The sequence below is a fragment of the Paralichthys olivaceus genome, chromosome 2 (genome assembly GCF_024713975.1).
Source record: "Paralichthys olivaceus isolate ysfri-2021 chromosome 2, ASM2471397v2, whole genome shotgun sequence".
Classification (NCBI taxonomy): domain Eukaryota; kingdom Metazoa; phylum Chordata; class Actinopteri; order Pleuronectiformes; family Paralichthyidae; genus Paralichthys; species Paralichthys olivaceus.
The window spans coordinates 21,378,883-22,524,586 of record NC_091094.1 but is presented as its reverse complement, the minus strand read 5'-3'; the positions used below and the strand labels follow the sequence as shown (position 1 = coordinate 22,524,586).

Genomic DNA, 1,145,704 nt, shown 5'->3' with positions numbered 1-1,145,704 from the left:
AGCCACTAGTCAGTCTGGCTGTCGGTTGGTTAGCTGGTGTGCGTGGGCTGAGGCCTACCCGCGCCAGCTCAGAGTGAGGTAAGCTGTTCCACGGCACAGTTCCTTATTTCCTTCTGAGTCAGGAAAATGTGCTCACCGCTACTAGCCAGGACGACCATGTAGCATGTAGCAGTGACTCACCTCACACACTCTGCTTATATATCTGCTCTAAAACATCTGTGCGCCAATACTAACCAGGCCTAATGTGGAACTAATATCAGAGGCCTCGACTGTGGTTCCTCTCAGGCTTTATATTCTCATGTCTTTTACTGGGGACGCTCTTGGATGGATAAAGGGGCTATTAAAATCTCAGCTGGTGGAGGTTAGCTCAGGACTATTTTGATGATGTCAGCTGGTATGTCCTGAGGTGAGGGTGTTAGCGGACAATTGAATGAAGTCCCTCATTCAGAGTTTGTTCTAAAGTACTCTAAAGTTTGCTTGTTGTTTGTGTCTATGCACTCTCATAATTTCATTATTGATGAGGTGCTGCCTCTACTTAGCAGGGGAGGGTTTAAAAAAACATTTCTTCTCATGGAGCCTTTGTCTTTCTAGTCTTGTCGATGCTGCACCGCCTCATTTGGCCAAGTACAATCTGACAACATTTCAAGTCTTTGCTGTATCACACTGCTGTGCTTTTTTCTGCCTTTTTATAGAGAAATGAAAACACAACATGCTCCCTTTCTTGTTCCTTGGGGAGAGTGGAGGAGCCTGGATCTGAAATCTGAGAGCGTTTTCCTGCTGTGTGCTTTACAGTGCCAGAGCACTCACTGTAATTTACCAAAAGTGGCTGCTATTTATGCCATAAAGCATGTGTTTAACATTCCTGAACCCCACTGTGTTTGTGTATTCCTCGCTCTCTCACTCGCTTGCTCGCTCTCTCTCCCACTCACTCTCTGCCTGCCTCTACGGCTGTATTTCTATTTGTGTGTGTGTGAGAGAAATGGTCACTACAGAGCAGCAGCCCTTTCCCTCTTCACAGAGGGATCATCTCTCCCCCTCTGAGACAAGGCCAACAGGAAGTGGGAGTTTACATTGGCCTACTTTACCCAAAAAAGCAACGCTGGGTTCGAGGCACTGCACAGCTCAAGTGCTGTTTCTGCCGCTGCACTTTGCCGCTGCCATCGTCGTTTCCCCCCCCACCATCAGCTGTCCCACCCCATGGCTGCTGTTCAGTTTTAGCCGAGTTTTCGGGGTGGAGCTGGGTGGCCCGGAGCTGAAGATCAGCAGCAGCAGTTTGGACTCATGGCCTGGGAGACAGGAAGGAGCTGTCAGCATCTCATAAACAGGACTCATCCTGCACTCATGACACACAGGACCTGGAGAGAACTCTCAGAGGACGAAAAAAACTTCAGACACTTCAGCTCCAGACTGTGTGGTTCAGTCTGGTGCTTGTCAGTAACCTGCTCAAGATGAACCATAACACACAACACTTTCACATTTGTGACTTTCCCCCTGAAAGTCAGTCGCCATTGTACCGACAAGTTACAGTCACATGTTCAGAATTGATCCAAATAAAGCGTGACCCGCATCGCCATGAAACAGAGCCATCCTCATACTGTCAGAATAGAAAGACAGTTGTGCAGCTTTGATAGCACTGGAGCCACCATCTTCTCCTCAGCTGTACTCCCCAAGCACCTCTCACCTCATGTATTACTCCCTTGGCCTCCTGCACTGAGATTAGCGCCTCTCTATGTGTGTCACCCAGCTCGATGGCACTCAATTACTCTCCATTGTGTTGGTATTAATTACTTTCCCTGTCTAGTTTGGTGGGAGTAGTTTTTCACTGGAAAATCTTCTGCAGTGCTCTTCACACTCTCTCTCTCTGACACAGTTAAGCACAGAGCACTGATGTTAATGTTCGGTTCCAGAGCTAATTCTTCTCCCCCTAGCTGCAAAATAGGCCAGAGACACAGCCGCTGCATGTGGTGAATAAGGAGGCCAATAGCAGTAACACCACAAGTATGCCTAATGATGGATTTGATCAGGCTGTGGAGTTGCCCCAAGGCTGGATTGGAGAAGTGGTTGGGTGGGTTAAGGGATGGGGGTAGGGGTGCATATTAAAGAGTAATGAATCACACACTCAGTCACAGGGTCGCCGACTATGAATGTGCTCTCTGTTGGTTTTCCTGGAGCCTGGAGTTTACTAACTGATGACGCAGGCTGGACTTGATCAGAGACATGTGTTGCTCAGGACTCGATGCCAATGAGAAGCATAGCGAGAGAGAGAGAGAGGAGAAGGGGGAGAGGTAGAAGGATGGATGGCGCCTGAGTTCTCTGCTTTTCCTCTGTGTGTCCTAATGGGCACTGCCTCACACCAGGGAATCATGGGACGTGAAGGGAGAAAACAAACCCGACTTATACCCTGGGACAGGAAGCAAGAGATTCTCGGGGAGTATCCTGACCCAGCTCTTGTAACCATCAGTACTCCCAAATTCTTGTGTGGCATCTGGGCGAGTGGAGCAAGCGGAACAAACAAGCAGAGCAAATTTTCGTTAGATTAGAAAAAAAATACAAGATCATCAGAATTCTAGTGGGATTCTTCTTAGCTAAAAAAAGCCATGCTGAGCAACACGCTGAGCTAAATGCTAATGTCACAGTAACAATACTTTTAGAGGGTATATATAACATGTTATCTTCTTAGATTAGCATGCTACCTTCCAATACTACGCTTCACTGTCCGTATGTGAAACGCATATCTCGCAAACCATTAATCCAATTGGCTTCATCCTTGGCATGTGTATCATTAATGATCCAGGAAAGTGCAGTGTCGAATTTGGTGAGATTTGCCTTCAATTTTGATAAAAAGTCAATAAACTGGCGACCACCGTTCTGAAGCAGTCAGTGAAGCACTGTGTCTTCAGTCTGTGGATCGAGTTGAACACGTCTTCTATAACATCCTCAGATGAACTATAGCAGCGTTCCGCAACTGGCTCAAACAATTGTTGACAAACCAAAATTGCTGCCAGATTGTATGGATGGTTAAGATTTTTTTCACCATATCAGGCTGACAGATATTTTCAGGTGTGTCGGGTGCTACCCATCATCATGTTCAAAGCTCAATTACAGAGCTTTCGTTTTGAAAGGTTGTGAACTTGGGTCTGAAGATTGTGTTGATTGCTTGATAAACCTCTGAAATAGCCGACATATAATGTATGTAAAAATAACAGCAGTCCGGTAATTGTAGATAATACCAAAGCAAATTCTGTTTCATTTTATAAAAAACATTGACTATAAAATCTCTATTGCAAATAATCCAAGTAGGATGAACACAAAATTGTGTAACTTCACTCTGCATCATAGACTGTTTATAAAAAGCTCTGCACACAACGTCCAACACACAAACAATAAAAGGTGACAGTATATTTCTTTTGAGGAGCACTCACTAATGACAAGGAATAATTCTGAAGTAGCTCTGCAGTGTATCAAAGATGTTGTCATTCTTGAAATTACAATAGATGAGTATTATTCACAATTATAGTTCATTGAATACATTCAGGTTAAGACTGAGCACTACACTAGTCATTTTCTTATTATCAACAAAAACAAAGAACAGCTGAAGATGATGGGAAAGTTATTCAGAGACTATTTAAATGCCTGTACAAAATGTAGGTCGAATTCCCATCCCGATATTTTAGTATTCTTTATCCACACAGCCACACTGCTAACATGGATTTAAAAAACAGCTAAGAAACATTTTGAGCCCGCACTTCACAGTGAAAGAAATTTCACCTGTTTACTACACAGGAATGCACCTGAGCATATTTTCCCAGAAAGGCTGCAGAAGGACGTTGAGCTGTCGCTCGAGGCTTCGACAGAGTCTTATGGGAGAGTTAGTGTAGATTTGTGGCCACCTGTCAGGACATGTCGATGCAGTGTGTAAACAACATCATACAGAGTGCTGGGAAACTGATTCTCTCACACTGGCTCCTAAGTTTTCAAGGTTTTGGTTTGTTGAAAGCTGTGTGTGAAAAGGGAGAACCACCTCCTGGGGCAAGCCGAATCATGCCATGATTAAATCACACGCATAATAATCACCAAAAGGAAAAGGATTACTAATTGAGCCACAATAGAGTCTGTAACATGACTTTATCCACAAACAGCCTTTACAATGTCACAGTCTTGAAGTAGTATAAAATAGAGGCATGTTTGAAGCAGGAATAGGATTTTGGTTTGTTGCTGTTGAAGGCTGAGGTGTCGAGGACTTCCCATTTGTTCCAGTGGAGATCAAAGGAAGCTCAGACTTGTGGCAGGAACAAATGTGGGGCATCACAACACACATAGCAGCTATAAACACCAATGATCTGCTTCATGTATACACACACACAGCTACACACATTCATGCCTCCATGACATCAGACTTACATTGATTTTCTGAAGACTTAATCAAACCGTAACCATAGTTACTTCTTACCTAAACCTAACCCTCATCTTAATCTAAACTTTACCTTAAAATGTATTGAAATACATTATGTATTCATCATTCCCTTATACTAATCTTAACCATCATAATCAAATGCCCTATCTCTATGAATAGGTTCTGTGTGTTAATATGGAGATTCTGGTGAGGACATTTTAGGGCCCGGAGCCTTCTGGTTTCCATTTCTAGTTTGACCAATCGTGTTTGAGCAAGCTTTGATTGCCCGCAGGTAAACAGTCCTTGTGAAGAGCAAAGGAGGTGAAACACAGTGATCAAAATGCTATCAGCTTTTTTGATTTATCTGCATTCATACATAGTTGTTAACAGAGATGAGCAAAAGAATACACACAAAAAGTTTTACTGTTTGTGTTTCATGTGGAGAAACATTTGACTGAGGCTAACGGAAGACAAAGGCCCTATACACACCAGGTATAAACATTTGTTTTTTTGGGATCCAATCACAAGTGGACAGATCTGAATACATGTGTGAACGCACTCAGATCGGATAGCTATCTGATCACGCCAGACCACATTTGGAGGTGGTCTGGGCCACATGTGTCCACATTCTGTGAACGCAAATGAGTCCTGAGCCAGTTGTGAAGGATCTCCTACTCAGCTGACGTCCTCTGAACTGCTACAGTTTCACTATGAATCAAACATATTTTTTCTCTTCTCGTTGATTTGTTTGGAACCACCGCCACAATATCAACATTGATCCCCACATAATGATACTTTCATTGGGAAATTGGTAAAATCTTTCTTCACAGTGCCGCTGCATGAGATTCATTCAGCTCCTCTCTTGAGTCCTGGCCCAGATATCTGCTGTCTACACTGGAAGCCTCAAAATACTGAATCTGATTCGCTATCAGATCATTGTCAGATGATAGGCACTGGGCTCCGAGATTACAAGATGTCTAACCCTAACTCTTACCCTAACCTAAACTTAATTTTCATCCCAACCCTAAAATGAAATCTTAATCATTAAACAGCCCAGTGAATGTGTGTCAGAAAGTGACATCCAGCCAAAATGTCTTCACTTCATCAGGTCTGGTCTTCACAAAGATAAAGGCACAAGTACTCACTCACACACAGATTACATACAGCAGCTATCATACTGTCATTAATCAGCTCTGAAGCTATGACACTGTCTCCAACATCCTCAGATACAAACAAACAAATGTAGATGAACCCACAGTCACATTGAGGAGTGGTCCTCTGTGTGGGAGGCCCATGCAGCAGCTGGTTATGATGGAAAACACCCGGCACTCCCACCTACACCCCACAAGCCGTCCCTGTCATTGTGACGCACCGAGCGCTGCTGATTCCCCACATGGCTCAGAGACTTCAGACCTGCAGGAGAGCCATCCATTCATCTGCAGTCCAGCTTTCAAACAACTCCACCAAACACAGAACCAGTTGATTGTGCACAGTTGGTTCCCAAACAATAGACACTCACACACTCACAGTGTGTAAGCAAGCTCTCGCGCAATCCAAAGTCTATGCACGCACACAGACTCATGCACACAGTCCTGCACATGTTGAAGCCATTATCCTGTTGCTTGTTAAGTCATTACGCTGTAGCTTGTTATTTTCTCAAGCAAGAGAAAGCAATCTATCCACAAAGGAGTGCTGAGAGATTTGCCACCCGACTGAGCCTTGGGATATGGGAAGTTACCCTGAAATTTGAGGAATGTGGTAAGGTCTGAAACCTAAGGAACATAAAAAAAATCCATCTTCTGGAATAGTGAAGCTTGTTTTCCGGAGTCTCCGGGTTGTAGCTGCAGCCAAGAGTGTATGGGATGTCCACAGGGAGGGAGTATTATAGACATTACTGATGACAGTGCAGAAAAGTATCAGTCCACCAATGGGACACGGAGGAACTGACATAGTCCGAGAGCTTTGACATATTCATGGTGGATCTCAGACATCTGGTTTCTATTTCCCTCCTCTCCCAAGACAGTGAGTGCTGGCAGCGGGGCTTTTCAATGAAATAGTCTATTCAACTTCCTGTGCTATCAGTTTAGCATAAGTGTGAGCAGCACAAAGCGGAATGAAACCGATGCTCAACACACAGGCGGTTATTAAACTGAACTGAGCTGCTCTCCTCCTGGGTGTTTTTTTTAGGTTTGTTTTCCTTTAGCTCCCCCACCCCCCAGGCCCTGATGCCACCCTCGGGGTTTATTAGCAGGAACACCCCATGAGCGGCCATTTTCACAGCATCCTCTCCACTCTTGCTCCAAACCAGGAAAAGCTGCGAGCCAGCTCACTCTCACCACACTGCTAATGAGTGACACATGCCCCCTAGCTCCGCTGCTGACACCTAAGATCAAAGTCCTGGAAGAGGGTGTTCATTCCCGGACGCCTTCATCCCCCCCATCCGCCCTCTCTTTGACACCCACGCGATACGTCTAAGGGGTAGCCAAATGGTGACACACCTGTCTTTTCTACATTTAACACAAGCTACGGTGGTGTGGCTGCCTCGTGCTTCCATTCACAGGACCGATGTCAGGGGGAAGTAATGTGTATTCCAGCTGTGGATGATGGGCGATCAGATAACACCATCCAGATATGTTGCATGTCAATGTGAGAGACGCAGATTAGACACTGCAGAATCGAAAGTATCCAGCTTTAAAGTGTGTGGGTGAACAGATCAAGGCAGGAAGCAGAATTATGGGAACCTGATTGCAAAAGTCTGGAATAACCCTGCTCCACAATTCCCTGCAGTCCTTCTCATTAGAACAATTGCTTCACCCATCTCCCACTGAAATATTGTCCGAGCAGTTTCCATACTGTTGAAGGGCGTCAAGTACAGAGCTGGTGGAGGGGAGGAGAGGGAGGAGAGGGGGAGCTAGTCAGTGCAAAGGCAGGAAATCCCAATGCAGCATGAACTATTTTCCTCCATAGTTCCACCAGAACAGCTCTTTGTACCAGTCCCCCGCCCCCCTATCGGGCCTCTGTCTCTGACAACCATCCACTGCTGTTCTACAAGGCGACCGCACAACTACCACCACCACCACCACCGCTGTGGAAAAAACAATCCAAACCTCTGTCACACACACACACATGTACGCAGTTCACTTGTGGGCCGTTGCCCAGCAGTGCTGGGGGTTGTGGAGTGGGGATCAAAAGCTTGGGGTTCCCCTCCATCGCAGTCCAAAGTCCCACTGTGGTTAGGCTATAGACAGAGAGGCACCTTACTTTACACAGAGCCACCAAATGCCAAAAACACTCAAGTATACAGAAGACGATGCACACCACTGAGACCCCTTATTTTCCTTCTACACAAATTCATCACAGGAGGAAAATGATCTGTGTCAAATCAGGCCCTTTTTCTTTCTCGTTCTTCTCGTCAAACATTCTTTGGCTGCAACTCTCAATCCCCTCACAGTATCACTTGATCACTGAGGACACACATGCTCTTCATGTGACTCCAATGAAGCGATGGCGCTGCAGAGGCATATCGCAACAAAACTGAGTTTTGTCCAAGACTCTCATTTCACTGTGACACACATTCCAATTCATTTAGACTGGACACGTGGAGGAATGAGAGAAATTCAGGTCAGTGACACTTGTCGAGGACCAGAATAACAAATATCAGCGATTCACTCCCTACCAATGAAAAACACTCAATGACCGTGTGTTTCCATATTGCAACATCAACTCCAGATACAGTGCTGATTTGAACCAGGCCTGTTGATTGACTTTGATTTATTTTAGGCACCAGCAAGACCCCATGCAAAGACAGAGAGGTTTCCAAAAAGGCCCACTGTGGGACAAACTCAAGGCTGAAGAGTAGGCAAATGTGAGTGTACTGTATAGCCAGTGGGAGCAGCCAAGGCACCTTGCAACAGCTGGTCTGAATTATCCATGGGGTCGGGGGTAGTCGGTTTGGGGAGGTGGAGGGGAGGCGTGGAGACTCCTGGCGCCAGGATCGGGCCAGCAGGTCAGGGAGGATGACGATTACCAAAATACTAGCAGGCAGCCATAGCCCTGCAGAGAGGGGGTGTTCCTGGCTCACAGTGCTCACAGCTACAGGATGGGCAGACCAGTGGACGGCCGAGGGGGGAGAGAGAGAGTGTGTGTGTGTGTGTGTGTTTGTGTGTGTGTGTGTGTGTGTGTGTGTGTGTGTGTGTGTGTGTGACAGAGAGAGGGACGCTCCTACTTCCACTTCCTATGAGATAGCCCCTTCCTGTCATTGAGAAACACTGTGTTAATGACTGTTGTGTAATAAGGTGTACTAACCTTTATTCTGGGGAACATAACCAGACAAGTGTAACATGTTTACATCGGCCTGACACTGTCTTCATAAGATAAATGATTCCTTGTAGAAAGTTTTGTTTCATGAAATGTTGCCTTTGTTTTGCTCCTGTTGGATTTCCATTCAGTAAAACCAGCAGCTTGCAAGGTGCAGTTCACTCATAAGGTTTCTTTTGTGCTTCCTCTCACACTGAGTTGACCACATGTGCGCAAACCTAAAGCTGTTACTTAAGATGTTACTGCTGGCATATGGGTGCATGGCTCCCTCTGCAGGTCAAGGCATGAGCTGCATGAGATCAAACATCAAGGAGAGATCTCGATTCTCCACAGATTTAGATAAGTTAGTTCAAATTTAGTCTATTTCAAGAAAAATACATTTATGTATTTGTATTTTCATTAAACACTATTCTTGTTAACATAGTTTTTCTGTTATTAAGAATACTATTTGAGAGGAGAGTGACGGTTACTGTAAAGGTTTGTTTGTTGTTATAGTCATTTAGATTTCCTTTTAGATTTCCTTTATTGTCCCTCAGTGGGGAAATTCACAATTTAATCTGAACAAGAAGTCAATAAGTACAGAATGATATAGCTTATCATTTATTTTTCTTATTCTAATCTAGGTAGTGCTTGCGTCATTGTGATTTAGATTAAGAGTCCATTAGTTCGATGTATACAGAACTTGAACAACATACTCATGGTAAGACTTTTCTATACCTATGACCCATCAACTTCAACATGATCCATACTCTATCACAAACAGAATCTCAAAACAGTCTCTTTTTTACATGTCATATGTTTAACACTGTATTAAACTTTCAAAACTTCCCTTTGTAAGTGAAACCTTTCAGGTCACACCCAGTAACTGTGCACTTGATGACCTGAAGGGTTTGTTGTTTGTGAGGAGCATTTTGAAATTATATTTTCAAGAAATCACTTGAAATTTCAGTGGACGTCATTGGCAGTAGAGACAAAACCTTTGAACACTATATCTAAGTCCTAACCACACAGAAAAGAAAAAGATCAAATGTCGTACAGGGGAACTAAACTACAAACTACAGGGGATACAGCTATACAGTGTAACCCCCTAACCCAGACCACAGCCTAGAATTAAAGCTACTGAGAGTTAATGTCAGATCACCTCTTTTTTATCTTGGTCTTGCTGAAATCATAACTGGGGGGCTGGGGGTCAAAGATCACATCCCTTATGAGATCAAGTTAAAGCATCCAGTTTATGGTGAGATCGTTGATGATCATGAGATCGGTGGTCACATCAGGTCACAGAAGACACATTCAGTTAAAGCTGGAAATAAGATCATTAAACATTCAGTTGAATAAAATAACTCTAAGATCAGCTGAGGACAGAACAGGAGTTTTTCTACTCTCTGTAATTCTGCAGATGCATCTTCCTCATCTCAATTCCTCCTCTTGGTTAATCACACCCAGAGAAATGGATCATCAAAACAAAACTTACCATTTCCTTTTGGCATGAAAGATAAACATATACGTTTTATGGTATTTGATTACGATCCACAGTGGTGAATAAATGATATGATATGGACTAATATACTGATGTTAACTTTTACAGCAATTAGTTTAAAACGATAACAACTTCTCTTCGAAACAAACATTTTACATTTACCCTTTTTTAACAGTTAAACTTTTTAATTTCACTGAGATGCTTTAATTTCACTACAATGAATACAGACGTTCAATGAGAGATGTGATTAATGCTCTGTGACAGTAGAGGGCAGCATAGGTCGGACTCACATTAGCTTCAACCAAACGTAAACATTTGCTGCACATTTTTGTTCCTGATAAAGTCACATTCAATACTCTCTCAGTGGTTCATATATTAAATCTTCACAAGAATCGTACATTTTATTTCTGCTGCAGATTCTTTTACCTCTGCTTTTGTATCAGACGACCTCTGAGACTCTGACATCTGATGTTCACACTATTCTGGCACTGTCAATTAGGAGATGACAACAGACTGCTAACACACTGTTGTATTGTGTGCTAAATGCAGTGTGGGAGAAGAGGACTGTGACACACACACACACTGATAGAGAGAGAGGGTGCCAGCTGTCCAAGTGTCTGGCCTGCTGCCAGGAAGTTAGCGCTTCTATGAATGCCAAACTGATCTTTGTGTTACGTCTCAGAATGTGGAGCAGGAGCGCTTTCCCTCAGGACTCTCTTCACCTGCTCCGGCTCCAGCCTCCGACTGCTCCACGTCCTGGGGCCCCACATAGCTCTGACTAGCTGTTAAATGTTGGCAGGATCTCTCAAAGGCCTGGGTTGGGGCTGTAGGTACATTTGAGTCTGTTCCATTGCAGGCAGCCCACACACACACACACACACACACACACACACACATACACACACACACACACACACACACACACACACACACACACACACACACACACAAAAATCTAGCGCCAAGTAACAAATCTCTGACTTGACAGTTGGTGAAATGTGTGAAGTGTAAATGAACACTCCAAAAGATACTTGAATCGTGGATTGTTATTTATGTGCATCAGCGGAGGCCAGTACAGTAAATCAGAGCTCTCAATCAGATGAAAGAAACTCGTCATGAAGATTAAATTTCTGTAACTGTGATTGTGAAAATGTTTTCCTTCACTGTTGTGTCTTCTGAAGCTTTACTGATGTTTTGGATTGTTGCAGGCAAAAAGGGAAAGAGAGAAAGGGCTGACACGTGGCAACAGCTATTGTCTAGAACTGAACACAGAAAACTTTGATAAACCAGACTTAGACTTTGATTCCCAGGCACTTTTAGGCATTAAAGCTTTATATGATAGGACATTGTGAAACATGACAGAGGGGGAGAGAGCAGGGAAGCATCAAAGGCTCAGGTCACCACAAAACCTGCGGCCGCTGCAGAAAGTCTCAAGCCTCTGTACAGATTCATTTTCATTTTAACCCCAAGACTTACAAGTACTTCACAATTGTTACTTTAAGTTGTTTATGTTAATTGACATGGTCGACATCAGTAGATTACAGTAAACTAAATTACACATACTCATAATTATCAGTTTCCTAAACATGTCAGATTTTTTTCATCAAGATCCCTGAAATCTTGGATCTGCCCCCTGATCTGGATCCACACCCCTGGAGTCATGTCCCTCACTTTAATTTTCATGGGTATTAATTTAGTAGTTTTTGGAAATAAATAAATCTGCTAACAAATTAATAAAAATAGTTAAAAATACAAGCTCCTTGGCTGGGGTAGCAACACACAATGACAATGATGTAATGGATGACACCATAAGATCCAATATCAACAGTGTGGTCTTAATTATAAGGATTCGGGACTTGATGGCGTCATCAAACAATGTCTCTGCCATGTCTTTACTTACAGTTTGTTGTCTTTGTCCTTCTCTGTCTCTTCTTCTGTGTCCTCCTCTGACTCAAAACATCACATATGTGTTTATGTTCATATCTTCTCTCTTGTTGTCTGTCTCTCTCTCTAATATCTGTCAGTTCTCTGTTCAGTGGTACCAAAATAACACTCCCCTCTGCTGTTTGTAATAAGCAAAATATAAGACAGAACATGTTACTAATTAAATTTATATATACATACGGTATGATACAATACAATTCGGTACAGTATGGTACGGATCAATACGATACATGATACGACATAGAATACGATATACAATATGATATACGATACAATATATGGTAAGAAACTATATATTAACCGAATGTCCCCGTACACATAGGACAGACAACAGGCAGGAGAAAATCATACATGTCTAAAGGCAGTGCAAAAAAAATAAGTACAGTAACAATGTGACATCAACATTTTCCTAAATACAAACATCACCACCATCCTTAGCACGACCATCCTCCTAATCAACAACAGCATCAGATCATCATCAGTGGCAGTCAACACCAACCTTCATCAACAAACTTCCTGAATCTCTCTGAGGAGCACGTCTGTCACTAAAAGGATTCCTGAGCTCAGGAAAAAAAAAAAGAAATCCTACATTGGATTCTCTTCCTGTTGATGGACAATATTTGTTATAATGCATGTATAATATTTATGACCAACCTATTCCTGAATATATAAAACTTGCTTGACAAGTTATGGAAGCTGTTTTGCATGTGAAGATGTACAGAATGTTAATTAGTGAGTATTATTAAATAATTCAACAGAAAATCAGTGATCAGAGAGACACTGAATCATGACGGTACTAGTTTCAATTTTAATTCAGTATAAAGGCAACAACAAATTAATATTCTCTTCTGAGAAATGAACCACATGTTGAGAAAAGTGTTCTGCAGATTGAGATTTCCACTTGGTGATTGTAAAAATAATAAGAATGATTGGGAAACACCATCCAATGATTCATCTGCTACTCTCTGGCCATCTATTATTACTTATATATAATATATAAGCAAGCATCCACAATCTCAAAATTGGTGGTTAATTGGAAAGTGAGTGACTGATCAGTAAAGGACAAGACTTCCTCACTTCATTAATAAACCATGAGGCCTGTAGAAACAAGTGTTCTCCAGATGCTCTCCAGAAGATTGAGTCGCGTAACGGAATGAATTAGGGAGCAAAATGAAGTCATGTTGGAGGAGGACATATATCGAGTAATGACATTTTCCAACAACCTGGAAGTTAAACCCTGAATAAATTCTTTATCAAACATTTATTAGACCATAATTAGACTAATCTTGAACACATAATTCTTTGTGAGCTGAGCCACAGGTTTCCTTCCGTTTGTTCAGAGTCTGCTTCTCTGTTTCTGATGATTTTTCTGTCAGTGACCTGTGTCAGTTTGTTTGTTTTCTGCCTGGCAACCAAAGTGAACTAACTCAAGTCGATTTGATGGTGTGACACATGTCTGCGTCCCTCCCTCCCTGTTCGAGCAGTTGTCACGGACGACAGGTGAAGTCGTCTTGCGTGGGAGAGGTGCATTTGGTGCATGCACGAATGCCTGTGCATGTGTGTATAAAGGAAGTATAAGAGGGCCTGGAGCCTGTGTAAACTGTGAAAGAGCTGCCACGCGGCTCGCTGAAATGCCTCTCATTGTGACAGCGGTTCTGTCTAAACAGCAATTATGGTCAGAGGCAGAGCACCGCCACCTGCATCCCCGGACATCTTTAACAGACCCCCGCAGGACTGACAGTTAGGTGAAGCTATGTCTGCAATGACAGTGTGATGCTGTAGGTCACTAACTGAAGGTCTTTCCAGGCAGCTTGACAGGCTTCCCTTCCAAGTCTATTTAAAGTCAAGCAGAGCAACTGAAGTCATGACCCGCTGTTTAGAAACAGTGATTTCATTGGATCTGAAATACAACAGATGAAAAGTATGAGTGTGTGGAGTGTGCTGTATAGATGGGGCTTTAAAAATGAAGCCACAAGGCAAACATGAATCATGGATAATTTATCTCAGCAATGTGGTGGTATAACACAAGCTGGATAAACTGTAATCATTTTGTAGGTAAAATTCATCAGTAAAAATATGATACATTTCATTTCCAGAAATGTATTTTCCTTTCTTTGATAATAATTATAATAATAACTTCACTTTTTCTAGATATACAACAAAAGAGAAATGAGAAAGCTCCATGTTTGTAGAAATATCTGCATTTCAAATAATAAATGTAGTCTGGCTGTGTTTACACTCCGCTACATTCACGTCCATCATTCCAAATCACACAACAAATGAATCTCTCCTTGGTGTGGTTGGTAGAGTGTTTAAAAGAAGCTGTGCAGCTCCTGAGTGATGTGTCTAAGTGTGTGTGCAGCCTTGTTAACCCTTTGCTTCTGCTTTATTGGGCAGGAGGGGGCTGCAGCAGCGGGGCTCTCGCTGGGATCCTGGAGTGCGTCAGATTGTCTGCGAGCCTGTGTTTGGATAAGGCAGCATGCCCCATTGTCTGTGATGCCCCAGCTGGGCCGAGGTATGCCTCCACACTCCTGAAATAGAAAGACAGCTGAGGGCTGCCATGCATACTGAGGGCAGGGCTGGCTGGGCCGGCCGGGCCCACTGACCCAGACCACAACTTAGCACAATGAAAGACAGGGTATTGTCTGGAGCCAGAGGCTAATAGCCAAGGTATCAAACCTCCCACAGGGCTCGCTAAAAGACTGATTAAGTCTGCTGTGTGTTGTTATAGGGTGGAGTGGGTGTGGAAGAGTAATTGGGGCTTTAGAGTATGTTTGTGCCACGCGTCTGCCCGTCTCCACGCTGATGAACCGACGGCATTGACCTGAGCCCACACAGTTGCTGCAAGGTATTGCGGGCAGGCGAAAGGCGATTACAGAAATATCCACCAGCAATGAATGCTTTGATCCAAAATGAAACGCTGCTTCACTGCCCATTTTTAGGTTACAGCAATAGACGAAGATAGTTACTTTAAAATTTGTTCTGTCAAGAAGACCATCAAACATTATTCATGCAGGATCGTTCAAACCAGCAGTGACAAACTGAACCCAGACTGCACATATAAAACAGTTTATATTTTCAGAGATACTTATATGTATAGATCCAGGGCGTAGTTTACAGGAGGCCTGTACAACTCCCCCAATACTCATACCATAACCCTCGATGAAATACAGTATATTCACTGTAATAACGAAAGTGGTTGGTTTTCTTGATTCAGTTTATTTTGCTGCAATAAATACTCTTTAAGGTGTACAAAGTGATTATTCATTGGTAAGTAATTACGATTTAGAGTATTTGACTCAATGCCATTGGACCTCGACCCCCCCCCAACGTTCAACCCAAAGTTACAATCTTGGTATAGATAAATAGATAAATAAAAAAATGCACAGATTTGGCTTATGTGAGCGAAGAGTTATATAAAAAAGAGAAAGAGCGAGACAGAACATTTTGTATTCCTCTTTTGGTAGTATATCTGATGAACGGTCCCACCTGTGCAGAGGTCGAATATGGAGAGAGATGTGACTGTGTCGTGTGCGATTAAACGCAGCCGAGAATGACTGCAGTCATAATTCCCAATCTTTCTCCATCTCACTGCCTAAGCCTGCTGGCATTCGGTGCATGATGATCTAAAACAACTGTGACCGACCCCCAGATCTAGTCTTGATGCCCAAAATGTCGGCCCCTCGCTTGCATATCGCCAAACACTCGGTTGGCCGACCCCCAAGAATGGGCCGAGGTCTCCGGACCAACATTTCGGGGCTGGGGCCTTCAGCTAGAATTTGTTTGTTCATTATATATACGAAGGTAATTCAAAGCTGCACAAATGTCTAACAAACAAAACATGAGCATTAATGAGCCTGGCCACATTAGGGTCTAAATGATTTTGAGGAACACTGGGGACGTAAGGAGAGCTGTTGCTGTGAGAAGTCAGCTGTTGCAGTGGGCTGCAGTATAGCGGTGCAGAGAGATGTGCTGGGGGACAACACTAGCCCTGCATGCACTTCATATGTGTTTCTATGTGTGTGTGTGTGTGTGTGTGTGTGTTTATGTGCTGGAGTATGTGAACTTATTTAAAGCCAGCGGCTCTGGGGACTTTGGGATTCATCTCCTACTCATGTGTTATCAGCATGCCAGCTTTTCAAATGCTGCACCAAGTGACATAGTACATAAACCAGCCTCTGCCTCTGAAGAGCCCCTTGTCCCAGAATAGCTCAGGCCCCCTCTATCTAACTGATGCCCAAGAAAGTTTGAGCCATCACGGCAACACCTCTGTCTGTCGGCCACAGGAGCAGATAGTGGTGTGTCAACAAAGATGGCCGCCCATCTTTTCTTGTGTCTGTGCACGTGGATTTATGCACTGTTGGAGAGAAAAGACAGCAAATTCTGTTCATCATATGACAGGTAGACCTATCACGTCTTATGGTTTGTAAAAGTTACAGCGTCACCGTAGGCTGTATGTAGCCATCTTCCCCTTATCTTGTTGGCTTTTTACAGAATTCGTTTTCAGCCAACAGTTAACAGTCAATCTCCCTATCAGGAATGCTGGACTCTGGCTTTGTCTATTCTGAGAAACTGTGGTCCCCCCACCCACCACCACCCCACGCTGCACTGTCACCCTGCTCTCATACCAGGCACCAACCTCTCCCCTTGCTCTGAAGGTCAGATGTGGTGGAGCCAGAGTGTGAGAGGCGAAGCGCTTATCCCAGAATTACTGGATACACAAAGTTACAACAGCTACGTGTGACAGTACAACACACTGTGGCATCAGTGGACATTTTCATCTGAGGCCTGAAGTGTTAAAGCTCCAAATGTTCTTGTCTATGAAGTAACAATTTTAACAAACAAAAAGTATAACGTGAATCCTTCATCATATGATTTTGCTTAATCGTCTCTCATGTTTATCTATTTTAAATTCGCATGAGGCTCTTTATTTTTCTGCTGGAAGCCACGCGCCATGTTTCTCGCTATTAATATAATGTTGTGTATTTATAGAAGCATGTTTAATGCCACACAGCTCCTGAAATAATCTCCTCTAAGGTTGCATCCTCTGTGGCCTCACACAATAGCAAACATCCCTGTTGACACTTAACAACACAAAAGCAAACAGGGCTGTAAGAGGCCAACATGAGTTCATCAGCAGCAAAGTCACCTGAAGGGAAATCAGTTCAGTTGTGTTAATCAGGAGGTTTATTAAAACATTATCACTATTCTAAATACTAACTGTTTCTAGTAATGTGTTTTTCTTTTAATATCCCAGGCAAATAACTTTCCCTGTAAATATTGGGTTAACTCTCCATGTTGTGTCTCTGGATGTTGGACACAAATCACAGTCCTTTTAAATGCACCAATGATCTGCCCTTCAAATTTTATAGAGTGAAAAAATTCCCCCATAGGGATGCTCCTAATGCAGCCCCCTCTCTCCTACTCCCTCGCAGTGTGTACAGTGCATAAAATAACTGGGATACAAAAATAGCCGGCTTGGGTTTAGCGCAATGACAAAAACGTAGCTTTCCTTTTGTGTCAATTGAGACAGACGCGCAGCACCAATGGGCATCGGAGGAGGTGGCATATGCTAATGAGGGACAAATGTCCACTGACCGTGACCTTGAGGAACACAGTATAAAGGGGGGCACATCTCAGCAAGCTGTCATTTCGTTGTGGCCGTCCTGAGGTCAGTTGACAACTTTCCTCCTTCGTTTGGTAGGTTGATCATTACGCATTTTACGCGCGGGTTAACTGCTCTTTAAAATGTCTTTTTCAGTCTTGATTTCACTCTGAGCAGTGCATTCATACCTTTTACCTTCGCTGGCACGTGTCAGTTCACGCGCTGCTTGTTTATATATTTTCGTTCTCGATCGGTGATGGTGGATTTGCGCTCTTTACGCACGAGTCGTGTTCTCATGGCTGCGTTTTGTTTTCGTCAATAAAAGTAAAAAAAAAAACAGCTTGAGAACCACTGACTAACACAAAGTTTTTTGTTCTCACCGAAGGACCCGTCTTTCTCACCGTGCGTCCGGGTTCTGAAGCCGGCGAGGAGGTGCCACCATGTCGCGCTTTGACTTGCAGGAGTTCGGCGACGCTGCCCCGTTTTTACGCAAATCCGACCTGGAGCAGATGTCGGTGCAGACCATCCCTTTTGACGGTAGGCCTAATAAGGACACCTCAGAGAAACGGAACCTTATAGGGCACATCAGATTACAATTATTCATATCATTATTAAATATAGTATTAGACGCAATCTTACATTTGTATCAGTGGCTGAATAAGGTAAAAGAAGTGCAGCAGGTGGATTCAGAAAATGGTTTGATATTGCAGCTGCCTGTTATACTAGGGCTTTTAAAAAATAACAAAAACGAGACATAATATGTGCAAATAATTTCCTTTCATTCAAGATAATTGTTGTGGAACTGCTGCATGGATTTATTTTGTTCAAATGTCAAATGTCACAATTTTCTGTTCTGTTATTCTCAACTTAAGGTCAAAAAAAATAATAGATATATTGCTGTTATTACTACAATAACAAACAATAAAAAAGGCCAACTTTTTTATTTGTATTATACTTTTAATTTGCAATAATTTCAATGAAATTTCAGTGAAATTTCATCTTCTGTCAACGTTTTGATTTTGGTGAGTTTTTGCAATTAAAATCACACATCTCTGTAGGTAAGAAGCGAGCCTGGATCCCTGATGAAAAAGAAGCGTACATTGAGATTGAGATCAAGGAGTTCAGCGGTGACAAAGTCATTGTTGACACCAAAGATGGAAAAGTAAGTGCTCTTCATTTTATTTTATTTTATCAACATAGAGAATATGTACAGCAGTCATGAGCCCATCCTCATTTCTGCCTGTGTTCTTTCCTTCAGACCATCACAGTGAAGGAAGGTGACATCCAGCAGATGAACCCTCCCAGGTATGACATGATCGAAGACATGGCCATGCTGACGCACCTCAACGAGGCCTCTGTGCTGTGCAACCTGCGCAGACGTTACTCTTCCTGGATGATCTATGTGAGTGTCCCATTGTGGACCAATGGCTCGCCCCCCTCTCTCCCATGTTTCCATGTCCCCCAAAGAGCATAATTACCCAGATGAAATTACAGAGTTAAACTTGACGTCATGTCCTCTGGTTTGCTCAGACCTACTCCGGCCTCTTCTGTGTGACAGTGAATCCATACAAATGGCTGCCAGTCTACACACCCAAAGTGGTCGCTGCTTACAAAGGCAAGCGCCGCTCTGAGGCGCCACCGCACATCTACTCCATCGCAGACAATGCGTACAATGACATGCTGCGCAGTGAGTGTTTCCAGATTACAACAACCTATACAACACAAGCATATAAACTCTGAAACATGAAAGCCCACGTTTTTACTTTCTGCTCTTCAGATCGAGAAAACCAGTCCATGCTGATCACGTAAGTTTTAACTCACTGGAACAGATTTTATTTTGTCACAAATTAGAGAAGAAACCAAGTGTTTGTACCTGTATGTGCTGCCTTACAACATGTAGACTCTCCACATACAACCACTTTAAAGATTTTTTTCTGTCAAGAGCTTTCGGCCTCGACGATTCTCATTTTTTCTTTCTGTTTTATAACCTGCAGTGTAATGAATTCAATTTACACGATCTTTACCAGATTTGTGAGCATTTTTTTACTGTACCTGTTGTATGTACACTTTGTTATTTTTCACACTCCTATAGCGGAGAATCCGGTGCTGGCAAAACTGTCAACACGAAACGTGTCATTCAGTATTTTGCCATTGTGGCAGCTCTTGGGGAAACAGCTGCCAAAAAAGGAGTAAGGCTGATGTGGCAACCCATATTTTTTTGTTTTCCACTCCCTCCTTTTTCAAGCTTTTTTTGCTCTATTTTATTCTTTTTATTGTCGTCTTCGCTTTTTTTGGTCCCAGGAATCCTGCAGTGTATTCCCTTTAAACCGTGTCCATACATTTTCCTCACTGTCCCAGTGGTGAATGTGAGAACTGATTACATTCATGTCTGAGTCTTTACCTTCATGTGTTGTGCAGCCATTTCCAGCCACTCTCCTATGCTTCCTCCCTGATTTTTGAATCATTCTTTCCCACCATTCCTTATAATTTCTTTTTCATTTTTTTGCTTTTTGGCTCCACATTTTTCCATAATCTTTCCCTTTGCTTTGGATTTTGGTTTTTGACTTTTCTATGTTGTTTGATGCTCATTTTTCCTCCCTTTTTCTCCCGTGTGTTCACCACACTCCATCATGTAAAACAAGGTGTCCATCGGGTTTTAACAACAGTTCTAATTTTCCAGTTGTTCATGGTTTTCCCCTTTGGTTGTAAAAGTATTATTCTGTGACACTTGACATAATGTCATACTCACAGGCTTCTCATTTTCTTCTTCAGCAGCACAGTCCTGCCACTAAAACAGGGGTGAGTTTACGCTGCAGAAAAAAACACCGCAGCTACTTCAGAGGTTATTAAGAATAAACTGTAAAAGATAATGTGATTAAGCTTACTAACATTTTACTCACAATTGTATCTTCCAGGGGAATCTGGAGGATCAAATCATCGAGGCGAACCCTGCCATGGAGGCGTTTGCTAACGCCAAAACGCTGAGGAACGACAACTCATCCCGTTTTGTGAGTATCTGGAAAATTCCTTATATTGTGTATTGTTTATACATTTAATATCATTAGTATTAAGGTCATTTTTTTCTTACATCTCATATTTCTTGCATGATTAATTTCCTGCAGGGCAAGTTCATCAGGATCCACTTTGGACCTACAGGCAAACTGGCCTCGGCTGCTATTGACATATGTGAGTTAATGGTTACAGAGGTTTTTTTTTAACACCATGTATTTTTTATTTTGTTTCATATATAAGTGGATGACCTCACACCCCTCCCTGTGTTTCAGATCTTCTGGAAAAATCCAGAGTGATATTTCAGCAGCCTGGTGAGAGGAGCTACCACATCTATTACCAGATCATGTCCCAGAAGAAACCAGAGCTGTTGGGTGTGTTAATCTGGCTGCTTTTTTATATTTCATTCCTTCCTGCTGCAGGATTGTGACATGATCTGGTTGACTCATTGTTAACTCTTTGTTTTAGACATGCTGCTGGTGACCTCCAACCCGTATGACTTCCACTTCTGCTCGCAGGGCGTCACCACCGTAGAGAACCTGGATGACGGACAGGAGCTGATGGCCACTGATGTAAGAACGTTTATCTTTTCCACAAGGAGAATATCAGCTGCATCTGAGCACAGAGCATAACTTCTCTTTTGGCTCTCTGCAGAAAGCCATGGACATCCTCGGCTTCCTGCCCGATGAGAAGTACGGCTGCTATAAAATAGTCGGAGCCATCATGCACTTTGGCAACATGAAATTCAAGCTAAAGCAGCGCGAGGAGCAAGCAGAAACCGATGGCACTGAGAGTAAGAACCAGTGATGTCTGGCTCAAAAGCAACTCCAGATTTAAAAGGCAGGTTTATGACTCAACCTTTTAATTTTTTTCTCTTGATCAGGTGCGGACAAGGCCTCATACCTGATGGGAGTCAGTTCAGCTGACCTCATCAAGGGCCTCCTCCACCCGAGGGTGAAGGTGGGGAACGAGTACGTGGTGAAGGGTCAGAACGTCGAACAGGTAAGGAGATGTTATGTGTGCTCTCTGTGTTTTTTGTCAACACATGTGACACAGTAGCTAAAGATGAAAAATGTAAGAATAAAATATATAAATATGTCAAATAGATAAGAGCAGATCAGTCGTAAAAAAGGTTCAATCTGCAGGACGACTCGTATGATGATTAAAGGACAGCTCCTTAGTCCTCAGATGATCTGTTCACTTGCCACTCCACACTCATTAAAATCTGGTATCTAAGCAACTGGGGCTATCTGTGTGAATGACAGCTTTACTCTTGTGTGTGTGTGTGTGTGTGTGTGTGTGTGTGTGTGTGTGTGTGTGTGTGTGTGTGTGTGTGTGTGTGTGTGTGATCTAGGTTAACTATGCCGTCGGTGCTCTGGCCAAAGCGACGTATGACCGCATGTTCAAATGGCTCGTGGGACGCATCAACCGGACGCTGTACACCTCCCTGCCTCGCCAGTACTTCATAGGAGTCCTGGACATCGCTGGATTTGAGATCTTTGAAGTAAATTCATTTATATTACAAATGTTTTTTCTTATGTTAGTATGGATCTAAAGGTTATCCTTACTGTTATTATTATTATCTAAAATCAAAATGTTTTTCTCGATGCATGGTCAGATTTTGGTGGAAAATCAACAGGTTCTCTGTATCTCGCTCTCTATCTCACCGTGTTGGATCAGCATTGCTGCAGGAGGAATGTTGCGTCCTTCACGCCGTTCACGTCTAAATGCGTGTTCTGAACACCTGTTCCTTTTTTTGATTGCAGCTCAATAGCTTCGAGCAGCTGTGCATCAACTTCACAAATGAGAAGCTGCAACAGTTTTTCAACCACCACATGTTCATCCTGGAGCAGGAGGAGTACAAGCGTGAGGGAATTGAATGGACCTTCATCGACTTTGGGTTGGACCTTCAAGCGTGCATTGATCTCATTGAAAAGGTGAACTGTTGTGTGTATCACAGGTGAATCATGGATGAGTTTCATGGAGGTGTATTAGATTAACGCGCTGCTCTTCCTCGTCCAGCCGCTGGGCATCATGTCCATCCTTGAAGAGGAGTGCATGTTCCCTAAAGCCTCTGACAACAGCTTTAAAGCCAAGATGTATGACAATCATATCGGCAAGTCGCCTAATTTCCAAAAGCCGAGGCCAGACAAGAGGCGCAAGTACGAGACCCACTTTGAGCTGGTGCACTATGCTGGTGTGGTAAGTGATTTCCTCACTAACACACTGAGACAGTGCTGCAGAATTTATCCTTACACACAGAATCCAATCATTGGAACGTCCCTGCTGTTTTTCACAGGTACCCTATAACATCTTCGGGTGGCTGGACAAAAACAAAGACCCACTAAACGAGACGGTGGTGGCGTGTTTCCGAAAGTCTTCCAACAAGCTGCTGGCCTCGCTCTATGAGAACTACATTGCATCAGACGCAAGTACGATAAACAAGATCCTGATTATTACATGTAGTCTTTTAAATCACTTCTTAAAAAACATTTTATAGACTTTCCTTTGTTGGATGTCATCTTTTTATCTCTTGTATGTTTTATTGCTTTTATTCTATTCATTTGCATATAGTTGCTTTGTCTTCTTTATATTGTTCTTGTTCTGTTTTAATCACTGCTTTTTTGTGATGCTGTCTTCTAATTGCTTTTACTTATTGCTTTTATCAGTGTGAATGCATATTTGCAATTAGGCATAAAGCATTATTATTATTATTTACAACGTGGTCACATTAATTACTCTACTAATCGTTCAATAGTGTCTGAACCGAGGACTGGCAGCAAGGAGAAGAGGAAAAAGGCGGCCTCCTTCCAGACGGTGTCTCAGCTTCACAAGGTGAGAGTGTGACAGTCTGTTACTGATGCAGGTGAACGTAAAAAGTGTTTCAGACGATGTGAGCGCCTGTGGGCCTCTCTGAACAGCTGGGATGGAGGCAGTTAAGACTTGCAGTGATGTTTAGGGCAATGATCACATGAACATCACTTTAAGTCTGTGCTGGCTCCTCTCTCCTTCACATCGAGGATTTCGTTTAACATGAAGGTTCTGTTCTCTCTCATTTTAATAAATTATGCTTTAATAGTAGAATTGTGGAGGATTTTATACTGACTACATTTTTCTCTCCTTCATCCAGGAAAACCTGAACAAGTTGATGACCAACCTGCGCAGCACCCAGCCCCACTTTGTTCGCTGCATCATCCCTAATGAGAGCAAGACTCCAGGTAACACGCGGGACGATTGCATATCATCAGGAGCTAAGTGATGTAGGTGAGGCTGATGTTTGACACCTTCTCTGTGCAGGGATCATGGATCCATTCTTGGTGCTGCACCAGCTTCGCTGTAATGGCGTGCTGGAAGGCATCAGGATCTGCAGGAAGGGCTTTCCAAACCGAATCCTCTATGCTGAGTTCAAACAGCGGTAAGACGAATCAGAAAAGGCAAAACTCACTTTTCATTCGATGGACATTAAGTTTCACTGATCGCACTGTTTTCATATATTCAGCTATCGCATCCTGAATCCACATGCCATCCCAGATGATAAGTTTGTTGACAGCAGGAAAGCGGCAGAGAAGCTGCTGGCCTCGCTGGATATCGACCACAGCCAGTACAAGTTTGGACACACAAAGGTAGAGGGCAGCAGCTTATGTGTAAAACAGAGCTACTTACTCAAACCATTTACAAAAGTACTGTACTTAAGAATAAGTTAGTTAAGAATAAGTTAGTTAATAATAAGTTAGTTCAGAATAAGTTAGTTCAGAATAAGTACGTTAAGAATAAGTTAGAAGAACTAAGATAAAATAAGATTAGTCCTAATGCGGGGAAAACATAAGGAACTCTAAAAATAGAAATATTTATCATGTAAACAAAATATATATAAAGTAAATATACTTGACAGGTGAACACCAAGTATATAATGATGGGCACCTACAGACTAACAGTATATAAAGAAGTTGAAGTTAACAACTGCTACTGTTTAATTTATGACAGATTTATATCTTTAACATTAATTAATCTTGTCAGAATCTTATGTCATTGACACTTGCCCCGCCCTTTTTTTGGCACAACCATGTCCATGCTAAACTATAGTAAAGGTCCTGACTAGATTTTGTTAAAACAGGAAATAAACAGACTGAAGCTGATGTGTCCCACATTACCCAATGTCCCCACCCTATACTGTTTTTGTTCTGCAAAATAATCCGACATCATGGCTTGAAATTTGGTAAATCATTCAGAAATTAGAAGCGCTGCATGATGATATCTATGAAAACTAGTGTGATCACAGTCACGCTAAAATATCCCCTCAGTTTCTATGATTTTATTCCTTTATTTGAAGCTATATGTTTATGTGTTTGCTGTCAACTTAATATTTGCCTCCGTTCTTCATGTAGGTGTTCTTCAAGGTCGGTCTGCTGGGTCACCTGGAGGAGATGAGGGACGAGCGTTTGGCCAAAGTCCTGACACTGCTGCAGGCAACCGCTCGGGGCAAAATCATGAGGATGGAGCTGCAGAGAATGAATGCAAAGAAGTAAAAGAGCACAATCACATTAACATCCGTCATCAAAATCTCTTTTACGAAGCCAAATGAATATAAAATGTATGTGGAGGCGCAGCAGAGCTCTGAGCTTTGTTCCTCACAGGAAGGTGAAGACGTGAGTACAGAAAACATGAAAGAGCTGCAGCGCCAGTTGCTTCAGTGAACAGGTTCAATCGCAACACGATCGGCCGCGAGCCTTTCAGCTTGTGTTACACTATACCTCGGTGTTCACTCCCTTGCTGCAGTATGTGTGGCATGCAAGGGCAGTGTTATCGGTGTGTGTGAGGCGTGTGCTTGCCCTTGTATGGTTACCAGGCATGTGTGTGTGGCCCCTCTGTTATTAAGGGCCCCAACTCACACACACACACACACACATACCCCACTCTCTCAGGTCTACGACTATTCTCTCCATCCACTCTCTCTCTAAATTAAACAATGCTGACGGTGTCGTCAGAGCCAGGTGGCGACATGTGTCAAGTAGCAGCTGCTGAGGCCCTCCCTAAAAATACAACCCTCGGCCCCCTCCCTGGACACCCAATGGCCCCTGGCCCCTTTTGTCCCCGGCGCCTGTACTTCTAAGTGAGTGCATTGATGGAATATGTGGAGGGTGACAGAGGATTTAAGCCGGCCGTTGGACAGAGGGTTTTAGTTTCTAAATAAACACAAGACACTCACCTTTGAGAGGCACTCGACGTGGAGTCATGTCAGACATGCAATCAGTCACCTTCCACCTCCCCACCACCAGCCCTCCAGTCACCTTCCACCCCAGCGTGTGCACGCTCACTTAAACTCACCCCCTAAACACTGACAAGGAGTCCTTGACCACTCTGCTCCAGCTCCAAATTTAGGTGCTGCTAGACGCCATCCTACTGAGACTAAATCAATCTAGTGACCCGTTTGGTCACAGTCATGAAACATCAAAAGCATCAGTAGGTGTATGATTTCACGTCGCATCCCTTGGTGTATGATTAGATACATGGGTGGAGATGGGCGCAGGATCTGTGCCAATAAAATCAAGCACCAAGGAGAAGTCACTAAATAAATAAACGGGGAAGTCCAGGATAAATCTTTTTGACCTTCTTCTCTTTATGTTCTCGCTCTCAACTTCTCTTAAAGTGACACGAGGTCGACATCAGCGACAGCACAGTGTTCACTTGAACTGATTCTAAACTCAATGTTATTTTAACATCATTTGTGTATATTGTTACAATGGGTGTTCATACAACTAAACTTTTTAAGATGAGATTTTTAACCATATGTCTTACATATAAATATACTGTAAATGAAATGATATTATATATTATTTTACTTTTAGTTATTGGAATTTATTTTCCATAACTTTTTGTGAACTACATTCAACTGTTCAACAATCATTATTATTAGATAATTACTTCATTTAAATATATTTAAATATTTAATCTATTTTATATTTAAATACTTTTATTGAATCACATTTTTACTCCCTAATATATATATCAAATGAAAGTTTTGAATAGCAAAACAATACTTTAAAATAACTAAAACTTTACTTATTGTGAACGCATTTGTGTTGTATAGTTCAAAAACATTTCATTCACTTGTTTTCTTTTAAACGCCAATGGTGCAAATTATTCAATCTTAATTTAATTCAGTCATTAATTGAAATCCCAGGGTTCGATGTCATTAATATATTGTCCCTACTTACCTCAATATGACTGAAATCTATTATTTGCAGCTTTAAAAATCTTAGTTGGGCCATTTACTGTATACCTGAGTTTAAGCTTAAGTGTTTGAACTTTTCTGCTTTCTTTTGTATATATATATATATATATTCATTCTTTTCTGTTTTTTTTCTTTTTTCAAATAAATCAAGCTGTTCTAAACCTAAAACCTAGCACATGCAGAAATAATCTCTGGACTACAAGTACCCCTGTTGGGTAATCACTGATCTATTTGTATTTTTAGATTTAGTGGTTTAAAAAAAGTTCACTCTATCCTTTTCTGTTTTTTCATTCCCATCATTTATCAGGGAGGCCCTAATGATCATCCAGTGGAACATCCGGGCCTTCAATGCTGTCAAGCACTGGCCCTGGATGAAGCTCTTCTTTAAAATAAAGCCTCTGCTGAAGAGCGCCGCCACCGAAAAAGAGCTGGCTGCTCTGAAGGAGGAGCTGGCCAGGCTGAAAGAGGCTCTGGAGAAATCCGAGGTCAAGCGTAAAGAGCTGGAGGAGAGGCAGGTCAGCCTGATCCAAGAAAAGAATGACCTCTCTCTTCAGCTGCAGGCAGTAAGTGATGTACAGAATTCAAACATTCAGCTTATACGAACACAGATACTGTAGTAGTGCTGCACTTACCACTGCTGCACTTTTTGTCCCACAGGAGCAGGACAATCTGGCCGATGCTGAGGACCGCTGTGAAATGCTCATCAAAACTAAGATCCAGCTGGAGGCCAAAGTGAAAGAAATCATGGAGCGGCTGGAAGATGAAGAGGAGATGAGCGCTAATGTGCTCGCCAAGAAGCGCAAGCTGGAGGACGAGTGCGCCGAGCTTAAGAAAGACATTGACGATCTGGAGATCACTCTTGCTAAAGTGGAAAAGGAGAAACATGCCACTGAGAACAAGGTGAGGAGAGTGCAAAAGGAGAGTTGCCTACAGAGGGGGCTAAAGGCCTCTGAAAGATCTGCAGCACATCAAGTGGATTGTAGGACTTAACAAATAAACCAATAAATGTATCTTTAATTTCTAACTTATTCTGTGCAGGTGAAGAACCTGATTGAGGAAATGGCAGCTCTGGATGAAACCATCCTGAAGCTGACCAAGGAGAAAAAGGCTCTGCAGGAGGCCCATCAGCAGACTCTGGACGACCTGCAGGCAGAGGAAGACAAAGTCAACACTCTGACCAAAGCCAAGACAAAGCTGGAGCAACAAGTGGATGATGTGAGTTCATTTATTGCTTTAGAAAGCAGAGGTTTCATTTTGTCGACAGGTTTGATAACTAACATTTTTTACATTCCTGATGTGAATCAGCTGGAGGGCTCCCTGGAACAAGAGAAGAAACTGCGTATGGACCTGGAACGGGTCAGACGTAAGCTGGAGGGAGATCTGAAACTCTCCTTGGAGTCTTTTATGGATCTGGAGAACGACAAACAGCAACTCGAAGAGAGGCTGAAAAAGTGAGTCATCATATATTCACACAAAAAAAAATGTCACCTTGTTTTTGAGGTTGTTGAGGTAATAATGAAATCTTTCCCACCAGGAAGGAGTTTGAAATGAATGCAATAAGCACCAGGGTTGAGGATGAGCAGGCCTTAGTCAATCAGCTCCAGAAGAAGATAAAAGAGTTACAGGTGCAAACTAGTCTTATTACCTTCAACAGATATGAAAATTTAATTTTGACAAAACAACTGAACATAATTTTTCTCCAGGCTCGTTCAGAGGAGCTGGAGGAGGAGCTGGAGGCCGACCGGGCTTGCAGGGCCAAAGTGGAGAAGCAGCGTGGTGATGTGGCTCGCGAGCTTGAAGAGCTCAGCGAGCGACTCGAGGAGGCTGGTGGGACCACCTCAGCTCAGATCGAGATTAACAAGAAAAGAGAGACAGATTATCTGAAGCTGCGGCGAGACCTGGAGGAGGCCATGCTGCATCACGAGTCCACGACGGCAGCCCTGCGGAAGAAGCATGCTGACGGCGTCGCTGAGCTGAGTGAGCAGATCGACAGCCTGCAGCGAATCAAACAGAAGCTGGAGAAGGAGAGGAGCGAGGCCAAGATGGAGGCTGACGATCTGGCCTCCACTGTGGAGCATCTTTCCAAGGGCAAGGTAGACAAAAGAAAAAGAGACACACTGAGAGAATAAAAGCAAGATGGAACCAGAATAGATCAAAATGTCTCTCTTGTCTGCAGGCCAATTCAGAGAAGATGTGTCGCCTGTATGAAGACCAAATGAACGAGTCTAAAGCCAAGGTTGAAGAGCTCCAGAGGCAGCTCAACGATACGAGCACCCAAAGGGCCCGTGCTCAGGCCGAGAGTGGTAAACGCTGTTCAGTTTATTATAAATCTCGGATTCAGATTTCACAGACTGGTTATTAACACAGGGACCTTTTCCTTCTCATGGGGCAGCTGAGCTGGGAAGGAAGCTGGAGGAGCGAGAGTCCATGGTGTCTCAGCTCCAGAGGGCCAAGAACTCATATAGCCAGAACGTGGAGGAGCTCAAGAAGCAGCTGGAGGAGGAAAATAAGGTCAGGTACCAATAAATACATCATCAGTAGTTAATCACAAGGCTAAATCATAGAGATTCAGAGATCCTACAGTTTAGCTAACTGCTCTCCACCACCCTGATTGTTCTCTAAAGGCTAAGAACTCCCTGGCCCATGCACTGCAGTCAACCCGACATGACTGCGATCTCCTGCGGGAGCAGTATGACGAGGAGCAGGAGGCCAAGAGTGAGATGCAGAGAGCTCTGTCCAATGCCAACGTCGAGGTGGCTCAGTGGAGGACTAAGTATGAAACTGATGCCATCCAGAGAACTGAGGAGCTGGAGGAGGCCAAGTGAGTGAGATGTATTTTTTACAAAATTAGTTGGTGCAGAATGATCATTTGAAGGTATAACATTGGAATCTGTTTGCCTCTCTGTAGAAAGAAGCTGGTGATACGTCTGCAGGATGCTGAGGAGGCAGTGGAGGCATCTAACGCCAAGTGCTCCTCCCTGGAGAAAACCAAACATCGGCTCCAGACAGAGATTGAGGACCTGATCATCGACCTGGAGCGAGCTAATGCTGCAGCTGCTGCGCTCGACAAAAAGCAACGCAACTTCGACAAGGTACTGGCAAAGAGAAGGGAACCCATGTCTTTAAAAGTCACTAGTTTCCTGTTAACAACTACTATTCATTTGCTTCCCTGAAGGAAAATAATTTGTATCTTTTATATTTCCCTTGTTAATATTACATTTTTGACTTTTAACCTTTAATGAGTGTGTACTGTGTGGAAATTTACCACGTGACAGCAACAAAACAGAATAGTACATTTTGTTGCTGTCACATGGTAAATTTCCACACATTATCTTACATCATCTCAATCTAACATTGAATAACTGTCAAAATGGATGATGAGTTTAGGCCTCACCATCTCGGGAGACTTACAGTCTAAAACATTAAACAAGTACAGTACTTGGGCTCCACTGTAACTGTTCTTTGTCTGCTGAAGAAGAGATTTGATTTAAAAGCTGACAATGAGTGTCATTGTGCATCCAGGTGCTGGTTGAGTGGAAACAGAAGTATGAGGAGTGCCAGTCTGAGCTGGAGACCTCTCAGAAGGAGTCTCGTGGCCTGAGCACAGAGCTCTTCAAACTGAAGAATTCTTATGAGGAGAGTCTGGATCATCTGGAGACAATCAAGAGGGAGAACAAGAACCTGCAAGGTAGAGCTGAGCTCTAATTCCCAGCTGGATGGTTGGATTGGAGAAAACTTAAGACTTAATGTGAAACACAATTTTTGTCTTCTACAGAGGAGATTGTTGACCTGTCTGATCAAATGAGTCAGGGAGTGAAGACCATCAATGAGCTGGAGAAGATTAAGAAGAGTCTGGAAATGGAGAAAAGTGAGATTCAAGCTGCGCTGGAGGAAGCTGAAGTAAGTAGTTAACAACGTTCCCACACCTCTTCCTCTTATTGGTGGTCTGTGGTATATGCCTGACTGAGGTGAATATCATCGAGCATTAAGTGGACATGTCTGTCTCAGGGCACTCTGGAGCACGAAGAGAGCAAAACTCTCAGAATCCAGCTGGAGTTAAACCAGATTAAGGCCGATGTGGACAGGAAGCTGGCAGAGAAGGACGAGGAAATCGACAACCTCCGGTGAGTTTTACACATCGCTCTATTCATCCATACATCAGCACATCCAAGATTCTTTCCCTGTCAACCACTTTTTATATTTACCTCTTCATCACCTTCTAGTCGTAACCACCTGAGAACCCTGGACTCCATGCAGGCCACCTTGGATGCTGAGGCTAAGTCTCGCAACGAGGCAGTGCGCCTGAGGAAGAAGATGGAGGGCGACCTGAATGAGATGGAGGTGCAGCTGAACCACGCCAACAGGCAGGCCTCCGAGTCCCAGAAACTCCTGAGGAACCTGCAGGTGCAGATCAAGGTGAGTCCCCGCCGCAGACAGCCAGCATGCTCACCCTGAAGGTCATATCAAATACATCTCTATTGTTACACACTTAAAAACGAATATTTTTACCCTTTCTTGATTCCAGGACATTCAGATGGAGTTAGATGACACTATTCACAAGAATGAGGAGCTGAAGGAGCAGGTGGCGGTGACTGAACGGCGGAACAACCTGCTGGCTGTCGAGGTGGAGGAGCTCAGGGCTCTGCTGGAGCAAAACGACCGTGCACGCAAGCTGGCTGAGCATGAGCTGCTGGAGGCCACGGAGAGAGTCAACCTGTTGCACTCTCAGGTAAAAACTACATTACAGTGCATTTATCAATAAATCATGGCATTAAGAAGCAGCAGTGTAGTTGAGTATATGCTGTGTTTTCACTAAGAAAGAACCATGACTTCCCTAGAACCGCAAAATAACGTGCAACTACACACAACAGTCTTTTACTGAAACACTGCATGGAATATTACTGCACTTAAACAAGGTTTGCATCTCCATTCACGTCCATTCACAACATGGGGGTTTCCAGTAGGATGCTGGGGAAGATGCAGAAAAGTCCGGGGGAATAATCACAGTAGTCAGCATTGATCCCATTCTCTTTCACCATATCACACTTACTGTCAAATCAATAAATATCTTTAAAAAAAAAAAAAAGAATGTTTAGCTTGCTCCAGGACTGTGTTGTATATGTAACCGATAAACAACCTGAGCCCCCTCCAGTTATTCATTGATTGGTTTTTAGGTTCATTTTCAGCAGCTGAAAACAAAAGAAACTGTCACTTCAATTTTCAAAGTCTTGAAGTCTTTCATTTTGTTCTCTGGTTGCAGAACACTGGGCTGATCAACCAGAAGAAGAAGCTGGAGAGCGATCTGTCCATTCTGTCGAATGAGGTTGACGATGCTGTTCAGGAATGCCGCAACGCAGAAGAGAAGGCCAAAAAGGCCATCACTGACGTAAGACCTCTCGTCAACAAACATTTAACACATCAAGAGAAAAGAAATTTAACCAACAACATATATGGATAGTCTTGATTACCTCACATCTGAGCCAGAGGCTTGTTAATGTTGACTTTGCCACCGTAATTTCCAGTCCTATAAGAGTAGACCTAATGCCCCTCTCTGTATTTACAGGCGGCCATGATGGCAGAGGAGCTGAAGAAGGAGCAGGACACCAGTGCCCACCTGGAGAGGATGAAGAAGAACATGGAGCAAACTGTAAAGGACCTGCAGATGCGTCTTGATGAGGCCGAGCAGATTGCCCTCAAAGGAGGCAAGAAGCAGGTTCAGAAGCTGGAGGCCAGGGTAAGAGCTGGAATCAGTGTTTAAGGAGTCAGTGTGTCTCATTTGTCAATCCTTACACATTTGTAATGAGCTGATGGGTGACAGTACTTGCTGATCTCACTGGTAGGTCAAAGAACTGGAGAACGAACTAGACTCTGAGCAAAAGAAGAGCCAAGAGTTTCAGAAGGGAGTACGCAAGTACGAGAGGAGAATCAAAGAGCTGTCCTATCAGGTAAACCACCTCACCACCAGCAGTACAACATGAGAGCTTTTTTAGAGAAATTGAAGGCAGGGTAAAAGTTTCACTCTGGTGTTTGTGCAGTCTGAGGAAGACAAGAAGAACCTGCTGCGCTTGCAGGACCTCATCGACAAGCTGCAGATCAAATTGAAGAGCTACAAGAGGCAGGCTGAGGAAGCAGTGAGTCCACCATCACTTGTTTACTGCTGCCTGACAGTTTAATATGTGGTAAAGTGGAGAGAGTGACAAGCTTCCGTTCACTGTACACTTCGATCTCTGTGCAGGAGGAACAGGCAAACACCAACATGTCCAAGTACAGGAAGCTGCAGCATGAGCTCGACGACGCAGAGGAGAGGGCCGATACGGCCGAGTCGCAGGTCAACAAGCTGCGTGTCCGCACCCGTGACCAAGGCAGCAAGGTTGGCAAACCAAATGCATGCAATCCATTTCACAGTACGGTGCACAATTGTATGACCTTCGGGAGAATTTATTAAAATTAGTTTGACTGGCTACATGACAAGAGCTAATCTTAGAAGAGCCTGGACGTAATCCTCTATTGAATACGACCTCACATAGCCACCTCATGTGATCGCTGGTGTGGTCATGAGTAACTTTGTGACATTGTGTATGTGGTTGCCAGTAAACACTCCTGTCTTGTGTATTTCAGCACACTGAGTGATGCCATGAGGCTGCAAGTAAACAAGTCAGCTGCAACAGATGTGCTCGGCTGTGTGAACGCCCAAATAAAGACTTTTAAATCTTTCCCTATGACTGATGTGTGTGAATGTGAAGAAGGTAGAAACCCCACAAAGGTCTAAAGAAGAATTTATTATATTATTAATTTGACAAACAGTTGTTAAATAAGGAAAATGAAGTTCAACACCAGCATTAGAGGAGGAAGGTGAAGGGTTAGAGCCTGTTACAGAAGTGGTTATAGTTGGATGTGAAACTGAAACGTGAATCTTTTCTTCTTTGTTTGATTAGTCAGACGTGTGCAGACGTGATTATTTAACACAACCATGAGAGATTTTCTGCATTTATGGTTTAAATTTTACAGCACGAATTATCCACTGTTAATAGTTGTCCTCTACGACAAAAACATCCACAGATGCTGTTGATCGTTGTGTGTTGAGAGACAATATTTGATCAAAAATCACCACATGGTCTGAGTTTTAACTGCCAGTTTAGGAGTGGCTGCAAAATGTTTGTCTAATAATATCCACACCATGCCAAACGTGATATGGAACTAGTTCAAGTCAAAACATGTGAGGCCTCTAATTAAAGTGGTAAAATCAAACACTGCGCAGCATGTTCTTGACCAAGAGGATAAGATTTCACCATTTCCAAGCACAAAATAATGTATGAAATCTAAGGCCTACTCGGAGCTTCACACCACATATGGCAGAACTGTGGAGATGCAGTTCTCTCATGCTCATACAGAGGGCTCACTCTCTCACTTCACAGCACAAAGCTACAGCAGTCAGGAAGTGTCAATGCATTAGCTCACAACATTCTTGTTTTTCTTTGACTTCCACGGTGGATGACTGGAGCGATACCAGGGGTTTACATCCATGAAAAAACATGATCAGTTCTCAGGTCAAAAACACCACTGCAGTATCACGTTAAACAAAGCATTTATCTCAGGGATTCAGCAAGAAAATTGAGAATTTTCTCACTGCAAAAGATGAACTGTTAAAGTATGTGCATACTCAGAGATTTCTTTTAAGACATGCTGAATGAAAATTCGTGAGCAAGGAAACATTTCTGGTTATCAGCTTTAAAGCAAATAAAAGGCTTCAGATGTGTAAAAGGACATGTGTTTGCATCCCATTATACATTCACATGAATCATGACTGTACACTTGTCATTAGACGTGGTTAGATCTGTACGGTATCAGGAGAAAATATGAGGTAGCTCATTCATTTTGTACTTATCGTGAGTGTTCAATTTAAGACGCCAAATATCTGTTCAGCTCTGTAACTACACATTCATGCCATGGAAACATCATCACAGCCGAACTCAAGCTATAAGAGCAACCACACAGAAAGATTGTCATTCTCTGAGATTAAGATAAATCAGACGGTGGTAGACTTTGAGTCTAATGATGATGATGTTGGTCTAAAGGCTGAGTCACATAAAACAGTGTGTGGAGCAATGAAAGTGGTATCTTAACACTAGCACCTGCATAGTTTATTCTCTTTCCCAAAGCATATCCCACAGCATTGGATACAAATTCTGTACAAAATGATGGTGATTTATTCAACAAATGAGTTAAACTATAATAAACAATAAAAGCAATTTAATCTGTGCAATGTTTTATTCTACATTTTATCCAGAGCTAAAAGCCATTGTTTTCAACATGACAAAAATAGATCAGCAAAAAGAACCTGGTAAAGAGACGAGTTGCTGTGTGAAGCTTCTGAAGCCACAGCAGAGTGGATGGTTTTTAGGTGAAAGGAGCCCCGTGTGTGTGATTTTGTGATACATGTCAGCCGGCCCATGAGCTACTTAAATGTTTCGAGTAGAGCCAGAAAGCACCAATCAACAATAGCCACCTAATAAAATAGACCCACAGACGGGTTAAAAGGAAATGCTGTTCATCGACAAGACCCCTGCAAAAATGTCACTAATGCCCCCCCCCCCCCACAGGTCAGACGGTGGAGTGGCTCTGAGTCGACAGAGAGCGTGTAGGTAGTGGGCGACTGAGACAGCAGACTCCCTGTGATGTGTCACTGACCTCACTGACACATCTGGCTGACAGTTCATCTGTGGACATTGCCAAACCAAGTCCATGTAAAAGGAATCTTTTTTTCCTAACATATAATTTGTTGATTCATACACATTTTTTCATAGATTTTTTGTATAGGTTATATAAAAGGCTCTATTTGAATTTCACCTAAAGCAAACAACCAACGCAGGTGTCATATCCCAAGTTCCCCCAATAGTCTGTTATGTGATTCTGGGACGGGCGTACAGGTTTCCTCTGAAGAAGAGTGGTAACTCAGTGAGAATTCGCACCCCCCTCCCCTCTGCGATGACGGCCTCCATGCGTAGGTACAGAAAGCAAACAGGTGAGTCTTTACATCCAGAAGCGCTGTCACAAAGCGTCTGGATGGCTCAGTGGAGTCATCACCAGCTCTAGGTGTCCATGCTCCCTGTGACCCTCTGCCCTGTCCCACCCCCCAGCCCAGAGTGCACATGCTGGAGGTCAATCTTCCAGCAGGTCTCTGTCCAGATCCATGAAAGGCTCATCAATGTAGCTCGCTATGGCACACAGAGAAGTCCTGTCTGAGCCCAGCAGCACTGACACCGTCTCCTTCCAGTAGCTGAAGGGGATACAGGAGCTCTGAGGAGCAAGACCAGAGGGATTACAACGATAAAACTACTGCTTGTTGTATTATTGAGTCTGTTTGTGTTTTTGTTGGCACAATAACACATTAACTACTGGACAGATTACCACGAAACTAGAAGGAAGGATGGGTCAGGGAAGAACCCATTACATTTTGGTGCATATACAGATCAGCAACAGTTTAACATAGTGAGATAGGGCATTTAACATTTTCATTGATTTCTCAGAGAATAATTAATGACTCTAGATGTAAACAATTTCAAGAATGAGAGTGATATTTATGATTGGGTGCAATCTGGTGCAGATGCAAATCTAGTCAATTTAAATGTTTCAAATGTGCTCTATCCAGTTAAAATCAGCCAGGCTTAGCTGTGTTTCTGGATGTCTGTTGGATCAGTTCCACCCTGAGGAGACCATTTCACACCTTATAAATAACAGGGATTAAATAAATGAGATTCAATTAACGTAATCAATGTTGCGTTTTCACACGACATCATCATATCATCATATTTCATATATAAAACATCACCAAACTTCTAAATATTAAGGCAAACATGAGGTATATTTTTGGCCACTTGGGGACAGCAGAACAAATACAAACAACCTTTACATCACTTGATAAAGTTGTTGGTCACATGCCACTAGTGATGCAGCTCTGATTTTCCCAGCCCGCATGTATGTTAATACCCTGTCATCATGTTTTCAATGTATCACAGAAAAACACTTGAAGGTTAGAGTGAGCAATACTTACATTCTCCAGACAGGTGCTATCTTTGTCCTTGTTGAGGTAGTGGCGCTGCCAGAAGCGCAGTAGGTTGTGGAAGTTATTGAGCAAGCAACCCGGATACTTTTCCGCATACTCCTTCTCCCGCAAGGCATTGAGGTAGAAGGGCAGTTTAGCCTTTCTTCTGGCCAACATCAAGATCACAAGGCTCGTGTTTAAACAGCTCACATTCTCCTGCAGGGACAGAGGATGGGATGGATACAACAAAGTTTAGACAACAAATTTATCATTTGTGAGATGAATTAATGAATTAATCTTCAACTGCAACAATGTCAAAATGAAACACCTGTGTGAGAGTCTGCACGTTGATGATGTTGATCAGTCTGAAGAGGAAGGAAAGTCTGTTCTCCACTCTGGCCATGTAGGACAGCAGGCAGCACTCAGACAGAACCTCCACCACTGAGGGAGGAGGCAAAAAACACTGAAATCAATATAAACTCTTTTAAACATATAATAACAATAATTCCCAACAATGCTCATTGTTTAAATCCTGGATGGGACTGCTTCATCTGTCAACTTAGAACAACTCAGAACATTCTGGAACTAGTCTCCACATTACTTTCCATCCTGATTTACCTTTGACATCTTCAGTCTGGCTCTCAAAGCGGTCCAACGAAAGGACAATGCAACGCACTAGCATGTTGGAGTCTACCAGGGAGCTGTTAATCTGTGTCAGGAAGGTCTGAAACTACAGAGAAGAAATCAAACAACGCTATTAGCCACATGTTCATGCAACACAGCTGTTGAAAAATTGTTTTGAAGTTTTATTTTGTTAGGTCAGTTAATTCAATACCTCTTTACAATGCATATAAAGTGTAAAGTTATACCTTTTCAGGAGTGTTGACGTATTTGTTGAATCTTTTGAAGGCATCAATGTTGAACTTCATGAGCTCTCCCAGCAGATCAAAGTAGCTCTGTAGGACATCTCGAGATGTACAGCCGCTATCGATGATGCAGAACAGGATGTGCTGTCGAGGGAAGGAAGTGAGTAACTATTTAATTAAGAGGATTCAAAATCAATGAGAAATCTTTGAGATGTGAACTGTGCGTCGAGAAACACAACGTGGCTGCAGTATTACCTCGAGCAGTCCCCTTTTCAGGAGGAACATTTGGTCTGCATAGGAGGTGGCTCCTCTGAGAAAACTTTCCACTGCTCTTGCCTGCCAGAATCTACATGAAGAAACAGAAACATTCAGTATATAGTCAGCTATAAAAAGACAGACAAATCTTGAGCCACTTTCAGAAGTGGACTACAGAGAATGCCTGCACAATGGGGTGTGGTCAGATGTGTTCACAAAAACACATAAAATCTCCAGAGCAGCAAGTAGAGGTAGCACATAACGTATTTGTCCCACTGCAGAGATCTGGGACCTCATTTATAACCGTTGCATACGCAAAAGAGCCTGGAAGATGCATACGCCACTTCTCACGCAAACACTGGGGAGAATGTGCGCACTTCCAGGCAAACTCTGACCCATGTGTACGAAAATTATGTATGGAGACTGGAAAACGATGCAGACATGAGGAGGTGAACTGAAGTCAGATTATTGATCTACCTCATCATTAATACTAAAACCAACAGCGTTATTTTTGCTCTCATGACAGATCTGTTCCTTAAGAACCTTTAATTGAAAAATATATAAAACAATTTACAGCAAATTACGTTCAGATACCATTAAACAGAGACATTCATAGTTTTCACCTCCTGCATCTTGATCATTGGCCTATATAAATCTGACCTGAAGGACGAGTCTGGAGGCTCCCTCTTCATGACAGCTAGGAGGCGCGTGAGGAGACCCTTCTTCCCATCACACACTAGGCTTCTGTCTGTGTTGACCAGAGCTTCCACCTCAGGGATATTAGCCTTCATGGATATGGCACTCAGTTCATTCAGCTCCTGGCTATTCAGCAAGAGGTACTTATTCCTGTAAGACAAGCAACGCGTTTCAAAATATAAACTCAACTTAAGACGAGAAGTAAGATCTAAGGTTGCACAATAAAGGGTCACTTACTCATGGTGATCACTGAAACTTTGGAGTAACCGCAAAAACTGGATTTTAAAGGAGATTTCCTGTATAATGAGAAAAAAGCGTGTTCATAATTGTGTTCAACTCCTAAAAGTTTCATTTCATTGCTCAGAGCCTGGTTTCAAAATGTATGTTTTGTTTAATATTCATACTGGACTACAATCGCAGTTCTCATTCTGGCTGTGCACCACATGATTTGAAGCAGTGTATTTCCTCCATATCAGCTTGTCAAACAGGTTATTGAGACCTGGGATGAGACGGAACTCAGCCAGCATTTTGTGGACCTGAGCAGAGAAGCATGACATTGATGAGAGAACTGCACCCTGCTTAGCAAAGCAAATGCTTACACTTAAATCTTAGAGAGAGGACGGAGTAATGTTAAGTACCTGGTTCCTCTGTCGGCCCATGAGAAGGACACACAGTACATACATCACTTCCACTTTATACATGATCTCATGGACAGTCTTCATGGACTGGGGCAGTCGATGTCTCAGGGGACTTGTGGCCAGAGAACTCTCATCTGATGATTCTAAAAGTAAAAAGAGGATTTCAGGCAAAGTTCTTAGGATTTAGGTAAGTTGAGAAACTATCAGCACAAGTGACTTGGCTCACCTGTACTGCTTTGTTCCGCTTCCTCAGTGGCCATCTGCATAAGGGCATCCAGCACCAGAGCATTGTCTAGCCATGTGTACCAGTCCTCCAGCTCCTGCAGGAAGTTAGCGCCTGTGGCCTCAGACACCTTTCTAGTGGCAAGCTTACAGAGCCGCTCGATGAACCCAGGGATGTTCAGCAGGGTTACTGTCAGAAAAAAACAGTGTTGACCTATTTTTTTTGTTTTGTTTTTTTAACAATGGCAAACATGTTGCAGTTTGTATGAGCTCAGTGGACCAATACTTCTTTTAAACCAAAACCAGCAGATGTTTTCTTAATGTGGGGGAAACCAACAAAACTCCTTTCCTATTGCCAGTGGGAGTGTTTCTCTGTTTTTCCCCACCAATGTGTCATGTTCAACGTCACAAACGCACTGAAAACTGAGGCACTCTCGCACCTCACCGTATTGCCAAATTAGCACGTTCAACCGGGTGTCATGTTTGCATCACTGATAATCATAGCCGATTAAAGCAGTATCTTATGCAGAGTCATTTGACCCTGGAGTGAATGCTTATTTAATCCATTTACATTGCAGACAAAAGCAAGATGTAAGCATGTGTTAGTTGTTTTTTTTATACAGTGTGAAATGAGCTAAAGAAAACTTACCCTGATTGACCTCTGCCCGTGAGGGGCTGGCGTTGCGTTTCTGTTGAGCGTTTTTAGCCAGCAGAGTGTGCTTGTCATCATTTCCTACATCAGGTTCTGAGATGGTGACAGATAAGATGCGGCAGAAGTTGGCCAGCTGTTGCTGGTCAAAGCTTTGGACCAGGCCTGATAGGTTGGGGATCCCTTCCAAATGGATCATCTCCTTAAACATGCCAACACATGAACTGTTATCAGTCTGATAGTGGATCAGAATCAGAACCACATCTCAAGAGATTTTGCCTGAATTTGTAACCAACTAAAACTGCAGTAGATTATTCATATTACCTAATACATCAGTTTGCTGATAGACATCAAAGATATAATTTCACAATAAAACCAACAATGCAATGTAGTTTTTTGAGACTTGTAAAAGCAAAAAGATGGAATAAGAAGTGTGAGGTAAGCCAACCAATCTGCTAAATCATTGTCACCAAACAGCTATGAAAGACAGAGAAGCTATTTTAAAGTGGTTGCTTAATCGATCAAGAGTTATTCAAGTAAAATACTGCCTGATTCTTAAAATAACATTAAACTGCTTTGATATTAGGATGTCAGCAGTTATGCCAAGTGTTTAAGTTTTGGCATTAGGTCCGTCTGTGCATGGACCATAGAGCCAGCAGAAAATATGAATTTGTCTTTTAAAAAGAGCAAAGATGAAAACATTATTTTCACAATCAAAAAGATGAATATTTAATATTAATTTGACTGATTTTTAAGAAACAGGGTTACAGAGAATTATTGTTATTATTGGGTAACAAAATAAAACTGCATAAAAGGGACTTCATAGAACTTTTAACTCTTGAGTCAACAGGGCTTAATGCTCAGGCTGAGAAATATAACTGACCTTTTTGACCCCTAGAATATCTTCAATAAGGGTAGCAGTCTGTAGGAAGGTCTTCTTGTTTGTCATCAGGGTAAAAAGAAACAGAACAAAGTCGTCCCTTGCTGCCAGACTCTTCGTCACTCCCTCCGTCTATGAATTGAAAGAAGAAGAATGTGTATGTTAATCAAATCCATTTGAGAGCTTTTGAGACCTATATAACAGCAACAACTACCGACAGGAAAAAACACTTAAAACAATAAACATGTGCTTGTTTAAAGCAAGATGTGATACACCTCTGACAATTAAAAAAGGTAATAGGACACTTACACATATACAACAGTTGTAGAGAACACTAAGGCAGTCCTTAACCAGGTCATCATTCACTGTTATAACAAAAACAAAATACATTAGTCTTAATTTAAATATTTTTTTCTCCATACATGTTACCTTCTCAATAAAGCAGACAGATGTGATGTCAGCCATACTTACTTTTGGGGTTTTTCTTCTGCATAGTTAGTGTGGGTCTCATCAAGATCTCCACGAGCAGCTTCAGGGACACAGTCAAATGAGGATTCAATACCATTATAATCTCTACAGTGTTTTAGTATGAGTTACTTTGCACAGCAACTGATTCTCCTGAAGTAACACGCTTCAGGGTCTGAGTCCAACAACAACAGAGCATTAGGTATCAGGAATGTCAAACTTACATCGACTCCGCCAAAGAGGTCAAAGGTGTGCGTGTTGGGGAAGGTGGATTCCTGAGCGGTCTTCCTGTCCTCTGTGACAAAAGACATGGCCTCCACGGAGAGCTGAGATGATATTACCTGAAAAAAAAACATTGTTTGCATGTAATTTACATCATCCAGACAAAAAAGTGAAATGTTCAACAACAAGTGGCAAAAAGTGTTGAATGGAGTAGTGCATTGTGTGTACCTTAAGAAAGCTGTGCGCATGGGAGAGGTCACTGTTGGGATGGCTGCTCTCGTAGAGCTTCTGCAGCACAGTAGGGATGCCATTCCACTTAGCTCGTTTATCTCTCTCCTGGAGCAAACCTGCTGGGAGCTACGACAACATAACCAGAGGTAAACTTAAACAGTGCAACATATAGAGAAAAAAATTCATCATTAATTATATCAGTTATTCAGAAAGGTTTTAAAGGTACATTTTTGGTTGTACTAGTGGATGTCAGGCTGCAATCTTGACAGAGAAATAAAAAGAATATTCGGTCTGCTAAACACATACATATGGGGTCTGAAATTATAAAAATGTAAAACTCATGTAAAAAAAATTCATCGTCTTTCCTCATTTTCCTTACCAGAAAACATGAACACAACTTTTGAGACAAACAAAAGGCCCCAGAGGATATAAAGACTGTGACTACTCTTTTAAATGAGATTAGAGCTGAGCCACACACCTCGGGCTATAGAGCGGATTACTGCAATGAATACAACAACTTCAGCAGATTATTATTATGTCCCTGTAATAACTAAACACATAGGATAACAGAGTCCTGGCCTGGCTCATGGTCAGTGAGTGCTAATGTTAAGTGGAGCAAGGCCATGAAGTTCTGCAGAACGTTGAAGTTGACCCTGCAACATGGACACCAGCAGTGTGATCTGATTACAGGTGTGTTGTGTTGAGTTTGTCCTCATTTGGATTTAACTCTTGTGGTGCCTTTTGAATTGAAGCTGCTGGAGGTCACAAAAGAGGACGTTTTCGAAATTTACCAAATTGATTTATTGACTTTACAGGTGATGAAAATGCATGCACATATTTTCTGTCTGGTTGTGACAGCAATTCTCACTGTTGAAGCCCAAATAAAAGCCAGTGACAAAGGCATTACTTTAAAAAGATAGATATGTGGAAAATGGCTGAAATATTAAAAATGTCAAATTTCCTAATTGTGCATTTACTATTAAGACTTATCATTTTGTAATTTCTGGAAGGAAGAAACATGCTGTACATTCTCAGATTCTGACATGGCACCAAACCTTGCTTCCACACTGGTTTTCTTTAAAAGTAACAAACCATGTTTTGCACAAAACTGGACAGAACACAAGACAGAACAGAGCAGATTTGTATACTATAATACACAGTAAAGAAATGCCTTCTGCTCAGTTGGAACCAGCAAAGACCTGCAGCATTTAATCTATTACAACTCGTGAAAGTGAAACATTACAATCGAATCAGTGCACCAATACCCTGAAAAATCAAGATGGTGTCTTCTGAAACATCGAAACCCTTAATGAACTTAGGAACCTCTGACTGCATGCTTAGGCCACTACATGCTGCTCTACAGACGGAGTACCCGGACCGAAGACTGTCCGTGTTTTCTGTTGTAGCTCGTGAATGTTGATGACCTCTGCACCTGAATGACTGACCTGATCATAAACATCATGTGTCAGTGGCAGAACACTGGTGTATTTTGACAACTGTTCAGATTGTAGCAGCTGAGGCAACACTAAAAACAACACATTCGTTGTTATTGGGGGTATTATCCTAAAACAAGGTCTCTTTATGTTGGTGATAGGTGTCACTGTTTTAAATCACCACTACATTGCATTACCTCGAAAAGTGCAAGTCAGTGGTGAAGGTAGAAACGTGTTGCAGAGAAACTGGAATTCAATGTTTTGTCGTGGTTTCAGTCGCGGTGCAGTAAATAAACAGAAGCAGATGAAGACAGTGGCTAAAATGTCAGGACAGGGACGATGTCAACAAACAGAAGTAATGTGGATAAAAACACAATAACAGCTGACGTCAACTAACGTTACATCTATGTTCCCCAAAGCTTCAGATACCGTGTAAATATTCGCTTGTGTAGAATTAAAAATAAACTTGCTAACAGCTGCTGTACCCTTTTATGGAAAACATAGTTATTGTGGTTAGTGTGTCGTTACGTAATCACCTGAGCTGTTCAGCTGGCTTAGCTAGCTAGCTGACGTTACCCTGTTTGCTAACACCAGCTAATGTTGCTGTTGTTAGTTGACGTTGTGTGAAATTAGAGCTTCTAGAATTGATCCACAGTCACACTGACAACACAACGACCGATAGAAGCAACAACATCCCGTCCGTCTTTCTGTCCACGGAGGGTTTATGTCGCGTTGAACCTGGCCTTTAATGCTAAGCTAACGCAGAGCTAACAACAAAAGACAGAATCGGAGCGGAGCTTGCTTCACACGGCTGCTGATAATGCTAACATTGTTTGTGTGGCCAGCCAGCAAACCGTGTTATAATGGGGCCGATGGCGTCAAAGTTAAAGGTTCGTGTTGTTTAAAACGCCCGGAATTGTTGGAGCTAACTGAAAAGCCCAGGTTGTCAGGAGCGACTACATCTCTGATGTAATGCCCGGGACAGCGGCTCCGTTCTCAGGCTGCATTCCGAGCGCAAGTCCCTGGTCTCGGTGCAGCAACTTTCAGACGCGTTTTACCGTCACAACACGCGTCGTTTCTCTTACCTGTGTCCCCTGACTGAAACCCTGGCCGGTGATTTTACTGGCCGTGAACTTTGTGACGATATTGCTGCGGCAATTTCTTCGTTTTCCTCCAGTACAGGGGGACTCGGACCCCAGAAGCGTCGCCATTATTACTTCTTCCTGAACAGAAGTGTTGGGGCAGGAAGTGGAAGCTCCGATGAAGTGGTGCAGGTAATAAAGCGGCATCTGCTGGCAGAGGAGCTCACACTGCCCACAGCAAACATGTCCGACCACACACAGGTTAAACTTCATCATTACTCCACCGATCATTAGACTTTATCATCATTACTCCACCGCTGTCCCGAGAACATGTAGTTTATATTAAGAGTTTATATCATTATTCCTGTACACAGAACATACAGTTTATGTGGCTGTATTAGTCTGTGATGCTCATTTATTAGTTTGCTTAAGTTTTTTTTATTGGATTCCAATAACATACCCACGATTACAATCATATTGAAATACATTTAAAATATGTTACATTCAAACAGCATGCACAAGTTAGATTATACATTAATGTATAGATTCAACATTTGAAAACCAATTTCTTTTTGTCTTTTAATGACAAACATGTTGCAGATCCAAGCATTGTAGTGCCTTCTACCACGACAGGCTGGTGTGCAATGACCTCATGTGGGCGTGCAGACGACCCTGTCCACTGTCCTTCTCAAAGGGCACATGAGGCAGGTCAGTGCTTGACCGTTTGTCTCTGTCTGGCTTCATTCTCTCAGACCGATCCACCGTCTCTCCTCAAGTGTCCCAGCTGTGATTGCTGCCTTCTGTCATTTGGAGGTAAGAGCTGATGGCCTCCCTCAGCCCCTCGCTCACCAGAGAGTTGTCTGACTCTGTCCTCTTCCTCTTGAAGATCATGGACCTGGAGGACACACAGCAGGATTCGAGACTGTGATGAGTAAAGTGATTGTTTTGTTGACGATAATGTGCCTCAAATGCACTTTTTCCACACTATCCCAAGTACTGCTCATTTATAGAAGCATTTTGCTCTACACATATACAGTTACCTACACTCAAACATGGCAGATACTGTCTTATCTGCTAGCATTGGTATTGTATACACACTCTTCTTTCTGAGTTTACTCAACACTGAAGAACAAATTATGGTGGAGTTAAATCAACATACACAGAGTTAACCCAGTAGAGCATATACTTCCTCCAGATCCCAACAGTCTCCTTACATTCAGTCAAGAAATCAAAATGTCACACACTCAGATATTAAGGCCCCTTATTCAAGTTTCATCCTCTGAGAAAAATTGTAAGATAATGAAAAATTCTTGCAATGTTAAAGAGAGTGAAACAGATTCCTAGATCATCACCATGTTCCTCCTTGGTGGAGGTAGCTAAAACTGAGAATGATGAGCTTCCTTGAGATTTATCTATTGTTTAAACAAGGCACCAGCAGGGGGTCTCACAGTCCTCCACACCAAGAGTGACATCTTGTGGATGTCACCATGAGAAGAAAAAGATTTACATTTCATTTAGCTGACGCTTTAATCCAAAGCGACTTATAAGTGCATTAAACTATGAGGGGACAAACCCAGAACAGCAAGAATCATGTGAGTAAGTTGACTTCAAAAGCCAAACCACAAGTGCTACATGTAAGTAGTTTGTAAAAGAAAAAGATAGAGAGATTCTGCTGCACCTGCTGATGTCCTTCCAGTTGATGGTCGGCCTCCTGATAGTTGTGGGTACAGGCCTGGCCTCTCTACCGTCATCAAAACCCTGGATGGAGCAGGGCGATGTGAGTCGACAGCACAATCCATCTGCAAACTCTGAGAAAGGAGATCATTTTACAGTTTAGCTCTTTTAGGGTTTTAGTGTTGAGTTGAGAAAACAGTGTTTCACCCTCAGTACAAACCTGAGTAGTGTTCCACAAGGTGATGCAGGGAGGGGAAGGAGAGTCCTGGGGATATGTAGACCCAGCCGTTTTGGAGCTGACTGATGCGGTAGTGTTTCACACCATCGAGGTACGAGGAGTTGGCTCTCTTCAGCATGGACAGCGAGTGACAGTCTAAAGACAGAAATAGCACACAGATTCAGCAGTGAGACTTAATTGCTGTTACCTATTAACCCATAGGAGTAATCTTCTAAGGCAAATTAAGTAATTACATTAAATCAAGCTCATCACAAAGTACTGTCACTGAGTTCAAGTCTTAAAGGGATAGTTCACCCAAAAATAAAAATTCACTCATTATCTACTCATCACTATGCTGATGGGGGGTTGGGTGAAGTGTGGTGAACATTTTCGGAGTTTCAGGGGTAAACAGTGTTGCAGTCAAATTCAATACAGTTGAAGTAAATGGCTAACCCTGAGGGCAACAGCGGACATTTAAGCTTAAAACATAGTATAAATGAAGCCGTTTCAAATCATTTTGAATGTTGGGGCTTGTGAAGACTTGGATGACACCACAGGAGTAGCAAGGAGGAATATATGTTCTTTTTCTATTTGTTACGTTTGAAGAAGTGGTCACCAGTTACTTCAATTGTATTGGCTGCAATGCTGTTTACCTTTGAAACTATTACTTCCCAACCCCTCCACTGGCGTTATGATGAGTAGATAATGAGTGAATTTTCATTTTCAGGTGAACGATCCCTTTAAAACAGTGGAAACTGCTTTAGAAACTGTGAAGATTATATGGTCCACTAACATCAGTCAAATAATATTACCAGAAGGAAGGAAGGAAGGAAGGAAGATGCCTCTAACCTCTCTCTGTCTCTGACTCTCGGATCAGGAAGGCTCCACTCTGGTTACTGGGCTGCAGCAGCAGCTCCACAGCTTTGATCCTGCTGATACCTTTGTACAACCACCTGAACACAGAGAACATACGTGCAGCACACGTTCAGACTGTGGGCGTTTATAAAACATAGACTGTTCTGTTGTTTTCAGGTTTGATCCACTGGAACAATGATAGAGACATCCCCCACTGGAGGAGGAGTGAAAGTGCAGGAGGCAGAGGCTGACGTCACATCACTGGAGAGAACAGAGGGCTTGTTCCAAACACTGGGGTGAAGTTCACCTACACAGGGACCCCTCCCACATGTCAGGGAACTCCCTGCCTATCATTTTACTAATACATCTATCTGGTTTTTCTCTCTCACACACCCACACAGTACTGAGTTACACATCTTTGTGACTAACACGTACCTGTGTGTGACCGTGGCTGTGTAGTTGGTGGGAATGTAGCTTTCATGGCCTGTGGTTGTGGATCTCACCATGATGAAATCACCATCGCTGTCGGAGAAAATAATGTGACTACTTGTGTCTGTCTTAGTGAGAACAAGGGTGAAGGTCAAACATGAGGCGTTACATCACGTACTCTGATACGATGGTGAGCATTTCTCCAATGCACATGGTCAACTCTGCGGGACCAAAGGACGGGTAGTTATAGAGCGATACAATCAAAGTCTCCTGAAGGCCTACAGAGGGAAAGAAGGACATGAATATAATAAATGCATTTTGATCTGTTACATTTTTCTTGTTTCTATTTGCTGTTGCGATTGAATCTACCTTCTACCACAGGTTCGGGTGGATTTTCAAGGAGGGGCAGGTTGGATCGACACTTGATGGGGCAGGTGCCCATGTTCTTTGGCTTCTTATCGATTTGAACTTGTTGCTGAAATGGAGATTCAGAAAAAAGGTTGAAATATGAAGCATGTTTAGAAAATGGTCTTTCAAAATCCTCAATAACATATATTCATACTTGTATTATTCCATGAGCTATCACATTTTACCTGCCACCAGCTTAACAGCTCACAAACCCTGCACACTCTACAGTAAGAGAAAGTACCTTCATGTAACAGGATGGCGCTTCACCACAACAAGAGGCATTGATATCCTGTGTTAAATTTCCATCCAACATGAACGCTACATGAGAAAGATTCATTAAAAAATAGACATGAGGTTTTGCTCTCACTATGAAAACTTATTTTATGTATGGCTAGCATCAAGTTAATAAAATATCTTAAAAAACTAAATTATATAAAAAAACATAGCTGATAGCTCATTCCTAAGCAAATAACTGATATTTCATACAATATAACTGATGAGGCAGGATCCTTGTTATATCGAGGAGGAAAAGTCAGGTCATTGAGTGAAAAGAAAAAATGAATGAAACAAAAACAAGACTTTATTGAAACCATGAAGGAAATTTATATTGTGGAGAAACTGAGCTTTTCAGTAAAGCTGCAATTAAATAGATTCAACATTTATTACCATGATCAGTTGTTTATGGTAAAATATTCTGGTATACGAGGATATTAACCTGATTCTAACTTTGGTTATACCATTTAAATATTGTATTGTGTATTGTGATACATATGTTGAATAAATAGGTGTTTGCAAGTGAAATACTTGGTTTTAAATTATTCATTTTTATATGTATGACAGAATTTGAACTGTAAGATCCACAGCCAGCAACATGAAACTTTATATACTATTATATTATTATTTGTTCTGGATTGTTTCTATTCTTACTTCTTGCTACATTTTCCCTTTGCCCCTATTTCCTTGTGCTGCTGTGTAAATGTTGTGTCAATCAGTCATATTGGGGTAGTTGGAAACAATATATTAGTGACCTGGGTATTTTGAATAATGAATTAAATAATAATAACTATTTTTTACACCATTTTCATGGGAAGGGTCAAGTGATTGAAATGCTTTCGAACTCTACAGGTTGTTCTAACTCAAATGTACTCAAAATATACAAAGGTACAACTTCCTATAAATGTAATATTCATTTGATTGGTTTTTCTTATTATTACTTTTACCACTTTATCCTTCTTTCCAGGGACTATTATGCTATTCAAAGTTTTCAATTTTGTCTATATATCTGTAAAACATGAGAGTAATAATGAGGAAGATCATAGATGTAAAGAACAATCTTTGAATGACTCAATAAAAAAATATAAAAAAAGAAAGAAATAGGACCTTCATCAGAGCAAGTGATTTACTCACCTCCTGTAGATAATAATCAGTGAGTAGGATTTTCTCAGTCAGTAATTTCCAAATCCTCTTGATGAAAAATGTTTGTTGTCTGCTTGAAGAGCTTCCTGCTTGCTCTTTATATGCGGTATGTCGCTCTGCTGCAACTTCCTGTGATGCTCATACCTCAACAGAGAACAGCTTGTGCTGATCTAATGCAGGATGTTTTCAAATAGAGCTGACCGCGCATCACTTGTTTATGGAATTCACTGTATGTGTGCATAAGCAGAGTTTACGTAAACATGTACATGCATCATTGTGGAGGGGTGAAGTACAGTGACATGATATCACAGTGCCAGTTTGTGTTAGAAGGGTAAACACTGCACAGAGCTACGTTCAGATTGCCAGCCCGATGCTTTGATTACACTCAGACATGTTAGAGTCAGATAAGAGACAGAGCTCTGCAGAGGCACGATGAAGCTTCTGCTATCGGACTCCTCCTGCCCTGATTTATCTGCACTCAGCAGTTCATCCATCACACTGGCCATGGGGGCATGTCATTTGTAAATATTAATTATTTGGGAGTGAAAAAGTCCAAGAAAAAAAGATTGCATACCGAGGAAAGGTATACATAAGATGACTATGTTTCAGTCTCAGCTGCGAGGAACATCCACTCAAGGTGCTAATAACTTTGAAATATTCTAGTCTTGTCTTGTCTTTAATGAGATACAGTGGTTTAGAAGCAAAACAACAACTTCACTGTGGATGGAAACACCTAAATCATCTTTACCTCAGCAGACCAGACTTGTGCTGAATCACAATATATCAAGATTTCAATTGTTTTAAATGATTTACTCATACAGAGGATCAGTAAAGGTTCATCTTATTATCTTTTACTGCAATGAATGTACGCAAGATATTTTTAGAGTTAATTTATCTTTGACATCTGTCGAGGAAATGTGTTGTGACTGTGTTTTACAGTGAACTGTGATGACTTGAACATCAGATTAACGCTGTTCCCCATGTTCTCGACAACTTTTCAGTTGCGTCAATCACCTCATCGCACAGCAGCTAACCTTTTTTTTGTTTCAGTGCTAATTATAGACGCCTCATCTGTGACAACAGTTATCACAGGAAATAGTGAGGTTGGAAACAATCACACCACAGTAACCTAACTTTTCCACGAAGAGAAGAGGTAAAGTCTCTCACTGCACTGACACATATATTCTACTTTCTTTCTTTCATTTAAATATGTCCTAATGTCCTTACATTAATAAACAAGCAGAGCAGACATGTTCTCATGTTGTAGCTTTATTCAGTAGTAATATAAATGAGTGGTATCAGCAGACAGTGAGAAGCACCACTGGGCTCCTCAGTGAAGGAACTCAGACTTTTCACATCAGACCCCACTTGTTAAATGTTGTTAAAACATCAGTGAATCATTTAAACAACTGAACAAAAACATCAACACAAATCAGAAAGAGCGAAAAAGGAGATGATGAGTTCACTTACAAAAAGGAAAGAGAGTTACTGGACTTACTGGTACACAACACTGAATGTTCTTTTCATGTTCTCTGTTCAGCTCTGACTTAGTTCTAGTTAGTGTGCTATGCAGTTGTTCTTCCTTTACATCACTTGTTCTGGCATCATTGTAATTACAGACTGCAAACCTATTTCAGTATAACCCACATTTTGAGAGCCCACACCAGAAGAGATCAGTTCAAATAATAAAAGTCTTGTATCGTGCAATTAAATTAGAACACAAAATTACAAAGGAGGATTTCTATAATGTGTGTGAAGACATATAAACAAAGAATGTGAGAAAAAAAATAAATAGACGAGGGTGACGATGGACAGTTGAGTCGACATAACGGTTTGACCATTTCTATACACATCTGAATGTAGTTACGGTTTCTAGAATGTGACTGACAGTGTATTTAATATAATATTTAATAATATGCATCTGTTAATATATTTATTACACCTGCTTTTCTAATCACATAGTTTGTTACAGATCCTCCTAGTGCTGAACTGCTAAGGAGTGAGATGAGAGAGAAAGAGGGAGGGGAGGGCACATAAGTTACTATAGGAGGGTGCATGGGGTTGGGGTTTAGCAGGAGACTTCCATGGTCTGGGGTCTGGACTGGTTGTCCAGGCCCCCGGTGGCACTGCCCTCCAGCAGGCTGTTGAGGTTGTTGCGACTGCGACTGCTGTCCATGGAAGTGATGCTGGAAGAGGAGGTGGTGCGTGAGCGAGCCAGACGAGTCATTCCTGCTGACGGCACTGGAACAGAAACATCCATTAATATGCCACTCACACACACACAGACACACAGACACACAGACACACAGACACACACACACACACACACACACACACTCACTCACTCACTCACTCACTCACCCACTACAGTGCTGGATCACTTTCACAGCTCAATACAGCACCAACAAAATTGCTTACCATGCAAACAATTCTCAAATATGGAGATTCGTCAAATAAAAATAAATTAAGTAACAAAAAATACTGCACACGTCTATTTTAGAAACAAATTAAAACAGAACAAAAGCAAAATACAGGAGTAGCAATCCAACTCAACTAATGGGAAGCAAAACCAGCAGGTCATGCAAGAAACTAGGACACTGAAGACGGATTCCATGCTATCAGGAACAACTAAACTCCTGCAGGGAGATGAATGTGTGTCAAAGTATGCAAAACAATCTCACTGTGTGTGATACTCAGTGCATCCACCACACTGTTTGACATCTATGTAAAACTGCTGCTCTCTGGAGAGTTTGTGCATACATTGACATTCATCCAGTGTGGAGGCCATAGGGTTCAGAGCATTCTAGTCTGGCAGCTGCCTAAGAACCCGATACCTGATTCGTTGCTCAGGTGACTGAGAAGAACGTAGGGAACTGGAAGCAATGATTGAAGAAAGGAAGAAGGAGAAAGGGAGAAATGTTGAAAAGGTAGCCCTTATATTGCTTTACCCTACCTCAGTGTGTTTGTGATTCAGACTGCGGCTCTATTACAGCAACAGCACGTAAGAAATCATAGTATGTGTGCAAACTAGAAGCTTAGTTTATTGCTCTTTTTGCCTGTTTCCCTTTTGTATTTCGCACTGTGGCAATGTGTTAATGAAGGAAAAACAGCTTTTAGACACATGCTGAGGTGTTAAGATTTATTATCCACATGTTCTCTGTGCTAAAAAAAACACACTCTTTTTAATCTGTTTAATCCTGCAGTGGCATTTACTCAACAGTGGGACTCGGTGGCATTTGAAGCAATGGTGACATACTAGCTACACCCCAGAGTGCCTCCCATGGTGAAGGGTTTGGGAACAGCATTACGGAAACACACATACACAGACACACACACACACGTCATATCTGTGTGGCCAGAGCAAGAAGACCATTGTTAATGACTTCATCCATCCATGGATCAGAGTCTGTTTGGCGCTGTAAGTCAATATGGTCTGACATATTTGTGTTTGATTTCCTCTCTGCAGATGAATGACTGTAAAAATCTGAAGGCCTGTTTAAGTATGCACTTTAAGTCTCTGTAGAAAGAGACTGCATCATTAAACAGATCTGGATAGAAAAGAAAAGCACACCAGGCAAAACAAAACAGTTTTTTCTGAGGCCAACTCTATACTGAACAGGAAATTATTTGCTGTTCAGTACATCTCATGTACTTTTGTCATTTATGTCATGCTAAAAGGACATACACCTCAATACACCTCACCTACTGAGGGCTGTGGGTGCCAAACACTGCAAAGAGCATAGAGGAAATGGCGTCAGCATCCACCCAGTTGCACAGGCTGCCTCTCCGTGATTAGGTAGACAAAAAAACCATGTCTTTTCATGCATTGGTGGCCACACTACAAACTGGATCAGCAGGGGTATTTAGCAACAGCCCTGAAATGACTGCGGTGCAAACACGCCTCAGCGAGTAACATTTGGCATTGCAGTCACTCATGTCAACAGGAAATTCAGTGAGGAACACAGATAAACCTTGACCACAAACACGTAAGCCCAAAGAGGTGTTAGTCTGTAAACATTCGTTGGACAGTGACTATTTGATACAGCTAGTTTAAAGCAGTTTCATTACATATTCAGATGTTTTTACTCAGGTGAGGTCAGAGATGTGAACATGATTACTTACTGTAGCCCATGCCCTGAACAAAGTACTTGAAGGCCTCAGCAAGTTTCCCTGGCTGTGAAAAGAGAAAGGTTAAACGTAAGAAAATGATTTAGACACAACACTGTAAGATGACATGGATGTTCATCAAAAAAATAAATAAATCAAAAACCCACCTGCACAACCTGGGGTAAGCCTCCACAGTCAGCCATCTGAAAGAACATCATCGGCCTCATGAATAAATCCTTTGTGCAATGACAAAATGAATGCCATATTTTGTACATCATAAAACCTTCACCTTGAGCAGCGTGGTCTTGGTTGGATTTAGCCTGGAATTGCACTCCACCTTAAAACATCAACGACAGGTTAATACTGAGCTTGAAAACAAGAAACAAAAGCTTATCTTTTAGTTATATGAAAACTCTTCTCCAAGCCTCTTCAGTTATTGAGATGTGAGCCGATTAACTCACCACAGCCTCCACAGCAGGTGATGTGTCCCCAACCACCAGCAATGAAGGGCACCTGCATAGCAACAGATTAGGTGCAATTATTCTCAAATAGCACTGTGTATACTCAGAGACAAACGTGCCTTTGTGTTGAAAACCTACGTTAGTGTGTTGACTGTGTCCTCGTTCAGACCCACGATGGGCCTCTCGATCTCCAGGTCATGACGACTAGTACAGGGAAGCAAATTATGAGTTTGTGGAGCAGAAACTTTGTTCAAACTTAAGGTGACTGGTTAGAAATGCTGCTTTTCAGTGCACCTCATGATTAAACATAAAGATCTATATTCTCTATACATTGCTTTTTTCTATGTATTCAGGTCTGGCTGACAGCAGGGTTTGATTTTGCCTAATACTGCTAACATAAAAACAAACGCAGCTGAAAAATAACCTCCTTGGCAAAGGCAATATTATGTGCTGTATCTTACTATTGGTAAGAGCCACAGAAGAGGGCCAGGTTATCCTGGTTGATGTCCTGGGCGATATGGAGACGGTAGGTCTGGATCAGCTCCTGGTTCTCTGTCAGCTCGTCCTGGTGAACAGAGAAGAGTTAGTAAGATCCAAAGAGGAAATCTTTTTCACACTTTAAAAGTAATAAGGAGAAAATAAAGGTTGAAATGAAGAAGAGCTAGACTTGAAATAAAGTGAATGTAAGTACTATGTTTTGAACATACACCGAGCTGTTTGCATTAATCATCTAGACCAGCTGAGGGACTGTACAAACAGTCTGCTTAGTGTTAGTTAGTTGTCAGTTATCAAACTGAGTCAACATGCCACAATTTAGCACTCTCCAGATCCAGGAGGATGGAAATAGAATCATTATTAAATGTTTGTAATAATAGCAACATATCCAGGGAAATTAGAAAAAGCCTCCTGTGGTTTAGTTACTTTTTAATATCGTGAATGAAAAAGGTCAATGATATTAAGAAACAGCAGAGGGTGAGTAATACAGTACTGAAAGAAAAACTCACAGTGCTGAAGTGGTGAGCCATGACGATATCCACCAAATTACTAGTCCATCCGGTCAACTGCACAACAGGAAAAAGACAGATCCAGTTATCCCAAACCACGTTCAACTATTCTTAAACCTCAAGGTTATGGCAACATGGTCATAAACATATTTAATGCAGTGTAATATCGAAGTTGAAAAATACACAGAGATGCTGTGTTAAACATTTAGAAACTGTGAAGAATGACCTGTCTTGATGACTTAGTGGCACACACAATATTGTCTATAAGTCTCATATCTCTCTCTCTCCTTCTACTGTCATTATTCAATACAAGCACAGCAACGAAAACAACACAAATCTTAAAAAAGAACACATCATGAAGAATGTTCTTATAATTTCCTTCTGAAACCTTGTTAGTTTGAGTCAGACAGTTTGAGTAGAACAGATGTAGTGTGTAATGTATTAAATGTACATGGGACAAAGCCCCCCTCTTGCTCCATGACTGTGTGCAACACAGCAAAGAATGTTATCCCTGAACAATCTTGCACAGGACACACAACATTGTATACAGTGTTATAATAAAGGATTACACTGCAGCATTGTGAACTATCGTGCTCTGGACCTAAAGCCAATTAATCCTCGCGAAATGAAGCTAATCCAAATGAGGGAACACATAAAGACTCTACAGTGCATGCTGCTCTAACACGTTTACTTAGTTTTCATTAACTTTGGTGAGTTCCAAACTTAAAAACAGCAGGTATCATCAAATTAACACAGGATTAGAGCCTCTACCTTTGTCTTTAATGCTATTACTTCCAAAAGCACAGTAAAACGACCCTCGCTGGAAAAAATCTAGTGTTTATCGTTTTTAAGGCCCTTTAAAACAGTATAGCATTGTTTAGAAGCAAGTAATTTACTTCTGGCTTCAGATGGAATAAATTAAATGATGGGAATAAATAACAAAATATTGAGCTTACAATTGTACTGATAAGATGGAGAGCATATAAATGGGAGGGTGAACTCCAACATTCATTAATAACAACCTCACAAAAGGCTTGAAACTGAGCTGAATTATTTAAGTAAATGCTCTGTGCTGCAGAATGCACTGAAGACTTTCTAGGTTTATAGTGTTATGATGGTAATACAGACCTTTGACGCTGCCCAGTCAATCCATCCTTCTGCACATGGGTCAACATTAATGAGGACCAGTCCCTCCACCAGAGTGGGGTTGTTCAGCTGGGAAGGGGAGAACATGTGTCAACATCAACTAAACAGTACGATTTTGTCTTTCCTTTACAGTGTTTTTCTTTTTGTTTGCTTGTAGTTTTCATTTTTCTCTACATCTACAGTATCGTTTAGCCTGGTTTAGTTTGATTTTGTGTATTCTCTCAATAGTGCGAAAGAGGATAAAACACTGCAATGATCTCTAGACATGAAAACAAGATGAAAAGTGAAGCATGTCAGTTCAAACAAAAACAAGAAACAATGAATATGGAATACGGCGTCATTCTAAATTAAAGGGTACGGTTTTGTTACTGGCAGAAAGAGGATGTCAGTGGAAATCTAAGATCTATCACGTCCGATGCCGAGGGAATACTGCGGATGCTGCTTTCAACAAGATGCAAATGCAATGCAGCAACAGCTGCTATAAATCTATCAAGGGTAAATGCATTTAGTTCCAAGCGGCTTAAAGCAAATGCATTTCAGAATCAATTTTCCTTCATTAATTGTAAGCAAGAGCAGACTCTCCACAGAGAGCCTGGTGTTAGAAATCCCAATCCCTTTTTTTACCCCTCACTATCTATCTTCTTCATTATTCATCTTGCAGTGCTCGCTTGCTCCTCTCCTTCACTTCTGGCTCTCCCTGTTCTATTGTACACAGGTTGTGGTTATTTTAGCTTCGCTGTTTTGAGTGTGGAAAAAAGACAAAAGCAAATAAAAAAGGAGAGAATTGCAGAGGTGATTCATCATCAGGGGAATGGCAGTGTTTGCATTACACGTAGAGCAACCCGATGGCCTGTGTGGGCATGATTGAAGGCTTTAATGTTCAGTGTAATGAGCTGTTCGGCCTGAAAACCTTCACTCATTACAACCAGGTGTCAAAAAAAGAATGGGACGCAGACAAAGAAAAGATAAATAAAGAAGGTTGACTGTAGATGCTCTGATCCTGTTGTGGACTCACTGCAAAGCGGCTGAGGACATATGCTCCTGCACCCACGCCAATCCCAATCACACTGTTGACCCTGCACAGAAACGGTCAGTTACCACAAGACTGAAGATGAATAATCAATGTATGCACATTATCATCAGCTACCAAAAAGGAGAAGCATTTACTTGAGCTGAGTCATCACAGAGGGCAGCATTTCAGCCAACTCATCCATGGTCGGGTAGCGATAACTGCAGACAGATGAAAAACATGCAAGTCAGTGTGAGTTCATACAGGCTCAATTCCTAATTTGAATCAATATGAGAAATTAAACTGTTCATTAATTGTAATACTCACACACGTTGAGATTTTGACAGACTGGTTTAATAATTAATGTGCTTCAATTAACAAATGAACGACCATCTCACTTTACATTCTGACCAAACAATTGACTGCAGCTCCTCCGACAGCAGTGAAGTAAATGAATTCCCATTTATCAGAGGAGATAAAACCAGACTGACACCCACCCACTGGGAAAGGGAGGTGCTCCTTCCTGCTGGCCGGGTGCGTCCACATGAACCACTGCAAAGTGCTGCGTGATCTCCTGCATATCCTCATAGTTGAACAGGGTATTGAAGCACGACTTGTCTGGAAAGGTGCAGATAAAAGGAAGACACACTGAGTGTGGCTCTGAGATGCAGAGGCTAAAACAAAACAGTGTCACCACACCCAGGACATTGTGCAGTGACAAGTCTGTTACTGGCTGACTTACGGTTGAGGCCGATGTCGTGATAGGTGAGGATGACGGGTCTGTTGCCCTTGGGAACGCCTCTCATTGTCACATGGAGAACGCCATGGGGAGTCTCGATGTCATGCTCCTGCAACCACAAAAAAAGAAAAGAGTTGAACTATTTTGTTCAACATTCAAAGGATAATTCTGCTGTTATTTTACTAAATTAAAAAACATTGAAGCTAAAACCTAATTTAAGCCAGAACTTTATCATCCAAGGAACCGTAGTGTTTCAAGTGGGTGACATACTTCTTCATTACAATAAACAAGCCCATGTTGTTCATTTTTCCTCTCCTGTCAAACTAGCACATTGACGTAAACGGGGATCCTTGAGCCAGAAATCCCAAAATGACTCACATTTGATAACTGAGCATAAAAATATAGTTGCAGAATAATAACAAATAAGTAGTGCTCAATGTACGACCTATATCAAGACTACCACCAAGCTTGAACAAAGAAAGAATTATTTTATACACAACAATCAAACACAGAGGAAATGTATTCCCTCAAGTAAACACCCACAGACCAACACAACATTTGGGTAAACATCAGATTAAGGATGCAAAGCATGCCCCTCTCATCTCCACCACACATCCCCTGTGCCCTTGGACAAACAATGCACTGAACAGGCTGTCTGAGAAACTGCCTTTTTTTCAGTTGGGAAAAAGAGTTTATATCCAATGGTCTGAAACCCACAGCGCTTTCACAACTATGACTCATTTGACTTGTTGAATGTCTTTGCAGAAAGACCCATTCGAATTCAAGGAGCCAACACCAGATCCAATCGCTCACTGCTTTCTTTAGAATTAATTTCCCTATAAAGCACAAGGAAGCCCTACATTAGTACTTTATGGTGCTTCAGTAAAAGAAATTAATCAAATGACATTTTCTTGAGCTAAATGGTGGAGAGTGGTTAAGAGATGACACAGCAAAAACAGGCTTGTGGTGCTTATGGGAGTCAGAAAGAGTGCGGTACGTGACATGATTGGGAGAGATAGAACGTACGGGAGGTGACAAAGCTAGACTTTCCGCAGAAACACAGCATCATTTTATACAACACAAACAAACACATTTCCCAAGGTTAGCATGACGTGCTGCATACAACACTGTCCATGACGTAGCTATCTGCATGTGTGTGTGTGTGTGTGTGTGTGTGTGTGTGTGTGTGTGTGTGTACTGCATAGAGAGGGTGCAGCGGGCGGAGCCCAGAGCTCGTCTGGTCTCAAGGCCCACTAGTCATCAATAATACAGAGAGCGAGCCTGGGCGGATGAGAGATGCAGGTTATGACTGTGAGACACAGAGGAAGCGTGACTCTGACTGTACACTTCTCGCCCTGTGTTCCCACTGCAGGCGTTTGGCTGACGGACATATGTCACACTCCTAAGGGGATGAAGGTTGATTGTCAAGGACAGGGCTGCAGTAATTTGCCTATCTGTTATTTGAAATGGTCACATCGAGAGAGAAACGAGGGAATTGTTTGTCCTGTCAGTGACAGAATGAGACATCTTCATTTGAGTGGGTGTTGGTGCAGAGATTAGCCGGTCGCACCGAACGTGAAAAAACTATGCAAAATAACACAAAGTAATTCACACTGCCTGCTACTGATAGTGTGGAACAGTCCACAGCTACTGAATGTCCCTCTTCCTGAGATGGAATAAAACCTGATGAAACCCTTCTGCTGACAGAAAGGTTAACGTTCATGTCAGGGCAGATATGAAACAATTCTACAACCTACGCCTATTAAGAGGCAGATCAACCAGTTAAAGACGCAGTGGAAACTCTCAACGGCTGTGGTGGTGCAGAGTTTTTCCTTTTTAGTCAAGGACAGAGTCAAGGACACCCTGTGTCGAAAAAGACACTTTGGTCTGATATACAAGGCAAACATACTTGTTTGTCGGCCTTCTGTCATGTGTGTGTGCTGTACATGCGCCAGAAAAAGCAGACATGTGTGCCCCACCACTGAAATGTAATTGTGATGTTAACAGAGGGGGGAAGTAAGAGCATGACAGATATCGTCCTATAACAGATATACCATTATTGTCGTATGCATTGAACAGATGCACTATGTACAAATATGTACATGTACTAATACAAATCTATAAATGCAATAAAGAAAAACTAAGATCTGAACAATAAAAGTATAACAACCTATATAGTGGGTTATATCTGTATCCAGAAAACTAGTATCGGTAAAGGTGAAACAAATAGAAAAAGGGATGGAGAGAGTCTTGAAGTGGATGGGAGAAAATAGAGCGTGAAAGCAAGGACCGAGTGACAGAGACAGGAGGAATGAAGACAGGGGGAGTCATATGACTAACAGAAGGGTGTGCCTTAAAACAGAGGGGGTGCATGGGTTTAATTTATCACGTCGTTCCAGCCCCGTCCTGCAAGAACAAGGGTGAAGAACTATGGAAAAGAGGGCAATGGAAAGAGAGTGAAGTGCCTCTTATTTTTCTATTTAGCTTTTGGCATAGTTTATAAGCTGTATTGATCTGAGAGCTCTGACTCTCATCATTTCCTGTCAGACGAACACACACACAATCATATGGGTATACGTCTACACACTAAAGCATCAGAAGAAAACAGACATAGGGCGAGGCTGTTAACCTAGACAGCTAGAGGGGGAAAAGAAGGAGAGCACTGCATTGACAGCAACCTTCTCCCCTGTTCATACATTCATGGTGGGGGTTGCAGTTGGACAATAAGTGTATCTGTATTTGGGAGGTTGTATGTGAGACAGGAATACTGAGTAGGGGGTTTATGCTTTGAGAATTGGAGCTTCAGGGAGCCTTCCCAAGGCCAGCGGGGGAGGTATGGTCTTGGGGTTTTGGTCCTAGAATGTAGAAGAGTGAGGGAGGTGGGGTGAGATGAGAAAAGGACAGCAATATATCATTCTGTCCTGCAATCATTCACTCATCAATCCCTCCCACCCTCCCTGAAGAGCAGAATTACAGGGCAGAAACATCCAACAGCCTACCAATGGCTTTAGTCTACACATACACAAACAGATGCATACAAATCCACACCGTCACACAATATGTTCGTATGTGGGATCATCCCAGGTACATGCCACCCTGCTCCCTTTTTGACACAGAGCGCTCCCCACCTGCAGCATTCACACAGTAAGCGTTTGTCATCGAAGCAGTGGGATGATGAAGCTACAAACTCAAGGTCTCTACAAGGGAGGGAGGGAGCCACTACAGTGGTTCTGGTGTGTTACTGCTGTGTGTGTTACTGCTGTGTGCGTGTGTGTGTGTGTGCGTGTGTGTGTGCATGTGAGTGTGTGTGTGTACTTCAATCCCTCCAGTTATGGATACAAAGACAAAAGAAACATTTGATGCAGACAGAAACAAAGACACAAATACCAGTGACCCTATTGATGGACAACACACTCACACACTGAGAACTCTCATACACATCCTTTGACTGTGGCATTTGCAGATTTAGAGACACTTGAGCACAAAACACATGCATCTTTCATATCATCACATTAAACTGCACCACTGCACCCCGGGCATGTTTCGCCTGTGCTGAGTCTGTACAAACATGGACACTGTGTGACCTGTAGACACACAAGCACACAACAAATGTTGAGTCCACACTAGCAGCTGCCCAAAGAGAAAAAGCCCAAAGTCTCAGCCATCTGCTGAAGGTGGTGACAAGCAAGCAAGCAAAGACCACCAGCAGCTTTCCATTTCCTGGATCCAGCTGCTGTCACCCTGTCTTAGGTGAAAAAAACACACAGCAACCCCCTCCTATTCTGAACCAGAACCCTCTACTGCAAGGACCCAGCCAGGTGTGTCATGGCAGGCAAGACGCATTTGTCACTCACCACTCCATTCCCAGAGCATGCAATCTGGTCCAGGTCCAGAATAGCTGACATGTTTTTCCCACGCAGGAGAGGAGTGTGTTATGCTATGTGCAAGTGTGTGCTGGGCAGCTCTGAAGATCTCCAAAAGGAGGAGGAGAAGGAGGCGGAGGGAGGGAGCTTTAGTAGGAAGGGAGGAATGTAGGGTGAGGAGGCTAGAGCAGCAAGCAACAAGGCAGAGATGAAGAGAGGGAGGAAAAAGACACAGCAGAGGGAGTGAGGCGGAGATGGGTGAATAATCTGAATGAAAGCTGACGCAAAGGGGTGGGCAAGATGCAGAGACAACAAGAGAGAGACAGAGACAAGAGGTGGGAAAGAGAGGAGGAAAAGAGACTGAAGTGGGAGGAGAGAGTGAGATTGCAGTTTGTGCTTGGCAGTCACAACGCGTCTCTACATCCAGCCATCGGTGCGTTTAATTGGATTGCGGAGGGTCAGGTGGGTAGAGGGAGAGGGTGGGGCTTAGACGAGAAAGGAGAGAAGGAGGAGGGGGAGAGTGGGAGGGAAAAGAGGGGTGACGGGGTGCAAGGGATGCAGAGGCAGTCCAGGAAAAATGGGCAGGCTGCTAACGTCACACAGTGATACTTGCAAGAGGAGAGGAAAGAGTTCACCCTGGGATGTATTCAGCATCAGCAAAATGGCTGCTCATCACTGAGATTTGACTTCTGCCTCCAGCTTCACCTTGTTAAGGGAGAAGAATCCAATTGACCCCAGCTCCTACATGAGATGTATGATTATGTGAATGACTATAATCAGAAATAATATTAATGATATAATAACTTACAATTGCAAAGGTGAATGACTCAGAGGCACAACCCTAAAGCAGTCTGAACGGTGTCTGACATACATCAGCAAATGTTGGCTCATGCTGCACACTGCTTTATCGTGTTAAATGGATAGTTCCATGATAAATGGAAATTCACTTATTATATACTCATCACCCGATGGAGGAGTGGGTGTTTGAGGCCAGCCGTTTTTGCACAGGCAGCCTCTTCTTCAGACCTAATAAAGCAACAGAAAAACACAACATCCTGCTCGTGCGGTGTAATTCAAGTGTCTGCAAGCCCCAACATTCATATTTGACTTTCCAGTGTTTTAAGCCTAAATGTCAACTACCGGAAGTAGCGAAGCTAGCGGACATAGCCACACCATGATGGCAACTGTTTTGTGTGGAATATGAATGTCGGGGGCTTGCAGACACTTGAATGACACCGCACATGCAGTAAAGAGTCATGTTGTGTTTTTCGATTTCATTTTCGGGTGAACTATCCCTTTAAAATTGCAGTAGAACACAGCATCTATATCAGCGTTAACATATAAAGATAAATTATCCATTCTTCCTTATGTTTGAGGCTTACCATAAAATACAACCCCCTCTCTCACTGTCGAACATTTAAAACCCTACATAAGAGGATCTGGTTCCTCTAAACCTCCCACTGAGTCATTTGATACATATAGTTTATTGATCTGTTCTTTTTTTACTCTCCTCTGTCACATGCACAACTGCTAGCAGTGCAGGACAGGGAGTTATTACACAGACAGGGAAATGCTTCATTGGTTAGTCATTAACAAACACAATAACACGTTTGGGTGTTAACTGTAGTTTATCCTTTGAATTGTTCCCGTCCTAACCCACAGAGGGTGCCACTGACACAAATGTACTGTGTGTATTGAAGGAACTATACACTCCACACTATACAAACCAGAGTTAACAAATGGTATGAAAATATGCATTTACTTTCTCCCCCTTTCTCTTTTACTTTTTCTACTTATTTAATTAATTGGGTTTCATTTGTATTTTAATTGATATTTATTTGTGGAGTGCTGTAAATTATGATATGCATTTACTGAGAAATAAATATTGAAATAAAAATGCATTTGGTGATTTTTGTACAATATGATACCACAACAGAGTTGCATGTGCACTGTTTGTTTTCCACAGACTGTTTTCCAGGGTAAGGTTTAAAAAAAAAAGATAAGACTCATCAGACTGTGATGAAGTGAATGTTACTAAGTACGTGTAAATTGTGATGATCACCATTTATACCTACATGCAATCACAATCAACTCATGTGTAACGAACGAACACAACCACGCCCTTTCCTCGATAGAGCAGGTGCCGCTTTGTGAGTCATCAAGTGTTTTAGCAGGACTCTGCCATCATAGGACTCCTGCTGTTCTGCAGAGCTCAGTTCAAAAGCAGCATCTGAGGTAAATATTCTTCCGCGAATAAAAAAATGTCTATAACATGATATGAAATCAACCATGCAGTATGATCACATTTATCCTCCTCTGAGATGGTGAATGATCTACGACTTAGAAATCCATTGTGAAGCCTAGGCTTAACTTTAGGATTTTCAGAATAGACATACAACAGCATGAAAAAGCACTGCAGACAGAAAAGACTAAAAATACTTCACACATCAGAGCCCTCCAGACGCACAATGACCATGCTTATGGCGCCCTCTGCTGAGTTTACTGGGACAGTGAGGATTGAATGAAACATTGAATGACTTGGCAGCTTATGTAAGAAAGTAGACAATTTTATTTTCTAGTCTTTGTGCCATTGCATAGGCACAAGGTCAAGAAGATAAATGGTGTCTCAGGCAAATAATAAGTAAAAATTATTATCCTATATGGAAAAACATATTAAAAGTAATAAACGGACACATTTAAAACCTCACAGAACATTTTAGACAATATTAAAAACACATCAAGCAAAGATTCCACAGAGGCAAATATCTCAACATTTCGCTCTCCACAGCAAACCCCATAAACCTGACTATGTTCTATTTTTAAAGTGTACAGTCAGCCCTTTCCATCTCCCTGAAGTACAGCAACCCTGTGTTCTTAAGTATGCACTTAAAACAGCAGATCCCATGGGTAAAGGAGGCTGACTCACTACTACCTCCCTCCCTCCCTCACCTCACAGTGGCCTGAGTAGAACATCATGAGAGACTACAGGACTGCAGCACTACACCCTTGGCCTTTAGGTTCTTCTCTATGACCCCGCCTCACTTCCACCACCATCCTCATGCTGACTGCACACTGCTCAGGGTTGTGACATGACTGTTGCAGTACCTGTAGACCACCTGTGGTGGGAGATGTAGCAGCAGAGACGTTTTGACGATTTGTCCCCCAGCTGCTGGAATGTCACGCTGGCTGCACAGAGATGGTGCAGCGGGGATGACCCCTCCCACACAATATATTCTTGTACTGCATATGGGCTCCTACTTTATCACAGCATGTGACAGCACTAGTCAGGTTCAATTAAAATAAACATCTTATTATAAGAATGAATATGTTTAAGTTTGCATCACATTTGAGTTCAGTCCAGCTCTGTTCACGAGACATGCATAAGAAAAATATTTACTATTGTCATTTATCAAAATCTAGGGGAATACAAATTCTCATTTCATCTAGTTATCTTTGACCAGCTGAGTTATGTAATTTGATAGAAACTGTAGCTAACTGCTAAAAAGCAAGTAAGCTACCAACACACCTTTTCCCATAATTTCTGCCCTCACAGTTTAAAATGTTTTAAAAAATACTTGCATTTCACTTTCTTATATAATCCAAACTATGAATTCAGAAAGAAAATTTGTATTCATGTACACATTCTAATTGTTCCAAGCCAAGATCAGTAACACATTTTATAAGAAGCATTTTTACGAGTAGATATTTTAAAAAGCTAAATCAGATGTTGCTTAACTAATCTTTTTGACACACAAATGCAAAAACTTCCAAATAGAATTCAATAAATTATCAGGATTTATGTTAATAACTTTTCTGAATGTGACTGTGTGAGGTCAAAATGGCTGCCATGGAAATAAGGTCAAATACACTGAAGTCTCTCACTCAATGTTCCTGAGACAAATTCTGATACTCTCTTTAAATTACAACTAGGGATCTGGACTGAATCACAAGACCATCTGTGCAAAGAATAGCATTTTATAAATTAGTGTCAATGTAGACAGGACTGAATGCTGGGGAACATGTAGCATGCCTGCTCCTGCTAACATGCGCATTCTCCTATCCTGACTGCAGCAGCTATATTTAGTTCTGGTGGGATGCTGGAAGCAGCCGTGACTGCAGAAAAGTGAGAAAGGGATGAAAGGTTTAACCCTTTGCAGTCACGATGCTCATGAACTACAGAAGAGAGGCTGCTTCCACTCCTCATGCAAGAGACTCATTGAATGCAGAACAGCACAGAAGCAGAGTGCAGTCTCATTCCCCATGCAAATAAAGGGATCTGGAGCAGTGCCCACTCAAGGCCAGTATCACTTTTTCTTGAATGATTATTATTATTATTATATTATCCCAATAAAAGACTGAGACTGAGAGGCAAAGTAGAATACAGTGAAAAGGCAAACAGTCTCTACAACACTCCTCATACTGTGGAGGACATTACCTTGAACAACAACGATATCTGTAAAGATCACCTATATCCATCACACAAGCAGAAACAAGAGAACCACCCCTACAAATATCACAAATATTTGTTGCTTTGTGGTTTGAAATGTACAACTCTGCACAAGGCATTACGCAAACAACAGACGTTTAATCAGGAAGGGGCCTGTTATGATGTTGATCTACTATTTTCCTGTTTTGGCAAAACATTCTGCAAGCACGTGTTGTGTGGTAAAACTGGATACTGCTGGCGATGAACAATGTTCAGATGTAGGGCAAGCAAACGAATATGCTCAGCAGTAGGGGGGTAAGAATGGGGCCACGTCCCAGTACTCAATCCCCTTTCACTAGCATGATCGCTACCCCCCCAACAAATTGAACAACAGCACTTTAGGGAGGATCAAAGAGCATCACTCACCTGACAGTCAAAGTCTTGAAAGTTACGAGCATTCTGCAAGAAAAGTAAAGAAGAAAGTTATTACATATAACACAGTCTCAAAGATGAGATATTTACATCAACCAAGGAGCATGTGTTTTACCTTTGTCCATTTGTTAAAATCTTTGGTTCGTAACTTATTTTGTCAGAAAGAGATAAAAACATAAATCATTATACTACAGTAAAAATTTACGTGTGGCATCTTTTAGATCCAGGCAGAGAACTGTGCCCAGTTTGCAGCAAACTGCATGAAATTAAAAGCGAGCTCTGTGTAATGTACCTGCAGCATATTTTAGGATATGGATGGGTTTAGCTAACTGTGACTAATACTTCATGTTGTTGTTTATGGATCTATTGGTCCAGCCGATTGTGACACAAAGTAGAAGCAAATCTTTTATGCATCTTAAATCAACATCATTATAGACAACATCAGGAGAAATGACTTCCGTTGGTTTAAAAGAAAAATACTTTGCTGTGTAGAACATTATTAATGGTGAAGTATTTTTACATATTATCTCAGTTGGTGTTTTGGCTTTATTCAGTCAGCAGGAGGCTACACAGTACATGGGCAGAGAAGTGAGAGTGGGACGCAGACAAGAGAGAAACTTCTTGTGGGATTCAGTTGTAGGCCAGACCAGTTGATACCATCTGCCTCTAGACCCTTGGGTACAAACTTGTCTCCCCACTGAAATAGCTGCTCAGCAGGAATCATCGTAAAAACATATTTCTAGCCAAAATCTACTCTTTTCTGTTTCTTAAATGCTGTTCTGTGCCAAGTATGGTAGAATCCCTATTAAGGTGGATACGGGAAGAAACGTCCTTGCATTGAATTCATGATAATTGAACTGCATTAGCTCCTAGATATACTGTATACTGAGTTTTTAGGACTGTTAACAAAGCTCCTTGATCATAGTTGGCCACTTCAGCATACTGAGGAGAGCGAGGGCATTGCAAGATGGCTCAATGCATCAATATTATTATATCAATATTGTCACGCCAACTGTTATATTAGCCTAACAGTAAATTAGCCCATTAACTCCCTCATTACTATGTATGTGTTTCTCTGAAGTAAACTATAATAGTACATTCTGAGCATTGACCATAACCTCATCTTTACCATTGATATGTTTATGTGGCTGCTGCAGAGAGTACTCAGTTTCCCATCTACTTTGCTGCATCATATAATCTGAACAGTAATCACAACTTGTTTTGATCACTTCAGCAGAGGATCAGAGAGAAAATGAGAAGTCTCTTTCATCAGTTATCATGTCATCATCTCTCTAACTTCATTCAAAGCTCCTGCTTGTCTATTTATTGAGCTGGCCACTAGGTGGAGTAAGAGGTCAGTGCCAGTTTTCTAACCTTGTGTTTTTTTATGATGTATATCCTTACTATGTCATCTAAACAAGATATCTACCTTAACCACCACAGTCACACCTTAACCACCACAACCACACAGTCTGACAAACAGAAATATAGGAGAAGGGCAGAAGGAGAGAGGAAGAGCTTTCATCTAATTTTGTTTTTTTCTCCTCCATGCATCTGTCTCTCACTCGCTAGTCTTTGAAGTTCTGTAGAGCGGTATCTTCCTGCTTCTTTTGATCAGTCTTTTGCTTGCCTGTCCTCCTGCCTGTTTTTCATTATGCGCTCCCTATTTCTTCATCTGTCTTGCCTCATTCCGTCTATTACCTCTCTTTTTCTATTAACTTGCTCTGTCGTGCTCTCTCTTCTTTTCGTTTTCCACTCGACAGTCGAGAAGATATGAATAATTCACTATGATGAACGGAACTGCAGAGTGTGCATGTCTAGTGTATTAGCGTATGTATTTGCCTGGGAAAACCATATGGTGTGCTCATTTACTTTTAGAACACACCATATATCGGTTCACTTTATCTGTGTGATGATACAGATGTGTTCATGTGCACAGCTCTATGTCTGTTGCCTCAGCAGCTTGTTACTCCTCTGTTTTCACCTTAACTCACCTTATTGGTCAGCAGTGGCTTGATCTCAGTCAGCTGTACATCCTGTAACTCATCCATCTTCCTCTCTGGTCACTGTAAAACCCTCTGTTCAAGAAGAAGAGAGAAAAACATTACTATCACTTATGAACATTTAATAAGCAGTTAGGCAAGAAAATCTGAAGCATTGGCAACATTCCTATTCCTCTGTCAAAATGAATGAAGGAACAGAATATTCCGACCTGACTGGTTGATGAAAAGCTATGGTTGGTAAATTGTTTCTGAAACCCTTTTTGTTATTTATTGAAATCCTCATCACTTTACGAAAGCCATCAATAAAAAGTCCTCTGAAAAAAGCCAGTGTCTGTGGCCCTCATAGGATTGCAATGGACATGACCAATCATTTTAATTCTGTCCCCTGCCTGCCAGCACCCTTGTCCCTGCTCTCGCTGCACGTGAGGCTATCACCGCTGAAGCAGAGACGATAGCCACACATTAGCGAGCAAGTCACAGAAAAGTCATCCTCTAGCATACAGTGTGTGTTCATGTGTTTTAGGGGCAGAGCTTTGACAAGACGGCTGATGGGAGTTGATGAGATGTATCAGTTGTATATTTCCTAAGTGTAACCATAGCTTTTCCAGGATCAGCAACCACAGCTGTAATGTTTGGTCTATGTTTAATAGTGGCTGTTGGCTGTTTGTCAAATATTAATTGGTAAACCTGTAAAATGTCAGGAGATTGTGAAAGATACACATCACATCACAAACTTAACCCAAAACTCATCAGGTATTCAGCTCCCAATTACAACATATCAAACATAGTTAAATAAAATTAAATAAAATTGACTAATTAAATTATTAATTGTGTAGAAGCAGATGTAGTTCATGGCGACAGGTAGCTGTATCACAAGTTCAGTCCTGACAGCATCTCTTTCTTTCTGAATGGGGTACTTAGCTTTCCTGATTCCACACTAGCACAATGTGATTTGTACTGTGTGTTATAATAATACTGTACAAGAGCCAGCCTTATAGACATAGAGGGCATTTTTTCCGTTCAGTTCTCAGGAGAAGGTCACACTTTGAGTCCACACAGGTGATGTTCAAACATGCACACACACAAAGACAGATCAGGCCAGGTTTACCATGAGGCTCTAAAGCCAGCCTCATTTTTTTTCCCTCCGAAAGGAAGCCATTGTCCGTGCACGTAAATACCAAGCAGACGGTTGACACAAAAATGCCCCCCTCCCCCCACTGTCCCTGAAATGGTACCTCATCAGCTTTGCCTGTTTGCACAAGGTGAGGACAGGAAGTGGTATTGAATTACCTGACTGTGCCCAGGCGAGTGGCTCATGTTGCACAAAATAGCAGATAGAGTCTCTGCCTCCTCGAGGTCAATGCTTACAACGGGAAGACACACATGAGCCTGCACTACCATGAGCCTTGCATTTATCTGAACATATGCACATGATGCTATCGCAAAATGCAATAATTGAGGGCAAATGCAATTGGGTTGAGAAGTAGCCAAGAGAAGCAGCTATAATCGCTTCCTAAGACAGAGCCAACCCCCTTAGAATGACCTTGAGCTGCTGGTATCAGGAAACCTTCAGGATCGGTTAGTGATGAGTTTTGCAGCCAGTTAACAGGAAGTACCCGCAATGTTGATGCCACATCATGTCTGTGCTACCAGCAGTTTCATTCTCCGATTGCATGACAAAGGTCTGAACAGGCAGCTGCCCGATGACGCATGAATCGGGTCATAGGTCATCCTGCTCTAGAAACAGACTGTACCTTGCTAGTAAACAACCAGGGAAACAGATGGGTGCAACTGAGCACAATCCTCAAATTACATAAAAACAGAGTTGGAAAAACATGTAGAAACACCAGGCATTGAAGGTACTCAGCCATCAGTATGGGGAGTGAAAACATGCCCAGCAAAATCCCTGCTGACAAATCCGGCTCAAGTGTGGAACTAAATAATATTTAGACAAGTGAACAAGGAAAAAAGAAAAACAAATACTCTGCGTGCTTGAGCAGATTGGGTGTATTGGCCAGACCAATCCAATACTTCCTCAGGCTGTCACAGAAAGTGGGATGAAGGTACAAGGCCGCCTTAATTGTAGCTGGCTAGCCGGGTAATCGAGGTGTTAAGGAAGAGACGGGGTCAGGGTGGGCTTAAAACAACTGACAGATTGACTGGGTGGCTTTCATAGCCCAACCCCACTGACCCCCTTATACTAGGCTACCCAAGCAACAAAGGACCATCACTCACCCACTGAAATCCTGCGCTTCATCCTTTGGTGTCCACCTGATAGAAATAGAACAACTGTAGGCTCTAGCAGATCTCACAGTCCTTAACCTTGCAACAAATCACCTTAAAGAACACCAGCTCACATTTAGCATCATCTTCCGCCATCCAAACCCCATCTTACCTACTCCATGCCTGCTCTACTGTTCATCCTGCGCAGCTGTTGCCATAGAGACAAAGCTGGTTGCTGATGTTTATTCTAAGCCAGGCTAACCCCAAGGGAGAGATGGGAGGCAAGGGGAATATACATAGTGGAAAAAGTGACAGGAATTGATTAGGAGAAGCTCTAAACATGTGCTTACTGCTTTCAGCATCGTTTACTCTCTGACAATCTCCCAAACCTAGATCAGCCATGCAGACTTTCAAGATATGACAGAAAGGATTAGTGTAACTGCAATAGAATATCAGGAGAAGTCGTCCCAGAAGAAAGGAGGGAAATTCCACTAAGTAACCGGGCAGCTTGTGTGTCTCAAATAACTAATGAGGAGCAGGATGGGGGATGGATTGAGGGTCCTTCCAGCCTCAACAGCAGGACTATCTGTTGTAACAGACTCACAAACAGTCACCAGAATCTGTTTTGCTCAGCTCTTATGCTTGAGGAGTTACACAAATTGCATGCTGACCCTCACATATCATTTCCCTCATTTATTCTTCAGCTCCATTTCCCCACACAGAATGTAGCTGCAGATACAAATTGTATCAGAGGTAAATCCCATGGTCCACCCCACGTAGTGAAGGTCAGCCTTTACTACAGCCTAGTTTCAGTGCTAAAACCAAGGGGACCAGGAAGTTTTGAATTCTGGCCCAATGACCTCATCTAAAGAATTGCTAGGACATTTTGAAATCTGTCAATTTAATAAATGGATAACTTATCTGGCATCACTCCGAGAGTCCCTCTCATGTTGGCAAGCACTGCTGCCTACCTCACACATATTATCCTATCATTTCTGCTGCTGGAAGAAGAGAGGGGACGGGCCTTTACCTTAATGCTGAGGTGCAGGCGCCAGACTGCATGCATATGAGGATACAGAGGCATGTGCCAAAACACCCACTGTAGATATATGGTATCCATGCCAACAAAAAAGGGTCCTAGCTGCCATGTCAGCACATGGGGCTGATCGATGAACACATTCCCTAATCCTCCTCCTGCCTCCCTCCCACATCTTCCTCAACCCCTCTGTACACTTGTTCCCTGTCTTTGTCTGTTCATCTCCATCTCACCTTGGGCTGTCAGGAAGTCTGGGCAGGCCACATGATGGACAACTCAGAGCCCAGCTGTGATGTTAACGCTGCCTTGAGCCTGTTCAATTAGTCCTCTTTCCTCTTAATTGTTATAGCAATAATTTTATTACCATAGCCATCGTGACTTACATATATATATATATATATATATATATATATACACCTGGTATCATCCTTCATGTCATGAGCATTGACCCATCTGGCCTCAGACTGACCGAGTGAATGTCACCTTGATGACCTCATGTTAACCTCTGTCTGTGTCTCTGTAGAGACATTGACAGCCAACAGACATATTGCTATGGTGATACAAAGCTGAAATATTTAACTATTTACACACTGGTTAAAAAAGACTATAAAATATGGACGACATGTCTACACTTCCACCCACAAAAATAAAGCCAAACCATGCTGCATTCAGGTGCTGCCATCTTGTACTGGTGACATCATTTTGAGCCAGAATCTACACAGGAGGGATCAGGGAGTGGAGCTGTGGTCCCAGAGATACACCTGCATTACCACAGGTCAACCTTAGCTGTCAATAATGACATCTCAACCTGTTTTTATGTCATCAAAATTTAATTACAACTTACATTATCAGTAAAAATGAACACCTAAATAACAGCATACATCAGTGTGATACGAACGAAATCTAAAATTACAGAAACCAACTTTGGGGAATTTTTATTTGGCATGTACTAATATTTACTAATATTTTTTAGTTTAGCTCATATCCGTGATGCTAACATGGAGGAGACAGGGTTTATGAAGTATGCTACTGGCAACGAGGGGGCAATGAAAATGTTTCAGCTTCACTCTGACATATCTGACATGTTAATTTTTTTCTGTCATTGGCAATGTAAAATTATTCAGATAGTTTCAGTCTCCTCTAGTGCAGGGTCTCTGTTTTCAACAGACTTTATAGGAACGCCAATAAGGATAGGTGTCGTCTGATGATAACCATATCAATCAAATCATATGACAGAATTTTGTGGCATGTTTTACCCCACGACACAGAATATCAATGCATTCATTTAAAAAAAATGGTGTATTTATTTTATCTACTTAACCTGATACGATTCCTTCCCTTTAGAGATAAGCCAAAAGGTTTCTGGCTTGAAAGCAATCCCAAAAAAATTGCATACATTTAGTTTTATGTTTTAGTTCTGCAAAGGTTCTAACTGTTTCCACCACATTTGAAGATGAAGGTTATTTCACTATGTAATAAAACAAAATGTCCCTGTCCATCCACTTTAGCTGGTGTTGACAGCTCTAAAGGCAAAACACTATTGGTGTGTCCCAATTTAGGAGCTGAATCCTCCCAAGTCTGCATTTCTATACCAAACACGACCCTCAGAGCAAAGGATCAGGTTTAGTCAGGCCTTGAAAGTAATCGAAAGGACACTACATATTGGGCTGCATCCAATAAACCATCCAGCCCTTTATTTGGGCCATGGCCTCTGACAATTAGCAACTCTTTTCCAGAAAGAGGAAGCAGTGTCTTCTGCCTGCCTGCTTGTTTTTTTATTGGGAGACGAATTATTCTAAGGACAGTTGCTAACACACAGAAGCGCAAACATGTTTGTCCTCAACAAGAGCCTCAGTCTTTGGTCAGCACTTCACCAGGATACACATCACAACAGAAAATAGGCCAGCACAAATTCCACAGTATCTCCCCTCGTACCAACTATTCACACTGCCTAACTTCTGTCTTCTGCTCTTTATGTGAAGGACTGTTTTGCTGTCAGGGCTACAAAACAAGTGGAAACAACTTATCCCTGCACAGTCACCAGGGTGGTCACGCCTTACCCCGGGACAGGGAGACTTTTCCATGTAGTGGGTGCGTCATTAGAAAACTCTTCCCCTCAAACTTTTCATAACCAGGCCAGGCCATATTTACAGCAAATTTGCACAAGAGTAAAGCTAATGGACTGTGACAAGGCTCAGTTCCAGATTACTGCTCTAACCCGAGCCATTTGGTAAGAGAATTAGAAAAGGAAAATCCATTTGTTTAGCATTTGAGCCCCCGTCTCCCTTCTCCTGTACGGTCAATAACAACACGGGTGATAGAAAGGCTCGTTGAATGTTATCCGATCTGTTGAATTCTGTTCAACAGGGGAGGGTTAAGACCCAGGAGAAAATCTGATCTGGAGTTTGCTCTTTTGTTCTGCATCACAGAATTGCTGACCTATAGCACAGAACATCCCCTTCTGATGCTGTGTGCAAACACACACACACGAACAAGCACAGACACCAGTTCACACTCGCTTACACACATCTCTCCATGCTTCACCTCTACTTAATTCAATGACAGCTTGCTCTCGCGAGGCTCCATCATGCTCCTTACAGCTTATGTTTCTCCTGATACAAGCTGACGGATCTTCTTTTCCTTCTTTTGACATTATAACAAAAAACGTTGACATATCTATCATGTCTTTTTCTCTCAAAATTCTCTCAAAACGTCTGTTTATTATCTCATCAGAGAGCTGAACAACACCCAGCTCTGCCTTTGAAATCAAACTGAAAACTCTGGATTAGGTTGTTTTAGGTCTGATTTTGCTTGTGTCATACGTTCTCATGGATACACACAGATATATGCCTAAGACCACTGGATAGAAGACAAAAATAAAGTCTCCTTGTTTGCAAATTCAAAAGGAAATGTACAACAAGCAACTCACTCTGCCAGAAAATCTATTTTAAGAGGGTTAATAAAAGAAACAAATGTTCCTCCTCAAATACCTGCCTCCTTGTTTGATCCGCCATGGATTTAAAAAAGGTCTAATAAACGCTAAATGCTGCATTACTATAATTGACTCATCCCCCTCTTCAGAAAACTTAATCTAAAAGCAGACTCACTCTGTCACTACCACATTTAATATCCCGAGCCTCAGGCCAGTCATAACTCAAAATGCAAGTGATAAAAATGTAGTAGAGGTCGTACTTGGGATGGGGCATGGGATATTACACGTAGGGACAATATTATATTAGGCGAGTGCTGCTGTGAAGGTTTAAGACACAAACACACATCCAATAGCATTCCTATGGAAGGAAATTCAGAAACCGTCTTTTAGTTTGTAATATTTAGTCTTTAGCCCCTTTTCCACTGGTCCAATAACCCACCAACACCCACTAACATCTGGCTTTTGTCTGCCATGGGAATGGATCCAATCAGCATTCACACCCAGGTCAAATTACCCTGCAGTACACATTTTTTTTATCAGTTCCGGCTCCAATCAGCACTAATGAAAACAAGAGACCTGGGTGAAGGCGCTAATTTCCTTTTCTTCTTTATTTTGGCAGGCTAGCTGCTGCAGTTTTTCTGGCACAATGTTATAATGTATATGATGTTTGGGTAGTTATTGTCTTTTAAACATCTTGTGAACAATGTGCAACAGTGATTTTTTCTTTGTATCATGCAAAATGCAACACTGGCAAGACAGTGATGTGAGAGAGCTTCTAAGATTCTGGCACGTTCCTAACATCAAACATGTCTCACTAGGGAAAAATAACAGGAAGAAACACTCAATCGCCTTTTTAGCGAATTTACCAACAGTCAAAAACGAGCGTATACCCACTCATTTCTGTGTAAAAGAGGTATTCAATGTGCTTGTATCCATGTCTCTTCAAAATTAGGAAAACCTGAACTTATTGGCCATCACTCTTCGGTGTGTATGTGAGGAAAAGCCTGGTCCATCTGCAAAGAAACTCACTGGCACGTAGCAGCCACTGCACTGATCCGCCTGCCAAAAAGAGGAAACCCCCTGCCCCTCCCCCTCCACACACACAACCCCTTACATACACTCATGCAGGATTGGGGACATCCTCTCCTCAGTTGCACTCAAAAATAGACTCAAATAGAAATCTTTGTAAAGCAAATAACGTTGATGCACAGTATGCACATTCACAGTAACACCTACTGTATACACACTCATACACATCTCTAATCCTGTCAGGCCACTGAGTCCAAGACCCCTCTCATTACTCTCTAAAGGCTTTTAAAGAATTGCATTATTCCCTGAGAGGCCACTTTATCTGCTAATGGTCTTATGAGATTAAAGAGCAGCATCTGGCTGTACTGATTTATAACCGCTTATCTATTGGCATCATCAGCATGCGTCACCTCGTACATGAAGACCCACGCAGGACATGGGTCTCCGAGCACAGCTAAGTGGCCTACCCTAAATAGGTTTGTAAAATTATTTGTCACAATTTCAAGTTAAATCTACGACACAAAAGTAGACCAACAGCCATATTTTCCACTGGTGATGCAATTTTTCAAACCAGCAAAGTGGAAGCTCAATTTATCCAGTAAGCCTGTGTCATACAAGGAAGTGTATGTAGTATTGAATTTTGTATATGACGTGTATGTTGGATGTATATGAGAGGAGCTGAGAGGATGGGAGTCAGCCCTCTGACAGATCTCCTCATAAAATGCACTGGCCTTTTATGAAAAGCCTCACAGTCACCCAAGCATCTATTTTAGTGTAAAGAAGTGGTCCCCACAGCAAGCCACAGATCAATTTAAAGCCTTATGGGTTAGTGTGTTACCATTCTTAGAGGTGCTTGATTTCTCTTGTCCCCTGTCCCCTTCTAGCCCCAATTACAGTGGATGATGTTTTTAGTAACCAGAATGGAAGGAGGGACATGCAATGCATGCCATGGGTGAACAGTGAAGAGAGTGAATAATGAATATCACTTTTATTGCTGTTGAGGTTAAAAGTCACATTATTACTATTGTGACACAGGTAGTAGTAGTACACACACACACACACACACACATTGGATAGCTGTAGATACAAGCCATATATCATCAATAAATCAATACACAGCAACATAGGCAGGTATCACACAAAGGAAGGCCTGGGGAAGAAGTTAGTAAAAGAGAAAGAACAGCCAAAAAAAAAAACCACATCATCACTACTAAGTGGGACACCAAAAGACAGATGAGTCTATAAATCTGCTGTGATGGGTCAGAAAAAGGTGTGAGCCGGTTTGAATGAGTCTCTCCTGGCTAAGCTCCTCCCACTATCTGGCTATAAATAAGACTGAATGGTCAAGCTTGTCTGCCCCTGCATTCAGGCCTGCTAATAGAGTACCTGCCCCTTTTCTTCTGGACCAGACTAGCTGCCACTCAGTCTGTGGGGATTTCCTCTACGATGCTCGGCTGTGCAGGCATTGCAGAGAATGAAAAAGTGCGGAGAGGGAATGCTCGTGTGTGTTTGTGTGTGTCCTCAGCTGGTGGCGGAGAACATTGGACTCCTGCTGGGGGCTCAGAGCGATCTGTTGACAGTGGTCAGACTGGCCGAAGGGCAGCTGGGGAGGCAGCAGCGGGACCATCTGTATAGCCTGGCCAGGAGCTCTCTCTCTCTCACGCAGACATGCACAAAGACACAAACACAGCAGCAGTTCAACAAGCTAGGTGGAAACATTAGAAACCGCTTCCATAAAACATTAACAGAGCACAGAGACATGAGAACCCTTGTGCCCAGAGATAGTAAAGTCTGATCCTGTGTATACAGCAAAGTTTTAAATCAGAGTCTCAAGTCTCCACGTGCTCCAGTGTATGAATCAGTGCTGATGCCTCACAGGAACACGCCACTGCTAATAGAGTTATCCATGTGGTCACAATGACTGATTACTGACAACTCAATCTCCCAGAGAGAGACAGAAGTGGCTGCTCTGGCGTCTTCCCTTGCGAGTGCATGCTGCGGAGGTCGGCGGTGTCCTTGGCAACCACAAGAGGGGGGGGTGTTGAGCCATCCTTGCCTCAGCTGGTGGCGCCGCTGAAATCGAATGACCTTTTTTCCCTCTATCATTTACATAAGTCATTCTCTTCATATCTCTCCAACCAACATAACGTGGGATGCTTTACCTGTTAGCTTTCAGCTTAGCTTTCAATCATAGCTTATACGATGCTCAAGCAATTTTCAAGTTTCAAAGCAGCAACAAGGCGTCCAATAAGTCATACAACTGCACAGACAAATATTTATCCTCCTCACATGTTCAACAGTTTAACATGTGCAACACGTACGACGAGTCACTACTCACACTGAGCTGCATGCTCTCTCACCAGAGACACGATCTCTCACAATGAAAATCCAGCATTTTATGATCGGATCTGTCTAAATTTAACATCTTCTCCCCTAGAAGGTGTCTTCAAACCACCAGGGCACTGTATCTGCTATTTCCTCCATCACAATAACAACCACCAAACCATGTAACCTGCATGGGTGTTTCCTAATCCATTAGATCAAGTAGAGGATGAAATAATTCATGCCCTGCACAGACTAATGTGAGACACAGTAAATAAAGCTGAACACTGCTTACACGTTCAAGTACAGAGAGTCCTGTGTGCAGTGTGTGTGTGGGGGGCAGCTGATCAATGACAGGGACTGGTCTCCTTGTCTGGATGTAGTTAGATTTCGCTTAAAGGAATAAGGCTGAGATGTAGTTTTGACGAAGGACATTAGAATTATCAGAGATGCCATAAAGGAGGAAGCTGAAAGTTGATGCTGTACATTGTGTACAGTTAGCTAAAATGCATGTGCAGGTGTGTGGTGTGGTTCTGAAAATATACTGTATGATCCTAAATCAACAGCAGCACTTAGGGGCAGTGGACCAACCTGGCTAGAATCCAACACTTTGGATCAACAAGCAAACCACCTGTGCTCTGCCTCTCCTCATCACCAGCGGCTGATACTGATGCTGATAAAGAAAATGGAGACAGAAAGAGCCGTCCTCCTTCTCCCAGCATGGGTGTGATAAGTGAGATAAGAAAGTCAGAGAAATGTGTGGACACCTTCTCTCATGCCTGCTAGTGACTGTTTCAGGTGTTTTGTCTTTTTTTTTTTTTACTGCAGTACAGTCTGATGGAACAGGGATAGACAGGATAGCTGTCTGTATATGATGCTGAGAGGAAATTGAAGACATTAAGCTGGAACAGAGGTGTGTGAAGCATCAGCTGCTTTTGCTTTGAAAGCTCCAAGCTGCTGTGCAGACAAAGCTTGTGCTGTAACTCTACGCCTGGTGCAACTTAAGTTACAAATGCAGTTCAGTTACAGAAGCACAGCAGCCCCACCTGAGTTCCAGGAGGGCGACTCAGAGAAAGGCACATACACCATTTTCTCGTGGCTTCAAATGTGTCAAATAGAACCTGTCAATTGTCTCTGTATGACTGAAAAGCAACAGCAAAGCGACACAAAGATGAGTTGTTGAAAATTGATGTTTTTGCAAATATGAGAAACAGTGACAATAAATGTCCCTGTCTGGCACAGGTTATGTTTTGCAGTGCAGGAATGGAAAACCAATAGACACAGTAATGCTGAGGTGAGAGTGAACATGAGGCAGACTCACTGTCAGCACAGTGGCTTAATTACTGTCTCCAAGTCTCCAGTGAGCTTTATTCCCTGACATTCATCCCTGTGAGAAATCCTCTTCAACACAAGAGCATTTCTCACTTTTAGGTACTCTGTAATCCTTAAAATACGCCATGTGTATGTTGTAATCCAGCCTGAAAGGCAATTTAAGTGTTGTTTCTCAATGCTGAAATAAATGTACATCACTCGCTTAAAGTATAAGTACAGAACTGTTGCATTATGCTGTCCGTGTTTGCTCTCTGAAAGCCTGAAGTTATTTTGTATTATTTTCTCTGAGCACCTGCGGAAGGAGGATTCCCTCCGGTTTAAAGAAATATGAGAAAATCTGATGGCTTTAGAAATGACCAGTGTGTAAGATTTAAGAGGACCTATTCATAATTATGTTTTTATAAGTGCATAATTACCTGCAAATAAAAGTCAGGGTGTTTTTGTTAACTTAGAAACAGCTTTTTTGTGTCTACCTAGGGAGTGTGTCCTCTTCCACAGAGTCTGCCATGTTCCACCGCCATGTTTCTACAGTAGCCCACAACAGAAACAGCAAACACTTGCTCCAGAGAGGGCCTTTCGTGTAGGTTCTTGTACACGTTTAAAAGGGACCGGGAGATGATGTTGGTTGCAATATGCAACGTAACCACTAAATGCCACTATATCCTACACACTGAACCTTTAAAAAAAGTGCTGTTATTAAGCTCATACACAAGTTTAAGTGTGTATGAGCTAGTGCTAATCTTCAGGGCCAAGTGAGATAAGATGAACGCATTTCTTGCAGCTTTCAAAATGTAAAAGCTTAATAAACAACCTCTGACACTCCCATTAGTTAGGCAGTAGGTTTTCACTGTAATAATCAACCAGGAGCGGACCGCTTCCAACGATATGGCAATAAACCTCAAACTGAACCCCCCTCATCTACTCTGTCTTTTTACTGGTCATCTTAGAAGCAGCTATTTGTCCATAGGTTGTTATCTGTTGAATCTTCTACACTGAACACAGGTCTTTGTCGACAATGTTGTGAGTGACAACAAATGCCTGGTTGTTGCTTATTGTGTAAGCTCCAGTCAAGACGAACTGATAACGTAACGTTGCTGAGGGCATTGTGGGAGGACACCTGGATTTATGACCAACACCAACATTAAAGTATAAGACACCACAATGTTAACGATTAGAATTAAAGCTTTAATAAAAACAAAGTGTGTTTGTGGTTCTTATTACAAAGGTTATAATGACCTTCCAGTAATTTATGCCGTCATTCAATCGCTAACTTAGATTTACTTTAACATCAACATTAATTCCGACTGATTTACTGTGAAACTGTAAAGCACAGCGTCCTTTTAAAACACATCACAGGATGGCGGTGGTTATTTTTAGCCAGGGGAAACACCTGATGGCCACTCTCTTACACCTCCCACCTGTATGACCTTCGCATGGTCACTAGTGACATTGTCATCATTCATGTGGTGTGTGAGTGGCCTGCAGCTACACCACTGACACCGATCAGATTGATAGTGATGGGTCTAGACTGGGACAGTGTTAGTGACAAGACAAATTGAGCAGAATAAAGAAAATAATATCTACAGTCACACTGGGATAAGATTGATAAGATGGACTGACATACATCTAACACATGGACTTGGGCCTATCTTGGATGACGGTGTCCTGCCAGAGACATCCAGAGAAAATACGACCCTAACATGTGATCATATTAGTATTACTCTCACAAAACTAAAGGTACAACTACTATATTATTCAATTTAACAATTAGTTTATAACCATAGCTCCTCGTTTTTAGACTGTAGCACGCCGGTGTAGTGTTCAAGCATATAACCTCTGTTCTTAAAGGGATTTCATGCTAAATGTTGTATTGTGTGAACGTATTAAATGTCGCCACGAGCTATCCGGCTAACACACTCCACTTGTTTTAGCACGGAAATGCACCATGTAGCGCATCGCATGGTTCGATGATGAATGTCAGTGGAACTTATGTGATTATAAAGTCGGCAGCGGACATAAGAGATGAGACGTGAACACAGACACAGACCCACCGGGGGTACCGGGAGGAAACGGAGGTTATGTCGCATCACTGAGCTCCATTCATCCAACTGCAGTTTTCCAACTGGACCCTGCTCGCGCTCACTGAGCTACAGGCTCTCGCGCTGCTTTCAAATCGGGTTTTTGAATTACCGCGAATCAACAAATAAAAGCTCCATTTTAGTTCTGACGGTTTGACGGTCCTGGAACAAGCAGCGGTGTGGAGAGAGCAGCGCGGACAGCTCCGAGGGAACCCAGCGAGCCGAGATAATCTCCCGTGGCATCGGGCACATCTGTAAGTGAGGAGCGGGGAAATGTTACGTGGAGACGCGGAGCGAAGACTCACCTCGTCGGTTAAAAAAAAACCAAATGCGTGTCCGGTGGCTCCCGCTCAGTCGCTTCGGTAACGGTTGAGTGTTACGGTGGAACGCTGTAGTCTCGGCGCACGGTTCACACGGTCGCTGTCTGTCCGTCGCTTCCTCTCGTCTCTGTCCGACCGGGCTTCGCTGTGACGCGGGGCGGAACTACACGTTGCGCCGCAGACACCGCGGAGGAGCCAATAGGAGGAGGCGCTCCACGGCACAGAGAAGGGGAGGAGTGGACAGAGGTCTCACTCCGATCCGAAATAATCAACACCAAAAGCACAGGGGGGGGAACTAAAGCTAAACGATTAAAGGTCTAGTGTGTAAGATTGAGGTGAAAGGGATCTGTTGGCAGACATTTAATATACAGTGATCAGTGAGGTTTTGTGTGTGATCATCTGAATTGTTCAAATTGTTTTCTTTACCCTAGAATGGGCCCTTTATATTTAAATAGTTTATATACATCAGGAGAGGGTCCTCTCTATGGACGCCGCCATGTTTTTTTACAGTAGCCCAGACTGGACAAACTAAACACCTTTGAGTTTTTATAACAACTGAAGGCGACCACAGGTATTCAGCTCTACTATGCAACTTCAACACTACATGGCACTAATACACACTGAACCTAACTAAACTACCAGAAGTGTTCTGAACAAGAAACAATTCAACTTTATTTCATTTGTGAAGCAAATGTGCATCCCACTTAGAGTTCAAAAGTTCAAACCCACTTTTCCTCAGAGGAAATTGAGATCCTTGTATTTAAAAGGATCGTTCACTCATTATCTACTCACCACTATGCCGATGGAGGGGTGGGTGAAGTGTTTAAGTCTGTGAAACACTTCAGGAGGTTCAGGGTTAAACAGTGTTGCAGCCAAATCCAATACAACTGAAGTAACTGTTGACCACTTCTTCAAACGTAAAAAAAAAACAACAGACAAAAATCATAAAATTCCTCTATACTGCTCCTTTGGTTATAATTAAGTTTCTGTAAGCCCCAACATTCGAATTAGACTCATAAAAAGGTTGTTTGCACCATGTTTTTAAATTAAATGTCCTCTGGTATCCTTCTCCTGAGACACTTGGATGATGCCGCAGGAGCAGTATGGAGGCAATTTTATGTTTTTTTACATTTGAAAAATCGGTTACCATTTTCTTTAATTATATTGGATTTGGTTACCCCTGAAACTGTTTTGTGGATTCAAACACTTCACCCACCCCTCCATCGGCATAGTGGTGAGTAGATGAGTGAGGTTTAATTTTTGTGTGAACTAACCCTTTAATTATATTTCGATATCAAGGGTGCTTATGTCTTTCATTTTGAACTAATACCATCTTTGATAACAGCATATTCAAGCTCCTCCAGCTCAGGGGACGAACATGCTGGCTTCACTCTGTGCAAGTTATTCTTGGCCAATAAGATGTCCCTCTCCCTGCCCTGTCATCACATGATGCTGGCTCAAATTTTGGAGATTAAGCGATTAGAATTCCCATCAAGTTTCTGTTTTCAATCTGATTATGTAACTGCACAAATCGGCTATGTGATAAAAACATATTACATTAGAGTATTTCATGCACACTCTCCCCCACAAAATGTCTCTCTCACTCATGCACATGTCAAGTGCAGACTGTGATTTGTTTTTGGCTGGTGAGCAGCTCCACTGTAAAGTTGGACGTTAAACGTCTTGCTCAGTGGCACCTCAGTAGGAAAACATTCAGCCCTTGGTTTCCTCTCGTTCTGCAATCACTCAGTCACAACCTCATACCTAACCTCTAAACTACTGCCGCCCCTAGTTTCAATCTGATTGTGTAAGAGCTCAAATCAGATGCTAAGAAAACATGTTACATCAAACTCTGAATGATGCGACCTCTGACTTCACTGGCAACGTCACGACCAGCTGGATAAACAGGATGAGAAGGAGCGCTCTTCTCCAGCCTTCATGTCAGACAATGAGAAAATACACAAGAACGTGTCCATAGTGATTAATAACAATGATAAGTTTATTTATGTACCAGCAAATCTGTTTGCATTGTTTTGGACATTTTCCCTGCTTCTACGCCAGACACTTACAGTACAGTAGCATACAATATCTGTATTTGGAGAATGTTTTCAATAAAGAAGAGCACAGTTTTGAATAACATATTTACAAACAGCCGAAATACCGGAAATAAAACAGATGAAACAGAACAGAAAAATAATTTTACATGTCCTTTAAGTAGTATTTGTCATTTGACAAAGCACAAAATGCGAGGATAAGAAGAGACAAGCCTACATTACAGTTTTCAGTGAATCATCAGTCAAGTGCCACAGCAACAACAATGCAAAGAGTGAACTGAAGTCAGGTTACGCGCCATTAACGAAAACAAAGATTTAACTGATAAAACCGGTGACACACTGATGATGACGATTGTTAGGAAAGAAGAATTACAGTTTAAGACAAAACAGAAATCACACTTGTTAGCGTCTCTAAAGCAGAAAAAAAGATGCTTTTTGATTCCAGACAAAAATAACTTCACAGTGCAGTGTAAAACAAAGTCACAAAGAGGTCAAAAACAGAACAAATCATTTGTAGAAACTGCTTATGCAGCATCATTACATACAGGATGTCTTCAAGTTACTATCTGTCCACACATAGAGCAAAAGGTTTAATGCATCATGACATGGTAGGTGACCAAAACTGAACTTTGGGATAAGGTAAATGCAAAAACAGTGACCATTGGAAAATACTATTGCAAAGAGGCCGTGTAGGTTTGTTCAGGAACTCAATTGCAATCTTGAATATAAAGCTTCTGCATGTTAAGCACTGAGAAAGACAGGGCAACTTTAAGCAGTAGCTCAGACGAAAGGCATTCAGAAGGTTTAAAGTTGCATGGGAACCATAGAAGTGTAATGTGGTCCGAAGGATTCTCTCCTGCATTTACGAGGTTACTTTTTGTGTTAGATCCTGATTAATGATGCCAACTTTCCACGCATGTTCATATGAATATTCATATGAGACACTGGCACGCTGTAGCATCGGATTCCACCACAGACTTACAAACAGGGAGGAACAGCAGCAGAAATCAGGTCTGAGCGACTGTGGCGAACATATGTTAGCCTTGTACTTGCATTGATAACTTTATCTCTCTTTGCAGTCAGAGAGAATGAGAGAGAGAGAGAGAGTGAGTGAGAGAGAGAGAGAGAGGACCCCACAAGTCTGCTCTGCTGCATTGTTCCTGCATGCTGAGTGGTGACCCAGACTGCTGCTGCTCTCTGGCGCCCTCATGTGGAGCTGACCAGGGCGATCTGCTGCACCTTGTCCAGCTGTGTCAGCAGCCGTTTCATGCGGTGTTTGAGCTGAGGCAGACGGGCCAGAGGTTCTGGAGGCTCCAGCTCTCCGGTGTAGTCCAGCCAGCTCTCCAGCACTGAGGAGCAGAAAAAGAACCAGGGATGATCACACGGGTCACAAATGATGTGGTTCTCTGAGTGCACAAAGTCCGTACACACAATTCTCAGGCGTACATACACCTGTGCATTTTGAAATGTTGAAGTAAGCTAACACAGGTATGATGCAATCCTCACAGCTTGTTATACATGGCAATGACCCTGTGCTGTTGCATAATGTCAAGGCTCATCAAAAGTAAACGTGTATACATTTTAATCCATCACTGAGTGATACGAATGTGCACAGACGCACTGAGCCTCACCCAGCTTAATGACAAACCTCGGTAAAGCTTTTTATTCTTCACAATTCAAAGGTCTAGTGTTGGAAAAATTACTTATTTACTTTGCATCAATGTTATATTAACTCTAATATTAAAGCAGGAAACATCAAACTGAGACTCGGCAAAGAAACAGGTGGAATTCGTTAACAGTTGAACTTGATTGCTAATAAGCTGACAATATTAATATCATTAATGGAATGGCAAAATAGTTGGGTCAAAAAAATTCATGTCATCTTGTTGGATAGAAACTTTATATAATGTTACTAACATGAAGCATTTGGCTGTTGACATTAACTTTATGGACTTAATGGCCACTGACACACATGATTCGGTTTGAACCCTCATGGTTGAATGCACTTATTGGAAGTTGCTTTGGATAAAAGTGTCAGCTATATGATATGTAATGATATAAGCAGGCATCATCTTTACCTATTTAAGTTTAATTGAATGAGATTCCCCATCCTACTGAAGACACAAAAACTACAACAGTCCGTCGCAGGTCTTACCATCCAGCTCCCGTTCAATGAAGTCCATCCTATGTGAGACCTCATCCTGGACTGCATCTATGTGATCCAGCAGATTGATCTGCCACTGTTGATGCTGTCTGCTGTTGTCTGCAGCCTCTTCAGTATCTCTCCCACCCTCCTCGTTCATCTCAGCCTGGGACCATGAGCCACCCAACAACGCCTGAAAACATTCATGTGAGATCATCAGACAAGATTTTTATTAAAACCAGGATCAGACCTGATTATATGAAAGCTCTGCACACTGCACATCATTCATACACTCAAGACACTGACCTGTCCCAAGGAACATTGGGACAACAGTGCTCAGGTCAACCTTTCTAAAACGTGTGATCTATATTCAGAAGCTTTTATTACATCAAATATACATCAAGAATGTTAATTTATTCAAAAACAATTCTGCAGTCAGTGCAGTATTTTGATAGTGACTGCAACAACAAGACATCCTGCAAATCCTTGATTCCTGCCTCTGGCTGACATCTTCTCCAAAGCAACCGTTCTTTAGGTCATGGACACTGTATTTTTTGGACACCTGTCTGACCAATTGATTTTATGAGAAGTCCTTTTTTCACTTTTTATAATTTGCAGTGATCTGCTGATTAATATCATGCAACATTTTGTGTGTTTTTACTTTTTGATACTTCAGGGAGGCGTGGGTGTTAATGGTTAGTTCACTGCTCTATAGTGACAATTCTAGCTGCACTGTAAACATCCTTGTCTGCAGTGGAACAAACCCCAACCTTGTTATTGTTTGCTGTTGATTTGGGCTTGTCTGTCTCCAGCAGGCTCCCGTAGCGCTGCTCCCGCTCCAGGAGCTCCTCAGTGCTTCTCATGCTGTCCTCCAGCTCTGAGCCCTGTCGGGTCTCCACCACCAGCCTCTGCTCCACTGCAGGGTAGTACGCCCGCGGTTTCTGATAGCAGTGTTCACTGGTAATGTATGAGTCTTGGAAGGATGGGAAGGGGGAGGAGCAGGATGACGAGGAGGTGGCAGCTGTAGCAGCACGGCTCAGCTTCTCTAAAGCGTTTGACATTAAAATTTCTCCTCTGCTCATGTCCTCATCTGGAGTCACGGGAGATGGAGCTGTGTCACTGCCCCGACATGAGTCAAAGCCAGTCAGTGACCTCTCCAAATGTTTCCATGGCTGCCGCCATAGCTGCAGGTCAGGATGTGTGTTGCTCCTGAGGTGGAAAAAATTAAAGATTAGACCAAAGTGTAACCCTCAAATAAATATTACAACAAAGCTGAAATGGTTCCAGGACAAAACTAATTTCTGCCACAATCTGCTTTCATTTAATGTCTGTAGTTAACAGAAAAATACCCTTAGGTCTGTTCATGCAGCTCCTCTGTACTCACTGTAAGACGTTCATCTTGAGCTGCAGTCCGTTGAGAATCTCGACCACGTGGTGTACGTCTCCCAGCAGCTGGTGGGTGCTGGTGATCTTCTTGGCGTTTTGGTGAGAGTAGTTCTCTTCCAGGAAGGAGAGGCCATACATGTGACCATTGCTCAGCCACTCACGATCATACCAGTAGCGCAGACTCTGTCTTTGACCTGAGAAGGATAAAGAAAATTGCATTAAATGAAAATTAAAAACAGTCCTTCTAATAGTTTGACTGATAGTTTGATAAGTAAAGCCACGGTTGGGTGATCAACAGTCTGTTTAAGAACCAGGCTGTCTTCTTGCTGTCACAGCTGCTAAGTTAGTGTGCAACACTTATTGGCTTAGTGGAATTACAGATTGCAGACACGGAGACTCCATATGTAAATACAGCACGTGCTCACAAGTACACCACACTGCACGGCAGTATGTGAGCCAGACGTCAAAAACAGTAGAGACCAGAAGCTGTCCTTGTTCACAGCTTCAGCCAATTCAATTTAAAATAAAAAATGATCAATGCATCATTTAATATCTGTCTCAGCTTTAAGTAGGTTTACATCAACATAGAGAGAAACGTAAGCCTTCAAACACAGTGCCAGCATTTTAGGGGGTTCAAAATACTTGGCTACTCCAATTGGAGCTGAGACTTGAAACTTTAATGTGGGATCCATTACTATATTTCAAATTTGATCTGCTGAAGCTCAGAACCTAAACAACAAAAAGTGTGTAACTGTCCAAATGTTTCAGGCCTTGGCAGTGCAGCTCTTCAGTTCTCAGTTATAAAGGTTTGAAAGTGTTTCACTTGATCTAAAAATACATACCAGTGTATTCCTCCACCTTGAAAGTGTTGCTAGTAATACAGCTAGTGTTCAATTATGCAGCTCTTGATTAACGTGTTTACTGTGGACACACCTGAATGGCCCCTGAAAGCCTTTAACATTTAGATATTGAGGCCATGGAGATAAACTCCACCTACATATTTTTAGCTTCCATATTTAAAAAAGCAATTAATGTTAATCTGAAGCACAAACATTCTGTTTTTTTCCCTCTCATCCTAAAACTCATATTCTGGATTAGTTTACTGTAACCTGAGGTAAACACTGTTCTCTCAGCAGGAAACTAGACAACCTTTTGATGCATGGCAACAGAAAGGCAAGACAAAAATCAATACAAATAATGTATTAGTCTATGAATTAAACAAATATAATAAGTTAAATATAATGAATTTTGAATAATAATAATCACTGCTGTCCGGGAAACAGTCGTCACATGATAAACCAAACATGAGACCAAAAGATGTTGGATCAGAATGGTTGTTTGTTGTTCACCTGGTGGGTCTCTGCAGATGTAGCAGGTGTATCTGTCTGGAACATTTTCCTCCAGCAGCCCCATGCAGGTGCCATGCTGCCAACACAAACAATCTTCACACTGAGGAAAGGATAAGATATACAAAATTCACATTCATAAAAAACTTTAAAAACCTCAAAGCTTGTAATACCTTATATTTAGAAAAATTCCAACACTGACCAGAAGCAAACAGGAAGCTCACCTGGATCATGAAGTCATTCTCTTCTTCCACCTCACAGATACACCGCACTATCTCCTGGTCACTGGTGTCCGCGGCACCAGAGTCCACACTCAGGGGAGGAGTGGTGACATCCAAATCCAGCCCAAAGTCATCGTCACTCCACCCACAGCTGTCAGTGGACCAGTCACTGATACTATCCTCATCTATGGGACAAACAGACCTATTGGTTTTTCATGGCAGTTACACAACTAGGCGCGTTTTTGCTTTCAAGTCAACTTTTAATTAAATTGTAGCTCAATTAACATTCTTTAACTCTGGAAAAGCTGTTGCACTATGGGTTTAAATGAATATTGGTGGTTTCCATGATGAAGCAAGCCATAGCAGCAAAGAACAGCTCAGGATTCAATCAACCAAGCGAAACAAAAATGTGGTTTTATCTGTGACAGCTGCTGGTTTCATTACCTCCACCAAGGAGGATATGTTCTCATTGCTAATCGTTTGGTTGTCCGACTGTCAGCAGGTTTACTCAAAAACTAAAGAGTTAAATTCCATTAAATTGTGTGGAGGGGTGGGGCATCATTCCACAAAGACTCAATTTTGGAGCTGATCCAGACATATGGGCAGATCCAGGAAGTATCTTTCTTATTTTCTTTAACATGGTGAGATAGAATGTTAGCCTTGGCGGAGGTGTGTTCTTTCAGCACATTTCTAGTTCTGCATGTATTAAGCAACAATATTTGGACACAGGTGTGATGCAGTTCGTACTGTAACACCCGCCTGATGGATTGAATCCAAAGGAAATAGAATGGAGGGGAGAGGAGGCCATGTACAGTCACACACACACACAAACTAATACACACACACACTGAGTCGTCAAGATACCCACCATCCACATGTATCTGCTTTGTGTAGCTGTATCCAGGCCTGCTGGGGTAGGCCTCTGGCTTGTGATTGTGTGAGGGGGGGGTTTTGAGTGGCAAATGCAATTTGGACTGAAGACCCAATACTGAGATGTCAATGTTCTCCTCACTACCTGTGTAGTCTGTTAATACAGGGAAGGGGGGGGAAGCAGATGTAGAACAAAAATGTCAATTTTGAAAATGCTACACAAACGCCCATCAGGAGGTGACAAAATGTGGCACAACAAAACATTACGGACATACGAGAAGACTAAATAACAATCAGGGATACTCAATTTGATCAAATCCATGTGGCCTGCGTTTCAGGCATGTGAACTATGTGAAATGACCGATCAGTGTTAAGATAGCCTACACGTGTGACCATGCGGAATACACTAGTGCAAATGTCATCTAGAAATAAAAGAAAACACTGTGTGTCTGGATTAGTCACGATCAGTCCCACGATATTTTCTGACTTCACATCTGCCACGTAAAGGAGTAAAACGTTTGACCAACAGAGGTAAAAGAAACGAGTCGGAGCTTTTTATTTGGCACAATAGAGTGTCAGAGGCCAGCGACAGATGTAACACTTCTCCCACACACAGAGGCTCAGCCACCACACCAAGAGGAGTGAATAGAGCAATTCATGCGATGCAGGCTAGCCATTTCCACAATGTAACAGTGAGTGCACATGCAGAGCAGCAGAGATGTGAGGACGCCTGATGCCAGGGACCCCTTCTTACCAGACTTGGCCTTCTTTTTCTTCTTTTTCTTCTTTAATTTAATGCGGAGGAAGTCCTTCTGTTTCGGCTTCTCTTTCAGTTTGTCTTTTACGGACCCTAGGGATCATTAAGTGGCACAAGTTAAGCCCCGTGTGAAAACAGCTACAGGCTACAGGTTACCATTCTACATGCAAAGTTGTACTAGCAGACACGTTACGTCGTTTTCATACTGACCAATGTCAAAGCCACTCTTGTCCAAATCCTTGTCCTGCTGCTGGCATCCATTCCTGTCCAGCTGGTTCTCCTTGCTTTTCTCCCTCAGCAGTGCCCGGAGCTGATGGCCCTGGGTGTTGACTGCTGGAGGGGCTGATGTGCGTCTGCCTGCGGTCTTCACCTCGCCACGAGGAAGCACAGCCCCTCCAACAGAGTCTGAGGAAGAAAAAAAAAAACAAATCCAAAATATTTACACAAGAATAAAGGTACAACATATTAACAATTTAATTATAATTAGAAATTGCATCAGGTCACAATTCAGCCTGATTTTCTTGTTGCATGAAAGTAGCCTGGGAACTAATTAGCAAGTTCATGTTTATGTCCTCTTGCAGATTAGTCTGGCCACCTTCCATTCAGAGACTTCCACCTTTCCTGAGACAGGTCGGAACAATCACAACTATTTACATGTGTCTATAATGGGACTGGTCTGATACAATGACGCAGCTAAAACGCTTCTTTTATTAAAGAGATACTGAACAATTAAATGTCTTTTTTGAGCTGGACACTACATTTTATGAATTTTATTCAAAATGGCTCATAACTCTGCCTAGTGTTTCAATCAAGATGGCTGCCATGCATCTGGAGAGATCTGCAGAATACACAATCACAACAGTAAAAAAAAAAACTGGATGGTATATTCTTTGTAATGGAAGGACAGTCAACCTCAGCCTTTGTTGATATGTTAAGTCACATGTTTCATGACTCTGACTGTAGGTTTACCCAACAGCAGTGTAACTGCAGAGGAACTCACGCATAGAGGCAGAGATGGTGCGCCTTCTCTTCGGAGTGTCCAAACCGCCAGCTGGAGTCTGTTTCTCTGAGGCCCTGGTCTGGACGCTCCTGGTGGGGCTGCGGTCCTCCTCCAGAGGCTGCTCCTCGCCGTGGTAATATTTCATATGGTAGTGCAGCAGCTTGGCTTTACGGAATGATTTTGTACAGCCAGGAGCACTGCACTTAAATGGGTTGTGGTCGAGGTTGATGGACAGGACGGGAGGAGGCTGGTTTTTGATAACTCTGTACACTAAAACACAACAACGAAAGTAAAGCAGGGTTAGGGTTAACGATGCTCGTCACAGAATGGGTGACCACTGAATTTGTTTTGTAAATGCTGGGATGTACTCACGTGGTTCTCTGCTGAATCTGTTGGGGTTGTGGAAACCTTGCTTCCTCACCGCTATCGAAGATCAAGAAAACACTATTTATGAACTTGAAAATATACCCAGACACTATGGGATGCACATTGCTCTCAATTACTCATTCTCACAGTGAATTTACATTAACACATACGTTTCACAGGCTGGGGAGGGGGCACATCCACTTTAGGCTGAGAGCTTTCTGATTGGATGTTTGGTTTCTTCTCCTCGTCTCCATTCGATTCTGTGGTTGTCATAGTGACAGACCCATCCTCTGTCTTTGCTGATGTCTGAGTGGGTAACTCAGTGTATGGCTTGGGTGACTCTGTGTATGGCTTTGTTCCTCTCCATTCTGTCTCCAGCGGTTCCTCCTTCAAATCTCCATTAACGTGGCACCGGTCAACATTTGGTTTGTCGTCTTCCTCCACCTTCACCTTCACTCCATTTGTGAGTCCTGTTGCCTTCTCTGCATCCATGGACTGATCTCCTTGCTCTGATAAGTCCTCTTCCTGTTTGATGGTGGGGGCAGCCTCGATCTCTCCGTTTGTTTTCTTGCTCTTCTCATTTACCATCCCCTCTTCGTGCTCCTCATCCTCGCTGTTGCTGTCCTCCTCCTGGTCGGACGTGCTTCTTCTGGCTCTTTTGTTTTTGGGACCTCCGTTCTCCTGAGGTCTCCTGTCTCTGCGGTTCGGGGCCCTCCTGACCATGTTCCTCTCGGAGGAGCGAGACTTCCCGCCACCAGCACTGCCTCTCTATTTGGCAGCGGGATAAAGAGGAAGTTCAGGAAACATGAATTTTAAAAATAAAAGCTCATGATGTGATTGAAAGATATCGGATATTTATGATAACATATTGCATTTACCTCTTTAATAAACGGTTTCACATGTATTCCTTTCACTGTCTGGATGACACCATCATAGAATTTCACAGTGTAGGATGCTGAGAGGGATAAAGGAGAACAAATAAATGTAAACCATAGACACCAGATAGACACTTACAGACTACTGTCTGTGATTCAAATGCTCTTTTTTTTTAGATTTTTTAAAATTGTGTATTAGAGAGATCTATCTTTGGTTTCTCTTGCCAATGCCAGAGAAAACCATTTTGCTAACATTGAAGGCTGCTCATTAACAGGGTTTTTCTTTTGGAAAGTGACGGTTTTAAATTTAAGACCAAGCTTCCTGAATCTTGTTCTGAAACACAAATCTTAAATAATCAGGAGAACATTTTTCTCATCTTCCACATCAACTCGACTTAAGCAATCTTATAATCATTAACTGGAAATATCATGGAATCATAAATTAAACAATTTAAAGGTACTTTTTAATTAAATTAATTAGTATAAACATTTAACACATGAAGTTATTAATACCCACCATCTTTATTGACTGAAATGACCTTAGCAGGGTAGAAACGGCAGTCGGACCAGCTGGCTAGGACCTTGTCATTCACATGAAAGCCCTGAGGGAAGGACACCGACATTCAATCTCTGGTACACTGCAGGCATGTTATTAAAATAACAGCAGAGGTGGAGCTGTTCAATGCTAACAAACCCTGTTGTTATTTTATCTATATCGAAATATTTTTCAACAACAGCACTCAAATTTAACTCCTTAGTAAAAGGAGGAATTCCTATTTAAAAATTCAGATTAAGAATTCCTCTGCTTTGTAACACAGTATATAAACTCAGTGATAAAAAAAAGGGTAGAGGTATAAAATGTAACCCATAGGTGGGGCAGTTTCCTTATTTAACACAGGTCAAAAAAGTATGAGCAGTGTTTTTTATCTTACAGGTACAGCAACGTCGTCCTGCAGGCCCTGCCGCCTCAGCTGAATCCTCTCCACGGGTCTCAAGTAGGGACTGGTCCAATCAAACCATTCGTCGTAACGGTGGCTCCACTGGCGGTAATGTATCAGTACTTTTTCATCGTCGTAGTCAATCTTCTCTATGTTGGCAGCATACCTGCAGGAAAAGAGACATTCAATAGTGTTCAATTGGGATTTTGACTGACTGACAGAGGAGGATACTTCCACAGGCTGAAGTGTCTAATCCATCATGTCAAACAAATAATGAAGGCAGCAAGATTATTAAGTATTGTGCTTTTTTTTTTAACAATTCTTAAGCTAGCAGCCAATAGTGTGCAGCAGGGGATAGCCAGTTAGCATGGTAAGTAAATGGGAGCTGTGTGCTTGTTCAAACAACAGCTGAAGGTTGCCGACTTGTCACAGTTGAAGCTAATAGTTCTTCATGTAATGCACAGCTGACCGGTGAGTTTCAGTAAACAGTGACACATGCACCGAATTTTGGAAATATGACTCATGATATATATATATAGTCTCTACTGTGTGTGATTTAGTTTCTAAGCATGGTCTGTTGTTAAAAAACGAAACGAAACCGTAATAAATCATTATGTTGTTTTGCAGTAATTAAATAATAATAATGACCGTTTTGTCCTTCTACAAGGAGCTGTTTCAACTGTATTTCTACAGCCTTTTCTAGATTGCAAATTCTGCAAAAATGAGGTTCGGATGTTGTCCAGAGAAACCCTTCGACGTTTGTAGCACCCAACAGGGAATTGTCAAACGTACTCTTACCAAGTAGAAATACTCAGATTGGTTTATGTGAGGGGCGACACCTGGGTAGAGAGCATGAGATGGAATGTAAACATCATTGATAGCTCTCTCACTCGGTGTAAATTCTCCAGACAAAGACCGGCTCTATTCATACGTGTGCCCAATTGGACATTACAGGCACTTTGTACAAGACCGCTGGAAGAGTTAAGTCCGTTCAATGACCAGTCCAACTGATTTGGACATTTGCATTCTAACATAGAGCTCCTCCAGGTAATATGTGTGTCGATATAAAGTAAGGAAGTAATGATTAATGGAAGTTAATAAGTGTTACTGTAGAGAGATTCATAAACCAAGGTGTGGAGCAGTTAATATATGCACAAGAAGGCTGCTCACATTGTTGTGCTCGAGGCTGATGTCACATGTTGTTTGATCTAAAAAAGAACACCTTCGCTTGTGTAACAATCATCAGACCGTCTCATTTGAATTTTTACCAATTATAACCGTGAAGACCCAGTCCTTCCTTCGTTATTAATCCAGGTCAAAGGCTGGTTTCCTGTCGACTCAAGACCACACACCTATTACCAGCTGTTGTTTACTGTCAGAAGAGCAATGATGTAATAATGGGCTTCCTACACTCCTCTTGATCATCTCATGTTTGTTAACACACAGGAGAGTTAAACCCAGGGCCCAGAGAGGAATGCATAGGAGTTTACAGTGAGAGAGTGACGGGAGTGAACAGTTACATGGATGGAGAGAAATGAGCAAGGCCATGACTCACCAGTTTTTGAGGCTGTCTCTGGCCTCAAGCTGAGCTCCCACCTCAAATGTTATCCCTCTTCTGTTAGGGGGCGTCTTACTCATACTGCCCACATCAAGGCTCCCTTCCTGCACACACACACACACACACGGACACACATATTAACCAATCAAGACTACATCTATAGGACCTTGGACACACTACTAAGAAACACATTGTGTCTAGCCATGGATAAAACACACATGACTATCAAGGACTTTGCAGGCGAGCTCTTCTTCACTAACAATTATTCTACCAGTATGGTGGTGAATCACAGCTTGGCACCTGAGTAGCAATTTAGGTGTTGAGCAAAAAGGAACGTGAGCCCCTCCCACTGTGAGGCAGCAGGACAATGCAGTCCAGGCTGTCGACAGCAATCATACACATGCTACAGATTACACAAGGTGCAACAGTGTACAGGTGAGCCATGCCCCTCAAATGGTAGTGAAATGTGCAACTAACATCAGATGTTCAGTGATCTGGGAACAACCTCATGCATGTTCCTATGAGGGTCCTGAGCAGTAAATACAAATGAGGACTATTCAATAATATGGCAATATGTGATTTCTGTATTATTAGATTCCCCATCGAGATGACACTATGAGAAAAGGTACAAGAATGACTAAGGTGACCTAGCATAGCTTCCACATCCCACTGTCAGCATCCATCTGTACGGCAGGGAACTAATAATAAATAGCAATGCACCAGTATATCTTGACTGATTAGCAGCGTGTTCTTCTTATATAGTCTGTGTAGTCGCATCAAATGCAGATTAAGAGTCTGCAGCTGATGTTCAGCCCTTCAGCTGTGATAAAGGGCTTTGTGCAGGAGGAGGATCTTCTGGTCTTACACAGAAAATCTCCTCCTGATAGCGACGCTTCTTTAGCCAGACATGCAAATAGAGATCCGGGCTCCATCTATGAGAAGCGGAATGGTTTCCATGATTCATCTGAAAGGGCTTACTTTCCTCTCGGTTCATCACTATAGCGGAGTTACTGGCTCTCGGCGCAGCCCTCAAACCGGATGTCTTCACACTACTCGGCCCACGTGTTTTGTGCTCAGTCGATTTCACGTTTAGACACAATGGGAGACAATGGTAAAGACGCCCCTATGACTATCCATCTGTTGCAGGTTGATACCGATCGTGTCGGATGATGCTGGAGATAAACACATTCAGTGAAATAAGAGGATTCAAAGGAAAGTGTGCGTTTTAATGGCCTGCACAGAGAGAGAGAGAGAGAGAGAGAGAGAGAGAGAGAGAGAGTCAGACTGACGACAGCGACACAGGCAGGGCTCACACCGGGAGTTGTAACGGTGCTGGCACCAGTCAGGAGCCGGATCATGGTTATCTGTTCCGCCGTGACGTTCAAGGCGCATGATGTAATGATTAATGCAACATCAGGTTGATGTTTTACTACAATAAACAGGAAAAGCAGCCCCCACACCCTTTTCATTTATTAGAGACGCACAGCCACGAGTCCGCTGATCATCAGTGTGAGCTGTATTTCAAACACAGTGCTGAGACGCCTCCTCTGGCTGCAGCTCGGGATCTATTGTTGAACACTTGTACCGCTGCGGACACTTTATTGTCCAGTGTTTTATAACCAGTGGGCGTCGCGCGAAAAAAACGGCGACTACGTAGTCGGCCCGGGCGAACGTGACTGGTCAGATCACCCCGGTATGGGCGGGACACTCGCCGTGCTCGCATCTGATTGGCCGCGCGGCTGTCATTCACGCGGCTCGCCGCGGCCTCGCGCTGGGCCTACTCAGACTTCAGAACGAGCAGCGTGGAACAATCACGAAGCTTCAAACTTCCCCCAAGTGACAAAAGCACGGAGCCGCAGATCGTGAGCCCTGCCCGGTGACGGTACACGCGGCGACCACACGCCCACGGCAGCCCCGACACAAACACGACGGGGACTCGAACGCACGGAGCGTTTGATCGGCGACTTCGTCATGTTTGTTTTGAACTCGAGAAGCCGACACGCGGCTCCGCACCATCCCCGCCGCTGAAGCATCCACCGCGGCGGGCCTCGCTCGCGGTGTTCCCGGGGCTCGTTTCGCTGCGAAACGCGGAGAGGAGATGAGCCTCGTGCCTCCTACCTGTTCTCCGGTCACTCTCTGTCCGGCTGGCTGCAAAATGTCGTCATTTAATCCAGTTAAAGTGCAGGTCCCGCCGCCTCCGCCTGTCTCCTCCGGATCACGCAGTTGAATTTCTCCCCCTCGCATTCACCACCGGCGCGGGCTGCGAGGCGCCGCACTGCGCATGCGCGGCCAGCGGCCCTCATGTATTCCGATAACACGGTGGCGGTGTTACGAGACACCAGAGTGTTGTCTCAGTGTCTCCATGTTGATTATTACACTCATATAACTTCATTATGTGATTATTATAAATGCTCCTGAATCCCAGGTCCAGTGTGAAGGATTTAAGTGAAGGGATTTTGGCAGAAATTGAATATAAAATAAGCCTTGTGATGTTTTCACCAGCGTGTTCCATCTAAATTGTGCAACTTGTTTTGTCTTTACCCCAGAATTGGAGCTTTATATTTAAATAGTTTATATTTACATCAGGAGCAGGTCCTCTCTATGGAGGCAGACATGTTTTTTGCAGTAGTCCTGACTGGACAAACTAAACACCTTAGAGTTTTTATGACTGAAGGTAACACAGGTTCTCTGTCAGGTTTGGAAGAGCAGGGTGATGTGAGGGGGTGTTCAGCTGCAACTTCACCACTAGATGTCACTAAATTCTACACATTTTGTAGGTGGAGGAATCACCAACTTATTATCAGCAGCAGCATCATACCTTCCCTCTCATATGTCTGAATACATTTGGATCCAGTAGATCAGTGTCATTTCTTATGCTGTTATTCAGGTCACTGAGCAGAGCACCAGCCACTGTCCTCCAGCAACTAGACATGAAATATTAGAGGCTCACCATGACAACCTCAGTTTCATACTGCAGTTGTTAATAGTTAAACTGGTTACCAGTGGCTGCCCACATCCACTTGGAGACACTAGTACTTGCATACCGTGCTGCAAACGGACCAGGACATGTTTAAACCTTACACGCCAGCCCGTCCACTCCTCAACTAGATCAGGAAATTAACTTATATATTGCTCTTACATGTAGCACTTTGTAGTTTGGCTTTTTTGTAAATAATTGTACTTACATGATTCTTGCTGTTCTGTATTTTTCCCCCTAATGGTTGAATGCACTTATTGTAAATGTCGCTTTGGATAAGAGCCTCAGCTAAATGAAATGTAATGTAATAGTTTAATAACAATAACAATAATAATACAATTATTATCATCAAACCATCATTATCCATCATATTATACTCTTCCCTTCATCTATCTATCTATTTATTTATCCATTCATCATCTAAATTTCTTCTGTTATAAAAGTTAGGTGCAGGGCAATGGCCAGGGGGTCGCTGGCCCTGCTGAAATCTGATTGGCCCCTGAAGTGCCCCTGTGCATGAACATGGAACCATTTTTAAAATAGCTAACAGTGAACAAGGAATGACAGTAGTTGTGCATGGATGTTGGACAAATAATTGGCCCCTCTGTGTGAACTCTGGCCCCTGATTTAGAAAAATCCTAGATGTGTAGTAGAAGATGAGCTGGTGTCTAAAAGATTTAAAGTTCAAATCTAAAAAGTGATCCTTTTCATCCTTTACAGCCACTGTTTCGTTTTGTAACATTTTAGAGAGGAAAGAGGTAAAGGAACACCATTCAAACATTCAGGAACCCAAAGAGATTTGAGCTCTCAGAAAACCTTTATCACCATCTGAGACCTTGTCCATCATGTTGGATTACAGCTTGGTCACATTCATCATTATGACAGGCTAAGTGATGCACATTTCGAAGTTTTAAAGCTACAAGGATTCTTCATGTCCCAACAGTCAGTAACCTACAGCTCATCTTCAACACTTACTGTTGCATTACAACACTGTGTGAAAAATGTCAAGGTTACAAATCCCAGTTTCTCTTTTAATAAACGCCTGATGTTTTAATAATTTGGATGATTTGAAAATGAACATGACTATTCCAGTGTCCTGTGTCCCTGTATTTACTTTTTGAATGTAGTTGTGACCTTTTTCCCTGAGTGTGTTTACTTTAACTTGCTCCAGCCCCACAGGCTGAGGTCAGACGTACTCTCACCCTGCAGCTTTTCAGTGGGGGTGGACAGGTACACGATCACTACAGTGATGGATGAAGCACGAGGAAGACTTGTGCAGTGATGTGCATAAAAAGAACAAATGGCTGAATATGCAAAGATCCGATTGAGTGAGGGTGATGCTGTGTGACAGGAAGGGGAGCAGCTTGTGTCTGTTTGCTTTTCATCTGTGCACAGGCAGATACAGGAGTGAGACTTTCAAGTTTTTTGTGCAAATGGACTTAAAACCCATCTGGATGTTAAAACAGACGAGAAATATAAATCTGATTGTGTAACACATAGCAAATCCTTTCTAAGAAATATGTCTGACTTGCATCGGAAGATGGGGCCATCATCCTGGATACACAGCCATCTTTGTTACAGCCACAGCTGGGCTAATGGTAGAGCGAACAACTTTACAATTAACCATGTGTCCTGGAGATCTTTGTTGAATTTCATCCCTCCTCATCTCATGTACAATCAATACAAAGACAAGAATACCCAGAAAAAAAAAAGCACAAACCATCTCACTTACAATTGAACAAACCTTTATTCATGGACAGTCATTCCACATTTTAACAAGAAGGTATGCAAACACACATATACATACATGGAAAGTGGTCTGAATCAGTCCTATGCACAAAAGGCAGGCGGTTACAGCAGAGAAATTAACAGTTAATTACAAAAAGAGTTTTAGTTTATTGCTGTTTACTGCAACATTAACTTCACCCACAACCTGGATCATTAGAATAATACACTTCAGGAGATATACTATTTACATGCTGAATTTATTTACATGGGCAAAGTCTGAGAGGGGACACAAAGAGCTTAATCTACCTTCTCATAGTGCTTGACAGTTGAACAAAACTCCATTCTCAGTACAGGGGTTTGTGGCAGTCTGTGAAGGAGGAGTACAGTTATTACATCCAACACCCGTTTTATTATGAGACCTGAGCCAAAAAAATAAAACATACAGACCACAAACTAAAGAGAACACAATTCCAACTGAGGCTTTTGAGAGATAATAGAGAAAGAGTATTATCAGTTGAGCAACCAGCCTCCCACATCACTGTGACATCAAGTCCAATGACCACACTCCTGGCTGGCTTCAGCTGAGTGTTTAGAGTCATACAAATCAAAGCACTTCCAAATTTGTTGGTTTACAAAATCCCCACCATCCTTTAAAAAGAGCTTCCCACACATCCTTCCTGCGTGTGCTTTGAAACAAAGACTCTGTGCTCCTGTCAAAATAGTTGTGGTAACGCAGTCCCATAAAATGAATAACGAGGAAACAAGCTATCAGAACCAAACTCAAAAACAGCACAGGCAAGCTTATTAATAAGACACTGTTACACAAGTTCTTTTAATTTTCATATTTTCTGTACATGATAAAACTGGGCAGTGTCTTTTCGTTCACACTCTGACGATCTCACACACATACACACGCACACACACACTGAGTGAACACATCTGAAGTAAATACTGTAAGACTCTCACTTTACATAGCCCAGTTGTCAGATGTGAGGGTAATACTCCCCATTGTGTAAGAAACAAAAGTAAAGTAAATCTGTTTTCACATGCAGCGGTTAGAAAATATTACAGTGAACCACTGTAAAGTCGTCACTATGGATCTTAGCATCAAAGAAAAACCAGTGAAACTTAAGGTGGTGACGTGTATTGTCTCTCAGTATCAAAGCAGGAGAGCACAGTGGTCCGAAGCCCAACTGTTTTCACACTCTTTGTGTTGCAAGAGGTGTAATGTCTCACCCACAGAGTTTCCAGTGTGATCTGAACAGAGACAGTGTTTAATGTATGACTGTAAATGTAACTGCAGATTCTGATCCAGCACTCCGGGCTGTTTTGGGGCGACTACACCACCCCTTCGATGAAACTGGTGTCCAGGTGAACGATGAGCATCCGCAGGAAGGACATCTCCTTGCGCGTGTTCTCGAAGATGATCCGCGGGTCGTCGGATTGGCACCGGAGACAGTTGGGCGCCATCACCATGGCCAGGTTGTTCACGTCCATCTTGGTGATAGCCACGTTGGATGGCTGAGCGAATACCTGGAGATAATCAGGATGTAAGGAGAGAGGGGAGCCAATGAGCAGGGCTGAGAGCACAGACTGAACTTTGACCTGCAGTCAGTCATGAGTCACATAAACATACATAAAACATTAAACATTCATATTTTCTAATCAGTGTTTATATTTGTTTCAGTGGTTTTATTTGTTTGTGTTTAGTTTTATTTTTTAACACTTGGCATCAAATCCATGGATTTAACGTGAGGCTCTCCTGTGACAACCATTTCATGGCAATAGCCTTTTTCCAGCATCAGCAAAAGTATTATGAAGTATTAATCTCTTGTCAGCCATGCTTGAGGCAAATGTGTGTACACATATTTATAATAAAAGTTAAAAAAAATGGCTGTCATTCATTTCTTATTAGCAGTTGGTAAAAACTTAATCCACATGGAATTAAACTGAGGTAGAAAAAACTAAATCAAACAAGTTGACACTGAGTTGCATTTCTGACTTGCAGTATTATATATATATATATATATATATATATATATAAGTATTATAGAAACTATTTTGCTCTTTTTAAGTTTTTGTCTGCGTCGCTAATGTTTAGAGGACTGTTATTTATTAGTGTGGACATTTGGTCTCAGATCAAAAACAAAAACAGGATCCAGTGATTTTTAAATGTAGCCTCATGAGGGGGCTGTTGTGCCCTTTTTTACTCTTTCTTCTCTTTAATTTTTAAAATGGATCTGGATTTTTCACAGAAGAAACTGAAAAATGTCTTGCATTCATTCTCATCAGCAGTAAGTAAAAAGATAAACCACAGAGAATTCCACAAAAATCTAAATTAATTAAGCTAAATTAATTAGCAAGAAATTTGAGTTGTGTTTCTGACATGAAGGAACTGTAGAAACTATTGTGATATTAGATTGAATTTAATGTGTGAATGCATGTTTTTTTATTTATAAATTGTAATAACTGCCTTATTTTCACTGCAACATTCGATTTGATTGAAATGGGTTTGTCTCTGTGACAATGGTTACATGATGCCTATCTTCAAAAAACACAAAGGTTAAGATTAATCAAGTGGAAACAACCTGTACAATTTTAAACATAAATGTGTTTAAATCTAAATGTGAACAGGGACTCTGTTTAGGGTAGAATCAGGTAAGAGTTGTGTCTGTGTGGACTATACATCTAAAGCAGCATGGTGGTTACCTGCAGGAAGTGGATGAAGTAGCACAGCACCAGCCTGTTGAGCTCAGGAAGAGACTGCACCACGGCGATGGCCGCCACTGGGTCGTCACAGTTACTGACGCACTGCATGTAGAAGTTCATGGGGATGAGCGGTTCCTCCAGCTCCCGATACCACAGCTTCATTAGAGAGGCTGAACAAAGAGCACAGTATTTAATATGCATGTTCAAACTGCAAACACACAAAAACCTATACGTCATAAAAAACATATCCCTGCCTCACCAGGTACATTGGGGTCAGAGAGATTCTCTGGGATCCTCCACTGGTCCACTTGGAGCTTCAGCGCGTTCACTTCATCGATGTCTCCAGGCACTCTGAGGATAAGACACACTGTCAGTTACACTCAGTGGCCACAAGAGGGACCTATAATCCTACTATTACACCATCTCCATGCCCTGTGGCAAATCCATTACAGTGCACACCCAATTGGCATCAAATGTGGCTTGGTGGCTGAGAGAACTCTGTTCTTTGTTTGCAGGGCCTCTTTAGAGCAAAACAAAACCAGAGGAGACATAAAGTGACCCAACAACACACTGTTCAGGAAAGCCCCAGTGTAGAACCAGTGTTGGAGATCACATGGAGATCTCTATGGAGCAAGTTTGATGACAAGGAACAGTTTTCTAAAAGTCGAGCTGTTAGAGAATTCAATTTGCTGCAGGGAACCTTACACAAACACACAGTTTGCGCCAACATGCTTGTAAGCTTAAGCAGTAAAGTAAACACATATTATGAAGTATCAAATTAAACAGCGTTGGTCTCAGGAGCAAAGCAGGGCTGTGTTTGTTCTGCTGTCTCTGCTGTGTATTATACACAGCCTACTTTGAAATTAGGGGGTGCAGGAGACCACACACACTTGTTTATGTACATTATACATACAATGCAGCACACACACACATTCAGTACATAAGATCCCTCTGTAATTTCATAGACTCCCCCTTGCCTCACACTGCTCACTGATTCTGGCTGGGTTGGGTCTGTCTTACCTGAAGATGCCCTCTGTCTGAGCCCCGCCCAGAGCCAGGACATACTGGGAAAGCTGAACCTGCACCCAGGGTAGCTTCCTGTCTGGGAAGAGCTCGCTCTGCCTCTCCATCACCTCCTCCAGAGAACTGCCGAACAGGGAGGGGGTGATGATGGCACGCCTGCTGTGGTCGATTTCCTCCAGTGTGGGCTTACGAAGACCCTGGAGGGGTGAGAGGTACGGAAAGGGGCAGATTTACTACCTGGGTACGTCAAGGACTATGATACTAATCATTGCTGCGTCTGCATCGGGTCTGTGTTTATGCTTTTGCCTGTGACTGTGTTTGTGAACCTGTTATTATGACTGTCTATGACAGTATCTACGATGACTCAGACGTGAATTAACTTTCTCAGCGATACGTCCTATTTTAATGGTGTGGATGTGAAATCTTTATTGATAACATAAGAATGCAACATCTAAACCTCAAACATTTTTTCTTTTTTCCAGTTTACCTTTTTACCCCCAGTGATAGCCACTTTCTGCAGTTTCCGATGGCAGAACTTGGCGTAGGTGCTGACAGGCAGGCCTGCAGGGCAACAGAAGAGAAGTGGAACAATGAGACTCAAGTTCACAAGAAACAAGATACACACAGTTGAGAGCGTCTTTAGGAGAACCCTTAAGCATCAGGCATTACTGAACACGCAAAATAATAAATGATTAAAATTCTTTCCCACAAACAAGGCAGGCAATGTGTTTTTTTCCCACAGATGTCAGATAAGAGTATGGAAGACAGGCAGACATGTTGACGGTGTGATTCTGGCATATGGGGATTAGAGCAGGCACGACTAAACTGTCAGGCCGCGGGAAGATTTACTGCTGTTGAACAAAAGCCTTAGAGACAGGATCCGGCCTACACATCCAACGCTCAGGTGATTCATCAGTGTACACAGACATAAAGGTCTCCAGAGAAAATGAGAAATACAGAGGCTCCCTGTCTGCTCCCTGCCCTAGGTAGCTACTGTGGAGCCAAGATCTATTTCAGAAGTGAACTGCACTAAAGGAGGCCGGATGTACTACAGACTTGAGTAGTAGAAGAACCTGATCTGTCCAAGAAAGAACTTCTCTGCACTTCTTGGTCTCAAACTAAAAGCAGACAGAAAACCTTAGGTCATCGTGTGTTCTCATAAAAAATGACACATCCCCATCTTTTACTTCTCGTTCATACTAAAACATGAAGCTCCCCTGAGGTCTTTCCCCTCTCCTAGCAGCTCCACTGTATGAGGCATCCGAACAAGGACCAGGTGGATAAACTTTGACGGGATTTCAAGATGTGACAAACACTTTAAAGCGCGCTCCCTACACTCAAAGCCTCGAGATTTATAGCAAACAGGTGACTCCATGCATGCACGCTCTCAAACTCTACTATACTGACCGAGTCTGACTATAATTACATCTAATTAGAGAGATCATGCCAATAATTCACCCTTGATCTTGGCAAAGACAGGAAAATTCTTTCCCAGGGCTCCGAACACAACTTAGCTTGAGTACGCAGAGAGTGTGAGAAGGGGTTTGATCACTACTGGTGGTCTATATTTACATCAAGTTTGATGTCATGAAAACAGCAAGACAACCAAAGCCCAAGAGAAATACAAGCTCATTAAGAGCTTCAATGTACTGTACCAGGCATGACACCTGTCTGCTCATCGGCTGCAGCTCAACTGAACAACAAAAACACAACACCATTAGAGGATGGTGACGAGGTAACTTCAGTCACATCTTGGTCATTTTTCACCCCTGTACATTTGTCTGTAAGATTATGCAAACACTAGATTGCCGCGGGTAAAGGATTACCACAGGATTACCACAACACTTGGTGGAACGATGCAGTCTGGGTCAGGGGAGATCCAGATCAGGGTGCAGATCCAGGATTTGTTTTTCATTTGCTTTACCACTTCAACATTCTCCTTTATTTCTCAGAGAATAATTCATGGATCTTTTAGGGGACTGGTATCTATATAGCGGAGGATTTTGCTCTACTGAGTTCCATTCTAGTTGTTTCTGAGATGTCCTTCCTACTGCTGGTTAAAACGACCAACACCCAGCCCCTGAGAGGCCGTTTTCTGAACCCAGGCCTTGTTTGACCTGACAAGAGGCCTCTAGTTCATGTCCAACATGCGACTCCCATTCCTGCCCTGCCTGCAGCTGCATGTTGCTCTGCTCAGACACAATGAACTTGTCAGAGCTCCTACATTCATCAAGAAAACAGAAGCTTTCATTCTGCTGTTTTTGTACATGACTCTTTTTTTTCTTGTAGTTGACTTTGACTGATTACTCCCTCTAAAGACCCTTACAGTTAGTCAGAGATGATCAGTAGCATTTCTCTCTGACCTCTTAGTCAGTTGGCAGTTAGTCTGAGTCACTTGTGTATAATGTGCGAGGTCGCTGCTTTGGTGTGTGGGACGATGGGGTTCCTCTCTTATGACATCATCACCAGAGCTGGCAGTGTGGTCTGCTCCGATAAAAGCACGTGCCGATGAGTAGGTAACCTCTTAGATGGCCGTTTGACATGCGAGTCACCAGAGAGACCGCTAAGATGACTCACAGTGTGGTCCATTGTATGCGTCCTGAACTGAATCTGAAATTCTCATCCCACATATTGTTTTTCCCAGCTCAACTTTCTGTGAAATTAATTCATTGTGTCTGCAAACGTCAGCATGTGCTGGGCTGACAAACTGCACAGTGCCGAATTTTCCATCCCACTCGAAGTGGTCACTCTACAGGGAACAATATGTTTGATTTGTAATGGCTCTAGACAGCTTCCTGAAGAGAGTAGAAAACGTCTTTGAGGCTCCCCCTGTACCTTCTTCATGCTCTGTCAAACAGATAAGCTTGTACAAATGGGGAATAAAGAGGATCCCGTGTTCTTAAAGCGATGATTTGGACAGAGGAGCAAGTAAATGAACAAAAGATTTACCCTCTTCCTCGTCTGTGTTCTGTTTTCTCTTCTTTCTGGACTTGGAGTTCTTCTTCAACTTTAGCTCCTGCTGTTCCAATATGAACTGAGTCACTATGAAACAGAGAAAGAGGCAAATGTCAAATCTCTGATGCTCAGTCAGACAAGCACACAAACAGCACTGTGCTCTCTAACATGCTCATATTGACTAAATACAATTCAAATTCCAATGAAAGGGGAGAAAAGGATTTTTTGATTTAAAAAAACAATCATGCCTCCGGTCTACACAAATAATGCTGATGATCAGACAACACATAAGAAAGAAAAGGTGACCCACCCTCTTGCTCAGTCTGAGACTCACATTTCTTGTCGCTGGTGGGCTCCGTGTGTCTCTGGATGTAGCCCTCCAAGTAGCAGCGGAACTTGGGCGAGGGGGCAAAGAAAGCCAAACTGACTGCCATCAGCTCCCAGCCCGCTGCCAAGCTCCTGGGGCTGCCATTGCCTGTGGTCTGCCTCACCAGCTGCACGTAGAGTTCGTCCCGCAGCCCCGGCATATCCCAGCACTTGGTGATGATGAGCAGAGCGCAATGGCGGCGGTCCAGGCGTGACGGCCTGTCTCCCATATAGGCCTGCACCAGTTTGAACATCTCACAGGCCTCCTTCCTGACTGCTCGGTTGCTGGTGACTAGCATTGGCTTTTTGATGGAGCCTCGGTTCCACGAAAGCATGTTGGCGATGGAGACGCGCCGACGGAACAGGCCTTGCTTGTGCATGTTGAGGTGCTTGCTGGCCCAGTCCTCCATGCCCATGTCGGTAGGTGGGGGCTGCCGCAGGGTGGCATAGGAGAGCGGGTAGGAGGATCCTCCTGCTCTTCCTCCTGCCCCATCAACTCCTTCTCTTTTGTCATGGTTGGCAGGGCGGTGGGGGCCCAGGGAAGCGGTCCGACCATCCACCATGCCTTTCTTTCGGCTCTCCAACTGGGCCTGCAGCTCTAGGGTGCTCGCCTGCAGGGGAACAAGAGGCAGAAGAGATATCAAAGAAGAGTTGTACAGAGGAAGGGAAGGAGGGAGTTTAGAGGAAGAGGAGACAGAGGTGGTGAGGCAAGAGTGCAGCAGAGGTTCAAACTGTGTGTGTCTATGTGACTGTGCAGCTGTATAGTCTTTGCTAAGCAGAGCTGCCTTCCTCCTACTGTGGAGGAACGCTCTGCAGTGCCGGGGCTCGAGGGGAAATATTTGCAGGATCATTAATTTCCTAATGCCCGAAAAAAATCCAAAATCCTTGTGAGCCCTGGTCTCAGCAGCAGGTGAGCAGATAGTGGCATTACAATCCTTACCCCTGTCCCTCCCTACCTCATACTCACCTAACCTTACGCTCTACACAAGACACCCCTGTAATCCCTGCGGCTGATTTTATGACCATTTGGAGCACCACAGCTCCCTTAATAGAGAAAACCAGTAACCCAGATATACTCAGCAAGCGGCCAGGAACAACACGAAACCTAAGCCAGAATCAAAGCTCAAATTTATTAATGGAACATTAAATGCAATGAGACCCTGATGTAATACGTAGCTGACGATTGCCAGAAAAGCTGGACTTTAGATTTTGGTTTCTCGATCAAATGGAGCAGATCTGAGGTCAGGTTTTGGCAACAGTCTCAACAGTTGCACTGAGCTGATGTTTGGGTGGGTGACACAGAGGTCAGTGCCAGAAGTCCAAAAGCAACAAAGAATATTATACTATGGGGATACACCAGGACAGGGTGGTAATTTTGTCATGCTATTGGATTGGGACACAACAATGAAACAGTAGAAAATGCTCAAGTTTGTAAAAACATGACTTATTCATGGCCTTTGAGGAAATGGTCAAAGTTGCAGTGCATCCTTTGAAGTTAGGTTCAAAAGGTCTTTCAGCAAGAACAGCATGTTCAAATATGGAAAATGTAGAGCTGCTCATACACAGCGAACCATAATCTGTGAGTGTGTGAGTGATATAACAGCAGGTCTGAATAACATTCCAGGACAGACTTAGGGGGCCCGCTCACTGCTCCTTGGCTGTTGTCTAATAAGCTAGAGCTATGCTAGTGGTACCAATAAAGCCTCGCTACCAGTCAGCCTCCTCTACCTCCTCATCTTCACTGCCAAGCCTGGGCCATATGGGCCACAGTGACCCTCCTTCCTGACCAAGGGGAGCCATGTCCTGAATCTCTCTGGCCTGGCATGAGCCCAAGATGCCCAAGCACAGAGCTGGCATGTGAGTATACAGCACCTGCAGTGCAGGGCAGATGGACGGTGGTAAGAGGATGACAGGTAATGCTGGGACTGTGGCCATTGCAGTCAGCGGTGCCCAGCCTGCCTATATCCTGGGGATATTTATGTGTTCAAGATTGGAATTAAAGGGACATTACTCATAAAATGTTTTGTCTTCTTTTCAAAGAGACAGATTAGACTAACTCTTTTTATCCCAGAGCTCCCTGGTGAATCAGATATTCATTATTATAGCTGCTGAGGTGCAGTAGGACTGGTTTAGAAAACAGCGCTATAATGTATAGAGGCATGTGTGAATCTGTTGCAAGAAGGGATTTGGAGATTAGAAGTAGTAGAACTTGGAATTGGCTCCACATGCTGCTACTTATATAACTGTATTTAGAAGACAAATAGCTCTTTCATCATCGATCATGGTACTTTTTGTAAGGACTCTTCGAGTTCATGGTCCATCCACATGTGTCTCTCTGTATTTTAGTGCTCTGTTTAAAATATAAACAAATCCATTGTGCCATGTTGGGCTTTTAAAAATGTTATCTGCCCAAATAGTCAAGAGGAATATTTCTGCTTAGCCAAACAATATTTGTGTCCTCTGAAGTGAACATGTCCATTCATCCACTCACAGCTCTTAGGACTGGACACACTTGATAACACAAACACAGCACCTAAAATTTCCCATGACACACAGATGCTTTTTTCAGGCTTGACTTGGCCTCGTTTAACAAAATGCGACAGAATTCTTCTCTAATCTGATCGAGAATCTGGTAATCAGTAATCAGAGCTCTCCTAGACCAAACAGAACTGAATCCAAGCAAACTTGCTGAGGTTTAACAGAACACACAACAGCACAGACACAGATGAGCTGTTCATTAGACAGCTAAGTGTCAAAGCATTGGATTTGCCTACAATATAACAATGCTGCTTTTTATTATTAATACCAACTTAACTTTCTGCTGTAATGTCTCTCCCACAAACACACATGCGCACGTGCACGCACACTCACACACTCATGTGCACACACACGTGCACACGTAAATGCACACACACACACACACACACACACACACACACACACACACACACACACACACACACACACACACACACACACACACACACACACACACACATGGGGTGTAGTTACCTGAGAGGGTGGTCCTGGGGTCTCTGGCGAGGAAAGACTAGCTTGGCTAGTCACACTCAGCTCCAGGGTGTCCACCTTTTCAAATGTCCGTTTTTGCCTCCCCGGTATCTCCACAGGTGTCAGGGCAGGGTTGCCATGGTTACCTGCCCTATTCAGTGACCGGGGGGCCCCAGTCAGGTCCTCTCGAGATGCGCACGTGCCTGTTGACCCTCCCGTGTACCACCTGAGTGAGTCTGCTGGGGAACGCGTTCGAGGTACGACAACCCTCTCCCCAATGTCTGGGTCCATCCCCGCTCTCACTTCCCTCATGGTGTTAGAGCGACTCACCACTTCCCTCATCTCTGCCATCAGCCTCTCATTGAGGGCGCACAGCTCCCCGCTGCTGCCGACTGACCCCGGCCTGCCTCCTACGCCACCACCAGCTCCTACCCTCCTCCTGCTCTTTCTCCTCAGACTTGGGGAGGGTCCAGTTGAGTAACCAGAGTCTTGATAGTTTGCTGTAGCCTGTGGGGTCGAGGAGGGGAAGTCCTGTGAGGCCTGGCTGCTCTGCCTGCTGTGTCGTGCCTCCATGGCACGCTGCACAGTGGCTTCCAGGACCCGCCAGTTTTGTTTCTTGTCCAGTGTACTTGGACCCGGGGTCCCTGGCTCTCTGTCCTTTAACTGCCCTCGAGGTTGGGGCAAAGAGTGGGCCTGTGGCTGAGGCTGGGTCAAGACAGGATCCTGCCTGGATGAAGGAGAAGGGGAGCGTGTGGGTACAGGAGAGCCAGATAGGAGCCCCTGTTTGGGGTCCACATTCACCATGTGCTTGATGCACTCCAGACCAGCTGGACTGTAGTCAGAGGAGGAAGGATTCCTCCTGTGCCTGGACCCTGGATGAGGGTGCTGGAGTTGTCTCGGCTTCTGAAGGCTATGGGTAGGTGTTAGGCGAGACAGAGGTTGTCCATTGTACAGGTGCGCCCCCTCTACCTCCATGTCTATTGGGGGTTCATCATATATTGGACACTCTGAAACTGGCTCATCATAGATTGGAACAGTGCAACCATACTGGGGAGAGATGGGGCGTGGTGTGCTAGTTTGTGACCTGTGAAGGAGCGGACTGGGGTGACTACTTTCTGATGTCACTAAACAGAAGCTGCCATTGCTGGCTTTTCTCAGGTGATGGGCCTGACGTGTGTCAGCTGCCATTTTGCCAGAGGGAGCAGTTTTATATCCCTGGGTGGTGCTTATATGCCCTCCTTGGGGCTTGTTGGTGGAGGGATGCAGGGTGAAGGTGTTGGCTTTACTGTGCACACTGTGCTGGAGGTTCTGCTGCTGCAGGGCTGGGCTGGGCTGGTTACGGCTCATGCTGTTTACCTTCACCAACATGGATGCCTTCGAACCAGGAACAGGCTGCCATCTTTGAGAGGCATCCCTGAAAAGGACAAAACAGAGTAATTTAGACACTACTCGAAGCAAGAAAGTCTAAATAAACAAGGGAAAAAAATCAACATACAATACAATAATAATATAATAATAATACAATAATAGCACCATCATCTTATTCAATCAGACACAGGCATGAAACATGTCATTACATTTAACCTCTTTTTAGAAAATCCAAGGCTGATGGGGCTGGAAAATCAGAAGCAATCCACAAATATTTCTGCAAAATATTTCACTGTCCTCCAAAGACTTTATTCCATTTTTAGTCAGGCAGTCATAACAGCCTTGTCAAACCCATGAGACTCCAATGTGTGTTGTATAAACTAAGAGCCTAAAAACACTGTGTGATTTAACACAACACGTCACTAAATCCCAGCCACACTTCCTCCTAACAGTGTGACTAGAGCGCTAGCTGATTTATATGAATTGTTATATATACATTTGATTTGTTGTGATGTAGCTACTATTGGGACATGTGACATAAATGCATTCTATATGAATCAGTGATTGAACACATGCACCCAGGCCACATGAAAAGAGGTTGATGTGAGAGAAGTCAAGATTGCAGTAGTTCAGCGCTGAGAAGATCTCCACTCGGGTCCAAAGGTTAATTCTTCTCCTTTTGGCTGAGCAGCTGGGCTAACTTCAAACCCAATGGCCCACTGCTAATCCCAGCAACATACAACTATCAGCCATCAATCGGGTGATGCTGCTATGGTATGCTGCCGTCCACTTGTCTCATAATCTTCTTCTGCAATCAGGAGTTCTCAGTCCTTAACTAATCAAAAACTTGCCCTTTTAAACCAATGGGTGTTGTCTAAAGCAGGAGTTATTGCACATTAGCACATGGACGCAGTTGGCAGCTCACCAGAGAAATACACGTGACGCAGCAAAGAATATTCAAGTTGAAAACGAGTTCTCGCTTAATCAACGGTCAAACTGGTAAATAAATTTGAAGGAAGGCAGAGGAGACTTACCTTCCTTCAATCCAACCTCTACTTAACATTCAGTGGGATAATTAGATCAAAGCTGATCACCGTCTGTCCTTGTAAATCCAGACAAATACACAGATCAGTGTAGAGCCAGAGCTGCTGATCAAAGTCTTCGCTTTTCCAAGAGCACTACAGCTCAGTTGAGGGTTGAACTGTAACGGCAGGAAGAGGAGGCAGAGGGAGGAGAGAAGGAGGTGGAGGCGGAGTGACCCCTTTCTCCTCCCCACATCTCTTTGGAACAATGCTGAAACAATTCCCCTGAGGTCCTCAAGCCAACGGCAAACTTCCTTTAGTCCCTCTAGCTCCCTCTCTCTCAGGACCCTGTGCCACCCGAGTATATAGAGTGAGTCACACCACCTCTGCGGTTTGAATGTAAACAGGCTCTCTTCTTCAAACGTTCCCAGAGATTCACAATCCGAGCGGGGCCTATTAACAGCTGGATCTCAGCCACCTGGCATGGTACCAGGACAGTGCTGCCACAACCACTGTTGTTGGGAAAAGCTCCAAGTCCCCCACCTCACTGACTTTATTTCCTAAATAACACATAACACACAGACAGACATGTGTGAAGACAAGAAGCTCTGGTGGATGGGATTCACCCCAAACCACCACTGTTTAGTTGTTAAAAGAAGGTGCGAGTGTGTAAAGTTACAGGATGAAGGAGAGGGGGTTGATAGGTGACAGCTGTAAACGTGAGAAGCCACTGTTTGTTCTCTTTGAAACAGTGTATGTTTTCTCACTGCTGCCTTGTCGAGCAGGAGGAGGTGACACAAATTCTACAAAATCATTCCCACCTCAGCAGCTGACACACAGCTGACTGTTTAGCACTGGTTTGCTACAGCAGGAGCGGCTCACACATGATTGGACAGCCCAAGAACACAGCAGACCTCACACACCAAACCACAATAAACAAATTCCTCTTTCATTATCTGCAAACAAAACAACCATGTCGCTCATACAAAAAACACTCACTATATCATAGTAATACTCTCAAGTAATAAGGGAATGTAAAAAACACAAATATGCTGTTAGTGGATGGGTGATGTACTTTATGAGGACTGGCCCTGAACTTGTAGTGACCACCACTTCCTGTCCGAGGAGGTCTCACACATGGTTTGAGAGTGGGCTTCCCCATATGTAGTACAAACAGGAAACTGTCTACTGTAATGTTCACACACTGAGCCAGGCCGGAAGTATGGGTTCAATCTTAATTATAAGGGGATTATATGTAGTTTAACAAACATTTTGACTTAATACATAAGACAAACCTGAGATGCATCGTCATGTAAAAAAATCACAGTTTTACATGATTCCTCCCTGTCCATACAAAACCTAAATTATATCATATCATTTCAGTAGCAGCTTCACACAGAATATTCTTCAGGGACATAAACTGAATCCATTCATAGACCTGCAAGGAGCACCCTGCTAAGTTCAGCTCACATTACTGGGACAGAGGGATTTTGGTAGTCTTTGTCTCTGTTGTTTGCCTGCCATTGTCCCAGTCAGGCGCAGCAAAGGTCTAGCATGTTCACCCCCTCCAGCACTGGCACATTATGTTAGATATCAGCAGGGAGCTTGGTGCGATGATCATCACCAACGCATGGGGGCCACCAGCCAACTCAAACAGTAAGGCTGTGTAAAGTGTCTTCGATCTCCGTCCAAAGCTTCTAATCGCATTATACCACAAGAACAACTTGCATATCAATAAAAACCCAGATCAACCAAATGATATATGATTAAATACTCTGGACAAAAAGAGCAACAAAGACAGCACAATGGTGAGACTGAAACTGGCGTAGAGTGGGGACACATTTGGTTGGTGGGGGGTGGTGTTGGTGAAGGAGAACAGAGCTAGAGAGAAGGGTGTGAGCATGTGTAAATGAGACTGGGTGGGGATTAGTCGTGGGAGAGTGCAGCAAGGGATTGAGCGGGAAGGCTGGCATTCCTCAGGGCCCATTCAAAAGGCCTCTGCGGCAGTGTGGGGAGCTTCATACAATGCGTGGCTAGGCCATCGTCACGGAGACGCCTCCCACAATGGAGTGCAAGGAGGGGTGCAGGGGTGAACCTGAAAGAGCCATCTTCAACTTTCAGATACAGCCAGGAAAACTTACAGGCTCTTACATAACACTGAACAGGCCATGACTTTGTTTCTCAATATATTAAAAGTTATTTAGAAAGGGTGTGTTGCCTGCTGCAAGTGGGCTGTCTGTCAGGTGTTTGCTCAATGTTAGCTGAAGGGGGGAGGGGTTATGCACAGCAGTTTATCAGAGTGGTTAAAAAAGACATGATAATTATCACTGGGTGAGTAAGAACTTTCTCTTGAATTTTCTAAATCCTTTGCTGCTTGAGACATTATCTCTATTTCAACTTTTCTCAAGCACACATGATTAGACACACACAGCGCATGTGCACACGCATGTGATACGCCCACAAATGCAAACACAAACACCTCTTTTAGAACAGAGCTTGCGTGCAAGAAGTTTAGGAAGATGGAAAAAAATTGAGATCAAATGAAGTTAGAGGCCCTCTGGACACCAATGGGATAAACCGATCGGCCTCTGGGGCAGCAAATCAACTTAACGATCAGCAAATTCATTTAGCCTTGGCTGTGCTGGTGTCTCACTCTCACAAACACAGTCCAACAAACACACTCCCTGATAGCTCTATCACTGCTCTAAATATTCCTGTGGTCTCAATAACCAACTAAATGCACCATGGGGACTGTGCTGTCAGCAGATGTTCTGTGTCTTCTTTCTTTCCTGCCTGGAATAGCTGTTGTTGGAAAAGCCATCAGCTGAGTCACTTTGGCGGATATGGATTTGGAAGTTCTTAAATTTACCCACTGGGAATAGTGGGGTTTGAAAAACAGCGGTTATTATTAACAGTGGCTGGACAGGAAGAGGATATGAGGTCGCACAGGCCAAGCAAACACCTCAGAGCACAGACCAATGGGATCACTGCGATTTGCGTACAGGAAGGAAACTTAAAAGACAAAGAGGATTCACTAAGGACAATGTTCATAGCTGGTTTTTCCTCTCACTTTTAAACAATCAGCCATACAAATATCAAGCAGCATTATAAACTAACATCTTTGGACATGGGGTAAAGCTGGGAGCCCCCTAGTTCCTATAAAGACACCTCCAGAGACCCAGCTGTCCCACAACAGCTGAACTGACGCACCTCCCTCCATGAGCCAAGATGTCTACCAGCTGTGCATGTCTGTGGCTCCTGCAGCCCGACCCTCTGAGGAGGGCTGTGGTGGGTCAGAGCACAGCCACTAAAATTATTTTCAAGGGACAGGATGAAGCCAAACCCAACTAGATTCTAGAGAGACCAGCCTCTGGAATTTGAAAGTGCATCTGAAACTCAACCCACTACAGTACACTGTTTGGATGACATAATTAAAAATCCTCTTCACTCTCCCTGTCTCCCATACACACACAGAGACAGAAACAGACACAGACACCAAAAAAATATGTTCCAATCAGTCTCGAGTTTTAGAGATATGATCAGGAACACAGAGGAGCTGTCCCATGAGACTTGGATGGGAGCAGAAGCCCTGAAATGTAAACTGAAAAACACCATATTTTCATGCTACGAGTCAGCTGAAGCAGTCACGCCTCAGGCAAATTCACATGTGGTGCCATTGGTGCTTCATGAAAAACACAGGAGATATTCCTCTACACCACAACACCAGAGAGACATTAACTGTAAAAGCAGTGTTTCAGCAACATCTAAAATAAAGACAAAAGAGTTTTTTTTTTGAGTTTTGGATCCACTCCTTCAGAGAGACACATAAAACTGAAGCTCTGTAATCTTGTTCTGAGAATGCCATAAACTTTACATTTACGAGACAAGACAATAGTGAAACATGGCGCATGCAGAGAAACAGCTAAGCAGACCAATGTACTCAGGCACATGTCAGCATGAAGAGGTCAAAGTGCAACTTTTTTAGCAAAAAAACCTTCAGAGAACACTATAAAGAAAGAGCTGATAAAATTGGCTTACCACACCAGGAGAGTAGGGAAAACCAGTTTTCCAGTGTGTGTAAAAAGACTTTGTTGTCAAAGTGGCAGGAGATGAAAAACATGAGAGGCTGGTGCTCTTGCAGTAAACATGCCTACAATGTGTGACTCATTACAAAGTTAAAACTTTATCTACCCATAAGACGCCCCCTCCTTTTCTAAATAAACCCAGTGGTGATTTCTCCTACATGAGTCACAGCAAGTTACTATGAGGGGAAGTTTGCTTTGTTTTTTTTAATATACTTTTGCTTTCATGTGGATGGATTATCCCCCAATTTCCTGACAAAGTTACAAAACTGTAACTGAAATAGAAATTAAAATACCATGTTTTCAGTTCTGTTTTTCTTGACACTTTTGCAGAGTTTTCCTCATTTCGCCCTAACCTCCAGTTAAACGCATCACGATGAAATGAGGCCCAACATCACTTTAACTTAAATTAATTGCACACCCATACAAAGCCAAGATTTTTTAAAGAATCCAAAGTCAGCCGAAAATCGACAAGGGCGAGTTGAAAGTGTCTAATGTCAGCGTGACTGCCTTCAACTGAATACTGTGCCGCTATGTCATTAGAGGCCTAAATGAGAGGGCACATCCAAGTCATTTGGTGTTCTTCTCTGTTCAGCACACCCAGACTTCCTGCTTAGAGAAAGCCATCAATTGACCATGGGGGGGCAACTAGCTTTGAGTGAGGACCTTTGTTACTTTTAGTGGTCCATTATACACCCTAGGGCAGAGGCCAGACCATAAGACAAAAGAGTAATGTGACCCAGAAGTGAACTACCTTGGGTCATTTCTGGGTTGTCTTACTCCATGCTGTCAGACGTCCTCAGTAGACTTTCAACATCCACTCAACCTCAGCAGGTTTCCTGTAACTTAAAAGCTCTGTGGAAAGGAGCCCACACACGCTGAAGACATAAATCAAACACCATCCTCCGCAGACTTTACCTGGTTAATGACAGCAACACAGAGACACTGACAGACATTGAAAGGTGGATGAAATTCGATGCAGATGTTATAAGCTAGGTGATCTGAAACACCTTCAGTTCCAACATCATGAATAGAGCTCAGTAACCACATGTGACTGGTATGTTTACCTCTGGGGAGCACGGTACTTCCTTGATGAGCTCCACAGGCACAAAGTACCCAGGAATTCCCAGGACATGTGATAAGACTTGGCCAATGAGTAACAGATTTGGCAATCAAGTCGACATACGAGTGTGCTCATCTACCCAGACCTCCTAGAATTAATGTACGTATACAAATAAAAGCTTTCAAAAAAAAAAGGAGGGAGAACCACATAGAGAAAGGAGGCTGCATCATCCAATCAGTGCTTAGAATAACAAAAAGGGTGTGTAATGTGAAAACCTTGGAAAATGTTCTATCTATTACAAACAGATATATTAATAGCACAAAACAAAAGGAAACTGGTGTTGGAAGAACCGGGACTGTCCCATCTACACAAAGAACAGCATTGTTTTTCAAAGGTCATAAGTCAACAATATCTCTGCTGAAATTTCATACGAGAGAAAAAAGAACATGTAAAGACATGTCTAAAATAGCTGAAACGTTCAAACCAAGAAACCAGAAACAATGGAGAACACCATTACTCTGAGGAACTCGAGTTCTGAAAGAACTAACAAAAAAAAGGGAAGACCACCATTTTCTCATGTAAGCCGCTAACACTTTTGTGCTCTGCATGGGACAGAACAAACTAACCTTAGACCAACTAATCATCTAAACGTTCTCCCTTGCTCTTACCCATTGATCTTTGTCACTATCAGTAAAATGTGCCACTAAGATAAGGAAAGCATATCTCTGAGTTTGTTTTCAACCATTTTGTGCATTTTGTGGTGGTTTCCAATTACCTGCTTGTGAGCATGTGGAGGGCCTTATGGCTAAGAACGGTATCAAGCCTCAGTGGGTTTAAGACTCCTCAACGTTTCTTTGGGAAACACAGCTGGCCATTGTTTTGAAGAAAGACAGACTAGATGTGGGAAATGTTGACTCACTGGGGCAGAGTGGAACCCTGTGTGTGGTGAGTTATACTACCCCTCACACACCAAAGGGAATGCAACAGGGCTTCAGTCAACAACCATGGCAGACAAATTAGTTCTCCCCCCACCACTGCGTAATCCCAAAGGAACAGGGAGGTCAGAGAGGAGACCTCCTAATGGTCAAGGTGAGTTACAAGAAGAGCTAGAAGGAACCTGGAGTCTCCAGGACAGAGCCTCGATAACCCAGCAGGGTTCACCTTTTTTACAGGCAGCTGGAATGCAAAGGTTCTGCTTGTTATTAACCACAGACAACACGCTCTCACATGTGTCTCATGCATGCATTTAATCTCTCACCAATAAGAGAAGTTGCAGTCTTTGGTGGCCTGGGGCTTAGATTTGTTTTAGGAAAATGAAATGAGCTTTGGAGCAGAGCGGAGTACGGTGATGGTGAGCACATAGAAGGACACTTAGACGGCCTCAGTGGCCCAGCGCCAGGGGAAACAGAAGTGGCATGTCTGGAATCTGGCTTGGAGGGAAGAGTCGGTGGTTTGGACGAGGCCACAATGCCAAGCACATGATAGGGTCTTTGAATGAGTTACTGTTAGGGGCCGTTCTGCATCAATAACCCTAGCGTGAGGGAGGGGAAATGTCGTGCTCTGTAATATAACTGACCACTTTACCCATTTGGTAGCAATTTGCTGAAATGGCTGAGCACGGTTCACAGGCAGCAGTATGGAAACATGGGACATATGGAATGTTCAGATAAGTGAGAATTAAAATAGAAAAAAACTGTTTGAGTTTGGCTCGAGTGGTCAAAAGTTAAAATAATCCTGAGCGTTCTCATAGCACAAGCATTTGAAAGTCATTACAACTCACTATACCACATGGTGTGATGACTATCATGTTTCCCCACTGTTCTTAGTGATTCTCTTTCCAGACCTACTGTAGAAGTTACTGAAGGTTTGGTCACGCTTACCTCTGTGGGTCTTTGCTGCCATCTGTGCTGAGCTCACTGCTGCTTCCGTCTCCCTGTGATCTGCTATCCACTGCTGGGTCCATCTGAGGGTTGGTTGTCTCCACGCTGGTCTCAGAGGCTCTGGGGATAGGGTTGTCTCCGTCCTGCTCGGGCAGAGGGGTGGATCGCCCCTGGCTACTCACACTGCTGATACTCCCTGTGGTTCCATGGTTGTGCCTATCCATGCTCCCTCCAGCCCGCTTGGACTCACTACAGCGCTTCATGGCCTGAAGTTGGGAGAGGGGCACTATATCAGCTCCCTGGGGTCGATGCCAGACTGTGCGGCGGCCAGTTGAGTTGTAGTAGTAGAAGCGGCCACTGTGAGGGTCAAACAGCTCCCACCACTGGTTACCGTCTGCCTGACGGACAGGGACGCCTTGAGGGGGATCCCAGCCGCACTCACCGGTTGTCAAGTTCACATACATGCGCTCGCGGGAGCGTGGCTCCAGGATTTCCACCCAATCAGAGCTGAATGAGAAAAAACAAAACAAAGGGTTAAGTGCTGTTTACGGTTAAAATTGGCAACAGATCATTCACTAAGAGGAGACAATGATGCACTAGAGGCCACAGTCACGTCTGACTAACAATCAACTTGACAAGCAGAAACTGACTCACGCTCACAAAATATCCACATGATCATATGGAGAGTGTGTCTATGTTGGTGTCCCATGAATGTATCTGTCTCTAAGTGTGTGTGTGTTAGAAGTGATGTCATCTCTTGGATGGCATGTATGTGTGTTTCGTTAATAAGAAGACAGGTGGACACACTCAGTGAGACACCAGGCACGGTCTCAGCAGAGCCCAAAGAGAACCATACGGTCAGAGTGCCTCTAACGAACGGAAAAAACCCACAGAGCTTAACTACAATCACAGGGTGACAGCAGCCAGCTCAGCACAACACACAAAGACAATAAAAAAGAGACCGAGGCAGAGAGTGTGAGGGAGAACCAGTTGACAATCCAACCGAAAAGAAGGGCAAAAGGGCATGGATAAGAGGGACGACCGCTTGAACACAACTGAACCTTGAACTGAATTGAAGGGAAATTATGGGTCGGTAGACTGACCCATAATTTCAGAAAAAGTGCAAGGCATATCGCAACTGAATGATATAACCCTAAAATGAGTCCTGTGGCTGCATACATAAAATCGGGACCTGACAAATAAGCTGCTGTTATATCTAGGTCATGTTACCCTATAGTGGGCTTCATTATGTCTCTTCTGATCTAGAGCTCTAATTTAGGCCTTAAATGTGACAGTAAATCCATGTGGGAACACTACAAAGAGCCAGAGTCTAGTTCTGAACCAGAGGAAAGACTCAAAATATTCAATAGATCCCAATACTCCTCCACTTATCTTCTCTTGAACCCACCACTGAATGCTCCCGACAATGTTTAAACCATTCTCTTCCCTAGTATTCCACTGAACTCAAGCTTAACACCTACAGCGATCCAGTTGTATTGCCAGAGAACCCCTTGTTTTTCCAACATTTCTTGTTTATATTGAACCAAACAAAGCTGGCCAATTGTGTCATCATAGAAACAGAGGCTAGACTTGAAAGCCTCCACTTAAACTCCACTGCTGATGCAGACAGCTGATGACACTATAGATGAGTATTTGTTTGTTGTAATACACTGTACTTGGAGGATGGATCTTATACATATGCAGTAGATTGGTAACTATATCTTCCAAGTATGAGCCACTTTGTTTACTGTTGTTTTTGTATTTTACAGCTTCCATTTTTTTCTCCAGCTCACAGACAGATGGTACCAGCATCTGTGATATTACAACAAATAGTGTACACAGAGAAATATATAAATACACAATCTGATGATGAAATTACATCATGCAGACTTTAGCAGACCCTTTCAGCTACAGGGACTTAACATAACATCATTGGCAGCCTCTTCTGCCATACTGGCTGTCTCTTATCATGATAAATGTCAAAGCACTATAGTTTTTACAAAAGTTTGTTTCTCCTGAGTGAAAGTTAAACAAAGCAGAGCGTCAACCGTGATTTTAATGATTTCTTTATGGGCAGAAAGTAACAAACTTTCTAAACAACAAATCTGAGGCAGAACATTCAAAACCTTTGTGTTATACTCTACTTCTCAGTGAGCGTGCACATTGCATATGTATCATATCTACACATTTTGAATTTTGGTTATATTGCTCTTGAAGAAATCTTGTTCTTATTACCCAAACCTACAGCTTTCATTTATACAAATCACTGATCTGATTCTGTGACTCCCTCAGCTGCTGTGATTATGGTAGAACAAATATGCGCCAGAATCTACGTTCTTATTCTTTCTGCGTAACAGTGAGGTGGAATAAAAGTGCAACTCTTCTGCCTTGAACAGGCTGTGTAAAAGAAGCTGTTGTGAAAAAAGTGCAGTGGGGAGGAATTAGTGTCACAAGAATCTGCTCTGGCTTTGGATCTTTTCCCAGCTTTCTCAGGACAGAAACGCTTTTCTTCTCTGTGTCATGGTTGTTTGTTTTGTGAGCCTGCAGTCCAGACTACCTGTGATGATCAGAGGGACATGAAGCCTAGCACGTGTAACAGTGCCTACAGTGTCCCAACAAATATCCACATTCGTTTTGCATGTGACTTCCAAATCAACCCCTTGTGCACCCCCAGCCTCAGAAATAGACACAGAGAAGCCTGGTGCCAGTCAGGTCTGGCAGGGTTACAATGTCACTCTGTTGGCTTCAACTCACAAGGAACATCAGCTGTTCTTCATTTTAACTGCAAAGCCTTTTGGTGTACCTGCTCATCAAGCAAGCCGAGAGTATCGATCTCTCTTTCATGTGTTGCCAGCAACAGCCACAGGCTCCCCATAGGTAGAATTAACAGCCAGGCAAACATAGAAAAAGCATGGGGCTAGGACATAGGAACTTTTCACATGCTGTCTACCAATGTGTTCCACTGCTCTATGCTGGGAGGCCATCTGGTCCAGTCCCTCACACAAGGCATACAGCCCTGACCTCAGAGGACTCAACATGTAGAGTGTTTATACTGTGTTTTCAACCCATCTGGGATGACAAGAAGATAAAGAAGATATTTGGAGAAAATTAAATCAAATAATGTTAATTGTGAATGTTTGACTGCAGGGGTTATGGTAAGTAAAGGAGGGTAATATTTATAGAGTGAAAGACAGAGGTCCTACAATGTGGCTCAACTATTGGAAGATGTCTTCCAGACTGATAAGATCCGCAACAGTTAATGGGCGGGAAGCCATGCAGATAATGGGGCATTCAGAGCAGAGGCCAAACAGTCAATACCACCCCACACATACCAGAGACTTCATCCTTTTACTGCCCCTGGCCTCCAAAAGAGGCCTTCCCACACTGAGAAACTGATCTCTTCATCCTTCTGTCCTTGTTCTCCACTTGCATTTGTCATCACTCTATAAATGCAGTGTTTGAATCCAAATAAACCAATCCCTTACAAACATGAAAGAGTGAAAGAAAGTTCAGGCTGTGTCTCCTTCTCCAACCAGCACAGACGTCAACATGCTGCATGGTGTCTTGTACGCCTAACAGGAAAACAGGGTTTGAGGGTCAACTGCGGAGGCCAAGGCTGACGAGTTTAGCAGCACGGGGTGTAGTGGTTGCATAAGGAGTGTTCCCTCTGGGTAAATATACAGCAGTTAGAGCTGAGAGCCAGCCTGCTGGGATCTGTTGACATGACCAAGATAATCAGGAAGGACAGACCGGGATTCAGGTTCTGAAATTCTTTTGGAAGAACTCAAACAACATGTGAGGGATGACCATTACATTAGTTTGTCTAATACAAAGGAACTTCCCTACAGCAGGATTTACCAGGACTGAGGTCAATACACCTTATTACTGGTTCTATTACAATAAAAAACTTTATTATTTATTTCTTCTATAATTACATTGATTTGACTATCAAAATTAGATAAGACTGTCTGAAGTAGATCAACTAAACATTTAATGATCAGTGTCCCAGTTGCTATACATTTCTGGTGAAAGTCTACTGTCTGTAACAACTTGTAAATGAGCTTCAGCCAACTCTTCAGCTTTTGGTGATTCACCTACATGACCTATGGGTAACATCCAGATAATTGGCTCAGTAGTTTACCCATAGTTTGCCTTTCACACATGCACTACACAGTGGGAGGTTTTCTGCACAGACACATTCACACTAGCATCAAATCCCTCTGTAATTTTCCTACATGCCACTGTTCTGTTTCATAATATAGTCTTTTCTTTTGATTTAAAACTTGACGGTTACATAGCCACGTTTTTTTTTGTATGTTCAAGTGTGTTTTGAAGTAAATGGGATTTATTTGGTTTTGTCTGTTTTGGTATTAAAATGGGTATTGAGAATCGTGGAAATTTGATGGTATTGTCTACCAAATGTTTGGTATTTTGACATCCCTAGTCCAGTGCATGCCTGAAAGCAGCTTTAGTGTAGCAATCCAAACAGCTAAGGCAGTCTGCCCCATGCTGCAAATGTTCATAAATGGTTTGGAATGCAGTCTGCACCAGCTCAGCAATGTTTCCTTCCAACAGAAACATTTTATTTTGATCTAAAATTAACACACATGTTCCTATGACTGTAGGATAGCACAGGATTTACCTTTACTCAAAATTAATTGTACTAACTTGTGTGCTAAAAACCCTTGTTCATAGTCTGTGTGATCCCTCACTCACTTCTATAAACACATGAAAATAGTTTTATATATATATATATATATATATATATATATATATATACATACATACATACACACACACTCTTGAGTATACATGGGACTTTTCCAGCAGACCCTCTCGCTGAGAATGTCCTTTAATTTTTCAACTTCATATTAATTCAACTAACCTTCATTGCTGAATTGAATTCTTGTGAGCACAACAGGAATTTGTTATTCACCTGGTGATATCAGAAAGTTCTGTGTCACAATTTAAGCATTCAAATATTTGAAAACTTAACTAAAAAACAATGTTTCCTGCTCGTGTGTAATGACACTCTTTGCTCTCCCATGGTACTCGGGGTCTTCCATTTGTAGCAACCTATGGTTACTTCACAACGACTAAAAATAAAACCTGCCAAATTGTTAAAAACCACAGAGATGTAGTGGCCAAAACTGACACATGTACACATATAAACACAACGTGCAGCCACGCACACAAGCACACCTTCTAACCAACTTGTTACGCCCAGTCCCATCAGCCTGTGGTCTCCTTCTGAAGAAGAAATACTTCATCTATCATCCACAATTTGCAGTCCGCTCCAAAAATAACTGGAACCCAGAGCGGTTTCCCAGAGTGAGGGAAACAACAGAATATAGCTCATGGAATCTGCCCTATTGTTCGAAGCCAACGCCAGAGCGTAAATGGCACTTTTCCCAGCAACAGTAAACATAGAGAACTGGACAATACAGCTACTAGAAATAGGCCACATGAAGTCTTGTGTCATTGTCCAACTCTGGATTTTCACAGAAACTCAAATACCAAACGTGGTTGTTTATTTGGTCCAAAAAGATAAACCATACAGAGAGAGAAAAGATTGTTTTCTCTGTATAGTGTAGAGTTTTGACTCTATGGCAGCAGTGTTTCATCAGATTATCTAGTAATGGCTAGACTACAGCTTTATGCTTCAGTGCCATTGTGACATTTCTGAAAGAGAGATAGGACGCCATCAAAAACTGAGACAATTGGCAGCATTACTGCATTAATTTGTCCATAAATGTGTTAGGTTGAGATAAATGGACAGAACCAGTTAAAGCCCCCTTTCCCATACAGTGCTCCTGTAATATCACCTCTAACCTTTTCCAACAACAGACTATTCTGAGCTGTTGCTTGTGCCTGTCCCTTGTGGACAGAGGCAGGCTAAGTTCTCACACAGGGCCTGCCATTCATCTCAGAAACCTTAGCTCTCTGTTCACCAGGCACAGCAACAAGTGCCAAGGTCCACCCCGGCCTGTATATTTACAGAACTGCTGTAATTTAGAGACATAAATCAACCTTTCTCCTCAGATACTAGCCTCAAAATAAGTCATCATTTAAAGGAGGTGATTTTTATGCACCTTGCTGCACAGGTAGAAAACCATTATAACAATCAGAAAACAGAGACAAGTATAAGCCTGACTCCACTGTAAAGAGAAGGAGTGATCTGCCAAAAGAAGACTCCTGTTTGATTATGTAGAAACCATGTACAAAGTCTATTCAGCATTGCTGCTAGGCAACGTGCTTATCTAAATATTGTAAAACAAGAGCTGGGACACGGAGTGACTGTTGAGTGCTTGGCAGCATATCCAGTAGCTGTGACTAACGCAGAGCGTAGCTGTAAACCTGGCATGTTGACTGCTGTGGCCACGATCGCCTTAACTGAAGTGAGAAAGGAGTTTAACGTGTGTAACACCATCAGTAGTATGAGACTAGTGAAATAAACTTAGAGAAACACATACAAAATGTATGAATTGAATTTCCACTTTCAAAGTTTAAACTGCAATGTTTTTTTAAATGCAATCAATGTTCTCCTTACACTCAGTGTTTCAGTGAGGATATTTGATTGATGCTATTATGAACCATGGTTAACTTTACTGTGGGAGTTCAGGTGGTTCACAGCTACAATAAGGTCTTGACACTGCTGACATTTAGCCCCACAAAGTCTAAATAACACACTGGGGTGATGGGACATAAAAATAATTAATGGGTCTGCTAAGGCTGCATTTTTCCAAGGCCAATACCTGTTGATAGGAAAGACATGCACAATGTCTAAAGGAGGTGCTTGTCCTTATCAGAACCATGATTCATCATTTACAAGAGGCACTAGTTTGTTTCCCGGAAGCCTCCACTTTTGTGTTTCAACTAGAAGCAGAGCGGGGACGAGGTGTACGTGGGTCGTTTGGTGCAGGTTCCTGCGCTCCACCCAGGCTTCTAGAGCAATCAGAGGGAGAGGGGAGAGTGCACATGTTTCAGATGACAGAAAGAAACCCTGCACCTGCCGTACACACATTCTTTGGTCCTTTTGTTCAACACCTCCCGTTCCTGCCGTGTCACCAGGGTTAGAGGTCGGTCAAATTCTCAGCACAATTGGTGTGTGTGTTGCATTTGATTTAACAGTAAACAAAGCAGCATAAATACTGTTGAGTCTGTTATACAGCCATGGACTTCACTTCTAAGAGGCGACTTGGCATTCGTCCCCACAGAAACCCTCATAAAGTTAATGGCAGGGGTTTGAATGGTGTACACTTATCTTGTTCTCTGACTTTAACAGTGATGTGCTGTGTAAACCAACCCACAGAGCTGCAGTGTCTCTTTTGTCTCTTTTGCCTCTGGTTATAATTTCTATTTATCTATTTAATTGAAGCTGACTGATAAAAAATCTGCATTTTCATTTGCTGATATGTGCAGATAAACTTTTATTTTACATTTAAACAATTCAGACAGATTTTGCATTTATTTTTTTGGTAAACAAATGTTTCTTAATTCAAAATCTGATTACTTGTATATGTGTTTTTTATTTATAACAATTTTGTGATTAAACTGTAAAATATCAAACCTTGATTACAATTGTATATGTACCAGAAAATAATATCATCATGGAAAAATTGGAGTTGAGAGAATCTTTCTTTTTGCATTTTGTTGCGGATATAAGTCTCATTAATCAGTTTTCAAACTGAACCACATCAATGGGGACATGGCCTCAAAGAGGTGCATACCTTTCCTCTTTGCTGTGCCATTCCTCCCCCTTTCCCTCTCTACCCCCCACCCTCAGCAGCAGCAGTTGTCAGTGTCCATTCCTCACTCACTGCATGCTGACATGGACGAACGGGTCTGGGGTTCATCTTACGCTGTGAGACATGACAGAGCCGGACTCATGTGAGCCGACCCAGGCAACGGGGCGGCAGACTGCCAAGGAGCGGAAGAGAAGTAAAGCACTTTAAGACCAAACAGCCGGGCAGCCACATGCCTGGCAGAGAGAGCAAGACTAGGATGGGAGAATAAAGATCAGTAGACTCATGGGAGCTCATCTCCAAAACACCAGCGTGAAGAAGACTGATGTACTCATATGTCAGGTTTTCAATTAAAATCTCTAAAAGGTTTGCATCTCTCTTTCTGCAGTGGTATGGGAAACAGCAACAGATTTACCACCTATGAGGTCAGAACTGCTTTTCTGACAGTTTATGTGAACTCACACCCAATAATTCTGCACCAGTGTAAATCGTATCATCGCTCAGTGAGGATGAGTAAATATACCTCCAGAGAACTCCTCCAGCTTGTCTAGTATCTCCTGAGAACTGCATTTCTGAGTCACTGGAGTGACTGCACACACCTTTAAACCACGAGAACCAGCTGGTCTGGTTTGCTCTGTGTTCTATATGCTGGGCCTATAGCATTATTGTACCACTGCATGACATGGGGTCTATTTTAAAACTGTGGTCTGGCCAAATAAATGCAATGTGGACAAAACAACACAAAGGACTGCGTTGAACTGTCTTGCACATGAACACACATGCAGTGATTGAGAAGTTAGGAAAATATTCTGTTCTGCTGCAGTTGCCAACACTAGCTTCTTACACATAAGTCTGAGCGCTTTGTGGGAACAGGGAAAAAAATGGTTACCTAGTTGACAAGAATGTCCCGTGATGACTCACAGTTATATGCATTACAAAGGCTGTGAAAGGCACCCTATTCTAAAGCCTGTGATGGCACAGAACAATGCAGACTATTGATCAACAGGCAGACTTCACTCAACGAGAACTCTCTGTGTTGCCTCGACACAGGCAGGCTCGGCCAATCAGAGACGGGCCAGGGAGGAGCCTTGGACATGTATACGAGGTCTGCGGTGACCTCCTTCAACAGCTGCCCTAATCCAGAACTGGAGACAGTTTCTCCTCTCCATGGGCGCTGGATTAGACAGGATCCCACAAGGTCGCTCCGCCACCTTCAGCACGGCCAGTCTTTCCCATGCTGCTTTCCAACTAGCGATTTTACATGGCCCAAGTGAATACATTCCCCATAGCTGCCAAAATGTTCACCCCCACTGCAACAAACTGATTCTTCATGAGATGTTAAGATAATAGCTCCTACCTCGGAGCCGGTTCCAGGAGAACATTTTTGTGTTGGCCGTCTTGAATGTTACTTCAGATCCGAGTCGCTGTAATCCGCCTACAAACCAACCTCAGAGAAGCAGCGCCCAGTGATTTCTGTATGGAGAGTATTGTCTTGTCCCACCATCCTGCCTTATCCCACGAATTCTGAGGCTTTCTGCTGGGAACTTCCAGCCCTCTTGTTGCTCTGCTGAACAGCCACTGTCTGCCTCAGTACTCAGCGACAGGGTCAATAAATTGCCTTTTATAGGAGTGAGCCTGACCAAACAGAAGCTCCCGTCCTTCACAAAAATCCACCCCTTGCTCTTAGTTGAGGAGCATGTGGGGACTTTTCAGGTCAAAAGAGACTCGCGACGAGAGCGAACATATGCAGGACAGGCTGATGACGGAATCAGGCTGTTTACTACATACAGGCCGGTCTTTCTGTCCAGGACACCAGCTGTCAGAGCAAGAACAATGGGGTCACTTGTCCAAACAAGGGAAATGAATGAAACTATTAGGGCGTAATTGTGCTTAATAACCCACAACGTTCATTGTCTAAACTTTATTTTATTGTATTGCTTAATCTCATCCTTGTTATAAATGTAGACCTGTTCGACAAAGCCTTTAAAAAATTAACTCAAGCATTCAATCTCTGCCTTCTGTTTGCTGCCAAAACAACATTTTCCATCAGGATCAGACCTGCTTGCCTACCGCCAGTAGCAGTACTACCTCGTTTTGAGTTGGACCACAAAGCCCCCCTCCCAAATCCTCCACTGCTGACGTGACAAACGAGGCCACGGTCTAATCCCAGGGCAGAGTTACAGGGTGAGGTGGGGGGGTCAAAGGCTGGTCGAGGAGCCACACAGGAAAGACATGTCCGGATTGTTCTCTAGAGGATGTGAAGGTGCAGACGGCAGGCTGTCCAGGATTAGAAATAGAGAGCAGCCTGGTGAAGACGTTAACGCTGGGTCTGTGCCTGCCCGAGGGTAGAGTGAGGTGGAATGTGGATCAACATGCAGAAATGGATATTTTCTGAATAACAATAGAGTTTGAGACTGTGCTTTTTCATTTTTGTAGAATTGTAAAGAGCGCATGTAAGTTTTGCACTTTAAACATGCAGCTCACTACAATTATATTGACATGTTGAACTCTTTTTTTAAGCAGATGACTCATTCATCCTTACAGCCTACAAGTTATTATCCTCTGTAATGCTAGTGAGTGATGATCAGCACTCTGAGCATCATGTTCTAACTAGTGTGGTTTAACTGTCCATTAATGCCCACAGGCAGAAGGTTCAAAATGTCAGGGTTATACAGGTACAGTTAATTAACCTCATTACGTCATTGTGGCAGTCAGATGAAACAAGCATGTTGCACGTTAACGGCTCTGATCGACAGGAAGGTGAGCAGGACTGTGGGACAGAAAACAGGATTCAAAAAGAAACTGAAAGAGTCCGACTCTTTCAAGAGTAAGACCAGAAAGAGTAAGACCACAGTAAATATAATATTAACACATCACAACCCAAAAATAAGACATTGTAAAGGAATCACACACTTCAAAGTTGCTTCCTCTCAACGGGCAAACAAACAAGTCTATTGTCAAATCCTCAGTAGGATGGACATCCTGCCATGTCTTTGTCAAAAGATCCAATTCTGATTCACCTTGTTACAGGGATGCATTGTTTGTCCTCTTTTGTCTGAATGTTGTTGTGAGGGAGCACGACAAACAGCGAATCAGCTCAACTCAGAGACAAACCCAAATGAGTAAATTAATAAAAGTAGTTTGAGGAGGCAGGAACACCAAATGAACCAACTTGTCTTCTCTGTCTGTGATGTAGTGGACACTGGACAGATAAGGAGGCTGTGAAAGATAAAGATGTGAGAGGGACAGATTGAACACATCTGAGGCAGCTGATAAAGCAACACCAGGTGAATGCTGCCAGCGTTCGTCGGATGAGCACCAGCTGGGTCGGCAGACAGTGAGCGCGCCACACCCAGTTAGACAGGTTGGCATTGTGGGGCAAACTAACAGCTCCAGGCGATATAAATGAAATCCAACCAGCAGCTTGTTCTTCAGATAACACATTGAACAGAAGTGACCAGGAGGGGGGAACTGAAGCCTCCAAGTCTCATCAGTTTGAAAGTCTACAGCCTCCATCTGAAAAGTGTGCAGGAAAACAGTTTGAGGGGAACTGAGGGAGCTTGTTCTATATATCACAGTAGCTTTAAATAGACTGTGTGGACTAAAGCAAACCATCTGTCTCGAGCAACAGATTACAGCTAAACAAAGTTTTAATGCACATCTGCAGTCAGAGCAGCTGCTGTAGAAATCCAGCATGTGCAGATCAAACCAGTAGCTACATCTTTACCAGCACTGATGGCTTCACCCAGTAAAAAAAACAAGAGGGGAACAAATGGGCTGTGGGACATTTGCCTTCCGTTTGGGTTATTGGTGTTTAAAACCGCAGCAAACACTTTAACCGATGTGTGGATCGGTTGAAGAAGACATTTAAAAGATGAGAGGAACAGGAGGAAAGTAGAAAGTAGGTTTAAGATCCGACAGAAGCTTCAGCTGATGTAACTCTGCTGCAGACAGTGAATGAAGGCTCAACTTATCTCAGTGTCAAACTGCTCCTCAGCTACATGCTAGCGAAACACCAACCAGCCCATCTTTATTTAAACTGCACAGCGGTCACAGAGTTAACAAAGTGGAAACACTAACAGAAACATTAGACCGTGGATGTCATATAACTCAGTCTATTGCTGCTTTTAGTTCGACCAGCTCCTGCACCTGAACAACTTAACATTTCACTGCGTGTGTAACATCCCTCGGGGCTGGAGCTGGAGCTCGCTCTCTTGCTAGCTGCCCTCACGGAGCTTTTCGGCGGCGTTTCGCTCCTCAACTTTCCCCCTGTTCAACTTTTTCTGTTATCGGTTTGAAATCGACGTGAGAGGCGTCTTACCTTGTCCCGGCCATTTTCTTCACATGGTAAACGAGCCGCACGCGAAGAAGGAGCAGAAGGAGAACTAGTAGTTTTTGTGAAGTTTCTGGTTGTTAGCGCGCGACTGTTCTGCTCCGTGTGTGAAGTGAGCTGCACGAGACGCACCTCTCTCTCTCTCTCTCTCTCTCTCTCTTTCTGTGTGTGTGTGTCTCTCCCCCTCTATCTCCCTCCCTCTCTCTCTCTTTTTCTATCTCTGCGTCTCTCTCTGTCTCCCTGTGTGTCTGTCTCTCCCTCCCTCTCTCTCTCTCTCCCTCTCTCTCTCTCTCTCTCTCTCTCTCTGTGTGTCTGTCTCCCTCTCTTTCTCTCCCCCCTCTCTCTCTCCTGGTGAATCCCATATGGGTCTCCGCCTCTGCACGTGAGTCACAGGTCGGTGTGTGGGGGGTCACCCAGTCTGCGCCCCTCTCCCCCTCACCCCTCTCCCCCTCACCCCCTCTCCCAGAGCTGGCTGCAGAGTGGGAGCCAAGGTTCACTCAGATCAGAAGTGGACTGATCAGAGCACGTGACGGGATATCAAGTGTTTCAAACTGTCTCCTGTCAGATCAGACCTTTATTTCTGAGGGGACAGCCTCATCTGTCCCCCTGCAGCAGCAGCTGGAGCAACAATAAGTGACTTCCAGCGGTTTCCTTTTACTGTTTGTTTATTCATCTATTGTGGATGTTTCAAAAAAGGCAGATAAAAAAAGAATTCATATGTTTGGAGTAATCTCCACTTCATTTGCACTTACATGAACCAAACTTTCCAGTATTTTTTCACTTTATATTCAAAATGTTATTTTACCAGAGGAACTATTATATATATATCATTCACAGCCTTATTTATTTTATTTATATATTATATCTATATTATTTAATATTTTTTATATTATTGTAATCTTGGAGCAAGCTGGCACAATAATTTCCTTCAGGATTAATAAAGTCTTATCTCCTACCTAACTTTGAATATTTCAGTACACACCCATGTCAAATTATTCTATGACACTCTTTTCTCATGTTAATTTCTCTACAAATAAAATATTTGTTTGCAGTAATAGGTGTATATTATTTTATTGTATTACATTTTCTGTTTAATTGTATTATTCTATATTCTTGTATACCTCATTCCAGCTATTTGTTGCTGTAACAAGCAAATTTTCCCACAGTGGGATCAGTAAAGTTTATCTTATATTCATATTTAATGTATTACTTATGGCCATAGAAAGTATTTTCTGACTTATGGAGTGAAATTAACTTCTGTCTATAATAAGCTCTGGCTCTGATATGTCAACACAATTAGATGTGAAATATGCAGATCAGTGCACATTTGATTTGATAAGGCCTTGTTTACTTATTAAAATATACAGTTTCATCAAACTATATAAAAATATATTATGAAAGTAATCAACTGGGTTCATTTTACTCTGACATCTCCTGTAGTTGTTAAACTTTTGACCTTGTAGTGTTTCTTCTGAAGCCACATTTTTGGAAAGAAGTTGCTGGGCGACACACCTGGACTAATATTTGAATACCAGAGATAAGATATGCAGATTTTTCAACATATTCTCACTTGACTCAGTCCGTTAAAACCTCAAAGACCTAAACTATCTCTCTCAGGATGATAAGTACTTGTCTCTCCAGTGTAGTAATACTAGTGACATGTAGAAACCATGTAACCCTGTGGACAAGCAGACAGAGACACCTGCTGGACATTATGTCAGAGTAATAGTCGGGTCATATTTATGGTCAAACAACACTTTATTCACAATTACTATCAGCACTCAGGTCTATGGAAATAGTTGCTAAAAAAAGTCACAGAAGCTAACAAAGGCAGCTAGCTAAAATTCACATCAATAAGTATTACACTGTTGTGTTTTTCCTCCGGCACAGAGTAAACTTAACATCCATTGAAATGTACATGGCGCTTCTCTTCACAGTGAACCCCTTAAGTGCTTTTCCCATGTAAATAAGGAAAGAACTAACATACAAATTGAGGGCAATGACATTCTCAAGCTACATTTCTCACTATAAGTTCATTTTGTCAGCTCATATCATACAATGAGGTCTGCCTCTTCAGTATTATAAAAAATATTGTAAACATTTATATTAATTGCACAACATACATTCAAATACATACTGTACTGTACAGCAAGGTTTTGTATCTGTGTTGTTATTCTGTAGCACCATGTATAGCAAGCTGAACAAACTTTTTGGATACTTCTACAGTGTGGTACTGAAAACGCAAAGGAGTAAAATGGCATTCACTAGTAATGACGCATCCTGCCTGTGGACCAATATTCTGGAGGTTTGGGTTGTATTACTGTGAGAGAGTGGTTAGTGTAGGGCTGTACACGCTGTGGCGGTCTCCCCATCTCACAGCTTTGAGGAACATGACGCTTTTAAAGGACATTCATCAGCGTTAAGATCAACTATAATACAAAAAGATTAGAAGAGTCTGTTACTGTCGGCTGTTTGAAAAGTCTGTGCCACCTCCATGTGCAGACACGTTGGTGCAGAGAAAAGAGAAAGAAATATGTCCAAGCACTAATGATTTAGCATGAGCCACAGAGACATCACGAGGCCATGGCATCATTGTGTAGCAGCAGTGTTGACATGTATCATCACGTTGCCACCTTACATCTCATGACAGGAAAGAAAACTGATTAAAGCTGATATATATTATCTACAAGCAGTACCGTTAGACTGAATGGCTTGTGGATACCAAACTACCCCCACCTGATTCACAGCATCTTGTTGATGTTAACAGTCCTGACAGCTGGGGGTTAACAGAGGATGCAAATGTGTATGAAATGTGCGCGGCAGGTAGAACTGACGGTGGAAGAGTCTTTAAACCTCCTCTCAGTCTCAGCGTCTCCTCTGTCTGGGTGAGGGCTGCAAACAGCAGCTCGCTCAAGAATGAAAACCCAGAGTAGAGAAAAGTGGTATCTCAGGTTATGGTCCATCGAAGTGTGGTCAAGGTCCTTGGGTTTTTGCCTGCACTCCCTCCCTTCTCCTTCCTTCGCCGGAGGAGGCTGATGTGCTTGGTTGTGGGATGCAGGTGGTTAACCAACCCACCCTTCCCAAATCTGCCCTCTGTGCAGGGGAAAAACAGAGCTGTGAGTTACATGTGCTGCTCGGGGGTTCACTGGAAACCATGGCTCCAGTTGTGGTCTGTTCCTATCAACACTGCGAGGAAAAGTAACGAATGACAATAACAGGACTGAGAACACAACATAATGAGACACATCTGCATTGCTTGAATGGGTGAATGAAAAAAAAGATGAAGGTGCAGCTTTGCAATGCAGGTAGATGAGTTACTGTAATTAGAGATGTAAAGAGCTACAGTGAAAAGGAGTGAGGGCAGCATGCTGCTGGGTCATCTGACCAAGCTAAAAGAAAATCTGGACAGAGAGAGGAGTAGAGCTTGGCTGACTACAGAGGAACAGATGGGTTATGACAAACTCACAGCGATTTGGACGAAGGCTTCTTCACTTTTGGCCTCTTTCGACGATGAACTGGCCTGAAGCATGCACAGCACGTAAACACGCGCAGGGCAAATGCATGTGCATGTAGACAAACACACAGGTATAAACACACAAAAAACACACACACACACACACACGCACACACACAGGTGCACACACATACATACATGCATGCGCACAGACACACATACACCCCCACACGCACAGCAGAGACAAGCAATTAGGCTTCATTACATTAAAAGGGAAGAGCAAAAGCTGAAATGCAGGCTTATATTTTGGCCCTTTATTGCTTCTGCATGCTGAATTACTTTGATCACAACAGCAAGGAACCATGGAAGTTTATAGAGGATCAATTTAAGCACAAAAATCACTGTATTTCATTTCCTTGACTCCCCAGATTACTCACTGAGCAAAAATATAACCAAAGACGCACTGGGGAGGCTGTAACCTTTCTGATTTTATATTGTTACATGAATTCCATCTGCAGTGTTTGTCAAGGTAATCAACTGTGCTGTAAGAGGAAGAAAAAAAATACCTGTATTCGCTGAAGTAGTTTCGCTCCTTCCCTCCTAAAAGGAAGAAAAAGTTTAAATTAGTCTCAGTCAGAATCAAAGCAGACGTAATAATAATTCATGTTTGCCTCAGAGGAGATTTTCTCACCCTTCTCTGGGTTGCATTGCTTATGTCCCTTACAGCCTCGTAATTCCATGAGCTGTTGATGCAATGCATTCAGAGCGTTGCGGTCGAGGGTGCTGACAGCATTTATCAGCTACAGGAATAATAAGGACACAATGTCAGCAAGGGTTTTGGGAACTATGGAAAATGTGTGCCCCCTGTGCTCACAGGAATGCACCATCAATCATGTTGTAGGTTCATTTTGTAGTTATTATTCACAGGTTATTGCCATCATGCTTGTGTCTGCACAAATGACATACCTGGTATGGGTCGGTGTTGATGTCAAAATACTCCAGGAAACCAGTAGCAAATTCGCAGAACAGGAAGTTGTGTGTGTCATTGATGGTCCTGAGGCACCAGTAGGTGTTGTTGTTGGCACTGGTGCATGCACAAAATGGACCCACTGAGGGAGAGAGGAAGGGGGAGTGGGTAGGGAAGGGAGGGGTGAGCATGAAAAACAATGGATATTACACCAGGATTCCCAAAATATTTTTTTATTATATCTGCTCTGGAAAATAAGTTCCAACATAATATTCTTCTAAAACAACATGTTGTTCCTCACTTGTCCAGAAGGGGGCAGTCTGCCAGTGGTGGTTGTCATGGGTGAAGCACGTCAGACCAGGCATGCTGCAGGTGTCGTTGTTCTGGAGCCTTTTGAGGAATTTACGTATTTTCTTTCTGCGCTTCTGCTCCTTCTGCAGCCACTGACTCTTTTGCTTGGATGGCATCCTGACGAGAACAAACAATCGTTATAATAAAGCTGCAGGGAGAAATAAAAATCCCTCAGTTATTTAGTGTCATAAAATGTATGTTTTTTACCTCAGTGAGTGCATGCGTCCTGTATTTAGCCTGAAAGTGTCTTTATTCTTCAGGAGATAACTGAAAAGACAAAAGAGGACAGTTTAAATATATGATTATATCACCATGCTGCTGGTGACAGTGTTGTGTCCCGATTAACTCTCACCTGGGAGGGTCACACTGACATTCCTCTGGCCGCACCTTTTTCAGGTGACCTTTGATCTCACGCAGGTTCTTGATTTTGGTCTGCAGTGTTTCGATCTAAACTCAACAGGAACACACACACAGCCATAAAACAAAGACACCACAAGATACTAATGCATGAAAAAGATTTTACACGCAGGATTAAACAAGGAAGGAAAAGTGTCAGTACCTCATGCTCAATGTGTAGTTTATGGTCTTTCCATGCTTGAAGGGACTTGTAGAGTCCTCCATCACATTTTACTGTGTCATTCATAAGAATAGAGCATCTGCAGGAACCAAAAAAAACATTCACTTAAATAAAAGCCATCCATCCACCCTAAGAATTTGATCTTAATACATAGGATTACTATCAAAATGTGGACAACCTCATCAAAACCTTATCCCTGACTTTAACCGTGACCAATTCATGCCTCACACGAACCCTAACCTAACAACCATACTCATGTTACCTCTAACCTTAACCAGGACGTCAGAAATGACATTATTAGGACCAGGCATTGGTCCCCATGAGGTCTACTAGTCCTGACAAGGTCAGTGTTTGTGCTGAAAAAGGTACTAAGGAGATAACAAAAACAAGCACACACACACACACGCACACACACCTGTAGGTGACTTTAAGAGCAGCGGGTGGTGTGAGTCTGTTGCTGCTGGTGGGTTTGGCTGTGACTCCCATTCCACTGAACTCCTCATTGTCCTCATCATTCTCCACTCCGGTCCTCCTGTCTCTGGTCCAGCTGCCATTACTGGATCCCAGCGGCCGGTAGCCGTCCTCCAAGTCCACAGCGTACAGGTCTCCATCCAGCTCAAATGATACAGAGCGAGCCCAGCGCTTCCTAGAGACAGTCTTACTGGATTTCATCTCTGAATAAGACGAGACAGAAGAATCTGAATGAGACGGAAAAAGAGGGTTGTGTTTTTGATACTGCAGATCAGGATCTGTGATGATGGAGACAGGTGAAGACCAGCATGGGATCAAAGATATTGATGTAATTGACTTCTCTCAAGGCCCTATTAGTGAAGCCCACCACTTGATGGCAGCACAGACACACTCCTCATCTCATGAATACTTCAAAAGCAGGCTATTTTAGTTTGAGATTAATGTCCCTGTTTGGCAAGGCTTTGTAGACTGCTGCAAGGACATTTCAAAGGAAATCTTTCTGCACAAAATCACATCTATTAATAACCAGCAGAACAATGGTGCATGTGAGTGACAAGAGGAACTTACTCTTCTTGGTGAGCAGCCTCTTCCTCTTCAGGATTGATGTTTTGACGCTCACGTCACCACAGTTGCAGCTGTCTGCGTTGGGTGTGAGAGACAGTTGGGAGGCATCGCTGGCCATCAGAGCCTGCATACGTGGGGCAAAGAGACTCGCCATGCCCTTGCACTTATACAGCCTCAGTTTGCCAGTCGGTTCCTCCACACACTGCCATTTCTGAAACAACACAGACGGAAATATTATGGTAATCCACAAACAGCTTTTGATTAAAGTCGGCCTTTATGGTATTATCCTCAAAGAAATGTAGATCTGTGGAATTTTAATGAACTAAATATTCCAGATCAATATTCTCATAGGATCAATCTTGCTATTCATATTTCTTTACAAATCAGGGTTCTTTATACACATATTTAAACACTTATTTTGAAGGATTAAAAAAGAAACTTTGATGTTAATAGAACTCTGAAAGCACAATGACAGCAAATTATCACTCTGCTTGAGCTGCACTCCATGTTGTTCCTCTCAAACTTAATTAAATCAGTCTTTTTTGGCTCCTGCAGGTCAGATACCTGTCCTGGCTGCTGGCAGGACGTCTGGTACTCTGCTTTCTGGCACAGGTCCATCACACGCTGGTATTTCGGCAGGAAGTTCTCCTCCTGGGCCATTTCCTTCCCATCAGCCCTCTTGTGTGGAGGCTTCCTGCAAGGACAGGAAAACGTGAAGTTTCCTTGACCCAAGCAAAGGCAAAGAGTTTGTTGTCACTACAAGACAATGCCTGGAATGAGAACATGTCCCACAAAAGGTCAATCCATAAAACATACCCCCTCTCCACCAGGAAAGAGTCTCTCCAGGTTTTACCCTTCCTGCTCAACTGGAATCTGGAAAATGAGAGAGAAAGGAAAAATCCTGTCCAACCACTCTGTGATATTTGCACTGAATAAACAAGCAGTCCTTTTCTAAATGCCACCCTTGTACAGCACTGAAAAGGTGTTATACATTTATATTTGGATTGCTGATTTCATTATGTGCAAGAAAACACCAAGAACAGAGATTTAGCAAAACTTTGTGAAGTTCAGGTAAATTACTTCCTGGCACAAATCTGCAGCATTTTAAATATCATTCTTCAGTCATTTGCTAAAGGCCAAGATAGTGAGTAAAATAGCTGATGTGTGTGTTCACCTATTGACTGGTTTGTCTGTGTCCAGCAGCTTGAGGATGGATTTGCCATCCATTTCTGCCGGAATATCAACACCAGCCATGTCCAGCATAGACGGTGCCAAGTCAACATTCAACACTATATGAGGATTACTGCGGGGAAACAGAAGGACAGTGATCAGTGATCAAATGTTCATTCATTTCACATATATAAAGCCATTTTCAGACATGAACTCTGGACAATGGGTCCAGATTTTCTACAGAGGTTGCCTTTCAGGATATAATGTATAAATTCAGCTGTGGAGATCAAGTTTTTTTTTTTTTTTCCAATACATTGACAACTGCGCCTGAAAAGATCTTGAATCTTCGTCTACATCTTCTATGTGCATGGCACTTCTTTATCCTCCTAACATATTTGTTTTTAATTTAGCATCTGTCACGTGTAGAATCATTGTCAAAGATGCCCAATTGTTCGTGGTGAATCCTCTGGAAAATGTTGCTATGTTCTCCCACTGGGACGCTTAGACATTATCGAGAATTTTAATTGGGGGACTGGCAGGAGAACCTCCACAGAAAGTCCGGAGCCTGTGACTCTGTGATTTGCTCACATACAGCCCCTCTGGAGAATGTAAGGAAATTATCTGAAGTTTGTCTGAAAGCAGCGTAATACAGCATTTAGATATCAGGGGAGTCACTCACATGGCACCATGCTCCACATTAGGTCCTCGTACATAGAAGGGAACACGGATATCAAACTCATAAGGCATCGACTTGCCCTTGACCAGACCAAACTGGCCGATATGGTAGCCGTGATCTGAGGTGTAAATGATGTAGGTGTTCTCCAACTCCCCCGTCTCCACCAGCATGTTATACACCTACAGAAGATACGACTCATCAAACACTCACAGAGTGGAAAAAGTTTTACTACATGTTTGATAGCGTCTCCTGTGCCAGTTTCAAGGAAAATGGGATTGAACAATTTACCAAGTGTGTCAGTGAATACATTATACAGTCCCAGTCAGAACAAGCACAGATCTCTCAGGACTTGAGGGTGTCAGACAGAGTGTGAGTGTGTCTGGTGTGTTTAAGTGTGTGCGTGCATGTGTGCTTCTGTGTTTAAGCATATGTCTATCTGGCTGCTAGTCCGTCCTACCTTTTCCACACTGTCGTCCACAGAGAGCAGGGTCTGCATCCTCCTGCGCTGCAGCATGTTCGTGAACTGCATGTGCACGGGCTTCATGGGCCCTGTGTAGCGCAGGATCCAGTGCTTGTCTAGGTTAGGAGCATAGTTGTAGCTGGGGGTTCTGAAGATGGAAACATTACATTTTTGTTGCTTCTTACAGATACTAAAAATGAGGATAATAGCAACGCACAGTATATCATTGTATCTCCCCATACACTTTTTTATTTTTTCCATCTCTGTATATGTAGTTTCTATAGTCTAATGCTGTAAATTGGATTATAGAAAATGTACCATTGTGTGCTGAGTTAGAGCAGTATTATCTGCCAGCTCTTATCTTTCTTTCCAAAGTAGCCAGAAAACTGTTTACACAGTGCTAAACTGGAAGTTACATAAATCATGTAAAATGCAAAGTACTGCAATCGATAGGTGAGCACAGTTCAATCAATATTTAACTCAGAGTCATGTGGAACTTTAATTATTTGAGAATAAACACTGCTAAATAGCTAATGAGATCTTTGAAGGAAACATATTTAACACTTAAAGTGGATCGATTTGACTTTTAAGAAATGCTAATGCCTCGTGCAGCCTGGTTCACAGTGGCAGCTCTAATGTAGTGTGAAGAAGCGTCTGCAAGGTGCCAAGGTGGGAAGAAGCTTAATCACCCGAGGAGTGCCGGACTTTTACTGCCTCTCTCTCTCTCTCTCTTCATGTGGATGATAACGGCAGAGGGAGATGGAGTGAGAAAAATAGCTAGTGCAGGCGTGCTCGGAAAACATCACCCAAGGGATAGCAAATTTATGGAGAAAGAGCAATTAAAAGTTTGTACAAAGACACTGGGGCGGAATTTTCAGAAAATTCTTTGTGTAAAGCCTGTGTGGTACAGGTTAATGATGCTGGAGGGATTAGATGAGGCAGGGTGAGGGTGTGAGGGGGCTGGAGAGAGGGGGCAGAAACTGTAGTCTCATTACTGGCCTTGGATCTGTCTCTCGAGGCCAATAGCAGGTCTGCCATTAGCCAGCAGCACTATACAGCCAGTCACAAGCATGGATGGGCAGAAAGACAAAGTCTTAAATGTTTTATGTGTATGTGTGTAAATGTGTAGTTTGTGTGTGACTGTAATTCATTACCTATGCATTATCAATCATGCATTTCCGGTCATGGCTGACAAAATGGTACAAATTAGCAGAGCTCATTACAGCAGTAAAAACTAATGTGAGCAACACATGAGCCAAATAAACCGGAGTGAAACACTGGCAGAGGAGAGGGAGAGAGCGGAGAGGGCTCAGATGCCAACAGCGTACTGCAGGCAGGGGAAGATAAGATCGAGCTGAGATTATAGAATTTGTGTCATTCTGGGTCAAATGAAATGAAAGGGAGCGTGAATGTGAGGATGACTCATCTGCGGCAAATAGCTGTGAAAGCGAAAATGTAAAAATTCCACCTTTTGCTTGTCAGCTTTGTCCCAAATTAACCAAATCGGTTTACATCAAGTAAGTCGACGCAATCCTATTCAAACTGCTCCCCCTTGTTTGTGTAGGTTAGATTATTATCATAAATACAAATATCTGAGGGCTCCCAGCTTGGTAATAATATCAGTGATATGTTGGTTTTGGCCCCTCAAGGCAAATTTTCTCACATGTGCTGTGATGCGTTGGGGAAGGCAGAGCTGTACTGCGGGGCGGAGTCCTCTGGGCCGTGGGGAGCAACATGGCTCAGTACCATCATGACAGGACGATGAGGGTACATCTTCTTGGACATACGGAAGTAGTTGATGCTGTCATTGGTAATGATGTCTGTCAGGTAGTCCTGTGGAGCAGGAAGACATTGTCCATCAGACACTCAGTGAGTGACAGGGGAGAGTAAAAGAGCAGATGTTAAGCTGTGCCGGCTCAGTGCCCATTACTGACATTAGGATCTATTAAAGCCAGTATTGGTAATCCTGTTTTAATCTAAATTTACATGAAGTGCAGTTTAGTTATAAAAAAAGTAATTCTTTTCACAGTATGTCAGGTTGGTTATACAGAGGGAAAATTCAGCCTTCCATTAAATCAAATTAAAATGTTTTAAATATCTTGGTCATCACATCGTACCCATTTAACTAAAAACATGTGTTTGGAAATTATAAAGCAATAACAACATATGGTAACTGTTAAGCAATGCTTAAAAAGTAACCTAGAAATATTTCCTTTGAATTTAACTGCAGGGAATGATTCTGTCAATTTAGGGAGGGGAATTAATACCACTAATACCTTTGAGTAGTTGCTGCTGTGTTTCTCTCGTACTCCGTTCCTGCAGAGGGTGTAGTTGTAGAAGCGTGAATTCTTCACCAGTGCTACCCATTCCTTCCAGCCAGGGGGCACATAGGAGCCATTGTACTCATTCAGATACTTTCCAAAAAAGGCTGAGTGAGGAACAGGATTATGTTAATGTTGTTATCAAGCCCCAAAGAATCTGTGAAACTCTCAACTGAATTTACGTGTGTGATGCTATGTGGGTCAGACTGTCAGTCTTCACCTGTCCTGTAGCCAGTGTTGTTGAGGTGCACGGCAAAGGTGTGTGGCTCGTGGTGGGCCTGCCACGACGGCGAGGAGCAGTTCTCGTTGTTGGTATAGGTGTGGTGGTTGTGCACGTACTTCCCCGTCAGGATGGAGGAGCGGGACGGGCAGCACATGGGCGTGGTGGAGAAAGCGTTGGAGAAATGCGTGCCGCCCTTCTCCATGATGTTTCGAGTTTTGTTCATGGCCTGCATTGAGCCTGGGAGAGTTGGAGAGAGAAGTGGGTGGGGGAGGTTGTGCGAAGGGACCGGAGGGTGAGAGGCAATTCAGAGGCCATGGATTGAAAGGCAAGGGAGGCAGAGGGAAATAAAGCAGTTGGAGAGGGGAAAAAAGAGTGAGAGATCAAGGAAAACAGAGAGGGTAAACAGTGAAAAATATAAACATGGGGCATGAGGGGGGAAAACCAAAACCCATTATGGACATGGTGAGAGAAAAATAAGGGGAAAAGTAAATGAGGGGATAAATCTTTTTGGTAAAGTGTAACCCACACAGTGCCTGTGTACCAAAAGCTTTTCAGGCTGATGGTGATTGTTTGGGGAAACAGATGCTTGACCATAAATTCCTGCTTTTCAATGGGAGTCTTCTCACTAGCGATCACAGGAGGACAAAGGATGTCACCGAGGCCATTATGCAGCCACTCCAGTCCAATACGCCGCTAAAGGACTTAAGCGGGTAGGGAGATGGCCAGGGTTTGGCACCCGGACAATGGAAGGCATAGGCCGCCCTCATTTCATGCCAGCAATGGAGGAGTTGGCAAATGGAGCACATGACTTTGAGTGGGCCAGTTGTTATGGTGCCAAGAGCCAGCATTAGGCTGACTTTCCCTTGCTGATGCTGTTGGATACACATGGAGAGAATATCCATACCCATGGGACATCAACACAAGCAAACAGAGAGACAGATGCACAAACACCCAGTCAACACACACAGAGGAAGGATTAACTGAGGAAAATGTCTAACCCAGTTCGATGTCCTGATCATCAGTGAGGATCAGGATGATGTTGGGTCGGACGTTGCGAAAGTGGCGGTCCCTCTGCAGGCGAGACCTGAGGCGGTATCCAGAAAGGTGGCCAGAGCCATGGACCACAGGAAGCACTTCCACCATCACAAAAAGGAGAAGAAGAAGAGGGAGCGGGGCTGAGAGCACCCGTCCTGCCATCTCGTTACCCTGCAGTCACCTCCTCACTCCTCAGTTCTCTCAACCTGAGATACGAAACAGAGACAGAGAGACTGATAAAAATAAAATACACACACACACACACACAAACATGGTAAAAAATAGCAGATGGAAGCCTTGCACAGCCATTACTGGGTGCTCTTCCTTACAAATGCACCCGTTTAGGCTGAGCTCAGCTCGTTAATCAATCATTAATGATGCATTAGAGTGGTGTCATTGGCTGGGTGTAATGATCTCTGGTGATGAGCACATGGCTGCCAGGCTGGGGCTAATGGGCCTGGGCCTGGGGCCAGCTCAGGCCTCACCTCCCCATGAGAGGGTTAGGATGGATATGAGGGATGAGGGGAGTTGGTGTGGGATAGGGAGGAGGGGTATGAAGCAGAGGTGAAGGGGAAAGACAGAAGAAGAGATGAGAGGAGGAAAATGAAGACAGGGGTCAATGAGCAGGGTGACAATGTAAAGAGAGAAAAGGAGAGGAAGAACATCGACTTCACATGATACAGAGTCGACACAGTGTGGAACAGAAAAATACTAAAGTGCCAGTGAAAAATGAGAGCAGGAAAAATAACTGCAGCAATATCACCAAGGTCAATAAAAGAAAAGTGCCTCAAGATGTGCAGAAAATTACAAATTCTGCTCGCTGTGAAAGTTTAACATGACAATTAGAGTCAAATAAGTGTTAAATAGAGCTTTTTCTTAATTAATCTCTACATGTGGTTCGCCAAAATTATACTGCAATCCTATTAGCTCTCTCAAAACTCTTCCTCATTAACAGTATATCCCCTCAGAGTTTAACATGGAAACTGTTTTTCTTTGCTCCCCTGAAAATATGCAGCATTATTTACCTGTCTAAAACAATATCTATAATTAGTACAAAACTGCAGCAACAACTACCGCAGTCATGGAACAAAGCAGAGGAAAACAACCGTTTCCAATTTAGATAGCTGCTGTTCAACCATGTTCGAGAAAAAACGGTCTCATAAATAGAAGATTTAATTTCTAGAACAATGACAAATATCAGGAAGAATTTATTTTGAACATATGAACTTTTAAAACAAAGGTAGTCCTGATTAAATAAACCTATTTTATACCATGTTCTTTTCACTGAGCTATAAGATGTCACACATTTATTTGAGCAAAATACTGAACACATGTGCCTATTTTATGATGACACATAATCACAGCAGCCGCATGCCCTAGTGACCATAATCCATAAACATGGTTTACAGGAGGCAGTGAATACCCCGCCACCACTGTCACACAAAGGTGGGGGTTTGGGTAGGTGTGTGTGTGTTTGTGAGTCCACAAGGAGTACGTGGTCGGAGCAATCCTTGTGTGAAGATGAAGACAATAACAACAACTGCAAGCTTTCTCTGCTGGGACTGCTCCTCCTTAACGACAACCTGACTGGAAAATTATTAACAAGTCATCACAAATGCAACAATGCCCGGCTACACACATGCACACAACTGAGCATAAAAAAATCTAAACGGCACAACACATTTAAAGTAAAACCTATACTCACAGAGTCACAGCAGAGAAGTGTGAGCTGAATGCAGGAGATTTCCTCTCTATCATAAAACTCTCTCTAGTCTACACTGGTGTCCAGACTGTGCTCATTAATGAGATGTTTCCTATCGCACCAGCACCCACACATGTCCTCCATCCTACTCCATGGTCTTGCTTTGCTCAAAAGGCACAAATGTGCACTCTCAAATGCACACCACAAACGTGTGAATACACACACACACACACACACACACACACACACACACACACACACACACACACACACACACACACACACACACATAATGTACAGCAGCAGCTGGGTTTGCTCTGGTTTCCTACTCCAGGGCATGTGGTTCTTCCCCGCAGGAGCACATGAGCTCTGACCCAGGGCACTATGTGTTTTGAAATTGTTCTTGCTCCTATCTCCTTCTCTCTCTCTGCCTGAATCCCTTCTTTCAGATCTAGCATTGGATGAAAACAAGACAGAGACTATAAAGAAATCCATGAACAACACACATGTAACCAACATTGTCTGTTTTCATCAGTTATTACTCAGCCAGCTAAACGGATTCCAGGACATCTACAGTGAATAGAGAATAAATTCAGTGTGATCAGAGCTACACATCTGCTACTAGCCCCTTCAAAGGGATAGTTCACCCAAAAACGAAAATTCACTCATTATCTACTCACCACTATACACCACTACCTCTGAGTTCTTGCTGATGTCATAACGTGCATTTAGGCTAAAATCATGGTGTAAATTACCTCGTTTGCAGTCGATTTTGAATGTATGGAGGCTTTTCATTTTTGATTCTGTTGTTTTTTAATGTTTGAATAAGTGGTCCCCAGCTACTTCAACTGTTCAATTGGATTTGGCTGCAATCCTGTTAACACCTGAACCTACGACATTTCACCCACCCATCCACTGACATAGTGGTGAGTAGATAATGAGAGAATTTTAATTTTTTGGGTGAACTATCCCTTTAAAGAGTGGTTTTATGGTGTGGAACATGATGCGATTCCCTTTGATGTTGTGTATCTGTTCAAAAAGCTGATGTGGAGAAAACCTGTCATGGATACCAAACAGATTTACACACTCAGTTATATACAGTGAACTATCAACAGCCGAGTATGTAAATGCTGTGTTATTGACATGCTATGATGGTGATTATTTCCTGACATTACTCCCATGAGGCCCTTGTCCTTCCCCCAGTAAACTGAGGACTAATTGGATTTCCAGGCTTTTATCAGTTCTAACTGACACATACAGTCCTTTCTTTTCAGTTCTCTGTATCCCCCTCTCTTTCATCCACCGGTATTGTTTATCTCTGTGGGTGGCAGATGCTACATGAAACCACAAAGACGACGCAGAGGAAACCATAACGTCCAAAACAGACAGAGGCTGTTTTGGGAACCTTCAAGAAAACAGAGATGGACAACTGTATAGGGAAACTTAAAACAAGCTGTTATCAGTCTCCAATAACATGACCAGTGTGATGGTTAGTACACATCCATAATGCAAGAGTTGTTTCTGTAAACTACTCTGATGATTTAGAGATTGTTTTCCTGAATGAGCTCTGGCCAAATCAGCTTTTTACACTTTGAGTGAACTACAAAACGACAATGCTGATTCAGCCGGAGGAGATGGAATGAAAGAGAATTTCTGTTTTTGCCATTTAGACAGAAATACTAGACAACATGAGTAAATATGACTCTCAGCAAAACTCATTAAAGATTGGGGGCTTTGAGAGGAAGGGCTGAGGGAGTAAGCTTGCAGAATATGAGATCATAGGAAATGGACTTCCAAAAAATGTTTGAGGGGCCAAGGATCATCTGAGGTTATACTAATGCCAAGTGATGCCTGGAAGTCAGAACAGAGGGGGAAAGTTTTGCACTTCAGCCATTTGCTTGTAAAGACGCTCTAAGAGACAGCAGCACAGCATTGCCAAATAAAAACTTAATGACGGCCATCATTTATTGATAAGACTGAATTATAAATGCTGTGACAACCGAGCTAGCCATGTCACAGCACGGGCATGATGGTAAGAAGGTGGCACAAGTGGAGAGATGAAAACATACACCAGATCTACAGACAGGTATATGACAGTGCAAACACACATCTGTGCTATAATAGTTCAAGTGAGGCAGAGAGGAAGCGAAGAGAGTGCTTTATAAATCTTCCAAAGACTTCTCCGAAGTGTTAATGTACTTTTCCCCCATAAATAAAACACCTTGGGCTTTGAAACAGGCATAAAGTCTGATTCATACAATCTACAGCCCACTGAGAAGGCTTGAACCACAGACAGAATATGAGAAAACCTCCGAAAAAAAATAGACATTTATTACATATTGAAAGAGGAAGAGTCATGGAGTACACTTGCAATTTAATCAGCTGCATCTCGTAATGCGTATGAAATATGGAGGCAAAAGCCCACAAACTTGAAGCCAAACTCCTGGATTCTCTATCACAAATTTTCAAACAGAGAGAGAGAGAGAGAGAGAGAGACGGAGAGAGTGTGAGAAAGGGAAAGAACCTTTAGGCATACAGTCAGGAGAGAACAAAGCTCGAGCACTTCCATTGCAGATGGATTTTTTCCCAAACAAGAAGACGAGATTCACAGACCAAGGCTTTCTGTATAAAATAAAACCAAATATGGAAGCCAGGAACATTCAAAGCTCCACTTTTTGTGCTGGAAAACATAAAGGAAGTGGCTAGAAAGTTTAAATAGACACATCCAGTTCTGAATGTGGTCTGATGCAACAGTATCAAGCCGATCCCTTTGGTCATAATCGAGGCTGGCAGAGCTTTGCTAATGTGTGACTTTGTTCCCACTGGCCTGCCTCGCTTTGAACAGAATGTGCAAAATCTCCAAGGACCCTTGAATTTACCAACAAAAGTTGGTATTCAGATGCAAATTCTGCAACGACACGCATCTATGTGAGAGTAACTTTCTCTCAGAGCAGTATATGTGTGTGTGTGTCAGTGCAAGGAGGAGTTCTCAATACAGTATGGAATGCTTTTTTCATGATAATAAGAAGCTATGGTTTGCTGCCATCTTTCATCTATCTTTCTCAGCTTGTAAATCTGTGCCACCAGCACCTGGAAAACAGCAATCATTACTCTCATTCGGGCTTGTCAATCTAACACCTACATGATAAAATACTGTACGTTCCCTGACAGGGTTTTATTCAATGACCTAAAACACTATAACACTTGGTTAGAGAAAGACTTTCACAATAACTACTCATTGAACTGTTGATAAGTGTCTCATAATACACTTTATGATTGTAGCAAGATTGTGGAAGCTATTATTATCCAAAAACCCATTTCTTTCTCAGTTCATGGTTCTTAGCACAAACTGATAAATAACGGATAGAGATTTTGCATCAAATAACATACTCAATTTTATTAGCAATATTTGACAGTAAAGCTATTGATTTAGAGCGCGCACATTTATTTCTCTGTCAATGTTGTTATATTAGTTTTAGTAAATTGTAATTTTCATGAAGTTTATTCACTTTTCATAGAGTAACCAGTTCAGGGTTTTTCTGTTGGAGTTGCCTGGCTTTCGGTTTTCCTTAATTAATATTGCTCAATGCTATGCTAATATGTTTCATAGTTATGTAGTGGGTCTGATCAGTCACTTGTGTTCGCCCCTCAGGCTGCATCATCACAACGTTTTAGTTTGAAAATGCATTACTGCTGCTATGTTGACCCCTGCCGACCACAGTACTCTGGAGTTTTCAAGCACAATGGAGAAGTTGGAAATGCTGCTGTTCTGATATTAGTTTGAAAACAGGCAAAAACTGAGGCGCCTGGAAACAAAGACAAAAAAAATTGTATTCGTTTTCTGGTCAGTTTTCTATCATTGTTAAATTGTAAACACCCACAGTTCTATCTCATCATCTGTCCAAGAAAAACTGTTGTTGTTGTCGTTTGTTGTTTGTTGTTTAGTTCTCCTGGATCCATAGTACACACACATATCTAGTGTACATTAATGGTCACATTAAGGTTTGTTAGTATGGATTCAGATTTTTACCGATATGGAGGTAAAAGACTTGTGTGAGACATTTTCGATATAAAACTGTGTTTTAAAAGAAACAATTTCTTCCACAGTATGGATGTAGCCTCAGTTTGTCAGGTCAGTTAGTGCGGTTCAGTTGTCCAAGTTCTGTTTTGTCGACCTCTTTAATGCGCCTAGAGTTTGTTTTTTACAATAAACGAAAATGCATTTCAAGTAACTTCCTGTCTCTCCCTGGTCTATTAGCTCGGTCCCAGACACTTTTTGGTGGAAACGTGAGTAGAATGAAGTCATTTCTGCTAGTGAGCAGTTCCATCATTTCTCTGGAGAGTGTTAAGCATCCTGGTTGTCCAGCAGTCATCCAATATGATCTGTTTTACCACTGACCTCTAAACTAACAGCTTATCAGTCATTCATGTTGCCTTGATGAAATCTAAAACAATGGTAGCACAGTCCGCCAAAACTCTCTGTGCCCCACTGATAACCCTGAAGTCACATTCAATGATTCTCCAACTACTCTTTGTTTTAAAATTCTGGTCACACATGTTACTTCCTAATCACCAACTTTAATAGTTGTGAATGACGAGAGATAAAGCGTGGGCTGATCCCATTTACCGGGAAGATTTAATTTAGATTTCCCTCAGGTTCTGATATGCTTGGCACTCGGCAGACATTCTGAGACGACAGTCAGAACCTGTACAGCAATTTTCTGTTTGAATACGCAGGCACAAAAGAGCATTGGTTGGACTTTAAAGAGACAAAATGAGATTTCTGCTGCGATGAAGAACTCATGTGTGAAATATTTCATTCTGCAGTTAAACTATTTGCCTCGACATTTCTTCTCTTGTTTATACACTATATTCTTCTCTAACCTTTAATACCGTGTGGAATGTGCTGCCCAGACGGTGAAATATGAATGAGTGTAATTTTAGCACTTAACACATCATTAATCCTGCAGTGAATCTGTTGCCCTGAGAAAAGGAGTGAGGCTGTGATGTGTTCTGGCTGGAAAGCTGGAAGGAACACACACACACACACACACACACACACACACACACACACACTTGCACACACTTGCACCCATGCACGCACTCCCACACACATGCACCACAACTTACATATACATTACATTTGTCTGCATATTTTTCCCCAACAACGAAAGAATTGATTTTTCTGGTCATACCCTTTTTCATGATTTGGCCAAGACACCTAAGTTCCCAGCAGTGCTACAGAATATGACATTTTAACCAGGTCCATACCGAAATGTTTTTCTCATTACGCCCTGCGTATCCCTGACCTCATCTTATACTATCTAAATCCTTTGGGATGAACTGGAGCAGCGACTGTGAACCAGGCTTTATCACCCACCATCAGTGTCCGACCTCACTTATGCAGTTGTGACTGAATGAGGTCAAATCTTTGAAGCAAAGGATCCAAAAGATTGTAAGCAACCTCCCCAGAATGGTGGAAGCTGTTTTAACAGCTATATCACGATAACGGTTTTAGAAGAAAAAAAACATTCAACAATCACATGTGTCATGTTTAGGTGTCTGCATATTTTTGATGATGTAGTTTTCCCTGTCTGATTTATGGTGCAAATAATATTCATGCAGTAGTAAGTAAGTTAAGTGGGGTAATAAACAAACAAACTGATGAATTATATATGCAGACACAGACTCTGAGAAACTGTCCTCAGAAGTCATCTTCTGGTAAACACGCCATCGTCTGGAAGACGTCAGCACTGAGTTAGAGCTTTGTCCACATCCAGAAACAAAATCATCTCCATCTCTGCAACTCCAAAATCCACAGGGCCCATTATCTCTTAAATGGTTTCCACCCAAGAAGAGAGAGAGTGATAGGATGTCGGGAAAATAGTTTGTTGAAGGAAATAATAAGAGGGCGAGGAAGAGGGAGAGAGTGAGAGGCAGAGAGAGGTAGGAAAATAAAGAGACTGTATGATGGTGTCAGTTCAGACAAAAGGCCCAGTCATGATGTGTTCTCGCTGGAGAACAAAGAGCTCTGACAGACTCCCTCGTTTCTCTCTGTTGACTAAAAATGTAAACCATACGCACACATGCACACGCACACACACACACACACACACACACACACACAGACAGAGCAGCAGACAGAAACAAACTCACCCACACATGACGTATCAGACCTCAAATTTCAGTCTCCAGCGAAGGGACGAAAAGCAGAGAACAACAGTTGGACTAATTATCTCTGTATCTGAAGCAGATGAGCAGAATTGTATTGTTGTGTTGTTCGCAAATTATTTGGCCCTGGCAGCATTAGAAGGGCATCCCACAGCTACTGTCTGCCTTTTTGTCTCCTGTAGGTTTAACAAACCATCTCAGTGAAGACATTTCTCATAATGAGCTTGGATTGCAGCCACGACACAAATAACAACATCAAAACCTGCAGCAGCGAGAGGATGATTTGGTGAATTCAGTCGTCATTCACACACGTCCACCTCGCTCTCCGTTTCCAGCAGCAACCGGGTGGCATGTGGGGCGAGCGTGGTGGTCTGCAGGTTTTTACTGAGGGGGCTTCAGTCAGGGTCGACGGCAGGGTCATGGCATTTACCCCTCCTCCACTGCACCCCTGCAGTACGCTCCATGAGACCCCAAAGAGAGAAAATACAAACAGAGCTCTGATTGTCCCTGCCCCCCCCCCCCCCCCCACAGCCCAACCTCCAGGGGTTTAAGACTGAGAGAATGAGCAACTGTCAATGGTGTTTTGTAAATACGTGGCTGTTTTCACTTTAGATGGGTTTATTCAGACGTCTAAGGGAAATGCGCCTGCTTTGCAGTCTGCAAGTGTCCTTGCCTTTTCCTGTCCTATTGAGATTTGTATGGGAAAGCCATTTGTTGGTTCATCTGAAAGAGCGACGCAATCGCCAGCTCCTTTGAGACAGGGGTTGACAGCAGAAACAAGTGAGCATGCTGGTGGACATGGCAGCCCGCTGAGTGATGGCTGTTTCTTATTGGCACTTATTGACCAGAGGAAAAAGCCCCCCTACAGTGTGTCACATCTCAGCTAAATGGATTACAGACAAATCAGCCGGGGACCATTGTTCCACAGACCTTACTACCTCACGGAGACCTCAGTGCAGCCAAGTGACTTCTGTATGACATTGCATAACTGCTGCACCGATGAGAGACCAGGCATCAGTCAAAATATGATCTGCAAGGACTCTATAATGCTAAAAAAGCTTGATGAGAGGAACATTACTGGGAAGCACAACCAAAATGTTGTCTGCCTCTGGTTTATAAATTGCACATGTTGATAAAATAAGACCACGTTCCTCATATTGAATATTTGAAGCCATCATTTGTTGAATTTTTAATTACATGCCATTTCTCTCCCATCATCAAATTAGCACCTGCAGTGGGGACTGCTCCTAATCGCCCTGACGTAATGATGATTGCAGACAAAAACAGTTGCAACTTTAGGTAAACAACTGCCATCTGTGTGCTGAATAAATTACAGAGAAATCAATATTCTGTCTGAAAGTTTCAGTTCAGCTGCTGCAGATGTGATCACTTCGCCTGATGAACAATGACGACTCAAAGAGGCCCCACACAGCAGCGGAATGTTTCACCATGTGGCGCGGGGGCCATCTTATCTGGTGTTAAGCACACCCTTGGGGGTTGGAGAGGTGACGACCACTTCTTCACTCCACCCTTTCTCTGTCCTAACCCCCCGTCATCACTCGCTGGCTTTCTCCGGGCCCTTTTGTCGGTGGATTACTGGGGGTTTAGAGACGCACACACCGATACTTCCCTCCCCTCTCACAACCACACAGGGGTTTAAGATTAGGCCACAGAAGGGAGACCCCCACACAATGATCTGAATTACAGAGGCTTTCTATGTATGGGCACTTAAATTACCCCCATTTGCTCTTCTCCAAAAACACCACAGAGATCCATTCAGAGTTTGTGGTTTTCCCAGCAGGAAGTTTGAGCTATTCATCAAAACCCAGGACATATTTTTTTTAAACCTGAAACAACACATGCTGATCAGCTAGAGTTCACTGTTTACTTTTCTCCTTCTAATCATCCTTAGTAAATGACCGATTCAGAAATTAGCAACGACAAACAACAGCCCTCAGGTGAAACCGCAGTGGTGTGTAACTGCACACAGTCGACACACACAGCCCACATCCTCCTCCCTTCATTTTGTGAGAGCTTGCAAGCTGTCTCCTCATCTACAGGTCGGTATCCACCTCTCTCTGCCGTGTCCCTGGGACAGCTGCCCAGACAGCCCATCTGTCTGTCCTGACCTGTGTTTGAGACCATGGGGGGAACCTAAGTGGCCGACAAAGGGGTTCTATGGCATGTTGCCTGCCCGGTAATGACAGCATAGCTGCAAGTGGCTTGCCTGACGACTTTTGAGGTCTCTCTGTGGTGATGGAGTATTGATATTGTATCTGGTTGCAAAGGGCTTGGCAGCCTTTTAATGAGAGCTCAGATTGATCAGGCAGCAGTGGCGCTCCCTTTACTGAGGGTGATGCTTATTGGCTGTCCCTGCAGGCCTGACCTCCGGCTGCTCTGTATCACTGACACTGAAAAAGGAGACAAATATACTCACAGACAGACAGACAGACAGACAGACAGACAGACAGACAGACCCACACACACACAAACACATGCATTCTGGCAAATGTAGGGATGCTAGATATGTCAAAATGACCAATAATATTAAATATTCACATTTCAGTTGAAAGTCCCACAACTGAAAGCTGTTTTCAGACATGCACTGAATTCTGGATAATCTCCTGAGATGATCCTGAGGGGCTGTATGTGAGAACTCAAATGTCAGAGTCCGTTGGTGAATACATTCCCCATAGTTTCTCCTGCCAGCCCCCTAGTAAATACTCTGGATAATGTCAAAGTGAGCTCATGTGAGAACACAACAGGAGATTATCTGGACATTTCTAACATGCATTGGACCCCACACTGAAAGAAAAATACATATATACAGAAATCTCATGAGGAAAAAGATGTGTCACACATCCACAGCCATAAAATTAGAGCTTTTGGCAATAAGGGACGACGCTGGTGTCGATGAGCTATGTTATGCAATGCCTCCTGCATGCTGCCCACCCCTTGCCAGGATGTCCAGAGATTTTTCCTGTTGTTGTGAACGTGCCTGAGCTGAGAATCTCCTGCTGCATTTATCAAAATTTTAAAGGCAAACTCCAGGGAAGTACTTTCCCTGGAGTTTGCCTTTAAAATTTTTTGATGAACCCACAATGAACCCACAATCATGTCTGAAAACAGCTAGAGTTTTTTGGGGGGTGTTTCACAATCCATTGAACTTAACACATTCATATAAAATTCATACGTCAATATATAATGGGAGAGATCAAACTGATTGGACTTTGGTTAACTTTATTATTCTTATTCTAAACTTGTTTTGCAAAATATAGTTTTCCTCCTCAAATTTAGTTTGTGTCTCCATTTTGTAATAAAAAGTGAATTTGTTGTTATTCCCACAATTTTCCCCCCAAACTGAATAATTTATCAGCACTTATACAAAGTGAAACAACTAACAGTAATAATTTCTCTAGAAACCCCAAAGAGAGAAAATACAATGGAAATACGTGGCTGTCAGTAATAATTTCTCTAGAATCTCTAAAATCTAGAACATTTATACTGAAGCATGTCAACATCCACCCACACACACTTCACTGACTGATTCACCCACAAGCACACAGAGAGAGAAAGAGAGAGAGGGAGAGAAATCACTTTCGTTTATGTTGATGTTCTTGCAGGGTCACTAACTTGACAACAGAAGTAAACAGAGTTCAAATAAAGAGATGGAGAGTCAGAGAAATAAATATTAACACCACCTGTCTGTCATCCTCCTATAGAGGCACTTCACCCTCCAACCCTCCTCCTCCACCTGCCTGCCTCCACAGGCTCATGTCAAGGTCACAGCAGTGGTCTCTGGGATGCCATTCTCTCCTATTAGCCCTCCATTAGGTGCCTGTCAGCGAGGCAGCCATCTGTCAGCCCCCCTGTAGTTGTGATCATGACCCCCACTCAGACGTGGATCCCCTTGGGGATCGACAGCATGTAAGTAAGAGGATGGAGGTAGAAATGAAATCCCTGCTCACTGCTCAGGGGAGAGGACCTTGTGATTACTTTTCTGTGGCCTTTGCTACTGAAGCAGTCAGGAGACCATGACACCGCTGGCAACCGGTCACACTAAAATGCGATGAGAAAAAATTCTAATACCAAATACACTGAATTGACACAGGTGGAAAAAGGTACATGTTCTGTATTCGCGACTGATGGCAACCTGCACGCCCCCTCTGTCGCCTTGTTCTTCAATTTTCAATCTCTCTTCTCTCTTCTATTAAACAAGAATTAGCAGGGTCCTGATCAGGTTCATCACCCTTGTGTTGTAATTAGTGTGGTGTCAGAGCCGGAGTGGCCCCATTTCACTAATAGAGTCATTACAGCACCATCAGCCAGCTCTCTGACCTCAGCCCCCACATACACCTTCAAACCTTCCTACCACACCGCCCTGTTGGCTCAGATGGAACATAAAGCATCAGACAGGACAGGAGATATGCCCTGCTTTTCAAGCACAGGGGGATTAATAGGCACCCATAACCTTTTACTGTGGATCACAGTGAGCGAGAAAGGTCAATCAGATTCATGAGAAAAGCGTCGTGGATGAATGTCCGCACTTAATGAATGTTGTATAGCAGCAAGATCGCTGTTGCGCTCTCCTATATGTGAAGTAAAACGCATTAAAAATAAATGGGGAGCAAAGACAATTCAACACTCACATAAAATGCCCTGTAAATTCATAGGGTAAGCAGACAAGAGAGGGACAGTGCCCTGGTGTAAGGAGGATAGAGCGGCAATTTTTACTGCTGTAAAGATTCAATTAATTATCCCTACATTGTAGTTAAGGGAGGGTTGAACAAAATAAGAAAAAGATGTGAGACTTCCTGCATTTTTCACAGAGTGGGCTGTGATGATATACTTGGTGTCATCCTGTGTTTGGTAATCTCCTTGTTAAACATGGCTGCGATTAAAAGCTATTAAAGCAATTATGGTAACGGCAGGAGAGCTGAAGATCAGATGAGAAAGAAAAGGGTTTTTTGTGGTAAGATGAAACCTCCTTTCAGCACCATCGCCCCAGATAGCTTAAGTTAACTGAGTGGTTATGCAAGTGTGCAGAAGACATATTTTTCTAAGAACAGAAACACATAGAAACCCACTCACACACCACACACACACACACTCTTTTTCACATCCTTCCAAATACAGAACCAATTCCCAGCCTTCTGACGGGAGCTGACACGCAGCAAAAGAATGAGCTGCTCCTGTGTTGTTACTATGAAGCTTGGCCTGAGTGCTGAGCGGCCTCTCTGCGTGTGGTGCTGCAGGTTGGCACACTCACAGGGGGCCTTATTGGGGGTGCCATCCTGAGCATCAGGCAGCGTGCCCAATGTTGACAAAGCATGGTATCGCCTGCTGTCAGCCCATTCTGTGTGCACCCGGCGGAAAGAATCAATTAGGCCTAGCTCACAACAGAGCACTTTAATATTTGACTTTTAATCAGTGGGCAGAAGGCATGCTGGAGCACGAAAGCAAGCTGGCAGTTTCTGTTTTGCTGATGTGGAAAATAAGGGTCAGGACAATGCTCCCAGAGCCCAAACATGTGCATCACACACCCCCAGGAGGAATCAGTCTGAGGTTGCTGCCAACAACAGGCTAATCCCCCCAAAGAGTTAAAGGGAAGATATTCCTTCATCACTCACAAGATATCAAAGGCACCTTATGCAACCAATTGCAAGGAGTGGATGAGAAATATCACATTTCGTAAACAACCAGAGCTCTGTTGAAGGGACAGTGGTTTAAGAGGAGAAAACTGAATTGACGAAGTGTTCACCCAGCAGATGAGCTGAGCCTTTGAAGAGTTTCTCTTGGAGACTTTTGGTTTTTATCCCGCACTGCCGAAGGCCCCGACTGCCAGCAAGATGGGGAGGAAGAAAAGGAGAGGTGAATGCTGTCCTCATGCTGTGGTTTTGAAGTGGAGATCAGTCCTCAAACAGAATACCTTACTAAAGGTGCATCATTCACCTGTGGGCTCTTGCTAGTGTCACAGAGACGATAAGGAAAATCAAGGTTCAACTCCCTCAGAGGTTCTGTCACGAAAAGTTACAGAGCCAGGGCAAATTTTCCAAAAACAAAAAAGAAGAAAACAATCACAGCTATATTAGGAGCCGTGTGTAGCAAGTCATTTGTTATTCAAGAAGGAGAACTAATTACAGTCACACTGATACTGATGCTTTCGCAAGTGATAATGAGTCAGCTGTGCACAGCTGTGCATGTATTATGGCCACATGTGCTGAGAGCTGCGTCTTCTGCTGCTCCCCAACTGTTCACACAGGAGGACTCTGATCACAGCAGCAGCACAAGCATGTCACTGGTAAACAGCCAACAGGACAGTGTAGCCCTGCAGTCCTGATGAGTCGTGATATGGCAGTTTCATTGCCTCTTTGCAACACATTTGCTCCTAAATATTTCTGTTTTTTTGAAAACTCAGTGCCTCTTAAAACTGATTTAAGACATAAAATTGGGCTCAGTTATCACTGCTTGTTTAGTAAAGACATGAAGCTTGTTTACAGCCTGAAACCACAGGGGGTGAAAGCCAGTTTTTCAGCTATTGATTTAATAATTTTGAGCTTGCTCATTAATTCTCACGACAATTTTCCCTCAGCCTCACCTCATCCCCCACTCTCTGCATATTTCAAAGTTACCATTTGAGCTGACGGCCACTGAGGGGGTGTCTGCTGTGACCACAACACAACCCACAGCTCGCTTTGATCACAGATTCTATCTCAGTGGGGCCAACAATAACCGTCCTCTTATTTGTGCAGAATGAAATGCTAATCACTGGCAAGCAGATCAAATGAGGTGATGTGAGACCGACTGAAGCTGCGTGATTCGAGTCGCCTCTGGAGGTAATGTATCTACCCCCCACAGTAAATTGTGTGTTGTGTGTAAAAGTGTTGATGTTAACCGTGGGCATACTGTGTTGTTTGTTTGCTCAGAAATCTGTGGAAGCCATGGTAACAGGAACAATAATCAGAACCTGACTTATTTCTTGTCAGATAGAGGAGTGATGGGAAAGATGAATATTTATAAAATAGTTGGAATAAACATAACTTTGCATGCACTGTCACATCTGAGAGTAAACACGCAAGAAAGTATATACAGAAAAGTACAGTAGCAACAAGAATAACCTTCATACACACATGCAAGTTTAAATATAGGGGGAAGGGGAGGAGAGGCCAGAAGGAGATTTCCCCCTCACAGTGAGTATGTGGGTGAACAGCCTTACCTTCCTTCTTGAACAAGCTGTCTCTAATGTTCTCTTCTCCCACTGAATTCAGTCTGACTGCCAAGTTCTGTAAGCAAACACAAGTCCACAGTGGATGATCAGTTAGGAGCTCAAACAGAGCTAGCCTCATCTCATGTCTAAGGAATGCAGGGTTGCTTTAAAAAATACATATATTAAAAAGAAATATTATAAATAATGCACACATTCTGATTTATCCGTGCCTGTGTTGTCTCTCTCCTCCCTAACATGCACTAAGTCATTCTGAGTCCAGATGCCACTCCCAGTCCCACCACTCCTCCCTCACACATACCCTGAGGATGGAGACACATCTGCTCCAGACCAAAACACTGACAAACAGTAGGATATGGAGATGAACAGCCACACATGGCATTGCAGTCTACATGGTTTGTATTTGCATGTCTCTGGAAGCATTAACACAAGATAAAATCCATATTGACTGATGTTGTGACGCCTGAGGGAGCAGGCAGTAGTTCAGGGGGGGTGTTAATTAGCCCTCTGCCAGAAATAGAGCAGAAATGGTCTCATTTTTAACATAATTACCTCTCACCCTGCAGGACATTTTTTGTGATTGTGATAATAGTCAGCTTGTTTGTAATGCCATGTAAACATTGCTCACTTTCAGTCAGGCAGACGAGTAAATCCGCATGCTTTAAAGTAAGTGTCAAAACCAGCTGAGGTACGGAAAAATAGCTGTTTTTCACACAGCTTGTTCCATCAGGCTGCCATCTAACACTGTCTCTTCATCTCCAACAGCATCTAGTTGAGATCTTGCAAGCTACAAGGCTTTGTGTTGTGTCTGCCCGCAAAGACATGTTGACAGGAACGGGAGCGGTCTGATCTGTGCTGTGATTGGACAGGTGCAAGCGTCCAGCATGTTAACATCTGAGGAGGGTCAGACCAGCTGAGCTCTCCGTAACCACACAGCGAGATCTTAGGCCTTAATCTCTCTATACTGATGGAGCATCTAATGTTTCATATGTAATCTTGGGTGAAATGCTTTGCACACAACAATGCACACACACGCTTCTATCTTAGACACTCATTGGCATAATGCATTCCCTAGCCCACCTACCCTGACCATAACCATCCAAACTAAATGCCAAACCCTAAACCTTACCCTGACATAAGCAAAACCTACCTGAACCTTATTCTAATTCTAACCATAAAACCAAGTGTTAAACCTCAAACAGCTCATTGAAAAAGTGAAGGCTGGTCAATAAGTCCTCACAAAAATGTCATCATTCTGTAGAGTCTATGCTTAAAATGGTCCTCACAAAGGTACAAGTTCAGGAACACACACACACACACACACACACACACACACACACACACACACACACACACACACACACACAAACACACACACACACGCCCCTTTGGGTATGCACTAAAGCTAAGAATACACCACAGCACCTTATAAGCCCACACATATCTCAGTGCCAAGGCGCGGCTCTGACCCCAGCTGCTCTCTGCCTGAGTCTGCACTGCCAGCCACTCATGGGCATCAAAGAGAGGTGAGACTGGACACCCGTGTCCGTCCATCTGGAGCAATAAAAAAAGCCGAAGAACTCTGTCAAGGCTTTACTTCTCACAGTGATGCATATTCCTATATAGCCGACCACATAACTGACAGACATTTGAAGCCCAGGAGAAAACAAACAAAGAGGAGGAATTGTGAGACAAGAATACAATACAGCAGAGACATCATTTATTTTGACAGGATTGCATTTGGCCAAAGATGACATCCAAATAAACTTGCAGCATTCAGCAGACACTGCGGGTTGCAAATGGCAGAAGTGATTTACTTTCTTTTTTCTCTCTCGCTAAAATAAAGGAGTGACAGATTTAATATAAGTAAGCAGAGAGGGGGAGGATGGGAGGGGGTGGGGGGATTGGAACAGGCTGCGGGTGACAAGGCAGTGTGACAAGCGTGGCAACTGAGAGAAAATTCAGCACCTGGCCTTGTCCTTGATGTGAATAAGAGGATGATACATCAAAAAGTGACAGGGCAGAAAGATGGCTATTACCCAGGCAAAGAGGAAGAGGAAGAAGAGGAGAAAGACACTATTTTTAGCGGCGGACTAAAAAAGTATGCCAGGGTTTCATTTAATATACCTTCCGATGCAGCGTTCCTAATGAATCATGCTTTAATACTTACTAGAGGTGGGAATTGCATGGGCAACTCACGATACCCGATACATGGGCCACGATAATGATAATATCATGGTACAGCGATTATGTGATAATCAATATATTTCAGAAAACAATCATAAAGATGAATCGTCATATCTGTCGAACTGAAGAATACAAAATGACCCTAAAGTGCTGGACTTGTGATCAATTTGGTGTCAGTTTCACAGTTTGACAAAAATGTACAAATACACATATATACAACATAAGTGCATGAAGTCTTATTTTAGTGTGCCTTTAGTCTGTAACAAACACACTGTAACTTGTCAATATTTAAATGTGCCATTATTCCGATGTAAAATAACCATAAACTGTCAGAAAGTGGAACAGTTCTGCAGCAGAACAGGTTTCTCAATCTTTGAATTACATTTACAGAATTATGGAACTATAAAAACAAATTTACTGTAAAAAAACAAAACCCCACACAATTTAAAAAATCAATATTTTGATAATATTTAACAAATCAGGACAACTGTAGCATTCAACGAGATCAAATGCCCAATTTGAGAAATAAAAGCACCTGAGCTGGAATGAGCTGTCTGTCTGTTCAGGCTGATCTTGATGAAGTTTGACCGCAGGAGTAAATGAGCGGGAGACCGTGCCCGTGTTTTCTTTGATTGGCCGCATTCTCCCAGTTGAGCGGGAGGCTGATTGATTTCAGTGGGCTGGAACCCCTGTTCTGCCCCTATTGATCCCTCATCCCCATCTCTGTCTCTTCTCCAATTAAGAGTTCACGAGGCCGCCCCGACGGACCTCTCCTAATGAATACCACCTTCCTGCCAACATCTCAATGATGCATTCACTCTTCTGCTGCCACATCTTTCTCACTTCATTTCCCACTTTTGTCTGCTACCCATCCTCTTGAGCTCAGTCACATCTGAAAAATAAGCGTGGAATTGATCTTGATTTGTGATGAGGTAGCTAATATGGGGTGGTGGGATCAAGGTGAGTAAAGGAGTCCCACAGTTCATTATACATAAGAATTTGGTGAAGACAGTTCAAATCTCTGTACATCACTGGAAATCAATTGCCTTACCAGCAGCCAGATTTTAAGGATTAGAGCGAATTGAGCTAGTTTGGATGTAGAAATCTGGGAGGTGTCTGGGTGTCAGGCGAGGAAGATCAAAAGATTCATTAGATTAGAAGTAGATCAAACACAGTGAAAAGTTGTGAGGGCAGACTGAGGTGGATGAGGAGGAGTGTGTGAGAGGGAGAGTGGTCGAAATGAGGGATAGGAAAATCCAGACAGAGGAGCCAAGAGCCTGCCTGACACAGAATCCATTTAATTGTCAGATACATACAGATACAAGGAATCTGCCTGCCTTTCTGTCTTTCTCCAGAGCTGCTGGAACAACGGTCTGTTGATCTGCCCACCTCGCGGGTGCAGTCAGAAAAAGCAGTTCAGTCACAGGTCAGTTGTGCCCCGATGCTCCCAGCCCTAAACCCGTAATCCCACTGCTTTGGTGGAGGGAGAAAATCCAATTTCAGAGATCTGTAATTCCATAAACCTTATTAGGCACAACAATGGCTGTGACACTAAGGGAGAGGCATGAGGGAGGGGTGAGGGTGTTGAAGGCGGGTGTGTAGCTGGAGTTGTGACCAGGCTAAACACAGGGACAAGAGAGGGTGATGAACACAGAAATGGAGATTAAGGTAGAGAGTCGGAGTGTAACAAATCAGGGAAATGGAAAAGACAGAGGCACTGTGACACGGTGCCACATCTAGTAAGTTACCATGACTCTGGACCAAATGATGAAATGGGCGACACAGGATTCACGGGGTAAAACGTTCAACTTGTCGATTTGTCTGTGTTGAAGTTGCTGTCCTGGTATTACCCCAGCCTCATGTTAGTTTGTTTTCTCCTAAATTTGTCATAGGTCTTCTCTTTTTGTTTCATTTATTTTTTGCTTTATAATCCTGCCTTTGCTTCAAAGAGAGCAGGTTGTAGAGGATTGTTTGACACACCAATACATGGATAGAATGGAATTTCACAACAGAAAGTTATGGTGTGTTGTGGCTTAGCGTGTCCAACAATCACAACTGCATCCTGTATTAATTTAATTGTAACATCAATGGGCCACTTAGACTGCTGTTATGAGTGCTATCATTGATTGTTTACCTGAATCCACGAGAGTGAGGGATGCCTGTTAGTTTTTGCCTTACTAATGGATGCCATCTCACACATACCTCAGTCAACAATCACACTAATACGTTTTAAAACACATCATCTTTTCTATGTTATTTTTTAACACGTGACCTTGCCAGCCTTGAATACCAGTTGTGAATGCAACATGGATAATGAATTACAAGCATTGCTTACTGTCATTTACAGTTCCACCTTGTCGTCAGTCAAAGAAAAAAAAATCCCTGGTCTTATTTTTGGTCCTAGTTCATAGAATTTTCTGCAACTAATCAACCAACTGCATGTCTAGTGTACATGAATAGAATGTAATTCACATTTTCAGTGATTATTCCTCATACAGAGTTAAAATGCTCATTATAGACAGATATTTTTTTTCTGCTTTAAGGCATTAGAAATGTATTAATGTGGATATAGATTCAGTGAGAAATGAAACTATTGGCAGCGGTGGAGGAGTCAAGTGGAATATTCAGCATGTTGTTCAATAAAAATTCTTCAAATCCACGAAGGAGGGTCCCCAGGTGGTGGAATTATAGATGAAAGTGTCTTCGATAATAATCACAACCAGGCTGGTGAGATTTTGCTTATCAGACAGAAAAACTGTTAAGAAAAATGGCTTTGAACTTGAGCCAGATTTTGGCTGTGTTCCAAAACCTCCCAATCACTGCTCTTAGCAACCGCAGTTAATTCGGCCATAAATTATTCACAACTGTAACAAAACTGTAGCAAAAGGCCACCGATAACCCCGGGATCTAAGCGCTGATTAGAGGAGGAGATTGGGGCAAGGGTTTAATATGAAATTCAGAGGTGCAGCAGGCCTCTAGTGACATCTCTGCTGTTTGATATTGAAGTGAGAAGGGGCCTCTAGCCGCTGTCTCCTGAGACAGATAGGGTGGTGAAGCCTGTACTCTGTGGCCAGCAGGGTGTAATTACATTTCCCCATGGTACACCTCCGCCACGGCAGCTCAGCCATATAGAGGGAAGAGATTGAAATCTGATTGCGTTGGCACACACTGGTCATATTGCTGTCCTCATGTGTGGATATCACACGTACACACGGAGACACGCTCGGCTGATATGGCACCGGCACAAAAAACATAAAAAACAAAACACACTAAGAATCATATGCACATACAAACACACACCAACGTGCTTCTCCTGATTTGCTCCTATCAGCTGTAGACTACTCTTCACTCTCTACTCAGAGTTGAGTGGAGTGTTTGAGAGGCGTTGTCAAAGAGGCTCTCTGCCTCTCTATCATTAGAGCTGAGAGGAGCGGCAGCACCAAGATTTACACACTGATCTCCTGATGCCGCCTCATCGCAGGACCTGTTAACAGCAGCTCATACATAAGAGATGAACAGGGAGCTAGAACGGGAACACATGAGTGCTACTTACTGTCAGGATACTTTTAATGTATTCTAAAGGAGCTGGGTTAATGAAACACTAGTTATGTTTCCTGAGTCGAAGTATGTGAAAATATTTCAATATAGCCGATATAGATAACCATCTACTCAAGCAGCAAGATTACATAATTAATTAATGGTAATGGTAATTATATACTGTGTAATTTTATTGCCGCTATGTATAGCCGTGAAACTCAGCTCTTTGTTGTTTTTGATTTCTTTTAGAGTCTTTCTGGTGGAGTGAAGCCATTGTGTTAGTGCACAAATTGTGCATTCATGTTGTCAGAATAATCAGAAAAAGTTGTTACCAACTGGGAAAATTCAACTTGGAAAGTTGGCAAACATTTTGGTACACGAAATGCCAAGTTGCTAATGTCATCATTGCTGATGTCATCACTTATAATCTACTTTACATATATTGACAACCAGTTCTAAATAGTAGCTTCTAGCACCTAATATCACTTTTTATATCATACAGATGTTGTTATGATTAATGTGCATGTTTTAAATCATTTATGTGGCTGTCATACTGGATCCTTTTTCTTGCTCTTCCTTAATATGCAAATGTTGGAAAGAGGTGTCAAGGTGTAGTTTAAATGCTCTAAACATAAATATAACATCTTTTGTTTTAAGTGTCTATGTTTTTTCCAAATTATGACATCAAACCACATGAACGCACTGAAGTCTAGTTCACAACTCGTGAATTGGGACCTTCCGAGAATGTAAATGCATAGTAACATCATCCTGTACTGAAAAAACCTGTTGGGACCATCTCCTCTACAGGATATCTACTTTTCCATCTCAGCTTAAAACCTTTTTTGCAATACCTGACGTAGCCATAGACATGTTCCTGTAAACCTAGAGAGACAGAAAGTGGAGCAAAGGTACTGAAGCTCTGAGAACAATGACTGAAGCTAATAAGACACATTGGCTTTCGGACCCTCTAATCTAACCTCCCTGTGTCTAACCACACATAAGGTTCACAGTGGCGGAAAAATGAGCTGATAGCGGCACTGCCCCAGGTCTGCAGAGACCATAGAGTGGTGTCACCTTGGCTGCAGTCACTGATATCTGCCACCTGTCACCACGCTGCCCCTGTGGCCAGGGATGCGGCTGCGTCGACAATGGGTTTGTCGATAGCGCTTCCTCCCAAGAGTGGCCATGGGGGAACATGTCCTCTGCTTTCATCAACAGCTTGAGTCAACAGCTTTGTGTTCGGCATTAACATACTATACATATTCATACTGGCGTCTCCCCTCGACTGCATCGCCAGCCCTGCTGCACATTTTTCAGACATTTTTTAAAAACGGCATGTCGAGCTCATCATTCTTGCCGGGAGTCCCATGCGGCTTTTCAAGTATTGACCGCACTGCCACAGAAGACAACATTAGCAGGTCTCAAGGTCATCACTCCCACTGATTCTGTGTTTGTGTGTGTGGTGTTTGTGTCAACTAAAGAAGAAGAACATAATCTAAAGAAAGAAGTGAGCAAAATATAATGATGAGTGTCTGTAAGTCTGTGTGTGTGTTCTTATGAGCATGAGTACAAACTATATTCAATGTGAGTGGGTGGCTGTGGCTTGGCCAGGTTGCACCTGTGCAGATGGTGGGTTTATGGTTTAAGCCCCAGTTCATCCGGTCTGCATGATGAAGTGTTCTTGGGCAACGCACTGCCCCCTCAACTGCCCCTGACAACTGTGTAGCTTGATCAAGGGGATGTGAATGATGTGTAATAGAAAAATGAACCCTGTACAAATGTTTGTGTGAATGGGTGAATGTCATTTGTAGTCATTTGACTTCGAGTGGTCAATAAGATGAGAAAACTGCCATATAGATTAATTTCATTTACCCGTTGCACTGGCTAAATAAGTGACTGTGGTTTTGTGTGCAGTGAGTGCAATTACTGCTAAGTGTGTGTGAAAATAAATCAGAGCAAAATGTAACATACATGTGGATATATGTGTACGTGTGTGCGGCACGTGGATGCCTGGAGACGAGCTGACAGGTATTTCTGAGCAGGAGCATCCTCCTTCAGTCCACTGGCGTCTCAGTGAGAAAAGAGGCCAGTTGATGTGGGGGTTAGAGCTTCCATGGCAGAGTGCGTTGCGATAAATAATGAATGCTTAAAGAACAGATCTCTGAAGCTTCTTTACCCTCCATCCATCCCTCCATCATTGCGTTCGTTCAAACTTCCATCCACAACATTACAAACAGCATGAGGCGTTCAGCTGTCGCTATCATAAATATTTCAGCCTCTAGGTCAGTGCACCCCCCCACCCCCACCCACCCACTCACACACACACACACACACACACACACACACACACCGCTCTGCTGCTCTTAACCGACACCACTTGGTGATGACACAGTCTTTTGACCCATAAAGATTATTGACAAAACAGTGATAGTGAGTATATTCACTGGGACCCAGAGTAAAGCGGCACAGGCGTCTATAGGAGTGGCAGCAGCTGCAAATCTAGAGATGGCGACTCTTGAATAATGGTGAGGGGCGGATAACAGCTTATTTTTTATCTTTTTTTAAAAAATAAGGTCCCCACAAGGTAAGCAATCCAAAAATGGTCACACTTTTGGAAAAAGTAATATTTTCACTGTTGTTTTCTGTATTTCTAAACACCGCACACGACTCGGCAACAGTCAGTATTTTATATGGTTGAGTAAATACAAAGCGGTGCTGGAACAATGACTGCTCCATATTTCAAAATACCACACACTGTGAAACAGGAGGACAAAGACAACTAATCACAAATTGGATTCAGCACCAAGACACCAAAAAGCAGTGAAGGTTGTGGAGACTTGTTTCACTGAATAAAAACAGATTCTTAAAACAGCTTCAGTGAAATACTTTTCCTACAACAGTATATTATAAAGATATAAGATAAACACTTCCACCACAGTCACTTCAAAACCTAATGGAATCACACACATGTCACAGAAGTCCATCCAGCCTGAAAGCAGCAAACTAGTTCCACCAGATAAAACAGCAGCTCCTCTCCACAGTGCCCTGATTCAAAGCCAGACACTCTGTGAGTCCGGTGCAGGTCTCGTCTCTCTTACCCTGATGATGAGTGCTGTTAGCGACTCCATGCATAAATCTCAGAGGTAAATAGAATGGCTGAGAGCATTCAAGTGTAAACTAGGGCAAAGCTCCAGCACTGTGCCTTCTAGATATGCTTCTCTGGCACCAAGTCCTGTGGAGGAACAAGCGATCACACACCAAAAGAAAACACATGCTTCCCTCTGTCACCCAACACAAACACACATGCACACAAACACAAATGCACACACCTGTTCTGGTCAGTCCACTACCATCCAGTCCTGTCCGGTCCGTTCAGATCCGGTCCGCTGTGCCGGCAGAGTGAGGAGCTCGTCTCACCCCCCACACAGCCCGGTGCAGACAGCTCACTGTTATAGATGCACTGACAAGTGAAAGGAGGGAGGCGTGGTTTCACATGAGATAAATAAAAGAGGGAGGAAAAGAGGGAGGAGAGAGGCTCCCTCAATCTACAATTCAATTTTGCCCTCACTCCCTTTTTCAGGACTGTTTCTCTTTTCCTCTTCTTTTATTTCTCTGCTTTTAAACATATTCTTGCTGTTATTCTATCCGTCCCTCTCGTTTCCATCCTCCTCCCTATAGGTTGCTTCTTGCTGGCTCTCTCTGTTTCCATTACTTTTAGCTGCTCTTCTTCCTGTTTCTTCTATTTCTACTTGTCACATTTTCCTCTGCCTCTTCCTTTCGCTTTCTATAGGCTCTTATTCATGGAGCAGTATATTGTGCGTGCGTGTGTGTGTGTGAGACAGTGAAACAGGGCAGCTCCGGCCATCTGTTGGAGCCTGTGAGCTTCACCTATTCACAGTCTCATAAAGGCAGAGGCACACAGAGGAGTGAGGGAGAAAGGAATGGGAGGGAATGAGGGATCAATCTTAATGCTGCAGGGGTGGGGAGAGAAGGCACAGCCTGGCACACACACCATATCTATCAGGCTGGCACCTCTGAGGCGAGCTGGCGTGGGCATGTCTGCTCACTGGGTTCAAGCAGCACAGGGGATTTGGCTCATAGTGCATGGGCATGCAGATAGAAAAGAAATGAACACCTAAATCGATGTATACACATGCTCACAAAAACATATACAGGGGACTTCACAGCACACTCTCTCACAGAAACCAATTTCCTTGTTGGCAAAATAAACAGGATCCATCAAGACAGATAATCCTACAAACTCAAAGAGACAAGGTGATAGGGGACAGGGGACAATTCAACAAACTCACACAGATGCACACACAAAGCCTGCCCTGAATCCCTCTATCACAGCAGAGCTAAAGCAGACATTTTCCCGCCTGGTTTAAGCCAGGTATTTCTCCTGAGTGCTGGTGTCACCTCCTATCCCTGACCAGGAGGGAGAGGTGCGGCAGAGGGTAGAGGAGGGTGGAGGCATCCATCACTGTCTGCCCCAGCAGTCCCATGATGGATGTGCCTGTTTATCCCTCTCTGCAGGTTATTTAGATGCAGTCACAGCCAGAGAGATTAGTGATGGAGAACCTCTGCACCTACTCGCCTCTCCTTACACCCCACCTAATCAATAACACTCTTATCTATTATCTGCATTTCAAGGTATTTCTTCATGGAAATTTGAAGCGGAGAGAAAGCAGATTAATTGTCCACCCCCCTCTCAGTGTTTTCAATTACAACGCCTGCAATAGATCATTTATCTGTCAGCTTGGCACACTACGGTATTTGTGTCACTGCAAAGAGCTGAAACCTTGCTGCTTCGAGAAAATCAAATATTATTTTTCTGTCCGTGACTGTATCCTTGCAGATGCAAAACAAACTATTCAGAGCGGGGGCTTTGCATGGCATTTGAGGATAAAAGAATATAAATATTTCCTGCTTTAACTTCAGCTGCATTCAACACTAATCCTGGAAAGCATTGTCAATCATGCCAATTGGTACCATGAGCCGTTTGTCAGAGTGGATTAGGCCGATAGAATACTATTCATATTCATCTCAAAACAAAAATTGGAAAAATTATTTATTTCTCCACTGTATGCATATCAGATGATGTCTGAGACTGGGCCTGCTTACATAAAGGAACCATCTCGCTGCTCTAACATGCTGGATTACAGACAATGCCCCAGAGACGGACATGTTTTTCCTGAGCAGTGCCGACATGCCAACACAGCAGCCCAGTGACACCACTTTAGCACATGGTTTATTAATGTTCCCACTCTCTCTCTCTCCCTCGCTCCCTCTCACGCACACTTCAGCTGTGTCATCCCACCGACTTCTAATTGGCTGTACATCAACAGATGTAACTTCCAACAATCCAGTGTATTAACAGGGTCAATTCTTCCTATGTAAACTACAGGTTGACATCTTCCAACCAAACAGGGCAGCGAGAGTCCCACAGAAGGTCAGGAATAAAAGTCACAGACAGATACGAAAAAACACAACCCATGATGGAAAAAAAACAATACAAATGTGTGTGTGTGTCAGCAGAGAGGAATAACAGCACTTTAAAACCACGGTAATGGTCCAGACCTTGGGGAGCACATTTTGCTTTTTTTGTTTTCTGCTTCACTGGACAGAAAATGGGCATGGCCTTGTGCACCACCTTGTGCGTGATAGTGCCGAGGCAGGTGGATAAATAAGAATGAATGATTTCTATTCTGATAGCGCAGGAAGACAGTTATGTTCTATCCTGCTGAGATCTTGTCCTTGGCTGGGAGTGTGCTGTTACAAATGAATTTGTTCCTTTTCTGCACTGTGTGCCAGGCTGATAAAAATATCCCTTGTCAGCTGGCTGCGTGAAGAGGGGACGACTCAGTGCAAATGAGGCAGACCCCCTCACTGTCTTCTCCTCCTCGCGGCGAGCTCTCTCTATCGCTGAGAGCACTCCTATTATTCTTGGTTTTGGCAAGTTGGTTCAAGGCTGACATCCCTTCGCTGCGACCACACATGCACGCGCATACACTCACTACCCATTGAATCTGTGAAATATATATGTATCTCCGGGTGCACATGCATCGAAACAGCTCTACATCACCATGGCTACATTATGAAGGAAAGTGAGATAGAGAGAACTGAGGGAGAAAGAGAGGACAAGAACCCAGGAGCTGAAAGTGGGGGACTCAAGGACACAGGACTAACAGAGCAGAAGATGAGAGAAGTCCCGGTGTGGCGAAACAATTCTCCATCTAACCTCTGAGCACACGTCTCCGTAGGCAGACGGCACATTACAACCACCATAAAACATGCTACAAACATGCCTCCAGGGTGTGATGAAATATAATGCCTGCACACAAACAACATACAAACATCAGAGGACTAAACGTGTCCAGAGAAGCACTTTGCTGCCAGATTATAAATGCAAATGGTTAAATCAGTTTCTGTTTGCAGCTGTGCTCATTGCAGCTTACATGTTCCCCACACTCGAGATCCCATACCACAGAGGTCGTGAATTAGCTGAATTCCCTTACATCACTACATCCTGGCAAACGATGCATGTCACATATTGTCCTGTCAAGTCTAATGTATTCTGCTTTTATTTATTTCATCCTTCCTGTCACTGTCATTTCACACACTCCCATTGAAAATATAAATAGTTAATAAGTCAGTTACGAGCAACCATCGTTTTTCAGCAGTTGGTTCCATATCCTGAGGTGATGTTATAATTTATTCATTAGTGTCCCACAACTCTGAATGGTACAATTAAAAAGAATAGAGGCCTCAGCAAGCTTTTCCCCTGTCGCAGATTTCAAATTTAATTGTTAAGCTTTTGGTCTGAGACATTTGTCAAACTGAAGAAAGTCGGAATAACTCTCTGGTGAAAACTTTGCAATAAAATATAAAAGAAAGAGGGAGACTTTATCTTCTTTAATTGTACTACAGCCTTTTTCGTCCAGCACCTTCATGAGCTATAAGTTCTGTGGTGTCTGGGTGTTTTCCTTGCTCTTATACAGGAACTCTGGACATGACAAGGAGAAATAAAAACAAAGACCAATATGCAGACGGGCTCAAAGCTGAGGAAAATAAGAAAAGCCAATATGGTGCCCCAGTTGCTATATCCGCTTATTCCACATCTTATACAGAACTTTGACTAAGTAGAGCATTCGCACTAGAAAAGACCAAACTTAAGTAAACCTAAAAATACCTCCATGCATACTAAACTTTAAGTGTGATGATGTTGGGCACTGGTTTCCCACAATACAGTGCACAACAGAAATGAAAGAGCTGCTGACAGCTGGAGTCATCTTTCTCACAGAGTTTATTTATTTTAATTGTCACAGATGGATAAGCTCAGGTGGGCTCATCGTTCTGTTTCATTGAGGTACAACACAATATTATTAGTCACACTGTATTTGACTAGAAACCTGTGATCCTTAAGGCAATGTAAAGGCCAAATATATCAGCATTTTAAATGTTATATTCCATCTCTTTGATTAAATAATTGTTCTCTTCTAGTTTCAACTTAAAAGTTATTTTCCTCTTATTAGAATATTAGCCTCATTTTGTATCTTTCTATTTAAGTTTGCTTCAGAAATTAAAAGGATATAGTCCCAAAGCAATGAATTATCCAACTATCACTTTTCTTTTCTTTTTGTGGTCTAGGAAGTGAGACAGTTTAGTCAATACTATGTCTGGATTTCATAACAGGGACAGAAAGAAATAATAAGGCCTGACGCCTCCGTAGCCATGTCTTTGTTTAGGAAGTGGCATGTGAAAAAAACAAGCAGATTTTGATTTATAGTGTGTGTGGGGGGGGGGGATCATTGCCCTAGGCCTTCCTGAATGCTCAAGACCAGAGTTATTCCAGTCTAAGAGTTAGGATACCCATCAGTGTCTTCAGTCAGACAAAGGTCCTGTTTAGACCTGGTGTTAACATCTGTCTGGAGTGATCTCATCACAAGTGGACAGCTGTAAGTACGTCAGTTCATGCTTGACATCAGAATGCATCTCCATAGGTGTCTCCTGTGACTGCTTGTGATTTGATCGCACATCCCTATACTGAGCAATCAATCACTTCTAAATGCAAATACACAATCATATTTGTTTCAGTTCGCGAAGACAAATTATGTTGGTTTTAGCCAGTCTGACTAGATACAGATGGGTCTGTTGTCACTAGGTGTGTGTGTGTGTGTGTGTGTCTGTAGTTTTGAGAGGGAGAGAGGAGAGAGAGACACAGGAGAGAGAGAAACGAGAGAGAGAGAAAGTGGAGCCAGGAGCAGCTGAATGAATCAATGCACTGAGAACAGCTCTACCATGGAATAAGATTTTACTCATTTGAAAAAGTAGAAAGTCAATATGTGGTGGTCAATGGTGATATTGTGTTGGTGGCCACAAGTAAATCAATGTATGCATCCCAGAACACCTCTGGATGTGGTCTAAGTGCTTGGATCGCAAAAGCATCCTCAATGTGTCTTGGATACCTGTACTTAGAGCTCTCTACTTGTGATCAGATCAATTGTGAAAGGATGTTAAAACAAGGTCTGAGCAGATACACAGTGATGAGGGAGATGTGTGTGTGTATGTGTGTGTGTGAGGCTCAGCTGTGATTCTCACAGTTTGCCACTGATGGAAAAAACATTTTCTTTAAAAGTACACATTTTCAATTGTATTATTGTTTTCTTCTGAAGCTGCAGCTTGACTGACATGCACCACGGCTTGTAACATTCATTAGTTAGTACAAAACATGGACTTGTTGTGTTCTCTATTTAACAAAGCAGTGTGCTGTCAACATTAGTACATGGTGTATTAGCACATTGTGATGAGAATTGGGACACCCTGCCAGTCTCACTTAGGGAGCTCATGTTGTTTGATCATCAGCCAGCAGGAAAAGCTGCGCTCAGGTCTGATAGAAATAAATCTCCCACTGTGCATCAGGATTGTGAAATAATAACCATACGTCACTTTGAGGTTGAAGACACAACTGCATTCATTTGAAAAGTTGATTAATATCTGATTCCGACTGAAACAATGAGGCCCACTGTGCATGTTCCAGTTCCCTCATGTAGACGCATGCACTGAGCTGTCGTGTTTTGAAGCCAGAGCTTGGCCTTGGAAATAAATGTCAGCTTTTGAAATCGTGTTTTGTTGTGGTGATTACATGTTATCGTTGAAAGAGTCTGTTCATTTAACAATTTACATTATTAGAGCTGAAATTGAAATTGTATTGAATCCCATCATGAGCAGCATGGGACATTTTAAACTGATCATTTGCTGAACCAAATGAAACCAAGTTGAAATGCTGATGGATTCCTTCTCATAGATAGCGCATGCATATATACCTCCATGCAGGCAACAGCCAGTGGCCGGAGGCATTATGTTTTTGGATTGTCCGTCCGTTCGTCCCTCCCATTCTTGAGAACACGATATGTCAAGACTTCCTTGGGGGGATTTCTTCAGATTTGGTACAAAAGTTCTGTTTGACTCAAAGATGAATTCATTCGTTTTTAGTGGTTGAAGGGTAAAGGTCAAACTCACTGTGACCTCACAAAACACAATGTCATCTTGTGAGCACAACATCTCAAAAACACCTCCATCCTTTCAAATTTGGATCAAACGTTCCCTTGGGCTCAAGGACGAACTCATTAGAATTTGGTGGTCCAAACTCAAAGGTGACATTGATCTATCTCACAAATGACATTTTTGGTTTTATGAACATGACATCTCAAGAGCGCCCTGAAGGAATCACTGCTCAGTTGGACTCAAAGATGAAGTGACTAGACTTTGATGGTCATAGGTCAAGGTGACAGTGACCTCATGTACTTGTGAATGTGATAAATCAGTAACAACCAAAGTGAATTTCATTACATCCGCCACAAACATTCACATGGACTCAAGGATGACCTGATTCGAATTTAGACGTCAAATGTCAAAGTCACTGTGTCCTCAAAAATCTATTATTTGGCACGTAAACATGTTACCTTTACAACAGCTGGAGATAATGCTTTTCAATTTACCACAGATGTTCACTTAGATTCGTGGTTTAACTGATAAGATTTGGGTTGTCAACGGTAGAAGGTCAAGGTCACAGTGGCCTCAAATGAGTCTGCAGAATTAAACATTTAGACTGAAGCAGCACTGGTTGGAAGATGCATACAACTGTGGGGCAGTAATTCTAGTTCCCTATGTTGTGAAAGAGAAAAACATCTAAACATGAGCTATCACTGGTCAAACTTGAAAGTTCACTCAATTCAATATGACTCAAAGCAGAGCAAGTTATAGAAAAAAAAAAAGACCAGAATAGATTGCATCAGTCGTGGCACTAACTTGCACACCCACATCTCCTTCCCATCTGTCCATGTGCAGCAACGTTTCAGATGTTGGGGAACAGCTAGCAGACCGTGGGATCCACAGATCAAAGAGTTGCCCCCCGTTGAGGGCTGCAGTCCCAAGGAACACAAGCCGCTATGGGCCAGAGCCAGCACCACATCTCCAGCTAATTAACTAAAACCCCTTTAACGCCATGTTGTTTGCATTCCTAATGTGCAACTCTGTAATATCTGCCACACATATTAAATAAGAAGTGCTTGTGGGTTTGTCTAACAAGGCACCCCAGTGTTTTTAGCACAAATACATTTGTAAGCACTTTAAAACATTGTGAGGGCAGCAACACAGTAGTTATTTAAAAAGAAGCAGGGGGGTAACAGTATGATTAAAAGAACATTTGTGTGAACTTGCTTAGTGCACGTGCTCAACTTTTTATTCTAATACTGATCCGCACATGCTTTCCTGTGTTCACACACTTATTGCAGCACTCAGCTTGCATGCACAGTCACACAGGAGCCTCTCTGAAAAGACATGCCTTGCCCAAGTGAAGTTTAAATTGCCCTCCAATGCAGCCTTTCAATCTCAGAACTCACTGGGGTGAGAATGGCGCCTGAATTATAAATCAAGGGGCTTTAAACAGCTTTGTAGATTAGCGTGCTGTCGTGTTTGGTGTCCTCAATAATTAATTACTTGTTTGTACCAGAGTGGACCTTGCCTGGTTTTTGTAAGGCTCTCTGTGTCTGCAAACAAACACTCCATAGCCCTGTTCGTACCTGGGATTAACATGCGTGCCCACATGCATCTCAAGTGACCATTTGTAATTGGATTTCCATTTTAACATGTAGCTACATCGATGCTGTTTATAATGTTTTTGGTGAACTATGTGAGACGGTTCTGTTGTCAATTTGAGTGCATCGACAAGGACATTTTATTCACTGGAAATAGTAAAAAACAAGACAAAATCAATATGTTGCAATCAGTGTTGATATTGTGGTGGGCCGCCACAAACAAATCAATAAATGAGAAACAAAGAAGTGCAAAAATGCTTTTGGTTGATGATGAAACTACAGCAGGACAGAGGACATCAGCTGAGTCTGTGGTCCTCTCATCCTGAGATATCTGTTTTCTTTAAATATTATTATTAATGTTTGCATCTATCACATTATTCCCCCCCACTGACTCGTGGTGAATTCATCAGAAGTTCTCCCGCTGGGTTCTCACATCGGCTCCTCCAGACTTCCTGTGGACTTTATATTAGGGAGCAAGGTGAAGAAAGTCTGCAGAAACTCTGGAGGATCTCTGGAGTTCAGTGCATTTGTGAATGCTGATTTTTATAATAATGACAAAGGCCCTGTTCAGATCTGTCCTGAGAGATCAGCATTAAGTTCTTGCGTTTACATTGCACATTAAAATGTATCCCTGATGTGTCTCCTGTTACCATCTCACAGCAAATCAACATGTACATCATTTGTGTTGGCGAAGACCAAATTATGTTGTTCCTAGCCAGTCTGAGTTTAGAGATGTGTCCTATGACAGTGTTTGAGTGTGTGTGTGTGTGTGTGTGTGTGTGTGTGTGTGTGTGTGTGTGTGTGTGTCAGAACAATAGAGAGATAGAGAGGAAGTGGGCAAGTGGAGTCAGGAGGGGCTGACTTAATGAATGAATGCGTGCAGCTATGAAGAAAGATTTGTCACATTTAAGAAAAAGTATCAATCAATATGTAGTGTACAAACATGCACAAAAAAAATCAATGTATGGGATCTGAGATGCAAACAAATATAGAGGACGTCAGCTGAGTAGGCAGTCCTTCATATGTGGCCCAGGGCACATTTCTGCTTACACAGCAGAAAGGATGTGACCACATGCCGGAATACCTCTGACTGTCGTTTGAGTGCGTTCAGACCTGAACTCATCGCTAATACCAGGTCTGCATGTGGTCAGAAACTAAAAAAAGTGATGATGTCCAGTTGTCTGCCCTTCTTCAGGAGCCTATACGTTTAGTTGTGACCTCAGGTTTGTGGGTTAAAATAATTAGATTTAGGTTAGTTATGGAGTCATAGTCAGAGTAATATCTGTGTGTGTGTGTGTGTGTGTGTGTGTGTGTGTGTGTGTGTGTGTGTGTGTGTTTAAGCATGTACTCTCTGGCATTTATTAAGTTTTTCTCAGCTAATGGACCACTTCCTGCCACCAGCATCAGCCGCCAGCTTCAGCACCTATACAGCAGACTGTCACACAGCAGCAGGATTCATTGTCTTTCCATGGTGTCATAAAAAAGAAATAAGCCAGAGCCACTGCTCTTCATCTCAGCCTTCTGGCCATCTCTCAATGGCTGCCCTGAAACAGCTCCGTAAGCAAACTGAAGACAAGTGGGAGGATGAGATAGCATCTCCCTCTCCCCTATGAGCAGCAAAATGATGAATTGTGTAAAATCTTATTTGGCACCTCATATTAAAAAGGTCTGAGATTACGCCAGCGACGCAAAAGGCAGGAAAGAGCTGATGCAGACAGAGCAGAGGAGGGCCCCATTAGGGAAAAGCTCCTCTGTCTGTCTTTCTGTCCATCTGGGTGACACCTCGCCCCTTAATGAGTTGTCTGAAGTCAAACAGGAGAAATACCAACACAATAAATTACCAGGCTCATCGCTTCCTCCACTCAGATACGGCTGAGTAATCTTTCTATCTCGGCTTGCACCATCTAAAATGAGATTCTGTCAAATCACGTCCTACAATCCTTGGGTCTATTTGCATAACTACGTTCCATGTTTCCAGCCAAATGGTGACATGTTTTTCTGTGGTTAATTAGATTTTGGAATTAGTTTTCTAAAAAGAAAAAAGGAAAACAATATTTTTCCCTGCTTGGTCTTCTATTCCTATTTGGAAGTGACAAGATAATATTGTGTATAAGGGTAATTGCATGGCGGTGTTGGAATTAGAGCTGGAGAGAGAAGGTATTTTCACAGTTAAGGAGCTAATACTCTATTCCAATTTCAGTCTGTTTAGCATGCAGGGTCTGAACTCTTCCCTCTGACATGGCAAACCTCATTAAGATAGAGCAAACTAATTCACTTGAGGACGAAAGCTAATTCTTCATATCCTTTTTTTCTTCTTAGAGATATAGAGACAAACCGTATACGCACTTGAAGGTAGAGTTCTTTCCCAGCTCTTATCAGAAAGCTTTCACTGTAGATTAAAGAGAAGGGAGAGGACGTAACCTCAAGCTACCTTTGAACTGGTGCTGTCAGAAATCAAGATTGTACGGGAAGCCCACTCTGGACAAAACTGTCAGGAGATGGACTTGTGTGTATTCCTGCTGATATAGCATAGCTGACCTTTTATGAAGCAGAGCAGGAGGAGGAGGCTTGGACAGAGGAGCAGAGGGTGGAGGGGAAAGGAGAGGAAAGATTGGAAGGAGAAAGGACCTATGCTGGGGCTGCAATGGGCAGACATCCATTAACCAAGCGCTCGGCATGCGATATGGCATTTACAGAGAACAGCCAAATGCCATGGCAATTAATCAGGGCTTTGAATGCCAGCTGTATCAATACCCCTTGCACACGGTCATGGGTGCACACAGCAAGAAACATTCACGTCCACACACCTTAAATAGACTTCTGTTTTCATGGGAACAACACTGTGCTGACAGAGAGCTGTGGCTTGTGTCTAACTTTAATATTATTTCTGTCTCAAACTAGGACGCACACAGAGAAATGGAATGAATACATCACTTACACAATCACTGAGTAGGGCCTTGGAGATGGCACACATTTTACTCTGCAGGGAGTTGCAAATTGCTTTTGAATAACCAAGGTCTAATTGACAGGAAAAGAATGGGCTGTCACTTTGCTAGTGCGTCTGTCATTAACACATTTTTTATTTTCTGCATGCTCCCAGGCATTATTGTTTTGTTGGCCTCGATCCCTCCCCTGTGCAGTGAATATGTTTTAAAATGGTTGTGAGCAGAATGTTGTTAGCTACACAACGCTCCCCGAGGGGAACAAAACACAAGAACAATTGGCTCATTAGAAGCAGAAACACTTCAATCTACAATATGGCTGGAACACACTCAGAGGAGAGACAAAGTCAGCGAGTGAGGAGCACAGATGGATGGATAGGAGGGACTGTGTGTGGGGGGGCAAAGCCACACCAACACAGGAGAAGCAGCAACCTTGTGCTCAACACACAGCGAGCTCAGGGAGCACAAGAGAAACACACCGCTGAGATGTGGTGAATTTAAAACAATCCTGGCCAGGAGCGATTTGTTACACACAATTAGATTAGAGAAATCTCATTATAATTTGTAATACCTGCAATAATATACTGTATGCTTTTAACCAGTTTACTATACATGAATAATCATATTATATTTTTTTATGTTATTTTTTTATAATTTAATTTGATTATATCGAAAAAAAACAATTTAGGCGTGTACACATATTCTAGGTGATGACAATACTGCCAAAGTCTACACTTTCTACAACAACAAGGATAATGAATGATAATGGGGCATTTGTATAGCAAACATTGTCCTGTCATAGCAGGAGAAGCTCAGGTGTTATTAAGAACCTGGCTCTGTTCTCTTCAAGTGCACCAATATGACTGTGCCCTTATAAAAATGTTTTAAATGTTTCAATTTAAATTTCCTGTTTTTCTAAAATGGAAAAATATGGTAACAGATGCGATGTATGCAGTGCACAGAACTTTTAGATACATCTGGGGTTCTGTCAACTTGAGTGTGAAGCCAACGTAGCAGTATGTAAGAAAAGAGTGTCCGAATGAGTTACACTGCAGATTCTGATTTTACACAAGTATCAGAAAAACTGGACATTAACTGTCCACAGTCACTGAAGTTAATTATCCAATAGGAGGCTCTTACCTATTTGCTTAGTTAAATCCAGGCAGTGTACATATGGATAAAAAGACAAATGCAAAGCACTGCTAAAGATTAACAGTATACAAAGCAAGGGACAGCACTGAAACATTTGAAAAATGTATTGTGGAGTTGCTCCAGCTAAGGTAGAGTGGGTCATTTATTAACCAGATGGCAGTTCGTCAGATCCCAGTCTCCTTCATTCCTTGTGCTGAAGTGTCCTTGGTCAATACTGAACCCCATATTGTGGTGAGTGAGCTGGCAGTGTGAGTGATGTGTCATAGCTGCACATATGATGAATGTGCGTGTGAATGTGTAAATGGCCAAACTGTACTGTAAAGCACTTGAGTGGTCATCAAGACTAGAAAAGTGCTGTCTACATACAGATCTGAAAACTTGTCAGTGATCCTACCTCGTGCTGCAGGACGTCACCAGCTGAGCTCAGGAACTGTTTGGCTGACACATGCACCAGCCAGAGCTTCTTCACCACTGTTTATCTCTAGAAAACAAGACATTTGTATGACGCAGAGAGCGGATAACCTTACAGGAACTCAGACGTCCTAATCACACCAAACAACTGAGCCCCACACACACACGGGGAGTATTTCATGACAGACACCAGAGTCTGGATGTCTTGAGGCAGAGTGGAAGATTGAGGCAAAAGCAACTTTTTGAGGTCTCTAATGTTTTGTTCAGAGATCAGAGTAATATTTTCCAGGACATATCATCTATAATTCATTCAGTCTATTGAATCGCCAAACATCACTCACGGTCTATTAATATCAAATTCACAGACTCCCAGGCTGATGGAGAGTCTCTCTCTGTGTACATGGCACATCTGCAAACACATGAGTTCACATGAGTTCACACTTCCTGCCTGGGGGGTTTCAGACCTGGGAACTAGTAGAGCACCATGGACACAGAACTAGATATTTTCTTTATCTGTTTTCAGACTTTTAAACACAACATGACATTTCAATAGGCCTGCTGCTCTACAAACCTTTAATAACAGAAAACACACCTGTTTGTTTCCGTGTGTGTCAGCGAACCTCTTCCGTCCTGTTTCACAGCGACCTCTACCGTCAGTTCCCGGCGTTGTCCTCGACTCTCATGCGTTAATGAAACAACATTAACATGTTAGCGATGATTATTCTTGAATTAAATCAAATAAAAGTTACGTGAAAGTCAATAATTAGCTGATTTCCGAGGAGCGGGCTCGCGATCAGAGTGCAGCAGACTAATATCTGAGGTGTTCTTCGGTTACAGGTGCACGACTTTGAGTAGTGGTTTTCCAAAACAGTCAATTAGTGCCGCGTGCTCCTCCAGCCATCTTGAGTTTCTGTCGCAGATCACAACATGTGTGATGACTCCAGATGTTCCAGATGTTCCAGTGTGAGACATTAACTCCTCAATGAACACGTGTCTCTCTCCCGATGTGATTTCCTGATTTGTAATTGGTGTTTTAACTTGTGTTTTCAATAATATTTGTCATTTGTTGTAATTTGGTAGAAATCCTATGAAAAAGATATAGTCTTGTAATCTTTTTCACTGACCAGTTGAAAACAGTAGAGGGCGCCACCGGCTTGGATGATGATTTTCACAAGTAGTGTAAGTGCATGCAGGCAGACAGGACTGGTCATGGATTCCAGCTGACAGCTCAGATAACGTGTGAGTAAATGCATTTTCAAGTTTTGTGAAGTTATGCATTTAAGGCATGTGGGCTAATCTACCAGGGTAACTTCATCCTTTAACATTAACTTTTAATGGTCAAATCCCAAATTTGAATTGTCCCATCGGTAGTAATGTAGGATATCAATGTTTTTATTCTGGAAAAGTCTGTCCATGAAATTATCTATGGATTTCAGCTCGGGACAAATATCCTCCACAAACATTATTAAAATGATTTTATAATTCCCCACTCTGCAGACACTGCTTATACAAACTCTGGTAAATCAGTGGCACTAATGTCTCATGCTACCTTTTGTATTGTAGGGGACATGACGTGAAAATATCCACTGAAGTAAGTGGTTTAACACCTCGAGTATAACAGCAGACTGAGGAGCATTACTTGGTGCCAAAACTTCAGGGGCTTTTCAGGTAATAGCATTAACAGATTTTCTCTAAATCCCTTTATGCACCGTGTCTGTGCGAATGACTGAAACACAACATTTAGACAAACCTGGGGGAGGACTGTAACCGTTCATTATAGCTGTAGGTCCAAATAGTCACTCTATGACCACAATGAAGGGATGTTGCATCATTGGAGGATCAATTCAAATCTGTTTATGATTTGTATTGATCAGATTACGAGTCCAACCGTGGGTGAGAAACCTCAGCTCAAGAAGATTAGTATAATAAACACCCTCCACACATCCATCACAGCTGCAGAGAAATGTGCATAAATGAGACACGACAGTAGCGCCTGACATCCTTCTCCCTGGAGGCCACTTACATGTGGAGGAGGGGGATGGGTTTTCTGCATAGATACATTCTTTAACTGTCGTTTTTCTGTTTAGATTCTCTCATAAACATAGTTCACATAGATACAACCTTGAAAAGAAACATTTACACAGTTTAGATTAGGTAAAGTCATTCAGGAGCCATGGGAGAGCAGGAGAGGGAGAAAGAGAGGGGAGTGCAGTAATAACGTGTGGATCACTTATCTTTGAGTCAACATTAAGGCTCTGTGTTTGTTTTTCATTATTTCCCAAAGGCACTGAGCTCCTGGGAGAGGGGCCTCATACATCTCACAGTCCACATGCTCTACCTTCGCAGCAGTTTTTTATTTATTTGTTTTTTAGTCCTGAAAAACTACTGTAACCATGAAAAACCAAATGACAGCTTCACCCTCACGTGTACACGTGAAACAACAGACCACACCCAGGGAGGCGAACACGTAATCTTTCTTAAATATGTCTCTGACAGTTGTTGTTGTGGTTGTGATGACCAATAGAGCTGTTATTACAGGCATTACCAGGAGTTTGACAAGTGTCTCCAGACAAACATTTGGTTCACTGTCACAGGCTGAGTGAGATCACACATGGCAACAATAAAGATGTGTTGTTTCAGTTCATGTGTTGAATTTGAGTGAATCAAAAGTAAGATGAGACCGACCATTATTTAACAAGGAGAGAGAGGGAGGAGGAGTTGAAGGAAAGTTTAAGTGCCACCTGCAGGACGTCATAACACAGCCGTAAAAAAACAACGCTCTGAAGCCGGTTTGTTACAAACCAGGTTAACACAGTGGAGTGGTTTACAAGTGGAGGTAGTGCACAGTAAAGCATTTAAACAGTCACTGTGATGGACTTGTTTAGTCAGTCACGTGAAGACAGAGAGTTTGTAACGATGCTCTTTATTTTGACATGATCCAGCTGAGTCTGTGCTATGATAAGCCAAGGCAAAGCAGGTTTATTTATATAGCACCATTCAAAGTGCATTACAGAGGAATAAATAATTAAAAACATTTCAAATCAAACCCAGAGAACACGTTAAAACTGTAATTAAAAGACAAACTGTAAAACTACAAACGAAGCAAAACAAGATAAATACATAGTTCAAATGAAAAAGAGGTAACACGTGTAGTTTGTTGGTAAGCTGCAGCAAACAATACATTTTTAGGCCATGACGAACCAAGAGTTTTTGTAGACCTCAGGTTCTCAGGAAGTCCGTGCCACAGGTGGGCATGGTCCACAGACTGTATTTAATGATGGAGACATGTCAGCCTAAAAGTGAAGCCAAAGCGACTTGATGCTGGCTGGCTGCTGTATAGGTCATAACTCCTGCCTCCTCTACGTTAGTGGATGGAACATGGATCAACTAACAAGTCAAAGTACATGTGTAATATGACACATTATCAACACTGACCACCACATAACAACATCTTGTTTTTTATTGCTATGGGTATCTTTCTTTATCTGTGCACAGACTTAACCCGCACGCTCTCTTTCTCTCTCTCACTCATGCCGACACATACACACTCACCATAATTTGGTTTTAGTAAACACAAATGAGGTACGTGTTTGTCTGCATATGGTGTTGCAACATGAGTTCTGATCAAAAATGGTCATACATACAGGACTCCAAATCACCAACTTCTGCTCATGGTCCCTGCCTGAGGTAATCTTCATGCCAATATCACTTCATAGCACCACCTACTGACAACAGGAAGTACTCCTTATGTCTCATTCATTCCATTTACATGAAATTGTCATGGTCAGCTCTACATGTTATACATAGCAACAAAATGCATGTTTGGTGCTGCCCATCGCTGTCTCATCGTGGTGCCCGGGGCTGCACAACAGTGCTCGCAGCTTAAACCTCTTGTTGTGTCTGTCATTTTTTGTAGCTCTTCTCACACTCGTGTAGGTTCAAGCATGCATTTTTCCATTAGGTGTGTGTTAATTAGTTAGTTGAATGTATAAAAACTGAGACTGAGACAGCTGAGACTGACACGCAGTTGGTTGAGCATATGTATTGGCGAGACCTGGCTGCACCACGCCTCCATTCTCCAAATGCTGCTGCACAGACTCTGGCTCCAAATGTGCAGGACGGTGGTGTTTAACCTTAATTTCTGGATAGTGGGAGGAAGTGTAAATGTGTCGTCCATCTTTATATACAATCTGTGGCATAGACTGTAAAAGCTGCTTCACTTGGTTTTGATTCTGTGAACACTGAGTAAAACTGTCTCCTATGATCTGAGGGGTCAGGATGCTTCATTGCATGAAAGTAAATCAGAGATTTATTCTGGCCCGAGACCATTTAGGGCTTTATAGACAAGTAATAGGATTTTACAGTCTGTCCTTTGACACACAGGAAGCCAGTGCTGTGATTTAAGGACCTGTGTGATGTGCTCCACTTTCTTGGTGTTTGTGAGGAGTCTGGCATTCTGGTTGATCTGCAGCTGTCTGATTGATTTCTTTACTGAGACCTTTAACAGAGTTACAGTATAGTCCAAAACAGGGACACCTTTTTATGTATCTCGTTTGGATAGAATCTCTTAATTCTTGCTGTGTTTTCAAGGTTGTAGTTGGCTGATTTAGTTTGGCTGGTGAAATGTAGGTCAGAGTCATTTACTACACCAACTGCATCAGTTTCTGGCTTGATTTGAAGTTGTTAATGTGATGAATTCAAGATGAACAGTAACTTTTAATCTGCCTTATTTTGGGGCCACAAACAATTATTTCACTTTTTTCTTAGCTGTAAAAAAGTTCTGGCACATTCACTCACTGATTTAGTCAAAGCAGATGTATTGGACTTTCGTCATCGAGTGACTCGTTGTGTCAATAACAAGTTCTCTGTCAGCTGTTATAGATACTGTTCTGGTCAGGTTCAACCTGTCATGGCATGAACACTGAAACGACTCTTTCATTTTCATTTCACTCCCACGTTCAAACTCAAATCATCAAGTGTATCTTTTTAACCCCATACAGACTTTTTGGTAGATCAGTTATTATAGGTTATTATTCTTTTTAGTAGTAATAGCAGGATGTGTATTATTAGTAGTATTATTAGTATTACTGCACTGTGCAAATGACTAGATTTTAAATTCTACTCCATTCTCACTCATTTCAAGGCACAACACTTTTTTTCTCCATTTGATGTACGGCTGCAGTCATGATAAAATGTATTTGCGATTTAATATTTCCCATCTGTAAAGTGTCACATAACATCAGGGGGTGCTGGAACATGAATATACAGGATGATATCTACTTTGATGTTGTCAAACAGTGTGAAAAATATCACATTAAAATGATCCTGCGTAACTTTTAGTCAACATCGGCCACTTCAGCCACAAGTGCCAGTTTTTGCTTTATATGAACATAAACAACCGTTTATATACAAAGACAAAAGATTGGACGCTACAGTGACTCACCAGTGCAAACTGGTGTTACAAGACAGGATGGGCTGGGGCTAATATCCAGCCATACTAACAGACCTGAAAATGCATATCACATGACCATTCTCCACACACTGTTCATGCATGGACTGTTGTAAACAGGGAGCAGATTCTCTACTTGGCAGTCAGTGGTTTAGCTGTAGAATACAGTGCAAAGAAGGAACAGCAATGGTGAAAATAAGACAAGGATTCATTTTCTTAGACAGACAATAAGGTATCACTGTTACTCATAGTAAGGGATCACAATGCTTTGCATTCGCCACTGGCTGGTGAGTCATGACTGACGTGATTGTATGGTAGTGTCCAAATTTCTCTGTTCCTGCCCATTGTTGTGTGGAGGCCAGACATAAATGTAGCAGAATAGATGTTCCCTATGAAGTAATGGTTGAAAACTTACGTCTTGCACATTTAAAGATATGAAGACACAAAGTGGAATAGGACCAGAAAGCAGGATGTGTTGTATCTGGGCAATTTTGCTTTTGTTTGTGGCCAAGCTTCGTACTGCATCCCCCCAAAAAATAAAATAAAAAATGTGAGCCTTGGGTGATGGAAACATAAGGAGTGTTAAGAGACCAGGCAGGTTACACACAGCAATTCACACCCACTATTTCTGTGTAATTGCCTCTCTTCATACTTCTCATGTATGAGTTTATCACACCATTATCAGCTGTCAGGTCATATGCACAGCACTTCTCACCTACTGCAGCCCTTTGATTGCTTTTCTTCTTCATGCCTTATTTTATCAGCAGGCGGATTGTCTTCTAAGCTTCATGATAACACGTTAAACCTGTGTTTACCTTAGACTCTGAGTAAAAACACAGCTAATGCCAGTGTGGGTGCACCACCACTGCTGTTCAGCCTCTCCCAGTGGGCTGTTGGGCAGGCCTGGTTGACAGTGGTGTTGCCCCAGTAAAGCCTGATGATTCACAAACAGTTTTGTGCCAATGGGCGTATTGGCGAGTCCCAACACACACCCATAGTGCACACACCTTATTGTGCAACAGAGCACCAAAACCTTTGTGTAGCTGTGCAGACATGAGTGCAACACACTCTCTCCGTCTCTATCTTGGATGCACAAACCTTTATTGTGCAATAAATGGGTCTCACAAGGACATCATGATTCAGCACTCAGTCTTGAAATAACAAAATCCATTCCGCTGCCGCTCCATGTGGTTTACAGTAAATCACTTGGCATTATGGTCTATCTGTGGTTGTCAATGTGGCAAAAATGGGAACATCAGCAGCATATTTATTTATCATTTCTGTATTTTCTGGTAAGATTTAAAAAATGTGACTGAATTAAGCTTTTTTTCCAGCGTCAGTCAGTGACCAATAGGAATTGTTGGATGTCATTGGAGAGCATCTTTTGTGTCTCACGTGAGTCAGGGTCAACTCGGCACTTGAAGCAGTTACAGAGAACGTGTGAGCTGTGTGGCTCTCGCAGCGCAGCTAACCTGTCTCCTCAACCTTTGTGGTGTGTGATACTCTAGCCTCGTATCACACAGGTGAGATCAGCGGACGGTTTGCACCTGTAATCCGAAGATCTGAGGTCACCTCTTGCTCTTGGGACTACTTATTGTCTTTGTCTTTCATGCTAACTCCCTCCCATTGTATATCTGATGTCTGCCTCCCTTTTCTCACCGTCCATATCTGTCCTGTGACAAAACACCAGGGTGGGAACCAGAGCTGACACAGGTGGTGAGAGGATGTGCAAGGTTCAACCCGAGTGAAACGTGAGAGTGAGAAGACCACTTAGAGTAAGAACACTGTTTGTTCTAATGGCTTCCAGAGAAGGCAAACACCAACCACTGCTATCCAGATGTTTTCTTGCTTACTTTACTTGTTTCGAAAATGAATATTCCCTTATTTTACCCAAGTAGCTGGATAATTTGTTCCATTTGAGGGTGAGGGGGGAGACAGGCAGGCGACAGTCAGGCGAGCAGCCGCACAGGTTCAGGCCTTGTTGGAGAGTATCACGTAGCCGTTTTTATGACCTGTTTAACACCACAGAGTTGAACGCACCCATTTCTCCCGCAGTGTATGACACAGTGTGAATGCGATTGAGTGAGCATGGCAGTAAAAAAGAAAAACGTTCATGACTGGGAGAGGAAATCAGGCGACATGGAAAGATAGGGAGGTCGCTATTTGTCTGCAGTAAATTACTGGATCCACCGACACAAGATGTTTCTTCTGCAACTTTCCACCATTTGAATTGGAGACACTGTAGTGATTGTGCTCACATGCTGTTGGGAAGCTCGTGCATGAAGCAGTTATAAAATATAAAACCACACGTCGTCAGGCACAAGAGAAAATTTGCATTATGACTCAGCCAGAAAACAGAAGTACCTAACTGCCTCCCAGGACCATCTACCAAAACATATGAAGCTGAGTGCTTCAGCCATCATATCAGAGAGAACACACACGTACTGTATATCTCTTTGTAGACATTATGGGCTCCAATAAAAAGTTAATGAGTGCTCCCTAATGTGATGTGTATGTGATAAAACTAAAACAAATCACACACAATCAGTGTGTGAGCCGTGAAGAGAGAAAGATGGTCAAATGAATGGTACAACGTGTGTTTGTGTTTCTTTGTGTTGGAAATAGGGAGGTAAAGGATGGGAGGATGAAGTGGAGGAGTGTCAGATCAGACAATAAGTCTTCATCTTTTAAAGGTCTTCAGCAGAGCACAGAACATTTGTCCTGACAGGAACCACCAGGAGCCTCTGTTAAAACAAGGCTGAGTGTGAGTATCATGTTTATCACACTGCTGTTTATTATGTATGTCAAAGCCAATCTGTTTATATGACCGCTCTCTGGCTTAAGAGCTTGAGCCTCGATTACTTGAAAGATCACTGAAGGGTCCCCCTGTGAACACTTAGGCGCCGGCTTTCAGTGGGACAGGAATAACAATCCCCTCTATGATGTCTTCCACATGCGCTCCATGACGTGCTCTCATTTTTTTCTGACAATTTTGCCCTTCATCAGATGTGCTGGGTAAGAAAGAGAGAGAAGAGAAAGAGAGAGAGACAAGGGTGAAGGAAAGTGAGTGGGAGAGAGGAAAAAGTGAGAGCCGATCTTAAATTTCAACTGAGCTCCGGCAGCTACACAAACAGTGGATGAAGATGGGAGGGAGGGGGGGGGCACAGCAGCTGAGGCAAGAGGGATGGATGGATGGATGTGGATGTGGAGAGGGAAGAAGGGAGGGAGCGAGGCGCTCGGCAGAGCCACTCAGTCTAGACTCCAGATGTGCAGGCAGCAGCAGTGTGGCTGTTTTGGCCCCCACCAGGCTGCTCTGGGAGTATCCTCGGCACATGTCCCCACGCCGCCTGTAAATCAGCCCAGCCAGGCCTCAGGCAGCACCGCAGCCGCAAAACCCCTCCGCCCGGACCCCCAAAACGGGCTGGCCGGCGACAGACGGACGCCGACGAGCCCGCTGTGCCACATTACGCCTGTAATAGTCTCCCTCGCTGCCTATATGAGATAGAAAGGTCCAAGTTTTATAAGTTACCACCATTTTCCATGTATACGCTTCTGCCTCTTGTTATTTACATGTGTGTTTGCATGCATGTGTGCGTGTCCCTCTAAATGCACATGATGTCCCCCAGTGTAGTGTAGTGTGCAGCTCAGTGACATAAACTCTGCCACCTCTCCTGCATGTGTTTGCCTCACCACAACTCGTCTCTGCTCTCCAGTCTCAGTGGCACCAGGGCATTCCTTCAATAGCATGCTGCTTCCCATACTTCACATCCACTCCAACATCCACAGAGTCCATTTACACAATTACAGATTCCTGCTGGATGTGTGTGTGTGTGTGTGATCCTTTCCCATCAACGCTCAACACATAATTAGATGTTGGACTGGGAGGCAGGGCCCATATATAGTAAGCAATGCAGACCACAAACATGCACTTGCACTTAAAACCAGATTCTTATTGTACTCCATCAAACTAGAGCGAGCTGTATTGAAGGGGGGGGGGGGTCTTTCAGTGCATCAACGGGCAGTGTTTAACACATTCACGCAAGTCCACGCGAGCAGAAGGATCACATGAGGAGGAGGCCTGTGTGTGTGTGTGTTTGTGTGTGTCTCCGAACCAATACTGTGCTATTGTGCAAAGTGCTAAAGTCAACGCTTCACTCAGCTGTTCAAACAGGTAGCGTGGAAACATAGGAGCAGTGTTTAAGTTGATCTGGCAGGAGACGTCCTCTGAACAAACAGGTGAGTGCAGGGGAAAAAATGCGGAGGTTAGTGTGTGTGTTTGTGTGCACACTCAGCCGTGACTGTGGCCCTGTGAAAATAAGACTGCTTCCCCCTCTGTCCACTGTGTGTGTGAGTGTGTGAACAGGTGAGCAAGCCCCCATTTTTTAGTCCAACCAGCAGACACAAACACGGCGACTGATACACACCAGTGCACCTATTCACACACTCTCACACACAAATCCCAGCTGATCCTCCTAAATATACCTATGCTTACTCATGGTGAGATTCTAGGAGCAGCAGCGCTCACATGGCCGCCTCCCCCATGTGTGTGTGCGTGTGTATGCATAAATGTGTGTTTGCACTTGTGGTTGTTCAAACACCTTGATTGTGTTGTTCCTTGCCCCTGACATACAAAGGGAGGTTTCCCAGCGTCAAGGCGCAGATGGGACGCTTCAGGAAAAAAACAGCTGACAGTGTCTGGAATGCACCTGGACATATGAGGTTAACTGGGCTTTAACCTCTGCACCGTGGGAGGGGAACAGAGCTGAAGCACAGCACAAACCTCCAGCTGGACTGTAATCGGATGCTTACATTAGACAATGAAGTGCACAAGACTCACCAACATGAATACAGCGAGATTTACACTCAACTTTACTGCAGTACACCTTAATGGAGACGAATAAGATTGCAGCTTCCCGATATATAAGAATGTGCAGTTTTTCTCTAATTTTAGGTTTTGATCTCAGTTAAGCAAAAGAAGCGATTTGAAAATGTCACTTTACGCTCTGGGAGAAGATGATGGATTGAATCAGCAGTTCTCTACCTCTTTAATCTGATGTGTCCCTGTAGCCCTGTCTCATCCCCTAAAAATGTGCTCATCTCAGGTTTGCTGGTTGACACTACAGATTATATAGGATTGGTCACAATAGTACCTTTTACATACAGGTCTTTGAGTTTTTTTACATTTTATTTTGTATTTAGACTTGAAATATTTAAACTACCCTTATTCCATCACATTTATCCAAAACACTCACTTAAATACAGCTTTTTCAACTATTACTTGATGAAAGATTGAAATAACGTGTTAATTCAAGAAGAAAACTATTGTTCGTGTATAGTACATTACTATTTATAAATTATTATCTGTTAATTTTTCCTATTTGGAGTGTTGATGCTTCATGTTTACCTACTTAAACCATTAATTAATTATTTTAACTTCTTATTATGACTTTAAGAATTTGGCTATTTAACACTTATTTAGTCTTAATTATTTTAGCCATATATTTGAAAGAAGTTTATCTCACTGACTTCTCTGCTAACATTGTTTTAGACATGCTCAATTGCAACACATTGTCAGTGGTGTTACATTGACTCAACATACAGATGCATAAATTCAATCATAATTTATCAAGTAACCTGAGATATTTTTAGATTCTTTCCACAGACCTGGAAACTGCAGAAGTGACCTCTCGGGGACATGTACCCTGTGGTGTAATAACTTAATCCTATCAATAACAATAATTGATAATTTCGCAATAAGATGGCACATTCAGCATGTAGCATTACCTGTGTTTGAGCCACCATTTGGTATTGTAATGTATATTTGCAATGACAAAAGTTTATGATTTAATGAGAAAGTGAGAGAATGACTCAACATTTTGAGGAACTCATAAGAATCTCTCCATATCCTTCACAGCCTCCATTTTGTACCACAAGAGGGCCACCTACACCATCCAAGATCCTCCTGGGGTCCACATCAGATAGGAATCTGTGTGTGTGTGTGTGTGTGTGTGTGTGTGTGTATTTGCGTGAGTGTCTGTTAGTATGCATGCATGAGCAATCCTGAGTGGGGGGGATTGCAAGAGACAAGGCAGTCAGTCAGAGGGCCCTGGGCTCTCCCAGTTAATTAGTAGAGGGGCTAGGCCACAAACAGGCCAGCAACAGCAGCCGCCTGGCCAGCAGTCATCATGTGAAACGGCTGGAGGGGAGAACGTCTCCCTAACGCTGCAGATAGAGCTGTTCAAAGAGCTTATCTGAGGCTGTCTGGCCTCGCCTTATCTGATCTGACCCCAGCTCATATGCCTCCTGTTACACTATGTTTCATCTGGTGCAGTGTGTGGAAGTTGTTCCTGTGTATTAGCATTTGAAGGGCAACATGTGTGTGCATGTTGGAATCTGGTTATAATGTTAAATGCTCAGATTGGATCTCAACCAGGCCAGTGTGAGGTCACCATGAGCTGTAAGGGGGTAACAGAGGGGGGGTTGCATATCAAATCAACCACAGGTAGCGTCACTGTTCCGAAGAAATCTGAAATTGTTTAAGAGTACATTTGTGCCGGGATTTATGAAGTGATTTATGGGAAAGTTACTCAGGCGAGCTCCTTGGCCTGAGTTGGATATGTTCACAAGTGTGTTTTTGTTTAAGCGTGTTAAGAGCCGAGTTCGAGGAGCACGGCAGAAATGTAGAAAATGGGCAGATATGGTGAAATGTGGAACGTAATCAGTAAATCTGTGCAGTTTTATGTTCTTCCAAACAGCCTTTGAGCCACGCATGAGTGTGTTCTCATCTTGCAGGTGATCATTTATTTTCTATTATATGCTAACAAGCAGTGTTGCATCTTTCAAATGGACCAGTGCACAGTAATTACGTACCCACTCCAAGCGTCTCTCTGCTGGCACACGCTGACTGTGGGCAGGGACAAACAATTCAGACACAATTTAGCTACAATGCTGCAGTAATTGTTGTTGCCCACTGTCTCTCCCAGGGGTGACCCCTCACTTCCCGAAACACAAACACACGCAGATACAGATACACACAGTACTCACACACATTAACACACAATGTTGACACAGCTTCAGCAGGGACAACCTCCCTCCTACACCCCCATCTTCCCCCCATTTTGCCTTCTTGATCCCTCATCCCATCGTCCCTCCCTGCACACACACACACACACACACACACACACACACTCACACACACACAGTGCTGTTTGGTGGAGATCAGAAGCCCAGCTCGGAGGCCCCACACCTGGGCATGTTTGCGGAGGAAGCGGGCCCTGGGCGGGCTGCGCTCCATGCGCCTGTCGACTGGCTCCACCAAGTCTGGCCAGCTGTGCTCCTGGCCTGGCCTCGCGCTGTGGGGGCTGTGCAGCTGGGAAAGGCATGTTTCCCAAAAGAGGAGAAAAAAAGACAGAGAGGGGAGGAGGGAGGGAGGACACAGAGAAGAGTAAAAGAGAGAAAAAAGGGCTTTAGGTTATTTCGAGCTCATTACACATTCATCCCCGAGCTCTCCTAAAGCATCTCCTTTTATATGAAAAAAACATTCTGGGCTAAGCCGGTTAATACTTTGGAAGTGCTTGAATTCATTATTAGATTTTTTTATGGACTTGTCAAACAAGCTTGTATGATTTGAAGCAAAACATAAAAGTTTTGAATTACTAATAATCTTATTAGAGCTCTTGTTGTAATAAGTGTATTGGAGCACATCTGTTGACAGATTGGTTTTCCCTTCTGAAAATGTGACTTATAGGTTGTATTTGTTGTTTTTCACCTTAGTTAATTAGGCCAGCTGTTTATACTGTATGTTAATTGTGAATAAAGTAAAAAGTTTTATACGACACTTTAATAGAATTAAATTCACATATTCATGTTAAAGTTTAACCCTGTTATTTGGCAGATGCTCTGGTGTGATGACGTGGACACACTCTTTCACCAACTTTCACCAGTTCGCAGAGATGACAAACAAACTATTGCAACATTTGCTGTTTCAGATGTCACCTCTTCCTGTGTGTGTACTTAGCCTGCTGCCATGTGGAGCTCCCAGAGGCTGCTGAGCCCAGTCTGTGGAGAGACAGCCGTGTACTACTGTCACTCAACACTCCAGGGAACAGCCGAGTCGGGCCGAGTCGGGCCGAGCCAGGCTGACTAGGGCCAGAGCACGGCAGTGATAGGGGAATCTGTCGGAACATGCCCAGAGCGCAGGCCCCATCCTCCCTCCAGAGCTCCATCCCTGAGACTGAGAACTAAAAACTGCTGTGACTTAATTATGATGGATTGAGACTGAGATTGCACTCCTGCTGTTGTGTAAGAAAACTTCCTGAGGTTGCTTCTATCACCTTGTTTGTTTTTATCTGTTTGCATAGTTCAGATTCTAGAGACCTTGATACTATCAGTGTAGATGTTAACTGAGGTAATATAAACCCTACAAACCAGTAACCAGTTGGTAACCCTTTGGGACTATAGACTAGAGTGTTAAAGAGAAACAACACTAGTTATCCAGTGCAGCTATTTATTGGCCCCACCAGGTCATTCCCCTCAGAGAACCTCAAACATATGAGTGTAGCCGAGCAAACAGAGGAGCAACACACTAAACCCATTTGTCCACTGCACAAAGCACAGAGCCTGCTGACACACAACATGTTCTGTCTGTAAAGAGCCCATGAGTGAGCCACATCCCTTCGGTTCAAAGGAGCCTCTCACAGTTTGGCCTCTGTGTCGGGGGAACATTAAGGTGGCGTACGGGGTCTCAGTGGCCCGTAGCCTCACCTAAGGCTATGTTGGCCCCCAGGATCCTGGACCTCCATCCCCAGGCTCCATCCTACTCCTCTGCCCTGACCCTGGACCTACTGCCCTGCTGTCACCAGGGGCCCAGGTGGCCATATGGACATAAAGAGAGCAAGTGGCATAAGGTGAACATATGGAAACGACCAGGATGCTTTTTGTCAGGACCCTTACTTTCACAGTATGAGAGATAAAAACATGTTACAGTGAACACAGTGCTAAAATAACATTTATGGACAGCGGGTGATGTGGGATACAACAAGAGCTCAGACACAGAGGCGTCTAAAATCAAACTTTTCTCCCTAAATTCACTCCTCTCTTTCTATCGCTCTCTGTTTCTCTCTGTAGGTCTGTGTTTGCTCACCCACTGAGGCCTCCTTCTTACAAGCTGTCTGTGCTCTGTCCTGCCTGCTCTCGGGCTTGGCGTACCGACTAGAGCCAGTCTCTGCTCGCTACCAGGGCCCACACACCCACACCCACTACATTCCTCCACTCACAGCCAGAGGGGAGGGCGAGGTGCTGGATGAGGTGAACATCAGCACTGATGGATTGGATGGCCTGTTGCGATATCAAGCAACATGTTCTCTCCAGACCAGCAGGTAGGAACGGTCTGATATCATTAAAGCCCAAGTCATGCTTCGCTGTAGGTACGCATGTAGCCTACGCATGGGCCGGGCATTCATAGTTGTGCGTAGGTGATTGTGAGCCGTGCTGCAACGTCACGGCGGTAGAGTTTCTATGCTGGTGTTAAGTGTCTTCCTGTTTCTCTTAGAGAACTGCAGCGAAGAAAAGAAAGACGACATCCGTGTTCATTCCTTCAACTGAAGTCAAACATGGCGGCGAGTCTGCTGGGGAAGCGATGCTTCCACACGGACCAATCCCAGCTCTTGCGGTCTGCATCGCCTTGAGGTGTAGCTACATTTTTGGTGAGGTGCACATCAGGGTGCAGCGTAGCGCTCTGCATAGGGTACACGTCTTTGCGTAGGCTACGCCGTAGCTTCGACGTAAAAGCATGAATTGGCCTTAAGCCGTGTGATATCTGCTAGGCTCATGTTGTGTTTCATTGGTCTGCTCTCTCAGAAGATGATCTATCTCTGGGGGATCGGATTCGCTTTGCATCGTAACAAAATAAACCTGCAGCTTAGCAGAGTAAATGGAAAAACAGTACAGGGGGAAAAGTAGACCTCTGGAGAAAGAGACAGAGAGATAGAAAAAAAAAGTCCTGACAAAGGCAGAAAGAGAGAATTATCTCCCCAGCTGTCCGCACATCAGGAAGTCTCTCCCAGAGAGTCAGCTCTGACCGGCCTGATCACAGAGGCAGCACAGGAAGTCCCACAAAAAGAATAGGAAGTGAACACCAGCTCCAGGAAGTGAGTTTTTGCAGCTTCGGCTCCACGAAGTCTGGATCCTGAAGGGAGGGAGGCGGGAGGAGGAAAGGGAGGCAGCCCAGCTGAACACCAGAGTGTGAGAGAGGAGGAAAACAGAGGGAAAGACACATAGAGGGAGGGAGAGACAGATTAGGGCGTAGTGACGGCAGTGACAGCTGTCTCCATGCCGCCAGCTGTGTGTCATTTAGTGACTGCTTATAAATATGAGCCTGGCACCAGGGAGTGATGTTGCTGATGCTGTGGCGCCAGGCGCTCCGCTTCAAATGACATTGGGTGCCACCGCTGACTTCCTCTCAACCTACACACACATATACACACACAAATGAAAGAGCACAAAAAGCTCAATTCAGCACAAGTAAATGTAGGCTTGTGTTTGTGAGAGAGGAACATTTTCAGCTGCTTTTCTCCTCCTGCCATCTCTCACAATAGAGAATCGAAACGTGTTTCCACATAACATCTAATTACACAAGACCGCAATCCGACAGTATCAGAGCAAATAGGGAGTACGTCAGGACAAACAGATTAGTGGCTCTGGTGACAACATCCCCACTCACACACACCTGTGTTCACACATATTCTGACTAAGCCCTGGCATTTTGCATGCAAATAGAGTGTTGTTGCTGTGGTGAGGAGGTGCTAACTTCCTCTGTGTTGCACCTGGACCGACTACTCATCTGCATAAAGGGAGAGAGGGGTGAGGGGTGAGGAAGGAGAGGGAGAACATCAGAGGTGTTAATGGGTTAAAACCTGGTAATTGGGGGGGTACTTAGTTGCCTATTGTCATCGTGAGGCCAAAGGGACAACAGATGAAGGCTCATTTTAGATTTTAGAGTTCACATGTCACTTATAGCAGTGACACTCATATCAAGATGTTTCTTCCAGGTTGTTCCTCTTCACTGCAACTCCTACTTTTGTTGCTACAGTATTAGATATAATTACCTTTTTTCTATGTGCTGCTTAATATTGATGTTGTGATGCTGTTAAAAAAGAGATTGCCTTTAAAACTGTAAGCCTGTTTAACATATATTTTCTGGATATGCTATTTTTATGTGCGTCCGTGTCGTAAAGTGAAAGCCAGCCTTGAAACCACATCTCAGAAACGTTGCCCTTTGAAAACGCTCTAGATTTATAAAAAAATGCTTTTGCAGAAAAGACAGCGAATGGAATGACGTATAGCGAGAAGAAGGAACAGTTCGACTCAGCACAAACATGGATAAGTTGGAAGTCGTCATATCTCACCAGCGTGACATGTACAGTGTCTCTGTGTCCTCCTGCATGTCCATTACCTTCGATCCTGATTATTCCTCCCTGATAAATGATAAAGCAGAAAACCATATGCTCTTCATTTGCTATCAGAGGCTATCAGGGCCTCACGACCGTATCTACGAGAGTCCCGTCAAGGTCAGACCGCAGTTCATCCAAAAACCCTTCAGGCTCACAACTGCTTTTCAGATGGGACTTTTGGCGTCTTGGAGTCAGCACGGGACGCACAGTCATAACATTTGGGTTGGAGACTTCCAACACACATAATTCAGCACAGCTTTAAAAGCAAAAGCTGATAATATTCATAATGATTGCTGTCATCATACTCCAGAGAGTGAGTGCTCTGGCTTCAGGCCAAGCAGCTCACTACTCTATATTTGGTCATTTCTCCTGGCTTACAGTGACTTCACCGATGCAATTTCAGCTTGGGCCCATGTGTTGTTTCAGTCTCATTTTCAGTAAACTCTGTGATCACCTTGCCTTTGCGTTCTGCGGGCCTTTCACTGGGAGCACAAAGAGAGAGAGGGGCATTAGTCCACAAGAAAAGCCCAGCTTTGGCTTCTTAAAGAAAGCAGAGGTTTAGCTCTTTCACTTCCACTGCATTGTTATGCTAAGGCCCAGCTTGGGAAAAGAGTGAACCATTAGCATCTGAAGAAGAGCCAACATCTGAGGGAAACATGTCTTTAAGGCCCCAAAGAAAAGAATCCATGCTGTCTCTCCTCTCATTTTCTCATTCTCTAACTCACTCACTTGTTCCTCAACTCAACTCTCATTCCTGGCCATTCGGAGGCCCATTCTCCTTTCTTTCAGTTTCTCCTGCTGGCTCTTTCGGCGCGAAGAGGGATAAGAGATGTGTGTGTGTGTGTGGAGGGGGGGTATTAAGAATTGAAATGCTTCATGAAACAATGAGTATAGCTCTTAACAGATACTCTATATCTATACAAACATGTTTTATTCATTGGTTGCCACCACCCACCTGACTGATGTAATCCAAGAGAAAGTGACTTCACCTGCAGATGTTACAGATGTCACTTTACAGCAACAAATTATATTTTACATATTTATGTCAAAAGTTATTTCAGGACTATAGATGAATAGCTTTTTTAATTTTTCATTGCTTGAACCAATTTGATGATGGATTTGAGATCTGACACAAACAAAGGAGTACAGATGTTTATGGATTTTGATAAATACAAGACTTTTCCAATTGCTTCTCCATTCTATTATATAAGATGTGACAACCTATTCACCTGCAACATTGGTAAAACTTTTTACTGATGTTCAGTTTATTTTCAGTCTTTCTGTCATTTTTATTTTGTCTTTCTCTAACTCTGGTCACAAATAATGTGTAAAACTAACAAGGTATGGTTAACTATCACCACTATTATCTTATCAAGCACAGTATGTTTACAGTCACACAGTTCAGTGATAATCCACCATGATTATTAATGTTCCTTATTTTTTAGAAATTGTCCATGTGAATGTAAGTTAGAAATTCAAAATGGTATAATCACTTTGACAAATACACTGGAGTTCATTTGACACCATCACTACCAGATCATCTGAATGAGGTCAGTGTCGCCACGGATACTGATGTGGTGGATTGGAACAATGAATCCCTGTTTCATTCACAGTATGTACGCAAGAACAAATGTCATGGGGAAAATAATGTTAATTTATTAGCCGCTTGGTGCTATGAGCTCTTTAACATACAATGGGACTGGGTCATTGTATATAATGAGAAGGATTTCGAAGTCTCTATTTGATTTTACAGCCAATGTAGTGAAGTTGAGATTTAAGATCTCTCTAATTGCACAGCAGTGTTTTGGATCATCTGGAGGCCGATTGTAAAGGTCATATTCATTTCTAATAAAATGTTCAGACTCTTCATTGGATTGGTACTTGACCCCTCCCGTCCCACCCCCTGATGCACACATTCTAATCTGGCTCTTCATGTTTCTTGATAATTGAACATGGCATTATTACGAAGTGACTTTTACTGACTTTTGTTTTCTCGCTGCTATGAGCTTGTGTTTGTTGTAAACAGAGCAGTCTGAACATCGGCTGCTTCGCTTCTGCTGAACTGGATTCGGAGAGGGGAGCAGCTGTGGGATGATTCACAGCACCAACACGCGTCATCTTGAGTGGGATCCCACAGACGCTCCCCTGGATCACAACATGGCGTGGAGCGAATCCCACAGAGACAGTGATACTGCAAAGATAAACAAACACACCTTGGGGCAAGAAACAGGAACCGAGAGCTAGAAATGCTGAGTCACTGGAGTTTCTGCAGCTGAGACATCACTGCTCTGCACCCAGCTGGCTGCTGACACCTACGGGAGCAGTGATGAGCTGAGTGATAACAACAGCACCGTCACCAGCAGCACTGTGAGGCCTACTGTACGATAAACACAGGACTCTGACAGGGCTTTCTGGTCAGGCCTCAGTGAAGCACGGAGCCGTTTGAGGGAAGAGAAGAATGACTAAGTCGTGCACCTGCCTCTCCGTCAGAATAACACCGCCTGCACGCTGACAGGAGGGAAGGGGGTGAGAGGGCCGAATGAAAAAAAAAAAAAAAAGGAATTTCCAAGGACAGGGAAGATGTTGTGAAATCATATTGCGCATGTGGCCTGCACAGCTGCAGAGGGAGTGATCTGCTCCATGTGTAAAAGAATGAATCACCAGCAGAGTTTCTCAGAAGTCAGATCACACTTTCAGCTCGCTGTTTCTCATTCTTCCTCTACCTCTCTCCCTCTCACACACTCCTCCCTCCGTCCTTGTTTTGCTCTCTTCTGTTTTCCATAAGGCGACTTCTTTATTGCAGGTGCGAGCAGTGAAGTAAGCTGACTAGATTATCCACATACTGTCAGATCAGATCACTTCCCAGTCTCACACACACATGGAGAGATATGAATGCATGCACACACAAAAGCAGGTTTATCATTAATCACAATGAACAATGCCGAAGCCATCCAGAGTCTCTTCATCAGCATGACATCATGTGGCACATATAACCACACTTCCTCCTCCGTCTGCCCACGCTGCACTGTAGCACAGGTGGCTGACTGCAGCAGCCGCAGCAGCATTCCTGCACTGCTGTTAAGTGACATCTCCTCTGTAGAAGTGTCCTCATCCAGGAAAATCAGATGACTCACGAGGTTATTTGCCTCACATGGATCCCATTCTGTGTCACTGTTAATGCAACTGGAATGCTTACGGGGGGCTGCTCATGCCAGTAACCCCACAGTGTCTTACTGCGTATCATCCCACTAATAATTAACAGCCGCTCATCCATTTGACTTCAAACTTGGCAGGTGTGTTCATGAGGACCTGAGGAAGTGCAGGGCCAACTGTGAGGTATTGTGGACCATTGGTTCTAGAAACCCTGATCCTCCATTTATTATATTATTATATTTAAACTGCACTTGCTTTACACAACTGTGATGAGAACCCAGCTCCCATCAGACAATTTTTTGTATAAATATCGCAAACTAACAATGTTGTTGAGAAACATTAACAGACACGTTCAGGAGCAGTTGGTTAGGACCTGGGCAAATTGAATGCTGTAGTCAATATTTTTGAATTGCTTAATTTATATAGCACGTTTATAAAACCCTTTTGATTTTTTTGATCAGCCATCTGAACAATAGGGTCTATAATTATAAATTACACGACAGCTATGAATGAATGGAATGATGATGTGGATTGAGGACAATTAATTAGATAACAAGCACGTTTTGAACAGGCACGGCACATGTAGATAGTGATGAAAGGACAAATATATAATGTGAGACTGTTTATTAGCAGGATCACATGGACTCTCATACACTCCTCCCTCCGTCCTTGTTTTGCTCTCTGCTGTTTTCCATAAGGCGACTTCTTTATTGCAGGTGCACACTTAGATCACACAGAAAAAACTTCTGCTGCTACTACGGACTGTGTTTGCACTATCACAACTCATTGTATATCACCATATTATATTATATTATAAAACTTTGCTGCTACCTCATACATTTGCACTAAAAACTGTCATTTTTATTTATTGTTTACTTTAGTTAGGATATGTCTGTCTTCATTTGTTGTGCCTGTGCACTTTACTGTTACTTTTGTTAGAAAATGTCTTGTCTTGTCTTCACCGTGGGATAGTTAGGAACGCAATTTCAATTCCGTTGTATGTCTGGTATATGTGAAGAAATTGACAATAAAGCTGACTTTGACGGAGGACAAAATGCCATGAGTGAAATATCAGCACAGTCCAAATTACCTGTGAGGTGTAACTACAGCACCCAACTTCTACAAGCACACATTTCATAAAGATCACAGATGAATTTATCTGCTCATCAGTGGTCATCAATCAGAGGGAATTCATCCTCTAAATTCCTCAGTGAATAATGGGATGATGGGAGGAGGGCGGCTGATTAGAGGAGCGCCCTCATGGAGTGGAGAGGCTGCCGACATCTTTATCTGTCACAGCTCTGGCTCTGATGCTAAATTGACAGCTTCAGAATGTGTCTTAAATGCTAATTCAATGGGTAAATCCATAGAGAGCCGAGCTCGCTGTAGTGCCCTCTAGGGCAGCAGTGTTATCCGGGGTCCCTAAGGAGTGTCCAGTGCTGCTCTGTGTGGTCCGGCCCCCCCAGGAGAAGGGCTGCGGCTGGCTGGGGGTTTCTGGGCCTCTGCCTCCCTCTCCTCCCTGTCCCCCTTTGATATCAGGAGTGCTGGAATGGAGGAGTAGCACTGGAAGGGAGGTGTGTGGGGGGTGAGGAGTGAGGAGGGGGGGTGCGGGTCTCCCTAGTTGCCAAGCGAACGCCATATGGGCAGCTCACTGGTGTTACTGGGGGCCCGGGGCAGTTCCCAGAATTCACATGATAATGAAGCCCGAGGCCATTCAGAGTGCTGGCCTAAAGCTGGGCCTAAGAGCTTTTGATAGCCCCCAGCAGCCTGTAGGCCTGCCCACCCTGGGCCCAGCCAGCTTTCCTGCCAGGCCCAAACCACCTGTTTGATTTTCCCAGGGCCCTGCCACAGCGGAGCGAGAGCAGAGAAAGAGGGAGAAGGGAGGAGGGGAGGGGCAGCAAAGGAATGTCTCCCTCTTATTTTGTCACTGAGTGTGTACTTCCCATTCACTTCCTCTTTATAATCCTCCAACCCTCCCCTCACGTGCACACACACATACACACTGTTGCATAAACACGGACGTGCACGTGAACACACGCACCCCAGTATAACCTAGATGCACATACACACACACACCCCTGCTGACCCACACACAGTCCCTTTCCCCTTTTGTTAAACCCCCTGCAACAATCCCAGGGAGAAGAATGAAGTTTAAAAGTAGGGCACCTTCTGCTGCATCGAAGTTTCACACAAGCGTATTCCTGGAAGAGGGCCCTGAGTGAAAAGCAGGGCGTTTGTCTTAGCTGCGTGTCTCTCAGTTCTACGTGGGAACCAGGAGGATGCTCACCGGGCAGCTGAGGGGACTGGGCGACTGACAGTGGCCGTTGGGTGGGGGTGACTAAGAGGGTGATGGAGACTGGGGTGGTTTAAGGGACACCACGAGAGGAGAGGAGGGATGGGAGGGAGCAGGGAGAGGGGATGATTTTTGTAGCACTTGCGGGGGGTCGATGTATGTTTACCAAAAGGGCACATTCCTCTATCGTGAGAATGGCTGTTTTCAATGTGCAGCAAAGGCACCAGGACAGACGGGGCAGATGGTCCCAGGCCCTCGCTCACTGCAGCCACATGAAAACACAGGTTCAGGCCTCACTTGTTGCTGTGTTGAATAGTCAAAGTGAACTTCAGGTCAGTTTGATTTGGCTATGGGTCTTGAAGTTACATTTGCATATGCTGACTCAATGTGTGCTTTCTTCTCTGACAAGACTGTGGCGGAATATTTCCTGTTGGGAAATCATGTGACGTGATCACTGAAAACACACTCACACACTGGGAGCCCAGGTGTGCAGGTGTGACGCTGTGTACTCTGCGGCCACTTCTAGTTCCCGGTGTGAAGGTGGGGCAGCGTTCCTACAGTTTAACCAGAAATGTTGCCTTGCTGGGGGCTAAACACCTGCGTTGCAATCCTAGAGAAAAGAGCAGGGAGTGGGGGTGTAAACCTGAGCTGCTCGTGTTTACCCCCCACCCTTACCTAACAGAGTCTCTGGTTACTGTAGTCCCCTGGCTGAGCTGTTTCTTATAGCACGTTATTAAGGTCAGGTGAACAAGGGACATCTGCATAGAAAACATTACAATAACACTGCACTGTAGCTCTATTGAATGTGACAAGAATACACACACCTACACCTGTTGCACCTGCGCTGCCTCCTGTAGACTGCATGAATAGATAGCCAGATTCCCACACCCATGTAAATTAACTTCCTCTTGCTCTTACACCCTCTATACAGCGCCGATAAATAGAAACAACAAACAAGAGGGGAAACTGGAGCGGGCTCAGATCACAGCTGAGCCAGCCGAGACTGTTAAGGTGGGACTTTGGTGTCAAGAGCGTCAGGAGAGAGAAACAAAAACTCCACAAGGCCCAAATAACTTGATTATACCCGCTCCACAATCAAAACAAAAGTGGCAGACCCAATCTGTTCACTGTCAATGGTGGCTCTCATTTGTCAAGCCCATCCAAGAGGTTGGTTCTCAGGCGACTCGCACAATGCCCAGTGACAAACAGGAGGGCTCTCCTTTTAGCCTTGCCTGCCACTGGGAAGCCCATCTGAAGTATTAATCTTTGGGTGGAAGAGTGGAGGAGAGGGCTCAGCCTGGCCCAGCCATTGTCCCCAGGCCTGGGCCCTCTGAATGGGGCTTTGTCAGCTCCCCAGCTGCCACTGTCCATGCTCCATCTTTGGGCTTTGGCTCCCATGTCCCGTGGCCGTGCTGACTGGACGCCTCCGTGCAGCTGTGGGGATGTGCGGCGTTTGTGTGTGTGTGTGCGGGATGGGCAGAGAGAGAGAGGTCAGGTGACAGACCATTCGTCTCACACACACAGAAACACACTCACACAAATATGTGGCTTTACATAGGATCTCACTCTGCATTTCAAAGTGGTGCATGCAGTTGCCATGGAATCATGAAAACAACAGAATTAGTTTAATATTGGTTCATATTTTTATAGCACTTTATCAATGGAAAACATTATTGTACTGTATTATAAAAATATTTAAAGATAAACTATTAATGTAACCTCTTACAAAGTTATCAATTCTACTTGTTGATTTAGCATAATCCTAGGAATAATGCAAATTGAGTCTGATCCTGCTTTTGTATTATCAACTAGCTTTGAACTTTTTAATTTATTTATTGAAGCACCTTTGGTTTTCAAAGGCACTATAGACATAAAGTTTTAATATTCTAATTTTTGCAATTGGGCATTGACAATGACCTGTGATCCAGTTACTTTCTCTAGATGAATCTGCTTATTATTTATGATATATTTAATGCCTCATACCGACAGTATATACATTTATTCATTGCCCCCTCAACCAGCCTCTTGTTCCACATTACTGTCTGAGATGTAAATTAGCAAACAGTGGACACAGAAAGAGGGACAATACTGGAGCTGATGTGAAGGTTTCCCGAAAGCATTTGTTTGTTCTCCATCTCCCTCCTGCAGCAGGAGGCAGCTGGCCAGCAGCAATCAGGCCTGTCCCCCATAGGCATCTTCTGGCTACCAGCTGAGAACAGCTGGTCTCTCCTTCTGCTACCAGTGGACCTGGGCCCTGCTGGAGGTCCTGGAAGAGGAGGAGGCCTCATACAGGATCAGACAAACAGGCAGCTTTCACACACAGACAGGTTCTGCTAATGAAGAGACCTCATTAGGAAACATTTACAGTCCCTGCGGAGGTGCATCTATTGTTCAGCCAGTGGTTCCAGGGGGAGATCTACAGACACAGGACCCCACCGTCTCACCGTGGCCTCGGCGCAAAGTCAGTGTTAGCTCACCCGAGCGTCCGCTGTGTGATGTCAGCGGCAAACTGTTGCTGAAGTCAAAGAAGCATTGGGAGGGGAGAAGTAGTTGCTGGTGGTGCTTGGGGGGGGGTTTGATGAGCGGACGGAAAAGGGACTCGGGCGTTATTAGATTTGCAACAAGCCGTAACACTGTCTCCCATTGTGTATCCCTCCACCCCTGCCCTCCCCCAAGCCCCTGACCGCAGAGAACTCTTACCCAGCATCCCCTCCTTCTCCAACTCCTTCTCACCCCCTCCTCAACCAGCACCCCACCCCACACCCCCCAACTAAAGCTCTCTCACCAGGCAATTGCCACTGGAGTGGAAAGTATTCCAGAGCACAATGCCTATGCTCTCAATGGGTGCTTTAGCATGCCACCAGTGCGCTGTCACCAGCAGATGGGGAGCTAATTAGAAGCCATTAAAGGGCTTTGATAGTGTGTGTGGGAACCAGGCGGAGGGAGATGGCCACAGGGGTGTAAAGGAGGGGTGAGATTCAGGTCTGGTGCATGCACACACATACATATGTACACAAGTGAGGGAAAAAAATAGAGAACGAGCTGTCCCTGTGAGTCCTTCGGGGGCCAAGGACACAGAGCAGTGGACACCTGTGGAGCTTCAAGGATCTCTGTGAGGCTGCAGCGCACCAACTATCAGATGGAGATAGAGTTCCTGTAACCTGCCCCTGGCTCTCAGGGGATGGCACCCATCCACCCACCCAGTCTGTCTGCCCGTCTGCACACAGGAAAAACACCAACAAGCGGCGAGGCTCCAGTCTGTCTGCACTGCGGAATGACACATCTCTGAACCAGGACTCCCACAGGAAGTGACTCCCAACCACGGGTCCTCAGTCATTACAGAGGCTGCGCTGCCCAGGGAGGTGCCAGGGCCATGCTGGGGCACACCAGGAATCCAGGCGGAAACATGCATAACACACCCACAGACACAGTGACACACACATGCACACACACACACACACACACACACAGCGTTACAAGTTCTCACACACATCACACACTTCCTCCACTTGTGCCTGTGACTGATGAGTCTCAAGTCAATCGTCACTCGGCCGCAGAGAGCTGTGACAGTGTGGTGTGGTAAAAGTTTTTGTATCTGACACCACACACACCCCTCCCTGTCTCACATGAGCCTCTCCACACACCTGCACACAGGTGTGATCATTATCAAGCAAACAGGAAGAGCCTGACTGGGAACTGGAAACTAATCCCACAGCTGCAGGGAGAAGACCTATGTGCTCATGTGTGTGTGTTCGTGTGTGTGTTAGTAAAAATTGTTGAAAACTTGCATGTGGTGCTCGCCTCTCATTATCAAATTCCTCCCCGTTTCTTTTCAACAGTGTATCTCAATAATCGTACTGAAGTCAAATCCTCTGTCTAAGAAAGCGTTTATTCTCCTCCGCCATCATTGTGCTTTGGTCTCTTTCATGTTTCAGGAAGTAGTATGAGAATTACTTATTGTCCCCTACAGTAATAATAACAGCAGCAAAAGTGTGAAAGCATTGCTGGAATGTCCTATTTCCTCTGAATGGATTCCTGCACAGACGTTTCCCCTTCTTGGCTTCCTGTAGGGTGCTCTTATAGATCTACAGTATTTGCTGTATCGTGATAAAGAGGGCATACTAGCTGTTATGTTTTCCCCTACACCAAATGGAACAATTTATCCTGGAAAAAAAAAAAAACGCTACTGGGAAACGGCTTGTGTGCTGGCACAAATATAGCCAAGATACACAATGTCCTGAAAAGAAGACAAGTTGTTGCCTTTCTGTTGTTTGATGGATGGGGGATGCTGCAGCAGAAACAGTAGCCTGTCGTAGGAAATAAAATACTAAGTGATAATCGACTCACATATAACGAGTCCCCTGGGAAATGAATTCTGTGTCAGCGATGAAGGGGGAGCTGCGAGAGGGCACTGGCGTTGTCAGTTAAAATCAGGAGCTAATATGTTTCACTTTTCTCTCCCCTCCTCTGCCTCATCGCTCTGTCTTCTCTCTCCCCTCGCCTTGATGTGCTGTAAACAGGCTAAAAAGGGCCCAGCTGTGTGGAGTTATTGTTGGTGTCAGTAGGAAGTGCTGATAGCTTTTGCAGCTGAACAAAAGCTGGATGAGGGGAGTGGAGGGGCGCTCCAGACACTGTGGCTCCAGCCTAGATTCTCTCCCACAATCCCTGCACCGCACTCCCATTGTTCTACCCACCCGGCCCTCCCTCCGCCCTGTCAGCTGCGACCTAGGACAGAGGGCAAAAAAAAGGGGAAAAAAGAAAGTTTTTTTTCAAAGTTTTTATGGGCTACTGCAACAGCTAGAAGAAACAGTCCCAGTGGTAGTTAACTTTGTTACAGGACAACGACACTGACGTTGGCTTTGGTGTAACATCTGTGCAGATTTTAGCAGAGGCTCTTTAAACAGCATTTAAATTAAAATCTGAGAGGAAGAAGCTTTATTTCTTCAGGAGGATACAAATAGATTTAAAACTTGTGAAAAACTTGTGTCAGTCTGCACAAATACCAGAATACTCATTTAAACTAAATTCTGGATTTGTAAAAAAATAAAATGCATCTATAAACAATCATATGCAGCAGATTCTGGTCAGTAAAAGCAATTATAACATTTGGTGAAAAGTAACAGTGATCACAACTACTAAAGTTGTGTACTTATTCTTAATTATTTCTATTACATGCATATGCAACTTTTGCTCCATTAAATTTATTCCACAGTGGGAGGTACTTTATATTCAACATAAAATAAATTAAAATACATGATGTGTAACATTTGATGCATTGTTGTAGAATAGACTACCCAACAGTAAACAGACATAGATTCACATTGGCCAGCAACAATAGCTTACGTGTAAATAAGTCAGTAGTGACTGTCTGGTAATATATTATACATAATGATATATAAAACATACCATTGTCACACATAACAATTTTTTTGACTTTTCATACAAGTACATTTGTGTAATAACCAGTAGTTTTACTTAGGTCATGTCTTCCACTATACTGTATTATAATAGGTGTTATTGTAGCTTGATAAGTGGGTTATTATGTCACTGCAGTGGAATATATGTGGAGGGTAACACTGGATATATATGCAAACAGATTAGCTTCCTCATTCTCAAGTTAAATCCATAAAAGTAGGCTACAATCTAAATTATGTAGTTTGACAGCACTAATGCATAGTATTATATATATAATATTATCATCTTAATATTATTTATTATACATAGGCTATTTTTGTCCTGTCGTAACCACAGGGGCAAATAGTGAAGTGGGCTGTGTGTAGGAATGCAACAGTTATTTAGTGTCACAAGGCAATGCATTCATTTGCATTTAGCGAATGAGCTGACAGATTGCAAGAGAAGTTAGGATGGTTTATATTAGTGTTTAGATTGAAAATGAAAAAAAAATGTTTTTCCTACTCCATAAAACATCAATTAAAAATGGTGTCTCAACATATATAGTTTAAATCAGTCTAATCCTACAGTGACAACAGGGTCGTACAGATGTGGCAGCAGCTGTGTGCAGGAACAGTTATTAAGTGTTCAAATGCAACAGGTTTATTATAATTCAGCACATTCACTGAGGAATATAAAGAGAAATCAAATGTTTTATTTTGGTCGATCGCTGAAAAATAAATAAATAAGATAACAGCTTTTTTCAACTACATAAAACTTCAAATGCATTGTGTTGCTTCTACGTGTGATTGTGTAAATCAGTATTACTGTGCAGCGAGCACAGGGTCATACAGTTGTGACAGCGGCTGTGTGCAGGAATGCAACAGTTATTTAGTGTCACAAGGCAATGCATTCATTTGCATTTAGCGAATGAGCTGACAGATTGCAAGATAATTTATGATGGTGTATTTTTGTGTTTAGATTGAAAATGAAATAAATAAGAACAAATGTTTTTCCTACTCCTAAAACATCAATTCAAAATGGTGGTGTCTCATATATATAGTTTAAATCAGTCTTGTCCTACAGTGAGCACAGGGTCATACAGTTGTGACAGCGGCTGTGTGCAGGAATGCAACAGTTTGTGTTAAAATGAAGTGACAACATAATGCGGAGCCTTCCTCCCCCTCCTCCCCCTCCTCCCCCTGTTGACCCGCTCACAGTGTCGGTGCAGGTGCGGGGCTGTAATCCCATCCCGCCGCTTTAAGGTGATAAATGAACGAGAGAGAGGAGAAAAGCTCCGGTCTGTTCTCAGGACTCGGGCCCGCGCAGCTCGCAGGTGAAGGAGAAGCGCGCCCTCCTTGTTTGACGTCTCCATGGAGACCGCCCGAGCGGCGCCAGGCTGACAGGCGTCAAGGCTCCGATGAATGGGTGACGTCACCGCGCTGGCGCCTGCCAGTCTGCTCGGGCTTGTTTGGACAATCTGGGGGGAAGATTCAGAGAGAGAGAGAGAGACGCCATCACACACACACACACACACACACACACACACACACACACACACTCTGCAGAAACATGTGAAGGAATCCGTGTAGCTGGAGCTGCAGAGGAGCAGGAGAAAGAAACTCTGTGCCTCCAGAAATAAAGCAAATATAGTTTCAGACAGCTCAGAGTCAGAGTGGCGAGGAAATGAAGCACACCCTCTTATTGTAGTGCCATTAAACTCCTGATTTATTAAACCCAATAAACTCTTTGTAGCTGCATTCCTGCACACGTCGCTCTCCACTAACTTTTATCATCTTGAACCGATCTGAGCAGATAAAGTTGGGATCTCTTCCCAGCATGCTCTCCCCTCTGCGTCTTCACTTTGTCTCTACTGTACTGGCGTCCTGCACATCTGCAGCGCCACCGACCATTGTGAGGGGCTAAATCTAGGGCACCGTGGTCGCCTCATTATCATTAACCATTCATCCCATTCAGCCCCGTCCCGTCCCACACACATTCTCACAGCACACACCCAGGCAGGCATTCACCACCCCGTGACTGTCCCCAGGCAATCTACACCTGCAGAGTCCCCAAGCCACGGACAGCTGGATTCCCACATATTACCCATAAAAGACACACATTTGTTTCCATTTGTAACGCCATCCCTCAAACAGATTGTAAATCCCGATAACCAGGCGAGAGCAGCCATTGGTGGAGAGCGCGGCTGTGGACCCACCCGCCAAAACAAAAGGAGCCATCTCATTGGCTCACTGCCTTCAAACAGGAGGACTCGTGCACGCCCCCCAGGCTCCTGCTCTGGTATATACAGGAGGAGGTTTGCCCATGTGGAGGTTGCGAACTGTCAACATTCCCTAGCTCACACTACCAAGAGGAGGAGAAGCCTGGTCACTCGACTATCTCCCAACATCTTTCTTTCTGCATCACAATCCTTGGAAACTTACACGCATCAAGATGAAGGTTGTCGGATCTACCTGCGCCCTGAAGAGCAAGGTCGGCGGCGAGGACGTTGTGCGCTGCCTGTCCGAGCAGAGTCTGACCATCTCCAAGTGCAAGATCCCTCTGCTGGACGAGCAGATGAGCGTGCTCCTGCAGGACATGAACAACTGCTACAGCAAGCTCAAGGAGCTGGTGCCCACGCTGCCCACCAACAAGAAGGCGAGCAAAGTGGAGATCCTGCAGCACGTCATCGACTATATCTGGGACCTGCAGGTCGAGCTGGACGAGCCGGAGAAGAGCCGCAGCGTCCCCCGCACACCGCTGACCACGCTAAACGCAGAGCTCGCCAGCATCGCAGTGGAGGTAAATATGTCTTCTGATACACTGCTATGAGCACATGTTATATCTACAGAGGTGCACGCACCCCTGTAACATATTTGGAACGTCACAACGCGTGCGTAAAAGTGGCCAGCTCCATGCGTAAAAGCTCCTTTTACGCACTGGTTTACCTTGTGACTGTCGTGTATCCCCCCTCAGAGCACATGAACTAATCCTCCTCTTCTCTCCCCGCAGAATGGATGCTCAGATGACAGGATCATGTGCCGTTAAGAGCTCGTGGAACATCGCACCGTGACTCCACCGCGATCACCGCCAAGAACGAACAAGGCTATACCTGATGTGACTTCTCCACGTCACATCGACAGAAAACCTTGAACTGTGTAGGGACGTTTCTAACTCCCAAGATGCTAGAACAAAAAAATACAATGTGCGGACATCCTCCGACTGGCGAGGATCTCTGCCACTCACGGCTCTCGATTCATCCGAGGGTCCTGAGAGAAGAGAGGGGACCTGGTAGTGCCCAGAAATAGACTGGGTTAGCCCGGGGGGACCAAGATAAGCCGAGTGCAGCCACTGCCTCGCTTGTTGCTTGTAGAGTTTTATTGTTTCTAAAGAAAGCTAATGTTTCTGTTACGCTCTTTCTATCTTGTATAAAATCATGTAGAGAATTCAGCATTTTGTAAAAGATTAAAAAATATAAATTTCTCAGATTACTGAGCGACAAACTGTATTGTATATTACAATGCCTCATTATGTGAAGAGATTGTTTTCTTACAATGTACCTTATTGCTGTTTTTTTATTAAAACAAGACAATTATTTTTCAACAAGAAATCCTGGTTGTGTCATGGTGTTTGTATGTGAGAGGGAAATCACATTATATACCTGGGGGGGGGGGCGGGGGTTGTATTATGTGAGTGAGGGTACTTGGGTGGTTATTATGGGCTGTTATGACCTTATTGTGATAAATGTAGTCTCACATTCATCTGAAAAGCTTATCTTGTAGCCGGGCGAGTGTGAGGTTGTTCTGACTATAAAATAAATGTCACACCTAGAAGAAGCAGTGAGTCATTCAGGCAACAGCAAACCAAAGCTGGTGGTCAAACAGGATGGCTCAGAGCCAGTTCAAGTGGTCATTTGCTTCTCTATGGATCATTAACGTATCACATTACAAGAGGAAGTCTCCCTTTAAATAGTCAGGTTACAAGATCATGACAAATGCAGTTTAAATGTACAAGAGGGTTTAATATTCGACTTGTATCAGGCAGATTCTCTGACAAGTAATGAAGTGATGAAAGGTGGTTTATTGGGAAACGAAAGAAAAAATGAAATCAATCAGATAAAAGCTCGTTTCCCCCTCCATAAAACATCCATTTAAACGCGCTGTTCCAATATGTTAGCGCGTAAATCTGCGCGTTATTCCGGCTCCGCGCCGGCGCTGCGGGGGTTAAATTGCTTTGGCGGAGGCGATCCGCTCAAAGATTTATTCTGTCTCCCTGGTGCAATGTTTTTCCCATTTCCCTGCGGTGCGATGCGCACAGCTGCAGCCCCGGCGTGGCCAGTGTGTGATTGTGTTTGTGTGATAGCTTTGTGCCAAGGGCAGGGGAGGGCGGCGGGGCCCAGACTGAGCGGCGCCTCGGCACACCTGGGGAAGTTCAGGTTAAATAGCTCCACATTCCTCAACACACAGCTGATTGAAACATTAACAAACAGTAATCCACGGGCCAGGCCGCAGATGGGCCGGGAGCCACGCCAAGAAACAGAGAGAGAGACAGAGGGAGGGAGGGAGGAGGAGAGAGGGAGCTGCTCTCTGCTGCTGCAGATTCCCACACTGCACTCCTATGTTATAAGTTTGCCATTAATATATATATATATATATATATATATATATATATATATATATATATATATAAAAAGATGAAGTGTGTATATATATATATACACACACTTCATCTTTTTTATTTTTTAAAGAAAGCTTCACAGCTTCGAATTCAATAAGTGATGGAATCAGACTGTGGAATAACACACACACACACACTCATTGTTTTCCTTCACACTGTTAAATCATAATAGTTCTCTGAATTCTTAATCACATGTAATTATCTATATTGGCAGATACACACATCTCTTACGTAATCTGGTGGAGCTGTGGATAAAATGAAGGCCAGGCTGCTGCGGTCACCATAATGTGTGTGTATGTGTGTGTGTGTGTGTGTGTGTGTGCTCCATTACTACACTTTGTTTTTATCACTATATCACAATTAAACCCACTCAGTGTTTTTTTATATTCACCTCACTCCAAACAATTGTTACTATTTTAATCCCTCGGTGTGTAAACATAAAGCAAACCTACTTCCCTTGTGATGAGCGCCCCCCTGTGACCGTGGGCGGAATTGCAGCCTTAGTGTAAGTGACTGGGTAAATCAGTGGATATGTTGGAGAAGATAGTGGACAACAGCGCCCCCTCCTGGCAACAGTGATACTAGATTAGAGTTCATACCCTAGCCTGTATGGTAGAGATGAGGACTGCATCATTACACCTTTCACATTTATTGTTAATATTTGTATATTCATACATAAACTGTATAGAATCAAATTGTAGATATCAATGTACATACTTGTTCTAGTGTTTATAATGTTCATAAACTGTTCTCTATTTTATCATTTTACATTTCTGTTTGTTTAAATATATGCATATCCTATTTCTTATATTTTGTATATTTATTCTTATGTTTCCTTATTTCTATATTCATGATTTATTCACCAACACCACACACCAAAGTCCATGTATGTGTAAACCTACTTGACCATAAAGACAGATTCTGATTCTGGTAATCTAGTTCTAAGTTTTATAATAAGTACTTTTCTTTTTACTTGTACTTAAGCTATTTCTGTATCTTCCTATTACACTTGTACTGCACTGTAAAGCAGAGACAATATTGTACATGAGAACTATATTACTTTGATTTACACAAATCAGGAATAACTACCTTAAATTTAATCAAGCTGCACCAAATTTCACATAGATATCAGTACACTCATTTTTCATCTAGATCAAAAAATGATTTTCTCACCAAAGTGTGAAAAAGTTCAAGAACACTCAAAATGTTCTGGATCTGCCCCCTGAACCCAGATCAGCTCCAAAACTCAGAGGGTTTTTTTCCTGACTCATCCTTCCACCAAGCTTGATGGAAATCCTGTTAACTGGTAACCACTAGATGAAGCTACCAAACCAGCTACAGCCACAGCATAACAGTGAAATGCTGCAGGCGATGATCAGTGTTGATAATGTAACATATCAAATATGATGGAAAGTTATGAACATATATATATATAATATATTTATTATGATTATTTCAGTACATTCTGCTTATCACACAACTGTACTTCTATTTGCATTAGACTGTGAATAAAGGACAACTGTATATTTACTGTGGTTCCTAAGTTAAATATCTGTGTTCTCTTATCTAAAGTATAAGGTATTTTTCTACTGTTGTATCACATCTGTCACCTACTTCTTGATACTACTAGGTTAGCACATCATAATCTTTGGCTGTGGCAATAACCTGAAATAGCAAATACATTTAAAAAATAAAGTTAAAACAAAAAGTCGAGGGCAATATTAAAAAAAGTTTTCTTCTGATGGAAGATAATTAGATTATTCCTTCATCTCATCCAATAAAATTGATAAACTGCAGCACTCATCCTCATTTGTTGGCTCAAACTGATGATGTCAGTGCAATACACATTCACTATGAACAGTTACCAGACTGAGGATGGACTACATTGTGTGCCTCACTGTTCATAATCATTGTCAGTGCGAAATAAGAGAACCAGAGTCAGGAGTGTTTAAATAGAAATTTGTATTTACATCAATATCAACATCAAAAGAAAAAAAAATCTGTAATATACATCCTGTAAAATGACAGCTTATCTTACCTCCACACAGAGAAAAACAGAAACAAACCAAAGGATCTCTCACCTCTTTTGTGTACTTCATTAAAACTCTACAAAGTTCATTTTTCCTGAAGTAACAAAATATGCACATACAATGAAGTTGTTTCCCGAAAAATAGAGGAGATATTGATATGTCTTTAAGTTGATTTCATTCCATTACTATTTCTCTTTCACAGCAAAACATGCTTTCTTTTTTTCTCTCTCTGGATGTAAAAACTTTCTGCTGTGGGGTTGGGACCGTCTCGTCCTCTTTGCACTGCACCGATAGCCGATACGCTTGCAATACATAACCATCATAAGTGATTACAGATCCATGATATGTACCCATTTACCATCAGAATTACATGACACGTGTGATAAAAAATGTACACCAGAAACCTCAGAAACTATACAGAGATGTGGAAAAATATCTTTGGATTGCGCATGTTGAAAAGGTAGATTCAGCGAGCTGAGAATAACAGTCAAAAGAAGATGCTGCTAATAAAATACACTGGACACAGACAAAGCTGGTGGGAGGGAGAGAGAACTCTGCAAGGACCAGAGGTCTGTTGGTGAGCTGTGTTCCTGTCTTCACTGCAACGCACGCTACACACACAGCACGCACACGTCTCCCTGACTTTAAGGACAATAGTTTGACTTATATTCAATTCGTGGAGACTTACACTAACTAACTACTTATCGCCCAACCCTAACCTCCTCTAGCCAACCTCATTATGTGGGGATTTCTTTTTGTCCCCATAAGGAAGACAAGCCCCCATAATGTGACTGTGTCGACAGTTTCAGGTCCTCACAACATGTGTAATACCCCGATTGTATACACACAGACACACACACACACACACACACACCAACAACAAATAATTTGACGGACAGTCCTGACAGAATTCATTTCCTCCCCCTTCCAATAAAAACCTCTGACAGCTGAAAGCTCAAACCTTCAACTCGTCAGATCCTCATCACAATTGAAAAGTGCCTCGCTAAAACATGAAAAGACTTTTCTGAAAATTTAAAAATACAGCATCAAGATAATGACAAACAAGGGAAGGAAAACCCAAACACACCTGCCATATTTGCCCCGGCAAAAAAAAAAGCTAATGAACCAAATCAGTATTGGTAGATGGGACACAAAAATACAACCAGGTCTCATACTCTGTGCAATAACGGGTTTTAAAAAACATGTTTGATATATTTTGTAGATTATTTACATTTCATGTTCACAGAGGACATTTGAGACATCTAATACTGCAGTACCATTTGTTTGCTCATGGGGGGGTGATGGTGCTCAGATACAGTCTCAAGCATAGAGGTGAGAGTTATTGCTCCAATATGCATAACATAGTAAAACTGTGCTTAGAGCTTCCAATGTCTTAAAGAATGAGGCGCATCCAAAGGCTAAAAAAGAAACCCATTGTTGTGAAGGCATTGAATCTCTAGTAAGGCTTTAATGATGAAGAAATATTGCATCAATCGTTGTTCCACACAGAAGCCTCCTGGTAAAGTGCGGCCACAATCAGTTGTACCGTTGTCCCTTCTTGCAGCCTGACTGTGAAGCTAAATACTGTCCGACAGCTGCAGGTCATTCATGCATATACACACACATAGATTTTGTCTGTGTGTGTGTGTGTGTGTGTGTGTGTGTGTGTGTGTGTGTGTGTGTGTGTGTGTGTGTGTGTGTGTGTGTGTGTGTGTGTGTGCATAACCTAAATACAGTTGTGAGGCTTCAGTTGGAGATGAAACCTGATGCAGGCTTGTCCTCTTAGCCCACTTCCTTCAGGATGAACACTGCGATGTGCTGAAACTCCTGCGTTGCATTTTATGGAGGGGAACTCCTATTGTGTGTGTGTGTGTGTGTGTGTGTGTGTGTGTGTGTGTGTGTGTGTGTGTGTGTGTGTGTGTGTGTGTGTGTGTGTGTGTGTGTGTGTGTGTAGGCCCAGCTCTTCTCCTGGCCCAGGCCACTTTGCTACAGGTGAAAGGCTCCAGTTTCTGCTGCCAGCCACAGGTCCTCAACAGTACTTCTACAGAGACAGTGAAAAAACAGCGAGATGTGAAAACGATTGTAAACAATGTTTTTAACTCTACATGTTCTTTCATCACGCTTCCATTCCAAGTATTACTAACCTGATCAGGTCCCATTGGCATTCTACCCATTCCCATGGGGTTCATGCCCATGTGGCCCGGCATCTGGCCCTGCAACTGGCCCGGCATCTGGCCCTGCAACTGGCCCGGCATCTGGCCCGGCATCTGGCCCTGCATCTGGACCGGCATCTGGCCCTGCATCTGGACCGGCATCTGGCCCTGCATCTGGCCCTGCATCTGGCCCTGCATCTGGCCCTGCATCTGGCCCTGCATTTGGCCCTGCATCTGGCCCGGCATCTGGCCCGGCATTTGGCCCGGCATTTGGCCCGGCATCTGTCCTATCTGTCCTGCAACAGCCCCGCTGACCTGCCCAGGTCCAGCCATTGAGTTGTTCATCATCATGGGTCCAAACTGGCCCTGGTTGCTTTGCTGGGGGAATTGTTGCTGCGAGTAGGAGCTGGAGAGCAGAAAAAACGTGGGTTGGTAATCCTTGAAAAGTTTGACAAAAAAACCCACTTCTGGTTTTCATCTCTGTTTCTGTTGTGTATGTTTCTGTAGCTGAAGACTCTGGTCATGTGCAATGGGAGCATGGGCAAGGTGCATACGCCCAGGCAGGTAGGTCGGTTAGTGACGGACAGGTACGCCAGCCAATCATTTACTTTGGTTTATTCATTGCTACCAGGACATAAAGAGGATTTCAACAGATACGATTTGAACTGTTTCAGAAACAGTATACTCAGCCATCTTTTGAGTATTATGCAGAAATGCATTGCTGGGAGAGGTTTGCTGTTACATACTTGTTGCGAGGCATGCCGCCCTGTGGCCAGCCCTTCATGTCGCCAGATGGGTACATGGGTCCTCCCTGTGGGTTTCCCTGCATCCCTGGCGTCATGGTGTTCTGAGGAGGGCCCCCCATTCGTCCTTGCATCAAGTTTCCTGGTGGGCTGCTGCCTGGAGGCATAAAAGATGGATCCCCCTGCTGGTTCATCCCTGCAAGCACAACAAGAGAACAGTCACGTTACTGTGAAACGTGAATGTCCAGGTGGAAATAGACAACTAGCACCGTCAACTCACCATAGTTGCTTCCATAGTTGAAGCCATGCTGTCCAGGTTGGTTTAAGGGGGGTCCTCCCATGGGGTTGTCCATGCCTCCTGGTGCGGTGACATTCGGAGGAGGGCTGAAGCCTGCTGCTGCTCCCTGCTGCTGCTGCTGTTGCTGTTGTTGTTTTTGCTGTTGCTGCATCAGCATCATCATCCTCTGCCTCCTCATCTGCATGGTCATCATCTCTCTGCTGCGCTGAGCCATCATCTGAGCGTTTAGGAAACCAGGCTGCAGGAAGAAAACATCAATACTCTGACCTCAATTCTGCAGTTGGGCTTTATTAAAGTGGCAAGTGAATTCACACAATTGGATGTGAGGAAGGGCTCACTACATACCTGACCACCCATGCCTGCAGCCTGCATGCCAGGCTGCATGCCAGGTTGCATGGCAGGTTGCATGCCGGGCTGCATGCCGGGTTGCATGGCAGGCTGCATAACGGGTTGCATGCCAGGCTGCATGCCTGGTTGCATGGCAGGCTGCATGGCAGGTTGCATGCCAGGACGCATGGCAGGTTGCATGCCAGGACGCATGGCAGGATTTCCTCCGGGTGCATTTTCCATCTTCATGCCTTGTCGGGTCTGGTTCATAAACTGCCACAAGAGACGGGAGAAAAACTGTTCATTATGCCAGTGTCTCATTTGGAATAGGCTTCAATGTATCTGTTGTAGATGCGCTGCCATCCTGATCGACTAAGTCAATTAAATTGATGAGTCCTTGCTGCCACTGCTCCTTTAAAGTTTATAATACTGATTGTAAAGCATGTCCAAATCGCACCAAATTTGAACAGTTCAATATCTGTATTGTGGGTAACTGTTAGGCTGAATATTATCTTTGTGATCACCTGCTGCCCTTGCAGCCTCTGCTGTAGCTGGAGTCGGAGAGGCTTGGTGGCCATCATGCGAGGTCTCATCATGTTTGCACGGGGGTTGCCCATACCCCCCATGCCTGGGAAGCTCCCTGTTTGGCCCATCTGATTCATCATAGGGTTGAAGCCTGCAGGAGACTGGCCTTGCATTGTGTTGCCGCTGTAACCAGCTTGCATGCCCACGGAGGGGGTGCCTGGGGTGCCAGGGTAGCCCTGCCCATACATGGGTTTTTTGTCCATGCCTATGGAAGACTCCGGCACTGGGAAAGGCTCTGATGGTGGGCACTGACCCCGAACCCGAACTGGACCCCGACCTGGATCCTGCGGGTGACCTTCAGGTCCCTGGTTCTGGGGAACAGAGGAGTTGAATGTGATGGTAATGTAAACAAAATAAACCTGAATGGAAAATGACCAAATAGCTCGCTACTGGTTGAGCAAATACGTAAACACGCATGTACACTACATTAAACAACTACATGAGAATCACATGTACTAGATCTGCTAAAAAAAACTAGGGGGTTTATTACAACATAAAGAGCCCACATTCAAATCACATGTAATTAGCAGAAAAGCTAATAAATGTTTATAATTTCTGGAGCCTTGAAGTTCATTTGAGCCTTGTAATTTCTCATCATCCTGTTAACAACATGTGGACAACATAAAATTTACTCTGTAGAGTGTCATGTACCTGGCCAACTATTTCAGGGATGCCAAGGGCTCGGTCTATTTCCTGCAGAGCACTGACATCGGCCGTGTTGAGTAGAGAGTCTAGCTGGTCCAGAAGTGTTCGCTCATCACTTGGGCCTTCGCTGTTGGTCAGGGGCCCCAGCAACTCCTCCAGGGGGTGCGCAAACTGGTCCCTAAACATGCAGATATTAAGTATGTTAAATCCTGTCAGGAACAGGAAACTGTGATCACAGATGCTAATAATGTGAATCCAGCTTGGAGTCTACAATGTGGTAAACATGAGGAGGGAGAGGACTGGATGGTTTACCTGTTTGTTTTACTCTGTGGTCGGTCCATTACCATAGCAGAGTCTGGCCAGGAGGGGGACCGAGGCGGAGGACCATGTCCACGAAATGGGCTCATGCTCATATTGGCTTCATTGGTACCTGCAAATCCAATTCAGATATTTACTTTACTTCAGGATATAATGCAAAAATGTCCAACAAAAAAGCATTCACTAGTTACAGCTTAAAGGTACAGTGTGTAGAATTTTGTGATATCTAGTGTTGAAGTTGCATGTTGCAGCTGAATATCCCTCACCTCACCCTCCCCTTCCAAACATGAAAAAGAACCTGTGGTAGCTTTTAATTGTCATAAAATCTCAATAGTCGTTTAGTTTGTCCAGTCTGGACTAATGCAAAAAAATGACGGCCTCCGTAGAGAGGGTCCCCTCAATGTAAATATAAGGTATTTGAATATAAAGGTCCTTTTCTGGGGTAAAGAAAACTTCAATTCATACAATTTATATTAGATGAACTAGTGAAAACATCATGAGAATTATTCTACATTAAATTTCTGTCAATAGATCCCTTTCACCTAAATCTTACACACTGGACCTTTAAGGTATTACAAGGGAGATATGTGACATACCCATATCCATGAGCTGCTGCTGCAGCATGGACCTGGTGTTACCAGGTACACTGTTGGAGCGGTTGATCATGGGTCCTCCCATTGGTCCAGAGCGACCCATGCCCGGATGTCCTGGTCCGATTGCAGGGCTGACGCTAGACCTTTGCATCCCCCACTCCCCTGGCCCTGCCATGGGAGGGCGTTGGGGCATTCCCATACCTCTGCCCATTCCTCCTGATCAACAAATAGACCATTTACATTGTTTCCTCATTAATCTTAGCAATATAGTGAAAACTTCAAGCTTCTGTACTTTCAAAGATAGTGGGTTTAAAATTCAAAAGCAAGTAGTGCTGGGTAAACAAACATCTCCATGCCGTCTATTCGGTGGCCAGGTCACGCTTGTTTTTTGCATGCTAAGAAATAAATGTTTAACTTACTTAGATTTCCCCGTGGTGGACACACACCCATGCCTCCAGGAAAGCCATTGGGAACACCCCCAGGTCGGATTGGAGCATCCACATTCTCCTGTTTGACCAATGTGGGACAGGGGACGTTCCTTCTCATAGCTAGCCCGCCTCCTACTGCTCCCTCTGCACCCATGGGCTTGGCATCCATCGACAAAGCTCTTTGATAGACACCACGCTGACCTGGAGGTATGGGGGCTTTCTCCCCATCTGAAACACAAAGCACCAAGGTGATGTTACAAAACTTCAACCATTTAGGTTAGAAGATTCAAAGTGTCCACGGTGTGATAACTCATGCAAGACCTAAAAACACATCTACCTAAATAAGCAAAGTGTGTTGACGATATATTCTCTTTTTTTTTAAACATACAGTATGAACATCTTTACAGTGCAGTGTTCCATCTGATCATATATCTTAGATCTTACCCGCTGACTTACCATGTAAACTGTCAGGAATATTTCCTTGTTTGTTTCCCACTTCCTTCCCTACTCTGGAGTCTGGTTCAGGATAGAAGCCAGAGTTGTTCCTTGGGACACCGAGGATGGTCTCCAGAGTTTCCGCCTGAACAAGGGACGTGGGAATGATTGGAGAACAATGTTCAACTGGCTATATTAAACTAAATCTTACAAGTTTTTATTGTGGGAGAAAAAATTACCTCATCAGTTGGCTCCAATTTGACCTTTCCCTCCATGCAGTGGGGATCAGAGCTGGTGACCCCTGCCCCCTGAGGTCCTCTCGCCTCCAGCTCCTCCAGCTTTGGCTTGATATCTCCACTTTCTTTTGAGTCGTCTTTATTGAGGAGGTAGTGAAGGAGCGCGTGAGGCTTCTCCTTTTTAGGGCTGTGCTGCTCCTGTTTTGGTTCTGACCCCCTAACTCCTCCAGGGGCAGCAGGCCCAGGCTCTGAATCCAAGCTGCTCTTCCCGGTGGCCTCGGCTGTGATGCGAGCCACATCATCAGGAGTGTTCCCATTCTGGAGGAGCTTGTGGAGGATCTTGTGCTTTTCCTGCAGCGACTGACTTGATAAATGTCCTGTGCCACCAGAGGAGGACACGGCGCCATGATTTCCGCCTGTAGAGGAGGACACTCCTGATGAGGAGGGGCTGGTGACGCCTGCTGTTCCATCTTTGGTCTCAGGCGAGGAGGTGGGTCCAGAGCCTGATGAGTGATTAGGTGGCACCAACTCATCTGTTGGGGAAGTGAGGAGCTGCAGAAGTTTCTTGTGACATCGGCTGTCAGGGACCCGTCGACTGGTCTCTCCCCCGGCCGGACCCATCTCTCGGCTGACCTGGCTGTCTGGCTTGTCAGGAGGGCCCTCGCTGGTGGGGGTGTGTGGATGCTGCTGCGACTGCTGCTCTACTCCAGCCCCCAATGAGCTGCCTGGGCTCTTAGAGTCAGAGTAGGCTGGGAGGCCAGGTTTACATGGTCCACCTGCTGACTGGTTGGTGGAGTTGATGCTTGGGGAGCTGTCAGGTTTTTGAGGGGGAGGAGAGGTGAGTGGGGAGGGCATCGGATTGCCCACTCCCTCACTAATGGCTTGGAGGGCATTCAAGGAGCTGCTGGAGAAGGTGGTGCCTACCCCTCCCCCTCCAGAGTTACCAGGGTGACTGGAGCTCATGGGAGAGTTCATACCTGCAACAGTCATGTAAGTAACTAATGAATAAAACAAATATTAGCAAACACTTTATTTAAGAAGCGGGTTTTCTACATTTAATTAAAATATTTGGTTCTTACCACCAGGAGAGAAGGGGCTAGCGGCCATCTTGGGGCTTCCTCGGACTCTGGGCGAGCCCATGACATTGTGCGGGGGGCCGTTAATCCCTGGACTGGCCTGAGGGGGGCTGGTCATTCCCATGCCGTACCCTCCGCCTCCAGGTCCACCTCCTCCTCCATGGAACTGACTCATCTGTTGATGTTGGTGCTGATGTTGGTGCTGCTGCTGCTGCTGGTGCTGCTGCTGCTGGTGCTGCTGCTGCTGGTGCTGCTGCTGCTGGTGCATGCCATGGTGGCCCATTTGATTCATGGGCCCCATTTGGTTCATCGAGTTCATTGGATGCATGGAATTCATTTGACCCACGTTGTTCACCTGATGCATGGGATTTATCTGATTCATAGGATTTATGCGGTTGCCCCCAGCATATGGAGGCATTCCTCTGTGTGGCATGTTGCCCTGGTCGGCCATGCCATAGCCCCTGTTCATGCCCATACCTCCTCCTGGGCCCATGTTCATCTGTTGGTTGGCGTTGTTCACACCCATGCTTTGAGGCCTCATGCCTCCGCCTTGATTTCCACGATAACCATTTTGCTCTCTTCAAGAAAATATGAGATATAACAATAGTTACAAACAGAACAAAGTTGCGTCAGTACAATGCAGTCAGATATTCACCCAAGTTTGTCAAAATCTTTCTAGTTTTAATTGTTGGAGCATTTGAACCTTTGTAGCAGGTGTGTGGACAAGAAAGAGTGGGGCTCATTGGTGTTGGGATTCCTGCAGAGGTCACTCCTAGTCTGGGCTGTGACTGGGGTGCCATCAGAGAGTGAGAAGCGGTAGAGTGGGGTCTCTGCGTGGCCATTATGGAAAGCTGGAGAAGAAAAAACAGATACTTCAAGCTCACAATCAATAGCTGACAACTGGAAAAAGTATAAACACTAACAACATAAATAGATAATGGCAAAGAAGACCTCCCAGAGTTATGAGCACACACATGCTAAACATGTGTCAATCTGTGATGGAGAATGTTTCACACATTTAGTTTCACAACTTGACATGTAAGAGGCTGTAACTGCAATAAACAAATGTCACATACACCTCTTTCGCTTCATCTTTTGAATTTTCTCATAAGATTCCCAAATGTTGATTTTAATTAAAACAAAGACTTTAATATAAAGGACCTAACTCTTAGTAGGGATATTCACTTGTTTTCTAACATGCGTTCACATACATGCAGATAACAGGCAGCCTTGTGAACAGAATTGTTCACATACTTTCTGAGGACATGCACATTTGTTTTGATGAGGAGGTTTATGTTCTGGCGCATTCCTTGAGTTCTAACAATGATCAAATTTTACTTCCTAGTTCCCATAATGGATCAAATCTGTGTCTATGTCTGGGTCAGTGGTTTGAGGACATCAAGCTGCTGCATAAACATTGTAATACAGCACCAAATGCCTTTTTTTTTAAAGTAATGATGAAGTGAACTATCTCCTATGAAGGTCACATGGGAGATATATCACGACATACCTTCTTGATAGTGACGTTTGTAGGACCACGGTTGGCCCTCGCTGTGTTGGAGGAACATCTGCATGCAACGTCTCACCAGGTCCTCCCAACCTGGGCGCATAGTGGTGTGAAGAGAGCTCTGGTGTTCGATTTCAATCAGCTTACCTGCAAAAGAAGATGTACAACTTGGATTAGAAAAATACTAATGGCTAGTGGTGGCCAAGGAAAAAAGCAACAATTTTAGATGCAATGTATTTTCCTAAATCAGTGTATTGAGAATCTATAGTGTACATGATGTAACACCAGAGTTCTTTGTTTAACTCAACCACAGAAAGTATCAGGGTTTTTTAGAAGCAGGCCTTTAATTTTCTGTTCGCTAAGTATAATATATTATATCTTAGTGGGAAGGTTCCATTTTAATCAGGTCCCATTTGCCCTGTTCAAGTTACTATATTACACTGTTAATAAAAACCCAACCAAAGCCAGTAGTTTCAAATTCCAAGCCCTATCCTGTGAAACATTTGCAGGTTTACCACATGCAACAAAAGCTGGACAGAATTAGAGGAAGACAAACCATAGTGACTGAAATAGGTCAAAATACTTAAATAATAATGCCAAAAAAAATAAAATTTTGTGGAATTTATAATATTTAAGCGGTATTTATGAACATCACACCCCCAGCTAATATTGGAGACCTAGTTTTTAATGAACCACCGGTTTTAATTTGAGCAAATAAGGTTGCTACAATAACGTGGTTTGAAGGTCATACTCTCATATCAGGACAAAGTTTAAGTTGGAAATTTGAATTCTAATACCTATTTTAAAATGGACAAAGATCAGACTTAAGGCCTATTTATGGTCGTATCATGTTTTAAAAATGAACACATTTCAAGACAGTACTTGATTTGGATTTATTAGATGTTGCATAGTGGAAACTTACCAGACAGTTCATGACGAGTGCTAAACCTTTCTGTTCTCTCTACTGCTGTGATGCGTCGCGCCACACAAATCATACAAGACTGCAAATCTGAGGAAAAACACAGCACAATTTTAATGTCCTCATTTAACCACAGTGGAGGAGAAATTGGACATTCAGCATCTTGCTTGTGGACATAGTATTGTAAGAATGATTTTAAGACAAAGTGATCAGTAAATAATAGAAGACATAACTACACATTATGTTTCACCCTAGTAAAACACTGGTCATGTAAACAAATCATTTGTGGCATAAATGCTGATTAAGAGACGAAAAAAACTGACTGCACATCACAAGGTGCAAGGCGGTCTGAAGCGATCAATCAAAAACAAAGAAGAGCCTGCACATTTATGCCACTCTGTGCCAAAGAAAGCTCCTTTTGTGAAAAGACACAAAGGTCCCACTCTGGAACGTTGTTTAAATTTTCTGTTGCACGGAGCATAAATGCTGGATAACCATATCCTCTTCATCAGTCATTGTAAAGGACTGTTGTCATGTAATGAACTGTTATATTTACCAAAACATTTTCAATTAAACTGAAAAAACAAATTAAAACATTCAAAGGAGTTAATAATGACTTTTACCTTCTCCTTCCTCCATCATAGCCCGGGGCTGAGTGAGGGCAAAACACTGCATGGTCTCATAGCGTTGGCCTCCAGGTCTCTCATCTGACAACCCATGACTCTGACCATGAACAAAGTTCACCAGCATACGACAGTTAAAGGTGTGACTCTTCTGCCGGGCTACCTCTCCACCCCATGATGCTCCGTTTGGTGCTATGAAAAAAAGGATGATGATAATAAGATGAGATGTGTTTGTGAATAGGTGGTTGTATCCGCATGTACATTTAGTTATGAATGGTCTTGTTTGTGTTTGCACCATAGGTTTGCACCAGCACATGAAATAACCCATGTCTCACCGTTGGACTTGGGAAGATTCTTGTGAAACTCCTCCCGGTCCTCATCGTGGATGATGTTATAAACACTGGTGTTGATCAGCTCCTCCTGCTTGTACTGCAGATACTGGGTCACATTGTCTGACACAAATATTATGTTGCCCTCTCGGTTCACCACAAATAGAAAGCCATCCAAAGCCTAAAGACAGCGGGACAAAAGAAGGGGGAGAGTTGAATGGAGGGAGTCATAAACATATTATTTACACAAACATATTTGATGCATATCACACTGAACCACTGATTCAGCATATTAATTGGTGATGGTCTCTTGCCCCACAAGGATAGTGCCAAAACTGACCTGTAGGAGTAGTGGCCCCAGATGGTCCTTGTCAATGACCCCTTGACCAGTGGATGACACATCTGCCTTCTGGACATCGTCATCACTGCAAGAACTTTTTCCTAATGACAGATAAAGCATATTGCACCACTGATTAAAACATTCAAATTAAAAAGTTATTATTCTCAAAACACTTAGGAGCCAGAATTTTAAAAAATGCATATAACAAGTGTTTTTATTTTCAGCCACAATACATTTTATTTCTTTCCTTATTTGTCATTTTTTCATGGCAACAAATCTCAGATTTATAGTTGCTTCATTTATACAGTGTAATACAGAACTTCTTCTGGCCACCAGGTGGCAGCACGAGACATGAATGCATGGTTAGCATGCCTTTCTATTTTTAAATCAGCATGTGTTTGATGCTTAGTTAGATACCACTCACTCTATAGCAGGGCCATCTGTGGCAGAAGGCACGAAGCAAGACGACAAATAATATGCCATTAAATGGGTTTCATTTCATTTCAAACTGAACTAGTTAGACAGAGGAGAGAAAGAAATGACTGAGATTAAAAGACAGACACAAAATAAAATGATGCAAAAGCAAATATGATTAAACAGGGGGCGGGAAAAGGTCTGTTAAATGGACAATATGGATGACATAAAAGAGAAGAAAAAAGAGGCCCTCCATAATTCCTATCCTGTAACTATGGCAACCTGGCTGCAGAACGCGGTGGCCAGCAGTAGCCAGCTGTGACCCTCTGGGTAGATTCCAGTATGATTGCTCTCTCTCTCTCTCTTCCTTAGCCACTTAACCTCACAGATTTAATCTAAACCGATCAACAAGAAATATCTTCCTTTACTCATTTAATCATCTCAGATCTGCAAAATAATTACAAAATCGCCAAGGTCTGATTTCTGAGTCACCGGTGTCCTTAGTCTCCCAGAGAGACGCGGAATTTGCCAACAACAGACAAACACCGTCACTCACAGCCTTGAGTCATGACCACCAAAGATTGGTCTCAATTACTGGTGTTAATTTACCCCCAGTGACACAAAAAGGCAAACAGACTGTTGGTCTGAACCAAACACACCACTTCATCAGTAGCATCATCTGCCCTGCAGCAGGGTCACTGCCTCGTTTCACTCGGACTTTACTCATCGTTAACTCCACAAACATAAAAAGGAAAATCTATTTTGGTAGTTAAAATATAGTCAAATTGTGGTCAAATTCTGACTTTTCATATGATGCTTTGTTCATAACCAGGAGTGTGGGTGTGATTTTTATGGTTGTGGTACCTTGCTCTTTGATTTGTCTGATCTGCCTCACGGTCTCCTTCAGGATGGCACATTTGTCAGGCTTGACGTTGAAGCTGTCGATGTTGGAGAGGTTGGCAGAGATGAGCTCAGCCAGCTCCTCGATGTACTTGCTCTCCTGTTCCCTTCGACGCTTGTCACACCTGCCGGGTCACCAAGGGGATTAGACGTGTTGCCACGGCAACCTCACCTCTCTATGCCCCGGCCGTATGCAAGGCTATACAGTCCGGGTCTCAGATGCTTCAGTTAGTTTACCAGCAGCAGACACACGTTTGAACCAGGACGTGAGGCCAGGAGGAAGGAAGTGACCTAATGCTCTTGCTGACATTTAAACAAAAAGCAGGAGGAGCCACAGTGGAAATGATAAATGTACAATACTTGACAGAATGTTCAGCACTTACCCTAAACCTGGTGTGTCACAGGTGGACAGTTTACGTTTGCGGTCAGAGCACAGCGGCTCCAACGAGTTGTCTCCTACACTACTCATCTTCATCACATATCAGCACCTGAAAGCACACATATATAAATATAGGCAGAACAATGTGATCAGAGGGCATGAACTCAGAGTGTGTTTACATGTTTGTGTGCTTGTATTGTGTGCTACAATCTAATGAAAGGATAAGTGTTGAATGTTAAGTGCACTTAGCAAGTTCCCTCTGAAATGACTCAAAATACAGACAGACTGTGAAAGCTTAAAGTCAAGTTAAGGGGCTAAATTGAGGTTAAAAATGAAGTGAGAGAGGAGATTTAAGATTCCTACAGATTTATGAGTGCAGACTATCCTGTAAGTAAAGCAGCCTTGGTTCCGTCTTAGTGCTTGATGGAAGTGAAATCTCATCTGTTCGACTGCGAGGAGGGACTGATGATGATGCAGTGATTTGGAACCTCGGGGGAAATGGGTCATCCTGCGTTCAGCCAGCCTGCCCGCTAGAATGATACCACTCTGCCAGCAGCCACTACACACACACTGCGTATTCAAACACTTTCCTGAACACTTACATGCTCAGACATGCCGCAGCAGTCTGTGAGAGAGATCAGTGCGAGGAGCTACTGTCTCAGGAAGGCACATATTCACCAGCCTGGCTCTTTGTCTATGTGCCTGGGACTGCATGTGCAAAAACTACACACTGCTCAGGCTTGTGTAGCCTGAAACAATCCAGGTGAGGCTGCACAACATATTCCAGGAACTAGTAAGAATTAACCCTCTTCTGCAATCTCTCTACAAGCCTACATCTGGTCTTTCTTCCAATAGGTTTTAACTGCCGCCCCATATCATCCTTAGACAACCCCTCCCTTCTCTCCCTCCCTCGCTGGGTGCAGAAGTACTAGGCTGGGGACCCTGCCCTTGTTTTCTTGCTCTGGCATTGCCCTGTGTCTGACCCCCACAGAGTTCACGATAGAGGAAACCTCTGCAGCCAAGCCTCTGAGGTCAAAGCTCTTTCCTATTCCCACCCAGATACACACACAAAGCTGCTGTATGTGGTTGTTCAACTGTTACTACTACTACAATGCACACTCCCTAACCCTCTCCTGAAGAAACCCACCTTCAACCCATCTAAAGTAATCAACTAAAGACTCTCTCTTCTTCACTTTCTTTCCAAAGCTCTCGAGTGAGCTATCTTTAATCAACTCTCCTCCTATCTTCACCATAACAACCTTCTTGATCCTCACCAGTATGGTTTCAAGGCAGGCCACTCAACCGAGACTGCCCCCCTTGCTGTCTCTGAGGAACTTCACACTGTTAGAGCAATCTCTCTCTCATTTCTCCTCATCCTTCTAGACCTTTCTGCTGCATTTAACACAGTGAACCATCCTTAGATCCTTATATCCTCCCTTCAGGATCTGGATGTCTCAGGCTCTGCTATCTCCCTGCTCTCATCCTACCTCAATCACTGCACTTACTGGGTAACTTGGAGAGGATCCGTGTCAGAAACTTGTCTTCTCACTACTGGGGTCCCTCAAGGTTCTGTCCTGGGTCCTCTCCTCTTCTCTCTGTACACCAACTCTCTGGGCTCTGTCATTCACTCACATGGCTTTTTTCTACCACCGCTACGCAGATGACACCCAACTAATCCTCTCTTTTCCCCAATCTGAAGAACAGGTAGAAGCACGAATCTCTGACTGTCTGACTGACATATCTCAGTGGATGTCTGCACAACACCTTAAAATCAACCTTGACAAGACACTTCTCTTTTCAGGGACAGGCTCTACCAACCATGACATATGACTATTACCTTTGACAATTCCGTGGTAACCCAGGCTGCTAGGAACCTGGGTGTGACACCACTCTCCCTTACTGGAAACATTACTTCAACAACCTGCTTGTGTAGATACATGCTGCACAACATCAGGAGAATACGTCCTCTTCTCACTCAGAAGGCGGCACAGAAACAGTCCAACCTCTGGTCATCTCAGGCCTTGACTACTGCAACTCCCTCCTGGCTGGTCTGCCTGCTAGTGCTATCCAACCTCTGTAACTCATCCAGAATGCAGCTGCTCGAAACCTAGGTTTATTCACACTACTCTGCTCCCTTCACTGGTTAGCAGTGGCTGCCTGCATCCGTTTCAAAACACTAGTACCGTGCTGTGAACAGATCGGGTCCAGTCTATATCCAGGACAAACCTTACACCCCAGCCTGTCCACTCCGCTCTGCATCTACCAATCGGCTTGCTGCTCCCTCACTGCGAGCTAGCCACTCAACAAAATCCTGACTGTTTGCTGTATTGGCTCCTAAATGGTGGAATGAGCTCCCAGTTGACATCAGGAGAGCAGAAAGTCTACACAACTTCCGCCTCAGACTAGAGACACATCTCTTTCGACTAAAATTGTTGCACTTATATGGGACTTGCATGTAGCACTTGTAGTTTGGCTTTTTTTAAGCAAATTGTACTACTTGATTCTTGTTGTTCTGGGTTTGTACCCTCAGTGTCAGCTAAATGTAATGTAATGTAAAGTCTGTCCTGGACTTTGTGTGTGCACATGTGAGCGCACTTAAACACAAAGTGAGCTCATACCAGAGTGGAAAGCTGTAGAACGGATGAGGACCATTATGCAACTCCTGCTCCACAACAGCAGGATAGGACATGCAGTCCAGTCGCTCACCATCATCACTACTACTTGATGAGCACCAAGTCCCAGACACTCACTCTGTGCCATAAATCTGCATCGCATGCTTCTTGTCCGTCTACCTTTCAGCAGCCCGCTCTAAATGTACCTGTCCCGCTCTGGCTGTGACTCTTCTTGCCAGTGACCCCACCCCCATCTCTAGTTCTTCCTTCCTTCCTGGTTTCTGTCCTACGGCTCACCTCTACAGCAGTGGAGAAAGATGACATCAGCCCTCAGTCAGCTTCACATCCTGAAAAGGACAAACAGCAGTACTGGGAGCTGTGTGGAGTCTTTCAGAGAGCAGGGAATGCACAGCAGAGTTAGTACGCTTTCTACTCTGGGAATGGAGAGGCAATGCTAAAAACTAGAGTAAATGTAAACAAGATTCAGCAATGTAATACAGTTTCCTCCATAAATAGCCTCTGAGTCCCATCTTTACAAACAACTGTAAAAAATAACAACTGTATGATCTCATGGCACTAATTGCTGTGTGTTTTATGGCCTTAATAGCTTCAGTAGTTCAGTCACTACCCAGTCAGCCAATATGGGTAGACAACACCTCTCGAGCAGCAGCCTACGAAAAAACCACAGATGAGTCTCAACAGGCCTGGCAGTATGCCACCAAACTGAATCAGCTTCATTTCACAAAGTGAAACTTGCTGAGAGACCAAATCAGGCTCACAAACAGCAGCTGCCAATGTGAGAAATTTTACATCTCATAATTAAAAATGTCTGGTTAGTTGGTCTATATGTATTCTTGGCCTATAGTGTGTGTGTGTGTGTGTGTGTGTGTGTGTGTGTGTGTGTGTGTGTGTGTGCATACAACACATGCTCACCTCGGCCAGTACAAGCCCCAGTCAAGCTCCATTCAGGGTCTAGTGTCTCTTCAATGTCTTAACATCTCCTGAAAAAACAAAAAGGTAAGAAGAAAAGTTCATGAACTCTTTTTTATGACAATTTACATTTCATTAGGAAGTATTCATATTTTGCTTTCAGAGTAATTCATGGGAAAAAATCATTTCTAAAACTGCACAGGAAGCACATAGCATCCTGTTTGCGTCCTCCTCTCAGTCCGTTCCACTGCGTCATCACTTCCCTTTCCTGGAAATGTGGCTACTCATCCGACCCATTTACATATTATATGTCCAGCTGGGTGAAAATAGTAAGGGACGGGGGGGCTGCTGCTGTTCCTCAAGAAAGTGAGTTAAAGTTGTCAGTCATTACACACTTTTGAGGCAGTACTTTTACTTATTTCGACTATTTTATTTAAAGCTGGGAAGGAACTGTAATCCCTGTAGTTTTAATAACAAAATGTATAAACTTGTAACATTTAATGTTGCTGTTAAGAGTTGTTGTCTCTAATTTTAAACAACTCAGGACTTATGGAAAACTCTGCCATTCACACAACATATGATTGAATATGAACCACAAATAATTCAGTGTATGGGAAACTATGAGATGTATAAAAATACTTTTGGTTTATTATAAAACTGTAGCGGGTCAGAGGACATCAGGGGAGTGAAGGTCCTTCATACATGGCACAGGACATATTTACATTCACGCAACCAAAAGGATGTGGTCTTGTGCATCCAAAAGCACCTTCATATGTGTACGTATCTCAGGACACTTTGAGGACAGATTTGCATGTGTTCACACATGTATTTCACGCTTTCCACTTCCAACTGCAGAGTAAAAATGTTGCTTCCTGTTTACACACCAGTGTATGTGAATAGACGTGATATGCTTTTTCAGGAGTAAGCATGGAGAAGATTTCTGATATGGACCTACATTACTGTCAAAGAGGTCAGAAAATACTTGGAAAAATGAATCACAACTGACTGGTCAAATCAGTGGAACACTGAACTAAGAAGCGCTTTGTTTGTTGCTCTGTCACTAAAGCTGTTTTCAGAGAGCACTGAAGTCCAGAGATCCTCCACAGTTTCTACGGAGGTGAATAAATACAAATTTCCAGACTTTCTCTGTCTGGTCCCCTAGTATTGAGTCTGCAGAAAGTCCAGAGAGAGACACAAAAATTAAAAAAAGGAAATGTCACTAAAGATGTCAAGAGAGTTTGTGGTGATAAGAGCCGACAACGGTGTCAATGTGCTGTAAACGTAAACATGTGATCTCCGCAGGATTTTCCACGCCTCATTTTAATATTAAGGGACCAGTCGTTACACACACACTGTGATGACCTTCAGTGTTCAGGTACAAACTGCTCCAAAACCACTGACCTTTCACACCAGTTGTCAGATGTTCTTCCCACATGAAATCTAATAATAATCACACAGCTCCAAACACAAATTCCTCATATGTCGACTAATAATGTGTGACCTTTAGATTCACTTTTGAACTGCTGCTGTTCTCTAAGGCCGAGCTGAATAAAAATAACAGATTTCATAAAAAAAACAAAAAAACACAAGGGTTTTTAAAAAATGTTTCAACTCCTGAAAAAAATTGAATAATAATAATCATAATGACTACATTCAGGTTTAGTCTCAATATGCCTAAATATAATCATCACAGCCACATGCCGACAGCAGCTTCAAGCCCGCTACTAGTGTGCCAACAGAGAGAGAGAGAGAGAGAGAGAGAGAGAGAGAGAGAGAGAGAGAGAGAGAGAGAGAGAGAGAGAGAGAGAGAGAGATCCTCCAACACAGACCACTGATCACATCAGTCCTAAACACAGGCTGCTACTGAGCTAATGCTGCAGCTGAATAATTTAACACAGAGAAAGAGAGAAAAGCCTTCCCTCTCTGCAACTGACCCAATGCAGTTTGATAATCTCAAGTCAACTTTTTACACCAAAACAACCTATCAAGAATTCATAGAAAACACAATGTGAACGTTTTGGAGCCTTTTTTCCCTCAGGATATCATTTTTTTCCTCATTTACTGAGACAGACCTGTACACACATGCACTGGTAACTTCTGGTAGTGAAATGTAATTCAGACGTTCAAATGTAAACGTGTCTGAATACATAAATACAGACCGCAGGAGGTGGAGGTGGAGGAGGAGTCAAGACAGATTGAGCAGAATGAAGAGGACGAGGAGGAGGAAGGAGAACAGGGGAGGGGAGGAGTGAGGCGGGCAACAGTCCACTGAGCTAAACAGTCACGTGGACCATTCATGAAAAACAGATACTGGTATATTTTTGACAATGATACAATTAATTAACTACAGCTTTTTTGTTTTACTACAAAAAGTCTAGGTGGTCTAAGTTGTATGTCACATACTGATTTAAAGTAAAATAGAAGAAACAGCGTTTTTTAGACCATGTTATTACATTTTATTATTTATTTGGACCAAAAGAAATCCAGTTCCATGTTTCAGTGCATTGCCAATAATAAAACAAAATTTAAGATATTTAAGCTAAAACTGTATAAAACAATACATTTCTGAAATAAAGCTGATGCTGTTCAGTGTTAGGGTTACCACCCAGCGTAAGCATGGTCCTTGCTGTATTTGTATTACTAATATACACTCCTCAAATAAATGAAAGGAACACTTACAGTATAACAACAAGTCAGTTAAACTGCAGGGATATCAATCTGTACATTTAGGAAGCACAAGTGATTGTGAATCAATTTCACCTGCTTTGGTGCAAATGAAAGTGACAACAGGTGCAATGAAGAGGTGAAAGCAAGACAACACCCAAAAAGCTGTGTGTGTGGCCAGAGCGTTGCTCTCTCCCTATCCTTCCTAACTGATTCTTATCTAGTCTGGTGTTCTGCTGGTGTCCTTGTCACTACTGGTAGCATGAGGCTGTATCTGCAGCCCGATCAGGTTGCACAGGTAGTCTAGCTCCTCCAGGGAGGCACATCCATATGTGCGGTCGCAAGGTTTGCTGTGTCACCCACTACAATCTCAAGTGCATTAAGAGATACCAGGAGACCGGCCATCACACAAGGAGAGCTGGACAGGGCTGTAGGGGGCTGTCAACCCAGCAGCTGGACCAGCATTTGCTCCTTTGTACGAGGAGGTACAGGAGGAGCTGTGCCCGAGCACTGCTGTTAGGTACCGGGATGAAATCCTCAGGGCGATTGTCAGACCTTATTCTAGTACAATGGGCCCTGGGTTCCTCCTGGTGCAGGCCTCATGTGGCCAGAGTGTGTAGGCAGGTCCTGGATGATGAAGGCATTGATGACAATTGCTGGCCCTCACGTTCCCCTGACCTAAAATGCAATAGAGCAACTATAGGACGTTATGTATTGGTGCAAGAAACGCCACCAAGTCCCACCACAGACTGTTCAGGAGCTCACTGATGCCCTGACCCAGATCAGAGAGGAGATCCCCCAGGACAACAATCCGCCCACTCCTCTATTGACCGACTGATTCTGTTCTTTTTGCACGTCAGTACGCTCTGTGTCAAGTCAACAACCCTATAATATTCAGAATATTATAAACAGCAACTTTAGACTTTAAATCAAATCACCAGGCAGCTACAGTCAGAGTTACTGTTTAACCTTCGACTATGAGGGTTTACTTCCTCATATCTTCTAAATTAGATACCAACATTGCAGCCACTGCCACACCCATATCAACCATGTGCTACAACACATCAGTGGTAGGATCATTTAGAAGGAAACACACACATATTCTTTTATTCTCTATAAAAACAACTGGGATAAGCCTTGGCTACCAGTGTAGAAGGCAACATGGATAATTAGTGTTGCTGATCCTGTTGTCTTCAACAGCTGTTGAGCAGTTAAATTTGATATTTAACTATACAACTGTTTACATGCGTAGGAGACAAGATATTGTTCGAGCAATCTACACCACTTCCTGTGTCCAGCAGGACTAGAGCAGGACGCGCTTGCCTTCCTGTTTACGCCAGTACGCACTTGTCCAGTGTATGTGGGTGGTCATGTCATATGCATTTGCAGGCACGTTCGTATGGATGAGGATGAAAACTGATCTAGAGCCAAAATGCTTGTGTGGAAAGATATATTTTTTCATTTGAGAACGCCTATTTACGTAGTAGTATGAATGTAGCCTCAGTCAGTCTGTCAGTCACTACCAGAATAGTGGAGGACATTCCTGCTCTGCCTGAAATAAAGCCTGCAATCTGAGCTCCCTGAGACAAAGAGTGGCAGTCAATAAACACAGACCCACCCAAAACAAAGAACAGACAAACTGGGTCCACACACATTTACACATCCCCAAAACAACATACACAAACACTATCAAATACCAAAATACTAAAAATACAATGTGTTTTTTTTCTTTTTCTAAATCATGCACACACAAGCACACGAGCACACACACAGAGAGAGACAGAGAGAGACAGAGACAGAGAGACAGAGAGACAGAGAGACAGAGAGAGAGAGAGAGAGAGTAATAATGTCACACAAAAAGTGCCCACTAGAGTTTGAGACATCAAGTGCAAAAAGAAAACAAAAAGACAGAATGACTTCCTGTTTCTCTTCAAAGAACCTCTCCTACCTCCTGCTGAACACACAACCAGCTTTGCACTGGGTGCAATTCAAACTCACATTAACACAACCAGTCTCTTCACTGAACAACTAATCCTGTGTAACTTTGATGCCACGTTTTGCCTAAATTAAAATGGATCCTTCAGACCTGCAAAGGGGCCCTCTAGGAGTTCAGCTATAATAAACAGCTAAATATCAGTTAAACATTAGGAAAAATACATTTAATAAATGTTTTATTATTCACTTGATAGTTTTTTGTGCGCTCTCTTTTCTTTTTCTCACACTTTGTGCGTGTAATATAAGAAGAAGACGCAGGTTTTTGAATATAAGGTATATGTTGTATCCCAAAAATTGATCAGTTGGGTCAAATGCATTAGTATGACACAGAAATAAAAAAATAAAAAATTATGTGAATATGCATACTGTATATTTGGATCACATGTAATTTTCACTCACTCACTACCTTAGATGCAATTTGGAGTTGATCTACTTAAGGTTTGCATGTGTAAAAACGTGTGCAAACTTGTTTCATCCGCAAAAAAAACCATGCACGCTGATCTATTAACAGTGCGCACTGAGGATTGCGTGCAGAATAATGCACGCCGTCCATTTGCCTTAATGAATATGCAATATTTGGCGTTACTACATGAGTGTGCAAAATGCTGGGAGGAGTAGATGCAAATACTTTAATATAGAACACGCAATGTGATTTACAAAGCCTGAAAAAAATTGCGGTGGTTGTGCGTCTATATTTAGTACGTTTGAAAGGTTGGTGCTAATTGGCTGCAGTTATTTTGGTGAGGAGGAGACAGCAGGACAAAGACAGAGAGAACAGGTTTTTTCTTCTTGTAGATTTTTGGTCAAGCTTAATTACAGAAAACCATTTACACAGACACACATCCCTAACTGGTAACCTGCAAAGATAAAAAAAAAGCCGTCTGGAGAGCTCGACTCTGTGAACTACAGTTAAGCTCTCCAAAATATTGGATGGGCTGCTTTAATAACTGGTTTGACATAACAGACATGTGTTGTCTATTACATACCACTTGTTTATATCTTGCACTGAATAATATACTGTAAAATAATAATAGTCAATGAGGAGCCTCTTGTTGAGCTTTTAAAAGACACAAGCTTTAGTAATTAAATGCACAATTTGGTGCAAATAAATGAATCTAAATAAAGATCTTCACAAGGATTTTAATCTTTCGCTGCTGCTGAGAGAAACACTTTAATGTTTGGCAACTGTATGGTCTTGGATCTAAGTTAAAACAGTAGGTCAGTAAATCGTCATTTCTAAGGTCGTGACATAGAAGAGGAAATAACACAGTCATACTGAAAAATATGATAAAGTGGGTGACAGAGAGGTATTCAAATCCATATAAAGCGTCCAGCTTCCTTCCTTTGGACATCAAGATTGAGAGCTCACAATGACATTTAGGGATGGGAATGAGGAGGACATATGTCAAGCATGTGTGTTTTAGTGTGGATTTTTTTAAGTACAGCTGTAAATTGGTCAAAGAAAAGCCACCATTTAGGTGCAGATGCAGCTGTGAAATTCCAGCAAAGTTTTAAGACCAGACTGAAAACACACATCCCTTCTTTTGGCTGTCATGACTCGCGTGAAAAGCAAAATGTTTCTATCACTTTACTCCTCCAATCACTTTCAATTTAAAGGTGCATTTAATCCATGTCTAAAATGTGAATTGACACAACTTTAACAAATACAAAGCCAAATGTGCTTCATACCTGTTCTGCCAAATTCAGTCACTGACATTAATTCTTTCAAATGAGAAGCCTCAACAAGAGTGAGTGATTTAGAGTTCATATTAATGTTGGACAAGGAGCAGTTAACAGAGGAATGACGAACACCGTTCAAAACCAAAGTGGTGACGCAAATGTGAGAGAAGAGGGCAGGAGATGGCATTTTCAGACAGAAACACACCCTCAGTGGCTTCTTAAAGTATTATAGAAAAGAATCAGTAAGTCGATGAAGCCTCAGGCTTAAAAATAATGTACCCTGAAGGTAGTGCTGGGGTGGGATGTGACTTATAAATAATATTGCTATATTTTTTTGCTGTTTTGTGATACACAATATCTATCTCAATGCTTTGAATTTAAATAGGCGTGCATGAAATGCATGTTTGCATTAAAACATATTCATTAGTGATATCCATAATCTTTTTAAAAATCTACATCCCAATCAAGCTCATTTTAACCGAACAGTATTTATTCAAAAAAAGGAAACTGCAAAAATGGTAGATATGTTCCATTACCACTTTCCCTTTCCCTTTCCTTACCAATTGTGATACCCGGCATTTGGTAAACGGACAATATGGAGTATCTATCTGAGACCAATGCATTTAAAAATAACTTATATAACATGTTTTAACAGCTGCATGCTACTAACCCTGTATGGAAGTGATGATTGCTGTCATTGTTTTGCAGCCTGGCTCAGGTTAAACCCTTTAAAAAACAAATACATTCAGAGAATGAATGTCATTTAATGTATTTAATTACCTAGCTTGACATTAAAACCTGAAAAACAACACAAAAAAATTAATCTAGATATACACTGCTGTTTTACTTACCAGCATGAAATATTGCTGTTGTAACAGTTGTGGCAGTACAGTACAACTACTGTTTGGAGCAGTGTGCAGTTTTATCTGACAGAAAGTTTAATACTTTAAAAGACGTGGTATCGGATCTGTGCATAGATTTGTGTACTCGCCTTTGCCCAACTGAGCATTTTCGGCATTACCGGAGGCATTTCCGATGCTCTAAATAATAGCCTGATGTCTTGTTCCATCGAGTTCAATCTCAACAAAGACACTTAACAAAAAACAGAGATCAAAGCAAAGTGACGGATTTAGAAAGCTATGAAACCACAGTGATTTGTTTCGGGACTGGTTGATTTGATTTGTTTTATTTCATGAGTGTGTGTGGAGATGGTGGACATCCCTAGTTTCAAGCATTCTTTGTTTTATAGTGGGTCGTATTTCAAATGATCAACCTAGCTTGGTACTGCTACCTTTTGTGGTGATGGTTTTGCTGCATACTTTGCAGATGAATGTTGCATGTTCAAACACCTTCCTTGCAATACACAACCCGCTGCCAGACTAGTTTTGTTTCTTTTCAGAACAAATTTATATCCTGCATCGACTGTTCCTGTTTCTGAACTTCACTAAACTCTCTTTGGCACATTACTTCTCTTGCTCTCTCCAGGCTCCTTCTCTATTTCCTCCGGATACAAAAACACACGTGTTACCTGCAACTCACCTTTTAAACCCTAGTGTAACTCACACAAACAAACACTAAAAAAGGTCAGCATAAATATAAATGCAGTTTGGAAACATGATAATCAAAGACAGGCACACTTTAGATTTAAAAAATGTGGGAAGAATTATCAATAAATTACCCACTGCTTAACCCATCTGCACCTCATTTCCAGGGACTGCAAAACATACTGTTGACATAAATTATATTTGAAATTTCCTCACAAATTCACAAGGGCACATAAAAACAGGCAGTGTGTCAAAAACACACAACAGCTATTTGTTCAAGAAGGTTTTTCCTCAAGATTGCAGTGTGCACAATATCTATAGATGAATGTGGTGAGGGAAAGAGGGTAGTTCAAAGCAGAAGGAAAACTGCCTTCATAGGATTGCTCTTTTTCTCCCTTAAGAAAAAAACACCCCCACCCTCACCCAATGCGCACAACACACAGCTTAGACAGAGTGTGTGTGCATCTCCCCATTTTTCTCACACAAACTGCAACGTGTAGAAAAACCAGGGAAAATAAATGAAGGAGGAAACAAAGAAAAGGCAGATTCCAATGTGTGTGTGTGTGTGTGTGTGTGTGTCACATGTGCATCAACTACTATCCATCATTAATAGGGACAAAAGAACAGAAAGGAATGGGAAAAGAACCACGCGGTCACAGATTAAACCTGTTAAGTTACTGCAGCACTGCTCGAATGCTGCATCTCTATCAATCCCTTCTTTTTCCATAAACTTGTTATGTCATGTGTATATGCGGAGAGGTAATGAGTGAGGACACAGCATCGTCCAGCGGAGACCACTGTGACAAAACAAAATGTGAGCAGCTGTGATCACTAGGGGCTAATATTATGGAAATTAGTTAATTAATCAATTGCTTAAGAGCCTTTTATCTGGGGAGCAGGGCGCCCGGGCCTGATCAGCCTCCGTGCTGACCCGTCTGATAACAAACACATTTTCACCAGCGACGGATAGAGATGCAGCGGGAACACAAATCTTGTGAATCCACAGATAATTGAGTGTGAAGATATGTCAACCATTGTAGTTACTTTTGACAATATTTTGCATTTACCTCAAGCTGATGCAAGGCCTATGCTTGCTTTTAAGTGTGCTTTTTAGAAGCAAATCCACAGTCGAGTTTGTGTACACGTTTCAACTGTGCCTCTCAGTAAAAAGGCAGATATTCATTTTCAGACCGCAGAGCAGCTATGACGATTTTCTCTCCTCTCATCCCTCCCTCCCTCCCTCCTGCTAGCTCTTGTGTCTTTCTCTCCTCCCTCTCTGTGTTCATTCCCCCTCCTCCCCCTCTCCCGCCGTCCCTGTTGGATTGGCGGAGTAAACACAGGAAGAGAGCGGGCTCTGTTCCACCACACCAGAGCTGGGGCTGGGCGTTCCTGCAGAGCTCCTGCGCCGGGGTCAAAAGTTTACTGTGGTTTTCATTTCACCTTTCCTCAGCCAATCACAGCACCACGCTGCAGCGCCTGAACTCTGACCCCCGCAAAGAATTCCACTCAAAAGATGGTCTGACGCCAGTTTCACAACTGCGCCGCCTCCCATCTCCCGTTTTTTCCCCCTTACTACTCCTTTTCCTTTCTTTCAACTGGCCAGTTTCATGTGTTGACAGAGCCTGTAGGTAAAAAAAAAAAAGATTCCAGAGATGATGTGAGAGGAGTAACTGAGAACAGGAACACAACTGGGGGGTTTTAATGCTACTATACACATTTTAGAAAACTATCAATACCTACTGTCTTTTCAGTCCCTGCGTGATGAGCTTTCAAACATAACAAATAAAACAAATATATAAAATGAAATAAATAACTAAATCAAAAATCTGAGAATCAGTCTAATAGAAACCATTTTAGTTTGTGTTATCTAATTCCATCATAAATAAAAACCACACACAGTCTGATGGATTATGAAATATACAACATAAAGCTAATTTTGTAAAAGTCTTCTACTGTAATCTTAACTTTTACTTCTTTATGTTTCTTAATCGACAGTGCGTTACAGAGGCTGTCCTATTCAGCCCACAACATCCTGCACAGTTCCAGGTTAACACTATTAAAAGTGTGTTTAAATGACTTATGAGGACAGGCTGGATACAGGGGTCACAAGGACCAAGTGTTGAAAGACAGACGGAGAAAGCAAATGGGGCAAAAAGAAAAGAGGAGCTCTGCTGGGCTTGTTCCCGAGAATCTGTTTATGAGTCAAATTAGAGTTGCTCGGTCTGAAACACACACACACACACACACACACACACACACACACACACACACACACACACACACACACACACACACACACACACACACACACACACACACACACACACACACACACACACACACACACACACACACACACACACACCATAATCCAACTGTGGGTTTGTTTTTGTCTTGGTGACATTGCACTCTGTTCCCATCTGCTGAGTGATTAAGTCTGCACTGCTAATCATAGCCCTCACACTGTAAGGGAGTGGAGGAAGGACAACACACAGATCGAGCTGACACACATCGCACTATGAATAGGACTTTCTTCATAGTTTTGACAAATCAAAAACATTCAGGGTTGGTGGTCCTGCAGACTGCTCCACATGGAATTACATTTTATGTGTTCAGTAAGACTTTCAAGGCATCAAACCAAAAGTGCAACAAAAAGAAAATTCACTGCAGTCTGTTAATGTTGTGATGCCTTCATGCAAGAGCCTGTAGGGTGCCCTGGACTGGACTCAACTTTCTTCAAATCAAATATTCTCCTGTGTAAGTCCCCATGTCAACGAGTTTTGCCAAACTGGTGTTGAGATCACCACATAACTGCAAAATAAATCTAAATGCCTCCACCTGAGGCTGATGTAAAGCATCAAGAAAACATGTAGAACTGTATTTAATGTTTCAGTCACAAGAAGAAAACAATCTGCTACTTCGTTTACCTAATTTATCATGGAGCGTTAATTGCAATCAATAATGAAACATATTGATCAGCTAAAAACACTGATTGATAAAAATGTGTTAAATTGAACTTGAACATGGACTAAACACAAAGCATGTGTTCACCATTTCACCAATAAACCTGATAAAATTTAATAGGGGAGGCCAGAATTTTGACTGTAAATTACTTACAACTTTACATTAGATGATTTTAGTTGTGATTTTACGCTTTCAGACAGTACTTGGAGGAAAGCCCCAGGTCTAGGTCTGCGTTCAACTGGCAAGCACCAACTTGCCTGTAAAAATGTATAGTCGAGTGGTCTGTGTGTATTGAATGAAACATTTTTTTCAACTGAAGAAACTCAGCTAAACTTAAAGAACTCTTTGCAGATGCCATGCTTAAGGAACAATACACAAGCACTGTTCTGTCAGGCTGTTTTCCGAGGTTTAAAGGTCCAGTGTGTAAGATTTAGGTGAAAGGGATCTATTGGCAGAAATTTCATGTAGAATAATCCTCATGATGTTTTCACTAGTTCATTTCATCTAAATTGTATGACTTGTAGTTTTCTTTACCCTAAACAGGGCCCTTTATATTTAAATACTTTATATTTACATCGAGGGGACCCTCTCTACGGAGGCTGCTATTTTTTTCTACAGTAGGCCAGACTGGACAAACTTAGCACCTTCTGAGTTTTTATGACAACTGAAGGCTGCCAGAGGTTCTTTTTCATATTTGGAAGGGAAGAATGAGGTGAGGGGTGTTCAGCTTCAACATGCAACTTCACCACTATATATAACTAAATTCTAAACACTGAACCTTTAACATATTGAGTATTGAACTGTCAAATGATTATCGTGTTTTGACACATTATTTGTGATTACCACCCTTGTCAGTCTGTCCGAGAAAAGTTATTAAATCTTACAACTATAACAATTCTGGTCTGACCCCAACAACTGTCAAACTTTAAAATAATGTTTAGCTGTCATACAATTTCATCAGATACTCTGGGAATATAGATTGTCGCTGTAGTGCTGTTTATACCCGGACTTCACCTTTACTTCACCTATTTTAGTCATATTGCTGTAATATAGAATCACTTGTTCCAGTATGACAAGAGCTATTAAATGAGCATATATGCACACCAGGAAAAAAACAGCCCAAAGGAAAAATAGTGATCACTTGCCAAAAGTAATTAGGAAATACTGAATCTGACTTATGGCAAACTTTTGTTAAGTGTCGTTTGGTTTATAAACTCTGACATTGTTGCCAAGCTTGATGTGATGTGGCGATGTCAGGAGGCAAGTGTTTGCTCTGCTATTCTGGGGACAACGGTAAGCTCCAGAGCAGCAACCTTTAGATTGAAGTGTTTCCTTAACGACAGAGCCACATAAACAGGGGTGACATCACCAGGCAGAGTGAAGAAAAGTTATGGTGAAAGGAACATTTTCCACTTCATCCAGAAATCAAGGGGGGGGACCAAATCAGCCCAATTAAGAAATAAGTGTAGTAGAAAAAATGGATAACAATAAATTATCTGACACATGCCTTGCCTGTGTTGACATGCTGTAGCAAGACCGGGGCCTTTAATGATGGTGTGGACGTTCGTCATTCACGACTTGACTTTTCTTTGAACTCAAGGCTGCACTTGTGGAAAATCCAAACTCGGTCTTGCACAGTGCTGCAAGCAAATGTGTACACACTCACTTCAACTTGTTCTAATTTTCTTAAATGAAAGGAACTTTTAAGTTGCCAGTGAAATGTAATATAGGAGACACTGGTTGCCCTGTTTGCATGGTCTCATATCCTCTTACAATTTGCTGCAGTGCCATGCCAGCCACAGAGGCCCCTCAATCCAGTGAGACCCAGAAACCACACCCTACTGCCACATGAGTGCAACATCAAACAGTTTCATCTTGGAGATGTACAGACGGAAAGAGGAAAATGAACATAAACAAAGAAAAGAAAGGCAACCAACCATTTGACTTGACTGAATTACAGAGGGCGGAGACTAGGCAAACATAATTAGTTTGATTCTTGTGTATTCGATAGAGGAAGAATATAGATGGGACAAGACAAATGAAAGCAGGGGGAAGATGGGGTTTCCATGTAGTAGATGAGAAGTTCACAGAGAAACAACGGTGTTGCTTCTCTTTTTCCCACTTTGTCTCTCTTTCTGCTTCTCTTTACGCTGAATAACAGACAGAGAGAGCATCTGGTAGCAGTTATCTCACAAACCAAACTTTTTTTTCACCCTTGCTGTCTCTCCTCCAAAGCACTTTTTTTATAAAAGGGGGCCCTAAACAAAACACAAACAAGGTCTTGCTAACATTTTACAATGGTAACAAAACTAGGCCAGGGAGCTACCCTCCCACTGGCTTGTTCAGGTGAACCCGTTTTACAAGCATTCTTCAGCTGGGGGAGCGAAAGTTAAAGGGGGAGTTGAAGTTAAAGAGGAAGGGCAAGGGGGGAGGGGGGACAAAGCTCTTGGCACCCCCTTCCCTAATAAAACCTTGCCTCTGTCCAATCAACGAGGACTATAGACAGTGAGCTGTTCCAAATCTTTGCTGGTTATAAACTAGAATTGGGTGCAATGATTGCTTCAGGCTGCCCGTTTGGCTTTAAGAAGTGTGCATGGCTCACATATGGCTCAGCTAGCCTAACACTTGGATATTACCTCAGAGTTGAAGAAGAGGGGACAGAGGGGATGAATGAGATGCCAGCAGACTGACTGTGGCTGAATAAAAATCTGGTATCAGCAGCTCTTGTCTCATTCTCTCACTCTGACTTGCTTTGGGTAAAGTAGCTGTTAATATCTCAGGAGTGGAAAGATGGCTGTCATATTGTACAGAGTTTTCTATAATTAACTGTGGAAAAATAGGCACAAAAAACTACCTGTTGAGTACTAGCACACCAAAACACCGGAGTGAGACATACAGACTTTAACAGGCACGCACGCGCGCACACACGATCACTGTCTATCTATGGGTGACCTTGAGATGTGGGGTGAACAGGACGCTTTACACAGCTTGAGATGACCACAGGAACCTTTTGTGTTCTTAAATCTGGTTGTAAAACAGCCTCCAATGACAAGTCAGAGTCAAGTCTAATAACTGGCACAGAGTGAAGCTTCAGAGAATCTTGTAAAACTGATGAATACTTTAACCTGGCCTGGAACCCATCTAAGGTAAAGCACATTAACTCTGTTGAACAAAAAAAATTACAAGTTCAAATCTAATGATGTACATGATGTAAGTTGTAAGACACAAGTTAGATGCACCAACTGTTGTTTTCCTTGAGATAGCCTGCAGCACTGCCGCCTAACAAAAAGGTATTAAGACCAAGAAGTCATATTTCAATTCAAACAATCAGCCCATCCTTTCAGCTCTGTGTCATCAAGCGTTCCTCTGAGAGCTACTGATCATCCACTCAGCTACTACTCTTAAACAAAACACATACCATCTGACTGACTGGCAGCTACTTGAAACTAAACTTTCATTATCTCTGTTGCTTAGTCTCGCACACAGACTGACGAAACTCTAAAAGAATGCCGTCTATTCAGACATTAGTGACGCAAAAATGCAGCTCGACAAAGACTGAAGACAGTTTTTAAAAGTGGCTCTGCCACACGAAAGTGGGCAGAGTTACTTATTTCTCCCTCTCCCTTCTGTCTGATGCCACTCAATATTGAGTATGTAGAAGTAAATGCAGAAATATTCAACACATACCCTAAAAAAATCTGAAAATCCACTGCTTTTTAAATCACCTTCCAGATACATCTATAGGGTATAAGTATGTAGTTTCTAAAACAGTGTGGCGATGGTCCTCAAACACTTTGTATGCTCAACTATATTAGTCGTCTGCAGATGATAAATGTATTTATTATAAATGTATGAAGTCTGTTTTGGAACAGTCTCATAAATTATTTCTGCATTTAACTGCATTGTTCACAAGATGCTAACATGACATATATTATGTCAATTATGTCACTAAGTTTACGCTCCTTTGAATATCAATCAGGCGATCTGATGTAACCACAGAGACTTTCCCCCTGCCCCATGAGAAAAAGTGATAAGTTAATGAATTATTGAGAGAAGAGGGGCCGGCAGACAAAGAGCGAAAGCCGTGCGTCCCATGCTTCTTCACCCCATCTGCAGTCAAAGAATCCCCCTGAAGATTGATTCATTGTTAACACCGCCTGACACCCTGTGTGAGGGAGAAAGAAAGTGGTAGATAAAGGGACAGAGAATGGGGGACAGGGGGCTCCATTTGCCAAGAATATGAGCAGAAGCAACTCATTGGACAGGTTCCCACAGTGGTCATTCTGCCACTTACAAAAATACCACATACGTAGGCTTGAGTAATGGCATTCCATCAGACTCCAAATAAAGACAAGTCAGCTCATCTGATGTTTGAAGTGCCATTCTGACTGGTTCATACTCAGCTACACACCATTTAAATGTCCATATTATTGAGACATCACAACCCATTAAATGAGCACCCTGCATGAAATTATAAAAGAACTAGTATTTGTCATTATAGGACCTCTCGCGGTAACTCCACCATGCAGGAATAAGACAAAAATACCTGAATGATTTCTGACTCTTACATGGAAATAAGCACTGGGCTGCACATGCCTGCAAGTATTGGCAGGGATGGCCCCAGGCGTAGAGAGCGACAGCACACCTAGCCATCAACCGTTTCAGTGGAGTGACTAACTTACTTCTTCATTGTCTGCCTGCACACTCAACAAGAATGTGCTTTTACCACCCAGAGATCTGAGCGCTCAGATTCAGCGCACACCTCGTGGAGCACAGAGAAAGCAAACCTGGACTCTACCTGAACCCTGCCAGGGTTCAACCTCACTGGCCCTTGAACACATCCATCTCCCACTGCCAGTCTGACACACACATACACACTCCTCTAAATATGATTTATCAGCAGTGAAAACCCACATTCATCATAGTGCGATGGGCCATTATACCAACCATTACAGTCGTGGATACGTAATCTCACTTCAGCTATGCAAATAAATAACAGATGCTTTAGATTTGGCAGAGCAGCTCGTCACTCAGAGTCTGATTGTCAGCAGTCATAGGGAGAGTGATGTGCAGTAGGCAGTTTAACATGGCATGCAACACATACATTCACCAACCACAGAGAAAACAAGATGTGCATTTCAAATCCCTTATAGCTCAACTTGTTGGAGCTGTTTGTTACATGCTGGTGAATTTAGTATCAGATTACAGGAAAGACAAAAACTCAACATTGTAAGAGCAATGTAATACGTTTGTTTACCTTCTACTACTTTGAATAATGGAAGATTAGAAATGAGCAGCAACCATTTGATTTCCCTACACGTGATAACTACAGCACTGTGGTGTAACCAGGGTTAATAGCTGTGGCTGTGACCGACTCTTGCAGCTCCAGCTGGACCGAAACTGAGGCAGGTCAGACCGCCTGCTTCAGCCTGTAGTTCACGGACATGTTCGGCTGTGTTGTGGCTCACACACACACAGAAGTGGGTTTAAAAAGTTAACACTGAGGGTTTCAAACTGAGCGAGTTCAGTCCCAAGCAGTAATAGCAGACTATTGCGACTCACACAGCCCGTGTCTCGTAAACTTTGGAGCTAGCGGATAATGGACGCGCCGACACACACTGAAACCGACGAGAGGGGCTCGTTGTGACAGACAGTTTGACGTTATGTTTGAGATAATTGTGGTTTGGAGGTGGTTTATACCATAAGAAACATTCCCTGGCAAACGGGCTGTAGTAAGGTGGCTCGTTGTATCACGGTAGCTCAGAAAACCACAGGCTGCTCGGAAGCGGAGCAACACCAAACTGCCTCAGAGACCATCCATCGCCTCTAAACACACAATGACGCCAGAGTTCAAAACTTGGTTGAAACCGATTCGTGAAGCGTTAGAGGCAAAACTCACCGGCGTCGACGCTTTCATAGAGCAGAGCAGTTTCTTTTTAACGCCTCTACAAACTCTCCGCCATCTTCGGCAGGACGGTGTTTGTTTAAATGGGAAACACTCCCAGAACGGGGGGAGCCAGCTTGTAGCAGAGCCGCGGGGGCTCCTGGGTAATGTAGTTGGTGTTCCCTGGCAAGCCCGCATCAAACCGTGCGAGACGTCCCGCGCATGAACTACACGTACACCAATACCCATAGGTGATATGAGCAGCAGTCACTGATATTATTAGAGGAGAGATTTAAAAATGTATTTATAGGCTGGTAGAAAAGCAGCTTTATGCAAATGACTTTCCACACATAGTGAATCACATTATCAAGTGCTTCAGTGTGACGTGAAGCATCGCTGTATTCTCACTTTATAATTATATAATGAAAAGTAAAACCATTGCATGCATATAAGGGTGTTCTTATCATCAATGTACAAACGCCATTGTTTTTATCACTAAAAACTAAAAACATGGAGATTGCCAATTTTTATTATAAGATATATTTATTTACTAAAAAATATGGATTAAAGGATTACTTGTTTTATTTATGATTATTAGGTGTACAAAAAGGAGAGAAGACACACACACACACACACAAAAGATACAGAAAATCTAAAGAAATGGTTTGCTTACTGAACTATTACATATATATAAACTGTGGCAATGAAGAGTTAAATATGATTTTGTGAACTCTATTTCGGTGAACAAAACACTTATTCACTGTATCACACAAGGCCTTTTAGAATTTTTAATTATTGCATTTATAAAGTCTCTGCATTTACTTACATGCCAACATATGCAGCGTGTTACCTCACAGAATCACTGTTCACTGTGCCAGAGCAGCCACAGAGCATGGAAGAAAGGGTCTCCATGGTGACCTCACAGATACACTGAACTTTTACTACGGTGAGGTTCAAAGATGGAGGGAGAGCAGCATGATGAGGTTGAAGGAATGGGAAAGACGCAATGTTAAATACCAGGTTAGAAGTCCATTATTTGCTCTTTCCTGTTCCTAATTATCTTTTTCCTTTTCAATTAGCATAGAAAATATTGACATGGAGAAAATGAAACAGTGTTGAAGCAGAACAGAAATATCCTCACATGACATGGTGTTTCCTTGGAGTGTTATACAATTACTAATACATATTTTTATTTATTATTACTATTTTGAAGCACTCTATGGTTGCAAATGGATTAATATTTATTCATATTGTTTGCTAATGTTGTAGAGTGCTTGATGAGACCTTTTATGATACAATAAATGTAAAAGGCCTTGCACAGTTTTGTTGTTGTGTGTTTTTGTATATGTCTGTCTTAGTGAGAAAGCCCCAGCTGCATTCTGTGGGGACCCAAAAGAGGGGCCCAGTGGCCCTCTGTTTATGCCCCTTCCCCCACAAAACACGGCAAACTGACCTCCCCCTCTGTAAGTGTGAGACACTTTATCCCATCCCCACTCACCCCACTCTACTTTGAAAGGACAGGAGATAACAGTTTGAAAGGACAGGGGATTGCCCCATAATCATTGATGTATTCAGATGGGTTTACCTGCAAACAGCTAACAGCATGCCTCTCTTTGTTTCAACAGACTCCCATCCCCCAACTTCTCAACACTATGCAAATGAAATTTAAAAAAAAGTGTGATCTTGCATCTTGCATCACGTCCATTATCAGCTCTTACACAAGTACTACACAAGGCCACATTGAAGAGCTGTGGAGAAATGAATTTTGATGTTATTTTCAAACAATACATATTAGATTATAGTGAGATTTAGAAAACATGTAGTTTTCATTCCATGATAATGTGTGTCCAAAATTTTCAGGAAAGTTCAAGAAATTTTTTTCATTCTTTGTAATTAATTAATTCTTTCCAAATTCAGTGGGTGATTGATGACATTTTTGTATTGAATTTTTCCGAGTACCATTTGAATGTGTTTCCTCTATTTACAAAGGGAATGAAACCATAATATGATTTAGGGAAATGACTGATACAGTATTCCTGGCCTGTGTGTTGTCTTATTAAAGATAGTACTAATCACAAAAACACAGGATATTAAACCTATATGTGTGTAACTACATGCTTATTTATTAGTTTTCGTTTTTTTATTGTTTGAAATGAACTTTTCAAGATTATTACATCATGAGCCAAGCAAAGCAAATGATATGTATGATATGATATTTGTAATCACACCAGAGCTGAATGAGATTGACCAAAAACACTCTATGTAAAGAGCCTTCTTACTAATAGCCTCCAAACATTCTGCAGGTTGGATTCTGTAATCCCTTTTCAATGAGAGTTCAGATGAATGTCAACCGTTGTGGTGTAAAAACAATCACACTGCATCAGACAGATTCATTTCAACACAAGAATTCACAGAGAAAAGAAACTGAAGAAAACAAAAACACACAGGAAGCCTTGTATCTGGGCTGGAAGACTCTGAAGGAGCGAAACTGAACAGTGAAAGTCTGACTCGGGCGCCATCTTGGGGACAGCAGGCTCGTTACCAGCGTTTCACCTGACGAGCTCACGGTTCTGGATATACACGGTACCACGAAGATGAACTAATGTAAGAGAATATAAACTGTGTCAAGCCACGTTTTAATGTCAGGCACTAACAAGGCAATGACGTTTTATCTTTATTGTGTGTTTCTACGACGAGTTTTTCCTCGCTTACACTCATGAATAATCTTTAATTAACTCAACCTAGCTAATTGAGGCTAGCAGTAAGTCAGTAATGCTAACTCCACTGGCAAGACACGTGACTGTGCACTTTCATAAAATACATTTGGTTAAAATTAGGAGATGCAACGTCATCCACACGGTATTTTATCTCAACCATTTAAACATGTGTAACTGTTCATCTCTGCTTCTTTGCTAATGCTATCAGAGTCAGACTAGCTGAACCGAGTGCACCATGCTAGCCCCTGTAGCATTGCTAACCTACACAACCTACAGTCAAGCCCATTTTCTACAAATTTAAAATGTTACTGCTGCTAGCATAGAGATCTGAGCATGTATACCCCGCCATGTCAGTACTCTCTCTCTCTCTCTCTCTCTACATATATATATATATATGTTGTTGATATTTTTCTGTTTGCCATCACCTCCTCCTGGCTCTGCACTGTGGGATTTACATTTGTTAAACCCTATAGCAGTGATGCCCAAAAGCCAAGTTGGATGATCAAAGACATGTCCACATTTGATATTTGATCTTGGCCTCCATATTTCAAAATACCGTCTCAAGATCTTTATTATGTGTTGCTGACATTGTGCTTACATAGGGTGCGTTGGTGCTTACAGTAGGCTTTCCAGCACAAGATAACATAATTGACAAAACACTGTGCAGTGCATGATGTGCAGTCTGTGACAAGTTCGGGAGGATTGGAGGACGCAACAGCTCCTTGCAGGTTAAATTTAATACACCCAAAGCTAAATTAGTGTTTGGTTCAATAATATTTCACTCTTAATTCACACACAAGCATTGAGTTCATGTATAATTGCTGCTACATGTGGACCTTACACCATTATTATCCACTTTACTTTACATTTAGTAAATCTAACTTTATCACAGAAACTGATCTGTTTATTTGGTATCACTTTGGTATCTGACAGTCACCTGGAATTGGCTTCAGCTCCAGCCCCCTCGCCTGCGATCCTTACAGCATAAGCAGTATAGATAACAGATGGATGGATGGAAGTTGGAGAGTGTGATGTTGTACGGTTTTCCCACTAGAGGCTGCTGCTGCATTTCTTCCCACTGAAGGCGAGGTCGACTGAGCAGCATAGGCAGCTGGCTCGACTGTCTACAACGTCAGCAGATACATTTTTGTATTGACACTGAATTCTGAAGCTATCATTGCATAGACAATCATTATAAGTACTGAGGGGGCGATAGATATCAATCAATACCAGTTCACTTTTACTGATTTTGATAAATGTGATAAATGCAGGAGAACTGTACACTTATGAGGTAATGTGAGGGATAATACATTTTCATTTAAATCATTAATCATGGGAAAATACTGCTCAATCTAACTTCATGGTGGATTGATACCACAGACTTTTCAAGTGTCTAGAACTGTGTGTAATCTTGGCCTTTCTGGAACCACATTGTTAACATGTGATCACACCAGTTCAAAGATTAGAGCCAAGTGAATCACATGACTGTAATTTAGTTTGATCTTTTTTTTTTTTTTTTGCATCGCCATAAAACCTTTATAGGTCAAAGAAACAGCGCATTTCATTTAGTGCCTACTCATTCCTTTTATTTATATAACACGACAATGGTTAGTGTAACTTGAGGGTGGGAGCTAGTAAGACAAATTCCTCCCTTAGTATACAGCCCCAGGTCTGTTATTTATGGGACTGCTCATTACCTTTCACATCGACACCAAAGGCCTCCTCGATATCCACTGTTTATGAATTAGAGCAGGTATGCAGACGTCTCGGGAGCTGATAGGTATGCAGGGGCTGATTCTTTTGATTTGGGCCTAGCTTCTCTCGCTCTGAGTACTGCGCTCAGAGTACTGAGCTTGCCTGTGCTAAACAAAAGACAAGAAGCCAGGAAATGCAACAGCCAATCATCAGCTTCCTTACATTTTTTCAGCGCGCACAGCCAGTCCCAGTATGCCTTATATCAGTGCAGTTAGTCGGCCAGCTTGTGGAGCCGTGGCTGTGCTCTGAGCAGGGTGAGGACTGACAGGGCTGTCCTCCATGTTTTAATAAGCATTGACATATCACACAGAGTTTTTTAGCCATGCATCCACAGAGGTAAGCCTTATTTTCATTCTTTCACATATTCTGCTCTGTTGATAAGACACCAGCCACTGTGTGTGATCTGTGCCTGAGTAATAATACATGTTTGTCTGACAGACTGGGGGAGGGGGAAGAGTATTTGTCACCCCACACAGCATAGGAGTGGAGCTTGGAAAGAGAACATAGCGTGCAGACTGCAACTGCCTCTGACTGGACACGTGCTGTAGGGGGCCACAGGTCAAGTGTAAGGTCACTGTACTGTATATCCATAGAATACTGACTAAGAAATCATGCTGTCTTTTGTCAGGATTTAAAGAGGACTGAATTTTTGTAGCTTGCCCTGGCCTGTTTTGCCAAGATGGCAGGCCTAGTGAATGGATCCAGGCGGGATGGGGGAGACAGGGAGCAGTACAGAGGGGGGTCCCAAGAGGAATTAACAGATGGTAAACTGACAGCACATTAAGTTAGGCCTCAAACTGGCCTGAGAGCAAGGCAGCAGGGTACTGTGGTTAACAAACTAACACGGCAATGAAAAACAGCCTGTTAACTGTCTAGTTGCCAAATTCGTCTACTAATCACCTAAAATCTAGTTCACCTCATCCAAATGTACATTTTTCTTGTCGAATAAAAACGTGTTTTTACACCCCTTATCCTGTAAGCTGTTCCTGCTCACCAGTTTTCGAAAACACCAATTATCTACAGACTAAATATGCCGGAGCAGCTTATTTATCACAGTGTTGGAGGAATTGCCCGAGCCTAATGGTGTGCACTGCCTCCCTGTGTTGTTCTCTGCTGCCGGAGTGTCAGCCATTTTAGAGAGCTTCCCCTTTCTGTCCCTCTGCTCCAAGCACACTGGTTATTTGTATGTAAGAGAGAAGGAAAGAAGAAGGGAAGGACTTCCTCTGAAAAGGCTCTGCACACAAACCTCATCTCATCAGAGAGGCTTGAAAACCTGTTTGAAGTCGACAAGGTTAGATTGAATTCTCTTTATGCGTGATGATGTTGGTGATGGTTTTCTGTATGCATGAGTCAGATAAAAATCCTTCAACTGGGTTAATGATTGCATCTATTTCTGACAGTTTATCAATAGTGTTATGTTAATCTCATAGATTTGATAGTTTTCAACGTGATTAATCATTATTAGTGTATGACGTCTAACAAAGGCTTTGTTTTTAATACAACCAAAGAAAACTGGCCTGGATATAATGGCGCTCAAAATGTAGCTTGACCAGGGTTCAGGAGCTGTCTGCAGTGGCTGAAACAGCAAATCCCCCTCAGTGTTTTGTGAATGGTGCTTGGTAATGCGTTTAATCCCCTCATTCCTCTATGGTGTGAGGAACGGTGCAGGCACACTTAAATCTGCATTACACAGACGCACGGCCTATTTAGTTTGGTGTCTGATTTAAAAAAATCCATCAGTTGACCTTCTTGGACATGTTCAGATTATGTAGTTGGCCTTGACATGTTCATTTCTGTTTCAGGGGAGGATTTATACTTGGTCATACTATATCTGTATCTTTTATTGTTTGTATTCATGCCGTAAACTTTTATTTGGATAAAATAAAATATATATTGTGGTACAGCAGAATTTACTACAGAGCGATGGAAATGCATAGCTTTTCTTTCAACTGTTTATTCATACTTGCTATTGCTCTTACTCAAATCTCCAGGCATATATCCATGAAGAGGCAGAGTATGCTAAAGAAGAGTTGGAGAGAGAGGGTTATGACTTCCTCACTGTCTGGGAGGCCGGTGACATTTTCAGTCCTGTCTTTGTGTTCACTATTAAGGCCCATGCTGCACAGCAGCATGCTGGGCCACATAATAAGCTGCATGTGGTCCCTCACAGTAGATTTGACTGGTGCTGCTGTGTGTATGTGCTGTGTGTGCGGTGCACATATTGGTCAGTGAGAGAGAAGGAGAGAGACAGAGAGAGGGAGAGAGAGAGAAAGAGAGAGAGTCTTCAAAATGGACGCCTTACACATACACTGGTTGAGAGCACAGCGAGGGAGGGAATCTGATCCTCTCCCAGTAAAGCCTGAAGAGCTACGCCTTACATGTCTGATAAAAGGCACACAGACAGTACACGTCTGAATGGGGTTTTAAGGGAGTGAGGGACTCTGTTTTCAGGAGGTTTTTCAACAACCGTGAGGAGAAGTCCTCTCTGCATTGCAGCATTGTGGCAGAGGAGAGCGGGGAGAAAAGAGCCTGTGTGCCACACAGAGGCTGAGCACCCAATCAGGCACCTCCGTGTGGTGCTGGAGCCAATCGGCAGTCTGCAGCCGAGGTTAAAGATTGACAATTGCAGGAGAGAGCAGCAGGGAGAGAAGGCCTTCTGGGAAACCTGGACCCATCTTTTCCCTCATCCCCCAACGCCCTCAATAATTGAAAAAAGATTAAAGAATAGGCTGGAGAATCTGTATGTGAGTAAGGAAAAAGGTATGCTGTTAATTTCCTACATTGGAGCATGGATGTTATGACAGTGGTGGGTGTGGAAAGGGATGTTTGAGTAGGTTACATTAGGCTGTGTTTGTGTGGTCTGTGGTTTTTGATCCTAAAATGTTTGTGTCAGGTTGGGCAGCATTCATTTTATCCTCCTTGTTCCTGTTCATGTCTTTCTCATTGCCTCTTGTTGCTGTATTTCCTGGCCAGGGCAGCACAGGATGTTGCTGGGGTATATTGTCTGAGGCTGCCCAGACAGCTTACATGAGGAGGCCAGTAAAGCCATTTCACTGCACTCTGCGCTGCACTTGTGTCTGCGGATATGCTGTGTTATTTCATCCTCATTATATGAAAGAGGGAGAGTGTGGGTGAGAAAATAATTTCAATAAGCAGTGTTTTTGTTTTCAGTAAATTATTTTTGTATTTCACATACAACATTCAAATGCTGCTTTTCTCAGGAGTAAGTTAAATAAAATATGTAAGAAAATTTAAGCCATCTGAACAGTGAGGCCGGTGCCTCTGCTGTGGCGGCAGAGAAAATGGCAACAGTAGTAGGATCGACAACAGGGTGCCTGTAAACCAAGGTGAATCACGTTGAACTGATATTGAGAAAAACCCTGCTGGCAGATCTTTTAAAAAAAGGTAGTTCACAGTACATTGTGGCTTGTATTTCAAAGAACACAACAGAACTGGGGCTGTTATTGTGCAATCCATGATGTGCTGTTATTAGGTCACTTCATCAATGAATTACTTGGATGTTTTAAAACAGCAGGGTAATCATTTTACATGCTTTTCACTTGCTGGATGTCAGAAGGTTCAGGCACTGAAGATTATTCTGTTCTGTTTCCATGTTTACTATTTATAGACCTGTGGCTGGTGGAGAAAGGCGAGTGCTATTTATAATGGAAAATGGCACTACACATTGAGCTACCATTTCTCTAATATTGGTTAACTTTTGCTTTGATTATGCGTAAGAATATTAAGCAGATGTTCATGTGTTGTCTTTCAGCTGTTGAGGTTTGGTTTTTGTGATATAATTGCTGTATCTTTAATATTTTCAGTTTTAATGTGTCTTTAAAGTTTCAAAACACTACATCTATTTCAAGTGTCCAATTTGTTTTCATGCAGCATAGTGCTGCTATATTCATTTATTAGTAATTATTGCTTAGATCAAATCATATAAATATCAATTGTAAAATCAGACATTTTTAGTGCACAGAGTGCAATAAAAAGGAGATATTTCTTGAAATGAAAGGTTGGTAAAAAAGAACCATTTATAGAAACATCTACAGGCACAATATAGCAACCTTGGACTGGTGATAACATTTTCTGACTTAATCATGCATATCCTTTGAAGCCTATATGATTCCTCTTGTAAGCATGGTGCTTTGGTAGAAATAGTGATTTGAAGATGTGAAATGTTTTTTTTACTGAAGATACGTCTGTTTCCAGCTGAGCACTTAAAATCTAACTAGTTATTTTGGAGTCAAAAAGAGCCTCTGACCAATCTGACCTTTCTTGTTTAGAGCAACTCCTTTGTAGTCGGATTAGGGAAATGTATGAAGAGGTGAGACTGTTTAATCAAACCTCTGCAGGAATGTATATTAGACAGAAAAACAGACAACCTGACCATCTGTATAGTGCAATTTTTTTGTGAGCTGCTGTTTTCTGCTTTTATTACACAGTTGCATCCAAAATTGAGTGGAAATGAAATATTTGATACCCTTTGCTGCAATAGCATTAACTTGGGCAAACATTTAACAGGGATCTTTTCTGTGTCAGTGTGACAGAGGAAGAGGGAAAAGAAACCGCAGCAGAAGGAATGGAGATCTCAACACGGTCCAAAGGTAACATGCAGACAAGTTTGTTAACTCTGTCAAGGACGTTACGTTTTCTTTGGTGTTTGTTTGACTGTTATTTAGCAGCTTGAAGCAAAAACTGCTGTATGGATTACCACAAAAGTTGGTGGAAGAATGAGGTTTGGGTCAGGGAAGAACCTGTTCAATTTTGATGGTGATCTGGATCTAGTTTTTAGATAGGTTGGCAATATTTAAGGAGGCTATGGTTTGTGTAATCTTTGACTTTTATTTACAGTTTCAGACACAGGGTCAACAGAACGGATGTCCCAAAAACGAAAGATGCCAAGTCCATCTCAATCGTCCAATGGCCACTCCTCCGCAGAAACCTCTCCCTGCCCAATTAAAAAGAAGAAGAAACCAGGTGCTGTCAGCAGTAGCAAAGACCAGGTAACAATCAAACACAACCCATGATCCAAATGTAAAACATTTTTGGAGCCTGCAGCCCCCAGATTGAAATCTAATATCACTTCTGAACTCATTGATATTCAGAAAACACCATACCACAGCTAAGTTCATAATATTAAAACTTCAAGCTCTTCAGTAAATCCAAATATCATCATCTGCCACATTCAGACCTTCAGATAATTGTAAGTGCACTGATATGATTTGCAGAACGGTTGTAGGAGTCAATACAGTAACAGCATTCCCAAAAGTCTCTTTTAGATTCCTTGACCAATATGGTATTTCTTATCTCGTTGAAAGTATTTTCAGTCTGAACTGTTCTATCTTTGGTTTAGACCTTCGCATTATGGCTGTTAGACATTTTAATAATTTCAAATTTTTTAATTTTTATGAACCTATGATTTCGACTTCTAGTCTGCTCTATTTGGATTTAATTATTGATGTCTCTGAGGCACAGTATGTAGAGAATTGTACACTGATAATTGTTTTATCCAGAATTCTCTACAATTTACCACTGAATCCCTCATTGTGCACTATGGCCTGTTAATATGTTATACCTGCATCTTGGTAATCACATGGTGGGACCAAATATGGAAGCTCCAATTACACCCTGTCTGATAGAGAGGAGGAACTGTGCACACTATCTCATATGTCAGTCAAGTAGCATCTCTCAAATCATTCTTGTTTTCTTCCAGAGAAGAAACCGTACAACCTCCCTCATGCTGCTCATCTAAGTTAGCATGGTTAGCTACTCAATGGTTTATTTACCCATTAAAGATTATGTCAACAAATGCAGTGCCTGCCTTTAATCTGGATTTATGGAGTTTGTTCTTCATATAATGTATACCTAATTGTTAGACAAGATAAACTGGAACAGTGAATGTGTCGAGGCAGGCTGTACACCAGCTGTACTGGTGACTGTGTAACATTGTACCCTTCGGCTAATGTGGTACAGAAAGCCTACTGGGTTTCAATTTGGAATTATTTGTTAGGTGAGCCTGGATGGCCTGGAGCTCTGTTAATGTGTCATCAGGAACAAGCTCTTACAGTACACATTTAGCCTGTGCGTGTGTGATGGACCGAAAGTTTAACACATTGCAGCATGCTTAGTGCAGTAAGATATTTTGAATTTTCTTCCTTTTCCGGTTTCCATGTCATAGGCTGATACTCTTTACAAAACTAAACATTAAAGAGGCTGCATTCCACCCGTGCCCAACATCATGCGTGTTATTGAAGACTGAGGACTTCATCCAATGTGGATAGCTTGCAATTGTGCTAAACATGCTCAGGTGTTTCTGGGTGAGCCCTGGTCATGTTCCTACTATTCGTCTATGCCAGATAAGATCCTGGAGAGGAAGTTGAGAGTGGCAGTGGCAGGACACATGCATGTCAGAAGCTGCATGGAACACCATGGAACGTGGAATCGATGGAGGACAAAGAGGATGACTCAATGTTCCTAGTTCAATGAGTGCATTAATCACTGACCAGCCAGTAGACAGCAGCTCATAAGAAGTCTGCAAATGGGCCTCAGCTTCCAACATTTCTCTGCCTAGCTAAATGAAACACCTCAATTTTCTAGAGATGCAATTATACTGCAATCTGCACGTCATTCAGGTGATGGACCAACAGCTGGACACTGGGTCCCCTAACCTGCTCTGCGCCCCCCAAGTTTATTGTCAGGGCAGAGCCTATGAATATCAAACTATTCTTTTCAGGCTTTGATTTACTCTTTAGGTTGTACAGCAAGTTTGTGGTAGCAACACTGTCACCATAAGGAAAAGGTGTTCTCAGAATTTCCTCATAGATATAGGACTATCTGTTACGCTCACATGTAGTTAAGTATTCATGTGTGGTGATAAATCATTTCGGGGATCTTGGGTTCAAGATATCCTGGGCAAATAGCCAGAGAGAACCTGCACGATGTACAAAATCCTTAGGTCTTAACATAGACAGTCTTCTTCTGTCATGCTATTGGAGGGGAGATTAGCATCTCGCAAACAGGTCATTCCTCTTCCGTCTGGAAAAAGTCAAAAGTCAAACTCTGCTTACTGCTGTTGGCCTCATGGCTCTAGAAATGTCCCTTGTACAGTTTGGGCTTCTGATGTATAGATTTTCAGAGTTTGGTAGCAGCATTATGACTATGCTTATGCTGTCACATCAGCCGTAGGCTGAAAATAACACTGGCATGTCTGGCAAGACTTGACGGCTCTCGTGTCAGGTGTCCCCCTGGGGGGAGGGACATTCAACTATGACAATGAATGCGTCCCTATCAGGGTGGGTGCGATCATGTTGGGTCAAGCAATGCGTAGCAATGTGTGGGACAGTGTTATTTTCTCTAAAGCATTTTCTGCATTTTTTTCCAAGGTCATCGTGTCCATGATTGTGGTTAATGTTAAGGTCTTTTTTTACAATGTATACAATTTGAGATTACTTTGAGATTACAGCATTCTTAAGTTGGTCGTGTCATGAAGGGTTGTTATGTTCGACTCTCTCTCATCCAGTTGAGCCGCTGAAAGACAGTGGGGATGTTTATTTTAAGGAAAATGGTATAGCTTTTGCATTTGACCACAGCAAAACATGTAAGTGCTTTGCAGGTAATTTCCATCTGTCCTTCCTGCTTTTAGTTTGCCCCACGGCTCACAAGTTTCGCCTGCAAATGTCCCACTGTGGAGCCTTTGGCTTTATGCCCATCTCCATTCTTGTCAGGGAAGGAGCAAAGATTCAACACATTATGCCCAGTGTGGGCTCTGTATCAGTATTTGACAAGGACAGCAGGGTTCAGACAAAAGGATCAGCTTTTTGGGTCCAGAGCTACTCCCCATAGAGGCAAGCCATTGTCCCACCAGTCCTGCTGTCCCACTAGATTGTGGAAATGTTTTGTCTGGCCAATAGATGTAAGGGTTTTCAGTTACCGTTAGGGTTTGAGGGTTCCACAAGGGGCATGGGCAGTTCATGGGCCCTGTTCAAGGGAGCTTCAGTGAGCTTACATTTTTAAGGTTTTCTAGGCTGTGTCTCAGGGAAATTCTTGGAACATGCAGTGCTCAAGGTGAACATGCCAGGGTTAAATGTGATAATGACAGCTTGGCTCAACACTGTTTAAGGATTTCGGGAACTTTTGCAATCCAGTAGTGATCCGTATTTTCAACAATGAAACACCTAATAGAGTTTTGAAAAAGGCTTCTGGAATATTGAATCCTCAGTTCTTTGATAACAGGGAAGCATTCATCATCACTGCTCGAGGTGTGCCCCAGGACAGTTTTTGGAGGGGAAACAGGAAATTCTAAATCTTTGCCATGACTGATGGTATACATTGTATTTACTCTGCCCTGCCAGTGTTGTTTAACAAAGATGTTACTCAGATAAAAGAGTCAAATGCTCGGTTTATTTTAGTGAGTAAATATGACAATGTTGGCTGATTTTCATAAAATGTTTTGGTAATGTAATTTCACTTTAAAGCATGATTTATTATCACTACTACAACCAATCTAATTTCTCTAGTAATTAAGAATAAGCCATGTTAATTTTATATTTATCTTTCACTCTTTATCTTTATTTCTGATATGGAACTGAATAATATATATTTTTTCTTTCTTTTAAAACATATTGTATATTATATATACAAGACTTACATATAAAATGCATTTGCAAAAGAATGTTTGTTCTTTTTTTCTATCACAACATTTCCTGTGCCAGTTCTCACGTGTTTTTGGGAATACATGTAATCTAGAAGATTTACAAGATAACAAGCTGTGTAGTGTGAACAGTACAGTAATCTGATGACTTTGAAAAGTCATGTAGAATGTACATGCCATTAGCTTAACCTTTGTAATTGGTTAGTAGCTACTGTAACTATTGAAACTTTTGTCAGTTAAAACAAGGTTGTCTACACTCTTTATCCTCCCGCACATTGTTGAAGGTTGTTTCTTAAAACACAGAACTGAACAAGTCACATCTTGTTTTCAGTTCAGTTTCAGTTCCATCACAATTCTGAACAATATGATGTTGACTATTAAAACTCAGTGGTTCTGGCACACTAATGAACCAGCTTTTTGTGTACAACACTTATCAGGGGACACGGCAGTCTGTGTTGTGGACTTAAAGTGTACCTTTTGTTGGTGTGGTCCATGTCTGTTTGGCTTTTCTAATCTCTGGACTGATTTTGACCTTCCCCAACTTTGTGTTTCTTTTGCCTGCATTCCAGTCAGAACTAAGACACGGTCCCTTTTACTATGTGAAGCAGCCAGCACTCACCACAGACCCTGTTGATGTTGTACCGCAGGACGGCAGGAATGACTTCTACTGCTGGCTGTGCCACCGCGAGGGCCAGGTGCTCTGCTGTGAGCTCTGCCCCAGGGTGTACCACGCCAAGTGCCTCAAACTACCAGCTGAGCCCGATGGCGACTGGTTCTGTCCGGAGTGTGAGGTACTCTCCCAGGGATGTGCTGGGTGTTAGAAACATATTTCAAAGCCTGTGGTCAAAACCTGTTGTAATATTTGTTTAATTATGGAGGAGCTCTCAGTATGCGAACATTTTAAAGGAGACATATTGTGCTTTTTTAGTTTATCAGTACTCAGGTATGTTATAATGTATTTTTGTTTATGTAAACGTCTGCTTTTAAAAAGTTAATAAGCTCAAAGTTTAAGGTAAAGGGAGATCCTCTACACTGCTCCAGATGCCCTTGAAACACCTCATCAATAGTCCAACATAATGGCCCACATTTGCATAATGCACAACTAGTGGCTACTCTGACAGCCAGGTAAGGCTAAAACCAATAACTCACCATGTATGGAGGCTTGAGCCCTCCTGCAGTGGCTGCAGGTTCAGTTTAGACTCAGCCCCTGCCTGCATGTCTTTCCATCTAAAGAGAGAGCAAATATGAGCATAATATGTCTCCTTTAAGACTACATACACTCTGTGCCATAAGGGGATACCAACAAATTGTTCAACTCTTTTCCTCTTGATGTCTTTTTTAGAAAATAACAGTTGCAGAGTGCATAGAGACTCAGAGCAAAGCCATGATGATGCTAACTATAGACCAGCTGTCTTACCTACTAAAGTTTGCGCTTCAGAAGATGAAACAACCAGGTGTAAGTATTCTGGGCCCTCTGTCTGTCTAGGAAATCTATGCTACCCATCTGATTATATATTGTTGGGGCATGTAGCTTTGTCACTGAAGGGTTACTCTGTTTATTCTTATATAAAATACTGCCTTTTCTATTTGTCCATTGTAATTTATCACTTAGTGGCATGTGTTCTTTCATGGCCGATTTTATTTCAAGATTGCTTATGCAACCAAAAGACATGCTTTTTTTCTGGTCATCTTATTCCCATCAGTTGAGCTAGCTAATAAGATCTGCACCCTGAAGTATGTCCTGCTCAGATATCTGTCCAGCTCATATGTTACTGATTTTGCATGTGCAAAAGATGTCGAATAACAGAACTAACAATCACAATCATTGTGCTATTATGAGCCTGTCATGGCTGGAAACCATGAAGGTAAACATGCAAGCTGGTGCTGAGGATACAGCTGCCCCTCTCACTCTCTTTCAGGATCATCCCCGCTTGTCATCTCGCTCCCCCCATGCAGCTTCCACGCAGAGAAAGACTTTTAATTGGGTAATCAATTACACCACTAACAAGACCCCGTCATGATTTTCTCCTCTTCCCCTCTGTCCACCACTAGTTTTCCTCATTTTATTTGAAGCGGCTCTTAGAGTTTGAAGTAGTGGCATAGTAGTAGCATGTGGATGCTAGAGGGGAAGGTTGTGTTAGTTAGTTAGTCAGTTATTGTGGCTGAAAGTTTGTTTACCTTCACTCTTTTTTTCTGTCCAACTCAATTTTACAGACTGAACCCTTCCAGAAACCTGTCTCTCTTGAACAACATCCAGATTATGCGGAATACATTTTTCATCCTATGGATCTTTGCACACTTGAGAAGGTAAAAGACAAGCTTCACTCATTTATATGAAATGATGAAAAGTTGAACAATATGACAAATGAGCCCTGTCTTTTCTTTTTGCTCCCCAGAATATCAAAAAGAAAATGTATGGCTGTACAGAAGCCTTCTTGGCAGATGCAAAATGGATTTTGCATAACTGTATCATATATAATGGAGGTATTTTGCATATTCTGGACATCAGACATTTATAATCTTGTAACACCTTGCCAAATGAATGAATATTATATTATTGATAAGTATACAGTTAACAAATAGTTTGATACAAATGTATCTCCTTATTTCAGGCAATCACAAACTCACAGCTACAGCTAAAGTTATAGTAAAAATCTGTGAACATGAGGTGAGTATTTAGTTTGTGTCAGAAAAGAGTTTCATATTTGAGATGAATGTTTATTTGTTGATTAATTTCAGACATTGGAAATGAAAGCAGAAACATAGCTCATAAGTTTTTGTTTATTTTTTTTTCAGATGAACGAGATTGAAGTTTGTCCAGAGTGTTATTTGTCAGCTTGCCAAAAGAGAGACAACTGGTTTTGTGAGCCTTGTGTAAGCTTCTAAAGTTAAGTTAAGTTTCTGCTAAAGATTCCACCAGTGGAATACATCCACTCAGGTCCAGTGTTTTATTGTATATCTGCAGAGTAACCCACATCCTCTAGTATGGGCCAAACTGAAAGGATTTCCATTCTGGCCTGCTAAAGCTCTGCGGGACAAAGACGGACAGGTGGACGCTCGTTTCTTTGGTCAACATGACAGGTACCAGCTTATTATACTCCAGGTACTTGAGCACAGAGGAAAATTTCAAGATTTATCATTAACACTCAATTATGATTTGAATATTCATCCTTCAGGGCATGGGTTCCTTTAAACAACTGCTACCTCATGTCAAAAGAAATTCCATTTTCTGTGAAGAAGACCAAAAGCATCTTCAACAGTGCCATGCAAGAGATGGAGGTCTATGTGGAGAACATGAGGAAGAAGTTTGGAGTGTTTAACTACGCACCCTTCAGGACACCATACACTCCTGACAACAACTTCCAGATGCTGCTGGACCCCTCCAACCCCTCGTCCACTCCAGTCAAACCTGAGAAACAGGAGAAGATCAAGCTGAGCTTCGACATGACCGCTTCACCCAAGATCCCTCTGGCAAGGACCATGTTGTCTGGGGCTGGGCTGGGCGGGGGCACAGTTGGGCGTCGGCTTCCTCTAAGTGACATGCCTCGCTCCCCCATGAGCACCAACTCCTCTGCCCATACTGGTTCAGATGGGGAACAGGAGACAGCAGACAAGTCACAGGCAAAAGCCCAGAACAGCCAGTACAGTGCCGGAGAGGAGTCCATGGACTGTACAGGTATTCCACTGCACGCAATAAAGTTTGGCAAACAAATGTTGTATCTGATGGGACGCAACTTATTTTAATCCTGAATATCTCTGAACAGCATCGCCTACCCATCCTCGACTTTGTCCCGCAGGCAGTTCATTGGACAGCCCTAAACCATTCCACTCTCAAGCTCCTGGCATCCCCAAGCAGGAGAAGACACCACAGACGGGAAGCATTCTCAACCTCAATCTAGGTGATTCTTTATGTATAATGTGCCGGAACGTGTATACATTCTCTGTGAGCAAATACAGCTATTAGACGAAAGAAAGAAATCTTTCTCTTTTGTTCCAGATCGGAGCAAAGCAGAAATGGACCTAAAAGAGCTTAGTGAAACAGTTCAGCAGAAGCAAGGAACCACACCAGTCCTCACGTCTCCAAAAAGACAGATTAAGAGCCGTTTTCAACTGAATCTGGACAAAACCATTGAGAGCTGCAAAGCACAGTTAGGTCAGTACAGAAGAAAAAGGAAAACATTTATATTTCTAATGTGTTTCTCTCCAAATTGTTGATATTCAACAGTATCTGTGCCCTCTATAACAGATGTCAAACATGCACTGAACTCCTTATAATCTCCCGAAATTACCTGGAGGGGCTGTATGTGAAAATGGATATGTCGGATATGTAAACAATCATGATCATCACAGTAGAAATGTCTACACGTATTCCCCCTTACCTTAAAGCTCTGGAGATTTCTGTGTTGTTGATAACCCACCTGACCTTTCACAGTTTGTGAAAGGCACACTCCTGAGAAGGCCTGAACTCAATTGTGCGGACATTCTCTGGAGTTCATATCTGAAAACAGCTGTTGAAAATAAGCCTAATGAACCATAGTTTGGCAATTAATCTGTTTCTAGGACGTGCTTTCATGATATATCTCTAAAAACGTATCTCTAATTTTAAAACACCTCCTCACTCTTCTTTTGCATCATCAGGTATTGATGAGATCTCTGTGGATGTGTATAAAGGTGTGGAACACAGTGACTCAGAGGACTCTGATAAATCTGACTCAAGTGACAGTGAGTATGCCAGTGACGATGAGCAAAAGACCAAAGATGGCCACGACGCAGCAACTAATGATGCAGCCCATAAGGACACTGCCAGAAATAAAGTCAAAGACCTGTCATCTCCAAGCCAAGATAAAGAGGGTAAAACTGATACACTCCTGGCATCTGAGTCTGAGGCAGGTGACACAGCTACAACAGCATCAGATGCTCCAGCTAAAGAGAAAATAAGCACTGATTCAGAAAAAGAAAGCCCAGAGAAGAGCAAAGCACCTCCAGCAGCATCACCTTCTCCCAGAGACAAGGCTCAGGTGAAAGAAGAGGGGAAGCAGCCTGTGCCAGTGGAGGACTCTGACTCTGAGAGGGAGCTGGTTATTGACCTTGGAGAGGAACAGAGGGGCAAAGACAGGAAGAGGGGTAGGAAAGACACCACCTCTGTAAAAGAGTCACCTGCTTGTAAACCTGAAGGTGAGAGTTTAGGTTATTCTCTCTTCTGATCCCATGAAAAACAATCAAACTAACACTGTATGTAATGTTGCCAATAAGCATTTGTAATGTGGAAGCATTTGCAACTTTGTGCAGTGGTAATATAAGTACTTGTTCTACTTCTTATCCTTACTACTTGTAGGCAAAGCACTGACCCCATCAACAGTCCCGTCTCAAAACAGTGCAGCTCTCTCCACACCCTCCACTGTCTCCACACAGTCCCCAATGGCCATTCCTGTCACCATGTACTCCTTCACTGCTCCCTCCCCCACAACCATAAGCCTAGCAACAGTGTCCAGTGCCACAGCTTCGCCCCCCTCCTCCTCATCATCCCCCTCAGCCTCCACCACTCCAGCTTTGAAGAAACAGCGCCCTCTGCTGCCCAGAGAGACAGTGCCTGTAGTGCAGAGAGCTGTGGTGTGGAATCCCACTACCAAGTTTCAGACCTCCTCGCAGAAGTGGCACATGCAGAAGGTGCAACGTCAGCAACAGAACCAGCAACCTGTGGCAACCACCGAGGCTCAGGCGTCGTCACCCAGTCAAGGCCAGGCTCAAGTGGTGACCCAGACTCAGGCTGGGAATGTGTCGACAGCTGTGTCCTCATCCTCCGCTCAGCAGTCTTCACAAAGTACACGCTATCAGACCAGACAAGCTGTCAAAGGTAGCTAACATGGTTTTAGTGACAAGTTTGAAAGAATTTAATTATGACATTGTGGGCCAGTAATGTGTGTTATGGAAGTTTTCTGGAAGCTGGTGAAAGGAGAACTCAGGCAGCAGCTGATGTCTAATGCATAAGATTTTAATGTAGACTTGATGCATCAAGGAGACCAGAAGGTGAAACAATATACCAACGCTAACAGAGTAACATAAGCAATTGTCACCCCCAAGTCTGAAGATGTCTCCCACAGCATCCCCATATATCATCCTCTACTTACGTCACCCATTCTAATAGCACATCAATGAATGGCTAGGATTGCTGTCACTCTTTAGGTGTTTGCATCCTATCGGATACTGGTGTAATACACAAAAGGGTTGAAGTTGGTGCCTCTCTGTCTGGGGCTTCTGAGTTAAATATGAAAGTCCCTAAGCGTAGACACTACGACGCACTGTTGGTTGGTCCTTTATCTATAACCTGACCTTGTATACTGCTTAGAGAGAGAAGGGAGCATCTGTGGAATTATTAGCCAGGCACTCTTCTCTTAATGGTGTACAGATATAATGTAATATTCACCATACATATATATAATACAGTATATAGTGACATATACAGTAATGTGTGAGGATATAGGAAAATTCCTCAACAATGTGGAAAGTGTACAAATGTTTGAGATGTACTTCAATAAATCATCTGTTTGCACATCAGTCATTGTGCATGTGAACTGTGTCATAAGTTTGTCCATAATGGACACATTTTTGTTTTCTAGCTGTTCAACAAAAAGACACTCCACTCGGCACAAACACGTCCGCTGTCACCCTGGTATCCAGCAGTCCAGCTTCTGTTGCCACGATGGCAACAACAAGTCTAGGAACAGCTGCTTCGTCATCACCGGTGGCAACAGACCTGTATATCCCCACTGCCTCTGCAGATGTGGCTGCAGACATTGCCAAGTATACAAATAAAGTGAGTAATGTTTTTGTAATGTTTATGACTTACTGGTCATTTTAGGAGTTCTAAACTAAATTGTATTAAAAATATACATAGTTATATTAATCCCCTAATTTGAAATGTTTCTTGCTTTCATACTACACATCTTTGAGCTCCACATTTAATTCGTTTAAGGAATACAAAATAAGAAACTGTTGGTTTGTATATCATTCTTGTCCATTCATTTAACCTTATGGTCTTTTCCAGATAATGGATGCAATCAAAGGTTCAATGACTGAAATCTACAACGACCTTTCTAAGAGTACTTCAGGGAACACAATAGCAGAGGTAGGAGTTCTCTCTCGGCCCTTCAGACACAGAGTGTGAATTAGATCATCACTGTCGGTTTTGATATGAAACTTTACTTACTCTTTAATTCCTGTGTATTTTTCTTACAGATAAGACGATTGAGAATTGAAATTGAAAAATTGCAGTGGTTGCATCAACAAGAGTTGTCAGAAATGAAGCACAATCTTGGTGAGTAGGGGAATATAGAAATACACGTGTACCTCTTTTCCCAGTGTCATGAGATCTACTTGTATTTGATCGTGTTTGTGTGTTTCAATTTAGAGCTGACAATGGCAGAGATGAGGCAAAGTCTGGAGCAGGAGAGGGAGCGGTTGGTGACTGAGGTGAAGAAACAGATAGAGCTGGAGAAACAACAAGCAGTGGATGAGACAAAGAAGAAACAGTGGTGTGCTAACTGCAGGAAAGAAGCCATCTTCTACTGCTGCTGGAACACAAGCTACTGTGATTACCCATGTCAGCAAGCCCACTGGCCGGAGCATATGAAGTCCTGCACACAGTCAGGTAAAAGCATGTGCCAGAGTCAAAATGATGTTGAAAACATTCACACAAACAAGGAAGATGGTTTTTCTTTTGGCAACTCTTAACTCTCCATTCCTTTACTTGGCTGCATTAACGACAGCTACTTCAATACTGTCAGTTTTAAAGATGTAATGTGTGTTCTTCACTTTTCTTCTATTCGTAGCCACAGCTCCACAGCAAGAACCCGAGGCTGAATCGACAGCAGACCTCCCAAACAAAGGAGTAGGGCAGACGAGCAGTGGCCCAAACTCTCTCAGAGATATGCCCGTCTCTGCACCATCAGAAAAAGACTGTGACGTTGAGAAAAGTGCTGACAGTGTTGCTGTTTCTTTATCCTAACCCAACTTACTATACTTGAAAATGTAAATGTAAGATTGTTTCTTTTTTTATCACTACAATAATGTGTTCATATATACTGTTCTGTTCAAGTGGATGTTAAGGGAGCAATCCAAATAATTTTTATTTATATATATTTTTGTCTGCCTTTCAGGGCTCACACAATGACCCTGACACGCAGTGGTCTTTAAAACATTTTAAATGTAGAAACAAGACAGGCAGCAGATAGTTAGCAACCACTGGAGGGAGCAGTCTCAAAAAGTACACTGCATACTAAAGCACTTTGTTGCCATCTATATAGAGCTGCTAGTATAAATAAAGATCTGAAGAGCATGCTGAGTGTCACAAAACATCCACATAGTGTAAAGGACAACAGTGTAACAGTTAAAAACTGCAAAAAATGTAACCCTTGTTTATGGACCACCTCAGATTTAGATTAGAGGACTGTTGACAGAAATGTCTGTAAATTTTTTTTATTTTGTATTCTATGTTAATTTATTTGTTATTCTAATGTTGCCTGCTGTATAATACAAAGAAAATAACAAATACAAACATTTTAAATGAGCTGTTTCTATGGATGTACTGTGGTTTGATTAGTTTTGAAGCTGTAAGTATAGATTCAACCATAGCTTGATGAGGGTTTAACCATAACTTTATGACGCTTAAGATATACAGCCTTGAAAATGTGTTGGTCACACACAGGGCCATCTTAAACAAAATATATTTTAAATTCATGCAAATTCTTATTTAGCTCAGTGGTGTTTACATTTTTTAGATTTGTATGAATATTATCTTCAGGGTATTTAAAGTATATCTGTAGCTTAAAATTAAAATAAAAGTGTTGTGTAATTATACGTTTGAACTGTGAAGTCAGAGACAAACAAACCTGGCGTCGTTTCCTGTAGCCGCTCAGTTTCCTCCTCGCCAGCGGGGGCGCTCTAGACTTGCTGGGGGCATTTTCAGTAAACGGTCAGCCATCTGCCGCAGTCAGTCAGCTCCAGCGGGAATGGAAAATGGAGGATTGACCGAAGAAAGACTCGAGGACGTTTCATCGATATTTCTAGCGTGTAGGTGGGTAGAACATGTACATGAAATATAAACTTAGTGTCGCAGTGTTTTGCTCCTTGATTCTTCGTCTGTGTTTTTGTCCTGTTGAGCTTGTCCTACTTCAGCTAACCAACGCAAGGTTGAACATAATGCGACTGACGTTAGCTTCATCGTCTAAGTTGTGTAGACAGGCTCCGTTGTTGCACATCACGTAACACATTAGATAGCAATGTGTTGTATTGAGTGTCTCTTGTGGCGTTGCTTCGAGTAATTGTATGTATTGTTATGTAAACGGCTAACGGCTACATGCATTACATTCTGTTAGCATCTCCATGCTCGTGGGGGCTTTTAGCGTAAGCCAGTCTTGTTAGCTACAAGTGCACGTTTTGCAACCGTCGCTACCTCGTGACAAATCGAAACGATAAACGACGAAATAGAAGATTTCAAACACGCAAATGTTTGCTTAAAGTTAAACGAAGAGCTAGCGAATGTACGCGCTCGATTTTAAATCGAAGTTGTGCGTCTGATTTACGTTTGCCACTGATAGTTAGCTAGCTGCTAAGCGGTGTGATAGCGTGTTAGCTTTGCGGCCATCGTTGATGATATGGACGTAGTTTGTTGTTTGATCCATGGAATACAGACTGGAAACAAATATGGCTTGTTTCATACACATGTACAGCTCAGTTGTTCGTGCATACGCATGAATCGACGCGTAGTTGTGTTCAGGAATATGGATTTATATATCCTGCGCATCACGGCCGTGTGCAGCCTCCCCGTTTCGGTGTCCAGCAGCAACCGTCAGGTCTCCGTAATGAAAACACAACACCACTGTTAATGTCATCTGCTCGCTTATATTCATCTAATCTCTTTGTCACAATACGCGATCATGTGAAAATAAATAAATAATTTGCACCGGGCCACTCCCACCTTTCCTGGCAACAGTTTTGCTCGATTCACGTGGCACGATGTCGTGACCAGTGGCACACCATTGGAGGAATCAGGTTAAATCTCCTCCAGTCTTTGGATGGACCCCCCCCCCCCATGGTGCAGTGTGCAAGATTGATAAATTAATCAAGAAGATTATAAAGGCAGATATAATTATTGACATTATTCCATACACATGCATGTATTTATTAAATACATCACTATGGTTTGTAAAGTATTTCATCTGCACAGTATGCTCTTTTGTACTTTTTTTGTACTTTTTATTGTGTCAAATGAGATATTGTGTTATTTTGTTATATATTATCAAACTTAAATTGAGTGCCTGGAGAACTGGTAAATATTCCAGTTAGTGAACATCTGTTCATTTCTAGAATTGGTATTTTATCATCTTTACAGACTCTCTATTATTGTCAATCTCAGCCTTTCAGTGGAGCGTGGTGCACATTGCCCCTAACTTGTGTTTTTCTCTCTTTGGCAGATCGTTTAACGTTTACCACGACAAATGATTACTGCTGCAAAGACTTTGTTTGGTTTGAAGAAGCTCTCTGTTACCTATCACAGCTGAACTGCAGGTACAGACACATTGAGTTCTTAAATGAATGAATTGGAACTGGGGAATCTTAAGTGAAATACAGTTTTCTTCATTTGCATTTACTTCACATTAAACACTTTGACTATCAACCAATCTAGACCCATAAATGAATCTCCACATTGTAATTAGCCAACATTAAATATAATATTAAATATTTGTATGTTTTTATTGCACAATCTGTATACTGTTATGTGATGCTGCCGGTTTTATGACATTGTATTACTAAATTGCACCATTAGCTAACAGACGGTATGCATATGATGTGACTGTACACAGATGTTGCTGCATTCTCTCCTTCTCAGTAAGAAACATGAAATGGTAAACATCCGCCATCATGCTTTTGCTTGTACGCTACTGCTATGTTTACAGAATGCGCCTGTGCAATCTACCACACACATTCATACAAACAAAACAATTTCCTGACAGAAGTGTAAACAATTGGCAAGCAATACAATTTGACACTTTCTACTGGGCTGTGTAATGCTTAAGGACCAAGTGCACAGCTTTATTACATTTTCATTCAGTAAATATCATAATTTAATTAATATCTTAAACATTTCCTTAGACATCAATAATGTCTTTTCAAGTCCATGTAATTTTGAATAGGCGGACACATACAATGTATTATTAGGCTCATTGTTCTCTTGTTTTCACTCTGTGTCAGGAAACTCTAGTCACAGTTTAATGCCCACACAGTACAGACAGCGTAGGCTGTTGCATGTAGGGCTGCACGACATATCGAAAATGTATCGTCGTCACAATATTGGCATGAGATATATATATATATAAATATCTGCTCAAATTGTGATAAATTATGTGCCATGCATTACTGCTCTGCATGTCAATATATTTGGTCACTCATATGGAGCCCTAATGCCCTAGATAAGAAATTAAAGATATTCAGATCATTAACGGGGCTCTCCAGGGTTTTCCTGCATAGAGAATTAAGAGGCGCCTCCGTCAAATTTCGTGCCACCACTGCTTCCTGACGAAATTCTTGTACACTGGAAAGTGCTACTAATCACATTTGTCAGTTGATCACTATAAAATTGCGTAGGCTCTCTAGCGTTCGCCCTGTCTCTCTAGCGTTCGCCCTGTCTCTCACTCTCACACAGGGTCAGCTGACGTCTCTGACTCGCTACAGTTAAAACGTCACATTATCAGCACTGATCATCACATTCAGATTGGTACCTTTCTTAAATGAGTCAAATCTTTCTTCAGAGCACGTGCATCTATCGACCCTTTCCCCTCGCTCTCTCCTTCTTATGCTGACAAACCCAAAAACAGTGTCATCGGACAGAGCTGGAGTAGACGGTGGGGCACGCTTGATACCCGATTCGATTTGCCTTGTGCAGTGTGAATGATAGATACCCAGAGGAGCAGTAAATTACTGTAAAACATAACTTCTTTACATTCCTAACATGTATGAAAATGATGGCTGTGAGCGGACTTAGTTGGACCTGGTGGCGCTGTGTCCAGTCTGTGGAGCTGTCTGCGATCCCAGCATCTGTAGCCAGGGGGAATTTAATTAATAAAACCATGTTGTTGGAGTGAATATAATGCATTTCATTTTTTCAGTATCTACATAGACTACTTATTGTGTAGGGGCCAATTTACCAGCAAACCCAAAGCAGAAAGACTAACACTGTATACGTTGTTTATTTATCTCAAGTCATATCGTCACGGCAACATTCAACAACTTTATTGCATATTTCCCTAATATCGTGCAGCCCTAGTTATATATTTAAATTTTTCATACTGATGGCCCTTTACATTTTTCTTAGTTTTCCTCTTGGTATTGCGTCTCCACCTCCTAATGTTGTATTGCTTGTACATTGCACAAATATAACGTGTTAGTTAAACTATTCTGGAGCCAGAATATAACAGACACAATTATTTAAAGACAATCCCTGTACTGGAGAATTACTATAGATCTTGTTACCCTTTCCCCCTCAGTATTTGTCATATTATGAACTGACAAAAATTATTTATAGCTGGTCTTTTGTGCTCTTCTCTTTAACTGTAGACATTGAGTTTGAAAGTAGTGATTGACTCCATCATCTATGGAGGAGAATGTGAGCCCTGAGCTCTCTCTAGCTCCAGTGCCAGAGCAGAGCCAGGACCGCATGGATAGCTGCTCTCAAGGTACCTTGGATGAGCTTCTTTTCCTTCATGAGAAAAGTATGGGAATGTTTTAACAATACTGGGGACAATGGTGGTGTCAGGTTCTATGATCTATGAGTGATTTTAACTTTGGGTGAAAATGTTGGGACGGTAGGGGTCAAAATCCAACTCAATGAATAATTTTCATATTTGTCTTCTTGATCTATATTTTTATGTGATCAAAAAACAATCAGTCATTTCTTGGCAGTGTTGCTATGTCGCACTCTGGTGATTACATGCCATGATTGTTTTCTTCACTGATTTTCTATCTACAGGTATTGGAGAGGAGGATCGTGAACAAAAGGAACAGGCTGAAAGTGAAAATGTGTCCAAAGAGACTCTAGAGGAGACAGATAAATCTTCCAGGGCCAGCAGTGAGATAAAGAAGACTTGGGGTTTCCGTCAGTCCACTGTTGCAAAGAGAGAAATGCCAGTGGAAGCAGCAACTAATCACTCTGAAAACCGCTGTGCTGTAAGGCGTAGTGGTAGGCAGTCGAAGCGGACGGACAAACTCGAGGAATTCCTCTTGACTGCGAAAAGAGGGTCAAGAAAGAGTGCCCCTCCCAGTCTGGAAAGTGGAGATCCCCCTTCCCAAACCCCAACCGATGCAGAGACTGCCTCAGAGGCCAGCTTCGATGGTAATGCTGACACCAAGGCTGCAGACGATAAGGTGGAGTCCCCAGAGAGGAAGACTCGAAGTAGCACAAGGAAGCAATCTCAGAGGCAAACCCGAAGCGGTAGAGTGACCAGAGGAAGTAGTGGAGCCACGGCCAACGAAGAGGGCAGCTCTGACAATGATGAGGACAGCGGAGATGCCGCCACGACAGACCAGGTACAGGATAACAGTGAGGAGAAAAAAAATGATTCCTGTCCTGAACACGTAGGGAGTACCACTACTGCAGAGCTTCCCCCAGAGCAGGACTCTGAGAAGAAAGAGTTGGCTGAGGAGATAGACAAACATGAAGAGACAAATGACGAAGAAGAAACGGATGAAGAATCTGATGAAGATAGTGAAGACCAAGCTACAGCAATGGTGGTAAAACGTGGACCAATAAGAACTTATGTCAACAAAAAGAAGGCAGCCAATAAGAACACTTCCCCTGTTAAAGCTCCTGCCAACAAGTGCACCACTCCCATTAAGATCGAAACTAACCCTAAAGCACCACAAGCTGCTGGAAACGCTCGCAAGCCCCAGACGCAAGAGGACAATGATGAGGAGGACGATGAGAATGACTCTTCGACATCTTCGTCTTCTTCATCCATTGAGTCTGATGAGGGAGGATATGATCCCAATGCACTTTACTGCATCTGTCGCCAGAAACACAACAAAAGGTATTTTTTAGCAGTTGTTTCTTATATATGATTGTTTAGAAGATGTTGACGATAATGTGCAACTGTAAGACATCACTTTTAATACAGTTTAACTGCTTTTTGACATTAAGACAGTTTTGTTTTGTCGTGTTTATTCTTAAGGGGTGATCTGTAAGTTATTTTCATTGCTACATTGCTAACGCTTGCATTAACAGCTGTTTACTCACAATTTCAGCAAAAATGTTGCACGTTCTTCCTTTTTCTTCTAATGAAATTGGCATGTGAACCAGCTTTCCCCAGTATGGCCAGCTCATCTTGTCGCTTTACTTTTGTGAGTTACTGTTGCATCCAGTCTGCCTTGAAGAAGTAACAGCATAATAAAACCTCTTGTCTTGTAAACACAACAATATCTGAGGTTCTTGGCAAGTAAGAATCTATCTTTATAGGCCCCGAGCTATTTCCTTGTGAATCTTTGTCTTAGGCTGGAGCAACTACCAGCTGCTACATTTGTTTTAGGTGTGACAATAGTGAGAAACAACTGTGGTAACTTCCAATGCAGGTTATATAGAGGCTGCTGTAGCATGTGGTGTGAAAATCTAGCTGCTTGGGGAGGGGGCAAACACCCCCGTGTTACATGTAGTGAATTATTGTGAAAACAAGGAACTAAAGAATTTGGAATTTAAATTAAGAATGAACATTATTGTTACTCATAAAGCAGAAGAAGATAACTGTGACAGGATAACCACATCTCTAAACCATAGATGAAACACATGATGTGGAGACGCATACAGATTATAGATCCTACTGTCGGAAGTCCCAGTGCGCTGTATTTAATGTTTAAAGTAAAATTTGCAGCATCTAACATGACAAACAGTGTCTCTAGAGCAGCAACAGTGATGTTCACAACAACAGCAGAGTCAGTACTAACTCAGTGTGTCACTGGAAAAAAATCACACATGTTGGTAAAATGATAAATTCCTGAGTGAACTTGAGAGAGAATATAGAACACATACAAGTCGATGTCAGTCCTCCCTCTGCTGCTGGGATTCCCAGGTGGGTTTACAAATACTCCAGGAGCGAATCAAAATGGTCAATTATACTTATACTTATACTTAAATCAGAGGGAGTTAGAAATAAGGCTGTTCTCTAATACAAGTCTGCTGCAAATAAAAGCCTAGGACCATCTGCAGCTGAGGCAACTGAGGGTCCTGGTCCCTTGTTGTAGTCATGCAGTTTACCTTAAATAAGGAGTTGCTGGTGAAAGCTGGTGTTCATGGAAAGGACAATAGGATCAGTTATATCAGATCTGTAGAGTATTTTTTCTTTTAAAGATGAGCACAGAACCAAACTTAAGGCTATTCTTGGTGTCATAACAGGTCTTTGTTCTTCTCCTGCCTAATAGTTTTTGCGAGCACTTATTTCTCCACACAGTTTGCAACTAAGCCCTCCCAGATAGATTAACAAATAATCAGATGTAACAAGCAATCTGTTGTATCAGGTCTCCTTTAAGTTTGAAATAATGAGAGAAGCCATTAGGTTTGTGTTGAGTATCATGTTCTTGGAAAAGTTGCACTGCAAATGTCTTGTCCTCCCTAGATTTATGATCTGCTGTGACCGCTGTGAGGAATGGTTCCATGGAGACTGTGTGGGAATCACGGAGGCTCGCGGGCGCCTGATGGAGAGAAACGGGGAGGACTACATCTGTCCCAACTGCACTGCTAAGAAAAACCAGGTGGTCAGGCCCGCGACGACAGGCCTCTCGACAAATACAGAGGCCGGGAGGCACAAAGCTGATGCTGTGATATTATCTGCAACTGCCGAGAAAGCTACAAGCAAAGCAGACAATGGTCAGGCTGTGTCAACACTTCTGTCCTCCACCTCAACTGGACCTGAAGAAAAGCCATCAGAGGATGTGGGCATCAAAGGCAGGATAGAGAAAGCTACTAATCCAACTGGGAAAAAGAAGATAAAGATCTTTCAGCCGGTAGGTCCTTGTTACTGATTTCAACTTAAATGCTTAAATCGTCACTGTCTTCATGAGGAGAGTCATTGAATCATTAGATTCATAAGTTTACATTGACACAGATATCCTGATATTAACCATATAATGACAATAGTCTGAATAAGACACTGCCATGTAAGTTACATTTCTGATGACTTTAACCTGAATATGATCACACTTGCACAGCTTTTTCAAACTATGGTGGTAGCGGTGGTGCACACGGAACGCTGCTCTTACACAAAGCAGATTCACAGAATAGTGAATGAAGTTCTGAGTGAGAGACTATAAAGAGCTATGCAATGCAGCGATGAAACAAAACACCAACTCAGAGTTCTTATGTTATTATGAGGAAATGTAAAAAAATATTTAGTTCATTATGAAACTGGCAGGACAAGTCAGAAAATGGCCGGCCACCACAGTTCCAGATAATAAATGGGAATCACTGTTGGAATAAGTAACATGAATGGACTATTCTATTAGCAATGTATGTAAACATCATAATAAAAAATGTCTTATTCAGAATAAGGTCAGTAGTCAGAATAAGGACAGTGAGTCTATGCAAATGTCTGAGTTGGTGTATGCATTGTTCAATGTGCATGTAAAATGTTGTCCCGACAATTATGCTATTGTGAACTTTAACAGTTCATACTCACCACAGTCACTGCCAGAGGACTGAAATGGGAATTGTATTTATTTGTCTTCCAGTCTGTGAAAAAGAATACATTGCACAATTATTTGAACTGTTGCTGTATTTTGAGTCTATTCAGTAAGGAGATAAGGATGTTTCAATCAAAGTCCATTGGTATCTGCTTTCCTGTTGACATTATCATATAAATCCCTGTGGACAAGCAAATGGTTGAAGGCATAGTTTGAGCACAGAGCACCTAAACACTTCAAACTGAAAGTGTCTTTAATAAGAATGGTGTACATATTTTCAAAAATTACTTTCGCTATCAATTAAAATGTATATTACATCTATAATTCTGGTATTGTAACACCATGCAAAATGACAATATTCGTCATTCGTCATTATATTTTATTGTGCACTGCACTGGAACAGGCCCTACAGCAGACAGCCGTGCCAAAAGCAGACCAGAAGGTGACGCCCATGGTGGAGAAGAAGGCAGGGCCCGCAGCAGAGCAGAAAGCAGTACCTGTCACGGAGCATAAAGTGGCTTCCAACGTGGAGGTGAAAACATCACCAGCAGTGGAGGTGTCAGAGGAGAAGACCGGACAGAAGCCAGAGGAGGAGCCTTCCTCTCCCAAATGTATCGGGCCTGGCTGTGAGAATAACGCCCAGCCAGATTCAGTGTACTGTGGGAATGACTGTATCCTGAGACACGCTGCTGCAGCCATGAAGTCTATCACCGACGTCAAAGAGCCCAACCAGAAGTCACAGCAAAACAAGTCTGCTCCTAAGGTAACTTGGACCATCTGAAGTGATGGTCTTTGGTCTTATTGCAGGAATGTTCATGTTGTGCAGAGTAACCAGTGCAACATCTGTGTCAGGTGTAATGTCAGTAACAACAATAGAAAGCACATTCTTAGATTGTGTGTAACTGCCAAGCAATTCCTTACATAGACAAGGAGATATATTTTTGTTCTCGTGTCTCAACAACATTTGAATTTCCTGAAGTGCATTTTATTGAATGTTTTTCCTATTCGTGTAACGAGTTACATCCAACATGGGAATGTTGTGTGTGTATCTGGATGACTTGAGTCATAAGATAATTTAGCAAAATTTATACATATATATATAAACTACTACATTTTAAATTCTGTTTATTGTGTTAATGCAGAAAATGTTCAAATCCTCTTCTAAGGTTGGTCTTGGCCTTGTCAATTTTTCTTGCTCCAACAGCTTCAGGACGAAATACTAGTAACATTTAAGCAAAAATATGCTCATGGCAATTGGCAGGTGTTACTCTCTGGTGATAAAATATTTCGATGTTGAAGTGCCTGTTTGAAGAAACAAATTTAGTGGGGAGAGAACCCAAATGTGTAGAACCAAACTGACATTTTACCCATGCTCCATTATCAACCAGCTTTGGACGGCATTGGTTTCCCCTTCAAAGGGTCTGAATTAATGAATGCCACTTTTCATTTAAAATTATTATATAGATGCATTGCCATGAATTGTGAAAGTGAATAATTGTCCAGTACACTTGAGATACTGCGTTAAACCTGTTTTATTTATGAAAATTACTTTGAATTCCTCACCTTCACAGCAGATAAGTTAAATCCATTTCTTTTCATGGCCTCCGACTCCCTATTTATAATGTCCTGCATCTTTTTTATTATGTATTAGGAAATACAATAAGGGTAAACTCTTAGCTATAGACTAAAAAATATCAATAGTATATCTACTGTTCTTGTTTTTGCTTTTCAAATCTCGTATTTGCCGAATATAAACATAATTTTGTCTATGCTTCAAAGAGTCCCTCCATGAGCCATTGGTCCTAGTCTTGTGTTAAATAGTAAATTCTTCATTTTTTTGTTTCAGTGACTGTTTTTAATTCATTGCAAACCATGCATCCTCAATGTACCTTTACAGCATTAAAAAAATCCTATTTTCATTTTATTTTGAAAGCTCTGGTGGGCTGTGAGCTTGAGCTTTCTAAGGATCACAGAGCAAACAGTAATGCACCGGGACATGTTATCTATACATGAATGAATTGTGATCTGGAATCACTTCAAAACTAATGTGGGTTCAGGGAAATGGTCTTCGTAGTGTTTAAACACTTGAAGAATTGCTACTTGTAGAAAGACAGACAATGATAAACTTGCTCTCTAACAGTGTCTGAAATTAAGTTTTTGGCTCACTGGCCCAAACTGGAAAATGTACCTGCCAAGAATCGTTTGGTCCAGAGTGTATTTGTATTTCCACATTTACAGACTTTTAGCTGGTGCTTGTCAGATGCTGCTAGCGTATGTAGAAATGTCATCAAGTTACTTTCCACTTGTTGGGCTATACACAGTGTACAGTGGTTAGAGAAGGCAGACCATAGACTGCAAGTGTCAGTGATGTAACGAGGGGTAGATTGCCCTGGTCTTTAACAGTTTTCACATTGGGAAACAGAGCTCATGTCAAACATTTCTTTATTTTTACATTAATGTTAATCAAACCATGTTCACTGAGTGTTGTTACTAAAATACCTAAATGTTTGTTTCTTCCATTCACACAGAGGAGCGCCTCTGGTGGGAAGAAGACACAGAAGACGACCCGGGACGATTCCGATTCTGATGAAGACTACAGTCCTGATCCAGATGAGGACGATGAAGATGAGCATGCTGAGGAACACCCGCCCCCACCAGCCACTGCATCCTGGTCCAGCGACCATAATTACATTGCAGTAACACCAGAAAAGACTACACCCATATCACCAACAGTGTTAAACAAAAAGTGTATGTATCTCTTTGAAGGTCTAAAGCTGTTGTCGAAACCACATTGTTGTTTTTCCATGATAAATGTGGTTCCTGTCCTGCTAACACAATTTAGATATGATCAGTACATTTGGGGAACAACATGAACTCATCTGTACACTAGAGCATTGACTGCTTTACAAGGTGTTAATCCATGTTAATCCATGTAAAGTTTGTTAATGAAATGTTGGCAGCTGTGGAGAAGGTAAGTGCTACTCGTGGTGTTGTGTAAGTATCTAATAATCCAAAGGACTTTTATTTTGAGAGGGGCACTCTGTAGATAGCTAATATCAAAGTCATAGCAGTGAAATGTTTCAGAATGTGAAACCAGTTATACAGTTTGTTCTGTGGCGCTGCAGGAGCTCTGTGCAGTCTGGAAAACTTAATGTCAGCTGAGGCTCTGAGATGTTAAATTCTTAACAGAAAGCCTGTGCTACAAACTATGGGCATTATTGGAATTGTAGAATCCAGCATTTTTGGATCTTGACCCACTTGACTAAAAGCCAGCATACCTCGACATCTGCTGCACTGATTTTGACTGATTTGAGAGCGAGAGGCTAACACTAAATCCCCAGAGTACCCCTTTTGAAAAGCTTTCAGGTAAATTGCAGGTTTGTGGATGAAAACCTGTGCAGGAACATGTGGAAGAGACAAAAGCAGGGCACTCATCGGAAATTCAGAGCAGTCAGCTGACTGATGCTTTGTGATGTATGGCAGTGGTGAATGGGATAGTGGTTGTGAGTGAGAGTTAAAGTGACCTGCTCTATTTGCCTGTATGAGTCCACTTCCCTTGGTCCGTCACCTCAGCTGTTGGTCCCAAAAAACAGGTCCCTCCCTCCCTCCCTCCGACAGGTAGGTGTTTCAGTATTCCCCCATGTTGAAGTGGACCAATGAAGCTAACGTTAACCTCATATTGAGCTGATTAAATCAGCCGTTAAGCACAACCGTGTGTTTTTTCCTGCCCTAAGTTTGTGGGTAACAAACTGACATTTTTCTACTTTTTGATTCATATTGAATATGGTGCATCCTTTCTCGTGGGAAACTGGCTTTAAAATAAAAGGTGATATAACAGATTTTTGGATGCCTTGATTGATTATGTGAGCACTGTTGGCTTGCTGTAGGATTTCCTGATCAGTTCAGCTCAAAAAATCATATATTACTGATTAAACGACACCCACTGTGGAGATGTGGCCCTCAAGAGTCCCCAGATGGTGAACAACCGCACAAGAACCTCTGCTAGACCGCTGCAGTGACAGAGGAGACCACCCAGGGATAATGCAGTGAAGCCCAGGAAGGCCCCAGAAGATGATGGAGAACAAGGCCAAGCACAGTTTCAGAAGAGCGATCCAACTTAAAAGATTTTCACACACATTTTGCATCAGATGAGAACTGATCAATGTTGATGGGATCATTTGTTGCAATGAAATGTGGACATTTGCAGTTTGCCTCACCTCCATAAGTGGTAATTGAAGGCAGCATTAGTGTATTGATTGCATGGATAATGCATGCTAATGTAATATAAATGCATCCTGTCAGGTCAGGAGACCAGACTGATCACTGACTGTTGCTGAGATAGTTATGGCCTTTTAATTTGCTGAATCATGCCCATATTGTTTCTGATAATTGTTTCTACATATAATCTTCAGAAATTGGTCTCGGTTGCTTTGTGTCTCAGAACTGTTGCTCTGAACAGGAATGTGCTTTATGTATTTGATGTCTAGTGTGTTCAAGTGGGGTTAATGCTGTTGCAGCTTCAATACACAACTGAGACATGACGGACGAAGCAACTAGCAAGTGCAGACTGAAGTCTGAAGAGGCCTTGATAAGTGTGTTGACATCTTGGCGCAAAGTGCTTGATATATTACACTGATCATATGATGTTGATGGTTAGATGAATTCATGCAATTGCATAATACAATTAAATTAATCAAATTAGCAAAACTTGGATTGAGGTGTTTTGGGCTTCAGAGGTCATCCCTTTACCAGCTGCTGAGAGCATTTGTTGATAATACATTTAGATTTAGGTGGGCAATTAATCTTCAACTTATTATTCCCAGTTTACATTTAAATTTTTGTTCATGTTTCGGGGTTGCAGATCATTTCTGCCTTAGTGTACAGTGACATATGAGGGCTGAACTATATCTTAGAAAACTGGTCGATGCTGGTCTCATTCAAGTGAGAAAAGCTGGTTCTTCCTCTAACTCACTGAGTTTAGGATCCATGGGCATTGAGGATCAAGTTGGCTTTTGAGGAGGCAGAAGTGCTCCTCGTCATGTTCCTGTTGGAACAAAAACAGTCTTTCTCTCTCAAATGGTTTTACATAAGCGGCACTATGCCACTGTCACTGCTAGAAATAAAAAGGCACTATTCATGTGGACAGTGTTGTCACACTGATTGCAATGTATGCACATTTTTTAACTTTACTAAATTACCAGCTAGAGGAGGTTTTATTAGTTAATTTATTTTCAGTTTTTGTTGTCAAATGGAAAATTGATAAATTGTTCTTATTTTTCACTCAGCATTGCAACCTTTGAATCTAACATATGAAGTGATTATCTGTACTTTTAGTGGTACTGTACTGGCTCACTGCATCCATTTAATCTTCCATATTTTTAAATGTTGGATCTTGTCCTTGATTTTCAGCCCCTCCCGAAGAAGAGATGCAGAGTGAGAAGGCCCAGATAGAGAAGGAACCAGCCGACAGTTCTGAGAAAGCTGCCCCAGCGTCTACAACACCAGTCAAAGCTAACAACAAAAAGTCCCCGACCACTAAAGCAGCCAAGGTTTCCCCGAAAGGAAAGAAGCCAACTCCTAAATCTTCCAGCTCAAAGACCTCCAAGAAACCTGTAACACCCCCAAGTAAAACTGCAGCAAAGTCCAAGAAACCAGCGCTGCCACCCACCCACGCCCCATCAGCCTTCCCTCCAGGTCCGATCCACGTCACAGGAGCACTGAGAGTCGTCAAGTCCAACTTCACCATTCCTAAGAAGCAGCCGCAACTCAAGGACAAAACCTCCCACAGTCAGTCCTCTTCGTCATCAAGAGTCTCATCACCTAAAGTTTCTTCACCTTCCTCCAGCCACTCATCATCGAGACACTCACATCCTCCCTCGTCAGCACCTTCCGTGTCCCCCCTGCCACCTCCACCCAACAACCAGATGAGACAGAACATCCGCCGCTCGCTCACAGACATCTTGTATAAGAGGTGAGTGTCCCATTCACATAAGGTTTGCTGTTTCTAAAACTCTTGAGTAAATCCGTGGTTTAACTCAATAAAGCACATGTTTTGTGTTGCTTTTATCACCAGGGTGAGTGACAGTGATGATCTGAAGATGACTGAGAGTGAGGTGTCAAGGCTGGCTGTTGCGATAGAGAAAGAAATGTTCAACCTCTGCCTGAGCACCGACAGCAAGTACAAGAACAAATACAGGTCCCTCATGTTCAACCTGAAAGATCCCAAAAACAAAGTGAGTCAACACGGTCATGTATGCAGTATATAGTCCAAGTAAAGTACATATTTAGTGTCTGTGTGTGGATGTGATATCTGCAGCTTCTATTGTTTTCCTCATGTTAAAAACCTGTGTGGTGTGTTTGTCATGTAGGGTCTGTTCTACAGAGTGGTGGGTGGCGAGGTTAGTCCCTTCAGATTGGTGAGACTGAGTGCTGAAGAGTTGCTTTCCAAAGAAATCTCTGAGTGGAGGAAACATGACGCTCCTGAGGTAAATGTTATTTCCTTACCTAAAGAACAAGCACAAGTAAGCAACATGCAGAGTTGTGAGGCTCAACATGCTCCATGTTTGGCTTGCAGGACTTAACATCTGTTGTTTTATTTGCCTGTTTAGTGACACATTGTGTATTTTTCTTCTGCTTGCCCAGTCTTCCAGTACGAGAGTCCATTTAGGTCATTCCAGACTGGGCAACAGGCACGACTCTAGCTCTCATAGCCTGGATTTAGAGGATGCCCCACCAACATCCGATGCAGATGTATGTATCGCTGCCGCCACTTCCTCTCGCATGGCTTCCTCTGCAGTAAGTGGTGGTGGGCTTTTCTTTTCTAGCTTCAATACCTTTCACTTTTGCACGAGAAACTGCACAAACTGTGAAATCTGGCTAAGTTACGACAGTAACGGAGATATCAGTTTGGTCCCATTTTTCCAACTGTCCTCCTGAGAGGAATTTCTTTTTCTAAAGCTTCATCTTTCTTAATCTCTTGTTGATGCAAAACCTACTTTCATCTACCTTGCACAAAATACTCTGGTGCACATCTTAGTAATGTAGAATTATGAATATGAAGTGAGAGAAAATCTAATATTTCACCGTGAGCATCTTTTCTGTCCTCAGGATCAAGATGAGCTGGTTTCTGCTCAGTCCTCTGCTAGTGATGGCGGCAGTGGCACCAACATGCTCGACATTTTCAGTAACATGCTCAAAGACACAACTTCAGAGCACAGGACTCATCTGTTTGACCTCAACTGTAAAATATGCACAGGTAAATTAAAGTTTGGCCCTGAAGGGAAAATCCAGCAAATCATTTGTTACAGGGAGGTTATGCTTTATTGGTGTTTCTTTTAATGTTGCCCTCTAGGTCAGAAGATGGAAGATGAGCCAGCATCTAAAAAAGCCAAACTGACTAGACCTTCAAGACAAGAGCTGCATTCATCCAGGTCAGGCGATGCCTCGTCTTTAGGCCAAACACAGGACCCCACGGCCTTCCAGCACCAAGACCCCTCAGCGTACCAACACCCGGGTACTCAATCGTACCAGTCCAACATGGAGGTCCCTGAATCACAGCAGCAGCTTTACCAGGAGGACCTCAGCATGCTGGTACCTCCAGCCCAGGCCCCCCCACCTGTTGTACCCACTGTATCCTCTGTCAGCATCACCCGCAGGGACCCTCGCATGGCCAGGCACAGCTCTGTTGTGACTGTCACCTACACTGCTCCAGAAAAGCCCACCATCAACTTACCAGAACCTCTCCCTGCTCCTGTTATTGCTCCAGTGGAGGTTGTGCCCAAGGCACCACTGCCGATGCCCCCAGCTTCGCCATCCTCAGTGGCTGTCTCCAAACCATCTAAAGCAAGGTGTATATTTGTTTTAAAGCAATATATTTTGTGTACTGTGTGATTAAATTGAGAATATATATGTTAGATTTTAATTGTAAATGTGATTGGTGTTGTTAAAGTGGAGTTTAATGGGACAGGGTCACTGTTCTCACCTGAAGCTCTTTATTTGTTCAATGATGATATGTGGCTTCTGACTTTTTTCTAAAAGAAACATGGTTTTGGTTTTACAGTACACATGAGCCTCCTCCTGAAGGTGAAACAGCAATTTTCCTCAGTGGACAAGAAAAGATTTGGAAAGGATTCATCAACATGCAGACAGTGGCCAAGTTTGTAACCAAGGCTTACCTGGTCTCAGGATCCTTTGAACACCTGAAGGAGGTTAGTTATATTTGGTAAAAGTTTAAATGTAAGACTTGTTCATCATATCAAACATGTGTTCTTTAGTTAATGAATGGAGTTGTCTTTGGTACACACACACACACACACACACACACAAGAAAAAGCATCATCTATAGTTTTGTTAATGTTCTGCAGGACTTGCCAGACACCATTCATATTGGAGGCCGAATATCTCCTCACACGGTGTGGGACTACGTCGGGAAGCTGAAAACTTCTCTCTCTAAGGTTTGTGCAAACTTGTAGAGGAGTGTTCACCATTTTCATTTTTCAGGTCTTTTGTCACATAAATACTGATCTTTCCTCTTTTTAAAATCCTGTGCCCACAGGAGCTGTGTCTGATCCGCTTCCACCCAGCGACAGAGGAAGAGGAGGTGGCATATGTGTCTCTTTTCTCTTACTTTAGCAGCAGGAAACGATTCGGTGTGGTGGCCAAAAACAACCGCCGCATTAAAGACCTCTATCTCATCCCACTGGGCTCAAAGGACCCTTTGCCCTCTAAACTATTACCGTTTGATGGGCCAGGTAAGCAGTTCCAGGGATACACAAACATTTCTCTGTATGTAAATGTATTTGTTTCAATACTGTCTTGTTCATTTATTAGTCTTTGTACATGTGGTGAGTATATTTGTCTGTACATCTTTGCATTTGACTCTGGTTGAAATGAGAGCTTGTTTGATTCCTGGGTTTGTACTGTAGGGGGCACTCACACTTCTTGTTGAGCCTCCCCTGGTAAAAACCTCTGTGCTGTGTATTTGAGTTTGTATCACACATCTCTAATAAAATAAGTTTGCATCGCAGGTTGGTGCCATTTGAGTCCAGTCTCAGCCTGTTGTTTCTTAAGACTTGGCTCAGTCTAAACAAAAGTGAATAAGTGTGTAATCAATAAATTGATTTGAGGTAACTTGTCAGTCACTGTATAATATGCCACTGTTGATATGGTAACATGCTGCACTGCTGGAATGAAACAAGTTTTTAGACATGTCCTCCTAAGTGAAGAATCAGCACTTGATCTGAAGTTTTTTAAGCCAGATAGCACAACAGGCAACTGTCACAAGACATTTGCAGCTGTGGTAAGTACAAGGTTGTCCAACTCAGAGGGGCTCAAACATCAGTACATCTACTCCTGCACAGAAAAGGAATATTGGATTGTGACTTTTTTCTTTTCTTAGGAACAGACTGCTCATGACCACAAATCAAATTTCAATAGGAAATCATTTATGCTCGTGACTCTGGATATGCCGGAACAATAATATAATCATATATTATCATATAATTTTTGTTCCGAAGGAGGATTTAGTGTTTTTATTTCTGTTTTTATGATCAAATCACTTAACTAACAAACACAGTCCTGATACTTACAAATGTTTCTCTGCAGCTAATGGCCACATGTATTTTTGTAGTTTAAAATAAATGACCTAAATATAAAAATGGGTCCTGTGCCCACTGGGTTATTAGTAGACAAGCTTCCCACCTTTGTCATTTGTTGTGAACGTTCTATTGTTGGACTTGAAAGAACTTTGGTTTTATTCATTATAAAACCTTACGTGCTACATGTTCCTTCTGTTTTTACTGTGGAAAATCTAGAAGCTCTCATTTCACCAGGGTTCTTAATGTCTATTGCTCAAGTGAAAGATTCTCAAACCTCAATCATGTTTCCAAAGCAGTTTTTGTGAAAACAGTTTTTTAAGAGTCTTTGTTTTTTCCATCTTGCAGGGCTTGAACCTGCTCGACCCAACCTCCTCTTGGGGCTGTTGATCTGCCAGAAGGACAGGAAGCGTGCTGGTGCTCCACTGGAAACTGAAGAGAAACGGTCAAAGACTCAAACCAAAGATGACGACACCGCCCTTCCAAAGCCATCTCCCTCAGTCAGAGTAGACAGAAGCACACGGCAGAGTCTGGAGATTCCCTTCAGTGCAACTCCTCCAGGATCACCTCCATTCAGCTCCTCTGAAATGTCTAGCAGCACTGTGACAGCCTCCTCAGTCCTTTCACTCTTGTCCTCTGTCAAAGCTCCCACATCCTCTACTACTGGCAAGGAGTCCCCATCCTCATCCAGCTCTGCTGCTTCCTCTGCAGCAGCTGCCACTCCTCTCCAGACTATCCTCAGTCTCTTGAAGAAGAAGAAGCTTGACTCAGATGCTTCTAACTCTCCGATTGATCAAGTCCAGGAACTCTCCCTTCCACCATCTACTCTGCTAGACCCCATTGTGAAGCAGTTTGCACAGATTTCTAAAGAAAAGCCAGTAGAGGAGGATGAAGATGACCGACCATATGACCCAGAGGAAGAGTATGACCCCAGTAGGGGTTACAGTGTTCCACAGAAGCCTTTTGAGATGGTAAGCAAACCTGAAGTCTCCAAGCAGCCGTTGGTGATTGCGAGTGAACTTGATGATGTGGCATATGACCCAGAGGATGACTCAATATTTGATGAGGTGAAAACTTTAGTACCAAGTCAGACTAAGACTGCAGCTGAAAGTATCACTGATCCACAGAAGATCCTGGAGAGCCTGAAAATGATTGGGAACCAGATATTACAGAAAGAGGGAGATCAGCAAATAATATCCACAGTAACACCTGGTGCCTCAGACACACTCTTAACTCAACCTAGCAAATCCCTTTTGGCCAATAGTCAACTACTGCAGCTTGGCAAAAAGGTGGAGGCCCTTGTAAAGTCTTCATCGGTTGCTCCCTTGATCAACCAGAGGAGAGATCCTCGCCAGATCAGGGATCCTCGCCAGGCTCTGGCCAGCATGAAACCGACTGATGAACCTGAGGAGTCAGAGGAGACATCTGCTGTGTTGGCAGATTCTACACCTCCTTCAGAGCCACAGCTGCCCGATGTTCCTGTTGTCCCAGACTCATCACAAAGTGAAGGGACAATACTGCCTCAAGAGAAAGTGAAAGCTGAGACCCTTCCCTTCATGGGCTCAGACAAGGCAGAGGTGTCAATTCCTTTATTAGGAGAGGAGGTGGAACCTGATATGGAGGTCAACTATATGGATGAAAAAGAAGTAAAAAATGAGGAACCTGAGCCAGTCAAGTCAGAAACAGAGATGGACAAGTACAGTATTTGGCCAAACGCTGCCAGTATTTTAAAAGCTGGCGATGACTCCGAGTATGATGAGAATAGCCAGGATACACCAGCTACAAGCTATTATGAAGAGGCAGAAAACACCCCCTCTTTACCTTCAACAATCCCAGTGCTCACTCAGAGCATACCAATGGTTGAGACTCAGTCCCATCACATATCGCATCACATGTCAGCACCTGGCTTCGACAGCAAGTACAGACCTCCAGCTGACATCCCCCCTCCATCCACCTTCCCCCCTCCCCATCAGATACAAGGACAAAACTTGATAATGAGGCCTCCGCCAATGTCTTTGCCTCCACCCATGCAAGGTCTTCCTCCAATGTCCGGGCCCCCTCCCATGCAGGGACCCCTGCCGCCCATCCATGTTCCTCCTCCTGTACGTGCGCCTCCCCCCATGCAGGGTGACAGTCAGCAATATGGCCCACCTCCGGCTGCATACACCCCCTATCAGAACCAGTGGCCACGCACCCAGCCGCAGCAGCAGCCACTTCCTGGACCACCTCCTCAGAATATCCTGCCCCCCAGAGGACCACCACCACCATTCCCTCCAGTTGCCCAAAGAGGCCCTCCTCCTCAAATGTTTGATCCCTCCATTCCCCCTCAACACATTGGACAACAAGGTCCCCCTCCAGGGCTCCGCCCACCTCCTACTTTTGATGGACAAAACAACTTACCTCCACCAAGATTCACAAGTCCGCCACCACCTTTTAATTTCCCTGCAAACAGAGGTCCCCCTCCACCTTTCACAAGTCCACCCCCTGGTCACTTTGATAACAGGCTTCCACCTCAGTCCCACTTCCCAGGGCCTAGGGGAGTGCCTCCATCTCAGTACAGTGACCTCAGGGCTCAACCCCAAACAGTAGACCAACCTCGAGGCCCTGCTGAACAGTATCACAAAGACCCTCCAAACTCTTTCAAGCTAAATGTGGAGCAAAGTCTAAATGCTCACCATATTTTTAAAGATAATCAGGGCCCCCTGCCTGGTCCAGCATACCGGGGACCACCACCCAACCAGTATGAGGATAGAAGAGGTCCACCTCTAACTGGGGAAATGAGCAGACAACCCTTCAGTCAGCGTAACCAGTATGTGAGCTCTGGGCCACACTCCCCACCACCACACCGAGGTTCTTTCGACGACCACAGAGGCCCTCTGCCTCCGGAGAACAGACCACATCCATCTCAGCCTTTTGGAGGATCGGAACGCTACCGCCTCGATAGGCACTCAGATGAGGCTAGACCTATTCGGCATGGGGGGCCGCTGCTACCAACTCCCCCAGAGGCTCCCATAGTTCCTCCAAGTCGCATAGGAGCCCACAGTCCAGACCTGCACAGGGATAACCACTGGCGTCGCCACTCTCCTGAAATTAGGAGGAGGAGCAGCACCACCCAAGAGGACCCAGAACTTCACAGTGGAGATCTCTTTAGTCGCTTTGAAGGAGGGCACAGGGAACCTGTTCCTGGTCCTTTGCAACTCCCTGAAGACAGACTGAGGGAGCTATCTGAGGATCACCGGAGGGAAAGAGAGCGGGAAGTCCTGCATGCTGGCAGGCCATCATGGGACAGGGGGCAGGGAAAGCGGTGGAGCCGAGAGATGGAGTGGGACAGAAGCAGAGAGAGAGAACGAGATCAGGAGCGAAGCCGAGAGAGAGAACGAGATCAGGAGCGAAGCCGAGAGAGAGAACGAGATCAGGAGCGAAGCCGAGAGAGAGAACGAGATCAGGAGCGAAGCCGAGAGAGAGAACGAGATCAGGAGCGAAGCCGAGAGAGAGAACGAGATCAGGAGCGAAGCAGAGAAAGAGAACGAGATCAGGAGCGAAGCCGAGAAAGAGAACGCAGCAGAGGGCGTGAGGGTGAAAGGCAGAAGGAGATCGAGGGAGAGCGACATAGGGATCAAGACCCTGACAAGAGGAGAGACCGGGAAAGGGACAGGCCCAGGGAGAGAGACACTGACAGAAGGGACTCTGACCGAGACAGAGTTAGGAACCGCGACAGAGACCGTGACAGAGAGCGTGAGCGCGACAGGAGACGGGAGAGATCCAGAAGCAGGGAGCGGGAAAAGGAGCAAAAAAAGGAGAGAGAAAAGGACAAAGAAAAGGAGCGAGAAAAAGACAGAGAAAAAGACAAAGAAAAAGACAGAGAAAAGGAACGAGAAAAGGACAGAGAAAAGGACAGAGAAAAGGAGCGAGAAAAGGACAAAGAAAAGGACAGAGAAAAGGACAGAGAAAAGGAGCGAGAAAAGGACAGAGAAAAGGACAGAGAAAAGGACAGAGAACGGGAGCGTAATCGAGACCGCGAGCGAGACCGTGACCGTGGGAAAGATCGCGGGAAAGACAGAGACCGCAACAGGGAAAGAGAGAGGGACAGAGACAAAGACAGAGATCGACGGGACAAGAGCAAAAGCCGGGAAAAGAGAGAGGAGAAAAAGGAAAGCAAACACAATGTAACTAAGGAGCGTGAAAAAACAGCAGAAAATGACAAAAACACATCCTAGTCAGTTTCATGGACACTACATTACAGTGTGAGACGGTTGAAATCATCACTGTAAATGCAGTATTTCATAAAATTCCCACTTGTGTTATTACTCTAAAAATGTTTGTATTATCTTTGTCACCTGAAGTTTGAGTCATCACATTTGAGAAAATAAAAAACTGAAGGCCATCTTAGTTGCTTGTGTAGAACATGTATCAAGTAGGTCATTGAGTCCTATTACATGCACCTTCCTCCTGTCAATCATTTTTAAACAATACACCCGATTAACACATTATTTGTAACATGTAAATATGAATATATTTGTGTATATACTGATGTTTTTAATCATACTTTTCTAAGTAGAGAAAATTAAAGCCATATATCTGAGATGGATCTTGTGAAAAGAAAGGCAACAATGTTGATAAACAGATCGTGTTTAAATGTGGAGCAGCATTGGACTCAAAGGCTTCTATCTACAGTATATATCCCATCAATGGTTGTTAATGAAATGTTCTGAGTTTGTTTCAGTTCAACTAATAAAAACAGTTTGACATTAATCTTGTTGTGATGTGTGTAAGATTTTGGATTAATGTTTGGTTTTGAAGTAATGTGAAATTTCTTCGCTTTACACTCTGGTTGATTAACTGATATCAATTCATACCTTCGGCTGGGTGATGCAGCTTCGAGCCTGAAGGTTGTGGTTTTAAACCCTTTATGAGCAGAAAATGACACTTGACTCAAAGCAAAACATTGTACAAATCTGAGGTTGATCAATAATTTGTTAAACCTCACTGTGTTAACACAGTATTATAATAATACTATTTATTTATTTAGCACTTTTAAAAACTGTTCACAAATAACAATAGTGCTTTAACAATAAAAATAAGTAAAAAGGTGAAAAGAAAACGATAAAATCACAGTATCACATGAAAGCAAGTCTATGGACTACTTATTTGAAAGTGAGTGATTGGTAAAAATGGTTGTGATGGGGTAAGGTAGATTGAATATTTCTGACTTTGTTAAGTTGCAAATAGTTTTCTATGTTCAGGTGAGATCTTGACACAAACAATATTTCTTTCTTTTTTTTTTAAGATTTATTTATTGACAACGCACATATACGTACATTTGTCACTTTATATACAGAGTAGAGTACAATAAAGGAAAAAAGAAAGAAAAACAAATTAAGACATTAAGACAAAAATGAACACACCGTCCCCCCAGCCCATCCCAGTAATGGTACAGTAATCAACATCCTAGCAACATCAATACCTTTAAAGGACATATAAGCAGTAAATAATAATAAAATGAAATGTGACATGTCATGATCAAAATCTTAAATGTAACCCTAGAAAGATGGATGTAGCCTTAATTCTGTAAGTTTGAACAGAAGGTAAAAATGTTTAACCCAAATCTTCATGTGGAATTTCTAATAATCAAAAATGTTTCTGTGACAAAAGTGCTTTTGGAGATCCATAACCTTTAATATTGCATGATGCAGTACTGTGATATGGTCAGAAGGCACCACAACTAAAGCAGAGAATTTTAAGTAGCATCTTCCTCAGAAATCAAACTTAAATACAAAAGTAAACAAATGTATTTGCATGCATAACTGTGCCTTTAATTTGGTGTGCAAACCACAATAAACCATGGTATAAACTAGTGTAAAAATACAAACGATATGTCATTACTCATCAGCATGTCCAGTGACAGGTCTTCAACATTGTTATCAGATTTAATGAACTGAATTTCCTTCATCTTGGACTTCATGAACATTGTCTTGGTTCAGATACTCAGACTTAAGTTCGTAACCGTCATTTTCACCTTCCACTCTTTCCTGTGACTTGGACGCAGAGCGCTCTGACCACATCATCTGTATTTTCCTTGGGCACCACACAAACTCATCTTTACGGTCATATTTCAAGTAGGCGAACCTGATGAGATTCCTGCGCTGCTTCTTGTCGAGGACGGCAAACACAAAGTAGTTGAGGACACTGTCTTTGACTTGTGGAAGTTCTCCGTGGACGAGCGTCTCCCTCAGGAAGAAGTGGACCAGGGGGGCTTGGTAATGGGGAAACCCCAGGGTTCCCAGGCACTTCAGGATGCGGGTGATGCGCAAGTTGTTGTGAGTGTGACTGTTGATGACAAAAAGGCAAATGAAACGTTACTTGGAGGTATATTCATAGAACTATATGTGTCTTATCATTATCATTGTCAGAGATTTTACTTGTTCAGGTTTTGGAATCTGTCTTTCCAGTTTGAGGCTCTCTTGACTTTCCCTGTGTTCTTATCACACAACTCAATGCCATAGAAGTCCAACATGAGCTCATAGGACTTAAGCAGATTTTCCTTTGCAGTGTCGTTTCTGAGAAAATCCTACAGGGAAGGTAAAACTTGTGTCAAAACGTATTCAAGCACATTCTAATTTTAACGTGGCAACTTTTAGTAGCTGACCTCAATTTCTTCTTTTGTCAGTATACTGGCATCATGGTTCATGCCTGGTTCCTGCAGTGGGAACAACCTTAGACAGAAAAACTTTATTATACATTTCATAAACAAGAGCTGAAACTGTTACATCACATCTTTGGTGACAGAGGAACTTACCACTGAATAAAAGTGTGCACATACTCCAGTTTGTTGTAGTTTCCAAACCATTTACTGTGGAAATCTTGTATGTAGATACCTCATGGATAGAAATGCAGAAATGTCAATCCCAAAGTAAAGTGATTTGGATTTATATACACTGTATTTCAAGATAAACAGATAAAGGTTCAAACTAATACCTGTGTTGATGCAGATTTAAAAAGAAATCACAATATATAACGTTGTAAGTTAAAGGCTTACCATCAGGTAAAGAGGGCTTATTTCCTAGGTAGAATTCCAGGTTTGGATTGTCATCCTGCTCAACAAAAAAGATAGGAAATGAATTCTGCATCTGAACAGAGATATTTAATCTTTGTTTCAAACTAGAAGGGCATCACATTCCACCACCAAGGCCCGACAGTCTCATCATATTCAATCAAGCTGTAACAAATTTCACACACTCATAGATTTCAGTTCCCTTGAATTTTTATTAAGATCCATGAATTATTAACTGGGAAAACTGGGAAATTGTTGAAAAACCCCTTCTCACAATGTTAAAGTAAGTTCCTGGATGTGCCACCTGATCCGGATCCACATCAAAATTGAGTGGGTTCTTTCCTGACCAATATTGCATCTTCCACCAAGTTTTGTGTTAATCTGCTCAACAGTTTTTGTGTTATCTTACAAAGAAACAAACAGACAGGTGTGTGTGCGGTGAACTCACAGAGGCCATGTTCTGGTTCCAGCGGTGCAGCCTGATCTGAGACTGGGAGGAAATATCAAGGAACAATTGTGGGCATAACGTATAATTAACAATTGTGGGCATAACGTGTGTGTGTGTGTGTAACTTACAGGGTAGCCGTGTCTGTAGTTGTGCATGTCTCTCGCAGCATTTTCAAATCTGCTAAATTTGTACTGGTACATGGACAATGAATGAAAGTCAGTTTATGTCCATTAATGGATTACAGAAAGACAAACAATAAACTTAAACATTGACAGACAGATTGTAATAACTGATGAACTCGCCAGATATCTATAATCAAAATGAACATCTTGCCCAGGGTTAATTTGGTGGCTCAATGCTACCTCACACTCATTCTTAGTAACTTGTCAAATTTGGGCTTTAAAAACAAACTTAGACATTATAAACTCAGAGTTGTCGACTGCTTGAGCCCTTGAAGCAAAGGAATCAGATATAAAGGCTTGGTGCTCACTCTCAATAAACCTCAAATAACCTTTTACAATCTTATTCTATAGGAGTCGGAGGCCTGGATCCAAGTGATGGAGTGAATGAGGTGTGTCTGTGTCTTGTTTTTCTTTGCTTCCTTTTTTCCTTAGTGATTTTTAAAAAATGATTTGTATATTTTGTGTATGTGCGTTTTCTTGTTCTTTCATATTTCTTTAATAAATGAAAACATTCAATCACAAAAAACATGTGGGAGGTCACGGTGTACTCACAGAGGACATGTCCTGGGTCCAACTTTGCAGCCTGTTCTGAGACTGAGGAAATATAAAAGAAAATTGTGTGAATGAAATATGATTAAATGTGTATTTGAGCAATGTATGTGTGTGTGTGTGTTCCTGTACTTATATCTTAGTGAGAACCATTTTAAGCATAAACCTACAGAGTGAGGCTGGTCCACAATTCAAAGAGCTGTTTGAGGGTTAAGACTTGGTTTTAGGATTAGGATTAGGTTTACGTTAGGATTAGGCATTTAGTTTGGAGAGTTAGAGCTAGGGAATGCATTATGCCAATGAGTGTCCTCACTAGAAGTATAAATGTGTGTGTGTGTGTGTGTGTGTGTGTGTGTCTTCTACACTGGTACATAGAGAATAACTGAAGATCCGTTTATATTCAAGATATTTATGGATTATTGGAGGCCTAACAATAAACACAGCAGAAATTATACCAAGTCACCCTTACAAAACATATAGACAATCTAACAACTGACTAATATGATTTCCCCTAATTTACTTGCAAGAGATAAAAGAGATTAAAATTAGAGCCTGACCAAAAATAATTAGAGCCTGACCAAAACCCTAAAGAAAACACAAATACCTCCAAATATAGAGGATTTTTAATAATATAGAAAATAAATATGAATTCTGATGTAAACATAACTGCACATATGTTCTGCTTTGTTTATTCTCTAAAATAAAATACAAAAATGTATCATACAGTTAAATTCAAATGTATAAGTTCATATAATTTACCAGACAACCTATGTATGGATTGGGCTGTATTCACAATAAGATGAGGTCAACCATTCACCTCTGGGTATAGACAATATAATGTCAGTTTCTCCAGATGGATAAACTGATAAAGTGTCCAGACTTTGATGGGACTCAAACTGTCTTTAATTGGCTCTAATTTACTTTTACAACAGTCATGTGAGTTTCGTCCATCCATCTATTCCAAGATTAATAATTATCAAAACATCCACATATAAGCAAGAATTATAGTTTAGTTGTATTCAGAAAAATTCAATTGAAGTGATATCTCTACAGTAACATCTTCTGATAGTTGACATGCAGACAGTGGAGGTCACCATGAGCTACAGTGAGGTGAAACTTCTGTCACCTCGTCAGGATTTTGAAAAACATCCAACAGGAACAAGTTAAACTTAGTTTCCGCTCCACTCGCCTGTACCGTAACGCCACGACTAGACGCGCATCGTGTTTTAAGCTGCGGCTGATGTAATGACTTTTCCCAAACAAACAAACAAACAAACAAAAACAAACCAACACGTGGCTTGAGGAGAACTCACAGAGGCTGCTGGTCTCTCCTCAGGCTCCTCTGTTTCCCAGGTGGAATCATAACCACAGTAAAAGTCATCCGTGATGTCAACTCTGTGCTCCTCACTGTCACACTCTTCATCCTCCTCCTCCTCCTCCTCCACCTGCTCCTGCTCTTCTTCAGGGACCCTCACCTCGGCCTCACGCTGACCCTCTGGGCCCTGACCCTCCTCGGGCCTCTCTGGCAGACCTGCCTCACATAGTACCTGTCGGTCGGGCAGCTGCGGCTCGTCGGGGCCGCTGCGCTCCTCCTCCCGGTCTGACGCTGACCGCAGGTACCTGATAAGAGGAGCGAGCAGCCTGCGGAGGAACAAGGCCCGGCGCCACAGCCAGGACACAGCAGGACACAGGGTGTCCCGAACAAACCAGGACGTGATGACACCAACTCTCCTCCTGAGACGACGCAGGCCGGACTCAGGCCTCATGTCTGAAGCGGAGGTTTGTTTCACTTTCACTTATGTCCTTTATTTTTACAGGGAAACAGAAAGTTTGGTGTTGACGCCCACAGAGAGAAGCAGGTTCATGATCTGAGCAGAAAGCATGAAGCTGTTTGCAGCTGTTGAGCTTTAAGGGACACAAACAGACACAGACCACCTCCCACATGGTTTAACACGTGAAAGGATTTATTTTATTGTTACTGCACTGTGGGTTTTACCAGGTTTTAACCTCCTGCACGTCACTAGAGTCCTAATGCAGACCCAGCATCAACTTTAACATTTTAAATCTCACAGACACCAAGATTATCCACTGGGACTGTGTAGGTGCACAGATACACACTGTTCAACATGTTCAAATCCAGTGTTTTTATGATTCAGATTGAGTTGCTGTGTGCACGCAACCATTCACCTCTGGGTATAGACAATATAATGTCAATTTCTGACATCAAAGTCTGGACACTGTCTTTTATTGGCTCTAATTCACTTTTACAACAGTCATGTGAGTTTCATCCATCCATCTATTCCAAGATTTATAATTATCAAAACATCCAAATATAAGCACACCATAGAAGACCTATAGTTTAGTTATATTCAGAAATTAGTGAAAAGAATTCAATTGAACTGATTAATGTTTTGCTGAAAAATGAAAACACACTAAACCTTGAAAGTTCAAGATTGTTAACCTCAGTGACACCAAAAAGATAATTGTGTAAAAGTTTAATTTTATTGCTGTTTTGAAAAAAAAATTAAATTTTATGACTAAAATACATTAAGGTCTCTTTATCATACAATCATCATAAAGACTCTTTATCTCCACTGCCGCTTCATGCTGTCATCAGTTTACCATCATGTTTGTGGTGTATTTCGTCTCCTCATTGTTTAAAGCGGAAGGCACTTGGACAGATGAGTCTTGACTCCTGCTGGTGGACATCCTGGCCTTAATGTCTTCCTGTGGAAGATAAAGGGAATGTATGAACGTTCCCACAGAGCAGGGAGAGATGAGATGAGGACATCTGATAATGCAGCATCATTACTTCATGGATAGAGGGCTGTTAAACCACAGGGCTCTTATTAAAAAAATCACTTGTCCTTTGCAGCGATTGCTCAGTATACTGCTGAATTGATGCGACTACGAACAACTATAACATTATTTTGTTCATTATTGGTTTCCGACACACACATTTGAAATTTGCATAAAGAATTGATTGTGAATAATAGTAAGGTAAGCGCTGTGTGCTGTTATTGAGCGGCCCTGGTCAGGCCATTATCTCTCAGGGAATCCTTTCAAAAGGAGATAATTGCTCTCACTGCTAGTGGAGAAAATCAAGACTTGTCTGTATGATACACTGTTAATACGTCCTCAGCAATAGATCCATTTGTGCTTACTACAGCGGGATAAGGTCCTGCACTCTCTGGAAGATAAAAACACAGCAAGGAGATAGCCATATGTTCTGCAGGGGGGTGGAGGCAATAAATGTGGATGTTAATGACAGATCTCTGGCTCTTTATGGCCTGGTTAAGTGCATGAATAGGCCCCTCAAATTGGAAAGAGATGGGAACTTCATGTAGGGTATGAAACTGAAATAACATGCAGGGTCGAGCTGCAGTAGTCAGGCCATTTTCTGGTTGCTCTGCTGTGAACCCAATAGGCATGACACATAGCAAAAACCTCACACATTCACAATTAATCTGCACCCTCACTGTCTGTCTCTCAGTCCCTGTGTGTGTCGGACTTAGTTAATGACGACAACTCGTCGGATCACTCAGCGACTAAGTGTGCTTGATAAAGGTCAGTGCTGCCACCAGCTAATGCTTCATTGCTCAGAGTAATACTTTAGCCGAGCGTATTGTGAATACTCCACACATGAACGCTTCACAGGGCAAAATAATCAAGAGAGTAGCGTCTGGAAAGGCCAGCTGTTTCTGCTGCTGTGGGACACCCACAGACACAACACACACACACACACACACACACACACACACACACACACACACACACACACACACACACACACACACACACACACACCTCTGCACACAGGATCACTGCTCAACACCTCAGTCAATCTGAGAAAGTTAATACTTCAGTATAAATAGATTTACTCGTGATCAGATAAATCAACAGCCTGATATCTTACAGAATATTGAACATGAAGACCCACAACCCATCTTGGTTTATTTAAACCCAAAGTAACTATATTTAGAGGAGCAGGGGGTGGGTGTGGGGTGGAGAGAGCTTAAGGGCACTGCACCCATTGGACAATAGTATCTGTCAATCACATGGTATTTGACTCTAAATGGGACCAAACTCAACAAGATGAACATGATGGTGTGTTAGTTGAAGAAGTCTTGAAACTAGTGATTGAGAACATTGAGAACACTGTAAGAAAGTATTTACTCACGTCATAAATCAGAAATGGGAAATGGGAACCCTTTTTCATGTAACTCTTTGACACCAAAATTAGCAGGTTGATGCTGTTTTTTTAAATGTGGGTAAAGCCCTCTTTATATACAGTCTATGGTAAAGCCACTAAAAGGCGATTGTCTCCTTCCCCATTAGAGGACTTAGCCTCAGTGTGATCGGAAGAAAACCTGGGTCTTCTTCAGAGTCATCTGACCTGGGAGTGAATGCTGATTGCATCTATTCCCATTGCAGAGCAGAGCCCGATGTTAGTGGCTTTTTTGACCTGTGGAAAAGGGGCTGTAGTCGCCATCTGCTGATCATTCGAGAGAATACAGGTTGCAGGATGATCCACGTTGGCTTCACTTTCTGGACTGCAGTCTACGTCCATTTTTATATACAGTCTATAATATACACACAGTTGGCTCTGTATTAATCATCTAACAATGTCATGTACAATAATGTATAGCATCATCAAACTACTTTTACTTTACTTTAATACTTCACTACTAATGCTTATGTTCTTTTACGTAAGTAGAATTTTTACTTGTGACATATAGTACTTTTCTTTAAAGGTACAGTGTGGAGATCTTTGTTATATCTACTGTTGAAAGTGCATGTTGCAGCTGAACACCCCTCACCTCAGCCTCCCCTTCCAAACATGAAAAAGAACCTGTCGCCTTCAGTTGTCATAAAAACTCAAAAGGTGTTTAGTTTGTCCAGTCTGGACTAATGTAAAAAACATGGCGGCCTCTGTAGAGAGGGTCCCCTCGATGTAAATATAAAGTATTTGAATATAAAGGTCCTTCTCTGGGGTTAAGAAAACTAAAATTCATACAATTTAGATGAAACAAACTAGTGAAAACATCATGAGGGTTATTCTACATTAAAATGTCTGCCAGTAGTTCCCTTTCACCTAAATCTTAACCACTGGACCTTTAAGTAAAGGATCTGAATTCGTCCTCTACCACTTCAGACACAAGGCGGCTCCTACGTCATTTTCAGAGCACGATGAAGTGGAATGTTACAAGTTACGTATTGGACCATATCTGGCGTCCATTCAACTTGGGATGTCACGAAATAATCTTGTATCTGAATGAAGATGAGCTCAGAGAAATGTGGCACCATCAGCAGATGAGTGTGAAAACAGGCTTCAGACAATCCTGCACAGTGATGGTCAGACAGTGAAGTAAGATGAGCACCTTTTGTGTGGAGTTGTCCTCTGTAGACATGTGCATCATAGATGAGGCTGCACTGTAAGGCCACAGATTACAAAACATCCTGTGGAAAATCAACGTGCTGCCATCTGCTGAGCTCAGGTAACCTGTGGAGAGGCGCTGGGTCTGATCACACTCTAATAGAACAGGCTACAGTTTCAACAGCCAACCTATTTAGTAAGGTAATCCTATGTCACGCTACATGGACCCCAACACCTCAGTCGTCTGGAGATGAATGAAGGATGCTCCTGCATGTGTCCTGAGCGCGTCTGAGCAGCAGCAGCACCTCCCTCCCTGCGCCGCCGCTCCGTGCGCACTGTGGAGCCGAGGATGAAGACGCAGAACATCAGGACCCTCTCTCTCATCCTCTCCATCGTGTTCTACCTGCTGGTGGGAGCCGCGGTGTTCGACGCGCTGGAGTCTGACAGTGAGAGAGAGAGGGGAAAGGTCCTGGAGCAGAGGCTGGACGAGCTGAAGAGAAAGTACGGCTTCACCGAGCATGACTACAGGGAGATGGAGAGAGTGGTGCTGCTGGCAGAGCCGCACCGAGCCGGCAAGCAGTGGAAGTTCACCGGCTCGTTTTACTTTGCCGTCACTGTCATCACCACGATAGGCAAGTACTTCCATGCGTGTTCGCCCATCACTATGCGCGTGTGCCAAGGCGCTCTTTCAAGTTTAACGCGGAGCCCATTAATTGGAGCCCTGGTTAGAGGGGCCACAATGGAGAGGTGTGTGTTGAAGTTCGTGCTTAACATGATTCAGCACAGAACAGCAGCTGATGCACATTAAACAACTCACCTGCATTAAAGGGACAGTCCACCAAACGGATTTGTTTTCATTGGGACACATTAAAGACTGTGGCTGTAAAAAGTTTGTCTTCTTCACAGAGAACAAAGTCTGTGCTCCAGTGAGATCTCTACACAGCATAAAAAGAAAAAACAAACTTATGACAAAATATACAGTACTTCCGTCATCATGATCCAACTTTTCTGTGACTTTTCAAACACTAAATTCAAATTGAGTCCATCCGTATCCTTCACAGAAGATGAAACTACTCTTTTATTTCAACTTTATAGCGGCAAATATCTAACTCTAAAGAGTTTAATTCCCTTATAATTTGAGACAGTCATATTCATAGTTTTGCAGAATGCATTACCTGTGATTACAATTTGTGGACATATAAAACAAAAGCAACTGAAATGCTTGTTTCCCCCCAAAAAACAACTAAACACTGTCAACAAATTTTAAAGAAGTTGATTAGATCGGTGTGCAGTCACCTTTTTCATGTTAAGTCACCTTCTGTCAGTTATTGTTGACAATGTTATAGGGAGCATAAGTGATAGGACAGAATCAGGACAGGCCACAGTGAAAGTGCAATTCACTAAAGGAAATATTTGTTTCGCCCTTTTTCCTCCAGAAGTTTCTTGGAGAGTCCTCACACCTGTGGTCCACCCACATGGTGTTCTCACTTAGTTACCTGAGTCTTGTGTGAGGACAGTGTGTACAGACTGATATGTGCTGCACTCTTCTTAGTTGTGTTGTATCTCTAAAGGAAGAATCACATAACCATGCAGTAGATTGTGGAGGAACTAAGCGTACGAGTGGATATTCATGGAATGGACGTGTAATGTGACTGTAACTTCAGGGTGGTAGAGGTCACACTGTACTCTGACAATTTGGTGACCTCAGTCATTACTGTCTCACGTCAGAGGTTTGCTCAGCCAGATTAAGTGACAACAGTCCGTAACGTGAAGAAGCTGTACTGTGATTATGTTACAGCTGAGTAGTGTAATGTACATGATAATGCAGCTGGTTATCATCTTTAGCCACAGAGCATATTGTGGTTTTACTGGAACCTTTTCTGCAACAACTCTAAAGATGAATTATAGAGCTGCAGAGTTTTGTGATTATTCTTTAAGATTTTGTCACAATGAGCTGTTTCACATTTAACTTGCACGAATCACATGATAGATTTTTTCAACATGTAACCATATAAAAAGTTATAATACCCATCATATAGTCAGCTGACGGTCAAACTCATAATTTAGTGTTTGAAACTTTAAAGGCTTGAGCTTTGACATCAGCCTGCACTAGATAGACCATTAGTACATCAAGTGTTTACTTGTCTGTGACCTGCAATGTACTGTGACTTTGTAGGTTACGGCCACGTTGCTCCTCGAACTGATGCTGGCAAGGCCTTCTGTATGTTTTATGCAGTCTTGGGCATTCCCCTGACGCTGGTCATGTTCCAGAGCCTGGGTGAGAGGATCAACACGTTCGTCCGCTACCTCCTGCGAAGAGCCAAGCAGGGTCTGGGCCTGCGGAAGGTGGAGGTGTCCATGGGGAACATGGTGCTGGTGGGACTGCTGTCTTGCATGAGTACTCTGTGCATCGGAGCCGTGGCCTTCTCTCATTTTGAGGACTGGACCTTCTTCAATGCCTGTTACTACTGCTTCATCACGCTCACCACCATCGGCTTTGGGGATTTTGTGGCCCTGCAGAAGAGAGACGCTCTGCAGAAGCGACCCCCCTATGTGGCTTTTTGCTTTATGTACATTTTGGTCGGGCTGACTGTGATTGGAGCCTTTCTCAACCTGGTTGTCCTGAGGTTCCTCACTGTGAGCTCAGATGAGCCTGATGTAGGACCTGACACAGGGGGAGAGGAGCCGGGACCACAGCCTAAAGACCAACAGGAGGACAGGGAGGTGTCGGACTCTGAAGGAGAAACTGCTGAAGGGAGATACAAGGACAGGAAAAATGGGCACAGCAGCCGCTGCAACCTGAGCCTGCCCATGGAGGGGGGCACCAGCTGTACGAACCTCCTCCCTTCTCCTGCAGAGGATCATGGACTTGTTACATCTGAACAGATAGAGGACTCAGAGGTGCCTGAACCCAGCAGACTCAGAGCCTTGTTCTCCTGCGTCTGCTGTGACATTCACGACAGTCCTCCTCCATCTCACTGCGACCAGGAGCTGGGCCACAGCAACCCTGTCTTCTACAACTCCATCTCCTACAGGGTGGACCAGGCCTCGTGCAGCTCCTGCACTGTGTCTGCACAGGCCTCCCCGAGTTGCGTAGCGCTCTGCCCGGGCAAGAACAATTTGCACACCAGGAGGAAGTCATTCTGACTCTGTCAACTCTTAGATGAATGGCCTGTTTGAATGTTTTCTCCTCATGGCAAAAAGATTGAACATGCTGGTTTTCTGCTTGGTGGAACAATTTGCCCTGTCACATTTATCAGGAATGTAGCATTATTTACTATCAGATAATATGTAGCATATCAGAAAAAACATATACAGTTTATAACGTATATTTTCTTACATTGAAGATAAGATAACATGTGCAGAATCATTTAAAGTATGTGATATATAAATGAATGTGATATTTTCATATTACTGTCCTCATAAAAAGTCATATAAAGTTGTTTTTTTTCAAAAGTGTGTGATCAGCTACTGGAAAAGAATGAATATTTTAGGTATCAGGTGTCACACTTTCCTCAGTGTTGTCACCTGTGACCTTCAGTTATTTCCAGTCAGTAATCATAGCTGTCTTCTAATAGGAACGTACACTTGGGTGCTCTGGCTGGTTCCCTTGGTAACGTTTCCATCCCCATTGCTTAGCACAGTGGAAAACTGGAGACGCACACGTACGATACAGTAAAGGCAGCATCTAGTTAAAAGTGTGATTTCCAGAGCGTGTTCCTCTGTGATGAATGAGTGTGTCAACACACAGAATGGAAGATGGGAAGTGATTCTGAAACAGTGGCAAATTAGAAATGTCTCCAAATGAGTGTTTAATTACCTTCTTAGAAGAGTGGTCGACTCACACGCTGCTGTTATTCAAATTAGATTTTTATTACAAACCACTGAGACACAGAAAAGTGCTCTCACTTTTTTTCAATTTAGTTGTTGTGTGTGTAGTATTGCAAATATGCCATTTATTCCCAAAATTAAGGGGTATTCCACCAAATTTAAAGACAAACAAACAAACTCAGCCTTCATCATTGAAAAATAATAACCCAGATGACATCATCAGGTCTTATTCATGATGTCATCTGGGTTATATCAGTTTGGGGTTGAGATCAACAGTTTTATAACCAGCAACCTGCTTTACAGCTGAGGGCGTGGAGGTGGAAGAGAGTTTGCATATCAGACAGACAGGGCCAAACAAAATGATGCTATTGATTGAGTCCTGGGAAATGTAGGATCCAGTAATCCTGGAGCTTGACATGCAGACAGTAAAACAGAAAATCTGTTACTGCAGATCTTTCTTCTTTTGTTGCCGGTCATGAGTACACTAACTTTGTAGAAATACCCAAAATGATTATGATAATAGTCTATGATTCATAGTTTCGATTCCACAACCCCCCCCCCCCCCCCCCCAGCTAATTTGATTATAGTATTTAAATCAGGGACACTCTGTAGCTTACACTAGTTGGGGTACTTGAAATATTAAGAGACCAGGAGTGTTAATGTCCACCCTGCTGAGCACCACTGAAGACTCTCCAGGAGTGCTGCTCCATGGTTGTTTTTGGAATCAGGATAAAGTCGACTACTGCCGGCTTCCCAAGATAACTTTATTTTAAATTCATTTTTTTGACCCAACCCCCGGTTTATCTTTGATTAATAGTGGACCTCTACTCTGACCTCCCTGTGGAAGGTCAACTTGAGGGTCACTCAAGTTTTGCATGAAACGTCATTATAAATAGAAGCCTCTTGTAACTCCCACATACATATCATTTCTCCTTGTTCCCATTTCTCACACTGGGGGGCAGCATTGGTCTATGTAAAAACACATGGTGACCTCTCTAGAGGTCTGCAGGTGTATCTGCTTAAATATTTGCATGGATAAGATTTGTCTTGGTTTCTGGAACTTTAAGGATAACACTCATGTAAAGATGGCTAATATGCTCACATCCTGTGTGTGTGTTTGTGTGTGTTACACCAGTCCCAGCACATGACACCACACTTTGTCCTCAGAGAGCCTCACTCATGCGTATCAGTGTTGTTTTGTGGATTTAAAACATGACAGTGGAAATTAGTTTTCCTCTGACTGCATGAACTATGACACAGATTACCTCTGTGGGAATAAATGTTTGTGGGGATTTGATAAGTGAGCAGCAGACTTTCAGCCGAGCGTGCAGACATGGATCAGCCTCCAGCTTTGTCCGCTCTGATTTAGAGAGATATCTGTGCAGCAGCAGAAAGGAAGCGTCTCAACAATGAGCTCCATGTCTGTGAGGCAATAAGATCACTGTTTTGAGTGATGAAAGCTGGTGTATCATTTGCATAATTACCCCATTAATATTGCAGATGGTGCTTCACTTTATTCTCTTGTGATGCCTTCAGATGGCTGCTCGTATCTGTGACTGTCACTGCTCCAGCACTCCGAGCCTAAAAGGATTGTAAACCATCTACGCAGATAAAATACCACAATGCAGAACAAGCAGGTGATGGCATATAATGAATTAGACATGCAGAGTGACGCACACTTCATGCACGACTGTGGTTCAGAGCGGTGCCAGCATTCAAGGTGTGTGGCTCAGTGAGTGAATCCTTTGAGCTGTTTTCTATGAAGTTCCTAAGAAAGGTAATGTAGTAGTTGTGCATATAAAGTATGTTATTACAGTTGAAGAGCTGCAGGTGGTGGTGGTGATCTTTTTTCTGAATGCATAACACTTCGGGTGAGTGCACAACCTCTGGCTCATGCTCACTCATATTCACATCAGCTCAGATTTGTGGAAATGCTGTCCTGTGGGAAGTCCACTGATTTTGGGATTAATGGTTGTTTTATTTCCTGATGAATCTCCACCAAGGTTCCTCTGCAACCTCTGCTGAGGTAACACCGTGCTCAGCTCAGAGCCCAACTGTCTGCAGATATACAGACTTATAATTCACTATGTTAATATCCCCACAACAAAATTCATCACATAACATCAATAACCTTTCATCGTCAAAATTTGAATTCCATTATCAGTGCAAATGCAAACACGCTTATCCTCTGCCGTGCTGTTGTAGGGCTGAGGGAGCGGGTGAATAATTGATTATATTGTTGTATATTTCTGTTTGTGAACACACCCTGTTAAGTTATTACTGTGCCACGTTGAAGGGTCTTTCATGTGCGGTTGCCTGGTTGGGGACACAGGATTAAATCAGAAGCAGCCAGTTCAAGCAGAGTGCAATGCGACTTTTTCCGAAGGGTAAATAGTTTTAATATGGCAGGAATATGGTTGCAAGGTTCATAATAGAAACCGCATGCAAATAAAGTATTTATGAATGTACAAATAAACTGAACCAATAGCGGTAGCAATGTTTTGATTATGGAGAAATAGGCAAGTGTTTGTCTGTGAATGCTGTATTTACAGTCGTCGAGGAGGAGATTATGAGTTATGAGTCTTGAATGTGCATCAGAATGCGAAAGGGCCTCCTCCGTGTCTCACAGCAAAGACAATGAAAGATTTAGGAAGTAAAAACAAGTGTCATATTTATTCAGATTGATGAAATGAGTGGAAATTAGGATTCATTTGGAGAGCAGTGTGAAAACAGACATTAACAGAAGTTCATTGGTGGGGTAATTGCTCATTAGTTTTAATTTCCAACCAATTTGCTGCTTGTGCCAAACAGTGTGAAAACAGTGTTTTTACTCAGTGGTTATCTCCTACAATCAGACACTGTGTCTTTTTGACATTTTGTGTCACAGAGGTCACCCTGCATGATTGATCGCAATTTGTTCTCTAGATCAGGATTTTGCTTACTCGTAAATATCATTCACCCTAAAATTCCAGATTTGTTTTCATCAAGATTCATGAATTATTCTCTGAGAAATCAATGGAAAAGTTGAAAAGCGGCCCATCCTGCAAAGTTAAAGAAAGCAAACAAATTCCATGATACGCCCACTGATCCAGATCCACACAGAAAGTTTACAAATGCAGATGAAACTTGATGGGCACTCTGAGGAATCTGTGGAAACGAGGGGGCGAATAAAACATTCACTTCCTATGGTGAAGCAAAGCTGCAGCGTGGTTTAGAGTTAAGCTTTGATGAACTGTGACCTGCAGTATTTGCTTTGCATTCGTATGTGTGGCCGTACCCTGTGCATCTGTTGTGTAGCAAAGCCGGGTACCGCCATTGAATGAATTCTTTGGGAAATGCTGCAGAGAAATTGATTTAATGGATTCTTTCCCGACCCATATCACATCCTTACACCCAGTTTCATGGTAATCCGCAAAGTAGTTTCTATGTAATCCTGCTAACAGACAAACAAAACAAAAGCATGATCTCCTCGGGAGAATTAATTAAGTCTTAAAGGAAAAGTAAGTTTAAACTAACGAAACCAAAGTGCCATTCAGGTAAAGTGAATAATACCATTGTCAGTGTTTGCTCTTAAAGCCTGTGTCACTTCAGAGATAAGATGTCTCTGCCCCCAAGTGTCCACATCAGTGTGTTCTGGGTGTTTGACTTTTATTGGTCAAACAAGATTATTTGACTATTACCTCTTCTTTTCTTTTTAAATTGAAAAAAATGTCCTATTGAATTGATCTCCTACTGAAACAGCAGCTAAGGTGTTTTCTACCTATGTGAAACTATTATAGTGTATCAAATTAAATATGTGTTGTTTTAGCCACGTTAGCTTCCTGGAGCTATCAAGGTAATTTCTGTTGGTTGGTTGGTCCATCAGAGTGTACTTTATCTTAACAACTATTGGATGGATTACTGTGAACTTTGCTACAGATATTCATGGTTCATAGAGAAATATATTTTAACAATAATTCTAATACTAATGCCACTAGCTTGTCCCGCCCATATTGCTGTTGCCTAGCAACACAGCTGAAGCTGGATGCGACAAGAAAGTTTGAATGCTCGTGCAGTCATTTAAAAGGGACAAGTAACACCCATGTGACGCAACCGGTCTTCAAATGTAGACTCTGCAGAACGCAGCCCCTGCATGACTGCTCCCCTAGAGTGAAGCCAAATCACGTCACTCACCACATCATGGCTTGCTGCAGGATAGGTCATAGATCTTGCCTTCTCCATTTAGTGGATGGGACATGAAGCAAACCAAAAAAATCGAATTACAAGTCTAATTATTTTTCTCAAAGACACTTTCGATTGAGAGCATGTCTCGATGGGACCTCGCTAACGTTGCTCCACCCCTGATCGCTACTGCGCTGACTCTGGCTCAAGATGGCAGCGTTCGAATCTGGGATAATATGGCTTAGTTTCTGGCTAGTGGGAGGAAGTGGAGATGCATCGTCCATCTTTATATACAGTCTATGATACAGCCTCTTGCAGATGTTAGCATGGCTGGAAGCCTTGTTTCTCCTATAGGGAGTTATATATATCACCACTGACTTGACGTCAGTGGTGATATATATAACTCACCCTGGCAGCGCAGCTGATTAAAAAAAATTTAAAACAGAGAATCCATTTACAGGGATTCAGTCTGTTGTCTGAAGCAGAGGGTGTAAAATTAAGGTTGTCTGTTATCCATTTCCTCCTCAGTTGACAACAAGACAACAGCTCCTCTGTGCACACAGCTTCCTGTCTTGACAGAAGCACAGAGATGGTAGAGATGGAAGAAAGCAAGAGACTTTTCCTTGGACAATAAGTGCTGAAGAAGGCTGTGGCCAGTGCCAGATGAATGTCTCTGTAAAAGTGTCTTCATTGGGTCTGAGAGCTCCTCTGTCGCAGGACAGGTTGTAAAAAGTGAAATGTAAGAAGTGAAGTCAAAAGCTCATCATGAAAGTAACGGCACACAAAGTCTCAGTGCTGTAAAATGAAACAGAAGCTGTTTTAATGTTTTAAAAGACCCATCACTGTGAGATGTGGATGATGTGGATATTTGTCTATTCTACAAAATCTGTGGCCTGATGCCTCTCAGCGTCACACAGGTCACTCTTATCTCCCTTTCCAGCAGCACCATATTTTTCTCATTATGTGCAGCTCTGCATAGAACTTGGACAAATGTGCTTCCAAATGTGTAAGTAAGACTTGATACAGAAGTTGCTGTCACGGCAGAATCTGAATGAGAGAGATAAGGCCACAGAGAAAAATGCAACACAATGGCCAGTGGATAACAAATGCATCCTTTTTTATTTTTAGATGTACTGTGCTGGGAAGAGAGGAAAAGAGGACCCTCGTAAAGAATAGTCCCCAGATATGAAACTTGATTTCTTCGCAGTCATTCAACTCAGAACTGTACAAGATTGACAATGGAGTGATTTGCCACATCTCTTAATCTTCCTAAATGAGCGAGGAGTTGGACCCCTGCACTAAATAATTCAGTACACTGCCCTTCAGTTTCATTATGATCTTTTTTCTCCTCCCTGTCTACTCTCAGGAGCCCAAATCAATGCTACTGTACCAACAGCCTGTGCTGTATGGTTTTTCATATAGAGCCATGCTCATTAAGAGCGGCCTTTCGAGAATAAGTAATAAGAACAAAGAGAGGCAACAAAAAAATAGCAACATTTATTCAGCCATTTAAGCCATCATCCGCATGGTGACATAAAAGTGATGCATTTTATTGTGATAGCTTTTCCACTATGTGCATATGTTCCTCTATTATAACCTTATTGAATCTCTCAGTCATCTTTCTCTGTGGAATGTTTCATTGTCCACCATAAAGAGAGATGTTTTATCTGCTCGGGGAATATCAGTGATGACCACAGCAGCGTCGGAGAAACTCCAGCCTAGAGAAATGGTTTCTTTTGAACAATCAAGCCGGCACCATTGCGGCACCATTTCCCGCCTCCAGAGCGCTCTCATATATTTTTTTTTTCATTTGCAGATATAATGATTTTAATATTCCATTGACTGTGTCTTTGCTGGTCTGCTGAGCAGGAAGCAGACGTTTCCATCAGCAGAGCTGCGCCTGGCATTCATCATTAAATGTCTGCCCAGGAAACAGACAGCTTTACACTCATCTGCATCTGCTTGGTATGCCAACTGGGTGAGCATCCACACCGTCCTACCCACACTGTTATTTCTGATTAGCATATAATGCATCAATTACTTCACTTTCACTAAACAGAAAAGCTACCACAAGTTTTGTTTCCAAGGCAACTATGAAGAGTGCTGGCAGAAGGAGTAAATTAGTTTGGCAGTGAATGTTGGATTGCGATGGCAAGAGCCGAGTAAGAGCAAACAATTGTTGTCCGATCTGAACATATGGAATGTGACGAGGGAGTATTGCGTTTGCACACACACACACACAGACACATGCACAGACACACACACACACATATGCGCGCACACACGCTCACACATATACACTTGTCTCTCTATAGTTGTAAGGACACTCATTGGCATAACGCAGTCCCAACCTAAACTTAATTCTAGCCACAATATTCTTAAAGGTGCAATTGGTAACAAGCTGAATTTATTCATGAGAGAAATTTGAATATATGTGATTTCCAGATGTGACAGTGACAATACTGAGTTTAGACAAAAGATTAGATGTGTCCTGTTCTCATGCGTGTTTCTTATGTGGCTCCTTTGCCTTTAATACTTTGAGGTGTACTTCATTCAAAGCAGCTGAAGTCTCAGTTCATTTATACGTCTCACAATTCCCTCTGTCCTCCAGGATGGTGTGGGAGGTTGTTGGACTGCTGGATGATGACCACCCGTCACCTTCAAGACCTGAATACAAGACACTGTAACACCTTCTTGGTGAGTTTCCTCTTACTTAACTCTGAACACTGAACATTAGATGCTTCAGATATAAGAGTTTTGTTCATACTTTGATTTGTTTATTTATGTTTAAGAATGTATATTTAAATGAATGGTCAACGTCCTCAGAGGATGAGATTGTTTTTATTTCTGATTCTCTCTTTCACCACCACGAGGTCAAAATGTTGACTTTCAGTGCACAGTTTACTGGACTCATTTCTCAATTTCTTTCCATTTTTCCAAGCTATGAAAAATGTTGAGTTATTACTAGTTGAACCTTCTTCCAGCCCCATCCCCAGGATGGGTTTTAGGTTTATAAGTGGTAATCGTACAGAACCAGGAAGGAATCGGGAGCAGCTTTTTATTTGTGTGCTTAAACTAGGATTTGTGCTTTTTAAATGACTTTAAAAGTGAGGATGGGTGTTACAGATTGTCGTGGTTTCTTTGAGCTATACTGTGAGCACAGGGATTGTTAATGGTAGACTCCAACTTTTTGTATGGGTGGGCTGAAAATGCTGAATTAAGACCCTTAATATTCAGGTTCTAGCTCTGATTATGATTTAAAGCTAAAGCTTTTGACAGCTTAAGCTGCTATCAGTCAGTCATGTGGACCCATATTTCAAGGAAATGCAAAATAAATATCTAGCCCCTTGCAGGTAACTGAAATTTGCTAACATCAAGTAACAACTAAGGAGTAGTAGAAGTATTGATTGAGGAAATTATTAATAATCATCTATCCACAATAATTTACATCATGCATCACTGGCTTTATAACAAGACACGGACTTTATTAATATTACGAATATTTTATCAGCAATTACTATTTTGCCAGTAAATAAATCAGTTTAGGTTATTAGAATGTTATTTGGAGTTTTTTGTTTTAAAAAGACATCATTTTATGCATTTTAGGTCAATGATGTGAATTAGAGCTAGTGTTTTTATATTTTGGATGTTATGTTTTTATAGACCTGATGAATTCAAATGTGCACAATACAAACCTCTATGCATTCGCAAAAGGGAAAGAAACTCTCTTCTAGACAAAAGGTGAAATGATTTAATTTCTGGGAATTAATATGGTTGTGTCATTTCTCAAATAGTCAGGATCAAGAATGTGTAAATATGTGAACACATTAAAAATACATACTATTTGATCATGTTCACATAATATAGAATTTCATGCATTGATTTATTAAATTTTTTAAGTTGAAAACTCAAGCATGGACATCTGAAAAACTATATATTAATTCATCAACAAATATTATTCATTAAAAAAGCATGAATTCATGTAATTCAAGAGCAAACAGGAATTTTAGAACATCACTTATTAGTTTTCTCTCCACATGTTTGTGTGCCTGTCAATGTATTGTTCAATTTGTCCAACACTTTCATATTTTTGTTGTGTAATTAACTTGGTCTCTAGAGGATGATAGTGAAGCTTTAGGTCTTTAGTCTTTCATAATTAAATCCACAGCTTCAAAGTTTAAACCTCCTTAAATTAAAGCAGAGAATTGGCACTTTAATGTAGTGTCCAAACTGTCCATTACTTATTGAATTAGAAGACTCCGAGCCTGAAGAATAAAACACATCTGCTCTCAACTGTATATTTGAACGCTCACCACTCAGACACATTATAAATTAAATGATAAAGGCCATCACAGGGACGCCGTAATATTAATTTAACTCCAGGCTCTGATTTGTGAATTGGCACTGTGTAATTTTAAAGACGTTTGTTATTTTGTTATGGTTCATATATTTTTAAATCATTTTCTCTTCAATCAAATTGCCACAAACAAGACAGAGCAAACCATATTACTGCAGCATAGGAGCACTGGTTAGTCTCTGAGGCTCCAAATTAGGATGGTTGTGTGTGTGTGTGTGTGTATGTGTGTGTGTGTGTGTGTGTGTGTGTGTGTGTCTTTGTCAGTGTGTGAGAGAGAGAGTGTGTGAATGTCTGACTTTGTGTGTGTGCATGTGTAAGTGTGAATATGAGTGTGTGTGAGTATACTGTATGTCTTTGTCAGTGTGTGTGTGTGTGTGTGTGTGAGAGAGAGAGACAGTGAGTGAGTGTGTGTCCATGTACGTGTACGTGTGCATGTGAATGTGAGTGTCTGTCCGTGTGTGAGGAGAGAGAGAGAGTGTGTAAGTGTGTATGAATGTGTGTGTTTGTATGTGTGCACATGTGTGTGTGTGTGTGTGTGTGTGTGTGAGGGCCCACACCTCATTATTGTCCCCGGGGCCCTGGGTTTATCTGGCTTTGTTTTACTCCATAGTGAAAGCATCACTCACTCAAATTTCCAAATTTTCCCTCCAGCTGTATTTTGTGTTAACATCTCAGCGATAATTCACTGCAACAAAACACATGAAAAGTCGAGACCTGATGTGATTTATGAATAAACCAACATAACCAGACAGACCAGTCAATAGATGTGGTGTGACATATGAACTGCGAATCCACCACTTATTTTGTTGCAGGATGCCCCAGCTGTGTGACTCACACAGACTGCGTATGCCTCCCACTCAAGCATCAATCTTCTATCTTAAGTCTCATTTTCCCGGCACCACAGAACCATGAGACTTCTGAATTAAAGATGGGCATGAGACACACCATCGCTCATCATCCCCAAACAGCTTCGCCACCTGCAGAGGTTCTCCAACGCGCTCTCTCTCTTTCTCTAACAAGAATTGTGACGAAAACACAAGATACACAAAGAAGTGGAGTTCTGGTAGTTTAGTCTGCCCATCCCGACTCTGCGTTTTTTAATGTGTGAGGAAGTGATAGAATTATTCTATAATTTGCATAACAGGACTTGAATTTAATGCTTAGACACTGAGGTCAGTGCCGGGTTATTATAACAAGTGTTGATGAATGTGTGACTGTCGGGAGGAAAACAACAGAGTGGATCTTGATTAAAATGGGAATGTCCCTGTTGTATAATAGCTCCTTTGACACTCTGCATAGCTCTTATTGAAAACCCAAGCACAGTTCTCCACCACATGCAATTGGAACAAAAAACATTTGTAATACAAATTCGAGCCAACCTGGCTTTTGGTTTGATTTCTTTGTTTAGGAGCTCAATCTTTTCATTTCCTTTGCTGCGCTGGATAAAGGAACGATTAACATCACCCAAATCTAATCCGCATCTGTTTTATTTGTAGAATCATCAAAGCAAAATATGGAAACATCAATGAATATTATTGAATACTGATGGGCAGACACCTATGTGTATCAATAGTGGACTGACACATTTATTATGGGAGATATTTGACTTGATAAATCACGACAATAAATACTCAGTAATTTACAGAATTTAGTTTCTACCAATATCCAATAAAAAAAAATTAAAAAATGAAATGATCACAGGATGGTTTTACAGCTTCAAAAGCTGGATATATAATAAACAAAGTATTCCAATAATTACTGACGTAAATCCCTCCATGTTCATAGGTGTACCATTTCAGACAGAGGATCAGATTAATTTGACAATTTTCACAAGATTGATGCAAGAACTGAGCTGTGTGTAGTGTAGTGTTTTTTTCTCCACTTTATTTACAGGCAATCAGACGACACCATGTGTGTGTTCCCCTCTCAAACAAAAAGGAAGGCTGACACAGAAAAGTTGACAAACATTCCCTCATCTTCTACACCATGCAGCACAGCAGGGAGTGGGGAACAGTTAGAGCCTCGGTGGATGCAGGTCTGGAGTTTCTTTCCTGGCTTTATTCAAGAGCCTGTCCTTTATTTTGAAAGGATTATTCTTCAGATTTGGCCTGCTTTCGCTCAAAACCCTGCTCACTCTCTAAAACAACCCCTGCTTGCATAAAAAAATCCTCCCAAACTGTTGCATTCAGATGTGCTGTTTTGCACAAATGTCCTGAGCTTCCCTTTTTGTCCTTTTTGAGAAATGACCCTGTCAAAAATTGGCAACCGACAGAGAGGCTCACCAAAGCCGCAGACCTCAAATAAGTATTTAATTTTAATGGTGCTGTTACTTTCTTCAAATTGAATTGATAAAGTCGTACCAATTAAAAAATGAAAGAAGGCGCTCTTGAATAAAGATAAGAAACTTCATAGAGGTGGGACTTCTGAAAGGCAGAAAGTAGCAGCAGCAGCAGCAGTGACAGGTGCAAATGACAGTTTAATGCAGCTGTCAGGTGAGCAGCGCATCAGGAGGCATGACGAGAGAAGAGAAGGCATGAGTACACAGTCTTAATGGAAATGGTACGTTGGATATACATTATATTGAAAAGACTATATGAGGGTAGCACTGGACTCAAGGTGGCTGTTTGACTGACTTTAAAATCCTCGCTTCATTTACTTCACCATGGTCTCACATGTTTTACTATTTGGCAGTGCAGCAGTTAGAACATAAGAGTTACTGAGCATCAACAGTGATCAGCAGCCACTAATGTACCAGAGTTCTTTTGCTTTACAATCGGAGGTGGAACTAGGATTTTTCTAATTCAGGGGGCCATAAAGGGGCCACAATTTACACAAAGGAGATAATTATATGTCCAACACCCATGAACAAATCCTGATTCAGTAAGGTGCACACTGAAGGCATTCCTTATCTACTGTTAGCTCTACAACTTTGAGCAAAGCCACACATCGTTGAATATATTTTGAAAACTGTTACTTGTTCAAACACATTGTGTGAAAAAAACTTAGAAAATAAAAATTCTTAACAAAAGATCATATTTATTGTTTGTATGGTTAGTAAGTGACTAGTTAACTTCTAAATACCAGTGACAAGACAGGGGCACTTCAGGGGCCAATCAGATTCCAGCTGGGGCCAGTGCCCCCCTGGCCCCGTCCCTGGATCAACCCCTGTTAAGTGCTCAAGTAAGCAATCTGCTACTGTGGTTCAAATCATAAGAGGTGAATATAGAGCATAGCAGCTATTTCATGTTGTTTCAACAAGAGACAGAGATACAAGAGGAATGTCTAATAAATGGATCCAATTGTTTACAGCTAAAACTAAAATCTGCAAATTTGCCATAGCCTGAAACAGGTAACAGCTCTGTTACTGAAGCTGCTTGTGTATGTGTCTGTGTGTCAGTTTGTTTGTGTGCTGATGTGCCTGTAGCAAACCTGGCTCATGAAGCTGTGTATCCCTTGGAGAGGTGATTAAACAAAGTGTTGAGAGCCAGAGGTCTCTCTCTGTTGGAGTCCAGCAGGATATGTATGTCACTGTTGTACGTATTATCAGCCACCTGTTCCACATATTGGCTCCCGGTCTTCTCTTAAACATCATGTTTATTACCGGCAGCAGCAACAGCAGCACAGAAAGAACGAGGCTGCAGGAGACTGTTCTCTGTTTTGACCACCTGAGATATATCACTGAGCTCATTATTCCTCCAACGCAGACAAAGAGGATCATTCATGCTTATATTTCATCCTGCTCAGGCGACTGCGGCTCTGTTTACTTGACTCAGCGGGTCACCTCTTCTTTGTTTGTGTTTGGGCCACTGCAGGGCTTTGTACGAACACAGCTTACATGCACATCACAAATCTTGGCAGTTTCAGGTATCACATCTTGCTGGGGATAAAGTAGCCGTTCCACATATGGATGTTCTTACACTGGCTCCACATAACATTCAGACATTAGTTCAGCAGTGCTGTATCTTGTCGGTAGGTCACTGAGGTCATCCGATCAGAGCTTGTGTTGCATATCACAGTTTAGACTGAAGCAAAGACAGTCACTCTTTTGATTTTGTAACTGCTGGACATTGGAGCACACTCCCACTGGACTGTATGGACTCAACACATGGATCAGACTCAGATTTGATGTCTTTTGACTTGAATTGCCCCCAGTAGAGCGCCTTCCTCCTCCAAGTCCAACAGTCCCCTTGAATTAAAACAAGCCATATGGTCACATTGTGTTTCTCAGTTTTCACATTGCTGGCAATAACAGGTTTATTTATTACCATACAGTGGTTGAAAAAAGACTACACCACTATGAAATCATATTTAATACAAAAAATAAAATTCAGATCTTATTTGGAAGTTAAAGAGAATGAACAATTATTCCTTGCCCCACCTCCTGATCCACAGCAACATGTAACCACAGGTTCTTTCATATTGGGAAGTGGAGGGTGAGATGAAGAGCAACATATAACTTCACCTCTAGATATCACTAAATTCTACACACTGAACCTTTAAGGCTGCTCCTGTGAAACACACATACACACACACACACACATGCATGCACGCACACGCACACGCACGCACACTCACACGCACACACACACACACACAAACACACACTTGTACTTCTTTGTTACTGAGGACACTCATTGGCATAATGCATTCCCTAGCCTTTTCCCCTAACCATCAAACAAAATGCCTAACCCTACACCTAACCCTAACCCTAAAACCAAGTCTTAAGCCCCAGCAGCCCATTAAAGGTGGGTCGGAAAATGAGGACTGGCCAAAATGTCCTCACTTTTGCAAAATGACCTCATTCTGTGGGTTATAGGCTCAAACTGGTCCTTACAAAGATAGCTGTACAAGAGCACACACACACACACATGCATGTCCCTCTATAGTTGTGAGGACACTCACTGACGTCACGCATTCCCCAAACCCCTACTCTAATTCTAACCCTAAAACCAAGTCTTACCAGCCAAAATGTCCTCACAATGTCAAAATGTCCTCACAATGATAGTATTGAACCAGAATCAGCCCTCATAACTACATAACCCCCTCCCCACCCCCACGTCTCTCTATAGTTGTGAGGACACTCATTGTCATAGTGAAACCCTAACCCCTTACCCCTTACCCTAACCATCACACCATGCTTAACCCTAACCTAAACTTAATTATAACCCTAAAACCAAGTGTTAACCCTCAAACAACCCTTTGAATTTATGAGGACCAGCTAAAATGTCCTCACTATGTCAAAATGTCCTCACAATTATGGTATTGAACCAAATTGGGCCCTTGATAACAATAGATAGGACACAGCACACACACACAGTATGTTGATTTTAAACAAGCACTTTATATACGATATAACTAATCTGCTTATTTACTTTGATGCTGCCCTGACGTGTTGACAGTGATTGAAGTAATGAGTTTTGGTCACCTCTCTGGTTTTCTTATAAACACACCACTTCACTGGTCTGTTCTCAGTTTTACACAGACACAGTGGGATCACACAGCTGTCAGATGATGGCACTTATAAGTAATTGAACTTGAAACTTGATGTAATCAGTTTTGCAGCTGCAGTAAGTGAAATGCAATTTAAAACAAAACCATTTGAATATGTTTTTTGCATTTTATGTACAGCCCTCCAATATAGTTTGTCAATCACAATGAATGTTAGAACATACAACCCTGGATAACGCTGATTGGTGCTTTTTTTTACCACAGTAAAGGAGAAAACAAAGTTAATTTAAATGAAAATAAATTACATTTCCTTGATGCTAAACATCCGGCAAATGATGCTAAACAGCTGTAAAGGACCTTTGAAGGCTGGAGCTTCACAACAGTGTCTCTGCCCTCTGTCATCATTGTCCAGCAACACTTTAGCAGTGTTTTAATCAGGATTCACACTGTATGTGCAAGTAAAAATTCAGAGCACATTCATTTTGGTAAAAGAATCACACTTTTGCATATTCCGGCCAGAATCAATCATATTCTGAAAATTAGACAAAATTAGGCTGAGCTGTAAAATGGTTTTTACTGGCGGGGCTCTGATGGCATGGCTCCATTGTGGCTGGTTTTTCATCAGACAGAAATAGTTTTTACTGCACTTCTGATAAAAGGAGACAGTTTCTTTATAGAGTGTAATGGAAAGTGATGGTGAACACCACTTATGCCTTCTGATCAAATGCCTCCCGCTCACCAGTGCCAGCCGAGGGAGAGTAGAGGTGTGCGCTGACGTTATTCATATGGCAGAGCTTCGTGCCACAGGCAACACTTTAGAAATCCTGTTTTATTTTATAGATCTACACCTGCTGCTGAATACATTAATATGATTAAAATCACTTTTTGTTTTTCACCTGTGTACAGCGAGAAAAACAGCTTGCAGAGCGTTGCTTGACATATTAATACAATTCACTGCCAACAAATCATACTTTGTGTATATTGTAAAGCATGTGGTGAATATATACATATATATAATCTTATCTGCCTATCTATCCATCTTAAAAGCTAGTCACTCAGGTTCATCCCACACAGGTCACAGGGGTGAGTCAGAAATGACTGAGCTGAAGCATCATAATCAATAAGGCTCTGCCAATAACTTGTTTCAAACAAAAGCATTATGCTGGAATAAAATCACTGCAATCAAAACTTTTTTCCTGTTCTTCTTAAAACAAGGCTGTATGTGCCAGGGGTTCAACACAGACATAATCATAAAGGAGATTTAAATTACCCTGGTCTGGGTTGTTTGTCACCTTTGGGAATAACAGCATCTCAGTATTGTTCAGAGAGGACAATTTGAATGATAATGTGTGTGTGTGTGTGTGTACAGGAATAAACCAATTTATTCGTCTCTGAGTTAATAATTGAGGGTTGGTTTGTGAAATATTCAGTGCTAGAAGTCAAGTGATGAGGTGATGCAAACCAGGAAGCAGTGGTGGAAGAAGCATTCAAACATTTTAGTAAAAGAGCAAATAGATTGACAAAACATGAACTCAAGTAAAAGTACCACAGTTACTTTTCCACCTGAGTTTTAAAAAGTATTAATAACAGAAGCACTTGCAGAGTGTATCCCCTAATGCAACAGTCTACTACATCATTATGACTGAGTCTTGGCAGTGCCCTCTACCAAATCCATTTTTGGTGTTTCTTCATCAGTGAGGGCTAATGTGTAATATTCTTATGTTACCTGCAGGGCCTGATTAAACCAGTGAACCAATCCGTGTGGTCCTGGGAGTAAAAATCCCATTTGCTTTCTGAATATAGATTTTTATAATCAGCCATATTATGTAACCAAGCTATAGACTTACCATAAGGTATGTGATTGTAAAACAATCATAATCAAAAGTCCATATGATATCAACTGCATTTTAAGAAAAACTTCCCTGCAATGTCAAGGAGAAGTACTACACTACCCATAATCCCCAGTTTTTTCTAACATGCTGCAGTTCCCCAGAGACGAGGGAGTGAAAATCACCAGAACAAAGTTAAATTTAAAAAAAAGCCCTGGATGTCATTGGAAAGGGATGATTTGCAGTGGTTTATGGGATGTGTAGTTCCTTCACTTTTAAACAATAATCTATACAGTATTTGACCTTTTTTTTCCATTTTCCAAATATTTTATAGTCACAATGCATCTAATAGCTGGTCAGCCTGGTTCCAGACTTAAAAAAAAAATCTGTAGCGTCACTGGACAAAATAGAGAAATGTACTTTTAAAATGATATAAAAAAACGTGAACATGTAAGAGTGTAAGAGTGAAAGTGAAATCACTCTGCTACATCCCACCCACTGCAACCAGATATCAAGATAACTGCTAACTTTCAACAAGCAAGCTATTCATCAGTCGCAAATAGGAATATAACACATAAAACCATATCATAATTCAAGGGCAGTAGTGTAGCATTGACTCCTGTCTCATAGTAGTGTGTAATCCATTTCTGCTTTATGAAGCTAATAAGCTACAATAGCTTCCTCTGTCCTGGACTCTCAGACTTCCTACAAAGGTCAGCATGAAGACAGTTTACTAACTGCTGAAATTAAAATGTAATGTCGGTTTGGCCTCGATTTATCTCTTTTGTACGATTACACACTTGGTGGATGTTCCTCTTCGCCACTTAGAAATTGCAGCACAGCACAGTTTTATTTAGCTTTTTGCCAGTCTCTCGTAGCCAACAGCCCTCTGCCTACCAGCACCGCTGCAGCTCTGCAGCAGGTAGAGACTCTGCTGCTGCTGCTGCTGCTGCTGCTGCTGCTGCTGCTGCTGCTGCTGCTGCTGCTGCTGCTGCTGCTGCTGCTGCTGCTGCTGCTGCTGCTGCTGCTGCTGCTGCACTTTGGAAGCACTTCAAGTTAAGTCCATTAAATTATGAGACAATAATGTTGTGGTAAAGAAAAAAAAGTAACTTGAAAATGTTTTTGGAAATCAGAATTCAAATGTGCCGGAGAGATGCTGAGCTCAGCTTTGCCCTTTTACACTGTTGCTAATGTATTCCAATAGGAGCTGATCCAAAGTCAGCCTTAAATTAACTGCTTACAATATATTTGTCCCCATGCAAGCAGTTTTCTACAGAGATATACACAGACTGAAGAATTGAGAAGTGTGGGTTTTAGAGGGATTTTCAGATGCAAAGTAAGCACAGCCTGAAATGCGGTGACAAAGGGAGTGAGGCAGTAAACAGCAGGTTTTAATGAGGCGAACCGTCATCGTGCCAGTTTGCTAAACTGAAAATTGATTGTACAGACTTGGACATCCGTCAATATAGAGTTTATTCATGTAAGTGAGAAATAACAGTAATAACAGGGAGATGCTGTTAAAAGATTAGTTAGTTCTAGTCACGTTTTTATGTGCGGATGATGCATTGCTGTTGCACTCTTCTCCGCCCTCAGGACAACTTTATCTGGCAAGTGTTTTGGTGTTAATACAGGGTGGCATCACTTGTGGCTTCTAAAATAGCTCCTACCGCTGTGGTTCGGTTGTTTCAGGGGTGTGTGAGATGTGAAGGTGTGTGTCATCTCTGAGAGTGCAGCATCGTGGGGTTGCAGACAGTGATCCTCCCTGTAACCCCATTGTGACTGGCAGACGTGGGGATGCTGCTGCTCCCCGCTGGCGCCGCAGTAGATGATGAATGATGTTGCGCTGAACTAGTTTAAGAGGAGCATCGCACAATCGCTCATTTCAAAAGGCACTGCTCCACACAACGGCCTGGGGAACGGCATGGAAAGTAATATCCATCAACAGCCAGCCAAGCAGCAGCGCTATCAGCAAACACAATTTAGAGCTGAGGAACATTATTGTTTTTTTCTCCCCCTCCTCTGTTCATCTCACTGCAGCGATGAACTGGCTGAGTGATGCTCATTTGATGAATATGATTCTGCTGTCATGATAATATGAACTCGCTCATTATTGGGAGGAATTGAGTTTGGATGAAAAGATGTTCTGTAAAAACAGAAAAATATCATATTGGTGTAAACCTTGTAATGAATATTTCTCCTGCCTCACATTGTGGATGAATGTTCTTGGCACAACATCTCCGCCTGCATGGAAGTGTCTTGTTCATGACACTATCGTTATAATATAATTAAGTAAATCAAAATTTAACACACAAAATAAATCTTGGCTGCTTGGCCCGTTCCTCTCTGTGTGGAGTTTGCATGTTCTCTACATGTTTTTCTCCCACAGTCTAAAGACATGCAGACTGGGGTTAGGTTAAGGAAACTTTTAATTAATTGTAGGTTTGATTGTGAGAGTGAATGGTTGTTTTTCTCTGTATGTTGGCCCAGTGATACACTGGCGATCTGTTCAGCGTTTATCCCGCCGTTCACACATATCAGCTGCGATTGGCTCCGGCCCCCACCACCCTCAAATGATGAGAGGTATAGATGAATCATGGATGGATCAAATAATAAATCATAAACAAAGGTTTATAAACTTGGTAGAAACTTTCTATTGTTGAGGCAGTTTCTTCATATAGAAGAAGAGGAATATACGGGTGTCCAGAAATGTTATGTACATGTAAGATAACAGCAATCCATTGATCAATCATCCACAGATTATAGAATTGGCCAGTACTTTAGAGCATAACAGTGACGGTACACTTTTAGAAAGGCTGTGATTGTGGAAGTAAGGTTTCCAGTCATCTTCTCCACTGATGTTACAGAAAATTCTTATAAAATGAAGCCTATATGAAGCCTTGTTATTATTATAATTTTGCCATATATTGTACATTGTGCCTCCTATGTATCTATATAAGGTTTCAATGTGGTAACCTAGTGAATAAATGCTGAATGATTGTAGCTGGCATGATTATGGTTATGGAAAACATTTCCATGGTAACAGCTCCACCAATCAGAGACATCACTATTACAAGGATTGTGGGTAGTCTAGTTCTTTTCTTTGACATCACTAATAAAAGACATTTTGCTTAAAACGTAATCATACACTTGACTTGTGGCTTCTACAGGAGCATGTAATATTGTTTCAAAATCTTGTGGCTTGTGGTAAGTTGACTTTGGATGGTTCCTGCTTTATGGTGATTTCTATTACAGAACCACACTGTTAAGCTCCATTCCAATCATTAATTATTCTTCAGTGTTGGTTGTGTCCATTGTGTAGAGGTTTGTGAACAGATTTCCACCCTCAGAACGATTTGTGTGCGTTTATTTTTTGGCTCCTGTGATGCGTGTTTCATGTCTGTTGCAGATCAACAGTTTCAAAGTCTTGTGTATCTGAATCGGCTGAGCTGAAGAGTGTATCCTACTACAGAATGGTAGAAAACACATGACTTGTGTGATGGGTTATGCTGTAGTTTGAACAAACTTTATTGGCACTGTCGCGCAGACAAATAGCGAACTGCCACACTGATTAATGACATGGCAGCAAATTCAGCCTTGATTAATGGAGGTCTTAAAGGAACAGATCAACATTTTGGGAAATACACTTCATTTTCTTGGTTAGCCAGCAGCCAATTAACTTAGTAGAAATAGAAATAGAAATAATTTGGCACCAAACAAACCTTAAAACCAAAATGTGTTGGCTTTGCTCTTCTGTTTTTGTGTGGATTAATTTCATATTAATAAGTGACCTTCAGAGTTGCCAGTCAGACTTGAATGAGTGTATTTTTACAAATGTTAAACTATTCTTTTATCATCTAAGAAAACATTCTGTTCTGCCGCTGAAACATTGTTCAGATGGTTCAATTTAAAGTAAGTTGCAGATTCGGTATTTCTCATTCCTGTCACAATGTAAGACAGTCGTTCTGCGTGAAGAGCAGATTTAGCTCAGAGTGGATATGTAAATGGTAAAGATGTTCAATACTTAATAGGTACTTTCCTGTTTTATTTCACACTGAGCGTCCCCTCTAATGGGGCTCTTTAGACTTCAGTCATCTCCACTGCATCTACATGCTCACCTTAATCAGCTGGAGCCCATTTAACTCTGTATCAGGTCTACGTTTCTTCAGTGATCACATTGTGATGGACAACCAGGGGATACCTCCTCTGATGACGATGAAATGAAGTGGGAGTGGGAGGAACGTCCCTCCAGGCAGGACATTAGTTTTTAGCTTCTCATTTACGACCATTTTGCCAGAGTAAAATAGAAGAGCTCCACGTCACCCCTTTGATCGAGTCATAGGGCGACCGTGTGAGAGTAACCGCTGTCCTCCAAAGAGAGATGGGAGCAATCAAGCCCACCCTGAAGGTTGTTCTCAAGAAGCAGCATGGTGGAAATACTTCCCCCACTCACTCTGATGAATTATTCAAATATGTAACACCTACAAATGTATGGTCACAGTCGTTAGGTTGGAATTGTTAGTGTATGTAGTTCTCTGTGAATTTAAACCAGGTTTTAATTATTCCAGTGGGTTGAGGTTGGATTTTTGAATGTTTATTTCCACAGTTTCACTAAGAGTAAGCAGTCAATGTGTATTTGAACCATGCTGCACAAACTGTCTACTCTCCAGTTGTCTCGTATGTGATCACAACTCAATACAACTCACTCCTAAGGACTTTCTAATGATGCAGAGACAAGTTACAAGTCTTTCACAGGTATGACGGTATTGGCTTTTACGTTTAACGAAATGAAAACTTTTATTTTAGAGACTTAACAATGCAGAAAAGCAGTGGACGTATGTTTAAGATTCAAGTTGTGTCATAAGGATTTAACATCATTTTAGGAATCATTCCCAATTTTATATATACATATCGACCGATTTTTCAGTGTTTGAATTTTTTTACTTGCTAATATCAGCTGTGGCATCTGTCCCCCAAAATCCATATTTGTCAGCTTTGTCAGAAACTTGAAGCCTTGCCATCTCTCCATCTCTGAACAATGAGTAACACTGGCAGCCTTCCTGTTACTATTTTTATTCACTGTCACTGTGGCTCGCTCCACAACATCTGTGCTGTAACTTCTCAGCAAAGGTTTGTGTGAAACAATACCAGGAAAAGTTTTGTAGAGTGAGTGAGTTTCATTATGTGTGATGAGTTATTTAAATATTTATATATGCTTATTCTGGTTCTGAGCACAGTAATGCTGTGAAATTAGTTGTGAGGTCAAAAGTATGTATATAATGTATGTGCTTTTTTTAGTGTGTGTGTGTCTGTGTGTGTGTGTGTGTTTGCACTGACTCATGAGAGAATTAAAGCTACTGAAATGGAAACTTTAAGAGGCTTGTTACAGCAGCATTCAGTGTATGTGAGTTGTGGCACAGATAGAGGATCACAACAATATTCAGTAAATGATCTGCTTATACATGTTGTTTAACTGAACAACATCCAGGAGCTGAAAGTTATTTACTATCACTGTGGTTTAATATGTGAAGGCCTAATGTGTGAAGGGCTTAGCAGTGATATTTGTCAGAGGCAGCTACAGCACCCTGACCACCGGAGATCAGTTTGCTAAAGGTGCAGTTTAACTCTGGAGCTTGTGAAGGGAAGGAGGTCTGACTCCTGCTATTTCCTCTATTTCACGCAGTTTGATTTCACACAGGTTTCACCCTCTAATGGCCCATACAAGGTGAAACCAAAATGACTCCGTCCCCTGCTATGACAAGCCCATGTCAACAGGTTGCCACACACAGATGATCTGGGGTCTCGTTCCCCGATAACGGCCGCTCTGAGAGAGAGTCATTATTTGTCTGCTCTACTCATAGCCGCATTTAAAGTGTGGATGTGGCCAACGCAATTAAGTGTAACTTAATTATTGCTGCTCTCGCTCCCTCTGAAAGGTGCAGAAATATTTTTCTCCTGCTTCAGTAATGGCTAATTTATCGGACTCTATGTAAATTTGGACAATATTCAAATACGCCGCACAGCAACAAATGAAAGAAACAATTACATGTGCTCAGAATGATAAACTACACTATGCCAAGCGTTATCTCCCGGTACAATACACATCAAATGTGTGGATGGGTTCTGCATTAACAACACAGTTGCCCTTAAGCAAAAAGCAGCAAAAAAATCATTAACTTTCCATGTAGGTGTGATGATTTGCATTATTAGCACTGTGACTAAGAGAGCTGTTCATTTCAGCGACACATTCATCAGGTTTCACTGGTGCAGTGAGGACACAGACGTGACTGAGAGGAGGATGAGGCAAGACGGAGAGATTTGAGTCTGGGCTGAGTGATGCACGATGTATGACTAGTTCCAACGTTTTTCAATGAGTCATTGAAATTGTTTTGAGAATTGAAATGTACGCTTCTTCTCTCTTGTCACCACAGCATCGATCACTCAATCCACCCCCTCCCAGTGCTCTCAGCACCTGAACAGTTGTTTCAATTGTAATTCAAAATGTCTGTTATCACCCCTAAACAGTCATTCGTTAGGTTACATTTCATTTTGTGTTTTTCATAAATGTAGGCAGTTTAAATGTAGTAGTGTGTTTTTCTACCCGACTCTAATTAAACTGCTGTTTTAAAACCTCAGAGGAATTAAATCCTGGCACAGAAGTAAGCTATAAAGTATTTGCATAACTAGTGCTGTGGTCGCTCTAAACCTGCTTGTTTTGAATGGACAGTTTTCTTGTCCTGTTTTAATGCTGAAGAAAATAAGATGAATGGTTTGTGAGTTTTGCGTTTCACATACAAAGAGCGAGAGATGTTTGTGGAATTAGTGGGTAGACATTTGGTCTGAAATATGACAACATCAACAGATACTGTAACATCTCATTACTGATGATAAATGTCAGATGTCAGAGCAACGTGTTCATTTGGGTTGATGTTGCATGGCACCTCTCAGACAGATAGAGATCAGCAGGATATTGTCACCTCCTCCCCCATCCAGGTGAGAAAAGGAAAAGTTTAACACTTGAAACAGCAAAGTACAACAGACTCACAAACATTCATATAGAGGTGTTTGTGTATATAATGTTAGTATATGATATTAACACTGTTATTCATTTGAATATTTTTATCTGAATATCTGTCATCACAAATCTTCTGTGGATAATTCATATTCCTGCTAAAAATACCGTAAATTCAACACACTGATGTGCCGACAACGACAATCCACACAAGTTTTCACATGAATTGTGGGAAGTGTTTCATAAGCAGTTTTCTCTATCTGTGTCATTTAGATGTGCAGATGTCTGAAAACATAATTTCACAGCTCATGGGGTTTTATTTGAGTGCTGCTTTTCTTTTACCTCGTTTGTCATGGTTCTCTCTGATTTCATTTTTCAAAATGACAACAAAACAGTGTTTTGTGCTCTGTGCTAATAATCAAATCTGCACTTGTTTGTATTGGGTATTTTTTCTAGCCTGTGAAATGTGCACATTTTGATTGTGTGTGTGTGTGTGTGTGTGTGTGTGTGTGTGAGTGAGTGTGTGTGAGCAGCATATTGTTCGAATCAGGACTTCCTGTTTGAGAGGATTTGTAATATTACTGGTCGCTGCATCTGACTGAGATGATCACACAACGTTTCCTGCTTTTTTTTGTGTCATAAAAAATTGAAGATGAATGACATGGAGGGAGAGAGATAGAGTGAGAGGATGAAAGGGTGGGAGATGTAGTGAGATGAGAGGAGGCAGGTGAATGGCTGTGCCGTAATCCTTGTCGTCTTAGTAGGGAAGTTCAGTGTTTGAACAGAATGGATCTCTGAGATTAAAGTGCCCCGATCGCTGCTCTCACATCACATCCCCTACCATCAGGGGGGAATTCATTTACTCACACAGAAAGACGGGGCAACTGAGAGCGTGGGGGAGAACTGACAGAAAATGGAGAGAAAAAGCCTGTCTGGAGGCTTTGTAGGAATTGAAAGCAGTTGAACTCTCTGAAGGCCTGTGATTCGGTGAAGAGATGGCACACCAGCGTATATACTGTATTGACTGTACAAATCTCCACTACTTACACAAAATATTTCACTGCAACCCAAATATGACTTACTGTAGAAAATAAAACAAAGAAATTACAGTATTTAAAGCACAAAAGGGAAACCTTTATGTGTCAATGAGCTTCTGGGTGCACAATCAAAACTTTACTTATATAATATGTAACAATTCTTCATTAAAATGTGTAAAAACAACTACACCTACACTTTCATTCAAGGTAATGGGACGTTTCATTTTGGTCACCTTTTACTTGCGCCATATCATCTTTACCCATGGCTTTGTCCATCTAACTTCCAACATATGACCAAGGAAAAACAAACAGCTAGCCATTAGCCAGTCAGCTGTTTTTTTACATGTTCGCATTGGTCACTCGCGATGGTTCTCATATTATCAAGTCAGCATGGTGAATTCAGGTTGTGAATTCAGGTGCATGTGTGCACGCATGCAATATATATCAAAGTAACCAAGCAAATAAGAGATAGAAATTACTCTAATACAATATAAAAAAATAACAATTTACATTATGTATTGTCGTGGTTAAATGTTAGACTCAACTCTTTGAACATCCTAATTATCACATAATTTTTTTAAGGTGTATGAACTCAAATACTCATATTCAAATCAAATTCATATCAATTAGAAATATAATCTCTGAGGCAATTACATGAGCATAAGATAAGATAAGAAGTCCTTTATTGGTGCTACAATGGGGAAATTTGCAGTGTTACAGCAGCAAGAGTCAAAAAGACATCAGCAAGTAATAAGTAACATGCAATACTTAGGTGTAAGGAATATAAAAAAATATATAGAAATATAGAAACATATGAATGTAATAATTAAACCACTATATACGAACGAATACGTGTAAAGACATGAAGAAATATTTGCAGTGTGAGGATATTCACAGTGAATGAATTGCACATGAACCGTTTATATTGCACAGACAGATGAATATTGCACAATTTAAAAATGTTAAAGTGCAGTCCAGTGGTGGTGAATGTTGTTTTACTGGATGCAGAGCTGGTTGTGTAGTCTTACTGCTGCAGGAAGGATCGACCTGCGCTACCTCTCCTTCAGACACTTAGAGTGAATCAGTCTGTAGCTGAAGGAGCTGCCGCAGAGGTGGTTAATGGTCATGGTGAAAAAGTGACTGTGAATAGCACACACGCACTTTCAAACATGCCACATGTCATTTTACAGTGTCAGTAAATGTCTGATGACGAGCTGCACAACCATACGACTGTTTTCACTGATGTTACCAAACTCCAATAATGATAAAGATGTAATTGCTCTTGATCCAATAGGTTGAGCAGTAAGAACAGGAGACAGAGGGAGCTGTCTGTCGAGGCTGGTTTTTATACACCCATACAGTCCTGAGACTGAGAGAGGTATGATCAGGACAAATACTACAAGTGAAAACGTCTGTGTCATCGTTTCATGGATCAACTTTAATTTAATCCTGCACAACTGCTCAGGGGTTTTGAGTTATCCTTTACACCGACCTCTGCTCAGATTGACTTTATGCTGAAAGTAATGTGAGGTCAACAGCCACAATATGCCTGTGGTAAAGGTGAACAGCCGTAATGGTTGTAGACAAGACGTCTAGATGTCATAGGCCTCTCTCCCTGCAGACATTTGAACTTGTCATAGTAAAGACATCTCAGGTCATGACAGAGTGACAGTGAGTCAATGTGCACCACAGATCTGAAACTGTAGCAGCTAAGTGGAATTCAACCTGCAGACTGCAGCTGGTGAAACCATTTTTCCACAGCATTTACAGGGACAGGGACAATTCATGGGATTGTCTAGATTGTCTGTCCTGTTGCACTGGCCTGCAGGAAGTGGTGAAAGTTAGACCAAACTGTCTTGAGCTCTTCCTTTCTTGCTGCAACCCCATAAAATCTGCTGACCCTTCATCTCAGGATCAGGCTCAGAAGGGACTATCCAAACTTCAACTCCTTATGTGAGTTTGAAACTTGTGCAAATAGTAATCAGGTTGGCCCGACTCCGGATTTGTCTCCAGTATACCACAGTGTGTACCTACTTATGAGTGGCCCTTTCTTTCAGGCCTTGCTCTCTATCCAGAGGTTTTGCACAAAAATCCATTGCAGTGATGGAAAACATTAATTCCTGCATATGATTGATGTGGTTAGTGCTGTTGCCTCGCAGTTCAAATCCTGGTTCTGTTTACAGCTTGCATGTTCTCCATGTGTCTGAGTGGGTTTTCTTTGGATACTTCCTCCCACAGTCCAAAGACATGCAGATTAGGGTGAGGATTAATGGAGAATCTAAATTGACTGTAGGTTAAATGTGAGTGTGAAAAGTTGTTTGTCTCTGTATTTTGGCCCCACAATAAGCTGGCGACCTGTTCAGGATGTACCCCGCCTCCCGCCAAATGTCAGCTGGGATTGGCTCCAGCTCCCCCTGCGACCCTTAAAGGATAAGCGGAGTAGATAATGGTTGGATGGATATGATAGATATGTTTCCATTCTGCATTTTATGGAGCAGTGTTTTAAGATGCAAGACAAAGTTTTTGTAATGTACGTCATGATTTAATAGGACATATGGGACTTGTTTAGATTATGATAGATCACCTGAATTAGAAGCGACAGAATAATTCTGTGAATTCTCCCTGCATGACCTTGTCTGCCAAAACAACCCGAGAGGCATCAGCTACCCTGCATCATTTCCTCTGAGCAGAGATAACAGAGTAAATCCCTCTGAGCTGCCTGCATGGGCCATTGTGTCTGAGGTTAGTCAGAGATGCCTGAAGCATTTAGAGGTTTAAAAAATTCAAACTTTTATATTTAAACTTCATGTTTTTGTCATAGGTTGCCTCCTGTTCCTTCCCTATGATAAGTGGTCGTGGTTGAGCTTGGACAAATAGACATCAAACACAGCCTGTGGTGAAATATAACAAGAAAGCAAAACTTGTACAAGTCAGAGCACATAGACATCTCATATCAGTCAGTTTCAAGAGTAAAGACATTTATTAACTATCTCACTGAACCATAGACTGTAAATACAGCTGGACGAATGGCAGCTTATATAAGGTAAAGCCAAAATATCTTGATCGATATATCGGGCTGCAGTATGGGCCATGAATTCGGCGTCCTCCATGTAAGTGGATGGGACATGTACCAAAGTACACGTCAAATTCATTTTTCTCAAAGATGGTTTCTGTCATTTTGAGAAGTGTAGATTTTTTCCAGTAAGTTTGGTTTATGCTATAAAATCGTCATGATCCTCTTTCTGTACTTGAGTACATTTTTGTTGTATCTTTACTAAGTAGATTTATTTTCAGGTACTTTTCACTTTGACTCAACTACATAAATACGAACCCATATCTGTTCTTTCTACACCCCCGAGTCTTTATTATTCTTTTGAAACAAAATATACAGTAGACACAGTTAATGATGTAGTTGATCGTTGCATTAGAGATCAGTATACTCTTAGCAAGCTCTTAGTTAAAGTACTCATGAGATCACTAAAAGTGAGGTACTTTTGACTATTTTGATTTAACTTTGTTTTGACCATCTATATTGTACAGTAACTTAAATACAATGTTTGAATACTTTCTTCACCACTGCTTATGACAGTCTATGCAGTGGCTGTTTGAATATTTCAGTCTGCAGCAACATGGTGGACTCTGACTCACTGCCATTACCATTCCTGGATCATGTGTGGAGAAGCTAAAAACAGAACACACACACAAACCTAATTAACTGCTTATATTTACAGTATTTTTTCTCTTGTAACGTCTTTGCAGCTGCTGTGTTATAGTTAGAAATCCTTGGCTCGAGCCTCTGTTCGTCTGAGGCACATAAATCAGGAGGTTACTGCCAAAGGGGCTTCCTGGTAATGATATAGGCTTTTAATTAGATAAAGACACTACTCCCAATTTGTCGTCCGCCTAAGCAGTGGATGAAGCACGTACGCACACACACACACCGTCAGGTTATGTCTAATATCTGGTGCCATTGTTAAATCTCTTCTGCTCCACTGTAGCAAACACACTGCACTGACTACCAGCATTTTGTTTCAGCACCGGAGCAGAAACAGACTCTATTCTAATTTTCTTGTGTTTTTGCGTCACCTCGGAGGTGACATTGTGTTTTGACTGAGGAAGCGGTTGTGTAATTGTTAATGATAAACATGCAATAATGAGCAGTAGTTGCACCTAAAACTGAGGCTATTTTTAATTTTGAGTTTGTGTTGTTGCCGGAGATAAACTGTGTTTCAGAAGCATATAAAACACAAAAAGGCACTTCAAGGATACGCTCTTACATCATAATAAATGCCCTGAGAACCACAAATAATTGCCCCAGCTCACAGTTTATGTTTACTGTGGATGAAAACATGTTTGGCTTGAGGGGATGATGTGTTAGTGAAAGAGCCTAGGATCTTCACATGATAAAAAAGTGTGGCAGACAAATAAACCGGTGTGGGTCATTTTTTAACCCAACAGGAACCACAGTGACCATGTTTGGTAATATCAAAAAAACAAGAACATGCACCTGATGACATTAGGTCAAATTTGTTCAGACTTATTTTCTCTCTCTCTCTCGCCTACATGTGTCGTATATCTCATCTCACATGTCCGTATAGTCAATCTGACGCTCATCTATATTTACACATAGTGCAGTGAGTGGATTTTCAAGGTTGATCATCACATAAGGACTCATATCTTTCATAATTGGTTAAATCTATCTTCCTAGCTGTGCACATTCATACATTCAGTCCCTCCTGACTCTGCTTGCTTTCTTTCTTTCGTTTTCTCTCTTTCTCTCTCTCTTTCTTCGTTCTCTTTTTTGCGCCAACACACACTCACACACGCACAGTCGTGTCTCCATGACTTCAGAGGATATTACATTGACTTATATTGATTTCCTGAGGACGCAATCTAAGGCTTAGGTTTAGAGACTTCATCTAACCACAGTTACTACCCTTAACTTGAAACTAAACCCAACTCTTATGCTTAAACCTAAACCTAACCTTAACCACACCTTAAATCATGCCCACACAAAAAGACCCCCCCTCAAAAAAACGTTGACGTCGGACACATCATTTCGTTTTCGCAAAAACAAATGACAGTAGTAATAATTTAGAGTAGGAAGTGAGATCTGATCAGGGGTTTCACAGGATACACATTCAGGATGTATTTTAAAGACAGGCGTGAACAGACAAATCTAACGTTGGTCTCTTGTGATCAGATCTCTCAGGACAGATGTTAACACCAGGGCCATTGTCACAGCGTCTCACTCTGAATTAATCTGAAAGTTTAGTCAACATGCTGGAATTCATTCTCAGCTGTTTAGTCCATGTTCAGCTGCCTTTCTTGAACACGACACACATTTTGCACAGACCATGCCATTGGTTATATTTGCTGTGTTGTTGCCTCCACGCTGCCGTATTGACTCCGGTGTTTGGATTCTGGCTGTGTGACCTGCGATAGTGCTGAAAGGCCCATTTCTGCCGGCTTAATCAATCTCTTGTACATTTTCTTTTGAACTTAATTGACTGATTTTTCCCTGGATGGCCAATTCAGGGAGGGTGGAGTGGGCGCAGTTTCACACTGCTGTTCACTGGTCCTCATGAATCTCAATCTATTGATCATACTGCTGCATGGGGGAGGCAAATCTGGGCCGGCTGCTCCGTCAGCAGTCTCTGTGCTGGCTCTTAGAGGGAAAAACACAGAGGGAATACATGACCAAGAAACAATAAGAGAAACATCAACTGGAGTTTGAATTTAAATTGTCATTTTAACTTATCTTGTAGAGCTTGAAGTGCAAATGTCCAATCTTCAAGGCACATTTTGATCACTTGATTGTAGACTTCAGAGTGTACATTAATTAAGTTTCGAGGGTGATTAACCGATCTGTTTTCATCGAGTGATTGTGGAAGTCTTTGTAAAATAAAGTAGTTACTGTAAAGCATGTGTGTGGTCTCCGATAACGTGTTTTCTGATGAACGATGCTCTTACAGGCTCACATCACGGCACACTGTGTCATGCTGAAATGTCACCAGAGCCATCAAACAAACGTTCGGTTATTAACGGTGACTGCTGCACAGTAAGTTTCACTCGAGCGATTTAATCATTTCATTTAAATTAATCTGAAAGCCCCACAAAACTGTCAAATGTGTGAAAGTTCTTTGCAAAAGAAGCAAAACACTTACATCATACCAGTCATTCATTTTGCTGGGAAATGAGTTCATGAGAAACTGTTTTATGTGTGAGTGATGGCGATGATGGCACAGCGGCAAAAGTTGAAGGAGTAAATAAACAGCTAAAATATGTTGTCAATACACATAAAAAGACTGAATATATAAAAGCTTTTTGAAGAAGAAACTCCATCAGTCACATTAGTGTGTGTGTGTGTTCTCCTCATGTATTGATGACAGCAACATTTTTCTCCGTCATTACCATCATCTCCGGAGATGTTAACTCGCAGTTTTCCTCAATTGAAGATTAATGATGATGATTTATTAAGATAACAACAGGCAGCCATGTAAAAAGATTTCCAACTTCAAATTTAATAATTCACTAACATTAATATGTAATGATGCAGTGCAGAAACTAGAGGCATTTCCCTAGAAAGCAGAGTGGTTCAACCTCGATCTTCACACTGCAGAAACACTTGAATATGTGGCTGATAACTCCTGAAATCAAAGACATGAAATCACTCTGATTCAGGAGTGAAAAGGTTCTGTCCATTTAATATTAATGTTATATTTCTGACTTATGGACTTACTCACTCTTTTCATGTTTCAGTGGAATCAGGACATATGATCATGTTTGTATTGTGCCAGGTCACACTTCCATTATTCATGACTATCACATGCTGTTGTGAGTCATTAAACCTTTATATATATAAATATATATATATATAGTTGCAGGGAACTTTAAATGGTTGGTTTCTTAAAGGAAAATCCTTATGTTTCCCCATCAGTTCTTAGAAATGTCATCAATATCAGTTAATTACCCCACTGAACACAATATTAACATTTTCTTATCTTATGAAGTTTGTAAGATGAACTTGTTATCAAACAGCTGCCCATGTTCACATCCAGCAGACACAGTGCATTTTTCTGTTTTAAATGAATAAGTAAATAAATAAATTTGGCTGACTAAATTTAGCTCAATACATTAACATGTAACCAATTAACAGTAAATATTCACATTTTTGTAATTTGTTCCTGGCACATTTCCATGAATAGCCAAACACAAGTTAGAAGCTATTAGTTAGAAGCTATTATCAGAGACTTTCTAATATAAACCGAACTTATAAGATACTTCAGAATGAATGGAAACCTTTAAATGTGTTTATGGTGGAAAAATGGTTGTTTTCAATATAGTAGTAGTATAGATATAGTTCCTTTAGATTAGACCTGCACCTTTTCAGTCTGAGAGCTTTCTGTAATTACACTTTACAGAATTTGTCAGTTTGGTTCCACCAGAGCCTGTTTCTTTGTGAGTGTGGATAGTTATTAACGCCACAATGAGCAGTTAGAAGCTGCTACATTAACCACATTCATAAATGACTGTAAAACGCAATGACCCTCCTGGTCCTACTTTATGTCATTTTACTTCATGCACTTTCTGTCACAATCGGTAGTAAATCTATCTCTGACCATTCAGTGAAGGATGTGTTTTTAGCAGAATGCTTGTGTGCTATTGGTAAACTGGCCCTCCCTGTAAGACAATTCTGCTCTATAATTAATAATGTATTCACAAAGCATTTCATTCAATTGTGGCCATTGTCTCGAAACGGGTAAAAATAATTATTTTAGCAATTAAGCTCCATCCACTCCATTTCATTGAGGAGAGCTTCATGGCTGACCTCTAGGAGCCAACTTCAGTATAACAGCATTAACAGGAAAAGGACAGGCGGTCTAGGTTTTTTTCCCATTCAAATTTCGACTGGTTTGGTCTGCACAGTGACAACCTTCTACCATGCAGGACATCATGTGTGGATGAATCTTGAAGAGTCAAGGTGAAACTACCGGTATTTGTTGCTCACATGATAAAAACCTTATTTTATATATAACATTTTTCGCCTTGCACATGTGCAGGGAATACTCCCATTCAGCGATGCTGCTCCTAACAGTGCAACCAAGACACAGGATTATGCAAAAACAATAGCTCAGAAACACAGTCTTACATCCTAAGTGCAGCAGCCACAGTCGTTTTCAATCCACTAACAATGCAGGGAAATCTGTGAATGACAATTTGAACAACAGTGAGAGTAGCTTTTACTTATTGTTAATGAGGCAGAGTTTGTGACAACACCAGATTCATAAGAGCATGCTTAATGACAATCCTCACATTTGGATAGTGTCAAAGTTTGCAATTCTCATCCAAATTACATTTAAAGTTTACTTGTGTTGGAAACAACATAATTAGGTTTTCTGTCTTAAATGAGCTCTTTTTTTCCTGTTCGTGATCATCATGATAGATCAGATGATTTAAAGACTCATTACAGCTACTTCAGTCTTGATCTTGATATCTGTTCCTATTTCTGTTTTATATGCCAGTGGTCTGTCAGTCCCTGAGCCGCCACCAGGAGACAAATCTGCTGCACTGTCACTTTGACAGCAGCCTATGTCAGAGAAAGGAAAAGTGAAAGGTCTGTCAGGGCCAGTCAAATTATTTCTCCTGTCCTGATGCACTTTCTGACAGATACGCTGTCCTTACACACTCCCCCTCCTCGACTCACCTCTGTCCTCCCCGCTCTCAGTGGAAACCGTGATTGATAGAAAAGTGCAGGCAGAAGAATAATGTCACCACTTGTTGTCTAGCAGAGGTCTCCATCAGTGGCACAGTTTACACAATCTTCCATCCATTGCAGGAAGATGCCAGACATCTCGCAGGTCTCCAAACAAATGTCACCGGAGTCAATCTACCTTATATTTCCATTGTGTGCAGTGTGCTGCAGTTCAGCCAAGTGCTGACAGACAATTGGTGAAGACAGGGAGAGGTGGTGAATTTAGAGGAGTTGAGCCTCAGTGGTGACATTTTAAAAATGCTTGTTTGGCCAGCCAGCAATGTTGAATTATGGCTCGTCCCAGCCTTTAAGACCCCTGTGCTGTGTCTGCAGAGATGTCAACATTGTTAACTATGTGTCAAGCTTACAGGCCCATTGCTAAAGAAAACACATCCAGGAACTTGCCAGGACTGATGTGCAGCACTCTTGCTTCAAATGGGGTCGTAAATGTAATCAGTGTTTGTAGTTTTGTGGTAAAACTGCTCCTCTAGGATCCATTTGCTCTGAGTGAAGTTAACATGCTGCTGCTACTTCAAAACCATATCTCACATTTACTATGTCTGCGGGAAGAGGAGTCATTTGTCATTTGTTTATCGTACGACGCACATGTAAATAGATTACTTAGTCGAGCTTTAAGGTCCATTCTCTCCTTCTTCTGCTTCACTGTTCCTCATCCCTCACTCCCACCATCGCTCTCCTGTCAGCAAAGCTGTGCTCATATCCATTACACGGCTCCACAGCCGTGATAAATCTGTCCGTCAGCAAGACATCATAATCAAATTGTTCCAGAGGTCATTTAACATTGCAGAGGAGGGACTTCACTTTAGCCCTTGGAAGATCCGGCTCAAATACAATTTATGTGTCAGAGATGAATTGTGGAATGAAACATTTACAGAGAAAATGAACTATCTTGCCGACTGAAATAGCCTTGTTATGGCCATCTGTGTCACTTTATCTGCTAACTTCCAGCTCTGGTATTTAGGTGATATTTGCCCTTCCACCCTGCCTGTGCTTAAAATAATCATCTATAATAGATAAAACATTTACTAATGACAGAAGTGAGCTGGGTGTGTGGAATACCAGACTAGGTCCCTTGTCCTGTGATACTGATGCCACGATGTACAGTTACTGCACCAATAGTATATTGAGCTGCACATAGAGGCTGGTTCTACAGTACAACCATGCTTCACAGGTGGAGCCTTTTATTGAGGTCCAGGGTTGTGTGTCCTGTCAACCAATCAGAGGGAGCTGAGATTTTGAAAAGAATATTTGAATATTCTAATAATATCCAACATTAGATTATCAACATTTAACAAAAAAAAAGATTAACAACAGTGTTGAACACTGAATCTCAGTGAGAAAGCCTGTAGTGTCTGTTATGGAAAAACCTCCGATTGAATTATATCTGTAAATGTTATATATATAGATATAGATATGTATTTCTATAGTTGGTATTAAATGTATTTATCTGTACAAAAAACTCACCTAGATCTCATGCCTGTGTCTGATACATCCAGTGTGTTACAGGCAGGGGCGCACCCTTAATTATGGGCTTCAGCTGCAGAATTCCCCTCTCTTCCCTCCCCTCAGTGCAGAAAATTACAAATTAAAAGCGCACTAATCAGGAGGCTGTACTGTGCCAAGAGCATCCAAATGTATGAAACTGTAGCTGCAGACACCATCAAGCCTCTCAGTCCCATTTTAAAGCACAGATATTTTTATTTCTATGTGCAGCAGGCCAAAGCAGCTTGTATTGTGTGATGCAGTTGTTAAATAAATTACAATAATGCTTCCATTGCTTTTTTTGAAAGTTGGGGATTATTGTGTTTGGCACAACATCTTGGATTTAATCAAAGTATTTAAGATTAATTCTGTTGCACTAATTAAGTATTGAGCTTGTCCAGTATCTAGTTTGTCTCATCTCACTTCTTCCTCATTACAACTCCTGAACTCTTTTTAGAACAGGTCACATGAATTCCCTTCTTCAAGAGTAATTTTGCCAACAATAAAATGTAGGTTGATAACATAAACATTGGTATAAACATGATCTGATTGTATGATTATGTCACCAGTCTTTGTTTATTTAACTCCTCCAGTAGGACAGTTCTCTGTAACTTCAAAACCCAAGAACAAACTCTTATTGAGGGCATTGTGAGAGTGGGTGACTGCACCAGCACTTTTCCCAACATCAAGGCTCATGTCACACTCGTTTTTTGAAGTGAAAATAATGTACAAATGAATAATTGATTTCATCTGTATTATTTGGGGGAGAGATGGGGAAGTGTGCATGTTTTGGGTTCTTCTTCAAAGACATACCTAATGCATAAATAATGCTTTCCACTTTTAAGTGTAAAGTCCCACTTTTGCTTAAGGTAATTCATTTCTCTGTGTTTGCACCCCCCCCTCCCCTCCATTCTTTGTAAACGCAGATTAGACTAAAATGAGGAGAGGGAAGACGTGGAACTGCACATCTGAGACATGATAGCATGACACATAAAGAATCCAATCGAGCTGCGATGCTTCTCCACAGTAAAACATTGCAGGTTTTCCATTTCTGGCAGCTTCATCAAGCAGCCATCAGTCAAACTGAGTGACAACATTATCAGTAATCCATGTGGCGCTCCTCTCCGGTCATGTAGAGTTATTCCACAGCAATGACAACATGTGATTTTGCAAAAGCTGCCAACCCTCATGGTGGTCTTAGAGCGGGTCAGCAGGTACGAGGCCATAATGGAGGAAATGTAATTCTGCTGAGGAGATTAGATTCAGGCAGCTTGACCCTGCGGCAAAGCTCAGCTCCCGGCGCTGCACATCTGTTTGGACATTAATTGGCTCCAGTGGTTCAGGAATAATTCAGAGCTCGGCCAAGGAAAAAAACAGAATGATAATAAATCGAGTGTGGTACTTTCCTAATCGATGTTATCCTTAAGGCCAAACTCACAGGTACAAGAAGCAATCAAGGAAACAATGGAAGGTACAAGAGCAATTTTGTGGGACAGCAGCTTTGCAGCTGGGAGGGGAGACTGTTAGAGAGAGAGGGGCCATTTGCAACCAAGCAAGCAACAGAAACATGTCTGTAAACTGTGTATAGACATTAAATGTATATATATCCAAACAGTTTGTGGAGGTAAATTTGTAGCTCAGAGACTGTGAGCCTTAAAAAACGAGTTTCTCTAACAGTAGTATTAGACGTAATAACAAAAACAAACATGTCAGCTGTGGGCTTTCTTTCTTTTATGAGGGTTTTTATTCTCAAACATCAATTCAAACATCACAAACTCACATGAGAACACAATGACTCTGTTTTCTTATGTATAACAACACACACACACACACACACACACACACACACACACACACACACACAGACAAACTTCTCAATCTTCTATTTTCTGTAATGCATCTAATCGTAGGCTAGAAAGTACTTAGGAACATTTGGTCCCTGATTTAGTTCCTGAGGTTATATCCTGTTTGTGGCCAACAAATCATTAGATAGGGGCCACTCACAAATTTGCCACATGGACGTACAGTAGCCATGTGCCAAGAAACACACTGACGTGAAGCGGCCACTCACCACTGATACATTTGCGTATGTGTGACTGTGCCTCATAGATGAAAATTAAATTATGAACCAGTTATTATAAAGTCAAAGGGGTAGTAATATTCATCATGTAATGAGTGTGGAGGTGATTCTACGTTTTCCAACTACATTAATAATTTACTGGTCAAATCTGGTTTTAAACTATTTTTTCTAAAATCTAATTTCGGGCATTAGATTGAGTAAATAATTCAACATCTATATAGATTTATAGAAGTCATAATGTAAGCTATGATTGTATATTGATGTCTACCACACTTATATCCTGTGTTAAATTATTGATACTTATGACCAACACGGGTTATACATGCCAATAAAATGTGATTGTTTCACCAGAGGTTCGTGAAAAATGTGTGCCAGTCCTTTAATCTGAGACTAATGCTTGTTTCAGGGTTAAAGATAGAAACTGCTTTATGCTATACGGTAAGGGTCAGTGTTAGGCATATTAGCTACTATAAGAAAATCAATGCACTGAGTCCCCACAGGCAAAGTGTGACTATTGGAAGAAGGCTGCAGATTGGACATTGTCAACACTGAGCACCTGCATTGACTCCTGTCACATCAGGATTCGCTCCTCCAGGAGTGTGTCGAGATCCTCTCGGTCGATTATTTAGCTTTACCAGTGACGCACAGTTCAGCTGCAGGCTGCCAGCATCCAGATCAGCCAGTCAACAGCCTCAATAGTTTACAGGCTCACATTGTAATAAACAGGCGGAGGAGCAGCCCGCATCACGTTCAGCACCACGGACAGATCCTGAACATTGAGCTCTGAAGACCTTTACTGAAATAACATATTTTTAACTTTACTCAGCTCTGACACACAAAGTGCTTCAGAGAGGAATCAAACTGTTTTTTAATCTTGCCAAAGCTATTACTCAAAGGAAGATAACCTTTCATTTATTACAATAAATTTAATAAAATACTGACCAACCTCTGTATTTTTCTTAATATCTTAATTTAAAGTTTAATATTGTTAATTTTGCTATATATTTAGTTAGTATTAGCAAAGGTAGCTATGCATATAACATTATATTATAGCTGCCATTATTAGTTGATTTAGATTTGTTCAATTACCATCATGTTGAATAACATTTTCAAGCTTTGCTCTGCCAAAGCCCAATATCACTGCTAAATACAATCAAACTGCACTAAATTGCACACACATACAGATAAAAGTCCCCTAAATGTGCCAGATTAAAAAAAAAAAATAAAGATCTGTAATTATTCTCTGGGAAATAAGTCAAAAAAAACCTTCTCGCATTGCCAAAGAAAGTGATGGAAAATGTCTGGATCTACCCCCTGACCCAGATCCACCGCTAAATGTAATGGGTTTTTCCCATTCCACGTCCTTCCACCAAGTTTCATGGAAATCCCTTTTATGTGCTAGTGCAGTCTTTCTTACAAACAGACAAACCAACAAACAAATGGACAAAGGTTAAAACATAACCTCTTTGGCAGAGGTAATGATCAGTGGATTCATAAAGAAATGGAGGATAAAGATAATCATCAGTTGTCCAGCACAATAAAAGGCCATGTGAATGCTGGAGCAATGCTCGTCCTAGAGTAATGTGGTGTAATGGATTTAAAACTACATCCCCTCTGGTCTTCTCTGACCTGTGATCACACCGCCAGAGTGGTGTTAATATGTGTTAATATTTCCAGGATATAATCTTGTGGTAATATTCAACATCACTCAAGTTAAGAGCTACTTTGCTCAGGACAACACTGGCTCCGACACCTTGTACAGAGCTGTGCCACTATAAAATCTATTACTGACGGCTACTGGCTTTAGTGGTGAGTGCTTGAGGAAAATGATAAAAAAAAGATAGGTGAACTTCTTCTATCATCTCTACAGCTGAGTGTTGTGAAATTGCTGTTTGCTGAGTGGACATAAATAAAGAGAGGTATACTTGTAGTGCTCTCTTTATTTAAATGGGATCAATAGGACAATAGAAGTATACGGTCAGAATTGAAAGTGATTGATAGTGATTGGAGTGTGCAGAAGATTGTACGTCTTGTGGTGTATTACAGTGAAGCAGAGGACCATCACCTGACTGATAGAAAAGTGTGTGTGCTCGTCATTGTCTCACTGTGTGGTTCAAATCAATGGATTCAAATCTCTAGTAAAAAATGCACAATGCAGCAGAGCAGACTAATTCCATAAACGTGTGTCCTTCTGTCTCTGTGGGACAATTAATCTAATCAGCTTCAGACTTGCTGTGTGTATTTAAGTGAGATTTCAGTGTCAAATTTTTATATTAAACGCATTTTGACACAAAATAAGTTTAATATTAATACAACTTGAATAAACAGAGGAAATTTATAGAATCAGTTTCTGTTTCACAATTTGTCCATAAAGTAAAAGCATAGTGTCGATTGCTTAAAAGAACTAAGCATTGACTGTAAAATCAGATAGGATGAACATAAAGACTGTTTATAAAAAGCTCTGTACACAGCGTCCAGTACACAAACAATTACAAGTGACAGAATATTGCAGAACTGTTTTAATTCAGCAACTGCAGGACAAGAACACAGAACATTTCAAACATAGAGGTTTACAATGTGCACTGAAGTAGTACCTTTACATAACACATGTTTGGCACCTTTTTACTTCCCAGGTGGAGTAAAAGAAAAAAATTGTGAACAGTGGTGAAGAACCGAGAACATCAGAAATGGCAGAGGTCTGCAGTTCATCAAATTTAGATGCTGTTGGCTGGAGAACAAAGGTTTTAGGGTAGCTGAGACAATGTAAAAAGCGTCGTGAGCGGAGCCAGACATCCAGGGTGATGACCCCCGATGAGTGTTCCAGCCATAGGCATAATGAGCCCAGTTCACTGGTGTCTTATCCTTATTACCTTTGGTTATAATGAGGGTGAAGCTGTTAGGCCACTCAGCTGTGATCACCATTATTAGGAAGCAAGAGTGGGAGAAACAGAGGGAGCAGAAAAACTGGAGAGTTTGTTCAGGGAGAGAAGATGTGTCCTTTTGTTTTATTCTACAGCTTGTGGTTGTACATTTTGTTCTGGATATAGGAAAAAACGATGTTTGGTTTTAGTTTGTACAGATGGAAACAAGTGGCACAGGAGAAGCCTTTGATAATTACTTACACACACACACACACACACACACACACACACACACACACACACACACACACACACACACACACACACACACACACACACACACACACACACACACACACACTGCAGACTTTCTTACCCTACAGCGTTTGATTGGACTAAAAGAATACGACTGAAACATCAATAAAGCGAGCTCTGCTTTTACAAGGTCCCTTGTGCCTAAAACATGAAAAACACATACATTGAAATTAAATTACTGTGCTTGACACCACACGTCACCCTGCTCCACTGCACAGGTTGCTGAGGTCAATGGGAATTAATTGGACTGAATTATTAATGCGAAGTGTTTTGAGATGGAAGATAATCAGAGATAAGAAAAACAGGGTTTGAAGGAGCAAAGCAGCTGATGAAAAATGAGGAATGCACTCATGATATGAATCAATTCCCCCAAAACACGGGTATTATCAGTAATAATTATAATGGTGATATTAACAGGCTCATTCTAATTCTAGTCTACACATAAAATGTCTACTGACGATTTAAAAATGTTTTCTATAGAAGTCATATGCCAATGCATAAATCTTCTTCCACCTGTAAGCATCTATTTTAATAAAAAAGAATGCTTACATTCAAGATATGGTGACCGTGAAGGCCGACTTCAGAATGTTCCACAACACGCTCTCCATCTGCACCCAGCTCTCTCTGCCCACACATCACCAGTGCTCCTCTGAAAGCTTTTATAAATGTCACTTGATCCGGAGGACGGTGAAAGTAGAAGCAGTGGACAAGGACTCTGTGGTTTTGGAAAGAAGTGAAAGAGAAAGGGTTACTGTTGCCCCTCACTTTGAAAACCTGAGATCAGTAGTTCAGTACTGTTAAGAAGAGAAATAAAGAAACACACACGGCACCATTGAGAAAAAAAAAATCCCTAAACAATCTGAAGAACAGATTGAAAAGGGTGGCATACAAGGAGCATGTGGAGGAACGTGCACTTTAGTCAGGTGATTTAGAAGAGGACAAAGTGGAGAGGAGGCCGGGGGAGCTTCACTTTCGAATTACAAAAGCCCTTTAAGTACACACTGCATCACAGTCGACTGGAGAGTAATTCTGCTTCATTTCCATTTGGGAGGAAAAGGCGAGGGCATATGGTTGGGCAGCTGCTGCCTTTAGTAACGTGTGGAGGTGGTGTGGAGCGCAGGGTGACAGGGGAATTCAGGGAAGACTGTTCTGGATCTTTGACTACACTCTGATTACAACATATTAATAGTTAAATGTCTCATGAATCACTGAAATATCAGTCATCTCCCTTTAAACCTGCATTTTTAAAATCAATTGTAAGTTGTTCTTTGCATATTAATGTCTGTCTAATAATTCCTCTCTGTCTCTGTCTGTGTGTATGAGGCTTCCTTATCATATCGATTCCCCATTCAACTTATCATCTTCACACGTTATGTGTATTGTTAAGGTAGTGCAGTATCAAGTTTGGTGCAATTTGAATTATTTGAATAATAAACTTTGATTAAATAGGTGACCAGTGATCTGTAGCCGCGGCGGCTGAGAACCGGAACGTCCACAGCAACAATTGATTCTCTAGTTCAGTGTTCTGCGTTCTGAGCCAAGCTTCATTGAACTTAGAACTGACAGGAGAGCAGCTCTTTGTGCAGCAGCAGTGGTGCAGCTTCAGGGTCACTTTTACACTTTCAGTAAGAAAACTGCAACCAGCCTCAGCACAGGCCAAACAAACAGCCCATTCCAAATCAGCAGGTCTAGAACTGCACTGTCCCTTTATAAAGCTGACGAACACGTTATATGCAGATTCAGTAGACACAGAGCTACATTTCCATTTACTTGGAGCTGTGTGGGACTAAGTCCTATATTCTCACTCCGTAGCTGTGTTCAGGTCTTCAAGGAAATATAAAAGCAAAAGTAAGCCTTTGAAAAAAGTCCTTTTAGGGGCTCGTCTATAAAGTTCACCAAAAGTTACCTTCATTTTTGCACAGTATAATTGGCTAGGATGGGATTTATTTCGCATTCAGAACAAAAGAACATTTTATGAATTGTCTTATTTACTAGGTTTTTTGTGCTTCTTTCAATATGTTTCTATACATAATAATGCCACGACAGTGTTTGCCGTGTTTGTGATGTCAAAGATGACTGGCAATGGAAAAGGGGTTTATCATCATCTTTTACCAGTGTTTTAAAAAACCACGTGTACCAGCAAATGTTTGTGTAAAAGAGGTATAACCATGTCTCTTATGTACTGAAGTTTAGATACAGCATGCAGCACAGTGAAAAGAGAGAAACAGAACTGATGTCACAGTCTCCACTGTAGATAAATCCAATGCCAACTCCGACCCGTTGAGTGTGGGTAGGAACATTGCTCAGATTGTCTCTTGGTATTGTGTGACCCGCAGGCTGCCTTATTGATTGAGTTTTCATTAGCGGCCCATGACTCATAGCTGTTGTGGGTATTTGAGTGAGGAGAGAGGAGCAGGTTTATTTGTTCATATAAACCTGTAGTTTTCTGAGCAGCCGTCATTGTGTACCGGGGACTGGCGGCGTGTATAATGTTGACTAACAAAGAGAGGAGAGAGACTGAGAAAGAGAGAGGGTGGCCTGAGAAAAGAGTGAATCATGGAGGCAGAGTGGAGGTATAGCTGCCTGAGGCCATCGCATCCTGATGTCGACTCTTTAAAGCAGGGAAATGAAACGTTGGAAGCGGTGATGGAGGGAAGATGCCACTCGCCATGCAGGCACAGGCTCCGCCATCTTCTTATCACCAGCAGCAGGCTGTGGCTGGAGGGCCCCACACAGATGAGAACGGTGGTGCTGCAGAGACCACAGGGTATCCACCAAAGCACACTCGGGGTATGAATGATGCATGACGGAGCCGAGCTAACTCCATTCAAAACAGACTCAAACTGTTGTAAATCCAGGTCCTGTAAGGTTAAAAGTTTGAAGCTAGCTTTACTCTAAAGCTGCGTATGGTTGGTGTTTCAGAGAGGTTAAAGGTTAATTGCCTCTCCAGCGGTCTCTGGGGTGGACTGTCGTGTGCTACAGCTACGTATTTCATGAAGAGCGTCTACTGTAATCCAGCTTTTCTTCCTCTCTCTTGGTTTCTGCATTGCAGACCACGCCAGCGTGGGAGGATATTACCACTGGCGTTGCAATGGCGAGCTGACCAATTTCAAAACACATCTGTTCAATTATACTTGAGAACCTCGAGATAATTAACTCTCTTCCCCCTGGCTCTTGCTGAATTACTATTGATTCGGGCAACTTAGGACGCAGCCTGAGCTCTTCTCTGCAGGATGGTGTATGCAGAGAGATTACAAAGTCATAAACTTGTCATTTGTGTTGTTTTGTTTTTTTACTTCACAATTGGCAAGCTAATGTGGACATAAAACTATTCATAGACAATTTTATGAAGAGACTGCTAAAAGAAAGACAAATGGGAGAAGTTTAATAGAGTGTCTGCGAACACAAAGACGTAGATGGATTAATAGATGCAAACCATCCTGAAACATACCTGTCGAATCCTTCAGTCTAACCTATGAGTGGCTGTATTTTAATGCCACATTATCAATTACCATGGAAACAAGCAACACTGAATCTTGCATTTAATAAACACAAATAAACTGTACCTTGCATGTCACTGTGCACATTTACATATCATCAAAGAAACTATTGCAGATGGTAAAGGAACATGAAAGCTGAGCCTCTATAATTAGTGAAGAGCTTTTTCACTGGACCGGTTGCCATAGCAGCCTTCCTTTAACGATTCTAATAATGGCTGATATGTTTGAAATGTAGCGCTGATGGCCAGGCAGAGCATTTTCCCAATCTTCGAGGGAAGGGAAATTATATAGAATTGTTGCTGCTCTGCAGACGGTGGAATTGATCTTGTGGCGGATTGTTTTAACTGAACATGAGCGGCGTCTCTTTGAAACATTTCACAAAGCAGATTTAAAAGCTACAAACCACTGAATTACATTCAGCTGGATGTGCTCTTTTAGTCTGGAGTCTCTCCAGCTATGATTTATTTGATTTGTTCACATTGATTGGTCTGTTTCAGCTGCTGCAGGACAGGATTCTCTTAAAAGTACCCATAAAAAACAAATGGCCTTAGAAGAGAATGGGATATTCTTCGCTGAAATTTTTATTGCATTAATGCAGGACAGGAGCCAGAATCAGCAGCAGGATAAATGCTGTGTCATTACTTCAGACTGTGCTGACACAAACCCTCTCAGTACTCAACTTTTCAAAAACCCAACACAGAAAGAGAGCAATCATCCATTTCATCCAAGAACTAAAATTCCTACAAGCCGCTACAGTAAGCTGCTTTATAAAGGAAAAAAAATTAATAGAGGTTTTCATCTTCATGGAGCACAAGTTCTATACCCAGCTCTACAGAAAATCAATTTGCACCCTTCAGAATTAACTGTGTCCAATTCCCACGGATATGTTTATTTCATTCACTCTAAATGAGATTATGGACCTGCAGATTGACCCTAAAAATATCCATAGCGAATCCATTCTCGATGCATGGTCAGACTGTGTAATCCTCATGAGGAGCAGCATAAGAGCAGTCTGTGTATTCATTGTGCTAATGACAATGAATACGAATGTTCTTGAGATTAATATCACGTCAAGTAATGAACATAATCTCTGGTTTGCATGTTTTTATTCTCTTCTGTAATACATTGGCTGTTGTGAGTTTCATCATCTTGGCAGCCTTGCATTATGGGATGTCACGGTTTAGTGACTGCTTTCAAGGATATTCAACAAAGTCTATATCAAATATCAATACCCCCATTGAAACCCAATAGAGTCAACCTTGTTTGTCTAATTGACTGGCTTTAGGAGCTCCTATCCATTCCTGTGGTCAGATGCTAGTTTTGAATTATTAACTATATGTGTGTGTGTGTGTGTGTGTGTGTGTGTGTGTGTGTGTGTGTGTGTGTGTTGGTAGCAGCCAAGAGATGCAAGAACTTCCTTGCACCACAACAAAATTACCAAAGTGTAATCCTCAAAACAAATTGTACCTGTTGTAAATTATTAGGGAAGGAAATATACAATATAAAAAGTAAGCAACTATAAAATTGAAATATAAATATAAATAAAAGAAGTATGAATAAAGTTATTCAATAAAATACAAGCACAAGTCGTGGGTGCATACAACCATTTTAAGGGCAGTAAGTTGATGTGGTAAACGCCATGATGCCTGTTACAGTGTTGGTTACCATGATACCTGCACCACCACTCATCTGATCAGTGGAATATGGACAATTCAATTCTGTATGAGTCTAGAATGCAATTGAGCTTGGAAAGTGTTATTATATCCCAGAATGAAGGTGGAGCCATTCCATCTAAAAGTGCATACAACTGCTGAAAGGTAGTAAATGATATTTTGTTTTTGAGGGCAACAGTCTAAAGGCAGAGCTGCTTTCATTCGATGACTGGTGGGCAGAATGGGAGTGACTATGCCTCCGGGAATCCAGGAAGTGAAAACACTCCCACCAAACCAGTCACAGTACAAACAGAAGTCTCACTGATACCTCTGCTTTTCAGTGCTGGGTGTGTGGTGCCAAAACCTCAAAAGCCTGCTTCAGCTCTTGAACACGGTGAACATATGATTTTTTTATTTTCAATCAAAATAAACCCTGACAAACAGAATCCAACTCACAAAAATCTGCTTGTAGGACCCCCCCCCCTTAATTTTGTTTATAAACTTTAGAAACAGCAAGAGGAATAATAAGTGAGAGTTAACACCTCGACTACCACCGAAGAGGCAAATATTTTCCTCTTCAGATGAATTGCTTTCCAGTTATGAAATGAACCCAGATGTATGAAAACTGAGCAGATACCACAAATCCATCAAAGCTGCAGCTTCTGAGGATTAAAGTCCAGACTGCCTCAGAGAACCAGAACAGGGCCAAGGATCAATTCCTACTTCATTGGACACCAATTTAAAGTCACTCAGAGTGATTCACTTGGCTGCAGGGGCAAGTCCAGGGGCCTTTGTAATGAGATTCATGCTACTTCTCCCTATCTTAAGCCAGCACCGACATCCTGGATACATTTATCCTCCACACTCACTCACACATCTCATTTGCCGTTGCTTCGTTGCACGAGGGCACATGTTGCCGACAGGAATTCCGACAAATATATCATTAAACTGTGTCAATACTCTGGTGAGAACATGGAGTGAGTATGCTACTCCACAGGAGAGTGAGTGACCTGGTCTTAACGGGGATTAACATCCATCCTGGGTGATTAGATCACAAGTATTCAGTGCCAAGTTCAGGTGTAAAAGCATCCAAATGTGTCCTCTCCAAATGTGTCCAGAGGTCACACTGGGAACAGGTCTGGGACGCATGTGGCCAAGTTCTTTCAGCTGTGAGAACACAAATCCGTCCTGGGTCACATGTGAAGGACCGCCTACTCAGAATCAGAATCCTTTATTGTCAATGTTCGACATTGTCACCAACATTAAAACAGTGAAAATTGTTTTAGCAGCTCTTCTTTTTACAGCAGCATTTAACTGATTTTAGAAATCAGAACATTTAGAAAATCTAAATGTACATTTTTTATTTTTACCTTCATAAAAACACAGCTAAAGAGTGTTATGGCAGTGCAGTAACAGTGTAATGACAGTGCAAATTTGTAAAGTAGGACAGTCGATCTGACAGTCCACCTGAGTATTAGTGCAAAAACAAAAAGAAGAAGATTCACATTGAATGTTTTCCCGTGGGGTAGACTGGGTGTGTGTGTGTGTGTGTGTGTGTGTGTGTGTGTGTGTGTGTGTGTGTGTGTTTGTTGTTTAACAAAGGTGTGGGTGGGGTTGGGGTGATGGCTTTGACGGCCTTTGGGTAGAAGCTGTTTTACAGTCTTGTGGTTCTGGCTTTGAGAGAGCGGTATCTCTTGCCAGAGGGGAGGGGTGTGAATAGGGCATGTCCGGGCTGTGTGGGATCTGTGCTAATGTTACTGGCCTTCTTATGGAGTCGGCTAGTGTAGATGTCTCTGAGGGGGGGTAGTGGGGTCCCTGTGATTCTTTCAGCTGCCCTTCACCACCCTTTGCAGGTCCCACCTGTCCTTGACAGTGCAGCTGGCAAACCACACTGCACAGCAGTAGGTCAGGATGGACTCTATGGTACTCAGCTGACGTCTTCTGACCCGCCACAGTTTCATAATAAACAAACTTATTTTTACACTTTTCAGGGCCCATCCGTTGATTTGTTTGTGGCCACAAAACTGACCAACACATAATAACTCTACTTTTCTTAAATTGGTTCAAATCTTTCTTCACAGCTGTGCACATTCATTCATTCAACCCCTCCAGACTCCTCTCTCTCTCCCTCTCTCTTTCACACACACACACACACACATGCACACAGCCTCACACATACGCATACACACAAACACTGACATTGGACACATCTATAAACTCAGACTGGGTAAAAACAACATCATTTGGTCCAAACAGAAATGGTGTACCTGTTTATTTTAATATAGAGCAGGAAGTGAGTGCTGATCACAAGTGGTCACAGGAGCCAGCTGTGAACAGATGAATTCAGCACTGTCCAGTTGTGATTGGATCTCTCAGGACGGATGTTAACACCTGATGTGAACAGAGCATTGGATTCTTTTTGTCTAAAACATTCTCCCTCTAACCTTATAGACCAAATAAGTTTCAGAGAGTGCAGCGTATTTAAAGAAAAAATAATGAGCTGTTGACAATCTCCTGAAGGTGACTCATGATGCAGAGGCACAGTCTGAGTGAAACTCACAGATTTGGAAAACATCATTTCTGAAATCTTTGGATGTTTTCAAATGGCTAGAATTGCCTATGTGTGTGTGTGTGTGTGTGTGTGTATGTGTATGTATGATTACTGAGACCTGCTGAGAGCACCCCAGTGCACCCAGAGGGGTGGCAGGGGACAGATGGCAGGGAGGGATGAGAGTGGAAGCTGCCAAGCGGCATTAGTCACACCCATTACTCACAGACTCGGTGCTGGCAGACAACAAGTGACTGTGCCCCTGACGTCGACATAGCAGGAAATTCTCATTAACAATTAGCTCAGGAAGAAACAATGGGGGAGCAATTAGAGACGAGCAAGGAGGCATTAGAGGGGGAGAGAGGGTTAGCACCTCTGTGCTGTTGCTGGATATATCGTCATCATCATCATCATCATCATCATCATCATCGTCGTCACTTCTTGACATGACAACAAACTGAGGCATCTGTGTTCCCCTGGAGTCGTCTCTCCTAAAACAACAAGAAGCATGTGAACTGCTGCCACTGTGCAGGAGTGCCACTAATCTGTGATGTCACGGTGTCAGACATTGTGTTTCCAAGGTTCTACCTCCCTCCACGTTCCCCACGCCTCCTCTGTCATTCCTGAACATCCGAGGACAAACACATCTTATGCTGCGTTGATCCCTGTGCACAGAAGTGTGATCTAGGCCAGGCGTTCATTTTCCCCTTTTAGAAGCCCGCTAATGAAGTCACAAACAGGCCGACCCAGTGGGACGTACCCAGCCTCCGCCGCTAAGATGGAGGGAGACTTGAGGACTAATTGGCAGCACCCTTGTTTCCAGTGTAATTGCACTTATCTCACGAGTCACCTTCGAGGGTCATTAAGAGGCTCTGGATTAATTGAGCAGAGCGTTGTGGAGTGGAGGAGAGAGCGGAGCCGGGCAGAGAAGATATTTGGCCCATTACACCAATCGCAAAACTTTCTCTGAGTCTGACACGTCCGCTCGCATGGGACACTTTCAATCAGTCTGCCTTAATCGCCCCTCTGCTGTCACCAACAAATACTTGCAACAGTTTTCTTTTTATAGAATTCTCACTGATCATTATTTCACAGCCCTGCTCCCACCAGCCCACTCTAATGGATCAGATACGCCGCTTTTAGAGTCTGATGGAGTAATGACGGTGCTTTTAGTCGACTCATGTGCCGGGGAGAGTGTGAAAGAAAACACAAGCTGCGGAGAGAGAAAAATGTTTTAAGTGGGATGTTGAAGCAGTGTCTCAGAGCGAGCAGCACAGTGCTATATACTAAACTGTATGTCCTGTGTGGAAACTCACAATCCTCATCAAATCAAGGGCACATAGACTGCCTGCCAAAATAGAACTGAGGAGACCAAAGTGTAATAAAACTCTGAGCTCGGGGAAAAGGCCATTATGTGTGTTTTGGCTTTCTCGATATACCAGAAAAAGCTGAAATTCATTTTCAAGGTCACCTGTCTGTTGGAGAGTGTGTTGGCAACACTCTGGCTGTGCCGTGGCCAGATTATGAGAAAAGAGAACACTGGATATAGACATGTTAAATGCCCCCTCCCCTCCTTCATAGGATGAAGACATCCAGATTAAAGAGACACTAAATGAGAGTGAACAGGGTTTTGTGTCTCTGTGTAGTTATTGTGCATCTGTGTGTAGTTGCGTCCTTTCTGTGGTCATTTTTCCTGGTCTAGAGCTCAGGCCTGGCTTTTAGTCAATGTCAAGAGTATGGTGAGATCAGCTCTTCACTTTTGATGGCTCAGCAGCTCAGCACTCCCATAGGGTTACAACTACTACAGCACCTACAGCAGTAACTGGTGTTACACACCGACAGTGTAACCCTGTAAATTTAGCAGAATGCAACCTCAATGATAACATTTATATTTTTTTATTTGCATGCATTTTAGCCAGCTGATGTCTAGAGTTCTCTGAACAAACTGAGGGGCTTAACCTCTCTATTGCTTTCACATTGATGCATCTACTGGGGTTCTTGCTTCCTCACGTCTTTGTTGTTTGTCCGTACGGCTAGATTAGGCCGGTGTCTGCGCTGTTTGAGGGGGAGACGGATGTTGATGGGCCTGACCTTTCGTTTGCGTGCCCTGCCATGCATGTCACACCAGTAGAGAGAATGCTTTTCAACAAGCCGGTGTGTGCAAACAATATGTTTGTGTGCTCGCTGTAATCTCTTACTAAAATATCTGTAGCTTTCTCACTGAGGAAGAGGCAGGAGACAGACGAAAAGGGCATATTTGTGTTCTGCCACTTTGTGCGGCAGGGGAAAAAAACTGTAGGGCAGAGCTTTGAACAACTGCATTGTATTGGGGGGAGGGAGCGAGGGAGTGAGAGGAGCATTGGCTGTAGCAAAATGTCAACATGATAAATCCAACCTTTACAAGCAGTCTCTGCTCTAAGCGAGCTTGTGTCCCAGGATTAATAATCAGATATATCAAATTGTTTTGGAATAATTAATCCACCATGGTGTGTCATACATCGATGCCAGGGGGTCTATAAATCCTGCCTTTAAAAAAAAGTTATGGCTAATATACAGTACTGTATGATACAAAGTGCTGCCCTGTGAGATGCCTGAGGGGGGAAAAAGGTGCTTTTCATTGGCAGAGAGGATGGTGCTTGTTAAACAAGCCTCACCAGAGCTTGGCGGGTGTCGGGCCCGTGTGAAAAAGAGATCAATCTCTCTCACCTGCGTCAAGCCTCTGATGGATGATGCCGGAGCGGGGGGAGGTCCTGGCCTGCCATTGTTTCAGATGGTTTTTACCTCAGAGGCCGGGTCTACCTACCTCCGGTGCAGTTTGAGCTGGCTCTGCAGAAGCCGCAGAGAAAATGAACTGGCTTTACGGTCACATGGCTTTTTATCAAGTTTAATTGTTTGTATTGACTCGGCTCCCGTAAACCTTCCTTGTTGAAATGTATCAGGCATCAGATTAGAAAAGCTCTCGTCGCTTACTGTGTGTCGAACTAAATTATAAAGGGGGAAATTATAGCTTTCACTCACTCATTGTGGTATATTCAGAGCTGATTCATTTTCTTCATTTCACAATAGAAAAAAAGGTACTTGGTGCACAGTTTTGTGTAAATGTATACATTTCATACCACCTCACTCTCTCATGTGTCATATATATATATATTACATTTGTAAATAAAAAACGGATTTACAAAACTGCACTTTAAATGGATGAATTTCACTTATAGGTACATATTCATTTTATTTTAATTCATTATCTTTTTCACATTTGAGTTGATGGCCTGTTCCGAATGAAGCGGTCTCTGTAGATCAGATCTCCATAGTGTGAGAGGACAAGATCTATGTGAAACTTAATGAGTGTTCACAGAGCTGAACAGCAGGGGGCAAAGATTGATGGCTTTCATTGAGATAAAGGTAATCTTATTACATGTCCATTAATAAAACATCATTCATTAAGTGGAGTAATATAGCTCCCATCAGTATTGTTGACTTTAGCTGACATCTAATCGATACAGTCAGAGGGATTTAAACTTCAGAGGATATCAACTGTTGATTGTAACCAGAGCTCATCATTTATATGTAGTCATTTAGTTGTGGAGGCTCTCGACCAGTGAATGAATCTCTTTTACTCTCCATTTAGTTTAATCTTCAGGAGGTGCTGATTTAGGTAGAGGAGGAACAAGTCGCTGCTGGTATTGTTTTATAGACTCACTGAATTCTGTGTTTTTTTCAGCTTAGTTTGGCTGTGAAGTGTAAGAAGTATATCTCAGCTCTTTCTCCTCAGGCAGACTCTCAAAGGTGATAACTTCCTCAGGCAGATGAATGCAGCTTACCTAACGTTTAGAGACTATGTGGGAGTGATGGAGTTTACCATGAGACAGGAGAGAATAGTTCAGAAAAAACATCATGGGAAGAGGACAGATTAAGAGATTACCCATTTTATGGTGCAACATATTCTTCAGGCATCAAGCCTCCAGTTTTTCTGGTCAAAAAGAGGGGGAAGAGAAACATAGAACTTAGCTCGATCACTGAAATGCATTTGTGCTAGATGAAATAGAATTTCAAAGTAGCTCAAGTGAATTTGGATTGAAGGTAATTTTATGGTTGACATAGCAATTTTGACCAGCTAGCGTCTGTCTCTTAGCCACTTTCACCTTCAGACTGGAGAAAGAGGCTCAAAGAATCTGCTGCTGGTCATATGGGGATTTATGTGTGTGCATGCATGAACGTGAAGCTGCATATCAAATACTGTATGTGTATGGTTGTGTGGAAAGGTGGGGGAGGGAGGACAGACAGGGTGAAAATGAATGTGAGAGTGCCTGGGTGAAAACTATTTTGTATTTGCAACATGATTGTACTTATATACACATAGTATGCAGTTTTGTTGCAGTGAAGTTGGCACTGCTTTCTATAATTACAGCAATATAGCACATAGTGTAGCAGCAATTAGTAGCCGGTTCTCTGACCACTCAGAAACAGCCAATCTCCTCCAATTCCCTCTCCATGGTCATCCCTCTCACTAAAGGCAGCACAGCAGCAATTCAAATATGTAGCAATCCTGCTCTGCTCGCTTGACCTTCTCTGCCTCCCCCTGTCAATGTCTCACCACCTCCCTCACCCAGCCATCTAGCTGAAGGTAACAGAAACCGCAACATGGTACCGTTCTATTACATGTTCTTCACTGTCTTCCCAGGTTCAACGCTGCATCACTTCTCTCATTCACCTCTCACTGACAGCAAGGTATCAAATCTCCTGACTTGCAGCCCTCTTACTTCATGTATGCTGGACCCTATTCCTACCAACCTCCACCAAGCCATATCTCCCAACCTTGTGCAAGCAATCTCACACATTTCCGACCACATGCCAACAGGCTGAGATACTCAATAATTCTCAAGTTGAGAACTATGGACTGGTTTTGTTTCTTCCATTCTAATCTAAGAAAAAGGTATAGTTTTTAAACAGGTCTCAGAATCGCTCTCTTAGATCCAAACCTGCTTCTCAGTCCTTAATTCTTATCTTAGACCTATCCACAGCCTGTGACGTGGTGAACCACTACATTGTGGGTGTCTTGGTAGAAGTGCTTTGTTGGTTTGAATTTGTTTCTTTAATGTGTCATGGCAAGGGCGGACATCCTTATCCCATTCCCTCCCATAAGGTGTGCCCCAAGGCTCTGTGCTAGGGTCCCTTCTTTTTTCAACAAATGATACTTCCTTTGGCCCACTTATCTACTCTCATGGCTTATTAAATCAATGCTACGCAGATGAAACCCTAAATACCTGTAATTTCTCTGAGATGATCCCTTTGCGTGTGATTCTTGCCTTGTCTCTCACTTTCAACCAAACCTTTTAAGACTTAACTCTTTGCCATCCCACCCGATCAATATCGCCATCAGAATATCAACATCAAATTCTGAATTTCTTATCCCAAACAAAGTTACAAGTAAACTGTTTGTCATGAACGATGGCCAGCTATTCTTCTCTCACCATGTTGCATCTGTCATCTAGTCATGTGCCTTGCATATAAAACAAAAGAAAATTCAGACCTCACCTTACTCAGTATGCCATCCAGCTCTTACTATAAGTGATGATTATTTTTTACCTTGACTACTGCGATGTCTTTCTGGCAGACGTCCCTTCATGCACAGCGAAACCCTTACAGGTGGTCCAGAAAAAAAAGAAGTCTGTTCTTCAATCAACATAAAAGGGCACGTCACTCCACTGCTCATCAAACTGTACTGGCTACCGATGGTCATCTGAATCAAATTCAAGTCTTTAATGCTTGACCTACAGAGCAATGTCTGGGTCTGCATCTACTTGATGGGTTGATGGATAAACTCAATCATATGGGCTTATGCTCTTTTTCGGCCAATGAGTCCCTCCAACATCTGGCATTGTCATCTCAAGACAATCACAGGTCAGACTGTGGTTCAACAATGAGCTACTAGATGCTATCAGAACACGACTGTCCCTTTTTATCTTCTGAGAGCACCTCCTCTTCAAACATCTCTAACCACATCTCCAACATACGTACTTGCATTTACTGTGCACTTCTTTGCCTGATCACTTACACTTTGTCTTATTTAGCAGAACCTAATACTTACTTGAAGCTCTCCCACTGTACTGGAGCTTTAGTGTTGTAAGACACTTTTGACAAAAGCATCTGCCAAATATGAAATAACAAATAAGCATAATAAGCACAGGTGAATGTAATTATATTTAAAATGGGGAGCTGGCAACATCTCCAGTCTGTCCCCCTTGAATCAGGAACCTTTTAGAAAACACACAAAAGTGGTATAGTGGTGCCTGGAGACGTGGGAATACACTTTTATTCAACACGTCCAGCAAACAGTGTTTTTAACAGTGATATGTAAAACTGCTCAACCAGAAATGCACAAATTGTCGCTTAATTTTTGATGCAAACACAGACTTTGCATCACGGTGTGGGCCCGAGTGTGCCACCATTATAAAATTAACATTCATTATGGCAATTGGAAATATTACTGTATAAATAATACAGTTTGCAAATGTAACAAATATTACTACATAAATGATTTCACTGCATGCATGTTATTATCGTCACTCACAACTACCATCACTGCCTGAGCTACTGGCAAGCAACACAGAGGCAGCAGAACATCATGAAATGTCGGCTGAAATTTTCCTTGGGTAGTTTGCTTCGTGTATGAATATCCGAATTTAGTTTTTTAATGAGTTTGGTTGATCAGGTAAAGGAAGGGTGATACATTGTGTACCTGCGTAAACCCTCCACTACACTACTGATTACACCTAATCTTGCTACAATAAGCCTCTTTGTGTCAGGCTCATAGTAGATGCTGCAGTTCCATTGTCTGTGCTGAATAGATGACACGATAAAGCCAAACGCATGAAAGCTACAGGAAGTGATGTCACAAGCGATAAGCAATAACAAGGACACCATCAGTCACCGAGCTACATAATTTGTGTCTCCATCCTTAGAAATGACTTTCTTCCTTTTTGTCCCTGCTCCCTTCCCATAGTGTCTCTTATCTTACAGCAATAATTAAACCCACAAGGGAATATTTTATGATAGACATATAAACGTATTTAAAATGGAATTAAAGATGTTATCACACAGAGTGAAATAATGAAATGCTTTGGGGAATTACAGTCACTGGGCTCCTCACTGACTTACTCAGCCTGAATTAAAAGGAAACAAGCCCTCCATGCTCGAGATTACACAAGCCGTTTGACTTGTTGCTCTTAGGAACTTGAGTGTCTGTGGCCTTTGCGAGGAAATATGAATCTCTAATCGTGGTGGTATTCATCGCACACTTTTGCATAAAAGTGTTCTGCTGAGGTGATGGACTCTTGTGCTCAAATTATGCTGCAAAATATCCTTAAAACTTCTCAGGTCGAGAACTTTTTGCAGAATTTTCTAAATGATGATGATTTTCATTTTCACTGTGATCCATCAATGTGGGAGATATTTAAAACAGGGCACAAAGCCCAAGAACAACCTGTGAGGGAAGGTTGGGTCTCGTTTTATACGTACAGACCTCTCCATCCAGGCCAATTTCTACTACTGGGTCATGGTAACCCTGTGAAACTTGGTAGGCTCTGTTCCATTACCCTCTTTCAGCAGTAATGACACAGAGTTCCTCTCTGACGCACAATAATGCAATGCTTGGAGAGGGTGGGAGGAAGTGTGCTAGAGAGATAACCAGTATCTCATTAACAAGAGCACATCCAGCTCCTCTGCTCTACCAGCGAGGACCAAAGAATAACGAGGAGTCACGTTTTTGTTGCATTGAAGCCGTGCAAGAATTTAAAGACTTAAATAAGATAAGCTGCAGCTAATGAATCCAGTTGACCTTTAGCTTTGATGTTCTCCAAAAGGGAGAAGTTGAACCTAAAGCAGGTTTGGAGTTCGAGTCTGCTAACTTGCAAACTTTATCAATACCTTTCTTGAGCTCCAGAAATGCCTCAAATACCAATTATATGAGTTAAGAAGCCAGAGCGGAGGTGAAATTATCTTTGAAGGCAAACTTAATTCTTTTGTGTTCAACCAAGATGCAATCTGATATAAAGTAATCTGTCCACTTGGTTCCCCTGATGGTGTCTTATCCCTCATGGAAGCAATTTGCACTGTCTCTGGGCTTCACGTTTCCCCAACATTAACTGCACGATTAAAAACTCATTTCAGCTGTAATTCCACAGTTAAGCACCTATTCCTCTCCCATGTTAGATCCTCATAATCTTCCCTGTGACGTATGCCTCCTCTTTTCAGAAGCTATTCCAATCTGCCGCAGCACCGAATGTTTTAATTAAAGGAAGAAAAGAGGGCTCAGGTAATAAGACACCACTAAGTGAGGGTGTGCCTTTTGAAAGCGCCGTCATTTCTAGAGAAAACTAATGAAGACACGATGCTTTGGTACAATTCAATACAAGATTTCAGAGAATTATAGACACACAGCTCACAACACATCAGCAAATGATGTGTTAAGCACGTTAGGGACATTAAATAATATACTGCACTCTTACACTCTGAGGCATCAAATATTCTCAGAACCCATCTGCATTGATATTCATTTAAACCCCTTTTTCAAGCAGACACTTTTCCTCCCTTCGCAGGTTCATCATTTATTTTAATGTTGCGCGATGCTAATCCTCACAGCCTCACTGTTGATGTTAAGAACTACTTGGGGTTTAAAAGCTTGTGCTGTGTTGTTGGGGATGTGGAAACTGGCAGGCCCCCGCCAAGCAGTTCCAGCACAGAGCCTCAGCTGACGGAGCTATCAATATCTTCGACTTCTTTCACCATCTGATATGTTGTTTACTGTCAGGTCTGGAACATCGCTGGATTCCCCCCCCCCCCCCCCCCCCCCTTTGTACATCTGTACTTGAAGATTCATTTAACCCTCGGAGCCAATTTAAAGTGTATTGCATCATCGCCATGGCCTGAGAGACTGTGACGGTGACCTTGAGAGCACACTGGATCTTATTTCTCACTCCGTGTCAAAGTACAGAGTGGTGTGGTGGGAGCGATGATCATGGTGTGTGTGTGTTTGTTGTGTGTGGATGATGGGGTTGAGGCAGGGGGAGGCTTCACAGGTGATGAGGAGGGAGTTAGCGAGCCGACAGAGTGCTGCTGTGTTCTTCAGATGTCTTGGAGATTTATTCTTCGGGTGCAAGCTCTGCTAGCTGCTGTATTGATCCCTCCTATAGTCTATAGGCAACACATACCCACTCTGCACAGGAATAGTATATCATTGCATTGGGAGATGAAACAACCAACATCTTTCATAGCAGAACGTCAGGTCATTTTTAGCCTGCATAACAGAAAATGACCAAATGCATGAGTGATGGCGGTCACACGGCTTGGCTGACGAAGAACAAATCTCCAGTGCAGATCACTGCATTTCTGAGATGTGTGCAGGAAGCCATACATCAGGTCGATGCATTTCAGTAAAGTGTCTTCAATACATCGCTGCAAAGACCATGACCTCAACCTATTATGTCAGACCGAAAAAAAATCATTAATCTGTAAAGCTTTCATCAAAGTTCGCTCCAAGTTTCATAGGAAAAAGATGTTTTCTCTCTGATAGTTTTATTAGTGGATATAATCAGCAGATGAGAGATAATGATGAAGAATCATCAGGAATCGTGACGAGAGTTTCAGCACTCAGATCTTATTTCTGTGCCAGGTCATGTAGACTTATTGATCCATGGGAGGAGTTCACTATCACTGACCTTCATGGATTGAGGAATATAATTGAATATGCATTATTACAGACCTTTCCAATGATGCTCATGGATGCAGAAACAGCTGGAAAATGTCAAGTTCTCTCATTTCTATATTGCCAATAATTCAGTAGTAATGGAGCAGTAAAGGGATAAACGCGGCTGAGTGTAAGTTAGACCATTTTCCTCAGTCCAAAAAGCACATTCGATTCGCTTGAAATAATTTCTTTATTTGTTTGATGAGATGAAAGTTTGTTTATCTCAGTGTAGATATATTAACGCAGTTAGATTTGAATAGCAGAATATTCCCAGTTAAATAATGCCAACAGGCTTAAAGGATTACATTTTCTACTTTGTGTGAAATTATTAAGACATTTCAATCATCACATCACCTTTATAGACCATTTTAAAGGGTAAAATTATGGTTATTGCAGGCAACTAATGACTCCCACAAATCAGAACATAAAAAGGAGGAAAAAACACAAAAGTGAAGCTATGTAGTGAAATACACAAATAAGTGGAGTTACTGCAGAGGAAAGCGATATAGTTTATCAAAGAACAGAGATTTCTTCCTCCAGTCTGTGGCAGTGTTGTAAAGTTATTAAGAAAATCTGTCTCACAAGGTTTAAATTGGCTGTCAGAAACCTGTGTACTTATCTTTGTGAAACACAGGAACAGTTTTACTGCACAGGCCTCTCAGATACAACCCCTCTTCCATACTTGAGTTCATCAAAAAGGAAAGTAGAGTAAACATTCATCCTCTGTGCCGTATACATCGGTTTTGATAACGAGCTATACCAGAGTGATCTGGCAAACATGCCTGAAAAATTCCACCTGAGGAGCAGACGAATCCTTGTTCACCTTCACATGCTGGAAACAGGAAACAGGTCTGATAAGAATCTCTATCTGGCTCTTGTTTCTCTTAATTTCCTGTGCCGTTAGATTGGCTGGTGAAAAAACAAAGGAGAGACGCCATCAGTCATCACAGAGATACGAGCAGACGGGAACAAATGTTTGTCAGTTCATGAAGTATTGATGAATCTCAGCCGCTCAGAGGCGGGAGTGTCATGTTTGCCATATGGGCTATTGATATACTGTGCTGGATGCAAATTGCTCCATTTATTCATAAAGGGATTGCATTTGTTCATTGATTAATAGTTGATTAGATGTTAGACATACAGTGCATGACCATAACAACAAAGACAGGTTTGCAGCAGTAATCAGATGATCTATGTATTAGATGGATACAATATGCAGCAGGCTGCAGAGAACATGTATATGGATATGTAAATTGATTGCAGAGGCAATAATCCAATGCACACAACAGCATTTAAAGTTCAATATTCATGTGTTCACAGAGGTTCATGTAAAAACACCTGTTGTGCTTCTCCTTTTCGTCTCTACCCAGACCATTAACAATTACACAGTTTTTAATAATGTCCTGTCCACACCAATACAGATACTTTGCATCTGGACTTCTTGTCCACACGCAAACATAGTTTTAAGTCACTAAAATTTTTTCAAAAACTCTGGTTTCTGTCTGTCTGTGCATACATGTGAAACTGCGTTGGTGAATGATGGTGTCACAGCTTACAGGAGGTAACACAGACATGATCAGCACCGATTTCACATCTGGCTGCTTTCACGAGTTAATTCTCGAAGTGTCACACCCCAACTCTGTGTTTTACCTAATGTAACATGCTTCTCTGTTATTTCATGAATCATTGATGTAGACCTGGCTTGCTTGTTGGAGTGTTTGCAGTAGTTTTTATGCTCTCGTCTGGTTGAAGATATTTTGTAAAACAAAGGTTGTGTGACAAGAGATTTTTTTAAATTGAGGGGACTATGTCTGTTCCAAAAGTATCTGAGGAGGTGCAGACAAAACATTAGACTGTAGGTTAAAATACAAATCATTATACTTTATTATGTGATTAATTTTGTTTCATGAATTAAACAAATACCTATGAGGTGTAGGCCAATAGGTGTCACCAATGATATGCAGAATATGAAGCAGCTCAGGGTAACTCCTTGTGAAGGCATCTCACACTTCTGGTGTAAATCCACGGGTATCTAACAAAGACAGGTAGTAGCTGTACAACACTGTCAGGATGCAAATGGTACAGATAAAAAATGATTGTGATAATTTGTATTTGAGCGGTTTTTACATGTGCACGTACACACACACACAGAAAACCACACACACCGTGTTTACTTGTGCAGTGCATTCATTTTCTCTTCATGTAGACACTGGGAGTCCACACGGCCACGCCCTGTCTGCAGAGATGAAGCGCGGCTCTGCTCCAATCACTCTTCACGATTCTATCTACATGAGATCCCCTCACACCAGGTTTACTCGACTTGTGTTTTTCTTTGCATGCAATTAAAAGTGCAGATGTATGTATGAGACCACTAAACGTAATTACTAATATCCATCACCGCAGCAAGAAGGCTCCAACACAAATCCCCTTTTCTTTTAACTAAACCTGCATCTAGCAGCTCTCATCCCACCTGGATTAAAACAGCACTGAAGCTTCATCATCTTGCAAATCAGCTCTGTGTAATTACACAGTTTGCTTTTTACTGTCAAACGTGAGGATTTATTCACATTTATATGGTGGAGAGCTTGTGTGAGCTCACTACTTACAAATGACTCCTCGTTCTCTTTGTATTTTCTAACTTGTTGGTGAACAGTGGATCAATATTTCAGCCAAAGCCCCCCACCACACACAACACACACACACACACACACACACACACACACACACACACACACACACACACACACACACACACACACACACACACACACACACACACACATTAGTCTCTCTTTATCTGGCTGAATACCCACAACTATGAATGACACAAATGATTTTACTATTAAATGTAATTTTGTGCTGCTCTATTTGTTATGAATGTGTATGGCAAATACAAAAGAAAAACAAGTCAATGTTGATGCCAAAATTCACCCAGTATGCAGAGGCCCGTCATGGAGTGTGAACAGGAAAAGGTGCGCTTGGAAAAAGGGAAGTTAAATGGATGAATGGATGGATGCTCTGATGGGTTGTAGTGATCATAATGAGAACAATGTGTTCTGCATTACACTCCTGCAGAACACACTGAAAAGATCACCAGTGTGTGCAGGGAAATGACACCCATAAAAATAACACAGTGCTCACAGTCGCACCGTAACTGTACTGTGACACTGAAGTAACATCTCAGTGATGGGCTGAGTCTGGCTGAATAGTGGGAGGATGAATGTGTAGGTTGAAGCTGCTGTTATCATGCAGGGTTTTTCTTCATTATGTTTTTACACCTGCAGAAACTTGCTGTTTGTATGAATCTATTACCAATAGAGTCTTTGATCTTTGTCATGCTAATATGTTAATAATATCATTGTTGTTGAAAACATTGTGGCGAATTTAATGTGCAATGAGGGGACACAGTTACCTTTCTAGTGTCAGAGTAATGGTGTCATAATGTGCTGGAAAATAATAAGCTTAAGATGTAAAGTTAAAAACCCATGTACATGTCCACATTTACATTCCCTATTGGAAATACATTTTTTATGAAGGATTGTAGTTTAAACCACTATAAAAATAATAACAATTATCAACAGAAAATTGCAGTTTTAAATGTCGTGTCAAAGACATCAAGGTGTAGATATAACTACAGACTGTATATAAAGATGGATGACATGACAGCTTCTAAAACTGAAGCCAGAGCCTCTTGATCTCCACCTGGTGGCTGGCTGCAGTATAGGTCGTAAACCTGGCCTCAAACAAAAAGTCAAAGTACACATCTTAAAGATGGTGTCTGTCTTTTTAGGTAGTTCTTATTGCACTGATAAGACATTTTTTCGGTATGTTATTTTTAGATTTTCGTACATGGTGAAACCCACAGGTGAAACCTCATGATTGACAGCTGAGACTGAATATCAAGGGGACCCTGGCTGGAAAGGCACACGATATAAGCTTTCCTATCAGGGATATATGAGGGTCATTCCTGGATAGTGGGAGGAAGTGGAGATGAGTTGTTCATCTTTATACACAGTCTATGATCCAACATGAAAACATGAAAAAGTACTTTATTATTAGGTTTAAACATTGTGCTGCAGTCCTCGCCTTCCACTTTTTCCTCAAGCTCAGCTACTGCTGCTCCACTGCTCTCCCTCTCCCCTGCATTCCACGACCTCTCAGGGTTTGTGCTCGACTTCTGACACCGCTACATCCTCCCTGTCTCTAGGACTGGATGTAAAATCATCATTGTCAGTCTAACAATAACGTTATTCTCCATGTCAACATCTGTACTTCTGAGGATAGATTTATTCAAGCTAATGTCAGCTCAGTGTGAGGGTGAGGGTTGAACGACCCTGTATGACAGATGCACAGAGGACCAGTAATAACCATCCGTACAACCGTTTCATACACATAACTCTAAATTTAAAAAACAGATCATATTACCTGATTTGCAGTTCGATTTTACAGCAGCACTTGAACACCTTATTTAGCTTTTGAAATCAGTCTATAAAGACTTGTAGCATTATTATGTAGTCTCATATGTATATAAATATATATATATATATATATATATATATATAATGTCATACATAGTTCACATTTTACAGAGTTATAATGTATTTGTCAGACATTATAACTTCTGATGAAGGTGTGGGCTGCGAAGAGTTAGTTAGTGATAAGAGAATATATTATATAGTAGGACAACTGGAGCCTTTCTGTGTGGAGTTTGCATGTCCTCCCCGTGCCTCCGTGGGTTTTCAGTACTCACGCTTCCTCCCACATACATGCAAACATGCAGATAGGGGAAAGGTTAATTGCTTAGACTCTACATTTACTGCAGGTGTGAATGTGAGTGTGGATGTACCCCGACTCTCACATTTTATCAGCTGGGGTTTGCTCCAGCCCCCACACAGTTCTATCTAGAGAAGTGATAATATGAGGATTTTTAATAACATAAACATTTATCAACTGTTAATGGAAGTAAAAATGAATCACAGGTTGGTTAAAAAAGTGTGTCCAACAAAGACATTTGTGTTTGGTGGAGAATCTGTACCAAGTGACATTTTGCTTCTGCTTTCTGCAGCATTCCATGACCTTCATCAGAGTTTGCTCTATATTCTCATGTGTGAAGTAACCATAAGCATTTATAAATAAACAACTTAATACAATAAATAATGCATTTTTGTTTCGTAAGTTGCAATTGTGTTGATCTGTATTGTCAATTATTGATTATCTGTTTATAGACCGGTCGCAGAAGCTTCACAGGAAGAGTTACAGATGTTGACAAATGCATTAACCAGTGGTGAAAGAGGCGTTCCATGAAGTTCATTTTACAATGACTTACTTTGTTACTACACAGCTGGTGAAAACAGTTGCATAATGTTTTATGTTGCGCTGGAGGAACTTTCTAAAGTCTGAAGAGTCAGGTTTTATAGTTTTTAACAAAAACACTGTTTAAACTGAATGTGTGGAGTTGAAAAGAAGGGGGATTTTGGGGGCAGAGTCCGATGAAACATGTAAATTGCGGGAGGATCCAGCATATCTGGATCTTCACCCTAACTGTGGACTAACAGTCAACATGTGTTCCCCTCTGATGTTCTGATTTAGATTTTTTAAAAAGCTTTAATGATTATAAGAGTTTATGCTCAGATTATGCTCAATCACCCCAATGTTCCAGGATCCTTTAAACTGTTCCATATCTGCTTAGAGCCACATTAAAGAATGTTGTACTGATTATATAAAGGGTGCAAATGCTAAATATGGCAAAAATAAAATATTCTGCATGCTGTGCTGCTGCAGTTAGTCTAGAGTCTGAGGCGATGAACGACGAAATACATCAGGCTGTTGCAGATTGTCTGTGGTGTAGTAAGCAAGCAGCTGTCAAACATTTAGTGGCAACAGAGAAAAGAAATGGGATATGTGTAAAATGTACAAAAACAAATAGTATATTGATACATATAAAGAATTGCATCTGCAAAGGCAGGAGATGAAGCTCACTCTAGCTCTCTCTCAGTATCAGTGTGTAAACTGAAGAGAACAAGTTATGGTTTCTTTTTTGTATTATTGGTGGACGAAGGCAGGTTTATCTGTCTACTATTTCCAGAAATGTCTGTCTGTATGTGGAACTCATATCTCAAGAACAGTTTATCTTATCTGCTTCACACTAATTTGATGCGGTTTGTACATGCAACATATGTGTTATTAATAAACGTAGCATAAACAGGTGACCAGTGCTCATCAATACAGTTGTTGATTACGAAAAAAAGCCCTTTTACCACAACGACAGCTGGTTCTCCAGTTCGGGAGGCTGCACGTCAGTCGAGCTTCCCTGAACAAAACAGATGAACAGCTCTTTGTGCATCAGCGGGGGTGCACCTCATGGTTCTGTTGACTGAGTCCAGCAGTCAGTCTTTACTTGCTGCGGCTCAATTGCTGTAGGTTGCGTTTAAGGTTTCAGAAAGAAAACTGCAACCAGCATTACCACAGGCCAAGTAAACAGCTCATTCCAAACAGACAGGTTTACAATGGACTCTGCACTTAAAATAAGAGCCCTGTCTCCAGATGTGCTGTCTCAAATGACTTTTTCTAGTATTTGACATTACTCATCCACATCGTTCTAACATTTAATCTATGCAAACAAACAACCCGAAAAGATCTGTTTCTATATCGAAACACAGTGGGTCAACATTATGAGCTGATAAAAGACAGCACCGTGGTTGTAAAGATGTAAGGGGATAAGTGTGAGTGTGTGTGTTTGTGTGTGTGTGTGTGTGTGTGTGTGTGTGAATGTGTGGAGGGTAGATAAGGGCGTATTTTATACCTCTGACTACCACTCTTCCCTAAACCAGACATTAAATGACATGGAAATTGAGTTCCGGAGACTCCCTATAAAACAGATTCAGCTTGGAGGAAGAATAAAGAGACTTACTTGTCTCTTTCCTTCTCTATCAGACCAGAGCGGTGCAGCATGGGAGAAGAGGTCCCTCATGTAGCAAACAGTAGTTTTAAAAGGGAATGAAGGCTGAGAAACAGCCTCCTTTTTCTCGCTGATTTTTCCCCCCAAAGCCTCTTCTGGGAAATAGTCCAGTGTTGTTTTGAACCTGATGACTGACACCATGGACAAAAAAAAAGCCCAAAACAACAACATACACAGAAAAACTGGCAGCACATGCAGGCACATATAACACACCCATTAGCAATCATCTTTATTTTAGTCCATTTTCAATTGCTGGATGACAAAGAATGCTTTTTATAACATAACCAACATCCTATAACATGTTGTAACATGTAGTAACTATGGTAATGCATATAGGCTACATCCATGCTACTACAGCACAATGGAGATTTAATTGCCTTCCATATGCCACACTATTCACTGGTATTTCAAACTGGCCTGGTCACACTGGATTAAGAGTGAAATATAAAGGCAGGAATAAAATGAGGAATGAAAGTCTGATTCATCAGACTCCCCGTGTTGAGCGTGCAGCTGCCTGTGGAATAACAAATAGTCTGAATAAGACAGTATGTGAGAGCAGATCACTGGTTAATATGAGAATAATGTCTTTTCAGAGTATGACCCACTGACTTTTATAATAGAGCTGTGAAGTCTTCGACGGAGCTCTGAGAATACTTATGTTAAACCACCAACTGCTGAGGTCAGCCTATTGGAATGTAATATTGAGTATGTATATAACCTTACTTGGGAGAGGCTAATGTTGGTTCAGGTTCAATGTGGTAATGAACCTTCCAGTCACACAGTCACCACAGATATTATCTGTGGAGTAATTGGCGTGCAGAGGTCCAGTTTGTGGTGAGGAATGCTGAGCTGGTAGTAAAAAGTAAACACACATTTACCACTGAAAGAGCTGGATATGCTCTAAAAGACCATGTATGTGATGTACCGGACTGCAGTCATCGTTAGATGGTTAAGCAGTGTCAGGGTAACTAGTTGCATCTTTACACTTTTTGGGGTCTAAAGTGTAAAGGATTACTGACTTGGGCCCTATTGTCATTGTTTCATCCCTTGTTTCTGTAAGTAATAATAATAATAATAATATTTGGCCTCATCAAGAACAATTTTACATATTTTGCTGTTAATGTCTTTTATTTTTGCTTACCTGTGAATTATTAATTCTCTGATAGTGCATGGCCATACTTATGAAATATGACCCACTGGTCAGTGTGATTAGGGTAGAGGTAGACTGGTGCATAGCAGTTACAGTTATAGATAATACGAATGCTTTTGTTTTGTAAAAGTTTACACACCCTTATGAATGTTATCTAAATGAGAATGAATATCTCAACATGTTCTTGTATTAGAGAGTGTGCATATGCATGTGTATTTGTTGATGGGGATATGAATGCTGATATTTCAGATAATAAGTGTGGAGGAGGGAGAGCACCTCCTTCACTTGCACCAGAGGATCAATCAGCACAGGTGAGAGCTCTTAGCTGATTGATCCTCAGGTTTAAAAGGCAGCGGCTGAGCTGCTTCACTGACACACTGAGCTGCAAAGCTAGATGTCCAGCAGAAAGTGCTGGCCCCTTTAAGTTTAGGGTTTTGTAAGTTTAATGAAATCATGCTAAAACCTGAATGGTTTGTCTCTGGCTGCTGTGATGAGAGCCCTGTGGCATGGTCTACTGCCACACACTCCGTATTTGGAAAACACTTCACATTTTGTTATCTCTAGATAGATATATTAGCGAAGGATGGCACACTACCTCTTGGTTGGATCACTGTATATGTACAGCTGATGCTCATGACTGTTTGGAGAAAGTTGAGATCCTGTATGGTTTGGCCACAACAGACCATATACCTGTCTATGATATTTCATGTTGCCAGTTTACCTGAGCTGATGGTTAATGATAAGCACGAGCAAAACGGGAAACTAGATTGGTCAAGGCTTACAGAGGATGATGTCTGGTATTACAAATCACTGACCGAGAAGTGCCTGAGAAATATTGATGTACCACTTGATGCTATTCTGTGCTGCAACAATAATTCTAATAACCAAAGCCACAATAGAGATTTATGTATTATGTATGATGAAATTGTGAATTGTTTTAATAATAGCTGTAGAGCATTCTGAGAAAAAAAGAGTCTAACAACATAATGGCTTGGGGGGAAGGAATATGTGTTTGAACTTCATACAGAGGCCCAAGAAGCATTTAGAAACTGGGTTTTATCAGGAAAAGCTAGACATGGCCCAGAGTTATAACACATGAGACAAGCAATGCTAGGCTAGGTTTAAATATGCAATAGATTTGATGTATTTTTATAAAAAGCTTCAGCTCAATTGTATTAAAAGTAAATAATTGAATGTAGGTGATGTTTCTAACAGTGTTGGTGTGGTTATTAGACCTGGCGGAGTGTGCTGTACCATTGAGGCATTGGCAGTGAAAAAAACATGTGGCTTTGACCATGGAACAGCAGAACATCTGAAATATGCCACAGGATCTCAGTGCTGTTTGTTTTGGTATGCTAATGCATGACTCAGTGCTGTGTGTTGTATTAGTACTAGCTCTTAAAAACAAAACTGCAAAAATATGCATGGAATGTGACTGACCAATTGTTCTGGCTAGTATATGTTCCAAAGTACTCAAACAACTTCTCTTGGAAAGACCTCATGAATTTGTAATAACCATGGACAATCAATTTGCTTTTAAAAACAAACATGGCACAGATTTGTGTATATATGAAGGGAATTGTTAGTAAGTATAGATGACATAACACCACAATATATACAAGTTTTTTGGATGCATCTAAAGCATCTGATCAAACTAATTATAGTAAGCTATTTGTAAAATTACGAGTAATTGATAAGGATCTTGTTTTTGTTATTCACATCAAACCATGCAAAATGAGATGGGTAACAAGTATATCTGCACCCTACCTAGTGACCAGTGGGATCCAACAGGGTGGAATACTGTCACCTGGTCTTTTCAATCTGTATATGGATAATCTTTCCAAAATGTTAAATAAGTGTAAGACTGGACGTGTGGTTTGAGACTGGCCTGTCAACCATCTTTTGTATACTGATGATTTAATCTTCTGTCTACTTATAGTGCTGGTTTGCAGCAGCTACTTAGAGTCTGCTCAGCTTAGGGTTTGCAGTTTGATATTAAGTTCAACCCTCAGATGAGCGTGATTATGATCGCTAAAACCAAAGAGGATAAAAAGCTAAATTTCACAAATTCTTCTATGTTGGACCAAGCATTCACTGTGGTGGATAAAGTTTCATTGTCAGTGTTGTAAACTGTATGCACAAGCCAATATTCCACAAGCCAATATGGTATGCAAATTTCACATGTGCACAGAAGATATTCAAAAAGCCTGTTTTACTGTACTCTGCTCTATATGGCATATATGGTGTAGTTACAGTAGAGCTGAAATGAAATAGCTTCAGGTGGTTTTTAATGATGTATTTAGAATTGTTCTTAAACTCCCAATTTAGACCAGTGCAAGTCAGATCTTTGTGTGCTGTAATGTTTACACTGTCAATGTGGTCGATCTACTAATTCAACAAATGCCATCACAATGGCCTTGACAGAGTCACACAAGATATTCCTCTTGTTTCTGGAAAGTCTGGAACAAATGCCTGTATGAGTTTTAACAATAATCTAATTATGTTGGATTTGTGAGTTGTTGTTTGTTTCTATTTAATTTTATTTGATATTGATATGGACCTTTTGTGTCTGCAATAAAGTTGAATTGAATTTTAGATAATGTCAGTACAAGTAAACAAAATATATAACATATGTGAAGTCATTTGTAGACATCTTTCTTTAGATACACAACCATATTTTGAAAATTGTTGATTTTTACCAGATCAATTCATCCCGTTCATGAGGAAGTGCATGTCTGTAAAACGTGATCAGAAGTAGGTACACAACAATTTTGCAATTCCTGTCCAGAACCATATGTGAGCATAGTTTCACTCAGAAAATCTCATCCAAGAGTAGAAAGAACTTACTCACGGTGGACCTTGAATTCCTGCAGTGGTGTTAAAAAAGGAGCCATAAAACTGAAAAAATATTAAGGTTGTCAACACTGTGTCATTGTAAAGTGGTACCGTGACAGACATAAAAGAGGAATGGTTTGATATAAAGTTTAAGTGCCAAAAAATGTCTTTCTCAAAGGTACATTGAGCAGCGATGTTATGGAGGGATATTTTTATGAGCGAGTGCTTGTTTTGTTGGTTCTTATGCACAGAATGAAAAACAATAAGAATGCGATATACATTCCAGCCTGCAGGTTCATAGAACTCCACTGATCCACAATCAGGAAACACAGAGACGCACCAACAAAAACATCAAAACAGAAGAAGTAAACATGAGATACATTCAGGTTTCCATCCATCCATTATCTATACTGCTTATACTTTAAGGGTTGCAGGGGGTGAGACATTGGGCGAGAGGAGGGGTCTTTTATGTGACGCCAGACAACTGCTTCTCCATGAATTCGGGGTAGATACATTATCCCAGAGTTTAGAGGGACTCTGACTTTGAGTGGCGTTCCATTGCACTTTTTCAAATAGAAGGTCGGAAAACTCTAACATCCGAGTTGTCCGGAACGCAGCATCAGAGCTCTGTGGTGACTTTTGTTGGTTTTGCGTTTGTATTTACTCCTATTGACATTGTCCAAACAATAATTAGCCTGGGCACTTACCACCATCGGCACAGCTGAGTGTTTCATTTTCTTTCTGTGTGTTCAGATATATTTGAGTTGTCTGACAAATGTCTGCTCATCTGTTGAAAAAATATTGGTATTCTGTTTGTAAATTCATTATGTAGTAATCCATGTTAGGACTGAAAAAGCAGTATCTTGAAGACATTATTGTTTAGTTGTTAAATTAATGTTTTCTGCAAATGATATTTCTGCCTGACAAACATGGATTTTAAGCCTGTTATGTAACTGAATGGAAATGACATTCGAAACATGAATAATATGTGATTTTAGCAGATCATGATATTGGACTTACAGCCTCACTAAGATGATAAATATGAAATCAAAGTCTATACTTTGGTATTAAAACTCTACTTTAGTTAATTCTTATATTTATCCACTTTAGTTTAAAGCTGTGAATCCGTTTCAGATTAATCTGATCAGCAGCAATGGCAATGGCCACATCACTTACATCTTTCAAGCAGGAGAGACTTACAGAGAAACAAATGAGAATGAGTGAATTAGAATGAAATTAAATTTAATGTGAGCAGAGGAATAGATTTTGGTGCGTAGACCTCAGCAGGAAGGAGAAGATCAAAGAAGCAGTCCTTTGAAGTAAGTGCTACAGATATGAAGGAGACTGGAGCCTAGATGCTGGTGGTGGTGATGAGGAACAGAGAATTAAGTTGGGATGTCTCCTGGTCTCCTCTGGTTGGACAGTTTGCAGTGAGATGACTGGGTATCCACAGATGAGCTGGTGCAGGGGTGAAAGTGGGTCACTCTGTGATTGCAGTACTAAACTAAAAGCTGAATGACAGATGGGAGAGAGAACTTTTAAACTTTCACAGCTCACAGGTGATTGGCTCAAGGCGAGCGTGTCGATAGTTGGAACTTTGCATGTGACTTAGAGGCCTGCACAGGAGGACTGAGCTTCATAATAAAAGCTTCTGTCTGCGTAGTAGCGATAGTTCACCCCAAAATGAAAATTCATTCATTATCTACTCACCACTATGCCAGTGGTGGAGTGGGTGAAGTGTTTGAATCCACAAAAAACTTTTGGAGTTCAGGGGTAAACAGTGTTGAAGCCAAATTCAATACAATTGAAGTAAATGGTGACAGATTCTTCAAACGTAAAAAAAAAAGAACACAGATAAAAACATAAAACGCAAATGCAGCTACAGAGGAGGATATCTTGCCATTGCCATTTTTTGCAATACATGAGTTAAGATAAAAGTCTTGAATCTTAATCATCCAAACAAACAGTATATATTTAAATTTGATTTTTGTGATGGATGTTAAATGTATTATACAGTAATTCTTCAGACGAGAGTTTTAGGCCCTCGTGGAGAAAAGCAGATTATCTTTACAAGGTTTATTCAATAGATGTGTCATGAACCAGCTGAATGTTTGAACTCCACCACTGGAAACACAAGGGGTAAAGCTAAGGAGTTTGATATTACAATAAGTGAACCACATTGTACAAGAATAATGTGAAAACACCTGACCAACCAGGAGTAATTAATCTAACCGGGAAGTGAGGATGTGTGGAGATGAATGCAGTGTCCAGGAAGGGTGTTTGCTTCAGGAGTGCAAACAAAAGAGTCCAGGAGGAAAATCCAGGGAGTGTTGTGATGGGGGAGCTGGCTGAGCGTGACAAACACGGCTGAGCAGATGATCCTCAGGCAAACGGAGAAAAAGACACAATTAGGGTGGCAGACGGGCAGGTTCAAGAACAAGCTTTACTAAAGACAAAGTTCAAGGCAGAGGTTGGCCAAAAGATGATGTTCTGGTGATCAGAAGGTGGTCAGTTTGGACGAGTCCTTCAACGATGAGGCCGAGCGTTCTCACAAAGTCAAAGGGAAATTTCAGTATTCTTAAACCTTGGTCCTATGTTAATAATGTGGGTGTGTGAATAAATGGTACTTCAAAAAAAAGCTTTTGCAATTGGTCCAGTAGATTGTCTCCACCAGCAGCCCCAACACAGTGGAAGTGGCTACAGCATAATTTTAATGGGGCAACAGTCAGTGAAATGTTAACTTAAAGTGTTTTGAAGCTTGAATTGTAATTGTAATCCTGGGTCTTTGCTAAGAGTCTGACAACATTACACATGTCACACTCGAGAAGTTGCTCATCTTGGGCCCCATAACTGCAATTAAATATAATTGTTGAGATCTGGGACATAAATCTAATTTATTCAAAGAGATATTGGTGGCAGTAAGCGACGAGACCAAAACATCAGTTGCTTGCACTATAAAATGTAAATATCAGGCTTCAACTTTCTCTTTGTGGCCAAATGCAGCTATTTTTTTAGCTGACAGCGGTAAGGCTGGGACAAGTTGGTGACACAAAGCTTGGAAATTTGTTTGGTTTGACCTTCGCAGTCTTCGCTGATAAACCTCCTTTGTGGGTTTACATGGCCCATGGATTAATATGGGTTTTTACCTCCACATGAACTGACTACACTGTTCTGGTTTAGTCTCTTTAGTCTTTTACCTTGTCTGCAGAACTGTGTGATGTTGTGTACTTACGTCTCAGTTGGGTGAGTACAGTTTTGTCAAAACCAACAGCAACACCGGCCAACACTGTCAAAATAACCTCCCGCTTGTAATAAAACAGGATTTTGCTTTTAACAGTTCTGCCTCTCACAGTAAATGACTAATGTGTTGAAGTGTGACGTGCTTCGCTGATGGATCAGAAATGCTTCTGCCATTCTAACAAGCTTTAATCCATCAACACAAATGCTGAGGAAGGGGGTTTGGTTGAACACATACTGTAAACAAAGCTCTTGCCAACACACAGTCAGGAGGAAAAAAACCCTCTCTATCACTGATAATGATCTGCAGTCATTTAGAGGGGCAGGAAGCCAACAGGTTGATCCGGCAGTGAGTGAATGAATATTCTTTAAGCGCTGGAGAGTAATTCACTAGCAGGACAAGCTGCCCTCCCCGAAGACAAATGTGTGTGCATAATGCTGGGGAACATAAGCGGGCAGGGTTTTCCAAGAGAAGACCTGCTCCTTATTTAATGTACTCCTCGCAAATGGATTGAAGCCGCAATGCGCAGCACAGCGGCACAATTAATATTTTGATTAGAACTCTGGGAAAATAAGATCCTGTGATTTATCACCGTTGTCTGCTGATGGCTCTAAACTCACCCCTCCTAACTCTCAAAGAGAGTATCAGAAAGCACAACAATCCTCTTCTCAAAGGAAAATTGAAAACCTCTATTTCTCTCTCAGATTGTCAGCTGCAGATAGAGACGACAGCTCTTTTGTTCATGAAGTGAAATTCATCCATGCACAGTGCAGGCCCTTAAAACTGTGTGCAGTGGACCATTGTTTCCTGCAGGAAGATAACCGTATGCGAGCTAACAAAGTCCTCAACTTGGCCAGCCACCGGTTCCTGGGCGCTCCCCATGCAGGTGAAGCCAGAGCGGTGGTGAGCAGCTGTCAGAAAGGCCTGTAATTGGAGCCCATTGCACCATTAGTCCTGCCCATTAGGCCTGTTATGATCGCTGTCTGTCTCCACTACACTTCTACAGCCACCATCTCCGTTTGACCCAGGGCACTCCCTCAGACACGGGGACAGAGCTGGGACTTAATGACTCGTCACGTGTCCACCTGTGCCTCTCTGGGACCAGCGATCCAGCATGACACATACCCAGACGTGCTGTCTGATGTGTAACAGTCTCCATCCATACAGGGAATTGGACTGTTCAACCTTGGCAAAATAAAAAAGAGGAAATGAATGATTGCATTTTGCTGTTTCTGCACAGGAGGTATGAAGTGAAAGCCAGCAGGAAAGGTAATGGAAACTATGTGGTGGTGCAAAGGGATGTGAAAATGTCAGCAGAGGGAAGGCAGTTGACATGAAATCATCAGCTGTCAGTGCAAATAGTTTGCTTTATAGGAGAAGCAGCCACTCAGATAGCACCATTTCCCTCAAACATTGTACTTCAGTTTAAGTGAAAGAAAAAAATATCCAATCTTTGAACCTTTGTCCAGACGATGATGACGATGAAATCTCAGCAACCTCAAGTTTCTACTAAAATCCCCAATCCTGTTTCTGCGAGTGATAATCCTGAATTGTCCCGCTCTTTCATTTAACATTCCTGCTTATTGCGTTCTGCCTACTCAACTCTGTCAAAAACAAAATAATCTAAAGCATGACTCCTGGAAATTGAATCTAATTGGAACTAAGTCCTGTTTGCCGAGCCAGCAGCTTATCGATTCCTTGCTCATTCGGCCACAGCATGGCGTGCACTGAATGCATCCTTGCCTGTAAAGGCAAATTGCGAATTAGCGGGGCATGCACCGGGGGCTTGCAGCTGTCCCGGCTTTTGCTGCAGCACCGGAAGGTATTGTGGCAACTGCAAGGCTGCACAGGGGAAAGACAGAGTTTAGATCACATTTGGCAGAATTGTAAGAGAACATTTTACTGCAGGGATTCAATCCCTCTGGGAGAGACTGCAGCGCTTACTTGAGGAAAATAGAGCCAGAGTGGTGGTGGTGTTGGCGTCATTCACAGCAGTCCCTGGAAACCATTTTTTTTTAATCTGGTAGGAATACTGAATATTATGTTCATTCTCTTGAGGATGTTTGATTAATCAAAGATGTGACAAGCTACTCCCCCTTGTTGTGTAAATGTTTCAACTGTATTTTTAGCTCTGTGTAATGTTGTTTCTACTATCCCTCAGTAATTAAATAAAAAAAACCTTAATGTCTATTATGTGTGATTAAAGATACAACCCTGAAGAAACAGAAGGCAGCCTGTAAATATCCAGTGAAGATTTGATGTCACAATGTTTTGGGTGCACTGACTGTCCCAACATCTTTTTTTTTCTTTGATAAAACACCTGTTAAAACATTGTGACACTCACACACTGGATTGCAGCGTATTGACAGTTACTGCAGCTTCACTCTTTAAGAATGCAAATGTATCGACTGCCCACACAGACACTCACTTCTTGAATCTTGCTTAATGACTCTTAGAAATGGCTTTATCAAATTCAAGGTCTTGAACTCCACCAATGCAAATGTGTTAATTTCTCAACCGAATAAAGAATGCAGTCAGTATTCTGCTATTATGGTTTGGTGAATGCAAAACTCAGTCATTCCCTTGTTAATGCCTCTGAGGCATCTGATAGGTGAAGAATCCTTGTGTTGTGACTGTGTGAAGAGCAGGAGCCTTGACTAAGCCTGTGTGGATCATGGAAGTGCCGTGGGGAGTGATCTGCCAGATCTCCAGCTCAGACAGAGTTGTATTTTTGATGGTGGACATTGGTGTATACCAACCACAGAGGAAGCAGGCCCTGTGAGAGCTGTCCCACACCGGGCCCCTGTCTTCTCAGTGTCTGACCAGTCCCAGTGGCACGGTCAGTCGTGACACGTCCAGTTTGACGGCTTCAAATAGCTGCTGTCTTGTCTGTTCCTGTGAGGATTCACAGCTCTGACAATATGTCTCCAGTGTCACCTGAGGCACGGATTAACAACTCCAAACGCACACATGCAACTGCTTTCACACCCGCCGTTACAGTATATGCACTTGGAGTCATGCACACATACACACAGACAGAAGCATGTTTCCACAATTCACTGCCCACTCCTACCAAGAGAATGGCCACAGGCGGCTTTCCAGTCTTATTGATGGGAGCTGATGGTTCTGGACTGGCACTTTGTGAGACCTCCTCTGTACCAGTGTCCTGGGAGGGAGATCCATTGCTTCTTGTCCCTTTTAGGCTCTTCATCCCATGCTCAGGTCATCATTATGGAAATCCTCCCCACCCAAATCCCAGATGGTGTGTCAGGATTGCTGTAAGCCCTCTGATTATGGAGCCACCTCACTGGACAAGCTGGATCCCTATGTACAACAGCAAAAAGGCTCTCTGCTTGAATGGATGGATGGATCAACAACACTGCTCATGTTTGTGGTCATCATCTGGGGTTTTCGGCCATTTTCATCTCACTGAAATCCGACTTGTTTAACTCCCATGGCCTATTGCAACTCAGCTGTCTAATACACATCAGAGGCACACAAGAATGGCTTGGAATTAGAAGAGAAAGAGGAAAAACTTGTTTGGGAGATAAAAGCCACTCTTACGTTGATACTTCACAGTCAAAATGCTTCTTAGTTTTTCTTTGCCTTGTGAATAAAGAAGCTCCATATTTTGACTCAACACATTTGTCAAGGAGGCCTTTATAAGAGTAAAAGATGCCATATTGTATATATGTATTTTCTAAGTCTACGGTGTGCCAGATGGGACGGAGATGGTGTTTGGTGAGATATCTCATAGCTGATGACTGGATTGCCCTAACATTTACTGCAGATGTTCATGGATGTTCAGCAGATGAAGCCTTTTGACTTAAATGAGCACCTGAATTTTCTGTTAGCTCCACCAGCAGGTGATGTGTTTTACATATCCAGTGAACTGTGTCATTGTGTTGGAATGACTCACGGAGTTAAAGCCGTGCTTCATATGTTTTCACTTCATGAAATGACCATTATTGGTTGTCAACAGCCCTATATTTAGGCTTCTGTAGAACAGAGAGGTGCATATTACTGACTGTTCCTGTATGAGATCCTGCTCTGTTGACAAGGTTGCTCTTGGAGATGCTGTGTACATTATGACATTCATGACTTATTCAATACATTGACAGTCACGGTTACTTGTTGAATTTATTTTTAAAAATCGTACAATAGATTTGCTTCTTTTGTTCAAATGTGTCTTGAAGCAGCACAGCAGGAGCCTGTATCCACCTTGCATCTGCATCTCTGGATCAAATGGAAGTGAAGGTGTAGTCACTTAACATTAATAGTGGAACCACTTTACCCATAACACAGCTGAAGGCCAGGCGTCATGGTGACAAAAAGAAAGGAATATCAAAGACGGAGCCCCAGATGACAAAGGAAGTGCATTTGATTTTCAAAGGGATGCAGATATCAGCACTTTTAAAATCGCTTGACCAGCCCTGGCCTTTCCACTCTCTTACCTTTCATCTCAAGAGCTGGCCCCAGGAAAGAAATGATGGAAGGCTACTCAATATTTAAATGTGTTCAGGCCAGACAAGTTTACGCTTTTATTTGGAGTTCATATGAATATTGAAAACCCTGCTTCATAAGCACCAAATACTGGCCCACACAGCCCAAATGGATTATCACCCCGCCAGCATTGTAATCTCTCATCTGAGAGGGGATGAAGAGGCCTCTTCGTTTACCACCACATCAGTGGATAGATGGACATAAATTCATATTAACAAAGATTTTGCTCCTTGCAGGATTTGTTAATTATTAATAAAATGTGGTTTAGAGTGGATTTTCTCCACAGGTTTCATTTTACATCAATTTGCTGCTCTTACATATTGGTTTATGTAGTGCAGTGCCCATTCTAAACCTGCCTGTTTGGGATGGATTGTTCTCTTGCCCAGTGCTCTGCAGCTTCTTCAGAATTATTCCTAGTTCTTCAATATACTGTCAATATTTATAAACTGTCGATGATGCAGAGTGAAGTTAGAAAACTTTGTGTCCATCCTACCTGGTATATTTGCAGTGGAGTTTTTATAGTTTATAGTGCGTCAGTACAGTTTGTGGTTTATGTACAAGTTTGAAAGGTTATCAACTGCTGTTTTTTTAATCTTCTTATACATTGCATATTAGCTATTTCAGATGTCTGTTAAACACAATCTTCAGACCCAAGTTCACAACTTTTCAAAATTAAAGTTCTAAAACTCCACTAGATATAGTTAAATCAGTTCAACTAGGTCTACAAACCCCCACTGACCACAAGGGGCTGTTTGCTTGTTTGTTCAAAGTTCATACTGATGGAGTCCAAGACACATCTCGGAATTCAGCAAAAGGTTTTTGTGGGAGTGATACCAAGCTTGAATTAGGGCATACCATCATTCTCATTTACTAGAAATGAATGCCAACATTCACAGTGGAGTTTGATAGATTGTGTCAGCTGTCTATAAATCAGTCAGGACCCTAGGTAAAATTAATATCCTTAATATCTCCATAGGGATTTTTTTTTCAAAAAGGGGAATTGTGTGAATTCTGTTGCACTGCATTTATTGTCTCCAGATTTACTGTGTACAGGGACACTGAAGGTTGTCTGAGTTATTTGAGAATGTCTGACATGAAATGTATTCCTGTGTGTTTGACTCTAACCTGTTCAAGTGCATGATAAGAGCTTTGTGCTTCCAAGTTGCCCATCCTGTTTTTTTCGCCACTTAACACGTAACATTTCCATTCCTTTAACTAGACACACCTCTTAGCTGTTGTCAGGCTTTTGGCAGAACATTGTGTATATCAAAGAGAGCGGCAGCAGCAATATAAAAGCTACATTTGCAGGGCATGTGTTGCCGTCTCAGGGACAACCATTTCCTGTCAAAGTGCTGTGAAAAAATTTATTTCATGATACTTGTTGAACCAAAAACATGCGAATGAGAATTTGCTTCTTTGCAGTAAGTCCATTCAATAAGCATTTAACAACGATGTGCATGTTATGTTTTAAAAAAGGTTGAGGATAATATGAAATAGAGCTACAGTGAATCTATGCATGTCCATTGATTTCTTATTATAGGTCACACTGTCAGTGCCACTTTGTGTATAACTATCTAACTAAAAGTAGAGCCACAAAGGAACACCAGCTACTGAACCGTTTAGCTCTCTGCTTCATTCAGCTGACCTGGTGCACATTGTCCACACCATTGCATGTGGGATTGTTTTTTTAAACAGAGAGCCTGGGGCACATGAATAAAAGAAGCAATGAGGAGGATTTCATTTTTTATTTTCACTAACTCCCACTTCAGCCAGTTCAGCGTTGCAGGCTCTTCTCTGCAGAGAGGCAGACATGTGAGGGAGGTAAACAATACAAGGTGGCAGCAGTTTGGTGTGTACCTGGAGAGGAGCCACCTGAGAGATGGAGCTGGGACGTAATTTGATTGCAGCACATGTTGTTAATGAAGGCCTTATGCTCCTCTCTGCTGCTATGATTTCATTTAGACGCATAATGCTTAACATTAATATCAATACATACACTATCGATTTTTCCTCTCTGCTTGCTTTGAAAGAGAAGGAGTTTCAGAGCAGAGCAAGGGGAGATTCAATTGCACTGAATTTAATTTGGTGGTTCATGTCAGCATAGATATCCTGAAACTCAGACTTGTCTAAAGCCCAGCTCAATATCCTTGCTTGACCCCATCCTCTGATTTCTTCTCCTGAGAGGGAGATGCATTACTCTGAAGGAAAGAGAGAACCTCTAATCTTGCTCCCTCCTCTCTCTTTTACAAATTCTTTGCAACCCTTACCCACAGAGGGTCTCTGAAGAGCCTGTGTTGCAGCATTACCATGGAGAGAGAAAGGCCAAGCATGTGGGTGTTCAATGGAAATCCAACACCAAGAAGTTTCCTTTGAGCTTCACAGTGGGAATTTGTTGTGCAATTGTCAAAGGTGGCTTGTGTGATTGTTTTGGTTATAAGATTTTTCTTTGCAGGGTGATCAGAGTTCACCTACTTCACAGGGTTCACAACGGTTTCTAAAAAGAAGAATATTAAGAAGAAGAGCTGGTGGAAGTTGTGTACTCAGAAATAAAAAGCAGTTGTGAGTGCTGTTGAGGGGAACGCCGGCACCTCATTCATCAGAGAACAGACTGAATCCCAATATATTCCTCTGAACGTGTTCTCTGTTAATTGGGCACGATTGTAATTAATGGATGCTCTCAACAAAGAATATGAAAGAACAGATGTTTACTCAGCATAAGTCAATAGTTGCAGAAACCTTCAATTATGCCCCTCCTATGGGGAACAAAGATGGAGCATTAATCTGGACCAAATGACAGTCGATGGAATTGATTACCTTATTATAAGGAAGCTTTGTTATTATTGCCATAACTCACTGCCGATTAACGATCGTTTGCATTGCAGGAAGAGACAGTGTAAACACGATCAAGAGCTCATCACATGACCGGCCCATATTCATCTTGTGCACTTGATTAGGTCAGATGTACTGCAGAAGGCAGGCGCAGAAGAGAGTGGGTATCAATTTCAGGATATGAAAATGATTTCCATAGACACCCCTGGGTGGTGAGAGGCTACTGCGCAGCACCCTTATTGGATATCATTAATCACGACCTAAACAGTCCATCATTGCAGCAGCACATGTCCTCAGCACAAACAAACCCCACAGCCAAGTATTTATGAGGAGACAACTTCCAGACAATAGTTTTCTCTGCCACCTTATATGGGGAAGAGGTAACAGCAGATGTCAGAATTCCCCACCATCAACACTGATGAGCAGATTTTCATGTTTACAGCACTTACAGGGTTCAGACAGCGGACACAGAGAATGTGCCTTGATTTGCGTTCCACTCACTGAATCGCTCGAATTGAAACGTTTGTGCTCTGCCTTCGTGATGAGGGCGAGCATCTTAACTTCCATCAAGTGTGTGTTGGATGCATTCTTCTGACAGCTTTCTTGCTCTACTTTGCACCCCCACCTCCCTCCCCGGCCCTCCATTTCACACCACAGAGGTCAGGGATTTCTCTGTGCATATGTGGGTGTGCGTTTGTGTATGTGTGTGAGCGTGCACGTGCGGAGAAGCTGTCTACCTTCACAGCCCATGGAGTTGTCAGGTTTGTGGTGTTAAAGAACTCAGACAGAGTGTCCCCTACCTCACCTTGCTGCAAACAGGGCCTGATATCAGCTTTCATCCATGGTACAAGTGTGTGTGTGTGTGTGTGTGTGTGCGTGCCCACCGAAGTGTAACAAGTCTGCACTTTCCTCTGTTTATTACTATGTGTATGTGTGTGTGTGTGTGTGTGTGTATAGATGCATGTACGTGCCCTCTTCCCTGCTCTGTGTTCAATATTTATCCTCTGTATGTGGAGGAGACCGACTTGAGGATGACTTAAGGATTAATGCAATCCTCAAACAGAATACAACATGTCAGATTCTCTGCCTATCTCTTCCCCCTGGTGACCAGACGGGATGGTGTTCATGAAGGGGAGCGAATGTATCGACCCTGAACCAAAAGGAGAACTGGAATTATGCTGCTGCAGTTTACTTGAGCACATGGGTGTTTTGAGTCCAAACTGATTTATTTTCTGAGCACAATGTAGACGATAAATCAAGGAAAATTAAAAGATTTAACAGAAGGGTTTTGATATCTGCCAATAAAATCAACAGGTAACTTTATCATATGGCAATGACATGATTCAAACTGACATTGGAACTTCAATCAAATAAAATATAAGAATACAAATCTTGTTTGTCTGTTGACTTATTATTTTCATCTCTATATACTTTCCATTCTCCCTTTCTATTTTTATTCTCTTATATCAATGTTCTGACCATAGCCAGTATACAAAGATGGACGACATGACAGCTCCCCAAAGGGGCCACCTCTATGTTGGTGAATGGAACATACACTAAATTAGCAAGTCAAAGTACACGCTGAATCTTTTTTTGTCAAACAAAAGGTAGTTCTTATCAACCTGATGTATGTTCAAGTGTCATACTTTTTAATTCTATGAAACATCATGATTGACAGCTGAGACTGACTCTGAGCTGAAATGATAATTTGAGACAATTTAAAAACAAGGGACATTTTTAAATCTACGGAAAACAATTTAGATTATCATGTATTTGTCAGTGAAATTGTGACTTCCAATATCTCATGTAAAATGTGTTTTTTCTTTGTTTGGAAGAGCAGTTAAAATGCAAATATCTAGTTTTAGAGCTGCTACTAAAAAACAGTTTTCTTTTGTTTTATAGACCAAAAGATTAATCAATAAGCTCCTCTATAAATTATTCATCTGATTATTAAACAAAGAAAAATAATTGTTAGTCAGATCTTGTATTCTTTTATTCTGTCATTCATCCAGTCTTATTCTTAGAACACTGAATTTATCTTTATTTGAAATGTTCAGAGAAATAAAGACTTATTTGGAAAATATAGTTTTATCACCTGCAGCTGTAAATGTTCATTACAGTACTCAGTACAGTGCTCTCAGAATTCTTACTCTGCTCCTCGCCTAAACTCAGGGTTTATGTTTTCGACATAAAAATAAACATGTGCAGTTCATTGATTTTACTGCTTCTTGTGATGTGGGGTAATGATCACCTGCTAGAGGTCATACAGCAGCTCATCCATAGTTTTTATTTCCCACTTCATCACTATGCAGGACAAAAACTTTTGGTTATGAATCCAATCAAATATTGTGTGTGCGTGTAGCAGCTCCTTCATTTTGTGCAGAGATCATGTGTTCTTTGAAGTCACAGTAATAGCAGACAGTCTGCATCCACCAGCTCAGTCAGTTTCAGTCTCTCGTGCCTCCTGCTCTCCCTCCCCGGCCCTCACCTCCATGTTTGAGCTGCCGCCTGCCTGTCCCATCCCAGGCCGCTGCCTGACAGGCAACAAACCAGGTCTGACAGGTGGCCAGGCAGTGTCACAGACTCACCGCAGAGAGCAGCTCCTGTCTTCACTCATTTCCTCCTCTGCGATCCCTGACCTGAACCCCCCCTCATGCCAAACACGGCCGCTTGCTTTTTTTATTAAAGACAAGCTGTTGAAACAACTTTCCTCCCAGCTGTCTTGTTTTGTTTTAACTTATGTTTTTGTGTTGAGGGTTAAAATTGAGTTGTTAGATAGCAAACAGTGGAAGGAAACCTTGCAAGGTGTAAAGATAAAAGCTGGTGCTCTCTTCAAAATATTGTTTACTTTGCTGTCTGCCTTCATTGAAAATAGAAAATGGCTACTGATTGTTCTTTGTTGCAACTGCGACAAAAAAAGAGAAAGTGCTGGTGCAACAGCTTCTGATTATTGCCAAATCATTATGATGAGATAAAGATATGTTCCATATGTTGAGACTGTAGTGTTTCCCAGCAGTAGAGGAGCTTCACATGCAGAATCTGTAGTTTGTCTAAAAGGAGAGTGTTAATCTTATCAAAGCACAGCAGCCCCACAGTTGATCCGCCGCGATGTATCTCACCATTCATCCATTCAATTTCTCTTTTTTGCAGCGATAAGTTCCTCTGCATCTCCTTTGGTTTCTCGCTCTGTAACGAGACACGTACGTCAGCCTGAGCTGTAATTGGTTTTCATGTAAATTGAGATCAGTCTGAAGATCGGCAGATTACCTCTGCATGCTTCCCCTCACTCTCACAAACACAAAAGAACTTATGAATAAAAATACACACATGTACGCACAAACATGAAAACAAAGAGTCAGACCGTCACTCACTCACACACACACACACACACACACACACACACACACACACACACACACACACACACACACACACACACACATTGTTGTACCTCTTGATCACTCATGCTGACCCTAACCCCAAAAGCAAGTCTTAAAAGATATGAAAAAGTGAGGGATGTCCTCCAAAATGCCCTCACCTGTAAGGTCAAAAGTACAAGTACACACCCACACACACATGTACTTCTACCTTTCAGGACAATCATCATAATACAGTACATTCCCTAGCTCCGTAACCTAACCTGAATACCAGAGTCCTAGTGTGCAAGGTGTTTGTTTAAAGTTGCGATGACAGGCTTAAAATATTTCTCTCTCCTAAAAGATCTGCACTTCATAAGGTCTGAAATTCATACTGGTCCTCACAAAGACAGGTATACAAACACCCACACACACTTAGATTTACCCATGCACGATTACACTGTTGCCATGGAAGTCTCGCTAATGAGGGCTGATATGACAGTTGAAATTCAGACATTATAATGCATCACAGTAGACGTCCCAGGAAATTGTTCCATCTCAAGAGAGAATAAAACCCGGTAGGCTCCTTTGTGTCCGAGGGAGACAGTTAAATGGCCCTAAATCAGCTTTAATTTGAGGTTTGATCTTCCTCACCCCTAAAGCATAATGGCCTCGAATATGTGATCCTGTCCATTCAGAGCAGGATGAAAGTATCTTGACGGCTCAGCCTGCACAAAGGTGTTCTGTTAGCAGGAACATTCACATGGCAATGAACAAGATGGATGTGGTGCCATGATTGGCCCCGCGGAGGAAGAGAGATGTCTTTTTCTGCCCTAAAGCACTTCCCGGTTATGTCTGTTTTTGAAAGGACCTTTTCACAATGTGCCCATTATCTCAGAAATATAAAATAACACTGCCTAATATAAATCCCAGCCCACTCACACACTGTTCCCATCTCAGGGCTGTCATACCAGCGCATCATCCAAAACAAATGATGCCAGAGTGAATATGTACAGAATTTGATTTCAGCGCTATTTCTAATTGCATTCTGACACTGGGACCCCAGGGACGAGAGGGTGACCCTGCTAATGGAGGAACTCATCAGTGTATGCCAGGGTAATTAGCCAATCCCCTCATCTCTGAGGTGACCCTGTGTTAGGGTGAGCGTTTGACGTGCAGAGAATCTCTGCCGCAATTACTGACTTCCAGCGGGGCCGTACCTGTTGGCCCTAATGCTTTGTTTATTCCATGAAATGAGGCTGAACAGCTTTTCAGATCAAGGTAGATGTCATGACATCCCGATGCATTAAACAAGATTAGTGCTCTGACACATAAATTAAGGTCATCAAATTAGTGCATTACAGTTGTTTGGCTGAGTAATGTACCTTAATAATGAAATATAAAATCAGCAACAGCTCTGCATACATACTCATCCATACACATACTCATCCTTTTTTAAAGTTTAATTATTATTATTATTGTGATTATTTTACATCACAATAATAATAACAATAAGAAGAAGAAATTCCATTTGTTGTTTGGTGAGTGGCAAAGGTAGTGATGATTCAATTTCTTGAGTAACCTGTCTGTAGTCAGTGGGTATCATTCCATTAAAGGGAACATGAGATGAAAGTGTATAAAATAAACTCCTCTCCAGTGTTGTGCAGATATATACAGTGTATACCCACTTATTTTTAAATCAGCATATACCCACTTCCAAATCACCTCTCATGCACATCATTCAGAAGTGTGTTGCGAGACAATTTTTTTCAGAGGATAGCGAAAGCTGACCTGCCTTCTCTGCCTCTGATTGGCTACCTTTGATGATTGGGTTAATTGATTTCAATATGAGGAACGGTGATTGGTTAGTTAGGATATGAGTATCAGACAATCAGAGGCAGAGAAGGGCGGGTCATGCCTGTGTTTGTCTTCCTGGAAAAAAATATCGCCTGCCTTTTACTTGACCTCCCAGTTAACTGAACTACCCAATCAAAGATTTCTCCACAGCAACCTTGTGCTGCTAGACATCAACTCAGGTAGTGATGGTAATTCATCCCCTACATCCTCCAGCCTGGTGACAGAGATGCTGCCTCCACTACAACTTCAAGTAACGACATCAACCATTATGATGTTAATAACATGCAGTGAAGGTATAATAACATTTGTAAATCTGTAATATTTATTCAGTAATATTTGCAAACTGCCCCATGACATACAATGTTATTATTAGTGGCACAATCTGACCTACTGTTGCAATCAGCTGTTCCAAGTGAAAGAAAAGAAACTACTGGCCCATGGAAGACTTGAGGCAAGATGAGAGACACATTGTATGTGTGGATGGACTCAGGAATAGTTGACTTAAATTGCATGATCATGTTATTGTCTCATCTGATAGCAAAATCTGCATCTGCACCAAAACTTAAATGACAATGTGCAAATACTATATTATTATTATTATTATTATTATTATTACTTGTCCTCTACTGGACGGGCTGCAAAGAAAAGGCATGAAGAGTGTACCCACTTCTCCAGGCACCACTAAACCACTGCTCCTCTCCAACTATGGTTGCTCTCACACACAGTCTCACTCTCCGCTCTCTGTCGCCACAAGAATATTTAACCTTGGCCAGGCTCTGGGAGCAGATGGTTGGCCCTTATGTGCATCCAGCATCATCCACAGCTAATGAAGTGATGTCTCTATAAACACCTGACAGTGGGTCAAACCAGCCTGGATATGAAGTTTTGGCCAAGTTGAGCAGGGAAACACTCCCGCTTCCTTATTGTGTCCACATTGTTTTGCCAGTCGTCCCAAATCAGCACAGCCTATACTGCTGCGCCTGCAACAGTACAGCCACGCATTAAGTTCTCAATAAATGCAGCACACAAAACCGAAAACAAAATGTCTCATTGGGCTGAATAGAAGACACTGTTTAAGATAATCCTTCATTCACCCCACAGTGGGGAAATTTGCCGTGTCACATGTTTTCCTGTGAGGAAGGAAATATCTCCTAATGAGGGGAAACACATGGAAAGACACTGACATCTTTATTGTAAAAATGGACGGAGTCACCTGTCAGAGGGGTAGTATGATAGACAGTGTCACAGAATATCAAGTAGGAAATGACAGTCTGAGAAATCGTTCAGTGAATATTGAAACCAACAGCTTCCACAAACGTGACAGGAGAGAGTGAGAGGAAGTGACTGAAGAAAGAGAAGGAAGTCAGGAATGGAGCAGCAGCACTTGAGGACATACTTGAAAGAGCGAGACAGGTGAGGTTAAGTCTTTACTTTTACTGTGAAGAGAAAGGGCTACGAGGATGAGTACTAACTAATGAGTCTGCCAGATAGAGCTGGTAAACTTCCCCAACTCCATTAAAGAACAGGACTGAGAGCTAACATTAGCATTTCCATTATTCAGCCGAGATGGTTTATTTAGTTTGAATTGAAATGAAGTCATTTGAAGTGTTTTCTTTTCAGGCCCTGCACACTAATTTTATACCCTCATACATTTGATCCGAGCACCTCTCAGGACTGTGTGGACATGTAAGCTGCTTTCAGACATGCACCGAAGTCCTGACATTTTTCTGAAATCATCCAGAGAGGCTCTCTGTGAGAACACAAATGTCCAAGTCAGTTGTTTTGGACATTTTCCAAATGTTTTCCTGTCAGCCCCCTTTTAAAATGTCAAGAAAATGTCCAAGAGAGCTCATATGAGAATACAGCAGGAAAGTGTCCTGAACATTCACAGCAAGCTAGAGGTGTTGTTGTTTGTAAAAAGTTACAGACATGAAACTGGAAAAAACTAAAAGAATACAAATATTTCAGGAAGAAAAAGAAGTGCCATACACGTAGAGGACACAGGCAAAGTTGCCAACTTGGAAAGACTTGGAAAGACTTGGAAATACATTTGAGAGCTTTTGATGTGGATGTCAATGTGCTATAATAAAAATCAATGCACCATAACCTGCTTTTTGAATGTTTTACCTCCACCCCTTGACTGAACACTCCAAAGCTTCTCATGTTGTTGTGAACATGTCTACAGTTCAAATATGGGAGGGAAATGTAAGAAGAAGAAATGGGAAAACCACAGAGGTGGGGCTATTTGCTTACTTTTTGAAATACACATTTGTAAGCGTTTATTAAAAACCATTACAACAAAACTAACATCGCCTCTCAGCTCATCTCTGGGAATAACTACAATAGATTTGAAGCTGCACAGGATGTGAGTCCAAATTAATTCAAATAAATTATGAGTTTGATGGTTTGAAGTTGATTTCTTTTTTAAGTTGACTTTGCTGAGCTCACTTTCCGTTGTACCCTTCACAGCTCCATTCAGGAACAGCTGACACGTGTGTGTCCACAAGCAGGTGCTAAAAAGAGCACGAGGGTGATACTAGCTCATGTACATCACACACCGAATCAAACGTGCACACAGACAGACACTTTAATTGAATTGAATGATCACCTTGATCTGCAGATCAGAAACTGAAAATAGACTTTCCTGTAGTTTTGAACATGTGATAAAACTTTGCTTCATGTCTTTACTCTTAAGATTGAAAGAAATCATGAATCAAAGTAATTTATACAAATACCTAAATCAGCAAGTTATCATGAATTAATAATCAATACATTTCAGATGCTCAACACATGATGGTGTGGACGTCCAAATATTGTGGCTAAACAGGGATAACATGTTCTTTATGTTGCATTTTGTTTATATGTTGTCTTAGCTCCCTAAAGCAGAAGAAACTCCTCTGGTTGCTGAATATTAAGTCGTGACTGGTGGTTTCTGATTAATCAAATTGTGTCATTTCATTTAATAGCAACCCGATTGCAGCAGTCGGTGTGTGATTCTAGAAATGCTGGAAAATGTCACATTACTCGGAGGCCTGTCCAGATAAGAACGGTGATGTTTGGGATTTAAGATAAAGTATAGCTGACAGACAAACCTAATACACAATCACACTTCTCCAGGATTTTTATCACGATGGGAAAATAAGCAAAGACTGTATGAAGCATAAAACGTCTGACACAGAACTGAGTCAGACTCACCAACTCTGAGCTTTTCTTAATTATGCTGTCTCTTTCCCAGGAAGATGAGTCTGGTAAATGCCAACCTTCTATTTCTATTCTATTCAAGTTCATCTATTTGTGTACCAAGCTGGTTTTTTTATGTAATATCCTGTCATTATCACTGGCCATGCCATAGACCTCTGCCATTGTCCCCTTTTAATTTACAATTGGAAACACAGCCTGGCCACAGATAATAGCTGTGCTACTAACAACTGACTTTGTCTCTGCTATTGAATTTTCCGTACTGAGAGAAACTTAATGACAGAGGGCATGTGTGTATTTCTTTTTTTTTTTACCAGAATGGTCGTGGAGCCGCAGCGTCACCACTGCACTTCCCTTCTGTGCTTTACAGTTGGTGAGATAGGCAAGTGTGCAGCAAGTAGACTATTTGTCACTCAGCAGTCGACCGCAGACTGGGGTGTGTAATTACCACTTACTGCACAATTGGCTGTCTTGTCACACCCAGAGTGCCAGAACTCTTCACATTCACATTCAAATTGCTTGGAAGAGATTTTCACAGATTTCTAACTTTTCTTTTTTGACATTTGCTTTCCATTTAAATCCCAAGTTTCCTATTTTTCTCACTGTAATAACAGGTCTTATTGATTTAATAGCACCCCACCTGATTTTTTGTTTACGCACAATTTACCCCAGCTCATCTCCCTCCCTTACTAATTTACATTTTTTTATTCGTGCCTTCCTTTCTGCAGAGTCCCCCCCCCCATATATCTGCCTCTTGCTCCTTCACTCGTTGCTCTCTCCACTCCGCTGAGCCAGCACTTTGATAGCAGAGTAGCTGGGGGTGGTGGTTAAAAAGAGGGGTGGGGGGCTGCAGGCCCAGATGCGAACAGTCAATATTTCTTACCTGGAAAGAGAGACAGAGGGCAGTGTAAATTCAAATAGGGCGAGATGTATGACACCCATACGCAGTTTTTAACCGTCTTTCCAATGGGAGATGCTGCAGAAGTGTATGAGGCTGACAGCTCCTGACATAAGGAATCCATTAATGTCAACATTTGCAAATAGACCCTGGTTTCGAAAACGATGGCAACGCTCGCACAATGGAAACTGGAAACCGAACGCAAGGACAACAATAAAAGCGAGGGAACATTAGCATAAATCAAATAGTCAAACTTTTACATCTGTGGATGCATTGTGCGTGGGTTGTGAACACGGCTGGAAGTTTTAAGAGATGCCACTCGTGAATGGTAGCAATTTCTCTCCCTATGATCAAGTTTCAGGTGTGATTATGTGCTGCTCATTTCAAAGATATGTTATAATGAAATTGGATGGCTGTGGATGAAAGGGGTGTTCCCTACCCTCGCTGCCAAGTCCCATTCTTTCCTCTGCACTCAATCAGCCATTCAGCACATGTAAATGGGGCTCACTGTTGGCTTCTCACATTGGTTTCCATTGCCCAGAGAATAACTCTGCAATCAGTTCATATTTCTGCCCATATCCCTTTCAGGTTGACTACATCTGCTCTTATTGAGGCTGCCGCCACTCACAAATGAACTACAGTCTTATCAGGGTCGGAATAGCCACTGCGAATGATGTGATGTGATCAATTTTAAGCCTGGGAATCGTGTGTGCTCATGAAGATGTTAATGTTGTGACCATATTCCCCCATGCAGACTTATATCTATGGTAATGCAGTTATTCATTTGCCATTTATAATATTTGCGCACTGCAAATCAATGTGCTGACTGGGGTTCTGCAGCAGACAAGAAAAAACGTTTGAAATGTATGGAGCAAGAACGCACACATCCGGCTCCACAGCAGGCACAGCAGGTTTGAGGCTATAGAAGATTTCAGAGGGACACCGCCCTATCATAAGCCAACCATTGCAATATAAACTGGTTTTCTATCAAAGTGAAATAAATATCACTTGATGCGTGCACATGAGAATACACAGGATGGTGTTATGAAGTAAACAATATGATGCTTTTACCATGAAAATGATGTTGGCTACACTCCTGTGAGAAAATCACATCCAATTCTCTATGCAACAATAAAAGAGGAGCTGAGTCTATTGTACCTGTTTCAGTGTCTGGCCCCAGTTAAATGCTGCTGGTGGTGTGTGATCTCCACTGAAGCCTGCTTTTGGCTCCTCTGCAAGGCCTTGCCACTTGGGTGCTGAACTGCTTCATTCCGGTTGCCTGTGTTTGTTTGTTGAACGCCAGGCTCTGATTTCACACAGACATAATTAAATCAAGCCTAATCCACTATTTATGCATTCGACTTCTGAATTATTCACACAACAGTTTTATGTGTTATTGCTTTTTTTCCTCTTCGAAGATAGTTAGAAGTTATGGGGCGGCTGTTATTGAACAGACCTTCCCTCAAGATTGCTTCTCATATTAATTAAGCCCCCCTCCCACCATCTAATAATACACAATGCAAGCATGTAAAAGCTGTGCTGGCAGTTTTTGCTCGAGCAAGAATGAATTTCCTTAATGCAACTATACAGTGTGTAATAAGAGAAATGATAGTGTCTCTGGAGAGGACATCAGCTTTCCAAGAATATCTATAGAAATGTCATTATGTCATCGCATGCACACACACAGACACAAAAGAATTTCCAGTGAATAAATCCAAAGCACTGTAGTCCCACCCAAGCTTCTCACTAAAATTTCACCAGGTACTGGCTTAGTTCCATATGTGATTAATAGTCTCAAGTGATGTCATTATTTTAGATTCAGTTTTAGTCCTGCGATAAATTATCCATCCTTTTTAGCTTTGGTAAATTTTGAATCAGCTAGAACTCTCATCTTAGTCGAGCAAAGAAAACTCTAAATATTTCAGCGAAATGTACCTGATCTGCCTCTCTGGAGGATAAAATCAAATTACAAAGATAAAATAAAATAATACTAATAATTCTACTACTACAAATAATAATAATAACAACCGCAACAATAATGATAATAATTACAATAACAATAATAGTAATTATTATATGATTTTCTTGTGGGTGCATGTATCATTAGCTCTTAACAGTGATTGGACAGAGGAATAACAACACACTGTGAAGCCCTTTGATCTCCTGTCATGTGACACTGGAGCGTCCAGATCTTTTTATACAGTCTATGATCCAGATCCAAGCTTGTGTAGTGGATGTGTGTGGTTTAACTGAGTCTTCTCTAACTTGTTGAAATAATCAGTCAGGATTGAGATAAGTTACTGGATGATTCCCTGAGAATCAACATCTCCACACATGCTCCTGAACCAAGCGCAGCTTCTCACGTTTGGATCACGTGTATCATGCTAACCAATGCTAGCTACCTTGCAAACAGTTATCAGCTAACAGTTAGCCAGCTAGCTAGCTCGCGTCCAGAGGGAGGAGAGGTCAGCAGAGAGAGTGATAGAAGGAGAGAGAGAGAAGGAGCTGATGGAGGCAGAGAGGAGGTGGAATGACAGCAGCAGCAGATCAGCAGGTGAACCACCATCAGAGACACATTTCCCACATGAGGAGTTTAATGTGGAGTAGACCTGTTTGATCAGAAGCTTTCTTAAAACTTGGAATGAGGCTAATACCTAACAAGTAGTATTTAAATCAGAAATGAATACACAGCACATGTTATTGTGCTTTATACTGTGAGTTAGTTTAATCTGCATGGTGTTAAACAGCGTTTTACTACAGGGTCCAGTTCAGAGAGCACTGCAGAGCCTGGTGATCAAGTAAATCATTTCTAACAGAAATATGGGATGATGAGATAAAGAAGTTATATGTGATATTTAATATCATCTTATCCATATGTAATTTTACATTTTATACTCGACGTATCCTACTGCAGTCCAATTCCTGGGCTTCACCAGGATTCACTGAGTCAAACCACTTTCATGACGTCCATGAAAATTCATATGGCCACACTGAAGTCTTCATTTCCTTATTTCCAGTGGCAGATAAAAGTTGATGATTCAGTCAGATGTCCAGATTTGAAAGAATTGGAATTTAAAGAGGTGAAGTACATACCAATTCTTACTATTTTAAGTACTAGTCCTACCAAGCACAAACAATCAATGCTGTGTACAATTGTATACTTAATCTATTTTAAGATGAGGCGAAGCGACGTGGCTCCAGACCAGAGAGTGGGGGGGAGCATGCTGAGCATCAGGAGACATATCAGATATGATCCACATCACAAGTTAAGTATTGGACCACTCTCTAATGCCCAATAGACTTTACTCAAGCCCAAAACCAATCTACATTACATGCTGTGCATTTTAATAACCAGTATATTTAACAAATAGTTAACATTTAGTTGTCATGTTTGTGTGCATTTAAGTTTAAGGAAATGCTAACCTTCCATCTGCAAGCAATGTATTAATGCCCCTTTGCTCTGAGATGCTAAAATATGTCACATCATTGGTTTTGGTTGCTGGCATGATATGGCTTTAAAAGTAATGTGAAGTTTTAACTTTCAGCTTCCTCTGAAATCTGTGCACAAGCGGGTTTGGACTTGGTCTGGAGTTTGTCTTTCACATATTCACACATCTGCAGGAGATTCTCTGTTTAGATACTTCTACAACAATAGAAAAATCTCCAGAGTGTTCAGGTGAGCGGTGGCGTAGGAGGCAGGAGGCAGGAGGCAGGAGGCAGGAGGCAGGAGGCAGGAGTCAGGATGTATTAATTCTGCTGATCAGGGGTAATTGTTTATGTTGGTGTCTTCTTGTACGGCTCCTCTTTTTCATCCTGACATACTTGTAATCTTTTTGTATTATTGGGTTTGCTTTGACGACGCGCCCACTTGCTTGTGTTGAATCCTCCAGCTAATCTCCTGCTGTGTTCTCACATGGGCATGTTTGGACATTATTCCGAGTTTTTACCAGGAACACTCTGGAGTTATGTGCATGTCTGAAAGCAGTGTGTTCAGGCAGGTAGACTCCCTCTGAGGCTCCAAATCAAATACGAAAGGCGAGACATGGCCAAGACTACAATATCACCATATTCTGTAGGTGCAGAAAACACTGAACTCCACATCAAACAGTCACATTCAAAATAAATCATAGACAACTAGACATGGTGATTCAACCACATAATTTGAAATGATGAGTTGTGAAATGGCATGAAGTGACAAATCTTGGCTCTGTGATAAACCATATCCAAGGATTTTAGACACTTAGCAGATAACAAGACTGTTCTTGCATGAGAGGAAAAAACAATCTTTGTATGTATGTAAGTTTTTAGACAAGATTGTCGACATGAGGTTTAAAAAAGACAGAATCATATTCACAACACCAAGTTATTCAAAAGACAAAACCACTTCAATTGATTTTCTTTTAGATGTTGAATGATCCAAGAATTTAGTGTTACTTCATGAAAACAACATGAGCTTAGTTTTGTCAGCATTTAAAATCAGACCATTAAATGCTTCTTGCCGCTTTCCGAGAGCATCCTCTCTGGTGAATACATGACTGTATCATTGGCGTAAAGATGGAAATCCAGATTTGGTGCTTTGGTTGTTGCATGCATCATCCTTTGTCCTTGGTGAAATTTCTTAACAAATCTATTCATGTGACAAATGTCTTACATTGAATATAAATCATGTGTGAAATATGTTTAAAGTAAGTCTGCACAAAGCTTTTCTTTCCCCCGCATGGCAGTGGACGTCTGCCAAGTGGAAAGAAACTGAGAGGTTAATTAGGTGGAGTAGATTCTGATGTTCTGCTTCAAATGAAAATCCAATGACATCCACCGTCATCCATCTCCGTCGAGCCTCTCTGTGTGCACCTATCCTGCTGCATTGAAACGGCAGTCAAAAGGTTAGGCATACAGACATCTGCAGGGGTTCATCTCCCTATGTCAAATATTGGGAACAGACTGTACCCTAATGTCATTACTTAATGACCACAGTCGTATAATCAATGATAAAAACCATTGCATATTGATTTGCCCCAGCTATTTGGTTTATACAATGTGGTCTCTGTGGAAGCGGAGGGATCAGCTGCACAGTTCTGCAGAAAAATGTGTGAAACCCATTGGAAGAGAGCACACAAATATTATCTAATCTTAGCTAAATTAAAAAGTCAGATCATGGGTGAAATTGCTTTATATTCATTTTGCATCCTTTGCTTCTCTCAAGGTGTTGGGCAAATGTTTACTCTGGTCTTTTACTGATAGATAATTTGCTTCCTGTGGCCTTCAGGCGGTTTCTGTTGTGCGCACATCAATATTTCATCCATTCAAGAAGAACAGGCGAAAAAACAAAGCATCACTTCCTTGAGGTTGAGATCATTCAGTGTTGTGGAGTTGTGTGTGATTTGTGTTACGGTTTAATGGGGCTTGTCTGTCTTTCCTGCTTTTTTCGTTTTTTCAGGGTGCATCAATTTGATTTTCATACACTGAAAAGTCATGGTGAATCTTCAGGGAAAAAAACACTGATATGTAATTGTTACAGCTGGCAACTCACTGTATGATGGATGTGTTTTTATCTAAAGACCAAAACAATATGTCGTAAATACCAACGTTGACCTTTCAATAATACAATGCACTGTAGGTGTTACTATAATATTGTGTATTACACAAATATTGTGAGGATGATAGACTGAAAAATGGGATTCCAGCACATTTTCATAGAGTTTAGTAATAAAAGATAAAATCCAAACACATTTCTGCTTCATGGTCACTAGGAGGACTGCAGCATTGTTTCCCTTCTAAAATGATCTGTCATTGAAAAACCTGAAAACTCTCCAAAAATGTATCTCCTCTTTCCAAGATTAATCTGGAGAGGTTCGTTGATTTTACTTGGCTGTCACATAACTCTGGAAATGTCTATGAAGTTTTCTCCTTGGTCAGCGATGAGGAAAGTTTCATATTAACGGCAATTTGCACTACCTCACGGCACGGCTGCCAGTGTTGCAGTGGTTGCGTCACCCGTGGCATTGCCGGGAACGCCATGGTGATGAACTCTGTTTGGCTTTTTGCACTTAATGAATGCATCGGTTCAAAGTAAAGTCCACACGTTCAAATCCTGCTTCACTTCATAGGGAGGCCGTGGTGTGTATAGTAGAACTTATAATTATTTGTTGAAGCGTGACATAACTTCTCTGACTTTCTTTTTGATAAGTTACATTCATCTATTTGACAGCCTTAATAAATGTCATGAGTAATGAGCTGGCAAGCTTATAACAACTTATCTACATACACTGATCAGCCACAAAAGAAGGCTGTGTAGTAACTTCTCAGGATGTCAAACACTTGGAGTAGGCAGATATAAAAAAAATCCACAGTGAGTGAGTGGGAAAAATCCAATTTGCTCATGAATGCAAGTTTAAGATTTATGGCAGTAACAAAAGGGCGTGTGTGCACACGGACAAGTGACAAATAAAACCTGCCCCCATCCACAGGGCGTGAAGGCTCTCTGATGGTTTCATGAATATGAAGATGGTATGAATCATATGGCCTTCAACCAGTTTTAATGTTGTGGCAGTAACTGACAAAAGTGTGTGAGAATTCATAGTAAAAGTGTAAACATTCAACACACAAAAGAAACAACTTTTTCTTCCTTCCTCTAATTCAATACTCATCAGTAAATGTGAACCTTACAGTTATCAGAAAATCACAGAGTGAAATTCTTCAGCGTCGATTGACTGAACTCATATGAGACATATGAATATGGCTCTCAGTGATGGCACTAAAATAAAAGTGTTTTTGTGCTACTGTGATTTATCTGCCTCTCAAAGTCTTTTATAGATTCAAATATTGTTGTGTTTTACTTATTTTGTCAGGATAACAATGGCTGCTTGAAATGTCGATGTAAAAAATCGCCTTCAAGATTTAAATTGTCCCAGAAAAAACGTATCAACGCGCATTTAATGATCAAAACTATAACCTGACAATAGCCTCACAACCACAGACTGTATATAAAGACCAGTAATTAACATTCGCAAAAATTGTTGTGCAATAACAAAAAACTTGACAACTAAACTTGCGTTTAGTTTGTCCAGCTTGGATGACTATAAAAACATTGCAGCCTCCACAGAGAGGACACCACAGAGAGGACACCAGTGAAAACATCACTAGGATTATTTTATATTCAATTTCTGCCAAAAATCCCTTTCACCTAAATCTTACTCACTGAACCTTTATTACTTATCAACTCTGCTATGGATACGCCAGGAGTCCTCTTGGAAAACTCTGGGGCGACCGAGATGTTTGCAAACGATGACTTAGACACTCACAACCGCTTGTTGATTGGTTGTCTCCGGTCGCGACGCAGCCATTGGTGATTCGTCAAGCTGCTATCACATGACTGCTTTCTGAAAACAAACAGCCTCAGCCACCAGTGTAGAACACAACATTTCAAATCAATCAAGTGTTGCTGACCCTGTTGTCTTTGCAAACAGCCGGTCACTATAATCATGATATGAAATTTTCAAATGCTTCATCTCTACCTGGAACCAAGTTCAATCACTCATTTGCGACTGATTGAGATAAACTAGTCTGCTCATATAACACTTCAGTGAAACAGTGGCTGAACACTGGTGTGTGTGCTGGGACTGATTAAGTCAAACAAGTGATATAATTAAAATGAATCTCCAGTTAGTTCAATTTCTTATCTCAATATTATTATATTGGTATCAGACCTAGGTCATTGTGTACTGGTTTCCCTAATTTATGCAAACAGGATCATTAAATTCCCAATGAGCCCTTAGGAAATTGGTGCCTTGGTGATAAATGCAAGACAAAAACACTGCTGTTGTAAATATGTGGTTCCTAAAACACAATTTATAAATGAAAGTGCCTTCTCTTAATACATGTTGATAGCAAAAAGGGACAGACAAGAAGAAGCACTGATGAGACAAGAGTAGAAAAGGCAATTCATGAAAAAAACTAATGGAAAGTATATGCAGCCTGTATAGTCTATATGGTAAGGTGCTACAACAGCCCCCCCTCCCTTTATATAAAGAGAAGTGGGACCCATTTTGTAAGATTTGTTTAATAATTCAGTGCAGCCTTAAACCAATTCACTTCAAGTGCCCAGATGGTATTTTTATTAGGCAAAAATGCTCGATACTTGAGAGGAATAATTTACTTGCGTTCTGAAAACTGGCTTGGTACCTTCGAGCCACACAGAATTTACTAAGCACGGCATCAGTCGGGCCCCTTCTTCAGGGTACTACTTCAGCAAAACAATAATTTTCATGAATATCATTGAGTTTGTGCTGGGGCGGCAGATGAGGAATGTGTGTGTGTGTGTGTGTGTGTGTGTTTGTGTGTGTGTGTGTGTGTGTGTGTGTGTGTGTGTGTGTGTGTGTGTGTGTGTGTTCAAGAATCACAACTCTGGAATAAAGGAGCATAAAGTGAGATGAGCTGATATGGCCATGGCCACCTCATGCACTGTGCGGTGTTGTCAGGGTTTCTCTTTTCATTTGATGGTATGCTGTTTTCAGCACACTTACACTTTTTTCCCCTGGAACTTGAATCTCTTTTGCTTCTTAAGCCTCCTCCCTGTCGGCAGCTACTCCCGTGTGAGGACATGACAGTGACTGATACAAAGAGCTGATGTTATTTATTCGAGACACTGTTTATTGACCGAGGTGTGAGTTTTAGATCCTTGTCGTCCAGTTCCTCTGCCAAGTTTCCCAGGGTGCAATAAAAGCAGAGGCACCTCCATGCCCGGAAGAAAGACGAACAGATTTTATTTCTGATATTTCTGACCTTAAAAAAAGAAAAGAAAACACCTGCCCCCTGGACTGACACATCCACTGAGCTGTAGACAAACAGAAGCAGTTCTTGATTATCTGCCTCAAGCACTTTATTTTCAAGATACCGCTCAAATAAAAGAAAAGGAAAAAAGGTTGAGAGCTTTTTTTTTTCTTCCAAAATTGAAAGTCTAATGAAAATAAAGCAGTGACAGGGGCATGCACGTGGGCTCTGCTGATTGACACCGCAATACTGTCCTATTCCTTTTGATAGGATTAAATTGTCATGACCTCTCAGATATGGAAATTGAGTCACCGATCTGAGGCTTCGGAAATGTCAGCATTATTAAATTGTGAGACTAGTTAATATTACAACAATTGAAACTGTACATTTATTTAATTTATGTGGTTATGATAGTTTCTCCTTTCAAGTTTTAATACTAGTCCTCAAATCAGGATATATATATATTATATGTTTGTCTTATATACTGTATATAGATATTGTGGATCATCACACAGCTTACTGATTCATTGGATCTGATTTGATTTGAAGCATCAAAGTCTATCACAGCAGCTTTAATACAAAGCTAATAGCTTGGCTGGTGCTGCTCTTATAGCATGGATCAGGGGCACAGGGGGTGACTGGGGTGTGAAATAGACTCCAATAGACCAGTTAGCTGACGGACACATGAGAGGACTCGGATGGTTGGTCGTCAGTCACATCGTCAGACCTGCCTTTTCTCCATGTGAAGTCAAAACATGAATCTAAATAGGCTGGAAAATGGGAGTTTTTTAAACCTGCACATCCCAGAAGTGTTTGGCATCGTGTGTGTGTGTGTGTGTGTGTGTGTGTGTGTGTGTGTGTGTGTGTGTGTGTGTGTGCGCGCGCTCCGTGCAGTGGGAGGGGTTGTAGTGACGCTGTTATCCAATGGGCTCCGGCTTCCTCCGGACTGAGCGCAGCATCTCTTCCTCAGCGGCACTTTTGCGCCAGACAAGTAGGGACTGTGTCTGACTCGGCATCCGAGAGGAAGAAACGCGGCTCCAGGAATTACTGAGGAGGTTTTTATTCGGCAGAATAAGACTCATCTCGTCCTTATCTTTTTTTTTTCCACCTTACACGCGGTTTTTGCAAAGATGAACGTTGCCTGCGTCATCCTGGCGTGCACCTTACTTGCGGGCGCATCCTCGGTAAGATGAGTTCATTCCTCTCGGATCACAGTGCTGGAGAAGTGCTGCACTGCTGTAGTGATCACACTTGGGCTGTGCAGCGCTGCATGAGCCATGGAAAGTGTCTGAGAGGGGCTCACTTTCTCCCCGCAGTGTTGCGCTAAAGGCAGCACCATGCGAGTAGCCCAGCTCCGAGCGGAGACGTTGCGGGTCAAGAGTATTTTTGTCTGAAGTGTGGCGGAGAGGAAAGAAAAGTCACTGACAACTGCGTTCATTAGCCTCCCCTCGCCTAAATAAACTGCAGTGCTCTATTGCAGGGGACAGTGGTGTCTGGAGGGGCTTCTCTCTCCGTTGCCTGCGATCAGCTTCGTTTACGCACGTTTACGCGCTGTCATTCCTCCTTGTTCACATTTCTAGGATTAATGTCTCAGATGAGGACTTGGTTATTTGGTTTGTTGCATGTTTATGGAGCTTTATTTAAGGAACAAACAAGCAGTTAGCGGGATTTATTCAAAAACTTGGGGAAACAATTTCGTACAATCAGCTTAATTACCCTCATTTCTTTTTGAAAAAGCCATGGCTGAATGAATGAAGTGGATTTCTGCAACTGCATGCAGCAGATAATGAAAAGCCTGGGGGATACTGGGTGCCTGCAGCCATGCTTATGTATTAACAGTGTACTTAAATACATTTTACACACACACAGGGCGTCTCTGCGGCTCTGACACTTAAAAGTACAAGCTAAATGTTTAGATTAAACATGTAATTCAAGCCTCAGTTATCATCTTTATAATGGTTATCATTACTGCCATTACCTCCACCTGTGCCATAATTTTTTCTAACAACCCACATGATAATAAGAGCATTGTCTGTCCTTATAATGATGATTTAATGATGATCACTATCATTAAAATAATCTAGTCACTCTCCATGAGAATCCATGTTTTGCTGCAGTGGTTTAAATACGGCGTCTCTACCCTCAGATGTGTATTTCCACACTGTGACGGTCCAAGTGCTGAATGCTGTAGTCTGAAGCAAATCACTCACTACAGCCAGAGAGAGTGTGTATGGGGTTCAATATCAGTCTGAAAGGCTGGGAGATCAGCTTGTAACCCTGTGGCCACAAGTCAATTTGCCAATGCTTAACAGGCCGTCTTGTTTTTATTCCCCAGGGGAATAAGGCAGGCCAGCCACTCAAACCCCCGTGCAGACCGGGTTTCTCCCAGAACTTCTACACAGTGATTGTCTCGAGAGACGTACTGCATGGCCAGAGCATTCTCAAAGGTAAGCCGGCCCTGGCTGGATCTCCTTTATTGACTGGTGATATTCTCTTCTCTGCCCAGATGTGTCCCCAACCTCATAGTGTGATTGAGTGAGTAAGTGTGTGTCTACATGTGTGTCCGGGGGGGACACATTATAGGAGCGTGGCTCTCCATCACACCTAAAGGCGATCAGAGCACAATCTGGTTGTGACTGTGCAATATAAGCTGCTCATCTCGAGCACTAGACATGGATACAACCTAATAAAACCGGTAACTGGTTTTAATGCTGTGGCTGGTCGGTGTATGTTAAAGCGTAGAGATCCTGTTGTGATGGAGCGTGGGTTGAAAAATCTTGCCATGTGATTAAACATGACAGTGAGGGTGTAATGTGTTTTGTTCATTGGAGATGGAGTTTCACTGATGAATGAACACATAAATTACACAGATTGCAGTAAAAATCAAACAAAACAAGCAAACAAAACAAATGCATTTCGTCCTTTTTGATCGACTGAGCAGCAGGCTGAGAGAGCAAGCTAATTTAAATAGCCTGTTCCCTACTCTGCATGTTTGCTGCTGGAAGCCCCCAACAACTTTTTATTTTATTCTCATTGTAATACATTTCCCAGCACTTTTACTCTTTTTCAGAGAAATTCAATTCAGTTTTCTTTCGCTCCATTTCTCCTCAGTTCTGTGCAGTGCACTGAATCTACCGTGAGGTTCATCTCCTGCCATGTCAAATTATGCTGTAGTATCTTCAGTGTCTCTTCTATTTGCCACTGAATCTTTATCATAATGGAAAACAATCTCGCTCAGCCACATCCCAAGGTCCTGTTCTGCATAACTGACAGATAAACAAAAAATTTGACTCTCAGCGGATTATGTGTATCTGTAACATAGACCATGTTATGTCTAAGGCTAGGAACTCCTTGGAATGCATGAGGAAAAAAAACCCCTGAAGATGAAAAGCACTTCAGCATTTTGTAGCATTTCAGATCAATTCTATCTGTTCCTGCTACAAGAGTTGAGGGCCCAGTATTTAGGTTGCGACACATTTCCTCCCTATGACCTCCTCTAGCCTGTTACTCACACTTGCAGGCAACAGCCCAACAGCAGTATAGAATAAGCTGAGCTTTCCCTTGACTGTGTCCTTTTATAGCCAAATATTTGTCTATTGTTACATCAAATTCTATTTGCCACTAGGAAATTGCGTTCTCATTGTAACAGCTGTTTGAGCATTTTCTGGCTGTGAGCAAAACAATTGAATTATTCCGGAGGTTATTTTGTTATTTAGGAGGCTGACAAGGACAGTGCAGCTGGTCAGTGGGGAATGAGTTTGCCTGGAGGGGCTCTGGGATCAGGGTTCCTGCCTGTTTGGAAATGGGCTGAGGCGTCCTTACTGAGCCAAATAATGTTCACAGAGGGTGATGCATCTCGACAGACAACGTATGTCGGTTCCTCCTCTGTGCCAGAGTGTTTGTGTCTGTTGTATGCGGATATGTCTCGGGGGGATGTGGCACTCTCTCACTCACGTTTCCTGGTGTACATGCTGCCGTTGCTGCTAAGGCTGCAATTCAAACAAAGGTGAGAGCACAGTTCAACTGATTCAATCTGATTTAGCTTTTGCGCCACATCCTCTCCTTCTTAGATCCCACATTACCTTTGCCCCAAGTCTTGCTTTCATTTTGTTTGTTTCCATGTTTTCTTGTGTGAAAATCAATGTGAGAGCCACGCTGTCCTCCAACTGGCCGCTCAAAGGGATCCAGGCTGCAATGGCTTAAGTCCTCATGCAGTGATTAATGTGCATTGGCTGGCCTTACAGAAGGTTTGTTTTCTATACAGCGAGACACTAAGTGGGAGGAAGCCTTTAATACTAACACCACAATATGTATAACCTCAAACTGTCACGTCGAAGAAAATGAATGGACCCGGGATGATGGAGGGTGTGGGATGCTACAGAGGTGGCTAGGGGGTTGCTGGACCACTGTGGGCCATGGCTGTTGTCCCCCTGGAGAAACGGACAGTGAGCGATGGGGGAAGAACCAGAGAGATGTGGCCCAGCAGGTGCAGCGTGAACCAGGCTTGTGTTTCCAGCCACCGAAACAATGTGCGTACCGCAGCTCTTTTCATGCTGAGGTGGAAGGTGGTTGTCTGCTCTCGCCTTTTTTGTTGTGATGGTGTGTGGGAAGATGAGGAGTAACTACATAATGTGACTGATGTCAAGTTTATTAACACCAATCTGAGTCAGCTGAATGTATTGTACACTGCTGCTTTTGTCCAGGACACACCATAGTAATCTAAATGTTTAAAAGCTTTACCATCACATTATACATATTAATCTGTCCCTGGTTCAGAATGATGGCAATCTAATAACAGCTGATCATACTGGAGAGCCATTTTAATTATCTCCAAGAAAGACATTGATTTTTATTCATTGTGATATGGACTGAGGTGTCTTAAGACATCATCTGGAAATGCAGTGCAGACTTTGAAATTTTTGTCTGATTTTTAAGATATTTAATGGGTGGATATTTTTGGAAGATTTTTAAGCATCTCTGGTAGACTTCACAGTGGAGGCATGACAGGTAATGATGGGACTCACATGCAACAAATGTCCTCAGCTGGACACAAACCAGGGAGGCTGCAGGTTACACTCATGGTCTATGAGGGCACACCAACATGCAATTTTATCTGGATCACTACATAACCACTAAAACACTGCAAGAAAATAAAAAAAGCATTTTATATGGTTTTAGAGCCAATGATGGAGGAGAATTCTCTCAACCCACAAAGGAACATGTAATCCTTTCTTTGCTGGTTCCCTGCCGTTTTGGCTTCTCAGTCGTGCAGTCAATGCCAATAAATGCTCCATCAAGCAGAGAGTGATTGTTGTTTCATTCAAATAAGCTTTGAAGTCCTTAAAAGGTTACCATTTCTCATATCTCATTCAAATATTCAATATATACACAATGTTATTTGAAAATGGCCAGCAGGGATGAACATGATTTGTAGAGAATAAGCTTTCCTCCTTCTTCTTCTGTGGCAACCAACGTCAAGGTGCCTTATCGCCATCCACTGGATCAGCCTCTTCTGACTGCTCCACCCTACGGTTTCTTTGTTTCTGTCTGTAGTCTTCCCTGAAGGAAAAGGCAAATGTCTGATTGAGATTTGAAAGGTCATTTTGGGATTGTAATGCATAATTTTGTGCCTCCTTTGGTCACTCTTTGTCGGGTTTATAGGTTAAAAAGGCGGTTAAAGCTTTGTAGTTGACCATAAAAGACCTTTGTTTAACTAACTCACAAATCTCTACGCTGCTGCTAAGTTGTGATGAATAAATCATTGCATGCTCCCATGGAGATGTTTGTCTGAGCGCTGGGTCAGGATTGGAGAGGGGGAGGCTGTGGCACACAGGCAAGGCCTTGAGTCGCGGTCTGTACAGATTCCCACTGTGGGCAGATAAGCCATGAAAAGAAATATTCCAGTGATTGCACATTGCTGTGTAAACCATCACCTCGCTCCAAGAGCCAGAACAGACACCCAGGAACACGGACAAGGGGATGTGGTCTCCGCACAGAAGGAATTGATTTGAAATACCGTTCGGTCAGGATAGTGTCTCTTTAAGTCACTGTCAACGCATATTTGAGACGAGAGCAGTGATGAGTTTCTCTCCATGCCCTTCACGAATCCACAGTGACGGTGAGCCACACAGCTCGGCATGATTTAGACGCCTGTCTGACTGCACATCTCGCCTTATGTCACCAACATTTTCTGACAAAGAAAATGACTTGGATGGATTTAGAGGATTGCAGGAACCTTGTTTTTGGATTGAAACTGATTTTGGTTTCTCAGCGGAGGCTTTTAGAAATACAGGGCCGTTTGCTTTTCTTGTGGTGCAAATGAGATTTAAAGAACAATGATGATGACTTAATATTTGCTTAATGTTAATTAAGACAGCATCACAGGAGATGTGTCTATTCCTTAACCAAGCGTGCAGTATCTTTTCATTAAGCCTGTGCTCTATCATCTGTACTTCACCTCAGAGATGGAGCTAGAATGGACATGTCTTCATTTATAGTCCCTGTGTTGTCTCACAGAAGATGGACTTGCTTTATGAAACAAAAAAATAATAGTCTCTTGTTGCTTCTTTCATCCAAGAGCTCGTTACTTAAAATTGGGTCTTGCTACTGCAGTTATAACTGGGAAGGAAATTACACACACTCGCTAATTTAATCTGCAAGATTAATTTAAGGAGGATCATACCTCCATCAGCTATATGCTTTCGTCTTGGCTTTCCTTTTGTTTTATTCGAAAAGCTTGTAACATGACCCCAATTAGACTACAGCAGGGAAATCTGGCAAAGAGACATATTTGCTTTGAAACTGCCTGCTCGGTGTTTGCTGTGCTGCAAGGAACTTTTGACTCTTAACCTACTGTCCAGAGCGACAGAGCTTTCAAAGTACGGCCAGACCCAAGAACTGAGGAGGACGGGGGCAGGCTGTTGGGTGGGTGGGATTTCGTTTCCAAGCATTTAATAAGCGGGATGCCATTTTCCTTCTGACTCACGGACGTCTCTCTTGTCCTCCAGAGAGTCTTTCATCTCTGCAGCCAGGACCTGCAGTCTGTGGCGAGCTGATAGAATACAGGTACAGAAGATGAGCCACATCATTTTTCTTTATCTCGCCTGCCTTCTTACCAAACCAAGCTACGCTCCTATATCGCTCAAACCCCCTACAACATGACATACATGCTGAGCCAATTCCATCAAGCGAGCCACCCAAGATATAGTACATGCCACCGCACAATGCTTTTCATCCTGTTTTGTAGTCATTTCCTCAGAGGAGGTAGTAAGTAAAAAAAGGGGGTTTGATAGATGGGAAACTGGCTGTCAGCAGAAATATTATTGCCTCTTGTCAGGGCTTCCATGTGAATTTTATTAGTTCTAGTACACTGATCTCCGCTCATCTCTTCTCACTGTGTACTGGTATTAGCTTTAGTCTGGTGCTTGGCCACAGGGTCGTGCCATCTACTCTCATGGACTTTCATTACAACACAGATAGTTTCATTGCCTGTCCCCATCTGGTACCCACTGAGAGACATGCTCGATTTATCTCGACTTCCTTGCATTTAGACGGGGAGAAGCTGTCAGAGACGAAACCCAATGCCTGACAGCTCGGCTGCATTTTAAAAGCGCAGTGCACGCTCTCTGTTTGCACTCCACTGGGTGAGATTATGCAGCAGATCTACATTTCGACAAAGTAGAGGTGAACTAATTGCGCCCTGAAATTCTGACCTTCAAACAGCGCTAACCATGATATTATCAGACCTCAGATTGCATCTGCAAAAGCTGGTGATGGTGGGTTGAATCATAGAGTGATTATAATGAAAAAAACTAGAAACTAAGCACTTCTGATGGTGTCAGCCAAAAAGAAAGTCCTTGGCAAGGGATTAACGGATAAGAGAAGAAGAGACTTACTTCTGTATTTCAGGAGCTGAGACAAGGGCAAATTTAGGCAGAACAAATATCATGTGTGAATTTGGCTGAAGTGAAGTGGTGTTTATTTCTCATTCCTTAGAAATTGTCTCCACAATGCAGTTCAACCCCGTTGATTGATGCCTCTCCACATACTCTATCAGAGCGCTAAGGAAGGCACGAACACCACATCTATCATCGATGACCTTTCATTCTGCGAATACTATTTGCATTTGCAGTTATCGAAAACCTTTTTTTAATTGACAGCCCTCCCTCGCAATCAATGTGTTTTAGTGCTTTGCATCTCAGTGTACTTCAACGATCGGTGGCCTTGATTAAGACTCTGTTTGCTTTTTTTGTTGCGGTGCAGAAATGACAGATTTTTCCCACTAGGAGACCTCTGTTTCACCTTTTAGCTGTAAGTGTAACCCAGGACCCACCAGTTCATCACAAAGGTTTCCCCCCCTCCTCCAGGCTCACAGGATTTACATGCATCTGAATACAAATCAGCTCTTCTGTATTGAAGCGGTGTTTCTTTAGCTGAATTTATTCACTGGCATGTTATCCGGCTTGTTTGCATTGCCATGACATTGCTCTCTTGAGCGTCACTCAGGTGGATTATTGGTTAGATTGTGCCTATTACAATTAACAGAAAAATAAGACAAAAAAAGAGAAACTGAAAAAGGGGAAGAATAAAACACTCAGTGCAAAAGTGTCTGAAAATAATGTGGAAAACCATCAGTCTGAATTTGTGGCTTTTCAAAGCCGTGTGACTTTGGGTCCTGTCATGCTTTCTTCTTCTCCCAAGGAATAAAATATACTGTCAATAAAAATAAAGAATTCACAGTGCTGTGCTGACTATAAATGCACCTATGTGATTTTTACCATCTAGTTTCTCCAGTCAGCCTCCATCAAGCCCAGCCTGAATGAGTCTTATGTGCCACTTCTGCAGTCATTGTAATTAGTGTGGAGTGGATCTCTATCAGGAGAGGATTTACCATTCTTCAGATCCATTCAGTCCTCCTTCTGGACACCAAGGGGAAGAGGGAAGGAGGATGAGAGTTGGATACCGAGGAGAGAGAGGTAGTCCAGGGAAGTAGAATAACAAGATCCTTCATTTGAAGGCATTCTTGAGCTTTCAAGTTTGTTTCGGCTTGGGAAGCACACCATGACATATCTGCCGAAATTTTTATTTTAGTAGAAGAGCTCCAAGTCTGGTCTGGATTTGAAACCAAGCAATACTTCAAGTTGCGGAATCCATAGTGTGTATATTTTGAAATATGTGTTTACTCCGGGTGCCCCCTTGCTCAGCTGTAGCTCCTTGTGTTCCTCCCCAACCTCCTCCTCCTCACTCCTGAGTCAGGGGCTCAAAGTGACACATGGCTTCTCACTTTATTGATGAATCGCGGCCACACGGTCTGACCTTGTGCTGCCGCTTGACCCCACGTGTTCTCCAACGCTCACATCCTCAGCCGGCAGCACTGGAGGAGATGAAAAACACGGCCCAATCAAAATGATTTACGTTTGGCTCGACTCAACAAGCAGATCCTTCTAAGCTGTTACTAAATGCGTCTCCAGAGGGCCACTCTGTATTGTTGTGTACAGCTATTTCTGAAGCCACGGGACTTTTGCTATTCTATCACTTTAATTAAAAGACTTCATTGTCAAGATGGCTTTGTTCTACAAACTCTCATATCAAGAAAGGTCCCTCACCAGAGAGGGGCTTGTGCTCTACTTAGTCCTTCAGATTAATTCAGCCTGGAATCTATATATGATCAGGACGACGGCTTGCTCTCGTCTTAATCAAATTCTCATGTTTATTTTTGTTAAATGCATAAACACACAGTTATTTATTTATATATAAACACAGTATATTTTGTGTGTGTGTGTGTGTGTGTGTGTGTGTGTGTGTGTGTGTGTGTGTGTTTATACGCAGTGCTCCATCCAGAGGGTGATTATCTTAAATGGAGAAATTAAAGGATTACAAACCAGCTCAGTAATCCAGCTGTCAATCTCACGGCTCATTAGTAAGCAAAGGAGAGGGATGAGTGAGAGAGAGTGATACACAGCACACTCAGAGAGAGAGAGAGAGAGAGCGAGAGAGAGGGCGAAAGAGGCAGCACTATTTTCTAGTGGTAAATTTTAAACTCGTCAAACAGAAAGGAGGCCTTTTCTATATTCCCATATTTATGAAAACCTTCATTACTAAAAAAAGAGGCACAGGTATTACTTGAGCAGCTGAGATGAAATACCTTAGCTATCATTTTCAGCGGGATGTAAAATGCAATTCGACTGCTTGAATATAAAAAAAATACATTCGTAAGATTGTTCATTTTGTTTGTTAATATACTGGTTGAAGGTAACATGATTTCTGTTTGAAATTAGATTTTTACAATCCTGATTGCGGCTCAGCTCCATTCTCATAATTTGGCTGTTAAATGAAAGGAGATGTTACACTGCTTAACTGTTTTCGGTTGAGTTCATTAAACTGCATAGCTGGATGACACTGCATATTAAAATCCATCTTAAGGATTTACATCTGTATTGTGCCACTTTCTTGTAAGAAATAATATGCAGACTGCTGCCATAGTGAAAGCGAGTGCTCATAGTCGCTGCTATTCACAGTTTTAAATAGCAAATGAATGAGTGCCACAACAGCGATATATACAGCATCATATAAAGTGTGTGCGTGTGCGCTGCAGATTAGCCTCGGTCTTGAAAGATATACAGCGTCCCTGGCATTTCTCACCAGGTTCCGAGGCACATAAAAGAAACATTCGGGGAAACGATGGAACCATAAAAGAAAATAGAAACACAAATCCAGACTCCATCATGGAAAAAAGGGCAGAAATTGCATCTCCTATGGCCGTGATGCTTTTTGGATTGCATTGTGCCAATTTGCTGTCTGTTCTGACCTATAAAGCGTGGCTGTGTGCAGGCTTAGTTGCTCATGCTCAGTGACTTGTGGGTCCACAGCTGGAAACTATTCCTTGTGCAGCTCATAATCATCTCATTTCATTTGAAAGTCACCATTTTCTTTATTTTCTTTTGTCCCTTTTAAATTTCTTTTATGTTTGCACTTCAGCCGTTTACGTGTCATTGTTTGAGCTTGAATTTATCTTCTCCCATGAAACTTTCAGTTAAGATCTAGAAGAAGCCATTGTGGTACTGTTACGCCCTGAGCAATGACAGGCTTGCTTTGTAGAAAAAAAACTATTGTTCTGAGAATGAGTTTTGATTGTACTTCCTGCAGACAGACTGTTAGAAAGAGCTCATTCTGGCCAGGATTCAGATGGCTGATTTGGAAATCACTATACGGAACCATGCTCCGTCCTGTTGTGATTCAGATTTGTGTGTGCGAGGCTGACAAATCTGCAAACATGCTTTGCTGACCAGAATAAATATAAGATAATCTGCTGAAGAACTGTAACACCTGCTGTAACATCAGTAAAGAATTTAATGTTTTCATGATTTTATTGCTCATTTTGCTTTCTGTCCATGAACACATAATCTCTGCTGTCTGTTCCTCTCTCTCGTCATACTGTTGTATCAGTACCTCCCTCATGAATCCATTTCCTCAGAAACAAAGAAACTAATCACAACTTAACGTGTTTTATTCATAGTCAGAGCTGCCCTCACGTCTTAACAGGTCACACTACTTCTATCTGATGCACATACGCACACTGACCCACACTTGAACACGCACTGTGGAGGTTAATTCATTGTTGCACAGGCTCCCTGTAGGTATCTCCACAAATGTTAAATCTGCCATCATAATGGTAGCTTTGACCTGGAGATGGGTTTCGTCTTCATAATTAGGATCCACCTGCAGACATTTCCAGTCTTCGCCGGAGAACAAGCACACAGTTAAAATGCCATCAAAAAAGATTCATTTCTAAATGTGAATGTGCCTTTTGTGCTCCTTGCTCGCTTCTTGACACATTTGTGTGTAATGTGGATAGAGAAGCACTGAAAATACCCACGAGAGGGTTACAGCCATTGGCTAGCGACAGCCAGGGCTCCACATGAAACATCAGTCATACACACACACACACACATGCACACGCACACACGCACACACAGACACATGCCTTTTGTTGTCTCTGCATAACAAGACAGAGTTTTCAAATATGCTTAAACTTGACATATCCCACTTTATTTAGCGAGGGCCTGGTAATTTGTACAAGTACAACGGAAGATGTGGGCTTGAGAACCCACTTTTTTTGATTGAAATATGGGATCAAATCAATAGAGCCCTCCTCTTTTGCTGGCAACGTGCGATGCAGACACATGCTGGTAGCATCGATCACAGCTTCAGAAGAATCATAGTTTTCCTCTCCCGCTCTGCTCTGTCTCTCTGTGTGCTTCTCCTCCCCTCTCGTTCCCTCTCTCTCTCTCTCTTGTCTCGTTTCTCTCTGTAGCCTCGTATTGGTTTTCAGATAAAAATAATAGCTCTGTGAACCAACAGAGAAGAGAGAGGCGGGGGTGGGGGTGGGTGGGGGTGTGCTGGGTGCTGGTGACAGTGTTTGTGCTCTGCACCACAACCCAGCAGTAAAACAATAAGAGCGAGTCTGACTAACTGTGGCCTCTGGGAATAGAAGCCTTCTTATTGCCATAAACAGCAATTTAGCTGGGGTAAAAGAAAACGGATGCAGCCATATTACTGTGTCATCATGATTACAGCCACCACAGGGCTGTGGCAAAGTGAATGATGGCTGTTACATCCCGACACCTATTTAAATGCAGCGTCAAATTTATAACTGTGTAAACCAATCTAACATCAAAGCTTCCGCAGATAAGTGAAAGATGTTTCACACCAGCTCTGTAGTTTGGGGCTCATCTATTGCTGCGCCTATGTCCATTAAAAGCAGAGAGATTGTTATGCTGATGGAATTTGCATATGATAGCTCATGTCTGTGCATAAGCATGTTCCCTTTTGATTTGCTGCCCAAAGGGGACTGGCTGAACATGCTGTAGTCATTTCTAATCTACCCATCTGCATTGTAACCAGAGGACACGGGAAGGTTTGAACAGCATTCTAAAAGTATCATTATAGCGTTGTGAGTTAAACAGACTGGTTGAATTAGCTTTATGCCTACTACACACAACTCACCTGTCATAAATAAACAGCCTCGTCTTTTAGAAACTGGTGAGTTTCCTGGTTTCATGTGGTGAATCACAGCCTGATTTGCATTTTCCAACATTAAATCAAACCACTGCAATATGATGTGAGGTGCTGATCCTGACTGTTATTTTTAACTGATAGCTTTTCATGCTTGGGTCGAGATCAGGGCCTGTAGAGCTCATTATAGTCGCACTAGGTTGGATGTTGGCAACAATACAAGACCCTGTTCCACCTTCAGGCCCTGCAGCGTGTGAGATGAAATGTGAGGAGGAGTTGGAACAAGGCCTGCACATCAGTGAAGTCATATGTATCGCAGGCTGCATTGCAATTTACATTGAACAGTGCAGAATGGATAGTAGGGTGAATCAATAGACATGCCTGATATTGAGATGTTTGCATTGCAGTCTAGTACTATCACTCCAATAATTGTAAAGATGTTAGTCGGATAAGTGTTGATGGAATCATTGTAATATAATAACAGAAGCCTATTACAAGCACGTAATGGCTGAATTGCAGTACTGATTAAACAGGAGTGTTAATCTCTGGTGGATGTTTTTATATTACACTTGGTCTGTACACCATCCACAGTGAGGCCAAATGGATAAATTACAGCTGTGTGATACCTATTTGTTTCCTGCTTGAGCATTCATGCTCGTGTTGAATGTACTTCTGTGAAATCGATAACCTCTGTCTGAACTTCTCTTCCTCCTCAGTGTTCAGTTTTCATCTCTACTCTTCCAGTGTTTAGTCTGCATCACATGAGATCTGCTACCAAAATTAGCTCAGGGTAATGCTTTGAGCTTAGCTACTACCTGCTAATCACCCACAGTACAGTAGGGTTGGATATCATTTGGGTTTTGTCTGATACCCTAAATTGATACTTTAAAAACAGTACGGGTGCCAGAATCGAAAAAAAGTACAAAACAATTGTTTTTGTTGAAATTTAACAGTTGAAATTTATACTTACTTAAATATACAAACGTAAATAAGTGCAAAATTCAAATGTACATCACATGAATAATTAATCACATAATAAATAAAACCTGAACTCACTACAATAATTTAACACTAAATAATAAGTATCAGTTCTTAACATAGCCAAATACACCCTGAAGCTCACCATTTGTCTCCCCACCCCCGGGGCCAGGGATGCCCACACTGCTGGCTGATGTGCTTGTCATGGGGCCACACAAACAGTGTGTCGCCAGGTACTTCATTTAGTTTGCCGTTTTTCTCCCTTAACACTGAATTGTTTTCAAACATAAGTTGCACTCCTGGTTTCGGAATCCTTTTACCTGAAATACAGTCACACTTTCGACCACTTGTGTCGACTGGAGTTTGTAGCCTCGTTGGTAGAATGTGTTGCCAGCAGAGTTAAATGTAATGTTACCCAGGCTCATGTCTTGATGTTTGACTCTCTCTGTACAAAACAAAATCCGCGTTGGGATTTATTCTGGTTTGTACTGACCGTGTGGAAATCTGGTGCCAAGATTTCAATGCACAACCCTACAGTTAATAGTTATCTGCATTAATCTGGGTTGTGTTTTTATGTCTTTCAGAGAGACCATATATCTATAGCTATAAAAACGTATTTCTGATAACGTTAACTTATATATTATAGCAGTACCTTTAGCTTTAGCCTCAGGCTTCATGACAAGTCTGTTTACAATACAGCATAGCCTTTTCTCTGGCTTTCTTGGGAAACTGGAATTTCTTTACAAAACTTAATTAGAATCTTAAGCAACTTAATTTCTATAAAAACAGGACGGGTGGTAATTGTGCAGTCACTTAGTTGTCATTCATTCATTCTTTAAACATACAACTACAGAGTAAATTTAGTTTTTTTGAGTTAATAGTCTGGTTATATGAGATTTGGGAGCTTATTTCTTCAGGAGATTTTGTTGTTATATGGTGAAAACTGCTGCACATGTTGAATGTTTCAGCGCCCTCTGGTTTTGGGGACTGAGTTTTGCATGTCTGATAAAGCAACTTGTTGAATCACATGCATATTTTATCTCTAGTTAACTCTGCGTCATTCAAATTTACCTTCACAAAATCCTTCTTCACAACATATAAACTTCCATTTTAGAAGGAAAAGTGATGGAAGAAACTGAAAAGTGGAGCCAATTCTTGCTGCCTTCTCCAAGTACTGTCTAGAGACGGCAGCTTCAGCACATATATGAACACACAGTGTATTTTAGTCTGTGCAATCCCAGCAAATATCTCAATAATTGCTCTGCATTCCTAAACTACAATGACTGATTTTATTTTAATTTAATCAAACCCTAGCGCTTGGTTTTTAGCTGGACAATGCAAAATAATGGTAAACTTTGTGAGACTGGTAGCGGTGCCAAAATGTTAGCTTATGTTGTTTTCACTATATTCTCCTAATCATCAGGAGCCCTCAAGTCATTCCCATGCTTAACATGCAGAAGCCACGTGACAGAACATTTCACTTTCTGTTCTCAAGTTGAAACACTACAAAATCTATTTGTCCAGTGTCCTCGGCTGGAAGCACTTTTCAATCTGTTAAGGGTCTGGGTGAGGTTTTTTCATTTGGTTTGTTTATTTTTGGTCCGAAAGAAATCGATACACAACTTGTTAAACTTATCTGGTTCCGCCAAGCTAACTATTTGGCTGACCCGTAAAGTTGGTGCTAATGCTAGTTCGACTTCTGACAGCCAGACTACTACAGGATGATGGACAATGTGCTGGCTTTAAGTCAAATATGGGCTGTTGGGGGGATTTTATGCTCCCTGGGGGAAGATTGGGAGCTGAGTATTAACCTTTAAGTTGGAAAAAAAAAAAGCGTGAGTATAAACAGTAAGTTATGTATATATGTATGTGCATGTATATTTTAATATATATTAGGAGAGAAAACTCTATTATTTATTAACCATCGTTTTGTGGTATTACATTGGGTGGCTGATGTAAAGAAGTTTTTTGTTTCCTGGAAATACAAAATAAATGGATTTTGAAAACCTCTCCTCTCCTCTCCTCTACCCTCTCCTCTCCCCTCTCCTCTCCCCTCTCCTCTCCTCTCCCCTCTCCTCTCCTCTACCCTCTTCTCTCCTCTCCTCTCCTCTCCTCTCCTCTCCTCTCCTCTCCTCTCCTCTCCTCTCCTCTCCTCTACCCTCTCCTCTCCCCTCTCCTCTCCCCTCTCCTCTCCTCTACCCTCTTCTCTCCTCTCCTCTCCTCTCCTCTCCTCTCCTCGCTCTCTGCCCTGCTCTCTGTTTTGATGTTTCTCTCTTTTGCAAAGACTGAAAGACTTTTAGATCCAATTTGCAGTCCTCCCAGTGTCTGCGTTGCCATCTCTCTCAGCTTCAGTGTATTCACCAGCCTGAAGCTCTGTGTGAACTTCTCTTCACACTCTGGAGATTGTATCTATCGTTCCAGGGAGGAACGGAGCAAACAGCGGATAAGATGGTGACAGTGGATGTCCTTTCTCACTATTTTACACAACATATGATACTCGGTCTACATGTTTTTGTAGTTGTGTGTGTGTGTGTGTGCTTGAGCTTCCCAACGTTTTCAATAATCTTACCACACACCACCATAAGTCAGAAGCGGGGCCCTTGCAGGCTGCATTCTAAATACTCTCAAGGCTCGAGGCAAAGCAACATGAATTTCAATGAATTATTAAACAGGATTATTTATTTACTTCCTCCGCACCTTGAACCACCTAACTGGCAAATCTACATAGCATTTTTTCGAACCTGTGGCACATTTGTATGCATAATTTACTCTCACGTCTGAATATTTTCTTGAGGATGTTGAGTTTAGTCTATTCACTGTTCACCTTTGGGAATCCCCCCAGTGGAATTTGCAGTGCTGTACTTGTAATGGACATCGATTGTACATTGCACTGCACTTATCTTGATGAAGAGATAGAATTTGAAATGACAATGAGCATATTTTGTGTTATGGCCCTCTGAATTTTGGTTTGTTTTTGATAAATGACATTGTGTGTGAATCGAGGGATCTGGTGGGTGTGCGCCAAACGCTTGTGTGGTGTTAGTGTATGTGTGTGTGTGTGTGTGTGTGTGTGTGTTTGTCAGACTGTGTTGTCTGTGGGAGAAAAGGATGAATAAGCGAGTGGAGGACTGGAGCCCTGCCAGCCTGAGAGACTCCGACGCACTGCAGATGAGCCAAACCTCTAACCATTCACATGGAGCTCTTCATGGTGTAGTGACAACAAGCCTCCACCATCGCTGTCGGTCAATTTGTGTGCATTGCTACATTTTGATGTGTATTGTAATTCTGCTGCAGTTTGCATTAACAGACATTGTGCCATCTTACAGGCAGGATGAAGTATCAATCTAAGCCCCACAAGCCAACACCCTTGATTTTAATATGAAGTTTTTAATGAGAAAACCCTACCAATCTCATGGTAAACATCATTATGTATTTATAAAAGCCTGCTTTGCATCATTAACGGCGCAGCACACATCAAACTCGGCACCTTAATAAAAAGCTAACGGCACGTGTGTAACTGAAGCGCAGAGTGTGTGACCTATGCAAATAGCACATAGATGAAATGTAAATCAAACTAAATGAGATGACAACTCTGCTCCTGCCGTCTGAACCGACCAGTAAAGCTTAATTCCGCCAATGCATTCGGTGAGATGAAGAGTGTGCATGTGGGTTTTTGTGGTCAGAGACATCACTAAGACTAACACTGCAGTGATGGAGGACCCTGCAGGAGGGCAGATGGACTACAGCAGAGACTACAAGCTCATATTACTGCCAGGGTAGCTGCATGTACTTGATAACGCTGATAGAAATTTGAATGTTGTGTCAGGACTGAATCAGTTATCAAATGGACCCCTCAGGGCTAATACATGCACAATGGCAGTGGCGTGTCTTCCTCTGTAAATACTACCAGGCTCACACAGACACGTTGTGTACTACTAAAATATATGATTATTAACCAACAGTTGACAGTGCTACAAAAATCATATGTACATTTTTTGCACACTGGGGAAATAATTCCTGTGGTTCAGCAAGTCCTCTTAATTAGCTGGACAGCACTTGATTTGAATATGTATGTATCCGCACACTGTATGGGATGTGGATTAAATGGAAATGCAAAATTAATGCAGGGTAAATATGCTCACAGCAAGGAATTTTCAAATAGTACCTTACCCGTCAAATTCCTGATCTGGGGGTCATATTCCGAAAGCAAGTTCAGGAGCTGTGAAAAATATATGCAAAATGCTGAGAGGAAAAAGACAAAAGCCAAGTACAAATTGCTTTCTTTTGGATGGGAACCCAGAAACTAAGTTCCAGAGGGAGCAAAAAGTCAAAGATTCCCTCCCACACAGTGAAAACAAACTTTAGTACCACTGTAACTGTATGGGAGTACATGGCTGTCACCCATGACAAAACTATTCTGCTCCTCTTCTCAAAGTTTTTGTTATAACAATGTATTTTACAAACATCTTGTTATTACAAAAATATACTTATGTTGTTCGGAGGGGAATAGATTCAGCCAGAACCTAATGTGAAGATATTTGTATTCACTGGATTGTGCTTTAAAAAAATGAATATAAAGCCATAGTTTGAAGGCTGTTTACAAAGAATATGAAAAATAAACACAAAATGTAACTTCAACAGTTGACAGCAGTAAAGGTCTGTTAGATAATAAAACACACACAGCTCTACATCCCCATTACTACTGACAGATTCAATATTTCAAGATTCTTCGTGAATACAACCCTCCAAAGAATTCTGTCATACAAAGAAAAATTTTATGAATTATTTAAACCACTCATTGTCAATTTATTATTAGAGGTCCTAATTCCCCCATCTGACCAGTGAGGCCAACAAGGTGCATGCCATCATCTCCTTCACGTGCACAGTATTTAGCAGAGTGGAACCGCAGGAAGTAAATTGTTGTGTGAGCTCTGCGCTTTATCTGACGATACTGAGCAGCCGTGTTGGCTGGGGTCTGGCAGGGGCCTCCCAGGGGGGCCTCACCTCTGAGCTACCTGCTCCTGAAAGTCTTTTTTAAGTGCTGGGGGAAGGTAAAGTGCTGACAGGGGTGTATTATAGCCCCCTCACGGTTTTTTTATATTGGAGGGAAGGGCTATATTGCATCGTCATATGTAGTCTTGTAAATGCTGCTGAATCAAATCCAGCTGAGCCGAGCTGAGCGCTGCAGTGCTTTAGGTTACATTGGTAATCATCAGAGAAACAGTGTTATTCAGGCCGGCATGATGCTGATGCACTCTGACATAATAAAATATAAAGGACGTGTGACGGAAGATGCATTAAATATCTCTCAGGGCTCCTCCCTTTCATCACAAAGGCGTGCACTGCAGCATCCACAGCAGGGTCCAAACAGAGGAGAGCTGCACTGATGACATGCTGTCGAGTAGAAACGGGGTGAGGAGCTGAGCTGGGCTAACGCCGGCAGACAATATCGCTGCGCCTGCTGCTCTCTGTGTGCCCGCCTCTGTTCCAGTCTATCTCCCTGTCTTTTTCTGTATACATTTCCTTCCCCCTCTATCTCCTACTTCACCATTTTTCATCATGCACTGCTCTTTGACATTTATCCCCCCCGTTCATTTGTTCACCCCTCACTCCGAATGCTCTTTGGTGTGGTCTCTCTGTGTTGAAACTCTCTGTAATGCCTCTGCCCGTTTTATTTGTTATACCGAATCAAGGCCACAGCAACAGTGAGCTCTGACAGGCCCCTCCATCATGCTCGGTCTGGTGATCGATCTCCGATGGGCCTCGGAAGACGAAGGAGTTACAAAACAAACAAACAGCACACACGTACAACAACATACTCTTCCTGACGATAGCTGACGTCAGAATTGAGCTGTGAAAGTTAAATGAACTGAGTTTCTATCTTGTCTTGAGATTGATTAAGATTAATCAATTTCCACCATGTTCCTCTGCTTTAGATGTGAGCACTCATAGTAAAAGCCCTTTTATTCACGCTTATTTAGATTAGGCTCCATCAGCCCATTAGCATGGATGCTGTGGCCCCTTGGCAAGAGCTCCACTTCTGACATCCAACTCAATCATTTATGCTGGCCAGTGCCAGTGTCCCTGTCCAGCACAGAACGATGGCACATGGGCAGGGGGTGGCAGCCTGCTCCTCAGATGGCCTCATCTCATTTGTATAAATCAGCACAAGTTTTAAACACGTCACATATTGTGGTACGGGACAGTACGAGTCTTTTGCTTCTGTCAAAATCAAGCTCTTGCAGTGTCATCGTGAAAGTGAAAACTTCCTCAGCCTCCTCTGTTTGATTACTTCTTGTGTGAAATGGGATCCAAACTGCATCCCAGTCTGCTTCCGTTTACACAGAGGACTCCACTGATATCAAGCGATAACACTGAGATCTCAGAACAGAACTCGTCTCAGAAGGATGTCTGAGTGAAATGTTGGGCTTGTTCGACAGATTACTGTGATGTATTTTGGCTGCGATGACAAAGCATTCAGAGTGAGATGTGTATTGATGAGTATATGCGTGCAGGACAGACGGCTTGTGTCTCATGTGACGCATTACAGGGCGACAAGAGGAGGATGCTAGAGAATGTTAGAGGTGCACAACGAAAAGAGATGTGATGGTGAACTCTTTTCATTAGAAACCACTCATGCCCTGTTTACATTCACTCCAATAATTAATAGAATTTCCTTCAAGGTTTTCAGTTACTAAAATGGTTTCTGGTGTCTGTTTACACAGACAGAGCATTTGGGAAACAATGACATCACAGTTTTCTTTGCACGTGCCCATTGTTGCTTTGTGTAAAGAGCATGTGCCAGAAACAACATCAATTGTGACTATATACTGTTTGGTTAACACTGCTACGTGGAATTACAAGTTTGCAATCAAATTCAGCATCAGGGCCTGGTCATTCATTTGTGAATATTTCAGAGGCAAATCTTCTGTTCACTTCCAATCTGTGAGTGAGGATGAGATTAAAACATTTGCTTCCTGTGGCGAGGCAGATGGCAGTCTGGCTTCGCATGGAGTTCAACTTTTGTAAACATTGACATGCGATATTCACTTTGTGTTTGCGTATGTGTGGCTGCGTCCTCACTGCACCACATTAGCTGCCTCTACAAGCATCTCATGTGGACCACAGTGTTCTTCTCTGGTATTTGTTGATGTGGACTAAATCACTGACTACTGGTATGTCGGGCATGTATGAACGTTTGTTATTGTGTTGTTATCTGGATGGAGATATTTTGTAAAACGAAGGTGGTGTGGCTGAAAAAGATAAAAATACGCCGGGGAAAATATCCATCAAAAATATCCATGCAGGGACTGCTGCTTTTAAGTTTGTGCATTCTTTATCTCCATTCCTCCCTCTCTCTCTCCAGGTTTTATTATTTCCCATCCCTGCTCTCCCTTACTTCACTCTGCTCTATTTACTATTGTTCATTGATGCCCTTTGACCTTTTGTCCCACTGGCCTCTTTAGTGCATAAACACATTCCATTACCAGTTATTTCATTCAGATAATTTACAGGCAGCTTGTAAAGGTTGACTGTGTTGAATTTGAATTATACTTCTGCCAAATATTTTCTTATTATGACATTCAAATGGGCTCTGGGGGGCTCCTATTACTTTATGATATGAATTCCTGCAGGTTTCTCTTTATTGTGGCTCACTGAAATGCCACCAATTGTGAGAGATCTGAAATCTGTGGTACTAATTACTGTTACTACCCCCTTTGCTGTAAAAGGGGCTTGGATTTCCCTGTGTGCACTGTGAGTCATTCTGAGGGCGTACACACAAGGTCCGTTAGTGTCCACTACATCACCAGGAAGTGTTGAATCAGGGCTATACTGGGAGCCAAATGCCAATTCCTTTCAAGGTGAAAGCCCCCGGTAACTGAAACACTAAATCATTACTCTTTAATTGAATTGGAGTTGTACTATTTTTCCTGGTTATTTGCTGGAACAACAGAATCACTTCTCATCAACGTGGGCATGTCAGTGAGGGAGTTAGTGAGGGAGTGGGGGAAGGATGGGGGTGGGGGGTTGGAGAGAGAGAGAGACAGTGAGACGGAGAGACAGAAAGGATGAGTGAGTGAGGTAATGAAATTCCTGTGTGTCTTGTCCATCCCTGAGCTTGGCACATTAATGAATGAGCAGAACTCGCCCGTCACTCTGGAATTGGAGTACACACGCGCGCGCGCGCACACACACACACACACACACACACACACACACACACACACACACACACACAACAATAGCCCCTTCCATCGCTGAAGAGGAGCGCAGTGCGGGAGGGCCTCAATTTGCTTCTCCTCTCCCACAGAGCTTGGCATTCACTAGAGCGTTCCTTATTCAGAGAAAGCATCCGCGGCAAAATAAAACTAGTGCCATCTGCTCCATCTCCCCTTGCTTCCTGCCACAAAGCAGATGATTATCAACTGGAGCCTGCTCAGCTTCAGCAGAGCACTGGAGCATCTCAGGCAGCAACCAAACTATCAACTGTTTTTTATCAACTGAATTTTGGGAAGTTTTGACAAGTTACAGGCTTCCTGTTTTTCACTTGGTTTCTCTGTAACATGCTTGTTCTCTGCATTCATGGTCCATTGACATTTTCATGCAGAACAGCACATTTTCTAAATACCATGCATGATTACATATTACGTAACACACTTTATAGAGACAGGCCTGTGATAATGGACTGCATTGTGCATCAACAGTCTGTGCTTTGAAGGCTGATATTTTCCCTGTTTCCTGCTCTGTAAGCACAGAGACACGGTCATGGCCAGAGGATAGTCAGAAACAAGTGAGGACCGTGGAAATGGCGACCCCAGGGGTCCATTAATACCCTCCTGTGCTTGTCTTTGAGGGAAGTGTGCATCTCAGCAACTCACTGTTTCACATGCAGCATACAACCAAGTCGTGGTCCATACTAACACCATTAACTGTGGTTGAATGTGCAACCATTGATGACTGATGGCTAAGGTCTTAAAGATAAAATAGTCTTTATTTTTCTTATTATCAACAGATTCAGCAACCCAGTTCATCCTACTAACACACACTAAGTACAGTGTCTGTATCTAAAGCCCGATATACTGCAGCTTTTTCCTCAGCGTCATAAAGCTACAGTGTTGTCCAGAAACAAATGAGGGAGCCACAGCATTTAATTGGATGTTCAGTCATTACCATGAGATAGTGGTATACTGGTTTATTTGGTGTAATCTCTTGCATAGTATACATTTTTCACATACTGACGTACTATAGTTATGTCACTAGTAGCTCTTGTTATGAAAACTTTTAAATTAAGGTTTAGGTCTATTTTTTAAAATTTAGTTTATTCTCTTTCACTTGAGCCCCTTCTTCAATTGTAACATCTGGCTTTTGTCTCATGGGAATTGATACAATCGGCATTCTCTTCCAGGTCAAATGACTGCCGTAGACACAGGTTTTTATCTGCTACGGCTCCAATCGACAGTGATGAAAACAATACACGCTAATTTGTCAAGACAGCGAGGTGAGAGAGTGCCTTAGTTTTTGATGTATTGATAACATCCAATGTGAAGCACCGGGGGAATATAACAGGAAGGAACTCCTCTATTGGTAATGGGAAAGGAGTCAATTGCTTTTTTTGCCACTAATTTTAGTGTTAAGAAAAATAAATTGCTTTATTTTCAGGCTTCTAAACCAGGGTGAGACATAGAGTAAAACCAGAGGAAGATTATCCAACTTAACCTCATATTTGTGTGATAATACTGAGTGCCCTTTTCTCTGTTGCAGTACGCTAAGACTCAAGGTTGAGTGAGGAAGCCAGATAGATAACAACTGAAGGAAGATACATAATATCTTTGTGATAATGCACTCTGACTATCCTGGAGACAGACAGAGAAGACAAACAGTGGTTTGGGTGAGATGAGCCAAGGTTTAGATAGATTTGTCCAATAGAGAGAATAGTGTCCCCCTCCAAACGCAGCCACAACGAAGAGGGCTAGAAAATCTTCCCCTCAGAATTGGGGCACCACCCGCTACATCATCAGCAGCCAACCAACATTATTACAGTGACAAATAATATCAACTATGGCCACTACCTCTACATCACAGAGAGAAACGGGACAACATACTACCCGTTCACAGACACGCACAAACCAAGGCCTAAAGGGTGAATTGGGATATATCTTGAATTTAACTTGAACCTGTAGAAACCCTGACATGGTGTTAATATATCATAGAGGCTCCATTGCTGTGGTAGACAGAAGACAGAAACAGAAAACAGAGTAGAAGTAGTAACATTGCAATTAGCCACTACAAACAAAACTAATATACAACACAGACACACTGTGGTTTATACTCCCCGGTCCATCCCACATAGTGTATATTGTTCTGCTCTTGTAACTCTCAAATGCTGAAAATAGTCCCCAATAAATGGACTGTTTACTCCTGTAATATTTGAGAGGACCTACATTGCCCAGCTGTTAAAAGATGAAATTATATAATTGTCTTCATGTTGTCTTTATTTGGAATGAATGGGCTGGAGCTGAGCACCACACACAGGCTGGGGAAGAAATAAAAGGACAAATGCACTGTTGGTTGTGCACCTTTCAATGGATTTGTTGACAATAACAAAAACATAGAGCGTTGACAGCCTCATTCTTTTATCAATGTAATCACAGTCTTTTTAGTAAACCTAGATCCCCATGTGTGTTGTAGGGAATGGTAATCAGATTATCGGTGCATATAAATTGATTCATTGGCACATTCAGTTACATTCATAGACTCTTTCTCTCTGGCATGTTCTTTTTGATGATAACAGTCGACCACAAAGAATCACAGAGGTTCAATGCTGCAAACATCATATGCAGCATCATCCTCTGTGGCATTCAATATGAAAGCTTTGTCTTTTATTCAGATTGGTGGCATTTGCTTTGCTTGTCACCCTCACACTGTTAAGGACAAGTGTATGTCCTGCCTTGCATTGTATATACAATGTCCACCCTATCACAAAATGGATTTTCAATAGAAAAGGCTCCCTCTCCTCCGCCCTAATCCGATTTGCAGCCTATTTGTATGCCTTATAAAAGCCTTTAAGTCTGCCGCTTGGCTTGGCTAGTCTTTTTACTTTGCTACAGCGCAGATCTGGGAGACAGAGATGACATGAGGACAGAGAGAGAAACTGGAGCAGAGATAGAAGACTAGAGATGAAGACATGGAGAGACAGAATGTAACGTAGCTAGGCTGCCTCTCCAAGTGAGAGCGACAAACCAGCATAAAGACAGGAAAACACACAGCCACACAGCATAGTCTACACAGTCTCCACTGCTGCTGTTTTTCTCCCAGACTGGGGAGCTTAAGCTGAATAGCTTAAGCAATAATTTATCTACCATTCAAATGAAAAATGGAGCACATGCCAAACAGACAAAAGCTCACATTTGAAACAGACTGCACACACAAACACAGAAAGACAGCGACAGGAAAGATTACAGACAAATCATATGTGGGGATTTCACAGTGAATCAATTATCGGGGCTTCCATCCGAGTCAGAAAGGATCATGGCATGAGGTGAGCTGAAAGGATGGGAGGTTACAGGGATTACAGCCCTCAGCAAGGGGCAGGAGAAACAAGGCTTCCACAAAAGGAAGATGACCAGGCCCTCAGAGGTAGAGGGTTGAGATGGGTTAGGCTTTGTGGAAAGAAAACTGTGGAGCATAAACAACAGGCAGGCTCATTTTGTAGAGAGTGTTACAACAAACCACAACACCTTAAAACCTTCTTATGTCTTCTGTTGCACTGTGGTGCCTCGTTTGATAAAACCAGGTGAAAGACTCCAGGCTCAGTTTCCAGCTGTCACTGTTTGTGTTATTAGTGGAACTTTAGAGAAGCCATAGCAGGAATAGAGAGGAGAGTCAGCTCTGCTCCAAGTCATGAGGCAGCACTGCACTACACCTATCTGCTGCTGATCCCTCTCCTTACTATTTGGTGTGTGTGTGTGTGTGTGTGTGTGTGTGTGTGTGCGCGCGCCTGCTCAGGTGATTGCACATGTGTGCAGACACAGTGGGAATGCGTTGCTATTTGCATGAGCTTCACATTCATTAACAGTTCATACTAGAGTGCATAATTAAAAGCTTGCTGTGTTTGTAATTACGCTGTAACACCTGTTCCCCCACTGCATGTCTCCTCCGGCAACATTGTAACACTCACGATCATGCTCTCTCGTAAGTGATGTGAAGGCTTAGAGGCACAATTTATTCTTTAAAGTTAGATGAGATTCATAAAGTTGAGATTTTACTCATTAAATCAGAGTCATTAAATAGGATCAGAACAAGAATAAATGTGAACTTTAGGGCAGCCCAAGAGCAATGGAATTGCAAATAGCAAAGGACACAAATATTTAAATGTGGCTAATATGATATTTAACCCGTCATTGCACAACATAAGAGTAAGCCAAGTGGAGACAGTGAAGTCAGTGGCATGAGTTCAACCATTGAACATGAAAGGAATGTACTATTTTTTCCCCTGTATATGCGTATGACACACATGTGCAAAAGTAAATCTTTGAATTAAAGATGAATGGCTTTACATCTCTGAAGAAGTGTGTGTGTGTGTGTGTGTATGTATGTGTAATTTATACAAATATGTGTGAGGGCGTGAGAAAGCTTTTCGCTCAAGGGCCCTTCTGAATCAAAGTGACACCTTCATTTTGTATTATTGTTGGAGAAGTGCAGCACAGGAGGGGACGACCTGGGACACTGGAGGTCTGGTCTGTTAAGTCAGGAGACCCCCGGGGAAAGGAAAGAGCGAAAAGAGAGAGTATGAATAGTAGAGTTTGGGGAATGGGGATGAGTTGCAAAACTGTGTTTCATTAGCAAGGTATTACGCCGGTCAATAATGTTCTCAGTTGTAAATCCTCTGTCTTTCCCCAGACTGTCTGAAACAGACATATACTAGTGCGAGGGACAGGATAGTTTTAGATCAAAGGACAAGATGGAGAATATCCCTTAAGGGTAGAGAGAAAAAAATATGTTTTTAAGGTGAAGGTGGCAGTCCAGAATCAGCAGTCTTTACAGTGGTACTCCAGTTCATTGTTGCACTTTCGCAGTTATGGGCTTTATAACAGAGAGACAGATGAAGAGGAGAATCGTCAAAATCTATGCAGCAGAGGGCTGAAACATTCTCACTTTTAGTAAAAATTAAGAACCAAAACATCAGATTCTGCCTCTCCCACAATGCAGCCTGCATATTAGCACTTGATTAAATCATCTAGATTATTATTTTCAGATATTGAAGCTCACCCTTCTGAGTCACAAACGGCACTTTACCCATGTTGAATAGTTTTTTCTCTTGATAAGTAATCTGAGCTTTAAGTGCGAAATTTTAGGCGATTGATGCAGCAAATGAATGGGAGGAACATGGGGAAACAAACAATTTGAATGAGTGTATTCACTCCATTAATCAGTTGAGACCAGTTCTGCCGTGCCACTGTTTGACAGTGGAGTCTTCCAGAAACCTTTAAGGTCAACGGTAAATGAATAATGACAAGGCTGCACAATTAACAAATGGATAATGGCTCCCACCTCCTACTTTCCTCCTGATCTGATGGCTTTGCAAAGCAAACCTCGTTAATGACACCAGTTTTATTCAGGCCACAGTGGGACGTTCTTTCAACTGTCTAGCATGATAATGACCATTTGGCCAATTTTCTCTCTGTCATCAGGCCTAAGCTCCTCTTTTGTCTGAGTCTCAAAATTCCTCCTCAAGTTAAAAATGTCTTCCTGATGGGGTATAATTTAAAGATATGTTCATGCTAAGCCAACTACAAGTCCGTAGAGGAGAGTTTCTCTGCATGTGGAATACAGAGGAACTCTCCTCTACAGCTTTATGTTAAGAAACACTTATTGCATGCTGTAGCGTGGATGGGGGAAATAAAGTTTTTCCCAAAATGATGATGTGTGCCTCCAAAGCCGCAGTTGTAAGCCACACAGCAGAAAATGTTAAGTGAACATCCATTACAACTCCAGCTATTTGGCTCATTTTGAATGCTAGTATCACATAGGGCCAGTTGTGTCGCTTAGAATGAAACATAGGATAAGACCATAGTGAGCAGGAAGTGACAGGCAGTAGTTACCAGGCAGTGGCCTTAATGCATAGATTTGCTGTTTTCCAAGGCAGAGAAGGAATGAAAATAAATGTGTTTGATTTCAATTGTTTTTGTGCGTCAGTGTGAACAAAAGGATTTTCAGTGATCTCACAATGCTAGAGAGTGTGGATACAAGCAGATCTCACATGTGAACAGTTTTTCCATTTAAGTTTTTATTGAAGTAGATCCAAAACACCACCTGATGAGCTATCTTGTATTTCAGGTCAGTGTTTAGTAATTCCCTTAGCAGTTCTTGTTTACCTTGCTGAGAGCAAATGAGATAAACCAGGGACAAAACGACACTAGAGGTGTGGCGTGTGAACAAGGTCGGCAATTAAATTTATCTGAACAGATTCAATGCTCTCCATATTAGCAAGTAGCTCTGGGAGACAGCCACAGCCATTGTTTAAGCCCACAGCAGCCTTGGTGTGTGTGTGGTGGGGGTGTCAAGTTTGTACAAGGGATGAATAGACAATTTGATAAAAGCAAAGCAACAAGTGTGACCCTACTTTGAACCAGGGTGCATTCATCTCTCCTTCTAAAGGAGGAAGGTGCAGAGAGGCGCCCCAGGAGGCTACAAAAGAGAGATGGAGGATAGACAGGGAGGGGGGTAAAGCAGGACTCTGACATAAAGCCCGGCATCATTTTAGTGCCCTCCCTCTCCTGTGGGAGACTTGGCTGAATGCGTCTGTCCAGGAGCACAACTCAGTCAAGGCAACAGTGCCTCGCTATTAATTTATCTGAAAAACACATGGAATGAGGCAGAGAATGGAGCAGAGTATGTGAGGAAACTCTGCCTGTTCTCAGACTCAGATTAATGCTCTGTCAGGCTAAATTCAATAGATGACACAACACTACTTTCTGAACACAGGACTGCTGGGTCATCTGTCTTACCAGTAGTGTTGGTCTTACTTTGACCAGTTTTGGGTTTATAAAGTGGCGTAAAGCTGTAATCCTGTTGGGGCTCCCTGGGATTTAATGTAAGAGCTTTCCTCAGCACTCATCCTCTACTATAGATCCTGTTGATGTGGCAAATTGTTTTAGCCTCTTGGCTTGGCCAGTGATTCCTTGGCCTTCCTCACTTCCTACATTAAGCTGGCAGCAGTACAGGAGGAGCTGTCCTACTTATAGCTGTCTGTGCTTCATTACGCTGTGTTTTGTTGCAGTGCATCTGTGCCTTGACTTCACACAACATGTGTTTTACTCCCTTTATTGGAACATTTCATTTTGCAGATCTGTAGCATTTATTTGAAAATCTCTCTCTAGAACCCTTTTAGCATCAATGATTCCCAGGTCCATGTGTAGTTAAAAACCCAGGTGAAGACTTCTCAACTGTTCTCCACTTTCCTCACATCAAAGGCAAATTTTTATCATTTGCTTTGCCGTAGCCTCTGGCCATGTGTTTAAGCAACACCACAGTCGGTGGAAAGTTCTTTCAGCTGCTTGAGAACTCCATAAGATCTGCTGCTGTAGCTGCATCACTCAGCCAGGCTGCAGGGGACTGCAATAGGAGGCTGTACACTTACACTGCATCCTATTGCAGTCCCCTGCCTGCTCCCTACGGCCTGGACGCCTGTTAATACGCTGGCAGGGAACAGGCGCTTTAGCCCACCTAAGAACAGGTGATCCTTCACAGATGGAAGAGGCTGCACCCAAGGGAGTTCACGCTCTATCGTTTGCATCTTTGGCTCATAAATCTTTTATAAAGGATGTCAGTTTTGCTTACACAGAGGGGAGGCAAATGCCCCTCAGGACCGGGATGAAATACAGGTACAAAAGGTGTATACAAGCTTTACTTGGTTTGTGTGTCTACTTGTTTGTGCGGGAGAGAGCAACTTTCTTATTGTTACAGTTTGTGCAACTCTTCCTGATCCTAATTTGGTGTGCGTATGCTCTTATCATGTGTTACAGCATATTTACCATGCTAATGGTGCTGACCATTCAGATGCAAATGAGTTAAGGCTGCTTGGAATGTATCCAAATCCCCCCTTGCATTACACTGGATTCCTGAATCACTTAGTTTGAATATGTATTGTAACCCATGTATTATACTTCGCTCGAGTAATATTCTGCTGCACAAAGGCAGCAGTGTGTGAGCATTATTCATTCTCAGTGACATATTTAGATACGCATGAATTTAGCTGAAGACAAACAGAATGACAAAAGATATTCCATTTAAGATGGTTAGCAGTGTGCAAACACAAAATCTAGCCTGTGTCCGTCTCTCCTTCACTTCTTTGTCTCTCACTCTGGCTTTTTTTTTTCTCTCTCTTTCTTTTAAGAAAGTGATGGTTCATAGACGGCTCGAGGCTCTAACTGCTTATGACATCAATGCTGTTTGCCTTGATCTATCCGTCTCTGGCAAATAGCTTTTTCCGAGGCACAGCAGCAAAAAATTTAACACATTTAATATGAAAACAGGTCTGTCAGGGAGTCACACAGTCACACAGTCACACATCACCAGCTTGTCCTGTTCTCAGCTCTTTATATTCTGTCAACACAGTGAGCAGTTGGCCTTTGTAACCTTTGTAGTTGTTTGGGTTTGTCGTTGATGTCAAACATATAAATATCTTAACCCTGGTAAACTCAACGGAACATTTGAATGAGGCCTGTAGAGAATAATACAGATCAATGTAGACAGCTGTAGCCTTGTTTGCAAATGAGAGGGAGAATTTAAATACAAAAGTGTATGAGTTGGACTGCTTTAGATCATCTTGTAAATGTCAATGTGTATTTACGCATGAAGAGAGCTGCGGATTCCCTTGATAATTTCTGCCACCCTGAAGTCATTGTTGCCATGTAATTGTATTTGTGCAACTCACCTGTTTGCAGGAGGAGTGATACTGGCTCTGCAAATCGAATTATGTCGTTTATTCCGGCACTAATGAGTGATTTAATGATATAAGTGTGCTGGGCTAATGCCAACCGGCGGCCATAAGGAAACAGCATCCCACTCCGCCCGACCTGCCAGGCAAATGAACGCCGTTATTACTCGTGTGCTGCATGAGTGGAGATGATAAACAGGGATTAATCACGGCGTCTTTTCCTGCAGACTTTTGTATTTGTCTCTTCAGTTTCGTGACATTCACTGCGCTCGTCTGCATCTCTCTGGCTGGATCTCCATCTCACTACTAGTTAACCATTCAGTTGTCTCCCATAATGTTTTCCCTTCTTGTTTGCTGCCTTGCTCTTTCCTTGCTAATCTTTCCATCTATCGCTTCATCAAAATTAAGAGATAGGTGGCTATTTTCTCAGTGTAATGTTTTGCCTTTTAATCGGACTTAGTGCAAGGAGTTGAAAATACATCAACTGTATTAGAAATGGACGATAGTTATTTAACCAGCGCATTACTCAGGACAACACATGACAGACAAACTGCTTCTACATGAAGAATTCACCACCTTAACATATTTCTCTTAGCTTTCTTAATGCAATTTTGCTCTCATCATTTGCCTGTAAACTTGTATTTGTTATTTTTACTTTACTTCACGAAATGATAACCAAACATGCACGTATCATCATTCGTTCTTGAGAAAAACTGCTGGTGTACAACAGTTAAGCAACTTGTTCAAGCAAAGGAGACTAAAAAGTATTTTCTGACCATCCAGCCTTAAAGCATCAGATAGCGGGGTTCTACAATGCATCTTTTTCTCTGTTGAATTGAAAAGAGAGTAAGAGTAAATGACTATTGATTGGCCAGCTGCAGGGTTGGGGTTCGCAGTCTGCTACCTGCTAGTCTGGCTGAGTGGCTATTATTAGCATTGCTCAGTACGTCATGTATGGCCCAGGTAAGTGGCTGTCCATGACAAATGCTGTTTGCCAGAACAGTCTATTATCTGTGGGGAGCTGGATGACCGCTGGGCCTCTCTGCTAATATGCAAGGAGATGCTTATCAGTTCAAATTAAGAGGAGGCCCTCCCAGAGACCAAGGGATATAATTGTTTTTGACAAGCCACAGCCCCACAGTCATGAACCCTCCAGGGAGGAAATAGATGGAGCTCTTCAAACGCGATGAGGCAGAGTGTGAGGCCAGAGTAACCAAGTGAACTGGCTTTCTCTTTACTTTCCAGTGGGTTGGATTTAAGGTTATGTAAGTTTAATCTGTTTCGTCTGAGGATCTGTCACATCGATATAGAAGAGTTTCTATTTCAACATGTGAGATCTGTATACATAACATGGCAGAGATTGAAAAATGTAGATTTCAGACAGTCTGTGTGGTTCTACAACATCTTCATAACATTTAGGCGTAACTTTGTCACATAGTTATTTTGTCTGGACATTTGATTTAGCACTGGACCTGAGCTGGTCCTCATTAACCATAGTAAATCAACCATAATAAATCAGTTTTTAAATAATGATCATATTATCAACTTGATCATTTAATTTAAACTATGTGAACCTCACATATAATTGTTTTTGTTATTATATTCAAATAATGTTTTTGCAGAATTTACAATGAATTAAACAGTAACATAGGGAATCAACATTTTAAATTATGATAGTTTTATATTCTGGGGTGTTTATAGAGCACACAAGTCATCTACTTGTTTGCCAAATTTCTATCTGTCCATCTGTGTGTCTGCCGGATTTATTCAGCCCCAAAGTCCAGTTTAACCTTTGCGATCACGTGTGACATGTTCTGCTACAGTGGCAGACAGTTAAAAATGGGAGAAAAATGAAATGTGTCTCTAGACTTCTGTACCCACTTCTGAACTGAAACAATGTCATCTGTCAAACAGCCAAGGAATAGTCTCACCTCCTGTCAGGTTAGAAGATGGACAGCAAAAAAAAAACAAGAAAATGCAGCTGGAGAAATTCTTTCCATGGTCCTCTACCTGACTGCTTTCAAGAACCTGACAGGTTCGGTGTGACACATTTGACAACCACTGACACAATTACACATATTTTTCATCTGTATTCCCATTCACCTCAATCTGCACAATTAAAGTCGTAAGAAAGATCTGGTTGATAAGCTTGAATACCTCTGACAGTCGGCCCCTCTGGGAGATGGGTTTACTAATCGCTGGTTTTTACTGACTATTGTGCACTCCGTTTGCCAGTATTTACAGCACAGCGAGACTGAGAGATAGCTACAGCTGCTGCTCAAAGAGATGGAGCACGAAGGGTATGTCTCGGAAGATTGTACATAAGTGCTGTTTCAGGTGTTTCTGTGGAATTATAATGTAGAGGAACTGCAGGGGTTCACATTGGAGGAGAGAGACAAAAAACACAATAGACAGACTGGATGATGCAGTAAAGCAATCTGACGACTCCAGCATGCAAAATACTATAATGATGTAGTCATCATCATGAGGGGGTTTCATGGCTCATGAGAGGTTTGTTTGCAGCTTAAAGTTGCAGCATAGACTGTCTTTGGGTTTTATTGTTACAGTCAGTGCCCATTAGAATGTGCTCTCCTTACTCTTTTGCCAAAAACAGACTCAGGTTTTGCCTTTCCTCTGAAATGTTTGTTGAAGCAGCTTGTGCATTTGAGCCATATGTTGAGGTCCTGACGCAAGCTGTTCAGCTCAACATGAATACAGAAGTTAGTTACCTGGAGACATCATTGAGGCTGAGGAGAGGTGTTTTAAAGTTTTAACAGCTCTAAATTGAACATACTTGTTGATTTCTGGGCGGAGGCTGCGTGTTTGCAGGTTATCCGTTCGTCCGTCCATCCATTGGTTCCATTCTCATGAACAGGATGTCTTAGAAATCCAAATTTGGCACGATGGGAATTGCGGTTGAACTGATGTCAAAGCTAAATAGTCAAAGTTACTGGGACCTCAAAAATACGTTTTTGGCTTTAACTGAAGAATTCAAATGTCAGACATGACAAAATGCTATTAAAGCATTTTTAGTAAAGCGTTCACTACATATGAGTCTGGACAGAGATGGTTGTAATCTGTAACTTGGGTTTAGAAAAACTTCCTATTTATGTATGTGTAGCACTGCACAGGTGATCATCATAAGAAATCCACATACTGATTTACTGAACATTTATTGTTCTTTTTCAAAGTTTCCTTAACCCCCCCCCAAAAAAAATTGCTGTTTTTGGTACAATCAAAAGATATTTGTCAAACATTTGACCTGTTTTGTAAATAAGCTCCAACTGATAACATGAGTTTCAGTTATATGTGCCACAATAACATGCTCACAAATGCAACCTAACATTTATGGCACCTGTGTCACGCTCACACACACAAACACACACACAGACCAAACAGAAGTCCGTCTCGACACCGAGATCTGAAACCAATTTAATATCTGTCATGTCCCCATTAAAATCAGAGCGTTAATTACACCTTATAAAAAGCCTGTCATGTTTCATAATCCCACAAGCAGCAACTATTCAAACTCAATCAGCCACTCAGATCTAGCATTGAGTTAGTGCACTGTCAATGTGTAATTGAATGATTTTCCAGGCAGTGCACAGGGCTGCCAATTTAAACATGTTTACTATTCTCTATCTCGATCTTATATCTGACCTTGAAGGTTTAGAGGCTCATTCTTTCTCCTGGCAGCTCAGACTGAAGGAGTTAGTGGGCTGCCAGCGTGCCAGAGGACAAGTGCTCTGTGCTGTGCCCGGTTGAGATGCAGATCACGTCGGCCTGCTGTTGGCTGGCTGGCTGCTGAGAGGCGGACTAGTACTCACACATCTGACCTGGTTGCCTCTCCCTCACTTCATCTGTTTGTTCTGCCTCCTGTTCTGCTTCCAACTACATACAGCCATTTGTTTTCTGTGTCTGTGTCATTAATAGTCACATATTCCCTTCAGACCACTTAAACTAAAGATAAAAAGCGAGGAAGACAGAGTGGAAATGTTCCCTCTTAAAGCCCAATTTCTACTTTGAATGGTAGTGGAGGAGGCTCCCAACTACTAGGGCCAATTATAGTTCCAAAAATAGAGTTTTTATGCTCAAAAAGGAGTATTGGATGGTTTTATACTTGTGCATTCAGGCACTATGTGATACCTACAATGGCTACATGCACTGGCTTTAAGGTTAAGGTAGGATAATTCTACCGTTACAAATCTTTTCCACACACAAAATATATTTACAGATAATCAAATATTTTATTTTTTTACATTCCTGTGGTTTCACATTCGGTTAGACATTCAGACATGGAGGTTCCCCATCAGTGCGTTTGTAAAGCTGACAGCGAGGCAATGGAAGCAATGGACTGGGAGGGTCAGTTAATGTGAAGTGCATACAGGCAGAAAAATGAAAGGAGAATTAGATGGACCACTAAGACTTATCACATGGGAATAACCAGCTTGTAGCCTCCCTGGTGGAGGCAGAGTACTGCAGGTTATAGTTTAAGTGCCCGTCTGCGGCAGATCAGGAGGAGATGGAGAAGGAGGCACCACATCGGTTTAAGAAATCAGCAGATTAAACCTGACAGCAACCAACATTTCATGCATAGCTTGTGATTGACATTTTTTTCTTTCAGTTTGTCAGATTTACATAATTTTTGATTTACCGGCAGACATTTTGACATTTCAAATCAGCAGTTATGAGATTTTGTCACATAATAATACTAGCATCCAAAGCCTAGCTAGGATTGCTTTATTTAAGTGTGGTGAGATCATTTTTCCTTTTAAAATCCACTTGATCCAAGAAGTGTATTGTGTAATTTTAACAATAATTTTGTGTTCAATTGTTTTAGTCTTGTCTCCTTTGTATTGCACATATGTTAACTTATAATATGTGAACTGGCTGAATATAAAAGTAATATAAACCAACATGGTGCTACACAGGTATCAGCTTTGCCATTATTGTTTTTCAATTATTACCTTCACTAAAGAGGTCATGTTTTCACCCCTGTCCCTTTGTTTGTTGGTTTGGCTTGTTTGTCTGTAGGATTACAGTTAATTTCCATGAAACTTGGCTGAATGATGGGATGTGGGCCAAGAAAGAACCCATTCAAATTTGGTGCAAATCCAGACAAAGGGAGAGACATTTTCACAGTTTCCAGGGAATAACTCATCGATCTTAATCAATAAAATCAAGCATATTTAGGGGACTGATATTGAAAGTATTTGAAATTAGATGCAGCTTAATTCGATATAAGGAGACAGCGATTTGGTGGAGGTATACACTCTCCTGAATGCCATTCTAGTTAATAAGTGTGATTAAAGGTGCAAAATAATGACATTTCCAATAATCCAGTAAATTTAGACTTCAGAAAAACAACTGTGAATATAACCAGGAAGAGAAAATGTCAAAGAGATACTTTCCTTGAAAGAGATTTTTGAGCATTTTGCATTTATTGACAGGAAACTATAAGAGTGAAATGCAGAATGAGGAAAGAAAAGCAGTGAAGGGCCAAGTAATGATGTTTTGGGGACCAACTTGTGTTAAAGTTCCTTGAGTACAAATGATAATCTGTATTGTAATGCAGTTCAAAGAGTCTCAGGTGGGACTGCATCAGTTTGGAAAGGGTTATAAAGGAATAATAAAATGTTTTTGGGCTCTTACAGTCCACATAGACAAATTAGATTTAAATAGAAATAAAATATCACAAAGAGCCAAAAGCAAAATATTAAATGTAGAAAAAGCAATAAAAAGAATAATATTGAGCAGTCCTTCAGCCTTCACTGCTGCATTTGATGTCATGGTGCATTCGTTGAAAAAAAACATAACACTGAGTAGAAATAGCCAGGAAGAAACTTTGCTGTAGGAGAACACAGTTTTGCTGAAAAGTCTGTCTCTGACCACTTGAACTAACCTGGTGATTTGAGGAGATTGAGATTTCTCATAGGAGAAATCAATCAATTTAAACCATGTAGTTGTTAAAAATGCCATACTTGAGAAAACGTCCACACCACTCATCTGCTGAGTGTCATATATACCAACAATCAAGCAGAGTTGTGAGAGGTACAGGGAGGGGAACAACCCTCTTTAGCAAATGTATTTCTTATTTAAGTAAGTGTTGAATGTGTTCGAATAAGACAATGATTGTAGAATTCAAACAAATATACTAAAAAGGCTTAAGAAGGGTTAGCATTTCATTAGCCAAGTCAAAGTCCTGACCTAGATCCAACAGAGTTGCTTTGGCAAAAGTGGCTTGTCGTTCCAGACAGCCCTCAAACCTTCAGAGTGTTCAGTGAAGAGAAGTGGATGAAGAGAGATCCAAGAGACTGATCAGTAGCTAGAAGACATTTATTTGAAGTGATTGATGATAAATGAGATGCCACAGTGTTGGCAGGAGTAGAGGCTGCATCAGAGGCAGCTGTGGGTTCAGGGGAAACACACTGATGTGTAGTGTGGCTTTGGTTTTGACCACAACTACCTGGATGTCATTAAATATTGCATCAAAAGCACAGGGCTTCTATGCGCCTCCAAGAGATTTCACTAAGTTTAAAACACCGGCTCTCAGATGACAGCGATGGACAACATGGTGGTGTTTGAGAAGAAGATAATTTTCCATGAGCTCGACTGTCAGCCATTTATTTATTTGACACCTTGATGACCCAATGTGCACCGTTTCATTTAGTGGCTTTTCCGTATGAAAATGAGCCGAACCACAAATACTCTATACCACCATGTACATACTGTATTCACACAGGTCATGACAGGATCGATGTTAGAAGCCTCATCAATGAGTATCAATGACAAACACTGCTATAGCTGAGCCTCAAGGGAAGCATCAATTAGGATATCTACACTCCGTCTGCAGGGCGATGGAAGCACGATGTCCTACCCCGATACCATCCTGCAATCACTGCAGGTGCATTCTGTTGAGTTCTCGTCATTTAAATTACTATAGCATCCATCCTCAAAGCCTGTTCTCTTATAATGATAATAATCTCTAAAAACAAATTTACTATCTTGTATCTGAAAAGGACTCAGCTGAAGGCAGTGTTTTCAACCAATTCATGGAACCAACCTGAACCTAATTAGCAAGAACAGTTTCAAATGGTGAACCTGCCACTGTCATTGTAAACTTGATGTGCTGAGCAAGAATGGAAAGCTTGAAAGACATGGCAACGGTAACTAAGGGGTGCAGGGCTCATTCTGTCAATTAAAATGACAAAAGCATAAATAAACCACTTATCTGCGAACTGTAAGGCTGAGGAGGTTAAAATGAAAACTTTTAGAGAGACTGCTGAGCGTCTAAATATTCATACATCATAAATGCATGCACACGCTCATCTTCTTTGTTGGGGGCTGTCACCACTTATAGTTGGTCTGCAGATCTCAACAAGAAGAAGAAATGTCAGTTTACAATATCTCCCAAAATATATTTCTTAAAGACTCAATATCTCACCTATTGCAGCAGTGCCAGAGTCGACAAGAGAACATTGTAACAAATCAGTTTTTAACCTACCACAACTTTAGAAATACGATTTACCTTTTCATTGTAAATGAGTACTTTTCATTGCCTTTACTTTATTACATTTACTTAAGTAAACGATCTGAATACACCTCCCTCATCTGGTTTGCTATCCTGGACTTGGGTAGCTTGGAACAAGTGGTCCCCATCATCCCCCACTTTCAGTGCACAGTGAGCACAGGACAAGTGCAGAACGGGGCTGATGAAAAATTGTTAAGATCAGCAGTGTTGGCCTTATTTGCGACATCTGTTAAACCTTGAGCTGGCCCTGCTGTATATGAATACAGTGTATGTGTCTGTTCTTTCCTGGCTTCTTATAGAATCTGTTAACACAATTGGGATCAGTGACAAATCGTGCTCTACACTGGCTCAGCTTAAGGGCACATGCACTTCGGTCAGAGTGATGACAGTTATATAATCTAGTGTTCGTAAACTCCCCTGTGTCTCTATGTTCCCAGCAAAAAGATGAGCATGGGATGGCTTGACATAAAAGTAGAGGTGAATGATACTGATCACACTTATAATGAGTGGCTGGTATTTCAGAGATGTTATTGGAAGCACTGTCAAGGTAAACAGGCAAAACATTTTCCTGCAGGAGATGCTAACACTTTTAATTGCAGTTTAAACCAAAGCCAAAATAGCATCTGTGAATGTCTCTTATAATTACTTTCTGAGAATGATCACTCTGTTGCTTTTTCTGATCTCTGAATGTTAGTCTCCATGATTTATTTTAGAGAAAAATGTAATAATGTACACGCTGTGACTGAACTGTGACTTCTACGGTTTTCATGTTTACCTCAGTAGCTCTATTTATATTCGTCCAGATTGTTTCAACAGAAGATTACACATTACATATATAGATGGGGCTTAAACTGTGTGAAATGATGGTAGGAATTACTCACTTTGTCTTTTTATACCTTCTTGAGTACCAAAGTGGTCACATAAAATGTATAATTCAGGACCTCACATGAGGTATGTTTTAAATGTGGTGAATGGAGTAGTTTTTATTCTCCAAGTTGAATGACTTCTTACGTCATCCTACATACTAAAATTTTTACACTCTTAAGAGAAGGTGATAGATTCTGAGACGTTATCAGGGATCAGAGCCTCGAGGAGTAAGGCTGTGATTTTACACATACAGTATGCATACATACAATCATGTCTGCAGGCCAGCCCGAGGCTTTACATGGTCATTTAGCTCTCTGGTGCACTGATGAATTCAAATTACAGACCAGATGCCAGCCCCCAACCTTAACACAAAGGCTCACTTTTGAATTGAAAAAAATCTCTGTCCACCCACACACTCTTATGCAGACACAGCACACAGTCACACACACAGCTCCCTCCTCTCAGCTCAGCACCTTCCTCCCCTCCCTGCCAGCAGTTTTTTTCTGCTGTTGCCCATTCACTCATGGATGAAATGAAGTATCCTGTGCTGCGTGGACGGATACCTGCCCAAGTTATACTCAGTCTGACAGGTTTTAATGCCCTGGTCACTGCATTAAATGAGGTATTTGGAGATAGTGAAGGCTTCCTTTCCATCTGCTCCCTATGGCCTTGGCCTCTTTTTCTGTCACGCTGCGTGATTAGTTCAGGGTCTCCTTTATGCAGTAAATTTTCACTTTTGGTTGTAATAACACAGCTTATTGTTAGTATATGAATTTTAATGGCAAAATTGTACATTGTTCAGCTATATGTGGAAGTATAGTACATGGTTGAATGCATCACAGAGCGTATTGACTATGGTGTACTGTCAGGTGGCTATTTGTGACATGATTGATCATGATGGATTACTTGAGAAGCTTCTTGTGGAAATTTAAGTGTTCAGAGGTGAGCTGAGAACACGGGTAACAGAGCGGATTATTGAGGCAATCGACCAAAAGCTCTGTTGTCAATTTAAACGTGAGAAGCTTAATATGGAGACAAAAGATTTTTTTGGGGCAGGTTATCCAATCCTCCACCACTCTCCTCCTCCATCAGTCTTTATCCATTGTGCGTTTACCTCCTCTCCTTGCCTCCTCCCATGGAGAGCAGTGAAGCAGCATGTTTAGTGCTGCTGACATGAACAGTGGTAGCATTGCCTCTGTCTTGGTGGAAAGAGCACCTCGACAATTCATGCAGATTGTCCTCAAATTGCCGGGCTGTGAGAATCACCTCTTTTGTTTGATGCTTTAAAGTGCCTCTGATTCCGCTGGGACAAGCACCTCTGACTCCTGCAGATTTTTCCTTTTTTTCAAGCACCCCTCACCAACCCTGTCATCCCTTTTTTTTAGGGGTGAGAGAGTTAAGTGTGGTGGAAGAATATGTGCTGTGCAGCTCAAGAAAAACAAAGCAGAGCAGAGAGGAGAGGAGCGGTGCAGAGGAGTCTTCAATCTGAGGCGTCATCTATCTTAGGCTGAATTCATCACACTCTGCCGAAGTCATTTTGCTGAGGGGAAAAAAATGTTTGCCACCGCAAAGCATTCCCTGTGAAATATTGTTTGGATTTCTCCCTCCCTTTTCCATCAAACCACATGTTCATCATTTTCATATCTAAGAGCTTGAGATGCACTGTGGTGGAGGATGCATTATTCTGTTTTGTTCCAATTGTTTGACTAAAGCTCAATTACCCAATCCAGCATGTAAAGTATTGTCTGACTAACCCCATAAAAGCTACGACTGCTTAAACAGTTGAAAGTGCGTCTTTTCTTATCCCCTGAGTGATTTTGAGCTCGAGCGCAAATTCACTCTCAACCAGTGAAGTTCCTGCTTTGATTCAGATCAAATATTTGTGCTATAAAATTAGAACCTGCATGAAGTTTTAATTGGATGTAAAAAAACACTGGGTGTGATTTTCAGTTGACGTCTCTGCACCCACCCAGCACCAACATCCTGCAAATAAGACAGTGATAACAATTCACACAACCTTTTTATGTTACAGCATTGATGAATGTGCAAACATCAGATTTCCACCTTGGGTGTTGATGGTCTTTGTTAATTTGAAATATTTTAGATTAAGTGCAGCACATCTGTCTGAAACATCAGATGATCAGAGAGGAAGAGACATCTGTCACTTACTGGAAAGCACAGTCTCCAGATGTGTGGTGATAATAGGTGCTAACAAACGGATCACGTTCACGAGTTGTTGCCACAGGAGCCTCATATGAATTTTCTGACTTTTTCTGCCTGCAACGTACAGTTCATATTCATTGCAGCAGCTGTGAAGTTGTGTGTATGCAGTGCAGTTGCAGTGTCCAGACAGGTGTGGTGATCAATTAATGTATCATCAGAGCGTGAGCGTGATAGGTCTGCCATTACCTGAGAGTGAAAGCTCAGATGGCACACCAGTAATTACCTGATTGTCAACCAGGCAGTGCCACTGCCTAGACAAAAACACCAGCAGATTGGCATGCCACATTAAACACGTTTTTATTGGAAATAAAGTACGGTCTGCTTACCTTACTTCAAGCAACAACCCAGAGCAATATTGACAGAGTTGGTTGGTAAAGATGTAATTTACAGCTCGATCTTTAAAAATTCAAACCTGAAACTGGCTTCAATCATTGGTGCAAACTAAGAGCAGAAGTACAGATGAATATGACCTGTTTATGATTTTGTTGACGAAGGACACAAGCACTATCCTGGAGCTGTGTGGGACATTGTGGAGAGGAGGCTGGAGCAGAGGGAAAATGTTACGAGGACAGGAGAAACTCCTCAGTTTCAGTTAAGGCAACCCTGAATAATGGCCTCTAATGATGACCAATTACATCAACTCCTCTCAGGCCTTTTAAAAGAAGCAGACAGTTTAAGTGGGTTGGATGTCCATGGTGGATTCTCCATGTTCACAAGACTCAAAGGTCAAAAACATTAAAACTGTCCACATATGTTGGCCCTTAGAGAATCTGCATTAAAGCCCCTCTGTGGCTGGACCTGCTGACTTTAGGCAGGCATGAATGGCCTGAATGTTACCATGATAAGACACTTTATGACTTTTACATTTATATTTGACACAATGGGAGTGTATATGATGCCCAGTAACCTGCACTGCTTTACAGCTGTTTTTCTCCTGTCATGTGTTATATGACCTGCATGTTTGTCTGCAGGCACTTTGTCAAAGATCTCTCTCAGCCTGGTGCTGTTCTGAAGAGAGATGAAAACCTGTGCTGTAGAATCTCAGGCAACATCAACATATGAACATACAAAACAACAAAAATGCTTTTAATTAAGTGATTTTTAAGAATATAATTATTTCACTGTAATAAGGGAGCAAATGCCTTAATTTGTAGTGGGAATAAATATTTTTATTATTAGCATCTGCCTGTACTGAGACATTAAAAACGCTCTATTGAGTTATTTTGTTATACATGGGCACACAATAGTGTTGCTAATAGTAATGGGTGGTGTACATCAGCTACATAAACACATTGAAAATATTCTGGTTTGAAAATGCATTCTTATTTTTATTATTCATCATTATTTATTTTATCTTAAATATTGTGTAGTTGCTTCACACATTATCACAGTTTTGATTTGCTCCTGCTCGTGGGCTCACAGTGCTGAATTCAGAACCGTTGGTTGTCAAAACATATTGTAGCTGCTCTACATAAGATTATGGAACTCTATTATCGGCTCTTAAAAGAGTCTTTGTTTTATTATGTAGAGAACTGGTCCTTGGCTCGTGTGAACAGTTTTTCCATGTGCTGCTGCACAACAGCAAGTCTGTGTGTCATGACATGTTGGTGAGTGTGTGTGACTGTGATTAGCACTGCATCCACGCACATGTATGTCTCGTGTTTGAACTTTGTACTACCTATGAACCCATTATCTCTGATAACACAGCGGAATGGGCGCCCTTCCTCGGGTGGGCTTATCACCTGCCACTCCTCGCCTGTCTCCTTGTCTCGGATCCGCGAGCGGTTGCTCCCGTTGACCCTTCCCCTGTGAACGAGACAGAAGCCCTTTTTGAAGGATGTCTCTGCCTAATCCGGCCACCTCACTCTGCATCGACGGCTTGTGTTTATCAGCCAGCGCAGGTTAGGCTAGAGGAGACTGTGCATGAGGGAGAAATAAATAGACAGGAAAAATCAATATGGGCTGCATCAATGGGCTCTCACACTTCAAGAACACAGGTTTATTCAGCACAAGATCTCACCACATTGTGTGTAGTCCTTAGAATCATGTCAGGTTTAGTAATTAGTGGATTTGACCAGAAGAGTGTAACGTAGGCAGTTCTGTTTGATGTGCTGTGCTGTGCGGCGGTAAGCAATCCTCTGTGTTTCTAATGCGAAAGGGATAATAAATACTAAGTCCACTCGATTTGCAAAATATATAATCAAGTCAGCACATGAAAATAGGCATAAGGACACCTCTAACCAACAATCATCTTTCTTTTGTTCCATCACGGTTTTCCTTTTCTTCTTTCTGTGTTGCTGAGACTGCAGAGCATCATGGTCTAGTCCTCTGGGCTTTGCTGATGGGGCGAAATCAGGCCGACCAGTGATGTAAAGCTGCCTGTGTTTATGTGTGGCTCTCAAGGCCACTTCGCTGAGATAAGCCATGTTGCTGCATCTACATGATGAGCTTTCAGATATTTAAAGCTGCTGGATTTCACGGCAGATACAAAAATGTATTCCACCCCCAGAGAGTCTGAAGTAATAATAAATTACAAAACACAGAGCAGATGAGGTAAAGGGATGTAAAACAGCTGCGTCATGAGTGAGATGTTCCCAATTGTTTGAAGGTAGGGTTGGTCATTTGTATGTCAAACCCCTATTAATGTCCTGATAGCCATTAGTAAATAAAGTTGTCTAAAATAAAGAAAAGAAGCTGGTGTCTTTGGCACTTCCAGGACTGTTAATGACTATGATTTTCACGATAAGCAGCCCTAGCTATAGGAAATGATCTCTGAGCGGTTTGTGACGCAATCAGGAAACCCTGAAACTCTAACCCTAACCCAACAGCCAGGAAAGGTTTTTGTGGAGGTGAAGGGGCGGAGAGAGCACCTTCACCTGCACCACTGAGGATCAATCAGCACAGGTGAGAGCTGTTAGCTGATTGATCCTCAGACTTTAAAAGGAGGCAGCAGAGCTGCCTCGAGGAGATGCTGGGAAAGGGAACGCACTAGAAAAGGACACACTAAGGGATACACTGGGAACACTCGGGAGAAGACACGGAGGAAGCCAGAGGTCCAGCAGATAGTGCTGGACCGTTTAAGTTGCATGTTTTGTATTTTCAGTTTGATTAATAAAAGAGATGTTAAACAAGCAATGGTTGGACTGGTTGGTCTCTGGCTGTCGTGAGGGGAACCCCGTGGCGTGGTCGAACGCCACAGTTTTCCTCTTCAATAACCTTTTCAAGAACTACCAACAGTTGAATAGTCTGTGTGGCCATTGGATCTGTTTAAAGTACCATCTGTATTGATCAGATAAAAGAGCGACTATTCAAAGAGAATCGAGTTTGAGCGCCATCTTTTTAAAAAGTTTTTGTTGGGCCTGTGGTGGTTTTGTGTTCACACTATTTTATCAGAGCAGATAGTTGCAGTAGATTTTCTCTATAAACCTCTGCAATCTGCCTCCATCTTTTGTTGTTACATGCACTTGATGGAAAATGCGAAGGTATAGTTAAACAGTAATTTCTCACTAACAATTTCCTGGTGGGGTCTGTCTGCTGTTCACGTTAAGAAATAATTTTAGCCTGGTAATTGTTTGCCACAATTTTCAGTTTGTATTGGCATTTTCATTGATTACACTGTTTTTCTTTTATTGAGCAAAAACAATGTGTTGTCTGTGTTAGATTTTGAAGTTGGAATAAAGCTGTCGAGTCTTGCAACAAGGCCTTGTGAGGCTGCTTTAGTATCTGAAAATACAGACCAGGATGTGTAACCAAGACGACACCATTTACCATTAATTTGACGAGCAGTGTTTTGATTATGTTCACCAGCAAAACTGAAAAACAAGATAATGTCCACCTAGAAATGTATTAAGCCTATGTGCAAATGTGTTCTGTTTTTAAGATGCTCTTGCACAGTGTAAGGAAATACACATACATGGATGATCCAAATGAATGGGCCTGGCCTGGCTTTCTTTTTAAGGCCTATCTGATGAATAGTGAGCTTGGTTATTCTCTCAACGCAAGGCTCTAATAAGCCAAGGGACCCAGTCAAGGCCCAAAAGAGAAGCTCGAATTAAACCAATCGAAAAGAGCAGGGAACATGATTTACGATATGGGGCTGACTGCAGTGCTGCTCCACTCCTGCAGACCCCCCTCTGTAGCCAATCACAGCCAAAACACTCAACACTTCCTGCCCGGGCTGACTGCAGACCCTATGTGGTACGGCTGCCTGCACTGTTGTCGCTGCTTCTAATCTATTTGATTGATTATGAGCTTAATCCCAGCGTTATTCCCTGCATTTTGTCTTGTTCTTTCTCTACAAGGAGGCGAGAAAAGGCTAAAGACACTGTTAACCGTTTCCTGTGTTTGCAATGATTCATTCCCATTTTTTTTCATGCCTTAACTTTTATTATATACTGTGAGATTATGATTTTTAAATATATATACTGTAAAGGTCAGATTTAGGTAATTCATGCATGTGATTAGCAGCCGTGACACAGAGTGATGAATGTCGTAGGCCAGGGTTATACATCACTCTATGCAGGTAAAGCCCATGTTACATGTATTAAAGTAATGGCGCTGTCCTCGTATGAAACATGTTCCGCTCCCTCTCTCAGGGGCTTTCCATTTTTACCAATGAAGCCAACTACTACACCACCAGGGCCTGGAGTGAAGGCCTTTGAAAAAATGCAGATTGCAAGGAGCACAGGGTAAAATATCCAAATGTGTCTTTTCTGCTTTGGGCACAGATACAGTATGCTTGTGTTTTTCCTCTGTTAAGCATCACACTGACCTTTCACTGTGGTCATGCCCTTGAGGTGATGCCAACATAAATCTTCTCCACGCAGCCGCTGTAGAGATGATGGCACATGAGAGGAAGGGAGTCACGACCTCTGACCAGGCAGCATGGACAGCGTCTGACTTCTGCTCACTCTGCAACTGAGCAGTGTTGACACAAAATGACTTAGCCATTCTGGCAGACAGCGAGGAAAAGCAGAAGAGAAGCAGTGTGTTATCGGGCCGACATAGGAACTCAGCCACTCAGAGTGATAACACCAAACACATTCACATCAGACAAACTGCCTCGTCCCTGGCCTCCGACTATCTTCCCTCCTCCTCTATTCCTATACCTCCTTTGAAAAAAGAAAAGAAACAGTTGGAAAGTAACAAGTTTGTATTTGCTGGCCTCTGTATTGGAATGAGGCTGAGAGAATCTCAAGCTCTAAAAGAGAAGAGAAAAGCCCTTTGTCTGGACTGATAAGGTTTGAGGAGTGAAGAGAAGCCTTTTTTGGGAATTTGAACAATGCCAAAAACTGCCGGAGTAAATTTTCTTTTCCGTGACCTTTCAAGTGTAGTTACCATACAGAATGGTTCCTTTGGGTGAATACAAACCGTACTGAAATATAGAATTTTGAAGCATCCACCAGTGAGCAGCTAACTGTCCCTCAATGTGGTCATGGGTGTCTGCATAAATATTGCAGAGAAACTCTTTTTTAAATTAGACTAGATCTCATTCGTTTCCCCTACCTGTGGAGAAATCCATCACCTGATGTCATTTTATCTTCAGCACTATCAAACTGAAGTACGTAGGTGGAGTCGGGAAGCACTTCATCGCTCTTGTTCGAAAAATGTCCGTCGGTCTGTCATGCAGCAGTCGACTGACTCAATATCTGCAACAGTGGGGAGGCACTCAGACATGAAAGCAGCAGTATTAAAATGCTGCTTTAAAAAATGGAACAAAGTCACTCAGTGTCTGATGTCTTAAGCGGATTGAGAGAAAATCCATCTGCCTTAATGTCAGCCTGGCTGTCTATAGAGTACATTGAGTAGTAGGCTTTGTTGATGGTGATGTTAGTGAGGAGTGGACTCAAGCTGACAGCGAGAGGTGAGAGTGAGGAGAGGAGGAGGAGAGGGGAGTTGAGTTTTGTGTGTTATGGAAGATGCGGTGTAACAGACTGTGTGGCTCACAGGAGTATCAGCAGCACAGGTGTGGCTGAGCGATTGGGGATGTGGGGCCTAAAGTCTGCTCTCTCAAGGAATTAGTATTTTAATTGTTTGTGACAGAGATACATGACAGCCTTTTTGCTTGCTTGTCACCAAAACTGTGTATTAAAATACTTATGAGAAAGGTGGCAGAATTTTCGAAGGCATGAAAACATCACCCACCCTACCATTCAAATGTGAGTCACCAATGCGAGCCTTAAAGTGCGCCCACATAAAGCATGTACTGCTGTTTGTGCATGTGGTATAGAGCTTAACTTAATCTTGAATGCATGGAACATGAAATGACAATATTTGCTAACAAACGCAGTTTCACAAACACAACATTTATCTGAACTCTGCTTTGCAGGAAGTTACTGCATAATGTATTTATTTTGTAAGTGCATTCCCAAGAAAAACACAACTAGAGCCATGCAGAAGTGAGGAGCAGTTTTCCCAGCTGTCTTTAACAGTTGGAACCAACTAAGCACATTCTTTGCCAAGGAGCTGAATTCATTACCAGTGCCAATGCAATGTGCAAATTTTGTTAAAGGAAATGTAATTTTCCATTCCCCCTTGTTGATTGCCCTTAATGCAACATGCAAAGTGATGGTGATTTAATTGAATCTCCGAATGTGACTAATCTAAATCAAGGAGCAGATTAATCCATGGCCATTGTAATATCTTATGCAAATATTTGAAGCATATGCCATTAAAAGCTTTTATTAATGAGATCTCCAGGAAGCCGCTGTCACATGAAGGCAGAGGGAGTTTGTATAAGAGATGAAAATGTGCCTAACCTGCAGAAACACTGCCTGCAGCAATTAACATGTCTTTAATGTGAGCTCATATATGCATCAGTTGCAGATACTATAGGTGCTGCACTGCGGCTTGAATCACATGTATTTTTGAGTAACTTGTATGAATAAATCTTCTCTTTGCCTATATATGGATGAGCTACTAACATGCATAGAGTAAACAACCAGCAGTGCTGACACAGAGCCTGGTGCAAAACCTCATAGTCCAGTCTATAAATTCAAATCTACAGAGTAAAAGGAGCAGGGATGCTAGCAGCATGTGATCTGTGTGTCCCGCTGTAAGTCTGGCCTAGCGTATAATGCGTGTTAATGTTAGCTGGACCTCCTGGGCTGCTCTAGCATGGGGCTGAATTTACCCTCTGGGATCACCGACTTATTTCTGCCATCCTTTGCACAATCCACCGTATGCTGATGCATTATGTTTTCCATTATCTTTTACCCGTTTCTCTCCCTCTCGCTCACTCACTCACACCTCCCATGGTGCTGGACAGCATCAAACAGGGGATGGTGATTACAAGAAATGTCAATGCATTCATTAAAAATTCCTCAGAGTCCCGCTGTGCTCACTGTGCCCATTCGGTTTTATGAAGCATCTTGGAATTGTTGTCGATTGTCGTATCACATGGCAATCTCCTGCATACGTCCAAGTGTGCTTGTGTTCGAGTGTGTTCAACCTCTTACTGCTTCCCTCTCATTTTATGGCGTTTACGCTTGATAGATTGTGCCGCATTACAGGAGAGGGAAATAGCTTCTCACAGCCGGTTGGTCACTCTTTCACTCGTACAGTCCCCTACTGCCATTGCCTCTCCCCCCCTCATCTCACTACTTCCCTTTTGCTTTGGGGGATGGCCACAGCTGGCCAGACATCCAGGCAGGGCTATGCCTGAGGGAGCCCCATGCAGCTGGCAGATAGTGAGGTGCAGGAGTGGAAGTTGGGGGGAGCTGAGGGGGTTGTGAGCTGAGGGGGTTGGGAGCTGTGTGTGAAATTCATGGACAATTGTGGATTTGAAAAGCAACATGGTCCATTTTAATATATTCCTTCTTTGATGGTTTAACAACACGAGTAAAGGCCTCATGATACCAGAACAGGTGACGCATCTCAACTTTCAAGAAATGAAGTCAGAAATATCCCAGATACAAGATTATCCAGAGAGCCAGAGAGGTGATGAGAGATGGAGCCGCGATGACGACGTCCTGCCGATACACACGCTTCACCAATCAGTCTCATGACTTTTCACCCTGTTTTACAGCTTCAAATAACAAATATAAACCTCACTGTTGCTTATTCTTATCTTATTCTATCTACTTATAGGCACTGGTTCAGCATTACACGGTATACACTGAATATTTTTATTTCAATTACAATGTATTTATACTTTTACTTTTATTTAAATGTTTCACTTATATTTAAGATTTACTCTTTACTAACACTTCTTCCTCATCATCTTCTCTTTGTTTGCTGGACGATCGTTAACAACTCAAGGTTCATACCACAGTGATGTTGTGATGTTTCACAGCGGATATGTTCTAAAGCAAAAAAACAACCTGCTGAAGACGTTGCATCGCTAAGTTTAATGTAAATACAGACGTGAAATCAGTTCAGTGTTGCTGGTCTGCTGTGAGTGACACAGACAGCTGTCTGTATGCAGGACAAGTAGTTTTAACAATTAGTGTGTGTTAACTGTTATTATCAGATATCAGCCACGTCATACTCTCAGTGTGACAAGTCAGAATGTTCTTACTCAAAACTCCAACATATGTAATTACATAGTAAGATTCAAAATACTATTCTATAATCTTTCATTCCAGTTTCTGATAAACCCAATTTAAGTCTGACTAGTCATAAATACGACACCATACTGACTAGTTCAAACTTAATTTAAGGTATATTGAATTAAGATCAATTTAAGACATCCGGAACTTGGATTATGACAAATCAGAATTAAATTGTATGCATCTGAAACTGGAATTAAAGTCATAATTAAACTGCAGATGTCTGTAATACACTAATTCATTACTCTAAAGCAGCACTTTCAAGATTGGTTAACGCAATTTTCCATGTCATATTTCAACATATGTTGTTTTCTAACAAGGAATCAATCCTTGAGAGCTCAATTAAGTTTTTCCTAAAATTATAGAGTATTTTAGTTGCCTTAAACCCAACTAAGCCTTAACGATAGAGTAGTGGCACATCTAAAATGATGATATGTAGCCTTTGGTTTTTGTAGCAGCCATTCTCCACTGATAAACAGTGCCAGATAATAAACATTCCTTTGGGTGGTTTTTGAAGGACATATCTTAAACATTTTATTCATGGGAGCTTGCCGTAAAGCTCCATGTTCTACAGCAACTGCATAATCAACCCACACTCCTTTGATAAATAATATCTATATTATTTGACAGTTAATCTACGCCTGTTGCAGGAGATGGACTGACGATGTTTTCTTGCGTAATTTCTTGGAGCATGCCAAGAGCTGTAACAACACTCATTCTCTCAGGCATGGTCTCTCATCCCCTGCTTCGATTTAGTGCTATTCCTAGTTGGCACATCTTAGTTGGGTTTAATGAAACACATCTTTAAGCTGTGAGTCAGCTATTAATATGCTATTTTATCCATTTTGATCCTCCATCGTCAGGCAGAGAAACAGGCCAGTCAATTTCACAGAAACAACTCTCAGCTCTAACTGCAGATTTAGTTGGACTTCAACAGTAAGGAGCAATTAATTCCATTTCCCTGCAGGGCAGAAACTACATTTTTGTCATGTTGTTAAAATGTTCATTTCTCTAAAAATATAGGCTTGCTCAAGTGACCATACATTTCCTGCATTTTACAGATTAAATTTAAGTTACAGCCAAAGCGAAAAGCAGTGGAAGGTTTGATTCTGCTGGAATCTGAAAAATAAATGCCCCTCGTCAGTTGAAGTGGTAATTTGCATCTGCTTGCTTTTTTTAATCTGTAATTGCTCATTGCAGTTGTGTTTCTACACTCAGCGTGTCGATCAGTGGAGAGATCAGCACTGATCATCAAGAACACAGAGATCCAGAGAAATCAAAACAAAGTACAGTGATTTACAGTCTACTTCAAACCAATAATGTAAGATTAGAGCAAACCAAAAGAAAGAAAGAGATGTATTCACTGAGAGGTTTTAGTACACAAGAGATGTTGGTTTGAGGACATACCATTAGAGTCAGTGGGATAATAAAAAGAAAAGATCTTTTGACTGGCACTGGTCATCCCTGGGCTCATCATCAGAATTTGTTATTTTCCCCCAGACATCTCAAGGCTTACAAGTAGTATCACATGTTTTTGTTTGGATTTTCATTTTGAGTTTCGGTGTTCAGCAAAGACCTCAAACAACACACACGGTCTATCTAACAGCTAACCCTGGAGCTTTTCCATCATAATGCAAGATTGTTAACTGCAGATTTTTCCTGGTCTGCACTTTTTCTTCAATGGCCATCATTCAGAATCTATGCATTAACATTCAGTAATTATCTCTCTCTATAGCTGCTTTCAGACATGAACTGGGCTTTGCAGTTCCACTGTATTTTCTCTGGAGGAGCTGCACGAGTCAACACAAATGTCCAAGTTAGACGCTCCAGAGTTTCTGCAGACTTTAGGTGACAGATGCAAAAATGAAAATTAATGCGGAGGATCTGTTGCTCTTGTGAACGTGTCTGTGCAGAGAACCTCCAACTCTGTTGTGACTGTGAAAGGCAGACTCTGGGTAAACTCTGTAGCCATTTCTCTGGATTTTACCCGTAGTTCATGTCTGAAAATGGCTTATGTTAGTACATATTGGTAGTGAACAAGTCTACCATTGCTATGCTTGATTCAGATTCCCAACATAAGCATTAGGGATTCATTGTTTTTACAGGCTGCATTTTCCATGTATTGTATTGTCTCTGACGTTGGGGCCGACCCCATGTGGTCCAGGATAGTATTTAGGCAGCATTTGCAACAGATAATCACAATCAGCTTAAGATGCTTTATTACACAGATTCCTCACATAAAGACAAAGGTCATGCTCACAATAACATTGATACATCAGCTGACACATGCAAGATTAATGCCACAAATGGAACATGTGATTGATCATAAGAAATGTCTACATTATATCTTGTTATAATGTATTATATTATATTCAGTTATCTTTTAGTAACAGACTTCATCACAATTGTTTACATAAATATTTTACTGCCACCAAATGCAAAAGGGAAATGTAGCATATATTTCCCACAATTATATATGAGCTGATACATGTATTGAAAAAAAAAGAAAAGATTCCTTGGATGTTATCAAATATAATGGAGTCTTGATATTTTACAATTGAACCATAAACTTTATTAAAAATGAAAGCACAAATACAATCAAGTATGTTGATATTAAATTCAGAAAATAAACATATTTTCTACAGAAAGTGGATGTTATTCTATTTTATTCTTATCTGTGCAAACCAGCAAACATATGGTTAATGCTGATACCGATAGCTGGGAAAATAGACAAAGTAACAACTGAGAAAAATGGTGATGAAATCAGCCATGACATTAAAACTTGACGTATATATTCAGTATAGGTATAAAATTAAATTTCATAGAGAGGGAGGTTTATTGTGTGGTCCATAATCACCCTCTCTCTACGGATAATTATAGACTGTATATAACCAGCCCCACAGTCTGTAAATGGCTAAAAGGTCAGAGTGTCCGCCCATGTAAGACAGGCCTGTGTATATACTGTATGAACGAGTAGGGGCAGGCTGGGGTCTCTGCTGGCTCTGCTGCAGAGCGAGGGGAAGGCAGGGGGAATCAGAGCCACAGAAAAACCTTTGTTCGCCACTCGCTGCACGGAATGAAATGGCATTGATTGTTGGCTCAGATGTCGGGTAGGAGGGAGTGGCTGGGAAACAAGGAAAAAGAGAGAGGGACGGAGAAGAAGAGGATGCAGAGAGAGACATGAAGAAAAGAGGCAGATGGACTGGGAAGGAGACAGGCAGGGAGATATCGTGGAAAGAAAAAAAGATGGGCAGGAGTGATCGAAGAGAAAACGCAGGGAAAGTGTGAGGCTTCTGCAAATCTATGATAGGACTTAAAAGGGAGAGGAACAGAGAGAGAAAGAAAAATGTAGGATGAAAGAGAGGAAGCTGGGCATCAGTGCCATGTAAGCAGGTGGTGTCTGTGGCAGCCTCATCCTCAGATCCTCCTCAGTGGGATACCTCATCAGCATTCCTACCTCAAATTAAATTTCAAATTTAACCATTATCAGAGAGTGGATGAAGGCAGGGTCCCAGTGGCTCTGAGGGATTAAGTGCTGGCTGTGTACTCATAACATCGTAGCTTTGAATCTAGCAGCCTTCATCATGTACTTCCCATCAATTTACCCTGAATAATAGACAGGAAATCAGAATACATTAGCATACAATAAAACAAGTGTGAGTAAGTTGTAGAATGAATCTTATATTAATGAGTGGGATCTTATTAGTAGATTGAATGGTTATTTGAATAACGATGTCTTCCACACACACAGAAAATGATATCATGCTTGTATCCTCATATTTTCTGCTCTGTTAGTTAGTGTAAATTGAGTGTTAAATGAATGAAGGGATAAATGCATCACATATCTCCTGCCTTTGACGAGGAATGTAGAAGAAATTTAGAGCACAGAGAAAATCGAGGGAGGTTTATTTTGGTCAACTACATGACAATCTTACATAAGTAGAGTATGAAAGGCTATTATTGTGATGCACAATAGTTCAAGAGGCATCATCATTCACTTTGCTTGAGACATTTCTCAGAATCTGAAATATTTTCGATGGGAATACCTCTTATATAGTGTTGTTGTTTTTACATTCACTTTCACATTCAGAGCACACATTAGACTAGGGCTGCACGATATTAGGAAAACATGACATGTGATAACCTTGTTGAATATTGCGATAAATAAACAAATGCTTAGGCATATGGTGTTTCTGCTTTGGTTTCACTGCTAACATAGACCCCCATACAGTTAGCGGTCTATGCAGACAATGAAAAAAATATGAAATGCATTATTTCCATTCCAACATTTTTTTTTGAAAAAGTCCCACCTGGCTACAGAAGCAGGGACCACGCACAGCTCCACAGCCTGAGGGGGAAGGTGTACAGCCCAGCCACAGCACCACAAAGTCCACCCAGGGAGCCATGCACAGCTCCACTAGGCCCACTCTCTGTGTTCATTTCAGGTCTTTCGGCTGCGCACTGTTCCAACCACATCAAACCAAACTGAGCCCCGACATCTCCTTCAGCCCTATTGACTAAGTTTACAAATTCTGTTGTTTTTACCCAGACTGAGTTTACACATGTGTCCGATCACACTGTTTTTGGTGTGTGTGTGTGTGTGTGTGTGTGTGTGTGTGTGTGTGTGTGAGAGAGAGAGAGAGAGACAGAGAGGAAAAGAGCGAGCGAGTGGCTGATAAATGTGCTGCTCTGAAGAAAGATTGAACTCATTAAGGAAAGTATTGATCATTATGTTATGATCTGTGTTGATATTGTGGCGAGGAATCAACAGTTAAATTGTGGGTCAGAGAGAGCAGCAGAGTGTGTGTGTGTGTGTGTGCGTGTGTTACTTTGCCCTCAGTTTCTGGAACTATCATAAATAAGCGACACAATTCTTTTATATAATCAACCGCTCATAGCGATGAATTTGATCCGGGAGAAACGTGATCACTGAAAGTTTCCACAGTAGTTTAGTCGGGAGAAGGTGGAGTGAGATTTGACGGAGCCGCCTCACAGTTCTCTGTTTTCTCTCTATTTTCTTCTGACAATGATTCATTGACGGAAAAACCTGTAAATAGTCAGAATATCTTTAATTTATTATCCAAGGCAGCAGGGCTCCATTTGATTGGCCAAATATATTGACATGCAGAGCGTGTATGCATGTCACATGGAACACCATTTATCGCAGTTGAAGCTGTCTTTTGTGATACGCACATGTTGATATCGCGATGATGATACATTTATGAATCCTGCTACCCAACATTAGACACCTATTTTAGACACATATTTGAAAAACTACTGTTTTTTGTATAAAAAATAAAATAAAAATTCCAGGTTGTTCAGATGGCGCATTTATTTGTTCTGGTTTGTTTTTTAAATACTATTGTACTTGTATATATATATATATATATATATATACGTATACATATATAAGTATAGACATATATTATAATAGTGTTTATAACTCAATAAATGAGCAGGTTTATGTAGAGAAATTTGTCTCTGTATTCTAATGTTTCAAACTTAGTTAAAACCTGGTAGCAGTTTATCAATCTGGTCGTCTCTAAGCTGCAGCAAATCGCATTCACTTTTAGAAATGAGTTCCTAAATATTCCTGATTTTTTTCATCAAGATCCGTTATTTATCGCCTGGGAAATTGAGGGCTGTTAAACACATCATAAACACGAGAAGCAGGTTCTTTAACAAAATGATCTTCCCTCAGATTTTCGGGCCTGCTCACTCCTCAGCCAGACATACGAAGAATTTCTAATGACACAAGACAACTGAACATTTAAAAGCCATTGAAATATATTCTGCTGCTTCTTAGCTCAGCATCCTCTCTGCAATAACTCACAGTGTAATACAAGCTCACAGACGCTCTCCCGGTGAGATGTACTTTGTTACATTTTTGTAGATGTGAAAGGCAAATTCAGCTGAGCTTTGAAGATGTCCTATTGTGCATGATTTACATGCAGGCGGCACACCTGTGGATGTCTCAGCTTATGGAAAACATGCGGCAGGGAATTCTTTAGAAAGAAATAGTCTGTATAGAGGACATCAAAGCAAAGTGGTCAAATGTCTGTGCTGGCGAGTACAGCTCTAGCTTTACCTTGAAACCCTCTCTCTCTCTCTCTCTCTCTCTCTCTCTCTCTCTCTTTCTCTTTCTCTTTCGTGTCTTTTTTTCTTCCTCCCTTGTTTCTTGTCTCTCTCTGCCAGTCCAGACATTGGCGCTCAGTCTTCTTTTTTCTCCTGGGAGTTACCATTGACATGCCTCGGGCTAAAGGGAATTTGTTCTGCACATCAAGTATGCATCATCCCGCTGTTTCTGTGGCCTTTAGAAACAGTGAAATACACAGAAAGCAAATGGAAACACATTGCAGTGTGGCCGTCCTCCCTGTTGAAAGTCAGGATTCAGTTATAAGAACATTTCACTGGTTTTTGGATTGAGAAGGACGATTAGCCCGCTGATCAAATTATGCCAGATGTATATTTGTTAATAAACGTCTAATGACACTAAGAAAGTCCTGCTCAATGTGCATTTTCTCATGGTTTAACAGCAGTGTGTGTGTACGTGTGTGTTTATGTGTGTGTGTACGCGTCAGGTTTGTGTGTGGAAAGAGATTTGAAGAAGAACCAAGCGCCTAATTATACTTAGAGAGAAAAGCAGTGTGTGATAACCTGATGGCTCCGCTGTGCGTACAAAAGAAATATTTCTCTCAGTTTGAACAGAGCACAAGACTCTAGATAGTTTATTAATGAAATGGGCATTCATAATTATGCTGACTCATGGAAAATACATTGTGGCTGCAGCAGGGGGCAACATCTGTGGTTTCGGCAATTTATTATTATTTTTCTTGACTGAAAAGACATTTTTTTCAGGGGGAGAAGAAGAGGTGGTAACAGAAGTAATAAAAGAAAAAAAATTGAAAAGAGGGGGTGGGGGTTATTGCAAGGTCAATTCCATTAAGAATGCCTCAGGATGAATGTATGGCCCAGAGCTGCTGGGCACATCGGGGCTCGCCTTTCATCAATCACCAGCTTTTATGTTTCGGCCATGACACAGGAAGCAGAAGGGAACTGATTTGATTATTGCCATATTTCTGAGTTCTGTAGCTGACAGCCTTGGACAGAAAAGTGCACAGAAGTTCTGAGTATTTTATTATTTATAATTTCACTCTTATGACACAAGGATGGTTAAATTGATATATTTTTGAAATAGTTTTCATCCCATCCCATAAGAAGAAGAAAGCCTGTGCAACGTGTGCCTCTGTGCCGTAGAGCTGTAGTGTGTCCAAAAATGATTAAAAACACATCAGTGACTCAGTTGCACAGGGTGTTACTTTAACTCATTACCATAAAAGTGGGTACTGCAGTTTAGTTTAACTCAATTCCATACAATAATCACAATGCACTTGTATTTAATACATTAAATAAATGGGCAAGCTGTGGTCTGTCTGTTCAACTGATTTCAGAGTTAAAAATTATAAACATTATGAGTTGTTTTTATACTTTGAGTTTCATCGAGTATCATGGAAAACAAAAATGTTTTGTCTTCAGTTATTGACAGTTTGGCTTTAATAAGGTCAGGAGAGTGTATCAGTGTCAACCTTTCAAGAACTGAGCTACTGGCATGGTGGAAAATAATTCATTGTCATAAGGAATGGTGTCAAGCATGGATTTGGTTTATTGATATTTGTAGAGATGTCTCAATGTCACAAAAAGATGAAATGTGCAGAAGGCTTTTATTGTGTAATTGGCTGTTCTTTCAATGTGCACATGAATTAGGCTTTTCTTTTGCTCCGAGTCACAACAACGCTTTAAACACAAAATTCACTCTAGAATACTAAAAAACAATCGCGACATCTATAATTGAGCATCATTGGGAAAAATGAAAACAAAGTAGCAACACTCTGCAGTCTTTGTATGTGATATATTTTTCATGTTCACCCAGAGGAAAATTACAGCATGTAATGGGAAAATGACATTTTATGATACTATATATTTTTTTATTCTAATACTTCAGTTAAGTGCCCTGTGTTCGGTTTTGTGAATATATATGCTTTTCTTACCAAATAGCTGATAAAGCACAATGCTGCTTTTATTACACAGTGACACTAGTTTACTTTCCAAGCCTGACTTGTCGAGTGTTTCTGTGATAATCACTGTTACTCTCAACCCCGACCTGAAAGCTCTGGACAGGTTGTCACAGCTTTTTGTGTGAAGAGCACGTTGTAATAGAAAAGAATGAGATAACTCCTTATTCGTATTTACCTGTATATTTTCTTATTACATTTTTTTTTTGTATTCTACCCAGTACTATAATATACTGTATCTTTCACTCAACCGCCCAGTGGAACTAGCAAGACCCCAGGGAGAAGACAACCTCTCCACCGGCCAATTACACCATTAATTGCTTATCAGATCCAATTTGGGATTGCAGTAAATGAAGCAAAGTATTCTCTCCTGCGTGTGTGTGAGAGAGAGAGAGAGAGAGAGAGAGAGAGAGACAGAGAGACAGAGCAAGCCAGCGTGGGCTCGTGTGTATCTAACTGTGGCAGGCTCAATTCAGTGTGTTACCCCTGTCATCCCCAATCAGTGGAATTGAAACACCTAATTGCCGAGCTCCCACTCGTTTGCCTTCTAAAACATTCCTTTGTTTGTCTAATCAGACTCACACACACACACACACACACACACACACACAGAGCTGGATACTGTGACACACCAGGTCTTCCTCGTGGATGCACACAAACATATCACTGTATACTACAGCTCCACTCTCTGAGAAATATACTCTAACTTCAGAGGCATGCATCTGCTCTAGTGGGAGGTGGAGTAATTGATGGAGAGCATTATGTTTTACAGCTGCTGTCGTCTGTAGATATGCTGACACATGCTTGCATTAATAAGGGGGCATTAGTTAGCCTCTTCACTGTGAGCCTCCACTGCCTCTAAGTTCCTCTCAGTTTCCCTGACAAGATTAGAGACACCTCTTCATCCGCCTTGGTTTTTAATTTTTGATATTTCTTATAAAATATGCACCTCCAACTCTTTTTCTCACTTTCTCGTTACTCCATGAAGTTCTTAGAGAGTCACTTGTGAAAAATGTTTAAATAAATAAACAAAAGTGACTTGAATATGAACTCCTATTGATCCTCCTCATCTTCTCTACCTGTAACCCACCCAAACTGTAATGAACCATGAAAAGATTAGGCTAATTGGACCATGGCAGGTGAAGAGTTCAGCCTACCTCTATTTTCTCTAATGCACATCCTCTCCAATCTTGGCAGGACACACACACACACACACACACACACACACACACACACACACAGACAGACACACACAGACAGACACACACAGCTTGTCAAGCATAATAACCTGGCTGGTTTATAAGATGTCTCATTATACCTGCAATTGACTTGTTGGAGACATAACCGTTGATGCATTCAGGGGTGTTGTGTCAATTTTTGATAGAGTTGCCGACTGATTTATTTTCTCAGGGAAAGTGAATCGATGGAAATCTCATTAAGGTAGAAGGTAAAGGTCACAGCATGCGTGTGAATGAATGCTCCGGTGGTTCTTAACACAATCTCTGTACAGTTTTAAAGGTGTGTAGGTGACTTGTGCACAGTGCAATGACGCAAAGCAAACTTTATTTTTCATTATAGTTTTCTGGAGAGTTTGTTGTGGTTATCGAAACATTTTTTAACAACCAAATTGTCACAGCAATGATGGCACAATAATTCCTGGTATACAAAATATAAAGTACAATTTACACATTTGGTGGAAACAATGCAGCTTGCAAAGTTTTCAAATGTTGGTGGAGCACAGCGAGCTGGCAACCTGACAGTTTTCCTGCCTCATCTCCAGTCATGCTGAAAGAGACTCTTGTGACCATTAGAGCACTATAGACAAAATCAAGTAAGACTGATTGCCCCAAAGCTACATTTGTCAAGAAATAATACTGAGAATTCATCCCCCATGTTTCTTAACCGTTCCATCAGTTGTCCAGATCCTGCAGGGATGCTGAAACGTGTGAGAAAATAGCAGGAGCTGCAACTTAAATGCGGCTGCTGCGCTTCAAGGCAAGACTGCATTTCATTTTTTAAAGTGTGTGGCTATCTGTACTGTATTGATATTATGTCTTAGTTTATTATATCTGCTGGAAAATGTGCTGAGGTCTCCTGGGGAGTTCAGCGTGTTCTCAACTGTTAAAAGACCCCAGACCTCGATAAGTCCCAGTGAACTCGGTGACTGGATGCCCGGGGGGACGGATATTTCCCAGACTCAATCCCTCCAAAAGAAGAGTTTTTTGGTCAAGAGCTGTTACTCATTTTATTCCCCTACCTCCTCGCTTCTACTCATTTCCTCTCCTCTTTGGTGTCTCTGTCAGCCTCTCGCTTCAGTGGCAAAGTGACAAGTGAACAATGATTCATATGCATCGAGTACAGAAGGGAGTCTATTTCAAATGTCTTGCTGGCCCAACTGAAGTCACCCAGTGCTACCACACGTCCCATTCCACATCGTCCTCGTGCACACACTCACACGTACACACGCACATACACACACTGCTGAGGGTTAGATGTGAATTGTATTTCAGTGGTGTGAAGCCGGCAGCATATGAGGAGACAGTAGGGGGAGAGAGAGCTGTGATGTTTACACTTCTCAGATAAATGGCCGAGCTGTTTGCTTTAATAACCACACTGAATGCAGAGACACATGTAATTGCTTTGATGTTGCTCTGATGGCTACAAATAATGGCACTCGCCATGATTATGGAGTCAGTGAGGTGCTGGAGGCGCACACGCACGGGCCTGCGTGCGCAGACTTCAGCGCCTGTGCATGTAGCAGTACGTGAGAATCCCCCCATCCCTCATCTCCTTTACTTTTTGTCTGGGTCCCCACCCCAAGGGCTTGATTTAGATGAAATGTCACTTTTAATGGAAAATGTGATGGAAGCAAAACAACAACTTGGAATATTGCTTGTGTAAGTAGCAGGAATGGAGGCAAGTGCCAGGGCGATGTCAGTGGCAGGGGTTGTTTCTCCCTTGATTGTACTCTTTTGGAATTCATTGGTTGCCTGTATGATATTACTGTTGTAGGAAATGTAGCCCTCAGGCAGGCAGGGCAGCCGACACATTGCTGCTCTTTATAGATGAGTGTGCCAGGAGGAAATGCGTTTGCGGTCTGGCCCCGCTGCGGACTCGATGTGGAGCCAGCTGAGGGGGGGAGTGGACGGCGGTGCCACAGCGTCTCATCATATCTGCCCTTTCTTCTTTTGTTTTCGTCTCACTAACTTCCCATTTTAATTTCTTTCATGTCATGAATTTGCATGAGTTACACTGACATTAATGAGACACAAACCTCCCTGGCAAGGCGTCATTAGTTTTTGCTTGATTGGCTTCAGTATCTGAGCATTGCTTCTGAAACACTTCACTTAATGTCTCTCATGCAACCAGCTGCTCCTCTGCGTCAGAGCAGTGGGTATTTCTTAATATTATTGGTGCAGCAAATGATCATGGCATGCCACGGGCGACTCCGAGACCTCCCCTGGACCTAGTTTGTAGCAGTGCAGATATAAGCTTCAATATCATTTATGTAGCCTGTCATGCACTTTTGTGTTTCTATGGTAACTCTAGTTACACAGAATTCCCATTTGGCAGTGTAGTAATTAATTTATCTCTATTGATCTCTTGTATCCCTCAAGCCCTTCAGCTGGGTGGCCTGAAAGCTGCATTGTTGATTGAATGCGCAGTCTATCTTCAGATGCAATCGCAAATCAGTCCCTGTGGGGGAATGACTGGGAGTGGGCCAGATTATGCTCTTTCATGCTGCAGCGGTAATGATTCATTTCATCATACAAGACACAAGTGACTGTAATTGCAGGTCTGGTAGTGGGCAACAGCCTCTGCCCTACTCGTGGTCATGTACACTGTTGTGGCAGGGACTTAACTGCTGCAGTAGGCACTCAAGGCACAGCATTCATAACCAACTCCTGCTTATTCCCAGTGATCTGCTCGTTTTGCATAGTTGGCATAGCGGGGCGAGATACTTCATGTTCAGATTTTTATAATAAGTTGTTACTGCCAGCTCCTCGTACTGTGACATTCACCCAAGGCCGGGCAAATAAGGATTGAGAAAAAAATATAAAAAGATTATATTTGCCCAAGGACCTTCAGCTTTCTTGCCCCCTGCCTCTCCTCCTCCCTTACACCTTTTCACACTTCAACTTTTCATCTCCAGGTATCATGTTTCTTCTACGTATCTTTGATGAGTAGGAAGCACCCCTGGCAAACAGATGAAGAATAAAGATCGTATAGACCTCTCCAAACACATCAGGGATGAAGAGTCCAGAGCACATCCTGTACTATGCAGGAGAAAAAATGTTTGCATAACAGCCATCATATTCATTACCCAGTCAGTATTGTCGAGGAAAAAACCAAGTCACGAAACTGCTTTTCGCTTTTGGGTGATAAGAAACTTAACTCACAGTCATTTGGATGTTAGTGTCTCTATTTGTTCTCTCATTCCTGTCTTAACCCAGGGGTGCAGCTTTGGGAAATAAATAGCTATCAAAGAAAGGAAAATGAGAGAGAGGAGGAGTCAAATCTGGAGAAGATAGATAGGGGCAGTAATAGCACCAGACAACTCCACGGGAGGCAAAAAACAAGGAACTAAAAGCAGCAGAAGTAAGGTAGAGATGGGAAAAAAGTAATGATACCTCACCTTATGTCAGCCTGTGTGACAGGAACGACTTGGAAGTTTGGAGACCTGCATTGTCATGGAAACAGATTTTTGTGCTGCTGACAGGCGGAGGGTTGGGGGTGGGGGGGTGGGGTCTCTGTGTTTTTCCACTGGATGTCGATGCCTGCCGATAAAGATGTCATCATGAGAATAATAGGTGTTGGTCGTCAATGGGCCCGAATGCTGACATCGCCCTAACTGTAGCCGTATTATCCTGCGCAGTCCACCGAGGATTCTACGGGCTGTGCTGGTGCATCTCTCTTTTATTTGAAATTTGAGGAGAGCTTCCCACAGGGCCTCTTTAAGATAACAAACCGCAAGACCAGAGATGTGACATGTTATGAACTGTGGCAAAAAGATACAATTCTGCCTTTCATATTTGATGAGGAGTGTGGGATGAGGGACGAGTGAGTGGTGTGAAAGCGAAAAGAAAGAAAAGCCGACTGTCCTCTTATCGTGGATTCCATTCCTTTTACCCACTAACTAATATACTCATGGAGGAGGATAATAAACTCATTACTATTAGATCAGGATTAGCGAAGGATTGCTCTGTAATCCTTCTACCAACACTCACATCATGAATCTTCCAGAATATTCAGCTTCTGTGTTAATGATCATCAATGCCAGTAATGTGCTGCATCTTGGATCACACTTTGTCCCAGCATCCTCGCATGAATTTGTGCGCTGGAGGCTAAAATCCTGTTTATCATGTCCGGGCTGCTGTGCACAGGGGCAGTGTTTTTAATTAAAAGTTGTCGTATCTCTCTCTCCAACATTGGGAGGTGTGATCACTGCCTGTCACTTTGGGTCGACACAAACATGTTTATTTTTGGTCCCAGATTCATTTAATGGGCTTGTCAAAACTGATGAAAATTAGAGGAGGCAGAGGCAGCTGATAAGCCCCACTGTTATTAGATGGGCTGGAGCTGTTGTTTGTCTGCCTTAGTTTGTCCTGTGTTGATGCATAAATGCCCGAGCTCGACCAGCCAGCAATCGAAAGAAAAATCCACGTCCCTGCACAACCGCTAATTCATTCCCAGACACAGAGTCGGAGGATTCTAGTTTTCTCTCCATAAATTTTAAGAATAAATAAAAGATGTGACACTTGGGGCTACTGAAAAAGCCCCACAGTATTCAGCAGCGCCTCTACACTGTAGTCTGCTCACTTTTGTTTGAAATGTAGAACAGCAGAAGTAAATAGGCATGGGAACAGGCAAACTCTGTTCTTATTCACAGGGGCGCGTTCTATCTTTGTTGTCCCTCCTGAACACACAAGAGCAAGCAAAAGTTGGATTCTTCCAACAAGTCCTCTTAGGGCCAGAATAATAGTGCACCACTGCTGCCTGGTGTGCATCAAATAAATATGTGTATCAAATAAAAAGTAGGAGTTTTATATCTGTATCCATGTCTAGCGTCACAACCTCACAGCTGCATGAATACAGTATTTCCTCTCATGGCAAATATATTTAGTCAGTTTCTGCAGTTGTATTGCAACAGATCACACTGTAGTTTATTGGTGCTATACATGACTCAAGTGCGGAGAAGATGGAATTTTACTGCTTTCCTGCCACTCATAATACAGCACAGTCGCGTCTGCTCCACAAAGGGTGGTTGTATTGAATAGCTGTTCTCACCAAGGTTACACAGAAAGACAGATGACAGCACAACATGCAAACGCAAATATCTGCTTCCAAGGTGTCTTTAGTAGAGGGCACAATGGCATAGTATTTGTGTGTTTGTTGTTCAAGTCAGTTCTCATCTCATGAAAAAGCAAGTACTGCACACATGAAGCGGGACTGAGCCGATAGAGAGCAAAGCCAGAACGGAAGAATTGAACATGGAAGAAAAGGAGCGTTTGATATCAAAAAGATGAAGAAATGAGAGATTAAATAACACATGATGTTATTTGTGGTTATTTTTGATCTGTAGGGCTCCACATGGAGGCTGGAACTAAGCATTTGAGATTGCGTTGTCCTTGAAATCCAGACTGTTACAAATTGTCACTTCCCTAATATGATTATTAGTGCACGGGCAGAAAGAGCCAAAACAGGATTTGCAGGTCTGGTCATCCGTCTAATAGGCAACGATTATCATAAAAGATACAAGCATGATGTCACTTAACCGGATAAAGGTTGATTGTTTTTGTCTAATTCATTTTGTTTTCCTTTTTAAATACAGTCTTTGTTTAGGAAATTATCGCCAAGGGTATTTAATGTAGTGTTGTCACGGTACCTAAATGTATTTCGATACTTTTCAGTACTTTTCAGCACTTTTCCGAATAAAAAGAGAACACAAAAAATGTCATTAGTGACTTTATTTTAATAGAAAATCTTAGAACTATAACATTATGCATCAGTAAATAAAATAAAATAGCACAAAGACAGGCTTAAATTTTTTCCAGAGCTACTTTTGTGGAGAGTGAAGGGGGCTGGCGTTGCTTGCTTTTAGCACTGACTGTGGCTTTTTTTAATGGGTATATAAGTTATTACCTGTCGTTCTCTGAACTCCTTGTGCAGGTCTGGGTGCTTTTCCTTCAAGTGTTTTGCCAAGTTGGAAGTGTTTATGTCATGCCGTGTCGAGTTGTGTTATATTCTGTTGTGTTATGATATGTTTTGTTGTGTGATATTGTGTCACCTTGTGTTATGTTCTGTAATTTTGTGTTATGTTATATAATGTTATATCATGTTGTGTTACATTACGTCATGTTGTGTTACGTTATGTCACGTCATATTGTGTTATGCTATGTTATTTAATCTTATGTTATGTTTTACTGTATTTGAGAAGTTTATGTCATTTTTTTCTTGTCACCCAATTGGTCACTGCATGGATTCTGGTGCAAGGCAGAAGCACGTAAAGATATATAAAGGCTCAAATAGTCCATCAACAACGACATGCTACCCTTCATTAGCTCGGTTAGATTCTCCACCTTTCAGATGTTAACTTCATTTTACAGCAACTGTGAGCACAAAAGTATAAATAATTGAGTGATATGCTGGCATAGTAAACCAGAGATACAGCAAATCAAGGGCAACTCCTTACCTTTGATGCAGTCGTGAAGTCCAGTTGTCCGTCTGCTCTTTAACAATTATAGTAAGGAATGGGTGTGTGTGTGTGTGTGTGTCTGTGTGTGTGTGTGTGCACCTTTGAGCCAAAGTATGTGTAAAAGTGTGGATTTCTCATTCTTATGCTGCAGCAGACACACAACACGCAGCAGGATGCACACAAAGAAAGAACAAAGAGCAGGATTTACAGTTTTACAGGTGTCTTGTGGCTGACAGGTTTGAGAAGGTATACAGGGATTTTCATAGTAAATATGTCCCAGTTATTGTTATTCAAACAAAAAACAATATTTGAGCCATGTAGAAACTGGTGAAGTAGCATGTGTTTCAGTCCCATGCTAAACTAGCATGATCTTTGTCCTACAGTTATAATCTTTCTTTATCATTTGGATGTGCCAAATAAATTTAGATTAAAAAGCATTGATGAACAGTTAAGTTCTCTCACACATGCACGCACGCACACACGCACACGCACACACGCGCCAAAAGTGCTAAAAAGCAAATGCCCCTAAGTGCTACCTTAGCCCCTCACAGGAGGGGTTTCAAGTGTGTCCTCTGTCCACTTAGTGCACTTAGTGCTTTCACATATCAAAATGCACCGTTTGACCTTCTCACTGTCTCAGTGCACAAAACTTAGCTCATGCTCTTAGGTGACCCACTCTCCTAGGTTTGCTTGCTGCCATTTCCCTTGAACTACAACTAAAGACAGTGGAGCAAAACACAGAAACCTTTGCAGAGCCACTTCAAACTCATAGGTGAAAAACACCACGCTGAAGCTGTAATTCTGTTGGTTACATGTGTTGGTCTAGACTTTTTAAGAGCAGTAAACTGCAACATGAATGAGTATCACCCAGTCATGGAGAATTATTTTAATTTTTAAATATTTAGGGGTTGGGGACAAAGTTTATAATAAAAATATAATAGATGCTTTGTAATCCATGTCTGTTGTTTAGCTATAAAAATTCTGAAATTCAGACCCACTTGAATAAGCAGGAAACAGTCTTTTGGTTCCATCAATACATCACAGATATTAATGGTTTATTTATAGAACCATGACATTTATAAACCATTGACATTTTAGAAGCTTAGAGGGGTCAGCATGAAACAGTGTGGTTGATGAGATGGTGCACTTCAAAGCCTGGCCAGTTTTTCTCCAGAAAAAAGGCTTGAGGATGGATGATTTGTGCCTCCACTTGTCAAACGCTCTCATAGGTTCTTTCAGAGGACGTTTGAATGGACCAGTTGTTGCAATACTCCCAGTCTGTCAAGCTCTTTTGACGTCTCCAGGGAGCAAATCAGCACCCAGGGTCAGTTGGAGGGTTTTGTGGCCTTGGTTTGCTAAAAAGAGCATCTAAATCAAAGCTGTATGACGTGAAAAACGGAAGCTGAATTCCAGTTTAAAGACTTTGAACCTCTCCATTCGGCCACTGAAACGCCACGTCCACTTAAAGACATATCTCTTTGCAGTAAGCAGTTTGTGTGCTGTGTTCTCTTGGATCAAGATCAAACACACTCGACAGTCATAAAGTGGGTTTCAGCACAGCTGAACTCACAAACTCACCTGTTCTTGCTGTTCAATGCAGTGCTTCATGTTGTGGTAAAAAGCAGTTTTTTACTTGGTAGCCACAGCTAACAGCTCCAGACTCCAGTACAGGGAGTCTGAGGAAGGAGCGACTATGTGCCGACATGCATCTCATCATGAACTGCACAGCTCCTCCAGCAGACATATAATAGACCCCATAACGGACCCAAGGGAGATTGTTAAAATAATGCAGCAGGTTAGCTAAGATGAAGTATTTCCATGTGGGGATCATCAAATAGACACCAAAGGGATTGATGGCAGCCTTTAGTCGCCTCCTAATAGTCACAAGCTGGACAGATTTGACTGCGAGGATGAGTCCCAGGTGGATGGGAAATACTTCACAGTACCCGTTAGCTGCTGCCTGTCAATAGAATCCAGTGGGTATATGACAGAGCTGAGGTGTGTTGGTTGCTTAGTGAGCAATGGTGTACTTTTTGTTGGCTTAACGGTTAAATGGCTTTGCAGGGAGAGGTGGTGAGAGGGTGTAGAGGGTGATGAGCTGACACATTGCTAAAGGAAAGAGGCTCCCTGGCTTAAGCCAAGGTGTGATCTATCGTTTTCTCTCATCAGAGATGTTCAGCTGCTGTTTTTTCTTCTCTTCCTCAGATGCGCATGGTGCGTCTTAGTGGAATCACATTGATTTGTGAGCTCTTTTTATTTTGGAACCAGTAGTAACCATACCATAATTACAAAAGAACATCATTCTGTATTGAATTAGTGATCGTGACCATGAACTTTGTAGGAACTTATGTAACTTATAATGAAAATCAAAATCTGAAGTATGTTAATTTTTTTCATCTGTTTTGCAACCAGTGGAGTCGCCCACTGCTGGTCATTCCAGAGAATACAGGTTCAAGCACTTTTTGTCGCTATGTCACTTCTTTATGTACAGTTTATGGGTACGTCACAAAAGTGGAGTGAGGAAATAGAAAGCTGTGAAGCCCCTTCCTCTGAGCCCACTTCTCTCATCCCATCCTCTGTGGAGGGTATAACTAAGCACCTCCTGTCCTCTCCCGACCTATCCAACTCTTGATCTCCCCAGGCCCGCCGCCATCCTTCACTGGTCTTAATGACAGACATTTATTTAATTCAAGCCACTGGGTAACGAGATTAGTTTTGATAGTGGAGGACAGGAAGGCAGAGCGTGGAGGTGGAGAAAAAGAGAGGGGAAAAAGACAGTGAGAATGCATGTGTGTCAAAAGACCATCATCCGCCGACTGCCTGCCTATAAACACGTTTATATTTAACGTCAGCATCATCCAACACTTTACATTCTGTCAGTCGCACCATCACTGCAGCACCAGAGCCTTTGACGGAGATGGTGTTGATGAAGATGATGATTGCGATCATGACGATGATGATGACCGGCTGTTGATGCTGTCAGTTGGTAATGTGATCTCATCCACAAGATGCGGCTGATTGCTTCTTCAATGCCACATCTAACTCCATCATATTTGCAGCAGCTCTGCCATGGGGATATTGCTCCACTCCAAACAGCAGTGTCAGGCTGTGCATGCGTGTGGCGGCATTGAGTCAGCAGTGTGTTGGGTGTGTGTGTATGTAAGAGAGAGAGAGATCTCTGCTTCACCTTGTGCCAGCTTGTGCAGTCTGTCGCCCTGCAGCTCTGACACAGTCCACAGAGAGGAAACTGCAACATGAGACCTCAGTTCAGACATAATGTATATTCAGCATATCACCCTTGACATACACAGACATGCATAGACTTACGGTTGTTCTTACATTTACTGTAAATTGTCAGGTAATTACACACACACACACACAAAGGAGCACACTCAGCTGAATGCAAATCATATGAGATAAAGCATACACACTCTGCCTACAGAGATACAAGACGACTTAAGAGGAGCACTTGGCTGCCTAAAGCCCCCAGAGCGCATGTCAGCTCCTCCCTCCATCCCACATCGGGGCTCTGCATTTTAACTAAACATCTGGCTGTGTCAGCACCAGTTCATCACAGCAGGGACCCCACAGCCACCTCCCCCTTCTTTGCCTCTACGTCTGCTTCTGCATGTTGGGAGGCTGCATTCAGAGACAAGCGTGTGCATTATGTACTGTGATTCATGGCGGTTTCCACGAGTGAGTGTTGTGCGTGTATATTCATCTGGATTTAATCGTTAGACATGAGCTGAAATTGCTTGTTTTGACTCAAGTAACATGTATGGCTGTTGACAATGAGTGCTTATCAGCGCGCACCCACAAATGCCAAGATGTTTATATGCTGAAAAGAAACCACCTACTGGGCTACAACAATTAATTGGTCACTACATACAGCGCATTAACATTAAGGTTGAGTCACCCCATTAAATGTGTTTAGCCTCCAGGGAAAGTGCTTATACATTAGCAGAGGGAAACTACAAATAGCTCAGCACAAGCCAGATCCATTTTATATTTAGGGTCTAGAAGCATACAGAATGCATTAATGCAGCCACACTGTAGAGCAGGACTGATATGGCTGTAGAGGTTATGAACAATGAAGCCCAAGACAATTGCAACTGTGACTTTGATGGCTGGTGCACATGTAGTCTGCCGGTGGTCATTTCCAAAGTCGTTCTTTCTCTCTTTAACATGAGACTCCATTTCAGTGGCGCATATAGGATTTTTCTGTTAGGGCCTTTATGGAGCCACAATTTCCACAGAGGGGCCAATTATATGTCCAACATCCGTGCACAGTTCTCAAGTCATTGAATATATTTAGAAATTTCTCCCACATCCCATTTGTGTACCTAAAAATACATTCTGATATTTATCATTATTTAAAAAACTACGCAAAGGACAGGGGCACTTCAGGTGCCAATCGGATTTTAGCTGTGGCCAGTGTCCCCCCCTGGATCCACCCCTGCTCCACTTCCTGTTCCATTGTTTCAAATTAAAAGTTAACTGTTAAGTGGCATAACTGTGGCTTCAGGACATTAGGGCTTCGCAAATTTGATCTACCAAATTACCATATTATTATGGTCACCACTAACCATGCTCACCACCACCTTTAACCATTAACCATTAACAATAAACCATTGAACCATTATTTTGAAATCTACTGAAATCCATTTCATTAATGCTTGATTTGTGATTGATAGAGTGGTCAGGTCTTCCTCACCTTTTGGAGACAATTTGAAAAGCAGAGAAGTTGCCTCTGCCTTTTCAAACAGACTATGTATTTTGTTGTAAACAAGGTATAATCGGTAGGAATATTGAAACCTCTGCCCGAGACACCCCAGCTTTTTGTCTTAACTCGTACCCAGCTGGGGAAATTATCGGATCAACTCCTGACAGGCTCCCTGATGGAGAAGATTAAGAAGCTCACTTCTCATGAGGAAACTGCATTGACATCGGAAGCTTTCTCTCATAGACAATATGGAGAAGATCTGTTTAGACGGTTATACTGTGAACAGGAGGTGTGAGAAAGTGTGCTATATGTGAAGCAGAGTGAAATCTCACCCAGCTGTTTGTCTGTAACACGTGAAATCACAACGTTCTGTTCAACTTATCGTCAACAGTCCCTTGCAGTTTTGATGCAGTAAACATAAGCCACACTTATCTCTGAAGGAATGAAGCGTTCAGTGATAACAGTGCATTGTTAGGTGTGTGTGTATCAGCAGTCTCTTGAAGTACACCATTACTTCTAATTTAAAGTATGTACATAGCAACAGGTCAAGTAATACAGTCCGTTCTCTGATAATACAAAACGTTATTCTGCTCACAGGTGAGGAGGGCTGCTGAGAGGGAGGAAAATGAAGGGAGAGAAAATTAGTCTTATTCACAGGCACATGCTCAAATGTTCATTGTTAAACATTAATGACACTTTATTTTCTTTTTACTTCTACTTTGGTCTTTGTTCAATAAATTTCTACATATTTCAAGAAGTGCATTAAAGGAGAAACACTAAAAAGCTTTTTACTCTACGACTTACTACGACTGTATTAATGCAACATTAGTAAGTCATTACAGATCTTAACAGCAAAACCTGCTTCAAAGCATGTTATCCATACTAAACTTAGTAATCAGGCATTTCTTTTGAACTATAAACATGTTGATCAAAGTGAATATTTATGACAAAAAGCCCCACAAATGTGCAGTCAAATATTTTACTGTAACTAAACCTTTCTAGTCTTCAGAGAGAGTCAGGAGAGGAAGTCATGTGTCCCCCAGTGTGCTGCCTGGTATCATCCCATATTCTGCAGCAGAACACACTCAGATATACAGGAGCACGCCAAATATCACAGGAGTGAAAGACACGTGGTCACCAAAGAAGCTGTTTGAATCACAAACAATGGCCCTCCACAGACACTGCGAGTCAGTGATGCCAGCTGAAACTCTCGACGTGTTGTCGACACGCCGGCCAAGAGGGGGTCATGACTCACAGCAGAACAGACGGGTGTTTGTGCATCGGATGCTCTACTGCTCACACCTTTTAAACTTTGTTTTCTTCATTCACAATCAATACTTCTCTTTTACAAGGTGAGTTTTGGCTTTTGTGCAGCGTTGGAAAAAGTCTGACTTTTCTCTGCACTTTAATTTACGTTCAGTCGACAGTTTAATAAGTACACCTAACTTAATCTGATGCATTCCTGCAATAAATCCCTGCTTCATGAATATAAGTTTCAGAGGTGTGTCGATTTGACGGCATGGTCATTTTGGAGGCTGCAGGTCGTGATGCTGTTGAACAGGGGATTCAGTTATTTTCTCCACATCATTTATATCAATAAAGATAAGTTGAATAATATAATGCAATACACCAGTAACTACATCATCCAAATTATCCTCGTATTTTGTTGGAAATGAGGGTGGTGAGAGCAGTCAAAGTGAAATAAAACAGTAAATTTACAGCCCATAAAACTGAAACAATGAGCTGAAAATGCTAAAATGCTTCATAAAGCTTAAAACTGCCGGGGAACTGCAGAGTCAGCTGATAATTCTGTCTGGCTTTGTCACTGCAAGCAATTCCTTCAACGTCACACGATTCCTAGTTGATATAAAACTATTGATTTGTTCAGCTGAAAATAAATATTTGAATTTAGGTTTGTATCATGTAGTTCTGCTTTGTAAAGGATCTGAACATATCTTCCGCCACTGTCTTCGATAAATATTCAAACTAAGTTTTCCACATAATTTATGAATCCCCATATTATCTATAGGAGTGGGTTGATATGTCTGTTGGTATCATAGAGGAAAATCCAAAATATAATAAAGCCGCTGTTGGCAGTGACCAAGGCTTATGTGCTGTATTGAGGCTTGAATATAGGATTGCTCCCTCCACAGGGGTCTTATTACCACAAACCATGAAAGGCCTATGTCACTGTGCTTCTATTCAGTCACTTTAGTATAATAATTAATCAAAATAAACATGCAGCGCTTGACAATAAGGCTTTTATATTCGGCACTAATCAGACAACTCATTAGGCAGTAATGAGCCGACTCTGCCTGTTCTTGTCGTGTTTGGGGGAAGTTTGGCGCATTGGGAGAAGTGTGTGTGTGTGTCTGTGTGTGTGTGTGTGTGTGTTCCTGTGTTTCCTGTGTTTTCCTGTGTGTGTGTGTGTGTGTGTGGGCACACAGATACACATTGGCACACATGCAGTCACACTTACACACTTTTAAACACACACACACCAGCCGGCACTCCTGTAGTCCCACTGCAATTATGGCAGCATCTCACCCGGGAAGAAGCCCACTTACCCAGCATTCACTTTATGAATAATTGATTGTTTGTGCCAGCGTTATATTTGTAAATACACGTTTGCTCTCTGATTAATAGTTTTCTAGACATACTCATTTGTTCAATTTGATTAGACTGTTAAATGTATTATTTATTAGCGGAAAATGCTCTCCGGTTATTAGTCATTACAAGGGCAACAGGAAGATTTGGCATCTGTATGCAAACAGATGCGCTCTCACATCAATCAACACTCACTCACATGGCAGGTGGCAGTTTGTGTGTGTATATGTGTGATATCACACATTGCTTGCATGTTGCTTGGATTTCGCCTGCCTTTCAGTATGGGTTTGCTCAATACCTTAAAGAGTCATAGCTATTTTAAGTCTTTGAGCAGGTGCGGCTGTGGCTCAGGAGGTAAAGAGACTCTTTGAATCCCGGCTCCTCCGGCCTGCAGCTGTGAACGGGACGTGTGCGTGATAAAGACAGTGATATGTGATTTAAAGGTTAAATTAGAAATTGATGTATTGGATGTTGAGGAGAAATGAGTGGACATTTCATAGGCTGCTCTGGGAGGATGCACTGGTGACTGGGTGCAGGGAGACTCAGTGTGGTTGGGCTCAATCTCAGGCATCACTCCACCCGAGCTTATCATGGGCAAGAAGAATTCACTAAACTGAATAAGAAGCATCGAGGGAGGTAGAGAATGGAGGATGAATAGTAGGAATAAGGGAAGGAGGATGAATGGATGTGGGTAGGAATGAGAGAAGGGTGATGAATGGATGTGGAAAGGGATGAGAGGACGATGAAGGGATGAGGGTTGTAGAATGAAAGGATGAGGGAAATGGAGGGCCAATTGTGGGTATAGAGATGAGTGTAGAAGGCTGAAAAGATAATAGTAGAAATGAAGGAAGGAGGAATGAGAAAACGATGGAGTGATGAAAAGAGAAAGAAAATGGCATGTTGAAGAATCTGAGATAAACAGAGTGTGATGGGTTGACCGGTTATATACAGTCTTGACAGGAGATAAGAAAAGTTAATTTTATTGTATATAAAAGTGCGTAAGGATTCCTTCAGTATATTAATCAAAATCCATATGCATGTGAATTAAAGCCAATTTAATGTAGAGGCATCAGACACTTTTCCCATTGTCAGCAATGAGAAGACTGAGGATGGCAGAGCGCAGAGAAAAGTGAGCAAACAGACAATGTAATTTGTTGCTTTGTGGGAGCTGGAAATGTTGTCTTTATATTGCCGATGAAGGAAATAAGTAACCGTGACGATGAGCATAGGATGAGTTTGCGTGGGAGTCTGCATCATCACCTGCTTTCACTTATTTCTTTCACAGCAGCGGAGAGCTTCATAAAAGAGGCAGGTCAAATGTGCTGGATGAAATTAAAAGAGAACGAATGGTGCGATCTACACAAGAATGCCGGGCATTTGTCTGAAGATGTAATTTATTCATTGGAGAGAGCAGAGACGAGACAAGCGGCACAGGATTGTCACAGGGCACATGCCTGTTTCAGTGCTGCTGAGTTTTCTTTTAATTTAAAAAAGAACATTGATAAAGTAAAAAGCTTTTGAAGGCTTTATATGGTATTGATCTATCGCAATATCCTGTTTTAGTCGCTGCACAACTCCTGCCTATATTGTAAAAAGACTTGAAAAAGAAAACTTGGAAAATGATCTTCAATACAATAACTGCAGTAATTGTAAATGGTCTGTATTTATATCGCACTTTTCTGTGTTGATGACCACTTAAAGTACTTCGTAGGACAGTTTTCCATTCACCGGTTCCCACACACATTCATACAGTGCATCTATGGACTTTGTGTGATAATGATGTTTTCCTACATCAGTGGATGGTATAAAATCTGTTGTGTGCACAGGTTACTATCAGAGAGGATGAAAGCCACATTTCGGTTCATGAAAATGACACTGATATGCACAGTGGAAAATAAATATTACATACATACAATCCACAGTAAGGTTTTTTTATGTATTGTATTAATACTGCCAGGAGAGAGTCATTGTGTGTCAGTAAATGATGTTTTAAATCTATCTACTAATTCCAGAAATCTCTATCTGCCCATCTGTCTGTATGTGGAATACATATCTTGAGAATGGTTCATCTAATGATCAATCAACTGTAACTGCAATTAATTAGCTCTTTTTTCCTGTTATCTGTTGCTACTGATGATGGTTTTAAAGTCAAACTGACACTACAACAAAGCCTCTGTTCTTTTTGGGTGTAAATCTTTCTCTTTGTGTTAGTGTTAATGGAACTCCTGGTGTGAAGTTGATGGTAACCTAATATAGCCTGATTTTGTGTTGGAAAATCTCAATCTAAATACAACAATTATTAATTTGTTATGGTTGTGCATGCTAGAGTTTTTGTTTCTGCAAATAGAATTGCACAGTCAGGGCATGTTTTCAGCCGGGGAGAAAAACAACACAGTTTAAAAAGTCCATCCACAAGATCAGGAGTGCAGGTCTCAGTGTAACAGACCAGCTTACACACATTGCATACATGCTCATTTCTGCCAACAGGTCTTTTTCCACAGCAGACATTTTGAACTGTCATTAACAATGGCTCTGAGCCATAATCCACCAGCAGCTAAATGGAATTCAGGCATCAATGTAGTTTACACCAGTGCTTTTCTTACTGTGACATGTTAAAGGTCCAGTGTGTAATATTTAGGTGAAATGGACCTATTGGCAGAAATTGAATATAAAATAATCCTTGTGATGTTTTCACTTGTGTGTTTCAACTAAATTGTACAAAGTATTTTCTTTACCCCAGAATTAGAGCTTTATATTTAAATACTTTATATTTACATCAGTGGCAGGTCCTCTCTATGGAGGCAGACATGTTTTTTACAATAGTCCAGACTGGACAAACTAAACACCTTTTGAATTTTTATGACAATTAAAGGCTACCACAGGTTCTCTTTCAGGTTTGGAAGGGGAGGATGAGGTGAGGGGTGTTCAACTGCAACATGCAACTACACCACTAATTTCTAAACACTGAACCTTTAATGAAAATTGTGTCATGACTCTGGACTTTAACCCTGATATGAAGAGTATTTTGGTTTCATTATGGACTCTTGTGTTTATGGTCTTTTCCTGCCTCCTTGTGTTTAGGTTTGTGTTCTCCCTGAGTTCTGTGTTTCCTGTTTTATTTTGTAGTTTTCCCTCCTTGTGTGTTTCCACCTTGACTTCCTGTCTTTGTCTTGTTTCTCACCCTGTGATTGTCTGCACTTGTTTCTCATGTGTTTCACCTGTGTCCCCTGCCTCCCCTCTGTATATAAGTCTCCGTGCTTCCCCTTGTCTTGTTCAGGCCGTCGTCTTGGCCTCACCACCCTGTTGTCATTTCTCCTTCATTATCCCTCTCTTGTGAGTTTTTTCTTGTTGCTAGTGTTTTTCTGTTCATGGGTTGTTGGATTATGCCTTTCTGTAAGAAATCTACCTTAAAGGTACAGTGTGTAGAATTTTGTGATATCTCGTGTTGAAGTTGCATGTTGCAGCTGAACATCCCTCACTTCACCCTCCCCTTCCAAACATGAAAAAGAAACTGTGGTAGCCTTTAATTGTCATAAAAACTCAAAAGGTGTTTAGTTTGTCCAGTCTTGCCTAATGTAGAAAACATGGCGACCTCCGTAGAGGGTCCCCTCAATGTAAATATAAAGTATTTAAATATAAAGGGTCTTTTCTGGGTTAAAGAAAACTACAATTCATACAATTTAGATGAAACAAATTAGTGAAAACATAATGAGGATTATTCTACATTAAATGTCTGCCACTAGTTCCCTTTCACCTTACAAACTGGACTTTTAATTGAAGGACATGTTTTGTTTATATCTTTGCCTCGGCATTTTTTGGTCCACCTGCTTCTGTGAAACTTGACAAAATGCTTGTAAAGGACACTGAAGATGTGGATTTACTGAGGCCCGCACACATTTGTTTGAACACCCACACAGGTCTATCTGCCTGTGCAGACCTCTGCTTGGGAATGTGTGGATGTGAACGTGGTGGATGAGTGACATGTCTGTGATGATTCAGCTTTGTTGTATCTGTAGATTCAAGAAAACCGGCAAACTTTGCAAAATATTGTGTTCTCACAGTTGTGCTGTCAACAAATTGCATAGCTGTGTCCAGCTTCAAAAAGGAAATATGTCAAATGAGCATGTGTTGATTAAAAAATGTTTACGTATTGCAGTATTGGTAATAGGAGACTATTGCTAATTTGGCTGTTACAGTATGTACAGTGCTATTGTTGAAAACCTTAAAACCTGTTGCAAAGAGGTTGTGGACAAAAGCCCAGAATCTCAGTGGGGGGATCTCACTTACAAAACTGATGGACATGGTGCATAATCATTGGTGTGTGTACAAGCACTTTTGATTGTGTATCTGTGTGTGTTTGTTGCTGTGCTCCTCGGGAGTGCTAGCAGGCCAACTGAAGACAGAAGGAAAAGCAGCACAGCTCTGCACCATATGCCAAATATGAGCCCGTCTGCCAATTTGTGGGGGATACTGGCAAGTGCTAGCAAAGCTGAATTCTTGACAGAGGGAGATGAATAATTGAACATGTGCGGAGCGAAGTTCTGTTGGGATAGAGCGGGGTGCCTTTATACATGGAGAGAGGGAATGGAGACCATCGGGCTGTCTACAAGCAAAACTCTCATTTAGATAGTGATGTGTTTGCTTTTTGTAAACAAGTCAAAAAGTTGCAGAGATTTTAAGTTGAACTTGAATGAATTTATGGTGAGACGTGCATGGAAAATATCACAAATCATTGGTATTTATGCATTTTGATGTCAAACTGCATAAACTATAAACAAAGAGGCCAAAAGCTGTCATCAACCCTGCAAGTGTGCACCACAACCACAAAGAAAACAGATTAGTATACATGTTGAAAAATGAGGAATGCTGGAAGAGAAATCTGTGTAAATTAATAACTTTGGCGGAGATGTTTATTCAAATGGGGAATGTATGGTATATACACATTTTAATAATTTAGCAGACAATCCAAATCAGCCAACAGTAAATGCAACAGTAGACGATTACAGTCTCATATTCTTAAAATACTACACTAGACATAGTGTAGTATGTATTTTATATATTACACTGACCATTCATCCAGCCCAGTCTCCAGACAACACATATAGTTAATAATTTAAAATGTTGACCTGGAAATACTCAAGGCATATATTTTTAATTCATGTGTTTGAGGGAGGCTTGTGCAGCAGAGGCCCATTTTGAGTTGGACATTATTTCCAGATTTCAACTGTGCAGCACAGACAGAAGCACATCTAATTACCGCTGATGAGAAAAGGAGTATGCTGTCTAGTGCGGCTCCTTCAAACATATTTGACGTTCAGCATGTTGATGTTGCATCAGGTTTACAGGCTGCCTAGTGCAAGAAACTCTTAATGATAGCTTCCAAGTGTGAAATATTTTTTTTCCTTCTTAGAGTATATACTTCTATTGGATTTTTTATGTTGTATTTGGCATTAGAGCCTGTAGCGGTGGGAAATCTCTCCTAAAATATCACAATCTTTTTCACACACTGTCATGATCCATGATCTGAAGCTTTCTTCCCAATTGTAAAATGTGCTGATGAGAATATCCAGACTGGAACCAGCCTACGGATGTATTGATTTGCACCATTTAAGACACAGTGTTGAGGATATGATAAGTTAAGCACCTGCTGAGGGAGTAAACGGCCGTAACAAACAGGGTGTGTCTCCAGGTCTCAGGGTCAACAAGTAACTCAGGTCTTCTACAATATTTGTCTGTAGGGGAAATGTTTCATGTGAGGTTTCCAAAAGACTTCATGTGATGTGGTTTCAGACAGAATGATAAGTATCAGTAAATGGTTCTGCCTTCGACATTTCAATCTTCTAAACTTCATCATCAATTCATTCACACCAAGTGATGATGACTTGAACGATACGAGCATTGTCCCATTTGTGTCATATGTTACATGTTCCCATTACTTTGGCGTCATCATTGACACATTTTGTCATCTATAAGAAAATTGACTTCTCCAGCAAATCTATGAAACATTATTGTACAACATATGGTAGAATTATTCCTTTCAACAAGATTAAGTTTTTTTCCATGCTAGCATCTGTGAGGCTGCGCTAAGGAACTAGAGCGCTGAATGCTACCATCAGCATCCTCACAATGACAAATGCTGACAAGCTAATGCCTACAAGGTAACATCACTGAATTTTTTATGTCGATCCACGTATACAGTATAGAAAAGTTGGAAAGGTCAGTAGGATTCATACATTTGGGACCATGAATGTTCGCACACAGTTTCAAGGCATTTGCAACCAAGAATTCTTGAAAGACTTGTGGCTAAAAACTCAAACTATGGAGTGGGCTTTACTAAGCAACTCTACTGGAGGACGTTAGAAGGGCAGGCAACCAGGAGAGAGAGAGACGTCAAGAGCCTCCACCGCTGCTGCTCGCATTACTGTCACCCAGCTGTGGTGCCAAGGTTTTAACAAATGCCGCCCACAGTGATACACATAAGTGTGTGCAATGTGCATATGCAATACACCGCAATTCTCTTGTGTTTCAGTGAGTGAGCACAAGAGCAATATAGACAACACAAAAAGCATTTAGACATAATGATGCATCTCACTGCTTGAGGCAATGACAAGAAGTATAAGAGAGAAAACAAACTGTATTGCGGTTAAATGGTGTAGCCTGGATAATAGACAGAGACAAATGTGAGCTACTACGTAGTTTTGACAGCACATTTTCTCCAATAGTAGCCCTGCGTTCTTTGGATGTCGCTGTCAGGCTATTGGCTGTGACTTTCCATTAATCCTCAAGAATTGATCTGTTTTATTCTCTTGTTTAACGGTGACTTTAGAATTGCTATGCCACTTTTACTGAAACCTATTATGTTCTAATCATTGTCTCCTCTCTCCTTTCCCCTTGCCCCCTGTCTCCCTCTCTCTTTCTTGCTCGCTGACAGACACCACCCTTTCGAGTGAACGGGGTAAGTAACGCTGCCGCACACTCTCCCTTGATTTAGAGCCATCCATGCGAGGACTCTGTCAGCAAACAGCGGATTGGCCATTTGTGTTGATCTGGAGGGAACCATTGTTCGATTCTAGTCTCAGAGGGGGAGCACCGAGCTACAAACTCCACATTTGCATCACCAGAAAGCTATTTTCCCCTCGATCACATTGCATGTCATAGCAAATGTTGACATGGAGAAAAACATCAAGTGCAGGCAATTATGAAAGCAGCATCCACAGACCCCTGTGGCCAATCAGAGTTTGAATTTAGCATATTTCCCATGCACGCATTTTGACCTACTTAGTCAATTTACCCCCATTTGACTCCAATAGTGTACAATGAGGAGCCGATAAGCAGTATCTATTACACTCTGTCTCATTCCAGCTTTTGTAGAATTTGTTTCCATGTAGTCTAAGTAGACAGTAGATGGATTCTCCCACTGTGACAGCCCCTCTTTTCAGTCTTGTTTCAAATTTCACCCCCATGTTGTGCTATTATTAATGACTTCCTGTTCTTGGAGGAGCAGTTTAATCACTTCATCAAACAGGCTGAAAGAGAGTGTCTGCAGCACTGCAGCACTTTGTGTATATCCTTAGTTTGCGTGTGTGTGTGTGTGTGTGCTTGCTGTGGTCAGACATCTGGTTTGCCCCGTAAGCAGCATGAAAGCACCTGTGTCAGCCACTCTGCCTCTTTAGCACTGCTTGATGTGCATATAGATGTTCCCACTGTACATTTCAGCATCAGAGTTTCACTACGGCTCTGAGACAAGAAGTGATCTTGCTGAAGTTGCTCTCTGCCCTGTGAAGCGTGATGGTTTGGGGCTAAATGTCGAGATAATTGGCGTGATGGTATCACAAGTCGTAGACAAAACACCACTCCCTTTGTGTCTGCTTTTTGAAACCTCAAAGTGATTCCAAGGAAGAGAAATGTAAAGTTGTGGTTGAGATGAAGCACTTGAGGTTTATTTTTTATGTAGCTGGTTAACCTCCATCTGCTGGTGGAAGAGATGAAGATACGCAACACAGGGAAGCTTGTGAAATCAATTTTTCATGCCAAGCAAGCAACAGTGTGGCTCTCTCTCTCTCTCTCTCCCCCCCCCCCCCCAAAAAAAAAAATCCAGTTAGGCTTAAAGAAAGAGGGGATGTTACAGTAAGATTTATATTCATTTTTAGAGTTATCCTTGATGTTGACCTCAGCTCTGCCTTTCTTCACTGCCCTGCAGCTCGGACATTTAAACACCTGCATGAGCTCTCTCCTCTCCCACAACTTTCCATTTCCTTACAACTGAGTCATAACACAATGTGAATGATGTTCCTCAGTGAAAGTCAGAAGAGAAGAGGGGATGAATGGATTACAATGAGATGAGAAAGTGAGGCAAGCAAGGGTAAGGTCTGTGTGTCCTTGGTCCATTCAGGATGCACAGCAAGCAGGTGGGCATTCAGTAGACTGAATATAGACTCAGCAGAGCAAACATCATTCACTCCATTCAATCTGTTTTCCTACATATGTATGTTTTTGGAAAAGCAAAAACATACAATATATACCTGCAGTGCAAAACACGCCGCTCCATCCCTGCATATTCCTGTGCTTAACAAGCTCCTCTATGCCCCTTCAGCAGCAGGGGTGTGTGAAGTGACTGCTGGCACATCCTCTCCCAGCTTAATTGGCTGTACCTTAGGCAGGAGGGCAAGGTGTAATGGTGATAAGGGAAAACGCTGTGCTTGGCTGGTTTTAGTGCCCTTATCTATAATCTCGGGATTGATTATGGTGTTTCTGCCAGCCGTGCAAATTGTTTAACTCCGTCACCTGCACTGGAAACCTCTGTCTTGGCTAAACTACCGTGCCAACTGTAAACTGGATGGTGCATTTATCTGCTGGTTAGCCTACAATATCCAATCTGCTACTGATATCTGTTTTTTGTTTGCGCTAACAAAGGACTTCGTGCTCTCTCGCAGATTTGCCTAAAGGCAGCAGGGTTTATAGAGACTGCACAGTTTAGCATCTGTTGTACCATATGAATCTCTTTTTTATGGTCAACTTAACAAGCCTATCTACCCACAGTTCCATGTCACTAACTAATTTTACAAATCAAATTTCCGCTGAATGCTGAAATATATTACAGGTTGAGTTTGATATGCAGGGGAATACACTTAGTTGCTTTCTGAATGAGAATAAGATGACACTCATATGTTAGCATGCTAACTGTATAGCTTATCCTGCAGCCAGTTGACTTACGTCCCTTTTACACAAGTCAAAAAAACCTCACTAGCAGTTGCTAACATCTGGCTTTTGTCTGCATTCAGGGTCAAATGACACCAGTGGACACAGGATTTATTCAGCTTGTTAGTGATGGACACTTGAAACCTGGTTGAACGGGCACATTTTGACAGTGAGATGAGACAGGGCCTCTGTTTTCGGTGCATTTTTGACTTTGAACATTACGATTTTGGAAAAAGATAAATAGGCAAATTCCTTAAGGAGATTTTTGAGTGTGTGAAATTTAGTGCAGATTTAAGTCAAAATCAAGGTCTAGCAGATTTGAATATGGTTTCATAAGGGGCCTGATAGAGCTCCACTGAGTGCCATTCTAGTTCTATTTTAAATCCTTTGTACCTTGTCATCTAAATCTTGCCAAGAAAGTAAATAAGCATCTGTCCCAGAATGCTGAACTATTTACCATTACATAAACTCTCTACTGCTACACCAGATGCTTTGAGGAGAGTCTCTCCCTCACTCTGTTGGCACCCCCCACCCCCCTCTTTCATTGGTTCTGAGTAGTGGTTGGGGCTGACAGAGCACCTAATGGGCTGCAAAATGTCTCCAAAGCTGGTGCTACAACAGAAGCTGATGTTTTGAAAACCCTTCTGAAACAACAAGATTTCAGACAGTGCAAAGCGGAGCAAAAAGAGGGTGGGATGGGGCATCCCATGGTTTCCTCTAATGTCTCAGTGAGACCATTTCTTTCAGCCTAATTGTAGTAGAGTTTTCCTTGTGGCCTTGGTAAAATGGTGTAATTGCCAGCTTGTTGAGCTGCACTCTGTAGAGTTCCTTTTTGTCATGTAACGAAAAATCCTGAAAGCAGCTCACTGGCATCCTGGCATTTGCTGGTTCGGTCTAAAGTCTGGCTGCAGAGCATTGTGCTTAGTCGGTGCTTATTCAAGGCTCAAGGATATTGACAGGGCAATGTGAAATATTACAGTTGGCAATTTTCTCAGGACAAGTTGATTTACCTGCATTGAACCTGAGATTAATGGTGCCAAGGGAAACAGGGGATGGAGTTTCACAGCGTGGAAGAGTTAATAAAAGCGTGTTAATTTGAAGGGCATTCTTACTCTTAATCTTACTGTTGTGTTTTATTTGTGATATTGTAAAAATTAAATGCCTTTGCCAATGTGAAGCTGTGTTGAATGCAAGTCTTGATAATACGTGAGCATTTGTTTCTGCTCAGCTGCTTCTCTTCCCCCTCAGTACCAATTAAAGCTGTTTTTCTGCAGCAGATCTCGAGCTGATGAAGACAGCCACCAAGAGCTCTTGAAGTAAAGTCACACAGGACCTGTATGGCAGATGGTTTGAGCAAGAGTATGTGCAAAGAGAGAAAGCAGCGGCGAAGGGAACAAACAAGCATAAAAATGGCAGCCTGCCTCCAGCGAGGAGCTCCTGTTTTCTACCCAATTTAAGACTTTCCTTTTCTAAATTTTCAAACTTTTCCTCAAAAATACTGTCAAACCTGCCGAAGACCAGAGGAAAACATAAGATCTTGTTCTGTGGAGAATTTTTGCTCACCATCTTCCGAAAAACTATCCAGACAAGTCAAGTATTTCTTGAAAAAAGGAAAAAGGGCTTGGAGCTGCTCGGCCTCACGGCTTTGACCAGCTCTCCCAGCTGAATGGAAACAAGCTTTACTGCGGCCTTTAGCTACAAAGGCTGAGGCGGCAGCGAGTGCAGGCACAGAGGACACTGCCTAATGGCTACAAGTCCAGCTTCTCCCAGTGGATTACGTGTTTTTAAAAGATAAGGTTTGATCAGGTTTTTTATAGAGGAAAAAGCCCCTTTTTATGATGCAGATGAGAGCAGACAGGAAACTCGCTGGAACCAATGGGCTCCCAGGCTTTGTGCTGAGATTCAAATGAGGAAGACCACATTCAATACAAGCTTTTCTTCATGGTCACACCACTGCTCTGGGTCTCACCTGTGCTCCATTTTCTTTCAACTCTGCTCATTTCTGTCGTAAAAACACACGTCTGTTTTCAAGCATGTGGGGTTATTTCTGTTTGAATCTCAATACTGTGCCTTTATCATCTCAGCTATGGTGTATACTTGACCAATTAGTTTGCATCTGTACTGGGACTAATGAAGCCACATTTCCTGGGGTTAATTACACCAGCATTATGTGATATAATGAGGAACAGGAAATGTTAAAGTGCACTTTATTATCTCTCTCTTGCATCATCACCTCCTGCTGGGTGAGACTTTCTCCTCTCCAGTGCTCCCTACATCCCTTTATATAACGTTCCTCTCCCCTCTGCTCAGTACTTCCAGACACATCCTCCCCTTCTCTCAGCAACAAGGCTGGATAGTAGCATTAAGGGCTTCTGAGACAAAGCTGGTCTGGGCGGATCTCCAAACAATTAGAGTGCAGAGACCATTATTAAGGCCAATTGCTACCGCCTGCTACCAACAGTTAAGTTACGATGTTTCCTGAAAAGACCCTCAGTGGTAGAGCTACAGAACAGTGTCAATCTCCAACATCAGGGTTGGAATTATAACGTACTACCGTGCTGACATCTGCACGAGGCCAGGTCCTCAAAGAGGCATGCTCATGATTGGCACACAGGTTTGCACAGAGAGCATTAAGTTCCCTAATTTTGAGGAAGAAAAAAACACAAGCGTGATATGTTTTCCTCACATTTCACCTCAGACACACAGCTTCTCGGAGGCACACAAAATATTATAGTTTGCTTTAATATGAAGTATTCTAAGGCGATTTCTGTGGCTGGCTCTTAACTCTGCATTTGTTGCTTTTCTCTGTCAAATGAGTATTTCAGTGGAAAAGATTTGCCTGTCAATCACATCTACCTCAGCGTTCCTTACGCGCACAGATTACTTTGCTACTGTGTGTCGAGTGTGTGTGTGTGTGTGTGTGTGTGTGCCCAATAGATGTGCCAATGAGTGTGCATGCTGCTATCTCGTTGTGTGCATGTAGTTGGGTGCACACGTGTGCATGCATGCTCAGTATTTTATAATGTGGTAATCTGTCACTTCTATAAGATTACTGCTGGAGCTGACTTCATGTGGTGCATGTCAACATTCCAACTGACAGAACCTGCTGAGTTCCTGACGTTCATTCTCGCTGCACTTCCCTCTGTGTTACCAAATTACTTTAATCGACCCTAACTTGACATATTAATATCATTTAAACTGCCTCTGACTCACTTCTCCGTAGCCGTATGGAATTTTCCCCCCATTTAGTAGCAAATTTGGTATTTAGAGCACATCTAGTCTCACTGGGCCCTTTTCCATTAACGACACAACACTCTTGTGTAATTATTGCTCATCTGCACTAGAAAGTAGATACCACTAGCAGCTGAGGAACTCACTATTGATAACGCTTCAGTACAGACCAGATGTTTTGTTAACACAAACATGTTGAAGAGTCAGCGTGTAAGATAAAGATACTTCTTGTGTTATATTGCAACCAGCAGCACCCACCTGACCCTCCAGTTCTAAGTGTGAAGGGAAACCAATGGCAGCTGTTTTCAGACATTTACTCTGGAGAATATCCGCACAATGGAGTCAGGACTTTCTCAGTTTGTCTTTCACATATGAAGAACGCAGTATGAAATTCTCCAGTCAGATTCCTTTACAACTAACTACACGAGAGTCTCCGGTCGTGGCGCAGCATGCAAAGGCAGAACGGATTGAATGAGTCACAGAGACAGACGTGTTTTTGTTTACATCACATCGTCACTTGTGTCGGCCCATCTCACCAACAGCTCTCTTGTCATCTTTGTTGCTGAGCCTTATTGTAAATTTTTTTTTTTTTTCAGTTTTGTATCTGTTGTGTTTTAGAAACTTCATCAACTCACACTCATTTGTGATGAATCCTCTGGGGGATCTCCTGTAGGCATCTCACGTGGGCTCATTCGGGCATCATCCAGAATTTTTATTAGTTAGACTTTTTGATCCCACTTATATATTTTCTATTTAGAAATTCCCAAAATGTTTAAAATATTTGTGCTCACATTAGAAGTACTGTTTCTGTCCAAATCTGATTTAGTTAAGGCTCTTATAATAAGTCTTGTTTAAAAAACTTAAGAGCCTCTGGTATAAGGTTGACTTCTACATATTTATTTAAATATTTTCCAGCACCAGCTTTGTGCGTTTCAGGTAACTAAACCACAACAATTCTTAGTTTCTAGTGATTGTGTGAAAATTATATTCTTTCTTTGCCAATAAATCCTACACACTGAACCTTTAACATGAACAATTCTTTTGCAAGGTTTTCAACTTAATAATGAACTTTGTGGGGTTTTTTTTACACAATATTCTAAACTGTACCCACACTAACAGAAAAGTACTTAAGTGCTAGAGGGACTTAATGTCTCTGAAAATACCTCTTTAGTGTCCTTATTATTTGCTTAACTAATGTACATAAACTCCCATTTGTTATAGTAGTAAGGTCACCAAAGACAAGATGTTCCATTTTTAATCTTGAGGGCGAAGACACTGAAATAGCTCTAGGACTAAAAACTAATGCAATGCAAAGTATTACCACTCATTTTCATGAGACACGGGTAGAACTGTAAAACACTCTGTAAAGTATTCTCCCTGGAAACGAAAAATGAAACCAGTGTTTTCTGTGAAGTCTGAAGAGGCGTATTTTTCTCACCTGTGACAAACTCTGCTTCCTAGTCACGCAACTGTCAGAATCACTTTGCTGCTATCATTTTCTCCTTCATCATCCAAGAAAGCACATTCACCATCCACCTGTGAGTCAGGCACTGAGAACGGCATATGGCTGTTTACATTTTATGAAAATGAGGTTTAAACACAAAGCTCTGTTATTGTGAATCCTCTGAGATTCAAATTGTCATTTTTTTTAATTACACTAAATCAGACTGTGTTTGTACAGTACAGTGTTTTATTTTACCCATCAGCCATCTGTCTCTTCTATAGCTACTGTACTTCTGTATGTGGTTTCCAGCATGATTCATCATTTCTTTGCAATGCTGTTTCATTCAGCTGTAGTTCTTATTCAGTATTTAGTGTTGTCCAGTTTGTCATCAATCCAATCCAGAGTCCTGCACGCATACAGTTTTGCAAAGCTACCCCTGCAAAGCTCCGTATTGGATCAGAACCATTATACCCGCAATCATCTTTAAATCAAATCTGGACCCACCCAGACCCACTGACATGTCACGTGACCCGACCCGTCACTCTCATCATATGGGCTATGGCCTCCTTGTTCTTCTGTATTAGTAGTTGTGTAGTTGTGTAGTTGTGTTCTTAGTAAAGAATCTGTTAATTTTCGCAGCACCTGTGCTCCTGCAGCTGTCGGTGTGTTTCCTCAGCGACGTCGTGCTTAGCTCAAAAGCTAATAATCTTTGGCACGTTTTACAAGCAGCTTGCTATTTTTGGCTTTTGTCCATTTTCTTATACGAGCAAGTTCGGTAGTGACAGTCTTACAAAAGCAAGTGAAGGGGTCAAAGATGGTGTTGTGTTCACAATAAAACAAATCCTGACTAGGCTTGAATTGATGATTTTTATTACTAAAATGGTGAACATTAAAAACATTTTACCTGCTAAACGTCACCATGTTAGCATGGTCGTTGTTGGCATGTCGATGTTTAGCTCAAAGCTCCTCTGTGCCTTAGAATAGCCTCATAGAGCTACCAGCGCATTTGTTTCTTCAAACCATCCGATGGATTTTTTCTTATTTTTACGTGATAGTATTACCTGCAAATGAATGGATGTTATCCGCTTTTATCTGCTGTAGGTGGAATACTTGAGTTCACACAAAGTGACCCTGTTGTTTCTTCATCCTCCATCATTGCTCAACATATCAATACCTCGATTCATTCTGAACTGATAGAAGTGTTCTACACCCTGATATTTTTCATTTGAGGGCCAGAGGAAAGAAAGAAAGCTTACTGCTGCCTCAACCTTTCCAAACAGCACCTGTACAAACAGTTTTTCGTCAGCCGACTCTTACAGCTCCATCACTCTCACTTTCACCTATACTCTGTAGATTAGCTCTGTGCAGCGCTGGTGGAAGAATGAGGCCAGCTCAAATCAAACATTAATCAGCTTCTGTTTTATAAGACAGAGGGAGCGCTTGCACTCCCTGGGTCCCCCTCCTTCTTGCCCTTAGCCCGCCCTACCAACGAATGTTAATGTGACTGCCATTACTCATTTATGAGCTCCCCGCTTCTGACTGCCCAGAGCCTGGGGTCCAGGCCTACACTGGCTTGGCGGGCACATCGGAGGTGGACAGCTGTCCCAGGGTGTTCAGCAGTGGCAGGATCAGGTCTGTTTTTAAAGGAGGACGTGGTCTCAAGGGAAGCGCTGTTGAATGGGTTGTCAGAAACAGGACGTTTTTGTAAAGGTAGGCAGTTGTGAATATGGTGTCATATTTACAGTAAGTGATATGTGGAGTGAGAAAACAACACTGTCATCAAAACTGAGAGGATCACTCACTCACATAAGACCAAAGGCAAGCTGTCTTATTTTTATTCAGTGAATGGGCAGTGCGATATGATGTATTCACATTTGGACTGTTGTAATTGGACATAAATCTCACTAAATTGCCTCTATGGTGAGACTAAGTACCTCGATATGTGCAGACAGGCAGCTTTAAAGAGTAAGAGTTTAGAGCTGAGTGGCTGTTCTCTGTATCCAGGATACAGAGTGCAGCAGGAGTCATTCTTATTCTTAGTAGTGACATCAATAAAGGAGCAAGCCTGCGTAAGGTGAGGCACACTTTCTCCTGACAGGGTGTGTCTGTGAAGAGTTGCCATCAGTGTCGTGTAGAAATCAATGAATTAAGATGAGTATGGGCTGTGAACACATGTGCCTGTGGCTGCTACAGTATATGTATGTGTGTAAAAAAGCAGAGATAGATTGAGGAAGAGAATAAAGACGAAGGAGAAGTGTGGCCGATTTACTCAAAGCCGCTCTGAGCTCATGCACAGCAGCGACAGTGGCGTTGCTGCGTGGTGTGAAGTGGCTGATGATCCCAGATCCCAGAGATTGTCACGCTATCCAGTTTCCCACGTGGCTTTGCTCTTTCCCTCACCTTTCTCCCTCATGGCACCGCTGCTTCAATAGAAGTGTACATGCAGCCGGGTGAAGCCTTCACTGTTTCCATGCATGTTTAATGCCTGTACTGGAATTACCAGAGATGGCACTCTCCAGAACATGTCGACATTTTTCCTGTTACTGTTCCCTGCGTCATACAAATGGCTTCACTCTAGAACATAATGGGGAGAGCTGACAAGTGTTTTTACACACTGAATATTTTAAATATAATCAACTGACAGCAGCGGTGTCACTGTTTCACATGAGGAAAGAAAGTGCAAATACAGTTTCATGTTTATTTTAAGAAAACTTGCTCAAGGAGGTTGTCTTCTCCTTCATCCATCTCTTGCCTATGGAGCCTCATATATTTGTGGCCTTGGGGGATTCCCAGCATGCAGCAGCAACAGAAAGTGTGTAGCCTGTGGCTATAAGGCAGATACTTCTCCTAGAGTGTTACACAGCACAAATACACACGTGTATACTTATCTCCTCTGGGAGTGCTAATCCCCAAGAGATGAAGGAAGACTCCCACTGGTCTTTGATCCCTGTGTCCTGCTGCGACGGATCATTTGGTGCCTGGCGGAGAGAGACAGGTCCAGTTGATGCTCCCACACATGGTGTCCTTGACCAAAGCACAGATGTGACTAAGGCCAAGCCCCCTGCTGATCCGGAAACTTCCCTATTAGAAATCGATGTTCGCTTGACGCCCCTTTCATTCAAGCGCTCTTTGTGCCTGCGTCTGCATCACCATGGAGAGATAAAAAAGAGGAGCAGAGAGAGAGATAATGTCCGTATGCATACTGACGGCTACTTCTTCCCTGAATCATGGTGTTTCCTCATGGGAAGCCATGCGTTAATGCCAGATAAACTATCTCCCCTTCATTATAGGAAACAGAGTCCTCTGCTCAACCTTGATGCTTTGAAGTGGTGCAAAAGTTCACCCAGAGTCCACCGACCATGTCTCCTTTTACTTAAGTGTGGATTAAGGCTGGGTACGAAAATCTTGTGCCAGTGAAGCACCGTTCCCTACATGGCAGGTACCTACCGGACACATTACAATTCCGATTTCAATGTCTAATTTCAATGCCTGAGCTCTGTGCTGAAACAGTTGCCCTGCTTGCAGACAACATAAACATCACTGCACATGTCTAGTTATCATTACACTGAACTACTACTAACCTCAACCTTGAGTTGATATGACAACAAAATGCCTAAAGCTTAATGGTGGTAAGTGTGGCTCGATGTCATGCAAATGGTTTGAGACACTGGGATGTGCAACAAATGTTTGAAAACAATTCAGTGTAATAGGAATAACCCGACAAACTTAATGAAGTATAGTATAGATTTGAAAACCCAGAGTTGCTCCGTGTCAGACTGGTTGCGTGGTCGTCCATGGCCCTGGCGGTGGGGAGATAATTCAATCAATCAATCCATCAATCCATCAAATTTTATTTGTATAGCACATATTCACAAATCACAATTTTTCTCATCGGGCTTACCAAGGTGCCACAGCCTCTGCCTGTAACCCTCAACAAGAGTAAGTAAGAACCACCCCAAAAAAACCTTATTAACAGGGGAAAGAAACACAGAAATCTCAGAGAGTCACATGTGAGGGATCCCTCTCCCAGGACAGAACTCCAACAGATGCCACTTGTAGCAGAGCACACAAAATAACAATATTTAAAACACTGATGAGAAAAGACAGTGTCTAACATAGATGGAGAGTTGTATCAATGTCTGAAGTATTTATATAAAAGAAAAAGTTGTATGGTACTGATCTATATTTGTATATTTAAGGCATAAGTACACCTGTAAACAGGCTTTTGTACTTTTTTTATAAAAAAAAGTGTTGATTCTGGCACCATTTAGGAACCAGAACCATTTTAAAAGTGGAAGTGCTCATACACCTGCACCGGGATTCATGTGTGTACATGAATATGTGTATCACTATTATTAGCATGTACTTCTGCACTACAAGAACATCAGTGTGAATGCTGAAACGAATACACCACCATTTAATGTGGAGGAGGAATAGAGAACATTTCTTAGCAGAAAGCTTTTATCCCTTCCATGAGGACAGACTCAGTCATACTAACACCCTAGTGCATCCATAAGGCCATGCTGAGAGCTGCTGCTGCTGCTGACTGATGTCAGTCTTTGTGGTAGTTCTCCTCAATGTCATGAATTTTAAAGAACAGATAATAAACCCCAGGGGCCCTTATTCAGCACAACAGCACTTAATAAGGAAATTGCAAACCTACGCCCTCCACCTTCACCCACAGATACAGTGCAGATGACTATCTTCAGTTCTGACTACATCCTTAATTCTCTGCTTGACTGCTGGCCTAAATGGGAGCCTTGCTTCAGAGAAAGAAAATAAAAGAATCAGCAATAAGGAATTGCTCAAGGTGGCTCCACAAAGGTTTCTGTTCTTGTCCTGATTCCCAGACTAAAACCTAGCCAGTTTTATGAAGCCAGAGATGCATAAAATCATATGGCATGGTATTTTATATGTGCTCTCTTTAAATGAGAAAACGAAGAATGTTGTCAGGAGTGTGTGTGGACTTTATGGATATGTGCTACCATTTTGTGAAACTGCAAATGTGTGCCAAAAATGAGCCTCAACTCATTGTAATGCTGGGATGCGTTTAAATACCCTTAGACTAATGCCTGACACTAAACGAGGCATAACACATTAAATGTTAAGGTAATAATGTAGTTACAGTCAAGGAACAAGATGCTGTGCTCTCTCTGGTGTTGTCAACACATTTTCAGACTCTTGAGTGTAGATCTGCGGGCGGTCAAGTTCATATCATGGCCTTTTTTCTCTGCACGAGTAAAAGTTACTGTTAGTAATCGTTCAACTTTGGGTTATATTTTCTCATTTGCTTTTATGCTAAGAGTTTGATGAGAGGGCTGAGGCCAGTCTGCAGTGCAGTGAAGGTATCTGGAGCCAGAGGTTATAGCGTCTAACTGCTAGCAGCTACCTCGAAAGCTCGTAACCTAGTTTAAAACTTGAATCTTGTTTTGCAGAGTGGGTTAGCTCCACTCGGGCATGTCCAGTTTTCACTTTTGCAGAACACACTGCGCTGCGCTTGAACCTATACTGCTAAAACAGGTGGTGCATGGTCTCCCAGTAAAAGGACACCTCTGCGAGCTCATAAATAACAATGGTGAATGTTAGGGCCGTGTAGAACACATGGGGGTCACCTCCGCACAAGTAGGGCAGTGTTGTCCATGGGGGATTGGGGCGCATCCTCCCTGCGTCTATCCAGAAGTGGTTTCATCAGCAGGTTTAGAGCACGAAGCGTCTGGTTAATATTTAGGGCGAAGCACAGTGAACATTAGTTTTCCCTCAGGCTCTCATTTCCTCCCCCCCTTCTCTCTGGTGCCAGTTCTGCGACAGGTGTCTGTTCAGCTCGGGATGTGATAAATGAAAGGCTGTTTGTCTAAAGCAGGAAATAAAATGCACCCTGCAGGGCAACAAATAAAAACAGGGCTCCCAAACATCTTGAACTGGATTAATCACACAATAAGAGGTGCTCTCCTGAGACCCAGTCTGTAGCCATTTATGAAAACAACTCCTCTATTAGTCACTCATTAACAACATGATTAAGCGCCACTATAACCTACATCCAGAATGCGTGCAGTTTATTTTACTTTCACTCCGGTGCACATTCATTAACACTTAATACAAACGATGCTGACAATTTGTGAAAGTCTTTCTCCAAACAAACAAGTACCATCGTTTTCTCAACTAATAAACTTTATTATGATGAATTTCTGTGTTGACACACTATGTGGCTCCACAGTTATTGTAGTCACATAAAAATGTCACTTAACCTCAATGCACAAGAGTGTGTGTGGGTTTTTTTTTGTCGTCATTACTGCAGGAGTTAATGATGCTGAGAGAGAGGGGCACCGCTCTGGGGTGGCTGGAGGGACAGAAGACATGTACCTGTCTTCTACTGAGACATTCATTAAGCAGCACAGTGTTCACATCACATCGCATCACTGCCCGAGTCCACTGAGGGCTACATTAGCTGCTTATTTATATTTCATTGCATGCACATGCAATGATTTGCCTTGTGGGGCTCAGAAGCAGTTGCCTGCAGTCTTGTCAAAGAGATAAAATGAGCACTGTCATACCAAAAAGGGTTATGCTGGTTCTGGGATGGTGCGGCTTTGAAAAGTAACCAATATTTATCTTGAATCAGCTGCAGCTCACGGGCTCTCACAGTTCCACCTGCCGCTAGAAGTAGGAAAAAGAAAAGGGAGCTGGCTTGACACCGTGTCAACTCATCACGTCGCCATGAAAAACCCGACTGAGTGTTCCAATTGGACCCATGATATATTTATCCCTTTTCTGTAAAAAGGCTCTTGATGCTGAAGTTGATGATGTGTTATTAACATTGTGCACTTTGAGTGCATAATTGCTGAAATTTCATGAAATGGAACGCTGGCTCTATAAAGATTATTCCACTGTCGGCATGTTTTTTCTTATAAAAATTTCAAAACGACAATCATGAAAATATATTTTGGCATCACACTTTCAGAGTACATGCATTACAGTGCAGTCACACACACACACACACACACACACATATACCTCCATATCCTGTCCACCCCCACACAAATTCACCTGGCAGAACAGAGTGACCTCGTTCTGCCAAAACCCTTCAGTCATCCTCAGTGCTCACACACTCACACACACACACACACACACACACACACACACACACACACACACACACACACTTATACACATCTACAATACATACACTCGCTTGCCTCTCGCTCGGCCATGTTGCGCACCGGCTCCCAGCGAGCACCCTCCCTCAGCGGACCTGTTAAGTGATTAGCTCAACACTGCACACTGCCGCATGCACAGTTCATGCACGAGAAAGCCCAGCTGGGATCACACAACCTATAGAGTCATATAACGCTCTAATGAGAGAGAGATTAGCCAGAGATGGCAGCAGCTGATGATCACATCACTGAGAAGTTAAATTAGGCTATTTTCAGTCACCCAGTGTTTGCTAAGAGCTCTGTCAGTCTGCAGGGACCCAGTAGGCACTGAAATATTTGGATGACTGAAAATGGTCGACTGCGCAGGTCAGGATTTTGAGATGAATTTATGATTATAACATGATTACAAAAGTTGCATGATTCAGTATTTTTTATACAGGGTTTTCCCACCACCACAGTGGAGCTAAAGCAAGAGAGAGAGAGAGAGTGAGAGAGGTAGAAAGGAAAAGGCACTAGAAGAAAGAGAAAGGTAAATTTCAGCAGCTATTAAGTTAGATAGATTTTTATTGCCTGTTGATATTGACTCCGACCACCGGTGTATAGCCCGTTTGGTTTAACTGCACAAGCATGTTTCTGCAAGCTTGGGCAAATCAGGACGGGAGTGATGGAGACAGTGCAGTAGGGATCCATGTTTTTGAATTAAACCCCATAAAATGTCTGTGTATGTTTCCAACCTCACAAATTTGTCTCTGTGTGCCTGGTGTGGGTGGTGTGTGTCTGTGTATGTGTGTGTGGATATATAACATATTTTACTCATACCATACATTATTTTAGTAACATTAATTTATAAGGCATACATTATTAAACAGAGTATGCTATTTTAAACCCAGCATCTTTGAAAATGTGCATATACCATCTCAAACCTACTGAATAAGAGTTCTGAAGTGGTTGTTACTGCAGATTCATATATTTACCAGTTGCTGGTTTAAAACCTGCTGCCTCTGTTCTTACCTAGAGTGTGTATTGCCCAATGTTGCTTCATTATAACCACGGCAATTTACCTATTTTAGTGTTGAACAACTTTGAGCTTTAACAGCTCTCCTGAAGTGTTATAAAATGAGATTTGGTTTTTTTTTCAATGTGGAACACATTTATGAGCTAATTAATTAATTAATTTAGTGTTAAATAGTTATACAGTATAAAATCTTTTTTAGATAATTATGAGGATTTCTTTGTAAAATACAGACATGGTAAATATATTTTTGTTGATGTGAGAGATCGAAATATTCAGATCTACTGGGGAACCCTTATGATGATAGTATATAAATAAAGCCACCAGAGAAGCAAGACAAGATCGGTGCTACTGATGCTGGCATAACTATTTTTTTTTTAATCTTCTTTATCTGCCTGACCTCCTAGTACAAAGTCCACTGTTGACACGCGACAGATACAAAATAAAAAAACAAACAGATATCTCCTGGTGAAAAAGCGTTGTCATACACGTAGAAGATACTGACAAGGATGTGTAGAGAGTTTGTGGTGATAAGAGATGACGATGGTGTTGGGTGCTGTAAACAAAATCACCTAATCTAAGCAGCAAAGTTAATCCGTCACTTCCTGCCTCTGTCTGCTCCACCTGGGCCTGAATAATGAAGGATTTGTTGTAAACGCGTCTGTGCAGAGAACCTCCCACTGTGTTGTGCATGTGTGAAAGGCAAACTAAGGGACACCTCCGTAGCCAATTCTCCGGATTTTACCCAGAGGTCATGTCTGAAAACAGCTTAAGAGTGTGAGTTTGACCATCGACTTGAATTTTTAGCTCACAGGGAAGTCTTCAGCTTTCTGTTCCGTCATGTTTCCTGTTGAACGTTCCTGCCTGTCACACACCATCCTGTCATTTCCTGGTGGTTAAAGTGCAGTCGAGAAGGATTTACAAGGAGCACAGTGAATATTTCATTTCATGTTATTACGATCCAAATGGGACTGAAGAAAGAAACTTCAGAATGTTTCCACTGTTGAGAAAAACAAATGCCAGAGCTGATGGTGGTAACATTGCTCCTTCTACCTTCAAGCGTTTACAGATGCGTGACACGTATTCACAGCTTCTTATTGTTGTCTTGCTGTTTGAGCATAAAGCAACAAAATATTACTCTTGTACAAAGATATCCAGCTTTGGTGTTTTAACAATTTCAGATATCTATTCCTTTGTGTGGCGCTCTTTCAAGCACTTCGCTGTCTGTGCTCTTCTAAAACGATCTACCATAATGTTCCCTTCAGTTTCTATGAGGCAGAATTCACTCGAGGCACTCACAGTCGGAGCTGTGTGGTTACACATGACATGACATGGCTACACAGGAACGAAGGCTCGGAACTAAGAGCTCACAAATCATATTTAATCAGCTGTTCATTTCGGAGGATGAAGGCTTATCACACGCTTAAAACATGTTAGTATAAATCTCACAAGTAAAATTAAATGAATGAAAATTGAGATTATTATAGTAGTAATACTCGTTGTTTATTTATGGTAATAAAATAATGGCATTTTATTCAACTGTACCTTGGTGCATAAGCAGCTTCTCAGAGATTTATTTAGGTCTTGATGTGAACATTTCACTGTGAACGTGATTTGCCTCTGCATCTGTCTTCATCTGATCACAACCTCCCCAGTGTTCTCTCTAATTTTCTTCTGCTTTCTGTCTTCGCTGGTTCTTTTTTATCCCCCCCCCCACATCTCTTTTATTAATCCTCCATGTCTTTCTTTCTTCCCCTTCATTGTTGCCTCCAAAATGCTGTGATGTACAATGCTCAGGCTGAAACTTTTTCTTGAGATAATATCTGTGACCTATTAATTGACATTGATGTCTCAGGGGAGACGCACCTTAAATTATACACGATCACTCTCTCAACTTGTTCTCTTCACTCCCTCTCTCTCTCACACTCTCATGGTGGTGTGTGTATTTTTATTCCTCTCACACATCCGACTATAAACCCACCAAATGTATTTTCAGAAGGTTATATGAAAGATGAAACAATGGCAGTAAAGAAAAGGATGGAAAAACACATGTCCAAATGTATTTGTATTTTCATGATCTCACATAAAAAAGACTTGTTTTTATTCTGCTGGTTTTTCCTTCTCTGAGAAATGCATGGACAAATTTACCGTATATAGAAACGTATTATTGAAACGCACATTCCTATGCTACTGCTTTACTAAAGGGTGTGGAATGGTCATACAATTAACTTCATCAAGACGTGTATGATTAAACATTCACCTAAACCAATTACCGATTTATTTCCAATTATGATATTGCTCTAGATTTACAATTTGTTTGCGTAAAAGAAAGTTCCATAGTATTCCTTTGACTGGGTAGGGTCAGCATGTCCTGATGCCGATCTCATTACACATTAAACCTCAGCTCCAGCTCCTCCAACACGTTGTTTCATGGAGAGCAATGATTTTTATTTATTGGAAATATTTAAATAGTCACCCTACCAGTGGTTTATTGAACATCAGTGCTACACTCCCATGCATATTCAATATGCATGGGACTTCCAGAGATTGTATATAAATATGCTGCTTACTTGCATATGTGAAGGACATCATAGCTCACATAACATGATTGCTTCGAGCACTTTGTGAACACTCTGAAAGTAAATCAATAACACAGTTTAACATAGTGTATCTCATTGGCACGGAGGCATGGTCTTTGATGTTGCGATCTGTGTGGGCGTGTCTGTGCAGAGTAGAGAGGAGCAGCAGTGGTGGCAAACATCGCCGCAGATTTTTCTGTAGCACAGGAACGTTCACGTTTATTTTATGCACATTTATGCGACACGCAGCGCTCAATCAAACTCCGCTGCTCAAAGCCATTTACAAAAATAGCAGATGAAATGCAATTCATGTAAAGTCAGTTTTACCAGTCTTCATCCAAATCAATTTTTAGCCTGTAGCTTATTTGTCATACACCCACTGATGATACTATTCTCGGATATTGTATTTGATTTCCCCCCGTCGTATTAATGAATCAGGCCGTGAGTCCTTTGATTGTGCTGCATCCAAGTCATCCGAAAGTTTCCAGTCACTGCTGTGAATTAACATTGCCAGTCTTTTTCACATGAATTTGAGAGGACAGGACAAAGACTAACAACCAGGCACCATCGGAAAAAAGTAGCTAAAGTGAGTTTCCTTAACAGGGTTGTGGGCTTGCTCTCAGGGATGAGCTGAGGGTCCCAGATATCTAGAGTCAGCTCACTACATCGACCATGTTGAGGTAATAGCGGGTATCTAATGAGGACATCTTCCATATGCCTCTCTCTGACAGTATTCTGGGCAGGACCAACCGGGAGGAGACCCCGGGGCAGACCCAGAACATACTGGAGGGGTATTTATATCCAATCTGGTCTGGGAACTCCTCAGGGTCCCCCAGGAGGAGCTGAAGGTTTTGGTTGGGTGGAAGGATCTCTGCGGCACTTTTCTTAGTTTGCTGCCACCAAGTCCCACCTTCAGATAAGCAGCAGAAGATGGATGGATGGATGGAGAGATGGACATTAGGTTAGAAAGTCAGCTTTAAACTGCACTCAACTGTAAGCATTTTAACTTAATAATTGGGATTTATGTTGAGGCTAAAAGTAGTAAATAAGTGTAGACCATATGACCATCATCAACTAGTAGTAGAAGTAGTAATAGCAAAAGGAATAAAAGATCCCACAGCCAATGCTTGTCACACAACACAGTCAAGAGCCAGACCTTGGATTAAAGTTGCACTGATCAATATTTAATCAATAGAAATATGTAGCTGTTTGCTCAACATCCTCAATTTCCCCAAGTGGCCAAGTAAATCAGTCAATTTAACAATGTAAGTAAGAACTTGTATGTGGCTATAAATCTGTTTATATACAATGAGTAGAATATGCAACTAAATATGAAAATAAGAAAAACATTGTCTGGATTTTGGAACAGTTTGTTAAGTTCCAGTTCACTGTGTCGTTTAGATGTAGTGACAGGGAAGCTGAGCACAAAATAAGTTTCTTAAAAGCGTGGGACAGAATTTCTCAATTTTAATTCAAGAGAATTTAGACAGGAGCAACTAGTGTTTTAGTTTAGTCTAAATCTGTAAGATTTTGTAAGTGTACATTTAGTACAAAATCATCACATATTTAAAATACCCTTAATAACACTTCTGCTATAGGGAGATTTTTACATCCTGTACAGACTGTGGATGTATAGGTGATGATGTCTTTATTACATTATTGTCCTTCGTATTAGTGCTTATCAGTGCATCACTCGTTCTCGCCCACTTCACCAGACCATCCAGAAGAGAACAGACTGCTGATAACCTTAGACAAGTTGAAGGTTACATGTAGACAAACCATATATAAAAGACATGCCATTCGACCATATTCCTCCATGGGTTTATAGAGATGTCCTTGTGTATTCATACATATCCTTTCTTTGCTTTTCATCAAGTGAGGAAGTGAAAAAGGCTTTGTGAGAAACATCATCAGCCACGTCATTTAGTTCTGGTATTTTTGAAGCAAGAAAATGCAGAGGATATTCATAGATGAACTGTGGGAAGCGGATGGCTCTTCTAATTTACATTTTTCGACCATGTGTTTACCTAGTATTTAACATGCACACTAGGGAGCACTGCACTTGCTAACTGCTTTGTTTGAGTAGATATTTTTCAACCACTTAGTAGTAGTACAGGACAAAAATACACATGGACATTACATGGTTATAATGTGAGACACAATGACATTAATGTTGGTAACATTTGATCCAAAAGAAGTCCTGACTATTGGATAAAAATCTGTTTTTAGGTATTTGGATCTGTGATACCACTAAATAATGAAAGACTTTGCCACAGCTCTCACTGAATAGTTCCAGCTCTTGAGCATTCACTTTGTTTACTGCTGCATAGCGGTTAACATTGATCACAGGGATTTGACTAGTATGTGAATAGTCAACAATGGTAACATGTAATGAATAAGAAACGCCTCCTCTGCTCTGAATACATCCTGGCCTTGGTCTGTCATGGCCATTAACAGTGAATAACTGTATATGGTAACGGTGCAGGCAACATCATACTCTGCTGAAAAGTGAATATCCAGTTTATATTCCGACAGTGGCAGGAGGACTGTCTGTTTCTCTTCATCTCTTTTACCTATGCTATTTTTAGCCACGTCTAGACTTACCTATATCTGCAACTATTGGCCAGATTCCACAAAATTTGCTTCAGACATTGATCTTCTCCCTCAGGGAGTATTTTAATCACATCGGTAATGCTCTTATTTGTCACCTTTAGCGCCATCATCAGGTCAAAGTTTTAACATGTTCACGACCAAGCACATGCTAAGGTAGTCTTAAGACACATTTATGCTGCCGTTACATATGGAAAAAGATACATCAGTTTCAAACAATGTAACCGTCACTTCCCACACACTTACGTATATGTTGAGATGGTGATTAAGCAATAACTCCACTAGAGGGCAGCGAAGGGGTGAGAGTTTCTGACAACACTGAACATGGCGACAGTGGAGGAGGTTGTAATAGCATATCTTCTTACAAGACAGACACTGCTCTGTTTCACTTGTTTGTATCCTTAAGCTCTCAGAAGAATTTTATATACAGTACATGGACAACATGAATGCACAGAAGGCATCGTCTGTTTCCGTGTACATATCTAATGTTCAACATTCCGCAGGATTATTTTAGCATTCCGGCAATAGATCAACGTACTTCTCCACACAGTTGTTGGCATGGCTGTAGACTCTTATCATTTTTATGTTGCTACAAATGTTTGTGCTTTTACGGTGTTGAATAATACAATTACCCTCTCGTTGTTGTTGTTGTCCAGACTTAATGGTTTTAATCCTAATTGTGAGTCTTTGCAGAACCAGACATGATAATAAATACCACAGCCACAGATAGTCCAGACATTGCTGGCTGTCTCTCCGTCTGGCCAAACTGCAGACGTCCACGCTTTTGGTACAATGATGAATTTTTAATGAGCCTGTATCACCGTTCAGTAGAGGGGCAGCTGAGAAAGAGATGGAGCTGTTCAAGTCAATTTCAATATTCCTGGATCACTCTCTGCCATGTCCTTATTATCTCCCCTTCCTTCAATTTATTCTATCTGTGAAGAAAAAAAAGACCAGTAAGTGTGAGAAAAAGAGGGGGGAAATAATTCCTTCCTGCCTGTGTGTGGAACAAAGAAGTTTGACGGGGCATGCAGACAGGAGGCAGAGAAAACTCACACACCACAAAGAGTGTTCTTTTTTGTTTACAGCAGCCAAAGATGGACTCATTCCTCCCTTTGCTCTCTGTGTCTAGCTTAAGGCAGGAGAGAATGGAGAGAGTTTGAAGAGCTGACACAATGAGTCAGAGCGAGGCAGGAGTGAATATGAGGGTGAGGAAAGGGCGGTAAAGGTTCAGGCGTCTGCACTGACAGCTTTCTCCTGCAGTTTGACAGAGCTTTGTTGAGGACCCAGTGTTTCACCGCTGCTGCCGCTCCAGGGTCTCACTGATGTTCCTGCCGCAGTAAGCACCCGAGCCTGACCTTTTCATGCCCACGGTACAAATATCCATCCTTGACACTGCAACCGCTTTTCCGCATCTTACCCCGGCATGTCTGTATCCACGTTTACGGGAGATAAAAGGAAGTTGAGAACAGGCTGTCATGTGTTGACAGATGGCCCCCGCTGTCAGTAAAACTTCATCACAGACCACGTCTCCCACGAGGCGGTAGCTTGGTGGAGCCATGGCGAGGATGGCCATTGCCATCTGTGCCCCTGCAACAGATGCTGCAGACAATACAGAGGCCACATGTGTCACACTGTGTTTCATGCACGAGGCTGACTGCGATGCCCCATGCAGGGTTCGGGTTAGTTCGGGGGTGTCAGCGCGGTAGAAATTGGCAGATTTTTGCTTCATCCTACAAACTAGCTCTGACATATTGAAGCTGTAAACCTCATTCTGTCTCACGCATTTCTCTTCCCTTCTGCCTGACTTTTGGTCCGTCTGTTACTCCGTCACATCTATCTCTTTGTCTATCGCCATCTCTCCTTCACTCCATTATACTGTCTTTCTCATTCTGCCACTCACCGACTGTAGTTGTGAGAGCGCATGAAAGAAGATGAGCAAACATATCGGCTGCCCCAAAATTCATTTCCGAGCCCAACGCGCTCCCGCCTTCTTCCCCATCTTTGCCTTCCCTCCACCTGCAATATTCCTCCTCCGCTGCTCCCACACAGGATTAGGCTTAAATGAGAAATGTATTGTTTCCTTCATTCACTCAAATCAAAGAGTTATTGAGTTAATCTGTCTGGCTTCTGTCTGTCGGGGAGCAGCCGAGATTAGGGCCTCTGTTGACAGAGATGGAATCGCAGCTTTAAAAGATGGAATAAAAATGTCACATCGTCCTTTAATGACAGTTGGCTTGACATTTCCAGTAAGCTTTTCTTAGGAAATACTCATTCAGGGTATTAGTTTTTTTTTTTTTCAAGTACAATAGAAGGAAATGCCATGTCATTCCAATAATTCACCATGGGATGAAAATCATTACCTTTTCAACTAGAGCTTATCTAGTTCTTAGCTTGAAGGTATCAGATATTTTATGTATTATGTATTGACAGCAATTAAAACTTTATAATTATCAATTTGTTCATTTAAAGCAGGTATAGGTGCAGATACAAGCACTTTAATGGCCTTTGTTTGATTATAAAAGGCATCATCGTGCTGTAGGTAGAAAAACAAAACTTTTCTGCAGCCTAAAACAAGCTTGCTTGATTTTGTTGATGCATAACCAGAGGAAAATGCACGTTTGCTTTCACTGACAACTGCGACCATACCAATTGTCCTGTGTGAGCGAGAATTTGCCTATCAAACCTTAACAGTAGCCATGCCGACATAGCATTGTGCCTAATGGATTTCACTGCATCATTATTGCTGAACACAGAAATAGTTATGGGGTTAATGAGTGCCTTATTATTTGCTCCTGTGCACCACAGAAAGACTAAGTTCAGTTTTACAAGTCCTGGCAGAATGACGAGCCATGGCTGAAAGCTTCAGGGTTTGCCTGTCCTTTATTTATTTACTTTAAAACGTCTGGTTTCGCTATTTCTCTAACTTGTTTTTTGGCAATAACACACTTCATAGTGCTATGACTTAATGCATGTAATACCTTATTTTTTAAGTTTGTCTGTATGTTATTTCATTCTTGTGAATGGGATATTGGGTTGGGCATCAACAACCACTTCCAAATTGGAACCGGTTCCAAATTTCCAATTAAAACTCATTAAGAATTGTAAATTACGATTCTGCTTAGTGGTTCTAAAACACATCACTTGCTAGATTCAGTACCAGGAATTCGCTCTCCCAAGCTACAATGACACTGGTGCTCTTTCTTGACTGGACAATTGTGCCCAAAGTGATACATTTGTTTTATTTGTAACTCGGTAGGAACTATGGGAAGATAAATATTAGCTGCGAGCACACAAGTCTGGGTAGAGTCGCCCATGCAAGGGAGGATGCACAACTAACTGACTGACCACCTTTGCCTGCACAGTAAACAAATTAATGAGTGTACCACTTTCTACATGTTGCGCTGGTCTCCCCTCCTTCACAAACCCAGCAGTCCTCGTCGCATTAGGGTAAGTAAAAACTAAGTAACAGTTATCTTACTCTTATTTGGTTCGCTTGTTAGTTTATATATGGATTAAACAAACAACATGATGTGTGGAATATTTAGCTTTTAATGTGCTTGCAGTTGAATTTGTTGGATTTGGAGTCAGGCTAGTTGTTTCCCTGCTGGCTCCAGTTAGACAGCAGACACAGAAAGGAGAGAGGGACGTCAGTCTCACTCTCTCAAGAGAATAAGCACATGTTCCAAAAAAAAGGGCAAGCTATTGCTTCAACTATTGAAGATATTCAGAATAATTGTTATGTTATGTTGTTATTGTTTGGGATCCACGTTTAGAGCCACATTCCTTAAGTGTTTGTCCAAAGTTGGCTGCTAAAGATGCTCCAGTCTGAACAGGATAAACAAGGGCTTCTTTTTCAGAGATAGACGAAGGAGGTGTAGCTCCAAAAGCCTCCTCTGTCTTTTTGCATTTTCACAGGTGGACAGTTAATATTAATTTGCCTGAATACCAAAACAGCCAGAAGTGCTTGGAGAATAGTAAGCAGTTACTTACCTGATCCTGCTCCACCTGTCTGGCTGCAAATACATCAGCATTTCCTCTTCCTATTCTCTGGGCCTTTTCTCGTGGGTTTCTGACACTGATCAGGGGGGTTGGAGCTCTGCTGAGCTGAACAGTGCTGACTAAGCCAAAAGGCACTGCACTTCAGGCTCCACAGAGGCTGGATCGATGTAGCACCATCACCGTGGCCTGGGGGAAAGGCTGCCACCATCCCTCATACTGCACTGAATGTCCTCATCTACCTCTCTGTCACCTCTCCGCCCGCGGCGAGGCAGAGATTTATGCACAGCAGACAGCTCGAGTCCGAGCATACGTTGTAGGTTAGCAAGCTACAGTGCATGACACTAGCATTGCTGTTGGATAGCTTCGTTAGGCTCAGTGTCTGACGCTGTCATCGTTTGGAGAGCTTAACACCTACACCGGCTTGAAGCTGGCAAGACACTCAAATTCAGCCGTAGATTTGGCATGAAACGGAAACCTGGCAATTAATTTGATATTTGAAGGCCTGAAGCTGTGATTGCAGCACGGCTCACTCTGTTGAACACATTCCGCCACCATAGACTTTGTTTACATGGTGATTTGTGGGTTTAAATATACTTTTCACACTTCTATCCATTGCTTGATATTATTATATTAGCACATATGTATTTCCAGCCTAAAGGTCTGTGAGCTTGTGTTGTGTTCATAACAGTGTAGAAAAGACTGCGTGAATGAGAAGAGGCCCAACACCAGGCGAGTTCATCCCGGGTGTGGAAACAACACTCCCTGCTAAGTGCTGAGAACATTATCATGTGACGAAAAACTATGTATATTTTAGCACATTTTATTTATAGTGTCATTTTGCTGTAGATGAAATACACCGCGCACACACATCCGGCAGCATTTACATATATATGATTTTTCATTTCCTCATATTTGCAGATGCTGTTAAACTGCTAATTTAATAATCCCGCTTTGGGAACAGGCCCTTGGTGTGCATTTGTGTTGTGTTTTCAGTTCTGTTATTTCTGGCTGGGTCTTAGATCCCAAAGCTTTTTCTCAAGTGAAAACAAATTTACGCCAACCTCTCCAGGGCCCCAGACTAGATTTTAGAAGCGGTTTGCCAGTTTGGCAACTAGCCCTCAGTTTATGGTTGCCAAATAGACAGAATGGATGGTGTATTTTAATTGTTTGCAATTGGAGTAGGAGGTAATGGTTCAGTGTAATTATAGCCTTTATTAAAGTCATGAAAAATGCTACCAAGCATGATTAGACATATTTCACTTAATACAAATCACTTTTTGCTTCTTTTGCTGCTTGTGTTGCAGACAAATACAAAGATAGCTCATGGGTTCTGGGATTTTTCCTTAGCAAACCAAAATATTCTGCAGCTTCACATTAAAAACTGGTGATTATCTGTTGACTTGAATTATCACAGGAAATATAATATGTGTTTCAGTGAACATCGCATTTGCATACTGCTGTAATTTACCACTGAACATTAATATTTCTGATTACTGTGATGTTTTTTCTTAGAATATCTTCAAATGTTCCATATCGTTAAACTCTCTACAGCCTAAGTTAAATTATAAAACTGAAAGTGTTTTAAGAATGAAAAAAAAATGCAAAATGTGTTTTCACCAAATACTTAAACATATGCAAATATGCAAATAACAGTCTCCTGTGGACAGACAAGGGAAATCCCCTGGCACTACCACTTGTTATCTCATTTTGCTCTGCACAGAACTGTCATTACTAGCTTATAATGTGATGAGGCGTAAGACAGATGCCTTAGCTTCAGGTAGGAAAAGAATGAATGTTCTATAGCCATGAATGTTTTTTATTTGAGTTTAAACAGGATTAAAGATGTAAAAAAAAGGGGGCTGCCCGCTAGACGTCTGTTTTCAGAGAGTTAATCAAAAATGTGTCAGTAAAATAAAAGATTTTGGTATTTTCTGATCAGTTTGAAAGATTGCAGAGGGTACTGAAATTGAAAGGAGCATCAACACTGAGCTCTTAGATGAAGATTTGAATGGTTCCAGGCTGCAAAGTATAACTTCAGAAGACACACTGTAATTATGTTGTTTTTTAATTATTATTTATTATTGATAACAAAACAAGCATAGACAAGTACAGAATTACACAAACAACCAAAATATTATATACCAAGAAAGACCACCCACAAAAATAAATTTAACATTACATGTGTGTGTGTGTGTGTGCGTGTTCGTGTGTGCGTGCATGTGTGTGTGTGTGTGTGTGTGCATGCATCACAACTGAAGCATTTACAATCAGAAATGGCCTGTGTAATAGCTTTCCTAGTAACAATGTTACAATAATGATTGTAGAAAATAATAATAATTCCTCTCGACAAACCTTATAAATTATTATAAAAGTACTTTTAAAGTATTTACAATGTGGAAAAGTGATGTTAGTTTTTTGACCCCAATATATAAAAAATAGAATTGGTTCATCATAATAGTATAGCAATGCTAATATTGATTTTATCCTAAATTGATAATAACAACAAATAAGTAGTAATGAGTAATCATAAATGGTTACAGCTTCATTTACTGCGTCGTAAATACAATTTAACACTGAGGGGAAGAAGAATTTTGCGGGGGAGACTCTAGATTAAAATGAACAAATTAAAAAACAAAACCAAAGCAAAGCAAAAACATATTCAGTATTTTTTCAGATGGCTCTGAAAGAAGATGATGACAAAATGTAAAAGAAATGAAAAAAGAGCGATATCCGCTTAAACACTTGTAGGTAAAAGTGTGGACTGAGTGGGCTGGTAAAAAGAGGCATTGAATGAAATTAATTACCAAAATATTGATTCAGGGTATGGAGGAATATTGAGGTTGATCCTTTTTACATAGATATGTATTCGATTAATATATATTTTATATTACGCTATATTTCCAAAGTTTTTGTAGCAATGATTACATGTAAGGAGTGTATTCTACTGGATATGTTGTGTGGATTTATGTTGGATATGTCTCCCAGTGAGCAGAGTGGAGGAGATTTAGTGGGATATATGCTGTAATATGACCAGTTCTCTCTTATCTCTCAAACAAACATTCATGGTGGAGCCATTCATCCTGCACAACGTTTATTTTCTACACTGATCAATCAGCTGACAACATGTCCTGCTGCTTACAATCCAATCCTAGATGCACAGCAGCTCCAACATTCATCTTTGCCCTAGAAGACAACACATAAACCACTTCCATTACGGTATATAGTGACCTGCTTAAGAAGGGCCATTAAGTCCATTCCCATTATTTGTAGCAGTAACACGTCACACCCGCTCTCACCTGATAACCCAAACAGCCCGATTCTTTATAGATTAATGACTTGTCTCCAGCTAATGTATTTTTATCACAAGGTCATGAGTGATGTATTATCAGTTAATGAGAAATACAGAAATGTGTGGTGTGAGAGAGGAGGGCAGGAGGTAAACACACACTGAGAGACACACTCATTTGACCTTTCAGAAGGGTTTTGTCTGGCCTGCGGTGAGTTGTCCTGCAGTGATAAGAATAATGGTTTTGGCGCCGTGGCCCATGGAGACTGACCTCCCATTCCCTCATGGTAGATAGTTGAGCAGAGAGGTTCAGCTGCTCGTATTGTACCTCCTACATCTCCAGCAGACAATGAGGCTTAGTGCGGCCCACTCAAGGGAGAGGCATATGCTCGTATCAAGGACCACTGCAGATTTCTCTGATAACTGTCACTAGGGGGCTTGGATAGCAAATGCAAGGAGGGACACAGTGATGGAGGGAAAGTGACACTGTATTAGATTATTTATACAACATTTCGTACAACATGAAAATTGTCTTTAGTAGCTTGAAAGACTAACAGCATGTTCATTGAGTGATGTATCGTACCATTCGGCTGATGGGCTTTTGAGGCGTGTTATATTTCTCCATTGAGTGTTGTGCAAAAAGAGCACAGTAGGAGCCCGCTGATGTTTTTCATTATATCATTTCACTTGAGGTCTGAGCTTCACTTGAAGCAGCGAATGAGTGTGAAAGGGTCCTTGTTGAAATCCTCCGTTACCTATCTCTGTGATCTCAGCATTTACACAGTGTTAGGCAGTGGGGGACATCAAACGTGCTTAAAAGGAGAAGTGGAAAATGTTGGGTGCACATGTATTAGTCATGTTTTAATTGATTTCCTGGAACAGGTCAGGGTGGCTTCAAAGCAAATAGCTGGTAAAATAAACTCAAAGATTTGTTTTTTTAAGAGAGGGCTGCACTCTTAAAAGCACTTTTTGTACTTTCAAGTACCTGCAGATAGACAAGCTCAAAGTGGGATTTACACTAATGTACCATACAGTTATGATAAATAATAAATACAGCATGTGAGGCCCTGTTCAGACCTGGTATTAACATCTGTCCTGAGGTATCTGATCACAATGGGACAGCTCTTAGTACGTCCGCTCACACCTGGCATTAAAATGTGTCCTGAAAGTGTCTCCTGTTACGTCTTGTTATCTGATCTCACTTCCCTTCCCTATATGCAAATAAACAGTCATTTATGTTTAAGAGAGAGAGAGAGACGAGAGTCGAGGGGCTGAATGAATCAATGAGTTGTGTGAAGATCTGCAGTGTCGAAAGTGTGATCAGAGACTTACAATGAGGGTTGATATTGTAGCCACAAACAAATCAATGTATGTGCACTGAGAGGCATAACAATAGGTTTGATTAATTGTGAAACTTTAGACGTCAGCTGAGTAGGCGGTCCTTCAAATATGGCTCAGGACCCATTTGCGTTTTTAGGACAAATGGTAACATCAGGTCAGAACAGGGTCTTAAAGCTGCACCACTGGCCCACATCCTTACTTTTGGGTTTCAGTGTTAATGCTCTCATCAATCTAAAAAAACATCTGATAAAGTCACAGCATACCAGCTGCCCATCAAACATCAGAAAGATAAAGTGAATAACTCCTGAACATAGAGGGACATTTAGCAGCTAAGACACTGGATATTTCCCTGGAGTTGATTAAGACTAAAACAGAACTAAAAAAGATGATTAGTGGCACTACTTCAAATTGCAATTTGAAGGTGCTTCAGCTCTGCTGGATGTGTAAATTGGAAACTCTTGCTAGTATTGTTGCTTTGTAGGCTCAGTCCACTACTCCAGGTGACCATGAATGATACAAGATTTACTAATTATTACATAATGTGATTGTTTATTACTTTCTATTTTCATATTCTATTCCTTTTAGCTTTTTCTTTGGAAACCTTGTCGTACTCCCCCTTCCTCTAACTGTCTTTTTATTGGTTTGACATTAATGTAAAATGTTTTCTGCTACAGCCTGAAGCAAAAAAGGCATCGATTGCTGTTTTACTGTTCTTAGCTGAAGAACCAATTATCTTCATAATGACGACATCAGCGACCGGCTCACAACAGTTTGTCCCTGAACTCCATGTACCCGTGCTCCTCAGACGAACCTCATCTACTTTGCAGTTTCAGCTCCTCTGGAGGAACCGACCTAAAGCCTAAAGCCTACTACTACTACTACTACTACTTTATAGTTTCAGATGGCAGGAATTTGACTGAACAATCACTTCAACATCGATTTCACTACATGTTCCCGTCTCAGAGTTTCCCTTCTTTCATCAGATGAGTGGTAAAGCAAATATCACTCCTTAAACAGAAAGTAGATACCCAAAGAAAGAGTAAGAAAAGGACGCAGTGAATCATGGGTATGTGATAGCAGTCGGTGTAGCTGACCTCTGAGATGGCCTTGATCTCCTCCTAGGGAAAATATGGATGAGTGTTGTCCCTGGTCTCGCAGCCTGGAGACTAATAGCTGGTCGCGGCCTATCGCTTGCCCCAGGGGGCTTTGGAGTAGAGACAGGATTAGAGAGAAATGGATGAGAGCAGCGGATAATGAAGGAGATCTGTCTTAAGTCTAATCATTGGCTTTAGAAGACATGATCTGGGCAGGAGAGAGGGAGAGGGAGAGCGGGAGAAGATAAGAGCTGCGTTTCTTGTTGTGATTACACCTTTTATCAGGATTGAAAGTCCAATATGTTTCCATTGTCAGAGGCTCAACGTGCTATTTTATTCAGTCAAAGAAAACAACAACCGCTCATCGATTTACATAAATGTAATGAAAGTGTAGTTCCACTGGACTCGGATAAGAGACTCATTATTGATACAAAGTGATATCATAGAAATTCAGCATTGCCGTTCTCTCCGGCCTAAATTAGCCTGTCAGGCATAACAGATATTTCAGTTCCTGTGTATATTTGTAATGCTAATTAGGGCAATTGTGGGGAATTCAAATCAAGATGCTGAACACAGCGGCTAAACAATCACCAGGGAAGGATGCAAACACTTTTATGCAAATAACAGAAGGAGCGGAGGAAAAGGATGGAGAGGAGAAAAAAAATACAGCGAGAAGAAAGGACTGCTGGTCAGCTCAGTCGGTGAGTGAGGGTGATAGAGAGTGACAGTTGAGAGGGAGAGAGATAAAATGAGACAACGGAAGAGGAGAAGGGGAAGAAAATTAAAAGCTGATTACCTTGTGAGTGAGTCTTTGGTGTCTCTGAGGAGCAGGGGGAGGTGTAGGGGGAGGAAGCCTGTTTTTAGTTTAAAGTATTTATTAAGGCCACTTCCCAGGGTAATCAAGCCAGGCTAAATATAACCGGCTGCAGTCATAAACACTGGACACAGGCTGAGGACTGCCTCATGTACTGTAACTGGACTCATTTACTCACTCAGCTATAACGTCTCTACCATTATACTCAGGTTATTTCTGCACCAGAACACTTACTGTAACAAAAAAAAGTGTGACAGTTATTTTAAACAATGAGGGATTCAATTGTACTTTTACTTATAAAACCTGAAGTTTGTTCTCCACGTTGTGCGATATGCTTAATATGGAGTAATGTGATTCAACGACAAAAAGAAGAACAATCTTGCTTTGGGTATAATGGGTTTTGATTACAGACATTATACGGTTGAGTGAGAGTCACAGATATTTCCCAGAAGCCCCTTTTGTCCCTTGATCCTTGCCCCTAGTTTACTCACATTCCCCCATTTGTCACTTGGCCCAGCTGATGTCCCATCACCTCGCTTTGGGCTATGTGAAATTATTATATTGTACTGGGAGATAACAGACAGCGTGTAGCCTTGAGGCAGTCTCCCCGCTTCACCTCCTTAAAAAAGACATTGCTGTGATAAAGCGTGGCTTCTTCACTGCTCACGCTAAATCGAAGGGAAAGCCTTGAAGGCAAGGTCTAGTGAGTGTGAGCCAGATGAAAGAAATAAAAGAAAGAATCGGTTGATATGTTTGTGCTAGCTTGCTGTGTTTCTAAAGGAACAATTTTCATTACTGTTCAGAGAAGGGCCACCAGTTAAATCGGGGGGGATTCGAGGTGTTGCTGACATGATGCAAGTTTTCTGCAGAGGGCGGATATTGATTAGGAGCCAGATTTCACTGACTTGGCGTTGTCTGAAATTAGTGGCTGGCTGCTGCTGGGACGGTCAGCCAAAAGGCAGGCAAGGAAAAAAACAGGGACAGTGGGTATATTCATTCAAGTTCACTACAAAGTACACATGGAATTCAAACAATATCTTTTAAGAAATAAAAAATTACCCTTCCTTTAAAAGTTTTGGTCATTTACAAAAATGTTCCCACTGTAGATGAAACAATTATAGTGACTACATTTATCAGTATTATCATGGTATTATTACTATTATATAGTGTTTAAATACTACACAATATCAAATATTTAACAGTAATATTAAAGGGAAAAGGCATTGTTGACAAAGACACATTGTTTCTCAGAAGTCTAATATTTGAGAGAATCTACTGCATTTGACGTCCTTTATTGGGAAGTTTCTTTCCGAGCAGAGAAGGAGCTCCTCCACATCCATGATTTGTTTTCAAATGTTTCTCAACATGGATATTCAGAGACATAACAGAGACACATCCTTTCAGTCATAGAGCTTGTCCAGGTCACTCTGGATGTGATAGAGTCAGTGTAGGGTTTCAGAGGCTGTATTGGCAAGGTTAAATATGTTTTTATTACAGTATAATCACCTGAAACTATAAACTGCCATATTATACCTCCTTCACACAATTTAGTGGGTATATGCACGGTTTAAATGCAGGTAAACCTTCTAAAAATGGTGCCTCTGTTCTGGAAATGGATCTGAACCACTCCACAAATCTAGGCTCAAAACAATGTAGAATATATTGAATAGAATATATGGAGAAAATCTTAGCAAAGTTGAGTCAGTCAAGTGTCTCGTAGAAAAAAGGTAACGTATTTCTTACACAGTATTTTAGGAAGCCAACATTTTCAAAAAGATGAATCTAAGTCTAACACATCATGCAGGCTGTTGTCCGGTCCATTGATTGGTCAAGAAAAAGGGGACATGTATGAACACATGGTCAGTCCGACACAAAGAGCTTAAAATACTTTATGTATTTGACACCGATGTCCCTTTACTGTAATTTCAGGCCCCAACACCAGAGAAATTCTAGATCATTGTGAAATGCGTGTGGTAAAATAATAGCTCTGGTTGCAAACAACTTACACTCTCCTATTTCTAGAAGAAGAGTTTGCCTCTCAGTTTTTCCTCCCGATGCGTCATGAGAAACTCTCTCACCTCGCTGTCTTGCCACATTAGCGTGTTCACCTGGCTGTCTCGTTTCCTTCACAGCCAATTGGAGTCAGAGGCAATAAAAACCTGTGTTTCCTGTGGAGTCATTTGACCCGGAGGTGAATGTTGATTAAATCCATTCCCATTAGAGACAAAAACAGCTGTTAGTGGGTTTTCTGACCAGTGGAAAAGGGGTTTAAAACTGCCATGTTTCTACAGTGGCCAAAAAGACTAACTCAGGCTCTAGAGGGGGCCTTTCATGCGTTTTTGTTACCTGAAGACAAGTGTGTGATCACATACATCACTTGGACTGCAAGGGGTGAGGCGAGGGGAGTCAGTTGGTTGTAATCTGCAACCTCACTGCAAGATGATGCTAAATTCTACACACAGGGCCTTTAAAAAGAGTTGATCCTGAATCACCTGAGGAGAGCACGCATCGAGACCCACTTGTGCCCCCTAGCTGCGGTACACTTAGAAGATAACAAATTCACAAACAAAAAACACACACACAAGCACTTATACTACACACGTCCTCACAGAGGGGAGAAAAGCTCCTGGGCTGAATGGTGGTGTATTAATCACACTGACGCCTGGCACTGCGATCTGTGACCCAGTCTTTTAATTGCATCCGCTCTGCTTTGCTCCCTCTCTGCCTCTTTATCTTGCCACTTTCCCCTTTCTCATTCCTCAAGCTTCCTCATGCCTGCACCCATGAGAGCAGGCTAATGCAGAGATAAGAGCGAGGGCCGGGGATGTGCAGAACCCAAATGCTCCGCCAATAAGTGCCCCGGCCAAAACTCACAGGACAGCAAATGCAGCAGCACATTATCACACTGAGCTTCAAGCTGTAAAGTGGGGCTACAGTGTAACGCAGTGACGTGAGAGTGATGTGTTGTGCACAGACAAACAAATATCTGCGGGGACATTTTTATAAACCATTGAAATTCGTGTGGTTACAAACATCTGCAGTGTAAAGAGGAAGGGAGGTGAGAGAGGGAAAACAGAGGTGTGATGGCAGTGGGAAAATTTGGCCACATGTCTTGACAGAGCACTAACAATGTGGCAAGTTTCCATTCAGCACAGTAAGTGCAGCGGCACCAGATAACAAGCGCGTGGTGTTGAAAAAGTGAAACATGAGTGCTGACGCACACAAATGCAGTTTGACAGCACCTTGTCTTCCCACGCACACGCATACGCTGTTCTGAGGGCACAGAGAGTCGATGACACCCATTCCCATTTATACATCAGCTGTAATAATTGTATATGCAAAGAGCTTGTGTCACACACTCCCCCTCCAACATCCCTCTCCTCTCTCACTATGTCTCTTTATCTCTCTTGCTCTGGCTCCCTTGCATACATGAGCACACACAGCGACACACACACACACACACACACACACACACACTTGAGTCGCAGTGGTTTCCCATTGTGAGGGCGAGCTGTCAGAGGGAACTGTGTGGGCTTTTGTTAAAACAGAGAACTGCAGAGGCAGAGAAATTCATTTCCGACTGCGGCAAAAAAAAAAAAATCCTTTTTAGGAAAGTCACATTGTACCTGCAGTGTTTTAAAAACAGCAGCATGTAAATTGAATTAGTTATAAGCATTCCTGTGGGGGCACAGTGGGCTGGATTTCAGAGGAGTTTCAAGGGTTTCGGATGTACTGCATGGGGCGCCCTCAGGTTTGACTACAGATTCACAAGATGCTGCACTTCATAGTTATGATAAGTGAAGATGTCAGAAAATGGATTTTACATCTTTTACTTGCCAGCCGCCCATTCCGCTGTAGCTACTTCACCACCCTCTGTGTAAAGTGTAAACTTTTCTCTTTTGCTTCTCCTAGGTGAAAATAACATTAAAGCTCAAATGTCTCCTTGAAGCGATCTTGATTTTGGCTACAATGTCGCTGTCAGGTGAAGACCGTCTACTCTCTCGCCTTTTTTTCACGGTTATACGCAGAGTGGATTATTACACTCACGAGCCTGAGTCCTTGTTAGTGTTTGGCATCCAATCTGAAAACTGTTTCTCTTAGGTCTTGTTTCATGTGGGATTTAATTCCTTTAGTTTGCAAATTAATCTTCAGTATCTCATTTCACATTTGATGTAGTTTGTGAAAAAGGATTCAGCCTATTGCAAGTGACACCTCTTATCATAGTACTTAAAAACAAATGCTTGAGCATCCCAGCATTTCATTCTTAATGTTGTTTAGTTAAACCACTGCTGCCATTTATAATAAGACAAAGTTTTTGTGGGACATAACCCGAATTTTAACAAATCCCACAATTAAAAGTCATATTATTATATGCCAGTGCTTATTCAACTGGGTGAAGTGGGATGAAAAAGGTGTGATACACGTTGAAGACGCAGACGAAGATGTCAACTTGGAAAGAAGATGAGATCAGGGATCTTTTGGTGATAAGGGCAGTGTTGATGTGCTGTATGCAAAGACGTGATTTACGCAGCGGAATATGTACATCATGTCTTGTCATGTTCTACCCAAGGCGCCACCCCAGGCCTGAATGTTCTGTGGCTCTGACTGTCTGACCTTGACAATCTCCTGCTGTGGTCCTCATATGATCTCTGAAAAACACGACTTATGTTGGGAAAATAAACACAGAGAGAGTGGCTGGTGCTGTTGCATTGTCTTTAAATGATAATCCTGTATTAGCTCTTTGCTCAATCACTGTTAATGAAAAAATGTAGGGCAATCTGGGGGAGTAATGACGTGGAGAAGCCAGAGAAACACAGAAACATTGCTGCATGCGCACATATCAGTCCAAAATAGATATGAGATATTTCAGCACACTTCACAGCCTCTTACATACGTTCTGTATCAGAGCGGTGCATGTTTACTCGTCAGTGGGCTTCATGCTGCTGTCTGTAACATCCTCAGCCTGGCAAAAATACTGTTATTTGCAAATTGAGTGGGTGGCGTTGATTTTCCTGTTGGCTTGAGGAAAGCAGCGTGGCACCAGAGGGGATGTTTATTTAGCACTGTGCCACAAGTGTGATGAATGGCACTTAAACAAAAGGAGCTCCATACATGTGCTCGGTCTTATTTATTCACCAGCTCCACTAAGTTTACCTCACTGACACTTAACTTAAAAAATGTTTGAACAACTGTGTCAGCGTGGGAGATTTAATGTCCCACACCAATCTATTTAGCTCCGGATTGTTTGCGGTCTATATTTAGCTTTCGTAGCTTTATTTATAAACCCTCCAAATCACAGAAACCAAGCATTTTGTAACTCTTTAAAACAGATCAGATCAGGAGGAGAGGCGATGAACACAAGATGAGAAATGGAGAATAAAAGCAAGAATCTTAAAAGAAGGGCCTCTGTTAGAATAGTAAAAAAGGTTGTTACATGAAAGCACATCTAAATAAAAACATCAGCTAAATCACATAATCACTTCCAGCAATAAAGCGTAACTGACGTGATCCTGACCTTTGTTGTGATGTCTTTTGTGTGCCTCTTGTCGCCATTTTCTCAGCTCACTTAAACAGGTGTAACAACTGACCCTTCAGGGTGCCCATTTTTATATCTGGCTGGGCCGTCGGCTCAGACTGGCTGTCCTAGTTTGCATGGGGGACAGAATGCCTCAGTCTGCAGGGATTAGGAGGAGGAGGATAGATGAGGACAGGTGCATGGGGAGGGTTAAACAGGGAGGAAATAAGGACAAAAGGAGAAGGAGGAGCTGTGACGCTTGAGAACGGGTGACCCGAGAGTAGATGGGGAAGGCGGACAAGACGGTGACAGGGGGAGGAGAGGGGAGGTGTGCACGGTCGACAGGTGAACATGGCGTGGGCGGATGCAGAGGGATGAGGGAGGCAGGCTCCATGTGGATGCACAAAGCAGATAGTGTAGAGTTACATCCTGCCATCTGCATTATGCCCATGTAATATTTCCATACAAGAGCTGTTTTGGCCTCCTCCAGGGTATTGTTGTGGATCTACAAGCAGGATGAGACAAAAAGCATAAGCGTGTCTGTGTATAAGTGTTTGTGTGTGTGCATCTGTGAGTGTGTGTGTGTGTGTGGAGGACTCGGTGGTCGGCGGTCACGGCTGCTTGCCCGCTCTGTTGTAGCTGCCTCTGTGCTGCACTGTAGCCTCTCTGTTGGACAGCATGTTCTCTGCCGTATGAGTCCAGAGAAGAGCAGCCGAGCAGAATGACACCAGCCTCAGCAGTCTGCCAAGCACCGCTGTGGATGGCAGGACACACTCTGGCACACAGAGATACAACACACACACACACACACACACACACACACACACACACACAGGAGCATGCACACTCATATTCACTCAGATATTCTTATCAAGGAACACACATAGGCAGAGCCTCAAATATACGCACATTTTGTATATCTACACAATAGAAGAACAGAATGCATAGAGGACATAACATTGACTTACATTAACCATAGTAATTCACCATGGTACTTGCCTTACCGTTAACCTAAACATAAACTTAACCTAACATTAAAACACGTCTTTAAATGTCATGATTTACATTATGGAGACTTGCTTTTTGTCCCCATAAGGAAGACAAGTCCCTATAATTTGATTGTGTAAACAGATTTGATGGCCCATACAACATGAGTATTGCCTGAATAAAACGCACACACACACACACACACTCACAGTGGTGGTTGAATATACTGATATTTTCCGCATCAAGCTAAAGCACAGGGACACACATTCAGACATCCATATAGAAGGAAATTGAACTTTGAGTCAATAGGTTGTCCTCATGACCAGTAAGGCACAACATTACATATATTTTTACACACGGGAGCTTTTGGCTGCACAGTCTTTTAAACCCAAGCTTGTTATTATCAATTAAGAAATATCTCTAAGATCAGACACCTGCTCATTTTTTAATGCCTGGAAAACTGCATGTAACTCTCTTTTTATCTGCTTAAATTCCTACTCAGTCACTCAACTGCAACTTATCCAGATCTGTGCAGCCAGATTATTAACTAAATCTAGGAGATATCCATCACCTCGGTTTAGCACCCCATTCAATTAGATTTCATTTTAAAGTTGTATTAGTCACCTTCATGGCCATCCATACCCTGGCCCCAGAATATAATAAAAACTTTTTTAATTCTGTACCAGGTCCCTAAAATTAGCAGATCAAAATTTGTAGCTATCCCATCAACCTAACGGAGGCCCCTCTTCTCTGGAACAGCCTCTGGCTCAGAGTGAGATCTGCAGAGTCCACTGTCTGAGGACTCACATCTACTAGATGACCTACACCTCAGAATGTCTTGTCTCTATTTAAGATTGTTTCTATTCTTATGTGTTTTACTTAGTTTTATTAAGTGTATTTAACTTTTTCTGTCTTTATTAATCACGATGTTACTTGTTATCAAATTATTTCTTTACTTGAATGAGATTTGAATATATTCACTTCATATGAGACTGTCTTTTATAATTACATTGTACCTTAATATGTCCTTTATTAGAAGTTCTTGAAACAGATTGAATTTGTTTATTTATTTACATTTTTTAGCCAAACCTCTCATATTTGATCCTTTTTTTATGTATGACAGTATTGTACATGGTGATTTTGTACAAATGGATATAAAGAGGTTTCATGGGCCGCTCTCCTTTCACTTGGAAAGTACTTTGTCCTTAAATTTGAACAGTGCACTATAGATAAAAGGTTTTACTATCATTGAACATGGTGACTCCCTCCCTGTCAGAGAGATGCATGATGGGCACACAAGGTCAAGCCGTGGCTGGAAATCATGACATCTCCTCTCAGACATTGCGTTTTCTAAATCTGTGAGAAACTTGGTGAAAGAAGCTAATTTTGAATGAGTCTATGGAGAGGCCATAACATCGCTGTGGTTTAGACATGAGTTTTTGAAATAAAAAATAAGTAATATTAATAAAAGATGGCTGGTGAGTGCAGCTGTCTGTAGATGTCTGGCAGCAGAGTCTGATGTCCTTGTGTCTGTGTCAAACTTTATCATTGAATCCAAGCATCTACAAATGCTGTCTGTAAGAAAATGTGCACTGACAAATGAATGCAGAAGCTATACGATGTGTCGGGTTGTGAAATAATATGTACAACTCAGTCCTGCCTATGTGTGAGGTTGCAGGATAAACTGACCAGGAGATTAAGTCCAGTGGGGGCATTGATTGAAGCTGCGATAAAATATGGATGTGATTTTCTTGATAATGACATTGTTGAAGGACTGTGGGTTTACTGACCTTCAGGGCTGTCAGCTCAGAAAATGCCCCGGAGCCTCATCCTTGTTTATTAATTTCAAGATCAATTTTTCATACAAAGGGATGCTGCAGTTTGCCAAGCGTAAGATGACAAAAGAAATTACATGCACTGCAGAACAATAACAAGAAATAATCTCTGATTAGTTATCAACAGTGTCACTGTTTCTATTTCTATTTTGTGACAGCATGAATTAACTTCACAGCATTGTTCGTGCATTATCTTTCCTTGTCTTAAAGCTCAGGGTTTTTTAAGGCAGTTAAAATTGTTCTAATTAGTGTTTAGTCTTCTAAATGTTGTGATATATCTCTATATCTTTTTTTTGCATACCACAGTATCTGCTGCTTATCTGCTGCATTCTTTTATCCCACCGTCTCCGTCTCTCAGACACACACGCACATAGTTTCTTTTTCAGTATCTAGTCCCAGCATCTCTTTCTTCTGCTTTCATCTCCATTTAGCAGCGTGTCAGATGAGATCCCAGCACCTGATTTGAATGTGCTTTGTTAACAGGATTTTTAATGAATAGCGGAGCCTTTATGAATACCTCAGCACTAAATAGAATCGAGGTCAGGGTCCCAGACTCTTGTTTGTGCTAATGGTTAACAGAGAGCCGTACCCTCACAAAGACTCACAGCAGCGGTGCCTTGCAGACCACATGTCAGTTCCCATGCCAACTGGCAGCTCCGCATCACACGAGGCAGCAGACAGTCCTACAGAAACCTTGCTGGTTTTATTGCAGAATTAACATCGAAGCTAATGGATGTGAGAAAGAGACATTTTCGAACTGGCTGTACTTTGAACTTACTCCTACACGTATTTGTACGGAGGCAGGAACACACACACACACCTTGTTTCTCCAGCTGCGCCACAAGAGAGCTGTCTCTAAGTGACAACAATTAGCCCGCTCAGTTCAAGCTAATTGAAGTCATTTACATAATACATGCCTGCCATCACAATTCATCTGTGGACAATTCAAGCAGGTCTGTGTCATGCTGTCACAACCTAATGTTACCCCCACACACACACAAACACACACACACACACGCGCGCCTTGATAAATGATCCTAAAAGCAAGAACCATAATTTTGCACAAAGCTTATCACTCACATGAGGACGTCCTCCGCAGGGTGGTGTTTTTTTTTTCTACTAATGAAAATATGGATTGTGTTTGCCAACGCAGACAGATGTGCACATTGTCAAAACTGTGTTTACCATCCATCCCATTACGCATGCAATTACTCAGAGGTTGAAAACAAGCGGCCTCATTTGTGTGATGCTAAGCTGCAATGGCTGAGGAGATCTAATTCTTTATTAGCCCGTTGTTTAGGAGCGTCCTTTGACAGGATAGTGGGCGATGAATTAAAGAGATGGCTTGATAAAAAGCTTGCTGTGCAGAATTGTTCATGCTGGATTTTTGGGAGAGAAAAAAAAAAATATGCCGCCATCACTCATAATAGGAGATTTGCTCCTTCTGTGATTTATGAAATCAGTTTGTCTTGTTGGCATCAGCCTGAGTTTGAGAGATGAGATCACAGCACATGCATTTTAACTCGGGGGTAAAAGGAGACAAGGGGTGGTGTGTGCGTGTGTGTGTTGTGATGTCATTGCATCAGGCTGTGAATCATGAGATAATGATTCATAGAGTGTTGATTAAATTTGGCAATGGGATGAAAGGATTTTCCAAATGATCGTGTCTGAGAGTCTGTTTTGTTTGGTGTAATGGTGCATTCATGTCGGCTGTCACTGGAGAATCTGCACTGATGCACTCAGCAGCCTAACACCATCTCTCTCTCTCTCTATCTCACTCTCTCTCTCTCTCTCTCTCTCTCTCTCTCTCTGATTGTGTGTGTCTAAACCCTTTAGTGTAAAGACATCAGACACCACATGTCCCCCAAACCACGCTCCTCCACTTTTAACACAGACATGTTAGTGTGACTTAACTCTGGAATCAGGGATAGCAGCTTGTGTGTGAGCACATGCAAACATGAGATTCCAAACACCCCTCTCTCTCTTTTGTCTCAGTCAAGCAGACATTTCCAAATGTCATTCAAGACTGTTCTCCATGTGCTTGGCAGAAAAGCATAGAGCGCCATTGGCCCAGTCAGCCTAACATGCTTTAGACCTTCTTCTCATGCTTTCCCTGGAGAAGCCAAGGAAAATTCTGTTTTGACATTGCTATCCGTCTAGTTTGGGAAAAGAATGATATTAGAAAGAATTAGCACCCCCCCCCCACCCTTGCTTGTATTCTGGTTCGGGAACAGATAAGTAGTTTGTTTTGCCAAAGACGTCAAAGCAGGGAATCACAGTTGACAGCGGAGCGGATGAGATATTTCAAGATACGTCTTGATGGATGCGGGTTAATCTTAAGCCTGCCAGATGTGTCAAGGATTTGCGAATACCTCATGGAGTAAATCTCACTGTGCTGCTCTCTGATTTTAACCCCCCCCTGCCCTTTTTCTGTCTGTCTCTGCAGTGAGGTTTGAGGACTGCCAGCGCAGCAGAGATGTGGGCTTTGTCAGCAGCGACCCCAATTTCAGCGTGAGACCTGACGGGGCGGTGTATGCAGAGCAGGAAGTGGCCAACCTGTCAGAGCCCGTCCAGTTCATGGTGACGGCCCGGGGGCTCCATGACCCACACATCTGGGAGACCACCGTTAAGCTGGCCTTGGCTGGACACCCCCATTCTCTACCACTTACAAAGGTAATAAGACTTGACGTAACTTGATTAATACTACATCACAGCGGTAAAGTGACTGCAATTATTTCTCAATAATTTAACTGCCAGTATAATAAGATATCAGATAATTTCATTTCATTACATAAATGACTCAAATGACCTGGGTGTCTACCACTAGAAACTTCCGGCCGCATGCTCGAGCAGTTTTTACTGTCCACACAGTCAGACCTCATCGTTTCAGCTGCAGTTGTGAGCGTACCCGCAAGTGGCAGCGATGCAGTTCTCTCTCTCACACGAGAACTTGGCTTTCACTCTTTTGTACCTGTCACCCGAAATCTGTGTACGTGCACCCCCCCAAATTCTGGGGGAGATGCTTTGGTAAGGCTATGTAAGGTTTTGCCGATATAATGAAATGTTTTTATACTGCTAGATTGTAGATAGTGTGATTTATTGTTAGATTACCATAGTTAATTTTGGATCTCTGGCAAATCTCACAATTGTTCTTGCTCCTTTTTTGTGAGCAAAGAGGAATGTAGAAGACATAAAAGCAGCAGGCATCTCATTTTTAGTGAGCACCGATTGCTGGTTAAAATGACAAACACCAGCATAAAAGCCTTCTGTCGGCTTTAGCAAATTAGTATTTACTCCACAATGGCGAAAAATAATGTGTTTTACTTTTGTCTGGTCGATTTGCTCTCTGCATGGCCACTTGGCTACAGATCATCTTACTTATTGCATCACGTCCGTTTCCAGAGACTGTTCTGCATATTATATCAATATTTGACTATGATCAACTTAATAATTCTGTATCAGGACGTCAGTATTTGGATCAGTTAGTAGTACGTAGGTAACACCTGTTACTTTAGTGTGTGAGATTTAATCAACATTTCATTAGGGGTCATCTGCTGTATCATCTCATTTTCAGATTGTAGTTGCAGGATTAAACATTTTAAAAACTTGGCAGCCAATTTAAACCGTTTCTGCTTAATCAGCCAACAAATGATGATCACAGATCCATGCTTTTGTTATTTTGAACTTTTCTTTCTCGTAAATGTTGAAAGTGAAAACTAATTATATTGATAAGAAATTATTCAAAGAGGATTTAGATTTGATGAGAAGAGTTTGAAACTGGATTTGGCTTCAGCACACAGCTATTAAACCCCAATTCAGTTTTTTCTTCCGATTAGACATGCTTCAAGCCTCAATAAACAAATCAAATCTGAAGTGGGTGAAATGTAATGAAGCAAAATTATCTGAATTTTAACACTGCATTGTCAGAGTCCTTCCTCTCACATTTACAGTAAGGACACTTTTCACTCTGTCTCCCTGGAAATTCAAAAACTGCCAGAGAGCGAGGGGCTGAGACACGTTATAGATGTTACATGTTATGACATAGAGCCACCCCAAACGGCTGACTCTATTCTATGTAAGCAGGTCTAAGGTCCAAGACGTTTTGAAACACTGGGTTGCGTTATGAAACTAGTATTTCTATAGTTTTTTAATTTTGTTATACTCAAAAAACACAATTAAGGGTACAGCATAACTGTAAGATGCGGCGTTTCTTTGCATGTTACAAGACAAGAAATATATGACATATATGAGACATGACATTGTTTCTCTACCAAGGCTCTATTAGCTTACAGAGGCTATAAAATTACACAGTGCAAACTGTATAATGTAGCATATATATAACCACTGTTAGTGACTACACTACCAGGCTGCACTTTGTTGAGGGACAAACCCATTACCATCTTTCCTACACTACTTGTTGAACACCGCTGGGCTTAATGTTCACTCATATTTATAATCATGACAAAAAAAACAGGACTTGTGTAGCTAACACAATTGCAGTGTAGGGATTACAATTCTGCCCACTCCTTGCAGTGCAATAATGGAGACTGGGAAATAATTGACATTGATTGAGCTAATGTTCCACTCCGACGGAGTCTGCGAGGACCAGGTGATTTAGTTTGGGTGTATAATTATGTTCCCCACATTGTCGAAAGAGAGATTCAATAATCGAACAAGAAATAAATGTGTTTCCTCTTAACCAGCTTTTACACGTACAGTACAGTATGCAATTTTTTCCAGAACACTGTGTTCCTATGTTCTTGTCATCGTTTTTTCTCTCAGAATTTACAGTTCCAGTCTCCTGAGTGGAAAATTGCTGATACTCCCTGAGGAAGACATTAAAATAAATACTTGTTTCATTAAGAGCAGAGTCATCAAGGATGTAATTGTTGGAATTAATTGTACAGATAACTGAACATCTATTTAAAATACCAAATATGTGAAAACCCACTTTGGTTGTGTGATTGATTAAATTTATACATTGTATATATATGTTGCTTGTGGCATGTTGTACAGGCCAACATTAAAAGTATTATTACTACATAAAATAAAGGATTTTTCTGTGACAGCCTCCACAGACTGATTAAATCACTAGTTATACTGACATTAACTATGTATGACTTACAGTTTTATTGGAGACTTCTTATTTTGTTGATTTATTTTCTTACATTTTGTACTCTCCAGAACTGAATATTGATACAAATTCAACTTACCCTTCATTTTACATTGAAGGCAGAAAATTACTCTAAACAGAGCTGCAGAAAGAGATGTTCTGATACACTTTTCCCTTCCCAGACACAGATTTGTGGACATTGTGTATTGGCCATTATTGAGTACCGATCCCATACAGTGCATTATAAGGCCTGTTGCCAGCGTTGTAATTGGTAACACTAGTGCCACCCCTCAAAAGTGAAATCTTGCATATGTTACATGTGCAGTTTAAGTTATAGAACTTTCCAATGTGAAACACTGCCACACTGCTGACACTTAATCTAGCTGTAGCCACCAGAAAAGAATTTCTTCTTTGCTGATCTATTAACAGTACTCACTATTGGCAGTACAGAGAAACTGTTGATTTGGAGAGGTATTTAGATAAGAAATTTGCAGTTATATCTGGAAACTAATATACTTTAAAGACGTGGTATCAGAACGGTAAAGATTTGCGTAATCGTTGATGCCTACACTGGCATTCTCAGCTGCATTGGAGGCATTCTCATTGCTGGTATTAAAACATCTCTTGGAGCAGGGTCTGCTTTGTTGGTTCTTTTCCCTGCAGCCGTCCCTGTTTTCCTCCTTCAGTGTGAAATTTTGTTAATTGATAAAACACAGAGCTCATATTTTAACGCTAAAACGTAAAGGTTATATGTATGATTGCCAATACATGTTACGCTAGCATCAGCACATCGGACCAAGTCATAATTCTTCGTTGGCCACAATTTAGGCTGCCCTACAGTCTGCAGGTTAGTGCTCTCTCTCCCTCTTTCCTGCTTAATGCTTCTGTCCTATAAATATATCAAAGGCTAAAACAAATGTCTAACAGGGTAAAATGGTAAAAGGATGACTTAATATTTAAAGTCAAAGATAAAGTTTTATTAAATTTCTGCACTACATACAGTACATTTATTTTATGAGCCTGGACGGACTGGTTGGCAGAGGATTACAGTTAAAAGGCAGTAGTTCTAGTTGTTTTTTGATTTATAGTTTAACATAATAACCTGGTAATGTGCAGTTCAATACAATGACTGCAGGAATTCTAGGAATTAAAATTAAAACATCAGTGCAGTGTTTTTAAACAGTCTGACCCATTTTACTTACATGTACACAGAGATGGGTCATTGTTATCTGAGCTTATCTCTTTGTTCTGAAAGGCAGATGTTATTTGAGAGAAGAGGTTATCATAATCGCATCACCTAACCGAAACTTATCTCCGCATAATCAGCATGGCAACAGCAGCAGAGAATATAAACAGAACAGGATTTCCCCTTCTTCCCATTGGCGATTAAAAGACAGTCCGCTCAAATACCAACTCATTTTGTTCGGCTCAAATGTGCTCGGATAAACTGGCTGCAACACAGAATATAATGTGGCTTTCTACTCTTTCTACTGCTTTGTTGTATGGCAGCAGTGAGAGTGCATTGATTAGCTTTTAATAACTGGCTTACTTTCTCACAGTTCTGCTTTGGTAGCAGAAATTAGCATACTTGTAATGTGCTCCATGGATGACCGGCTCATTTTACTATTTAATTTTCCAGTGTACAATACCGCAGCAATTGAAGTGTTGGCCTGAGAGCCCTTTTCCGCTGTGTTTATGTACTCAGGCTATCGCGTCTCACACAGGTAGGGCCTCTCGTTGAGTGCTCTCCAACTCGTGCTGATTTCATGGTACATCGGTTTGCCTTTTCCACCAGTGTAGGGGCCATCAGTTATGCATCGGTGGATTTGGAGTCGACTGCTTGACAGAGGAGTTTTCAGTGTTTATTTGATTTTTTTAATTTACCTGGTTCTCACCAGATCCCCTCACCTGTTCAAGGTAGATCACAGCAAAGGCCAGTAGCAAGGTGGGAACTGGTACCCATGGGTCTGAAGCAGTGTTGGATGGTTGCGTTCTGTGCTTATCTTTGTGTTTATAGCCATATTATGCTAAAAATCTACAACAGAAAACTGCAGCAACCAGACGTTAAATGTTAGACTTAAATGTTATATTTCTTCACTCTAGTGTTGAGAGAAGATCTCATGGGAGAACATTCTTCTTACTGAAGACAAGACTGGTGTCTTTTTTATTACAGACATCCTGCAGCGCTAAAGACTTACAAAAGTCGAATGTTCTCAGAGCCCTGCTGAACACAGACTGGGCAATGAGCACACGCTCTTATTGTATTGTTCTGCCTGTTTGTCAGACCGATAACCTCCAGATGTCAGCTCCAGGGCTCGCGGCGTCCCAGGTCTGAAGACTGCCCCAGCAATGCGCGGTTTGCCTGGGAGCGGAGCGCTGCCAGCTGGCCCTGGCTGCCTCTGGGTTTCAGGAGCCTCAGGCGCGTCAGGGCCACACTAACCAATTTCCTGTCATGTGCTCATGCACATACACACACACTGGGACTCGCACATGCACACTCAAATACATCAGTACATATGTTCATGCATTATTTTTACACATTTGCACGCGTGTACACATGCTTGCATCAATGCCAGTATTTCCCATATGTGCACACAAGCGTGCACCTCGCCTCCTGGTTGCCCACAGAAAGCATGTTCCAGTTTCTCCTCCTTTCCTTTGTAATTCTGGTGTTGTCACAATGCCAGCAGCCTGTCATCTGCCTCGCTGTTTGAAAGTGACAGTCCACATTCAGCCTCTATGTCGATATCATCCACATGCAGACTTACAATAAAAGACGTCTCCCATTCATTGTCTGTCTCCATGTCTCTCTCTGTTTCTCGGCTTGGTTTCTGTTTTGGCAACATTTCCAAAGGCATGTCGGGGCCGGACCCATCAGACGCTTCAACCTTGTTATTGTCAGACCTGATGGACCGCCTTCTTCAGTGGGCTGATTGGCGTATAGAGCCACTATTCGGTCATTGTGTTGTTCTGCCGATAACCAGGAAGGCAGATAAGGACTTTATCATGATAGGAGCACACTGGACTGAGCATAGATGAGGAAGACCGTGCTCATGGAGTCATACATGTTTTCTGTATTTGTAACTGTCAAACAGATAGTCCTGATGATTCATCCTCTGCCAGAGTGTGGCGTTTATCTTCTGTTGCATGTTTGTTGGTTTTTACTACTTGTTTGTTTTCCCTTGTTTAAAAAAACATCTGCCGACACACACACACACACACACACACACACACACACACACACACACTGAAACATAAACAAACACACATACACACACAAATTCGCAGACAGAGACTAATTCCACCTGCTGCCTGTGGAGGAGACTGGCACGCTCCCTGTCTCCCTCGTGCCAGTTGGTACCTGTGAGTGTTTTGGATGAGCAGAGCTGGAACAAACATTATCTTATCTGGGAAACACATCTGGTCCCCTCGTTCCTCTCTCTGTCCTCTGACCATCCACTCCGATCACCCCACTCCCTCTCCGTCGTGCTCCTGCCCAGATAAACCAACAGCCCTGCCTGTCCAGAGACCCTCCCCTGGCTCATGGTCCAATCCTCTGAACTGTGAATGAGCAAAGACTTAGAACAAAAGATGAAAACTATACACTGTGTTTGCTCAGGTGTGGCTTACCGTTTGCCTCTCTCACAGGCAAAGCAGGTGTATGTTGATAGGATGAAGCGCCGGCCTGTGTTTGGCATGGCGACATGTCCTTGGTCGCTCATGTGCACGCCTGTGTGACTTTGCCTGTATGACGTCGTCCAGGTGGGATAAGCAGGAGGATTTCCTTTGAGCTGCAGGTGACAGCAACACACTGCCAGTGAATGTGTTTGTGTGTGTATGCTGGGTGCAGAGACCACAATAGGATTAGGTGGATTACAGCAATAGAACAATCTTACGCAGGAGGACACCATAGAGGATTGGAGCAAAAGCACTTGTCTTTTACACAACCTTCTCACCCTAATTTCAACTGTCAACATGAGTAAGAACACAAACTTTTCTTTGAGGCTGCAGCTCATTCCTTCCTTCAGAACAGTTACCCATAATTCAATGGATCCTTATGATGTTCAAAGGTACTTTAGCATCAAAACTAACAAGCTACACACATGCAAACTAATAAGGGACACATTCTGGACTGAAGAATAGTCCAGAAAGACCACACTTCAGTTAATTTAACCAGGGGCTGATTGGAACAAGAATTCAGGCCAGAAATTTTAAATCCAAGCTGTTCACATAAACCACCATAATGCTAATTTTGTAAGCTAACCCTTTTTGTTGATGTAATGGGTTCCAGAGTCATCGTTAATTTGGCCACTATGTTAATGAGGGTGCAAGGTTATTCAGATTACAGATTTTTTGGGACCCACTAACAATTAGTATTAATACTCAACCTAAAAAAACTAATCACAGTACATATACATGTACAAGCACAGACCATAGACTCCATATAAAGATAGATGACTGCTCTCAAAAAGTGAAGCCAGAGCATCTTGATTGCCCCCTGGTGGCTGACTGCAGTAAAGGTCATAAATCCCACCTCCTCCATGTTAGCTGATGGGACATGGGACACACTAAAAAGTTTAAATACACCTCAAATGGTCTCTGTAATTGATAATTAATTTCTCATCACACTATTGTTTGTCCTAAAAGTTATTTGATGCTATAAAATTAGGTGAAATTTAATGATTGACAGCTGAGACAAATCGTGATTGGTCGAGCTTGTGTATTGGCGTGACCTACTGCAGTTCCATCCCCACCGTGGAGTCTCCAAATGCTCAAGATGGCAGCATTATGGATAGCGAGAGAGAGACGCGTCGTCCATCTTGATATAGAGTCTATGGGATACACACACAAAAAAGAGCATGACAGAGTTAGCTCAAATGTTCAAATGTGGTGAGAGTGAGAATCTGGGGGTCCGTCACCTTTATTGTCACTAGTCAAGGTTACGGTTCAACTTTGTCTCCCACTGCTTTCATCAATACCAGGTTTATCTGATGATCTATCAATGTCACCTTCTGTTTTGTTTTCAGTGCGGACAGACAGGACAGAGAATAAGTTACCTGCCTAAAAAATCTGTTCAGAGATGCAGACACAACAAAACACCTCCGTGGACAAAACCCAGCCATGTAGCCTAGGGGAAGTCTCGCTTTCTTAGACAGAAGCCAAGGGCAGGCTCACATGTCTTGCCAAGGGCCTCATGAAATGTGATGCAGCAGCTTTCACAAAAATGTTTATCTGCGCTTCCTTGTGTTTGCTTCTCTGTCACTCTCCCAAAATGGGTTTTATTGTCCGCATGACACCCAGTATTATAGTTTCATTTTGAGTGGAGAAAACCCGTCATTTTACAGCACTTTATAGATTCATCTTCCAGCCTGTCATGGCCAAATAGCATTCTTCAAATGATAAGATGTACAAGTAATTCAATGTGAGATGTAGGATGATTTGATATATATGTGTATGCCTTTTTCTTTTCAGGTTGGCATCGAAGAAATGTTGTCAAGAATGTGGGAATCCCAACCCAGAGTTATCAAGTTTCCTCGAAGACATCAGAGAGGCTCCTCTGCCAACGGGCTGAGGCGACAGAAGAGAGACTGGGTCATCCCGCCCATCAATGTGCCTGAGAACTCCAGAGGCCCCTTCCCTCACATGCTTGTCAGAGTAAGTGACTGCTTATGTTTTGTCTTTGATGCAAAGCAAAACTTTCACATAACTTGTCTTTGCAGAGAAAATTAGATAGACCACCATTAGGTTCTTTTCGAGTACTAAGTCAGACCAGGTGAGACCGAGGAGGGGGGAATATACTGCAATACTGCTTACTTTGAGGTGCTTACCAGAATATTGAGGCCAAGAGACTCAATATTCTGGTATTTGATATCAAGCACACTCAGCAGATGATAAGCTCTCTTGTCTCCAATTTAAGTCATGATGCCCTCCGATTTGTCTGCTGACTTCAGGGAACCGCAGACAGATGTAGAATAGTTCTTACTCGGAAAACACAGAATACACATTTCATGCTTGGTTTCAGAAGAGGGAATACTTTGGAGTTTTCTCTCTCAGTGCTGTTTCTTTACTGGTTTATATACCTGGTGGACTTTGTATGTCTTTGTAGTTTACAGCTCTTTGGCGCTGGTCAATGTTCATGACATCAGTACTGAATCTAAACCAGCTTAAAAGGGATTGAAAGCAGGTCATTTGATTCAGTATTCTGCAACAAAGAAAGAATTAGTTAGTTCTGCCAAGGATTTTATGTTTGCTCTTTGTCTGGCAGGATAATTAAGAGATTTTATTGAAACTTTGTGGAAGGTTGGGACCAAGGAGGAAAGCATTGACTCATTCAGCATATTTATTCAAATTGGCAGATCTTGGATTTTTTTTCAATATCTTCTGCATTATGAGATCTTTGTGAGTCTCAACAGTAATAATGCAAAAATTGTATGAGAAAAATCCAATAGCATGTGTACCGTGCTAATATTTGTGAAATGTATTTCTGATCAGGATAATGATTCAGATTTATCATATCTCAGTGCACGTACTGTATATGCAAAATGGTGATTCAGTGGTCAATCAGTCTTGGTGAAGGTATGCACTCTCCAAGTACCCTTTTAGTTTAATGTGAGTTTTTATTTCAGTAATGATGGATGCTAATTAAATTGGACCACCCATCGGTATCAGCCGATATTCCCTCTAATGAGTTTGATTGCCGATCAGAGAAGCCGATTAGATGAGGCAAAACAAACAGCTGTCACTCATGAAGTCCAACTCTTAACCGAGATGAGAAGGAATTCAGATGGCTCACTCCTCATTTTTTTTCAGTTTGTATTCTAACTTAGATAGTTATTTGATGACTACTTTTTCGTTTTTTTTCCCGGAGCTGATGGTGGAAATAGCTAATGAGTGAGGTATCTTGCTCTCATCTCTGTTGAGAGTTGTGCCTGTGCAGCATCGATTCAACATGATAATGGCTGCATCGCGGTCTTTGCCGGTCTGGCAGTTGTAGTTGTCTGATCACCATTTGCTTCTCTGTGATGCAAATGCTGTGTTTATGCTCCTATAAGTATCAGATGTTTGTGTTCCGCTTTATCACCGGACTCCCTTTAAAATCGTGCACTTTTGAGAGTTGTTGAGTAAAGAGAAATGTTATTAACCTTTAAAACGCTGTCTACGGCTAATTCTTAAGTATTTGAGCCTTTTTGTAAATATGTTTGTGTGTGTTTCTCCCAGTGTGTTGGCTCAGAAGTGTCGCGGTCGGTTAAAACAGAGCACATGTTGCTTTTTTTTGATTTTCTAAACACATTTCATCTTTGCAAACAGGGTGATGTACGTGTTCATTTGAATATAGAGCGAGGGATTCTATCATGAGTGGTCTGTCTGATCAGCTCGTATAACCTCCTCTACTGCGGCATGCTGTGTGTGATTCCCGGGTCACAGCCCGGCAGGACAGACACTGCATACAGGACATACATTTCTCTGGTATTAACGCCTTTCTTCATCACATCTATGTGAAGACATCACATTTCCACAGAGTCAGAGAAAGTTAGTGTGTCTCCTGCTTATATAGTTCAGTTATAAAATCCTGTATAGCATCACTCCTGCAGCTGCTGACAGTGCAAGTGAAACATGTGACACAGGCCGATACAGGACTTTAATGTGGCGCTGAATTGGAAAAAAAACAACAACTTGACAGTGACAAAATTCTGAGTAGGATTCAGCCCTTTAGTGTTTATTTGCATATAGAGCGGAGAGGAGAAATCCAATCAAAAATGGTCACTTGGATCACCCAAGACGTGTTAATCCACCATCCATCATAGAAAAAGGTGTGTACAACTGCTCTGAAGATGGCATTAGGTGCATACATTCTGACCATATGTCTTAATTATTAATAGGATTATTTTTTCTGTGTAAACATGTTTTTTCTGCATGTGTGTTGTTTATACGCGTGGCACTACAATGCTTAATAATTCAGTTTTTCATTGCCTTTCATTTCTACAGTTCTCACAGTCAACATGTATGTAGCCACTTTCTAATTACAACCAGTAACTATCAAAAATACAGACAACCAGAAACAAGTTTGACATGAAGGCATCATGCTCCCAGCTCTGTGCTGCTTCTCTCAACTCCCTCATTCGCTGCCTGTTATCAGTCTCTCAGACAGACGTGCAGCTTTCTGCTGGCATTTCACACACACACACACACACACACACACACACACACATACTCACACAAAGTCCCTTACGCCCATTTGTACAGCAAGGCTTATACTCTCGGATTACGGAAATCGCCTTTTACCAATGTGTTGGTGAGAGGACAGATTTTCCACCAAAGCATGGAAACACTCACCCCCACAAACACACAGCGGGACTGTGGAGTGTCAGGGGAGCCACCAAATTGTGTTACGCTGCCGGAGGAATGGATCCTTTCTGTCCCCTTTTTCACCAGTCAGGTGTTAGATGGTCAGATTCAACCTCAAGGGCCTCCTTTGAGTGTGTGGTCAGGTGTGTGTGTGTGTGTGTGGTTGTGGTGGTGGTGGTGGGGACACACACACCCACACACACACACACACACACACACACACATCTCCCAGCTTTTATACTGTATACTAAATAGTATTGGAGCACAGTATAGGTGTTTCACAGCCCTCAGCTATATCTGAAAGCAGTGCACCATGGGGGATGTGACTCTGCGAGTTCATCTGTCCTCAGCTCTCTCAGCTACACAACTCTCCATTCTGACAGGCAGCCGTGCAGAGGAGCAGTGGGGATTTCGTGCTTTATCTTTCAGGTCTCAGAAGAGGCCAAGAACAACCTTTAAAGCTGACACACTTGATTTCAGGACACAGCAGCTCTCCCGTGCTGAACTGGAAACTCTTTGAGTCTTTGCTTTTGTTTCTACACTCAAGCCTCCACATGGGCGGGTTCAGCAGGTTTAAAAAGACCAATTAACCCTGAGAGTGTAATTACCACTTTGAAACCATGAAATGATGCAAATGGCTTGCCCATGAGGTGTGTGATGGACCGCTGCTTGTTCTCTGCTGGACTCATTCAGAGGCTAATGCACAGTGAGCCTGCTGCTGTGGGACGTGTGATTAATCCCAGTTATACTGACAGAGCCTGTCACACATACAGGATAAAAGCTGCTGATTTATCTGTATGTAATAACCGTAGACTGTATATAAAGATGGGCGACATGACTGCTCCCCAAAAGTGAAGCCAAAACCTTGTTCACCCTGGTGGTTCAATGCAGTGTAAGTCATAAACCCCACCTCCACTATGTTAGTGGATGGGACAGGGGTCAAACAAAAAAGTCAAGTTAAATGTCAAATACATACATTTTCCATATTAGGTAGTTCTTATCGTGATTAAGTGTCAGTCTTTCTAGTGAGGTTCGTTTTTATGAGTTATTTAACGCTATACACACTGGGTTAAACATCGGGATTGACAACTGAGACTGACTTATGATTGGTCGTGCATGTGTATCAGGGAGACCTCAATACCGTGGCTCCATCCCCTGATCGCTACTGCACAGTCTGACTACAAATATGCAAAATGGCGGCATTCATATCCAGGATATTTTGGCTTCATTTATGGAAAGTGGGAAGAAGTGGAGACACATTGTCCATCTTTAGAAATATGGAAAACATTTGTTAAAATGTATATGGTATTTGGAATAATTAATGAATGTATTAATCAATTTGGCCATTTATTGTGACTATATTGTATTCATGACGCTATTTGACATTCACACCACCACCGTCATCACAGACCTGTGGCTCAGATAGTAATATTCTTATACACCTCTGAAAGCTACTTTCACTTTGAGACAGACAGAAAAGCTCACACACGCACACACACAGGAACCCATAGCGTGCAAGATCTCCGTTCCTCTGCTGGCCATTTTTACCTTGACATGTGCAATTCACTCTTGGAGAACCAAAAGTAATGCAGCATGATGGCATTGATTTACCATTATGCTCAAATGGAATATTATTTTGATATGATTTGACATGACAGATGTAAGTGCAGTGGAAATAGAGAGTTTAAAAAAAGTATGGACGCTGGACAATGGACACTGAGGTAGATGGCAAGAGTGGCCTTTTGAGAAACTGAAAAGCAGGGAGGGTGGGAGATGGAAAAGGGAGAGACGGGGACAGACTGAAATTGGAAAAAAACGAAAAGAAAAAAAAAATACAGTCTTTTGAGAGCGCTGTAAATCTACAGGGTGAGGGAGGCCAACATTAGTTTCAGGCCATTTGTGGCACTCTCATCTCAACCGTCTCCTGCAGCACCTACACTCAGACCAATGAGGCAAAACTGATGGAAAGCAGTCCGAATATGGGAGAGAAAAGGTTCTCCTTTCATTTAACCAGGCCTCAAAACACTGGCTCCCTCTTTGACCCACAGTTAGGACAAGGAATGGAACAATACGAGCTGGACATAACTGAGTGCATTGCACATGGTTATTTTAATATGCAGCCGAGGGACAGACTAAAGAAACATATCTGCGTTAACTTTCCTCTTGGCGTGACTCTATGCCCTTTCCACGGAGCGAAATGAAATGGTAATGATATCTGTATCTGTAATGATGGTTTTATCACACATTCACATTCTTGAAGAAAAATGAAGGGCTCAAGGTGAGTAGGTGATCTGGCTTATTAGAGTGCATCTCAGTGTGATTTGGTTCACCTCATTATTTCGAATAGGCCATTACTCATGGCCAATATAATGCGATACAGCGTGGCGTTGAATGAGTCACAGTCGGAGGATCTACAGGCCCCTCATTTCGATGGTTTTATCAGAAACAAACACAACAGGCACACAAACAAAAACAAATGGTTCAGCTCTCCCACCACTCAGGTGAACTTGTGCGGATGAAAACTTTACTCGTACTCTAGAGACAGAAAGAACGTGTGTGGCTTTTTCTTGCTTCTCTAATTGGATTTACTTACAGCAAAAGTATATATAATGTAATATACACCATATACATGTGTGTGGGGGCAAGTTAGCTCAATGACATTGTAATGACTGTAGTGCTTTGCTACCTAAAATGAAAACATGCTGGTTTATTTACCACCTCATATTGCACAGTGTATTTCATTACAGCACATAATGAGTTTGTAATATGCTGTTTGGATCCGCTTGTTTTGTCTGCAGTTTTATTGCATCCCCCCGTGCATTCAAATACTTTGTGGTGTGTGTGTGTGTGTGTGTGTGTGTGTGTGTGTGTGTGTGTGAATATGCATATGTGTATGGGTACTTACAAACATGCATCTCAAGTATCTGTATCTCAACAGGATTACCTCAAATATAGTGGGACATGATTCAAGACAGTCCAATTTTGAAGTGGATCCAGATAAATTGCCAGATCTAGGAATCTTATTTCACTTTTTTAAACATGGTGGGTGTAGGGTGTTATGTTTGGCAGAGGTATTCACTCTCTGAGTCTGATTTATTTAGTTATCATTTATGTCCCCAGTCCCTCAGTTTCTAGATGGACAATGTTTCACATTCCTTCTATCTTAAATACAGAGTAAATAATAATGTAGAAAGAACAACAGCAAAATTTACTTTTCAAATCACTTTTTCACACAATCAACTTCTTCCCCAAATTTAAATAATCTCCAGGACCACCTGAATTATTCCTCGACTACTACTCTAAGCTGTAGTTGTAGCCTGGGGCTTTATTTTAACTCTCTCTCTCTAACTTTAAACAGTACACTAAAACAATATGTTGCATTTACAGAGCATGCTATGACTGTAAACCCTGTCTAAACAGAATAACAGGCTGTCCGTTTATATCCTGACCAAGGGTGTCAGGATTAAGGACAAACTCTAAAAAACATTTGCTCCTTCATGCCAGAATTTACGTGGGATTTGTGTGTTGTGTGTAGCAGTGTGAAAATCTGATAACACGAGCAGTTTGACTGTCCACCAGCGAAGATGTGAGTTTATTTGGTTTAGAGCTCTTTAAGTGGCTTTTTTAAGTGGTGCTTTTGTTGCTAGTGTTGCTGTACAAAGCATTGCCTCCTAATCAATACGTTGTCTATTTCATTGATAGCTTAATCAAACAGCAACACAGAAACATTATAGGTGTTAAGGTGAGGTCAAAGCTTTTATAGCTGCTCTACTGAACCACATCAAATGTCTTGAGCAATGTAATTTCTACTTGTTATCGACAGCAGGTAAAGATTATCATTTAATCAGCCATAGCCATTCCACTACCTGAAAATTACCCTAATAACTCTTCACAGTTCAAATCAATAGAGCCATTAAGTATCAGTTCATGTTCATAATTAATCAATGCTCTGTCTATATAGTCATTATAATACTCAGCTCCATTCCTCAAATCTATGCATCTATGTGTCTCTGATAGAAATTCAGTCTCGTCTATAGCTCGAAGGTGCAGACAGAGTTTGTTGACGTCTCGTTGTGGTTTAAAGGTTTCTAGGGCAGGCTGTGCTCCCTTTCATCCTGACACCAAACTCGGAGAGCGTCCTAGAATCCAGGAGTTTCTTGGTGCGGAATCATTAACAATTACAACAAGGTCTCCAGGAATAAAATTATTTTCTAATCTTGTTCCGGATGTTTTACTTTTTCATGATGAGAATGCACTGTCTAACCCAGCTGGCAAAATACCTCTCCTGCCTCTGTCCTCTAGGTCAAACTTTTGAAGTAGTCTAGACAGTACGGTTTGTGCAACAAACTTCTTTTTTATTTTTGTAGAGTAAAATATGTTGAAATAAATGAAGTTTAAGACATTCTACCATCAGTAGAATAATTAATATCATCATCAAGGCCTCTTCTTACGCACTATATCTTTCAAAACCTGCTCTTTTGTATGGCTTTGGTTTATTATGTTAATTTGGTTGGTTAGGACATAAATGTGAATTTTAGAGAAAGTCGTCACCTCTCATTTAAATCTGAAATAATTATGTTATTTGTTTATGTCTATTTGATAATAGCAAATGTATAAATTAATTTAACAATAATGACTTCTTTAATTACGTCTTGAAGAGTTCACACATGGACGACAACTTCTGACCAAACACTCATCAGGGGCCTTTGTCAGCGACTAGCAAAACTTGTTGGCGAATGGCAAATCAGGATTTAATCATCAATAGTGTGAACTAGCTAGAACTAACACAAATTGCGCAGTACCTAGTGTAATATACTGTATGAATGAGCCCTCAGCCTTACAGTCAATGTGTTCCTGTCTTTTTGAGAATTTTCTAACACAAATATCCTGCAGCATTAAAGGAGTATTTGTGCACACTGTTTTGTTTGCAGGTTTATGTCTATGGGGGTATGTTTGTGCAAATCTGTGTTTTTATGTGTGTCTTTGTGCAACTGTGCACATTTGTCTCTACTATCCCCAGTTGGACAATTAGAAGGTGACAGTCCCATTAGAGCCGGCCCAGTAGTACAAAGCCTGAGTGCTGTTGTGAGTGACACAAAGCTCAACCTCCTACTAAATAACTCAGTCTGCCCTCGTCCACTCTGACCCCTCTGGCAGCCTCCATCTGAGCCACTCAAACTCCCCTCTGGACTCTCATTGGCAGCCTTAGCAGCTCCCTGAGCCAAACGTGGTCTTTCTTTCAAGAACTGATTGGTTGGACCTCACTTGCCTTAGGCATGCCAGGAGGGCTTTCAACTGGCCTCAGGGTGCAGCTGATTGGCCAGGCTGTCAGGGTCGCATGCCTCCTATGGGAGCGTGTGGCAGAAGCTTAGGTTGAGGGATGCAATTTGACAATCGCAGAAGGTTGAGTGGAAATGTGCATGAGCAGCAGAAAGCCGGGCGCTGCCCCCTCCCTCCATCTATAACTCTATTCATATCTCTCTAATTCTTTGTGTCTTGTTGTTTCCCTTAAGTCAGCTTTCCTGCAGCCAACCACGTCTTCACTATAATTAGTAGACCTGTAGCATGGTTTACCTATTGTCCTTGTTGGGTGGAGGAGGAGAATGGAGCTATTTAAGAAGCTGAATCTCCCCAGGGGTCTCTGGCCTGTTTGGGGCAAGCAAGAACAAGAGCGTCAGTCTCTGCCTCCTCCATCCCATTCCCAGAATCAAGTAATGTGGCTCTCCCCTCTCTTTATAAGGGAGACAGAATGACTGTATTCGCTCTATTCTTCTCTTGCACTGTGAATCAGGGGAATTAATGCCATTGTTAATGCAGAGAGAGCACTGGTACATTTCAACAGGATACTCGCCTCTCGCAGAGCTCATCTAAATTGCCTGGCTAATGCCGTAATTGGGTTTGTGAGTCACTTCTTAACTTCCATTAATATTTGTTCTCCTGCTAATTGCCCCCTTTTTTCCAATCCTACATTTCATTCTTCTGTCTGGTTAATGGTCTGAGGTGGAGGCAGTGACGTGCGAGTACACGTGCCAGCTTGAGAAAGCTTATAATCTATTTTTGAGCAGATACAAAATGTTAAAGCTGCGGGACCCCTTCCTCTCTCGGGGGTAATGATGAATGACGTGCAGGATGGCGATGGAGGGTATTTGAGTGTAAGAGAAAAATGTCAGATAGGTTTTTGGTCAAAGATTTGAGGAGAAACCTCCAGATATCTGTGAGCCTTATGAGCTTAGGATAAAAAAAATCTCTCCTCCAAGACTTTATATCTGCTTTTTAAAAGAGCCAAAAGCTTTCATTTGAAGCTTATTTATCGGATGCTGCCGGCATTCAGAATGCTTCCTGCGCTTCATTAAAAGACATACTACTTGACAATGCCTCTGCTTTCTCAGATGTTTTCTTCCATGCGTCTTCCCTGCTTTTCACACTCACCTATAACTGGATTGTCTTTTTCTCTTATACATCATATTAAAACGGCTCCTCTAGAGGGAGAAAAACATCAGCCCCAAAAATGTTTCAGCTTTGTTTCCCTAAATTGTCAAGGAAAAAAAAATCTTACTCTATTATCTTTGAATCCAAATCCACTTTGCAGAAACATTACCTCAGGAGGCCTCAGGAAATGAAAGGATTTAATTCAATTGACCGTGTTAGAAAGTGGAGGAGGACGGCTGAATAACAGTGTCTGAAGCAAAGCAGACAAACCTTCCTCAGGTGGTGACTCGTGCACGTGAAATTGATGGTCCGCTCAGTGTCTCCTTCACACGACAGGAGAGAGGGAGTGCAGGAGAGTGAGAGACAGGAAGAGATGGGCAAACTGATATGGCAGCACAAACACAGACAGAGAGGACCAAATGAAAAGTAGAGTATATAAGGTAGAGGGGAAAAAATATATTTCAGAGCTGCATGGAGCTTGGTTCATTCCCCATTTAGTTCCCGATCCATAATGGAGTAGCCTGCCTGCCACAGACGCAGCTGTTCTTTATGAGTATCAGGGATAACTGTGTGCGACAGTGGCTGTCAGTGGCTCTCACTTGAGAGATATTAAACCTGAGCTCTCTGCAGCTTCTCTCTCACAGACCTCCTATGTGACTATTTTTAAAACCATCCGCACCATTCCCTTCACATGATGTTGCTAAACTGACAGGTTTTACTGCTCTCTATCGCTACACTCTCGTCTAAGGTTGTTATTATGCCTCTGCGCCGTTGTTCGTACACCCATCCCATTCCTGTGAACGTGATACATCAAGAACGCCTGGTAGGAATTGCATTATAACTGACACACACCTCCATTTAGCATATAAGATGAACTGAGTAGAAGTGTGCCATTTTTCAGACATGAACTCTGGAGGATGTCCGCACAGTTGGGTCTGGACTTACCCTTTCACACATGAACAACACAGCTTGGAGATTTTCCACTCAGACACGTTCACAACACAGAAATCTCTGCAGGATTCAGGGGAGAGCTGCTGCAGCGAGCAGAGGCAGGACGTATGTATTAATTCCGCTGCAGAGATCAAATGTTTTTGTTTATAACACATCAACACCAGCATTAACCCATATCCCCGAAAACTCTTGACATCTTCGTTGTTTTCCGTGTATGGCACAGCTTTTTCATCCTGAGATATTTGTATTCCTTTTGTTCCTTTCATTCACGCCCACTCACTCGTGGTGAATCCTGCTGAGGATCTCCTCTCTCACTTCAACTCATTCAGACATTCTCCTGAGTTTTTACCCAGGGGCTGGCTGACGAAACTCTGGAGCCTCTCACTCGGACATTTGCGTTCTCACGTACAGCCCTCCAGAGAATGTCAGGGGATTATCTGGAGTTCAGTGCATGTCTTTAAGCAGCTCAAGGTGGTTAAAGGTCAAGGTCACTGTGACCTCACAGAACATGAGAAGATTTCATACACTTATTATGACACTAAACAACTTTTATTAAATATCTGAAATTAGTCTGAATAAACATGCATGTAACTGTACCTTGACTGATTAGAGGGGCCATCAAACCACATAGAGGTAATTCTAGAGCTAGCAACAAAAAAAACTTCAGGTCCCACATTTTCCCTAATTGGAAAAAATGCTCTCTTTTTCTTTCATCCTCTGCTCGCTATTTCCTCCTATGTCATTTTGTCTTAGGTTTATGTGGATGGCCTATCAGACTATTTGAATTCCTCTCCACTATCAAAAGTAGGGCACATCAGCTTTGAAGAGTGACAAGCGCACAGCAGGAGGGATCAAAGAAATGCAAAACTGAAATTTAAGAGGAAGTTAAAAAGCATGTAGTTTTGCCATTTCCCTCATGTTCAACAAAGAGAAAACAGATAGTGTTGAACAGCAGGGAAAGATGAGATGGTATCAAACGCAGCAATTTCCAAGGAAGCTTGTGTCGCTTTCAGATGCACAGATCCTTTTGATAATGCTGTTTAACATAGCAACTCACCCATCCACAGTGACTGATGTTAGCAGCCGTTGCAGCATCCCCATGAGGTTTATTGTCAGATCAGAATATTTTAACCCCCACAGCAACACTGAAGTCAAACCAAGATACTAAACGTAGTCTATTCCAGCATGATGTCGTCATTTTCTTTTTTAAATCTAAAACGAAGGTGCCAGACCTGCTTTGAATCCGCTATGAAAACCTACAAAAAGCTGAGGCCGTGTTTGAAAACTACTAAATAGCTTGCCAGCAATTCCCCAAGTCGACAGGCAGCAGCATAAAAAGTATAGTAGTCTTATTTCTATTGCAGAGTGAAAATAAGACATATGAGCTTGCAGCTGAAATTACTGGAAATTGACTCCACTTGAGGGAAATCTAAAAGGAAGAGGAGGAGCAACTTAGATTTGGTTATCTTTTAAACCCTATTTAAAAAATGTCAAAGATTGTCTGATTGCTCACTCCTCAAAGTGGTTCTACACGAAGAGACGACCATCAGGTGCTTAAACAGAAACCTCAAACTAATCCTGACTCAGAGCTGTTTCTCTCATTATTCAAATTCTGGACAGAATCACCATCATTATTTTTGTCTATAAGCAATGAGCTCAGAGAAGGAGACAGTCTCAAAGAAAAACAGGCCTGTGTGTGTGTGTGAGGCGCAGTCAGTAGGTAGTTTCTATTAAAGGCATCCAGATATTTGGCAGAGGCTGTCTTAATTATGTTTGACAGCTATGACAGCTTAAGCGTGACTGAGAGGCTGCCAGAAGGGTTCAGTCATAGCCAGTCTGTGCCCTGAGTGGTTGGCATCACTTCCTCCCCTTATTCATCTCAGTTTGCCTTTACTGCATTTATCTACTGCACATTAACCAATCCTTGAAACATACACACTTATATTCCCTTGCACCAGACTATGTGTTGTGGGTGTTTTCCATATTGGGAGGATTATCAATGTTCCAATATGTTGTGTCTTTTTTGGTTTTTTAATATATTTCTTTAAATTTGACCCATCTCAAAGTATGAAAATGTACTTGCATCACAATATTTAAAGGCAATATAAATGACTGTAAAGCAGAACAGAAAAAGTTGCAGATTTGTGTGGAGATCTGTGATAGCTGTGTAGTATGTTTGTAATGCGGTGAATTGCCTAACACATTATATTAACACATTACAATATCAACTTTATGAATAATGGTGGGAATTAGACAGTAGAATTTCAGATACAAATAAAGTATGAACTTGACTTCTGACACATTGTCAAACAAACAGAAATGTGTTTATAAACTCAAAAACATAATAAAGAGCATGAATTTACTAGAAATAGACCAGTATGACAATAATATTTCTTGTTGATATATAAATAGATATTAGTTAAAAACAGAAACATTTTGTTGTATCAAGTTATTACATCTAATAAAATACACATAGAAGGAAGCCATGTTTGTTTCTTCTCAAAATAATGAAAACAATGCTAATCACAATGAATGCCTCTAATTCATTCTGTTCCGTCATTGGAAGAACTGCAGGTCTATGTTGACTCAAGGTGTTCATTCAAGTAAAAGTACTTAACTAACATACTTGTATTCACTCAAGCATAACCAATATATAAGATTAATTTTACAAAAAAATGACCCACAAAGTACGAAAGGAGTCAGTTAAAATATGCATCACTACATTACATTTGTATAAGGGGGATGTAAAAAAAAACATGCGTTGTGATATTAATGTTGCATGATAACTATATGAAGGCTACCGGGCGTACATAGACATGGATTTCAAAGCACATATTTGTTCTCAGGTGAGAACAGCGTCAACAACAACCAATAAATTCCAGACTGGCACTTTGCAGCACTTCATACTTCACGTCTATATACGGCACACCAACGGAAAACTAACACAGTCCTAATACAACACTCCTGCAATAAATCCTCCACCTTGTGAAGGTTATAATGATCAGACTCTACTGAAGTTGTTTAAGAGAGTTGCTGATTCAACTGTCTGGTCTTTATGGAGGATGTAGTTTGTGGTAGTGTTGAGCTGTATTGCATTATAGAGAAGTGTTCTTGTTAGTATACTTTGATTGATATCCAAATGGTTGCACTCACCTGTCTGGACTGAGCTCACTCAGTCTCAAACACTGAGTTGAGTGAGCTCTGCAATCTCAACAGTGATAGTCAAAAACAGCAGAAAGTCGATGCACACCTCACTGATGGTAGAAGTGAGTGTAGAAGCCACAGGTGAATGGTCCAACTTTAGTATTTTAGCACGTAGCCAGTCCCAGCATGCACCTGTTGGTCATGCAACATGGCACTAACGCTTGCAATGTTTACCTGGTGTTTCATTAATTCGGTGATTAATCCAGATGGATGCAACCTTATTTTTCTGCGTCTCTGTTTTTTGCTATTCTGTAACTCATTTTCCATTTTTCTATGCAGAAACTTATGCTTTTAATTTGATTTTGAATTAATGGACCAATTACGTGCACATTGGATTTAACTTAATTGAATATTAAAGAAAAAAATACTCAAAACAAATCTATTTAATGTGCGATCATCTTAAAATACTAAGTTTGTCCTGCAAAGAAAGTATATGGTAATGATTACCTCTCATAATCTCATTAATTGGTTCAACATAATTTCACTTGAGATTTTCATAATTCAATAAGCTTAATGCAAACTGTCGTATTTTTATTTGTTGAGTATTTTCCCTGAAGCCTTTTCAATTGCTTCCTTTCGATCAGACTCTTAAGTCCATATTTATAGATTTGACCTTTACATAGCAGGTTAAATGGACATAACCTAGTTGGACTGACTGTTGTTTATTTTGCTCTCATGAATCTAAACTTACTATATCCAGTCCAATTTAAAGACGTGATCATCAGCGGTAAGAACAAGCAGCGTTGTCCTCTGATAGTGTAGGTGAGTGTTTATAGATTGCGTTGAATAAATAAGCGAGGTTACTGAATGAACCCCTGGTTTCCTGCTGTAGCTATAACCAGTGGGAGTTGTTTGGTTTGTCTTAAAGGCAAAGAAAGGTGACAGAGCCCATAAAAAGTTATAAAATGAAGAGAGAGAGAGATGTGTTAAAGGACAACACCATGGAGACAAGACAAGAGGCTATCAAAGAGCGTAATACACAGATTCTCAATTATTGTGTGACATTAGCCCATTGCAGACAGTAACCCTTAATGATCCCATGGGTGCCTGCAGCACACTGTCCTTTAATGACTTCCTGGTTGAATGATTGTTGTTCGCTGGAAGCAGAATACTGCCGGGGAACCACAGCTTCACACGCAATCGTTCTCTTGCTTCTCAGAATGCTGTTTTGTTAATTTTTGCTGCAAAAGAAGTCCAACATGTGAATGGATGAAAAGAGTACTATCAAATAAGTGGCAGATTAGTCCCTGTTTATGTCGGCATCAAGCTATCCATGCAAATAGGGTGATCACAGAGGGTTGGATCAATTTAATGAGATTTGGACAGAGTGAAACTTCACAGTGCGCTAATTAGGCAGCCGGCTGCTACGCTCAATAAATGGAAATGTATTCCTTTCCGTTCCGTTCCCTCTATCAGTTTTTGTACTGTGCGTCACCCTGAGGAGTTTTAATAAAGCGCTAATTCTTCATCTAATTTTCCCCCAACTCCCCATTGTCTTCGCTCCCCGTGTCTCGTTGCCTCCATCCTTCTCCGTCTTTTCTTCTCATGCTGATAGCTTGTCCCACAGGATCCCAGCAGTTGTCAGTAATCAAGGAAATCATAGTCAAAGAGCTACAAATAGGTCACTTATCTGATGTCTGGTCTGATCTGACGGAGAGAGACAGCCAGTTAAGTCCTTTGCATCTGCCTCTCTCTGCTATTTTTAGTGTGATTTGTAGCCATTCTATCTGCAGGAGGTACTAGTGAGCAGTAGAATGAAAGATGGCAATAGATAGAGAGAAAGGGAGGGAGGGAAAGGAGAGAGAGAGAAAAAGAATCCCAGCTTTCATCATAAGCATTCAATTCAAATGGCTCAATTGAGCAGTTGTCACTCATGGGATTCCCTGGACTCCGAGCAGCGTTTCTTCTTCATTTATTCAATTTATTGATATGAAGACTCTTCATTAAGAGACACTGGTGAATGTGACATCAGGTCTCAGGTGGCCTTGATGTGGAATTTTAAGTAGTTGTGGAAGCACAGGCCTTATGACATGTAAAAGCTCCTTTGTCTCCTCTCGGGGCTATTACCCCAACTTCACACGGCTGCCTTTGAAGTTCCAGTTCAAGAGACAAATCTCATTCAACGCACACGCTCAGACACGCAACCACGCACATGTCCAGACGCTCAAGCAGAAACCTGTGGCAGGTGAAAATTTCATGTGTGTTTTTGCCGCATGACGGCCTTGTGAATTATTGAGCTGAGCTGGTCCTTTTGATCCACGCTTTGGTGTGCACATAGAGAATCTCTTACCTGTCAAACACTTCACTACACACACACATGGTCACAGGCCAACTGTTATGCACTCAAAAAACCCTTAAATGCAGAAATAGCAGACGCAGGGTGGCGAAGCTTCTTTTTCTTTTTTTTCTTTTTGCATGTTCCTGCAGCTCGAGCAGATGGAACTCTTCATGGTGTGCCTCACTTCATTTCTTGTTGTTTTGAACAGTGAAGCCTAACAATGTTTGTCTTCCTCACAGATAAGACAGAGGATTTCTCAGGCATTTTCTTGTTACTGAAACGCATAATCCATCTGTTCCGCTCCACATTATCTATCTGTCATCCAAACAGATGACACCGATGATGAGGGCGAATTATCAAATTAGGTTATTATTTATAATATAGCTTCATCCAGCTTTGATTGGCAGATGGTGGGCGCTGTGAATAATACATGCAATTAGTCTTGCAGTATCACTGTCATGCTACAGTGATTACATGTACACCAAGTACACCAGTGCATTGATAGATTGCATTATACAATACTGTACATGACACCTGAGCCAACAGGATCCACCAAATAGGTGTGAAAGGAAAATTGCAGGTGTGAAAGCTCACAGTGGAGGGCTACACCGTGGGTGTGAGGAGACTGTGTTGGAAATTAAGAGGGAGGGTATCATGTTCAAACAGAGAGATGTTTTATGCAGAAGCCGCATCATTGCTGAACGGTTGAAGTTATTTCATTTTCATGCATGATCCGCAGCCCCACAGACCAGGAAAATTGCATTTGACTCTGTGACTATTACCTCTGACTTTTAACCATAGTAAAAAAAACAACACTTAACTCAGTGTCTTTCAGAAGCTGAAGGGGGTGACAGCGAAAAGACGACATGAGGATATAACACTGTGACAACTAAAGCTTAATCAGCTGCTATTCTAATGATTAGTCATTCATTTTTTTTTATTTTTCAAATAGAAAAACAGTCCATGGTTTGATTTGATGCTTTGTCATTTAGTCGTATCCTAAATATGTTTGGTTCAGGCCACTTAACATAAGCCCTATAATACTGGGTTTAGTGAGTCATTAAGTGCTGTGATTTGAAAATGATTAATGCAAATACAGTGATTAAACAAAAACACTGTAATCGCATCGTAGTTAAAATGTATACCAAGCTGTATTGTACTGGACCAATCCTCAGTGTGGCCATGGTGTGATTTCTGGGGTTTGACAAAACAACATAAATCCCATAAATGATCTTCATTTATCAGACCTATTCTTTATAAAATAATGTGTAGTTTTACAACTTCATGATCCCAAATAAATGAAACTGCTCTTCACATGCATCCAGAGACATGCATCCAGTGATGAGGAGCTGCAACATTGTTCAACTATTCAGGCATCGCAGTCATAAATAGCTGATGACATAAGAAATATAATTATTTTACCGTTCATTTTATTCATTTTCTTATTGAGATCATGTTCTTAAGCTTAGGGAACATTATAGGCAAGGTTCCGTGTAATTACTGAATTCTCTAGCAGTGGTATGCTGTAATTAAACAGACAAATTAAACAAAAGTGCACAGTAATTTGTCTTGACTTGTGTGTTCATGGTTCATGAGTCACAAGCTCTTGAATTTCTCTCGATGATGAAAAAAACACATTCATAAAATTTGGAATAGAAATAAGTGATCAGTTCATCTGGTGGACTTCAGGATTATATTTTGCTTAATTACTGTTTGTCTTTAAGACGACTGTGTTTTTACTCATTTCCACTGATGTGTATTGTTTGAAAGAGGGAAACAGTGGTGATGTAACAAAGTAGATTTACTTTATTACTGTACCTTTTGTTAGCTGTTTGATGGTTCTGACTATTCTAAGCTGAGGTAACCAGCTGCTAGTTGTGGCTCAAGTACAGATTTTATCCAGGTGATTTATGTGACGCTTGGTGCAGAGGTGAGAGGCTGTGTGTGCCTGCTTCATAATGGTAACACTCTCAGCCCCATCATTTCTGAAGCAGTACAGTGTCACAGTCGAATCATTACAGCCCATTGAAAATCAATGCCACTGTATGATATACAACACTCCTTTGTTCTTTAGTCTTCTTTAAAGTCAGCAAGGTTCTGAGCTCAAGTATGAATGATTTCATATCTGTGGCAGAGGAGGCATTCATATAGAAACGTGTAAAATATAACAGTCTTTCTCATTTTCATTGTGTGTGAAATAAGTGTCGAAGATGTAGCAGCAACATGTGGATATGAAAGTCAAGCTAGGCACTTTGTAGTTGAGAAAAATAGCTTGAATCAGTTTCACATTCCCCAGGCAGAGACCTTCATAGCTACAATAATGTCTTTTTACACTTAGTCAAGGTCTGCTGAGAAACTGCAGTGAAGTAAACCAAAAACTCAACAGGTCAGATAAAATGACAAAGGAAGCTCACAATGGAAATGTTATCATCAACGCATCTCTCAAAAATCCAATGTACTCTCTGTACGTTCTTAAACTTTTTATTTTGCGTGTTTTTGCTTTTGACAATTTATGTCCCTTAAACTGCTCAGAACATTTTGTGCCCTTTGTTGCAAACCTGTAAAACCAAGAATGAAAACTTTCTTATCTTTTTCAACGTCTGTCTTCAGATCCGCTCAGATCAGGATAAGGATGTCGGCATCCGCTACAGCATCACAGGAGCAGGAGCCGATCAGCCCCCGAGTGGCATCTACAACATAGATCCCATCAGCGGCAACATGTTTGTCACTCAACCCCTGGACAGAGAGGAGAGAGCCTCCTTTCATGTAAGCATCAAATCACTGTCTTGTCTTGTTTCTGCTTCCCTCCAGATCCATTTATGCTTATCCCTGTGAAAGATGTGCCTCGCCTTTCCTCTTCCCCCATCTACCTTTCCTAACAACACTAATGCTGTCTGTCGAAACACGGTCTCGAGTTGGAGCACATTCGTAGGACTTACTCCTCCGTTAGCCTCTACACAGTGCCAATGCCAGGCTCTGACTGATACCTCAGCCAGACATGACTTAAGGAAAACCTTGAGAAAACACACACAACCACTTCAGCTGCCGTTTACAGTAGATGGAGATTTAACTGCACAGTTTAGCGCAGGAGCGATAGAAAAGAGAGACAGAGAAACAGAGTCAAGGTGGAGTGGAAGAAATCTATTGCCTTTGTTCTTTCCATCAGAGCTAATGAGCAGGTGCAGCGTCCAGTGTCTGTATACGTGTGTGTTTGAACCCTGATTGATATATGATGTGTGTTTGTGTCCCTTCTTCTGTGTGTGTGTGTCTCACTTTTCCTTTATGTACTGCTGCACTGTTTTACTTAAAGGTCCAGTGTATAAGATTTAGGTGAAAGGGATCTATTGGCAGAAATTTAATGTAGAATAATCCTCATGATGTTTTCACTAGTTCGTTTCATCTAAATTGTATGAATTGTAGTTTTCTTTACCCCAGAAAAGGTCCTTTATATTTAAATACCTTATATTTACACTGAGGGGACCCTCTCTACGGAGGCCGCCATGTTTTTTACATTAGTTCAGACTGGACAAACTAAACACCTTTTAAGTTTTTATGACAATTAAAGGCTCCCACAGTTTCTTTTTCATGTTTTGAAGGAGAGGGTGAGGTGAGGGGTGTTCAGCTGCAACATGCAATTTCAACACTAGATATCACAAAATTCTACACACTGTACCTTTAACCACCCCCTGCACACATTGTAGAGTACTCACCTTGTGCACTCTGCAGCTGTGGTGTTCAAAGGTGCCGGCTAACAGCTGTATATTTAGCCTTCTAACTATACAGTTAGAAGCCCCCCCACACACACACACAGGGAGCTTGGGAGTTGAGTTGAGGACTGGCCCCTCTGGAACTTTGGGTTAAACAGCTCTGTGGCAGTGTGAATTAAATATGCAGGCCACATGAGACTTGTGTTAACGCCAGGCCATCGGTTAATAGATACACATTATAGTTTTCAGTGTATATCAGCAGAGACACCTCCACTTGCAGTGAGTGCTGGTGTCAACACCCATGTGGCTGTCAGCATGATAGATGGCTGCGCTGCTGATAGAGCTAATTCAGAAGCGTGCTCCTGTCTCCGAGGAAGGATAGAATAAAGAAAAGTGGATATTCAGTGTCTGTCAGCGCACACTCTCAGGAGTCTGCAAACATTATAAACGCACAGACACACACACACGCACACACATGTACGTGCAATGACTATAAACAAACAAAGCTCTAGATGATTGCCTTTCTTCCTTGGTTTGTCTCATACTCATCTGTGTGTTTGCATGTGTGTGTGTGTGTGTGTGTGTGTGTGTGTGTGATGTATTTAGTGTCACATAAGCCTCTTGGTACCTCACTTGCTTAGTTCAGGCTCTGGACTCTGTTGTGAGTGTTTGTTGTCTCTCCGTACCTGCTCTAACTCTCAACCAGCAAATTGGGATCAATAAAGCTGGTAGGATGTTGGTCCTGGGAAAGGACAGCCGCTCAGTAAACAGTTCTTATTTGACACTGCCTGTGGTAAAAACAGCATGTTGGGTTGAGGGTACTTCAAGTCTAATGTGGCTGATGTTTAGGCTCCCGTGGACCCATGTTGCTTGTGATGTGATGTATGATTTAGTGTGGGAGAAGGTAGGCAGAGTTTGACCCAGGGGAAATTTAGTCCAGTGCTTACTTTCTTTCAACTTGACAAGAAGTTCCCACCACTGCTGTGCTCTCACAGGCCAAACTTTGCTTGTTAGTTTTGGGTTCAAGTGAAAAGAGAGACAAGGCTGCTGTTTCTGTCAGACTAGCACCAGGGGGAAGCGATCTGCGAGGTGAGTCGAGTGGGTGTTAGCCTGAGCTTCTCTTTTGTCAGACAGAGCTGCATTGAGTCAGTGGGGCACGTGGAGAATTGAGCAAGATGAGAGAGTCTCTGAAAATGTTTTATTTGTATTTATTTTGGCATGAATCCATGAACTTCAGAGTTTAGTGAGTGTTGGTGATCACAAACACCGTGGACATTTGTGTAGAATTTGTTTGCAAATGAACATCGTTCAAAGTAAACGATCTAAAATTTGGAAATAGAGAAAAAATATATCATATTGCTTATTGCAAGACTATTGGACAAGAGATCACAAGTTGGGGCCATTTGTTCAGCATGTATGTGAACTGAACAAATTCAGCCTGCGGATCTCAATTTGAAACTCTGTGTCAAGAATTCAGTGCAAAGCTAACTCCCTCTGGTATTAAAGCAGCCTCTTGCTAACACTTTAGACCAAAGTAATAACTGAAATCGTAGGTGTTTTTTAGCAGCTGATATGCAGACATTATCACACAGGGTTTTAACACATGCTGAAAGTAATAAAGTGTTAGTCTAAGAGACTGGTACATTTATATGAACCATTGTGCTATGGTATATGGTATATTGATTCACTTTTGTAATTTGATTTTCTTCTTAGTAGGTTGCAGCCAGTTGCAGCAGTATTACAGACTATAAGAATGACTCCCATAGTCTCAGAAAGAAAAGGTTTTGCGGTACCAAAAACAAAACCAGGGTAGAAAACAGTGATCTTCCTGTACTATTGCATCCCTAATTACTTTGCCTGCTAGTGGCTATGTGAGTCTGTTCTTAGTTAGCTAAATAATAACATGTTGATGTCAGTTGATTGTGCCTGTATGCTAACATTTGGTAATTAGCATAAAGACAAATGATGGGAACGCAGTTAGCTTTGGAGGTATTTGCTCGTAAACCAAAGTTTTGAACTTTTTTTAAGTTAATAATGGCTCAAACATCAGAACATCGTTAAAGCCATTAGGGTACATTATCTGACAATATTTTTGTTGAATAACATCCAGCAGATGTTGACAACCTACAGAATAAGTGAAAACTTTGACTTGTTGGTTGCACTGAGCAAGAGGTAAAATCATCAGGGTAAATGGAATTAATATCCTTGAAACCTTTAATATCTATCTATCCATCTTCCTCTCTAGGTATATAGGAGGGTCAGCTGGTTGACAAGCTAACAGTGCCATCACTAGTGTGGCTAAAAAATACTAAAGATTACAGCAGTATTTCTGATAGGATTTTTAATTATCTGGAAAATACTTGATGAATCCAGCAACAGTAGTTTTTAAAATTGTCTCTTCTTTTACATTCTGTAGGTAGGTGTTTCAAAACAGCAGCAAGAGCCAAGCACAATATTTCAGCAGCAGAGAGGGAACCACATACAAAATTCAGCTCAGTGTTGCCTCGGTTCTTCTCAAGGTTCTCCTGGAGGATGCCGGTTGGAGTGTATGTTGGTGAAAGACATCAAGGGGTCAAATACAAACTGTATTCCACCTCGGTTGGTCAAGTCATAATAAAACTAACCTTGCAGAATACCGATGTCTGCTCACACATACATTTGTCTGCACCACACATACACTCCCCCAGGCCCTCAGGTCATCATTTCAATTCCTCCATTGAACACACAAATACAGAGACACACATACCACACAGATAGAAATATGATATATAAAGTATTTGGGAATGTATGCACACAAATCTGCACATAGAAAGGAGGCCCATGAATACAAACTTAAATGTCATATTCAGACATTTACACACACACACACACACCTCCGTGCACTGAAGCAGTCACACATCCCTCAGCATGCAGTGCACACAGCTGAGAAAACAGATTGGGCCTGTTTGCTTGTTTGCTTGTTGGGTATCCTCTCCATGTTTGTTTGCTATGCTTCAGCCAATCGAAAACTAGCATCTTGAGGATCATTAAGTGGCTAAAGACAGCACTTTTGATTGGCTGTGTGTGTGTGTGTGTGTGTGTGTGTGTGTGTGTGTGTGTCTGCACACTTGTGTCAGCGTCCATGTTAATACGCATAAACATGTGTTGGGTTGCGCGTGTAAATGCTCGAGCGGGCGTGTGTTTGGGTATGTTGTGATACATCCTTGACAGCTGACACAAAAGCCGACATGATTAGTTTTGTAGTGGCGGAGGCAGGTGCCGGCATTGAATCTTTCATGTCACTCCACAATACATCAAAACTCGCTGTAAATAGGCTGGCAGGCAGAACCTCCTTGACTTAGTTGTGGCAAAATATTTAGCAGCCAGCATGCCAGCTTTTAGCCAGGAGGAGAGCCCTTCTCCTTATACCAAGCCAAGCTGTGATTGAATAACATTTCTGCAGAGGATATGATTTTCTAGGCAATTGAATGAGAGTAATGTAAGTCACGGTGAACAGTGCCGGTTTGGTTCCAGGCTATTACAAAGCTTTGCGTTATGTTAGATGTCATTAGTGGGGATTGGTGGGGAGTAGAGGGTGTGTAGCAGCAGCACTGGAGATTAAGACATCCCAGTGTAGATGATGATTGCCTCTGTCAGTCCTCCCTGTTCGAGCCCCCACACCCCCACACTGCCTCTTTGTATTTTCATCTCTCATTTACTTGCACGAGGCTCAGTCACACTCCTCCTCTCCTCTTCCCATCTCATTCGCCTGTTCCCAGGTCCCTCTTTTATTTTCTTCCCCTTCGTTCTCCACCTCGTCGCCCGTCTCTTTTCTCACACTGTGAATTGTCAGGGAACAGCTCATCATTGCGAGACAACCATCCAAATGGCTTCCTTTGTCAAAATAAATTGAGACAAACATTCTCCCCAATACTAAAAAAGAAGCCACAGCTTGAGCAGCAACACCTCTCTCTGATATTCTTTAGGACTCTGGCTGTGCTTACAACAAAATAGGTGTTGTTTGTGTCTGGAGCATTTCACTACTTTGCCCCTGTCTGTGTTGTTGTGGTTGCTTGCCAGGAAACCGTCAGGATGCTTGTGCCCTGCTGACAGTCAAGAAATAAAATAAAAGTTGTGCCCTGTTCCCGTCCAGACTAGATCACAAATGTATATATCAATCGAGCCAGCGGCCTGTTATCAGTTGAGTTACATTTATCAATTCAAGCTAAGATTCAACATTCAATCCTAATGATCCATTTCTTGTTTGTGCTTTGTTGTATATTCACAGCTGAGAGCGCATGCAGTGGACATGAACGGTAACCAGGTGGAGAATCCAATCGATCTGTACATCTATGTGATCGACATGAACGACAACAGGCCTGAGTTTCAGAACCAGGTGTACAATGGCTCCGTGGCTGAAGGGTCCAAACCAGGTAAGAGTTTTGTCTAGTTAGATTAATGTTTATTCGGTCCTTTTGGAGAATCATTGTGTGCCACACAGTATATGCCCAGACAGACAACCACATGACAACAATGACACATAACACCAAATAACTATATAGGATGGTAAAATGCTTTATTATCAGACACTGAAGTTCTCACTGAGCTTATTATTTAGAAGCAATACTGATAGGGACAAATGATCTGCTGGTCTGTGTTTAGTATGTCACTCTACCACGATACATGTCTAGATTAATTTGTAAATACAACACGAGGGGATGCTGACAGAGTAAAACGACTGCAGACATGTGCTTCATGGTGAGAGTTGACCACTGTCAAACAGCTGCAGCAGTGGCTGTGACCCTTTGTGGTTCATTTTGATTTGTGTGAGGACGGTTCCTACAGTGTGAGACTTTAAAATCCCTGTTGCAGTGGAATAGCACGTTGAATTTGCTGATATGATATAGACTAGGGCTGCATCTAAAGATTATTTTGATTATCTATTAACGTGTCAATTATTTTTTCTATTAACCGAACAAAAAGAAAAAAGCCAGATATTACCCTTTCCAGGAGTTTATTCAAAAAGCAACTTTCTTGTACAATTTAGTTTTTATATGTATTACAGACATCTACAGTTTAATTGTAATGATAATTAGTCAGTTGTGGGGATTGTATGATGTAATAGTTTGCATTAGGATTCAGAGTCAACTCATGCATCTGTACACGGGAGGATTTTCATATCCTCCTTGGTCGGTTCACTCTCATTGGCTATTGTTCCTGTCATATGAAATGACTCCCCGATTTCAAATTTGACATTTAAAAAAATTCACAATATTTATAATTTGAAATGCTCTGATTCAGTTGCTGACAGGAGGATTGGGTCTGTAAAGTCCTCACACTACAGGAATATTTGGCCAGATCAGCCCTAGATCAGCAACACCCCCCGCCAATCAGACCTGACATTGGCCTCATTATCCTCTAGTGTGCAGCAGGTATAACATACAAACTCGGATGTTGCATCATGAACAGGAAGTGCAATCAGCTTGAGTTATAGGAGAAAGATTTGAGCTCAAACTGCACACTTTGTTCAGTTCTGATCATCTGAGTCAAATTTAAAGCCATAAAAATCATATTGATGCAAACAGTTTATCATTGATGATTGTATAGTTTAGATTGAACAACCTGAACAATGCAAACAACACCTCGGGAGTGAATTTACCGTGACGTGAAGTTTTTGGTTGGTTCAGACGAGGGCACACTCATGAGATATTTGTGTTACTGTATCTTCGCTGGATTCATCATTATCAGATTCTACCGAGCATGGAGGGATGTAGACCTTCCCTCTGAATCGCAAAACTGAGTTGGTCAGTGCCAAGCGAGAGACAAGAGCCGAATATACAAGTAGCTCTCGTGTCTCTACTGGAAGAACTCTTGCTCTAACAATCAGACCCTGAGGACCTGTGTGTGTCTTCACAGCAGTGTTCAGATATTGTTCGGCTGCAGTTTAATCTCAGGGGGATTTGTAAACAATATAGGAAAGCAAGTTGTGCATGCGTACGTGTGTGTATGGATCAGTGAGTATGTGTGTATATTTTTGTGGGTGTGTGTCTGTGTATGGAAGTACACAGACACACACACACACATGGGTGTGTGTGTCTGTGTGTGAGTACTGGTTACTCCTCAGCGGAGCACACAGGTCTACAGCATATACTGTACAGTGCTCCTAATTAGCGAGGGCAACCAGACATTCCCACAGCTATTTCTTCGTTTTTCACTCTGATGCTCTCTGCTTAGTTTAAAATGAGAGCATGAGACGACAAAAGTCTTTCAGTCAAATTTTTGTTTTGAACAGAATGCAGTCTGTTATACCAATCATATTACAGCATGTACGCTATAATTGCTCTTCTCGTCATTAAAAAATCACTGCCAAGTAACATTTGTTTGTGGAGCATACAGTGTCAGGTGTGGAGAGTCTGGTGTCAACAAGGCAAACTGTGTGTAGAGCTCAGTCACTGGTCTCTGAATTGATGAATTTTAATTAGGCAAATATGCTACAAAGCCACGTTTGCCTAATTGCCGGTTTAGTTGACGAAAACAAGAATCGGTGTGATTCATCTCCAGTTTGGGTTCAAAGAGACATTTTATACTTCTCTGGCCCATTTAATCCTTTAATATGTCCTCCACCACTTAAACCTTTTACTCACTATGGACCCACAGTTTTGCTGAAGTGGATTTTCATCCCCAGCTGAACTGATTCCAACTCTGCACACAAACAAGAAACAGCCAACTGTAAGATGTACGCTTGATGTGGTGTGCATTGATTAATATCATTCTGACTTTGAATAAACTCAGTTGTTTACACCTTTATTTAGACAGAAAAAATAATGCTACCTCCAAAACATTGACATTTAGTACATGACCCATCTGAATCTTAGACTGTATATAAAGATGGACGACGCAGCTCCACATGCTCCCACTATCCAGAAATGAAACTGAAGTACCTCAGGTACGAACACCATCTTGCACATTTGCTGGCAGAGTCTGCACAGTAGCGATCAGGACGGAGCCGCGGTTGTCAGTCTCCCATGTCATTCATGACATTTCAACCAGTTTGTATCAACAAATATCCAATTAAAACCAAACTTGCTGGAAACATGAACACTTGTAAATACATTGGTGAGATAAGAATTACCCATAATGAACGAAACCATCTTTAAGAAACATTTTGTTGACACTTTTTATTTTGGTCCATCTCTCATCCATTAAAGGTACAGTGTGTAGAATTTTATGATATCGAGTGTTGAAGTTGCATGTTGCAGCTGAACACCCCTCACCTCAGCCTCTCCTTCCAAACAGGAAGGAGAACCTGTGGAAACCTTTAGTTGTCACAAAAACTCAAATGGTGTTTAGTTTGTCCAGTCTGGACTAATGTAAATATAAAGTATTTAAATATAAAGGGCCTTTTCTGGGGTAATTCATACAATTCATACAATTCATACAATTTAGATGAAACGAACTAGTGAAAACATCATGAGAATTATTCTTCATTACATTTCTGCCAATAGTTCCCTTTCACTTAAATCTTACACACTGTACCTTTAACATGAGGGAGGTGAGATTGATGATCTGAAATACAGCCAGCCACCAGGTGGCATTTGAGATGTGGTACAAAAACTAATACTAAAATACTTTGATTTTGTTTAGGAGTACTTCAGATTCTCAATTCACTATTCTACAGTAATATGTTTTAAATTTCCTCATAATTGATGTAATATGAGTTCATGTAAACTTCATATAATGACTACCATTCTCAGTGATTATTAAAAGGGCCATGAGATCACAGCCGAGCTTCACAGATCCTCTGGTGTACATCCTGCATTTGCATTTGGCTTAAATTATTCAGTGGCAGTGGCATAAAAGGATGACCATTAAAATTCCTCAGGTGGTACCTCAGGTGAAAGACTCTTTCCATCCTGTCACAGCACGGCAGGTGACAGGTGCGGCTCTGGGCACAGAGGCTGCTGGAATACCTCAGTTGTCCGTCTCACCCTGCCCACTGCAGGTCTGAGCAGCGATAAAACATCAAAAACTATTCGTATCTATTACTACATCATAATATATTATGTCGCACAGTAACACACATGACGTGTCTAAAACCTTGGCTGAGAGGAAATTATTTGTGTGGCTAGAAACAACAGCGGTTAAGCAATTTCATTAAGGTCTCATGAAAGATTTCCATTTCTTTTTTGATTATAAAGCAGCTCTGGGTGCTTTGTGAAAATGCAAAAATGTTAAATTCACAGAGAAGGGCACACATTCCATTTTCAAAAACAGTGTTTTAAAACAAGCTGTCAGGACCTATGTGACATGGTTATTCACAACTCTACAGTCACAACTCTGGCTTTAAGCCAGGACCTCATCCTGAACCATTGTTCTGTCTTTCTAAGGTCTTTTAAAGGTTGAAATCTGCTATTTTACTCTTTCTCTGTTAAGGACTCTTAGTGTTTTGCTCCACCCCTCCAACAATCTTTTCCACTTTTAATCCTTTTAACACTATTCTTCTGCTGATCGTTGGATTACATTTGTCTTGTTGTTTTTTGTTTTGGAGCTTTATCAGTCGTGACACTTGGACTGAAATCCAGGTATTATTATGGTTGCGTGTGGACTGAAAACTTGTTTACTTTAAAGAATGAAATCCACCGCCTGGAGTCAGAGCTTTGAAAAAAGGATAAGTAGCTTTTCCATAGCTGCTGCCCTGGCTTATCATATTTCCACCTTCAGTTCCCAGTACATGCAACCTCTGGTAGGCATTCCTTCCATGCATTTGCTGTAGCATTTCACTCTCGCCTGCAATCTCAGTCAATCCCATTCACACTAGACACTGTCTGGCAGTGACAAAAAGGATGACTGCTCCTTCTCCTCCACGTATTTCACAGTCCACTCTCTTCTGTCCCAGCTGCCAAATCACCCACCTCCTGAATGGTCACAGATTCAGTCTCCCCTGGCTGGAGGCAGGGGCAGTGGGCTAACTCACTCCTACATTGTCCCTCGATGCCACCAGATGATCCAGCCAAATCCAGCATGAGCATTTTAGTCCTAATTTCACTTTGTCTTTTGGGCTCATTTTCATGACCATCACCAATTGAGTTAAACATGCTACGGTTGCAGGCTACACCTGTAATTGGCCTGGTTATGATAAGCACTCGAGAGAGAAGCATAAGCAAGAAGATGTAAAACTAAACTGAGGTGTTTTTTTGCACTTAAAAGCACAAATAGATTTTCTCATAAATTTCAAACCTTCAAATAAAACAATGAAAATAAGTAAAATATGGAACTTTGAAAAAAAAGGAGAAAGAATTCAGTGCTTTGCTTTATATAATTTAAAGTATTTCCCTGTAACAAATTGGACTGATGGCATGCAGCCAATTCAGTGCTCATGCTCCATTGTTTCAGTAGTTAGCTAAAGGTATTTTTATCCTCCAGCGTCTTAGCAGAAAGATGAACTGTGATGTATGAAAAGTAGAAAAGTTCATAACAAGTTTTCACCCACACCAGTAGGAAATGAAGAAACCTCCTAACAAAGGCCCTTAACCTTTGGTGTGCTCCCTGAACGTCTGAATAAACGGAAACAGTTCAAATGTTCAATATTTGTAATACTTGAAAAATGTGTGTACAAACCCTTGTATTTTTCTTAATTCCATGCAAAGGGGAGATATGTGTCTAGAGCTGCAGCAGTATCACATCATGTATCTACAGACCCAGATATCTGAGGTTTTCTGAAGCATTTCAACACATCTTCACATCTCGTACTATGGGGAAGCCATCAAAGACAGAGACCTACAGGGAACCACCCTTATCATCGTCACCAGATGTTACACAGGGAGAGATCGGATCAGGCTGTCTGTCAGGATCCGTTTGAAACGGCCGCGCTCTGCACCAAACAAACCTGTGACTAATGGAATTTAATTTGCACTGGCAATCACACCTCACAAATCTGTACATGGCAAAGTGAGCAGGCTGATCACACGCAGTAGTTGTTAATGAGGAGTAAATGAGATTGATTGTGAAACTCTGAATATAATCCTGTGAAATCTGTGAAATCAGTACAAAGGTACAAAAAGTAATATGCAAGTTAGCTTAGGCTAACATGGAGTGCGCACATGAAATAAAAAGACATGAAACACCACTGCCTATACAAGTAAGGTCACTAAAATCATCTGAAACTCTTCACGCCTGCAGATAATGGCGTGACTCCTTCAGAAAGCTCTTGTGTTCAGAGGCTGCCGTGTACTCATAACATCTGCCTTGTGATGTTCAGTCCCTTCTCCTACCCTCCCCCTCATCCCCAACTCTGACAGCAAGTTGTTCCCTTTTATGGATCGTCTTTCTCAAAAAAAAAAGGCCGTCTGAAATGAGAGAGTGAGATCAAAACCAGCAGCTGAGTGCCTTTTCTTACAGTCGATTTGCCGTCCCATGGGGGGGCAGGGGTGCTGCCTCCCTCTCAAGCTACTCTCTCTCTTGAATAGTTTGCTCATAGTTGCAGAGAGATTTAATAGCATCGCTTCATCTTGCCTTTTTGTGGGGGGGTAATTAGGGATTGGCATATGGAGTGCAGAGATGGAGTGGTTGAGATGAGTATAGGTGGAGGACTACAACACTCTATAGCTTTTTTCAGACATGTACTGGATTCCGCAGATCCTCTGTATTGTCTCCAGAGGAGGTCCATGTGTGAACGCAAATGTCCAAGTGAGACGCTCCATAGTTTCTACGGAATTGATCTGCCTGACCTTCTGGTATAAAGTCCATAGAAAGATATAAGAGCTGACAGCGGAGTTGTGGTGCTGTAAACGTAATCAGATCATCTACACATCAGAGTTAATACGTCACTTCCTGTCTCTGCCTGCTGAACCCAGCTGGACACCTCTCGCCTGAATAATGCAGAGGATTTGAAGCTGTTGTGATCTCGTCTGTGAAGTGAACCTCCCGCTGCGTTGTGCATGTGTGAAAGACTGGGTAAACTCCGTAGCCAATTCTCAGGATTTTACCTGGAGGCCATGTCTGAAAACAGCTCATGTAAGTCATAGCGCCAATGTAGAAAACGCATCATGAAATGTTTTTATTGACACGTCCCAAAACATATTGTTGAGATATGGGATTTTTTTACATTCACAAAAAACCTATAACACAAGAGAAAAAGTGAAAAAGCATAATATGTCTCCTTTAATGGGTTCTTCTAAGGCTCCATTCCTCCTCTTAGTTTATTGGGTGCACACAAATAAACCAACATACAAACAGACACAGTTGAAATGTGAAAGCTTGAACTCCTTGGTGGAAGTAATGAAGAACAAATTTAGTGCAGCAGAGGCATATAGATATCTCAACTTAAACCCCTTGAATGGATCAGATACATTGAATTATACATTGACAATAATTGCAGCACAACCCTGATGACATTATGTTGACAAAGCTCCATCAGAGCCACAGAAGACATGATTCAGATGTTTGTTTCTGCTGGTTAAGTAGTTCCATGTGTAAAATAGGTGAAACGCTTCTGTAAAAAAACCTACACATACAATATGCTAATGCACTGCTTATCGATTTGTACTGATCCTGTGACCCTGAACAGCCGCGAGTAGATAAAAATCAGCAAGAATGACTATCATGCAATAATAGAGATCAAGGTTCCATGAAGGTTCCTGTGCTTTGCCCTTTTTGTCTGCTCTGTAGCCATTCTGAACCTGAATGATTGTGAATGGTCTGAATGGTGCAACTGTGTCCTCGTGTCTTCAGAGAGCTGTGGTCTTCATTAATGGGTTTTGTGTGAACTCTGTCTCCCCCTCCTTCCCTTCCACCAAGATTCACCAGGCTTCAACCTTTTCTCTTTCAACCTTTTCTCTCGTGCTTTAAAGCTCTCAGCCCTTGATTCTCCTTCTCTCTCTGCTGTACTGCAGCCCCTCTTTCCTTCTACCAGGCAACCTCTATCTTCTCTCCACAGAGTTATTATCCTCTTATACGTCCATCCCCTGCCCTCTCACCCCCAGACTTCCCCTTGCACCTTTGCCTTTAATGGTTTTTAAAAACCGTCGCAGCTATATTCTTATCATAATCTTTTTCTCCGCTTTGCAATTTCCTCCTCTGCTTTCTATCTTTGCATCTGTTTCTCCCTGTTTCTGCTCAGTCTGTCATCTACTGCTTTCTTCCTCTTCTCTCTAATTGAGAGGCAGACGTTGACTGTGGTTGACTCATGTTTAGGTAGCAGATAGTCCTCACCAGTGATCTGCGGTCATGTGAGTAAAATGGTCGACCACTTAAATTTTCAGCTCCAGCGATTTTGGCGGAAAAGCAATTAGGATTTGGAATTAGTGTTCAAATTAAAGAGGAATTAAACTGGCTCAGAGATGAACCGTTTCAGGCATGGCCATCCCTCTTTGAATCTAAAAGCGCATCATCATCATATTACTGAATCCTCCTCATTGATATGAAAGGCCAACGTTTGACTCCCTATCACATCTTCTCCATTCCTGCGGGACTGTAAAGGTTGATTATAAATCGTGGTTGTCCTTGATGGAGCTGCAGTACTTGTTTTTCTTCTCCCTGTCTTTTTTTGGACTCTCTTTCTCTTCCTTGCTGGACAAAGTGACAAATCCTGCTTTGAAACTTAATGAAGTTTGAAATAGAAATTCGAGGCTACAATTATCCTGTCCATGCAGGCTGTCACAGGAATGATGGTGCCATCTACACCCAATTATGGGAATGGAGACACCTGTAACTGTTCAGACCCACGGGGGACTGTCAGGCCTGCCATGGATCCAGCAGCTCTCCTGCTTCCACTCAGACGTTTACTTTTATTTACATTAATTGGTGATTAGAAAGGTGCTGAGGCAAAACTTGACTTTCTGTCTTCTGCTGTTCTGCTAAAGACGTCTTTTAGTCAACCTTTTTTTGTAATGATACCGGTTTTGTTTCTCCTCAACATGGTATCCACCCCCCACCATCGAGCCTACTGAGGTAACCAACATGCTTATGCATCAGCACTTTCCGTTGCTCACTATCATGAAAAAGTGCTATATTTTTTAAATCCATCTGAAATGCTAGAAAAGTTTAAGTTTCTAATTAATTCAGAGAAGAAAATCGAACGTGTAGGCGTTTTAATTACCACTTTGCTTTTTTCAGCCTCCCTGTCTCTATTTTTCACTTCTAGTCTTCTCATTCAAGCACGTTTGTGCTTCAGTCGACTCTTCCCTCTGCCATCCTCCTCCTGCGAGCTGACATTCTTTTTCTCTCAGCAGCGTGGCGGCGGTGGCAGCCTGTAAATGGCTGCCTGATGGAAAGTGACATTTTCACAGAACCCTGCGAAAGAGGCGAGGTGATCTCTCCTCTTTCCAGCACAAAGTGCTCCTAATTGCCTGATCGCATTTGTGAGCCTTGCTGACAAACTCGTGCAAATCAATAATTCTGCCCGGGGAAGATGCAGGGACACAGGCCCTTGTCACCCTGCTGCACGCAGTGAGGACACACACAGGCACATGCATACAAATGCACAGACTTATGTCTAAGTAACCGCCAGGGAACGTGTGCACTTTTCACCCACACACTCCTGCCCCCTCACCACCTCTGCGCTGTCTGCCTTAAATGGCAGTGTTTATCTGTGATTCTAAGACAAATAGGGAGAGAGCATGGGAGCATTAAGGGCAGCCAGTGCTGCTGAAATAATGGATGGTGGAAATGGCAGACGACACAGCGCTGCTCATTACTAAATGGACTCTGCAGAGATGGAAACGTTGCCCAATGGCTTGGCTATACACAGAGAACAAAACAGCACAACTTAAAATAGAGGCCTATTTAGCAGGTTTTGTTTGTGTTTTTGTGCTGTGCTCTGAAAAAGCTCTCACTAAAAGTTGCTTCCCAAAGTACAGAGAATGTCACAGCAATTTGCAAAGTCTGAATGACTTCTTTCTTGTTTATAAATGGGGTTGTTGTCTTCTGAGTTTTCTTTCTTCTCTTTGATATTGGCTGTAAATTCATTAAAAGTAATGGGCTTGCAAGAAACCTTCTGTGCACTGTATGTGTTTTCAAAATGTATGTGGGCAAAGGACCTTCAAAAGCACATTGTTGTATTTTAATGACTCCTTGTTTTTCTTCTTTACCATTTACCAGATTGACCTTTTCTGACCTTTGACCCTGCTTTTCCCAGTCTTCCCAGCTAACTAACTTTCTCTCCACAGGCTCATCTGTGATGCAGGTGACAGCCACCGACGCGGACGACTCCACCACAGCAAACGGCATGGTCCGATACAGAATCCTCTCTCAGACACCCCACAGCCCCATCCCCAACATGTTCACCATCAACAGTGAGACTGGAGACATCGTGACAGTGGCGGCCGGCCTGGACAGAGAGGTCGGTGTCAACTTTATACATCCCTGTCACTGCCATCATATGTTGGGTTTCTCTATTATATTGTATGGTCTCAAATTTATCATGCAATGTGCCTAATTGAAATAACCCAGCAATAACATTACCTTGGCTGTTATTCAATGATGTCGCACGACCTATTAAATTAGGCCGAGGTAGAGACTAGTTTTTATTATTTTTCAAGGCTTTTCTTTCTACTCTATAACAGTGGTGGTGCAGATACTTTGCTCTTTCCAGTTTTTATTGAAGCTAATCTAAGACTAAATAACACTATTTCCAAACTGCTAAGCTACTCCTTGGCTCTTCCGATACTGACTGTGTACTTGACTTTACTTCACTCTCGTAGCTACCTACCGACTTGCTCCCCCATGTCCCATCCGCTCAAGAACAAAGTTGAAAACAACACAGCAGTTCCACTCAGTCATTTATTATTTCACAAAGCTGCTCTGCTGGGAGAATACCTTGCACCACCATCTACTCTCACACACACACACACACACACACACACACACACACACACACACACACACACACACACACACACACACACACATACACACACACAGCCAGGTAGAGCTTCACTTCTAGCTTTTGTCTCCAATGGTCAGAGAAATGTTGAATCAGTCAAATGCAAGCTTGCTGCAATACTGGCAAACTATTATAGCATTGTTGTTAAATATTTAATCTCAATTTTTTCAGTTTAACCCAGAAACTTTACATTCGATTTCACTGGCTATTATGTTGTTTTTTGCACATATATACACTGTATACATTTATTGTTATTCTTTTATTTCTCAGGCCTAGTCTACACCATGCCATGATGCAACAAATTCAATATTTAAACAATCAAATGTCTAGGCCTCCTGCCTGAATAAGTCTTATTTGATCTCTGAATGCCACAAAACCCTAAATAACTTTGGCCACATTGTCCTTTAAGTAATGTCAAATTAAATTGACCAACAGTTCAGCGCAAACATTTTCCTGTTTTCTCAAATAAATGACAAGAAAATATCTATTACATATCTTATGTTTTGGTCACATATAATGATCCACCGCTGGTGTGTGTGTCCATTGCTTGTTTTGGTTGTTCACCATCCCACACACCACCACCAATACCTCACACACACTGTCCCCGCTGCATCTTCTGTCTTATTCCACTAACAATGGAGGTCATGCAGGGTATACGTCTGTTTATCCCAAACTGGCATCAGGTGACTGCGGGCAATAACCATGGCAGATTGTCCAGCCTGCAGCCTTTCACTGTCATACTGTGTACACACGCACACACCTTCCCTTATCTCTATGGTTCAAATTTAACGAATATACAGCTGGCAAACTTGGGGAAACGTTCCGGTTTATATGCTGTCATTTTGAGGATCATTGTCATAGCTTTGTTGCAAAGATTTAAAAGCGCACATGAAAGTGTTTCATTATGTTTTTATGCTGGGAAGTCCCGCTGGTCCATCTCGGCACTAGAGATCACTTTGGACATTAAAACACTTCACTAACAGTAAGGCAAGCGTATTTGGAGAATGATTACAGTTAAAATCTCAAGAACAGAAACAGGTTTTGAAAACAGAGGAATACAATACATCAATGCTCATTCCTTATCCAAATTTTATGGAGAGCTGGCATGGCATGATAGCCTGCTACATTTGTGTGACAATATAAATGAGTTTAGTGAACGTGGGCCAGCTCTGTGTCCCTGTTTCCAGCTTGGCCCGGGCCGCGGTAGTAGCAGCTGATGTGAGTGAGAGAAAGCTCATTAATCTGGACACATCAAGCCAGGCTCAGTCCCACCTGCCTCTGATCCTCCCACTAAAACTGGGACACACCTGGGAGTTCACCCACCTGCTGTCAAGGTCGTCAGCATAAACATAGAAACATGCTCAGACTCATGGGCACGTGTCCACATACACACTCCCGTGCAGCTATGGTTGTAGTGGTAGAAGCAGTAAAGCTCACACATGGCGGGAAGAAGTATGATAAACCTGATCCCAGGAGTCACAAGGGTTCAAGACTTGCATCTGCACAAAAATGTGAATATGCATTCTCACTCTAGAGACAATGCCCAATAAACACCTTTGCTTCACACACTTTATATTCTCTGTTTCCTGTCCCATCTCTCTCTCTCACACCTCAAATCCACATGCAACATGTTGCTGTGTAACTGCAATATTCATGTGCTAATTAAGGGGTGAAACAGGTTCCCTGGTGTTGAGGAGAAGCAGCTCACTCTGACTCTGGGTGTGTTCTTGTGCTCGGAAGTCAGAATATGGAGACACATGGACGCTGTAAATAAAATGTCTTGTATTCATGTGTTTAAACAACATCTTGACTCCTCTTTCTATTGTTGCAGGCTCTGTGACTTTTTCTGACTAGAGATAGCATTCATGTGAATTTTCCTGGCAAGGAATTATTATTAATTAATTCCTTAATTATGACACCACATCAATTAATTTTGATTTGTATAGCACCTTTCATACAGAGGAAGATGTGACATGATCGCACAATAATGCATCATTATCTCATGTCATCTCACGGGCTAATAGGCTGATATATGTATTAAGTATAGCATGGCTACTTGTGTGTGGTTATCTTTTGAATTTCTGGTGTTTATCTTTTGAGAGATATGGAGATATACTGTGGTTATTGTAACTGGTCCATATTTATATACCACTTTTGTCTAGAGGACCACTCAAAGCAATTTCCAGCACAGTTACTTCATCCATGCTTCTGTGCATGTGCAGCACTTTCTTTATGACACATCATTCATACACTGCCATTACTGCCGTCAGGGGAAATTTGAAGTTCAGTATGTTGCCACACTTACAGAATGGGGAGACGGGGATCAACCCGTTGATCTTCTGGTTAGAAGACGACCCACTTTACCTCTTGAGCCAAAGTTAAGATTCAAATTACGATTGCAGGAGGTGAAGGTGAATGTTTATATTTTTGGTGTTGATATATAAACTAAACCAGTTACTTGTTTTAATGTTGTGCCTGATTGAAGTATCTTCTTGATTGATTGAGTTTTATTCAGTCATCATAACGCATTGTACGATAAGTATAAACAATATGGACGGTGTGAGAAATCTTTGTGTTGGCGACTGAACAGGCTCAGGCAAAAGCAAAGATGTTCATATATGCCTGCATATATTCATGTCAAATTGAGCTGCTCCCCAGAAATGAACAAAGAGAAATATGTTGTATGTTTTAGTAGAAATAGATGAATCCACCAGGATCCACTAGAAAACTACATATGTAATGAAGTATGACTCTGATGCAGCAGGTAGCATAGAGGGAGATGTCAGGGTGCCACAGCTGGCGTGGATGTTCCCCCTGGTGCCCTCCCTCCATGGCACCAGCTCCACTGGCAGGCAGAGCTGTTGTCTTTCATTACCCCAGGCTGTCTCAATTCTCCCATGAGCCCTGGGTTGGAACGCTCTGGTGTGGCATGGTGCGGTGTGGGCTGGCGCCAGGCTGTCCGTCGGTCTGATGCCAGCTTCACGTTGGACTGTTTCACCCTCGATTAGGACATCGCCTGGACTGCCTGAAGGACATGAGAGCCCACAGCCTGGCTCTATTAAGTTCTCCAGAGCCTGACTGAGGATAGAGGCTGAGAGCAGGCATCTGAAATGGGCCTGGGGCTTTATTGTCTCTGAGACACTGAGTGATGTTAACTTGCCGCCTTACACTCAATCTCCAGGAGCAAGAAAACACATCCTTCAGAGGATTGTGAGCGTGTTGCTGAATGAAGAGTCTGGATGCATGTAGGTGGATGTTGACTGCTTGTAGCCAACATTCAGTCGAGAAAAGATCTACTCACACAGCGAGTATTGAATTTGACCTTTTTATCTTCAGAAAAGAGTGAATAATTTCACTTATACCACTTGAGTTTTTGCCACTTTCCACTTGCAGATGATAATTTTCTATCTTGGACTTAGGTCAAATATTTTCCTCTTTTCCGCAGCTATTAGATAAATATTCACAATATTATTTATAGTTATTTTCTCTGATCAGTCGATGAGTTGAAAAAATAATTAACTCACAATATCTTGTCTACAGAATTCCGTAATCTCATTTCCTATGAGTCCCTCGTGCATGTGCACATTTTTTCTATTTGATTTAATAATGACAGACTCTGCTAACGCCAATTATAACTACAATTTAGAGACACATCAGTGTTGATAGAGTATAGGACAATAAAAATAATCAAAAGTTAGATCTGATATGATGAAAGTGTATTTTATTAATATTTTGCCAAATACATTGTCAGGTGTTAGACTCCGTAGACAGCAGAGTGGCTTAGGCAGTAAGCCGACTGAGCCCCATGAGAAAGAAAATGACCTGAACTTGAGAGGCGTTCTGTTTTTTGTGTCCAAACCCAACCCAGGCCCGATGTTTTCCCCTATTACAGGCACGTGCAGTATAAAAAGAAGGTAGAGAGCCCAGCCAATGTGACTGAGCCCAAATATAATTTCCAAATTTTGTGTGCAGACCCGATTACCTTTGGTGCAATATTTTTACATCATGTGGCCAACTCCCCTCTCAGGGTAAGGCCCTATTGAATGCTAAATCATGTTTGGTGTCTGTCATGTCAGTGTCAGTTCATCTAAAATCTAGAACAAACTTTCCCCCTCTTTTGATTTGATGTGAACATTCCTCTTTAAACCACATTGGCGTGTCCTCAAATAACCACTGCACAGAGATCTTAACGTTGTATCAGATATGACTGGTGAGGTGGCTGCTTCAAACCCATTGGCAGCTTTATTTTATTCAGGATCTCTCCTAATCCCTCTCTTTCTGTTTCTACAGTTAAGCTTCTGACAGCTTGATAGCACTATGACTACTATTGATTAATTCAGTCCAAATTCCGCCCATCTCATTCTCCTTTTGCTTCCTTGGATTGGAGGAGTTAGACTCACGGCTGCTCCTTTGTTCCTCTGTTTAGAATGTGATCTGAGCAACTGTACAATATTGTTTGCACAGTGTGCTGTTGGCTGACATTTTTGTATAATGTCATTTGAATTGTTATTCTGTTAAAGTCCTAGAGACCTTTCTCATCTTTTAGCTCTTTGAAGAGAGAGGTCACACCTGACATGATCTCCTGCTAAAAAAATAACCTTTTGCTTCATATTCTTTTGTCTGTTTGTGACATTCTGGAGCCAATAAGTCTGTCCACTACTCAGTATTGTAATGCTCAGTTGGACAATTAATTAAATGCCTCACCCAGTCTGTGTTTTATTCTAGCAGCTTTATTCTTATGTGACTCACAGCCTTTATTTATCCAGTATATGACTCTGAGCTGTAAACGTGGAGGCGTGTATAACCAAGAGGATTCAGAGTTTATATCTCAGATTTACCTACGTTGTGAATATTTCTACAATTGGATTCAGACAAGAGCTTTCAGAGATCTGCATGCTGCTTGCATTAAGTTTCTGTGGGCTTGTGCTGTCTTCAAACCAGTCTGGAGCTGCTTGTGTCCTCAACCCAACATGAGAGACATCAGAACGAAGGATGAAGAGAGGGATGGGTGATGAAGTAAAAAATAAAACAAGCTTCTCTGCAATATTTTGGAACTAACTAGTAAAAGATGTTCTGTATGACAGAGGTCCCACAGTGGCCAGTGCTTTACTTGTAAGTAGACAGGCACTCAGTCGAGCGCACAAGGCCAATCCCCATGGTTCTCTAGTTCCTATGATAGAAACATATACAAGGATGTGGTCTGATAACCACAATGATTTATTTGTCATAAAAATAAGAAAGGAAACTTATGAAAACATTCCTGCATCTGCTCCTTAACCCACATCTGCACTAAAATTGAATGTTTTCTGCAGGCCCCATTCCAGCACCAAGTTTTGTGGAAATCTGTTCAGTAAATATTGCATAATCCTTTTAACAAATAAATCAATGACATTATCTCAGTTTGTTATTGGCGGTAGTTGCAGTTTTCTTGTTCTATTTGTTACCATATAACAGCTGGAGAAAGACTAACCCCCTTATGAAAATATTTAAAATCCACTAGATCTGGATTTTCATTTGGATTTTCACCAAAATGTACTCATCAGTACCAACCACCTAAATATATCTGAATGTTTTTATCAAGATTTGCACATCATTTTTTTCTGAGAATAACTATCAAAAAAATGATTGATCTCGCAATGTTTAAGAAAGTGAAATCGCCCCATGATCTGGATCGGCCATAAAACCTTAAGGATTCTTCCCTCCTTATAAAACCACATTTAAATCTACTAGATCCAGATTTTAATATGGATCTGCACCAACTTGCCAAACTCTTAAATTTCAGTCTCATTTAAATATTGAAAAACGTCCTATATCACAATTTTATAGAAAGTGAAAAAAAAATTGGGATCCAGAACAAACAAAAAACAGACAAACAAACGTTGATGAAACATACCGTTCTTGGCGGGAGTAACTACATTTACTGAGATAGAGGATGTGTAAATGAACTGGACTGAACTGAAATAGATTGAACTGAATTGAACTAAACTAAGATCTAATGAAATGAGATGGAATGGCATCAAATCTAATCCAGTAAATTTAATAGAGCTTATTTCAGCTGAACTGAAACTGTTGTGGGGGTCACTGAGGGAGAGAGAGAGAGGGAGAGAGAGGGAGAGTCTCAGGGCATTTGAGACAGATTGTAAGTGACAAGCTAATGACTGTGGTCAGTAGGAGCCCAGCAGCCGGAACACAATCCACAAACAATACAAGTAAAGTGCAGAGGTAACTCTCTCTCTCTCGCTCCCTCTCCCTCTTCACCTGGGTGTAGGTCTGTGAAAATGCACACCCAGCTTAATTAATTCACCACTATACTTGTGTTGCCAAAAAAATAACTCTACTCCATTGTCTTGTTCGCTGTCCTCTTACCAACTGTTTTCCTTTACTATGTTTTCGCTAATAAAGTCTCTCTGGAGCATGAGTCCATTTGCTTACAAACCTGAACCAAACCTTTTTTTTTTGCCCGTGCTGCCTGCTGTTTGGCTTCACTTGTTGAGTCGCAAACATCGATAGGCTAAAGCTTTTCCCCTGTATCTTTTCTCCACAATGGTAAAGTACCTCATTTGCACCGCTTGAAAAAAGGAATGGCTTCTATTGTTGGCGGAGCTCTGCGTACAGGTGTTTCTGTGGCCTCCGATGGCTTTCAGCTTCTGTGAGGCTCGAGGCCTGTGGGGGAGTCTGGGCTGTTGGTGGTGAGACAAGAAGCTGTATTTGTTGCCAGAGATTTTCTGTTTAGCACTTCTATAGGACTCATTAGAGAGCACTTTACTGGCTTGTTCAGGCAGCTACTTTGGGACTGTGTGTGCGTGTGTGTGTGTGAGTGTGTGAGTGTGTGTGTGTGTGTGTGTGTGTGTGTGTGTGTGTGTGTGTGTGTGTGTGTGTGTGAGTGTGTGTGTGTGTGTGCGTGTGTGTGTGAGTGGGTGGGGGTGGGTGTGGGTGTGTGTGTGTGTGGCTGTTCATGCACATGTACGCCTGGTGTGTATAAGAGTGTGAGTGTCCCACCTTTTCCCCTTCGCTGGTGCATTAGCGGATGAACATGTGAGCTAGAAGGGCCATAAACTTGCAACTGCCCTCACATGAGTGATACAGCCCTGCAGGACAGGAGTCATCTGCCTAGTCCCCCTGCTGTGTGAGAGCTCCACCTACTGGCCATGCTACTGTCACTTCTCCACACCTGAAGAACAGCATCCATTAGCTACGTCGTCATCTTGAGCTATTTCTCCATTGATGAATGTGACCAAATGAATCTGCAGAGGGACACATTCATGGCAGGCTTTATTTACTGAAGCACTCTTTGAGGAGAGATGGTATTGATATTTCATTACGAGTCTAATAAAGGGCAGCCAGTATTGAGTTTTCATTAATAGGATTGCTTGTGTGCATATTAACTTGTCCACGCATTTCATGGTGACTTGGGGAGAAGCGAAATGACTCCAGATGCTTGTTGTAACTGGTTGCAGTGGTGTGACTGATCTAACAATCAGCCGCATCCCTCACAAGTGAAAAAGAAATGAGAGATTTAAAGATAGACAGAGACTGGCAGAGAGACAGACAGACAGACGGAGAACACTGAGCAACCAAGATGTCATGAGAAAGATAGCGAGAGATCAAAAGAAGCACAGAATGTGAGTTAACAAAGAGCGCACAATAAACCGGAGCGGAGAAAACAGACAAAAGTAGAAGAAATAAAAGCAAAAAAAGCTGCTGCCTATCAGGAACAAAGACTGCCCCCTGTACATCTGCGAGCCCTTTGCTGGGTTTGCTCTTGTTCCTCCAGGCAGTCCCTGACACCCCCGCCACTGGACGCCAAGTTGTTTCAAAAGCATGACCCAGTAGTGCAGTGCAGTGAATTTGATGAAACTAGCCTAGCTACAAACAAACATCAGGCTTTCGATGGGAGGGATTTTGGACATTAAGCAAAGCAGCGGGCCCTGCGTGGCGAACGCTGGCCTGTCCTTGACGTCCACTCCGTCTCGCTCCCTCTCTTTTCTCTGACACAATGGAGGCCTGAGCCAGATGGATTAATAGGAAGAGGAAAAGACCACAAAGCAGAGAGGCTTATACTGTCAGGACAGACACACACACACACACACACACACACACACACACACACACACACACATGCACTACTCCTCTCCAGTGACGAGACTGAACTTTCAGTACCATAAATAGTGTCAGGCCTGGTGTGTGACAGTGTCTTGTCATGGCTTTGTTATATTGCAGTGTGTGCTGCACAACGCTCTAGGGGGGTGAGATGAAGAGAACCCCTCCCTCCCTTCCTATAAGCAGACTAAATAAGGCCTGTTCACCTCCTGGTATTTCCTGAAGCTCTGTGGCAAGTCTTGAAGTGGCAGTGCCTCCATTAAAATGACTGATGATGCAGGTTCATGTTCACACAGCACAAAGACTTTTAGGCAATAATGGATGAGCCTGTTCCCAACACATTGCTCTGTGTGTGGCTGTTTGTGTGTGTGTGTGTGTGTGTGTATATGAGTGATTGTTAGCGGTGTGTGTGTGTATGAGTGGCTGTTAGCGTGTGTGTGTGTGTGTGTGTGTGTGTGTGTGTGTGTGTGTGTGCTTGTGCTGTTTACTTGATCTGTTATTGAACAAATCAGGTGCTCAAACAGACTCCAATGTGCAAATATCACTAGACGTTCAGGAGGATTTTATTCATGCATTCATCCACTTAATATATTTATTCATTTATGACTCAGTGTGTCATTGTCACATGGGAGGAATATTAATTTGAGTGTGTTTTCTCTTTCTCTGATTCTTTCAACAGAAAGTGTCTCAGTACACTATCATCGTCCAGGCGACAGACATGGAGGGCAACTTGAACTTTGGTTTGTCCAACACAGCCACAGCTCTTATCTCCATCACTGACATCAATGACAATCCCCCAGAACTGACAGTCAGGACGGTGAGTCCACAACTTTACTCAGTTGTTTTATTGTTCTGTGTAAGGAACTGTATGAAAATGACCAGAAGGAGGAAGGGAGGCTGAGGTGCATTTTCTTTTGCTGAAAGCTGGGGAGTCTTATTTCATCTTGTGACATTTACTACATAAAAAAAATATACGAATCAATAATTAATCAATATATTCAAAAATAATGTGGATCATGCCATGGTAATAAAGGTGGCCTGATCCATGCTCTGTTTTAAATACTTAAACGTTCTTAAATAATGTTTATGACAGAATACAACCCAATAACAACCAGTAGGCACTACATCATGCATATTCTCACATCTATAACGTCTAACATATATTTACATGATGAAATGTGGCAAAGGGGTCTCTATATAACTCAACTTCATTTGTAACTAGCTCCACACAACATATGAAGGGTATACAGAAGGCAAATATTTCAAACAGATGAGGAGGGAGGTCACAACCGTCAGTCCTATTCTACTTGATCCTTTTGGTCCGTTTTGCATGTAAGTGTGATTTCTATATCTTAGAAGAAAAGTCAGTCTTTCCAGCTCATGAATCTCTGATGATTTCAAGCCACTTATTACCTGTAGGTTGATATCCATTCACGAGAAATTACATTTTTGCTGCTACAGTTAAAAAAAAATGAAATTTTCAATCAGAATCTGTATCATATCCTGTTATTCTTTTGTAGTAGGACAGTGTGTTGTATGTATACAGTTGTAGCTGTATTTTCATTATATAAGGGTGGATTATTCTTAGACTGAGTGGGTTACACAAGCATCCAAGTTACAGACAGCTCTTTACCTGGTCTCTGTCACACGAAATTTAACAGCTGACAAAGATGTGTGATAAGGATATATATATATGACAACACAGTGACAAAATACAGAGAGAGACAAAAAAAGATGGTGTGCCTGAAAGTAAGATGGAGATCAGTATTGGAGATGGGAAGTATAATCCCACCTCCCCCTCTGTGTGTTCCCTGCCAGCGGGGGCCTCTGGTGGCCAGGGTTTGTCTGTAGGCATCTGGCCCTGGTCCCTGATACCTTCACGGCGGTCTGACAGGAAGCCAGGCTACAGCTGGCCCACTTCGCTCTAGCAGAGTGTGGTTTGTCAGGAGTAGTTTGTTTTTTAATGGTGAGTTTACTGTGAGAGGTTATCGGTAAAGAACAACAAAGCAAAGACTCTTCTATGCAGAGTGTCAAAGCTTTTGTGTGTGGATGCATGGGGCTAGGTTTCTGTATCTTTCTCCATGTGTAGCTCGACTCTCCATCCTCAGCCTCGTCATATAGAATCAAAATGCTGACCGCAGCCTGACAGGCCCAGCCTGGATTGTAGCTACTCTTTTATGTGAGCACTTGGATTTCTGAGATTCCAGAGAGAGACGGATGCTGTCTGCAGCAGAGCTCAGAGGCAGTGTGTCAGCGTCACACACTGTGATCCCTGTCTCCTCTGCGGGGCCGTCATCAGCGCACATTGCAAGTACAGTTCCAGTCGTGCTCTCTGATAAGAGCTCCCCAGCTGTCAGGGGTAGAGCTCAGTGAACAAGTCTGCTGCTCCTCTCAGAGCTGCTCCGTCCTCCGTCTGCGGCGCTGGCTCCGTCACCGCTCGTCACCGGGGACAAGCTCTGGACCAGAGTCCTCCTGCCAAACAGAAACGGACATGCACTGCTTCAACGGACACGTCCTTGACACGCAGAGCACACAATGAAGACACACACACGTACATGGGTGTAAAAGTCAAAAGAAAAAGAGCAGCTGAAAAAATCCTGATGTGTGACTCAAAAGTGGTAATGAGTAAAAGTGAATAAAAATGTGTTTTTGTTGTTTTTATGCCACTTAGACACAGACAATGACTCACTGTCACATGAAAATCCACAACAAAGAAATTGTTTTGCAGCAGATGCCTTTTCAGCTGCATTGTCAGTCTCCACTTTTTTTTTTTGATTTGCTTCCCACACAAGCAACTCGACTTGGAGTAGTTCAGTAATTATTTGTGTATAACAGACTGGAGAAGAATTTATTGCTCTCTACAGGAGGCTCAGACAAAGCCTAAGCACACTAATTAAGTGAAATTGCTTGTGGGGGCTAAACCAAGCTGATATGTTGCATCTAATTTGAAAAAATAAAAGACCGATTTTTTTATTCATTTCACCACATGGGTGTGGATGTGCTATGTTGTTGCTATGTTCGTCATTGTGTGAGAAACAATTGTAGCTGCAATCGCTCTCATCAAACTATTTCACACAGCGAACCACACCTTTGCTGAAGTGCAGGAGACAAGCTTGGAAAAGTTGTGAGGTTTAAAGAATGAACTCTCAAACACACAGGCTCACAGATGTGTTATTGTATTTCACCTGTAGAGCTGCTCTGTAAATAGCAGGAAAAGCTGGATCACCAGTGATTATTAACTTTCACTACTTTTTCCTCTGCTTCCCACTCTTCAGTTTAGATTTGTGTTAAAAGAGCAGACTGCAGGAAAAGCAGCGTGATGTCTGTGTAACATAAAAAGATAGGTGGAGGATAGACGCCTGTTGCCAGCAGCTACATCTTTCTTACACTCTAGCAAAGACATAACAGCCATCTTAAGTGGACTAATGTCAGTCTGATATCAGTAAGAGTCTGTTTTTGGGACATTTATTCTTCCTAATGCCGTCATTTCCATTCAGTGCCGTTTCCAATGCCCCATGAAAGAAGAGAACAGCTCATTTAGTCTTGTTGAGCTCCAGCTCTGCCACGTAAAATGGGACATTTTCATTTGCTGAGTCTGTTTTCAGGAAGGAGGCAGTAGATTTCCCCTGCTGTGCAGTGCACCTTGATGCAGATGTATTTTCTTTAAATGATTTAGCGTCTGTGCAGCGCTGTAGCCGCACTAATTTCCCCTGACTGGAAGTGTAGCTCCAACGTGTGAAGGCCAGACATGTCTGCAGACAGTGTATAAGATGAGAGGATTTTAATGGTCGCTATCATGCAGAAGTGACCCTGTATTAGAGTAGTTTTATTTAGTGCAGTCATTAATACATGTGGGATCTATTGACACGTCACAGGCTCATTAAATAAGACCCTGACAGTGGATTTGAATGGTGATGTCACAGGAGTCTTATTATCCCCAAGGACAAAAACTGTTGACCAGAGAAGCCCGCCCTACTCCCCACTACGTATTTTTGTGTGCTTTCAAAATTAGAAAAATGTATTCTGTTACATATGAAAAACTAAACTGAAGTTATAAACACACCTTTTCTGCACTGATGAGTTTTGCTGCTACAGCCTCACTAGTCTGGTTTGACTTATGGCAGCCAGTGTTAAGATAGATCATGCTTTGTAACGGACGGCCTCTCACTGTATGAGTCCTCTCTACTCATACTTAAAAATCAGTGCTTTTAAAGGTGCACCAGTGCAGGCTGTGACTGTGACCTGACTATACTGAATCCACACAAACACTTTCAGTAGCACATGATACACAATACTTGACTTTCTCTCTGCTTCCTGTTTAAAAGCTTAGTCAAAGACTGTGTAAGCCACAGAAACAATTATAATGTGATGATGTGTTAAAATTAACTGCTGAGCCATTCAGTTTATAAACAGTGCTGTGTGGTCTGGTTTTACACTGAACTGAGGTCAGTTAGAATCACCAGTGAATACTGGGTGTGTGATTTTTGATGTTGCAGGAGCTGGAGTGCGTCTGAACGGTCATCACTCAGTTAGATAGAAAGTAAACCAACTGTATATTCATTGACTTAAACTTAAAGAAAAAATCAGAATGAGCAGTAGTAATTTCATTTACCTCTATATTTTTATTACATTTGTCATCATCTTTTAAAGGCTCATTTAAGTTGGATCCGTTTTTAAAGTAATGGAACCTTCCCTGCCAACATACTTCCTTGCATCCTTTACTTTGGATGGTTGTTAAACAAAACATCCATCCCCCACTGCTCCATTTTGTCTGTTTGGTCTGTATCTGTTAGCTCTCAAAGGACGTGCACAAATACAGACAAAATGAATTCAGTGTAGAGATAGACGGCTCTGTCCGTTTAGGACATAAACATGTCACTTGTGGCCACAGTGACCATTGTTACACAGTCTCAAATGAACAAAGATATGCTGTTTAAGAATATATTAATCATTTTTTAGCATTGACAATTTGGGGGATTGTTTTGATCCTGCACATCTTATTGGCAGGTCTTCAGAAAATGTATCTCCACCTGCTGTTGCTGAACAGGTTAAAAGACCGTTTCAATAGGCAGAGCACATCAGTTTAGTATATAAAGACCTAAAAAGCCTTAATCCACAATCCTGACGACACATTTTGTCACGTTATGAGTCAATTTGCCCTGCTTTCTTTTCCACCCTCTTTGTAACTACAAAATCCTTCAGATGACTTGAAGCCTGTGTCTCTCGTGGCTTATCAGTGGATCCACATTGCATTTTAAAGAGAGTGGCCATTTTGGGAAGTGCCCCTTCTCTACAGTCAGCACCATTGTGAGAGAGAGAGAGAGAGAGCATATTTTGTTTGGCTGTCTGACAGTGCGGCTTGGACGGTTTGTGTTTGGTGTTTTTGCTAAAGCTTGGGGTGAAAATGAAATGGAGGAGCCCACTCACCAGAGACTGGGAGTGCATATTTAATTTGTTCTCTGCTTATCAGCCCAGTCGTACTGCGGGGGATAGGAGGGGAGGGAGAGAGAGTAAGAGAGAGGGAGGAAGAGAGGAATCGGGGTGTTTGGACATGGCTTCAAACCCCATGATGATGAAGCCATTAAAGTGAACAGCAGCTGGCAGACACACACCATAAACAAGTTAACGCTTCACAAGAGGAAACCCAGATTATCGTCTGACAATGAGAGCTTTTAGTGTGTGTGTGTGTGTGTGTGTGTGTGTGTGTGTGTGTGTGTGTGTGTGTGTGTGTGTGTGTGTGTGTGTGTGTGTGTGTACCTTTGAGTGTCCTTCCCTCTGTAGCCAGATAAATCCCGAAAGAGAGGGACATGGATCCTAATGCACTGTAAATTCTTCTGCGGGCTCTGCAGCTGTTACCAAGTTTCCTCCAGAGTTAGTTCGGAGGGGGACTTGTTTCTCGTTGCAATATAACGAAGATCATTAGCCAAAGATTATTTCTACCACTGCTTTAATTACAGTACTTATCTAATTGCGTATTAGGGACCCAGATTTGGTGAATTATCAGAACCTAAATTGCATGGGTAAACACTTAATTGAACAAATCCATTAGTTCAGATAGAGTTTCATATGAGAAGACACAGTGTGGAATAAGAGCTGCATTAACATAATGTGAGCTATGATCCTCTATTATAGGCATTTAAACAAAAATGTCTGCTCTCTCTTTTGTATCCGCTCCTCTTTCTAATTTCTCCTCCATCTGTTTTGCCACCACGCGCTCGTCATGTTGTTATGTAATGAGCATTATTGGCTTGACCCTAAAAGCAGTTTGTTTTCATAAAAACAAATTATGGAAAATGCCCACAGATTGATGACAGCACAAGCAAATACTTAAAATCGTCCTCTCTCGTTCACCTCCTCCCCTTGTCTCCCTCACACTCTGAAGTTTTCTGGAGAGGTGCCAGAGAACAAGGTGAACGTGGTGGTGACCAACCTGACAGTGGTGGACAGGGATCAGCCCCACAGCCCCAACTGGAATGCTGTCTACCGCATCGTCAGCGGCGACCCCTCTGGGCACTTCACCATCCGCACCAACCCCATCACCAACGAGGGCATGTTGACAGTGATCAAGGTAAAGCTGAAGCTGTTTGTTTAGCTTCTCTACATCAGCTCTTTCAGCAGAAAGTGAACAGTTGCTTGCATTGTTATTCAACACTGCATCTTGTATGTTTCCACCTGCTCTGAAGTGCCAGATGCTGATGACTGAGTATGTAGGTCTCACATCATGTTCAATGACTTTGACATTTCTCAAAATGAAGTTAGAACTAATCTTGCAATCAGCTACACTCATTTTCCTCCCATCTCTCATTATTTTGTTTTTTCTCTCTCCGTCGGCAGCCGGTGGATTTCGAAATGAACCGTGCTTTCATGCTGACCGTGGTGGTGTCTAACCAGGCCCACCTGGCCACCGGCATTCAGTCCTCTCTCCAGTCCACTGCAGGAGTCACCATCTCGGTTCAGGACGTGAACGAACCTCCCGTCTTCCCTGTAAACCCCAAGATGATCCGCTTTGAGGAGGGCGTTCCAGCAGGGACCACTCTGACAGTGTTTGCTGCTCAAGACCCCGACCACTTCATCCACCAGATCGTCAGGTGAATAATCATTTCAGTAAGATTCATAATGTGCAACAATTCTTCATTAAAATTTCTCAGAGCGACTAGCTCTAAGTTATATATTTTGTAGTTAGATTATCCGAGATTTGTGCCTGAGTTCCATCAACTAGCTTTTCATCAGCCATGGTAGAGAAGACTCCCATAATCCCATGCTGCCTCGCAAAGTCTTGAAACCAGGTATATTGTTATTATTTTGTTAAAATGCTATAAAGCATATCTCCAACCACCCAATAATAAGTTTTGAGATGTAAAACCAAAACAATGAGCTGAAAGATGCTTAAATGCAGTTGATAACTTTATGTTGGTTTGTTACTATAACAACCTTTTTCTCATGAACAACAGTCATCTTGTGTATTGTTAATGTGAAAACAAATATATATATAACACATTTTTTAACCTTAAAACTTATAAATATTAGATTTATTTTAGTTTCAGTATTGTATGCAGTGTTATTCAGTGTCACATGTACAGCACTCCATTTAACTGTTATAAATGCATACAACATTCAAGGACGTTGGTTATACTGAGTGGCGTAATAAGAAAAATGACACATTTAAAGCAATTTCAATAATAATAAATTAAATAAGGAAATGAGGAGGATATTTTGACGACATATCAGAAGTAATTCGAAGTGCTACACCACTTGTTATTAATTGTAATAATTAATTGTATTTAAATTAATTAATTGGAAACGTATAACTGTGAACATGACCGTCACGAGTGACAGTTGCACGGATTAAACCACTTTGCAGGTAAGTGCAGAACTGCAGCTGAACCCGGTCTGACTGTGTACATGGACAGTAACAACTTTATGTATGGTAGCGGGAGCGAGCTTGTGGCTAATAGTACTTCAAATACACAGCTATACAATGCAGCAATGGAGCAAAAAACTGGTTTGACGTGGTGAGATAGGAAATTAGCCTTAGCAGAGGTGGTGCACTCTCAGCGCACCCACCTAGATTAAATTGAGGTTTTTAGATATATTCACATTTAAGGACTCATATATCAGCTGTCCAAAGGTGGACTGAAGCTACTCTGAAAGCTCAAAACTACTTTATATACATTCATAGTGACACACTTCCAATGTTTTGTCCACCCCTCCTGTATCTCTCTGAATCAGTGTGTTTGATCAGTGCTGGACAGTTTCTTCACAGTTTATCCCTCTTCTTTGACATTTCTTAACTGACCCCCCCACCCACATCCTAAGCTCTAGTTACCTCCCTGTTGCCAGGCGACTGGTGTGAAGAGGTCATCCTGTAATGAGCTGAACACCGTGCTTACCCTCCTTAGATCCCTTGTCTTCCTCCTCTCTTCCTCGTCATTGATCGCTCCCTTTCTAAAAGGGATGACACGCAGTGGGCATCGTGCCATCCCGGCATTGACCTTTTGCGACAGAAACTCCCACATGTCCATTGAGGTCCAGCGGCAGTGTTCCGCTCCCTCGCCAGCTCCAGCGAGAGAGATTGATTTTGCTTAATGTCAGTGAGACGGCCTCTTTCACTGAAGAACCCAGTGGAAATGTTAGTGGATTGTTTGGGAGGTTGTAGAATATGTACTCTTATATACACTGTGCAGAGGAATGAGCAGAAGCCACATCTCAGGTTTCTCCTGAAAAGACATGACATGCAAACTAAGTGGGTTGAGCTCTTCAGCCCTAAGAGACGTAGCTCCGCTTTTACTCTATTTTCTCTCATCCCTCCCGCCCGCTCGCTCGCTCTGACCCTGTCACTTTCTTCTCTGTCAGTCTGTGTGTCTGTTATTGATGGGAGCTCAGAGCTGCTGTCTTTTCCAAAGCAGCTTGCCAGCAGAAGTTCAGCTCATGCTCAGACAGTCTCATCTCGGTTGCCGCTGCTGTATTCCCTATAGGTGACCTCACTTGAACCCCCCAGCAAAATATATACACATACACACCGAAATGCACAAACGTAGACTCACAAACACACAAACATGCCTGTGCATGATTAGTAGATGGGAGAGGAGCCAGCTTGTATTTTTCAGTTTTCAGTTTTTTTTCTCTCCCTGGAGGAAAGGAAAGAAAAGATGATGTGAGGCGAAGCCTGTTTAGATGTGATTTAAGTGGCAGCAAGAGCAAATTAAGGGGCTGTTCAGATGTAGCGTCAAAAAATGTGTGGAAAGCGGCAGGCGTGCCACTTTCATCCTTTATTCCTCTGCACTTGGGGGGTTGCACTACTGTTGCACCTGCCATTACTAAGCAACCAAAAACTTCCATCCAATTAATAGAAAGCCTCAATGATTAAATTAGCTCAACTAAGAAAAAGTTTGAAAAAAATACATACCATAAATCCTCCTCAGTTATTTTATTGCTGTCTGGGTGCATCCCTTTCTTCAAGCTAAAAAACAAAATAAGGAATTTCCCAAACTGATCCGGGAGCTTTGTCTGGACAATGGGAGATTCAGAGCTTATTTCAGAGTGGATCAAGTTTGACCTTGTTCTAAAAAATGGCCTGAATATCAAAAGACTGCAGTGAAACATTGACAGTGAAAAGACAAACTAATAATCTCTTACCAGTGATTATCTGGTCTCTGCATTTAAATTGTGCCAATAAGGATTTTACCACAGATGAAATCATAGTCCGCCAATAAATAATAAGTTGTTATAAATGCTTTTGAATCTGATAAATGGCAACACTATTGTTGAATTTATGTTTTATTAAAAACCTGGATTTAGTCCTTTTACTAAATTTTATGAATAAATAAAACAATCTTAGATTAAACAAGAATGGCATTAAGTGGAGAGCACTCCCTCACCAAGGCCAAACAATCCCCTTAGAAAACCACATTTAAATTCACTAGATACAGATTTTTATTTTGTAGTTTCATATGTATCTGCAAAAGGAGTGGATTCAAATTATATTACCCATAATGCAACTACTTTTATATAATGTCGTCCAGTGGAGGCTCCATAATGCACACTTCCTTTCCATTCTCTCCTTTTCTTCTGATCTTCTGAAAACCCAGTATATAGAAGATGGTGGACATGGTTCACTTTGTCACAAACTGAGTTTAAACAAATGACAAAATATGGAAATCTCACCAATTAAGGAAATATTTTATCTTTTATATGACTTATGTGCTCTGTATAAACAAATTATTTACACACTAAGACATTTACAGTGTGTTATTAAAATAGTGTCAAATACTTAGTTTTACCTCTTGCTGTGGCTCAGGAGGTAGAGTGGGTTGTTCACTACTGAGAAGGTCGATGGTTTAATCTCCAGCCCCTCCAGTCTGCATTCTGAGTGTCTTAGGGCGCAAAACTGAACCCTTAATTGCTCCTGACAGCTGACGTCTTTGATGGTGTGTTATAAAAAAAAATGTATGAGTGTGTGTGTGTGAATTGGTGATTGCTAGTTGTACTGTAATGAGCTTTGAGTGGTTCTGTATAAATACAGTTAATGAGCCATTTAGAGAAGTCAAGCTCACTGTTTCTCAGCATAAAGATATCATGAATTATCAAAGCTGTGTATGTCTTTGATGTGGGGTCCATTTTTTGAGATGTTGAAGGGGCCTGTGGTCTCCAGGAGCCCAAACAGAACATTGGGGTTAATGGTTCCGGCAGTCTTCACACTTTGATCTGTTTGCTGCAGATGCAGACAGCGGCAGGTGACATCTTGTTAGCACAGGAAGGAGATGAGAGTGCCTGACATGCCACGCAAACACCAGAGTCTGCCCTGCAGGGCAACATCACATCCTGACTAACTCTGCTTGACAAGTTCTTTCACTGAAAATCATATTTATAACATATATGCTATTTGTCAGCGTGTCCCTCTCTCTTTGTCTGCTCGCTAAGTGTGCACCAGTCCAGAAGTGTGCCTCTTTAGCTGGAGGTGGAATTAATTGAATCCATGCCTGTGAGGCTCTGGCAAACTAGCGTCATCCTCCAACGCACTGTTTTAATTAACCCTCCTTTCCCAGTGATCACGTTTCATTCCGACTACGATTATATTCAGAAACGTGTCTATGATCTCCCTCCCCTCGCCACACTCTCGACCTGCATCTCTCACCCTTACCTCCCATCGCCCAGGTCATCACGTCGACCATCTACCTACTACTGAGACTCCCATAATTACCCTTCTCTCACCAGGAGAGAGGAGCACTTCCTCCACTCAGTCAGACGTTAAGACTCGTCATAGTTGTTAATGGGATTTATGGGCTGTAATTGCAGCTGTCACCCTCCACTCTGGTGATGTATCGACCGGTGATGGTGATGAGAGTTGCTGTGGCGCCCGTGTGGGTAGAAATAGCGGTGAAGTTGTTAAGCGCTGCCTGTCTGTTCGGCATATGGGTTCAGGTTTTCATCGGTCTTCATGCTAATGAGCTGCTGCTATGATAAGCTCAGTAAACATATGTTCCACTCTCCATGTCACTGTAATATTTTAAAAGTGCTTGGCTGGTATTGGTTGTTATGGTAATGAACATTGAACCTGATAATGACTGTTTTAGATTCACAAATATGAAGGTTCAGAGCTGCTAAAGTTAATTTCTGGAATATATTTGTGCCTGCATTTACCTTTGGATTTAATGAACCTTCTGTCTGTCTTTGTTTGTGTGTGTGTGTGTGTGTGTGTGTGTGTGTGTGTGTGTGTGTGTGTGTGTGTGTGTGTGTGTGTGTGTGTGTGTGTGTTTGTGTGTGTGTGTGTGCGCAGGTACTCCAAGCTGTCAGACCCAGCGAACTGGCTGAAGATCAACAGGACCAATGGTCAGATCACCACCATGGCCCTCCTGGACCGAGAGTCCATGTACGTCAAGAACAACGTGTACGAGGCCACGTTCCTGGCATTCGACAATGGTAAGTCTGGTAAGTCAGGATGTCTGTGTGTGTCGTGGTGATTTCATAAACTGAGGGTCACATACGGGATGATGGAGGCATATTGGCAAAGCAGCTCTACAGTGATGGCAATATCCAAGCATCTCAGCAATTATTGGATGATGTCCCATGAAATTTGGTGCATCCATGGTTTCCAGGGCACGTCTCCACCTTCTGCAACTGCACAAGAATAAAATGAAAATAGATCTCGGATACAGGTGCTGCCATCTAGTGCTGGTGACATCACTTGGGGCCAGACAAACCTATTTGTGTTGTGACAGTGGTAATTAGATAATGGTAGCCCACTGTCTGACTGTCCTAGGTGTTTGGACTTGAGACATCATTCACCTGAATTTTTATTCTGACACCACATGAGCACACAAAAACATCATCATGTATGATCACTGTGCCTACATACGGCCTCTCAGAGCTTCTACAGCCTGCTTTTCTATTTTTAGAAAAGTTTTATTATTTTACTGTTGATGATATTTTTTTGTTACTGTCATCATCATCATCGTAGTAAAAGTCATAAATAACACCGATGCACCAAAACATAATCAAATAAATGTTTCTGGCATGATTCTCTCTTCTTTGGCACCAATCATCTAAAACTATAATCAGATTATTATATAATATATTCAGTCTGTACCTTCAGGGATGATGTGCTGTCACTTGTTTCCCTGGACATCACAGTGTGGGGTTACTGCAGAGAACACAGGTCTAAAGGATGAGTCTATGTAGTGGCTGGATTGTGAATGAGTGGAATACTTTGTTCATATACTGTATGTTCATTTCTCCGTCTCCCTGTAGGAAGAAGGCTAAGAATAATATGTGTCAGTGATGGTGTTGAGTAACAGAAAGAGCTAAAGAACTAAAGCTCTGTGTGTGAGCAGGAGGGACTCAGGTGTTTATACTCCAGTGAGAAATGAGGGATCAGTTGCCCTGAAGCAAACTAAGCTAAGCTCAAAGTGTTGACTGCCTATTGATTCTGGAGCTCAAAGTCAACAAGGGGATATATTCCACTTTGATTGAAATTCTCTTAACTTATTGTACTCAAGCCAAGCGTAAGAGAAGCACTCCGCCAATCACAACCGACAAGTCGGTCGAAGGGGCCTTGGGGTGCGGGGCAGCAGACATTTACATAGCCGATGCACCACGTTACTGTGTGTTAGAGGGAAAACAGTTGAAACACAACCCTGATGAGCTGCTGGGGTGAACTCCATCCACGCTGCACTGCATCAGTAATTTTAGTCCAGCTCGCTGACAGTCTCTGTGCAGGGGGCTGTCAGCTGAATGTCGAGGCCACAATATGTCACTGCTGCAGTCTGTTCAACACGTCCTCTCTTCATCTGTAGTTTGTCATCATTCACTATTATCCTTGATCAAGTTCATCACACTGTGAGACTGAGTTACTGATTCTGAGTCAGTTTTAATCACATCAGGAGAGAAGCTGTTGATTTACATACATGTGTAAAGAGCTCTGTCAGAATAATAAAACAGTTCATAACACTTAACATCAGTTGAATAGTTTTTACATGTATTTGCCTTAATCTGACATATTATTGATTTTCATCATAGGATCCAACCTAAATGCTTTAACTTGTTGAGGTGAAGCTAATTCTTTGACTCTGTTTTGATTGTATTCATTCACACATATATAAAAGATAAAAGTTCACATATTTATATATATATACATATAAAAGAAAGCAAGCAGCAAAACCCCCTAAAATAAAAAGACAAAAGAAACCCACACCCAGGCAGATATATGACAGTACACAACATAAGTAAATACAGTTAGGATGGAGGTCTACAAAGATAACCTATTAGCGAAACATTTCAAAGAGGAAACAAACCTTTCCAATCAATCTAGTCCCAATGTGCACGTCTCTGGACTGTGGGAGGAAGCTGGAGAAGCCAAAGAAAACCCACGCTGACACAGGAAGAACATGCAAACTCCAAACAGACCTGGCAACGCTGGGATTTGAACTTTCTAGCAGTTAGGCGGCAGTGTTAACCACTGCAGTTGGTAGTTGGCATATATACATGTAAGTGTCGTAGAGTAAATAGTGCGATATAGACATCTAAAAATGTAGAGATTTATAATATTAAAACTAGTGTAGTGTGCACACGTCCACCGAGGCCCAACAGTCGCCTTAAATTTTATCAACCTGCACCAAATTTCACACACTCAGAAATATCAGTTCCATAAGGCCAATTTTTATACCACCCTGCCGGAGAGCCTGTGACTGGAATTATGTTTTCAAGTTGTCCACCCTTATCTCAAGAACGTCAAGAGGGGAATTTCTTTAAATTTGAAAAAATCAAATCTACTTCACTTGGACTCAACTGATTAGATTTTAGATTTAATTTTCATCAAGATCCATTAATTATTTCCTGGGAAATCAGTGAAAATTTCTAAACAAATTAGATTCTATCTTACAATGTTAAAGAAAGTGAAAACAAATTCCTGCACCAACATTTCTACCATTGTGGATCAGGGATGAACCTAACTGGTTCAACCCTGATTTCGTGGTTATCCATCCAGTACTTTTTATGTGATATTGTTCAAGCTTATAAAACACCTTAACTTTCTACTTGCAAGCAAAGCAAATGCATTTTTGGTTACAATAATTATCTGGTCACATCCACTGATTTTATTGGAGTAATTTCCCTTCTATAATTAAAGTCCTATTTAAATAAATTTCAATTAAATTAAGGAAAAGTCCAATTATGTCCTTTCTCTTTAAAGTAACCCTGGAGTCTTTTAATCATTTAAACTCTGCTCATGTGTTTATGTCTGTAATGCAAATCACATCCCAGAGAAAAGAAAGGCTTCAAATCCGAGACGATCTTTTATGAGTTTCGTTCTTGCTGATTCACTCTGTACAGTGGGCGTGGTGCCAACACTTGTGTCAGCGCTTACACACTTACACTCCCCGGAAACTGCACATCTTTTATTTCGTTATGATTTTCAATATTAATGAGTAAATAAGCTACATTTTGGAGGAAAACTTCCGCCTGTATTATTTATCATAATAGAGTTTAGCATTATCAAGGCTGTGCAAATATGTTTTATTGGGATGTTTGTGTGTGGTTTCATCAGATTTCATTGTCCGTGGTCTAAAGCTTTAAATAAACAATCAGCAGTTGTCGCATTTTGATCCAATATGTGCTTGTGTGATTGGTGCATGCACATTCATTTTAAAACAGGAGAGACTGTCTCACATATGAAATCACAATCACCTACAGTTCTTTTTCCAGCTGATGGAGGAAATACACTTTCAGGACCTTTATTCAACAAAATCAATTCGATGCATCGATGTTTGAAATTTATAAAGAGACACTGGCAGTGAAATATTTCACCTCGCACCAGAGTTCAACCTCATTACAAACGTTTTTCACCGCTCTTGTGTTGAGACTCGAGACTGATCAGCAGAACAAGTTCACTTTGCATTGTGGAACCAATGAGGCGCTTATTCCCAGCACCGTGTTGTACAGCGTCGACAGAGACAGCGGCAAAAACAACATTTGTCATTCAGCACAAGTGCAGTTCACTTACAGTTTACGCTGTAATCAAAGCTGTTAACGGTGCATAAAACATCACAACCGTGTCTCCTGACCTGATCTGGTTCTGTTCTGGGAGTCAATGTTATGATGGGTCTGTGTTGGTGGACGCAGTAAATGGTTAGTGTTTGAGTCATTTCCCAGGGGGCTGTGCATAGTGCAGATAACAGCAATCTTTATGTGAGCTTCGTCCCCTCCAATACGAGCCTCGTCTGAAGCTTTTCACACACTGAAACATTTATGTGTCCTTTCATTTGTTCTGGCTGTTTTGTTTGTGTGCTCCACTACAAATGTTGTCCCTGCACTTTCAGCCACTCGGTAAACAAAACATTTTTCTTCCCCTGTTGTTTCTCTGCCTCGCTGCCTCATTTTCTCACTTCAACACTTGAATCGGCTGGAAAGATGTGCCTGAAATGAAATGAAAGGATTGTTTTGCTGTAGCTTTCTCAACCCCCCTCCATCCTGCTGATTGCTGCATCTTCAATCATTTCGTCTTTACTCCTCTGCTCCTTCTCTCATTTACTCACCAGCTCCTCCTCGTGGTCTCTTTGCCTCCTCTCTCTCTCTCCAGGCTCGCCTCAAGCCAGCGGGACAGGAACCCTCCAGATCTACTTGATCGACGTCAACGACAACGCTCCGGTGCTGATACCCCGGGAGGCCCAAGTGTGCGAGCGTGCGCGCCCCAACTCCAGGATCAACATCACGGCTTCAGACGCTGACGCCGACCCCAACGTGGGGCCCTTTGTCTTCGAGCTGCCTTCTTTTCCTGCCAACGTTCGCCGCAACTGGACAATTTCCAGGCTGAGTGGTAATTAAATGCTGTTCACTCTTTTCAAGACAGTTAGGACTCAGTAGGCAGTAGGAGAGGCAGTATAGAGGAATGACATATGACTGCTCAGCATCCTCAGCTGAATTAAACCATAAACTTAACAGAAGGGAGGCTGCAGAGTAACTGCCGGGGGATCAGGGATGGCTGTAAGCTGTGGTAGAGGTTTAAGAAAATGTCTTAAAAAGCTCACAGTGAGAGATGCGGGTTCCATCAGTGCTGACGTACGATCCAGCGTTTGTGACAAATGAGTTCCATTCATCTCTCCGTCCCCCGAGCAGCAGATCTGTCACCTAATCCACCCAGATGGATGTATCACAGCAGTTGTCTTGCGGACAAATCTGATCACATACCTGGATTCTGCTCCCACTGAGACTCTTGTCTTAGCTCGACTGAGTGATAGATGCTGAAGGTTATACATTCTCACATTACGTCTTTATATCATTATTGCCTCCTCGCGTACATACATACATGTCAGAATGATCGCTGACAGTTTGTTCGCTGCTGCCTGCTTTTATTTGGTTTGTTTCTTCATGCCCGTGCACATGATGACATGATATCCTGCAGTAAACAAAATGTTCTTTCTCCACAGTTCACTCTAATCTTATTTTCCCCCTCATCTTCCCCTCCTTTATGTCTTCCTCCCTCCGATTCACTCCCCTCCATCTCTTAATGTTTCTTCACTATCCACTCCTCCCATCCCCCCCCCTCCCCCACACTGTAGGCGACTACGCTCAGCTCAGGCTGAGGATTCCTTACCTGGAGGCCAGTGTGTACGAGATCCCTGTCATCGTGTCCGACTCGGGAAACCCTCCTCTGTCCAACCGCTCCGTGATCAGAGTCAAAGTGTGTCCCTGTGACGATAACGGAGACTGCAGCGCCACAGGGGCCGTGGCAGCCGCTGGACTAGGCACCGGGGCCATCATCGCTATACTCATCTGCATCATCATACTGCTGAGTGAGTTCAATGAAGTGGAACAATCAAACATTAAAGCAACTGGATCGGTGCATTTCTGCAGGGTCTTAAAAAGTCTAAAATTCAATCATCTGATGATGTTACATGTTACGTCTATTTAGGTCTTCATTAAGTGAATGTTTTTAAGAGAAATGTTTTGGTGCAGCTTGATCATATACAAACACCCCAGTGATGTGATGTACATGATGAAAATTACAAAACGTACACATTCAGGGCTGCTCATATAGCAAATATTTTCTTTATTTTCACCACAGGCATGGTTCTGCTGTTTGTGGTGTGGATGAAGCGCAGAGAGAAGGAGCGGCAGGCAAAGCCTCTGTTGATCGACCCTGAGGATGATGTCAGAGACAACATCCTCAAGTACGATGAGGAGGGAGGAGGAGAGGAGGACCAGGTATCGATTCTAGCAAATATACTTAAAAGCTTCTTTTTTTTTTTTGACTGTCTCCTCCAGGTAGTTAAGAATTGATGGACTAGATAATGGTTGATCAATTCCCATAAGGATCACCCATACACTGTGACAAGTAACTATGATCAATACATAGTTTTGTCTATAAAATGTCAGACAATAGTGACACATTATAATTCCCCTAAGATCGAGGTTATGCATTCAAATTATTGTTTTATTTGACCATAAATCCATCTCTGAAAAATGTTGCTTATATATGAGATATTTATATATATATATTTATGTGTGTTAAAGTAAAGTGAATATTCTTTGGAGTTGGTTTCAGAGTTGTCTCAAAAATACAACTATTGTTCAACACATACTCTCTTTTAATATTTATTATTCTCTACATGAATAAAAACCAACTCAATACTATATTTCCACATCTTCGATTAATTCAGAGATGTATTATTAATGAAGGCATTTATGTTGTTTTCCAAAACCCACACACCAGATTTCTAGCGCGTTAACACACACGAGGATCAAATGGCAGCAGTGCACACAAACATATTTCTACTCTTAAGCACCTGTTTGAGGATTTAGTGGCTGCATTTATTTATCATCTAAGGCAGAGCTGTTAAGATAAGTCGACAACCTGCTCCCATTTATTCACAATACAAATTTACAACACGTAGTTGAAGAGAAAACCAACAATTGTATACAACTGATTGTATTAACAGCCCTGTTCATTTCCCTTTTATGTTCCATTTAGTTTAGACAAAGTGAAATCTGCATGGAATACAAAATGAAGAGGGAAACACACTGTGCAGTCAGAATGAATTGCACATAAATATCACTGTGTGTGTGTGTGTGTGTGTGTGGGTGTGTGTGGGTGTGTGTTTGTGTGTGTGTGTGTGTGTGTCATGCTCTCAGACAGTAAAGTATGAGGCTCATATTGTTTTGTATTTTACTGAAATGTGAGTAGTCTGTTTCTATCGTTATTTAATAATAACTTAGTGTTCAATAAATGATCAGTAATATTTTGTAATATTTGATCAAATACAGCTGCTCTCCGAACAGAAACATGTTCTCGTGAGCTACTCCACATTCATTTAGAATCACAGCACTATGACCTCTGGGTAATAATCTTGAGCATCTGTGTTTTCCACACCCACACTTCATACTAACTCTGAGCAGGTTTTTATGATGGAGCTATAGAGTTTTATAGTATTAAAGAGTTCACACTGAAAGCAGAGAGCGAGCATGTTGAATGTACTCAATGTTTGAGTGGGCTTTGATGGGCTCTCTTCTCCCACAATGCATTGCACAAAGGAAACGGAGGATCTACTCCCAGCTGGAAAAAAATGAAATGACATGTGGGTGTTGAGAAAACCAGATAAATAATCAAACTCTTTCTTTATGTTTAACTGACAGTTTGATGGACATGTGTCTTTTATTTCCTGTCAAATCACTGAAACTGATGGTGATGGTCAGTCTAAACTGTAGAGAACTGGTTTATAATGTGGATTCTGGACATAGTGAAGTTTACAGCAGTGCACACGTACAAAAGACATAAAACAATGAGAAAAACAATCCTGAGACCTCGTGCACTTAACAACAACACACATCAAAGTCTGTTTGTGTGTGGAAAATGAGCCTGATCACAGCTGAACACTCGGGATGTTTTCACATCTCAAAGTCTGGAACAAGGTTCATATCTTCGTTACATTGTTGACATTGATCTGGTTAGTTTTGGTTTCACATGGAAATTTAGGTAGAGCGCTAAAGATTTTTGTACGACATGACAACGACATGATCATCAAATTTTATTTGTAAAACCAATATTCAAAAACAAAAATAACAAAAATCACATTTTGCCTTATAGGGCTTATCAAGGTGCAACATCCTCTGTCCTTACCTCAACTAGAGTCAGGAAAAACTACCAGAATAACCACTTAGAAACCGCAGAGAGAGTCACACCTGAGGGGTATCCTCTACCAGGATGGACAGAAGTGCAATAGATGTCATGTGTAACAGTCCAATAATGTCCTTTCATTATATCGTCTGAGGTGAAAACTGCATCTTTTTCTTCTTCTATTGTTTAATACCGTCTCTCTCTGCTTCCTGCAATTGTTCTGAAACAAATGTTTCTGCACTTCAAATGATCTGAACCATGATTCATTTGAACCCAGCTGAGCTCTTTCGGTCAGACTAAAATCTGGCCCATCGGTCCGAGGCACCTTTCACACCTGTTATTTTGGTTCAGACTAGACTTGAAAGACAGAAAGTCTGAACAGGGTAGATGTGAACGTGCTCTCAGTCTTGTGCTGTTTGAGAAGCTGGTTTGAACTAATATTTAGATAATGAGGATGAAGATGGTGATAAACCTCATCATCAAACTGACTCAGCTGTCCCTCCCTCACCTTCATGCAGGACTATGACCTGAGCCAGCTGCAGCAGCCTGAGTCTCTGGACCACATCATCAATAAGCCGGCAGGAGTGCGCAGGGTGGACGAGAGGCCTGTGATCACTGAGTCTCAGTACCCGGTCAGACCCAGTCTGCCTCACCCCGGAGACATCGGGGACTTCATTCATGATGTAAGCTGGAGACGTGTTGTTTCTGTAACTGTCTGTGTTTATAGTCTCACACATGTTCACAATGTTAATGTGACAGCATTAAGTTGGTTGGTTTTAGAGTTTTGTCTCGGAAAGTTTTTTTTTGGGAACATCACTCAACAGAATTGATTATCTTTAAAGAGCTCAAGAGAGACGAGCAAGGGTTTAGTTTTTTTTTGTCTACAATTGTATTTCTGTCAGAAGAGGCGCTGCTGGAGACACTTTATTTGGCCCCTGTTTACAGCCCAATGTCTGGCTCTGAAATAACATTCAGACCATGATGGGACATTTTAACCGTGACGGGTGGGTGAGCGAGATTAGACCAAGTTTATTGCACCTTTTACAGTCTGGCACCCTGAGCCTATTACTACGTGAAAAATCATCACCTCCATTATTCTGTAGGTGAAGATCCTGATACAGTGTGTAAGAACAGTAAATACTAAAACTGTGACGGTTGCAAATCGTTTATTTTCCGTCCTTCTTGTCTCTGTCTCTCCAGGGTCTGAGGGCAGCAGACAATGACCCCACGGCTCCTCCCTACGACTCCCTGCTGGTGTTCGACTACGAGGGCAGCGGTTCCACCGCCGGCTCCGTCAGCTCACTCAACTCCACCAGCTCAGGGGACCAGGACTACGACTACCTCAACGACTGGGGGCCTCGCTTCAAGAAGCTGGCCGACCTCTACGGAGGAGGGGACGATGACTGAGAGCGGTGCAGGGGGCTGGGCGGGGGTCAGGAGAGGCAGGGTCGTACGGATGGACGCTCCTGGGAAATGCGGGCAGGGGCCAGGAACATGACGCAGGCTCCATGGTGGACATGTGAGGAACAGACCCTTACATGGGCTGTGTCACTTTGCTCACAGCAGCCATGCCCGCAAACATGAATTCCGCTGCAACGCAACTGTATTCTGGCTTTATATTTTTTTGTGGCGAGTTTTGTAGTGCAATGTTTTGTTTTGTTTTGTTTCTTTTGGTTGTTCTCTCAGATCGCTGGACCCGGAGCTCTCTGGGGACAAATCAAGGCAGTCGAGAGAAACTAGTGAATTTGTGCTTTGATTGATTGTTAAAACAGAATCATCTCTTGCTTTAGTCTCACACTGAAGAGAATGTGTTCAGGAAGATGCTCTCTGACTCTCTCTCTTTCACTCTGTCAACTTGAATTTCCTTAGAACAGAAGCACTGTCATTTTTATAAAGTGCCTTTTGTGGTGTGTTTTTGTATCAGACTCCTGCTATCTCAGGATCGGTTGCCAGTCGTGAAGTACAGTGAAGGCACGTTCGCTCGCGGCCTACCTGCGCTCCTCAAACCAGCCCTGCCTGTCACTCTCCTCTCCCCCTCACAGTGGTGTAGACGAACAACCCCAGCAGCCACTCGCAGGAGGGAAGGACACAACCAGGGCGGACTCTCCTACATCAAAACCCAATGAAACGTGGCCGAAAAGAAGCCAATGAGCGTTGTTGTGGATGCAGACAACCCTCTTCTCCACGGTCCTGCTCAGTTTGACTTCACAAGCATCACCTGTCGACACAACCACAGCAACACGCTGACATTGGCGTGAGACCATTTTTATACACGTGGGGGTTTTCTAATTTAACGGAGAATGCCTGCCTTTCCTCTTTGGACTCATGACGTTAGGAGCCTTTATTTTGAGATGCTTGCCTGCCCTGTATGGTTTTGTGTTGCTTTCTCCACAGTGTAAAGCTTATGTAGGCATGATCTGATTAGTCAGACAGTGTAAGAAAGTGGAGCTTGAAATGACTCGGAACAAAGGCATCTGATAAAGATTTCTTTTGTGTTTTTTTCTGTCGCCTTGAACATTCCTGTTTTTTATAGGCCAAACAAAACTATTAAAAGGTGCATGTTTTTTTTTTTCGAAATGTTTTACTCAAAGCACTTGTTACTATGTGGTGAGAATGTGAAAATAGTCAGCAGAAACTATATGAATATACTCTGTATAAAGACACTGAGAAAATAAAAATACTGTAAGATACCTATTTTTGAAGTATTGATGACATTAAAGTTGCTGCTCTTTTTCTCCAGCTCTTCATCGGGCTGAGGGGATTTTTGGCCCATTCATTATTGACATGTGAATATTTTAGTTTTCTCGTCTGTTGAAGCGTCATCACATTTTTTAAGATGCCTGCTTATACATTTTCTGTTTCCGTTTTGCTCTTTTTTTTTCATTTTTACAAACGCTTTGTTACACTCCTTTTCTACATACGTATATATATATATATATATAAAACACAGCCTTCTCCTCTCACTCTGTATTGTCTCTGACAGACGTGCTCCTCCTGTCGCCCTCTGGCCTCAGGACAGTGGAAGGTTCATTAGCCATGCCTGCTGATAGCTGTTCTATTATTCAGTGTATTGGAATTCTTTTACCCATTCATCTAGATACTGGATGTGTGCTTTAGAAAATAAACAAGACATGTTTTGAAGATGTGCCTTCTTTTTTTAATATTCTTTACTTTCAATCGCGACATCATTTCACATATGATGACACTCCCAGCTGTAGGTCCAGTGTGTGAGATATAGGGGGATTTACCAGAAACAACGATTGTTTTGTTTTCATTTAGTTAGAATGAGTCTTTCTTTGTTGCATCACCATGTGTACCCACAACAGACAAACCAAACACTGGCTCTGCAGAGGGCCTTTCACTTGTATTGTATTGTGTTACCTGAAGGCCCCTGTAGTTTCACCTACATGCTTGGACTGGGAGTAACTAACATTATTTTCACAGTTAGTTAGATGTCACAGAATCCTACACACTGAAACTTTGACTTGTCTGAACTAGATTAGACTTAAAGCCACTGTGTGTTAATGCCAGTACTGGTAAAACCACAGTTTGTGCAGTTGACAGCAATAAGGTGGTGAAAAGTGGGATGAAGTCATCAACTGTATATAAAGATGGACGACACGTCGCTACTCCCCCGATCCTGCAGAAATATCCCAGATACGGATGCCACCATCTTTTGATGTAATTAGACTTAGACACTGTCTTGAACGTGGTATGAAGCTGCAGTATCGAGGTCTTGTTGTCATGTCAACCAATCACGAGTCAGTCTCAGCTGTCAATCATGATGTTCCGCCTGGTTTTTACAGCATGAAATCATGAAACCAAAGTTACTGGAAAATGAAAACTTGAACATACATCAGTGTGATGAGAACGACCAAAAATGGAGGAGGCGGGGTTTATGACCTATACTGCAGGCAACCACCAGGTGGCAATTGAAATGTTTTGGCTTCACTTTAGGGAGCTGCTCTGTCGTCCATGTTTATTTACAGGTTGGAATCAACAGACTCATCATCAGTTTTCATTAAGATTGTCTCATGTTTTCAACAAACACTGATGCCGTCAGAATAATTTGAAATAATTACACAAATTCTCCACATGGTGGTTTTCTATTCACTGCTTTTCTGTCTTTATCTGTTCATGAAGTGATTGGTTTGTAATTACTCACTGAATCATTGTACCTTGTACTTTTTACAGGGTATTAATGTACTTTTAGTGTTAGAAAGAGTCACGAGGCAGAAGAGGCTGCTGCCTTTGGATTTACACAGTTAATCTTTGAACCTATTGTTTGGATATGACTCCACTTTCTAATAAAACACCTGCTATTCTTCTCTTTGCTGCGTCTCAGGCCAAGAGCGTTACAGCAGCATATGGGGGTCAGGAAGTATATTTGTGTCCAATCCTGTGATTTCAATTAGTCAGCTGAAGTGCCAAAAAACCCACTGGGGACTTAAAGGGTTTTAATCCTCTCTGGCTGTGTGTCTATCAATTAGCCACACCATTAATCCCCACGGCGTAATCTCATTAGATAGAGCGCCTTTAATGAGACACCCAGAGAGAAAGCGGAGAGGCAGGCAGTAAGAGAGAGGGTGAAAAATGAGGCAGTGGCGAGACGCAGGTAGGCCATGCGGAGAGGTGATTAGGAGGATGGAAGAGAGGGTCAGCGGAGGGAGGGAGTGCAGGAAGTGAGCTGCCAGCACAGCAGGGACGATGCATAACATTTAGAAAATAGTTTTTAGGTGGGGGTTGAACATGAGGAAGTAAAACAGTCATTCTTCACTTTGAATTGTTCTCAATGGTCAGAAATCTGATGAGTAGAGAAGACAGAGGTGAGCAGAGCTAATGGAGCATGCTGGACTAGTTAATGAGAGATGATTTGATTTCCCCAGTTAATCTACACTGGAGCGTCCCAGTAATGAGGAAGTCCAGTAATGAACTAAAGTTAACCTTTACAGTAACACAGTGAATTCTTCCTTGGGCCCTGCAGAAGTGTGGAGCCATGTTAATAAACCCCCATCAGACGTGGGCCACACCACTTGAAAAAACAATCAAGTTGGTAAAAGTGGTCTTGGTCACGGCCGGTCTGCAGATAAGATTAACTTGAGGCAGGGTTTTCTTTGATGGGCTTAGCTGAAGTTCACTTGGTTTCCCTGTGGCAGATGGGCAGAGTGAGAGAAGAAAGTAAACTCTAGTTGCCTCCTTGATAAATGGCGTATATAGACTGAGAGCTTTGCTGCTGGCTCGCAGCCAGTGCCTTGTGTGTTGTAAATAAAGTTCTCCTCTTCAAACATGTCCGAGCCAGGCTCTTTTCATTTCCTCTCCATAAAGCTAGTGGGTCTCTGGGGCCAGCGCTGGGAGCGGTCCAATCAGAGAAAAAACAGCGGCTGATGTCGGTTCTGACGCCGGCTGCGTGATCAAGTGTTCACAGTTTAGTGTTGATGCTGCTGTGGAGCCGAGGTACCACCGGAGATGAGTTGAGTGCCGGCTGCGTTTTCTGCTGACACCACTCTGAACCTCCTGCTATTTCAAGACTCTGTCTAAACTGAGATCAAACAGCAGAATAAATTTGATGTTCCTGCTGCAGGCAGGGGAGAGAATATCTACTGTTTAATGACCAGCTATTTATGGTATGGATGGCTGGTCCAGTGGACGCACCCACACACTGCTATTACCAAGACTGAGTGCTTATCAGTCCAAGCTGAATCACTCTGCATGCTCCATCAACAGCCTTCGAAAAGAGCATCTCCTACAAATCACTGTTGTTTTTTACAGCAGTGTCTCATCAATAGAACCAAGTAAACTCTCTCGCTGTTATCATTAAAGTACATCTATTACAAGAGGTGGAGAGTAACTGAAAGAAAATACTGACTTTCTAATGCATTGTGCTTTATTATGTAACTACACAAACTTCACTTACACAAAGGTATCCAGGGGTGGGGCCAGGGGGGCACTTGCCCCTGCCCTAGATTGAGCCTGCCCTGTCAATAGTCTTAAACAAAATCACTTACTAATAAAACTAGCAATAAATAAGACAATGTGTTGAATTTAGATTTTCTAAGCTTAGCAGGCTTAGCTTAGCTGTGGCTCCGGAGGTTGGCAGTTCGATCCCCATCTGCCCCATTCGGTTCTATGTACTGAACCCCAAATTGCCCCTGACGGCTGTATCAGCAGTGTGTATATGATGTGTGACTGGGTTCTCTAACACTAGAAAAGCGCTGAACATTCACTACTTTGAAATTTTGTTCAAAGCTATAGAGGAAACAATAAACAAGGAATCACTTAAATGTGCATCTTACTGAGTCAGGAATTGTTCATGGGTGTTGAACATATTATTGTCCCCTCTGTGTAAATTGTGGCTCCTTCATGGTCCCTGATTTAGAGAAACAATAGATCCGCCTCTGTTTTGCAGATTGCATGTAGGACAGGAAGTCAGACACATGAAGTTCAGTTTATGTGTCAAAGAGAGAATAAGTCTGTGAAAACACTTCCCCAGTAAGTTTGTGCTTGAGATTTAAAAGATGAAACAGAAAATATTTGTGTGACTTTGGGAGAAGATGTGAACATGTACATTTTTACATTATTATGAGCAAAAACTGAACACAACTGCTCAAACATACTTTCTATATTCATGAACACATGTAATATAATCACAGTGAATGATGGCATGGCCCCCGGGTCATTTGTGACACATGTACATGAACGCTGCTGCTGCTGCTGCTGCTGCCGCTGCTGCCTCTGCAGAGACCTACTACCGTACTCTGTGTGATTTCATGCCAGAGTGCAGAGGGAGAGCTGCACCGCCTCCTCGAGCAGAGCTGCTTCTCTAATCAACTGGATATAATTCTTCACCTCAGCCACAGGTTAAGTTTCTTCCCCAGGACACCGGCTCCGTCTCTAAATGGTAGAAGATGATTCCTTCGCAGCCTGAGTCTCTGGTGTCCTGTAGGGTACAATCAAGCCTCCATTCCCATCTGCCCCTCAATTTCCCTCCGTCAGCATCACTCCAGGAAGACAGAGCAACATTTAGCATGAATTATAGATGCACAGCACAGTCATTAGTTTATATAAATAATTGACCACCACATGTGTGCACTGGCGTGGGTCTTGTAAATGTGATGAAGATATTACAGCATCATGATGGGGGGGCAACGACAACGTATCTGACCAATGTAAGAGGATTAGTCACAGTTCTCTGACTGATCTTATATGTGTCTTATCTAAATTCTTATGTGTCTAAAGCATAGTTTACATCTGCTTCACAGTGATTCACAAACAGACTTTTTCACAGACAATTAATCTAATTAATTAGTTAATCTGTCTATTTCTGACAAATGTTTTTCTGAGGTCAGATGGTGTCATGCTCATCTGTAATTTGATGTTAAGGCCGTAGCTGTCCCCTGTCTCTGTTAGTGTGTCTTGGTGTGTTTCTGGAGTCTGTGGAGTCCCAGGATGCTCCTCCTCCCTTCTGGCTGGTGGTGAAGACCCAGATCCGGATTGGAGCGGCGTCCACCCAAAGCAGCCAATGAGCAGGAAGAATCCCAGAGGGCTGTCAGTATAAATTCTGCCCAGCTGTGTCAGTCGGAGCAGCTGTATATCATGAGTGAACAGCTCGCCAAACTAGCTCTTGAGATTGCCTTTGTATTAAGAGATGATTTTGCTGTTGCATGAGAGTCAGACCAGAATTGTTATTAGAGAATTTATGTCTTTTGATTTGAACTAGTGTTTTGTTCGTCTTGGTTTATGTTTTATTTGTGTAGCTCTTGTTAAGAGTCCTCTTTTTGTTATATTTGTTTTCTTTATTTGAAATAACACTCTGTTGCTTGCTGTTGCTGTTAGTTCAATATACATGCATTGTCCTTAACAATCTTGAAGTTTAAATAAACTTAACAATCTTACAATCACAAACATCTGGTTTTCTGTTGCCACCTCATTCCTATCGAGCGGGGTCGTAACAGATGTCTTCCCTTAAATGTCCTTTCTCTTTGGGATAAACTTATCTTCAGTTGAAACTCGTCGTCCCTCCTTTGTGAAGCCTTGAGCTGGGTTGTGACAGCTGAAATGCTTTGTCTGAATCTGGAATGAACTGCCAGTGACACCATGAGGTTGACATTTTAAGTTTAGGGAGGAAGTACATTCACTGCACTTGGTTTTTCTTCCTGTACTTGGATTTATGATAATCATCATCAAATCATTCAAAGTAATAATATGCAGGTCAGCCTCAGCTCTACTTTGGGTTTAGTGCAGTAGTTAAACTAGATATAAATGTGGTTATGTACAGAGCTGCTATCCCGGCTGTGGACAAATGCCTAAGAGGTCATGTTTTCTTCTGCGTTTGTTAATTGTTAGCAGCATTACACAAAAAAGGCAGATTTCCATGAAACTCTGTGAGAGGAAGTGGTTTGGGTCTGGGAAGAACCAATTCAATTTTAGTGTGGCTCCAGATCAGGGGTCTGGATTTGTTCTTATTTTCTTTAACATTGTGTGATTGACATCTTAATGAAAAAATTCAGGCATGTGTAAAATAATAAATTCTATGAAGAGATGAAATTTGCTTCAGAACCAGATGAGGATCCAGATTTTGTGACTGAAAACAAGTAGTTTCATCAGAGAATGGATATTTTTGCTGTGTTTAATGCAGTTTGCAGAACATTTCGGTGTACATGGTTTGTGTATCTGATCTCAGTGTGAACTCAGTGTGAACGGTACAGTTGCCAGTCAGCCTTGGTGGAGGTATGTACTATGGTTACGAGGGATAAGAGATTCTGTTCTACCACTATCTCCAGACTTTGATTTAAATTAGTCACACATGTATTTCTGTAGAGTCACTGGCATTATAACAAGATCAATATAAAACAAAATACTGTTCACCTCAATTTAAAAAGAAGATTAAAGATCAGTGGGTTGAAATGCAAATGGCCGCTCAGACCCTCACACCAGCCTGTGTTGTTCAGCATGTGGCCCCTCAGCTTAATAGTTGTGTGCTGAAGAACATCGTGTCCGACGTGTCTCCTGTATGAACCACAGGTGTGATTGCTCAGCACACTCTTACAGGAGAGGACTTTGTAAATGGAGATGTTTCTCTCCTGTGGGCTGACACTGGCTGCTGCTCGGCCTGATTCAGCTCCATTAAAGAGGCCAACAGGCTGTTAACCCCGGCATCAATACCGCACAGGTTCAGCCGCGCTTACAAACCCATTTCAGCAGCGCTCGTAAACACTGGCCTTATTATAGCATCTCCGGGCCAAAGCAGGCCAGCCCGGTCAACCCCATAACAAAAGAAACCTAAAGTCAGCATTAACCTGGGTGGAACGAGGGCACGGAAGCACAGGAAATGGAGTTGTGAGGAGGTGTAAACTAATGGACTGTTGTTCCATGTTATATTTCAGTGATTCCTCATGAGAGGCTGAAAATCATTCTCTTTCACTCCTGGATTTAAGTGGTTATAGGCTACTGGAAGCGTGCATCTAAATGGATGATAAAGTGCAGCGACTGAATCACACTGTGCCACATCACTTCATCCAAATCACATTCTCCTGTCGCTCATAGGAGTTTTATTCATAAGCTCAAAGCTTAATCAACACTATGCAAGGAGGCGTTGAAAAGGATCAAATTGATTAACTGTCTTTTAGTATTGCATTTGTCTCACAGCGTGAACACGGCTGGATTACGGGTGGAATTCTGAAGTCTCTGGTTTCCGAAGTAATGTCAATGTAGAAAATATCACAGCCCTTCTTGTTCATGTAGCTATAGGGGTCTTACCTTAATAAAGGATTTCATAACCTTCTGACTCGTGTAAGAAATGGGGGGTTGGGGGAGCCTTCATCAGCCTCGAACCATCATTAAATCTGAGTCCCTCCGTGAGCGTAAACAAGCTGAGAATTTTAGACCGGAGACTCGTCATGAAAGTGCATGAGGAACAGCCAGCTGAGAGGCACCATCAGAGCAGTCGAAGCCCATCGGAGATCAGACCAAAGCTCCCATAACTTAATACAGACAAACAGTCTCACACACACACACACACACACACACACACACACATCTTCTTGCTTTAGATTATATAATCTCACCCTGGAGGAAAAAGCAAAAATGACAACACTGAATGTAACAAATTAACAAGAGCTCCCTTCAATGATCGCCATGGAAGGAAACAGGGATGTTACTTATTCCCCTTCCTCCCTCTGGCAGCCTCAGGGTGTTTACCCAACACCCTCAGGTGCCGCGACAGATACGTCGCTAGGCAACGGCACCATCCGTGTTGTTGCACTGCCTCTGGCACTCAAGTGGGAGCTTATGTGGACTTAACTCTGAAAGAGCAGCGGTGTTGAGGAGTGGAAGGGGGATTACCAGGAAAAATATTGGATTGGGATGAGGCACAAAGGGCGATGGCTCACCTGAATCACCAGACAGAGATGCCATGACGGACTGTCAGGCCACATTGGGCCTGGGCTTGTGACAGAAAGCCTGGTTTATCTGGCTTTTCATTTCATCTACCACACGCACTACTTCTCAGTGTCTTGTTGTGGTTGTTGTAAAATATTAAAAAAGCCAGTGAGAGTGAGTGTGACAGGTTGAACTCAGTCTGTGTGGTGGATATTGAGCACAAGATGCATGAACATCTTCATGTTAAAGTCAACCAAATGTAACCAGGTAATACTGAGTGTCAACAAGAACCTGAGGATGTACTTTCAGTCCATGTCAGCAGCATGTGATGTGGTCAAATGAGCTATTGCCACCTAGTGGCTCCTAGATGTACTTTCATTATGGAAAATGAAATTGAGGCTCATCACCACTTATGGCTCGAAATCTACTTATTGTTCCTCTTTGGTCGACGCAGATACAAAAGCTGCTCCCAATCATTCTAACATCAGGCCACTGTCCCGCTGGCACAGCAGCCTGATTATTTCCAGCCCGTGGTTGTGGTGAATGTTAGCAGCCGATGTGGCAGCTGTTGCCACTGCACCGTGTGTTGGGCTGATAATGGAGACGGACTCAAACAAGACAGCCCAACAAAGAAGAGCACAGGCTGGTGGCAGAATGTGTGTGAGTGCACTTTCCTTTTGGGTCGAGCTGTGTTTAGCTCATGGGAATTACGTTCAATAGATGCATGCATAGACTCAGGGGAGACGCACTGTGTTCTACATGTGGCCCTGCAGATGTTAGACGATTATCTGCAATTATCTGTGAACAGGTAGAGGAAGAAGGAATTAAAGGCATTCAGCTCCTTTACAACAAAAACTCATCCCCACCTGCTAAACACGTCTACATCTTCTCACAATGCAATGCCGTCCCCTAGTGGATAATAATAGAACACATGTTTATGACCCAGTGTAAACAGCAAATCACAAGTTACTGTAAAATCATTTTTTATTCAAACTTTCAATAGAGAAAATGTGTTTTTCTTTACGTTGTATGGGTATATTCTTGACTCTATACAAAACCATGTGTAAAACTTTAGGTGTAACATTTACAAATATACAGGAAGAAACTCCAGTTTCTTTAGTCGTAGGTACTAAAAACATAAGGGGCTGTCCAGTAGCACACAAAAATAGAAGCAGGTCAGGAAATGATTTGAGGATACCGTCAGTCACTATTAAAAGAGTAAAAAGCTGTGTTGGTGGGAAGCTACAAAAATAGAAATTTCAGGTAGATGTATGTTTGGTATCGCAGTACAGGTGAGATGCTTTCTGAAACCTGCTGAAGTGTTAGAAATGAATAAACATCAAAATTAATTTTAAAAGAACAATTAACAGATTTGTGTTTTTTCTTCACACACACTGAAATCTACACACACCACTAAATGTGTTTTTAATCGCAGCTACATGAAACAGCTGGTATTACATGAAGTTAAATAAATAACTAATCATTAATTTAAGTGTTGAGCTACGTGAATAAATATGCAGAAAAATCAGGTAAAGACTTGGAGGTGACAGAAAGAGAGCGAGCTGCTGCCTCACAGCAGAGTTAATAGTTTCAGGGTGGCTATATGGCTTATTAATAGTTAGGAAGGCAACTCAGTAGGTTATACAGTTTGAAGCCGAAACTAACTCAGTTGACAGAAAAAAACTGAATCATCAATCATCAAAATTAGTCGGTGGTAAAATAAAACAAATGATTTTCATTGCTTTACAGTCTACTGCACAAACAAATAATCAGAAAATAAACTGTACTGTTCTGCAGTGCATTTTTATACAAGTCATTTGTTCATACAAAAACCCTTTATTATAACCCTTTTTTGAAAAATAAGTTGTACGGGCTGAATAAAGGGGCAGAAGTCCACGACTGCTCTGAAAGAAAATGGGCGTTATCTGAGGAGAGAGGAAGAAAGGCCGTCACATGGAGCTACTGTTGTGTTTCAGGTTATCAGGTTCGAATGAGAAAACTTGAAATGTGCCAAACAGCTGCTCCTCTCCTCTTCATACACAAGAGTCTGTTACACTGTCTGTGGTGGGAGCGGCCGGTCTCTCCACACACTTCATTTCCCCTCCTCTCTTCTCCTCATCCTCCTCTCTGACATCAAGCCTATTTCAGAAAGCCCTTGTAAAGGAAATGAGAGTGACTGGTAAATCTCTCGTTCTCCAAACAGAAGAGCAGGTCCCTGAGATTGACGCGTGTGATGCGCTGCCGCGTGGGTCTGGAGCTCGACGAACCCGCCCCACCAGACAAAGAGGGACCTGCTCCTGATCCCTGCAGGATGAGACAGAGAGACACAGTGAAAAATAACCATCAGAGAGAACTTTCACATCTAAATGAAATATGTTGACCAATAAGGAGAAGTCTGGGTTTCAACAAGTTCAACACTTTTTAAGACCATAACAAAGGAAATTTAAGAACTATGTCAAGTACAACCAATACGAAGCAGAGACAGTAGGTGTCCATAGTGGCATTAAATGAACATTAACATTATCAAGACCTACCCGAACATATTTAAGACTTAGTACATAATATCTTATATTTATAACTTTTTAAGGCCTACAGTTCAGATTATTATATTGTTTGGCTTTTTTGTGTCTTTTTAAGGCTGTGTGGAAACACTGGGAGAAGTGGAGTTGGTTAGTGTGGTCACTGTGTAAAAGCACCGTCTGGCTCAGGCCTTTGTGTTTGAATGTTCTTTTGCATGGTTTTCTTCAGGATGATCCATAGACATACAGTTTAAGTCAGTGATTCCCAATTGGGGAGGTTAGCCTGACTTCTGCAGTTGCTTGGGGAGCTGAAGAAAATATTACAGAAAAGCTGAACTAATATGAATATGAATAAATACATTTTATGATTTTATTTAAAACTAGCAGGGCCTTCTAAGAGCCAATACCTCTGCCAAAGATAATGGACTATCTTGTGATGTTCAAGAAAGAGAAAAGAAAATCCTTGATCTTCCCCTGGATCTTTTTCTAAAATGTTTTTTTCCCTGACCCAAGTGTTGCTGTAATCATCCAGTAGTTTTTGTATAATGATGCTAACTAACAGACAAATAGCGATGAAAACATGATGGATAAATGCTCAGAATAGATAGATTTAAAAGAAATGGATAAATAGTTGAAATAGCTGAAGGAAGTGGATGAATGGTCAGAATAACTAAAAGATGAGCTGGTCTCAGTCTTTCTGTAACTGTTAATATTTAAGGCCTGCAGCCATCGCCTGTGTGGCTCGAACTACACAACTCAATGTCTTGTGTATAACACTGTTTTGTCCACTGTGTGTTTGTTTGATTTCACCATCTTTCACACCACTTGCTAACTGCCGCAGCAATTTGCTTTGTTCTGACCGGGATACAATGCAGCTATGTGTCTTTTTTCTTCTATTTTTCAAGGAAAAATATAACTAAGTCTACAAGAAGGAAAACAGAATAAAAGCAGCTCTATTGTCACTGGGGGAGAGTATGTGTACAAATAAACACTATCTTTAAATTATAAGAACCTTTGTGAGATAAGGTAAATAAAAGTACAGATATAACACATTGTTTTCTGAGCAATTGTTTTTATAGACCCATTCCTGTCAGAGACAGTTACACAACACAGCGTCATTTGTTCCAGCAAATGGCTGAAAATGTTTTTTGCAGAACAGACTGTGCTCTTGTAGTAGTTGATTCAGTGGGGGCTGAAAGAAACACGAACACGAAATAGAGCCGAATTCAAACGTGTGAAAAATAAAGCTACACTGTGGCTCAGGAGCCATGAATCTAGATGTGTAGTGGAGAAAAGAAAAATCAATGAACTGCAGTAACAGGGATGTGTAGACTGTAGAAGGTCCGTCACATTGTGAGACCACAGCGCTGTACTGATTAAATGTGACGTGTTTGAATTTGATCTGTGATTACTAGAGTCAGCAGACAGCAGGTCTGAGTCTAGCGCTCTGCACGAACTGATGAGAAACTTCATTAATATTTTTTTTACTCAGAACAGAGAAGACTGAATGTTTTGTCAGGGTAGTGTGGACTGTTAGTAAGGGACCTTCACAGTTTAACACTCACATGAGCTAATTCTATAACCAATCCATTTCACTCATAATCATTTATTTTCAAATGTAGCCTGGTGATACTATTGCTCTCACAGTTATCACCTCAACAGAGAAGGTTATGTGTTCACTGATGACTGCTGTATCAGTGTGAGAATGGTTTGTGTTAGAAATGTGTGTGAATGGGTGAATGCAACTTATTGAGTAAGGATAAACAAGACTGGGCTATGTAAAATACAGTCCATTTACCCCTTACTCTTTGTTTGTTGTCAGCAGGATTACGCAAAATCTAACTAACAGATGTTCATGGTGAAAGGATCGGACACGGGCCAATAAAGAATCAAATTTTGGCGCTGGTTTGGTCATTTTTTGACATTTTTTACAAAATTCCCGGGGAGGAACTTACGGGGGCATTATACCAGATTTTGGAATTATTATCGAGAACTATTCCCTAAAAATCAATGAAAATTCCCCAAAATACTCACAATATCTCAAATTGTTGAAAAAGAATCCTGGATATGCCCCGATCCAGATCCACACTGAACTATTTTATTGATTGTTTCCCATACCCCATGATTCCGCCAAGTTTTGTGGTAGTTTATTCTTACAAACTAACAAACATGTGATGAAAACAACCTCCTTAGGGGAGGTAACAGTGACCTGTCATTAATGTTACCTCAGCTGCAGCAGCGGAGGATTGAGAGTCCAGGATTTTCCTCTTCTTTCTGGGGCCAATGGCTGCCAGTGCCGTCAGGTTGGCCTCCCTCTGTCTCATCTGAGCCAGTTCCTGCTGCTGCATCTGGAAGACACACACAGACCAACATGGAATTTAAGCACACGGTGCTTAACATACAGAGTCAGAAATGAGCTGACTGTTGCACCCCCTCCTCTCATCTTACCTCTTTTGCTTTCTGTTTCAGACGCAGCTGCTCCGGGTCCTCTTGCCTGGCTCGAGACTGCAGGGGCCAAAAGGCAAGATGCACGGAATTAAGAACTAATGATGACAGAATATTTCCACAACTAAAATATTTACTTTTACAGCTGAGTTATTATGATTTACCCTGTCTCATCAAAAACATTCAATGCTTTAACTTTTTGTAAGTCCCAAAGATTAATTAAAGCCATCTTATTCTTTATATCAAAGAGTTACCAGAATAAAACCTGGTGTTATTAATTCAGCCCCAGTGCTTTGTAATATATAACACTGTATATTTTATTCAAAGCACTTTGAGTTACATCCTAACAGGCATCCTGAGTCAGAATCAATCGCTAGTGAACATTTGTCAAACTCCAGAGAATATAGAGAAGCTGCAGGATACCAACACACAACATTTCTATTAATAATAAAATGACCCTAATTTCATCTACATTTCAATAAATAGAAGAGTCAAATTATATAATAAGAAGAAAACTGGAGCCTGGTCACTGCTGAAAGTCTATTTAAAAGTAGTAAATCAATGACGTTCAACCTGGATGAAATACATTAAAGCAACCAAAATGCATGTTTTAAAGGTTGCATACGTTTTTTATAAATGTCCCCCAAAAAATGTTCTGTGTTTTTATTACAAGAAAAATTATGTGAAGATGTCCAAACTTTACAGTTCATCACTTTTTAATGCAATGAAAGTAATGCGTTATTTCAATATTGACCTGTGAATTTATTATTAAAATGTGATGTTCATGACTCTGTACCTTAGCTGCCTTCAGGAGGATCTCTCTCTCCTGCTCCTCCTTTCTTTGTTTCTCTACCAAGTCCAGTTGCTCAAAGAACTTGAGCTGAGCACGAACATCACTGTTCTGCTCATGCTTGTCATCCTCCTGCAAACATACGGTAGAAGAATTGTTGCTTACATTTCAAGATGCAGCTGTCAATTGCATGCTAAAAGCAGCATAGTATTTTACACATCTCAGTGTCATGGCACCTGTATTATTTGTTTCTCTACAATAATCTGGTTAATACTGAATCCAAACCGAAAGAGAAAAAGCTTGTATTGCTTTTCACACCTTTAAGTTGACATTCTTCTGCTGGGCCACTTGGGAAACTTTTTCTAACAGGTTCTGGAGTCGCTGCTGAGTAGCATGGGAGACAAAGTTCACCACCTCCGCACCCAGGTTAGTCACACCATACCTACTCCCTGGAAAAGAAACAGTACAATTCGTCAGTGTTTTTGGAAATGGATGAATGGATGGATGGACACAGCATAGAAAGTAATGTTGTCCCAAGTTTAAGCGTCTCACCTATCTCCAGCATCCTCTTTTGCAACAGGGCGCAGGAGAGGAAAGCCTCATCCTTACAGGAATGCGTCACCGCTCCCACTAGTCCAGAATTGCTTGCTAAGATATTGGCGCTTTCCTCTGATAGGTTCACTCCAGCCATGGAGGCCACATCATTGATGTCGTCTTCATCCCTGTTAAATATAAAAGCAGTGAGACAAACCATGTCACTACTGACGACCTCAACTGATTGAGGCAGAAGTCCACCCACAGAGTCCAGTTGGAGGTTTCCTACAGTTCAAAGGGGAGTTTCTTCTCTCCACTGTAATCAAGTGTTTGCTCTTTGTGGTTGGATTTCTCTCTGTAATATTTTAAGGTCTCACCCTTACCATGCCAAATGCCTTAAAATAATGTATGTTGTGATTTGATGCAAATGAAATTGTATAGAATGAAATTTTATTAAAGAATCCACAAAGAAAGTGGGAATTCATGCAGTATTGAAACTTACGCATAATGTGTTCACTGATATTTATTAATAACATTTACAGTTATTGTTGCTCTTACTTGAAAGTGCTGCCCGCCTCTTTAATCTTGTTCTTGTGAGCTGCAGTCAAGGCTGCTACAGCAGAGAATTGTTTAGAAACAGTTGGCCCCTCTGGCCTCACAGGGACTGGTGGAGACAAACAAAACACACAATAAATGCTCTCGCTCATCTTAAGAAAGACATACACGCAAAAGAAATCAGTGAACCTCACTTGGTTGCAGCTCTTTGAGCTGGACCTGTTGCTGTCCCAGCATGATGCGACCAGGGGCCTGATTCCTGAGTGTCACCATGGGGGTTGTCTGTAAGGTTACCTGAGGTCTCACTGTTGCTCTCTGCTGCTGAAGCTGCAGAACCTGAAAAGGATTCTGACTGTGTCATTATTACCACGGTGATGTGTATGTGATGTCTTGTTGTACAGTATCAGGTTATGGGAGATTTCAGTTGTGTTACTTTTGATATACATATAACTCAAAGTTTTGAACTCAGTCCTGAGTGATCAGATCATAAGTGGTCAGAGGTAAGCACAGGAGAGAAAGCACCCAAATACATCTTGAATAGTAAATTGATTCTTAAATTGGTCAAATCTTTCTTCACAGCAGCTGCATGAGTCATTCAGTTCTTTCTTTCTCTAGCACTAACTCGCGTGGACACACAAAGACACACAAACAACTAGACACACGAATACACAGTGACGTCGGCATCTGTAAACTCAGACTGGGTAAAAACAACATAATTTGGTCTTCACGGACAGAAACAACATATGTCATTATATGCATATGAGTGGTGAAGTGAGATCTGATCACAAGTGGTCAAAGGAGACACATTTTAATGTCAGGTGTGATGAATACATGTACTTAGAGTTGACCACACGTGATCTGTTCCTTCCTGACAGATTTTAATACCAGGTCTGAACAAGGCATACACAACAGTCTAGTTTACCAGTGAAGCGGTCTGTCCTTGCTTGCTGACGCCTGGCTGCAGCTGCGGCCTGCTGATTGGGGCAGTGAGACGAGGGGCAGGGTTGCTTAGGACCACCGTAGTGGGGGTCGAGGAGGTGGAGGAGACTGGAACTGAGGCCAGCTGGGGGAGCTGACTCTGCTGGATGAATGCAGCTGAGTCTGGAGTGAGCTGCCTCAAGGCTGGGAGGCTTCTCTACATGAGACAAGCAGGCATATTAAAGATATGCACTTAAAAGATGTTTGCTCTGGCTCAAGAAAAATATATGACCGCTGATATTTGCTGGAGGGTACATCCCTGGCAATGAGTGCAGAGCAAGTGTTTTCTTACCTTGAGGAAAGGCACAAGGTAGGGTTGGGGTGAGGAATTTAGCTCTTTGTACAATCTGCTAGTGAATTCCTCAGCTTCCAGTTTTCCCTCCTAAGTACGACACAAAAAGGTACAGATGTTGTGTCTCCTGGTTGAAGGTTTGCCAGGATCGGTGTCATCTGTGTTTCACTTGTGTTTCTTTCATTAGTGAATTGACATTGTATGTATAGGTTACTCACCAGCAGCTGTTTCACCAGCTCTCTCACAATGGCTGCAGTCTCTGTTGATTGCTTCCCAGTGGATGCCAGTTTTATCAATGTAGACAGGAAGTTCTTACATTTCTTCACATTCTCCATTGTCTCCTGCCAGACCCACAACACATTCTGTTAATGAACCAACTCATGTTTTGTTTGTGAATAACTGCGTTATATGCTGTAGCATGCTCTATCTTCATCTTGATCATAAATACATGGTGAAATAAGAGCAGACACCCTGCTCCACTCAATCACTTGAACTCAGCACAACTCACTTTGCTTACTGTTACTGAGGTAACTGTGGTCCCAGCTGTTTGGCTGACAGTCCTGGGGGTCATTCCTGGTGCTGCGGCCCCAACTGAGCTCTGAGGAAAGACATCAAAATCACATGTTATTTACATAGTCGACAGGTTTGAAAACCTGACAGTTGAATTGTTAATGGTGAGAGTGGATTTTAGCTTTTTCAAACTTTCCCATTTTTAGTTCCCAACAGGAATCAGATGAGCTTCTCTTTGAGTTCATTTTGGTATTAAAAATAATTCAATTGTATTTATCACCTTTTTTCATGCCATGCTCACTGCACACAAGAATGACAAAAATGTTGTCACTATGGAATTAGTAAGTGTTTTAAAATAGGAAGTGTTTTAAAATAGGAAAACCACTTGATCTTGTGATCATCTTTAATATACTGAAGTGAGACATCTTGTGTAGAGTCCAGCAGATCTTGAGCCATTTAGCTTAGAGCATTTATAGAATATTTTGTTATGAATAAGAACAATTACTTCAAGTCTAAGTCTCAGATCGGCTATAATAAATCCAGGAAACAAGGTTCAGGATTACCAATAAACCCGAGCAAATGAAAAACATGTATTCACACTTCACAATAATACATCTTTTAGAAAATGTGATTTTTTATTTCACTGTGGAAAAATGAAACGGATAAACAACTAATATTATAGTGTATCATAATGTAAGATTGTGGTGCCTAACTAGTCTCTGTTACATGGTGTTCAGACACACACTGGACCCGCACCATCTATTTCATTTTATATGGACATAAAACCAATTTGGTTGATTTGTGTAACACTGTGAAAAAAAACATAACTGATTCATTAAAGCCTAGTTATCAATACTTAACATAGTCTTATCAAGTGAAAAGAGGACAGATGACTGATAAGACAATGGTGAAGAATTTGGTGCCAAAGCAAGAATGCAATATTTTGCAATCTGTTGAGTACCAACAAAGCCCCTAAAGTCCCAACAGGTGATATTTTTCTATTTAGTGGCTACAAGGCAACATCTTGTTCCCACATGATAAATATCTTTTGCACAAAAGAGAAATAACTTGTTTGCAAAAGATAATTAGTTTGTGGGAACAAGTAAATGCACATGCAGCAACCGATTTCTGCTGATGACAATCGCATGTCCTTACACAAGAGCGGCAAGCAGACGTATGGTGGCTGTGTACATCTGCAGTTGTTGGAGACACATGAATGTTTTGTAAATTATCTTGTGTGCATAATAAGGATATATCACTGCTTGGACTTTAGGGGCTCCGTAGATTAAAAAAATTTAAGAATAAAATGAATAAGGCAATCTGCAAACTTTGTCTGATGAAGGTGGCAACATCTGGAGGTAACACACACACCTTCATATACACTACACAAGCAAGGTCGAAATCTAATAATCAAAGTAAGTGCTCTATAGATATTGAGCCTTCACGTCTTTTCTTGTAAAATGTTCAGTGTAATCTGTAACACCAGTGTTGTGACAAGTTAATTTCCTGATGGGGAAATTCCCACACTGGGCATCCCTATAGCGATTACCTGATTTCAATGATCTACACTTTGTGTGAATCAGATGAACGTAAAATCAGATGTGTTTCCATTCTGTGGCAAATGTGATTTGTGACATTGTGCTCAAGACTCGAGGCAATGAGTAAGAAAGTCCATAGTTTATACAATATATAGACACAAACAAATGTGCAACAAGCTAAATAAAGACAAGGAATGGTTTGACAACCACATGCAGAGGGAAGTTACCTGAAGAATAGGAGGTCTGTGAAGAGTGGTCGTCGCAGCGAGTGTAGTTGGAGTGGGACAGCCCTGTCGGATGATGGTGCTGGGAGCCACTTGTCTACTGATGTTTACAGGAGCCTGAGAGGAAGTGAAGATAAAACACGATGTGAAACAAATAACTTTCATCCACTCAGAAAGTGCATCTGCTGAATCCCAAAATTGCCATGTTTCCTAAAATGTTACATAAATCAAGACTAATAACACAATAACATTCAACCACACTACTTTACATATAACAGCATGTGCGCTATAATAGATCTTATTTGATACTCAACAGGTGGATACCTTATACAGACAGGAAGGCAGGCTGGTCATGGGAATAAATTGATATTTGCCCATGTAAAGCTTTTGCTGAGCACACTGTATGATCTCACCTGACTAGGAGGCATGTTTGTCGGTGCTGCAGGTCGAGGTGTTATGCCTCCCTGCGACTGGGCCTGCATCTGGGCCAGAGCCTGCTGAGGAATCATCAGCAGCTGCCCACTCTCACTGCGTACAAGCACCATCCCTGCACAAAGGCAGACAACATATTAGACAATGCATGACAAGAGGCAACTTAAAGATAAATATATCATCAGCTGAAATCGCAGGGGAGAAGCAGTGTCAGTATCATTCATAACGGGACACACTTGGAAGAACAATACTTAACCACCATGTTTTGTGTGCACTGTTTACTTTGAGAGTGAAGTCAGCTGTATAAATCAGTGGAAGTAAATGTCCTCACTCACCCGGGGGCAGCTGGATGTTGTGCACACCGGGCTGTCCTGTGGAGGTATGGGGGAGCCTCGGGGCCAACATCTGAGGCGTCAGCGCTCGGATCCCACCTGGACCGGCAGCCACAGTCGCCGGAGCCCGGGGAGCACTGACTGCGGCGGAGGGGACAGCGGGCTGCGGTGCGGTCTGCATGATCGTAGTGGGCGGCTCTGCCTTGATAACGTGCGACCTGACGCTGACAGACCCCGGGGTGGACAGCTGGACATTGTTTACACCTGACTGTCCTGTTGCACCGGCCACCACCACATTATTGTTCCCATTCAAAGTTGCACCCGACCCCGCGGTTTGCATAGGCGGCCTGACGAGCGTCACGGTGGCTCCTGCCGCCTGGTTCACAGGCTGAGCCGAGGAGACAACACTCTGAGAGTTCATGGGAGGCGTCTGGATGACAGTGGTGGATGCGGGCGGCATGATGGCAGCCGACAGCCCTTTGGACACCAGCGCTCCGCTGCTGACAGCTGCCACAGACACGGCAGCAGCCCCGTGAGCGGCAGCGCTTCCCAAAGAGTTCATAGTTTGGTTCCCATTGCAAGTCTGCACTGAGCCTACTTTCCCCTGGTGAGTGGAAGTTGCACCAACACCACCAACAAGTGTTTTTCTGCCAGGGTCGTGTCCTGCGGTGGAGTCCGTCGATGCGTCCATGGCTGAACCATGGGCACCTCGCTGTGACGAGACCCCCCCAGCTCCTCAACTTGTTCAGAAGCGGCACAAACACTCTGGGGTGTGATGGAGCAGGACTCATGCACCGGTCTGCTCTGTCAGCTCCGCTGTTCGTGGGCGCTCTTGTGGAGACAAAGAGGAAAACAACAGTTTCAGTTACCTGCTTTAACGGCCGTGTTGACCAACTACCAGCTGGACATTAGCCGCTGCCCGCTTGTCCCGGAACTATAGCCGTGTAATACGCGGCTGCTTCCCGCCTGCCCCAGTGGTTGTTGAGACTCAGGACGGATAGTTGTGACTCTACAGACCGGACAGGAGGACAGACCAGCGCTTTATTCACCTGTGTGTGTGACAGCAGCTCATCCAACGGGCCCGGGAGAGCCGCCATCTTCCCACTCCTGCGGGTTCATGAGAACTGTGTTTAGGTACTCACCAACTGACGTGCGCGTGCGCACAGCGGCCGGACGCCTCGGTGCGGGGAGCTGTGCGGGCTGTGATTGGCTGCTGCGCCCTGTAAGAGGCGGTGCCAACGGCTTCAGCTGTCAGTCCAGGGGCTGCGCGCCATGGATCAGCGACGTGCCGGAGACCTAACGTCTCCATCGAATGTTCCGCCGCTGCCGCCGAGTTCTCTCCGTGCGGACGGCTGCACCGACTCAGACCCGCACCGAGCCCCTGTCGGTGGAGAGATACCGTGATTTTCAACGAGCTAAGGGGCCACAATTCTCTGTTTAGTCGGTCTCGACAAGCCGTGCAAGATGGCTGCACTGTTTTGGCTACTGAGTCAAGTTGCTGTTGTAAAGAGGCGTTCGAGGCCCCACCCTCCACTGAGAGGAAACACTGAGCTGTCACAGTCATGGGGTTTACTGTGCTCACTGTTACACCCACACAGCACCAACACTAACTCCACTCTCATGGATCCAACTCTACTGTCCTTCTCATTTCACATCTACTGCACAGAGGCTGTGTGGGAAGCACCAATAGCCGCTTTAAGGACCATTTCTAATGATTGAACATTTGGAATCACATTTCAACATAAACATGGCAGTACAAGCTGTAGCCCGCTTTGACAAATGTCAAATTATAGGCTAGAGGAGACGCTCCTACTGTATTTTGCTTTTTAAACAAATACAGAAGGAGTGACTACATACCTGCGCCAAGGCCCAACAGTCTTCTTAAATTCCAAAAAGCCACATCATCAGCCACATCAAACTACAAACACTCATAGATAGCTGTCAATAAGATATGTGCCTGATTGATTATTTAATCAAAATGTCAAAGAGCTGCTCCTTTTTACAATGTTAAAGAAAGTTTTAAAAGAAATCCTTGATCCACAACTTTGTCTGAAAATACACCACAATTAAATAGATTTTTTATTGACCTATGTCCTATCCTTTCACATAGTTTTGTGGAAATCCATTGAATAGTTTTTATCTATTCCTGTTAACAATCTTAATAGAATGGCACTCAATAAAGCACATACCTCCATCAAGTTACACACCCTTGTAGATATCAGTTCCCTACATATACCAGAGCATTTTATGTCAGGGTCCACAAATCTTTCTCCATACATCAGAGAAAATGTAAAAACCCCACCCTATCTGGCAATGTGATGAAAACACTCCCTCTTGCCTGGAGGTGTTTCCAAGAATACATTTTAATTTCTTCTCTGGAAATGTTTGGTAGCTTTTTTTACAATCAAATTGCCAAACCAACCCAACCACCCAACAGGTGTGAATTCCTAACTTTGCTTGGCAGAGGTACAGAAAATATGTAGCCACTGTATTTAACACACAACTGCAACTCTTGTGTTTAACACACAACTGCAACTCTAAGTACTGCATCAAATTGACATTGCAATTTTTGTATAATTGTTAATGCACTGGCACATTTTATTTCATGTACTTCAACAAGAAAGGAAATAGGCATAGCGGTAATAAACAGAGCACTTTTGTTGCAGCTAAGAGTCTTTCTGTTCTTGAACTATGAACAACAGAAAAAAACATGTTTCCATACTGCTCGTGTGAGTTCCTCCAAGTGTCTCACATTCAAATTTGACTCAAACAGCATCATTTACACAAATGAAGGGAAAAAACATGGTGTAAATTATCTGGTTGCAAGTCGATTTCGAATGCCGGGGTTCACAGTCACTTGGATTAGTCCACAGGAGTAGCATGGAGACATGTTGTGTTTTTTTCTGTAGTTTTGTTTTCTGTTTGAAGAATTGGTCACCATTTACTTGATGGTATTGGATTTGACTGAACTCTTCCTTTAATATGCGTTAAAGATTTTTTTCCAAATGTCTCTTAATTTCCCACAATCTATTTTAACTTTGTACATAGGTTAAATGGAACAGGTAAAAGTGCTAAAATGCATGTCAACAAGAGCATAGAACAATATAGCGCTATATATAAATACAACCATTTACTATTTAACAATAAACGTTGTTACTATTTAAATCCCTCTCTGTGGCTTCTGTCAGTAACTCAGTTTGATGCCACAGACTGTTCAGCTGAGTGTTTGTGTGCGTTGTCCAATATGCCCCAATCCACAGACTCCACAGACCCCTCTCCTGTCGGTGTACGCCGGCTGACTGAAGAAACCCATCCCCCTTTACGCACAGGTGAGCTGCAGCCGCACTGAAGCGTCACCAGCGCTCTTATAAAGCGCACAGCTGCCGGCTGATTACGCACACTACTGAAGAGCCGAGGTTTAATGTGAGCTGCGGTTTCTTCTCAGTCCGAAGACTTCTCTCTGCAAACATGAGCGCTGGAGCAGGAACCCCGTACATCGGCAGCAAAATCAGTCTGATATCCAAGGCACAGATCCGCTACGAAGGAATACTGTCCTCCGTCGACACAGACAGGTCCACAGTCGCTTTGGCCAAAGGTACGTTCAGAGCCTGTTCAGTGAGATGTGGGCCGCACGTGTTTTCTCGCTCACTGTTTGTTTTTGTGAATTTGTGAATCAAGGCTGCTCAAGATCAACCAAAAGCTTACTCTTGTTGTTTTTATAACAGTGAAATCCTACGGGACAGAGGACAGACACACCAACCGACCAGTGCCACCAAAAGATGAAATTTATGAATACATCATTTTCAGGGGAAGTGACATCAAGGATATCACTGTGTCAGAGCCACCGAAATCACACCATGGACTGCCCCGTGACCCAGCTATTGTGCAGGTGTGGGGCTCAGAGATGAGTCTGACTTCTTATGAACTTTTCTGCAGGTGTATTTGGCACAGATAAAAGTAACAAGTCACAACTGATGAGAGCAGTTCCTTTTGTCTTAATTTGTGTGATTTCAGTCGTCCATTGGTGGCTCCTCTGCAGCGTATCACCAACGATGGAGTCCATACAGGGATATGATGCCCACCTACAACCAGCTGGCGGCTAGTTCTCTACTCAACCAGCAGTACAATGCAGCACTAGGCCTAGGTACTAATTATTTGTGGGACACCTGGACACCTGCAGATGAGATGTTTTGTTGTTCTCAGGTCTGCTGTTGATCATGCCCCCACCATGTTTGTTCCTTTTCTCTCAGTACCAGGACTTCATGGCATCCCTGCCAGAAGAGCCCCCATGGTTGAGCAGGCCGTCCAGACTGTGCCGCTGGCCAGTGCTGCCCAGAAAAGAGGGAAAGCTTCAACCCAGCCTCTGAGCAGACAGCCTGGTCGCCCAACCCAGCACTCCAGTTCCCAGCTTCAGAAGGAGAACGTACCCACCAGTAAGCAAACTTAATGGTGGATCTTTACATCCACCATATTTAGAGTCTTGGATTCCTTTTTAATCCAACTTCAATAAGAATCTCTTAAAAGCATGCAAAAATATTCTTGTTTAGAGCGGGCACCATCCCAGCCAACTGCAGCCAAGATTCAAAGCCAAGCAACAGAGAACCAGAAGCAAAGGCAAAAACAAGGTAACAAAACTATATTTCTCACGCCAATTATTTTTATTATTAAAACAGATGCTGATTCAAGTGTAGTACAGGATTACAAAAGTAAAAATCCACAATCTGTACTAACCGATTTAATCAGATTTACAATGGTGTTTTTATTTATCTGAATCTTTTTCAGGCAGTCGCAGGTCGAGGAATCGAAGCAGAGGCCAACTTATTGTTAAAAACTCAAAGGCTACAACTCTGCAGTTTGACTCTGACTTTGATTTTGAAACCGCCAATGCTCAGTTTAAAGATGATCTTACAAAGGAGGTTGAAGGCATGTTTTTGTTTTAAGTTTACCAGTCACCTCACTTTCAGTAGACAGAAAAACGGTTATAGGTATAAACATGTGATTTTTTTTTTTTAACCATTTATGAATTGCTGCAGTTGAGAAGGTGGAGTCTGAAGAGGCCCCAGAAACTCTGGCTATGGAGGAGGAGGAAACTCCTGCTGATAAATACTACGACAAAACCAAATGCTTCTTTGACAACATCTCATCAGACCTGAAGCCCAGGTGATTATTACTTTGGCCATTTGTCTCTTATCCCAGGAGTTTGCCATGCTGCTGCATCACAACACAAGTAAAAGATGTTGTGCATCCTCAGGAGAACAACATGGGCAGAGGAGAAGAAGTTGAACATGGAAACATTTGGAGTGCCCGGCCGCTTCCTGAGAGGCAGAGGATTTAGAGGCCGAGGGAACCGGGGCCAGAGTGCAACTGAGCAGCGACCCCTGCCGAAAGTTGGAAGCGGGAGAGTGTAAAGGCTTTTCTTTGTATTTTTTTGTTCAAAATTTCTGTAAATAATGAATATTGTAGTTTTCTACTAATCAAAAAAAAAAAAAGTACCTCCCTATTTTCCCCCTTTTGAAGCACTTGAAGCTATTTTTTTGTTTTCTCGTTATCCTAAATGTACTTCGAACCCTCATATGAAATGGGAGAGCAATTTATTTTTAATCCAGCAGCTGTGCACTGAAAGCAAATCTATTCATTGATAGTTGGTTTGGAAGCATGCAACATGCACTTTGTTAGAACAGGCCAGCAGGCATGCATTTAATTTTTTTCTTTTTTTACTGAATGTATTAAATGTCTTTGACCTGACTCCAAATGTAACTCCAGACTGTTCTGAGAACTGTGAACGCTGGATGGACAGACAGCTGTGTTTATTTCTTTTCTTGTAAAATGAGAACTGTAGACAAGTTAACAGTTGCTATTAAAATAACATACTTAACAGACTGGCTTTTCATCTGGTACTGTACATTCTCAATCAGAAGAGAAACTACTTAAAAACTGAACCCAAAACTTTTATAGTAGACATCATTCCCCTTTAAACTACCCTAATAGTTGATAACATGTATGGTTGGTTCCCCTGCTCACCCAATGAAAGTAGCACCCTGATTAAAGAGCACATGCTCAGTTAAGTATCTCTTGTGGTTTGCAAATGGAGGCGAGTGTCTTAAACTTGAGGTCTAAGGTTTCCAGCGTTTTCTGGAATGAATCATCATCAGGAATGCTGATGGAATCCAGCTCTGTATGATCGTCTTCGTCGCCCTCTTCTGCATACACGTGATGCAGATCATTCAGCTGGTTGACCTCTGTCTGCTGCAGAGTGGTGACCCTCTGTGGACGAGGGATACATCAAAAATCCCAACGCTTTACCATGACAGGCTAATACATGCATTCGAGCAAACAAGTCAGCACCTGGGCTATAAAATGTAGCATGTATGTGACTAACCTTGTGAAGCAGGTTTAGGAGTGTCTCTTCCTGTAGGTATTTTGTTGTTCTTATTTTAGAATTCATTGTGCCTAGCTCCATAACCTGTAAACAAAGTTAAATAAGTTCAACACCTGCCTCAAAGTGACAAGACACACTAACCAACTGATGGTCACCCTACCTTGCGGGTATTGTAGTGGCCATTGGTTGAACCGTATATCCAGGTCTGGTGATCAAATGAAATGGAGTTAAGCAAAAATAAAAGTAAATTTTTATATGTTGAGTTATTTGTATCATTTACTTACTTGGCTACAGTTGTCCCTCTCGAGGTTGGACTGATTTGTTACTCCTCTGTTATCCACATTTGGAAATTGTCCATCCACGAAGCTTTGGTTCTTTCCCAGTTGAACAGAATGAGTGTTAAAGAACAGTAAATCCATGATATCTAAATAGCAGTCTCATTTTTGTTTGTTGAATGCTACAATGTACATTGTTTGATATCTTTACTTATTTCCCAGTGAATAATGAATGAATCTTGATTTTGGAGAAAAAGACACATTTAAGGGACTGGTAACTATGAGTGTGTGAAATTTGGTGGAGTCAGAAGTGACTGTTGGGCCTTGGCAGAGGTTTGTGCTCTACTGAGTGTCATGCTATGGCACTGCATCGCTGTTTTCAGACATGACCTGTGAGAGGTTCTCTGCACAGACACTTTCATAATAGCAACAAATCCTCTGGATTATTCAGACAGCCAGGAAGTGACATATTTACTCAGCTGCAGAGATCACGTGATTTTCTTGACAAAACACTCACTGTCATCGTCTCTTATCACCAAAAGCTCTCTTGACATCTTAGTTGGTGTCTTCTACACGTATGGCACCATTTTTTTACCAGGAGATATCTCTTTTTTTTTTTTTTTGCCCCCCCACATTGGTTTCTTTCGATTTTCTGCAGCAGCTTATGTTCTGCTTATATTTAAAATTTGTGAGAGACAGAAATCTGAAAATTTTTATATGTGTAACTTGTATTTCAACCAGAGAAAAAAAAAAGTAAATATCAACTCTTATCACCCACTTTAGTTGAAACATTTGTAGGCTGTATCCCATAACGCGGCATTTGGCACTTAGATGGAGCTTGGTACTTCTTGTTAGTGGAGCCTGCCAGGTCATTGTCATGCACCTTAAAAAGAAAAAAAGTGTTACAAATATCTTTTTAATTAAAATGCCAATGGTTTGTTTCTAAACGTTTGTGAGTAGTGACCTTGCAGTCTGTGCCGGGGTTCTCAGAGTTTGATTTGAGGAGGGTCTGTCCAAATGATTCTATCTCAAAAAAGGTGAACTCTTTCTTGCAGGAGCAGATGATTGTCATCAGCAGCACAACTGTCCGTGGGAAGGAGACAACAAAATTCAACTTAATAGAAACAGTTGACGTTACTGTGTGTAAGGATACTAATAAGACTCTGTTGCAGTTTCTTACACAGAAGTAAAAGCAGAGAGGCAAACACTATGCCCAAAGCACCAAAGTGGGCTGCTGAAGCAGTGTTTCTTTGACTTTGGCAGTTGGCTGTCACAGAGCAGTCGCACACGGTCACGCTGAAGTTGTAATGGCCAAACTCGCCCTGCATGTCATAGATCTTCAGCTCAATCGTGTGATGTCCGGCATACAAACCAGGTTCCTTCACCAGACCAGCAGTGTAACCTGTGCAAATAAACAAAACGTGATGACTCCATCATCTATCCATTCATTCTCTATTTTAATCATACTTTGACACCCTGACATTGGGCTAGAGACGGGGTACACTGAGAACAGGCTTACATAGAGACAAACACACAATCATTCACCCTTGCGTTTGATTTAGAGTCTCCAGTTAACCCAATTTGCATGTCTTTCAACTGACCACGAAAGGATTGGGAATCATCTTGCTCTGAGGCCATAGTGTTGACCACGCACCAGCACATTTACAATTTTTAGCTATTTTCTGTGATATTTAACTACACAGAAAAAAGTTTCTCTACCATGTGAGGGACTGAGTTTCCATTTTTCTTTGACATCCCCCAGCAGTTCAAAGGTGAAAGGCCCCCCGAAGGGAACTTCATCCAGGTCATAGGCTGTGATGTTGGTGGTGGTGGAGCTGTCAGACAGACACACATCCAAGTGTTGCACTTTTGGCTGTGGCACATTGTCATTTACGTCAGACACCTCGATTTCCAGAGTAGATGTGCCTGTAAGAGGCGGCTCCCCTGTCCAAGATTAAAAATCAGATATTGAATGAAACAATTCCTCAGTAAAAATATGAAATATGTGCTCTGTGTATATGCAGGCTGTTACTCAATGAATCTTACCGTTATCCACTGCAAGCAGTGTGACATTGTAGAAACCATTGACAACATAATTAGATTCTCTGTCAGCTGGTTTGATTGTGGTGATTTTGCCTGTGTGGGGATCTACCGTCACCCAGCCAGCAGGATCATGTCCCACCTTGTACCTGCGGACAGATACCTATGATGAAGAGGTCGCTGAGGAAAAAGTCCAGCATAAAAGCTCAAATATGTCAAAATAAAATCCTGCTTACACAAATTTACTATTTTGATTGGAGTCACTATCGGTGGCGGTCACATTCCCTAACCAGGTCCCAGGGGGGGCATTCTCCTCCACCCAGGTATGTTTAATAGACACACTGAACTCTGGGGGGTCATTGACATCCTCCACTTCGATGGTGACATTTACTGTGTGAGTTTGAGCTAAACCAGCATTATGCCCTTCACTGGAATCAACTGTCCAGAGACCGGAGGACGTCCTCTTCTTCACTTTGCAGAAGAAATATGGCATCTCGTTTTCCACAGAGATGGACAGTTCTTTCAGAGCTCCCTTCTCAAAGTCTAAAGGCTGAAACAAACAGCATGTATTGTCAATAATTCATTATTTTTATTCATTATACTGTATTTGTGCCATGCAGAAAATTCTCAGCCAATTATATCATAGAATTATTCAAAAATGTTAGCGTCAAATGGAGCTGATGTATTATGACAAACGTGAAGGTAGTAATTACGTGTCAGATGTAGGGATGGGTGTCATAGTAATGTAAAAAATGCAGCCTAACAACACGCACTTTGACAACTGTCAGGATTCCATCATTGGTGTCTGGATCTGTTTCAATCTTGAAGTGCCCTCCCTCATCACCATGTATGGTGAACCTGGCTCTCCATGCTGGGCTGTTCCGAGTGTCCCCGTCTGTCACCTGCAGCTGTAGAGGAGAAGACCCAGTTGTCTCCTCCTTCACTTTATATGTGCCCTGTAGTTTGAACCCAAGAGGATAAAATGTCAAACGAAGAAATCTATTCGTTCTTTAATTTTTTTGCATGTTCTGCATGCAAGATGTACATGAGTTGATTATACCGCTGTAAAATTACCTGGATAGACAATTACAGAGAGTAGAAAATAACTGAGAAGATCTTTGTTAAAACCATTGCACATTTACATATTAATATTATATTTCCCTGCAAATGAGTTTCAGGATGTGAAAATTGTAATCCTTCAGAACATGAATCTTTGTTGCCGAATATTCATTTGGTTATAACAAGAAAATACTACAAAACTACCATTTTATTGAAGATGCACTTTTCATAGAGAGATGGAAATAATAATTTCTCAAATATTATTTATTAGAATTTTATGTACCATTATAATGTATTATTTCCACCTTTTTTTTGTAAATCGCTACAGACAATTACAATATAGAATCCTTAACAATTTTACATTAATCATAAATAAATATTTGTAAAAATGGGCCCCTAATGCCCATTCAGAGAATTTGAAATCGTAAAGTGCTTGTTAGTGCATCTAATGCCCTATTTATTTTAGTTTACACTGCGCTCAGTTGTTGTTATGTTTCATCAAATTATTTTTCTGTGTGTCAAGTAATAAGTGGCATTGGCCAACAGATTTTGCTTTAACTTAATCATGCAGTAAACACTGATTGCACAATGTAATGACACCATCTGTTTAACTCTCACCTTCCCTGTGCTATTCTCCTAGGGAAAAGTGGTTCTGAGCAACTAAATCAGGAGGAGGATGGTTCCTTGGGGTTTCATTTTTCCTCGACAGCTTTCAATTTTTCCCAGGTAATAGAACAAGCAGATAGTACAACAACCAGAGTAACTCTGGGAACTACCCACCAACAGTAAAATAATATATTTACAACATTTGTTGAGAACACTACAGCAAATATTTAAATTTTTGAGAACGTTTGCACTCTTTCTCAAAAAGTGATCAAATGAACAAATAATCAACATACTTGCCAATGGGTTTTTCTGTTAATTGAATAAGTGATTTATCAGCGGATCATTTCAGCTCTTTAAGCACTGGTTGGTTTGTACATCAGCAGCCTCTGAGGTTGATGTGCCCAAGCTTACCGTTTGTCCGCTGATGGTTGGGAGGTGGTCGTTGCTGTCCTGGACATTAATGACAACAGTTGTTGAACTGGACAATTGGACGACTTCTCCGTGATCTATGGCCTCAATCACTATGCTGATTATTTTAGAGGCCTTAATATAATGAGAAATAAATAATAAAAAGATAGATTAGATCAATAGTGTCCTTGACAGAACTGGTCATTATAGGAATAAATCTATAAAATATGGAGTAATTCTTTGCTACAAATCCATTATTGGTTAACAAACCTAGTTTTCAAACAAAAAGGCTTTTAAAATAATCTTCAGTTGATTCTAGTTTTTGTAAACTAAATTCAGAAAAGTAGTTTCAAAATACTCAGATAACTGGACAGTGCTCAAAGCAAGAGTGCTGTATATAGCAACATGTTAACACATGTCATACAATGTATGTCATATGTTTTACAGCCTCTAACCAGCTGAGGAACTAACAGAACAGGAAGCCACCGTTATTTGATTTTCAAAATGTTTTTTACACTTCACATGAGTCTGACATATTTAAAAAAGAGACTTGCCTCATGATCCAAACATCCTTTGAATGAAATGTCTCCATTTTTCTCAATGAAGAATTCAGAGTCCGCAGATTTTGGAGACACAGATTTGATTTTATAGTGGAAGGTGGAGTTAGCTGTTTTATCCTTGTCTCTGTCAGTGGCCAGCACAGTCAGGACATTGGAGCCTGAGGGAAATAACAGAGAAATTAATAAAGTATTTCACATGGTAAAATAAAAAAGAGGCATTTTTACTGAATTCTTTACCTTGTGCTTGATCCTCAGGAACCTCGATCTCATACAACTCCCTGTCAAATACTGGTGGGTTGTCATTGATGTCCAGTATGGAAATTTCAACTCCTAATTTAGTGTCGATATCTTCATTTACCAATCTGGCCTCAAATTTCATCTGTGGATCGAAAGACATGACTGAAAGTTGGTCACAATGTAAAGAAACGAATGCGATTTACTCCTTGCATGTCGTGATGGTGGTATGAAATGGGATAACCCCTAACCCTAACCCTTTCACAAATGATGGTGCTTTCAATCGAAAATGTATATATTTAAAATACAAGTTTGGAATAACAATAATAGTCTGCACTGGACCAACCCTGTCAAACATTTTTAACTTGTGTAATAATTTGATTATTTCTTTATCCTGTTTTACATTGTCGTCCTACCTGCTGCTAACATGTCTTCTGCCTGTTCTTGTTTGCGTCATATTAATTTTGTTTGTATCGCTATGGTTTTGTACATATGGTGTGTTTCCTTATCATCCCAATGTTCCAAAAACATGTTTCCAAAGGACTGCAAATAAAATGAGCAGCTGTTGCAAACATGTTGAGTTATGTGTGTCCTTTCAAATCAATTAATTAAAAGTATGTCTCTGTGTCATGCCTTGCTTTGGACAGAGTCCCAACTTTCACTTTCTGAGACGTTTATTGTGCAATCTCATAAAGTCAATGCCAGTACCTAATTTGAAGTCATTAGCTGTAAAACCTACAAGCTGTTGTTAGTTTATGTTGAGTCTGACCTCAAGCTTGGTCTTCTCCTCGTAGTCCAAGGCCTTGTAGACGTATATGGTGCCGGACTCTTTATCGATCTTGAGGACTCCCAATGGCTCCTCATCTACTCCTTCTCCAAGCAGATTGAAGAATACTACATATGCCCGGTCGATATCTATCTACAACACAACACAACTCCTCTCACTCAGCCTCAAGGAATCTAAGACTTGGATTCATCAGCGAGAAATTTTATGTATGGAACTCATGATCTACTTTTGGATATAAATCAATCAAGCAATCAATCAAATGTTATTTGTATAGACCTTATTTACAAATCACAATCTGTACAAGGTGTGACATCCTCTGTCCTTAACCCTTGAATAGGGAGAGGAAATATTCCTATAACAGAAACCACAGGGAAAGTCACAAGTGAGGGGTCCCTCTCCCAGGACAGACAAAAGTACAATAGACGTCAGAATAGAAGCCATAAAGAGCTGAGTGATTGCAGAAGTCAAAATAGAGCTAATTATTGATAATCTATTTAATCAATAGGTAAATTGAATCATGAGATCTGGTTTTTGAGTTTGAAAATGAATACACATCATTTTCCAGTAAAACAGTTTGTGCTTTGAAACATATGCATTTAGTGTGAGCAGACGCTGTGATTTTCTCACCTTGCCCAGCACATAAGGGAAAGGCCCAGGATGCCCCTCCTCAATACTGAAGGAGTCAATTATCCAAGTCCTCTTCTGACGTCTCAGCAGCTCTGAACATGTTGAACTTGACAAATAATAAACCTGAAAGCCAAACAACACCTGAAGAGTCTTGTCCTTACAAGTCAATCTATAGTAAGTGTGTATGATTGTTTAAGGCAATAGGCATTTATTTGCTATGGAATGAAATGATTTATTGTCCTCATGGTAGGTGAACCAGTTCCCAGGCAGTGCATACCTCAAAAAAATACCATCGCAGTGTACTTTGTGCCCTTTAGACACAATATTTAAAATTGTTTTTTGTGCACTTAAGATGTTTATTTCACACCAATTAATTTATGAACTTAAAACTGTCTCAAGAAAAGTCTCTGACCTGCACAGAAATATCAAAAGCACAAAAATACATGTCAGTAAACCTTTACATTTGCTGTGCTGGAAAATGAGGCACAAACTTGACAGATTCTAGATGATAATGAAAACATTGTAACCTTTGAGGTATATATACTGTATAATGAAATATAAAGCTAAAGTGATTCAATCTAAATTAATTAGAAAAAGACTTTCATCATTGGTACATACCAGGAGGAGGAAGAAGAGCATGATGCTTGTTCAGTATATCCAGATCCAGAGTGTTTGAGGACTCACTCTGACATCCTAGTAACGAAGAATGAGACCCTGCCCCCTCTGCTATCCACACCCACATATGAATATGATAATAACAGGTTACAGTGTGTTTGTGTGTGTGTGTGTGGGCTTGTGCATTATTAATGCTATACTTTTTATGTATGTCACTTCTCATGAGGTATTTGACAGCATTGAATATGGCTTCATGAAACACAGCCTCAGTTACTGCTCAGTAATCATCACTCTCAGATAGTTTTTTTTGGGTGGTTCATTATTTTTCTCTGCACTGTGCGAGCTTGAAATTGTGCAAGGGTTTTTTAGAAAGCTGCCCCGCAGGTTCTGACTGTTGCAACCACAAATTTCCACTGAAGCACATTTATTTACTTATGACCAAGGTACTTCTCTAGAATTTTACTCCAGCTTGAAGTTACCTGGAACAGGTGAGTCATTGTGAGGGAACCTGGGAAGTAAGATTCCTTTATTGTTAAAACAGCATTTAGTTTAAACTGAAAAACTACTACAATATTAAAACACAATTTTTTCACCACATTTACCTGCAATCATCCAATTATTATATTATCTTTCTGTGTTAATTCTGTACAAAATTTAAATCCTGTGAGGTAAGTAACAGAGGAGCAGGTCTTGTCCGTCAAACATGCCATTACAGGAATCGAAACAGGTAAGAATAATAGGAAATCTCCATATTTACAGTTCATGGTCTCCACCTCCAAAACACACACAGCACCCAACCAAAGAGCCAGTTTGTGGAAGACAGTCGTAGCTGAGAGGCTTCTTTGAATTGCGTGCATCACAGTAAACTCTTCAGCCCGAACTGAGGGGACAGCTGCCATCCTGCAGGAGGAGATCCTTTGCCGAGGAGAGAGGTGCATCCTAGGAAGACGATGACGGTGTCTATCTTACACCCTTTCTTTCTCTGGAGGTGGGAACCTCCTTCTCACTGTGCTGGTGTGTATTTCTTCATCTTCTGATCCAGCCACAGGGGTGTCTGCACCATTGGCGTTGTTGGTCTGGCTGTCGGAGGAGGAGTTTGAAGATGTGGAGGACATGCGGGACTTGGCGTCAAGATCCTCAAGGACGTGTCGAAATAGTCCATTACTGTTGACTTCCTCGTTGTTGTTGTTGTTTCCTTGGAATGTGAGTGAGATGAGAAAACATTTTCAGGCATACAGATTTGCTGTTACATTGCTTGTCATCTCTGTTCTACTTCTGGTGTCCATACCTGGCTGTGGGGCCGTCAGCACTCCGTCTTCTCCTCCGGGACTGAAGAAGACATCCAAAGTGTCCTGGTCAGAGTTGTCAGTCAGCTCCATCTGGTCCAGCAAGTCCACATTCACCTCCATAGACGAGATGCTGCCAATGGGAGCTGTCAGAAAAGCAGGAAATAAGAAATAATCCTCATCGAATGTGCACATGTTCACACCAGTCCAACTCACGTCTCTTGTAGTCTCTGATGCACAGGTGTGCCGAGGACAGGTAGACATCCACATCATGCTGGAAAACCTCCTCAAAGAAACGCTGCCTCTCTCTCAGCTTGAGCTGCTGCGCTGCATCCACATCTGGGAGCCTCTGGCATCGCTCTGTCTCTGCTAGAAAAGCACAACAGAAAGACAGGACGTCAGAGAGCTGCTCAGGTCAAGTTTTACATTCGAGACCTGGAGTCCCGAGGCCCGAGATCTTGTCCAGCAAACACAACATGAGAAGTCTTTACAGATGTGTTTCTCCACTGTGTAACTTATTGGGTGATGTATGATGAACTGTACTTTGAGACTTTGTTGAGACTCACACAGGGCCAAATGGTAGTAACCAGAAGGGGGAGACATTGAGCTACGTGTCGTGGATTTTTGGACTCTTACTGTTGAGATTGACTATTCAAATAAAACAAGCGAGCAATGAGACATAATGAAAAGTGAATTACACATCTCACAGTTAATACAATTACTCCTGTTGTTCTGTTGATGTGTTGTATAATATATATATGTTATTATATATTATTATAAAACAATAAAATTGCTGGCACCATTTTTCACTGAACTTGTGGATTATTATACATTCCACTGACATGAATTAATTTTAATCGGAACACTAATTAGACAAACAATCCAAACCAACACTGTTCCAGTTTTTATATTCTATATATCAGTCTCGATCCACAGATAATTTGAAAACGCAAGCTGTCAGGTTGTTTTATAAATTAATTTTGTTTTGAGATACACATTTTACTCATGAGTATCATTGTGCTGTGAGTGAGTAGACGGGTGGACTGAGGTCATGTCAGTGAATATGACACCCACTATGATGAAAACAGCCCTCGACATTGGGCTGAGGAATTAATGATTGATGTCCTTGCAAATCTGACATCATATCTGTGAGAATATAGAAACTTGAAATGCCAGGCTGTGGTTGTATGCCTCCACTAAACTGTGTTTCAGTATGCATGTCTTTCAGACTCATATGAGGTCACCATGACCTTTGACCAGAGACCACCGAAATCTAATCAATTAATGTTTGAGTCTTAGTGATAACTGATGAAAATGTGAAGAAACTCCCTGAAGGCAGACTTGAGATATCATGTTCCAGAGTCCACCCAAAACATTTTGAGGACACTATGACCCTGTCCTTTCATGTTTGACCACTCAAATCTAATCAGTTAATCTAAGAGTCCAAGTGAATGTTTGTACCCCATTTAAAGAAATTCCCTCATGTCTTGAGATATCATGTTAGAGTGGGACGGACAGACAACCTAAATACAACATACAAAGGAAGCAACTTTGTTGTGATTTAATGATTTTAGGAAATATATTAATATGCTTGTTTTATGGATTGTATGAGATTAATGTCCCTCTAATGTACATATGGTAAATATGTAGCTGGAACCTTAGTTTAGCACAAGGACTGGAAACAGTGGAAAAAAGTTAGTGTGGCTCTGAAGATCATTACCTGTAGCTACATATTCCCCTCACAGATACACAATGATTGTGATATCAATCAGCTTATTTAACTCCCAGCAAGAATGTGAACTTGATTCAACTTGCTGCAATTTCAGGAAAGGGTACCTCACATATCTTAACACATACTGTGAGTCTACAGAGATCAGTGCTGCAGTCGTTCTGTCACTGTGAGTGTTTTTCCATTGTGTTTTCTTAACAAATCCATATGTTGCACTGCCATTAGAGCAGTGTCAGAGTTTTGAGGAGCTACTACAACTGGCAGACAGTGACTGAACTAATACGATGAGGCCATGAACTGGGAATAGAATGAATATTATCTGGCCTGTGTTGAGAGTAGCAGTCACAGTGGCTCTATAAATACCCCACAGGGTGATGGAGAACAGAGCAATGTTCAGCTTAGGTTGATTACAATAAGAGGGAAAGACAGGAAGACAAAAGAGAAGAGATTCCCTTTGGCACAACCTCACATAATGAACTGAACTTACAACTGCTGTAGTCAGGAAATCTCTACAGTCACTGTGAATGCAAAAATAATGTAGATGTTGGCCTAAAAAGCATCTACAGGTTGGCTTCTTCAGAGTGCTGCATCAGCACAGTCCCAACACTGAGTCGGGCACATGAGGACAGAACGGGAGCCGGTCGCTGCAGCTCTGCTCAGCCCTGTGCGACAGCCTGCCTCCTGGGCACAGGGACCTCACCGGCTCCGACGCTGGAGCAGACATGAAGGAAGAGAGGAGGACACAGAGGAAGTTACATGTTTGGTTCAAATGTTGGAGATTGTGATTGATCTGAAAGTTTGTGACACTTCTTTCAATTATGTTTAGCAAAGACAGAAAGCAGGTGTCACTATGAGCCCCCTGCTGGAGGTATGATCTGTATGATTGTGATTACTAGTCCTGTACCTTTTCAAATTGTATTAATATTGAACGTATCATGCGTCCAAATCACACCCAATGCAACACTGCACTTCCCTGGGCCATAAAGGACACACATGTCAAGTGTGAAGCTGATAAGATGAACGGATTACGAGATATGCGAAATACAGACAGACAGGCATGAAGCAGTGATGGAGATTGAAGGTGCAGTCACAGTTCAGTCCCACTTGCAGTCTTAAAAAGCAATAGTAGTTGTCTGTCTAGTGTAGTCATCTTTGTGGTGTTGTGTCTTTGTGGAAGAAGCGGTTGTGGGTCCATGATGCACTGCCGGACGCACAATCTGAAATACTTAGTCTCGGTAAAGTGAAGGGAACAGTGCTGATAAAGCAGGATGTCAGTCACAAGCAGGAGCAGCCTGTCAGATGTGTGCTTGTCTGAAAAGAGCCCCTTGTTTAATGTGACCACTGGAGGACTTCATCTCAGACTAAACACTGGATGTGTATTGGAAGAGGGAGCAGACAGCTGTTTAATAGTGTTTTTCCACTGCAGCCATCTTAAAAAATGATGTTTTTCATTACAGGCTACAGGTTTAAACAAATTGCTGATGCTGGATTCTTTCCCCACTCGGTTAAACACTGATTGATCGCAGAATTGATGTTTCTACTTAAAGGCTGAGGCCCACCGAGAGCTAAAGGTTAGCTACAGATGCATAACCCCACATTGATTTTGCTTCCCTATCCAGTTCCTTTTTTTCCCATAGAATCACCTTGATCAATGCGTCTTCCCTGGCTGCATGCGGACGACCCCGCTGACCTCTGATTAGCGCAACCACTCACACGGGAAAATCCTCCTTCACAAGAAAAGCCACAACCGCAGTCTCCACTGCCGATGAGATCACATGTCGACTCTGCTGCAGTCCCACCACAACCCAAAGTCTTTAGTATCATGTCACAAGACGTCTGGAGGTTGTGAGGCCACTCCATGGCGAGGATAGAGAGATAACCTGCTGGCATAAACTTCACCTCTTTTCATTCCTCTTAATTGTCTGTCTGTCTCTCTTTCTTTTTATTCTGTCTTAAATTCAATGATGTGTGATAGTTCTCTTGTCCCTTCTATATATATACTTTTTATTGTTTGGGTTCTGGGCGTTGTTTGCAGAGCTTTTTATAAACAGTCCATGGTGCAAATGTGAGTTAGAAAACTTTGTGTTCATCCTACCTGGGTTATAGTAAAAAAATGTCATAAAATGAAACTGAATTTGCTTTAATACTGTTCATGTGTGGTTTATATGTAAGTTTCATGATTTACAAGTGCACCTCTCTCAACCTCACTTGTCGAACAGTGACCACATGTTTTGTTTTATGTTGGTTGCCATGATGTTTTGTGTCTTCTTTGTTTGTATGAATAATACCTGTGGTTGCTTAGTGTTTAAATTGTTACACGAATCCTATAATTGCTTATGATTAACGTCACTCTCAAAACCTGTATATAATTTTTTTCCTGATTGTACTTTTATATTCATTTGAAATTACTTGTACCTGAGCCATAAGACTGGTTGTTTGGTTGGTTCATTTCAATTGATATTTTTCTCAGATTTTTCATGTTTGAACAACCAATTTGTCAAAGCTTTCATTTTATCTGGCATCCGTTTTTGTTTCTGAAGGTCAATTAAAAATGTTGTTGAATTTGTATTGAATGCAGGTCTAACCTTCTTTTCTTTCAAAAGGAGAGCAGACTGCTATTTTATATTTAATAGGGCATTTATTCTATGAAGCTCTTCAGGAAATTCATACTTTTCATTACAGGCTACAGGTCTGTGCAACATCTGAATAATATATTTGTTGAATAGCTGCCTTATGAAATAACATGTAGACATAATCAGTGGCCTTGTTGACACTATCTCAGATTGGGATATGTTGATCATATGTTGATGTTTCACTCGTCAGATCAGTTGAGTTTATAGTCATGATGATTTTTTCTCCACTATCTGGAGCTATCATCTGTAAGTAGGATTTTTTTCATACAGCTCACCGTGCCCCTGATTACCCTTCATTTCAACTGAATGACTGAAGAACACAACATTGGGCTCTGATAGGGGATTGTTGTACTGTTAGTGGAGGGTCCGTGACAGTGATTGCATAGCTAAGACTCAAGAGCTGAAGATAAGCCTACACTAATGACCTTAAAGAGTCCCCTCTCAACCTGCCATTAACTATGTTTAGGCCTGACGCTCAACACAGATGCACCACCTCCCTGCCCATTTGGATTTATTTCAGAGTGAAGGTTGTTTGAGTGGGAGATGGTTAGTGTGAGAAACCAATCACATTGGTTGTTGCCAAGTGGATCAGTGACATCATGTTCAGGTTCTGTCCTTCAGCTATAGACGTATGTTTTACTGAGGCTGAAGAGAGGCTTTCAAAGATAAGCTCAACAAAAGGAGAGTTATACATAACACAGAGGTTATTATGCCCCACGTTATAGCTCTTTGTTTCTTCTCTTTTTTTTCTGTCTCTCTCACTTTATCTTATATTTGTTCTGTAACTTTTGTCTTGTAACTTCAAATGTATTTTTCTCTTTTCTTACTGTTTTTCCCATCTTCTCATCTGTCTATCTCCTGTATATATCTCTCTGGCTTATTCTGGCTTCACTTGTTTAATTATTTTATGTCCTTTTCTTTCTTTCTTTCCCTCCTCCTTTCATCCTTCCTTCCTCCTTTCTTCTCTCCCTCCCATCCATCCATCTCTCTTTCCTTTCTTTTTTTTCTTTCTTTCTCACTATCTGTCTCCCTCCTCTCTTCCCTCCTCTTTGCTTGGGGGACCAAAGGGAGCAGAGGTCAGAGGTCAGGGCTGGGGAACGGGCAGGAGATAGAGACAACGGAGCAAACAGGGCCGGATGTGTGTGTGTGCCACTCTGCCTCCCCACACACAGACAAACCCAGATCCTCCTCCTGCTCAGGGGACAGAGAGAGAAAGGGTCCATTCAGAGCTGGACAAAAGCAGAGATGTAAGGGAAAGGGACTGGCCTGCACTCCTCAGACATGAAGCCGGGTTACTGGAAATCTTTTTTGGGATGTAGCAGAGGGGGATAACACGAAACTCAACCTCATTTGTTACTCATAGTTTTATAAGCCAATGAAAAAGAGTCATCGAATGGTAAAAGACGTGTTTACTGTAGGGAACAGCCCCCAACAGCCCTCATTTCTGTAGGCATTTCAAAAATTATTGTAAAAACTGTGTCATGATGAGATTCTCAAAGGATCAACTCATGATGATGCACAGATCATTCAATACTCATTTGTCCTCAGATAGACAATGCGGTCACTCAGACTGTGCCTGTCATGTGCCTCCCCCCATGATGTTTTCAAGGACGGGACCCCGACACGCGGGTTTAGAAGCAGCAACTGCACAAATAGCAGAGGGGGCACATTGATCTGGAGGCTAAATGGAGGGATGAGAGGACTCAGTGTCACCCACAGGCTGCAGTTGGACTTTCACTGTGCTAAATGAAAATGTGAGATCTCAAGCACAGGTCCCCTGTGACAGTGAGGAGAGAAGGTCGAGTGGAGAGCTGAGAGAACTGCCTGTGCAGATTATCCAGTTGTTTAGTTTTCAGGGCAGCGTGGTCCAGAACCCCCAGTGACCAGTAGTTTAACAGAAACCCCGGTGGGAGCCAGCGTCTTCTCCTCTGTGTTTAGAATAGAGCAGATTGCCAGACTCCCAGTTTGATTCCTTTAATCCAAGCTGAGCGTTTTTTCTCAGGAGTGGTTTCCTTATACAAATGGTCATCCCTGTTTAAATGGTGATGGTACATACTTGCATGTGTTGCCTCAGTTATTTAGATTTATATTGAAGACAGTGGTTTAAGTGACACAAAAAAAAAAAATTACGAGTCAATGCTTGTTTTGTTAGTATAGAGGACAAAATGGCTTATTCACCAGTAAATAAATACATATTACAAAAATTTTACAGAAAAAGATAGATGAATACATAAAAGGATACACAGGCTATATATAAATGCAAAGATATCACAGAGATTAGTTATTTATATGAATTAATGGAAAACAAAATATGTCAAATAAAGAAGCAATTATGGCAATATGTATATGGAAGAATCAATATATTACAAAAATAAGAAAATACGTAAATGTAAACTTTTATTACAATCAATACAGAAATGTATAGTTATTTTTGCATTATTCTATCATTCATTTATCTAGAAAAAATACACGTGGATTCATAAGAAAGAAGAAAATTTAAATTAAATGGAAGATATTTACTGTCTCTTTAATTGTCATTGGAATTGTTAATTTCTGTATTTAAGTATTGACTGGTTAAAGGAAACTGAATAAATAAGTCATTTTTGTTCCCCATACTTCAATATAGTACAGCGCCTCTTGCTGTCTCTTGCAAACAGTTTTGCGGTTATGTAAAACAGTGGAGTCAAGATCACTTGTTGACTATGTGACTCCTAAACGCCTGTGACAGATGTGAACCTCTGACGTAACACTTCAGCTGAGGCCTGTTGGACTTTCCATACACTTTTTTTACATTTTGGTTTGAGACAGGACAGAGAGAGAAGGACGGAATGTCAGGAGTACGGGAAGAGTCAGATAATAATGAACATGATTGGAGAGAGGTTTGCTGAAAGTGAGTCAACACATGTTTGTGGGTTGTAGGAAAGAAGAGGACACACCCGCACACCTTCTTTACTTACATCGGGATACATCTTGTTTCATCGTCAACACTGACCTCAGCAGCAGCTGCAGCAAGCTGTTGACAATCTACAGCTGGTCATTAAGGGATCAGTCCGTTTGCTAAGACTGTTGCTGTAATTAATAGTGTCTCTGTGGTCTTAAAGTGTGGTGCAGTGATAGGGTGGGCAGTGGTGGAGGGGTTATCCTGCTCTAACAGCACGACTATGCAACCACAAATATAAAAAGATGATGTTTAAACCATCTATTGCATCCTGAGGATCTTGATGTTGAATTATTCCTGTTTCCCAGTGACTGCTTTTTAAAAACCTTCCCCTGCTCGTATGCATTTCTCATTGAAGTGAAGTGAAGTGAAGCAGGCAGGTGGCCACATTTGTCTAAAGGACACAAACATTGGTGAAGACTGTGCAGCTGCTCTGTCTCACACTTTTATTTTTGGTTTCTCTCTCTCTCTGTTCTCCTTTCAAAAGCTGCCATTTACTGGGCTCTAGTTGCAAGGACATTGAATTATTAATGGCAGCTATTGATGTGTGTTTGTGTGCCTATCTGGTCTATGTTTCAGTGCCTGCGTGTGTGTGTGTGTATACGCACGCGCATGTTATTTGCATATTAGATCTGTCTTTTTTTCTTTACTGGGACAAAGCAGTGTCCAGCACCATTAGCCCAGTTAGTTAGATAAACAGTGACATCAGTGTTAACCCTCTCTCTCTCTCCTTCCCTCCTGCCTGGATCACATCCACACTAACAATGGGACCATTTGTAGGCCACTGTCATGTCCCACTGGCCTCCATAAGCCCACAAGCAGACCGTCATGAGCTGTGACGGACACAATAAGCTTCAGCAGCAGACAAAGTACTGACACACCCATTTACAAATCCTCTTATCTGCAATGACTGTTAATTAATACTAGAATAAGGTATTTAACCATCTACAGCGGCCGATGATGAGCAGTAGAATTACTCCATCAGTAAAGTAACAGGACCTTATATTAAAGTAACCAACATTAATGAGTTTGTGGTTGAAATTAAATCGGCAATCACACTCAGAAACATTGAGTCATCAAGTGAAGGCTTTATGGTCGAGTCGTCTGTGATTCAGAGTCAGAGTTAGGTCTCTCTCTCTCTCTTTCTCTCTGTGTGTGTGTGTGTGTGTGTGTGTGTGAGAGAGAGAGAGAGATGGTTTCTTCTGCCCTAAATTCTCACATGAGCTGACTTCTCTCCTCATTATAATCACTTCAGCATCCACACCGCTCCCAGTTCTCCCTGGAAAAGCTGCACTGTCTCTTCCAGTTTATGTGAGGAAGGTTTAAAGCTATTCTCCCGTCAGCTGGGAGAACTAAGAGTGTTTGGTTAAAGTCAACACAGTCACTCAGACATTTCTCCTGTTTGAGGCGATGGAGAAAGAGAGGGCTGAAGATAACTGTGTTTAAGGTGTTTTACAGCTTTAATTAGTCTTTTGTTTTGCTGAAACTTCCACAAATATTTATGGATTGGGTTTCAAGATGCTTTTAAATCTCATCATATGATTAGTTTTCTCTGCTCTGAAGAACCTGGATTTCTTGTCTATTTTATCTACATACTAATTCTACAAATGTCTGTCTGTCTGTTTGTGGAATGCATATCTAGAGAACTGTTCATCTCACCTTCACACTTGGTGTCTTTGGTGACCTGAGGAAGTGCAGTGCCAAATTTGGTGTGATTTGGACTTGTGATAAGTTCAATATTAATGAAAATTGAATAGACGACCAGCACCCTGCAGCAGTCAACAAGATCATTTTCATACTCTGGGCAGAGCTAATTTAGAGTGACATAAAGTCAATGAAGGTCTTCAGGTATAATCAGACAAATAAAGTGAAAATACCAGTGTCAAATCTTCTCTGTGACTGAAGGATGACGTACACTTTCCCTTATCTTACCTTTATTTTATATATCCCCCTCCTACAGCCTTAAACTTGCAATTTTTTCATCTACCTCTGCATTTTGGCCTTTTGAAGGCTGTGTAGCAACAAGTTGTGGACTCAACTGTAACTTTTTTATCACTCTTCAAATCAGAGACTGATGGACGTCATGTTTCCACTTGTCCCAACTTTCCAGAAATAAAGGTAAAATATCCTTGTTGTGAACTCCGCCATCTTGCACGTTTTGAGTACAGTAGCACTCGGTGGATGGAGCCTCTGTAGTGACAACCTGACGATGCATGCTCTCAGCCAATCACAAGTCAGATTTAGCTGTCAATTATGATGTTTCATCCCGTTTTAGCACCAAATGAGGGCATTTAAAAATACATCCGTCTGATAAGAACTACCTAAAGTGAGAGATTTTATTTGACATGTTATTTGAGTCTTTATTTTGTCCAATCCACTAACATGGAGAAAGCAGGATTTATGGTGAGACAGCCACCAGATAGTGATTGAGATTCTTTGGCTTCACTTTTGAGGAGCAGTCATGTCGTCCAGCTGTCTATACAGTCTATGCTTCAGCCCTGCAACATAAGCATTCATTTGGCTTTTAGATTTTGCAACCTGCCTTCAAATAGGGTCATGGTAACAAGAGGACTCCATGAACACCAGTGGTGGATGACCTCGGACCTCAGAATTTTTGGAAAGGTCGTTCAAGTTCATTTCGTGTTGGATGATAAGTTAATAAATTGTAATTTTATATGTATGAGGAAAATGTTGATATTCCCAATGGCCTCTTTGGCCTCTGTCAATATGTCTTTGCATCTCCTGAATGTTGTTACCACAGAGAGAGAGATCTCACAATGTTTAGCCTCTGTGTCTCTGTGTCTTGAAGGCAGCACACTATCTGTCTCTTAAGCTGCTAGATGCTCAACGATGTTTGCCATCTAGTCTCTAACTTTGTCTGAGAGGTAACATACACTCCATTTATAGAGTTTTATGCATTGATTTTTCATTTATTGGTTCACAAAATGTCAGACATAATAGTTTCCTGGTTAATTTCTAGGTTAATAAACTGTAGCTGCCTGTTTTAGAGGCTGCCCCAGCAAATGTTTGACTTTAAAAAGGGATGTGAACAGTTAATCAATCAGCAAATAGCTGATAATAAATGTTCTGTCAATTAATTGACTCCCACATATAGGTGAGCACAGTGAGAGTGACAATTGTGAAAGTTACGTAGGTGGCCATGAAACAAAATAACGATATGAAAGTTGATGTGACAGTCTGAGTGTCCAATTATTTACTGAAAGATTTTCCTGCTTTTGTTTTCTTTAATCATCAGTTTCTCTCCAGCTCCTCAGTGAACAAACTCCAAATTATTAAAAGACTGAGGTGAATTTGTGTTTTTGTGGTTTACAGGTTAGAGTGTTTACGTGATGAATTGCTGGGCCCTGAACACTGAGCGTTTGCGCTAACTCTGTCTGTACACAAAGGATTCAGCTCAACGGTGAGGACATGAATTTGTTAGAGCACTAATGAGAGGAGCTGTTCTGTGTTCCCCGGGGCTACTCTGCTTTTCAGCTATCCAGTGCTGTTTAGTATAATCACACACAAACACATGGTTATAATGAACTTAAAGCGCTGACATGCAACATGGTAATGTTTGCAAGAGAATAATCTCTTTGCACCACATGAGTGTTCTTAAAATTTACACTGATTCAGTAAATATTCCTGTTATTTCTTGACAGAGAAACAGAGAACTAACATATCATCTCCTTTAAATGAACCATCGCGTTAGTTCATGCAGGACACGGAGTCATGTGCTCAGCTGTCAGCTACAGAAAGGTCTATGGGTGCTCGTCAGTCACCCACCAATCACAGCCCATTCTGTCAATGAAGCGGTCCCTTTAAATGCGACCTCATCCTCACTGATCCCTGCTCAGCTACACTGCCTGCTGCCAGCTACTTGCCTCCACCACCCCAGCCTCCTCCTTTTAGCTTTGAGTTCAAACACAACCGTGGTAAACGATATTCATCTCAAACAAACGTACCTTGCCTGCTACGCCCACCAGGGGGCTCTGCGTATGTTCCATGTTTTATCTTAGCAGGCTGCTGGGCTAATCCAGGGAACATTCAAAGAATGGAGCCTTCAGCACCAAACCTAACTGTATCCCCATCGTGCAACAAATGGGTAAATCATGACAAAGTGTTCCTGACTGAACAATGAAACTGCTGAAAATGAGTGTGATGTGAACAGCCAATGTGTGTGTAGAGAACTGACAGCTGCCATCAGTACTTAAACCCCTCTAAATCTTACAAAAAGAGTTTTTCTGGTAGTGTTTTTTGACAGTACCATTTATCACATCTTTGTTGATGATCATGTTCATGATTTTTTACATTATGTCTATGTTCTTTTATTGTATCAATTTGCTTTGTTGGAATTTTGTCTTGTTGTTTATTGATCCCATTGTTTTATTTGTAATTACTGCTTTTACATGATGCAGTTTTCTTATTGCTTTTATTCATTAATTTTTTTTATTGGAAATGGAAACAGAGTATCCTGTTTTGTCGGTTTTGTGTAAACCCTGTATTTAAAGGTGCTTTTGAAATAATATAATTGAAAACATCTATTACTGTTATTATTATTATCATCATTATTATTATTACAATATTAGTAATGAGTGAAGTGAAATCATATGGAAACTAAATTTTAAATAATAAATAAATGTAATTATTAAATCTGACAGAGTACATATTCTCTGACGGACAGGTGGATTTTGTCTAGCAGAAGCATGACATGTTTTACGCACTTAGTGGTTTCTAGGACCAGGGTACAAGGCTGTGTGTAAAGAAAATATATATGAACGTAACATGTAAATTGAATGACGTTTACCTGCATCTTCAAAGAAGCATAATTCCACGTTTAGTCCACTTACAGCAAACGGCACAGTTGTGTTGACCTCCTCCTATACCTTCTTTACATTAGCATTGTCATGTTTACCACATTAGCATGCTGATATTGGCATTAAGTTCAAGGAACTGCTGTGGCTTCCTTCAGCTTTCAACAGACTCTTGAATTATTTTCCCATGAGAAGGTCTAAGCATTTAGACCTCAGTCAAATTATAATGAGTAAGATCCATCAATGATCCAGTGACTTGACAGCAGATACATACTGTGTCTCCCCCAGACTCACTGTCTCTGCAGTCTTAGCTCATGTGAGAATACAGATATTTCCGTTTACACGCAATGCTCTGCTGACTTTAACATGCTTTCTGCAGCTGGCCAGTCCTTCACTCCACAGCACACTCATGTGTAATCTGGCTGGCACATTCTCACAATGATAATAAAACAGGAGAGCATGGTCTCCGCCAAGCAACAGGTGGAAGACGCCTTCCCTGGAGTTGTTTTTAGCCTCATGAGATCACAAACTGATCTCATCGCAGCTAACTCAATTCCAGGTCCTATCTGGGTTGGTGTGTCTGCATGGGGCAAGCTGCAGACCCTGCTGCAGTCAGACCCCTGATGAGATCAGCAGCCTCAATCCTATTAGAAATAGAGATCCTCAGTGTGTGTGTGTGTGTGTGTGTGTGTGTGTGTGTGTGTGTGTGTGTGTGTGCATGTCTTTCTATAGTTATGAGGGCAAATATTGGTTCAATACCATCAATGTGAGGAAATTTGGGCTGGTCCTCACAAATTTAAAAGGCTGTTTTAGGGTTTCTTTTTTAAGGTTAGAGGTAGCTTTAGGTTAAGGTAAGTGTCAGGGTTAGGATTCAGTTGTGATGGTTAAGGTTAGGGTGAGGGGTTGTCGAATGCATTATGAATGTCCTCACAACTATAGACAAAAGAGTGTGTGAGTGTATGACCTACTCACTTGGAATTAGTGAACATTACTCAGGGTGATGATTCAACATTCCTGTCTGATTTTTGGCTGGGACTGCATGACTGGTCACTTCAACATTTACACAACGGTCACAATTTTAAAGCACTAGCTGCACGTACGTGTGTGTGTGTGTGTGTGTGTGTGTGTGTGTGTATGTGTGTGTGTGTGTGTGTGTGTGTGTGTGTGTATATGTGTTCTACTTCTGACAGCCAAATATGGAGTTTCCTCTCTAATGTCATGCCCCACATCTGAAAATGGAAACTCTGCAAATGGAGCAAACTTGTGGTCATGTCTCAAAACATCCGCCTGAACTGAAACATGCATATCTGCTTAAGATTCAGAAGTTTGAAGGAATGGATTACTCACGTGGCAGGTGCTTTTTGTGCAGGTTGGATGATGAGGAGCTCATGTTGCTGGAGAATTGTGGGAATGAAATAAATCAGTTTGCGGTGTCCAGTCAGTCAGCCCTGAGAGTTCAGCTGCAGCTCATCTCCCACCTCCTCTGCTCACTCTGAACTGCTCCAAAGTGACTGATGCTGCCCTGTTTCTCTGCTGCTCTCCTTCCCCAGCTTTGCCTCTTTCCCCTCAGTGGACTCTCTGAGCCACTTGGATGAGACAAGAACAAGTTTGTGGCTCTGTGGAGCCGACCGGCTGACCAATGACAGGGAGGAGGGGAGGAGCTGGACAAGAACGAGGAAGGGATTGAGGAGAGGGAAAGAGGGATTTTTGTGTTGCAGAATGGAAAATACCAAGGAGAGACAGACACATGCCTCTGTTATTTTTGTCTTCTTATCCCCCCCACACCCTCCCACTCCTCACCTCCTCCTCCTCAGTCTCCTCTTTCCTGTCTCCACTGTTTTATTTTCAGATTCAAACCCTCTCTCTTCTGTTTCACCTTCAGGCTCGAGGACATCAGGGATAAACATTTTATAATCATGTTGTCATCATGATTCTGGTTCCTTAATGATTATTGGCACTGATGTTTCTGAACAATATAAAAGCTTTTTTGAGTTTTCTTTTCTTAAAGGTACAGTGTGAATTTTTTGTGATATCTATTGTTGAAGTTGCATGTTGCAGCTGAACACCCCTCACCTCAGCCTCTCCATCCAAACATGAAAAAGTAACTGTGGTAGCCTTTAATAGTCATAAAAATTCAAAAGGTGTTTAGTTTGTCCAGTCTGGATTAATGAAAAGAACATGGCATAGAGAGGGTCCCCCCAATGTAAATATAAAGTATTTGAATATAAAGGGCCTTTTAAATTACAATTCATACAATTTAGATGAAATGAACTTGTGAAAACATCATGAGGATTATTCTACATTAAATTTCTGCCAGTAGTTCCCTTTCACCTAAATCTTACACACTGGACCTTGAAGAGACATTGCCATAAATTTTGCATTGTTACTTTTGATTTATAAAATTGATTTAATTCTGATTAAAAATGAATTAATCCTATTTTTGATGACAACACAGACGTAACATAACTCACCAAAGAACAACAATAACATGCCACAACTTGGACCAGAACTGCCTTGCAAGAGCCAACCCACGGCTTTATTTCTTGTGTTTTAAAGTGAAATAAAACAGAAAAACGAGCACATGGAATGTGAGGATAAATATATTGAAAGCAAGCGGGCTGCAGGCTTGAGTGACCAAATATTGTTTTGTTGTCTACTATCACAACCTTATCAAAAGGTCAAACTACCCACATAGGTAATAAAAAAATAAAGAAAATACATTTAAAATGATAAATAAATTGATAAAGCTTTTCCACATCAATTCCAATGTTTATGTTTGTTTTGTAACTGTTTATGACACAACTAAAAAAACTAAATAAAAAATATCCACATATTCTGCTCTAAAATATATATATTTTTAAATAAGATAATGAAGTTGCATTACACATTCCTTGAACCTGCCTCCAACAACATGACAGTGCCAGATGCAGTGTTGACTCAGATTCCATGACATGAATACGAAACACATTCAACTTAGCATTCATCCAAACCTTTAACATTTTCCTGCAGCCCAGAAAATTGGTATGCGTTTTTAGTTCAAAATAAATCTTGGAGGTTTTTAATGAACAATTTAAACAGCACAGTGTGATCATTAGCAGTGGATAAAACCGTTTTTAGTTGTTGCATTTAATTAAACATATATTTAATGAATTATATTCATCAGAGGCCTTTTAAAGTAATGAGAAAAAAGTGGATGATTGAATTGGAGCGGCAGGTAAATTCTAAGACCACACATCAGAGTCTGTGTTTCCTGGACTCCATCTAGTGGAGAGGAGATGTCAGTTCCACTTCCTCTCAGCTGAAATTGGTGGTTACACAATATTTGCATGCAAAAGCTTCACCAAACACCATTACATCATTGCCTTTTTGCAAAACACTGCATCAGCACTTGAGGGAGGCTTTTAAAGAATATCATGCTTCAGGTGCAGACAGAATCAGGTGCTGTTTTGAGTCATTCCAAGAATCTGCACAAAGTGAAATAATTTTAGATCACTCACATTAGTTTTGATCAACAGAAAATGTGATTTGAAAAAGGAAATTCTATTTAAGAAAACGAATTAACGACAAACATTTGCTGACTAATAAAGTGAGCATGGAAACCTACTGAAAGTCACACTTGGCATCTGTGCTAAACTGGTGAAACTGCAGAAACAGGCTGTGATGCAGCAGATAGGAAGTGGTGGGTGTGATTGGCGATTTCTACCAATAAAAAAATGCACTCTTTGTAAATGTCAGCGGTTGTGGTGGTTCAGCCTAAAAGTGCAAGATGACACTGTGATGCAGTCTTACAACACTGTGAACTCTCTCCAGCTCATGAACGTGCATGTTTGTGTGTGCATGTGTGTGTGTGTGTGTGTGTTCAGTCAGTGTAGAGAGAAAACAGAGTGGGCAGCGGAAGCATGATGTGACTCGAACTGAGAAATCCTCTTCACCTCAAACGAAATTATGCGTGGGCTTTCTCATGACAGGGGGGGGCTCACCTGCTGAGGCCCTGCAGGATGAGTAGCTGGGACCAGGGCTGCTCTGCTAGAGCCAACGTTCTCTTTCTTTCTTGTGAGATGAAAGAGACAGAAGAGCAGGAAGAAAATAAGGACATGTAGAAAGCAGGCACAGACCTGAGTGACATAATATTTTGCATGTTTGCTGTAGAGCTATGAAAGGCCTCCTCTCTTTGGTGCTTAATGTTGACCTTTGAGCTCTTTGGTCTAGAGCAATTACCGACTGCGTCAAATCAATCATTGTGTTGGGTGTCGCGCTCATTCAGGATGAAACATCACGGATGTCTGCCCCTGAGGTGAGAAGAAGCAGGAAGTATCAAGCAAGTGAGGGATCGTGCATGACCCTGAGGTTGGAGGTGTGGCCGCAAGATTTCGGTCTTTGCCAATCGCTATCTTTTATTTTTGCATGAGTGTGTCCAGGCTCTAGTCGAAAGCAGCAAACTGCTTCCCGCCCTCACTCCACCAGGCAGAACGCCAGAGCCATCAGGCAGTCATACGCCTACCATCAGCTGAGGAGTTGCACAGCAGTCTCATTTCTAATTATAAACACAACAACAGAGAGCTGCACGGAGGGGAAAAGGGAGAGAGTGTTTGCAATATGGAAAGAGAGGAGGGTGATTACAAATGGAAGAGAGGCTGAGAGTGCTACTCAGCGGCAAACACAGGGTGAGCAAGTTCAGATGTGAGGGATGGAGAGAGGGAGAGAGAGAAAGAAAGAGAGGGAGGGACATGAAATCTGTCTGAGAAAGGTTAATAGGACTGACTGAGCGGAGTGGGAGTGTGAAATGTAAAAGTGAGTAGGAGGTAAGAGAGAGAGAGAGAGAGAGAGAGAGAGAGAGAGAGAGAGAGAGAGGAGGATAAGTAGAGAATGGGTGTCTGATAGTCTGTTGAGCTTGTCTGGATGGTTCCTTTCATTCTGCTGTGCTTTTTTTGCCTTTTCACCTGCAGCCCAAGAGGACGACACGAGGCAAACAAACAGGTGTGTGTATGTGTGTGTGTGTGTGAGTGTGTGTGTGTGTGTGTGTGTGTGTGTGTGTGTGTGTGTGTGTGTGTGAGGACCACCTGTGTTCATTTCGTGGACATGGTTGGATGTGCAGTGTGAAGATGGACGTGCAGAGAAAAGGGATGGATAGATGAAGGAGCATGTAGGTAAGTCTCCTGTACAAAGATAAACTCTGAATATGTGTCTCTCCTTTACCCCACTGAAAGAGCATGTTATGACATATGTGCATTGTTGGACCTCTGAATGCATGTTTGATGAACTCTTCGTTGTCTGCGGGATTCAACAGCACGGCTGTGGTGCACATCAAGCGGACTATCATGCAATGTTGTCACTATTGATATGCAAAAAAGAGCTAATTATTATCACAGTGGCTTTAAGCACAGTGAACACCACTGTGCACACATTTCATTTCTATAGATTAACAACCTGTTGTGAACTCACAACCTCATAGGTTAACAGTGTATAGGCCTTTGTGGGTCTCGATCTGATCGTAACATAACCTGGTCTTTGTGAGTAAGTACAGCCAGCACCTAGATGCCATTTGAATTAATTTACATTAACACTGTGGGCATTTATCTGACAAACACTAATCTATTTATGTCTCATGGTATAATGCTGAGCGCTCACACGGGGATGTCCGTGTGAGGGTGGTGTCTAATCTCTCTCTCTTTCACACACACACACAGTTTCTTACCTACTCATGGCAGGGAGGTAAAGAGCAGAGCGGGACTTTTAGAGCCTGTCAATGCAAAGCTCATCTCAATGCCCTGAATTATGTCATCGTCATAGCGGAGCCCGGCTGAATGGACCTCTGTGACTCTGACAGGCATGTCTCTGATATGAGCTGTTCCTGTATTATATACTGTGTGTATGTGTGTTCCTGTACTTATCTCTTTGTGGGGACCATTTTAAGCATAGACCCTACAGAGTGAGGACATTTTTGGAAAGTGAGGACCTTTTGACCAGTCCTCACTTTTTCAATGGGCTTAATATTTGGTTTTAGGGTTAGGGTTTAGGTCAGGATTAGGCATTTAGTTTGGATGGTTACGGTTGGGGTAAGGGGCTAGGGAATGTATTATGTCACTAAAATAGTTGTACAAACGTGTGTGTGTGTGTGTGTGTGTGTGTGTGTGTGCAGCCACAAGGTGCTTATATTTAGTCCTCCTGAGTGAACTGACTCACTGTTTACTCATGTAAGGAGGATGATGGGGTTTCAGTAGCTCTAGATGCTGGAGATCACTTCAGTACCACAAGAAAGCTGGAGCTGTGTTTTATCCTCCTGCACCTTCGAGTGGAACATTTCTCATGAAAAATTGATTGAAAGATATTATTAACCTCAGAGACTTAATAATGACAAGATCTAACCTATATAACTTCACACCCACCCTCAACCTTTTTACTGCCTGGTCCTCACTATGATGAAATTTTTTTCATTTTGTTGCCATAGTAACTTTTTCTTTTTTTACAAAGGCGTTCAGAGATGTCAATCAAACTGAACCCCATCAATACAGCAATTGGTGGTTGGAAAGCCTTAATTTGAAGCTGATGGCAAAGTTTTTGTTGAGACGTCAAGGGGATATTTACAGGCAGCAGTTCACCAGGTGGCACGTCCAGATGGGAGGTGGGGGGGGGTATCATTTATCAACAAAATTGTAAAGAGTAGTGACAGATGAGGAAAGACAGAGAGCCTAAATAGAGGGTAAGGGCTTGTCTTCAGCTTGACACTTTGCAAAGATATAAAGTTGTTTGTAAAAATGTTTGTTTCTTCTGCTTTTCAGATCGTGACGACCTCAGGCTGAACTTTCTGCCACGCTTGCCAAGAGAATGATGGAGTCACGTAATCACACCACCTCATCAACATCTGCAGGAGGCCATGCAACACCAGTGTGAGTGACGGGCAGCGTGAGGCAATGAGCCTCACACCAAACCCAGACAGGGACAGCCTCCCGCTGAAGAAGAGGGACCAAAGACTGAGCTCACTGTCACATCAGCAGCAGCAGGAGTGTGATGCAGCAACATTCAAGGCACCTTATCCTTACAAGAGCCGTAATGAGTTCAAGACAAAACACACAAGCCCGTTCCAGCCTGTGCCGAGACGAGTCCCTGCTCTCTACCAGCCCTGGATGCAGATTCACACATCATCCACCACCAGGTCCAAGCCTCAGGGGCTTTCTGCCTTCAGGGAGCACCACGGCTGGGCTGAGTGGAGAGAGTTCAACCCCCTGCACCCTGGGTGGGACTTTCCATACCACTATCAGCACCAGGCACCTGGCACACCTGCAGTCCATCCACACCACCCCCCTAGCTTCAGCCCCATCTCCCTGGTATCCGAGGGTTTCCAACTGGGCGAAGGGTACAACTGGGAGCAGCTTAAGACAGTAAGGGACAAGAGTTTTAACGCAGAGAGGCAAAGAAATAGCAGGAATAAAGGACCATATGTGAGGAGAAGAGACAGGAAAGTGGAGTCTTTTCCCAGGTTTGAAAGAGCAAGTCCTCCATCGTTGAGCACTTGCCTACCTCACTCTGCTCAGGAAGACCAACATGATTTGGTGCACACACCAACAAACATTGTCCCACACCTTCTTGAACATTCCCTCAGAAGAGTGTACTCTGGCGATGACCCAAACAGCACATATACCTCCATGAAAGAGGACACATCCACTCTGCCCTCATCCGAACAGGCGTCTCCTTCTCCTGACCGTTTCCCCTGGCTGCTCCCTCACTTTGTGGCCGGCTCTCTGATCGAGCTCAGAGACGGGCGGCTGAGACGGGTGGAGCACCTGCAGACGGAGGACTTCCTGCTGGGATCACTGGCCTGTCCGGACCTGCGCCTGAGCCGCTGCACGGTGCAGAGCATCTCCCCTTCAGCCTATAACTCCTCCGTCTCACGCCTCCTCATCCTGCTTCATGACCAACAGACGCAGGTGAAGGAAAATCACAGCATAAAATTCAACATTCATAACATTCACATGGCTGTAATTAATTGTTCTCCTTAAAGGGATAGTTCACGAAAAAAAAAACACTTCACCCACCTCTTGCTGATGGAGAGGTGGGTGAAGTGTTTGAGTCCACAAAAGACTTTTGGAGTTTTAGGGGTAAACAGTGTTGCAGCCAAGGTGGCTCCTTCTTCAGATGTAATAACAAAACTGAAAAAAACATAACATGCCTCCATACTGATCGTGTGGTGTCACCCAAGTGTCTGCAAGCCCCGACATTTCTATTTCGACAAGGCTTAAAACACGGTGTAAATTATGCTGGCCGCCTGTAGCTGCTCGCATCAAGTTCAAGTCACTTAGGGTTGCCTACAGAACAATTGCTGGGACTGCTCCCACATATCCAATTGCTTATAAGGGCATATGTTACCCCCCGTACTTTGCGTTCATCAAATGAGCGTCGTCTGGCTCTTCCATCTGTACAGCCACGGCAATCCAGACTATTTTCCTTCGTAGTTCCACGTTGGTGGAACGAGCTGCCGAACACCACCAGAGCAGGGGCATCCCTCTCTGTCTTCAAGAAGCTATTGAAGACCGAACTCTACCCCCATCTCCTGCAAATTATCACTTAATCTCTGCCCTTAAACGTAGGGTAGTATTTATTGTTACACTGAGATGTTTGTTGCTATTTAGCTTGAATGTTATGTCTCCTATTGATTTTTCGGTAAATTATCCCTTTAAGTCGACCAAATGAGTATTGTTGAGTATTCAGACCACACACATCCAGCCATCCATCCATTCATTCAGTCATCCATCCACCTATCCATCCATCCATCTCTTCGTTTGTCTATACATCCATTCATCCATTCATTCATTCATTCATTTATCTATCCATCCATTCATCCATCCATTTATACTGCTCACTCTCTAATAGCCTCCTGACCTGAGACAGGTGGTCATACCATCACAGGCCAGTTTATAAAAATGTGTCTAAAGGTTTCAAACAAGTCATAATCAAATACTTTCATGTTTCTTGCTCTGTAACTGCTATTTGAATTAATCAGAGGTAGATTGTACAAACTGGATAATCACTGTCCCCTAGGGAAAAAGTATGTGCATTTCTCTTTCTCATACTGGATGTCTTTCCCTCTATCAGGAGTTGGTGGACGTCTATGTGGAGTACCCGTTCTTTGTGCGTGGGCAGGGCTGGTCCTCCTGCAGCCCTCAGAGAACTGCCCGTCTCTGCGGCCTCCAGTGTCGTCAGCTGAGCGTGGGGGACGTCTGCCTGGCCCTCACACCCATCTCAGCTCCGTCTCAACCTCCACTGTCAGCCACACTGGAGCCAAAAACCTCATGCAAGAAGTCAGAGATAGGGTGTGAGCCCCTTAAGGTGTCGCACCCACATGTTGTCCCAGGGCCACAGCGGTCATCAGGGGAGAAGAAGGAGGAGGAGGTAAAGACAGTGCGGAGGAGACATTATTCAGCCCCTGAGCTGAGAGGGCCAGAGACTAATTGCGTGTAGTGAAAGGGCCACTGGTTTATGAGCAGGGAGTAAGTCAGTCTCTGTTAAGCTCTGCTATCTTTAGCCTGTGTTTGCTTTCTTTCTACCTCCTGAATCATATTTCTGTGCTTGACTGTCATCTTAAAAATGTATATATATATCTATAAGAAGTAAATCTAAAGAAGATCAGTGGCACTCAGGATCCCCTAGAGGTTATATTAGCACATATTTGTCAAGGTAAGTCACATTGATCATGAGAGTTGAATTGAGGTTAAATATTCCATTATCTGTGAGTCTGATCAAACGCTCATTCATGTGAGAAAGCTCTTTTTGAGAGGACATATGAAAAATGTGTCGCCGCAGGGAGCCGCTGCAGTGACAGGGAGGTTGAGAAGGATCTTGTTGGCTCAAAGAAGATTGTTTCACTTTTCATTCTGAGGGTTCATGTTCTCCCCAGCAGTCCTGACAGAATCAGTCTGTGTTCCTTGAAAAGCACATAAAAAGCACTCCCTCAGGTCGTTCTCTGCTGGTGATATATTCTGAAGCTGATCTGTCTCCTGCCTAATGTTATATAAGAATTCTTCATTTCTCAATGACAGAGAAGACGAGCATCGACAATCAACACCTTTTTGATTGCATCAGTAGGATTTCCGTTCTCACGCTTCTACCTCTATTTTCTATTCACAGTGACAGATGTAATTGTGTGTTTTCAACAGTGTGGGCTGTGATGTAATGTGCTCTGCTGGAAGCATTCAGCTTCTCAGTGACTGTCACTGTGGATGCCTTTGTTTGCCAGGTTGTTGCACAAATAATGTTAAGTATGTGCTTTGCTTTTTGTACTAATGAATATATCAAAGCCCCACAATCTGTTACAAGTGTACAGCATCATGTGTGGGCGCTGTGATGTCACTTCCTTGTGAGTACTCACAGCGCCCACTGAATGAGGAGGAACTGAAATGGCGACCATGTAGACTCAACTACGACTGTGGAAACAGTTAGGGCAGGCAGTTTGCTGAAAACATGACCACAGATTAGATCTTGAAATTGTGGAGCAGTTTTGTCACTGTTAAATAAATGTGTTGTGTAAAATTCGCTGTATATTTATTTATTAGTTGTACGATAAGAGATGAAATGCTAAATGCTGATCTGCTGCTTTCAACCACATCACATGAGCTTCTTCAGCATATGGAGCAATTTCCTCCAACCCCTCCATTCATCCATCATCTGTAACGATTATCTTTTAAGGCAGTTATGTCAAAGAACCCCTTAACTGACACACACTGGACCACAGCCTCTTTGCTTTTTGATGTTATGCAGGAAGTGTGTGAAATTCAGGAGCAAAATAGTGATAACATTCTGTCAGTCTGTTACCTATGAAATATAGCAACAATAACTGATTCCACTGGTTCCCCTCACTTTGAGAACCCCTGATTTAAGGATTGTGGGGGAGCTGGGGCCAATCCCAGCTAACACTGGGTGAGAGGTGGGGTACATCCTGTACACAGACAAAACATTTACACTCACATTCACACCTATGGTAAATTTAGAGTCTCCGACTGACCTAATCCCAATCTGCATGTCTTCGGACTGTGAGAAGAAGAATCATGGAATTATAGATTTTCAAATTTCCCCCATCTGTAGAGGATGATGATTGTGTAATGATATATGAGACAAGCTTCAGCAGAGCTAAACCTTGTGTAGATAATGAACCTCAGTGAGTTGAATGCACCAGTCGAGGTGTTTTGAATGACACTGCAAAAAGCATTATTGATCCAAATATGGTAAAAAGCACACATCTGATTCTTGTTCGCATTTATTCAACTAGTTTAATCTGACATAGTAAAGTTACAGCCTCTTGTTCGATCACCTGTAGCTCTGTGCAACTCCAGAAGGCAGCTGTGGTCGGGGGTGATGGTTCACACCCTTGTGTCCGCTTCATGAAGATGAATCACATCTTGCAGACAGTACGCCCTTCACAGGCCTTTAGTGATATATGTCTACATCAGGAAACTATGGGCCCAACAGTCAGGGCCTTTCAATCATCGGCACACTGTTATTAACAGTCTCAGCTGTCATTCTTCACAGAGCTCCTCCACATCAGCAGCACACACACAGGCTGCCAGATGTCTTACACCTGACTAGTAGAACTGGATTTTTTTATTTCTGATCAGGAATTCAGTCTGCTCCAAAAGACAAAGTGCAGTGGGTTGTTTGAGCAGTGTAATGCACATTTTCACCCAGGCAACATTTAATATTCCCATGTCTGACATCCAGATCATTTCAATGATAAATGTGTAGTGTATTATTCTAAAGTGACTCCACATGGCTCAGTTCACTTTTTCTAGTCACACTAAAAGTAAATCCTTTGTTCAGCCGACTCTGTGACCAGTAGTTCTGATTGGGATGTGGTAGTGGTTAATACTGAATGGGAGGCATTTACCCAGAATAAAGTTCATTCGGTGGCAGGAGTTCCCCAGTCAATCATCTTCCCTCTGTTTCCTCCACCTCTGTCTTTTTTTAAGTATCCCTCCAGGTTTGTAAAATTCATAGGGAGGGTCGACAAGCGATCAGTGACAGCCGCACGCTCTGACCACCATGTTGCGGTACTTTTTCAGGATGACGTTGGAGCTGTCATCAAAGTAGAGAACAGAGATGCCATGAAGCTGCGTGGGAGCACAGCAGGGCTTGGGCACCGTCTCCGGGTTGATAAAGTGCACCTGTGGTTAGTAGAAGAAGAAACATAAATCACACTACACAGACAGCTGAGGTTTCAGTAGAAGGGACTGTCATCACTTTAGGGACTTACCAGAGTTTGCACGATGGCGTGATTAGTGGCGTTCATGTAGGAGTTGAGAGGGAAAGCACATTCCCCTTCACAGTAATATGCTGCATAGCCCTCTGGTGCTATGATCCAGTCCTGAACAGAGAAAAACAACAGGGTAAGTTTTGTGTTCACTTTAGAAAATTAAATCAAATAAATGTAATGAAAAATAAACTGAAATGTATAATACCTGCCATCCCAAATCTCGGAAACTAACATAGAGCTCGTGTTTTTTACATCCTTCTTTAGAAAAGCCAAGATTATCTGAAAGTGAAATGTGCAAATATGAGTCAACACAAGTGTATTAAAAATGTGTGAAAAGGATTTTATACTTATAGGTTGTTACAGGTCATTATGACTGGGAGAGGGTCCACTCACCGGTTGCAGCCTCAACTGCCTTCAGCGCATCCTGAACAGTCCTCTGTGGTTTGGAGCGGTTAGACTGGCGACCCTTAGAGCCGTGGGCAGAGCGGATGCTGCGGAAACGCACCTCACTAGCTTTGAAGAAGGCAACCATGAAGGGCTGCTTGTCCTGGGGCCCGGTGCCCGTCACCAGCCCTGCCAATCGGGGGTTCCTCCTGTGGCCTACAGGGGGCGACAAAAGCAACAAAACTTGCTTAGAGTCAGTCTCAACCAGCCACTGGCAACAAAATACATCTGACGTTCTACTAAACAATCATTTGTTTATCCTAATATCACCACAACAACCACAGTCGTAATTCAAATCCTAAACATTTCTACTCAATATGTGGTGTCTCTTTTTAACCACAGGATTTAAAGAGCATTCATCATAACCATTAATCATTTGTTGAGACAAAGACTACAGTCTTAAGTCTTTTGCTGGCTTTATGGATCTTATTCATAATTGTATGGCAGCGACTGACCATGGCTGTCCTCCAAGACCAGTTGCAGGCCCAGGTTCTGCTCAGGTTTGACCAGCCAAAGGTTACTGGTGGGGGTCAGGTCGAACACCAGCCAGCCCTCCTCTGCAGCCCAGATGTCTCGCTGGTCCAGCAGCAACAGCTCCACTTCACTGAGGAGCGTAACATACATCGGTGGTCAAAGCAGATCTATACATTTCAAGAGTTTTGATGAAAGGTTCCCATATACAGGTACATTTACAGCCTGATATTTATAATAAGCATTGCTATTACTGTAATTAGTAATATTAACGGCTGATTTATTTATTAGTAAAATGATCACCTTTATAATTATTATTATGGCTACAACAACATATCTGACGTGGTGTTGAAATGCAACTGTTTCTAATTTCTCTCTTCTTTCTTCCCTTGTCTTCTCCCTCCCTGTTTCCCTCACCCGTCTCCATTTTTCTCCTCTCACCCAAACAGGCAAATGGCAAGTGCAAATGAATCAAGTTTAAATCAACTTGTCTACTTTATCTAAAACTGTTCAGCTGTAAAAACAAATGAAAAACGCAGGAAAGACGAGAAGACATGCTTGTGTCCTTTTTGTTTTCTTTCTTTTGCATGAACTGGAACTGCAGGAAGACTTAAAAAATGCAAGAACAAACCTCTTTAAAATTTAATCAGATTGAGTCAGTCTCAAAAATATATAGTGATCTGCACAGAGCTAACAGTCTGAATCATGTACTCCCACGCGGCCATGATCAAAGGAGCGTTTTCTTAACTTCCAAGAGGAGAAATCCTCCACTGGTGTGTCGTCTTAAGGGCAGAGATTTCACAGACAATAGCTTTGTTTACAGATGGAGGCAGACGTCTGTCTTTAAGTTCTGCTGCCTGCTCGTCTATACGTGTGGCCTTTGTGTCTATGAATGACAATGGTGTTGCCCTTTACACCATCATCTCCCCACTGTCACAGATGAAATCTACTGCTTGCACATGACTCACCCCCCCCAGACAGGCCGAGGCAGACGGGATAATGGGGTTCAGAGACTCTATCATGTGGGTGGATTGTAGCGCTTTGATTTATGAGGAAGACCTGTCATGTTTTTATCCAATTTCACATTTTGGTTTGAAACAAGAAGAGTAAGGAGAGTAAAGCTGACAGACAGAAAGACAGACAAACAGATAGCGATGGAAAACATGGAGGAATAACCACCTGTGTGACAGAGTAAAGAGTAAAATGACGTCCTGAGGCCTGAGCGTGTTATTTGTGGTGGGAGCAGTGTGTTATAAATGCTAGTCTCCTGGGGACCGTTCTGTTCTGACTGTGTGAGAGTGACCTTGTTCCGGAGAGAACCACTGGGTTTCTGTAATTGAAACTAATGTCTGTGTAAACAGCTCCGATGCTGAAACTTACATCAGCAGAAATAACCTGTGGGAGGACTTATGTGCAGACGCAACCGATGAGGACGGAGCACGTACAGCAGCCTAACTATCAGCTTCACAGAATAACACACAGGCATGTTGTGTTTTTAAAACTCAACCACTCACACTCCATCCCTCAGATAAGAGGGTAATCATACGAAACAGTGATATATTCAGCTGACATGAAAACCTTGTCATTTGAGAATTTAAAGGATTTAAAGGAATAGTTCAGTAAATGACATAAAAAGTGTGCACTTATTTTGCCATACCTTTAATTACAAACTTTTTCTTACATTTTACATTGGTTTTAAAGCTCATGGTCTCTGGCACCACCTTAATATAATTAGGATAATTGTGATTCTGTTGTGTTACAATGACCGGGAATCACATTTAAATATGTATATGAGGCCACAGCTTTGAGAGCAGCACTGTCAGGCTGTACCTAGGCACAATCATGCTCCAAGCGAAAATGCTTACATCAGCATTTTGCCGTTGATAGTAGGTATAATCTTTATCATGTTCTGCCTCTTAATTTAGCATGTTAGCATGCTAATTACCATTCAACACAAATTTAAAAGTTAAAAATTCCCTTGATGTGTCACTAGAAACTGTCTCTCAGGATAAGCCACAAGTCTCTTTGTTTAACCACTTGAGGCAGAGTCCTAAAACAGTGTGTTATGTCACTGGACGCTGTTTCTGGTAAGGTTGTTGGTGGTCACTTTTTAAATGTCTTTTTGTGAGGCTCTGAGCACCACAACCAAATCAAAATCTAACCAAATAAAAGTAAAACAGAGAGAAAATACCTCCACTAGGGTAGGATTTCTCGCTATATTAAAGATTGTGAAAAATAATTCCTAGATCCACTCATTTCTCCATACCCACTCTAAACTTTAATGGGTTCTTTGTTGAGTCATGACCCATCCCTCCACAAAACCTTTGAAATAGGATCAATGGTTTTAAAGTAACTCTTGTGAAAGACAGAAACACATAAAATGAAAACGTCCTATACACATTGTAAGATACCGACAGAGATAAATTAATAAATGAGGTAAATGGACACTTAATGTGTTAATAATCATAAAAATTAGGTGACACATGCAAATTGAAAGTTTATATCATCTTTGAAATAGTAAAATGACAGGAAGCTGAAAATAAACCACCCATACCTATTTGAAGGCGCCTGCAGGACCTGGTAGATGCTGACTATGAATGTTTCATTCTCATAGCGTTCCTGGACGAAATCCTTGTAAATCCTGAACTCTGCTGCTGTGACAGCCTCCCCCTCTGGAATACGGGAAAGGTCAAAACGAAATTCCCTCCGGTGCTGCTGGTGGAGAAGATCCTGATCCTGTTCAACTATCAGGGGGAAGAAAGAGGAGAGGATATACAGTGAGTTCAGCTGGTCTGGAGAACAGGTGGTTTTCTGGCAGGGAGACAGAGCTCAGAGGCTGTGAGTCAACATTTGATTGCAGCTTATGTTTGATCAAACTCTCCCACCAGCCTCTACACAACTGTGATATCACTGTGATTAATGGGTGGTTGTTTTCTCCCCAGCTGATACACACACACACACACACACACACACACACACACACACAGTGAAACAATATTTCTCGGGGGGGAAGGTTTGGGGGGAAGGTTTGTCCATGTGTGGAAAAACCAATCCGCTGAGTACAATCAGATGGTAAACCAGTCAGCAGCTGCAATATCTGTCAAATCTGTCGCTCATTCAAAGGATCCTCTGATGTGTGTCGCTCTGCCCACATCTCGGAAGCACCGAGATAGGAAAAATCCGGCTTCCACGGTTAAAGCCATTGATCTAAACATCACTTAAGTTAAGTTAAGCTCTGCCATACATGCCAATGTGGGGGAGAAAAAAAACACAGTCAGGGCTCAGTTTGGCTCCCTGTTTAAACTGCACACATGTGCTGACCACAAGAAAAGGCCTGTTAAGGCACTGCCCGGAAAACCACAGCAGCCAGCGTGCTTTTACAAACACACTCACGTAAAGTATAGAGAGCCACACAAATTCATGTGTGACTTAACTACCAGCGTCTGTACCACCCACACCTCCCTGATCATTTTGCCATGTATTACTGTATAGTGATTTCATCCTGATTGTAGAGGGTGAAGTGAAGCTGCAGTGGCCGGTGGCACATTGGTGTTTCCGCCCCGCCCTGGGCCAGCTGAAGCTCTCTCTCTCTCTCTATATACCACTCAGAGTTTCCAGAAGAGCGGTGGTCAGGGAGAGACCCCAAAGCTCCCTGAAGCTTTCCAGTGTTGTGTTTTTACAGCGTTAGTCAATGTGTTTGTCCTTGGAAAGAGCAGTGGAGGTCTCTGGTGAAGGTGTGCAGAGCAGAGCAGCGATTAGCCACTTTAAACACATCCTGCCCAGTGGCATACACCATGACATCATCATGACATCACCCTGCGTTACTTCTGATGGTCCACTATTGTTTCAGTGTACAGAGACCCACAGTACCCCAACACTAGCAGCATAGCATTTTTTCACCTAATGGCCCTCACACACACACACACACACACACGTCCTCTAAAAACACTTCTAAAGACACACACACAGGCCGTTCATCGTTAAGAGCAGCGCATTCTGAACCCTGCAAGTCATTTGTTTGACCGCAATTAAATGCTGCAGGGGAAAGAGGGGTGTTTTTATGAAAGCAATAATTGCTTGTAAGGACTCGGTGTGTTTACGTTAGAGACCATTAGCTGCAGAGATCAGACCTCAGATATGCAAACTTCCTTCTGGGAGGCATTTCAACACTTCAGATTTCTTCTGACACTGCGGGGCCACACAGCCACGGAGATATCGTTAACCCATACTGCAATTTTATAGTAAGTGGGAAGTTGTTTTTCTTCTTCTACGAATCAGCGTGGGTGGTTTTTAAGAAGCATCACAATCACTGCACTGAAACCAACTTTAAAACATGAGGGAGGTGTGATCTTCTTGAACAGTAATTGGTTAGTGTTATGAATGGCATTCTTGTCACTTCTTAAAGTATAATTATTTACTGCTTTCATATTCGTGTGTTGGCAAGTTTTTAAACATACCTTAAAACCCTAAGCTGGTTTGTTACAGACTAGTAGAAATGCAAAAATACTTGATTCGCTGAATCTTCTTTTTATAATTCTCCTGCAGAATGTCAGGAGGCCAAAAGTTTCACACAAGTTTCACACAAAGGTGGCGGTGCAATTACAACTGGAGTTTAAGATTCAAAAGAGTGTGATCATTTTTACACATGGATGTACATATAATGAGAAAGTTAATGAGATTGTTCTGCTGGGGGCAATAGAAATTCTTCATATGATCTCCTTATGTTACCTACAGATCAGCTTAGCAGGACAAACCAATTCTTCCTACATGTTCTCCAAAAAAACACAATAGCTCTTCTGTTCTTCAAAGAAGTGTTTTTTCCTCCAACATTTTGAGAGCATTGTGAGCCCTTTTTTTCTGTTTTTAATGAAAGCCAGTGACTTTTCTGGCCATTAAGCCTGTTTCCCATGCTCTGCAGGTGTGCTGCGATCAAGTCAAAAGGAGCCCATAGTCGACGCACATGTACTCGTCTCCGGGCAAAGACTTTCAGCTGCTGCAAACAAGGAGTGAGCAGAGCAGAGAGCTGCAGATGACTCGCAGCAAAGTCAGGCCTCAGCAGTGTGTTCAATATGTTCCATGGGGAATAGCAGCTGCCTTGTGTAATGCTGCTTTATGACAATGAGACTAATTCTACTGTGATTCTGGAGGTACAACCTGTGGTTTGGCACTCAAACAAAAGTACACATGTGCAGCCATTCACTTGTATGTGTAGTCACATTACAATGTCTCTAATACTGTCTAACAAATGATAAAGGGGCTGAATTCCTTTTTTCTACGTCCCCTCTGTAATGTCATTTACTGATAATTGAATGACCAATGTGGAGCTGTGTTCACTGGCTGAAGGGATCGGCCGCCTCTACAGCAGCTTCTCTCCCTCACACTGGAAGCTGTGGTCTTTTGAAAGGAAATAATCCAGTTCAGTCTTGAAGCGATCATCCTGGGACCACCAGGATAGAGCCACTCACAGCACAATGTGGGAGCACAGGCTAAAAACCTCTGTCAATTATCAGGAGGCTGTGGTGGTGGGCTTTAGAGAGACAAATAATATAAACTCATTGTGTCCTCCCCGCCCTCCTTCCTCTTCATAATCAAAGTCTACAGATGTGCAACCACATGAATCTGTTAGTGGTTTTCAATAACAATGTTTCCAGATCTCATTAGCCAAAGACTGTAAGTTAGAAGTTCACTACTGAGGACGTAAAATCTTTTGCATTTCAAGTTTTAGAGTTTTGCAAATGTTCAGCATTAAGCACACTGTTGTGACCTGATTTAAGAAATAAATCTAAATGGTTCCTCGTTTAAGGTTTAACCTCAATCACAATGGCCACTGGTTAACGGTTCCTCTGAACAAACTTCATATCCTCACTTTGACCTACAGCCCTGAGGCCAAAGAAGGACCGGTTAGGTTTGGACGTAACCACATCCAGATAAGAGCCACAGGCACCATGCCATCTGCCTGTTTCACCATAGTGATATCAGAGCTGCTGTGGGATCTCCAGGGGAAACAAAGGCAGGAGTTGCCTTTTTATTAATTCAATAACGTCTGAGTGAGCGTAATTCTCCCACCTGTGACCCCCATTGTAATTTACACCCTGCAAACAAACATGCAAACAGACGCAGATCCAGGAATGCATACACACCTGCAATAACACAGATTACTGCAGCAATAACATATGTTTAGATGCAGCTTGTATCTTGATCTCACTCAACTTGTCTCTGACTCCCCAGGGGTTCAGAAATGCCTGTTCAATTCCTAGTCATGCGAAACAAAGCCAGGCTAAAGCCTCTCCCCTAGAGCTTTGAAGGGATTCTGGGGGAATCGGATACAGGCATGTTGTCATAACATTTACAGCTCGGAATGCATAATGCTCCATTTCAAGAGAGGAAAGTGACCTAAAAGCCACAAAAGTCGGTGACACACAGACTTTCACAATGACACACACACTTAAGCAATGCATTCTGTTGTGGCTGTAAAGGACTTTAAAAAGATTTTAAACGTTTTTAGAACCTGTAAACCTAACACACCAATGCTATTGTTTGCCATATAACTTTTGTAACTACAAGAATACAAAGTTAACATATTTTTATGAACCATTCCCTTAGGTATTATAGTAAGGCCACTGGTGAGGGAGGGAGCAGAAATTATTTTGACACATATACATGGTATCACTGGTAAATGTGTCATTTAGGCTATTGCATTAAATTATTATATTATAATGCTGCTAGACCACAACCCACTCGTGTGCTATTTAATACGTTAAACAATTTGAAAGAAATAAAAAGCAAAATTTGAATTGATAACTCACCCAGGTTGACAAAGCTCATCACCATATCTGCGTCATCCAGGAAGCGGCTGTCCTGTGAGGTCACCATGGGGGAGGCCTGGGTCGGCAAAGCGGGCTTATAGTAAGAATACCCGTGAGGCTCCGCGTCTGTGGAGATGGTGTTGTACAGGTCCAGCATGAACATGGGCGCAGCGTTGTGTTTGGTGTGGACGTGCGGTCGCGGACGGTGCGGCAGCCCCAGGATGGAGAGGATTTCCCGCTGCATCTCCCTGCGTTCCTGGCTCCGCAGCCGCCGCTGGATGAAGCTGGAGCGCACCTCGTTGTCCATGGAGAAGTTGGAGAAGGCGACCTGCGTGGCCATCACGTAGTAACCCCAAGACAGAATGGCAGTCACTGTTGCCAAGGCGCTTGTCAACATTTTTTACCCAAAGTTTTACGCACGGCTCAAACAAGTAGAAAGCTGAATCTGGAGAAGCGGTTCTTTTCGTAAAATTCAAACTTCATGTGAGGAAATTAAACGCGCTATCCTCTATGAACTCATGGTATCACTCCCTCTTCATCTGCTGTTACGCACGGTCTGATTCTGCCGTGCGCTCCTCTGGGTGGCAATTTGGGAATGGATTTTATTGAGGCTGTGTCAGGGGAGGGGCAGGAGGGGTTCAAAATGGGATAAACCAAAGACTGGGACAGGGAGTGAGGCAATGGGCGAAAAGGGATCAGTGTCCTTTCATGAAGTGAGCTTCTTGGTAATGGGTGTGGACCTTTCAACCACAAAGTGTCCCATCACTGTGTCCTTTGTTTGGACATGATCGTTTGGCCATTGATGAAAGTGGGCTCCAATTAATATCTGATTTGCACATTTATTCCCTGGAACCTTTTCTTTTCCTCTGCAGGTCTGGCAGCATCTCTGTGTCGTGACCATATCCTTGTTCTCCAATACTAACATTAAAATTCATGTGTACTTATTTTCAAACCCCATGATATTTTAATGACCACATATTTGGACAGTTTAGGACATTGAAATGTTTTGGATTTGTGCTAAACACAAGGGGACACTTCAGCACTAAATGAGAAGTAAAGAGGGGAAATCCCATAATCCCAACTTCAAGGCAGACACCTTTGAACTCAAACAATAAACCCAGGCCCACCCTAATTGTTGAGGGGTCTGAGGGATAAGCAGCAGCAGTAGCCCAGGTACATGATGGGACATGCCAATGGCCCCTATGAATTACTACAACAATGTGTAAAGCACTCCACTGGGACTGCTTTAATAGAGAGTTAATGGGGTAGAGGGCGGGTGATGAATGACAAAGGAATAAAGGGCAGATTATGCATGTGCTTAACTTGTGGTTTTAGGGCAGCGGTGACTGGTTCAGCCATTAAAACGTAAAGGAGGAGGTTTATGTGTCATAGCCACTGGCCAAACTATGAGAAATGGCTTTTTCCTAACAGGCTCTTCTGTTTCTCAACTTCTATTTTCAACTTCTCTCTTTGCCCAAAGGTTATCACTGACGCAATCCATAAACAAATTCATTCAAATTAAAATCAGCTAATAAAAAACATTAGCACCGAAAAAAAGTTTTTTTTCCCAGCAAAGGTCGCTTTACATGACTCATTCCTTAGAACCCTTAAACTCAAGAGTCCTCTACAAACATTTGTAAACTTTAGTACTTCTTAAGTGGTAACAATTCAAGACTATAAAAGTCTGATTCACACAAGGACTCCTCAGCAAGGTGGACGTCATCTAATATTTGCCCCATGTTCTATCAATATGCTTAATGTATACTAACTCTAGTCCAATATAGATCATTCATTAACAGCCATACTATTATTATACACATAACAGATGAATGGGATGTAATGAGGATGGTTTTGTTTTGTCCTATTATATAATCTGTAATAGAAAACTCAAAAGGATTGAGATTTATCCTCAAGTCACAACCAAAAATCTTTACACTCTTTATACTTAATTGGTCTAATTTACCTGCAAGATTCTCAGTCGTCCAGATCAAAGTATTCTCTGTAGTTGTACAAGTGCACATATAGCAGCTGGACTTGCTTGTGTTTCTTGAAGACATTTCACCTCTAATTCAAGAGGCTTCTTCTGCTCTAACATACTAGTGAGATGATTCATGTATTAAACCTCTGTGAATCTATCCCCCGCAACCTCCCACAGTCAGTTAGAAGACATCTCAACCTGATTGTTTTATTTTGTATTCAAGATCCCTTTTATTCAGATTATGTGTCCATACAGGCAAACTCTACATTTAAATAGACCATAAAACGACCACAGGCATGGTTACAGTTGGAAAGTAAATGAGGACATTTACAACAGCAGACTACTACTGGATAACTAGGTACAATTTTGAGGTCTTGCAATTGGTACATATTTGTAACCACATTTTAGATGTTAGGCTTTTTATTCCTCAACATTTATACAAGGAATGTTAATATTATAGGCCACAAAGTAGTAGCTTATCACGTAGTTGGATAATGTCTACCAACTGCAACTGTGTGATGCATCTTTAATAAACATTATAACATGAATACACTTTATTTATATAGCACATTTTGAAACACAGCTACAAGGCACAAGTTAAAACTGAATAACTGAGGGAAAACAATAGAAAACAATTAAGAACAACTATAGCATTAGACAGAGCACAAATATAAGAATAATGCCACAGATTAGAAATAAGTAAGAACAAAAAATAAGGTAGCACATTATAAAATAAAAGATCTGTAAGAACACAGTCAGATTGAAAGTGTGAGTGAATAAGTAAAAATAAAAAGTTACAGGTGATTTCAGACCTTCAGTCTTGAGAAGCACACCAGGAAATTTCCTCAATGGATGATCCTGGGCCAATGATATAAGTTAATTAATCAGTCATAAAATGGTGAACAGTTGAATACAGTGAATTCAGTGAGACATCATGTATGATAAATAAAAACAATTGGATTAGTGATCTCAGATCTCCTCTGGGAGATGTATGGGCGGATAATAATAACAAATCTAACCCTCTACATTTTATGCTCACTCCACTTTAAGGTAGTAACTGGAGTCTGATTAGTCTGCACATGAAGGGGACGGGGGTTTGGTTCATTTGGACCCATGGTCCTCACACACTGGGCCGTGGACACGGCAGCTTCACACGGAGCTCCTCTCCTCTGAACAGTGGACACTTCTGGTCCCACACCGCCTCCATGCGTCGACTTCACATGAACCCGCACACCGGGGCCGGCGCTACGTCATCAAACTGCGACACATTGGAAGAACCAGCGCCACATTTTTGGTTGCGCCAATTTATTTTGGCATTTTGCAGCATTACCGCTTAAGCCACAACCAAAACAAGTCTGGTGGTATGTATGCTCGTGTAGTCGCGAGGTTGTGTTTCTGATGTGTGTAAGTGTGCTGTTATCCAGGAAGTTACCGGCTACAGTTGATGGTATCGTAGACTGAAGAAGCTAACGTTAGCTAGCGGTAATTCATCCCCATTATCCGACCCACATACAAGACTAAATCAGTAGCACATAAGCTAAGAGCTACTTTAAATATCTTACAAGGCTAAAGTGTCCTCGTGTTTTTAGTACGCTAGCTCACCACATGTGTTTACGAGTTAGCCGCGCTAACGGGTGGAACTAGCTGTGACGTTAGCTGCTCCGCTGCATCTTGTCAAGTGTCAGATTGTTTGGTTCACGTTACACGAGTTTACTTGACCTGATATCTAACGTGCCACTTTTAGGGAAAGTTTATAAACGAAGAGCCACGAATAAAGATCTAGTTGCAAATCTGATATTCTAGATTAATGGTAAAACGTCCCTTATCTCCAGCTACACTCAGTGTTTGTTTCATGCTTCATTCTGTGTCTTTATCATCTGCTGTAAATTACCTGTGAACTCGGCTTTCCATCATGTTGACGCATCTGAAAACGCCAGCTTATGTGATCTGCTGTTATTGACCCACACTGTTCCTCTCTGTCTTTTCTCTGTTGCACATCAGGGACAACATAAGTGCACTATGAGTTTATTTGGGACGAGCTCCGGGTTTGGAACAGGAGGGACTGGTGTCTTTGGGAGCACAACAACAGACAGCCATAATCCCATGAAGGTGAGACAGAGGAGTGCAGGATTAGTATTTGACATGTTTTCCTTAATAAATTGCTTGCAGTAAACGTTGCATTCATCTTTGTATCTGACTACTTTATGTTATTGTGTGGTTGTGTGTGTCCCTGACTGTCCAACAGGATGTTGAAGTGACTTCCCCTCCAGATGACAGTATCAGCTGTCTGGCTTTTAGTCCGCCCACCATGCCAGGGAACTTCCTCATTGGAGGATCCTGGGCCAATGATGTGAGTTAATTCTTCAGTCATAAAAGTGGTTAACAGTTGAGTACAGTGTATTTACTAAAATACATGTGTCATAGAGGGGCACCCGTACCTCTGTCAAGGCTAATGCCCAATTTTGCCATGCTAAGAAAGAAATTCCAAGATCCGACCATTCCTATGAATCCACTCTGAAATTTAATGATGCCTCCACAAAATTTCAAGGACATCTTTTTCTTGTATTTCTATTAACAAACAAATGCAGATGAAATCATAACCTCCTTGGAGGAGATAATTATTTTAATATTGTACTTGAATGGTGTTGAGTTGAAGGATTCCTCCACAAAGCCCATCTTTCATTGATGACAAGAAAAGTTTTTAGTGTCCTCATAATCTTTCACATTTTAACTCTGCTGCTATCGTCTAATTCTCAGGTCAGGTGCTGGGAGGTGCAAGACAATGGCCAGACAGTTCCCAAAGCCCAACAGATGCACACAGGCCCAGTGCTGGACGCATGCTGGAGTGATGTAAGTCTCATCATGCAGAGCAGTGTCAGCTATTAGATGCTGTTTGCCGGTGTCATATAACAATCTATGATGTGTTGTTCTCTTTAATCAGGATGGTAGTAAAGTGTTCACTGCTTCCTGTGACAAGACAGCCAAGATGTGGGATCTCAACAGCAATCAAGCCATGCAGATAGCACAGGTTGGATGAAAGCTCATAAATCAACTATATGGTTCTAAGAATGATGTAGAATCAGGTTAAACCTTTCACTGTTTCTCCTCACAGCATGATGGTCCAATCAAAGCAATCCACTGGATAAAAGCCCCTAACTACAGCTGTATCATGACTGGCAGCTGGGACAAAACACTGAAGGTACAACTTTTTCCATCAGCACATTTTATTCCTGAGTCTTTTCAGTTTTTAATAACAAGAATCACAAGCTAGTGACAAAGTGTTATAATACCAGCAGTCTTTCCTTTAAAATGAGATTGTATTTGTGGTTGTAGCTTCTGAGCAGTATGCTGTCATGCACACATGAGTTCTGTGGTCTGCCTCAGGTTCTCTCCCGGTGCTGCCGATGGCCAGAATAACCATTACAGATGGGTGAATGTGTTTGTGAGAGATAGAAACTGTTTTCAGCCATGACCTCCGGGTAAAATGTGGAGAATTGGCAACTGAGTTTACCCAGAGTCGACCTTTCACACTTGCACAACACAGCGGGAGGCTTTCTGCACAGACTAGAGCTGCTGGGTGTAGCAGGCAGAGGCAGGAAGTGACATATTAAGTCCGCTGCAGGAATAACATGATTTTATTTACGGCACCCCGACACCGTCATCAGCTCTTATCACCAGAAACTCTCCTGACATCTTCGCCTGTGTCTTCTACGTGTGTGTCACTGCTATCAACCCGAGATATGTTCTCGGACAATTGCGCTCACACATGCACCTCCTTCGTTTTTTCTCTGGAGTACGGCTAGAGAGAGCGCTGCACACAGGTCTACAATGAAGCAGAAGCAAGAAACATTTCAGTTACAGATCTTTTAGGTTATTAAAGCTGCTTTCAGGCATGCACAGAACTCTGGACATTTTCCTGAATTTTCTGGAGGGCTTGCGTCACAAAGTCAATGTCAGAGTCAGCTGTTCCAAAGATGTCCACTTGGAAAGACAATGAGATTCAAGAGCTTTTCGTGATAAGGGCCAACATCAGTGCAAATGTGCTGTAAACAAAAACATGATTTCTGCAGTGGAATATATACGCCATGTCCTACCTCCTAAATTTTCTGGACATTTACCTGTTGTGAAAGCATCTGACCATTTCCTGCTGCGTTCTTCATATGTGAAAGGCAAACGCCGGAAAATATCTGGAGTTAATGTCTGAAATCGGCTTATGAGAAATGTAAATAATATCTCTGATCATTATGAAACTGTGGTGGGACAATTTAGACCAAACTGGGCTGCCACAGTCAAGATATATTTGGTTTTTAATTTACCAAGACAAACCTTACCATACAAAGGCAATTCATCAGTGAACGCCATGTCAAACTCTGGAACACTTAATGTAGCACTGAGAAAAATACTTTGCTGTTTTCCTCCTCAGTTCTGGGACACCCGTTCCCCCAATCCCATGATGTCTTTGCAGATGCCAGAGAGATGCTACTGTGCAGATGTTGTAAGTGTTGTTTTATTGGTATGACATGTATTTTAATACGTAGTGATTGTGACTTATTAAGCTCATATCCAACCTTCCTGACTGTTATGCAGGTTTACCCCATGGCAGTGGTTGCTACAGCTGAGAGAGGACTGATAGTGTACCAGCTGGAGAACCAGCCCTCGGAATTTCGCAGAATAGACTCTCCTCTTAAACACCAGGTGAGTTAATTCATTATCTTTTCATTCTTTCTCTCTATACACCACTAACCTGCTACTTTTTTAGTACCACCAGTCTCATTAATCAAATATTTTTTAATGCATTATAGTCTTTTGATCTGATGTTCTTCTTTACCATGTCCTTGCAGCACCGCTGTGTTGCCATATTCAAGGACAAGCAGAACAAGCCCACAGGCTTTGCTCTGGGAAGCATTGAGGGTCGAGTAGCCATCCACTACATCAACCCTCCAAACCCGTGAGTGTGCAAAATAATCAGTTTCTCCCAACTGTGTTTTTGGAGTCTTGTTCATCAGTATCTACAAGTGTTGCTTTAATTGAGTAAGGTCCAAACATACTTGATAGCTATCATGTTTACATAATTTAAAAAGGCACTGTTGACGGCCTGAGGCAAAAGATGATATGAATGTGTTTGCTGACGTCTTTCAGAGCCAAAGACAACTTCACCTTCAAGTGCCACAGGTCCAATGGAACCAACACAACCACACCGCAGGACATCTACGCTGTAAGTTCTTCAGAGTTTCTGAGGCAGTGTCGAAAGAATAATTTGTGCTTAGAATATATCAGCTTGTTTTTCTTTTTGATCAGAACAAAGAAAAAGTTAAGTCGTTAGTTTTGATAGAGTGTGTATTTTTTCACTGCAGACATTCTCCTCATGGGAGGAAACATTAGGTATTAATAATAACATAAACAATGGATACCTTGGAACTGGATAAACTACAATTGAAAATCAATTTATTTTCCCCTGTGCAATTCTTGTTAATATGTGTCATATCTGCAGTGAAAAAAATCCTTAATGTGTTCTATTTAGTGCAGTGTTCCCTATCCAGATCACTATTTTCATCAGTATACATTTTACACATTATTAAAATATAAATGCACCTATACTAAATAACATATTCTTCCTTCAGGTCAATGCTATCTCCTTCCATCCTGTTCATGGCACACTGGCTACTGTAGGCTCAGACGGCCGCTTCAGCTTCTGGGACAAAGACGCCCGCACCAAGTTGAAGACGTCTGAGCAGCTTGACCAGCCCATTACAGCTTGCTGCTTTAACCATAATGGCAACATCTTTGCATATGCTTCCAGTTACGACTGGTCGAAGGTAAGGGGTATTCAGTTGTGAATAGGTGTTTTGTATGTTGCAGTTGGCCTTCTCACCCTGAGCTCCAAAGTGTTCTTGTTCTGTTAAGTCACTGACTGTCATTCTGAATCCCTCAGGGCCATGAGTATTACAACCCCCAGAAAAAGAACTACATCTTTCTGAGGAATGCTGCAGAGGAACTGAAGCCTCGGAACAAGAAATGGTGAGAGAAGGGCAGCCCCTGTCCGTAAACCTGGAGACCCTGGTCGTCGGGCGGTGCTGCCCCACTTCCTCTGCTCTCACTGACTCACTGAGTGTTTTAGGCTGCTCGTATGCATGGATGTGGGCAATGAGGAAATAGACATGGTTCAGATTTCAGTTCTGCTACCAGTAGTCATTTTGTTGGAATGGTTGCTGCACTGATCAGAGTGGATTCAGTTGGTTTATTTTCTGCTGTTATAGTGAATTCAAGCTGCCTCTGCACCTGTACAGTCAGGATGAACTCGGCTGGCATTAACAGTTTGACCTTGTCAGTAGTGAGACCCTGCACTGTGTTTAATGATATAAAATCAAATTGTTCATTAAGACAATCCTTTATTAGTCCCACAATGGTGAAATTTGCAGTGTTACAGCAGCAAGAGTCAAAGACATCAGCAAGTAATAAGTAACAGGCAATACTTAAGTGTAAGGAATAAAAAAAAATAGAAATATAGAAAAATATGAATGAATGTATGGGATTACTGTACAACTGTAGGAAATCAATAATTTACAATGAATCACACATTTGTAAGCTTTTGTTTAGTCTGCTGACAAGTGTTTTTGTGCTGTTTACTCTGGAAAAGGGGACACAATAAGAAAACCCTTACAGAAATAAACACAAAAAAACATACTTTGTGACTGACTGCTCCGTCCTGTCTTTAGATTCGTCGTGCCATGTCGCATCTCTTGTGAAGAAATGCGGAAGACCTGCTGCTTTAGTGTGTGTATACGCTCGAGACAGACTCCTTCCTTTCGGCAAACACCTGGACCACTGCTGTGGTGCTGCGTGTACTGTGCATGGACCAATCAGAGAGGCCTACCCAACCTGCCGTTGATGACAGCTACGTGACAATTGGCCACAGAGGTTTATCATAGAAGGGGGAGGGCTCTATTCGTCATTCATCTTGATCTTTATTACTTTTTTTACGTGTTCAGCTGTTCATTATTTTTTTTTATTTTTTTTTTACAGTTTTCCAAAGACTCTTCATTCTCTTGATTTAATGTTACTCTGAGGTTTAGCTCCATTACATGGAAATGGGATGTAAAATAAATAACAAAGTGCATACTCTTAGATGTGAACATGCTTATTCCAACTTGAAGGAGTAAGCAGGTTAAAAATAACCTATTGTGTTTGCTGTATTACTGTTTGTTGGGGATTTACGGAAATGTAACGTGCATGCGAAAACATGACCACTATCCTACATATTTTAGCTGTAAACCTCTTCGACTGGATCAACACAAAACAGAAAATGAAAAACTTTGAACTGCATCTGTGTCACAATGAGCCATTCTGTCTGCTTGTTTTAAACCAAGTTAACCAGCAGGGTGAGCCTTTTCCCCATTGGTGTGTTGCTTCTCAAAAATAGGAGAGGAGCTGTGTTGTCAGAGGTGAGCAGGACAAATGAGATCAAAGCAGGACAGTGGCGTTCTTCACTTAGGTTAATTCCTTTTGACGGGGGATACACAGCTGGAAATGGGGGGATTTATCAAGAGGATATGAATGAGGGTGCATGGGCAGCTACAAAGGCCCATGTGTGAAAAGTGAACCAGTTCATAGAGAAGAAGGTGTGAATTAAATGCCTTTTTATTGAGGTCATTAGAGTATCACCTCGCTGTTAGCCTGACCCTTGGTACTTAGCAGCAGAACTGCAAGGCACCGAGGGCGGGAAGATACGCTGCTGCCACAATTCACCGGCTCCTCTCAACTTTCATGGGGTGACACTGGTACCACTCCTCTAGACTGCCGTCTCCTCTACTGTTACATTAGGCTCCATCAAGCTTCTTTAACTGAGCAGAAAGTCCTTGAGTTTGACCAAATTCTTGTATAATTAAAAGAAGTAGCTGGCTTCTGTAACCATCTGGAGATCAATAGTAATTTTGATAGCCAAGCTATTACAAACAGTAGGATTGACCTGCTCTTCCAGACCCCTCAATCTGCCACAGAGGTTATTAATGTTTTTGAGCAGTCTAACATAACCATGACAGTGGAAAGCAAACGCTCCACACAAAGGCTACATCTGCTCCAGATGTTTTGGGAAAATGTGCAGTGATGTGGTTTAAAAAGGTAGCTTGATGTGCAGGGGTAATAGAAAATTGTCCAATTGAACTTAAGCCAGTTTTATTAAGGAATGCAGGCCATATAAACTCAACTTAGAATCTAAGTCACGTCAATGTCAGCTTTTGACATATGTACAAAACATAGATGGGATTAAAATGTTGTTTCCCTGTTGTAAACGTATAAGTACATATATGAGTTCTCTGTATATAAGTGACACGACATATATGTAATCAACAAATTAAGTCCTGCAGTGAATTTTAAGTACACAGCCAAAATCATTGAAAAATGAAGTTTAAAAAGAAAATATCAATCTACTCTTGTGTATTCTACAGTAGCACAATTAGACTATCTCCACTATAATGGGACATAAAATGAGATTATATTAGGAAGAATTATAGACAATAGAGTAAATTAAACCAAATCAAACTTAGGAGTGTGTTTTGTATTTAGTCAAAGTGGCGCACTTTCTACTGTTTCTCTCGCGCTGTATGGGAATGTTAAAACCTAACTCCTCTGCACATGCTGTTGATGTGCAGTGTCATGGTGACGCAGTGAAATGAGAGTACACTAAACAAATGTAAACTGGTTGATCGGATGGAGTAGAGGGGAAGCAGGGGCTGAGACCGGACTCGTCCATCAGACTGTCCCCGCTCCATGTGGCCTGCTCCCACATTCTCTTTGTGTTGGAAAGGACAAAAGCAGGTGCAGCTCCAGAGCCGGGGGAGGCGGGCCAATGAGAGAAGCCGCTGCCCAAGTTGGCACTCAGCGGGCACGGTGAGTGGTCAATAGTTAGGCACGGGCGTGGTCTTGTGCCGGGCGTATAAAAGTCTCCCCGCACATTTTTCCTGACGTTGTCACAGGAGCTGCTCGTCAGTGAGAGATCCGGCGGAGTGATCGCTCTACATGTCATCAGGTTGTTTCTAACTTCCTGCGAAGGTCACTGAGGAACCGTGTGTGTGTGTGTTCGCACTGATGCCGGGACGCTGCTGTTAGTTAAAGCTGTGACGGTCGCTCAGTGTGTGAGTGTGTGTGTGTGTGAGAGAGAGAGAGAGAGAGAGAGAGAGTGTGTGTGTGTGAGCCTCCCGGTCCGTCTCTCTCCGGCTCGACCCAATGCTTCTGCATCAGTTTATGAACGGAGCCCTGGAAGTCATGCATCCCACCGCGCTGCAGAAAGACACCACCTTCACCAAGATCTTCGTCGGCGGGCTGCCATACCACACCAACGACTCCTCCCTCAGGAAATACTTCGAGACCTTCGGGGACATCGACGAGGCGGTGGTGATAACGGACAGGCAGACCGGTAAATCCAGAGGATACGGCTTTGTAAGTGCGCACACACACAACTTCCAAACCGGCAAACATGCCAATTCTCCATGACAACTGTCTGCCCCTGACGTTATTATGTGTTCTTGACATAATCATTGTCATACATGTTATATGTTAAAGGTAACAGAACCCTCCCCCCCCCCCACCCCCCTCCATACACACACACACGCAACTTCTGAACCAGCTAGTTGTTAGCTTTACCGCCACACAGCTAATTTCCTCCGTTAAATTACCCTGCACTGCTAATTCACCATGACAACTGTCTGCACCTGACGTTATTATATGTTCTTCATATAATCATTGACATACATGTTATATGTTAAAGGTAATAGAACCCCCCCACCCCCCTTACATGCACACACACACACACACACACACACACACACACACACACACACACACACACACACACACACACACACACACACACACACACACACACTGAGGCTTATACGCACAATTGCACAGCACCTCAGGTTGTTTCGCCTGGTTGGGTATTTCAGCCTAATGAGGATGAGGGATCACACAAGTTGATGGGTAACTAAGAAGATTATATTTCAACATATGTCTGATGTCCCCCCCCCCCCACAAAACCTCCCAATGAACCCCACCCCCCCTTAACCCGGTCACCCCTGAGTAGCCGACTCTTTGGAAGTATGTGATGTATAGTCCCATCAAAATATATTATTAGTATGTGGTCCAATAGGCATTGATATGATTTATTTTAGTATATAATGCATGGTTGGCCAATATTTTTGCCTTTCATGGACATAATGGCTGGAATATTACTGGTGTGAAAACTCTCATTTTACAGAATAAACTAGGCAGAAAATATTGGTGTTAACATATTACATAAAAAAAACCTTATAGATCGATATATTTGTGTTTTCTTTAAAATTACAGTTATTAATGATAAATCTTAAACTGTAAAAGCCTCAATTATATTTCTATGTCATAAGGATTTTATGATGAGTACCTAGGAATCATTGTCCAAAAAAAATAATTAATAAAAAAAAAAAATATATATATATATATATATATATGAAGGCCGACATATCAGTGTCTGGTTCACATTGGTTAGGCTTTAATGGAGGACAAGGTTCTTGGGTAATTTAGAAATGGACATGACAGGTGAACAGAAGCGGAGCAAAAGCATCTCGTGTGTGTGTGTGTGTGTGTGTGTGTGTGTGTGTGTGTGTGTGTGTGTGTGTGTGTGTGTGTGTGTGTGTGTGTGTGTGTGTGTGTGTGTGTGTGTGTGTGTGTGTGTGTGTGTGTGTGTGTGTGTGTGTGTGTGTGTGTGTGTGTGTGTGTCTTGCTTGCTTTATATGGTTATTTTGGAGCAGTGGGGAAGTTGACCTTGCACACCCTGCCCTCCATTGTAACAGGATTTAGATCAAATCTTCACTGCTGAGCGAGAAATTCCAAGATGTTCACATGGGCTCTCTCCTGTTCTACAAATTGATGTTAAACTTCTCTCTGATCTTATCTTTTTGAGGCTGCAGACAGGCCAGGCCACCACAGGCAGTGTTGTAAATTAAAAAAAACAAAACATACACCAGGTTGTTTATGGTCTGCGATCAGCCATCTGATTTCAGCTCTTAGTGAAGAGTGGGGAACAAAGTTTACAGGTACATTAATCACAACCTGATCCTTGGCCACTGCTGCTGTCAGATTAATGAAAAACATCCAAGGCCCCCCTCCAGTCTATAATTTAAATCTGTTCTAATAAGTGACTTATCTTGTTCCCGGTAGATAAAGACCACCATTCTCTCTTTGACACAAAGAACAGAAGTGGTGCAAGAAATGCAAATATTTACCAGAACTTTGTAAAGACACATCTGCACTAATGTACTATCAGGCCAAAGAAGGAATGGAAAACTTAAATGTGTGCATGTTTACTTCTAGTGGCAGAATTGTAAGACAATTGCTCTCTGTGTTTACACATCAGCTCTCTAATCCAGAGAAAAAGCTGTCCTGGGAGTGTAGTTGCTATCAAACGGCTGCTTATTGAAGCTGGTGATTCAGGTTAGACAGGCTCTGGGCAATGTGGGTGCTGCTGAGGAGAAAACACAAACCTGTAGTACTGAAATGATCAGCACTTTGTGTGTTCAGCACCTTTTTTTTTTTTTTACTTTTTTTCTCGACCTGCTAATTCTGTTTCTGAGTGTTCCAGTTGGATGGGTAGCTGGAAGAGGGAGGTGGAGGGGCATCCCAAAGCTGAGCGCACCTTTTTTCTAAACACTCTTCAGAGGTGGATTAGTAGAACCCCCCACAGCATCGGCTCTTCACAGTGTAAACACCGCCTCGCTCCTTCCTGTGTTCACAACACAGACCCTGGAGTGGGCTTTGTTGTAGATACTTCCACTATGGAGAAGCGTACTGCTTTTTCGTCTTTTAAAAACGTCCCCTTAAACAATGCAAGCTGTGGCCTACATTCATCGCTCGGTCCACACTCGGAGGTTATTGAACCCTCTGAGTTGGCAGAACGTGGCACACAAAGCAGAAGGGCTCGTCTAATGCCAGGAGGGAGAGAGGAGGGGTAGACTAATACCAATCTCCTTAATATTTTGTCCCTAATTGGATAAGCTCCTTGGTGCTCTCCTCAGATCCATATTTCAGCAGCTCTGCCCGTGGCTGAGTGGCAGTCAAGTGGCTGGCTACTGCTGCTGCGGACATTTTGCAAAGCTGATCATTCATTGTGCTTTGTTTGTTGTTTCCCCTCTTCACCACAGAAACAGAATCATAACACTGGGAAGCCTGTAGGGGGAATTTTATGAGACCAACTGTCTGGGTTTTGTGTTGTTCTTGTTTTGTTAAATATGTGTCACGTCATCAGCCAGCAACGCCACGCTAATTTCTGTTTCGTAACATGAGATGATGATTTCTTTTATTTCCTTTTATTGTGAGACCTTGTTGAAAAGTCTGACTCTGTTGCCAGGTGACGATGACAGACCGAGGAGCAGCCGAGAGAGCCTGCAAGGATCCCAACCCTATCATCGATGGTAGGAAGGCCAACGTCAACCTGGCATACCTGGGAGCCAAGCCTCGCAGCATACAGACAGGTGAGATAATTGTTTCATGATTCAGTTGAATCATCAACAAAGTCCTGCTTCAATCTTAATCAGTGTCACATAACGGAGGAGAATGTCTCAGCCTGCACCAGGTAAAAAATCTCCTCCTGAAGCTTTATTCAAATGGTTTTATCTCATCCCCCAAGACTATGTTTACTACAATTTAGTGTGTGTGACAGTGTTAGCTCACAATCCAATCTGCCCATATACTGCAGATTTTATATTACCATACTAAGTAACACTACACACATGCCTTTATTGTTGTTTATTGCACATTTGAAACCGTTGTTCTATTATGTGTGGATTTGAAACCGACTCTGTGCCCTCTGTGTATTGTTCTCTCGTCCTCCTCTGTAAATGCAAATGTGTGTCTGACAGCCGGCCTCCTATCTTCCAGGCATATCCATCGGAGTACAGCCCATTCACCCAGCACTCATCCAGAGGCAGTATGGGTAAGTGAGCGGGAGTGGGCGCTTGTTGTGTTCTCTCATGTTGTGCTCTGCGGGACACCACTAGCCTACTATTTATTTGACAAACAGGGCCTCTGGAAAGTACGTGTCAGTTTCTGTGACCGCGTGCAACTCCACAAGTAGTCCGTTAGAATATTTGAGTTTCTTAGGGGGCCGGGAGATGGTTTGCATATCTGTGATAATAGAAGAGCATTCCTGAGGCGAATGTGTGACACCCGTGTTAAACTTCTGTCAGGGGCCTTTTGACTCGCGTACCTGCCTGAGTGGGCTCCGTCACAGAGAAGGCTTCCCAGAAGTGGCTTGTGTTGTAGAAACAGCCTGGATAGAGCAGCCACGGTCTGCCGAGCAGCTAATGAGCATTTCACTGCAGTAATGACTCCTCTTCCCCTGCAGCTCTTAGATATCAGCCCTCCAGCAACAACCCACCACCATTCTTTTTTTTTTACATACTTAAACTCTGATCTGTGGAAGACTGAAACAGCAGGAGATGTCCTGTCACCATTAAGAAGTAGTTTTTTTTTTGCCATATTTTGGCACAAAGTTCTACTAAAAAGCTACATTTCTACATTAAGATAAGGTTGTGACGATTGAGTAGCTTGTACACAGAAAATCTAACTATGACAACAAAGTTGATTATGCAATTCTTTTTTTTGACCAAATGTGCCAAACATCTGCCAGACAGGGCTCCTCAATTACAGATTCAGTTTTTTTCTCAGCTTTTATTTTAGTATTGGTTGTTTTTGGGTTTAATTCATTCAGGCAAAATCAGTAATACACCCTTGAGGATGTTTTCATCACAAGTAACTGGTATACACATTGTTTTTTAAAGGCATGTAAACCTGCTAATTCTACTTTACCCGCTAATACTCCCCTCATCTTAGGATCAGTCTTGAGCACAATTGTGGTTAAACAACAGACATTCCGAATAGAATATCTTTTGTGGAATGGCACACATTTCTTATCTTAAATGGAGATTGTGTTTATATCAAGGAGGAAGCCCTTGAGTTATTTAAGTTGCATATTAATATAAGTAACCAGCAGATGCAGCCTTATAAAGTGTGTGAGTCTGTGAGTTTCAGGGAAAACCCAGAGATGGTCCACAGGGACATGGACTAAATAAGAGGCATTTGGTGCTTTAGCGAACCCAAAGATAAGACTCTCACACCAGCCATACCCCCTCTCTAATGTCTTGCTGCATCTAAATGATAAATCCAGGGGTCCACCAGGGACATGTCCCATCATAATCTACTGAGGATACTGATGTCATCCATGCTCCTGCTCCCACAGTGAGCGTGGATGCTACAGAAAACCCCAGAGTTTGAAATGTGGAGCACAGTGCTGCTTTGAGGCTGCATGTGTCTGACAGGTGCTGGCTCTTATTACAGCCTTTTACACCCCTTTAATCTTCCATGACCAACACCCCAGAGACTTATAAGAGGCGCACAGAGCACCTGTCTGCCTCTGTATGGCGGGTGACAGACGCAGGCCTCCCTAACATGCCAAGTGTACAAGTGGCTTTTCTTTCAGCCCCTCTTCTCCCCCCAGACATATGGTGTGAGGACATGCTCTGAAGTAGGATTTTGGACAATGCATTGAGTGTAGCTGTGGTGTTCTGGTTCAGACTCACTGCTGTTGATGTGTGTGTGTGTGTGTGTGTGTCTGTGTCTATATAGCTGTGGTCAGCAGATGCTGTATACTGTGTGGCCAGAGGGGTCACAGAGGCCAGGAACATTGTTTTTGATGGGGAGGGGAGGAATTGTCAGTGCACTAGCAGATTCATCTCCCTTCATGCATCACCTCCTCCACTCCACACACAGTCAAGCCCCTTTCCCACGTCAAGTCGTCCGTTTTTATCCCCCTAACAGTGTTTTTAACTGAAATCTCTCCTATGTAGTGTTGCCACTATCATCTGATGGAGCCACAGAAAACTGACACCTCTGTGAGAGAGGGAGGGAGGTGGGGGTTTAAAGAGAAGATTGAGGGGGGAAGGTATCTAGGGGTGTGTTCTGGGACTAATGCTTAATGAGGCTGTGTGCTCCCTTGGAAAAACACCTCTACAGGTGTCAAACAAAACCCCTGCCCATAAAGAATATTCACAATCCTCTTGAACAAAGAGAGCAGGGAGGGGCATCAAGTCCTCATGTCAGTGTTTGTAAGCCGTTTTTTAATTCCCCCAACCCAGGCCGGTCGCGTCTGTTTTCACACTTTGCGTTGCAGTGAGTCACGCGCTGGAGACGCTGGAGGTCAATTGTGTTATCCTGTAGAAATATTTAGCTGCTTGGTGTGGTATCGCCCAGGCTTTTCACATCTGCTCATTATGTGGCCTTCTTAAATGTTGAAGACTCCGGTCTGTATTCTGTAAAGGTTTACCGATTTCTGTTTGTCTGTGGATTTAGTTTTCTCCAGTGTCTGGGCCTGCCATCCTTAGAGTGGCACCATGTCAAATGCACACAGACTGGCCGTCAGCACAAATACAGCTGACCTATGATCTACTGGCCGTCATCCACATTTCCCCCCGTCACAGTCCCACAATCCACTTGTCATCTGGCATCTCTGTGGCCCCGGGAGCATGCTACTGTCCCCAACTTGCCTTATTCCCTATCCTTTTTTTCTTGTAAAATAAAAGGTAAATGTACAGCTAACATCTCCATCTCTTGTTTCCCACACAAAAGCCAGGATACAGGAAGGCTTTGTAGAGACAAAGCCTTTAACTTCCTTTAGGCTCACGCTATTTACATTATTTTCTATTCCACTTTACCTCCACAAGGTCACTTGATTTTGAGTCCAGATTAAGGCAAAAAACCGGTGGCGACCCACTGCCAAGGCCATGAAGAAGGCAGGCTCATTATACATGATGGGAGTGAAAGCGCATATGCCCCACAGCATTAATGTATGGTCATCTTTGAAAGCTGTGTGCGAGAGTGAATGCCTCTTTGTAAGTAGCTCAATAGCACTGAGAGGGCAAAGTGTAGATTGAGCTCATGGGTGGGGGGTTGCCTTCCTTTGCTTATGCGTCCTTGTTACATGCCACTGTTGTCTGGTTGTATGTGTTCAGGGTGCTGACATTGAAGATGCTTTCAAACATAACCTGAACTGTGGTTAATCTCCTAGAGTTCTCCAGAGGTGCTGCTGTATGTAAGAAAGTAAATGTCAGACATTTCCCAGAGTTCTTCTGCCAGTTCCCTAAAAACTGGATAATGTCTGAGTAAGCTCATGTGAGAATACAGCTGATTATACGGAGGATTCCCCACATTATCAATAACATTTCTAATGCGCGACATACGGATAACTGAAAAACATGAATACACATAGAAGACACCAACAAAGATGTCAACTTTTGAGATAACAGGAATCGAGAGCTTTACGTGACAAGAGCTGACGTCCATGTCGATGTGTTAATTAAAAATGTGATCTACACAGCGGAATATATACATTGCATCCTGCCTCTGCCTCCTATGCCACCCGCATCTGAGCAGAGAATCTCTGGCTGCTTTGTTTGCATGTGAAAGGCAAACTCCAGAGGATGTTCGGACCCCATTATGTGGTCATTCTCTGGAGTTCATGTCTGAACACCCCCCTTCATTCTGTGTAGAAGCAGTTGTTTATGTAATGCAGGGTATCACAGGTACAACTGTTTCATTAACATTCTGTCAATCTAACCAGTAGATTACACTTTTTTATCCTTCCCATTTCTTCCTGAAACACATTTCTGTACTGACTTGATGACACAATAGGACCTCATGTTATTGCTGACAATAATCACTGCTATCCTTATGCCACGGTTGCTCTGTGCCGCCAGCTGACCAGTGCCCCAGCAGAGGATCAGAAGATGCCCACAGTGCAGGAGGCGGTTTGACAGAAAATGTCTGTCTGTCCGTCCCATGCCCTCCTCCCTCAGCCAGCCTCTCTCCAAGGTGCCAGTGATGGCTTGAGAGTGCAGTGCCGTGTGCTGTGATGGATTGAAGTGTCTTTTTATCTTTCCCTCTTGTGTGATATGAATTGAAGAGGTTATGTTGATTGCGGTGTGACTCTTTCCCTATTATGGCATGGTTTGGGGTTTGCAGTGGTAACTGGTGTGTGGGTGGGTGGTTGGGGAGGAGGGAGAGGGGCCAGGGGACGTGTGTGTGTGTCTCTGTGTGTCTCATGATGACATCCCTATCCATGCATGCTTCCAACTTTTGCTGTGTTGCCTTCATGGCTGCCTTTTATTATTGATATTCTAATGGACTAAATCTTTGGAGGGAAAACTACTTCATACTACTACGTTTTTGTTTCAAAATGGCATTTTCAAACTTAAACAATCTCTGTCCACAAGAGCATTAAGGCTCTGTATCACTTTTAATCCCCTTCTATAATAATGGGCATGAAAATGCATATCACTTGACCACTTATGTACACTGGGCATAGCTCGTCTCCTACACATGTTAGCAGTTGTATCATGATGACTCGGCAAGCGATTGTTAGTGTCTACATCATCATTTCCAAATGCCATTGTTTCTGCCTGGCGTAACTTGAAAACATAGTAGTATGGATCTAGTTTAAGATGTAACTTGAACTGCAGTCAATGAAAGGTGTGTGTGTGTGTGTGTGTGTGTGTGTGTGTGTGTGTGTGTGTGTGTGTGTGTGTGTGTGTGTGTGTGTGTGTGTGTGTGTGTGTGTGTGTGTGTGTGTGTGTGTGTGTGTGTGTGTGTCATAGTATCATGGGTAAAGCCTCTCAAACACAGTTGGTTACATCACCCTCAATATGGAAGTTTTCTTTCTCGCTGCCCCCCTTACTCACCCACCCACCCATGACATTATCTCAAGAGAGATACTCCAAGGCCTGAGATAAAAACAAGCTCCTCGAAAGTCAAATTCCCTCTGCTTTCCTTCACGGATCGAGTGGCAAAGCACAGTACAATCCCCCAGACCCCACAGCTCTAATCAGCTACATCCCGGCCCATGAGACGCAGCAGAGCCTGGCACTCAGCCCCGATGAGCTCCCCCGCTGACATAATACCTCCCCCAGCTATAGCATCATCACCTGTAGCAGTCTGTATAAGATTTACATACCCAGTGAGAACTAGGAGAGAGTAACTTCTGCACTACCTTCATGTACTTCCTCTCTGTGTGCGTGTGTATTGAGTGTGTGTGTTGTGTATTCAACGAGTGAAGAGCAGCAGCTGTTAAAACACTCTGCTGATGCCTGAGCTTGAAAACCTGCCAGTAACGGCTGACTATCGCCCCCCCCTTGTCTACCTCAGGAGGCCCTACCTAACCGGTTTTGTAGGTTCTACTAACCGACACAAACTGGGAGTTGAGTCACCTTCGACCTCCTGCCTCTCGTCTATTTAGTCTTTAATAACAGTGGATCTGTGTGAAAGCTCTCCAAGTTCAGAACACGTACAGAGAGTTTATATTCCCAACACGCTTATCCTCAGGGAGCAATGTAAACAATAGAAGCCAGGCCTTAGGATTTCTCTGCTCTGCTGCTGCAGTCCCACTGTCTAACCCACCTCCCTGTTTGGTCTTTGTGTCTATGTGCAGGTTGGCCCAGCCATATGTCTACCCACAAGCCTTTGTGCAGCCCAGCCTGGTGCTGCCCACTCAGGTTTCCACCTCCGTCAGCAGCAGCCCCTACCTGGATTACAGCTCAGCCTACACTCAGTACGCCCAGGCCGCCTTTGAGCAGCAGTACCCATACGCTGCCTCCCCAGCAGGCTTCATGGGTTACAGCTACACTACCAGCCCCACAGCCTCAGCCGGTCCAGCCGCCGCAGCCACAGCCCCAGCCACCGTCCACCCGACCCTCCCCTCCGCTGGCGGCCCAGCCCCGGCCTTCCTGCACTATGCCCCGCAGCACCACATCCAGCCGGATCGTATGCAGTGAGCTGTAGAGGAAGCTGCGAGGAGAGGGGGTGGTACAGGCGGTGGAGGAGGAGGGGGAGGGAGGGAGTTATGGTCGCTGACGTTTGAACAGACAATAGTGAAACACCCTACAGGGTGACCTGGCTGTTGTCAGCAGGGGCTTTCAGGAAAAAGGGTAGGACTATTGCACTATACGATCAGGATGAGCCATTTGCTCATTGGATAAAGGGTAAGAGGGCAGGCAGGGATCTGAGGACTGTCGAGGTTCAGGTTGGGATGCTAAACAGCATTAAGTATATGGTGGCTTCCAAGGGCTTCCAGAAGCTGACACTTCATTTTTAATTATTATTTTTATTCTCCTTAATATTGTCATTGTCATATTTTTTTGTGTCTATGTGATTATTATAAATGTTGTCATAGGTTGTGGCTCAATCAGTTCTGCATGTCAGATTCATGGTACATATTGATTATTGGCGAGCTGTCTGGGACATGAAGTACCGCTTTCCCCCCCAACTACGTAGTATCTTGGGTGGATATGGAGGCGCAGGGTGGTGAATGAGAAAGCCTCTCAGCATCTCTTAATCATCCTGTTCAGGTGCAACATCCACAGTTAGGTGGAGCACTGCCCCACGAACAAACCTCCAGCGTTCAGTGCTTCGCAGGAGGATGGCGAGAGGTTTCACCTCAAGGAAAAAATAGCAAGTTTTGGAATAAAACTGTGGGAGTGACATTGTTTTGAGAGTTTGATGTCAGGGCTCCATTTTTTTATTATTTGTTTTAAGTAAAGAGGCCTTAATAAAGAGAGAACCTTTTTGAAACTCTTGATTCTTCAAGCGCTACCCCCATGACAGGACCAAGTGCGGAAAGCCCCTTGTAACTGCTAACTGTTCTCAGCAGTAAGTTATATTAATCTTGCCAATACTTGGGTCTTGATCATTTCAGATGGATATAGATAATCACATGCAGTATGTGGGAGCGCTGTGTATCGATTTTGAAAGGTAGCTGACACTGAGCGCAAACAACAGTGTATTTTTTTTTTTTCTTATTTTCTCACTGAGATTTAACTGTTGCTCTCAAAAGGACATTCATGTATAGCATTTTAAAATGTTTTCAGTCATCCAGTACATTTACAATATTTATATGTAGGTATTTATAAGAGATACTAAGTTAAAATAGCTTTTTTTGTTACAATGACTGTAGTTGTGGCACTGATGTCATTTAATCTGCAGATCCAGAGGTGTCGTATTCATTTTGTTCCCTCCTGTCACCATGTTGGTGGATTTGCTGAGGTGCACAGAACTACAGTAGATGCTCGTTTGTAGATCCTCGACTGGTTGCATCAGAAATTCTCTAGACTTTTTCAATAAAAATGTCTTTTACAGTCCCTTCCAAGAAGCCATACCAAAAAAATAAATAAAGAATTTGTACTTAAACATGCTTCCTGAGTTCTTATTTGACCGTTTAAGTAAAGTCTCAAATCAATATAATGAGAGTAAGTACACTCATATCATTACTTTTGTGAGTACTCAGTTGGTACACGCCCATCTTGGAACGCAGCCTTTATTTTTTTTTATCTCAACACCTGAAAGTTTCGGGAAGGTGTAACGCTGTTGAAACACTATTGTGGTGACATAATCTCTACACAGACAGAAACCCACCCACCAGTTAAAGCACTCAGTCTCCTTGTGTGTGTTCCTGCAACAGATCTCCAGAACAGATGACGCACACACAATTACCCTCCCAAAGTGGAAAAACAAGAAATAATCCTGAGTTCAGATGTAACCATGTGAATATTTGTGTTTACAGTTCTGTGTTATTGCAATGTCACTGTACTCGCAGCAAAACTGAGCCAAAGATGGTTCACTTGAGTGTGTTTACTTGTTATCAAGGCAGTGTGTGCTCTGCACTGTGGGGGCCCAGACTTATCAAGCCACAACACCACCACCTGCCAGGGGTGCTGGGTGTTCCCTCAGCCAACACGCTCTCTGAGAGGTCTGAAGCTCCGTTAACCAGAGCTGCATGTCACTTCTGTTCGTTTCACTCTTCCAAACAAGCTCAGCGAGCTGTGTTTCCCAGCAGCGCCTCTACTTTGTGCTTACATCAGCTTTGGAAGATGTGTCACTTCTTAAACCCACTTGGCCCCAGAGAACAAAACACAGGCAACGTTGAAAGAGAGAAAAACACGTAAATTATCCGTTTGTTCTGACACAGGGTGTAAATTATCCACACAGTCATGGCATTGAGTTCATTAGATGACTTTGTGGGGCCTTGTTTTGTCTAAGTTCTACTCGGACCTTATTTACTCATGAAACTCTGCACTTAATTTCATGGACACTCTGTCCTGTTACCTGTCATGTTTGTATTCTAATCCCTAACAGCTGGGTTCTCTCAGTTACATGTTTGTCAATGAAGACTGAGACTCATGTTAGTAGCTCTGTGAGGCTGGACTTATCCACTGCAGGGCTTTGAGTTGCTAATGCTAACATTAACATGATAACATGCTCACAGTGGAAGTGCTATAGTGATGTTCAGCAGGGGGTATTTGTTTTCTCCATTTTCACCATAGTAGTTTAGTGTGTCAGCATCAAAGCATTTGCTAATTAGCAATAAACAGAATTGAGGCTGATGGGGAAAGCTTTTAGCTTTACAGGTATTTGGTCTCAAACATATGAAAGAGTTTTAGGGTCATATTGAAGAACAGTGAAAAATTGTGAATAATGTAATATTAGAAGACTTAATTCCTAATATTCTGAGAAAAAAATTTAACTTTTGAAGAAAGGAAAATGTCATATTACAAAAATCTTACACTCAACAAAATCTATTTTTGGGGGGAAGTCACTAAAAAGAAGAATCCAAGTCACACTTCTCTTGATCATCAAACTTACCATTTCTTGAGGAACTACGAACTTCCATTAAAGGTACAGTGTGTAGAATTTAGTGATATCCAGTGTTGAAATTGCATGTTGCAGCTAAACACCCCTCACCTCACCCTCTCCTTCCAAACATGAAAAAAAAACCCTCTGGAAGCTTCAGTTGTCATAAAAACTCAAAAGGTGTTTAGTTTGTTCAGTCTGGACTAATGTAAAAGACATGGCGGCCTCAGTAGAGAGGGTCCCCTTGATGTAAATATAAAGTATTTAAATATAAAGGGCCTTTTCTGGGGTAAAGAAAACTACAATTCATACAATTTAGATGAAATGATCTCGTGAAAACAACAGAAGGATTATTCTACATTAAATTTCTGCCAATAGTTCCCTTTCACCTAAATCTTATACACTGGACCTTTAAATGTGAGACAGATTTTACCGTTGTAACCAACATTGTTTACAACGGTCACATCGACTGCTACCAGACACTTCCTCCTCCACAAAAATTTTTCAACTTTCTCCATGTAGTTCTTTCTTCACGATAGACAGTTATTGCCCAATCTTTTTCAAAGTCCTAATACTTAATGTGGAGCTGTTGTGCCAAAAGTTTTGTGAAGCTTATACTAAAATATAACTGAGGATGCTCCACATTCATACTTTCAACAGAAGCAGATCTTCTGATATTCCTCCTCTAAAAATGGCACACAGTCAAATTCATTCTAGTAATGTTACGATTTTATTCTCCAACATTTGACATTTTTCACCCTTTAAGTGGCCTTAATGTACGTTGTACAAAAAGTGTATTGGACCATCTTAATTGTTTACCTTCTGGTGGCGCTGGCTGAAAAATCATACGATTGCCATAGTTATTACGACTAAAGTTGACAGGGACATGAATGCTCCATGTTAAACAGTTAATATATTTAAATCTGGGCCAATGTCCAAAAAGTCAAAAGTCAAAACCTCCCAAACAACCACACCACCATTAGCATGGCCAAAAGAAAGATCAAAGTCAAACAGCAACAACTGAAAAACTAGAATTCACAAATCTGAAGTCTATTCCATTGCAACATTCTGGGATATTTTTTCTGACGTTGGGGAGATTCCTCAAAAAACACAGAAGATATATTATGAGTACGGTGAGTAAACGGGCTTTGATTTGATTTGTTAACTGCAGATTCAGTAACGGCCCTCTGATGTATAAAACATGACAGCTTTTTGTTAAGAGCTGTGTTTTGGAACGTGACATGGATTTACAGTAAGTACAATTTAAAAAAACTTGAGAGAAGCCATGCAGTGTTAGGACAGACTGTAGAAGATGCCAAAACAGCTGACACACTGCAGTTGTGAACAGAATTGATGTTCAGGCTGTTGCTGTGTTTACTGGTTGTTAGTGAGGCAGCTCTGCTTGCCCTCTCCTCTCTTTGACACTGTTTATCTTTCACTATCTCCCTCTTGAGTTTTTCTGATATCTCACACACACATGCACACACACACACACACACACACACACACACACACACACACACACACCCATACACATTTATTTACTCAACTTTTCTGTTTGTCACTTGGTTTCTACCCCCAACCCTGTCTTTCTCACTTCAGAGCCCATGCTCCTGTTTCTTCTCTCTGTCCTTCCTGTTTCTAACATCTCTTTGTTTTTTCTCTCTATCTTCTCCTTGTGAATCACACCATGGAGGAGCAGAAACAGAGCTGGGTGTCAGCCTGAAGTCATACAGGTTCAGCAGACCCTGTTATGTTGAGTCACAGTGAGGTCTCTCTCTCTCTCTCTCTCTCTCTCTCTTCTCTCTCTGCCTCACTTTCACATGCACATGCAAAGTGGGCTCAGTCAGATCTCGCTCTGCACTCGGTTGTGACGTCAAAAGATTCCTCAGAAGTGCCATAAAAAACAATCCTCGCTTATCAGACCTCAACTCAACACATGCATCACAACCAGGCAAATAAACACCTGTTGTTTCTGAGGTGGACATGATATATGATAACTTTATGTTGGCTTGAGTCAGCATAATATATGTCATCAAATCTATATTTATTTATAAATGATGATAAGGTCAAAGGTCCAGTGTAGAGGGGGGTCTATTGGCAGCAATGTAATATTAAATTCATAATTATGTTTTCATTAATTCATTACCTTAGAATGAGCCTCTTATATTTACATCAAGAGCGACCCTCTTCCATGGAGTCCACCATGTTGCTCAACCATGTTTCTATAGGAGCCCAGAACAGACAAACCAAACACTGGCTCCAGAGAGGACCACTTGTGTTTTTACGCTACCTGAAAGTTGGTGGTTGTTATTGTTCTGTCTCTGTTGGTCTCAGACTGTTACTGTAGCTAATTGGCTGGGAAGCTAGATAAATTTAGCCAGATAAACAGTTACTTATCTAATTTGTCACTTTAACTTTAACTTTTTGTTATTGTAGTTTGGTGAATGACTTTCTAAGATAATTATGCCAGTTTTAAGCCTTCTGGCTATATATATATATATATATATATATATATATATATATATATATATATATTCATGATATTTTTCTCTTTAAGACAGATTATTGTGAACATATTGAAGACAAAAAAGATTTTGAGAATAATATAATATTGGGAGAATAAAGTTGTAATTTTATGAGAAAATGGTGACAATATTATGAGAATCAATGATTAATTACAAAAATATATCTTTAGGAAATAACCCAGCATAGAGAACCCATACTCGCTGGAGTTCCGGATCCAAAATCCAATTCTCATTGTTTCTAGAGAAACAAGTTTGATTCTTTTGTCAGATACAGTTTCTTGCTCAATCTTTATAAAATCCTAATACTTATGCTTATGTGATGCTGATGTACTGATTACATATTTTGTCATTTGGGAAAACTACACTAGAGTATAACTTAACAATATGTTCTACATTCTTAATTTTTTAAATATATTATTCTTGTGATATTTCTACCTTATTTTTTCAGAATTTTTTTTCCATTTAAGTGGCCCTAATACTAAACATATAATCTACATCATTTCTATATGCATACATATATACACGACAAATACTGTAACATTTTAAGCTCAACTGAAAAGTCTACAATACTGTTGTGTTTGCTGTGTCCAAGCTAATCAATTGCCTGATTGCATGAATACATGCAATTACATGACATACAATAATGTGTTAATTTCATGATTAAAAACATCTTCACAAAGTTAAGTAGAACCTTTTAGAGCCATACATCTGAAATTATATTATAGTTATGAGCGCACAGGGAGCTCCATTTGTAAACAGATGCTTTGTTGAGAATTATAAATAGCAATTAATTACGATTGCTCATTATATTGTCATGGGCTATGACCATGAATTCATATCATTTCATGGAAATGTTCCCTTATTAAATGGATCCTTAAACTCAAGCCGAGTATTTTACACCTGACTGGCCCAACCTCCAGATCCTCCTGCGTGTGTGTGACGTGTCAGAGTCCTGTCTTGCATGGCTCTATCTGGGCCTGGGGAGTGTCAATGCTGTGGCATCAGATAGGCCTCAGATTAGAGCTATATTTACACAGGCTCTTGAAAGAAACAACCAGACACCAACCATCACCCATGGCCTTTTCCCGTGCACCAATAACCCATTTAGATAACATGGACAGGTCTGGGAGACAGTCAGTATGTGAAGGGGAAAAGTCTCTGTTTAGACAGTTTGATTTGTAGGAAAGCACAATGAATACACACAATTAAGAGTGTCAGTGATAGATTTAATTTGAAGGTCAAATATACAACTGCGTACAAATGTTTTCATTTTTGGTGTATTAACTTTGTTTATGTATTACAGTCCAAGCCAAATGAGATGTAGGACTGGCCAGATTTACTATCAAGGCTCTATAAACTATTGTAAGTATCTGATGAAGTTTTGGGGGAAATTACAATGATTGGAGAGTTAATGTAGGAGTGAAACTCTTATGTTTCAATCCGAAACAAGGATAATAATAATAATAATTAGGAAATAAGGTTTAAAAGCAGTTCAACTGGCTGAAAGCTGCTAAATAAAGTATAACACGCTCACGTGAGTTCAGAGATATTCAACCAGTTCAGCGGGTAAAACTGGACTCATTGCAGCTGCTGAAAGCAACACACTGGTGTGTTCTATGTAAACATGTCCCTTTGTCCTTGTGGGATTGTCGTTTTTGACAGCAAGTGGACAGAGTCTGGTCAGGGATGCAACTGCAGCTGGAAAAGAACATGGTGGAGTGTGGCTAAAAATCACGTCCTAACCCTTCAAGTGAAGCTACGTAACATTTGCCCAGGGGTTTCAAATCAAGATGGATGACTTGACTGCTCCCCAAATTGAAACCAAAGACTTGCTGGTGGCTGGAGTATAGGTCAAAGACCCAGCCTCCTCCATGTTAGTGGGTGGGACATGGGCCAAGTTAAAAAAAGTAGACAAGTACACATCAAATAAAATGTTCTCAGTTATTTGATGCTATTAAAACACAATGAAACGTATAATTGACATTGGTCGAGTGTATGTATCAGTGGGAACTCGCTAATGTGGCTCCCCCGATCGCTACTGCACAGACTGTGGCTCCAAATGTGCAAGATGGCAGCGTTCGTATCTGCTATATTTCTGGATAGTGGGAGAAAGTGAAGACATCCATCATTATGTGCAGTCTATGCACATAACTGTAATATACTGTAACAGTATGAGGCCCATAGAAAATAGTCACAACATTAGCAATATGCCATGTGCTAATACTATGAAACATTAGCCACCATGAAATACTAGTCACACTAACTGAGACTGAACAGGCAAACTCCCTTGGTGCATCAAATTAAACAAGGGTACATTCTTTTTGGGAGGAATCTAACTTTTCATTTGCAAGAGGATAAATGTCTCCTCTTTTAAAATGTTCCCTGTATCCTTTAATTGCTTAGAGTTGTTCTGGCCATCAAAAGAATGCAACTGCAATTTCACCGCAAATAAGTCACTGTAGTAGAATCAGAAAGTGATATTGTTGCTAGAAAATATTGCACTGAATATTGTATATACTGTACTCTTGACAAACTGATAATTCTTTTCATAATAGTGTACATCCAGGACGGTGGTGTGTCAGCTGGATTGCAACTCATGGACTCGTTTTATCAGCTGCTCCAGTGAATCCACATGCCACTCTCACGCCTCCAGTTCGATCTGGCACTTCTACCGGGGCTGGTGATGATGACATGTGCCAGAGGACATAATACCATCTCGAACTGATAGTGTGTGCTTAAGTTTATCTAAGTTAATGTAATCAGTTAGTTGGTCAGACTGAACGACATCTTCAACAGGTTGCTCTTGGATTGAATTACAATGACTACATTTATCTCAGGAAACCAGGCATTTGTGGATATGTAGTTTATGTATCCTGTTAGAATGGCAGTTGTTATCTTTACTCCTGTCTACCTTCTGAATATTTGAGTCTCCAGTGTAACTTGATCTGAGTTTGTCTCACTCAAGCAGAGCCTGGGGAGGTTCATCAGAGCTGTGTTGTAATCACCAGCTCAGACATCCACCCCCCATCTCCCCTCAACAATAACCCCTTTTCCCACATCTTCCCAAGTGTAGTCGGGGCGCCACAGAGGCGTCCAGCCTCACATCCTCCACTCATGCCCGCTTCACACCCCAGCAGCCTGACTGTGTCGGCATGCAGACGCAGAGAAGATTTCACCCCCACCGAACCTGGAGCAAGCTCTGCTGAGAGAAGCTGCTTGTTCAGTGTCATTCTGCATGTGAGCAGCTAATGTAGCATGAGTAACACCCTGCACGGGGTGAGACACGGCGGTGGAGAGAGTGTGAGAAGACAAGAGAGGAGAGAGAAGCTCAACCCAATGGGGAAGCAAGGTCACAGCCCTTACATTACACCACAGAATATGTCTTGAACTTTAAATAATATGTGTGTTTGTGTGTTTTTCTTCATCATGTATTCAACCCATTAGTATGTTTGCATGTGTGAGTGTGCGTGTGCCATATTTCCTTATCTCTGGCCAACATGCTTTTACTAACAAGCAGTGTCTCCACCTCAACCCAGCCAACCCCCATTTTAGGGGGGGCCGAAGAGAGGTGGAAGGGAGGAAAAGGAAAAAGGGAGGGTGAGTGAGGTTAACAGCAACAGGATCAGCAAAAAAAGAGAGAGAGAGAGAGAGCGAGAGGGGCCCAGAGACTGACAACTACTGACAGCTGAGCTTCCTCTCTCAGTGGGGCTTGTAATACATCCAATTGACACACACACACCCACGCACACACACGCACAACCACACACACACAGATCGATCCATTTCAGCCAAGAGGTCATGTGCAGGAATTATACCCATTTTCTCTCTCATGTAGAGTTTAACACTGTGGACTGTGCTGTCTGTCGAAGGAGAAGCTCTTACGTAACAAATGCTGATGTTCCGTGTGTGAGAGTCTGTATGTGTGTGATGTTATGCAGGTTTTCTTGTCTTGCGTTTGGAGCACGATATCAGCTCAGTCAGCTACAATGAAATCACTTTGTGTCGTGAGTGTGTGTGTGTGTGTGTGTGTGTGTGTGTGTTTGTGTGTCACAGACAGCACACCACAGGGAACAGTAAGCAACAGGTGTAAAAGAGGATGTTAAACATACAGTGAACCGTTTTTCCCCTGCCTGACTTCTGAACCTTTGGCTGTCACCGCTGGTATACGAGGACAGCTGTGAAAATGACCTCTTGTTTGCTCCACACAGCGTAGCAAACATTTCATCTCTGTCTGTGTGCAATGACCTGCTTCTGCGTTTCCTCTTGAAACAAATGTTTGGTGTGTGTTAACCAGCAAACGACATGTATATCACTCAGGCTGTTATTTAATGAGAGATAGGCTGTGGAGAGCAGCTGCCGATGTCACACAGCACAACAGGCCATCGCTGATAAGTGCTCTTCAGACAGACAGCAACAGTGCGTAGGATGTGAGATCACATTAGTCACCTACACTGATGACGCAGCTGTTTTTTAATTCTCCTGAGGGAGAGGACCTGAGTGAAGAGGTCGCTTTTATGTGCTGATCAGAGCCTGATTGTGTTCAACTAATCATACATGTTCCCGTCTGAACAGTAATTCAGGTATAGCAAATAACGTTGTTAGTAAAGTTGTAATGTTTCTATGCATGCCAATTTGGAGAAAGGCCGCATAAACATTCAAACACACAAGTTTGTTGTCTTGCTGAGAGTTAAGTAAAAAGACTGACACATCTCTTATATCCATACAGCAGCTAGAATGGCACTCTGTAGAGCGCACTACTCCGTCAAGGCCCAGCAGTCCCCCTAAATCAATCAAGCTGCACCAAATTTCACAAACTCAAAAATATCAGTGTGCCAGAGTTCTTCATCAAGAACCATGAATTATTCCCCAGGCAATCAGTGAAAATGTAAAAAAAAAAGAAGCCCTGTCTCACAATGCTCCTCCCCCAGGCTTCATGGTAATCCGTCCAATAGTTTCTGTGTAATGCTGCTAACATAATGAAGATTATGATGAAAACATAATCTCCTTATATCTTGTAAATATGAAGCTAAAGCCACCAGCTGGTTAGCTTAGATTAGCACAAAGACTGGTAGCAGCTATCCTGGCTCTGCACCATCACTAAAGCTAATCGAATGATGCTATATCAATTTATTTTTGAATAACAATAGACATGTTGTGGTTTTAGACATGGTTATGTGCTGGACTATTTCTTGGCTCAGAGCGGTGACCTCCTGTAGTCTTGTCATCAAAGTGTAGTTGCCAGGCCAAGAAATAGTCCACCACATATGATGCATTCATGTAATGTCAGCAGGAAAGGAAGAACTTCATCATTCTAACTTTCAGAAAGTTATTGATTGGGGTGCTGAGGTTCTTGGTCTTTCTGTGTGGAGTTTATATGTTCTTCCTGTGACTGCTAGTGGTTTGTTGACAAATCACAACTATCAGAAATCCACAACACCCCAGACAAATTTCACCTTAGTTCTCTGACCAGGACAGAAAGCAATGTCCTGACTGCTGATAGCCCTAACCCCACTTATTATAGGCTGAATATGACAAAGGCAAGAAGAAAACTACAAAAGCTTAGCCAAGCTAACAGCTGCCATCTGTAGTTTCATTTTTGCCCTTTAGAGATGAGAGTGGATTCATTCATTGGACTTCGTACTTCAAATCCAACTATTGGCAAACAAATAAGCATGTTTCCCAAAATGTCTGACTGTCACTTTCAGACAGAACAAAGTTTAGAAGACAACAAACAAAATAGTATAAGTCAGATATAGGATTGGAGAAGTCAGACTGAGTGAGAACCAAAAAGGGGCATTTTTCCGGACAGAGCTTGTGTTAATATAAATTCTATTGTACAATCCACCCTCTGAGATATTTCTGTCCACAAATTCATCTGTGTCTTTGATCCTAATCTCCTGCACCGTCTTGAACTCTCAGGCCCAGGAACCTTTCTCCCTCTATCCCTTTTTTCTCCCATCATGTCTTTGTGGAGGTTTCCTCAAACCTCTCCTATTTTAGTATGTTCCATCAGATATGATTTGCCCCCTTGTTTAAAAAAACCAAAACTCTAAGCTCCCCGTCCTCTCTCTCTCTCTCTCATAAAACAAAGTAGCCCTGTGTGTTTGTGTGTGTGTGTCCATGCACCAACAGTTCTGTTCCTGATCCTGGAGGGAGTGATCAGTGCTCAGTGCAGCAAGGAGGCTGAAGTCCACCCGGATTTACCAGCAGCTCTTTATAAGGACAAGGGAAAAAAGGCTCTGCTGCCTCTATATTTAGACAGACTTTATTGGGCCTCTTGTCTTCCTTCTTCTCCTCTCCCCTCCTCTTGTGTTGCTGCTGTTAAATAATCTCACCAGAGCCTTTTGGACGACTGGCCCTCCTCTGCATCGCAGTGAGGGGAGAGCGGGGCTGATAATGATCTGGACGATAATAACAGAGCAGACCAAACGAAAGAGAGATGGGGAGAGGATGGAGGGAGGATGATGAGAGAAGTGGTGGGTAGTGAGAGAAGTGTTTCATCGTGTCTCCTCCGCTCCTCGCAGACTGTTATCCACAGTGTCGGGCCTTGCTCATTTCCCAAACGTCCTCCAGTGGTGAGGAAGTCCCAAGAAGGGAGCAGGTTATCATCCAGCCACATGAGGAGGAGACAATTGACCTTTGTGATGTCCCAAAACCACCAGATGGGTCTTTTCCAATTCCTCCTGTTCCAATTTGCCCATTGACCAGTGGCAGACTCTGTGAATCTATGTTGAAATATGCCCATACATAGTCCTCCTATATGTCTCCTCTACATACCTCTGCTATCTGACCTTATCTCCACAGCAAAGCACATTTCTCAACAGCTTTGACCTCTGCTGTCCAAATTTACAGCCAGTGACAAACAGCACTCCAACATGGCGCTCTCCTATTCACCTATCTCTGTGCCTCTTATTTCTACTTTGAATTTCCCTCTAATTCCTTTAATTGGTTTTCAAGTACAATCTGGCATACATTGTGCCAAAATATTGTAAATATGCACAGTTTTGAGTACTCATACATACATAATATACACGGTCAAACACTAATGTCTGTGTCAGCACTCAGGAGACTGTGTCACTGAGGGGAAAAAGCTACAAATTCTGGGCTCGACTTCAGATTTATAAAACCCTAAGTAAACATGTGCTGAGAATGTGCTTCAGTACAGTTGTACTTTGAACTAAATACTAAAATCAGCACGCTAACATGCTCACACTGACGTTATAATAAAGTATAATGTTCAACCTGATGGAGGCACCAGTGGAAATGTAAGAGGATCACTAACATCACTGGGGTTAATCCTCTGGGCACCATGAACATGTGTCCCAGGTTTTACATGAATTCATCCAGTAGTTGTAGAGATATTTCATTAATCCCATCATTGTCAACTTGCTGATGTTACAAAAAAGGAGCCAGGAGATAAGTCATTTGGTGTCATTTTCTAGGGAGAATGAACATGTGCATCTTATTTCATGGTCATGTACCAATAGAAGAAGAAGTATTTCAGTCTAAGTGGTTGCCACATGAATGGTTAATAACGCCCCTACAATGAATAGGCGAGTCCTGTCTGCCTGGGCTTGTTGCCTCTAATACTGTTAAGTTAATGACTTGTCTGTGGCTGACTGTGCTTGTCTTGTACAGAATACCCTTGATTCATGACAGGCCTGGAAAGGAGAACCCAAGAATCTTTATATTTACTTCACGATGGGCATAACAGGTGAGGTTGAAGGAGGCAAAAACTATTTGATTTGCATATCAGCTGCCAGATTCAGGAGTCACACAAGAGAAGCATCAACTGCCATGCAAATCAGAACCAAATGAGATTCAAAACAGGGCTGAGGTAAAGGAGTGTTCAGAGAGGGCAGAGCACAGGAGGGTTTTTGTGTATTCAGCACTAATGGTACTATCTTCTATCTTCCCATTTGTCCATACAGTCGTTTGTGCTTCTGGCTCCAGGCTAAAGGGTCTGTCAAGTTTTCTCCACAACAGCAACAGCAGCTCGTTGTGGAAGGACAAACCATGACATCAGAATAGTGGAAGCAGCCATGAAGACAATAGTTCTCTGTGCAGGAGAAGAGCCGAGGCGTGGCCTGGCCGTACAGAGGCTCCTGTCAGAGGAGCAGCGGTCCTCAGCAGCTGTCTCAACCTCTGTCTGTATCTCTGTCACATACGCTCATTCAATCCATCATGAGAGCTGACATAGCATTTGGATAAAGGATCAACAGATTTATGTTAAAATCCCTTTAACCATATGTATCGCTCCTCTCTATCTCCCAGTGTGTTTGTTTGTGTGTGTGTGTGTGTGTGTGTGTGTGAGAAAGAGCTTCTCTCTGTTTGTGCTCGGTACCAGCTCAGGAACGCAGGGACGGAGGTGGAGTAGGAGGGAAGCCCCAGAGAAAGAAACATAGTTCGAACAAACTGGGAAAACAAAGAGCCAATGGACAAAGTAGCCCCCACTGACAGGAGGTCTGGGCAGATAGTGGCATAGATAAATGTGTGTGTGTGTGTGTGTGTGTGTGTGTGTGTGAATGTGCATATGTAAACGCATAACACAAAACAGGCAGCCTGCCCATTTGATAGTGCTCCATTTACTCTGTATTTATTTGTCTTCTCATGTTTGCCTGAGGAGATAGGAAAAGGCTTTGAGACTTGTAGCCGCTGTGCGTCTTTTGCCAGATTATTCTAGACCCTCCGGTGGCGAGCCCTCTTCTTCAAACAGCCGTAAAGGTTTACAGGCCGTGACAGAGAGGAGCGAAGTAGCTCACCACGCAGCTGAATTTCACATGGGGAGAGGAGAGGGCTGTACGTGATGGAGTGGAGCTGCTGGAGCCTCACACACACACGATCCCTCAGGGACACACCACCTGGGTTGTCAAAAGAAGTCTGGCCGGGCCTTTAAAAAAGAAAACAGCTCAATATGGGATATGCAAACATCGGATGAGCATCACTGAGCGTGTATCAGCAGCGTGTATCAACACAAAACCCACCTGCCCTTCAGTGGAAGTCTAATGACAACAAATGCAACAAAGGCCCGGTGTGGTACGCCCACCCTCGAGGGGCCGCCACAGCCGTCTATTCAGCCTCCATTCACCTGTGAGACGGATTCAGAGGGATATTAAAAGCTTTCATACACATGGGTTGATGGCATTATGAATTTGCATTGAGGACGCTGGTCTGAAGGGTAGGGGGGTTATATTATGATTGGGCCATTGTTGCTTCCAGTCTGGCTCCATGGAAAAGTGGAGGCTCTTTTTTTTTTATTGTTTAATCAGTCAACCATCTTTCTGAAAACATGGTTGTATTATGTACATGTATTATATTGAATTTAGTCAGGGTCCACCAACGGTCTCGTCATCACAGCGTATACTGTATAAACACACAGATTCAACACAGATAAAGGGAAAAAGGGGTTTTCTTGTTAAGTGATCTAAAATGCCAAATCAAAAATAATCAGATCTTGTTTGTGTCGTGCGACTAAAATTGTATTGCCTCATAAGGGTTAATAATCTGTACAACATGTGACAGCCTCTGTCCTTAACCCTTGACTATAGAGTGAAGAAAAACTACTGGAGGAGGAGCTCCATGTGTGACGTGTCCTCAGACAATCTAGGCCCATGGCAGCAGAACTAAGAGCTTGTCTGAGACGGACCAGAACCAGCTCTAAATATGCACTTTAACAAAAGGGAAGGTTTTAACTGTTAAGCGTAGAGAGGGTGTCTCTGATAAACAAACAGTGTTGTCCATCATTCAAAGAATTTTACACTACAAGTCACATTCACCCATTCACATACACATGCATGTATTATTTCTTTATCACACACCATTCAGACACTGTCTGTACTTTAGTTCAGTATCTTGCCCAAAGACAGGAATGCCAGGGAGCCAGGGGATCGAGCCACCGATCTTCTGGTTAGTGGACGACCCGCTCTGACTCCAGAGCCACAGTTACCTTAGGCTGCGCATGGTCCAGTACTGTGCTGTTTTATTCCCAGAGGGCAGCATAACCTTTTTAAAACTGATGTAAAATATTAGTATCACTATCATGACCATAACAGAACTCTCTAGACTGGAATTACAACTGTTTCAGCGGTAGGGATTCGAATTATAAAATAATCTGCAGGTGTTCAGGTATATTTTTTACCTACCATCATCCTAGTGGCACCTGTTCTGTTTATCGGTTTGTAAAATGGTTTGTATTGCAAAAGCCTCCTGACTCACATGGTAGTTGGCTGCAAAACATTTAAAGATTAAATCCTAAGAGACAGGTCTCCTCACTTTTCAGCAGGTTTTGATACTGAATGCTGCAGTGATGTGGGAGCTGCTGTGACCATGTGACGGTGTGGTGTGTCTGATTGTTGCATTGATGGTCAGATAGCTGTGGATAACTGTGCTGGTGTGTCACTGGGCAGATGAACTGAGGGAGCCCGGCACGCAGCTGCACACTGTGAGACACACAGTCTCCGGCTTTATCCTGAGATCAAGATCAGTGAGGATATGTTAAAGACTGGACACACACCAAACACACACAGGAACTCTGAGGAGGCAGCATCAGTCAACCACAGGCTCACTGCTGGGTCAATGTTGATGGGCCCTAACAGTCAGAAGACAATGACTGCCACCTAGCGGTAAGTCTGTAAAATGCAAAGCAGGGTTACACAACAAGAACTGCACTGAATTGATTCAAACTTGGTGGAAGGGTTGGGGTATGGACCAAGAAAGAACCCATTAAGTTTAGGAACAGATTCATTTCAGGGGGCAGATCCAGGATCTTTAACATAGCAATTTTTGGGAGGAATTTAACAAGAAATTATGATGAAAAACATCTGGCTCGATTGTATCTTGATTGGATGTAAGGGGACTGTTGGGCATTGGCGGATGTCTTCTTAGAGAGGGAAACTGAAAACAAACACTTCCATCCATCTGAGAATATTGACTAATTTCTTAACGTTATTTGGTGTATTCACACATTATATGCTGCAAAATTTAAGGTAATAACATATCATATAAATAAAAAAACCTAACTGTGTCAACAGGTTGGAAATACATGACGCAGTTGCTCAATAATTGACCAAATGGTCCATTCCTATTGTTGCAGTGACGTTACCATAATATTAACTCTGTAATAACTAAGTAAAGAAGTGAATTTGCACATTAGTATCCTCTGTAGATTACCTGTGTATTATATATTTTATTATTCACGTGTTTTTTGCTCAAAATCACTTTATGCTTCACATTCTTGTGCATCATCAACATTTTTTTTAGCATGAATGTGTTCACTATGTTTTTCTTACATGTATGTTCCATCAGAGTGTATTAACATACACTGCTCCATGGTTCTGAGTTATATGGGCAAGTAAATTAAAGAAATGAAAAACTTTCTCCAGTCACCCACATAATTTAATTGTAGGTGCTAAACTTCAGTTGAGATCGGCTGAAAGGCTAAACTTTACTGTGAAGTGCTTTCTGTGTAGGTAAATAAATACCTACCATTTATCAAGGCTATTAAGTAGGAGCATGCTACCTCTGGGAAATTATTCCCCAATAGTCATGTATGTGCTATTGTTCATGTCATCTGCAATCAGTAATTGCTTTAGAAAGAACACATGACTGTTGACCAGGGGGAAAAAAGGATGACTCTATAAAGCCTCTATAAAACAGATAAACATTATTGTTACTATTTTTAAGTTACATATCCGGTTAGGTAGGACATAAATCTGGAGTTATAAGCTTCAGTTGATATATCCAGATAGATGCTCTATCTGACTCTATGCCATAATCAGGACTAATTGTAAATCAAGGATCCCCCATAGAGCCAAGTAAATGTTGACAGTTGCCAAGGATACTCTTCATTAGGACTAAAAACACTGCAGCACTAATGCATGATGCATCTGCTCTGATTCCTTTGTCTCACACATACAACAATGGTCTATAAGTGGTACTGATTTATTCAAATATTCATGTGTATTTTTTATAACATTACAATAGTAAACAAAATAAAAGTCAACATAAAAAAATTCACACACAAAAGAAAAAAATTCAACAAAAGGAGAAAAAAAAGCCTGTTTACAAAGTGTTAATGATCATTTTATCTTTCTGTTGTACACGACATAAAAATACTGCTGCAGATGTTTCTACTCAAATCATGTTCACCTGCAGTAAACTGCATCATTCATTATCTTAGATACAGCTGCTCACTGACCATGTTACAGCTGTCTGATCTTTGTCGGGAAAATAATGCTTCCAACAGAAACCAAACACGAGCTTCTTCTTCTTCTTCTATCCATCCAGTAGCTTGAGGATACTTTCCCTCTCCTTCAGCGCCTTCCAGGCCTGGTCCTTCTCCTTCTTGGTTGGAGTGCGTTTCTTCTGCCTGGCTGCCATGATCCGCCGGAATCCCTCCATCACCTCGTTGTCAGACACCCTGACTCTCTGCCTCAGCTCCTGCTTGCGCATCTCCTCTTTTGCCAACCTGTGAAACATCATTAAATAAGAAGTTCATGCCACCTGCTGATCACAAAAAGACCCAATTGTACACTATTCACTTTACGGTTAATGTCTTGGTTATAGGCCTGTGTCCTCACCGGAGCAGCTCCTGTTTGCGAGCTCTGTTGTGAGCACTTAGAGCTTTGAGCTCTGCTTGTCTCTTCTGCAGTTCTGCCAGGACCTCGTCCTCTGAGTCTCCTCCAGGTCCAGGTCGTTCCTCAGAATCCAGCAGCCCCTGGGCTACCAGCTCCTCTTTGATCCTCGCCTCCAGCGAACGTGTGTGAGGAACGCTGCAGAGAGAAAGACCAAATGACACGTGTCATTAATGAACAAATGCTGTTGACCAATGGCAAGTGAGCCTGATTTAGACAAACACCTGTGTTTCTGTGAAAATAAAGTGGAGCAAAATATTATTTGTGTGTGTGTGTTTGGAGAATTGTCTAACTGTATCAGACCCAGACTTTTTATTCATAATGTTTATCCATGTGCACGTAATCATATTTGTAAATGTGTATTCAGAATCTGTATTGAGATATGTACACGTGTGGACAACTATGTAAATGCATACATAGATATTAGTGAGTGAAAAGGCTAAGTGTTTTGCACCAAGAGCTTCTAATAAGTTATCAGTTGCAACTCAGATGTGACTCATGCGTGTGGCAATTTGTCCATAACCAAAATATTTTGTTTAACCTAAAATGAGATATGGCAAGTGAAGCGGACATATTCTAATGTCTATGACCACATTTACAGATGATTTACATGTTTACAAGTTCCAATTATGCACAAATAGTCTAAACACAAATTATTTTACACATTTACAAATCTGATTACACACATTGATTGAGCTTCAGTTACACAACTCTCCACACACAAACAAATAATATTGCTCCCCTGAGACTCTTTAAGTGTTTTGTGGACTCGAACACGTCACCCACCCCTCCATCAGCATTGTGGTGAGTAGATAATGGGTGAATTTTAATTTTTCGGTGAACTATCCCTTTAACATCCCACTTGAGACACTGAGGTTTTTGTGTGGAAATGGGTGAGAATTCAGAAGATCATGCTGCAGGTTCATTCGCTCACATACTGCAGCACATATACCTAAAAGCTTTCCCTTGGCTTCGAGGAGACGTTCCAGCACCATCGTTGGCATCCCTGCTGGAAATGTCTGGTATGGGAGAATCCTCCATGGGGGATATAATGTTCTCCTGAAAGGAAAACAAACAATATCAATAATTATGGTCACCGGTCAAGGCGAAATCATTTTTCATTCATTTATACTTTGGAAAGCCACTAATGAAAGTTTTCTCAGTGTATAAACTTGGTATCAAAATAAAGAGTCTGACCTCAACAAGGGCCTGGAGCAGACGCTGAGTGAGAGGACCAAAGGGACAGCCGTCCTCTGGAGATTCATGTTGGGACTCTGACTTTTTCAGCATTGAGTCCACATCTGTTAAATATGACAGAGTGTTGAGGGAGACACATGCATGTGTAATGGACACAGTGTGGCGTGGTCATTCGGAGGCTCAGGCTTCAGTCTCCCCTCACCTTTAGCATCCAGTTCAGACAACGGTCCTCCCATCAGGCTCTTCTTCTTGTCATTGGCTCGTGCTCCTTCCCTCTGCTCCTCTAAAAGATCCTCTTGAGCCCAACGCTGAGAGTAGTGTTTCCCCAGTGCTGGAATCTACAGTTGGCACAGGCAAGACTGAAGTTTAAAATCCATTTAACACAATAAAAACACACAGCGTTTTGGTCATGCCCTGAGTGAAGGTCATACTTTGAAGTACTCAGCTTCATCCTCTGGGGGTTTCAGAAGCTCTTCTATCAATCGTATCTCTTCATTTGTGATATCAGCGCAATATGGCTCCACTGACGCCCAGAATCTGAAAACACATATACGTTACAAAAATCAAATGCAAGAAACCTTAACAGAAATACAGCTTTACTTATTTCACTTTAAAAACTCCAAGAGTCTTGTAATATATTCAACAAAGAGATATTATGAGGAGCCATTGTTGCTGACCTGTTGGGAGCATCGTTTTTAGGAGTGCGGGGAATGTCTTGTGGATCATCTGTGAATTCATACTCTTGGACTTTAGGCTGCAGGTTTTTGGATTTGGGTCTGCCGGGACCAGGACCTGGTCCGTGACTGCCTTTGCCATCCAACTTCTGTTTCTTTGGTTTATGGCGAGACGTGGCAGCGGGGTCAGGGTCTTTCCCCAGCTTCAGGAACCGCTTGTCTCCCTTCTTGTCCTGCCAGTCTGTGAGGATCTGAGGCACAGCAGAGGTTTGAACTCAGGGAGGGTGGATGAAAACGATGGAGAGGTACTGGTGAACTGAAATCTGGGGCGCACCACATGTTTTCTTCTCCTACCTGTCTCTGCTCCTCCAGAGCTCGGAGGCGGCGGCTGGCCGAGGACAGGAGCGTCTCCAGCTCCAGCTGCAGGGTGTCCAGCTCCTCGATGCCGATCCCATCGTCCTCCGATCGGCCCAGCACAGCGGTGTAGCGGGGGCACACCTTGACGTGCTCGACGGGCTTGAAGTCGTAGTATTTGAGTGGGGGGCAGTCCTTCAGCTCACTCATGATGCTGCGAGACCTGCCGCTACCTGGAGGAACTGACAGAGGACAGTGTGGTTAACAACATGCTGTGCTGCTGCTGCTTCTTCTGCTTCTCTCTGTTCACCTGCATCTCTCCATCACAGAGACACACTCAAACACCGCGCGCACACGCACCTAAATGCACGTTCACGCAGGGCTGCTTGAGAGGACGAGCTCGCGGGGCCCAAACGGTGTGATTGACAGTTACATGTTAATATCCGCTGCTGTTATCTCACATTGACGAACATAAACACTCAACACGAAGCAGTTCCCCGAGAACAGGAGCTCAACGCTACGAGCTTTAGCTGCATTTTTAAATCTTTGATGTTTAAGCGCAACAACATCTACCGTCAGTGAATGGCGTCCATGATGGGAAAAACCAATGGGATTAAACAGGGGTGGCAAGTACAGTCAAATACAATTGTAGCGTATTTTCAACACAGTGTTAATTGCTGTGACGGGATTTTAATAATTTCATATATAAAACGTTTTACGGGGATTTTGAGTCGTTTAACCTGCAAAAACAAATGTTCGAGTTGTGGACAAATAAATCTAAAATGAAAGTGGTATCGTCGGAACAAACCATGTTGCGTCAAGGTGCAACCGAAAAATGTTTCAGCTCTTAAACTGTGATTGAGTAAAAAAATTGTATTGTGTTTATAGTGCAATGCTGATTCAACGTATCTTCTTCGGTAACAAGCTACAAAAGGTCCACACGATTCGTGAAAATAATGGTGATTGAACGATGCGTCTCCTGTCCGCAGAGCAGAATGGACGCATCGAAGGGTAGGCTCGCTTTTTTAAATCAAGTATACTCCACCCGGGCGGGGACAGCAGCGCAAAGAGCAGTGTCCACTGTGCGCCGCTAAACCCGCCTCCTCAAACGGGTCGTTACGTCAAAACGAGCGCACCGTGTCTTTACTCGACGATGTGGGATTCACGGAAGAGGAGTCCCAGGCGTGGCTGAGGAACTTCCGTCTTTGACAGCAGAAAAATGGTAAGTCTCTCGTACTCAATCTTACGTTTGATTGTTATTCTCACATGTATCTGTCGCTACAGTCGAGCCGGGCCGGGCTCGCTGGCTCCGTGTCTCTTCAAGACGAGGTTAGCTGCAGTGGAACGAGATGACGGGCATCATTGATTCGCACAGACTGAAATGATTGAGACGAGCTGTATCTTCCTCTCGGCTCATTCTCTACTCGCTGCTATGATTGTTAGTGTTTCTGAAAAGTGTCTGTGGACCAGGAGGAGGCTGCGTTTGTGTCTTTGGTTCATACAGAACCAACAGAGAGATGATAGTGAAGCCACATGTAAGTATATTGGATGAGCTGCAATCTCGGTCAGCTGAAATCACCCACTGTGGTTAATGCAAGACTCGGTAGATTCATTAATTAATATTTGCGAATGGTTCTTTTTATTTTTTTAAATGACAATAGAAAAGGAAGTGTCAGAGTGTTAGAGGGTCACCGCAGAGTTGTAGCGACCGCATCTCTGCACATATCTCACCTGACCTGAGAGTCTCACCCTGCAGGCTGAGTCACCCCAACTACAGGAGCTGTACTTTGCATGTTCCCCTGATATAAACAACCAATAACATCATCTCTGCATTGTGATCAGACATTCACCATGTCCACCCTCTTCTCAGACTGCGACTCTGCGCCCCTACTTAAACGCTGTGAGGGCCACTCTGCAGGCGGCCCTCTGCCTGGAGAATTTCTCCTCGCAGGTGGTGGAGCGTCACAACAAGCCGGAGGTGGAGGTCAGGTATGTTAAAAAAAAACATGCATGTGTTTGGAGAACGAGCAGTCTTGCAGTCTGTTCCCCATCTTCACCTTATTTCTTGTGCCCTCGAGCTGTTTGCCGCTGTCACACAAGCGCAGGCTTGTGCAAACTTGCATAGGAAAATGTAGGAGGGGAAAAAAATTACAAGAGCATGGGCTAGGCAGTAAAATGAGCTGATGGGGACTTGCTGCAGCCTGTTTGCAGGTGTTCCAATACAAGGAGTAGAATAGTAGTTTTTCTGTGAGACTCTATAAACTCAAAGGTTCTATGTAGGGCCATGCAGGTCTAATCTGGAAAACACACTAGTTCTATATCTGCAGAGTCTCTGTCATCCTGGTCATTGTATCTTCAGGAGCTGTGCACTGGACTTGCTTGTGTTTCACCTTTCATCCAAAAAGCTTCTTCAGTTCTGAGTTGGATCTGAGCCTTTTGAAGGATTCTTCCAGCTCAGTGGACTTTCACTGTTGAGAACTATCTTCAGAATTTTTGGATGAGATGTGAAATGTCTTCAAGAACCGCAAGCAAGTCAAGTTAAAACTCAGCTGGCCTTTTTTTATTTCTAATGAGGTATCTTTTTTTTTTTACCTGTGATTACAGGAGCAGTAAGGAGCTGTTACTCCAGCCTGTGGTGATCAGCCGCAATGACAAGGAGAAGGTTCTCATTGAGGGCTCCATCAACTCTGTCAGAGTCAGCATTGCTGTCAAACAGGTGATTAAATCCAGCAGGATTTTTGTTGCTTTCTTTCTTTATGTCGCATGTACCAAGTTTCTTTCACAGTATATGCACCATAAACAACTTCTGTTGTCATCAAATGTAGGCTGATGAGATTGAGAAGATCCTTTGCCACAAGTTCATGCGCTTCATGATGATGAGAGCTGAGAACTTCTTCATCCTGAGGAGGAAACCAGTAGAGGTGAGAGACAGAAGGGGAGGGGTAGTAAGCATAGTATATAAAGGGATGAAAGCTACTGACAGAAGAGGAATATGAATAGTCAACAGGAAGAGTGAAAATACAATGAGGAACTATGTGACCTTTTTTTAGATGGCTTACCTCATTACTCTTAAAGGGATATTTCACAGAAAAATTTAAATTCACTCATCACCACTATGCCGATGGAGGGGTGAGTGAAAGTGTTTGAGTCCATAAAACACTCCTGGAGTCTCAGGGGTAAACAGTGTTGCAGCCAAATCCAATACATTTGAAGTAAATGGGGACAGATTCTTATGGACAAGCCTAAATGTCCTCTGATATCCTCCTCTGGAGCCTCATTCGCTCATGGATCACAGCGGCCACCATTTACTTATGGTACTTATGTATTGGATTTTGCAACACTGGTTACCCCTGAATCTGTTTTGTGGAGTCAAACACTTCACCCACCCCTCCATCAGCTTAGTGGTGAGTGGATAATGAGTGCATTTTCATTTTTGGGTGAACTATCCCTTTAATGCACAGATATCCAGTATACAAAAATAAAATACTAGAATAATTACAATGGAAATTCCCATGAGTTGAATTACTCCGGTGATGTTTTTGTCAAGTTTCGGAGACTTTTACCAGCCTCTGACTCACCTTTTTCTCGTTCCCTTTGTTTCACTATGACTTCAGGGATATGATATTAGCTTCTTGATTACCAACTTCCACACGGAGCAGATGTATAAACACAAGCTGGTGGACTATGTCATCCATTTCATGGAGGAGATCGACAAGGAGATAAGCGAGATGAAGCTGTCCGTTAACGCCAGGGCCCGTATCGTTGCTGAGGAATTCCTCAAGAATGTAAGAAACTTGTTCTTTGCTCTGATGGCTCAGGTTTTTTTTATTACATACAAATGAAAATGATTTAAAAACAGAAATGCTTAGTGGAAATAATTAGAGGATTTTCTTTCCCACAGTTCTGAAGACAATGTTTTTGTCTGTGGTCCCACACAAACCGGAAAACGCTCCAAGGGCCAATCAGCATAAAAGAGAACTAAAGGAGTAAACAGCCAATCAGCGAAGAGATGAGAGGAAAGTGACCAATCTGGAGATAACACCCTGTTACAACCGTCTGGAGCATTTCCCTGTACTCGTGAATATCACTGACTGTATATAATGAAATATTTACCAGTTTCATTTTCAGCCACTTAGAACAAATCCCCAAACAAAGGCGGGTCCTTAAAGTATTAATCAAGTTGATATCCATGAGTACAGGAGTGCAGAGGACGCGCTGTGGCAAATAGGCTTTTGTATTTTGTCTGTGTGAGTCTGTGTTCTGTCACTGTTGCTACAAATTAAATCTCCAGATTTCTCTGTTCAGGAAAGTAGTATTCGTGGTGTTTGAATCTGGAAAGAACCGACCAAAACCCATGTATGACAAATAATCAAATAAAAAAGTCTGTTGTTTTATAGCTTTAGTTGTTCTTATTTAAACAATGTCAGACATTCATGGTGAGTGTGCACTGCAGTTGCTGCTGGCGAGTTTCTCGTCAGCACTCATGTTGTTTCAGCTGCAGAAGGGGAAGCAGAAGCTTCCAGCTGCAGACAGAAGTCGTGTGAACTGTTTCTGTTCTACTTGTTCACATTTCCAACTTGAACTCATTATCGAACTGTAGATTAGTCTCAGAGAAGAAAGACTTCAGATGACCTAATTCTCTTCATAATGCCCCAGATTCTTCAAGGGTATTATTACTAAGCACTCAATGTTTCCACATAGTTGGATACAAACCTTCTCAAAGCTCTGACTAAATGGCCCAACTGTACCGAAGTAATATCATTTTTTAAATTTACTGAAACTATAAAACAAAGTTGAAGCCATGGCACAAGTAAATGCCTTTAATTAGAAATCACATCTGAAGTAAATGTGAGACAGAGGCAGTGGCAGGTTGGTGTACAAAAATAACACTTTTTTATTATCAACAGCTTTGAGCTCATGTTATAGTTTTGCATTTCCAATACTTAGTGTTGAAATGCAAAAAGAGGCAAGTTGTACCATCATTGGAGGTCTGGAGTGTAGAGTCATCATCTACATATAACATCTGCTTCTACTGTAGACCACACAGCTAAGGATGAAGACATTTATATTATATATTTAAATTGAATGTTGTCACCACAGAAAATAATGACCCAGTCCATCCATGACATCACCATATTGTCCAAATGAGCGAGCCTCATTGTTTTTTCAAAGTAGGCTCATATTGCGAATCATCACTGGACACCTTCATGTGAAACAATGATGGCACAACACAGCAACACGTCAAACATATAGCAGGGAGCTACACCATCACTCAATGACACCACGTGGTTAATACTTCAAAATATATACTGCAGTGAACTTCACCATCAACACAATGAGAACACACTGAGTATCCTAACAATCAAACCCCCCCCCCCCTGTGCAACACAGTGGCTCGGACCAGTTACACTGAGAGCCACACCAAGTGGTTTTCAAATATAAACTCTGAGGCCCAAACTCTCTTCCTGCTCCCAACTTCCTTCAAATATTAAAAGAGACAAACTTGAGGGTTTCACACAGAAGTGCATGTGTGCATGTGGCAGAGGTTCTGAGGGAGGAGGAGGCCCATCACCAGACAGTCACCACTGTGAACAGGTTGTGCAGATTGGCAAGGTGAACAAAAGAAACACAAGAGTCAAACTTCATCATCCATTAATGTCAGACGTGAGGAGGGACGGTCTGCAGGGCGTCCTCAGCCGTGCGATGGAGGTTCACATTCTGCAAAGAGGAATGCAGCGGAGTCAGATCTCTTGTATACACATACATGTATGTAAATCAAACATACATGGTTAATTGTGGTTTTCAGGGAAACTTTCTGATAATTAAGAACATCAGTGTTCCTGTGGTTTAGCCATGAACGTCTCATGATGCTTTAAAAAAAACACTTCACCTCGTGTTTTTTGTAATCACAGAATATGATCCACCATTACAGCAGTCATTCATTTTAAAAGCACTTAATAATTCAGGCATTTTATTACATTAAATGAAATACCACAACTTTAAAAGAGAGTGCTTTTATTGACTAAGGCCTTATTTTTTAGGTCTTATTATTATTATTATATCTAATAAAATGATTTATGCATTTTTTAAACAAAGTGCCAGTGTAGATCTTGTTATCAGGCTTACGCTGGCTAGAAAGAAATGTGTGTGTGTGTGTGCGCACAACAGTGTTTTGTTCAGGCTGATGAATGGCAGCACTTCTCTCTGAGTCTCTGCATATGAATGAGGAAATCTCAGAGGATGTCAGTTTCAGCAAGGACACTGCACTGAACTTCTCATCTGTGCATAGTGAGGATAGGAAGGAAATGACAAGCCCTGTATGATCTCCACAAAGTGTAAAGAAGTGATATCAGCTTAGCAGTTGAGATATATTTTTGGTATTATTTAACTTCAGGTAGAGCATTAAACTAAGATCTTAACTAAGAGAAAACAGCTTTCATGATGAGATTTCTAAAATGAAGCACGAGAAGAGTGTGGTTGGGAAACATGATTGATTGAGCGGAGTTTATTAAGAAACATTAAACACAAGTATTGTCTTCGTTGTGTTCAGTGATATGAACGTACTGCAAGAACCTTCACAATGTTGAACAAAAAACGAAACAAAAAAAACAATAAAAACAAAGCATCTCCGTATTTCCAGGATCTTCATTAACAGTGTTAGACGAGAGACAAACTGTGATCGAGAACATTTCCTAACAAACTAAACAGAGTTGATTTTCATGTGCAAAATAAAAAGCACAACTCTGTCTGTGTGCAAATCTGTAAAACTAAGACTGGAGTTTTCTGACTTAACAGAAATAAAGTGATGAGACACTGTTTAAAAATCACATTGTTAAATCAGTTCAACAGACAGAATCAATGACAAAATTATACAGTTAATGCTTCAGGAGAAGGTGCTGGAATTTCATTGGTTCACAGATACAGCATCCATTTTTAAGAAAAGTCTGCTTTTCATTCATTCTCCAAAAATGGGAGAATGTGTACGACACAGGATCTGTGTTGTAGGATTCATGAATCAATAATTAGAAACTGGATTCCAGTCAATTACCAACATCATCACGTTTTAAAATATAAGTGGAGGGAAAAATTACAACAGAAGAAGGTGGAGGAGAGAGATTTCTGCATTTGGCAGGTACGTTGTGCGTCAAAAGGGTAGAGTGTCTGTAATGAGTGTTATGTGTGATAAGGGGTCATTGGGGTGAGGGGGTATTGCCTCACTGGTGAGCTGGCACTGTTAGCAAAGCCTCCTCTGACATCCGCGACACCTCTACGTTCTGTTTGTTAAAAAAAACAAACACAAAGGGGGAGGTATCAAAACACATGGGGGACTTCAAATCCACCAAACACACAAAGACGAAACGAAAGATGTTTAGATTCCAAGTTTGTTTATCTCATACAGATTTTTAACTTCACAGATGGAATGATGTCAACTGATGTGTACGAATGTCTAAAAATGCATATCTTTTTATTTATTTACAGATTGCTAAATGCCTGTGCACGGAATGCCTGATGCGCACAGAGAATCTTACACATGAATTTGGACTGGATTTATTTTGGTGAATGCGAGTATTTTTCAAAATAGGCAGAATAGCTCATCATCCCTAAATCAGAACACATACAATGTAGGATGATTATAAATCAGCTACTGCTGTGGGCGCACTTATGGACAAGAAAACCGTGAGTCCAGGCATAGAGCAGGTGCCAATGTTTTATGCCTGCTAGAGAACGACATGTCAGGACATCCCGGTGGCTCGTAATCTGCAAAATATGTACGCTTTGAAATATGGTTAACTTGTTAACTCCTTGTCCATGACCTCAAACCCCTTTTCTCTCAACACATTTTCTGTTTTTCTAATATCACATTTCTAAAGTACATATTTACTGCTGTAATTTCTTTTGTATTATGAACCTTGCATTCTGACAGCACTGGCTCAGGTTGTTTATCTGTTTAAACTGATTGTGTGTGTGTGTGTGTGTGTGTGTGTGTGTGCGCGAGTGAATATGTGGAACATTAGAAGCAGTGAAGTATTGATCTGTGTTTCACAGATATTCCAGAGCAGAAATATATGATATCATACAAACAATATGAAAACTCAACTGTCAGAATTAATTGTATCTGAAACTACGAGACAGACCTGTTTGTGAACCTTACCTCACCACATTTGGCTCAGCTGTAGTGTGTGTGTGTGTGTGTGTGTGTGTGTGTGTGTGTGTGTGTGTGTGTGTGTGTGTGTGTGTGTGTGTGTGTGCGTGCGTGCGTGCGTGCGTGCGTGTGTGTGTGTGTGCGTCTCATACCTCTGGTCTCTCTCTGTGTGTGTTGACCGCATCCACGTTTAGGCTGATGGACTCCACTTTACAGCCTGAGCCCATAGAAAGGTGAGAAGATTAGGAAACAGAAGAGTGAACAACAGACAGAGATTCAGTGGGTGTAATGTGCACTGGTAGCAGACCAGTCCTACCGTAGGCCACCGGTGTTAACTTCAGCACTGTGTGCAATGGGCACTTCAGGTACGGCAGTTCCTCTGTGTGAAGAGAAACGCACAGTTCATAAAATGACAGAATGAACCCAAACACTATCTACTATAATCTATCTTTTTTTATCTTGAAGCATCATTTTTCCTGAAAGCAAACTTTGTTCTAGACCCGATGAGCCTTCTTGGTAGTTACAATGTATACGAAAGTATTTTTGATAATTTACTACTGTAGTCTTTTTTTGGCATTTTTAAAACAGTTTTTTTGTGAATTCACATTTCCCTAATCCACTTAGCAAATTTTGTCTTCCTTCATTTCCCATAATGCTGTTCAACAACTTCAAAAGTCCACTGAACAAAATCAGTGCTGATTTCTGTGTGACATAAATGAGCACATTTAAAAAACTACACTTTTTTCGTTTTAAAGTGCATTATGGTTATGCCTCTTTCCACACAACAACTGGAAACGCTGTTGGCCCAGATTTAGTTTTTAAACTCCGGGGTTACGTTGGCAAAAACAGACAGATGAAAACACTGATGCAGTCGATCCCAGGTGCTTTCAGATTGGTTCTTATAAGTTTCTACTTGACTACCAGAGGGGGAAGCAGAACATTGTAAACAGCTACTTTCAGGAACACATGCCCAGTGTATATAAATGGCAACATTTGTTAATATGTCACTATCAGTCTTAATATGGATGGGGAATATTAGTGATGTAGAGCTACAACCGCTTGTGTGGACAGAGGTAGATTTAGTTTTCAAATGAAAATGTATTAGTATGGATGTAGCCTTAGCTTCGGGGAAATGACTAACCTGCAGTTTTGTCCAGGAAATAGGCCAATAAGCAACGCATGACGGCCTGGTGACAGACGACCAGAACGTTCTCCTGCCTCTCCAGCTCCATGATGACCGGCTCCAACCGCTGCACCAGGTCTTCATAGGACTGAGAGAGGGAAGACATCAGAAAAGGTGAATCAGACTTATGGAAAGAAACTGCGGACTGAGAATCATCGTAAACCTACAGCCTGCTTTACCCATATTTATTTCTACTGATGACATCACAATAAAGAAGTAAAATGACCAGAAAGAGCTGTAGATCTGTGAATGAAAACATCCCGTCAGTCCCTCTTCTTCACACGTACTGCTGCATCATTAAACACAGGCTGACATATTGATTTTCTACCAAGTGGTAAAAATCCATACAGTCAATCAGGACTATTACTGCCATCGCAAGATTCCCCAGAGCACTGCACAAGCGCTGTGTGCCTGGACAGCCAACTAATGCACTAATGCCCACATCCATCTTCCCATGTGAGATTAATGGAGAGGTAATGAGTTGGACTAAAAGTGAGAACAGACCAGCGGGCATTCAGCCCCACAGTATACAAACACACACACACACACACTTTGTTTACTGCCTTAATGTCTGAGACTCTTCTCGTGCACACTGAGGCTCATTAGTTGAGTAAGTGGCTGGCAGCCATCTGGAGACAGTTTAATAGTCTTCCATGGCCTGTGTGTGTGTAAGAGGGAGAGTGAGTATGTGTCATTATATTCACAAATGATGGTTGAGTCCTTCTTGCCAAACTTCAAACAGAGACACACTGTCCGTAAGCATGCTACCCTATTGTTAAAACAGAAGAGGACAGTGGGACAGTTACACAACCACATCACAGCTGCAGAAATAACAGTTCTTGCCGCTGACCTCTCCTTTCGGGTACCGATAGCGATATTTGTCCTGGTCCCTCAGGGCAAACTCCAGAGGATAGTTCCCCTGGATCTCCTCATACATCATCTCCTCACACACTCCCTGAAATGACATTGCACACAGATTAAACTCCAGGAACACTGCACTGATGTCGCGGCCCAGCAGTCAGGAGCATTATACTCACTGCGTCAATTTCGTTCAGGACTTTCCACTGTTCATATGGCACACAGAGAGCCTCTGCTGTCTGGATGGTTCTCTTCATCTGACTGGTCCACACCTTCAGGTCACTGATGCCCTGCGCCTGGATGAACTGGTTCAGCTTCTTAGCAAACTGCACAGAGGTAAGAAATAAATACTGTCAATAAACTCACCTACAAACAGACAAACCTACGATGAAACGGTTTTATGTACCTCCTTGCCTCCAGTAGTGAGGCCCGAGTCTCCTCCGATGCGTCCCTTCACATTGAGCTCGCTCTCGCCGTGGCGGCACAGGTAGATGGAGCGCGGCGTGATATGGATGTTCATGAGGTAGTAGACAATCCGGCTCTGGATGTGGTCCAACACCCGGTTCACTAGATAGCGCTGACCCACATCCATGATTTTAATGTAGGAGAGATCCCTGAGAGCAGACCAGACACACTGTAGAGTGACTGAAAACCAATGTGTAGATTTGAGAACACACGTTTAACAATATAAGTTAATCGCTGACATGGATCACTGAGGATTTGTTGTCTGGACAATCGGGGACATCTTTTGAAGCACTTATTAAAATACATCTTTTTAAGAAAAGCCTTTTATCAACCCATTTAGACCTGATTCAACCTATACGTGTCTATACCTTTAAGACTGGGTGCTGGAGCTGGATGTGTATGTGTTTTATATGATGCTATCATTTGAAGACATGACTGATGAAACACATTGTGATTTGCTGATATGGTTGCGGAGAAGGCAAATGCATTGTGGGAAATGCTGTTTGTTTTTCAGCACACTTAGCCTGTAAAAAGGTTTTTTAAAGTAGCGTCTCAGATGATACTAAAGCAGGTTACAACAGAGGTTCATTGATGAAAACAATAAAGAAAATTCAGACTCAGATGATGTTCCCACTGACCAAGACATGTCTCCACAAGTTTGATGGCTTTGTTGGTCTTTTTTCTTAAAATGACCTTTTGGGAAAGTGCAATGATTTACAATGAAAGCAAAAGGTTTAACCTATCAAATATTCAGAGGCTGAATTTTTTATTAGATTTTTTAAAATTGTAAATGATTCTTTCAGCTGTTTAGAATAGCCTCAAGTTTTAGGTGGTTGTTTTCAAACACTACTTAGGTTTTAGAATACGCTTTTCTTTGGCGCCTTAGGTCTTAATATTAATCATGGTACACCGTTTCTATTACCTGTTGTCTGTGTTATTGCCGTATTTTAAATGATTATAATTAATTGTATTCCCTGATCTTATTCGCCCTATGTTTTAATCATATTTCCACCACATCTAAAAAAATTTGTAAATGTGCTGTATAAATAAAATGTATTATCACTGAACGAGCTCACATGATTAATGTCACAACCTAAAATGTTTTGGATTTTAAGGTTGTTTTTTTTTTTGCAAACATGAATAAATCACCAAAACATCCAAAGTGAGGATTACATTTTCAAACTAAAAGGAAATAAATGATTACCTCTTTGTTCTGATGAACAGGATCAGAATGTACTTTAAAATGCTAACATTCTAAGCTAATATATGAGATGTCACAGACTCTGCTCCAGCTTCTATCTCACCTGTCCAGAACTTCATCCAGTGTCTCGTAGGAGTTTTCATAACACTTGATCCTCTTCATGAAATCCTCCACAGCCTCCTCTGTGTTGCAGTTGGTGTAGTCGGGGCTTTCCAGCTTCACTTGCTGAACGGAGAAAGAGAAGGGGAGTAAGTACGACGTGAGCTGAAGTTTGTTTTCTCCAAAGATAAAACAAAACACACAGTCACTCACCACAATGTTCTCCTGTATGACATCTGGGTCTTCACACACAGACTCCACGAAGAACACCTGAGTAGAAAGAGGACAAGTCAGGAGGATGAGTATGAAAGTTAACTCATGCGTTGTCTAATCCAACATCAGTGATCCAACCTTAAATCCATTCTGCTCCGCAAACTGGATGATGGTCTCTCTTCTTTCTCTGGTGGTGTTTGTTGCATCAAACACCTATAACAGAGGACAATGGATGAGACACTGTACACTGCATCCAACCAGCTGATCGAACATGAACATTTGACCTACTGCAACTTGGCCTCCTTCTTCTGTGAGGTACTGTCGCACATCATTCAACGCTGCTGAGGCACATTGTCTGCAAAGATGAGAGATAACGATTGTCATAAATGTCACATGGTTGGCAGTGAATGAAACTTTTAATGGTCAGAGTAGGGCCAGGAGACGTTCTTACCGCCTGATCTTTAACCCCTCCTCATTGTCAGGACGGAAGAACTCGAAGGATTTGTAGATCTTCACAAAGTCTCTCCTGTACTGGCCGACATTGAACTCTGGGAAAATAACGGACAATAAAGACCGTTGGGCCTTGTTTTTTCAGAGTTTATCAGACTGGTTTCACTGTGGCTGACATCGTGTGAGCTCCTACCTCTGGTGGGAACCCCGATCCAGTTCAGATAGCGGGTCAGTTTCTTGGAGATGTAGGTCTTCCCCCTGGCAGGAAGGCCCACTGTCACAATCAGGGTGGGACAGTTTGTCATGCATACTGGAATGAGAGAGAGAGAGAAAAACCGAAAAGTTTCAATCGTGCTGATAACACAGAACATGTGATATGCAGAAAAACTCATCTTCAGCATGCTTTCATTTTCAAAATGATCCCTTGCACCATCTTGTACAATTAAAACGGGATTGTTGCCCTTATCAGTGTGATGGTGTAATCCAGCCCTAAAAGAATAAGTCACACCACACCACTCGGATGATGTTGACAGCGAGGAGCAGAGGTCAGGGTGGCACCGGGGACAAGTCTGACTGGTTGTGAAATACTGTATATGAAGTGCTCCAGACATCTGGAGACAGCTGACAGTGTGTGTGTGTGTGTGTGTGTGTGTGTGCACAGATGACTGGGTCAGAGAGCGCGCTCATTTCAGTACAGTGGTGCGGTGGTTAGCACTGACGCCTGACAGCAAGAAGGTTCCTGGTTTGGCCAGCGTCTTTCTGTGGAGTTTACATTCTCCCTGCATCTGCGTGACTTTTCTCCAGCTACTCCGACTTCCTCCTACAACCAAAGGACAAAATGTGGGACTCCAAATCGATCATAGAGGGGAACGTGTGCGAAAATGGCTGTTTGTCTTTGTATGTTGGCTCTGTGACAGGGTCGGTGTCCCTCGCTTCTTGCCGAATTGTCAGCTGGGATTGGTTCCAGCGTTCACCCTCAACGGACAAACAGTTAAGTGTCATGTCTTGGAGGATGATGTCCTTTAAGAAATTCACAAAACAGGAATCCGAGCACAGAGCTGTTCACATATCAAGCACCACAGCACATTTAACAGCCTCCTCTCTGTTTCGTCTTGCTGCTTTAACAAAACTTGTGCACAATATCTGGAGCTCGTGATTTCAGTGTCATTCGATTAGAGCATCCCTCCACAGTGAGGAGACACTGGACATGCACAGATAAACACAGAGCAGCAGCACATCCACAGGGCTCATCACCACTCACATGACCCGGGAACACAATAATCCCTGTTTACCAGCACCTGCATGGTGCCCGACCTGGCACACACGGTAACAATGAGATGGACGAGCCCGCTGCCAGTCCTTTCTCCTGCATGCGAGCAGCCCTCCTCTGCGTCGGACACCATGTGGATCCTTACGTAACTGCGAGGACCAGATGGCCGCAGCAGCAGCGAGACATCCGAACTCTGTCAACTGAGCCCCCGCGTCCAAAATCCGCAGGAGAGTGATTGTGACAACGCGGTGATGAGGAGGCAGAGGACGGATTAACGTGAGTGGTTCAAGTCACCACGCAGCGTGCTCGTCCATGAGACCACACACACACACAGAGGACACGAAACGTCCACACACACACATGCTAACATTTGTCGCCACGTCTTCTTACGCACCCTTCCTCTGAGAAATGTGTTTTTCTGGAAGGCCATTTTTGTACGGCATCCAGATCTTCTTCAGCGGGTTCTGCGTGAGTTCCCGCGGATTTGACGGCGCTTTGTCCTCCATTCCGTCGGCCGGGGAGCTGGAGGCGGCCGCACCGGGATCACGGGGCCTTTTCCCGGGAGGCTGCTCTGAAGGTGACCGGTGTTTCATCTGCGCTGCCGTGCGGGATGGATGCGGGAGGACTACCCGCCCGGCGCTTCTCTCCCTAAGGAGGAGTCACGTGCTCCGGTCTGACACACAACGGGCTACCGTAATCACCGCAGAGCGAGCGCAACACGCAGCCTCATGTACCGTAAGTGGCATAAGACATGCACACACACACAACACAATGTAAACGTGCCATGAATTAGAAAGATGAAGAGGAGAGAGACATTTGGTTTGGCCAACAACAGATCATGATAGGGAGCATGGGGCACTGCTTTGCAAACATTTTAAAAATCATTTCTGATTTATAAATCATTTCACGATATATTTCGGTCAAACTTCACAAACCAAATTTGCTAATATTTATGCAACAATAATAATAATTAAACAATTAACCCCTCCACACACACACACACACTCACACACAACTCAGTATAGGTGAGAAAAACAGCAGTGACTTTAGCCTCATGCTATGCACGCCCATGGAAGGGATGCTCTAGTCTAACAAGTGACATATATTAGTTTATTTCAGTCTATAACTCAATGTAACTCAGTCTACATGCAACTGTTTTTCATAACACATGTTCATTTAAAGCAATATTGATGTTTATTCTCAGCCTCTTGGGGCAGCAGGACAAACTAAACATAACATTGACCAATTATCACTCCCAAAATTCTGATGGCAAACTTAACTTGTAAATGATTGTCTTTTTACATTAAGAGCATGCATCGATCTGGAGTCAGTCTGGAATAATGATGGACAACACATCTCCACTAGAGCACGACTCGGACCACAAATTTCTGTCCAAACCTGACCCGTGAGAAAATTAACAAAACCCAACCCGAGAATTACGCTTTCACAGATTAGTGGCACGCACAGTGTGAAAAATTAAGCAGGCAGCCCATCCAACATGACAGAACCCAATTCAAACCTGAATATCATTTTGAAATATTCATTCTGAACCTGGTTGGGTCCAAAAAGGCTTGAGTCAGAACAACACACTAATCCCCACCTCATGCCACTTTTAAAAAATGAAGCCAATACTCTCAAAAGTGCTGCCAACTTGCACTTTCGATTTCGTGTTGATACACATGCTCAGTCAAATGTGCGTCAGTCTCAGATTTCAATTATGACCTTTCACACAGTTTTTATAGCATCGACTAGCTAATTAAAAGCTGACTTGCCAGAAAAATGAAGATTTGAACATAAATAAATTATTTGACATCTACTTTGACTATTGAATGAGATAGCATAGCAGAGAAGCTTAGATAACCTTACTGTGTTATCAAGGGGTCAAGAAGGTCAAAGTGGTGACTTTGCAACAACTCATGCTAAAACAAACTCAGACACGTGGCTTTAAAACTGAATAAAACTTAATCATTCTTATGTAGTGCACTGAATTCAGTGACTTCACATCATTTTCAGCAAAGCTCCACCAGCACAGCTCCTCCATAGCTCAAACATCTGTGTACACCACATCTTCATTGTTGCTCGTTAATGTTTTATCTTAACTTTGCTCAGGGGTTTTCTTTAATAGTTTTCTAAAGACTTCAACATGTCTAAGTTAAGTTCCATCCTACAGAACTGTACTGTAACATAATAGTAACTTCCAAAAAATTAGAGTTAACCAGTCAGCCAAAGAGCAGCACCAATGTGTTCAACCATTAGAATGGGACTCAGTCCAACTGGGAAGGCTGTTGATATACATTCCACACACTCACAGAGGCTGGCACTTCAAGCATGTGCAGACAGTGACCATCAGATGGCAGCACTGCTCTGTGTCTGTGTAGACACAGGTTTGTAAACTACAGATACACGAAACACCTGTAATACAATCCAGCTGCTATAAGTTCCTGCTTATAAAGTCCAGCAACACAGATGTGAACCCACCAACTGCACCAACATCAGGTCAACAAAATATAATGAATACAATTATCTTTACACAGACAGGACTTTACGAGGAAACCTTACTGTACATTTTCAGGTGAGTGTGCTTATCAGTTCATTTGTTTACGTGTTCCCTCTGCACCACCAGACACACTCATTATAGGAAGCATGGAGTTTGGAGCAACAGGGCCTGTGACCTGAATAAAGGGAGATGGAGCTTTTCTAATTATAAAGTTCCTACTGTCTCATATTCCCTGAATGCCAGTGGACAGGTTCATCATCAAATGTCAGGTTCATCAGATCCACAAATAAATGGCACACTAGCTAATTAATGGATGTGTTGGGGTTATTTCAGTTGAGTAAAACCAACAGTTTAACAGTGCATTGCAGAGTTTTGATTGTCCCACACTGTACCTGTGGCAAATAAATTGTAGCCCTCGGCCTAAAATAATCATGAGATCTGTGGAGTAGTTTTAAGTGTACACTGGGACATGAACAGGAAATAGTTGTGAGCTGCTCCTCCTCCTCCTCCTCTGGTAAGCTGCCAGGCTCTGATAGCAGCCTTCAGCTCTGGACTACACACCGGAGAAGTCCTGGAGAAGTCCATGTCCCTGCACAGTTCACAGTGTTAGCACAACACTGGGCAGAGAGAGGAGGGGGCGAGGAGGAGGGAGACCCCCCTCACCAGTGTTTTGATAAGAACACACTGAGCACTCAGGGATGTGTGGTGCTGGTACAACAACCACAACAACACAGAAAACGCAAAAACCATCAACCTCTGCAGCATCATCTGTATCCCATCAGTGTGTGTGCACAGTGCCCTGGTAAGAACCGAGGAGAAAGCACACATCAACCTCACACCCTCCTCCTGCTGCCTCTCTCTACATGAATTCCCACACACATGACAGAGATCTGTCGTTGTTATGTAGGGTAAAGGTGACAGCGCCGACAACACATCGACTCGTGTTTACGTCTTGCACGGCTGCTCTCTCTCTCTCTCTCTCTCTCTGAATTAAAGATCCAGCCCTCCAGCGCACACACACGAGATTAAAGCCCGAGAAGCGTCGCGTCTTACCCGCTCGGTCCTGGTTCTGCTTGGCTCGGCTGGAGCAGCCTCTCATCGTTGGCGTCTGTCGGATGGAGAGTAGCGCAGCGCCCGGTGCCTGTGTACGTGCGTCCGGCAGCAGCGTGCACTGATGCTCGCTCTTCACGTACACACACCCACACTGAGAGAGAGTGTGGGGGGGAGGGAGGGAGGGGGGAAGGAATAAGGCCTTCTCCAGAACTGGATGTGATGGGGGAGTAAAGTCTACCTGCCCCCTGCCCCCTCCCTTGTCCCCACCCACTCCGGGACGGCTGGGACATGTCCTCACGGTCCTCAGGATGTGAGTGGAGACATTTACACGATACACAGAGCTGTACTGTGATATCAACTCCCAAACATCCAACATTTACATCTAAAGATTAGGCTTTATTTGTCATTCCGAATAATATATTCACACTATCATTCCAAATATCCACACTGTCATTCCATAGATTCAAACTTGAATTCCATACATTCAAACTTTCATATATTCAGACTTTCATTCAATATACTCAAACATAACAACTCCAAATTATATATAATAATAATAATAATCTCCTTAATGGTATGCTTTATCTACTTTTATCTATATATATATATATATATTAAGATTAAGACTCTTTATGGTCCCACACACAGCATGCAAGGGGAAATTTGACCTCTGTATTTAACCCATCCGTGTGAACGGAGCACGCACGGAACACACGGAACACAATCCACACAGTGACCACACACGGAACAGTGGCCAGCCATGAAGGCGCCCAGGGAGCAATTGGGGGGTTCGGTGCCTTGCTCAAGGGCTCCTGGGCAGTGCCAAGGAGGTGAACTAGCACCTCTCCAACTTCTGTCCATGCTAGACTTGAACCGGCCACCCTCCGGTTCCCAAGCCAAGTCGCTGTGTTCCTCTTATTATTTTGAATAAGTATCCTTGCCAGAGGCATGCAGCTGTTCACCTCTGAAACCCACAGTCCAACTGGCAAGGGGGGGTATGAGGAAGATAATTCTTAAGTAATGCAAAATAAATGAGTCAAAACCATGCTACGGATTACACAAATTCACCGTTGAATGTTGCAATTCATAGTTTTGGTCCTTACATGACGCACAACAGGAACATAAGAGCAGGAAGAACTCAGTGTTGCAGGAACAGGAACTTGCAGAACTTGTTTTTCCTCAGTGTCTACATTATGTAAATCTTTTTTAAATAATTAGTTTGTGTGACCCAAATCAACCAAATTATTAAAAGAAAACATCTACAAAGTGATTGAAATTAGTTGCTCAAAAAATGCAAAGGGACATGACAGTGTATCACTGTGAGATTAAGACACATACCAGTCAAATCTGTGACGAGTTTGGTGAGAAGTGCTATGACAAACAGGAAGGATATAGAAAAAAACGTGGAACGTCCTTCAAACCACAGTCAGGTCAGAGATTTTAGAAATTATCTTTTTTAAATGGAAGAGAGACAGAGATTAGTGATGGAAAATTATTAGAAAACATGTGAAACTGAGAGTTGAAGGTTTCAGTGGTTGTATTTGAAGAAGAGGAGAGGAGAATTGTTTACACTTTTCTAATAGAGTCAAAACTTTTGTTTAAAGAAATCACTGATTTCAGATGTGTTACCTCGTGATCGTTAAAGGGGTTTAAATTGAAAGAAATCATAACTTTGGGTGTAAGGAGAATTGCATACTTACACACATGCACGTGGACACACACACACACACACACACACACACACACAGTTGTGTCTCAATGACTTTAGAGGACATTACATTGATTTCCTGGAGACTCTAACCTTAACCATAGATGCTACTAACTTAACCCAAACATACAACATGAGTACAACAAAGCCTGTGATATAACGACACTAATTGCCAAGCACAAGGCGTGTGACTGCGTGTGTGGATTAATGACACAGTAAACTCAAAAACAGTAAAGAAAGAAAGACACCAGTAAACTGCTGAGGTCCACAAACAATGAGGGACGTGAAAAACGTAGAGAGAGAGAGCAAATGGAGTTCAGGACTATAGAGACAGAAAAAACATTTGAGGTCAGATGGCTCTTCGGACGACGTTCATCTCATTCCTGCAAAAAGGATATAGTGATCGACCCCCCCACACTTGTTTGACTCACACCCAACCCTCGGGCTGCATGCTGCGCACTCAATTGTAACACTAGTCAGACCTGTCTCGGTGTGCTTTATCACGTAGCCTATTCATAGCACATTTGAAACAGACCTGAGCAGCACACAACTGGACTCAGTTCTTCCAACAATTTTATTTTAACTCCTGAAAATGTATTATTTTCTTTTTCAAGGCAACATTTAAACTTTAAGACATGAGTTTTAAACCCAATATAGAGAACACTTCACCTAAGAACTGATTCATTTGAGAGATATGATGTCTGTTGTCAGAAGATGCTGGAGCCTGTTACAACAGCGGCAGACTTAATAAACCAGACAAAGACTTGTGTTATAGTTTATCTATGAGTGGGATTTGCACTGAAGCTTCACAGACGAATTCAAACATCAGAGAGTTTGAATTACCCAATCTGTCCCTGATGAAGCTGAAGGCTGAGAAAACCGGACCCCTTACTGAACTTCAGTGTTGACCCCTGACCTAATAAGAGTTGTTATTTTCCAGCATTTCCTTCACCACCACCACATGACCTCTGCAGGGAGAGGATCAGTGACTTTAGTGGAATAACACAAGTAGGAAGCACATGAGACACTGTTATGTCAACATCACATTAGTTGTACAGATACACAATACATGATGGTGTCATCATGCCTGGGCTTGTCTCCACAAAATGGCTGACTAACTAGTAAATTATTCCCCACTGCTACCTCGACAGGAAACTTTTCACATGCAACATGCTGTAAAATTCCACGCACAAACAGTCCCTGATGATTTCTTTTTGTTTGTCTTATACTGAAAACTTTTATGCTGTTTTGTTTCTTGTGAGACACAGAGAGTCAAACAACAGCTGCCAGGTCACGCTCTGTTTGGGACGTCTCATCATGGCTGACCTTATTTACAGCAGGGAAGACAAGTGTTTTATGATTATCTTCCCCTACATACTGCAGGGGGACCATGTGATTGAAGTAGGGGAAAGGTAGTTGACGTGTAATCTAAACATAGGTCGATAATGTTGACCTTTTCCAGTCGGACACAAAGTCAGATGGCTGGATCCCAAATAACTGCTCCACTGCTGCTATTTATAGCAGCTTCACCACGCCTCAGAGGCAAAACAATACCTCAAAGGTCCAGAGCACAAAAAAATGGCGTACTTGTTTTGTTTTCCAAAGTTTAATTCACAAGCATGTGGACGAATACAGTAAATGATATTTTTTCTAGTCTTGATGACCACTCAAAGATTTTTACTGTAAAGTTTTGCTATTCACCCATTCACATATCACCCACACACTGCTGGCACAGCTGTCAGGGGCAATTTAGGGTTCAGAGTCTTGCAGAAGGACACTTCGGCATGTGGAACGTGGGGCTGGGATCAAACCACCTCTGGTCAGTGGGTAACCTGCTGTATGCTGAGCCACAGCTGCCCCACCACTGCTGAGGTCTGAAGGAGTCTGTCTTTGCTAACAATTATTTGAGGTGAAACTAGGGCTGGACGATACGAACAAATATGTTATCAAGATAAAAATTAAAACCAGTCGATAATTATCACAATTAATGTCACATTGTTATTTCTCTTTATTTTTAAATTGACTGCACAAACAAGCAATAGTTCATATAGAACGTTCATTGTATTCCCATTGATTTAATCATACTGCAATATTTAGTTATTTCCTCACCCAGCCTGTGGTAAAAGTGTGGCCACTATTCACTGGAAGTGTTTTACTCAACCTCCATAAACACACACATGCCTTTCTCAAGAGGAGTGTCACAAGTCGTCCATGTCTCACAACTGACCAATATTTCTCCACTGCTGCTTACATAAAGCTCTGTGGCCTCACACTGACAGGAAGCACACAGGTTGCCTCCCGTAGTCTCATTTAAAGGACATATTGTTGATCTGTGTGTGTGTGTTACTGCTGATTCAATGAAACACACTCGCTCAGGTTGATATGTAGGTCACAATGAAGGCTGCATTTTATTAACAATACAATCTGTCAGACTTTTTAATCCCTGAAAAGAAACTGCAAATGACTGACAATGTTAAGACAAACACACGCGGTATTGAGTGTTCTGGTTCAACAGTCTGTCCAGGGTTTCTGTCTGTCTGTCTGTCTGTCTGTCTGTGTGTGTGTGTGTGTGTGTGTGTGTGTGTGTGTGTGTGTGTGTGTGTGTGTGTGTGTGTGTGTGTGTGTGTGTGTGTGTGTGCGTGTGCGTATGTGTGTGTGATCTGCACAATGGTGCATGGCTACAAAGGAGACCTCAAACCTCAGAATATATATAAAGATGGACAACCTGGCCCACTTCCTCGCACTATCCAGAAATGATGCCAAAATATCCTGCACATCTGGAGCCACAGTCTGTGAAGCAGTGACCAGAGGACAGAGCCAGAGTAGCGAGGTCCCACTGATACACATGCTCGACCAATCATGATTCAGTCTCAGCTGTCAATCATGACAGTTCACCCGGTTTTTACAGCATCAAATGACTAATTCAAATCAAGCTTACTGGAAAAATGTAAGGTTGAACAAACATCAGTGTGATAAGAACGGCCTAAAATAACAGACATCATCTTTGAGAAAAATGTATCTGATGTGTACTTTCTCTTTGTAGTTTGGTCCATGTCCCATCCACTAACATGGAGCTCATACTGCACCCAGCCATCAGGTAAAGATTGTGTGGCTTTGGCTTGGGGAGCTGTCATGTCATTCATCTTTATATATAGTCCATGTGTCAGGCAATCCGGTATTCAAGTACTCAAAATATTATCCCTACAAATACATGGAGTCTGCAGCCAGGATCTAAAAAATTACATACATAAGATAATTAAAAACAGACGGGCCTGCAGTGAGCAGAGGTGACAGTCGATATCACATCTTGATATGTTCTATTAATGTTCAGTTTTGACTTTGCTGTTGTTCCTGTCATCCCTTTATCTCAAAGAACACCCCCCTCCACGTCCAGTTCTCTGTAGAGTCCCGAGCAGCTCTCTGAAATATCCTCTCCTGCTTAAATCAACAACTTCTGACCAGCTTTTCTTCTGGATTTCCCATCAATGGTCGTCTGTGTCTCACTGACTTTGGCAGACAGTGGACCCGCCCTTGGCGCCTGCCGCAGCCTTCTTACGCCTCTTGTTGAGCAGGGGGTTGCTCGATGTATCGAGATCCTTGATCTTCACCTGGTCGTAGTCCACACGCATGGTCGCTAGAGCACTGGTCATCTCTTCCTGTAAGACAAGGCAGAGGGCAGCGTGTTAGTTCACAGACTAATGATAATACTATAAACGTCAGGATACTCAGAGCACATCTGTTATAAACTATTTGTGAAGTCTGAACCAATCTTCACTTCCATCAGGGGGGTTATCTTTTCACCTTCCATTTGTTAGTTAGTTTGCTGGTTAGCAAGATTACCCCAAATTTTACCTCCTACATCCACGAGATGTGTCTGCATGTTTAGTGTGTACACAGTTTGGGAAATGTGCTAATTTGCTTTTATAACAGGAATTAGATGAGTCTCTCTTGTATAGATGGGTAATTGGAAGCTACAGCCAGCATCTGACTGACTTATCTTACCAGAAAGACCAGAAATAGTCTAGCTTTGTATTCTCCTGTCATCATTTCTGAAGCTCAATAATTTGTTATAAGTTATGCATTATTTTATCTGGTAACCTTCAGGATTTTACTGCTCCTGGCCAAGAAGTGGACTGCGCAAGACCTCTGCTATAAAACACATCTGTTTTTACACTTTGGTTTTTGCATTAATCTAAAAATATCAAATGAGATTACATATAATATATTATTTAGTGAGTGTAAGACATGATGGTAGGTGGACTGTGTTAACTTTGGCCAGAGCCAAATGAGCTGTGTCCAGTCTTTATGAGACTCACTAATGGCTTTATCTTTAATATACATGATTACAAGTGGCTCTTAAACTCTCGACTCTCAGTTACAGAGCAAAAACATAAAGTGTGTTGAAAATGTCAGACTATTCCTATAGACACACACATTTATCTCTTAGCTGTGTTTTTATAAAGGAAAAAAAAAATACAAAGAAAACTGTACATTTGAATTTTTTACTTTTTTTACTTCTTGATTCTGTCTGATTTCTAAAATCGGTTAATCGCTGCTGTAATAAGAAGAGCTGCAAAAAGAATTTTCAATGTTGAATGTTGGTGACAATGTTAAACACTGACAATAAAGGATTCTGATTCTGATTCTGATTCTGACACTGTAATTCGCTGGATCACGTTTGTAGTGCAGAGAAACACGAACAAAGGCTGATAGGGCAGGGAAAACCTGTCTGGCACGTTTTAAGAGGGGAGGCTCAGGTCATCACTGTCCGACAAACTGAAGCCAAAACAGGCTCCAGACCACGAAGAATGTATTGAAACGTCGTAGGACATGTTTTCAAACTGGATCTGAGCGCTACAGCCAAGAAAATATCAACCCTCCAACTCCTCGTCCTTTACAATGACACGTCTTGGCTTTTTTTGGCTTTTTGAGATGTGATTGTTCAGGAGTACAATCTCAGAAAGGGTTTATGCAACGTAGCAGTGTCTGCTGCAAAAGTGCATGGCGGTGTGGTGTATGCATATCTTTTTTTTATATTCACATTTGCAGCCATTGAAAAAATGTGTGATTTCCCAATCCACACATCTTTTCCAGTAGTGGAGAGATAACCTCAATGTGACTTGATGTGAGCAAACAAATGCCTTTAAAATGAATGCCTGAATTAGAAAAAGAGTTGGGAAGAGCAGCACAGTCCAGCTGAGCTCCTCCGTGTGTGTTTAGATTGAGGTTTAAGTCTAGGTTTAAGTTTAGGTTTAGGTCAGGGTTAAGGTAAGGCAAGTAGTAACTACAGTTAAGATTGGAATAAGTAAGTAAGAATAAGGAAATAAATGTAAGTCAATGTTATGTTCTCTGAAGGCAAGGAGACAGATTATGTTTGTGTGGTGCGTGTGGGCCCACAAGCTCACGTTCTTGTTAGGGGTGTTAAACTGAATCTGAGATGATTGCTTCCCCCTGGTGGCCATCAGGGAATCATCACAGTTGTGATACACACAAATCTTTAAAGATTTTAATGAGTTCAATTCAGAAGTTTCTGACAGACTGTTTCCCTCACTGATGTTTTAAATGATTAAAGGGTCATTTGTTAATTTTACATGTGAGAATATCACCACTCATTTATAGAACGACTTCAATTACTGACAGTTGCATATGTCTTCTGTGGAGGAGCTTTGTAAGGATGTGGTTAAATATGATTCCAATGACATCATAGTGATGTCACAGAGATATTTTTTATGACATTGACACATGATGTCATAGTGATTTCATCTGGGTAAATGGATATGTTTTAACAGAATAGGTAAATAGTCTGTATTATATAGAGCTTTTCTAGTCTTGATGACCACTCAAAGGCATTCATCCATTCACACACACATGACAGTACAACTATGAGCCGCTTTCTATGAGAACAGCACAGCCGTCAAGACGGGAATCAAACCGCCCAACTTCTGGTTAGAAGACAACCCACTCTATCCCCTGAGCCACAGCCTGAAAGCATTCTCAACCAGAGGAGTGGAGATTAAAAGATATGGACATTTGCTCTCAAGTTGAACTGGAATTTTGGAGCTTGTCCCAAACTGAAAATGTAATTACGGATTATCTGTCCCGTGCTGCTTTTGACCGTTGGACCTTTCATTTGTCTGTTGTGAGGCCATAAATGTAATGGACATGCAGCACTATATTACTGGAATACACCCAAATTAAGGCCAGACTAGCTCATCCGTAAAAGGTTGTGTTGTCAACATGTGACCAGAGGGGGTCAGTGCTTCTCTGCTGCTGACCTTCACGTCCTCCCACATCTCTCTGTCTTCTGTGAGGACCCGGGAGGTGTGCAGAGGAGTGGAGGGGACCACCATTGACTGCTGTGGAGAGCAAAGACACATGTGTTCAAATTAAGATATGAGCACATAGTTTTACAGACTGACAAGACGCAGTACAGGAAGAAAACAAGGACACACAGATACTCACATTGATCCAGGGGTGGTTCATGAACTGAGCGATGGTCATTCTCTCATTAGGGTCTGTCTTCAGGAGCTGGTGGATCAGATCTTTAGCTGGAAGAGTAAAGATCATTAAATTATTGGTGGCGAGGCTCAGACACACATGAAAAACCTGTATCTTGTCCAACTGATCCTGGTCTCAGGGACAGACTGGCCTACTTACACAGCCAAGAGGATTATTGGAAAGGGCAAGAGTGAAGAGTCAGTGGAAAAATAGAAATGTGACTATGTGTACATGCACTGTTGTCTTTAGGTCAAAGGAGAACACCAGGTGGCTGCTGTCTCTTTAGAAAACTCTAAATGGAGTCAGGGCTTGATCATTTGTTAAAGACGTCTGAAGTTTAAGGAGTTGATAAGTCACTGCTTACATGTTCTAACTATATTTACACAGGCAGCACTCAGGGACACACAGACGGACTGAAGGCATTGCAGCACCAAGACATAAACTGTGACTTGTTAAAAGCAAACTGCTGTGATCCCCCACATGACGTGATATTGTCTTCAACTGGCTGCAGCTGATCACATACTGAGGTTTTCTATTATAAAACGTCTCTGACTGTAGGTCAGCCAGTAAACCTGTGAGGTCAGAGTCGCTGCAGCGCTATGTTCCCTGTTCTTGACTGTGGCACTGCAAGTATCACACTAATGATGCAGATACTGGGACAACGCTGTTCACATGTCAGTCAAACGTCTTTAACATTTTCTGTCTCGTCAGATAATTTTGAATAACAAATTCTGCGTGAAAGATGAAATATCATCATTCGTCTCCTCCAGCTGAAAAACAACAAAGGTGTGGATGAACAGGGTGTAGTGTATTTAAATCTTTTATTCTAACTTTGGGGACCAGCATTTGTAGAATATGGTGAGAGAGCAGGCCTTGTTGATTTTGGCTTTTACCCATGCATGTACAAACTCCTGGCTGAGTATAAAATAATGACCTGATCACAATGGAAAATTAAGTGTAGTTGAAGATACTGTGGACATGTTTTTTTTTCACCTGACAGCATAAATACAAAGATGTGTCCTTGAAAAAGACTAACATTGGTGGATCTGTGATATTGGCACAGACTTGTTCACTTGTAATTGAATTTAGACATTTGTTTACTCCAAAAACGTTTTTTTTGAAAAGCTAAGTTTTCATAAACAGAGAGGAACAACAAGCATCTTTTTACTTTAAGGTATTATCATGGGCAAGGCTTATGTGTATAGGTTTCTTTAGAGATTCCCACCTTCCTGTGACACCTCTGCCCACTCTGGATTGGGGAACTCGTACTGGCCCATTCTGATCCTCCTCTTCATCCCTGGTGAGATTGCCTGACCAGTGTTGGAGTAAAATGGAGGAAAGCCGCACAGCCTGCAGAGAAAAACTTAAAAACTTAAAAAACATTCATCTGGGCTTTATTTGAATGAATCCATATACTAAGTGCGTCATATATATATGCTCCACCCAACTACACAGTACTCACAGGATGTACATGATGACGCCCAGAGACCACATGTCACATGACTTGTCATATTTCTCGGGACCCAAAACCTCAGGAGCTTATCAATGGTCACACACACACACACACACACACACACACACACACACACACACACACACACACACACACACACACACACACACACACACACACACACACACACACACATTTAGTTTGAACAGTAGGGCAAAAATGAATCATACATATTTAACTGAACCATAGCATATGACACTGTATTTCAGGCCTTACTACAAACGCTCGATCTATATAATCTCTGGACAATAACATAAAGCAACTTACCCACATAGTACGGTGTATAACATGGGGTCTGTAGTGGATTGTGCAGCGTGGTCTCCTTAGCAAAGCCAAAGTCTGTCAGTTTGAGAACCGCATTTCTCTCTTTAATTGTGTACAGCAAGTTCTCTGGCTGGAGAAAAGAAGAAACATGTCAACATTTCCTGATCCTATTCATTATGATTGAGGTGCGTGATCTCTATCTCCGTGCACCTTTATGTCTCTGTGTGCGATGTTAAAGTCGTGGAGAAAATGGATGGCCGTGCCGATGTCCCTCATGACCTCAGATGCCTCTGGGAAGAAAAGAGGAAAAGACACAATCTCTCAAACAAGAAGCAAGTCCAATATCCCATAACAGGAGAAACAAACTTATAGTTGTGCTGCATTTTCTAACTTTTCTATTTGAACGTAAAAAATGGTGGATTCAATGTGCATTCTTCCTCTCTGACGTGTGATGTGAGCAGAATCCATCTCTCCATCTGTCCTCACCTTTCTCAGTGAAGGCCTGGTCTCCTCTGGCCTGGATTCGGCTGAACAGCTCTCCTCCCTCCATACTGGAGACAAAATAGTGAGCTTAGAAAATCAGAGCCACAAAAAGGCATCACGTTACACTGTGACAGGCAGGGAAACCTCACAGCTGTGGAATAAACTGAAAAAAATATAAGATGATATAAACATTATAGTTTAGGGGATAGTTCACCCAAAAATGAAAATGCACTCATTATCTATTCACCACTATGCTGATGGAGGTGAAGTAAATGGTGGCCACTTCTTTAAAATGTAAAAAACACAGAATGTCTCCATACTGCTCCTGTTTTTATTTTGTTTTTTACATCAATTGAAGTAAATGGTGACCAATTCTTCGGTCACTATTTAGTTCAATTGTGTTGGATTTTGCTGTAACATTGTTCACCCCTGTAACTCCAAAAGTGTTTAGTGGACTCAGACACTTCACCCACCCCTCCATCGGCACAGTGATGAGTAGATAATTTTTAGATTTTCATTTTTGGGTGAACTATCCCTTTAAGCTTAATGTAAATTCAATTACAAGGTGTTTACAGTAATCCAATCAGATTTTGCCATGATCTCACTCAGCCAATCATGTCCTTGCTGTCGTCTCTCGCTGTTTCATTTCAGTGATTGGCTGCGACCTCAGCTTTAAATATAGAAGTGCTTTACAGAAACCTTTCAGTTCCTGTCACAGAGAAATCATGTGACACTGAAACTCTAAGTGAGAGTTGTCTCCACATGATGAAAGAGAGGAAGATGACAAACAGAAAACATCTCGTCCAAAATAACCTTTAGGATTCATATGAAATGATAAAACAATGGTTCAAACAAAAATTCTATCAGTAATATGACGACTATCTATCTCCTCTGCCGTCTGATTCATTAATGTTTGTTTGCAACACAATAAAGTAACTCAATTAAGAATACACATATGCAATATATAATGCGTTTTTATTTATATATTTATATATGTAAATGTAGCTATTTTGATCAAATGTTAGTTTCAGAATCCTACATTTTCATACAAGTACACATCAAAGATAAGTCTGAAAGTCCCAACCAACCCCCACAGCCACCATCACTGTGACATGGATGTGGTTTAATGTGGATAAAGTAAGAACGTACTTTTTGTGGTCTGTGAGTAAAAAGATGAAAGCAGAGGCAGGCAGACAGACACACAGACACACACACACACACACACACACACACACACACACACACACACACACACACACACACACACACACACGCACACAGTCAAGTCACCACACATAGTACACAATGTGATGAGAATTATTTAGTCACTGTTTAAAATTCCACTGAACACAGTGCTGGTTCTCTGGTGTCAGCTTCAGGTTTCTCTGAATTATTGTTGTTCTTCCCCTTTTACAAGTTGAGATGAGGGGTAATAAATGGTCCGGAGTGCAACTACGTGTGCGTACGTCAAAGCACACACTAACTCCACTGTCACCCCAAACCCTCACCTGAACCCTGAAATCAAATCTTAACACTTGAGCCGCCCTGTGATGTTGAGAGGACAGGAAGGAGCAAAAACTCCTCATCATCACAAATATTTGTCCACATAACCCCAGAAAGACATATACGCACAAACACACACACAAACACACACCGAAGTCATACAGGGTCTAATTGAAAACACTTTAACAGGACATGTGAAGCCCAGATGGAATGTGTCTCTATCTCACCATCAGTGCTGACGTCTGCACTTTGTCAGGTCAGGTTTTATGTCCAACCTTTAACATTGAGGAAAGTTCTGTCCTCTGTGGCACAGAGTTTATATTTGTGTGAAAACCTGCTAACATGTTTTCACATATTGGATTTATTTTAGAGCTATATTTTATTGAGAGGTAATTTTACTACATAATCTTTGGGTTATTATGCTTAGATGACCTCTAATGGTGTTTCACTGTGCCAGTTTTACTTTCCATTTATATTATGATTGTGTGATTCGATCATAGGAAGAGTCATGGAGGAGACAGTTTTTTTGCTGAAAAATATACTGTTTGTAGAAAATAATTCACTACAGAGGTTAATGTATTATTTTTCACAGTAAAAACACGTGGAAACATGTGGAGAGAGTGAGTGTAACGTCCTGTACAGACAACAAAAAGAAAGTGTATCAGTGCTGGATGTTTGTTAAGAGGTTTATTAAAATGAAACTCTAAAAAAAATTGAATTCACATTAACTGTTTCTTAACATCAAACTCATCACCGGGCTTGTGAAAAAAAATCTCAAATTAACCTCAACTTTTCAAGAAACGTTGTTATAAGTTTTATTTTTCAATGATTTCATTAGACACAGGGGGAATCAGTTTCATCTGAAAACCAATACAAAATATCCACTACAGAAATCTACGAAGGGGCATGGTTACTAAGGAGAATATTCAAATCGGGCATGATGTGTGATCTGGTGTAATGTGAATCTTACCACTCCATGATGATGAGCAGGCATTTTTTCCCATGATGCATGTTTTCATACAGGTTGATGATGCGGACAATGTACGGTCCTCCTGAGACTCGCCAGTGAAGCTCCACTTCTCGTCTGGCTTTTGGGCTGTCGTACAGAATCTGGACGCAGAGACGCAGAGAGAGCGATGAATACATAACCAATTTGTGAATAATAGAAAATATACTTTAAGTGTATGGCAGGATGCTCAGTTATACAGCGCTCAAATATTATTGTTCATTCACTTTTGGTGGAATTACATTATGTTTTATCATTTGTCGTTCAGAGCATGAATCACAGAATCCATAATAGGACATTGAGTTCAATGATCTTAAATTACATTTTGAAGACAAATTAAGTTTCATTAATTGTGTAAGTCAATTAAAGTTGCAACAATTATTCAATGAATCCACTTGTAGAATGAGAGAAAACTCAAAAACACCGTCAGCTATTTTTACATCATCGCTAATGAAATATAGCTGAAGTTTGGACTGCTGATGGGACAGAAAAGACAATTTAACCCTCACATACTGTTCATATTTCATGCCTTCGGTCTGCCTTCGGCCTACGGTCTTGGTCAATTTTAACCAAGGCCAAGAATTCTCTCATAATAAGTATCTGTATCTCTAACTGTCTCTGTACTGAATTTTGTACTATAGATCTAATTAGAATGTATAAATAGCCTATCTGACATTAATAAATGGATGATTAATCCTTAAGTGTTGTTTCAGAAAGCAGGGAGAGTGTACTTTTTAGGTTTTACACCAAACAATTTTGAAGAAAAATATCTACTATCACACAATATCACGTCCTGTTTTACCTAAGGCATTAAAACCTAACAGCCATAACGATTTGAATATATTTTATTGAAAGTGAGAATGGCAAGAACATTCTGCAACTGTTGGGATTTCTTATATAACCATTAAAACCGTTAAAACTGAGTCACTGGAATGACATTTTCCGCTGCCATCCCGCCTACTGCCTGATGTGGAAGTGAGGACTAACTGATAGTATTGTTATTCAATATAAATGTCTTCATCGGAGGGGCTGTAATCAGAGTTTTCCTCCATATTGTCTTCCTGCTTCCTCATCTTGGAAGATCGGCTCATGGGCCTTTGCACAGTGTGTCTATAGATGCTATAACCTCAGTCACTGAAATGGAAGCTCACCTACCTTTATAATCTTATGACCCCCCGAACCCCTCTTTTGATCTCATCTAGTTCAGAATAAATGGATTCTAATTTGTTTTTATTTTTAGATTATTTTGTGACATTGCTTGTGCTCATGTCTGTGTCAAAGCCCCCTCAGACCTCTGTATGACTTCTGTTCCTTATGTGCACCATATTGTATAATCTCTCCAAAATCGCTGTTTTACTCTTTGACTGTTTCCAGATTCTCCTGTGACCCTTCAAGGACCAGTGGGTCCTGTCTCTGAGGTAACCTGGGCAAATGTGGAGGGAACACAGACAGTTCTCTGTCAAATTTGACAGAACAGTATGGGTTTAAAGTCATTAGTTTGGGTTCATGATGCACACTAATCTTAACATTTCACGATATTAAATAGTAGAAATAATTACTACATTAATTAAGAAAATAATCTGTTTTAATCGAAAATGATGTCGATATTAGAAAGCAAGATATTTATTATTACTATTAATCATTTCAGCTATATCACCAAGACTTATTACAGCATCTACAATCCCTCACTTCTACATCATTTTTTGTTACCCATATAATCAATATACTACTTGTTTGTAAAAAGCTTTAAATAATAAAAACAATACCAAAGCTAGAGATGTTTCTTAAGAACATACATGTGCTCACACAGTTTATACCTTATGAACATCAGAGTATCTCAAAGGGACTGAAACACACTACGCTCAATCAACGAAGAGCAGGCTATACCAAATAAACGGAGACAGAAAATAATAAAGACATATCAAGAGACGCAGTAGAATTAGTGACAGAAGTCAGTTCACAAGAAGAATCGAAATCAATCAACTTGATTAACACTGCTTATCTTCGTTAACTAAGATTAAAGTCACTGGTAGTGGGGATCAAACCAAAAACCTCCTGGTAGTGGACAGGCAGCATTAAGCTCTGAGCTAACACAACTCCCATTGGTCAGTTTGACTGTATCAGCTGTTAGCTATCATGTAAAGTGACAGTGAGGCTGAGGAGGGACAATGCAGTGTCAATCAATAAAAGCCATAAATCTGGGTTCAAGCCTTAACTCTCCTGACTTCGACGTCCATGTTCACCACTGAACCAACATAACCCACAGAAAAATACATCTCACATTCCCCGAAGGAGTTTTCCCCAAAACTTAAGATTTTATAACATCAGAAGTAGTTGAGCTATTTGTTGTCAAAATTAGAGGGTGATCTGTAAATTAAAAAGAAATTCCAAAATGGATTTGGCTTCTAATTTCTATGTATGAAGAACTCGTATAAGCACCAATAACAATCTGAGCGCCATCTACACAATGATGAAAATTGGAAAGATATGAAGTTGAAATCAAATACAGAAAAGTTCAGTCCTTACTGACGAGGGCAGTCAATGGGATGCATTTCAGGACAAGCACCTGTGTGAGCCACTTTGTCTTATGGAAGCTGGAAGTTGTGTCCAATTAAATTACTTCACTAATCAAAACACTGTAGTGATAATAACAGTAATACCCAGCTAGAACTAAACCTTTTTGTTTGTTTGCTCATAACCTGAGGAATTATTGTAACACAGTACCCCAACCACGGAACAGTGATATCCACTGAGCCCCACACATGAGTACTGTACTTCAGATACTCATGTTTGTCTAATACCACAGAAATATGGACTATAACTGTGTTGTACTGCACAGTAACTGGTTTTCTAGCATCAATACAATAACTTGAGCACAAACAGCAGCTTGTCCACAAGACAGGATGTTTGTCATAAGGCAGATGATACACAAAAGATGTCACAGCTCAACGTTACACACACGTAATTTCCTGGAGACTCACACTAACCCTAACCACTGACCCAAAATGTGTCTTTTCTTTGAACTGGGGACATGGTTTTTGTCCTTAGTTGGACAAGCCGTCCCCAAAAGACAGTGACGACACACACACACACACACACACACACACACACACACACACACACACACACACATACAGCAGGTGGCAGACCTTGACATAGCACATGTTTTCAGTCAGTGTGTATTTCTGGATGTGACAGTGATGAAGTGATCTCCTGCTGTTCACAAGGCCGATCTGCTCAAAGTGCCAGCCTGGACTACATAACACACAGAGAGGTTGACTGACTCATTCATGTCACTCACTCACACACACACACACACACACACACACACACACACACACACACACACACACAGTCAAGTCACCACACGTAATCTGTTTAACATGCCTTGACTGATCCAGGTTGTTATTAGAGAAAACACTTCAGATTCAGTTGTTTTCTGTGGAAATGACAATACTTTCATGTTTTCAGGAAATTCCAAGTGTCACAAATAACTCCTTCAAACTGTAACGTTGTGTTTCACTCACTAATGATAAAGAGGAAGTGAGGAGTTCAGAGAACAGGAGGGTGTTGAAAGTAGAAGTTGAAGGTTTCCGGTGAATGACTCTTCTGATCGGCTACTACGTGCCTCCTTTTTTATTCAGCGCCCACGGAACAAGGTGAGCAGGGTTGTTTCTGCTCCACCATTTATATCTTTATGACTTTAATCACAGCAGACAGCATGTGAGCCGGCAGTGAAAATGAATTGGCTGTAATAAAAGAAGTCTGTGTGGAATAAACACACATATAAAACACAAGAGAGGTGATTGTTTGAATGATGCATTTAGTTAATCTGATGGACTTTGGATTCTTATGTGAGGCCACATCATGGAGACTGAATGAACACTGATAGATTACCTGATCTAAACCAATCAACCTCATCACAACACCAATCAGAGATTGTAACACACACACACACACACACACACACACACACACACTCATACATCAAAGTGGTATAGTTAATCAATGATAGAAAATATAGCAAGTCAATAATAACACTAACATATCACTGCTCCTTCTGGTTTATAACCAAAGAATCTACAGCCATACTAGCAGATCTGGCAAAGCTTTGAGCTAAATGCCAACATGTGAACAGATCACAGTGCCCATACGTTAACCATGTCAGTTTAGCTCGTCAGCATGCTAGCATTGTTACTGCTACTAAAGAGGATGTACAGCTTAGGCTGACGGCAATCAGTCATTTGTTCTGCAGATATTTGAATATAAACCAAAATAGAAATTCAAATTATAACCTGATGAACAGTTAAAAGATTGCCATGGTAACAATTCATTAATGGACATTCATTTAACAGCAAAAGCTGTTAAGATATTTCATGTAAAAAACGGTTGTTAATTATCTCAGTAGGATTCATCCCCTGGGCTCCATAAGTATCTGTAATATGTCCGATAGATCTTAAGATATTTCAGTGGTGGACCAATCAACAGTGCTATCCCCAAGAGCCATCCTGCAAGAATATGTATATATATATATATGTTTACTTATATACTTAATAATTTAAAAAACTTTAACATATAGTATTTTAAATTCAGCTGCTAAGTGCTTTGTTATTTAGATTTATAACAAAGGACTATGATGCAGCCTGGGGTCATGATAGTTGTTGTTTCCACCATGGAAATCTAGGTGGCACCACGCAAATCATGTGTATGGATGAGGTGATGTGTTTCATTCAAGTTCCGCAGCAGGGTGTTTTTCCTTCGTCAAGCGTCGTTTGCCCCAGACGCAGAGAATGGAAAAGCCACAGGTAAAGCTATTATGACTCAATGAAAAGGCGACCAAATAAAACGTCCCAGTCACTCAAATAAAATTGGGGATTTCTCTGGGTTTGAACATTGTTGCAAAAATCTTGGATAATTTAAATGTCAACAAAATATATAGGTCTCACCATTTTGTGAGGAAGTGAAATTGTTACTGAACGTCCCAGCAGGACAATGAAAACATAAAAGTTCTGTTTAAGCTGAACAGAGAGCAAAAGTGATTCATGCCAACAAAGCTCTTTTGAACTAAGATCCTCAGCCACAAAGGTTAATGAGGTTAAAAATTGAGACACTCGTCCAAGACCACCTCCTCATTGCTTCAGGACCGCTGCACATTTCCTCAGTGCTACAATCCAAGCAGATAATGGGCTTGAATTGCACAACAACAGCTGAGGCCTGAGAGTCAGTGTAGATTTATAAGCCTCAAACCTCTGAGACTGATTAACTTGCTTAAAAGCACCGGCTGCCTGGAGCAAGTCTTTTTTTCAACTAAAAATCTCTTCCATGCACGGTCAGACCAAACCACTCAGGTCCCTGTGAGGAAACCCAGATGTGTCAGTCACATACCAGTGGGCTGACCACTAAGGTGAACATACGCAAACACAGTGAATGGAAAATTTTAGCTTTGAATGGAAGCCTGCACAGAGAGCTTTAGCTTATACATCAAACTTGAAGACACTTCATAAGCTAAGATGGAACAATTAGCTGCCAATTTCATGCACCTAGTGGTATTAAGAAGTTATGGTGGATCTCGAGACAACTATCAAGCACCGCCAGGTTCTCAGGGTCCACCTCTCCTCCCTGGACTCAGACAAATCCCAGTTAAAAGAAACGTATAATGACTGTGACTGAATCACATTAAACGGATGGCTCCCCTCCAGCTCTGCTGCAAAGTGGATTAAACCTATATCCATTTATTACGTTTAGTGCTCAGAGCAACACTTAATTAAAAAGCCAGCGGTTAAATCCCCACACACCCCCACCACTCCAAATCAAACACATTCGATTACTTCTTTCAGCTTTCTATTTGCCTTGAGATTAAAAATAAAGCAATATTGTGTCTTGGAAAAATATTTAAAAAGCTGTCACCTGGTCCAGTGAATTCCCATTCACACACAGACCAACAAAGACGCCAATAAAAGCTGCTTAAGAGACTGAATTGTGAAGTTTCCTTTATCTTTCCTACAACATGTTAGGAGCAGCGGAGGTTCAGAGGCTGAGTGCAGTGGGTTTGTGGGGTTTTCTCTCAAAGATAGGATCACCATGGCCCATTGTGATTGTTTCCCTCTCTGACATGATGCCATCTAGCCTTGTACCTTTTGCCCTTCATCTTTTCTCTTTGACTTCCTTTGATCTGCTGCACTTTATCTCTCTTTCTCCTCTTGTGTCATGTCTTCCTATTCCCGGGTCCACAGCTCTGCCTGTGACACTGCTGCGGCTGCCGGGTTTGGCAGCTCAGCTCCAGATGGATTACTGTAAAGCAGTAAATCTCTCTCAGTCTCTCGCCCAGTCGTGACAGGTGGAAGCTATGATGACCTGCACGTGCGCACTTGCCTATGTGTATGTGTGTGTGTGTATGTGTGTGTGTGTGTGTGTGTGTGTGTGTGTGTGTGTGTGTGAAGGTGGGTTTTCAGCTATTTCTAGGATAAGGTGTCACGATCCACATTTGTGAGGCAGTGTAGCATGTCACCGGATGGGCAGCCACGCAACACACAACGTTCTTGTGAACTTCCAAGAAGCAAAGCTGGCATTCAGCCTGCTCACATGAAAAACATGATGAGCGTTAAAGGCACTCATACAGCCAGATACCTAAGCACGAGTACCAGTCAGAAATAAACCAACATTAACAGGCGGTTTGAGTGTGGATCTGTGCACAAGACTGTGTAAGTCTGTGACGCTAATCTGACCTCAAGGTCAAAGTACTCAAAGATGGCAACAGTTTCCAACTCTTAAACATAAAGATAACACCTGTTGAAGAGTTAAAGGGATAGTTCACTCATTATCCACTCACCACTAAGTCATTTTTGGGTGAACGATCCCTTAAAGGTACAGTGTGTAGAATTTTGTGATATCTAGTGTTGAAATTGCATGTTGCAGCTGAACACCCCTCACCCTAACCCTCACTCTCTCCTTCCAAACATGAAAAAGAACCTGTGGAAGCTTCAATTGTCATAAAAACTCAAAAGGTGTTTAGTTTGTCCAGTCTGGACTAATGTAAAAAAACATGGCGGCCTCTGTAGAGAGGGTCCCCTTGATAAAGTATTTAAATATCAAGGGCCTTTTCTGGGGTAAAGAAACTAGAATTCATACAATTGAGATGAAATGAACTAGTGAGAACATCATGAGGATTATTCTACATTAAGTTTCTGCCAATAGTTCCCTTTCACCTAAATCTTACACATTGGACCTTTAAATAACAAAAGCCAATAGCATTTTTGCACCGATCTTAATATTTATAACCCCTCATATGTAACTTTAAACTGTTATAATCCAAAGGAAAACTGTGGGTCTAAATTCAAACAAATGCATATAGAGATTTTCCCAAAACATGATCATACTGTACTATGAGAGTGCCATTTGTATCAGTCATCTGATTAGAAAAGTCTGATCATTTGATGAAACTCATCTACAGCTGTAAGTGCACATGTGAGAATAACTCAGTTTGGGTTCAGAGGCTCTGTCATTCTTCTACTACCGTGTTCTTAACAGACTGTGCAGTGTCAGGTGACTCCACTACCTTCAGAGCGCACTTCTCTCCTGTCTTCTTGTTGAAGCACTCCAGCACTTTGCCATTGATCCCTAAACCCAGCACCTGAGTGGAGATTTTATAATCGTCCGTCACTGCGTTGCGCTTTATCTCCAGTTTGGGGTGACCGGGCAGGGGGAAGTGAGTGGACTCGGTGCCCAGGTCCGTCCTGCCGGCAGCGGACACCTCAGGCGGCTGCGGGTGTTCGGGGTTGTCAGCCGGGGAGTCCGGCTCTGCCTCAGCCATTGGCGCTTGAGTCGGTTTCTCCGGTTGTTCCTTTCCGTTTCCATTTTGCAGCATGGTTGGTCACACCGGCGTGCCGTCACCGGCCGTGGTCGGGAAGTGAAAGCGGTGAGTGATTCACCAACGTGAGGCGATGACTCCCGACAGCTGCGCTCCGGTAATTGCGTAAAGCTGAGGAATCCGTTGGTGCGTCAGGGCGCCGGAGCCCCTGGCAGATCTCCACTCAGTAAATCCCACACTGGTTCTATAGTCAAGCTCTGAAAACTATCTGTAATACACACAATTCCTTCGCAGCGAAACTACACATGTATTAATAAAGTCCTATTGCGCTGTCAACTTAACCAGTCAAAGAGAAACCCAAATAATCCCGCACATCAGAAAGAGAGAAATTTGAACTCCCGTCAGAGAGATGTCTGCTCACTGTGGTGATGATAGTCTGAGTCCTTCTGGTTGTATTCACATGGACACTCACTGTCACTTTTGGTACAAGCACCACCCTCCTTCAGTTAAGTCATTTCTCTCAGATAAACCCGTGAGGCTGCCTTAAAGGAGCAGACCGTGTGTGTGCATTAGTTCAGTGTTCAGAGGAGATGAATGGTCTCAGCTGGAGAGAGTCAAGGGGAGAGCAGATCTGATTTTGTCCTAAAAAAGTTATGTAACTTTATCTTATAAACTACTGAAACAGATTCCCTCAAAACAGGTGATTTTTCATCAAAGCAATAAATGAAAAACCCAAATTTCACCCAGTAGAGAGCAATGTCATTCTTTTTTAATCAGAATTGTTTTTTTGTTTTTCTCTCTAAGAAATCAAAGAAATGTCAAAAATGCCCTATGGTGTGATATAAAATAAAATGTCAAAAAAATTCCCCCATCAGCGGCAAAGACTTCTTCCTTGAGTCGAGCCCCACCCCTCCACGAAATTTCACAAAAATCTTTTGTGTAATCCTGCTTATAAAGATAAATGAGAAAGATTAAATAATAACCTCCTTTGCAGAGGGAATACAAAGATTATAAGAATATTGTAAAACTAGGGACAACACAGAATCATCACACTTTGTGTGTGTTCAGTAGTCCAGTGCACATATGAGGGCGACTCCCCGCTTGATCCAGTGTCTCTGATCTTGATTGGTAGGCAGCTCCACTGAGATCACGTAGTTGGTGGAATGGCCGGTGGTGGAGAGTGTCCCTACAAAAGCACACAGAGCAGTTCAGACATAAAGAAGGTATGAAAGCAGTTTGTACATTTCCTTCCCTGTGCTAAGTTAAGTGTTTGTAACGTGCCGGCACAAGGTTGTGCTGTGTGCTGTGAGTGGAAAATACAGTGCTGCATTTTCAGACGCTTCGTGAAACAGGATACTAACTGGAGTCTATTTCTGGGTGAGTAATAAAACCACCAAAAGGAGATGCACACAAACACTCCAGCGAGCGGCCACCAACACCGACAGAGTTCATAACCAGAGCAGCAGATCCACAGACTTCGGTGAAAACTAATTTGTTTTTTATAATTAAATGAAGCCCCAACTAAGCTTGTTGTAATATAGATGAATCCAAACTTGCTCAGATGCTGTGTACACATACTTCTGGAGTTTTACAAGTGTACATAGGCAACTAGACTCGCTTGTGTTGCCAGTTGCCTATGTACACTTGTTTAACCCATTAAGATGGCATGACCTTAATGACTGAGAATCTTTACAGATTTGTGTACTGACCGGCACGTGTTAGCGTCTTGTAGATGGGACAGATGTAGACCCCGGAGGTCGGAGGTGTGCGGTTGGGTTTGGGTTTCAGCCAAATGATGGACATTTTTGTGTGGAGCTCCTTGGGCCTTGACTCAGTGAGCTGACCTGCCTCGCTGTCCCAGCGGGCGCCCTCCAGGAAAAGACCATGGATGTAGCAGCCAGCATTTGGTTTCTCTGTTATCTCTGACACTGGCTTCTCTATTATCTGTGGGCGGAGGGATTACATGGTGTTGTAGCATTGTACTTAATATAAGTTAGTATATTTTCATTGCAAATACAAGTAATGGCAGTAACATATATTGCTAGACAAATAGCCTACTGTCCAACCTCAAAGTCAAAACCAATTGTGTCAATGGAGGTGCCGCAGCGGCGGGCGTAGTTCTGGAGGGTCCCGGTGAGAAAAGCCTGTGGGAAGAAAAAGCCACTAATCCAGAAGACAGGTGGAATGCCATCATTGATCCACGTCTGTAGGAAAGATATTCTCTGAAGCAGGTCTGACACCCAAGAGGCCAGAGGCTTCAGAGAGGGGTAGGCCTGGGGGGGCAGAGATACACAGTCAATCAAAGAGGTGTGTGATCTTAGAAAGCAGAGCCTAAAAGTACTAGACCACCAAACAATGAATGTGATGTCTTTTAGAAAATGTCAGATTTGGCTGGATTTCAGAATATTAGTTTGAGTCAGGGTTTCACTTTAAAAACAGCACGAAGAGCCTAACTGTCAATGGTACGATGGAAAATGACATATTGAAGAAATAAATAAGATATTACAATAATACAAGATAAAGTCATAATTGAGAAGAAAGAAATAATATTAAAAGAATAAAGTTGAATTTGTAATAAATTCAAAATAAAAGGTTATAATATGAGAATAAAGTTGGAATTCAAAGAGGAAATAAGCAGCAGGGAGAACCCATGCTCAGTTGAGTTCCTTTCTGAAAAAATAATCTTAAATACCAATCACATTGTTTCTTGGGAAACCATAGAAACCCCTTAGAGTACCACTTTATTCTCATAATATATTTTATTCCCTATAAGTGACCATAATTACATTTTGTGATGAATTTGCTATTAATGCACCTTTGATATATGACTGTTTTGTGAAGTATGCAACTTAGGTTGAGACATGGTGTCTGACCACCAGCTCCTGGGATCGATATGAAGGGTCAGAAGGATAATAATGGACGTGAGTTTGTCTTACCTTGGCCGTCCACATTACAGGCACGGTGTTGTTGAACAGGCTTCTGGACATTAACTCCAGTTCTGATGACATCACCACTAAACCCTTCAGAGCCTTCACAATGTCACCAAGACTCTGAGAGATGACCTCCAGCAGTTTGTTATATCTGAGAGACACAAAATAAACTCATGATTTAAACTGACCTCATATCAGATTGTTACCTCTGCCAAGGTTGTTTTCACTCCTGTCCATTTGTTTGTGTGTTGGTTTGCTTGTTGACTAGCAGGATTATGCAAAAACAACTGAAAAGATTTCCATGAAATGTTGTGGAGGAGTGGGCAAGACCCAAGGAAGAACCCATTCAATTTGTTGGTTGATCCGTGAATTTTCTTCACAACATTTTCATTGATTTCTCAGAGAATAATTCATGGCTCTTGATATGTATGAGTTTGTGCAATTTGGTGCAGATCCCCCCAAAATGTTTATTCAAATGTGGTTTCATTACAGGACTGTTGGGCCCTGTCCAGGGTAAACACCCAGTGCCATTCTACTTATTTGGGTTTCTAGCCTTTCATAGTAATCTGTCCTGTAGTTTTTGCATAATCCTGCTAAATATACAAACATATTAGTGGCCAAATGGATTTCATTAAAGTGAAATTAATTGTTCATGACAATTTTATCCTTTACAGAGCACCAAAGAAATTCATTCTTATTGTTAATCGGCACCAATGACTCAGAAAATAGTTTCAGAGATTGCTGTCATCCCAAACTCACTCTACACAAGTTGCTGACAAGCTACAGCAGCTCACACACAGACAAATGAAAAAGCTATTATTACAGTGTAATTACAAAGACATGTAATTATGGTTACGAGCTGAGACTTTCAAAGGCTACAATTTCAGCTACTTGTCTCAAATAAAGATATTACACCACTACTTTCACGTTTAATTATTATTTTTTTAACCTCAGAGGTGAAATAATAGTACATTTATCTATTCTGGCTACTTGAGATGATCATTGTCAAAGATGTTTCCTCCTGCTAAATTAGCTTTTTATCAAAATATTTCAAACATGTGTACATTGGATCCACTTACCAGATGGCATGTTACTGTCATGAAAATATGTCTGTACCATAAACAGTAGTTATCAGAATTAAAACATAAATTTAGTTTCTCAGGCTGCTGGGGGTCTCTCTATCAAAACAATAACAAAAGACCAAGTTTGATGATGTCTTAAAGTAATGTCTTTACCACCATTGCTGATGAAAATCTACATTTTTCTTGTCCTGCTTCTAGGTCAGATAAAAATCTACTTTGTCACTGAGTGAATATTTGACTTGCAGCTGCAGCTACCGAGCAGAGTGACATATAAGGGGGTTGCTGTGTGATTACTATGTAAGGTTACCTGATGACTTCCTGGATAAGCACTGTGTTCATGGACTCTTCATAGAGGACCGGGTATTTTTCCATCACTTCCTGGACACTGAAAGGCTGAGGGATCTTTTCAGAGATGCCCGCCACAATCTCCTCCACAATCTATGGTACCAGAGATCACAAATGAAAAACATAACAAGTGTCAGCCAACAGTCCAGGCCTCCAGAGAGAATTATTGCATTTAAATCTATACTCATTATCCCAGACATGCTACTCCACAGGTATCTGTCTGTGTATTCAGCTAATAATGTAAATAATGGTAAAAGTACCTGTCTAACAGGTCTGAATACACTGTACTCACATAACATTAGCATTTATAAAGACAACAGAAGAGCAAAGGAAATAAAATCAATCAATATCTGCACCTCCTCTGGAGTTTTTCCTCCAGCAGACACAGCTCGTGGCTGCAGGCAAACTATGGCTTCCAGCAGGGTGAAGGTCTCCTTCTGGGCAAAGCTGATGTTTGCGTTGTCATGGAGACCAAAGATCTCAGGTGTGTCATTGATGGGCAAACCACGAAAATATTCCAAGTAACCCTGAGTTCAGCAGGAACAGAGAGAAAGGTTTTTGTTATTGTGAACTCTTCAAACAATCTAAAACTCCTTACAATTGAGGTTTTTCTGATTTGGTCTTTTTTGTTATAAACACAGATATAACAGAATAGCTCACACATTTTTGTGATCGAAATCTTAACTGGCAATTCAAATAGTAGTTTGCTTTATGACTGATTTATATTTGAATTATGGGGAACTTTTGAATGTAGGTCATAAATATTGCAGACTGTTTCTGCTTATTAAAACATTATCTCCTTATTCCTAACCACCACCTTTCTGCTCTTCGTCTGCCTTGTATCACGTTTGTACACCAACAGATGTAGTCAAAGGTCAATACACTGATCTTATCATGACTAAAAGAATTTCCCCTTGAGGGATCAATAAAGTATCTCTTCTTCTTCTTAAATGCTCTCTATATTCCAATGTCTTACCTTGATATTGAGACTTGTGTCTATCTGCCGGTAGACTCCAGACGAGGAGTAGACATGATCATCACGGAGAACAGCAGGACAATAGAAATCCTCCAACACACTCAGCAGACATCGTCTGTCCCAATCATCTGTCACACGGCCGCCATAATTTATCTGGCCTGCAGTGTATTTCAGCACCTGGACAGGTGGAGCACAAGAACGGGGACAGACACACATTATCTGACTGAAGAAAATGCTCCTTATTAAATGGCTTGTTTTTAACCTCTAAGCTTATATCATATCCACCCATAATGATAAAAACACACTGAAATAGCAATTGACAGGTTTAACACACATTATAGGGACTAAGTCAAACAGAGTAAAGATGAACAGAAAAAAAATAAAATAAAACAAAGAACAAGGGAGCAAGTAAAATGGAAAATGGTGGCTTTGAAACTATTGAACAAGTAGTTGAACACAGACACCAGCCTTCTCTTCCCCACCTTGTATGGGATGTCCTGGTACTCGTCCAGGAACATTTTGAGTTGGCTGATGCAGATGTTCAAGTCTCCGTCTGTGAAGTCATAGGGAATGTTGAAGCCCAAAGAGCCAAACTTCCTTCGCTCCAAAGCAATTCCATGGAACAGACTCAGAGACAGGAGCAAAGGCTTGAAGTTTGTCATCTGAAGAGGAAAGAATGAGAAGCAAGGGAAGGAATAAGTTGGAAATAATTCCACTCTTCAAAGGAAAGTATCATTCAAATGTACTACACAACAAGACCACTTAAAGGTCCAGTGTGTAAGATTTAGGTGAAAGGGAACTACTGGCAGAAATTTAATGTAGAACAATCCTCATGATGTTTTCATTGGTTCATTTCCTCTAAATTGTATGAATTGTAGTTTTCTTTACCCTATAAAAGGCCCTTTATATTTAAATACTTTATATTTACATCGAGGGGACCCTCTCTACAGAGGCTACCATGTTTTTTTACAGTAGTCCAAACTGGATAAACTAAAAACCTTTTGAGTTTTTATGACAACTGAAGTTTACCACAGGTTCTTTTTCATGTTTGAGGGGTGTTCAGCTGCAACATGCAATATCAACACTAGATATGACAAAATTATACACATTGTACCTTTAAGTAGAAAAAATAAAACTGATCAAAAGAGGCAGATTTTCTATTCTAAAGTAAATGATAAGGAGATTTGAGCGTGACTGAGAGGGAGACAGACCTTGGTGGAAGAGGTGATGAAATTATTAGTTAGCCTCAGGTAGGTTTTCTGTAGGTTGGCCTTGATGCCTCTGGGAGGCTCGATGGTCACCTTGGAACCATTTTGGAGAATGGACACTGGGAACTTGTTGCTGGGAAGACTTGTGAGCCACAGACGGAAGTCCTTGTGCACCTGCAGAGACGATTGGAAATTTGATGTTAATTAGAGTGTGGATTATTGACCCAAGCCTGTCCGGACTGGGTTTGTACAAAGATGTTGAAATTATAGGGTCATATCATGTTGGCTGAGCTGATTTTATATACTGCACATGTCTGTAATTGGGGAAAATAAGCAACACAACAAATAGCAGCTAACAATAACTGCATCGGGTCGGGTTCAGACACAAAAAACAGAACGCCTTGTGGGTTCGGGTTGCGCTCGCTTAGTTTTCTCTTTGATTCTGACAAAAAAATGTGGCGTGCATCGGAATCAATGAGGAGCAAAGGAGGAAATGAAAACCATCCAATTCATAGGTTAACGGCACAGTATAAGTCAACACACTGAGTCTGTTCAGTTTTTTTGTGCTTGTATGTGTATGCCCGTGCTCTTTTGTTTGAGCGTATTTTCTGACCTTTACTGGGTTGATGTTTTCAATGAGTCTCTCCAGCGATGGCATCCAGCTGGGTGCCAGGTGACAGTTCTGGAAAAAGACCCAGTGACCTCTTTCCATGGCAGCGTGCATCAGCGTCTCAGCCCAGGGGCCCTGCATCACACATTCAGTAGCAGAGGAAAGGCAGATGTGGCATCAGCAACAACAACAACAACATGAGGTTTCCAACATTTACATTTCCTAAAAATCTGATATGGCCGCACAATTACAGGAAATTTCAGGAAGGTTTCAGAGCTCTCAGTTCAATTAGGATAGAAACTGAGGACAGGATGTTGCAACAGTTTAGCGCTCTCCAGAATTCTAACTCACATAATTACAAGTAATTTGATAAACAGATGCTGATACGAACTGAACAACCACAGGGGGAGTATATTGCTCGGAGAATGTTTGGCTTGGTTACAATTAGTCTGTATTTATCCTTAACCCTACACATGAGGTTATATTGTTGTTTTGTATATAACCTCTTTATAGCATCTGACAAAGTAGTGTAACATATTGCCCCAGCCTTTGTTCAGAAATAGAAAAAACAATTAGCACTATGGTGGCCATCATTAACAAGACAAGAGAGAGAGAATTCCTGGCTATCCCTGTGGATCTGACCTGGCCCTGGCCCAGAGAGATGGCACTCATTTTCTTGGAGAACTGCATAACGTCAGCAAACTTGTAGAGGTCGGCAGCAGGGTCAGTGCCAGGGGAGAGGACAAAGATGAGTGGAGTGGAAGTGGACGACTCTTTGAACACCACAGACAGGTCTGACGTCTGTGGAGAGACAGAGAGAGAAGGACTAGTAAGCCTTAAATACTGCTGCCACATACAAGAGAGCGGAGCAAACAACCAGAAATAACTTTAACTTTTAATAAAAGCTGAAATTAGCAAAGTTAATTCTATACTGCACACTTTAAAGCTTGTTTGCACTGCTGCTGTCCCAGTCAAAACAAATGGAGCAGTAATTACTGCATTAATGTTTCTACACTTTGAAATCACAGCGATAAGAATATCTCTGTGTCACTGCATAAATATTGTTTTTAACATGAGCATAAAGGCAAAATGGAGAACAGGAGGGCAGCTTCTTGACCTGAGGTTCTATGAAGCGCTGTCCCAACTGATCTGAGACAAACTCCTGCAGGCCTTGAGTGAGGCAGTCAGCCCTCAAGCAGCGCAGGATCAACAGCTTCTGGAAAGAGTCCAGCTCCGTGTCCCACTCCTCTGGGAGGGCCTCTCTGTGGGCAAACATAATCACACCTTGTTAAACGGACTGCACAATATAAATGAGGGGGAAGTACATTTTAGTTAACAAGGAGGTTATCAAATGTTTGCCTGTGAGGCTGGTTGCTGTCAAAAATCCTCTTGAAACCCTGCAGATGTTTGGTGAAGCTCTCTGCGAGTTGGTTGAAGTTGTCCAGGGCGCTGAGGCTCAGGATGTCCTGCCAGGCACGCTCCGACAGCCAGCTCACCGCAGGGTTGGTCAACTCTTGTACAGGCATCCCTCCAGACAGCAGGTAGCGCCACTCAGCCTGAGACAGATTCATTAAGTGCACGAGTTAACTCCACTTATGTATTTGAATTAGTTAGAGAATTTTAAAGAGACAAGCAAACAGACAGTGAGAAGATACAAACTCCTCTGTTGCTTACCATGTCGATTTTGTTTTCATTCATCATGATGCGAGTGCACAGGAGGAAGGCGAACATAAGTTTGTGCTTCTCAAACAAACTGCGGCACACGTTGCTGTACAGGCTGAAGGTGAAAAACTCATTGATGTTGGCAATTCTTATCTTCACTGTGTCTGAGAGAAGAAAAGTCCAGAAAAGAGTCATTAGCAACAAACCTTTTTTTTTGTTTCAGTGTCATGAATTAGTGTTAAGTTTTTTCATATGCACAGGCAAAATTCTCAATATACAACCAGAGGGAGCATCATTTGCTGTGTGATTTATTTCTACCTGCTTTCTCTGAGTTGGCAATGCTCGTCATGAAGTTGCCAAGGAACCACTCCAGAGAGTACTGGTACATGGGATCAACATTGGACAGGTCTGATACACAGAAGAAGAGGATCTGCGAGCGCACAGCCACCGGCACATACTCCAGACGGGTGGCATCAATGTCCGCTTCTGTCTTTTCTGCTGCCATCACTTTTGCCTGCCAGTAAAATCAGCTTGTGTTACTAGTAGAAAATCAACGGTAGCTTATGCATTGAATGACACGTCACTTGAAGAATGATATATGAGGTTTTACAAGGAGTTGTAAATAAGAAGAAAAAGAGCTCTGGACTGTCTGACCTTGATTTCTCCAGCCTTGATCTTGGAAGCCCCCAGCACTTGGATGAGCTCCTCGTTGTCCACAGGGTTTCCCTTTGTGGAGCTGAGCCGGAACAGGATCTCATCCTCAATTCCTTTCAGCTCTTGTTTCATCTTAGCGTTGCTCACGATGAGCTGGTTCTTTGCCTCCTCCAGGTCTGGACGCTCCTCAGCTACGACCTGGCCCAGCAACTGGTCCTGTAGACCACTGAATACATACAGAACGTACTTTTACTAAAACAATAAAAGTCCAACTGAGAGTGTTTGGTTTTTCAAAAGTACCGTCAGTAACATAAACTTACATTACCGTTGATAAAAAAACAAACCCCTTATTGCATGCTTACCTATTGTTATATAACTATCATTTTGAATGGAGTCTCCAGTTGCACATTGAAGATATTTTAAATAACAAAATATTGTATCATATCCAGAATAGTTCAGAGTATATGCTTTATACTTCTGTTATCTACATATCTGGTTTTAGGGCTGATGGCAGAGTTGTGTAAAACTGTTTTGTGTTACCTGGGTGACAGGGTGAAGTTGATGAGGGTGACTTTGGCAGAGACCTCGGGAGAGTAGTGTGGGTTTGGCAGCTTAGTGGTGATGTACAGCTTGAAGTCCTCATGGTAAGGGAAGACTGAATCTCCCAGTTTCAGCATCATGCTGCCTTGCTGCTTAAACGTCTAAGAGCCAAACATGCAAGTTAAGTAGATCCATATTCAGGCAACACTAGCACACAAGTTATTTTCATTTGTAACAGATCTGTGTATACATACCTGCTGCAACAAGACAGGATCGAGAGCAGGATCCAGTTCCTCTCCTACGTTCTCCAGAAGGCAGGGTTTACCAAAGCGAATTGTGTTTTCAAGACTGCGTAGGAAATCTCGATCACTGAGCTTTATAACCTCTAGCCCATTTTCCTTCTCCTGGACACAGGAATCAAATATGGATGAGCAATGCATCAAATATAACTGCAGATAGCGATATTTTGTCTTTTGTCTCATTGATACCCTCAGCAGCTGTGGTCATATCAGAACAGGAAGAGAGTCTCCTCACCTTGTTTTTGATCCACGTGTTGGCTTGTCCCTGAGGATCAATGAACAGAGACCAACGTAGAGAGTACTGAGCGATCACACCATTCTCCACTGAAAGGTTATCCTTGGGCAAACCTGATAGCTGCACAGAAAAACAGAATATGATGAAAATTTGTGTAAATGACCAAGTCAATTTAAGTCTAAAATCATTGATGAAAAATAAGCACATAAGAAGTTTGTTGGTTTGACAATTAACAATGAAGATGTCTTAATAGGCTTTGACCCTGAAGGTCAGCCCATGATAGGTTGGATCTGACCTGCCAGGAGCGGATCTTGACTGGATCTCCTAGAGTGTTGATCAGGTTGGGTTCGTCAGTGTGTGGAACATGTAGTTCTTTGAAGCAAAGCATCCACTCATCTGCCATGGCCGCTCTGTATTCTCCCTAAACATGAAAACAATGAACCATCATGCAAATTACACAACCATGCTGCACTGATTGGCACAAATATGTGTTTGTATTAAAGTTATGTTAAAATGTTATGATTGTGTCTCCTGGAACAACAGAACGTCTTGAGTTAAAACCAACTTACAGTGAAGGGTCCCAGGTACGCTATGTATCCTGCAGATAGAAGCACATCGCCGGCTACGTTTTCAACCATGTAATCCAGATGTTGCACTGTTTCCTTCCAGCGCACCTTTTCATCCGCCAGTCCGCCAATAAGCTGCAGAAAAACATGCATCATCATACTGTGAATATTAAAGCAGGCAAATATATTGATAAAAACACTATTCATTATAGTGTTGTATTTTCTTTGGCTAAGAGCAAATACTGCTTGTTACAGAATGTGAATTTTTGTATTTGCTTTCTACTAGAGTATATAATAATATAACAATTATATCCAACTCCGCCAAGGAAGTTTTCACCCCTGTCCATTTTTTAATGGTTGGCTTATCTGTTTTTAAGCAAGATTAACAAAAACTACTGGACAGATATCCACAAAATGTGGTGAAAGGATGTTATTTCTTTCATTTGCATCCTGTTCCTAACCACCACCTTTCTGCTCTTCGTCTTGAGCTGCTGTAATGCTAAATTTATCTTATCCCTCATTCTGACCTTGTCTGCTCGGATGAGACGCGCCTCACACAGTTGATACTTGTTGTCCAGCTCTTCTTTCTTGGCCAAACAGTTCTGGTACTTGGTCTGTAAAGTGGCGATACCGCCCTCCACCTCTGCCAACTTTTTATTGGCTTCATCCAGGATTTGCTGGGTTATAGCTAAGTCGTCCTGGGCCCCCTGGAGAGCTAGCTGTACAAACAATAAAATTTTCAATGTTTAGATCACACTCTTATGTGAAGTGACATGAATTTAAATATACTGGCTCAACAGGGAGATTTTACCCTTTTAGGTTCCACAGCCTTGGACACAAAGTGATATACATGCATGGCTCGCACCCACTGGCAAATGGACGTACAGGCCTTGGAAACCTTGGCAATTGAGGCTGGCTGGAAATCGTCATTATCTATGTAGGGCTGGACTAAAGTGATCACATTATCTGGGATGTTGTCCTGCAGAAATGATTAGAGAGACAGAAGGCATCACATCAGTGTCAACACCTGAGACAAAGAGAACTATAAAGTCTACAGTCAAATCTGAATGAGGCAATAATCTGGTTCTGTAGAGACCCTGTAAATATATACATACAGTGACAGCAGTAAATCCATGTACTCTACCTTGTCATACTTGAACAGACTGTCCAGAAACTTGCCAGGCTCCTGTAATAGACCTTTTCCAGATTCCCAATAGTCGTCGATCTTGGTGCCAGGCTTCTCTCCAGGTAACTTTTTAGGTTTAATGCCCTTCATAATGCACAACGCTTCAATAACCAGCTTCACCCCACTGGGAGGTCGCTGCATTGCTCGCACCTATGGAAAACATGTAGTCCCAAGGATCATTAAAATCACTGCAGTGGTAATTAAAGACTATATATCATCAATCATTATCATAATCTCTGACCTCAGTGACATCGTTCTTATTGAGTGACTTGAGGCTGGTGAGAGCAGCATCCAGAGCAGGCAGAGCCTCGTCCAAATTCTTCTGAGCATCTTCTGCGATGGCCGACGCAATACGAGCTTTCTCTGAAGCTTTTGCTTCCTCTGCTTGCACTGACTTCCGGGTCTCCTCTGCAACCACTGTATCTTTCTGTCCACGTAAAAAAATGACAAACACAGCACACACAGAATGCAAAGGTTATACAGTTCAGTTAGGATTCTGAAGAAAACTTGAACATTTGTGTATGTACAGAGGGATGAATATGTCAGCAGCACCCAAACAGTTTAGCCCCCGACCCCAAAAATGACAGTCATAGACATGTGACGCGCCTTAACTCAGAAGTGGTTGAAGCACATTGATTTGAGCCAGTTAAAAAAAAGTAAAATATCCAGCTGATGGAATTGTTGCAGTGTTTCCTTTCATGCTGTTAATATGTCGTCACTAATCTGTCAAAATCACTTTAGAGGTCATGTAGGGACACAGGATTCTAATCTTTAGTTAATATCCCTAAAATATGCTCTATTTAATGATTCATTCAAATGTTCTATTCTATTTCTGGAAATCACCACCTGACCCCTATGTTGGTGTTTTGTGATCATCCAGGGGGTCGTAAAGCTTAGTAACCACTGCAGTATGTAAGTGTCATCCGTGTCTGGAGAATGCAGGAAAAAAGTATATATTTTGTGTGTTGCTCAATTTCTTTGAACTCTAAATATTTCCTTACTTTGATGGTCTCCATGGTGACTTCAGTTTCCCTAGCGGCCTCCTCCAAAAGAGGTCTCATGGTCTCCAGCTCCTCCTGCATTTTGCTCACATCCTCTGCTGTGCGCAGGAGCTACAGGACCACAGTGAAGCATTGTCAGAAAAGAGTGCTAATTAATAAGTACCACATTAACCTCTACTATTAAAATGACAACATCTACTCAAGTGAAGGTAGATTAAAACTTTCAAAAACCAAACAATAAGAGTTATTGTTTGTTTGTTTTTTTGCCAGGGCCTTGCCTTGTCCAGACCAGTCTTCATGCGCTGACGATCACCGCACAGTTCTTGCTTCTTGCGTCCGGTTAGATCTGAGAAGATTTTGAGCAGTTCCAGGTAGCTCTTGGGTGTGACATAGTTGTAGCGTGAAAGCTCAGCCAGGTACTGTTCACACTTCCTGGCAACCATCTGGTGGATCTTCACACACATCATTGTCTGGAGAAGAGAAACAGAAAAGTTATTTTCAGTCCTGACAAGTAAATTTGATCTAAACCCTGCACAAAAATAAAGTTGCAGAAACTTAAAAAAGTTGTTTGATTCCGATACTTTATCATTGTTGCTGATTTATGTGCTGTTATTGTTGCATCGGATTGCAGTGACAATGTTTCATCTTTCTTTTCACATTCAGATGAATGTTTAACAGAGGCTACCCCGGCTTATCATCAGTTACACTATGAGGCAAATTCATTTCCATACAATACATTTCCCTCTCTCATGTTGGAACCCTATTTTCTACTCACAAATTGCTTATTTAACCAAACCTTTTCTTGTGGCCACTTTTGTGGATTTACAACTTTACTGACAAATGTATTAACACCACACGTGTTCATCATCCAGTGTTTGTCTTACAGTGTACTTTCACTGAACGGGCTAGGAATCAGGGTTCACAGCCTTTTATGTTGCTTAGTCAGAATGCTGGCGACAGAAGTGACATTAAGATCTACATTTGTCATAGAAAAAAATCTAGAAATAAATCAATACCATAATGAGTCCATCTCAAAGTGACTGTACAGAGGTTCAACATCATCCAACATTTAGCCTGTTTGTTTAGATCTTTGTTAACGTACAGTACTTCCTTAGATTGGCAACATTATTTTAAAACCTTCATACCAAAGAAACTCACATGCACGCACGTACAAATGCATGCACACACAAATACAAACACACACACACAAACACACACACACACACACACACACACACACACACACACACACACACACAAACACACAAAGCCTCCTCACCAGTCCCTTCATGGCGGTGGGGCTGGCTTCAAGCTCAGGCAGATCATTGAGGAATGACGTGGCCACAGCCTGCAGAGCCTCCTCTGGCCAGGCGCTGAACCAATCTATGGTGCAACATGTCACCAGTGAGGGAAACTGCCTCAGCCTCGAACGAAACACCTCACCGATGGGACTGCAGCACAAGAAATGGAGAGAATTATCAGCAATAGGGAAAGGAGAGGAGGAAGAGTTAAACAGAAATGGAGGAGACACCCAGTCCGTTTGTTTTAATTTTCAAGGTTACTAACCTCATGCAGAGCACAATGTGGATGTTGCTGCGGACCCTCCGGATGTAGGCAGCCATGAGGTTGGCTTTAGTTGGCTGCTGCACCAGTTCCATCACCACTGGCTTCATTGCTGTTAGGATACGCTCCTGCTCGTCTGTTGCATACAGGTTGGGAACATCCCCTGAGTTCAAAATGTTGTTGATATCCTCCAGGAATGACTCACTCTTAATCTGGTAGATTAACACACAGGTAAGAATAAGTAAAATGGTGCATTGTCTGACATGTACTACATATATACATATTATTTAGATCTACATTGTTTTAGCTTTAATTTAGATTTACTTAAAATAAGTTGAACAGTACAACAGGATCCCACACACACCTGAAACACAATCAGTATGGTGTATGGTAAATAATGCTGCTTTTTACCTGTGTGTCTACAAAGAGGAAGGTGATCTGCTGGTTCTGAAGACCAGCTTTCAACATGATGCTTTTAATATCTTCCTTCCACTCTGTTTGGCCGTAGTTCTTGGAGAGCTCTATCTGGAAACACTCATAGTCTGACCTGGATATAAACAAACACACTGTGAACATGGGGCTACAAGATTATTACATTCATTACAATCAATTACAAAATCAAAACCCTCAGTTTGATCCTTTAATATATCAAAATAGCTTGAGAAACTGGATTTGGATTCATTGAAAGTTTTGTGTTTGGCCATCTTACATATGTGATGCGAGTTTAGTGAGTGACTGTCGCCCACTGCCACCCACTCCAAGCAGCAGGGCATTGCCCAGGGGCTGGCGCAAGATGCGGCTGATACGGCAAACATGCTCAATGGCATCCATGAAGAGCACCAGCTTTATCTTGGTGGTGCTGGTCTGGTTGTAGTTGTCCATGTATTCCTCCATCACCTTTGCCAACTAGATAATATTATAGAATACAATATAATGCAGAGGATAAACAGTCATGAAGTGAATCGAGCGTACGGCCACATAATCAACAGAGAGAAGGATGCCATTATATTACACAAAATATATATTAATCAGAAGCTGAATTGAGAAATTATTTGTAAACATTAATTTAGTGAATAATATAGTTTTATAAAAATAAATACAAATGCTTGATCCATTTTTTGTTTATGGGCAAACAAAACACCATCTGCATGCAACTGTTAGCTGTTTACAGAGAGCTATAGCAAAACATCTTTCCTGCATAGGCCATAGGTCCACTCACCTCTTCCTTGTCTTCTATACGTGTGTAGACTTTGTGGTCAGCTCCAGGGATCATAAAATCCCCATAGAGAACAGGCTGACCAGACACAACCTCTTCAGAGCTGCAGTCAAACTCCTGAATATGATCCTTCAGGAGTGTGTTGAACCAGTCCCTGTCCTCAGCACACACCAGGCGGTCTTGGAAAACCCTGCAGCTTTCGTGGTACCACAACTGAAGCAGCTGCAACTTGTCCTAAAAACACCAAAAAAAATAATGCTATGTTTAGATAAAGGAGTAAAAGATAGACAAAAAACCTTTCAGCCTTCTCTTGTTTAATCAAGAAGGATTCTTTACCTGAGGAATGCTATTGCATCTACTGTCAGGAGGTACAATGCCATGCTCATACAAATTATTGCTAATAGGGATCAAGTGACTAAACCTAAGAAAGATATTTATACCATCTGTAGTAATCTTATTACTCCTACCTCTATCATGCCAGCCTCAGCCATGAGGATGCCCTGGAAGACCTTGGACAGGTCCCTGAGGTTGAAGGTGTAATGGGACTTGGATGGAGTTGGGAGAAGCTGCAAGGTAATGGTAGCATAGACTTGGATTGTGGCGTCTACCAGAGGTTCATTGAGCGGCTGGATTGCTGGCACAGGTCCTGATGAAAGACAGAAGGACAGAAGTGAATACATTAAAACATGAAATTCACTTCAGAAAATCAATTTGCTAGATATATTTACTTTTAGATGATGCTTTATCAGACAAACGCTTTTGTTTTAAAATGTGTTTGATTAATGTGCTGTTTACATAAAATGACATTCAAACTAGTGTCTATTTATATTGTACATGCTGTAACAACTTAAAAGTATTAAATGACATTTCATGAGTTTCACTCATTGTCTGCTTCCTTTCACTGACTTACTGCCTGGTTCCCTTTTACTCATATTTCCATCTGAAAGAAAACAAACACAAGAAAATGAAGTTAATTTTTTCTTGAAGGGTTTTCTACCCTGTAACTGTCCAACCATTGACATGGCCTTCAATTGTAACAAATAAGCAGCACTGACTCACCCATCCAACTGCCTAAGATGGTGGAGAAAATCCTCTTCTTGCTGGTATCCTCCATTTCAGTGAACGACAGCAAGTTGAAGTGGCGAGTGAAGCGCTCGGTGATGGGATTACGGCCTCCACCTGGGGGTCCCATAGCACACGCAAAATTGATGTCCACCACTTGCTTGAAAGTACCTGTGGAGTGATGACAGGAAAAACAAAACAGAAAGATCAACAGAATGAATTTTTCATATTTCTGATCTAAAACACTTAGACTGAACACAAATCTTAGTCATTCAACAGAAATGAATAATATTATAACCATAGTGAAACCGATCGAAACAGGGTACAATTGGTACAACTAGAATTGTTCTGCAGTTGTATGCCTCCATTATCCAGAACAGTCTCACGTTACCTTTAACTATAAACCACTGAAATCTAATCTGTGAATCTTTGATTCCAAGTGAATGTTTCTCACAAATGTCTTTGTTGGTTTTTAGGCTTTCTTGAGATGTGTTTACAAAAATGGAAAAAAACGAACATACAGATAACCCGAAAACATGATGCCTGGCTGTCGCCGGTGCAGAAGCATGATAAGAAATTAAAAGGTCAACAAATATATGTATATATATATTTAAATTAATATGACAGAAAACAACATATACTTCAGCATTCTCACCTATCTGCTTCCTGTCGTACCAGCCTCCGTGGTCAATCCATTGCCGCAGCAGTTCAATAGGAGGCTGGGCTCCATAGGTTTCCAACATCGGCATGTTTAGATCATCGATGAAGAAGATAAAGTGTCTTCCTATTGGAGGCCCAAACACCCCTTTCCGCCTGACACATAATTTAAATAGTGAGTCAGAGAAACTGAGTATTGTCGAGTTGTAAGTTGAACAATGTGTAATAGAGCAGTCTTACCTTTTGTCAAGTTTACTGTCAATGAAGTCTTGAGTCTGATTGGCTGAGGTGCGAGCAGAGAACATGAGGAAGTGTGTGATGTATTCAGCAGGCATGTTCTTTAGAAGTTTGTCTGACATGGTCAGTGTCTTTCCTGTACCAGTTGGACCAATACAGAGCACCTGCATCACAAACACACACAAATAGTAATGTAGTCTAATGGTGCCTCTTCTATGAAATTAAAGCATTTAAATGTAAAACATTTATGGTCAGATTCTGAAGTGTTTCAAATCAAATATTGATAAGAAATGTTAATAATTTAGACAAAGTGATACAATTTAAAATGAAATTTGCCATGTATTTCATCAAATGTGTTTGTATGACAGAATGTTAAATACAAAGTACTCACAGGTTTCATATTGGTTAAAAGCATATCCATCAGGAAAGACATTCTCACTGTGTCAGCTGTGGGAACGATGATGTCAGCATAGTTTGTCTCTGGGGTGATCACAACTTGATCTGTGTATTTCATCCAGCTGACCCACTGAACCTAGAGTACATATAAAAGATGAATGGAATAAAAAATGTATAATACTAGTAATGTGATATTAATAGTCTTTTCTAAAGTTCATTCATTATCTGTATGTTAAAGCATTATCTGTTTACTTTTCTCTCCTCCTCATCTTCTTCGTCGTCATCCTCAAATTTACTAATCCCTGCATCATCAAGCCTGTAGTCGTATACTTGGCCCTCCTCTGGAAAACATAATTGAATCTGAAAGAAAAATAAATATGCATCAATTAAAATATACAGCTGTTAAAAAAGAATCAAGCAAGTAATACTTATTTCATTAGAAATAATTTGTAAGTAAATCAGAGACTATAATCTGACCTTCTCATCTGCCATCTTGTTCTTGAGCCAGGCACTGAAGCGCTTGTAGCCGGCTGCGTCTCCTGTGGCACCTACACTCCACACCAGTGAGAAAAAGAACCAGGGCTCGATCAGCTCCTTCAAATGCTCCAGCTTCTTCTCAGGGGCAGGCTTTTCATTCTACAAGACACGAAAGGATGAATGAGGGACACACAATCAACACAACACTATCTTGAACAAGAGACTCTAATCATAGGACACGGAGATGAAGAATCTACCAGTGATATTCAAAAACAATTCTATAAATTTCTTTTTTGTGGGTCATTCTAAAACAGTGAAACTCACCTCTTTAGTGTTAAAGGGACTGAAGAAGCAGTCCATTAGTCTAAGCAGACTACAGGCAAGGTTACTGTCAAGGGATGTGATGACCTCCTTCACTGATGTGCGGACAAAAGTGATGGAATCCTGTATAAAAGTACAGAAAAAAAAGACAGCGTTAGATTGTTAATACAATCCTAGTCTATGATAATACAAATCCTTGAGGTAAAGTCTACCCTCTCACCTGCAGGAACCTGGTGAACAGTGAGTTGAGCTGCTCTGTGTATGGCCTCAAGGCCTCAGGCACCTGCTTCAGCCAGCACTCTGTAAAAGAGACAAGGCCCAAAATACTCGGCTCCAGGTAAACCATACCACAGCGAGACACGGTGGCTGGAGAGGCCACCGCCAAGTCCTGCACCTCAAACATCATGGTCATCACCTGCAGGCAGAAGATCCAAAAATGTTTGGCTGCACAAAGGGCAGAAGGCAATTCAACGGACAGTGTGAAAACAAAACCTTACATCAGTGAGTTTAATGATTTCCCCAGAGCTGAGGCACAGTTTTTTGTTGTCGTCCAGCACAGTGTTCATGTTCTCGATCCACACGGCATCCACTGGCCCATCAAACATGTACCACTTCTTCTGTTTGTCCATAGATACTGCACCGCCACGTATAAGAGAAGATAGGATGCCATCTGTCCTAGAGGGTGAGGAAAAAGATAAAATGATGAATGATACAATTAAAAACAATAATGTCTGTGTCCTTTTGTTTGGTCTGTAGTTTGTGTAGAATAATTAATTTCTTACCACTCATGTGTGACCAAGTCGTACTCCCCATAGAGCTGTCCCATGGTGATGGATTTGGGGTTGAGGACATACGTCTGAACTGGCTCGTACACCTCACCACTCAGAGAGGGCTGTCCCTTCAAAGCTGTTAATGCTTCACCTAGTGTCTCATAACACTAAAACACATACAATCAAACACTTACATGCAGGAATCTACACTGCAAGACAAAAAATTACTTTGTGCTTAAAATAGAAAAATGTGTGTAAATGTGTAAATATCTCACCTTGGTTTTGCCAGATCCAGATGGTCCCACCAACATCAGGCCATGTCTCACCACAGTGGTCTCATACAACTGAATACACTTATTAATAAACCCTGCAAACATCAAAATAATGTCATCTACTGAACCATAAATGCATCTTACTGTTTATCTGAAAAGAAAAACTGAAAGCACAAACCGTCAACATCTTTAAGGTTCTTCTTGAGGCATACATTGCGCATGGATACCTCAAGTGTGCCATAGTTGATAGGCTCCTGCTTTGTGCTGGGGAAAAGATCGGACACAATACCGCTGAACAGCTTCAGGTCATCCTGTAAAAACTTTGGTACGTTGACGTCTTGAACGGCCCGCAGGCAGATCAGCTCCTGGGAGACAAGTGAGATTACAAAATGAATAATTACAATATATTAATTGGAGATGTCAAGTTTTTCAAATAATAAGCATGTAATGTTTTTCTTATACTTCCATCGAAAACAAACCAAGCATCTAACCTCATTCATGTCAGGATTTTCTCTCTTGAGGTTTCCAGCAGCTGAAATCACCGTCTTCACTGCTCTCATACCAAAATCATAATGATCCTTCAAACAAAAAAGAGTGAAAGTCAGCACATCTTTGTATCACATTTTGTTGTTAGAGAGAAATGTACTTGGAGATACAACTTATTGTAAATCTCATTTTCTCTGGGTCCTCAAAGCACCTGAGCGCTAAGCTGTTCAGACGAGAGCTTGAAAGTGGCAGTGATCTTCTTGGAGAGGATTTTGGCTTCACTGAAGCCAAATGAGTACAAGGAAATCTCAGCTATCATGGCGTAGTCAGGGACCATCATGGCCACGGGACGAAACAGGGCCTGTAAAAGATGTCATCTCGTTTAGTTGAACACCATCTGCTTGTCCTTGGTGTTATACAGTTATTTCAGATTCAATAATCACTTCAAACCTTGAGATTGTCAGGCAGCTCTGTGCGGCCAGCATATCCAGGATTCATAGTGATGAATACAGCACAAGAAGGGACCAGTGGGATCTCTGACCCCTCAAACTCAAAGTACTCCACCTGAAAACACAACATGCACGATTGATTAAGAAAACCTTCCTGTCTCTTCACAGTGTATGTATAGGCCTATCATTTTTCCATGTTGATGACTAGTATCTTCTTTTAAAATGAAAAACATTACAATATAATTTTAAACATTGTAACAGCTTCAGAATGTTTTTTTAGATGTTTATATGCAGAATAGAAAATACAGCAACACAATAAATAGAAACATTCACTATAATTATGCACACAACTTGAAACACTCAGTAAAATAGGAGGATATCATTGTGTGTATTTCTAGTGAGTTAGCTTCTCACCCTTTGCTGTTGGGCCTTTTGTATAGTGGTGATCTGTTGTGCCACCACAGACAGCACCTCCACATCAATACGATTAAACTCATCAAAGCATGCCCAGGCACCAGAGCTGCAGGACAGGAGACAGATAAGAAAAGCCACAAGATTACAATTGATGACAACGTTTGTGACATTTAATAGTGGAATTGACAATACATTACACTGATTGCATCTTACCTGGCCAATCCTTTGAGAAACTTGCCCATAGCAATGTAATCCAGCTGATCAGAGCAATTGAAAACCACTGTCTGGATGGCAAGAGCCTTTCCCAGGTCTTTGGTGGTTTCTGTCTTTCCTGTTCCTGCCGGACCCGCGGGCGCTCCTCCAAACTTCAGGTGCAGAGCTCCGGTCAGGGTCAGGTAGCATCTGAAAGAGCCAAAAAAACTGGGTGTTTAGTAGTAGTTCGTGGCATTCAGTTAAAAGTAGAGATGATACACAGAACAGCTTGGTGTCAACCTGTCAGTGAGAGGGGTGATGACCAGGCGTCCAGAGTTACCGAGGTACTCATATCCATACAAGAACTCTGCATTCACAGCCCGGATGTACAAGTCGTCTTTTGCCCAGTAGTACCTAAAAAGATAAAAGTATTTCACTCATTTCCGCACACAAAGTATTAAAGAATGAGAAATATGGACTGGACTCAACAACGTCAGGATCAATGACAGACATAACAGGGACTTGAGCAAAAATTTAAATCAAACATTTCACCTGAGCTGGCTGATCCACTCAAAGTCATTGATGCTTGAAACCTTCTGCTCCACAAGATTAGCGACAACATCCTTTGCATGGACCTCAATGACGATGAGGGCTGAAAGCACAGCTCGCTGCATCCTAGAGAGACCTCCTCTCACCAGCTGCACCAGGTCACCCAGCTGCATTGAAAAGCCAAGTTTAAATATATCATGAAATGTTCAATTTGATGAGTGCAAGTGTAAGAAATTAAAAGAAGAATTTCTCTTTTACAAATCTATGTATAATGTTATTTAGTTTTAATATCTGACGTCTAGTATCAAGTCCACACCTGTGTTTGTAGCTGGGGGAAAAGGCGGTCGGCCAAGTCTCCCTGCTCCAATGCCTCAGACACCTCTGTAGTCCAGAAGACTTGACAGCCAGCTATCACCACTTGACCAGGCCATGATAACACCCACTCCGCACGAGGTTGCTGAGGGGTGAGAAAAGGGAACACAGAGATATTAAAAAGCTGGACACCTTAAAAATGATTCAACTGGAAATTAAACAACCTATACAAGAGTATTAAACACATCATAAACATCAAGTAGATCACAGACCTCAGAGTAGACTTTGAGTGATTGTTCAATGTTATCCCTCAGCGTGGCCTTCATAGACTTCTCCACATTCCTCAGCCAATTTTCCACATTTCCAGTCGGTGATACCGGCAGGAACAGCTTCACCTCCTCCCCTTCTCCAGAGAACATGTGTGTGATCTGTAGATCTGACTGGAATTCAAGCTGAAAACCAAAAAGTGTCACATTCATGAGGTGTGCATGTTATGTCTCCAGTTTTTCTATAAGAGTGACCGCAAAGAAACCAGGATGAAAAACAAACCTTTGCGATGTTCTCAAAGCATTTGCGCAGGTGTGGTTGAACGGCAGTAGGATCTTTGGTCTGGGAAAGAATCTCCAGGAGCTCATCATCTGACAGGAAGTAAAACCTACAAACAAATATTCACTGTATCATTCAGTGTGTGCACATGTGTTTTTCAAGAGTTTTGTTTACTTTTCTCTTGGTACATAGCTCTGCCCATTTATAGCAGCAAAAAGGGAGTTTGTTTTAGCAACTTGCTGTTGGTGACCGGATGACGTCACATCCAAAAGGGACTTAATAATAAACTTAGAGGGAATTATTATTAGTAACACCATCAGAAACTGACCACCCAAAGTATTTTCAGGACTCTTTCACTGTGGCTTACCTGGGGAAGGCGCCTCGCTTTGTCTCCAAGTAGTCACTGAGACCCTTCTGCACTTGTTCCAAAAGTGTGTTACACTTCTTCAGTTTGGTCAGTAGCTGACCATCTGGACACAACTCGATCACCTGGAAGCAAAGGCAGAAATACACATGAAGGATAAGAGAAGAAAAAAAGATATTTTCAAAGTTTGGTTCTTCAATGTGAGACTCTGACTTTTGGATTATTGAAGGCATTTTTCATGACGCATTTCCATATTTTCTCCATTTGCTGGTATCGTTTTCCTTCGACTGGGAGCTGCTGGTTGATATCATCAGAGCTGAAGATGGGCTCCAGGTAGAGCCAGGATCGCTGGCAGGCCAGCCACTCTTCCAGCACATCCTGCAGGCACCAGAAGAGGGCAGCATCACAACATAAGACATTGCATGATAACATGATAATGTGAGAATGTGTATGTGAGTGTGTGAGTGTGTGAGTGTGTGAGTGTGTGAGTGTGTGAGTGTGTGTGTGTGTGTGTGGGTGTGTGTGTGTGTGTGTGTGTGTGTGTGTGTGTGTGTGTGTGCACTGTACTTGAGTCAATCTGAGCTTGGTCTCCCAGGAGTTAATGCGGCCCTCAAAGATTTTCTTGAAGGGGGAGAAGGACATGCTCTGCGTCATGACAATGTGGTCATCCAGCAACTGGGACACCTCATCCGGGCTCTTCAGGATGTAGGTGCCTGTCTCCTTGTACGACAGCACATCAAAAAGTATTGCTGCCCACTCTTGTTCCATCTTCTGCAGGGCCTGGGTGTGAGAAAAAAAAGGTAGCAGTCACCAGTTATATTGAACATAGTTATACATTGACACCGTGCATCAGCAGATACATTTAAGTAGAGTTGAATGGAACTAGAGCAGCACGGTGGTGTGTGTAAATTTGCACATTCTCCACATGTTCGCATGAGTTTTCTCGAGGTTCTCCAGCTTCCTCCAAAAGACATGCAGATTGGGGTAATTGGAGACTCTAAATTGCAGTAGATGTGAATGTGAGTGTGAATGGTTATTTGTTCCTGTATGTTGGCCCTGCGATTTGATGGGGACTTGTCCAGGATGGATCCCCCCAAACTCCCACCCTCAAATAGAATAAGGACAAGCGGTATAGATAATGGATTTTTCATGATTTTGTAGGAGTAGCACCTTTCTCTAATGCTGAATGAAAATGTAATCTAAACTTTTGGTTCATGTGGATGATACAAATAAGTCAAAATCCTGTCCTTCACTCTATTAATCAAAACTGCTGTACAAAACACAACTAAACACTGCACTTGTAAGGTACCTGCTCAATGGTGAACTCTTTCCCAGCCACTTCCGCCACATGAGTTATGTCCGCCACGTGGTTCTGCAGGCCAAGCTCCAAGCAGCGGGTGAATGTCAGGCTGGCTTTGGGCTTCACGTTAATCTGAATGCGTTCAGAGAGCATCTCCCAGTGGCGGTTTTTCATCCCTGGGTTCCTAAGGCCCTGAATCAGAGGGATGTAATGACGGAAGTCCTCAATCTGGCCTTGGATCACAGTCGCCACCAGCTCGCAGCCTAGCATCAAACAAAACAAAGAGAACAGGTCAACTGCAGCACACAAACAAACAAACACACTCCACTTTGTCAGGTTTAAACGATGACACATATTCACTTACCAGGCATGTCCTTGAACTGTTTAATACATATGTGCATGGTCTTGTGGGCTTCTGTGACATTGCGCTCAAGCTGCTCAGGGTCGATGGAGGACAATGGGTTATTGATCCAATTCTCATGCCGGTGTAACCATTCAGATGTGGTGGTCCATAGGTCTTTAAAAGGCTGAAGGTCCTTAGCCAGCTTTTGTAGATGATCATACTATAAAACACATTTTTCATGGTCAGAAAAAGCATGACAAAGCACCAAATCAGTTGGAATGACCAACTCTTTTTACTTGATTTATTTAATTTAACTTATTATATATTTATTTATATTATATATTTATTTATAACAACACATTAATGAACATGTTAGTCTTAACCAGCTGGCTCTATGCACTCTCTTTCACTTACGCTTGTGACAGGAATACCAAACAGACGTTCTCTGATGTTGTAGGTTTGGGCCATAGCCTGGCACCCCTTCAGTTGCTTGCTGATACGCCTCACCTCATTGGCAGTCTGATGAGCATGATCAATGTCTGCATGGCTCCCAAACCCAGCAATCAGCATCTACGAACACAGTTGGAGTGATTTATAACCAAATAACATGACATTAACAAAACAATTTCTGAGATGAAAACATATAGAACTAAATCCTGTCTAAAGCACATGATGTTTTTGAGATTAATGGCACAAGTTAAAGAAAAACAGCAGCACACTAGAAAGCTGCTGACAAGTCATCCTCCTGTGAGGTCAGAAACATTTCTTATATAGTGCCGAAACTCAGACTCATATGGAAGTAGTTCTATCTTACAGTGGGAATCTGGTCGTAGTTGACACTGTAGTGAATATTATTATTAATAAATAAAATAAAAAAAGGTTGTCAGCTGACCTGTAGAGACTCTACTTGTTCCTCAAAGCTGTTCTGATTGACTTGCTGGATCTTACGGAAGCGCTCCTCATCCTCCAAATAATGGGCGGCAGCTGCTTCCATCTGGGTAATTATCTTTTGAGGCCCTTTGATAGCTGCCCACCTAATAGATAAATAACAATTATAATTTTGAATCTCTGTTCCATCTATGGACTCTAACCACTCAAAGCCCATTAATCTTAACAGTATTAAGATTAATGGGCTTTGAGTTCTTATATATATATATATATGATTAATATATATAACATATATAAGCTGATATGATATATGTTCATATCAGCATTTTAAATAAGTGTAATAATTACTTTTGATTAGAATCCTCATTTGACAGCGGGTAATAGAATTCTTCCATCAGTTGATAGTCTGACAGGATCTTGCCAAAAAGTTCCTGTTGTGGGCAGATTAGAAAAATAAGAGTTACACAAGAGTTATTGACAAGGTAAAATCTTCACAATGATATGAATGAGAGGAATATTAACTTCAACATTTCAGTCCTGTACCTTGTAGCTCTTGAGCTGCTCTGGGATTTGTTTTATCCACTCCCTCTTCTCGCTCAGTTCCTCAATATCATTTGGCTTCTCAAGCAACTTCCTACTCATAACGTTACACTCTTCACATGCCTACAAACACAAAATAACAATATTCACAATGCAAATTGAAAAGCAGGAAATTTTCTACACAACAAAATATACAGTTGGAAGTTGATGTAGATCCTATGTAAAGATGATCAGAACAAGCATACATGATACCAGCGATGGAAAGTAACAAAATGCATTTACTTTGTTACTATACTTGAAGCTAGGGTTGGTAATCCTGGAAAAGACAGCAATGATACATCCCACCCACCCCCATCAGAACTCTTGTCAAAGTTACGCCCCTAAAACACATGAATGTGCACTGCCTGATAACTGCTAGAAGCACAGGCAGGTGCAGCAACATGTTTCTTACAGAGAGAGGTCACCCCAGAGACTCAGTAATAATAATGTAGTAGACCATCGCAATGGGAAATACTATTAGTACTTGTCCTTTCTGTAAAAATAAAAATACAGAAAAATACATTGAACATAATATTAAAAAGCAAGGATTTACTTCTATTCAAGTAGAGTTAATGCAGGGCTTACTTTTGCTTTAGTAAAATGTTTGAGTACTACCAAACCATATGTATAAAGCAATACTTATGTTGACCTACATCATCAACCCTCTTACGAAGCTTCAGAGCGAGGCGCTGCAGCATTGCATTGGCCAAAGCCTTCCTTTTGTTAGAGAGAGCCTGACGTACAGCCTCTACACGGACGTTAAATGGACCAATCACAATGAAGGATGGCAAGAAATGTTCGATCCTCTCCTTTTCTTTGAGTTGTCGTTCCACCTCTTTCTTCACTTCTTGGGATGTCTGTTCTGCACTCATATGACAACTGGCAGCCAAAACACACAAGACAAAAGAGAAATTAGGAATTATTCGCAAGAAAGCTATTTTATTTTTATTCTACATTTTATTTTATTGTATTCAACAAGAAAAGCCTCCTGCATGGACTATAAATCTTAAAACCAATTTTCACACTTGTGACAGTGAATTGCGAGAACTTGTATTTGTAATTTTAAAAACAAACTTACTTGAGGAAGGTTTCTATGTCCAGGTTGTGAAGCTCTAAATGTTGCTCATATTCAACAGCGTAAGCCCTGAGAGGTATGGCTGCTTGTACCAGAGCACTGCGGATCTTCTCTCTTAGATCAGTTACTTCTGGTTCCCACAATTTCACAGAGATGAGCACCGGATCACCACCGATAAACAACTTCTGCATCACAAACTTGCATGGACAAGAGAGGATCAGTTAAATCCTTTTCATTTTTTAACTTTATGTTGTGTGTTGGAGGTGAGTGCAGATTTAATTTTACCTTATCAAGCTGTGGTACATTGTATGTAGCCAGAATGCCCTTATCAAACAGATTAACAAGGGATGTCTCAAATTTCTCTAGTGGTGTGCTGTAATGAACTCCAGTCTGGTCCAGAACCAAGTCCACCAGGAACAGTGGGTTCTTTTTTGGTCTAGATGTGGACAGTGGAGTAACATTATTAACAAAATACCGAATATTTAACAAAATAATAGGTTGTGTCACAATCATTTTAAAACACATAAAAACTGTACTGAGAGCATCATGTATAACTGACATCAGGACACAAGTAAGGCAATAAGAAAATGCAGATGTGTATGAGAACAAAGTGCTGTCCTACTTGTAGGGGCTGGTGATAAGGTCGCTCCCCCAGACCAGGTCCTGAGGACATGTCAGGACACTTTGGCAGGCGTCCAACAGAAAGTGATTCAGGCTGAGCAGCGAATTCAGCACGAGGTAGCGCAGGGAGTCATGCTGGTTGAAGTGCACCACCATCATCAGTTTGTACAGCTTGGACAATTTGTACATCTCCCAGAGAGACTCATTTATGTTGTACGCACTGGGGCCGATGTTCTCCAAGTTGGAACGGATGCTGTTGCTCAGTGTTAAGGTCCATGACTCCTTAAGATACAAGCTTATCTGAAGAGGGACAAAATGATGAGGTGTGTCTTAATTCAAGGGAGTCAGGTGTCTCATATTATTGATTAATTTATCTAGTTGTTCCAAGGTAACATCAGCCAAACAATGTAACTACTGTTAAATTAAACAGTATATTAATGGGATTTGAACATGTATGTCAGTAGAATGAAAGTAAACTGTTAATCTGCAGTAAGATGCATGATTAAGCAACAATTGTCCTGATGACCATTTTTAGCAATGAAGTCATTCTTTTATCAATCATTCGTAATCTAGCACTGGCAGAGGAAAACCTACTTTGCTGCTACAATACCTGAGTATGCGTTTGAGACTGGAGAACTTCAAAGTCGTCCAGTAGCAGCGGTTTGATCGAGGTGACATTGAACAGCCTCATGTTTGCTACTTTGTTGCACTCAAACCATAATGCAGAAAGTAAAGAGATCACTTCTGGCCTCGTCAGCAGCGTATTGAAGACAAATGAAGCTCGGTTCTTCTTATAGTCAAACTGAGGAACTGACATGCAACCTGTAAGTAAAAAAATCGAGTATTTAGATGCTTGGTGCTGACACATTTATTTAATCTGTCTCAAGGGACTCAAACTCATATATACAAATGACTCACCTTTTTTAGGTACATGCTCAGGGTCTTTTTTTGGCAGAGTGATGTGTGAAAACTCCTCTGGGTGGCTCATCACAACTTTGTCAAAGATCATACAGTTCATAACATGGTCATATTTCCGCTTGACCTCATTCTCCAGGTTTCCTGTACATTGTTCCACACTGCAAAAATAATAATCACTTTATTCAGCTTTCACTTGTTAGTTTATGTTTTCAATTATGTGAGCTCAATTATTAAAACACACCATTCTGAACAAGGGAAAATTTACATGAGTAATATGATGTTGACAATACTCACATCTTCGGCCTGAGCCCAGGGGTTGAAAGGGCATGTTCTTTTATACGCTGGAGACTGTGGGTATCAAGGGATGGAGTTCCTTTCCGGGTGGGCATACAGTCCACAGACGAGTGGTAGAAGAGCAGAGCCTCTGTGTTTTCTCTGCTGCGCAGCGCAAACTGAAGCCGTTCTATAAAGAGACGTGGGTCCTCAGCAAAGAATAGCAGTCTGATCCTGGGTACCCAGTGCTTAGTGCCTGGTAGCAAACTGTTCATCCCTATGCAACAGAGGGTAAGGAGACAGGCAGACATAGAGAATAACATGACACAGAGAAAATTATGTCAAGGAAATAATGATGTCATACTGTTATATTATAATGAAAAGACAAAGCAACAAACCAGGAGATTTGTTCTTCTTGTGGTCATCTGTCAGTTTGTTGTTTTGATGGACCTTCTGAACCAAATACAGACATTTCTCTTTACTGTAGTTGAGAACCCCCACTAAATGCCAGCTGTATTCCAGACAGGAGTTCTCGGTATCCTCTTCAAAAGACAGAGAACATCCATCAAAGATATGAAAATTATCTTTATGTTTACTATGTTTACCCAGTACAATATTTTACCAGAAGGAGTCTTGTTATCTGCAGGCAGCAGTGCTTTCGCAGGTAAAGGTTTTTGATCAGTTGATCCTTCATCACTGTCCAGAGCAAGCCAGTCCTCTGGAGTCCGGCAGTCATAGTCCTCATTGTCAAATATCTATGGGAAAAATGCATGTAAGAGAACTGAGTCATGGTGCTGAGCCTAAACACACAAGATGTAATGAAATCGAACAGCAAGATGCTACAGACAAGATTGTAGCAGTAACAGACTCACCTCCAGTGGGGGATAGGGTGACGAAGGGCTGCCTGTTGTGGTCAAATGCTGACTATCACTGCTTGGATGTCCTAGCATTATAACATTAGAGTCTATTCCTCTTTCGTTGAGGAGCTGTTCAAAGTCTAAGCTCAGGTATTCCCTTCGGCATCTACAAGAAAACAATTTAAAACAGAATAAATAAGTCACAACAACAGGCAGTTAACATCATTCATGGACCCCTCTACCACCCACTATGTGCGAAAGGTTTATTGTCAAACTAACTTTTGTGTTACCAGTGATTCTGGATCTGCAGCAGGCAGAATATGCAACAAGCTACGAGCTTCACAAATTTAATGTCATCTTTTATCATATATGGTGCAAACACACAAAAACCACAAACCTCTCTATAGCTAACTTCCGAGGTATCTGGCCAGGAATGGTCTCGTAGGGAATCTGCACCTTCGGTGTACCCCCCCCCCGTCGAAAGTAAGAATTCTGTGATAGGTTTTGGGCAGGTCCAAGGGAATACTTTTTAACATGCTTGCAGTGTTCAGGTGAAGTCTTGAAGGTTGACACTACAAAAAGCAGTCAGAAAGGACAAAATGTTTTCCTCTTTACAATGTACAAGTTGGCATATCAGAAATAATTACTTAAAATGCCTGCATGCATGTAAAAAGTCATATAATGCATTTTCTCACCTTTTTGTGTGATGCTTTCACTTAACTGAAGTTTGGATTCACCCTGTGACCTTTGCCTAACTTCAGGTCCCACTGTGGGAAACTAATCAATAAACAGTTACTCTTACTTTAGATCAGAGCATAGCAGAAGCTTAGTCATTTGCACGGACTTAATAATAATAAGTATAATAATAGTGTTTTAATAAAATGTTTTTCTTTTAACCTGGAACTTGAGTGAAGAGATGTCCTCTGAGTAGTAGGCCCTCTGTACATTCAGAGAACATTTCCCGATTGGAGGAAGTTTACAGCTTTGACTTGTAGTTGAGGGCTTGGATTCTAAAGGTTCTCTGGGGGGATGTGCCTCAGGTATCCCCAAACCCGGCAAAGACTGGTCCTGTATATTCTAACAGAATAATATTTGTGTAAAAAAGATGCCTGGATCTAATATCCATTTAACAAGTAAAACCACATGTAAAATGTATATGATAACAGTCAGTCATGTTCTTTTCTGGTCAACACGAAACACCTAATGTATATTTTATGAATTAGGATAGGTGTCATGGCAAAAAGTGATTGTCCACCAGGAACTGATTTACTTTCAGTGTAATGGAAGTGCAGTGACTTTTATGAGTTGTATGTTTCATATTAGTTAAAAGACAGATTTTTCATTCTGAGTGAAGGTTGTGGTTTTAAACCCCTATTAATGCACAGGTGACAAACACTTGATAAACAGAAAAACAATTTTACATCACATATAACAATAGTATTGCTTATAGTCAAGTCTTCTTTGGCCACCACAAATGTGATTATTAGGTTATAATTTCAAAAAGACATCAGGGACATATAGTTGAGTGTGTAAGTTGTGACTGTTTGATAAAGTAACATAAACTGGGTAATACTAGGCTGTGCAGTCACTTACTGGCTGACAATCACTTTTTGGCATGAAACCTGTTAATTACAACACATCCAACACGTACAGCTTTGATGACAAGACAGTAAGTGTACCCGCTAGCTTCACTAGCTTAACCCTTTGATACACAATAATGGGTCAAAAATGACCCGGCTCAGTTTTTATTCTCTATATCTTTGCAGTGAATTAATTTTATCATTTAGTATTTCAAGTATTCCAAATACAAACAAACATGAATTTTGTATTTCTATATTACTTTCACACACATACAGTATGTTTTCACCATGGAACACCTGCCATTCATTTCACACAGCTGCTTTTGCACATCTGATGCATGTAAGTCTTATTTTACAATCCATTACTAGTGAGAAAGAGAAATATGTACAATACTAACTAGCTGTTAGCTAGCTAGCTTCTTTTCTGGTTAGCTAACCATAGGTAGATCAACAAAATTAAACTAGAAAAAAACAGTCTATCCTTAAAAGACTGACTGATATGCATTTAGTATGAGTAAGAGTGTTAGTATGGCTGGTCACAATCATTTCAGACTTACGGTTGACATGTTCGTAAAGATGTATGAAGATCAGGACATGGAAAATGAGGTGGCAATTCTGATATGTTTAATGCTGAGAACCTATAACTTTTTCCACAGGATCAGCTTGAGTTGTGGGTGTGTCTTGGAATCTAGAACATAGTAGATTCATATTGGATGTCCAAGACTACATGAAAGACATCAAAGTCCTGTATATCATCAAAGGAGGCTTCTTCATGTAGGAGAGCTGGATTCCAAGGCAGAATGCTCCTTTACTCCTTTGCTTCATTACTCTACATCATCAAAGGACTCACCTTCTAATCATCAAATGAGACTACTCCTAAATGAAGACGGAAGAATAATCTACAAAAAATATAGCAAAGAAACACCCAGCCATGTTATGCATTAGAAGGGATTTGGATAGCTTGTGTATCAAAGGGTTAAGGTGTAATAGCTATTGATTTTTTGAAAACTATTGCTATTAGCAATAGCTTTCACAAAATCACTGATTTAACCCCATGAAACAAACAACTAGCCTCTGAAAAGTTGGTTCCTTTCATTGTGTAAACAACAGACATACCTTATTATAAATGTAGTTAGAGGTTTTCTCGCTCCTTCTAACAGCTCTGTACATTATGGTGAATACAGGCTAAAGCTCAACTGCTGGAATCTCTGTTTCTCAGTGGAAGTTTATCTCCATGACAACCAACAACAACAGTCATGGAGATGAGAGAGAGAGAGAGAGAGAGAGAGAGAGAGAGAGGGAGGGAGCAACACAACAGAAAGAAAGAAGTGATAGAATTTAACTGTAAATACATGCAAGTAAGTAAATAACCTGAATAGAATAGCTTTATTTGCATTGTACAAGAGAAAGCAGTAGCCTAATGAAAGTAGAGGTGCTACTTCTGAAAAACCAATGCTAATAAAGAACAAGTTTTAAATCAGACAAACCAATAACAAGAAATGTCTTACATTTAATACAAGAGGGAAACTAGGGAGTGAAGTATGAAAGCCAGGCAGAGGAATAGAAGAAATGTGACCCTCTCTTTGCAGAAACTATAACCATTTTCTCTGTGTCACTGGTGAGAGACCATTTCTCATTCAAACCACCTTTAATTCCTAAATCCTAGTCGCTAAAACAAAGCCTCAAAATGTTAAAAACATATACATATTTGATATATACCTACACTATATACATACAAGTTTGGCCTTTTGAGCATCTGGGACATTCCCTTGACCTTGTTCTCCACAGGTAAGCACCAGAACACTCACGTCCCATGCTGTTCCTGGTGCAGATGGTGATGGTAATGGCAGTAATGATACCTAAAGGAATTTGATTGGAATGCACACTTTCCTTTGCTTGAACATGCATACTCTTCCTTTCACACTCATGACAGCTCAAATATGTCCATGAGGGGGGAACACCCCATTGACCCGTGCGATCCCCACACTCCTGGGTCACAGGGGCATCATAACCTTGTCTGTTTCCCATGGTAGATCAGAGGCATCATGCACTGTGGCCCCTGCTCCTACCCCTGGCCTCTTCAGTTGAAACCCATCAGAGCAGCCTGAGATTGGGTAGCGAAGCACAAATGAATAGTCTCATGTGTCTGAACCCTCACGTGTCACTTGTGAAGGACATGCTGCCACGCAAATAGGGATAAATCAAGGTCGAGAGGGGAGTGGGGAGTAGCTGAGGTGTAGTCTGTGTGAAAATCAACAGGAGTTCTTGTGCTTGGCTGTGGAAGGGATCATGAGGACAAAGGGGTCAGGGGTGGCCTACATCTTTGAAGAAGGTCATTAACAAAGTGCTTTACAGTGGAGCCAAAGGGCAAAGGTCAATTACACAGAGTGACTTGATATGGATGCCATGGATACTGCAGTGTATGTGCAACACTGGGTCATTACACGAGATGAGCCTATTGAAATGTTTGTTGAGAGGCCGTCAGTTTCACTGGTGTCTCCTAAATGGAGCTCAGCCACAAAACAATGACCTCACCCTATGAGAGAAGCCGAAACCAAATGAAAGACTTCCCCAAGGGTTTAAATAACCCACATCTAATGATGACATTATCACATCAGAGTGGCCTGAAATCATTTTGACTGCAGCAGTTTATTAATTGCCAACACATGCCTAGTGCTATTGATTGCATCAGTGAGGAGATTGGGGCCAGAGAAAAAACCACACAAGAGCCACAAGTCTCTGATGAGGTGGTGGACCCTTACCAGTGTTTTGTTGGCAGCGTTGCAGCCATCTCTGGAGCCGGAATGCCCACCATGGTGATGAGACTTGATTGGACAGATGTGGTCAGCAGATCTGGGTGAGATGAAAGATAAAAAAAAAAAAAAAGAACTAACAGGTTTCTCAGCTTTAATCCACCCTTGACTCTTCTGTCCACACTCTAATAGTCCAGCAGTAGATAAATGCTGACATGAAAAATCTGGCTCAGCATCAATCAACAAACGTCAATTTTGTAATTTACACCATCACACATATGTGTCATCCATTCTCTTTCCTCTTCATCCTATAATCCTAATATTATTCATTTACCTCCTCTCCTCCCACTGCTCTACTTTTACAGTATCAGGACGTTGTGCAGGTCATGCCTTTGTGAATATAACTCCAATTTCACGGTAATGACATCAGCATGTGCTTCTAACTTTAGCTCCTCCTGAGGGCCAGATGTTGGCTGATAGGATCAAACACTTGCTATGCCTCTCTCGCTGTCACATTGTTAGGCAAGCCCCGGAGGGCTTAGAGGACGCAAATATTCCCACGTACCTCTTTTCTCCCATAAAAACCCATAATCCAGCCACAAATGTGGGCACACCCTTTCGTTACTGCTGTTTTAATTTTGCATTTGCAAACAGGAGTGGAAACATATGAGGGTATGCTGTAGTTTCCGATAAAGTCTCATCAGAAATTCTTGAGAACACCTATTTATCTATACCAAAAAAAGGTGTAAAAAACATGTGGGTGTGATTTGCTACAGAGCTAAAAACTCTTCCAAATGGTTTGCACATTGGCACTGTAGAACTAGAAACAAATTGGAAACTCTTGGGCACATTGTAAAAATCACTTACACCTACCGCTTGCGCGGTATACCCATCAGTGCAATACCCATCAGTGCACACAACTCAAAGCACTTTCCCTCTTTTAATGACCATCGAATCGGAGCAACAACACAACTGTGGCCAATGAACGTCACTGGTGTCAATTCATAGATGAAACAGAACCACATTAAGGGTAGCAAACGTCACATTAATACCAATGTTTTGTAGCCGGGCACTTTACAAGAGCACAGCAGATACCAGCAGCGTACCTGTGGGGCATCCCTCCATTCAGTTGAGATATTTGGCTTTTTGAGGTGCTGCTGTTAGACTGTGACCCCTTGTGCTCCCCTGTGCAATGGATTGGCTGTTATGGGTCGGGTGAATCACAGGAGGAGTCTTGGCCAATAAAGACGTGCTTAATGAGTTGAGGAGGGGGCTCAAAGTGGTCTGGAACCCCCTAACCTGTGGCTCAGTACCTCAAACAGCTGTGTTTGATTTTTCCTTTCATTTGCTCCATTTCTCAGAGTAGCTTTTAGGAGGGGAACCAAAGTCCGACAAAAGGGATGATTCAAATATTCAACATAGTGGGAGAACCACCGTGATGTAAAGTTTAGGCCCAACAGTCCCCTTAAATTCAATCAAGCTGCCCCAAATAGCACTCACTCATAGATATCAGTCTCCTAAATGGGCCAAATTTTTTCATCAACAGCCATGAATTATTCCCAGGGAAAACTGTAAAAAATGGTCCAAAAAAGCAACCTCTCTCACACCAAAACGCTCCTTTCCTGTCCCATCCTTCAAACAGGTTCCATGTTAATCCATCCAGTAGTTTTTGTTTAGTTTTGCTTACAAACAAACCAACCATCAAACAAACAGTCAAGGGTGAAAACATAACCTCCTTGGTGGAGGTTATTATGTATAAGCATTATGTTTTTTGCTGTCTGACCTCTGACCTCCAGCAAACTTGTAATTTTTAATAACTAACTGCCTAACTATGGTTCCTTTGTATCCACTGATGTTGCTTGCGAGAGTTAAATAAATTGTTTTGTAAAACAAGTCGGTGTGCTTCATCTATGTGGGTGTGCAACATGAGCTGGAAGGGGAATCAGTAACTCGTCTGTGTCTGTTTTTGCGGTAGAAAACCAATGTGTGCTCTGGTTAGTTTATGTGGGTGGCCGCTGGAAAGACAGAAAACAGTTATGAAGCAATTTAGTGTGTTTGTACGTTTTCATGCTTGTGAGCACGCTGGTGACACATAAAAGCAAATCTTGAGCTTGTTAGCCAATGACATCAGGAACATATGTAAATAAGTCAGGCAGGCATACAACAGGAGTGTGTGTTTGTAAGTGTGCCTGTCTGGGATGTTCATTTGTTGTCCAATATTAAACAGGAGTCTCAGCTCTAAATAAGTCATCACCGCTCGACTGAAGGCTCTGCGAGTGAGCCACTCTTTAACATTCCCGACATTCCTCCTCATTAAAAATTAATAAAAAATAAATGGAAACAGTTCCGCATAGTTTCCCTGTCACATACACATATGTGAGCGTTTTTTGACTGTAACTCCTCAACGGACAAACACCCACAAATCCACACATAAGCTCACAGACGCACGCATTATTGGTTTGGCAACAGGCCCAAGTGCTTCACAGAGGCCTCGATTTGTCATCCTGCCTCATCTGGCCTCTATCAGTCTCCGGTCTGACAGCTTAATCATTGTCATTCATTCTCTCACATCAAAGAAACACCATGCAGTTGATACCCATCATGCATGAGGCCTAGTGCGCACACACATAGACACACACACACACACATTGTGAACAGACTAACTTTAACTTTTCTACTGTTTTACTGTCTCTGCGTTAGATGAAAACCTCCATAACACGGGGATCATGACAGCAAACATCAGCAGGAGAGAGTCTTTCTTTGTAAGTAGTCTTCATGAATTATTATGCTCAGTGATAGTAAATTAAAGTAACAGACTGACTCAAACTGTCTTGAAGAAATACAGCCCTTTTGCTTTTATTTTATATATTGGGCCTGAACTGTAGATCTCTGCAGTCAACCTCTAACCTTGACCCTTTAACTTCAAGCTGTGTTAAATGGTTTTCAAGGAAGGATTACACGATGACCTTAAATCGTGCAAGTGTCTAGAATTTCGTGGATCTATAGTCAAAAGCAGACATCAAACTTGTGTGTTTTATGTTGCAAAAGCTACACCGTTGAGTCTTAACTTAATTAACTTTGACCTCAGTGTTTAAACTCAGGCACACCCAATTAACCATGGCATTTACTGGCTGCCCTTGGGGCCAGTGGATAACGTCAAGCTCTTACCCCCACAGTCTCCAAAACAAAAAGAAATTTATTTCCGACTGGTATAGACACAACTGTTCCAAATCCACAAAGCCTAAGTGATTAGATAAACTATTTAGAGAAACAAATTGAGGCCTGATCATGTCAGCCAGTATGAGTACACGTAGTTTAATCATGTAAGAAAGCAGCTTAATCCTCATCATCCCTGCAGGAACATATGATCTGACATGTAGAACACAGAGGCCAAGAGAAGACATGGCGGGAGAAGGAGAAGTGTGGAGTGACAGCATGTGCTTGATGCACGCATGTATGAGCAGCATGGACAAACAGTGTGGATTATAAGAATGGGAGGGGTCCTTGTTCATCTGACCCCAGCTCTCCCCCAGTCCCCATTAAACTCTGTAAATGAGAGAAAGAGGAGCAATTAGAGAGGCAGTCATGGGGCAGGTAGGAGATCCCTGTGACCTTTCCTGGCTGGTATTTGACCTCTCACAGCTGGGGGGCATGATGAAGATACATCCTGAACATTGAGAGAGTAAATTTGCTGAAAGGTACGGGGGGGGGGAAGAAGGAGTTTGCAAACAGACATTGGCATGCAACGCGCTGCTGTGTGGATTGTTGTTTATCCGACACGTTTTAAACTCTGACACGTTTTAAACTATATATATCTTTATTCAAGTGTTAATTGAATCAAGTGGGGTGGGGAACATTTTTAGTCTTGAGGGTCACTTCAATTTTTAAAACATCCTTTGAGGCCCAAACTAAATTGGTGGACACATTTATCACACTAACCTCTTGAATACAATGGTAGGAAAGGCTTTTCTTTAGTGAGGCGTCTGATGTCAGGTGGTAGTGATGATGATGCTACTCACAGTAGCCAGGTTTGGCTCAGTACGTTATAAGTGAAACTAATTCTTTGCAACAGCTACACAAGTGCAGGTGTCCGCAGAATGTACTAACTGCTGTAGGTTATAGAGCTCAACCAGCGGGAGAGTGTTAACTTTGAGCTTGTTGTTGCTTTGCATCTCAGTGATTTCATGATGTACCTGGTTCCACATTAAAACGGTTCCTTTTGTTTACTCTTTATGACCTGAAACCTCTATCTAAATGCCTGAAAGAGCATTGCAACCGCTTCACCAGCATATTTAGATGTTAAGGCAATGTTACCACTTCCAAATTGTACTTGTCACACCTTCAATTTTGCTTCAAATACTTTTACATTTAAAAGCAGAGAGGTGAAAAGCTGGTTGGGGCCCCGGAGCTTCGTGTTCTATTCTGAGCGATACTTATGAGCATCTACCATGAAGGCCAAACCACACAGCCACTTTCTATCACCAAGTTCAATGACATGTCTTCTCTTCATTTCTATTATGTTTTTGATTTGTTCCTTCATTGTAAAAGAGAGTGAGCCCATTTGCGCTATTTATCAGCTATTTGCCATCAAACCTTACTATGGTAAACCAAAGCAGATCTCTGACTCACTCAATAGCTCATTGAACTGGTGGCTGTTTATGATGACATTTCTGGTGAAAATAACAGTTTTCATTACATTGTTTATCAATGACTGTTAGATATAAAAGCTATTGTGTTGCATTCATCTGTGATCTGAAAGGGACCACCCAGAAGTACATGTTAATCTATAACTTTGTTTTATATTCATTCACAAAAGAAATTTAAGTGTTGTCATGAGAATATTTTTGCATCAATGAATTGTATTTTGTTTGTGTTTATGAATTGTATAATGGGATAATCAAACTGTAATTATGATGGTACCCCTGTGTGATGTATAGGATGTAAGCCGCACTGCATTCCTATGTCACAAAGACTTAGCCTACATTACAATTAAGGTGACTAGGAATTTAACATGCTTTGCACTTTAAAGCTAAAATGAGAAACCAAACATGGTTAACTCGCACTTGAACGTCGGGGTAAAACGTTTTATGGCTCTATATGGTCTACAAAACCTGACCTCAAACCTCAGTGACTTACATTTACGACAGTTTTCTCACTCTGTCTTCTTGCAAAAATTACAAAAAAAGCCGAACAGGATTTTTTCAGTGAAGGCCACCACAGCTGGACCACACTGAAGATCTGACTGTAACCATTAGCTTTATTCCTCAAACATAAAAATGCAGAAAGGTACTCCTGTCCTGCAAACTGTGAGAAGATACACATCTCTTTTCCATGTGTCCCAGTGAACCAGAACTAAGTCAAAATCAGCCAGAAACTATTTGAATGCCACTAACATTACCGGACAGCAGCAAATCCCTCATAAATGGAGTTACCCCGATCAAAACCTGTTCTCAATATATTGTTTGCAGCACTGGAGTGAGACGAAAGGGAGAAGCGTAACGATGAAGGAGAGCCTCTGGGGTTTTTATTGTGTTCCAGACACTGTAGCTGGAGTGAGAAAGCGGGGAGGGGGGACAAAGGGATGAAAGAAAGACCAGGGAGAGGTGAAAAAAGACAAATGTACAACAGATGAAGATAAAGTGATATAGTAGGTGGAAAAACGTTTGCAGAAAGATTTATAATCAGTATGGACAAATGTCTCATTAAGGATGTCTCCTTGGGTGAAATTATGTAATTGATCCACTATTGGCTGCTCCTAAAACAGAATCATATCATAGGCTATATATGTCAGTATGAACGCAGATCATCATCATTGTTATTGGCACGTGTGCCTTTCCTTAATAAATCTTTTTGTTCTCCACTCTGAAAGCAGAGCTGGCAGGTCTGTAAACGGTTGGTTAGATATTAAAGACATTTATGGAAACCAATCCAATCCTGAGCGTCTGTTTCAATTTTCTGAGTGTAATTGAAGCTGAGCCATAAAACTGTAAAGGAATGGTGTTTATTCACTCAACTCCACAAAAGACTGATGTGTGTGGTTAAAGGGAATTTAAAATGAGGGACTGTCATTTATCAGGCCAAGTGTTTACTATCCAGTGATATAATGAAGACTGGCACAGTAATCTATCCAGTCAGGCAGACAGATGGGAGAAAGGCCCTTTTCTTCAGCTCATTTGCATGAAAGCTCCGGAGCTGTCAGATTCTCTCGCTGCCACAATGCGCCGTCAAGCTGCAAATAAACCGCACCGAGGACTATTTTGGTCTCCCTGCTCAGGTTTCCTCCTGCACGGACTTCAAAGTGAGTTCCTGTAACCTGGAATTACTGCAGCTGAGAGACAGCAGAGCAGAAGCAGATGAACTAATTTCCTCGTCCTTACACTCCGAGGCCCTGGTTAGTCAGTGCAGGGAGCTGGTGTGTAGTGTGGTATGCGCCGCGCGGCTGGTTCACATTAACTGTGTCCACGAGCCCGTGAAAGTCGCAAGTCTTCCCTCCTCTGCGCACGATCCCTCACAGAGTCCCCGTGGGTGAATAGTTTGCCAGACTGAGGAAAACACACACGCACACGCATCCCGCACTGAGAAGATGTGTGTGTGTGTGTTTGGGGGCGGGTGGAGGGTGGGGGCAGGCATAAATAGAGCGCTCCTCTCCTCTGCGTGGAGCGTGCGCCCTTGGCTGAGACACGGAGCCCTCGGATCTCTCTCGTTTGTTTGTATTAATGATGATAGATCATATTTTTTACATTATTACAAGTATTTCTCATGCAACAAAATGGACAAACCATCAAATGGAACCGAGCAACATTTCTTTCTCCAGACGTGGAGCATTAATTCTGGGATTAACAACTGATCTTATTTGTTTGGCTGCACCCTGGAGCGCTCAGTCCTCTGTCAGAGAGGGGCCTCAGGTGTCCCGGAGGATGCTCAAGCTTCAATAGTTTTTTTTTCTTTTCCAACATTACTCCTGGGAGGCCGGTGGAGAAAACATCCTGACTTCACACGGACAGTTTTGCGCATTGCGTAATTGGCACAGAAATGCGCTTGTTCCTCAGATAAGCGCCACATAATGTTGGGACTCGTCTCTCCTGGAAGGCGTTCGTCGCACCGTGTAATGTGTTGTAAAGGCAGAAGAAACAAGGATGAGAGTGTCTAGTATGCGTGGGGAGAAGGGTCCACATCCGTTTCTGGTGGTGCTCTGTGGGCTGTTTTTGGCTGTGACGCGGAACGGAGCAGGTGAGGAGGAACATCATCATTCTCTCTTTACTGCTGATGCTCTTTCTCCCCATCAGTTGTGCCGTTGTCCCTAAACTCGGCTTCTTGTTTTCCAGTTGTGGTTCTATGCATGAAACCATTAGAATTGTACTGTATGTGTTTCTTTTTGCTAAATAAAAGTGAAACAATGGTCACACTTGGTGCAGATAGATTTTATAGTGGAGCTGCCTTGCATCTTTCCATTAGACCCACATGTAACCTGAGAGTCAGCATGATATCCAATGGAGACAGGGCAGGATTCTGTCACAGCAGCAGCACAAGGGGCGGGTTGATTAAACATTCATGATAAACTCAATGAATTGGACTTTGGTTTTATCCTTGATTGTTGACCTTTCTGTCACCAGATACAAAAGCACTGATCTAAATATTCCTTTCATTTAATTTCCATCTCCCTCTGTGTCAGTTTCCAGATGCGTGGACCACGCCTGTAGTCCATCCATAGGGAACCTGGCCAGCGGCAGGACCCTCACCACCCTCTCCAGCTGCTGTGGGAACAGCTCCCTTCAATGCTCAGCTTGCCCCCATCCTTCCATGACCCCTCACCTCTGCCCCGAGGACGTTCACCCACCTTCTCACATGACCGACGACCCTTTCTCCAACCCGGAGACCTGGTGGGCATCAGGTGCGAGGAACACTGTGCAGGAGCAGCAGGACGAGATCCAGTTGGATCTGGAAACACAGTTCTGTCTGTCCCATGTGGTGTTGGTGTTCAGGTCGCCCCGGCCCGCTGCCATGGCCATTGAACGTTCAGCCGACTTTGGAAGGACCTGGGAGGCTCTTAAATTATTTGCAAACAATTGCAGCACAGAGTTTGGTCTGGCTGATGATTTTAGTCAGCCAGGCTCTTTGTGTACATCTCGTTACACCAGTCCCACACCCTGCAGTGGTGGTGAGGTGAGAGAATGCGCGTAAAGATGATGTATTTCTTTTAGCTGATGCAAAATGTTTGATGCAGTCTACTTTTCATTTCCAGGTAATATTACGGACATTAGACCCGAGCGGTGCTAAAAGACTGGACCCTTACAGTTCAGAGGCTCTTGCCCGCCTCACCCTCACCAACCTCCGCATCAGACTGCTCAAAGCTCAGACCTGCTCTGCACCTCTGAACCAGCCGACAGGACGCGCAACCCCCACGGCCTCAGCACTGACATCCACTACAGAAAACTCAGCCTTAGCACCGTATGCCATTTACACATTACTGGCCAAAGGGACCTGCCTGTGCCACGGACATGCTGAGTATTGTGTACCACACAACAGCAGCCAAGACACTAGTCAGGACAGTAATGTGGTGAGTAGCTTTTTCTGTGTGAGTAAATTAATGTCAAAGTAAAAGAACAGACATGGATAAAGAGGTGTGAGGACGTTCCAGGAATAAAAAATTGTTAGAGTGCTTTAAATTGCTCGATTAACTCTTTAACAACACCCGCCTGGATCTGCTTTACAGCCTTCTCTAGGCAGCAGGTGCATGCATGTAACATTCACTAATGTAGGTGAAGTAACTGAGCAGGCCCAGATGTGTCTTCCAGGTGTCTGGTAGGTGCCTGTGTACTCATCACACGGCGGGGGATCACTGTGAGAAGTGTGCCCCACTCTACAATGATCGTCCCTGGAGGCCCGCCAACGGCAGCAGCGGGGAGCCGAACCCGTGCCAGAGTACGTGACTGCACAACTATTAGATCAGTGGGTAGTCCTGTTGCTGACAGAATAACTAGAGAAGAAAATTTTAGGTGTGGAGGGAGTATCAGGGAAAATGTGGGTAGGTCTTATTAAGTTAACTCTTTATAACCGTTTTGACAGGATTCATTTTGGTTGTTTTTAATATTGTTCATCAGATGTTGACAAGCTATAAAATGCTGATTTTTAAATCAGACTAAAGCAGTGAGCCCTGCAGGAGAGTACCCGAGTCTACCAGGGCATAAAAACAGACTAACACTTGATATATAGTTTTTTTAAGTAATCAATAAGGAGAGGGGCATAGAATCATGTATCCAATCAGAGCTAACAGGTAACATTAGACCCCTCATCCTGCAGCATCACTGGTAAGGAAGAAACCTGAACAGGGTTCAGATGAGCCTGAGACTCAGCCATTAATGATGTAATACATGGTTGCATTATGGAATAGGATACACTCGGTAGGAACTTTTACTTTTAATACTTTAAGAGCAAGTAATTACTTATACTCAAGTAGAAAAGTTAATATTGTACTTTTACTTTGGTAAAATGTTTAAACTCCTTCTCCACCACTGCTGGTTATCACTTCTTGCTGGTTTTTCAACTGCGTTCTGTTGAACAACACAAAAACTTAACATAGGCCTATGAATTGTTTCATTCATGTTACCAGCTGACTCTCCTGATGTCCTCACTCTCTCTCTCTCCTCTCTCCCACATCTCTGTGACGCCAGAGTGCGAGTGCCACGCTCACGCAGACAGCTGTCACTTCTCTCAGCGGGCGTGGCTGTCATCCGGTGGCACCAGCGGTGGGGTTTGTGATGACTGCCGGCACGACACGGTTGGGCGTAGGTGCCAGCGCTGTCGCCATGGCTACCACCGTCATCCCTTCCTGCCCCTCCATTCCCCCCACGCCTGCACACGTAAGAGACACACAGAATAAAAGGTCACTCATTGATTCTCTGGAGTGGTGGATGTGCTATAACCAGTTATCAAAGCCACCTTAAGGAGGTTGAATGATGCCACCAGGCATCACCAGATTAATCTGTGATCTCTGTCCAATATTCTTCTTGATCTAAGAAAACGAAGTGTGTAAATTAAAGAGAACCAGTAATGTCTTGTGGCTCCATCTGCTGGTTTTTTAACAGCAAAACCAAATGTTCCATCGGCATACAGACCTACAGTATATCTGTGCTTCTCAGGCTGCAGGTGTGATCCACAGGGCTCTCTGTCTCCTCGGCCTGGAGAAGAGGGACCCTGGTGCCACCCTCGGAGTGGACAGTGCCACTGTAAATCAGGTGTAGGGGGCACAAGCTGCAGCTACTGCCTGCCTGGCTACTGGGGTTTTGGAGATAAGGGCTGTGAACCCTGTGCCTGCCCTCTCAGCTGCAATCCCACCACTGGGCAGTGTCTCGACAGGTAGCTGTACATTTAATCTGTGGCCGTAGGTTTCACCAAACAGTAAGGAAAGTCAATTTAACAGTATAATTACGGCAGATGATGTGATTGTGTTATATGCTCTGTTTGAATGCTGCAGCTACACAAATAATCAGGTGTTCAATGTGCCTGTTGGAGGTAAAATCCCTGATCTGGATCATATGTTGCTAATTGAAGAAGAAGTACAATGGTCGAAGGAGCTCGCAGTCTCTGCTCTGCATTATACAGGTGAGGGATGGAGCAGCTTACTTTGAAATAATGCTTGTTCACAACAAACATTGTAAGGATTAAAACTGTGGAACGACTGTTTCACACTTGAAATCAGATCATATTTTAATGCCTCTACACAGGAAAGTGCAACTGCAAGGAGAGGAAACTAAGAAGTGGGTCTGACCTCTGTAGGACTAAACACGACTACGGTAAGAGATAAACAGCTCTACCTATTTTTATAATCTGTACATTGAATTAAGTTTATAAAATACGGTCTCAATGTTTGCTGTATGCTTCCATCTGTTTGACAGTGATCAAGGCCAGCGTGCTCTCTGCTCATGACAAGGGCAGCCACGCAGAGGTCCAGGTCAAAGTTCGCAAGGTCCTTCGATCAGGGAAGGTGGCACTGAACTTGGGAACCATCAGCCTCTATCCTCTGTCCTGGACCAGCCGCGGCTGCACCTGTCCGATTCTAAACCCAGGTAAGACTCAGGGATCAGTGCTACATGAGGCGCAGAGTTACTGTTCAGTTAATGCACCAAATGAAGTAAGAGGCTAAACAGATGTACTGGTATGTGGTTTCAACATTAAAAGATTAATAATTAAAACCAATCGAACACAGGAAGAAATTGAGTTTTGTGAACCACCAGTCGATTTTACATTGAGACCAATATACTGGTAATAAATGAATTATCTACCTTTATTAATTAAAACAATAGTAAGACGCTGCCGTGTAAACAACATTTTCTGAGGACTTTAACTCAAATAACGTCATACATGAATAAGCATAAATCAAATCAAGACGTGGAGTGTTCTGACTTTAGTAGCATAATGTAGACGTGTATGTCTTAATAACAATATACAGTTGGAAAAAAACAGTAACTGATCTCTTTGGAAAATTTTGACCTTGACCCTAAACATAAAAGTAAACTTACTACAGAATGAACTCAAACAAGAAAATCCCCCTTTTGAACTGGGCTCAGTTACAGCCCACAGCTCAGAGGGGTTCCCAGTGGAGTGGTCCAAAATTCATCCTGACATTCTGCCAGACTGATCCAAAGTTCCCAAAACCACTTGTGTGAGGTTATTGATGCCAAAATATGTCAAACCAGTTATATAATCCAAGGGTTCACTTACACTTTTCCCCAGCACAAGGGATGCTACGTGGGTTTGCTCAGTTAAGACATTACAAACACATCACACCGATTTGTCTTTGTGACTTTGATTGAGATCAGATTATGCAATTAATTACTGCACAAAAGCAGGTCTTTGCAAAGGGTTCACACACTTTTTCTTGTCACTGTAACATCCCTTTGGAGTTTTCACAGCATTTTGACATCGACATACAGTTGTTGGTGCTTGACAACACATGCCCTGGGTAGTAGTAGGACGTAATATTGATGCGAGTCATAATCAGACTATTATCTGTAACATGGAACCAGGAATGTGAATAGAATATTCTATTAGCAACGCATGTAAACATCATAATGGAAATCATTTCTTATTCAGAATAAGATCAGTAGTCAGAATATTGCTGTCCATGTGGAGTCAGTGCATAACATCTAACATTTCTAGGTATGGAGTACCTGCTCGCAGGCCCAGAAGAAGCTGGAACAGGCCGTTTGCTGGTCACCATGCAAAGTGTCGTGGCCCCCTGGACACCTCGACTGGGTCTACTCATATCAGAGGGCCTGAGGAATGGATGTCCATGAGCTCTATGATCTGTAAAGGCAGGACACACTCCAGAGAACTGCACAATTCATAAGTCAGTGGACAATTCAGAAAAGGGACTGAAAATATCACTGGACAACATCAACAATGGCAAATTATCCAAGAGGTGAACTCACGGTCAATCCAGAAGAGCAGTACTCACTCTGTGTGAGTGTCACATAAAATAAAGCCATTAATTAATGCTTGAAAATCAGATTTGATAAACTGTCTGTTAATGTGATGAACCTAAAATTAAAGGTCTTACCCAGATACAAGATTGTTTATACACAAACAGCAAACTATTTCTATTTGCTTCTATTTTAGATCCTCTTACAACTTTGTCAAACCGAGTCTTTCAAATCGATTCAATCGTTTGATCCTTTTACTGAGAGAAAGAAGAAACTGTACAGAACACTATGGTAATCATTAAGCTACACAAAAATATGTATCATGTTTTTGTATCAATAAATGTCAAACCGTTTCTTAAAAATTATGCTCTGTAACTTTTGGTATAAATAATGAATACAATAGTTTGGAATCGAAACCTATAGCTGAATACTGAGGGATAATGTTGAAATGCTATGAAACTATACCCAACACATAAACAATATAAGTGAAGGCTATAATTTACCACAGTGGGTGCGGTCTTATTATATACAATCAATGATTATACATAAACGCTTGTAGGTAATTTTGGCTCAGACAATGAGAAAGTTGAAATCCTTGACATAAAATATAGATGTGCTTTGTCTTTAGAAGGACAAAAACAAAATGGAGGTAGGAATTGTTTGACGATCATTTTTAATTTGGACGTGTTTTATAAATACCATGAAGTCCTTTAAGGCCTGAGTGACACTGAATGGTGACCACAGCATTCAAAGTGGAGACTCTGGACAGTGGTGAGACAAGGAAAAGATTTATGCAGCAACAGTTGAACACAACAAACCACTATGGTCTAGGCCAGATACAGCGTTTGTTAACAGAAATGACAAACATCGCTCACGCGGCAATAGATGCAGATGTAGATCTTGACAAAACTTCTGTGTCTATATAAGTATAATGTTCACTGCACAGAAGCTGGAACAGTAGCCTTGTTTCCGTATAGATCATCTGTGTTTTGGTCTCTCAAGTGATGGAAAGCAAAAGTTTTCAAATGTTTAACTAAAAACTATCTTAATTTGAGGTAAATTCTTAAAAAAAAACATCAACATTGCTCAAATAGATCTACTGCTCAGATTAACAGGTGATAAATCAGTGCTAATAGATAATCCTGACAAACATAATGAATAACTCTTGATTAACATGAGAAAACACAGCAAATCAAACACATGTATCTATTGCATATAAAGGTGAGTCTTTGAGCTAGGGTCTCTGCAGCAAATAGCTTGGCCCGCAGACATTAAATGATGCCATCCAATGATTGAGTTCTCAGCAAATAAAAGCAGCCTATACTTTTGTACATATGCTATGGTTTTTCTGCACACACAAAGTCCTTCTCTGATGGCCTTTGTAAAAACTGCCTTCGGGTGTTAGAGCTGTGTCGGTCATAGCCTTCTCCTTAGGCTGAAACAGGTGAACAGACCAATCACGGCTCCTCGTGGAGAGTCATTTATGCTGGGCAGTGCTTGCACACAGAGCTGTGAATGACGAATGATTGACCTTAGCTGGCAGTCTGGATGTCTGTAGGTGACACGCTGTCAGCTGAGGGATCTGAAGTGGATGGTGTAGCGTCAGTTTCAGGGGACAAGGAGGAGCCCTCGGTCTGGGCAGCAGAGGCTGGGCCGGTGTCAGACTCTGCTTGGGTGGAACTCTCTTTATCTTCCTCCTGAGGATAGAGCTCAGGGTACCTCTGCATGCATTCTTGCATGTTGCGGAAGTTGTCGATGCACTCGGAGCCCTTCACCTCTTCCGTACTGTAGTGGAAGCAGGAGAACGCCTCTTTGAACTGAGAGCCGCATGGTCCGCTGGCCATGCCGCCCAAGCACGGGCAGTTCCAGTTGATGTCTCCACTCGGCAGGATCAAGCCTGAAGAAACAGGAAACCGCACAATGACAAGTCAACAGGATGAGTTAAGGAAAAGGTTGTGATGAATATTTTGTGGGGCCGTTAAGATTCCACAGTTCATATCTGTTCTTTTATTGTATCTTTTTATTTATTTACTTATTTTTAAGACCACAATTTCTTGGTTATTAGTCAAACTGAAAAAGCATAGCTTTTACTGCAGGTGATATTACTCAGTCACTATTGGACCAAAATAGCTGTAAAACAATAAAATAAGTTTAAAGTTTAATATTTAGGAAGTATACAGCTCTCCTTAACTTTAAACAGAATAAGAATTCCTAGATTCACATGTTTATTGTAATTTTTTTAAATGGAATTACATTTGTAAGGTAATGACAGCGGTCGCAGTTGGTTTGGGGTGTCATGTTTCCATCTTACTGACATTGTGGACATCTACATGAGTTTCTTCTCAGTTTAAGATTTGTTAAATCCCAGTCAAAGACCAAAACCTGCAATGTGCGATAATGTTTAATATTGTGATGACAATATGATGTGCGATAAATACACATAAACAGTCCCTGGCTACGGACTCAGAGATCACAGACAGCTCCACAGCCGAGAGAAGGCTCACAACCCAGCCTCAGTGCCACTACGTCCAGGGCAAACACCAGGGAGCCATGCACAGCTAAACTAAGTCCAATCAAAGTGTTGATTTAGAGTCTTTTCATACATGTTTGGACCATGAAAAGATATTTCTTTACAGTTTCTAGCGGCTCTGTCAGTAATTTAATGCTCCTCTAGGTGTCTCTATCATTTGCGCACTACGTGTGCACTGCGCCATCTGAGTCAAACCAAAATTAGCACGACACCATCTCCTCCAGCTCCACATACATTTGCTAAGTTTACAAATTCTGTTATTCCCCCAATTGAATTAACACGTGTCCAGTGTTTGAGTGTTTGAGTGTGTGTGTGTGTGAGAGAGGGGAAAGGAGCAAACGGGACGTGATTTGAGATGCTGATCATCATGTGATGATCTGTGTTGATATTGTGGCGACAAACAAATCAACATTCATAGTGTGAAAGGTCAGAGACATCAGCTGAGAGAGACACACACACAAACACAGAGAGAGAGAGAGAGTGAGAGAAGCCGCATCTGTGTGTGTGTGTGTGTTGTTACTTTCCCTCAGGTTCTGGGATCATAAATAACCTATTCTTTTATATAATCAACTGCTCATAGAGATGAATCTGACTCAGGACAAACGTGATCACTGGAAGTTTCCACGGTAGAGTTTAGTCTGGAGGAGGCGGGGCGAGGTTTGAAGCCTCAAATCTTTTTAAGATTCACCTTTCTCTCTATTCTCTTCTTATTCTCTTCTTCCAAAAATTATTCACTGACAGAAAATCATTCAGTGATCAGAGTGTCTTTAATTTATCATTTAGGGCAGCAGGTCTCAACCTGATTGGCCAAATATATTGACACGCAGAGTGTGAACGTGTGGTGCATGGATCATCATTTAACACAGTTACAGTCGAGTGCTCAAGAGCTTCACAGGTTTGGTTACACTATTCATGACATTTGTAGTCATTAAGAATAGAGTATATCACCAGACCATGTCTGTGAGGGGTCACTGACAGTCTGTTCCAGTCTCTCTTACAATAACTAAATGACAAACCTTGCTCCTCATACGGATCGTTGGGATCATCTGCAATCAGCTCAGCATTGCTGGGCGCCTCATGGTCTTCCTTGGTCACAAAGATGATGCGATCTTTACCTTGAATAAGAAAAATATGGATTAACACAAATGACTGAGTAAGAAAACCTGGTCCTGGATGATACGGTGATATAATCTAATGATGCAGGATTATGTTTTTCCGTTTACACTCAAATAAACACGGTGCCGTTGTGGTGTTTGGCTGACAGTGACCCCTAGGGGCGCTCTCTGTCAGTGGCTTTGACGTAACCTGCTCCACGGTCTGACATCTCAGTGACGGTGTGTAGCACTAACTGCTAACCCTTTGACGGCTTTCCCCGTTTGTCACTTAGCCTATGTGTCGAATCACTGCAGTGATTATAGCGGAAGCACCAGAATGGAAATAATAGATATGAATATGCAGCCCTACTGCTGCTGGAGGCTGAGCTTCCCTCGCCTCGAGCACAGTTAGCTAACCTTCCGCGAGTTACCGCTGTTTCTGGAGTTAGCCAGCTAGCATGGCGGCTAACTCGGTGACATTGCTCAGCTACGAGCTGAAAATGAATGAAAGAGGACGCGACATTACCTTCCTGCCTGCAGTACGACATGTCTGCCGGTGCTTCTGTCCGTCGAGCCTCGTCCTCAGCGCTGAAAGGTCACCAGTGTGCGAGGAATTACACAAACACAGCGACGATTTCATTTGACAAACCACCCGGCGTCTAGCGAGCCCGTTACCCCTCTGACCTGCCCACATGTGGGCGCACAGTCATGACGTCACCAGGCCCCATTTAAAAAATAAATGTGAAAACAATAAAATGTTGTAAATATGTATACAAAAAAATAAACATAAATTTACTATAAATAATTCAATTAAATAGATGAATTAATTCAACAGTAACCTGAGTACAATTTTATATATTTAAGAATTAAATAAAGCAATACAATACTATTAAGTGCTACTGCATATATTAAGTATAAAATACAAATGAAAACAAATAAATGTATATGTATAAAAGCTAATTTTCATATTGAATTCATAATTTCGCATTTCATAATAATTATTGAATAATTCATAGTTTACTTTCCATTACTTACTGTGGAAAGGAGGACTATAACCACTATACAATACACCACTTCAAACAAACTCGCAGTTTCCTGTCTAACAAAGGCTCAAGAAGACATCTTCTGCAGGAGAGTCACTGCTGCTTTATTTGTGTGCATGACAAAGTAGCATTGATAATGTACTTTATTTATGTGTGTGAACACACATCCCACAGTCTAAGATATACAAGGCTTCAGATTTTCAAGAAGTGAAGAGCTCAGATAGAAAATTGAATTTGGGACAAAACGGTACTAAAGTCACCCAATTAAATATCCAATCAATGCACTCCCTCAAAACTTGTTATAATTTTTGGTGAGTGTCATAACATACCAATAATTAATGTATTAAATAAGTGGAATGCAAAAAGTGAATGTAATGTGCTGGTAATGTGTATTAAGCTATCAGCTTGAATAGTAAAATCTTTCATAAATGTCTTTTTTCTCAGTTACACAGAAGTATATGGTTTGTGGTTGTTGACTATATCAAAGCTTGTTGCTGCATGTTGTGTTCTTCTACTGTCGTTCATTGTCAGAACTACTTTAAACAGTCACTTCGATATAAAATATTCTTGATTGTACCCAAAAATAATATCTTGTAGTCTTTTCAGGTCATGCTATGACAAAGAACAAGGAGACACTAGAAATCAAAACACAATTTCCACATGATATGGAAAAAAAATCCTGTTTTTTTTTAATAACTCAATTATGTCTGTTACATAAAGTAAAAACCAAAACGAAACCCCTTTTTCCGTCCCTATCAAACCCACCCTCATCCCGACAGTTTCGGCAGTATTGTGCAGCGACTCAGTCTGGGAATAAAAGAGCATGACGACAGACGAAACACTTTCCTTTGAGGACCCAGACACAGGACAAACACTGTGCCCCACATAAGACCAGAGTGAATATGAACACAGTCCATCATTTGAAATATCAAAATAAAGATAAATGAGAACCAGCAACAGTTTGTCGGAAATTACCAGAAACCTTATGAGGAGTACATACTTTATTTATACTTAGGGCCCTAGAAACCTCAAACTTGATTGAACGTGGCATGGCTTTCTTTCAGCTCCCCCCTGAAACGTCCAGGCACAGTGCTTTCAGCTTGAAATAAGCACTAACATGTTGTCGTTGAGTGTTGACTGAACATGCTGTAGATGCCTGAGGTAGTCGTAGACAGCACCTCACACCTGTGTGCTTTCAGGCATTATTCAGCTGATAAGAAAGTCAGTGGGGATTTAGGCAGCCTGCAGAGAGGTGGGTGACTGTTCTTGGAATAAATTGAAGAGACACATCACTATGCTCAACACTGGGAGTAACCCACACAGTTATCAAGAAGTCTGGTGGTACACAAAGGTGGCAGAAATGAATTACCTATCCCAGCAGCAAAATTGACTGATTGTGCCAATTGCAAACTGCAAACAATGCATAATAAAAAAAACGATGAGAGGGGGTGGATGCTTTGTGTCTGGTGTGTGTCACAAGGTTGGTATTCTCTAGAATAGCAGTGCGCCCATGCTGCCCACTTCGCTCTGCTCCTTCACAAAGATCTCAAAGTACTGGTAGATGATGGTCACAGCCAAGAGGATTCCTGTACCCGAACCGATGGCACCCAGGAAATCTGCCATGACAGACAGCCCACCTATACAGAGACCACCAAAGGCAGCAGCTGTGGGGATGTACCTGCAAATAAATAAAACAAAACTATTATAAACAAATATTTTCAAAGACTTGTTAGGTTGCGAATAGCGAACATAAAGAAACATCAGCTGCCATTTTCTTAGGTTGCTTTCTACCTGTTAAGCTCATGCACCATAGAGGTCTCTCTGTGTCCTCTCATCACCATCTGCTGCTCCTTCAGCTGCTTGGCCACCTGAGATGCACACAATCATATCAGTGAACAGTTGTGCACAAACACGAACAAAAAAAACAAAACACAATCACACACTTACATCTTTGGCAGAGGATCCTGAGACCTCAATCCAGGTCTTGGAGAAGAAAGCACAGGAGCCCAGCATGAAGACGATGTAGATGACAGCATGAACTGGGTCGTCCAAAACGGAACCAAATGACTCCGGAGGAGAAAGGTAGTAACAGAGACCACCCACTGGGTAGGCCCGAGCTGGTCCTCCACTCGTGGTGTCCTTACAAAAAAAAAAAGATTTTGTTGGTGAGATTGTGCAAATCCATAACTTACAGGGGAACCAGAGTCTGAATCTGATTGCAACACTGAGACACCTTGATACAATCTTTTGGTCCTTAAACATGATGCAAGGACTGAGACCTGCTTAAATACTTACAGACCAGGTTCCCAGGAGGTTGACCAGGAAGTTGCCACTGAAACGCGTTGAGAGCATCTGAGAAATTACGTAGAGATTAGAGACCAGGGCAGACTGCAGGATGATGGGGATGTTGGAGGTGTAGAACAGTTTGATCGGGTAAGTGTTATATTGGCCACGGTAGCGTGCAGACTTGATGGGCAGGTCCACTCTGAAGCCCTGGTGAGGAAACACAGTCAAACAAATGTTTAGCCACAGAGCAGCTACAAAGCACCAAAAGACCTAATTATCACTCAGAATGTATGTTTAGCTACAATCCAATCAAAGTTTAAGGTAAAAAATAAAACCAGATAAGAAACTGGAGTGCTTTTAGTTAGCGCTTGCATCTCACCTGGAAGTATATGACCACTGCAAACACAAAGACAGTGGCGATGAGGTTCATGAGGTTGGGCAGGTTTTGTCTGTAGAAGGCTTCTCTCAGAGCACGGACCTTGTCCGTCCGAGTGGCCAGCAGATGGAAGAGAGCAATAATGGCTCCCTCAAACTCAGTGCCTAGATAAACCAGAGGAGTCACAGGGTTAGTCATTATGACACATTTTAAGACCTTTATCTAATTTCTTGTCAATACATTCCCAGTTCCCAGTGCCCTTACCTCTGCCAGTGTTGACGGTGGTGGGACTGAAGGCCTTCCACACGATCGTCTCACAGATGTTGGTGGCAATGAAGAGAGAGATACCTGATCCCAGACCATAGCCCTTTTGGAGAAGCTCGTCCAGCAGCAAGACGATCAGACCTGCAACGAAGAGCTACAGAAACAGGCACAATGTTTGTACTGAGACAGGACATGTAAACATGTAGTTGTAATGTACAAGTTAATACACTTCTAGACAGTGTTTGATAAACCGGCTTTTCCTTTAAGTTGTAAAACCTACATTCAATTTATAAAATGCATAAACCATGAATTTTTGTAATCAAGTCTCACTTTGTCTGCTTGGTGCAGAAAAGAAGCTGGATGTATGAAATTGAATGAAGAATTTTTTGCAGGTAAAAAGCATTAATTAATTTATGGATAAGTGGATTCATTTGGTTTTTGTTTGTTTATTTGCAAATCTTGGCAGATAAGCTTAACACTGATTGTGCCATTTTTTTCAGACACAGCAAATGTCTTAACTTAAGTAAGAGAGCAGCAGCAGGATTTTTTTATTAACCTGGATGATGATGAGTAAGCATATCCCAGCACCCATCTCTGAGGGGTCTCCATACATGCCAGTCATAACGTACACAATGGCCTGTCCAATGGTGATGATCATTCCAAACACTGTAAAAAGACAGAAAAATGATTTGCATTGGCATCATTAGAGGCATAGCTGCTGCAAAAACCAATGTTCCTGACAAATATAAACAGTGCTGTGAGAGTGCAGGCTTCAAAGCATCTTCAATGCTTCAAAGAAATGTGACACGTTCTAAAAACAGCAGCTGTAATGAGTAATAAAACCTACATTTCTGAGCTCCATTAAAGAGGGCTCTGTCCTTGGGAGTGTCACCAACTTCAATGATCTTGGCACCAGCCAGCAGCTGCATGATGAGGCCCGACGTGACAATGGGTGAGATACCCAGCTCCATCAGAGTACCTGTAAGACAACATGGACTGCACTTAAAAACATTATCAGACTCATTTAGAATAAAAATAGCACTAGCACCAAATACAATGGCAGAAGGCCTACAACTGTTGACCTTTGACTAATCACATGTGGTGATGAGATTAGGTAACAGCTGATAACAGCAATGACATTCCAATGAGTTCTCCTTAATGGAGCTGCACCAGACATTCAAGAGCTTTCATGAATAAAGAGTGACATTCAATTTGACAAAATTCAATCACCTCTGTTGGAAGCCAGGATTACTCTCATCCAGTAGAAAGGATCTGCTGAGTCTGATGACATGATGCCAAACAGTGGAATCTGAATGAACAAGAAGAAGAAATATAAAAACAATGTTCGCTGTCACCAATAACAGAACGAGTAGTTTGGTTGTGATTGAACTTTGTGATCATGAGATACCAACCTGGCAGCACACCAGAAAGATGAATAGCGTGATAGCGGTCCATAGTACTTTTTCTCTAAACTGAATCTAAAAGTGATGAAAAAAAGAGCAAATATCAATGCAATTCATGCTTGTATAGAGCATTAACAATATCACTTCAATAAACGACGACAGATCAACACATACCTTTCTTTCTGGTTTCTGAATTTCTGGCAGGACCGCACAGAAGGGCTTGATGACCTCCAAAAATTTAACTGCAGAAAGAGATTACAAGATTACTACAAAGCCATGGTAACACTGCCGTTACATTACACTTTAGGGTCAGCACCTGTCGTCATCAACACTGGTGTTATTTTGAATGTTTGGTCCTGTTAAACAAGGTTAGCTTAGACGCTACGTCATCACTCGCCAGCAGTCAAACATCTGCCAGCTGAACATGGCAACTGGACAAAGCAGCAACGAGCACCGCGTTTCTCTGTGAATACGGGGAAGTATCAACACGTTAAGTTGAGCAAGGTAGAGAGAAACTAGTCTCCAGTGTGTTGTCATGTTTGCAGATTTGCTGCTGAATGTTTGGTGTCCATCAGCTGTGTCAACCACAGACTGGTTACCACCAATCTGACTTTAACACTACATGATTTAACGGTAGACTCTGAATGTAACTCAGGATCAATCGACTCGTTACTGCAAATCCAAATAAACATAGTGATTAAAAGCGAGACCAACTGAGTTTCAATTTTTCTTCACTGCAAGTTCCCCTGTATGAAGAGTTCCAGCAGCTGATTGGCGTTAGCCTGATGCTAACTAGCATTCAATCACACAACGCTTGAGCAATGACTTTAAAACAGGAACATCATTAAAGAACTTAACCAAAACGCTTGGAATCAGATCTGCGTGTGAAACAAACCTCAGAAGCGTCGCTAAATCACAGCGCGACCACATTTGAATACAGTATCAACTTCCGTTATTAGCTAGCTCAACTTGCCACCTAACCCAAGGTTAGCTAAGTAGCTTCCCGGCGAGCGCTGTGTCCGATACCGCTGCAGATAAAACAATGCAAAACAGACCGCAGGTATTTCAGACCACCGCCAACACAAGTGCACAAGAGAACACGGTCACTTACTCCCCATGGTGTCCTGAGTCCGACGCCTGGCGTGTGAGCGGGAGCAGTGTGAGTGCTGAGTGGGTCAGTGTGGCTCCATCCAGCCGCTCCGTGGGGAAAGAGAGAGCAGCAGAGACACGTCACCAGACAAGCCGCTAACACACGTCACTTCTCTGCTGCACACACGCACGTCACACCGCACACTGCGGGCCGCACACAGCCCTGTTTATTTACACACTCCTCCCAGGGTGGTGTTTACATCCCACCGACCCGAGAACATACATGTTAAATTAATAACGTTTATAATCTCATCGCTGCAACCCACACTCCTCCCGTCCTCCAGAGGGCGCCCCAGCCCGAACTAACCCGGAGTTCTGACACTCCTCCATTAGATCCCTCCCCCTGAGTAACCTGTAGATACCTGTTTATATACAGTCTGTGTACATACCTGTTTATATACAGTCTGTGTAGATACCTGTTTATATACAGTCTGTGTAGATACCTGTTTATATACAGTCTGTGTAGATACCTCTTTATATACAGTCTGTGTAGATACCTCTTTATATACAGTCTGTGTACATACCTGTTTATATACAGTCTGTGTAGATACCTCTTTATATACAGTCTGTGTACATACCTGTTTATATACAGTCTGTGTAGATACCTCTTTATATACAGTCTGTGTACATACCTGTTTATATACAGTCTGTGTAGATACCTCTTTATATACAGTCTGTGTACATACCTGTTTATATACAGTCTGTGTACATACCTGTTTATATACAGTCTGTGTAGATACTTATTTATATACAGTCTGTGTAGATACCTCTTTATATACAGTCTGTGTACATACCTGTTTATATACAGTCTGTGTAGATACTTATTTATATACAGTCTGTGTAGATACCTCTGTATATACAGTCTGTGTAGATACCGGCCTGTGTAAAAAGATATGGATACCTACTGGATTAACATAGACTATATAATAACAACAACAACAACAATAATGATGATAGTAATAACAATAACTATAGTAATAATATTAATAACAACAATTATAGTAATAATCATAATAACAATAACCAGCTATAAGCCCCACATCCTAATCAGTACATAGCTTTTAAACAAATCAAACAAGCATTTTAAATTGCTATTATACATATCATTAAAAGACCTCCCCTGACAGATAATTGATTACTTTTCCTCTTAATTTTGCATTAAAGCTTCTGACACAGCCTCATTTTTTGCAACTCTTAATTACAATCTGTATTGTGTAACAATTCACAGACATCGAATCTGTATTATCTGAACATTTTGGTAAGATGTTTCACAAAGTAAAAGGGCAACAACAAAAAAACAAGTAGGAATGTAACCAAGTCCAATCTGAAATGCACTCGGTCCCTGCCCTCATCATGACCCAAGCAGGAGCTGCTGTCTTTCTGACATCCTAAAGGCATGAATTCCTCAGTCAGTCCTCCTGATTGTCTCAACGTAAATCTACTGTGTTGGTTGATTCTGAATACACATCTACTGCATATCTGTCCACCTTATCCCTTAGTGTTTTTGAGGGGGAGCTATATCGAATAAGGACATCTAATGAGGGCACGTATGGAACAATTTTATAACTGTTTTAGAATAAAATCTTGTCTCCATATTCACCACTAGAGTTCAGTGTTGTACCGGTGTATTTAGCCATGCTTGTGTGTGTGTGTGTGTGTGTGTGTGTGTGTGTGTGTGTGTGTGGTCCAAGTATTACTTGTTTACACAGTCTCATTATTGGGATTTGTCTTCCTGATGGGATAAAATGTGAGTCTGCACATTTTAAGGTTTAGGTTTGTGTACATCTCCCGGAAAGCAATGTCAGTTAGTGATGTGGCTTTTAGTGGTGTGATGTTAACTGGAATTCAATTTAAATTATGTAGATGTATTGACGAGAGGCTGAATCAAAGTGTGTCTGTATAATGAGGAGATTTCATTCCGTCCTTATAGCTGTCACATTCTGCATATTGAGTGGTAGTGAGCACGTATGACTGCACAGTGCTGGTGAGTGGTGGCACACTTACTGTAATCACTGATTCAGAATAATGAAATAACGTAACAATGAGTGGAGCTTTCAGAGTCTGAGAGTCTAAACTCTTTGGACCTATCATCTACCACTTGATTTGTTTTTCAGGACACACACACACACACACACACACACGCACACACACACACACACACACACACACACACACACACACACACACATAGAGGTAAAGGAGGATGGTGGAGAGCCAGCTCATCTACCCTCAGATAAAGAGATAATTGTTCGTGTGGTTACATAATGACTACAGCACTGTGAGCTAACACAGAGGTGAACAAGCAAATACCACACAGCTCCCCTCCAGTCTTTGCTTTCCAACACACTTTAAATTTATATTCACCATCTGATGCAAGGATTTTAATTGTGAAACAGAAGTTAAAAAGTCAAAAAATCCCACTCATGTTTAGTGAAAACAGAAATTAGAAAATCAAGAAATCAAATTACTTTAATAATGAGAAAAATGTAATTAGGATTTAATACTACATGTGCAATCCGTCCCTGGGCACCAGACCATGCAAATAATCTGTGACATTTCACAAACAAAGGAAAACACAAGCAAATAAAACATGAATGCAGATCTCATTTGTGTGATAAGTGTTTTCCTGGCAGTGAGAGTGCACCTGTGTATCCATGTGGAGGACAGCATATCCGTCTGCAACCTTCAATTATGTAAACACACCAACGTTATCTGATACATGGAACCCCAGGCCATGGGAAAAAAACCTGGGTTACGCTGTTTAAATTTGCATTGGCTAAAAAAAGTCTAAGCCTAAGGCATCCTGAATTATTGAATCTATACCCAGGAAGCAGCATTAAATCCTTTATTTTCCTATTATTATATTAGAATAATTTACTAAATCTAAAAAAAAATTAAGTTTAAGTTAAATAATGCCATATGAACCCTCTTGACATAAGGGCCCAAGCTTATGACTAAGGTCGATCACCAGGTGAAAATTTATGATGGCTGCTTTTTTATTAAAATGGCAGAACTGATAACAGAAAAAGATTAAGTTGATAATCGAATAAAAAGACATCTCAGTGTTATTCTACTAATGTGATCTACTGATCACTGCTGATTATTATATCTCATTAAAGCAAATGAAATTTAACTTGATGCATTTATGGCAAATAGAAACCATCTAGTTTGTTCTGTTGCACGCAGCGTTATGACTGTTTACATGATGAACAAGTAACTTTAATATTTTTATCTTACAAATGTAGAAGAAAACTGTTAAAAAAAACAGAATGAGCCTTTTTGTGAGGCATGATCCATAAAACTTGGTGCGGATCTGAATCAGGGGGCAGATCCAGGTTTGTTCGTTTTTTTCTCACATTTTTCTTGATATCTCATGGATCTTAATGAAAGTGAAAAAAATCTGTCATTTTTTTAATTAAACTGATATCTATAAGTGTGTAAAATTTGGTGCAGCTTGATTGAATTTAAGTGGACTGTTGGCCATTGGTGGAGGTTTGTGCTCTTCTCAAGTAATTCATTATTTTTCTTTGATAAAAGAGAATTCTAAAAACATTCATCACAATCCATCATTTACCAGAGCGAAGTCTTTAAGATGCATGTTTTGTTTGATCAGAATACAAACAAGAAAGATTTAAAATGTAATCTATTCATACAAGTCCAAGAAAAGTAGTAAAAGTTGTTGTAGTAAAAATCTAGAGCCATCAAATGTTTTAATTACTTAACCGAATTATCAACTACTGAATTTCTCATCAGTTTAGCCAATTCATTTTGCTCGAACCAAAGAGATGACCAGATAGACAGTATTCAGTACTGTGTCAGTGAGTTGTTATCCTATTCCCAATGTAAAGCAACAGCACCCCCTCTTTAATCACACTCTTTGATTTAAGCACAGAGGAAAAACTCCCTCTCCATGTATTAACTTACGCTCTCTGTCCCACATACTGCTGCTGCCACAAAGTACATCATATATCATTATATCCATTATGTTCTCACTTTATTTCCGAAAAAGACATAAAAAGAATTGGCAGGCACGCACACCTTCCTGCTCTTAACCTCCACATGACCACACACATCTGCCTCCACGTATGACTGTCGTGCAGACTGAGAGAGACATGCAGTCTGCCTGTGGTGTGGGCAGATTATATTTGAACAGGAACACACACAGTGATAATGTCAGCACACTGTCAGTTGGTTAATATGCATCTGTTCCAGAAGAATCTTTCCGTCCTCATTTTTAGAGATGAGCAATTGTAAAAAGTGAAGTGGTGCTGCGTGGCCTGTCCGTGAGTTGCATCAGTCTGTGGGCAGTTTTATCAGCAGATAGTTTCATGTCACAGCAACAGCATGTTAATGCTTCATCCACACCTATCCATAAAGTTTTTCTCTGGCTTGTTGTGGCCTGATTTTTTTTTCCTCAGTGGACAGTGACACACGTCGCATCTGCGTTCTGAGGGTTACATCTGTCCTGAGCTGTTCACCAGAGCACCAACACACATCATACCCACATGTTTACACAAATACTATTTATGTACATAAAGTGCTTATATAAACCCACCCCTGAGGACAGAGACGAGTCCATAAGAAGGTAAAGGACATATCAGGGGGTGAAGAGAATCCCAGGACAGTTGAAGTGTTGGTGGTGTATTAGATTTCCCTTTCATAACAAGTTCCTCATCAGAACACCATGTCTGGCACATGTCTGTCACTGAAACCACATCAGACGCAGGACAGCAGAGGCTCTGTTTGGCAGACACAGCCACTTGTGACTAAAAAGTGTTACACAGTGGTTTTTATGTATTCACAGTATTTGTCTATTTTACAGCGTAAAGCCCAAACCGCTGTAATCCCACAGCTAATCCAATCGAACAGGAGGACTCGTAACAGGAGTCACAGTAACACCCAGAGACTGATTTGAGGGGGCACGAAGTCTTCCTTCATTTGACCTTCATGGATGAGTTTGAATAAAGAGCATGTTCAGTGTTAATCTGTGCTTCAGAGGCTTCATTATAGTAATTAAGTGGTCAGCGTAAACGAGTTTGACAGAGTGGACCGGCTGGAGGACGACTGGAGCCTCAGGCCAGCTCGAGGCCGATCCCCAGCAGAGAGCGTCACTGCCACCGTTATGCAACAATGATTACATCTTGGCTCCTTTTTTGCTTTTCCTTTCCTGCTTTTACTGTCCATTTCTCTGCCCACCGCACCCCCACACACTGTGTGGTCATTTGACGCTCTTATAAACAGTTTGGTTGTCTCTGCCTAAGCAACTATAGTATTAACATACGTAGTAGAATGAAAAACTGGTCAGTGCATGTCCTCGCATGATAGATAATCATTGGTTCAATCATGGTGTAATATTTGTTATGGTTATTTCATAAATCTTTACATTCTATAGACCTTTTTATATATTGATGTTTATAGTTCATTTGCAAAGTTCATCCTCTACCTTCATTTTTAACATCTTGGACAGAATAACCTTAACTCATGGTTCACTGTATTTTATGATAGAATATATCTGACAGGGATAATTTAATTCAAACTCAGCTGTCACTGAATAATATGGATTTATCAGCAGTTTATATTTTCCTACTGTAGCTACGTCTCCTCATCACAACGTCTCCTCATCACAACGTCCTCTTTTCACACACACACACACACACACACACACACACACACACACACACACACACACACACACACACACACACACACACACACACACACACACACAAACAACTGTCTGCAAAGAGCTTGTCACCATCATGTAAGCTCAATTTAGCACCTATCGAAATAGGCTTGGCCATGTTCCTGATTCACACAACATTTGCTTTATGTCTTTATGTTGGTGCTAATCTACCACAATTTTGCATTAATGATGTGTACAACATATTTCCATGTCTATTTTGACACTTATACTGTAATTAAATAGATATTTTCTTACCGTATATAATTTAATAAAAACAGAGGCATGTGATGTATTTTGGTCTGATGAACACAACTGCAAAATGCAGCAGGATTTTCAGAAATAATACACAAAAAAGGTTTTAATGCTATTTGGGTTCACCTTAAATTAAAGCTCACTGATTGGCCCCCTATAAATAGTGAAAAGTGGATAGCGCTAGCATACCTTCCCTGGCCACAACTTCACTGGCTGGTTTCAATTCCCATTCTGTTTTCACAGCCAGAGGCGACAGCAGCATCCACTGCATGCTTGCACGCTACAATGTGTGACGGACAATGGAGCAATTCTCAGATGGCAGGGAGAGGACGCAGAGAGACATGATGCTGGGGATCACATGTGGGACCCATCAGAGAGTTAGCCTTTCATACCACACACACTAGTTGTGTTCACGAACCAATGACCCCCAAAGAAAAAAGGATTATCTGTGTGTTATTCTAGGCTGTGTGTTGTGCGTGTGTATGACAGAGAGAGAGAGTTTATGCAAGAGGAATTAAGCTCAAAATGATTTCCTATCTATCAGGATTTATTTTGCAAACAATCACATGGTGAGAAAATGAAAAATACTCCAAAGGACATGTGTAGGATATGAGACACATACAACTGCACAAACACACATAAACTCACTAACACTCAACAAAAAATGGAGACAACTTAACTGGCTTTCATCAGTGTAATTCCACACATCTTAAGTAATCTTCAGTCTGCAGCAGATAATGAGTGAAGTGCTGAGGAAACAAGGAGATGAAAAGTAGTAAACGTGAGAGGACAAACATAGGAAATACATTTTTACACCAGGCATTACATTAAACTACAGTCAGTACGGGATGACTTGTGCACTGTAAGGTAATGTGTTTATTGTGTCTCAGGTGTGTGCACCAGTGAATTTCCTTACGCCAGCATGTATAACGTACTGTACAGAGACTGAATGAATGTTGATGGGATGTTGGAGCAGCTCTGATGAGCGAGCTGAGCTGTGAAAGGGTGTATTATTGTTACTGATGAACGGGTGTGTGGATGTAGTGGCGCAAAAAGCTTTGACACTATTTCATTCCCGGCGAAGGCTGCTGTTGCCATAGTGATTTTAACCTACGTTATGCAACTGCTCCACTTGCAGTGGCGACCTTCACAAAGCATGGGCTTCCAGGTTTCACATGCACACACTTGTCACTTAGTGGTATGTAAGGACCATGGTATAGCTTAATAGTGAATCTATTTATGTCATGTAATATACATACACAGTTTATGTATACACATGCAGTATTTGCATGCACATAGTGCGATGACAGAATTGGATCCTTTTGATGGCTGAGAGCAGCCCACTGACCCTAAGGCTGTTATGCAACGTTGACTAACCCCCACCCCCCTCCCAGTAGAGTGGAGCTGGAAGAGCTTATCTTTTCCATCCATCTATCCATCTATCTATCTATACCCTGTAATCACACAGCACAGAAAAACGTCAGATGCATGTCCTGCTTCTGTACTGACTGTAGCTCTGCATCTGATCTCTGACAGTCTATTGAACACAGCAAATACTAGGGTCTAAAAGTGTTGAGCAAATACAGCGCTCATTAACACACACTAACCCTGCCCTGACCTAGACTCTTATAGATGTCATTGTCTGTCCTTTCACTGGTTACAGTAAAGACCTTTCATTGTTCTGTCCTGAAGCACCATGGGATTACTGGATGAGCTGCTGCAGCTCCTAGACTGACCACAACACAGTCTGTAAAGAGCACGCACATACTCAGACCCAGAATATAAGAACAGCCATAGAAAAACTCTTATCATTGAAACTATGTGATTAATATTAGTATTTACAATGTCAAGATAATTAAGATAATATTGATATAGTATTATACAAACTGTACACATATTTCCAATGTGTTGTTTGAAATTAAAACACAGCTACTAGTCATAGGGAGACAGGATCTGGGTATGTTGGATCTCATGGGGCGAGCTATTCACATCCAATTCCAGAGCCTGTGGCAGATTCAAGAGATCTCTATTTTCAGCATTAACTGAAAAAAAGCACATGGTCGATATAACATGATGTACTCTGACCAATATATGTCAGAAGATTCTGAATAATTCAAATTACATGAAGGTATCAGTTTTATAGATTAATAGTGTGTGGCTTGAAAAAACCCCACAAAAATGTATCAGAGTGATGGGTCTGTGTGTCAGAGATGTGTGTGTCAGTCAGAACATTCCACACAGGGACACACTGAAGTGGTAACAGCTTGTGTACTCTGTTGACACAAGCCTGTTTCTGCTTAATAGCTCTTCTCCAAGAATGAGTGTTGCTGCTCCTGACAGCGCACATGTCTCTGCCTCCTCTGTCAGTCTGCCTCATTCTGGTTAGAGATGACCAAAACTGGCTGAGGCAGCCTGCGCTGCACACAACCCCCACCTCCCCTCCCTGCCATCTTGATTTTAACATAATAAATACTTCTAGACTGAGGGAAACCGATCTAAAGATACAGTGGGTTTGGGGGAACCGTGTCTTGGCTGCACTCCACAGTATTACAGGCTGCATCCACAGGCTTGGCTTGTGCTCCAGTTACTTTTCTGCACAGCAGGTGTTGGGACAGGGCCTTGGGTGTCTGCTCATGCTGAGCTGCAGTCCTATCATACTTTCCGAGGTATCTGTAGAGATATAAATTAATCTTTCATCATACACTTGTACTCGGTGCTTCCTATAAAGACATCATACATGGAGAAGCTGATGAGACAACCCCACCTCCTGGATATTTACCTGAAATTTGATTGCTGCAACATTTGAATTTGAATTTAAACAGGAAACCCGTGGAGTCTCTCTTTAACCCAGTGAGCTTGTCCAGGAGCAACACCAAATATAAAAGACACAGACTTTAGCACAAACCAAATGCTTTAATGTTCTCCTCCAACAGACTGTGGACAACACAGAAATACAAGATAGAGGTATCCAAACATGTCAAATAACAATATTAATTAATATCATTATTATAAAATGAACAACATGGAATGTTGTACACTCCATCCACATTTTTTTTTACTTTTATTTTATTTTATGAAACATGTCAAATAAATAACTATATCCTCTGTCTCTGATCACTATATATATATATATTCTTTGAGTGAAGATGAACAAGGAAGGAAAGATGGCAGAATGAACAGGCAAAAGAGAAGAATGAGTGTGAGCTCACTACATTTCTTCCCGTCAACTCTGTCTTCCTACACATACAGCTCCTGCTCTCGGATAGCCCTGCCTCGAGCCACACAAACACACATTCAGCAGAATGTATTTCCGTGCATGTTTGTGTGTGCAAAATGCTGACACTTTCTTTGGAATAAGACATAACAAAACATTTCTTCTGTCTCACACTTCAAACTGCCCACCCTTTTTTCCCTAACAGGGAGGGGGGGTTAAAACAGAATGATGACAATGGTTAAATCACTGCCTCAGTCACATAGACGGTTCCTATAAATTACTCCCAGGTGTCTGTCATATCCCAAAGATCGACACGCATGACAGTAACATCAACAAGCACCAACGGGAAAAAGGTCAATTCGAAGGACAGCTACATCAAGGAGAGGAGGAATCTCTCTTCTTCTCAGAAGTCAATTCAATTTTATTTGAATAGCGCCAAATCATAACATACATTATCTCAAGGCACTTCACATATTAAGGTTGAGACCTTAAACATTATAGAGAAACCAAACAGTTCCCTCAGTTCATTGTTATTGTGCCTCTCATGCCTGTCATGCCAGATCCATATCTGTGCTGTAGTTCTCCAGCTCAGAGATGATGGTGATCAGGTTCTGGAGACCGAAGATGTAGCCTCTGTCCAGGCCCTCGTGCACCAAGCTGTCCTCCCGGAAATGTCTGCAAGTGGTGTGGGCAAAGTCTATCATCCTCACATCCACAACAGGGCTGAGGGGGTCTGAGTGAGACAGGCCGACATCTGAGATCCCACTGCTGCTGCTGCTGCTGCTGCTGCTGCTGCTGCTGCTGCTGCTACTGCTGCTGCTGCTGCTGCTGCTGCTAGAACACCTGCTGGTGATGTCACTAGACATAGAGGGACTGTTAGGGAAACCAAGTGCACCTGCTACTTCACTCTCCTCTTCCTCCAACTCCTCCAGTTCAGGTTCAGCCTCCACCTCCTCATTTTCCTCATCATGTTCTTCTTCTTCTAAAACCTCAGAGCGCCGGCGTGTGTGTTTACGGTGTGGGGCACCATCGTATATGATGAGCAGGGAACTAGAGTAGAAGCGGTAGGATTCGCAGGCTTCCAGGGCAGCTTGCATCTCCTTGAGCCTGTGCAACACCGGGGAGAGGAGCTCATTTTGCAGACGCCGTCCGCTGTGGAAGAATTGGAACAGAGCCTCTTTGAAGCCAGGCAGGGGCAGCTTACGGCCGTGGTACTTGTTCATGACAATCAGTTTGCCTGTGTCGGACTGGTACACCTGAAAAAAATGGAGAGAGATGATGAAGTTAGAAAAGAATTTTTTTTTTTACTATAATGAAAGTACTGCCGGAACTTGGCTGTTTAATTAAACTGTTGAATTTTATTGTAATTTTGTCTTTTAAATGATCTAAACGGTGAACAAAAAAAGGACAAGTATTGAAAAATGGGTTTGATTTGATTTGACTGTCATATTCAAAGATTGTTAACAGATTAATCTTTACTGATTTTAATATTTTCAGATCTTTGTTGCTGGCTACTTTATAGAAGACATGGTCTTCAGGGTTTTTAAAAAAAATTCCAGTGTTTGGGCTGATTTATGCTAAGCGGCTGTTGGCTGAAAGTTAAATTCAACCTACAGATATGAGCGTGGTATAGATGATTTCATCTAAATAAACTTAACACTTTCCCAGAAGGTAAAACTATTTGTTTAAGGCAGCACCATGAACCCAGAGGCCAGTCTTGGCTCGAAACCCACCTGCATGCCACACAGACGGACTCCTATTGAGGCTGAAGTGCTCTGCTGGCACTTGCGAATCTGCATCACCTTCTTCTCCTCCGAGGCATCGTCTCCATGCTGCCGTGTGCCCATCTTCAGGTCCAACACACAGGGCAATTTGTGCCGCCATGTTAGGTTCTCTAGAAGGATGAATTCTGGGAAGCTGAGTCAAGGAGGAAACAGTCCAAAAAAAACCCTTCTATAATAATATCTAATATTATTTAAAATAAATAACTTGGATTAAAGAGATCCACAAATATTTAAGTGTTTCCCTAAATTCATTACATTTGCATATAAACTATTATCAAATAAGAAATATCAAGTATCCTACAGGATAAAGAACTTGATAACTCTCTGCAAAATTACTCCTCTCTCTTTCAACTGGGATACTGAAAATCCCCCCCCCCCCCCCCCCCCCCAAAAAAAAATTGAAACCACCGCAGTGTAGTTGTCAGTTAAAGGATACTGTGCTGGGTGCGGTGCGTGGCGTTCTCCTTCATCCTCTGTAGGTGCTGCTGGTGACACTTGAGACTCCAAGGGTTGTGTTTGGGCTGCGGGACAGCGTTACTGAGAGAGTGATCCAGTCTGGAGTAGAGAACCTCGGACTGCAGCAGCCACTCCAGCTCCACATCCTCCTGTGCCTTGAGAACACTGCATGGCAGAGGGAGAGACATCCTTGTTAGTTTTACACACAGAGCAGAATCTGCCACTGTTCGCGTCCATAGTTACTATTTGTATGTGGGTAGTACAACAAAAAACAAGAGGTCAGATGAACTGTTATATTAAATTTGCAGGACAGCCCAGTGCAATAGAGACTTTCATTCACCATTATCCACCCAGTTAAACATCCCCCACCCTCTGTCGTCAAACATCATCTTCCTTTAGCTTTTTCTCCAATCCAAGTAAAAGTTGTACCTTTGTATACAGGTGTATATACACAGACATGCATCTATTGCACTTACAGTATGTAACCCTGAGGCTGTGAACCTCCCTGAGGTGACAGGGCTAAGGATCAGCCGGTCCATGCATTCAGAGCCTGTTTTGCCTGGGGTTACAGGTGTAAGTAACTGTGCATCATTAGTCCATTGCTGTTAATCTACAGAGAACAGCTTTACAACTCACGGGAAACTTTCAATAGCTTTAACAATATCATTGTTCTGCAGTGACCAATGCATGAACTTCAGATGTATATTAGCATGAAAGTGACTCACTTTCATCCTGCTTGTTGTTATCGACTACATCCTCTACTTTATTGCAAATCCTTGCGTGTGCTGCCATCTGTGTTTTCCATTCCTTCTCACCTCTTGTCCTTTTCTTTGTGAGCGTGGCTGCTTTGGTCAGCTTTACTGTAATTTTCTCTGTCTATTAGCAGTGAGGACTCCACCATATTCCCCCACTCGATCATCTTGCTCTTGTGCTCGCTGTTGGTCAACGGATCCTTGTTCTCCAGGTCTGCTACTGGGTCGCTGTGGAGGGGGTAGGCGAACAGGCAAAGGTTCCCTTTGGCATCCTCCTCGAAGCTCACCGTCACCACACCTGAGATAGAGATGGAGAAATATCTGTTAGACATCTGTGTCATGGATCAGTGAAGAGAATAAAAAAAATTAAGCACAATCAATAAAGTAAAGTATTGTAAAGTATAAAGTATTGAGTGACAAGAGAGGTAGGGCAGAGATACTGAGTACACAGGAAAGAACAGAATGAAAGAATACAATAAGAGGAAGAGTTGGTCAAATACAAATACACACAGACAAAAATAATGCCCTTATAAACAGGTCTAAGGCTAAGGAGCATACAGTAAGAGAATAAATAGCCTGAACACAAATGGAACAAGGATGCAACATTTCAGTCATAATTCTGACTGAAGTTGTTACCAATGAATATGCCTCATACAAATATGTATATCATACAGAAATCACAAAGCATCGGCCACACACACAGAAAAAAGTTATGTTAATGTGATGCTAACATGATGCTAACAGACAACAAAAATTAATAATCAACAAACCAAGCCAAGAGAAAGAAAAGGAGAGGAGGATTGAGAAAGTACAAGAAAATACAGATACAGAGGTGAGAAATGCTGACGTGGAAATAAAAGCCTTGGTGCTGCAAAATATTCGTTGGCACAGCATGGGAAAGAAAAGATAAGACCTTTCATTTCATCCCATGATCACAGTATTTGTTGTGTATTCTGGAGGTGAACATGAAAAGCATTAGTAAGGCTTTTTAAATCATTAGGAGGAATGAGTGACTGCTTTGAATCAACTTTCATTTATCTTCCAGGGACACAGGAAACAGGGCTTCTTAGGATCCTACATATTGTTTTTATTCTAAACGACAGCCTTAACGATGCTACTCACCTCATGAAGGATTTAAAAGTGGTCTTTGTGTGATATGTTTAGATAAACTAAGAGGTGTCAGGATAAACCAGTCCAACAGTCTGTCTGTCACTCATTGCTCTTTATGTTTTAAATATCCTGAAGAGGGTGTGTTGGTGGTGGATAGTTCTGTGGAATTATCCTGTTATCTGGAGGCTTTTTTGGAGTACTTTTTCTGTTGTTCTTTTTCAGTTAATCAAATCGTCTCCATCCTCAACTGCTCTTTGGATTTCTGGATGTCAGTGAGGCAGAATCTATTTATTTTTCTCATCATGCTGACTGTGCACCAGAAAAGGAACCTGTTGACTTCCTGACTTACCTGTGTTATTTCAGGCCTTCTACAAATAGACCACCTGCTGTGGAGCCCTGTTTGTAGAAGGCCTATTTGCAGCTGCAGCACCCTCTTGTGGAACAGTTTGGTACATGCAAGAACCTGGCAAAAGCTTATGAGCAGGAGTTTGGAGCTTTGTTTCCTAAATTTACACTTCACACACAACCTACTAAAGTGCAAAGCATCTTTTTGCCACTGACGTGAACAGAGCAGAGAAATAAAAAAAGAGAAACACAACCCAACACCACTGACAGGAGAAATAGAAAAGGTTGGTTTTCATTACCTCTATACTGGGGGGTAAACTTCCTCATTTCTGCAGGCAGGCTTTTATAGAACTGATGCTCTCGGGGGATGAGGGGCTTGCAGATGGTCTGCTCCCCGAAGCGCAGGACGCAAGAATGTCCCCCCACCTGGTGTATGAAGGGCTCAAGCATCACCCCTTTCGCCATGTTGCACTGCTGGTGCTGCAGCTGGTTCTGCTGCTTTTCCTTTTCCTCTGCTTTCATGGCCGCCTGGGCCTGAGCCTCCATGGCCAGACTCATCCTCCTCTGGCCCTGACCACACTACCGTGGGCATTAGCCTCCTCAGACACGCACACACAATGCGGTGGGGGCCCTATGTAGGACACGCAGACACTTGCTCACGCTCTGCAGATCCGCAGAAGACAAGTCCTGTTATCTTGCTTAAGGTCACAAGATTTTGCAAGTTGCTCCCACGATGATGTATCACAGACCGCTGTTGTGAAGATCTGCTTTGTCTGTGCTGTGCTTTTTCTGGATGAAAACAAAGGGGAGGAAATAGAGAAACAGAAAAGATATAATTTAGTGGAGCCTTAAATCCCTTTTCACTCCTTGTCTGGCCGTTCTTGTAGCTAAAGCAAAGCCCTTTTGTGTTCTTTAAACATTGAGGTCAGGACTAGTGCTGCTGCAGCAGATAAAGCGAACAGAGACAGATCCTGCTCATTCCTCCGCTGCAGACAGAATGCTCTCTAACAGCTGAGAGCTGGCAAACAACTAGTAAAGCCCTCACAAGCCTGACTTTGCGCCGCCCCGTTACAGAAAATCCACCAATTAGGAGCATGCAAAGCAGGTTGTTGGGTGGTAACCCCTCAAGAGAAAGGAGCACGCAAACAAAGACGGTGGTGGGAGGGGTGAGCCTGGGGGAAGGGAGAGGGTGGAAATTAGAAAACGTAGCTGTTTTTCTTTCTGTGTGACAGCAGAGTTTTAATAACCTGACAGAAGAAGCAGTAGTTTGTCTTCCTAGTGTAGAGAGACAGAGAAAAACACACCAACACAAAAATCTAATCTGACTACACTGATAACTTGGCCAGAAGGTTCTACAGTTTTGGCAGTATGTAATTAATGACAGCAAAGTCAAAGATGATAAGGAATAAACACATTTTACATTGCATTACATCATAGGTTCTACATGTCTGAGAAACCTAAATAAAGCTTTTGATCCTACAATTCGCTTTTCATCCTGGACAGGATGTGAGCAACTTAAATTTCCAGGGTGTAAGATTAAGGTGAAAGGGATCTATTGACTGATATTGAATGTAAAATAATCATTGTCATGTTTTCACTAGTGTGTTTCATCTAAATTGTATGAATTGTTGTTTTCTTTACCCTATGGGCCTTTTATATTTAAATACTTTATATTTACATCAAGGGGGTCCTCTCTACAGAGCTGCCATGTTTTTTTACAGTTCTTCAAACTCTACAAACTAAACAACTTTTGAGTTTTTATGACAACTGAAGGCTACCACAGGTTCTCTTTCATGTTTGGAAGGGGAGGGTGAGGTGAGGGGTATTCAGCTACAACATACAACACAATTTCACCACTAGATGTCACTAAATTCTACACACTGTACCTTTAAGAACATGCTCCCTAGAAGAAGGTGAAACTTGAGGTGGTGGAAGAAGACACACACATATTAGACACAGACGAAGATGTCAAACTAGTTTCTGGTGATAAGAGCCAACGCCGGTATCTGTGGTATCTGCATTTGTGTAAAAGTACATGTATGTGCATGTGTACTTAACTAAACATAAAGTTGGACTGTAGCTGGCTGTACAAGTAATAGAGTTAGAAAGCCCATCACTAATCTCTCTAATCCTCTTCGAGAATAAGAATAAAATAGGCCATGACAAACAGATAGAAAATAGCAACACATAAACATGTGAGGTTTTCTTTTGTACATACAAACACACATCTAAAGATAAAGCAGTGGGGTAAACAAAATCATGTGATCTTCGCAGTGGAATTAAACCATTATTTCCTATTGCCTGCTGCAACACCCCTCGACTGAATAATGCAGAGGATTTGTTGCATTTGTGAACGCATCTGTCTAGAGAACCTCCCACTGTCTTTTGCATGAGTGAAAAGAAAACTGTGGATAAAGTCCGGACCTAATTCTTCGGACTATATTCGCATGTCATGTCTGAAAACGGCTTTAACCTCCTTGGCTGTGGTAATACACCCCATTTGGTCTCAGCTGAGAAAGCTCTTTTCTGTTACCTTTAACTCCCTGTGCTCACAAATCTTTATTTCAATACAGGTGAATCCACATCCACCAGCATGTCAACAGCTGACATAACCTTTAACAATCATATAGGTACAAAACTCAAATCAAATATGAAGTGTAAATCCTGAAATCTGACGATAATACAGTAGCCAAAACTGAAAAAATTATCCAGAGCAAATAACACACAGAGAGAGTAAAGAGGGAGAATGAAGTGAAAGCTATGGCCTTGAATGAAATGGGCTAAGTGCAGCATGGGGCAGTTAGCGGGGGCATTTCACAGCACTGCTCAGGCAAGTGCCAGTCCCCAACAGAGAGAAAAGGATGTGAAACCAACATGAAGTTGAAACATAACAGACAAGCAGTCGGAACTACTCCTGACAAGATCAGAGATTTTCCAACCCTGACAAAAGAAAGAAAAGATTTCAATCTGTTTTACAAGGAAACAGCTTTAAAAATTGATTTCTAAGTCCTTGGTTTGTACTTTTCAAACTGCTGCTCTCAACCTGTATTTGACTCTGTTATACAATAAGTAAGATTTAGAATCAATAACGAAACTGGGTTGATTTCACAGGCCACAACTGAGCTGGCTTTGGTGTCCTGACACAGAAATGGCCATGTTAATTGTAAGTATCCATATTAAAAATAATCTGAATTCCCATAAAACACACAGTATACAATGATAGGGTCACAAGGACTGGAACCTACACGATTAAGGATGCACATAGTTGAGGTCACAAGGACCATGAAGAGACTAACACTAAGACATTTGCAAATTTGTTGTTTACATGCTTAAGATAGAATCTCAACTAGTGTTATTCAATGCTCATCTGTAGCTGTTGCCATAGAAATTGTATGAAATAAAGATGACAACGTTGGAGAGCATCAGTCACTAGAATCTCACTCGGTAGAGTTCATACCCCACCAAGACCCAACAGTCCCCTTAAATTTAATCGAGCTGAACCAAATTTCACACGCTCGTCAATACGATATCACAATTTCCCTATGAAGATGGTGATAATGCCCTATTAAAGAAAATGAAAAGAAATTCTTGGATCTGCATCAAAACTGAGTGGGATCTTCCCTGGCCCATACTGTTTCCTTCCACCAAGTTCCTGTTCAGTTATTTTTTTGTAATGTTACTTACAAAAAAAACATTAAAAAAACAACTTTTTAATTGCCTCCTTTGCTGTAAAGGTGTCTGTGAACGCTTAAACACTAAACCTAAACCACCATGTTGACTCCATTGACTCCTGTAATGCAGACAACTGTCTCAACATCCTCACCATGAGCAACATGTCTGCAATCAAAGGTCTCACCTAGCAGACTTAATCTGTGAGCATTTATCTTTCAACACTAATAGTTCAGCAAAGAGGACAGAGAGCGAGAGCAGGTATGTCGCTGAGGCTATTAAATGGAGACGATGTTACATTGAATCAAGGCCACAGCAGCTCCAGAGGGCTTTACAGCAGGTTCAAGCGCCCCAGAAATGTAATATCTGTATTAACAGCACTTGTGTGGTGAGTTGATTGGTGGAGTACAGAAAGGAAGGATGGGTGGGTGGGTGAGGCTTTTCTTTTGCCCTTGTGGGGCCATGTAGATGGGAGGAGGAGGGGGAGGAGGAGGAGGAGACTAATATGGTGGTGGTGAGTGAGTCTAGATATAAAACAGATTGAAGATATGGAAGAATTAGAGGGATATGTGAAGGGCAAAGTAACAAAGAGCGCACATACACAAATACACACAAAGAGTTGTGTATTGATAGGCCTATAACATGGGTCTCACTTCAAGTAAACAACACAAACTTGCAGCACTTCATACTTTCAGTAAATATCTCCTATAGACATTATACATATCCTTATTATTTCTCTTGGTTCTGGGAGTTAGGTTGTTGTGTGTTTTTGTACACTTGACCTTATCTCCTGCAAGAGCCTTAAAAGATTTAGCATGAGACAAATAATCTGAATGAGGTGGCATGAGTCTGGATTTAACTGGACCAATTAATGCAGTGACTGAGGAGATGTGTGCGTAAATACGCCGACTCATATTCATGTTCTCAGGCCACACAGAGGGCATGATCACACAAGCAGACAGGTCGAAACAGAGAATCACATACAAACAAAACACAGACAAAGACACAACCAAAACTGCATCGCTAATACAATCACACACAAACACGCATACCTCTGAAGGGCAGGCACCAGACAGGTGCAGTGGAAAAAAGCTGATCTTACCTGTGTGGTGATCTTCAGGGTCATTTTCCAGACTGATCGCCTCACATCACAGCAGATAAACCCACAAACCAAATCCCCATGGGTCAACACATACCCTAAGCCCCTACTAAAAATATCATATGCTGTTGGAAATTCAGACTGGGGAGTGGCTATTAATAAACAAGATCTGCTCCAGGCCAAGCACAAGAGACAAATAAACATAGGGATCATGCAGAGGGGAAACAATTCAGTGGCTCTTTATGTAGTGGCTGCATAAAGAAGTCAAATTGCTGAGGCCACTGGCCAAGTCCTTGCGACCATTCCTGTCTACGTCTGCAATGACTCAACTGCACAGACGTATTATTTCTGTTGGTCAACTTATTATGCATAAACACATCTAGAAAGATGGCAGGAACAGTTCATTCAAATTCAAGTAACAAAGATAATGAAATTGCATATAGATGATATAACATAATGCAAATTATGTTCCCTCTATTTAGTCTGCACTTATGACAATAGCAGCCTGTAGATGTGACACTACAAATTTTGGCGTCTAAAGAAGGGTCAAGACTGCCTCACTGTGTGACAATGCAAGTGTGTATGTCTACACTCGCCTATCCTGGACCAGTTTCCTGTCTGAAATGAAATGTCTAGTCTGCTCCTGAACTGGAAAGTAAAAGATGCAAAAATGACAAAGAGAGAGGAAATGGAAAACAGAAGGGAAACATGAGTAAAGTACAGTGATACAAAGAGACACATGAATGATAATAAAAGAGCACACAAGGTTTTTGGCCTAATGACTGGCCTAATTAACCCGTAAATGAGAAGCACAGCATCAAAAATATCCCAGTGTCCTCTTTAAATCTTTGTCTCCAGTGTCCCTCTGCATCAAGTATGGTGAAAAACAATAGTGAACTATAATCAATAATGATTATAGTTCACTATTGAAAATTGAGAACACTGTATGTTTAATATCCCAAAACAGCTGATATACCACAGCTTATTTCAAAAGCTGTATTTAGGTATTGATCCACAGTGAGGTGATGTTTAGGCTTTACTTGGAGACAAGAGAGGTAGTTGTGCAGACAGAAGCAGGTTTTACATAATATTTAATGTAAATGTAAACCTTGAATTACACAGAGCTGTCCATTCAGAAATGTGATAATGACTCATCTATTCAACATAGTGCATCTATAATTGTTACCAGAGCATAGCTCACTTGTATACATGGATGACTTAGGATACAGATGATTTTGTGTCAACATTTAATGGGTACACTGAGGAGGCAGATACTTTGACTTGCCAAATGCAAGAACATTTATGGGTTTACAATGGTTACAATTCACTCAAGTGTGTCAGTTTCATGTTCCTGCTAAGCAATTCCCCTGGCACGTTATAACACCACTGGCACACTTGAAGGTAACAGAGTTTGTGTTAATGTTGTGATTTTCTTGGTATGACATTCAAATTTATAGCCTAAAATGTTTTTCCATCAGTCCCTAGTTCTTACAAATGTTCATTGGTCGACTCTAAGCTAATAGAGGAAGTGCTAAGGGAATGTGAATCTGATATGGTGAAGATATGGCATAGCTAAGGTGAAGTCTGATTGGCAGGACAGGGAAGGTGAAGATGGTAGATAAGGAAAATGGGTTTGCAACTGACAGACATCTAAGTGGAGCAGGCACACAGTCAAGAGGGGGGTAGGATTAATACTGTGAGTGCTTAGAGGAAAGGGGACAGAGAGGACTTAATTAGTCAAACTCACAACTCTGGCAAGAGCAAGAGGCGCTGTCCCTCAAGGTGTGAAGATTCTTGCTAAGGAAATGGCTGGGAAAAAAAATCTGTGACTAAATAAAATACATTGGTCTTTTATTAATTTAAAACTACAGGAATGACAATGCTTCTCTTAGACTGTAAGGATATCTTGTTAGTATCTGCTGGTCATGTAGAAGTGGCAAAGTTTGTGACCGGATTGTGAGTCACTGGACCAAAGGTCCAGTGTGTACGATTTAGGTGAAAGGGAACTTAATGTAGAATAATCCTCATGATGTTTTCACTTGTTCATTTCATCTAATTTGTATGAATTGTAGTTTTCTTTATCCCAGAAAAGGCCATTTATATTCAAATACTTTATATTTACATTGAGGGGACCCTCTCTACGGACGGACAGGCCAGCACAGTTTCTTTTTCATGTTTGGAAGGAGAGAGTGAGGTGAGGGATGTTCAGCTTCAACATGTAAATTCTACACACTGTACCTTTAAGGGAGTTCTTATAAAACTGTAAAGTTCAATGACACTGTACAGGAAACAGAGATGTGGACGTCACACGCTCATTGTATGTAGGCTTTGCCTCACACGCTTGAACTTCTTAGAATCATTAGACAGAGACACAACTGGCTTCAGTCCATTGAAACAATGCAGTTCTGGTGTGGAGAAGAACTGTTAACTATGACTGAATGCCTCATGTGATTTTATTGCTGCATTTGAGATATTTGCTCTACATTAACTGATGGTGTTGGTGAGTTTTTCAAACTGCAAAAATAAGTCTTGTCTGGTGACTTTAAACCCATATTCCATTAGTTGTTGGACTAATGACCGGACCATTTCCATGGCCATTTGGCTATGTCCTCTCTGCAGCTGCAGAGGGTCAGAGAGCGTTGGCTCACCCCCACTCTTTAGTTCAGTTTCTTGGAAGCCACACAGATAGCACAGTCTCTTCTCTGCCCCAACAGCACTATGGCTTGGTCAGGGAAAACGTCTGGCCAACTGCCTCTCATATGGACCATGCTCTAAAAAAAACCCTGTAATTCTACTCAGAAAAAAATAGTTGTGCAGCTTGTGAGAATAAGAGTGAGCGGATGTTTTCATAAAAATTAAGAAAACAATGACAGGTGTTTCTGAAGTAGAAAAGGTATGAACAGAATTTGTGAGTGGTCCAGACCTCTCGTATTGTAGTCACGTGAAAATGGTCTGCTGTTATTCAAGTCAGAAGTTTTTCACTAATGGATCATACATATTTTACTAGTTTGAAACAGTTACAATTACATATACCTAAACTACATTCTCTGTTTAACTGCAATTGTATTAATTACAATATAATTCTAAATTTAGTGATGTACATGCAAAATGTTGTGATGGTCAGGGGAGCACAAAAGTCCTTAGCCTATGTGCTGCAAGCTTTAACCTAAACCTCCCATTGGACTCTAGCTTTACTACAACTGACTCCAAATTAGCCACCAAACCCAGCCACATACTTTTTTCAATACACTGCATGTTTGAAAGATATATTCAGTATGGAGAAAAACAGCACAAAGATTTAGTTGGGATGGATTGTGTTTGTTTATAATATATAAATTGTGTGTGTCTGAGAACATTTTGAGCCTAAGGTGTGAGGACATTTTGGCCTCACTTTCTGACCCACTTTCAATCAGCTGTTTGATGGTTAAGACTTGATTTTCAGGTTAGAGTTAGAATTGGGTTTAGGTCAGTTTGGTAAGTTTTGGTTAGGGCAAGGGGAAGGGGCTAGGGAATACATTTAGACAATTAGAGTCCTCACTGAGACAGAAGTACAAGGTTGTGTGTGTGCATGCATGCGTTTGTGTCAACATAGTAAGTGCATCCTTGACAACGCCTCCAAAGAGTGTCAGCTCCAGCCACCCCATCACCCCGCGTGAGGTGACAGGATGTCAGTTGACACATCTCTCAAACCAAATATAAACACACCCTCTGTCACCATAAATAACAGCAATCATACACCTTATCACATACTATTAGAAGCCAGACACTGAAATAAACACAATGGCATGCCCTTGGTGTAACTCTCCACACTAAAGCTCTTTACAGACACTCACGCTGTAGTGTGCAGCCAAAAGGAAATTTGGTTGCAGCTGCTTCTTACCTCAAATTAACAGGACATCATAGTGATGACAGCACATTGTCACACTATGTATATTTCTGACCACATTATTATAAGGATGGGAGAGCCAGAGGAGAATGGGATTGCATGGCGAACAAAGCTTATGGGAAAGAATAAGAGATATGTAGCGCCAAGGTTTGAAATCTGATATTATCATATTGTAGGAAATGTGATCAATGCAGTAAGAAGACAGCAGTCACTTCATTCAGGACACCTAATATTGTAAATCAACTCAGAATGCAGATGGAAGACTGTCATGGCCTCGGCTACCTGCTACCCTGATGAATATTAATCCTTGGAAAAAGCCCACACACGTGCAAAAACATAATACGGTAATATAATGCTCTTAGACGGAGTAAGGTTACTGCTACACAGAGGCTTGGTTATCACTGACCTAAAGTCACTTGTACTTACACACTTACACACACTATGACATTTCTTTATTTATTATTTTAACTACTAGAACTATTGGAGGTTTGATGCATACCCTGCATATGTGCTGTATATAACCCAGACAGCATAATATGATGACATCATGATATTATATATATTATATGATGACCAACTATTGGTTAATCTAAATAAGCGGTAAATCATCTATAATGTTATTAGTTGCAAAAGTTAATGCATTAATACACTGTACAACGTCATTTTCTGACTTCATCGTGACATCATCATGATGTCATTCATAAAATTAAGCTGTGTCAACAGTTCTATTGGATGTATTTAAAAAAATGCATGATGTTATTTTCTGACTTCTTTGAGACATTACTTATCATGTGACATTGCATGATGGGGAATAATCTTCTAATCAAAATGGATTGTCCCTCCAGCCCTAATATTTGTAGAGATATCTGTTTTTTTGGACAGTGACCTTGACCAATCAGTTCCAAAATGAATAATCAGCTATGCCATACATTGATATCAGTGAGAAACTTCATATATTTCCATTGTCTTTATCCAAAGCAATCAGGACTATTTTAATAATAATTTTCCATATACATTTATCAGAAACCAAACCAAACTAATGATCAAGAAGCAAACCATGATTCATGTAATTACTGAGGCTACCCACTGCTATCAAAATGAGGAAGCAGAGAGAGGCTCCCCCACCACATAAGCAGGCCTGGTAGGGCTTATAAATGTGGTATTATCAGTAGTTCAAATTAGGGAGATTGGGATGATACATAAAGCTCCACTAGAGAGCAGGTGAGAAAACAAGGGAGATAAATAATGAGGTCTGTGAAAAAAATGCATGGTGGGTTTAGTTAGTGTGGGTGGGTAGGGATGTTGGCTGTTGATACAAAGCAGTGTGGGCTGCGTTGGCAGCTCTGCACTGCAGTGCTAGTGTGTGCATGTGAGGAAGAGTGCACATGTCAGAGGATTATAGAAGCCGTTTCACAACTAACACCCCACCCGCCTGCCTTTTTTCACAAAATCTACACCCCTTGCTGCACTAATGCAGCCCTCATTTCGACCCCTTTGTCAAGTGAACATCCAGTGCATTTATCCTCTGTAAAAGGTGCTTCGTCCTTTCAAACTGGCAGCAGACAAGGCAATCAGACATCATGTAGACAACATTCAGTCCACTCTGACCCACATCTATAGAGGGAAATTTAATTTATTTGACAAAAAGTGGGTTTTAACATGGAATCCCCCCCCCGATTCCTACAGTGCTCTACAATCACCTGCATGCACTGCTCACTGGTCAGAGCTGCAGCACAGGAGAATAAGAGAGTGACATGAGGGTAGTCAGTGGGGTCCATTAACCTCCCATCCCCTGATTATGTTAAAATTTTAAAACCCTCTTGATGCTCCTACTGTTACTCTGTCTGATACTATCCTGAGCTTGAGCGCTATACCTGGATACTGAGCAGTGCAGGTGAGAGATGAACAGGGTGGTGGAGAGGGCGCAGAGACTCCTGGGGTTTGGTGCCTGTTGATGGTTTTAAGTGGGTGCTCATGGGTAAGCTAGTGCCCTAAGAGAGCCAGTAAAAAAAGACTACTAAATGATGTACAATGGTAAGTCTGTATTCTTCACCTGCATGCAAAAAACATTCACACAACACACCCTTCTCTTTGTTATGATCCTAAAGGTGGACGAATATTAGGGGCTAAACTAAAATGGAATCAAATTTCAAGTAGGTCACTTCCTTTATAATTAGAGGCTATAATTTTCCACAACACCAGTTATTATTTCGGATTTCAGGTAAAATTCTATATATATATATATATATATATATATACACATCTATATACATCTATATTAAACATGAAGCAAGAAACAACATGTAGTCCTTTGTGCAACCTATGAAAGAGAGAATGCCCTCTTCCGTTGCAAACAACAAAATATTTTGGGGCTCTACCTGAATTAGACGGACAAACTAACAATAATACAGAATGGTCCAATGTGTGACTACATGGATCAGCCTCAAGAAATGTGGAGCCATAGGCTACAGAATTAACTAATTCAAACTGGCTCAGCTCTGATATGAAATGTATATGACACAAGGATGTGATGGTAAAACTCAAACAGAAGGTCACATAGCTGTAATTTTGTGTCTATCCCTATGGTGACTTCTTTTTGAAGCACTTACTCCGTTCAAAATCAAACAATAATGAACAATTCTCAGAGCCAGTGCAATATGTGGCATCCATACCACACTGGTTGCTATTTAGTTACAACATAACGGACCAAAAAGCATGAGGATGTTTATAGAAACAGCTATATACAGAAATTAGTATCTTATGTATCTAATCTGAAGCTATGTCAAGATTAATATGTTTCCATTTTTAAATTGTTTCTAAAAGTTAAACATTCTCTGTGTAGACACAAAAGTTTTAGCTCCCTATCAGAAATAATCTCTGTGGATACGAATACACCTGAAAATCACAAACACTGGTCATGCCCATTCCATTGTAAACAGGAGGCGGATTGTTGGTTGTTTAGTTGCAGAAAATACTATGAACAAGGATCTATAACGGTGAGCTCGAAGGACAACCCCTTCTGTCTACCCGCAAAACACACAGAAACACATGAACATCACTTATGACTGGGCATATGTTGCTAAACAAGCGGTCAACCGGATTAAACACCCACTCAGGCAAAAACAAAACTAAAATCCAAAAATAGACACAATTGTTTCAATGCCACTAACCTCTTCTACTCGGACAGTGTTTTCTCCATGAAAGAGTTGCTAAAGTGCATTACTCCAGAGGGCAAATCCCACAACTGCACTCTCGATGAGTCAGTGACAAATAAGGATTCACTCTGCCAAATCTCACATGGTGAGCAGTATGTTCCTCAAATCACAGTGAACATGCACACAATAAATGAATAGTGTTAGCATTAAAGGTGTTTGTGTTTACATGTGCAGTTGTGCAATTAGACAGACACACATACTGAGTACAAATAGATGGACTAAAAATACGAAAAAAATTGGATGTCTGACTAATAATGGAAATGACTTCAACAGTGAGGCAGTAATTTTCTGGGTGTCCTGCACGTGAACTACAGCTGGAGACTGCAAAGGGAGAAAGTAGGTCCACTGGTAAAAATAGATAAAAGAGCTTTACAGAATGGAAAAAGCACATCAACAGTATTATCATGAGAGAGGAGTCTGTGGTAGACAGACGTTCAAAATATGTAGAGACGCTGAATGGAGTCAGACGCCAGATGGACACAGCTATGGACTCTAAATGTAGTGGCAGCGCCAACAAATCGACAGTCCACTGACAGTGAGAACAGAGGTTAAATATAAACTCTGTAATCCCTCAACAAAAAGCCACTTAATGAGAGTCTGCCTGAGGAGGAGGGAGGAATGTGGCTGGCAATGGCCCAGGATTGTGCCAGGGCCACACGGAGCAGCTCGGCCGCTCATCAAGTGAAACAGCTTCATGCTTTGTGTCCTCTCAATGACAAATACCACGCACTCCCTTCTCTGCCCGAATGGTCTCCCTGGCATAGGAGAGCAAACTATTCACCATGTTGGAGAACCATGCTTTTCCTGTCAAAGTGGGCTCACAGCAACTCAGCAGAAAAATTAAGCCGGATGAGGAGATTATCATATGGAGTCTCAGAATGAAAACCCGTCACACTCTCCATGACAGAAATGGTGACCAACTGGTGAGTCCCAGTCATAAGGCAGAACGATAGGCCTGACAGTCATCCCTGCTGGATCGAGGTATGTACCTGAATTATTCAGTCAGGTCAAAGAAGTGCAGCTGGCTCAAGGCCTGGGCCACACTTTGATACTTGGGCCTCAAATGTGGCGCCGGCACGGTGTGACTTTCTCTCCATAACACATCAACGGTACTGTTTCATCTCGTGCATGTCGGCATCAAGTGTCTATTTCTCCCTACAGTTTGATCTTAGTGGAAAGCCCTTCTGTGCTGCTGTGGAAATACAGATCAATCTTCAAAGCAACAATCACTTTCCTCAAGGCCAACAGATTTGAACTCATTAAACAATCTTGTCCAACATATTCTGACATGTGTGTTACTCTATCACCCTGATCATCAGATAATGTTTCCGACACTAAGCCGGAGCTCTCTGGCCAGTTACTCATCTAAGTGTGATCTCATATGCATGGAAGTCAAGCTTTGTGTCACGTATGTGACAGCTAAAAGTGCATACACCTAAACATTGAAGCCCTGAGAAATGCTTCCAAAGTACAAATCAGGTAATATGTACATAAAAAAAACACAGATCTGTGCTGCTTGGTTTCCACCCTAAAGCCACTAAATCCCAGTTAGCACAATGCCAGCAAAAATGACAGTCTGTATGAGCATGTGTAAAAAGAGCTCTCAGATCAGAGGTTCAGGAGATTAATAGGGGCTGAAGGACTGCATGCCTTTAAGCAAATGGATAGCAAGCGATGTTAGCCTTGCTGCAGAGTATGATATATTCTCATTCTGAATGACACAGCTAACCCTAACCTTAACTTTAGAGTATGTTTCTGCTTCATCTGTCAAACTAGACTACTGTCAACAGCTCTATCAACATCCCACCAGACAGGATTTCATTACTTTGTCTTTCTCTGAGTCTGTTGCTCCCAGAGGATAAGCAGGACAAGTGCTGGGGTAAGGGGGGGAATCTCACCCTGATACAAGGAAACAAGAACTGCACTGCATGCAATGAATAAAGTCTGCTTAACCTTTTACTCCCCACCTCTGCATACAACCTCACCTTTTGCCTTATTCCGCTTGAAGAGGAGGTTGGTTGTTTGAAAAAAGGCTTCCTTGCTGTTGTCTAATCCGTTTATTCCTCTTTATTGGCAAACAAACTGGGACAAATCTCAAGTAACCTTATTTTAAAGGAGAAATCAAATTCAAATGAAAAAATAATAATTTTGTGGTCTCCAAAAGGCAACAAGATGTTTAATGTATTGTTGTACCGGTGTAACAGAACTGCTTAGGTTTCTGGCAATAAATCATTGTCCTGCCTAAACCCAATTAAACCCGTCTCTGTCAGTTTATGTAGAAGCGAGGGGGAGGGCCTGTGAAATATGTGGTGCTAAAATGTATCCTGAGCTAGTGGACAGCTTGTCATCATCCGTGCAACCACCTGGCTTCAGTTTCCAACGTCACTAAATATTATCATAGCATGGGGGAGGTCAGCCAAGCCAGTCAGAAGCCACCAGCATGTGGGGGGACTCCTCACCATATCTAGTGTTATGTAATAGCTCAAGACTTGTCCTATCCATAAAGGGAGATCCCTGAGGGCTCCAACGGGCTTGTGTAAAGGAGGAAATTACTTGATCAATGGAAATTTGGCATGTTTTTTATTGTTTTTGTCATTATGCAAGCAAAAATTCACAAAGTTTTTAGATCCCAGGTGCATCAGTGTGATGATTTGATGCTTTACAACAATGTAAATGTATCTTATTAGTATTTTTAACTCTTAATCTGGAAAAACAAGGTGTTTTGAACACAGATGAATTGTGATGGACATTTTTCTGTGCTTCCTGCCATTTTATAGAATACACCTTTACTGGGTTAACGAGCAGATCAACAATCAACCAGTTAATCAATATATGAAAACAATAATTAGTTGCCACAGTTTGTAAATCAGGTACCATCCTAGTGAATCCAGGTTATAAGATACAGATAAAGTACGAAAGCTTAGCAGGAGGCAACAGTGTCACGTGGATGCTAAACACGTGGTACATTTTGAAATATGTAATAAAAGATATAGAGTATACATTTACAAGTAGCTAACACTTCAATGTTAGCAAACACTATAATATTAGCACGAACTGGAACCACAGTCTCTCCTCAATGACCACTGTGTTTGCTCTGGTAATATAGACCATACACTGCTGCCTTCGTGCTGCTTCTTCAGTAAACATGTCCCCTGCTTGTCATCACACAGCTCGTAACCTGACCTGGTTCAGACAGCAGTGCACTGCTCTTTAAACAGCTCACTGTGGATGCTAACGTGATTCACAGCCATGTTAACACCAGCTGGCTGAGTAAACCTCCGGGAACCTGCCTAAACTGCACCGCTCTGTTTCTCTTCTAGCCTCCGTCCATTCGGACCGTTATCTCGCAGGTTAGCTGTGTAACAACATCACACATGACAGATTACTTTTCAAATACTGCTAGCAAATGTTTGTAGACATGTAATTAGTACATTAAAAAACATACCTGCGCTTCCACTGCTGCTTCTTCTCCTCGAAACCCATTTCATTTTCAAGTGTGTATTTTCCGGTGTTGGCAGTCGGCTCTGATTGGTCGTTGCTCCGGAAGTAATGTTTGGTTGCCATGGCGACGGCAGAGAGGAAGGGGTGGGGGCGTCTTTACATAAAGACGGGCCACATGCTGGAGGATGCAGGGCACGTCATACTTTCAAATATCTTAGGATATGTACGTAAATACATTATTTAGACCAAAAGGAAAGTAGTAGTAGTATCAGCAGGAGATTAAATGTAGTTACCATGCAGCTGTATATAACACTAATAAGTATGTTTACACAAAGCCATTTTAGTACCACTTCTTAAAATGAGAAGTCCTTATTACTTGATTTTATTTCACCAGGATTTTCTACATATTAGTAGTTTCCTTCTCCTTACCTAAATACGTAGATTAAGATGAAAATGAACAATAAAATAACAAGACGGTGTTAGATTTAGCGATTCTACTGTTTACTCCACTATGACTTACTAAAGATTCAGATTAGACATTAAAATGTGGAACCTTTCTACTTCCATTCAACAATGATTATGTTATATAAATACAGATGTGAATGCGGATGTCTCTTTTGATGCTTTGTTGGGAACTACCCAAATACGTACACACCTACTATTAACAAAATCTTGGCAGCTGACATCAGTTTTACATTCGAGCAGCTATCTGTTTACCATGCCCTGACGAAGGCTCTGAGTTAAATCTCGTTTGCCCAAGTCCTTTTCTTAAAACCTTTTGAAGTTTGCAAAGCAGCATGCCATGGTAATTTTGGTTATAATTGACTTCTTAATTATTGAGCACCAGTTCTTGATATCCTCCTCGACCAGTGCATTATTCTTGTGCTCTCTCTCCAGTGTGTTATTGCTACTGCAGTATTTCTGTATTTTATCCACCACACTGCACAGGTTAAAAAGTCCTTCTTATGCACAGAATAAAATGGTTACTAGAGTGTGATCACATCTTTTATGGGGAAAAGGAGGAACAGCATTTTCTTCCAGGGCAATGATGTTGTCACATCTTCTACCATGGCTGAGGAGCAGAGTTACATAACTGGCCATGAACTCGAGTCTGCAGAGAGAGAGTAGGGGTAAACAAGAAGCCAGGCTCCAGACAGATATCATTAGATAAATGCTTCAGAGGGACACTCAATCCTGCCAGCAGGTTTTTCAGTTTGAGTGTGTGTGGGGGTGGGGTTCCTGTGTTTGATTGAGCTGTCTTGCTGGAACCAACCCTCCAGTCATTACTTGTCACCTTACTTTCTCTCTTAGATATATTACTTGGCTTCATTTTTTGAATTTCCTCATTCGTTAAAGCCTTGACAGATGGTGGGAAAACAGATGCACCACTCAAGTAAGAAAACACACACACGTTCAAATATGCACTGACAATGATTCACATTAAAACCAGAGGTGGAGGAGAGAACCAGTGCGGCAACTCAACAATATTGTAATTGGAAAGTGTGGCTTCTCTGTTGACACATGAGGGCATGGTGCATTAGGTAAATACCATAACCTCAAGCATTGACCCTTGTGACCGCTGTGACTTAAGGGGGGAAATATATGAAATGTAGAAGCACAAACACAGTTGGAGCATGTATCCTGGACTGGGGCATCTAGTTGTGTCATTCTGTGGTGAATGATATCAGAGATCTTCACCAGGCTCTGAGCATGCAATACAGGGGTTCAGCAAACTGCACAGACCCTGTATGTGACCCTCCAGATCTGGACTGAGAGGTAGGATGTGAAGGTTTACAAAATCTAGACAACAAGTATTACATCCTCACCCAGGGAGTATGCTTACTCAAAATAACAAAACAATTGTTATTCTAAAAATCTTAGATTATTTTAATTAGTTCCCTTGAGAAATGCTTTTTTCAGTCAGTTTATTGGCAGGATGATTGTACCACAGCATGAACAAAAATTTAACAATATTTGAATTGATTTCTCAGAATCAAGCATTATGTTTCAGTGAAGAGATCAGGCAAATGCCTTTAAATTGCGTCTTTGATTTAATGACGTAGATTATCGCCCAGGCATTTATAAAGGTCAGTGAAGGGCAGAGAAAGAACAACACCAATCTGAACGACCATCTACTCAGAACAACACAGAGACACAAGCCTCCCTACCCAATGTCCTTGGAGCTTATTCAAGAAACCATGAGTGGGTTCACTACTTTCTACTCAGTCAGTCTGAGAAGACAATGCCTCCCTTTTTTTCTCAAAGGACAAAAGAGAGTTCGTACTGTGTCCCCTCAGACAACCTTTCCTTGTCACATGCATCATTGTGGGGTTATGTCACAAGAGCTCCACAACAACTCCATTTCAGAAAATAAGTAGCATACTGTCCATGATCCCTCCAGTGTAGGGACACACTTCATGGAGTTATGCAACAGATAAAACATATTAATTACTAAACTCCCTGTGACAACAGAAACACGTAGAGCCACATTCATTTGCACGCTATGCAAGGCGTGTAACTTTGTATTCTTGTGTCAACAAACTGAACTCGTTCATTAACATGTTTGACAACCTGGTGATGATGGCAGAGGCATCCATTTGTGTAAAGCAAGATGTGTGGGGTTTGGACAGTACAACACTGCTTGAAAAAAAGCAGAGAGGTGCTCAAATAGCAGACATTATGACACGTCAAACCAGAAAAGGCAAACGTGTAAAGGAAATAACAATCCCTTTAATACACAAGTAAGTCATTTCAGTAAGGGAGTCGGGCATGAGCCCTGGGAAATTTCAAAAATCTACTCGTATCACAAAGAAAATCCTACATTTATAAAGAAGGTGAAAAAACAAATCCTGAATCCGCCCCTCGCTTCTTTAGATCAGTAGATTCAGCAATGAAAACATAACCTCTACTAACCTACATTAATTGTTAACAGTGGATCAAATTACATCACATCAATGAGCCCATAAAAACCACTGACTTTGGAATTTCACCAACCTCTAGAGACGTCTTAGTGTCTTCCAGTTTATTGTTTGATAATCCACAACTTTACTGTTTGAATCCACTCTACAGCTGTTTTATAGGGAGTTAATGCAGTTTTGTGGGAAGTTGGGTCTGCGGCACTGTGGACAAATGTCACACAGCTGACTAAAGCAGTACTTACCATCAGTCTGTAACATTGCAAATGACTTCCTCACAAAACTGACTTTCTACTCTATAATGAATATTTAGGTTGAGGCAAGGCTCCATATAGCCTGGCAACATTTCATCAACCATTCTATTACTTGGAAGGAAACCTGTTAATGCAAACAGGACAGAAATGAGTAATGCTACTGCTTCAGTTACATAAGATTCAGAGTGAAGCCAAAATTGTCTCAGACTTCTTTGGTAGTTGCTTTGAAATGGAACCAGACTGAATAGAGTTTTGATTAATTAGAGCAAATACATCCTCCCACCGCTCCCATCCATCCGCTCGATTGTCTGGACCAATCTCCACCTGTGAGTTTTCTTTCAAACTGAAACGTTTTAGAGCTTGACTGGCACCTTCAGGAATTCTTTGTAACTCGACAAGAGCTGCAAGAACAAAAGCCACCAGGAAACCAAAGTGCAGCAGTGAAAACACAGAGTGCAAACCAAAGTGAAAAGGGAGCATTACAGAGCAATCTTACATAATGGACAGCACTGGATATTACAAACTCATGTTTTTTAAACAACACAATCACATAGTTTGTTTCATTAACAGAAAAATGTTTACATTACAGAATTAAAAGAATATTTGATTTTCCACCCTGTGGTTGTATGGCTCCACCAAACCAGTGCAGTTTTTTGAGACCCATATGAGGTCCCCATGACCTTTGACCACTGAAACTCATCAGTTAATGCTTGAGTCCACAGTGATAACTGGTCAAAATTTGAGGAAATTCTCTAAATATAGACTTGCGATATCATGTTCAAGAGGGGAAAATGTTTTTTTGCGAGGCCACTGTGACCTTGACCTTTGACCACTCAAATGATATTATTTAATCTGTGAGTCTAAGTGAACGTCTGTGCCAAATTTGAAAGGATTATCTGAGGAAGTAAAAGCACGTTCAAAAGGCCAAAAAAGGGTTTTGTGTCACAGTGACCTTGACCTTTGACCACCAACCTGTAAACAGTTAATCCTTGAGCCCAATTTCACATTTTTACCAAGTTTGAAGATATTCCCCTGATGCATTTTTTAAGATATTCTTCACAAGAATGAGATGGACAGATAGACGGACAATCCAAAAACAGCGCAGATGCATACAAATGATTTCTAAATAACAAATCCTAAAGATGCCAAGAAATGAACATGACCACCAACACATTTACCAATAAACATTTTTATAAAATTCAAGTTGAATAACACCTTTAAGTCTTCTCAGCTTGATTGGCAGGGGTTAAATACAGAGGTCAAATTTCCCCATGTTTGCATGTTGCATGCTGTGTGTGCGACCAAAAATAGGAATCTTAATCTTAATCTTAACAAAAGCAACAAAGGCAGATGCTATTGATGTATGTGAGACTCCAGCAGTTTTGAAAATCAAACTGCGATTACTATCATTGTTAGTAGATGCAGTTCTACCATTTATCTTTATCCTGTTTTTTCCAGCTCTTGCCTGTTTCTTTGACCACTGTAATAATAATTCTACTCCTAAAAAGGAAGGCAAGGTGAACTGTAGAAGGAAGTTCTGTTACTACTGTTTCTATCAGGCATAAAGTGGATCCAAATTATCACCAATAAAGTTTCCCTGTGTTATTTTTCTTCCTTCAATTGTTGTCTTTTCTTGGTGAGTGTGAGTCTGTGGACACTGTAAACACATGTACACACTCTAACAGTTTCCCTGCAGCACACTGGAACATATTGCACCTTTTCTATCCCCTCCGTTCAATCCCCTGCATCATTAGTTCTCTGAACCACTTTCTGTCTGTTCATTATCTTGCTCTACTGATTAGCACATCACCACAGAGAGCCGGGTGGCCATTCATTCAGGTTTCAATGCGAATGACGCAAATCCCTGTTTGGTGCCCTGTGGCCTCTTTGGACTGTGGGCTGTCTTGCCTCCTCAGGCCTGGGCTCACACCCAGACAGGTTAGAACATCTGAGGCCAGAATCCCCAAACGTATCAAAGGACGTCCTATAAACCCGCCACAGTCCTGCTGATGCTCCCCGGGCATGATCCGAGGTCTGATGTGACCTAAATACAGTATGTAACACATACACTTACATAATAATTTAATTTGTGCCAAACTTGTTCAACTGGACCTGACTAAAACCCAATGGATCAAACTCCTCTCATAAATTCTTCTCTGCTACCTCCTCAATATGCTTCAAAGTTTGTGACTATTATTAAGTATTGTTTTTCTCTCAGTAGCCACAGTTATTCAACAGTTCTTAGCTGATTTTACATTTGGCATATTTTTCATCCATCACTCAAATGTACATGCAGGTAAAAAGCATTTATGAGATTATTGTCCAAAGCCACCCACTGCAGGCATGTAGTGTTTTGAAATATGCCTGGAATTGAGTCATTATATCTAAACCAATAATCTTGTTCAATCAACCAGCATTTATTTGAAACGCACTTTTCACACAAACAACACAACACAAAGTGATTTATAGAATGAAAGCAATACAAGTAACACCCCACCCCTCCATCCATCCCTATCCACATACAGAGCAAAAAAAGAGAAATACCAGGAACTGAGGAAATATTGTCGGAAAGCTCATAATTTTGAAATGAGGACACATCAAAGGCAAAGAAAGTTAAAATGATAGAGATAAAATAATATAATACTAAAAAGGTAAGTACATAATTGGATGAATTAAATATGATAGAAAAAAGGGATATATGTCTTAAACAACATGAGATATATAAATTAATAGATCGAATCCCATTAAAGCCCAAATTCAAAGGTAGGCTTTGAGTTTGCCATTAAAAAATATCAATATATTGTTTACAGTCTTCTCCGGCTCTTCACTGTTTACTTGACCGGGCTGGCTGAAACGCTATTACGCCATCTATTGGCTTTTAAATGTACTACTGCTAAATGTGATTATCCTTCAAAATGTTTCCTCCTAGTTAACATTTATTTAATAATAAATAAATACACTATAATTATTTTTGAAAGTTGATTTAGGTTAAATTCAAAAATAATTGGTGGTTAATTCATCATTTCACAAGCGTTTCAAGTCTGGAAATATGAATTATTGCTCATTCTAAATAATAAATACTCTACAATGGTACATACTTATACTATAAGCACAAAAAATGCGAGTTGACATTAGTCATTAATTGCATGGAGCATGTGAAATGGATCACATAGGGTGTATTTCTGAATGTATTGCTCTGCACTGAATGAGGATGAAGATCTGTCGAATACACTTCAGTTATATGTTAGGCTCCAAATGTAGAAAGCCATGAGTTTACTCTTCACTGATTACTGGTAAAAGTAGATCATCCCTGCCGAAACCCGGGATCGAACCAGGGACCTTTAGATCTTCAGTCTAACGCTCTCCCAACTGAGCTATTTCGGCCTGGAGGGAATACATAGGCAGTACTAAGGAATGGTAACCTTAGAGGGCACTCTCAAGTTGATTTCAGTAATGATTTTTTACAACGTTTTTGAGAGGAACTCATTATATTTCTTTTTTTTTTACCCAGCAGAGGGCCTTCTAACATAACATACAGTGTAGGCGGGTGTGTTCCCAAACTTGAGCTGTTTTTGCCCCATTAATCTAAAAGCTGCTTCTTAGAAGGAGCAAATAGCATCATGTCACACTCCAGTTACAATGTGGTGAAGTCAACTGATAGCACTATCACTGCATAACCGTAATCATGACCAATCCATCCCTCACCATAACCTCAACCTAACCACAGCTGTCATCTGACCTTTGGTCTGGGCTTTGGTCCCCGTGAGGTCCACTGGTCCATGGTCAGTGTTAATGCTGGAAAAGCTTCTTAAGAGACACACATATTTGGTTTAGCATTTAAATCTACTGGCATTTTATCCATTGACTACATCATAATGACATTTTTATCTCACCACAAAGTCTCATGAACCAGCTCAAATTCAGGATTAAATTGAAGGAGACCACACAGATAGTTAAGGATTTTAAAGCAGATGAAATGTAGTTAACTCATAAAAAATCAAAACTCAAACCAAAACCCTGCATGTTGAGATTGAAAGAACTGATCTCTTGTGAATTCACTACTCCCAACCCTCCTGTGACACGCTGACTACATTTCCACCAAAACTAACACTAAATATTAGAATGTGTGTTGAGAATTTCAGTTTTCAAAGGTACACAGTATTCATGAATAAAGAACACATTTTGAAATATATTCAATCTGTGGCTTTGCTGAAATAAATAGATCAATAACTTAATTATAAACTTCATTATTTCGGTTATTTGATCTCTTTTATATGTGTACTTTAAGAACTAAACTTATGTGTAGGATTGTCTGGGATAGCGGAAATATACAACATTTTTCTAGGTAAAATTCCAAAGTCCCACTGCCGAAACCCGGGATCGAACCAGGGACCTTTAGATCTTCAGTCTAACGCTCTCCCAACTGAGCTATTTCGGCTTATAAGAGATGCACCAGCAACACTGACGACTCGATGTGTTAATGTGGATTATAGGTTCGTTTATTTTCAATTAGTTTAAATATGTTTAATATTAAAGTTAGTGGTTCTCAAACGTTGGCACATCAAGGACCCCTAAAGTGACTCACATAGACCACACCCCCACATTTGTTAAGAGATATTTACTGTGTGAAATTCAAGAACAAAATAAAACATTTTGGTCTTGAATGAAATCATAGTGAACATAAATGTTTCTACTTGTATGTAGTCTACTTAGGTCTGTATAATTAAAGGTGTAATGTTCCCCTGCAGACACCCTGGATTAAACCAGGGACCTTCAGATCTTCAGTCTAAAACTCTCCTAACAGAGCTTTAAAAAAAAAAAAAAACGCATTATCTAATCCTAACGTCAGAGGGCGCTCTCTACTTGCAAAATATAAGGCCCCGTCTGTCTTAATGGGCTGATTATTGTCAGAACAATGTTTGAAGTTTTAATGTTATTTCATTTTGAACCAGAAGTTATATTTAAATGTAAAGATCGTGAAAACGAGCAGTAGCAGCGGCCCGATTGTTCTCTCTTGGTTTTAAGTGCTGCTGAATGACTTTGCCCTGCAGGCCTCATCCCACATACATAACCTTCCCTTTCCTATACTGCAGAGGTCTGCATCGCCTCCTCGCCCACGCAGCACCAAGCCCACGTTTAGTTTTCAAAAAGGCAGCTTTAGAATTGGTGTGCATAAAGTGCAAGTTGCAGGGAGGAGCAGGAGAGGAACACTGCCAGGTAAGCAATGATCAGTGCCTACTGGGAGCACCTACATTCTACATGGATGCACCCACAGAGAACAGTCAAGTGTGGCTTCTCCTCACAAAAACAGTTTAACAGTGAAGTTTGATTTGACTGTATATTACCACCTACTTGCTATATCATAAAAAGGCAGAGTTCTGGTTGTTTTAAGTAAGCACATGCATGAAAACAGTGTGTATCCTGTGCAAGAAGGAGTCACAGGCCACAGAGAATTCCAATACCAGTGCTTGTTAAATTGCAGCAAGGTTTGGTTGTGTCCAAATGGTGTTGCTTAGCTTGGCAACTATTTAGGCCTGGCTCATTTACAGTGTAAAAAACAACCTGAATTAAATAAAATGATCTTGAACTATCTTAAATGATTATCTATGGATAATTCATGTGCATTATATGTACAATAACTATACAGCAAACCTATGATAAAAACAAGCAATACGATACAATACAAAGCCACAAATACAACTAGATCACATAAAATGTAGTAGAATGTTTTAAGATGATCATAGGTTTGGTTTGATTTAAGTTTGCATCTAATAGTCAGATGATTACTACTGTTTCTTAAAGGTTCTGTTAGATTTTAAGTGAAAGGGATCTATTGGCAGAAATTCAATATACAACAATCCCTATAACTATATCACTTCATGCATGGAGTCCAATCTCTATTTTACACTGTGGTCGTTCAGTTTGAGAGAAGTAAATCCTGTAATGCGTTCCCTCAAAGCCATGAATCCTCTCTCAAATATTCCCTGTTTGTAAATTAGAAACCATTACCCACCCATCATGATAACCTTTGAAACAGAGCCGTGCACTGACACGCTCAAAGTTAGTGATGGGCTCATGGTACAAGATTTCAAAACAGAATTTAAGCAACAGAATTTTTCCAGAAGTGACCTTAACCCTGTACTTTATTTTCACCAGCTGGGCATCCAAGGGCATGTCACGCACATGAAAGTTCATTAATTGTTAAATGTTCTTCTTAATGATGGCCACTGGCAGCCCTTTAAAAAACAAACCAACTAAGAAAAGCCTTGCCTTGACTAAAAAGGCACATTGGACATTGAGGGGCTGATCACCCAAATGTCCCCTCCTGCATGTGCCAGTCAAAGGTACATTTTGAAGGGGTTAAAACAAAGTTACTAACTATAAAAAAGGATGTGTGCATTTGTGTAGCAACAGCATATCTGCAGACAAACAGATTTGGAGCAGTTGGAGCAGAGAATATTTGCATATAAGCAAGGGCTATTTGAGAGAAATGACAGGGGTTTGAAGAGAGAGCGCTGCAAACTGAATGTGAAATGAAGAAATAATTCTCTCTAAATGAAAGCCCATACTCTCTACATAAAGATAGGGAAGAAACTCCATGTGCGTGTCACTTTGTTGTCCTCATGCAGGTCCCTCATGCGGGTCCCTTCACAACAGGTTTCCTCCAAAGTCAAATTCTTCAAGGGAAAAAAAAATGCAGTCATTGCAGTTTCACCCCAGGCCAGGGGTTACCAAGCTTCTTTTTTTTTTTGCAGTAGTATATTTGGTAGCTTTTTAATGCAGTAACTGTACCATAAGCTCCAACCAAGAGAATATATACATTCTAAGGTAATTAATTGAGTAAAAGCAGCAAATGTATAGACCTCAATATTTCATATTTATTGATATATTCTATAATTCAATTTGCATGGTGATACATTCACATTCAAACAACACCATGAAGAAAAATAATCAAGATAGCATATTTTTGGGGAACATACAGGATAATTTGTGTGTGTGTGTTTGTATGTTTTGTATATATATATATATATACTTATGTTTATGGTTGGGACATGGACCACACTAAAAAGTCAAAGTAGGCCTACATATTAAATAGATTTTCTCAAAGATGGTTTCTGTCATGTGAAGTTGTTCTTATCTGATGTATGTTCAACTCTTTGTTTTTCCAGTAACTTTCATTATAATTAGTAATTTGACCATCATGAAAACAGGATGAAAGATCATGATTGATGACTTGCTATTGGTCCAGCGTGTGTAGAATCCCAGATCTTTACTTTTGAATAGTGGGAGGAAGTAGAGACATGGCATCCATATTATTATACAGTCTACGGTGTGTGTGTGTGTGTGTGTGTGTGTGTGTGTGTGTGTGTGTGTGTGTGTGTGTGTGTGTGTGTGTGTGTGTGTGTGTGTGTGTGCGTGTGTGTGTGTGCGCGTATGTTTACATTCAGGATTGCATTAAATGTGCGACAGAAATCACATGGCCTCTAAACTGAGCCCTGGTGTGAGTACAGCATTACAGCAGTGAACACACAAGCAGGTAGTTTACAACAAAGTTAACAGCAAACACTAGTTCTATTAAAAATATCACAAAGCTGTCAGCGCTCAATTGTAGTGACAGTTTCTCTCTTGCATTTGCTGGACACTTAGATTGACATGACCCATGGGACCAGATGTCTGGGTGCTGATAAAGACGGGCCGGGTGTAACCAAAACACTTGTCTAATCTAGAAAAGTCAATCTCTAATCACACAGACCAAGTGACTTGTACTGTTGACTTCACATGTAGTAAATTCAAATCTGTTCAATATTTACATGGTGTACATGAAAGATATTCCACAAGAGAGTAGCATGCTTTGAGCCACAATTAACCTCCAAACAACAGGTCTGCAATAAATACTATTCAAGCTTTAGGTTCTATTTATAATGTGCCAGAATTGTATTGACTGAACTTGACAGTTATTTTCAAGACTGTAATTTTTGGTGATGTACAAGACTTCATTAAGTTTTCTTCATATTCTGTTCATCATCTGTCCATTTTACACTTTCATTTCAATTAGTTGCCCCGGATTTTATTAACACCTGATCAATTTAACAGTTTAAATGAATAGAAAATGCATTTATTCACTTTCTTGTCATCAAAGATTGATAACGTGCACTCATGTCTGTGTGGTAAATATGAAACTACAGCCAGCAGCCAGGTAAACGCCAGAGTAAAGACTTGATACATGGAAAGGTTGGCAGGGCAGTGTGACAAAACCTTCAATCAAAGCAAAACTGACCTGTGGACATTTTCATGAAAATTTTCAAAAGAATTTTCAAGAGAAACTGTATGTGACAACATCTTCTGGGACTTTTACTGCCCGCCCCCTAGTAAACTGTCCAAGTGAGCCCATGTGAGAATACAGCAGGATAATGTGCTGAAAATGAACACCGAGCATGTTGATGACGTTTCTATCAAACAAAACTGGAAAAAACAAAAATAATATAAATATCTCAGGATGAAGATGCAGGGTGCCATACACGTAGAAGATGCAAAAGAAGATGTCAAGATGGAAAGTCAACGAGAGTAAGTAATAAGGGCCGATGCTGGTCAATGTGATGTTAACTAAAATATGTGATTTCCACAGTGGAATGTATACATGTCATGTATATGTATTTCACATGTATTTAACATGTATTTCATGTTATACCCAGACACTTTCCGGATCCATACAATCTCCTGCTAAGTTCTTCATATGTGAAAGGCCAATTCCAGAGAATGTCCTTACCAGATTTTTCAGACATTTTCCAGAGTCTAAGCCTGAAAAAGAATTTTTTTTTTTTTTACAAAAGCTTACCATTAGAAATTATTGTTCTTCTTTAACTGAACCAGGGCAACTGGTTCTCTTTTTACGGTTTTTGTGCTAAGCTATGGCCACTGCTGCTGTAGCTTCATATTTCTCATATACACTCTGTGTATATTCATCTTGCTGAGAGTTAGATGTTCATCTGAACATCTAACTCTCAGCAAGAAGGCAAATAAGCATATTTTCCCAATGTCAAACTTTTGTCATGAATGGTACCTGTGCTTGTCCCTGCAGTATATGCAACATACCAACAAGATATTACACAATTTGATAAAAATCTGGAAAACAAGAGCTATTGCAGTGTTTTATATAAACACCGTAACATTTAAACATATAATAACTAAAGCTAAAGCCAAAATGCATTAAGTATTTCACATTTTAATTGTACTCAGACATGTGCCTCACCTGCTCTCTGTGGACTGGCCCTCATCAACACGACACACTTACAACTTCACATTTTGTGTCTCTGTGTCTTCAGAATGCACAACAGCCATCCAGCCAGACTTTCAGAGCAGAATTAAGGCAGAAACAACATTCAATACATTCAAAGACTTGATAAGTATTTATGTATTTGAAGTGGATTTTACATTTTCTTGAGCTGCCTTAGAGCATTTGAGCAGGAGGCAGATCAGATCATCTGCTGGTGAAACAATCTTTGGAGCGGTTATGTAAGCACCACTGAGAGAATGCTCTGTCATGCAGCTCCTTGTGTAAACAGACTTCAGTGTTTGACAGAGTGCAAATTATTTACACTTGAGTGTTTGTTGTGTATGATTTGCTTCGGCTGCAAAGACTGTGCACACCACAGTGACGACAGCAGCCTCCCTCCACTCCTGCCTGAGGTGAACGTAAGTTGTGTCTATAGGCTTGCTGCTGGTGGTTACTGGTGGAACATCTCCCAGAGGTAGAAATGTGTTTTTCCACATTTCTTACACTGGCTACACATGCCAGTTAGTCTCCTAATGAAATAACTTACAGTAGTACTAAGTTGTGTCAGTCTCACAGGGCCTCTGCCTGGCAACGGTCAGTGCCCTCACTTGCCTCCAACCGCACCTGCCGAGTGGTTTTTCTGTTCTCCACCCAGGAGTTGTGTATGATAGTGCCCCCTGGTGAAGGGTCTACTTGGAGCAAGGACACCACCCTCTTTTTAACCTTGGCACGGAGGGCACGGCGCAGCTTCTGTCGGGTGAAAGCGTAGAGCAGAGGGTGGGAGACAGTGGTGCCGTAAGCGAGGGCCAGAAACCAGAGGCGCAGGCTAATCAGGGCGTCACTGGGGCCGATGCCAAGGATTAGCACGTTGGTCACAGAGAGGGGAGCCCAACAGCCCAGGAAGGTGGTGATGATGATGAGGGACATCCTGAAGACCCGCCTCTGGCGCTCTCGCCGATCCCTATGTCGCCGCACTGCCCTCCGCAAGGCAATGATGGCTGACACCGAGGCCTGAACACCCATTGTGGCTGGCATAGGAGTGGCCGCACCCATTTCAGAGATGACCAGAGGGGCGGACGAGGACAGGGCAGGCGGGGAGGTGGCTGTGGGTGTAGGGGAGGGGGAAGGAATGAGGGGAGGGTGGCTGAGCGGTTTGGTACCATCTATGTTGCTCTGCTCCCCTCCCAGCTCCCCACCATCGATTACTCTGAGCCCAGCTTTCTTTTTCTTTTGTCTCTTGTGACGCCCACTGCAGGAAGGGCCCCTGAACCGCTGGCTCTTCTTCATGTGGGAGCCAATGCGGATGTTTAAAGCTCTCAGTATCCTGGAGTAGGTGAAGAGCATGACAGCCACGGTGGTGAAGAAGATGGGTATCTGCAGGATAAGATGGTAATACATTCCCAGGCTTGTGTGATAGCCCTGTCCACCAATACACAGCAGTGTCTGGTTACGCCATGCTGGTGCCACTGTGGTGCTATGTGACGACAAAGACATGGGTGCCGCCTGCCCTTTCTCCTCTGATCCCTCTCGGCTGGGCCACTGCACTTCCAAGAATGGGATAAAAAACACAGCTACTGATGTGACCCAAACAGCAGCCAGGAGAAGCGCTGCTCTGCGTGTGGTCAGCAGCCTGTTGGCCGGCCGTACTGAAATGTCATATCGGTCTAGGCTGATGACCAGGATGTTGATGGCTGTGGCAATGCTGGCAAATGTGACGCAGGCTTCATGGAAGCAGCAGAGCAAGGCCAGGTTTGGTCCTGGAGGCAGCAGCACCACCACCAGCGTGAGGGGCAGACACAGCACACACACCGCCACGTCCAATACATGCAGATTGACAGTTACCATATTGCTCACTGAGTCCACTAAATTGGATTGAGAGCAGTAGAGAACCAGCACTGTCAGGTTGCTGCTGAAGCCCAGCACCAGCTCCACCATGAGGACGGCTGTGAGCGACACCTGGAAGCCCAGTGAGTATGGCATGTACCAGGAGGCGGGACTGCTGGACAAGCCCCCTCCTCCCTGCTCCTGTAGGACTCCCATTCCCTCCAGACCAGCCACCGTCCCAACCCAGTCAGTGGTGGCTGGGCCCGAGGTGTAACTGTCAGTCTCCATGACGACCTCTCAGTCCTCATATATTGTATCTGTCACACCACTGATGAGCTCCCATGATGCACCAGGCTGAGCTACCATGATGCAGGGATAAATAACAGCTTGATGACAGCACTGGGGAGAAGGGAACACAAAGCAGACAGATGAGAAGTGAACTGTGGAAGAGAGAATCAAAACACATTATTCTCTCAATGAACATCATAGACATTAGTAATGCAGTGATCATAAACCATGTCTGTCTGTCTGTCTGTCTGTCTGTCTGTCTGTCTATCTATCTATCTATCTATCTATCTATCTATCTATCTATCTGTCTATCTATTAATCTACTATTAATCTACTAATCCATCCATGTATCTATCTATCCGCCCATCCATCTGTCTATCTATAATCCATCCATCCATCTGTCTATCATATGCATATATCAGCCCCAGCATCTGTAGACTGAACAGGTGCTGCATTATGCATCAATCCAGCCTCCAATCTGTCAGCTATCAGAATCTCTGATAACCATTTGGCTCAGCCACAGCATGGGGCCTGCAGACAAGCTGTCAGAACCACAGGCTGACACAATATCACTAAAGTGTACTGGGGCTCAGGGGATTGGAGAAATTGAATGAAGCCAAGTAATCAGACCCACAGGCAATTAACTGCTGTATCAGTGGATCATTAAAAACTACACATTCTGCAATTTGCACAAAAGTGGTCATGATCTTGGCTCTGCCAGCTGTAGCTGACCATATGATTTATTTAAAAACATCTACTTCCAAAGGAGCATATTTATTCAGTGTTTCAGCCAGACTGACTACAGTTAATTCACTTTATTATCTGTGTCACACCTGATGGTTCAATTTACTGCAATATATTGTAAAAGGACTTTAAGGAAGAGCTGTAGAATAAACCAAATCTTAACAATCCTAAGTAGTTCATCATAGTTTAACTGGATTTCACAACTAAAACAATCTCCATTCAGCTCTGACTCAGTAATAATCCCCATCCATAAGTCCTAAAAACACAAATCACATGACCATTCATATATTGGTGTGTGCCTGCTGCTGTAAACTGAAAGCAGACTGTCTACACTGCAGCAAATGTTACGAATGAGAAACAACAATAGTAAAAAGAACAGGTATTTCTTTTCTTGGACTGTGGATGAAGTGGAACTGTGACGGACAGTAAGTGTTAACATTTTGCTCATCCATAACAACACATAACCACAGTATTTTCAAAGTAAAACAGGGCCAGCTGCGTTTCCAAACATTTCCATTTTAGGCCATTTTAAAACTAAAACATAGTCATGTGGATGTAGCTGCAGAAAAGACAGAGTTAAGCAACCAATAACACTATGGTCCTTTTAGACTTTAACCTAATCTTCATGTGTTTGGAAAAAAATAAAATTACCCACAGCACACTGAAATGACTTTAGTAAGAACATACAACATATTCTGCTGGTAGCTCGTTCAGGTTCACTCTACAAGTTTATTCTTTTCATCTCGAAGCTAATGGTGAAGATGGTCACTTGCCACGTGTGGTTATAATTCGTCCTCTGAGCAGAGATACTTCTTCAGGACAGAACTAGATGAAGACATTGTTTTAACTAGATTTCCATTCGTGTTCCTGTTTACATGGTAGAGAGCATCTTATTATGACTCAAGTCAATATTACATCCTATTCAAACCCAACCATGGGCATGAGTCCTCAAGCAGTTGGTAATTGCTTTATGCATGTGGCAAAATGCTGTTTGAGATGTAAACATATCCACATAATATGATTAAGGTTAGAATACCATGGATCTGAATTCCATTTTTGTTTATTCTCAATTAAATTAAAGTAATCAGACAATGCTGTTTATGTGGCAGTGTCTTATTCAGACTATTGCCTTAATCTGGTAAATGCCTGAATATTGGTGTCCAATATCAATGTAAATGTGTCTTGTGATGACTGCTGAATGCTTATTCATCACTTTTATTTTGTTATGGTTAGAGCTGTTAAACATATCTTATAGTCAGCAGTATACTCACAGACAATAGCTTGGTGTTGCACTGACAACCACAATATTAAAGATAGTGTGTAAAACACAGTTGCTGCCCATTGATTATAGGGTGGCTACTGATTGCACCTGCAGGGAATCAATTGAATGACTAAACTCACAGCTTCCGTTGCTCTAAACTCATCAAGAGGTAGAAATCTCAGCATTGAGGGTCTAAAACATTTGATGGTAAATGAACAAGTTGAGAGCGCAGGGAAACAAACAACACAACTAATCAACTCTCAACGATCAATCCCTCTGCACAACTCCACTCCGGCAACAAGACGTTCGACTTAGTGATGGACTTTTCTCCCCCAGTTTCCATGGCAACCGCACTACAAGGGTCTAGATTAATGAAGGCACAGGTGCTATAGTATGGAAGCGTGTGATAGCTACTGAGCTCTTTGGTGACACCATGTCAGTGGTGTAGTGGAGTTAAAAAACCTCAATTACAAATCAGATCATACAACTTATGTCAGGAAAAAGAGAAAGGAGGCTTAAAAAAGTGTGTGTTGAGTTGTGAGTCAAATTTTCAACATTCAAGTGCAATGATAAAAAATTTCTGATAATCCATATTACAATACAACTTGCTTGTCTATGGCCTTAACAGTGTTCCACTTCTCCCTGGCTATTGTAAACAGCAGCGTGTGGGAGGAAATGGAAATTCCCTAAGAACAACATCACTGTATTTTCAGTTATATAAGCAAATTGCACACTTCATGGAAACAAGAGTAAAGTTTCTATGACACTTCCTGAGCTAGCGAGGAAGCAGCTGGCATATACAGATTTGTGGGGTTAGTGTGGAACTGTAGGAACAGAGATATCTCATGGGGAGGTACGGAGAAATGAAACGAGGGACACTGGGGGGAAGAGTGAAAAAAAGAGACAGCATGTGTAAAACTGATGCTTCGCATGAGCTCAACCATGCAGCCACTTTGCTTGACTCCCGTGTGACGCCTGCAGCCAGTCCAATTGTGAGTAGACTGTCTGATCGCCACCAGAGGCTGGAATTGTGAGAGTGAAGTGAAGGTTTGGAAGGAAGCTGGAGAGAAAGGTAGATTGGTGCAGAAGTAGTGGGTTTTTGTTAAAAAGCGCATGTCTGTCACCTGAAAGTTGAACATCTGAAAAGCCTGCTGGAGCGCTGAGACTGATTACAGAAAATGGCTCAGGGAGGGAAGGAAGTAGAAAAAAAGGGCGAGCTTGCGGTACTGGTAAACAAGATGTCCCTGGGAGCAGAGGATGCAGTTTTTTTCCACTCTAATATCTTACATCAGCCTCACTGCTGCTGGTTTCCTGGTTGCCTGTAGTCCCAATGGACCACTTTAGTCCCAAAGGACTCCACTCATGATTGGCTGAGTGAGAAGCTGTGTGATGGCTCCACAGGTTAGAGGATTGGAACAGGAAAGGTGAACAGTTAAAATCAGAGAGGAAAAGCAGATCATGGAGACAGGCTGCTGATGAAGACTGGAGTTCTAAATAATAGGTTCCTCTGTAATATGAAGACGAAGATTCTCGTGTTGCTGATCTTTTATGCTGTAACCTACATGTTTTGGTGTGATATTCATACTGTATTTCTTTAGGAGGCGTAGTTTTCTCCTTGAAATAATACTGTTTCATTAGTTTTCTCTGTTCACTGCTGTTTAATCTCTGTGTAAATTAAAAGGCTGAGTTGGACAGAGCAAGTGAAGAAAAAACAATCAATATGACCTTGTGCTGACCCAGATGTCTGACCATGGGGAGCAATGTGCTGTTTCCGGTTAGCTGGGAAACCAAGTGCGTTTCTTATGGTTTAAGTCACCTCCGAGTGTGGACGCTCACCACGGAGTTCTCAGAGTGACTGTGTGTGTGACTTTTTCTAGTTTTGCAGAAGGCAATTATCTGACTTGGACCCTGACATTTAAGGCAGCTGCAGCTGAGGAGGTATAGCAAGTCATCCACTAATTGGAAGGTCGGCGGTTTAATCCCCGGCTTCTCCACTGTATCCTCGGGTACGATGGCCTACTGAACCCCAAACTGTCCCCGATGATGAACCATCGGCGTGTGTTTGTGTCTGTGTGTAAAACACACAGTCTAGAACAAGCTCCGTACCAATGTGTGTTGGTGTGACCCGTTGTGTAAAGCTTGAAAAGGTTGTTAAGACAAGACAGGTACTATATATGAACTCTGTTTACAGTGTGACAGACTGAGGAACAGGAAACCATTACATCCAGGTGATGTCTTTACTCTCCCAGCAACACCTTCTTCCCTTTAAACCTCCCTCATTACATACCCTGACTGTGTAATGAGAGGGAATATGAGAGTGATGACACATTTTCATTGAATATCCTGTGCATGCATGTGTATACTGAAGATGTTAAGACTGGTATCTAATTTTCATGTTGGAATATATAATTCAGGGTCTGCTCAGAGCCTGAGGTTAGAGGAATATTTATTTACACATGTATGTAAATATGAAGCTACCACCAACAGCCAATTATCTTAGCTTAGCATAAAGACTGGCACCTAGCCTGGCCCAATCCAAAGGCAACAAAATCCACCTGCCAACATTGAAGCTCAGGAACTAACATATCATTTTCATTGTTTAAGACAAGTAAATCACTATATAATCGGTCCTACTAGATATTTTCTTGAGACCATAAAATTATATATGTATATATATTTCATGCACTAAACTGCAGAACATTTCCTGAACTCTTCCTGGGGGGCTGTATGTGAGAATGCTAATGTCTGAGTCAGTTGTCTCGTGATCAAGTATAAGAATACAGCAGGAAAATTCACAGCAAGCAAGTCGGCACATTGATGATGTTTTTTAACATGCAATGGATGCAAAACTGAAAAAAACAAAACAATGTTTTAGAAATATATGAGGATGGCAAAGAGGAGCTACAAACTAGAGAACACCAACCAAGATGTAAACTTGGAAAGACAATGAGACTCGAGAGTTTTTGATAATTAGGGTCGGCGCCAGAGTCGATGTGCTGTAAACCAAAGCATGACACCCCTCGTCTGAATTTTCCAAATACTTTCCTAAAGTAGTGAGCGCATCATACCCAGACTAATCTCCTGCTGCATTCTTCACATTTTAAAATAACATTTTGAAGTTTCTAAATCTCCCCAACTTTGTTTTTCAGTGGTCAGAAATATCTGACACTCATAATACTGTCACGTCAACTTATATAATGTATTTTTTAACTAATTGTTAAAAACATCATATGTAAATATACAGTATGTAAAAATTTATTTTATTCCGCAGAAAACTTGACATAATATCTGGGTAATCCTAATATATCCCTAATCCTTTGTTTTTGATTCACCAGTGTTGATCTCATTTTTGCTCCATTTATATGTAAATATTTTCAGTGTAATAAGTTGAAAATGTCAGAGTCTATTTCTTTATGTGACCTGTTTATGGTCGATTATTTTTTAATTGCTGGCAGCAAACTAACACTTTTCACAATATCAAGTTTTAATCTAAAACTATTCCACAATTTGGAGGCTAAATGTAAGACATCATGAATACCACCACTAACAGCAGTAGTGTATCTGATTGCAATGCCATTATTCATTTAGTTTTTTCATCACAAGGAAAAATCTGTTGGCAAGAATCAAATTTTATGTTACTCGGTTTTTCCTGATCACCATTTACTTCTCCACGTTAACAGTCAGCCTTTAATGCAACAATTGAGGCCTGTTCCCTGGGGGCTACAGAAAGTTATAGTAGGAAATCAATGCAGGTTTAGGATCAGTGTAAGAACGTTTTTAATTACTTCACTTAATCACAAAACAACCACAGACCAGTCTGATAATGTAATGATTACTTATTGTATTCTAACAGTGCATCAAAGGTTGTGCAGGGAGGTGAATTCACAAAGCAATACACCTCATCCTGCAGCCACCGTTTGCTACAGAGATCGAAGTGATTCTGTTCAACCTTCTTTCCCCTGCGGAAGCCAGAATGTGCGAGAAGAGGCTGTATAGCATGTATAATTGAGCAGCTAAAGAGACGAATGGCAGTCAAGATAATCTTGCTATTCCTTTGAGATGCGCTGATGTAACAGGTTGTCAAAACTATATATATAGTGAGAAGACGGGAACACGAAGAAAGGGACATGAATAGTCGGGAAGATAAGTGTAGAAAATAAGATTCTTATCTACACTGCAAAAAGAAGTATGGTTAAATCAGACTGGGAGTAACATGCCTGTTCTTAAGCTGAAATATTACTGAAGAAGTGCAGTGTTGCTTGAAGCTAAATGCTAAAGTCAGCATTTAACATAATCTCAGGGACAATGCTAATGTTTGTCAGACAACAAGTCTCGTCATGTTGTTCCATCTTAGTACCAAGCACGCTCAAGTTACAGGTGACCTTGATGTCTGCAAGACACACCACTGGTGATATTTAACCCATGTGACTTGTGATAAAAATGTATTTCTCATCATGAGTGTCCCCATATTTCTCTTAGACAAACACATGGATGCTATGAACTTTGTATCCTTAAGCATTAGAGAGCATCAGAGCAGTTTGAAGAAAATCTGTTTCTCTTCATCACTATGCAAAGTTATGCAGCATGGTGACTGAAAATCTAATCAGACCGTCGACTCGACCGAGGGGGGGCTGGGGGGCTCGTGGGGTATGAAGTATGAAGTTTCGAACGGGGGCTGCTGCAGTTGAAAAAGTGGGATGTCACTGTGGAGGTAGGGGTCCCCAAACCTCTCAGCCCCTAACCCCCTAACTGTACCACAGACTTGTGACCCTGAGGATGGGTGTTGATTCGGGAAAAAAAAATCAACTACGTGACAATATTTTTCTGGTTGCTGTGAATTGACGTCAGTGCAGGTGATGCTGTCACTAATTTGTCATTATCACCTTATGGGTCATGTGGGGATTGAAGAACATCTGAAGGCTAGTAACATATTTTATATTAAATTTGATTACGATTTCTTTAAATTCCAGTAACAATTACAGCAAAAAGTTTATTTTTAATTGTTTTTAAATTGTTTTGTCATCTTGCAACCCCTTTCTCTGTGTCTCCCCCGAACCCCCAAGGGGTCCTGACCCCTTCTTTGGGAACCACAGTACCACAGATACAGTGTATATATTGAGATTTAACACCATAGATACTCTGAAGTGATCTTTGTGATCACAGCAGATGGACATCTTTCTTCTGGCACCAGGAGTCTGATAATTTCCCCCCTTTGTGCCAAAAAAAGGCAGCTTCAATCACTTGTCAAGACAATGGCATCACAAAGCTGAGCAGAGCTCACAAGACATTACTGAGGACAAAGCGGGGCACAAGAATAGACTCGAGACACAAGAGTCTTCAGTGTGAGGGGGCAAGGAACGACAAAACAGAGAGAATGGAGCAGTAAGAAGACAGAGAATGTACGCACCCTCTATACAATGAACACCCACCAACATACGAGTGTGTGCGTGCAAGTGTGTGGACAAGTGTAAATAGACTCCCTACCGAGACATCAAGCTGTTATTTGAACGCTCTCTACAGTCGCGGACAAAATGTGATGTCAGAGCAAAACACTCAGAGGCCAGTTAATATGTGTATACATATGTGTATTAGTACATCCATGCACACACACAGTTAGATGTGCAGGACGCCTGCTGAGTCTAAGTGGTCTTATTGCTGTAGATGAACACAGAGGTTAAAAGTCACTTGGGTAAATGTATGGGATTATTTCTTTCAGTGGGATAAATGGAAAACAAATACATGGTCAGATATTGGACACCCTGCTGAATCTGACTTCCAGCTGTTTGCCTTCAGCATGTCAACTTTAGTGCATGACTCTGACCTTCAAATGTAAGGACAACTACTCCGCTTATGTTTTCCATTTGCAAGATAAGTATCATCATGTCCAGCATGATAAGTGCAGTGGATATCATAAGTGGATAGTTCAGTTCTGTTAGTGTACAGTATATCATACAGTATATTCAGGTTTTAAAGGAGTAGTTTTTCGGGAATACATTTAATGTCTGTCTTGAGATTTAGATTAATCAATCTGTTCTTTAAAGTTTATGATTCACAGAGTTTGATGCAAGATTTTTTATTTTGAAATGATGCAGCTGGAGACATTTGATACAGCACAATAAATAACTTAAGCATGTAATGTTTTTCTCTTTTTATTGAGACTAGTTTTTGATTTAAACATAGTTTCCGTTCTAAACCTGTTTGGAATGATCTGTTTGTTTGACCTGTGGTGAGAGATTTCTTTCTGAAACTGTAGAAGGGACCTGCAGTAACTGAGCTGCAGCAAATAAAGACCTGCAGCTGGACTCTGTCCACAGAACCCTGCTGCTCCACGGCTGCTGCACAAAAAGCTGTTCACCTGTTTATTCAAAGTTCAGTGAAGCTCAACTCGGAAAGCAGTGTATCAATATTGAACGTATCGCCTTGAATTTGACACTGTGCTCCCATGGGCCCTTAACAAGACACAAACCAAGTGTGAAGGTTCTCGAGATATGTGAGCCACACAAAGACATTCAGACAAAGGTTTCTGAAATTATTAGATGAATATAGTAACTTTCCAGAAGGTCATAGTTTGTGGTCTTGTTGCAATAGATTACATCTTCATGCTAATAACATTGTTATCAAGGCTTTTATTGTCTTGCATTAGACTGTAGATGTGTTTCTTTTGTTGTGTTAAAAATCTGCATGTTTCATCATAAATGCTTGTCACCCTTTTTTAAACTTGTGACTTTGTGGCTTAAATGTTTTTCTACATTTGCACATTGTAAAAAATAAAATGCCAGTCTCAGATAAAACAATATATACAATATTGGTAAATGGTGTGTGTGTACATATATATATATATCACATTCACACAGTGTATCTATGTGCAGCACTTTCTCTGTCACACATCAATCACATTGCTGGCACAGCCATCAGGGGCAATCTTGAGTTCAGTATTTTGCCCAAGACACTTCAGCATGTGGAATGGGATCTAACTGCTGACCCTCTAGAGTACGACCCGCTCTACCTCTTAAACCATACACAACGTACGCTGTTGTGTTAATATACAGAGCGGTTCACAGAGTTAACTTTACTGGCTCTCCATCCAGCGTTTTTAGAACCCTTGATTGTGGCTGTTGATAAAGATGAATTCATACTTTCTATGTCCCAGTCATAAATATTTTTGTCTCATTTCATAATGGAGCTGAGGAGCAACTGAGGAGCAGCTGGAAACTGCAGGTGTGAAACATGGAGAAATACAGACTCAGAGGGAGAATATAAGGGAGAGTAAAATCTCGGCTGTTTTGTAAAGAACTTCAGGAGACTCAATAATATATACACCTTGATGGAAGAGGATGAATCTGAAAGATAACTTAAACGCACAGTAAGAGCACCTATTGCCATTTTAAGTCATTGACTAGGACATGCTTGATATTGGGAAAGTAATCCATTATTCAGACGGACCCTCCAAATGGTAGATGGGGGTAATTCCAGTTTGAGCATCCAGGCTCTCACTAAGGGCCTTTGTGTTGTCCTGTTACCTGAATTATTTATCGCTTGGCAGAAATATAGACCTGAAATGGTTGAAGCGGTTGAAAAGCAAAGCTTGGGGGAGAAGCAGAGAGAAGAGAAGAAGGGGTAGAAGACGGACAGAGAGAGTAAAGGTGTGCACTGACACAACTGATAGACAACAGATGCTGAACAGAAAGCCACTTGGTGAAAAATGATGAGGTTACTTAGCTACAGATGGAGGCAATTAATAGACAATTAATCTGCTTGTGTGTGAGCTGGAGTCAAATGACAGAGAGGGGACGATGTTCTCACACTCACACACACACACACACACACACACACACACAGCAGGTTTCCCTATTTTTCTCCCTGTTCACAATCAAAGCCGACCACAGCAGCAGAGCTCATGGATGGCGTGGCAGAGCTACAGAATCAAAAGCTTTCATCAGGACCTCTCTCTTCTTCTTCTGCACCTCCACAATGTTGCTACCCCCCCCCCCCCCCCCCCTTTACTCCTCCTCTCACTGCATATTAGTTTCACTTTTACAGTCTTTCGTCTCTGTACATCTCCTCATTTTGGCTGTTTCGTTCTGTAGCCAACTGTTGCTGGTGAGATGGACACAGGATTGCATGAGAGGAGAGTATATAAACCTGATTTATGGGATTCTTTGAAGGCACATTACAGATGAGACAGTGAGCAGCAGATTGTTCCATTAAAAAAAATCATGGCAACTGCTCATCTTACTGGACTGTCTAACTGCAAATAGATTGCAAAGAACAAATACATTCCATGAGTACTTATATGCAGACAGCTCCATACAACTAATGATGATCTTCATCGTGCCGATTATGTCTCAGTTAGGTCTCCAAAATATCAGAAAATGATTGGAAAAAAAAAGAAGCTCATCATATTTTCTTTTAATTTTTTTTGCAAAGCAGCAGACGAAAATCTAATGATATTCAACTTGCAATAGAAGATGAAGAAAATCATCCAAAGCTGGAGCCTGATAATTGATTCATTAAGCAATTATCAAATTTGCTGTAGGTAAATAAATTATCTGGTTGATCTAATTCTATGATAACAGGTTGGATAAGACAAAACCGATAACCACTAATCGGCTATAACGTCAAAATATTAAATAAGGTTAAATGTGCATAGCTGTAACGTCAAGGGGTAAAATAACACAATTGTTTCCCCTGCAATTAATGAAAATAGAGTTTAAACACAATTAAAGATGTATTCAGTTATTCTCTCCATATATTTGCTAAACAGTTGGAGATAGAGTCACAGTTCAGCAATAAATTGACACTGACGGGCAGTGAGAACATATTAGCAGAGGTTCATGTCTTTTAAAAGATACATGTTGGCTGCTGGCGCGCACAACAAAGCCCGAACGCAAACACACTGACAACACACACGGTCCACTCAGACGTGCACACTTTGATGTGCTGCGTGCACGGTGAGATGTTTCAGCGGACTGCAGGTCCCTCAGGAGCGTGGGAGAGATACACAGCCTCGGAGCCCGTTACTGTGTCAAGCACCTACTCCCACACACCAGCCCGAGGTTTCTAATAAAACACTGATTCCTCTGCGAAATCGATATTTCATGGAGCTCAGTTGGGCAGGGCTGTGCGCTATGCGCTGCACAGTAGGAGTGCAAGTATACCCATCTTTAGACTGGATAAAGTTGAATATAATATGTATTAACGAAGCGATGCTTCCACTTGAAAAGATTTCGGTACATTTCTACAACATACATTGTAAATTACGCTGCGTAAAAGTTCACTCGAGAGCTTTTAAATATACAAGAGACGTCATAATAGTGAATCTTTGATTAACTGCACCTTTCTAAAATACTAGAGTGAAAAACTGTCTCTTTTAAATTGACCGTTGAAGTTAATGCTGGACGGGATCAGTCAAGATACAGTCCAAAAGCTGCGTGCGCATTTTACAATAAAATGTTTAGTCAGATAAACGGCTTAAGGAATTATGATTAATTAAAATAAAAAAATATATACATTTATAAAAAAGGACTCTTACCTCTTGTGTTGGAGCCGCGCTCTCAGAGATCCATGTCCGCAACCTGTGTGCGGGTTAGTGGGAAGCGTTCCTCCTGTCCTGTGGCACAGCAGCGCTCAAGCTCAGCAGCAGCTCCAGCAGGGGCCACTGTCCACAGCACAGCTCCGTGAGACGGACAAACTGACGGCTGCACTGTCCACAGGCAGAGCTCAGTCTCCTGCTGGATCCACGGAGGTCCCCGCTTTCAGGATTATTTCCACTGACTGAGGAGGAGGAGGGAGGTGCCAGATATCAAGGTCACTCAGATCAAAGCTGAATTAAAGCTTCAAATTGATCTGTTTTTTCTTTGAGGCTGCACGTCAATTAATTTAGTGTGTTTTAATCCAAATGTGCATTCACATTTTACATGGCGAGTCTTAGTTAAAGGGCAACTCAATCAATTTCACACAAGTCTATTAGTCTACAATCCCTCTATGTGAACTACCTCCACAAGGCTGATTGATCACTTTTTCAACATATTGTATTGAGATCAGAAACCACTTCCACGGATATATTCTGCAAACTGTTTACATCCATTCTCTGCAGAAGGGAATATAGGATCACCCCCTCAATAACATTTTGATTTTAAAAAAAAAGATCATTATCTGGATCCACAGCAAATTTCACCTGGAGTGTGGAGACCTCTGTAAGCATCTCCTCTCCCCTGCATAACATATCTGAAACTCACAGTGAACAGTTGAACTGTCCACATTCTTTGTGTTTAATAAATATTGTAACAAAGAGGAAAAATGTTTGAAATATTGTTGTTGTGAGCTTTATGGGAGTGCAATGCCAAAACAACAAAATCAGTGCACTCTCTACAAACATCAACTCCAATAACCTTGCCATAAAATACTGTCTTTGTTTTTGTCACCTCCCCAATGAGGTTATATTTTCATCCGAGTTTGTCTGTTAGCATTATTCAAAAACTACTGGAGGGATTACCACGAAACGTGAAAGGATGTGGTATAAGTCAGGAGAAAACCCATTTAATTTTGCTGTGGGTCCATATCAGGATCAGATCCAGCATTGTTTTTTCCACTCTCTTCTACATTGTGAGAGAATATTTTTTGAAATTTCTCAACAAAACAATGCAGACATGGTGATAAAGTCCAATCAGCCTTTGCAGGGGTATGAGCTCTCCGTGCCCTTCGAGTTTTAATATTTTAATGATCCTTTCTTTTGGTAGTAAGTATATCCTTAAGTTTACCCTTGGATCAGATGTTTCTTCAAGTGACCAGAATATTCTGTAAAGCTATAGTTCTGAGCTCAAAGCTCAACCAAGACAACAGAAGTGCATGGTTTGATATTTTCAGATGGAGCATTTGCACACACTGAAGGGAAACAAAAACAAGATGTTCCAAACACTGGTAAGTGGCTGACAGGCAACAGTATGGCTACATTTCAAAACACCAACAGTGTTGTTCAGGAAAACTGAGAACTACAACAAATGTAGAATAAAGCATGAGTCCATCTGCATGCACCCCATGACTCATTTCATTCCAAACAAAAAGTTAGTGTTCACTTTTATGTCATGTGGTCATGCTATGTGATGGGATTTAAGTGTGTTAAATTGTCCCAGTGTTCATCGCCTCTACAGCTAGAAAAACAGGCTTGTGCTTCAATACATTAGCAAACAATGAAGCAGCTGTTATCCAAAGGGTATTTATTGAACTTCATGTTAACATGGACTGAAACAGAAATGACCAGCTGACTCAGCTTCTAACAACCAGTGGACAAGAGAAGACGCTGGGCCACAGTGACGCTTCATCTCTTAACCACTGAATCCTCACATCAGAGGTTTCTGCTTCATATGTCCGACAGCCAATTTGTTTAAAACCTGACCAGCTTTTTTTCCCCCACTTTCCATGACAAGATGGAAAAAGTGGCATTTCTGTGGCCAGCTGAAGCCTCTCTCCCCCTCTCTCTGTGTATAATGGTTCGCTTCCCTCCCTCGCCTCCTGCAGCTGCTTGCTATTCCCCTTCTATTCGCCTGCGACTCGGAGGCAGAGGCTGCAGCTGACAGGACAGTGCAGGCTTGGGGACAATTAGAGAAGCGTGGGAGAGCCAGCTGGACCTGTTGCCAATTAAACCGACTGTGACCAGGAACCATACACAAGCACCAGTCTAATGGGCAACACTGCACATCTAAGAGCACTTGTGGATGTCACGCAAGTCGACTTAAGTGAACCTTCAGGTGTGGAAAATAATAAAGTTTTATTTATTCATCTCCAAAGGAAAATGTCATAGTAGTGAGTAAAAGCATTTTCTGAGGAATAACTTGTAGTGTGTGATAAAACAACGTAACAGAGCAAGAAAGTGTCTGTGAGGCATGAGCTGTTGCAACATCTGCCATGTTTCCAAACTGCACAGGAATGAGTGGTATGATCAGGTAGATATCGATTGTTTCATCTGTGCGCTCAATCTAAGAATTGGACAATACGTCCCCTGTGCCATGCAGTCCATCGTCAGTAGGAGATCTTTCCCAGCAGCATGCTCTGCAGCTGCCTGATCCTGCTCTCCTGTGGCAGCGCCAGGCTCTTCTCTGCCTGCTCCTCCTCCTCCAGCAGCTGCTCGATGTAGCAGGACGAGCCCAGCAGGATGTGGCCTGTGGCCTGCATGGAGAAGATGGTCCATCGCAGAGCCTCCCTGGACGCACAGCACAGAGGGAAAAATCGAATAATAGTTGTCAGAAATGGCAAATTCCAATCTGTGGAAATGGTGCAACAGACTAGTGCTGTCAGGTTTTCTAACAATGGAGTTGAACGATTTTGACATGACATGCAATTTGTTTGAATAAGTCAGCACTTGACGTTGCACAGCTCGTCTGTGGTGGCTCCTCTCTGCTGCCTCACTTGTGCTGGAAGCTAACAGGTGAGCCCACAGGCTGAAAGGTGCAAAGTAAACAAACAGCCTCAGCTGCTACATTTCTGTCTACAGTGTAGAACTGAAAATACTTCCACAAGCTGCCTCTCAGATGCCATGTGTCCTGATTATCTGCTCACGACTTGCTCTCATCTTCTTTCTTGTGTCAAAACAACGTCACATTACTGACTTACTTTACTGATAGGTCAAGAGGGCAGGTGTTAGGTCAAGTTAATAGTGATTGCTCTCTGCTGGATCATGAGCCAAACTTCAGATGCGTTTCCCAACTGTATATAAGTGAAATCCATAAAGTCATTACAGGTCGAATACACATTTTTCCCCCTATGTTTGAATTTAAATAAAAAGTGACAGCCCTGATGGACAAGGGCGATCACAATGTTTGAGTAACTTTGGATATATATATAAATATATGACATCATTACTTGAGTAACAGTTACAGAAAACAATATAGAAAAGCATGAGACCACACAAGCTGAGGTTTTCACACATCAACCACATCTCATGACACTGACAAGACACACACTCTTACTCTGCATTGTGAGCACAAAAGCCTCATTTGTGACAAGTCTGCAAAATGTAAGCCTCTCTGACTGAAGTGTGTCAAAGTTGAAAACCAGTAGATCTCAGCAGCAATGACAAAACTCCTCCCGAAATTAATCGGTGTAAAATCTAACCTTTGTTCTATTTTAACTCTGCCGCCCACACGAGTGTACACGGTACAGCACAACTTCATGCTTTACATTGTAGGGGCTGTGCACAGAATACTGCAACTGCTGTTAATGTGCTATTAAAGCGGCCTGCACACAGCAGGAAGCGGACCAGATAATAACTGAATTGTTAGTGGGTGGCTGAATTGCCAAAAGGTGATGATCCGCTTGGTAATTTATGGATTAGAAACTCATTAAAATGGATTGAAATTCATCTCTAACTGAATTAACCTTTTACTAAGGATCCAAAAAGGGCTTCAGTGGTGCTTGGGGGGGGGGGGACAAAATGGTTACGCAATGGTTTGACACAAAAGCATAAAAATCACATCAGGCCTCATATATTCTGTGGTAATTTTCACTCACTTCAACATATTTTTGGCAGCATAACAGCGCAGGTCATAGGACACGGAATAAGCCCCGTACAGTGTCGCCTTCATGTTCAGGCAGCCAATGAAATCACTGGGGTTGTTCTTGTAGAGGTCGAGGGTCAGCTTGGCCACATCTGTCCGGTGCGGCGGCCTCTCCTCACAGAGCTGATCTCTGGAGGGGCTGTTCTGTGAGGTGAGAGCAAGGGAAACACGAGTCAGGTGAGAAGGGCACAGACACACGGTGGTGTGGCAGCAAACTGGACCGGATGACGGCTCACGGCTGAACCAGTGTACTCTTACTGACTGAGGCTGCTCCTGTCAGTGATGATGATGATGGCGAATGACTATACAGGCATGGTCAATGTGTGGTCCAAGGTAAATATTTAGGGCGTGGGATGCAAATCATCTCCTGCATCAATTTCTTTGGAAATTAATTGCTTTTGGGTGAACATGAGTCATACAGTATTTGATGATACAACGGGGTCTGATTTATATTCAACACCAGCCTTTCATTTTTCCATCAACAAATTATGAAGAAAGAAACTAATCTCTGGTGTTCTGCCTCTGCACAATAACTGACATATTACTGCTCTATTCAGTCTGAAGGAGAAAATGTTTGATGCTATTCAATTTCACTGAATGGTCGATGTGTTTTTCTTTAGAGCTCAGATACATGTACCGTCTCTATTCATGGCTGCTGCATTAAAGAGGCAGACATCTCTCCGTCAGTCATTTTATTCATTAAAGACTCACTGACAACAAAGGAAGACTATCAATATGTCAAGCTTCCCACTGTGTTGTGCAGTGAAGAGACTGAACAACAGTGCCGCCTAGAGGTTGATGTGAAAAAAGACATACTGGATGTTGGCTCCACTTCTGTCCTTCTTCCAGCAGCACGAGGACCGTGTTGTCAGGCAGCGTCTGGAAGAACTCCTCTGTGTCCACACCCGTGCCGTCTTCACCCAGAACCAACGCACCGACACACGGGACGCTCAACGAGTCGCTGGCCTGAGACAGCAGGGACAGACATATACAGTCGAGCATCATGGTTAACGGGCCCAGACTCACATTACTCAAGATAGGTTTCTCTATATTAAGACATTGCGAGTCATCCTGTCCTGTCACAGTCACGTGAACTTTAAGCAGCATGAGTAAAGTTCAGGAGTATCACAGATGGTGCAGCAGTACGTGAGTCACAGTCTGTGGTTATTTTAATCCTCTATACACACCGGGGTGTCTCCCTGCTTCATCACCATGTCTTCAATCTTACTATTCCTTTAAATGTTGGACTAACTGTCACATACGTCACAAACCTCCTCCGTCACCTCCCATCCCATGCAACCCCCTCTCTCCTCACCTTGTTCATCAGGTCTTGTAGCGTGTCGGCCATGATTCCCTTCTTCACGCTCCGGTCAGCATTCGTGACTCTGAAGGGTTTCGTTCGAGGAGCTCGACCTGACAGGAGCTGCTGGGTCATGGAGGCGCTGGCGGACATACTGGCAGTCACACACCTGAGAGAGAAAAGCAAAACCTTCAGCTAGAAAGGTAAAAGATATACAGTGAGTGCTCACATATCTCATCATTGCATTAGCTTTCTTTGGCAGTATATTATGATGAATTGGAAATTATATAAACCAAATTGCTTTAGTATTGATTGGTTAAAATATTTTGTGGAATGTCAATGGAACAGGAAGCCTGAGGCCCTGGATATTATACATATTAGGAAAATGTGTTATGTGATTAAATTGAACTATTATTGATCTGTACCCTCACACCTAAACTGGTGTGTTTGTATTTTGGCACCTGTTTGTGTTTTGGTATTGTATTCGATATATATATATATATATACACACACACTATATATATGTATATATATGTATGTATATATATATATATATATAGTGTTGTCGGTCAGTATGTGCATTTATTGTGTCAATGTTTGTTACTTTTTATGTATCTGTATACAAAAAACTCTTCAATGTGGCCCAGCATCTTCTCTTGTCCACTGGTTGTTAAAAGCTGAGTCAGCTGGTCATTTCTGTTTCAGTCCATGTTAACATGAAGTTCAATAAATACCCTTTGGATAACAGCTGCTTCATTGTTTGCTAATGTATTGAGGCACAAGCCTGTTTTTCTAGTTGTTGAGGCGATGAACACTGGGACAATTAACACACTTTCTTTTAGTTCAGTTTTTGGTGTAGCATCATTTAAATCCCATCACATAGGAATGCATGACCACATGACAAAGTGAACACTGACAGTTTTTGTTTGCACTGAAATGAGTCATGGGGTGCATGCAGATGGTCTCATGCTTTATTTTACATTTGTTGTGAAGAAAATACAAGCACTTATTTAATTAAAGTCAATTATACTTTATATACAATGAGTAATTTAAAAAAGAGTTAAACCTTTTTCTAAACTGAACATAATCAGCTCATGAAGCAGTGCTCTTACTTGGAGAGGGAGGATGGAGTCAAAAGGCTGAGAGACTTCATAGCATAATCCATCTGAGTGCACCTCAACCTGAAATTGAAGTTGCAGTATTAGTAGAATTAAAGTGCAAAGCACCACTACAAGCAAACAGTGCAACAGGAATAATTGTAAACTATAAATATAAAGTACTTAAATATAAAGGGCCGATTCCAGAGTGAAGAAAACAACAATTTGTACAATTTAGATGAAACACACTAGTGAAAATGTCTCAAGAATAATTTTATATTCAATATCTGCTCATTGATCCCTTTCACCTAAATATTACCAACTGAACTTTTAATTCAACAAAGCTGCACCACATGACACACACTCATACATATTAGTTCACTAAATGTGCCTGATATTTTTCATCATGAGCCACAAATTAATCTCTGAGATGTTGGTCGAAACATTAAAAAATGCCAATATTAGAATTTTAAAGAATGAAAAAACATAATCCTGGATCTGCCCAGAACACGTCCTTCCCCTAAATTTGGTGGTAATCCATCCATTAGTTTTTGTGTACTACTGCAATATATCAGACAAACGCACGCTGATGTAGGTAATGAAAAAACTATCTGAAGTAAATTGGATTTACTCTCTAGGCTTTCACATGTATTTTGTCTAGCTCATGTATAAAAACAATCCTTCAAAATAAACTACACACATTTCACAAAAACGAACTTTTTAAAGTCTGTAACACAAATGATCTTACAGAGTTTCAGAAAGGTGGCACTTCGTCGTCCTGAGTGTGTTTGAATATAATCCTATCGTAGTCGTGTTGCTCTGAAGTGCTGCTGCTGCCACCTCAGTTTTCACCACTAATCCTTGTGTAATGATTCACACTCTTCTTTTGTTTCTGATTCTTGCACCACTTTGTCTCTGAACTTTGTGCTGATGACTGTTGATCCAGTTACAAACCATCAAGCTTTATTGAGCAACTCTCCAGGAACAGTCCCACTGAGCCCTGGTCTCCAGTTTGACATATACAGACATAATGAGATTCACTGAGCAACATAAAGGGTCAGTTCATCCAAATGTTACTACAGAGGAAACAGTCCCTGTGAAATCAAACTGGATTGTTCATATTCAAATACTTCGAAAGACTCTTTGGTTAAATTGTGAGAGTGTGTTAATAAAATGTTTTTGATGAGATGACCAAAATTCCTAGATCATACAATATGAGTTTCATGGCTCTTAATCATTGTCATATTAGAGAAATGATCATTTTCAGCCAATACTTGGATTTTCTATATTTTTTCCTTTCCTTCCTCTTTTCTGTTTTCCTGCTCATCAGCTCATCTCATTGCTGTTTTAATAACCCTATTTCTGTTTTTGCATTTAGTGATTGTGATATGTCAGGATAAAAAAAATAGATGGTACTCTAATAAATACAATTGAATATTTAGATATGGTGTCAGATACATTCATCATGACATCACACTAACATTGAATAAGGATACAGACAAAAAAGCAGGAGGTAGCTGCCAAGTTCTGCTTGAATGTAGAACAGAAAAGAAGAATAAAGTTGGGGGTCATATAAAACTACAGGTATTTATTCTCACTCTACACAGGACTGTTTTTGATATAGACAAAATTCATATTAAGACTGAGGTTAAGGAGAATATCTGTGAGAAACGATTACTGAAAATCACTAATCTTGAAACTTTCCAGAGTGAGGTCATCGTTCAATGATCACTTCCTTATCTGACAAGTGTAGGATCAAGCAGACAGGGTGTGTCATCACGAAATGTTACATAACTGCAGCTACAGGTAGACCGACATCACCTGTGTGCACCAGTGACATCATTTAAAACCCAGGGATTGATATGAAAATGATGCGACAGGTTCAACTTTAAATCTGTAGTTTTAGTAGGAAACCACTGAACCACTGCTTCTATCACAATGCAGGACTGTTTCTACTTCTCTGTTAGAATGAATGTGTCACTGTGGACTGGATCGGAAGTGACTCACTTACACTCCTGTAGAAATCTCTGCCCTGCTCAAGGGCTCCATACACTTTAATACACATGAAAGAGCAGAAAGTAATCTCATTGCTGTTCTCTTCAATAATTCACACATTGCCAGAGGCTGTGTTCCAACCTGTCTGTGTTTTTTTTAAATGTACACACACAGCTGAGCAGCACATCACTGACACGCTGCACACACGGCTGTGGCATCAGGACGAGCACAAATTCATCTTTTTGTACATAAACACACAGGCCTGACAGTTCATGTTTGACCAGACGACAGGTTATAATGTGTTATGTCACCTACACACTGATTTAATGAAAGGTGAAAAGGAGAAAAGCTGGTGGAATTAACAGTGACCCAACATGATGATGGGGGATTAACAGAGGAACGTGTCATACACCTGTCAACTGAAGGACCTGGTGAGAAAATCTGTTTTCTATGATAACATATGTATCTCCAGCATTCCAACCATAAACTAAATAAAGACCATAAGATGATTACATATATAATTAGTATGGGTGTTGATTGAAAAATGTCTGTATCTCCTAAGGGTTTTAACTTGTCATTTACAAGGAGCAGTTATGAGATATTAGTAAAACAACAAAAACCTCTTGGAATCAGATTCTAGTTAGAGATAGATCTGAGGGGAAGGGAATTAAACACTTGGATTTTCTTATTAAGGTAAATTAAATAGTAAAAAAAGTTCCCCTCCATGACAAAGACACACTACATCATCACTCTGTACTGACAGAATTTCACTGGTTTCTTTATTATTATTATTAAACCACCTAGTTTAATATTTGACACAATAAAACATGATAAATGCTGTTTTCAAGAAACTCAGTTTGATAAACGAAGAGCAGAAAATCAGTGACTTACTTTTCCTTTGTCTCTGTAGTGAAATGTGTCCACCACATGAGTGATTATCACCTTCACCTGGATCCCACTAATTAAACACTGTCTGCGCCATTTCTCTCTCTCTCTCTCTCCCTCTCTCTCTTTCTCTCTGTTTGAATGCTCTCAACCATTTGAACACAGTCACAATTATATTCACCGTGTTAGTGAGTATAATTGATAGTTCAGAGGGTCCAGCTAATAAAACAAAGCCACAGTTAAAGACATGTAAATTGAAGAAAGACAATGTGGACATCATGTGGACACAAAAGGAAGTGCATCAGTTCAGACTTCAGGAAGGAGACTGCCTCCTCCTTGTGTCTACTTCCTTTCATTGCTTTGGACAGTGGTGCAAGAAGGATTCTTAATTCAGAGAGGTCCTTTAAAATGTTCTTCTTATTTTGCAGAATGATCAGTTTCTGCACAAGGTTCATACAAACTCCTGGGGTGAAGAAATGGAAGCGGTACTCAAGTACTTATATGTACTAAAAAATATGGAAACATTAAAGAACAGTCTTCTACTTTAATGTTACCACTCAAGTACTTATACATATACGATGTAAAAAAGTGCAAATTAAGTGTGGTGTCCAAACTTTCTAAGTTGTGTCTTCTTGCAAACTGTAAGAAGTATAATGTATAATGAATTATTTACTGATTGAGACCTAAAGAGGTCAGATGATCTAATGTAGCACAAAAAATCAAAAGACTGGAGGAAAACTCACAACAAATTTCCTCTTTTTACCAAACCCAATAATCATCATCAGGACCACCCAGGTGTATTTTGTGGTTGGGGCTTGAACTCTCAGTTGAGAGCCATTGAATTAACTAAACTGTCGATAAAGTAAATCTACCTCCACCTTGACCAAGGACAGCAGAAAAACACTGTTTATACACTGAGGCATCTGTATTAAGAATTTAATAGACATAAATGTAATATCATATATTATATAATATAAAAATCAGTCACAGAACACACACTTTTATTTTTTATACTTAAATTAAGTAAAAAAGTAAGTAAAAATGTTAACTAATTTCATAATTACTGTGTAAGTAGGATTTTGAATGCAGGACTTAAATTTGTACTGGAGAGTTTTTAAATTGTCGTATTGCTTCTGAAACAAACAGGCTCTTGGACATGAAAGCACATTTCTGCTGTTGCATTAATGTGTTAAACTGTCTAAACTTGTCAGAAGTATTTTGATATAAATATTATTATTGTCAAAGAGGTAACACTTCAACTAATTTGTTTTGTGTTTAGTAAAAAATATGTGCGGAACTCACAACTGAGAAGACTAAATAAAGATTGTGGCCTCTCAGGGAATATACTCATTACAGAAACTGCGTCAGAGGCCTGAGAAAACCCTTTTAGGCTTCCTTAAGTAGAATAATATAATAAAACATTATTCTCATAACCGTGTAAACAAGTTCCTCAATGTTAGCTGGGGCGACAGTGAAACTGAATATTTGCTGGATCATTTTTTAGTGTTCTTATTGAATTATATATTGTCTTCTAATCATAATACTATTAGTATCCTCTAGGTTTTCTTATTATCTTCATTTGGACACATTTGACTCATGTGAGCCACGATAGCTTTGAGCGATGCATGGATTACGTGGAGGTCATGCAGTGTAAGACAGAACACACTCCAATGTAAATCAGATGAGCAGTTTATTTGCTGCTGCACATTCATGCTCGCTGCAGGAGCGCAGATGAATCATGCCACAGATACTAGCAGATAACGCATCAGACCTAAAATGGCTGCAACTTGTTTGCCAAATTTATCAAGTGCTACGTGAACAAAGGTTTATAGAAAAGGGTCTGTTGCTCCCTCAGAGGTCAATATCCTGTGTTGCTCATTGTCCCATTATCACACATCAGACCCCACGGTGGCTGACGCAGGCTCATTTGGCTCGGACCCATTCATTTGTGCTTTTACGGCTTGCTGATGCTTGTAATTATACTAAGCGTGCACGGTGAAATGAATTTAGACTTGAGAAGAAAAATACTGATCATCACATTGGATTTAATTGAACAACCTTTTCTTTGTACACATGCAAACACAAGAAGCAGATTTGAGAAGCTGATCACACTGTGTGACCCACGGCTGAGTCATCTGAGACAAAAGACCAGCTTTATGTTGTATTGTGTGACACTGTTTGCAGAGTCCTCTTGTGTGACTTTGTTTTACATCCTGCTTTCTAGTTATTATTACTTCCAGAGTCAGTCCATGGAGTGTTTTATAATGAGCTGATATAGTAAAGAATTGAATACGAGTATAAAAGTAAGCAGATCTAAGCTCTAAAGGACAGATACTGACCATGATGCTTGTTTTCACCTGAACTAACTCTGTTTCTAAGCAGGTGTCTGAGCCTCTACGTGCTGCAAGGTGAGAATTTCTCCATCAAGACCTCTCCCATGCAGGGGCTCTTCATTTCCTCTTGCCTATTCGTGCCATGAGTTCTGCATTGGCCGCAGCCTTGGTCCTCATGTCCTGGTTCTTGGCCAGGTCTATGAGGACGCTGAGGATGCTGGTGGGGACGTCGAGAGACAGGGCGAAGCGGGACCCCTGCTGGGCTCTCTTGGGCACCTGGGAGGCCGGGCGCGGGGCTCGTGCTCGCCTCAGCACCATGTGATGCTCTGACCGCAGCAGCGACTTCAGCACCCCGCTGCGGTTGAGGATGTCGACGGCCAGCACGTCCCTCTGCGTGTCTTCATCCAGTTTGGAGGGACTCTGACTCTGGACGCACCACGGCAGCAGCAGTGCCAGGCACAGACACACACGCACGCTCCTCATGGTCAGAGCTGTGTGCAGGGAGAGAAGGAGAACACGTCGACCATGCAGTTAACTCACAGTTACACAAGCATGGCACTGGGAAGACTCACTCAGAGATGGCATGCATCAGGAATGTCCTCATTCAAAATAATCTGACAAAAAAAAACTATTGGAAATGATCTTTCATTGTTGACTTCACATCAAAAACACACTTTAGCCATAAATGAGGAAGGAGGTGAGAATCTACCAGGTTTTAAAGATTGGATTTGTGCACAGTGGGATGCAACACCAGAGTAAAATAATATAAAAGTGAAATAATGGCATCCATCAGTAATATCCAACCAACATTTACACTTCACTCACTTCGACCTGTAACAGAGATAAACGTATCCACTGTTGAGCGGCTGGTTTATTGTATATTAAGTTTGGTTAAGCACCAAAACATTTATATAACTTTTAAATGTCAAGAAGAAAACATATAAACTCATCATTTCCAGCCATTTGTCATATAAATCATCTGACTCTGTCATATCTCATTGTTTTCTGATTGATGTGCAGCTGAACCTCTGTCAGTCAAATGCCATAATCCCAGTCTATACTCACTCAGTGTGAAACGTTGGTACTTGTCCCTCCTCTGGACTGAAGCAGGGCTCTGCTGATGATCTCTTGTCTTTGACCCTCAGATGTCCTGATGCTGGATCTTCTGTCTCTTCTCCCTCTTGAGCTACTGGAGAGATGACCCGTGCAGCACGCTGTCAGATGTTGAACTGGACTCCTGGCTGCTCGTCCACGACTTTGTCTTCACCCACATGAGCCTTCGTTATGACACTGCCCCTTCCACTCTCTGTTCTTTATCTGTTACATCTCTGCACCCCATCGCCCTCCCCTCATTTCATCTCATTTCCTGCACACTTATTGCGTCTTTCTCTTTCTATAAATAACACAATGACAATCACATTAGTTTGCCTGTAATGAATTGGATATTTGCCTCAGGGTGCTCTCAAAGTACAAGTGTAACCCACCACCTCAGTCAGAAGTTAAGTACCAGCAAACACTGAAATACAATGTGCCTCTGATGCTCATCAAACATCCTGGTGATGACTTCATGTGTTGTCAGTCACACAGACAGGGTGTTAGGATTAGCAGTAACTATAGTCAAGTCATAAATCATAGAGTTTGTCTTCATTTTTAAAGTAGTTTGGTTATTATTGAGGTTATTGAGACGTTCAGAGCAGTTTAAAACCAGTGCTGTTGTGTCAGGCTCTGAAGCCGTGGCTGTGTATATTATCACAATGTCCCAGTATCTTAGATCTTAGGCTAGTAGGCCAACTATGTGAAGTTTTGGACAAATTATTCTTTAACAAATCAAAAATCCTGAACTCTAGGTTCTCTATCTTCTAGTTTTAGTCTCTACGTGATTTCCTTGAAGTGCCTATGTGTGTATACTGTATTGTATCTTTCGGTCAGTGCATGTTTTTATTTTGAGATCAAATGTTTTAGATTTCTTCTCTTTTTAGTTTATACAGCACATTCAAAATAACCTCGTGTCTTTATGTGTCACTATATCTCTATGGTGAGACAGATATCTCATTACACTGTATCCAGTGTGTGTGTGGTTTCTAACTGAGTTCTGTAAGATTTCACTTTGTGTGAATGTGCACATTGGTTTGCTCTGGATGAGAAAGAGGAGCACATAAGCTCCATACAGTTAACAGGATGACTGATAGGTAATATAACGGTCAGCTTATGGTGCAGTTACAGGACAGTGAGTCACAGCTGCAAAGACACAGAGGGATGCAGTCACTGGACAATTTCTGTGAGCACCTGACTTCCGCTGCTTTTCTTCATCAGTATCCATGAACAAACACACAGCTTGCTGAAAGAAAAAAATCATTGTCATCATCAGTGCAGATGAAACACTACAGACAGAGAGTCATGGTGTGGGTTACTTTTACTGTATCACAACTTTAATGAGACTGGGTGCTGATGGGATACTGCAGAGCTACTTTAATATTTCATGCATACACAGTTTCCTTTACTGAGACTGCATGCTCACAAAAAAACAGAACATTTATCATTAAGTCATCAGCCCTCAGGCAAAACATCAGGACCTAAAACAAGCAGCCTACATCACAAACTTTAGAAAAAGCAGTTCTACACAACATCACACTGTGACAGTGATTCACTACAGAGTGCATTTATTTTGGAGCAGTGGCCACTAACTGTGGCGTCATTAATTAAAAATCTCAGACGCAAGAGAATCCTAATAATCACGCAGAATAAAAGCAAGACAAAATTGTTCCCTTGGATGTTGAAATGATCGGTTTGATTGAACATGTAATAATCAGTATAATCACTTTTTAATGAAGTCAACTTCTCACATCTGATCTTGTGCACGACAGCCATCACAGCTATGTACATTCCTCTCCTCTCCTTGCAATGTATGACATGTTGAATACAAACTGTGGACACTGTGGACTGTTGCCACTTAAAGGGACATATTTTATGATGTTCTATTTACAGAACAGAGGGGGAGAGGCAGGCAGTGTTGGGAGGACAGACTGAGAGAAAGCCCTCTGGAGAGCAACAAGGAGGAAGAGGCTGTCAGGCTCAGGAGGGACACTCATCGAGACAAGGCCTAGCTCGTTCCCTGAATCACCTCCAGTCCAGCCCATCATGGGATTTATCTTCATCTGAGTAATGATATGAATATTATGAGTGCAGCCTGATTACGATAGCTGGGCCCTCGGGGGCCCTCAGGATTACGAGCCATCTCAGTTACCCTCAGATAAACAAACACGGGTCACACAGATGTCATCCAGCAGCAAACAAGAGATGTCCTGGGTCGTACCTGTAGCGCTACCGCCGCAGTAACGGCGTGACGCAGGACTGCACATCAGTGTGAGATGATGTCATCTCTATGATTCAGCATATCACAACAGGTCCGGATTTGATCACTTAAGCCAACTGATGATGTAAACTCTGTATACAGTAAACTTCATGTATCATGAAGTACTTCAGTCAGTCACATCAACCCAACTGTGTTTTTTACATGTACATTCTGAATATACAGAAAAAAAACACCATTCTAAGAAAACAGAAAATCCACAGGAGACTTCCAGTGCAGGTGAAAAACAAACAACACAATTTACCCACGACCGATAACTGCACCGAAACATTGATGAGATTTGAACACTAAATATATTGAGACTGACCACAGGAACATGTGATACAGGAAGAAACATGTAGGAGCCTGCAAAGATGTTTATATAATTATTGTAATTATAATCATTATTATTGTATTTATGAGTTTAACTGACTATGCATCAAAGTAATGAAATCTGAATCAGTGCAGCGGTTTGTTTGTGTCCAGCTACTCCTCCAAGTCACCTCCTCCATTCCTCCCTGAACTAGCCCTCAGGATCAGGACTGGCACATGCATGTGATCTTTTACATTTTTTTTTCAAAAATTCATCCAGATGTTAGATATATAGTTGAAGTATAAGTATTTCAAGAGTGTCATTACCTCTGCTCTTAAATCCCTACACTGGCTGCCACGAGATAATGGATGGATGAATACAAAACAACATTGCAGTGAAAGTTTATAAATTTGACATATAGGTTTTGTGGATTATTTAAAAAGGCATTACACCACATGCCACTGTACATATTAATGAGACAACATACACTAGATCAGTTTTTTTACAGTATTTTATTTTTGTTGGAATGAGGGCTTCTGTTATGTACAATAGAGGACAGAAACTAATTTTACAGAAATTATAAATATACTCCAAGCTGTATGTATTACCACCTGTACTGTGTCCAGTAGATTATATTTCATATTCATGTCCACCCTCTTCCCCCTCCACTCTGCAAGTCAGAAGCAGGTGACGAGTACCTGTGCTGTAAAATCAAGAGGTAACCAATGTGTATGGTGTGCAAGCAGGCTGCCATCCTCATGGCTGACTACGAGTGCTCAATGGGCAGGATAATAAGGAAGGCGGGGAGAGAGAGGATGGGTGGCTGCCTGTGCTGCCGAGCAGCGTGTGGACCATTCTCAGGTGTTCACTCTCGCAGCGATGATGGGACGAAAGCAAGATGAGGTTTGGGAGGAGGAGGGGTTTCAAACATGGGACACAAGGAGCAACAAGACAACACATCTTAAAACCTGAGCCAGTACATGGCACTGCGCATTCTGTTGTAGTCAGGTAGCTGCTCGACAGGGCCTGGAAAAGAGACAAGAGTAGCAGATTATAGAAAATCATCAGAGACCGGCGTCTAATTCTACTGTAAAAAGAACAAACACACAAGGGAACCCACCGACAGCTGCCACAGCAGGACACTTGTCGTACAGGTATTTAGAGCAGATTTCACGAACCATCATGGGGGTCACGGCCTGAAGAGATGGGGAGAAGGTCATAATAAATATTTTAGAGATGGACAAAAAATAGCTTTCTGCTTTAAGTGACAGAACAACTGTTGTAGCATCTACTTCAGAGTATAAACTCACATCAATACGAGCGTCCCACTCAGCCAGAGGAATACGCCGGCCGTAGTTCAGGATGTGTCTGCCAATGTCATCACAAATTGGTGTTGTTCCTAAAAGACAAACATATATGTTGATTTGTGATTCCAATGAGTTTTTATTTGTGTTTGTGTAAATGTAAGACAGATGCATTACGCACCATTGAGCTGTCCAACCAGGCTGGCCTTCAGAGCGTTCTTGCCTCTGGCTACATCACTTTCTGTCACCGTGGTGCACAGGTTCATCCTGCACGGAGCAGAGTAAGGAGGAAATAAGACAAACTACAGTTATGGTGTTCTGAGTGTTTGTGTCGGTCCATTACTGACCAGGCGTTCTGGGACCAGTGCATCATGTCCTCGATGTTGTGTCTATCAGTGACAAAGTGAATGCCCAGCAGGCCGGTGTCGCTGTAGGAGGAGTGAAAGGCCTGGAAGCTGTGACAGATCTTATCCTCCACTGCCAGGCGAGCCAGACGGCTGCTCAGATGCTGCACGTGAGAGAGATGAATAGATGCTTATATTCTATTGTTCTTAAAGTGAGATTATACCACAACACAGTCCTGTAAAAGGTCAGAAACACTGAAGCTGAAATGCTTTAAATGTAGGATGTTTATGACTTTGAAAAAACATTAAGTTTTGTGTTCCATCTTCCTTGTCTGTTAAAGTCCTCATCTCTATATTTCAACCTAGGGTAGTAGCGTACATTCCACATACAAAATTGTTGTATATAAAATGCATTTCATATCTGAAACACACTAAACAACATGTAGAACTATTTTACCCAAGGATCAGTGCTCCATCATTAAACTAGTTTTTTGCCATGTTTCTAGGTCTTGTTCCTCCCGACAGGTCCAGAGGCAGGGGTGAGACCCCTGACCCAGGTTTTTAGAGAGATCTGTGATCTACCCCTCTATCATGGCCACTCAAGACACTAACAACCTCGAGTGGGCAAAGCTTAGAGGGGACACTGCTGAACCAAGAGGATGAATTCCGTTCAGGAGGTATATTTGTTACTGATTTCATCACTGTTTTCTTTTTCTGAGCTGCATAAAGTAACAAGCCTTTACAAAGAAGATTTTACACCAACCTTTCCACCACCATAGGTGAGGTCATAGCTGCCGATGACAGAGTTGGCCACCATGAGAGGCACGATGTCTGGGCTGGCAGCACTGGCTCCCTCCACAGCGATGGCAACATGTGCCAGAGGCAGAGCATCGTCACGCACACGGATCTGAGAAGAGTTGGGAGAGGAACACAAATGATCAAGCCAGTAAATTGACGAACACTACCCATGCTCTATTTTTGATGGAAAATCATAACAAGTAACGACTAACACATAACTTTCAATTGTAAGTTAGAATGGTTAAAATAAAATCTGTATGTGCTACATTCAGTTAGTGATGCAGGGTCTCTTTTGTTGAGCTTGCATTGATATATTAAAATAATTTGGAATTATAATAGTGGAGACAACACTAGGATAAGACACCGTGTAACAAAGCTGACACGTATAATGAATAAAATAAAACAATGAACACATCTCACCTCACTGCCTGTAAATCTGCAGGGCGACAACACAGGGATGGCGTCATCCTCATACTCAAAGGACACTCCGCTGAAGTGAGACTTAGCCAAACTGACCAGCTCATCATGGTTCACACCTGCAAAGGAATCGGAGGAACGCCAAGTCATTCATTGGATCGCAGGTGACCAGAGTATCTCCAGACAGTGTCAGGAGGACCCTGTTACCTCCAGCAGCAGCCAGCACCATGCGAGGAGCCTTGTAGTGACTGTTGATGTAACTCACTAGGTCCTGGCGGGTCAGAGTCCTGGAAGAATTAAATAAAATCGTTACAAATTTACACAAAGGTTAGAATAAAATATTTCATGGAATAAAGTGAAAACAGCATTGCTGTTGTTGCTGTACTACTCCCGAACCTATTATTGCCAACATTACACTGCTCTGTTTTAACAGACAAAGGAGCTTCTGAGGGAATCAGTTCAGAGTTGCCCTGAGATGGTGACTAATGGTAAAATATACAGGTTGTAATGGAGTTGTTCCTGCCTGGCATTGTCTGAAGGTCCCAGCACGGTGTGTCCCAGAGGAGTGCCCTGGAAGGCTGTGGCATGAAGCATGTCCAGACAGACTTCCTGCACATTGCCCTCAACTTCCTCAAGCTCACGCAGCACCACGCTCCTCTGCTGCTCTATCTCTGCCTCATTCAGCGAGCAGCCCTGCACCACCTCTGACAACAACTCCACAGCTGGAAAACAAGAGGAAAAATGTTTTGTTGTTCTTAATGTCTTCTTCTTCTAAACAAGAAGTGCTTGAATTTTATAAGGATGACTTTAAAACTGAGTTGTAAACAGGTCCTGTCACCTTTGGGCAGGTCTTTGGACAGGGTCTTCATGTAGTATGCAGTGTGCTCCCGAGATGTGTATGCACTCAGGTGACCACCCATTGACTCCACCTGCTGCTCCAGGGCTGTCTGAGGGTAGTTCTTTGTTCCCTGGGGAGAGGGGGGAGAAAGAGGACCATTTGCTTAACATGTACACTGTCAACAACCCCAAGGTCAAAACCTAGGATGTAGTTAAACTGTTGTGGAACTGCTGTAAACTACACTTTCAGTAGAAAGAAGCTCTAGACCTGATCAAAACGTTGATTTATGTATTGATAAATCTTTTGAAGGAATAACTAACATATCCATGACGTCATCACATCAGTTTCATTTTGCCAGGTGTCAGACAGTTTCAGCTCTTTATCTCTTTGCTTCTTTCCTACTCTCTGTGCTCAAATATACAGTATTTTAGTTCAGACAAATTGTCGATTAAGCTGTTCTCGTGGACATGTTTCTCTGGTTGTTGTAAGACATTGGAACGAGTGTGATATTACGACTACAAATTCCAATGTTTCAAAGCTGCTGCTCTGCAATGCTAAACTCCTGATCTTGTAAACAAAATCACCACACGTTAGGTAAAGTCAATGGCTGTGATGAGCTTTTGGTATTATTTACTTGTGAAATTATCTCTTGAATAAAAAGTTAGACGCTCCCTCATCCACAGTATACCAGCTGCTGTGCAGTCAACTGGATACAAAGTATAAGTGTTTGTCTGAGGACAGCCCGACCTCTCTTCTGCAGAGAGAAGCTAATGTTAGAAGAGCAGTAAGTAGATATATTTTTAGTACCGACGTGAACACATTTAGATTCATTCCATTTGAATTAGTCTTGTCTTGCTTTTCAGCAGGATGTAGTTCATATTTAAGAGTAATTGATGATGAATGTGAGATGAGTCCAGGCTGTGACTGTGTGTGTGTGTGTGTGTTCGATTAGGCATCGTCATGTAGTTCATTCATAGTTGTACATAGTCAGAGCATCCTGAGGTCCAGTGAACAACTCCTGTGTCAGAGGCCTGTCTAAATCTGCTGACAAAGACACTAAGTCGCCAGCATTGCCTGTAAAAGTCCCCTGATCACAAAAAGAATACCTGTTGAGGCAAATTTAACATTCATATTTTGTTGCAATGTTGTCTATGGGTGAAGAAAGTCTACTAATATCCACCTTGAAAGCCATGTGCTCCAGAAAGAAGCTTGCTCCATTGTTCTTCTCGTTCTCATAGCGACTGCCAGTGCTGATCCATAGACCAACCTGTGACAGAGAAGAGACATGTTCATCTTCAGCTCCCACTGGGCAAGACAGTGAAATAGTGAGTTAACAAAGTGTTATAACCGCCCATTAAATGGTTGTGAATAGACCCTGTTGTGTTGTGATCTTACAGTGCATGTGGCATGTCCAGTCTCCTCAGACGCGATCCTCAAACCATTGTCGAGAGCAGTGAGGTGGGTTTCAGGGGCTCCCACCAGGCTCTGAGCGTAGCTGACCGAGGCCTGGCCACGCCTGAGAGACAGCAATATGGGCTGAAAGGGTAGGGATGCAGAGAAGCAACCATAGTCATTTAAAATTCCTGTTCAAATAAAACTCCCAGTAGAATCAATTACTTATATATTGTACTACACAATCTAAAAGCTTAAGATGTTATTGTGCTCATTAATAAGAGTGCAGATTCACAGTTTTCTCACATGAACCATTGATAACAAGCTGTAATGGGAAACTTATGTTTTGCTGTATCAAGCGTTAAACTCTCGTTTGTCCATTCACATTCAAATCAGGAGAAGAAATGTTTGGCACAGGATTGCATCCTAACTTGAGACTGACACCATATATAGCTGACACACACACACACACACACACACACATAGTTAGGTGAAATTGTGCCCATTTTATCATTAAATTGCACTCTGAGATCAGAGTGTCATTATGGAGCCTTTTGATTCTTTATTCTCGCAGATAATAAATTAGTTCTATGTCTATGATTAAATTGACTGCAACACTTTTTAAATGATGGTCGATCAATAGAAAATCCCTGCAATATGCTGTAACAGACATTGATCCGCTGTTACAGCATATTAAAGGGATTTCTTCACAGTGCATGTTCAGTGTCACAGCTTTCATGTTATTATTACACAAGTACTTCAACAATCAAAGATCGACCAGTATCATTATCTCTTTCCAAAGTCACCGTGCTAACGCTGTTAGCCCGGAAGCTTAGCGGCGGTGTGGGGGGCAAATGAGGGCAAGTGACAAAGCTGACAGCTGCTGACCTTGTGAACGAACCGATGCGAGTGAAACAACGTCACGCTGATATTAACAACACAAATACAAAGTACATGTAACCTATGAAGTGGTTGTAACAACAGGTTCTGGCTCCTACACCAGGTGACCTTGCGTACACTAGTAGCTAACTAATGCTAACCGGTTAGCTAGCACCTATCCGCGTCTGTGCTGCTAAACAACTGGGTTAGCCGGTTAACAACAGCGGAGCCGAAACAAGAGCAGTACACACACACAAGTCATATTCTAAATTCATCTTCTGGTTCTACTTTGATTCAGTACTCACACTGCGCGCCTTGGCGAGGGCTCGACCCACGGTGCTGCCGACTTGGCACAGGGACGACGCCATTTTTCGGAACGGTTACAGGAGGCAGAGTGACTCTTCTTCTCAGTCCCGTGAAAGTGTGCCCCACCTCTGCAGGTGCACACTACCGCCACCAGCTGTTCAATATGCGGTGTTGACGTTGAGCACTAGAGTTTATTTTTTGTTGAGTCAAATGACAAAATAACTGCAATAAAAAAACTACATTGTGACTCTGACATTTCTTATTTACATAATAAAACTGCTTATTGTGATTTTCTCTTTTGGGAGATTTAATTGTTTTACATGAACAGTAAATTAAAATCCGACATGTAGATTCTTCTTTCAGTTTTTTGTAAAGCTCATTAATCATGCATGATATTTATCATTCATTATGTTGTTAACATAGCTCTATCAAGGTTCCTGCAGGTTTCAGAAAGTAAAAATTAAGACTCTTTAAAACCAAAATGAAGGAAATTGAAGATCTATGTCAAGTTTGACAGATATGAAAGAATATCAGCGTCCCAGAATCACTTACACTTTCCTATAATTGAAGATAAGGTAAAGTAAACTAGTAAAGAATAACTGTGGATATGCTATGTTATCTTAAAACACAGACGGAGACTCTAGGTAACCACAGCTCGTTTGTAGATTCAGTTATCAGTTCTATGTTGGCTTTCTTTGTAGTTGTATTACAGCAATCCAACCTAGTTCAAAATATTCTAACATATTTAAGTATTTTGCATAAAATTCAGAAGATTACATTTAAGACCTTTTAAACCCCAGAAGGAACCTTTTTCTAAACCCAATGAATGAACTATTTCATTCAGCAAGTTAGTTGTCCTTTTGCAGGATGTACAGTTATGAACCTACTTGTTTTCAGGCTTTTGTCTTCATGCTGGTTGAACTGCAGGACCTTCTTATCACTGGAAAGATGCTTCTGCAACAACAGACATTAGGATTGTCATATACTGTCTGGACATGGTATGCTGCAGCCATCAGTGACCGGGTGTCACCAGCAGCAGTCAATGTTCCACAAATAATCCGTTCATATACAGTGATTAAGACTCTCAGCTGCAGGTGTCATACATCTTGGTGACCAGCCTCCATCAGTCTCAAGGGCAGTGGACTATAAAGTGGGTCAAGTGCAGGAGACAGTCTGGCTTCAGCTCAGGTTTGTCCCTCACACAGGCACGTGCACAGACACACTTGTCTAATCTGTAAAACAGTAAAACTGTCTTTAAAGTCTCTGTCTGTCTGCTGTATATGTCTGTATCTCTCTCCCCCTCTCGCTTCATTCAACATGACAAACGTCAGTTAACAGCTGGACAAGGCTTTGAAATCATTCATTAGTACAAAACATGTAGGCTGTGATATGCATGGATGCTCTTTGTATGAAAAGGCAAGTGTTTTCAGCGGGTGTCACGCCTAAATGCTCCCCAACCCCCTTTTTTTTTTTATTTAGTTTTTTTGTGTGTAGTAAACGTCGGGCCACGTAATGTTTTCAGCGGCGCTATAATGTTAAGTATTGTTGTTCCTTTTGCACCAAACAATGTAAGGGATTGCACAAACACTGCCATTACCTATTTGTCTGAAGCTGTGGGTCAGAGCAGACCTGCAGGCTGCACAGCTCTGCATGAGAGCTAAATGAAGGAGGAGGAGGGAGGGGCAGAATTCTCACAAGAACTCAAATAAATGCCCGTCAGATATCAAATCACTTTTGGTTGGAATAGATAACAGACAGGGTAATTTTTATTTTTTATATATTGATGAATGAAGAAAAAAGTTGGGCTCCAGCAGAAAGGACACTTAACTCATCCAGGGCAAAATGGCAGGTGCTTGAGCAGCACTAGGGCTCTATGTGCGTACGTGCCTGCCCTCACACCACAGGAAGGGTGGGATATATTTATCTGTAACCTGATGAATAGAAGCTCAGAACTGGTTACTACAATGGGAGGGTGCACCACTATCACACTACTACTTTCTATTTTTTATATTAATAATGTGTTTTTCTGTAAAGCAACTGAGAGTTTAAGGTCTATACATTAGTCTGTACTTAGTTTAGGTTTACTAGCATCAGCCTTCTCATTGGCAGTTTTTAACATTAAATTGACTGACAGCTACAGCACTGGATGATCGTGTGTGGGGGCCATGGTGTAGAAATATTCCTTTAGAAGTTCATCATGTTATTTTTAGATTAGATTAGATTAGATATGCTTTATTCATCCCACAACGGGGAAATGTGCTTATTACAGCAGCAGAAAGAAAGTGCAGTATACACTACAGAAATTAAAGTGGAAAAGGCAAAAACACAAAAAAATATCTGTATATATCTGTGACCTACACAATAAAGTGCTGAGGATAAAAAAAGTGGCATGATATAAAAAGTATTGTAATGTAAAGTGACCATGATATAAGTAATATTGCAAAAGTAAGTAACCATGATATAAGTAATATTGCAAAAGTAAGAAACCATGATATAAATAATATTGCAAAAAGTAAGTGACCATGATATAAATAATATTGCAAGGCATAAATGAAATAAAGTTACTTTACATATTCCAATGTAAAGTGACCGTGATATTCTGCTAAAGAAGCTTTTTGTTTGTCACTGAAATGAGTTTTTCGATATGGTGGTTGGCTTTGACTGCCATGGACCTTTAACCGGATACAGATGCACTCAGATTGTGGAAAAAGATGTACATTTGTTTGTACTTTCGATATTTGTAACCGGAAGAAGATGGTGCGTTCAACTGGAGGAGAGGTCGAAACCTCGCGCCACATCCGGCGTCAGGATTGGTTAGGTTTTGCTATGAAGAGTGCTGATTGGTTGAAGTGAGACTGTCACACAGTGAGCCAATCAGAGGCAGGGTAGGAGCGGGTGTTCGTAAAAGAAAACAGCGGGAGGCGTGATCGTGAGGAGCTGTGTGTCCGGACAAGTTCCTGAGACAACATCAGGAAACACAACCCGAAGAAACACAGCTACGCTGCCACCCCGAACCACAGGTAACACCTACAGTGATTCTGGACGTTGTGTTTGCAGCCAGCTAAGAAGAACGGCTCAGTTCCCTGATAGAATTCAAGCTAACATGCTAACTCTGTAGACTAGTCGCCGAGCTTCACCCTCGTTGGTTAAACCCTCCGCTTCTCTGGTGTTTTGAAAAGTTTCGCTCCTGCCGTGAGAATGTGTGGAAGAACCGCGTGCACTTTGGCTCCGGACGAGGTGAGCCGAGCCTGCTCCTACAGGACCCGGGGAGGGCAGCGCAGACAGCCCCGCTGGAGGGATGGAGATGCTGACAAATACCGACCTTCCTACAACAAGAGCCCCCAGACCATGAACCCCGTCCTGCTGTCCCAGAGGCATTTCGACAAGGTAAGCGCCGGATTACACCACGTGAGTGAGAGACATGAAGTGAAGGACACTAGAGAGAGAGAGGGATCGTGTGAGGGTTTCACACTACATCCTTGATAGATGAGGAGACTAGTGATGTAATCAACCTGTAAAGTCACCGTTGTAATGTATTGATGCTAGTTTTAATGTTAATTCAGGGACATCAACAATGTATAGTATAACCTGCGAGCTAAAAGAAGTCGCCTCATAAATCATTAACACACACCTGTGAGCCATAATCATGCGCAGCACTCACTATGTTTGCATGGACAGCAATATTCCGATTGTTGACCTTATCCTGAATAAGACGTCGTTTTGGTGAGGTTGACATGATTCACTAATAGAACGTACCATAAATATTCCTGTTTACATGTTACAATATCATCCAGAGTCAGATTCAGCTTTACTTCTCCCATAGCACACGTTACAGCCTAACATGGGAGGAAAACGCTGTACTCCAAATGTGAGGGTGCAGGTCACATTTTAAAAGAACCTAAGATACACCCATGTTATAAAAATCATAAAAAGAGCAGCGTTAATAGTCAGTGGTCAGTCAGTGGACATTTAAAATGGAGGTGGGAGGGGTCAGACATTATGTTAGTGGTCTTTCTGACACACCAGCCTGTGTAGATGAAGGCAGAGAGAAACCTGCAGTCTTCTCAACAGCGCTCACTAGTCTGTCCACGGAATCAAATATTTTATTAGCAACTCATATAAACATCAATATTGAAATGTCTTATTCAGAATAAGGTCAATAGTTGGAATATTGTTTTCCATGTAGGCATAGTCACTGTTCTGCCTCAGGATGATAGTATGTACTTACTGCCCTTGATTTCATCGATGCTCATGTTATTGTGTCCACGCCTCGTGTGTGTTGTCAGGATGCTCCTGTGGATGAGTGTGTGTTGGCCTCCATGCGCTGGGGTCTCGTACCTGCTTGGTTCAATCAGGGAGATCCGAGCAAGATGCACTACAACACCAGCAACTGTCGCAGTGAGAGCATACTGGAGAAGAAATCCTACAAGGTGTGTATGGTTAGAGACACTGCAGTGTTCAGCTACTCACCTGTTTACAGGCTTTATGTGTTGTGGGCTTCGGTGCTCTGATCACTCCCCTTTATCTCCAAAGCACCCCCTGAATAACGGACAGCGCTGCGTCATCCTGGCTGATGGGTTTTATGAGTGGAGGCGGGAGGAGAAGAACAAGCAGCCTTTCTTTATCTACTTCCCTCAGACTCCGACAGGATCTAGTCAGGATCAGTGTGACCTCCCGACCTTGGCTCGCAGTGAGGAGACTTCAGAGATGGTATGTTCAGCAGGCGGGTCCCCCCTTGACTTGATCGAGGTTCGCACTGGATTCTCTTCAACAGTATGCAGCTATGGCGGAAATTAAGAATGGCTGAAAATTTCCTGTGTGAGAGAGGGGCCGAGGCAAAAATGCGCATGTGTCCACCAGGTGTTCCTTTAGCACAGAGATTTATGACCAAAGCCTGGTTTAGTTTTAATGTTCGTACGTAGCCATGGACTGAAAAGTCATAAAACAAAAAAAGTCAGTCTCCAATATTTTCAATATGCAAACATTAACCATTTAAACCTTTATGAGACTCTGTCTGTTTGTTCGTTGCTGTGTTGGGCAGGGAGGGGAAGAAGCACCATGTGAATGGACAGGCTGGAAGTTGCTGACTATGGCTGGACTGTTTGACTGCTGGACACCTCCTGGTGGTGAAGAGCCCCTTTATAGTTACAGTATAATCACTGTGGATGCTTCCCCAAACCTGCAAAGTATCCATGATAGGTAAGGACAGTAGATGGGCAGATACACTCCTTCACCGTGAGGTTTTGTTTTCATGCTGGTGTCTGTGTGTCAGCAGACTTTTACACAAAGTGCAGAAGTAGATTTCTGTGAATTTCTCATGGAAACGATTCCAAGATCGTTGAAAAAAATGCCTAGAGGACTAATGTCTAAGTGTGTGTGCGGAATTTGGTGCAGCTTGATTGAATTTAAGAGGACTATTTGGCTTTGGTGGAGTTATGTGTTTACTGAGTGCCATTCTAATTTCATTTGTCTGTGTGAAATTGTAGCTTACTGTGTGCTTGTCTTTTAGGATGCCAGCTATCCTGAACGGCGAAGAGGAAGTGAGAAGATGGCTTGACTTTGGGAAGGTGAAGTCTCTCGACGCCCTAAAACTGCTCAAGTCTAAAAACATTCTGACTTTTCATCCCGTCTCATCACTCGTCAACAATTCGCGCAACAACTCTCCCAAGTGCCTCCAGCCTGTGGATCCAGGCAGTAAAAAGGTCATAGATTTAAACTCATATTATTTTTTGCTCATTTTCTGGGGAAAGTAGAGGTTTCATCTGATAAATCTGACCTTTGACCCATAGGAGACCAAACCCACAGCTAGCAGTCAGAAGATGATGAGCTGGCTGAAGAGCAGCTCAACCTCAAAGAGGAAGGAGTCGGACACTCGTGAGAATGAAGAGCAAGAAAGAAAGAAAGAGACTCAGCAGAAGTCTAAAGGAGGTCTACAGCATAAGAAACAAAGAACCAAGTACTGAAAACTGCATATTTGATAACCATTTAGTTCTCATTGAATCTACGTTACTGTTTTTAAAGGCATGAGAAACATTGTATGTTAAGGTTTTTGCTAATGCTAGTAAATATCTTTAATGTAGTAAATGTGTTTCACAGATATGACTAATAGTTCAGTATTTCATTAATGTCAGAAATAAACAGTGCTTTATTCAAGATTTTTATTACCCTTATTACTTGAAACGCAAAGACATTGAAACAATGTAGATCCTATGCATTTATCATATTAATAATAATTATGATGAATGCCAATAGCCCCCCCGTGTTTTTTTTCCTCTTTTCAAAGTTGTATGTAATCTTTAATGAATTTCAAAGTTTTAACACCAACAGATTGGTTAAGAGATGTCAAGCACTTTAACTGTTCGCCAACACGAGCAAGTCAGATATGGAGATTTACAACACAACCTTTTCAGCTTTCCCCCAACCATGGTCGAGAGGTTTGCAAATATACAAAGTCTTGCAATAGTTGACAGTAAAAAGAAACGTACTAGCTAATAGTACTCGGTTATGAGTGATATTTATACTTGAGAAAACTCTCCTCTCCAGGACCGTCAGGTAGAAGGACATGCTGTCTCGATTTGGTTCATTTCATGTCAAATGTTGTACCAAGAACATAGTAAAAGACAAACCTTCATTTTCTCCAATAGAGGAACAGCAATATGTTAGTGACAGCACTTTACACCAAGGATTCTGGATAAACATGATGTCCTCAGCCTGAGCTACAACTGCAAATGTATTGTGGCTCCAAAATGAGATGAGTGAACAAGTCTTCGGTTACTGTTCAAAAAAAGAAAAAAAATATCTGTACACACGCATCTGATGGATTTTTCATTGAATTGTATATTCAATTCTTTGCCAATGAACTAAAACCAGCAGGAAGCATATCAACGTGATCCACACATGCACTTTGTCACACACTGATCCTTCACCACGTCACAACTCACTCCCTCTTCATGTATCAGTTTAGTTTATAAGCCTGCAGGATGTACAGTGAAAACATGGTGTCAAGTGATTTTGAGTGTGAAAGGAATTTAAGCCACAACACAAACAAGTAAAATGAAAAGGGGGGTAGGCGTGTCCTCTATTCATGCAGCAGTGGTGGGCTGTGAATGTAGGAAAACACACCACAACTGCCCAAGAAGCTTTGATTAAAAAAGAAATAAAAAATGAATTTGTCCAACTTAACTCAAACACAAACATGTATAGATAATGCTTCAATCTACCACTTTAAGTATCCAAATAAAAGCAATTAGAAGCAAAACTGGGTGTGAAAGCAGCGATATACATGGAACAGAAAATGAGATTTAGCCCAAACCACCACCGCTATGACAAGTGTGGAGAGAATGGGAAGTAATCATCATACAAGTAAATGCCATGATGTTTCCTTAACGTGTTCTTTGGGCTAGGAGACTTGTACTTTATAGAAAATGTGTGATTTGTATACATAAGGAGGTGAGTGCAGCATGTTTGTGTGTAGTATACTCTATGAGTGGGATGCTGCTTGTATGTTGGGCAATAGGGATTAACACAGTGGGTCATGGGAAAAGGGATATATAGACAAGGCAAGACAGGGTGGTGAGGGCAATGATGTCCCCCGCAGACCCCCGATGATCCTCAGACTCCTCAGCAGCTGCAAGTCTCCGCCGACGGCTTGGCACGCTCGTTCCTGTCCAGCTTGATTGGCTCTGGGAACTCGTTGTACAACTCAACCTCAGTCTCCTGAAATCAAACAATATGTGTGATTGAGTGAGTGTCTGTCTCAGCTCCTCCTGGCTTCCATGGAAACAAATGATGACAAATGTTATTTCTCAACATTAATGATGAGACTTGGTCAAACTGTCTACTGGAGCCATGTCTCAATTCAGAGGCCGCATCCTTCAGAGGTTGCATTTGAAGACGTGACTAAGCGATCCTCAAATGCCCCTTCAAATGTGGCTGACGAATGCATAATTTCATCTTCCAAAAACAAAGGATCCAACTGGTGGATCCTTCATGGGCCAGGCTATCCCAGGATTCATTGCACTTCAGTGATAAACTGTATTTCAAAATAAGCAATAGTGTCAGAAAGCTATGAGACATTAAACGCTTGCGTATCACACTTCAACTGAACACATGTTGAACAAATTAAGCGGTATTAAAACTTTTTCGTTGTGTCCAACTTAAGCTCTGTTGCTAGGCAAAAGAAATAAGGGCCAGCACGGAAAGCTTTTGTAGACCAGACCATCTCATTTCAGTTCAACCTACCCGGCCCACAAAGACTGCCTCCTTCATGGGCCATGTAGGCTGCATCTTCTGAAGGAAGTGGCCCCTGAATTAGGACACGGCTATGACTTTTCTGCTGACTTCCTGTTACCTGTTTAAGAGCGTTGCGTGCAATAGTCTGGAAGGCCTGCTCCACATTGATTGCCTCCTTGGCGCTTGTTTCGAAATAAGGGATGTTGTTCTTGCTCTGACACCAAGCCTGTGCCCTCTTGGTTGTTACCTGAAGCACAAAAGAGCAGAAGTTACAAGCAGAATCACGAGAGAAATAAGAATGACTCTTTTATCTGAGCTTTTTCAGTACTGTCCCATTACTCTGGAGTCTGAAGTCCCAGTTGTTGCTAACCTCAACTACACATTTGCTTGAAAAAACAAACATTGCAAAACATTGATAATAGATATAAACCTGGTGCTTTGGACCCACCTGTCTGTTCTCCAAGTCAATCTTGTTGCCCAGTACCACAAAGGGGAAGTTCTCAGGGTCTCGAGGGCTGGCCTGAATCAAGAACTCGTCCCTCCAGCTGTCAAGGGTCTTGAAGGTGTTGGGTGCAGTCACGTCAAACACCAGGACGCAGCAGTCTGCTCCACGGTAGAACGCAACACCTAAGGACTGGAACCTCTCCTGACCTGCTGTGTCCCAGATCTAAGATACACAAAGTGAGAGACACAGAGTGGAGAAAAGTAAGTAAGAAGGAAAACAAACACATGGACAAAATAATCTGACCACTGAAAGTCATTAAGGCAATCTCTTTGATTTTGGTGTTTAAATAGTTAACTTTAACCAGATCTGCCTCATTACCTTTGTTTAAACCATCTAAATTAAAAGTATGTAGAGGATAAGTTTATTGACCACTGATTGAATTTTGTTGTCTGCAGTATTAAAAATAATTTGTTGATCTGACATCACTGGTAATGGTGCTGTTTGCAAGAAGAAATAAAATGGACTCAGCTTTATAGCCACTTACTCTGTCAACTTATTGGTTTATGTATCAAATAAAAATGTGATTATAAGCCAGAGTATAGAGACCAATGACAAATCTCTTAATTAAGATATGCTTAACTCTGACTTTGAGTCGACTCACCCAGTGTTTAATTTACAAAAGTAAAGGATGGACGCACATTCTCTCACTAACCTCCAAACTTTAGTTTTGAGTAAATACAGCTGTGATTGCGAAATGACTGGAGTTGTGAAATTATACATCTAAAGATAAGGCTTGAGACTTGTTTTCATTAATAAATACAAAAGACGGTTGACCATTAGTTGTGTCTAATAAATTTGAGGCTATAAATTGAATATTTAAATAGAAAACTTTTATAAAAAACTCAAAGAAATAATGAATTTTCTGATTGATAAACCATAAAAAGTCCATCACAATGTGAATAAGCATGTTTTTTAAGTTTCACAACATTTTGAGCCTTATAGCATACTCTTTAAGTTTTAAAAGTAATAATAGCGTTTCAGTGAGAAGACACCATCTCAGTGTGACATTCCTAAGAGAACTATTTCTTCAGTACCTGCATTGTGACAAGTCTGTCGTCCACCATGACTTCTTTTGTGAGGAAATCTGCTCCTATTGTGGCTTTGTACTGGTTACTGAACTTCTTATTCACATACTGGTTCATCAATGAGGTCTTTCCAACTCTAGAGAGAAAAACAATCACAAGACAACATTCAGAAACAAGTGAAACAGAAAATGTCACCAGTATGATTGAGCGGTGAATCACACACAATTAAGTGTTTTGCAATCATGTGATATTCAATACCCTGACAAATGTTTTATATTTACAGAGAGTTGCCTGATGTTGTTCATTTAGAGTTGAAGCTAATGTTCAATACCACTCACCCAGAGTCTCCGAGGATGATGACTTTGAGTAGAACTTTCTTCCTTGACGTCATTGTGCCACAGCTGTAAACGACAACAACACAGGTTATGGGGGAAATTAGAGAGCTCCTAACAGAAGCAGACATATGCTAGAATTGCTACAGAGAGGAACACAGCTTTGTCCCAATGATGACCATCTTGATATGAGCAAACAGCTTTTACTGAAAGATGATAGGGTCTGTGAGCTTCTCAAAATACACTCCAAAGAAATGGACAAGTTCTTGGAAAGGAAACCAAGTACAAAGTCTGCTACACCAGAGTTTCCTTCACTTCAGAAACAAAGAAAAATAAAAGAATGGACCGAACTGTACCATGAGGAACTACATGCAATTATTAAAACAAAAAAACAATGCACCACACCCTTTTATTTATTTTTCAAAATGCTGGACAATTGAGTGCTAGGGTTGTTTAGATAAATCTGCTGTATGGTCACTCCAACTGTTTGCTTTCGTTTTACTATAAAACACTGATTTTGTGATATCAATGTTTCTGACAAACCATTCAATGGAAACAAATGTACTGTTTCATTACCAACTTGCAAAGTTTGGAGATTTATTAATCTGAACATTATAATATTTTAGAAATTGGAACACAGACACACAGAGACTCGGTTTGTCCAAAATATACTGAATTGGACCATTGATTTTTAAATAATTAGCCTAAATAGTAAACTCTACTCTGCGAGCCACGAGTCACACTGTATTTATTATCTTCCCAGACCTTACAGATTCACTGTGAATATCCTCACACTGCAAATATTTCTTCCTGTCTTTACACTGTATATAGTGGTTTAATTATCACATTCATATGTTTCTATATTTCTATACATTTTTTAATATTCCTTACATTTAAGTATTGCATGTTACTTATTACTTGCTGATGTCTTTTTGACTCTTGCTGCTCTAACACTGCAAATTTCCCCATTGTGGCACCAATAAAGGTATTGTGTCACATTTCATTGACACATGATCATCAGCTCATCAGATTTGATTATTTCCACTAAACTACCTGTGGTTTGGGGGAACGTTCCCCTTTTCTTATCTTCTTATATTTAGAGATGTCTGACATGCACCAACAACACCAAAACAAATTCCATGTATGTGTAAACTTACTTGGCAATAAAAGCTTTTCTGATTCTGAGTAATTCTAAGATTTTTTCATAACGATTCTGGAAAATGATTCAAAGGTTATGAAACATGTTACTTTCCGGGTAGTTTTCATAAAAGTTCCCACAAAGTAACTATGCAGTAACTTCCGAAGAAACTTCCGACCTCCTGTTAGCCTGCACTTTCAACGCTGTATGAATGTAACTAGCAGCCACAACGTGGTCTAGTGTGTAACCTGTGTGGTTGTATCGTTCTCTAAAAGGTCTCTCCGTCTTACAGATTTTTACTAAAACTGAAAAATAAATAGCTACATCTTATTTGTTAAATTTGGTTTAACAGATGCTCATAAATTAGAACTCAGCTAAGCCTAATGTTATATCTGCTTCCTCCATTTGACTGACCTCTATTTCCTTGATATCCAAGATCCATAACAAACATCTCCCCGTCAATCACATATTTGTTATCTAATGACGTAGATCTTCAGACGCACATCATATTTTTGGGTTGTAGCTGATCAACCATTATCATCCTTGCGCATGCTCAAGACATCGAGTGTGTTTGTAATCATAAACAACCTCATACAGCTGAAAAGACCGAAGTCCAAACTCTTTAACCAAGGGGCTTTACAACATCACTATGATCGGGTTGAACCGTGGAGAGAGAATTAATGAGAAAACAATCTTATCCTCGCATCACGTTTAGTTTGAATCCATGTCATTTGTATTATGAGTGAAAAGAGGTGAGAAGAGGCGAAGAGCTGTCGGTGCGGCTCTCATAATCTGCACCCCATGACACTGTGTCAGGGACTGGTCACATGGTTTAAAACACAGGACTAACGGAACCATGACTTGGCAAGCATGATTAGCACAACGAGGACATTAGTGGGATTCAACACATACAACACAACCAATCTGTCGACTGGGAATATTTACATTGACTAAAGCAGCACACAGTCCTGCCTCAATATTTAGCCACAGGACCATAAATGCATCAAAAACACTTACGAAGGGTTAACGTGGGAGAAGAGGTGAAAAGCAATTGGTGGGAAAAGTTAAAGGTAGCTGGGAGAAAGGGTAACATCAGAAGTACAAATGATCTTTTGGGCAAAAATCGTTTCTATTACCTCGACCACAAAAAAACTACCACATCCAGTGACACTTCTGATTTAAGCTAACATTTAGTTAGCTAACCAGGGTGTATTAACAAATGTGAAACAATATCATTAACACGTTTTGTTCTGTAAAACCAACAACTAATATCAACACAAACCAACCTGGCCGATGATCCTGTGGTGAAAAAAAAAATCAAACCTGGACTTTTCCTCTGCCGCGGTTTGGGGCGCTAGCTAACGCTCAGGCTAGCTAACTAGCTAACAGCGGCTACAAATGTCTGCCGTGAACAAAACAACGCGTTTACGGCGTCGACAGCTAAATGATCTCGGACAGCTACACTTGCAGCTAACTCTGCTCGTCAAAATCAACCCTGCCGCTGCCGATGCTCGTCTCCCTTTGTGCTGTGGAGGAGATTTGGCGAGACGGTCTACGTCGCCCTGGCTCTCGTTGACGCTTGCTTTTTCCCCGTCCAGCTAACGCGCTAACAGCTAGCCTAGCTCGGTGCACTTCCTCCAAAACAAGCTGTGTCGGTGAGCGCTGACGTCACGTGCAGGACACGCCTGGCTGCTCAGGAGAAGTCACACATTCACTGGATTAGAGTTTCTACATGTCACTGCAAACATGCATGATCACACGGCACATGCACCGCATGCACGCCATGCTTCTGTTACTTGATGAATCACCATTCACATGCAATTTGTGTAACAATGCTGTTTTTGTTCATCATCACATTCCTTTATAATCATGTGCAATACTTTCAACTGATTTCAATATCATGTGCAATATTTCAATTTCAATATCATATTACTTACTGCTTTGTCATTTATTTTATACTTATTTATTTAATTTACAATACACTTATATTTTTATCTTTACTTGTATTTTCACTTTTATTCTGTGATTTATTTATGAAATAGAAATGTTGTAATGTAAAATAACTGTCTTTTAATGTTACCTTGTTGTTATTGTTTTACCATGTCAAGAGTCTTTGAGTACCTTAACAAGGTACTTAACATGGTAAAATATTGTTTTCTTTTTTTTTTTTACTTAAGAATTGTGTGCTTTACTTGTTACATGCTTCCCTCTTACCCCGCTGCTGGGATTGGTTCCTCACTGTGGTCCGTCACATGTTTCCAACACATGTCTATATAACTTTGCTGTCTGCCAGTGGTGCCACTCGAGAGGTCACCTCATGGCGCCATGCTCTTACTTCACACTGCTCTCTGATCAGTGAGAGCCAGAGCTCTGAGGTATCAATGCATCAGCAGCTCTCGTGTCCTTTTTTTGACCAGTTTACAGTAGCTAGACATCTGATGATGACCAATAAATATCTGGATGACTTAGATTATGTTCTCTCTATTTAATTTTTTTATTACATTTTATTGTTATTTTATGAAAACATTTGTTGCTGGCAGCTTTTTTGGCCTCCACGTTGTGATTTCAGTGGAACTAAATTCCACATCTAAGGAATTTTGCAGATCCATTGGACAATAATCATATAATCTATTCCATTCTGTTCTGTTCTAAACAGTTGTTTTCTCTGATGGAAAACCAGCCCCAGCCCCTGCAGGACACCATCAAAGCACTGGGCCTTCCTGCAGCAGTAAGACTACACAACCAGCTCGGCATCCAGTAAAACAACATTCACCACCACTGGACTGCACTTTAACATTCATCTGTCTGTGCAATATAAACGGTTTATGTGCAATTCATTCACTGTGAATATCCTCACACTGCCAATAAATATTATTGTCTTTACACTATATATAGTGGTTTAATTATCACATTCATATGTTTCTATATTTCTATACATTTTTTAATATTCCTTACATTTAAGTATTGCATGTTACTTATTACTTGCTGATGTCTTTTTGACTCTTTTTGCTGCTGTAACACTGCAAATTTCCCCATTGTGGCACCAATAAAGGTATTGTGTCACATTTCATTGACACATGATCATCAGCTCATCAGATTTGATTATTTCCACTAAACTACCTGTGGTTTGGGGGAACGTTCCCCTTTTCTTATCTTCTTATATTTAGAGATGTCTGACATGCACCAACAACACCAAAACAAATTCCATGTATGTGTAAACTTACTTGGCAATAAAAGCTTTTCTGATTCTGAGTAATTCTAAGATTTTTTCATAACGATTCTGGAAAATGATTCAAAGGTTATGAAACGTGTTACTTTCTGGGTAGTTTTCATAAAAGTTCTCACAAAGTAACTATGCAGTAACTTCCAATGAAACTTCCGACCTCCTGTTAGCCTGCACTTTCAACGCTGTATGAATGTAACTAGCAGCCACAACGTGGTCTAGTGTGAAACCTGTGTGGTTGTATCGTTCTCTAAAAGGTCTCTCCGTCGAGACCACACCACTGCTGCCGAAACCCGGGATCGAACCAGGGACCTTTAGATCTTCAGTCTAACGCTCTCCCAACTGAGCTATTTCGGCTAGCTGGCACATTCGTCACATGAAGACACTATTTGAAGACACTTGAAATATAAACTTGACCTATGTGTGAGATGTCACCTGATCTTAAGTGCATTTTGTCGATTTATCAAACATATGCGTCAAATTACGAGAGCACCATCATCAGGCCGCGAGACGTCATTATGACAGACCTTGCAGATATTCAACACGGAGCAGAACACAGAGGAAAACCCTTCACGGTTTTATTTTTAAATAATCCTCATAAATCTGGAGTGATCGTTCTCTGATTTCACAATCGCTTCGGACGCAAGCCGCGTTGTGAAGACCCCGCCGTGACGTCATCACGTCGAACTGAGAGACGCGTCATCGTTTCTGATGTAGAGCAGCGCGGCGGCCTTTCTTTGCTGCTCTACGTTCCCCCTCGGCCTTTTCCGCCCTTATCCCGGCATTCAGCTCTTAATTCATTTCCACCATGACTCTGAAGGCGCCTCTGCTCGCCGCCTGCCTGCTGCTGGTAGCCGCTGTGAGCTCGGGGGTTTCAGCGGAAGGTTTGGTGAACGAGGAGGTGAAGAGGACCGTGGACCTGAGCTCCCATCTGGCCAAGATCACCGCGGAGATCGCGCTGTCCAACCACGGACACACCGGGGTCCAGAGCTTCATCTTGGCGGTGGAGGCGGACCTGGCCCCGCACCTTGCTTACATCGGAGCCTCGGTGAGACAAACGTCAATGAATGAGATGAAACAGCGCATGCACATCTGTAGCCTGCAGCCGGCTAGCAACTTCACCCAGTTAGCTAGTCTGTATGATGCTACATGTACTTGTTCGCTAAGTCTGCAGCTCTCACGTGTTTCATTGTGCGTAACAACAGCAATAGTGCAGTGGTGAATAAACCCAATTGCTTTCTGCATCGGATCACAGTCGCTGTGTGCTACGAGTCATTGTGAGCGAGCTGTGTTAGCAAACAGCCACTCTTAGCCACCGTTAGCTTCAGCTTATAGACGTTTGCTCGCTAAGTGCCTGACATTCACATCAGCTGAGGTTCTATCAGCAGTAATTCACGTGTACGAGCAGCTCAGGCTACACGAGACTCATTCATTAATGTTAGCTGAGGATGTGGTTTGGAAAACGTTGACTTCCGCAGCGCTGCACGCTCTCTCAGTGGCTGAATGACACGTATGCGCTGCACAGCTTACTTCCGTGTGTGACTGCGCAGGTCTGCCCCCTTAAAGAATGAAACTTGTCTGCAAACAGGATAACATGCTACTTATATTTACATAAAGGGAGTGATATGTATTGAATCATCCAGTAAATCATCCACAATTCATGTATTTTGTCTGCAAGTGTTTCAATGTTATGGAGAATATGCTCAAACCGCTATGTCTGCACAGGTGAAGGGTGATGAAGAGGAGGATGGCATGCTCGACCTGCAGCAGACATCAATTCAGGGCCAAAGGTAAGAGATCACACATTCATTCTCATCAAAGCAGATTATTTTGCTTTCTTGTTTTTTAACATTTGGTTTGTTAGAAGTTGATTTAATTGTGTCAAATTGAAGGTCATACTATAAAAATGAATTTTAATACCAAGGGAATGCTCTTCAATATCCTGTTCCTCTTTCCTTCAGATGAGGATATACAACTTCATTCTTTATAAACATATGGAAGTATATTGTTCTCCCACTGGTCAAAATATCACAACACAAACCTTGTAAATCACCTTTCTATTAGTTGTAGATTGAATTTTCATTTCTAACTGCTTATTAGTGGATTATTTATCTCAATTAACAGACTCTGCATGTTAATATGCAAAAGTTGATGGCAAGGGACAAGGTTTTAATGCTTGAAGCCTTCTAGTTTCCATTTCTAGCTTTACCAATCATGTCTGAGCTTTGGTTGCCTGATGGTAAACAGTTGATGTTGAGAGCAAAACAGGTGGAAAATGTTGACCGAAATGCATTGGCTATTAGTTTTTTTTATTGATCTGCATTCATAAGCAGATAGCTGGTAAAATACATGAGCCAAAATGGTAGAGAAACATTTGACCCTTGTAATTAAAGAAACTAGTCGGACTGTAAACAGTGTACGACAAATGGAAGATGGAGTCTCAGCCTGGTTCACTACTGTCTTCACAGGAAGCCCCAAAATATTTTGAGTGTTTCCTGAAGTGGCTAATTTGTCGTCAGACGATAGCCAGCGGGCTCAGAGATTGACTGATTATTAACCACCAACCGACAAGATAAAAAGTTTTGAACAAGGGTTTGATTTTAACATGTACTAGCAGCAGCATAAACATAGAAAATGATGATTCACTCATTACACACTTGCAGCACTGCTCTTCTCCTGCTCTCTCACTCACCAGCACACACACACAGACCCATATGTCACAGTCAGGATCAATCCAGTCCCTCCAGTGGAAACATGGTTTAAAGTTTTTAACATCTTAGGCAGGCGGACGTCTGCATAACTTTCTGCTGTAGCTGCACATGTTCCCACAGCTATGATGGGCATGTGGTCACCGACAGGCCGACCTCGCCTACTCAGTCTTCAGAAAGCTTTTGTGCTTTTTTTAACAGATTAACCTACAGTATTAATTTGTCAAAATTCTTATCAACTGGTCAATGTAAAACATTTCACTCATCAACTTGTCAGGTCATTGAAATGGCTCATTAATAAATATTTAGGTTGTTTATTACTGCATGGTTTCAGTGCTAGAACTCCCTTTCTATTAATGAATGACTTCCTGAAAACAAACAGCGGCAGCATGAACACCATCTTAAAATTGTTCCTAATCCATGCTTCTCTCTGTCCTCTGTTCCTGTGCAGTGGGGAGTTTTACAGAGTGCAGCTGCCCTCCAATCTGCCAGCTGGTGCTCAGCTGATGGTGAAGGTGGAAATGACATTTAGCCATGTACTGAAGCCCTTTCCCACACACATCACACAAGCTGAGCGCCAGCTGGTGGTGTTTCAGGGAAACCACTACCTGTACTCACCATACCCCACCCGCAGCCAGACCACACGTGTCCGCCTGGCCTCCAAAACGGCCGAGACCTACACCAAGCTCGGCAACCCCACCAAGACCGATGAGTTTATTGAGTACGGACCCTTCCGTGATGTGGCCCCATTCAGTGAGGTACGGCTCCTACAAAATGTTTTCAAGTTTTAAATGAAACTTTGAGGAAGAGTACTGCAACATTCTGTGCTGTGTGTGTTCTTAACTGTTCAGGACGCGATGAAAATCCATTTCGAAAACAACACACCCTTCCTCACCATCAGCAGCATCACCCGCATTATTGAGGTTTCTCACTGGGGCAACATTGCTGTGGAGGAGACAGTCGACCTGAGGCACACAGGAGCCGTCCTGAAGGGCCCGTTCTCACGTTACGATTACCAGCGTCAGTCAGACAGTGGCATCTCATCTGTCAAATCCTTCAAGGTGCTCTATAAAACACAAACGTCGTCTGACTGTTTTTTTTTTTTTACCGTTAAGGTGATGATGATGATGATAATGAATGTGTCTTTTCTCCTCAGACTATCCTCCCCGCCTCAGCCCAGGATGTCTACTACAGAGATGAAATCGGGAACATCTCCACCTCCCACCTTCAGGTTCTGGACGACTCAGTAGAGGTAGAAGTCAGGCCTCGTTTCCCCCTGTTTGGAGGCTGGAAGACTCACTACATCATCGGCTACAATCTGCCCAGCTACGAGTACCTCTACACCCTGGGTGAGTTGATTGATTAGCCCAGCGAAAACTTCCTTCACATTTTCTAGGGACTCAGAGGAATACACCAGCGCTGAAATAGAATCATAATAACTGAATCTAAGGGTTGTGTTGCAAATGTGTCGCATCATTATGTCTCCTAGGTGACCAATATGCACTGAAGATGCGACTAGTTGATCATGTGTACGATGACCAGGTCATCGACTCCATGACTGTGAAAATCATCCTTCCAGAGGGAGCAAGGTCAGTGTTTGTCAGAAAATCTACAGAAACACCAAGTTGAGTCGTAATTTTTGCATCAATGTTTATTCTGTCTCATCCAACTAGGAACATCCATGTGGACACACCTTACAAAATTGATCGTATGCCAAACCAGCTGCATTATACATATCTTGATACCTTTGGCCGACCTGTGCTGGTCGCCAGCAAGAACAACCTGGTGGAGCAGCACATTCAGGATGTTGTGGTAAGGCCAACATAACGTGTGAATTTTGTGCAGCATGTTTAACCAGGATGTGCCTGGAAAATAATGATTGTTATGAACATGTCCAGGCATTCAGAGCAGGTCTTTATCATCATATTCTGAAAAGTTATGTAAATAAATCAGTACACCTTGTGGAGGGAGGCCCATGAGAACAACAAAATGAACAGTCTGCTTTTTGTCTGTGGTCGCAGTGGTACTGCAGCCTCTGTGGGCTGTATGTGTGAATATCAATGCTTTAATCTGTATGCAATCTTTAAGGCTTCATTGTTATAATTAATGGGAAACACTGCACTGGGAGAAGATATTCATATCGAAACTAATAATGAACTTCCCTTGTGTTGCCAGGTTCATTATAACTTCAATAAGATCCTGATGCTGCAGGAGCCTCTGTTGGTTGTCGGGGCCTTTTACATTCTCTTCTTCACTGTCATCATCTATGTCCGCCTTGACTTTGCCATCACAAAGGTGAGCAGGTGGTCTCTTGTGGCCTCTGTCTGCGTCCACCGTTTATATATAATTCACTCACATGGGCTATAAGTAGGTTTTTTGTTTTTAATCTATTGTTCTTTGTTCAGGACCCTGCTGCTGAAGTACGCATGAAGGTGGCCTCCATCACAGAGCAGGTGCTGACTCTGGTTAACAAACGTCTGGGTCTGTACAGACACATGGACGAGGTGGTCAACCGCTACAAGCAGTCCCGCGACACCGGGGCGCTCAACAGTGGCCGGAAGACGCTGGAGGCCGACCACCGCGCTCTCACCAACGAAATCAGCTCGCTGCAGGCCCGGCTCAAAGCCGAGGGCTCCGACTTGGCTGATAAGGTTAATGACGGTTGTGTGTGTGTGTGAGAAATTGTGTAAGTTACATAAAATGTGTGTGTGGCCAGGTTTAATCGCCTCTTTTGTGTCCTCAGGTTGGCGAGGTGCAGAAGCTAGATGGCCAGGTGAAGGAGCTGGTGTGTCGCTCCTGCCAGGAGGCGGAGCGGCTGGTGGCGGGTAAGGTCAAGAAGGAGGCCTACATCGAGAGCGAGAAGACTCTGACCAGCAGGAGACAGGAGCTTGTCAGTCGCATTGACAGTCTGTTGGATGCCCTCTAAACTACTCCTGCCACACAAAATCACATACACACACACACACCAACACCCACCACTGCTACACCATACAACCTACTGTTTGTATGTATAAGAATTAAAAGAAATGTGACACAAATGCTTAAACCTTTTTTACTATCGTTGAATCCAGACATGGACTTTTTTACATCTCATATTCCAGTAGTGATGGGTTTATCCAAACACATGTGTCCTTGTGCCTTGTGATAAACCGGAGGTCACTGCATGCTCTGTTCTACAGCAGCTACATCACAACTTCTTTGGTTCTGTTTGTGTCTGCTACACTTGTCATCGTTTGCTCAGTCTGACTCTTCATTCGTTTTCTTTTTCAAATCTGGACTCTGTATTTTTTTTTTTTTTTCCATTAAAGTGTGTACGGTTAAGGGATTCTTTTTCAATTAATAGCTCAAGGGCCCAAGTGTTTTCAGTCTCATGTCTTTACTCAGATATATTGTATTCTAAGACTGAATCCTCTCTGGCTCTTAAGGTGAATGAAGGTGATAGTCTTCTCCAATCTTAGCTCTCTTGCACTTACAACCTTTTTCTACTTGCCCCACACTGAAGTTTATATTTGGGGAAAACAAATGTTAAAGCTCTGATTTAAGCGACATCCCAAATGCTTGTTTTTGAAATTCCTCTGTCATTTTTTCTATATTTTGTATGATTTTTTTCTTTGTAAGTGGTCATTTGTTTCCCATGAGATTAGTGAACATGAGATTAGGTTGTATGTGAGGAAAGACATGAGAAATGCGACACAGATGTTTGTGAAATGGGCAATGAAACGGAATGTCAAATTTGAAATAAAATGTGGAGAAAGTTTAATTGTTATTGTGATGACACAGCTGGTGTATAAAAATGGATGATGGAGTTTTGTTTGGTTTTATTGACTGCTGTATTAGTTCATTTGGAGAAGCAGTAACACTGGTTCAACAAAGGAGGGCGCACTTGTATCAAAAACCACCACGAGATTTTGATGGAGGACTATTTTCCTCCTAAAGTTTTACTCTGTATTTGTACTATTTTCCATGCCATTGAAAAACGGATACAAATGAAACCATCATACTAACCACCAAATATAAAATAAGGCCACACGCTAACTGTGACTGGTGCCCATTTTAAAACTGGCACCTCAGAGGGAATTTCCAGCACATTGTTGTCTTCCTTGTTCCAGAGAAACCCCACCTATCACCATCTCCCTCCCTAGTCAGTGGAGCAGCCGACCTGCCTCGATTACAGTCTGAGCCCAGGACAAACTCGAGGGTCAGTCTGAGGTCGCCACTTTCCCTCTGAGGTCACCAGGGGTCCTGGCAGGTCATTTCCTGCTCCATAATAACAGGCCCCGATTACCTCACAATGACAACGTTAACATATTGTATGTGCCATACAATAATCATTCTGAAAATACACAGCAGGGGGAAGGCAAAGACAATGTCTGTTAGCGCTGATGCTCGAGGCTGGTGAAAGGCCACACAATGGCATTTTTGTTTGTACTTCAGGAGACTCGGAGCAGTGAGAGTGTGGAGAGCCACTGAGTCTCATTCATACTGGGCAGCACTGCAGGCAGACTGCTGCTGCCCGCACACGTCCACCTCAACACCACGGTCTGTATTTAGCTCACATCTGCTCTCCACTCTGCAAGTAATGTTAGTTAAATAAAAAGTAAAGATTCCTACATGGGGGGAAATGTGTGGACTTGATAAAACTGATCAGATCTGAAAGGTTTTTGAGAATAAATTGGTGAATTTTGATGCTCCTTCCACCCGAGAATCTACATTTCTGTGGCAGCTTTTGAATTATCAACAGGATTTTGGGAACAGAAAACAGAAGAATAAAATGAAGTCGACATGGTTTAGATCTGAACCACTTTCCATGCATTTACATTATCTACACTGGTCATTTTGGTACTTCACAACCCTGTGCATTTTTTTGGGCCAATTTCCTTTTATATTATTTCTATTTCATCTAATGAATATACAGATAGGAGTGGCGCAGTGGGTAGCACTGTCGATTAAAGCAGAAAGGGTTTGAACATGATCACAGGTCAGCACCTCTGTGTGTGGAGTTTAAATGTTCTCCCTGTGTTTGAGGGTTTTCCCCAGGTACTCTGAGTTCCTCACAGTCCAAAGACATGCAGCGCAGTTTTATTAGAGACTCTAAATTGCCCAAACTTGTGAATGTGAGAGTGAATGGTTTGTAACTGTATGTTGGCCCAGTGATGTGCTGCCGACCTGTTCAGGGTGTTCCCCGCCTCTCGCCCCAGCGTCAGCTGGGATTGGCTGCAGCTTCCCACAAATGCAAAAGATGAACTGCAGCCTATAATGGACAGAGACAATATACAGATAGTTAAGTTCTTGAGGTAATTGATAGAGGAGATTTTACAATCTTGAAATGTTAGCTGCTTAAACAGTGAAAATTAGCTAACAAATGCAGACTAAAAAATCGACAGAAACAGGGATGTAGAAACTAATTATTTCAAGTTTGAAGGCTCTCAGCCTAACACAGATAGATTGTAAAAAACTTACTTTAATGTATTTTTTGGGTTCATTTTGATAATAGTCAGAGACCTTACATGAAACCTGAAAAAAACATTTTGGCGCTGCTCTACAGTTTAGGGAATCCAAAGAGAGCACACAAAACACAATCAGTATTTTTCTTAAGCTTTCTTGTATTCAGGCTGGTCCAGTGAAGGAACCCTGATAGATCAAATTAAAAGGAGCAGGCTCGCAGACAGATGGATGGACAAGCAGGCAGGTAGAGATAACAGGTTACTACAAGCAGGCACACAGTGAAACACAGAGTCATAAGAAGACGATCTGACAAGGAGCTGGTGGAAATGGCTGATTTATAGAGGAAAGTGTTTGAGGACCGGGAGGCTCCGAGGATGGAAAAGAGGAGACAGGTGAGCAGGTGGATCTGAGTGGGTTAGAAAGTCTACGAACATTTGGAGAGCAGATGGAGAGAGGCAGGAGATGGAGGCCAGAGTAAAGAGGAATAAGATAGCCCAAAGAAGAATCACTGTGTCTATCCAAGAGATCAATACATTATAAATATTTAAATAGACATATTTAAATATGTGATTTAAAGCGATTGTATAACATGAAATTGATTTGAACTTATCCAGAGACTGCAGAGAGGCTAGTTAGCATTCATCAGACTACTTTATTTCTGTCATGACTTAAGAATTTGCTGATGTCTCATTTGCCATCTTGTGCAATTCAATTTTCTATGGTGCAAAGAAAAAAAACCCTGATTAGCTTTAGTGAGCAAAGCTAAATAGTTTTTCTTTCTGTTTTCTAGTACTGAGAATATGTATTACAATTATTTATTATGGTATAAAAGTCTAGTTCTGGTCTTAACTCAGTTATAGAAAAATATATTGTTGAGATTCTTTTCCGTGATGAAATACTTTCTGCAGATTTGTCAGCTGCACATTCATGCTGCCAATCTCCTGTTTGTTGTCTGTTCAGGTTCCTGAACCCTGCTTGAGATGACGTTTGTTTTGTGTCTTTATGTCCAAAATGAATCCAGAAAACATTCCCCACACATTGACACTACTACTATCAGCCTGGACTGTTGAACTAAGGCTGGTTGGGTTACTAACTCTGACTCGACCATCTGCAGCCCCAGCAGAAATCCACATTCAGTCTTTAACCATCTAGTTTTGACGGTCCTATGACGACTACAGCTTCAGATTTCTGGCTGACAGTGGCGGAACCTGGCGTCTTCTTGATGTAGCCCATCAGCCACAGTTATAAAGTGGTCATGATGAGACCTTTCAGTCTTTCCAGCCATGTCCTGTGGCCCAGGATGTGATTACTGGTCGCAGAAGAGTTGCGGTTTATCTGTTGGTGTGAGCCGAGCATGAATACAGTTTAAACCGGAATTCATGTGCAGCACTGTATCCTGATGTGACAACGTGTGTGTGTGTGTTTGTGTGTGTGTGTGTATGTGTGTGTGTGTTTTTCTCTGTGTGAGGTAAATGGTGGGGTGTATGCAGGGTGTGGGACTGTTTATGCCATGTGGTTGAGTTTTCATGCCCACCCCCTACCCCTACTAAGGCATATGGTTGATTATTATCTTCCTTTCCTGAAGTATAGTAATGATGCAGAGGATGTTCTCTCTTTATCTGCCAGAAAAATAATGAATATGCAAAAAAATGTGGAGTCAGACTAGGTATCAGTTGAAGGGGTAATCCACAAGCCCCAGGCCTCATGACGTGGCGGTGATTGATTACATTGAGGGCTCACCTGCAGCGCTCTCCCTCTTAATCTTTCTCACTCTAAAATACACGCACACACAAAGAGAGAGGCAGAAGTCACCAGTCACAGAACAATATCCTGCTCAGAAGACCCTTCCCAGCACACTCTCATAAATCACTGAGACAGAGCCACCACCCTCACTGTCAGCATGTTATTATACGTACACACACACACACACACACACACACACACACACACACACACACACACACACACACGTTCCTCACAACATTCATTCAATTCAGTCAGTCCTGCTGTCCATAAATGGTTGTCATAGAACAGAAGAAATATGAGGCAAATCTAAACTCAATACTCACCCTCATACACACACACACACACACACACACACTTCACCTGCGTTGATTCCCTCTGGCTCTGCTTAAAACATATATCCCTACAACAGCAGCTCTGTGTCCCTCTCTCCCCCAGCGCTGTGCAGCAGCCATTCCTCAGTGACAGGGTGCCGGGATGAGAAGCTCTGAAGGGGCAAGTTGAAGGGGTGGATGAAAGCCTTGCAGCTCAGACCTTGCGTCCTGTGCAGGTGGCAGGTGTGATCAGGCCGGGTGCAGACGCGTGAGGACGAGGAAGAGGAGGACAATGAAGGCGTCTGTGGCCCTCGCCGCAGCTGCAGGAGGTGGAGAGCAGCAGGGTTGACAGATCAGACAGTCAGACAGACGGACAAGACGCAGGAAGGGAAGGACAGAGTTGGGAGAGCGGAGTTGGAGATGGGACTTCAAACAGGGGATTGGGCCCTGGGTGCAGAGAGACACATTCTTGTCTGGCATGGAGGAGGTGGGGAAGGAGGGAGTGCAGGAGAGATGGACGGCACAAAAGAAGGCGAGCATCAAAGTCCACAGTCATGTGCGGATGTTTACATCGCGCACGCACACACTTTTGCTCAAGGCCTCTGTGCTCTGCGTATATATCTGTGCATATTGATGTCAACCTCCCTCTCTGTATGGATTTGTATTGATGAGACAGTAATCCTCTTCCCTTGCAGCTCTTGTGTGCAACTGTCCACAGCTCCCACTAAGACCCGCTGATCTCTGCCACATGGCACTCCATCAAAGCACTGATGGTCATGGCTCTCAGGGCAAATTTTGCCAAACAACATGCCCACGTGGCTCATACATGTCCCTCAGTGCAGGGGATCAGCAGCAGATGAAGGTCTGACGCTCCTTTAGAGTTTGTATCATCTTGGATCAAATGAGGGCGAGTGAAACAAAGTGTGAAAAAGCACACTCCTCTAAGCACATTCACACACACACACACTTCCTACATTCTCTATCGGACCTGATTAGAGTGACAGGGGCACTTCCCATTGGTTGTGCGAGTGGCCCTCTCCTTCCCAGGGCAGCCAATTTCCCCTACTCCAGAGCTGATAGGAAACTTTGATTGTCCACTGAGCTCAGGAGAGACAAAGAGATTTTTCCTCTTGCAATCCACATATCGCTCCATCACATCTCTACCTACAATCTCCCTCTGCACTTGCTCTCCTCTCCCTCCTGAATGTTCTCGCCCTATTTCCATGAGCCCAGACTCACTTTCTGTGGCGGGCTACAGATGGTGAGTCCATTAAAGTGGCACTGACTGCTTTGATGGGCAGGAAGTTTCACTCTATGTGGTGACATCTGCATCCTGTGACACAATCCTACCCTGTGTACATAATTTACTGTCTTGGCTCACCAGTGTCCTCCCATAGCGTTCCTCTCATTTAATACAGTGAGCCTAGGTGGATGCTTCACTATGTACTCATGTTGGGTGTGAACTGACCTGAGAAATGAGGGCAGTTAGAATAAGCGAGGCGTCTGAACGCGTACAGAGCCAACAGGAAACATCCCCCTCTCTCTCTCTCCGCCCGATGCTGGCCCTCCCTGAGAACACACTTCCTGCCAGAGCTCGTCTAACTTCCTGTCCAGCCACCGGGAATCCCAGCTGGAACATTCCAGCTGTGCACTCAGTCTCCGTCTGCGCGCTGCTTGATTACTACAGTTTTTGAACCGCTCAGGACTTCAGAAACTCTCATGCTACAACCAGTCAAAGTCTCTGTGTTTTTTTACATTTAAACATATACCAAAGTTAAAATGTAACCTAAGTTAAAATTACCTTTTGATTCCTGCAGCAGTCGAAATCATTTGATTAATTCTCTTTAGAATAAAAAAAAAATATTTTGGACAGTTTACACCAACACTGTTGCCGATGTTCCCACTTGCAGCATATTCTTGTGGTCAAACCACAACAAAGCAAGCTTTTTAAAACTAGTGTGAGTGAAATGTTTTTGGCAGCAGGAGACTGTATCTTCCAATCTGTCCTATGAAATCTCATGTATAAAATGATTTGGCCACATGATGACTCTGAAAATGAAATGATCTTGTTTTTAAATTTAGCATTTCATGCTACCAATCCCAGCTGTGGAGACATCGGTATAGTGTTGTTGCGCCTCTGTATGTATTTTATTTTAAATAACATGTATTTTGTCTTGACCCCGACTTCGAATTATAAATATAATTGAATTTAATATTTTTGCAATATGTCATTAAATTGCAAATAATAATAAACATATTATTGAAAGCAAATCAAATTACATAGTTTATGTGTCTCAGTTCTGATTATTCTAAACAAGCTGTGTGGATTTTAAGTCTGGAGGCTGTGCTGTTCCCCCTAATGTGAGGCCTCCGTCTGATAGTTTTCTCATGTTGCTGACTGGATGAGCATCTGACTTCCCCTCCCTTCTCACAGCAATACACAGACACAACGTCCTGCAGTGCAGTATTGTCCTATGCCTCACAGGCTGTATTAATACACAACACAGTATTCACTCAGAGGGTTTGTAAGCCATCAACACACATGAACTGCATTATCTTTCAAGGCTTCATTTACTGCTGCAGGAAAGCTGTGAGTTACATGTTTGAATCCCACACAAATACAGGTTTTCTATAAAATGGACATGATTCCTCAGGTTATGGAGACCTACACTTCATTCAAAAAATACTGGACATACTGGACTTATTGTTTTTCACTGGATCTCACCTGCTGAAACTTCAATAAAAAGTAGGTGTTCTGGAACTTTTGACTGGCGGCGTTGAAGCATGCACACACGCACACGGCCGCCAGGGGTCGCTACATGACAGCACATTCCCTTGACTGCCCTTGCAGTGAGGAGCTCTCCCTCTGTGTTGGCTGCTCTACACCCGCAGACGGCTCTCATCTATATTACCAGTGTGCAGAAAAGAAAAGGCGCGGTGCTATTAGTCTAATGGCATCAAGTAAAACGGCACATGCATGTTTATGAGTGTGGCTTCTCGGACAGAGAGGAGCAGGGTGCATGCAGACTGGGGAAAGGAAGGTTTGGTGACTTTGTGTGTGACCTTTTCGGAAAGAGAGCTAATCCCGAGCTATAATAGACTCCGGGACCGATATGGAAAACTGCTGCACCGTTATCTCGGTTGTCTTGGAGACCATCAGAGCACCGGGGCCGGTGGAGATGTCACGGTATTAAAAGGGAAGAGCGTGCGTGTGCGCGTGTGTGTTGTAACATGTTTTCTGTTTTGACACAAGTGTCCATCATCACTACTAAATAGTATCTCATGCTCGATTGTGCACGTTCAAAAAAATATACACAAAGTCTGTGCAGCATCGTTACTTTGTTCGGCATGTTGAATATATAGGCTGCAAATGCAGGTCTGAAGACACAGGAGAGGTCACTGATGAGGAAAGTGAATGGATGAGGAGGGGAGGAGGGGGTTGCATGGTCGTTAAATTAAACTGCACCGGCCTGACATCAATTATAAAATTTAGTAGGTCTTCTATGTACTAAATTATAGACTGTTAAAGTACTGTGCTCATGATAACACGGGCCTATATAACGGGAGGCCTGGGCTATAACTGCAGGGCCTGCACTGACCGAAATCACAGGAAACTCAATGAGCACGTTAGAAACTGAAGACAACACTATCAGGTTTCGATGTGTTTATTAGCAGGGAATCATTATCACATGTACAGTTACAGTATAAATGGAGCTTATCAGATTCGAACCTTTAGCTTTACTTTTATTCACTCATTGTGTTCACATATCGGGACTGTTAGGTGCCTTTGGCTCTTAACCCTATTTTAATCTTGGTTTTACTTTTTAACTATTCTTGTGTCACATATTTTGTATTTAGACGTGTTTGAATCTCCTAATCTGATTTATTAATAAAACGTATGAACATTTTTAATATCATCACATAATTTGTATTTTATTCTGTTATGATAGAGATGGCCCTAAACTATAAATATATTAAAATCCTTGGAAAACCTTCCTGACCAAGCGAAAAATGTCGGATTTGTAAAATGAGTCACTTTCTTTTTTTGTTTGTGCTATAATCATCTTCCATGATAAAAGACGTATTTCTAAAAGGTGGTCTAAATATTGAAGTAGGTGGGACGGGTGGAGCTAATCAGACAGATAGGCATCATATGACAGTGATGTGTGTTTAATATAGCATGTATTGATATGTTAAGTGTTCGCACACAGACTGGTGCATGTGGCCAGTACACGGGGCCCCTGCGCCAAACAGCCTGTATTGGACGCACCGCAGCAGCAGCGTATATAAAACGTGTAAATATTTCTCATTCCCTGCGCCTATCTGTCTCTATCAACCTGCGGGATCTCCCCCACCGCACAAATGATGCATTAGATGCATTGAATGTATTTGTTGTGCAAGTTTGAAAAGGCGGCGATAATCTGGGAGTGAGAGATAAGGAACACCAATTTATTCAGAGGCACTTTGGACCCCGCTTCCAGCCTCGGTCGGTGCTGACACCCCCAGCAGTTTGCTGATAACGATTAGGCCATTTATTATCTTCACACAGAACAAAGATTGCGTGGTGCCGATGAAATATTACCCCTGGTAATAATCAGAAGGAGAAGGGCCCTGGCATCTAATGCAGTGTGCATATAATATCTTGGCTGACGAAAAACGTGCACGGGCGCGCGTACACACACACACACACAGTCTCGTGCAGAAGATACAGAGAATTGAGCAAGAAAACAAGTGCAAAGCAGACAGAAATATAACATTAAGCTGTAGCCTACCACTGTGAATTTGATTTATTGATAGAGATAAGCTGTCAGATTTTAAATAATCACAATAGTAATAGTAATAATAATAATAAAAATACTGCATAGTTTGTTATTTTATTTTTGGGTTATTCATTTGATCATCTGCTTTAATCTGATCAATAGATTCTAACTTTATGACATATAGCCAAAACATTGTCATATTCGTAATTATAATCTAATGAATGACTCATGTTAAAAGGCATAAATGTGAAGTCACATTTAGGGCATTGCGTTTGCCTATTGAGCCTATTATTAAAATATTGAATAGACTATCTTCCACATGTTGCCACTTTCATCTTGTATAAATAGATAAGTATCAAAAGTCAAACTAATAATGCTGCTTTTAAAGAACAGACCACACTTCTTTCACATCCGTACAGACAATCACAACAAGGAGTGGACAAACAAAAAGAGAGATTTTTATCTTTGAAAAATCTCTTGTAGGGTTTATGAGTCACCAATATTTTAAGAAAGCATAACGCGTTCATAAAATTGGTTATTTGCTATCAAAGTTAATCTATATTTCCGTGGATGAACCTTTATGTGCCAGATATTGATATATTTTCGCTCTGGTGATTTTAAACACTAAAACAGATACTATTAATTCAGTCAGACTTCACGTTTCTTTTCTTTTCAGTTTTTTTATCCTTTTCTTTCTCTGCTTTTTTTTTGTGTGCACTCTGGGGAGCACGAGCCCGAGTTGCAGAGGTCTCTCGCGCCCCTTGCACCTGCCCGGCTCCTGAGCTGCGCATGCACGAGCCCGCAGGTCGCGTGCAGGAGATTTCAGGGGCTTTGCATGTTTTACAAAGTTGTTGCGTATCGTGGGGGTATAAAGAAAGAGAGAGAGGGAAGGAGGGAGGGAGGGAGAGAGCTGCAGTATTCTTCTTTAAAGAAGGGGGGGGGGGGGGTCTCAGAATAAGTCAATTAGGGCCGAGGATCACACACTTAACTAAATATCAGAAATAAACAAAAGTCAGACATTTAGAGAAAAAGAGATTCATAAACATAAAATAGATCATATAAAGTAGGGGTTAGGTATATTATTATTAGAATTGTCATTATTGTCGACTGAAGTATCACTGTTATTATGTTTAAGTTGGATGGCTACACAATTGTTCCTGGTCTCCCTGTCTCTCTCCCCTCTTCCCCACTCACCACAACCGGTCGAGGCAGGTGGCCGTCCACAGGAGTCTCTTTAGCTCTCCTGTTGCCAAGTGTTTGCCCGCTGTGGTAACTTTTGGTTTGGGTTTCTCTTAAGTACTATTAGGTCTACAGCCTTGCATGTAAGGTGCCTTGAGATAATGTATGCTGTGATTTGGCACTACACAAATAAAACTGAACTGAATTACCTGTGTGCAAATGGCGCAATGATCCAGCTCTAACTTGAAATGGAAGGACAGATAATTGTTCATAATGATTGAGGAACCTATGGATCCATAATAAAATGAGCAGTTATTACTTTCTTCATCGTTTTACTGTGTGCAGAAGTCACATGTGTGTGCTACATTCTCCTTATAGCTTATCACACCCTGAGTATACACAAAATAAAATAAAATTATAACCAAAGGGAAAAAACGGTCTGCTGGTGATACTACATCTGGATGGCCTTGAAAATATAAACAAATCGAAACATAATGCTGAGGGTCTCTGTGCAGGCTCCGTATTAATCTAGACTGTATTAATCAGCTCTTGGGAGCAGGTATTGGTGCCAGATTGGGTCTATTTCAGCGGGACCCGGAAGACAGGCTGCTGGCTGACGTGCCATTACGTTGCTGTGTGGCTGCAGCCTCTCACACGGCCACACAACTTCTTTTTTCTCATATTCAGAGCTGAGGATCCAGCAGGGAGAGCAAAAGACACACACACACACACTCCGCTCTCTGGTGCTGATGACACGCACAGCAGCGACTATACACACGGGCCCTCCGGCTCCTTCACGTCGTCTCTTCTCGTCTTTAAAACGCAAGCAGCTCGTCTGGACTCCGATCAGATTCTTTTTTGTTTGTTTGGTTATTTTGGAGAGAAGCGCCGATCGGAGCTGAAGCTGGATGGAGACACCGTGTCCGGTTTGACTCTGAGAGCGCAGCCGCTCCTCTCAGGTCAGTCAATCATTGTATTTTTGCACGGTGCTTTATTCCCGAAATATGCTGCAGGAAATACTCTGATGCTTGAAAATAAAAACAATCCTGTAGGCTAACGCTCAAATATATAAGGAGTCACATTGACCCTGTATTATATTCACAATAATGTGGCAACAAAAATCAAACAAAATGATATTTTTCCGCAACAATGCATGAGCTAGACTTTCGATTTATGTTAAGAAATTACTTTTACGCTTCGTTGATAAAAGCCTTTTTACCTTCATATTCAGCTTTATAGTTCTGAACAGCGAGTGGGAAGCATGTGATCTACTGTGAATATGTATTTTGTTATATTCACCCAAACACTTACTTTTAATGCAGTTTGGGTCTATATTATTTTTTAAATGATCAAACAGTAAAAATGAGACAAAAATGAATAATCAACGCAGAAACGGATAGAAACATTGCGCCCCCACCAGATTTATAGCGTCATTGTAGGGTATTTCTAGAAATCCATGTCCTTATATAAAGCCTGAATACTACTAAATAATATTTTTTGGGGGCGCTTTATGTTGCCGTGGGCAAGGAGCTGCATTCCGGGAATAAACCCCTCGATCACGAAATGGATTAGTGTATCATCAGCCTGATATTAGTGACGACAATTGTCACGGCTTTAAAAATGCGTAATGACTGGAGCGATCCTCTTTCATCTGCAAAGAGAGCAATCACCAGGCTACAATGGTGGAGTATAGAGACGGAGACAGGGGCAGGCTGGGGTCTCCACAGGCATGCGGCTGAGCTGGAGTCATTACAGAGCACCTTTTCTTTTTTAATATACAGAAACTGGCCTCTTTCTCTCTTATACCTGCGTGTGCTGTTGTCTGCTGGAGTCTTTTATAGACTGGTTCAAATAACACTAAAGTACTGTGAGGTCTGAGAGGGTGTTGTAGCTTGAAGCTCTGAGTGCACAAAACTCATCTGTGTTTTATAAATTGACTGTGTGAACAGATTTTAACACAGATGTTGATGCATCTCTAATATTATATCAAACTCTCTCTTTCATTGTAGAACCAACAGCCTCATACTATGGATAACTTATGTATTAATTTTCAGTATTTATATAACTCCAATAGAGCTTTATGTTATGAACACAAGCATCATATATGCTCCATAATCTCTTTTGAAGACCATGTGTTACGTCCTATCCTATTCTGAAATGTTATTATTCTGAGCTCAAACTCTTTAAATGGGAGTGAGTGCTGCTGCCGTACAGCAGCGTCCAGGCCCCTCTCTCTCCCAGCAGTCATATGGTCATTGAGTCTGGGTGCTTGTGTCTATAAAGCCCCCCAGTGCCTGAGCTCGATCTAATTAGCCGTGAGTAAAGGGGACAATAATGCTTCAGCTGGTTTGTGTCATTCTCCCTCTCTCGGGCTCTGCTTATCTTCAGGAGCCCCACTGTGGCTCTTCACCCCCCCCCCCCCCCCCCCCCCCCCCCACACACACACACACACCCAAACACACACGCACACGCACACGCACACACACACACACACACACACACACACACACACACACACACATAACACAGTCAAGCACGCACTCACATTCACACAGTCACACAGTCACACACCTCCACTCTGGATAATGATGGATGACCATGCCCAATGGGAACAAACAGGTAGATAAAGCATATCCCATTTAATAACAGCATGGATCAGAATGATAATCTTGTTGTTCATTAGCCACTGAGGCTGCACAGCGATACAGTTGTTGCACACACACTTCCCACCCGGTGCAGGAGGTGTTGGGAAAGGGATAGTGTTCTCCAGTCTGTAGCATCCCATGGCTGAAACAATACTGCTGTGTCCTTGAGAAAAGACAGAGGCAACGCATCAGCCCCCCCCCCTGCCCCAAACCCCTCTCCACTAACCCTCTCCCATCTTTTGTTCCAGCGCAGATACAAATGGGATTAATGAAGGTATAAATTACAGAGGTCTAAATCCTGCTGAGTAATCCATTTGGCAAACATGCAAACAACAATGGGCATGCAGCAGCAGAGTCTGAGCCTGACCCACTCTCTAAGGCCAAACGGTTAACACAGTCAGAACACAGCACAGGCACACAGGCTGACCACTGCTGCAGGCTACAGTGACATGCTGTAGTGCAAAGAAAAAAAAAGTCCTTTTACCACCAGCCTCAAGAACAAGAGCACCACTGGTCATCTACTCAGGCCTGAACAGAGGGAGTCGTTGTTGCTTCAGGTTCAAGCTTGTGTGACAGCAATTATTCTTCAGCATAAAATCACTTATTTTTATTGGACATACAAAGTCTGTATTATTGATGTCTGTGTATCATAGTAAAATATTTATGAAAAGGAAAAGAAATACTATAATAATACCATATAAAGGTGAAGCTCCACCTGCCAGCTGCAGTGCTTCTTTACACTGGAATGTGAGTTATTCAGGTAGCTGGACCTCTGCTGCCCCACATGCACTAATTTGTTGATTTTAGGGGTTGACAAGCTCAAAGGGCTGAGCTCATCAACTCACTACCCCTGGCAACATGCCAGCGATTTAATGACTTATGACTGACACACAAACACGCACGCACACAGACACACACACACGCACGCACACACTGCAGGTATAGCAGCATATCAGAGCATGAATTGTCGCACTACAATGCACGGTGGTGTAGTTATCAGGAGTCTTTTACCTTGGGGAGTTATTTGTCCAGGTATCAGACGCTTCACGTGACGGTCCGTGCAAAATGCGCACCCACCGTGACTCTATGACGTCAGAGCTCGGCGTCGGTGTGGCGGCCAGTCTCGGCTCCTAGCACCCTCCAATTATTCCCTGTCAATCACACACACACACACACACACACACACACACACACACACACACACACACGGAGGCAAACATGTGATTTTATCCTTACATGCAGCGAATATCAGTAATAGTAAATAATGATAAGAATTAGGTTATTGTTACATCATGTAAAAAAAAAGTGAATAAGTGCATTAGGCGTGTGTTAAGGGTTGTGATCTGTTTGATCACCAACCGGTTTTTTTAGGCCTTGCGCTCAACCCTGGTGCCACCGAGAGAGAATGTGGCGCCATTAGTATGCAAACTGTGTTTGGTTGGTCTGTCTCCGAGACAAAACCTCTGTTTTCACAAGAATGCCCCAATACTAATTAAAGACAATTAGGTCCCCGCAACAAAGGGACCAAATTCGGGTCGTAAAGCGGCTCCTCCTCTGTTGGTTTTAGAGGTGCTGAAAACCCTGTTTATTTACATAACAGCATGCGAAAAACAACACTTACAATTATTGATGGTAATGCAAGGCTACATCAGCAACTTGACTTGTTATGAGGCGGAGTGAGATGAAAATGAAGTCTTTAACATCCTCTGAAATAAGTTTAAATTCGTACATACAAGTGGAGGCAAGACACCACAGAAGTATCCTACATTTCTAATTCATAATAGTAAGACATGTATTGTGCAAAATGATTTTGCCTCCATGTTTAGTGTCTGCCTCTATGCTCAGAACTGGAGCTTTAAAAACAGATCGTCAGTGGCCGATTGTTGATCTTAATGAGAGAGAAAGACCCCCAGAGAAATGACTGCTGATTGATAAGTCTTTCAGTATTTCGGTGCAGGGAAATGGAAATTTAAAGGAGAGCAGGGATGCAGCGAGCCAATTGTGGCAGAAGCTGGCCGTGATTGGCTCCGAGCAAAGGCCCCGCCCCCGCATGGCTTAATATGGGAATTTACTGGCGCCAGCCGCGTCAGTCTGCTCCACATCTCATTAATGAGCCCGAGCAGAGCACGGATCAGGAGGTTTACACATCCGAGCTGTGTCCGCCGTCAGCTGATCGAGACTGCAACAGGTATCCAGAGGACATGTCGCCTTTCTCCTTTACGCAATGCCTCCTCTTAGTCAGCTGTCCACAGAAGGACACTGAAGTGTGCAAAGTTAATTTCTAGAGTTCACAGCTATGATTAGACAGCGATGCTCAGTCTCTGCGTGGAAGAAGAGCTGGAGTGTCCATCGTTTGAATGAATTAACATTTTGTTTTCGTCTCATTGCAGGTATCCACCCCTGAGGAGAAACAAGAAGACCGGGTTATTAAAGGATTTTATTTCTTCAGTAAATAAACACAGCCGAGACCCCCACAGCTCGGGAACTATATTGTCAGGAGGATCTAACTTCCATTTTGGAGGCAAGAGTGTGTAGAGTAGCCCGGCGCACAGACAGACGCGTTCAGAGGAGAAGGAGACGACCAGCTCAGCCATGGAGGTCGCAGCGGCCGATCAGTCTCGGTGGATGGCGCACCATCACGCTGTGCTGAACAGCCAGCACCCGGACTCTCACCACCACAGCCTGAGCCACAACTACATGGAGCCCATGGCGCCTTTGCTGCCCCAGGACGAGGTGGACATGTTTCTGAACCACTTGGACTCTCAGGGGAACCCTTACTACACCAACTCCCGAGCAAGGGTCACCTACAGCCAAGCGCACGGTAAGATGCGCACTGTCAAGTTCAGCTAAGAAAAAAATGATTAAAAGGAACAAAGCCTGTTTTGTTGAGACGTTCAAAGTTTTTACATAATTCACGTCCAAACAGAGCTTGTATTATATGTGTGAGTCTGCTTATGTAATGGGTCTATTTAGAAGCTTAACAATTCAGTGATTTGCTTAAAATTTTTCCTCTTGACATCTCTGGGCCAATTCTGCAACATAAAGGGATTTATAGCAAATGACAGCGAGGGGAAAGGGAAGTATGTCATTTAACCCCTCTGTGCTGGGGCAGGGGCTGTGGAGGGAGAGAGACAGGGAGAGAGAGACACTTCCCGGATATAAAATTAAAACCGCAAATTTACTAGTCCGAGCTGCAGCCGATGAAAAGATACTGTCCTGAGAGGGAGCTGCGTTTACTGGGTTTTTCTGAAGCCAGCAGGCCTTTATCGCCTCTATCTTAAATAGATGAAATGACTATGGCTTTTGGTAGATAACGTGAAATATTTTAGATAATTGTGAGGAAAATATTTTATTTGAAATTAGCTACCAGAGCTTTGTTGAAACTAAATGTCGGACTTGAGTAATTTTGAGTACTTGTCAGGTAAGATCTTTCTGTTATGCTTTGCAAAGTAATGGAAAGGGGGTTTAAAAAATCAAACGTGTATTAAATAGATTACTTTAAATTTCAGCTCGTCTCGCTGGGAACCAGGTTTGCCGACCACACCTCATTCACAGTCCCGGGATTCCCTGGCTGGACCCCGGCAAAGCTGCCCTGTCCGCTGCGCACCACCACAACGCATGGGCGGTCAGTCACTTCAGCAAACCCGGCCTTCACCCCACCGGCTCCGGCTACCCCTGCAGCAGCAACACCGGCACGGCTCCCGTGTCGTCGCTAACTCCGGCGTCCCACTCTAGCCCGCACCTCTACAGTTTTCCCCCGACCCCTCCGAAAGACGTGTCGCCGGACCCCGGCCCCACCTCCCCGACCTCAACTTCGACCAGGATGGACGAGAAGGAGTCGATCAAGTCTTACCAGGTGCCGCTGACGGACGGCATGAAAATGGAGAGCTGTAGTCCGCTGCGCAGCGGCCTGGCCTCGATGAACAGCCAGGCCACGCATCACCCCATCCCGACCTATCCGGCCTACTCTCTGCCGACACCACACGAGTACAGCGGCAGCCTCTTCCACCCCGGCAGCCTGCTCGGCGGGTCCAGCTTCACGCCCAAGTGCAAAAGCAAAGCCAGATCGAGCTCAGGTGAGTCTCACGTGGGTTTGGGTCTGTGCATGATGAAAGATTGAAGTGATAACGTCTAACAAAATTATAATTATTTTTTCAAATGAGCCTTGATGGTTAAATTAATGTCAGAGTTAAATAACCCGCTTTTATGGTGCACTCTAATATAAATGTGTGGGTATTGTCATATAGAAATGTACCAAAGTATTTGTTTTAAATATGTGTTGGCTCTATCTTTTACTATTATAGTATCTAATAGTCTGTTACTTATAAAACGAGCGCTGGTTTCCACTGGGGACACTTCTACCCTGTGAAAACCGGCCTGGACTCGTCTTATCTGACGAGCCTGTTCACCTTAGAGAGAGAAACCAACCATAGGTGAAACTCATCGGACTAATCGGGGTCAACTATTTACTAAATGTCCAGTTAAGGTCAGTGTGCGCGTGATGGAGCGGTTTTAAGAGCAGGGCCGTTGACTTGAGAGAAAAGAAAACGGGATCACAATTAAACAATTAAAGAAACTACGATTTCATAAAGATGAAAAAAATATATTATTCAGGGACTAAAACCTGAAAGGAAAAACTTAGTAAAGTCATCCAAAGAACTTTACATGAACTTATTTTATGACACTGACTTCTTCTGACAGTCAGATGTTATGGCCCTTTTTTTATGTGGTATTCACGGCACTTAAAAAAAAATACTTTAAAAAGTAGCCAGTCACGACGTCCTGGCTCCTGCCATATCCTGTATACCTCCAAGTGAACAAATCACGACCTCCACCCCGCCCACCCGCTCTCCCCAGTACTAACAAAGCACAGGCGACAGAGCCCTGCTGTTTGTGTTTTTAAGCATGGCCTAGGCCCAGCAGCACTGACACAAAGTGGAGGCAACCAGAGTCCACACAGGATCTGCTGCTATGTGTATAGATGGGAGCGTATTTAATAACACTGTCACTAGAGGTCTGCAGACTGCAGTGTATTGGGTAATCCTGATTAAACATGCACTGCACAGTCAGTCTTCCTCTTACCTAAAATCCTCAAAGCCAGTGGGATTGTTTATAATGAAACGGGGCCTATTTTCTGACTGTCTGGACAAGCACCTGATTCAATATTCTGCATGTGTAGGGAGGAATATTTAGACTTTATGTCTGATATTAATGTGCAGACATTTGAAAAACAACTCAGTCTGGTAATGGCTCTGTAATTTCCCCACATTGTTCCAGCTGTTAAGACATGTTGCTCTTAATGTAGTTGGGTATTTATCAATATTTGTCATCCATTGTCCCAGTGCTTTTTAATACACCTGGCCAATACTTGCTGGCAGATAGTGAGCAAATGTGAGCTGTAGAGAAATGTTATACTGTGACATTTAAAAGAAGTTGGCCCGACTATGCCTGAATCAGTAACACAAACATATCAGCCACGGCATTAAAAAGGCTCTTATCTATCAAAGTCTCTGTCCAGTGCCAGTAATGGTGATTGACTGTTGTACAAAATGCCACAATGACATTTCAGCTGTCAGCACGTACACCTTCAGCTTCCTGCTGAGCGAGCCTCAGACCAGAACACCCCTCCTCCTCTTTCTCTCTACTCTAACTTTTCTCATGAAGCTTTCATCTTCCCATTTTGTTTCTTATTTCAACACTATTGCACAAGACATAATACACCAGTCACTGATGATGAATATTTAAAGTGTTAATGATCCCACTTTAATGTGGCTGTTGCTGTTACGAAATACTTATGAGGAAGAAAGGGTAGGTACAATAAAAGAAGAAAAAGAAAAAGCGGAGAGATGCATTTCAAAAGGAACATAGCTTTTTAGCTCAGGTCAGATTCCATTGTGGAGTGAGGGTGGGACTTTGGGTGTCGCTCGCATTATGACAGGAATAATGAGGGGATGCTCTAGGGAGAGAGGGATACTTGAATTAAAATAACTGGTTGGTTTAGCAACAGGCTGTTTGAAGTCCAACCTGTACGGGAGAGAGACTAAAAAAGCAGGTTTCTCTGTAAAGGTATGCATAGGTATCTACAGTTTAAGATAAATGCAAACGTTCCCATTATAATCTAGAATTTCAACTGGCATCAAGCGTCTCACCACAGGCTGCAACACTGCCCGCCACATTTAATACCACCACCGCCGCACACTTATGTTTCCTCTCATGGGTGCCCACTGATCTGATGAATAATGTAGTCCTAATTTGATGGTGTGCCTCATTCTTCTTGTCGGACACCTCTGGACATGTTCTGGCTGTCTCTGGCCTCCCTATTCTGGATCGGTTTACATAGAGGTGTCTGTGTCCATGGCAGCCATGTGCACACTTGGTACACCAACAAGCTCACCTTTACGTTGTCACCATCACGGGCCAGATTTTGACTTCATATTACAGAGCCATCTAGGGTCATACAAGTCGCCCGATTGGGGCTGGACAGCTGCTGTATGGTGCCTCTGGCAGATGGTGAACTTTTTAATTATATAAATTTCTTCCTCTCTCCTCTTGAACTTTATGCAGAGGGCCGGGAATGTGTAAACTGCGGTGCCACCTCAACCCCTCTTTGGCGACGGGACGGTACCGGCCACTACCTGTGCAACGCCTGCGGACTGTATCACAAGATGAACGGCCAGAACCGACCCCTCATCAAGCCCAAACGCAGACTGGTGAGTTCTCACTCTGTCTTTCTACTATGAGAGCAGTCACCCAAATATGAGCACAAAGCAGATGCCGGCAGCACAATTCCAGGAAAGTTATATTTTCCCTATGATCTTCCTGGAATTGTTTGTCCCTCTCACCCCCTGACGATCCGCCTTCATGGCCTGTTACAATACTGCTACTATTGCCATTGTTCCTGCTATCATTATTGCTGGTACTTCTGATACTGTTACTGATACCAATGCCCATGCTGCTTTAGTTAACACCACGCTCGAGTAAATGAAAGGCACCATGGACACACAACACTGTTGATGTACCCCTGCTCTGAGGTGCACACACACTTTAGGACTCAACCATATACTGACGCTGGAAATATCTCCAGGTGGCATAATTTATTTATCCATGTATTCTAATTATATCTATCTTTCCATCTACATGACAACATTCACATTTAAATATATATATATATATATATTTTAAATCTTTTATAGCCTCTTTTAATTGTTATTTTTAAATGTAAATATATAGTTTACAGTAAATTCCTTGTTCAGCAGAAAACTTCTACTTTAAATTGATTTACCAAAGAAACAACATTTTTAGAAATAGCCACAATTATCAATACAGTTATATGGATTAAATAAATTCCTGTTGTAGTAGAAATAGTATAACTTTTAACTAAAAAAAATAATAGCAACCCACTGAATACCACTAGGGTACTACTACTAATATTTTTTTATTTATAGGGCAATAATAAATGATACAAAATACAAATGACGTGTGGAAATGTTTCTAAAAATAAATAATACAATTTTACTAGTGAGTTAAACATTTAATTCGAATCTAAATGGGTTAATTTACCCAAGCTAATTCTAATTGCACAGTTTGTATCATGGGTCTAATGGACTTCATTTAAACTCTATCAGTTATCAGTTTATCAGCTATCAGTCGATCGGTAAAGATATTTGAAACTGAAACAAAAGGCTCGAGCGTTTTGACATGAGGCGGTTTCGTGCTGTTCCTTGAGCACCTCCACGTCGCTCCTCCTGCAGCTCCTGAGAAGTCGCGTTAGATTTTCCACCGCATGGCTCGGCCCTTGTGCGGCCGCAGCAGCTTTTTGCATTTGCAGCTTCAAGTGTTTTTCGGGGTTGTGTTCAAAGGGGCATCCAGTTGTTTCCTATCCGGATATCTGCCCGGCCCAGATAAGGAAGTCAGGCTCCCGGCTGTTTCCGCCCTCAACCAGCGCGCTGCATTCTGTGCGCGGCCAGACTGACGTATAGTGTAAAGAGATTATCACAACACTGGAGGAGCCGCTTATGTGTGAAGAGACGGAGCGTGAGGGGCGGCCACTGGAAAATACATGGATTTATGTCCCCCTCTTGTTCGCCATTCTCTGCGGACACTCTTTTATTTTACATTATAAATAAATATATATATATATTTTCTATGTTCGGTCAGTCTGTGTTAAAAATGACAGGGGTCGTTGTGGCTCTCCGGGTCCACCTGAAATTAATTAAAAGGAAAAGGCTGGATGCTGCTTGTGAAGCACAGAGCCGCGGGGTTCTTGCATGTAAGGCTAATGTTTCTTATTATGTGTGAAGAATTGATCCGCAATGGACGCAGGGAGCACATTGCCAGACAGGACACCGGGTCTTACACGACTTGTCGGCCAGTTTTCCCTGGATCAGGATAAATAGAAAGGCTTTACAACAAGGCCCCTATTATGACCTGTTAATACCGGCGCACTTAGTTTTAATTCATAAAATATGATAATTACCGACGGGCGTAGACGTTTTAGAGAAAAATGGCTCCACATCTTATTGCGCAAATGAGACAATTCGATCATGGTTGTCGCGGTCTGCGTAATTGATTTAGTCTAATATGAGGAGTTAAGTCATTTCTCCTTTTGATGCCTCTCCGCACATGGCTCCGCGTTACAGCTCAAACCTCACGACCGTCCACGTGCCGCCGGTTCATTTGAAAAAACAAAGCTGTCTCGGTTTGTCTGTGCTGAGCCAGAAATCACAAATGAGTTGCACGCAGCGCCGCTGTCTGTGGCTCTTTCTGCGTGTGGTATACATGTGTGTGCAGCAGTGTGACCTCCCTGCACCAGGGTGAATGGATCATTATTCATAAGGTGTTTTCCCTCTCTTGCTTCCTTCAGTCCGCTGCGAGACGTGCAGGCACCTGCTGCGCAAACTGCCAGACCACCACCACCACCCTGTGGAGGCGCAACGGGAACGGAGACCCGGTGTGTAACGCCTGCGGCCTTTACTTTAAACTGCACAATGTAAGTAGACTGCATGGAAGAGGGGGAAAAAAAACTGGAGGGTCTTTTTCTTGGGGAGGGGTATTGGGGTTTAGCTGGTCGTTAACTGGTCAAGTGGGCGGACAGTTTGTATCGATTTAGGAGTGTGGAGGCAAAGCCTGCTCACCCTGTGGAGCAGAACCCACCAGTCCTCTCCCTTTTTTTATTAATCCATCGTTGTCTCAATGGGGGGCGTTACTCCCAGGAGAGGCTGTGGGGTGGGACTGTCATTCAGTGTAACGGCGTCAGTTACACTGATGAGGATTTGTCTGAAACTGCTCTTTTGAGGCCCAAAGCCTGCTCCTCTTCCCCATGTATTCATATCACCCAGGACGGTTCTGTTTGCTTTTAAATGAGACAAAAGCCAAAAAGAAAACACGCCCCTGACTAGCCTTATAATGCAGCTATATATGCAAAACAGCTGCTCATTATTAACAACCTTCATTTCACACTGGTATAACTCTTAATAATGAAAGAAAGCCATGTATATGCTAATTGGCAAAGCGATATGTGACATATTCTTGGTGACATTTTAAATGATGGGCTGGAACTAACAGTTAAACAAACCCCAACCACTATAGTGCTCGTGCCGTGAGTGCAGCTTTTGTTTGGTCTGTCATGAGCTAATGTGTTGCTCTCCACAGGTTAACAGACCCCTGACCATGAAGAAGGAAGGCATCCAGACACGCAACCGCAAGATGTCCAGCAAGTCCAAGAGGAACAAGCGAACAGGGGACGGCTTTGACGAGCTGTCCAAGTGCATGCACGACAAGGCCTCTCCCTTCGGTGGTGCACCCGGCCTCACCAGCCACATGACCCACATGGGTCACCTGCCCCCCTTCAGCCACTCGGGACACATGCTGCCTACTCCCACGCCTATTCATCCTTCATTCGGTCACCCCCACCACTCCAACCGCTCGCCAGTCTGGGCCGAGCCTCACTGAGGGCCCCACCAGACCCAAAACTCCTCCAGCCTGTAGGAGTCGCCGCGCCGCCATTAACACTAAATGGCCTTCACATCACGCCAAAAGCTGAGCAGACTTGTTGCGTTATGTACAGTGGTTGGGAGGGGAGGGACTCTCAGTTGGACTTTGTAACTGAAGGTCACGTTATGCCTGACTTCACTGATGGGACGCCACAGAAAGCAGGACTTTTGCGGACTCTGTGAAGAGCAAATGTGACGAGGGACTTCCCTGGTCCCTGGGTGATTTGAGGCTTATAGGAATGGAGTGAACGGAGATGCTTTTCATTCTTTTTGCTTATTTTTACTGAGTCACTTTGGTACCCACCTCTCCATGACCCTGTAACAGGAGACTGAAGAGGTCTTTAAAGATTGTCCCCGCCTCACAACCATCTCATTATATGCTGAGATACGTGGACCCTGTCCATCCCCATGCTGTCGTCCTCAACTGCCATGGACTTCAGTGCTGGAGGTCTAAAGACTGGCTCACAGCTACAGCACCCGTACGCTTCTGTTACCATCCAGGCCCAGATTACAATACCCATAAACCAGTTCTCTCCTCACATGCTGGATTGTACACCACCACAACGCTCACCTGTTTTTAATAATGGACTTTTAAGGAAAAAAGGCACCGTAAATAAAGTGTTTATAAATGCTTAATTGCTATTATTGTTGTCATATTTGATGTTATAATTATTGCTACGATAATTTATTTTCACTCTTAAAGCTTTCGTCAAAGACACATGGAAACTGTTATGATTTTAATTTCATGGTTATTACGTAAAGAAAAACACTGACCTATCTTAGATAAAAAAAGGCCCTGAGCTGTATGTTTTTATCATTTTTCCATCTCACAAAAGTAAAGTAAATAAAGTTTAATACTGAAGTTCAATCTGTCACTGTCTCTTCAGTTTAGTCTGTCTCCATCACTCTCACATACATATACACAAACAATAGAGCATCAACGTAAACTCTCCTTTTTAATGAAGAGTGCTTGATTATCTAAATCATAAGTGATATCAGATGTATCAAGGAAAATTCTGTGATCCCTTGAGCGTGGTAATGCTTTGGTCAGGCTCCTCCTCTATGTGCGATTGTTAAGAGAAGGCCTCTTTGTGAAGCTGAGGCCCCAGGCTGGACCACTGTACCCAGACAGCAGGCTCCGGAGTCACACACAGTCATACATATGCACATTACCACATGCTCACGCACAGACATGGAAAAAAAACAAACACAAACCCTAATTCACACCCTTGTGTAACCAAATAACCCACGCAAGGTCTCTTATTTAGCTCCAGTAGCAAGTTTTTTTTTGTTTTGTTTTTTCAGAATTCATATGTGACAAATACTGAGTCATGAGTTCAGCAGAAGCCGCTCTCGGAGTAGCCCTCTATGTTGGCCGTTTTGATTGGAGTGAGAGGAAGGACAGCGGGTCTTTAGTGGGAGAGAGAAGAGGAAGGAAAGGCAATCAGGCGACCTGAGCAAACACGTGGGGGTCTGCTCAGACCCTTTGCACACAGATGTGCACGCAGCTGAGGCTGCCAGGAAGCAGGCGTCGACTCTGCTTCTCCCCGTCTCATCTCGTCCTCTTTTTCTTTCTCTTTCTGGTTGTTTTGTTTGTTTTTCAGTCTCCCCCTCTCTGCTCTCCCATTTATTCTGTTTGTCTTTTACTCTCCTCCAATCTCTGTTTTTGTGTTGCTCATTCTGCCTCTCCCGCCCATTTGGACGATTACAGTCAAGTAAAACGACTGGAGAAAACTTTGAACAGAGCCAGCCGCTAATGAGTCTGCTCGATTAGGGCCAATTTGAGGTCATCATCGTGGAGTTCAGCATGCCCTCACACACCCACAGCACAAACCATCCGATTAAACAGTCCGAGCTAAAAGTGGACCACTACCCCTCCCTGAACCCTCCACCCTGCTCACATCTGCTGGACTGCTGTGGAGCTTGATCTGCTGGGGTTTCCCATGAGGCTCGATCAGTTCAAATTGGAAATAGTATTTACCCAGGGATTTATGAAATTGCTGTTTTTTTAATAGTGTGGCTGAAGCACTCCAATGTCAGCTTTTGCTACATCTTAGCACCCACAACACTGTACACATACAGTTACAAGACTGAATGACTGCATCTGTGGGTCTATTTTCAGAGTGGGGGTGGGATCCCCCCTGATCCACTTGCTGAGCATCAGTGGAAATGTAATGCTTGGCTGCCAATAAGCAGTCTAGCCATCTGTGTGCAGCGTAGTGCTGTGGGTGCTGGGTCGTGTGCAGACCACGGCTCCAGCGGGTTGTGTGCTGCTGCAGCCAGCGAGCCTGCTTGCCCGGGCTTGGCCGCGGTCCCGCAGCCTGAGAGGGGGCGACAGAGAGAGCCAGCACTCTTCAATGAGGCCCTCCAGAGGGAAGGAGCAGCTCTCCCAAAAATAATACAGCAGTTGGCCAGGCTAGTGACTCCCAGAGCTGCCCTCTCGTGAACACACCTATCCACACACACACAAACCACATACATACAAAAATGGTGTTTCACAAAGCTGCAGAGGCAGTGGTTGTGTTTGGAGGAAGTCGGGCCATGGTTCAGCTCCGAGGTCCGAGAAGATACAGGCATGCACACTTGCTTCTAAAAGGAAAGCTTAAGAGTTGTGCTTGACATCATGTTCCACCACTACTCCATTTTCTGCAACATTAAATTTTACGCAGACTCACCAAGCCTGACTAGATCATCAGCTATGTTGAACAAGACATCCCCCTCCTAACTTGTGAATTATGTGACACGAAAAGAGTAGTAAAATAGGAAGTCACTTATCTTCACTATCAGAGTGGCGTTGCTCAGAGAAGATGAAGACGAGTGATCTCACATGCGTCAGTGGGGTTGAATGTGCTGGTGGCCACCTAAGATCAGAGCATGGAGAGGTTTACGACTTCAACCTGGAACTGGATGTTTCAACTCATCTCCACTCCCTATACTCCTTTTCTTTCTCCCCTCCGCTCTTCCGTTTGTCCTCCCCCGCTGTCTCCACCACCACTCATTCCCCCTCAGAGCGCCTTGCAAATTTCTGTTTCTTTCCCTACTCCCACTCTTTTCTTGCCTCCCACTCCCCTAGTGTATTTGTTTTTCCATCAAATTGAATTAGCGGAATCAAAAGGTATCCCGACCATCCCCTCACAAAGTTGAGTTAGGGAGAGAGACACGTAGAAGATGAAAGGAAGTGGAGTGCGGTTCAGATGCAGGTCTCGTTGTGTGTGTGTGTTGCAGGAGGGGGGGTGTTGACCTTTGCCTGGGCCTAGCTAAAAAAGCATCCCTCCTTCCTCAGACCCCTAGAAGGATATTAAGGCCGCAAGACGGGACAGTATTTAGAGAATACAAACAGGGGACATATATTCCAGCCTGAATTTGCCATAAAGTCACCTATAAGTAGTTTGTTTGTTGATGCTTGAGTAAAAAGAGAACTTGCGCTTTGCTATGAAGCATTAACCGAGCTGTTAACTCTGAGATGCGATTACTACAAAGTCATAGCGGTTGTGCTACAAAGACACCCACATGTGAACTTCCTCTTTTCACGGATGAAGAGAAATTCATAGAAATGCCCCTCTGATAAGAGGCTGACAAAAAAAGATGGTTACATTCAGTAAAACACCTGGAGAGCACTATTCATGGGAACCTCCGCAGTTACACCATTTGACACTTGAACAACTCTGTAACACTTTGAAAATCAATCAACCATATAGTGGTGTGATATGCAAAGCTTTGACAGGGATAACTCTCACATGACTCATGCAGCAGATAATCACCGATGACCTTTGTTGACATGAAAGAAACTGCATCCTGACCTGCCAAACCTCAGATCTCTGCAAATGTCAAAAATTTGTTTGAAAAAGTCAAATGTGTTTTGATCTTGCATCATTTTTTTGTCTCCTCTGTGACCTCCATCATGTCAGTGCAGGGTTTTTATCCAGCACGTTGTATGCATACCCACAACTAAAATCAACCCAGTGTACCACTGGTTTTGCTAAAGCTAGGGTTGGCATGCCTGGAAAAGTTTGCGAGAGCAGATAACAATATGCAACCGATGTATCCCAGCCACTCCCATAAGCCCTCTCATGAATGCTATGCCCAGAAAACACTTGAACATGCATTGCATTGTATGGTTCTCCAGCTTGTAAAGACTCATGCACAATAAGAAAACAGACAGGGTGCGCAGGCAGGTCGACTAGTGTTTATTACAGTCCTGAGAGCCAGACACCAGCTTTTCTTGTTTTTTAAGACTTTATTAAGTTGTGTTGAGACGTGAAAAGTATTTCAACAAATAAGATACAAAGTGATTCAGCAAAAACTTACCAACCCTTCCTTTATTACATACATTATTAGCTGCAGAATAATTTGGGCTAATGAACAGTTTCCTCGCACACTATGCTCGGACACAAAAGCTAAAGTGTTTAATATACTTTTTTTTGGACTTAAAAGAGATTAAAGGTTAAAAAGAATGTGTGTCTGTATACCTCATGTATTTTGGATGTGGAGTCCGTAAATATTTTTTATAAAAATAGAGGGGCACTCATGTAGAGTACATTCTTACACCAAACAGTCCCATTATGAAACCACATTTAAATTCATCTGGAATTTCATTTGGATCTGTGCCTAATTGCAGACAATCATAAAAATGAGTCTTCTAAATGCCTGAATACATGCTGAAAAACTTCCTATCTCGCAATGTTAAAGAAATTAAAAAGAAATTCCTTGATCCACCACCTCATCCAGATCCACACCAAAATTGAATGGATTCTTTCCTACCCATACCACATCCATCCACTAAATTTCATTGTCATCTGTAGTTTTTGAACAATCCTGCATGCGCACCAACAGACAGGCAAACACAGACAAAAACATAACCTCCTCTGTGAAGGTAATACAAACATTTTAATGAAGAGTTAATTTCAATGTTTTAGAAAAAACTACTTTCTTTTTTTTACCCGCAATTCTAAGTAGAAACGTGACAGACAAAGAAAGGGAGAATGTTTTTTTATCATTAATCAAAGATAAACCAGTTTGTGGTTTTAAAAAGTAGAGCGCACTATCAATGAAAGGGTTTATGAGTGGTGTGTAGAGATATGGCCCTTTATGGCTGTTATGTTGTAGATCCCAGTGATAACCCCCCCTCTCCCTCAGTAGCCACTCACTCTGCTGTTGGGGATGCTGCTGTCATGGTGTTGTACCTGGCTTCTCCTGTTTGCACACATTCCCTGCTGAAATGGCACTGATACATTCACTTCCCACTAATCGAACAAACTTGCTGAAATTCCAAACTTTTATGAATTGCCATCCGTCATCTGCTCAGTTCACACATTTTTTCCGTGGTAACAGGGTGTGGACATGCAGGGCACCCCTCCCACGACTCACCCTCAAAATGAGGTCAGTCTCCTCTCACCTGGGACAGGGAGCATTCAGGATGTTCACCAGGGACAGGTAGTGTTCAGGTCTCATTCATGCCTCATTCTGCTGTGCTGAGGCCCTCCTGCTCACCTGCTGCAACAGACAAATTCATCCCCACTGTCTGAGGACAACTGAGCCCATTCATCTGGAGGCTTCCATTGACAAACCGGGGGGCAAGTACAGTGCTAATGCCTCGGAGGGCTCAGGGGAGAGGGCGTCTGGACCTGCCATCCTCTTCCGCACCCATATAATGTCCCTCGCCATTCCCAGCCCCCGCCCACTCCACTCGCTCTTTTTCTGCTTTCACTGGCAGGTAACTGGAGAAAGGCATTGGTGAGGGGGCTGAGGGCACCCTGGCTCATGGCCAGGAGTGAGAGGATGGAACCCAGTTGCCTACCCCAGGATGGATCCTCTGGACACTCCCACAGGGACTGATGACCAGACAGAGAATGGGAGGACAGTGGAGGACAGTAGAAGCCCACAGAGACCTGGCGTGCCCTGCTCAGACTACCAAGCTGTTCTGCTCGCTATTGTAGACTAACGATGGTTGCTTATGCGGTGGATTAAGTGACAGAGCTGCTCTGCAGAGGATCTGAATTCACCATCAAACCTTCTCATGGAAGGAACACAACACGGCTGTTCTTAATGTACCGATGTATTCAGGGGCAGCTGCAGACATGATTGGTTGATAACAGAAGCAGTGAACCTGCCAGGCCTCAATTCAACCCTGCTCATCTTGTCACTCATGCACGAACACGGCATGAGCTGAGGGCATTCCTACATCATTTTTTTCTTTATTTTCAGCTCCAGATTTTGTTGTGTCTCTGGATTTTTATCATGCAATAGCTGTCAGGTTAATAGAGATAAGGGGACAGCAAAACACACACACAGGAACAAACTCAGACCAGTTTTTACAATAAGTGAACAATTATTGAAACACAGTGTGCTTTATTTTAGAAACAAGTGTGATGTGATGAGATAGATGGGGATAAAAATATTATTCCTTAAGGTTAAATTTGGGATGTGAAGAGTTTTATTAGATCCAAAAAGTTGATTAATGAGTAGTGATATAGATCACTGCATCAATTTTCGATCTTTTCTAGCAGATGTTCACCACATTGACACCGACACCCTTTATTTATGATCAGTAAAATCAAAAAGACTCCAGTTTTCAGTGTGTTTCACCTCAATAACCTTAACATCCACGGCTTGGAAAGACAACCTGCTCTTCAACTCTTTCACTTTTGTTTTACTTTAAACCAGTTTGTGGACAGTAGATGTGTGCCATCCTGCAACCTTTCACAGTAGATGCCAGAGTTCAGGCGACACAGAAATTATCAGTGGCATCACACACATACACGCACATGCACCCTGAGCCTATCTGCTCATGATCGCTATGAAAAGGCGCCGTGCTCACTCATTGGCTCGGTAGGATGTTGCAACCCAAGCACCTAACTGGTCCTTATCTCCCCTGACCAGACTGCACAGCTTGATATGCATCTGTCATATTTGTCAGAAAGAAAGACACCGCAGTGAGAGTGCGATGAGTCAAAAAACGGCCCAGTGACATAAACTCACTTCCCTGTGGTTTCTCCATGATCTTTGCTTCTCCGCTTTGACTCTATGTTTTTGTGTTGAGTTCTCCGGTGAGGCAGGGAGCACTCAACGCAAAAACATTCGACACAGTTACAATATTAGGCACTTGTATTTGCAGTTTTCTTGCAAGTGGACGTCTTAGTACACCTGAATACTGACTGTCCTCACATGCCTGCACAAGTGAACATTTTGGTAGACCAGTAAGGTTGTCATCATTCCATCGTGGCCATCGCCATGACGAAAGATAAGGCCCTGTCCTCTTTTCGTCATAGCGTCCTTGCATCAGCTCCATCAGCTGCTGTGGCTAGCTGAGCATCTGCCTGTGCGGGTATGAGAGTCTATCTGAAGCTATCTGGCCTGATAAGAATTGGGAAAGAGCAGAGCGACACGTTTACCGGAGAGCTGCTGAACATTAGAAATAACACAGACAGAGTCGATGGTGAAAGTGTCAGACAACTTAACACAAACACGACCATATGTAAACAAGTGCAAATCCAGGCAAACAACAAGAAAGCATCAAAGGGCTCCTCTCAAACATCTAACACAACCCAGCTCCTCAGCCAACTGGGTGGGTGCGGTTATTAAAGAGGCTAAAGGTCGTGTGGAGAGTTATTATCTCACTTCTCACGCTGGAGTCTCTTTCTCTGTTTATGCCACTGATTGACTTTTAGCTTCCCAAACCATCATTAATTGGCATCACGCACGCGCGCACGCACGCGCGCGCGCACACGCACACACACACAAACACACACACACACACACACACACACACACACACACACACACACACACACACACACACACACACACACACACACACACACACACACACACAATCACATTATACACACGCACGTTGAGCATCTAATCCAGCTAATCCACCCTGCCAGTTGAACGACTGGTAATGGTTAATCACCCATGTAAAAATAAAGACAAGACCAAATTGACTGATAGAATTATTCCATTTACCCGTCTGATTAAAACATGTCACCACGGCCATGGTTCACTGGAGATCATCTCAACAGAATGAAAACAACACATGAAAATTAATTAAAAGTCAGTGGTGTAAATGGCTTCATTCATTATTGGTTCAAATAGCAAGCTCCGTAGCATAATAACTGGCACATACAGACGCATCAAATTAGCCCAGAAGAAAGAAAGGGAGCCACTTTGAAACTCTCTAAAATGGCAGGGATGGTTTCTTGAAACAGGAGTAACTTTCTCCAAACAAGAGAAGCACTCTCCTGAAAGGGAAGAATGAGCATTTTAACGACACCATTTCAGGCAGCAGGGACGCTTGCAGGACGTGAGCTCGTTCAGTCGCGGGTCACTTCCCAACACCCTTTGCTCCTGGTGCGACATCACAGGCCGCGTGGGTCAAACTGGAGTGTGCTGTGACAGTAGGGCGCAGACCGAACTACGAGCGGACAGAGGCAGAGAAAGGCAAAGTGAGACAAAGGAAAGTGTGGTGGCTGAGAGAGGGCTCTCTGATTCGTTTCCTTGGCAAGATGACAAAACTGCGCGGAATGCAGTGGCGAGGGGAAAGAGAAGTGATCAAGAGCTCAAGAACGAAAAGAGGGGGGAAAAATAGACGACAGACGAGGAGAGAGAGGTCTTCTGAGTAAGCCAGGATGGCAAGGCCTTCCATTGATTCATTTCCCCTTTCCCACCATTACCATTCTCTCTTCATCTCTTTCTTTTTCTTCTGTGCAGCCATTAGCTACATGCCCACTGCTCCCTTCAGTATTCAGAAAGTCATTCTTGTGGTTTGACTGAAGGAATAAAATGAAGGTGAATGGCAGCACTCAGTGTGTTGACACATCATGATCTATACACACAGGCAATCTGCACACACCAACCACACCATCATGCAGTAATACCAATGAAACCTATAATTACTTTAGAGTTGACATACATCATGGTTGTGCATACAGCAGACTATACATACACACACAAAACTGCAATGGTCCCTCAGCACTGCCTCTGTCACCCACATTTCACAGTTGTGTATCACGGCCAGGCCATCCCAGCCCGCGGCCAACCACTGGAGTCTCGGACACACTCCCAGAGAGCCACCCAACACGCAACCCCATAGGCTGTGATTGATGGAGTGTGAGCATTAGAAACGACAGCATTACTAAGGATCGTGATAAAGAGCCACCCAGCCTTTCTGCTTTCTTTCAGCTAGTTTTAAATACATTGTCTGTGTCCATCCTGCGTCCGCTGACTCTGGACCCTCATTAATCCAGCTGTCAATTTGCTCCTTTGGCACCTTGGCATAATCTTTCATTTATAATTTGATAGTGATGAAATGCTCTGCCTCAGTATTTTGATACTTCCCTTATACTTTGCAAGCTCTATACAGAATACTGGCAGCAGAATTGAACTTTGAGGATAAAACATGTGCAGTATCAAAGAACAGTGAGAATATTAGCAAGTTCAAAATCTCAGTCCATGGTTGCCAGTGGGGATTAGCTTTTTAATGGGTGTAAATGTGAGGACTTAGTCGACTCTCTTTGCTGACAGAAGACCATCCTCCGATATGGCAGCGTTAGCGGAGGGCCAAACAGAAGCTCCATGTTTACACAATGCTAAGTCAGGTCATGAGTCATTTGCGCAGTTATTCAACAGTTTGAATGTAGTTTGGCTTCATAATATGCCCATCATGTGACAGCAGTCAGCCAGAGTGCCCCCCTCCACAGCTCCATAGCTCCTCTTCCCCTCCTCTGCGTATTCTCATGCTGTCTCTCACCCCTGCCCCCCTGCCCCCCCCACCTTCTACTGGCGCCTTTACGGTTAGTTAGGGATTGCCACAGGACATCATGTGACAAACAAGCAAACACACACAAACACGATGTCGCACGCACACGCATGCATGCCCACACACACACACACACCAGCAGACGTTCAAGCATGTAAACTACAAGCACCAACACATTCATTCGTCATTCTTTCTTCCATTCACTTCTTTCATGTGGGCTAACTGTGAATGACCAGCAGAGCGCTCCAACAATAGGATCCATTCTACTTGCAGTATCAAGCCTTTGTGTCCATGTGTGTTAGTCCCAGCAGTGGCCAGACACAACTTGAGGCAAAATGTTATCACTTGCTTACTGTAGTTACAGCCTTACCAAATCTAGGATTTGTTAAATTTTTTTATATGTGACAAGATAGTTTACGCTAGTTGTGAATCTGTTTTTCCAAAGTATTTTTATGGTTTGTCCTTGATTACTCCATCGCCATTAATATTTTTGAGAAAGAAGAGTATTTTTGATTTATTTCGAGGATTTCTCCATTGGCTGATGTATGGATGTTAGAAGAACATATCTATATTTTAAAAGGAAGTCATTATGGGGATAACACCCTGTTGATATTCATAGTCAGTATTCAACCTCCTTACCTACAGCATTCAACCCAGCCTTGACTCCCTTGAATCCCCCCTCCTTACCCTCCCCGTCTGGCAGAACTCCAACGTCTGAAACTCTAGACAGCACTGGTTCTGCCCTTTCTACAAAATTTAGGAAGCCATTAGCATCATCAAATCATTACTTCAGGAAAAGGGAGAGAACGATGTGGGAGGAGTGGAGCAGCAAGCAAGAGAAAGAAAAAGAGACAGAATCAGAGAGAGATATCAGATGTCTCCTGCTTTCAGTCAATCCATTACAATAATGTGTAGGGACCTAATGCATACAGGACTGATCCCCATAATAACTCAATCACTGACCAGGAGAGTCACTACACTTGGTACACATACTCTTGTACTTTTAGTGCGCCTTGAAAACATACAAGCATGCATATGTACATGCATGTCTTTATGTAAATAAAAACAAATAGGCCTACCTCAAAAATATAAATTCCATTGGACAATAACAACAAGCATGGATGTCACATGTTATATTATCAAAGTACTGTCAAAATCTTGAACCAGGACACAGTGAAGTACATAACATAAAATATCCAGCCAGATTTCTTCTGATATCTCTCCACTTTTTCCTTGCAGACTTCATGGTCTATCATATGAGAGAGATGAAACAGACTTTAAAGAAATGTCAGTTTTATCTAGTTCAGAAGTAACAATGGTTGGAAAGTGCTTTATAATATAGCTTCTTATTCATAGGTGTAAAGTGTATAGTAGCATATGTATAGTATATAGTTGTTTTCAAGTGGTAATGTGATGTCATCAATTGGTTTGTGAATTGCTGTTTTGAAGCATCTAGTTGTGCATTTTGTCCATCTTGGGTGTTTGAAACGAGAAGTAACCATATTGGGAGAGCCATGTGTTGGGCCAATTAAGAGCTCAAGGATATTGAACGAGCACCTGCGACCTCCACTCACTGGACGATACTAGCTGTCAATGACACAAATGGGTCCAGCTGACAAAACAAACATTATGCTTTATCGAAAAAGACTTGAAACTAGCGCTCGAAACCATGAACTCCGAAACTCTGAAAATGTTTACTTAATATAATCAAGTCAGAAGTAGGCTCATTTTCTCATAAACTTCTATAAAAATTGACCTTCTGCAACCAGTGGAGTTGCCCTCTGCTGGTCATTTGAAAGAATTCTGATTTCAGGCACTTCAGCATTGGCTTTTTTTGTGGACCCAGAGTCCGTGTCCATTTTTATCTATAGTCTATGGTTGTTGTCTCCTGGGTGAGTCTACATAGGGTTGCCTGTGGATTTTGCCCCATCACCTACTTTTCCCAAGACAACCACAGAGTCCTGGTTGTAGCCATAATATTTTCCCTTCCTTGACGCCTGTGATCCATAAGTTCCATGTCCTACGATGACCTTCAAATCCAGGCATTCTTTTGGGATTCTGGAAAGTAAAACTAGGGACGATTGATTTCGAAATCGAGGTGGGCTGATGCGGCATCAGAGTTAGCCGCTAGTGCTACTTTGAACTCCTTAATGGCCAAGCGTTAGCTGAGGAAATTGCTTCCATATTTCAGATAAAGTCTCCAGTCTCCAATCTTTTGCTCCAGGGTCGTCCCAACTTCTCCGAATGACAAATTAATTGTGACAAAAATAACGTCCTTTGTCTTGCAAAGCTCTGCGTGAGGGCGTTTCACTGGATGCTAGAGACAAGTCACTGTCCAAATCAATTAGCAGAAGCTGATTCAACGGCCTTTGAGTCGGATTATACTTGAGGGTTACAGGAGACTGTGGTGTTCTTAAGCAAGTTCGAGCAGTATGGGTTTAAATGCAATTCATTTCTACTCTTTACAGAAATAACACAGCGGGCAGACTTAACACCTTTAGCCGTGCGTTGCTCAACCAGAAATGCTTTTCATCTCCTCCGATATTTCTTCTGCACTCTTGTTCACTCTCTCTCATTGCTGCACTGTCACCCCAACACAAATCCAGTTCAAATGTAAACAGGCTTAGGTCTTCATTCCTCACTTAAACCGTATCAAATGTATCAAAGCAGAGGCTCAGTGGTGTCCCTGGCTACAGAGGGGTCAGACCGGGGCTACATGGGGCCACACACTCTACTCAATTAGCCAGAGAGCCAGTTAGTCTGTCTGACCAACACAGCGTGTGTTTCTGCTTGTGTGTGTACCAGACAGAAACAGTACATGAGTGCCCGTCCATAACACTGTCAGTGTACACAGTGATAAGTGTGTAATCATACGTGAGTTTGTTGCTGAATGTAAATGGCGCTGTGTACTGGGTTAATAGGTCACTTCACGGTTATAAGGGACACAAACATGTATATAAGTGAGTGCGTGCGATGTGTGTCTAGCAGAGACATGGAGTCTCAAAGCTCCATCAACCAAAGGGGGAAATATGTGAGAGGTTGTCTGCAGGCTAAGGACAATAATGGAGTCAGTCTGCAGCAACATTATTCCTCTAGTTAAGTCACAAGCCCTGGAGGAGTCCTCGGTGGCCTTGAGAGTGCATCGCCTTTTTTCTATCAAACTAAAATAACTTTTTTTCTTTTTTAAATATAACACACAATACAATCCCCTCTCAGATGAGATGCACATGGAATATGCATGGTGGTTAAAGCTACTCCAGCCATTAATGTATCATTTTAAAAGTATTATTAACCATAAGAGAGTCAGCAAAACCAACTAATTACAAAGCCACAATTTGTAAACAGGGAATAGACCGTTCAACTTAAGATAAAGTGCTACATTTTATTGGTGATTAAAATCTACAATTACAGTCATTGCAAAAAAGATAATTCAGCCATTTCTTGTTTTTCACCCCTGGGGCAGATTCTCACTTCTCAAATGGCGTGGTTTTCTTTAGATAAAAGCGTGCAACTACCCTCTGACCTTTTCCTATAACATGGTGCTGCATCCGCTGGTGATATTTTATGTGGGAATCAACAGCAACGGAAGCTCTCATTATTTGACTATCTTGTTCTATCGTGGAACAGGAGGAGGAGGAGGAGGAGGAGAGGAGGTGTCCCAGGAGACAGTTTTCTCGTCAAGTTTCAATCTCATCAGACAAATATCTCATTGCTCATTCACAACGATGAGCCAATTGGACACAATCAAACTAATTAGCAGAGGAGAAACTGTAATTGAGCTCCAGCAGTCCCTTCAGTCCAGACTCAGCCAAGAACTGAATGAATTCTGATGTAATAATATGAACATAGAAGAAAAAGAAGTAGAGGTTTTCTAATGAATTGTCTCCAGAGAGATTTCTCTCTAATCAATTAATCTGTACCATAATGGTCAACATATTTTGTGGGATCTAGAAGTCCCTTAGGGGCCCTCCAGTATAAGGGACCCTCCTTCCAATCCCAATCTCAAGCCCATCACTCTTCCTGAGGCACTCAACTGTCAATCTGACCCTGATCTGGGAACCTGTTCTTATCTGATCCCCCAGGGCTCCCTGGAGGACAGAGGGGTAGAGGTGGTGGGGCGTCCCAGGCAAGCCAAGCCAAGCCAAGCCATGTCTACATACCTCCCCATGAAGAGCTACAGCCAAACTTTCACCATGAGGTGACAGCTAAATGTGAGAATGTTTGCTTAAATAGATGCTATAAACTGAAAATGCTAAATCAAACTTGGACAGATAATCCATAATAGGTGTTAAAGGTCATAAATGTGGTCAAATGAAAATCTTTTAGCAATTAGCCGGCTAAAGTTTGTCTATTATACCTCAAATAAAACTGCTTTAGGACAGATATTACTAAGAATAACTCATTCAAGAATGTACTTATACTTATAAAGTATGCAAGTATTGTAGGCGAATTGCATCTGATGTTATAGTATCAATTAAGCAAAACAAAGGTTCCTTGTATGTATTCTGTTATATTAATTTGATTGATGCACTACATCATATTTCATAAAATGAAAGTGCTGAAAACTTTAAGCAAAAAATGTAATTTGCAAATATAATTGTAACTGTACCGTCAGATTAATGTGCAGTACAAAGTACAGTATTTTTCAGTAAATTAGATATATTTTTTTATTCCTGAATAAATACTCTGAAGAAAGTTCTACCTACATGACTTTTGATTATATTTACTATGTCTGCTGCTTCAAAACTACACATTTGTGATGGTTAAAAAAAAAAAAAAAAGGTTTTCTTTTTGATATTATATACAAATCTGAAACAGGTACTGACAATTCAACACATTGCTGACTACTGATGGGTAAAATATATCTGATATATATGAGAGTTGAAATGTTGATTTTCAAATGTTCATGTTCCAGAGCTCATAATTATGGAAACATTAGTTTGCAACTCTGAATTGTATTTTTAAGTTTATTTATATAGACCAGTAAAAGCATGAACCAATAACACAAATCACAGCATAGATCTTATTTGTGATGCACAACATATTTTTTTTAATCTTCCTGTGCTCTCAGTTGTCAAACTATCCTCAAAGTAAATCCCCTTTTATTTACAGGCACTGACCGCTGAGGTGACAAGTGAAAAATGTTTTTTATTTTTTTATTTTACTGATGGTTTTGGTGATATCACAAACACCACTTTAAAAAAAGCATTCACTTAAGAGTACTTTATCGGTGTGTTTGTCCAACTCTCAGTCTGTATGACAATGTCTGTGTGTTCAATTTCCGTTATCGACAGATTCCATCGTGCAGAAATAAGCTCTGTCAGGTCTTGTAGCTGATCGTCCTGAGGCTCGTCCATCAGACACAAATTCAATTGGAGCCTTTTAATTAATAATGCCGTTTATCGGAGGGGGACATCGGGTGCTCGGACGGGGGGGGGGGGCACTGGGAGCTCGTCTTTGTAATTGGGACGCCTGATTAGGCTCTGGAGGAAGCTTTTAAGCCGGCAAGGTTATCAGTGCTCCTCCCTCCGTCTGTCATCATCATCTCCTCACTGTGGGTTCCCGTTTTTCCTTCGCTCTTGTCTGATCACTTTTATTTTATCTTCCTGTGCTGGTTCTTTTGTATTGTTCTATTCTAATCGGCTCTTTGCTCAACAGGTGTGACACATGAAATTCCTTCAGAAAGCTGCCTGCTCAGCCTCTTCTACATCTCAATATATAATACTTTTAAACATTTGATCAACTCCCTGGTGAACGAGTGGGAGTAAATGCAGCAGAAAGTGAAGCTCAGCACTCAGGAAGCTGGACAGCTCCTGTCCAGCCTGATGTGAATGGAGACTTATTGATCCCAGCAGGCTGTGGTTAGGAGGCCCTAATGCATTTACACCCTGCTATACACATTCTGTTTGTCCTTCTTAATTACAGCTACACTATAACAGATCCATACAACTCAATGACTTTCTCCTTTTTTTTTTTTTCAACCCATCCTATTCTCCCCAATATCCCCCCCTCTTATCCTATTCCCCCCCCTGCCTCTCTGTCCTCTGTGATCCCAGGGGTATATCTCTAACGGCAGTGTTTGTAAGGCCAGTCTGGTGTTGACATGGCTGATGTGTTCTGGTGTGCAATGATGTGTTTTTTTAAATGATTCAAATTAACCAATAGTGCGTGGCACAGATGAGGAACCACCCACAACTGTGAACTGAGGCATCATGTTGTGGGCTCTGTTGCTTTTGCATGGTAATAAACAGCATATAGATACCATAATACACATAACGTAATCTTATCAGTGTATATCACATGGCACTGGTATGTCACACATTTTAAGTGGTTAAAACCACGATGTAAATGAAAGATAAGTGAGTCCAGTGATCAGTAAAATAAATTAAATATATGTGTGTTTACTCAGACATTCAGGGACCTTATTGTAAACTGTACATACATTTACAGGCTCTAAATTTCCAGACCTCTGAAACAGTCCGAGCTCAACAAGGAAATGAGGAGGAGAATTTAGGGATCAGACCATAAGCAACGGGACGGGGGATGAAATTGTTTGATAATTTTATTATTGTGAATTACTGTCTTGACAGATCAAACAACATTTTTGTTAGTGTGGGACTAAAAACGTGTCTTCCTGTCTCCCTCCCTCCCTCCGTCTCTTTCTTCCCCTCTCTTGGTATGCTGTGATCTCTGAGGAACATCCCACCCGGCTTCAAACTCTTAACCCCACCTTTACTTTACCTCCTCAAAACTTTGTCTGTAGCTTAAAGTCTATTCTTACATTTCTGCCCTGACCTTGACTTAACTCCTATCCGCTCATTCTTTAAAAAGGCCGATCATGGGAGCAGTGTGATGCTTTTACCATCTTTCTAATTCAGCAAAAGGAAAACATCAGATACACTTAGAGGAAAAGAAAAAAGACTGATAGTTTAATAGTTTAAATTTGCTCTTCTTATGAAACCAGTAACACACTTTCAGATGACTAAGAGCAATAACAAATGAATCATTGTGGATAAAAACAAACCAAGTTTCTTTCCATGTAATAAAACACATTAATGTCTCATGTGACTAATATCTAGAAGGGAGATAATGGTGTTAGGGGTTGTGCCAGGGAGATCTGTGATCTTTGTCTGCCTGTTTAGAAAAGCCGTGTAAATCATCAGAGAATAGTCCTAAAATGTGACACACGAGCGAGCCAGATAAGCAAAGCAGGGAGTGTGGGCTGGGACAATGAGAGGAGTGCTTACATACCACACTGTTTATGACAGTGATCATTCAAACACTTAACCCGACACTTTTAAACAGCTTGAATCCTGTGCAACATCCAGCTGCTATTCTACATAGTTATGATTCCACTGGTTGTAAATAATAAAATCCTTGTAACGCTATGAAATCCTCTTTTTTACAACACAATGATCAATGTTACACTAAAATGTGACCACCCTTTAGTAAAGTACAGTGTTGATTAAAGTTGTTTTTTTTCGCATATCAAAATAAACCTTTATAATTTATCTAAAAATGTAATCAGCTAAGAGAGAACCCCTTCTGTGAAATGACTGTAAATTCTTCTTCAACTCTTGTTATTGTTTTGTCTATGAGGAAGAACAATGTGGGCCATTTTGTGGAGTTATTGCTCTATGCTTCCCAGAAATTAGTAGCCTTTAAATCATTTTGTGTGGTTACGTCACAACTTTTTCTTTTGAATCTTAGTCACAGCGTAGATGAGTCAAAGAGTAGATGAGTAGATCACACAAAAAACAAACAAATTAACCACAACAACAAAAAAGGTTTTAAACAAGTAATAAATGTCGTTGGGGGATCAGAAGAGGACCAGAAGGTTGGTGGTTTGTTCTCTGGCACCTCCACCCTGCATTCAAGATACAAGATGCAAGACACTGGGTCCTATAATTCCCCTGACAATAGTGCAGACAGTTTATGAATGGTGTGTGATAGAAAACGTGCTGTGCATACTAGTGCTCTATGAATGTGTGCATGAATGAGTGAATGCGACATGAACCTTAAAGCATTTGAGTGGTAGATAAGACTGGAGAAGTGTCATTAACCTGAGTGTACAGATATGGATCTGTTTGGTTATTTCATGTTAAACATTTCTCTATTTCTTTCTCTTCTCACTGGATGGAAGTGGGTGTGTCTCCATTTGAATTATGTCACACAGTCTTGCACCAATCAGGATTCAGGATTTTATATTTGAATCAGAATCAGATTGCCAGTGCTGTCAGTCAATTTTTATCACACCACACCCACATTGTCCAGATGAAGCAGAGAGGCGGTGTAACTGACACATAAACTCTCAAATAAATAAGGTTGTGTTTCCTAATTTTACCATTGAGTGATGCTCATTTAGTCGTGAACGTTTTATTTGTTAAAGAGAAAGACTCAATTGAAACCATGTTTTCAGGAGGTTTGAGTTCTGTTAGCAGACCTCACAATAAAAACAATTATATAAAGATGGAACAAAACTAAAACATGGAAAAGACCAGAAAAATAATTTACCAACTTTGACTGTGTGCCAGAGGAATTCTACAAAAAAGTCCCAGAGGACAGCAACTTGGTGGTAACTACATCACTGATTCACTTTCTTTTATGGAAATGAGCCCCCCCCTCCTTCCGGTCTACTGGTTTCCTCACATCCAGCCCGGGTCTGTTTTGGTGTGGTGTGGTCTTAAGTGGTTGGACCAGGGAGTTCTGTCCCGCGGCCCATCCGTTGGCTGGGTCCTAATCCAGTTAGGGCTGAGGGGGTCTGGCGTTTCCCGTCTTGGCCGAGCAGACTGTGCTAAATGAGGTTTTTACTTGCCCCGAGGAACCCGACTTTAATGGACCCTTTCAAATGAATACATAAAGAAGAGAGGCAGAGTAGCACAGGGGAGGCAGCTCAGATCAGCGGAGGAGGAAGTGACAGTGACAGTAATTAACAGGTGAAGTAATCTGTCAATCCACCGATCAATCAAATGTGAATCTGTCTGTCTCTTGTATTATTAATGACAAGAAGACGAGCATATTCATTCATGTTTACCGACAGCCCAGACATTAAATAAGGGAAATAAGGCTGTTGTAAAGCTTTTAGTGACTCACCATGGAGGTCTATACTCTGCTCAGTGCACTTCCTCTCTCCCACTATTGCTAGAACACTATTGTGCGTATGAATGTATTTATAAGCTGCAGCCACTGCCACAACACGGAGCCCTTTGGTACGGTTAGAAAATAGCTCCATCTAACACACACACACACACACACACACACACACACACACACACACACACACACACACACACACACACACACACACACACACACACACACACACACACACACAGCCCTCCACTCCACCCTTTCCCACTGGGTCCATGGGATGGGCAGGGGACTCAGGGGAAATGAGGTAACACATATACACATACACACCCACACAACCGCACACACACAGAAAACACAGTGACAGTGTAGCTCCATTCAGGCCTCTGTTCTGCTCTGTCCATCAAAGCTGTCAATCTCGGGGCACGTCTCAATACCCCCCCCACCTCAAACCCCAGCCCACCTTTTAATGCCTGGAATATTTGGTCCTGCCAGTTGCCATGGGAACGATCCAGATGTTGGCCTCTGATTAGCTGGCGACGGTCAAATGAAATCAGAAGAGGTGTGATAAGATCGCGGGGCGACAGAGGCTGGGAGAGTGGTGGCCGCGAGCAGGAGGGGGATGGAAGCAGGGCTCTGTGTATGTGTGTGTGTGTGGGGGGGGGTCCATAGGAAGTCATATAAAAGGTGGGTTTTAGAAAGAGTGTTGCACACACATTCATACAATTTCATGCAATTCACTGGGGACGGCTGTTCTTCACCCAATTTTCCCTCAGTCAAAACCAAACAATCAATCTCTGTTTGTTTTCTGAATTAGAGTCTGTCATGGACATTTGTAGTGAGTGACAACAGAGCACCTTTGACTCTTCCTCTTTCTTCTGGGATAGTTAAAGAAAAAACAAACAGATGAAGTGGAGCAGCCTGTTAATCCCACAGCGAGGTTGATGTTGAGTGGCCTCAACAACTTTGAATCTTCAGTGAAAGTTGTTCTTTTCCTCGGATTCCACAGTTGATAAAGGGGCTACAAGCTGAACATTTAAACACTTTTTGTCTTTTCGGTCACAATGTAACCTTCACTGATTTACTAGGCTCCTGTCAAATGACCCCATTCCAGAAGAAAACAACAGGCATTAGCTTCGACTACTAGTGTAGAATGCACATGGACGAGTGGCTGACCCTGTTGTCTTTGCTAACAGCTGTTGCATTCTTACAGTGAGCCTGATGTTGCGCAGCCCAAACAACTTTGAATTTACAGCGAATGTTGTGTTTTTGCTCTGATTCCACGGTTGTTACGATGGCTAGAAGCCGCACATTGAAACGGCTCTTAAATAAACTACAAACATCAGTCCCCCCCTCCCGTACCTGTCCCGCAAGTACCTAATCACATCCAGTCCCAAGTCCTATTTCCTGTCAATGAAATTACATTAAACCATCCCCTTTAGGTCCTTGTCCAAAGTGACCCCAAACACACAGTGACTGATAAGGGTGCTAACTAGGTAAAGGCTGAAGCACTTCCCAGTGTTCGCTCAGTGAAAAAAGCTACAGTGAGGGGAACGCGGGGGAGTACGGCCCTGCCCCTGCTCGCTCCATTTTCCAATAAACTCCCGCAATCAGATCAGCGCTGCTTTAAATGGAAGACTTGATGGCAGCAGGCTGCATTAGCCGCTGGTGTTCTCACAATCCGATTAGCCAGAGACAGTGACAGTTTCCAGCCACAAGAGGCAGGTAACACAAACACACAAATACATACACACACATACACACACACACACACACACACACACACACACACACACACACACACAGCAAATACTCTGTTTGCCGGAATCAAAATATAAACCATAGAACAGCAGGTATGAACTTAAGTTTGCAAAAAAGTCTGAAAATGAATGGGCATCACACACACGTACACAGTGACACATGCAGGCAGCACCTCTTGTAGCCATTTGTGGTGCTAATTGGATGGTCTGAGGCAGATGTCATTATTGTGGAGCAGTCAGCCACTTGATGTGTCCAAGTTGTTGAGCAGTCATTTGGGCGTATTAGCAGCTCCTTCGGGGCGGAGGTCATACACCCAAGGCTACGGTATGTGCCTGCGTGTGTGTGCAGTGTACAGATGTGTGTGTGTGGCTGTTTGAGTGTGTGACTGATTTATGCATGTAAAAGTCGCTCTCTCCCTCTCTTTTTTAATGGCTCCCCTGCTTTGAGGACTGAGCCTTTTATGGTCATATAATCACCCCCTAATTGTTTTTATGTACACAATGGGGTAGTTCTCTGCTATGTGCATGCCTGACATGAGAAGCTGACGACAAGCTGCTAAGTGCAACAGGCGCTGTCATATAAAATGATTGCCATACCATTGCTAAAATAAAACGTGTCTCCGGGCAGCCTCTTCTAAACAGGACTCACAGTGGAGAGAATGGTCCCTCAGTGAGCTTATCAGGTAAAATACACCTCAATGATGCAAAGTAATGGTTGAGTTATATGAGAATGCATGTGTGAGGTAGAGATTGTGAACTCGGCGTCTTATCACAGGGCTAGACAGAGAGGAGTGAGACTGTACTTAACAGATTTAGACGCTCAGTGAAGCCCAGCACCTGGATAGAAAGAACGAGGGGAGGAGAGTTGTTTCTCAGGTTACAGAGCAGCCTATAGAAGATACAGAAAAACTGGGACGGGTCAATGGTGGTAAAACTTTTAGAGAGAACCTGACCTGAAATGGGTTTTTTTTTTGTTTCAATTATCCCTCTGCATTTAACAACTTCAGCAGTTCCACAGTCATGCAGCCTTTTAGAGCACACACTAAAAAAAAAAAAAAGGTAGATGTAGATAGAAAGATTTAAAATGGGTTTACTCCTGCGTAACTCTGTTAGCTGATAAAAGCGGACCACCGGCTGTTTTTTACTGTTTTATGTTGGAAACACATTTGTGCAGCGCCGCGCTACCTGACGCCTTCAGATCCCGTGGCTGATGATGGACTGCGGATCAGCCAGTTAATTTAGGCCAGATAAAAGCCTCTCATCTCCGCTGAGGTAGATTACTGTAATAGCAGCCGTTCACATCTTTTGATCTTTTTTACTGCTGCGTTGGTTCATTTGCATGTGTCAGAAATACATCTTTATTTAGGGCGCTTATTAATGGGAACAGGAGGGATTCTAGATGCTAAAACCTGAAGTAGATTAGCACTGACCCCCCTGGATCTCGCACGCTGTTTCTACACATACATTTATCAGTATACTCTCTGTGTGTGTATATACACTATCACATTCTATAATACTGTAGATATGAACGAACACATATGCACGAGTAAGGTGCACAGACACACACTTCATGCACACAAACGGCAAATAGAAAATAACAAACTCACAAGGTGATGCTTGAACATAAACACAGTATATTTAGAGATGCAGGGAGGCAGACACATGGCTCAAAAAACACACACACACTTTAGACAAACACAAACATTCCTTCATCCCTGCCCCTCACTGACAGTATGTTGGACTCTAAGCGTTCTCTCAGGCCTCGGCCTGTCATCTTCCTGTCTCTCCCTAGCTGCTTCGCTGCGGCAGATATGGTCGATGTGGACGTGTACTTTGTCCAGATCATCCGTGAGATGAGATGAGAGGAAGTGGGAGGTATTGTTCTTCCTGTGGTGCTAAGCCCCTGGGCGATTACCCTGTCAGGAGGGAAAACTCAGCGCCAGCGCCGACTGCCACAAACCAGCGCTAAATCCCAACTGATCGCAAAAGAGGCCGATTTTACACTTTAGATTCCTCCCATCTCTTAATGCGGCCGATGAGGCAGAGGATCTTCGCCTCTCCCTCATCTTATCCGCCGCTGCTATCCTCCTCAGCTGGTGGCGTCAACCCCTAAGCTTGCGCTGCAGGGATAAGACTCAACGCCTTGTCAGGCCAGATCAATGTGATTTTACAATGCAGTCCAAGAGAGGGGCCCGTATAGCCAAGCGTGGCTAAACAACAGCACAGGGCCTATGTGCACATGCTCAAGCACTGCTCAAAAGTGACTCTTTCCACCTCCATGTATCTAGCTTGCTCAAATGAGATACCACAATCTGACAACAATCTTGTACACAAAACCTGCCAACTGCATCTCCTAAATCTGACTACCTCACACATACCTGCCCTATCTCTCTGTTTATCAGTGGGGTTGATCTCTCTGAATACCTAATTGAACTCCTCCATCGGGTTATCTTATCTGTTTTCTCAGAAACACTCCTCAGGACAGTTCTTCAAATTCCTTCGCAAGTCGTCGAAACCGTTTCTTATTTTTTTCTTTTTTCTTAGCGAGATCACCCGAGGATACGTCCCTTGAATATGACACTTTCGTGTGTGTCTGTGTGAGACAGAGGATGTTTATGTTAGAAAGGAATTAATAATTATACGCCAATTATGGGGCTGCATAATGCAATCAGTGATGTAGTTACAATTAGGCTTTCTTTAAGGCATTTTTTTTCTGTCAAAGACTGAGAAAGAAAAAATGTTGAGTTGGAAACCAGGCTCTGGGGCAGACTGAAGGAAGGTGAAATGAGAAATAACAGAGAAAATCGTTCCCCATCAGAGCATCCAGCTGCAGTACGACATCCTCCTCCCTGCCAAGTCCTATGACTGATTTCCTGTTTGGGTTTGATTATCATATAGGGCCGCGCTAGTATATCATCCCCTCCCTCTCTTCTCCTCTCCTCTCCTTTTAGTTTTACGAGTAGTTGGGAATAAAGAAGAGCGTAAATCTCTGGCAGTAATAAAGCTGCTCAGACCAATGTTCCTGCCTAATGCTGGTTCATCTCTCCCTCATCACAAATTTGAACATTTTACAAGACAAGCGCCGACTGCCTTTCACTGCTCCCACTAAGTCATCCTCAAGTGTCAGCTCTCAATCCAGGTTTAAGAGTAGTGGGAGAGCCTCAGTCTGACACAAATTCATCCTTGAGTGTTGTAGCACGAGTTGGGAACACAAATATGAATTCAGCATGAACTCACACAGCCCTACAAAGACAACTTGTTGGAAGAAGTTTGCTTCACGACTTTCTACTGAAGTTTCAGTTTTCAGTCACAGTTTGGTTATGTTTTGGCAACAAAGCTACTTGGTTTGGTTTAAGCAAAAGATCATGGTCTGGGTTAAAAAAAGACCCTTTCACAACATTAACCACGTGCAGCGGCTTTCTTGCAGAAAGCCTTGAGGGTAAACTTCTCCCATGTGCCGCTGACACACGCACACACACACACATACACATACAAACAGTTCCCTCTGCCTGACCACATTCCTGTAAAGGGCAATCATGAATCTTGGCCAGGAATCTGAGTCCTGTGCTGGTAGAGCAGCCTGTGGCAGCACTCCTTCTATCCCCAATAAAGTCATCCCTGGGTAGGCAGGAGAGCCCCACACCTCCCTGACCTCCATCCATCAGCCAGGGGGGAGTGCTTGCCTCTGCTCAGTGACTGGATCCTGAATCCATCTGCCAGCATCAACACACGCACACACGCACACACACACGCACGCACACACGCACACACACACACACACACACACACACACACACACACACACACACACACACACACACACACACACACCCACACACACACACACACCCGACTCATCAAACAGCATCTAAGGCCTACAGGTGTCAAAACATGCACTAACCATTTTAAGCACATAGCCCCCAACCATCTGATCAGTCATCTGCTAGATAAGACTGTCAAGTGGTCATCTGTTCAACTCCACGCTTATCACTCACAAATCCCTAATCTTCACAACTCGCTTACAGTAAAACAGGGCAGTTTTTCCATTGTCTCAGGAAAAATGAAGTAAGATTAGGTGAAGATGAAGATGATCACAAGACGAGCAAGTGAATTATCTCATAAAGCAAAGCTCACATGCTCCAAAAGGTGTGGATTCTTAGCCCAAGAAGCCCGAGCATGCAGAGGTACTGTCTTTTGGTTGACTCTTAAACTGTTCTCAAACATAAACTCAGGAAACTGTCCTGAAAATTGGACTCTCAGTTTGTCTTTCACATATGACGAAACACAGTAGGAGATCATCTGGGTTAGATGTGTTCACAACAGCAGTCAAATGTCCAGAACATTCAGATGTAGAGCATGAAGGAGGCCCGACACAGCGTATAAAGTCCGCTGTTGGAAATTTGTGTTATTTGTTTACAGCACATCCAACACCAGCATCGACTCTTACTACCAAAAGCTATAGAATCTCAATTTGACATGTTCATCAACATCTTGGCTCTTCTTTTTCATAGTCAGAAATGTTTATTCTTCCAGTTTTGCATCCATTGTGTGAAACGCCATTAACACAATCACTTTTCCTGCTGTATTTTCACATTTTTCGGACATTTTTCTCAGAGGTTGGCACAAAACATTCTGAATAATGTCCGGAGCAGCTGACTCTGACATTTGCATTAAAGCCCCCTCTGATAAATGTGACATGAGTGATTGTTAAGAATAAATGCAGTCCATTATTACCATCTATTGACGGGGATCTGAAACCTCAGTGTGTGCAATATGAGAGATCATACTTCATTTCAGACATGCACCTCTTTACATTTATCTGTTGGCAAATTGACATGTCAGTCTCATGTCTGACAATTAAACCTGGTCACTTTTATGTAAAAGTTCCAACAGCAGTCTTATTGAGTAGTTACGGAGTTAGTTAGTTAGTTAGTTACAAAATTTAAAAAATCTGAAATAAAATTCTGTCAGACTTTGTTCAAACGCTGCAGCAGCACAGGTTAAGAATGCAGAGCGAAAATGATAAAATATGTGTCTTATAAAAAATCCACCTTAATGATGTAATTAATAATTCATCTCTATGCACTAGGAATTATAACACCAGTTTAATAGAATAAGAAACACTAGAAAGAGCCCATTTGTAGTTGTTCTCTAGATCAGATCAGTGTAACTGTTTCCTTCACACTCGTTTTCAGACATGAACTCTGGAAAATGTCCGGAAAATTGAGTCAAGACAAGGAGTTTTCATTTCTTATACGAAGAACACAGCAGGAGATTGTCCAGGTCAGACACATTCACAACCACAGGAATATGCCCGAAACATTCAGATGAGGAGTGGCGCCTTGGTAGAGCATGCGAAAGGCAGGACATAATGTTTTAATTCCACTGCGGAGATCACATGTTCTTGTGTACAGCACAGCCCTTATCACCAAAGGCTCTTGAATCTCATTGTCTTTCAAGGTGACATCTTTGTCTCTCTTTCTTTTGGGTCACTCAGACATTTTCTTAGTGATGATGTTGTGTACTCGCTCAGTAAATTATATTACATCCTCTGGTATGTCCTCTACATGAGATTGTGCCATACCATTTCTCTGCCGCTTCACTTTAAAAACAACTTGAAAGGTCTGTTTAAAGCTCCTCAGATCTGCACTCGCTAATTTTGACATCTACCTGATGTCCTCACGACTTGCTTATATTTCATTTGACAGGCATATACCTGTGATGTGCGTTTTGTGTGTGGATTTGTGTTGTGGGTCTTGTGCACTCTTCTGTGTTTAACTCTGTATGTGTGAATTACATTGAAGCTATAATCTGATATGGTGCATCAAATGGGGACATTTATTTTTGCACTGTCCCTTTTAAATTAAAAATATAAAAATTAATCTACATATAAATTAACTGTAGCCCATTTTCCACTGGTCTAAAAAAATAACTTTTGTCTGCAATGGGAATGGATACCATTGGCATTCACTCACAGGGCAAATAACTCTGCACTTGACATGGGTTTTTATATCCAGTCTGATCAGCAGTGATGGAAGCAGGACACTCAGGTAAACGTGCTAGTTTCTTCTTATTTGTTCTGATGGTCTTGAAACTGATGGTGCACCCTTACACAAACCTGTGTATACACACTAATTTTAATGTATGAGGTATCAAGCATATCTGCAAACACACCTGATCTCTCATGACAACACGCCTGGTCACTCTGGAAAAAAAATTCAAAGGTTTTAAAAGATGCCTAGAGATCAACAAACTGCAATACCAGCTGTAAGAGGTTACACATTCACAGTTCATGCACTCACTTGGCAGAGGCTTTTATCCAACGCGACTTAACAACACTCAAGTTTCAGTACAGTAGGAGAGTTTGGTTTTGACAGCCGCCTGATAACCCCCCACAAACCCACAGCCTGACAGATATTTTCAGTGAAAAATGTTTTCCTGGAGTATAAGTTAAAAAAACAGTCAGATGGTCATTTGGCCAGTTAAAGCATGTTAGGTCAGACAAACACAGACCCTGAGGCTGCCACAATGTCAGAGGCCAAAGCCTGAGAGCCTCAGTGGTGTGTAACCCTCCCACATTAAGTAAAATACAGTGTGTAGTGTACACATCCCAGCACTGGAGTGAAATGTTTTAGTTTTTTAAAAATATGTGAGGACATAGATACATAACACACACACGTGCATGCACGCGTGCGCACACACACACACACACGTCATCACTCAGTTGATCAGAGTCCGTTTCTCCCAGGGGTGGGACTGTGGGAACCACGCTGTCACTTCCTGTGCCCGCAGGCCTCAGCCAATCGCCATCAGATAAGAGCCGCGGCTCGACCAATCAGAGCTGCTCCTCGGCTTCACATGCGGGCACAGGGAACGCGATAAGGACATAACTTGCCAGGGAAAACTTCTTGATCTCAATTGTACCCCCTTCAACCTGACCTTCTCCCCCCTTCCCACCAAAATAGTTATTTGGAGACAAGGTTTCTTTTTGTCTTTCCCCCATAATTACACTCCCTTTCATCTGCCCCCCTGTTCCCCTTGACCCCTACTCTGGGGTCAGTGGCCAGGATATCCCACTCTCCTTGGGCCAATAATGTGCCTTTTAGGGTGGATGAAGAGGGGCATTCATGCCAGGGCAGACAGGAGAGCAGCGAGGAGAGTAATCACTCCATCACACTCTGCCCCCATCTGTCCCAGCTCCTGCCCAAACACCCAAACATCTCGCCTCGCTCCGCACATCAAAGAGCTGGAGGCAGACTGCAGCCTCAGCTTTGGCTCTATGCAGCACAGAGGGCGACTGTGTCACCAAGCAGCCAGGGGAAAGAACAGTGGTGCACCAATTCAGTTGTGATCATCGTGGAAAGCCCCCCGAGATTTTTACACTCTCATCTGGTGATACAGCGAACGAGATAGCAGAAATTCAAAGAATTGAACTCACACTCCCACACATAGAAGAACACTTATTAGACGACAACACCACAAGCCCACACTGCCATCAAACAGAGCATCAATAAATTAGGTCTGGACAGCTTGAGACCTGCACAATGAGTCATTAAGGAAGTGTGTTCATCGTGGGGAATTTTCCCTCAGTTGGACCTTGGGCAGTCACACAGACCTTTCATAATTTAGCATTGTTTCTGAGCAACTATCACAGGTGGTGGTCTGGCTTATGAAAAGTGTCCCTGGACGATGTCTGAGCTACACTAACTGTGGTCAGGTTATGTCAACAATATTAAAAGTGGAGTACGTCATAGCACATGTAGAGTATGTCTGTGTATCTGCCTGGTTTTACTTTACTGTAAAATGCTGCAGGGCCTCTCTCTTGACCCTACACGGGAAGAACAATAAGCAGAGTGTGAAGCAGTATCTTTAAACATTCCTCAAAGAGAGCTGAGGAGTGACTGGAATTCTGTCAGAACCTTTGACCCTGTCAAAAGCCCTGCACCCTCACTGATAGACCAAATGTAGTGTAATACAACAGCCCTTAGATTTCACCGGTGGTGGACAGTAACTAAGTAAAATTACTCAAGTGCTGTACACATGTGGGGTACTTTACATTAGTATTGGCATTTAGGCAACTTTCTGCCTGTACTCCACAACTCAGAACAAAATATTGTACTTTTTTACATTGTTAACCATGTTTCTCCAGATGTGCTGATGAATGTTTGTGATAAACTGTTGTTGTGTTGAGAAAATAGTTAAAAAGCCTCTTGGATCAGTAAAAATGTATCTTCACAAAGCAGAAAACGCAGTTTTTCTGAGTTCATGAAGAGATGACTTTTTAGAGATAAATGATTCTCACAACTATATGATGGTCTGATAGAATATGATGCATTTCTGTTCATTGAACTATTTCAATGTTTTCAGACATGCACTGCACTCCAGATAATCTCCTGACATTCTCCAGAGGGGCTGTTCATGAGAACGCAAATGTCTGAGTGCAGCTTCGGAGTTTCTCCAGCGAGCACTCTAATAAAAATGTCCGAATTAGCCCATGTGAGAACACGGCAGGAGAGCCTCTGGATTCACTGTGAGTGAGTGGGTGTGCTGAATTTGCTTCTAACATGTGACAGACAAAAATACAAAAAAACATAAAGAATGCAAATATCTCAGGATAAAAAAACTGTGCCAAACATGCAGAAGATGGTGAGAAAGATGAACGCTAGTGTGGATGTGCGGTAAACAAAACACAAGATTTCAGCAGTGGGATTTGCATACATTCTCTAGAGTTCATGTCTGCACCACAAGTAGTTTCACTTTTCATAGTTTATGTACATTTTGCTGATAAGAGGCCTACTTCATTCCTGTTACCTAATAAAGGTTTTAACTGCAGGAGTTTACTTGTAGTGGAGTGTGGAATTAGGAATTTTACTGAAGTAAAAGATCTGAATACTTCTTCCACCACTGGATTTTAAACATGCATGCTTCATCAGCGTGGCCTTCTATAGCCATCGGCCTGCATAGACCACCACCAGTCTGCCTGCAGCCTCCCAGTCTTTTGAGTTTCACTGTGATCAATAGCTGGATTAATTACTGAAAAGGTGGAGGGGGTAGGAGGAGGAGTCGGAGAGCAAGGAGAAGGAGGAGGTCATCAGAGCCCCAGGCAGGGGAGGGCTTCAGAAGGTGGGGGTTAAGATGGTGCTGACAGGCAGGGAAAGCTGAAGGGATTTAAAAGGCGAGTGGAGGGGAGCTGGAGTTGGAGCTGTAAGAGCTGGAGAGGGAGTGTCTATACCTCCCCTCCACCCTACCCCACCCCAGGTCACCTGGCAGCACGCAGGGCGGCGGGCCGTCAGATTAGGATCTGAGAGGGGGAGATAACGAGTTTATTGCCCCCTGGACAGGGCTGGTGGAGCCAGGGAAGGAGGAGGGCAGGCCAAGCAGGCTGGGGTAGGAGGCTGAATTGTGGTGGGTGGTGGGTGTTTGTTTTAACCTGGGGAGATAGATGCAGCCAGGCAGGATCTTTATGAAAGAGAACCCCAGCAGGGCAGTAAAACACACAGGCAGCATGGTTAGAATACCACACTACACCACTCAGCCAACAGTTACAGCAGTTCATCCATCACAGCCTCGACACATACACAGACTTGCATATGTGCATGCATGCATGCAGACACACACACACACACACACACACACACACACACACACACACACACACACACACACACACACACACACACACACCATGTGCCTCTGTTACTCTGTGGGCTAGGACTTTGCAGCACAAATTGACTGTCAAGTGCTGAGTGAGTAACTGATACTGCAAATTATTATACCGGTTGCCATTTTCACCACTGTCCTAATTTTTGTGGGTTGGGTAAATTCATGTCTGAGGGCCTGTTAGGAATTCCACCTTCTCATTGATCAACACTGATGCATACTTTCATGTTATCTCCTGAGTTATTGGAAATGGGATAAGCCCGATTCTATTACAAGCAAACACAGAATAACGTATGAAATCTATATGTATTTCACACTGCTGTGATCTCTGGTCACTGAATTCTGTGCACGTAGTGGGAGCCTGTATTAGCTTTGCGTGTCTGGCCCAGGCGCTGGAAGAGAGATAAGGGGAGCGGATATGAGAAATATGAAAAATAGCGCTGTGATAGGATGATCAGTGAGAATGAGCATCACAGGCTGCGGTGACAAATGGGACAGAGAGCCAAAGAGGAGAGCAATGCAAAACGGATTCAGAGCCAAGGACAGAGTGATTTTCTCTGAGGAGTGGAATGAAGCCTACTTCCTCAGAACAAACAGGTCAATAATAACCTCCTGATATAAGTCATTCATGTATTTGTTCTATTTGATATTTTACCGTGACAAGTCATGTGTGAGGTGAAGTTTAACGCTGAAACTGAAATCCACTCAGTAGCTGTTGTTTTCCTGCACGGATTGCATTAATGTAAATTTCTAAAACATACTAAAGTTCTCAGACTAGGGCTACATCCATACTTACGACTACGTTTTCATTTGAAAACAGCGTTTTCAAACTAAAATGGCCAGTCCATCCAAACCAACACACCTGAAAACACATATCATGTGACCACTCACATACACTGGGCATGAATTGTTGCAGATTGCTCAATTAATAGCTTGTGTCTCCTGAATGTTATCAATTGTATCATTGTAAAAATGCAGAATTTAACTGCATAACAGACTTTACCATTTTCATATTTTCTTCTGGAAGGGGGTCATGTGATAGGAGCCTGATGAATCAGTGAAGGCTATGTTGTGACCACCACCATTTCCAAACATCTCAGTTTCTACCCATCCAGACTAAAATGCAGTGCAAATGGCCAGCAGCCTTTCTATAATCCCTTTTGTGGATCTAAAATTCCAGTATAGAGTGGATGCCAGGTGTATCCATAGCAGAATGAAAGTGTTTTCAAATTAAAACACAGTAGCTAGTAACAGAATATATAGTTGTAGCAACAGAAAGTCCTAATTTAACTTGTTTGACTTAATATATCTTCTCTAACAAAGATAAGATTAGATTACAGGATATTTTTTTTTGTTTTGGTTTGAGCGAACAATCTGAGCAGACAATTGAAAATGAACAGACATCCGCAGCATCAAGAGAAATAGGATGAATAGCGTGGATCCATCTCAAACACACAAACCCCCCACTTTCTCCTCAACACTCGCACACTCAAAGGGATTTTGGGGCCCTGTGGAGCGGCACGTGAGCAGCCCTCTGTCAGCTGTGTTTGCAGTAAGGCAGGCGAGGGGCGCCCTGCACCTCCGAAAGAGAGTGGCGACCCAGCGAAATGGAGGAGAAGGAGGGGTCCTCTGTGGAAAGGCCAAGGCCCGGAGAGGAGAGAAAAGAGCAGCCACAAAACAGCTTTCCTCCAGAGAGACACACAGAGACAGACACAGAGAGAGAGGGAGAAAGGGAGATCAAGGAGGGGGCTGCTGGAACAATGCCCCTTCAGCTGCAGGTGCAGTGGCTAAGACCATGTGTGTGTGTAGTGAGCACTTTCTTTTTTGTGTTAATTGAGCTGATCTGTTGTCTTTTCTTCGCTGCAAGTTTAACTCACAGCTGATTAACATGTGGCCTTTTGGAGCTCCTGTGTGTGTGTGTGTGTGTGCGCGCAGAATTACAAAATGAGCTCTGTTGCCAGTGTGAGCTGTGTAATGACACAGGCACAGGGTGTGTAGACACTGGCCAACAGCGAGTGTTAACTCGATTTGCACTTGTATGGAACGCAGAGCAATGGTTAACACATCTGAATAAAGGCTTTATGTGCTACATGTCGCACAATTGGAAGTGCACAGAGGCGTCACTCAGCCTCTGGGTTAAATAGGATACTCAGAGGATTACAGGCTTTACACATCAGAACAGTAATACAGTATCACAACCGGACATTCAGCTCACCTACTGTATTTACTACCACAGAGACATGTCGCTGAAATTACATTTAATCGCTTCAGAAACAGTTACAAGTCCACGATGCAGTGACCTCCCACTTTTCTTTTCAGATCTTAACAAATGTAAAAACTTATTTTAGGGAACAGCTATTGTGACCATAGTAGGTTAAACAAAGAACACTTTTAATATTGTTGAGTTTGACATCAAAACACTTCGGCGACTACACTTAATGAGATCCGGGGTCTTGACGCCAAGGGTCTGTCCCTGACAGCTGCCCCATGGTGAGCGATCCTGATATTCAGACCCCGCTAGAGTGGACGACCCTGTTTGGACAACTGGTTCCTATCCTACACTCACAAGGCATCACAGCAATGGGAAGACGGTCCCACAGCCCGAGGGCACTATCGAGGCTGGGCCTCAGCACTAACATGCTAGTGGAGGGGTGCCAGAGTACCACCCGCCAGCTTTGAAGGAGGTCTTCACCTGCACGGAGGAGCAGAGTTTGTGTGCGAAAACAGTGGATATATGCACGTCGGCTCACTCCTCCATACAAACATAGTGAAGGCACCTCAAAGCAAGAGCCCCAGGGCCATCGGCGGGGCGCTCAGACAGCCCCAGTAAGGCAGAAACATGTGTAAGGCCTTAAAGAAGACACTCACTTCACAGAGGAGTGTGTCCCCTGCTCCTCCCCCCGTCCCACACCTCAGCCCATCTCTTTCATAGGAGATTATTGGGAGAGAGAGAGAGAGAGAGAGAGAGAGAGAGGAGCAGAGGGTAAAGATGGGGATCCGAGATATGGAGGAGAGCGAGGGAGGAAGATGAAGACAGAAACAGAGAGATTTTGCTCTCCACCCCTCTCTGCAGATATTACTGCTTAATTAAAAGGGCAGCATGTGCTAAGTATTATTCCAGCTGAGATCTCTATCTGCAGCCTATGTAATAAGATCTTCAGCAGGCTTACAGCTAAATTTTCAAGCAAATTTCCTTTCTATTCTTTTCCTCACGGCCTATGTCTGTTTTGTGCTGTTGCTGCAATCTTTTTCGATGCCTGCGTTTTGTGTGTCTGTGTGTGTGAGCAGAGCAGGACTGTTTTGCATGTTAATTAATGTAATATTTTGTACACCACTCGGGAGCGTGTAAGTGTTCTCTTGAATGTGTTCCAATTAAGAAACATCCCTCAGGCACAAATTGGTTTGGACACACTGAAAAATGTTCCCATATTTTTACATATTTGGATGAACGTGAGGAACGTGAGCACAATGCAGAGTTTACACACTGTACGAGATGATGTTTGGTGTCTGTGTGAGTCTCACAGAGTAGTAGCCCCTTTCTTCATAACCATCATCCCTCTCCACGTCTCCATCTGCAATATAGCCCGACGATGATTCACGTCTGCTGCTAATGCTGCAAATCCAGAGAGGGTGGCTGGGTTGGGTGTCAGGCTGCCTGCTTAAAAATGTCCAAAACCTTAACAGTGCAACAGCCTTTTAAAGTAGTATTAAAAACATGTGCCTAACAATGCACAACTATTACATGCTGGAGTGCCCAATGAATTTTGCCTGTATAGAAATCACCTTCAAATCAGTTCATCGCATGAAGGAAGACGTAGAGCAGAATTGCATACACCCTACACGCACATGTACACACAGTAGGCCTGACTGCCAAGTCATTTCTGTATCATGTCTACAGGAGGGTTGGCCATGAGCCCCTTTTGCATTTTCTCCAAAAGAGTGGCTTTGGACTCACATTCAATCATCTGGTAAATTAGTTTAATCCTGCAGCAAATCTGTGCCTCTCCTGGGACAGTACCAGAGGTGTCAATCGGAGATAAGGCCTGTGTGACAATAAAGCCACCAAACCACAGGGGGGGGCGCTGGTCTTTAACTCTCCCATAGATTCAAGGTATTTGATTTATGGGAGCGGAAAGAAAAACAGCCATTTTCTTTTCCATTAAACTGTTAAAGAAAAGAAAGACATGGTGAGGTCAGGCAGGGTGATGGGCAGAAGCCCTACCTTTAACAAATGGCGTACATTTGTGTAGCGTCTGAGTGCAAAACATTTCCAGTGAAAAACACACTGATCAGGGAAAACTAATATTAAACCCTTTAATTAAAATCACTGCAATACTCCCAGAATCTGCTCAGAGCCATACACTGAGTCTTTGTAAGTGTAATAATTAGTTCATATGAGCCTTGTGGTGGTTACATCACTGACAGTAGCAAAATAATTTCAGCCCCTAATACTCACTTTCAATATTTTTGCTCTTCTACTTGTATATGATTGTGGGTTAATATTGCTTCTCTTAATAGGTGGTCAAACTTAAGCATCCAGCACAACCAGCTGGTTCAGAGATAAATGATATTTATTAAAGGCATAAACATGCAAAAGAAAAATGTCTCCCATCATATGGGGTTAAGCCTTTGTGGATCACTTCTGCCCTCTATTGACTATGACTGGGACTGCGGCTACAGAGATATGGAGTTACATGATGGAATTAAATAAGACGAGGATATTAACTTTTTCATTTTGACTGTATTGTATTGTTTGCAGTGTCAGTGTAAAATGACATTAGCTGCTCAGTTAGTAATGGGAAACTGGCAGTGTGAGCCATAATAACGACTTAAATGATTTAAATCTGTGACTAGAAAAGTGGGGAATTTCAGATTTTTTTATTGAAAATCAAACCAGCTCTAAAATTATTATTAACAGCAGATATATTTTTGTACAGATATTATTATTATTATATCATCATTAATATTATTATAAATAGCAATTCTAAAAGGTACATTACAGTAAAATTGGGAGGACTCAATTTCATTTTTTAAATTTAAGTTGTAAGAAAGAATATAGTACAAAAATGTGTGAGCTATCAGCCACCGCATTTTTGTTTCTTGTACTAAAAAATTTATTTCAATTTCTTACTTCACTGTTGCTGACCAATAAAAGCTGAAGGTGCTTACTTTCATGACACCATGTTTTTACTTTATACAAGCTCAAGTGATTCTACACGATAAAAAATACTGATTCCAATATACTCTCTGAACCTGTAAGTTTCAACAAACAGTGAGTGGAGAGCTTACATGATACAGAATGGCATTTCGGAGTGGGGGGGACCCACATGGTTTAATGTGAGTCATTTTAACATTAAAACAAGAGGAAGACAGAGGAAACAAAAAGAGCACAAGAGGAAAGGAAACTTCAAAATGCTCTTTGAGGAAAATGAGATCACAGGCTGCAATTATATAATTCTTGTCAAGTGATGGTGGCGATAGTGCAAAAGGAATGCACATATGCACACACACACACACACACACACGGAAATCCTTGTGTCACTATATTTGTGAGCACCCAAATTAGAATAATTCATTCCCTAGCCCCTCACCATCACAACTGAACACCAATCCTAAACCAAGTCCTAATCAACAGTCATGTAAACTTATGGGATCCAACATTTTGGACCCCACAAGGCTGTTAGGGCCTAATAGCTTAGTAGGGACCTGGCGGTATTCAGACCTCATGAAAATAGTGCAATCAGGCTTACACACACACACACACACACACACACACACGCACACACACACACACACACACACACACACACACACTAAACCCAAATGGGAGAATAGGCTCCTTGACTTCATTTTTATATGTTGGAAAGTTAAAGGGGTCACTTGGGGGTCAGATATGAGTGTGTGAGTGTGTGTACATGAGTGTGTCTGGCCCTGAACACTGGGCCCCTGATAAAAGCACTTCTTCCGATTTCCTCCTTTGCCTTTTGTTTTTGTCCATTTGGTCCCTCGCTTTCTAGTTATGATGAAAGTCAAAAAGCCAAGCGTTCCCAAGAGGTCCCTGATGCTGAATACAGATTTGAAGTGGGAGCATGACTGTGTGTGTTGTTCGTACAGTGTGTGTGTGCTGTATGAGTGTGCCTCAGCGTCCCGGGGTTTAAGAAACAGTCAGTCTTGACTTGTCTTCTTCACATTGACTACAACACAAGCATATGAATGCAAACATATATGATGAAAAGTCAGATGAATGGTATGATGCACTGCTGTCAAATTAATGCTCAGAGAATAAACTAGGCATTTATGCCTGGCGCTACACATCTCCACATCTCCCAGTTTACAAAACCCATTTACAAGACAGGGCAGTAACTGGGACACAAAGGTTCCAGCCTGAGCCTTCGTCATCCATCCAAACACACTCACACAAATATATATCCATATAAATGTATGTGCAAACACACACACACACACACACACACACACACACACACACACACACACACACACACACACACACACACACACACACACACACACAGAGTGGTGATGGGGCCAGGGGGTCTGCTGCTGCTAGGTTCCCAGGGTGCCTCACTGGTCTGATGGAGGCACTTTGTCTGAAGCCGGGGCAGACTACAGCAGACTCCAGAGGAGATGCCTATCAGCTACTGGCTATGCTATGGCCTGGAGGAGCGAGGGAGGGAGAGAGCCAGTGATATAAAGAGAGGGAGAGAGGGGGAGGACTACAATACAAGATGCTGAATGAAAATATAATCAACATCAGCAAAGAAATCAGAAAAAATAATGCTCACTGAAGACAGAGACAGAAAAAAAAAATATCGGTCTGAAATGTTAAAGGCCACATAAGGTTAAGATAACTCACAGGAAATAAACATTTCCTGCTCGTTGCGTGTGCCAGATATCGACAACAGCGTTTGTCTGCTACAGTCGATTCGGATAAATCCCTCAACGGCGAATCGAGTTAAAGAGCCCAACTGCTCTCCATTGACAAAACTATCCCTCTGGCATTTGACGTAGTGCAGATAGCGGTAGCAGTTGAGGCCATATGCAAGTGTTGACAGGCAGAGTGATGTATAGTGAAACTGAGGGAGAGTCAGGTCGGTGACACAGTAGAGGTCAATAGGGAGCGTGACCCCTCCAGGTGTGGGCTGCTCTCTCAGCTCTAACACTGCGGGCACACGTCCACACTTTCTTCACCCAGCTCTTTATCCTGCTGAATAATCTCTGGCAGGTTTAAAAATGAAATGCAACATACAGTTCATCTTTCACTCTGACAGGGACCCTGACAGGTATGGTAAGGTGCTGAGCAACGATAGGAACAACAAAAAGGATATAAGGACAAATGCAATTCCTTTCTGCCGCCTCTTAAATAATCTCTCTCTCTGATTACTGAGGCAGTGAAGGGTTATGGAATGGGTGGGTTAGCCAGGGTAGTGGTAGACTGATCTAATGTGTGCTGTCTGCAGCATGGCGACCTCTTAGTTACAGCGTCAAGGCATACGGTGGGATGAGAGGGGGGTGGTGTGTACTGGAGGGACTCGCACTGTGACCCAAGGATCTCCATGGCCTCTGTCAGCGGAAAATTAGATTACAACAGTCAGACCAGGGGGTGACTGAGGAGGGGGCGTCAAGAAGTCTAAATATGGAGGGATCAGTATGTCTGTAATCACTTTATACAAGTTAGATGAACAAAAAGACTTATCTTCCTCTCGCTGTCCAGATTGCCTATGTGCTGCTGGTGTCAAGCGTTATGTGTGTGTTGTGAAACCTCTCTGACACAAATCCTCTGCAGTCGCCGTACCTCTGTGGTGTCCTCTACCAGTTGGGGGGGGGGGTGTATGGTGGAGCATGAATGTTAGTGATATGTCTGAATGGGTGTTTTGGACATGGTAGCAGCCAAAACAGGCCAATTCAGATGGCTCCATTCAGACAGTAGCCATGACACAGGCTCAAATAGACACAGCGGTATATCTGTTTGGATTCGTATTCAAATGATCAACCCAAAAGGAATAGAATTTTTTTTTTCACTAAATCAAGGACAGGTACAATAAAGTTGCAGCTTATGAATATGAATCATTTTGATGTCACTTAGTGGTCCGTGACAAGACAGTGAGAAAAAGAGAAAAAGAAACGAAAAAGTCTTGTGGACAGACACTGGCAGCGACAGGGGACGAACAGCGGTGGTGATGAGCAAGGAAGGAAAAGAGTTGGGGGGGGGGGGGGGGGGTGATGGACAGAGACAGAGCAGAAAATTGAAGTACATGTAACATGACACAAATTGACAAAAGTATTTAGCTAATGATTTATTATTAAACAGAGCAGGCAGCCCTTCCCGGGCCCAATCCCCCAGCCTAGCCCAGGCCCTGGCCCTATTGTAGGGAGATGGAGAGGCAGATAAGCAGGGCTGTAATGGTAGTCAGATGGCAGGTGGGCCGGCCGAATCCGGGGTTAATCACTGCTAAGTGCTGTGGAGAGGGGAGGACATGGGGCCTGGCTGAAACACTGTATCCTGGGGGGCAATGGGAGGCCAGGTAAGTCAGCCCAGGTAACTCACCTCAGCAGCTCAGTGAGACAGCTGGACTCTCGCGCCACTTGGCTAATGGTGTTAACTCAGGAGAGTCGCCACAATGATATGCTACATCAACACACTCCCCTCCGTCTCACTCTTTCAAACCATGTTAGGCTCTTTTGTAAGTGCTCCATCCTGCCTTATTGCTCGCAGCATTTCCGAGTAACACAAGTGATTTAATCTGTCTGAGAGGAAGGAGAGAACACTGTGCAACACAGTAACAAAACAGAGGCTTGTGGGCCTTTAAATGGAACTTATCTGAGGCTAAACCAAACAACATAGTAATTTTGTAAGTTTTCCTTGCATGAAATAAAAGGCATGCATATTCAATTTTCTCCTAAAACACGATGATATCAAAGGCGTAAGGTTAGAAATTCTGCAGACAGAAAAAAAACAACACATAAACCAACACAACATAAAAATCAAAACCATTTAATTTTGTCCCTCTCTGCTTCCAATTCATTTTCACTTGGAGTGCCCCCTATAGGTGACTAACCATACTGAGTTGCATTTGCCTCCAGCGGCTTTCAGGCTACATGAAAAACACAACAAGCGGCCTCTCCTGCCACAGCATGAAATGCAGGCTGCTGTGCGTCCAAACAGCGGATGACAAACCCATAATGAAGGCAGTAATTGGAACAACATTTTCAGGTCCACTGTGCATGTCTTGCTCTGGTATCCCTGCCGCCATCAGGCCCTTCTCCCAAATCATTCCCAAACGTCCGGCAAATCAAAACAAAACACGGGGGAAGGAACACAACTTTATACAGCACTGACATCTGATGGGCCATTTCTACTGGAGACTCCAGTCTGCATGGAGGTGGGCCTTACTCAGCCCTTAACATGAAACAGGCTGCTACTCTGGGCTACATTCTGCAAGAGCCAGTGAAGGTATCGGTGCACTGTTACTCCAACACACATGAACTGTTGTGTTTGGACTGAATGAGTCTGCACTGCACGCAACCTGTCCCCTGATAATGTGAGGGGAAGAAAATGCACAAATACATGGATCTCTTTAATTTGCTATTGTAACACAAACTCCTTCATCAACACACACGCACACGCGCACACACACACACACACACACACACACACACACACACACACACACACACACACACACACACACACACACACACACACACACACACGTCCTCTCCCATCAACCATGTTGCCAATGTATTCCTCTGCCTGCTCCCATAAAATGGAGTCGTCGTAAACAACAGATGAAGTCATCTTGTTTTAGAGGGAGAAAAAACAGAGAGGTCAAGTTGAGCGGAGAGCGTTAGTTAAATCATCTGCTTGTAGTAAACAGTTGAGAGGAACATCTATCAGCCAGGCACGTGCCGCTGACAGTATAATAATAAGGTAGCGAGGGCTGGAGCGTGCACGGAAAACAGATGAAGAGACCCACTTTTCTCTGGGATAGAGACAGAGAGAGAGGAGGAAGAAAAGAGAGGACAAATAGAAAGAGGAAAGTAGCTCATCACCTTTTCCATCAGCATGGTGGGTGGTGCTGGTGTGACTGGTGTGACACTAACACTGTGGACCCTGTTCATAATCACAAGGTTACTGTTCATTGTTCACAGTGACCTGGCGGACATGAGTGACAAGGTGGGCGGCCGGGCTCGGTGCTACTGTGCGGATAATTACCTCATGACGACAAAGTGAACTTTGATGTACAGTCTCCCGCTGTAAAGCTTTAATGACCTCGGAGCCGGTATACGTGCACGTCTTGTGTATATGTTTGTGTAGACAATGCCTGTGCACATAGACACTCACGAACAATCGCGATGTGCACACTCTCTCTCTGTCGCACTTTCGTAGACGCACGCACACTTGGCTTCAGCCAGCCAGTAGGCCTGATGTCAATCAAATGGGTGTCTAATTAAAAGTAACAGGAGGAAGCTGCTGGGGACAGCAATTGCTATCAGACTCCCATTTTCATATGAATGGCCTTTTTTAATTAAACTCAACAGCTAATAAGCCTCAGTATCCAGACCATGTAGCAGTTTAACAGACAAAGAGCCACAAAGAAAACACACACGAGCAGAGAGGAGAATGGGGGCTGAGAGGTAAAGACAGAGGGATGAATAATGAAGAGTCACAGGCAGAGTGATGCATTGCCTTTGAACCTGTTGGCTCTCCTTTCTTTATGGAGGCGCTTTGCCAGTAGCTATTGTTGTCAACAAAGTTTATTTAGCGTTGATGATATTAAAGAACACACTCGCACTGTCGCCGCGAGATGGGGGAGAAATGAAAGAGAAGTGAAAGAAAGAGCGAGAAGCGCTATCTCTTTCCCAGATGAAAAGGAGAGTCTACAAACAATTTCGGCACGTGTGTGCTATTCTGTCCCACAGCTAAAGGCTAATTGTGTATTTATTTGAGTTAGGCAGACTGGATCAAACACAAACACCAATAAAACAAAACCAGCTCCCTTTATTTGAAGCAAGAAAGGAAAAACAATAACATTTTTTTACCACATAATTTGGGGATATCCTACGATCAAATTATTCACAAGTAAATGTCGCCGTAAAACCAGATCTTATTTCCATCAATTGATTTAGCAGCTATTGAAATACAAAGAAAAAAAAAGCATGACAGCATAATTCAGTGACATGAATGCGGCGCTTAGCGGCATGGTTATATGATGTTCAGACTTGTACTGCCAAGCTCTAACAATGACATTTAGCAGCTCCAAAAATTGCTTTGTTCGTGCGCCAGACATAATTAATGTGTTGATCCTCTTCTATATGAAATTAGCAAGCCACTCAAATCTGGTATTTCTGGAAAAAGAGGACAGATTTTCTTCCTCAGCATCCCTCCCTTCTCATATCAACAACGCGTCGACAAACACACCAGGTTGGCAAGATGCGCGTGGACAGAGAATGGGGCACAAAAGACTAAATAAATGGGATGTTGTGATTCCCATACTGCTAAGATTTCTCTGTGGAAGAGATTATGGCTCCGCTCCGTTCTAACAAACACGACAAATCTCCATTTTCCCAACCTTTTACAACAGATAATGGGTCTTGGATCCCTTTTCCGCACTAAATCCCAGATCATCTTCTCCTTAGCTATTCAAACCACCCAGCAGGTTGTTTCTAAAAGGGCTTGAAAGTGAGCAGGGAGATAGCCGGCTCTGGGATTCTCAAACGAGCTCTCCACGCCGCCATGACACGCGCACAACTCGCTAATTCCCCCTCTCTCTCACTTCTTCAGAAACTTTTAACATCATGACCCCAAGAAACATTTGCAAACTATAACAATAAAATTAACTTGTAATGAGCAAAATAATTGCACATCAAAAGCTGCTCGATGGCGGAGTGCTGGCTTGGAAGAAAGGGCCCAATTTATAGATTACATGGCTCATGACTAGCGAAGTTCAAAACACAGAGAAATTGGTTGTGAAGTGAGAAAAAGGGGCCCTTCCAAAACGACTCCGAAGCATTCTTTAAACTTGTGTAATGGATACGCTGCGGGCAACTGGGCGAATTTACCATGCAAAGAATCTCCATTCTGCACGCAGCACTTCAAAGGGGAAGAGGAACTGAGTTTCAGGGAGCCAGTGGGCACAGGGAGAGGGGGGAATGAACTCAGCGATGCACATTTGTCTCCCAGAGTGACAGAAATTGGCGGGGGGTGTTCAAAATGAGAGATTTAGCTGATCTAGGGCAGAGTAGCAGTTCAGTCAACACCACAGTGCTTCCTCAATCTTCAAAAACTGAGGGAAAAAATCATAATACAAAGAGAAGAAATGCTGAGAAAGTTAAAATAGGAAGACTAGACACAGGCACCTCAAAATTCAGAGGGGACTGGAAATATGTTTCTCTCCTCGGCCGAGAAGTAAAAGAGAGCAAGTTAAAGAAAGATAAAGAGAGAAAGATGATAGTGAGATAGAGGGCTGCAGACACTAGGCCAAGTTGTGTGTTATATTTTTCTCTATCGGGGAGAAGTCTTTTATGTCGTGTTGGTAGAGGAAGGGGAGCAAGAGATTACATTAGAGATGATAAAGTGACCAATGCTATGCCATGTCTTACCATCAGATACACAAGACAAAACACAGCAGATTACGCCAAAAAACACCTAAAACCCAGATACACTCTGGACTGCAATGGACAGCTGATATCACCTCTGCAGCTCAGCATACAGGGAAAATGTGCACCAAAATAAAGCTCCAAGTTTCTCTCTCCCTGTACTGTAAACAAATTAATAATCAGCCTCAAATAAAATAGTGGAATACCTGGAAGACCGTTGGACAAATGTGCGCTATTTATTTAGCCATCGTAAAAAAAAATTCAAAAGACATATTCTTGGCCACAATGTTTTGTGCTCATTTCTCACATTGCCTCCCCTTTCACCCCTCACTCATTCTGTCTCCCCTCCGTCCCTCTCAGCTTCACAAGACAGTCTCCTTCTCCTGTTCTGGAGCCTTATCTGATGGGAGCGCTGCCACTGTTTGCATAAAACACTGTTTATAAGGGGTTGCATATGTTAAAACATTAAAAGACACATTAGAGTGCATGCATGCACATACATACACATGCTGCACACAGATGTGCGCACATTGACAAGTTGAGCCGTTCTGACCTTTCTTAAACGCTTTGCAAGTGACGTGCAGTGGATTTGTTTAAATAAGGCTTCTCCTTTTGTATTATCAAGGAAACAGAGGAGAAAAAGAACACTACACACACACACACTTAAGTTCTTAGTGGCATATGCATTAATAACATGCTTGATTTAGCTTTCACTCTTAAATTTCAATGCCTTCATAGTTACTCATTTACTCATAAATTAAAATTACACTACCCGATATATAAATGTTTTGGTGATTGAGAATGTTGTTATGTTATTGCAGGAATAATGTCACCATACTATTAAAACCAGAGAAAGAAAAAATTAACTGTTGAAGCTGAATATCAATAATTTGTGGGTCAGCTTGTGAAGTCTCACAATAAACAAAACCAACATGTATATGTATAGCAATGGGGGAAGGACTGCAACTTTTTAATATTTATTCATCTTTAATGAGCAGAGCCCGACCAATGTGGATTTTTGGAGGTCGATCTTGATACTGATATTAGGGAGTAAAAAAATCCATTGCCAATTTATACAAATACACTATATATATATATATAAATATAAAATTTGATTCCTAAGATGTAAAACCGTTATGACAAAAAATATAATTGTGATTTAATATTTTACAGTTTAAACATAAACCTAATATATACAAACCTATAAATAAAAAGAAAAGACCAACTAAGTGTAGAACTTGAATATAGAAACATATTTTTGTGTAAAATATAAACATTAATGCAAATCTTGTTAGAATCAGATATGCTCATCGATTATTATTTTTTTCAATTACAACACATTACTACTCAGTCAATTAATCAGAAAGAGCTGTAGTAAGGCTTTTAGAATACATACATATTTATTTGGATAATTTTAATACCAATTTTTGGACACTTATTAGAAACAACAACTACACTCTCCATGTGATTTTCTCTTACCGAACCATTTCATTGATTTTCCTCTGCGCTGTTCAACAAATGAAAGAGCAGTCATAATTTCGGAGGCAGCAGCCTACACAAACCTTTAGTCTTCCCATCAGTCTCGCCTCATTTTCTCCATTCTTCCTGGTGAGTTGACCATTATTGTGTTCAATAAAAATTCCCCCAATTGTTTTCTCTGAAAATTAGGTTACTTCTGCAAATTTACACTAATTAACTTAACTTGCGTCAACCTCGGTCTCCAGCCATTTAAAAGGCCCCGCTGTTTGTTTAACATGCAACTTGAACTCTGCAACTTTTGTGTCAACCCTTCCTTCACCCGTTGCCTCCCCTTCTCCATCCCTCTCTATTCTTAGACAATGAAAAAGGTTCATCAATGTGGTCCAAGCAAGGGACATCATTCCCTGTTTTCGTATTAAAATTGTAAACCTAAAGCGGGTTTGATCAGAGATAAATCAATGTGGGCTTTCCATTAGTCCACGATGTTACTTCCTGAGGGAAGTTTACCTCTCAGCTCACACTCCTGCACAACAGCTCCTTGATATCCAAACTGCCAACAATGGCTCTCTATACTTTGGTCAGTCACGTCAACGTGTCTCTTCCTGTGTGGACAGAGCGCTTTAAACTAAGCAGCCGAGGAGTGCAGGTTCCCAGGAGGTTGAGGAGTGAGAGCTGTGTATAGACTGGGAAGGGTGCTGTCAACAGAGACGAGCCTTTTGCCCTGACACATGACCCGGCAACTTCCGGGTCATGTCGTGATAGCTTTCCTGAAGGTTATTCAGAGTGCCAGCGGTATTTCACATGACCCCCAACACATCACATTCCTCAGCACTAATATCACGAAGCCCTGTTCCTTTCCCTCTCTCGCTCAGACACACACACACTCACTCACACCACACTTGTCCGATCAGTCGGCTCATGACACATGCGATCATGTCAGTCCCACCACATACACAGAGTGTGTCACTTGGTGCTGTTTGATGTGTGAACATTAGACCGGGGTGGGGTTAGTGTCGACATCTGAGTCATGGGGGTTAATGGAGATGATGGCGAGTGCCGGGGTCTTTAATGCAGCGCTCTCTGTCTTTGGCCACGCGTGACTGAAGATCATGATCATTAGAGCCGAGGGTTTGCAGCTATGAGCTCATCACAGACAGATTGGTGCTCATTTGTCACATCCACGAAGAGAAATATATCATTCACTCGGGAAAAATGTCAGGTCGAGGAATACATCAGGCTGTTGTCATTATTCTGTGTTTATGGAGAAAGCTGCTTTCTCTCTTTGTAGTTGTGTGAAATGTCAGTTTCTTGAACATATGAAGAAAAAGTGAGTTTTTCACATATTGTACATATGTGTAAAATCTTCTGACATGTTATATCCATACCACCAAAGCTGTCTCAATCATGATATATAGACTACAGATGTTTTTTCTGGAAATTCAAGTAAAATAAAATGCATGTAAAATGAGCATGTAATTAGCCAATTCGCTGAATTATTTGTGAAAAGAGAAGGAACACAGAAACATCGACAAAAAAATGCTGTAAATCCATTTTGGTTTTTTTCAACAGTTGGTCAGACATTTGTATAATTTATGTCACCCTCCTATAAGGTGAAATGGACAATTCCCTCAATTTATTCAAAAATAAAATCAGTTTATCTTGAATCCAGAAAATAATCTACAGATTGATGGAATTCTTTACAGACTGACACCAAGCATAGAGAGAAAATGCATAGAGCAGTGTAGATAAAATACATAGTTAAATGTGGATAGAATTACATAAAATGTAACAAATACAATTATTAGTACATATTCAATAAAAGCAAAGAAATGTAAATTTAATAAAAGCCAAGTTTTCACAAGGATTTAAACATTAAATAAATATCTTCCTTTGTAAAAACAATATGTCTGACATCTGTCTAATCTCTGTCATCTCAAGTTATACTAGGCTACTGTGAATATCACAACAAATATAATAGTCCCAGTAAAATATATGAAGAAGACAGTGCGGCATTTTAGTTTCTATAGAGTTTATTAATTACTTTAAATTCTATGGCTTTGCTATTATATTACATTATGTGACCTTTCATTGCATGTTAATAACTATTTGTTTTCTCATACATCAATGACTCTTTCTGTCAACATGTGACCTTCATCAAAGTGCCAGATTTCTTGTTATTTCGACCACTTTGTACTTTAGTCTAATTCCAGCCAGGCAGAGAGTCTTTGAACCTCTCGGTGAACCCCGACTCGGTGCTCAACTCTCAGCGGATACACTGGGAGTTGTGTGTTGGCTCATTAGGGCAGGCTGGGGTAGGGTGGACTGAGGTCACGTGACGGGTTCCCACAGCTCAGAAACTCTGCTTCCCTAAAGCTACGACAGGAAGCAGAGTTTAGGGACAGACTAATGGACAATCATTATGCTTTCTGGCTCTGCTTGCTCTCATTTGTTCTACTAGTGTGAGAACATAGAGCCTCCAGCACCCCCGGCACTGAAAGACAGTGATATCTGCACTTTGTACATTATGCCGTACAAGTGATAGCCTATTTTCCCATTTCGTGGCTTTTATTCATTTTAATTCATCCTCTACTTGGGCCATTTCCCCAGCCGCCCTGCTCTGCTCAGTTTCCAGGTCTCTATCTCTTAATTCTCCTCCGATTAGTGGAACTGAATGAAGCACTGAGAACTGCACAGGAATAAAAAAAAAAATGCATCTGCAAAGTTTCCTCTGCATAAAAGCATCACTAAATTGTCTGTGTCTTTGAAGAAAAATATCTCATTCATTCATTTTGTACTACAACGTAATGTTTAAAATGCGTGAATATGGAGCATGAAGCAGCTGAGGCAACTAATCAAAGCACATGTTTCTTCAAACTCAAGACAACTTTTACCTCCTCTGTTCCACTTTCTTCTAAAGTTAGATAACCCAATATTGTTTGTGACAATGGGTGACAGTATTCTGTCTTCCTGTCTTCGCACCTGTCCAGTCTCAAATACATCGGCACAGATAGAAGAAAGCATAGGCAATATGGCTGCAATTGTTAAAGTATCCTTGAGAGACAGCCAAAAGAGACAGACACACCAAACTGGGCCAAAAGAGAGCCGGCTGAATGGTGTGTGGATGATGTGTGTGTATTTAGGGGGCAGCAAGGATGGGAGATGTCAACATTTTTTCTGCAGTGTGCCCATCTCCATTTGCATAATTTCCATTCCCTATGAGCAACAAAGAAAGGAACGAGATGCTCATACAAAACCCAAATTGACAAGGGAACAATGATGGTCTGAAGGGTCATTGTGAGGGGGCTAAAATTTCCTAAATCGTGGTTTAATATTTTGTCAGGCCAGTTTCAGAAAACGCTTTTTTGCCAAAGCTTAGTCAGAACACTGCTTTGTCTGATTTGATGAGCAAAATACATTTAATGTGAATAGTTTGCACATCATCAAGAAAAAAAAGAAAAACAATGGCTTTCATTTCACTTGTCAGTGTCCGTTACGTTTGTGGCTGGCCAAAAATGAGCAGCCACAGATAATGGCAAAGTGGATGGTGGACATATCAATGATTAATGTTCATCCTCCGAAAGATGAGTTTGAGATGCATCACTTACTAAAGAGTCCATGTCATATCAAAAGAACGGAAACAGTTTGCAGTCCAAAATTGAAGGCACATATGTTCATCAAGTTAAAAAGTTCGAAACTAGTCCAATATAAAAATAAAGACAATGGAGAACAGAGATGCAGATAGTTGTGACTGCAATATTTCAAGTTTTGTGAAAGGTCAGATGGTAACAGGGCACACAGCTGGCAGAGGGGCAGGTGTAGGGAGTGATACGGCTGATGTGAGGACGAATTGGGCGCAGAGCAAGGCAAAGATGGATGATGGATGGTGTTGATACAGGAGGCAGCCGCCCTGCTTTATCTACGCAGCACAAGCCAGACCTGCCGGGTTGATGGGTGGGCTGTCAGCCCTTTGTTTATGGACCACCACCCATCTCCCATCTATATGGCCCAAAAGCCTAGATCACTCAAAAATAGCTATTCACTGCTCTTTGTCTCAAAATGTGAAAAAAATAAATATTACATTAATTGTAATCATTTTTAAATGTTGATAATAGAACATGTCTCCCAGACATTTCAGTCCACAGAGGAGGAGAGACAAGAAAGAGAGGAGGGGGGAAGAAGAGACAGAGAGCAAAGGGAGGAAGTGAACCTAATCCAACCATATCCCCACGAGTTGCACGCTTCCAATTAACGACTGGTTGGTTTATCAGTCTCTGACGATGATTGCTGTTTTTAATCATTTTCTTTCTCTACACGGTTTCTCCCACTCTATCAGTTCTTCCCACTCTTATCATCTAACCCCCTCCATGCGCTGTCTCGCTTCCCTCCCCATCTCTGTTCAGAGCTGCCTCCATTTCATCACACTTCCCATTCAGCCGTACTGTCACGCTGCGTCCAACATTAGAGCCTGGTGACTGTATGTTAAATCAAAACTTCAACATGCAAGTTTAAAATCTGCCAATGGTTGTTCTCTGACCACAGAGCACCTTCCACAATAAATTATCCAACTCTATATACTATCTCAATTAAAACAACATGATGTTGGGAAACAAAATATTAAATAGCTATAGTAAGGACAGTACAGAGGTGCCTGCACTAACCAAGTGCACTGGAAGTTAGATAAAGTTTTAGTCTTTGGTTGAGGACAACTGAGGGTATGTTCGGGCCTTTTCCCCTGACTCATGCAGGTATACAGCTGTAGTCCCCTCTGGAAAAAAAAAAGAATCACCTCTTCTTTCACCTGCCTTTGTTAGTGTGTTTGTTTCAGAGACCTGAAATGTGCCTGTCACATTGATCGATCTGTCCACTTGATGTTGGGGGGGTTCACCCTCTGTTGGCACAGTAATAAATGAGTGGGGACGGGCTGCTGACGGAGCAGCCGTTATGGCTTCTTTAATTTACCTGACGCCTCACACTGACAGAGACTCATAACAAGGTGACACTGCGCTATAATGGTTACACTCAGTCACCTCTTGTCGGGTGGAGAGCGGTAGCGGGGGCAGAGGTGTATGATAAGTGTGAATTTTTGGGTTTGTGTGTGTGTGTGTGTGTGTGTGTGTGTGTGTGTGTGTGTGTGTGTGTGTGTATGGGCTCGCTGATTTGATGTTGCCTCTCCTCCTACTGGTCAAGGTGTTATTGAGAGTGGGACTGTTATCTCTTTCCATGAGGTTGCCCGCTGCTAGCAGGAGAACACCGGCCCCTCCAATCCCAGCAAGCCCGAGCGGTGTGTCCGGGTGGGTTGTTACTCGCCACCTCCTTCTGGGTGGGCTATAACTCATCTCCAGACGTTGGAAGGGGCCTTATCTCAGTATCCCTCCACAGGCCTGATCCTCGCCTGCTCTGTCTTAGGGAAAAGATTTGGCGGTGCCGCAGTATGTGAGTTATAGTTGGGGTTAAGGGGACTGAATACGCCTGTCAGTTTTTGCTGCCTTTGTAAATCTATGTCTGTCTGTGTGTTTGTGTGTGTGTGTGTGTGTATTTATACAGCATGTGTCTGCATAACTGAGATTTGTTTAACATGCAAACAAGTTGTGTGTATGCTCATCTTAATGTATCCCCACCCATGAGGTGAAACACTATTGTCATAAGTTATATCATGTGAAGGGCATCGTTACAGTTGCATCTGAGCAGCCCCCCTCCTCTATGCGCACATACACACTCCCCTCCACCCACCTACCCCATCCACGCCGCCTCTCTCTGTCATCTTGGCCTATCAATCAAAAATGTATTAAGTCCAGAGTCGGCCCGATCAAAGGCAGAATTCCTGGGAGGAGAGCAGATAAGGCCTATCTCATTAATAAGTGCTTTACCATCGTAGGGGCCCGTGCGCCTCGCCACACCCTGCCTGCCTCCCTTTGATATCTAATTATCCATCCGTTTCATTCTGTCAGAGAGGGAGGAGAAGGACGACTCACAGTGTCATTACATGCAAATACTGTTGCGTATCTGCATGTACCGGGATCTGTGCAAAGGGGCTGCACCAAAACATCATGACATGCCGCAAATCCGAATGTGCAGAGAGTGGCACATGTAAACAAATGCAAATAAGGTGTTCTTGCAAAGGGAACTGGTCCCACATTTGTACGGCACACGTCCTGAGGAGCTGTCATGCGTATACAGTGTGAGATGGAGAGAGTGATCTCTTTTAACACACTGACAACCGACTGCAGCTGAGACTCTGAGGCATCTTACAAATCAGCCTTTTACCAAAGTGCAGGAGCAATGAGGTCTGAGAAAGCTGCAGACGAATTAGATAGTAGTGGGTGAGCAAAGAAACAAGATATCAAAACGTCAAGGTAAGATATTGAGGAAAGGGGACAATTGAAGGAGAGCAAGGGTTAAGAGGATTTTTAAGAAATGCCAGGGAAAGACTGATGGACAAAAGAAGAAGAAGAAATGAAGAAGGAGGGGAGAGACAGACAGGAGAAATGAGAGAATGGGAAATGGGAGGGAGAGAAAGAACAGGGCATTCTTTTCCCTTCTCTCCTTGGTTTTCTGTAAGAGTAGCTCAGGAAGATAAGGCTAAAAGGTCCGTCAGTCTGTTATGGAACAATCCGTTCTGTGTCTCCCCCTTTTTCTCTCTCTCTCTCTCAAGATACTGCCTTTCTTTCTGTCTAATGGCACAACTCAGATTTCTAGCGATGCCTCTTGTGATATGGCTCATCTCTGGTGGCATGGTTTACTGACATCACTTGTCCAATACAATATACTCACATGCCATGAAGAGCAAACCCGCCTCCAGTCTAATGTGACAGAGAAAATTCTGCAAACACTTTTTCTTTTAAAGAACAAGCCTTCAATGTATCTAATACTCACACCAGTGTCATTTATTCATATAAAGGAGGACGATTCAAAGCGACAATAAAGGGCTGAAATTATGTCTTTTAATTTTACCGAGCTGTTCAAAACCTTGTTCCTAATCGCTCAAAGCAGAGCTCGGAGACAAACACAAACCAAGGAGGATTTAGAAGAACAAAACTGACACAAAACACAGGCCCATGTGCCTCACAAAGACTCCAAAGTCTGCCTCCCAATCCCATGTCCTCTTTAAAAAAAAAAAAAAAGAGCGAGAGACCTTCATCTCCTGGCACTCCTGTTATGAAGAGACTTTCTTCAAGAGGAGAAAGGAGGCATGTCAAAGACACGGGTCACAATGTTTACAAAGACGACTCTTAATCCAACCACAGCATCCCCCTGCTTTTATTTCCTGTTTCATGGGATTAAAATTAAATAAAATATAATAAAAAAACAAAATTAATTTATGGCTGAATAACTTATTTTTCTTGTTTTAAATGGACAGGGTTTAAAGACTGAGGGGGGAATCTACAAAGGAAGTAATTCAAGTCAAAGAAGCAAATTAGTTTCTTAGACTTTTATATTTATTTAGTGTTTTCTAAAGGAATTTCTTGATGCGACCCAGCAATTACCCCAAAAGACACAAACTCTAAGTTTTTTCTATTTAAAAGCAGCAGTCCACGTGCCAAAATCTGAAGTTAAGACACCAGTTAATCAGCACATAATCAGCTGCTCTCTCTTTTCTCTCTCCCCCTCTCTCTCTTTCACTACCTCTCTTCAGCTTTCGCTCTGTTTCTGTCTCTGACCTGTTGTGAAGCTGCCTGAGGGTTTGAATAACTGTCTGGTGCCAGGCTGCCTCACCCCAAGGCCTTGTGGGAGATGAAGAAGAGGTCAGTAGAGGTGGGGGCAGAGATTGAATGTGTGTGTGTGCGTGCGTGCGTGTGTGTGTGTGTGTGTGTGTGTGTGTGTGTGTGTGTGTGTGTGTGTGTGTGTGTGTGTGTGTAGGTGTAGGTGTAGACCCTTGGCTGACAGATAGAGAAAAAAGGCAGAGAAATGGGAAAAGTGTGTCAATGGAAAGACATGGGAATAGGTGGAAAGAGAGACGCGTGTCTTGCAGTCATGAGACCCCGGAAGGTTACACAACGGAGCTCAAACAGTAGCAGAAAATCACATGAAAAAAAGAAACCAAATTGGCTTCTTGTACAGGATATATTTGGCTCCATATTCAGGGCACTGACAGACTCACAAAAGCAGAAACAAATCTGAATCCAATTAGGATTTCATCCATACTGGGCACCTCTTCACATTAAAAGCCAAGCTATTTTCTTTTACAGCAACTGGAAAAAGTAACTATGATGAGTATTATATAACAACACACAAAAGAAAAAGACTCCCCTTTTAACAGCTGTCTGTCTTTGCTTAATATCTCGCACTTGTAGCCCTACACTGGGTGTGAGAGAACACCTCAGACCCACACGCAGATGAAAGGGAGGTCAACGTGTCGGGGTGAACCTCTTCTGGGGCTGACCAGGGCTAGAGGGGGCCACATGCCTGGGTGGCACTGCCTAACTAACCCCCCGGATGAGGGGTCTGGTTGTGATTTGGTTCAGTGGATGCTAAGACACAAGACTCTTCCTTCGTTTTCTCTTTTGGCTAACACGAGTTGGGAAGGGGTGACAGAGAGGTCAGGGGGGCTCCAGTTGACTGTGCCCTGAGGAGGAATCCTGGGGAGGGATAGCAGAGAGGTAGTTGAGAGAGGGGGTGTGTGTGTGTGTGTGTGTGTGTGTGGGGGGGGGGGGGGGGGGGGGGGGTGTGTATCCCTCAGGAGCTTAGCCCGTCCCAAATCAAAACAAACAAACAGAGTGGTCCTCTGATCTAATCTGCCTGAACTAAAGCCCTCCAAACAGTCCGCTCGAAGCAGCTACTGCACTCAACAGCGGCATGTCCCTTACAGACATTCAGAAGCACCGTAAAGACAATTACTTCATTTTACTGTATCTTTACATTGTGAGTTAACAGGTCAAACTGAATGAAACTCATTTACATGAATACAATGAAGCACTGGGGGTGAGCTGCAATACACTGACCCGAAGTTAAGCCCTGACTTCTGAAGACTGGATTAAGACACAGGACACTATTACTGTAAGCACTGAAGTAAATACATGTGTTTATATTTACTGACATCCACCCATGCCTGTGCACATTATCAGGATTATTCTAAGGCCACTGCCTGGGAAAGCCAACATGTTTGGCTCTTTGAATTCTCACCCTAAACATTCCTTCCATTTCTGTGTTTTGAGGCTTTGCTATGGTTTAGACAGTAGACTAAACTTCTCACTGGCTAGCTGTTACCCCAACACAATGCTAAACAAATTCCTCTTCCTCAGCGGCACTCCCACCAATGAGAGCGCAGCCTGCTGTCAGCTGACCAGCGAGAGAAGATGAGGGTGAGATTAGACCAATCAGGGGTCAGGCTGAGGTTATCACAACCGCTGCAAAACTAAAACAGATGGGAGGACGGAGCGCAGCGCAGCTCAACATCTACTGTTGGGACTCATATCTTCAGACCATGTATTCTCCTGCTCCACTGGACTGGAAGAATGTCAGATTTAGTTTTGGTTTTGGATTCCGGGTCGTGTTGCTTTAACAAAATAAGAGTGTGGATCAGCAAGTCCAGGGCATATGATACGACACATGATAAGATGTGTAAATCTCACACAGTGGTTAAATCCCTCTGTCTCTTAAAGAATGTGACATAGAAACAAGAAAAGATGCTAAATAAAGCCCGTTCACGTGTCACGTGTCCTGTTCTCATGCTCAAATCTTTGCCTTTCATCATTTTCACAAAGACATATAGTTTCTGCAGAATGTACAATCAAAAAAACAAACAACTTCAATTCAAAAGTAGAAGGGACCAACATCACCCTCCTCGCTGGAATGACATTATTAAGAATTATATTAAATACACAAAAGACAAGGTCTATTCTAAAACATTTATGCAGGTGTGACGTTTCATAATGTTCACAGACGTCCACATTTTCTCTAACTAACTGTAGATCTGCCTCAAACTGGCCTTCTGGGATTAAAAACAAAAACTTGCCCAGAATGGCATGTTTGCCCCAAACATCATTCCTGTCGTCTGTCAGTCTGCTCTTTCTATTTTCCCCCCACGTTTGTCTATTTTTGCATAATTGTTTGCTTGTTTTCTTCATTATCTCTCCATCTGAAATTCAACTCCCCTCTGTGGTAAACATTAGGCCCCTCGCAGTCTCTCTCTCCCTCGTTCTCCCTCCAACTCCTTGCACCTAGATGAGATGTAATTGTGATTAACAAGGCTGTGATAGGAGCACACAAGACTTTGGTCATGACGGAAAAACAAACAAACAATGCTGACAGAGATAAAATGATTGAAATATGTACGACATCTTATCACAGATGTTAATTGTTTCCGTGTGGGAGGGGAGGGCGGCTGCGGAGAGGAGCGGTTCACGTGAGGGAGGGAAAGAGGAACTTGAGAATATCCTCCCTCTGCCTTTGGCCTGCGCCTGACTTCAGAGCTAAGCCCTCTCTCAAGAGAAGGTCAACACCAGGTTCAACTTTTCACCTCAGCAGCCTGAGAGAACACACTAAATACCAAGGATTACACCACGGTGCGCTGCAATATCACCCAGCCTTCCACTGCATTTCAGAACAGACCTACACAGCACATTTCAAAACCACAAAATTCAATAATGCAGTTTCAATATAAAGTAAATGCCACAACTATGTGACTGTTGTCGCAGGGTTAGACACACTTGGTTTAGCAGAAAATATAAGTGCATCTGCTGGAAATGCAATGGCATTTAATTTGCAAATAAGTATTATTACACGTGCAACAGCTGTAATTAAAATTGTATGCATTCAATTTTTTAGTACTCGCAAAGTTTAAAAAAATTAAAGATTAAAATATGATCACACCAACTCTCAACAATAAGCAGAACACCAAAGCCAAGTGCCAATCTCATGTACTGAAGGAGCAAGTGGGCAGACAACAGTGGCAGGGAGTTGGTGACCCCTGATTTAACTTTGTGCACCATATCTAGTGCTGCAGGCCGTGTGTGTGTGTGTGTGTGTGTGTGTGTGTGTGTGTGTGTGTGTGTGTGTGTGTGTGTGTGTGTGTGTGTGTGTGTGAGGGCATGGTGATGTCTGTGCTGGTCAGGTGTAACCAAACAGACAGAAACACAGACAGGCAGGCGGCCGGCTGGCGTCAGCGGCCACACGCCTGTCACGACACACCACACGCCGTGCAGCCACATACCTCAGCGCCCACACTGCGTACACACAATGAACGCTCAGTCCCCCGCATCACGCACCAGCGGCAGCAGCAATGTGAAATATTCACACAGGGGCAGAAGGTAGAGAGACGGGCGGGGAACGGCTGGGGGGGAGACCTGGGAGGTGAAGATGGAGGGAAGGGTTCAAGAGAGCGGGGCTGAAATGACGGCGAGAGGGATGTGAAATTGTAAGTTTTGACAAACTTGAGTTGTCTCACTGCACTGCTGTTTGAGAGTAGAGGAGTCTGGGTAAAAAAAAATCATGATCTCATGAGACAGTTGTTTCATAATAAAATTTTGATTATTAAATCTGCTTTGATGAAAAAAATAGTCAATTTTCTACAAGATAAAAAGTAATTGTAATAAACAGCCAGCCCTCAGTATAATTTACAGTTACACTTAATCTAATCTATTACAAGAATCACAGCAAGAGCAGAAACAATTCACTGATAAATTGACCTATAGTAAATTAATTATCACCAATCTTAATATCTATATTATGGTTAAAGTCATGCAAAGAAAAGATCCTCACTTCTCAAGCATGAGGAGTTGCTGATCTTTTGTCATCTATTTTCACAAACTGAATTGCTGACTGTTGGCTGGACTGTGTTGGGACTGAGCTCAGAAAACTTTTTTTTCAAATTTTACGAACTAAATTATAAATACATTAATCATAGCACATCCAACAGACTATCAAAAACAATTAAACAATTAATACTTATATGCAGCACTAATCACAATTTTAGATCAGTCACTGCCTCATGCTGTTGCACAAATTTCTAAGTGAAACACAATAACACAGTAAATAACATGATGTTCCCGTGTTTTATTTCAAATGGAAACATTACAAAGATCCCTGAGAAAAATAAATAGTTGTCACTTCTAAATGTGGGACCTGAGTTTAAAGACACTGCAGATGTTATACAGCTCTCTCCCGCCCTCTGGTGGAGCAGCAGGAGACCCACATTAACTTCCTGTAAAAAGCTCCAAAACCTCCTTATTGAACATCTCAGACTGATCTGGCGTTTCATACTTTCTGTTGTTCTAAGGGATGAACACCACAGATACTACTGTCTGTCATGTGAGAAGAAGGTGCTGCAGCACTTTCTACGATCAGGGAGTGAACGGAGTACAGTGGGGCCCTCTCAAGCAACTGCCGACACCCTGAGCCGCGCACATCTGGTGTTAATCAGCAAAGCTTACACAAACACACACATACACACATGTACAAAGAGGCAGACACACACACAGGCAAACACTTCGGCAAAGATCCCCCTTAAGAAAATCCCTCTCAACTCCTGAACTTCCGACATGACTGGGGTCAACACACTTGCCCTGGATCTATTAGTACAAACGCTGCGGCCTTGTAGTAAGAAGTGGTGAGTTGTTAGAGTACAAGGACTTATCACGCACAGACAGTAAATTCTAGGCTCACTGCATAGGAGCAAATACAACACATAACCACCGATGCATACATTAACACGCATACATTTAAATGAGGGTATGAAAGGGTCCATGTTCTGAGCTCTATATAATTTAAAAGTTGGTGATTATAACATCGGTAACTGGCCTCATTCACAATAACTAAAGCAGCAGACTGACCATCCAGACAGCTAAAAAAAATTAAGCTTTGAATTTTACAGAAAGGCAGGTGACAGGGGTTCAGTTTTGACTAAAAATAAAATCTACTTGACAATAAAGATTTTCAAAATGAAAAAATGTACAAACAATAACTACACATTCTTATGGTATTCATGGACTACGAGGAAAGAGCGAGACAAAAACAAAAACACAGCGTGATTAAATTCAATCTGCAGCCTTCTGTGAAGTTAACATCTGCATCAAAATGTTCAAAAGTAATTAAGGAAAAAAAAAAGCAGCAATCCAACAATAAAAGTGGTCAAGCCATGTCTTGATCTTTTGTGGCAATTAAATGTAATTTTCTTTTCATCATTTATTTTTTCAAAATTGTCAAAATCTGTCCTGATGAGTTTGCTTGATATGTATAATTTGTTAATATTTATTATTTATTTTCAGTTTCTTGCTCTTGCAGATTTTCTCCTTCTGATTGTGGACAGCATGATGTGACCTTTAGCCTCACCTCACATATATTTTCATTTGTTCTGGTTTATTTTGGTTGTAGATGCATGGAGTTATGAAGGAATCTACATCATGGGACTATACTCTGTTTCTTATAAAAATGATGAGTGTGGAAGATGTCACAACACGAGTGAAACGAGAGGGGCACTCAGAGAACACACAACGCCCTATCTTCCACCAAGTTTCAATGAAACTGATTCTATATTTTTTGCCTCAATCCTGCTAACAGACAGACAAACAGCGATGAAAACATAACCTCATTGGCAGAGGGGAAAAGTTCAAATCTAAAAGATTTTACGTAGGAATAATCTTTTTTTAATGTATTGAGATCAAACTTTTTTTTAATTCTTTTTTAACTTTTTATTCTCTATGACAAAGATCTTATTGCTTTGCTGAGCTGACCCATCCTTCTTGTCCAACATTTTTCATTGTACCACTGACCCTGTGTTAACTTATATATGATGAATAAGAGCTGAAATAAACTAAAATAAATACAAGCCCACACAGTGCATCAAGGACACATTACAGACCAGTCAATTAAAATCCCCTGAGTTTTTATTAGCCTAAATGCTTAATTTTAAAACACATCAGCAAATGTATATTATTATTTTCATCAGAGCGATAATGACAAGGACAAATCTCTTTTGAGAAAACAATAAGCTGAATTGATTTTGTAAAGGTAAAGTAAACTGATTAATTGATTCATATCTTCATGACTGAGGATTAATTAGTTGCATACACGAGAAGTTGTCTTCGTTTTGGATTGGATTTGTAAAACAGAATCAATCCAAAGGTTTCATTCATTAAAAAAAACTGCACGGATTCTAATTAAACTCTCAGCAGCTGAAAGTACTCTAGTCTTACTGTACACAGTTGTGTGTACTTACATGTCATCATTAAGTTAGGCGAAGAATAACATACCTGTGTCCACATGTCACCTGTGTGTTCAGGTGAGGCGGGGTGCTCACCTGTCAACAAACACACGACTTACATCAGCAACACACACACACACACTGCTACACTGTGGAGTCATTACAACACAACAACACGTTCAGACTCCTGGTTTTTTATACGTGCTGCGTCTGTTGTGTTGACTTTTTCGAACATTAGCTTTAGCTAGTTTTAAACTTAGCTAGTCCTCTGACATTAATGCGAAGTTAGCTAACAAGGTAGCTTTTCACTGTTCTTTATTTAAGGTGATGTTTCACCAGAGCTGTGTTTACCGGTGTCTACATGCTGGTGGTCGCTTCTCTTGTAAACATGGAACTTAATATTTGGTGATTCATTTTAAAAAATAAAGCACACATCTCACCTTGGTGTAGCTTAATTAGCTAAATTACATTATGTTCTGCGGCTTCTTCTTTTGTTCATCTGTCCAGTGCTACAAGTCGTACTGAGCTCACTGCTGCCCCCTGTGATCAAAACAACAACCAACGTGTTTCTCTTCACACGGCCTCTTTATATAAACCACATGAAAATGTAATTTTTATGATTTACGGGAATATCTGTGTACCTCATATTTAGTTTTCCCATAAAGTTAATGTTAAATGTAAATATCAAATGTAAAACCTAAATGTCAAACATAAATCCAAATATTGAATTTTCAAACTGAATATTGGATTTACATCTTAATATTAAATCTTAATTTTTGAGTCTAAAAAATTCTAAAGTCTAAATTTAAACCTGAATTTTTATCTAAATATAAATGTTGAATCTATATCTAAATATTGAATCTAAATCCAACCATTAAATCTAGATCTAAATATCAAATCTAAATATGAATACTACACTTATATATTTTATGTTAGATCTAAATGTTGAATATAGTTGTTAAATGTTATATTAAGTCTAGCACTGATGTAATCTTTAATAAACTTGTTATGAAAAAGTAAATATCTATTAGCTATAGCTATTGCAGTAAATTTGGTTAAAAGATTGAAAAATACACACCAGCTTTTTTAAACATTTTACAGCTAAATATGCTAAAATGTTGCTGTTATTTTCAGCATGTGCCTACTTTACAATCAGCGGCCAAAATAAAACTACATTAATATAATCTGACAAACAAAGCTTCTCTCTCATCATGTGATATTAATGTTGAGGTAATTACATCATAGCTGTAGGGCTCTCCAACATGTTTTCCATACCATCTTCAAACTCACCTCACCTCTAGTGTCAGCTTTGGTTCTCAGTCATCAACTTTGGTACAGTTCAATGCAGAGGCTTGATTTTCTTTAGGGGACTTTGCAGACTGATGTACATGTCATATTTTGTAATGTCATGGGTGGTACCTGTTGTGAAACACTCTAAACATAGCACCAACTTGTCTTTAAAATCAGATACTGACATAAACAAACATTGAGTGTTGTTTTGTTTTGTAGTGAAAATCTACAATGGGAATTTTTCTATATTGAACTTTTCTATTCTTATCAACCACTTAGAGCACTTTACTGTGCCACATTCAGCCATTCATACAGCACTACTCTGTGCATACATACCACAATTTGGGGTTCAATGTTTTGCGCTTCACTTCAAAATGCAGAGTAGAATAATCAAACCAACTGACCATCTGGTTTGTGGATGACTCTCTTCACCACCTGAGCCACTGCTGCCCCTGCATGTGTAATTTGTTTTTATGTTTTTAATTTATTGTAGAGACTCCACGCTGAACTTTCGCAGAGTGTTTGACCCCATATCTGACAGAACATGACATTCCACCAGGTTTACACCCACAGTTCAAATACTTAAACTTTGACACCCGAATATGCTGAACTCACCTCGACACATCCAGTGTCTCTCTTGCAGCGACACGAGGTAAATATTTTTACAGAGAGCAATATTTATTTTATTGCCAAGACATGTTAAGAAGTTGATTTGGTACTATATTAGGTACAGTACAACTAAAGTTTTCACGACTGTATTATTGAAGCCATTACTCTGATTTGTAAGAAATGTCTGCTAAATAATGTGCAGCTATGAAGTTTAAAGTTTACTGTTAAGAGATAACTGTACAGTTATATAAAAATAACATAAATGTTGCACCGGTTGGAATCACAAATTGTCATTTTCTATTATCTATAAATAAATATGTCATTGTCCCTGTTGTTTTAATAATGGTTGTCTCTGCATGTGCATAATTGTTGAGTGATGATACGCAAGTTGTGAGAATCTGCCATTTGTCCCCAGTGCTATTCTGATTCTAATTTTAAGATTCAAACTGTCTTAAAAAGCCCTGACACAATGTAGTCTGAGGCTCTTCCATCAATCAGGCCTGCTCCTTCATTATCGACAAACCAGCAGGGAATACTTTCTCCATTCTTCACGTCCTGGCTGAAGTCCTTCTGCCAGTGTCTGTGGGGGAGAGAACACTGACAATGAGTTGTGTGTTTGTGTGTGTGTGTGTGTGTGTGTGGTCCAGGTATTACTCATGTTGTTGAGACCCAAAGCTGTTTACACAGTCACATTATAGAGACTTATTTTTCTTATGGGGACCAAAAGTCTCCATATATAAATCATTTAATTTTAAGGTCAAGACATGCTTTAAGGTTAAGGTAAAAGTTAGGTTAGGTTAGGTTTAGGTTTAGGTCTAGGTTAGGTTAGGTTAGGTTTAGATCAAGGTTAAGGTTAGATTTAAGCTAAGGTTAGGGTTGGGCAAAGAGTCCTGATGGTCAAGGTTAGAATAAGTCTCCAGGACATCAATGTAAGTGTATGTATAGGTGTGTGAATGTGTGTGTGTATTTTCACCTTGTCACATTGACTACTCGTCCCTTCACATACATGGTGGCATCTAGTTTCTCCTGGAGGTCACCTGGACGCTGGTCTGTCACCTCAAACTCAACCCCATGGTAGAACTGACCTGGACCAAAAAAAGTATTTAATATCTTTTGATTTATTTAAAGTTAAGAATAAAAGCATGAAAACATCAAATAGCTGTTGCTGACCTAGCAGGCCATTAACTGAAGCAGACATGTGGTGGCTGTCCAGTGTGTAGAAGCCCAGGTAGTCCTGCTGATCGTGGCGTCTCTTCCATTTCTTTGTGTGTTTGATGACAGTAAATTTAATGAAGTGCCTTAGCGTGACGGTCAGGCTGCAGTTCTTTGTTAACTTGAGGTCCATGCTGGAAGACATACAGAGAATATGAGTTTGATCCTATCCACTGTTAAAATGATACTCAAAGCTTGGCTCAGAGCTGGAGGAGTACTGATACCAAAAAAGGCTGAAACACCTTGTGGCACCTTGTAGTCCACAACTGATTATTCGTCCCTAGCATCTGCTAGTGGTTGCTAACATTTAGTGGTGATCCCTGACATCTGCTGGTGGTTGGCAACTTATCATCAAACTAGTGCAGAAGACCTTCAAACTTACAAGGGATTTTCACCATCTTGACTTATAAAATTAAACATAATTTAAGATCACATACTAATATTTTGCTTCTTTCTGGGATAATGATGAACGTGAGCTAATTAAGTGGATAATAAACACAACAAATAAAACCATTTTAACCTGTGGACAAAATAGCAAATATCTGTTTAAATCATTGTAAAACTTCTCATCTTAAACGTGCATGCAGTGCATGAGGTTTAGATAATATCTACTCACTTGTTTTCTTTGATAGAGGCTCTATCAGACCACAGCAGCTTGACATGTTTGCCATTGTGGAAGATGGAGATGTCCTGAGTGCTCACCTCCAGACTCACTCCCAGCTTCCGGTGGCTGATACCAAAACGCCCAAAGTAGGTGTTGGTGTTACCATTTGGAACAACATTCTTCTTGCCAATAATTTGGCCATTCACCAAAAACCCTGAAGCATAATGAAAATCTTTCATGGAATTGCTTCTTATGTTTTGTTTCTTTTTGCAGCACATGGTAAATGAGTAAGGGCGACTAACCTGATTTTGGTTCTTTGACCAGAGTGAAAATGGTTCCTGGTTTGTTGTTGATGTTGAAGCATAGAGCGTCATTTCTCTCTGGCAGCTCTATCATGAAATGAGGATCTCCGTCCACTGCACAAGCATCATCAAAGAATCATGTCATACAATCGTCAGACTTGAATATGATAGTAACAGTATTTGTCTGAACACTGTGGATCTTCCCCTGACTTTTAATACATGTAGTATGTGATAGATAATGAATAAAACGGAATAATTTAAATATTACAGGTGTCACTGTCACATTGTGTTTGGTACGGCTGGCCAATGCAATGATTTAATTTTAATTAAAAATAAACATTGATTATTTCTGTTTTTGATGAGTCAAGTATTTGTTAGAAGCTTACCATCTGAATAAGCACGAGAACTGTCAGCACGACTTGAGCCTAAGGAACCTGTTATCAAAAATAATAAAAGCACACATCACATCATCAAAGTTGTTCTACCAAAGGGAGGTCAATAAGCTGTGTCGTATAATTAAATTAAAAGAGATTTTACCATGGCGAATTGCACTTTTGCGAGATGAACTGTGGTGAGATGAACTCTGGCGAAATGAACTCTGGCGAGGTGCAGTTTGGATTAATGCATTTAGGGGAGATGCTCCTTGACGAGATGTACTGTGGTGAGATGCACCGTGGCGTCTCTCTGCTTCCTGTCGCTGGCCTGTAAAACAGTTAAAAACACAAAGTTAGTTGGAAGCCATTGCCACATTTTACTTACACATGCTGATTTAACAGGTTTCTAATAATCTAATGTGATGTAAATTGCCAAAGAATGAATATTCTGGTTTACTAGTCAGTTAAGCAGATAGCCAACTTGTCCATCCATCCATTATATATACCTCTTATCCTTTGAGGGTTAAGGGAGGGGGCTGGGGCCAATCCCAGCTAACATTGAGCTAGCAGTGGGGTACAACCTGAACAGTTTGCTAGCATATCACAGGGCCAACACACAGAGACAAACCACCATTCACACTCAGCTTCTCACTCACAGTCTAATATTAACCTGGCCCCAATCTGCTTGTCTTTGGACCGTGGGAGGAAGCCAGAGTACCTAGAGAAACCCGTGCAGAAAATGCAAACTCCACACAGAGACCCTGGCAAAACTGGAATTCAAACCAGGGACCTTCTGTGAGGCAACTGTGCAAACCACCAAACCACCGTACTGCCCCAGCCTACCTGTACTATATCAATTTATTTCTATTCCTGCAAATAAAAGAAAAAGAACTGATAATAATTAATACTGATCACATGTCCCTTACTCTCAGTCAGCTTGTCAGCAATGAGAGGGCTGTCTGGTCCGTCCTCGGTTTCAGGCTTGGTTACCACCATGGAGGTGAGAGGGGTGACAAAGCTGTACTGCAGGGACATGTTCACGACCTTAGCTTTTAAAGCATCTCTATCTTGCTGAGTACCAACGTCACTGGGAGACAGAAAAGAAAGATGGGATCAGTTGGATGTTGAATAATGACATGTGAACTCATCTCTGAGTAATCTGTTCTCCTCAATCTTGTCAATGCAGGTGCAATATAAAGCTGAACATGAACCAACCTGTTCTCCAGTAACTGCTGGATGGTGAGGTAGGCCCACAAACGCTCAGCAAAATCCCCAAAGATGTACTCCTGCTCTGGGTAGGTCACCTCCCAGTTTCCCACACTGGCATTTCCCTTAACTTGGAAGTCTTTATCAGACTGTACAAACAAGAGATTTTTCAAAAACAGATGACAAGAGAGGGGAGCAAAAGTATGACTACAGTCAAACCAGCCACTCTTCAAGACTTAAATACTAATGTCAGCATGCTTAAAAGGTTGTTTCTAGCAGTAGCAGACAAATTCATATTTTAGCCAGGTGATGAAATTTGAAGAAAATTTTAGGAAAGCAAACCTGTTGTTAAGATTATTCATGTCAACCATCCTTAAAAAATTGAGAGTACAATATGAAGATTGTCATGATTTGATCAATATACCAAAAATTCACAATGTCACTCCGAGTTTTCAATATTCAGTGTCCGTTAGAACAAGATTATTATTTGACAATAAATATCTATGAATCTTGAATTAACTTCATACCCCCTGGCCAAGCACTTCCACCAGGAAATTATCCATGTCATTGTCGCTCAGCCGACCGGACACCACGATCTCTGAGCCGTTAAACAACTGGCTGAAATGGTTTTTGGTCAAAGAGTCCACTGCATTGTCAGGATAACGCAGGTCCACTTCCAAGAGCAGAGGGCTAGAAACCTCCTCATAGAAACCCTGGAACAAAGGCATAGAGATAGAGAGATACAGATAGATCATCAAACTTGTTTTAGACATCCCCTTTTTTTGTTAATCTGTCTTTTATTGTTTTAGTCTACCTGGAGTTGAACAGCAGAATCTGAAGCTTCATATATTCTGCGGGCCAGTCCCTTGTTTTGTCTGCTCATCACATCCAGGAAGGAGTAATCCACATTATTTCCGAATCCAAGACAGAACAGAGACATCTTCCCCTGGATAGCAGCATGTACATTCTTTTGTATTTTTGTGGCGACAGACTCACCTGTATACAAGCACACACACATGCATGATATCAAATGACAAACTGTTAGCATTATATAAGCTTGTTGTAGATATAGTGACCTCTGACCTTTCAGACTAAAGTATCATCAGCTTTCAAATCAAGATAACTTACCGCTGTTTGGCATCCCATCAGTTAGTAAAAGAATCATATCCACGCTCCTCTCTGGATGTGTCTTCTCTTCTCTTTCTTTCACCAGCATGCTCACAGCCCTCAGGACGGCATCATTGATATTGGTGGCTGAGAGAGAAAATTATGTAGCAATTCCTCAATTTTAACTTTAAATGAATAGGTCAACATTTTGGGAAGTACATTTTTTGATTTGTTGGCAATGAGATTGGATGAGAAGATCAGTGCCCCTCTCATTTCTGTTCAGTAAATATGAAAATAGCATAAAACAGCATAAAGACTGGGGGGAAACAGATATTCTGGCTCTGTCCAAGACTAGAAAAATCCACCTGATGGCACTATAGACTCGAACAACATGACAGCTGCCCCAAAGTGAAGGCAAATCATTTGGGTTGCCCCCTGGTGGCTGGCTTCATTTTCGCTCATAAAACCTGTCTTCTCTATGTGTTTGGGACATAGACCAAACTAAAATGTCAAAACATACTTTAAATAAAAAGTTAGTTTCTGTCATATTAGGTTGTTCTTATCACACTGCTGTATGTTTAAATGATAATTCTTCCACTTAGTTTGGTTAAAGATAGTTATTTGCACTTTAAAAATTGACAGCTGAGAATGACTTAACAATAGATCTTGCTGCAAATATATGAAAAGCACCAGATGGCAGCACCCTTATCCAGGATATTTTTGTGTCATTTGTGTCACCCATCTTTATATACAGTTGATAGTTGGCACTCATAAAGCAACAAGACATATCTGATTTGTTTACTGTGCACAAAAACCTATATATAACAGAGAATGTTGGCTTTTTGACTGGGTATGTAAGTTCTGAGTCTCCATGGCAACTTCACATCTTTCTCCTGGGCTCACATTGTAACGATTGATAGCAGAGTGGTATCAATCTTCTCATCTAACTCTCTTTGGCCCTGAACATTTGTGAATTACTCTCTATTGAACTATGATGCATGGCCTGTACCCTACGGACACCTCTCTTCACCGTACAAATTATTTTCTTAGTGATTAAAACATATTTAGGTATTTCAGTTTTGTTTCCTCTAGTGTATTGTATATGGTTTTGTAAGAGTAAAAGGTCGGCAGAATTAAAAATCCCAAAGTCTGCGGAAAAGGGAGTTCCTCTCCCCCTGCAGAAGACACTGCTCCTGAAGCTCCTGAAACACCTCGTCAGAAGTCCGGCCCACCAGCATCATGATGTCGCATAATAATAAACCATGATGCCCCAGATTCTTTTCAAATGCAAGCCTAAGGCACTATAACAAAGTCTTTATAAGAAGGGGGGCCTTAAAGAGACAGGAGATAAAATCAAGTGTTGCAGACAGGCGCTGAAAAGAGGAACTGCAGCAATGGACAGTAGGAAAGTGATACATGTTCTGAATACTAGAGCATGTAAACATTTACAACTAATAAGCCGAATTAAAATTATGAACCTGAATATGCATAAAATATGTCTCCTTTAAATGGAAAAGACTCAAAGATTCAAACTGGATTTATATCAATTTGCATTGAACAAACCATATTGCACTAAAGTTTGTATCACTTGTTTTCCTCATACCTCCATTGTCTCTTATCTTCCTGACGTAGGCAATGGCTTTAGCCACGTTTTCCTTTGTTGCTTTGGTAAGAGAGTCCTTCCAGGTGATAATTGTGTTATCAAACACGATGAGAGCAAAGTGGTCCTCCACATGGAGGTCTTCCAGAATGGCAACCAGTGCATCCCTCGTCTGCAAAGGTTCACAGTTTAACACATGAAGAGGAACATAGATTGATGCCTGCAGTATGGAGCTTGCCTACCCCCTCCCACACACACACCTGGGCCATCTTTCTTCCACTCATTGATCCACTCCTGTCGATCACAAACACCACATTCTTTGGGACTCTTCGCAGGTCAGGGGGAGCAAAGAAGTGCACAAAGTATCCATTCACAATCTGTAGGGCAGTGAAGAATTTAATCAACACTCATGTGTGATTCTCATGTGCTGTTCTAAATACTTTTTTTGGGAGCTGACCTGAACTTCTCCCAGGCCCTCATCTCTTTTCACATCGTAGTTGATGAGGAAATCTCCATCGATTATGTTCCCCTCACATTCTGGACACACTCTCTGCTGCTCCAGTGTTGGCGAGAAAGATATGTGTGCCTGAGATACAGAGAGATTCAACTGACATTATTGTACTCATCTTTACTTAAAATTGTACTTAAAAGATCATATAATGTTTTTAGAAGAACGGAAGTGTGGAAATATTTGTAATCCTTTACCTTTGTGTCCATAACTGTTTTCTCCACCAAGGAAAGCAGGTCATTGGTGAGGAAAGTTGCTGAAGCGTGAACAAAAGTGAGGCCCTGAGGCTCGTAGATGTTTGCTACAATCTGTCTCCACACACACACACACACACACACACACACAGATCAAGAGTGGCATATAAGTATCATTAATGCGCTTACAAATGAAGCAGCTTCTCTTTTGCCATATTTTGTTAATTAGAAAGATAGGATAGAAAGTAGAACCTGAAAGTCCTGCACTGGATGTTTCGGTTTAACTCGTGTCACGATCTCGTACTGGCCCAGTTTCCTCTGAAGGAGCTCCTCATAGGTCAGAATAAAAACCACGTCATTATTGGCTGCGATGTTGACAGACACTGAAAACACCTCCATCTTTCTCCCAGAGGCCCTGAAATAAAACACAGTGCACATAATTCACAGCTTCTGATGTTACAATGTGTTTTTAATACTGGGTTTATGCATATTCAACTCTGACTGACTCACTTGACCAGTCCAGCAGTCTGTCCAGAGGAAACAGCCTTCTCATACTGTTTCTTGGCTTTCTCTTTCTCCTTCACCTGCCCGACATACACCTGACCTTCGATCTCCCTAAAAGACAAAATGAAACGTGTCAAACCCAGAGAAACTTGTAGCTCATGTTTAAAGTCCTGAGGTTTGAACTGACATGCTGAAGTTGGTGATGAAGGCCGTCTTGGGCAGCTCCACCTCAAAGAAGATTTCCTGCGAGGAGTTTGCTTTGTTCAGAGCCTTGGAGGTCATGACCGTGTGGGCGAAACGAGACGTCACCGTGCAGTCCACGGTGACACTGTACACCTCCACCATCTGAGAGAATGAAGGGAGGTGTAATTTTGGCATGGTTGTCAAGTTTTTTTTTGCAAGGCATCAGCATCAGTAAGTCATAAACACTATGATTACAGCAAATAGGCAAGACTAGTTATCTTACCTAATTTGTCCCTAATAGAAATGTTTCACGTCATGAAGCAGGAACTGACAATTACTTGTGATGCAGATGGGAATAAAATACAGATGGAGAAATCTCTTCCAGCCTTTTTATTGTCACGTGAAGCATAGAGGAAATAAAAGCATGCCAATGGACACAGGGGAGGGGAGAGCGGAACAAGTGGCATCTGGAACTAATGTGGTTTATGGGAAATGTGGACTTCATTTCGCAACTGGTTACAATACTAAACAATACCACTACTGTGAGAGAAGCTACCAGTCATCTTGGTCTCATGTTTATTCAATTATCATATTCAGATTTGAATATGATACATGAACAAATGTAAAAGCTTTGTTGTTAGTCAGACCCCCGTCCCGATTTTACGTCAATGTAAAAATGAGTTCCTTACGTTTGCAGAGTTTGTGCTTCTTCTCTATAGAGAAAAAAAAGACAAATTGAATTTCTTAATTAACATTGCACGCTTTGAGTTTTGCAGAAAGGCATGAATAGAAAGAAAGAAAAAAAGAAACACAGAAAGAAACATTAGTAAAATGGTATTTTAAACTGTTGTAAGTATTTAAATTTAATACCTTTATTGACCTGGTTTCCATAGTTTCCTGGGTCTCCTGGAACAGAGCATAGAGTTGCTTTGATGTGCACCAAATTAGACGTCACTATAGACATTTACCTTATAGTTAACCATTGGTGGCAGCCTGACATGAAAAATGCAAATGTGTCAAACATTCAACATTTCTTCAGTCGAACAGTCATTTCCTATGTGTTTCCCAAAATGTCAGCTGAATGTCAAATAAACGGGTTCATCCAGAATATTAAGGAAGCTTTGTTGCAACATGCCGAGAAGCAAGAATCAGACAGATGACGTTAAACAAGTGTGGGAAAAGAACCTTGGGTGTTAAGGTCACACACACAAAGACAGACCTGCAGAAAGGGAAGATTATGACTAAAATCTGTGCTCCACACAATTTAGTTCAGTTCAACCTTTTGGACGTGACGGCCCCTTTGTGCCCTTTTTCAGCTGGGAGTATGATGCACTAGATTTCTAGAGCTTTTACATGTGGCATACTTAATGTGTTCTGTGGAGGTGGGCGAACGAGGTGCAACACCCGCTTGCTCTGATGCACAGATGAGGTCACTGAAGAAAGGCTGTTGTGCTGAAGGGCGACCATGTTGACAGACGAATATATGTGCATGTAGGGGTCATGTTTACCATCACAGGTCATCTGCTTTATAAGGTTCAGTGTGTCAGTTTTAGTGGCATCTATTGGTGAAGGTGCATACTGCAGCCAACTGAGTATCCCTCCTACAATCTCCTCTTAACAGTGTTGAGGAAAACCTAAAGGCCTTCAGATAATGTCAAAACATGAAAGGTTGACTCTAAAACCAGTGTTTGGTTTGTCCAGTCATGTAGAAATATGTTATATTCTTCCTCTCTGATGTAGATATAGATGACTCCTTCTGAGGCAACAAGAACACAACAATTTGTATTTTCACATTATACAGGTTATACAGTGATGAAAACACATTTTTTATCATTACTGCTGACAGTTCCCCTTACTTCTACACACTGGACCTTTAAAAGCATGAACAGAGATGTCTTCAGTCAATCCATGCAGGAGTGTGATATCACTTTATATATACTTTTTGTCTTGGTTTTCTATGAAAATTCTATCTGCAGCAAATTTTACTATTTAACTAGATGTTATACAAATGTGTGCACGCATTTATGAAAATATAAAGGAAAGGCATGGAAAAGGTGTGTATATCATTTTGGCCATCTGACAAAGAGCTCAAACCTACACTCTTGTCCAGATTGTGATCAAATTGTACCAGATCTCACAGGTGGTGACATGCAACTAGAAGATCACTGTTAATGCACACAAGCCTTTATATATTTAAATTGAGGCCAATAAAGTATTGGAGGGAAAATATTCAAACTGCACATCATTCGAATGGTCACTATTCTGATGCTTAAACTTCTTGAATCTTGCAGTAAAGATTCAACATGGATCTAGGACCAGATGCTTGACATTGACAGCGACAAACTCAAGAACAGCACATCAATCTATCAAACTGTTGTTTTAGTCTGATGAGGATTTTCATGAAGCTTCATTGTCCCTACAGGTAGAAAGTCAAATCACCTGCAAACAGCATTTTCTGCATAGATAATTGGCTTAAAATGCCTCCCACATCACAGATTTTTAACTCTTTTCAAATGCTTTTTTAGGCTATCAATTCTCTCATGTTCCTGCAGATGACTGGGTCACTGCTGCTTTAGCATGTTTTTTATTTGATTTTCTGTGGCACTCCTCTGATTTTCTGCATGGCCTTGGTAATTATGCCTGCTGCACAGATCTTCCATTTGTTACTTTCTGCTGCAAACAAAAGGCTGCAAGCACAGCTAAGCAAATTGCTTCCTGCATGCCAGAGGATTCTGTTTGGGAAAGTTGTAGCTCTTACAGCTACAAATACATGCTTTCATAAACAGCGCTATACTCATCGCCAAAAAATCATCTGAAGTAGAAAATAACAAATCAGACATTTGTATATAAGCAGTTGCTGCACACATCACTTTTGTAAATACCTGTGTCAGAGCATCGCTCCTGGAAACAAGCAGAGCTCCCTGGGCCTTAGCTGGAAGGCAGATGCAGACGCAAACCCACAGCAGCAGCACTCTCCACAACACAGTCATGCCTGGGAAACAGAAGTGCCTCTCCCCCAGCATGGCTGAGAACAAGTGTGGAAGGAATCCGAGGCATGTGGGGATCAAGCCTTCCAGTAAGAGTTGTACTCCGCCCACACTGTGCAGGAGGAGGGACCCTCCGTGTCCAAAACTCTTGTTTGCAGCATGTTTATGTGAATAGGCGTGCGTAGTTTCTCATAAATGACGTGCATGTGTGTGTATGTTTTTGTGTTATGCTTAGCCAGTCCCAACTTGCCCATTGGTGTACATGCATTTACTTCACGCACAATATTGTGGTTAGGTGGGAAAAGTTCCCTTAGCCAAACAATAATCAAATTCATTTGGATAGGATTTTTTTTTTATTGAATGTTAAACCACGAAGAAACATTTCAATTAGTCACCACAGAGAAAAGATTTATTAAGTACAATGTTGTTTGGTGGACTTTACATGAACTGTACTTAACCTTTTCATCAAAGTTTCCCTGCATGGAAACAGATTAGATCCCATTACTTTAAAACAGAAGATTAATCAATGGAAATGTAGCTTTAGTCCATGTTTTAGAGCATGATGAAGAACATATAGAACATTCCATGTATTCCTTTACAAATGAGCCTGTCTCCCAGTGCTTGTTACAGTTTTGGGATTCTCTTACTTTCCATTCTTATAGTTGTAGAAGATCAAACTCATAACACCTGTTTGTCTTTGAGTATATGACTGTGCAGGTTCTGCTATTTTCATATTTATTTTATCACTGTGATTGGTTCTGTGTTTGACACTGATGTGTGACCTGCATTTAAGCGGTTTTGAAAAGTCCTGACACGATGTAGTCTGTTGCATCTCCGTCGATGAGGCCTGTTCCGTTTGTGTGAATGAACCAGCAGGGAACATTTTCTCCATCCTTCACATTGCTCCTGAAGTCTCTCTGCCAGCCTCTGTGGACCAAGGCAGAATCGTCATGTAGACCAAGCGATATTTACAAAGCAAGGGCCAGTTATTAATTTTTGGACACACATTGCATTCAAACTCTGCCAGGCTGAGGTGGGACGCTTATCTTAGACATGTACCTGGTCACGTTGAGCTCCTGTCCCTTCACGAACATGGTGGCGTCTGGTTTCTCTGGGACTTCTCCTGGACGCAGGTCACTCACCTCATATTCAATCCCGTGGTAGAACTGACCTGGAGGACAAGCAGACATTTACAGGTAATATTTTTTAATATTAATTTCAATTATGTTATTCATTTTGTCTGCTATAAAGAGACACCGCTGTAAATTTTGGAATTACTAAATACTGCTATAAACATTAAACCATGCAGTCTAATTCCTAGTAAGGCCTCATCCATACTACGTTTTCGCTTGAAACTAAAAGGATCCCTGACCACATAAGCATCTTGGCCTAATTACGTTTGCAATTGATCATCCACGTTGCTTTCTACAGCTGAGGCTCATGCCAGTTGTTGAAGGGAATCATGTGATTCGTGCCTGACAAATCAGTGAAGGCTACATCATGATTGAAAAGACCCAATCAGCAAACATTTGTGAGTGTCCATACTAAAACATGGCCAGCAGCGTTTCCAAACGTCTCTGTTTCAATATCTCTGATATTCGTGTGAATGGCAGGTGTATCCGAAGCAGAGTTGATGCATTTTAATGAAAGTGTAGCATTATGGATGTAGCATATGAGCGCCACATTGTACCTAGCAGGCCGTGAACAGCAGGGGAGAGGAGATGACTGTCCAGGGTGTAGAAACCCAAGTAGTCCTGATGGTACGGATGCTTCTCCCACACTTTGTGCAGTAGGATCACAAACTTCACTGAATCTTTTAGAGTTACTGTTAGGCTGCGATCCTTCGTCACAAGAAGATCCACGCTGGAAGAGAAAGAAGAGGAGTTCATTCTGAGCTTGGACTTCACATCTCATATTACCCATGTAGAGCGATGGTTCTTTGGGCTAAGCATGCGATGGTGCAGCCACTCACTTGGGTCCTTTAAGAGAGCCTGTGTCAGACCACAGCAGCTTCACCCATTTGCCATCCTGGAACACTGAGATCTCATGAGTGCTGACCTCCAGCCTCACCCCCAGAGTGTGGTGGATGATGCCAAACCGCCAGAAATAGGTGTTCATTTTACCATCGGGGGGCATTTTCTTGTCCCCAATTGTCTGGCCATTGACCAAAATACCTGAAGAAACAATTCAGTCACTCACTACAGCATATGATTGAATGAGAAAAGATTTGCATTGTATTCAATACTGGTCTTGGGCTGACCTGACTCTGGGTCTCTAACCAGTGTGAAAATGGTTCCTGGTTTGTCATTGATGTTAAAGCACAGAGCGTCATCTCTGTCTGGCAGCTCTATCATGAAATGAGGATCTCCATCCACTGCAAGTGATACCAGAGTACAATTACAGTAATGATTATGATTTCATTCATTTAACGCAAACAGGATTGGTTTAATATAGTGATGATGTCAAACAGTCATGCTGTGAGGCAGTACTGAAGAGAAAGCTGTGCTTTGAGCTAAATGCTAATACCAGCAGCAGGCTATGCTCACAATAGCGATGCTAAAATGTTAACCTTTAGCATTAAATGTTTACCATTAGAGGATAAAGTCGGATTCATTGTCAGAAGATTTTAACCTGCCTGTGGCACTAATTGAAAAGAGGATCCAAAAGTCATCAATGTCTTGAAGGACTGACTGAGCAACTGACCGATGGTGCCACAGACATCCAGGTTGATGAAAATGACCAAAATACCAAAACCGAGGCCCATGGCTTACCAAAATATGTAGGAGCAGGGGACATGTGGTAATGAGAGCTTGGATAGCGAAGTACTAGATAGAGGAATAATAAAAAAAAGTTAAAAGAATACAGTGAAATTATTTAAACATATACATCTTTTTTCTTTTGGCTACAAGACAAAAAAACTTTACTGTCTTACCATTTCTGTCTGCCTGTTGTCTTTGCTCTGTCAAAAAAACAACAACTAATTAATACCTTCTACAGTTCAAGCTGGAGCACCATAGCCTTTACTGGTTAGTTAAATGAATAACATGTTAAAAAAAATATGAATTCAATGGCCAGTGATGCCAGTGAACGTATTACAGTAAATTTTGGTCTGCATCACTCTTTAAAGCCTTTCCTTTTCCCTTTACCCTCAGTCAGCTTGTCAGCAATGAGAGGGCTCTCAGTTCCGTCCTCGGTTTCAGGCTTGGTGACAACCATGGAAGTGAGAGGAGTGACAAAGCTGTATTGTAGAGACAAGTCCAATGCCCTTGCTGTAGCATTGACTTTCTCCTCTGGTGTTCCAGTTTTGCTGCAGGAAGAAAAAAACAATGTTGACAAAATGACACTGGCATTCAGAAAACTATAAAATAATCTATATATGAATATTACAAGCTTATTTAAGGGCTGACAGAAAATGGAATTTTTAGATAAATTGATTATTACCATTTCACCAAATCAGACAAATACAGACATACACAGGGTCTGATCTCCATCAAGGCAATAACATTCATAGAATTATTTCCTTTTTAGCAATTTGTCTTAAAAGCACATTTGTTTTGTTGCTGTAATGCTTTGTACTGAGTTTTATTTTGACAAATTGTGATCTTGAGTTGAATACAATGAGAGTGACAGTTTATTGTAGAAGTGTTGCTGCTCTGAAAAATTACCCCAGGACAAATAGCCCATTCCAAACAGATATGTTGAGAACAGGCTCTGTGCTAATTAGATCAATGGAAATGATTTTCAAGCTAGAGCAACTCAGATCAACTAAAATGACTCAAACTAACCTCTTGTCCAGTAATTGCTGGATGGTCAGATAGGCCCACAGGCGCTCTGTGAAATCCCCAAAGATGTACTCCTCATCTGGATAAACAACATTCCAGTTCTGAGCACTGGCCTGGCCCTGCGCTTCGTAGTTTCTCTCAAGCTACAGGGAAGACGAAACAGGAAGAAATGCAAGTGATTAGAGAAATAATCAACAAGTTTCCTTTTCATCTAATTGTCTCCAAATTTCAGCCATTTCCCTCTCCTCACCCCCTCGCCGAAAACCTCCACCATGAAGTTGTCCAGGTTGTTGTCTGTCAGCCGACCAGCCACCACAATCTCTGAGCCATTAAACAGCTGGCTGAAGTGGTTGGTCGTCAAAAGGTCTACTGCATTGTCAGGATAACGCAGGTCCACCTCCATGAGCAGAGGGCTTGAAACTTCATCGTAGAAACCCTGAAATTGTTGCAAACACACATTGTTTTAGATGTATTTGTACAAAATGTGCTAATTAAACTGCTGTTATTATTTTTTATTGTATTATAATCTGCCAAGGAGCTTATGTATTTGCTTCTGTTTATTTGTTTATTTGTTTCTTTGTTCGTTCATTAGCAAGATTACATAAAACCTACAGAAGGCAGTTTCATGAAACTTGATGGAGGGATGATGAAAGAAGTACCCATTAAAGTTTTGACATGTCCGAGGGGTTAATACAGAATTTTTTGTTTTACTTTTTTTAACATTGCGAGACATTTTGACCGATTCCCTGAATAACTGAGGATCTTGATGAAAAAAAACTCAAGCATATTGTGGGAACTTTATATATGGTTTGTAAACTGCGTAATCTGTATATATATATACATACATACATACATACACACTATGTATATACAGTATTGTATTACGTTTTATTATTTGTCTTATGTAGAGCTCTATCTCATATATTCTTATGCATTGGTATTTAAATAGATTTTATTCCCCCCAAAAAAAATTTCAGTTTCTTTTCTTACTTTAAACTGTACTTTATATTTCGTTTATAACATTGCCCTGACTTCTGAGCTAACCTCTCCTCTTGTCCAACACTTTTCATTATTCCATTGACCTTGTGTTGACAATAAAACTTGAACTTTGGATTTTTTTCTGTACAGTAACAAATAGGGCAACAAACCTGTAACAACCATCAATATGTAGCTAAGGTAATGTTGGTTATCAGCAGCAGTTTAAATATATCTTCAATACTTTTAGGACTGTGTCTGAACGAACATGACGGTGATGTGGAATTCAAGGGGTGAGCCATTCCAGTTTAAATTCAAAATCACAAAAAAATATTTGCTCAGAATTGTATTCATAGTCTGATTCCTCCACCTGGAGTTGAACGGCTGCATCTGAAGCTTCATATATTCTGCGGGCCATTCCTTTGTTTTGTTTGCCCATCACATCCAGGAAGGAATAATCCACATCATCGCCAAACCCAAGACAGAACAATGACATTTTTCCTCCGATGGCAGAAAGCATATTCTTTTGGATCTGCTCGAGATTTGTTTCTCCTTCAAAGCCAGAGATACAACATGCACAGATTTAATGCTAAACCTTAAGAAAATTGATCAAAAGTGCAATCACACAAATATATCCAACAGTATGTGCACACCCAACATGCTCACCAGAATTTGGCATTCCATCAGTCAGTAAAATAATCATATCACTACTCCTTTCAGAGAGCCTCTTCTCTCTCCTGTCTGTGACCAGCATGTTCACAGCTCTCAACACTGCTCCATCGATATCAGTCACTAGAAGGAAAACACAAACAGTCAAGTGTCTCGTATCAGGATACATTTCTATCATTGTAGAAATAAAGACGATCAAAGAGATCAAAGTGCCACTTGTTATTCTCTTAACTGCCAGATTCTCTTATTCTCCTCACGTAGCCCATGCCGGCTTCAATATTTTCCTTTGTTGCTTTGCTAAGTGAGTCCCTCCAGGTATGCATACTGTCATCAAACTGTACCAAAGCAAAGTGGTCGTCCTCGTGAAGGTCTTTGAGGATTTCAAGCATTGCCTCTCGTGTCTACAAAGGATTACAAGATCAGAGGTCACACTGTGTGCATGTGCACGTCAATACATCTGAACTACATTAAAATATAAATATATACTCTCACTTGAGCAATCTTTCTCCCACTCATTGATCCGCTCCTGTCGATCACAAACACCACATTCTTTTGGAGTCTGGTCAGGTCAGGTGGAGAGAAGAAGTGCACAAAGTATCCATTCACAATCTGAAGGGAAGATGATCATGATTTACATGAACGAATGACACAAATTAATCACAGATTCATCAATATTTTTTAAATGTGTGCAGCAGATACTGAGTTTAGTGACAGCTGACCTTAATGTCCCCGATGCCCTTTGGTCTGTTTACATCATATTTGATGACAAAATCTCCATCGATGAGTGTTCCATCACAACCTGGACATTTTCTCTGCTGCTCCACAGTTGGTGAGAATGAGATGTGTGCCTGATAAAGGGATAAACACACTGAGCTCAGCTTGTTCTTTATTATTCTCAGGCCAGAAATGCTGGTGCATTGAAGAAAAGGAAGTGAAACCTGAATCATTTTGAATTTTGGAGGGCTACTGTATCACACACCTTTTTGTCTGTGACCGTTTTGTCCACCAGGGGGAGCAAGTCATTGGAAAGGAAGGTTGCATGGGCATCAACAAACGTAATACCCTGAGGCTCGTAGATATTTGTCACAATCTGTCTCCTCACACAAACAGACACAACATCATTTGTGAGACAAACTTTCATTTAGGATCAATTAAATCAGGTGGAAATAGAATCATGAGCATAGATGCACCTGAAAGTCCTGGACCACGGTCTTGGGTTTAATTCGTGTTAAAATCTCATACTGGCTCATTTTCCTCTGAAGGAGCTCCTCATAGGTCAGAGTGAAGGTCACATTATTATTGGCTGCGATGTTGACAGACACTGAAAACTTCTCCATCTTTCTCCCAGAGGCCCTGAAATAAAACACAGTTGTAAGTGACAGCTGCAGATGTTGCTTTGAATGTGTATTTTGTGTTTGTAATACTGGGTTTATGCATATTCAACCTTGACTGACTCACTTGACCAGTCCAGCAGTCTGTCCAGAGGAAACAGCCTTCTCATACTGTTTCTTGGCTTTCTCTTTCTCCTTCACCTGCCCGACATACACCTGACCTTCGATCTCCCTTTTGAAGAGACGCAGAGATGGAGAGCAGCATGATGCAACTTAAGGAAAGTAAATAAACTGGATCATTCTAATAAAAATATGCTTTGGAGCACAACTGTAAAAGTAAACAGGGAGAATGATGGTGTCATAAACAGACAGGTAATAAATGCTGGAGTGTGAAGAGATTGGAAATAAGAGTGTGCAAGGACTGACATGCTGAAGTTGGTGATGAAGGCCGTCTTGGGCAGCTCCACCTCAAAGAAGATTTCCTGCGAGGAGTTTGCTTTGTTCAGAGCCTTGGAGGTCATGACCGTGTGGGCGAAACGAGACAACACTGTGCAGTCCACGGTGACACTGTACACCTCCACCTGAGGCAGAAAGAAAGGATGAGATGGAAAGACAGAAACTCATGAAAATGAGAAGCTTGTGTTCAGGGTTCAATATTAATAAATATGGAATCAACAGGCAACCAGCGCTCAGTAGTAGTCAGTGGGGGTGGGGCAGTGTGCCTTCAGTCTGTGGACCAAGTTGAACATTTCTTCTTTTGCATCCTTGGATAAACTACAGCAGTGATCAGAAACGGTGTCAAACCGATGACTTGTTATTTATCTTTCACCATATTGGAGTGAGACAGATGGACCTGCTGATCTCCGTCATGGCAACAACATCCATATATTCCACATTCTCTTTAACAATTTGTCTAAAAACGAACAAGCGCAATGATTGTTTTGTTGCTGCAATGCTTTATATCAAGCAGAATTACGAAACTTTGATTTAGAACATCACGCACATGAACAGTAAAAAAAGAAAATGCAGTTAGATTTGATGAAAAACATCAACTATAGAATCTTCAGCATAGACTGTTCATTAAAAGCTCTGCACACAATGTCCAGCCCATACCAAACAGACATGTTTAAATGGGCACTGCACTTGTATTTAGGCTTTCTGTCCAGTGAATTACTGTAATATCAGATATTTTCACTTTTATAATTACTTGAAACAGTTTGCCCCTGCTTTTTTCACAGCGGGGTCCAGCCCATGCTGACTTGCCCTGACTGGTGCCAAAAAAAGTATCTTAAAAGACAGAAGACATGATGTCACTGGTTCCACTTTGGGAGTGTTCGGATGAGGCAGTTCAGCAGGGACATATGGATATATGGAAAAAAAAGTCAGTTCAGTTATTCCCAGTTCATTTTTATCCAATCTCTTTTAGAACCTACCTGCATCCTGTGTGTATTCTCATTGCTTTCTTCAGGAAGTTGCTCTACCTACCTGTTACTCTACAGTCTTAATTTAATTTGTTAAGCCTCAAGCAACTAGCTTCAAACAAAAAGCTTTTTCAGTTGACAATCTGGCTACTAATGGTATTTAAATTATTCTTCTCCTTCCTATTGTGTGTTTCTGACGATCTGGCAGGTAAGATGATCCCCTCACATTATTAAAGAAAAACATTATTTTCTTACCGTGGCTTCACTTGTACTTCTTTTCTGTTAAGAAAAAACCCAAAAAGGAAATCATTTTCTTTTCAGATTTGAAAAAATCTAAATTTAAAATCAAATAAAACTGTCAATTTCAACTAAGACTGCTGCTTTATGCCCCACATGCATTTTCTGTTAACTGTACCTCTTTAAAAAAAGTTGATTTATGTTAACTTTTCATGCAATTATGATGTTCCAAACACTGTTTTAATATTGTTTATCAAGGGAAAAAACTTAATACACATGACATAGCGTGTAACTGACTGTCTAACAAATACCTGCAGTGATCTGGCAGCCCCTCCCATCTCCTGAAATACAAATAAAGCTCAATTATTGAACAAAAAAACACATTTTGTTAAAAAACATGTGTCTCACATGTACAAATAAAGAGCAGAGATAGCTCATGGGAGACAGTGATAATAAATCTAAACAGGTTTAAAAATGCAAACTCTGGTAGAGCAAAGCTTGAGTCAAAGTATTTGAGAGGAAGTCGGACCTGGCTCAATCAGGAGCTATACTGATAAAAAAATTTAACTTCCAACATAAATGTGACTTCAAATTAAAGTCATAGTAAAAGAAGGTGTGTGTGTGTGTGTGTGTGTGTGTGTGTGTGTGTGTGAGGTCACCTGTGTCGCTTCATGGTCTCCAGAGATGACCAGAGCCCCCTGGGTCAGGCTGGACGGCCAGAGGCAGCCCCACAACAGCAGCAGTCGAACACCCAGCAGTCCAGACATGACCAAACTGAACACTGGTTGACTTCACTGCTCAGAAAACAGCTCTCTGTCCAGGGGGATGGGCGGTGTGTGTGTGTGCGTGTGACTGTGTGTGTGTGTGTTTTTGTTTGTGTGCGTGTGTGTGGGTGTATATGTGTATATATGTGTGTGTGACTGTGTGTGTGTGTGTGTGTGTGTGTGTGTGTGTGTGTGTGTGTGTGTGTGTGAGAGTGTGTGTGGGTGTATATGTCTGTGTCTGTGTGTGTGTGTGTGTGTGTGTGTGTGTGTGTGTGTGTGTGTGTGTGTGTGTGTGTGTGTGTTTTTCTCCTGCACTATTGACAACCAGAAACAGACCTGAGCTCAGTGGTCAGAAGGCCCTGAGTTAGAAGTGCTGCTGCTTGCAAAATTGTGAAAGAAATGTCTGTGCTCAATCTGCAGTGTGCGACTGTTCATGACCAACCTGCAGAGCCTCAACATAAAGAACAATGTTAGTGTCTAAATGGATTTAAGGTCAATATGAAGCATTTATTCCATCAGTTACTGTGATGTTTGGTTGCTCATGTCAGAATGTCTTTTGGAGTTATTTTAAGTGTATTTTACATGTGTGTTTCTGAATAAAACACTATTTGTTCATCCATTCATCAACATCAGTTAGGTTTGTTCTAACCCTAATCTGGCGTTAGGTCAATGCGTTCTTCCTCTTCCTTTCACCCTTTCACTGAATGTCTTGTGCTGCTTCACTTGATGTGTGGGTGTTTACATCATTTCCCAGCGGGAGCGAACAGTCGGCAGCTGTCTGAAACCAGAAAGACTCTCTTGTATGTTTTTTTTAATGCAACTACTGAAAAAAGTAAGGTTTAGATTTGACCAGCAGGTAGCACGTAGATGAATGTGTTATAGAGGGCTAATTACATAACTGGACTACAAGGTGCCTTTTGCAGTAAATGTGTTTCTCACATCATGGATTATCAACACATGTTGATTTGGGCTGCACTATGAACCTTGTGAACAAACACAGGTGGGAGTGCACTCTGCACATCTGATGAGTCATTGTCCACAGTAGGTTAAAGGATTCAGAAATCAATAATGTGCAATGTTTTGCAGACTTGAATATGATATCAAACCTTTGGGGTCTGCACCACGAATTTCATAACTCAGCTGAAACGTAAAACACACTGAACCTTTAAAACTATATGAAGATGAGGCCTTAAGACAGTTCAGTGGTGCATGAAGTAATTAAGACATTTGCAGAAATAACAAGCTGGGTTGATAATGAAATCTTGTTTGCAAGATCTATAACACTTCTGTATAAAAGGGTAACATTAGTATTGATTAGGAGTTGTGTCTTGGCCACCTGGTGACTGTAAAGGTTAAAGCTAGTTTTCCACTGTGCACTTCTTCAGGAGAACTGCAGAGTCCAGTGATGATAGAGATCACATGTGTTACAACCAATGACCCCTGTCACATACATGTAGTCATGTAATGCACTGTTAAAACAAGAAAGACTCTTCATTGCAGCTTAAACATTATTGCAATAGTAATCAAAAACGTATCAAAAATAATCATATGTTGACAAAAGATTGAATTTATTAATTAAAGTTTAAAATTACAAGATGAACAATAACACAGTGAATTCAGATACATCCAGTATGGAGAGCTACTGTTGTACATATATGAATGAGACGGTGGTAGATAATCAAATAAACACTTTCTTCTATAAATTCAAAACACCTGAAAACATTAAATCCCAAATCATCTTGAGCTCTGACTTTTATTACAATAAGTCGTCAGGTCTATTGCGTGCCATTTATATTGTATACGAGTGCAAACAGAAGCTATGTGCTTTTTGGAGCTATTGGAGTAAGTGACAAAAGACCTGAGGTAACCTGCCATGATTACTCTTTACTGCATTTAGTCATTTCAAGCCCCAAATATAATTTACTACAAACAAACTATGATAATAAAAAACATTATATTTTAATATAAGGGGAAAATATTTAAGAAGGAAGTGGTCGAGTAAAAGCAGAAATAATAGGTAAATATATATATTTTTAAAAGCTAAGTCTCTACTGATATATCAATGATGCAATCAATCCAAAGCATGAGCCACTTTAATCAAAATCTGATGTCTGATGCACTGTTCAAACAACAAAGTACAGTCACTGCTTACATAGCAACAAAGTCAACACACTCCCACAGCATTAAGCAACTATCTCTAAAACCATGATCTCTACTAAAATGTGATAAAACCCTCTGTTTTTAATCCATATCATCAAACACTTAAAGACTGTCGTGTATGTTTTCCACAGCTCTCTCTCTCTTCTGTCCTGCAGTTTCTACTTGCTGAACACACTGGCTCCTGGAGCTTTGGCAGCAGTAGGCTTGTCCAGGGCCGTCTCCGTCCCTGACCTCACACCACTGAACACAGACGGAGCCACTTTGCCCATACGCTCTGAACATGGAAAGAGACACAGACACTCATGTTACTGTCAGTTTACTGAATTAAAGTATTCAACCCTAGTGCACCAATTTAAAAACAGTGTATCTGGAGATGTTAGACGACAAAAACATCTGCGAAACAAAGTTGTTAGAAATATTTATAAACTTTTACTTAGTTGCATTTTTTAACAATCATCAGTCCTGATCATAATGACCAAATATTAATTCATTTGCAGGCTTTAAAGATACATTTTGTAATATTTAGGTGAAAGGGATCTATTGGCAGAAATGTAATATAAAACAATCCTGGTGTGTTTCATCTAAATTGTACTAATTGTTTTCTTAACCCTAGATTGGGATTTACATTTAAATAAGTTATATTAACATCTAGAGTGGGTCCTCTCTACAGAGCCCACCATGTTTTTTACGGTAGCCCAAACGGGACAAACTTAACCTTTTGAGTTTTTATAACTGAAGGTACCACAGGTTCTCCTTCGTTTAGAAAGGGGAGGGTGAGGTGAGGGGTATTCAGCTGCAACATGCAACCTCACCACTAGATGTCTATACTGTGTCCGTACACATTATATTTGGGTTATTCTAACAACTTAAGTTTTGCAGATTTCATTCTTTCTTATTGAGCTGTTTGGGTTACTGGGTTCATTATTTATCTCAGTAGCAATAATCCCACAACATTACTGTGCACCTGCAGATTTAGGTTTAGTGTAAATACATCATTGTTTAATAATCATTCATAGCACTAATGATTATTTCACTTTTATATTTTCATGTGAAGCTGCAGCTGCATGTCCCTCTGCCAAGGGGTTCATTAGTTCCTACCTGCCATTGTTTAGAGGGGGACAGGTTTGAATGTAACAGGGGAGAGCCACGTGGTGGTTGGCGTGTTGATTCAATGACGACGGAAGAAGTATAAAGAACAGAGAACTGCGTATGAAGAGAAGTCACAAACCGCCTGTCAGCCACGAACCAGAGGAGCAGGTTCGAGAAATATTTCTATTTTACAGCGTTCAACCGTCCCTGGTGGTCTAGTGGTTAGGATTCGGCGCTCTCACCGCCGCGGCCCGGGTTCGATTCCCGGTCAGGGAACTAGTTTTTTCTCAGCACGTCTGTGACTTGTTTAAAATTTGAACCTCTTCAAACTGTAGAATGTGAGTTCCTCAGACTAAAGTAAACAGATCTGCAGTGGGAAGTATCTTGTGATAGATACATTATGATTCACTAATACATACACAAGTCTGACAAAATAGTGGAACACAGAAATAAATCATTACCTCATAAGTATTATTTGAATATAAAAACAGATAGATATTGAAGTGAAAGAAGAGATAGCATACAAATACAAATAAATGCATGAACATGTAAGTAGATAATCAATTGGGAAATAATCTACAGTTATTAACTTCCGTATTTCTACATTTCATCCATAAAGACACTTGGAACTGGGCACAGCATGAAGCTTCAGTCCAGTAGAAGGAGAACAAAATTAAAGTACAAAGTACAAAGAGATTAGAGCTAAATCTGGTCATTCAGGTAAAGCAGTACTCTCAATTTATTTACTCTATTTATATATTTCTAATACTTTACTGGTATGTATGCTTATTTATTTATATATCCTCTTCAATGTATCTATTGAGTAAATCTATGTTTTTAGAGTCAACATCTGACCCCGTGTTGTGTTTTTACATGTCGCTGGTAAGAGGCTGTGCTCACCACACTCCATCATGACCTCATAGGTCTTACTCTTGACCTCGCCCTTCAGTCCCAGTTTACTGCGGGCTCCTTTCAGGTCCTCCTCCTTCATAGGGGGACGCTTCTTCTTCTTCACCTCGCCTGGCTGGTGTTTGGAAAAGAAAGAAGATTATGAATGTTAAAGGTGGAAATAAAAGACACAAAATCATGGTATTGTTGATATCTGGGGTAATGTCTAAGATTTAGTTAAGTAATCTGTAACTTACCTGTGACATGGTGAGTGAATTTGTTGTATTAATCCAACAGGCGGCCTCTCCAGTGTGACACTGTCGCTGCTGTTTTTCAACTGTGTGTCTTTGTCTCCCAACATGCCTGCCATCATATATATATATAGTCCTGGTCCAGACCCAGTGAGTCAGTCAGAGCAGCTGCCCACTGCCCTGCCTGTTGTCAGTGTGTATTATTAGGTGTGACGTGAGGGATGCTTACGGCTGGAACGGGTCTCCCATCTTTTACGATAAAGTTCCAGGCCGACAGCTGATATTCAGGAAACAGGTGGCACAGTTTCTCACTGCTTAAATCCAGAGCAAACTAAATCCCCCTGCAGGTGAAGTAATAAATATAATATCACTTAGAGCATTTATTCTGTTAAATGTATAAATCACATTATTTTCTAGGTTTATCCAATGTACATTGTGATTGTGACACTCAATTCTCAATGTTATTTTGTTTGTATTATCTAGGGATTTTTTTACTAATTGGATTCTCATAATGAGAAGTTTTAATTTTAGGCTGAAACAAGTAAGCAAACATATCAGGAAACAACAGTCAGGGAAGTTGGACTGAGGTGTTGACTCCATTTCAAATGAAAGACCCACTGACTCACACACTCAGTGACTAACTCATTCCTCCTGTATGTGATTCTCTCTACTGAATCTTGTCAGAATTACCATAATACAACAGTATAGTATTGTACAGCACTTTATTGTTTAACTAAAACTTATATAGCCTAAATAGGGTATTAATAAAGTATTAATAAACTAGGATCCTTTTGGGTTTATTGCAATACTATCAGCAGAGGGTGGGTATTTTTTGTTTGATTTAATAACTTATATTCATGTGTATTAACCACACATAGCTTTGATTTCATACATATACATAAATCATTGACAAACTGAACAAAAGAAAATGTCTCACGTAGGAAATGAATTAGAAAGGAATAAAGATGAATTAATAAATGGGTCTGTCTCTCTAACCTTAAATATTATAATACAACCTGCAGTTGAGGCTCCACAAGTGGCTCCTACACCAACTCAGTGTTACTAGGGATGAAGGGAAAACAAAAACAACAAAGACAACATATGATATAGTTGTGTGAGGCAGGGAATGAGATCACAGCGTGACCTGTGACAGTGCGACATGGAAACTTAAGAGTGTCTTTAAGTGGAGCCGATGAGTCAGGATGTAGTGGATTATCATGACTCCACCCACTAACTGTGCGCCTGTGTCTTTTCTTAAGCTTTTGTAAGAAGCTATTAGAAGTTCTAGTTGGATCTATTTCTGGAGACACAGCCATGACTGTAGGTTCAGTTATAACCAGACCTCTTCTAAAATCTGCTGCTCCATCTAGTGGTAAACCACGAAACAATGCCCACAGTTCTCAGTCATAAGCTGCAACTGGAGACAGTTGTTTCACTGCTTGTTTTGATTTAATTTTGTGAAGTGTCCAATAGTGGTACCGTCCTCCCTGGTCGTCTGGTGGTCATTCCGGGTTGCTTGGATTTGGTTCTCGGTCAGGCAACACTTTCTGGTTTACTAAAACAATACGAGATTCACATTAGAACACAAATCAAACATTTGGCTCAACATGGTTTATCACACCCTTTATTGAAAAAGCAGTTATAATGATAATTTACCTCCACCTCTTGCCTTTATACTCATCCACTTGTTTCACTTTGCAAAATATTAAAAGTCCTTTGTCGTGGTTTAGTTAACATAACTGCTGCAAGATGCTGTAGCGTCAGTCATGTAAAATGGAAACTCATTTATTCCTTAGCAACAGGCCAAACACATCATATTGAAATCATCACCAGCAACATAGTCATCATAGATCGCAGTCACAGTTTATCACACTCTCTCTTAATGAGAAGTAGCACTCACACATGCATCCACCAGGCCAGTGCATACAGGTATACTATGTATATATATATACTGACACACACACACACACGCGCGCGCGCACGCACAGAAAAACTAAAAATCCACCCACGCGCACCGTATCTCTAGTCTGCCTGGTCGACAGTCACTTAACAGTTTAGAGGTCTATGCATGTCACATTCTTTACATCAGAGCCTGCTGAATGCTGCTTGATGCCTGATGATCTGGAGCTCTGGATAAAACAGTCAAAGAAATCTAACAAACAGGCACTCAGGCACATTATTGTAACAAAAAACAAATCACACCAAACACAAAAGGAAAGGTGAAAGCTAGAATAAATGGGAAACTGTGCAAGAAATTGTTCCCATATCTACTCTTCCCATCAAAGTAAAGGAATGAAGAACACTTTTGGAACAAGCATAGTCACCTTTTTGGCCCGAAAATAACACCAACAAAAACATATATAAAAACCCAACCAGTCAAAATGAGACGAAATGTGTTCCAAGACAGAGAACACGCAGTCAGAGCAAGTCAGTAAAGGGTCAAACAAAGGGCAGTCTCGTGTCCACAAACAATACTGACTGAGCTGACATGTTGCACTGTGGTACCTGCAGTCCTGTAGGTGTAACAGTTGAAAGGACTTTACGAGATAAAAACGGAAGGTTGCTGCAACATGAATGTGCTCCCTTTGACATGAGTAACATTACACATGAAGTTTACAGTAGTACAGTGTGGAATTGTGCTCAGAAGTGTTAGTCACGTCAGTAATGATTCAAACACTCAATCTAATCAGACACACACACACACACGTTCTTCTGTCTTTGTGAGGACCCCCACTGACATAATGCATTCTCTAGCCCTTCCCTACCCATCCCAACTAAAAGCCTAAACATCATTGTAACCATTAAACATTAAATAATCCTAATCGTTAAAAGTCTTAACCCTCAAAACTGTGCAGGCCAGACAAAATGTCCTGACTTCCCCACGCAAACATACATACACACACGCACGTTTAACATGAGAAAACAAAAGCACAACGTTTATATGGAATCTACATCAGGGATACAATCAGTTTAGAGAACTTGTTAGAGTATTAGATATAATCAACAGTTTTGTTTGCATTTTTGGGTCTGGTCCACCCATTTGTCCAACCATTATAATCCTGGACCACTGCATCACCATGCCACCAAGGTCCACACAGTATTATACCAGTGTTACCCTTTTCATACTTCACTCACATTTCCGGTTTAACAATTTAACAAGGGTTCATGATGGAGCTGTCTTCCCAAAGTGAATTTAGATGCAAAAAAAGAAATCTCCCGGTGGGTTGAATTGAATCCCAGGTTAGACAGTGTTTATGCAGGAATTCTTCAGGAGTCAACAGTGAAGTGAATTCAATAAAAGTATTTTCTTCTGTCATCAGTGGGCATCCTGCGTTTGAAAAGAGGTCGATATCAGATTCTGTGGAGGTACTGGGAACGTATGTTGATCTGTGTGGTGAAGAGCCCCCGGAGGACATTTGATCAAAGCAGTTTAGCCAGGCACAGGTCAAACAGGGATCCCCATGCGAAGCTTCTTCTTCTTCACTGTCTTCAGGCCAGTTATCCGACGAACATCATCCTCGTCTGACTCATCCATTTCATCATCTGCTGAGAAAAGGATCTAAGAAACAGGAAAGAGAAGCCTCAGAAGTGAACGGCGTACTGGGAGACAGGTATATGATAACATCATGAAGGCCTGCTTAAAGGTTCAGTGTAAATATAAAGTATTTAAATATAAAGGGTCCATTCTAGGGTAAAGAAAAAAACAATTCATACAGTGTTGATGATCTCACACTTTTGAAAACATCACAAGGATTATTTTATATTACATTTCTGCTAATAGATCCCTTTCACTTGAATCGTACACACTGCACCTTTAAGTCTTCCATGATTGAATACATACCCTCCCACACACACACCTTTGCAATAGTCTGGGTGGAGAGTTTGTCACAGTTCAAAAACATTTTCACCATATATGAATTTATTTTGTGGTCAATGACACAGTATCATCATTGACCAAAACATATTCATTTTTCCTCATTTCTTTTAAATTAATTATAAATTATTATAAATAACTCCACTCTGAGCGGCTCTCACTGTAACTAATAACCACTCATCACTAGTTATCAGGACCTGATCAGTACATGAAGTAACTCAGTGTTTGTTTGATTCCAGAGTTTATGAGAGTCATTTAAACATCATGAAAAATGACTCGTCAACATGTTGTGCTCAGTTCGACATGAGACGAAACACTCAGTCAGGACTCAGTGATAAAATGACCGGAGCGACACGCAGACATGATCAGACACCATGGATTAATAACTCAACACATGATGGTAAGTTTGTTATTAAATCATCCCAATAAATAATGAACTATGAACTCGTTGTTTTTAAGTGTGAACTGACTAAACACTGCAAACAGCAACTACTGAAGGCAGAAGAAGTAGTCATTTCTCGTCCTCCATAATTATTCAGCTGCGTGCAGTACAAACGTCATTCACACAAATTGAGACGAGAAAACTGAAACGAGCCAGCCAGGAGTCGAACCTAGAATCTTCTGATCCGTAGTCAGACGCGTTATCCATTGCGCCACTGGCCCGCTGTGTGCTGCTTAACCAATACATCTGTTCCAGCACAGCTCTGCCCATCCCCCACAGCTCTGCAGCATGCTCTCTTAGGCCCACTGCTGCCACATGTAGGAAGTCAAAGAAACCGTGAAGCTGGTTTTTGTCTGCACAACTTTAACCTTCACATGTTAAAAAGGTTTGTTATTCAGAATTCCATTTCTAGAAATGTATTAACCATGTGGAGAAAATACAACTATGGTTTATAACAGAATCAACATCTTATTCAAATATTGAGAACCTGTTTCAGAAAGTCATTCAAAACAACACTTGGATATTTTTAGATACAAGTTGTCTTGCAACATGTTGAACACGGGCGTCCACTTCCCACCATGTGAACAAATGAGACCCAAACAACTGATGTAAAATACACCATTCAAGGACAGTGTGGCAATTTACAAGGACTCTCGTCTCGTACAACATTTAGCTGGTGTCTGTCTGCTGTAGCCACTTTAGACCAGCATGGGACAACAGGTTAAAACTGTGTTAGGTGATCTGAATGGGTCAATACAAATGGCAGGTTATGAAACTAAACCAGGACTCAAACTCTAGAATGTTCTGATCCATAATCAGACACGTTAACCATTGGACCACATGTCTGAGACCAGCCACTGGATGTGCCGATGCATGCCCTCTCAAGGCGGCTGCTTCTACATGAAGGAGGTCGAACACACCATGAAGGTTTGGCATTCAGATGCTAAAATAGTTTCTAATTTGGCATCACATTTCTATTTGTGATCTAAAACCGTCCTAACCATTGGCCCACTGACAAAATAACTCAACAAAATACAGCTAGCAAGAATCATCCATCAGAAATAAATACAACACAACACTTGAGAAATGCGCCTCAATACAGTGGTGCCGCCAAGGGGGGGGCAAGGTGTGGCCACCCTGATAAAGTAAAAGCTGTATCAGATAATTGGTACGGAATAAATTAACTGTTGTAGTTTTAGTGAATTCCAGGTATTTATACCATATCTGATGATTTCTATTGCATGATACTTTCATGTGGCTTCTCCGATAGCAACTTGCATGTTAGACGTGCAGTTAGACTTACCTCTGACTCCGAGTCATCATGGGACAGAGCTCGTCTGTAGCGCACCTTACTGTTCCCCCGACAGTCCTCCTCTCTCTCCTCTAGCTTTGCTTTTGTCCTGTGCTTCTTCATTAGAAAATTATCTACCACCCAGAACATGAGGGCCTAAAGGAAGACAGAAGACATTTGTGAATGATGTTTCCCCTGGTGGAAAAAAACCCCTAGATTTTTTAATATTGATACACACACAAGGCACTATAATTTGAATGGACAAACAGACATGATGTCAGTTATGAATTAGGAAATTGCACAAGACACATGTGGTGCTAGTGGTGGTGGAAAACACATTGGAACATCGGGCTTACGTTGACGAAGAACGGAACGATGAGCATAACGATGGCCAGTTCCAGGTCAGGATTCTGTATGGGGTTGAGGAGAGCCAGCTGCGACACACATAAACAAGCACGCATGTAAGCATACACAGCAACATAGACAGCACATGCAGCCTTTCAACATTCAAAAATTACAGAAGAGACAGACTATCTGTTTCAATGGAAGGAGAGAACATTGGAGCAAACAGTACAACTTAAACAATTTAATACAAACTTGTGAAGGCCTCTGCACTTAAGGCTACATACATATGGACTTGAAACGATTTACTTCTTTAGTCACCTGAAATGGCAAGTACTGCTGTAGTGTACTTGACCATAAACACAGTTGTTGTATTTCAGTGGTACACTACACTGCTCCGGACGGGATGTAACACCACAATAACTGTCAGCTGTCAAAAGACATAAAATAAAAAAATAAAAAAACACTGCAGCACAGAAATATGCCCCTGGATTCTAGGATTCAGTGGCCCAGGTTTGATTTAGGGTCAGGTAACACCTTATTCTCTTTCAATACACTAGACTGTAAAGCTGCTTTAAGACGTGCACTAAATTCTGCAGATTCCTCTGGAGGAGGTGCTTGTTTGAACGAATGCAAATGTCTGAGTGAGAGGCGCTGCAGTTTCTGCAGACTTTCTTCACCTGGTCTCTTAGTATGAAGTCTGTAGAATGTAGGGGGGGGATGATTACGCTACATACACGTAACCAACGCAAAAATGAAACAACTAAAAGAAAACAAATATCTTCCGGTGAAAAAACAGTGTCATACAAGAAGAAGACAGACAAAGATGTTTAGAGAGTTTGTGGCGATAAGAGCCGACACTGGTGTTGTATAGAAAATCATGATCTCTGCCGGAAAAACTCTGTAGCGTATTGTCCAGATTTTACCTGTAGGTCATGTCTGAAAAGTGATTTTATGAGTATAAACCATAGGTATAAACAGACACAATGACCTGCATCTTTACCAGCCCAACCCAAGCCAAATATTTTTAAGTGAAGAATCCAGACAAGAGCTTTCAAAGCAGCGTGCTAAGTGAAAGGCAGGGCTGCTCCATGTAACTTGTAATGAAATGTCTCATTACAGTCTAAATCACTGTTTCACAGGCCTTTTTCAGAGCTGAAATCCTGTTTCATTATACAGCTGCATGCAGTGCATTTTTTCACTCAGCATCTCCTGGCTCTGCTCTCTCTCTCCCACTTATTCAGCGACAGGCAAGGAAATTTAAGTAAATGAAAGTAAATCAGTCATTTGGATAAACATGTGAAACGAGAAAACTGAAACGAGCCAGCCAGGAGTCGAACCTAGAATCTTCTGATCCGTAGTCAGACGCGTTATCCATTGCGCCACTGGCCCGCTGTGCATAGCTCCCTCCACTGAAAGCAATAGATTTGTTCCAGCACAGCTCTGCCCATCCCCCACAGCTCTGCAGCCGGCTGAGAGCATGCTCTCTTAGGCCCACTGCTGCCACATGTAGGAAGTCAAACAAACCGTGAAGCTGGCTTTTGTCTGCACTGCTTTAATCTTCAGATGTTAAAAAGGTTTGTTATACAGGATTCCATTTCTATTTTAACAGATACAGACTAAGAGGCAGAGCAGTTGTCACTGGTGGACTAGGGGATTCTAGGATTTGGTGGCCTGGCTTTTATTTCCAGTCAGGGGACATCTAATTCTCTTAGTCTCTTTTTCACTACACTAGTATAAACAGACACTATAAAACCTGGTGCAATGATCTGCATCTTTAGCAGCCTAACACAAAAGCTGCCAAATGTTTTCAAGTAAAGAATCCAGACGAGAGCTTTCAAAGCAGCGTGCTAAGTGAAAGACAGGGCTGCTCCATGCAACTTGTAGAGCTATGTCTCATGTACAGTCTAAATTGCAGGTCAATGATAGATTTGGAGAGTGCTGCTCCCCCTTTAAATATTCAGTTCATCTCTACTTGGAAGAAAATTATAGCTTGTCTAATAATTTGTCTTTATTCTGACCTTTTTCCACTGGGGAATGAGGAGGACCAGCATGATGAGGACTTTCTCAAACATCATGATGAGGATATAGAGGATGCACTGGCCCAACCACGCTGTGCACTGCACTGGCTCTCCTACACACACACGCACACAGAGAAAATAGAGATACATCAGATTATTGTCCACAGTTGTAACTAGATTTCACTGCTTGAGTGTACAAAGTGTATTTGAGGGAAGAAAGCGCTGTAGTAAGAAGTGACACAGCAACATCACATTATTAAGGATAGCTACTGCCCTCCATTGGACATTTCAGGCTCTTTGGGAAAACACTCCACCACTCAAGACACATGGTCCTCACCATATTCTCCAAAACGCAGAGACTCCCACTGCCTCCACTCTACTACAGCACTGACAGCTCTCACCCCAGCATAGATCAGCAACATGCCCAGAGATGCATCTAACAGGAAGTTAATGAGGTATCTAGGAGAAAAAGAAAAGTGAATGGAATCTGCATCTGTAGTTTGACACATTATGTCTACAAGATTGAATAGTCATCATTTTAACAGGTTCTGGGTGATGTACGAGTAACATGTAGAATCAGAAAGCTCTATAGTCGAACACAGGATTGACTCACAGTGAGCAAGGATCCTCCTCTGTGAGGTCTGACAAGTAGACATTAGCAAAGTGAATGAACAACATTCCTATGGCCTGTTTGGAGGTATCCAGGAACCTGCAGAGACACAGTACAGTTCATTTGTTTCCATTTAATGTCTTCACTCCCAGAAATGAATTTAAGCTGGCTCAGCTGCCTTACCAGATCCTCCAGGGTCTCCTCTCACGTTTTGGCTCCCGGAAGCGTTTCACTGTGAATTGAAGACATATGAACTACAGATCACACCCACAAACACAGAGGTGCACAGAATCAATCAAACAGATTACTAATTTTCATTTGAATCAAGTTACGACTCCTTTGAGCTGTCAAATGCATTATTTTTGAGCAGAGTAACACACAAGCAGGATACAAAGTGAGATATGAAAAAGTATCAGGCATCAGGCACTCTCTGTCTCAACTCAGCTCAAATAGCTGCTGTTCATTTTTCTGTAGGCTAGAGGAGAAACTTTGATATCTCACTTTGTGGCCTGCTTGTGTGATTGAGTTACTGCTCAAAAAGGATGCATCAGCCTTTATTTTCGAATGTATTGATGCTTTGTTGTAGCACAATGAGAAGTGGGCAAGGGCAATATGTTGTCTAGTGGCTAAAAACTGAACAAATATAATGTACAGAAACAGAAGCGATTCACATGCTGTCCTTATTTTCACCTCACAGCTAAATAAACAAGAACATGTTTATTTCAAGATTCCCCAAAAGGGGAAGTGAATCACAAACGGTCATCAAGCATGAGCATGCTAAAAGACAAAGTATCAATAAAGTTATGAAGATTAAGAATCCAAAATAGATTAGATAAGACCTTGTGTGTGTTACATTGCCTGGAAGTGATTTCCAGTATGCTGCTGTGTGTTAGCACTGCTCTCCAGGTAACAGTAACAAACTCTGAGAGAACTGAGTGTAGAAAAGGAGTCTGAGAGGATAAATGTAAGAAGGCTCATCAGTATAAGCAGTGAAATGTCCAACACAAATAATGCTCTAGCTGTTCCTCACAATAGTGGCTTGTTATCATGACTGTCCTCCGCTTTTAAATGCTACGACACAGCTGCATGGTGACAGGGGAGCTTCACTGTTGTTGTTACATGACTGATTTACTTATCAGAAACGGACTCTGACTATCGGTCTAAGCTGTGACACTGTGAGCTGCACAGACTTCATCAGACAATTTCATCTCGCTAAATTCACACCAAATGCTGAAGTGTTGCCCGAACATTTACTGAGAGCTTTTTGTGTTTTCATGTGGGCGAGTTTTACAATTAGCTATGACCTCAGTGTCTGCTCTGAGTGTGACTTCAGACTGAACACACCCTGCATGCAGCTGGATGTCGTGTGAACACATGTGGAGGCCTCAGTCAACTCCTCTAACTCAGGGAGCTGCCTCCAGCAAAATGCTTAAACAGTCCTCACCACTGAGAGGCTGCAGGGATGCACACAATTCAGGCTGACTGAATGGAACCATGGCAAAATCTTGACTGTAATTTTTTTTCTGTGGCAGTGTTTCCATGTAACTAAAAAAAAAACATGCTGATGCTAACACAAAGTCAGAGATGGAAAAAAGCACAAGAAAATTACTCAGACAGCAGTTGTAAAAAAGAAGTTGGTGAAAATAACATTCACTAGTTCCTGCTAGGGGGTTTCTGCAGGTCAACAAGTAAATTTAAGACCTATTTAAATCCTTATGAAGGAAATTTAGGACCTATGTCAACTATTACAGATGTGAAAGAATATCAGAGCCCCAAAATTATACAAAAAGTAAATACATGATTGAAGATTGCAGAGTAGAGAATAACTCATGATACACTATGTTATCTTGCAAACTGGAGACAGTAAATATCCATTGCCTTTCCTACAACCAAGCTGAGTGTTTTGTGATATATTCTGATCAAGGCTATCAGTTCCATGTTGGTCTTGTCTGTAGTTTAATGTGGTAATATTTGCATGGTTGTGAAAAAAACTACATTGCAAACTACGCATGCCACCAAAACATGTCTCTTTAAAATAAGTATTTTTTAAGTGTGAAGAATCAGCCGGAGCATATATTTAATATTAGTCATTGAAGTAGTGTACTTTACATTAAAAAAGGTCACACTACTACAATTTTGTTTTTGCATGCATATCAGTGTTGCACATGAGCTGGAAGAAAGTTCAAATACACATAATCAGTGTAAGCAGTGGTGGTTCGATTCCAGTGTGCTTACCAAAGTGTTCTTGTGCAAAACACTGGTCCACATACTGACTGGTGTGACAGAAGTATGAATGCAACTTGTACAAGCATGTTGAGAGGCTGAGAAAACTGGAAACATGCCATATAAATACAATAAAACACTGCTGCTTCCTATAACGCCCTTTTAATTATTGAATTTGAATCTGGTAGGGATATAATAGATGTTGTGTGGCAGGATCATGTGCACGCAAATGTAGAGAGTGAGCAGCTCTTATTACCACTGTAAAGAGGAAGTTACCAGATGTAGTGTTACACCGAGTCAAACCTCTGCGTTCAGATTTACAGCAAGAGAGAGCATTTCTACTTCTGTCACGTAAGTCTTCCTCTGTTCTGGAGTCAGACATGATCCTGTCTGCTGTGATCAATAATGCATTTGTTACCAGAGCTCTGCTTCATTGCACATGAGCAGCTGGTGTCAGATATCAGAGGCACACAGCAGACCCTCTCTGTGTCCATACTCACACATCAGCGTGCTGAAAGCCATCATGGCCAGAAGTCCCTGGAGGAAAATCCCAAAGGAGTCCATGAGGGCGCCGTTCTCACATCCTCGTACATCGGTGCCTGGCGTGGGGTTGGAAGACGCCGAGGTGTTGGTGATGGACCCGGCGGGCAGCACCGCTCCGCCGGGACCCGCCAGCGCCACATCTCCGAGCTGGGACTGCATGTTGACCCCGCTAACAGCCGCCATGGGACACAGGAGCGGGGCGAGACGAAACGATTAAAGCCGGGGTGCAGTAGCAGAGACCCCCGCTGCTCTCCAGCGGTTGACGGGTCAGCTAATCGATAGGTTCAGCGGGACAGTCTCCGGTGGAAGATGGTGGCATCCTCTGCATCGCCAGCGCGCACTCATCCTCCGGCTCCAGACACCCATGGAGACATGGCTGTTCCAAGTAAAGCCGAGCCTCAACCCGCTAACCAGAAGTTATAAAACCGTTATGTGAGACTCCTGCTAACCACTCTTTACACTTACACTACACTCACACATTTAAAAACTACTATCAGGTTAAAAAAGGTCCGTCACGCAGAGGAAACATTCCCAGGCTCGTCCTGGAGTCTCCTTATCTGCGAGCTAACACCGGGGACAGCAGCCGGCTGCAGCTACTGTCTCATAACTACTTAAACAGTCCACATAACTTCCCGAAGTGAAGTGAAAGTGAATACGTCAGGAGTGATTCACTTCCCGCTGATAAAACGTCAATGTGAAAAAAAATGAAGATACGGCGGCTGAGACACCGCTACCATCACCTACCTAGCTAGCATCCAAGCTAACTCTTCAGCTCCACGGCGTTGACGCCAGAGGAGCTAACTTCTACTTGCTGTCAGTAACCACCAGGCTGTGCACTGTTCACCTCTCACTCTGACTCCTGCACCGGCTGCTCCTCTGCGGTTAAAACGAATTTCATGGATATCTGCAGGTCACGGTGAGAGGAGGTCCTGCAGCTCCCCTGCCCAGCAGAGCCCACTCATGTTGACAGACCAGACGCACGGTCATGTGACTTGCGTACACGCGAACTGCACACTGGGAGTTGTAGGTGAAAAGGTCGAGAGACAAAAACTCGATTTTTTTTTTGTTTTTTTTAATTTTCTTATTGCAGATTTTTCATTAAATAGCTGTAATAATCTTTTTAAACATGATATAACAATATGTTCCATTGCTGTAAGTACAAGCACATGAGTAAACAACTCCCACTGCAGGGTTTTCTCACACAAAATGAAGCACATGACAATAAACCAGGCTACAGGAACTGGTAAAGAGAGGAACAACTCAGATACAAAAACATTTAGAGAAAAGCTTCTCGCTTTAAAACTGCCCATCAAGTTAAATTGTTTAAAAATAACAACTATTCAAAGATATGAAATGGCTCAAATAATCCACTGAAGCTGAATTTGTTAACCCCTCCCCGTGTGAGGAGGTGTTGGCATATTATGTGCAAACATCATGTGCCTGTGTATTCAGGGCATCTGCTCATTGCTTATGCAGAAAGTTAACAGCTCAATAGTTTTCTTAACACCCTGTTGCTCTAAAAGATATTTGATTATGTACACTATATACAAACATGCACCATCATATTTGCATACCATCCAACAGTACATGGTGTTGCTTGTGCTTCCATAACTGAACCCTCGCCCTGCAGACTGGTATTCACAGAAACTTGAAGGAGAAAGCAGTTTGATGTCATGAGATGAAGAACCCATTGCATTTGTTGTGGAGCTGACATGTGTCTGGTGTTCACACTTAAATAACCAACAATGACTCAGATTTGCTATAACCATTTATCTACCTTACTGTTACCCTCAGCTTTCAGGCTTTTATCTGTGTACAATTCATTTTCATAATTACAATTATCACCAATTAAAAGGCCAAATAGGCTATTTAAATTATAGATACAGCTTGGAGTTCATGCAGTGAAACTAATTTTGTGAAAAATAATTGTGTCGATTTTAAGTGCTTCAGTGAGTCAGCTGTCATATCTTCAGTGTACACAAATGTTTATCTTTTTTCTGATGAAAAATTATTTCAGTGTGAAATCACAAGATTTTCTGACTCCAGCAGACAAGAATCTAAGGCGTTCAGAAGACACAAGGGTAAAAAGGTTCTCGTAAGAACATGGTGAGAAACCGACTTGTTTTATCTCAGAAGCATGTCTTCCATGATAGACTAAAGTCCAAATATGTTTGATTTAATAAAGGCTTTTAGGTTTATTTGTGACAAAGGGCCTTGAATTCTTCTCTTTCAGTCCTCGCCTGTGCTTTTCTCTCGTAATGAGCTCCTCTACTATTTTTGATCAGTATCTCTTCTTTCCCCCCTCAAGGATCAGGACCCTCTTGTCTTCATGCCTCATGTATACGCAGGATTCTAAAGGATGTCCAGTGTAATAAAAGTCAAAATGGGAAAATACAGTGTTTTCACAGGATTAATACACAGAACAGGATGTAGTCGTGTCCATCAATGTTCATTCCCCGTCAGCTACGTGGCAAACTGTTGATAAAATGCCAGTTTGACCCTCTCGATGTGGTGGCACAGCTTGATGGCCGGTCCCAGCTTCAGGTCCATGCACTCCTGCACCGTCGGGAGGTTCAGCAGGAGCAGAGCTTGTCCGTCAATCTCCTATAAATACATACATCTATATGAGAGGCATTTTCTATGTATAGTTTGTTATTGGTTTAACTTTCTATAGCGGGTTTGATGGGTGACCGACCCTGGATACGATACAAGTGCACTTGTTGCAGTAGAGTGGAGCAGGCTCTCATCCTGAGAGGCCATTAAGTCTGTGAGTATTTCTTACCTGATCCAAGAAAATCCTTGCAAGAGGTGCACAGTCAGTGCTCCTGATAAAGCGAACTACATCAGTAACGCTCCACTCCAGGGGGCTGGTGTCCAAACACAACTTTTGAGGAGGCTCAGTCTTTGAGGTCTATAATCAGAGATGAGGTGAGTCAGACAGAGGCTCAGAGATCTCACAGCGGAAAGAAGTGGAAAAGCTCACAACATATTTAACCCTTACGATTCATACTGTGAAGACAGCAATCAGAGAGAAAATTTCAGGTCACAGAGAAACAGCAATTATGAGAGGATTTTTGTTAAAGGATGACGGAATGGAGCATAACAGGGTGGAAACATCAACTCCAGCGAGGACATATTTCAACCCGTCCCCTTTGTCAGCAGGATTACACATAACTGACAGAATCGATTTCTACAAAACTTGGTGGGAAGGATGCGACATGGACCAAGAGAATAAAGCATGTTTATATATATATAAACTTACACTATTCATATCTAAGAGTTTGTGCAATCAGCAGATCCAAATAATAATTTGAATTGAGTGGATTTAAATGTAGTTTCATTGCGGTAGGCTTTTTTCTGCAGTAATAAAGTTTGGTGCAGATCTGGACAAAGGGACTCAACCAGGAGCATTTTTTATACTTTCTTTAACATTATGAGACACCTCCTGCTAGAAACGTAGACTGTACTTCAATATATTATTGAGGTGAATAAACAATTACATTTAATGGGTCAGGGTGCAGAACTGATCTAGCTGTACTTTTTTTGTATTCCTCACAGATATACTGTTTAGAAGCACGGCTATAAAATCATAAATATTTGTTTGTAAAATGTATTGTCAGAGCATTAGGCTTTTTCTAACATCACCTTTGGTGATGGAGGGCGGTTCTCATCATCAGAGAAAGAGGGTGAGCGTGGTTTCCGGCGTCGGCGTGTGGGCCTGGGTGTCGCTGGCGGGGAGGGGGATGGTGTGGTTGCCCGAGACTTGCCAACAGATTGTTCAGAATCATCCTGGAGATCGTCCTGCATCTCTGAGCCAGAGTCTTCACTCAGAGAATCATCTTCATCTAAATCCTCTTCCTCTCCACTGCCCTGCAACCCAAAGATAAGATAACCATAAATAAATTAATTCAGTATACTGACACAGATTCATATTAGAACCGAAAGTTAAAATGCTAGTTTCACAATGACGTCACCTGTGACTCCTGTAATGTAATGCTTAATGAAGAGAATGTGTGTGTGTTACCTGTGGAGAACCAGCAGGTGTGTTATCCACAGAGGCTGAGGAGCGTCTCTTCTTATGGACAAAGAGCTGCTTCCTCCTCTTCCTCCTCCTGCCTCTTCTCTTCACTCCACCCTCCAGGTTGGAGTGGCCCCCCGGTGGACGGCCCACACGTTTACTCTTCTTCTTACCATAATAATACGCTGGAGACAAGAGAACAGGCTTATTGTGTTGCATCTGACATGCCTGAGGGATTTTAATATAGTATTGAGAAACTGATGGGAAATTTTACAGCAGGGCCAAAAAAATCCATCACACTATGTGTATTCTAAAATACGTACATTCTCAATGGGACAAGTATTGTAAAATAAGATGATTGATAGTGTCAGGATTATTATGAAAAGTACAAGACAAAAGAGACAGTAATCTTATTTGTGTTACTATCATCAGTTCTTGAGCCAGAGAGAAAACCCAACAACCCTGACTTGAACCTGCCAGACATTCTGTATTTTGTGTCCAAACCTGACCAAAGACTGATGCAGTTAATACAAGCTGCACTCAGTTTGTGTTATTGTCCCTCTGCTTCACAGAATTTCTTTTGAGTATTTATCTACCCATGGATCCTTTCTACACATGAGCAGCTTGACAAAAAAGAACTGGACGTCTCTGAACAAAAGAAAAACCGAATGAGCTGTGAGCTAAATGAGAGAAAATGTCTGAATATTGTTTTCATTAAGGTCGCAACTGAAAAGCAAGTTGTTATAGTTTCAACCCACCAATAATCAGTCACTAGCTTTTATGTTCATCGCTTTATTAATAATGTGATAAATCATTTAACGGTTCAACAATCAGCCGTGTGTATGTGTGTAAAGCACGTACTGTATTTGGTCTTGGTGAGGACAGAGCAGTTCTCAGAGCAGCGCTCCAGAACCATGCGAGGTCCAAACAGGTTCGGGCAGCACTCCAGCTTGATGCAGGTTTTCCTACAGAAGTCTGCCACACGGTCTGCAGTGCGCACTATTTCCACAGTGGCCCGGTAACTCTTCCCCTTGTACCTGAAATGTGAGTAAAAGCAACGTAACCAAATTATGACAAATGTGTTACAAGGTATTTTTGCAGAATACTAAATTGAAAAAGATGAAAATATGACTCTTCCCTCTCATAATCATAATCATAAGCGTTAGAACCAACAAGAAGTAACACGTGCTATCGGTGAAATCACTGCTATGTAGTATCAGAGATACATTTAAGAATAATTGAAATTTCAAAATGTTTCTTAAAGTAGACCAGCTGTGAACACTTGTGTTATTTCTTAAGAGTGGAGACATTTATCTGAGGATTAAATGGTGATTCCACTCACTTGGCTTTGAGTGTCTCTCCATAGCCTTGCCAGCGGCTCTCCTGGTCCAGCTGCAGCTCTCTCAGCACGCGACTTGGCTTGTAGGCAGAGTTTATCAGCAGAGTCAATACCTGGGTATGAGACATGCACAGAAATGCAACACATATATATTATTATTGGTTTGTATTCTTTTTTTTTACTATTTTTTTTTCTAACCCTCCCCATGTTAATTTTGAGACCAGACTTTGTTTATCTTGGAAAAATGAAATGTTGATGGTTGTACATAAGCAGCCTTTACGGGGGGAGGGGCTTGAATTAGCTTCAACTGCCACTTGAGGCTTAAACTGTTCCACTAACACAATTCAGTTGGGTCTCATCATTGGGCATTTGCAGGCAGCCCAGAATAATCGATTGTAGAAAAGAGGACACAAGTCCCTGAAAGACACAAAAACTATTTCCCAGGAAATGAAGACGTCACGACAGAAAATATCTGATAGATTGAATGTGAGAGTTTCCTACAACAAATTAGGATTAAAGCCACATGTGAAAAATAAAAGTTATGCGGAGGGAGCGAACTCACAAAGTTAAAGCTAAATGTTAGTATTAATATAAGAAGCTGCGGAATTTTACCACAGATTAAACTTTTTGACACAGACGGAATAGAGGGGGAAGCACATCTGTGATGAGGGCGCTATGTCCAAGGTTTTTACTTCTTTTCCTCAACAGTTATCAGTCTCTCACTGTAATTATCCTAACTAACACTAGTCCTTTATATATTTGTGAGTGGAGACACAATATTCCATTTAGAGCCTAATCACAAGATGTTTTACATGAGCCATGTGTGATTAGGTCTTATTTTCTTAACACTAATGTCATTCATTCATTCTTTTTTATCTGAAGTGTACTATTTGCAGGAAAATGGAGCCAGTATAACTTTGTCTGCAGCTACAGAAATGCAGAAAAAAAGAGTTAAGACCAAACAGAAAATGTTTTACAAATGTCTGCATCTTTGAATTTATTTTAACTTTATTTTTTAATTTATTAAAGCTTAAAAAACATTCTGATCATGGACATTAAGAGCGTGAGAATGATAAAAACTTTGGGAGGAACCGTCTTTCGACAACTTCCACTCCTCTGAACCCATCTGAAATTCTTTGAGCCAAACATAGCTAAAACGTAATCCTGGTACTGAGCAGGCTAGCTTAGAAGCACAAGTTACCATGGTGACTGAGCAGGATTTAATTAAAGCCAGAGTCATCGAATGGATCTCTCACTTAAAACAGCCGGACCTATCAAAGTAAGCCAGGATTAACATTTAGCCACTTTGATGGAATAGTCCCCTGATCTCTACTTGATGTGCCTTTGGATATTATTGATACATTTATTTTAAAGTTCTGAGATCCTGACCTGGTCAATGGGCTAATATGAGCTTTGTAAAGATATATCACATCAGTGTTTATGTGTTCCAATATGGACAGAAACACATTTTATTTTACAGAATAAACAATACATTTTATGTTTATTTTCTTAATTCATGTTCAGTATATTTGGTTGTATTTGTGTTCTTTTTATTCACAGTCATTTATCATTAAGTATATCTTTAAACTGTTGTGTATCAAGCCTCAATTACATTTTCTTGTCATAACGGAATCTTGCTAAATCATTTTATAAATATATTAGCCAATATATCAGAGAGTTCTTGTTTCAATGAAACTGAACTTAATCTATCTGTATAATGGTACATAATATGATAATTAGATACATAGTCATGCCACAAGCATGGCTAAAAAATGCTGACAACCATACCACTGTGCTATGTGATGGAGGGGAAGGTTGTTATGTACACAGTAAACGGGTGGGCAAGCCCTCTCACCTCTTTGAGGACGAGGACACAGTTTCCAGGGCCGATGAACTGAGGCAGCTCAGCGATGCGTCCCTTGTTGAGGTAGGGCCCAGAGAAGCAGCGGTGGTTGAAGTAGATCTTGGGAGAGCAGTATTTCCCGTTCCCATGTCCTGCACGGGGATACAAAGTGACATTCATATGATGGGACAACCACGGACAGTCAGTATATGTAATATATCACAGTGTGGGACCCTTCAGTGAGAACTGACACACCACCCACCTGTTTCCGACTGGTTGGCCATCTGCTGCCTTATAGTGTCAGGTGACAAAGACTTTGGTAGAGTTCTGCTGTAAAGAGATGGAAACTGAGTCAGAGGCTGAAAGGTTTTTGGACTTGCTCCACTAAAACCAATAAACCAATCAATGCCCATACCCCTCCTCTTATACTCACTGTTTCTCTGGCTGCACGACAGCAATCTTCCTTTCTTTCTCGACTAAAAACAAGGAAAGACGAATGAGTGCCCAGTCACACTCATTTGATAGTGTTAAAAAAATAGCATGTTATCATAGCATTAGATATGGTCTTGTTATGGGGGGTGTTTTAAGACAATGTTGTATACCTAAGGGTTTGATGGGATGGACGAGTGGATAGCCGTTTGTCTCACACCAGCTGACAGGGAAGATGTCGAGAGAGTCCACATGTACGATCAGCTCTGGCATGGGCTGCTTCAGCCCTGGACATACACACACACAGAGCTACTCAGAAATTCCTCCAATACACAGCGAGCAGCACTAAAAATATCCCAGACTACATTCTAATCTTGATCTGATCAGAAGTGGTCAGTGCTTAGTCAGATCCGAACACATATGCGTCCTGGGCTACATATGAAGTACCTCCTACTCAGTGGACGACTTGCTACAGTTTCACAAATAACAATTGTTTGTGGTCACTGTCACACTATAAACACTGACCACCATATACTGACTGATACTTTTCTTAAATTGGGTAAATATTTTTTCACGGCACAGCTGCTCGCATGCTTGTGCCAACACACACATCATTCTCTTTTTAATCTATTCGAATCTAGTAATGTTTCTTTCAGTATCTCATCTCACCTTCCAGACTGAGCCAAATGTACTGGCCTTTGACCCGGGTGACTGTTGTCACATGAATGTTCTCAGGTGACAGCGGGTTGACAGCCTCCAGTTTCATGGCCTCTTTGAAGCTGTGGTCACACTGCTCCTGCAGGTAAACAAAGAGGGAAAACCCTTGTGAAAGCCGTATCACAGCAGTTTGTGTTCTGTGATTTTTATTCACTATGAAATCACCGCAGTGTAAGTGGCCCTTTACACTGCAGGAATATGTTCTCATCTCTAACATCTGTTACATCGGAAGTTCAGCCCTGACCTGCTGCTGCACCAGACCAAGCTGTTCACAGAATAAAAGGCACATGGAGCACTAATTAAAATGCTGCTGCTATTCTCTTTTTTTATTTTTTATTCAGTCTTTTAGATATGCATCATCCTGTCATTGGCCCTTCTCTTAACTTTGCCTCACATAAAATCTGAACCAATAAACTAATATTTTATTTTGTTCAGTTATTTAGTAGTCTGGAATGCTGCATGGATATTGCAATTCAATAGCAAGCAAGTTTTAGATAGGAAATGCAAATAATTTCTGAATGCCCACAACAGCCCTCACACAACAGCAATTTAATAAAATTATTGTACAAGGAAACATATTTAATTTTCATTTTGACAGTGACAGGTGGAGAATATAAAATACACCACGAGGTGTTTAATAGCTTCTCTTGTATGACTCATGTTCACTGCACAGCCCATGTTAAGTTTGAGTCCAGCCAGTATTTGATCTTGTAATCAGTTTGGCACAGGAAAATGCTTTTTGTATTGAAGTGTGAATGTTGTGAACTTGTAATGGGTAAAACGTGGGTTGACTTACAGTTGGGAAGCAGTGCTGAGGAGCAGCTTCAGCCTCACACTGTTTCAGGTAATCTGCCCAGTCGAAGTCTGGACCCTGGTATCCTGCACATGATGAAATGAGAACAGAAAACAGAAAGAGATAAGAAAGGACAGATAAAAGAAGCAAACAAAGCCAACGAGAGCGAGGCAAAGTCAACATGAGTTATTTAATCATGCCATTCCTTACTTTGTGATATCACAGGTAATTAAGTAAGTCATAATCAGGGTACAATGTATGACAGAGCAGACCTGGTGGGGGGCTGAGAGTGAGTCCATTTTTGAGGCTCCACTGAGCAGGAAAGATCCCTGGACTGTCTCTGTGACACAGGAAGGACCGCCCTGCACCTTCTGACTCTTCGATACCACAAAGGTCATCCATCTTCACCAGGAAGTACTGCTCACTGAACACCTGAAGAAGAGGAGAGGAGATCAATGGAGACACTTGGGTGCAGTCTACTGGTCTATTTTGCTTAGGAAGGTTCTTAACAGACTGAAATTACCTAATGGATAAGGAAAGGAGCATCTATACTTCCTAACTTATCTCATTTAGCAGAGGAAACACTAAACGTCCTTTTATCAAAGGAGAGGAGAAACTGCTATCTCACAACTCATTGCAGCAGCAACCTTGTAGTTGCACCTGGACAGACCTTTGTAAAGAACAGAACTACTGTTTAATTCTCCTGACACGATCAGAAGTGATGTGAATCCTTACGCATGTCTGAGCTCCTGGTTTCTTCTCGTCACATCTGTCCAGTCAAGAGTCACAGTGAATAGCAAACATATACTGTATATATAATTCACGATATCATCATCAGAACTAAATACAAAAATAAAAGTAATTTCAAACTCCACTTAAAGAAATATATAAAAAGAAAACTATATACTTATGTCTGAGTATAATTCACCCTGCTAGAGTGGTAGTTGAATGGCTCAACTGTCTCTGCTTGTAAATTATTATATTATTTCTACTTCCTTGGCTAAATGTTCCCTCTGTTTAAACTGAAAACATCTTTTATTAGGAGGTGTCATTCTGTTTTGGACAGGAAATCTTTCTTGACTTGTAGAAGAAAAGCAAAGAGGTTGTTACTGTACCAAACATATTTTGTTATAAATAAAGTTGCTTTAGACAAACAATGTGTAAATGGAGTCAGGTTTTCTCTGCACCGTGGTTCTACTTTCCTAACTTGACCTCATGACATTTGTCACCGGGGTCAAGGAATAGTGGTTAGACAGGAGATTATTTTTGCTGTTCATATGCAGCCTTGCAGTCAAGTGAAGGCTATAAAATGTTCACCATCAGTTTCATCACAATAAAAACTGAATCAAGCTGACGACAAACTCAAGGAGATCGGTTGGGCAGAGTTGTGAAATTAGAAAAACTGAATTCAAATGACGACCTTTTCTTAGCTACAAAATAAAGACAGTTCAGTAACAAAGGCAGAAAGCACAAAACATCTACAGCAAATAAAAAGCAAACAGGAGAAAGAAACCAGCAGCAGAGCAGAGACAGATTTCATAAGAAAGTCTGTTACCTTGGTGACAGTGGCAGGTCTGATGGAAATAGGAGCAGCAGGGTCAACAGCCTCCAGTTTCATCCCTTCCTTGAAACAATGAGCAGGGACGGCAGGCTGATCCTGAGACAACACACACACACACACACACACACACACACACACACACACACACACACACACACACACACACACACACACACACACACGTCATTGTCAAACAGCACAGCTCTCAGATGTTTGTGCCCAGTTTGGAGGTGTCACAACTCTTTGCAGTACCTTACTGAGCTCTGCAGTCAGAGCTTCATCCTGAGGCAGGTCACTGATCCTCTGCCTCACCTCCTCCCACTCCTCCTCTGTCCGCAGTGCCAACAGATCTGAAAACAACAAAACACACACAAATTAGCTGCAGAAGAGCAAAACCTTGACTTACTCATGACTGCAGTATGATTTTATTATCAATGAGATAAAAACAAACAACAAATTGTCCTCTGCACACCTTCCTATTTTAATTTACTAAACCTGTTTGTCTGGATTATATCTGATGTCAGCCTGTTCCTATCTACTCCTCTAAAACAGGTCCCAGCAATTAATTAAAACTATGTTGTCCTACACAATTTCACAACCATTAAAAACACAGACTTCTTATCACAGGGCGCTAGGTTCCAGCTGACTTTATAAACAGGATGACATGTAGAATTAATGAAGCTGAACTTTGGTTGTTATCTTTGATGGATTTAAAAATACATTATATTTTCCCCATTATTTTGTGAAATAAGAAAATAAAACACAAACAGGCTGACCTGAAGTTTAACCTTCAAGTTGATGATTTAAAATCACTTTTACTGCTCACTACATTCTGTCATCAACTTGCAAAAGCAGGATATCATGGTATAAACCCCACTAGCTTCAGCAAAGAGACCTGGTATTAAATATCAATGTCTTCTGCTGCAGTGGCACCAGCAGGAAGATCAGCGGTGTCAGGGGAGAGACACAGTCTCTGGGGCTTCTCACAACTTGCATATTAACAAACTTTATTCACACTAATCAAAGAATTGGCAGATTGTAGCCATAAAAACAATAATCCATTTAATAATTTATAGAAAATCAATTTCACGATGTAATGGGGCACCATTCAATTGTGAATATTTGTCTCATAACAGCACCTCACATGTGAATACAGTGATTATATGTAAATGACAGAGCATAATAGAAAAAATTATACTGCATAATTGGACAAGTTACACAGCCATGATTTCCACATGATTTTTTTGTATCCTTCCATCACTGAGCCTGCTTTGACAGTTAACACCATTACCTCTACCAAGGAGGTTATGTTTTCATTTGTGTCTGTTTTAATTGACATTTTCAGTGACATCCAAGGGAAAAAATTCTTGGATCTTGTTAAGAAAAACAAAAAAAAAGCTTAATTAGGGGACTGATTTCTACCAGCGTGTCCATTGTGGTGCAGCTTCATGGAATTTAATTGTTGGGCCTTGCAGGGGCACCAGACTGAAGACTCAAGACTGAACCATGCAGTGAACAGAGAGAAGGGTGGAATATAAGGCTATCCTGATCATTTTGCCAAAAATGGAGAACCAAACCACAAGACTACTATATTTATAACTTGTTAATAGATAGAAATGTCTCTTCAATTATATTAACTAACTAACAATAGTTGTGTTCTCTGAGGGACCCTGTCTGTGCTGGGCCCTAGGAATCTTCCTCCCCCCTGGCCTATGCCTTGGCAGAAGTATGCGCTCCACTGGGAGTCATTCTTCCTTTTGTTTCTAAAAATATAATCAGATCTGTGTCAGAACCACTGACCTGAGGGAGGCCTGAGGGTGCAGCCATGCTCTTTGGCCCAGCCGGGTGGGTGGAGGCGTGGGTGGAGGTAGAAGAGCCAGACGGTTGCAGGGGTGTCTGGCAGGCCCTCTGTGCCAACCAGGCGCAGCTTCAGTCGTCCTCCAACATTCTCCTCCACCTCAGCAGCCCAGGCAAGCCCTGAGTCAGCGATGTCTTGGAGCTCCACATAGCAGCCTGCGCACAGGAGCTCCACTGGGTCTCTGCCACGCTGGGGCTGTGCGGGGTGGTGCAGAGCGGTAAATGAGAAGGTAGTAGCAAACCCACTTACACAAAAAAAAATGTACAAACATCTGGACAAGTATTTAAACTGGGAGAACACACTCTGCACTCTAAGGCATGGTCATTAAAAGCTAACTCATGGCTCTAAAAACACATTGGGTGCTTCATGATAGAATTCTTAATTCAGTTCAAATCTATCCCAATGGACATTTACACTATGTGGTCTTACCCTGAATATTTACCATTTCAAACTGAAAATTATAAAGTCTTTGAATTTGGGAGATTTTAATCTAAACTATAAAGACAATAAAAGCAAGTAGCACAGAGCAATAAAATAAAGCATGACAGCACAGTGTGTGTGTTTGTTCCTGTTTGTGTCTCAAGACTGAAGAGTCATGGTCATTTCTGTTTACCAAATTTGCATCAACCACTTAATTGAGGAAAGCCTGTCTGACTCTATTGTAGCAACCTCAGCTGTATTATCAACAACATCATATTTTGTGAGTAGTAATAGGGGCACAGACTGAGAAAAAGACAAAAGCTAATGTTGCATCTTGGGTGTGAGTATATTCTAAGGAGCGACAGCTGCTTTGTTTCTCTGTCTTACCAATTCCAGTAGGTTGGCAGGCACGCTGCACTCCTCGGCCAGAGCCTTTTCCAGCAGAGCCTCCCAGTCCTGGTGCTTCTCACGCACACCTGAAGTGGATCATACACACAAAGCATTTCGTTTTATTAAACCAGCTGAGCTCACACACACACACTCCACTCTGCATTTCTCATCTTTAATCACAGCATCACCAATGGCAGACTACAGGAATTTGTCAAACTTAGCAGATAATCTTTCATAGCACATTCATACCATGGACAACGTGCATCTGTGTTATCTAACTGTGAGCAGCCATATTCTGAACATGCAACAAAACTATTTCAGCTGCTCCCATTATTAATTTAATATTAATTTATTCTATAAGTGATCCCATCAAGTACAAATCAGGGGTCCAACACTTAGCATCAAAAACAGTGAGGGTCTTGCTCATTTTACGCCCAAAACAAAACTCTATCATCAGAAGGAAACACAAGCATTTTCATGTGAGCAGCTATGACAGCAGCCTATTGCTATGCTGAACAATAAGTTAATTACTTTCAAAGATTGAATAGTAATTTGACATGTGTCTTCTTCACAGCTCATCTGGGCCTGAAGCACTTAGAAAAACAAATAAAAGGTAGAGTACTAAATGTTACACAAAAGAGTGACAGAAATATGCACTTCAACATTTGAACTTTGTTACATTTACAAATGTAATGATAAATACTTGGCACCTGACCAACTTTTCATGATTGGCATTCTGATCATCCTGTTTTAGATCCGCAACAGAGGTGTGTTTTGTTTGTTTGTTTGTCAGCAGGATTACGCAGATACTGATTTCCATTCAATTTTGTGGAGGGGTGAGACAAAAGAGAATAATTCAGGGATCTTGATGATAAGTCAAACGTATTTAGGGGACTGATAATTATGAGTGTGTGCATTTTGGTGCAGATCCAAATAAAAATCTGGATCTAGTGAAGTTAAATGTGGTTTTATAAGGGGACTTGGCAGAGGTATGCACACTATTGCATTGTTAAATAACTTCCATGTCATGTGACCCACTGAATCCAAACCAATACTAAATGTCATTATTATCGTTTTTCTATATTATTAAGACGCACCTCTTTTTATTACCTCCACCAAGAAGGTTATGTTTTAATTCCCATTTGTTAGTTTGTTTTTTAACAGGATTACTCAAAAACTAACAAACTGATTTCCATGAAATTTAGTTGAGGGGTGGAACATGACCAAAGGAGGAACCCATTACATTTTGGAGTCAATCCAGATTAGCAGGCAGATCCAGTAATTACAAAATAGGCTGTCAAACTGGGCAGAGGTATGTGCTCTATGAGGGCGGTTCTAGTTTAATGTAATGTAATCACACAGCTCTACAGGACATATACTGTACCATGATACTTTTTGATAATCCATTGGTGGATTACAGCCTAACTATTAGCCTACGTTTTACAGCTAAAAAAAACATACACTGCCAACCCCCGCCATGCCTCACCCTCAGGGGCCCTCATGGTCTTTCCATGTTGGCGGCTCCAGCCCAGTGGGTGGAGGTCTGCCGTCATGATGTCACACCAGAAATCCGCACGGCGGTCATCTTGGTAACCCTCGTAGCGTAGCAGCAGCAGCTGGCCACATGTGGTGATGATGTTGGCGACCCAGTACGGGCTGTCGGCCTCTGAGCGCACACATACCTCCAGCTTCATGCCTGGAGTCAGACCTGTCTGCAGACCCTGGTCCACCTGAGACAGGGACAGAGGAAAAGAGAAACGTGACGCCATTAAACCAGGTTTTCATTTGTGTAATTTCAGTTTAACACAAATAACAACTTACAGAGGTTCACAAAGAAACTAAAGGACGTATCCTGTGCTACTATTGGGTTTCATTTCAAGCTTTAAAATCAATATTTGTGGAAGTGTTGTTATGACTAGTGTTGCAACATGCTACTTGTGTGTTTAGGCTGCTGACTGCTTTCTGATTGGATGATGCTATGCCGTTTTTTGATTGGACTTTATTAGGGACTGTGGCTGATGACACATTCTATTCATCTGAGTCATGCTTTTAATTTTAATAGTTTGAAACTAACAAGAAGTTGCATGGAACTAAGAACTTCACAGAAGCATATCAATATTTTTGAGTAGCTGTATAAGTTAATCAAGAGACGTGAGTTAGCTGCGATCGTTGTCAGCACCCACATGTTTGAAGGCGTGATGGGGCACGGACACGGTTCCATTCTCCTCCAGGTAGTCATCCCAGTTAAAGTCACATACATCCTGAGCAGAGTCTCCATCTGGAACACACAAACACTCCTCCTTTACAACCGACTTTACAACATTTTATCTTTCACATTTTACGCAGCTGTTCACAGAGCACGTCTTTCTTACCAGACTCCAGTGACTCCTGACTCATGCTGGTGCCCCCTCAAGGCCGAGACGGGGAGCTCTGAGGAGAGGAACAGAGGAGGATTATCATTATCATCCCATGAGAGTGAATGAAGGAGCACTCGTCCAAAACTCTGATGACACAGAGAAGAAAACACAGAAATGAAAATATAGCAGTGAAGCACCCTCGTCACTGCCTTACGTCTATCAGTAATCTCAGACCGTGCTACCGATTAGAACTAGAAGATTAATGAGACAGGTGATATCGCCAGCTTGCTCAGCACTTCACAAGCCAAACTGTATCAGCAAAAAGTTACACAAAGAACTGGAAACCATGATCAAGAGTTACTGCGGCTCCCTCGTTTAAACTCCGGGTGAAGGAAGTGCTCCCTGTGATTCCATTAGAAGAGAAGCCGAGATGCAATCCTGACACCCCCCTGGGAAAGATATATTAAAACATGGTCCCACTTTTATAGAATTTTTTGAGAGTATTTCACTTACTCGAGCCAGCTGGAGGGGGTGCACAATGTTATGGAATATTACTATCTTAAACACTATTACACAATGTACATATTCATATCAGAAACCTATTATGTGCATTTTTCCTTACTCTCTTTTTTTCCCACTATATCCTTGGGCATGTTAGAAGCGGGTTCTGTACTACAACATTTAATTGTATCATGGTTTTTGTGTTGAAATTCTATACATTTTATAGTAGTCCATGTTATTCTAATTCACTTTTCTTTGTTCTCTTTTACTCTTTTGTTGTTGTCCACATTATGTTGTTGTATGCCGTTTTAGGTGCTATATAAATGTACTAAAAAAAAGAAAAGGAGTTTATCTGGCTGGCTACTATAACTACAGTACACCACTTTACAAATAATTAGGTTTCATTTAATAAGTCAACATTCAAATAAATGCACAAACCAGCAGTGATGGGATTCACTTGTGGGAAAAAAAACTAATTCAAGGTCAGATATTAGCATTTGTTTGAATTCCTCAGCTATTTTAAAATCAAGGACTGCTGGGTTTTCATAGACGATCTGTTCAGATACCAATTCTTTGTTTAAGTTATAACATCAATATTCAAGTGCTTGCATCTGGTCCTGGTCTCAAGAAATACACAACAGGAGAAGTGGTGAATAAAATTAGATTACATGCTGCATATCTGCAATTCATTAGGGCGGCACAGGCTACCACCTAAGTAACACAGCAGATGGTGTGAGATGGGGAAATGTATTAAACTATGCTAATCTCATCCTGCCTCATCTCTACTTGTGAGATCTTTTAAAAAATAAAATCTAATACCTTTTCCTGCCCCGATGTAAAGACTCAAACAGCTCCTTGACATGAATGTGGACACACACATCAAACTCTGACACATCAAACTGAAGCCGCAGCATTGTGACAAGCTGGTGAAATAAGTTAATGCAACAAGAGAAGAGGCCTGAATGAGAGCGAAGGGAACGCTGGACGTGAAAACAGTGGATAGATAGAGCAGTGTATGGGATGCTGAGGATAGCTGCTCTGTCACGGTGGCTCCATTCAGCCGGCCTGTCAGGCCCGTCTTTGTCATGTCTGACATCTCTATTAAAACCAGGGCCGCCATCGGAGTCCACCCCCTCCTGTCCACCGGACTGCCACCACGACCCCCGTGCTCTGTCGGGATCAGCGCCGCCTTTCACCCCTCGACCCTGCCCCAGACTCCCTCTGTCTTTCTGACCCCCGCCCTCCGACACATACATACACACACACACCGGAGGGCCTCATTGTCCCTGTAGGTCACACTCCCCACACAAGAGTGGAAAAAAAGAGCAGTGGAGTCGGGATTAAAAATAGAGCTCAAGTTAAGAGGCTATACTTGATGCCAACACATCATTTATAAATTCATGATACAATTTTAAGTTGATTCCATTTGGACCTCTCATATTTCTACATACAAGTTCCTTTGACCTTCAACAAACATTTCCATGGTGTTTCTATGTTTGTGAAACTTTTTCATGCAGTTTAAATCAAATGAAACTGAATAAATCCTCCTCAATGAAGTCTGTGTTTAAGTAATGCCTCCTATATGACAGACTGATTGCAAAACTACTGACAACTTTCATCATTTCTTCTGACCTCGACTTCGCCTGCTGAAGCTACAAAGTTTCTACAGCACTCAACTGAACAGCCCAGGAAGAAATGAAACTTCCCCTATTTAATACACAGTACGTATGTAAACCACCGCTATTAGCAGCCTGCCTGAATCTTTCTGCACCACCGAGACTCTGGCTGAACTGAGCTGAGAGAGGGCCAAATGTGAATACACCCACGCACACACACACACACAACAACCACTGAGATCCACACTACATCCTCTATACAAGCACTTACTGAATTATATTCTCATCAGCACTTAGCATGCAACCGAGCGTTTCTAAACAAGCCTTCCTCAACATCTGAGGTCCCTGGGCGGGAAATGCAATCTGATAAAAAACACATTCGCACATGCATTGTACGACTACACCAGCAAACAGAATCAAAGTCAACTTTCAATAAAATGAAATTATCTGCTGAAACATTTCCCTGAACACTATTTAATGGCATCTGCTGATCACCAGTGGATGACTTTACATCAGAAGCAGTAATGTAGTGGAAAATTAGTTCGTACTCCTCTTTGTGTTCTCTCTATTTTCAGAAAACCAATCTTGATATTAGTGTGGTATGAACTTTTACCACTAGATAGCTCAAAGTGATGATAAATCCAAATCACATCAACATACCTTCTCATGGAGTGCTGTTGGGCTACAATAGGTTTTAAGAAATCCATCTCTGGCATTTCTGACTTCTCCACAATGCAAAAGGATGTGAATGGAATTTTGTTTGTTGCTCACATCGTTGAAAGTTACCTTAAAAAACATTTGCAGCATATTTTTGTCACAGAAACTCTGTCCACTGAATTTTAAATAACCAGCAGACCCCACTGTGAACAGTCTTCAAGGGGAATATTTCAAGTACCTCCAATGAAAAGTGTCTTTCATCTGTTGATTACAGAGACACTGTTTTTTGTCAATGACATTGTAAGGACAAAAACATTGTTATACACCTCTGCTGGATTCAAGGTACGGTAGATATTTTACTTTTTAGTGTTGTCTCACCATATAGGTGGTAACAAAGGCAGGATATGCCCATGGAAAATGTTTTTTCCAATTTGGGGCTGGGCAGCAAAATATCAGTAAATATTGCAATATAATTTCTATCAATAACACTATAGCAAAGGTTCAATGCATATCAAAATAATGCGTATGCATTGTACATCACAGAGGGGAGGTGTAACACGTAATAGATCCATCTCAGAGTTGGATAATGGTGCGTTTACGTAGGTGAGATATCTGCACTTGTCGGGTATGATTGTGTTTATGCGATGTCCCTATAGTAGTGCAATGTAATTTTCAGGAATAGGAATATAACAAAAGTCAAATCAATATATATTTACATAATGTTCATGCCTTGTAAAATGTGTTTGCTGATTTGGTATAGAAGACAAGATAGGCATATTGCTCCTTCCTACTCATTTTCAGACAGAAAATGAAATGTTAATCCATGTTACTAAACATTTAGGTTGTAATGTTTTCTTGTTTTTTTTTTCTTATGCTGCTGATTATCCATTATTTGTGCTCTTTTTTTTGAAAAATGTATTTTATTTTATCTTTTGAAAGTGTTTCAAATACACAAAGCCTATTGTGTTAGCACAGTGAGGAGCCACAACACATGATTGATCTACCTCAGATTTATAAAATGTTAATCAAGTGTTTGCCATTCTCTGCTCAAAAAGAGTTTAAAACCACAACCATCACCCAGAAGAAATCTGTCTTTAAACTTAAAAGAAATAATAATGTGACGTTTATTATGATAGTTATCGATAGACTTATACGAACATTTTCATCTTGATACAAATTTGGGCCATATCCTCCATATGTTTCCTGAAAGGCTACAAGTTAATTATGCTTAAGTAGGTTTTAATCACATGTGCTTCCTGACAATCACATTATACCATTCAGAACCACATAATTAAAGGGATAGTTCACCCCAAACTTAGAATTCACTCATTATCTACTCACCATTATGCTGATGGAGGGGTGGGTGAAGTGTTTGAGTCCACAAAACGCATGAATGTTTGTGTTTACTTACACTTGGATGACACCACAGGAGCAGTATGGAGGGATTCAATGTTTTTTCCAGTTGTTTTTTTAGCTGCAACAGTGTTCACCGCTAAAACTCCAAAAGTGTAAAGTGGACTCAAACACTTCACCCACCCCTCCATCAGCACAGTGATGAGTAGATAATGAGTACATTTTCATTTTTGAGTGAACCATCCCTTTGAGCAGCACAGAAGGTTAAATGTCTGGTTTATTGTGTCAGGACACCTTACACCTGCCAATGCAATTTAAATGACTTTAAATCCATTAACGTGGACAACAAAGGGTTGCACCGAACTACACAAACACAAAGTTGGCCTCGCTCATTGTGGTACATCCACCGACTGGACACCAAACCCGGATGTTGTCGATCTCCTCTATACACAACAACACTTTCCTCCAACTGCCTCCATTCAGCTGCGAGACATGCAGCCGTCAGCCGGAGCTGCGCCGCTGCCACAGGATCGCTCCAGTTGCACAATGGTTGAAGTTGAGAGCCTGAGGAGACGCGGGGCTGCAATAAGTCAACGTGGGGCATGACAACCAAATGACAAGCCGAGCATCGTGCTGCTCATCGGGCAGGAAAAACAGCCCTGAAGCGAGAACCACGCGAACAAAACCACTTCTTATTTAGCTGCTTTTATTTGGGGAGCGAGCTACGCATGAAATGTGCTGAGGTTCGCGCAACCTTCATTATATAAGACTTCCACATTAGAAATATTCCCTGACTTAATCAAGGGCACATCACCGGGAATTTTCACTCGAGCCCGTGTGGAGGGAGCAGCCTGAGAAGATCGCGCTGCTACACCGCAGGATTCACGAACAGAGATGGGCCATTAACGCAATGGCTTTGCAGAGAGAGAGAGAGAGAGGGGGGAGAGAGAGATAGAGAGACTACAGCGGCCACGGTCTTAACTTTCACACTGAGGAGAACGTGGCAAACAGCGAGAGAGCACAAATATAACCAGGCAGATGTGCGGTAAATTAACATGCGGGGCTGAAACGCGTGAGGTCCCGCACACATGGTGAGGAAATAACAAAAACCCCGCCTGCGTCCGAGTCAAGTTAGTGGACGTCAGGGCTTCGAGCAATAAGAGCAGGCTGACGAGCAATAAGGGCGCTTACACTCGACCGAGCCCGACCCGTCTTTTTGAGAGACGGGAAAAACGACGAATGTGCCCCCGCTACACCAAACACCGCTGGGGTTCGGTGCCAGACAACACCCCGTACGTGAATATTTAGTCGCCAAATTCGCCTCTTACCGCTAAGTAGTTTTTCCAAGTCGCTTTTTTCGGATGCCGTTCCTCTCCGCCTGCTCGCCAGCAGAGTGTGAAGTCACAGCACACGAGCGCCGGCAGCACCGGATGTGTCCTTTTCAAAATAAAACGGCCTCGGATGGCGGGAGGTTGCCGTTGTAGTCAAGGCAACAGCGCGGGGCTTTTTTTCTGTGGAGGGGGGAATCGCGAGACTTCCGGTGTCGCCCCGCGAGCTTGACGCGCTTCTCGTCCACGACCTCGTTCCAATATGGCACGAGGGGCCAGTGCGCATGTGCGGCCGCCTGTGTGCCTGCGAGCCCGGCTACACTGACTTCCATCTTCACACACACAACACACACACACAGACACATACACACACACACACAATACAACACCGACCAACACTCACATCTGTAACACGAACAAAAGAGAGCAGGAAAAAACACATGTATTATTATTTATTATAAACAGGAAGTGATCAGTGGTTTAATGGCGTTTAATGATCCCAGCGGCTTCTACACCGGTTGAGCTGAATTTAATTCTCATCGACCCACTTTCGATAAGTGCACTGTGTCTTTTTTGAACCACAGAAACCTGATCCTTATGTGTTGCAGTTGCGTTTATATAGTGTTCTTGAAAATGCCTCCAATTGCTTTATTCAAATTAATTTCAAGTGAATCAACCCCCACACATTACACCTTAAAATGCTGCTACTTTTTTTATATAAATCACAATAATTCTGTTCTTCTGCAGCACAAGGATCTCAGATCAGGTTTTATTAATTTTTGGTATAGGGGGGTTGAGGGCGGGAGAAACTGCTGGAGACGACAGAGCGAAGTCCATGTTTCCTATTAATAAAAGAGCTCCCTTTATATGAATATGAAGTGTGATCGTCTCCGGGATCTCACACAGCCCAGACCCCGGTGTCTGAATCAGGTTCTATCGCTCACTTGGACCACAGAGCTACAGTGCCTCACACAGTGCTCCACAATAGACCAACCCTTCGAATGCCAGTTGTGAGCAAAAAAAAAAAAAAAAGATATCCGCGTTTGGTGGAAACAGTGCATGAAATGTGAGCAGCAGAGAAGCGATCGGATGTTGCACGAACAGTGGAAACAATCGTGGACATACCGTGCATAAATCAAAAGGCATGTATACTCTTAAATTCATTCATTTTATTACAAGTGTGGGGGTGCTCTCTCTATAAGCTCCCATTCATCAGACTGTACAACTAGTATAAGGGATTTAGGTTTTGCAAATAAAAATACAATTCAAAATCAATTATTTGTTCCTTTGTGTCATGTTATTTCACCCCTGATAATGGTGTGCGGTCATTTAATTTTGAAGAGGTCAGTATTTTGAATGCTGCATTCAGGCTTAAGGCTGTTTTTTGCATAAAGGCAAATGTTCTCAACGGCTTGGATCAGGTTTTATCTCTCGGTGCAGGCTGCAGCTTCTATAGGGCCTGTTTGTTCAGTGGTCACATCCTGCAGCAGCCAGTGGATTACTGCTGGGGACAGAGGACGAGGACAGGGTCAGCCGTGCGCACTGCAGGAATGCGTCCAGTCCACACATTAGAAAGGACAGGGGAGGGAGCAGTTATATCACCTGACCGCTACGTGGCAGTAAATCACAACAGGTCTTCCTACATAGATACTTCTTTTCTGCGTTCAGGTCTGCAGAATCATTTTCACAATATTGGAGACTCTACGATATGTCTTTACAATAGGATACATGAATAAATGCTGACACATGAAGCCCAGCGACATACAAGTCTTCAACGACAGATGTAAAATGCAAAATAAATCCACAAGCAAACATGCATTTTGAGTTTATATTATATTTATTTATAATCAGATGTAAAAGACGAGGAGATTAAAAAAGTAGACCCTTTACTCAGGAGACAGCTCATGATTACGTACATATTGTTTTGTACAAAGACAGCACTGTTTTTCTCGTGTTAAAAAATCCTACATTCAAGCAATATAAAACATCTCAATGACTTTGTGTTTCCAGTGAAAAAAGCCCATCACTTACACACAAAATAACACATCCTTCTACACATCTACATGTTCAGGTATAGTACCACACCGCTGCTACAGCTCTTTCCAGTTAGTCTGCTGACAACCCAGGAAATGAACCTGAGCATGACATGCTGATCAATTATTTTACGTTACGCTTTATGAGCAGCCTGAATTGACATCAGTGGCACAGAAAAGAAAATATGACAACATGCTAAATCTGTGCTAAATTTAAAGAAAAAAACAGACGCAGATTTTCAGACGCTGTGAGGTGCTTGTGTATGTGCAGTGTGAGGGGAACAGTTCCTCAATAAGCTTAATTCGGAGGGATTTAACAACCCCCCCACTCTCCCTCCCCCAGCTTTGTGCTACAATTCTTCCTATGGCGCCTTGATAAACCAAGGATTCATTCAAAAGCAGGACAATGTTTCCTTGCACAGCAGCACCATTTGCATCTAAGAAAATACCTGCACACTCCCACACACTGATGTGCTAACACACACTCACAGATGTGGATGTGCAAGCAGACATACAGCGGGCAAAGCAACACAGGGTGCTGTAATACCACTGACTTCTCCTGACATGCGTGTGCGATTCCAGGTGGATACATTTGTATGACAAAATAAGGGGTTTGTGCACATGCCTGTAAATTCAAATGTAGAGAAATTCATTTAAATTCTGTCCATTAGACGATTTGTACATTTTCAAGATTGCAGAAAAGTAAGAAACAGCAGAATGCAGAAATGACAACTCCCCCCATTGATTATAATAACATTAGTTTCTTTTAGAATATCCCTTAATTTCCTTCAGCTTTACACTCTTTTATACACCTATACATGTTTGACCACTGAGACATGATTATTGCTTTAAACATTGGCAAAGAACAGTATTATTTTATCTCATCCTCTGACAGAGGAAGTGTGTAAGTCATAGTCGAGCCCAAATCTTTTCATGTTCTTGTTGTCCATCCAGTTGATAAGAGAGCAGGACAACAACCTGTTTTGGGGAGGTGGGCTAGGACCGTGCTCCCAGGGAAACCATTTTGCATGTTCACTTGGTTATCATGTGTTCTAGTTTGGGGTTGACAAAGGAAAAGCCAGCAAATGCTGCCTGGTCCATGGAGTCGATGAGGTTCTTGTCTGCGTGGGAGAGGCGAGGCTTTTCGCTCAGGAACTCTCTGTCGAAGTTGCTACAGTCACTGGCAGATTTCTGTGGGAGGTAGTTCAGGGAGTTTAGTTTGGTATCAAGGACGCATGCAGTTATATTTACACTAATGCAGCAATGCTTTCTAGAGTCTAGTCAACTCTGGCTCCATTGCTCCACTATGTGAGAGGTCTCACTCTCCAGAATCCTCTATTATACATATCCTCTCAATTTAGTTGTTTATTCAAGCTGCAAATATTTCCCATCTCTCCCTTTGCCTGACAATGACTCCATGCAATCTATCTGTTGGGAGTGATAAGAAGCAAGGAATCCAATCTCTGACCACATTCCCCTGCTGTAATAAATATTTCCAACATGAGTTTTCTAACTGAGGTGGATTTCTGTTAGCACATAAGTTATTCAGGAATAAAAAAATCATAGGTTCATACCACTTTGGGCTTGAAAGGGGGGTCCACCCCTCGCTTCTGCAGTGCTGGCCAGTTGATGGATCTGAAAAAGGATTGTGCACGGATGTCTCCCACCACCCCCAACCTGCGACTGGGGTCTCGCTCAAACAACTAAAATGACAGGATATAGATGATTTTACTACAGAAACAGCAAAAACAACTCCCTGTCATACTATACTGTGAAAAATTTTTTCAAAATCTATTCATGTTTGTGATATATTTGCCTTTGTATCTAAGAAGGTTATTTATTCACCTGTTCAAGCAGGTTCTTGGCCTCCTTGGTGATCCAGCGAGGGAAATGAGGGGTGTCCGACCTGATGGATTCAAACAGCTCATCCTCATCATCACCTTGGAAAGGTGACTGACCGATCAGCATCTCATACACGAGCACACCAAAAGACCACCAGTCCACTGAGAAGGTGTACTTCTGTCCTAACAGGATCTATGATGGGAGACAGACAAAAAACATGAGATGTACATAATGAGAATAAGGACATAAAGGAAATGTAACTACAGGCACTGCAATGCCTCCTAACGGCCACAAGATGGCATATATTGCAAAACAAGGAAGGAATACAAGGCACTTCAGATTTTATACGATTTATAAATACAGATTAAATATGTATGTAAGATTTTAACACAGACATTATAATATAATACTACAAAATGCTTTAAAAAGCTTTAAGACAAACCTCTGGTGCAATATAGTCTGGTGTTCCACAAAATGTTGTGGCTCTGGCTTCTCCAAACACTTTCTCTTTGCACATGCCAAAGTCTGCAATCTTTATGTGTCCATCCTTGTCCAGCATCACATTGTCCAGCTTCAAATCTCTGCAGAAAGACACAATCACAATTAGTTTTTTGTAGAGTATATTCTGCTAAAATTATTGTAGTCTAAAATCCAAAAAAAGATTTAGTAATAATCTTCTCTGTTGAAGTCTAATTAGAGATTCCAGACACTGATGCAAAATGTTTTTTAACCTGTAGATGATTCCTTTTGAGTGAAGGAACTGCAGTCCCACTATTATCTCAGCGGCATAGAATCTGAGGATTGAAATGTACAAAACAAGCATTAAACACTGTTTTACTGTGAATAAAAGCATCAGTTACACATTCTCAACTGTTCAATATGACAACTGCAGAGGCACATGTTTCTTTAAGTGGTATCCTAGTTTACTCACGTGGCTCTGTTGAGATCGAAGCGCCCTTTGTCTTGGATGTGGAACATCAAGTCGCCTCCATTCAGGTACTCCATCACAAAGAAGAGGTGCTCCTGTGCAAACAACACATTAATGTCAGTTCACGGACACAGACAAATGAGACATGAGGAGACAGTGAGAGACAGTGTTCAGATAAAGGGGGTGGGTGTGTGGGTCCTTATCAACAACTGGGAATTGTTGCTCTTACTGTCCTGACCCAGATTGATTCCCTATCAGAGAAGATGCTTTTTAAGCTTTTGATCATGAAACCCTCAGTACATCTCTGCTTACTTTAGACTGGAACGTGGAGTAGAGGTGTGTGAGGAAGGGGTTCTCCCAAGCGAGGGCCAGGACTCTCTTCTCCACCATGGTGCATTCCACATCATCATCCATGAGAACGACATCCTTCTTCAGAACCTTCACAGCAAAGTACTGACCCTTTCCCTTCAGCTCTGCCAGAAGCACCTGGGGTGTCAGAGTCACGCAGCATGAGCACTTCATCGGGTGATCACAGCGGTGATTATAGCAAGTATAATTACAGCAAACAAAAGTCATGATGAGGAAGTTTTCATATCTCCTACCTATCTTATGTGTTCTAACCGGCTCTATCTCAGTGCCATCATGGGCAAATGGGCGTGGATATAAATTAAACTCTGCTTGGCTTCTCTGTCCTCCTGAAATAGGTCAGCCTGTAATGGTTGTATGATTTGTCAAATGTTGACTGGGATCTATATTGATGGAGTAACGCAGCTCTCACCAAACCATCTCCCACTCCAGGTGCAAGAAGGAAGTCATTTAAAAAGAAGTGGGGGATGTATTGATCTACTGATGTATAGCTAGTCTAGTTCATCAAAAATGTACGACACCATTGTCGGAAAAGAATAAATTACGGAGCTGGGAGAGGGGGAATTATATTGCAAGAAAAAACTATTTCCAACATTTAAGTCGTAACTTTACAAGGAAAGAACATAGATAGTGATACTCTCAGTTAAATTATAGATGATAAAATTTACACGACAAAATAAATAAAACCAGTGTGTGTTTTTGTCACAGTACCACCTGAGGTGGATGACAAGATCAAATTAGTATACATTGCATTCAGGTTTATCACAGGGGGTTTGAGTGAAACTGGAGAACAGAGGAGATGAGCTGGTTACGGAGAGGTGCATGACAAACAAAGTCAAAGGTTACTCAAAGAGAATCCCAAATCCCACTTGTACTGCTGTAGATGCAACCAGCATCTGTCCATTGACCTTCACCTTTGCCCACCAAATTCTACAGAAGTCATCTTTGTATCCAAGTGCATGTTCAAGCCTGATGTAAAAGATTCCATCGGAGATTTCCTGATATATTGCCTTCACAAAAGGTGAGGTCACATTGACCTTGATGTGTGACCTTGAAATTGAATCAGTTGATCCTTAAGTCCAAGTGAACCTTTGTTCACAACTTGACGTAATTCCTTCAAGTTGTTCCTTAGATATCACGTGATCAATTATGGACAGACACTGAAAGCAGCTCAGCTCAACTACGGCTGTCACTGGTGCAGAGGCATAAAATGTGGCTGAAGGATGGATGGAGACAGACTTTGATGATGGAGGGCAAACATCCTCAAAGGGACAAAGCATCTCATGTTAAGTTCAGGAACATGTTCAGAGATGGGGATCATCGGACACACCTTTCCAAAGCTGCCTTTGCCCAGAACCTTGTGGAACACCAGGTGGTTCATGGTGAGGTGTACCCGGGGGACTGTAGTAGCCGCTGGGACTGGGCTCACAATCTCTCCAGCCTTTCCATTACCACCTGTTGTAAATACAAGTTTGCACATACAAAGTAAAAAATTAAAACATTAATGAGCTAAGATTTAAGAATGTAACTGGTGTTATTTCAAATGATACCAAACCTATTTTAACATTATATAACTGCTCTTAAATCAAATGACTTTGCAGTATATATACAGTATATATATATATGTGTGTGTGCTCACAATGAACACATCTTACCACTAGGGTCTACTGTTGCACTTTGGATGTCTTGGTAGATCCCAACATCTGCTGCATTGGAGTTTTCAGGCTTATTAATAGATTTCTGTGGAAGAAAATATTTTGCTGAACCAATTATGATACAGAACATATATTTTAACACTGACTTGACACAGTCTACACAAACTAAAATGTTTTGTTTCGGTGTTAACCTGGGAGACTTGAGATAGAGCCTCTGCCAGCAGTTTCTGGTTGATTCCACACAGATTAGCCACTTTGGTCTGACAGTAACTGTGTACGTTCATGCCACATTCTGTTCACAGGTGAAACACATGTCAAGTTGTGAGAGGGAATACGATGCAAGCATGACAGAGAAAAACAAATGTACCCTTGGGACTCACCTTCACATTTGAGGCCCTGTTTGAGGAGACCCCACAGCAGACTGCCACAGTGGTCACAGAAAGTGGGGCTCTTGTAGTTATAATGCTTGAAACGATGTGGCATATCAATCTTGAAGCGCTCTTTCTGGAACTACACACACACATACACACACAGAAACAGGTAAAAGTCTAAATACAATTCCACAGTTAATATTTAATTAATAAAAAGATAACGCTGTAGAACCAAATTCAGTTCACAGTCAGTATCAGAATGAGGTGAAGTTTTACATCTATACTGAAGAACATAAACTTTTGCTCACCATAGTATCACGACTGTTGGCAGCTGTTCCAGTGCACCTGCCAATGATTATTTCGATGCATTTTTTGTGGATTGCCGCATTGCATTCTGAGTGAAATAAACAATGACATATTTTGATAAGAATACAAAAAGGATCAAATCTGATAAAAATGTAGATAACAATTAAATAAACACTCACGTCTGCACTTGTAACCTTGCTTGTTGAGCCCCCTAAAATGGATTAAAAGAGATTGAGAAATCCTTATTACATGTGAAAAAAAGAGGAAAGAAATAATGGCTGCTGATAACAGAGAAATATATTTAAGATGCTTTTCATTACTACATTTATTTACTGTCATTTATGTATTATAATAAAATGCACAAGTTGACCTAGACCTTTGTGCAAAAACCTCTAAACTGCATCTGAACTGAAAATTATTCTTCAAAGTATTATATAAATAAATAAACCCTGAGAAAAGCAGAGAGACCTGAACAACTCTTAATAAGGGGTTTTATTTTTTTTCAGCATGACCTGAAGAAATCATGCTTCAAATTTCCTCCATCTCGTCTCTTAAAGGTACAGTGTGTAGAATTTTGTGATATCAAGAGTTGAAATTGGATGTTGCAGCTGAACACCCCTCATCTCACCCTCTACTTCCAAACATGAAAAAGAAACTGTGGGAGCCTTTAATTGTCATAAAAACTCAAAAGGTGTTTAGTTTGTCCAGTCTGGCCTAATGTAGAAAACATGGCGACCTCCGTAGAGAGGGTCCCCTCAATGGTAATATAAAGTATTTAAATATAAAGGGCCTTTTCTGGGGTAAAGAAAACTAGAATTCATACAATTTAGATGAAATGAACTAGTGAAAACATCATGAGGATTATTCTACATTAAATGTCTACCAATAGTTCCCTTTCACCTAAATCTTACACACTGAACCTGTAAGAGAAAATAAAATAATGTATTTTGTGAGATGGGGAGTTTGGCTCAGGTTGGTCCTGCTTACATAGTTGGAACACTTCATGACATCCTTGTGGGACTTCCCTAGATGGTGACTGATTCCCACAGTAGCAGCCCTGCTGTTGTTTCTACCATTACTCCCGCCCCCCGGCACTGTTCCATTTAGGAAACTTAAATTGCAACTAATTGGTCTTTTGAGAAACACCCTTGGGGGGGCCTGGGATTTTCTTATCGGCCAACTGATGTTTTTGTCCCATTTGGTGCCCAGAGAATATTCAGTAGGTAATGGCACAATGGTCTGAGTTTATTAAAGCTGCACTAGTGTCTTGATAAAAATACAATGCTGATCATAATAACACTTTAGAAAAACAAGCTGACAGGCATGTTAGCTGCTTCTGGGTGAGTGATGTCCATCAGAAGCCTCTCACTGGAACTCAGAAACACTAAGTGTCAAAGAAAAATATTTATTTGATATGCAAACCAGCGAAAGCACACAAGTGTGATCAGCTGTCATGTAACAGAGGCAGGCCTCTCACCAGAGGAACTCTCTGCACACAGAGCAGAAGGTGGGCTGGCCGAAGAAAGTGGCGGTGAACTCGTGGTTCTTGATGAAGTGAACCTTGGGCTGCTTGAAAGCTCCCCTCCTCCTGTTGAGAGTTGTGACTCCATCCTCTGGAAAATGCTTCACTGACGAATTCATAGACTCTGAGGAGAAACATTTCCATAAGCAAATCAAAATGAGTTACTGTATACTTTATGTCTGCTCAAAACAAAAAGAGAACAGGGTAAACTTTGAAGTGAAGTCCCAAATCCCTTTTTCGACTTTTTAAATACTTAGTTAACTATCCTTATTCTATTATTAATATATATCTGATCAAGCACTATTATTGGGCTTTAAAATGACATCACAGTGGGAATAAATCAGTCAAATAGCCATTGGGTGCCCCACCTTGTTGACTTCAGTCAACAAGGTGGGGTCAAAAGTCTCCCAGAGAAGAGTGTAAAAAGAGGCGTGGGAGAAGTAAACAAAGAAAGCAGAAACTCTGGAAGAGATAGGGAGAGTGGGTGGGAGGGATGGAAGGGTTGAGAAACAAGAACAATTCGAAAAAGGGAGTAGCCTCAAAGACAGAATTGATAGACGGGGGAAAAGTGGGAAGAGTGATGAGGTGAGAGATAAGCGAACTTCCTCTCTGCCATTCTCCTGACAGATGTTTGTTTTTGGACAGTGTTTCAGTGAGCCGAGCAAAGAAAGTGGGAGTGAGAGAGGGGGGCAATGACAGACAGCTGAGGCAGACAGCGTCGAGGGCTGTTCACACATGCCTAAAAATACTCTGCTTTTCAGGAAACCTGTGGAGTGTGTAGGAGGGAGCTAAGGGAGTAGGGATCTCGTTCATAACAGTAGGCACACCTCCTTCTCATGACCCCCTCCAACCCTGAACAGTGAACCCCCGACTGCTACAAAAGTAATTCTCCTAACCAGAACCAGTTGGTAAATCTCACCCAGTCCACTCCATGTCAGGAGTGACTTGGGTTCCCTGCAGGGGAGTGAGCCATCATCTGTTTCCAGTTAAGTATCCCGACCATTACAGGCTAATGGCAGCTAATAACCTCAAATATGTAGAGAACACTTCTATGAAAACTCTTCAAACCTACAAGTTTGTCGTCTCTAAACGGAGAACTACAAGAGGGCATCTTTGTAAAGCCAGCAACACGAAGAAAAAATGTCTACATGAACATGAAGAACTGTTGCAGTTGGTTTCTTTCCCACACCTGAAAAGCACATTGTGATTTAGACAGAAAGCTTTTTGCAGTTTGACCCAAGAATGACTGCTCACTCCTCAGAGAGGCTGACAGTAACTAACATGTTAGGTTGCTTGTAGAAACACTAGATGAGGACCCTTTCTGCCAGTAGAGGGCCTCCCATATTATACTAAATGCAGGAGGTTGATTCTGGGGTGAGAACAAACTGATGGGAGGGGGCAAGGAACAGTGGAGTAGCACACTCTATCGTCGAAACTCACAGACACACTTCCCTGGTGGTCTAGTGGTTAGGATTCGGCGCTCTCACCGCCGCGGCCCGGGTTCGATTCCCGGTCAGGGAACTACTTGTTTTAAAATTTAAAAGAATGTTTACAATCATCAGACAGGGTGTGATATAGAATAGAATAGAATGCCTTTAATGTCATCACACAATGAAGCATGGCAAAATTACTCAATGATATAAGTGAATCTTAACTTAAACAGTGTAGTGCTTTGTTTCTGAAAACTGTCACTGAATTCTGATCCCAAAAACCCAGACAAACCCACAGTCTCTTTTTGAATTTGCTTATTTTAATAATTAATATTATGTTACAAAAATACTCTGAACTAAATCAAATGTTCAGTCCATAAGATGTAGGCATTTTACCTGCATCGCTGTCCTCCAGGAAGAACTGTACTGCCATCTGGATCCTCCCTGAAGGGTGTAGGTCCACCCAGAACTCGGTATGTCCGTTGTTTTTGGACTTTTTACAGCGTTCTGCCAGTACAGACACGCCCACTGTGGCCTTGGCCAATGGCTCCTCAGTCTTCTGCATGAGAACCAGTTCTAGGACACGCCCCTCATAAATGTGAGCATCAAAACTGGACTTCCATGCTGGATAGAGGGTGGGCTTCCTCTGGACCAAGGTCTTTCCTCGCTCTGTGAAAGAACATTGGGATCATCCATTGGAAGAAAATGCTCATCTTTTACTTTTTCATTCTCAGGATGGTCACAGCACATGAATGGCTTTAACAGAAACTACCTGGACATGGTAAAGAGTCAGTTTGCCAAACTGACTTTTGAGCTCAGAAGAAGACTGTTAACACAATTACACTGAGGATGTGTGCGTCAGTACATACCTGTGCTGACAGACTCCTTCATCTTGATGGCACATATTGGAAGGTCAGTTTGAGGGGGCAGAACGCACAAGTCATGGGCATTGAGAGAGATACGCAGGAAGGGTGCCATGGTGACAACTCACCGAAGCCTCCTGGAACAGAGACACAGACCCAGAGTTAGAAAGTCCCATATCCACACACGTTCATATTTTGATTCTACTAGTATTACTCATGGTGTGTGTTTAAAATAGAAGACACTTTGGAAAATAACTTTGGAAACATCTGCCAGTAATGATGGATGAGGGAACACAGAGGTCCTCCTGAACTGAGACGCATAGTGACAGAAAGTCAAAAAGATCAAACTTTTACAAAAAATAGAAAGCTCCACTGTTAGTGACAAAGGCAAACATGAAGTTTATATGCAGTAGAGTTTTGGAGGATTACATCACAAGACCCTTTTTCGCAATTGGACAGACATTAGTCATCTTTTTCAGCCGTTTTACCCACGTTTAAAAATCAGCATATTGGTAATAGAGAACTTTCTATACCAAGCATCAGCCCTGGTGATTGTGAGCGCACAAGTGTGCCTTTATTTTATTCTGCAGAGGAGGTACTAGTTGTCTTGTTTGGTTACATTTTATTCTTTTAGTGTTTCTTTTTTCAGTTGGTGGTGTAGGCTGAAGCGCGGGGGCCACTACTCACAGACTAGTTAAACCAGAACACCTTGTAGTTCTATAAGGGATCATTCAGGCAGCTTTTTTAGTATTTTAAAGGAAAATATCCTTTCAAAATCTTTTCTGTCTACTGCTTTAATGTGAGACTATAATCTTACAATTTTGCACGAAGCTGTAATGCCACATCTGTGATATTTGAAGTTATAGACTCTAGTCAATATATTCTTTGATTTCTCTTTACATTCCTTGAAAATAACATTGAAGTGAAAATGTAATTTTACACTTCTGGGACAACAAATGAAACAGAAAACACAATTTGCGAAAGTGTCCATCCTCTTGCTTCATTTAGGCTGAATTGCTCCATTGACAGATTTGCTCACCACTGCTTTCCACGTGTTCTGTGTACTTCCTCTTTAAGTGGTTCCTGAACACAATTACGAAAAAGTGTGGTATAACAAATGAACACACACTATTTATACATAAAGTCAAGCCAATAATAACTGCATATTTTGTTTTTGTTTTAATTAGAAAATCTGCTATAGTGAAAATGCCAGGCAAGATCCTTGCTTTGTATGGCCTGCAAATGGGGCCTGAACTTTTTCTCATAACTTTAAAATGATAAAATTCATTTAATCTAATGCAGAAGATATACAATGATCTAAAGCTATCATGTATGATTAGAACAAATGGAGTGAACCCTGTGAGCTAGTTCAGGCAGACAACTCAAGCTGCGCTGCTCCAATCATGTGACACACATCATGTGACATACCTCATTCTCCACAATCATCTATAATACACATCTAGCTTATTAGGTGGCCTATTTAAGCAGAGAGAAATTTCCCATCAACCCCTTTGCTCACACTGCTGCTGCAGTATATCTACCAGTTGCTTCAGTCCCTCCACCACCCCAGCATCCACCTGTAGGCTCCGATGGGGGTTTACAAGTATTTGCTTGTCACTCCCATCATATCTGTGGAATCATATCAGGGGAGTGATTGAGTCGGAGCCTAGACACCAAACACAAACCTGTTCTACTGCTGCAATAAACATTTGAACGTGAGTTGTCTGACTGACCTGTACTTATACACTCTCTGAACCTCTGATGTCATCGCCACTATTTCACACTCGAGTCACACAAATGCTGCGTCACACACTAGCAGGACCTAGAGGGCATATTACCCTACATCCTAATTCCCCAAACAGTAAAAAAAAGCCTACAGAAATCCTCCAAGAATTTCCACACAGCATTCTTGTCAGCTTATAAATTCCTTAAGTTGATCTCTTGAAGCTGTAGTTGCTTGCTTCATTGACATAATCTTGGTTTAATAGTCATTTCAGAGACACCCACGTCTGCACTTTGAGGAAAAACAGCAACTCATTCTAAATTCTCAATGTTGTTAAGCTGCTCTATTAAAATACATTTGTGGGCAGTAATCTCTAAAGCAAAATGCCCAGTGAAACTTTCTTATGCTTGAGCATGAATATGTACATGAAGCCCCTGTAGAAAAGTACTGCACACTTCCTGTTTTGTTCAAATAGTTAAACATTAATGAGGAGACATTTGTCTTTTTGATGCTTTTCACGTTGCTGAATGCCTAATGAGGTCCTTAGTGACTGAACCAGTGTGTGCCTCATAAACAGTGTGTACATGTATTCTGCTCAGCCTGTAAAAGTGGACTAGTGTAGATGCTATTTTCAGCTCAGGTTGGATCAGATCACGTTTCATTTCATCCGCTAAAGACTAATCTAAATGCAGAATTTTAGAAAGAAGACATTAAGCTCTTAACCATTTTCCTGTGGAGATCTCCTCTTTAACATCCACTGGTTTTCTGGAATCCCCACTGGGAACTGCTTAACAATCCATTACTGTTCCCACACAGAGCAAATCTCAGGTGTATGTTCTCATGTGTATAACTGTGAGCAGCTGGACACAATTCTTGTTTAACTGAACCACTCAGGATCTGTATTGTGTAGGAGGCAGCAGAGTTGTACTGAGGCAGGCTTGTGAACGCAAGGCTGCTGGTGTGATATCCCAGACAACAACTGACGACTCAGTAGCTATCACTTAACCGATAACTGCTCCTTAAGTCAAAAGTTACTCAGTGGCCAGTTTGATTTAAAGTTAACTGGTGACCAAAATGGTATATGACCTGCTTTTGGCTTATTTGGACTGTCTGACAGTAACCCACTGTGCATTCACGTACTCTTTGAAAGTTGAAATATGGAAAAAACATGGATGCTGTAAAATGCTATAAAAATGTCTTGTATTTATGTGTTTAGAGCATTTAAACAATACATTGATATCTGTTTCCAATATTTCTATAATAATGAAGAGCAAAGAAAAGGATCTGGTGTAAGAGACATATACATGATTTAAAATGTGCATGTTAATCATACACATTTCTGTATTGGCTACAAAGTAGTGTTGGGTGCCTGTGGGAGATGGAAATACAATTTGCAAGTGACAAATGTAACATTTGACATTCTTATCAAAAAATAAACTATTCAGAACTGATAGTAAAATCATGCTCATTAGTTAGAAGTGATGATGTCAGCAATTCGAGTACCAACATTTCCGACCTGAGTTCACGTGAATCTTCTCCGTCAGGAATTTTTAATTCCTAATTTTTTCAGTTATTCCGACACCACATGAACACTCAATCCACACACAATGATTCATAACTCGTAACTAATGCTAGTCGCAGTTTCAACTTTGCTTCCTCCTTTCGACACATGCCACATGTGACTAAGTAGGCTGGAGAGGACATAAATACTAATAATACAGGGAGAATCAATGCTCTTCATTTATAAAATAATAAACTTGGATTTATATAATGCCCTTAAAGGAGTCCATGGCTGCAAAGTCTTTGTGAACAGGTGGACTTCAGGAGTTCTTTGAAAGTTTCCAGAGATGGGGTAGAACAACCCTTGTGTCTAAGCGTGAAGATATATTGTGCACTAGAGTAAATGAAAATAGGTTAGTATGATCTTCACATGTTAGGTATCTTTTTTGATATACATTTCCAATGGTCCACTTCTCTGCCATGTCTCTACTAGGCTGAGAACAAGTTTGTGTGACCTTGAGATGTGAAGAGGATACCAACAAGCAACCATTTCTGAGTGAGGTCAGGAGGGTTGAGAAACTGTTAGAGCTCTCATTGTATGGCTGAGGCATGCATATACACAGACAGGCACACATACAAAAAAAAACATTAATCACTGTCTGAGTTTGACACATGCAAAAGTATATTAATAATATGTACATTTTACAGCCTGTTTCCAGTTTTCTCTGGCCTTTACACACACTCGCTCTTGTGTACACATACATCGACTCTGCTACAAAGAAAAGAGAGCCTTGTTTCCCCAGAGAGAGTGGAAAAAATGAGCACATGCAATTGGGGAAGGGGTGGGTAGAGGAAAAGAGCAAGAGGGAGGGAAAGAAAAAAAACCAGATAGGCGACATACTGTGAAGCAGGCCAGTGGACATGAGCAGAAATCAGACTGAATGAGAGAACCAGATTAGTCCTCACTGGTTCCAACCACAATGATTTCAATTTCCAGTAAGATGAACAGCATTTTAAGAGCTTTTTTAGCTCTTTAGCTTTTGTCCTCGCCTGAAACATCTGCAGGGGAATGTTAGCTTGGACTCCCTGCCTGCGCTGTATGTGCTAACTTTGCACAACACAAAATAATCCATAAATTATACACAAACTGGAAGATGGCACAGTATGTGGAAAACATGACAAGATGACTTAAGTAAGTAGAGCAAGCCATTAAATGTCTCTTGACTTGACATGAACATTTCTGCTGTCACTCATTAGCGGATGTTTAAGAAGTTCTTATGCAAAAAATGACACCTCACACATTTAAAAATGTCAGCAACAGGCAGCAGATAATATGTTTCAATAATTAGCAGGTAAAATATATAGATTATTGACATGAATATTTACTTGGAACGATATGACACAAATCTTCCATTACCCAAACTGCATCAAACAGTACAAGAGTGCAGACAGAGATGTCTACAAAAGATGTGTTATCATCAGTCACACTGGTCGATGCAGTCAGAGGTCTGGTATGCCCTGAATTATAAGATATGTCATGTACTGGAAGGAGTGATCGAGCCGGTCTGGCAGGTTTGGGCACTCCTGCGTGTCAGCCGTTAATCAGTGTGTCTGAGCAAAGACAGGTACAATTATGGAGAGAATGACAACAACAGTCATCTACAATTCAACAGAAGAGACATTTCATTAACCAGTGATGGGAAATGCTTTGTATTTGTTGTCCACAGACCTGCCTGCAGAATGGCTGAAAGGAATTCTGAGTCGTATTCAACACTGTTGAAGGGTTAATCCTTGCTCTGACGACTGAGTCAAGAGTTGTTTACACCAAAAGGAGCATGCATTGTGGGTGTTTATGTCAACACTTGAGGATCCTATTCTATATATAGTTCCACAATCTTGGGAAAAAGCAGCAGAAAACAGATCCTAAAGAAAACCCAACATTTTCATGGCCACAGTGGAATGTTGTTGTCTGGACACTGAGGTGAGTTACCTGACACCAAGCCCACTGAAAATGTGCTTCACTCCCAGACTGGGAGGCAAAAGTCTCCAAAACAAACCAGAAGTCAATACGGCGGCAGTACATGCCTGATGTCTATTGGTGATTTCGTACAGCCACTAATCAAAAGGAACCAGTTACAACATATTATGACTTTGAATAGATTCCTCATATACACTCACTCCACTTAAACTGTGAGTTTATGTAATACAGGGGCATCAGCTTCTACCGTCTCAATTAAATAGAATGGAGCCTTTATTACTGTAATACTGTTAACTAGACTGATTTATATCAAAATGACTTAAGTTTAAAAGTTGTATTTAAACAGATTTTAAAAGTGCTTACTCAGCAACCTACCATTTGCTTTTAAAGATACTTGAATATGTCACAGGTTGAAAAGCACAGATGTTTTTAACATTCAACTGCTTTGGTTCCAAGGTCCTGTCATTGTGTGCTGCCTCACTGTCAGGATTTACTCAGATATTTGAAGAGAGTGCAGCCATTGTTATTCGTAACAACTCTGCTTTCCTCCTCAGTCAAGTCAAACTGTGTTATGTGAAAAAAGGAGATCAGAGGTACTGATTAACTTGGGTGAGAAATGTTGAGACACATCTTCGAGACTAGCAGCATGTACATTTCTTTCATTCACTCTGTATGAAGATAAATTTTGACCGGACTGATTATCTTCACTGATATTTTCAGTAAAATACGTCAGCTAGTGATGATCAACTAGAACGTGTGAAATGACACAATGAGAGTATGGAATAATTGGCATTATAATCTGAATTTCATCAGCAACTGAATAAAACATTTACAAATGTATTCATAAACTTTCAATAACAATGATATATTTCACCTAAACTTGTAATAGGTGCTAATGGGACATATCTATCATGTGATGATAGAAAAATGTCTATGGTTTCATCATTTGGACAGGGCTTTGGGCCTTCTTCTATGCTGAAAGGATGCAGGCAGAAAATCAACACGAGAGCAATGCAAACAAACATGGAGGAGGGTGAACATGACACAGAACAAAAGTCATTAAAACTAAACAAAATGGTTGTTCTCAAATAATGGCTATATCTTGGACGCAGTTTAGCATGGCCCAGAAAACTGTGCAAGAAAAATATGCTGCAGACTGATTCAGATTCAAACACCACTAACTTCCTCTACCACATGTGCAAGAATCATGCCAATCTTGTTGCAAGAGGTTTTTGTCCACAGCAGAGAATCATGAAGATGGAAAGAGATAACAATTGCTGTTGTAACTTACATCTGCAAAGGCCCAATTCAAATGGCCAAGAAAAGGTCTGAGCAGCAACTGAAGATTCGTTATCTAGATATGAAATGTCCTCTGTCAGGACATGAGACTTTGGTCATATTGCAGATCCTTAGGTGGTAATCATGTCTGCGTCAGTGAGCGACAAAACAGGCCTGACAGGATGGTAAATAAAGGTAGTAGATAAACACATGCAGGTGCACAGATCACTAAACCAGAGCTGTCAGGTGATATCAAACAAACCATGTGAGATGGCACCAGCTTTGCAGGCTGCTGAGTCACCTGTTACCCTGAGCCACTGTCAAGAAAACCAGGAAGTATTCTTGACACATTCTTCAACTGACATGTTCCCATAATGCATTTTATAAGCAATGTTAGGAAATGTGAAAGAAGAAATTTGAGAAAATGAGTCCTGTCGTTTCATCCCATATGATCAAATCATTGATTGTTGTGTTACTTTTCTGATGATGTCTGTTGGCAAAGGCCAATATTTTGGGGTTTCAAGTGTAAAATATTCGAGCCAAGAGTCCACCTTGTATTTGCCTTATACGGTTTACAGTCTAACCAGCGTGAAAATGTTTCTCCACACAAAACACAAACATCAGCACTTTTTGTGGGTGTTTTAGGTTCAGATGACATTTCTATTAACATCTATCTGCATATATATGTAGATAAATTAAAAAGCCGATTGGCTCAATGTGTTCTGCCTCTCCACGTGGACCGCTGCCTGCTCAAACGTGATTGGTCGTGATTGAAACAGTATGTAGAAGGCGTCTGGTCTCTGTATATTCATGAGCAGAATCTGTTTATAGAGATTATATAAGAGAGACACACTATGACAGCGAGTCAGGTGCAAGGATTAGTGAATGACAAAAAGCTCAGACTCAGAGCAACCTGGCTGATGGAGCTACAGAACAGCTGGTGGCTCAGGAAACGAGAGCTGAACAAACATGCATCACACAATTATTATGAACCTGTACAAGCATGGTTAGTTAACCAGACCACACCTATGACTATAACCTTGTGTGTGGATGTGATTTTAACATTTAATGCATCATAAAGCCGCTCTTTATGATAAGCTCAAAGAAAGCACATTGGAAATGAAAGGAACATAATGGAAAAAGGCTGTTTTAGTTGTGATTATACTGTTGATTGTGAAGTGGGCATGTTGAGTACATACTGTACCCCTGTCAAGTCTGCACATCCATCTATCTGCCTTTTCAATAACGCAACACTGTCAGTGGTTTTCTATCTTCATCTAGATCCAGATCTGCACTCAAATAACCCCAGTTAAAAATAACGAGGCAGCTTTACCTCTTTGACGGAGGTAGTAACCTATACATTGAGCCCAGTGCATCATTTGATTTTCTTTTCTACCCTCAAACAACAAACAAAGTCATGCAAAACACTAAGTCTTACAAAACCTTCCTTAATCCACAAGTCTTACACTGAGGCACGATGGTATGTGTTGTTACAGTACTAACCCTGTCCAGAAGTACATAAGTGCGTGTGTACACACACGCGCACACACACACTAATAACCTAGAACAAAGCAGCCTTTAATGAATTTCAATGGAGGCTGACTTGAAAGAATCATAAGCCTTCCTTTCTTTCACTAACCAAGGTTAATGTCTAACACCCGCTTCACCAACCACACACGGGTGCACACTCACACGTTGGTCAACTCTGGAAACTTTAGACCTAAATTAATTTCCTGGAGAATGGCCCTAACCATAACAACAAGATACCTAACATTAACCTCACCCACGGAATTAACTTTTCAGTCCCCAGTAGACGGGAAGAGTGAACCAAATGAAAACGACAGCCAATGACAGAAACACACACAGGGACAGACAGAGAGACAGAGAGGTCATGTCAACAGACAACATGTAGCAGATGCTGCCTGGGGACCTTCAGTTCACACCTTCAAAAATTTTGAAAATATGCATTTAACTGCCCCTCTGTGATGTTACACTCTCTTTCTCTTTCTCTCTCTCACAAACACCCCTCTCCCACACACACACACACACACACACACACACACACACACACACACACACACACACACACACAGAGAGAGAGAGAGAGTTATACATGAAACAAAAGTGATTTAAGCCTGAAGAACAGCTGACACTGCTGGTTCAAGGTCAGAGTCAGATGAGTGGATGCTGCGATACATTCCCCTAATACTGCATTCACCTAAGACCAAATCAATACAAGCTGTTACTGCCTGCCAAATGGATGTGAGAAGTGACAGTACACAATGACACAAACCTCAGATGTTGTGCAGGGTTAACCTTTTCTGATTTTCTTTCTTCTATTTCTATTGCTGAGAACTTTGGCAGGGCATCAAACCTGCTATACGAGCATGGAATTAATCCTGCTGCCTTGTGTGCGAGTGTGTGTGTGTGTGTGTTCTCTCCACATGCATTAAGAGCGGTGTCCATTTCTGCCCAGCTCACAGTTCACAAAGCCTTGGTTAAGTCAGACAAAATTGCATCTGATGGAGGAAAGCCGAGTAGGATACTATGATGTAGTGTGTGTGTGTGTGTGTGTGTGTGTGTGTGTGTGTGTGTGTGTGTGTGTGTGTGTGTGTGTGTGTGTGTGTGTGTGTGTGAGAGATCAAGAGAGAGAGGGACCATGCAAGGACAAATACTCACACAGCATTGATTTTGCATACTTGTGCCAACTAAGTTTTTATGTGAGTCTGTGTGTGTGTTAACTGTAGGTGTTCTCTTGAGGGACTCACTTCCTATTCATCATAACAAAAGAACTGTAGTGTACATACTGTGTTGGCATGTGTTTTTTTTATATTCGACGGTACATTAAACAAAGTGTACACACAGTTTTGAAGATACTGCAACTTAATAGTGTTGTTGATGTTTTGCCACTATGATACTTTTTTTTTTACAGTGCATTACTGTGTTGAGCAGGATGTACTAAAGAAAACATCCTTTTATTAAATAAAAAATAAACCAAATTTCTCAACTCATTGGTGTTTAACTTTGCCTCGTCCCAAAGAGCAGTGCAACAAAATGGAAGTAAAGCAGCAAGATTTACCAAATTTAAATTTAAACCACAAAATGAATTATGTAAATTATAATTGACTGCTGATGTGCAGATTGATTGTATTTAAAAAGTGAGCTGGTTTAACACCCAGCTGTGACTGTAGTTGATGGTTTGGACTTTTCATTTGCTGTGATTAAGCTTACCCCACACTGCAATCCTGTATCAAAATAAATAATTCATACATACAAGAAGGTGAGGTGTTTTTGAGCATATTGTTCTATTGAGCTTTAAGCGCTACAAGGGTGACTCCGGTCCTGACTGAGCCGACGTCCCAACCGTGTCTTCCGAGGGCTCATGGAGCCACAAGCCAATATTGACACACCAATAACTGCAGGCGGATTGTGTTACAGGTTCTTGTGACACAAGACTTTCACAAGCAATATAAAGAATATTTCTAAATAGGACAATGTGTTTAGTGAACCTGTGGAGCTGACAAGACGTGTCAGCTACTGTGGATTCAGACAGCCAAGTTATTTTCAGCCGCTAAAATGCAGGGTATTCTTTTTACACTGACACTTCCCTTAAACTAAACACTGCGTTCTCATAACTCACCATCCTTTATCGCCCTTTTTGCGTTACGTAGATGGTTGGAAACAGGCCAAGCAGAAAACACAATGACAATGATGTACTCATGGCAATAAACAGATGTTAGTATCATGGGTGATGACCAGCTCCAACCTGAGTGCATTGTCATGAGGTAAAGACCTTTAACAATTCAGACTCAAGTTACAGTTGAGTGACGTAAACCTGCTTCAATACTGGTTCGACCACAATGAGCCTGAGCGCTGCTGTTCATCATCTGTATTGTAATGACATGACTCTGCTGCTGTCAGATCAAATCAGAAACCAAGATGAACTATAGTGCAGTGAAACTCTTCCTCCAGCTTTGTACTTGCAGAAATTAAAGTACATTCACTTTTTGGACTTATACACAATAGAAAAATATGATGTTAATCGGATATAAGATGCACTATGGGCATTGACTGTATGAAACCTGGAGAACTGAACACCTTAAGCCAAATTCATTGTTTCCGTGTCCGCCAGTCCACTGGGGTTCGCTATGGTCCTTGTTACACAAATCGTCATCCACCCATGTCTGCTAGGGCACGCACGGACCCCTATGCTGACTGTACGTGTCAATTGCGTATGGTACAGGTACAACATGGGATCATGTGCTCATGTCTGGATCGCAAGACCAATGCAGCCCCTTATTTTAGTATGAATGGAACCGTGGGCATGAACATGTGACTGGAACGAGTAAGCAACTCGGACACATAGAAAGAAAAGTCAATCCTTTAGTGTCAGGGGGTTTAAGTATCATTAAGAGAACCACTTGATTGTAGACTTTAATTAAGATTCCCTGAGATAAGCCACTTTAAGGTATTAAACAACTTAATAAACAAAAATGTAGCAAGTAAACAATATGTGTTGTTTATTGCATGTCAGGGTAATTAAGTTGTTTTAAAGGGAGGTTTGCTGTCTAACTTACAAACATAAGAGGAATCCCTTTGTCTACAGGTTTAAATAGCTTCAAGGATTTTCTGGCTTCTGGTCATGTTGGTGGGCGTTAGGATCATTGTTAACTAGCTCTGGGCAGTACAACAATCGATAGTAATACAGCAAAGGTTCAATATATATCAGTGTAATGCTTCAGTATTGCAGAAGTCAAATGAGAAAACATAATTGCACTACCTCAGATTTGATAAATGTTTTGCTGTTGATCAAGTGTATGTCATCCTCTGCTCATAGAGAGATAAAAATAAGACATAATAATGTGAGCTTTATCAGGATAATCATCCATATCGACTTTACCTTGATAACATCTTTCGACATATTGTCCAAGCCTAAGTTTACGTCATAAAAGATTCATTGCATGCATAAGTTCAGACAATAGGATATATATACTCTGATCTAAGTCTCAGTGTGTTGAAAAATGTTTCATTGTGTGTTTGTCTTTCTCTGCTCCTAAAGAAGAGTTTAAAACCACAACCTTCACTCGGGAGAAACACAAATCTGTCTTTAAACTTAGAAACTATTGTGACATTTATCGCAATAATTCAAACTTAAAGGTTGAACTCCACGGTTTAACCTGGCTCCATTTCCACTCCCCAGCAGACTGCTGTGTTTGTACAGTGTAGGATCCACTTGTTGTGCCGGTGTGTTTCCTCGGTGTCAGTGGAGAGGTGTAAAGTTTAGTCTCATGAAGTGAACCTGCGAGCACTGACACAAGCTCAACGTCACTTACGTAACAACGACTACAGCAGAGAAGAGGGAGACATACACACAGTCCAATCATTACTATGAGAGCTAACACACACTGCAGTAATTGCCTCAACTGTAACACACTGAGTTCAAGTGTTTCTTTTTTTTACAACCTCGAACTAACTTGACGCCGAACTGTGACTTTACCTCCTCCGCTGAGCCTCGAGTGTGTCGTGGGTTTGGTGTTTGAACCTCGGGCTGAAGTGCCACTTCTTTCTTCAGAGGCGCTTCAGGAAGTGTTCGAGTCCGCTGCTGTTCATTCACACTGACTGTCTCTGTCTCCTCGCTCCTCTGTCTCCTCTGTCCTCTGTCTCCTCTGTCCTCTGTCTCCTCTGTCCTCCGTCTCCTCTGTCCTCCGTCTCCTCTGTCCTCCGTCTCCTCTGTCCTCTGTCCTCTGTGACTGCTCGGATCTGTACTGCGGCTCCGCGCGCGTGCAGTGTGGAGTGAACGTGTGACGTCACGCAGGTGAATTCCCAAAGAAGCACACACACACACGCACACACACACTCACACGCGAGTGCGCGTGCGACTTCAGAGGACATTACATAGATTTACTCCAATCCTAACCATACATAACCCTAACCCCAAACTAAACCTAAACTTCACCTGAACCTAAACTTAAGCTAAATTTCAACTCTACATTAACCATAACCTTAAACTAAAGCTAATCTTCAACTAAACCTAACGTTAAACTAAAACATTAAACTAAAGCTAATCTTCAACTAAACTTAACGTTAAACTAAAACATTAAACTAAAGCTAATCTTCAACTAAACTTAACATTAAACTAAAACATTAAACTAAACCTAATCTTCAACTAAACCTAACGTTAAACTAAACCCAATCTTCAACTAAACCTAATCTTAAACAAACCTAACCTTAAACTAAACCTCATCTTAAACTAAACCTAATCTTTAACTCAACCTAACCTAACCTTAAAACAAGACTTCACCTTAAAACAAATTAATTTATGGAGCCTTGCTCTTTGTCCCCACAAATAAGATCCCATGTGACAGATTTAGGTCCTCACAACATGAGTAATACCTGCAACACACATGCACATACCCACACACCCACACCCACCCACACACACACACACACACATACACACACACACAGAGAAAGAGAGAAGTGAAACTACTGTAGCACCAGGCAGCTCATACAAGTAAGCAATGAAATCAAAACTTTGATCTTTACTTAGAACTGACAGAACCAGACTCACAACTCTGCAAACCTGATTTTTAGTGATGGGAATTTGACATTAGGGCTACAGGTCATGAGCATGAATAATGTTGCGTCTTCCCAGAATTCCCCTGTCTTAACCATAACCTGACACTGTATCGCAGCAACACAAGGAAGTGAATGGAAAGTTTTTCAGGTTCAACAAAATTCATTTTCCCTCAAGTCAAACAGGTGTATTTGGCAGGGAAAAAAACTTAAAATGAGCAAATCAAAGCGATGTATATTCTTAGATACAGAACACACACACACACACACACACACACACAGGTTAAAAAGGAATCCAATTTTATGGGCCAATCCAAAACAGCCCTGACTTTTTATAATGGCTCTGCACAGCACCTCCGCACTCCCTCTCCTCTCCTACACAAAACACGGATATCCACGTGGTGATGTGGTGCTGAGTCATCAAACACCCCTCTCCCACACACACACACACACACACACACACCAAATATCATATGACTAAGAGAAAATAACCCATTCAATTTAGCCAGGCTGTCTCAACTCCTAAAGGGGATTTGTAGCTCTTAAGAGAATATAACAATGACATATAGAATAGGTGAGCAGGGTTGAATGCTGATGGAGATTTCTGAGTGAGCCTGGAGTTAGTCATCACCACCACAGACATTTGGAGCAGAGGACAATAGATTTGGAACCACACGAAAAGCTGTGGTCTGGATACAAGTTTTCAGCCATGGCTCAGACTTTAATCTAGTAATTTCAACATCTCTCTGAGCTATAATTAGTAGCTGAACAAAGATTACATCCCAATTAGATTCAAAGAGTCATCATGCTATCAGTGTCCATGCTATCCAGTCACTGACATCATCTTTAATAGCAAGGAAACAACCAATGAGAGGAAAATATGACTTTTTTTCCATTACTTTCACTTCCTAGAAGACGATCTGCCGTCATGGAAGGCCTCCCGCTGCCCCAGTGGCTGTAAACAAATATACAGCGTTATAAAACAATCACAGACTCCTATTAGTCACCTCTGCCTGCTCTTCCCAGCATATACAGCCTGCCTCTGCTTTCAGAATCAGATATCCATTGGACTTGCACTTCAGGGACCCCTCGCTTTGTTTTATTCCACCCAACATTCTGGTTCAGCAGGAACTATGCTAAATTGGGGAAGCAAGCTTTTCTCCACAACCCCAGCAAACAAAAAAAAAAGGTTTCTTACTATCACCACCCTCTGATGAAAGAAATGTAGGTCAGAAGGGTGCCTGCTTTCCGTCAGCCACCAGTTCTGTGACGGTCATAAAGTTAATTTCTTACTCACACCTGGGGCTGCAGAAGAGCACGGTTAAAATTAGAAACAGCATTGTTGCCTGGGAGAATTCCAGCTTGAGGTTTTACCCGTTTGTGCACTTCAATAGGCATAAGGCTGACTGTTGTTGAGAATCTGCCGGTTATGTAATTTTACTGTAACAGCACTGATTGCATGACAGGACACAGCACGCATGTGAATTTGCTTGCTTCATGTTTGCTGTGTGAATGAGTCTTGTATCTGGACACACCAGACAGTTCCTGTTGTGATGTCCGTTTCTGCCATCGTCTAGCAGTGCCAGGGCAAACATGAGAACGAGTAATGAGAGGAGCAGATGAACAGAGGAAGGGAGGGAGGGATGAAAAAACAATCCCTAAAAAAGGAAAGAAATTGTCGTTTCATCAAGAGACATGCCACAGACTAAATGTGCCTCACTCTTTCTGTCCTCATTTCTCCTCCCTGTGACTTTCTTCAGCTTTTTTTAATACAGTGTCTTGTCTGTGAGCTGCATGTTTGAAGAAGTGTCGCTTCTTTCAAATGGTGTTAAACCAGACGAGTTTTTAAAAGAGAAATGAACTCGTCTGAGCCCATACATGGTGACATGTAACACAGAGTTTGTACGTATAGACTTATTAATGTTTTGTAATTTGGTACAGTTTCTGTTGATATTAAAACATCTGATTTCCAATCTAATTTTATTCAGTCATTCATACTTATCCTCTCTTCATTGTAATCTAATATATACTTAAGAGCAAAGATCCGATGGAAGACTTCCTCTTCAAAAAGTCTCTGATCTCAGGGCTTGCTCAGGTGTGTCTACAGTGTTACACAGGGTGATTTCAAGATTACGGCATGGAAATAATTACAAAGCAGTAATAAAAGCAATACTGGCGTCAGAACAAGCTACTCAGGACTGTCCTGACATTCAACACTTATTGTTTCACATTGTCATTTTATCATGATTGGTAGTTTCCCTTTTTTTGATTCTGAATCTTTTTCCTGCAAAGAATTGTTGTTTTTGGAATCAAATACAGAATCTATTTAATTCCAGACTTATTATTGGCCTCTTGATGGTAGATTTGAAACTTTCCCAGTAAGTAGAAAAAATAGCATTTCAGAGGTCCTTTCTTTTATTTGCAGAGACTACAGAAACTGAGGCTGTTGACTGAAGCATGCAGACAGTTACTCAATCACTCTGTGCATTTCCGGTTCCCAGGTTACTGACGGGGAATGCTCAGTGACTCTGCATGCATGTGTGTGTGTGTGTGTGTGTAAGGGACCATCAATCAATCAAACCAATCAATCAAATTTAATTTGCATAGCTCATATTCACAAATCACAATTTGTCTCATGTGACCAAGTTCATGCTCCCATCGAGACAAGAAGTGGAACAAGGTGTCTTTAACTTTCAGGTGCTCGAAGGAATTGAACAACTTTCAATGTTTTCAATGCTTTTCCTCACGTCGCTCTCCTTCTGTTACTTGAACGAAGTATTGGGTCACTGGCACCCATGGGATCACGTATCTGGAGCAACCCCAATCTTCCTATTTTCAGACTGACGTACAATCACTTCATCTTTACTCATCTAATTAGAAATTATCTTTTGGTCTTGATCTCTGTATCCATTAACAAGATTCTCCTCAAACACCATGTGCTACTTTCCTTCATTATTATATGTATAGATTTTATTTACTTTACCTTTATTAATGATATTAATGTCAGTTTTGAATTATCAGAGGGTTTGTGTTGGCTGATGAATTGAAGCCACATCCATTTTCTGTTCTTCAATAAGCTCTCACACTGGCCCTGCTCTGGTTGACTTGTTGTCATTAATATTGCATGTGTTGGTGGAGAAATAGGCCAAAATCTTTTGTGCTGTTTCTTTGTCTTTAAATATTTATACCTGCCACTATTTTCCTGGTTGTGGTCCACTGCTGTCAGACTGTGGTTTTGGTTCTGTGGAACTCAGGTTGGACTAATCAACTTAATGGAGAGGTATATTGACGCACTCATTATTTTGCCTTTCCACGATTATAATATTGATTTGACCTTCAGAGTTTTTACTTGATCAGTTTATTATATCTCAGGTGCCATTGTTGTAGTTTTCAATCTTTATACATATGCATGCCATTCGTTTTTTTTATGAATGGATGTGAATTTAAAGTGTGAAAAAGCTTTTTTCCACATATATCTGTCACACAAAGTATTGGTGGAACAATCTGCTCAGTCTGACACAAAGCTTTGAAATGTCCCCTTTACCTTTACTTAAGTTAATTCTAAGATATGTATTGAATGCATGTGTTAAGTGTCTGCAGAGCTTCTTCTTTACCTGCAGGGTAAAGGTCGACTGCGGGTGGATGATCACACAGACACTGCACACTTTCCTTCTCTTTTCTGTGTGAAACAATACATATTTTCAGTTCACAGCTGCTATTTCAGGTTTAGGATTGAAAAAGCCCTGACCTCAATGTGCAACAAATGCCATGAGCAAATACGCTAAGTGTTTGTTGTATGACACTTTGTTTGAACCCTTTAAACCCAAGCGCCTAATGAAGTGCTGGTGAACAAACAGACATGCAAAGAGGAACTGTCATGTTTTCAGACCTCAGCATGTGTGGCTGAGCTCACAGTGAGATCTCTGGTGGCATTATCTACTGCTGCCCCCTGCTGGATAAAAGAGACACTTAACCCAAATGTTGCCACTATCGCAAACAATGGAGACACATTCTGTTTGCCATCAACAGAATACCTGTTCGAAGTAATACCATGCACAGCAACAACCCTTCAATATGTTCTGAATTTGTGAAGCTCATGGTTGTTGCTACTAACATCATATGTTATGATTAGATATCTCAGTCAGCACATTTAGGGAGAGACATAATAATGTGGATTCAATGAGTCATCCAATTCAATGCACATGAGGACTTAACCAGGAGCGTTTTTTTTTCAAAAGTAGTATTTATACTTTATATTAATACTATATATACTGTATATTGTAAATGTATGATTTCAAGGGTGTTCATTTTACTTTGACCAATTATAGTTTTTACGACAAGATGATAAATAATAACATGAGGGTATACAAAATAAGTGGTAAAAATATCAAGTTAAATGAGGGGGAAGAGAGGAACAATGGCTAAATATATAACAATACAAGTAAGATACAAAAATGAAAAATAAAATCCAAGTGAAAAAATAGACAAAAGGTAGTATTGGACATGACAAATTAATATTTCACATGATATTAACAACGCACCCTACTACGAAATCATATCACATAAAGGTTTTAAAGGAGTTTATTTTTATACGTATCTATATACATAAACATTTACAATGCACTATATGCAAGAGGTACAATCCATAATAACACTATCAGTATGGCCAATAAGAAAAAGGTAGAAAAGCTGCACAGTACTTGATGATTGTGTGCTTGAGAAATGATGTGGTTTGACAGTGTGAAGGATCCCTTGTGTTACAGAGCAGATAACGCCTTCAGGTTGGTTATTTAAGAGAAGTGATGGGTGTTCATGTTTGAACAGTGGAGAGGAAGTGTGTTTCCTTCGGCTCAGATGACAAACGATTGCAGATTATAGGTAGTTTAACAAAGGTTTTTTTCTTAGCAGTGTTCATAATGTCCAAGTGGTTAAATTGTAATTACATCCAGCAATGTATACAGCATGAAAAAAGGCATTCATAAAAAATGGCACAATAGTATATTCTTATGTTACTGGAGAGTAACAGAACTGTTCATAATACTAGAAGGTTACAGTATACAAGACTAGATTTTAGAAAAAGCAAATGTTATCAAGGTCTTTTGTGAGGACATGACAGTAGTACAGTACTGTGATAACATGAAAACAAATGAGGAGTACAATTTCATTTCAGGCACATTCATCATCAGTTGCAAACTGCACTGCATTCAACAGGATGGAAATAACTGGCACTTGAGAACTGTGCATGTCAAACTGTGAAAGGATTTAAAAAACCTACAGATTCAAATACAAAGCAAGTTCTCATGAGTGTAGAGGGACTGTTGACTGGCTGTCATGCTGAGGGTCAATCCATCGCTCTGTAGATTCAATACAAGAGTGTATTTTTACTGTGTAAAAACACCACGAGAAATATTATGTACGCACACTACGATGATTAAAATGACCTCTTACTCAGAACACAGTGTAACACAAATACACATATAATCATAAAATTCATTTCAGTATCTGCATCAGTAGTGTATACATCGGAATATATATTCAGAATGCCAAATATATATTCAGAATACCAGACATCTCTCTAAGATATTTTACCTTTAATGAGCTGTGAAAACTACTGAGGAGCATTGGTTGTTTTTGATCATTTTGCAGGAAAGTAACCTTGAAAATATCCCTTGGATTACAACAGAGTTGTGATGTGACGATCTCCTTCAGAACCAAAAGAGTAGCTCAGAATTCAGTGGAGACGCCGGTCAAAGACGCCAAAATACAGCAAAGAGATTTTAACAGGATGGCGCTTGTACAATGTTGAAGCTGAGGGAATAAAATGTTCTCCTTATAATGTTCTGACCGGCAGCCTCGTGTAAGACGCCCCTGGTGATCATTGTGTCGTGTTATATTCCACAACAGGCCAGACATGATGACTCCTCACCAGATGCAGCAGGTAGCTATGTTGTGCTCCACAGAGGAGTTCTAGCAGCCACACACAGCAGTCTCACTGAGCAGGTGCTATAAAACAGTAGCTTCCTCCATGGCATTCACCCACCTGGAACAAAAGGAAGTGGGACATTAGACCTAAAGGGGCATAGCAACTGTTATGCTGCTTTCCTTAAACCTTATGGAAAGTGCCTTATTTGAACTGATTATCATAAAGACAAGCCACTCTCTCTGTTCAGAAATGTTTTACACAGTTACACACTTTAGTAAGATGACAATCAATTTCAAAATAGTATTTTAACAACAAATCGCATTTAATGAGCATCTAGACACTGATTTGTTTTCTTAATATATATCTTTGTTTTAGAACTTGATGTTTTATGGTTTACTGTCCTTTTACTTACTTTTACTTTAACTTACAAGAGATATTCACCATCCAACAATTTTTTGGGCATTTCTTCCTCATCAAATGAACTTTGTAACTTCACTTACCAAGTGTTGTAGGTACTTTGTACAGCCCCACTGTTGAATCATACTGATATCAATGAGTTTAAAAATATGAAAGATATATCAATTGATTATATCAGTTACTTCAATTGTAAGGGATTCTGCTGCAACACTGTTTACCCCTGAAACTCCAAAAGTGTTTTGTGGACTCAAGCACTTCACCAACTCCTATATCTGCATAGTGGTGAACATTATCCAACGATTCAGATGCCTCCTGTCTATCACATACAGTTCCCTGGTGGTCTAGTGGTTAGGATTCGGCGCTCTCACCGCCGCGGCCCGGGTTCGATTCCCGGTCAGGGAACACACACTTTTCATATGATCCATACAGTAATTAATCAACTACTTTAACACACTCCTGACCTGCGGGCAGTCTGTTGATCTTCAGCCCTGAAACTGTAGTAGAGGGTTTTCTTGTGGTACAGATGGAACACGTTGCTGCTCTCCTCCCCCTCTGGTCTCTCTGTCAGCTTCACGGTGAAACCCTGCAGAGGGAGACTCTCCGCAGCCACTTTATCCTGAGAAAACCATAGTGAAGACGACAAACACATACAAATCAATAACACAGATTTTGCAGTCAATAGCAATATTGCAAGTGATAAATCTTTAATGTGTCCAGAAGAAAATAGCGGCAAACTGATGAGAACTTGTCCAAAGAAAAGGAGAGAGCACAGAGAATCCCTATATATAAGTCACATTAGTCCTGCCCAGGAGGAAAGGCTGAACACTGCAAACATATGAGTTCAATAGTTCTGCACTGTGTTGGCCAGAAGGGAAGAAGAAGAATAGATATATGCTCGTGAGGAGATGCCTCTGGGATCCTTGTGTGGATATGACATGCGTATGAGAGAGTGTCTTGGGGCTGGTGTGGGAGACTCTGTGCCCCCTCACCTCACGGGCTGTGAAGGTGTAGAGCACCTTGTCTTTGAGGAGGAACCACAGCCGCTTCCACTTCCTCTTGCTCTTCTTTCGGCGCTGCAGGCTGCCACTCATGGTGGAGCCCTCCACGCCGAGCGACACCTGATGAAATTCATTAAATACAGGAGACACACATCAATAGGCAGAATTCATGTGGATAGATACAGAGGGTTGACAATATAAGTGGGTAGATCACAGAAAAAATGAAAATTCACTCATGATCACATTCATATTCAGCTCGAAAACTACATCATTTACACCATGTTTTTAGCAAAATGCTCCGACATCCTCCTCTGGAGCCTTGTTCACGTTTGCTCAAATACCGCACACACACTACACACAATGTGTACAAGCTCTCACCCAAGGGCAAGTGCTGGGTGCACGGTAGCATTGCTACTCCTGGTAGTGGACATTTAGGCTTAAAACATGGTGTAAATGACAGCGGTTTGGAATTTGAATGTCGGACATTTGGATGACACCACAGGAGCAGAATGGAGACATTTAACAGGGGGTCCATTGTGTTACATTTCTGTTATTATGAAGATGTAGCCATAGACATTGCACATTACATCTCCTATGCACATTGTTTGAATTGCCGTTATATTTCACTTTGATCGGTCATCTGTTATCTTATTCTTTATTTTAATTATGTTTATTTTTCATTCTACTTATATATTTTTGCATTGCATATGCACTTTATATTTTATATTTCGTATTTTATAAATATTTTCTTCTGTTTTTCTTTTTATATTTTCGTAAGCACATTTCTTTGGTCGGGCAGTTGCAAAGTAAGAATTTCATTACCCAATAATAAACCGCTGTGTCTGTTATTGTGTATATGACAAATAAACATCTTGAATGTCTTGAATCTTGAATGTGAAGAAGGGTATAGAGGGAGATAGTGAACCCTACTGGCAGCTGTTGTGTACTACAAACAAGGGTCATCTAATGGACAGCTGTCAAAAATGCCTGAGATTCCATAACAGAGGCAAAAATATGTCCCTGGTGGTCTAGTGGTTAGGATTCGGCGCTCTCACCGCCGCGGCCCGGGTTCGATTCCCGGTCAGGGAACATTTATTTACTATCTCACCAATACAGATCATTAAAAAAGCTAAGTTCCATTACCTGATGTACTGATTATGACTGTTTTCATTCAGACAAAGTGCTGAACTCTGTAATATCACTTTACTTACTCAAATGGACATCATGACTATATTTACAGTGACAAGTAAGACATTGACAATGTAACTTGTGTTTCATATTTTGAAACTAGAGCACAGATGCTATGTGGGAAGTGTAGTTCACCTGATTGAGAGGCGAGCTGCTCTTCCTGCTCTTCCACAAACTTGGGGGCTGCAGGCTCTGGAAGACAGCAGAGAGGGGACGACTGGCCCGGTGAGTCCGAGGGCTGGAGCTGCCGCATGCCCCCGACACGCTCCCACCTACAGACACATACACAGTTGCAATATCACAGAGGAAGAAACACACCAAGATGGTTTTGCACCAGTGAGACACTTCTTTATACGCAGAGCTGAGACTCGCCTCTTTTCCTGAGCTCGGCATAGCAGTGGTCACAAACTTTGGCCACCCTGTCTTTGAGGTACTTTAGTGGGTATCTGTTCCTGGAGCAGGCACGACAGACAACCTGCTCAGAGACAAAGAATACAAAGAAAATGTACTAACCACCCCTGGACGTAATCCAGTTTCAGACATAAACCTGTTTCTGATTTACAATAGCATGTACCAAAAAAAAACAACATGCCACATTTAGAGAGCTAAAGACAAGTGAAGATTGTCATGTAGCATCTGACCTTGCCACAGGCGTTGCAGTGGTGTCGTCTTAGTGTGAGGCTGAAGTCAGAGGTACAGTTCATGCACATCATCACATGAGACACTGGCACCAGCACAGGAGCAGCTTCACCCAGGGCCATCCACAACTTCTCACGTGCCTGTTTAGACAAAGTTGGGACAGTAAATTTATTCAAAAAAGTAATGATCATCATTTACATCTTTAAGTTGATGCATTGGAACAATCAAAGGTAACGTTTCATCTTGAACAAAGACCCTCTGCTGTTGTCATAGTTATTTTCTTACCTCACTGCAGGGTCCACCAAACGTGCAGAGTCCTGCAGCATGGTCCGCTATGGCTCGACTCAGAGTGTGGAACCAGTCCTCCCTCTCTCCGACCGAACTGAAGAGAAAAAGAGACAGTCATGCTTGGTGATGGTATGAAATTTAACATCTCGAGTGCTTTTGAAAAGGAGGAGAGGAAGAATCTTGTCATATTCAAGTACACACAGATGCTCACCTGGCGGAGAGTGTAATGGTGATGTCAGACACCTCAATTTTGAGACAGTTCAACACGTTGTCTAGAACAGGTTTGCTCACCTGAAGGATAAAAACCGTTCAGTGGAAAATCTTTCCGCAAAAATGGAGATGATTTGAACTGAGTCAGAGAAATGAGAAGTTGTACCTTCATTCCAGACAGAGACAGTGTGTTCTTAAGCCTGTATTTTCCATCCTGCTGAGGGTAGGTGTACAACATTATATCATTCATCTGATGAAGAAGAAAACAGAAAGAGGAAATGAGAGGGTTATTGTGTTATGTTTTATTTATGATAGATCCATGACACTTCTCAGAATCTAATACTCCATAACTACCACAAGAGGGTGGTGTTACCTTGAGAGAAAGGGCAGCCGTCACCTAATTGTTTATTCTTTCTTCTATGAAACAACAGTCTGGCTCAACTATCGAAGATTATGTTTCCTTTCACAGCACTCACATATGTCGGTGCATCCTGTCTGCACAAAATTCCCATGTATACACACAACAAAATCAAGGCATTACTGCGCAGAAATTATTTATTTGCTCTTTAGATGAAAAGTATTGTGATCCTTTAACATACCAAGGGCCCATTGTGTTATAGAGACGCATTTCATTTCTTCCCAGACAAAAGAAATGACATCATCGGTCACACCTAATGTGTGCTCTAAACATCCGCTGGGGCCATAAAGGCAGCATCCAGGAATTCTCCACCCTGCCCCGGGCTCCAGGCCTCCCCTCGCCCTCCCTGTCTTCTCAGGCTGCACTGAGAACCAGAGCTGGGTGGAACCGGCCACCTTCACCACAACAACAACACAAACAAGCCGCAGTCATGGGTTCACTGACCGCCTGGCTGCAGACAAAACAGTGCATGATAGCCAAACCGGGGCCCTGGCCTGCAACCTCTGGGCAGCAGCCACCGCAGTTCGCCTGCTCCACCCTGTGCCGCTCATTTACTCAAAGATTCCTCAAACAGAAAACCGACCGAGCGCCAAGTGAACTGACTGCACAAACGACTCTCAGATGAGACACGGCATGCACCTACTTGACCTCTTGCCACCTTAAGCCATTCACTTTTCCCACCAGTGCCATTTCATCTCATCCTCGAACCCTTCACCTCCTTCACCTGCCACTCTCATTCATTTCATTCATTCTCTGTATCCTCTGGCATCTTTCTAGAGCTCCATCCCTCCTTCTAATCCGTTCTCTAACCCACTCAACCGTTCTTCTTTGAGCCCTGGCTTGTGACAGAGAGAGCTTCTTCCTGTCGCTGAGGAGAGTGATAGTTTTCATCTTAACTGTTGTTTGGACTTGCCTTCAGTAAAGGACAAAAAATAACACCTGACACACTGGAGCCGTTCACTTCAAGGGGGTGATTGGCTATATAACCCTCATAGCTTAGAAGTATCAACAACCAAAAATGTTCAGCTATCGCTCAACCGCAATCCTGTTGAGTAGGACTGAGAGAATGAGGAAATAGAAGAAAATGTAGAAGGTGAAACAATCCACATGGTATCTTATCAGAACTCATGAATGCTGCTCAAGCATAATTCACAACATGAGACAGCACTGATTGCACATGTTTTTGATTGAACAATAGAGTGGGCCTCTCTGTTTCGCGTTATGTGTTTATGTAGCGCCCACACCCCTCCTCCGCCACCCCCCCTCCTCCCGGCATTTCTACAGGGTGTCTGGCCTTCACTTCGCTGTCAGTCCCCTCCCAATACACAGGAAGCCGGCATCCAGTGACCCACACCAAACATCCTGTGAGGAAGTGGGGCCCTGGAAAACAAGTCCTGAGAGGGGAGGAGAGGAGAAGAGCGAAGAGGGGAGGCCCTCGCTGCACGGGTGTGGTGCTCATAGTGGAGGTCTTTGCGGCCTTGGCCTCAGGCCCCCCTCCTCCACCTCCTCCTTGACCTCACCTACCTCAGAGACCAACCTCCACCCAACATTCCCCCATATTTTTGCAGATCGAGCTAGCATTGTTTTCCTCACAGCTTATAAAATATGGCAGGTGTTCTCTCCTGCAGCGACTAGCATCAAATTGCTGATGTAATGAACCCCAGAACAAGCAATGGTCAGCCATTACAAACAAACAACGGCATATGTCAACATGCATTGTTTACACCCACGAGATTCTACGGCTAACTTTAGTGGAGATCCAGAAGTTTCCAAAAGATAAAGATAAAATGAATGTAAACTCGATCAGAAAACTTGAAATTTGATGCTCAAATATTATTGAGCCCTCAGGTGACCTCGGTGAAAAAAATACTATTGTGTGGCCAGGTGTTAATAAGGCGTATGAACGAGATGAATAACTCATGACCACAAGTTAATTAACCGTGGTAACAAACAAAACAAAATTGTGGCTGTGTATTAACAAGATACAAATCTGCTCTTTACTGTGCAAACTAAACTGAAGATGCAGCTTGGATGAGAGATGAAACGTCTTCAAGAAACACAGGGAAGTCCAGCTGCCTATGTGCACATGAACAATATTCATCATTGTCAGTCAATTCTAACATTCTACTCGATAACACAATGTAACCTCCATCAATCCAGTAAACAGAAACATAGGACCCAATGTTTGTGGAAAGTGTGGTTAAAAAACCAGTGCTTAGTGTTCAGGGAGCGTGACGGTGTGGATTTGGTACTTTAGTGAGGAGATGCGTCTGGTGCATCTGGGACTAGGGAGAGATTGAGATGAAGTGATAGTGGCAGGGATTTAATTAACATATTTGTATTCTTTAATACTTTTCTATGTCCTTTTAAGATGAGTCTGTGCCATGTTAAAATGTAGTTCTTTTGTACAACTAGACTTGCTTCTTCAGTTCACCGGGTAAAAGATTCATCCTGTGGCCACGCTATATCAAGATATGGCCACAGTTAAGTCATCTTGTTCCCATGCCCTATTAACTTGTGGCTGCACCATATTCACTAATGTGACCAGGCTTGGATTTAAAGGTTCAGTGTGCAGAATTTAGTGACAGTTAGTGGTGAAGTTTCAAGTTGCAGCTGAATACCCTTCACCTCACCCTCCCCTTCTAGAACTTGCTGTAAACTTCAGTCGTCATTAAAAACTCAAAAGGTTTACTTTCTCCAGTTTGGACTTCAATTAAATAAATAATTACACATGAGTGAGAACATCACTTGGATTATTTTATTTTCACCTTCTGCCGATAGATCCCTTTCACCTAAATCTTACACACTTGACCTTTAAATATGAGAGCTGTGCTAATCTGAATAAGGTTGATTATTTTAAAATAAGAAATTGCAATTTAACATATCTGAAAGGCTTAAACACTTCCCACTCTCATATTGTGTCTGATGTGATGAAGTTCTAATGATATGTAAGGAAGATATATTACCAGAAACAGGTGTCGCGGCTGCCTGCTCTTCCTCGACACCTTCATTAGTGTGCCCTCTTTGACAAACATCTGAAACATTTTTCATTAGGCATTAGAAAACACAACATGTTTTTAGGTCCTGTGAAAGCCTACAAATGATGGAACAATGTATTGCTGTGTTTGGATAGAGGAGTAGTAATAGTGCTCACCCTTCCGGACTTCAGGAGGTCCCTCTTTCCTTTAACACTGTACTCTATGTGGACCAGACGCAGCAAGTTCTCCTGCAGGAGAGGAAAGAGCAGAGAGATGGACGGAGATTATCCACTGATGGACGGAATAGGAGACAAGAGAATGAAACCGTCCCTGTTTGTGCGTGAATGAAAGGGAGGGAATGCAGAAAGGGATGCGATAGTGAGAGCTGAATGGGGGGTGAGGAGATAGAGGGAGCCTCTGTTTCCACTGTCTGTCCGCCTGTGTGTGCGTGTCAGTGTAAGTGCACAGAGGAGAAACACACAGTGTGATAAAAGTGAGGCACAGGGGATCCTGACCGAGAGGAGGGAGGGTTTGTGAATGATCTCCAAAGGTTGCTCATGTTTGAGGGGGAGCGTAAGCCGTGTCCATCCTCCACACTGCTCCCTTTGTAATGATACACCTGGGACGCTCTGTTGACATCATCCCTCCTCGCCCCTTGCGTTAATCAGCAAGCTTCGGAGGCCACCGCCAAAGAAGGCTACACCTCTCCTTCACTCCTGCATGTCATTTAGAAGAGGGACTCACGCACCTCAAAACCACGGCGGTCTGACTCGTTCACACTCAATCTCCATCTGGAAATTGCCCTTTCATTGCCACGAGGAATATAAAGACGCGTCTCAATAGCAACGCTGGGCTGTGAATATGTCAAACTCCGCAGGCTGAATATAAAACACATGGGGTGTTATCCAGAAAGAAAAAACTCACCCCCTGTTTCAAATTGTCGTTGGCCTGGTCGGCCACCTCGGACACGATCACCAAGGCAGCTGCAACACAAACAGGAAAACAAGGAGAGATTTATATGCAATCGACTCCAGTAAAGACACTCAGTCACTGTGACTCAATAACTGTGCTCTGATACAAGCAGCTGCAGCGTGTATGTGTGCGACTGTGTCTCTGACCACTGAAAGAAAAAAGATCATTATCATGCTTCTTACCTTGTGTGTCTTCATATTCTTTAGAGTCAGGAGACAGGTTGTTCAGGTAATCTGGAGACAACAGAAGAAAGAGTAAAGGCATGAAAACTGATGATTACAATACACTTTAAAGCTTACTAAGAAAAAACGGTTTTTAACTGTCTGTGAAGGACAGCTCATTAAATGCAAGAGGCGAAGCCATGACATTATGCTAATACTCCTCTCCTCAGCCTGTCTTAAACATTTATAGATTTTAAAGACCATAATAACCACATTTCAGCAAATACAGCTCAGACTTTGCTTTAATGATCGCTCACACTTACACTAAGTTTGTGTGTTACCTGTGAGTAGCATCCGGTACTGAAGAACTCTCACTACGACCTGCAGCAGCTGGTGTTTCAGTGGGACCTCAGTTTCTTTTGGGGCGCGTGTCTGTGCACAACACACACACACACACACACACACACACACACACACACACACACACACACACACACACACACACACACACACACACACACACACACACACACACACACACACACACACACACACAAACACAAACACACAGACAGAGTCAGAACTGAAAGTAGGTACCAATATCCAGAGTTTAATGTATGATAGATATAGTCAAAGTAAGATAAGCTGTACAGGTAATGGATGGATGGATGGTACGAAGGAAGGACGGAAGGATGGATGGATGAATAGATGGAAGGAAGGAAATACAGAGGGATGGATGGATAGATGGAAGGAAGGAAGGTAGGAAGATAGGAAGTAAGGATGGATGAATAGATGGAAGGAAGGAAGGGAGGATAGAGGGATGGATGGAGGGAGGGATGGATGGATAGAGGGATATATTACTGTATACAGTAATAAAGCTTATGTCACATTCATATATGTATACAGCATCATATACTGCATGCTTCATCTTGTCACTTCCTGTAATAATGCAGTGTGACATATTTTTATAACCACAATCCGAAACCCACATTAAAATGACAAATCAGACTCTGTAAGAATCTTATAGGAAAATGCTTCTATTAGCATTCAGTAACTGAATTGTTCAACTGTGTATCAATGACACCTAATTATTTTTGCAGAATAAAACTGGAGCAAAATGAAACTCTCATTATTCTATGCACTGACAAAGAACCCCTCTGTATCCCCCGAACCACACCCACAAAACCACAGCCTTGTCTCCTAACAAGGACGACCTCTGCTATTAGATGCTACGAGTCAAGGTCACACTTAACAAAGCGAACACTGTCGGGCAGGCTGACCTTCACATATCTCTTCCTGCAACCAAAGAAACAGAGCAAATCCCATTCTTCTTCTAAGAGCAGTCGTTTGCAGGTGAAAGGCGACTGAGATTGGCACAATCAAAGAGAAAATCAATCAGGACCTAATTGTCTCTGACAGGTATTTATACCCTGAGAGGTGGAGGAGCAACGGGGGACTGGGACACACACACACACACACACACACACACACACACACACACACACACACACACACACACACACAAAGTATTTTTATAATCCAATGAAGTCCTACCCTTCATTAGAGAGGCACAGATAGCACCCTGCGGGAAGCTGCATTTCATGCTATTTACACTGCATACACACACACACACACACGCACGCACACACACACACACCCACCCCCCCACACTCAGCTCCAGAGATAACAGTGGCTGGGCCTGTAAAGAGCGGAGATGGGATGCGAGCTACACACTAACTCCTCTATGTCTTCATTATCACGAGACAGAAGTAAAGCAGAGGGCGAGCTGATGGCTCTTTTAATGAGCAGGTCTTCATGCATGCTTGTCTTTATGTCTCTTTCTTTTTCCTTTTCAGTCTCATCATGCTTTCCTCCTTAACTTCAGCCCTCAGCAACAACCCCTAATTGAGTTTCTCTCACTTTTCATTCCCCCCCCCTCTCGTTCCTCGTCCCTCCCCCTCACAGCATGATGCATTGAGCACAATAATAACCAGCTCCTCTTTATTACTGGCTTCAGAACATCCGCTCTTCTCAAGTGTCGCTTGAAGATTGTCATCCAATTGACACTTGCTCAGAGGAAGTGGCTTTCCAGAGGTGGTAATTGGCGCGCGGTTTGTTTGGGTGAGCGAGCCAAATGGAGGAGGAGAGAAGAGGGTGTGTGTGATGCCTCGTGCTGGGAGACACACACCCACGCACACACACATGCACAGACAAATACACCTTTCAGGCTCCGTCACGGCCAGCTGATTTCCTGCATACACACACACAACTGATCTAATTGGGGAGTTGTAAAGGAGGCTGCTTCTCTAATTAGCTTCTGTCTGCCTCATTGCCCAGCTGCCTTTACAAGGAATTCACTCCATCGCTCTCTCCCTCCATCGTTCTCCGCCCACCTGCTGCACAGCCTCCTCCTCTCCTCCTCCTCCTGGCTTTCTCGAGAGAGAAAACACACACACACACACACACACACACACACACAGGCTTTGCACAAACTCAGTGGCCATGACATGAATATAAATCCAAGCGGAAGAGATTTCCTAAAAAACAGTTTCACAAGATCTACAAGATTTTGTGTAGGGACATGCCCCTGCAAAACAATCAGGCAAAAAATACACAGAGGCGCAAACACACTTGCACACAGGGGACACGAGCACACACCATAGTGTCGGCCAATGTTTATAGATGGTGCTGTAAACAAGCAACTGGCTGTGGAGAGGAGGCTTTAATCCTGTAAGGGTCTAGCACTGATCTGATCAGAGTCTGCGGCTACTTCATCACTGTCATCACCACATCCACAATGAGATTACTACCACTTTTGGTCTTTGGCTTGTAGCAACAAAGGTGGAGGAGCAGGTGGGTGAAGAGGAAAAGGGAGGTGATGATGGTTTAAAACTGAAAACAGAGAAAGAGAAGGAAAATAGCAGCCAATGCTGAAAATTTCGAATTTGAGAAAATATTCTGATCAGCACACTGAGTGACACAACCAGCAGACAGATGACTGTTGTCCCTCTCAGTCTTATCTATAGTGTATCTGCTCTCTTAGCCCACCTTCTCCTTTATTACAGAGCGGTCACACTCACCACGCAAGTCCCGAGACAGTTATCTGACTGAGCACAGCATTAATCATCACAAACACACAAACACACACACAGGAGGATGGGGAGGACAGACCCCAGGTAACAGGCTTACATGCAACATGGGAAATGTAAAAACAATAAGCAGCATGTATCTGCAGTGGCAGGTGCGGTGGATCTGCCAATGGACTGAGAAAACACTTGAATGTGCCTCTGGGTTTTAATTTCTGGGGTGTAAGATGAATCACAGTCTTTACATTGACACAAATAAGGGTCGATGAAAAAAGAAAAAAAAAGAAAAACAAAGGCACATTTTTATCCACACCAAACCTGATTAAAGAGGACTTTGTTCCTTAGATAAGATGATGCCCATTCACGGTTTTATCTTTTGTTGCAAATCAGCCCGTTTATGGCCTCTGCAGGTAGCAGTTAAAGGTTTATGAAGTGTGGAAAGAGGAACTCAGTGCCATGCAGCTAAAATGCAGAAGATCATAAATGAGTTTGATCAAGGTTATAAGAGGTTAAATTATTGGCTGACACAGACCAAGTGTGAAAACATGCTGTAAGATACTAAAGGCGAGTGTTTAATAAACGTGATGACGGCACAGAGACGCCATCTCTCACCTTCACCCTCTTATATTTACATCAGTCCCACTAAAGTCTGGCAGAGCCACCATGTTTCTGGGGAGGGCCCAGCTGCTGCTGAATATTCATGGGCGGAGACAGTTGGTGCCTTGTCCGTTCGCTCTTCTTATCAAACTTGAAATGCCTGGAACCATTATGGCAGCTGCTCACAGGCGAATCAAAGTACAGTGTGGAACTAGTTATGTGTACATTTGTGTAGAGAGATGCTCAGTTGAATAGGTAACAGTGCTTTTAAATGAGCTGTAGCACAAAAATGAATCCAGAAAATCTGCATATAATGTAGATAAAATGACCAAACAAATATGGAATCATTATTATTTCTACTCAGGGTGACCTGTGTGCCGTTGCACAGCAGTAAGTGGTGAATCAATTCCTTCGACAGAGCATGGCTGCATGGAAATGAGAAATCTACTGCTGTATCTCTGTGGTCTTATCTTTAGACTCTCTTAATATCCTGTCTTTTAGTTTAAAACAGTCATGTGTATTTTTACCAACACAGCCTACACACATTCTTATTCAACACACTGATAAAGTGTTGATTGGGTGATCCAGGAACACCATTCATGGATCCATGCAATGACATTCAAGCCCTTCATTGCATTTGATCCCCTCCACCAAATCCCTCTTACTCTCCTGGGCGTTTCTGGGATGAAGAGATTCATGCTGGACAAAGAGTGAGTAGTTTGTGTTGAGCGAGTGTAAAATATGTGAGCATGACAGTGGAAAGGTCAGTCCCATGGAGAGGAGCAAGATAGAGAGGGTTTAAAAAAAGGACATTATCTCCCATGTGGAAGCTGGGTGACAAAAATATAAGTTGAGAGCTGCTGAGCGAGAGCCAGGGGAAATACCAGGTTTGATCTCTGCTCCGCGAAAACACCCACAAGGCTTTACTTTCCCTCCACAAACATGGAAACTGAACCTGAGATTTAAATATGTGACTGTCAAAACACTTCCCCTCCGAAGAGGATCTCTGGGTATCACGCAGACTTTATGTGTTTCAAGTACAATAAGAGAAAACAGATACAAACAGAGCTATACGGATATTGACAAGAAGTCACATTCACAGCAACAATGATTTTAACGTCAAATATTTTACCTCAAACTTCTTGACGATGCTGGCGAATGTTGGGTTGTTCCTGCAGCTCTCCTCCAGTAAGGACATGCTGCGATCATACTCTGAGATGTACGTGTCAAACACACCGAAGTCCTCCCGACGAGACAGAATCACATCTACCACCCTTTGGCTCTCCTCCCTTCACAGTGAGGAAAATCAAATATGAGACACTCTGTCTTTAATCACTCACAGAGAACACTGTGGTTTAAAAGGACACATCCTTCAACACTGTGACATTTCAAAACAAGTAAGTCTGTGATGGTTACAAAAGCTTTAGAGCAATTTATTTTTCAGTTGTAACCACTTCTTCCTCAACCTGCTGCTTGTACCTCAGTTAATAGTTTCCTGGACAGTGTTTGACTGATTTAAAGGCACATTTCAAAACTCATCTTATTATAGCTAAAACACCTCAAACAAGGGGAAATAGCAATTTTGAATTCTATCTGACAAAGTCTTGTCATCAGTGTGTGATGATGCAAGAAATAGTTGAGCACATAACCCCTTGTTTGTTACATTAAATAGAGATACTGACATTGGTTTGCGAATGTTTCTTTTGGCGAGAAAATAAAAACATGAAGTTCCCCTAAAAAGTTGAAATAATCTTTTAAAATGTGATTTTTGTGATCAGCAGAAAATTATGAATGTAAGAGATGCTTTGCTTTTTCTTTAAGGACAGAGAAGTTTACACAAATTTACATTTGAATAATTAAAAAAAGAAGATTTCTTACATTTTCACAATCAGAACTACTACAGAACATTATCCCTTCGCTATGTTGATACTCTCCCATTATTAAACCATCCTTAAAGGTCCAGTGTGTAAGATTTAGGTGAAATGGAATTATTGGCACAAATTTGTAAATTGTATGAATTGTAGTTTTCTTTACCCGAGAAAAGTCCCTTTATATTTAAATACTTAAATATTTACATCGAGGGGGTCCTCTCTACGTGGGCCGCCATCTTTTTTACATTTGTCTAGACTGGACAAACGTTTTTTTAGTTTTAATGACAACTGAAGTCTACCACAGGTTCTTTTACATGTTTGGAATGGGAGGGTGTAGTTGACAGTAACTTCACCACTATATATCACTCGATTCTACACACTGTACCTTTAAAGCAAGGTTACAACAGTGTGGAAGATTTTTGTGACCTCAGGGTAGAATCAATATGTTTGTTTCAATACTTCATGTTGGTGAAAATAGACACTTTTATATAAAACATATAAAAACTAAATACAAACTGTGGGCCTACAGAAATGAATGAACTTATGGCATTGTTGTCAGTCAGATATGCTGTGTTTCTTACCACTGACTGATGCGTTCCTCCAGCTCAGAGAGGATGCTGCTGTGGAGGGTGTAGACCTGGGGGAGCACGCCCAGTATCTCCCCCAGCCTCTGCTCCTCCAGCACCGGCTCCCCTCCCTCACCCAGCGTGTCAGCCACAGCTGACCTAAAGTCCTGCACAAGAGAGGGAAAACAGGAATTATAGGGACAGAACCTTTTTTTTTTTTAAAGACCAAGTTGAGGTGCTGAAGAAAAACGAGAGAGGAATGGAGGAAATGTTTGTGGGGCTGGAATGAGGCAGGGAGGGAGAGCAGGAGAAATGTACGGGAGAGAGGAATGAGGAATGAAGAGTGGGGAGAAAAAGGGAAGGAAGGTCAGATCCTCCTAAACATCCTTCCTGCCACCCTCCCTTCATATCACCTCAGTACTTTGGGCTCTGTCCAGGCATTCAGGAAAGGCGGCACTGCTTGCACAAGAGTTACACACCAGGTGTTGTTGCATAATGACCTTGGTGCTCAATGGCTGATTTGTACATAGTCCCCACTTGTCATCTGATTTGGGACAAGGACCCGAAAACTCACTGATATACAGTGAATTTAAGTCTATTGCAGTCTGTTCAACAATCATAAAACAAGTGCAGCAGGCCTTAATAGCTGCAGTGTCAGTGACTAAGAGGACTAATATGAAGAGTTATGACACACAGGAGAGAAAAACCAAGGAAGAGGTACTTTATCTAGTCAGTAAATAAAGGCAGAAAAAGAGAAACAAATGAAAGTGGATGAATTGCTCAGAGGCGTTGACAGTTTTCTCTGTGGGCAAAGGAACTAGCATCATATATATAAAGGCTTGATGTGTCTGGAGCCCGTATATTCCAGGTCTGAGCAGAACACAGACATAAAGCAAATAGAGAGAAGTCCCAGTCGGACACAAGATAATGTGGTGACAGTGGGCGCTTCAGATCGTGCCGTTCATCATGCACAATCGATCGTGTATGGGTTAACATTCATCACGTCTTCCGGGCAGACAAACAGCTACTTTAACGACTCTTGTTGACTCAGTCTCCCAGGTTACACACACACACATAAAGCACACAAGCACTCAGATGCATGAATGAGAGGCGCTTTGCTCTCCATTTTGCCAGTCCACGCTTCACCTTATCCCTATTTTCCTCACGTCAGTCGGGTCAAAAAAAGCTACACTAAGCAGTGGGCTGGGCAGCCAGTCATGCTCCACTATAAGTCAGCACAGAGAATCTGTTCAGAGGTCACGGGTCACAAACAATGGAAAAATAATAAGTCTCGAGCTTTATATGCTGCAGCCGTTACAGGGAAAGTCGTTTAGAAGAGGAGCACGGCCTCCTTTCCTATGTGGAGACAGGGGCTGGAAATTCTTTGTATTCTTGTTATTCCTTATCAAACAATGGAACAATACCTCATGTGTGCCTCTCACTTAACACCCCACCCCCCACCCCCGCCCCACCCCCCAAAAAGAAAAGTGTGTTTGTACATGTTGTGCCACTGGAGCGTTCCCAGTTGAATTACTGTTTCATGCTAATTACGACATCGGCCTGCAACAATCAGTAACTAACACCTCGACGTCTTGATCTCTGCTTGAAGTTTGAAGACTAAAAAGATCCTGACATTGTTCCTATGCATTATGCATCAGTGGGATGAAAAAGCCTTCAATGTCACCTTTGAAAGGTGGTGAAAAGATTCAATTAGGTGGTATAGTAACACCGAAGAGGAGCACGAGCAGAGCTGCAACGTCGTCTTTTCATGTCAGAATGTGTAAAACAGACAATTTACACTGAAAAATGATTCTGGCTAGATTTGGAAACTACTTTCAAAATGTAATTCCTGAAGCTCGTATCCATAAACTTGCAGCGTTGGTTTCTGTCTCTACTTAGACATGCAGGGACTAATTGGTATAATTCAGCATCATGATGAGACTGGAGATTTATGATTATTAGAGGCGTCCATGGTATAATATTTGCATTACTTGCTAAATTGCACATCACACAAAGCAGCTGCTTTTTGTACTCTCAGCAGGCTTTCATAAATCATACCGAGGGGGCACGAGTAAGAAATTCATCTCATGACCTTATTCAAGGTTATAAGGTACAGGCTGACTGATGGGCTGCTCCGTGTTCAGTGACTCTACCTGTCAGAGATGTACCGGAAACCATCACTGTAATAGAAACTCTCTCACGCTATCCTTTAAAAGGTGCTGCCTGTCCCACTCCTCCGTTCAGACTGTCTTTTCTCATCAAAATTAATTTACAGACATGGTTTCAGTGTCCATTTTGGGAATGTCCTCCTTTGCATGTAGCTCTGCAGGGATATTGTTTTGTTTTGACAGGCAGTGGGTGAGAATTGATGAAAATAGATGACGACAGTTGGCTGTGATGCATAACTGACCTCTGGAGGCTTACTACAGCTCACCTTTAACTTCTCTATCCTTCCTTCTGTACAGTTATGAGTGGGAAATTCTTTGCAAAATGGTCAACCTTTTCATCGTGCATCAAATATAACCACTAATAAAAAGCCCCACCGACAACCTTTTCATGACCTTCAGATTGCCAGACGCGTTGTGTATCTACCACACACAGTATCAGCTGAGTAGGGGACACAAGGAAAGCATCAGCGAGAGCGCCTGGTGTACGCAAACAGCGTCATCTTACAACCGACCACACCAGAGTACACGTCAACTTTGTCAAGACCAGGAAGTAGATCTCGCTGCAACAACATTGATAAACCTGAGCAGAGCCTAACAACAGAGGGGAGGAGGAGAAGAAGGAGACAGAGACTGGGGAGCAGACACAGGATATGATGTTATCAGCAGCTTTTTTAAAAACATTTAAAGGGATAGTTCTGATTATTATTTGAAGAGAGGTTGAATGAAGTGCTTAACCACAGTCACTTTTGGACCTGCACTAGATATAGGGTGACATGCTTCTCATTTGTAGAAGCAGGCAGGAGTAAGGGGAGAGAAGCTAAGCATTGAACATCTGAGGACTAGGCGAGCAGTATTTAAGCCACTTGAAAAATCTGTCCAAGTGAACACTATAGTTATGCTGTCAGATGACTCAACATCAGAGAGGATGAATGAAAAAGAGAGATTATTATTATAACAACAACAAAGAAGAAAAAGAAGAAGATGGCGACTTATAATCAGCTGAAAATGAGAGAGAAGGGAAACTTGTGGAAACTGGAGGCCAAGCTGCATCCTGAGATGGAGCTGAAGATACCTGATGGTGCAGATGTGTGAGCTGTCAGCCCAGGTCCACAGACCCGCAGAGCTACTTGTACCATGAGTGGGACTTGGTTGAATGCCAGTGCCTCACATCTAGACTGCATCACTATCCCTGCCTCACTGACGTTGAGTAGTTAAAAAAATGTACGACCAAAGGAAAGATTGGTTTCATAGCAAAATAAGACACTGATTATATTAAAAATAAAACTTAAACTAATACTTTTTTCTGATGGGGATTTATTTAGGGTGGCTTAAATAATATAAATGACCAATTATATGTTCGATATCCATGCACAATTCCTGATTGAGTATAGGGTGCACATTCAAGTCATTCCTTATTTACTGTTAGCTCCATAGCTTTGAGCATTGTGTACTTCAAAAGGCTTAGATAATAAGAATTCTTAACAAATTGTCATATATATTGTTAGTATAGTTAGTAAGGGACTAGTTTATCGGAAAAAACAAACAGCCATTGACAGTACAGGGGCATTTCAGGGGCCAATCAGATTTCAGCTGTGCCAACGCCCCCCTGGCCCTGCCCCTGATACAACCCCACTTTACTGTAATGACCACTTTACTGTGGTTGTACCACTGAACTGTCCCTTTAATAAGCCTTGAATCAGGATGCATTTAAAGCTACTGTCACAGGTTGTGGTAGCAAAGGTATTCTTACCTCTTGAAGGTACTTGATGGCTTCGACGTGTCTGCAAAACAAGAACAGAAAACCAGAAGATTTACTCAATTGTTAAGAGGGACGTTTCAACCTTGTGCAAAACTACATTACTCTTACAAGTCTCATTAGATTATCTAAATTATGCATGGTGAGGAAACTACATCAAAGGAGTGGTTAATTGTGGAGCAGTGTCAAGGGCAATGTTTAATAAGTTTCAACAGACATGTTTGTAAGTGGCTGTCAGTTACTGTACAGGCATTAGCTTGGGAGCGGGAGAGATATGGTCGGAAGGAATGGGAGAGAAGACACAGCGGCACAAAATGAGAAACATCCGACTTGGATGCAGCGTGTTGGTGTGCGATGACATGCAGGAGAGCAGTGCAAATGGGGGAATTCCTCGGGTGCAGATGCTCACAATCTCTCCGAGTCGACGAGCTCCTTGGCGACGTAGAACGCTCGGGATCGGCCATCAATCTGTGTGACAAGGAGGGAGAACGGTGGGAGATGAATGAACACAGCTAATGTTTAAAGGGTCTCTATGGGCACTTACTGCTCTCACACATTAATAGGAACTGCTATGTAGCAGCCAGGGAGAGTGGCGAAAAAGCAAATTCACTTTCTTTTTATTTCTGCTGTCAAAATAAGACTGATTACTTCATTACAGTGCAGCGCAGACATGAAGCCTCTCTCACATGCGGGACTTTTAAATTTAGATGCATTATGTATGAGTGGCTGTGTGTGAGGTGACAACAATGCTGCCCATTGATTTAGGGGGTAATCACAGGGTCTCAAAACATCGAACCAAAACATAACACTGAAGCCATTTAGGGTTTTTTTTACTGGCAATGCTCCTGTGTTATTTTTTCCTCTGTGGTGCATTTCACAAATACTACATGAAAGGAACTGATCCTCATTTCCTCGAAATAAAAACCAAAACACGCTAAATGAAACTGTTCCTGAGGCCAACTCAAATCTATCTGCTCCTCTTCCTCTATGTGTTTTCTTCAGTTTATTGTGTTTTTCCTTTGAAGACAAACTAAACAAGGAAATGCATGTCACATGACAGGAGCAGGGGTCTATTGTGGCAGCAGCAGGACGGGTGGGGTCCGTGTCTGAGCCACGGTAAAATGGCTGCGTTTTTACTGTACGGAAGTCTGGGGGAGGGGTCAAGGTGATTCAGTACGTCAGTGAATCAGAAAGTTCACGTGTATATTAGTGTCACATGGATCAAGACCTGTATATGTATCACAATATTAGCACGTCTCTCGTTTTTCTTTTATGGTATGTTGTCATTTTTATTCAAATCTGCAGGTTCATGTGCCAAATTTGGAATTTGAGGCCGATCAATACAATAAAACCATTAAATGGACTATTTTGATGGATCAGAGAAAATGAAATGAAGTACTCTCTACCTTGATTTCATTTATCTCACCTGTCGGTCATAACTCTGCTCCGCCACTCCCTCCTCTTCCTCGGAGGTACGGCCATGGTCCTCATCCGCTGACAGCCCAGCAGAGACGGGGTTCATCGGGAAAGGCTCGGTGTAGGCGCTGTCAAGGAGAGAGAGAGGACAGTGTGAATACAGCTACACAGCACTGGTACTTAAGTACGCATATTTAATAGTATAACAGCACCAAACATATACAATGCAATCATGAAGAAATACACTATATATCTTCAAGTGGAGATACAGGGCAGAGAATCAAATTCCCAATGGCACATTTCCAGTTAAAAGCCATTAATCGCATACTATATTAATAGCAGCATATTCTCAAAACACCAAGCAATATTTCAAGTCCTCTGTTTATATATGTTTTTCCTTTTCCTGTGTGTGTCTCTGAACATTTAGATTCCCCACATGTGTCCTCCGGTGGCACCATGCAATCCCTTTCATGACTCGCTCTTCCCACAGATGGGCACAGCTGTGTACATACAATCGTAATCCTTTTGTGCGCTGCGGCTGTACCTGAGGGGGGCACGCTGTAGGTCATTTCACATGTAATCCCTTTAAATGTTACCTGTGGTAATTATTAATGTCCTCTGGCCCATTAAGACCCTTTCAGTGTGTTTGACCTAATTCACTGCCAGGAGGATAAATGGATGACAACACGTTTTGTGTAAGACTGCTACACAAGTTGAGGAGAGATGATTGAAAATCACAGGGAGACTTAATTTACAGTATGTAGTTATAAAGCTACAGTTTACTGGAATGAAACATCAAATGATGCCAATTATCTCTAGTTTAAGATATTAAAAGAAAAACAAACCCTTGTTGGTATTTTACAATTATTCAAAGTGCAATTTCATCTGGAGTTGCATCCTGGTCTGCAGCCTACTTGTCTTTGCCAAAGTTCATTCTGAGGGGCTGATAGTTGAGTATACTGTATATATGGTATATGATCATTTAAAAATATTTTCACTTGTTCACTGCTGACAAATCTTGTGTCGGTTCATAATGTTTGACTAATTATTCACTGAAAACGATATTATTTATTTTGTCCCCAAGAATTATAAACAATAATTTAAGTTTGTAAACTAAATTACTTTGGGTTTTGGTCAAATTAATTAATTAATTAATTAATTAATTATTAGTTAAGTTAGAAAGTTGTGACAGCGAGAGATTGGGATGTTTCCCTTTTTGTGGCATTTTACAAGCTAACAATTAAAGCAACTACAAACAAATGGCTGATAAATTACTTATGAGAACTATCATAATTCATCATCTTAATAAGTTATAATAAGTTGCAGCCATATTCCTGTCAATGTGTGCTTGTGCAGTGGAAACAGTGTGATCTTTAATGCTAATCATTTTAATTTCAATGCAATAATAATTTGTGCAAATAAACAAAAGTTATATAGAAACACACACTCACTCACACACACACACACACACACACACACACACCGCCCCTTAATGAACGTTTGCCCTGGTGCTGTAAACAGCCTCCTGAGTGTGCAGAGAGACAACGATTATGGGACCAAAGGTTAACAGAGTGACCCAGTGGACTTCATCTCCATTCAGACATACAGTACTCCTGCCTCATGAGATTCACACCTCACCACACACACACACACACACACACACACACACACACACACACACACACACACACACACACACACACACACACACACACACACACACACACACACAGAGCAGCAGTGCTGGGTGGGCTGCAGTAAACACCTACAGCCCATTACTCATGGTTGACCTGAGAGCAGACAGGTCAGCCTGTTGTGGGCTGCTGGGTGATGTAGGGAAGTAAAGCTTAGGAATGAGTTCAAAGAAGAATTTTCACTCTTCGCTCTGATTTATTGTCCCAGTGAGGGGACAGCTTTCATTTGTCTGAGAGAAACTCTGCGCCGGGAATTCTCACCTTCACCTTTTCACCCCAAACCATAAACAATCTTGGAAAGCAAACCTTTTGTTCTGTGATAGAGAGTTGTGACCTGACTAATAATGACACCTCCTTGAAAATGAGAAAGTAAAACTAAAAAAGCATTTGATCTAAGTTGTTAAGTTAGTGTAATTTAATTCAAATCATCTTCAACAGAAGATTGAAATGTTCAAAGTTGCTTTTATTGGATTTTATTTCTTTTCTAAAAAAATTGACCCTATCAGTTTAAGCAGAGGACACAGTTCCTGAGTAAAAAGTCCTTTACAGCTCTAATGTCCTGTGAGCTCTAATGCCTTTAATATGCAATTCAATTGAGCTAAAAATTGAGCATTGAAATATATATTAGCAGCAATCAGATGGGCCTTTTTCTAGTTATAACAACACTATTATAGCAAGTAGGAGCAGATGAATAGCTTCATTAGATGTCTAACTATAGACGCCGTTGATACTAATGGAAGGATTAAGAGAATGGGAGAAGTTTTTTATTGTTTGCTGCTTTTACTGCATGATAATTACACGTAACCTGTGGCTGTTGTGCTGCTGCTGTGACACAGTGAGATGAAGTGATTTGTGAAGATGCTGGTGCTCTGACTGCTGCAGCTTTGGAAAATTATAACTTCACATCACGTGTCAGGCTGTGATCCAAACACACACACTGTATGTTAAATACAACAAGGTCAGTTCACCTTTAATCAGCCTGTGTTTCCTGCTGACTTTTTAATTTTACCTGCTACATTTCAACACAAATATCTGTACTCGACTCCTGACATTTTTAAAAGGAGGCTGGTTACTTTCCCCTTTAATGCATTTGAGCGGAATCATCCGTTTATTAAATTTTGCATCATCGCCCTCCCAACATCCAGACAGATTTCAACCTAAATGAATAGACACACAGAAAAGACAATTCCGTGCATATCACGCACAGCATATGTAACACAACATATCAAAAAGAAACAGTCAAGAGAGGGAGACACAACCGTGGAGAAGACGTGTATGCATCTGTGACGAGGAGAACCAACATGGAGGAAGCGAAGAATAAAGCAAACGACGAAGAGGAGCAACAAAACATTCCCCATCCCTGGGCTTCTTTGAATTAAGAATACCTCCTTTAATACATTGCACACATTTCATCCTGGACCGACTTTCATGCTCACAAATATTTCTTGCTTTAATCCCTGTTTTTAGTGGATTGTTTTTTATTTTAATTAAAGTATAGTGGTTTAATTTAAATAATCTAAATCTAAATAAAGACTTCATTTGCTTTGTACTTTTACACTCTACTGGCGTAAAGAGGTTGAATCAGTACCTAAACTTTTACTGGAGTCATCTTTAACACAAGTATCTGTACTTCTACTTGAGTAAGATTCTGTGCACTTTTGCCACCTCTGACTGTACACACACTCTGGTGTACATTCCTGCAGCAACAAAAAAAGCAGACCTGGCATTCCTGACAGGACTACACCTCATCTTGTTGTTCAAGGGAGGGGTCTGGGAACCTCCACCCCACCACCCTGACCCCCCACACACCCCCCACTCCATCCTATCTGTCCTCCCCTGTCCCCACCTCTCCTGCCTCCCGCCAGAGTCCCACCCTCGTCCTGCATTTCCTGTAAACAGGCTGGTGGGAAGCTCCGAGGCCGGACGCTTCCTCCCCGGGGGATGACCTGGCAATGACCTCAGAGCTCCTGGCACCAGGCTTGGCGAGCCAAAATGACACGCCCTGTCCACCACCTCGCCACACAGCCACCACCCAGTACAACAATGTACTTAAGATGGCTCCCTCATCACTAGTAACGCTAACATAACAGTGGGTGGAGGTGCTGTTGTACAGGCACCGGTTGGCTTTGTATTCACACTGGAGAGGTTCTTGTTGGAATGTTTGACATGAAAATGACACCAAAGGTTAAACAGATTTCACATTATTATTATCACATTATTTCACTAATTATTGGACACAGAGAAATATTATTTTCTATTCATGTGCAATATTACATCACATATTACCTACTCCAACTCTTATTTTTACATTGCCATTACTACTTTCTATTGCCACTTAACTATTTGTTTACCCTCTTATGTAACTTTTTCAATTTTTTATTTCTTTTAGGCACTGCAACTGCATTTAGGGCCATCTATTTTTATTTTCACTTATAATACACTCATAATTTTTTTATACTTTATTACTAATACCATTTTTCTACTTTATTGTATATTGTACAGTTAAAATCTTGAAGCAAGCTGGCTTTCCTTCAGGATTATTTTATCTTATCTTATCATCTGCAGCTGAACATACTGGTATAGAAACTGTCTGTTATGTGCACAGGGAATACAAGACACCTGCATTATTGTTGTAAGTTTACCAGCAACCACTTCTAGTTGACGCCAAGAGCAACTGGTGCTCTCTGAGTTGAGCACAATCACAAGTCGTGAGCTTCCTTTTTCTTTTCAACACTCACTTGTTGCTACATGGAGGACAGTTCGGCTGACACAGCATGCTTAGCGCCAGCCTTATTTTTTGATAACAGCAGAGCTGTGACTTAATGTGCATGCACATATACACGCTCACGCCTATACGAGCACCCTGGTTATGCTCGGGTTCCCGTTGTACGCCGCGGTTGCCCACTAATGAACATGTCTCTTTGCTTAGCCTGAATGCTTGTGCTGAAATGTAGTCTGAATGGTGCTGTGCATTAATCACACAAGTGGAGAAAAGCCAAGCCTGTGGCACCGCAGCTTTGTAAGTTTGCTTTAAAATGCGTGCCTGCTACTGTAGGCATGGTCCTTTTGTGTGCAGCACTCTGGGACCATTCAGTCATTTTCCTCGCCACAAAAATCTGCTGTTTCTCTTTGGATGTACAAACCACATTGGCTGTTGAATTTGTTCTCAATAAATCACTGCCGTCATCAGCCTGGCGATCTGGGACAGTGGCAATGTCAAGCTCTGAACAGAGTTTAGTGCGAGAGATGCACACACAAAGACAGGGACAAATGACTACACATGAGTAATTTTGGGGCACACACATATGCACTGGCACTCAAATAAACATAAAGCAGGCACAGACACTCCACAGAGGGGCCCTGGCAACAGACGTGTCTCCAAGGGGAATGTGGTGAAAGCGAGGTGACAGGACAGATTGGTTCTTTGCCTCACTGTGAGAGACCATCTGAGCCATGCCGATAACATCACTGTAAAAAAAAAAGGGCCCTCACTGAGGGACCACTGTCTGAGAAATGAACAGGGTTCAAATGTTGTGATTTCCTCAGAAGTACACAGGACATGAAATCATGTTACCTGGAGGAAGGTAACTGAGCTTTATAAGTGTGAAAAGTTATTAAATTGCATGCACTGCAAGCTGAGGCTATTTAGGTAAAAAAAGTTATGAAAGACAGAAACTACTAAATATAACATGCACGTCATGACATATAAACAAAGGACACCATGAGAAATAAAAACAGGCTGAGGTTGATGAATTTGGCCCCAAGGTCTGAAAGACTTTAAGGGAGCTCTTAGTATTGACCCATCGCTTTGACTGCACACAGGCCATCAAACACAACTATTTTATTAAGTCTGGGGGAAGACTGTGGCCCTCAGTGGCTGGAGCTGTGGCACAGGCCAGGGTAATTTGGTACAGCCTGGCCGCGGTGATTTCTCACTCTATCACACACTGCTGTAAATCCTGCGGCCCCTCCAGGGTCCAATGAAAGAGAAGCACTTGGGAAAGAGCTACTTTAATAAAAGCCTTCCTAAACTTAACCATAAGTGTCAGGTACAGGAGAGCAATTACACCGCAACTGCTCTCTCTCCCATCCTTGTTCTCACTTTCCCCTCCCCCTCTCGTATCGTATAGTTAACAGCTCCATTCTTTGTTTTCTTTTACTTTTCTGCTCCTTTTATTAACACATCCCCTCCCCACTCTCCTCTCTCACCATTTTTTCCTCATCTCTTTGAACTTACTCGTGTTGAAAGAACTCCCCCACATATTTTCACTTTTAATTGCGGCCCATAATTACTTTCTCTAAGGTGAATAACCTGTGCGTAGTGAGCCACCCACGTGCCATTACCTGTTCTATCACCTCAGACTTGCAAAGGAAGCAGTGGCACCAGATGTGACCCCTAAATCTTCCAAATGAAGAAACTCGAGTAAGCTCTCCCACATGCATTGTCCATCATCCCTAAAGCCAGCGGTGCCTGATGCAGCAGCCTGCTCATCTCTCACTGAACACTCTGCTCCGAGAGGCAGCCAGGTGACCCCCTGCTCATCTGAGATGTAGTGTAAGAATATCTATCGGCTGTTCAGAGGTCAAGATTACACCTGTGAGTAGGTCCAGGCCTAACATTTCAGATGAATATTTTGAAACTAATCCCAGGGATGAAAAGTCTGATCTGGACATGAAAAATGAAAATTTCAGGATGTGCTTAATTTTGTAGAATTTCACATTAATTGTAACCATATGGGATCATAAATAAAACACATGTTAGGTTAATCAAATTACAGAGCTAACATTAGGCTGCAACTGTTTTAAATGTTTCTTAATCAGCCAATTATCTTATTAATTATTGATTTATGGTTGTGGTTTATGGTTTTCAAAGATGTGGGCTTCTTTAAATAATAAAAACCAACAAATAGTTTCATTTGAGGGGGCTGAGCCGAAGCCAGTGAACATTTGGCACATCTGCAAGATTTGTTTCAACAATTCATCCATTTTAAAAAAACAAGCCACTATTGAAATACTTCAATATTTCTTGGAATAATTAAAGCACTATTGTGGGTATTGAAATATAAATATATTTTGGGGTTTTCCATTGTGAGTTGGAAACAGATATTTAAGACACAAATGTTTCAGAACCTAGTCAAATAAAACCATAGTATCATAATGTGATAACTTACTGTGTGTGCCTGTAAGTTGTGTAACTCTTTTTAATATTTGCTTGAAATGATAAAAAAGTATTGTATTCATTATGAATGGTTACTGTACCTTTCGGTGTCTGCTTTCAATGTCTGAGCTTTGCTGTCAATCCCAGGGAAACTGTTCATATCCACATAGCCATCATTTTCATTACAGGCAACTGTTGTGCGGTTTGGATCCTCAAAAAATTCTGTCACAGTGTGGGATCTGGTCGGCCTGCCTGGGATCTGGATGTTTTCATAGTCTGAGCACATGGCTGGGATGTTTTCATAGTCTGAGGTGTCTGCACTGGGGAAAGAGATGGAGCGCGGTTTGGTCAAAGGCAGAGGCATCACAGAGCGGCGAGAGCGCTCCTCAAAGGACTCCACTCTGGAGACGCCCCTGCCATAAGCTTTGAGGTCACCTTTCCTCCTCTGGTGGACATTGTCAAAGACAAAGCTAGACGGCAGGTCTGAAAGACGCTGCTGCGGGTTCACCAGGTGGGACTGAAGCTGAGGTGAGCTGCCAGTGCTCCTACGGTCCAGCTCTATAACTCTGCCGTGGTGGCTGGACTCAGAGGAGGAACGTGAAGAGCGAACACTTACATCACTGAATCCCTTAGAATCTGTCTTCCTCTTGAACTTCAGTGCTAAGAAACGTTTAAAGGAGGACTTCTTCTTCTTAGGTATGTCACTGGGTTCATGTTGGATCAGCAGGGATGGGGAACTCTTGGTGACTGGTCTTTTAGTAATGTATGCCAGCTCAAAGGGCGGTGGGATGTCCACTAGAGAAGTTGGTGTAGAAACACCGCTGGACGATTGATGGCTACGCTGGGAGAAGCTTCCAGAAGAGGTTATGACACATGGGAGGGAGAGGGTATCATCTTTCCTCCTCATCCTGATCTCATCCTTCAGAGATTGTTTGATTTCTGTTGGGGAAGTCAAGGACAATTCTGGACCCTCTGCAGACCGTGAGTATAACAAGAAGCGGCGAGAATTCATTGACGGGATCAAACAGTTGACCCCTGGCTGCCGTGAATGGTTGAGTGGTTCACCGTTCTTATTTAAGGCCACTGTACAGTAGTCATGAGTCTGGTACTCTGTCCCTGTCTCTTCTGGTACAGTTTCTGGGACATAGCCTGTAATTTTTCCAGAATAAGAGCGAGACCGTGTGACGATAGTTTTCCTATCCAGTGTTACGAAGTTCTCCCCTTCTGAGTCAAATCCAGCCTCTTCGTAAATATGCTCTTCACTCTCGGAGTCTGTGTTTTCATAGTAAGGCACAATATGGCAGTCCAGTTCCTCAATGTCTTCTTCAAAGGCCTCAGTTGTGTGGGCAAACACCACTCTGTTAGTGAGCTCTGGGGTGCGACCTAGGTCTAGGTCTGCTGGCACTGTTATGTTGCACAACCTAAGGCGAGGCTGACAGCTTTTTCTCTGGTTGTGGAAGGCCTGCTCTCGTTTGGCAGTTCTCTCTTTAGCACTTTTTCCTCTGATTTGTTTCTTTTCCTGTTCTTCCTCTTCATCATCGTCACCTATCTCCACATAATCCTCTGATGAGACACACTCCTGCTGCTCAAAGTCATCCGCGTTGGGACAGAGAGAATCATCAATGTCTGCATACTCATCTGCTGACTCACTGTCTTTTGCTTTGTCTTTGTGCTGAATTGACAGCTCGGTACCCTCCTCTGTCTCGCCCTCTTCTGAGAGGGCCTGCTTATCCTCTAGCTTGTCCACATCATCTGATGACACATAGTAAGGTTCCTGGTTAGAAGCACCTGGCGTTTGCAGTTCACTTGAAGGTTTGTCATCAGTATCATCCTGACTCCACTCTGGGTCAGCAGTGTCCGTCATATCTCCCGGGACAGCTTCGATGACTGAATAAGGCCCAAACACATCCTCTGTGCTGGATGTGAATCGAAAACATCCGGAAAGATCTTTTGTGGCCCGTTCTGGTTGCCATACCTCTGTATCCCCTGTTTCAGCTGGGTCACATGACTCACATGTATCACTGGCATCATCCGTGGGGCCAATCACATCGTAGGGATACTCCTCGGTTAATGTTGGAAGCACGCAGAATCCAAACGCAAATCCTCCAGCTTCCACCTCAGTCTTGTCTGTGAGTAAGTCTAAATAGTCCTCACTTCCATTATCACTCTCCTTATCACTCTGACGGAGAGTTTGATCAGAGGTTTGCTCGTCTACGTGTTCATCAGAGAGTCCTGTAGACTCACAGCATATTTCAGTCTCTTCATTAAAACTCTGTATCTCCTCTTCGTCCTCCTCTAAAGCTTCATTCTCTGTTTCAGTCAGAAGAAGAGAAGGCGTTGACGTCATCTCATCGTCGGTGTGATCGCCACCTTCAGGCTGGTTCAAGTCATTGTCAGTGTTTTCATCTTCGGTAGTGTCGACAGTAGAAACATTGTCTCCTTTGACTGTTTCCTCAGAGCCTATACTGTCTACATCACCCTCATTATCTAATATGTCTGCTTCTTTCTCTGTTCCTTCACTCTCTCCTGTTTCCTCTGTATTATTGTCTCCAGTGCCATTAGCCTCACTTTCCTCCTCTTGGTCCTGATTCTCCTCGACCATCTCATCGAGCTCTTCAGTATCCCCATCAGAGTGAGACAGGTCTCCGTTACTGAGGCTCTGTGAGGGGCAGGACTCTCCCTGTGGGCAAGGCTCATACAGGGGTCTTGGTTTGGGGGCAACAGGAGGTTTTGGACCACGAAAATGGGGACACGGCCTGGACATCAGCTTGGACTGTACTTTGATGGTCAGATGACTGATCTTTGGCTGAGGGACTTGCAGTGGATTTTGAAAATCTGTAACAAGGAGAGTGAGAGATCATTTAAAAGCTGTAAAACCACACAAAAAAATAATAATTTCATATGACCCAGGGGTAAACATGTGAGCCCTGTTTCTGTGTAGAATACAAAGAGGAAGACCAGACCTACACCGCAGTCGGTGACATACAGAAAGCTGCAGGGGACATTATCAGCAGGAAAAACAACAGAGTCACAGGGTACTTACGGGAGGAACAATAACATCTCTCTGTCTGGGGAAATGACACGTAGGTTGTTCTCTTATAGCAGGAACGGATGAACAACGGATCAAGGTTTTAAAGATAATAATTTCCACAGATTGAAATGGAAAACATAAGGGATGATTACAGCACACCTCTTTTCCTAATTTTGACACTGTGCAGCACAAATTACTTTTAATTTAGACTAAACATCAACCTACTGATTCCACAAACATCTGTCTGTGTCTGTCTGTAAGCGGAAAGCACATCCTGAAAACTGTTCATCTTATCGACTTCATATTTGGCATGTCTAGTGCAAATTTCCAGAGGAAGTGCAGTGCCAAGTTTGGTGCGTTTTGACTTTAAGATCGTCATCGCAGATAAACCAGGTTAGATGAACGCAGAGTTTTCTAACTTCAATCTGCACCATAGACTGTTTATAAAAAGATATTCACACAACATCCAGCACACAAACAACAAAAAGTGACAGTAGATCGTAGAAAAGTTTCATGATGACAAGGAATCATTCTAAAGCAGCTACGGGGCATTAACACAGGGCAAGAGAATAGACCATTCCAAACAGGAATGTTAAGAACGTGCACTGCACTAGTTAAAAACTGTGAAGTCATTAAAAAGCACTGCCTACAAAATTTGGAATTGTCATGAGACACACCCACACTTAACAAAGTGTGTACACCCCTTGTCTCTTCCTGTTATTTAGTACCTGCCCTGACGCACATCCTTTTAAACCCTCTATGCACTTAGACTCTCTGAGTGTGTTCACTGTCACCTATCTCGTTGGACTCTCTGGACATTGGTCTGAATTTTCTCATTGTCATTCATTCTGCCCATACTGACAGGTACATATTTTTTCCTCTGTGAATGTCACCACAGTCTGTGTTCCAGGTTCTCCTCCAGCAGACCCTAACAGGACTCCACACAGGATGTCAAAAGGGGAAGGACATTAACAGCATGGCCCCTCATCACTCCTCCATGAACCTCTCCAGGAGTACCCATTTTTCACAACACAAATGGACTTCCTTCTTGTCATTCTTCCCCGATTCTCACGAAACACTCTCACACTGCCTGATGTGTATGCACACATACACACACACATACACACACACTTTTGGGGGGGGGAAAGGTCTTTTAGAGTGCGTCAAAGAACAATAAAACTGCAAGAGAAAACAAGGGTCCCGCTCTGACAAAACACCCAACTGCAAACAACAGGATATGAATTATGCAACAAGAATTCAATTAAAACAAATGTTTCTAAAACAAAGGAAGAGATACACACAGGGACCTTGGCTTTGCCAAAACTACAGGATATGATTTCAGACCGTGTCCTGAAATGTCACCTGTCAAATCTAAAGAAAGAATTGTCTGAATCTGTCTGACAAAGGAGTGGGAAAAAAAATTGGATTCAATTATTGAGAAAAATGACTTTCTTTGAAACATCTCACAAGAAATCACAAAAGAAAACCATCTCTCAACTCCTTTGTTTTGAGAAATATACAGTTTGCAGACAGGTGACCTTCTGTATTGAACAATGGGGTTTGTCTGCTTTCACAGATTATAATCCCAAAACCAACCCCAACCATAATCCTAGAACAGAACATATTTATTTAAAACCATGCACATTTTGAACATTAGAACATTAAACATCTGACCAGTGCAAACTCTCACTGACAGCAACTGAGACCAATGTTAATCTAAAAATCAAAAAAAAATAATAATCTGATGGGGGAAAAGCATCTGAATTATATCCATGAACATTTCAGCAGTTCAACCAGTCTATAGCTGTGTCAATAGTTAATTATCAATGACATAACTGGTATCAAACACTGCACCAGTGTTGGATAAGAATCGGCATTTACATGTTAAATATGTGGAAAATAAACAGGTGACATGTTTTCAGACAGAACTGTGAACATGAATTAATACAAACACTTTCTTCTGCTGTACAACATTTTAAAAGTTTCCTTTCTGGGCTTTTCAACACGAACATTCACAACCAACCTGCGTTCATTGTGGGACATCATCATCCACGGGATCCGACCCTTCTCATGGTTCCCTCTCGCAGAGTCCCTCCGAACAACGTGGTGACTTAATCCAAACACACTGCGGGGAAGTCAAGTTGCAGCGGGAGAGTTGTAGAACATTTCTTTCTCATGTTTTTTGGAATTAGAAGAAGACGCATGTGTTTCTGCAGAGCGAGCTGCAGAGCTCCGAGGCGGCGTGTATCTCCAGTGCGGATGCTACATGAGACTGGTGCGCTCCTGTGTGGAAACGGGAGGTGCTGCTGGGCGCTTCCTGAGGCTGGACTACAGGAGACAGCGCGGACCAAAGTCACTCTGTGTATGTTTCATTTTTTTTTCATTTTGCAAAGCACGTCGTTGCATTTCAGCTACTGCACAGACAGCACCAGTGGAGGACTATTCTGTTTCATTTGGTCACTCTTTTGGTTCTGGACGCTGCTCCACAGATGCGCAACCGTGCCATGTTTTGATTTAGAGGGAAGAGGCAAGGCTGCATACATAAGAACAAGACCAAACCCAGTCAGTTTGGGAGATTCTTAAATATGAGGCACAAGCACTTACAGTGTTTCTCTGTGTGTCCTGAAGCTGAAAAGTTAAGACCCATGTTACATGAGCTATTGAATGGTGCCATGACATATTTTTTTATTCTTGGAATGATTGGACCATAATGTCTCTGTATATATTATTGTCAGCAATGAAGCCAAGATTTGTATCAGTGTTTTCTCCAACCTGTTTTCCTCACACATTATTTCCTGGACCAGAACAGTATATAGAGTGGTTCCTAAAAGCAGTTTCCAAAAACAGTTTCTCCAGGACACCAAAGCTTTTTTGCTATTGGCCAGGGCTTCCTGGCGCAGCATCTGTTGCATGATTGAATGAATGCAACCCTTTAAAAACCTTTCTTCATAACAGGAAACCGCTCTCCCTGTTTCCTGCACAACAGGCAACACTTCCTTAGCAACAGATGGGAATGGTTGCAGTGTTAACCCCTTCGCTTCGTGCATGTGCACAGCCATGATGGTTCGAGGAACAGACAAGCCCCACTCACAGCGGTCTTTCAAGGACAGACACACCTTGGGCAACACACCGGGAGGCTGGGATCATTGCCCACTTGGGGTCTTTTGATTTGACAGCCCTCAATGCTGGTTAAATGCTCCCACATTGGGATGGGAATATCTCACATTTTCTCATTTCTCTTTTTCCTTCTCTTCTACTCTCCTACACACTTGAAGGTCAAACAAAGCAGCAGACCTCAGGGATTTTTTTGCAGGAGAGTTGAAGTGGATAGTGATGGAGAGGAGAGGCAGAATAAAGGAATCAGCTGTGTGGTGTCACTGCGGGGCTCTGGTCAGGACTGCTGCAGCGGCACACTGACCCATACATTATACACACAGCAAAACTCCCATTCCAGATGGTTTGGTGCAGGAAGGATTAGGCTCTGCTGCAGGTGCACAGCTCTGAGACTCTGCATGGTTAGAGAGTTAATTTCATAATCCCCTCATGCTATCTTTGCACTTGCTTAAGGGTCACATCATTAAAGCTTTATTTTACTGCAGGGAATGATACATTCCTAAATTACAATTATCTACCCACTTATTCCACAAATGTCTTTCTGTCTTTCTGTCTGTGTGTCCTTCTGTATTTCTGTCTTCGGTTCTTTCTGTCTTTCTGTCCGTGTGTCTTAATGCATTCATTCCTGGCATGTGAATTGTAAATTGCCTGAGATATTGCATTCACATGTTTGGTGCAATTTGGACATGCTATAAGTTCAACAGTAATAACAACTGAATAAACAAGTGAGCAGCTCTCTGTAGCAGTCAGTGGGGGCGGGGCAGTGTGCCCTCAGTGTGTGGACCATGGTCATGACTTCCTCTACGTCCTCAGATAAACTACTGCAGTGGTCAATGGGTCAAACAGATCGTTTTGATTATTTTGTTTTTCTATTTCACCATATCGGCCTGACACAGACATTCACAGGAGTCATGGGTGCTATCCCTCCGTAATGACAACATTTATAGAATCGTCATTGTTGCTGCAATGCATGCAGAAGGGTAATTACAGAGCTTTATTTTGGAAAGTTTTGAACTTGGATCTGAAGATTGTGTCAATTACTTGACAGACCTCTAAAATAGCTGACATGCAGCTGAAAGGCAATTTGAGAAATATCACCAGTTCAGTAAATCATTCAAACAACCAAGTGAACAGCAACGAAGACAATTCAGTATAATTTTCCAGGAAGGATGAACACAAGGTTTCCTAACTTCTCTCTGCACCACTGACTGTTTATAAAACATGACAGTATATTGCTGAATGGCTTGAGGTGAACTTACTAATGACAAGGAATAATTCTGAAGTAGTTCAGGAGCATTAACAGAGGGGAAGAGAACAATCCATTCCAAACAGCAGGTTTAGAATGGGCACTGCAGTAGTCTCATTAAAGCCTCAACAATTTGCAGAATGAAATGATAGATTTCTAAATTATTGAGCTTTTCAGTAAAGGGGGCAATTATTAATTGTGAAATAATTTGCGTGGAAGATGCAACCATTGAGTTTGCTGTAGTAATTAAGCTGCTATTATGCGTAAATAGGATGCTGAGTAATGTATTTTGCAAAATGCTACAGCACCAAAACAATGCGATCACTGTGACTCAGTTGTTTTGTTTCCATTTGCTACTGTGTGATTCTGTAACTATTATTGAGTGTTGGAGCCAAGACCATTTTAATGTGTCAGTAGTAGCACATTTATAGCTGCCATAAAGTAACCTTTTGTTTTTGAATTGGAAAAACACTAAAGATAGCCCTGCTCTGGTCTTTTTGGCAGTGCCGACTGTGACTCTCAAGTGTATTCTACTTCCAACTGCCACATATGACCCCTTTTTTCTGTTTTCATTAGAGCAAAATATGTTTTGCATTTGCAGCGTGTGCAAATGGAAGCTGTCAAGAGTATTGTGCATGAGAGTGCAGAGAAGAATGGCTTGAGGAGTAAATATCCCTCCAGATGTGGCACAGACGGTCAAAACATGTTTTTGGACACAGGGACACAACATTTCCTGGACTGCCTCTGGCTGTGCGCTGCGCTCTGTCAGCCTACCTGGAACATGACTTGACAGGACGAAAATAGGGGAACAGAGGTATTACGGGAAAAACATGTCGTAATGGCAGGGAACAAACGGACTCCTGCTCCCCCTGCACTTGGCTGCACACAGTCAAACAGGAAAGGGATGAGGGAAAAGGGTCAGCAACTTGCTCCGAGAGCTGCGACGATCCATAACACCTGCTTTGCCAGAGAGTGAAAGCCGAAATGAAGCAATGTGACATCACACTTACATGCAGCTGATTACTGGAAAGCACTTGTTTCGATTTTTAACCTAATTTTGGCACAGTGTCCTGATGTGTGTCAGAAGGTTTGCACCAGGATTCATTTCTAGGGCTACATTTATACGACTGGGTTTTGGTTTAAAAATGCATCAACTGTGTTATTCCTGGCATCCACATTACTTCGTGTTAGAGCTGTTAAAACAGAGTAGTTTGGAGAAGCTGCTGGCCTCCCTTCAGAGATGGAGATGTTTGGAAACGATGCTGTAGACACCCACAACCGCTTGCTGATCGGGTCTTTTCCTTCTTGTTGTAGCCTTTGCTCATTCGTCAGTCACCTATCAACCCTCTGCCCGAAGAAAACAGCCAGAATTAACCTCAATGAGCAGTGTAAAATGGAACATGGACAATCAATTACATACTTTGTTGACCTTGTTGTCACAACAGTTGTTGTGGAGTTAAATTCAGTATTTTACAACTGCGGTGTGATATTATGGACGGGGATTAAAACGGATTTGGAGCCAAAATGTTTGTATGGACAGAGATTGTACTTTTAGTGTTTTCAAGCTAAAACACAGTAGTGTCGATGTGGTCTAAGAAAAGACACTACTCCCATCACATCGTTATGCAAATGAGTGGTAGTGTATTAAGTACAGATATTGATTTATGTGATACTCAAGTACAATCAGGCGGAGGTCTTTCACTCTTTAAAGTGACCCAAACACCCTTGTAATTGGATGGCAAAGCATTTGACTGCAGTAATGGATTGAATCATTATTGACATGATTTATTGATTCCCAGCTGTGCACAGCCAGTAAGGAGTGCTCTTCTGAGACATGTGCATTTTCTCCGAGCTTTAGATTCTGATTAAGAGACTTCAGAGCAGAGGGTATAAACAACAGGACCACAGACTTTATTAAAACGTCAGAAAACTGAAGAATGCAGAGATTATTTTAGGATGAATACAGTTAAGTCGTTTTTGACAAAGGACTGTGACAAGATAGATATTGCATTATTAAATGGAGACAGAGGAACCCTGGAAACTCAGGCGTCTTTTTAGATAAAAATAGTTTTGTGTAACCTGAGTGAAATAAGAAAAACCCTGTTGTCAGCAGTGAGTACCCCAGTCTCCCAGCAATATAGAGCACACACACACACACACACACACACACACACACACACACACACACACACACACACACACACACAGGAAGTCAGCATTTCATCGAAAAGAAGCACATACACTCTGAATTCCCCACAGAACTCCAAAGCAAATCAATTCAATTAGCCTCTATCATATTTGTTATTTGAATAATAAAGACACATTGTATTGCTTTCAAAACTGTTTGCAGTACATTATTGTGCTGCCATCATCACATTGTGGGTTTCTCCCATGCATGTGTAAGCACTTCTTTATTCTAAATGACACACAAATTTCTAAATAATGACGGAGTGCTCTTAAGGTCACATTTAATGTCTTTCAACAGGGCTGTTTGTGTTAAGTCTCGCCTGCTCTTAGATAAGGTGGCAGCACTTCTCCATCAGCAATAAACAAAGTAATACTGCTGCGTAGTGAAAGGCCATGGCTACGGCACAATAGCTGTCACACTGCTGTTAATTAGCCCAAAACCCAGAGAGTAGGTCAGACTCTGATAACAGACTCATTTGTTATTCTTTGTCTCTATTGCTGCAAAGACACTCCTCCGAGCCGCACTGTAAAAACAGTGATTTATTGCTTCAAAATAAAATTCTTGTGCTTTTCAAAATAAAGGGCTCAGTTAAAACACTACACGCAGCATGGTGTTTGGTGTGACAGATAAATGAGCACAGTAGTAGGCTTTTCACTCTGAGAGACTTGGGTTTGTATTCTCTGTCTCTGCAGGTTATTATTTCATTATTCACTCTCTGCAGTGTGTTTTTGTTTATCATTTATTAGCCTTGAACACTCACGTCCCTTGTGGCAATATAACACAAAATTATCTGCATGGGATCTGCTCAGAGTGTGAGATACGATAAACTCAGATAAGATAATCCTTTATTTGTCACCACTGTGGGGAAATATACCGTGTTACAGAAGCGATATTGTGTTTGTGTTTCGTGTTTTGCCTACATTTGAGTGAACATAGAGCAAGAGTATTTGCTTGTGTTATGATTATGTACGGCGCTAAAGCATAGAGAGGGAAAACAATAGGATCATGAAAAAAATAGCCCCAAGCCAGAATTTACTCTTCCTGTGAGTGTTTTCACATTTCTCAGCCAAAAGAGAGCGGGCGGATGCAGTTACTCCTGCTAGTGAAACACACGTCTTTGGCAGAGCTTTTTTATAGTCTCACGCAAAGTGTGTGCACACATTGTCTAACTTATGTAACAGTTTGCAAAAAAGGAAAACATTTCATTTAAAGACAGATGCAAAGCTATAAATGTGTCTGTCAGTACTGGAGGCAAATTTAACTGAAGCCAGCATTTTATACATTGGAGTTTCAAAATGAAATATCGTCCATGAAGGTTTCTAAACACATTAAAAATAAACATCACATTCTGCCCAATATTGGAACAGACCATGTGTAAAAGCTTTGATTGATTAATACTAGTACAATGACACTAACACACAAAACATCATAAGAAGAATAACATATCTAGGGGCTTTCCAACTTCTTATGACAATGCATCTTTCATCATACTGCCCCTGTGCACAGATATGAATGAGCGATGTGATTGTGTCAGCCCAGCTTGCATTGGTCTAGATAGCTGTGGAAAACACAGATGGTTGTTGCTTTTGCTTCTTCCGCCAGACCTGTGTGACCTTTTACACAAAGATAACAGGGCAGTCTCTTATCCCCAGGATCCCCCCCCCCAACACGTCCAAAAAAAAGCCAGGCCTGGCAGCTCAGACAGAGGACTTCCTCCCTCCGAGCTGTCTGATGGAACAATACCAACAGCCAGTGCCACAATCTCCCTTTTGTGTCTCCACTTGGCTATTGTTTTGGAATAATTAAGTCCTTTATAATCAAGACGCCTCACTGACGGACAGGAAATGAAAGATCTGCATTAATATAAAATTAAAATAAGTCCTTAACTTGCTGGTTGTGTAGGTTTTTTATAAATATAATCAAGGTTTTCAAATGTACACAGACAGAAAGCTTCTGCTCTGGATCATTGTGTATTGTATATGATCATTGTGTACTTTTAATTGAATTGAGCATCGCTGTTCTTTACATAGAATATGCCATGAGGATGTGGATGCTGATGATTATTTTTCTGTGTCGACCATTTGTATCCAATATCTGAACCTTCAGACCAAGGCCTAAACCATGGAGTCAACATTGGGGGGGACCAAATTTCTCTCTTATATATATATACCTTTTTTTTCTTTTTACCATAATGATAATGCATTGCGTTACATGTTATTACATTGTATTACTTGTGTGGGCACTGGGCAGGAGGGCCTTCACTGCTCTCTTCTCATCCTGTCTTCCCTTGCCAAGCTCCTGTGGTCCTATATTCTCCTCTCTCTTTTCCTCTCTCTTGCTCTCCCGTCATCTCCTCTCCTCTCCTCTCCAGTCAAGTCAATTCAATTAAATTCAATTTGACTCAAATTTGTTTTATTGTCATGAATGTTGTGAGAACTATATTGCCAAAGCATCAGGAATACATGAAACAAAACAAATACAACCCACAGAACCAAATAAAATAAAAATGAAAAAAGTATGTATGTGTGCTTATGTCCTCCTCTCCTCTTCCTTTCCTCCTCCTCCTGTCCTCTCTCCTTCTCTATCCTCTACCCTCTTCTCCTTTCCTCCTCTACCCTCTCTTCTCCTCCTCTATACTCACCCCTCTCCTCCTCCTCTCTCCTCTCCTCCATCATCTCCCCCTCCTCTCCTCTCTCCTCCTTCTCCTCCTCTGTCCTCTCCCCTCTCACATCCTCTCCTCCTTCTCTCCTCCTCCTCTCCCCTCTCCTCCTCTCTCTCTCTCTTCTCCTCCTCTCTCCTATCCTCTCCCCTATCCTCTCCTCTCTCCTATCCTTTCTTCTCTCCTCTCCTCTCTCCTCTCCTCTCTGCTATCCTCTCCTCACCTCTCCCCTCTCCTCTACCTAGAAAAGGACCCAAACGCCTTTTTGCGTCTATCATTGGCACTGATGAAAGATTGGCATATATCTTCCAGGTCCAGTTCGTCCAGCTTCCTCTGGTGCACATGACAGATAGCAACATGATTCAGCCTGCTTTGCGTCATGGAGGATCTGAGCCATGTCTTGAGCCTTCGTAGTGCGCTAAAGCTCCTCTCAGCCTCTGCTGAGGATGCAGGGACGATGAGCAGGAGCCTTAGTAAAGCCTCCACCTGGCTGAACAGACTTCGGACTTCTGGCACCATGTCATGCATAATGCTGACAACATCTGAGCTTGTTTCATAAGTGTAATTGGCTGCGAACATGGCCAGCTGTACTTGAAGCAGTTGTGGATTCAATTCGGGATACTGGTCCACAACCTCATCAATGGTTCCCTGTAGAAGCACATTTTCAAGCTGCTGAAGTTTGTGGAATCCAGCTTGATCGAACCTCTCTATGAATTGAGTATTCACTGTGTCCAAGGTGTTGTAGAATTGGGCTCTGTAGAAGGACTGGGCATCAGGATGGATATGGGCTGAAGCCTGACCAGTGTAACGCTTTGTAGGTTTGCGGATATGAGGCATCTGAATTGGTTGCAGGTCCAACTTTGTTGCCATAGCAGTTGCTTTTGAGAACAAGACATCAAAGTGTTCCTCTGTTCGCTTTTCCTGCATGCTTGTTTTTACATGGTCCACAGCTTTCAACATGCCTGAAACTGTCTGTTTCCTATGCTGCAGGGAGGTGTTCAGGCATTCCAGATCCCCCATCAGGTCCTCAGCCATTACAAGGCCGAGCACAGTGTTGCCTTTTAGAAATGCTCCATGAAGACCATTAGCCTTAGCTGACGTCTCAGATGAGCTGCTTGATGCCATTTCTTCTAGGGCTGTCAGCACTGACTCATACTGCCTTAGAACTGAGTGGATGGCAGGGGTGCGAACAGTCCACCTGGTTGGACAGAGAGGCTTCAATGAGGTGAAACCATGCTCCGATTTGGCAATTTCCTGGAATACCAACTTGAACTTGCCAGATTGGTTAAAGAAGCCCCCCAATTCATGGACCAGAGCCATTGAATCTCTCACAAGTGGAGATGATAGACAGGCAGCCTGTGTAATTAAGTTCACGCAATGTGGACCACAGTGACAGTACACAGCCAGTGGTTGTTGTGCCCTTAATATGGCTTGCACTCCCTGCCATCGTCCAGCCATGTTTGCGGCACCATCATAAGTTTGTCCTCGGAGTTGAGACAGAGGAAGGTCTAGACGCGTCATCACATCACAAGCCACCTTGGCTATATTTTCCCCTGTTGTTGATAACACCTCGTAGAGTCCCAGGAATTCTTCCTTTGGTTGTAGATCTGCATCTACAAAGCGCACACATATTGACTCCTGCTCAACACCTGACACATCCTGGGTTCCATCAATGATAAGTGCGAACTGGACCACTGGCATTGATGTTATGTCTGACACAATTTTTTTGATGATTGTATTGGCCATCAGCTGCAACAGTTCATTCTGCATTTTGGGACTGGTGAAATCAAACTGACGTTTTAGCCAGTTGGTCAGCTCTGCATCACCTTTTGCCTTGTACTTTAGAAGCTGGCTGAAATTCCCACTCTCCTTCTCATCGCCTTGAAAAGCCAGACCTTGCCGTGCCAAGTACTGCACACCCCCAGCAATCTTCATAAGATTTCTCCTTGCTTGTTGCTGCTGTCTTTCAAGCTCACGTGAAAGTTGCACATTAACAGTCTTTGGCTCCTGAAGCCTAGTCATCACAGCTAATTTGTGACACTGGCTGTCTTTATGTGCACTAAATTTCTCCAGTGCCTTCTTCCAGTTGTTAAAGCCAGTCTTGACAAATGCTGAATCTGCTTTTGATGCAAGCTTGGAATTTTGTGCTGCAAAGTATTTAGCACAATAGTAACAGAGAACACCCTTTACAGAGGGGCTGTAATGGAGCCATGTATGATCTTTAAACCACTTCTCCTGAAAGTAGAGTGTTTTATTTGATAGGGTTTGACTCGGTATGACTTTCACATTTGGATGATTTGGGAAAGGTCCAAGCTCCCTCCCTTCCTCTCCAGTGCCCTCATCATCGCCTGTCTGGCTGCTCATTCTATCTCTTTCTCTCTCACTGTCAAACTCCCTCTCCATGGGTATGATCTGAAATGCACGAGGATGATCTCATCTTAACTTAACATTAACATTAGACTGTTAAGGTTGTCATTAGTTGGTCTTCACCATTCATATTAGCTCCTTTCTCACTCACCTCCATGTCACCAGCACACACTCTCCCTGTCCTGTCACCATCCTCTTGTTCATTCTCTCTGTCCTTACTCTGAACACACCACAGTGAACATGGATGAAATATTAGTAAACCACTAGAAAGTCTAATATTTATATATGTTTACTTTAATATTAGACTGTTAGGTTGTCATTAGTTGGTCTTCACCATTCATATTAGCTCCTTTCTCACTCACCTCCATGTCACCAGCACACACTCTCCCTGTCCTGTCACCATCCTCTTGTTCATTCTCTCTGTCCTTACTCTGAACACACCACAGTGAACATGGATGAAATATTAGTAAACCATAGACTAGAAAGTCTAATATTTATACATGTTTTACATATGGGGGGGCAACACGAGTCTGTACTTTAACATTGGACTGTTATGTTATGTTGGGTGAACAAATTGCAACAGAAGCAGTGTTATGTATGCAAATTAGCCATAAGTAATTAGATTATGCACTGTTTGCTCATGTTAACAACGAATTTCAAAAAGCCTGTATACATTTTTCATTTGTCTTAATGTAAGTAATAAACTCAGTAATTTACATGGTGATATCTAAGGCGGGTTAAACATTTTACCCTATTCACGTGAGGAAAATAATGAGGCTAGCGAATGGACTATATTTGGGTCTTTTTTGAAACTTGGGAAATGGGATTCTCCAGGGATTTTTTCCCTCATGTTGAGGATATAAAATCAGTTGCATTTGCTTCTGTTGCAATTTGTTCAAGGTTGTCCCCCATTTTGTCTTAAAATTACTGGACTAGACATAGTAAATTATAGACTAGAAAGCCTATTTGATTATACTATATTGACTCCTTGACATTAATGGTAATTACTCATTTTCTCACTGCTCTGAACTTACTTTATTTCTTTTCTGAAGCTGCCCAAAAAAACAGTCTTATATCGCTGCCACTCTTCCTCTTGCTCATGATGACTCACTGTGAAATTGACGTGCTACATAAATGATTGACACTCAAACTTCATGTGGGTTTTCTTACAAATATAATATGGTTCGATATAGGAGCTGGGAAACTTCTCCTCTCCTCATGTTAGTTGCTCTGGCTGTTCACTAGCTAATACCTGTAAATGGAATGTAGCCTAACATTATACTAGTGAGTTAGCTCAGAATTCCTGTCAGAATGTTAGCTAATGTTAGCCAGCTAGCTAGTAGGCTATTCCTTGCAAGACCATTCATGAAATTACATTTTCATAACACTTAACAAAAAATATAATCAACAACTTTAATATAGTCGATTAGTAACATTCATATTAGGCTACATTCTGATTTTCCACTTTTAAATATGTTTGAAAGTAATGAAAAACAGAGAGAGGGTTTGACATACCCACAGCAGTCGAGCAATGAATTCTGCTGGATGGGGTGGTGTGTCAACATGGTATTGTACGGCGGGCAACACCATCTGGACAAACCACGCATAACTGCAATCCTACAACCGGTAGTAACTAGCCTATATCAAAAATGTCTTATGTTTAGCTATAATAATGATTAAATGACTTTTTTGCTATTGATTATTTCGGACAGTGGGATGTGTATGTGGTTGCCTGACTTTTTTTTTTTTTTTTTAATCAGATAGATATTGGGGGGGACATTTTGAGCATATCTGAATATTGGGGGGGACATGTCCCCCCCAATGTATATGGTGATTTAGGCCCTGCTTCAGACTAAAGAAGGTTGTGTGTCACCAAATCCTGTGAAAAGAAAACAATGGAGTCAGTCCACCTTCACAACTGCTTTGTGACTCTCAGCCTAGTTTCCATTTGTTCTTGTGAAAAGACTTAAAGGTACAGTGTGTAGAATAGTGTTGAAGTTGCATGTTGCAGCTAAACACCCCTCACCCCACTCTCTCCTTCCAAACATGACAGAGAACCTGTGGTAGATTTCAGTCGTCATAAAAACTCAAAAGGTTTTAGTTTGTCCAGTCTGGACTAATGTAAAAAACATGGCGGCCTCTGTAAGAGAGGGTCCCCTCAATGTAAATATAAAGTATTTAAATATAAAGGGTCTTTTCTGGGGTAAAGAAAACTACAATTCATACAATTTAGATGAAATGAACTAGTGAAAACATCATGAGGATTATTCTACATAAAATTTCTGCCAATAGTTCCCTTTCACCTAAATCTTACACACTGGACCTTTAAATCTTTAACAAAATATAGGTATAAGGTTTTGGCAAATGTTATTCAAACAGGAGTAAATTTGTTGGGGATTTTTTTTCAGCTGCAGATTCATACACATACACGACTTGTCTTTTACCCATTTTAACTAATAAGCTATTTCAGCTGCGTGACTGTCCTTTCTCACCTCAGGTCATTGTCTCTCTTTGGCATGACAACCTTCTCCCTGGAGAACACTGACATCCATTCTATGAGCACAAGGTGACCCTATAGGAAACTCTTAAATTAGGACATACAAGCCTATTTCAATATTGGATATTTGACTTTGCTAAATCCTATTATCTATTTCTAATCATGCTCTCTTTTGTTTACTCTCAGTATCGTCCTCTTTCACGCTCCTGTTTTCTTTTCATTTGTTTCTCTTTTTATCTCTTTCTAATGGACACACTTAAGACGTCTAGCTGTCCTGTCTCTGGTCAGATATTTCGCTGAGGTGGTTTTAGCCGGGAGGGGGGGTTATTGTGTGTTCTTATGCACAGTGAGCCTCAGGGGATGACGGGTGGTGGTGGTGCTTCACATACAAACTGGAAGGATTTCCACCAACATCAGCAGAAACAGCTCGGTCAATTTTCATTAATGGAAGCTGCGAAACCACCAAAGTGTGGAATATTCCTGAACGTGTATATCTGATTGTGCAATTTATCATGTCAACAATGCACAGGTCACAACGCTGCTTAAGTGTGGTGGTGTGGTTAAACTGGTAATTATAAAAAAGACAAACCTGCAGAGACCTTCCTGTGAGCTCATCTGTTTCTCAGTAGGGAACAGAAGAGGGAGAAGTCACTTAAAATAACATCATCTTTAAGAAATTACTGCCCCCAGGTGATGGATGTCAATCGCAGCAGTGTGTCAGCTAATGTAATCAGCAGCTATCGCTCCTATAGGGACAATGTGTTGCCGTGGAAACCTAGAGGTCAAAAGGGTCAGCTTTGATACAATACACCACAACCGATCGTTACTGTCGCAGTAACACCTCGGCAGGGTGATATTGCCTGAGTTGTCATTATTTGGTGCAGTGAAAATCCCTCCTTCTCCTTCCCTTGGGACTCACTTCTGATCCTCACCCCTCATTGACCCAGCAGCCATTGTCTGTAATGCCCACACTCGTTTTCTTGAGCCGGGTCCTGGCTCTGCTGCGTCGTATTGGTTTATAAATTCACCGCTCTGGCGCCAGTGCAATAACTGAGATTTAAATGTCAGGTGATGGAGCCACTTTAAGCTTAAGTGGGTAATAAAGATATATTGCAGTAGCAAGTGTCTCTTTAGTTGTTACATGTGTACAGGATGAAATATGTGTTCAGACTTCATGTGAGTGTGTGTGTATGTGCATAGGTAGACAAATATTTATTTTGTATATAATTCGTTTTTCTTTTTTCATTTACCTCTAATGATGTTAAGTGGCACCTGGAGGTGAAGTACAGCTGAGGTCAGAGACAGAGCAGCAAACAAAATAATATGGAGCATTCATTTTGTCAGGTTTTATTCAATTGAGTTTGGTTCCCCTGTCGTGAAGCCAAATTTAACCCAATGTATTGAGACTTGGCTTAAACATATCTGACAGTTATTGAGAAATACATCCAGATCAGACTAAGATGATTAAATGTTGCTGATTAGATTTTAAAAAGTGCTTTCAAATGGCATTGCTGTCAGAGAAGTTGAAGACTGTCATGAATGCTTGGTGTTCATACCACTCTGGAGTTTTAGAGCTGCTAAAATGGAGAGGTTTGGAAATTCTGCAAGCCTCGTTTTAGTTTGAAAATTCCGGGGGCTTGTTTTAATCTGGATGGGCTGAAACAGAGATGTTAAGAAAGTTCTGTAACCTAATATGATACAATTGCTTAAATGTGTGCATGTGCTATTGCTGCTTCCTGTTTGTAGCTGAGCTCTTTCTGCAACAACAACAACCAAATGATTCCTGAAATGATGATGCACATGCCCAGAGTAAGTGAGCAGTGTTGTGTTTTCGAGCATGTTAGTATGGACAGGGATTAGGACTGATATGAAGCCAAAATGCTTGTCTAGACAGAGATTTAGGGTTTTAGTTTGAAAACGCCATTTTCAAATGAAAACATAGTTGCATGGATGTAGCTTTAATCTCTCCAGAATGCATGGTATTAAACTGATTTAACTTTATCTTAAGTTATGTATGATGGTTAAAAAGTCAATCAAAAGGATTCTGTTCTGTCACTTGTGTTGCAGAATGTTTAAAAACGAAAGAACTAAAACTCACGTCCAGAAAGTACAAGCATTAGTGCTCTTTCCATACCAGCAGCCATAGGTCCCCACAGTGAGAAAATCTGTACCTTCAAGCATTATGTGCATTTTATGAGCTCCATTACAAAGTTTGTGCTAACACAAACATAAACAGGCTATAAAATTGGAGATAATCCTCCTCGGGGCACACCTCACTATTGGATTCCTGTTCTCCTCAGGATGGACACATGCTTATTGTGCTAAACAAACCCCTGCTCCCTGCTACACAACAACACCTTTCAGCAGTTTTCCCCTCCTGCCTTTGGGAGGTGTGAATGTGTGTGCGATCTCAGGGAGGTGGCCTACATTTATCCAAAGCTGCACTTTTCATTACTCTCATAAGGTGAGGTCACAGGGTGAGGTCTGCTCAGGTCTCATGCCGTACAAGTTCCCAACTAGTGTCGGTGAAATGAGATGTAATATGTGGCGGAGTGGCTTTTATCAAACTGTACGTCCTTGCACCAGACAGCGAGCGGGGCGGATGGTGACAGGCAGGGAAATGAAGCTTAAGGTGGCCGCTGAGATGGAACAAGAGATGTCTCAGTCAGATAGATAGCGGCAGGCTAACAGCAGTGCCACTGAGTTCCCTGCAGAGACCGTCAGTGGAGCACAACGTAAATTATAAGACAGACACATTCGCAGTGGTAGACTATATGCTTGAGAAAGTGTGTGCCAAAGGGGAACACATAAACAGAATATTTCATCAGTGGTTTATGATGTTTTCAGATGTGAGGTATCAAATTTGACAAGATTAAAACGCCTAAAAGAGATTTTGCTTTGCACAGCTGTCACCAGCGTCCTAACCTGCAGAGGACAAGGCTGTCACACTCTCATCTCAGATGTGCATCCATTACTGTGTGGAATTATAATGGGACACAGCCACAACAAGGGCAGAGTCGAACACCAACATGATTATGGTAATGATTGCCAACAGCTTTACCTCCAAGAACTGGGGAAGATGTGCAATGCAATTCTTTACAATTAATCAAAACACATAAATAGACATAATGTCATTGACTTTCACTCCTGACAGACAAGCAATTGGTGAATGTTGTTGATACGGCCAGAGCTATTCAATCACAGTGATGCGTGGGGGTGGAGGTGGGGGAATTTGTCAGGCTACAATACATCATGTCAACATTTAGTTTACACTTTGTCAGCAAATGTAATAAACCAATATCACAATTTTACATGTCGAAGCAGATATAACATCCATCTCACCAGCCGACACGTATTAAGTGGCTGTTTGTATTTGATAGCAAATAGACCTCAGGGATTAACACTGTAATGCAAACTCTGCGGAAAACAGGGCGCTCATTTATGTGAGGTCTGAGAATGAAGGACTATAACTAAAGAGGCCAAAGGCTTTCCAGCCATGTCCATGAGACTCTAGCTGTGTCCCAATTCCTTCAGAGGACACGTTCTACCTGGCCCACGAAGGGGGAGGGCCTAATGGAGTCTTTGAAATGCTGTGACACAAACAGTCTTGATATGCAGCTTCCGAATGATGCAGCCCCTGAATTAAAACAACTTGTATTTAGGCACAGCTAAGCTTCTGTACTTTGAGTTTTAGGGTAAGTAAGTATTTACTTTTAAATATACAAGTGACGGCATTTTCCGAGTATCTCATTTTCTCTATTACAACAGTCTACTACATCATTTACTGTGCCTACCGTATATTTTTTTAATACAAGAATACAGACTCGCTTTTAATATGACCATGGATGGAGTATATGGCTGATTCTCACTGACAACCTCTTTCAAATCCATTTTAGTTTTCTCTTTGATGCTGCTGCTGCAGGCAAGTGGACCAATTCCCATTTGTTATTGATTATTTTCAAAAATATAAGAAACATTTTAAACATGCAATGCACTGTAGAAATAGTAGAGGTAGAAAAGCCAAAAGTAGATATTTGCTGAAAGCACTTAAAGTGAAAAGTGCCTGAAAATAAATCTATATCTAAAACTTAAGACATATGAACAATTCACTATTATGAAGTATACTTAAGTACACCCTACCATTTAAATGGTTTAACACAAAAGGTGTCTTTCTGTCTAATTAGCACCAAAACGATGAAGTGAAAAGTGAAGAAAATGTTCCTGTACCTTTATGTCTGATCACATTAATATCATGTAAATACATGCAGTGATGACAGTACAAGCTGTATTTTATGGATGGGATAGAATTATATGTGCAACACAACAAGCCTATGCTAATTTGCAGAGCTAATCAGTGTGAGGTTTTAAAAACGTATTAAAACAATGCACTATCTGCCTGACAGGCTGCTGCAGAGAAGAGAAGCAGTCACACAGGGTGTAAATCCCAACACCCCCTGTGAACCACCAGCCTCTCACAGAACATCCCACCTCAGCACATCTACGCACTGATCTAATGTATGTGTGATCAGCCGAGCATGCGGTTAAATGCAAGTGTTGAGTACTACTTTATTCACAGTGACAGATGGTGCCCTCTCCCTCCAACACCACTTTCCCTTCCGCTTCCTCTCAAAAATTCATGCCTTTGATTTATGTTCTGCCTCCAGAGGCAACTTTCTCTTTTGCTCCTCTTTTAATTGCCAGTTTTTTTTTCTGTCTCTCACCTTTTCCTCTCAACACACTCAAAGGCTTCTTCCTGCAGTGGAGCTGTAGAATATGGCTGTAGGCTCTGCAACAGAAGATGACATATAAAGCCTATCCTATCTTGCATTGATCCACCTGAGACTGGCCCGACATCAGGGTGGACTTTATATATGTTATATGTATATATAGATATATACCTTTCTGGAAACCTTGAGGGATTGCTATGTTTATCTTCCTGGAGTCAAACAAAAAGAAAATCCCCCAACCACAATATATATGACAGCAATGATTTTGTTTCTCTTTTTCCCGTCATTTATGTGTTTATCTCTTTCCCTGTGACATGTGGTGTCATTTCCCAACCTCGCTAGGGAATTGTATCAAGACAAGAATATATGGCTCTTACCAAACCATCTGTGTCTGTGCTCACTGATATACACCTTATATTAACACATCATAAATAAAACAGCTACACCTACTCTTATCTTAAACTCAAAATTAGTATGGTGTGTATATTGTTACATTTTTAAGTCTGGATGCTTTAAAACAAACTCTCCTGTGGAAACGACACTCCCTCAATTCAAGGCACTGATAGCGGTGCTGATAATAGTTGTAGGCACTGTATTAAATGTGATATTTTGGGGCACAAGAAACCCCCCCACACTGTTTAACGTCTCATTCTTGACCCTGCAGTGGATTTTCAGCTGTGTTGGATTTGGTTTGTCCGTGAACGTAATAAAGTGGTAAATGGTTTGCGTTTATTATCAGGGAGGGGATAGATAATCCATGATGGAGTTGTATTGATCCTCCATCAACATCCCACATGCTAAATCCTCATCTTGACAGCTGTGATTGAACACTCTTTTGCCTGTGGGTTCATGTGGGATCGTTCATGAAGAAATCAGTAATTAGGTATAAAATGTCCTGTAGTAATTCCTGGTGTAAACGTGAGTTTTCGCCTCTTGTTTGTGTAGTTTGTCCTCTTTCCAGCTCATCAGGACAGGAGATGTTGTGGCTCAGGTCTGTGTTTGGCAGACGGAGGTTTGCACTCTATTATCCAAATATTGTCATTCAGATTGTGTGAGTGTAAATTCACTTTTTTGGTCTTTCTTTATCTCATGAGACAGCTACTCCATCCTAGAGGAGGGAAAGCTCCCCTGGTGTTAGGAAGTCTACATATAGTATTATGCTGGAGGAACATTACACCACTATACATTTGCATGAGCATGATTTCTGCCAAATCCTACGTTTGTTTTGAGCATTCTTAATGCACATCCTCAGAAATTAAAGGTAGGGTTGGTTATTTGATTCTGAAAGCCATCAATAATCATAGCTCCATTTGGGGGTGTAGCTTTGTCAGAGAGCTGATGGGAGGCGGTGGAATGTATCGGTTGCATATTTTTAAAGTCGAGCCTGCTCTTGCTAACATTCCCAGGATTACCAACCCTAGCTTTAACTCTGTGCTTCTGCAAGGGGGAAAGTGCACATGAACATTGGAGGCAGCAGGACAGAGATGTGTCATGGAGGGCACATTAGCAGTAGTCTGACCCACTGGGGGGTATAGACCTGCCACTGGCTGCACGTCTCTTCTAATATCTGCTGTTTTTATTCCCCTGCACTCCTGGAAACATGTTGTATGGTGCACAATGGGACAGATTTACACTAGTTTAAACATGTGCCTTCCTGAAAACACAGTCATTGTTTTTTCTGATAGTTAAAACTAAATTGCCATATTCCAAGGTACGTTAATTTGTCCATACAATACTGTAGCTTTATGCTTATGACAACCATTTGTCCCTTGCTGTGACAACAGAGCTCTTCACTCTGAAAACAGCCAGGTTAATCGACTGTGTGCAGATGTAAAATGTAAGTAGTTACACAATCAAAGCAGCTGAGGGCCTGCTGTTTACTGAGTGTTTGCAGTAAAATGAATGCAGCGTGTCTAAAAAAGAACCAGTTCTTTTCTACATACCATTTGTATTCAACTAGAATGAGACTTTAACATTCTTTGCCTAAAAAATGCATTTTGTGAAGTGGCAATTTAATAGGTTTCGTATGAAATGTTCATGAGAGGATTATATAAATTTAAACTTAAAACTTAAATAGCTCTCAGTAGAGGCCATACCCCCACCAAGGTCCAACAGTCTCCTTAGATTCACCAAACGTCACACACTCATAGATATCATTTCCCTAAATGTGGCTGATGTGACTCAATTTCCTTGTGTTGTTTACCACTTTAACTGATGTGAATAATAAACTGACTTCAGTGAAAAAAAACGTTATCTATCTCCCAGAAGTGGAAGAGTTCAAGGACTTCACTTATGATGGAGTGACTTTGTGCCAACAGTTATGATCACTGGCTGAACCATTATCTACTTCTACAGAGGGTTATGAACTTAATGATTCAGCATAATCTCCTTTTCTACTTCATTATTAATTTGTTCCTCTGCATCTGGAATCAGGAGGGAGGGTCTGGATCAAAATGGATGGTTTGTTGCAGTCACTGTGTGCCAGCTGTTCATGCTCCATCACTCGCTTCCACTGAACAGACTTATGATCAGTTATGGTCCGATGACATTTATGAAATTATATTATTATTAAGACATTGCAAAACAAATCTATGCTTTATTTCTGTCAAAAATACAAAAAGAGAAGAAAAACTTCAGGTGAGGTTCAACTGTAAGAATATGCATATGTTTTGAACCCTGTCTCCATCCCACACACAGGGCTTTTACCTAATCGAACACATTACTATAAAATGCATAAAGCTTTTTACCTCTATAATGACTTATCTGTGCAGCAGCATGAACTGCTGGGTACATGACCCAGGCACAGGCTCAGACTGTGGCCCACCTATCTTTGGAACAGCAGTAAATCCCCCACTAGATGAGGTGTAATGAGGGAATGCTTCATGCATGGGCCGTGATCCCCTTCTGCCCGGGCTTAATGTGGTAATACCTGCCGCCACAACACAACCCGGCTGTCGGCTGGAAACACAGCCAGGATTTACTCTCTTTATTACCTTGGCGGAGCATTTAATTTCCCAGGCATTTGGGTAGGTTGGTGGTACAAGCAGGACTGGCAATCACTCAGGGTGATGCCGGGAGACGTAGACATATGACAGAGTCACCGCTTCGAGCAGAGGAGAGAGAGAGAGGGAGGTGAGAAAGAGAATAATCCATGGTTTGGGGATGATGAGGCCTCAGTTGACCTGCATGTGTGCAACATAAACTCACAAGTGTCAAATATGAGTGGGTGTCCCCGTGTTTCTCTGTGTATACACATTCCTTCATTGAGTGGCCCATAGGAGCTGGTAAACACCACTCGGCCACCACCTTAATAAATAATTTAGCACCCAAATTGTTTTTAATCAAGATCTCATTTTAGTTGCGCTCTAATGGATTCATTATGGGGGGTTGGGGAGCTCAGTGGCTGGTGTGCTGCTGTTTGCATTCACATGAGGGGATCTGCTATTAAGTCATCAAATAGAGCTGAATTAGAAACATGAAAAGAAGTCCAAATGTTGAGAAATAAAGAGCCGCTGTTCTTCTCCACTTTTTCATGCAGGAGTGATTCTAGCTGAGACAAGGGCCTTTAGTTTCAGTGACATTAGGACAAATTATAGCATTTAAAACAAAGGGTGAAGGCTCCATTACTGCAATGTCAGTCCAGTGTTTAACGCCTGTTCACTCCATTTTCACTGTGATTATGGGTTGTATTAGCTGCAGTTACATGTTATAGGTAGTATTCACAGGCTGTAAAATAAAGCAGCCCTGTGGTCAACCCCTGCTTACCCTGTTTGCTGCTTAGTTACAATGTGTTCAGACTGGAATATAATGACACAGTACTATCACAAAAGTGTAAAACTGATTGGTTTGGCTATAAAGATGGATGTCTGACATGTTAGCCAGGTGGTAACGTTTGGAAATCCAGCTGGAACATCTTTGTTCGGGAGTTTAACAAGAATCACTTGCAGTGTAATCCATTTTTGGGAACTTCCTTTATAGAAATGCGTTACCCCCTCAAAGAACATGCTTGGATGTGGGTACATGGCAACATCAGAAGGAATATACAGGGTCGGACAGACAAGCAGGCCTAAAATAAAGGAGACAGACACATAGACAGAAGTTTAGGCCAATGTATTGTAATCATTTTTTAAAATGAGGAACATACAGTATTAATATGACACTCATTTCTGTGAGTACATGAAACAGACTACTCCACTGTGTCTCCTCCACTCACAGATGTTAAATATGTTTAACAATCACATCATATCATCATGTTCTTTTTTAATGTGGTGATAAATTGTATTGGTGAATTAAACTATGACTTGCAGATGTGTAGCAGTCATAAAAAAAAAACCAAACGAATAATTGCATTCATTTATGTGTGATATGTCAACATGAGTACTATGCATATATTGTGGGAAGCAGCTTGGTATAAATTTAAGTGAGAAATGAATAAAGATGTTATTACTCTTTATATTCTGTAATATAGTAGATCTTGAATCCCATTATGAGTGCATATAAAAATGACTTGATTTAGTGGATGGAATCTACTACTGCAATACTGTAAGTCTGAAACACATTTTAATACATGTATTACTGCGATGGCATTGCTGTGGCAAAACAGCATCTTTACTTCTCTGTGTCACTTTGATAGTGCAAATCTCACAGGCAATTTAACACTAAGAGCTGCCACGCTGCCACTGAGTGTTACTGTGGAGGATTTAAAGAAATATTTCAGGACCCTTTATCTCCTGTGTCTGTTTTGAATGAGTATCACTTGTAAACCCACAAGAAATCAGCAGCGACGATCAGAGCAGTGACAGACGAGATAAGCTGTAGGCTGTAAGTGGCATCAGGGTGCTACAGTCAACCAAACCTCCAGCCTCGCTCCTCATTCATTCTAGAGAGGAAGGATATATCCCACTTCCTCAAGCTCCACCCTGCCGCATGCTCTGCGGAGGAAAGAGGAGAACATAAAATGCTCGGCTGAGGAAGTCCCTCGGGTTTAATTCTCAGGGTGGGAGCGGTGCAGACAAAACACAGTAGCTTCTCCATCGTAAATCATGGCTGTTTATTTGACAAGGTGTTGAACATGCCACACCTTAACCCACTGTGGCTTTGACCACAATACGATATTTGATTTGATTAAGAGCAAAGATAAGCTCAACCAAATACAAAGGAAAATTCCAAATCAATGTTGTCCTATTGATCCAATGAGATCATCGATTAGTCATTGCTCTGCTTTTTCACTCCAAACATATCAGATTTTAACAAAGACGAATCACAATTACCGCCCCACACATTCAGATTATTTTCTCCTTTGTAAATGGACAAATCTAGAGCGTGAAGACTCTCTGTTCCTCTGTGTGTTTCACTCTTGTGAGGAAATTCTTGGATGACTGCTGACAAAGTGGATGTTGTCTCTCAAACCACAATGACTCTTTTCAGCAAGGAGAGGACAATAGTGATGGAGGAAAGTAGGAATGGCACAGCAGGAAGTATGCTGAGAAGGACAGGATATAGGAAGTGCAAAACAGGAATAAACGCTGTTGAAATAGCTGGAGGGAAATTTCCGTGCCACTGTCTTCAGGTTCCAAGTAATTCCTCTGCTGCCCTTGGATGGCACATACATAAGAGGAATATATCACACACACACACACACACACACACACACACACACACACACACACACACACACACACACACACACACACACACACACACACGATTTATATATCTCATATCATTTGAATGGCCTGAACAATACATATAAATCTTAATATTATTTTGGTATATATATTATACTACTACTCATATTGAATAGGAAACTTACAGCTGTCTATATATGCATATGCAATTGCATATAATATAATCAACCTGTGTCAGGACTTTGTGGGTGAACAATCCGACGCTTGGTGAATTCTGCTTCACCGCGATAGGATGAACCGAGATAGAAGGATAAAAACGTGACTTCGCCATGAACGCCGCCACAAGCAAGTAATCCATGTGGTAACTTTTCTAACACCCCCTGCTTGAAACCCAGAAAGCCTGCAGGATCGTGAGGCCCCACTCTCACGGTCTGTGTTTTACCTGATTTGTGTCCTGACTGGAGTCATGTGGTGAAAGTTCAGACTTAAAGGTACAGTGTGTAGCAATTTTGTGATATCTATTGTTGAAATTGCATGTTGCAGCTGAACACCCCTCACCTCACTATCCCCTTCCAAACATGAAAAACAACTTGTGGTAGCCTCCAGTTGTATTAAAAACTCGGTGTTTAGTTTGTCCAGTCTGGACTAATGTAAAAATCATGGCGGCCTTCGTAGAGAGGGTCCCCTCGATGTAAATATAAAGTATTTAAATATAAAGGGCCTTTTCTAGGGTAAAGAAAACTACAATTGATAGAATTTAGATGAAACAAACTAGTGAAAACATCATGAGGGTTATTCTAAATAAAATTTCTGCCAAAAGATCCCTTCCACCTAAATCTTACACACTGGACCTTTAATGAAAAAACATATAAGTTATGTTGCATTTAAGATATTTTATTGAGGTAAAATATAATTATATGGTTAAAGGAATAGACTCAAACCTGTAAAAGTCAGTTTAAATGTCTGTAGAAAATACGCAATAGGTTCAGAGTCCAGAGTCTGGATTTCATTTCATTCAGCATAGTGAGGCAGGAACCTCAAAATCAACATGTGTTCATATCTTCAGCTTTTCTTCCATCTTGGAAAACGTTTTTAAGGTTGATTGGGGAAAAGAATATGCGTAACAAGGTCACGACAAGTCTTCCACTCCCGTAGGCAGGAAGTGGCGAACACAAATCGTCGACAGGGCTTTGGCCATCAGACACAGGAAGAACAGAGTGCAAACCAGCAACGATGCCACACCCCTCACACCACGAAGATGGATGTGTGGCTGAACACTGACAATGGCAACCTATAAGATCAGGTGTATCTGCATTTTCAAAAAATAAATTATTTTATTGTGATACACATCAGAAGTTGCAATGGGAAAATATATTTAATAGACTAGATTTAATATATCTGATATAATCTTTCTATCTTCCCTCTTCTTTAAAACTAAAGAGACAAAGAGAAATCCAAAGCGTTGAACCATTAAAAACCGCAGGGATGCATTTTCACAGCAAATACAGTATCTCTTTATAGAGCAGGCAATAGTGAATTGAAAAGACTCCAGGCAATTCCAGGCACAGGTAAACACATCCATCACATTTTAAATAAACTGATAATACCTCACATGCATCACATTTCCTATTTTAATACAAAAAAATACTGAACAGAGGAGCTGCTCTTCGCTCCAAATCTATTCAGACAGACTCAGATGAATGTCACTGCAAAATGTAGTGTACAAATATCTGAAGATAACACTCAAGTGCTCACAAACACACACACACACACTCTCGCACATATTGGAATCATATAGCAAGACAACACTGTTTTGTTGAGTGTATATATAGAGTCTAATTACATTGTGAGCAGTGGCGATAAATCACGGGAGTCTTAATCAAAGCACTACAACAGAGAGAGTCATCAATCACTTATACTACAGCACAACACAACATCAGCCAGTGCAGTGTACTTGTATTGCGGCCGGCAGCCCCCGCTCTGTGCCCAACATAGAATACATCGCCGTGACACATTATCATTAGCACGATCAACACCACTTTGGACGTCCTGACAGAAAGCCATCAAATGGAAAATGGGTATGGAGATGCATGGGGCCATAAAGCTGACAAACTATGATTCTGTGTGTGTGTGTGTGTAAAAGAAGCGTGCATGAAGAAAAATATCTATTGTTTTGTGAAACACTGGAGAAGATGTGGACAGGCGCAGAAGGTCAGCAGCTCTATTGAGGTTCTTCCTCCAGACGAGGTGTTTTTCTTTTGATTGCCTGCTGTTTTCAAGTATGTCAAGAAATGCTCCATTCAAATCTGGACTCTTCAGTCTCTGCATGGACACTGTTTGCTGTACCGGGCTGTGATGGATGGCAGAGAGCTGGGTCACGTCAAAGGCACAGTGGTGACATTCACAATGTCTCTGCTTAAGGTGGGAAAATGACAGATGGCATTTCAATGGAATCTATAACAATGTGTCAGGAGTGGAAGATGTCTGCTCCTCTGCTGTCCTACTTTAGTGTACATTCAACATCACTGGAATGTCCTGAAAATGGAATTGGAGGAACAGCTAGTAACAGACTTGGCTTCAACCTGAAAATGTATACCACTGTAAAAGAGTCAGAGCCAAACCCTTCCAGTCAAATTATAGTAAAACACTTTAAGTTATTCTACAGACAACTCCTTTTTCATTAACGATCATTAATCAATAAAACAATACAGTTTAAAACAAATCAATTATTTCCTGTCAATTCACGGTTTATAACTTTTATTTTTATGGTTAATCCATTCTACTAATTCCAGAAATCACTCTCTGTCTGTCTGTATGTGGAACACATTCCCCGAGAGCCTTCATCTTATCAGCTTCACACTTGGCATGCCTATTGTTAGGTTCCCATGGAAGTGCAATGTCCAATTTGGTGCGATTTGGACACATGATACTTTTAATATTAATAAACTTTAAATAAACTAATACAATCTCTTTAACAGCAACAACAAAGACTCATCAATGTGATGTTGTCGATCATAAACAACAGCACCTTCACAACAAGGGAAAGGACAATAGATTCTCCAGTTCAGGGTTCCTTGTACTGAGTGGAGCTTCACTGAACTTTGAATAAACAGCTCTTGTGCAGCAGAGGTGGTTCTGCGTCAGGGTTCTGTGGACTTAGTCCTGCAGCAGGTCTTTATTTTCTGTGGCTCAACAACTGCAGGTCATGTTTACAGTTTCAGAAAAGAAAACTGCATCAGCAAACTGCTCATTCCACACAGACAGGTTAACAAGGGGCACTGCACTCCTGTTATTAATAAAGTCATTTACAATATATTTTATGGCATTACACTTAATTCTGAAAAACCAAGACAAAAAAGTAAAACAGTAAATTCTATGAAATCTCTTTTTATTGTTTTACCTTTTTTTTTATTTCATATGTCATATCTACTGAAGTTCCCATGAGCAATACTCCCACACCAACGGGCCTGATCCATAAAACAACCAATTTCTAAGTGTCTTCTGGGATTCAGTCTCCCAGTTTTGGATGAAATGTCATCAAATCGCTCTGCTGCTTAGCACGAGAGGAGAACTCTGGTTTAATGAAAGCGGACAAGACAGACAGAATAAATGGAAAGAGAGAGAGGAGGGCTGAGGGAGAGGAGGGCTAAGATGGCAGGCAGTCAGCTATGAAGGACATGGCCACAGCAGTTATTTTTAGTCATCAGTTTTCGGACGCTGTCATTCGGAACGTCTCATTAAAAATCCCCAAAAAAATTGTCTTGAAGCGCCATCAAACGATTGAAATCATAGAAACTGTGAGAAGAAAAGGCCTTTGTCTTGCTGCGCGCGCGCACACACACGCACACACACACACACACACACACACACACAGACACACACACACACACTGTATCAATGTCAAATAATATGGGGCTATCAGTGCGTACATGAACCCTCTCTAAAAAGGTATCTCCTCCACATTTCCTCCACTATTAGAGTGGGTGGAGACAGGTGGATTAATTATGTTCCTCAGCTCACTAAAATATATAGAAGCCCATCAAAGGTTTATTAATCATTCTATAATGAGAGATTAAACACAGAGATTCATTTGAACACTGTAAATCATATACTTGAGGGGGATGCCCTCACTTGTAGAGTCGTAAAAGGTAATTAGAGGATCTTAGTTTCATGTCTCACTCCTGCTAAGTGCCTCATGCAGCAATTCACACTGAAAGCCACTTAAAGCAGTAAATCTATAAAAATGTTCATTTGTACGTTGTTTTACAAAGCTTTTTGGTTTCAGTGTTGGAAAACTTTGCAACTGAGAAACAAGTTGATTATGATTCATTTAGTTTGATTGATTTGTTCACTTGAAACAGGTTTATTAATCTCTCATTGGCCATTTTCTCTCTTGTTGTCTCTTCCTATCTGTCAACTGATTTCATAGATTATTACCAAAGCTATGGCTGAGCTATTATTCCTTATCATTCTTTCATTATTCTTGTATTAGGATCCCCACAAGCTGCCACCAGGGAAGCAGATACACGTCCAGGGGTCCACACTCCACACACAGCAAAACACTTACTATAAGACATATCACATGTGCAAGAAAAGTCTCAATAAAACATTTACAACAAAGAAAAAACAAGTTCAAACTGAACATAGCAGCACATCGATTGCATTCCTTTATAATTGTACAGGTCTATTAAGTAACATTTGGTTTGTTGTTAACTCATTTATTTTATTCAGCTCCAGTAATCATGGTTGGTAACTTGTTTCACATTGTGATGACTCGGCATCTATTCTGGGTCTTTTTTGAACCATACAACATTTATTTCCCTAGAGGGCCTTTTTTGGTCACTCACATAATTTATCTGTAGATGGTAAATGGTCTGCATTTATATAGCAGCTTTTACACGCTTGATGAGCACTCAAAGTGCTTCATAGTGCAGTGTATTTATGTTCACAGACACTTCTGGCTCAGCCATCAGGAGCAATTTGGGGTTCAGTATCTTGCCCAAGGACACTTCAGCAAAGTGATTCTCCAGTTGCTGGCATCGAACCACCAACCCTCTTAATAGTGGATGACCCACTGCACCTCTGATTGTTTGTTTACTATACTATATACAATAACTGCATATACAGAGCCTATAGAGAGATTTTTGAACTGCTTCAATATCTTTATTTTTGTTTTGCAAAGGCCAAACTTATATCTTATGAAAAGTATCTGGACAGATCAACACACAGTTGAACTCTTGTTCTTGTGCAGTGAGTACTCGCCACGGAAAAGTCAACTGCTGCCACCTTTTGGATACTTGTTGTAATAGCACTCTGTGTAGGAGCTTATCGACAGTGTTGCCTTCAAAACTATCGAAATTGTTGAAACTCTATTGAAACTTGAATAATTATATCTAAGTTATCTTATACGTTTTATCCTCTATAACACGTAAACTGACGACAAAATAGCACTATCTATATCTCGTCATAACATCGTCTGGATCTACCGTAGCTTTAAAGACTATATTGATATTACTGCATAAGATGGTTGAATTTACTACCGCTGCCATCGACCTGTGAAGGCAGTTAAATATTCAAACATGGCGGACACGGACGAGCCGTAAGTAGCTGCGGAAGAAAGGAGCGAGAAACAGTCATTGACAGCCCGATAGATCCTCTGACGTCTCAGTAATCCACGAGAGCTCAGCATGATTTTTTTTATTTTCTCTCTTCAGGGAGAAGAAAAGAAGCAGAGTAGTGGAGCTGACTGAGAAGTTAGTGATGAACGTGGTAGAAGTGCCCCAATGTTTGAGGTTACACGAGAAAGGTTAACACTAGCTAGCTAGTTAGCTGGGGAAGCTACGCTGCCTGTAAACAAAGTGTAACATATTCCATCTGCGGATTAAACTATTGGCTTTGCAGAGTGTGAGTAGCTAACGTGGATGTATTGTTTTTGTTGTATCGCTCACCTCCATGTGAAGTCAGCTGGTTGCTCACTGTTGACATGTTAGCTATGCGGCTAGCAGAGGGAGCTAAATAGCACAGGGTCAGATATGACATTTTACTAAATATCCCTGAGGCTAATTATACCGAGCATGTTAGAGGGCAGCTGACATGAGGCAGGCATCTAAACTCAAGTGATCAACGATTCAATATTCCCATTTTAGTTCCTCAGCCCTTTGAATTGCTGTGAACCGTTCACTGTGTCATCAGTGCTGAGTTTAGGTCTTGGTGGATTAATTTTCATACAGTAATTTGCATACCATCAACTATTTCGAGCTGAAGAGGTGCTGCTGCATCTCTTCATCAACCTGTTGTTGTCTGCAGGATGGTGGTGGATGGAGGCAATGCTCGCACCTGTGAGTGGGGGGGTCGATGGAACCATATCAAAAAGTTTCTGGAAAGATCGGGGCCTTTCACGCATCCTGACTTTGAACCAAGCACAGAGGTAACTAGAAGGGCACTCAATGAAGCACATACTTAATGCAAGGCCCAACAGTCCCCTAATGAAACCACATTTAAATCCACTGGATCAAGATTTGGGTTTAGAACTGCATTACTTTGCACAAAGTCATAGAGTTCAGTGACCTAAATATGCCTGATTGTTTTCATTAAGATCCACAAATGAGAAATTGGTGAAAACATATTAAAGAAAGTGAAAAAACGAAATCCTACATCTGCCCCTTTGTCTGAATCCATCCCAGAATGTACTGTGTTCTTTCATGGCCTGTGTCCCATCCTTCTACTAAGTCTCATGGAAGTCCATTCTGTAGTTTTTGCATGATGCTACTTACTGATAGACAAACAATCAAATCAACAAATGGACAGGTGCGAAATATTTTCCCATGTGCTGACCTGTCTGTCTGTTTTCTCTCACCAGTCACTGCAGTTTATGTTAGAAACTTGCAAAATCCTGGTGATCGGTGCTGGGGGTTTGGGATGTGAGCTGCTGAAAGACCTGGTATGATCACTATTATTCATATTTGAAAGGTATCATTTAAGCTGTAATAAATGTTGAACATGTTCTTCTTTTTATATTCCTCCTGTGGCTCAGGCCTTATCAGGCATACGCAACATCCATGTTGTTGACATGGACACCATTGATGTTTCTAACCTCAACCGACAGTTCCTTTTCAGGTCAGTTTCATTATGGAAACATTTTATTTGTTAAGTTTATGATATTTATTATTATCTCAGGCAGTGTCTGAATCAAGTAATTATTTTCTTCTCCTTTAATTTTGACCAGACCAAAAGATGTAGGTCAACCCAAGGCGCATGTTGCAGCTGATTTTATCAACAGTCGAGTTCCTGGATGCTGCGTTGTACCGTATCCTTTTGACAGTTGTTGTTTTGTCAGTGGTTCACAAATAGTTGCAAGAATGTAGATGTTGGATAAAAATGCAGTTGTTCAAAAAGCACAATGAATAATTTCAAGGGGTTGGAAATTTTCTTAAACTGAGACTGAGCTAATGGCACGAATGTCCATAATCATCTGGCAATACAGGAACCATGATACTGTCAAATGCTGCCACTGTTTATTACTAACGTAACAAATTTTTCATTTCACTATTAACACTATAACACTGAATAAAAAATGTAATATTCCATATAAAGTTAGGTTAAGCTGTATTTTATTTATTTTTGTTATTTCTATTGTCTTTTTGGCCAAATTATGTGTCAATTTGTATGTGTCAAGTGACTATTAATGATTGAATGATTGCAAAAAACACATCAAAAACTAAATCCTGGGTATGAACTGAGCTATGGCTCAATATTTTGCTCTGAACTGAACCATGGATTTGGAGAACCGTTACACTCCTGATAAATCATAATAATCCAAATGGAAAGAACAAGGTAGCCGTGCCATAGTAGGTGAAAGACTAAAGACTCATAAAATTGTAATTATATATATTAGCTGCTTTATCTCAAAATAATACAGTTTACAAACATAGAGACATCATTTTTAAAGCAAGATCTGTATGAACCTTTCCTAAATGCTTTTTTCAGACATTTTAAGAAAATTCAAGACTTAGATGAAACATTCTACAGACGTGAGTATTTTTATGTCTTTAAATGTCCTCATCGTTGGTAATAATGGGTAGGAGTGCAACAGTACAGGCAGTTAATAATGCTCAAGACCAAAAGAAAATTTTTAAATCAATACCAGCACTTAACAGGAGCCAAAATTCACTTCCCTTATGTATTCTTTTGCAAAACACTGGCTCCTTGAACATTATCAGACACTGGATTCAAATGTATTCATATCTCTTTTCATCTAGAGTTCCACATAATCGTCTGTGGACTGGACTCTGTAGTTGCCAGAAGGTGGATGAATGGAATGCTGGTAAGTTATTCCTCTTCGCTGCAATCTTTGTTACTGCTTTTATTTCCTTGTTACATTTACGGACATACAACTGTCTGTGCCAGAATTCTGTCAGCATTGCTTATAATGAATTAATGGTAATGCTGTTGGTTTTTGTGTAACCTCTCTGTCTCTCTTTGCAGCTGTCTTTGCTGGTGTATGAGGATGGTGTCGTGGATCCAGGTTCCATCATTCCTTTGATTGACGGTGGGACTGAAGGCTTTAAAGGCAACGCCAGAGTCATTCTCCCTGGCATGACCGCCTGCATCGACTGCACCCTTGAGCTTTATCCTCCCCAGGTAGGGGAGTATTTAACTGTGGCTAAATAGTCTTACAGAACCAGTTGGTGGAGACATTTCTATAATACACCTGTCTTTACAGATCAACTTCCCCATGTGTACAATAGCCTCCATGCCTCGTTTGCCAGAACATTGCATTGAGTATGTGTGGATGCTGCTGTGGCCCAAAGAGACACCGTTTGGAGGTATGCAAACAGCCTACGGCTCCTATTGTGTCGGTTTAATTAACTTAATACATGGAATGAAATGCATGTTGAAGCTGAACTAACCTTGCCATCTGACTTACAAAACCTATAAATGAAAACCTAAACTTTTAGTTTCTGTCTGTCTGTCTGTCTGTCTGTCTGTCTGTCTGTCTCTCTGTCTCTCTGTCTCTCTCTCTGTCTCTCTGTCTCAGATGGTGTGGCCCTGGATGGAGATGACCCAAAGCACATCCAGTGGGTGTACCAGAAATCTCTGGAGAGGGCAGCAGAGTTCAACATAACAGGAGTCACATACAGACTAACCCAGGGTTAGTGTCCAAAGGACATTTATTTATCACGATCAAAATACTTTGGAAAAACATTGCAACCAACATGTCTTACTGAGGGTCATTTCAGTCAGCAGATTTGTAAAGGTGATTGATTTAAATTTGTACAAATGTTTTTTCTACTTCCATGTAAACGTTGCAGGTGTTGTGAAGAGGATAATCCCTGCTGTAGCCTCTACAAATGCTGTAATCGCTGGTAAGAAATAAAGATTAAGACAACATAGTAGTGGAACGTACGTAATAGAGACCTTTATAGAGGATTTTAAGCCCCGCTAAATAAAAGTTAATAATTTCCACACAGTACTGATGATATTGACTTTCTGTGAACAGAAATAACTTTTTTCCTGCTTTATTTGACTCAGCTGCTTGTGCAACAGAGGTTTTCAAGATAGCTTCAAGGTGAGAGTGATGGCCTTTCTTGGTCTATATGTGCATATTATATACCTTTTTTGTATAAGCTGCATTTGCCTTCCATCATTGCTCATGATCTCACCTTTTCCATTTACAGTGCCTACATACCTCTCAACAACTACATGGTCTTCAATGATGTTGACGGACTATACACATACACTTTTGAGGCAGAACGAAAGGTTTGTCCCTGAGCTGCAGCTGCCTATTCATGTTTGCTACAGTGAAGGAGCCTTTTGGATTAAATGTGTTTGTGTTCACTGTTGTTGTAGGAAAACTGTTCAGCCTGCAGTCAAGTACCTCTGGACTTGCACTTTGCTCCTTCTTCCAAACTCCAGGAAGTGCTCAACTACCTCACTGAGAGCACTTCCCTGTAAGTCTGCCTTCGCTGTTAGAAAGTATTACTGTTTACTACAGTATAACCAACATCTTAGCTTGCTGTTAGTTTTGTTGGTATTTATTCTGTGTTGTCCTCAAAAACCAAATGCCATCCTTTTTTTTCAGACAAATGAAATCACCTGCGATAACAGCAACAGTGGAAGGAAAGAACAAGACATTATATTTACAGGTAATTAACATCTGGTTTCACACTGTTGTGTTTTCACTTGAAAGCCAGAGGCTACATCCACACTTCTGTGTTTAAGTTTTAATGTATATCCGTTGCTATGTTCACGCCTGCCATCCACAGTACTAGTATGAAAACCACATCCAAAATATTGGATGTAGCCTGAAGTTCTCATCGTAATGTTTTAGCTCAAGTTCATTAAGTTTTTTTGTTGACAGTCTGTCGCCTCAATTGAACAGAGGACACGACCAAATCTCTCCAAAACTCTGAAGGGTGAGCTCTATTATTTGTGCCTCCTAAAAATTGCTTACCATATATTTTGAATGGTCAGACTCCAGGGAATACATGATAAATGAATGCATTGTGAGAATTCTGACTCAGTTATGTTTTGAATATGTTTTTTCCAGAGCTGGGTTTGACTGATGGACAGGAGCTGGCTGTAGCTGATGTCACCACACCCCAGACCATGTTGTTTAGACTCTGCTTTACCTCATAGGATGACATCAAGCACTACCACACCAGTTGATGTCATTCTTGTTTCTTGGCTAACTATGGCTGGATGCTAAATATTTAAAATGGTCTAAAAACTGGTGCAGTTTACATTGTGTCCAATCACAGTATAAATGAGAACGTTATTGTTTTTATTTACTTATTGACAAAATTTAACATTTTTGCACTGAAAAGCCAAATTACAGTTCATACCTTGTCATGTTTTGATGATAAATCATCTACAAGTGTTGAGGATTTCTGCATTATGTGTTATTTGCACTACAACCTTAAGTGTTCTTTGTGCAAATAGACAAACAGTGGTCAGTCTGCAAAATATTATTCTGTACTTGTTCAGGTTTTTGAATATTTAAATTATTTATTTATTCCCGCACAGCTTTTCAGTTTCAGTAACCACTGCAGTGAACTGACACTGAAAATGATGATTGGACTGAAATAAAATGTTTCCTTTACTTACAAAACACAGTTTCAGGGTTTTTAATGTCCAATATGATTGTTGGAATGAAATAGTATCTGCTCAGTAAGTTCAGTACAACTTTGGCTTACGACTTAACTGTGCGAAGGGGTTTGTCTCTCGTGATGTATAGGCTGATGTGAATTGTCTTTGTGTTCAATGTTGTGCAGACTGACATGAGAATGTTCAATTTCTAATCAAGTTAAAAAGTAATAATCATCATCAGTGATAAACAACCTTGTTTTATATTTGTTTTTTCCAGCCCTATCTTGATTATAATTGATTTTTCCTGTTTATTGTATTTTATCACAAAAAACAAAGAGCACTTATTTTCATAAATGTGATCTAAAGGAGGTAAATGACAAATATGAATCACATGTGCTGTTTATATTGCTTGCAACTGCGATGAAGTAATTATATGTGAGGTATTTTTACATAAATTGTTATGGCAGTATTGATTTAAAAATCCAATAATGTGGTTGGTCCATCAGACCCACAGACATTAGCTGAGTAACAAAACACCACACAAGGATTAAGTAACAACAAACCGAGCATGCTATTACTACCATTGAAGATTTAAATGGTAATCTATAGCAGACCCTATGGACCCTATACTATATGCTGGAACTGATTGTCCTCTCAATTTAGAAATACAGACACAATTCTTAGATGACTTAGACGTATTTCAGATGAACATTGCAGTATCCTTGAGGGGGAGTTAACAGTTCAGGAATTATCAGACTGGTCCAGATTATTTATGAGAGATTTAAAGACAAACTGAAAACCCCTTTACTGCTCCCTTCCTTCATGAGGTACGCATCGATAACATTACTTCCTAAACCAGGACAGCAGAAAACTAAGTGCTAAAATATGTGTCCAATTAGCCTTCTCAATAGTGACACAAAAATATACTGGAGGGCTTGTTACCCAATATAATAGGAAAAGATTAGAATGGCTTTATTCAGGGCAGACAGGGATTCCACAGTGTTAGAAAGCACTTAATGTCCTCCATAACCAGAGGGGATCGCTGGATCCTGCTATTCTAACTGCGGTCAAGTGAGCAGACGTTCGTCTTTTCGTGGTTAAGTGAGCAGACGTTTGTCTTTTCCTGATTTCAAGTGCACCCGTATTACAGAATGTAAAGCAAATGCATGTAGTCCATGATACGGATTGAGCAAACCTATTATGCCACTTTAAAATCCCTTTGATCCATAATTTCTGACAAAGGTTGATACACTTGATCGCAGGACCATCCTGACTGTTCACTCACTCAGTATCAAGCATATCAAGAGATTTTACAGTAGAGTAACTATTGCACATAATGCCTTTTTCAACTAAAAAAAAAGGAACTTTGAGGCTGAATTTCTCCAAAATGATGCAGTAAATGTGCTTGATACTGAGTGAGTGAACAGTCAGGATGGTCTTGAGTTTAATTGTATCAACCTTTGTCGGAAATTATGGATCAAAGGGATTTTGCAGTAGAGTAAAAATTGCGCATAATGTCCTTTTCAATTCAAAATAATGAACTTTAAGGCTGAATATCTCAAAAAATGATACAGTAAATATGCTTGATACTGAGTGAGTGAACAGTCAGGATGGTCCTGAGGACAACTTTTGACAACCTTTGTCAGAAATTATGGAATAAAGGGATTTTAACAGTAGCATAAAAGATTGGCTCGTCTCCTCACTTGACCGACAGTCTTTTACATCACTAGATGCAGATAAGGCCTTCGACATCTTTTTGATGTCCACAGTAGGGAAGAATTTCTGCGAATGGGTGAGACTGCCAACCCATGGCTGAAGTTTTAACTAATAATGTGGTATCAAAGGAAGGTAGGGGTGCGCGCTGTCTCCTCTCCTCTTCATCCTCTCTGTAGAACCGATGCATTCAAGAGTACCAAGATCGATTAAATAGAATAAGATTTGAATTTAACTAAATATCAGTAAAAATAAACGAGTCAAATGAATGATCTAAACAGAAGAAATAAATGACACTTCTAAAAAAAAAAACAGGTCACTTCCTCAGAGGCCCTGTCATACCCGGATCATGACGTCATGGTGCTACGTGGAAAGGAAGTAGGGCGCAGACTAATGCTAATGCTAGCTGGGCTCCAAGCTGAGAGCGACCAAAACAAACGATGACGGCCGAGCGACTGAGCCCGGAAAAGGCTTGGATTTAGCATGGGGACGCTTTTGCTTTGGTTGTAGAGGCAGAGCTCATCATGTGGAGATAGAGATAACCGTGTGTGTACACCACTGGCTGACATTATGCGTTTTTGAGAGAGAAACGCTGATCTTGCGAGCTGTGTCCGGGATTGATGTTGTCCCTGTGCACCAGCGATATGCGTCGGCTAACGTACAGCTTTGCTAACTAGCTCGGTGGTCGCAAGCTGTCAACACGCTTATACGGTGCTGAGGGAATTTGAAATATCTAAATATCCTTCTTGCCAGTCGATAGTAAAGTTGACAAGAAAATAAATGCAGGTGAGGTGACTGTGCTTTGCGTCGCGACGCCAAATCCCCTGTTACATCCGCGTAACTATTTCTGAACTTGCTGGGTGCTAGTTAGCTTTATATAAACATGAGCTGGTTCAACGCATCTCACCTGTCCAGCTTCGCCAAACAGGCTTTAACAACAGCTCAGAAGTCCATCGACCGTGTTCTGGACATTAAAGAAGAGGACCAATGGGGTGACATGACTGTGATGCCCTATGATGGTAAGTAATGTTGTTTATGGTGGAAACAGCTAATGTTTCCTCTGTACACAGTGCTGGATCTAGGATTGTTCTAAATCAGGGGCCACAATTAACACAGAGGGGCCATATTCTATGTTCAACATGCATGTACACCACCTGATTCAGTAAGGGGCACATTTAAATCATTCCTTGTTTAGTTCTATAGCTCTGAGTAAAGCTACATTGTTCTAGCACGTTGTGTACTTCAGAAGTTCTTACAAATTGTCACATTTATTGTCAGTATTATTTGTCAGTGACAAGAGTATTATTAAAAAAAAGACTACTTAAAGGACTGGGACACTACAGGAACAATCAGATTTCAACAGCAGCCAGTGCCCATAGCCCCGCCCCTAGCCCCGCCCCTGTTTTCCATATAAAAATGTTGGATTAAAAATATCATCTGTTTTTCCAAGATGTTACCTTGACTGGAAAGCTGTCATCAAGTGGAGGATGGGGGATGACGCAGTGGGAAGCATCCCCTGAAGAGAAGACCACCACTCCACCTCCCTCCTCTGAGGCCATCACTACGCCTGTCACCCGCACAGTTGTGGATGAATCCGAAAACTTTTTCAGTGCCTTTCTGTTACCTGTAGATGAACAAGGTGCCCCCCAAACCCAGGTTGTGTCTGTCGCTCCTGCTAAGTCCCAAAGGCGCCGTCAAGTGAAGGGAAAGAAAAAGAAAGGGGCTGTGATCCTGAAAGACGTTGAGAGTCAGGAGTCAACACCTGCTGATGAGAGTGATGAGGATCAGACAGTTGCTGAAAGCCAGCCGTTGGAGTCCGAGTCTTCACCAGAAACACCTCATGCAGACACTATCCTCTTGCAGCCAGTTTCTCCTGTTTCTGTTTCCAGTGATCTTCCTTGTAACCCTGACTGTAACTCGAGTGGTGAAGAAACAAATATTGGTTCAATAGTTTCTCTAGATCCAAAAACAGAACAGCTACAGCTGCCATCAGAACACCAGGTTGAGCAGGATACCATTGACTCCTCTGAACCTTCTGCTGTCACTTCTGAACTGAAGAGCTCTACACCGTCTGATCCTTCGCCCCCTCCATCTGCTAAGGAAGTACTCTTGGAGCATAAAGACTCAAAGGCGGAGGACCGTCAAAACGATACCCCGTCCCCTCCAGTAAGTGCTTTTTCCTCAGGAACCTCTACCACCAGTGACATTGAAGTGCTTGATCATGAGAGTGTGTTGAGTGAGAGCTCAGCCAGCTCCAGACAAGAAACAGGTGAGGCTAAGGCTGCCCTTCACTTAATGCAGGGCTCTTTCCAGCTTCTCACTGCCTCCACCTGTGGAGATTTTCCTCGACTGGAGGACTACCCCAAACTCACAGAGAGCTGCGGTTCCTCCTCAGACGCATTTGAACGCATCGATTCATTCAGTGTGCAATCACTGGATAGCCGGAGTGTCAGCGAGGTCAACTCAGATGATGACATCCCCAGCAGTCGGACACTAGCGTCTGTCACTGCAGGTCCTGCTTCTCTAACAGTGTCATCAGCTGTTTGTCAGAAGCAGGAGGATGGAATGGTGGAGAAGGCAGGAGAGGAGGAAGACGAGGAGGGATTCACCGAAACGGCGAGGGAGCAGTCGCTAGATGAGATGGAGGAGAGTGGACGGAGTGCAACGCCTGTGAATTGTGAGCATCCTGAAGAGTTAATGGAGCAGGAACAAGAATCTGAGGCAAACTTCTCACTGTCAGAGCTCTCCTCCAATGCTGAAAAACGGATCACTCCACCAATCACTGAGGAGATGAAAAGTGTCTCAACAGTTCAGATACTGGAGCTGCAAAAGGTAACAACTCACGTCAACTCACTATGAAGCTGCCTGTGAAGACTCTCAGTCTTCCAGGTCATGGCATTTCTAAGGGCTGTATTAAGGTGTTTGGACTTGGCTTTATTTGCTTGAAGACATTTCATTTTATCCAAAAATCCTCTTCATGTCAGAACTGAAGAACTATTTTGGGTATGAAGTGAAACATCTTCAAGAACAAGTGCAAGTCCAGGTGCCTTCTTATGGCACTAGGAAATATGTATTTGGTTATATTAGTTTTAAAGATATGTTTAATGCACAGATAATACATATGTTTTGTGTGTTTTGGCCTGTATTTGCTTAGTAGTATAGGATTTTTCTATGGGCACAAGTTGGTTAAATATAATATTCTGCAAAATGTAAGGTTACAAAGTCCATATATCTGTGGGTCATGCTGAATACACCAGATACACTTGTTCAACAACACCCCTCCACCAGTGCATTACTTTGTCACAACACTGGTAAACAAATATGAAGGATAGTTGTTATAAACTAGTTTGGTATGTATCCTTTTGCAGCACTATGTAAACGCCTTAAAAAGCTCGGAAACAATATATAAAACAAAGCTGTATATTGATTCATTATGAATCACTAGAACGATAATAATCTCGAAGCAACATTCCAAAGGTAACAGAAAACAGAAGAAACTCAAGAATTGTATTGAATTCCTCTGTGTGATAAACAGAAAGGAACAGCTTTATTACAGTGTCACATCACATTTCTGTTTTATTCTGTCTAACAGCGTTAATCCCATTGTAGGACTAGTGCAGTTGTGTTTACTAAAAACATCTTTAAACCAGCATAGAATTTTCGTTTAGCCAAAGATTTAGCATTTGTTTTACCACAGGCCATAGAATTAGTTTTTCTATGCAAACAAGGCATTTCTAAAAATGTGTTTATAAACTTAACACCACTCTCCTGTGTTTATATTTTTTGGGCATTTCTGTGCAACTGCTGAAAAAAATATTGTTGACATGTTTTAGGTCATTGATGAGCTGTCAGGCCGTCTCGAGAAGAGAGAGTCTCAGCTGCTGGCAGTCAGCAAAGACAAGGCCAGGCTGGAGGAGGACTGTGACAATCTCAAAGAGTCAGTACACGACACACACACCTGGTTCACACAGGCGCTGTAAATAATCATGATAAGGCATTTTCAAAAGACATGGCAAAGCTTCTGGAAAGCTTTAAATAGTCATTATTTCTCTCCCTTTATTTACTTCAGTATTTATTAAACCTACATCTGAGAAATACTGCTGAGATGTTAAGTGATCTGGCTGTGAATAATCTACCTGTGCTGACTGTCTTGAACTTGAGGCTGAATAGATTTCAACAATGAGCTCTTTCACTAATGAGTCTGTTCGTCTCCCAGTGAAGTGATAAGCCTCAAGGAGGAAAGCTCCACTGTACAGTCTCTAAAGGATGAGTTCACTCAGCGCATCGCAGATGCTGAGAGGAAGGCTCAGCTGGCCTGCAAAGAGAGAGATATAGCCAAGAAGGTAACTCACATATTTGACATCAGACCCAACTTTCTTCTTCTCCCACTAAATAAACAAAACTTCTCTGAGACTCACAAAAACATTTTTTGTTATCTTTTCTTTTACACCCATGTAACGTTTTTAACTCTCAGAAACAAGATCACAATTGTCGCTGTAGTTTCTGTATCAAAGATATTTATCTGTGCTACAGGAGATAAAGGGCTTGCGAGAAGAACTTTCTATGAGGCTGAACTCCAGTGACACAATAGAGATTATCAGGGAGAAGGAGGAGCAGATCAGAGGTCTGCTGGAAGAGGGTAAGACATGTTTAAAGAATAAACCAATTATTTACCACCATCACCAACTCACTACCTGTCTATTCAAAACAGGCTGCACAGTCAACAGAACATGTTAATGTAAAGCCAAGTGTTGATTAGGTCTTTAATAATACTGCTGCTGCTTTTATAGAATCCAACGTGGGTCATGTAGCACATGAGGAATTTATATTTTTTACTTGGTAACTACGGGACACTACATTTCTTAGCTTTGTCTTTGCAAAGTGGTTGAAATTGTGTAATAAGCTCTAAATGAGGGAAATTATTTACTGGGGCTCCTGCATACATCAATATTGTTGTGTTACCAGCTATTTCTGGAATAAATGGTTGATTTAAAGAAAAGTTTCTGACTTTATACCTCACTGGTGACTTTATACCCTAAAACAACTGAGATGTGGTGGGTATTGTCTCCGCACCTGTATTTGAGTTTCTGTAAGTATGTATTTATTTGTTTCACTTTTAGGTGAAAAGTTGTCCAAGCAGCAGCTGCAGCACAGTAACATCATCAAGAAGCTGCGTGTGAAGGAGAAGGAGAGCGACACAAAGATCATCAAGCACCAGAAGAAAATCAAGGAGCAGGAGGAAGAGCTCAGGCAGCTCCAGCAGGTCAGAAGTCAGTCTAGTTTCTGAAACGGTCACATTCAGACTGAATTGTCTTTGAGGACGCATTGATCATTTGTTAAACTTGTGTTTCAAGGTGTTTCTTATGCTACTCTCTTTGAGGTGAGCCAATAGAATCACTAATAGATATTGTTTGTGAACTGAAGCCAAAATACCTCAGAACAGTGTTATTGCCTCCACCACTCATAGCAACAACATGTTAAACCTGTTGATCTAACACTGTGATGACTGTAGTAAACTGGATCAAGTCATTTTTGGTTCAGGCTTTTATATTGTATCAAGCATAAGTGGAAAAACCCGACACAACAACTTAATAATATCCCAGAGCAATACATTGTTTGTGAATACACAATAAAACACCTTGTTCCCTAGCAATGTCATATTTATAGTTCATGAAAGCTGAAGAACAATTGCATTTCAATGTTGTGTATCTGTGCTTTTTTATTTGTTTACCTCTGGTTTCTCTTTGTCTTTCATCATATGAACTTGTTTTCAAAATGATTTATTGACTCAGCTGTTGCTCCCTGGTTACTGATGTCATGATGAGATAATGTGTTTGTTACCACCATTCTGTGTGTAGGTTCTAGAAGGGAAGGAGGAGGTGGAGAAGCAGCACAGGGAAAACATCAAGAAGCTGAATTCTTTGGTTGAGCGTCAGGAGAAGGAGCTGAGCAGGCTGCAGTCAGACTCTGATGAGTTGCAGGAAAAAAACCGAAGCGTACAGGCTGCTCTGGACAACTGTTATAAGTAAACACTGCCATGCCCTGCTTTTAAAACAATACTCTGTAATACTGTAAAGGTAGTGTCAATGTTGACAGACTACATCTACATTATGTGAACAGTGTAGGAACTGTAGCCATTTTAATTTGTAAATCAAATAATACTGTGTATAAATACCCTAGAGTCAATGTTTCATTTCATATCCTATGTGCTGGAGTACAGAGTCAAAGCAACAAAGAAAAAAAAAATCACTGTTCTGATACTCTCTGTAAAAGGGGTCATGATGTTAATGATCTTCTTCATCGTCTGTTGTCAGGGAGCTTGCAGAACTCCACAAGGCCAATGCCAGCAGAGCCAGTGTGGCTGAAGAAGCAGCTCTAAGCAGGGACACGCAGGCTAAGGAGCAGCTGAGTGTGGCTCTTGTGAAAGCCCAGGAGGAGGCCAGGATGCAACAGGAGGCCCTGGCCAACCAGGTAATAACCTCCTCAAGCTGTAGAAATGTTTTTTTGCAGGTGTTGAAGGCTTATCAGACTTATTGGTTTGCAGCTGTGAGGGACCCAGGTCATACTAAATAAGTTCATGCAACATGTAGAGTATTCTGTGGTTAAGACTCCATAAATCTTTATCCTCAAATGTGAGTCAGTTGTGCAGCTTTAATTTGAAACAGATTGTTTTGAGGTGGTGCTGGATCTATTAAAGCCACAGGCATCCATTGTTGATGTTGATTTATTCTTTCACTGGACTCACTGTGAAGCTTCCTCTGCTTAAATTCACACAATTACTATGGGTGTGATACCACCAGGACAATAATCATTATCTTTACAGAATATAATGATCATTGTTTTGGAGGTACATTAGACAGAATTGTGAACATAGCTCTCAGTTATTACTTTTTCTCTTTGATCATATCTATCATTTCTTTCATTTACACAATCAAAGACAGTCACTTCCTCACTGCCAAGTTTAACTGGTCATTTCTTCATCCACTCTTTTTAATGTTGTGCACAGGTGGCTGACCTGAGGATGGCTCTGCAAAGGGCGGAGCAGCAGCAGGCGAGGAAGGAAGATTATTTGAGGGAGGAGATCAGTGAGCTTCAACAGGTAACATATGCCTGATAGAAGGTGGACAGGCAAGCAAGGTAATTGCGTAAGAGCAGGGTTTGTTTAATGTACGTCATATTATTTTTCTTGTCATCGTCCACAGAGGCTCCAGGAGGCAGAGACTAGGAACCAGGAGCTCAGTCAGAGTGTTACCTCGGCAACACGGCCCCTTCTACGACAGATTGAGAACCTACAGGCCTCATTGGGCGGACAAACAGCATCTTGGGAAAAGCTAGAGAAGAACATTTCTGATAGACTAGGTAAAATGCTGGAGTTTATCTGTGTATGTAAAAGAGTCCAAAACACTGTATTGTGCAGAGTGAGCTAAAACTGTATCTCTTTACTTTTAACAGCCGATGCTCAGGCACAGCTGGCTGTTGCCGTGGAGAAGGAGCGTTCAGCAACGGAGGATCTGTTGACCATCAAGTCCCAGCTGACCTCTCTGGAGTCCCAGAATTCCTTGCTCCGCCAGGAGAAAGCCCGCTTCCTAGCACAACTGGATGCTGAGAAGAACAAGAGAGAGAAACTGGAAGATGAAAGCAGCAGGTAATAGATTACAACTTTTACAGAGTAAAGTGATGATGTACTTACATCAACTGGTCACCAACACATACTTTATGTTCTTGATGTATTTCTGTCTGTGATAGTAGGGTGTGGGATAGATGGGTTCAGTGTCACGTGCATGTCAATGTGTTTTAGTCACATGTAAATCTAAATATTGCAGCTTAAATCATGATGTTAATGTAATTTTGTTGGCAGGAGCTTTAATGCTTGCAGTAATTGTATACAATGTGTGGAGGAGTAAGAGCATCAACATTGTGATAAACAATTTTTTCCAGATATTTTCCAGATAATCCATAAATACCACACTCGTGCTGAATGTTGTGGTGCGACATAACACACACGAGTGACCAATGCCCAGGGTTTTTGTTTTGTTCATATACTGATAAGGTTTCAAAATAAAGGAATAACTCAGGTAAATCCGACAATTCACATAATAGGGTCTGTTAAATATCCATCTAAAGTCCTTAAAGCTGAGTCAGTCCACACACATTCGTTGGCTATTTTACAGAATAGTACATTTATTGACTACTTGATGTGTTTCTATAGTTTGTTTTGGAATAACTTGATTACAAGTGTACATGACATTTTACTAAGCCATAATGAGTTACTGCATCTTTTAACATTTTATCAAGATCAACAGAGTGATTACTGCTTTATCTCCTGTTTATTACTGATCAACATTCATCAGAAGATGCTTGTGGTCCGTATTACTGTCTGTGTTTTGTGGCTTTGTGTAGCTTGCATGGTGTATATGCTGAAATGTTTCCTGTGGAGCCGTCCACAGAGCAGAAGGAATTGATCACTTTGTATGTGTTTGTGTCATTTTCTGAAGATTTTAAAAGATCCGGTGGAGCTGGCTCAATATATGCTTGCCGTATATCATCCAGCTACACATTATAGGCTAATGCATTGATATTGTTGCTGCTTGAAGTGGCCCAGGGTCGCCCCACCACGGCATTCTTAACCTGAGCCTGTAACAAAAATACAAATAGCAGTTTTGTCCTTTTTTCACAGAATTCTCCTTCAAGTAGTTTTTAATCTGCTGTGTCCTTTTCTCATAGATTCTAGAAATCTTGAAACATTTGTATATATTACAAGGATTTTCATCTAAGCAAATCGTTTTATATCAGTGGTTGCACATGTATATGAAATGTAGTGTCTCCATTACACCTGTTTTGTAACAATCAGCACTGACCGGAGGTTTTAGACTAATGTCAGTCATGTGGAAACAGAAGGAGGATCCCAGTGATATCAAATACAAGTTTATATAAGAAAGTAATACAGTGCTTATTTAAATGTTTTTCGCAAATGTGTTATCAGGCAAAGGCAATTCAGAGAGAGCATCTGAGCACAGACAGACAGGGACAGTCAGACAGAGGCATAGACTCTCAAGTAAGTTTGTTAGTTTTCATCTCCAAGTTATGATTTCTCATATTAAGACTTAAGACATTAGTCTTGTTGTTGTGTTGAACTGTGAAGTTATTATTATTTCTCTTGTAGATAGACTGTTCAGGGTCAATGAGAGTGGTGCAAGGGTCAGATCCAGGGAGAGAGCCAGGTGACAGTGGCCCAACACATTATGAGGACCAGCCCAGAGGATAGGGTCAGAGAAGGCAATGATACCTTTATTTATATATATATATATATATATATATATATATATATATATATATATAAATAAATAACACTAAGATGAAAGATTTGCCACTGGAAGCGGTTTAGGGCAGTCTTAGCTTCACACAAAAAGGTTAGGTGGTGCCATAGTAATTAGGACAGATCCAGAATGTTGGAGTTGGGTTTTTTGACTACACACTTTTGTGGCGCAATGGATAATGCATCTGACTACAGATCAGAAGATTCTAGGTTTGACCCCTGGCTGGTTTGAATCTTTTATAATATCTCTTGCGCTGTGCAGGCATTATGTGACACAAAGAGAGAAAATGAGTATTGCACAACCCTATCTCTGCTTCAATGGAAAAACTCTGGTCTGTTTATTTCTTGCTGTTTTATTTGACAATAAATCCACCAGAGACATATTCCACCGTCTTAAATACTGTTAATTGCTTGTAGTGACTTCTTGCTTGTTTTGTCCACGCAGGGAGCATGTTGAATTGGAAAATCTGCAAGGAGAACACAGTCGAATGCTGGAAGAGACCAAGAAGGAAAAGGTACCATCATGCTCTCTCCTATCCCTGTTGTCATTGTCTATGAAACAGCTTCTTCATGTGCACATTTCTTCTTCCAGCTGCTGCTGACCAATCAGCTAGAAATGGAGAAGATGAAGGTGGAGCAAGAGAAGAAGAAATACTACTTGGCTCAAGAGGCACTCAAGGAAAAGGTTCAGGAGGATTTTTGATATTATCATCAAATCTGTTGCATTTAATGAGCATTTCTCCATTTCAACCACGGATATGTTTTAGTTTTGCTCTTGATCGGTTGTAAAATTATTTCCTTTCAGGAGCGGAAAGCTATGACCCACTCTGTCGGAGAGCCCCCTGCATCCTCCACACCCTCCCTGTCCCGCTCCAGCTCCATCAGTGGGGCAGACAACGCTGTTCTGCACACGTCTCTTCTTTCCCAGGTATTTACTGAGAACAAATATTAAACTCTAGAAATGAAGATTAGTTTGTACATGCTTGGATTAGTGTGGCTTGATTGGTTTTATACTTTGTTGTATTCTCACACAGGACGACTGTTCAGACCTCTCATTAAGCACCATGGCCATGTCTGTGTCCATGAGCGGAACCAACCTGTATGAGGCCGCCAGGCTGTCGGGAGGCTCCAGCATCATAGAGAACCTCCAGTCTCAGCTCAAACTGAGAGAAGGAGAGATCGCACAGCTACAGGTAGCAATTCAGAATAAATCTGCATAAAGCTACTTAGAACTTAATTTATAATTTTAATGGTTTGTCTATGTCACCACTACCTGATCTGTGAATAGAGGGCTCAATAAATTTACTATGTTTTGATATTATTTTAAAAAATGCATTTTATTGTGCAAAATTGTCTGTCAAAAAGAAACTCCTGCACTCTAAAGTTGTCACTAGTTTTTACAAACCTTGTTCTTTCCTTCTGCTGTTGAAGCTTGAAATCTCTAGTCTGGAGAGGAGTCGCTCCGTAATGTCAGAAGAGCTGGTTCGACTCACCAATCAAAACGATGAGATGGATGAGAAGGTGAAGGAGATCCCCAAGTTCAAAGTTCAGCTCAAGGTGGGCACTGTAAATCTTGAGAATAGTCTCAGAGACCAGAAAAGGTTAATCCTCAATGAACAAAAGGTTCTTTCTCATCATTTGTGTGGCGCTGCATTTCAGGATCTGGAGCAGAGGCACAACACCATCCTGCAGATGTACGGAGAAAAGGCTGAAGAGGCGGAGGAGCTGAGACTGGATCTTGAAGATGTGAAGAATATGTACAAGACCCAGATTGATGAACTGCTGAAGAACCAGAAATAGACTACTTGACCGTACTGGGACTTCTGAGTCTTTAAGTTTAATCTTTGTTGAAAGAAATTTAATCTTTATCTCTTATTTTATTTTAAATAATGATCATATTTAAGTGGGGTGTTGGGATTGTTCATAACATACATTGCATTATTACAGAATCAGTATGAAGGATAGCCCCAGTTTATGATTCAGGTATCCATTTGAAATATGAGGGAGCTGAAAAAAACTTTGCTTTAGACATAAATTTCACATGATTGAACCTTTGACATAGTATTTTATAGACAGTTTATAGCTGCAGGAGATGGGACTGTTATATTTGCACTACACAAAACCATACTTTATTTCTGGAGGGATAATCTGAAGGGTTTGAGTAGTGTATGAACATTTGTACAGAGTTTGTGTTCTCAACTCCTTACAAATCACAAATGTGGTTTAGACCTGAGTGTATTCTGTGATCCAAATCCTGGAAAGTGGATTTTAAATTATATAAATATGTAAATGAATAAACATTTATTTGGGCGTCGAAAGGTAACTGTTCTTTATTTAAATTGTGTTAAATCAGACATTGAAAGACAGTGTTTTCATTGTATTCACAGCAAATACTACATAATCACAATGTCATGCAAAAGTCCATATAGTATTTATTATCTCTACCAATATTTGTACTCACAGCCATATAAAGTGTTATAAATACAAATTTCATTCACATTTACATTTTGTGTTTAGTTTATATTCAGTCAAACATTTGATTAAATATATTTTTAAAAAGTGGGAATTAGAGTTAACCACAAACATTTCAGATGATTGGCTCGACATGTGGTCAACACATCAGAAGTCCACCAGTTTGTGGATAAGGAGAAAATTATCTCAGAAAAACATTTCGTAATCACTACAAAGGTCACGAGTAATTGTCAAAAACAAATGTACCATGCTGGAGAGAGAGGAGCAACAGACACAGATCACTGACATATATCTTGGAAATTCCACAAATGATCAATGTTCTGGAAAACAGTGACCATGACAACAGAGAAGATACTTGGATATGACATTCCTATGAGTGACATGGTTCCTTATCTTGGTCATTTTGATTTCAGGAAGAAGATATGAATAAGGGTTGGGTGTAAAAATGTTGCTGATAGCTACTAAGAAAGCAATCACAAGAAGATGGGATATAAGGTCCCATCCCAGTCAAGAAAAATGGACAGAAGCTGTAAAGGAAACTTAGTTCTTGGAAAAAATTATTAAGTACAACACAGCTGGAAGAAAAAACGAGAAGAGAAATTAACATTGTTCAGAAGTGTATCATAGAGACAAAGACTATAGAGAGGACTGATGGGGTTATTTAATGAAAACTCATGGACGGACTGAAGGAGGTGTCTTGTTTGTTCTAAATGATTGTAGAAATGTTGAAAATATCATTACAAGACGTGCACACATTTTGTTTTACATTTTATATTTGAGGACTGGGTGTGTATCTTACAGAGACATTTGATCCATCACATTTGATCAGATTCTGAGATGTTGAACTGTTTAATGGTGTGCTTCTACATTTGAATGGTTTGGTCTCGTGTTCTCCAGCT

General features: G+C 41.8%; 49 protein-coding genes, 1 long non-coding RNA gene and 9 other non-coding genes across 136 annotated transcripts; 22 read left to right on the top strand and 37 right to left on the bottom strand.

Moving 5' to 3' along the window:
• Window positions 1-17,725: 17,725 nt before the first annotated feature.
• myh7ba (myosin, heavy chain 7B, cardiac muscle, beta a) lies at window positions 17,726-33,694 on the top strand. Of its 4 annotated transcripts, none has more exons than XM_069511922.1 (44): window positions 17,726-17,834; window positions 18,125-18,276; window positions 18,798-18,901; window positions 18,998-19,141; window positions 19,270-19,426; window positions 19,517-19,544; window positions 19,832-19,928; window positions 20,515-20,538; window positions 20,655-20,747; window positions 20,862-20,925; window positions 21,024-21,122; window positions 21,217-21,320; window positions 21,403-21,541; window positions 21,632-21,750; window positions 22,103-22,252; window positions 22,515-22,685; window positions 22,771-22,950; window positions 23,048-23,180; window positions 23,507-23,583; window positions 23,879-23,966; window positions 24,046-24,163; window positions 24,248-24,371; window positions 25,134-25,270; window positions 27,288-27,543; window positions 27,638-27,880; window positions 28,019-28,195; window positions 28,286-28,431; window positions 28,515-28,605; window positions 28,684-29,073; window positions 29,157-29,283; window positions 29,373-29,491; window positions 29,605-29,801; window positions 29,889-30,072; window positions 30,503-30,668; window positions 30,756-30,880; window positions 30,989-31,104; window positions 31,204-31,396; window positions 31,506-31,709; window positions 32,241-32,366; window positions 32,544-32,714; window positions 32,821-32,925; window positions 33,016-33,111; window positions 33,216-33,350; window positions 33,599-33,694. In XM_069511922.1, the coding sequence occupies exons 2-44, from the start codon at window positions 18,180-18,182 to the stop codon at window positions 33,608-33,610; spliced, it is 5,826 nt and encodes a 1,941-aa protein (XP_069368023.1). In that variant the 5' UTR covers window positions 17,726-17,834; window positions 18,125-18,179; the 3' UTR covers window positions 33,611-33,694. The 4 variants fall into 4 exon arrangements, with proteins under 4 accessions (XP_069368023.1, XP_019942145.2, XP_069368027.1 ...); XM_020086586.2 differs by having other exon boundaries at window positions 20,512-20,538; XM_069511926.1 differs by lacking the exons at window positions 17,726-17,834; window positions 18,125-18,276; window positions 18,798-18,901; window positions 19,832-19,928 and having other exon boundaries at window positions 19,040-19,141; window positions 20,512-20,538.
• A 1,405-nt stretch (window positions 33,695-35,099) lies between these two features.
• trpc4apa (transient receptor potential cation channel, subfamily C, member 4 associated protein a) lies at window positions 35,100-44,841 on the bottom strand. Its single transcript, XM_020086589.2, has 18 exons — window positions 44,665-44,841; window positions 42,144-42,272; window positions 41,918-42,034; window positions 41,700-41,757; window positions 41,538-41,593; window positions 41,232-41,360; window positions 40,349-40,550; window positions 39,704-39,889; window positions 39,478-39,620; window positions 39,244-39,375; window positions 39,077-39,135; window positions 38,804-38,989; window positions 38,144-38,234; window positions 37,892-38,032; window positions 37,641-37,752; window positions 37,351-37,463; window positions 37,032-37,238; window positions 35,100-36,277 (listed from the first exon to the last, which is right to left on the bottom strand). The coding sequence occupies exons 1-18, from the start codon at window positions 44,788-44,790 to the stop codon at window positions 36,140-36,142; spliced, it is 2,325 nt and encodes a 774-aa protein (XP_019942148.2). The 5' UTR covers window positions 44,791-44,841; the 3' UTR covers window positions 35,100-36,139.
• Window positions 44,712-45,446, top strand: LOC138405220 (uncharacterized). Its single transcript, XR_011238889.1, has 2 exons — window positions 44,712-44,853; window positions 45,414-45,446. It is a non-coding gene; the product is annotated as an uncharacterized lncRNA (long non-coding RNA).
• Window positions 45,076-49,827, bottom strand: sla2a (Src like adaptor 2a). 2 transcript variants are annotated; one of them, XM_020086590.2, is made up of 8 exons: window positions 49,652-49,827; window positions 48,206-48,311; window positions 48,015-48,114; window positions 47,843-47,929; window positions 47,402-47,505; window positions 46,556-46,708; window positions 46,340-46,469; window positions 45,076-45,556 (listed from the first exon to the last, which is right to left on the bottom strand). In XM_020086590.2, the coding sequence occupies exons 2-8, from the start codon at window positions 48,276-48,278 to the stop codon at window positions 45,433-45,435; spliced, it is 771 nt and encodes a 256-aa protein (XP_019942149.2). In that variant the 5' UTR covers window positions 48,279-48,311; window positions 49,652-49,827; the 3' UTR covers window positions 45,076-45,432. The 2 variants fall into 2 exon arrangements, with proteins under 2 accessions (XP_019942149.2, XP_069368086.1); XM_069511985.1 differs by lacking the exon at window positions 49,652-49,827 and adding an exon at window positions 48,486-49,039.
• A 1,086-nt stretch (window positions 49,828-50,913) lies between these two features.
• On the bottom strand, window positions 50,914-82,303 carry ndrg3a (ndrg family member 3a). Of its 3 annotated transcripts, XM_020086931.2 has the most exons (17): window positions 82,108-82,303; window positions 68,842-68,925; window positions 66,842-66,874; window positions 58,130-58,235; window positions 57,885-58,005; window positions 57,546-57,608; window positions 57,394-57,454; window positions 56,361-56,447; window positions 55,233-55,289; window positions 54,690-54,793; window positions 54,367-54,432; window positions 54,229-54,280; window positions 54,057-54,104; window positions 53,935-53,970; window positions 53,783-53,834; window positions 52,495-52,533; window positions 50,914-51,901 (listed from the first exon to the last, which is right to left on the bottom strand). In XM_020086931.2, exons 2-17 carry the CDS (start codon window positions 68,896-68,898, stop codon window positions 51,729-51,731), a joined length of 1,155 nt encoding a protein of 384 aa, XP_019942490.1. In that variant the 5' UTR covers window positions 68,899-68,925; window positions 82,108-82,303; the 3' UTR covers window positions 50,914-51,728. The 3 variants fall into 3 exon arrangements, with proteins under 3 accessions (XP_019942490.1, XP_019942491.1, XP_019942493.1); XM_020086932.2 differs by lacking the exon at window positions 52,495-52,533; XM_020086934.2 differs by lacking the exons at window positions 66,842-66,874; window positions 68,842-68,925; window positions 82,108-82,303 and adding an exon at window positions 61,981-62,413.
• Window positions 82,304-84,097: 1,794 nt separating this feature from the next.
• phf20a (PHD finger protein 20, a) lies at window positions 84,098-97,914 on the bottom strand. 6 transcript variants are annotated; one of them, XM_020086843.2, is made up of 17 exons: window positions 97,755-97,914; window positions 95,634-95,740; window positions 94,073-94,244; window positions 93,658-93,742; window positions 93,144-93,220; window positions 92,436-93,033; window positions 92,272-92,322; window positions 91,900-92,169; window positions 91,110-91,304; window positions 90,897-90,992; window positions 90,141-90,296; window positions 89,276-89,457; window positions 89,055-89,154; window positions 87,704-87,899; window positions 87,090-87,528; window positions 86,332-86,512; window positions 84,098-85,525 (listed from the first exon to the last, which is right to left on the bottom strand). In XM_020086843.2, the coding sequence occupies exons 1-17, from the start codon at window positions 97,878-97,880 to the stop codon at window positions 85,383-85,385; spliced, it is 3,174 nt and encodes a 1,057-aa protein (XP_019942402.1). In that variant the 5' UTR covers window positions 97,881-97,914; the 3' UTR covers window positions 84,098-85,382. The 6 variants fall into 6 exon arrangements, with proteins under 6 accessions (XP_019942402.1, XP_019942403.1, XP_019942404.1 ...); XM_020086844.2 differs by having other exon boundaries at window positions 89,055-89,130; XM_020086845.2 differs by lacking the exon at window positions 97,755-97,914 and adding an exon at window positions 96,615-96,637.
• A 2,427-nt stretch (window positions 97,915-100,341) lies between these two features.
• On the bottom strand, window positions 100,342-132,122 carry arhgap46a (Rho GTPase activating protein 46a). Of its 4 annotated transcripts, none has more exons than XM_020086722.2 (10): window positions 131,885-132,122; window positions 119,819-120,325; window positions 110,407-111,817; window positions 107,339-108,005; window positions 107,023-107,115; window positions 104,561-104,634; window positions 104,071-104,270; window positions 103,310-103,401; window positions 103,051-103,220; window positions 100,342-101,874 (listed from the first exon to the last, which is right to left on the bottom strand). In XM_020086722.2, exons 1-10 carry the CDS (start codon window positions 131,896-131,898, stop codon window positions 101,680-101,682), a joined length of 3,423 nt encoding a protein of 1,140 aa, XP_019942281.2. In that variant the 5' UTR covers window positions 131,899-132,122; the 3' UTR covers window positions 100,342-101,679. The 4 variants fall into 4 exon arrangements, with proteins under 4 accessions (XP_019942281.2, XP_019942284.2, XP_069368049.1 ...); XM_020086725.2 differs by having other exon boundaries at window positions 107,363-108,005; window positions 131,885-132,118; XM_069511948.1 differs by lacking the exon at window positions 131,885-132,122 and adding an exon at window positions 128,921-129,158.
• A 1,508-nt stretch (window positions 132,123-133,630) lies between these two features.
• On the bottom strand, window positions 133,631-181,332 carry sulf2a (sulfatase 2a). 6 transcript variants are annotated; one of them, XM_020087068.2, is made up of 23 exons: window positions 181,184-181,332; window positions 180,575-180,661; window positions 159,255-159,321; window positions 144,129-144,371; window positions 143,128-143,367; window positions 142,863-143,014; window positions 142,250-142,419; window positions 140,584-140,734; window positions 140,130-140,305; window positions 139,455-139,583; window positions 139,097-139,153; window positions 138,845-138,974; window positions 138,284-138,491; window positions 137,661-137,943; window positions 137,228-137,324; window positions 137,021-137,115; window positions 136,876-136,935; window positions 136,619-136,785; window positions 136,317-136,459; window positions 136,042-136,150; window positions 135,917-135,950; window positions 135,363-135,416; window positions 133,631-134,989 (listed from the first exon to the last, which is right to left on the bottom strand). In XM_020087068.2, the coding sequence occupies exons 4-23, from the start codon at window positions 144,325-144,327 to the stop codon at window positions 134,959-134,961; spliced, it is 2,685 nt and encodes an 894-aa protein (XP_019942627.2). In that variant the 5' UTR covers window positions 144,328-144,371; window positions 159,255-159,321; window positions 180,575-180,661; window positions 181,184-181,332; the 3' UTR covers window positions 133,631-134,958. The 6 variants fall into 6 exon arrangements, with proteins under 6 accessions (XP_019942627.2, XP_069367973.1, XP_019942629.2 ...); XM_069511872.1 differs by lacking the exons at window positions 180,575-180,661; window positions 181,184-181,332 and adding an exon at window positions 168,317-168,474; XM_020087070.2 differs by lacking the exons at window positions 180,575-180,661; window positions 181,184-181,332 and adding an exon at window positions 168,317-168,474 and having other exon boundaries at window positions 137,661-137,919.
• Window positions 181,333-210,516: 29,184 nt separating this feature from the next.
• id1 (inhibitor of DNA binding 1, HLH protein) lies at window positions 210,517-211,937 on the top strand. The gene is made up of 2 exons (XM_020113449.2): window positions 210,517-211,129; window positions 211,340-211,937. Exons 1-2 carry the CDS (start codon window positions 210,782-210,784, stop codon window positions 211,373-211,375), a joined length of 384 nt encoding a protein of 127 aa, XP_019969008.1. The 5' UTR covers window positions 210,517-210,781; the 3' UTR covers window positions 211,376-211,937.
• A 3,012-nt stretch (window positions 211,938-214,949) lies between these two features.
• On the bottom strand, window positions 214,950-270,700 carry LOC109628986 (nuclear receptor coactivator 3). Of its 4 annotated transcripts, none has more exons than XM_069511724.1 (24): window positions 248,571-248,708; window positions 231,828-231,895; window positions 231,192-231,281; window positions 228,287-228,391; window positions 227,868-228,028; window positions 226,590-226,690; window positions 226,256-226,430; window positions 225,921-226,112; window positions 225,301-225,387; window positions 224,382-224,525; window positions 223,575-223,722; window positions 222,875-223,449; window positions 221,799-222,772; window positions 221,581-221,704; window positions 221,116-221,352; window positions 220,700-220,912; window positions 220,098-220,215; window positions 219,792-219,963; window positions 219,080-219,451; window positions 218,574-218,828; window positions 218,211-218,466; window positions 217,934-218,126; window positions 217,179-217,593; window positions 214,950-217,075 (listed from the first exon to the last, which is right to left on the bottom strand). In XM_069511724.1, exons 4-24 carry the CDS (start codon window positions 228,376-228,378, stop codon window positions 217,064-217,066), a joined length of 5,016 nt encoding a protein of 1,671 aa, XP_069367825.1. In that variant the 5' UTR covers window positions 228,379-228,391; window positions 231,192-231,281; window positions 231,828-231,895; window positions 248,571-248,708; the 3' UTR covers window positions 214,950-217,063. The 4 variants fall into 4 exon arrangements, with proteins under 4 accessions (XP_069367825.1, XP_069367821.1, XP_069367819.1 ...); XM_069511720.1 differs by having other exon boundaries at window positions 231,192-231,241; XM_069511718.1 differs by lacking the exons at window positions 231,192-231,281; window positions 248,571-248,708 and adding an exon at window positions 270,572-270,700.
• On the top strand, window positions 251,073-270,249 carry zmynd8 (zinc finger, MYND-type containing 8). 23 transcript variants are annotated; one of them, XM_069511811.1, is made up of 22 exons: window positions 253,235-253,363; window positions 253,466-253,592; window positions 257,573-257,637; window positions 257,885-258,036; window positions 262,331-262,474; window positions 263,026-263,139; window positions 263,603-263,668; window positions 263,898-263,990; window positions 264,080-264,167; window positions 264,296-264,351; window positions 264,480-264,557; window positions 264,649-264,764; window positions 264,860-265,359; window positions 265,448-265,582; window positions 265,681-265,836; window positions 266,322-266,858; window positions 267,019-267,537; window positions 268,301-268,497; window positions 268,729-268,809; window positions 268,920-268,998; window positions 269,092-269,331; window positions 269,513-270,249. In XM_069511811.1, exons 3-22 carry the CDS (start codon window positions 257,613-257,615, stop codon window positions 269,686-269,688), a joined length of 3,552 nt encoding a protein of 1,183 aa, XP_069367912.1. In that variant the 5' UTR covers window positions 253,235-253,363; window positions 253,466-253,592; window positions 257,573-257,612; the 3' UTR covers window positions 269,689-270,249. The 23 variants fall into 23 exon arrangements, with proteins under 23 accessions (XP_069367871.1, XP_069367945.1, XP_069367835.1 ...); XM_069511793.1 differs by having other exon boundaries at window positions 262,253-262,474; window positions 265,481-265,582; XM_069511765.1 differs by having other exon boundaries at window positions 262,253-262,474.
• On the top strand, window positions 270,619-292,747 carry dido1 (death inducer-obliterator 1). Of its 8 annotated transcripts, none has more exons than XM_069511687.1 (18): window positions 270,619-270,756; window positions 272,156-272,249; window positions 272,546-272,587; window positions 274,296-274,414; window positions 274,708-275,764; window positions 277,340-277,727; window positions 278,806-279,165; window positions 280,931-281,150; window positions 283,812-284,373; window positions 284,476-284,635; window positions 284,771-284,887; window positions 285,045-285,197; window positions 285,510-285,657; window positions 285,754-286,249; window positions 286,462-286,609; window positions 286,766-286,855; window positions 286,957-287,152; window positions 288,344-292,747. In XM_069511687.1, the coding sequence occupies exons 4-18, from the start codon at window positions 274,333-274,335 to the stop codon at window positions 292,210-292,212; spliced, it is 8,046 nt and encodes a 2,681-aa protein (XP_069367788.1). In that variant the 5' UTR covers window positions 270,619-270,756; window positions 272,156-272,249; window positions 272,546-272,587; window positions 274,296-274,332; the 3' UTR covers window positions 292,213-292,747. The 8 variants fall into 8 exon arrangements, with proteins under 8 accessions (XP_069367788.1, XP_069367802.1, XP_069367785.1 ...); XM_069511696.1 differs by having other exon boundaries at window positions 270,641-270,752; XM_069511701.1 differs by lacking the exon at window positions 272,546-272,587 and having other exon boundaries at window positions 285,045-285,152.
• Window positions 292,748-293,261: 514 nt separating this feature from the next.
• Window positions 293,262-298,108, bottom strand: LOC109628927 (opioid growth factor receptor-like). Its single transcript, XM_020086380.2, has 9 exons — window positions 297,539-298,108; window positions 296,229-296,270; window positions 295,623-295,685; window positions 295,495-295,536; window positions 295,032-295,086; window positions 294,792-294,870; window positions 294,642-294,708; window positions 294,415-294,563; window positions 293,262-294,322 (listed from the first exon to the last, which is right to left on the bottom strand). The coding sequence occupies exons 1-9, from the start codon at window positions 297,989-297,991 to the stop codon at window positions 293,923-293,925; spliced, it is 1,350 nt and encodes a 449-aa protein (XP_019941939.2). The 5' UTR covers window positions 297,992-298,108; the 3' UTR covers window positions 293,262-293,922.
• Window positions 298,109-301,856: 3,748 nt separating this feature from the next.
• Window positions 301,857-305,058, top strand: LOC109628928 (potassium channel subfamily K member 15-like). Its single transcript, XM_069511855.1, has 2 exons — window positions 301,857-302,234; window positions 303,779-305,058. Exons 1-2 carry the CDS (start codon window positions 301,952-301,954, stop codon window positions 304,747-304,749), a joined length of 1,254 nt encoding a protein of 417 aa, XP_069367956.1. The 5' UTR covers window positions 301,857-301,951; the 3' UTR covers window positions 304,750-305,058.
• Window positions 305,059-402,764: 97,706 nt separating this feature from the next.
• cdh4 (cadherin 4, type 1, R-cadherin (retinal)) lies at window positions 402,765-596,857 on the top strand. 3 transcript variants are annotated; one of them, XR_011238831.1, is made up of 18 exons: window positions 402,765-403,008; window positions 404,160-404,271; window positions 481,955-481,978; window positions 523,569-523,795; window positions 531,708-531,890; window positions 550,054-550,209; window positions 555,418-555,562; window positions 565,295-565,467; window positions 574,790-574,927; window positions 580,493-580,678; window positions 580,945-581,198; window positions 585,887-586,038; window positions 590,183-590,419; window positions 591,162-591,395; window positions 591,668-591,807; window positions 594,235-594,399; window positions 594,917-595,235; window positions 595,641-596,857. XR_011238831.1 is itself a non-coding variant. In XM_020086318.2 (17 exons), exons 1-17 carry the CDS (start codon window positions 402,955-402,957, stop codon window positions 595,121-595,123), a joined length of 2,787 nt encoding a protein of 928 aa, XP_019941877.1. In that variant the 5' UTR covers window positions 402,765-402,954; the 3' UTR covers window positions 595,124-596,857. The 3 variants fall into 3 exon arrangements, 2 of the variants coding, with proteins under 2 accessions (XP_019941877.1, XP_019941878.1); XM_020086318.2 differs by having other exon boundaries at window positions 594,917-596,857; XM_020086319.2 differs by having other exon boundaries at window positions 402,766-403,008; window positions 585,887-586,029; window positions 594,917-596,857.
• Window positions 596,858-605,059: 8,202 nt separating this feature from the next.
• Window positions 605,060-616,413, bottom strand: taf4a (TAF4A RNA polymerase II, TATA box binding protein (TBP)-associated factor). Its single transcript, XM_020086894.2, has 16 exons — window positions 616,292-616,413; window positions 615,246-616,073; window positions 614,892-615,025; window positions 614,482-614,595; window positions 612,715-612,804; window positions 612,425-612,547; window positions 612,207-612,296; window positions 611,859-612,071; window positions 611,131-611,272; window positions 610,940-611,045; window positions 610,400-610,569; window positions 610,166-610,296; window positions 609,854-609,979; window positions 609,061-609,117; window positions 608,838-608,960; window positions 605,060-606,397 (listed from the first exon to the last, which is right to left on the bottom strand). The coding sequence occupies exons 2-16, from the start codon at window positions 615,931-615,933 to the stop codon at window positions 606,233-606,235; spliced, it is 2,472 nt and encodes an 823-aa protein (XP_019942453.2). The 5' UTR covers window positions 615,934-616,073; window positions 616,292-616,413; the 3' UTR covers window positions 605,060-606,232.
• Window positions 616,414-618,624: 2,211 nt separating this feature from the next.
• On the top strand, window positions 618,625-620,792 carry LOC109629262 (protein LSM14 homolog B-like). Of its 2 annotated transcripts, XM_020086896.2 has the most exons (8): window positions 618,625-618,837; window positions 618,968-619,131; window positions 619,257-619,386; window positions 619,493-619,675; window positions 619,790-619,867; window positions 620,025-620,165; window positions 620,276-620,402; window positions 620,494-620,792. In XM_020086896.2, the coding sequence occupies exons 1-8, from the start codon at window positions 618,711-618,713 to the stop codon at window positions 620,648-620,650; spliced, it is 1,107 nt and encodes a 368-aa protein (XP_019942455.2). In that variant the 5' UTR covers window positions 618,625-618,710; the 3' UTR covers window positions 620,651-620,792. The 2 variants fall into 2 exon arrangements, with proteins under 2 accessions (XP_019942455.2, XP_069367765.1); XM_069511664.1 differs by lacking the exon at window positions 620,025-620,165.
• Window positions 620,793-621,016: 224 nt separating this feature from the next.
• cdh27 (cadherin 27) lies at window positions 621,017-628,984 on the bottom strand. The gene is made up of 17 exons (XM_069511652.1): window positions 628,836-628,984; window positions 628,218-628,340; window positions 627,573-627,722; window positions 626,807-626,948; window positions 626,564-626,727; window positions 626,013-626,144; window positions 624,710-624,892; window positions 624,173-624,486; window positions 623,943-624,085; window positions 623,616-623,840; window positions 623,077-623,298; window positions 622,861-622,979; window positions 622,675-622,779; window positions 621,906-621,995; window positions 621,782-621,826; window positions 621,622-621,705; window positions 621,017-621,506 (listed from the first exon to the last, which is right to left on the bottom strand). The coding sequence occupies exons 1-17, from the start codon at window positions 628,854-628,856 to the stop codon at window positions 621,300-621,302; spliced, it is 2,469 nt and encodes an 822-aa protein (XP_069367753.1). The 5' UTR covers window positions 628,857-628,984; the 3' UTR covers window positions 621,017-621,299.
• Window positions 628,985-629,341: 357 nt separating this feature from the next.
• Window positions 629,342-643,853, bottom strand: LOC109629070 (dysbindin). The gene is made up of 4 exons (XM_020086549.2): window positions 643,580-643,853; window positions 630,335-630,487; window positions 630,121-630,264; window positions 629,342-630,027 (listed from the first exon to the last, which is right to left on the bottom strand). Exons 1-4 carry the CDS (start codon window positions 643,620-643,622, stop codon window positions 629,798-629,800), a joined length of 570 nt encoding a protein of 189 aa, XP_019942108.1. The 5' UTR covers window positions 643,623-643,853; the 3' UTR covers window positions 629,342-629,797.
• A 2,955-nt stretch (window positions 643,854-646,808) lies between these two features.
• On the top strand, window positions 646,809-652,756 carry LOC109628981 (uncharacterized). 3 transcript variants are annotated; one of them, XM_069511615.1, is made up of 4 exons: window positions 646,809-646,896; window positions 647,179-647,379; window positions 649,012-650,157; window positions 651,323-652,756. In XM_069511615.1, exons 3-4 carry the CDS (start codon window positions 649,144-649,146, stop codon window positions 651,686-651,688), a joined length of 1,380 nt encoding a protein of 459 aa, XP_069367716.1. In that variant the 5' UTR covers window positions 646,809-646,896; window positions 647,179-647,379; window positions 649,012-649,143; the 3' UTR covers window positions 651,689-652,756. The 3 variants fall into 3 exon arrangements, with proteins under 3 accessions (XP_069367716.1, XP_069367713.1, XP_069367719.1); XM_069511612.1 differs by lacking the exon at window positions 646,809-646,896 and adding an exon at window positions 647,011-647,034; XM_069511618.1 differs by lacking the exon at window positions 646,809-646,896 and having other exon boundaries at window positions 647,073-647,209.
• Window positions 652,757-653,467: 711 nt separating this feature from the next.
• On the bottom strand, window positions 653,468-662,772 carry LOC109643221 (bone morphogenetic protein 7-like). Its single transcript, XM_020108263.2, has 7 exons — window positions 662,195-662,772; window positions 657,943-658,132; window positions 655,373-655,521; window positions 654,867-655,073; window positions 654,679-654,752; window positions 654,474-654,584; window positions 653,468-654,384 (listed from the first exon to the last, which is right to left on the bottom strand). The coding sequence occupies exons 1-7, from the start codon at window positions 662,589-662,591 to the stop codon at window positions 654,235-654,237; spliced, it is 1,278 nt and encodes a 425-aa protein (XP_019963822.1). The 5' UTR covers window positions 662,592-662,772; the 3' UTR covers window positions 653,468-654,234.
• A 2,620-nt stretch (window positions 662,773-665,392) lies between these two features.
• On the top strand, window positions 665,393-671,495 carry rae1 (ribonucleic acid export 1). Of its 3 annotated transcripts, none has more exons than XM_020108261.2 (13): window positions 665,393-665,533; window positions 666,174-666,281; window positions 666,406-666,522; window positions 666,930-667,022; window positions 667,114-667,200; window positions 667,285-667,371; window positions 668,596-668,667; window positions 668,760-668,867; window positions 669,014-669,120; window positions 669,312-669,387; window positions 669,794-669,988; window positions 670,105-670,190; window positions 670,889-671,495. In XM_020108261.2, coding segments are annotated over exons 2-13 (1,119 nt in total). In that variant the 5' UTR covers window positions 665,393-665,533; window positions 666,174-666,191; the 3' UTR covers window positions 670,890-671,495. The 3 variants fall into 3 exon arrangements, with proteins under 3 accessions (XP_019963820.2, XP_019963821.2, XP_069367727.1); XM_069511626.1 differs by having other exon boundaries at window positions 665,403-665,533; window positions 666,418-666,522; XM_020108262.2 differs by lacking the exon at window positions 670,889-671,495 and having other exon boundaries at window positions 666,418-666,522; window positions 670,105-670,194.
• A 1,385-nt stretch (window positions 671,496-672,880) lies between these two features.
• LOC109643222 (RNA-binding protein 38-like) lies at window positions 672,881-684,431 on the top strand. The gene is made up of 4 exons (XM_069511637.1): window positions 672,881-673,607; window positions 676,549-676,672; window positions 677,079-677,133; window positions 682,678-684,431. Exons 1-4 carry the CDS (start codon window positions 673,395-673,397, stop codon window positions 683,018-683,020), a joined length of 735 nt encoding a protein of 244 aa, XP_069367738.1. The 5' UTR covers window positions 672,881-673,394; the 3' UTR covers window positions 683,021-684,431.
• A 15,892-nt stretch (window positions 684,432-700,323) lies between these two features.
• On the bottom strand, window positions 700,324-703,980 carry tada3l (transcriptional adaptor 3 (NGG1 homolog, yeast)-like). 3 transcript variants are annotated; one of them, XM_020086882.2, is made up of 9 exons: window positions 703,830-703,980; window positions 703,257-703,498; window positions 702,906-703,153; window positions 702,660-702,765; window positions 702,431-702,566; window positions 702,229-702,332; window positions 701,984-702,090; window positions 700,978-701,169; window positions 700,324-700,865 (listed from the first exon to the last, which is right to left on the bottom strand). In XM_020086882.2, the coding sequence occupies exons 2-9, from the start codon at window positions 703,464-703,466 to the stop codon at window positions 700,673-700,675; spliced, it is 1,296 nt and encodes a 431-aa protein (XP_019942441.1). In that variant the 5' UTR covers window positions 703,467-703,498; window positions 703,830-703,980; the 3' UTR covers window positions 700,324-700,672. The 3 variants fall into 3 exon arrangements, with proteins under 3 accessions (XP_019942441.1, XP_019942443.1, XP_019942442.1); XM_020086884.2 differs by having other exon boundaries at window positions 703,567-703,866; XM_020086883.2 differs by having other exon boundaries at window positions 703,617-703,866.
• Window positions 703,981-704,320: 340 nt separating this feature from the next.
• On the top strand, window positions 704,321-707,652 carry LOC109629257 (actin-related protein 2/3 complex subunit 4-like). 2 transcript variants are annotated; one of them, XM_020086886.2, is made up of 6 exons: window positions 704,321-704,478; window positions 705,127-705,245; window positions 705,861-705,972; window positions 706,082-706,177; window positions 706,871-707,041; window positions 707,158-707,652. In XM_020086886.2, exons 1-6 carry the CDS (start codon window positions 704,476-704,478, stop codon window positions 707,161-707,163), a joined length of 507 nt encoding a protein of 168 aa, XP_019942445.1. In that variant the 5' UTR covers window positions 704,321-704,475; the 3' UTR covers window positions 707,164-707,652. The 2 variants fall into 2 exon arrangements, with proteins under 2 accessions (XP_019942445.1, XP_019942444.1); XM_020086885.2 differs by having other exon boundaries at window positions 704,470-704,791.
• Window positions 707,653-708,121: 469 nt separating this feature from the next.
• Window positions 708,122-721,671, bottom strand: pfkfb4a (6-phosphofructo-2-kinase/fructose-2,6-biphosphatase 4a). 4 transcript variants are annotated; one of them, XM_020086921.2, is made up of 14 exons: window positions 720,689-721,671; window positions 716,062-716,178; window positions 715,870-715,966; window positions 715,707-715,773; window positions 715,557-715,631; window positions 715,419-715,475; window positions 715,210-715,331; window positions 713,847-714,054; window positions 713,620-713,766; window positions 713,433-713,537; window positions 712,541-712,670; window positions 711,716-711,778; window positions 711,552-711,616; window positions 708,122-710,530 (listed from the first exon to the last, which is right to left on the bottom strand). In XM_020086921.2, exons 1-14 carry the CDS (start codon window positions 721,062-721,064, stop codon window positions 710,471-710,473), a joined length of 1,689 nt encoding a protein of 562 aa, XP_019942480.2. In that variant the 5' UTR covers window positions 721,065-721,671; the 3' UTR covers window positions 708,122-710,470. The 4 variants fall into 4 exon arrangements, with proteins under 4 accessions (XP_019942480.2, XP_019942481.2, XP_019942478.1 ...); XM_020086922.2 differs by having other exon boundaries at window positions 708,122-708,974; XM_020086919.2 differs by lacking the exon at window positions 720,689-721,671 and adding an exon at window positions 717,533-717,929.
• Window positions 721,672-724,773: 3,102 nt separating this feature from the next.
• On the bottom strand, window positions 724,774-742,080 carry mapkapk3 (MAPK activated protein kinase 3). Its single transcript, XM_020086354.2, has 10 exons — window positions 741,219-742,080; window positions 733,628-733,767; window positions 731,158-731,222; window positions 730,882-730,961; window positions 730,675-730,801; window positions 730,357-730,432; window positions 730,120-730,244; window positions 728,859-728,944; window positions 728,672-728,752; window positions 724,774-726,052 (listed from the first exon to the last, which is right to left on the bottom strand). The coding sequence occupies exons 1-10, from the start codon at window positions 741,525-741,527 to the stop codon at window positions 725,897-725,899; spliced, it is 1,245 nt and encodes a 414-aa protein (XP_019941913.1). The 5' UTR covers window positions 741,528-742,080; the 3' UTR covers window positions 724,774-725,896.
• Window positions 742,081-742,217: 137 nt separating this feature from the next.
• On the bottom strand, window positions 742,218-778,158 carry dnah1 (dynein, axonemal, heavy chain 1). 2 transcript variants are annotated; one of them, XM_069511508.1, is made up of 79 exons: window positions 774,598-778,158; window positions 772,799-772,978; window positions 772,597-772,678; window positions 772,299-772,473; window positions 771,917-772,067; window positions 771,667-771,799; window positions 771,443-771,586; window positions 771,066-771,321; window positions 770,772-770,929; window positions 770,464-770,675; window positions 769,855-770,153; window positions 769,518-769,668; window positions 769,236-769,429; window positions 768,811-769,036; window positions 768,122-768,241; window positions 767,927-768,009; window positions 767,583-767,724; window positions 767,105-767,260; window positions 766,712-766,910; window positions 766,357-766,610; window positions 765,615-765,827; window positions 765,261-765,425; window positions 765,051-765,172; window positions 764,687-764,792; window positions 764,410-764,589; window positions 764,142-764,282; window positions 763,829-763,992; window positions 763,577-763,690; window positions 763,298-763,486; window positions 763,085-763,190; window positions 762,672-762,785; window positions 762,433-762,582; window positions 762,227-762,313; window positions 761,914-762,100; window positions 761,739-761,830; window positions 761,476-761,630; window positions 761,191-761,368; window positions 760,914-761,108; window positions 760,697-760,816; window positions 760,373-760,531; window positions 760,148-760,255; window positions 759,891-760,031; window positions 759,503-759,663; window positions 759,261-759,418; window positions 758,603-758,776; window positions 758,454-758,483; window positions 758,011-758,189; window positions 757,547-757,777; window positions 757,037-757,233; window positions 756,739-756,874; window positions 756,331-756,539; window positions 756,044-756,215; window positions 755,043-755,234; window positions 754,765-754,875; window positions 754,005-754,190; window positions 753,722-753,913; window positions 753,389-753,556; window positions 753,105-753,296; window positions 752,581-752,712; window positions 752,307-752,432; window positions 752,012-752,131; window positions 751,732-751,881; window positions 751,478-751,638; window positions 750,938-751,163; window positions 750,602-750,797; window positions 750,296-750,447; window positions 749,981-750,177; window positions 749,739-749,883; window positions 749,264-749,422; window positions 748,625-748,756; window positions 748,015-748,185; window positions 747,286-747,465; window positions 746,804-746,980; window positions 746,184-746,354; window positions 745,790-745,920; window positions 744,407-744,551; window positions 743,537-743,743; window positions 743,180-743,414; window positions 742,218-742,656 (listed from the first exon to the last, which is right to left on the bottom strand). In XM_069511508.1, the coding sequence occupies exons 1-79, from the start codon at window positions 774,649-774,651 to the stop codon at window positions 742,535-742,537; spliced, it is 12,678 nt and encodes a 4,225-aa protein (XP_069367609.1). In that variant the 5' UTR covers window positions 774,652-778,158; the 3' UTR covers window positions 742,218-742,534. The 2 variants fall into 2 exon arrangements, with proteins under 2 accessions (XP_069367609.1, XP_019941835.2); XM_020086276.2 differs by lacking the exon at window positions 774,598-778,158 and adding an exon at window positions 774,039-774,187.
• A 4,720-nt stretch (window positions 778,159-782,878) lies between these two features.
• Window positions 782,879-789,172, top strand: LOC109629063 (netrin-4). Its single transcript, XM_020086543.2, has 10 exons — window positions 782,879-783,464; window positions 783,907-784,397; window positions 784,477-784,791; window positions 785,030-785,156; window positions 785,906-786,094; window positions 786,374-786,590; window positions 786,709-786,836; window positions 786,959-787,027; window positions 787,130-787,300; window positions 788,394-789,172. Exons 1-10 carry the CDS (start codon window positions 783,371-783,373, stop codon window positions 788,528-788,530), a joined length of 1,938 nt encoding a protein of 645 aa, XP_019942102.2. The 5' UTR covers window positions 782,879-783,370; the 3' UTR covers window positions 788,531-789,172.
• Window positions 789,173-789,312: 140 nt separating this feature from the next.
• On the bottom strand, window positions 789,313-792,986 carry chchd4a (coiled-coil-helix-coiled-coil-helix domain containing 4a). The gene is made up of 3 exons (XM_069511607.1): window positions 792,807-792,986; window positions 792,203-792,301; window positions 789,313-790,553 (listed from the first exon to the last, which is right to left on the bottom strand). Exons 1-3 carry the CDS (start codon window positions 792,826-792,828, stop codon window positions 790,189-790,191), a joined length of 486 nt encoding a protein of 161 aa, XP_069367708.1. The 5' UTR covers window positions 792,829-792,986; the 3' UTR covers window positions 789,313-790,188.
• A 1,001-nt stretch (window positions 792,987-793,987) lies between these two features.
• LOC109629235 (protein transport protein Sec61 subunit alpha-like 1) lies at window positions 793,988-799,071 on the bottom strand. The gene is made up of 12 exons (XM_020086837.2): window positions 798,764-799,071; window positions 797,827-797,894; window positions 797,662-797,727; window positions 797,480-797,558; window positions 797,097-797,228; window positions 796,806-796,915; window positions 796,250-796,403; window positions 795,989-796,149; window positions 795,619-795,816; window positions 795,271-795,462; window positions 795,115-795,191; window positions 793,988-795,001 (listed from the first exon to the last, which is right to left on the bottom strand). The coding sequence occupies exons 1-12, from the start codon at window positions 798,768-798,770 to the stop codon at window positions 794,815-794,817; spliced, it is 1,431 nt and encodes a 476-aa protein (XP_019942396.1). The 5' UTR covers window positions 798,771-799,071; the 3' UTR covers window positions 793,988-794,814.
• An 8,558-nt stretch (window positions 799,072-807,629) lies between these two features.
• On the bottom strand, window positions 807,630-827,836 carry LOC109628907 (inositol hexakisphosphate kinase 2-like). Of its 3 annotated transcripts, none has more exons than XM_069511486.1 (6): window positions 827,712-827,836; window positions 812,697-813,186; window positions 811,006-811,240; window positions 810,171-810,355; window positions 809,684-809,859; window positions 807,630-809,206 (listed from the first exon to the last, which is right to left on the bottom strand). In XM_069511486.1, the coding sequence occupies exons 2-6, from the start codon at window positions 812,953-812,955 to the stop codon at window positions 808,502-808,504; spliced, it is 1,560 nt and encodes a 519-aa protein (XP_069367587.1). In that variant the 5' UTR covers window positions 812,956-813,186; window positions 827,712-827,836; the 3' UTR covers window positions 807,630-808,501. The 3 variants fall into 3 exon arrangements, with proteins under 3 accessions (XP_069367587.1, XP_069367595.1, XP_069367604.1); XM_069511494.1 differs by lacking the exon at window positions 827,712-827,836 and adding an exon at window positions 817,169-819,324; XM_069511503.1 differs by lacking the exon at window positions 827,712-827,836 and adding an exon at window positions 814,284-815,547.
• Window positions 827,837-834,187: 6,351 nt separating this feature from the next.
• Window positions 834,188-834,260, bottom strand: trnaf-gaa (transfer RNA phenylalanine (anticodon GAA)). Its single transcript has one exon. It is a non-coding gene; the product is annotated as a tRNA-Phe (tRNA).
• A 981-nt stretch (window positions 834,261-835,241) lies between these two features.
• On the bottom strand, window positions 835,242-835,314 carry trnaf-gaa (transfer RNA phenylalanine (anticodon GAA)). Its single transcript has one exon. It is a non-coding gene; the product is annotated as a tRNA-Phe (tRNA).
• A 4,768-nt stretch (window positions 835,315-840,082) lies between these two features.
• Window positions 840,083-854,006, bottom strand: LOC109628946 (G-protein coupled receptor 22-like). The gene is made up of 2 exons (XM_020086404.2): window positions 853,800-854,006; window positions 840,083-842,373 (listed from the first exon to the last, which is right to left on the bottom strand). Exon 2 carries the CDS (start codon window positions 842,260-842,262, stop codon window positions 840,721-840,723), a length of 1,542 nt encoding a protein of 513 aa, XP_019941963.1. The 5' UTR covers window positions 842,263-842,373; window positions 853,800-854,006; the 3' UTR covers window positions 840,083-840,720.
• Window positions 854,007-855,466: 1,460 nt separating this feature from the next.
• cidec (cell death inducing DFFA like effector c) lies at window positions 855,467-863,254 on the bottom strand. 2 transcript variants are annotated; one of them, XM_020087112.2, is made up of 6 exons: window positions 863,104-863,254; window positions 860,233-860,301; window positions 859,136-859,289; window positions 858,637-858,786; window positions 857,774-857,964; window positions 855,467-856,466 (listed from the first exon to the last, which is right to left on the bottom strand). In XM_020087112.2, exons 1-6 carry the CDS (start codon window positions 863,139-863,141, stop codon window positions 856,286-856,288), a joined length of 783 nt encoding a protein of 260 aa, XP_019942671.1. In that variant the 5' UTR covers window positions 863,142-863,254; the 3' UTR covers window positions 855,467-856,285. The 2 variants fall into 2 exon arrangements, with proteins under 2 accessions (XP_019942671.1, XP_019942672.1); XM_020087113.2 differs by lacking the exon at window positions 863,104-863,254 and adding an exon at window positions 860,966-861,078.
• A 2,157-nt stretch (window positions 863,255-865,411) lies between these two features.
• LOC109629108 (urocortin-3-like) lies at window positions 865,412-866,636 on the bottom strand. The gene is made up of 2 exons (XM_020086582.2): window positions 866,496-866,636; window positions 865,412-865,921 (listed from the first exon to the last, which is right to left on the bottom strand). Exon 2 carries the CDS (start codon window positions 865,911-865,913, stop codon window positions 865,548-865,550), a length of 366 nt encoding a protein of 121 aa, XP_019942141.1. The 5' UTR covers window positions 865,914-865,921; window positions 866,496-866,636; the 3' UTR covers window positions 865,412-865,547.
• Window positions 866,637-869,585: 2,949 nt separating this feature from the next.
• Window positions 869,586-876,364, bottom strand: uqcrc1 (ubiquinol-cytochrome c reductase core protein 1). Its single transcript, XM_020087123.2, has 14 exons — window positions 876,258-876,364; window positions 875,370-875,554; window positions 874,189-874,329; window positions 873,974-874,060; window positions 872,794-872,923; window positions 872,479-872,677; window positions 872,163-872,242; window positions 871,959-872,074; window positions 871,504-871,647; window positions 870,744-870,904; window positions 870,578-870,663; window positions 870,403-870,491; window positions 870,213-870,288; window positions 869,586-870,118 (listed from the first exon to the last, which is right to left on the bottom strand). Exons 2-14 carry the CDS (start codon window positions 875,430-875,432, stop codon window positions 870,054-870,056), a joined length of 1,437 nt encoding a protein of 478 aa, XP_019942682.1. The 5' UTR covers window positions 875,433-875,554; window positions 876,258-876,364; the 3' UTR covers window positions 869,586-870,053.
• A 1,839-nt stretch (window positions 876,365-878,203) lies between these two features.
• On the top strand, window positions 878,204-881,525 carry hmces (5-hydroxymethylcytosine binding, ES cell specific). 2 transcript variants are annotated; one of them, XM_020086738.2, is made up of 7 exons: window positions 878,204-878,390; window positions 878,550-878,757; window positions 879,657-879,800; window positions 879,904-880,080; window positions 880,412-880,569; window positions 880,880-881,072; window positions 881,160-881,525. In XM_020086738.2, the coding sequence occupies exons 2-7, from the start codon at window positions 878,569-878,571 to the stop codon at window positions 881,331-881,333; spliced, it is 1,035 nt and encodes a 344-aa protein (XP_019942297.2). In that variant the 5' UTR covers window positions 878,204-878,390; window positions 878,550-878,568; the 3' UTR covers window positions 881,334-881,525. The 2 variants fall into 2 exon arrangements, with proteins under 2 accessions (XP_019942297.2, XP_019942296.2); XM_020086737.2 differs by having other exon boundaries at window positions 878,239-878,757.
• rab7a (RAB7a, member RAS oncogene family) lies at window positions 881,515-888,430 on the bottom strand. Its single transcript, XM_020086739.2, has 6 exons — window positions 887,889-888,430; window positions 885,471-885,533; window positions 885,142-885,268; window positions 884,051-884,269; window positions 883,721-883,849; window positions 881,515-883,086 (listed from the first exon to the last, which is right to left on the bottom strand). Exons 2-6 carry the CDS (start codon window positions 885,521-885,523, stop codon window positions 882,991-882,993), a joined length of 624 nt encoding a protein of 207 aa, XP_019942298.1. The 5' UTR covers window positions 885,524-885,533; window positions 887,889-888,430; the 3' UTR covers window positions 881,515-882,990.
• Window positions 888,431-890,030: 1,600 nt separating this feature from the next.
• Window positions 890,031-896,293, top strand: rpn1 (ribophorin I). Its single transcript, XM_020086857.2, has 10 exons — window positions 890,031-890,873; window positions 891,551-891,615; window positions 892,985-893,291; window positions 893,385-893,594; window positions 893,690-893,882; window positions 894,023-894,122; window positions 894,207-894,345; window positions 894,709-894,828; window positions 894,939-895,184; window positions 895,277-896,293. The coding sequence occupies exons 1-10, from the start codon at window positions 890,634-890,636 to the stop codon at window positions 895,457-895,459; spliced, it is 1,803 nt and encodes a 600-aa protein (XP_019942416.1). The 5' UTR covers window positions 890,031-890,633; the 3' UTR covers window positions 895,460-896,293.
• On the bottom strand, window positions 890,110-890,182 carry trnaf-gaa (transfer RNA phenylalanine (anticodon GAA)). The gene has a single exon. It is a non-coding gene; the product is annotated as a tRNA-Phe (tRNA).
• A 10,369-nt stretch (window positions 896,294-906,662) lies between the features above and the next one.
• On the top strand, window positions 906,663-919,473 carry gata2a (GATA binding protein 2a). Of its 2 annotated transcripts, none has more exons than XM_069511421.1 (6): window positions 906,663-906,933; window positions 911,010-911,440; window positions 912,129-912,695; window positions 915,184-915,329; window positions 917,483-917,608; window positions 918,271-919,473. In XM_069511421.1, exons 2-6 carry the CDS (start codon window positions 911,212-911,214, stop codon window positions 918,568-918,570), a joined length of 1,368 nt encoding a protein of 455 aa, XP_069367522.1. In that variant the 5' UTR covers window positions 906,663-906,933; window positions 911,010-911,211; the 3' UTR covers window positions 918,571-919,473. The 2 variants fall into 2 exon arrangements, with proteins under 2 accessions (XP_069367522.1, XP_069367516.1); XM_069511415.1 differs by lacking the exon at window positions 906,663-906,933 and adding an exon at window positions 910,708-910,807.
• A 59,743-nt stretch (window positions 919,474-979,216) lies between these two features.
• On the bottom strand, window positions 979,217-989,849 carry LOC109629134 (inter-alpha-trypsin inhibitor heavy chain H3-like). Of its 2 annotated transcripts, none has more exons than XM_020086614.2 (22): window positions 989,688-989,849; window positions 987,676-987,711; window positions 987,495-987,518; window positions 986,810-986,967; window positions 986,629-986,733; window positions 986,371-986,533; window positions 986,122-986,232; window positions 985,874-986,002; window positions 985,677-985,793; window positions 985,420-985,588; window positions 983,838-983,963; window positions 983,524-983,705; window positions 983,237-983,422; window positions 982,719-982,858; window positions 982,430-982,590; window positions 981,667-981,831; window positions 981,516-981,563; window positions 981,130-981,243; window positions 980,840-981,041; window positions 980,182-980,357; window positions 979,985-980,096; window positions 979,217-979,591 (listed from the first exon to the last, which is right to left on the bottom strand). In XM_020086614.2, exons 1-22 carry the CDS (start codon window positions 989,826-989,828, stop codon window positions 979,453-979,455), a joined length of 2,904 nt encoding a protein of 967 aa, XP_019942173.2. In that variant the 5' UTR covers window positions 989,829-989,849; the 3' UTR covers window positions 979,217-979,452. The 2 variants fall into 2 exon arrangements, with proteins under 2 accessions (XP_019942173.2, XP_069367477.1); XM_069511376.1 differs by having other exon boundaries at window positions 987,676-987,708.
• Window positions 989,850-990,126: 277 nt separating this feature from the next.
• LOC109629136 (inter-alpha-trypsin inhibitor heavy chain H3) lies at window positions 990,127-999,047 on the bottom strand. Its single transcript, XM_020086615.2, has 22 exons — window positions 998,867-999,047; window positions 998,519-998,548; window positions 998,226-998,249; window positions 996,976-997,130; window positions 996,677-996,781; window positions 996,409-996,571; window positions 996,198-996,308; window positions 995,938-996,066; window positions 995,711-995,827; window positions 995,451-995,619; window positions 995,216-995,341; window positions 994,920-995,101; window positions 993,825-994,010; window positions 993,578-993,717; window positions 992,939-993,099; window positions 992,725-992,751; window positions 992,564-992,617; window positions 992,053-992,166; window positions 991,765-991,966; window positions 991,483-991,655; window positions 990,852-990,963; window positions 990,127-990,719 (listed from the first exon to the last, which is right to left on the bottom strand). Exons 1-22 carry the CDS (start codon window positions 998,972-998,974, stop codon window positions 990,581-990,583), a joined length of 2,727 nt encoding a protein of 908 aa, XP_019942174.2. The 5' UTR covers window positions 998,975-999,047; the 3' UTR covers window positions 990,127-990,580.
• A 1,999-nt stretch (window positions 999,048-1,001,046) lies between these two features.
• Window positions 1,001,047-1,003,500, bottom strand: mustn1b (musculoskeletal, embryonic nuclear protein 1b). The gene is made up of 3 exons (XM_020086618.2): window positions 1,003,366-1,003,500; window positions 1,003,121-1,003,244; window positions 1,001,047-1,001,405 (listed from the first exon to the last, which is right to left on the bottom strand). Exons 1-3 carry the CDS (start codon window positions 1,003,372-1,003,374, stop codon window positions 1,001,290-1,001,292), a joined length of 249 nt encoding a protein of 82 aa, XP_019942177.1. The 5' UTR covers window positions 1,003,375-1,003,500; the 3' UTR covers window positions 1,001,047-1,001,289.
• Window positions 1,002,425-1,002,496, top strand: trnae-cuc (transfer RNA glutamic acid (anticodon CUC)). The gene has a single exon. It is a non-coding gene; the product is annotated as a tRNA-Glu (tRNA).
• A 1,467-nt stretch (window positions 1,003,501-1,004,967) lies between the features above and the next one.
• Window positions 1,004,968-1,015,680, bottom strand: stimate (STIM activating enhance). 2 transcript variants are annotated; one of them, XM_069511328.1, is made up of 9 exons: window positions 1,015,450-1,015,680; window positions 1,014,663-1,015,111; window positions 1,012,123-1,012,171; window positions 1,011,943-1,012,038; window positions 1,011,667-1,011,788; window positions 1,011,330-1,011,442; window positions 1,009,323-1,009,400; window positions 1,008,979-1,009,122; window positions 1,004,968-1,006,918 (listed from the first exon to the last, which is right to left on the bottom strand). In XM_069511328.1, the coding sequence occupies exons 2-9, from the start codon at window positions 1,014,886-1,014,888 to the stop codon at window positions 1,006,805-1,006,807; spliced, it is 942 nt and encodes a 313-aa protein (XP_069367429.1). In that variant the 5' UTR covers window positions 1,014,889-1,015,111; window positions 1,015,450-1,015,680; the 3' UTR covers window positions 1,004,968-1,006,804. The 2 variants fall into 2 exon arrangements, with proteins under 2 accessions (XP_069367429.1, XP_069367426.1); XM_069511325.1 differs by having other exon boundaries at window positions 1,014,663-1,015,673.
• trnar-acg (transfer RNA arginine (anticodon ACG)) lies at window positions 1,007,824-1,007,896 on the bottom strand. Its single transcript has one exon. It is a non-coding gene; the product is annotated as a tRNA-Arg (tRNA).
• On the bottom strand, window positions 1,010,628-1,010,700 carry trnar-acg (transfer RNA arginine (anticodon ACG)). The gene has a single exon. It is a non-coding gene; the product is annotated as a tRNA-Arg (tRNA).
• Window positions 1,015,681-1,016,460: 780 nt separating the features above from the next.
• sfmbt1 (Scm like with four mbt domains 1) lies at window positions 1,016,461-1,036,013 on the bottom strand. Of its 2 annotated transcripts, none has more exons than XM_020086616.2 (21): window positions 1,035,886-1,036,013; window positions 1,030,446-1,030,503; window positions 1,030,257-1,030,351; window positions 1,029,560-1,029,803; window positions 1,028,071-1,028,159; window positions 1,027,206-1,027,458; window positions 1,025,658-1,025,755; window positions 1,025,400-1,025,501; window positions 1,024,117-1,024,276; window positions 1,023,848-1,023,930; window positions 1,023,004-1,023,130; window positions 1,022,508-1,022,621; window positions 1,022,339-1,022,381; window positions 1,022,168-1,022,235; window positions 1,021,918-1,022,057; window positions 1,020,066-1,020,175; window positions 1,019,585-1,019,760; window positions 1,018,730-1,018,908; window positions 1,018,351-1,018,575; window positions 1,017,488-1,017,616; window positions 1,016,461-1,017,309 (listed from the first exon to the last, which is right to left on the bottom strand). In XM_020086616.2, exons 2-21 carry the CDS (start codon window positions 1,030,468-1,030,470, stop codon window positions 1,017,169-1,017,171), a joined length of 2,601 nt encoding a protein of 866 aa, XP_019942175.2. In that variant the 5' UTR covers window positions 1,030,471-1,030,503; window positions 1,035,886-1,036,013; the 3' UTR covers window positions 1,016,461-1,017,168. The 2 variants fall into 2 exon arrangements, with proteins under 2 accessions (XP_019942175.2, XP_019942176.2); XM_020086617.2 differs by having other exon boundaries at window positions 1,022,168-1,022,232; window positions 1,035,886-1,036,001.
• A 1,690-nt stretch (window positions 1,036,014-1,037,703) lies between these two features.
• On the bottom strand, window positions 1,037,704-1,061,460 carry LOC109629299 (protein kinase C delta type-like). 2 transcript variants are annotated; one of them, XM_069511309.1, is made up of 18 exons: window positions 1,061,264-1,061,460; window positions 1,059,178-1,060,073; window positions 1,047,208-1,047,338; window positions 1,046,735-1,047,007; window positions 1,044,864-1,045,032; window positions 1,043,566-1,043,597; window positions 1,043,389-1,043,474; window positions 1,043,090-1,043,219; window positions 1,042,901-1,043,001; window positions 1,042,710-1,042,794; window positions 1,042,385-1,042,509; window positions 1,041,001-1,041,174; window positions 1,040,692-1,040,783; window positions 1,040,492-1,040,554; window positions 1,040,203-1,040,341; window positions 1,039,764-1,039,952; window positions 1,039,493-1,039,621; window positions 1,037,704-1,039,109 (listed from the first exon to the last, which is right to left on the bottom strand). In XM_069511309.1, exons 3-18 carry the CDS (start codon window positions 1,047,314-1,047,316, stop codon window positions 1,038,951-1,038,953), a joined length of 2,055 nt encoding a protein of 684 aa, XP_069367410.1. In that variant the 5' UTR covers window positions 1,047,317-1,047,338; window positions 1,059,178-1,060,073; window positions 1,061,264-1,061,460; the 3' UTR covers window positions 1,037,704-1,038,950. The 2 variants fall into 2 exon arrangements, with proteins under 2 accessions (XP_069367410.1, XP_019942530.2); XM_020086971.2 differs by having other exon boundaries at window positions 1,059,178-1,059,440.
• trnae-cuc (transfer RNA glutamic acid (anticodon CUC)) lies at window positions 1,046,358-1,046,429 on the top strand. The gene has a single exon. It is a non-coding gene; the product is annotated as a tRNA-Glu (tRNA).
• Window positions 1,061,461-1,064,819: 3,359 nt separating the features above from the next.
• fgd5a (FYVE, RhoGEF and PH domain containing 5a) lies at window positions 1,064,820-1,098,110 on the bottom strand. Of its 2 annotated transcripts, none has more exons than XM_020087141.2 (21): window positions 1,097,815-1,098,110; window positions 1,092,862-1,095,595; window positions 1,085,919-1,086,036; window positions 1,084,902-1,084,960; window positions 1,084,487-1,084,517; window positions 1,080,584-1,080,735; window positions 1,079,264-1,079,420; window positions 1,074,790-1,074,880; window positions 1,074,470-1,074,520; window positions 1,074,240-1,074,298; window positions 1,073,492-1,073,563; window positions 1,073,304-1,073,372; window positions 1,070,086-1,070,169; window positions 1,069,921-1,070,000; window positions 1,069,707-1,069,803; window positions 1,069,424-1,069,561; window positions 1,069,155-1,069,257; window positions 1,068,918-1,069,054; window positions 1,067,586-1,067,714; window positions 1,067,058-1,067,212; window positions 1,064,820-1,066,296 (listed from the first exon to the last, which is right to left on the bottom strand). In XM_020087141.2, the coding sequence occupies exons 1-21, from the start codon at window positions 1,097,822-1,097,824 to the stop codon at window positions 1,066,260-1,066,262; spliced, it is 4,563 nt and encodes a 1,520-aa protein (XP_019942700.2). In that variant the 5' UTR covers window positions 1,097,825-1,098,110; the 3' UTR covers window positions 1,064,820-1,066,259. The 2 variants fall into 2 exon arrangements, with proteins under 2 accessions (XP_019942700.2, XP_019942701.2); XM_020087142.2 differs by having other exon boundaries at window positions 1,067,613-1,067,714.
• Window positions 1,066,927-1,066,998, top strand: trnae-cuc (transfer RNA glutamic acid (anticodon CUC)). The gene has a single exon. It is a non-coding gene; the product is annotated as a tRNA-Glu (tRNA).
• On the top strand, window positions 1,068,612-1,068,683 carry trnae-cuc (transfer RNA glutamic acid (anticodon CUC)). Its single transcript has one exon. It is a non-coding gene; the product is annotated as a tRNA-Glu (tRNA).
• Window positions 1,098,111-1,104,444: 6,334 nt separating the features above from the next.
• LOC138405094 (zinc finger MYM-type protein 1-like) lies at window positions 1,104,445-1,107,897 on the bottom strand. Its single transcript, XM_069511301.1, has 2 exons — window positions 1,107,517-1,107,897; window positions 1,104,445-1,107,410 (listed from the first exon to the last, which is right to left on the bottom strand). Exons 1-2 carry the CDS (start codon window positions 1,107,520-1,107,522, stop codon window positions 1,105,236-1,105,238), a joined length of 2,181 nt encoding a protein of 726 aa, XP_069367402.1. The 5' UTR covers window positions 1,107,523-1,107,897; the 3' UTR covers window positions 1,104,445-1,105,235.
• Window positions 1,107,898-1,125,697: 17,800 nt separating this feature from the next.
• On the top strand, window positions 1,125,698-1,131,326 carry uba3 (ubiquitin-like modifier activating enzyme 3). 3 transcript variants are annotated; one of them, XM_069511287.1, is made up of 18 exons: window positions 1,125,781-1,125,815; window positions 1,125,931-1,125,969; window positions 1,126,523-1,126,643; window positions 1,127,076-1,127,156; window positions 1,127,250-1,127,332; window positions 1,127,442-1,127,522; window positions 1,128,203-1,128,246; window positions 1,128,475-1,128,539; window positions 1,128,701-1,128,856; window positions 1,128,939-1,129,041; window positions 1,129,254-1,129,367; window positions 1,129,528-1,129,581; window positions 1,129,748-1,129,784; window positions 1,129,894-1,129,975; window positions 1,130,066-1,130,166; window positions 1,130,298-1,130,361; window positions 1,130,577-1,130,631; window positions 1,130,766-1,131,326. In XM_069511287.1, the coding sequence occupies exons 1-18, from the start codon at window positions 1,125,796-1,125,798 to the stop codon at window positions 1,130,852-1,130,854; spliced, it is 1,389 nt and encodes a 462-aa protein (XP_069367388.1). In that variant the 5' UTR covers window positions 1,125,781-1,125,795; the 3' UTR covers window positions 1,130,855-1,131,326. The 3 variants fall into 3 exon arrangements, with proteins under 3 accessions (XP_019941900.1, XP_069367388.1, XP_069367399.1); XM_069511298.1 differs by having other exon boundaries at window positions 1,125,785-1,125,815; window positions 1,125,931-1,126,120; XM_020086341.2 differs by lacking the exon at window positions 1,125,931-1,125,969 and having other exon boundaries at window positions 1,125,698-1,125,815.
• A 2,056-nt stretch (window positions 1,131,327-1,133,382) lies between these two features.
• On the top strand, window positions 1,133,383-1,144,651 carry tmf1 (TATA element modulatory factor 1). The gene is made up of 17 exons (XM_020086951.2): window positions 1,133,383-1,134,036; window positions 1,134,468-1,135,849; window positions 1,136,851-1,136,954; window positions 1,137,234-1,137,360; window positions 1,137,551-1,137,656; window positions 1,138,138-1,138,280; window positions 1,138,876-1,139,042; window positions 1,139,332-1,139,488; window positions 1,140,024-1,140,116; window positions 1,140,220-1,140,376; window positions 1,140,470-1,140,662; window positions 1,142,779-1,142,848; window positions 1,142,926-1,143,018; window positions 1,143,139-1,143,261; window positions 1,143,368-1,143,526; window positions 1,143,765-1,143,890; window positions 1,143,993-1,144,651. Exons 1-17 carry the CDS (start codon window positions 1,133,901-1,133,903, stop codon window positions 1,144,131-1,144,133), a joined length of 3,477 nt encoding a protein of 1,158 aa, XP_019942510.2. The 5' UTR covers window positions 1,133,383-1,133,900; the 3' UTR covers window positions 1,144,134-1,144,651.
• The last annotated feature ends 1,053 nt before the right edge of the window (window positions 1,144,652-1,145,704 follow it).

Coding starts and splice junctions, on each gene's coding strand:
- myh7ba (XM_020086586.2), top strand. CDS start 18,180: ATGTCGCGCTTTGACTTGCAGGAGTTCGGCGACGCTGCCCCGTTTTTA. Junction 30,669..30,755: donor GGAGAACAAGAACCTGCAAG/GTAGAGCTGAGC, acceptor TGTCTTCTACAG/AGGAGATTGTTGACCTGTCT. Junction 33,112..33,215: donor AGAGGCAGGCTGAGGAAGCA/GTGAGTCCACCA, acceptor ATCTCTGTGCAG/GAGGAACAGGCAAACACCAA.
- trpc4apa (XM_020086589.2), bottom strand. CDS start 44,790: ATGGCGACGCTTCTGGGGTCCGAGTCCCCCTGTACTGGAGGAAAACGA. Junction 39,621..39,703: donor AGCGGAACAAAGCAGTACAG/GTGAGCCAAGTC, acceptor TTTTACTTTTAG/AATCATCAGATGAGAGTTCT. Junction 37,239..37,350: donor ACGTGCAGACTCTCACACAG/GTGTTTCATTTT, acceptor CTGTCCCTGCAG/GAGAATGTGAGCTGTTTAAA.
- sla2a (XM_069511985.1), bottom strand. CDS start 48,581: ATGAATCTTTCTCATGTAGCGTTCATGTTGGATGGAAATTTAACACAG. Junction 48,312..48,485: donor CGCCATCCTGTTACATGAAG/GTACTTTCTCTT, acceptor TCTCCATTTCAG/CAACAAGTTCAAATCGATAA. Junction 45,557..46,339: donor AACTGGAAGGACATCAGCAG/GTGCAGCAGAAT, acceptor TGTGTCCTCCAG/GTCCATGATCTTCAAGAGGA.
- ndrg3a (XM_020086931.2), bottom strand. CDS start 68,898: ATGGATGAGTTACAGGATGTACAGCTGACTGAGATCAAGCCACTGCTG. Junction 57,455..57,545: donor TCTGTGATGACTCAGCTCAA/GTAAATGCTTCT, acceptor GTTTCTGTGCAG/GGTCAACAGTGTGATTGGGA. Junction 54,794..55,232: donor TGGCTCACCACTTCAGCACT/GTGAGTTTTTCT, acceptor TCTGTTCACCAG/GACGAGCTGACAGAGAACCA.
- phf20a (XM_020086843.2), bottom strand. CDS start 97,880: ATGCGAGGGGGAGAAATTCAACTGCGTGATCCGGAGGAGACAGGCGGA. Junction 91,305..91,899: donor CACCATCTCTGCCTCTATGC/GTGAGTTCCTCT, acceptor TTTCTTCCTCAG/ACTCTGTTGGAGGGGCTGTG. Junction 90,993..91,109: donor CAAGAGTGGCTTTGACATTG/GTCAGTATGAAA, acceptor AATGATCCCTAG/GGTCCGTAAAAGACAAACTG.
- arhgap46a (XM_020086722.2), bottom strand. Junction 104,635..107,022: donor GAACACAGACGAGGAAGAGG/GTAAATCTTTTG, acceptor GTTGCCCTGCAG/GCCTGCCTGTCAGCACCTAC. Junction 101,875..103,050: donor ACTTCATCCACTTCCTGCAG/GTAACCACCATG, acceptor GATTATCTCCAG/GTATTCGCTCAGCCATCCAA.
- sulf2a (XM_020087068.2), bottom strand. CDS start 144,327: ATGGCAGGACGGGTGCTCTCAGCCCCGCTCCCTCTTCTTCTTCTCCTT. Junction 139,584..140,129: donor AATGTGGAGCATGGTGCCAT/GTGAGTGACTCC, acceptor GTTTCCCCGCAG/TAATCCTCATATAGTGTTGA. Junction 137,116..137,227: donor AACTACACATTGAGCATGAG/GTACTGACACTT, acceptor TGTTGAGTTTAG/ATCGAAACACTGCAGACCAA.
- id1 (XM_020113449.2), top strand. CDS start 210,782: ATGAAGGTTGTCGGATCTACCTGCGCCCTGAAGAGCAAGGTCGGCGGC. Junction 211,130..211,339: donor TCGCCAGCATCGCAGTGGAG/GTAAATATGTCT, acceptor CTCTCCCCGCAG/AATGGATGCTCAGATGACAG.
- LOC109628986 (XM_069511718.1), bottom strand. CDS start 228,378: ATGAAGATGAGTAGTGTAGGAGACAACTCGTTGGAGCCGCTGTGCTCT. Junction 218,467..218,573: donor CTGCAGGCATGGGTGGTCAG/GTATGTAGTGAG, acceptor TTCTTCCTGCAG/CCTGGTTTCCTAAACGCTCA. Junction 217,594..217,933: donor GGCGGCATGCCTCGCAACAA/GTATGTAACAGC, acceptor TCTGCTCTCCAG/CTCCTACTCGCAGCAACAAT.
- zmynd8 (XM_069511729.1), top strand. Junction 263,669..263,897: donor AGAGAAAGACTTTTAATTGG/GTAATCAATTAC, acceptor TCAATTTTACAG/ACTGAACCCTTCCAGAAACC. Junction 267,538..268,300: donor GACCAGACAAGCTGTCAAAG/GTAGCTAACATG, acceptor TTTGTTTTCTAG/CTGTTCAACAAAAAGACACT.
- dido1 (XM_069511684.1), top strand. CDS start 274,333: ATGGAGGAGAATGTGAGCCCTGAGCTCTCTCTAGCTCCAGTGCCAGAG. Junction 277,728..278,805: donor AGATAAAGATCTTTCAGCCG/GTAGGTCCTTGT, acceptor GCACTGGAACAG/GCCCTACAGCAGACAGCCGT. Junction 284,888..285,044: donor GGAAACATGACGCTCCTGAG/GTAAATGTTATT, acceptor CTGCTTGCCCAG/TCTTCCAGTACGAGAGTCCA.
- LOC109628927 (XM_020086380.2), bottom strand. CDS start 297,991: ATGAGGCCTGAGTCCGGCCTGCGTCGTCTCAGGAGGAGAGTTGGTGTC. Junction 294,709..294,791: donor GTGCACACTTTTATTCAGTG/GTAAGTTCCTCT, acceptor TTTCTGTCTAAG/GTTGTTCCCACTGCAGGAAC. Junction 294,323..294,414: donor AGATTCCAAAACCTGAACAA/GTAAAATCTCTG, acceptor TGTCATCAACAG/TCACACTCACAACAACTTGC.
- LOC109628928 (XM_069511855.1), top strand. CDS start 301,952: ATGAAGACGCAGAACATCAGGACCCTCTCTCTCATCCTCTCCATCGTG. Junction 302,235..303,778: donor CACTGTCATCACCACGATAG/GCAAGTACTTCC, acceptor GTGACTTTGTAG/GTTACGGCCACGTTGCTCCT.
- cdh4 (XM_020086318.2), top strand. CDS start 402,955: ATGAACGTTGCCTGCGTCATCCTGGCGTGCACCTTACTTGCGGGCGCA. Junction 403,009..404,159: donor TACTTGCGGGCGCATCCTCG/GTAAGATGAGTT, acceptor TTTATTCCCCAG/GGGAATAAGGCAGGCCAGCC. Junction 591,396..591,667: donor CTGCATCATCATACTGCTGA/GTGAGTTCAATG, acceptor TTTTCACCACAG/GCATGGTTCTGCTGTTTGTG.
- taf4a (XM_020086894.2), bottom strand. CDS start 615,933: ATGGACGCATCGACGGACTCCACCGCAGGACACGACCCTGGCAGAAAA. Junction 612,805..614,481: donor ACAGACCTCCTATTCTTCAG/GTAACTTCCCTC, acceptor GTCTTTCCTCAG/AGCTCAGTTGGGGCCGCAGC. Junction 610,570..610,939: donor GAGGCGGGCAGCACTTTCAA/GTAAGAGCAACA, acceptor TATATTTAACAG/GGATGAAGACGACATCAATG.
- LOC109629262 (XM_020086896.2), top strand. CDS start 618,711: ATGAGCGCTGGAGCAGGAACCCCGTACATCGGCAGCAAAATCAGTCTG. Junction 619,387..619,492: donor CAATGCAGCACTAGGCCTAG/GTACTAATTATT, acceptor CTTTTCTCTCAG/TACCAGGACTTCATGGCATC. Junction 620,166..620,275: donor TCTTACAAAGGAGGTTGAAG/GCATGTTTTTGT, acceptor GAATTGCTGCAG/TTGAGAAGGTGGAGTCTGAA.
- cdh27 (XM_069511652.1), bottom strand. CDS start 628,856: ATGCTCTTCTTCCTCCTCCTG. Junction 627,723..628,217: donor TCCCTTATGTGCTGGGCAAG/GTGAGAAAATCA, acceptor GTTGTGTTGTAG/ATAGATATCGACCGGGCATA. Junction 626,145..626,563: donor AAGGATGTTTGGATCATGAG/GCAAGTCTCTTT, acceptor CATTATATTAAG/GCCTCTAAAATAATCAGCAT.
- LOC109629070 (XM_020086549.2), bottom strand. CDS start 643,622: ATGAGCTCCTCATCATCCAACCTGCACAAAAAGCACCTGCCAC. Junction 630,488..643,579: donor GCACAAAAAGCACCTGCCAC/GTGAGTAATCCA, acceptor GTGCTTTTCTAG/CAGAGACAGAGCGATGCCAG. Junction 630,265..630,334: donor CATCAGAGACTACAAGAGAC/GTGAGTTGGACT, acceptor CTTTTCTGACAG/CTCCCATTGGCAGCATCTCG.
- LOC109628981 (XM_069511615.1), top strand. CDS start 649,144: ATGAGCCTCACACCAAACCCAGACAGGGACAGCCTCCCGCTGAAGAAG. Junction 650,158..651,322: donor TTCATGACCAACAGACGCAG/GTGAAGGAAAAT, acceptor TCCCTCTATCAG/GAGTTGGTGGACGTCTATGT.
- LOC109643221 (XM_020108263.2), bottom strand. CDS start 662,591: ATGTTGACAAGCGCCTTGGCAACAGTGACTGCCATTCTGTCTTGGGGT. Junction 655,074..655,372: donor GGTCTTGGAGGACAGCCATG/GTCAGTCGCTGC, acceptor CGCCCCCTGTAG/GCCACAGGAGGAACCCCCGA. Junction 654,585..654,678: donor TCCGAGATTTGGGATGGCAG/GTATTATACATT, acceptor TTCTCTGTTCAG/GACTGGATCATAGCACCAGA.
- rae1 (XM_020108261.2), top strand. CDS start 666,192: ATGAGTTTATTTGGGACGAGCTCCGGGTTTGGAACAGGAGGGACTGGT. Junction 667,372..668,595: donor GCTGGGACAAAACACTGAAG/GTACAACTTTTT, acceptor TTTCCTCCTCAG/TTCTGGGACACCCGTTCCCC. Junction 669,121..669,311: donor TACATCAACCCTCCAAACCC/GTGAGTGTGCAA, acceptor GACGTCTTTCAG/AGCCAAAGACAACTTCACCT.
- LOC109643222 (XM_069511637.1), top strand. CDS start 673,395: ATGCTTCTGCATCAGTTTATGAACGGAGCCCTGGAAGTCATGCATCCC. Junction 676,673..677,078: donor GCCTCGCAGCATACAGACAG/GTGAGATAATTG, acceptor CCTATCTTCCAG/GCATATCCATCGGAGTACAG. Junction 677,134..682,677: donor CTCATCCAGAGGCAGTATGG/GTAAGTGAGCGG, acceptor GTCTATGTGCAG/GTTGGCCCAGCCATATGTCT.
- tada3l (XM_020086882.2), bottom strand. CDS start 703,466: ATGAGTGAGCTGAAGGACTGCCCCCCACTCAAATACTACGACTTCAAG. Junction 702,766..702,905: donor AAAAACGATGCTCCCAACAG/GTCAGCAACAAT, acceptor ATGTGTTTTCAG/ATTCTGGGCGTCAGTGGAGC. Junction 702,091..702,228: donor TGCTCCAGGCCCTTGTTGAG/GTCAGACTCTTT, acceptor TTTTCCTTTCAG/GAGAACATTATATCCCCCAT.
- LOC109629257 (XM_020086885.2), top strand. Junction 705,246..705,860: donor AAGCCGGAGGTGGAGGTCAG/GTATGTTAAAAA, acceptor CTGTGATTACAG/GAGCAGTAAGGAGCTGTTAC. Junction 705,973..706,081: donor TCAGCATTGCTGTCAAACAG/GTGATTAAATCC, acceptor CATCAAATGTAG/GCTGATGAGATTGAGAAGAT.
- pfkfb4a (XM_020086921.2), bottom strand. CDS start 721,064: ATGTTGGATGTTTGGGAGTTGATATCACAGTACAGCTCTGTGTATCGT. Junction 715,476..715,556: donor CGGAGCAGAATGGATTTAAG/GTTGGATCACTG, acceptor CTTTCTACTCAG/GTGTTCTTCGTGGAGTCTGT. Junction 710,531..711,551: donor CACACAGAGAGAGACCAGAG/GTATGAGACGCA, acceptor TTTAACAAACAG/AACGTAGAGGTGTCGCGGAT.
- mapkapk3 (XM_020086354.2), bottom strand. CDS start 741,527: ATGCTGCAAAATGGAAACGGAAAGGAACAACCGGAGAAACCGACTCAA. Junction 730,802..730,881: donor TCGCACACAGAGACATAAAG/GTGCACGGAGAT, acceptor TCTTTTCTCCAG/CCAGAGAACTTGCTGTACAC. Junction 730,245..730,356: donor GGCGTCATCATGTACATCCT/GTGAGTACTGTG, acceptor TTTTCTCTGCAG/GCTGTGCGGCTTTCCTCCAT.
- dnah1 (XM_069511508.1), bottom strand. CDS start 774,651: ATGTACAGAGCTGTTAGAAGGAGCGAGAAAACCTCTAACTACATTTAT. Junction 771,587..771,666: donor AGATAACAAGACTCCTTCTG/GTAAAATATTGT, acceptor TGTCTTTTGAAG/AGGATACCGAGAACTCCTGT. Junction 746,355..746,803: donor ACACAAGTCTCAATATCAAG/GTAAGACATTGG, acceptor TGCTGAACTCAG/GGTTACTTGGAATATTTTCG.
- LOC109629063 (XM_020086543.2), top strand. CDS start 783,371: ATGAGAGTGTCTAGTATGCGTGGGGAGAAGGGTCCACATCCGTTTCTG. Junction 785,157..785,905: donor GGAGCCGAACCCGTGCCAGA/GTACGTGACTGC, acceptor CTGTGACGCCAG/AGTGCGAGTGCCACGCTCAC. Junction 786,837..786,958: donor CTCTGCTCTGCATTATACAG/GTGAGGGATGGA, acceptor GCCTCTACACAG/GAAAGTGCAACTGCAAGGAG.
- chchd4a (XM_069511607.1), bottom strand. CDS start 792,828: ATGTCGTACTGCAGGCAGGAAG. Junction 792,302..792,806: donor GTCGTACTGCAGGCAGGAAG/GTAATGTCGCGT, acceptor TTCTTATTCAAG/GTAAAGATCGCATCATCTTT. Junction 790,554..792,202: donor CGATCCGTATGAGGAGCAAG/GTTTGTCATTTA, acceptor CTGTTTCTTCAG/GCTTGATCCTGCCGAGTGGA.
- LOC109629235 (XM_020086837.2), bottom strand. Junction 796,404..796,805: donor GCTTACTCATCATCATCCAG/GTTAATAAAAAA, acceptor CTGTTTCTGTAG/CTCTTCGTTGCAGGTCTGAT. Junction 795,463..795,618: donor ACCTCCTGGGAACCTGGTCT/GTAAGTATTTAA, acceptor TTTTTTTGTAAG/GACACCACGAGTGGAGGACC.
- LOC109628907 (XM_069511486.1), bottom strand. CDS start 812,955: ATGAGTCTGGCCATGGAGGCTCAGGCCCAGGCGGCCATGAAAGCAGAG. Junction 811,241..812,696: donor GTTTACCCCCCAGTATAGAG/GTAATGAAAACC, acceptor TCTCTATCTCAG/GTGTGGTGACGGTGAGCTTC. Junction 809,207..809,683: donor TCCGTCTGTGTGGCATGCAG/GTGGGTTTCGAG, acceptor CATTTTTTTCAG/GTGTACCAGTCCGACACAGG.
- LOC109628946 (XM_020086404.2), bottom strand. CDS start 842,262: ATGGAGACTGACAGTTACACCTCGGGCCCAGCCACCACTGACTGGGTT.
- cidec (XM_020087112.2), bottom strand. CDS start 863,141: ATGTGGTGGACACATTTCACTACAGAGACAAAGGAAAA. Junction 860,302..863,103: donor ACTACAGAGACAAAGGAAAA/GTAAGTCACTGA, acceptor CTTCAATTTCAG/GTTGAGGTGCACTCAGATGG. Junction 857,965..858,636: donor AGAAGTGGAGCCAACATCCA/GTATGTCTTTTT, acceptor CTCACCTCACAG/AACAGCCCCTCCAGAGATCA.
- LOC109629108 (XM_020086582.2), bottom strand. CDS start 865,913: ATGAGGAGCGTGCGTGTGTGTCTGTGCCTGGCACTGCTGCTGCCGTGG.
- uqcrc1 (XM_020087123.2), bottom strand. CDS start 875,432: ATGGCGTCGTCCCTGTGCCAAGTCGGCAGCACCGTGGGTCGAGCCCTC. Junction 874,330..875,369: donor CCCTCGCCAAGGCGCGCAGT/GTGAGTACTGAA, acceptor CTACCCTTTCAG/CCCATATTGCTGTCTCTCAG. Junction 870,119..870,212: donor TCCTGCTGTGGCAGCTGTCG/GTGGGTTCCCTT, acceptor TCTCTTTTCCAG/GCCCTGTCGAGCAGCTACCT.
- hmces (XM_020086738.2), top strand. CDS start 878,569: ATGTGTGGAAGAACCGCGTGCACTTTGGCTCCGGACGAGGTGAGCCGA. Junction 880,081..880,411: donor GTGAGGAGACTTCAGAGATG/GTATGTTCAGCA, acceptor TGTGTTGGGCAG/GGAGGGGAAGAAGCACCATG. Junction 881,073..881,159: donor TGGATCCAGGCAGTAAAAAG/GTCATAGATTTA, acceptor TTTGACCCATAG/GAGACCAAACCCACAGCTAG.
- rab7a (XM_020086739.2), bottom strand. CDS start 885,523: ATGACGTCAAGGAAGAAAGTTCTACTCAAAGTCATCATCCTCGGAGAC. Junction 884,270..885,141: donor ACAGACTTGTCACAATGCAG/GTACTGAAGAAA, acceptor TGTGTATCTTAG/ATCTGGGACACAGCAGGTCA. Junction 883,087..883,720: donor CACGCAACGCTCTTAAACAG/GTAACAGGAAGT, acceptor GTTTGATTTCAG/GAGACTGAGGTTGAGTTGTA.
- rpn1 (XM_020086857.2), top strand. CDS start 890,634: ATGACTCTGAAGGCGCCTCTGCTCGCCGCCTGCCTGCTGCTGGTAGCC. Junction 893,883..894,022: donor CGAGTACCTCTACACCCTGG/GTGAGTTGATTG, acceptor TATGTCTCCTAG/GTGACCAATATGCACTGAAG. Junction 894,829..894,938: donor TTGACTTTGCCATCACAAAG/GTGAGCAGGTGG, acceptor TTCTTTGTTCAG/GACCCTGCTGCTGAAGTACG.
- gata2a (XM_069511421.1), top strand. CDS start 911,212: ATGGAGGTCGCAGCGGCCGATCAGTCTCGGTGGATGGCGCACCATCAC. Junction 915,330..917,482: donor TCAAGCCCAAACGCAGACTG/GTGAGTTCTCAC, acceptor TGCTTCCTTCAG/TCCGCTGCGAGACGTGCAGG. Junction 917,609..918,270: donor TTTACTTTAAACTGCACAAT/GTAAGTAGACTG, acceptor TGCTCTCCACAG/GTTAACAGACCCCTGACCAT.
- LOC109629134 (XM_020086614.2), bottom strand. CDS start 989,828: ATGCTGGGGGAGAGGCACTTCTGTTTCCCAGGCATGACTGTGTTGTGG. Junction 982,859..983,236: donor TGGAAGTGCTTGGCCAGGGG/GTATGAAGTTAA, acceptor TTGTTTGTACAG/TCTGATAAAGACTTCCAAGT. Junction 981,244..981,515: donor TTCTCGTGCTTATTCAGATG/GTAAGCTTCTAA, acceptor ATGCTTGTGCAG/TGGACGGAGATCCTCATTTC.
- LOC109629136 (XM_020086615.2), bottom strand. CDS start 998,974: ATGTCTGGACTGCTGGGTGTTCGACTGCTGCTGTTGTGGGGCTGCCTC. Junction 996,782..996,975: donor TTCATCACCAACTTCAGCAT/GTCAGTCCTTGC, acceptor TCTCTTCAAAAG/GGAGATCGAAGGTCAGGTGT. Junction 995,102..995,215: donor TGATGGAATGCCAAATTCTG/GTGAGCATGTTG, acceptor CTGGCTTTGAAG/GAGAAACAAATCTCGAGCAG.
- mustn1b (XM_020086618.2), bottom strand. Junction 1,001,406..1,003,120: donor TGAGGTCATGATGGAGTGTG/GTGAGCACAGCC, acceptor TTCCATGTTCAG/AGCGTATGGGCAAAGTGGCT.
- stimate (XM_069511328.1), bottom strand. CDS start 1,014,888: ATGGCGGCTGTTAGCGGGGTCAACATGCAGTCCCAGCTCGGAGATGTG. Junction 1,009,401..1,011,329: donor TCATTCCCCAGTGGAAAAAG/GTCAGAATAAAG, acceptor TGTGTGTCGCAG/CTGGCTCTCCTCAACCCCAT. Junction 1,009,123..1,009,322: donor TCGTTCCGTTCTTCGTCAAC/GTAAGCCCGATG, acceptor GTCTTCCTTTAG/GCCCTCATGTTCTGGGTGGT.
- sfmbt1 (XM_020086616.2), bottom strand. CDS start 1,030,470: ATGAGTCAGGAGTCACTGGAGTCTG. Junction 1,019,761..1,020,065: donor GGAGAGACACTCAAAGCCAA/GTGAGTGGAATC, acceptor CTCACATTTCAG/GTACAAGGGGAAGAGTTACC. Junction 1,017,310..1,017,487: donor CAAGGATTTTCTTGGATCAG/GTAAGAAATACT, acceptor ATGTATTTATAG/GAGATTGACGGACAAGCTCT.
- LOC109629299 (XM_069511309.1), bottom strand. CDS start 1,047,316: ATGGCACCCTTCCTGCGTATCTCTCTCAATGCCCATGACTTGTGCGTT. Junction 1,040,784..1,041,000: donor ACTCCACGTTCCAGTCTAAA/GTAAGCAGAGAT, acceptor TTGTTTGCACAG/GAGCACCTCTTCTTTGTGAT. Junction 1,039,110..1,039,492: donor CCCCTTTCAAGCCCAAAGTG/GTATGAACCTAT, acceptor TACCTCCCACAG/AAATCTGCCAGTGACTGTAG.
- fgd5a (XM_020087141.2), bottom strand. Junction 1,084,961..1,085,918: donor AGCAGAGTTATGACCGACAG/GTGAGATAAATG, acceptor CTTGTCACACAG/ATTGATGGCCGATCCCGAGC. Junction 1,074,881..1,079,263: donor GCATCGTCAAGAAGTTTGAG/GTAAAATATTTG, acceptor TGTTGTGCACAG/ACACGCGCCCCAAAAGAAAC.
- uba3 (XM_069511287.1), top strand. CDS start 1,125,796: ATGGCGGACACGGACGAGCC. Junction 1,125,816..1,125,930: donor ATGGCGGACACGGACGAGCC/GTAAGTAGCTGC, acceptor TTCTCTCTTCAG/GGAGAAGAAAAGAAGCAGAG. Junction 1,127,333..1,127,441: donor AACCGACAGTTCCTTTTCAG/GTCAGTTTCATT, acceptor AATTTTGACCAG/ACCAAAAGATGTAGGTCAAC.
- tmf1 (XM_020086951.2), top strand. CDS start 1,133,901: ATGAGCTGGTTCAACGCATCTCACCTGTCCAGCTTCGCCAAACAGGCT. Junction 1,138,281..1,138,875: donor AGCTCAGGCAGCTCCAGCAG/GTCAGAAGTCAG, acceptor TTCTGTGTGTAG/GTTCTAGAAGGGAAGGAGGA. Junction 1,143,891..1,143,992: donor AGTTCAAAGTTCAGCTCAAG/GTGGGCACTGTA, acceptor GCTGCATTTCAG/GATCTGGAGCAGAGGCACAA.